At 43.2% G+C, this 1,153,433-nt stretch overlaps 6 protein-coding genes and 1 pseudogene across 9 annotated transcripts in view; 4 read left to right on the top strand and 3 right to left on the bottom strand.

Annotated features, from left to right (window-relative positions):
* The first annotated feature begins 948 nt into the window (after window positions 1-948).
* On the top strand, window positions 949-95,018 carry ANXA10 (annexin A10). Its single transcript, XM_082246224.1, has 12 exons — window positions 949-1,013; window positions 24,730-24,814; window positions 27,614-27,708; window positions 39,273-39,386; window positions 43,882-43,972; window positions 51,936-52,015; window positions 63,810-63,863; window positions 66,588-66,681; window positions 67,857-67,952; window positions 70,129-70,187; window positions 74,170-74,292; window positions 94,891-95,018. Exons 1-12 carry the CDS (start codon window positions 996-998, stop codon window positions 94,957-94,959), a joined length of 978 nt encoding a protein of 325 aa, XP_082102350.1. The 5' UTR covers window positions 949-995; the 3' UTR covers window positions 94,960-95,018.
* Window positions 95,019-107,847: 12,829 nt separating this feature from the next.
* On the top strand, window positions 107,848-164,969 carry LOC309543455 (E3 ubiquitin-protein ligase TRIM63-like; annotated as a pseudogene). Its single transcript, XR_014226144.1, has 8 exons — window positions 107,848-108,394; window positions 114,186-114,269; window positions 133,900-134,133; window positions 139,034-139,056; window positions 142,904-143,043; window positions 143,998-144,083; window positions 144,165-144,272; window positions 164,726-164,969. The product of XR_014226144.1 is annotated as an E3 ubiquitin-protein ligase TRIM63-like (transcript).
* A 9,415-nt stretch (window positions 164,970-174,384) lies between these two features.
* On the bottom strand, window positions 174,385-363,937 carry DDX60 (DExD/H-box helicase 60). The gene is made up of 37 exons (XM_082244137.1): window positions 363,780-363,937; window positions 363,507-363,576; window positions 360,511-360,700; window positions 356,099-356,437; window positions 354,841-354,951; window positions 351,774-351,896; window positions 348,634-348,792; window positions 341,319-341,469; window positions 339,512-339,664; window positions 329,103-329,205; window positions 310,173-310,279; window positions 304,780-304,952; window positions 299,033-299,285; window positions 290,825-290,994; window positions 286,905-287,054; window positions 286,351-286,500; window positions 278,450-278,569; window positions 262,274-262,369; window positions 260,345-260,460; window positions 256,108-256,232; window positions 255,908-256,017; window positions 241,299-241,403; window positions 239,121-239,249; window positions 237,369-237,490; window positions 236,444-236,587; window positions 228,557-228,683; window positions 222,287-222,439; window positions 217,232-217,336; window positions 210,184-210,384; window positions 204,260-204,364; window positions 204,004-204,145; window positions 200,899-201,020; window positions 195,043-195,190; window positions 189,949-190,091; window positions 182,268-182,419; window positions 181,336-181,398; window positions 174,385-174,503 (listed from the first exon to the last, which is right to left on the bottom strand). Exons 1-37 carry the CDS (start codon window positions 363,928-363,930, stop codon window positions 174,401-174,403), a joined length of 5,184 nt encoding a protein of 1,727 aa, XP_082100263.1. The 5' UTR covers window positions 363,931-363,937; the 3' UTR covers window positions 174,385-174,400.
* Window positions 363,938-448,919: 84,982 nt separating this feature from the next.
* Window positions 448,920-945,242, bottom strand: LOC309545028 (putative ATP-dependent RNA helicase DDX60). Its single transcript, XM_082244135.1, has 39 exons — window positions 945,139-945,242; window positions 915,709-915,897; window positions 910,068-910,137; window positions 894,718-894,907; window positions 882,414-882,752; window positions 856,298-856,408; window positions 823,744-823,872; window positions 822,436-822,597; window positions 790,672-790,816; window positions 789,532-789,684; window positions 783,184-783,286; window positions 779,408-779,523; window positions 752,126-752,298; window positions 733,788-734,040; window positions 728,571-728,737; window positions 725,778-725,927; window positions 722,853-723,002; window positions 721,429-721,548; window positions 704,859-704,954; window positions 704,222-704,337; window positions 699,656-699,789; window positions 698,330-698,439; window positions 697,995-698,099; window positions 679,379-679,507; window positions 670,328-670,452; window positions 645,826-645,969; window positions 644,610-644,651; window positions 601,062-601,191; window positions 600,829-600,981; window positions 577,193-577,297; window positions 561,118-561,318; window positions 528,268-528,372; window positions 522,824-522,965; window positions 512,511-512,632; window positions 476,363-476,510; window positions 465,998-466,140; window positions 460,051-460,202; window positions 453,169-453,231; window positions 448,920-449,035 (listed from the first exon to the last, which is right to left on the bottom strand). Exons 2-39 carry the CDS (start codon window positions 915,872-915,874, stop codon window positions 448,936-448,938), a joined length of 5,262 nt encoding a protein of 1,753 aa, XP_082100261.1. The 5' UTR covers window positions 915,875-915,897; window positions 945,139-945,242; the 3' UTR covers window positions 448,920-448,935.
* Window positions 537,775-538,890, top strand: LOC309545029 (E3 SUMO-protein ligase ZBED1-like; the record flags this gene model as incomplete). Its single annotated transcript, XM_082244136.1, has 2 exons — window positions 537,775-538,221; window positions 538,432-538,890. The coding sequence occupies 2 exons, from the start codon at window positions 537,775-537,777 to the stop codon at window positions 538,888-538,890; spliced, it is 906 nt and encodes a 301-aa protein (XP_082100262.1).
* A 41,267-nt stretch (window positions 945,243-986,509) lies between the features above and the next one.
* CBR4 (carbonyl reductase 4) lies at window positions 986,510-1,048,530 on the top strand. The gene is made up of 6 exons (XM_082252343.1): window positions 986,510-986,603; window positions 989,885-990,026; window positions 1,001,236-1,001,353; window positions 1,034,407-1,034,543; window positions 1,038,931-1,039,065; window positions 1,048,323-1,048,530. Exons 2-6 carry the CDS (start codon window positions 989,885-989,887, stop codon window positions 1,048,499-1,048,501), a joined length of 711 nt encoding a protein of 236 aa, XP_082108469.1. The 5' UTR covers window positions 986,510-986,603; the 3' UTR covers window positions 1,048,502-1,048,530.
* Window positions 1,048,531-1,068,912: 20,382 nt separating this feature from the next.
* Window positions 1,068,913-1,153,433, bottom strand: part of PALLD (palladin, cytoskeletal associated protein) — a 505,650-nt gene continuing 421,129 nt past the window's right edge. For all 3 annotated transcript variants that reach the window (XM_082252316.1, XM_082252317.1, XM_082252318.1), the window contains 11 exons: window positions 1,135,860-1,136,558; window positions 1,127,780-1,127,915; window positions 1,127,483-1,127,584; window positions 1,121,343-1,121,558; window positions 1,102,621-1,102,770; window positions 1,098,096-1,098,190; window positions 1,095,895-1,096,027; window positions 1,084,704-1,084,911; window positions 1,077,264-1,077,429; window positions 1,075,868-1,076,001; window positions 1,068,913-1,071,156 (listed from right to left, as the gene is read on the bottom strand). In XM_082252316.1, coding sequence (XP_082108442.1) covers window positions 1,070,993-1,071,156; window positions 1,075,868-1,076,001; window positions 1,077,264-1,077,429; window positions 1,084,704-1,084,911; window positions 1,095,895-1,096,027; window positions 1,098,096-1,098,190; window positions 1,102,621-1,102,770; window positions 1,121,343-1,121,558; window positions 1,127,483-1,127,584; window positions 1,127,780-1,127,915; window positions 1,135,860-1,136,558 — 2,203 coding nt within the window. In that variant the 3' untranslated portion in view covers window positions 1,068,913-1,070,992. The remainder of the gene's footprint in view (window positions 1,071,157-1,075,867; window positions 1,076,002-1,077,263; window positions 1,077,430-1,084,703; window positions 1,084,912-1,095,894; window positions 1,096,028-1,098,095; window positions 1,098,191-1,102,620; window positions 1,102,771-1,121,342; window positions 1,121,559-1,127,482; window positions 1,127,585-1,127,779; window positions 1,127,916-1,135,859; window positions 1,136,559-1,153,433) is intronic.

The raw sequence follows: 1,153,433 nt of genomic DNA on the forward strand, positions 1-1,153,433 counted from the left end.
GTTATTTGGACCAGCTTGGGTAAAACAAACTATTTAGAGTTAAATTAAATCTGGAAGTTAGGCTTTAAAATTGAAGGGAACTGCATATCTCACTTCCATCACAAATCTCAAAAATAAAGGGTTTTCTTTTTTCAGGATATTGAGCAGAGATATGCATATCATTCCTTTTTCTTTTGAACAACTGCACACCAGAACCACTGAGTTACAGGAGATACAGCCTAATGTACAACATTGTGACTAAAAAGTCTTCCGTTACCTAACTTCCTCAACCAAACTTGAGTGAGGTGGGGTTTACTGTTAAGAGCTTGGGTTTAATTGAAAACTGTTTTGCTTAATACACATCTTAATTACTTTGGACTAGAACCATTCTTGCAATCATAGAAAATCAAATAACAAGGGAAGGTTGAGAAGATACCCAATTAATAATTTTTTAAAAATCTGAGAGGTATCTTATTACAAATGGAACTGAATGGTATTCCATTAGTGTACATCAACCTGTGACTGCCCCAATAAAAAAATAAAAAATAATTTTCATATATAAAATAATAATTATTTTCCAAAACAGCAAGCTATGTTTTATTTTGTTCTAAAAATATAGATTATTTTCATATTTACCAATCACTAGCGCTGAGTCTTACACTAAAAAAAAAAATAATCTTAATGCATAGTGACAATATAATTTGTCACAGAATTAATGATTAACGAGAGTCTTTTTAGGAACACTGCGAGCTGATTGGTTGTCTCCATATCTGTTACAGGTAAAGCAAAGATTACGTTTATTTGTATTACACAATGAATTTGTTACTTGATACATGACTGATGGTTTAGCACACAAACCTGGTACCAAAAAGTGCTTTTCTTTGTTTTAAGCAAACTGAATTTGATTAGTGTGTGCCTTTTATTATCAGATTGGGTGGAGCAGAGCATTCTTTACATGGGTTTGCAGTCCTCTTTACTAGTTTTCTGCTGTGCTGCGTGAGAAAACCTACTCAACAATGTTTGGAGGACAATTTGTAAGTTAATTTATTTTCTAATATTTCTGAAGCATTACATAATTATTTTGTGAATCTTAAATACTAGTACAGCTATACATAAAATGCAGTGATATATCTAACATCATTCTGTACCAATTTTTACAACTGCAGGAGCCGCAAGTTAAAATCATCTTTCAAATGTTTCTCCTTGCAAAGATCACACAATGATCTTCAAGCACGTTTGAATATCTTAATAAATGATAAAGATCATTTGTGAAATATAAGCACATATTTTAATATTTAAGTGATTCTGTGTGAAATGAGTACACAAAAACTTTAAACAACGGAGATAATCTATATAATGTTTCCTGGGGAATATTTTGCATGCAAATTTAAAAAAAATGGAGTCAGATTGTAAAGCATATGTAAACAGGATGAATTAAAGTCATTAGTTTTAAAAATATGCAAATTTGAAGGCATTTACAAGAGTCAGTAGATAAATATCTAAATGCATGTCGAGATGGCCTTAGAACTCTCCATTAAAGGGAATCTGTCACAGGGCTGATTAATATGCACATTCAATTTAATATGTTTATTCTAAATCTGTCATTGCCTGGATTGAGCAGCACAGATTGGTCCTAACTGTATGCAGTGTCTATGTGGCTTATTGCAAAGGTGTCAGAGGTTAAGACTTGTCGCCTTTATTTATTTTTTTTATTTAGTACAGGTACTTACTGTATATAGTGCCATAAATCTTACACAGCTCTTTACATATATATTGTCACATACTGAACAAAACCATAACCTTCCACAAATAAAAGAAAATTGCTTTTACAAATTACATTTTATGTATAATTCCTCAAAACTACAAATTAATGTGTATTGGAAACCATAATTTTTTGGTTTTGGATAATGTTGTTTCTTTTCTGTTTTAACTGTCTTGAATTTACAATACGTGATTTTATTGACAAGGATCCAGTTAGTATTTTGTAGTATTAGTTGATAAATGATTTCGATTTTTAGGTTTTAAGGTTTGTCAGAGATGACTGATCTAAGATATCTGTTCCATACTCACTACTTCCTGGGTCCATTGCTTCATTTGGATATAAAATTATCATCTGATTTTGAATAAAGAATAAGTATTTTAGAACATATTTTGACCAGTGATTTTTTTTTTTTTTTGTCATTCTAGGCTCAATTCACAAAGAGTTGTTTGTCTCTTTAAAAAATCTAAGAGAAAATAGCTCAGAGCTTTTTTAAACATTTTCTTTTAATTAACAAAAAACACTACTAAAATAAAGCATGAGTTATTTCCTAAAAATGTGAGGTATTTTATGCATGAAACCATTCGGTATTTTATCTTATGATGTCATATCCAGTGGGATGGATACAGTAGAGAAGAATTAGAACCCCTGTCTGTTTTTAGTGCTAATAAAGAGGTAACATTTTTGAAACCGTAGAAATATGCCAAATCACAAGTCAGTGCGGTCCCTGCAGCACATGTATTAACACAAAAGAATAAAGATGACTAGAATACCAGTCAAAGGGAAGATGCTTTCACAGAAGACGTGTGGTGTATCAAAAACAACTTAGTTCAATTAGGTAAATACAAAATTATTTTATAAATGTCTGATTTATTATGATTTAGAAAAATCACACACCCTTTTTCCACCAATAAAAAAGAAAACTTCATTGGGGAGACTTCTCTTCACTCCTGTCCCATAGCCAAAACAGGAAGTGAGAGGAAATCCCTACAAAAATAAAAGAATCCCTTAGGGTCCCCCAGGTCACCAGGACCAGTGTCACCATTGGAAGGTTTTCCCTCTATTACTTTTCTGGGGACAACCCAATATTTGTGATTTTATTTCATTTTTAATGATAATGGTAAACAAGACAAATAGAGAGGGTGAATCTCCCTAATGGGGGAACAGACAGCAATAGACACATGACAGGAGGTCTAATCCATCGCCACTCCATCCAAAACTAAAAAATAAAGTTTTGCATTTAGTTATACTTTATGTAAATCAGGCTCAATGATTCTGTGTTTTTCCATATTTAGGTTTCTATCCATTAGGATCCATTCACACCCGAGCGTATCTTTTTCAGGAGTTTTTCAGGCATTTTTCAGGTGTTTTTCAGGCATTTTGTAAGGCGTCTTTCTTGTGTTTTTTTGCAGGTGTTTGGAGGCAGGCATTGACATCTAACAAAAGCACTTGTAATGTGATAGTGAATTGACATTTTCAGCATCTCATGAGATATCACGAGATATCACAGGATTCGATTATCTCATGAGATATTCTTTAGTGAATTGAGCCCTCTCTTTTGTGCTGAACCAGGAGCTATATTTAAAATATAAAAGGCAGACATTTTCTTTTAAAGCTTTAACCCTTTTGCGCCATGTCTATTCGGCGTACAAATCCACAGCACTGCCTCCAACTGGCCAGGTCCATCCGTCACATTCCTCTTTCTACTATAAGCTCATGGTCACTTCAGTACACATTAGAGGTCTGGTAAAAATGAATTTGTATTGTATGCATTGCACGCAGTTGTTGAGCGTTTGCAGTGCTTTCTCATGTGTAACATTCGGCAGGCGGCATCGTTACAAGCCAGGTCAACTTTGCCAGGGGAGCAAAGCATTGCGTCCCCACCATGTATACACATCTGTCCACAGCCTATTGCAGATTGAGGGGGTGTGGTTGGCCGGTGGCAGAAACGCAGCTCAATCATGCATTTTTGCCACCCCAGCTCCCCCAACTGCAAGATAAGCCTAAGGCTGGCCCAGTGGCGTACCAAGGGGGGGGGCGGGGGGTGGCCCGCCCCGGGTGCCACGCACTGGGGGGTGCCAGCCGGTGTCCTGCCCGGCGTGTTCCGTATCGCTGTGAAGGCAGCTCCTTCAGTCAGCGCCGTGGGGGGGGCGTAACGGCGGCGGGAATAAGGGGCGGAGCCGCGGCGGGATAAGGGGGCGGGGCCTCTGTGGGAAGAAGGGGCGGAGTCTCAGCCTCGGCAGGAAGAAGGTGAGTGCCGAAGTGTGTGTGCTGAATAGGAGGGGGATGGGGCAGCTGCATATGAGGAATTCATCTTTCCCTGGCTCCCTGTCCCCTTCAGTGCTCTCCACCCCCCTGGTTTTCTCTGCCCGCCCCCCAAGTGCTACCTGTCCCCCCCCCCAGTGCTCTCCACCCCCCTGGTTTTCCCTGCTCACCCCCCAAGTGCTACCTGTCCCCCCCAGTGCTCTCCACCCCCTGGTTTTCCCTGCTCACCCCCCAAGTGCTACCTGTCCCCCCCCCAGTGCTCTCCACCCCCTGGTTTTCCCTGCCCACCCCCCAAGTGCTCCCTGTCCCCCCCGTGCTCTCCACCCCCCTGGTTTTCCCTACCCACCCCCCCAAGTGCTACCTGTCCCCCCCACAGTGCTCTCCACCCCCTGGTTTTCCCTGACCACCCCCCCAAATGCTCCCTGCCCCCCCCGTGCTCTCCACCCCCCTGGTTTTCCCTGCCCACCCCCCAAGTGCTCCCTGCCCCCCCCCCAGTGCTCTCCACCCCCCTGGTTTTCCCTGCCCACCCCCCAAGTGCTCCCTGTCCCCCCCCCCAGTGCTCTCCACCCCCCTGGTTTTCCCTGCTCACCCCCCAAGTGCTACCTGTCCCCCCCCCAGTGCTCTCCACCCCCCTGGTTTTCCCTGCCCACCCCCCAAGTGCTCCCTGTCCCCCCCCCCCAGTGCTCTCCACCCCCCTGGTTTTCCCTGCCCACCCCCCAAGTGCTACCTGTCCCCCCCACAGTGCTCTCCACCCCCTGGTTTTCCCTGCTCACCCCCCAAGTGCTACCTGTCCCCCCCAGTGCTCTCCACCCCCCTGGTTTTCCCTGCCCACCCCCCAAGTGCTCCCTGTCCCCCCCCAGTGCTCTCCACCCCCCTGGTTTTCCCTGCCCACCCCCCAAGTGCTACCTGTCCCCCCCACAGTGCTCTCCACCCCCTGGTTTTCCCTGCCCACCCCCCCAAGTGCTCCCTGCCCCCCCAGTGCTCTCCACCCCCTGGTTTTCCCTGTCCACCCCCAAGTGCTCCCTCCCCCCCAGTGCTCTCCACCCCCCTGGTTTTCCCTGCCCGCCCCCCAAGTGCTCCCTGTCCCCCCCAGTGCTCTCCACCCCCCTGGTTTTCCCTGCCCACCCTCCAAGTGCTCCCTGCCCCCCCAGTGCTCTCAACCCCCTGGTTTTCCCTGCCCGCGCCCCAAGTGCTCCCTGTCCCCCCCCAGTGCTCTCCACCCCCCTGGTTTTCCCTGCCCGCCCCCCAAGTGCTCCCTGTCCCCCCCCCCAGTGCTCTCCACCCCCCTGGTTTTCCCTGCCCGCCCTCCAAGTGCTCCCTGCCCCCCCAGTGCTCTCAACCCCCTGGTTTTCCCTGCCCGCGCCCCAAGTGCTCCCTGTCCCCCCCACAGTGCTCTCCACCCCCTGGTTTTCCCTGCCCACCCCCCAAGTGCTCCCTGCCCCCCCAGTGCTCTCCACCCCCCTGGTTTTCCCTGCCCGCCCCCCAAGTGCTCCCTGCCCCCCCCCCCAGTGCTCTCCACCCCCCTGGTTTTCCCTGCCCACCCCCCAAGTGCTCCCTGTCCCTCTAGTGCTCTCCACCTCCCTGGTTTTCCCTGCCCGCCCCCAAGTGCTCCCTGTGTTCCCCCAGTGCTCTCCACCCCCTGCGCCTTCCAACCAACCCTGCAATGCTTTCCAAACCCCCTCTTAATTCTCTCCAGCCCCCCCCACCGTGCCCTTCAGCTCCTCCAGTGCTCTCTGCTTCGCCTGTGCTCTCCGGCCCCCCTAGTGCTCTTCTATCTTCTATCATGTCCTCAGTCTCTGATCAACTCCTGTATCATGTCTGCAGTCTCTGACCATCTACTGTATCATGTCTGCAGTCTCTGACCATCTCCTGTATCATGTCTGCAGTCTCTGACCATCTACTGTATCATGTCTGCAGTTTCTGACCATCTCCTGTATCATGTCCTCAGTCTCTGACCATCTCCTGTATCATGTCTGCAGTCTGACCATCTCCTGTATCATGTCTGCAGTCTCTGACCATCTCCTGTATCATGACTGAAGTCTCTGACCATTTCCTGTATCATGTCTGCAGTCTCTGAGCATCTTCTGTATCATGTCCTCAGTCTCTGACCATCTCCTGTATCATGTCCTCAGTCTCTGACCATCTCCTGTATCATGTCCTCAGTCTCTGACCATCTCCTGTATCATGTCCTCAGTCTCTGACCATATACTGTATTATGTCTGCAGTATATAACTGAGCATCTCCTGTATCATGTCCTCAGTCTCTGACCATCTACTGTATCATGTCTGCAGTCTCTGACCATCTCCTGTATCATGTCTGCAGTCTCTGACCATCTACTGTATCATGACTGCAGTCTCTGAGCATCTCCTGTATCATGTCTGCAGTCTCTGACCATCTACTGTATCATGACTGCAGTCTCTGAGCATCTCCTGTATCATGTCTGCAGTCTCTGACCATATACTGTATCATGTCTGCAGTCTCTAACTGAGCATCTCCTGTATCATGTCCTCAGTCTCTGACCATCTCCTGTATCATGTCTGCAGTCTCTGACCATCTCCTGTATCATGTCTGCAGTCTCTGACCATCTACTGTATCATGACTGCAGTCTCTGAGCATCTCCTGTATCATGTCTGCAGTCTCTGACCATCTCCTGTATCATGTCTGCAGTCTCTGACCATCTCCTGTATCATGTCTGCAGTCTCTGACCATCTCCTTTATCATGACTGCAGTCTCTGACCATTTCCTGTATCATGTCTGCAGTCTCTGAGCATCTTCTGTATCATGTCCTCAGTCTCTGACCATCTCCTGTATCATGTCCTCAGTCTCTGACCATCTCCTGTATCATGTCCTCAGTCTCTGACCATCTCCTGTATCATGTCCTCAGTCTCTGACCATCTCCTGCATCATGTCCTCAGTCTCTGACCATCTCCTGTATCATGTCCTCAGTCTCTGACCATCTCCTGTATCATGTCCTCAGTCTCTGACCATATACTGTATCATGTCTGCAGTCTCTAACTGAGCATCTCCTGTATCATGTCCTCAGTCTCTGACCATCTACTGTATCATGTCTGCAGTCTCTGAGCATCTCCTGTATCATGTCTGCAGTCTCTGATCATATACTGTATCATGTCTGCAGTCTCTGACCATCTCCTGTACCATGTCTGCAGTCTCTATCTATTTATGCTGAAGGTAGGACTGTGCAGGGGAGGCAGAGAGTGCAAAAGGAGGAACTTTGATTAGAGAGACGGGGAGGGGGCAGACGGCAAGGGGCACTGTGATGGGGGGCTGTGAAATTTGTGCAATAAATATTCTTGAAAACATTACAAATTTCTGTGGGTGTTTTTACATTTTAAAGTTGGGGGGGGTGCCAGATATAGGATCCGCCCCGGGTGCCAAATGCTCTAGGTACGCCACTGGGCTGGCCATACATGTTCAACTTTTGTTGTACAATTTTCTGTTAGATTTACCACAAACCACATAATATGAGGTCAAAGCTAAACAACACTTTCACTTGTATCTAATTAGGCAGGCCTTTGTACTACATAGTTGAAGGTAAATTTCAAGAAAATTGTTCAGAAAATTGTAAGAAAATTGCATCGTGTATGGCTAGCCTAAGGCCTTGTTCATGTGAAGCATACTACTACAGGGCCATGTTTAGCTGCAGAGGGATGCAGAGGTGTTCCGTGCATCCCCATGCAGGCAGTCCCATTGATGTAAATTGGGAAACAGCAGCTGCAGGGGAATGCACAACTGTCTGTGCATCCCTGTGCAGGCAGTTTCATTCATGTCAACTGGGATGCAGCGGCTGCAAGGACACAGCCACTGCATCGAACTTGACATCCGTGTGGTTGCATGTCTCTGAACTCACAGTGTCTATGTTTGGGGCTATGCACCTACACCCGCATGGATGTCAGATCTGTCCTTGTAGATGCTGAATCCCAATTGACATTATTAGTACTGCCTGCACGGGGATGCACAAAATACCTGTGCATCCCCATGCAGGTAAACATATGCCCTCAATGGGCATATGCTTTAGCACACCCCACTGAATGAGGTCTTAGTAGGAATTTAGCAGGAATTATGTAAGTTATATTGTGTTTATGTGTGCAAATAAAGATTTTAGGGGTTTTAGTGAAAATAGTGATTTGATAAACATTTGTGCAATTATCTTAAAAATCAGAAGCACCTTATTTTTATTTTACAGATCATGTTTTTAGAAAATATATGGTTTGGGTGGCCTTTTACAAATTCTGAAAGCTGTAAGGGAAAAATGAAAACCTTCCGATTTTTTGAGAAATTTGGATATTTACATTTTTGCGTACGTTTAATTTTCACCATTTCGTAAAAAAGGAACTCTTTAAAAGTAACAAATATTTGTTATTTATTAACTCAATACAGGTTAAGCTTTTATATTTAGTAGGAATTTTGTAAAATTTGCTGTGTAATTTATCTGCTAAGAGTGATTTTTAGCAAAAATATGCTTTTGATAAACATTTGTGCAAATATCCTGGTGCCTTAAAAATCAGTAGCAACTTCTTTTTTATTCTACTGGTCCTGTACTTTTAGAAAATGTATGGTTTGGGGGGTCTTTTACAAATTAAAAAATGCAAAATGGTCTGGCAAGCTGAGTTTAAAAATGGAGTGCAGGGCATGGCAACGAAAGGGTTTAACTTTTCTAAATTGACTACATGTAGGCATGTGCTAGGGAAGTTCATGGTTTTGCATGATCAGCAGTGCATCATGTGAACAGTGAATTTTTAAACATTTAAAGTGAGACAATAAAAATGCCCAATTTCTTTAATTAACATGAGGAGTGCTTTAATTCTTCCTGTCAATGGGTGCATCGATGTAATGTATAGAAAATGTTAATATTCTGACATTTACAATGCAAAAAATGTGTTTTAATTTGACAAGAAATTACATTTTTCCACTGGAAGCTTTGTTTCTTACCTTTTTTTTGTTTAATACAACAGAGACCCTTCTATAGGTACACCAAAATTCATAGCAAATTGGAAGATCTTTGGAGGGATCTGTGTGTGTGTTCTTCAAGAACCTGGCAATAATTAGTCATTTGCCAGAAATGTAACTGTATCATTTCTTTCATCAACAAGACAGCCCCCTATGTTGAGGGCATATGGCCTGGTATGGTTCAGGAGAAGGGACACATACTCATCCTCTACTTCTCATCCATTATCCATGACCAATCCTGACGCTTCTCCTCATCAAATGTCATCTCCCCAAGCTGTCATCAGCTATAAAAGGAAAGGAGCAAGGAAAGTGGTGAGATCATTGGCCAAATACTGTATGGCCCCACCTCTTTGCTTATATGGTCAAGGTTTCCTGCAATGTAATTTCAATGGTGCCCGTGAAGTCAGTGGTTGCTGATAATGCTGCAGATGCCAGTACCTGCCACTTCTATATGATGTCGAGTTCTCACCGATCAGCTGGCCGTGCAAACACAAGTTTGGGCGTTTGAACTGACAAATTTCCATCCAAACCTAGGTTCGGACTGAACCATTAGCCTATCCCTATTTTTCACAGCAGTAAAACAAACCTTGACCATAGCATAGTCATCCTAAATAACAAAGTAATCATGTTTTGGAAAATATGGCTGCCTTGGATCATACACTACTACTCAGATAGCTTTAATCTTTTCTCTGTTTAAAGAAGTGGTATGCAAAAGGGATCTTAAAGCCAGAACCCCTTCTGCAAACCACTTCCCCTCCATTTCCATGGTCACTACTCTCTACACTGCTTCACCTACACCTTTCTCTTTTTCTTCTTATCTTGCACAGACTTAGATCCCTGACACTCTGGCACATTGTGTACCTTGTTGTTTAGCTACAAAGAACCTAATAAAACTACCTGTTTTCCCAACTTATGACCCTGGCTACTAAAGGTCTGTTGAACCAAATAACCATGCACTTCATAGCTGTTCTAAACCACAAGTCAATTTATTAGATCAAACCCAAGGTATTGTCATCAACTATATTTTCTTTATCAAACCTATTAAGTTGTCTTAATATGTGGTTCTGATTTCATTACCAAGGGTAAAATTACAGTCAGTATTTTATTTCCAGAACACAGCACTGATTTTAAGGGGGGAAAGTGCTATGTGCACTAGCAACAAGCCTTTCTAAGTGCAGGTGAGTTTACTTCTTTAAAGCGGAGTTCCACCCAAAAGTGACACCTTTTAGGGGGAAGGAGGGAGCAGGTACCTGTTTTTGACAGGTATCCGCCCCTGCTACCGGTGGACTGGATTGCGGTGAAGTACATTGCAATCCCTGCCCCTTCCTCCAGCCGCCACGACATTCAGAATGCACAGCGTGCTTCATGCATGTGCAGTAGGGAACCAGCCATGAAGCTGCACGGCTTCACTGCGAGGTTCCCTTCCCAGCAATGGCAGCGGCAGCACCTGACGAAAACATTGGCTGGGGTGTTGACATCGCTGTATTCCAGGACAGGTAAGTGTCCTAATATTAAAAGTCAGCAGCTACAGTATGTGTAGCTGCTGACTTTTCATTTTTTTTTTCTGGTGGCAGAAATCCACTAATAAAAACTCACTGAAACAAAAAAAAAAAACATCCCCTCCATACATTTTGTGGTAACAATTAAAAATTTGGGATTTACTGTCTGAAAAGGGGCAAGCACCTAATTCAGTCCTAACAAAGGTTTGCCCACACACTTACCCTCTCCCCCAAAACCTGAAGGGCCTGGTATGAATTAGGGGGGAGTTTATTAACATTTATATCAGACCCTCAACTAGGATAAGGGTCTTGTAAAGATGAATGTAATTCCTAGCTAATTTGTTTGCAAACAGAATGAAGTAGGTAGGATCTGTAAGTTTGCCCGCAATTAAAACACACTTTTTTCTTTGTAAATGTCAGTTTTGCTGTAGTAGGTTATATAAATCATAGAAATTAGTCAATTCACCTCCTTGGACATACTATGTATGTCCCGAGAGTGAAGAGTTTAAAACAAGCGCAAAGCTGCAGTAACAGCCATTACCATTTATTTTGTCTATTTGGCCAGCTCCCAGCTGTAATGTAAAGCAATCTGGGCAGCTGTATATATGTTGAAAATCCCTTGCCTAATAGCCTATTCATGTTTAACATTTTGTCATCGATTGACTTCAGAGGGGTGTAGATTCTGTATCTGAGCTTTTTAAAGGAGAAGTATAGCCAATATTTTTGGGGATCACAGGGTTCATTCTGCTTTAGCCTCCTGTCAGCTGACATCACAGAGCCGGTCCAGGCTCTGAAAAGATCCCGACCATTTGGTCGTTATCCATCCCAGATACCTGGAATGGCAGTTGGCTCAGATTCTCAGAGAGCCAATAAGAGCCTGAACCAACCGTTTCCACCCTCTCTCTACAGTCCAGTGCTCCAGTGAGTGCTGGAGGAGCAGAGCAGCTTTCTGCAGCCTGAAGACTGAGAGGTGAGAGATCAACAGTGTTTGATCGCTCAGTTCTCAGTCTGGAGCCAGCAGGGGATAGATGCAACATCGAAAGGATGCTGTATCCACCTAGGTGAGTATATATATTATTTTTTCACAAATCCCAAACTTCTCTTTTAATGTTCGCTGAATTGGTGTATGATCAGCTTATTATTACCAGTGAGGAGGACTTTCAAATTCTAAATACAAGTAATTAAAGTAGAGAGGAAGTGGAAAGCAGCAGGTCATTAACAACCATCTATGATTCAAAGGATAAAGGGGTTCCTGCTACAAGAGTCAGGTCTACTATCCCACCAAGCACTGAATAACCTACTGTATTTCAGCAGCCAAGCACAAGCAATGCAGTACATCCTGGTGAAAAATGTGATAGGCAGTAAGGAAATTGGATGTGTAACGTATGTCCCTTGAAAGCCTGAAGGTGCTATTTGGATTAATGGTCCTTCTATGAATCTAGGTATTAGAAAAGTCAGTAAAAAAGCAGGTGTAGTGTAATTCTAAATATTTCTGTGTGATAGAAATATTCTATTATTTGACATCCTTGCATCCAAATGGTCTTTAATAAGTGTTTCCATTGTACTGGTGCTCAAGGGCCTCCAAAAATGTAATAAGTAGTCAGGAATTTAAAAATGTAATTTATGCCCCTTGCCTGAAAGTGTTCCTTGGATTTTGGTCCACTCTATGCTGCTAAGCAGTAAAAAGGTCTCACATATGTGGTATCCCCCATACAAGAAGTGGCAGAATGTGTTTTGGGGGCTAATTCTAAGTATTCCCATGCTGGATGTTAAAAAAATTAATAGACAACCTAGTGTAAAGAAAATATATTGTCCGTTTTCTATTTTACAAAAACTTTTGGCAAAAAAGCAATCTTTAAAAGATGCTCACTGCTTTTTAGAAAATACATTGGAGTGTCTGCTTTTCAAAATGAGGGCATTTTGTGGGTGTTTCTACTGTCCTAACACTCTAGGGCCTCCAAAAGTGTGACAGGTAGTAAGTAAATTAGATGCCCCTTGAAAGCCTGAAATTGCTCCTTAGTTTACATTGTTTTGTAAAAAAAATACATTTATGTTTTCTTTTCTTTCTTTCATTTTTAAAAGACTTGTGGCAAAAATGTGATCTTCAAAACACTGACTATTCCACTTAATAAATATAGTAAAGGGCCTGCTTTTCAAAATGTGGTCATTTTGTGGATGTTTTTACTGTTCTGGTACTTCAGGGCCTCCACAAATGTAATAGGTAGTCAGGAAATCAGATGCTTAATTTATGAAATGTTTTAAAGCCTGAGGGTGCTCCTCGGATTTTAGTGCCCCTATATGCATCAAGAGAGCAAAAAGGTCTTACACATGTTATTTCCCCATACTTGGGAGGAGTAGAAAATTGTGTTTTGTGGTATAATTGTAAGTATGCCTATACTCTGTGGTAAAATGTAGTATTTACTTTTGTAATTTTTCAAACAAAGTGGCAAAAAATACAACTTAAAAAAGCTCACCATGCCTCCTACTAAATACCCTGGAACATCTACTTTTTAAAAAGGATTATTTTGTAGGTATTTGTACTGTCCTGGCATTTTAGGGCCTCAAGAAATTAGATAGGCAGTCACAATTGAGATAGGCAGACAAATTTTAACATATACGAACACCTTAGTTTCTGAACTAACTTTTACACGGTCTAAATAATATATACTTATCTGGGTTTATTTTTAACCAAAAAAATGGAGCAAAATACATTTTAGCCTAAATGTATGATGAAAGATTATTTATTTGCAGTTTTATAACAGAAACTAAGAAAAAATGTTTTTTTTTTTTGTTTTTTTTTTAATGTTCAGGCTTTTTCCCCATATATAAAAATGTAAAAATCCAGTGGTGATCAAATACCACTAAAAGAAAGCTCTATCCGTCTCAAAAAATATATATATAAAATGCATTTGGATACAGTGTTGCATGAATGAGTAACTGTCAAAGTATCAAGAAGTATTCCTAAACAGGAACGGTGAATACCATACCAGTCTGCATGGTTAATGTGCATTTTTATTTTAGTCTTAGAGTGGAAAGGTACTAGAACACCTGTCAATTTCTAATGCTAACTGTACCCCCATTAGGAAGAGTCACCCTCTCTATTTGTCCGGTGTATTGTTATCATTGAAAGCGGGAAAAAAAAGAAAATCCCAAATCTTTGGTTTACATCAGAATACTAATAGTTGGGAAATCTTCTAATGGGGACTCTAGTTCTGTTGACCCTGTTGACACATGGTGATTTCCTCAATGTGAAGGGATTTCTTCTAACTTCCTTTTTTGGCTACGGAACAGGAAGTGAACGGAAATCTCCCTAATGGGACACAGATGGCAAAAAAATAAATTGGCAGGGGTTTTAACCCTTTCTTACTCCATCCAAAATAAATAATAATAATAAAAAAAAAGTTTTGATTTTAGTTCCTCTTTTAAGCTTAAAAAGACAAAAAACACAGTCAAAGTGTTAGCCTAGTTTCATGCACACACGTATGTAGGCTTACACAAAAAGTTGTGTCAGAACACACCAGAGGTTACAGGAAATATTTTAAATGTATTACCTATTTAGAAGCTTTGGATTTTTATTCATGTTCTCTCATGCCACTATTCTTTTTCATTAGGTGACTAATAGTCACATTGTAGCACAAAGTAAGATAAGTTCATTACTTACATAAGGGATTGGTCACTAACCAGAAGATGACTTTGTGATAAGGTATATCCAATTTCAAATGAAGGTATGCATAACTATATGAAAACAAAGACTTCAAGACTTTGTATTTGAGAAATTTGAATATAGACTGCTGCTTGTGCAGGAAGCTGCAGCCAACATTTTACAGATGTTTAAAACTGAGGTCGTGAGCTTCTATAATCCACGAGTCAAGTGGTGGGTCACAATTTTCAATTAAAAATATCAGACAATTCTATAGCTATTATAATGAAGCCAAGAAAAAGCATGCAGAAAAAAACAGATAACTCCCTTTTTATTTCTTAAACACTTAAAGACTAATTAGATCTGTATTTCAGTGGCATTTATTAATCACTGGGTTTCTATGTTTTTGCTATATTAAAGTAAAAAAAGCCTGGAAATTTTGGAAAAAAAAAAACATTTTTCTTAGTTCTGTTACAAAACTTTTCAAATAAATAATCTTTCTTCATAAATGTAGGCCAAAATGTATTCTTCTATATTTCTTTCGTGAAAATAAACAAATGTCTGTTTATTATTTAGGCTTTGTGAAAGTTATAGAGTCTACAAACCATGGTATATATATAGTATTTGAAAGAAGCATCTGATGTTCTGCTTATCTAGTTTTTTGAGGCTCTAAAATGCCAGAACAGTACAAATTTCCCCCAAATTACCCATTTTTCAAACGTAGACAGTCCATGGTATTTAGTAAGAGGCATGATGGTTACTAAGACAGTGGAAACACAACATTATCAAATTGTGGAAAGCAAACATCCCAACGTATTTTCTAAAAGGCATAGTGAGTCCTAAGAACTCACATAGTATCCTGAAGTACTAATTGCAACAATCATACATACAATATAAGAACATCAAAGAAGTAGAGCCACTGCAGCTGCCAATGCACAATATACTTGTTACAGCATTGTGAACTTTGCAAATGCATTTTATAACACAAAGTTGTCAATTATTAAGGTACAGTAACCCCACAGCATGGACATACTTGGACATACCTAGAATTACACTCCCAAAACACATTCTGCTTCTCCTCTCGAGTATGGGGATAACACATTTGTAGAACCTTTTAAATGTTTGAAATAATTAGGTACCCAACATTGCATCTCGTGTTATACAAAAAACAAGCAACACTGTATAGAAAACATTGTACTGTAATCATTGCCTCTGTACAAGTGGTCAGGGAATACAGTTTAGTGTAGCTTCACCCACAGCAGTCCCTGTTCCGAAAAGCCAAGCAGGCCTAACCTATTGCTATGTGGCTGCCCTCATAGCACAATTCCATGCTCACTGGCCAGGAAATACAGGAAGCTGGACAAAGGGTGAACAAATGTGTACCTGTGGTACCAGTAGTGCAGTTGTCACAAAGGATGGGTGGGACTGGTATCTTGCAGGAACCTAGTCAATGGGACATGCAGATGGATCAGTATTGTTAGTAGGCAGAGATGTGGTTAGCAAACAGGCAAAGGATAGGTCCAGGCAACAGACAGAGACGTGGTCAGTATGTAAGCACAGGATCAGTCCAGGTGGCAGGCAGAAATTTGGTTAATAGACAGGCCAGGGCCAGTTCAGGAAGCAGGCAGAGTTGTGGGTCAGTATACAGGCAAAAGACCAGTCTGGGTGGCAGGCAGAAACATAGTTAATTAACAGGACAGGGTAAGTTCAGGCAACAGGAAGGGACATTGTCAATAGCAGGCAAAAGATCACTCTGGGTTGCAGGTAGAAACATGGTCAATTAATGGGCAAGAGTCAATTCAGGTGGTCAGTATGCAAGCAAAGGATCAGTCCTGATGGCAGGCAGAAAAGTGGTCAATAAACAGACTAGGGTCAGTTCAAGCGTTAAATCGGCAGGCAGAGACGTGGTCAGTATGCATGCAAAAGAAAAGTCCAAGCAGCAGGCAGAAACATTGTCGATTATTAGGCTGGGGTCAGTTCAGGCAGCAGGCGGAGATGTTGTCAATAGGTAGGGCTTCATCATTTGATCATTAAAATCTACACCTCCCATGTATAGCTTATTTTCCTGAATGCAAAGGGTTTTTGGCCCAGATCTTACCTTTCCTGAGTTCCTACTGAGGTGTCTTGCAGGATGAAAGAAAGGACATAGACATCTTGCTTATCCTTTACATTTTTTGTCAAAAACTTCTTATTGTGCCCATTTGCTACCTCCCCCTTTTTCAGCTTTGTGGTAACCAATTTTTACAGAAAGGCCTTGCGATTTGATTGTATTGTACTACTAGTTACAGTTTACTGCAGAAAAAGGTGTTGGAAAAGTGGCACACTGATATAGAAATTGTCCACATAGAGAAGGTATGTCTGATGGAATAAGGGTGACACTATTTTTCCACTGTTGTCCATATTAGTTGGGCATCCTGGGGACTCCAGATGGCATTTTCTCCCTTCGTAAACACAGTCATTTGTGTTGTACACTGTGGTCCTCTCACAAAATTGATATAACTGCACCCCATATCTTACACATTACTAGGGAGATACAGTTTGATGCTCAGTCTGCCTGTAAAATGTATTAGGGACTCATCAATGCAAACATTTTTTGGAAAAATAATTGATAAGTGGCCTAATTTTGTTAAACATATCTAATGTGGGGTGACTTCAGGGAGGGCACAGGAAATTGTTAAAAAAATGTGTGAATCTAATAATTATTTTATAGGATGTTCTGTTTTTAATACAATGACATATGGTGAATGGGGAGTGAAACCTAATATGACTACAGTTCATTTTTTTTCTCATGTTTGGGGTAAGACCAAGAAAGATTTTAAATTTGTCCACTGTGATAGACTTCCACTCAAATGGTATGGCATAAAAGGAATTAGGACCATTGACAATGTACTGTTGGACATACAGTTTACATTAGTCCACAGTTACATTAATTAATTATTGACTGATTCACAATTGTACAATTTTCTAACTGAATTTCTGGTTGGGCTGTAAATGGGTGGATGATATGCACTTCTGAAGTAGAGGGCAGCCACAACAGATTTGAAAGTGCCTATGGGCCACTAGAGTGAGCCCTATTTCTTTGTAGCTGATGCTGTAACACCCCACTAATTGTGCTTGCTATTTCGCCAGGATATGCTGCACTACTGGTGCTTGCCACTTCACCCTAATTTACTGCACTACTGATGCTCTGATGCTTGCCATTTCACCAGGATGTACTGCAGTACTGATGCTTGCTTGATGCAGTTCAGTAGGAGGTCCAGCATGCTTGACTCTTAGTAGGGACCTTTTCATCCTATGAATCAGAGGTGGTCATTCCACGCAGTATTTCACAGGATCATATTTTGAATCAGTCAGACACTGAGAGCTCCTCCCCGCTACTCATATCATTCTTGTTCAGAATTTTAAAGGCCTCCTCATCTGTGCGCCTTTTTCGGGACATGTTGGGACTGAGCTGGTGACACCTACACTGGTGTGGCAGTGATCGGAAACACTGTTGCTGGCTCACACTGGTCTGCTGGCAATCAGGAGCACTATTGGTGGTGTACACTGGTCTGGCGTCACAGACACTGGTCTGGTGGCAATCCGAAGCACTGTTGCTGGTGTACAATGTTCTGGCAACACTTTCACTAATGTCACTAATGATTATCAACACTGTTGCTGGCTTATACTGGGCTGGTAATACCTACACTGGTGTGGCAGTGATCAAGAACACTGTCACTGGTTTACACCACTCCAGCAGCAATTAGGAAGACTGTTGCTGGTATACACTAGTCTGTCGGTGATCAGGAACACTGTTGCTGGTGTAAACTGGTCTGGCATCACTGACACTGCTTTGGCTATGATCAGGATCATTATTGCTGGCGAACACTGGTCTGGCGTCATTGACAGTGGTATGGATGCACTCTGGGACAGTGGCTGGTTGCACTGATTTAATTACACTCCGCTGATGACACTTGGGACTAGTGTGGCTAGTGATCAGTGACTTTGCTGCTGGCTGCATTGGTTTAGTGACACTGGGAATGATGTGGATAGTAATTAGGGACACTGTATGTGGCACTGTATTCAGTGTCAATATCAATATAAATTCTGATATGATCTACTTGAGAAGGGCTGCAGGTGTGTATGTAGGGAGTAATGGGTAGGGATAGGCCGAACACCTCCCTGTTCGGTTTGCACCAGAACATCTCAAACAGGAAAAAAGGTCTAGCAAACATGCAAACTCTAATAAAGTCTAAGGGACACGGATATGAAAAATCCTAATTTTAAAGGCTTATATGCAAGTTTTTGCCATATAAATTGTGTGGAGACATGGGTACTGCCCTAGGGGACATGTATCAATGCAATTTTCTTTTTTTTAACAATTTTAAAGGAGCAGTGATTTTAATGATGTTTAAAGTGAAACAATAAAAATAAAAAATTCCTTTAACCACTTGCCTACTGGGCACTTAAACCCCCCTCCTGCCCAGACCAATTTTCAGCTTTCAATGCTCTCACACTTTGGATGACAATTACTTGGTCATGCAACACTGACTCCATATGAATTTTTTGTCCTTTGTTTCATACAAATAGAGCTTTCTTTTGGTGGTATTTAATCACCACTGGGTTTTTTATTTTTTTGGCGATATAAATGAAAAAAGACTGAAAATTTTGAAAAAAAATTAATTTTTCTTAGTTTCTGCTATAAAATTTAGCAAATGAGTCATTTTCCTTCATAAATTTTGGCTAAAATTTATACTGCTACATATCTTTGGTAAAAAAATAACCCAAATAAGTGTATATTATTTGGTCTGTGTTAAAGTTATAGAGTCTACAAGCTATGGTACTGATCATTGAAAATTGATCACACCGGATGTACTGACAGCTAGGGATTAGCTTCGAGTTCTAGTCGAGGCTACGTTCCACTCGAACATCGGTCGTTCGATCGTTCATCAAATGACAAACAAATGTGCTTCTTCGCGGGAAATTAGAGTTTCCCATAATGCACTGCACGCGCGCCGCTCGTGCAGCACATTATGTGATTGGCCAAAGTTTGCACCCTGACCTCATGCTTTGGCCATTCAAATAATTTCTGCCATGATTGGACTTAAGGCAGGCTGCCTTTAGCCAATCATGGCTCAGGGGCCAAGTACACACCCCACACTACATAAAGGCTGCGTGTAGTGTCATTGTGCGGGCAATGAGACAGGGACAGGCACGCGATTCAGGCAGGGAGAGAGTAGTTTTTTTTGAGTCAGACAGTGCAGAGAGACATTCCTAGCAGTGTAGGAAGGGCCAGGTTCCTGTGTGAGGTAGGGAGAGATTTATTTCTTTACATCATATCAGACAGTATAGCGCCAGTGAGTCAGAAGCAGTGTAGGGAGGGCCAGGTTCCTGTGTGAGGTAGGGAGAGCTTTCTTTCTTTACATCAGATACCAGTCACAGTATTGTTCATCGGTCAGTTTCTGCAACATTCTATAATATTCACAGACCTATAGGAATAGAGATCACTTCAGATATCAGCCAGAGTAACCATTGCTCAGTTGTGGATATTTCTAATGGGAACACAGACCTCTAGGAATAGAGATCACTACAGATATCAGCCAGAGTAACCATTGCTCAGTTGTGGAACTTTCTATAGGCATCGCAGACCTCTAGGAATAGAGATTACTTCAGATATCAGCCAGAGTAACCATTGCTCAATTGTGGAACTTTCTTTAGGCATCACAGACCTCTAGGAATAGAGATCACTTCAGATATCAGCCAGAGTAACCATTGCTCAGTTGTGGAACTTTCTATAGGCATCACAGACCTCTAGGAATAGAGATCACTTCAGATATCAGCCAGAGTAACCATTGCTCAGTTGTGGAACTTTCTATAGGCATCACAGAACTCTAGGAATAGAGATCACTTCAGATATCAGCCAGAGTAACCATTGCTCAGTTGTGGAACTTTCTATAGGCATCACAGACCTCTGGGAGTAGAGATCACTTCAGATATCAGCCAGAGTAGCCATTGCTCAGATGTGGAGCTTTCTATAGGCATCACAGACCTCTAGGAATAGAGATCACTTCAGATATCAGCCAGAGTAATCGTTGCTCAGTTGTGGAACTTTCTATAGGCATTGCAGACCTCTAGGAATAGAGATCACTTCAGATATCAGCCAGAGCAACCACTGCTCCTCCTCCTCCATGTCCTCTTCTGCTCAATTCTCCTCTGCAGCAGCAGTGCGTTCAAGGGTCTACGCAAGCAGTCAGGATAAAAGATGCCATGTTGTGCTTCAGTTGGTCTGTCTAGAGGATAGGAGTCATACCGGTGCAGAGATTTGGTCAGCCCTGCAGAGGCAGGCTCAGAGATGGTTGATGCCATGACAGCTTGAGCCAGGAATGGTTGTATGCGACAATGGCACCAACCTTCTCTCCGCCCTCCGACAGGGACACTTGACACATGTTCCATGCTTGGCACATGTTCTGAATCTGGTGGTGCAGCGTTTCTTGACCAGATACCGGGCTTCCAAGATCTCCTGAGGCACGCCAGAAAAGTCTGTGCCCATTTCCGCCGTTAGTTCAATGCCAGTGCTTGCTCATTTGTGACATGCCCACCAGGTGGAACTCAACGTTGGCAATGCTGCAGCGGCTTCACACGCAGCACAGGGCCATCAATGAGTGCAAAAAGTGGTCACCACCTCCACCTATAACTGGTCTTAATGGTAAGAAGCACTGGAAGGGCGGACGCAGGTAAAAAAAATAAAGAAATTTCCAGTCACAACTTACCAACCAGCCAGCGACCAACCGAATAGACCTGTCTAACAGTATGCATTAAAAACAGGGGTTTCGTTGCACACAATTGCAAATACATGTGTAAGCTGCAGGCCCCGCCAAGGCACCCTGTAATCTGCAATCCCTAACTCTACAATTTAAAGAGTCTCCACAATGGGAGCACATGCATTCTAATGGGATAGATGGAGGACAGGTGACTAGAGGGAGCCCACCCCTCCTTAAAGGCACAGGGTCACACTGAACACACAGCACATTGCACAATGGCAGCAAAGGTGTCAGTGCGTTGCCTGGCTCAATATAGATATCAACGATAATGCAAAAAGTGATCACCATCTCCACCTATAACTCGTCTTAATGGTAAGAAGCACTGGAAGGGCGGACGCAGGTCAAAAAAACAAAGAAATTTCCAGTCACAACTTACCAACCAGCCAGCGACCAACCAAATCGACCTGTCTAACAGTATGCGTTAAAAACAGGGGTTTAGTTGCACACATTTGCAAATACATGCATAAGCTGCAGGCCCCAGCAAGGCACCCTGTATTCTGCAGTCCCTAACTCTACAATTTAAAGAGTATCCACAATGGGAGCACATGCATTCTAATGGGATAGATGGAGGACAGGTGACTAGAGGGAGCCCACCCCTCCTTAAAGGCACAGGGTCACACTGAACGCCCAGCACATTGCACAATGGCAGCAAAGGTATCAGTGCGTTGCCTGGCTCAATATAGATATCAACGATAATGCAAAAAGTGGTCACCACCTCCACCTATAACTGGTCTTAATGGTAAGAAGCACTGGAAGGGCGGACGCAGGTCAAAAAAATGAAGAAATTTCCATTAATGAGTACTTGTGTGAGTATGGCACAAGTACAGGGTCAGGGGAGCTTGGTTTTTTTTCGCCACGCCAGTGGCTTTTGGTTAAGGATGCATGCATTGTCCTGTCACCATTTGAGGAGGCCACAAGGATGGTGAGCCGGGATGATGCATGCATCAGTGACACTATCCCGCTAGTCTACCTGCTGGAGCACATGCTGCATGGAATCATTGACAGGGCACTTGAGGCAGAACAGCGGCAGGAAGAAGAGGACTTCCTTTCCTCACAAGGCCCTCTTTATGCAGATATCATTCCTGCAGGGCCACAAAACACACAGGAGGAAGAGGAGGAGGAGGAGGAGGATGAGGATTTTGGCAGCATGGATGTAGAGGAAGAGGATAGCATACAGCAGTCTTCAAGGGATGGTTTTGATTCCCCAGAAACCCCAGGAGTTGTACGTGGTTGTGGAGAGGTGGCTCCTGCTGACAATGTCATCCTTAGTGATCCAGAGGACTCAGAAGCTTATGCCTCCTCCAACTTATGTTGCATGGGCTCCCTCATTCTGCAAAGCCTTCGAAAGGACCCTAGAATTTAGGCTATTAAGAAAAGGGATAATTACTGGTTGGCAACCCTTCTTTATCCACGTTACGCGAGTAAAGTTGCAGAGCTCATCCTGCCTTCGCAGAGGGAGCAGAGGATGAAACATCTTTAGGAGGCCTTGAAAAAAAATTTGTGTACCGCCTTTCCAGACACTGGGAGGTCAACATTACTAGGTCGAGGGGCTCTCCTGAAGACAGACCCCCAAGGGACAGAGGAGGAAGGAACCAAAAGGACTCACACCCTCCATCCTAGTGAGAAGAAAACACACACATAAGTGAAAGGTGACAAATGTGGAAGAAATTAAATAAAGAAATAAGTGGCCGTGCATGGTGCACTGGCCGGGCCCTGAGGCCTGGAAACAAAAATTTGAATTTAGCCAAAAGGCCCAGCCCTAAAAGGCACAGTGCAGAAAAGGTGTTTGGAGACTGTGACCATGTGCTGGTTCACACATTGAGGTCCCACACCAAAGTGTTACTAAGAGCACCTCTGGTGCGACCACTCTCAGAGGGCACAGACACCGCGGAATCTCTGCCTTCCCAGCCCATGGCCAGACAAGGTAGCACGCTCAAACCAGGAGGTAATGGACCGTTCCAGCTTTCTCTGACAGGGCTTACTCCCGGCCCCCAATTACGCTCAGGCACTCTGGTTTCAGCCCCTGCCGATACTAAACTTTCAGGCCCGCATCACCACAGCAGGTTTGCATAGCCACCACCCAACCTTAGTCAGGTCAGATGACAGCACAGCGCCCCCACTAAATCACTGATAAGAACAAATACTACACTTGATCTTAGCCAAAAGACAGAGAAGCGATACACCTACAGCTTCAGGTGAATAACATAGGGTGAAAGCAATATGTTTAAACAAACAAGGTGTGCTTTGACACAGCTGATACACCTGCTGTTTTGCACAGGGAGAGAGCAAAATATGTTTAAACAAACAAGGTGTGCTTTGACATAGCTAATACACCTACTGTCTCTTGTAGAGACCCAACATGGCACTCAGTATCTGTTATAAAAGGAACAGTGCATAAAAATATTTTTACAAATATTGTTAAAGGGGACTTACCAGTCCCTCCGCAGGACTCTCTCTTGTAACAAGAACCCAGTCTTCACCCATAAGAGTGATTTTCTGTCCCTTGCCAACCTTTAAGGACTGGGTCTCCTTGTTTTCAGGGGCCACTCCCTTGGACCTGTAGAGCACCCTGCCGGAGCGCCTTTGGGGCTTGGTTTTACCAAGGGTCCAATTCCCAGGGTCCAGTGCCTAAAAAGGACAACTTTAAATGCAAAACTTCGTATCTCCTTTCCTGAGGCTCAGGTACCATCCTTTTCGTCTTTGACTTTTTTGGATGGATCTGATTTCTAATCCCCTTAGATTCAGAGATCTTTGATAGGAGTTTGTAGCATAATCTTCTTTCTTCTTCTTTGAAAAAAACATAAAAATGTGGAGAGCTTCTCCACCGTGACCATCACCTTTAAGACACTGGCGAAAAAACTGAGGAACTTCCTGTATGGGAGGGGTTATATGGGGGGACTTCCTGTCTGATCGGTTGCCAGTGTCCATTCCCCTATAGGTGGCGTATAACCCTTATAGTAATGAATATGGCTGCTCTGTGTCCCGTGATATACAATAAAGAAAAGGTCTGTGTAAAAGATTTAGTATGGTATAACACTTTTTAATATACTGTATATGTATATATATATATATATATATATATATATATATATATATATATATATATATATAGGTCTATACATCTGTCCAAAAAGAGGGACAACTGAGGAGGAACGAGAGACAGGGGATTTGGTTCCAAAATAGAGACAGTTCCTCCAAACTAAGGACAGTTGGGAGGCATGGCAACCCAAAGACTCTTCCCAAACTAAGAATTCTGGGAACACAGATCCCTGGTCCCTTGCCTTGCTTAATGGTCAATGCGCCTTTTCCCTAATTTACCTTTATATTATTTAATGATGTAGGGTCTGTCAGGTAACGAGAAAGTAGCAGGGGACCAGGAAACTTTACTTTGCCTCTCAACTATTCCCTGACAAAAGGCACATAAATTTCCCCACAGCGGGGATGTTATGTACATAACATAGGGTCCTTCTCCAAAAAAAAAAAGGGGGGGGGGGACTATTGTTAGTCTGACCATTTCTAATTATAGAAATGTTATTTACTGAGGGAATGTTGAGTTTTGCAAATGTTTCATATGATGCCTAATACATAACATTGGTCATGCACATGGGCTATTTAATATCCTTACATTATGCTTCAAGGTCCTTTTTAACCATTTTGCCTACTGATGTATTTGACTTGATCTCAAATGAATCAAAACTCAAATTGTGGAATTTTATCATTTTAGAAACAGTTTGTCAAAATAATATACAGTACATGTTGTTCTGTGAGTCATTATATCAATATGGTTTTACTGATTCTTTGAACTCTTTTTAAATGCAGCAGGTCCAGGGAACAATATTCCCAAATGCGAACTGCAATCCCGTTATGGATGCGCAATTGCTTGGTGGAGCCCTCCAAGGTTTTGGTTAGTATTCATCTATGTTCACATTTAAATAGTGCTTATATGTGGTTTGGACTGCTAAATTACATTTACATGTATTTAAGTCTGATTACAATATGTGCAAAAAATTGGTAAAAAAAAAAATCTCATAACAACCAATCAGTTTATGCTACGAATGTATTTTTTAGATAGTTAGTCCTGGTTTGTTTTTTATGTAGGTGAGCATCAAATTATTCTAGGTCGTGGACATAATATCATATCCGAACACCTAAAGAGACTTGAAGGCACATGCTACCTTTTATAATCTTTTAGGGCTCTTTCACACGGTCCGCCTCCGCAGGCGGATCCGTGTTGCTCAGCGGGGATCGATCTGCGATCCCCGCTGAGCCGGGCGGATGACAGCTCCGTCTCCGCTTGCAGAGCGGAGACGGAGGTGTCTCAGCACCCGCTGCCCTCTATGGGGGATCGGAGGAGAGCGGACCGCTTGTCCGCTCTCATCAGATCCGCTCCGCTCCGATTACTGAACGGATGGAAAAATAGGGTTTCCATCCGTCCAGATTTCAGCACAGGATCGATGCGGATGGCAGCGGGTGTCAGCGGAGGTGTCTCCGCTGACACCCGCTGCCCCATAGAGCTGCATGGAGGATCCGATCAGATCCGCCTAAAAAACTGACAGGCGGATCTGATCGGACCGCCCGTGTGAAAGAGCCCTTAAAGTTGAAACTGACTACCACTAAACAGAGAGATGCAGAGATCAGTTAATCACACTTTAAGAAGTTGTGTTGAATGGTCACATACGGTAACTTAGAAAGACTAATTTTATATATGACGTGAATAAGTGCACTTTACAATAAATGCCTTTTTCTACTGTCTCACACTTTACTGAATATAGTTATAACTTATGCAGTTCTCAGACATACCATAATGTGATGGTCCCAGCTTTCCAATGATTATGGCTTTGTTTGCATACTTTAGAGCAATACTCCATCTAAGCTGACCAGGCCTGCATAGCTATTTTCGATAGATATGAATAGGGCTATCTCTCACCCTTTCATCACCCTTCATTCAGTTGAAGCTGCACTACCACTATCAAATTTACCCTTTATTCCCACTGTATTTTTTCCCTTTTCTTTACTTCTTCTATTCTCTTACTCCTTTTTCATGACCCTTTTGCTTTTATCAGTTCTTAAGTGGTACTCACAGGGTTGTACTCCGGGCCCATTAAAATCTACTTTTGGTTTACTGATTTATTAATCACTTTGTTTTTAAACTAGACTGATAGTCAACAATCTACCTTTCTCTTTCTTTTCAATTCTATGCCATTTTTGACATTTGACGGTCTATTTGATGCTTATATAGCACGATATTGCATTTGAATTTTTATTTGTCTCTTTCAAACTGAAGTAATTAGTTTGTTACCATTTGAATATGTACCACAATCCATGTAAAATTCAGATTGTTCTCCTTTATTTTATTCAAAACAATAAACAAATTTGACAAGGAACAGAGCTATCACTAGAGAGCAGAGTTGTATAAAGTACTCGAAACCCATACTTGAGTAAAAGTACAAGTGCTCGATCAAAAAGTGACTTGAGTAGAAGTGCAAGTGCTCGATCAAAAAGTGACTTGAGTAGAAGTACTAAAGTATTCAAAATTTTTTGTACTTAAGTATTGCAAGTAGTTTTTTTAAAAATGTTGCTACTCAAGTACTGAAAGTAAAAGTACCAGTAGTTTTGAAAAAAAAAATTGCTACTCAAGTACTGAAAGTAAAAGTACAAGTATTGTGTTATGTAGTTATTAAAGAAAGAAGTCAAAAGTTTGAACATCATATTGTTTTTTATTATTTCAAATGCAGCTTTTATTTATACATACAGTAGCACTTATTTTCGTATGCACTGATAATACACGTGTTTTGAGCTTCATGAAACCTGCCATCTACTGTTCTGGCAGTGGTAATTTTTATAATTTTTAACGAGTAACTATGCAGCACAAAAAGAAATATCGGAGTAGAAGTATTGAAATCATTGAAAAAATGTAGTGAAGTAAAAGTGGAAGTAGGAGAAACAAATTCTACTCCAGGAAAGTACAGATACCGCCTTTCGGGACTTAAGTACAGTAGTGAAGTAGTTCTACTTAGTTACTATACTCTCCAGTCCCACCAGCCTGAAAATAATGTTAGATGTCCCTTGACCAGAGATCATCAAAGCCTTAATGTCCTGGGTCAAAATTAGCAGTGTCAATGTTTTAATGAAAACCCCACTTTTATTAGGCTGACAATAATACAATGTGTTATCATGTGTTGTGGTAAAGTGGTAAAATGTGCATTCTACTATGCATAAGCTCTAACGAGCAGGGCCCTCTAGTTCCTCCTGTTTTGAACTGTATTGTAACTGTATTGTCTTCCTTCACATTGTAAAGCGCTGCGCAAACTGTTGGCGCTATATAAATCCTGTATTATAATAATAATAATAATAATTACCACAACACATACACTATATTGTCAAAAGTATTGGGACACCTGCCATTACATGCACAGACATGAGCTTTAATGGCATCCCAGTCTTAAACTGTAGGGTTCAGTATTGAGTTGACCCACCCTTTGCGGCTTCAACTATTCTGGGAAGGCTGTCCTGGCTTACAATATAGTGTAGATGGAAGCCAGGTTAAAACTTATTAACACCTATTTACACTTAGTAGGGCTATGAGTAATTTGCAACCCTGTACAATATCTGTTATTAAAAAAAAAGTTTATATTTTCTTAATACTAAAATTGTATCAAGAGGGTTTTACCTAATAAAAATATGTTGTCTTCCTTCTATCCAGGCTGTGACAAGGATGTTTTGATTGATATTCTTACCCAAAGAGCTAGTGCACAACGAATTATGATTGCAGAGGCCTATGGGAGTATGTACAGCAGGGTAAAGATTGTCTAAATATTTTTTTTTTATGTTTAAAGAGTTAAAACTACTTTGACATTAAAGAGTTACTTTTAAGGTAGAGTTCTATTTATCACAGACACATGCAACTTTTCCCAAATAGAGGGTCAGATAACTTGTAAGCAAGTGTAAGGCTTGCTCCCCCTTGTGTCTGGGAAGGGAAACACCACATCAGTGGACACATTGGTCTGCCCTATTATAAATGACCAAAGGCTCACCCTTGCAACTCATGAAACACACACAGGTGCAATCCCTGGAAGGGAGCTGCTTCCTCTAAGACGCGGCTCTACAGTCCATAGGCTGTCCTTCTCTGGTTGACTCTACACAAAATTCAGGGATCTCTTGTACCACTTAACCCAAGTCAAGCACATTTGTGTAGTCTTCAGCACTCATTTTACCTTTTCAGAGTAGACACCAGTCATCCCAACCTTTGATGTATTAAAGAGCCCAATTTGATGCTAAGCAGCTCTCTTTCTGTCCATCTTCCCAGCACACTACAAAAGTATGTCTAGTTGGGTTGCTTCAACTTTATTTTACTCCCTTTATTTTTATTTTAAAACATTTTATGAACTGGACATCACAATGTTGTTGACTTTAAAATTTTGTGGCCTGTTAAAGTGGAACTGAGCCAAAAAAGTGGGGATTTCCAATGATATAGGGAACATCTAGAGATGTTAAAGCGGTTGTAAGCCCAAAAAAAAAAAAAAAAAAAAAACCTGCAAGACAAAGGCATAATGAGTTAGTATGCATTGCATACTAGCTCATTATGTATTACTCACCTTAGAACGAAGCCCCGACACGGACCCCCGGACATTGCTGCGGGCGCTGCCATGATCCCTCGGCGTCTCTTCCGGGTTCGGCGCTCCGGCGCTGTGATTGGCAGGAGCCGCGATGACGTCACTCCTGCGCATGCGTGCGGGAGTGATTTTCCGGCAAGCTCCCGGTATGAGAAAGCTGAAGGTCCCCCCGGACCTTCAGAGCGCATGCGCCGCTCGCGTGATCGGCTGCATGCACTGCAAATATCTCCTAAGCCATGCCGGTTTAGGAGATATTAATTGTACCTACAGGTAAGCCTTATTATAGGCTTACCTGTAGGTAAAAGTGTCAAAAAGCGGGATACTACCGCTTTAAATGTGCCTAAGCACATTACCCAAGAGATTGGTCTTTTGACCTGAATACCTCCTAAAACAGAGCAGTGCACCTGTAAGTGTGCCTGCAGCCTCATAACTGCATATGCACTATATTGTCAAAAGTATTGAGACGCCTGCCTTTACACACATATGAACTTAAATGTCATCCCAGTCTCAGTCCTTTGGGTTCAATAATAAGTTGGCCCACCCTTTGCAGCTATAACAGCTCCAACTCTTCTGGGAAGGCTGTCCACAAGGTTTAGGAGTGTATCTATGAGAATGTTTGACCAAATCTTCAAGAAGCGCATTGGTGAGGTCAGTCACTGATGTTGGACTGGAAGGCCTTGTTCGTAGTCTGCACTCTAATTCATCCCAAAGGTGTTCTATCGGGTTGAAGTCAGGACACTGTGCAGGCCAGTCAAGTTCCTCCACCCCAAACTCACTTATCCATGTCTTTCCAGGAGGGCCGTTCAACAGAAGCCGGACAAGGCTACACACAGTTCCTGCTAAAATGGTCTAATTTCAATCTATGTATGGCCAGTTTTATACTTTACTTGCCTTTTTTAAGGATTGCTACCAAGGTTCGGTTCCAAACATTGAGAGGATGATCTACTAAAGTTTATATCCACGCAATAAACTGTGTGAATAATTCACTTAAATTACACAAATCCTTTAGTAAATAAGCATTTTCGCCTGCACTTTACTGATGCTAGGCTTGATAGTAGGCCCTACACTACATACGCTGGCCTTAAAGTGGTCATAAAGGCAAAAGGTTTTTTTACCTGCTGCCCCCAGCCCCCCTAAACACCTAACTGAGCCTTATTTCAATCCAGCGCTGTGCCCATCTGCAGCAGCTCTTCTCCTCTTTCCCTCTTCTTACAGGAGACTTGGCAGCGGCAGAGTCATTGGCTCCTGTTACTGTCAGTCAAATCAAGTGAAGAGAAAGTGGGGTTTGGGCCAAACTACGCTGTGTGTCTATGGATGCACACAGTCCAGCTCGAGATCAAACCTGCACAAGTGCACTCTGAGAACCAGAGGAGCCGAGACAACCAGAGTGGGACCCCAAAAGAGGAGGTTCGGTGCTGATCTGTGCAAAACCATTGCACAGAGCAGGTACATACAACATGTTTGTTATTTTCAGGAAAACAATTGGATCTTTACAGCCACTTTAAGGTGACATTGTCACAAGCTTGTACTAATCAGATATGTTGAGCGGGTGGCCCTCAGTGGAGATGCTTTGCCATTTAGGCATTGATCACAGTGGGACCTAGAGCTAGTAAGAGCTCTTTCCTAATGGCGGCCAGGAGCAGTAAAAACAGGTGTCTGACCCGAGATTTTACCACTCCTCAGCCACCCACCTGAATTCTAACAAGGCTGTACACATGCCACAACCTTGGCAACTTTACCTTGAGTTGCAGAGTTTGATAGGTGCCACTGCCTTTTAAACTTGTCTATTCAGATTATTAGCATCACCCTGCAACCAACGATCTAAATACTTGGCTTGAAAAATTGCTATTCTGCCATTTAAAAAGGTAAGCATTACCCTGAATGTGAAAGAACCATTACAGAAGCCAAACATTGGAAAGTTATCTGCTCCATGTTCTGACTTTCCATAACTGTTCTTGACGGAAGGAAATCTTTTTTGCACCAACCTCCTTTGTGGTATTGAGATGCCAAGTGATTAAGTGTTTGAGAGCTGCAAAGTAAGTTGATGCTGGAACATACATTTCCCTTATCGTCTTTCAGGACAGGCACTTCTGAGAGAACCTGGCTCCTCCCTTCTTAGGAAACACCGCCCCAATTTATTGGATTTAAGCCTCCCTCCAGTTGGCTGCCTCAGTTCTGGTGTTTCCTCCAGCGGGGAGACACCGTCCAAGAGGAGCCTTAGCTGAAGCCAGAAGGCTGAAGTTAGAGGGAGTCAGGTACTCTCAGAAGGCGGCCAAGAAAGACAGCACCGGGGGGGACCCGCTTACCTGTCGGCCGCAGAAAATTCGTTTATCACCACAGCCTCGCTCAGCGGAGTTTCTTGGCTGGGGGGCCCGCTCACCACGCTCGGGGAGAGCGTCCGCCATAGTGCATTCCGCCCCCCGCTTGCGGCGATGTGGAGCAGCCGGGCCGGATGACGGGGGACGTCACTTCCGGTAGGGGCGGGCACTTCCGGCGGCAAACCGCGACTTCCGGTTCCGGGTCGCGGCGGTGAGCGCGCCAGATATGAAAGGCTGGTGCGTCCTACAAGCTGGGGGACAGCTGCCAGGATAAGAAAACAGAGCCACTCCAGGAGTCATGTCGGAGGCACAGACCTCAGTTACCGCTCCGGGAGATAACAGCACCAGCCACCATAAGGTAAGGAGGCCTGGGGTGGTTCTCCCTTACTTCTCCCACTAGCTCCATTTTCTGTTCCCTTAGGGCTCTTTTAAGGGGATTAGGGAGGCTGAGGGTCACACTGTGGGATCTTCTTGGTGATGGTCGTCCCTAGCAACACCCTCTGGTGGGGCAAGCTGTGCAGACTGGGGAGCATTAGGAAGTGGATTTTAAACTATGCCTTTTATATTTAAAATTACAGAAAGCCTCAGAGAAAAAGCCAGCCCATGTTTCCAAGAAGAGATGCCCTTCCTGCAAGGAGAATATGGGGGAAACTTGGACTAAACCCTTATGCAAAGAATGTCTGGAGAGTTTAGTTAAGGAACACACGGAAAGTCAAAACGCAGATTTAGCCACCTCTGTCAAGGAGCTTGCTAGCACTTTCCAATCCTTTAAGGAATTGTTTGCTAACACCCAGCTTCCACAGAGTTCCCCCCAGTCGGCACGGCAGGAAAATGCTCCAACACCGCAGTTACTACCCTCTACAAGTGGGGAGGTACCTGCGGGTTCTGTACATCAAGGGGAAGAGTGCGATAGCACACCCCCCAATTCCCCAGGGGAATCTGAGGCAGAGGGGTCGGATGGGGAATCCAAAAGGACCTCTAGATACAAACTGTCTCTGGAAGAGGTGGAAGGCCTGATAGCGGCTATCCACACCACTCTAGGAATCCAGGAAGAGAAGAAAACATTATCCTTGCATGATAAGATGTACGCGGGTCTGGGCAAGCCTAAGAAAAAGGTTTTTCCAGTACACGAAGTCCTAGTAGACACTATAAAGAGCGAGTGGCAGGACCCAGAAAGGAAACCCTTCTTTCAGGAGCTCTGAAAAGAAGATTTCCTTTTTCTGAGGATGATTCGGCGGTCTGGAACAAATCACCTAAACTGGACGCAGCCTTTTCGCGAGTCTCCAGGCATACGAACTTGGCTTTCGAGGATATGGGGTCACTCCCTGATCCCATGGATAAGCGAGCAGACTCCCTCCTGAAGAAAGCCTGGGACTCAGCTCTAGGAAATCTTAAGCCTGCTATGGCAATTACGGTAGTAGCCAGAAACATGGAGTATTGGCTAACTCAGATAAAGGCACACATTGAGGCGGAGACTGGTAAGGAGACCATATTATCCTCATTTCCCATGTTGCTACGGGGAGTAGCATACATAGCGAATGCCTCTGCGGAGTCGGTGCACATGACGGCCAGGTCATCGGCCTTAACCAATTCGGCTAGAAGAGCCCTCTGGTTAAAAACTTGGCAAGGAGACAGGGGCTCTAAAGCCAAATTGTGTGGGATCCCATTTACAGGGGACCGCTTATTTGGTCCAGGATTAGAAACAGTCCTGGATCACACGGCAGACCGAAAGAAATCCTTCCCAATTAAGCAGGGGGAAAAGACGGGATTCAATAGAAAGTCCTATCCCCAGAAAAAATTTTCGGCTCCAAGGAAATCTGAAGGACAGAAAAGATCCTGGAGTCAAAGAGGGAAGGGCCGCGGGGGGGCTATTTTTCGCCCTCCTGAACAGCCCAAAAAGTCTCAATGACAACCTCACCACTGTGGGAGGAAGACTGGGGACCTTTCTCCCTCGGTGGGAAGAGATCACCTCCAGCCCCTTTATCCTGCAGATAATAAGACAGGGTTATCAGCTGGAGTTCTCAAGCCCCCCTCCTGCCAGAATGTTAATCACCCATCTGCCAAAATGCGAACAGATGTCCAGGGCCATACTCTCCTCTCTCAAGGAACTAAAAATACAAAACGTCATTCGGAGAGTTTCAGCAAGGGAAGTGGGAGAAGGGTTTTACTCCCACATCTTTGTGGTGATAAAGCCCTCAGGCAGTTACAGGTTAATCTTAAACCTAAAACCCCTGAATCGTTCAATCAGATACAGGAAGTTCAGGATGGACTCTATCTATTCGATAAGAACCATCCTTCCCCCACAGTGCTATATGGCCTCGATAGATCTCAAGGATGCATACCTGCCCATTCCCATTGCAGAGAAAAGCCAAAAGTTCCTGAGGTTAGCCGTAAAGACAGGGGAGGACATTCAGCTCTGGCAATTTCAGGCCCTCCCTTTTGGTCTCTCCTCGTCCCCCTGAATATTCACGAAGGTAATGGCAGAGACCTTGGCATTTATGCGACTACAGGGTTTGTCGGTCATCGCGTACCTAGACGACCTGTTATTGTTCGCCCACTCCCAAGAACAATTGTCCAGGGATCTCCGGGATGCAACACGGATTCTGGAAGACCTGGGTTGGCTACTAAATTTAGAAAAATCCTCCCTAGTACCAACACAAAGGATATTGTTCTTGGGGTACGAGATAGACTCCAGGGTCCAAAAAATCTTCTTACCCCCGGACAAAAAGCAGAAAATAAACAGGGCAGTAGGACAGTTGCAAGCAAACCAAGCGATCTCAGTCAGACAATCCATGTCTATACTGGGGTTACTAACAGCAGCCATCCCAGCAGTTCAGTGGGCAGGCCTGCACTTTCGTCCCCTGCAACTATTCATCCTGGAAGCTTAGGACCGCAGCCAGTATTCCCTGGATACCTTCATACAAATCCCAACCGCAGTGAAAAGATCTCTGTGGTGGTGGAGAAAAGCCGAAAATCTATCACAAGGCCTCTGTTGGGTTCAGATGGCCTCCACCATCATCACCACAGATGCAAGCGGCATAGGCTGGGGGGCCCATCTGGGATCCAAGCTAGCCCAGGGGACCTGGGGACTGGAGGAAGCAAAACAATCCTCCAATTGGAGGGAATTGAGGGCGGTAGAGCTAGCCCTCAGAGCCTTCCAGGAGGACTTGCAGGGACACCGAATTCAGGTACGGTCAGACAATGCCACAGTGGTGGCATATCTAAACCGACAGGGGGGAACCAGAAGCAATCTCCTATGGGGTCTGGCAAAAAAGATCTTGCAATGGGCCGAGGTCCAAGTTCTCTCTCTTTCGGCAGTTCATCTCAAGGGAGAGTTAAATCAACTAGCCGACTTTCTCAGCAGAAAGACGGTAAGAGAAGGAGACTGGACGCTAAATCAGGAGGTGTTCAATGGAATCACCCAGAGATGGGGAATGCCAAACATCGACTTGTTTGCCTCACGGCAGAACACGAAGACACCTCAATATTTTTCCCTGAGCAGATGGGACGGAGCTCTAGGGGTGGATGCTCTAGCTCAACCCTGGGTGTTCCCCAAATCCTATGCCTTCCCCCCACCAGTGCTAATACCAGCGGTCTTGAGGAAGTTTCAGGAGGAAAGTACGACGCTAATACTTATAGCACCACATTGGCTGAGGAGACCGTAGTTCTCGACCCTAAATCACTTAGCGGTAGAGCCCCCCTGGTTGCTACCAGTGAGAGAAGATCTCCTCTCCCAGGGCCCAGTACTCTGTCCTCAGACACAACATTGGAACCTTGCAGCTTGGCTACTGAAGAAGAACTGTTAAAGAGCAAGGGTTTCTCGGGCCAACTGGTGCAGACTCTGCTAGGAAGCAGGAAGAAAGAGACACAGAGCATCTACCTAAAAACTTGGAAGTTTTTTAGAAACTGGTGCAAAGCAAGCTCTTTAGACGCAGGAAGCACAGTATCAGTACTCAAGTTCCTACAAGAGGGGGCAAACAAAGGGTTAGCCATCAGCACCCTAAAAGGCCAAATTTCAGCCATTAGCGTATTCCTGGAAATACCTTTAGCAAAAGATCCCTGGGTGATCCGTTTTTTCAAAGCCCTGAATAGGCAAAGACCAACAGGAAATCTCCCATTTCCAATGTGGGATTTGTCCATAGTTTTGCAGGCTCTCATTAAAGAGCCATTTGAGCCATTGGAGTCTTGTTCGGTGAGAAATTTAACCCTCAAGACAGTTTTTTTAGTGGCAATCACGACCGCCAGGCGGGTTAGTGAGCTAGAGGCCCTTTCGGTTAAAGCACCTTTTTTACAAATTTTTGCAGATCGGGTTATCTTTAAAACCGATCCAGCGTTTCTACCCAAGGTAGTCTCAAGGTTCCATAGAGACCAGGAGATAGTTCTACCGACGTTTTGTTCAGAACCTGTGAGGGAACAGGAAATTAGTTTTCATAGTTTAGATGTCAGAAGATGCATTCTGCAATACCTAAACATCACGAAGGAGTTCAGGAAGTCAGACTCCTTTTTTGTTTTATTTAATAGTTCAAAGAAGGGTACTAAAGCGTCCAGACGTTCAATAGCCAGATGGCTTAGATTAATCATCAGTGATGCTTATAGACTTTCCGGTAAGGAGGTCCCTATGGGTATTAAGGCGCACTCTACAAGAGCAATGGCGGCCTCTCAGGCGGAAAGAGCTGGTGCTACCCCGGAGCAGATCTGTCGGGCAGCAACTTGGTCCAGCTACACAACTTTTTCCAAACACTACAGACTGGACCTACTATCCGCTAAAGATCAGGCTTTTGGGCGAAAAGTCCTGCAAGCGGTAGTCCCACCCTGAAAGTAAGTACTCTCTTATCCTCTCAGAAGTGCCTGTCCTGAAAGACGATAAGGGAAAATTAAAGTTACTTACTGGTAACGTCTTTTCCAGTAGTCTTTCAGGACAGCACTAATACCCACCCGAAGAAGGTCTGAATATAAGATGATCAGAGGATGGAGGTTAGTATGATATATCTTTGTGTCTCCCCAGTGGCCGGAGGTACTCTTGAAGAACTGAGGCAGCCAGCTGGAGGGAGGCTTAAATCCAATAAATTGGGGCGGTGTTTCCTAAGAAGGGAGGAGCCAGGTTCTCTCAGAAGTGCCTGTCCTGAAAGACTACTGGAAAAGACGTTACCAGTAAGTAACTTTAATTTTTTCTCTCATATGAAAGGGCCACTTAGCTACAAAAACTGTAACTGCTGACTTAAAAAACATCGTCTCACCTGTCCCACATTCCAGCGATGTGCTCTCCCCAGTCAGTCTTACCTGCCTCTGTCCTCTTTCCTCAATGCCGGCATCTTCACTATGGGCACCCGGCTGTGACAGTTTACGGCTTCACAGTTGGATGCCCAACGAGCATGCATGAGCAGCGCTGCATATTGTAAATGGAGGATGAAGTCTTCTGGGACCTGTCATGCATCCCAATAGACTGCTCCGCCACCCCACCCCCCGCTCCTGAAAAGTGCCAATTCTGCAAGAGGAGTGGGGGACAATTCCTTAAAGCAGAACGTCCCCTTTTGGGTGTAACTCCACTTTAACGGCTGCGGGTTCAGTTCAAGCAGAGTTTGACGAACTTCAAGGAAGTTCAGATGCTGAACCTGAACCTTATTGAAATGAATGGAATCTGAATCTGTCAAATCAATAATGCCTATTTTTAAGGTTAATAGGCAAGGAGATTTCAAAAAATAGCATGTGAGGGAGGGCACTGCCCTAGGAAACATGTACCAATGCAAATGTTTTTAATTTCATTTAGACAGGAGCAGTGATTTTTTTTTTTAATGCTTAAGTAAAAAAATCAAAAATGCTATTTTTCTTTAAATACCATGCCAGAGGGGGTCCTAATCTTGCCTTTGATATTTACCAAGGAAAACAAGTGTTTTAAATTGCCAGCAAATTACATTTTCATGATGGCTTCTTAAAAAAAAAAAAAAGGCACGCAGACCCCTCTAAAGGTGCCAAAATACAAATCAGACATATGGTCCTCTACGTACTTTGGGGGAATTTTGGAGGGGCCTGTGTTTTTTCTTTTTGTTTTTTAAAAGAAGCTGACAATGAAATGTCAGTTGCCAACAATTTAAACAGTATCAGTTTTTCTTTGTGTAAATGTCACTTTTGCTGTAGCACATCATACAGCAAAAATGAAAGAGTGATACGAAAAAATTGTGCAGCACCCCCAGAATGCATACCAGACTCTTTGGGGAAGACTCACTAATACTGGTGGACACAAAATCCGGTGGTAACCAATCAGCTTCTGACTTCAGCTTGTTTAATTAGGCCCCTTTAAATGAGTGGTTCCTCCATTCTCCTCTATGGAGCGGTGCATGTAAACGGACCTGTGTTCATTTACACCCATCTACCGCCATTCTGATCCAGCAAAAACAAACGGAAGAGGCCAGATCGGAATGAAGGGCAGTTGAGTGTAAATGGACGGCTTTGTCTGTGTCCGCTCTGCATAAGCAAAGCAAACACGGACCAGCCATCCGCCTGTTCCATTCAGCTCAGCAGGGGGTCAGTGCACATATCCCCTGCTGAAAAAAAACGGATCTGGCCCATGTAAAACGGACCTTAAGCTTTGACAATAAAGCCTAGAAGTTGATTGGTTACTATTCACAGCTGCACCAGATTCTGTGTGCACCAGTTTTAGTAAATCTCTCCCTAGGAAAAGGGGGAAATAGCATGTTCACCCCCTCCTGAATCAGGCAACATTCCCTCAGCATGGGGGGGATGCCCTGCTAGGGGGCCCCCAGGCAAAGCACTTCGTCCTCATGCTGATGAGGGCAAGGGATTCTTCCCTACAACCCTGGCCCTCTTCCCATGTGAATGAATAAGGAGTATATGGTACCCATACTCAGGGCCGGTGCTAGACTATTTTACGCCCTAGGCAAGACCAGCTACTCGCGCTCCCCCCCAAAAAAAAAATAAAACAAAAAGGGAAGGGTTTAAAAACTCCTCTATGTCATATTCAGTGACCCTGATCTGATGGTTCCTCCATGTAATTCTTTCATACCCAGTGACCCCCATATTCCTCCATGTCACACCCGGGGACCCTGATGTCCCCCAATGTCACACCCAGGGACCCTAATGTTTCCCCATGTCACATTCTGGGACCCCAATATTCCTCCACGTTGTGATGTAATACCCACTGACCCCGATGTTCCTCCATGTCACACCCAGGGACCCCTGTGTTCCTCCATGTCGTGCTGTTATACCCAGTGACCCCAATGTTCCTCTATGTCACACCAGGGGCCCCTGATGCTCCTCCATGTCATACCCCGGAGACCCTGATGTTTTTCCATGTCACACCTGGGGACCCTGGTGTTCCTCCATGTCACACCTGGGGACCATGATGTTCTTCCATGTCACAACTGGGGACCTCAATCCCCCATGGCATACCAAGGGGTCACAATTCCTCATTGCACACCTGGTGACCCCAAACCCCTGTTACACTCGTGACCCCTATCCCCCATGTCATACCTTTATGACTCCGATTCCCCATGGCACACCTGGTGACCCCAATTCTCTTTCACACCAGGGATCCTCCATGTCACACCCAGGGACCCTGATCCCCTATTCTGGGGACACTCACTGGGCAGTATGAAGAGAGTGGCCCGCACTCTGCCCTCCTTCACTGTGATCCTGCTAAATTCCTCCTCCCAGGATGCTCCTCTCCTGGACCACAGTGCTCACCACAGCTCCAACTGGCTCCTGGTGGAAGGAGAAGCAGCAGTCAGAAAGCGCCGCACATCCTTCATCACCAACCTCCTCAGACCATTCCGGTACCTCGTCGCTTCTGCTCCAGTAAAGGTGCTGCCCTCCAGTGCTGAGCTCCGGCTCAGGTTCAGCTCTCCTCCACTCCCTGCTTAATACTGACCCAGGGAAATGAACAGCTGCCCACCAGCTCAGTGTAGAGAGTCACATCCTGCCCAGGGTTTAGGCCGCTCAGCTCCAGATGAAGAGGATCATTATGCAGGCAGCACTCCGGTGGGCTCCCTTCCTGCCTCTTGGGCCCCCCCCAACAATGGTGGAAATCCAGGGCCTGGTAGTTCCGCCATTGCCCCAGACACCTGGCATCTTCCTCTGTCCCTTCTTCATCCCCCACTGCCGCACCTCCCCTCAGCTCCCAAGGATCGTTCATGATGGAGAGAGAATGCTGACTCGTGGCTGCGCCCCTAGGTGGCAATGCGCCCTAGGCGGCTGCCTAGTTTGCCAAGTGGAAGCACCGGCCCTGCCCATACTCATTCACAGAAAAGAGAAATTGGAACCTAGAAATAAATGTGTAAATAACAAATGTGTTGCAAAACGTGCCAGTATTGATATAGAATGCATGTTTGAATATACAGTAACTAGTGATGTGAAAAAAAAAGCAAAAAGAAAAATGAATGACTTATCTATAATACTCTGTGTATATTTCTTTAAGGATCTAGTTGAAGACTTGAGAGAAAATCTTGATGGGCACTTTAAGGAGGTCATGGTAGGACTGATGTACCCTCCTCCAGCCTATGACTCGCATGAACTTTGGCATGCTATGAAGGTAACTTTTGGCTTCATATCAATAAATGGTTTATATTTTAAATAAATATGTCTGGTAATTGTAATATAAATATTAAGTAACTCTATTACACCTAGGTCCAAAGCTAGATTAGTTCTGCACTGTGACCCAGGCACATAAACTATTACTGAGGGTATCTTTTTGTCTCATTCTTAGGCTTCTTGTCTTGCTAAAAACTGTGCTGTATAATTATTATTGCAAATCTAAAACAAATCCCTACATCAAAATGTGCAACTTCCTCTGGTCTATATAGGGAATTTACCTTCAGGCTCCCTGAATTATAGAGTCACCTAACGAGTCCTGCAGTCCACTAACATCCCCTTCAGTACTGCTGCTGGATTTTATCTTGAATTTTTAACATTGAAGTTTTAACATGTCACTCACACATCTGACTTGTTCAGCTGTGTGTGTAATGTGAGCTTCAGCTACACAGCTGCCCTGTGAAAACAAGTTTTTTTTTTTTAACACTGACATTAAGGATAGCTTGGTAAACATGCAACGATGAGTCTACATCTCCCCATCCAATCTCTTGTTATAAATGTAAAAAACAGACCACCCCTACCTCCAATCCTCTTCTACTGCCCTCTGCGTTTCAGTCAAACGATACTCAGAGAACTTAACAGAAAGTATCTGGCACACAAAACTGCAGAGGGCACCAGATAAAGACCCAAGGTAAAAATATAATGTGACACAATTACATATATTGACCACAGACATTAAATACACACATCGGCGGCATCTTCTAAACTTCGGTGGATTCGTTTTTACCATCACAATTTTTCCTATACTACCTCTGTACTGTTAAAACCAACTAGACTGTCAGGCACATGTCCCCTTAGAAGAAAGTAATTTCTTCAAAGTTAGCTGGAGGTTACAGAAGCTGACAGTCTTGATCATGGACAGTACCACTGAGTATTTTTATTATTTTTTTTATTATTATTATTATTATTATTATTATTATTATACAGGATTTATATTTTCTTTGACATTGGAGTTCCACAAATAAATTCACTGCCTTTATGAAAGGGTTCCACTTCAAATTGCATAATTTAGATGTAACTGAGCTGATTTAGGAATAGTTTATATTTAAATTGTTGCGTGCATCTTGTAAACTGAAAATGTTGGCATATACATTGTGTATTTACAGTACATCTTTGTTTTTTCTCTTTTGACAAAGACACTCTTGGCACCTACAGTTTCCCCATTTTCACAGTATCAGCTGTGAAAATGTAGGACTATCTTCACAGGAGGTAGTTATAGGCAACTTGGTAGATTGCCAAGAAAGGGCTTATGTGTATAAAAATGCACGAAATATCATTAGCCACTATTTTTTTTAATTAATACTGAAGATTTTTGATCCAGTGAGTAATATCTCTGTTAGAGCAAAATTAATCCTAATGTTTTTTTTTGGCTTCCTCTGAAAATGTGGGTCTAGGACTTTGAGGATGCAAGGGTTCCTTGTTTTATTATAGGGCTTGATACGCCTTTTTTTTTTTTTAAGGGTAAACTTTATTGTACATTTGAAACAATATATACAATAAATATTAAGAGAAAATACAGAAGTCATTTTCTTTTAAAACAGAAACAGGAACATCAAAAAGAAAAAAACAGTGCCAGTATATCAAATGACCATACAAAACACAGCATTTGCATAGTTATCACGGTGTATATCAACCACATGAGGGATGTGAACAGGAGATATATAGGGGAGGGGGGAGGGAGGGAAAGAGGTTATACAGTCATTACTGAAATGATGGAACACACATCTTCATCAGTTTAAGAGGAATCACTTGCAGTTAGTGGAGTTGTGGAATCAGATTCTACCCAGATGGACCAAATTTTGTGGAATTTTTTTGGGCATAGAGGGGAAGCACTTGATAGATTAATGAGATCCAGAACGGAACGTCCGGGGAAACGTTTGATTTCCAGCGCAATGTTATGGATTTTTTGGCTTAAAAGATGGCCAATCGTAGAAATATTTTAGTACGGCCAGGGATATCCTCCTCATCCACATGTCCCAGCAGACAACGCAGGGGATTACAAATATTGGGCACCTGTGCAAGAGTAGTGAGAAACTCTGTCACTGTAGACCAGAAATTCCTTATCAATGGGCACTGCCAAAACATATGAAAGAAAGTACCCTCAGCCCCAGAGCATTTAACACAGGTAGGAGATGCTAACTTGCCAATACAATATATGAATGTGGGTGTATAGTACGGTCTGTATAGAAATTTCAGTGATATGTCTTTTTTAACCATTAAATATATAATTGTTCTCATTTTTTTTCCTGTGTGTTAAAATTTCCTGTTGGGTTCTGCTTTACTTCAACAAACCAATTAAGGAGATATAGGGAAATATGTGGATTAATTATACACAGTCATATACAGGTGCATCTAAAAAAAAAAAAAAAATCGAATATCATCAAAAAGTTTATTTTAGTAATTAAATCCAAAAAATGAAACTTTCAAGCATTTCTTTTTTTTTAATTTTGGTGATTATGGCTTACAGCTAGTGAAAACCCAAAATTCAGTATCTCATAAAATTAGAATATTACATAAGACCATTGCAAAAAGGATTTTAATACAGAAATTTTGGCTCGCTGAAAAGTAAGTCTATGTACAGTATAGTATGCACTCAATACTTGGTTGGGGCTCCTTTTGCATGAATAACTGCATCAATGTGGCGTGGCATGGAGGGGATCAGCCTGTGGCACTGCTGAGGTATTATGGAAGCCCAGGTTGCTTTTGATAGCAGTCTTCAACTCGTCTGCATTGTTAGGTCTGGAGTCCCTCATCTTCCTCTTGACAACACCAGCAGATGACATGACTCCCCAAATCATAACGGACTGTGAAAAATGTTGCATTTCATTTGGAAATCAAGGTCCCGGAGTCTGGAGGAAGAGAGGAGATGCAATAGAATCCAAGTAGCATGATGAAGTTTCCACATCAGCGATGATTTGGGGAGCCATGTCATCTGCTGGTGTTAGTCCACTGTGTTTTATGAAGTCCAATATCAGCGCAGCCCTCTACCAGGAATTCCTAGAGCACTTCATGCTTTCCTCTGCTGACCAACTTTATGGAAATGCTGATTTCATTTTCCAGCAGGACTTGGCACCTGCCCACACTGCCAAAAGTATCAACATCTGGTTTATTGATCATGGTATCACTGTGCTTAATTGGCCAGCAAACTCACCTGACCTAAACCCCATAGAGAATCGGTGAGGTATTGTCAAGAGGAAGATGAGAGACACATGACCCAACAATGCAGATGAGCTGAAAGCTGCAATCAAATAAACCTGGGCTTCCATACCACCTCAGCAGTGCTATAGGCTGATTGCCTCCATGCCACGCCACATTGATACAGTTATTTATGCAAAAGGAGCCCCGACCAAGTATTAAGTGCATACTATGCTATAAATGGACATGCTTTTCAGTAAGCCAACATTTGTGTATTAAAAATCCATTTTTTTTTTGGTCTTATGTAATGTTCTTATTTTCTGAGTTACTGAATTTTGGGTTTTCACTAGCTGTAAGCGATAATCATCAAAATTAAAAGAAAGAAATGCTTGAAATAAGTAAGTTCCCAGCTGTGTGAACTAATTAACTAGTTAATTAAAAACAAAAACAAGGAACTCTTACCTTGCTGCTCTTCTGGTTTCTAAAAAGATTTTCTATCATGTGATGTCAAAACTAAAGCCATATTTACGCCTGTACTTTCTGTGAACATGCCCTAAATGGGTGAAAAACGCACGTGCTTGCTGTACCAGTAACTGTTAAAGGCACCGCAAACACAGCTAGGAAATGCGTGTTTTATCACATGACAAAATGCACGACACATGCATCAAAAAGTGCACAACGTTCACCATCTGGAAAGGTCATTCGTAGGGCAGCCCATGCAAGTCGATAGGCTGCCTAATACTGTTACACAAAAATTGTGCCAAAAAAAACCACATTACTGCAATGCACAGGTGTAAATGGGACTTAAAGCTGGCCATGCATGGATTTAGAATTGACCAGTTTAGCAAATCTAGATTTAGATCCATGTGTAGCCCTCTCTGTTCAACAGAAGCCAGTTTGATGACCATTCGAATGGTCCTGCTGGAAAACAAGCGATCAGCGCATGCAGTACTGATCAGTGTACTCTGAGGGTGGGGGAGTCCCGCTGTCAGAATACAAAGACACAGCAAGGAGTATTTCCCCATCCACCTTCAATATTAGGATGAGGAAATGAATTCTGTTTTTTTGTTCAGCCGAAGCAGTTGTTGTTTTATTCTGCAATAGCAATCAATCAGAATCCCTTTTGTATGGCTCTGAAGTAGGCAGTGTAAAACTGATTGGTTGCTGTGGGTCAGTGCTATATTTAAGGACAAGCATTTTATAATGTAATGTTGACTAAGATGTGTTAAACAAAACTGCACTCTATCTTGTAAAAAGTTTACATTGGTAGCTTTTTTATGATAGTATCCCCATGTTTACAGGGAGCTGGGACAGATGAAAACTGCCTCATTGATATTTTAGCAACAAGAACAACACCAGATATATTTCAGTTGAAGGAAGCTTATTTAATGCGTGAGTATTCTTTCAATGTGGTTTATGCAACATAATTATTTTTCACCGGATTAGCCTCCACGCACACTAGACGCTCAAAAACCGCTGAAAAAAATATTTTGCATTTTTTGCTAGCGTTTGGATCGTTTGGATTTGCAGTGTTTAGGATCGTTTTCACAGTGTTTAGGAGCGTTAGCATTTTTGTTAAGGATCGGGCAGCCGCCGGCATCCTTAACAACCAGTGTCAGCGGGGTTCAATGTACAATGAACCCCATATTCATTCACATGGGGGGGGGGGTGCTTCCAGATTTTGATAAGAAACTCCTGGGCCAGGGTTGTGGGGAAGAGGCCCTTGTCCTCATCAACATGGGGGGACAAGGTGTTTTGGGGAGCCAGAAATGTCCCTGCCCCAAACCACCACCCATCTTAGGGCATGTGGCTTGGTATGGTTCGGATGGGGGGGGGGCGTTCGCTTGTCCCCACACTTTCCTGGCCTGCCAGGCTGCATGTCTCAGATAAGAGTCTGGTATGGATTTTGGGTGGGACCCCGCACCATTTTTTTTTTTTACATTTTGCCATGTGGTTTCCCTTAAAATCAGTACCAGACCGAAAGGGCCTGGTATGGATTGGGGAATGACCCCCACGCAGTTATTTTTTTCCATTTTTTTTTTTTTGCCAGCATATATTATGTTTATGTTGGTCTGTGATTGCAGCGCTGCTTCAAAGTGTTAACGTGCATAAATAATCTAAAATACCAAAGAAATTCAATAGTGCAAAATAAATAGATATTTCATACTATAAAAATTCATAAAGTGCAATTAATGCTGTGCTAAAAAAATAGTGCAAAATAGCTTATTAAATATCATCAAAAAACAAGTGCATGAATTATTGCTAATAAAAAAATCCAATATGATAGTCCTTTTTTCAAATTATATGGTGCTGGTGCTCATCCGTGCTGCTTGTGGGGTCTCCCCCTTCGTATTTCTACTTACCACAATGTGGCTTATACAAAGCAGGAAGTGATAGCCATGGTAATCCTTGGAATCATTGGTGTTTGCTAGAAATCCATAAGAATCCTTTTCCACTTAAGATGTTCCCAAGTGTCCTCATAAAAAGAAAAGGCTTTCCATAGTGAAGACCGTTTAAAATTTCAATTTATTTAAGATAAAAGACAATGGGATACTCACAAACATCATAAAACAACAGACATGTAGATGTGCACTCGGCTCGGTGGTTAGCTGCTCCTGCAGCGTGCGCCTCACCGACCGGATATCATGTGACAGCCCGCTCGGCCAATGGCTAGACGCGTTTCGCTGTTGAACACAGCGTCATCTGTAGCTAGCTAGCCGAGTCTGTCACTATGCTTTAAATAGTCATACATTATGCGTCTCTTCCGGTTATCGCTACTATATTACTTAATTATTTGTGTATTTCACTTGGCTACCTATTGTAATGCTTTATTGTTATCTCGTGGCTGAAATCAATCTCGAATTTATATTTAAAAAAAAGGATGATTTATATTGTAGTTAGGATCGTTATGTAAGCCGATTCTAATGGATACACTGCCCTCTAGAGACCACATGAAGGATTTACTCTCTCAGAGCAACATGTCTTCCGGGTTTACTATAATTTATCCTTTGGTTTGATATCGTCTACTCTCATAAGTGCCAAAAATACAATTTAATAAATATCTATTACATTCTCATGATAAGTGAAGGAAAGTATATAGGTAAACAGTGTAAGTGTATAGAAATGCTAGTATTTCATTAAGTTATTTCATTACATATACTGCCACCTGTCGGTGGAAGCTATGATAGTTCCTATACTATTTAATGTGTGTATGCCACCATACACCATCCAATACTGTCCGATCTATGTTTATTTTATATATATCTAAATATGGGATGTATAGGTTTATTTAAAATAGTTCCAAGCTTATATTCAATATGATCATTACAAATTCATATAAAAATATCTGTTAAAATATTAAATTATTAAAATCTATAAAATTGCTTAAAAATCATTTATAAAACAATTGATGTCAATTTCAACATTTAGTCCCTTCGGCGTCATGCTATCAAGTTTATGGATCCACCATGTCTCATTTTGGGAAATGGCTCTTTTCATGTTGGTGCCTCGCCAGTGTTTTTCTATGGTGTCTATACCACAAAATTTCAGTTTGCTTGGATCCTTGTTATGGTGAATTCTAAAGTGGTTTGATAGGCTGTGCTTTTTGAAACCTTTTTTGATGTTAGCTACATGCTCTCTTAATCTTATCCACAACTCTCTTGTGGTGCGTCCTATGTATTGGAGTCCACATTCACATTCCAATAGATAGGTGACGTGAGTACTTCTACATGTTATAAATTTATTTATTTTGAACTTTTGACCTGTGACTGTGGATTTAAATTCAGTTTCTTTTCTAGACTTGTTATTCTTTTTGCATGTGCGACAAATAACACATTCACCACATCTGTAATATCCTTTTTGGTCCAAAAATGTTACCATTTTTTTAGGTGGATCAGGGATGTTTTTAGCTATTATATCTTTTAAAATCGGGGGTCTTCTGTAAATAAAATTCGTTTTTTTTGGTAAAATTTGGCTAAAAGTTGGATCTCTCATTAAAATCGGCCAATGTGTTTTAAAAACGTGTTCTAATTGTTTATATTGCCTATTGAAATCTGTACAGAAGGCTGTCTGGTAAGATTTTTCATTTTTTTTTCTTCTTAGTTTGTAAAAGTTCCTTGCGGTCCATAACGGTTACCTATTTCTGAATCTGCTGTAAGGTAGACGACTTGTAACCCTTGTCTTTGAACCTTTCTATTAGTGTTTTGGATTGTTCTAGAAAGTCTTGTTCAGTTTGGCAATTTCTTCTGATTCGAAGTAACTGGCCTTTGGGTACCGCTGATAACCATTTGGGATGGTAATTGCTGCTCATTGGGATGTAACTGTTCCTATCGGTACTTTTGAAGTACGTTTTTGTGGCCATCTGATTGTTACAGATGGCCACAAAAACATCCCTGATCCACCTAAAAAAATGGTAACATTTTTGGACCAAAAAGGATATTACAGATGTGGTGAATGTGTTATTTGTCGCACATGCAAAAAGAATAACAAGTCTAGAAAAGAAACTGAATTTAAATCCACAGTCATAGGTCAAAAGTTCAAAATAAATAAATTTATAACATGTAGAAGTACTCACGTCACCTATCTATTGAAATGTGAATGTGGACTCCAATACATAGGACGCACCACAAGAGAGTTGCGGATAAGATTAAGAGAGCATGTAGCTAACATCAAAAAAGGTTTCAAAAAGCACAGCCTATCAAACCACTTTAGAATTCACCATAACAAGGATCCAAGCAAACTGAAATTTTGTGGTATAGACACCATAGAAAAACACTGGCGAGGCACCAACATGAAAAGAGCCATTTCCCAAAATGAGACATGGTGGATCCATAAACTTGATAGCATGACGCCGAAGGGACTAAATGTTGAAATTGACATCAATTGTTTTATAAATGATTTTTAAGCAATTTTATAGATTTTAATAATTTAATATTTTAACATATTTTTATATGAATTTGTAATGATCATATTGAATATAAGCTTGGAACTATTTTAAATAAACCTATACATCCCATATTTAGATATATATAAAATAAACATAGATCGGACAGTATTGGAAGGTGTATGGTGGCATACACACATTAAATAGTATAGGAACTATCATAGCTTCCACCGACAGGTGGCAGTATATGTAATGAAATAACTTAGTGAAATACTAGCATTTCTATACACTTACACTGTTTACCTATATACTTTCCTTCACTTATCATGAGAATGTAATAGATATTTATTAAATTGTATTTTTGGCACTTATGAGAGTAGACGATATCAAACCAAAGGATAAATTATAGTAAACCCGGAAGAGATGTTGCTCTGAGAGAGTAAATCCTTCATGTGGTCTCTAGAGGGCAGTGTATCCATTAGAATCGGCTTACATAACGATCCTAACTACAATATAAATCATCCTTTTTTTTAAATATAAATTCGAGATTGATTTCAGCCACGAGATAACAATAAAGCATTACAATAGGTAGCCAAGTGAAATACTCAAATAATTAAGTAATATAGTAGCGATAACCGGAAGAGACGCATAATGTATGACTATTTAAAGCATAGTGACAGACTCGGCTAGCTAGCTACAGATGACGCTGTGTTCAACAGCGAAACGCGTCTAGCCATTGGCCGAGCGGGCTGTCACATGATATCCGGTCGGTGAGGCGCACGCTGCGGGAGCAGCTAACCACCGAGCCGAGTGCACATCTACATGTCTGTTGTTTTATGATGTTTGTGAGTATCCCGTTGTCTTTTATCTTAAATAAATTGAAGTTTTAAACGGTCTTCACTATGGAAAGCCTTTTCTTTTTATGAGGACACTTGGGAACATCTTAAGTGGAAAAGGATTCTTATGGATTTCTAGCAAACACCAATGATTCCAAGGATTACCATGGCTATCACTTCCTGCTTTGTATAAGCCACATTGTGGTAAGTAGAAATACGAAGGGGGAGACCCCACAAGCAGCACGGATGAGCACCAGCACCATATAATTTGAAAAAAGGACTATCGTATTGGATTTTTTATTAGCAATAATTCATGCACTTGTTTTTTGATGATATTTAATAAGCTATTTTGCACTATTTTTCAGCACAGCATTAATTGCACTTTATGAATTTTTATAGTATGAAATATCTATTTATTTTGCACTATTGAATTTCTTTGGTATTTTAGATTATTTATGCACGTTAACACTTTGAAGCAGCGCTGCAATCACAGACCAACATTTTAAAAAAGCACTTGCACTTTTTTATTGCAGCAGGCAGCTCATTTATTTAATTAATTAATTAAATTAATATATCATATTTATCACTATTTATTCACCATAAGCGCAAGGTTCACCAGTCTCACATATATTATGTTTACATTTAGCTATCAGCAGGGAACCCCACAGACAGCTAATGAGTCATCCGTTGTTACAGACGCGGCAGCCGGCTTGCTGGCTAGAAAAAAAATGCTGGAAACTGGTGCTTAACAGTGTTTAACAGCATTTAGGAGCTTCTTGGAGCTGTCAGCTTTTTTTAGCTGGCAAGCTGCTCCTGAAACCACACAATGTTTTTTTTCTGCTCCTAGAAGCTGAAGCTAGAAAGCTTACAATAGTGTGTATGGACACATAGAATAATACTATTTTCTTCTAGGGGCAGAAAAAAAAAAAAAGCTCAAACTAGCTGCTAGCAGCTTAAAAATAAGCTAGTGTGCATGGAGCCTAAAGAAAAACAGCTGTTTCCTAAATTAAAAAAAAACATATATATATATAAAGGTATATGATAGGTTGGCCAATGCCACCCAACATTACACAGTTCCCATGTAGAAGTGCTTTGAAGGTGTTCTGTTCCAAATGCCACTTTATGCATTGACATACCTACTTATACCCAGCCCCTGGATAGTGTGGTCACCTACTGAAATGGCAACATCCACAGGCACCTGGACTCTTTCATAAGACTCGGAAGTTGAATCCGATGCAAATTTACTTCAGCAATCGCAGTACAGAGGATATATTTCCAGTCTTTTAAAGTATATGAAGGCAATTACTTTCCGAAGCCCTGTCTCTGAAAAAATAACACTGACTGAGGGAATATGGAAAAAGTGGGGAGGGTCCAGCTAGGACTTAATTAAGTAGCACTAAACAGAAGGGAATGACAGAGGTAGATACCAAAATCACAATAGTAAGCAAGTTGCATGTCCCAAAATAGCCACCAGATGTCAGCATACTACAAAGTAATAACAAACTAATGCAGTTCAATAGAACATAGAAAAATTTCAAGAAAGTGGGGCAGAACACGATGAGTTTCTGAGCATGAGATTTATCAGCCAACAATGTGCAGCTCCAGGCATTCTATGAACCGTGTAGTTGCTCACAGATCGGTCTGCCTATCTGCGGCCAGCAGCTACCTTACTGCTCAAATGGCTTGTTGTCTGTTGAAAGGAGTGATGGTGCAGACATAAATGGGCAGGTTTATAATAAAAATCCCCTTTGCAAATGTCTCAACATTTGTGCAAGCGTAATAAATAATTTCCATGATGTTTGTAATATGTGTGTGTAATAGTTTCCTCGTTGCCTTTCGTTGGGTGAATGTAACATTCTCTAACATTCTATCTTAAAAAAAAAAACAACTTAAGAACATTTCACCATAAAAGTTAATAGGCTAAGAACATTCGACCGGCAGGGGACATAAAATGGGGGAGACATCTGCATTTTGTCGCCACGAAAAAATGGGTGCTCAACTGAACAAATTTGATGATGCAGAGTGAAGTGAAACATTTAGCAGCTTCCTCCTGGTTGTTAGGGAGCTGGCGTTCTAACAATCAGAGACTCATTCCTAATAAACCAATGACTATAAACGTCTTCCCTGCACTAAGTGAATATGTTACACTTTAAAAACACTCCTGCTGCTGCTCATCACTCTGTGACTCAATAGATAAAATAACAATGCCACAGCACAAGAAATAGTGCAACACCCCCGAATTAAAAAGTGCTAACACATTTAGCTGATGAATATACTAATAAACAGAATCCATATTCCCATAAAGTTGTATAAAAAATACAAAAATTGTTTTTCAAAAATTATATAAACAAGCAAGTGTTTAGTGCAGTGTTAATTTTGGCAGCAAATTTCAATTTAGTTTTAGTCTTAGTCTTAGGACTAAAATGGCATTTTAGTTTTAGTCCCATTTTAGTCTTCTGCAAGTGTTTTAGTTTTAGTTGTATTTAGTCGACTAAAACTCCAGTACATTTTAGTCGACTAAAACGTCCTACATTTTAGTCGACTAAAACGTCCTACATTTTAGTCGACTAAAACTCATTTTTGTCATCTATAATCAAATGGGTGTAGTTCAATTGTAATTTGTAATGCATTATTTAAGCATTTCTCTACAATTTCCAAACTCATTATATACTACTGCTGGTCCTGGAGTGAAAAATCTAATATGTTATTATTTATGGTATTAAGCTTTGAGCATGCACCAATTTTGGCAGCAAATTTTGATTTAGTTTTAGTTATAGTCTTTTGACTCAAATGCCATTTTAGTTTTTGTCGTATTTTAGTCATCTGAATTGTTTTAGTTTTAGTCGTATTTTAGTCGACTAAAATTGTGTTAATTTAGTCAACGAAAACGTTTTAGTCGGTTTTAGTCGACGAAATTAACACTGGTTTAGTGAAAGTTTTTGGAAAAAGTGCTCTTAATCCAAAGTGTCCAAGTGACTTTTGTGCAACGTGGCTTTGATTCACACCCCCCAAAGTGAATTCACTTACCAGACAGTGTGGACCCCTGGGCAATATTGCATAGGGGTCTAAAAGGTAGTAACTGGTAAGTTCGATGGGTAGGGATCCTTGGATGTATTCTGCCGTTCAATGCTCAGGATGGAAGACAAAGAAGAGCCAAATAGTGTAATATGTTTGAGCTTTTAATTTAATATAAATAGAGAAATTACACTTACAATGGTTGAGGAGTAATATCGCATGTAGAAATTACAATTGGTTGGTCTCCTGATGGCTGGTAACCTTATGATACTGTGGACATAGCGGCATGCGTTCCACCACACTTCTGCATGCATTCCACTAGCCCGTCTTACGTCTTTACTGAAAGGCCAGAATCCACGCCGATGCGTTTCACCCCTCCCAGTGGGCGTTGTCACAGATGTCTATGAAAAAAGGTTTTGCCTATAGTTCTACTATATGAGTAATGTATTTTGTGTGATATTATATTAAAATGATTTTCACCAGATATTTATTTAGAAAATTGTTAACTGTTCTTAATTGTTAGAAGGATGAAAATGTAATTGCTTTTAATGTTTCATTAAAGAATTTGCATGCATTTAAAAAAACGCATGTGTGATGTTTAGAGAAATTGTTTCTCTTCCAGAATATGGATGCAGTCTGGACCAAGACCTTTACTCAGAAACCTCAGGACATTTTAGAGATTGTTTAATAAATCTGGCCCAGGTATTGTACTCTGTATGGTTTGAATAATATATACATCAAAGCTACATAACTCGTTTATACATTTCTTGCTATATGGCACTGTGTTACTTAAACTGACGCGCAGTTGTGCGATGCTGTACCCATTTTATGCCTTTTTTTACCCACAAATAGAGCTTTCTTTTGATGGTACTTGATCCCCTTTGTGGTTTTTATTTGTTGTGCTATCAACAAAAAAAAACTGACAATTTTGAAAAAAAAAAACATCTTTTTTTACTTTCTGCTATACAACATATCCAATAAAAAAATGGAAAAAAATCAAAAATGTCTTCATCAATTTTGACCAAAGTGTATGCTGCTACATATTTTTGGTAAAAAAAATCTCAAAAAAACATATACTGATTGGTTTGCGCAAAAGTTATAGGGTCTTCAAACTATGTGATAGATTTATGGAATTTTTTTTTTTTTTTTTTTTTACTAGCAGTGACGGCGATCAGCGACTTATAGTGGGACTGCGACATTGCAGTGGACAAATCTGACACTATGTGACACTTTTTGGCGACCTGTGATACTAATACAGTGATCAGTGCTAAAAATATTCACTATCACTGTACTAATGACACTGGCTGGGAAGGGGATAACATCAGGGGCGATCAAAGAGTTAATTGTGTGCCTAACCTGTGCTTGTGTATACTGTGTGAGGTGCTTGAACTATGGGAAGGCAGAAATCGATGTTCCTGGTTTGCAGGAACACAGGATCACAACCTTCCCTTCTCACAGACCGCCGTTCTCCCTTTGTCCCGAACAATCAGTGTATACTGGCGGATTGACTCTCGCTATGTCTAATCACAGCGGGAGCAGGTCACCGATGGCCCGCATAAGCGCCCCAGATCCGGAAGTGCAGGATCACATACAATTTCAATATCCTGTCAAGGTGGATTATACCTTGTTTTTTTATTGTTATCAAAGGAAAACCGGCCCAAAATAGTAAAAAAAAAAAAATGTAGCTGTATATTTGTTGCTATTATCAAAATTTACCACCAAAGAACAACCTAAAATAAATCTCCGCGATACCACATATGTGTATGTTAGTTGTTGTTTGTACCCGTAGCAGGGCCCAGAAACAATGGTGCACATTTTGCTTTTTTTTTTTGTCCTTCCTAAAAAAAAAACTGACCCCGACACTAACTGACACTGATACTAATTCGAATTGAAAAGGATTGTCTATACTGATACTAATTCATTTTTTTTTTAAATCTACTGAAAATATGCTGGCCATGACCTTTGACCCTGGCTGTGACCTTCGACTTCGACCCTAACACTAACCCTGGCAAACCTTTTTCTTGTTATATTTTTCTTTATTTTTTCTTCTTTATTTACATTTTTTTTAAAACACTTTTTTCTATTCAGAGCTTCTCTTTAAACACAGGGGTGGGCTCACATTGACTGATCACTATGATAGCCAATCAGAGGCTATCACAGTAATCAGGTGAACTAGAACCAGGAGTCCCAGGCACCAATCGTTAGTACGAGGCTCTGGGCTCTTGGAGCCTGGAGTCTGTGCTGGGAGGTATACATATACGCGGCCCCTACAGACAATGACCCACTTCCGTGAGGCCACATGTATGGCACGGTCGGCGGGAAGGGGTTTATAAAATACATTTTTACCTTTAGTAACACTTTAAACCCAAAACCAAAAATGTAATATGTTGCATTTCTTTTTTAGGCTTTTTCCCCTCTGTTTTCATCTGGTGATCTGACCAGTAATACACCTCCTGTATTAGAGTGCCCCTTACTAGGTGTAGGAGCACAGGAGCACCTTTGGAAATCTGGGGAGAAATCTGTTAAATGTACTAGCAGATTTAAAGGAGTAGTATAGTCAAAGCTTTATTGGCTATACTTCTCTTATGGATCATATGAGTGCAGGTCGTTCTGCACTCCTGTGATACATTTTCAACTGACAGCAAGCTGAAGCCCGCTGTTGGCTGACGTCACAGGGCTGCATCAGGCTCTGGAAAGATCCCGATGATATGGTAGGGATTCACCCAGATGCCTTGATCGGCACCTGGCTCACCCTCTCATTGATCTGCTGAGAGCCTGAGCCAGCCCCTCCCTCCCTCTCCACAGCCCAGTGCTTCAGTGAGTGCTGGAGGGGCAGAGCAGAGAGCCAGTGACTGACAGTCTTAGCACTCTGCTCAGAGTGAAGGGGAACAACTTAGTGATCAGCAGTGTTAAATTGCTCAGTTCTCACTACAAAGCTGGTGGGGGACAGATGCAGCGTCAGATCGATGCTGCATCCACCTAGGTACTGTATGTATAAATGCATCTATCTAGGTGAGTATAAATGTTTGGTTTTTTGAAAGCCATACTTTTTTTTTAAGTTGCCCATACATTTTTTTCTTCACTAAGCCATCAGGTGAATGAAAAAATTTACCCAATTCCCCCATCCACATATTCAAAGTAGATAGGGGAATTCTACTCTATGAGCAATTGTATTCTCACAGTGGGGAGACTTCCCTGCCACCAGAATACACTGATCAGTGCTGCAGACTAAAGCCTGGAGGGTTGGTCAAGTGGCTAAAATCAGAGAGGGTGGTTATACAGAAGTCGATCAGACTGATGCTGCATCCACCTAGGTAAGTATGATTCTTGAAAAAAAAATGATTCCCAAACTTCTCTTTAAATACTGCATAAGCCTGGAATCTGAACATCAGAATACCATTGTGGCCTTAGCCGATGTACGACAAAATAAAAGGTTCTTTTATCGCCTTCTCTTTAGAGCAGCATATTCTTAGCTTTCTTTTGCTCTGGCTTAATTTTGCAATTTGAAGAAAAGTGCAATGCCTGGCACTTCTGGGTATGGGTGAGCATCTGACTCACTCATCCTCACCTATGTGGCAATGCTAGGTGTCTTCTAACTGGGGCTGAGGTAGGACAGTATAGCTCTTTGCATCTATAGTAAATCTGGGCACAGATAGATAGAAATTTGTATTAAACTTCTTAGGAAAAGTTTTAGGAAAATCCATATGAAAACTCTCAGAACATTTAAATGTCATACAAAAGATTTTACAGTAAAACCTTGGATTGCGAGCATAATTTGCTTGTAATCCAAAGCACTCATATATCAAAGCAAATTTCCCTATAAGAAATAATGGAAACTCAGATTATTTATTCTACAACCATTTATTCATAAATCCTTCAGTCTATAGTCCATATAAAAAGATTATAGCAATGTGACTTCAAGGCAACTTCGAGGCAACTTCATGGAATGCCTGGGTAATCTTCCTGTAATGTGTAACGCTCCTGCGTTTTATGTATAATGTGGATTTACAGCTGCAGAAATATTCCACTTCAGTAGTCATGTAGAGAAACGCTGAGACACCAATCCCAACTCCCAAGACTCATCATGTGTGGATAGTCTCAATTCAGCAAGTAAATACACACACTCAATAAGATGTTCCTAGAGTGACTTATATGTATAGTAATATAGTGATGATAGGCTGAAGAGACAGGTTGGGTAGAGATGATAGATGACAGACACTTGAAAGGAATGTTCTTAAAAGTAAGATAGTAGCAGATGGGATGCAGATAGGTTTAGCAATCATGTATGGTAGCAGATGATAGAGTAGCAGGTGAACATACAGGATAGACCAACCCAGTGCAAGAGCAGATGGTATTAGGCTCAAGAGCTAGCAATCTTAGTTAGTGCAGATGTAGTAATAGTCCTTAGTATACAGAGCTAGATAGTGTAAGCTTTAGTATGAAGGTTATAGAGGTTTCCCCTGTGGGGTACTTATCACTAGTAGCAATGTAGTAGAGGAGAGGTTCGGCAAGAGCGGATGATCCGGTAACGGGATACAGGGATCAGCAGCGTGGTTCCGAAAGCGAGGTATGCTTGCAAGCATAAGAGCTTCAAGGCAGATTATGCGGCGGCACAAGACAAGGTAAGCATCAAGGCACATCTAGGCACACAGCAGGTTGAACGAACACATGTGAGTGAAAGCTGGTGATTTAAATAGCTGTTCAGTCCGGCGCCTCATGATGATGTCAGCACTCTTAAAGGGAAACACACCTATATGTGCTTCATCTATCTAGGTAGATGGAACGCACCCGGAAATGATGTGATAGGAGGCACTGAGAGTGCCAGAACCTTACATAATGTCGGATCCAAATCACATCAAGTAAGATGAGGATCTTACTTAGGGCTCATGCACACTGCAGCTAAAAAAAAAAAAGCTGATTTTAAAGGCATTTGAGCTTCTATTTCAGCTTGAAGAAGCTTGTGCTTTTTTGTGCTCTTGTGCACGTTTGCATTGAGCTTCTTCAGGCTTCTTTGATCTTCTGCCCTGTGAGTTTATAAGATACACAGAGCAGGGCTCGGCCCCACCCCCAATTATCTATCAGCAGAATACCGGCACAATCACCTATAAATTGAGTGCATCTAGAGATAAACCAGGTCTAACAGGGACAACCCTGTAGGCGAGAAAGATGGGGATTTCAATGTGCCCAAAAACATCAAAGAAATAAAAATAATAAAAAATATACATTTTATTAAAGACAGAATAATAAAAACAACACATAAAAGTATAGAATCTAAAAGGTGTATCACATAACATAACACATCCTACAGTACGATGGATCAACATGTTTTGCCCACAATTTGGGCTTGTGTGACAAACTTTTAAAAAAATGTATATATACACCTTGTAATAAACAGATAAAATCATGTAAATAGTCAATACACAGATGTATGTAAATATACATATAACTTTATCTACACATTGTAATAATATACAGATCACATACTCATATATAAAACAAAAGGAGTAAGTGAAAATCAAAATATTATTACCCACTCACCCAGAGCTATATCTGATATAAACAGACAATGGATAAATAACAATATTATCAGGGGCGGACTGATAACCTATGGGGCCCCCGGGCAATATGAGATCATGGGGCCCCCCTGTGTCCATGTCCATGAGTACACATGTTGCAGCAGGAGTTAAACCCCCTGTTGCTTTTGGTGGGTTATCGTGACCCATTCAAGTGAATGAGGCCCACTCAGCAAACACCCTGCAACCATGTGCAATGCACATAGTTTCAGCATGCTAGTGTGTGATTCAAGGAGTTGAAGCAGGTGATGAGGAGGCAATACAACGCCTTCTCATTGCCTACTTTAACCCTTTTTTTTTTTTTGCTGTACTGCACAAGGTTGCACAGCCTTTGCAATGCAGCCCCATTCACTTGAATGAGTTATGCTTGGCAGGTGCTACATCTGCCAAGCGTGACAGGACATATAATTCCTGATGCGGATGCAACATGTGTACACCCCTGGCCCTTGCAGTTAAAGGGGGTGTGGTGGGGGAGAGTAAATACAGGGCTCAATTCTGAGGTTTTCCTGCCCCCAAACTGCAAATTTAAACAGGCCCTTGCTGTCCTGAACAACCTATCCCAGTTGGTGTTTAGGGGACCCCTTGAAAGAGGACAGAGAGGGACCCCTGAGATAAAGACAGAGAGTGACCCTTGGAATAATGACAGAGAGTAGCCCCTGGGATAAGAACAGAGAGGGACCCCTGGGATAAGGACAGAGAGGGGCCCCAGGGATGAGAGCAGAGAGGGTCCTGGAATGAGAACAGAGAGAGGGTCCTAATATGAGAGCAGAGAGGGGGTCCAGGGATGAGAGCAGAGAGGGGGTCCTGAGATGAGAGCAGAGAGGGGGTCCTGAGAGGAGAGCAGAGAGGGGGTCCTGAGATGAGAGCAGAGAGGGGGTCCTGAGATGAGAACAGAGAGGGGGTCCTGAGATGAGAACAGAGAGGGGGTCCTGAGATGAGAGCAGAGAGGGGACACTGGAATGAGAGCTGAGAGAGACCCCTGCGATGAGAGCAGAGAGGGGGTCCAGGGATGAGAGCAGAGAGGGGTTCCTGAGATGAGAGCAGAGAGGGGGTCCTGAGATGAGAGCAGAGAGGGGACACTGGAATGAGAGCTGAGAGAGACCCCTGGGATGAGAGCAGAGAGGGGCCTTGGGATGAGAGCTGAGAGAGACCCCTGGGATGAGAGCAGAGAGGGGGTCCTGGGATGAGAGCAGAGAGAGACCCCCTGGGATGAGAGCAGAGAGAGACCCCTGGGATGAGAGCAGAGAGGGGGTCCTGGGATGAGAGCAGAGAGGGGGGTGCAGGGATGAGAGCAGAGAGGGGGGTCCTGGGATGAGAGCAGAGAGGGGGTCCTGGGATGAGAGCAGAGAGGGGGCCATAGGATGAGAGCAGAGAGGGGGTCCTGGGATGAGAGCAGAGAGAGACCCCTGGGATGAGAGCAGAGAGGGGGTCCTGAGATGAGAGCAGAGAGGGGGTCCTGAGATGAGAGCAGAGAGGGGGTCCTGAGATGAGAACAGAGAGGGGGTCCTGAGATGAGAACAGAGAGGGGGTCCTGAGATGAGAACAGAGGGGGGGTCCTGAGATGAGAGCAGAGAGGGGACACTGGAATGAGAGCTGAGAGAGACCCCTGGGATGAGAGCAGAGAGGGGGCCTTGGGATGAGAGCTGAGAGAGACCCCTGCGATGAGAGCAGAGAGGGGGCCTTGGGATGAGAGCTGAGAGAGACCCCTGGGATGAGAGCAGAGAGGGGGTCCTGGGATGAGAGCATCGAGGGGGCCCTGGGATGAGAGCTGAGAGAGACCCCTGGGATGAGAGCAGAGAGGGGGTCCTGGGATGAGAGCAGAGAGGGGGTCCTGGGATGAGAGCAGAGAGGGGGCCATGGGATGAGAGCAGAGAGGGGGTCCTGGGATGAGAGCAGAGAGGGGGTCCTGGGATGAGAGCAGAGAGGGGGGGGGTCCTGGGATGAGAGCAGAGAGGGGGGTCCTGGGATGAGAGCAGAGAGGGGGCCATGGGATGAGAGCAGAGAGGGGGTCCTGGGATGAGAGCAGAGAGGGGGGTCCTGGGATGAGAGCAGAGAGGGGGTCCTGGGATGAGAGCAGAGAGGGGGGTCCTGGGATGAGAGCAGAGAGGGGGTCCTGGGATGAGAGCAGAGAGGGGGGTCCTGGGATGAGAGCAGAGAGGGGGTCCTGGGATGAGAGCAGAGAGGGGGTCCTGGGATGAGAGCAGAGAGAGGGGTCCTGGGATGAGAGCAGAGAGGGGGTCCTGGGATGAGAGCAGAGAGGGGGCCATGGGATGAGAGCAGAGAGGGGGTCCTGGGATGTGAGCAGAGAGGGGGCCATAGGATGAGAGCAGAGAGGGGGCCATGGAATGAGAGCAGAGAGGGGGCCATGGGATGAGAGCAGAGAGGGGGCCATGGGATGAGAGCAGAGAGGGGGCCCTGGGATGAGAGCAGAGAGGGGGTCCTGGGATGAGAGCAGAGAGGGGGTCCTGGGATGAGAGCAGAGAGGGGGCCATGGGATGAGAGCAGAGAGGGGGTCCTGGGATGAGAGCAGAGAGAGACCCCCTGGGATGAGAGCAGAGAGAGACCCCTGGGATGAGAGCAGAGAGGGGGTCCTGGGATGAGAGCAGAGAGGGGGGTGCAGGGATGAGAGCAGAGAGGGGGGTCCTGGGATGAGAGCAGAGAGGGGGTCCTGGGATGAGAGCAGAGAGGGGGCCATAGGATGAGAGCAGAGAGGGGGTCCTGGGATGAGAGCAGAGAGAGACCCCTGGGATGAGAGCAGAGAGGGGGTCCTGAGATGAGAGCAGAGAGGGGGTCCTGAGATGAGAGCAGAGAGGGGGTCCTGAGATGAGAACAGAGAGGGGGTCCTGAGATGAGAACAGAGAGGGGGTCCTGAGATGAGAACAGAGGGGGGGTCCTGAGATGAGAGCAGAGAGGGGACACTGGAATGAGAGCTGAGAGAGACCCCTGGGATGAGAGCAGAGAGGGGGCCTTGGGATGAGAGCTGAGAGAGACCCCTGGGATGAGAGCAGAGAGGGGGCCTTGGGATGAGAGCTGAGAGAGACCCCTGGGATGAGAGCAGAGAGGGGGTCCTGGGATGAGAGCATCGAGGGGGCCCTGGGATGAGAGCTGAGAGAGACCCCTGGGATGAGAGCAGAGAGGGGGTCCTGGGATGAGAGCAGAGAGGGGGTCCTGGGATGAGAGCAGAGAGGGGGCCATGGGATGAGAGCAGAGAGGGGGTCCTGGGATGAGAGCAGAGAGGGGGTCCTGGGATGAGAGCAGAGAGGGGGGGGGTCCTGGGATGAGAGCAGAGAGGGGGGTCCTGGGATGAGAGCAGAGAGGGGGCCATGGGATGAGAGCAGAGAGGGGGTCCTGGGATGAGAGCAGAGAGGGGGGTCCTGGGATGAGAGCAGAGAGGGGGTCCTGGGATGAGAGCAGAGAGGGGGGTCCTGGGATGAGAGCAGAGAGGGGGTCCTGGGATGAGAGCAGAGAGGGGGGTCCTGGGATGAGAGCAGAGAGGGGGTCCTGGGATGAGAGCAGAGAGGGGGTCCTGGGATGAGAGCAGAGAGGGGGGTCCTGGGATGAGAGCAGAGAGGGGGTCCTGGGATGAGAGCAGAGAGGGGGCCATGGGATGAGAGCAGAGAGGGGGTCCTGGGATGTGAGCAGAGAGGGGGCCATAGGATGAGAGCAGAGAGGGGGCCATGGAATGAGAGCAGAGAGGGGGCCCTGGGATGAGAGCAGAGAGGGGGCCATGGGATGAGAGCAGAGAGGGGGCCCTGGGATGAGAGCAGAGAGGGGGTCCTGGGATGAGAGCAGAGAGGGGGTCCTGGGATGTGAGCAGAGAGGGGGCCATAGGATGAGAGCAGAGAGGGGGCCATGGAATGAGAGCAGAGAGGGGGCCCTGGGATGAGGAGAGAGGGGGTCCTGGGATGAGGAAAGAGGGGGTCCTGGGATGAGGAGAGAGGGGTCCTGGGATGAGGATAGAGGGGGTCCTGGGATGAGGAGAGAGGGGTCCTGGGATGAGGATAGAGGGGGTCCTGGGATGAGGAGAGAGGGGGTCCTGGGATGAGGAGATAGGGGTCCTGGGATGAGGAGATACGGGTCCTGGGATGAGGAGAGAGGGGGTCCTGGGATGAGGAGAGAGGGGGCCCTGGGATGAGGAGAGAGGGGGCCCTGGGATGAGGAGAGAGGGGGTCCTGGGATGAGGAGAGAGGGGTCCTGGGATGAGGAGAGAGGGGGTCCTGGGATGAGGAGAGGGGGGGTCCTGGGATGAGGAGAGAGGGGTCCTGGGATGAGGAGAGAGGGGGTCCTGGGATGAGGAGAGAGGGGTCCTGGGATGAGGAGAGAGGGGGTCCTGGGATGAGGAGAGGGGGGGTCCTGGGATGAGGAGAGAGGGGTCCTGGGATGAGGAGAGAGGGGGTCCTGGGATGAGGAGATAGGGGGTCCTGGGATGAGGAGATAGGGGGTCCTGGGATGAGGAGAGAGGGGTCCTGGGATGAGGAGATAGGGGGTCCTGGGATGAGGAGAGAGGGGTCCTGGGATGAGGAGAGAGGGGGTCCTGGGATGACAGCAGAGAGGGGTCCTGGGATGAGTGGCAATCTGCACCTCTTTGATTTGGGGAGAAGGGGCAGTAAGAGAACATGTGCTGGGGGTGCATTTGGAGGGGAGAGGTCAGAGTTGAAATTCCCCTCACACCACCTCCTCACCTTCTAGCACAAGTCATCCCCCCTCCAAAAGCATCCCCCTAGCATATGCCCCCGCCCCCATCACTTCTCCATATGTGCATCCTTGTTATCTGTCCCCCTTCCGTATCCATAAACTATGTACAGTACATACCTCAGATAATCAGTGCAGCTCTTGAAGTTAATGTCCCTCCTCCCCGGCTACTCCTCCTCCTCCTGTCTGTGTACTTCAGAGCCGTGGAGGAGGATCCTTGGTGAGCTCTGTGTGTACTGTGCAGGCATCAGTTGGGGGAGAGATGCAAGTGTCAGCTGCTGCAGAGGGACGATCGCTGCGTGAGGGAGCCCAGGCACCCTCAAAGAGATGCAGGGAAGGTGTCCTGAGTGCCCACGCTAGTGTGTCTCTGTCAGGCCAGTTACCGGAGCTCAGTGCTGGAACTTGTTCTGGCACTGGGCTCCGGGATCATCACAGATGCTTTGGAAGGTAGGTGCCAGGAGCCTTTCATGGGGCCCCCTACTAGCCCCGGGCCCTCGGGCAGTGCCCGAGTGCCCTAATGGTCAGTCCGCCCCTGAATATTATATAAAGATGTAATCACCTTACGGGAGAATAAAGCTGCTGTTATAATGGCAAAAGATTATGTATAAAGGTGCAGAATTGACTTGATATTCTTATGTAAGAAAAAAACAGCACAATAATGAGAGCACTGCTGTTGCAGCTAATATTCTCACAGCATACTTGGGTGAAATCGATTCTCCTAAGGCACCTGATCATCATACTTGGGTCCCAACATGGTTTTCAAAAGTTAACATTTTTCTGAGGCATCCTACAGTAAGCTGTTGCAGGGCCAATCCTAAATGATCGAGGCATTGATGCCTGGATTGGGGGATGCCTCAATTGTTTACTCTTGGATTTGTGAGAATATGAGCTGCAACAGCAGTGCTCTCATTATTGTGGTGGACTTATTGATATACACTGCCAGCGCTGCTAGTGCTGTTTTGTTCTTGTATAAGAATATCAAGTCAATTCTGCACCTTTATACACATATTCATATATATTATTATATATCAGCAGAGAGGGGAGCAAGTTGGGAGCAAATTAACCAACGGGAAAAAAATGTAAAAGAAAAATATACAATTTTTAAATTTTTTATTTTTGTTATTTTTTTTTTCCATTGGTTCATTTGCTCCAAACTTGCTCCCCTCTCTGCTAATATATAATAATATATATGAATATGTGATGTTATTATAATGTGTAGATAAAGTTATATGTATATTTACATACATCTGTGTATTGACTATTTACATGATTTTATTTGTTTATTACAAGGTGTATATATATATATATATATATATATATATATATATATATATATATACACACATTTTTTTAAAAGTTTGTCACACATTCGGATTCTGAGGAAGCCCAAATTGTGAGAGAAATGCGTAGGGTGTGTTATGTTATGTGATACACCTTTTAGATGCTGTACTTTCATGTGTTGTTTTTACTATTCTGTCTTTAATAAAATTTAAATTTTATACGATTTGTTTTTTTCTTTGATGTTTTTGGCCACATTAAAATCTCCATCTTCCTCACCTACAGGATTGTCCCTGTTAGACATAGTTTATATCTAGATGCATGCAAGTGAATGCCTGCTGCATTATTAGTCTCTGGCAATAAATCTTTTAGGCATTTTCCACCTTTTAAAGGCGCCGCACTGCATTCCCAAAAGTAGTTCCTGCACTACTTTTAGCGACTTTGGGGGTGATTTCAAAAGACATCTGTGCATGATGTCTGCCAAATCGCCCCCAAACTCGCACTTTTTTAACAACTTCGAACTTCTCCTTTAAAACAACCATAAATAAATTATATATGTGATTTTCCTATACGCTGCTTGATGATTTTTTTTAACAATACAATGTATTAAACTTTGAACTGCTTTAAAAAAATGTTTGCTAAGATAACATACTTAATAAAACTGCTCAGATTTATTGATCTAGAAGCTTCCTAAAATATATGGAAAGCAAACATGGCCTGTTATTTTTGGAAGCGCCATGCTCAGTCCCCACAGCCCACAAATCACATGGCCAGCAGTGCTCATCAAAGGGTTTTGTTTGTTTCTGGCTACTGGCATGTTAAATGATCTATATGAAAATTTAAAAATTATAGATTACATCTCTAACATTTTGGCATTCTTTTTGTTTCCCACTGTCCTTGAAAGTCAGGTGACTTCTTAGAATAATAATGCAATACTTTTGTTTTCATTACAGGGTGTAAGAGAGGAAAGCTATGCAGACCCTGGATTAGCGGCTCAAGATGCAATGGTACATAAAAAGAACACTTGCCTCCCTTTATATCCGTTACAAAGCTTGTTTACAGAACCCAGGGTTTTAAAAAGTAGAGGAAAGAAAAGTGTCAGGCCTTTGTATTTGAGTTCCCAGGCTGGACAAAATCTTAATGGCAGCCTCTGAAATTTCAATTTATTGTGTATTGTGGAGAATCTCATCAGAGCCAAGAAAATTCCACCACTAGAATCTCCAAGAAGCATGGAAAAGCGCTAATGCGTTGGTTTAAAGAAAAGGGTTGTGGGTACAAGTCACTGGCAGGAAAATAACTTTGTGATAAACCATCACTCTTTGTTCTGTAACTTATTGCATAATACAGGTTGCACACAACATTTAATAACTTTATAAACTAAGCAACGCAGTGCAAAATCAAGGGTTGTAACCAAAACCCACACCTGCAACATGGCTTCAAGAGTTTAACCCTTTCAGTGCCAAGCCTTGCGCTCCTAATTTCATTCCAGGTGGCTAGACCATTTTTGCAATTTTTCACTTTTTTATTTTCTACTTACAGCTTTAAGAGTTTGTAAAAGTCACCCCCAAACCATACATACATACATACAATACATACCATACATACATACATACAAACCATGATAAAAATACACTAAAATCATTATTAGTGCTCAAAACACAACGTAATTTACCATAACAGCCATAAATTCCTACTAAATTCCCACTAAAAGCAAAAAATGTATAAAGTTAATAAGTTGTGCCTTTTTACAAAATGATAAAAACCAAAGGTGTTCAAAATGAACACTACACATTGATAAGTACTTTGCACTTTATTTATAGCGCTGCACAATTTTTATATTGATTGGGGTTTTATTTACTAAAGCTGGAGAGTGCAAAATCAGGCTCACTTCTGCATAGAAACTAATCAGCTTCCAGGTTTTTTTGCCAAAGCTTAATTTCAACAAGCTGAGGTTAGAAGCGGATTGGTTTTCTATGCAGATGGGAGCCTGATTTTGCACTCTTCAGCTTTAGTAAATAAACCCTAAAGAGTCCTGAATCTGCTTTTTCTCTGTAGCTGTAGTCGCACTGAATGAATGAACAGGAAGCACTTGTTCCAGAGGCTTACTATGTATACAATGTTTACTATGCTTCAGGTATAGATGAACATAGAAGTGTTAGGTACCGATCACTCACTGTGTTCAAAGGAAAGGGTTGGTAAGCACAAGAACATGTTTACACCCCCCCCCCCTTCTCTCCATCCTTAATTCCATTCCCCCTGTTTGCCTGGCAGCTTAGGGTGAACCAGGATGTCATACTTTTCCTAACACAACACATTGCGATGCATAGATCATTCTCCTCTGTGTACTGCAGAAAGTTATATGCTGGAGTGCTTTAAAAAAAAAAAAAAAAATTCAATAAGCTCTTGTAAGCAGGGCCCTCCTAACACTGTTGTCTTGCATTGTGTAAACTGTTACTATATGAATCCTCTTTATAATAATACACCACACTGCAGTACACACGTCGCTCTGTGGTTGCAGTAACACAAAGTAAAAACACATGTTTTACAGTGCGATAAAGTGGTTGTGAACACTTACTTGGTGACATGTCTATCCAGTGAAGTGACTAGGTGGTACACAGAGATGAAACAAATTATCCTACACAAGTTGTACATGTTTATCTACAGCACTCTCTTCTCTAAAGCTCCCTAAAGCACACATTTTACACATCAACTCTGAGTTTTAGCAGGCAGGGGAGAACACATAGCAGGGATTTTATTGTAATTTGAGACCTGAGTAGAGGAAAGGGACTCCCCCCCCCCCCCGCCCCCCTCTCTGCACAACCTCATAGGCAAACATGCACAGCTGAGAAATCACAGGCTATGTGCTGGAGTTCCCCTCCATCCCTTGGAGTTGGCATGAGCTGGCAGAAATACCGTGTGCAGATTGCAAAGCACACAGGAAGCAGACATAAATCACACAGTGCTTTGGATAAAGGCAAGTACACACTATAGGATACACTTTTTTCATTTTCAACCTCATGCCAGAGGTTCACAACCACTTTAATGCAACACCCTGGTGTTAAAGTATGCTAACAGTTGAATGATCACAGCTGGGTCCTTTTTTCTGTCCAAGAACTTTCCAAGAGGATTTCCCCCACCACTGGCAAGACTTGACAACCAGGATTTTGCTGTGAATTAAACTTCATAATTTTCCACCTAGGCACACATTGTGCTTATATTCCTACATATAATCCACAAGGGGGCAGTAAAAACCACTGTGCTAATATAATTTACCCCCTAATGTATTTTCGGTTTATCTTTATATTTTTTAAGAGAAATGTACCAGACAGACCAAAGCACTGGTTTTGTCTAGTTTGTCCATGTATATACTGTAATCTACCAGTTGCTAAAGGGGTGTGACCACATATTAACACTAAAAATAATAGATGAACCCTCTGCACACTGCTTTACCCTTTCAAGCTATTTTTACAAAAAAAAAAAAAAAAGGGATATTTAGTTCACACATATTGCAATGAGGCAGTTGTGGCATGGCAGTGTGGTATTTAGAGGGGTAAAACAGGTGGTGAGAAGATATGTATTGCATGCAACTAATTTTGAGTTTTCATGATAACCAGGCTAATGGAGGCTATGCTGCCCACACAGGCTTACGTATTACGTGCCTAATGCTGCTGGCATTATATACCAAAAATTAAAGTAACTGCAAAAACCTTTTGTATTCTGCTATATTCTAGGTTCTATGGGAGGCCTGCCAAAGGAGAACAGGCGAACACAAGAATATGATGCAAATGATTCTATGTAACAAAAGCTACCAACAATTATGGCTAGGTACATATTATATTTGCAATACTTTGATGTTTAAACTTACAAAATAGTGCTATAGATAGTACACCAGTGAAAAACACAGCGTGAAACCTAGATAATTATACTCTCTGAATTTATTGCAAAAATTTAGTTTTTAGTTCCATTCATGTCCTGGAGTATGACCTTTGTGAACAGGCCACATACACATATTAAATAAAGTTTTGGTATGCACCAGTTCATGAGAAAAAAAAAACATTTTTGATTTCCAAAATATTTTTATACCATTTTTTTAAATAAATTTGGGGCCTTCGTTTTGTAATTTATTTTTGCAAAAATTAAAAAATTCTATGAAAATATTGTATATTTTATGCAGAGGAATAGACAAAAATTTATTTTATTCTCATAATTTTAATCATTTTTTTTCTTCTATTTATCATGAATCCCAAAAAGAATGTCTACATACTGTATATTTTAGCTGTCAAATATTGTGTTAACTTTAATGAAGTAATACATTAATCTGCTTACAGCCCCCGTTCACATTGGGCTGGTTTGACATGTGATTTGACATGTCAAATCGCATGCCAAATCGTAGCCTGTTGCTGGCAACAGCACCGCTTGAATCGGTGCGACGCTGACTTTGCGGCGCCGCACCGATTTCCAAAAGTAGTTTCTGCACTACTTTTGGCGACTTTGGGGGCAATTTCAAAAGACATCTATGCATGAGCCCACAAACACGCACTGATATGTGGGTTTGAAATAGTTCAGCCGAGCTCGCACAATTTAAAACCTGCCCTCAATGTGAATGAAGGCTTAAACAGAACTTTCTTTCCCGGTTCACTTTGATTGCCATGATTGAATAATCATGGTGATCAAATGGTCAGTAACCACTCAGACTGGTTACTAATAAAGCTACTGGGTACCCCAGCAGCACTGTGCAGTGCACTTGTAGAGAATAGAACAATCTCTGGAGCATGCTACAGCTGCAAGGACAGAACTTTCAATTAATGAATATTTGGACATGAAGATAATTGTTTACATTTCAGGATTATAAGTAATTACAAAATGACCATGCACATGCAGTACATAGTGTATGATGGGTATGTGACAGCTTAGAAAAATATCATACATAGGATTCATTAGGAAAATAAAAGGTACTTGAGATAAGTGAAGAAATCTTCTCTGTTGTTCTCCTTTTTAAGTTTTCCAGGAATTCCAAAATCTCTCTGGACAAGACATATCCACAACTATTGAAGGATGTTTTGATGGCTACTTCCAACAGCTCCTTTTGGCCATAGGTAAATAGGTGTTATGTGTTCTACTTACATTATACTGTATTAAATAACACAATAAAATATGGAAATAAATAATAAAGGCAAATGTAATTTACATTACTATGGGGAACCAGTTCTTAGATGTTTAGAACAGAAAATCACTGATATTATTATATATATCCTAGTCCTAACCCACCTAAGCAATCCAGCCAGGAAGCTGTCACTGCACACCGCCAATCATGAGCAGCTTGTGTATGTGTGGGGAAATACCCCACTGCCTATGATTAACAGTGTGCAGTGACGGCTTTCTGGCGGGATCGCTCAGGGGGGGTTGGGACTAGGCCAGGAACATGTCTGAGCCCATCCCTACTGATATTCACCCAGAATTTTATCTGCCTCCTTTCAACTCCCTTGAATGCAGAAATGGGAAATGGGAAAATGGGAAATCCTATTTTAAATCAATCTACCATGCTATAGGGAAGGATGCCATCCTCTCTCAGTGACTAGTTTTCCTAAGTCTAATTCTCTCATCCCAACTGAGTTACCACAGGGGGTGCAGTCTTAGGAATATTTTGGTATGTACCAGTATTGCTCCAGTTCCTTCACCGGAGTCATGGCTTCATCTGCTAATTCTGGATGTTTTCAACACCCTGATTGAAGCACCTGTCATCACTTGACAACTGCCCAAATGTTCTTACACCCCCATTCTGGAAAACACATTACAATTAAACATCACCTAACGTACTTCATGACTTCTTCATTTACCTGCTCTGGTGTCTGTGCAGCCTCTATTATGTTGGTAAAACCATCACACCATTCAAGAACTGATTGAATAAAACATCTTGAAGAGCTAATCACAGATTTTATGAGGACGTAGGCTGCCTCAAATGCTTCTGTCTCTTCATGTAATCCCAGACATTGTGCTTATTAGATGTCTTGACCTAGTTGAGCTACTGCTGCTGCTATAAAAGTCAAAGATCTGGCTGTGCTTTTGGGCAGTGGTGTCTGTTGTAATTCACTGCTTGTTTGGATTTCAGCTTTAAAAAGTGCTTTATTATGCAAAGCTAAAAATGGAAGATCAGACAAATAACATAAAATCATTATTATTTATTTTTAAAACGAATGACCCATGACATTTAGTATATATTATTATCATTTACTTTCTCTCTTTGTACATATAAAATATAGTATTTCAATAAATATATTATTGCTTATAGTTTTTGGACATGTTACAGTAAAGGCCCCTTTGATAAAAAATCAGCCTTTAGCCACTCCTTACCTCCATTGTCACCTACGCAAAAATGAAGTGAGCTACTGCTGCATCCTCTTGAGATATCTACATCAGATAACCTAGGAGAAGGCAATATCCATTGAATAGCAGGAGGAGAGCAGTCCTGGTGGTTATGTCGTCAAGGGGCCAGCTGCAAGAACCCAAAAGAGAAAGCTGACTACCTAATGACATCAGAGGGGAATATAGCGGCGCAAAAAAACAGTGTGTGATGGCTAGTGGTGGGCTGCCGCAGGACAATGTTGGACTCACTGGGCAGGTGAGTATGCTAATTGAGAACACCACAGCATGATAGGTGAGAGGAGATTAAGGTGGGGTTCACTGCCTGAATTTGCACCTGATTCGAAGCCAAAGACGCACAGGACCCTTTCCAAATGAGGACCGCAGCCCCCCCCCCCCCCCCCGGAGGTGTGTGAACCGGCTCCATTGAGAGTTAGTCACACTGTCATGTCATGCGAATTGGATGTGGGGGAACCTGTATCCAATTTGCATAAGTGTGAACCCAGCCTTAAAAGAAAAAAGAGCAGGGTAAAGTAAAGTTCCTCTTTAATTACTAATAGAACACTGCTGAAAAAATGAACCCATTTCACAATGCCCATTGGTAATGATGATGATGATTGTAAAGTTTTATCTTTTGCATATAAAATAATAAGTAAGGTATATTACCTATTGATTAGTTGGTTGTTTCTTTTCTATACATTTTTCTTTCCTGGCTATCAGAAATGTAGTAATTATAACAAATACAGATATAAGGTACTCACCTGTTATATCCCTACGGCATAATATGTACGATTATTTTGTCACTTGTAAGCTTTTTTATTTCAATGAAATTACAAGTGAAAAAAAAAGAAATGTAGTAATTATAAGTGAAACTTGCTCCTATTTATAAAAAATTACTTATTTATCCTGCAGTGTCCAGTGTTCGAGACAAACCATCATATTTTGCATACAGGCTTTACTCCGCAATTCATGTAAGTCTTTTTATGTTTTAATTTCATTTATTTTCAATTTTAATTTAATTTCCTGCATGCTGCATACAAGATTTGTGTACATTCAACATGTCAAAGATATGAAAATTGGCTGGACTGTAAGTGCCACTTAAACTGAACCTGTATTTTGGCCATTCAGGGCAGAGTAACAGGTTCACTCAGCTGCACCTACCCCCAGGTGCACATGCTCTCCTTCCTTTTGCTTTACCCCCTTTCCACTATGCCTGGAGCGAAGGTAAGAAGCTTGATTCCCATCTTGGACCTTACACCGGACTAGGGACTCTTTTCCTGCCCCATGTGACAATGCTGGGTGCCTAATATCCAATCACCAAGCATTAGTGCTGTCAGTTGGGAGGAAAGGTCATAAGCCGTAACAAGAGCTGGGAAGGGTGGCAGTTAATAATATGTCACCAGTGACAGAATCCCCAATGTGCCATCAGCCTAAGAGGCTTTCTAAAAAAAGTGGTCATCCTGCTGCTGTAAAAATAAATAAAAGATAAAAAGAGCATTGCACATTCATAAAGCATAGTATGAGGTCAGCACGGTCACGTCACAAGTCAAAGTAACGTGACTGTCTTGCCTTTCTGCCAAGGACAATTCCATGTTTACCTCTGTTTAGATCTGCAGTTACTTACCGCCTTTGACACCAGCCATTTAGGGCTGAAAGTTTGGTTGAGAGCTGATCTATGCATACTGGTAACAGTGACAGTTATCACCAGAGGTGTACCTTGAATGTAGTACACACTGCACATACGTTAGTAGGCAAAATGTAGAAGAAAACACTGCAGAAAATTACGTTGCTATGTTTAAGCAAAACTAAATTTCAAGTAGAATAAAAATTAACCCTTTCAGCGGGTTTCTCTCTGTACGATAAAGATTAAATACCCATTTTTATCTTGGGGGGAAACAGAAAAAACAGGTATTCCTTGCTCATCCAGAAGTGGGCGCTCTTTACCTCTCAGGGCTTTAGGTCCCATGGTGTCCTCACAATGCAGGTCTGCTTGTCCTGCATTATACGTGATGACGTCAGATTGCCTGCGATTGATGGAGTGGTGAAGAGAAGCAACTTTTGGAGATCAGTAGTGCAGCTGGGACAAGGTCCGTGTAAGTGAGGAATAAGGAAAAAAATACAGTAAATAAAAAGCCTGTTTTTTCTGTTCCCCCTACTCAAAACAAGCATTAAATCTATGCAGCAGGTGGGAGACCTACAAAAGAAGGTCAATTTTTATTTTTACCAGAATTCATTCAGCTTTACTGATTTATTTCAAACTTGAAATTTCTTTCGTGAAACATTTAAATCATTGGGTTTATTTTGCTCCCTGGTGCTCTGCTAGCTATGCATCACAGTCTCACTTTTATGAATTTAAAAAAAAAACCAGCCCAACCAACTTTGAAGAAAAGGGAACCATATTAGAACACCAAAGCCACATGAAAAAGTACTCCCCAAAACAAATGTCCACACCACAATAATTGTATGGAAAAAAAAACTTTATCATAAATGATGTAACACTATACAAATGTAAAATGTCCCACAGATATAATCAACATATTTAATAAAATAAAAAAATTGCAAATCTTGCCCCCATCAAAAAAGTGTCAGTAAACCAACCTCCCTGTATAGTTTTATCATCCACCAGGAAAACTAAAATAGAGCTCTAAATGACACTGACTCGGCGCAATAAAATATATACAGTACATAACATATGTGTTGCAATTTACAATGTACATACATTATTAACATATACAAAACAAAATGTATAGATAAATGTATATGTTACAAAGTACAATCATAAGAAATTTAGTAGCGCCAATAGCATACACCACCCCACTCAAAAAACATATTATATATATAGGGACTTCAAAAATGTAGAAAAAATCCAAAAACACATAAAAATCAAAGCCAACAAAAAAGAAATGAAAATGGCAAAAATACTAAACCTGAAAAATAATAAAGGTGGTGTATTCCCAGATCAGTGCTGTATAATAAAGTATAACACATGAGTACTGGTGGCAGATAGCTCTACATGTATGGTGGCTCCAGCAGTTTCATCGGAATGTTATTTTCATACATTTTATCTGTAGTCATGTCTACTCTCTGTTATAAATATACCCCTGTTTGGTAAAGCAATGTTTTTTTTTTTTTTTGTTTTAAGTTTAACTAAAGTTTTGATTTCGGTTCGGGATAGCTGGGAGAGATTAGAACATATTTTACATTTTTAATGCTGTCTTTGCCCCCATTAGAGAGGTTCATTCTCTCTATATGTCCTTTACCATTATCAAACAAAATTTGAAAAAATCCCAAAGAATAGAGGGGAAATCTTCCTTTGGGGACACTTGCTTTGGTGACCCTGGTAACAACCAGGGATTCCTTCACTTTTAGAGGGATATCCTCGCACTCCCTGTTTTGGCTAAGAGACAGGATGTGAAGGTAAATCTATCCAATAGGACACAAAAGACAAGAAAAAAACTGACAGGGGTTAAAACCCTCTCTAAGGCTAGGTTCACACATATGTGGGTTGGGAACTGTTGCCCGCAGACAAAATGCCCTGCTCTTCAGCAGATTAGTGGGGGTGCCATTAATTCTTAATGGCAACCCTATGCATCAGAAAATGAAACACATTTTGAATGCAGGAAACAGTACGGTGCCAAAGTACCACGTGGTTCCATGCGGCCCAAAAGCCTGCACCAAACACAGGGGTGTAAACCTAGACTTACTCTATCCAATATGAAAAAAAAGTTTTGTCTTTAGCTCTACTATTTCTGTGGCACAGTAGACAGTAGTTATTTTTACATGTACTTTGTTGACACCTAGTGGTAAACTACATAATATAAAATGTTTCAATAGTTATCTGAGAGGAATACAAGAAGGATTACTAAAGGCAAAACTTTTTTTTTTAGTTTTGGATGGAGTGGAGAGGAATAAGAATGCTTGTCAGTTTTTTTGTTTTTTTTTGTATTCTGTGCCCTTGTTAAGGAGATTCACTCTTTCTATTTATCCTGTTTACCATTATCGATGAAAGTAAAAGTAAAAGAAAACCCCAATTTTTGGGTTATCCCTGCGACATTGCGGTGGACAGATCAGACCCCTAACTGACATTTTTTGGGGACCAGTGACCAGTACAGAAATCAGTGCCAAATAATATGCACTGTTACAGTATAAATTACACTGGCAGGGAAGGGGTTAACACTGTGGGGGTGATCAAAGGGTTAAATGTATGCCCGTTTGGGCTTACTGATTGTGGGGGGCTCTGTGACAGGCACAGAGAGATCGAGGTTTCAGCTTAGCTGAAACTCCTGATCTCTCTCTGCCTGTGTGACAAAAGACCAGTCTGCTTTGTTTACATAGGCAGGCGGGTCTTCTGTGAAGATCGCGGGAGGCCGGCGGCGACCGCTGCCACTCCTCCTGTGGTCTGACTCCCGCCATGTCTAATCATCACGCTCCCGAGACCACATGCACATGATCACGTAGATCTATGTGATTATGTGCAGCCGAGTCGCCCTGCCGCAGTATTTCTGCGTGGGGTGGTCGGCAAGTGGTAATTAAACGTTATTTAAATACAATTGTTTTTTTGCGCATAGTGTAATAAATATAATAACCTGGTGGAGCACACATATGGTCTTAATACAAAACCAAAATTTAAACCAAGGTGAAAATGGTGTGAAAACCCTAAAAAATGCTTTATCAATGATGTATACACATAATCATCCAGATTATACAAGTATTCATAATCAATATATAAAGTGAGTGCAAAAGGTGGTTCTCAGTCCTCTGAAGGGTTTAGCAGTACCGTTTGTGCTCACTTTATTGATTTATGTAGATTTGTTTATTATAATCTGGATGAATATGCGTGTACATTATTAATAGGACATTTTTGAGGGTTTGTACACTGTTATCCCCTTGGTTATACATTTTATTTACTTACTATGAAATTGTCTAATAGGGTTTTATTCTTGTTCTGTTAAGGACTTTGGTTTTCATAACAAGACAATTATAAGGACTCTCGTAGCCAGAAGTGAAATAGATCTGTTGACCATCAGGCAAAAATACAAGGAGAGATATGGAAAATCCCTCTACCACGACATTAAGGTAAACTTATACAAACTGTTATAAATGCCATTAACACATGAGATGTATATTTCTCAAGATGCACCATCTTTAGATGGAGGTGTTAAATTGGAAATGAACTGTAGAAACTAGGGTTGAATTGATACCGGCAAGTACGAGTACCAATACTTTCAGTCAAATACTCACCGTTATAGAATACCGATACCTTTGCAGTGTGATTTGAGCCCATACAAAATGAATGGCCTCAAATCGCACTGCACAGAATTGCATCTAATTTGGACAGGAATGAGGGGCGATTCTTGTCTGAATCGCATGCGGTTTCGCACACCATTCCTGTGTGAACCCAGGCTGTAGTCACTATGACAAGCCTGGGTTCACACAGGAGCAGTGGGGGAAATTGCATGTGATTTGGACAGGAATCACACCGCATTCCTGTGCAAATTACATGCGATTCTTTGCCGTGCGATTTGAGCCAAGTTATTTTGTATGGGCTCAAATCGCACTGCAAAGATATTGGTTTCAGGTATCAGAGCATTTTCACTAGTATGAGTACTTGTGCAAATGCTTAGCATAGGCACCAATATCGATACCGGTATTGGTACAACTCTAGTAGAAACTGTAGCCAGGACTGGTCACCACTATTGCCTGTGGCCTCCTTGCAGCTAATCGTTCCCCCATTACTGGCTTGCCATATCTTGTTCTGCACTGTGTCTCTGAGTGGAGCAGGCCACCATGATAGAAGCAGAGGGCTTTGCTTCCTAATATCAGAGCCTTTAGCAAAAAGAATAGTGAGCAGCTACTAGTGACATAACCAGATTTTACTCCAAACTTCTTGAGACAAACAGCCGGAGGCAGCAGTGATGGGAAAGTATCACACTCTAGATATACATTTAAGAGGATTTAGGTACAAGAGTGCCTAGGCACCATAACATACCAGGAAATGTCCTACAATTTTTTTGGAAGCATTAAAGACAAAAAGGTAAATTGTCAGAGTATTGCTTAAGCCCTGAACACACGATCTGAAAATTTAGACGACAGATGATCCTTTTTGTTTTGCATGCTAGTCGCATATTGAACGTGAAGAGTTTACTAAAGTTACGAAAATTCTCGTACAACAGAATAAAAAAATTGAAAGCGATGTAACGTGTTGTAGTGTATTTGTATTGTATTTTCGAATGACAACTGTACTGATTAAAACGAATATCGTACCATCTGGTATTGTACATGACAAATCTTCTTGCTTGTCCGATCGGATGATATCGGATGAACTGACGTGATTGGCTCTCGAAAGCTCGGTACTAACGATCCGATTATTGTACGATCGCTTTGAAAATGGTCGTGTGTATGGGCCTTTAGGCACACTGAGCAGATGTTCCTATAACAAAACAAATCTTTAGTTTTTCAGTCCCATTCCACATTATTTTCACAGTATCTCTAGTTCTCCTTCAACACGTGGTCTTTGAACTCCCAGAACTATAATATTTACCATTTAAAGTAGAACTATAGGCAAAATCTTTTTTTATTTTTTTTGGATAGACTAAGGGCCCTTTCACACTGGCGCTCCGTATGTCCGCAAATCATCCTATTTTTTTGCGGATGATTTGTGGACATAATGTAAGTCTATGGCATTGCGGATGTCAGCGGAATACCACCCGCTGACATCCGATTTTCTTCCTTTTAGTTCTGTTCCGTTTTTTGTAACGGAACAGAACCCTATTTTTGTTCCGTTCAAAAAACGGAAAGGAAGGAAAATCGGATGTCAGCGGTGTCATCCGCTGACATCCGCAATGCCCATAGACTTACATTATGTCCGCATATCATCCGCAAACGGATGGGATGATATGCGGGCATACGGAGCGGATGACACAAATGTCATCCGCTCCGTGAAAAAAAAAAAAAAAGTCCCGCAGCGGATAAGAACAGCGGAGCGGCCGTGTGAAAGAGCCCTAAGGGAGGGTTATAACCCTTGTCAGGTTATTTCCCCATCTGTGTCCTATTAGGGAGATTTCCCTTGACTTCCTATGCCAATTCCTTTAAAGTGGGGAATCCATGGTTATCACCAGGGTCACTAGAACCAGTGCTACCATCGGAAGATTTCCCCTTTATTCTTGTTCTGGGGAAAACCTAAATTTGGGATTTTCTTTCACTTTCAGTGATAATGGTAAACAGGGCAAAGAGAGGGCGAATCTCCTTAAAGCGGTATTAACCACTTGCCGACCGCCGCACGACTATCTACGTCGGCGGTCAGCCCCTCACAGTCAAAGTGACGTAGGTCTACGTCGCTTGCTTGTGAGGGTCTAGGGAGCGAGCGCGCGCCCCCGGAGGCGCGCTCCCGCGTGGTCACGTACCCCCCCGCGTGGGTGACCGGCGGACCCGATGTCCGCCGGTCACTCTGCGATCGGCGGGGGAGAGGGAGAAAGTCAGGCGGCTTGTGTAAACAAGCTGCCTGTCATTCTCCCCTGTGTATGAATGATGATCATACGGTTCTACTATGTAGAACCGTCGATCACTCTTCATACATCTGAAGCCACAGCCAATCACAGTAGAAAGCACGCCCCTAGGGACACACATAGCCCCTCCCTTTCAAAAAAGTTAACCCCTTCACTGCCAGTGTATTTTTACAGTAACAGTGCATATGTATAGCACTGATTACTGTAGAAATGTCACTGGTAACCCCAAAAGTGTCAAAAATGTCAGTCAAGGGTCCGATCTGTCCGCCGCAATGTCGCAGTACCGCAAAAAAAATCGCAGATCGCCGCCATTACGCGTTAAAAAAAAACAAAAATGACAAAAATCTTTCCGTTTGTTAGTAAACACGATAACTTTTGCGCAAACCAATCAAAATACGCTTTTTGCGATTTTTTTTTTACCAACATAGGTAGCAAAAAACAAATTGGCCGAAAATGTTAAAAAATTTTGATTTTTACATTTTTTTGGGGGGGAATTTCATATAAAAAAATGTGAAAAATATTGCTATTTTTGCAAAATTTACGCTCTTTTTTTGTTTATAGCGCATGATCAAAAAATCGCACAGGTGATCAAATACCACCAAAAGAAAGCTCTGTTTGTGGGAAAAAAAGGACGTCAAATTCGTTTAGGTACAGCGTCGCACGACCGCGCAATTGTCCGTTAAAGTCACGCAGTGCCGAATCGCAAAATACCCCCTGGTCAGGAAGGGGGTAAAATCTTCCGGGCTTAAGTGGTTAAACCCAAAAGCAAACATTTATTATATTGCAGCTTACCAATTCGTAGAAGTTATGCCTGCATTGTTTTTTTTAGGCATTCTTTCTTCAATTTTCACCTGGTGATCGTGCCAGTAATTCTGTTGTTTTTCAAAAGAACTAACTCTCTTCCAGATGTATTAGTTTACAGGGATGGGACTAACTATTCTACAAAGCAGGGGTGCTTCCAATGATCAGCTTTTATTTATTTATGTAAACCCTTTATCCCAAAAGGGGAAAAAAACGTTTGCTGTAACTGATTATAATTTATAAAGTGTCAGCTGGAGTTTAACCTCAGTCTTTTAGTGTATCTAAATCTTCTTGTACATCTAATACTCCCCCCCCCCCCCCCCTCCAGACTGACAATGCCACTGTCCAAAGGTGCCCTCTGTGTTCATTCATCCAGAGACAGAAAGTGTGTTACTGGCCAGATCACCAGGTGAAAATAAAAGCCTACAATAGAAAACAAATGCAGCATTCACATCTAAGGATTGCTAAACTGTAATATACATTGCCTTGCGAAAGTATTCGGCCCCCTTGAACTTTGCGACCTTTTGCCACATTTCAGGCTTCAAACATAAAGATATAAAACTGTACTTTTTTGTGAAGAATCAACAAGTGGGACACAATCATGAAGTGGAACAAAATTCATTGGATATTTCAAACTTTTTTAACAAATTATAAACTGAAAAATTAGGCGTGCAAACTTATTCAGCCCCCTTTGGTTAATACTTTGTAGCACCACCTTTTGCAGCGATTACAGCTGTAAGTCGCTTGGGGTATGTCTCTGTCAGTTTTGCACATCGAGAGACTGACATTTTTGCCAATTCCTCCTTGCAAAACAGCTTGAGCTCAGTGAGGTTGGATGGAGAGCGTTTGTGAACAGCAGTTTTCAGTTCTTTCCACAGATTCTCAATTGGATTCAGGTCTGGACTTTGACTTGGCCATTCTAACACCTGGATATGTTTATTTGTGAACCATTCCATTGTAGATTTTGCTTTATGTTTTGGATCATTGTCTTGTTGGAAGACAAATCTCCGTCCCAGTCTCAGGTCTTTTGCAGACTCCATCAGGTTTTTTTGCAGAATGGTCCTGTATTTGGCTCCATCCATCTTCCCATCAATTTTAACCATCTTCCCTGTCCCTGCTGAAGAAAAGCAGGCCCAAACCATGATGCTGCCACCACCATGTTTGACAGTGGGGATGGTGTGTTCAGGTTGATGAGCTGCGTTGCTTTTACGCTAAACATAACGTTTTGCATTGTTGCCAAAAAGTTCGGTTTTGGTTTCATCTGACCAGAGCACCTTCTTCCAAATGTTTGGTGTGTCTCCCAGGTGGCTTGTGGCAAACTTTAAACGACACTTTTTATGGATATCTTTTAAGAAATGGCTTTCTTCTTGCCACTCTTCCATAAAGGCCAGATTTGTGCAGTATACAACTGATTGTTGTCCTATGGACAGAGTCTCCCACCTCAGCTGTAGATCTCTGCAGTTCATCCAGAGTGATCATGGGCCTCTTGGCTGCATCTCTGATCAGTCTTCTCCTTGTATGAGCTGAAAGTTTAGAGGGACGGCCAGGTCTTTGTAGATTTGCAGTGGTCTGATACTCCTTCCATTTCAATATTATCGCTTGCACGGTGCACCTTGAGATGTTTAAAGCTTGGGAAATCTTTTTGTATTCAAATCCGGCTTTAAACTTCTCCACGACAGTATCTCGGACCTGCCTGGTGTGTTCCGTGTTCTTCATGATGCTCTCTGCGCTTTAAACGGACCTCTGAGACTATCACAGTGCAGGTGCATTTATACGGAGACTTGATTACACACAGGTGGATTCTATTTATCATCATTAGTCATTTAGGTCAATATTGGATCATTCAGAGATCCTCGTTGAACTTCTGGAGAGAGTTTGCTCCACTGAAAGTAAAGGGCTGAATCATTTTGCACGCCCAATTTTTCAGTTTTTTATTTGTTAACAAAGTTTGAAATATCAATACATTTTGTTCCACTTCATGATTGTGTCCCACTTGTTGTTGATTCTTCACAAAAAAAATTACAGTTTTATATCTTTATGTTTGAAGCCTGAAATGTGGCAAAAGGTCTCAAAGTTCAAGGGGGCCGAATACTTTCGCAAGTCACTGTATAAGATTATTGGTTTTCAGTTTAATACACATTAAAGTGGATGTAATCCTGATTCATGAAATTTGACCTAAGCACATATATCTGTCGCTTCTTCTTAATTCTCTCTCCAAAGCCGTATCTCCCATGTCTTTCTTCTGCCCCGTTCTTCTGTTATCAGCATGATAACTTCTGGCAAGTTCTCTGACAACCGAGATAAAACCAGCCTGAAATTTGTGTCGGGGTGATTAGTAGAGACCTGGTCTATTCACAGCACAGAGCTGCACATTACTTCCTTCCTTTGCCTATGAGGAGTGGGGGTGTGTGCCTTTCCTCCAATCAGCAGTCGCACAGTGTATGCCAAGAATCCGAACCCAGTGCTGAACAGGAAGAAAAAATCTCTAACACGTTGTGCACTTTCTCAAGAATATAGAAAGCCGAAGACGGCAGATATACATGTAAACTTATGTGGGGAGATTTGTTTCTTCTCTGTGTATCATCTGAGGCTGCTCACTTCACTGGGTATTTGTGAGGGTTTACATCCACTTTAACCTCCCTGGAGGTATTCCCAAGTGTGGCTCGGGGTTTACTTTCAGTACCTAAAGCGGTAACCCCGAGCCACACTCGGGATTACCCCAGAACGTTACTCCCCTTCCCTGCAATCCCCGGCTGTCCTCCCCGGTGTCCTCACGCTCTCTCCCTGCTCTGTGCACGGCCGATTGCCGGCACTTGCCTTACGGTTCCCTTCCCTGCGAGCGTTGCGACACAGGGGGTGGAACCGGTGGCAAATTCAAAAGTGTAAATACACAAATGACATGATACAAAGCTGTGATCCTAACGGATTACACTGTATCATTCCATTTCAGCACAGGATTGCACCTGGGGATTTTTCCAGTGCCCTGCCTGTGCTTTTCCATTCTCCGGAGGAGACACTCCGCCTCCTCATACTCCCAAAACGTGCCGCAAACTGATGACACACAAAACTCCTGGAAAACAAAATCTTGGGCATCAATTTTCTGACCCCTAAGTGCAAATGTCCAGATTGGGCACAAAGTGTCAATATTTTGTGTAGCCACCATAATTTTCCAGCACTGCCTTAACTCTCTTTGGTATGGAGTTCACCAGAGCTTTACAGGTTGCTACTGGAGTCCTCTTCCACTCCTCCATGATGAAATCACGGAGATGGTGGATGTTAGAGACCTTGCGCTCCTCCACCTTCCATTTGAGGATGCTCAACAGATGCTCAATAGGGTTTAGGTCTGGAAACATGCTTGGCCAATCCATCACCTTTACCCTCAGCTTCTTTAGCAAGGCAGTGGTCATCTTCGACGTGTGTTTGGGGTCGTTATCATGTTCGAATACTGCCTTGTGGGCCAGTCTCCGAAGGGAGGGGATCATGTGCTGCTTCAGTACATCACAGTACATGTTGGCATTCATGGTTCCCTCAATGAACTGTAGCTTCCCAGTGTCGGTAGCATTCATGCAGCCCCAGACCATAACACTCCCACCACCATGCTTGACTGTACTCCTCACCTGGCTGCCGCCAAACACGCTTGACACCATCTGAATCAAATAAGTTTATCTTGGTCTCATCAGACCACAGGACATGGTTCCAGTAATCCATGTCCTTAGTCTGCTTGTGTTCAGCAAACTGTTTGCAGGCTTTCTTGTGCATCATCTTTAGAAGAGGCTTCCTTCTGGGACGACAGCCATACAGACTAATTTGATGCAGTGTGCAGCGTATCGTCTGAGCACTGAATGACTGTCCTCCCAACCCTTCAACCTCTGCAGCAAAGCTGGCAGCACTTATACGTCTATTCCCAAAGACAACCTCTGAATGGGACTCTGAGCACGTTCACTCAGCTTCTTCAGTTGACCATGGCGAGACCTATTCTGAGTGGAACCTGTTTTGTTAAACCCCTGTATGGTCTTGGCCACCGTGCTGCAGCTCAGTTTCAGGGTCTGGGCAAACTGCTTATAGCCTAGGCCATCTTTATGTAGAGCAATAATTCTTTTTTTCAGATCCTCAGAGAGTTTTTTGCCATGAGGTGCCATGTTGAACTTCCAGTGACCAATATGAGAGAGTGAGAGCGATAACACCAAATTTAACACACCTGCTCCCCATTTACACCTGAGACCTTGTTGTAACACTAACAAGTCACATGAAAATGGGGAGGGAAAATGGCTAATTTGGCCCAGTTTGGACATGTTCACTTAGGGGTGTACTCACTTTTGTTGCCAGTGGCTTAGACATTAATGGCTGTGTGTTGAGTTATTTTGAAGGGACAGCAAATTTACACTGTTATACAAGCTGTACACTCACTACTTTACATTGTAGCAAAGTGTAATTTCTTCAGTGTTGCTACATGAAAAGGTATAAAAAAATATTTACAAAATGTGAGGGGTGTACTCACTTTTGTGAGATACTATACTGCATATCCAGTGAAGTGACTGGCCTCAGGTAATACACAGAGATTAAACAAATCCTCCTGCATAAGTTGTACCTGTTTATCTGCAGTCGTCTCTTCATTACATCTGTTCAAATTGCAAAAATTATAAAGCTTGTCTGAGCTGTAAGGAAAAAAAGGGTGCAGGGAGTTGAAGTCACACTCAGCAGAGCTCAGTAAGGAGAGCTTTGACAGCTGATTGTAGAGGAGGAACACCCCCTTCCCCTTCTCAAAGCACACAGGAACAGAGCTGATGCAGCTGCAGCTCCCTCCTCATCACCTTTTTTTCTTTTGGTCTCAGGAAAACTTGTCAGAAGTGATTCTTGCTGAAAGCAGAGGTACAGGGCAGCAGACAGAAATTACACTAAAGCCCCGTACACACGTACCGATCGTCAGCCGAACGATCGGCCTTCTTTTGTCCAGGGCTGTCGTGTCTGTTGAAAACTGCAAAAGACTGCACACGAATTTTGTCGGCCAACAACAGCCAACTGCAGAAGTGATGCCATGTGATGGTTAACTTTCCTTGTCTTTTTTCTTTTCTGAGCATGCCCAGTCTTGCAAATCTGCTGTCTGTCGGCCGAAATCTGTACTGACTGGCGAACAATCGGCCGTTCTGGTGTTGGCCAACAAAAATTTTAATGCGTGCACGACAGATTCTGTTCGGCCGAAAATGCGCTGTCGGCTGTCAGAAGCATCATACTAACAAGCCTACAATCGGCCGATCGGTCGTCGGCCGAATATTTACGGCCGACAATCGGTACGTGTGTACGGGGCTTTACTGTTCCAAACTGAGACAAATACACACTATAGAGGAATATGCTTTGTTCATGTTTCATGTCTGAGGTTTGCAACAACTTTAAAGCTATTTATGTTCTTCATATTTAAAGAGCATTACATTACCTCCATTTACCTATATAAACCCATGTTAAAAAAAATTCACATTTAAATTTGAAGGTTAAAAGAAATGCATGGTTTTCCTATGCATTCCTTTCTAAGAGTTCCTGCATTGTTTATTACCAGTGCTTTAGATACCATATGATACATTTCAGACATTGAAGTCACATAAAAAATATAGGTTTCCTTTTGTGTTATTCTCCAATTTAAATTATTCAGTTATGGTAAATTTTAGCCAGAAGGGGTAATAATACTATATGGCCATTTTGCTGATTTGCAGCTCTATAGATAATATAAAATGTCAAATGCTATTAACACATTAAATTTCACTTTTGTTTTTCCATCTGATTTAGTGAGATTTTGCAGCAAACATCGCACTCAAATGTCTTTCATGACTTTTTATATAGCAAAATATGCTACAAAGGATATAAAAATCTACAGTGCATCTGGCAGAGCACTGCTAATTTCATCCGAATGACTGAATGACTGTGTGCCTATGACTATGGCACCTCTAATGTGTGTATGCAGTTTATCTGTTTACATATTTGTCTCTAGAACTGTTATCCTCTGTAAGTCCTCCAAAACCGACATGTGGATGTGGAGGGAAAAGAGCCAGAATGACAAAAAAAAAAAAAAAAAAAACCCATAGGTTATTGTCTAAAGCAAGGGTGTCAAACGCAATTTCATCACAGGCTGGGTCCCTCAGGGGGCCAGCTGTATCTAGGGTGTGCTTCATACACAGTGCAGAGTTCAGGACTGCGCTAGCATGCAGAGTTCAGGTGGCACTAAGTACAGAGTGGAGGTTTTAGGGGTGCTCTAGGTACAGAGTGCAGAATTCAGGGGTGTGTGCTATGTACAGAGTGCAGGGTTTAGGAGTGCTTTACGTACAGAGAGCAGGGTTCAGGAGTGTGTTACATACAGAGTGCAGGAATTAGGGGTGTGCTATGTACAGTTTGCAACCCCAATCCCCCCCATAGCTTCTTGGCAAAAACTTGGCGCGAGAGCCACATGATAAGGCCTGGCAGGCCAGATCCAGCCTACGGGCCTTGTGTTTGACATATGTGGCTTAAAGGGTCATTACTCTGAAGACAACAGGATGATGCACAGGCTAACTTAACTTTTCTTAGAGTGTCAGAAGACTGTTGGCTTATTTATCATTTCGAATATAATCCATTAATGGAATCATTTGTCAATGCAATAGATTCATATTCAACAATGCCCCAATTTTTTAATTGAAAATTAAGCTGTTAGCAATATTTGACATCATAGCTTGTGCATTGACTTCTTTCAAATGGTGAATCATCAATTCTATCAAAGACATTCAAATATGTAAAAGTAAAAGTAAAGTTGTGGGAATTTCTGGGTGCCATAAAATACAAATAGGATAACAATTTAAAATTAACTTTCTTATTACATGTATCATATTAAAAACCAAGATTCAATAGAATTATGTCAATACAGATGATACAGGCAAATTTCCAATAATCTGTTACAGGTGTCCTCAAGGTATGACAAACAACCTATTGATTACTAATAAGCAATCAAATTATTGTTTCTCCCGTATATACTGCACAAGTTGTTTCTTCAACATGTTCTGCAGTTAGCTTTATTAAGAAGAAAAAGATAAAGAAAAAAGAGGCCTAATGCACTGCCACTGAAGCAATGATAAAAATAATGGGTAGAGAAATACAAATAATGATGGAATAAGCTGCCAATCCTAGTAGTGTCACCACATACTAAATAGATATGTAAAGAAAATGAATCGGCGCTATATTCATAAATCCTGGCTATATCAGGTGTCAAGCCTATGGAAAAAACTAGAGAGGATTCCAATGGCTTTGAATATCTCCAAGCAGGATGTTAATCCCAATATGTGAATGGTAGTGCCGGTTCACACTGAAGCGGCGCGACTTCGGGGGGCGACCTGAGAAGCCTCGTACACCGCGACTTTGGCGCGACTTGCACGGACTTCATATAATGAATGTCTATGCAAGTCGCTCCGAGGTCGCTCCGAAGTAGTACAGGACCCTTTTTCTAAGTCGGAGCGACTTGTGTCGCTCCTATTAGAACGGGTCCTGTAGCACTGCAAGTCGCGGCAGTGTGAATGGGCTCGTAAAGTGACAGAGTTGTACACTAATAAATAAATATTATGATATATCAAACATCCATAGTGCTAAAAAATACATATGATAAAAATAATAAATAAATCTAATAAAAACAATAAATAAATCTGTGATATTCAATTTTTCATTTTCTTTATACATCTTTATTAAGAAGACACGCTACTTGAAAGCACTGGGGGAGAGTTACTAAAACTGGAGCACTTAGAAATCTGGTGCAGCTGTGCATGGTAGCCAATCAGCTTCTAACTTCAGCTTGTTCAATTACGCTTTGACATTAAAACCTGTAAGCTGATTTTGCACACTTCAGTTTTAGTTGATGTAGCACCCTCCTAGTTAGGTAGGTGCTAGGTAAAAGCATCTATTGCTCCTGCTGCATAACAGGGGAGCCTGATCTATTAGTTTGCCTGTCACATGTTTCCAGGTGTGATTCACTGGGTCTGAGGGAGTGTCCCCAATGTATCCAATGAGGGAGCTTGTTGGACAGTTGAGGAAACCCAGCCAGTGACGCATCAGCTTTTATGAGAGTCCCAGTGGGAGGGCATTCCTGCAATGCATCCTGGGATTGCAGATAAAAGTGGAAGGGGCATGTGACAGGGTGTCTTTGGCGGGAAGCAGAGTCCCAGGAGGAGGCAGACGGCTGGTCTCTCCTCCTGCAGTGTTAGAGTAAAGTGGTTCAGGCAGTCGGCCTAGTGAACCAGGTATGGAGCTGAGCTGCAGAGGATCCAGAGTGCTGACAGTGGAGTTGGTGGCAGAGTCTCTCAGGAAAACAGTGTCGTGAGTACTCAGGGATTTGCCACAGGGTCTGCCTAGGAGAGGGGACCACTCCAGTGAAGTCAGGGGATCAAGGAGCTAGCTCACACAGGACGCTTTACAGTAAAGAGGGTGCCGTGCAGTTGACCCTGAAGAATAGGAACAAAGGGGGTGCCAGGAAGGGCCCTGAAGATTGTTCTACAATATAGTACAGTTTACCTCAGGAAGTTCACTCAATTCTACGTCACTGCTTGTGACAAGATGAAGCAGCGGCCTAGCCACGACTAGCATTATACAGTGCTACTCAGCGTTACTCAGCGTTAATCAGCATTAATCAGTCGTCCCAGCCAATTGTGCATAGTTATACAAGTTGGAGTATCCCACTCATTCCCTTCTCCTACCCAAGTTCTCAATAAAAACTCAAATCCTAAGCTACTGGACTGTTTCCTGACTGAGCTAAAACACTTGGGAAAATGTTGAACTGTCATGCTGTTGCTAATGGTAACCCAGGGGAACCGGTAACCAGCAGCTTCCAAGGGAGTAGTGCTACATAAATCTCCCTCACTGTATGATAGAAGAAAACATATTATACCTAATAATGACATATTAGGACACCGAAAATATTGACACATGCTAAATTATTGTATAATATGTGAACTAGGCCAGGCACACATGCAATGCCCTCACAGGAAAGGCTGAGACCCATACACTAAAAGCATAAAAAAGATTTTTCACCAGTTCATGCGCTGACCAAATAGTCCTTCAGAGTTGGCTGGTAGGTAGTCATAATAAAACAAATATAAAAACTTTCCTGGTGCCAGCTCTCCTCGATTCCACTGGGTGGCGGATGAAAGCTCTGTAAAAAAATTCAAAAAACATGTACATTGTCTCTTTAAGACTCATCTGCCTTCATCCATTTACTTCAGAAGCAGCAGCAGGTGAGCCCATGCAACACATCTAGAGGCAAATAGCAGGCACATTCAGAGCCGGTGTAACGTTAGAATTCCATACCTCGTTAGATTTCCATACCCTCGTCACTTCCTGTCTCAAACAGCTGAGCAGCGCAGCAGTGCGCATGCTCAGAGCCCGGATACGTAATTGAACAGCAAAGAATTTGACAATTGCGCATGCTCGGAGGGTAAGAAATTATCACGGCACTGTGTGTAATGTTATACTTGCGGCGGTAACATTAAAACAGTTCGGCTGCAACATCAATAATCTCCTCTCCTATCCCTGTGACTTGCCTGATCTCGCTTAATAAATATAAAAGCGGTGGCGGGTGTATGAGATGTAAATGACGGCAATTGCGGCTCCGTGATCCGCTTTTATATTTATTACCTGAGAGCAGGGAAGTGACAGGGGAAGGAGCGGAGATGAGCCATGTTGCAGAGGAGATGTTTTAATGTAACCGCCGCAAGTGTAACTAGCGTGAGAAATCCATACCCTCCGTAGGTGCACCGGAAGTGACAAGGGTATGGTTTTCTCACGGGTATGTTTTTTTCACGGAACACCGGTTCACACTAATCCGGCTCAAAGTCGCCCCGACTTTTGGGCGACTTTGAAGTCGCCCATGCAGCGCAACTTCATCGCGGCTTGCAAACGACTTCTCATAATAGAAGTCAATGCAAGTCGCTCTGACTTCGCCAAAAAATAGTGCAGGAACCTTTTTCTAAGTCGGAGCTACTTGAGTCGCTCTGATTAGAGTGGTTCCATTGCACAGCATTGGGAGCTACTTGTCAGGCGACCAGGTCACCTGACAAGTCGGAGTAGTGTGAACAGGCTCTCAGAGTATGAGATAAAACCAGTCAAACTGTCAAAATCAGAGTAGGGAAACATAGCAGGGGAGCCAGGACAGCACAGCCAGGAGACAGTAAGAATCTGATAAAAAAAAAACAGTCATGCAGTGCAATCTCCAGGAGCACACAGCACAGCAGGGAGCAACAGCAACCATGCTTTACCTGGCAGGATGGCAGAGAGAGAGTGGGAGAGAAGTCCTTTCATCTGTAGACCTCCAAGACTGTTTATGCCATTGTTTGGCGCCCAGCCGGATACCATCCCGTGCTGCCCCATCTCCCTGTCCCCTGCGAAATCATACACAGCTGCTCCAAAGCTGAAAATAAAGCTAGAAGAGCAGTGTGGTGCACTGCATATACAAGAAAGGAAAAAAAAACAAGGGAGAGGCAATGACACCATAGCAGAGCTTTTATAATACCACACTTGTACAATATCAATGCTGTTTAACCACTTAAGGACCGGAAGGTTTTACCCCCTTAATGACCAGGCCATTTTTTGCAATTTGACATTGCATGACTTTAAATGGTTATTGTTGATTTCACTCATCACTCCTTATCACAGTTTTGAAGGCCATGAAATCCCAAGATAGCACAACCTCCCATAGCCCCCCCCCCCCCCCACCCAAGTAAGTAAAATTAAGTAAAATTAGTAATTTACACCCTTAGAAAACCTGAAGCATGTGATTGGTTATCGGGGTCCTGTACACAGCTAGGCTCCCAAAATAGGTCTCACACATGTGGTATCCCTTTACTCAGGAGAAGCAGCAGAATGTATTTTGGAGTGTAATTCCACATATACCCATGGCATGTGTGAGCAATATATAATTTAGTGACAACTTTGTGTAAAAAAATAAATAAATTGTAATTTTCCCCGAAACTTGTGGCATATAAAATATTCCATGGACTCAACATGCTTCTCAGGAAATAGCTTGGGGTGTCTACTTTTCCAAAAGGGGTCATTTGGGTGGTGTTTGAACTGTCCTGGCATTTTATGCCCAATATTAGAAGCTTATGCCACACATCACTCACTCTTTTAACCACTCGAAGACCAAGCCTTTTCTGACACTTTTTGTTTACATAAAAAAAAAAACTTTTACTAGAAAATGACTTTGATCACCCAATCATTATACATTTTTTTAAAGCAGAGGCCCTACAGAACAAAATGGTGGGTGTTGCAATTTTTTTTGTCACACAGTATTTGCGCAGATATTTTCCAAATGCAATTTTTTGGGGAAAAAAACAATTTTTTCAAATATAATGCACAAATGCACTATATATTGCCCAATTGTTTTGTGAAATATAAAATATGATCTTAGGCCGAGTACATAGATACCAAATGTGTTCTGCTTTAAAATTACACACGCCCGTGCAGGGGTGGCAAACCACATACATTTTTAAAAAGCCTTTAAAAGCCTTTACAGGTTACCACTTTAGATTTACAGAGAAAGAGTACTGCAAGAATTACTGCCATCAATCTGACATTCGCGGTGATACCTCCCATGCATGGTGCAATTGCCATTTACATATGACACCACACCGATGCTTGCGTTCGCCTTTGTATGTAAACCGAAGGGACAGGGGAGCTTACATTTTTTTTTAATTATTATTTATTTTGCTTTTTTATTTTATTTTGACAGCTTCCCTTTCAATTTTTTTTTTTTTTTTTAAGTTTTACAGGGAATTTTAATATACCCTATGATTGCAAGTAGTGACAGGTACTGTTTTTTTGAAAAAATTTGGGTCTATTAGACTCTAGATCCCTCCAGGACCCGCTCTTGACATCCATCAGATCTCAGAGACACACAGTTTAGATCCTCCTTGGTTCCAGTTATATGACCAAGTTGGGGGAGGACTTCTCACTCTGAACTGCATGGTTAGGTGAGTTTGGTATGGAGGGGGGAATCTATACTAGTGAGGAGCAGGGGAGATAACTGTACTGGGGGAGATCTGTAAAGAGGGAAGCTGTACCGAAGGGGCTGTCCTGGGGGGGATTTGTACTAGTTGGGGGAAATGTACTGGAGATGATTTAATCTATTAGGGATCTGTACTGAGGTGGATATGTACTAGTGGCAGATTTGTGTTGAGGGAGATATGTATGCAGGGAGAGCTGTACTGGGGTAGTTCTGTACTGGGGATAGCTGTACTAGGGAGGGAGTTGTACTAGGGGAGAGCTGTACTAAGGGAGATCTGAAGTAGTGGGGGATCTTTTCTTGGGGAGAGCTGTACTCGGGGCAGAGCTTTACTGGGGGAAAACTGTATTTGAGGAACTCTGTATCGGGGGAAATCTGTAGAGGGAGAACTGTACTGGGGGGGGGGGATATGTACTGGGGATAGCTTTACTATGGGAGATCTTCACTGGGGAGAGCTGTACTGAGGGAGATCTTTTTTTTTTTTTTTTACTTTAAATAGAGTAAGGGAAGTTACGAACCACTGTCATTTGTTTTTTTCATCTATGTCCCACTGGGGAGATTTTTCCTGACCACTGGACTGTTTATACTGTCAGTTTCTGGTTGCTAAGTAGTCACTGACTATTTTAATGACTTGGTTTTCAAGGTAAGATGTGTGCAGAAAAGCATATTCCATGGAAGAGTCTCATTTTTACAAATGATTGTTCTGAGGTTTATATGACTCTTTTGTGTGGCAAAGTAATTAAACATATTTTTTTGGGTACAAAGACTGTGGCATATTTTACCATGTACACAGTGAGCAGGCTCAAGTTTTAAGCCCCTACAACTGTTAGCACATTGTTGCCACATATACAATTAGCCTAGTTCTCTGCATGCCCAAGGATTAAACCCCCAGGAAAAAAAATATCCACAGCCCTGGTAGTTCATTGACACTTCCTACAGCTACACAGCTCCAGCTCCATACTTCTAGAAGGACTGGGGCAGGAGAAAAAGTCTGCAGGAGCATTGCACTGGCTATTCACTTATAACAGTTGCAATGCTTTGCAGGCTTAAATGCAAAAAGTAATAAATGCACATTTTTGCTTTTTGCAGAATGGGTGCAATATTTTTTTTCTTTCAAAAGTTAGAATTCTCTTTTAAACTCACCTCCCACACATATATTTTAAAGCTGAACTCTGGGTAAAAACAATATTGGGGCATGAGCTAGGTACTGCTAATGATGCCACTCAAGGCTGCTGCTTTATTCCTAAAGCTGTATTATTCATGCATCTCCTTTCAGTGATGTTAAGCGTTAAACTTCCACAGCTGAAACTGACAGTCAGGGCTGGATCGCTGCAAGTCACTTGCTATGCAGTTTCTCCAAGGATAATACATCTTGTGTGCTTTTCAAAGAATATAGGGCGTTCTGTGACTGGACAAGGGGAAATTGTGACATTCATACACCTTTCAAGAGTGATGTTCATATTGTTTTAGCAGGTTAGGCGTACATCACTGTCAGGAGGTGCATCAGCCTAACAGTTTTTTTAGGAATAGAACAACAACCATCACTGGGAACCAAAGATATGTGTGTGAGGCACTCAGGCTGTATGGGAATTAAATACTGTGCCCACAGTGCTGGCTGGGAAGGGAGCTTGTCTATGCTCCAGGCAATAGTAGAGAGTGACTAATTTCCCCGTGAGCCACACAATAAGCCAAGACCTGCTGTAAAATAGTAAACGGCAGTCTCAGCATGGGCCCCTGCCAGGCCAGGCCCTAAATGTGTTTCCCTCCGCCCACCGGTCCTTACTCATGGGGATGCAACCATCACTGGGCACACATCCCTGTAGGTATGTTATTGGTACCTAGCTAATGCCCCAATATTGTTTTTGCCTGGTGTTACGTTTTAAAGGGTTAATTGCTTATTTAGGTCTAGGGGTTGTAAAAAAAAATCTACTTACCTGATCCTAAAGCTCTTCTGTGCTGCTTGACCAATCCCTACAGTGTATTCTCCACCATGCTCCACTGGTCTATGGTGATGACAACAAGACCAATGTAGGGTCAAATCATAGCCATGCATTGGACATGATGACACCAAGGGACAGTGCACCGCCGAAGCGCTGGGGAAGGCCATCTGCCTGGGGAGCGCAGGATTTGTTTTTTTTCTGTCACCTAGATTAAATGAGCAGATAACTCTTCCAGTGCAGTTGCAGTACCACTGCAAGGGAGAATTTTCAAATATCCCAGAGATGAGCTTTAACATTTATGTGTGTGTATGTATATATAGTGGGTACGGAAAGTATTCAGACCCCCTTAAATTTTTCACTCTTTGTTATATTGCAGCCATTTGCTAAAATCATTTAGGTTCATTCTTCTTCCTCATGAATGTACACATAGCACCCCATACTGACAGAAAAACACAGAATTGTTGACATTGTTGCAGATTTATTAAAAAAGAAAAACTGAAATATCACATGGTCCTAAGTATTCAGACCCTTTGCTGTGACACTCATATATTTAACTCAGGTGCTTTCCATTTCTTCTGATCATCCTTGAGATGGTTCTACACCTTCATTTGAGTCCAGCTGTGTTTGATTATACTGATTAGACTTGATTAGGAAAGCCACACACCTGTCTATATAAGACCTTCCAGATCACAATGCATGTCAGAGCAAATGAGAATCATGAGGTCAAAGGAACTGCCTGAAGAGCTCAGAGACAGAATTGTGGCAAGGCACAGATCTGGCCAAGGTTACAAAAAGATTTCTGCTGCACTTAAGGTTCCTAAGAGCACAGTGGCCTCCATGATCCTCAAATGGAAGACGTTTGGGATGACCAGAACCCTTCCTAGAGCTGGCCGTCTGGCCAAACTGAGCTATCAGGGGAGAAGAGCCTTGGTGAGAGAGGTAAAGAAGAACCCAAAGATCACTGTGGCTGAGCTCCAGAGTTGCAGTCAGGAGATGGGAGAAAGTTGTAGAAAGTCAACCATCACTGCATCCTTCCCCCAGGCTTTATGGCAGAGTGGCCCGACGGAAGCCTCTCCTCAGTGTAAGACACATGAAAGCCCACATGGAGTTTGCTAAAAAACACCTGAAGGACTCCAAGATGGTGAGAAATAAGATTCTCTGGTCTGATGAGACCAAAATAGAACTTTTTGGCCTTAATTCTAAGCGGTATGTGTGGAGAAAACCAGGCACTGCTCATCACCTGTCCAATACAGTCCCAACAGTGAAGCATGGTGGTGGCAGCATCATGCTGTGGGGGTGTTTTTCAGCTGCAGGGACAGGACGACTGGTTGCAATGGAGGGAAAGATGAATGCGGCCAAGTACAGGGATATCCTGGACAAAAACCTTCTCCAGAGTGCTCTGGACCTCAGACTGGGCCGAAGGTTTACCTTCCAACAAGACAATGACCCTAAGCACACAGCTAAAATAACGAAGGAGTGGCTTCACAACAACTCCGTGACTGTTCTTGAATGGCCAAGCCAGAGCCCTGACTTAAACCCAATTGAGCATCTCTGGAGAGACCTAAAAATGGCTGTCCACCAACGTTTACCATCCAACCTGACAGAACTGGAGAGGATCTGCAAGGAGGAATGGCAGAGGATCCCCAAATCCAGGTGTGAAAGACTTGTTGCATCTTTCCCAAAAAGACTCCTGGCTGTATTAGATCAAAAGGGGGCTTCTACTAAATACTGAGCAAAGGGTCTGAATACTTAGGACCATGTGATATTTCAGTTTTTCTTTTTTAATAAATCTGCAACAATGTCAACAATTCTGTGTTTTTCTGTCAGTATGGGGTGCTATGTGTACATTCATGAAGAAGAAGAATGAACCTAAATGATTTTAGCAAATGGCTGCAATATAACAAAGAGTGAAAAATTTAAGGGGGTCTGAATACTTTCCGTACCCACTGTATACATACATATATGTATATAGACGCTTACCCTTTTAAGCTTCTTCAGAGATGCAGGGTCTGCTTTAGATTTCCTTAACTATGTCAGTGCCGCTCTCTGCATCATTGTATGTGTGTTCACGGCACTGTTAATAATTCCCTTCACTCAAAGGATGTCCTCAATCTTTATTTATAGGATAATAAATACAAATATATGTGTGTAGTTTGTGATGCCTCAAGTCAAGTTTGGGGATTTTAAGGGCAGGAGTAAAGGATGTAGATGGTAGTAAGTAACGTAAACGGTTTATTAAAAACAGTATAATATATACAAAAACTTGAGAGTGAATGGGTAAAGGCCCATTAAGTGCTGGTGAGAGAGAGGTAAAGAGTGTGTATTACACATGAGAAATAAGTGACTTTCAGTATTTTATGGGGACAATCCTGCTCTGCTGTTCCTTGTATCAAATGACAGGGATTAGTTCAGAGGAGGTGTCCAATCGGTAATCCGACGCGTTTCGGCCAGTTGTGGCCTTTGTCAAGGGTGTATCACCGATTATGTTCAATATCCACTTCCTTGTAATTGTGCCTTCCCAGTGTTTCTCCAGATGCTACAGGAACTATATGTTTCTAGATTTGGAGATTTGGTCCAGGGATCCGATGGGGTTCATGTTAATGTCAGCGTTTCCACAGAGGTTAGAACCATAGTTTGTGGTTGTAGTGTGGTTTTGCAGCAATCCGGCAGCATAGGAACTCCAGGCACCTCTCCTCCCTCGGTTGGAGAGAGACAGAGGGAGGAGAGGTGCCTGGAGTTCCTATGCTGCCGGATTGCTGCAAAACCACACTACAACCACAAACTATAGTTCTAACCTCTGTGGAAACGCTGACATTAACATGAACCCCATCGGATCCCTGGACCAAATCTCCAAATCCAGAAACATATAGTTCCTGTAGCATCTGGAGAAACACTGGGAAGGCACAATTACAAGGAAGTGGATATTGAACATAATCGGTGATACACCCTTGACAAAGGCCACAACTGGCCGAAACGCGTTGGATTACCGATTGGACACCTCCTCTGAACTAATCCCTGTCATTTGATACAAGGAACAGCAGAGCAGGATTGTCCCCATAAAATACTGAAAGTCACTTATTTCTCACGTGTAATACACACTCTTTACCTCTCTCTCACCAGCACTTAATGGGCCTTTACCCATTCACTCTCAAGTTTTTGTATATATTATACTGTTTTTAATAAGCCATTTACGTTACTTACTACCATCTACATCCTTTACTCCTGCCCTTACAATCCCCAAACTTGACTTGAGGCATCGCAAACTACACACGATTTTTGGGATGGTGGCAGAAACTACTATTACCCTCCAATATAAGATCCACAATTCTAACGTTTTCAACAAATACAAATATATAAAAAAAATGAAAAGTACTGTGATAACCATAAATGTTCTTAAATTAAACGCTTGTGTGTTTTTATTTTTTAGCATTATGCATCAGGACACTATGAAAAAGCCCTTCTTGCCATCTGTGCTGGAGACATACAGGACTACTGAAAATTAAATCCAAACTGGGCAACATTTGTCAAGGCATTCTAAATCAAATGATATTATTTTTAAAAGTGATTACAACAGAAAAACTTTAATCAGAATTCTAAGAGTGTACATTGATTGTATTTCTGGTAAGAAAAACAAAAATTAAAAAAAACGAAATAAAAACACATATAAGCAATGTATGTATTCTTTAATTTTTTTTTTTACTGCACTATATTTTTGTATGCAATAATTGCCTTAACCACTTAAGCCCCGGAGGATTTGGCTGCTCAAAGACCAGGGGCTATTTTGCGATTCGGCACTGCGTGACTTTAACAGACAATTGCGCGGTCGTGTGACACTGTAACCAAATGAAATTGAAGTCCTTTTTTCCCACAAACAGAGCTTTCTTTTGGTGGTATTTGATCACCTGTGCGACTTTTACTTTTTGCGCTATAAACAAAAAAAGAGTGACAATTTTGAAAAAATAACAATATTTTTTTATATGAAATTCCCCCAAAAAAATGTAAAAATCTAATTTTTTTAACATTTTAGGCCAATTTGTTTTCTGCTACATATGTTTGGTAAAAAAAAAAATCACAAAAAGCGTATTTTGATTGGTTTGCGTAAACGTGATTGCGTTTACCAACTAAGGGAAAGATTTTTGTCATTTTTTTTTTAACGAGTAGTGGCGGCGATCTGTGATTTTTTTTGCGGGACTGCGGTGGGCAGATCAGACCCTTGACTGACATTTTTGACACTTTTGGGGGTACCAGTGACATTACTACAGTAATCAGTGCTATACATATGCACTGTTACTGTAAAAATGACACTGGTAGGGAAGGGGTTAACTTTATTGGAGATGCAGGGGTTAAATGTGTCCCTAGGGGCGTGCTTCTAACTGTAAAGTGGTGTGGCTTTTCATGTAACCACAGAGACATACGATCCTACATAGCAGGATCGTATGATCTCTGCAGTTACACCAGGGAGTATGACAGGCGGCTTTGTTTACATCAGCCGCCTGCCTTTCTCCCTCTGCAGCGGACGATCACGGGTGGCCGGCAAATATCCGAGCCGCCGGTCACTCGCGCGGGGATGACAGTGAATGAGCGGGGGCGGGAGCGCGCCCCGGGCGGCGCGCGCTCGCCCCCTATTGGCTTGCGGGTGAGTGACGTATATATACGTCACTTTGCCAAGGAGGGGCTGACCACCGCAGTATATGTACTTGCGGCGGTCGGCAAGTGGTTAAAGTAACCCTGTCACTACAGGGTCACTTATATACAGTAAAATGCCCAGGATGTAAAAAAACGGTCTACATACTTACAGTATCTTCCCAGTGGCCCATGTGTTAAAACATTGCCTCTTTTCTGCTCCCCAGCTGCTGCATGTATTCCACACTTCCAGGTGCATGCGGTGAGTGAGCAAATATTTTATACAGCCCGAATTGTAGAATCAATGTTTAACAAGCAAAAAGGTAACAGAACAAATGTACCTAAAATGAAAGATTAATTGCTTAAATAAATAAATAAATGTACCTTAGTAGCAGTCCATTAGCTGCAGCGTTGTGTGCCATTTGAAAGATACAAGTAAATATCTAGATAATATCAACAAAGACAGTTTTCCTTGAGTCAGTATTTTATGCAAATTAAATAAAAATGAATGTGACTTTGTGAGTAGTGTAAAACCCCGAAAAACATGCTGCTGTTGCTTAAGTACTGATCCAGTTAGATAACAAACAGGGGCAAATGTTAATAATTATCTAGCTCTAAGAACAAGAATCAGTGCACCACAAGAAATTGCAAAAAAAAAAAGCAATGAAACTACCAAAGGTTTATACCAGATGGGAAACAATGAGTATATCAACAGTGTAGAACTAGTCTATCAAAGGCTATAAAGCTGCAAAGCTACTAACTTTAGTAACTTGATAGGAAAGTATGTTATTATAGCGCTACCCCAGAAGAGCCGCTGGACAAATGTCTCCATATACCTGGAAATGACACACCTTGCTCACCCAGCACTTACCAACACACCTTGGGGTACTTCATAGAATTTATTTGGACAGAAACAGCCTGAGAGAAAACATTTGGTAAGGCACTAAAAGGCAATAAAACAATATATTGCCCTAAAGAGAAAATTGGCTAAATAATCGTAATTCCCTCTCTAGCAAAATACAACTAGTGAATAAAGGTTATTTGAAACAGTTAAACAGTCTCTCTTCTCACTGGTCAAGGTGACTAATGTCCCAATTGGGACTATTGATATTACTGTACTTCAAGAACCCCACCATTGCAGGCCAATGCACTTACTCCACCTACCACTGACTATGATGAACTTAGTAGACAGGTAGACAGAAAGGCCAGGGAATTGTTTGTAGATAGCATATTGTTGGGAACTCAACTGGTCAGCTATCTTATGCTTTCCAGAAGGTCCCAGATTTCTTAGCCTTGCCTTGTCTCCCAGCTGTAAGGTATGTACTCGAATTCTCAGATCATAACTCCTCTTGCCCTACCTCTAGCATCAGAACCTTCCCAAGCTTTCTCATGAGCTCTCCTTAGGTTCTTACAAAACCCATCCACATAGCTTCTGTGAGCTGAAGCTGACATTTCATCTATGGAGATGCCAAAGGCCAAATCCACTGGCAGACAAGCTTCCTTCCCCATCATAAGTCTATAAGGGGGATAGGCAGTTGCATCATTCTCTGTGCTTATGTACCACAGAGCCACAGTGGAGATGTGCCTGCTCCAATGTTGTTTTCTATCTGCAGAAAGGGTCCCCAACATATCAAGAAAACTTCTTTGGCTGATAAGGTGTCGTTCTTCACTTCTGAATGCTCAACATGTCAAACAGCTGTTTAATGAGCCTGCTTTCAAAGTCTCTTCCTTGATAAGAGGGGATTTTCTGGGGTAGCCCATATTGAACTAAGAACTTCTCCACTAACACTTTTGCAACTGTAGAAGCTCATTGATCTTTTGTGGGATTTGCCTAGGTATACTGAGTGAAATAGTCAGTCACTACCAGTATATTCCCTTGGCCACTCATGTTGGAATCCAGACTCAAGAACTCAATGCACATTGCACACCAACGTCATAGGAACTCAACTTTAAAGGTGGCCCATTGGGGCACCTCTGAAATGTAGAGTTTTCCTCTAGATACAACATAGGCAGGTGTTGCAAACACTTTTAACTTTGACCCGCATTCACACCCAATAGAAACGATCTCTAAATAACTTGAATGTTCTGTCGGGTCCTAATTGTCCATATTCATTGTGTAACACCTTCAGCGCTGCCCCCCTATATTTCTCAGGAAGGAGCAATTGCTATCTTTATTCCAGCTTGCTTGAGGGGTTCCTTCAGTAGACCACTCTGGTTCACAGCTGCAAACGATTCCACTCTTTATGGGCTAATCAGGCTTTTTTAGAGAGTAATTTCTGGGCAGCCATTATTAAAGGCTTCCAAAATCAAACTGCAAAAAAAATCTTCTGCTTAATCCTTCCTCAAGTCTTTCTTGCAGAAAGTTGGCAGACCTTCATTTCTCACATGAGTTAAGTTGCAGAAGAACTTTGGAATGCCAACAACAGCAACTCCAATAACTTCAGCCCCTGTTGCTGATCTGGTTCTATACTCTATTTCTTGACACAAGGCCTGAAAAACTTCTGGCTCTTATTGAGTTAACTCTAATTTGGAAATCTCAAATTAGTAAGGTCTCCTTGATAAAGCCTCAGAGTCCCTATTCTTGATTCCAGAACAGCATTTTAAACTGAAACAGAATCCAAACAGTGCCACCGTCGATGTCCTGTGGCATCCAGCTTGGCTGTAGCAAGAACATATGTGAGAAGGTTGTTATCCATTTTACTTTCAAATTCTTTTTCATACAAGTACAGCTTATCCACAACTGCCCATTTCAAGGCCAAGAATTATAACTTATGAGTAGAGTAGTTTCTCTCAGGAAGGGTAAGACTTTGGCTCACATAAATGACAGGTCTGTTAAATTCATCATGTTCCTGATATAGTACATCACCTAACCCTTCTCTGCTGCTGTCAATGTGTAATTCATGAGGCTTGGCATGGTTAGCAGAGACCAATACTGGGGTACAGATCAAACAGAAAAACCTATTCAATTTGATTAGACCAATCTCTCTCTATGGACTGTGTATTTTTTCTGCCCTTTGGTTTGATTAACTCTTTCTGAGGTCTCTTGCCTTTTTTCTTTCCCAGCCCAAAGAAGCTCAGTAGGGGATGGGCTATCTTTGCAAACCCTTCCACGAATCTCCTGTATTAAGAACAGAACCCCAGAATCAATCTCAGCTCATTCACAGTTTGGGGTCTAGGCCAGGTGGGGACAGCTTCCAACTTCTTGTCGTCAGTGGCCACTCCCTCAGTAGGGACAACATGCCTAGGGTAGGTGAACGATAGATGATAGAATTGGCATTTCTCAAGAGATAATTTTAACCCCCCCTCATAGAGACACCTCAAGACATTTTCCAATCGCTCTTCTTGCTCTTCTAAAGCCTGCACTAACACTTCAGTGAGGTTCATGCCGCCAACAATTTTCTTATTCTAACACTGAAATGTTGCCGTGACCCCATTCAAATCTTGTGGTATTCGATCAAACTGGAAGAATTCCACTGGACAAATGAAAGTGGTTTTCTCACAATTGTCAGGATGCATGGGATCTGATGGTATACACTACTCAGGTCCAACATACTGAACGTTTTAGCCCCCGACAGACATTGTAGAGCATCTAATATTCCAAGGGTAGTTTACTGATCCAGGATAGTACTTTTGTTGAGAGTGTGATAGTCAATGCACATTCTGAAAAAACAATTTTTCTTTCTTACCACCATGATGGGAGAGGCATGAGGATATTCGAATCTGAAGTTTCACTGGAGAGACAGTAGTATTGTGTATACTGAAATTACTTTCCCCTGGGTTCTCTTTAGAACCTTCAACAAAACTATTTCCTGGAATCAAACCCAAATCTTTCTTCTGTGGATCACTCTTGAGAATGACGTAAAGGCCAGGCTAATTCCAACTTAACTTGACTAAGTCCCATAGACACATCTTTTCACCTGGCTGTAATACTTTGTCTGTTCCATCCAATTTCCATACCTTTCCCACCCCTTCAGTTGGAGTTTTCTGTTCTTGAACCATACTCTGGTATAACATGGGATGTACCCTTCAGGGGTGACTTCACTCTCTGAAATACAGGGGTGAGGAGTTATCCCAAAAAGTCAGTATTTGTCCCCACTATCATGAAACTCCAATTAGCCATTGGGGTCAGGAACACACAATGGCCAAGGTGTCAGAAGTTTTACCAACAATGGTACAGCCTTAGGGGTTAAAAATTGGCTGAGAATAGAACCCTCTAGTTAGGCTATGTGGTGATTTTGGTTGCCAGTAAGATCATTATTTACATCACTTGTGACATCTTTGACTTCAAGGTTGCTATCTCTGCATTGACCTCTAGTGCACCCACTTGTTTTACTGAATGCTCAGCTAGTGATCTTCTTAAAGTATAACTTAGGCTTCTTTCACACTGCTGCATCAGCAAAATAAATCATGGAGACATAGCAGAGATGGTTGGGAAGGTTTGCTTTGAATATTAACCCCTTCCCTCCACCACCACCTGCCTCTTTAGGAGATTCTGAATGCCGGGAGGCGAAAGTAAGAATTCCACTGTCATTGGCTGTCAGAACGGTCACATGATCAGAAAGCTCCCGATCACATTTAGACATTGGGAGCTTTCTGGTACCTGTCACAAAGCGTGCTGGGACCACGCAGGGGGCATGCTCTCAGCATAGAAATGTTTACATTTGGGGTGTATATGTGTGGCATTAAAGCCCACCCGCTGAGAGGCCGCATATATGCTTACGGACATTGGGAAGAAGTTAAAGCAGAGTTCCACCCAAAAGTGGAACTTCCGCTTTAGGTAGTCCTAACCCCCGGCATGCCACATTTGACATGTCATTTTTTTGGGGGGGGGAGCGGGTACCTAGTTTTGACAGGTACCGTTCCCACTTCCGCTCGGAGCGCCGCGGCGCCCTGAGCAGAAGTTCTCCTCTCCCCCTCCCGCCCTGCAACTTTCAGGGACATGTCAGAGGTCCCAGAAGATTGCCGGACAATCAAGACGCGCAGCGCAACTGGCGCATGTGCAGTGCGAATCCGGCTGTGAAGCCGCAAGCTGTCACAGCCGGGTGCCCACACCAGTGATGACGGCGTCGTTGAGACCAGAGGGAGAGGATCGAGGCTTCGGGCGGCCGCATCGCTGGACAGTGGGACAGGTGAGTGTGTGTTTATTAAAAGTCAGCAGCTACACTTTTTGCTATACATTTGTTGCTACAGCCACTCAAAAGAAATATAAAATTAAAAATGTAATCACTTGCACCACACAAGGAGTGGTATACAGTGCCTTGCGAAAGTATTCGGCCCCCTTGAACTTTGCGACCTTTTGCCACATTTCAGGCTTCAAACATAAAGATATAAAACTGTAATTTTTTGTGAAGAATCAACAACAAGTGGGACACAATCATGAAGTGGAACAGAATTTATTGGATATTTCAAACTTTGCTAACAAATAAAAAACTGAAAAATTGGGCGTGCAAAATTATTGAGCTCCTTTACTTTCAGTGGAGCAAACTCTCTCCAGAAGTTCAGTGAGGATCTCTGAATGATCCAATGTTGACCTAAATGACTAATGATGATAAATAGAATCCACCTGTGTGTAATCAAGTCTCCTTATAAATGCACCTGCACTGTGATAATCTCAGAGGTCCGTTTAAAGCGCAGAGAGCATCATGAAGAACACACCAGGCAGGTCCGAGATACTGTTGTGGAGAAGTTTAAAGCCAGATTGGATACAAAAAGATTTACCAAGCTTTAAACATCCCAATGAGCACTGTGCAAGCGATAATATTGAAATGGAAGGAGTATCAGACCACTGCAAATCTACAAAGACCTGGTCGTCCCTCTAAACTTTCAGCTCATACAAGGAGAAGACTGATCAGAGATGCAGCCAAGAGGCCCATGATCACTCTGGATGAACTGCAGAGATCTACAGCTGAGGTGGGAGATTCTGTCCATAGGACAACAATCAGTCGTATACTGCACAAATCTGGCCTTTATGGAAGAGTGGCAAGAAAAAAGCCATTTCTTAAAGCTATCCATAAAAAGTGTTGTTTAAAGTTTGCCACAAGCCACCTGGGAGACACACCAAACATGTGGAAGAAGGTGCTCTGGTCAGATGAAACCAAAATCAAACTTTTTGGCCACAATGCAAAACGTTATGTTTGGTGTAAAAGCAACACAGCTCATCACCCTGAATACACCATCCCCACTGTCAAACATGGTGGTGGCAGCATCATGGTTTGGGCCTGCTTTTCTTCAGCAGGGACAGGGAAGATGGTTAAAATTGATGGTGAGATGGATGGAGCCAAATACAGGACCATTCTGGAAGAAAACCTGATGGAGTCTGCAAAAGACCTGAGACTGGGACGGAGATTTGTCTTCCAACAAGACAATGATCCAAAACATAAAGCAAAATCTACAATGGAATGGTTCACAAATAAACATATCCAGGTGTTAGAATGGCCAAGTCAAAGTCAAGACCTGAATCCAATCGAGAATCTGTGGAAAGAACTGAAAACTGCTGTTCACAAACGCTCTCCATCCAACCTCAGTGAGCTCGAGCTGTTTTGCAAGGAGGAATGGGCAGAAATTTCAGTCTCTCGATGTGCAAAACTGATAGAGACATACCCCAAGTGACTTACAGCTGTAATTGCAGCAAAAGGTGGCGCTACAAAGTATTAACTTAAGGGGGCTGAATAATTTTGCACGTCCAATTTTTCAGTTTTTTGCTTGTTAAAAAAGTTTGAAATATCCAATAAATTTTGTTCCACTTCATGATTGTGTTCCACTTGTTGATTCTTCACAAAAAATTACAGTTTTATATCTTTATGTTTGAAGCCTGAAATGTGGCAAAAGGTCGCAAAGTTCAAGGGGGGCGAATACTTTCGCAAGGCACTGTATATGTTACAATGTAAATGTGGTCTCCAATATATTTGACGAACATCTCGGGCACTTCATGTCCGAGTGGGGAACATGTCAACAATATTCGTAAAGGTTTGGAGACTCATAGTGTATCCAGACATTTTAAAAAATTCCATCAAAAAAATCTGAATGGATTACAATTCTAGGGCATAGAAAAAGTGAACCATCTTTGGAGAGGAGCAAATTTTATTTGTCAGCTGAGTCGCAGAGAGTCCTTTTGGATATATGAGACCAAGGTTTTGGTTCCATCAGGGCTCAATGTTGACTTTGAGTTAAATTGTTTTATTTCTGACAGATAATTTTATTATTTAGGTTTTTTTTTCCATTTCTCATTAATACTTTGCGGTTTATTTTATGATAATTTTATGATAATTTTATGATATCTCTATGGAAGGTTATTGAATTTTTAACCAATTCTTATATACTAATTTTATATTCCTAAAATGGACTATCATTTTTTATTGTATCTTATTTCTGCATGTTGTTTTATTATTATATATATATATTTATATATATTATTATATTATATTATTTAATATAATTAGGATGATTAAATTTGTGCTAAACCCTTGTCTGCCACCTAGAGGGAGGACACAATATGGCCGGGGTCACTTAGTGATATAAACATTGATACTGGCGATCAATAGATTATATAATATGTTATAAGTTGTTTTCCTTTTATATTAGTGGCTCCTTACAATGGTCTTTTTTCATCCCTTTATGTACACCAACTTGTGATTACCCGGTTACTAAAGGAGTCACTGCCGGCCGGACTGGTTCCGGGTTCGTTGTTATTATGTTTCTATACCCGCCCATATCCTCTGCATAAGTCTTCTAGTAAGGAGACGATCGGTCTCCTAAGCAACGATGAAGCTGCATTGGAAGGCGGAGTTGTGGCCAATACAAAAGCAGGTCCGTGACTCCACACGATATCCTTGCTGAGGAAGTCCCACCCATAGAGGACGTAACGCGTTCGGGGGAACGTCACGTGACCCGCGGCCATCTTGAGTGTCTTCTCTACAGGCTAAGAGACACGCACGCACGCACGCTTGCAGGCTCTGCATTTTTATTATCAACCAAGCGTGAGTGTATTACTTTTCACCATAATAAAGCAATTTAAAATATACAGAGAGCACTAGATTTGCTTCTTTATATATCATTATATATCGGAGACGCCCGGAGGAGGATATTTCCCATCTATGCTTTGATGACTTCAGTTATAATGTGAGGTCTGATTACCATATATCTGATCCTGAGTGGTGATTAATGAGATGAGGAGGAGTGGAGGTGGATTACTGCTTTGGCTCGATTATCACATGCTGTTTGACCCTGCAGGGTCTCAGAGATAAGGTGAGAGGCAGAGAGTGACAGGTGGCGGGATCATATGAGCACCCTTTTCACGTTTGTGGATCAGGAGTTTGTTTGCTCTGAATTATTTTCCCATCAAATGAACAAGAAGGACTGTTTCTTTCACACTCAACACTCTGCACCTGTTTTGGACTCCTTTATTACATCTATTATGTCTATTCATTAGGATTGCGCTGCACTTTATTTTTTGTGAATTTTAATAAACACAGAAAAGGCTGGAACTCTGCTTTAAAATGAATTACGGTGTGTTTTAAGTTTGTGATGCTCAGATACAATTGTATTATGCTTTAGGCCTCATGCACACAGGGCCTTAAAAAAACAATCTGCAAAGCCAGTATTGACGAGAGGAAAAGGTGTCTGTAAAAGCGTGTTTTTAGAAGCTTTTTGCATTGGTGTTATTGCGCATTTAGCTGCTGCCTTAGCGTTTAGTCGCGTTAGCGTTTTAGCATTGTTCTCTGCCCTCTTTTTTCCAATTCCAAATCCAATTACTACAGCTTAAAAATGCCTGATGCGGCTTCACACTTTATACAGGCTACAGCGTTAACACACATTTAGCCACGTCAGCCGTTTTTACAGCTGTAAATCTGCAGCTTGAAAACACCTATGCTTTTTACAGCTCCTAAAAGTCTGTGTGTGCATGAGGCCATGGAATAACACGGAGAGGCATTTTTAACCACTTTACCACCGGAGGATTTTGCTGTCTTACGTCCAGGCCACTTTTTGTGATTCGGCACTGTGTGACTTTAACCACTTGCCGACCGCCGCACGACTATCTACGGCGGCGGTCAGCCCCCTACAGGCAAAGTGACGTAGGTCTACGTCGCTCGCCTGTGAGGGTTTAGGGAGCGAGCGCGCACCGCCGGAGGCGCGCTCCCGCTCCCGCGTGGTCACGGACCCCCCCGCGCGTGTGACCGGCGGACCCGATCGCCGCCGGCCACTCTGCGATCGGCGGGGGAGAGGGAGAAAGTCAGGCAGCTTGTGTAAACAAGCTGCCTGTCATTCTCCTCTCTGTATGAGAGATGATCACATGGATCTACTATGTAGATCCATTGATCACTCTGCATACAGTTGAAGCCACAGCCAATCACAGTTAGAATCACGCCCCTAGGGACACACACAGCCCCTCCCTCTCAAATAAAGTTAACCCCTTCACTACCAGTGTATTTTTACAGTAACAGTGCATATGTATAGCACTGATTACTGTAGAAATGTCACTGGTAACCCCAAAAGTGTCAAAAATGTCAGTTAAGGGTCCGTTCTGTCCGCCGCAATGTCGCAGTACCGCAAAAAAAATCGCAGATCGCCGCCATTACGCGTTAAAAAAAAAAAACAACAAAAATGACAAAAATCTTTCCCTTTGTTAGTAAACGCAATAACTTTTGCGCAAACCAATCAAAATACGCTTTTTGCGATTTTTTTTACCAAACATAGGTAGCATAAAACAAATTGGCCGAAAATATTAAAAAATTTTGATTTTTACATTTTTTTTGGGGGGAATTTCATATAAAAAAAAGGGAAAAATATTGCTATTTTTGCAAAATTGACGCTCTTTTTTTGTTTATAGCGCGTGATCAAAAAATCGCACAGGTGATCAAATACCGCCAAAAGAAAGCTCTGTTTGTGGGAAAAAAAGGACGCCAAATTCGTTTAGGTACAGCGTCGCACGACCGCGCAATTGTCCGTTAAAGTCACGCAGTGCCGAATCGCAAAATAGCCTCTGGTCGTTTAGCAGCCAAATCCTCCGGGGCTTAAGTGGTTAACTGACAATTGCGCGGTCATGCAACGCCGTACACAAACGAAATTTACGTCCTTTTTTCCCCCACAAACAGAGCTTTCTTTTGGTGGTATTTGATCACCTGTGCGATTTTTACTTTTTGCGCTATAAACAAAAAAAGAGCGACAATTTTGAAAAAATAACAATATTTTTCACATTTATTTATATGAAATTCCCCCCCCCCCCCAAAAAAATGTAAAAATCGAAATTTTTTATCATTTCAGGCCAATTTGTTTTCTGCTACATATTTTTGATTAAAAAAATCGCGATAAGCGTATTTTGATTGGTTTGCGCAAAAGTTATTGCGTTTACTAACTAAGGGAAAGATTTCTGTCATTTTTGGTGGTTTTTTTTAATGAGTAATGGCGGCGATCTGCGATTTTTTTTGCGGGACTGCGACATTGCGGCGGACAGATCGGACCCTTGACTGACATTTTTGGGGGTACCGGTGACATTACTACAGTAATCAGTGCTATACATATGCACTGTTACTGTAATAATGACACTGGCAGGGAAGGGGTTAATTTTTATGGGTGATTAAGGGGTTAATGTATGCCTGGTGCTTACTGACGTGTGTGGGGGGAGGTGACTGAGTGACACAGGGACAGATCACAGGTTCAGCTATGCTGAATCCTGCAATCTGACCCTGCCTGTCACTTAGGAGATCCGCCCGCTTTGTTTACACAAGCGGGTGGATCTCCAGACTCGATTCCCCGACGATTGGGGAAGAGCGGCGGTAATTACCGCCGCTCCTCCCCTGGCCCGACTCCCGCTGTGACTGAATACAGCGGGAGCGAGCCTCCGGCGGCGCGCGCGCGCTGCCGAGACGGGGGAATGTCTGGTGATGTAGGTCTACGTCGCCAGACGATAACGAGCCACTTTGCCGCAGTACAGTCAACGTGACTGGTCGGCAAGTGGTTAAGCTGTATAAAACAAAAATCCCTGAGCAGCTGTAAAAACATCCAGTGTGCATGAGGCCTAAATATTGGGACACAGATAACAGTCACCCCAAACCTCCTTTTCTTGGTGTGCCCCCATAGAAAGATGGTTCCTATTGGGGCGCACTTGCAGGTTCGCTCCTGCACCAGGCTGTGTGAATCCATTGACAAACATACAACGTGGCTCGCCTCATCCCCTGCTCTCTCCTCACTGGATCCCACTGACAGCAGCAGGAACCAAGCACATGCAAAAGCTTACAGTAATTGCACAGATTCTGGTGTGAATGGGCCCCACGTATTTGGAGAGCAAGGGGGGCACAGCAGGTTTTAAAACTTTCCTTTAATTTAAGGAATGCACTGAGGTAAAAAAAAACTGCTTTAGAAGTGAAAACTGAGCTCTAGGCAGATTTAATGCACAGCAATAAAGTGGTATCAAATGCAAAAAACGGTCATTATGTTTCCTGTTATACTACATTGTACCCATTATGAACACAAAGCAATCCACACACACTGATAGCAAGGCAGGCGGGGCTGTGATGATGTAGAGGAGGCGTTTCCGGGGGGTGGGCTACATCCTGAAAAGAGGCTCAGACTGCTCATGCGCGCGCACTTAAACTGCACATGCGCAGTAGCTTGCGGATGCGCGCATTGTTACTTTCTAGTATCTTGTGGTACCTGTTCCGTGAGAAAAACCTACCCTCCTCACAACGGTGTTACAGGCGGCGGAAGTGACGTCTATGGTTGAATTATTCGGCAAGTTGAAACTATCGGCAGTACACCTGATTAGAAGTTTACGTTGTGTATGGTCCGCGGTTGTGTACTAGGACTATCTCACAAATATAGCGCCGCTGTAGGCGGAGATGGAAGCCAGCCTGACGTGCGCCGTGTGTCTGAGCGTGTTCCGGGATCCGGTGACTCTCCCTCTCTGTTCTCATAACTTCTGTAAGCGCTGTGTGCTGGAATGTGGTGGGGAGACCCCCAGCCGGAGCCTGCACTTTACCATCTCGGGGCCTGCTCAGGTCACTTGTCCCCTCTGCCGCAAAGTCAGCTCCATCCCCGGCGGCCTGGCCGCTCTGCCCGTCAATACCACCCTGGCCGAGCTGGTGCGGTTCCTGTCCCTGGGCTCCCGGGAGCAGGGGGCGGCCGTGGGCGCTCAGGAAGACGACTATAGCGAGAGGGGAGCAGTGGGGCGCTGCCCGGAACACCCAGAACACAAGCTGGAGCTCTTCTGTAAGAACTGTGCTGTCACCTGCTGTGGGAAGTGTGTGTCCTGCCACCACCAGGGGATCTTCCACAACGTCAACCTCCTGGACATGGTCTACCAGGAGGAGAAGGTGAGCTGACAGCACCCCTAGCTAATATCCCATAATAATGCATGGGTGGGGATCCAGGGCACCCGACATTGAAAGGCCTGTTACTTAGTGCAAACACAACCTCCTGGGCATGGTCTATCAGGAGGAGAAGGTGAGCTGACAGCACCCCTAGCTAATATCCCATAATAATGCATGGGTGGAGATCCAGGGCACCCAACCTTGGAGGCCTATTAGTGCAAACACAACCTCCTGGACATGGTCTACCAGGAGGTGATGGTGAGAAGACCTCAGCAACCCTAGCTAATATCCCATAATACATGAGTGGAGAACTCTGGCAATCAGTGCACCCAATGTTGGTGTCCTATTAGTGGAAACACAACCTCCTGGACATGGTCTATCAGGAGGAGACGGTGCACAGACATCAGTTACCCTAACTAATCCATAATACATGAGTGGAGAACCCTGGCAATCGGTGCACCCAACGTTGGTGTCCTATTAGTAAAAACACAACCTCCTGGACATGGTCTACCAGGAGGAGAAGGTGAGCTGATAGCACCCCTAGGTAATATCCCATAAAAAATGCATGGGTGGGGATCCAGGGCACACAACATTGAAAGGCCTGTTAGTGCAAATACAACCTCCTGGACATGGTCTACCAGGAGGTGATGGTGAGAAGACCTCAGCAACCCTAGCTAATCCATAATACATGAGTGGAGAACCCTGGCAATCAGTGCACCCAATGTTGGTGTCCTATTAGTGGAAACACAACCTCCTGGACATGGTCTATCAGGAGGAGAAGGTGAGCTGACAGCACCCCTAGCTAATATCCCATAATAATGGATGGGTGGGGAACCAGGGCACCCAACATTGAAAGGCCTATTAGTGCAAACACAACCTCCTGGACATGGTCTATCAGGAGGTGATGGTGAGAAGACCTCAGCAACCCTAGCTAAGATCCCATAATACATGTGGAGAACTCTGGCAATCAGTGCACCCAATGTTGGTGTCCTATTAGTGGAAACACACCTCCTGGACATGGTCTACCAGGAGGAGAAGGTGAGCTGCCAGCACCCCCTAAGCTAATATCCCATAATAATGTATGGGTGGGGATCCAGGGCACCCAACATTGAAAGGCCTGTTAGTGCAAACACAACCTCCTGGACATGGTCTACCAGGAGGAGACGGTGCACAGACATCAGTTACCCTAACTAATCCATAATAAATGAGTGGAGAACCCTGGCAATCGGTGCACCCAACGTTGGTGTCCTATTAGTAAAAACACAACCTCCTGGACATGGTCTACCAGGAGGAGAAGGTGAGCTGATAGCACCCCTAGGTAATATCCCATAAAAAATGCATGGGTGGGGATCCAGGGCACACAACATTGAAAGGCCTGTTAGTGCAAATACAACCTCCTGGACGTGGTCTACCAGGAGGTGATGGTGAGAAGACCTCAGCAACCCTAGCTAATCCATAATACATGAGTGGAGAACCCTGGCAATCAGTGCCCCCAATGTTGGTGTCCTATTAGTGGAAACACAACCTCCTGGACATGGTCTATCAGGAGGAGAAGGTGAGCTGACAGCATCCCTAGCTAATATCCCATAAAAAATGCATAGGTGGGGATCCAGGGCACCCAACATTGAAAGGCCTGTTAGTGCAAACACAACCTCCTGGACATGGTCTACCAGGAGGAGAAGGTGCACAGACATCAGCAACCCTAGCTAATCCATAATACATGAGTGGAGAACCCTGGCAATCAGTGCACCCAATGTTGGTGTCCTATTAGTGGAAACACATCCTCCTGGACATGGTCTATCAGGAGGAGAAGGTGAGCTGACAGCACCCCTAGCTAATATCCCATAATAATGGATGGGTGGGGAACCAGGGCACCCAACATTGAAAGGCCTGTTACTTAGTGCAAACACAACCTCCTGGACATGGTCTATCAGGAGGAGAAGGTGAGCTGATGGCACCCCTAGGTAATATCCCATAAAAAATGCATGGGTGGGGATCCAGGGCACACAACATTGAAAGGCCTGTTAGTGCAAATACAACCTCCTGGACATGGTCTACCAGGAGGTGATGGTGAGAACACCTCAGCAACCCTAGCTAAGATCCCATAATACATGTGGAGAACTCTGGCAATCAGTGCACCCAATGTTGGTGTCCTATTAGTGGAAACACACCTCCTGGACATGGTCTACCAGGAGGAGAAGGTGAGCTGATAGCACCCCTAGGTAATATCCCATAAAAAATGCATGGGTGGGGATTCAGGGCACCCAACATTGAAAGGCCTGTTAGTGCAAACACAACCTCCTGGACATGGTCTACCAGGAGGTGATGGTGAGCTGACATCAGCAACCCTAGCTAATATCCTATAATAATACATTAGTGAGGAACCCTGGCAACCAGTGCACCCAACATTGGAGGCCTATTAGTGCAAACACAACCTCCTGGACATGGTCTACCAGGAGGAGAAGGTTAGCTGACATCAGCACCCCTAGATCATATCCCATTATAACAAAAATGCATGTGTATAGAACCTTGGGAACCAAGGCACCCACCATTGGAGGCCTATTAGTGCAAATGTTAACCTCCTGGACATGGTCTACCAGGAGGAGGTGGTGAGCAGACATCAGCACCCCTAGCTAATATCCCATAATAATGCATGGGTGGGGAACCAGGGCAACCAACATTGGAGTCCTAGTAGTGGAAACACTACCTCCTGGACATGGTCTGCCAGGGCTGACCTCAGCATCCCTTTCCAATATCCCATAATATTTAAAAAACTTGGGTAAAGAACCTTGGGAACTTTACCTTGGGATGCTAACATCCGCATCCCTATTATATATACCATAACAATAAAACTTAGGTAAAGAAGATGGGTAACCACCTTTTGGAGGCCTATTGGTGCAAACCCACCAACCTTCTGTACATGGCCTATCAGGAGGAGGTGGTGAGCCGCCAGGGCTGACATTAGGATTCCTAGCTAATATCCCAATATAATAAGCATGGGTGGAGAACCCTGGGAACCAGGGCACCCAACATTGGAGGCCTATTAGTGCAAACACAACCTCCTGGACATGGTCTATCAGGAGGACATGGTGAGCTGTCATTGAGATCCATCGGTCATACCCCATTATAATAAAACAGGGATCCAGCCCAACACTGGAGGCCTATTAGTGAAGACACAACCTTCTAGACCTTATCCAACAGGAGAAGGTGAGCTGACATCAGCATCTCCAGCTACTATCCCAATATAATAAAGCATGGGTGTAGAACCCTAGGAACCAATGCAACCATCATTGGAATCCTATTTGTGCAAACACATCGACCTCCTGGAACATTGTCTAGCAGGAAGACCTGGTGAGCTGACATGGGGATCCCTAGGTTATATCCCATAATAATACATGGATGGCCACACAAGGCACCCAAGATGGGAGTCTTAGTAATGGAAACCCAACCTCCTGGGCATGGTCAACCAGGAGGAGAAGATGAGCTGACAGGATCCCTAGCTAATATCCCATTATAATAAAAGATGGGTGACAAACCCTGGGATCCAGTGCACCCTATTCTGGAGGCCTATTAGTGGAAACACATCGACCCCCCCCCCCCCCCCCCCCCGTACAGGATCTACAAGCAGGAGAAGCTGAGCAGACATGGTGATCTCTAAGTCATATCCCCTAATACTGTATGGAGGGCCAAACCCTGGGCATCCAGTGTACCCAACATTGAATTATTATTAATGGAAACATGTTAACCTCTTGGACATGGTCTACCAAGAGGAGGTGAGTTGTCATGGGAATCCCTAGGTCATATCCCATAATAATAAAATGTGGATCTAGTACACCCAACATTGGAGACCTATTGGTGCAAACACATCAACCTCCTTAACAGGGTCTAGAAGCAGGAGAAGGCGAGTGGACATGGAGATCACTAGGTCATAGCCCATAATAATGCATGGGTGGCCAAACCCTGGGAACCCAGTGTGACTAACATTAAAGTCTTATCAGTGGAAACCTGTTAACCTCCTGGAATGGTCTACCAAGAGGAGGTGAGAGGTCATGGGGATCTCTAGGTCATATCCCATATTATAAAATATGCGCTGGCATTTAGTGTACACAACATTTGGAGTGCTATTAGTGGAATTACAATGTAAACCTTCTGGACATGGCCTGGAGGAGAAGGTTGGCTGGCATGAGGATTTTTAGGTCATATATCCAATAATAATATAACACGGATGGGTGGCTAAACACTGGCATCCAGTGAACCCAACATTGGACTAGTGGAAACACAATGTCAACCTTGACTTGGCCTACCAGCAGGAGAAGGTGAGCTGCCATGGCGTTCCCTAGCTCATATCCAAAAATGATTAAACTGGGATCCAGTACACTCTACATTGGCAGCCTATTAGTGGAAACACATCAACCGCCTGGACATGGTCTACCAGGAGGAGAAGGTGAGATGTCATGGGGATACCTGGGTCATATCTTATAATAATACTGGGATCCAGTGCATCAAACATTGGAGTACTGTTATTCAAAACACAACCTCCTGGACATTTTCTACCTAGAGGTGAGCTGCTAGGGGGATCTCTAGGTAATATATTGTATAATAATGTTAAAACCTCAGAGTCTTATTAGTGGACTTACAATGTCAACCTCCTGGGCATGATCTACCAGGAGGAAAGAAGGTAAGCTGCCATGGGGATCCCTAGGTAATATCCCATAATAAAACCGAGATCCAGTGCACCCAACATTGGAATCTTGTTAGTGGAACCACATCCTCAACCTCCTAAATGTGGTCTACCAGAAGGAGAAAACAAATTGCCAGAGCTGCTATGGGGTCCTCTAGTTCACATATCCCATAATGATAAAACATGGACAGAGGAACCCTGGGAACCAGTTCACCCAACACTGGAGTAATATTTGTGCAAACTCGTCAACCTCCTGGACATGGTCTGCCTGGATGAGAAGGTGAACGGTCATGGGGATCTCCAGGTCATATACCCCATAATGGTAAAACATGGGTGGCCAAACTTTGGGATCCAGGGCACTAAACATCAATGCGTTTCCACTAGTAGGGATCCAATCTCTTGGACATGGTCTACTAGGAGAAGAGCTGCCAGGAGTGCAATGGAGAAAATTGAGCCAACTCTGGCTGCCATTGCTGAAATAAATTTGGCCATTCCAGTCTGACCTCTTTGGTTCACTTTGCCATTCCCCAGCAGCACACACATTTCCTTCACTCACCCACAATTTAGTACAGCCGCCAGGAACAAGAAAAACACTCCGTACTTATGGGCATGATGGAGTATGGGACTCTCTCCCCATCCTCACATGTCAGGGCTTAGGACTTGGTCATTAGCCCAGTAGGAAGAGAATCCATCACTCCTGTGTGAGTTCTAACAAGTGTGACACAGTATCAACAAGGACCCCCTCTGCAAGCATAGCCATATCAGGCATACATTGTCTGAAAGATGCATGTATTTACCAGAAGACACAAACACTGAACAAAGTGCGCTCCTGTGGGTTCTCCATCAGAATATTTGAATACATCACAAGCTATTGAGACCATTAGCTTGACTAAAAAGCTACACATTTATAGAGGTGCAGCTCCTTGCTATCTCATACATGAAAATTTGGGAATATATTTGTATGCTTGAATAGCATTTTGTAAAGACCTCCTGCTTTGTTAATGTAGTGATATCATTTATTTTGTACTATGACATCGTAGAGGTAGGGTAAACTATTGGATATCTTATTTGCTGATACTTGCATGCCACTTATATGTTTTTCTTTTTTCATAGCTGATATTTTTTAACAGTTTAAAAAAACTAAGAGAAATGCATGAAAGATTTACCAAGACCTCATCGGATGATAAGGATGTAAAGGTAAACGTTTTTTCTTTTATGTGTGGAAAATACATGATGTCAGCAGGACTGAGACACTGGGCATGTTTTGCTTTTTAAAATTTTATAATAGTTGGTTTTATAGGTTTTGGCAAACGGTGATGGTTTAACAGCTGCAGTACTGTGCTGTATAAAATGTTGCAATTCTGTTTATCATTAGAAGTTCATTGCATTAGTAGTGAGCTGGAAGAAGAGTTTCTCATTCTGCTTTATGAACTGAAGCTGTGCCCAAAATAATGTGATCTACTTGTAGCCAGCCTTTTCCTTTACTGCTGACATTAATTGCCTTGTCTTCCGCTGTGTCTCTGTGTGGAGGTGACTATCTTGCTAGAGACAGTGCTTTACTTCTTAATATTTAGTCTATAGCTAGGGCAGTGGTCTCCATACTGCGGCCCGGGGGGCCAGATGCGGCCCTTTGCCTGCTTTTATCTGGCCCTTTGGGGCTCTTTTTTTATCTACTGATACCAACAAAGGGACATTCCTTGCCAATGAAGGGGCACATTTCCTCCCAATGACACCATTATTGGGGCATAATTCCTTCCAGTGACACCAACTATAGGGCACAATTCCTTCCGATGACACTAAAGATGGGGTATTTTTTCCCACTGACATCAAGATCTTTTCTACTCTCAGTGGCCATAGTCTGGCCCTCCTAAAGGCTGAAGGACAGTAAACTGGCCCTTTGTTTAGAAAGTTTGGAGACCCCAGAGCTAGGGCAATGAATTCCAAGCTGAGTCCCTTTTGCATACCTTTTATTCGGCTCTTGGGGCACTATTCTTCCCACTGATACGAGACGCTATTCCTTCTACTGACACTAACAGTGGGGCACTTTTCCTTCCACTGATGGCAATATTAGGGCACTAATATTTCTTCCAATACTAAAGATTGGACATTGTAAAGTCCCACTAATGCCAGGAAATTTTCTACTCCCACTGCCCCCCTAAAGTCTGAAGCACAGTATATTGGCCCTTTGTTTAGAAAGTTGGGAGACCCCTGAGCTAGGGGAACAGTGAGCTGAACAGCAATGAGGATAGTGGCAAATCTGAGATTAGCAGACAGGCAGCAGTGCCTTAGAGCTCACACTGCAGACATGGTTATGAGGCAGTAGGCCTAAGAATGTGCACACTGCTATTTTCAGAAGGAATTCACGTGTAAAAAAATATTTTTTTAATTATGTTTTACCTTAGGCACAATTAACAACTTTTCTAAGGACCTGTTCGCTTTATTTACATTGATCAAGTGCAGAAAAATTACAATCACTGCATAGCATTAAGAGGCCTAAAATCAGGGTGGATTTGATTTAAACCAAGTCGATTTAAATCATGATTTAAGTCACTAGTAAAAAATGCTCGATTTTATATCGACTCAATTTAAATCCTATTTTCTCTTACGTCCTCTGACAGTCCATGCCCGTTCATACAGTCTTCACGATTGGTATTGGCCTTTTCCACAGGAGCAAGCTAGGCAGTAATTTTGTTAATACAACAAACATTAACATGTAGACACACCCACAGGGGGCCGTCCCTCTGGCCGATATCCTCCAGCCAGTACCACTCTAATCCAGTTCTTTGCTGCCTAACGTCAGGAGTAGGTTAGGTTTTCCCTGCTGGGACCTAGTGTCTCAGTTTTTTTTTTCTTGTTTTTTTTTTTTTTTTCTGAAGTGTTTTACTTTAAAGAATAGCTTTTTATTTTTTCTCACCTATGCTAGTTAGTCAGGATTTGGAGGACTACAAGCGTCAGCAGAACTGGGCCTCGTACTGGTTAATATAGAACCTTATGGAGTCCCAGTCTGCCATCGAGCGTCGCAGGCTTTTGGTACGCCCAGGCCTCGCAACGACAGTGCCCCTAGAAGCGGGGATGAGCCTGCAAAGTTTTTCTATCCTCCCTGGGATGTCTCAACGTCGAACACCCGGGGTTGCTAGCATCCTTCCTGGCTGATGGCACCCCCACCCAGGTGGGGGATCTCCCGTGTCTGAGCGGTGCCCACGTTCGCGGTATGGTGAGTACTACTACCCCTCTGTCCCTGGGAACAGGTTTTTGAGAGCGTATTGAGTGGGCCCACTCTGGGAATGGCGGTACATGTAAAGTTTGCTGTAATATCCCCCTCATGGCCGTGGGATGGCCCCCTGTGTCTTACCTTCCCTGCCCCTGCGGTGCAGACCGCCATACGGGGGGCTGTAGGGGCTTCCTTCTCCCCGGGGTGCTCTGTGCAGATCCCGGTGGGGGCCAGTGCGGGTGTTTTCTGCGGCGTTTGGCGCGGTTTCGCCCGGCCTCCATGTTTGGTAAGGGCTGGCTGTTCGGCCTCAGAGTGAGGGCAGCGGCCATTTCCCATCATCATTGCCAGCGCCGATCGGGCGCCATCTTTAGTGTGGGCGGATGTCCTTTCTGGGCAGCAGCCATTTGATCTGTTGATGTCTGACTGACTTGCAAAGAAAAGGCCTATGCCCTCTCAGTCTTCTGACTCAGAGCCTGAATTGGTTGCCACGGGCGACGTCCCCCTTGAGGGGTTCCCGTCTTCTCAGTCGGATGTGGAGGAGGAGGATTTTTCCTCTGGGATAGCACGTGACCGTGCTGCGGTAGATGCACTTATTAGCTCAGTTAAGGAGACTTTAAATCTTGATGATGAGCCCTCCATGGCAGGGAAGCGGGTTTCCTTCGGGACCCGCAAGGCCCTGAAGTCGGGTCAGGTTTTTCCTTGTCCCGAGGAGTTTCAGGAAACGGTAAATGACCAATGGCATTGCATTAAGCAGACGTTGGTAGTACCTAAGAGATTTAAGTACCATTATCCCTTTGTGGATTCGGTTGATACTCGCTGGACTGCGGTTCCTAAAATGGACCACGCTGTTTCCAAACTGAATAGATCCACCTTGATGCCTGTGGAAGACTCCCCGGTGTTTAAGGACCCGGCAGATAGACGGGTGGAAACGCTTTCCCGCCACATGTATATGGTGGCGGCAGGGCTCGACAAACCCTGGGCGCAGGTCGCATTGGCTACTAGAATTAGCAACCTGGCGCCTGGGGTGCACTGCAGCGATGTCCTGTCCCTTTTGCGCCCCCCCCCCCACCCACTTACCGAGTTCACGTACTTCCGCGGCTCTTCGGCCTTCTTCAGTGAGAGAACGGGGCACTGGCGCCCTCTTATGGTGGCTGGGAGTTTGACAAGCAGTCACTAATGAGCTGTTTCCCCTGCCTGTCCTCAATGCCTGTCCATCTCCTTCCCAAGAGGAGATGAGAGGGAAGTTTTTGCAGGCTTCATCTCCCTGTCCACTTACCTTTGCTTAAAGATAAGTGGACAGGGAGTGTGGTTATTTTTTATTATTTTTTAAATTCTAAAAAAAGTGTATGTGTATGTCAGGGCTTGACAAATTTTCCTGAAATCTAGGAGCCAGTTTTTTTTTTTTTAAACTAACAACCAAGCTTTATTTAATAAAACGGATACTAAATTTACACATAAATACGACTAGAACCCCACTCTTCTCTATAGCGCAATTGGATGGAAACAGACTGTCTGTCTCTTTCCATCCGATGCCATCTGATCCGATCCACGGGATGGATAGAAAATAGAACCACCATCTGTCTGTTTTTGGCGGACAGGATCAGATGGCGGCAGATTACTGCTCCATAGAGGAGAATGAAGGGTCCGATCAGGTCTGCCTGAAAAACTGACAGGCGGACCTGATCAGACAGCCCGTGTGAAAGGGGCCTTCGGCTGTGGCATGGCGATGAGGGGGGAAAAAAAATATAGAGATAGAGATATAGAGAGAGAGATATTATATATATATATCTCTCTCTCTATATATTTTATATTTTATATATATATATATATATATATATATATATATATATATATATATATATATATATATATATATATATATATATATATATATATATATATATATATATATATATATATATATATATATATATATATATCTCTATATATATATCTCTATATATATATATATATATCTATATCTCTATATATCATTTTTTTTTTTTTTTTTTTTAATAATTGTAAAAAAAATAATATTTTTCTCTTTTTTTTTTTTTTTTTTTTTTTTTTTATTTAAAAAATAAATTAAATCTAATAACCACTCCCTGTCAAAGGTAACTAACTGGACAGGGAGATGGGAATGCATTGAGAACAAACAGGCAGTGGAAACAGTCATTACAACAGTGATTACTCCCGGCCACCACAAGAGGGCGCCAGTTCCCCATTGGAAGCCTCTCTCATCTCAAGAAGGCCGAAAAGCCGGGGCCTCAATTTTCGGACGGCGCAGAAGTCCGTGCACTCCGTACGCGGAAGTCCGTGCAAAAATGACAGGACACCTTCTGCAGAGCACCCCAGGCGCCAGGTCGCTAATCCTAGTTGCAAATGCGACCTGGCGCCCGGGGTTTGTCGAGCCCTGGTGTGTGTGTGTATGTATGTATATGTATGTATATATATATATATATATATATATATATATATATATATATATATATATATATATATATATATATATATATATATATATATATATATATATATATATATATATATATATATATATATATATATATATATATATATATATATATAAATAATATATATATATATATATATATATATATATATATATATATATATATATATATATATATATATATATATATATATATATATATATATATATATATATATATATATATATATATATATATATTTATATAATTTTTTTTTTTTTTTCCCCTCATCGCCATGCCACGGACAGTCTGTTTCCATCCGATTGCACTATAGAGGAGAGTGTGGTTCTAGTCCTCTTTATGTGTAAATTTAATATGTTATTTTTTTGGAAATAAAGCTTGGTTGTTTAAAAAAAAAAAAAAACTAACTCCTAACTTTTTTAGCTGGCTCCTAGATTTCAGGCAAATTTGTCAAACCCTGGGTGGCGGGTTCCGTGCTGAAACAGGTGTTCGCCTCAGTGATGGTCTCTCAGACTATTGCCGAATGGGCCAAGGTGCTTAGGCGCACTCTGTTAGCAGTCAGTTTCTGCTGCTGCACTGGACATGTTGGATCAAATGGCACAGGCTTTGATGTACCTGTGTGACACGGCTTTGGACGAGGCTCCTTTGGTCGCACGTCTATCTGTGGTCGGGATTGGGCTGAAAAGCTGGTCTGCCGACCACGCTTTTAAGAAGACAGTGTCTGGCATCCCTTATTTGGGGCATCGTCTTTTTGGTGACTCTCTGGATCAAGGGGATTACTGGGGGTAAGAGTACTCTCCAAGTGACAATATCTGCTGCGCTACAAATTAATTAAATAAATAGTGCCATAATTAAATGTGACATAACATTGAATAACTGATATCTCATATAGTGGGTATTAACTAGAGCTGCACGATTCTGGCTAAAATGAGAATCACGATTTTTCTGCTTAGAATAAAGATCACGATTCTCGGCGCAACATCATCTTTTACATTATATAAAAAAACAATTGGGCTAACTTGTATTTTCCCTTATCGTCTTTCAGGACAGGCACTTCTGAGAGAACCTGGCTCCTCCCTTCTTAGGAAACACCGCCCCAATTTATTGGATTTAAGCCTCCCTCCAGCTGGCTGCTTCAGTTCTGGTGTTTCCTCCAGCGGGGAGACACCGTCCAAGAGGAGCCTTAGCTGAAGCCAGGAGGCTGAAGTTAGAGGGAGTCAGGTACTCTCAGAAGGCGGCCAAGAAAGACAGCACCGGGGGGGACCCGCTTACCTGTCGGCTGCAGAAAATTTTTATCACCACAGCCTCGCTCAGCGGAGTTTCTTGGCTGGGGGGCCCGCTCACCACGCTCGGGGAGAGCGTCCGCCATGGTGCATTCCGCCCCCCGCTTGCGGCGGTGTGGAGCAGCCGGGCCGGATGACGGGGGACGTCACTTCCGGTAGGGGCGGGCACTTCCGGCGGCAAACCGCGACTTCCGGTTCCGGGTCGCGGCGGTGAGCGCGCCAGATATGAAAGGCTGGTGCGTCCTGCAAGCTGGGGGACAGCTGCCAGGTTAAGAAGAGCCACTCCAGGAAGCATGTCGGAGGCACATACCTCAGTTACCGCTCCGGGAGATAACAGCACCAGCCACCATAAGGTAAGGAGGCCTGGGGTGGTTCTCCCTTACTTCTCCCACTAGCTCCATTTTTCTGTTCCCTTAGAATTAAGGGGAGTAGGGAGGCTAAGGGTCACACTGTGGGATCTTCTTGGTGATGGTCGTCCCTAGCAACACCCTCTGGTGGGGCAAGCTGTGCAGGCTGGGGAGCATTAGGTAGTGGATTTTAAACTATGCCTTTTATATTGAAATTACAGAAAGCCTCAGAGAAAAAGCCAGCCCATGTTTCCAAGAAGAGATGCCCTTCCTGCAAAGAGAATATGGGGGAAACTTGGACTAAACCCTTATGCAAAGAATGTCTGGAGAGTTTAGTGAAGGAACACACGGAAAGTCAAAACGCAGATTTAGCCACCTCTGTCAAGGAGCTTGCTAGCACTTTCCAATCCTTTAAGGAATTGTTTGCTAACACCCAGCTTCCACAGAGTTCCCCCCAGTCGGCACGGCAGGAAAATGCTCCAACACCGCAGTTACTACCCTCTACAAGTGGGGAGGCACCTGCGGGTTCTGTACATCAAGGGGAAGAGTGCGATAGCACACCCCCCAATTCCCCAGGGGAATCTGAGGCAGAGGGGTCGGATGGGGAATCCAAAAGAACCTCTAGATACAAGCTGTCTCTGGAAGAGGTGGAAGGCCTGATAGCGGCTATCCACACCACTCTAGGAATCCAGGAAGAGAAGAAAACATTATCTTTGCATGATCAAATGTACGCAAGTCTGGGCAAACCAAAGAAAAAGGTTTTTCCAGTACACGAAGTCCTAGTAGACACTATAAAGAGCGAGTGGCAGGATCCAGAAAGGAAACCCTTCTTTTCAGGAGCTCTGAAAAGAAGATTTCCTTTTTCTGAGGATGATTCGGCGGTCTGGAACAAATCACCTAAACTGGACGCAGCCTTTTCGCGAGTCTCCAGGCATACGGACTTGGCTTTCGAGGATATGGGATCACTCCCTGATCCCATGGATAAGCGAGCAGACTCCCTCCTGAAGAAAGCCTGGGACTCAGCTCTAGGAAATCTTAAGCCTGCCATGGCAATTACGGTAGTAGCCAGAAACATGGAGTATTGGCTAACTCAGATAAAGGCACATATTGAGGCTGAGACTGGTAAGGAGACCATATTATCCTCATTTCCCATGTTACTACGGGGAGTAGCATACATAGCGGATGCCTCTGCGGAGTCGGTGCGCATGACGGCCAGGTCATCGGCCTTAACCAATTCGGCTAGAAGAGCCCTCTGGTTAAAAACTTGGCAAGGAGACGGGGGCTCTAAAGCCAAATTGTGTGGGATCCCATTTACAGGGGACCGCTTATTTGGTCCAGGATTAGAAACAGTCCTGGATCACACGGCAGACCGAAAGAAATCCTTCCCAATTAAACAGGGTAAAAAGACGGGATTCAATAGAAAGTCCTATCCCCAGAAAAATTGTTCGGCTCCGAAGAAATCTGAAGGACAGAAAAAATCCTGGAATCAAAGAGGGAAGGGCCGCGGGGGGGCTATTTTTCGCCCTCCTGAACAGCCCAAGAAGTCTCAATGACAACCTCACCACTGTGGGAGGAAGACTGGGGACCTTTCTCCCTCGGTGGGAAGAGATCACCTCCAGCCCCTTTATCCTGCAGATAATAAGACAGGGTTATCAGCTGGAGTTCTCAAGCCCCCCTCCTGCCAGAATGTTAATCACCCATCTGCCAAAATGCGAACAGAAGTCCAGGGCCATACTCTCCTCTCTCAAAGAACTAAAAATACAAAACGTCATTCGGAGAGTTTCAGCAAAGGAAGTGGGAGAAGGTTTTTACTCCCACATCTTTGTGGTGATAAAGCCCTCAGGCAGTTACAGGTTAATCTTAAACTTAAAACCCCTGAATCGCTCAATCAGATACAGGAAGTTCAGGATGGACTCTATCTATTCGATAAGAACCATCCTTCCCCCACAGTGCTATATTGCCTCGATAGATCTTAGGATGCATACCTGCACATTCCCATTGCAGAGAAAAGCCAAAAGTTCCTGAGGTTAGCCGTAAAAACAGGGGAGGACATTCAGCACTGGCAATTTCAGGCCCTCCCTTTTGGCCTCTCCTCGTCCCCCCGAATATTCACGAAGGTAATGGCAGAGACCTTGGCTTTTATGCGACTACAGGGTTTGTCGGTAATCGCATACCTAGACGACCTGCTGTTGTTCGCCCACTCCCAAGAACAATTGTCCAGGGATCTCCGGGATGCAACACGGATTCTGGAAGACCTGGGTTGGCTACTAAATTTAGAAAAATCCTCCTTAGTACCAACACAAAGGATATTGTTCTTGGGGTACGAGATAGACTCCAGGGTCCAAAAAATCTTCTTACCCCCGGACAAAAAGCAGAAAATAAACAAGGCAGTAGGACAGTTGCAAGCAAACCAAGCGATCTCAGTCAGACAATCCATGTCTATACTGGGGTTACTAACAGCAGCCATCCCAGCAGTTCAGTGGGCAGGCCTGCACTTTCGTCCCCTGCAACTATTCATCCTGGAAGCTTGGGACCGCAGCCAGGATTCCCTGGATACCTTCATACAGATCCCAACCGCAGTGAAAAGATCTCTGTGGTGGTGGAGAAAAGCCGAAAACCTATCACATGGCCTCTGTTGGGTTCAGATAGCCTCCACCATCATCACCACAGATGCAAGCGGCATAGGCTGGGGGGCCCATCTGGGATCCAAGCTAGCCCAGGGGACCTGGGGACTGGAGGAAGCAAAACAATCCTCCAATTGGAGGGAATTGAGGGCGGTAGAGTTAGCCCTCAGAGCCTTCCAGGAGGACCTGCATGGACACCGAATTCAGGTACGGTCAGACAATGCCACAGTGGTAGCATATCTAAACCGACAGGGGGGAACCAGAAGCAATCTCCTATGGGGTCTGGCAAAAAAGATCTTGCAATGGGCCGAGGTCCAAGTTCTCTCTCTTTCGGCAGTTCATCTCAAGGGAGAGTTAAATCAACTAGCCGACTTTCTCAGCAGAAAGAAGGTAAGAGAAGGAGACTGGACGTTAAATCAGGAGGTGTTCAATGGAATTACCCAGAGATGGGGAATGCCAAACATCGACCTGTTTGCCTCACGGCAGAACACAAAGACACCTCAATATTTTTCCCTGAGCAGATGGGACGGAGCTCTAGGGGTGGATGCTCTAGCTCAACCCTGGGTGTTCCCCAAATCCTATGCCTTCCCCCCACCAGTGCTAATACCAGCGGTCTTGAGGAAGTTTCAGGAGGAAAGTACGACGCTAATACTTATAGCACCACATTGGCCGAGGAGACCGTGGTTCTCGACCCTAAATCGCTTAGCGGTAGAGCCCCCCTGGTTGCTACCAGTGAGAGAAGATCTCCTCTCCCAGGGCCCAGTACTCTGTCCTCAGACACAACATTGGAACCTTGCAGCTTGGCTACTGAAGAAGAACTGTTAAAGAGCAAGGGTTTCTCGGGCCAACTGGTGCAGACTCTGCTAGGAAGCAGGAAGAAAGAGACACAGAGCATCTACCTAAAAACTTGGAAGTTTTTTAGAAACTGGTGCAAAGCAAGCTCTTTAGACGCAGGAAGTACAGTATCAGTACTCGAGTTCCTACAAGAGGGGGCTAACAAAGGGTTAGCCATCAGCACCCTAAAAGGCCAAATTTCAGCCATTAGCGTATTCCTCGAAATACCTTTAGCAAAAGATCCCTGGGTGATCCGTTTTTTCAAAGCCCTGAATAGGCAAAGACCAACAAGAAATCTCCCATTTCCAATGTGGGATTTGTCTTTAGTTTTGCAGGCTCTCATTAAAGAGCCATTTGAGCCATTGGAGTCTTGTTCGGTGAGAAATTTAACCCTCAAGACAGTTTTTTTTTTTAGTGGCAATCACGACCGCCAGGCGGGTTAGTGAGCTAGAGGCCCTTTCGGTTAAAGCACCTTTTTTACAAATTTTTGCAGATCGGGTTATCTTTAAAACCGATCCAGCGTTTCTACCCAAGGTAGTCTCAAGGTTCCATAGAGACCAGGAGATAGTGCTACCGACGTTTTGTTCAGAGCCTGTGAGGGAACAGGAAATTCGTTTTCATAGTTTAGATGTCAGAAGATGCATTCTGCAATACCTAAACATCACGAAGGAGTTCAGGAAGTCAGACTCTTTTTTTGTTTTATTTAATAGTTCAAAGAAGGGTACTAAAGCGTCCAGGCGTTCAATAGCCAGATGGCTTAGATTAATCATCTGTGATGCTTATAGGCTTTCCGGTAAGGAGGTCCCTATGGGTATTAAGGCGCACTCTACAAGAGCAATGGCGGCCTCTCAGGCGGAAAGAGCTGGTGCTACCCCGGAGCAGATCTGTCGGGCAGCAACTTGGTCCAGCTACACAACTTTTTCCAAACACTATAGACTGGACCTGCTATCCGCTAAAGATCAGGCTTTTGGGCGAAAAGTCCTGCAAGCGGTAGTCCCACCCTGAAAGTAAGTACTCTCTTATCCTCTCAGAAGTGCCTGTCCTGAAAGACGATAAGGGAAAATTAAAGTTACTTACTGGTAACGTCTTTTCCAGTAGTCTTTCAGGACAGCACTAATACCCACCCGAAGAAGGTCTGAATATAAGATGATCAGAGGATGGAGGTTAGTATGATATATCTTTGTGTCTCCCCAGTGGCCGGAGGTACTCGTAAAGAACTGAAGCAGCCAGCTGGAGGGAGGCTTAAATCCAATAAATTGGGGCGGTGTTTCCTAAGAAGGGAGGAGCCAGGTTCTCTCAGAAGTGCCTGTCCTGAAAGACTACTGGAAAAGACGTTACCAGTAAGTAACTTTAATTTTTTCCCCCAAAAACTGCGTTTGAAAGACTTTTGCACAAATACCGTGTGACAAAAGATTGCAATGATCGCCATTTTATTCTCTAGAGTCTCTGCTAAAAAAATATATATAATGTTTGGGGGTTCTAAGTAATTTTCTAGCAAAAAATACTTTAAGAGGTTAAAGTGCTCTCCCTTACAGCCGGAAGTTCATTGCTTTGCTCTAAAAGAACGAAAAGATACATTGTAAAGCATTTTGTTTATACTTGTCTAGCAGCTTTAACAATGTTGATAAACATTTGCCGAAGACTTTTTTTTTTTTTTTTTACAGCTGTGAGTGAGCAGAAAACGGCTCAGTAAGAATAGAGGACATGCAGTTTTAAGATAGTCAGGGGGGGTGAATCGCAATTTTTTAACGATTTATCGTGCAGCTCTAGTATTAACCAATATATAAAAATAATCAAGTCCATGCAAAAAAAAACTTGTATCCAAAACCACTGTGAAGTGATACAGTGAATGAAAAAAGTTCAAGATACAGAATGAGCCACAGAGAATCCCAGTAGATGTTGCATCCACAAAAAAATCTTGATAGATAAAATCACCACCGTGCAGATCACCATGTGATTAGGGAGATTAGCAGCTTACCAAATTGAGTGGGTCACTCAGATCAGTGGTTAGACTTTCATTCACTGTTTCACTTCACAGTGGTTTTGGATATGTTTTTTTTTTTTTTTTTTGCATGGACTTGATTATTTTTATATATTGGTTAATACCCACTATATGAGATATCAGTTATTCAATGTTATGTCACATTTAATTATGGCACTATTTAATTAATTTGTAGCGCAGCACATATTGTCACTTGATGTTATGTGGGGATTTTTTCTATGATTCCTATGTGCAGCAGCTGATTTCTTTATTCATTTTCTTAACTGGTTTTTCCATCACATTTATTAGCGTGGAAATTTATACGTTTTTTTTTTTTCAAGAGTACTCTCTTGCCTCAAGTCTTGAAAGGTAAATCTCCCTACGCTAAGCGGTGTCCCTCCTTTAAGACTAACCCGGGGTCCTTTTGTGCCTTTGGGGCACAGGAAAAGGGTAAGTCCTTCAAGGCCCCCGGTGGTCACAAGAAATTTTGGGCAGGTAAGCCCAAAACGGGTCCAGCTGGGCAGGCAACCCAGTCCACCCCTTCCTGAAGGGACGCCCTCACCCGTATCGGGGGGGGGGGGGGGACGTCTGCTTTGTTTTCCCGAGCCCTGGCTGTCCGACATTCAGGACAGGTGGGTTCGCAAGCTCATTCGTTCAGGGTACAATATCGAGTTCCGATCTCGCCCCACAGACAGATTCTTTTCATCAAATCTCCATCTGACTCCCTGTAGTTTCCGGGGTCTACAACGGGCGGTTCAAGATCTTCTCGCCCAAGGGGTCATCGTGCCATCCCTCCGCGGGAAAGGTTTTGGGGGTTTTACTTCAATCTATTCACAGTGCCCAGAAATGAGGGCAAGGTGCGTCCGATTTTGGACCTAAAGTTACTGAACCGCTTTGTGCGGGTACAGTAGTTCCGGATCGAATACATCCGGTCGGTGGTGGCATCCAGGGGATTTCATGGCCTCCATCGACCTAAAAGATGCGTATTGCACATCCCTATTTATGAGGGTCATCAGCGGTATCTCCGCTTCGCAATTGCAGAGGAGCATTACCAGTTTGTGGCATTGCCCTTCGGTCTTGCTTCGACTCCAAGGTTTTGGCTCCTGTGTTGGCTCTGCTACGGGGCAGAGATCCTTACCAGGTGGGACAGGCATCCTCAGTCTTAGACAGAAGCCACCAGGTGAGATATCTTTTGTGGTGGCTCCAGTCACTGATTCTGACACAAGGAAAGTCCTTCCGGCCGTTATTGTGGACGAGGCTCTCCACAGATCCCAGCCTGTCGGGCTGGGGTGGAGTTCTGGGCACGATTTGTGCCCAGGGGATGTGCTCGGGGGAGGAGTTCTCCCTACTGATAAATGTCCTGGAGCTCCGGGCAATCAAGCTCTGTTTGTTCCGTTGGTTCGGATTCAGGGCTGCCCTGTACGAGTGCAGACGGACAACACCACAGCGGTGGCGTACATCAATCATCAGGGGGGCACCAGGAGTGCCCGGGCGGCCAGGGAAGTGGCCGAGATTCTGTCTTGGGCCGAATCGCATGTTCCGGCGTTTTCGGCCCTCCACATTCCAGGTGGGGAAAACTGGCAGGCGGACTATCTGAGTCGCCAGACCCTGGACCAGGGGGAATGGTCCTTACACCCGGAGGTGTTTCACCTTCTGTGTATCCGGTAGGGGTCTCTGGACGTGGATCTGTTAGCATCCCGTTTTAACAAACAAGTGGAAAGGTTCGTGGCTCGATCTCGTGATCCTCTGGCGGACGCCTTGGATGCGTTACAGGTGCCATGGCATCGGTATCGGCTGATCTATGCCTTCCCTCCTATTCAAATGTTGTCCGGGTTCCTCCGCAGGTTAGCCTCGGAATGAATGCTGGTGTGATTCTGGTAGCTCCAGACTGGCCGCGTCGGTCTTGGTACGTGGACATGCAGATGCATGATGGTTGTCAAGCCTCCCTGGCGGCTTCCACTAAGAAACGATCTTCTGTCTCAAGGACTGATCTTCCATCCTGCTTTACAGTCGCTGGCTTTGAAGGCTTGGCTGTTGAAAGCCAAGTCTTGAGAGACAGGGGTACCCTGTCGGCTGCCATTCCTACCTTGCTAAAAGCTAGAAAAGCTTCCTCTGGGAAGATTTATCATCGCACCTGGAGGGCATATTTTGCCTGGTGCAAGTCACAAGGTCTTCACCCCCACTCCTTTTTCAGTAGTGAGGATTTTGACCTTCCTACAGACTAAGGTGGATCAGCGCCTGGCACTGACCATGATCAAAGGCCAATTGTCGGCCTTGGCCATTCTTTTTTAGCGCCCTTTGGCGTCTAATTCCTTGATTCGCACACTTATTCAGGGGGTGCGTCATCTGGCTCCCCCGAGGAAGGCTCCCTTACCTCCCTGGGACCTGAATCTGGTTCTGTCCGTTTTTTACAACGACCTCCCTTTGAGAACATCAGAGAGATCCCTCTGCCTGTGTTGTCACAGAAAGTTGCCTTTCTAGTGGCGATCACATCTGCTCGTAGAGTGTCTGAGTTGGCGGCTCTGTCTTGCCGCTCCCCCTATCTGGTTGTTCATAGGGATAAAGTGGTCCTGCAACCAAATCAGTCTTTTTTTTCTTCCTAAGGTGGTTTTCAGCCTGTCACCTCAATAAGGATATTGTGTTGCCTTCGCTTTGTGCAAAGCCTAAGCATCCAAAGGAATTTGCCTTGCATTCCTTGGACGTGGTCCGGGCGATCAAGGTTTACCTTTCCGCCATGGACTCTTTCCGGAAGTCGGATTGTCTGTCTGTCCTTCCTTCCTGAAGGACCTCAGAAGGGTACAGCGGCGTCTGCGGCAACCATTTCCAAATGGATCAAACAGACGATTGTGCATGCCTATTCGATTAAGGGTCGGGTTCCTCCCTTCCCTGTTAAGGCGCACTCTACTAGAGCGGTTAGTGCGTCTTGGGCTTTTCGCCACCAGGTGCCGGTGGCTCAGGTGTGCAAAGTGGCGACCTGGTCGTCTATACACACCTTTTCTAAGTTTTACAATGATGTGTTGGCATCCTCGGATGCTTCTTTTGGCCGCAAGGTTTTTAGTGCGGCAATGGTTTAGAGACATACTATTATTTTTTTTTTTTTATTTTTTTTTAATGTCTTAGTCATGGGGTTTATTTCATTTCCTGGGTTAGCTCCTGTTGAGCCTTACTTACCCCACTGGTTCAGTTCAGTTTTTTCTCTTACCTGGGTGCTGCGTTGCCTATTTTAAGATTGCGTCTTCCCACCCCTCAACATCTACACTGCTTTGGGGCGTCCCAATCGTGAAGACTGTATGAATGGGCGGCGACTGTCAGAGGACGTAAGAGAAAATAGAATTTTTGTAAAATCTTACCGGAAAATTATTTTCTGAGTCCTCTGACAGTCGCCACCCCCGCCCCTCTCTTTGGGGTTGACGGGTTTTTCATGGACTGCTTGCTATATAACTGGATTAGAGTGGTACTGGCTGGAGGATATAGGCCAGAGGGACGGCCCCCTGTGGGTGTGTCTATATGTTAATGGTTGTTTGTATTAACAAAATTACTGCCTAGCTTGCTCATGCGGAGAAGGCAAATACCAATCATGAAGACTGTATGAATGGGTGGCGACTCAGAGAAAAGAATTTATGGTAAGATTTTACAAATATTCAATTTTTTAACCACTTCCATACAGAGCAGTTACACCCCCTTCCTGCCCAGACCAATTTTCAGCTTTCAGCACTCTCACACTTTGAATGACAATTGCTCAGTCATGTTACACTGTAACCAAACAAAAAATTTTTATCATTTTTTTTCACACAAATGGAGCTTTCTTTTAGTGGTATTTGATCACAACTGTTTTTTTTTGGTGGTTTTTTTTTTGTTTCTATTAAACATTTTGCAAGAAAATTAATTTTTCTTCATACATTTGAGCCAAAATTTATACTGCTACATATCTCTGGTAAAATTAACTCAAATTAGTGTATATTATTTAGTCTGTGTGAAAGTTATTGAGTCTAGAAGCTATGGTACCAATTACTGAAAATTGATTACACCTCTGATGTACTGACTGCCCATCTCCTTTCTTGAGGCTCTGAAATGTCAGGACAGTACAAATGACCCCTTTTTGTAAAGTAGACAGTCCAAAAAACTCACCATGCCTCTTACTAAATACCTTTTTTGAAGTAATTTTTTACAATTCTTGGGAAAATGAAGAATTTTTCTTCCCCCCCCCCCCCCCAACAAAGTTGTCAATTTATAAGCTACTTCTAACACCTAGCATGTACACAGCAAAAATGACACCCAAAATACATTCTGCTACTCCTCCTATGGCGATACCACATGTGTGAGACTTTTACACAGCCTGGCCACAAAGAGACTTAACATCCAAGTAGCACCTTCAGGCGTTCTAAGAGCATAAATTACACACATCATTTTCTGACTACCTATCATACTTGGCCCTAGAGCACCAAGACAATGGAAACGCCCACAAAATTACCCCATTTTGGAAAGCAAGCACTCCAACGTATATTCTGAGGCATTATGGGTCTTTTTTAGTATGGCAATACCACATGTGTGAGACTTTTTCACTTTTTCACAGTCTAGCCACATGGAGGGGCCCAACATCCAAGGAGCACCATCATGCATTCTAGGGACATCAATCACACACACACACATTCCTGACAACCTATCACATTGTTGAAGGCCCCTAACACATAGCATAATACATACCAAAATACATTCTGCTGAGCAAAGGATAAACAAAAGATTACCTGTGGTTTTAGCAGTGCAGTGGTCCAGTCAGCAGGCAGGAATGTAGACAGCACAGTGAAAGGATCGTCCAGGCATGAATACTGTCCATAATTAGTGCAGGCAGAGATATGGTCAGTACAGCCCAATTATTGGTCCAGGCAACAGGCACATGTTCCATAAAAAGTGCTGGGTCAGTGCAGGCAGAGATATTATCAGCACAGCCAAAGTATTGGTCCAGGCAGCAGGTAGACCATCAAGCTTAGGGCCTCGGTCGGGAAATAATGGGGACGGGTAGAGGCTTCTCCCACCCAAATCGCTTTGAAGCCTCCGGACTCCAGACCCTGTTCCAGGATTACAAAACCCAGAGAAAACCAAAAACCCGGGGTGCGCAGTAGCGGCGAGAGCGGGTGGACATCATATGACGGCCGCCCAGATCGATGAAATGTTCCTGCCAGCATCCTTTTACTATGACCTGGTAAGGAACTGGTTAAAGAGCATCTGTCATCTCTTTCCTGCAGCGGCTCTTCCTCTGAACCCCTGTTGACTCATCGACAGTCCTATTTACTTTAATGGGATGGCTGTTGATGCGGCAGTGACACAACAAGGTGAGGGATGTGGCGGTAGCAGGTGAGTGGATGCCCTCTAACAGGCACTGCCATGATGGATCTGAAATGAGAGGTGCTCTAATAAACTACCTCTTTTAGAGCCTGGATGCTGGATGGAGAGTGATGCTTAAAGTGGAGTCCCACCCATTTTTAATAATTTGGATTACATAGATGTATGTAATCCCCTTTAAAACGACTTTTACCAATGGAAAGTTTTTTTTTTTTTTTTTTTTTTTTTTGCTAGTAAATACCTTATTTTCTGCTTTATTTATCCTCTTCTCACTTCCGGGTCTGGTTGGCGATTACGTCATTCGGCGATTCGCAGTGTGTGCTGGGATGGCATGAAATCTCGCTTTATTACACAGGAGATGAGCTGCACTGCGTGCTCTGCCCCACCTCCTCTCAGTGAGCTGTATGTATGTAGTGTATTGAGGCTGTGCTCCGCCCCGGCTCCAACCCGTCTCCGCTCAGTGAGGATATAATGCTTTCAGTCCTCGCTCACTGAGAGGAGGCGGGATGGAGCATGGCCTCACTCACTACATACATACAGCTCACTGAGAGGAGGCGGGGCAGAACACGCAGTACAGCTCATCTCCTGTGTAATAATGTGAGATTTCATGCCCTGAGATACATCCCAGCACACACTGCGAATCGCCGAATGACGTAATCGCCGACCGGACCCGGAAGTGAGAAGAGGATAAATAAAGCAGAAAATCAGGTATTTACTAGCAAGCAAAAAAAAAAAAACTTTCCATTGGTAAAAGTCGTTTTTAAAGGGGATTACATACATCTAAAGTGACTAAAACTCCACTTTAACTTGTCTCTTCAGAATTCCCCATAGGTGTGTGTTTGGGTTCACATCAGGAGACATACTTGGCCACTGGTAGCATCTTCTCTTTCAATATACAGCGGTACATCTGTGAATTCATGATGCCATCAATGAAATGCAGCTTCCTGACACCAGCAGCACTCAGGCAGCTCTAGAGAAGGTCACTGCCACCACCATGTTTCACTGTAGGCACCATGCGTTTTTTCTTTGTACTCATCTTTGCGATGCCATACAGTTTTAAAGCCATCCGTTCCAAAAACCTTGATCTTGGTCTCATCACTCCAGAGTCCCAGTAGTCGTTTTTTTTTTTTTTCAGCATGGGCCCTGGCAAATTCTAGGCAGGGTTTTTTTGTGCATGGGCTTTAGAAGAAGCGTTCGTCGTGGACGACACCCATGCATGCCATTTCTCTGCAGTGTATGCCGTATTGTGTCATGGGAATAACCCCAGTTTGACTTTCTACTTCTTTAGCTAACTGCAGTGAACTTGCATTGCTATTTTCTTCAACCCTTCTATTTAGAAGACGCCCCTGTCGAGATGTTAACCTCCGTGGATGTCTCTGTGAGATGGTTGCAGTTCCATCTTTGTTAACCACTTTACCACTAGAGCATTTTGCTGTCTTACGTCTGGGCCACTTTTTGCGATTCGGCGCTGTGCGACTTTAACTGACAATTGCGCGGTCATGCAACGCCGTACCCAAACGAAATTTACGTCCTTTTTTTTCCCATAAACAGAGCTTTCTTTTGGTGGTATTTGATCACCTGTGCGATTTTTACTTTTTGCGCTATAAACAAAAAAACAGCGTTTATTTTGAAAAAATAACAATATTTTTAACATTTTTTTTTTTATATGAAATTCCCCCCAAAAAAGATGTAAAAAACAATTTTTTTAAAAATTTTTGGCCAATTTGTTTTCTGCTACCCATGTTTGGTAAAAAAAATCACAATAAGCGTATTTTGATTGGTTTGCGCAAAGGTTATTGCGTTTACTAACTATGGGAAAGATTTCTGTCATTTTTGGTGTGTGTGTGTGTTTGTTTTTTTTTTTTTTTTTTTTTTTTTTTTGCGGGACTGCGACATTGCGGCGGACAGATTGGACCCTTGACTGACATTTTTGACACTTTTGGGGGTACCAGTGACATTACTGCAGTAATCAGTGCTATAAATATGCACTGTTACTGTAAAAATGACACTGGCAGGGAAGGGGTTAATTTCATTGGAGAGGGAGGGGTTAATGTATGCCTGGTGCTTACTGACGTGTGTGGGGGGAGGTGACTGAGTGAGGGACAGATCGGATGTTCAGCTATGCTGAACACTCCGATCTGTCACTCCCTGTCACTTAGGAGATCCGCCCGCTCTGTTTACACAGGCGGGCGGATCTCCAAACTGGCCCGACTCCCGCTGTGAATGAAAACAGCGGGAGCGCGCCGCCTACAGGGGGAGGAGTCTGGCGACGTAGGTCTACGTCGTCAGACGATAACGAGCCACTTTGCTGCAGTAGTACTACGGTACTCAGTGGTAAAGTGGTTAAATTTTTGTATCACCGTGAAACCTGTGTGGGTGACGACAGCCCTTCACATAAGTGTCAATAGGTATGCCGTGTCAATGAAGCCTAAATGCAAATAAAACTAGTTATCTGCAGGGCACAGTGAATATATTATAGCCCTGCTGTTTTTACTGTGACTGCCCTTCTTTAAAATGTTTAAAAAAAAGTAAAATATTACGTTAGTGACATCGTAAATACAAGTTACACACCTCTGCTCTATAGTGGTTTTCTGAAATCTCAGACATATCCTTCTAATAAATGCCAAGATAAGTTGTTTGCCTTGAAGTGTGGTTGTAATACTTTTTATTTTCTGCTCCTTTTTTCAGAAAGTCATGATTTCAAGTGTTTTTTCTTTTTGCTCCTATCTCTAGGATACACTAAAGAAGAACGTTGATGTCGTTAAATATGCATTTGAAGAAGCATATCGGGCTCTAGATTTAAAGAAAAAACAGTGTTTGGAGTTTATCAAACAGCAACAAAACGCTGCTATAAAACGGCGTGAAGTACGTAAGACAGCAATGGTTCATCAGAAAGTCACAGTTGAAAGTCTTCTGAAGGATTGTGAAAGCCTTGTGGATGAATCTGAACCAAAATGCTTTCTTCAGGTAATATTCCAAAGGTGTATATTATATAACCTGTACAACTGAATTAAAATGCAGATGTTTCCCCTAACGTCACTCTTCTCATTTCCTTTAAAGTAGAGTTCCAGTTGTTTTTAAGTTTATTAAAAGTCAGCAGCTACAAAAAGTGTAGCTGCTGACTTTTAACTACTTCCGGTCCGCGCTATAGCCAAAGTACGGCTGCAGCGCAGACTCGCATTTTCGGGAGGCCGTCTTTAAACGGCCTCCCAGTAACAGGCTCCCGCGAGCGCGCATCGGGGAAAATCTGTGTCGGCCGTGTCCCTTGGACACAGCCGATCACAGATCGTGGTGAATGGCCAATCACAGCGGCCATTCACCACGTGATTGGACTGTCCAATGAGATGATCTCATATGTAAATATATGAGATCATCTCTCATCGCCAGCGCTCCTTCCTCACACGGAGACTGCAGTGTGAGGAAGGAGGAGAGCAGCGATCAGCCGCCGGGGACACAGAAGAATGTAATCAGGGTACCGATCACCAGTGCCCTGATTACAAAAGGTAAAAAACATACACAAATTGCCCCCCATCAGTGCCCACAATCAGTGCCCATAGTGCTGCCAGTCAGTGCCTGCTCATCTAGGCACTGATGGGCACTGACTGGCAGCACTATGGGCACTGAGTGTGGGCACTGATGGTGCTGCCCATCAGTGCCGCCTCTCAGTGCCGCCTATCAGTGCTCATCAGTGCCGCCTATCAGTGCCGCCTATCAGTGCTCATCAGTGCGGCATATTAGTACCTCCTCATCAGTGCAGCCTATCAGTGCCCATCAGTGCCGCCTCATCAGCGCACATCAGTGAAGGAGAAAAAATTATTTATTTTCAAAATTTACTCGCAGAAAATAAGAAACTTTTTTTTTTTTTTTTTTTGTAAAAAATAAAAAACCCAGAGATGATTAAATACCACCAAAAGAAAGCTCTATTTGTGTGAAAAAAAAATGATAAAAATTTCATATGGGTACAGTGTAACATGACCGCGCAATTGTCAGTCAAAGTGTGAGAGCGCTGAAAGCTAAAAATTGGTCTGGATGGGAAGGGGGTTTAAGTGCACTGTAGGCAAGTGGTTAATAAACACACTCACCTTTCCCAAGATCAGTCGATGCGGCCGCCTGAAGCTTCCCTCCTCTCTCTCTCGCGTCTCCTCGGTGCCGGCATCACAAGTGTGGGCACCCGGCTGTGACAGCTTGTGGCTTCACAGCCAGGTGCGCATGCCCAAGTCGCGCTGCGCTTCCTCAGTGGCCGGGAAATCTTCTGGGACCTGTGATGTGTCCCAGAAGATTGCAGGGAGGGAGGAGAGGAGATCTTATTTCCTAGGCGGCTCGAGCGGAACAGGGAGCTGGTTTCTGTCAAAACTAAAAAATAAATAAGTGCCAAATGTGACATGTAAGGGGGTTAAGAGTGCTTAAAGCGAAAGTTGCACTTTTGGGTGGAACTCTGCTTTAATTCCAAAACCACTGCCTGTAAATTATTTTTCTCAGACAGAATTCCTCACACGATGAAAAAACTAACATTTCAGCTGAGAACTGGCACACATGTCTATATGCACTTGCTGCTTCTGTGATTGCATGGTCAATGACAGATGCAAGTCACATACTTATGTTCAGGAACCAAATAACAGCACCATGATAGCCTGTCATGATGATGATCACTAGAAATAGGTTTGCTAGTTTATTTTTTTTATGAATTTATAGCCTGAAAGGAATAGTTACATTTAAAAATGAAAACCTGTTTCAAAGCTTTTATCTATAAACTTCCCTCTTTAATAATATAATTAGTGCACTTTTCCCACACTGTATTAAAGTGGTTGTAAAGGAAAAAGGTATTAACCTTAAAGCATTTTCTGTATTAAGGTAAAAGAAAATCTTTCAATAGCACCCCCCCCCCCCCCCCCCACAGTGTCTAAGCTTTAAGCCCTTACCTAAGCCCAAACTCGAACCAGCACTGTCCCGTCTGCAGCAGCTCTTCTGTCCTCTCCTGTTTCACACGGGCTTGGCTGAGAGCAGAGATAGCTATTGGCTCCTGCTGTCAGTCAAATCCTTTGAGCAGAGAGCAAGGGACATTTGAGCTGTGCTGTGTGTGTTCAAGACGCACACAGCCAGGCTCAGGATCAAACCCACACGAGTACCCCCATAACAAGAAGCTTACTATGGGGGGACTCAGAAGGGAGGAAGAGTTGAGAGTGCCGGCAAGACACCCCAGAACTGTGGGATTTGGGTCATTTGTGCAAAACCATTGTACAGAGCAAGTACGTACACTATATTACCAAAAGTATTGGGCGCCTGCATTTACATGCACATGAACTTTAATGGCATCCCAGTCTTAGTCTGTAGGGTTCAGTATTTAGTTGGCCCACCCTTTGAAGCTATACCAGCTTCAACTCTTCTGGGAAGGCTGTCCACAAGGTTTAGGCGTGTGTCTATGGGAATGTTTGACCATTTTCCCAGAAACGCACTTGTGAGGTCAGACACTGATGTGGACGAGAAGGCGTAGCTTGCAGTCTCCACTTTAATTCATCCCAATGGTGCTCTATCGGGTTGAGGTCAGGACTAACTCATGCATACCTAAAATGGACCTTGCTTTGTGCACTGTCTAAACCATTTGGTGGAGGGGGGATTATGGTGTGGGGTTGTTTTACAGGGGTTGGGCTTGGCCCCTTAGTTCCAGTGTAGGGAACTCTTAGGCTTCAGCATGCCAAGACATTTTGGACAATTTCATGCTCCCAACTTTGTGGGAACAGTTTAGGGATGGCCCCTTCCTGTTCCAACATGACTGCACACCAGTGCACCAGTGTACCTAATAAAGTGAATGTACATTCCACAATAATATACATATGCTAACAAAATTAGCGTGTACTGTCAAATGCCTCCAGCATTGTTTGTTTTTTTTTTTTTTATTGCTGGAGGCTACCATTTTGCTGGAGAGCCCCTGAACAAAAGTAAATCATAAAGTGAAGCTAAACCCAACAATTGAGCAGTTTAAAAATGGTTACATTCCTGGAATGCTGGGATTTTAACTGTCATGTGTAACTTGTTTCTTCAACCAAGCTATCAAACCACCAAATGGCTGGTGTCATAACTGATCACATGTGCAATACCATGGCAGTTGCACATCAAACTCCACTTAACCACTTGCCGACTGCCGCATGACTATTTATGGCGGCAGTCAGCCCCTCGCAGGCAAAGTGACGTAGGGCTACGCTGTGAGCCTCTAGGGGGCGAGCTACCGCCCCCCGAACATGTCCGCGCGTGTGACCGGCGGACCCGATGTCCGCCGGTCACTCGTGATCGTCCGGTACAGAGGGAGAAAGGCAGGCGGCTAATATAAACAAAGCTGCCTGTCCTTCTCCCTGGTGTAAGTGCAGAGATCATACGGTCCTGCTATGTAGGATCGTAGATCTCTGTAGTTACACAAACAGCCACATCCCTATACAGTTAGAAGCACGCCCCTAGGGACACACTTAACCCCTCCTTCTCCAATAAAGTTAACCCCTTCCCTGCCAGTGTCATTTTTACAGTAACAGTGCATATGTATAGCACTGATTACTGTAGTAATGTCACTGGTACCCCCAAAAGTGTCAAATGTCAGTCAGGGGTCCGATCTGTCCGCCGCAATGTCGCAGTCCCGCAAAAAAAAATTGCAGTTCGCTGCTATTACTCGTTAAAAAAAAAAAAAAAAAAACAATAAAAATGACGAAAATCTTTTCCTTAGTAAACACAATAACTTTTGCGCAAACCAATCAAAATACGCTTATTGCGATTTTTTTTTTTTTTTTTTTTATGTAGCAGAAAACATTGGCCTAAAATGTTAAAAAATTTTTAGATTTTTTTAATTTTTTTTTTTTTTTTTTTTTGCGGAATTTCATATAAAAAAAATGTGAAAAATATTGTTTTTGCAAAATTGTCGCTCTTTTTTTTTGTTTATAGCGCATGATCAAAAAATCGCACCGGTGATTAAATACCACCAAAAGAAAAAGCCTTGTTTGTGGGGAAAAAAGGATGTCAATTTCATTTGGGTACAGCGTCGCAACAGTTTTAAGCTATTCTATTCCTGACACGTGCTGATAATGTAACTGTTACGTTGGTTGTGCTATCAACCAAACTGTTTAACCATCAAAAGGCTGGTTTTATAACTGATCACATGTGCAGCACCATGGCAGTTAGAGGAGTTCCACTTAAAAATGAAACTCCACTGATCTGCTTCCTCTTTCCCCCCCCCCCCCCTCAGGTGCCCCATTTGGCACCTTTCAGGGGGAAGGGGAGAACGGGTGTCTTGTTTTTGACAGGTACCCTTCCCCACTTCCTAGAAGACAGCGCCACGGCGCTGTCCCTTGGAAGTTCGGCCCCTTCCTTTTTCCTCTGCCGCTGGGTAAATTACAAAGGGCAGCGCAGTGGGGAGCCAGCAGTGAAGCCGAAAGGCTTCACTGCCAGGTTCCCTTACCCTGGATGGCAGTGGTGGCACCCGAGAGCCGATACGTAAATTGGCTTCGGGACCCGACATCGCGGGCTCCTTGGGACAGGTAAGTTCTATTTAAAAGTCAGCAGGTACAGTATTTGTAGCTGCTAACTTTTATTTATTTATTTTATTTTTTTTAAGGAGGGCGGAACGCTTTAAGGATCAAATAAAGGCCAAGATGGCAGCTTCCTTGGCTGAAAATGATAGGAGGGTATAGTTCTGCTTTTAATTGAAAAACTTTTATGCCCATTAGCAAATTACACTGAATACTCATTGGATTATATCATACTGCCCTCCATTGACTGTCTCTATTTTTAAAGTTGTGCGTGTACCAGCACTGTGTGTCAGACTTTCGCAATGTGTAGGATACTGGGGCATAATCCTGTTACATTGCAAACTTTCTTTCTTTTTCAGATGGCTTGCAGTCTAAATAAGAGGTCTGTATACATTTTTGTTGTTGCCGTTTAAAATGATAATGTTAGTAAACAAAAGTCAGTATTATGGCTTTTTATTCCTCATGAGTGCCAGCCATGTAAACAGACCTAGTTTGGGGAGTGGGGACATGCAGAACATTCAGGTAGATGTGGTAAGAAACTTTGTGGAAGAAGGCAAAAGATAAGTAGAAGAACAATTTATACAATTAAAGCGGTGTAACCTTTGTTGCATTGTTATGTTTTAGTATGACTGATATCTATGATATTATTAAAAGAAAAATCTATGTAAGAATATATATTTTTCTCATTGATGAACTCTTGGAACTGCAAGTTGCATGGCTGTTAATCAATGTAAAGGGTGCATACTTTCAAGTTGCTGACACTGAACTGCGTATGAGCATCTATAGTTTGGAACTTCACTTTCTGCGTGCATTTGACTTTTAAATTAGTGAACCCAGACACAGCAAGGTAAATGGCATTTTAGGAGGAGATCAGAAATTTCTATCTTCCTCTTCTCTCAGTGCAAGTTTACTTTAACCACTTAAGGACGAGGCCTATTTCTGAAACTTGTTTTTTACAAGGTAAAATCAGTTTTTTACAAGTTTTTTTTTTAATCAGATTTTTGCTAGAAAATTACTTAGAACCCCCAAATATTATATAAATTTTTTTTTTTTTTTTTTTTTTTTTTTTTTTTTAGCCGAGACCCTACAAAGTAAATTGGAGATCGTTGTAATACAAATGTAAATAGATACCCAACATGTCATGCTTAAAAAAATTGCGCATGCTCGTGGAATGACGACAAACATTGGTACTAAAAATGTCCATAGGTGGCGCTTTAAAAATTTCTACTGGTTACCAGTTTAGAGTTAGAGGAGGTCCAGAGCTAGAATTAGTGCTCTCGCTCCAACTATCGTGGCGATACCTCACGTGTGGTTTGAACACGTTTACATATGTGGGCGCCACTTGCGTATGCGTTTGCTTCTGCGCATAAGCTCTGAGGTAATGCTGTGCTTTCAATTATTTTTTTTTCTTATTTTACCTTTTTTTTTTTTATTTTTTTTTTTTTTTTACACTCCCTTTTAAAAAAATGTTTTAATCACTTTTATTCCTATTACAAGGAATGTACACATCTCTTGTAATAGAAATAAGCAGGACCTCTTTAATGTGAGATCTGAGGTCAAAAAGACCTCAGATCTCACATATACACTTTAAAAAAAAAAGATATATATATATATATATATATATAATTATATAGTGGGTACGGAAAGTATTCAGACCCCCTTAAATTTTTCACTCTTTGTTATATTGCAGCCATTTGCTAAAATCATTTAAGTTCATTCTTCTTCCTCATGAATGTACACATAGCACCCCATACTGACAGAAAAACACAGAATTGTTGACATTGTTGCAGATTTATTAAAAAAGAAAAACTGAAATATCACATGGTCCTAAGTATTCAGACCCTTTGCTGTGACACTCATATATTTAACTCAGGTGCTTTCCATTTCTTCTGATCATCCTTGAGATGGTTCTACACCTTCATTTGAGTCCAGCTGTGTTTGATTATACTGATTGGACTTGATTAGGAAAGCCACACACCTGTCTATATAAGACCTTCCAGATCACAATGCATGTCAGAGCAAATGAGAATCATGAGGTCAAAGGAACTGCCTGAAGAGCTCAGAGACAGAATTGTGGCAAGGCACAGATCTGGCCAAGGTTACAAAAAGATTTCTGCTGCACTTAAGGTTCCTAAGAGCACAGTGGCCTCCATAATCCTCAAATGGAAGACGTTTGGGACGACCAGAACCCTTCCTAGAGCTGGCCGTCCGGCCAAACTGAGCTATCGGGGGAGAAGAGCCTTGGTGAGAGAGGTAAAGAAGAACCCAAAGATCACTGTGGCTGAGCTCCAGAGATGCAGTCAGGAGATGGGAGAAAGTTGTAGAAAGTCAACCATCACTGCAGCCCTCCACCAGTCGGGGCTTTATGGCAGAGTGGCCCGACAGAAGCCTCTCCTCAGTGTAAGACCCATGAAAGCCCGCATGGAGTTTGCTAAAAAACACCTGAAGGACTCCAAGATGGTGAGAAATAAGATTCTCTGGTCTGATGAGACCAAAATAGAACTTTTTGGCCTTAATTCTAAGTGGTATGTGTGGAGAAAACCAGGCACTGCTCATCACCTTTCCAACACAGTCCCAACAGTGAAGCATGGTGGTGGCAGCATCATGCTGTGGGGGTGTTTTTCAGCTGCAGGGACAGGACGACTGGTTGCAATCGAGGGAAAGATGAATGCGGCCAAGTACAGGGATATCCTGGACAAAAACCTTCTCCAGAGTGCTCTGGACCTCAGACTGGGCCGAAGGTTTACCTTCCAACAAGACAATGACCCTAAGCACACAGCTAAAATAACGAAGGAGTGGCTTCACAACAACTCCGTGACTGTTCTTGAATGGCCCAGCCAGAGCCCTGACTTAAACCCAATTGAGCATCTGTGGAGAGACCTAAAAATGGCTGTCCACCAACGTTTACCATCCAACCTGACAGAACTGGAGAGGATCTGCAAGGAGGAATGGCAGAGGATCCCCAAATCCAGGTGTGAAGACTTGTTGCATCTTTCCCAAAAAGACTCCTGGCTGTATTAGATCAAAAGGGGGCTTTACTAAATACTGAGCAAAGGGTCTGAATACTTGGGACCATGTGATATTTCAGTTTTTCTTTTTTAATAAATCTGCAGCAATGTCAACAATTCTGTGTTTTTCTGTCAGTATGGGGTGCTGTGTGTACATTCATGAGGAAGAAGAATGAACTTTAAATGATTTTAGCAAATGGCTGCAATATAACAAAGAGTGAAAAATTTAAGGGGGTCTGAATACTTTCCGCACCCACTGTATATATAATTTTTTTTTTTTTTTTGCATGGAGAAAAAAAAATAGGCTCTTTAAGACCTCTCTCGACTTCCTACCTAGGCTACAATGGACAGGATCGTTTTCCCCGCTACTGGTGGCTCCGGTAAGTGGAGAAAATGACCGGGAGGGGGGCACCTCTCCCGCCGCCCATAAAAGTGATCCTGCGGCGAATCCGCTGCTGGGACCACTTTTATGTGAAAAAGGACCGCCCGCCCTGTAAGAAAATACTATCTGCTGCCATATCATCGGTATTTAACGTCAAAGTAGCGATGTAAAACTGTGGTGGGCGGTCCGGAAGTGGTTAAAGGTGGTTCTAAATGCAAACCTTTTTTTTTTTTTACACTTTAATGCATTTTCTGCATGAAGGAAAAAAGACTTCTGTATGCAGCTTGGCCAACCCCTCCCCCTTTTCTTTTACGTACCTAATCCCCAATTTCGATCTGGCATTGTGACCAAGCGTAGTGGGTCTTTAGCTCTCTATTTACCCTCACTGGAAAGAGAGGCAGGAGCCATTGGCTTTGCTGCTGTGAGTGAGCAGAGAGCGTGTGGATGGGACTGAGCCATGCTCTCTGTGCCAGTAGAAACAGTGTGGCTCAGGATCGGGCCTGCGCAAGTGCCCCCATAGAAAGCATCATGTTGCATAGACTGTGCTCATTCTTTTTCCCGTGCCCACACAGGTAATGTGGTCAAATTTCCCCAGCAGGATCATAAAAAGCTTTAGAAACCTGACCAAGGGTTATTTCACCCACTATATAGCCTAAGGCTTTTTAAGGTGTTAAGCAGAGCAGGAAGCATGGCAAAGAAATCTAGATAGTCTTCCAGTTTAAAGGGAATTATAATGAAGCCCAACACCATATCTGTTTTGTCTGAAGCAAGCAGACTTTTTTTTTTTTTTATGACTCAACAAAATCGCCTGAATATATTTGACATTATTTTCTTCACAGGATGACCTCTAACCTTGACCTGATGGAACTTACCGCCTCTCATGATCAAGATGTAGTAAACCCAAAGCCTATTAATGTGGATCTCAAGGCAGTTCTGGATGCTATTTCGGCAGTGAATATTACGGCATGCACTTCTAATGGTCAGCACATCCAGCAATACCTCCTGTCTTTTTAAAATATATATGGATTTGGTTCTAATGTATATCTGCATCTCTGCATTTTATAGTGAGAATTATTTAGATTGTAATTGTAGGAAAAGGATGTATTTTCATGGCTGCGATATCCATTATTACAAGATGACTGAGCCTAACTGCTTGTAGCTGCTTTGAGAAGAATGTAAGTGTGTACTGACAGTCTGATTCTGATAAAGATATGTGCTTTGCGGCCTCCTCTTCTCATTCTAGTCACAGCTTGTCTTAGTTGTAAGATTTTTTTGAAATACATGGCCAAAAACCTTTTTATAAGAGGACCGGTTCCAAAATAAGGGCACAGTGCTCAGGTTTGCACAGTGTTACTCTACGTTCTTGTAGAAAACTGCATAGCAATGTGGCTTCCCTGTTGCATTAATGGAGCCGGATTAACACCTGAAATTGTACCCTATGTTCTTGTTGACACTGCTAAGTAATTTGGCTCCTTCATTGCATTAGTGGAGCCAGATTGCAATGCACACTTGACAAAACATTCCCTACGTATTTTTTTTTCTCCTGGTAAGACTTCAGCCCTGTCGCAGTTTTCCAACATGTTTCTGGTGCCAAAAGTACTGGGCCCACATGTCAGCTGTAGGAATGCCCATTCATACAAGTTATAAAGTCTACATGTGTTTATTACAGTTAATGGTACAGTATCCACCAGTGGAAACAAGGTAAGGCTGTATCCATGCTAATTCAGCAGCAGTTTATGCTTTACTTAAGTTATTAAAGCATATCGCTACCTTTCTACGCTTTTTTTTTTTTTTTGCAAATGCAGTGAGAAAATTGGTATGTGTTTTTGGTATTCCTTTCCTCCAGTGCTCCCGGTGTAAATCTTATGTTCTATGGACCTAGGATAGGAAATAATCAGGTAATTGTTGCTTACACCTACTTTTTCTCCTACAGTTTCTCAGCCTAAATTTAATGGAATTTCATTTAAAACCATAACTAAAATATGGAATCATGAACAAACACCCGCTGAGAAATATTCTGTAAGTATCCGCTAGTGTGATAACTTAATTGATCAGTTATGTGTGAATATCTGGCACACTGTTCACTGTCATATTTTACAGCCTGTCCAAAGTCAAGAGCTCTGTTATCTTCAAGGTCAGATACAAAAATTGGCCATTCGCTTGTTATCTATAACAGAGATGCCAGAGTATAAACACTTGAGCTTTGAGGTAATACTGCTCTCAATATTTCTTTTTATAATACATACTTGGTTAATCATTGACAATGTTGCACAGAATTTACCTGTGTTAAGAGTCCAGAGGTGAAAGCAGTGATCACCTTGCTAAATATTAGTCATGCTGTTTTATTTAAAAACAATTTATCAGTCACAGCTGTAGCATGGGATCAAGTAGTTAGTGTAGGGTGAGGGTATTACTGCACACTTGTTTGAACATTTGACAAACACTACTAAGTTGTCTGTGGCATTACCCATGAAGCCCCACTCTAGCCAAAACATTAGTTTTAGTTCTGATTTCCCCTTACTTTATGTGATGGCAAACTCTCCAATGGGACACAGATCAAAGCAAGATTTTGTAGAGTGGGGAAGATCCTGAACTTTATTGCTGTCTGTGGATGCATGTCCCGGTGATAACCTACATCTTCATTTTTTGTGGTGTTAGAGACAGGAATTAAAGAATTGATTTCAGGCATCAGCAATGACCCAGCATGGAAAAGTGTAACTATGTATATGGCATATCCATGTACCCTCAAAGCTGGAAATCACTGAAGTAGACACAGCTATTTCAGTGATCTCCACCATCTTGTGGGTCCTGTGCTGAGCAGCCAGCCTGATGGCTTGTGATTATAGGAGGTCGGCTGACTCCGCATGTGCACTATTTTCTGAATTATTGAAACACCTTTTCTGGTCTGCCGAGAGCATGACATCACCAGTCCACCTCATAAAAACAATTTGCAGTCATTCAGAAAATGCAAAGCGTTCTATGACTGTTGCCCGTGCCAAGCAGCTGACCACCTGTGTTCACAATGCAGGAGAGCAGCTGCTCAGGACCCAGAAACAAGTAAAGATTACTATAGGAGTGGTGTACTTATTTTCCTACTTCCAGTGGCATTAGCCATGGTATTTCTCACATTCTCAGGTTTTCTTGAATATGTGAGCCAAAAGTAAAGGTTGGGAAACCTTCATATCCAAAGTTGTTCAGTCAAATGCAGTTTTTGTAGAGTATTGGGTTTTCAGGTAATACTCTGTTTTGGTAGAATTATACTATTAAGTATTACAGACAGTGGGGTTTATTTACTAAAGCTGGAGAGTTCAAAATCGGGTTCATTTCTGCATAGAAACCAATCAACTTGTTCAGTTAAGCTTTGACAATAAAACCTGGAAGCTGATTGGTTTCTATGCGGAAGTGAGCCTGATTTTGCACTCTCCAGCTTTAGTAAATAAACCCCCAATCAATATAAAAATTGTGCAGCGCCATAAATAAAGTGCAAAGTACTTATCTGTGTAGTGTTAAAAAAAAAAAAAAAAAAAAATTCATCCAGTATAAAACATAAGTACATCAATCTACTATATGTGAAATCCCAATAAAGTGCAAAATGTGCGTAAATAATCATAATAAAAAAAAAAAAAACAGTAGGAATTCTTAAACATTCCACATGTAATGTGAATAGCGAAAGTCCTAAGTAAAACTAAAAGAGATCATAAACAGAAGTAGTTCACCAAGCCTAGAAGGGATGGTAGTTTTCAACAAGCCAGTATGTAGTCCATATATAGGTGAAAATATCACCCAAAAGAAAGACGTGCAGATGCCACAGAGAGCCCTCTAAGAATAGGTCACGCCACCTCATACTGAAATATAGAGGGCTTACCCGATGATTTTGACCCCAATTAAGGTGGTCAAAAATAAGCATTAGGTGAACGAAATACAGCATCAATAGGCTTATGTAAACAAAGTGGAACATCAATGGCCCTGTCCCAGGTGTAAAGTACTTCAGGCATTCCTGCCTGCCTGTCATCGGGGATATGCATGCTCACACAAGCATCAGGCTTTCTCCGTTAGGTTTAAAGATAATGTGTGAAAAATGGAAACGCGACCATAGCGTAATCCAGTAAAAAAGGTATTTATTAAGCTAAAATATTGCGCTTAGTAGCACTAAAAAGCAGGCAAAAATCAATGCGATCAAACAAATTCCCCTTGCCCGCATTCAAGATGGCCACGCATGCGTGGTATGTTCTGTGTCGTACATCCTAGCTCCACCCTATGTGTTTTGTCATAAATAAGGCCCTTGATGTCGTTTATGACGAAACACATAGGGTGGAACCAGGACGTACAAGTCTGAACATACCATGCATGGAATGATAAAATATACCAGAGTATATTCCCCGTGCCTGATGGTAGGTATGTATGTATGTATGTGTGTATATATATATTTTAGCAGCAGCTATAGAAAAAGTGAGTGTTTAACAATAATAGCCTTGTGGTGAGGCTACCTATAGCGCTTGCTGGTATGTACACAACCTTGGAAGGGAGGTTTTGTGCAAAAGAATATTGTTAATGTTTGTATATCTGTGTTAAAAAATTGTAAGTACAACCCTTGTGTTTTGATAAACAGTATGATTGACGACTAATTCACACCATATAAAACATCTGATTCATTGGCAAAATCAATAAATATGATATAAATAATATACATATATTTCATACAATAGTGCAAATAATAATAAAAAAAAATAAAAAAAAAAATATAATATATATATATATATATATATATATATATATATATATATATATATATATATATATATATATATATATATATATATATAGTGAAGTATAAAGTGCTTGTGGTTTATCAATCAAGTCCATAAAATGTGACAAAGTTCAAAATAGTAGATTTCTTTGCTTTAATAGCCTCCAGGCTAATGGGAATCTCCTCGTGGCTCTCCAATCATGGGATGGTGGGTTTCCTCCTCTCCTCTCACCTCATTAGATATGTGGCCAGTATAGGGAGAAAGAAAAGCTGCTCCGGATAGTGTAGTATTTAAAATTTTTATTCCCATTCCATGGGCAAATGATATAAAACCCAAGTCAATTGGCAAAAAAGTTGTTAAAATATGGTTAGAAGCCATCTGTGACCGTGTGCGCGCTAGTATCAGCTAGCTGCAAAGTGGTGAGCGGGAGATATCCGGCTTGCGTTCCACCTGCCGTCACGTTGTGCGTTCCAAAATGTACGCGTTGTCACATCTGGTGGCATCTTCTCTCATTTGGAACGCACAGCGTGACGTTTGACGGCCACTCTGCAGCTAGCTGATACTACACTATCCGGAGCAGCTTTTCTTTCTCCCTATACTGGCACCATATCTAATGAGGTGAGAGAAGGAAACCCACCATCCCATCCATCCCATGATTGGAGAGCCACGAGGAGATTCCCATTAGCCTGGAGACTATTAAAGCGATACTGGTCTTGATACTATAAGGCATACAAAACCCACAAGACCCACTCTATCTGGTAAGTGATCCACCCCTACCTTACCACGGTGGAGAGTATTCAGAGAATTTCCACGTTGAGCACCTGCACTTTTTTTGCGTTGGATAAGCATTATTTGCACAAGAAATCTACTATTTTCAACTTTGTCACTACAGTCACATTTTATGGACTTGATTGATACAACAAGCACTTTACACTTCACTATTATATATATATTTATGTATTTGCACTTTTGTATGAAATATATGTGTATTATTTATATCACTATGTATTGATTTTGCCAATGAATCAGATGTTTTATATGGTGTGAATTAGTCATTATTAGTATTATTATTTTAGGTAATTGTATAGCGCTGTCAATTTACGCAGCGCTTTACATGTACATTGCACATTCACATCTGTCACTGCCCTCAAGGAGCTTACAATCTAAGGTCCCTAACTAACATTCCTACATACACATAGTAAGGCCAATTAACCTACCAGCACGTCTTTGGAGTGTGGGAGGAAACCGGAGTACCCGAAGGAAACCCACGCAGGCACAGGGAGAACATGCAAACTCCAGGCAGGTAGTGTCAGGGTTGGGATTCGAACCAGCAACCCTCTTGCTGCTAGGTGAAAGTGCTAACCACTACAACACTGTGCCGCCCCTAGTCATCCTGCTGTTTATCAAAACAGAAGAGTTGTACTTACAATTTTTTACCACAGTTATACAAACATTACCAATATTTTTTTGCAGCAAACCTCCCCTGCCAAGGCTGTGTACATACCAGCAAGCGCTAGCCTGCTGTGTACATACCAGCTAGGTAGCCTCACCACAAGGCTATTATTGTTAAATACCATGCATGTGCAGCCTATCGCAGTCATCTTGGATGCTGGCAAGGGGAGTTTGTTTGATCACATAGATTTGTGCTTGCTTACTGCTGCTACTATGTAAGCGCAATATTTTATCTTAAAGGAGTTGTATCCTCGCAACAAAAAAACCCTGCAGGACGCGCGTGGGAGTTTACTGTCCACCAAGGAGCCGGCAAAGAGCTCTGAAGGTCCGCTGGACCTTCAGAGTGCATGCGCCGCTGGTATCAGCGATTGCATGCAGGGCGAATATCTCCTAAACCGTGCAGGTTTAGGAGATATTCATTTTACCTACAGGTAAGCCTTATTATAGGCTTACTTGTAGGTAAAAGTTTTTAAATGGCTGAGTATACTACCGCTTTAATAAACACCTTTGTACTGGACTACGCTGTGGTCACTTTTCTGTTTTACATATGATCTTTAAACCTGAAGAAAAGTGCTGATGCTTTTGTGAGCACACATATCCCCGATGACAGGCAGGCGCGCCTAAAGCAGCTGATTTTCAATCTATGTATGGACATGGTGGTTTTTGTTCATGAGAAGTTGATATACTGTGCCTGTAAAAATTTGTTCAATAGACTGCAATACTGATCTGTATATTCTGATTGCTGACAGGCAGGAGTCAAAATATGACGTAGCAGGGAAGATTTTCGCATCCATGCTGAATGTGTAGATGTGGTAATCGGTTTAGTTTTATTGTTTAGCCGGGTGGCTGGATAGAAAAAACAGCCATGTATGGGCAGTCTTAGTTTCTTTATGAATACTCCTACTATTATCGGGAAAACCCAGCCTAAAACTCTTGTATGAGTTACAGGGACTTGCGTTATAGCTAGTGATTCTATTAGGTGTCATGATGATGATGACCCCTTTTTAACCACTTCCGGACTGCCTGCCACATATATACTGTGGCAGGGCGGGCCCGTCTGCGCAGAATCATGTTCATGTACGTGATTTTGTGCACGGATTTTGTACATGTACGTGATTTTGTGCACGCTCTGGAGGCGGGCTCGCACCCACTGTGATTGGACACAGCAGGATCCAATCAGTGGGCGTGACGGCCGCGATGGCGCCAGAGAATGCGGAATGACAGAACTGTTCTGTCAGGAAGGAAAAGGGAGATCTTGTGTTTCAGCTAAGCTGAAACCCAGATCTTTTTTTCCTCTAGTGCATCCAAAGCATCCCCTAGGGACACACTTAACCCCTTGATCGCCCCTAGTGTTAACCCCCTTCCTGCCAGTGTAATTTATACAGTAATTATACAGTGCATTTTTTTTTCTTTTTAGCACTGATTACTGTATTGGTCCCCAAAACGTGCCACTTAGTGTCAGATTTGTCTGCCGCAATGTCGCCATCCCACTAAAAATAGCTAATCGCCGCCATTACTAGTAAAAGCAATAAAAAAAAAATAGTCCATAAATGTATCCCATATTTTGTAGACGCTATAACTTTTGTGCAACTCAATCAATATACACTTATTAGGATTTTTTTTTTTTTTTTTAACAAATATATGTAGCAAAATGCATATTGGCCTAAATTAATTTTTTTTTTTTTTTTAAATCCTCATTATTAGGAATGTTTTTTTATAGCAAAGTAAAAACTCTATATCCCCCCCCCCCCAAAATTGTGGTTCTTTTTTTGTTTATAGCGCAAAAAAAAAAAAAAAAAAAACGCAGAAGTGATCAAATGCCACCAAAAGAAAGCTCTATTAGTGGGAAAAAAATACATCAATCTTATTTGGGCGCAGCGTCGCACGACCGCGCAATTGTCAGTAAAAGTCGCCTTGTCATTAGGGGGTAAAACTTTCCGGAACTGAAGTAGTTAAAGCAGTGGTTTTTTTAAGGTTTTAGTTTCACAGACACCTTTTAGGAATCTGATGAAAGCTATGGACCCACTCCCCAGAAATATTCACATAAACACAACTTTGCATCTACCCTATTTTATTTAAAGAGGAAGTAAATCCTCCTCTGACACTTTAAGCTATAGGGAAGCCTATAATCAGGCTTACCTATAGGTACTGTAAATATCTCCTAAACCTGCACCGTTTAGGAGATATTTACCTTACATGCAGCCGGTGAATGCGCTCTGAAGGAACGGCCGCTCGTGCCATTACTTCAGAGCCCCATGCCCGTCGGCTCCCGTGCGTGCGCGGGAGTGACGTCACCGCGGCTCCAGCCAATCAGATGGAAGACGGGCGACTGGACATGTCGCCCGTCATAGAGGTAAGCGAGCGGCACGGCGGGGGCTCGTTCTAAGGTAGGTATTTGATAATGAGCTAGTATGCGATGCATACTAGCTCATTATGTCTTTCTCTTTCAGGATGGAAAGAAAAAAAAAACGTTTTTTTCGGTTTACAACCTCTTTAAATAAAGTTTGAATAAAGAAACCAATCTTTAATCTCACTTTTTTAATGCAAAAAGTAGTGGCCACTCATTACAAAAATGGAATACAATCCTCTTGTGCAAATTAAACAAAACTGTTTGTTTTAATTTTGCTCAAAACTACTACTACTAAAAAATGAGAATTCGCACTTGCTGCTATGGAGTGGCACAAGATTGTGGTTGTGCTGAGAATGATGATACAAATTGAAATGGTAAACATGAGCTAGCAACAAGTTAAGAGACTATTAGCAATTGGCACTATAAGCAGTGGCACGGTGCCTTTCATTTCCATCAATGGGGAAACCATTGATTGGGACAAGGGGTAGGTAAGGGTGTAATGTAAATGTTTTCTCTGATCCTCACTGACCCCCTTAGACTAGTCAGGGGTCCATGAACGCCAGATTTTAAAGGCTTACAATTTCTAATACTGCTTGTCGTTTTTTTTTTTTTTTTTCTACTACTTTGCATGTATTTCTTTGATCAAAGTCCTTGCTTTTTGGGCGAGGGTTGGCAGGATTCTGATGTCTATGTCTCAAGGAGTGTGGATTTGGTTATTGTATGTCTACTTTATGTATATCTTTTAGTATCACTGTATTCTAATGTTGTTAATATGTCTCCTTGACAAAAAGGAACATTGTGTCTAACTTGAAAGTGACATTGCACTAATAAGTTTTTTTATTTCTCTTTCGTTTGACTGACACGGCTCCTGATTCTTCTTAACCATTGGGTTATACTGCCCCCTACAGGAGTAGGACACTAGGCAGGAAAAAGCTTGACTACGCCTATGGGCAGTCCCAGGGGGTATACACCCACTTTCCGCTTTAGGCACTCAGTTTCTTTTTGCCTAGTCAGGCGTAAGGACCTAGTTCCTTGCTGGGATGGATGGTCCTGGCGATTGTTTTTTTTTTTTTTTTAACCACTTTACCACAGGAGGATTTTGCTGTCTTACGTCCAGGCCACTTTTTGCGATTCGGCACTGTGCGACGTTAACTGACAATTTTGCGGTCGTGCGACGCTGTACCCAAACAAAATTTACGTCCTTTTTTTTTTCCCCCCACAAACAGAGCTTTCTTTTAGTGTTATTTGATCACCTGTGCGATTTTTTTTTTTTTTTTTTTACTTTTTGCGCTATAAACAAAAAAACTGCGTACATTTTGAAAAAATAACAATATTTTCACGTTTTTTTAATATGAAATTCCCCACCCCCCCCCCCCCCCAAAAATGTAAAAATCTAAATTTTTTTACATTTTTGGCCAATTTGTTTTCTGCTACATATTTTTGGTAAAAAAAAATTGCAATAAGCGTATTTTGATTGGTTTGCGCAAAAGTTATTGCGTTTACTAACTAAGGGAAAGATTTCTGTCATTTTTGGTGTTTTTTTTTTTTTTTTTTTTTTTTTTTTTGCAGGACTGCGACGGACAGATCGGACCCTTGACTGACATTTTTGACACTTTTGGGGGTACCAGTGACATTACCACAGTAATCAGTGCTATAAATATGCACGGTTACTGTAAAAATGACACTGGCAGGGAAGGGGTTAATTTTATTGGAGAGGGAGGGGTTAATGTATGCCAGGTGCTTACTGACGTGTGTGGGGGGAGGTGACTGAGTGACACAGGGACAGATCGCATGTTCAGCAATCTGTCACTGCCTGTCACTTAGGAGATCCGCCCGCTTTGTTTACACAAGCGGGCGGATCTCCACACTCGATTCCCCGACGATCGGGGAAGAGCAGCGGCGATCGCCGCTGCTCCTCCCCTGGCCCGACTCTTGCTGTGACTGAACACAGCGGGGGCGAGCCTCCGGCGCGCGCCGCCCACAAGAGGAGGAGTCCAGCGACGTAGGTCTACGTCACTGGACGATAACGAGCCACATTGCTGCAGTAGCAGCAATGTGAGCAGACAGAGTGGTTAATGGAATGATTTCCTATCTTTTTGTAATTTTTGTTCCTGCGAGAATCTAAAGTCAATTGCCGGACTGGGCGACGGACTGGATAATCTAGATCCAGAGGGCCCCCCCCCAGTCAGGCCAGTGAGCACGTGCAGACCGCAGCTCTGCGCTGGGTCGGCAGTGCCATAGTCTCACTGCGAGGTGGCATACGACCTGTCCTCGGCCTGAGTTGCAGCTTTTTTTCCTGGCTGACAGCAGCCACATTACGATGGAGCGGTAGTTTGTCCGGAGCGATGCCCACCCTGTCTCTGGTATGGTGCGTAGCTGTCTCTACTCATGGAAGGTTTTGGGGTGGAGGTGGGCCCCTCCCTGGGACGATGGGACCCCCAGGTTCCCCTCCCCCCCCCCCCCCGGCTCCTCTAAAATTTCAGTGGTCATTGTGGGTATTTCGCCCCCTCCCTGGGTTAGGTTATGTGCTGGTTGTTGCCACATGCTCTTAAGGGGGCTAGTTGGAGTTGCTGCTGACCGGGCTTTTCATGGTGCACAACGGGAGGTTGAGCAGGGTTCCCTGCCACCCTGGGGGTTGATGACTGGTGCAGGGATGTCCCTGGGCTCCCTGCGGCGGTTGATGGGCTGGTGGAGCAGATGGTTTAGCATCCGTGGGTACGCGCCTCACACAGCCCTATCCAGCCAAAAATTTAGGCTGCGGCTTTGCGGCCTACTAGCTGGAAACTATGGTAGGCGGCCCCTGTGAGGGTGGCTGAAGCCACTGCCTCCCTTTTGGGCATCCCCTCTGCTGCCCTTGGGTGGCTGACTCCGCTTGGGCTGTGGCTTTTTAGGCCATGCAGCCAAGTCGGCACCTGCCTTGGGTGCCGACTTGGCACGTTGATCCACAAAGTTGGTCCACAAAGTTATTCGGTCAGGCTACGGGATCAAATTCAGTCTTATCCTCTGGAAAGGTTCTTCCCTTCCTACCTGCACTTGTCCCCAGATCATTTACGGGTCTCCTTGGGGTAATGCAAGACTTGTTCCTTCAGGGGGTGATGGTTTCGATTTGGGAAAGTTTTAAGGGGTTTTACTCAAACCTCTTTTACAGTCCCCAGGAGGGAAGGCAAAGTATGTCCAGTTCTGGACCTCAAGGCGCTAAACTGCTTGTGAGAGTACAGAATTTACGCGTGTAGTCCATTCACACGGTAGTGGCATCCCTACATCGGGGATTTCGTCTCGCTTCTATCGACTTCTTCAAGGACCACTACCTGTACATTCGAATATGTGCCGGTCACCAACGCTTCCTTTTTTTTTGCCGTGGGCAAGGAGCATTATCGGTTTGTGGCGTGGACCTTTTTGGTCTTGTCTCCGCTCCTCGGGTCTTCACAAAACACAAGTGTTGGCCCCGATGCTGGCTTTGTTTGAGTCAGCGAGGTACCTGGACGATCTTCTGCGAGACTGGTCTCCGACTGCTCTGATGGACAACTGGAGATTGCTCTGCGAACTCTGAGGGAGTTTGGTTGGACTCTGAACCTTCAGGAGTCTGCTTTTGGTTCTGTTCACCAAAACTGGACTCTCTGGGTCTGACTCTGGACTCGGCCTCTGCGGGATGCCATATATCTTCTGCTGTTCAGCAGTCACCTCTTCTGGGCTTGCATGCGAATGCTGGGCCTGATGGTGTCCACCCTTGAGGCGGACTGTTTGCACAGTTCCACACTAGATCTTCTAAAGAGATTCTGCTGAAATGGGACAAGGATCCACGGTCTCTAGAGGTGGCTTCGTTCTCTGGCACTTCGACAGGGAAAATCCTTTCTCCCCCTGTACTGGAGGGTTGTCACCACGGATGCCAGCCTTGTCCGAGCGGGAAGGCGTTCTCAGCACAGATGTGCTCAAGGAGGTCTGGACTCTGGCAGAGTCTAGACTGCCAATTAATGTTCTTGAAATCCAAGCAATCAGCCTTTGTCTGGCTCATTGGACAATTTGTCTTCAGGGGTGTCCAGTACGAATTAATTTGGACAATGCCATGGTCTGTCAATTACCAAGGGGGCACACTTAGTGTCCTGGCTCCTCAGATTTCGCCCATTCGTTCCAGCCCTCTCAAAGGTCTGCCATGACTCCTGTGCAGGATCAAAGCGGAAGGGATTCCGTCCAGACTGACCTCGCCGGTCTTGGTACGCCGATCAGGTATGGCTGGTCACCAGTGCTCCTTGGAGACTTCCTCTTAGGGAGGATCTGCTGTCCCAAGGACCAATCTACCATCCTGCTTTACTGTCGCTGGCTTTGACAGCTTGACTATTGAACGCCAGGGGCTGAAGGATGGAGGTTTGTCTGAGTCTGTGATTCCTATGCTGTTGAAAGCTAGGAAATCTACTTCTAAGAAGATCTTCCATCGTACGTGGAAGACGTACATTGCATTGTGTGAGTCTCTTTGGGTTCATCCTCACTCAGTGGATCGGATCTTAATCTTCCTTCAACAGGGGTTTGCTCAGAAATTGGCCTTGAGTACCATCAATGGCCAGGTATCGGCTTTGGCGGTCTTTTTCCAACGACCTTTGGCCTCACACTCCCTGGAGCGTACCTTTTTTTTTCTTCAGGGTGTCCTACATTTGGTTACTTCAGTACGGGCTCTGTTGCCACCCTGGGATCTTAATGTGGTGCTTTCAGCTCTACAGAAGCCTCCCTTTGTAAATATTTGGGAGGTTTCCCTGCTTGCGCTGCCCCAGAAGGTGGCCATCACCTCTGCGTGCAGGGTGTTGGAACTGGCGGCATTATCCTGATGTTCACCTTTTTGGTGATTCACAAGGATAAGGTGGTGCTTCGCCCCTGCCCGTCATTCCTTCCTAAGGTGGTCTCTGACTGCCATTTGAATGTAGATATTGTGTTGCCTTCCGTGTGTCCCAGGAAAAATATCTGAAGGAAATTGCCTTGCATGCCTTGGATGTGGTCCGGGCAATTAGGGTGTACCTGGCAGCTACGGAGTCTTTTTAGGAAGTTGGACTCTTTTTGTGCTCACGGACAGACCTCACAAAGGGTTGTCAGCTTCTTCTGCGACCATTTCCAGGTGGATTAGACGGACGGTGGTTCAGGCCTATTGCATCAGGTGTCAGATTCCTCCTTTCCCTGTCAAGGAGCACTCTACTAGGGCGCTTTGTGTCTCCTGGGTTTCCGTCATCAAACGTCAGTGACACAGATATGAAAGGCGGCCACCTGGTCGTCGGTGCACACTTTTTACAACATTTTTATAAAGTGGATTTTTTGATATCTGCGGATGCTTCTTATGGTCACGAGGTTTTGCTGGCTGCTGCTTAGAGGGAATGGTCCTCTTTGAGGGTTAATTTTTTTATTTTTTTTTGTGAGCTCCAGTTGTTTATGGTTGAGCTCCATGTTACCTGGTTGAGCTCCATGTTACCTGGTTGAGCTCCATGTTACCTGGTTGAGCTCCATGTTACCTGGTTGGCTATGGTTAGCCTTGGGATTTTTTTATTGTTCTTTTTTCCACCCCTTATGTTTAACACGGCTTTGGGACGTCCCAATGGTTAAGAAGAATCGGGAGCGGTGTCCGTCAATAAACATCAGCGCAATGGATTTTACAGTAAGTCAGAAATCCAATTTTTTTGCAACAGTTTGTGATGGCTCATCCTTCCTTCTGCAGTGTGCTTATGCAGCATCTCCCGCTGCCGTCACTACAAGCACCCAGTTTTTAAACGCTGTAAGGAATGCAGGCTTCCTTTTCAAATTTGTGCCTTTCAGTGTAAACTTTTTGATGCACCCCAGTGCAATTTTTAAAGGACATTTCTTATTCTTTGTCCAGGGCAACGGATCTACAAGCTGGAATTTTGGTCTGTCTCTGTTGTGTAATTAGTGGAACTTCACCCCGCTCTGGTGTAGCTCCTCTCTTGATGGCATAGTTGTTACCCCAGTAGAGTTAGAGGTTTTTACCCAAACCTGTTTACTATCTTCACAGCTAAAAGTGGCCTAAGGTTCTCCTTAACGTACGTTGGGTGCAAAAATTCAGCATGCAATCCGCCCCCTCTGCTAATGTCTCCCTTCATCCGGAAGACCTCCTGGCCTCTGAGGACATCAAGACCAGTGCTCATATGTCCTCAATATTTTTAGCACATCAATGCTGCCTGCATTTAAAGTTGGTATACACAACATTACCACTTGTTGCTTTTCATTTTGGCTGGACTACTGCACCTCAGTTCCTCACCAAGGTGTGCTGGCCTCTATTCTTACTCTGCTTTACCCAGGCCATCCCCATAGTGGGATATCAGGACAACCTGCCTCAGATGTAAACCAACATCCATTGGACTGGGTGGATCATGAATCCCCAGAATTCAGCACTGGAACGGCCTCATAGCTTGGGGTATCTGGACATGACTTCTGTTGGAAGTTTTTTTTTTTTTTCTTTTCCTTGGATAAACCCTGGACACTCCTCTCTGGCATTTTAGGTTGTGCAGTTTAGAAGCCAGTCGACCTTCTACTTTGCTTGAGGGTCTTGGTCCTAATGGTGTCCTTTTTCGAGGCAGTTTCTTATGCCCATTTTCACTGTAAGCTCTTGCAACTCAAAACTCCAGTGCATGCAGTCTCTGGATTGTCCCATACACCTGTCAAGCAAGACCAGGTTTGCCCTGGCATGGCGAGGCACAAGTTTGGTCCTGGAATTTGAGTCCTCCTTCCTTCCTCCATTTTGGTTTGGAAGGTACTCCCAAAGGATGTCAGCATATTGGGCTGGAGAGAAGTCCTAGGTACCCTCCCAGTTCAAGGGGGCTATATCTACAAAGAAAGTCTGTCTCCAGTTATATATTCTAGTAATTCTTGCTTGGGCAAAACTTCATCTACCAGCTTTGACCACCGTTGTCATGCAGATCTCCTAAGCCATCGTCTGAATTTAGGAGAATCATCCCTTCACTGAGAAGTGTTTTTAAAGTTCTCTGTCACAGGTGGGGGATGGCAGTGGAGGATACCAGACTTGGGCCTTAGGTCTCCTGGTGCTCAGGTTCAAACCTAAGCAGGTATGTCTCCTGGTCTAGGGATCTTTTAGTTTTTACAGTGAGTGCACTGATGACTTCCCAGGATAAGTTAAGCCTGATCTATTTAGTTTATTTCAGGTACTTTATATAGCTCCATCAAAGTACGCAACACTTTACATACATATTAACCTACCAGCAGGTTATTGGAGTGTGGGAGGAAGCCGGAGTACCCAGAGGAAACCCGCACAGGGAGAACATGCAAACTCCATGCAGGTAGTGCAGAGGTTGGTATTTGACCCTAGTGCTGCTAGGCGCAAGTATTAACCACTTATTCCTTTCCTCCCCCTCCTGGCCTACTGCACAGGATCAAGATGGAGGGCATTCTGGTAATTCCCATTGCACCAAACTGATTCAGGAGGATGTGGTACTCGGGCATAGTCAGACTCCTGGCAGACTGTCTGTGGATCCTCCCTGTGTGTCTAGATTTTCTGTCTCAGGTGCTGGTCCACCATCTAGCTTCTCAGTCACATGGATTTGACGCAAAGTCCCTAAAGACAGGAACATATCAGCATGGATTTGGTCATCACCATGCTTTTAAAATCTAAAATATCAACTCCCCCCTCCCCTCCTGCTTGCCGCCTCTTCATTGGTGAAAACCATGTGCAGGGTGTTTCTCACTTGGCTCTCTTTGCTTTTCCTTGTGATATTGAGATTTCAAACTGGTCTTGTCAGTCCATCAGAAGCTGCCGTTTTAATCTGCCTGACTCCTCTGCCTGACTTCATTCTAAAGTTTGCCACCTTTATTGCTTTTAACTCTGCAAGGTCTGTTTTGAGTTAGCCTATTCCTGTAAGGCCTTGTTCACACCTGAGCATTTTTCAGCTCGTTAAATGCTCTGTTCTGAAGTTCCAATATACCCAACAAGGAAAATCTCATTTATTTCAATGGCCCCTGTTCACATATGAGCGTTTTGTCACCTGAAACAAAACGCCTGAAGCTCAAAGTACATGAGCTTCTTTTTTGGTAAGTTACAAGCGTTTTTGGTCAGATGTCAATACCTGCCTCCCAATTGCTTGCAAAAAACGCCTGAAAACTATGCACTCAGGAGAGCCCTTTTTACTGTTACAAAGGGATAAGGTTGCATTGATGCCTAAGGCCTTCCTTATTTCCCAGGGGTCTTTCTTCCACCTTCCTCATTCACACAGGGTCTACTGAAGTATACTTCCATGGAGGGCTGTTTACCCATGCATTTCCTGAGAGATCTGTCCATGCTTTATGGGCTTTTCAGCATCAGACATCAGTTTGACAGATTTGCAAGGTTGCCACCTGTTCATCGGATTATGCTTGTTTCATTTTTCCAAGAGGATATTCAGGCCTGAGCCTGATGCAATGTGGTACTTTGGGCTGCCCTCTGAGTTTTCAAGGAAAGTGGAAAGCTAGCGCTGGACTGTAACAGATCAACCAGCACCCCAACCGGGTACCTCCGTTGACGGATGCTCCTAGTGCTTCCCGAGGGCTCCAAGCACTCCACCAGACACCGTAACCACTTCAGACCCCACGAACCGCCGCAGCTTGGTTGGGTTTTCGCCGCTCCCTACCCACCCTGGACCTACGACAAGGCTCCAGGTTCCTGTGGGTGAACCTCTTTCCCCAGAGAATGCAGCAGGAACAAGCTCTTACAAGAGCTTAGTGATTATCCAAGGGAGTATGAAGGACATAGCAATCCCTTGTAGCATATTCCCCCAATGAGAGACAGGACTCTAGATTAATGGGTAAAGTATAACTCGACTTTATTGAACAAGAAACAGACTTTCATACAGTTTTCCCCCACAAGGGTACCGCCCAGGTGGACCTTGTTGAAAACAGGCCCTGACATTCCCAATCCAATGAAAACGGAGTTTTACACTCCCATATAGTATACACAAAGATTTACACTGTGGGACAATCCCCCCTCCCCCTTAGCAGCCAATCCACATACACATATACATCCCATAATAAGCTTATCTTAAGGCAGACAGAACTATGTGAGATCATAGGGCTGGGCGATTTTGCCTAAAAAAAAAAAAAAATCTTCGATTTTTAAAAAATTCGAGTTTCGATTCGATTTTCGATTTTTTTTTTTTTTTTTTTTTTTTTTTTTTTTTTTTTTTTTTTTTTTTTTTTTTTCCAATGCACTTAAAAAATGACTGCAGACATCAGATATAGTGTCAAAAGTGCAACTTTATTGCTATTTTAACTCCTCAAGAGTTAAAATGCGTAGAATCCCAAAACAAAAAGTAAACGAGGCTCTGTCATTCAACAATTTCAAGCTTTAACCCAGGTTTAAGCAAAACTAAAGTGCAACAACTTCACAGTAGCTTAAATTTTCTGTTCAAGAAATCAGATAATTACAAATTTTGTAACATATAACATTACACAATTAAAAAAATAATCTCTTCTCAGTGTGAACTGTGAATATAAAAAATGAAACCTGCCTGTGGCAGACATATAGCCTGCTCAAAGAGTGAACAAAAAATGTAAACTAAAGCCCCGTACACACGTACCGATCGTCGGCCGTAAATATTCGGCCGACGACCGATCGGCCGATTGTAGGCTTGTTAGTATGATGCTGCCGACAGCGCATTTTCGGCCGAACAGAATCTGTCGTGCAGGCATTAAAATTTTTGTTGGCCAACACCAGAACGGCCGATTGTTCCCCAGTCAGTACAGATTTCGGCCGACAGACAGCAGATTAGCAAGACTGGGCATGCTCCGAAAAGAAAAAAGACAAGGAAAGTTAACCATCACATGACATCACTTCTGCAGTCGGCTGTTGTTGGCCGACAAAATTCATGTGCAGTCTTTTGCAGTTTTCAACAGACACGACAGCCCTGGACAAAAGACGGCCGATCGTTCGGCCGACGATCGGTACGTGTGTACGAGGCTTTAGTTTTATCTATAACAACAAAACACGTGCTTGTTAGATCTCTGAAACATTGTGCATGCTCAGTCATTCTAAACATTTTTTGCAAGAAAGATGAGCCTGTCCACAACCTCTGGCTTAAGGCAGGCCCGGTTGCAGGTAACTATTCCCCCACCCACACTAAATACCCTCTCTGAAGGGGCACTAGTGGCTGGAATAGAAAGATTATATATTTTTTAGCCAGTAAGCTTAGCCTTGGAAAGTTGGGCTGATGCAGCTTCCACCATTCAAGAGGATCTGTGTCTGGCTCTGTCTGGAATAAGGAAATACGTTGCAAGCTCAGTCTCAATTTTAGTTTTCTCAGATTGTGGGTGTGGCGTGGTGGATGGTGCACTGTTTTTAAAGAAGGCACCCAGAGTCATTTTCTTTTTTGGTGGCAATGGTGGTGGGGTGTTCTCTTGAACAGCTGAGGGACCAGCTTCCTCTGTGGTAGAGTTGCAGAGAGCAGAGATCTCAGACACCGCTCTTTTTTTTTTTTTTACAACTTCCAGTTTGCTAGCATCAATGTAGGTTGTACGGAACCTCAGGTCTAAAAGTGTGGCCATGTCCAAAAGTTCCTCTTTCTCCAAAGCAGAGTATTTACTTTCGAGGTAACGCATGATGTCAGCTTTGATTGTTTTTGTTAGCTCCAAATCTTCCTCCTCTGGCAGGAGGAGACTTGTTTTAAACAAATGCAGCACTGGTTTGATGCATGACACACTGACATATGATTCCCCTGACAGTGCATCAGTGAAGTCCTGGAGAGGTTTCACTGCTTTGGTGGCTTCTAATACTTCCAAATCTTGCCACGTGGGCACAAGATGACGCGTTTTCTTGTCCGCACCCAGGACACGAGTTAATGCCTTCTCTTGCTCAAGAAAGCGCTCAATCATCTTTTGACGAGACCCCCAACGTGTTGGGGATTCTGAGATCAAAAGATGCTGGGGAAGTCCAAGCTCAGCCTGCAACTCTGTCATGTCTCGCCTTTTTTTCCAGCTGTAGGAGAAGGCTGATACAGCTTTTTTGCAGACCCCTATGGCCCGATCGATCCTTGGATCCTTTACACCATTCTCTGTAATAAATGTGAAAAGATATTTAGTATATTTTATGTTCTGGCTATTAAATTATGAGCAAACAGTACTTTACAATGTGCAAGTATTGTGCACCTATTTATTCTTACACCAACTCTTACCTATAGCATTGTGGAGTCTGTGGCCAAAACACTGCACGCTGGGCCAGTTGTTGTCTTTAAGGGCTTTTATGATGTTGGTGCCACTATCAGTTGTCATGCAGACGAGTTGTTCCTCCGAAAGTCCCCAGGAGCTGAGAGCGTCTTTTAAGCCATGGGCAATTATGTCACCAGTGTGGTTGTCGGGGAAATACGCTGTCTGAAGGCAGATGCTGCGCAGAGTCCAACTAGTGTTGATGTAGTGAACCGTCAGACTCAGATATGGCTGCATCGTCCGGCTGGACCATAGGTCCGTTGTGGCTGAGAAAAACTGCATCTCCTCCATCTCACTGCGGATCTTTTCCCGAGTTGTATTGTACAGGTGAGGCAGCGCTACTTCGGCGAAATACTTGCGACTGGGGACAACGTACCTTGCATCGAATACTTTCATCATGTGATTAAAGCCTCGCTTTTCGACAGAATAAATTGGCAGCATGTCTGTGGCAATATAAAACGTGATCGCCTCTGTAATCGCTTTCCATCGCGCTCTGTTCTTATCATAAGGCACACAGTTTGTAAAGCTGTCAGGAAGTGTAGTTTGCTTTTTAGCAGCAATAGTAGCCTTAGTAGGTTTGCTAGAGGAGCTGTTTTCGCTACGGAGCTGGCTGCACTTCTCCCATTCTTCGCGATGTTTATCCCTCAGGTGCTGGAAAAGATTTGTTGTACTGCTGCAACAGCCTTGAAACATATTTTGCAGCAAGGCTTCGTCTGTGTATTGTCTGCTGCATCAAAACCAAACCAGTTCCAAATTACAGAATTACCTGTGCCTTTCTTTGGAAGTAGTTCTTTGCTAGTGCTAGTAGTACTACACGCTGCCATGTTGTTAATTTTTTGACTGTGTTGTTCTTTTAATAGACTAGACATTAGACATTAAAATAAGACGCGGGGGCGTCGCGCTGAGCGGGGAGGGAGGAGAGCTCACTGTGTGGAGGGAGGACTGAGGAGAAGAAGTGCTGTATATGTGTGTCTGATGGACCACCGCCGCACCTGGATGTGACGTCAGCTGCGGGCGGTGCGTCTGTACAGGGGCTGCGCTGTGATAGGTACAGAGAACTCCCCAGTAACCGGCCACCTTTTTTAGTTTGACTTTGAAACGATTTTTTTTTTTTTTCAAACTCGAGTTTTTTCTACAATTGTTTTTCCGCCTTTTCCCGCCTTGTGCAGCCAGCCCCCGCGTAACTACACACACCCTGGGCTCCAGCCAGCTCCTAGTCCGCCGCACAGGAACCAAACTCCCCAGTAACGGACCACCGCCGCGCCTGGATGTGACGTCCGCTGCGGGCGGTGCGTCTTCCTCTCCCGGCAGCTGACGTCACATCCAGGCCGGGGAGTTCTCTGTACCTATCACAGCGCACCGCAGCCCCTGTACAGACGCACCGCCCACAGCTGACATCACATCCAGGCGCGGCGGTGGTCCGTTACTGGGGAGTTCGGGATTCCTGTGCGGCGGACTAGGAGCTGGCTGGAGCCCAGGGTGTGTGTAGTTACGCGGGGGGCTGGCTGCACAAGGCGGGAAAAGGCGGAAAAAACAATTGTAGAAAAAACTCGAGTTTGAAAAAAAAAAATCGTTTCAAACTAAAAAATCGATAAATCGATTTATCGCCCAGCCCTATGAGATCATTAACATTTAATAATGAGACAGGCGCAATCCACATTCCCTCCCAATACACAAACAATAGGGAAATCTGCCATTGACAGTCTGTGTGTCTCTCTCACAGACAAGCACATGGAAAACACTGTGTAAGGTGGTATTAAATCTTCATATTTCTATATGAAGATATGGTTGATAAATATTACTGTCCCACTTGAAGCAATCCAAACCATTAATTATCTGTCTTTCACTCAGTGACGGTTAGTACCGTCACATGGACCCACCCATAGGTTTATTTTACTTTTATTATATCAAGGTGTTAATGTTGTTGTAAATGATCTGGTTCCTGGGCAGGCGGCTTATACAACCCAGGGGGATCTCCAGTCTCCTTGGCTTGTAGTGTAATGTATGAAGGGTTGAAATTTAAGGGCCATGCCACTGCTAAGAGGTCCAGATACAGCTTTATTCCATTAAAGGTTAGGAGTACAGATGAAGTAAGTTGTGTGAGTTGAAAGCACAGGCCTAATCAGCAGCTTGTTGGGCAGCCTCTGTTTTCAAGCCCTTTGTTTGCCTTTTGACTTTTGCTGCTGTGTTGCCCACACACTGTCTGAGACAAAGATCCTATGCCCTGTATTGTATGATTAAAAAAATGTTTTACTTGTAAAATTCTTTTTTTTTTTTCAGAGTACGTTACTGGACGCAGGTCCCTCCCCTCTATCTTTAATGATCTAGTACACTGATCCCTCCCTGCTGTTTTTTATGATTTAGTCCTTATTGCTTGCTACTAATTGCTGTGGCGATAGGGCTGTCCTTACAGCTTTTCTTGCCAGTGTTTGCTGCATAACCCACAGTCTAAGACTAGGATCCTGTCTCCTGTAATGGACAAGTCAAAAATCCTATTTTTGGTCTAACAATGAATGAATGAATCAGGATAGAAAAATCAAATCTTAACATTGGACCAAAATAGATGCGTTACCCTTAGCAATATGATTTTAGGTTTCATGTACACTGCTTTTGGCTTTTTTTTTTTTTTTTTGCCACAAAGCTCCTAATTTTAACTTCATGAAAGCCTATGTGTTCATGTGCACATAGGCTTTTAGCAGCGTTTAGGAGCTGGTGCAGTTAAAGGAGGTATTGACCGCTGACCATGGGAAACAGCAAATTCGTGGCAGGATTTTGCCACATTTTGCATTTTCCCGCGGCTGCGGTACATCACAGCCAAGTGTACATAAAGCCTTAGGGACTTGGGTGATTTATGAAGATCTGCCACTAATGGTAAAAAAAGATTGTTTATATAAATGTTAAGAATCCTTGTTCTGAAGCCTTGTTTTCTCTGGTAGGAACTTCGATCTAAATATTATGAAGACTCAGTCGTACAGGAAAATACTGGGGTTTCTTTGCCTGAAGGAAAAGTACAGACTTTATCTAATGCTGAAGATGGTCCTAACTTGAGAACAGACGAAGCGACTAGATCAGGGGCTAAAATTAGAAGATCAGATTTTTCTGGGGCCTGTTCCACCATTAAAAATACCCAAGAAGGCATAGCCTTGACTGAATCAAAAATGGAGATTGCGCAGGAGCCTCAAAAGGATGGTCTAAACAAAGCTGTATTTAAGTTTTCTACTTGTGCGGTGGTTAGGGCCAAAGAACCTGTAAGCTGTTCCTTGAAAGGAGCAGCCAGTGATGTTTCCCTTGATAATAAGGTTCAGAAACAGACTGACATTCTAAAAGAAACAAATAATGCTAGGTTTGTTCCAAGCTTTTGTTTGGGCAAGTCAGATGTCACAGATTTAACAAAGCCCAACAAAAATGGAAAGTCATGGAAAAAGCCAAAGACTGCATCATTTTTACAGACCACCGCAAATGCTGAATCATTTACAAGCAAGCCTTTTTTGATTTTTAGCAATAAAATGGACCCTTTTGAAACCAAAGTTACAGATCCGTTTTCCAATCCATTCAGCCAGCAGGAGTGTAATGCACAAGGAAAAAAAGGTAAGTCATGTATGATTTTTTTTCTTATGTGTGGTTGTCTTCTGCAATAGATTTGTAATGTCTGGTTGTGTTTTAAGAGAAGAAAAACGTTCCAATTTTTTTGCAGTCTCTGAGGACCATGCTACACAGTCTAGCAGTTGTGAAGAATTTTATGATGCAAACTCAGATGCAGAGGAACAATCTAACGCAGAAGAGACAGAGGAACAATCTAACACAAAGCCATCTAACAGTACAGGTGATAGCTCATCAGGCACAATAATGTGCTAATCATGAGAAATATGCCTGTGAATATTTAAATTGTATTTTGAGTAATGATTTTATGTATTTTTGTAAATTTTCTTGTGCTCAAACTAAAAAGAAAAGAGTTAAAAAAAAAAAAAAAAAAGATAACAAATGTGTTTTTGTCAGGTACATATTAAATACTGCTTATGAATAATTGACACTGCAGCCAGATGGTGGCATGCTCGCATCAGTTCAGACTTATGCCCCGTACACACGTGCAGATTATCTGAAGACTTTTGTCTTCAGATTTACCTTTTCTATGTAGTGCAAGGGCCTGCCGGATTGCATACAAATTGAAGTGTTTAGGTGTGACCTCATATTATATGGTTTTGGTAAGTCTGCAGACAAGTCTTCAGATAATCTGCACGTGTGTACGGGGCATTAGGCTTGTTCACGCTTGCTCAAAATACTGATGCTGATCAAATGGGCCTTTAGGGTTTAAGGACGTTAATAGGTGCAATGCATAAGTGTTTGATGAGCGTTAAACCGCCCTATGCATGTTTGCAGCGCTGTTGACATGCATTTTTGGCAACTAAACCGCACCACAAACCTCTATTAATTGTAATGTTGCAGTGCATTACCATAGACTTGAATGGAAGGAGTTGAAATGCTTCCTTTTTAAATTTGACATGAAGCGTCAATTTTGAAGCAAAGCGCCTCTAAAGCTTCATGTTTTGATAATGTGAACAACACTGTGCGCTTTCCATATTGTCAACTTGTTGGCACTCCTCAAATGCCTGCTTTCCATGCCAGTGTGAGCTAGGCCTTACTGCTGTGTTGTGAGTAGACTGATATATTGTCAACAGATCTGAATAGCAGGAAATCGATTAGACTCACCCCTCTCCCATCAGAAGGGAACCAGTATAAGTTTTTACAAAGACAGAAGATCTTTTACTCAACGTTTTCTATTGGTAGGCCTAGCACGGTTTGCAAACCAAGCATAAGTAATTTTCTTTAAATCATTGGAAGACAATTGTCCAAGTACCATTAGACACTGAGTGAATTGTTTTACATGACAAATGGTTTGTCATACTTTCACCCAGTATTGTGATTCGGGCACCACTGGTAAACAAAACAGCACAGCCAGGTTCTTTTTTTTTTTTTTTTTTTCTGCTCTGCAGTTTTTTGGATGACGAGCCTCATTTTTTGGGTTTGCAGCCCGATTAGCATGAAGTACTTTTTTGACTAACCTTACTGTATAAGAAAGTGGAGCTCTGACCAGATCAAACCGTTAACTCTCCCAGTAGTAATATACAATCACTTACATGTTTAACCACTTCTGGATCTGGAAGGTTTTACCCCCTTAATGACCAGGCCATTTTTTGCGATACAGCACTGCTTTATTTTAACTGACAATTGCGCGGTCGTGCAATGCTGTACCTAAATAAAATTGATGTCCTTTTTTTTTTTTTCTCACACAAATGGAGCTTTCTTTTGGTGGTTATTGATCACCTGTGTGTTTTTTTTTTTTTTTGCACGCTATAAACAAAAAAAGCAACAATTCTTGAAGAAAAAATAAATTTTTTACTTTTTGCTATAAAACATTCCCAATAAAAAATGTAATTTTTCATCATTTAAGGCCAATATGTATTCTGCTACATATTTTTGGTAAAAAAAATCCCAAAAAGTGTATATTGACTGGTTTGCGCAAAAGTTTATCGCGTCTACAAACTAGGGGAAAGATTTGTCATTTTTTTATTTATTTTTTTACTAGCAATGACGGCAATCAGTGATTTTTAGCGGGACTGCAACATTGCGACGGACAGATCTGACACCTAACTGACATTTTTTACACTTTTGGGGGGACCAGTGACAGTACTGCAGTAAACAGTGCTAAAATAGGTACTGTTATTGTACTAATGGCAGGGAAGGGGTTAACACCAGGGGCGATCAAAGGGTTAAATGTGTCCCAAGGGGGTGCTTTCTAACTGTGTGAGGTTGGGCTTGCTGAATGAACAGAGACTTGTGTTCCTAAATAGGAGGAACACAGGATCCCTGTGCTCATTACTGACAGAACAGCGGTTTGCTGTGTTTACAATGGCAGACTGCCATTCTGTCTCCACAAGGAGCGATCAGACATCGCAGCTCCCAGACCCACTGATTGGCTCCCCCTGTAGCCAATCAGCGTGTACCCCCGCTAGCGGTCTCTCAAAATAACATACAGTTATGTTGTTTTGTGGGACAGAGCCGACTTGCCACAGTATATGGTATTGCTGGCAGTCGGCAAGTGGTTAAAGCATATCTATGGTCACTTGAACATTGTGTATCCATTATTTCTAGCCTACGCCTATTAATCTGTACAATCTTAAAGTTCTAAACTTTGTGAAGAGCCCTATACAATTGAGTTCTGTGACATGTAGCTACTATGACCTGAGTGTAGGCACTGCTATGTCACACTTCAAAGAGCCTGCCTTCTGAACTACAGAGGTGCTGAGAGGAGGAGTTTCAGGAATCACTGCATGCTGGCAGCAAGGTACCATGAGATGTGTCTTAAGAAATGGAAGGTAAACAGCAAAGGAGAATCTGGAAAGCATGCAGGGAATTCAGGACGTTATGGCAAAGCTCATCAAAGGAGATTTCATGCTCCCTGTGTTGGAGCATATATAGCTCTAGATAATTTTATGGTATACCTGCCTTTTAGATTATCCAGTGCTATATATGATCCAACATGGATCCTCCCAAACAGACAAATACAGATAAAAATTCCCCAGTTCAATTTGCTAACCAGTTTGCTTACCAACCAAATTAACCGGTCTTAACAGTTTGCGTCAAAACAGGGGTTTAGTTAGCACACATTTGCAAACGCATGTGTAAGCTGTATTACCTGCAGTCCTAACTCTTGTAAATTTATGAGCCATTTTCTTTGTTACTCCAAAACGGAGTTGATGAGACGGTGTGGCTTCCACCTACATTTGCAAATGTTTTGAATATAAACCTCCTGTTTTAAGCGCAAATTGTTAGACAATGTAATTTTTGTTTGTGATGTTTCATAGTTATTATACATTATATTTACATTTTCAGTATAATTTGTTGGAAAATTGTATGTCTTGTGAAAAATATTGTATAAAAAGGTTTTCGGGCATATCCAAAAATGTTCCTAGACACTGTTTGACTAATTCTGTTACATTTCATTTTTTTTTTTTTTGTATATTATGTATGTATTAATATTGTAAGCATTAATGTTTCCATTTTCTTTGCAGGATAGGATTTTCTGACATCAGGAACCACAATACATAAACTGAACCTTTTTAGTATTATTGAAAAAATAAAGTACAAAAAAAGTACTAATAATATCGTTGTATTATTATTTCACTCCAACTGCTGAAAGTTTTTTTTTTTTTTTTTTTTTTTTTTTTTTTTGTTTCTTAATAAACTTTATTGAGCAAGATAGATGAATAAAAAAAATACTACTTAAGGCACAATGGTGCAATGGCCACTTTCAACTAAACTTATTTTAACTGTTAGTGTAACAAATGGGATTGTAAAGTACATCATTCAGCAGTACACAGTTGAAGTATGATATTTAAATTTTCCTATAAAATGGGGAACCTCATTCATGTATGCATGTTTGTATGTGCATTTATAGGTTCGGATTGTCCCAAAAGGGACACATACTGTATGTTGCGAATGGTAAGATGAAGTGTAGGCACATTAAGGGGCCAAGAGGGGAAAAAAAAGGGTCCACACTCTAAATTCCTTGGCCATATTTTTTTTCTTTACTTCTGGTTTTTAAATTGTCGGCAGCCTGTAATTCATAGATTAATTTGAAATAACCAAGCTGTTCCCCTGCAAATGTGTAGTTGACAATGTTTAAATATTCAGGCTTTGTGCTGACAAATCACTGCACTTGTGTAATGCACAAAGAAATTGATCTGTCAATTGGCAATTAAAGAGTATTTCAAATTATTTTAAAGGACATCCCTATTTAGCATTTAGGCTTTAAAGAACAACTTACTCTATGAAACATTATAACTTAGACTTAGATATGTCTAAGTTGCACATGCCTCTGTGTCTGCTTTAGAATTGTGGGTCCTTATAGCACTCCTACTGCTTAGCACGCTTTCATTTACTGAGCCCCAGTCTGCAGATCAGCACTCTGAGACATGGGCATAACAGGTAGTGGGAAGCTGTTGGATGGCTCCCTAGGACTTTCTGTACTATCTAGCGTGCTGCAGAGTGGTCCTCAGGGAATAGAAGAGTTCCAGGTAGTATGAGCAGTCAGAAGAGCTAAAATAAAAAAAAAACTTATTTTAGAGGTAAGACCTCCCCCTTTTTATTTTATTTTTTTTTTTTTTTTGGGACTGGGGCCCAAAACTGAACTGCTTGTTCTAGGTGAGGTTTTACTAATGAGTTGTACATGGGCAAAATGATATTTCTCTCTGCAGTCTATACCTCCTTTTAATACAAGAGAGGATTTTGTCCACTTTGGAAAATGCAGCTTGGCATTGCATGCTTTAAGCTTATGATCTACCAGAACACCCAGATCATTCTCCCTCATTGACTCCCCCTAGTATGAATGATGCATGCATATTTTTAGCCCCAAGTGTAAAACTTTACATTTATCAACATTAAACCTCATTTGCCACAATTCTCAAATTAAATAGTGCATTGAAGTTGGCTTGTAAGTTGGAGACATCCTGTAAGGAAGTTATTCCACTGCATAGCTCAGTGTCATCTGCAAAGACTGAAATGGTACTTTTAATCCCAGATCCTATATTATTTTTTTAAATATTTTACAAAGTAAGGGTCCCAAAACTAAACCTTGGGGTACACCATTAATAACTTTAGACCATTCAGGGTGTGAATCATTAACCACTACTCTGAATATGGAGTTTTAGCCAGTTTTCTCTGTTATTTACAAACTGATTTTTTTTCAAGCCTGTAGACTTTACATTACACATTAGCTGTGTGGGGAACTGTGTCAAATGCTTTTGCAAAATCCAAGTATACTACGTCCACAGTCACACTTTTTTTTTTTTTTTTTTGTCCAAGGTTTTGCTTACCTTCTGATAAAAAGAAATCAGATTTGTCTGCCTTTTTTTTTTTTTTTTTTTTTTTTTTTTTTTAAAACCTCCATGCTATACTGCCTGTTGCTTAAAATATTTTAGTTCTTTACCCATCTATGTGGATATTTTAATAAACTCTCCAGTATCTTTCCAACTATAGAATTTAAACTAACAGATCTTACTTTGTAAATGCATTGCCCCATTTTTAGGTTTAGACACCACATTGGCCTTATGCCAGTCATTAAAGAGTCCCTAAACATTAGATACAAAGGCTGAAATTCTCCATTCTTTTAGGGCACATGCGTTTGTGCCATCAGGTCCACTTGCTTTATTCTTTTATTCTGTCTAAATATTTCTGGACCATATCAATTTGGGCCCATTGTGAATTATTTCGGGCTTTGTCAATATCTCTATTAGGAGCTCCCCATGCTCCTTTTTGTATACACAGAGCTGAAAAAGGTATTTAATAAATGTACCTTCTCTTTGTCCCAAGTCACCCACTCCAGATTATTTTGTAAAGGGCCTACATGCTCAGACCTGACTTTTTTTTTTTTTTTATTATTATTATATTTGAAGAAAGTTTTCAGCCCTACTCTTTTGCAATCTGTCGTTCTTTTTGAATTTTTGCGGTCTTGATTTATTTTTTACATATTCTGTTATATTCTTTGTAACGTTTGATAGTGTTCCTTCATTTTTATATTCGACTCTTATTTTTAGTGCTTTTAACTTTGGCCGTGAGCCAGATAAGGTTTTATTTTTAGCCTTTCACCCATCTTGCCCATGGGAATATGTTTTGCATTGTGTTTGCATACAGTTTTTTTTTTTTTAATTGTTTTTTTATTGAAAATTTAACAGGTGACATGGTAGAATAAACACAAGTTTCCAAAAACATGGAAAAATACATAGAATAAACAACTGTACATCAAGTCAATAGTAGAATCAACATTAGTGGAGGGGTAACCAGGGAGCAAACCCCTTCGCATCTGGAAGTGGGTACAGCTAGGAAAAGTGGGTAGAGAAATTAGGGGTTATGAGAGAGAGGAATTAAGGTTAAAAGCAAGGAAATTATAAAGGTGGAGAAACGTAGTTAAAAGTGAGATGTAAGTATGAAACAAAGTTATCAACTGTGTCTGATCAGAGGCTAGAAAAGGAGAAAAGTCACATACAGTTGTTTTGAAGAACTTCCATTTCTGTTCTGTGTTCATCAATGCCAATATTCCCTCCTAGTCTAAGCCTTAGGAGAGCAGCCTTCAGCTTTGGAAAATATGCTCCTATCGGCTTTAAGACCACCCGTAATACTTTTACTGTGGGTAGTACGGGCATACAAATGTCATCCAGCCTGTTCTGGGTAAGGGGCATGCAGCATGCCACTCCTACGACCAGACACAGCAGATTGCCGATCCTGGTACCCGTACGCTTTTTTTCGCAATGTACTGAAAGCTGTTATGAATTTAATTCAGAATGGCTGTGATTCCTATAGTGATGCTGTGATTGGCCTACAGCTATAATGATACCTGGACTATCACAGCATCCTGTACCATGTGATTAGCTGCAGCCAATCACTGGTCATCACAGCTGTTATTAGTACAGTGTCACTATGGTGACACTGAAGTACTCTAATTAAAGTATGGTAAAAAAAACAAAATTTACTACAAAATTTGCGCACGCTTGTGGATTGGCAACAAACTATGGTACTTAACCACTTAAGCCCCAGAGGACTTTCCTGCTCGAAGACCAGGCCCTATTTTGCGATTCGGCACTGTGTGAATTTAACGGACAATTGGGCGGTCGTGCAACGCTGTACCCAAATGAAATTGACGTCATTTTTTCCCCCACAAACAGAGCTTTCTTTTGGTGGTATTTGATCACCTGTGCGATTTTTACTTTTTGCGCTATAAACAAAAAAGAGCCACAATTTTGAAAAAATAACTATTTTTCACATTTTTTTTTTTTTATATGAAATTCCCCCCAAAAAATGTAAAAATCTAAATTTTTTTTTTAACATTTTAGGCCAATTTGTTTTCTGCTACATATGTTTAGTAAAAAAAAATCGCAATAAGCGTATTTTGATTGGTTTGCGCAAAGGTTATTGCGTTTACTGCCTAAGGGAAAGATTTTGGTCTTTTTTTTTTTTAAACGAGTAATGATGGCGATCTGCGGTTTTTTTTTTTTTTTGCGGGACTGCGACATTTCGGCGGACAGATCGGACCCTTGACTGACATTTTTGACACTTTTGGGGGCACCAGTGACATTACTACAGTAATCGGTGCTATACATATGCACTGTTAATGTAAAAATTACACTGGCAGGGAAGGGGTTAACTTGGTGATCAAGGGGTTAAGTGTGTCCCTGGGGGAATGCTTTTAACTGTAAAGGGGCGTGGCAAGGGATGTAACCACAGAGACCTATGATCCTACATAGCAGGATCGTATGATCTCCCCAGTTAGATCAGGGAGAATGACAGGCGGCTTTGTTTACATTAGCCCCCTGCCTTTCTCCCTCTGCACCGGGAGATCGTGGGTGACCGGCGGACATCGGATCCGCCGGTCACTCACGCGGACATGTCAGGGAACAAGCGGGAGCGGGCCTCCGGCGGCGCGCGCTCGCCCCCTAGAGGCTCGTAGGCGAGCGACGTAGTACTACGTCACTTTGCCTGTACGGTGCTGACTGCCGGCGTAAATAGTCGTGCGGCGGTCGGCAAGTGGTTACAAATCTCCATAGGCAATGCCTTTAAACATTTTTACAGTTTACCTGTTTAGAGTTACAGAGGAGATCCCCTGCTTGAATTATATGCTCCCACTCAAACGATCCTGGCGATACCCCACGTGTGGTTTGAACACCGTTTTACATATGCAGGCGTGGCTTACATATGTATCCGCTTCTGCGCACAATCTTAGATGGATGAATTTTTTTTTCTTATTTATTTTTTTACCGAAGACGTAGCAGAATACATTTTGGCCCAAATTTATGAATAAAGTTATTTTATTAGATCTGTTTTTTTAACAGAGTAGAAAATGTTGGGGTTTTTTTCCAGTGTTGATCACAGGCCACCAACATAAATTTCTATTTTTGTAAAAAAAAAAGTGATTTAAAATGTATTTGGGTACAATGTTGCGTGAATGCGCAATTGCCAGGTAAAGTAGTACAGTGCTGAATAGCAAAATAATGGCCTGCTCATGAAAGTGGTTAAAATGTTTTTCTTTCCAGTATGTTGTTTTATAGCTAACATTAAATAGAATTCTGTTATGGTCACTGCTACCCAGATGTTCTTTCTAGTTGGGGCCCTCTATGAACGGTACCATAAAATTGTCTTGTAATGGGTTTATACATTTTTGCCATTAACTGTTCCAGCACTGACTGCAATGCTGTTTCTCCAGTCAATTTCAGGGTAGTTAAAATCCCCCATTGCCATTACAGTGACAGCCCTTAATTGGGCTTAATGTGTTTTTGATACAGGCAGATATGCATTACATGTTCCAATCTGTTTTTGTTGGTTTGGTTTAAAAATAATTGCAAACTGCAATGTCTCTTACAGCCAGTACTGCTTGTACCTGAAGGTACTATGGTGTCCAAGCCTTTATAAGCAAATGTATGAAAATATCCAGCCAACCTCCATTCACTAATCTGAAAATGTAACTCAAAATCTAGCAGCTATTACCAAAGATGACATTTTTTTTTTTACAAAGCAGATGAAATGTGTAGTAGAGATGCTTTTTTTTTTTTTTTTTAAAAATGTTATTTTACAATATCAAGTTTCTGCTGGAACTTTCGTCTGAGCTGTTCAAAAGCCAATGGAACTGGGTCATTTTCATCTTCGCACATTTCCTTCAAGGAGATGCTGTAATAAAAAAAAAAAAAGTGTTACCCAAAAGCAATTATTTATTATATTGCAGCTTAGCATTTCTTAGACGTGATGGCTGCATTCGTTTTCTTTTTTACAGTTTCTTTCTTCTACAGTATTTTTTGTCGTGTGTTGTTTTTCAATACAGGCTCTCCAGCAAAATCAGTTACAGAGCTGAGACAAACCATTTAACACTGACAGGTGCTTACAATGATCAGCTTTTATTCATGTAAAACTTTTATCCCAAAAGGAAAAAAAAACAGTTTTTATAATGTATTAGCTGGAGTTTGGCATCAATTTGTTAGTGTATTTAAATAAGCTCCCCCTCACCTAGACTGTCAGTGCTTCTTTCCAAATGTGCTCCTTCATCCAGAGTTGGGGCACTTTAATATAGGAGGTGTTACTGGCCTGATCACTAGGTGAAAACAGATGGAAAAAAAATGCCTAAATAAAAAAAAAAAAAAAACAATGCAGCCATATATAATGGTTGGTAAGTTGCTGTGTAACATTTTTGTATTTGGGTTCTACACTGCTTTAGGAAAATTAAATGTAACAAACCTACAGGAAATGGAGAATATTTATTGCTGTCTATAATACTGGAGAAATCTCAAACCCTGCACTACTTTATATGTCTTTTGGTCAATATTCTGCTGATTTGGTAGAATGAAGACTGGAGATAGATACAGTTAGGTCCATATATAGTTGTACATAGGCACAATTTTAGTTCCGTTATTTACCAAATCAAATTTTAAGCTATAGTTATATAATGTATATGGACTGACGTTTAATTTGAGATTATGTACATCCAAAATCGGAGGAAGGATTTAGGAATCGCAGCTCCTAAGAATAGCCACCCCCCCCCCCTTTTCAAGGGACCAAAAGAAAGTGGCCAATTGCATGAAAAGCTGTTTCATTGGCAGGTGTGGGCTACTCCTTCGTTATTTCTTCATCAATTAAGTAGGTTAATGGTCTGGAGTTGATGCAAAGTGTTGTATTTGCATTTGGAATCTATTCCTGTGAACCTACATCATGCATTCAAAGAAGCTGTCCATGCAAGTGAAACATGCCATTGTAAGGCTTCAAAAACAAATCCATCAGAGAGATAGCCGCAACATTAGGAGTGACCAAATCAACAGTTTGGTACATTCTAAAGAAAGAAGAAGGTGCTGGTCGGCTCTGCAATATAAATAGGGCCTTGATGTCCATGGAAGATGACAGTGGTGCATGATCGCTGGATCCTCTATGGTAAAGAACCCATTAACAACAACCAGACAAGTGAATGACACTCTCCAGGAGATGGGCATATCATTGTCAAGTCTACAATTAATAGAGGCCTTTCGAGAGCAAATGCAGAGGGTTCACCACAAGGTGCAAACCATAAGCGTGAAGACTAGAAAAGCCAGATTATACTTTGCTAAAAAAGCCAGACCAGTTCTGGAAAAGCATTCTTTGGATGAATGAAACTAAGATTAATGTGTACCAGAATGACTGGAAGAAAAAAGCGTGTGGAGAAGGCTTGGAACAGCTTGTGATCCAAAGCACACAGTCATCTGTAAAACATAATGAAGGCGGTGTGATGGAATGGGCATGCGTGGCTTTGAGTGGCACGGGTCATTAGTGTTTATTGATGTAACCGAAGCGGCTGGATGAATTCTGCAGTGTTTTAGAGATAATCTGTCAGCCAAGATTCAGCCAAATGCAGCAAAGTTGATTTGATGGTGCAGATGGACAATGATCCAAAACACACACTGCAAAAGCAACCAAATGAAAATAAGTGGAATATTCTGCAAAGCCTGAGTCGATAACCTGAACTCAACCCAATTGAGCATGCATTTCATTTGCTGAAGGCAAAACTAAAGGCAGAAAGACCCAAAAAGAACAAATGAAGACGGCTGCAGTTAGAGCCTGGCAAAGCATCAGAAGGGAGGAAACCCAGTCTTTGGTAATGTCCATAGGTTCCAGACTTCAGGCAGTCATTGCCAGTAAAAGATTCTCAAAAAAATATTAAAAATTAACATTTTTTTTAATGAATATATTCATTTGTCCGAATACATTTGAGCCCCTGAAAATGAGAGGACTGTGTATAAAAATTTGTTGCAGTTCCTAATATTTGTACTTTGATATTTATGTCAACCCCTTGAATTGAAGCTGAAAGTCTGCAGTTCAAATTCATTTGGATTGTTTCGTTTTTTTATTTTATTCTGGTGGCATCCAGAGCCAAAAGTATGAAAATTGTGCCTATGTCCAAATATATATGGACCTAACTGTATACAGTAATTTTTATTTTTTTTAAGCCCTAGAGGATAAAATGGTAGGTGTTGCAGAAACCAGTGAGTCATTGCACCAAACTGAAATGCTATTTACAAAGCTAGCAGCAAAGGGATTAAAAAATAGGCGGTGTTGATGGAGTTTAGTTCCTGCATTAAGGTGGTGTCAGCCTTCCAACTCAACAAAGACTTAATCCTTCCTTCCTTGTGCCCAGCTCCTTAGCACCCTAAAGAAACTGCTATACACTGGTCATCCAAGTGTACTTCCAGAGCTAAAGATTCTGTCACAAAGCTAGACCTCCCTATTTGTCCTTCCCTCAGGACCTCACAAGGGACACCCTGCTTCAAGGTCCACTTTTGCAATGTGGATAAGACAACTCATCACAAGAGCTTACACCCTAAAGGATAAAGCACCCCTTATACAAATATATGCTCACTCAGTAGGAGTTACCTGGGTGTTCCAATCTCAAGCCTTTGTTGGGCAGCTTTGTAAGCCTCCACCTGGTCTTCTGTTCATACATTTTCTGAGTCCTACCAGCTGCGTGTCCAATCCAATGTTCTCATAGCACCACTCTTGAGTTCCATTGACCCTTGTTATTGATAGGTCTATTGGCACAGTTCTGTTGCCTTGTTGTTGCCCACACTGCTTATTCATCGCTTGGGACATCCCAGGATCTATGAATATTAACCTTGTGTCCTGTACTATATTTTTAAAATAAAAGGAATTTTGATTTGCATTCAATATATTTTAGTATTGGAGTATAGTACAGGATACAGGCCCCCATCCCCTTTTGTTCCTGTGTTTTTCTGCATTACTTGCTAAAAAACAGAACTCATGGGACATGGCCAGGGAGCATGTCCTCAAATGCTTTGCTAGTGCCTAATCACCTGAAGCTACTAGCAAATTCCAGGGTCGGGTAAGTCAAAATTCTTTTTATAACAGTTACCAATTTAAAATTGGCGGACTTTATTGCCCTCACTACTGCAAGTTACCAACTACGCACCTCGTGCCACTGTTTTTGCCGACACAAGCAGATTGCCATCTCACCTGATACCTTGGAGAAACAACTACTGGAACTTTGTTAGCAAATTCATTTCAGACACGCCAAACCCCCTCAGTTTATTTAGATTATAGGCACATGGGACAACATAGGAAAAACGGTGGCAATACCACTTGAGGTACTAATGCTTGTAAACACTCTTCTGCCTCTCCAACACCTTTAATATCTCCAGTCATTAAAACCTTAGTACAAATACATTTTCTGAAAGTAAGAGGGATGCTGACTTTTTAGCAGAAGCTGCATATGATTTTTCACCACCAGAATTTTATAAAGTTTCTTCTTCAGCTTCTCATTGTATGCTGGCTACCATGGACTCATTTATTGAAGCAGTGCATTTTGAGTTTGTGGATAGATACACCCAGTGCTGCTCATCCCCCATATTCTTGATCATGAAAAAATCCAACCCATCATGAAAAAGAAGGCTATTCCTAGAAAGCCTTTCTCTATTCTTCATGTTTTTATGCCTCAAAGGGGTTTTTAAGAAATGGACTGTTCCCAATGTGAACCAAGCCATTCTTTCACCAGATCATTTACTGATTGTATTGGTGGCATTCTCTTCTTTAGAGATTCATTTGATTAGGCATTTGGAGACTGTAGTGAAACCCTTCTGTGCTTTGGCAGGCCCAGCCCTGCAAGTGGCTACTGCCACCTTGTCGATTACCAAGACCAGCCGTCATTAAATGGCGGCCCTCGGTCCAGGAGCGGCCTGCACGATGCTTCCACCCGGACCCGTCAGGCAGCCACTGTAAATAGTCATTGGTTTGCTGGGACCGCGGGTGTCCCAGCAACCAGTGACATCCCGTGTGTGCGCCCCACCCCCTGCTTCTTCTTCGGCTTCCTCCCAGCCAGTGTTCTGTCAGAGGTGTCATCGGCCGCGAGTTGGGGCATGACGTCGCGTGCACGTCCCGCCCCCCTGCTCCTAACTGCGGCTCCGAGTCCTGACTCTCACACTCAGCCTAGCCGCGAGCTGGGGCGTGATATCACATGCACGCCCCGCCCCCATGATGTTCGCGGCTCCTTGCTCTGATATTTCCGCTCCCAAAGGTATGTGGGGCACATTTTATTAGGCAGTTGCTTAATTTTATAAAATACAGACTTATGGGCATATTTTGTTAAGGGGCACACAGATGGGCACATTTGCGCCCATTAGAGTGCCCCCTAACATAGAATGTGCCCATCAGCGTGTGCCTTATTTTATGTTAAGGGTCACGCTGATGGGTATATTTTATGTTAAGGGGCACTCTAATGGGCATATTTTATGTTAATGGGCACTCTAATGGGCATATTTAATGTTAAGAGCAACGCTGATGGACACATTTTGTTTTGCCCATCAGCGTGCCCCTTAACATAAAATGTTCCCATCAGAGTGCCCTCTAACATAAAATATGCCCATCAGAATGCCCCCTAACATAAAATGTGCCTCAGCGTGCCCCCTAACATAAAATATGGCCATCAGAGTGCCCCCTAACATAAAATGTGCCCATCAGCGTTCCCCTTATTTTATATTAAGGGTCACGCTGATGGGCAAATTTTATGCTAAGGGTCACGCTGATGGGCACATTTTATGTTAGGGGGCACTCTGATGGGCACATTTTACACATTTTATGTTAGGGGTCACTCTGATGGGCACATTTTATGTTAGGGGGCACTCTAATGGGCATATTTTATGTTAAGAGCAATGCTGATGGACAGGTTTTGTTTTGCCCATCAGCGTGCCCCCTAACAAGATGTGCCCAACAGAGTGCCCCCTAACATAAAATGTGCCCAACAGAGTGCCCCCTAACATAAAATGTGCCCATCAGCGTGCCCCTTATTTTATGTTAAGGGTCACACTGATGGGCAAATTTTATGCTAAGGGTCACGCTGATGGACACATTTTATGTTAAGGGTCACGCTGATGGGCACATTTTATGTTAAGGGGCACTCAAATGGGCATATTTTATGTTAAGAGCAACGCTGATGTACACGTTTTGTTTTGCCCATCTTTCGGAGTCATAGCACAGACTTCAGATTCGGACCTCAGCCCAAAGAAAATGTTAGCGACCGGACCTCCTTGAATTTTAATTCATTACCCCTGACCTAGACCATGACAAACTGGACTGCAAAAATCAATAGTAAACTCTTGTTGCTTATAGATGATCCCAAGCTTGCTGCTAGCATTACTCTTCTGTATAGATGCTATGAGAAATATGTTATGCTAGATCTCCAGAATGATCTTGCTTTCAGTTCATATGCGCAGAATCTTAATAGCTTAAAGCCACTTCCGCAGAACACTTTTAGGAAACTTTGCACAAGCGTTGCACATGCCCTTGCAAATATTCAAGGAGAAGTACACTGAGGCAGCTGCTTAAGGGCCATACACACTATAAGATTTTCTGAAGACTTTTTCCTTCAAATTTACCTTTTCTATGTAGTGCAAGGGCCTGCCAGATTGCATACAAATTGAAAGTGTTTAGGTTTGACCTCATATTATCTGGTTTTGGTAAATCTAAAGGAAAAAGTCTTCAGAAAATCTTATGGTGTGTATGGCAGATTAGGGAGGGCCCACCAATCCTCAGTCATACTTCCTTTTCCAATGGGCCTTCTCTACTGTACTGAAACGAGTTGTTCGCCTGGCTCAGGCATTTATCCACTGCAGGTTCTTCACCTGCTAAACCCACCAGACCCGCTCAAAAGCCTGTGCATTAGAAGTTGCCCCTACCCCCTTTGAAAAAGGGAGTGTGGGGACATCTATTAATGAATGCTGCACATTCTACAAAGACATCCCAGCCTTTTATTTCACACTGTCCTTCAGAGAGGTACACAAGGAATCTATATTGTGTCCTCCCTGTGTTTTTGTTTTTTCTTTTTTTTTTTCTGTGCTACACATTCTTACTTGCTGCTTCAAAAGGCAGACTGTTTTCCCTACATGTCCTAGCAGCTAACACTCACAAGTGGCAATCATCTCCTTGCTTCCTAGGTAGGATTGCAATGGACCCTTATCCACTCAACAATGCACGTCCCATCATGCTCCTAAAACATCTATTCGAATTACTGCGGTAACCAGCTTCCTTGCTGGCCTCCTGTAGACTTGTCACTAAGGTAGGCCATAGCTCAGTGGCTCTCAACTCCGGTCCTCAGGACCCACTAACAGGCCAGGTTTGCAAGAAAACAAATACATCACATGTGATATAATTTTTCTGCTCAGTGATTGCAGTATTCTAGTCTGCATCTCCCCAAGGTAATACTTAAAATCTGGCCTGTTAGTGGGTCCTGAGGACTGGAGTTGAGAACCACTGTCATTGCTGATACAGTTTTCTTTCCTGCAACCACATGTGGAGTTTGCATCTATGTAAAAATCGTTAGAAGTGCTAGCTAAAGCTAAGGTGTGTTTTCTAGTTTTTTACCTTATTAAACCTATATATGTAATTGCTGTTTCACTGAAGCAGAAACTTTTATAAATGAACCATTTTCTGTGTTTTTCATAAAGGATTATCTTTATTTTAACGTATATAACATTACCTGATGGCTGCAATTGAAAGTGAGAAATCCCTTAATTTGTAAAAAGCATCTCCTTCAATAAACCTGGAATACAAATATTAATGTAATCTACATATAACAACATTACATAAAACATGCAGTTACTATCTAGACATGACATAACTTATGAATCAAATAGTTAGGATTCCACCAATTGGGTTAATAATTTATAATGACTGACGACCTTGATGGGACTCATTTATGTAACTCAATGATTCTACACCTGTGCAATATTTTTGTATGTGAATTTAATGTTTTTATGAGAATATTTCCTTAATTAAAAAAGTGAAGATCTACTATGTTATAGGGAAATGTTAATTGTGCCTAAAGAATGTATACTTTGTCTGGAATTCTTGCTGAAATGTAACAGTGCTCTTCTTGGTATGTGAGTTCGGGTCTAGACACCCCTGCACTAAAGGCCCATACACAATACGAAAATCAGAAGGAAAATTCTGTCATACTGGAATTTTTGTATGAAAGTAACCTCTTCACTTTGCACATGAGACTAGCATGCAACAAAAAAAAGGACGGCAGATCGTTCGATAATCTGATCGTGTGTACGAGGCTTTACAGCCACATAACGGTGTATTTGCAGTGTGAGATTAGAGCAGCCTCTGACTGCTAGTTTCATGAAATTCGATAGTATGACTGTTTGATTTTTCTTGCTGAAGGCTCTGACATAACCCTGTCCTTACAAAGATGGCCATCCCCACACAGGGACCGTGCAGAACAAGGTATGCTAAGGAAGCAATGGGGAAAACAACGGCTACAGAAAGATCCCTGGCAATACTGGTGACCAGTATTTTACTAGTATAATGTAACCTTCTTTGGAGGCACAGCTTGTAGAGTTGTCACTTTAAAACACCAGGTAGCCTCAAAAGACATTAAATATATTCTTATATATAAATAAATACCCGTTATCTGAAACGATTGCCTTTATTGAACCATGTTTATAAAAGTCAAGAGCATAGGAGTTGAGGTGCAATGATCTTCCACATGCATCCGTTTTCTCCAAATAAAAAATAGGGAAATACTTCTCAGGAATTTTAATGGTTGATAACATCATCTAATGCAATAGAAAGAAAGTTAAAGTTAAGTCTTTAATTAAAAAAAAAAAAAAAATAGTTTTGCTTCCATTTAAAATATGCAAACTTTGTCTAAAACATTCTTCATTAAAGAAAGAGAAGCAACATAGCAATAAATCATGTTTTGATTGCAATTTCTATTAGCAATTGGGAAAAAAAAGAAAACTGCAATTTAAGATTTGGTGGCATTTCTGTTCCGCTGTATGCGGAGACTGACCTACAGTAGCTCTTTTTGTTTCATCTCCCTCCGAGAGTTGCAATTTGTGTATTTTGCTCGATATTGGTTGGGTTTCTGTCATGGGGTTTTTTTTTCCAGCTATCCAAAAAAAGGGGGGTTCATCTATTTAAATTTGTAAAATAGCTGCTGCTAATATGCATATTAGGAATGATTTGTTATGCTGGTGCAAAGTACAGGAAAGGGAAAGCATAGCAACCCATCAACATTCTTGTGTTATTTTTTAAGTACAATGAACTACATTCTGACTGCCTAATATAGAATATTTTTTGTTCATCACATTTGTACTTTGTAGGACCTTAACAGAGAAGTATAGGGTGTGGGCTATTTATCAAAATATACTTACCTAGGTGGTTGCAGCAGCATCGCTCCCCCGGCGCCTCTGCACTGGGAACCGAGCAATCGAACACGGCCGATCGCTCGGTTCTCACAGCTTTCTGAGTAGAGAGCTGCTGACTGCTCTCTGCTCTACTCCCTTTTCACTCATTGGAGCACTGAGCTGTGGAGGGGTGGGAAGCGGCTGGCTCTGGCTCTCAGTGGCTCGCTGGCTGTTGGTCCTGGCGGATCCGGACTCCATTGTCATGATGACGCGGTGCCTGGACCGACTTCTGGGACATCAGCTGAGCGAAAACTTCAGTCTGCTTTCTGCTGAAAATGGGTCACAGAAGTACAAAATTAATTGCACTCCTGTGATCCATAGGATAAATATAGCCAAACGAGCTTTGGCTATACTTCTCTAATATGTTAATATATATTTGCAAGAAGCTTACTAGGACCTTCCAGCCATAATTTAAAGCAGACAAGCTCAAGGGCAAAAGGAAAAACCTTACTCGTTTCTTGTTGAATCAGGGAAGGTGACGAATGGAAGATGACCTTTAGGTCTCCTTTTGGACATTTTGAATATCTTGTGATGCCCTTTGGACTCTGTAATGCACCAGCTACCTTTTAGCATTTTGTTAATGATATATTTCAGGACTTTCTAGATTTGTTTATCGTCTACTTAGATGATATTCTTATTTTCTCTGCGTCACAAGAAATTCATCAGCTCATGTACGAAAGAGTATTAAGCAAGTTGAGAGAACATCACCTCTATGCAAAACCAGAGAAATGTGAATTTGAGAAACTCACCATCCAGTTCTTGGAACTTATCTCTGTAGATGGAATTGCCATGGAACCCCCAGAATATGTCCACAATCCTTGACTGGCCTGCTCCCACTGCTAAGAAAGCTGTGCAGCAGTTTGTGGGGTTCACCAGTTTCTACAGGAAGTTCATCAAGGACTTTTCTGGTATCAATTCCCCTATCACACAGCTGACAAAACTACACACAACTTTCACCTGTACTCTGGAAGAGCAAGCTGCGTTCGAGAGACTGAAGAGTGTTTTTACATCTGCGCCCATCTCAAAACCTCCTGATCCTGCATTGCCATATGTTTTAGAAGTTGACGCTTCAGAGAATGCTGTAAAATATTTATTGTTCATCACATTTATACTTTGTAGGACCTTAAAAGAGAAGTATAGGGTGTGGGCTTTTTTCAAAATCTACTTATCCAAGTGGATGCAGCATCGGTCCAATTCTGCATCTGTCCCCCTGTGCCTCTGCGCTGAGAACCGAGTGATCGAACACCGCCGTTCGCTCTGTTCTCACAGGTCCCCGAGCAGAGAGCTAATGACTCAGTCAGCAGCTCCCTCTTCACTCATTGGAGCGCTGAGCTGTGGAGGGGCGGGGAGCAGCCAGCTTAGACTCTCAGCGGCTCACTGAGAGGCTGAACTGACTGGCGGATCCAGACTCCATTGTCATGATCACACTGTGCCTGGACCGACTTCTGTGACTTCAGCAGAGCGGACTTCAGTCCAAAAGTGCAAAACGAATTGCGATCGTAAGATCCAAACAAGCTTTGGCTATACTTCTCCTTTTAATATGTTAATATATATTTGGAAGAAGCTTACTAGCCAAAATTTAAAGCCGACAAGCTAAAGGGCAAAAGGAAGAACCGCACTATAGATGGCTCAAACACAAGTGTTGAGTTCACCTCACATTAAAGAATTTACTTTTACAGCACCTTAATGTTAGTTAATATATAAAATCTTTATCACTTGCAGAGTAAAATAAGCAGACCATTTTAGCTATCTCAGAAAGAACCGTGCCTTAAAAATAAAAATATAAATATATATTCTATTGATGGATACAGGAACATAGTAATCTTTGCCAATGTCCAGACCTTTTGAAAATGGCAGAATAATTGTCCAAACAAAACTCCAGGTTCAGGCTAGCAGGTGTATAACCCTGCCTTCAGCCATCATGTTGTTTTGCGAGTGTCCTGGACAAAAGAAAAAGAGAGAGAGCGCTCTAAGTGCAGACAGTCTTTACATACCGTGCATATTCCACATACCTAACATTCCCTGGTGACCGGGCCGCGCTCCAGCTTCCACCGCACATCGCAGCCGCTGTCTTAGACGCTGACCGCTGACTGCTGGAGGAGGTAGCCGGCTTCCTTTTCTCCTCTGATCAGCGATCAAGCTTCTGAACTGCTGCACACGAGTGGATGGCACCTCCCAGAGGAATTCCTGATGTCCATGACTTGACACAGCTCGATGACTTTGGTTTCTAGTGAGTTTTTATAACCTATGCCTTGTTATTAATAAAGACTGTCTGCACTTAGAGCGCTCTCTCTCTCTTTTTCATTTGTTCAGTTTAGAATTCCTCTTGTCTGTGGAGAGCAGCTCGGTGCCTGGGACATTTTCCATCAGGACTTTGTCATCCATCAATTTATGGTATTTTTTTCATCTCCGTTTTTGTTTTGTTTTTTCAGTTTCTATTCCCCATGTTCTCTTCCCTTCCCCTCCCCCACCCGTTCTAACCCATTTACCCTTCATGTGCTGGAGGTTTTGTTAGCGCTCCTACATTGTTGTTTTTTTCTGCGAGTGTCCTGGAGGTTGGACCTTTTTTTTTTTTTTTCTTCAATCTTTTTATTTCACTGCAAGTATTTTTCTTTGGTAACTAATCTACACCCTAGCTCAGGGGTCTTCAAACTATGGCCCTCCAGCTGTTCAGGAACTACAATTCCTATCATGCTTAGTCATGTCTGGGCATGTCAGAGTTTTACAATGCCTCATGGGATGTGTAGTTCCCCAACAGCTGGAGGGCCGAAGTTTGAGGATCCCTGCCCTAGCTAGTCTCTACGCTGCAGCTATCTGGATCAGCATTGGCATATTTACTCCTCCCACCACTCTTTTTTCCTTTCTTAAGCCCCTTACACATGGGCTGAATGCTGGCTGACATCAGCCGGTTCAATACGAACTGGCAAACTTTTGGCCCCTGTTTATGACAGCCAAACAGCCAGCTTCTATCAGACAAGCATGCTGGAAAACCTCAGCCAATGGCTGAGAGTAAAAATAGAAAAAGTGAATCAGCGCTTTAAATATATAGCTAGCAAAAGAAGTGCAAAATATACATACACTTAATAGTCATAAATAGAAATAATGCTGCGCTCAAAAGATAATAAGGTTCAAAAAACAGTAAAGTGCACAAAATGTATATAGTATTCCAATTAAGGGATGTAAAATAAACTCATAACAGCTGAAAAATAGTGCAGTAATAAACCACAATGGTCACATGTGCAGATGTATCCTCCACCGTATGGGTAAATTTCAAACTCACCAGAGCCCAATGCTGTCTAAGTTATAGGACAGCAATGAGGTATGTATCCATGATCTTGTGAAACCTGGAGATCCAATGATATCAAATACCGAGATTTTCCTCCAACAGTGTAGATTGCTCAACATGCCATGTGAGGGAGTTTGAATAAAAAGAAAACGCTCATGGTGTAGTATGAAAATTAATTTTCTTGGTGCAGTTGTAGAAAAGTTTTATTAAATTCATTTTTGTACTACACCATGAGCATTTTCTTTTTATTCAAACTCCCTCACATGGCATGTTGAGCAATCTACTCTGTTGGAGGAAAATCTTGGTATTTGATATTGTATCTATATCTGCACATGTGACCATTCCCCGAAATGCATTGACTACCTGTTACGTGTGAACTACTACTTCAATAAACTTCTCAAATACATCCTCGAGTGTGATGAACTTTTGTACCGAGCGCACCTTCACACCCATCATAAAAGTTTCAGTGGAGTGTCATTTCCATCGCTGTTAGTGAGGTAGTAGCCTGAGACCTTAACTGGGACCACCTACACCAGTGATGGCAAACCTATGGCACGCATGCCACAGATGGCACGCAGACCCCCCTCTTTGGGCACACCAGCTATACTGGGAAGCTGCTGCCGCTGATGCCTGGGCTCTATAATCCTCCCTTCCCCCGCACGGTGGTGGCACTGTGACAAGGGAAGAAGCGAGCATGGGCTGTCAGTGTAATTCCCTCGCTCGCCCCCCTTTTTCTGCCAAGCAGCGCTGGACAGGGACAGAGTGGCGCTTGCAGAGATCGTCACCTGCTCTGATTCCTCCTGCCTCCCCATTGGCTACAGCCAAGCACCAATGAGGAGGTTGACAAGTGCACTATGGGACATGTAGTCCTGGAAGATTATGGGGCCATTTTAATGTCCAGCCCAGCTACCCCGCACGGTGAAGCTGCCGGAGTGAGATGTGCAGTGGCGCTGTGACAAGGGGAGAAGCGAGCGTCGACTGTCAGTGTATTTCCCCGCTCACCCCGCTTCTTCTGTCAAGTAGCGCTGTACAGGGACAGAGCGTCACTTGCAGAGATCACCGCCCGCTCTGATTCCTCCTGCCTTCCCATTGGCTGCAACCAAGTACCCATGAGGAGGTTGACAAGTGCACCATGGGACACCTAGTCCCAGAAGACTAAGGGTCCATTTTAAGGTCCAGCCCAACATCAACACCTGGAGAGAGAGAGAAGGAGATAGGAGTCATAGCTGCAAGGGAGAAAGACTGGAGCAGCACACTGTGAGCCAGGGGACAGAGAGGCTGCGAGGATACTGCCCCTGCAGTGCCTGTTGCGGGTCTTGCCACAGGCAACCAAGAGTAACTGGACATCTGTTCAGAGGAAGTGTTGCTATGTCGCTGGGATTGGTGAGAGGTCTTTGTGGCCATTATCTGTGGCTGTTACTAATTGCAGTATTGGCACTTTGAAAAAAATAAGTTGGTTTTGTGTCGCAGTTTGGGCACTCGGGCTCAAAAAGGTTTTTACCATCACTGACCTACTGTATTCCTTCTTCAAAGGAAACCAATTCCTTAGTGCATTCACCAATATTAAGCCTAAAGCACGGTCGCATACCACACACCAGATCTCTCAGAAGAGAGAAGAGGTTCACCACCTGAGGATGCTAGCAAAAAACTGAGGCTAGCTGGAGTGGTAGGGGTTTATAGGTGAATGTCTTTTCAGCCTTTTTTATTGCCAGTGTCCAGTCACCTGAATGTAGCTGGTTATAACCCAGTCATAACGATTTGAAGAAGCCTGTGTTCTGTGCTTTACTGTATGATCAGGAAATAGGATTTTGTACTTTATGCCAAGTATTTTTCTTGACATATCCAGCTCTTTTTTTTTTGCGGTTGGTATTATAAATGACATGCTCATAAAACTGAGGCATGGTGGTTGGAGACAGGGTTATGCAGGAGCTGGCCTAATGTTTTTTTACCCAAATATTTATATCAATTTTATTTTTCTTGAGGAATTTCGATTGTGGCATTTGTGTTTAGCTGGTCTATGTGCTAGCAACTAAATCTCTGTAAGTAGGCAGGGCACTTTGTAATGAGTCCTAACTCTCTTCAGTCAGCTTATTTTTATATTTTTAACTTGGTCAACACAACAAGGGACAATTATTTGTTACAGCATGTTTATGCAGCGTGTAAAGGTCGCTTTTCTTACTATTAGGCAACCTGTCAGTTTCAGCTCAGCTTGAAGCTCTCTTGAACTTGGTGAAACTGTACATGTGCACACTTTCATTTAAAACTGAAGTCTAAAGGTCCTTTCACGTAGAGCGGTGTCTACTCCAATCAGAAGGGGATCTATGAGCAGATCACCTACAGAATCAGAGCTGAACAAGAAGTGAGATTTTTGACATCTGTTTCAGTTCAGTTTGTGCTTGGCAGATGTGAGCGGACCCATGACAGTAATATGAGCAGCCACGTGTAAATGGACTCTGTTTTCTGTTTACATTCGGCTACTTCAGATCCATCGTGGTTTTTTTTTTAAAGGTATTTTATTGGTATTTGCAAAAAAAAACACAAACAGTAATTCCAAACCAATGACAACGAATAACAGGTACATCAAATAATGATCCATCGTGTTTAGTTCCGCAACGTCCTTTTGTTTTTTTGGGGTTTTTTTGGACCTGAATGGACTCTGAGGTAGTCAGATTTAAACAGATCCATTTACATCCAGCTGTCCATATTGCCGCATAGAGTTTCCGATCAGGTCCACCAGAAAAACAGAAAGGCAGATGTCATCAGAAAGCCTGTGTGAAAGGGCTCTTACATAATACCTAATAGTAAAACCTTGGTTTGAGAGTAACTTGGTTTGAGAGCGCTTTGCAAGACAAGCAAATTTTTTAAATAAATTTTGACTTGATATACAAGCGATGTCTTGATATACAAGTAGAGTCATGTATAAAAAAGAAGAGAGAAGCCTCTAAAGTGTAGCAATATGGTTACATTTAATGATGGTTCAATATTTAGCAACTCACATGGTTGATGATTAAAACAGGCACATCTAAGTATGCCGGCATCCGGGGTAAAGCTGTCCACATGAACCATCCTCTGCACAGCCATCTTCATCATCCCTTCCCCGCTAGACTCCACGAGTGATTCAAAGCCTCACTTTCAGATCACTCTACTGCAGGCTATTCTTCCCGGTCACGATTGCAGACTGACAGTGGTGAGAGCCGGTGGTTCAGAAGATGGTCAGCTTTACCCCGAATGCCTGCATACTTGTGAGTTGCTAAATGTTGAACCTTCATTAAATGTAACCATATTGCTATACTTAGAGGCGCCTCTCATCTCTCTTATATTCTGTAGCTCTGCTAGATTTTGCTTCTAATCCCCTTGGGAAGGCTACATATTGTGGATGGACATTTTATGGTTACACAACCTATCACATTGCTATAATCTTTGTATATAGACTATAAACTGAAGGACTTGTGGAACGAATCATCTGAGTTTCCATTATTTATTATGGGAAAATTTGCTTTGATATAAGAGTGCTTTGGATTACAAGCATGTTTCCAGAACGAATTATGCTCACAATCCAAGGTTTTACTGTACTTTGAATGAACAATGTATCCCCAAGTTTTGTACTTACGCTATTTAAATTTTTCATGGTCATCAAGTCATGGTCAGTGTTCCCCGAAAGACAGGCAAATGGTGATATTCCACTTCTTCCTCTAGAGCATGACATTAGATGATCCACCAGCCCTGAATTCATGCACTCTTTGCCTGAAAGATCTAAAAATGACCCAAATGTTACAATAATGCAATAAAATACAATAAATAGTTACTGTCAAGTTACCAGATGCATACTGATGTAGGTAAACTTGGTCAACGCATCTAAGCTTAAAGCGGAATTCCGGCCTTAAAATCGATAAAATAGATTTTGGGCCATCCGCTTGCTGAGGGCAACCTGAAAAAGAAATGGATACTGGCGATTTTTTTTTTTTGGTCACTTACCTTATTATAGAAGAAAATATACTCACCTTCCTTCCACTTCCTCCCTCTGTGGCCGCGGCCCACGCCGTCACTTCCAGTTTGCGATGATTCCTGGGAGCTGAACGTCATCGCTCCCAGGAATCAATGCGCATGCACTGGCCCCGCTCGTCACTTCTGATGCAGGCGTGGCATTCACTGATAAACAGCTTCTGGGCATGCCCAGAAGATGTGTAGGGATGCCTCGCCTGCGCCGGAAGTGACGAGTGGGGCCGGTGCAGTGCATTGTGGGACTCCGACATCACGGAAGAGGACACAAAGACAGACACTGCGGCTTTAGCTGCCAACACCTGAGATGGCAGCGCTGGAGAAGAAATTTTCAAGGTAAGTATTTCTTCTTACAGGTAAGTGCGACAGTTCAGAGACTATCCATTATGGAATGTACTAGCCCTGACTGTTCCGGGGGTATTTTTAGCTCAAATTGACCCCCGAGGCCGGAACTCCGCTTTTAACCACTTGCCGACCGCCGCACGACTATCTACGTCGGCGGTCAGCCCCTCACAGGCAAACTAACGTAGGGCTACGTTGCTTGCTTGTGAGGGTCTAGGGAGCGAGCGCGCGCCCCCGGGGGCGCGCTCCCGCTCCCGCGTGGTCACGGACCCCCCCGCGCGTGTGACCAGCGGACCCGATGTCCGCCGGTCACTCGGCGATCGGCGGGGGAGAGGGAGAATGTCAGGCAGCTTGTGTAAACAAACTGCCTGTCATTGTCCTCGCTGCAAAGACACTGATAAAACGGATCTGGTATGTAGATCCGTTGATCAGTGTCCTTACAGCTAGAGCCACAGCCAATCACAGTAGAAACCACGCCCCTAGGGACACACACAGCCCCTCCCTTCCAAATAAAGTTAACCCCTTCACTACCAGTGTATTTTTACAGTAACAGTGCATATGTATAGCACTGATTACTGTAGAAATGTCACTGGTAACCCCAAAAGTGTCAAAAATGTCAGTCAAGGGTCCGATCTGTCCGCCGCAATGTCGCAGTACCGCAAAAAAAATCGCAGATCGCCGCCATTACGCGTTAAAAAAAAAAACAACAAAAATGACAAAAATCTTTCCCTTTGTTAGTAAACGCGATAACTTTTGCGCAAACCAATCAAAATACGCTTTTTGCGATTTTTTTTACCAAACATAGGTAGCATAAAACAAATTGGCCGAAAATTTTTAAAAATTTTGATTTTTACATTTTTTTTGGGGGGAATTTCATATAAAAAAATGTGAAAAATATTGCTATTTTTGCAAAATTGACGCTCTTTTTTTGTTTATAGCGCGTGATCAAAAAATCGCACAGGTGATCAAATACCACCAAAAGAAAGCTCTGTTTGTGGGAAAAAAAGGACGTCAAATTCGTTTAGGTACAGCGTCGCACGACCGCGCAATTGTGCGTTAAATTCACGCAGTGCCGAATCGCAAAATACCCCCTGGTCGGAATGGGGGTAAAATCTTCCGGGGCTTAAGTGGTTAAAGTAATATTAAACCCTTATTTAGGCAATTTTGACAGCTCACTGAATCATAAAAAATTTTTGATCCATTTATAGGCATGAAGGTTGAACACAAGTTGATCGATCAAACCAGCCTGTTGGAAAATTATACTGCTATAGCTGGCGGTACTGATCAATGTATGGTGATAGTGGCGAAGTCTCCCTATTGTCAGAATACACTAACCCTGGGTGTGGGGGGGGGGGTCCTACATTGAGTGTGTGAATAGGGTGACTTAGTCATTTTCTTTCATTCAACTTTCCGGTTGAATGAATGAAAACGAAAAATAGACTCCTGAATGGTCAGCCTAAGACTGCTAGTGAAAAATGGAGGATTGCTGGGGGTGCAGGGGTTATGTGAGTTGTTTAGTGCTAACCTCATCTGAAGAAGGTGTACTTACTTTTTCAAATAATTTTGTGAGGGATGTTTGTTGGGCCCCTCTGCTTGAAAAACCACTCCTCCAATTTTGTCTTGGTGGGGGAAGGAAAACCAGACAGGTGGGTTGACTTCTGGTGGTGTGCAAGTGTAAAAGTTGCTACCACCCACGTTGGCTTAACAACATAACAAAAAGCCAATTTTGTAGGCTAAAACACAATTGCACCAAAATTACAGATTATAAAGAACAAGGTGAAATCCTGAAGAAAAAAGTTTTTGGACAAGGGTTATCCATTGGATCTTATTTATCAAGCATATTCCCATTATATTGTGTCACCCAATTCTGCACATAAACCTACCTGGGAGGATAAAGCTGACCTTAGATTTACTACGCAGTTCCACAATCATCATCGTCAGATGAAACAAGTAGTACGTAAACATTTGCCCTTACTACTTTAGGACCCGCACCACAAATTAGTTACCCAGCAAACCCAGGTTCACTTACAGGAAAGCACCAAACATCAAAGCTAAAATTGCACCCAGTAAGTTGAAGACCAAAAAATTTCAGTCGCCTTCCTTGCAATTCTTTTCTGGCATGTATCAATGCCGGAAACCATTGTCTAACTTGCCAGTTTGTCACACATGGTCAAAAGGAATTTACCATTAGAGGAACCACATATGGGATCGATGAATTCTATACTTGTTCATCTGATTTTGTAGTCTATTGTCTCGTATGCCCATGTGGCTTACATTATGTGGGGAGGACTATACGTGCACTGTGAGCACGCTTTGGCTAACATATACAATATATTGAGGAGGGCAAAGATATACATAGTGTCCCTAGACATTTCCTATAACATCATGCAAAATCCACCAAAGGTCTGCGTGTGGGTCATTGAGTCTATCCAGAGGGGTCTTCCTACGGCAGAGAGATTCAAGCGACTCTGCCAGAGGAAGACCTACTGGATCTATGCCCTGGATGCACTTTCGCCAGGAGGACTCAATGAGGACCTTAAGATTAGTACTTTTCTGTAATATTGTTTTTCCATGTTGTGATCCCTCCCCTTTTCTTTTTGTTTTCTTTTTTTATAATATATATTTCTTAAAATAATTTTAAATATTTTAAAATATTTTATTTGACTCCTGTATGGCTATCTAGGTAATGGTCTCTTTTAAATTTGTACCTTTATGTGTATAGAATTTATATACCAATCGTGGAGTTATGGATATGGAGTTATAAATTCTCCTGTTTGTTTTTACTGAGTTTTCAAGCTGATTTATAATCTTCTTATGTGCACATATATCTTTTTATTATGCTATGTTGTTAGCTGTGACCTGGGGCTCTTCCTGTTTCCGTGTTTCTCCTCCCCCTGGCTGCTCCGGTCTTTTATCAGCTGTCACTTCCGGTTTTTAGTTTTTAAATTCTTGTGTCATTTCCTTTTCCCCTATTGGTGTGATGAAGGAGCACAACTGCGCATGCTCCGAAACGCGTTACCGCCCCCTTACGTCACCACGCTCGGTGCAGTCCACGAGCGGGGCATGCGTTCCATCGCAACCTCGCATTGACTCACCGCTCCTGATTGGGCTCCCCCATTGGCGTCATCTCCCTGCTGCTGGACAGTCAAAAGATGGGACGAGCCTTGGTATCAGCAAGAGACCCCGAGTCGTGAGGACGCATGTCATCCCCAGTGTAAGTCTGCTCATTGTTCGTGTAATAAAGTGTTATCTGCTACACTCAGAGGTGCCTTTTCTTCTTACTTTTTCAAATAACTGTATGGTTTATTCTCTTCTGGCTGCCTTATCTTGTGCAATACTAATAAAGATCCTCTCAAACATCACAAGATGGCTGTTAGGAAATTCCTGTGAGACGTCTTGTGGAAATGCGCGCACGATGTATGTTGGCGCCAGATGGACTATTTTAAGGATGTCTCTGTCTTTGCTCTAATGCTGACTGGACTTCAGCTGTTCCCTGTGTTCTTTTCAGTGTGTTTCCTGAGTTGCTGACTCCAGTTACTCCTGACCTGACCTTCCGATCCTGCTTGTCCTGTTGTTATTCCTGACCCGGCTTGTTCGTGACCTTGGCTCTGCTCCTGATTCGGTACCTCGCTGCCCACCTGTTATGACCCTGGCTATCCTATGACTACACTCCTGTCTTCAATCCTGGCTTCCCTACTTGTTCGAGTGTCTGCCTGGCTGTTTGAGATCACAGTTCTGTGACTTGCTGTGCGTTCCTGCTGCAAGGCTGCTGAAAGCCCAGACCTGCCACTCGCTCTGTTCCTGCAGTGCAAGTGAGGTGCTTCTTTAACCTCAGCTGAACTACGGTGTACAGCTACTGCTCCTGATCTGATGGTTCTCCTGCCTCCTCAGAATCGCATCTCCCGATACAAGTCCCCGGGTCTACACCTACAGGCACTCGTGTTCTGCCTGTCTCTCGGCACCTTCTTTTTCACTCTCAGTGAGTCTTGGGTTAGATAAACAAGAGGAGCCGACCTCGTCATTTCAGACTCCCTTCAGGTACTTGACAATGGCATTGTACCAGTATATGACGAACTATCAGCTAAGCTCAAACATGAATACCATAACAGTATGCAAAGTTTTCCAAAGCATTCTTTGAAATGTTGACAAAATCTCACAGTATAGATATAAAGAGATTCTTCTTTGGGGTCTTCGGTGGTGTGGAATCGTGGAGAAGTTTCCAAGGTGCCAATGGATTCAACAGCATTTAAAGACTACCTCTGCTTACCTACCGTGAATCTCATGCAATAGGAATTTCTAAACACTACAATACAAATCACTGCATGCATTTCTAAATGATAAATGATTATACATTATCACTTACTGATCTTTGAGAGAGGAAGCTGATATTCCTTCTCTGTATCTGCCAGTTTAGAAGCGGTCAGAATACACTGACCATATATTAATGCAACTTTCCTGTTGTGTTCTTCCACGACAGCAGCAAAATCATCTGGCAGTTTCTCAAGAAAGACCTGCACAAACAAAATCCATGCTGAAGCAACTGTTTTTAAACCTGACTATTAAAGAGATTATACAGTAAGATTAGGAATCACTGTTTTATTTTCCTTGAGTTCTATGCTAAAAGAAGAATTAACACTCTACAGCGGGGTAAAAACACTCAAAAGACTATTAAAATACTCAGGGGAGTTTTATGAAAGCAGTGGGCCTGTGAGCATGACTATAAATTGGGCAGTAAATGATAAAATGTAGTTGCACGTGCCAAGGCAAAGATGGGTGCATTTCCAATTGCGCTTATTTCTGGGTATGGCTTAAAGAGATGTGGTTAAACAGAGTTAGAGTTGACTCAAATAATATAGAATGAGACAGGGTTAAAAAGGGAACTACAGCATAGTATCTGTGGAGATATATTGGAGGGGCCAGGGCTCAACATAAAAAGTTAAGACACTTGTTTAGGGGTTAGTAGTTGGTGACTTACTAACTGTTGACCCCTGAACTCTGCATCACTTACTGCTGATCCATGAACTCTGCAACACTTACTACTGACCCCTGAAGTCTGCAACACATACTCCTGACCCCTAAACTCTGCATAATTACTGCTGACCCCTGAACTCTGCAACACATACTCCTGACCCCTGAATTCTGCCTCACTAACTCCTTACCCCTGAACTTTGCAACACGTACTCCTGACCCTTGAACTCTGCAACACATACTCCTGACCCCAGAACTCTGCGTCACTTACCACTGACCTCTGTGTCACTTTTTGCTGGCTCCTGAATTATGTGTCATTTACTCCTAACCCCTGAACTTTGCATCATCTACTGACCACTGCATCACTACTGATCTCTGTGTCACTACTACAATTTCAGGGGTAAATCTAAAAAGTAAGTGATGTGGAGTTCTGAGGTCAGTAGTGACACAGAGTAGAGTGTGGAAGTAGGTGACCCTGTGTCTCTGCATACAAGCAGCCCTCCTCTGTGCTACTTACCTGTGTTCTCCTTCTTCCTGGACTCTTTTCAGTACTCAGGGCAGAGGCGTAACTAGAACCTTCAGGGCCCTGATGCAAGAAACCATGAAGGGCCCCCCAGACCCCTGGCCGGGGGCCCTTACCTTCAAGCCCAGGGCTCTTCCCACTAATCCTGGGGCTCTTTACTCTCGTTGCATGGCCTTTTATTACGGTCCCGCAGCAGGATTCTTTCACAAGTTCTGCAGTGGGCCCCCTTCCTGCAATCTTGGGGCCTCCCCACAGTTGTGCAATGCCAGGGTCCGGTTGCAAGTGTGACCTTTGTGATCCTGGAAGTTCACCCACTGGTTTGCTACCGGGCCCCCTGGAGCATGGGGCCCGGTAGCGATTGCAACCCCTGCAACCCCTGTAGTTACGCCCCTGACTCAGGGTACTGCAGCTCTAGCTCTTTTCCCCCTTCTCCTATTCCTTGGTCCAGTAGGTGGAGCTAAATTACAGCTAATCATAGCCCTGTCTACTGGACTAAAGACTAGGAGAAGTGGGAGAAGAGCTGGAGCTGCAGTACCCTGAGAACTGTGAGGAGTTCAGTGCTGCAGTACCCTGAGTACAGGGAGAAGGAGAACGCAGGTAAACTAATCCTCTCTATGTGTCTTCACTGCAGCTACAGGAGAAAAAGAGTTTGGTTTACAAGGGAGGGGGCAGGTTCTGAATGCAGAGATGGGGAAAAGAGGGGATGGGGCTACGATTAGCTGTGATTTTCAGTCTATCATAGCCCGCCCCCCTACTCTCCACACCCGCCTTTAGCACCTGCCCCTTCCCCGCATAAACAAACAATGTTTCTCCTGCAGCCACCTGTGACAACTACAGCTGCAGTGTAGTCATTTGTTCCCCACATTTGTTGTGCAATATGTGAGAGCACAGTGGGCCCCATATTACTTGGGGCCCATGTGCACCGCACACATGGATGATACGCCACCGGTAATACTACTGTATTAGACATTTTTATGCTAGGATATAGTGTGGATGCACAATAGCACAAAAGCATACTGGGAACACAAAGCAATACAGTTTCATTAATATAAATATATTTTACATTCAGGTGAGCATTCATTGCACAAAAGCATATAAAGTGTTTTTGTTTCAGTTTATAAAGTGCTTCTAAACCCCAAAAAATTGGAAGGTTAGCGCACCACTTTCTTTTCACAATATATTAGCTTTTTGTTTTTGGGTTTATAAAGTGTTTCTAAACCCAAAAACTAAAAGCTAATATATTGGGAAAAGAAAGTGGTGCGCTAACCTTCCAATTTTGCGGCAGCACTAGCGTTAAAAATGGTGAAAATAGAAAATAGTGTAGTGCGCCCAACAAGAATAGGAAATGCAAATAAATTCACATCTAAATAATCCAAATTATTGGTGATTCCCACACAATATGAAAAACCTTTAAATGAAGGTGTAATGAAAAAATTGCGTACAAATAAACATATAAACAGGCATGTTATCCATAACATATAGGATGAGTAAAGTCCTCAGATCATTCACACTGATCCCAAAACAGCCAAAGAATGAACTTCAATGAATCAGGAGATCTTCAACCCAGTCATTAATGAATCAATATATCCTTATATGTGAAGTAGAGGGAGTAGCCCCTTACCAGATAATGTTGCAATGTGAGCCTTAATCGTGAACAAGCACTTCCCACACGTGAATAAAGTAAAAGATCACCCAAGTGTTAGTGAAAACTTCTTACCAGAAGTATGGAGAGGGTAGACCTGTACCAATGTTGATATATGGATGCGCCCGGTGAAAGGTGTCCAATGGCGGCTCCAATACGTGGACTTAGGGATTCCTCCACTACACCTTATCCAACTCGCAAATGTGGCTGGTAAAAATATTCTCTAATGTAGCTCCCCCATGGTGGAAAAAAATATAAGCACTGTGCTCCGGTCCCAGCTGACGCCTGATAAGGAGAAACGCATCTGGAGAAGCAGCCACACCGTCACACCACGGGGTCCACACTGCAGGCGTCTACGTTTTTGCATCTTAGAACCATTGTTTGTGCTTAGTTCCTCCTCTGCCATGTAAGTGTGTTTTTATTTTTAATAAAGTTTTTTAAAGGATAATGCACTATTGGCACCTTATATTTTTTTCCACCATGGGGGAGCTACACTAGAGAATATTATTACCAGCCACATTTGCGAGTTGGATAAGGTGTAGTGGAGGAATCCCTAAATCCACGTATTGGAGCCGCCATTGGACACCTTTCACCGGGCGCATCCATATATCAACATTGGTTCATGTCTACCCTCTTCATACTTCTGGTAAGAAGTTTGCACTAACACTTGGGTGATCTTTCACTTTATTCACGTGTGGAAAGTGCTTGTTCACAATTAAGGCTCACATTGCAACGTTATCTGGTAAGGGGCTACTCTCTCTCCTTCACATATAAGGATATATTGATTCATTAATGACTGGATTGAAGATCTCCTGATTCATTGAAGTTCATTCTTTGGCTGTTTTGGGATCAGTGTGAATGATCTGAGGACTTTACTCATCCTATATGTGTTATGGATAACATGCCTGTTTATATGTTTATTTGTACACAATTTTTTCATTACACCTTTATTTAAAGGTTTTTCATATTGTGTGGGAAATACCAACAATTTGGATTATTTAGATGTGAACTTATTTGCATTTCTTATTCTTGTTAAGCACACTACACTATTTTCTAAAAAGCGAATATATTTCAGGTTATAAGTCCATAGACGTGGTGGCTGCATTAATTTTCTTTTTTCTTTCTTTTATTTTCATGTGATTTTGGTGACAAGATTCACTGTGCTTTCTCTATGGAAGAGCAGCGTTGTCACACAAGGCTGCTCTCTTGATTTTGACTACACACCCCTCTCCTTCTTATCTCTTTAACATAGAGGGAAGGTGTTTTGCAATTCAAACAGAAGTTCGATGCTAGGCAAGCAAAAACTTTCATTGGTCTTCATTTGAGGTTTGAACTAGTACACAATTCTGATGATCAGGCATTACAGCACTATCTTTAAGTGGTCCTTAACCTAAAAAAAAAAAAAAGAAAAAAATGGAGATCCTGTTTTCTTATAGCAGATTAACAGCACAGTGCTTGTGCTGTTTAACCCTCCCCTCTGGAAACTGAAAAAAAACCTGGCTGACCTTGCCACTTCCTATGTCCCGCTCTGTGTGCTGACCACAATAATCATGGCTAATAAGCCCTGACTACCATGGTTTCCCTGCGTGCCTCTGTCATCCGCTGTGTTTTCTCTCTGGTCTCCCCCATCCTCTCCCCCCTCCTCTCCCTGCCTGTCCGCTCGGGAGTCTGTGTCTCTGTCTCTGCCCCTCCCTGCTGATGTTAATTAAAAAGTAAAATGTCTCTGACAGCCCCTCTATTTTAAGCTCCCATCCTGCACTTTATAAGTGTTTGCAAGAAACAAAGCCTCTAAACACCTTTTTGTGAAGTAGCTTCAGGCCGGTCACATGACTCCCGGCCGCTCTGATACTACAATCCAGGGCTACAGCGGGAGGGGCCGAGCGGCCAGCTCGACGGTCACGTGACTCCTGCCTGACATCAGAGGGAGAGCTTGGCTCCTCCTTTAGTAGACCTTGATAGTAGTAGCAGAGCACCCAGGAGTCACATGACTGGCCTGAAGATACTTCACACAAAGGTATCTAGAGGCTTTTTTTCTTACAATCACTTATACAGTGCAGGATGGGAGCTTGAAAAAGAGGGGCTGGCATCAAGGCATCATTTAGAGTTACAAACCCTTTAACAACCAAATAACTTTGTTTATAAGAGATTTATTGTTAGGGTTACCGTTAGGATTTAGGTTAGCATTGGGACTAGTGCTAGAAGTATGGTTAACATTAGGATTATCCATATGATTAAGGTTGCTCTAAGGATTATCATTGTTTGGTTCAAACACAGCTTCAGAATATTTTACAGAGGCATCCATAGCAATTAGGGATCCGTTTAAAGTGTATGGCACCTTTAAAAAAAAAAAAAAACACCTAAAATCACATTGATTTTGACTTTCCCTTTGCCTCCAATAGATTTTAGCTAAATTATCCAATTGTCTGCAAAATTGCAGTGAAATTAATATTACAAATATTGTTTTTAAAATTTTCCATGCACACTGTTTTGAGGGGGGGGGGGGGTAAAAACCAGGTATCTTTTAAAGTGGTTCTGAAGCGTTGGCGAATTTTGCCTTAAAGCATTCCCTGAATTCCCACTAACTCTCCCCTCATCCTCTAAACACTTACCTGAGACTGTCAGCGATCCAGCCTTGAGTCTGTAGTGTTACTCGGGTAGCAGCAGGAGCCAATGGCAATCAAGTGTCAGAGGGCGAAACGGGGAGCAGGGCTGAACCGCATTGTGTGTGTCTGTGTGTGTGTCTATAGACGCACACAGTGCGACTCTGGAGGGAGCCTGCAGGTGTACTCTCATAGCAAGCGGCTTGTTATGGGGGCACACCAAAAAGAGGAGCCTGGAGCTCTGGAGGGGAACACGAGAAGACAAGGTTCAGAGCCACTCTGTGCAAAAAACCATTGCACAGAGGAGGGTCAGTATGAAATGTTTATTATTTTTTTTTTTTTTTTAAATGTTAGCATTTACAATCAATTTAAAAGAATGTCAGCCAAATGTCGCTAATGTAAGTTCAAAGCAGTGTGTGATATCACAGGCCTGGTAACAGAATTCATATGAACTGTTTCATATGTGCCGATAAGATCAACATCTACCTTAGATTGGAAAAAAGGACCCATATATTTCATCTTCTGTGAAAGAATGTATTCTCTTCCAAACATGTGTGCCAACACCAGCATTAAAGTTTCCATAACAGAATCAGGAAATGTGCCAGGATCTACAGAGAAAACCGTTAACATATATTCAAGTGATCATGAAAATTACACTTACAAATATACAGTATCATAGTAAAGTGTATTCACTTAAAGTAAAAGTTGACATTTATTGAAAAATCCCCCCAGTCCCTTTCCCTAGCCTCCTCAATATAATCAGCCAGGGGCAACTTGGGGTGGTACACAAACTTTGTTTCTAACTTAGTAACATGTTGTCAAGTATATTAAATGGTTCTTGACTACCAACCTGCCTACAAGTGCAATATAGCAAGGTTCTTAGTGTTAAAATCCCTGTGTGTTTAGTGCAGTTTTATTGGTGAGCTATGAACTGTATGTACAGCTTATCAACTTTGGATCCATATGTTCAGAATTTAACACTAACTGATCAGAGTGACAGCTCAGCCTTTGTACCTCCAATCTTTGGTGTGCCTCATGTAACTATAATATCTGATCTTGTTGATACAAGTCCGAACCTAGCAAGTCCACTGAGGTAAGAGGAAGGAGCACATTATAGCTTTATACGCAGTGGGGCTTTTTAAAATGCTTTTCTCTTAGCAACAGAAAAGCAGCTTAAAAATGCACATATGCTGCGATTTTACAAATGCATTTAGGCATGTCAAGTGCTTGGGCATTTATTTATTTTTTTGGCCAGAATATTAATTTATTTTGGTCACTGGAATAAAAAAAAAAAAAAAAAGATGCTCAAGCGCATTTAGGCATGCCAAAACACTCCTCTTTTGAACACCCAAGTGATGTTTTTTTTTTGTTTCTGAATGCCTCTGCCCCTAAATTCCTGTAAAAGCCTATGTGTGCATGGACACATAGGCTAACATAGTGGGGAGTTTAGTGGCATAAAAAAAAAGAAATCTGTCAAACGCCTGTTTTACAGACATTTTGCAGCTCAAATGTGTATGAGACCTTAAGACAGTGACTACAGAACAAATCCAAAAAAATAGCAACTACAGGTTTAACAACACCACATATCTCACGTTTATTACCACCCCTCTGAAATTGTTCATGCAATTATAGATCTTCAGTTCAAACAATTGTACCGTATATACTCGAGTATAAGCTAACTTTTTCAGTACGTTTTTTTATGCTGAAAAAGCCCCCCTCGGCTTATACTCGAGTGAGGGTCCCTTTTATCTGTTCTCCGATGTATGGCGTATGTGCTGCCGCCTCTCGGGAAAGCCCGTACACATTCAGCTATTCCCGGGCAGATGGTGCATGTGCAGTGACGTGTTGGCGCTGGGCGGTGCCATTTTTAAATGTAAGGTGCCCCACCGAAAGGTAAGTGAGACTCCTCTGCAGCCCCTGCATCTCCTCAGGAGATGCAGTGCTGCGGGCATGGTTCAGGAGATTCCCCTGTACCATGCCCGCAGCACTGCATCTCCTGTACTATGCCCACAGCCCTGCATCTCCTGTACCATGTGTGTACCATCTCCTGTAATATGCCCGCAGCCCTGCATCTCCTGTACTATGCCCGCAGCCCTGCATCTCCTGTACCATTCCCACAGCCCTGCATCTCCTGTACCATGTCCACAGCCCCTGCACCATACCTGCAGCCCCTGTTTTGGGTCTCATGGTGGTTCAGTTGAGTCCAGTAGCTGCTGCATTTCCCACCCTAGACTTATACTCGAGTCAATACGTTTTCCCAGTTTTTTGGTGGTAAAATTAGGTGCCTCGGCTTATACTTGAGTATATATGGTACATTCTCACTATTCTGGGATTCCAGTGGCTAAACATTATTTACTGCTTTGCTGAATTCTTTCAAGCTCCAAAAATGTTGTACACATCCTTGCTATAGAGTATAGAGGATAAAAGCCATATTGGCACTTGTGCTAACAGGAGATGAATGTGGCTATTATTCCTTATAGCCTGGCAAATGTTTAACATTTTGGAAGACACCAGGAACAGGTTAAACACTATTTAGACCCAGACAGGTCATAACATTTAGAACGAAAGGAAGAAAAGGAGCACCACCTCCTAAGTGTAGATGTTTAATAAAACTGGGTTAATAAGAGTAGATTGCACTTACATCGTGAAAGGGTTAAAAACAAAACATGACATCCTCCCGTCTTGACTGCAGAGCTCGGCAGAGTAGCAGCTGGGGATAGCGGGACAGCATTGTGGCTTATGCGTTTCGGAGCATTAGGGACAAAGGGGGACAGTCCCTATTGCTCCAAACATACGCCACATCCACCACGTCATTCTGCTGAGTTCTCATCGCAACTCTGCACAGGTCGTGGTCTCAAGCTGGCAGTGTGTCCCATGCAGGTTCCCTAAGGATGCTCTCAATCTCTGTTGCCTCCAGCAGTGATTGGTCACCTTCCTGTGTGTCTGGTGAATCTTTTAGGATCAGTAATAGGCTCCCAGAAGCTGTCCCGCTATCCCCAGCCGCTACCCTTCCAAGCTCTACAGTCAAGATGGGAGGATATCCTATATCTTTTTAACCCTTTCACAATGTGAGTGCAATCTACTCTTTTTAATCCAGTTTTATTAAATGTCTAAACCTAGGTGGTGGCGCTCCTTTCTTCCTTTTGTCTTACAGATCCAGAGTGCCTATCCGCAACTCACCAGAGAAGCTGCAGCCTCCCCAGTGACTCCTATTGGTTGTTAATACCATGGACCCTATCGTTCCCTTACAGACTTTTCCTGAGACTTTCTTACCCATATTTGTTCTCTCACCCTAGGCTCCCTTTGCGCCGTATATACTTACTCCAACTGTGTTAGGTCATAACATTTACATGGTTTGTTTATGTGCATCTGACGTTTGTAACTGCATTTACAAAATTGATGAGAAAAGTAAACAGGAATGGGGTGAAAGGTTTTGTTTAAAACTTTTTGTACCTTTTTGAACAGTGCACTGAATAAATCTAAGAGCAATTTCATGTATATAGCCTAAAACTTGATATACACTGCATGGATAGAGACTTTATGAAAAGCATAGGGTTGAAAATGATGTAGACTGTCAGCTATATAACATACATTTAGTGCTTGGTTTACACAACTCGTGAAAGAGTCCCTTTTTTAGGAAACTGACAAACAAAAAATTTGATGGTTCATGATAGTGTAAATGAGTAACTAGTCCTGTTAATTCCAAAGGGTCACACTCTTTATCCAGGTATCCCTGTGATAAAAATAAAGGCTATTATTAACATGATTCAAAAGACATTAGCAGATACATGTGTACTTAAGCAAAATGTTCATAAAAAATGTGATCTGTTCCAACATACATACATACCTCATGGACCAGGAATTGCAAAGAAAACACAAAATACATCTTTAATATTTGAGTCTCAACGGGATGCTTGAATGACATGAGTGAGTGCATCAAAACAGATAAAACCTAAAAATATGAACACAGTTATTTAAAGATTACCACACATGAGAAAGTAAAAAAGCATTACATGTGAAAAACAAGGCAAAGAAAAAGATCCTAATCTTTTTTCAAATTGAAACACATGCCATAAATTGCACACTGTGGATCCAGTGATCTCTGGCTGCAATTAGGCAGCATGAGAAAAAAATGCTGTTGAAGTTGGTGGAAGGGTATGGGCCGTTAACTAGCACAAACAATAAAGCACATATGGTTTTGTTATTCATAGGGTTTTAAAATCTTAGGAAGCAAGTCTCTTTTTATTATTAATATTATTTTTATTATACAGAATTTATATAGTACCAACAGTTTGCACAGCTATTTACAAAATAAAGGCAGAAACTACACTTACAATACAATTCAATATAGAAGGAATTAGGAGTTCATCAACTTACAATCTAAAATAACAATCATTATTACCTTGGTATGCTCCAAATGGGCAGCCCACCACTATACATAGTGTATAAAAGTACAGTATCTTTTTCTAAAAATTATATTAGCCACTTCAAGACTGGGCACTTTGACCCCCTTCCTGCCCAAGCTGTCACCTTTTGAATGACAATGATTCAGCCATGCAACACTGTTTTTGAGAAACATAGAGCTTTCTTCTGGTGGTATTTATCCTCCTTAGTGGTATTCCCGAGTGTGGCTCGGGGTGGAATTTTAGTGCCATTAGCGGTAACCCCGAGCCACACTTGGGGTACAGCCGGGGAGCATCGCTGGATCCTGGTAGAGGTTATTTACCTTGTCAATTGACATTAGTTTGCCCCCCAGTGCCCTTTCCTGCAGTTTTACTGTACTTATATATATATATATATATATAATATATGTATATGTGTATATATATATATATACAGTGCATTGCGAAAGTATTCGGCCCCCTTGAACTTTTCGACCTTTTGCCACATTTCTGGCTTCAAACATAAAGATATAAAACTGTAAATTTTTTTGAAGAATCAACAACAAGTGGGACACAATCATGAAGTGGAACGAAAGTTATCGGATATTTCAAACTTTGTTAACAAATAAAAAACTGAAGAATTGGGCGTGCAAAATTATTCAGCCCCTTTACTTTCAGTGCAGCAAACTCTCTCCAGAAGTTCAGTGAGGATCTCTGAATGATCCAATGTTGACTTAAATGACTAATGATGATAAACAGAATCCATCTGTGTGTAATCAAGTCTCCGTATAAATGCACCTGCACTGTGATAGTCTCAGAGGTCCATTTAAAGCACAGAGAGCATAATGAAGAACAAGGAATACACCAGGCAGGTCCGAGATACTGTTGTGGAGAAGTTTAAAGCCGGATTTGGATTTGGATACAAAAAGATTTCCCAAGCTTTAAACATCCCAAGGAGCACTGTGCAAGCGATAATATTGAAATGGAAGGAGTATCAGACCACTGCAAATCTATGAAGACCTGGCCGTCCTTCTAAACATTCAGCTCATACAAGGAGAAGACTGATCAGAGATGCAGCCAAGAGGCCCATGATCACTCTGGATGAACTGCAGAGATCTACAGCTGAGTTGGGAGACTCTGCCCATAGGACAACAATCAGTCGTATAATGCACAAATCTGGCCTTTATGGAAGAGTGGCAAGAAGAAAGCCATTTCTTAAAGATATCCATAAAAAGTGTTGTTTAAAGTTTGCCACAAGCCACCTGGGAAACACACCAAACATGTGGAAGAAGGTGCTCTGGTCAGATGAAACCAAAATTGAACTTTTTGGCAACAATGCAAAACGTTATGTTTGGCATAAAAGCAACACAGCTTATCACCCTGAACACACCATCCCCACTGCCAAACATGGTGGTGGCAGCATCATGGTTTGGGCCTGATTTTCTTCAGCAGGGACAGGGAAGATGGTTAAAATTGATGGGAAGATGGATGGAGCCAAATACAGGACCATTCTGGAAGAAAACCAGATGGAATCTGCAAAAGACCTGAGACTGGGACGGAGATTTGTCTTCCAACAAGACAATGATCCAAAACATAAAGCAAAATCTACAATGGAATGGTTCACAAATAAACATATCCAGGTGTTAGAATGGCCAAGTCAAAGTTCAGACCTGAATCCAATCGAGAATCTGTGGAAAGAACTGAAAACTGCTGTTCACAAATGCTCTCCATCCAACCTCACTGAGCTCGAGCTGTTTTGCAAGGAGGAATGGGCAAAAATTTCAGTCTCTCGATGTGCAAAACTGATAGAGACATACCCCAAGTGACTTACAGCTGTAATCGCAGCAAAAGGTGGCGCTACAAAGTATTAACTTAAGGGGGCTGAATAATTTTGCACGCCCAATTTTTCAGTTTTTTATTTGTTAAAACAGTTTGAAATATTCAATAATTTTCATTCCACTTCATGATTGTGTCCCACTTGTTGTTGATTCTTCAAAAAAAATTACAGTTTTATATCTTTATGTTTGAAGTCTGAAATGTGGCAAAAGGCCGAAAAGTTCAAGGGGGACGAATACTTTCGCAATGCACTGTATATATACATACATATATATATATATATATATATATATATATATACTTTAACTTATTTATAGTTATTTATTATATTATAATTTATGATTTTGTGTTTCAAACTTTATCATACCCGAGATGTTATAAAGAGGAACGCACAGTAAAAAAAAATCATATGTAAATAGTTGGCTTGGGCTGCTCATCCTTAAGAATTACATGCAAAATAATGGTACCGCTTTCAACACTTAAAATCGGAAACAATCATACCACCAGGGAGGTTAATCACCACTGGGTTTTTTTATTTTTTGCTAAATAAATGAAAGACCGAAATTGTAAAAAAAAAATAAATAAAGTTTTTCTTAGTTTCTGTGATAAAAGTTTTGCAAAGCAGTAATTTTTCTTCTTCACTGATGTGCGCTGATAAGGGCTTCAGTGATGGGCAATGATGTGGCTGCACCGATGGGCTCTGATGAGGAGGCACTGACAAGGCTACGCTGATAGACGGCACTGATGGGCACAACTGATACATGGCACTGATAAGCTGCACTGATGGGCAGCACTGATAAGCTGCACTGATGGGCGGCACTGATTGGGCTGCACTGATCATCAGGGCACTGATGATCAGTGCCGTGATTATCAGTGTAAACAATGTACTCACTGTGCCCTGTCAGACTTGCCAGTTAATGGCTCTCCTTTTCTCACACAGAGACAGCATGTAATAAAAAGGAGAGCTGATAACACAGTCTGTTTACATGTGACCAGCTGTGATTGGACACAGCTGATCACGTGGTAAAGGGTTGCTGTGATTGGCTCTTTACCCCCATCTGTGATCAGCAGGAGGTGAGCACTTGGAAAGATGTCCATAGGCTTCCTCCCAGAACTGGAGGCCCGCGCTGTAGCCATATTTTGGCTATAGAGCAGGGGGAACTGGTTAAAAATAGGCATGTGAAAATTGACAGGTAAACTTCACCCACCCATAACAAGTATACAGCAAGTGAATACAGAAGTCCAGATTTCAGATGGCCATTGGCAGCAGAGAAACAAAATGAGAGACAGACAACTAAAATGATATATGGGGGGTGTGAGATTACCAGCGCTATGGAGTTCCAAATATGGAAATAAAATGGAAAAATGTGGAAAGGTGGTGTAAGCTGCCGCCAACCTACCTCTGTGGTAGTATGTGAATAATAAAGTGCAAGTGTTGTTGGTATGTCGGCGCTACCACATTATGCAAAGAATTAAAATTGACCGATGGATAACATAAAATGTCATAAAATGAAAAAAGTAAAAAGTGCACTGTGCGTTCAAGTGAATAGCATAAAATGTCATAAAAGCATAAAAGTGCACCGTGCGTTTATATCGTGTGGACCTATAGGGGACCGAGGTGCCACAACATGAAAGTGCTATGTGCTGATATACAACCTGATTCTGTTGATTCACCATAGGCACACACGTGGCTTAATGCGTCATACATCACTTCCGGTGGCGGTGGTTCCGGGCTGTGGAACGCGGAAGCGCTCAGGCTTGGCGGACCCTGCATGCTGACGGTGAACTTCCTCAACTGTGAGTGGATATGGCTTACATCTTGTATCTCTAACAATACTACGCAATGGAAGCTATCTTATATTTGCAGTGCCTATGGTTATTCTGAGTGGGAGCCAGGCTATACGTGCAGCTTTCACCCCTATACCATTGTGTGGTAAGTGCTTTTGCCTAGTGGGGGGCCATGGGTAACAGCACCGCATACATTTGCACGATATATGTTGTGAGAACTCAATTCACTGGCACAACTTTATTGTAACTTTATTGTTAATCAACAGAATCAGGTTGTATCTCAGCACATAGCACTTTCATGTTGTGGCACCTCGGCCCCCTATAGGTCCACACGATATAAACGCACGGTGCACTTTTATGCTTTTATGACATTTTATGCTATTCACTTGAACGCACAGTGCACTTTTTACTTTTTTCATTTTATGACATTTTATGTTATCCACCGGTCAATTTGAATTCTTTGCATAATGTGGTAGTGCCGACATACCAACAGACAACTAAAATGTTCAGAAGGCAGTTAGGGATATAAGATGGTAATATATTTATGTCATGTCATGAAGATACTATAAATATATTAAACAATATATTTATTGTAAAAGACTGGGTACAAGTGAAGATGAACACCCCCAACTCATCTTTTGGCACTTTTCCACTGTAAGTACCGGCTCAGCTCCACTCGGCACTGCTTGGCCCAGCTCGGCTCAGTTTGCTTTTCCACTGCGTGGTACGAGTCGGCACGTTTCAGCACTGTATAGGCTCTACTCAGCTCGGTTTGCTTTTCCACTAAAGTAGTAAGTGGGTGGGATTACAATTCTCTGACCAATCAGTGGCTAGTAGTGACAAACAATCAAGGCTGCATGCAAAAGATTGTGGGTTATGGTATAGGTACGGCCTGCTTGGAACCCAAACCAAGGTGGTACTGTTTAAGCGAGCCGTACCGAGCCATACCATGTAGTGCAAAAGCGCCGCTGTACTAAACCATACCGAAGCATTCTAACACGTACCATGCAGTGGAAAAGCGCCAAACCGAGGCAAACCGAGCCGTACCATGCAGTAATCTGTGTCTCAACAGACATCTTTGGTGCAGACCAAGGCAGGGCATTAATGACAGTGGATTTTAGAAACTGGTATAATATTTTTGGAATCTTACCATAAGCAGCCAAAATCATTGGATAGATATTTATTCTGTTAAAAGCTTGTCCACTTTCCAAAAAAACATGGAGACCCCCCCCCCCCCCCAAAAAGAAGTGTAATATAATGTAGCTTTGCAATCCCTTGATGTGGTGGCTGCAATCTTTTGTGCTTGTAACTTCCTGCGTACTAAATGTAATTCTGAAACCGTCAGCAATTTCAGCGATCTCTTTTGAACTACAGAACAACATTTTTCTATATAATGGAGGAGGTGCATATAGTCAAAATAAGGAGAGCAGCCAGGGATGACAATGCTGTTCCTCCATAGATACAGTACCGTACATTGTATGACCATTGCGATCTTAAGACAGGAGGACAGGAAGTTTTTACCATGTGAAAATAAAACAAAAAAAAAAGGGGGGAGGGGTGGAATTAAAACCGCCACCACATCTAAGGAATGAGCAGTAATTCACACGCTGCAGGCAGAGAGATAACACAGTGACTTGCAGTAACCACCTTTATTGGTATACATCCTATATAGTGTATGTCGGGGGCAAAGAATAGTGACTGCACCTTCAGATTACAAAATATGCATTTAGCTATCTGGTAAAGTTTTGATTTAATAAATATTCACCTTTGCTCTAGCGTCCCTTTTATCATCTGCTTTGGTTGCCAGCAGCATTAATCTTAAAACAAGTGAAGTACTCAGAGGAAATTGGCCTCTCAGCTTTGGAACATTGGATTTGATGAGCATCTCCACTTTTGTCTTTGGAATATTAAAAAAGTAGACGTTTCCCTCTAAATCCAATCCTCTTCTTCCAGCACGCCCTGCCATCTAAAGAAAATGTATTATCTGTAATGCTGTATTAGATGATTTGTCATCTCACTGGCAAACATTAAAATGCTGATTTCCTAATGAATTAAAAAAAATATACAGTACAATCATGAATTCATTTGAAGTACCTACATTTTCCTCCTGTATTCAGCATTTACAGTGGTGGGGGGAGCAACACTAGGAGAGTCAGACTCTCCTGCAAGAACACATGCTACCAGTACAAATATTAAAGCAGTACTTCACTCTATCAATCAATATGGACTATTTTGAATTCTTATGCTGCTAGCTTTAGTGAATGGATAGTACTGTATATCATATTTGCTTGTTTTAACCTTTTTTTACATTCCTTCAGCAGTTACTTCCTGGTTTCCATGTCTAGGCAAATTTTATCATGCATACCAGGATTCTTAAGGGGGGGGGGGGAGAAGGGAGGAGGGACTTTTTCAGCTAAGTACACCCTCTCTTGCTTGCATGCCTGAGCTAAGGACAGGTGCATTCCAGGAAGTAAATGCTACATGAATCATCTACCCTAAGGCTACATGTATACGGGACGTTTTAAAAAGTCCCTTGAACGCTGGAATTTAAAGGACGTTTAAAACCGTTTAAAACGTCCGTTGTGTCGCGTTTGCAGCCGCGTTTAGCGGGCGTTTAGCGGGCGTTTACGCTCAGAACCGTTTGTAGAGGTCAAAAAATCATTCCCCTTTAAAAATGCCGTTAAACACACATTCTGAACATCCTGAACGCAAATAATTGCTTTCCAAAAAACGACACTGAACTCAACTGCCTCTAAATGACTGTAAACGACCCAGTGTACATGGACAGATAAGATAACATAGAGGAGGGTTCAGGGGCTTCTGAAAGAAACGCCCAACTGCTCAAAAACGTCCGTTTACAAGTAGCAGTGTACATGAGGCCTTACTTACCATGGCAGTGGCCACAAATGCTAGCAGGGTGTTTTTCAAAATGATTTCTCAACAAAACAAAGCATGGAGACATAGATGGATGTGTGAGTTTGTGTTGGATATTAAAAATGAATTAAATAGTGTTTTTGGTTTGTGGTGCTAAGATAAAGTGTAGTTTCACTTTAAGGGATGATGCCTCACGTGTGTCCTGCTGCCTATTCACTTTCCAGTCTACTGGCTGGTATATACTCTGGGTATATACTCTTGACCTCAAAGATCTGTCTAAGCTTGCTTGCTACACATAATTATAAAGTCAGTGGCGCTGTAGCCATATTTTGGCTATAGAGCAGGGGGAACTGGTTAAAAATAGGCATGTGAAAATTGACAGGTAAACTTCACCCACCCATAACAAGTATACAGCAAGTGAATACAGAATTCCAGATTTCAGATGGACATTGGCAGCAGAGAAACAAAATGAGAGACAGACAACTAAAATTATATATGGCGGGTGTGAGATTACCAGCGCTATGGAGTTCCAAATATGGAAATAAAATGGAAAAATGTGGAAAGGTGGTGTAAGCTGCCGCCAACCTACCTCTGTGGTAGTATGTGAATAAAAAAGTGCAAGTGTTGTTGGTATGTCGGCGCTGCAGCATAATAGTACTTCTAAAATGTACCTGTAAAAAACAAATGTTAGATAATCTATTTTTCTCTTTTATGTCATTGAACGTGATGCACCTATCGCAATAGGGATATTCTTGGGGAACGATGAGTACCCAAAATATCAAAAGAAGACACTTCAACCTAGTGTCCCAGCATCTTTTCATGGGATTTGGGCTTCTCTGCAATCCCCAAGGTCTTGCTGGAAGGAGCATGTCATCACCCTCACCTAGGTGCCATAGGCAGAAGATAGACGCAAGGTAAGTCTTCTTTACATGTACATTTTAGTACTGTAAGGCAGCTATTTTTATACAGGAAGTGGGAACTCTGACCTAAAAAGGCAAACTATGCATTTTATTGTAAGTTCTTCTTTAATCACTTTAGCGCTGCTCACATTGCTGCTACTGCTGTTTTCAGTCACAGCGGGAGTCGGGCCAGGGGAGGAGCAGCGGTGATCACCGCCGCTCTTCCCCGATCGTCGGGGAATCGAGTGTGGGGATCTGCCCGCTTGTGTAAACAAAGCGGGCGGATCTCCTAAGTGACAGGCAGGGACAGATTGCAGGGTTCAGCATAGCTGAACCTGCGATCTGTCCTTGTGTCACACAGTCACCTCCCCCCACACATGTCAGTAAGCACCAGGCATACATTAACCCCTCCCTCTCCAATAAAATTAACCCCTTCCCTGCCAGTGTCATTTTTACAGTAACAATGCATATTTATAGCACTGATTACTGTAGTAATGTCACTGGTACCCCCAAAAGTGTAAAAAATGTCAGTCAAGGGTCCGATCTGTCCGCCGCAATGTCGCAGTCCCGCAAAAAAATTCGCAGACCGCCATCATTACTCGTTAAAAAATACCCACCAAAAATGACATAAATCTTGCCCTTAGTTAGTAAACGCAATAACTTTTGCGCAAACCAAATTAAAATACGCTTATTGCGATTTTTTTTTAACAAAAATATGTAGCAGAAAACAAATTGGCTAAAAATTATAAAAAATTTTGATTTTTTACATTTTTTGGGGGGAATTTTATATAAAAAAAAAATGTGAAAAATATTGTTATTTTTTCAAAGTTTTCGCTCTTTTTTTGTTTATAGCGCAAAAAGTAAAAACTGCACAGGTGATCAAATACCACCAAAAGAAAGCTCTGTTTGTGAGAAAAAAAAGACGTAAATTTCGTTTGGGTATGGTGTTGCATGACCGCGCAATTGTCAGTTAAAGTCGCACAGTGCCAAATCGCAAAAAGTGGCCTGGACGTAAGACAGCAAAATCCTCCGGTGGTAAAGTGGTTTACCACTTCTGGACCGGAAGGATTTCCCCCTTAATGACCAGGCCATTTTCTGCAATTCGGCACTGCGTTACTTTAACGGACAATTGTGCGGTCGTGCAACGCTGTACCTAAATAAAATTGATGTCCTTTTTTTCCCACAAATAGAACTTTGATCACCTCTGCGATTTGTATTTTTTGCGCTATAAACAAAAAAGCGCCAATTCTGAAAAAAAAAAAACAATATTTTTCACATTCTGCTATATAACATTCCCAAAAAAAATTTAAAAATCAAAATTTTTTTAACATTTTAGGCCAATTTGTTTTCTGCTACATATTTTTGGTAAAAAAAAATCGTAATAAGCATATTTTGATTGGTTTGCACAAAAGTTATCGCGTCTACTAACTATGGGAAAGATTTATGTAATTTTTTTTTTTTTTTATTTTTTACTAATAATGGCAGCAATCTGCAATTTTTAGCGGGACTGCAACATTGTGGCGGACAGATCGGACCCCTAACTGACATTTTTGGCGCTTTTGGGGGGACCAGTGACATTACTACAGTAATCAGTGCTAAAAATATGCACTGTTACTGTAATAATGACACTGGCAGGGAAGGGTTTAACACAGTGGGTGATCAAGGGGTTAAATGTAAGCCTAGGGGAGTGTTTCTAACTGTATGGGGGATGGGCTTTTGAAATGATCACAGAGGCCTGTGATCTTACATAGAAGGATCACAGGCGCTCTGTGATCATTCCAGCAAGAAGAACGGTCAGCTGTGTTTACAACAGCTGACCGTCCTTAGCTCTCGGCGGGGAACGATCGCGGGTGCCCGGCGGCAATCGAAGTTCGCCCCCTAGCTGCAGGCGCGCGACTGACGTACAGCTACGTCGTTTCGCGCAGGAGGGGCTGCCTGCCGCAGTACATCTATGGCAGGTGGTCCTTAATTGGTTAAGGAGTACAGGAGCATGTGCCATTGGGAGTGGTGATAGAAAAAGACTAGACATATTTATTTTTAGTTATCATCATCATTAATCATCAAATTTGATAAAATGGTTGGTTCACAGAGATGTAGGAGTTATTTGAACGGTGTTAAGCATTTTTTCTCATACAGTACATATCCTAACAGTACTGATTTAATAATATTGGTGAAAAGTAATTAGGCACAGAAACGGAATTCTTGTGAGTAGCAAACCATTTGTTTTAACCTTTTATTAAATGAAACCATTACATTCTGGCTGATTGAAATGGGAAACAATAATTTCAGATTTGTGTTTAAAATCTTCTTTAGTTTAAAAAAAGAATCACAATCCATTCTGAAATATTGATATAGCTAATTTTTTATCTACAATATACAGCTATTTGTCCACTGAAAGCCCGATGAACTTATATCAAGAATCATTTCTCTATTACTGGCATTGACTTTGGAAGCTAATGTCAATACTTATACAGTACATGTATGCAGGTTTCTGTGTGTGTGTGTGTGTGTGTGGGGGGGGGGGGGCTACTATGTAATTCTGTTTCTAATGATTATATGGACATGAGGTTTTTTTTTTTTTTTTTTTGTATGTGTAAGGAATGCTTTACTTTCAGTAAAAGAGAAAAACATATATTCAATAAAGAAATGGTCTTCTAACCCCAAATTAGCTCACTGAAGTTAGATCCAGTGGTATCAGAGGTCTTAGAGTTAAGGATTATTACAAAAAATATCTCATATTTGACACCGACTTGGAAATTTGGCCTTCACCATCTCAGACATCCGTATTCATCTCACTATAACTAACTATTATTAGCCATACAGTGGCTCATTGCATGTCACTGGAAATCCCTAGCATTATCTATTTCTCAATTAAAATCCAGGAATTCACACAATCAAACTCATGGAAAAAATATTTCATACAGTATATATTTCTACTAATTTCTATAATCAAAAATGGGATCCTTGGTTCAAACATTCAGATATTCTATTTCAACCTTCAAATAACTAGCCTGACCATTCTTGTCAACTCCTATAATTACAAAAGATACAATATTCATAGTGTCTATTATATATTGCTTATATAACAACAGATGCTATTATTTCATTTAATTTAAGTGATACGCCTGCTCCCTTGTCTTTTTTCAATATGTATATCATATTACCTATATATACACATGATGATCTTAATATACTCCATGTTAAGCTTTCTACAGTATCTCACAAAAGTGAGTACACCCCTCACATTTTTGTAAATAATTTATTATATGTTTTCATGTGACAACACTGAAGAAATTACACTTTGCTACAATGTAAAGTAGTGAGTGTACAGCTTGTATAACAGTGTAAATTTGCTGTCCCCTCAAAATAACTCCATACAGAGCCAATATTGTCTATACTGCTGGCAACAAAAGTGAGAACATCCCTAAGTGAAAATATCTAAATTGGGCCCAATTAGCCATCTTCCCTCCCTGGTGTCATGTGACTCGTTAGTGTTACAAGGTCCCGGGTGTAAATGGGGAACAGATGTGTTAAATTTGGTGTTATCTCTCTCACTCTCTCATACCGGTCACCTGGAAGTTCAACATGGCACCTCGTGGCAAAAAACTCTCTGAGGGTCTGAAAAAAAGAATTGTTGCTCTACTTAAAGATGGACTAGGCTATAAAAAGATTGCCAAGATCCTGAAACTGAGCTGCAGCACGGTGGCCAAGGCCATACCATGGTTTAACAGGACAGATTCCACTCAAAACAGGCCTCACCATGGATGACCAAAGAAGTTAAGTGCACATGCTTAGCGTCATATCCAGAGGTTGTCTTTGGGAAATAGACATATGAGTGCTGCCAGCATTGCTGCAGAGGTTGAAGGGGTGGGGGGGTCGGCCTGTCGATGCTCAGACCATACGCCGCACACTACATCAAATTGGTCTGCATGGTTGTCGTCCCAGAAGGAAGCCTCTTCTAAAGATGATGCACAAGAAAGTCCGCAAACAGTTTGCTAAAGACAAGCAGACTAAGGACATGGATTACTGGAACCATGTCCTACCGTCTGATGAGACCAAGATAACCTTATTTGGTTCAGATGGTGTCAAGTGTGTGTGGCGGCAACCAGGGAGTACAAAGACATAGTCTGGGGCTGCATAAGTGCTGTGGGCACTGGGGAGTTACAGCTCATTGAGTGAACCATGAATGCCAGCATGTACTGTGACGTACTGAAGCAGAGCATGATCCCCTCCCTTCAGAGACTGGGCCCGCAGGGCAGTATTCCAACATGATAACGACCCCAAACACACCTCCAAGACGACCACTGCCTTGCTAAAGAAGCTGAGGGTAAAGGTGATAGACTGGTCAAGCATGTCTCCAGACCTAAACCCTATTGAGCATCTGTGGGCCATTCTCAAATGGAAGGTGGAGGAGCACAAGGTCTCTAACATCCACCAGCTCCCTGATGTCGTCATGGAGGAGTGGAAGAGGACTCTGATGGCAACCTGTGAAGCTCTGATGAACTCCATGGCCAAGAGGGTTAAGGTAGTGCTGAAAAATAATGGTAGCCATACAAAATATTGACACTTTGGGCCCAATTTGGACATGTACTCACTTTTGTTGCCAGCGGTTTAGACATTAATAGCTGTGTGTTGAGTTATTTTGAGGGGACAGCAATCTTACACTGTTATACAAGCTGTACACTCACTACTTTACATTGTAGCAAAGTGTCATTTCTTCAGTGTTGTCACATGAAAAGATATATTAAAATATTTACAAAACTGTGAGGGGTGTACTCACTTTTGTGAGATGCTGTATACATATACCGGTAACTGTAATGTAATGCTACACACTTTCAACCTTTTTTTTTATAATGCATTTTTGTCTGATGATCTGTATTTTCATGTACCACCATTTTTCTCTGAATAGAAATAGTTTGTAAACAAAAAAAAAGGAAATTAAGGATTATTCAAGAGACACTTTATGTAATTTCTGATTTATGCAATAAACTCCTTGCAGTGCATGTAAGTCTAGAAATATACTTTTTATATTTACAGTACCTGTCTGTAGTTCAGTGCATCCAAGTAAGAGGAATCTGTGAGGAAAACCACAGATTTGCATGGCATGTTGATCCCCAGTGCAAGAGAACTAGTAGCTGTTACAACCTGAGCAGAAGACAATACACACTTTTATTTAGGTATTAAAAATGTCAGTCCTTTATCCAAAAAAAATAACACAATCTAAAGGGAATCACAAAGCAACATATGTCTGTTAAGTCCTTGAAACAAGTGGTTACTCTCCAACTCATTGTTTATGCACTCTTTTGAAGGTGCTAATTTAGTGAATATATTCATTAAAAATAAGGAATGCTAGCTTGTAATAAAAAACACCCAACTCAAGGCTCTATTAAAACTGCAGCAACACACCTCTCTGCAGCTGAATGCCTGGGGAACGGGCATTCTAAAGCAGCACCAGCGCATCTAAAATAAACAGTTAAGATAATGTTTGGCTGAGATACATAGTTACACAGTTATAAACATAGTTTCTAATTCTGAAAAAAAAAAAAGAAACAGGTTCCACCTATGTGTGTGTAGTTAAATAAGTTAAATAAAGCCTCCTGTGCTCAAGTGCTGTGTTAAAGGGACGAAAGTATTGCTGGCTTCTAAGCTCTTGCAGCCCACTCAGGACGATTAGTATCCATATAGACTGAAAACATAGAAAACAAGAGAAGGGCGCACCGACCTAGTGCAATATCACAAGACATTTATTGGAGGATTAAAAAACGTGCCATACATTATACTCACAAACATATGCTAAAAGTAAGCATTAAAAGGATTTATTTCACATTCCGGAGGCCTCCAGCACAAGGGTGCTTTTTTGGTAAAACAGGAGGACTGGAAGGCATCCGTGGTGATGGGACTGACGCATTTCAAGGGAGAACCCTTTTCATCAAAGCCATGATCACAAATGACTTGCTAGACATATATATATATATATATATATAGCCCAGCAGAGATGACAGGACCTTCCACATAGGTCGGCCCTGCCCCTCTAACATCATTCGCATACAAATGGTAGCTTATGGAACATTGAATAAAATGCATTACAAAATTAAAATTACAACTAAAATCATATCAGTGACCCATAACAGCAAAAAATCAGTCACAACTGAGGCTACATACATATACTGATTAGTAAAATTACACATAAAAAATGTATAAAAATAGTAATAGATCATAATCACAGATATAAAAGTATACATATGTATATATGTGTTTACTAACTAGGTCCCCTGACCAGCAGAGATCACCAGGAGGACTTCTCAGTGGAGTGACTTGCATCTTGTATCCAAATGGGGTGTAGGCCTACCCGTTCCCTTATGCAGCAGGGATCGCCAGGGGGACTTATCGATGGGCCTTCAGATGGATCCCATATATGACCTGGGAGCATTGGCAGACCTCCCCATCTATGGGGGGCGACAGAGAATCAAACAGCTACCCCAGGCTGCACCAAGGCCTCCTTGGAACACACGCTCACATCGGGAACCAGGAAGTCCCAATGCCTGTGCATTCCACCAATAGCCACGTCACTTCCGGCCTTGACCGACGTCACATCCGACTCGGTCGGGAACCCGGAAGCGAGGGGCCCAATCTGCCGAAAGAGGAGCCAACTTAGCAGTACAATGGCCGTGACTGCTCAAGAAGGGGCCCTGTAAATAAAAACAGGAAGGCTATAATTGTTTCATGGGTTACCTCAAAAAGAAGCAACACACTGAAATTATATATAATTATACTTTGATAATGCATGCCATATTGAGAATGAATAGATAATAAATAAAAAAGATAAAAAGGCTAAGACCAAATGAATTAGTTGTATCATATAAAGATCAACTATATAGATGTTTGTTGGGCAGTCACTTGCAGAGACCATAGGGCTGCCAGAGACCCCGTGGGAACACCCCTGTTGAAATAGACATGGGGAGAAAGAAGAAGAAAAAAAAAAAGGGAAGGAAAGGGGAGAGAAATTAAATTCAAAGAATAAATAAATACATGAAGTGAACAACCCATCATATGAATCCCCAAAGAGGGTCCCAGAAAGCGCCCAGAGCAGACAAGGGTCCGTCACAAAGGACTAAACTGCCTCTATACTACAACTAAGTTGAAACTGGTGTATTCAAGTAGACCTGAATCTGTAGTTGCCTATTACACGACAAAAGTGTCCTATCATACAGTATATGGACAAAAATTCTAGAGGTGAATTACTAGATCAATAAACTAAAATAGATAGGACTGGACCAAAAACGGGAGCCAAAAAAAGGGGGGGGGAGGGGAAAAGGATGCACCCCACTTAGGCTTATAGTAAGAAGAAGGGCTCTAAACAGGCTGATGGACGAGGACTGTTGGAATAAAAGGGGAGGGAACACACAATATTTTGAGATAAGCAATTAAAACTATATATTACTTTAGCAAACAGGTCGAGGAAATTACATCACTGACTGAAGCTCAATTTCCTCATTCAACCCCTTGGGGGTGAGGGGACCTAAGGTAAAAATCCAAAATGCCTCTCTACTACAAAGTCTCTGATGTCTTCTACCATTGTCCAGATCGTTGCTAATGACTTCAATACCGAAAACCTTGAGGCCTTCATTGCTGCTATTATGCACATGCGCAAAATGTCGAGGAACTGAGTAATTATCTTTCGTTGTGATTATATTACTCTTGTGCTCACTCATTCTAACCCTAAATGCGTGCGACATGCATCCCACATACAATAGCCCACAAGGGCATAGAAGGCCGTAGACCACGTATGAGGTGCCACAATTAATGAATTGCTGAATTGTGTGGACCTTCCCATTCGTGGCGGTCCCTTCTTTTTTGCGGTGGCACATGGCAGCACAGGTTCTACAGTTACTAACTCCATACCTATAGCTGCCTTTCTGATCAAAGATGGTAGTCCACGGACTATTTAGGGCACCCTTCCTCATTCTTTTCACTCTGCTTGGTGCTACCATACACCTAAGGTCCTTAGGTTTTCTATTTACAACATGAGGTAGAAAGGGTAAATCATTTTTCAGGAAGGGATCATGCTTAAGTATATTCCAATGTTTTTTTTATAATCTTTTTGATCAGAGGTGCTTTGTTATTGTATATGGTACAGAATCTCACTTTACTTATCTTCTTTTCCACCTGGGTGTGTTTAGTTGTAGTTGTGGGGGAACTCTCTCCATATAGAGACCGATATTTGAGGAATGCTTGCTCAAGGTGGCTCTCTTCATACCCCCTTTCCCTAAACTTGTTTATAAGAATCTTGCTCTGTTCTTCATAGTCTTCTCTCTGGGTACAAGTGCGTCTCAACCTACAGAATTGACTGAAAGGAACATTTCTAATCCATCTAGGGTGATGGTGACTCTGTGCATGCAGATACGAGTTCCCTGGGTCTAAAATGGGTCCTAGAGAGGATATAACCTTCATTCCCAACCCGCAATTCCAAATCCAGAATCACGAGGCAATTGTCATCAACCACATGCATGAATGTAATACCGTAGGGGTTTACAGAGCAATGCATCAGGAACCCTTCTAATTCTTCATCAGTCCCTCTCCAGATGATAAACACGTCATCTATCTTGTTTTCTATGTTTTCTCAAGTTGTCAAGACGCTTGGCTAGTACCACTTCCTGGGAGAGGTAGTTTCACATTCTTACTGCTCTAACAGTACAGAACCCTCTCCACAACCTAAGGTTAAACCCCCTAGCTACATGTCCTCATCAGAGACCATAAGCTGGTCATAAACCCCCCATAGGGGGTCTCCATTTCTGGTGAGTGGGGCTGCAAGAGGGGAGAGCGGCACCTTGACACAGATGAACACCTTCCAGCAATAAGAAACTAAGGCACCTGAGCACTTTTGAGCACCTTTGCACAGCTTTTTGAGCATTTGATGAACTTCATTATCGCATGCACATATTTATGAATTGAACTTTATTGATGGAAACATTTATTTATTAATTTAATTGTTTATTTTTATTTATATAGATTTGATTATATTGCTCATTTTGCACATTTATTTATTGACCTATATATTATAAGGATTCTTTTGCACGTTTAATGCTGATTCACATCTTTCTAGCATGTTCATCACTTATTTGTGATTTATTCCATATAGCAAGTGCTGTTTTATTAATTTGTTTATTAATAAGCAACTAACTGACCTTTTGTAGACTGAATTCCTGGCCAGGCTGTGTTTTAAAGAATAAACAAACAACCTGCCTGCACTCTGATGACATCAACCTTCACACAATTTATTGTCTTAGAGCAAGATCACAAGGAAGTCCACCCAGACCAAGCCTCACGCTAATGTATTTTACTCAGAAAGGGATTAGTCATGGACATAACATGTGAGGCTAAGCTTGGGCAAACTTCCTTGTGATTAGGGTTGATCCAGGTTCAATCCTGGAAGCCAGCTGTAGTTCTTCATCCATGGACCTGACATGGCTATGTGACCATATTAGGCCCATGATGTCATAAGCATCCCCGTCCCTTTGTAATGTCAGGTGTGGTGTGGGAAATCCACAATTGTACCTGAGTGGCAGCAGCTCTGTGAGCTATTTGTGACTTTGATTCCTACCTGGGAAGTCCACTGGCCGCAGCATATTGGGCTGAGAATGACAGCTGGCTTTTTGTTTTGCACCCGAACCCAGTTTAAAACAAACACAAGCTCATTCCTACCGATCTTGTTTTGGAAAAATAAAGTTGCATAAAGGCTAATATAATTGGATTGAGGCTGGCATGTTTGTATATTACATATGGTATGAGCTTATTAGCTCCTTCCCCCAGCACCTGCAGCCACAAAGAAGGGCGGGTTTTGGGTTTGCTTTGGTATTGTAAGTACTTCTCTTCAAGTTAAGATTAAGCCCTGCCCCTGCTCAGAATAAGCACATCACCTCATCATTCAGATGTAAAATTTTGTTAGACCCCTTTTTTAAGAAACAAAATGTTCATTTAGAATTAAATCAAAAATTTCTCCTTGCATTAAAAATGAATGCGAGCATATCACTTTATACTAATAATGTTACGGTTTCCAATAATTTTGCATGTTGCTTTTTCTAAAATGTTGCTTACCCTGATGTGCCCCATTCGGAACAGCATTTCAACAAAACGCCTTGCTTTATAATCCATGGATCCATGATGGTATCCAATGCCTCTTTCTGCCAGAGATATCAGCTCTTCTGAATGTCTCACAGTTTTTATCTGTTCATTCATTTCCAGTAATGTCTTTATACAGGGAAAATATTATTTGCAAATTGTTAGTGAAAGAGAACAACTAAAGCATAAAAGAAGTTACATTATTTGGAAGAAACAGTATACTTTATATACTGTACATAATGAAGTACACATTTTAAGAATAGAGGAGTTTCATACGTTAATGTCAAATATGGTGGAGAATAAGATATATCTCTGATATAGTTTTAAAAATGTGTTTGTGCTACATATATTTCATTCTACCTACTTGTATTGACCTTGCACTGGGATCATGACATGAGTGGAGTTTCCAAGCTCGGATTACTCCCTTGCTACAATTCTTATGCTGATGATATTCTAGACAGTTTTGTGGCATTCTCAATAAGCTTCAACAATAGATCAAGTCAACCTATCACCAACAATTTCTACAGAAACTGTTAAATGAATAAAACTGTTGGTGCCAGGCTGTATTGGTCTACTTGATTTTTCTTATAATTAAAATCTGATTGAAAGTGGTTACAACTGCCACAATATTGCCTTGTGTACAGCACTACTGTCAGACTTGGGCCAAATCACCGCCACAATTTTTACATTCTTTGTGGCTCAATCATAAGTCCATACAGTCAAATTTTTTAAAGGCTGGTTGCACACTTTTTTTTTAATCTACTGATTATGGAAAGTTGTGAATAATAATAAAGATCTTCAATGTTCAATTCATAATCAACGGTAATTCACATGAGTTGAATTAAATAGTGATTTCTAATATCTTATGTGATCTACTAGTGAGATTTCCCTTTCATTGTTTCAAGCTCTGCTTTCTAGGCTATGAAGTCTCGCTTACCTTTCTTCAGCAGAATACTTTCACATTTTTGCAGAATTCTCTGTAATGCAGAATTATTAAAGATCCAACAAGGTCAGTGAAAACTTTCTTGCAATGGTTGCAAAAGATAGCCTAACCTCGCATATCCTTAACCACTTGCCTACCAGGCACTTGAACTCTCTTCCCTCCCAGCCAATTCTTAGCCTTCAGCGCTGTCGTACTTTGAATGACAATTGCACGGTCATCAACACTGTACCCAAATGAAATTTTTATCATTTTTTTTCAAACAAACAGAGATTTATTTTGGTGGTATTTAATCACTACTGGGGTTTATATTTTTTGCTGAACAAACAAAAGAAGACAGAAAATTGTACTGTTTTTGGAGTTTGTTATAAAATTTTGCAAACAGGTAATTTTTCTCCTTCATTGATGTGTGCTGATGAGGTGGCACTGACGGCCCCGATAGGCACTGATGGGCACTGATAGGCGGCACTGATAAGGCGGCACTGGTGGGCACTGATGGGCACCATCGATGGGCACTGATAGGTGGCACTCATGGGCACTAATAGGTGGCACTGATAGGTGGCACTGATGGTTTGTACTGATGGGCACTGGTAGGTGACACTGATAGGCAGCACTGATGATGGGGCACTGACTGGCACTGATAGGTAGCACTGGTAGGCATTTATAGATGGCACTGGTGGACACTAATAGGTGGCACTGGTGGGCACTGATAGGTGGCACTGACTTGCACTGGTAGATGGCACTGGTGGGCACAGTTGCTCTTCCTCTTTGGGAGCAATGTCTCTCTGACAGCAGCCGGCTATCACTCCTGACAGCATGAGGAGGAAAAAAAAAAGCCTATCGCCGGCTGCTGTTTACATCATGTAATCAGCGGTCATTGGCTGACAGCTGATCATGTGGTAAGGGGCTCGCTGGACTCGCTGATCACAGAGTGAGCTGCACGCGCCCCTCCAGGGAGTGCGCAGGCAGCTCGTGCACGGGAGGAAGTAAATGTACGCCCTCCCGGCAATTTAGGCCCGCACTGTAGTCATCTTTCAGCTATAGCGCGGGCATGAAGAGGTTAAAACCTATAGATGCGGAGAAGTGAATGCTGCAGCAGTAATCAGAGGGAACCACAGATCTCTCTCTCTCTCTCTCTTTTTCGCTACATCACCATTGGTGATTTTGTTTTTCCTTGGCTTAAAAAGAAATATCCTGTGGTCAGCATCCTGGAGTTTTACAGATCTTTCACAAGTCGACAAACCTGATACCTTAAGTAAAGAGACTGCAACAGTAGGGTCCCCCAGAAAGTTGGTGGGCAATTTAACTTGCTGGCATCATCCGAAATCCAGAACTGCTTTGGTAGGCTAACTTCAGTTAAAATAATAGACAGCCATATATAGACACATAGGGTACTTAGAGGTTGGTGAATTGCTTCTCAGTTAAAAAAAATTTCATTTCTGAGCTATCCATGAAGTGACACAAAGTATGGGTATTCATTCCCAGGGTCACACTGTAGATCTGGGATGTCAAAGTCAATTGTATGGTGGGCCACATCAGCATTATGGTTTCCCCCAAAGAGCCAGTTGTATTTGTAAGACTATAAAAAAAATGTAGGCAGGGCTTTTTTTTCACAGAGAATAGGTGCAGGAACTCAACCATGCCCCCCTTGCCAAATGGCATTGAATGGTGGATGTGGCCAATTTGCACAGTTAGAGGATCTTAAATGGGCAATAAATACCAGGAGTGCTTTATGTGTGGCGTTCAGAGCTGCGCTACGTACTAAATGCAGGGTTCAGGGGTGCTCTATGCACAGGTTGTCTTACTTCCACTCCTCCTCGGCTCTGACCTTTGCACCACTCTCCCTCATTCCCCACCTCGGCACGCATCTCCCTCCACAACCTGCACCCCCCCAAAAGCTTCCTTGCATCTCACCTACCTGACCCAGCTCTTGTACCTCCTGGCAGCGTAGGTGGCTCTGCCTTTCTCACTTGCAAGGAGAATTGGTCATCATCTGTGCACCTTGGATCACAGTGCAGCTGTCCCATCTCACACTGCACCTGCATCTCTCTTGTCCCCGCTGTGAGTTCAGGACAGGCAGGGATCTGTGAGAGCTGCTGAGAGGAAAGTTGTCCTTGTAAATACAGAAGGCTTCTGTGTTTACAAATGACATGGGTGAGCAGGGAGCAGAGGGCGAGAGCGGGAAGTGGCAGAATGGAATGCTACCACATTCTGGCTGAAAAAAAAAGCCCTGGGTGCAAGGGCCATAGTTATTGCAAGCTTGGACCATTTCTTACTTACTGCATGCATTTTTAAAATGTATTCCCTTCTGTGAATTGACTTTAATGCCTTTTTTTGCTGTATTTAACGAGCGCTTTTTGTGTTTGTGCTAAATATCGCATACGAGCAAGAGTGAATTTACATTTTCATTATCACATTCCTTAAGTGGTAACATGACTGTCATAACGCATGCGATAACCTTTGGTGAATTGTGCCCACTGTGTCCAGTTCAGGAGACCTCACTTATAAAAAGATATTGATAAGATAGAACAAGTCCAGAGATGAGCAGCAAAAATGGTGAAAGGTCTGGGGGAAAAAACATTTTAGGAGAGGCTGCAGGAACTTAAAATTTACAGTCTGGAGAAAAAAAAGGGAAAGGGGAGACATGATTGAAACATTTAAATACATGAAAGGGATGAATAAGGTTCAAGAGGGTAGGGTTTTCAATATGAATCCAAGATCAAAAACACAGGAACATGACCTAAAACTAACAGGAGAAAAGTTCAAAACTAATCTTAGAAAGTATTATTTTACCAAAAGAGTAGATGATTCTTGGAACAAACTTCCAGCAGAGGTAGTGAGTCAGTCAACAGTAAGTGGATTCAAACATGCTTGGGACAAACCGAGAAACAGTGGGGAAAATAATTATTTGATATTTGATCCCCTGCAAATTTTGTAAGTTTGCCCACTTACAGAGAAATAAAGGATCTATCATTTTTTATCATAGTTATATTTTAAATGATGGAGACAGAATATCAACCAAAAATCCAGAAAAATAAAACGATACAAATGTTATAAATTGAGTTGCAGTTCAGTGAGTAAAACAGGTATTTCATCCCCAAGCAATACATGACTTAGTACCTGGTGGAGAAACACTTGTTGGTAAGAAGTTTCTTGTAGTTGGTTACCAGGTTCGCACACATCTCAAGAGGGATTTTGGTCCACTCTTCTTTACAGATCTTCTCTAAATCGTTAAGGTTTCTTGGCAGTCACTTGGCAACTTGAAGTTTCAGCTCCCGCCATAAATTATCTATAGGATTAGGGTCTGGAGACTGGCCAGGCCACTCCATATTCTTAAAATACTTCTTCTTGAGCCACTCCTTTGTTGCCTTGGTGGTATATTTTGGGTCATTCTCATGCTGGAAGACCCATCCACGACCCATCTTTAGTGTTCTTGCTGAGAAAAGAAGGTTCCCATTCAAGATAAGATTTTACAATACATGGCCCTGTCCATAGGCCCCTCAATGCGGCAAAGTCGGCCTGTACCTTTAGCAGAGAAACAGCCCCAAAGCCCAATGTTTCCACCTCCATACTTGACTGTAGGGATGGTGTTCTTAGGGTCATAGTCAGCATGTTTCTTTCTCCAAACACAGTGTCAAGTTAATGCCAAAGAGCTCAATTTTGGTCTCATCTGACCACAGCACTTTCTCCCAATCCTTCTCTGAATCATTTAGATGTTCATTGGCAAACTTCAGATGAGCCTGTACATGTGCCTTCTTGAGGTGGGGGACCTTTTAGACACTGCAGGATTTCAATTTATAGCGTATTGTGTTACCAATAGTTTGTTTGGTGGCTGTGGTCCCAACTTCCTTGAGATCATTCACAAGCTCCTCCCATGTAGTTTTAGGCTGATCCCTCACTTTTCTCATGATCATCCCTACCCCATGAGGTAAAATCTTGAATGGAGCTCCAGATCGGGTGCGGTTGATGGTTATTTTGTATTCTTCCATTTGGGAATAATCGATCCAACAATTGTCTCCTTCTCACCAGACTTCTTGCTGATGCAGGTCTACAATCTTGTCCCTGATGTCCTTTGATAGCCCTCTGGTATTGCCAATGATGATGGGGTTTGAATGGAAGAAAGAAATTCTGTGGACAGGTGTCTTTTACACACATAAGGAGTTGTTGTTAGGACTGGAGCACCTTCTTAAATCGGTAGGACTAATCTGTGTACCACATGAGCACAAACTGTAGCCAGTCTGTGGGAGCCAGAATTATTGTTGATTGGTAAGGGATCAAATACCTATTTTACTCACTGAACTACAACTCAGTTTATAACATTTGCATCGCGTTTTTTCTGGATTCTTGGTTGCTATTCTGTCTCTGTCTTCTGTCTGTTAAAATACACCTACAATAACAATTATAGACCCTAATTTCTTTGTAGGTGGGCAAACTTACAAAACCTGCAGGGGATCACATCATTTTTTGCCACTGTATACACAGACAAAATGTTAACCAAAAAAATAAAAAAAAAATATTAATTTAGAAAAAAAATGGCGCAGACTCGACAGACCACTTTATTTTTTCTTTTGTCACTCTTATATGCCTCTATGTTTATTACCTTTTCCAGTACTCATGATAAAGAGAAACCCAATTACCCTCTCCCACTCTCCCTCTTTTTACTGCCCCTTTTAAGGCAGTCTCCACTTTTCTCACCCTGCCATACATTGCTGTTACCCCCACAATTGCTAGGTAAGTCCCTTTTCTTTTTTGTTTTCACATATTTGGAAAAGAGAGGCATACAAATGGGATGCATAAATTACTTTTTTACTAAAACTTTTCTTTAGAATTAGCATGATATCTTTTAGCTGTTTGCAGAAACTTTATGGCAACCACAATTACAGCAAAACTGCCCAGCCCAGGTGAACTCTCTTTTAAAGCTGGATCTTGCTTAGTTTATTAGTAGAACAAGGCCGGCTTTTAGGATGGGGAACACCATCAAATGCCTCATAACCGCTCCAAATCAGTCATTTTCCTTCTGATGAATGAATGTCTGCTCCACACTAATCAACTGCCTCATTTCGATATGTTCACTTTACATATACTTTTTCCTGATTAAATATTAAGTCTCCAATAAAAGAATAAACAGGCTGTTGTTACCTAAAGATCAACATGACCTTTCAAAGCACTCCTTATAGGAAGATCTTTCCTCTATTTAAAGAAAGATCTTTCTTCTACATAAAGCAAGATTTACTGTATGCAGTTTGTGAAATAGGAACATCTAGTTTTTATAATTTATTTAGGTAGTCATTAGCCCATGACCTCACCTCATTGTCCACTGCTCCATAATTAGCAAAGCTACATTCAGGTGATTCTTTAGATATTTTCTCATATTTTTGTTTTAAACTTGCAGATGTGGCCTCTTTAATAAATGACTCATCTTTTCTTGAGGACCTGTTAGTCATGGAAGCAGAATAGATTTATGAACATTGATTGTATTACCTCATTAACAAAATCACAGGCCTGTTAATTTTTCCAGACTTTACTAGGAAAATGCCTGCTAGCATCTTACTGGTTGCATAAACATTTTTATTTAACCTGGCTATATGGATCAACATCTAAAATAACTAAACATTTAAATACTGTCAGCCAATGAAACCTAACTAGCTTGACTAAGATTCCTTTACATCGCCCCTACCTTTTTGTCCATAGGGATAGTTACATGTCACTTCTTTTAAACTAGACGTAATTTTGTCAGATCTGGTGATGATATATGAACTATTTCTGCTTGTCCTAGGAACTGCAGGTTCCAACTTGATGATGGAAAATAAGTTGTGAAGAGTATATTGGAGGCTGCTACACCTGGGGAGTATTTTGCTGCTTTCCCCTACTTTTATCAAACTGCTGCTGAGCTTTAAAACACACCTTGCAAATAGGGGAAATTAGAAATATGGGAACTGATATTGACTTATTTTTTAAGGTCCAAGGTGTCACCCCAATCCTGCTATAACATAGTTGTAGGATAGGAGTTTAGACACAACTAGCTGCATGCTTGTTCCAGATCAGTGACTCACTAGCTAGTGAGGGCAAGCTAGAGATGACAGTCTCAGACTCTGTTACTTTCATAAAAGGCAGTAAAGACATATCCATTGTTCTATCCTAAAAGGCAAACAGTAAGACTGGGTTCACTCATATGCAAATTGGATGCTGGTTTTCCCACATCCAACTCACATGACAGGAGAGTGTTACCGGCTCTTAATAGAGCTAGTTCACACAGTTCCGGGGCAGTCCTGTGCGTCTTTAGTTCCAATTCAGGGGCGAATTCAGGCAAAAATTTGGACTTGATTCACACCTGAATTGGTGAACAGGAACGAATTGGGCCCCATGTTGTGATCTGCGGCCACAGCATGTGTGAACCCAGCCTAAATATGGAAAAAAAAAGATGATGATGTTTCTGAAATGCTCCTCTAACTGTGCATAAATTTAAAACAATATACAGTAATCCTCCCTCCATTGCGCTGGTTACTTTCCGGACCCAGCCGCGAAAAGTGAAAATCCGCGAAATAGAAAAAAACTATTAAAATGCATTGTAGGCATGTTTTTTTTACTGTCACTGTACGTGTAAAAGCATTTTAAGGTCTTCAAACACACTTTTAAAACAATAGAAACTCATTTAAACTCATAAAAGATACTGAGAGACATAGCAAGAGCTATGGAAAACACAAAAATATTTCATTTTTAATGATTTATATAGTAAAATAACATTACAAAAAAAAACGCAATATACCGGGACCGCAAAAACTGAAACGCGATGGAGCGGGGGTTTACTGTAAATGTAAATAATGTGAAACTACCCCACATCTTCTCATCCAGCTGGTTCAACAATTAGAGCCAGTTGACAAGAACATCTAAAAAAGAAAACAGCACACAGTAATAACACATGCTGGGTACTCTGCAGTGCTCCAGAGTATGAGTAGCGGACAGTACCCATTTAAGAGTATAGCTTCTCCTGGAAAACACCTACACATGGTAAACAAATAAATGCAGGAACAGACATTTCTCTTTTGTTCATTGACAGACACAGCTCCTGATCTTCTTAACCATTGGAGAAAAAGAGAGGGGGTGGGCCAAGGGGACTTTTAAAGGGACACTGTCATCAAGACAAATAGCAAAAATCAGACATGTATATAAAATTAAACAAATTTTATTATATCAAAAAAGAAAAAAGAGGGGAAGACAATGTTTAAAAGTTATTATTATCGTGTTGGCAAACACTAATAATAATAATAAAGCATACAGAGCAATTGATAATGGTCATACAGTAGCATACAACAAAGAAGCTCAAAGAGCCAAATATCCACGGAGGGGTGATGTAGATCACGCTGTCCAATGCAGACCTATGCCAGAGATGGTGAAACTGGTGGGTCTACTGTATTGGAGCTAGGTGTCTAAACCTAAACCCAGCCCGACATGTTTCGCGGGTAACCGCTTCTTCAAGGGCAGATAATGTGGGTATGGATATCAACAATTGCTACTACAAATGATAAGAAAAAACACAAAATCAATACATATCTATACAGCAGGTATATCAAGATACATCTCATTGAATAATATGTAGGTCAAAAAGAGGTAAGCGCCAACTTTTCATATGGTAGTTGGCGCTTACCTCTTTTTTGTAGTAGCAATTGTTGATATCCATACCCACATTATCTGCCCTTGAAGAAGCGATTACCCGCGAAACATGTCGGGCTGGGTTTAGGTTTAGACACCTAGCTCCAATACAGTAGACCCACCAGTTTCACCATCTCTGGCATAGGTCTGCATTGGACAGCATGATCTACATCACCCCTCCGTGGATATTTGGCTCTTTGAGCTTCTTTGTTGTATGCTACTGTATGACCATTATCAATTGCTCTGTATGCTTTATTATTATTATTAGTGTTTGCCAACACGATAATAATAACTTTTAAACATTGTCTTCCCCTCTTTTTTCTTTTTTGATATAATAAAATTTGTTTAATTTTATATACATGTCTGATTTTTGCTATTTGTCTTGATGACAGTGTTCCTTTAAAAGTCCCCTTGGCCCACCCCCTCTCTTTTTCTTCATTCAATTGGGACGTGGACACTTTTACCCCTTGCGATCTACCTCCAATCTGATAGCTGTCCCCTCCTTTCATACTTCTTAACCATTGGGTTATACTGCCCCCTACAGGAGGAGTAGAACACTAGGCAGAAAAAAGTCTGGCTAAAGCAGGTTCCCTTTTGCACTCACAAGCCATCCAGAGTGGAAAAGGTGTTCCCTTTCCCCTCCTATTTTGACAGAATTGTCACTAAAGCGTGGGGACGACCAAAGCATCCCCTTGGGGTCCCTAAGTGATTTTCTAGGCGATACCGCTATGAGGAGTCCCTTCTTAAGTGGTGGACCCACAGGTTTCCAGATTAAACAAGGCAAACATGATTCCGGTTGAAGAGTACCCGGCCTTTAACCACTTCTGGACCGGTCCTTTTTCTGACACTTGCTGTTTGCAAGTTAAAATCTTTTTTTTTTTGGCTTGAAAATTACTTCGAACCCTCAAACATTATATATATATTTTTTAACAGAGACCCTAGAGAATAAAATTGAGATTATTGCAATATTTTTTATCACGCCGTATTTGCGCAGCGGTCTTACAAACAAAATTTGTTTTTAAAAAAATACACGTTTTTGAATTAAAAAATAAGAAAACAGTAAAGTTAGCCCAATTTTTTTCTATAATGTGAATGATAATGTTGCGCCAAGTAAATAGATACCCAACATGTCATGCTTCAAAATTGTGCATGCTCGTGCAATGGCAAAAAAATATTGGTACTTAAAAATCTTCATTGGCGACACCAAAAATTTCTACAGGTTACCAGTTTAGAGTTACATAGGAGGCTCTAACGATCGTGGCGATACCTCACATGTGTGGTTTGAACACCGTTTACATATGTGGGCGCGACTCGGTATGCGTTCGCTTCTGCGTGCGAGCCATCGGGGACAGAACGCTTTAATTTTTTTTTTCCTATTTATTTTATCTTTTATTTTTTCACTGTGCTTTTAAAAAAAAATTTTTTGATCACTTTTATTCCTATTACAAGGAATGTAAATATCCCTTGTAATATAAATAAGCATGACAGGACCACTTTAATGTGAGATCTGGGGTCAAAAAGACCTCAGATCTCACATCAACACAAAAAAAAAATTTATTTTTTTTCCATGATGAAAAAAAATGGGCTCTTTAAAACCGTTGCTAGAAAGCGACGTATGACGTCGCTCCGGTCCTCCAAGGCCATAGAGTTGAGTGAGGGCCATCTTGCCCTCACTCGACTTCCTGCCTGAGAGGACAGCCAACCAGATAGTTTTCCCCACTACCGACAGCTCCGGTAAGCGGGGAAACCGATATGGGAAAGCGTGGGAGGGGGGCACCTCTCCCACCACCCATAAAGGTAATCCCGTGGCGAATCTGCCGCTGGAACTACCCTTATGTTAAAGTGGACTGCCCGTTGTTTAAAAAAATACCAGGGTTATGGCTGCAGATAGCGGCCATAACCCCGGTATTTAATGTCAAAGTACCGACCTGAATACACGGTGGGCGGTCCGTAAGTGATTAAGGACCCGGTTGACAGGAAGGCGGAGGCTGTGGCCCACAATATGTACACTCTGGCTGGTTCGACACTGAGGCCGATATTCACCATTGCCCTGGTGTTGCAGACTCTGACTGTATGGGCTATGCTTTTGTGCCATGACCTGGAGAGGGACTCGGGAGTAGCTTCCCCCTGCCTTTGCCAAGCTGGAGGACAAGCTGGTCCAGGGGCTGCAGTTTATCTGTGATGCCTCTTTGGATGCAGCTTCCCTAGTGGCTCCACTCTCTGTTTCAGCAGTGGTCCTTTGGCGTGTCTTTTGGTTTAAATGTTGGCCTGCGGACCAAACTTCTAAAAAGGCCTTGACTGATCCTTCCTTTCAAGTAGATTGCCTGTTTGGTGCTAGCCTGGATGACATCATTAAAGGTCTCAAAGGGGGGAAGAGTATCTTTCTTTCACTGGCTGGTTGGTAACTTGTGACTGGAAATCTCTTCGTTTTTTTTGATCTGCGTCCGCCCTTCCAGTGCTCCTTACCATTAAGACCAGTTATAGGTGGAGGCAGTGACTACTTTTTGCATTATCGTTGATATCTACATTGAACCAGGCAACGCACTGACACCTTTGCCGCCATTGTGCAATGTGCTGGGTGTTCAGTGTGACCCTGTGCCTTTAAGGAGGAGTGGGCTCCCTCTAGTCACCTGTCCTCCATCTATCCCATTTAATGCATGTGCTCTCATTGTAGAGACTCATTAAATTGTAGAGTTAGGGACTGCAGATATCAGGGTGCCTTGCCGTGGCCTGCAGCTTACGCATGTATTTGCAAATGTGTGCAACCAAACCCCTGCTTTTAACGCATACTGTTAGACAGGTCAATTCGGTTGGTCGCTGGCTGGTTGGTAAGTTGTGACTGGAAATCTCTTCGTTTTTTTTGATCTTCCAGTGCTCCTCACCATTAAGACCAGTTATAGGTGGAGGCAGTGACTACTTTTTGCATTATACTTTTTGCATTATCTTTCTTTCACAGGCTACTAAGGGCAAAGACCCTCGTCGTAAACATGGGCCCTCCTTCTCGGCTCATAAGAAGTTTTTTCATCCCTCAGGGTCGACTGACAAGGGATCGGAGCCCTTTGGTGCCTTCTCTGGAGGATCCAAGTGAACTTGGTCTGGCAAGTCAAGAGCGGGCTTCTCCAGACCTGCGGACAAGGCCCCTTCAGCATGAAGGTGCGCCCTCACCTGTATCTGTGGTGGGGGGACGTCTTCGCTGGTTCCCTGACCCGTGGACTCCCCTGGTACAAGACAAGTGGGTCCACGAGGTCATTCGATCCGGCTACAAGATCGAGTTTCATTCTTACCTTCCAGTAAGGTTCTTCCTTCCAATGTGCGACTGTGCCCGGTCAGCTTACAGGCTCTTTTTGGAGCGGTGCAAGACATTTTACCTTAAAGGGTGATGGTCCCGATTCAGACTTTGGAACGTTTTCAAGGGTTTTACTCAAATCTGCTTAGGATCCCCAGGAAGGAAGGCAAGGTGCGTCCAATTCTGGACCTCAAGGCCATGAACTGCTTTGTGTGGGTGCAGAAGTTCAGAATGAAGTCCACGGTGGTGGCTTCCCTGCATCAGGGGAATTTTCCATCACATCAAGGACGCTTACCTTCACACTCTAACATTCCACTTCCGGTCACAGGATCCTCTGGTGGATACCACACATGCGCTGGTGGCCCCGTGGGGTCAGTATCGTGTGATTTATGCCTTCCCTCCTCTCAAGCTTCTGCCAAGACTTCTATGCAGGATCAAGCCAGAAGGGATCCTGGTCATCTTGGTGGCCCCGGACTGGCCTTGATGGGCTTGGTATGCCAATCTAGTGCGGCTGGTCGCCAACGTTCCTTGGAAGCTTCCTCTCAGGGAGAATCTGCTGTCCCAAGGACCAATCTTCCATCCTGCTTTACAGTCGCTGGCTTTGACGGCTTAGCTGTTGAATTCTAGGTGCTGCTGGATAGAGGTTTGTCTGACTCCATGATTCCAATGCTGTTAAAAACTAGGAAATCTACTTCTAGGAAGATCTATCATCGTACGTGGAAGATGTACATTGGGTGGTGTGAGTCTCTTGGGGTTCATCCTCGCTCTTTTTCCGGTGGCTCAGGTCTTGACCTTCCTTCTAAAGGGGGGGTTGAGCAGAAACTGGCCTTGAGTACTATCAAGGGTCAGGTGTTGGCCTTAGCGGTCTTCTTTCAACAGCCCTTGGCCACACACTTCTTGGTGTGTACTTTTCTTCAGGCAGTTAGGCACTTGACCCCTCCAGTGCGGTCTCTGTTGCCACCTTGGAACCTCAATTTGGTGCTCTCAGTCCTCCAGAAGCCTCCTTTTGAGATTCTTCGGGTGATTTCCCTGCTTATGCTGTCCCAGAAGGTTGCCTTTTTGGTTGCTTTCACCTCTGTGCGCAGGGTGTCATAATTGGCGGCGTTATCCTGTCATTCACCTTACTTGGTGGTTGATAGTTCTTTGCCCCTGTCTGTCTTTCCTTCCTCAGGTTGTCTTTGATTTTCATTTGAATGAAGACATTGTGTTGCCTTCCCTGTGTCCCAGGCCAAAACATTTGAAAGGAAATTGCTTTGCATGCCTTGGATGTGGTCTGGGCAATGAAGGTGTACTGGGCAGCTACAGAGTCTTTTAGGAAGTCAGACTCACTATTTGTGCTCATGGATGGGCCTCAGGAAGGGTTGTCCGCTTCCTCTGCGACCATTTCCAGATGGATCAGACAGACAGTGATTCAGGCCTATTCCATCAGGGGTCAGGTTCCTCCTTCCCCTGTCAAGGCGCACTCTACTCAGGCGCTCAGTGACGCAGGTTTGCAAGGCGACCACCTGCTCGTCGGTGCACACTTTGACAAAGTTCTATAAAGTGGATGTGTTGGCATCTGCGGATGCTTCCTTTGGCTGCAAAGTTTTGCAGGGTGCTGTTTAGAGGACCTGGTCCTTTTTGAGGGTGTATTGTTCTTTTCAGGTGAGCTCCAGTTGTTTTGGTTGAGCTCCTGTTGCCTGATTGGCTACTGTTTAGCCTTGGGAATTTTTTGCCCTTCCCACCCCTCATGTTTAACACTGCTTTTGGACATCCCAATGGTTAAGAAGATCAGGAGCTGTGTCCGTCATTGAACGAAAGAAAAATGGGATTTTTGACTTACCGTAAAATCAATTTCTCTGATGTTCATTGACTGACACAGCACCCACCCCTCTGTGGAGTTGTATTTTTTCTGACACTGCTTATAACAAAACTGAGTACCTATAGCAGAGAGAGGGAGTATAAGCGTAGCAAGACTTTTTTCTGCCTGGTGTCCTACTCCCATAAGCGTAGCCAGACTTTTTTCTGCCTGGTGTCCTACTCCTGTAGGGGGCAGTATAACCCCATGGTTAAGAAGACCAGGAGCTTCAATGAACATCAGAGAAATGGATTTTACGGTAAGTCAAAAATCCTATTGTCTTCTGCTCAGGTATCTAAAGCCAGTCATGAGAGAAACATAGAAGATACCATTGCTGACTCTCTGAAAAAATAAAATAATAATCTGCTTTTTTTTATGAAGTACTTGTTTAAACAAGCCCGCACATTCATTTATACTTACTTAATAGTCTTCTCTATCCGTTTTCCTTTCTTATTCAGTTTCTGCATTTCTTTCACAATCTCCGGGGTTTGCATTGTTTCAGAATTCTTTGTCAGATTTCGACCCAGATCCTTTGCTAATTTTTCAACTAACTTAATATCAAACCTTAAACAGATTAGGTGAGGTGAATTAAATGTGAAATTACTATATATATATATATATATATATATATATATATATATATATATATATATATATATATATAGTTTTATGCATAGAACATACAAACATTTTGCAAATTGCATTGCACATACTGTAGGTGGAAACCATCAAAGTAACAAGTTGAGGCTGATGTATATAGGCTCATATTAGTACATTATAGCAGGTTGCAATCTTTGTCCTTAATTGGTAGTTACCCAGCATGCAAAGACATTTTCCTGTCATTACCTGATAATAATATACAGTATATGTAATAAGTGCTTAAAATGACAAATATGGATTCAAAACACATGATAGGAATATCTGGCAAATTCTAGAGTGCCCACACCCAAGTTGCACATATTTAGGGCACAAGCCAACTTTACATATTATGCAAAGAACCATTATAGTGATATTAAATTGTTTGTGTTCTGTATGCTATTCAGGCAGATTAATATTTATTCCTTCACCCAGTTATGGACATCTACCTACATTTCCTACAACTATATTCAGTTGTTATCCTTTTTTTTTTTTTTTTTAAATGGTTAAGCTAGATGGTCTTTTTTCAACCTGACTTACTATGTGACTGACTAACCTGACTAGCTATGTACTATATGTAACTATAATTCCAGAATGCATCCCTCTTGCAGAGTGAAATATCTAGATACTGGGAGACTTGTACTTGTATAATGATGTTTCGTCATTAAAAGTATGTCACATTTGAATGCCATATTTTAATCAAACTTACGCAAAAAACAAAGCGGGTAGTTTATCAAGTTGCCTTAAACGTTCAACAAGGTTTGGAAAATGAAGTTGGCAGTTAATTTTTGAAGATGGGAAGTGGCCAAGGCTTCTGAGCACCTGAGAGACCTGAAAATCAAATTAATTAGGTCAAATTTTGGCTTCAAACATGACGATTAGTTCAGAAAGTAACCTCAACACAATGAATTTCAGAAGACAGTGACTTCAATGTTTTATGTCTTTTTGGTTTTATAACTGAGGTAACTAAGAACATTATCCAGTCCCAATGATGCTGTGTCAGCTTAGTAGAAAAATAGTATTTTGGTTCTTCTATACAGTCAATGTCCAACCTTGTAGAGTTGTCCACACATCCCTTTTGGATTTGTGTAACTTTAATAAACTGATCATATCTAAATTAAATTTATAGTTCTCTAAATTGTGTTTAACTTCCATCCCCCCAATATCTGCATGACTATTTAGCCACTGTGGAAGAGTAATGAAAGGAACCTTGTAAACTGAAAAAGTACATACAAAAACCCAGATAGTTTTAGTGCAAGGTACAAAATGTCAGAATGCATTGGGATGGTTGCTGAGACAATTACTATCTATGCACTTCCCAAATCACAATTCTATACGTATACTTCTAAGATGGATGAAATTAGTGCCATGGTATGGACATTATTATGTCTCTGTGATTTTTTCAATCCTGTCTTTGGTTAACACAAGATTTAGGTCAGATGTCCCAAAGTTTCTTTCAGTCTTAAATACCACTGTCAAATGTGGCAAGCAACAAAGAAAAAACTAGATATGAAAATAGTACGTAAACCTTTTTAAGGAATTGTTTTAAATACTTAAAAGGACTGTTATTAAATAGCTAGTTTGCAAGAGTTAGCCCCCCTTCACACTAAGGCGACCTGTGAGGCGACCTGGTCGCCTCACAGGTCGCCGTAGGTCGCCTCCCATAGGGAAGCTGCGGACCCGTTCTAATAGGAGCGACACAAGTCGCTCTGACCTAGAAAAAGGGTCCGGAGCTTCTTTGGGGCGACCAGGAGGCGACCGCCATAGACTTCAATGTTATGAAGTCCTCGGAGGTCGCGGTGCGAAGTAGCGTCGCTTGCATGTGAACGGGGGCTAAAAGCACAATTGAATACCTCTTTATTATAATTCTGTATCCTGACATGTTTTGATTGAAAACTGATTGTTGCTTGAAAATGCCAACAATATTCTTTATGTTTACGCTCAATAAAAGTGCTTCTTGCCTACTTCAGGGCTTTGTGCAAGCATAGCCAAACTACAGTTACTTACACCCCTTATCACAAGTGGCCTCACACAGAATTACATGAAACAGTAGGGGGTGTCAAAGAAAAATGGGTCTAACTGGTACTTACTGCATTGCAGTGATATTTAGATGCCCTGTACAACCACTGTACAACAGAAAAGTTAAGGTAAGACTATGAAAATAGAAGTTGTTAGTGCAATGTCTATCATGCATAGCTACAGTACATCTGTAATTTCATTTGGGCCTTAATGATTATGAAATATGTCTAATATGGCAGGGTTTGAAATGGACAGGTATAGAATCACAAGTAATTAGGTTGGGAGTTGTATATATGTAGATGTCGATAGTGATCTTCTGTTAGGGGCCAGTGGATTTTTTGAAGATGATGGCTATCAAATTATCATGCCAAGAAAATGTAAAAATGCCTATCTGTAAGTTTTGTTCTTTTATATCCAGTTCTATTATTTATTTTAGGTTTACCTCATCATAGAAGCCTTTCTTAACCCATTCACTGAATTCTTTCTTCACCTCTTCTTCATAATTGGCTGCATCTATTTTTGTGATGGCAAATTTGTCCTTAAGATATACACTGTTTTCCGGATCAAGTGCCTTTTCAGAGAAATATAGGCATTAGCTATTAGAAATACTTTCAATAAACTGCAATAAACTAACAAAGTATGACCACTGATTGAGTGGTAGTGCAAGGGAAGCTGTCCTAGGGTATGCTGGTTATTGGAGGGCTACAATGCATGGGAGTCTGTACAATACAAGGCAGTGTGGGGGAAGGGTGCAATAATTAATTGTATGTGGGGAGGGGGGGATTGTTGTTATTTTTATTAGAGGTCTGCAGCACTCAGAGATGTATCTTATAATTTTGTAATTACATAAATACAGTATATATACACACAGCTCAAAAAAAAAAAAAAAAAGGAACACTTTGAAAACACATCAGATCTCAATGAGGAAAAAAATCATGTTGGACATCTATACTGATATGGACTGGGTAATGTGTTAGGAACAAAAGGATGCCACATCGTGTGATGGAAATGAAAATGATCACCCTACAGAGGGCTGATTTCAAAGACACACAATACTCAATTTTAAAAATTTTGCAGCAGGCTAGTCCATTTTGCTGAAATTTCAGCAACTCAAAATGGTACTCAGTAGTTTGTATGGCCCCCACATGCTTGTATGCATGACTGACAATGTCAGGGCATGCTCCTACTGAGACAACGGATGGTGTCTTGGGGTATTTCCTCCCACATCTGGACCAGGGCATCACTGAGCTCCTGAACAGACTGAGGTGCAACCTGGCAGTGTTGGATGAACTGAAACATAATGTCTCAGAGGGGTTCTATTGGATTTAGGTCAGGCGAGCATGGGGGCCATTCAATGGTATCAATTCCTTCACCTTCCAGGATCTGGCTGCATACTCTCGTCACATGAGGTCAGGTATTGTCGTGCACAGGAGGATCCCAGGACCCACTGCACCAGCTTTGGGTCTGACAATGGGTCCAAAGATTTAATCCTGATACCTAATGGCAGTCAGGGTGCCATTGTCTAGCGTGTAGAGGTCTATGCTGTCCTTGATGGATATGACTCCCCAGGCCATCACTGACCCACCACCAAACCAGCATACAGGCAGCATAACATTCTTCATGGCTTCTCCAGAACCTTTCCCGCCTGTCACATGTGCTCAGGGTGAACCTGCTCTCATCTGTGAAAAGCACAGGGTGGACCTGCCAATTCTGGTGTTTCATTGGCAAATGCCAATCGAGCCCCAAGGTGCTGCACAGTGAGCACAGTGCCCACAAGAGGATGTTGGGGCAATCAATTTTTAGGGTTCTGGCAGTGCTCATCCTGTTCCTCCTTGCACAAAGGAGCAGATACCAGTGGGCTGATGGGTTAAGGACCTTCTACGGCCCTGTCCAGCTCTCCTAGAATAACTGCCTGTCTCCTGGAATCTCCTCCATGCTCTTGAGACTGTGCTGGAAGACACATCAAACCTTCTGACAATTGGACATATCTTTGTGCCATCCTGGAGGGGTTAGACTGCCTGTGCAACCTCTAAAGGGCCAGGTATCGCTTCATGCTACCAGTAGTGAAACTGATCCTAGCCAAATGCAAAACTAGTGAAAAACAGTCAGAAAAGATGAGCAGGGAATAAAAATGTCAGTGGCCTCCACCTGTAAAACCATTCCTGTTTTGGAGGTTGTCTCATTGTGGCCCATCTAGTGCACCTGTTATTAATTTATTTAACACCAAAGCAGCTGAAACTAATTAACAACCCCCTACTTAACTGACCAGATCAGTATCCCAGGAGTGTGCCTTTTTTTTTTTGTCCCTTATTATTGCCTATTTACAAAAATGTGTGCACAGACCCTAGTCTAGTCTAAATACACATTTCAAGCATACTGTTTCAAAGGCCTGTTCAAATACAACAATTATGCATAGAGAATACCAGCCACGCCACCAGCCCAGATTTGGCAGAAGGTCTGCAGTTTTGGCTCTACCCAGCACATTCTTTTTTTGTTTCAGCTGCATCATTACAGTATAAAAGTGAAAGGAAGAAAAACAGGTACATGATTTTGCGGCATGTAATTCATGCAACCATGTCATGGTAGTACAAAGAAAACATTTCGACAGGATTGTCCTTACTGCTTTCCTGGGCCATTCTGGCCATGTGGTCACCATAGCATCATAGAGCTGTAAACTTTCCCGTGGAGAGAATGCCAGATCTTTTGGAATTCCACTGTTCTGAATCTAATTAATGAAGAAGAAATATTAACTGGCAAATAAAGAGACATTTATTTCATTTACACCACATGCTTTACAAAAAAAAAGGGAAATTTGGGCTACATACAGTAGGTTCAAATCAGCATAAATATCATATATGTGCATATCAATCAGCACAGAATAGAGTAATGAATAAGAATATTACTGGTTAATCTGAGCAATAGCTTTTTTCTAACGTGACTATTTCAGATATAGACACATTTTCTTTTTTGCAGCATATCATAAAGGAATGCACAGCATTTTATTTTTACAGTAAATACTGTTTTAGACTACAGAATGCCTGCAGTTAGTATTAATGAACATTTAAACTGGGTTCACACTGTTGAGCTGCGTGTTGGATCAATGCAATTCCATTCATCATGAATTTCACCTCTACGCACCTTCTTACTGCATGTGCCTTGCATCGCAGTACAGCAAAATGTGTGGCAATCCACTAACATGCGAAAATATTTTGCTTAGTGAATGTGCAAATAAATGGGCGGCCCTAAAACAATGCATGTTAGCACATGGTATAACACACGTGTGCTGTGACCACAGCTCTAAAGTGTGTTTATAGTCCAAACTTCAAATTTTTTTTAAATTTGGGTAGAGAAGAGAATGTTTCTAACCCTCATCAGATTTGTATCACTATCTAGGTCTGGTGACCATTGTCATTGAGACAGAAGGTGAGGGTAAATGCAAGATTTTATAAATGTCATCAGAACAATAGTTGAGGGGAAATCATCTGATAGGAACATCTGTTCAGGTGACAAATGACTATGAAAGGAGTTCCCTTTCTTAGGTGGAAATTTTCACAAAGTTATTGTTGTGCCACCAGAACAGGAAGTGTGACATTAAATCACCCCAACAGGACACGTACAGCAGAAAATAAACTGACTGGGGTTTAAACCCCTCCTACTTTATTTTCAACTACAATTTAAAAAACATTTTGGGTATTTATCCAATTTTAAGCACAACTTGAGCCAAACACATTTTTTTTATACGGCTGGGAAGAATTAGAGCCTCTGTTTTTTTTTTTTGTTTTTTTGTTTTTTTGCTCTCCGTGTCTCTACTAGGGCTATTCCTACTCACTCGGAACAGAAAGTGATAGCCAGTTTCTAAACTAAGGACACAAACACATATTCCTAGTAGAGTGGGCTATTATTAGAACCACCGACATCATGATGTGTCACAAGCACCACAAGGACAGGACGAGAGGACTGACAACATTTTGTGTCACAAGCATCACAAGGACAAGGCGAGAGGGAAAATCTCCCCAATAAGGTCAAAATCAGAGAAATAACCCAACAAAATAGTTTTTCTTCCCCATTGTATTCCAAACTAAACAAAAAAATTATATTAATCTATCAAACCAGTCCTGATGAGATTGCTAAATTGAGTAAGTGTGTATAATCCCTGTTTTTAAAGCGAATAAAAGTTTGGCAATAGATAGCACTAAGGTTCTCCCCCTTTTTATCTCATGATATGTCTATGGGATGAAGAACGTGTGAAAGAGAACACACGCTAAACATCTGAATTGGAACCAGGAGGAGAAAGAGTGGTATTGAGACGTCCATGGAAGGAATGTAGTAGAGGCGAATGAGACTGTAGTGGGGTCTGATTCTGGAGGTGAGCAGGCATTTCACATAAAGGTGGTGGTTCACTGGACACACTTGTGAATAATTTGGATTGTCACTTGCTTTGGACACAATGGTGTGATCTCAGAAAAGTCTATATATATATATATATATATATATATATATATATATATATATATATATATATATATATATAGGAATTGGAGATGTATGAAAGACTATTGAAGACACATATTAGTTTATTTTATTTTAATTTCATTTTATTTTCACTTGTGTATTGGTTTTTAGGAGAGTGTATATGTAAAGAATTGTGCTGCACTGTATTAATATACATCACTTGCTATTGTAGCAGGTTTTTCAGGCCTGTGGCCTGATGTGGGTCTGCCATCGGCGACCCTGGGTGTGAGCACTGAGACATTGACAACTCTGGCGTCTTTGTTTTGTTGTTTTATTGTATTTAAGGGGATAGGAGAAGGGAATGAGTGGGATACTCCTTTAGGCTCCACTAAAAACAATTGTGGGACTTTTCTGGCAAAAATGCCTGTTAGCGCTGTTTTGACGCCAGCCGACGCTAGCCAAGCTTCCTGACGCTTGAACACTGTATATCACTGAAAACTGTGCTGGATCCTCGACTTTAGTCCAGAACATCTAGGACTATAGAACTGCTTGACTTGTAACACTGCTATAGCTTAAAGTCACTGAATGGCCCTCTCCAGCACTGCACTGGCTGAGAAAGCTCCTTGTAAGTTCCTGTACTGCTGCAACTCTCAACTGGCACACTTCACACTGTGCACTGGCACTTCAGGGCCCAAACCGCAGGCGCCCCCTTTACACTTTAGGCTCTTCAGGGTCCACTGACTATGTACCCCCTCTGTCACTTTAGGGTCCTCAACCTAGGTACCCCCTTTCACCACTAACTGGCACTGGATCCCCGAATCTCTTCCGGAGTGGTCCCCTCTAACTTCAGGCAGACCCCCAGGGGCAATCCTCAGTACTCACGACCTGTGTAGGCTTTCCTGGGACCTCCCGTGGACATTTCAGAGACGGGCTGTCTTCAAGACTTGTGGGACCTTTGGGAAGAGGGCCACATTGATAGCCAACCCCTCGAGGCCTGCTTTGATCCCCCTGTGATCCACACATCCTTCCGTCCACGGTCTTTGTTTTATCCGTCTCAATCAAGAGGGCCCTTCTTGGAGACATACTACCACGTTGTTTACAAGGAGTTGTTGAACATGTGTGACAACACTACGTCACAGAGGCCCAACTTGACATCTTTTGAAACGACTGCCCTTAAGGCACTCAAACAGAACAAGAACATTGTCGTCAAACAAGCCGACAAGGGAGGGAGCATTGTGGTTCAGGATCGGACGACCTACATCAGTGAGTCCTTACGGCTCCTATCCGATACCAACTCCTACACTGCTCTCCCCCATGATCCTCTCCCGGCATACCAGTTGGCACTTGGGGAGATGGTACAGGCGGCCTCCATGGCGGGAGTGCTTACCAAGAGGGAACGCCAATTTCTCCTCCCCTCGGTCTGTAGCACACCGTACTTTTACCATCTCCCCAAGGTCCACAAATCTTTGGTGGACCCTCCAGGCAGGCCCATTGTGGCTAGCACTAATAGTTTCACCAGCGGCCTGTCCGAATATATTGATTGGTTTCTACAACCTGTAGTGCAACAGCTGCCATCATATATCCGTGACTCGGGCCATGTGCTGAACATATTGAAACATTACCCTTGGGAGAGTCATTATCATTGGGCCTCTTTAGATGTGTGTTCACTGTACACGTCTATCCCCCATGATGTGGGTATTCGAGCCCTGCAACACTTCCTCACCAAGGATGGCCAACTCAATTCCCGCCAGGTTTCCTTCTTAGTGGAGGGAACACGTTTTTGTCTTGAGCACAATTATTTTTCCTTTTTGGACAAGTTTTATCTACAGACCCAAGGCACAGCGATGGGCGCAAGTTTTGCACCCTGCTATGCCAATCTCATGATGGGTCTGTGGGAAGAGGTCCAGGTCTGGCACAACAACCCGTTCTCCAAACACCTAGTCTATTATGGCCGCTACATAGACGATGTGTTGATCATCTGGGACGGGGACCTGGACACCTTTCAGGCCTTTGTGAATCACTGTAATGGGAACACCTTCGGGTTATCCTTTACCCATGTCATCGACCCTGTGCGTCTAGTCTTCCTTGATCTGGAGCTCACACACGCTGACAACGTGATTGTGACCCTGAATCACACCAAACTGGTGGCCGGCAACTCTTATCTCCACTACGAGAGTTGCCACCACCCATCCTGGAAGACAAATATCCCCAAGGGACAGTTCCTGTGTTTACGCAGAAACTGTTCCCGTTTGGAAGACTACGAGACCCAGGGTCAACTCATGAAAGTGAGATTTTTGGAAAAGGGTTTCCCAGAGGAGTTGGTCCAAAAAGCCTTTATCGAGTGCAGGGACACATCTTCTCTCCATCCATCTGGGTCCACCTCCACAATGCAAACCATCCCCCAAGCCCGATTCATTACCGGGTTCAATAATAACTATAGACACATTTCCCACATTTTGAAGAAACATTGGCCAATATTACGTTCAGACCCCAGATTAGGCCCCCATCTCCCCGCAGTCCCCCTTGTGGTCTATAGGAGGGCACGGACCATCAAGAATGCCATAGCTCCTAGCAAAGTTAACGCATCCACGTCCAAAAGGCCTTTGGACATTAGGTCATATTTCAGCGACAAAGTGGGCATCTTTCAGTGTAGGAAGAGAGGGTGCCTCACATGTTGCTTCATCCAACATGGTCGTGATTCCTTCTGCGATTCCTCTGGCAAGAGCTACAACATACGTCAATTTATCACCTGTTCCACAGAATATGTGGTTTACATTCTACAATGTCCTTGCAATTTACTCTACGTGGGCCGCACCATCCGCCATCTGCGGACACGGATAGGTGAGCACCGTAGGGGTATTGCACAAGGACTGAATACCAAAAACAGGAAACCACCCCACAGTGTCCCCCGCCACTTCGCCACCCATCACAAGGGCCTAGTTCAAGATCTGAAGGTGTGGGCGGTGGAGTGCATACCCAAGGGTTCCTTGTCCATTAATGAACGTCTCTCCTTGCTTTGCAAGAGAGAGACGTTCTGGATTTATAAGCTAAATACCTTGTCCCCCATGGGTTGAATGAGGAACTCGACGCTTACACTGTGGTGTAACATACACCCTGTTGGAGTTGAGGTCGTCATCTGTTATTTATTTATTTATTTACTTTCATTTTTATATCCTTTTTATTATTATTATTTCTTTTTCATTTCCCATCTTATTATATACATTATTTCTTTTATAGGTTTGCAATATCCATTTATATTTTGATCTTTGATATTTGATGTTCTGTTTTTGTTTTGTACACATCGTGTTTTGGCACAAGGTGGAGCCAGAGAGTGTGGGGCAACGCCTCTTCCTCCTTACATTCATTAAATTTGCCCCCTGCCTGCCAGCCACAGGAGATCTGAAGAAGGGCTTGGCCCGAAACATGTCATCCCCTCCATCTGTGGCTTTCCTTAATAGCTCCGCCAGGTGACCCTTTGGTTGCACAGTACAGCCGTCGGTGAGCTGCTTCCACATCCCTCCGGCGGCCGTAGAAGCTACATCGGTGCTGCAGTCCCCGGTGCGCATGTCTGCGCCAGGCGCCCGGTGACGTCATCTCCCGGCGTCATGTCAGTAGGGTCTGACGAGCAGCGGCCGCTGCCGCCTCGGGCGTGCACTGCCACCGGAGCTGTCTGTGGGGGTTGAGCATTCCACTCCCCCCCCCCTCCAGCCTCTTCTCTACATCTCAGGCATCGCCCAGCCCGGAGGCACATCGGCAGAGAAGTTTCCCGGCTTGATTGAGGCTGTCAGTCCACCCACAAGTGTCACACCATCCAGGCTCCACAGGTGGTAAGACGTTGCTTCCCCACTTCTGGGTCCTCCTTGCTTTTGAGGTGTCTCTTCCGGTGTTACACCTATCTGCTGAGTGCTGCACCCTGGGCATACCACTGGCTTTTCCTGTCTAGGAGTTCAATTTTAATTGATTTTAATAAACAAGTCCAATGATTTAAGATCCCGAGCAGCATCCAAGTTATTTTTGTGCCATTTTGTCCGGGAGCGCCATCATACCCGTTTTTTGTTGCTACTTTCTCTTCTCAGTTGGGATCTGGGTTAGGGTAGGCAGCAGCCCGGACATGGACATGTAATTCATGGTGGACCTCTTTGGGCATTGCCCGACCTCATTGTCCCAGCCCCGCCTTCTGATTACCGGCACCACAGCGCCAGGATTTTCTGTATACACTTATTTCCTGGGACTGGACCCCTCTGACTCTCCGCAGGTTCTCGGCACACTGGATCCCCTCAGCTTAGCTCAGCGCTCTCTTGATCTTCAGGCAGCCCCCCCGAGATCCTCCTCCTCAGACAGGAGGAGACACAGTCACTCTATCCCTCCTGGGACTCTGCTCCCGCCAAAGACATTGTGTCATGCGCCACCCCCAAACTTATACCCACTCCCAGAATCCTTTGCAGCACAATCTGCCTTCTGGGGTAGTTACAAGCCTGGATGTGTCCCATGATTGGGTTTCCTCCACCGTCCTATGAGAAGCCTCTCACAGGAGCCAGTGGGGAGACTCCCCCTTCAGCAGGCACACCTGGAAACCATGACACTCTGACTAATAAATCACAGCCCTGCTGTTAGGTAGACAAGGCCCACTATACCTTTACCTAGCACCTACCTGTAGGGTGCTACACTCACCCCACACCAAATGAGTCAGGTCCCTCTGACTCTGAGGCAGCCACCTCCTATCAAAACTCTGCCAAAAATTAGGAGTATCCCACAAACCTGGAGAAGGGGGAAAAGGGGAAAAAACTAATTTACAAATAAATTAGTGTGAAAAAATATATCTTTAAAATCTGCTGTACATATATGATACACAGTTTAAGGTGCATGAGAACTGATGCACCCCCCACCAAATAAACTCACTTGGTGGGGAACAACAAAGACATTTACAGTGCAACTTCCTGACTGTTTAACTCTAAGGTGATCCAACCTGTATAGGGAAAGGGAAGCAAAGTTAGTCAATCTCATCACATCACATCACATGAGAATCACATCACATATCTAACTAGCTGAACAGTTGAATGGAAAGACCCTCCTTCAAAAATACAAGGGCGACCTTTCTACTCCCTCCCTGACTGCCTCTGCCAACCAGTGTCTTGACACGCCGGGGTCCTCCTTTACCTTGGAAGAGCTGATCCCCTCACACTAGCTATATAGACAGAGTCCTCTTTGTTGAAGTGAAGAACAGCACCCTCTGCTGTCCCTCCAAGTACTTCAGTGAGGAAACAGGGCAGGTCACAGTCTCTCATGACCTACAGTCCTGTTAAGTCAGGGAACATCACAGGGGTCCAACAGGGCACCCCACACCAAAGTTCCTGGACACTCTTGAACTTTGTAACAACATCTTCATCTGTACAGACTGTGGATGAAGTCCCATACAGCCATTTGTAATCCATAGAAGGTCCTGGCCCGATGGCCCAAGGGACCCAGCACACAAATAACTTTCCAGAAAACCTGGACCCGATGGCCCCAAAGGCGTGACATTACAGCACTTGACTTTTGCAAAAAAAAAAAGGACCCTGGCCCAATGGCCTAAGGGGTCTGGTTGAATTCCTAATACTTTTCAACTAGAATTCAGCATCATATTATCTCAAAAGGTTTCCTTGGTCAGTTGTGGTAGCCAGCCGGCCACACAACTTTTTTTTTTTGCTGCTCCTCAAACTCCTCCTTGTTTTAGTGAAACACTATAGTAACAAATTGTGCAGCGCTAACAAAGCATTTGTAAAATTACTGGAGTGACACAAATAGTTAAATTAGTGCCATTAAATTGTGATAAAAAAACTCTTGTGATGTTGAGAAAAAAACAAACACATTAATTCACATTAGTGTCCATAAAACATATATATGAAAAAAACAACAAAAGTCCATACAAATCAAAAAAAGAAGAATAACTGAAGCCGTGTCCAAAAGTTTCCTCAATAGTGATATAAGGTGCTTGGATAAGAATTCAAGGAGCCACAAGTCCCAGCAGGTAGGTATAATATTCACATAAAACCAGGGATATTGAAGAGACACCCATGTAAAGATCACCAAGAAGAGCGAATTAGCAGCTTACCAGAGCAAGTTGGTCACTCAAATTAATGAGTAAACCTATGTAGGCTTAATGATAATACCAAAAAGAACCACAGGATGTCACTTCACTAGATACCAGGCAGCTCAGATCCGATATCCAATTGGCATGTATAAAAAAACGATGACAGGGACATAGTGTAACTCCATAAAATACAAACCATTTATTAAGCCATAAAAATATCAAACTCACATTTTAGAAGAGCATCATAAGCGTGTAAAATCAAGTAAGGATCAAGAGAAAATGACATCTCCTAAAGCATAGCAGATCATAGTAGCAGATCGTGGTAGCCGGCTGTTGGGGGCGTGGTAACGTCACATCTGACTGACTCACCCAACCGGTTTCGTCATACATTTGACATCGTCAGGGGCGTGGCCGTCAGATGTGACTCCACGCCTATATATCCCCCATAGAAGAGCGGTGGGCGTAACCAAACACACATTCCGTGTAATCAGGCAAAGAAGGGCGGAAGTGCTGCACCGTGATGGACTAGCAGAAAGGGCGGAAATGACCTACAGACTAAATAAAAGTGTATGAGGCCGCAATAAAACGATAGTTACATCACGGCCACTATATAACAACAACAATGTGTATATATATGAAAAAGGGAACCAATATACAGAAAGAATATATACTCCCAACTTGTTAATGAGGAACAGGAGGGAGAGAAGATATATGTATATTGTCCTTATAAGCACAGTATTATGTAGATGGTAATTGTGACACCATCTAGTGGTCAAACTGGAATATGGTCACTAGAGTAATTCAATAAGTCCATCAGGGTGCTGCATTCCAATCAACATGTATATAAATTGATGGTATTTACTGTATATGCAGGGATGGCTTATTCTAACATTATAAGGTATGCAGTATTATATATTGAATCCAGCAACATCTTAGTCCCTAAAGAGAGTTAGGAAAACCGTACAAGGACAAGATGTAGAAATAATTACAATTAAAAAATAATTAAATTCACCAAGGCGAACCTGAAGGGCCCTCATGGTGCGGCCTATTTTAAAATAGCCCATAATATGATTGATCTACCAAAAAAACCCACATTTTTTTCAGACCTAAAGGGCTATTATCCATGCCATAAATGTAACATTTGCGCCATTAATACTTTTAAAGGCAGGGAAATTGAAAAATTTACCTCAGTACAAACTGGGAGGGAATATGTGATTAATTCCTTTATTACCTGCAGCACTAAGAATGTTGTTTATCAAATACAGTGCAAGTGCGGGAAACAATACATAGGCCGCACCATGAGGGCCCTTCAGGTTCGCCTCGGTGAACATGTGGGGAATATCAAAAGAGGATTCCCTGGCCACAGTGTTTCCAAGCATTATAGTTTGTGTCACCATAAAAATCCCCAAGATACCTTTTTCACTGCCATTGATAGGTATAACCCTCACTGGAGGGGTTCCAATACCAAAAGGGAGATTTCACGTGCTGAAACCTGGTGGATATATTGTTTAAAGACTTATGTCCCATTCGGCCTCAACGTCGAATGGGATGTAAATTGCCTTATCAATAATAGCTAGAGTTCCTTTTTTCATTTTTAAATCATTTTAAATTAATTTAATTATTTTTTAATTTTAATTATTTCTACATCGTGTCCTTATACGGTTTTCCTAACACTCTTTAGGGACTAAGATGTTCCTGGATTCAATATATAATACTGCATACCTTATAATGTTAGAATAAGCCATCCCTGAATATAAATGCCATCAATTTATATACATGTTGATTGGAATGCAGCACCCTGATGGACTTATTGAATTACTCTAGTGACCATATTCTAGTTTGACCACTAGATGGTGTCACAATTACCATCTACATAATACTGTGCTTATAAGGACAATATACATATATCTTCTCTCCCTCCTGTTCCTCATTAACAAGTTGGGAGTATATATTTTTTCTGTATATTGGTCCCCTTTTTCATATATATACACATTGTTGTTGTTATATAGTGGCCGCAATGTAACTATCGTTTTATTGCGGCCTCATACACTTATTTAGTCTGTAGGTCACTTCCGCCCTTTCTGCTGGTCCATCACAGTGCAGCACATCCGCCCTTCTTTGTCTGATTACACGGAATGTGTGTGTGGTTACGCCCACCGCTCTTCTATGGGGGATATATAGGCGTGGAGTCGCGTCTGACGGCCACGCCCCTGACGACATCAAACGTATGACGAAATCGGTCGCGTGAGTCTGTCAGACGTGATGCTACCATGCCCCCAACAGCCAGCTACCACGATCTGCTACTATGATCTGCTATGCTTTAGGAGATGTCATTTTCTCTTGATCCTTACTTGATTTTACATGCTTATGATGCTCTTCTAAAATGTGAGTTTGATATTTTTATGGCTAAATAAATGGTTTGTGTTTTATGAGTTACACTATGTCCCTGTCATCGTTTTTTTATACATGCCAATTGGATATCGGATCTGAGCTGCCTGGTATCTAGTGAAGTGACATCCTGTGGTTCGTTTTGGTATTACCATTAAGCCTTCATAGGTTTACTCATTAATTTGAGTGACCAACTTGCTCTGGTAAGCTGCTAATTCACTCTTCTTGGTGATCTTTACACGGGTGTCTCTTCAATATCCCTGGTTTTATGTGAATATTATACCTACCTGCTGGGACTTGTGGCTCCTTGAATTCTTATCCAAGCACCTTATATCACTATTGAGGAAACTTTTGGACACGGCTTCAGTTATTCTTCTTTTTTTGATTTGTATGGACTTTTGTTGTTTTTTTCATATATATGTTTTATGGACACTAATGTGAATTAATGTGTTTGTTTTTTTCTCAACATCACAAGGGTTTTTTTATCACAATTTAATGGCACTAATTTAACTACTTGTGTCACTCCAGTAATTTTACAAATGCTTTGTTAGCGCTGCACATTTTGTGACTATATGCTATATTGGGATTTATATCTATGATTCCTATGTGCGTGCTGCTTTTTATTTCTATTTTTTTTTTTTATTCACTTATAAGTTGTAAGTTTAACATAATAGCGCGGAAATTTCCACATTTTATATCCTTAATGAAACACTAACCTACTCAGATGTAATACTCCGGGTGGGGTACTTGAACATATTCCCCTTGTTCATTCTTGACCCGGATAGACCAAGTATGTCTTGACCCATCAGGACGAAGGACTTCCACTCTGTCTATGTAAATGGAGCGCCTGTAGTACCACTGAACTTTGACTTTAGCAAATTTCTCTTTCAATCCTTCCTCTGGAGAGTCCCGATACGGCTTTGGGACAAATAGATAGTCCCAAATAAGTTCATCGCACCACCAGTCTCTGAACTTTTCCACTAGGAGCATGACTTCCCTTGGAGCATAGGGGTAGTCATAGCCATACTTTAGTGCAACCTTCTTTTGCATCCACTGCTGCATCCTAGATAACCTGGGGAGGGTTCTCCGGTTACCTCTCCCTGGTGGAGAAAATGGGGAGTATACTCTTTGAATCATCTCTTCATAGGCTGTATTCTGGTCCCTGGCCCTGGCAATATTCCCCGGTGGGGTGAGGTCTGGGACCCTTGTGACATAGGCATCACAAAACCCCAATTTCTGGGCCAGTTCCCTTCTTTCAATGGCCTCATTAGCCTCCTGGTCTAGGGGTACAATAACTTCAGGACCTAGGGAGCTGCTTCCAGTCTCTGATCCCCACTCCCACTCGGTCTCCTCAAGGGATCCCCAGTCATCCATACCTTCCACGATCCGTATTTCAGGTAGAAGGATGGAGAATCCACTCTAACAGGGCCTTTCTCACCCTCACTGCTGGTGCTGGAAGAAGATACCTGGGCAACTTCTGTCTTGACAGGCTGGGGAATAATTATAGGGGTGGATTCCATTATCGTCCAGACTGGCGGTACCTCTGGCTAGGTCCCTACTGTTTGAGTGGACACAGATCCCCTCTCTATGGAGCCCTGCAACCAAACTCCCTTCCCGCAGACTATAGACCCACCGACTGCTGGCGGGGCCTCCAGCTGCATCATCAGCCTGAATATGCCTCTTCCTGCTCCGCGGAGAAACTTCGACTCGTTCCCCCGTCACCTCCTGAGTGAGGCCTGTCTCCCACATGACTGTAAGCTTCTTGGGATGGCCCACGCTCTTCTCTGCCCTGAGCAGCAGATCCCCACATTGCACACATTGAACCCACGCCTGCACCCTCAGAGTAACAGTGGCACACTGGGGACATACCACTCCAAGGAACTCCCGACCTCCTCCGATGCATAATGTGAGTCCGCCGCCTGGCACCATCCGGATGCCGGTATCCCAAACTAGCGGGGGATCGGGCGGGTGAATCTGCTCTCGGCTCTGCTCCGCAGGGTTTTTGCCCATCGTGGCAGCAATAGTGGGAACACTCTTCGCTCCTCTCGTGAACGATATGCCTCCTTCTCCTACAGGTGTTTATTAATAGGGTCCCCTGAGTCACTCCTGATTGGCCAAATGCTCCTGCTATCTCCACCCGTTCGCCATATTGGGCGGTCACTCCTCCCACTGGGCAGTCTTGCACGTGGCACGCTTTCCTGCGCGGTACTGTAACTCTTCCCCTGCCATGCTTCCTTGCTGCAAATTCTGGAGAAGTAGCTGCTAAGTGGATCATGTCACTTGCTAGACATGCATCCGCCCATTTCAATTGCACTAGGGCCACAACTGCACTTTTCTTCACTAAAGTCAGCCGTCCCTCCTTGCTTGGCAAGAGTAGCATCCCGCTGTCAGTTGCACGGCCGATACTTCTCTTCCTCCCCACACACGTGCAATCCATACCTTCCATACTGGCTCCGGGACTAGCCCCACTGCCCTTCTCGGCATGGCCGACTACAATCCCCACAGTATGTGTGCAGTAACTATATAGAATAAATGTCCCCCTGTCAAATGCACGGTCAACATCCTTCCACATAGCGTGCACTACCACCAGGCCCCTGGCACCTCTCTTCCCATGCCCCCGGCGTCCATGTTCACTGTCCACACTGGGACCTCCAGCATTCTCTTTTCTGTCCTCCTCAGGACTCCCGATGCCACCATCTCTGCCCTCCCTGGGACTTCTTACTGTTAAGTAGTTGCAGCATTCAGACATCCAGACATATTTGCCTCCTGCTCTCCATTTCCTGATAGTAGAATACATTTCCCAGTCCATTTTAAAAGTCTTAATCACTTTACAAATTTTACTGGAACACTTCCGTTGCCACAAACATCCCTCCATGTGGGCTTCCAACTTCAACCCACTCTCCCTGTCTCCCGCCGTTGCAGTCTCACACCCGGCCTGGCATTTAAATAGCAATTCCGGACACAAAAATTGGCTTTTTGGACTTTTTCTTTTGCCGTTGCCGGGGGCAACTGGCCCAGTAACCAATGGCAAAATCCAGGACGAGCCCCCAAATGTAGCAGGTTTTCCAGGCCTGTGGCCTGATGTGGGTCTGCCATCGGTACCGGTTACCCCTCCAGCCCTTGTGAGCTGCGACCCTGGGTGTGAGAACTGAGACATTGACAACTCCGGCATCTTTGTTTTTTTGTATTTAAGGGATGGGAGAAGGGAATGAGTGGGATACTCCTTTGGGCTCAACTAAAAACAATTGTGGGACTTTTTTGGAAAAAATGCCTATTAGCGCTGTCTTGACGCCAAACGACGCTAGCCAACGCTTCCTGATGCTTGAACACTGTATATCACTGAAAACTGTGCTGGATCCTCGACTTTAGTCCAGAAGATCTAGGACTGTAGAACTGTTTGACTTGTAATACTGCTATAGCTCAAAGTCACTGAATGGCCCTCTTCAGCATTGCACTGGCTGAGAAAGCTCCTTGTAAGTTCCTGTACTGCTGCAACTCTCAACTGGAACACTTCACACTGTGCACTGGCACTTCAGGGCTCAAACCGCAGGCGCCCCCTTTACACTTTAAGCTTTTCAAGGTCCACTGACTATGTACCCCCTCTGTCACTTCAGGGTCCTCAACCTAGGTACCCCCTTTCACCACTAGCTGGCACTGGATCCCCAAACCTCTTCCGGAGTGGTCCACTCTAACTTCAGGCAGACCCCCAGGGGCAATCCTCAGTACTCATGACCTGTGTAGGCTTTCCTGGGACTGGACCCCTCTGACTCTCCGCAGGTTCTCGGCACACCGGATCCCCTCAGCTTAGCTCAGCACTCTCTGGATCTTCAGGAAGCACCCCGAGATCCTCCTCCTCAGACAGGAGGAGAGACAGCCGTTCTTTCCCTCCTGGGACTCTGCTCCCGCCAAAGACATTGTGTCATGCGCCACCCCCAAACTTATACCCACTCCCAGAATCCTTTGCAGCACAATCTGCCTTCTGGGGTAGTTACAAGCCTGGATGTGTCCCCTGATTGGGTTTCCTCCACCGTCCTATGAGAAGCCTCTCACAGGAGCCAGTGGGGAGACTCCCCCTTCAGCAGGCACACCTGGAAACCATGGCACTCTGACTAATAAATCACAGCCCTGCTGTTAAGCAGACAAGGCCCACTATACCTTTACCTAGCACCTACCTGTAGGGTGCTACACTATGTATAAGAAAGCTGACTACAAGACAGATATTTTTCTCCAATGATTTTACTTTCATTATTTGATTTATACTTTAAAACATAAAATAGAAAATATAAACAAAATATATTATCATATAGACCAAGGCTTACTTGCGATATTGTTAAAGCAGCACATGGATGGTAATGATGAAAGTTAATTTCACCATCTTCCACAGAACACACAAATTTTTCCAAGTCATTGTATCTCCTGTCATGCAGAACTAAAATGCAAAAGAGAAAAAAGCAGTCACTAAATACCATAAATATCAAAATAATGCAAAAAAGTGGCTAATATATGGAATGGAACTTACCTAGTCGGACTCGACATGATCTCCTTTCTGCTTTTAATCCTTTCTTTTTAGCTGCTTTTGGGCGCAATGTGAGTTCCTCTGCTTCATCACGTAGTGCCCAGTATTTTTTGACAGACTGTAGCCACCTTGAAAATGCAGTTAATAAAAATACAGTCATCAAATATAATACATTAAAAGTGTTCAACATCCCTTAGGACTGAAAGCGTTCAGATGGTTGAGGGATCTGTAGCTGGACTTCCTGTTTCTGTCACTGGACTTTCTGTTGCGCTAAGAGTCATTCTCACAGAACCTCTGAAGCACTCCAAAGGAAAACAATAACAAGCATTGCTTCGGAGGCTCCAATTTCTCCCTGTTTTCCTGCAGTCCAGATCTTTTCCTCCCAATGTAACACTATCCTACCAAAGACACATGTAGTGCTTGTCCTTGTACTTTTCCACCCTGCAGTTCCCAAATTGTCCCTATTATTATTATTTATATACAGGATTTATATAGCACCAACAGATTGCACAGTGCTTTACAATATAAAGGAGAAAGTACAATTACAATACAGCTCAGTACAGAAGGACTAAGAGGCCCCTTCTTGTGGAGTTTACAATCTAAAAGGGAGGAGGAGGTGGTGCAAAAAGGTAACAGCTGTGGGGGATGAACTTATGGAGGTGGTCAATGTACTGCTTTTAGGTGTAGGCAGGGTAAACTTCTTTGAATAAATGAGTTTTCAGGGATCGCCTAAAGACGGACAAGGTGGGAGATAACTGGTCCTGGAGGTGAGTATGGGAGGAGGTGATGAGGATGCTAGAGAAAGAGGTCTTGGGAGGAGAAAAGAGGACATTTTGACATATGTCAAGATATGGTTGGTGAATTGGCTGGAGGCAGTGTTGTGGGAGGCTGTGTGTGTTGTTATTCATATTTTGAATTTTATTTGTTAGGCTAGTGCAGGGATTCTTAACCTAGCATCCATTGACCCCTCAATGGTCTATGGATCAGTGGGTCCGTGAGGTCAGATAAAAAATAACATTTACATTCACTAAACATACCTCCCCTTGTCCATTCAATCCCAGTCAATGGTTTCCCATTAAAGGAAATTGAATAAAACACACCATGCCATTGCTTATAGAGCAAACTGTAAATCTGTATCATTGTTCTCTTCACAACCGCCATCTTGTGCCTCATTTTCTAGTAGTAGTAGTAATAGTAGACTTGAGCAGATATAAAATTGTTTTGTTTAACTTTTGATGGTATTTCATTTCAGTAATGAGAGTCTATTACTTTTTGCATAAAAAGGAGCGAATTTTTTTGATTGTTTGCTTTATTCACATTTTGTGTATGTCATATACTGTATATATGAAGCAATTTCAATAAAATAAAGTACATATATTCATTGAAGGCAAAAGTGTGTTTATATGAATATTTCTGGGGGGGTCGATAGCTTTCATCAGATTCTTAAAGGGGCCCGTGACTCAAAAAAATGTAAGAACCACTAGGAAGTCAGTGCAGGGTAGAGTGCGGCAGCAGTCACAGATCAGTTCGTAACGTGGATGAGTCTAGCAGCAGTATTCACAGAATTGCATCTGCATAGTTCTACGTTCGTCTGGGGAATTGTTGTCTGTTACCTAATACACTGGAAGTTTCTTGGCAACTCCGAACACTAGCAAGGCTGCTTGGTAACTATTATGGACTCTAGAGAACTGTAACTGAGTAATAACAATTAAAACAATTAAAATGACTTACAAGTGGTGTGTGTATAGCCTGTGTGAGACAGCTTGTAACTTGTTTGCTATATAAAGATTCAGATAGACATACTTCTTGCAGCTTAGCTCCCATTATGTTTGACAAGCAGTGGTTTCTTTTGAAATGTACTCAAAGATATACAAGGAGCGAATCAGCATTTAGTCAATAAATAACTAGACCTTTACATAATAAAGGCCCCATTTGGCCTAACATTTACAGTTAGGGTAGAAATAGGGTAGCAAAGCTCTTTGAATGCTTTTTAACAGGCTTTTGTTCACTTCAAAACCTGCTTGAATGAACACCTTCAAATGCACCTTCCAATGAATTCTGAATGGGTTTGGAACCATCTCAAACTGATGTTAAACTGATGCATCTTCATGGGCCAAAAGCCTGGCCCTGTACATAGAATAAAGACAAGTAATACACGTGTACATCTTTGCTCAGACTGCAGGGATGTGAAAAGAATAATGACAAGTGTTTAGTTAAGACTGACTATTATAAGCAACACTAAGATCTTTCACATCTTCTCATCATTGCTTTTCTTGATTTTATATAGCCACATACTTAAAGCGTTATTATTCTCAAAAACAAAAATGTAATATATTGCAACTTACCAATTCCTAAACATGGTGGCTACATTTGCTTTCTTTATTTTTGTAAAGGAGTTTTTACCTTTATTTTTTAACTGGTGATCCTGCTAGTAACACACTTCCTGCCTTGAGGTGTCTCCATTCTGGATGAAGGAGCATTAGAGACACCCTTGGAAAGCAGTATTTCAGTAATTCATTTGGAGAGGATAGTGTTTGATGCATTAGCAGATTTAGATGGACTTGACTAACAAATAAAGCCTAACTCCAGCTAACACTTTATAAGCAGTTTCAACAAACTGTCTTTCCCTTTTGGAATACAAGTTTCACATGTATGAATAAAAGCTGACCATTGTAAGCACGCCTTTCAGTGGTTAATGATTTGACTCATCCCTCTAACTGCCACTTTTGCTGGACAGCTCTATTAACCACCTCAATACTGGGCACTTAAACCCCCTTCTTTCCAAGACCAATTTTCAGCTTTTAGCGCTGTTGCATTTTGAATGACAATTGCGCGGTCATGCAACACTGTACCTAAACCAAATTTGTGTCATTTTTTACCCACAAATAGAGCTTTCTTTTGGTGGTATTTGATCACCGCTAGGTTTTTTCATTTTTGGTGCACAAATAAAAAAAGACTGAAAAGTTTGAAAAAAAAAAGTTTTTTTGTTTATGTTATAACATTTTGTAAATAGATATGTTTTTTCCTGCACTGATGAGCACTGATGAGGCCGCACTGACATGCACTGATGAGGAGGCACCGATGGGGTGGAACTGATGGGGTGGCACTGATATTCAGCACTGATGGGCACTGATGGGGTGGCACTGATATGCAGCACTGATGGGCACTGATAGGTAGCACTGATATGCAGCACTTATGGGCACTGATATGTGGCACTGATAGGTAGCACTGATATGCAGCATTGGTGGGTACTGATAGGCAGTGCTGATGGGCACTGATAGGCAGCACTGATAGGCAGCACTGATGGGCACTGATAGGAGGCACTGATCGGCACTGATAGGCGGCACTAATGGGCGGCACTGATGGGCATTGATAGGCAGCACTGGTGGGCAATAATGGGCACTGGTGGGCGGCACTGATAGATGGCAATAATGGGCACTGGTGGGCAGCACTGATAGATGGCATTGGTGGGCAACACTGATAGGGAGGGCACCACTTGCAGGCTCTCTGAGCCCTGATTGCCACCCCTGGTGGTCATGGTGGGCATCCCTGGTGGTCATGGGTGGGCATCCCTGGTGGCTCTAGTGGCACCCCCCCCCCCTCAGGGCTGCACTGGTAATCAATGTTCTGATTACCAGCACAGACCCCCCTGTGATCAGTGAGTAATTACTAAAACTCACTGATCCCCTGGCTGCAGCACAGATCATCTTCTTCTCCTCACTGACAGGATCTGTGTGAGGAGAAGAAGAGATCAAAGCCGTTACAACGGCTGTATTTACATTACATGATGGCTGTGATTGGACACAGTCGTCATGTGATCAGGAGGGCCAATCACAGGGCCCTCCTGCCAAAACTTGTTGCTCTGTGTCCGAGGGACACAGGCACATCGAGATCGCGCCGCTGCGCGTGCCTGCGGCGGCGCGATCTCGCTCCTTCTGCAGGACGTTCAGGAATGTCCGATCAGAAGGAAAAGACTCCCACCCGGCCGTATATGTACAGTGGCCGGGTGGGAGGTGGTTAAAGGAAGATGAAAAATAACAGACTTACTAGTCAAATCACCAGGTGAAAATCAAGGGAAAAAGCCTAAAAAAAGAAAAGTAATCCAGTCACGCATCTAAAATCTGGTACGCTGCAATATTTTACATTTTTGATTTTGGTTTAATATCCATTTAACAGTTCAAGCAATTTATTGTCAGGACAACAGAATGTAATGAATAACATAAATATAGTTAACATGTACTCAGTTAGATGTTCTGGATTGCTAATTGTTGCAGACAATGCCAGGAATGGACAGCAAACCATCGCCAATATGTGTTCCCAGACTTCTGCTCCAATCTCTCCTCCCAAGCAATGCACCTGGAATAAAAATATATTTACATATTTCCAATTAGGTAAAGACTTTCATGATATCCCTGTTGTCCGGTTATTTTAATATAGTTGTTTTTGTTAACGTATGCTTTTTAATAATAAATCTTTACAGTGCTCGAAACATGCAATATGCCTATACTCCTCAATCTCCACTGTAGGCTTCTACTGTCCCAACAGCCCCTACTAGAACTCCCATTAAACTGACCACAAAAGATTCTGCAACTGGATCTTGGCAGTTGTATTTTCAATGCAGGAAAGTCGTTGCAGATTATTCCAACATAGAAAAGGTGAGAGTGTAAAGCAGGGGTTATATTTATATGAAGGAGAGTTAGTGTTTGGATTACAGGGAAGTGTAATCTGATGTTGGAGTAAGTCATTGCTCTCTGTAAGAAGAGCTCTATACCTCAAACTACCAGTGCACCACTGAAATATAAAATCCTGATGCTTCAGCAATATTTGTTATGTAAGGAATATACTGTTAGTATATGCCCTGTGCCAGGTGTTCAATTATAAATATGTGAATAAATATATGAATATCAAACAAGTGATTTAAATAAATACAAAATTGTGCATTTATAGCAGCTGCTATAGAAATAAGGAAACGTGTGTTGTAAATAGTCTATAGTGACTACCTATAGCGCTTGCTTAAAACCAATATATAGATAGAAAATTAATATGAATCGGTATATATAAAATTCATAAAAGTGATAATAGTGACAATATAGTGGTAAATGCAAATAATAAAATTCATATATATAAAAAAAATTTCATATAGCAATTAAAAATATAAATTATAAGAAAAAACTCCAACAAATGTTTTCAAAGTTTAAAAGTCCAATAAATCATCCAGTAAATATATAAAGTGAGTCTCTTGTGCAAACAGTGCCAATTTCCAAACAAAAAGTGCAAGTGCTCAGCGTGATGATTGCTCAGTCCGCTCAGTAGTGCTCAGTGTAGCTTTGATTTCACCATGACAAATAGTAAGATTCAATCACTTACCAAATAGCGTGGGTCATGTGTGCCTTATGGCACCACGACCAGCCAGGCTTAAGCTGGTCGTGGTGCAATATAAGCAATATAAGCAAAAAAAATGTATAGATCATCTCGAAGACGTCACCGGATGTGACGAAACACGTAAGTTTGGAACGCACAGCGTACGTGACGTGTGACGCAGGTGGAACGCAAGCCAGAAGTCCTCCTGCTCGTTCCCCTGCAGTCGGTTTGTGCCGATACACACGTTCGCGAGCGGCCGTTTTTTGGCCCTTAAATCTGGCAAATACCCCATTTATATCTATAAAAATTTTTTTGCTTATATTGCACACTATCCTGTACTTTTTACTCAAATTGAAAAATAAACTCATACCAAAGATATTACACTATCCGGAGCTCCTTTTTGTCTTATATATTTTTTCCTGGCCTGAGGGGAGAGGAGAGAGAGGGGGAGCCCACCATCCTGTCCACCTGAAGAAAGCCACAAGGAGACTCCATCTTAGCCTGGAAGGCTACTTAAGCCTGGTTGGTCGTGGTGCCATAAGGCACACATGACCCACGCTATTTGGTAAGTGATTGAATCTTACTATTTGTCATGGTGAAATCAAAGCTACACTGAGCACTACTGAGCAGACTGAGCAATCATCACGCTGAGCACTTGCACTTTTTGTTTGGAAATTGGCACTGGTTGCACAAGAGACTCACTTTATATATTTACTGGATCATTTATTGGACTTTTAAACTTTGAAAACATTTGTTGGAGTTTTTTCAGCAATATTTACCACCTGTACAGTGTTATAGTACAATGTACCTCATCAAATATCATATACTTGATTCTGTTCACCCATGCCTGTCGATGTGGAGATAATAGAAGGATTTCCAAGCACTGTGGCACTGTTACTAACACCTGCAAAAAAACATATTACATAGAGACATAGAAGAGTGAAGGCAGAAAAAAGACCAAATGCCCTGCTTTTTTATTATTTTATAAGGATGCATTTTTATGCTGTAGGGGCAGTTATTTAAAAAAAAAAAAAAAAAACTGTAATTTTCATGCATTTCAGCGTACCTCTGTTTAAAGTGTAATTGAATCCAAACATTTATTTTTTTCCCCTTTGGCTCCAAATTATTTTCCTTAACTATGAGTAGTAAAAATTTGTTAAAAAATTGATTTGTAGAAAGTAATTACCTAGTGATTCTGTCAATGCAGGATCACCAGATAACTACTATGCGGCTTCTTTATTTAGAGTGGCAATGCTATACCCAGCAGATCCCCTGTTTTCTGGGTTGCTGCTCTCTGTGTGTATGCTCTATTTTCTTTGTTGGGAAGCCCTGCGCTTCCTCTTTCCCCAGCTGACCCATTTGACATTCCTGCACATCATGATGGGTGGCTCTGGCATAATTGTAGTTGACAGCTGAGCGCTCCTCAGCCAGTCACTTGATTAGTTATTGGGAATAAAATCGATCTAAATGGCAAAAACATTTTTTAAAAAAAATGTGACACTCTATACGTTCAGGAGTGCCACATGGGGTGGCTGACAAGAAGGAGAAGCAGTTATCAATTACCAGAGTTGTATAAAGTACTCAAAACACATACTTGAGTAAAAGTACAAGTGCTCGATCAAAAAGTGACTTGAGTAGAAGTGGAAGTGCTCGATCAAAAAGTGACTTGAGTAGAAGTACTAAAGTATTCAACATTTTTTGTACTTAAGTATTGCAAGTAGTTTTTTTTTAAATTTTGCTACTCAAGTACTGAAAGTAAAAGTACCAGTAGTTTTGAAAAAAAAATTGCTACTCAAGTACTGAAAGTAAAAGTACAAGTACTGTGTTATGTAGTTATTAAAGAAAGAAGTCAAAAGTTTGAACATCATATTGCTTTTTATTATTTCAAATGTAGCTTTTATTAATACATACAGTAGCTTTTATTTTCGTATGCGCTGATAATACACATGTTTTGAGCTTCATGAAACCTGCCATCTACTGTTCTGGCAGTGGTAATTTGTATAATTGTAACGAGTAACTATGCTGCACAAAAAAAAAATATCAGAGTAGAAGTATTGAAATCATTGAAAAAATGTAGTGAAGTAAAAGTGGAAGTAGGAGAAAAAAATTCTACTCCAGGAAAGTACAGATACCACCTTTCGGTACTTAAGTACAGTAGTGAAGTAGCTCTACTTAGTTACTATACATCTCTGTCAATTACAGTTTTGGAGCCACCTCAAAAGCCTACAGGAATATCACGTGGGGCAGCCGAGAAGATTTTAAAGAATTTAGTTCTTATGTATATGAATGATAACTAACTAAGCAAAAATTATTATATTGGCTTTTTTTAAAAAAATGTAATGATATTTTTTTTCTTTTACAAATAGTCTTGTGACAGCCCATGAGCTCTGTGCAATCCCAAGCAAAGAACAGGATCCTACAGTGATGTGGGCAGGGCACAACACAAGCAGGGAATGAGCTCCGCCCACATATTGCCCATTGTTGCAGAGGAACCTGAAAATGATCATGTGCCTGGTTTACACAAGATTTAAAAAAAAGTATTTAGAATCATTCAAATAATGTTATATGTAAACCACAATGTTAATGCTATTTTTCACTTCCCATATATTAAAGCTCGTACAAATGGGTTTGGTACCTCTTTCACTGTTTAGTGAATTGCAGCAAACCTATACATTTACTGTTTTACTTGCCAAATAATTTGTAATTTGCTCAAGCTTGCTCTACACCCCTGCCAAATGCACAGCTAGGAAGATTAAAGTGGAATTCCAGTTAAATTCTAACTAAGGCCCCTTTCACACATACAGTCCGTTCAGTTCATCAGTTCAATCACGTCAAAATGTTTATCATCCGTTTTTTCATCCGATTTTTCATCCGATTTTTCATCCGATTTTTCATCCGTTTTTTCATCCGTTTTGTTCATCCGTTTTTTTCATCCGTTTTTTCATCCGTTTTTTTTTTACATCCACTACCAATGCAAAAACGGATTAAAAACTGACCGTTTGTCCGTTTACATCCGTTTTTTGGTACGATCCGTTTTTTTTTTGACGGATGAAAAATAGGGCATTCATCCGTTCCAAAAAATGGACATTGACGGAAGCGGATGAAAACGGATGTTAACGGATGATCATCCATTGTCATCCGTTTTTACATAGAGATGCATTGATGTCCGTTTTTCATCCGTCAACGGATGGATGAAAAACAAACAAACGGACCGTATGTGTGAAAGGGGCCTTAGCCTAAACCTACTCCCACCCCCATTCTTTGAGTATTCTATCTACCCTCCAAAAGAAAATAGGTTTATACTTACCTATTCTGAAGCTACTGTGGTCCGATCACATTATTGGGTGCCAGCGCCTGCTTTAGTGTAGAGGAGGGACAGCTGACAAAAATGCCCCAGAGTAAGTCTATGGGTTATGTCATCAGTTACGTCATCACCCAAGCTCTGCAGCCGTTGTCACTGCCTCTCCTCTACACTGAAGTAGGCACTGGGACCTGCTTACGTGACTGAACCAGAGCAGCTTCAGAATAGGCAAGTACAGACATCTTTTCTTTTACAGGGTAGATAGAATAGTCTTGGAATGGGGGTGGTTTAGGCTTAGTTAGAATCTGGCTGGCATTCCACTTTAGTCGACTACTTCCTGGCTCAGCTTTATTATTCTCTGTTTCAGGTTTACTCCTTCCTGGAACTCCACCTGACTGAGGTGATAATGCTGGTTCATTCTTCAGTCCAAAGAGTTGAGGTGGTGACTGATTTGCTGGACCAGGAAACTTTTGTGTTTCGTGGCTGTGCAGTGCTACGGAGGTGTAAACAAAGAAGCTCCACAAATAGTATAAAAAGTTGAAACTGTAAACCTATATGCATTTAAAGTAACACTGAACTCTAGTTTAAAAAATTATATTGAAGCATATATTCTTAAATTTGAAAAGTCACCAAAACGTTTAATAGAAGGAAAACAATTTGACACCTACATGAGTAAAACCATACACATAGCATTCCAATGAAGTCATTGACTGGTCAGAAGTCAGACATAACACACCCACGCAGGGGTGGATAAGAACATTTCAAGACAAATAAGCATGTACAGATCGGATCGGATGTCAGCAGAAATGTCTCCGCTGACATCCGATGCCCCATAGACATGCATGGGGGGACTGTTCAGAAACGGACAGGTGGATCTGAACGGTCCGCCTGTGTGAAAGGGGCCTAAGAAGGCACCTGGACTCCCATCACTGAGCCCAGTGGGAGCAACGCCGTCAGATCCCACAAAGCCACACTCCAGGCTCTCACCATCCAGCCTCTTCTCCTTCTCCTTCTTCTCCTCTCTCCTCACAATTGTCCTCCACTCCACCTTCCATCATGCCGTCCTCACATTTTTCTAGAAAAAGGCAGGCTTCTGTGGCCCAAATGTTCGAGCGTAAAAAAATTATGACGCCGGATAACCCTCTTGCCCAACGGTTGACCGCTGGCTTGTCAGAACTGATAGCCCGCCAACTACTGCCATATAAACTGGTGGACTCGGAGGCCTTTCGAAAATTTGTGGCCATTGGAACACCACTATGGAAGGTCCCAGAAAGGAAATATTTCTCGTAGAAGAGCATCCCAGAGCTATATGGCCATGTTCAGCGGCAAGTGAATGTATCTCTGGCACACAGTGTCGGTGCCAAGATACATCTGACCACAGGCACGTGGTCTAGCAAACACGGGCAGGGAAGGTATATAACTTACTGTCTGCCGGGTGAACCTTCTGACGGCCGTCAAGCATGTAACCCGTGGCACCCGTGTAGATTTGGTTTTACCGCCACGGATTGCATGCAGGCCTGCCTCTTCTTCTCCTCCTCCTACTCCATCCTCCCTCTCCTCCTCGGCTGACTCCTCCTTTTCCGCTGCTACCGTTTTTTCCGCTGCGCCGCCCAAGATCCCCAGAACCTATTCGGCATGCCAAGTGAGATGTTGCCATGCTGTGCTGCGTCTGTTGTGCCTGGAAGCCAAAAGCCACACTGGTCCTGCACTCCTTTCAGCTTTGCATTCACAAGCAGATCAGTGGCTAACACCGCTCAATTTGACAGTTGGTAAAGTGGTGTGCGACAACGGTGCCAATCTGCTGAGCACGCTGAAACAGGGCAAAATTACACACGTGCCATGCATGGCACACGTCCTGAACTTGGTCATACAGCGATTCATTGTCAAATACCCTGGGGTCCAGGACATCTTGCAGCAGGCCAGGAAAATCTCGGCTCATTTCAGAAGATCTTACACAGCCATGGCTTGCCTTGCTGACATTCAGCGGTGACACAACCTGCCCGTCAGACGTCTTATCTGTGACTGCCCGACGCGATGGAACTCAACCTTGTATATGCTTGATAGGCTGCTCCAGCAGAAAGGTGCAGTTAACGACTACCTGTACGAACTCTGCGACAGGACAGGTTCTGGGGAGCTTGGTTTTTTTTCACTGCGCCAGTGGCTGCTCATGCGCGACGCATGCAGACTTCTGCGGCCATTTGATGAGATCACCAAACTGGTCAGGGTGCTATCAGTGACATGGTACCTTACTCCTTCTTTCTGGGGCGTGCATTGCATCGTGTCATTGATCAAGCCGTCGAGGGGCAGGGGCAGGAGCAGGAAGATGAGGAAGTCGCAATGCTGGATGAATATAGAAAGCATATTATAGTGGATTTGTATTGTGCAGTATTGTGACTGGTGAGCGGTTCTGCAGCGATACTACAACTACAAAGAGTGACAAACGCAATTAGAAAAAAGTATTATAACTGGAGTGATAGACCAGTGGCCCCCCAAAACGACAGATTGAAGCGGGGGTGATATATAACAATATACTTTCATAACAGTGTATTTGGGTACTGCAGAAATTTGCCTCTGCATCATCGACGTCACCTTCCCCACCACTAACATTAGAGATCTTGGAGTAGGCAGCAACAGCAGGGACCAACCTCCTTCGGTTGATCTGGGTACTCTTCCTGATCCGATGCCAAGAATGGCTGCGCATCGTAAATGTCTTGTGATGGATTGGAAAATAATTCCTGTGACTCAAGCGGAGGGTAGATGGTAGTGATGGTGTTGGTGGTGGTGTCTTTGGGGGTGCACACAGCAGAGAATGAAGAGGGTGCAGATAGAGAGGATGAGGAGGGTGCAGAAGAGGAAGGCTGAGTGAGCCACTCAACCAAGTCTGGTGCATCATTTGACGTAATTGAATGCAACTTCTGCAAATTCACACTTTGGCTCCGACCTGGTGCTCCTGCCCTACCCCTACCACCCCTGCGGAAGGGCCTGCCTCTTCCTCTGCCTGTCATTTTTTAAATGACCCTGGGACAAAAGTCTCTAGAGAAGCGCAGTATATGTGGAAGAAGGTATATAACACCCCGCTTCAATCTGTCGTTTTGGGGGGCCACTGGTTTATCACACCAATTATGAAAAATATTTTCTAGTAACTTTTGTCACTGTGTGTAGCAGAGTTAACGCAGCGAAAGAGGCAAAATTTCTGCAGTACCCAAATACACTCTAATATGCTTTCTATATTAGAAAGTATATTATAAGTGTATTACACCCCTTTATACTGCACACCAAACAATAGTACACCTATACCAGTCCTTTAAAGGACTTTTGTGGACCTATTACCAATCGATTTGTGTCACTCAGTGCCGGTTCTCACTGATGCGATGCGGGAACACTGAAAATATATCTGCATGTTCCCGCATCGCATCCGCAGCACAGGCAGTTCACACTGCCATATGCGATACGCTGGGGGTGTCAATCCAAAGTTAACTGAGAGTTTGCACAGAATCGGATCGCACTGGTGTGAACCACCATGCAATCTGATTCTGCTGCGGACCAAAAAAAGGGTCCTGTGCGTGTTCACTGCAATTGCGGTGCGAATTCAGCCATACAAAATTGTATGGCTGAATTTGCACCGCACAGACATCGCATGTAATTTTAGGAGCAGTGCGCTCTGAATTACATGCAATCTCTGTGATCACATCAGTGTGAACCGGCACTGCTCCTAAAGTTACATGCAATGTCTGTGCGGTGCAAATTCAGCCATACAGTTTGTATGGCTGAATTTGTACCGCAATCGCAGTGAACACGCACAGGACCCTTTTTTTGGTCCGCAGCAGAATCGGATTGCATGGTGGTTCACATCGCATCAGTGTGAACCGGCACTGACAGTCTGTCCCTGCTCCCCACAGCAAACCTCTCCCTACACTGACAAAAGACAGAATATAGACACTTAGACAGTACACCTATACCAGTCCTTAAAAGGACTTTGTCTGTGTCACTGACAATCTGTCCTTGCTCCCCACAGCAACCTCTCCCTACACTGACAAAAGACAGAATATAGACACTTAGACAGTACACCTATACCAGTCCTTAAAAGGACTTTTGTGGACCTATTACCGAGCGATTTGTGTCACTGACAATCTGTCCCTGCTCCACGCAGCAAACCTCTCCCTACACTGACAAAAGGCAGAATGTAAAATGGCAGCCAGGTCAGGTCTATTTATAAGGTAGGGGGTATGTCCATGTGCTGAAATGTCTCAATTGGCTGTCCTGTACCGCTTGATGGATGTGTCATGGGTCAAAGTTCCTCACAATGTAAAAGAATATGGCGGCCGCAAACATTGGCATATGTTCGCATGATCGGCAGACAGCGAACGAGCAAAGTTCGCCGCGAACTGCAAGGCCATTTCTAATTATACACCCTAATCCATAGGTGACTCGTCACTGGGCAGGACCACCATATGTAAAGCATGTCATCGTTACCCCACAGCAGCGAAAACAAGAGGGCCTATAGGTAGGGACATATTTGGCAATACTTGCTGGTGTAAAATACCATCAGTGGAGGACTTTATATGAGTTTTCAAGGGTTTTGACATTGCGAGAGCATTTTGAAATGGCTTGCCGATGTGATGCCCAATATTCCGATGGAAGGGTCTTGTTAAGATCTCGGTTTCAACAGGTACAGTAAGATGGCATGGCATCAGAAGCCTTATTTAGGGACAGCGCACCTATAGTGGTCGCTGAAGATTTACAGAGGGGCTCAAAGCCCATGAGGGTTCTCTGGGGAGTGTGCTTCCCAGTTAGTGACTCAACAAAGTGGCACAGCTGAAGGTAATGGAAAAACTGACTCATGGGAAGCTGGTGGGTCTCCCGTAGCTGATCAAAGGTGCAAATACTATTAAGCATCGAGTGCACCGTTCCCAATCCATGGTAAATCCACCAATTAATACAACTCTATCGGTCATACCTGGAGGAAACAGGGGTAAGTCAAAGAAGGGAAGGAGCGGAAAGTAAGGGGATATCAAGCTCAACGACTATTTAGTAGAATCCCAAACAAATAATGTATGTGCAGGGATAAAATTAAGTGGCTTTGGGTGGGAAGATGTGGGAAGCCAAATAAGAGAGGTCAAGGGGACAAGATGTACATTAATGGTGTCAGTCATAGCTCAAAGAGGTAAGATGCCAAGAAAATTTGGAGCAACAGGGCAATCTGGGCTGTTTAGGAAAAAAAAATTGAATATGAGGAACCCCAAGGCCTTCACGGATACAAGAACGGTAGAGCAATTAAAATGTGGTCACATCTTATCCCAGAGAGAAAGGTCAGAATTTGTGCCTGCAAGATACAAAGTATGTGGGGGGGTGAGCGCATTAGGCGCATACGGAAAGAATATAGTAATTTCGGTAAGTTAGACATCTTGATAGCATGTGCTCGGCCAAACCAGGATAACAACTTATGGCTCCAAGAGGAGAGTAGGCCACGAAGATGTTGGAGCAACAAGGGGAATGTTGGCGCGTTTTAAAAAGTCGTAGTCAGAGGTGACTATGATTCCCAAATAAGAAGAGTTTGCGTCCACTGAAAGGACAATTAGGTTTGGCTCATTTGAAGTGTGGCTGGAGAGAGACCAATACTCACAGCCATATATTTAGACAAGATCTTGTGAAGATAGGAAAGTCCAGCAAGGCAGAAAAAGAGGAACATAAGGTTCGGGAGAGAAATATGTGGAGATGTGAGAAAAAACAAAATGTCATCAGCAAAAAGGGCTGACTTGTAATGTATGCCCACCAGTTTCAGGCCCTTGATATCTGGATTTTGGTATATACGAACAGCCAAGGGTTCTAATGCAAAAATGAAGAAGATGGGCAACAGGGGACACCCCTGTGATGTAATGCCGCGAATAGGAAAAGGGTTTGATTCTATACCCTGATAGCACACAGTTGCCTAAGGAATGTCATATGTGGCTAAGATCCATTTCAATAATTCATCACTCAACCCCCAGCGCTGCAAAGCTAGGTGCATATAAGACCAGTAGAGTGTATCAAATGCTTTGCTCATATCAAACAAATTAAACTCCAGTTCTTTAGTACGTTGCCAAGTGTAGTGTGTCAGGAGAATGGTACATCTCACATTATCCGAAGCCTGGCGCCAGGCCACAAAGCCAATCTGGTTTTTATGGATTAAGGCTGGAAGTAAGAGATTTAGCCTGGTGGCCAGGGTCTTGGTTAGTATTTTCATGTCCACATTTAGTACAGAAATGGGGCGATAATTAGACCACGTTTGAGTGTCTTTCCCAGGCTTGGGGATCATGATTATGTGGACTTTAAGCATCTCTGGGGTAAGTTGACTGTCGTGGCGAAGTTGAGTGCAGGTTCGTGTCAGGACAGGGGCTAAGATATCAATAACCTTTTTGTAGAATAGGGCCGTGAAACCGTCAGGATCTGCCCACTTATGCGTTTTTAAGTCTTTTATGGTATGTTTAATCTCGTCTTCCATGATGTCCACCTGTAGCATTTCCCTTTGGGCATCAGAGACTTTCGGGAGGGGAATATCATTAAAAAAAAGGAGAGATCACGGCAGGAGAGATCTTCTGAGGTCTCACATATAATTTGGCAAGGTGGAAGTGAAGTTCCTTAACACTATGTTTAATGTTTAAGGATAGATGCTCCTGTTCAGTTAAAACTTTTGGCGAGTCCAACACAGAAAAGTACCTTCTATTGCTCTCTCCAAATTCCTTTTTTTTTTTGCTGTTGCGATTTATCTTCTAGTTAGAGGATGGCTTCATATGTTATCTATAGTTGTACTCTATATAACAGTGCACGTGGACTCAATTATCAGGATGTAGGTGGATCTTATTTAAGGGTTAAGAATATGTTCAATACCTCTCAGCAGCTGGTTCAAGCAGCCAGTCCACTGAGGATCCCTCAACAGCTCGTTTTCTTATTTCCAGTTGAAGGGGGCAGAGTTATAGTTTGCTAAACACTTTGGCTTTGCAAACAGTCTATCATTGCAATACATTCATTGCAATAAATTTGTCTTTGGGAGTTGAATATTATGGTGTTGTGCTACAATTCTAAATGCACTTTTTACAAAATGAGGTGAATGTGGAAGCTCTTTGGTATGTATAAGCTGCTAGCCCAATATTCAGGTTCTTTATATTAACACAATTGCCACAATACTAAATGACAACAATAACAACAATGATATAAAAAGAAACTAAAAAGAAACCAGCATGCTCTAGCACCTTATATCTAATTTCAAAGCGTCCATGTTTCCAGGACCTATCAAATCAAATTAAGTTATCAAATTAGGACGATAGATTTTAAAGTTTTACCCAAACCTGGGTTCTCCAGCCTAATTTTAAAACTCCCATGAGTTTACATCCCTCATATTTAAAACAAACCAAAATCCCTAAACTCTATGATTTGCCTCCTACATCCCCTAACCCTTTCTAGACCACACTATTGCTCTTCTAAAAAATTGTTTAAGCCTCCACTCATTTATATTCTCTACCCCCTCCCTCCCCAACCCTTCAGTCCCCCTCTAACAAATCTACTACATTTATTTCCCTCTCCACCTTTTCCACACTCTTTATTCTCCACTAAGCCATATTTAGGATTTACTTCAGAGAAATTTGACCAAACACATGTAGCCTCACTGAGGCCTCTCAGTGCAGCTGACAAAACATACTATGATTGTTAAAACATGTTTCCTGACAGACTCCATGGCAGCATACGTATCGGGTTTGGGCCCGCCTCCAAACCTACCCATAGGACATCACTCTCATAAATCTTTGCACCTGTTCAGCACACGTGTTCCTTTTTTGTCCTCCTAATGGTTTACATGTATCCTACCTGAAGATGGATCCCAGGAGATGGATGTCTCTACCATTCGGGTATTGAGTTCTCCAATAAGCCCCAGCTGGGGTATGGAGCAGGGGCGAAGATTCTTCTGACGTGCACCTTGGCCAAAAAGCCCAGCTGCTGCGTGTGGCCTGTACCCTAAAGAATCATGAAGTCCAGTGTGTGCTGTATGCTCATCCATCCCTGGTGGCTAGCGGTTCGTTGGTGGTCGTGAGTACCCCTTGCCTGTCATATTTGTTTAACTCCATGGCAGTTTAAGTTTTTATTTCAGCTGGTTTTGTATGTTTTTACCTTATTTCCTGGTGGCTAGGGCTACTGAGCATGTGTAGGCACCTCAGAACGAGGCTTGGTTCTCGCACATGCTCAGTGACGATGTGGAGCATGTGCAGTAGGGTTTTTCGGCGCCGCTTCATGATGTCAGCGGGTGCCATATTTAAAACCCTTCAGGTGTCAGCAGAGTGTGTAGATCATACACTCTGCTGCTGGAAGTCGGTATTTTGCTGTCGGTTTCTCGGTGTGTCTACCTGCGGCATCTGCTGCTGCTCTGCATTTGCCCATACGGTCTTCCTGGTGAGTACCGGCCCCAGGTTTTTGGGAGTTGTTCCCCCTCTCCTCTTTCTTCCTCTCTGATCCCGTTGTCCGGCTCATCCCTGCAGGTCAGCGCCAGATGGAAGCCTCCTCGCCCTCAGCCCGCCCTTAATAGGTATGCGGGGCTTGGGGGTCGGGGTGTGTAGAGAGGGGGGGATTAGGGCATCATTTATGTCCTGGCTCCCTGTTTGTCTTGCTTTGTTCCTTTGTTTTACAGCCCTCCTAGGTCTGAACGGCATTCCTCACGCAAGAGTGAGCATCGCTCAAGTTCTCACCACCGGCACTCCTCCTCGAGATCTGCTCGGAGGTCACAGTCAGTCTCCCATCATCGTGAGAAATCATCTGCCTCAGCGGGCCCCTCACGACGGCCAGATAGAGTGGGCTGTTGGGGTTGTGGTGCACGTGTCCCTGAAAGCAAGTCAATGTGTGACAAATGCTTCTCTCAAGCTGCGGGAGAGAGGAACAATCCAGACCAGCGACTGGAAGCCCTAGTCAAGAGGGTCGTCAAGGATTCCCTGACAGACTTGGGAGTAGGTCGGGCGCAGAGCCCGGAAGTGACTCCTCCAAGCCCTCCCCTTGGAAGACAGCCTAGGGAAGATCCTGAAACCTCTCAACCTAGTCACCTGTCAACTTTCCTGTCAGAGAGTGATTCAGAGGTTGAAGATCCCTGCTTGGGATTTGAGTATGCTCTCGTCCCCTCCTTAGTCAGAGCGGTAAGAGAGACCCTGAATTGGGAAGACTCGGCTGTTTTCTCCGCCAAAACAGAAGAGATTCTTTAAGCAGCTCTGCAAAGAGCGACTCAACTTCCCTTTTCTGGGTGAATTAGGGGATATCATTACTGAAGAATGGAATAAAGTGGAAAGGAAGAATTCCATGCTTTCCAAAATGACCCAGTTATATCCTTTCAAGGAAGAAGATGTAAAATATCTAGAATCTCCTCCCTTGGTGGATGCCGCAGTCATGAGGCTGGTCAAACATGTGACCCTCCCACTAGAGGACACAGCCTCCTTTAAAGATCCTTTGGATAGGAGGATGGATTCTGATCTTAAAAGGCGGTAATAGCCTGCAGGCGGTAATGTCCTGCAAGCCGGCACTGGCCTTAGCCTCATTATCCAAAGCAATGAAGTTGTGGTCTGACTCAGTGGATGAGTCCTTACGGAGCCTTTCTGAGGAGGCTGCCAGAAGTTCCCCGATTCAGGAACTTAAGATGGCTTCATCTTTTCTGGGGGAGGCATCTATTGACCTTATACGTCTGTTGGCCAGGGTTATGCTGTCCTCAGTAATGGCCAAGAGGGCTTTGTGGCTCCGCCCTTGGATGGCTGACCCAGCTTCCAAACAAGTCTGGTGCCGTATTCCTTTTGGAGGCTCCTCCCTCTTTGGGAATAAGCTGGATGAGGCGATAACCAGGGCCACGGGCGGCAGGTCTGGGTTTCTCCCTCAGGATTGACGCCCTCTCAATCCAAGGAAAGGACAACCCAGAAGGTATGTTCCTGACCGTGCCAGGGAAGCATGTACCTATAGGCCTGGCAAAGAATTTGGTCGCAACTGGAGAGCATGACAAACCTCCTCGCGGAAACCTTCTTAGAGTGTCCCCTCCGGTGAACGTGATACGACCAAGTCTTTTTGAGATTGGGCCCGCTCAGGCATGTCGGGTGTGGGCTCGGTTGCTACACTTCCGGCATGTCTGGGCGGCCTCAATCCGAGACTCCTGGACTGGCACAAGTGGACTTTCAGAGAAACTCCAAGATCAAGGTTTCTTCCTACCTCCCTGCCACCCTCAGGAGAGAAGCGCCAGGCACTATTTTCCTACATAGAGTCACTAGTTTCTCAAGGGGCTGTCGTTCCAGGGAATCTATTCCCCTCTTTTCTTGGTTCGCAAGAAAAATGGAACATGGAGGCCAGTCATCGATCTGACCTTTCTAAATCAATTCATCAGAAAGGAAAGATGGAAACTCTTCTTTCTATTCAACAGGCGGTCCAACCTGCGGACTGGATGGTGTCTATAGACTTAAAGGACGCCTATTTCAATGTCCCTGTTGCAGAAGATTTCCAGAAATACCTCCGGTTTTCCATCAATCAATTACACCTTCAGTTCACTTGCCTCCCCTTCGGGCTCTCCACTTCTCCACGAACCTTCTCGAAAGTTTTGCTGGCTGTGCTAGCTCCTCTTGTCCCAAGACAAATCTCAGCTGTTGAAGCACCTGGACCAGGTGGTGTCCACCCTTCAGATGTTTGGGTGGCTGCTAAATCTAAAGTCATCTAATTCCCACCCAGTCTCTCGTTTACCTCGGGGCCTTGTTCAATACACTGACAGCGACAGTGTCCCTTCCGGAGGAGAAAATCACGGTGGTCAGGGACAGGATTCACCTCACCTCCAAGCGCGTCAGTGCTTGAGAATTATCGGGACCATGGTGGCTGTAGCTCCCATGGTAAAGTGGGCCCTATGGAGAATGAGGCCATTCCAAAAAGGCTTTATTCGTCAATGGGACACCTGGCATCTGGATCAGACCATCTTCCTGACCCCGGCCATGAGAGCAAGTCTTCCATGGTGGCTGCAGCGGGAGCATCTTCTGTGCTGTCATTCTCTTGTACAGACCTCATGGGTTGTGATAACATTGGATGCCAGCAGCACAGGTTGGGGGCTCATTGCCTCTCGGAAGTGGCCCAGGGCAAATGGAAATTCCCCTCCCAGGGGATAGTGTCCAACATTCTGGAGCTACGGGCGGCCCTTCAAGCTTTGAAAGCGTTCCCTCACTTGACAAAAGGTCTTCCAGTGATGCTAAGACTGGACAACACCTCAGCAGTCGCATACATAAGGAAGCAAGGAGGGACACGCAGTTGGTCCTTGCTGCGAGAGGTGGAGCCAATTATGGTCTGGGCTCAAAAGAACTTGTCCGACCTGTCAGCAGTGTATGTTCCGGGAGTCCAAGGTGTCCAAGCCGACTTTCTATCTCGTGTGCAGTTGGACAACAACGAGTGGTCTCTCCACGAGGAGGTCTTCGAGTGGATCCTGAGCCTGGGGTTCTCCACAGGGGTAGACCTGTTTGCCTCTCCTCGCAACCGCAGGTTGAAAAAATACTGTGCGAGGTTCAGGGATCCTCAGGCTCTGGGGATGGATGCCCTCACGGATTGTTGGAGGTTCAACAGGGCATATGCCTTTCCCCCAGTTCCCATAATCCTTCACTTTCTCCGGAGACTGAGGTCGGAAGAAGCGGAAATAGTGGCGGTGATTCCATTCTGGCCCAACAGGCCTTGGTTCCCTCTGCTAACACTTCTCAGCGTTCAGGAACCGATTCCGCTGCCTCTCAGGCAAGATCTACTATCTCAAGGCACCTTATTGCATCCTTGTCCAGCCCGGCTGCATCTGAAGGTTTGGCTGTTGAGAGGGGAAGGCTACAAGCCTTAGGGTGCCCTGAAGAGGCCATCTCTACACTTTTGAGTGCCAGACAGAGTTCAACTCATAAAGTGTATGAGAGAATTTGGTCAAGATTTTCCTCGCATCTGGCCACTAGGTTCAACCCTCATTCATCCATCAGGATTCAGGATGTGCTAAGCTTTCTACAGTCTGGTCTAGATCTTCCTCTATCAGTGAGTTCTCTGAGAGTTCAGGTGTCGGCTATTTCAGCTTTTACCGGCATTTCTTGGGCTACCCATACGCTAGTCTGACAATTCTTCAAAGGGGCAATGAGACTCAGGCCCCAGAAGAAGCCAAGGTTTCCCAAGTGGGATCTCCCCTTAGTTCTGGACTTTCTATCACAACAATTACGTGACACAGATGAAACTCTTACCATCAAGGAGTTGACATTGATGACCGTGTTCCTGGTAGCCATTACGTCGACAAAGAGAGTATCTGAAATTGGAGCTTTAGGGGCACAGGAGCCCTTTCTAACCTTCTTTCCAGACAGGGTAGTATTAATCCCTATGCTGGAGGCTAGACCGAAGGTTACTTCAGTTTTTCATGAAAACACTGAAATAGTTCTGCCTACCTTTTAGGCAAGAAGAAGATTCTTCTGTCCATCCGCTGGATGTTGGAAATTGCCTCAAGCAGTATCTGGAAGCTACGGTCTCCTTTCGACAGTCAGATCATTTGTTTGTCACTTTCAGTGGAAAGAACAAGGGTCTTCGGGCTTCTTCAAGATCCATCTCTTCTTGGATCATCCAAACTATCCAATGGGCTTATAGGGCTAAGTGCTTGACCCCTCCAGTGGCGATTACGGCTCATTCAACTCTGAGTGTCTCTACGTCCTGGGCAGTGTCCAGACACGTCTCGCCTGAAGTGATTTGTAGAGCAGCGTCCTGGTCCTCTATAAATACTTTTTTGTCTCGCTATTGTGTTGAGCCGGCGGCTCTTTCTTCTGTTAACTTTGGTTTACAATTCCTGTCTGTTTGACAGAGTAAAATTAAACTTTTGTTCAGCACCTGCCCACCCTTTTGTGTACGGTGAGTTATTTCCCAACACGTATGCTGCCATGGAGACTGTCAGGAAAACTGAAAATTTATATCAAATACTTACCGTAATTTTCCTTTCCTGATGGACTCCATGGCAGCAGGAGTTCCCTCCCCAATTCTGAGGAGGATAGTTACAGAACACGTGTGCTGAACAGGTGCAAAGATTTATGAGTGATGTCCTATGGGTAGGCTTGGAGGCGGGCCAAACCCGATACGTATGCTGCCATGAAGTCCATCAGGAAAGGAAAATTACGGTAAGTATTTGATATAAATTTTCCGTTTTGTTGTGTCAGCAAACTCTGCCATGCAGTGAATATACAAATTGGATTATAAAAAAAAAAAATCTGTTTTAGGTAAATTCCCATTTAAAGCTATTCTACCCCAAAAAATTAGGCATAGCTCCCACTGTCCCTCATTTGAACTGACTGTTCATCTTAAGAGACCAATTCCCTAATGTATTGACCTCTATACAAATTGTACTATTTTACTCTGAAGTGTTATGCTTCACTAAATGTTTTATCCAACCTCTGTACTTGTTATTCTGAAAAGCCAATATAAAAGGAAAAATAGAGTTCAAATCTTGTTTGGTTTAGCCAGTCATTTTCTGTCATATTACATCTTTGTGATCCATGTGAGGTTATATCAGGGACATGCCCTTTGCCTACAAACTGTATGGGAAAAGGCATTACCCTATAATTTCAGAAAATTGGGAGGTATGGTTTAAGTACCACAATGTTAATCCATCTGTAATGAAGTACTTTTTCGCGTGTCTTTCTATAATAATAAAAAGATACCAACCTGGCAGTTCAGTGTGTCACATCGATAATCTCTTGTGAAAACCCCACATAATGCAAGTCCTTTTGGTAGATCTTTGGTGAACTGATTCATTACTGTGGCCACTACTTGATTTACAAGAGCCTAGAATGTAAAATAAACAATGTGTCATATAATTCTGTAGGTCAATTATTTTCAAATTTGTTAAATGTTTTCGTATACTTTTTTTTTTTTTTTTTAAACATTTTATTGAAAATTTTTATAGGCATACAGGGAAGGTCACATTGAATGCGTATACAAAATTTAGAGAAAACCAAAATGCAGTTTAAACGAACCTCAGTAGTTGTAGCAATAACACGTGACAAGCGGCACATAGTCAACAACAAAGAACCTATTGAAACGTATAAAAGAGGCACATGAGCTAGTCCAGAAAGTCAAGGCAATATGAGCAATAGGGAAAGCGTTTGAGTAACAAGAAGGGTTCGGACTGATAGGGAATGCACGCCCTGAAGGCAAAAGGCACTGTGGGATCCCTTGGCGGTATGAGAGAGAAATGCGGTCCATTCGATGGAAACTTAGGAGGCCCCTGGGTACACGAACGGGGGGGGGGGCAGACACCCCCAAGGAGAACACACTGTGTCCGCGGTCAACGAACGTGCGCCCGAGAGGGGCTGTGAGAGGACCATGCTCGGAGATAGAGGGAACATGGGGATCAAGCAGAAGGGAATGTTGGAGAGGGTGGATAATTGGTAGGTGCATGTGGACTACTAGGTCGTCCACAATATTTTAGTGGATGGGGGGAGAGATAAGAGGGTAGAACAAAAGGGGTGGGAGTGTGGCGATGAGACAGGAACAGGAGGGGTGATTAAGGAGGAGAGAAGAAAGCAGGGTGAAGGAGAAAAAGAAAGAGAGAAAAAAAAAAGGGGGGGGTATAAAAACGGAAGATCCCGTCACATCTACGACTGAAAGAGGGAGAAAGCTACCAGTTAGCCTGCCGTGCCTAGTAGTTTACTATATTCGGAGGAGAAGGAGAAGTGTAGCCAAGTGGCCCAGGTGGTGTAAAATTTGTCAGGGGAGTTGTGGACTTGATGGTTCAGGTCTTCCATCTCCGCTATCCTACCCACTCTGCGGAGCCAGTCCGCTACAGTGGGAGGATGGGGCGACAACCAGCGTCATGGAACGCTAATTCTCGCTGCGTTGATGAGATGGAGAGTCAATGATTTCTTGTATGCTTTTTGTGGGATGGGCGTATGGTGGAGGAGGTACTGAGCCGGGGAAAAGGCTGGGGAGTAGGTGGTGATGTGTTTAATAAGAGAGTGGACCTCCTGCCAGAAGGGTTTTATAAGAGGGCAGTCCCACCAGATGTGAAGCAGAGTACCGGTGTGAGTGTTGCACCTCCAGCACATAGGAGATGTGTCCGACGAAAATTTGTGCAAAATATCAGGGGTCCTGTACCATTTAGAGAAGATCTTAAAACCACTTTCTTGCACATACACATTCCTGGAGCCCTTGTGCATGTGGGTGAAGATCCTATTTCGTATACATTTTTTATAATCAGTTATATGCAAGCCATAATCTGCACAAGAAAGCATCACACTGAATTGCCATTTTATTATTCTTACTGTGTGTATATATATATATATATATATATATATATATATATATATTAAGAATCTCCCAAAAGTGAGTACACTCCTCACATTTTTGTAAATGTTTTATCTTTTCATGTGACAACACTGTAGAAATTAAAATGTAAAGTAATAAGTGTACAGCTTGTATAACAGTTTCAATTTGCTGTTCCCTCAAAATAACTCAACACACAGCCATTAATGTCAAAACAGCTGGCAACAAAAGTGAGTACACACCTAAGTGAAAATGTCCAAATTGGGGCCAATTAGCCATTTTCCCTCCCCGGTGTCATGTGACTCGTTAGTGTTACAAGGTCTCAGGTGTGAATGAGGAGCAGGTGTAGTAAATTTGGTGTTATCACTCTCACTCTCTCATACTGGTAACTGGAAGTTCAACATGGCACCTCACGGCAAAGAACTCTCTGAGGATCTGAAAAAAATAATTTTTGCTCTACGTACAGATGGCCTAGGCTATAAGAAGATTGCCAAGACCCTGAAACTGAGCTGCAGCACGGTGGCCAAAACCATACAGCGGTTTAACAGGACAGGTTCCACTCAGAACAGGCCTTGCCATGGTCGACCAAAGTGGTTGAGGGCACATGCTCAGTGTCACATCTAGAGGTTGTCTTTGGGAAAAAGATGTATGAGTGCTGCCAGCATTGCTGCAGAGGTTGAAGGGGTGGGGGGTCAGCCTGTCAGTGCTTAGACTATACGCCACACACTGCATCAAATTTTTCTGCATGGTTGTCGTCCCAGAAAGAAAAGATGATGCACAAGAAAGCCCGCAAACAGTTTGCTAAAGACAAGCAGACTAAGGACATGGATTACTGGAACAATTTCCTGTGGTCTGATGAGACCAAGGTAAACCTATTTGGTGTCAAGCGTGTGGGTCGACAACCAAGTGAGGAGTACAAATACAAGTTTGTCTTGCCTACAGTCAAGCATGATGGTGGGAGTGTCATGGTCAAGGACTGCATGAGTGCTGCGGGTATTGGGGAGCTATAGTTCATTGAGGGAACCACGAATGCCAACATGTACTGTGACATACTAAAGCAGAGCATGATCCCCTCCCCTCAGAGACTGAGCCAAAGGGCAGTATTCCAACATGATAACGACCCCAAACACACCTCCAAGACGACCCCTGCCTTGCTAAAGGTGATGGACTGGCCAAGCATGTCCATCACCAGACCTAAACCCTATTGAGCATCTGTTGGGGATCCTCAAAGGGAGGGTGGAGGATCACAAGGTCTCTTACATCCACCTGCTTTGTGATGTCGTCATGGAGGAATGGAAAAGGACTCCAGCGGCAACCTGTGAAGCTCTGGTGAACTCCATGCCCAAGAGGGTTAAAGCAGTGCTGGAAAATAATAGTGGCCACACAAAATATTGACACTTTGGGCCCATATTGGACATTTTAACTTAGGGGTGTACTCACTTTTGTTGCCAGCAGTTTAGACATTAATAGCTGTGTGTTGAGTTGTTTTTAGGGGATAGCAAATGTACACTGTTATACAAGCTGTACACTCACTACTTTACATTGTAGAAAAGAGTCATTTCTTCAGTGTTGTCACATGAAAGATATAATAAAATCTTTACAAAAATGTGAGGGGTGTACTCACTTTTGTGACATACTGTAAATACAGTGAAGAGGAAATACAGGAATCTCCCATGCAAAAAGTTCACAAGCAATCACATACATTTCCACCAATAAATCAAAATCCCTCATTAGCATTATTTGTAAAGCAAACAACCAAGGACACTAAAATCACTCCATAATAATGGGAAAATAACAATCAAACCATCAGATAAAGCGGGAAATATTGTCCTAATGGACAATGAGAGATACACAAACATGTCTCAAAAGATCTTAAAAATGGAAAATGCTTAAACAAGATCCAGTTAGCATTGATTGACACACTTCACCAAGAAATTTTTTTTTTAAATTGGTGGATGCAGCAATCAATGAGGGAATAATTTCCAGTGAACTATGGGAGTACTGTGCATACGTACGAAACATCCTTGTACACCTACATTTTATGCACTCCCAAAAGCCCATAAGATATGATTAATCCCCCAGGGAGACCAATTGTCTCTTGAAGGGGATGTATCTCGAAGGGGGTGAGCCAAGTAATTGATGCACACTTGAGACCTCATGTCACAAGTTTGGCATCACACACAAAAGACACAATACAGTACATCTTCTACAAATGCTAGATGACATAGAGATACTGGAAACAGTTTTCTTAGTAACCATAGATGTGGAATCACTGTACAACAGTATTCCACATGACAAAGGACTCTCTGCAGTTAGATATGTTCTATGCCAACACAGCATGGAGGACTGGAAGTTCAATTAATTTATCCTACAAATGCTTGAATATATATTGTATCACAATGTGTTTTCATTTAAAGGACCCCACTACCTCCAGGTATGTGACTTAGCGATTGGGACTAGCTGTGCCCCGTCCTACGCCAACCTATACCTGAGGGTGTGGGAACAGGATTTCCTGTCCAGCGATGACTTGTCTATTTAAACCTGCCACATTTTGATGTGGCAGAGGTACATAGACAATATTTTTACTGTTTGGACAGGTTCAGAACACCTACTCAAGGAATGTTTAGACAAAATGAACCAAAATGATTGGAATCTGTTTTTTACAATGACGCATGATCAAAAACAGGTAACGTTTTTGGATAGCTACATCCGTAAGGATTCAATTGGACGACACAGCAGCAAGCTATACAGAAAGGAGACGGCAGGTAACACTTTGTTGCAAGCCAATAGCTTCCACCCACAATTGCTTAAAAACAAAATTCCTTTTAGCCAATTTCTGCATATTAGACGGAAGAGGTATACCATGTGGAGGCACTCAATGCCCAAAGGGGTCCTTGTGTGCAACATGACGGTGAAGTTGTTTGGCTTAACACTATAGGGGAGCCGTTAATATGTTTAATATGTTTTACTTAAAGTAAGTGTATGGAGAAGAGATGCATTCATTTCAATGTATAAGAAACAGATATGAATGTAATGTTGGTTGTCTGTCTATACTTACAGAGTGGTAAAAAACTTCATTGAAGAAGACTGTTTTGAATGTTGAAACGTGTTGAAATCCTAGCATTCTGTAGCATTCACCACAAAAAGAAAGTGTCGCATGAATGAAGGATCCCAACAAATAACTGGAATTACCACTATGGGCTAAGTTATGCTTTATTGTATGAAATGAGCTGGAAATAGCTCTGCCGTATTTGATCGAGCCCTTAATGTTCCAACACATTGACCAAGTGTGTTGAAAATATAATGTTTTTGGCATTTTAAATTGTGACATCCCCCTTTGTGGGGATATGTTCTCTTTCCTTTTATATGGAATTGAACAAATGTAAACCTTTTTAATAGTACTTTTTTCCTTTGAAATGAATTGCCTACACAATCCCAAACAAAAGAGGATATAAGCCTTGATAGAATTAGGCTGTGGCCCACCAAAACGGAAAATAAAATGCTTCATGCATCACCTGACTTCTTGAATTACCTCTAAGTGACCTGTAACAAGCCTCTTCTGTATTATTTCCTTTGGAGTGCACCAAGGACTGTGACTGTAACATATGCAGAGACCTCATTATATTTTTATGCAGTCCTAACAGAATAATGTATACTGTATGTTTAAGGTCCTTTTTTTTTTACAAGGAAGTGGTCAAGTTACTGGGGCCCATCATAAGTGTTAACAATATTGTTGGCTATTATTTGTACAAGTACAAACTGAGAAGCATACCTGTTAATTACCTAAAGTGTAACTAAATTTAACTTTTAAAATCTGTGAGTAGGCAGGTTTTTTTATTGCAGATGATTTGCAATGGCTCTACTGCAATAAAATAAACCTACCTGCCTGCTCACAGTCCTGGAATGTAAACTGAGTTGAGCATGTGCAGCTCAGTTTACATTTGGGCACAGTGCCTGTGTGCCAGGATGACTACATTCCTGCACATATGGGGAAGTGATGTCATCCTGCACCACCAAATCAAGATGACAGAAAACCGGCACCTGGAAGAATCTGAGGAGAAGATCCCTGCATCAGCAAGGAATCTCCCAGGCTTTAGCACCAATAAAGCGAAAGTGAGAATCAATGAGATTAGTACCACTTTAATACTTACTCAATATGTACACTTTGTTAAACTTTTTGTGACCATATTTTTTTAAAGCTTAGATGCCCAGTTAAGCGGCATCAGTATGCATCAGTTAACTTGAGAATAACTGAATGACTAATTTTTCATTTGGTCCTAGAACTGGAAACATACAGTACAGTTGCATATTCCTTGCTCTCTATTGCAAGGTCTTATTAACATTCCCATGGCAAGGGGCATTTTACATTTGGACTATGTGTAAAAATCATAGTTTTTTTGCTAGAAAATTACTTAGAACCCCCAAACATTATATATGTTTTTAGCAGAAACCCTAGGGAATAAAATGATGGTAGTGGCAACTTTTTATGTCACGCGGTATTTGCGCAGCCATTTTTCAAACGCAATTTTTTTTTGGAAAATAAAACGTTGTATTAATTAAAAAAAAAAAAAAAAAACACTAAAGTTAGCCTGATTTTTTTGTATAATGTGAAAGATGATATTACGGCAAGTAAATATATACCTAACATGTCACGCTTTAAAATTGCGCACACTCGTGGAATGGTGCCAGACTTCAGTACGTAAAAATCTCCATAGGCAACGCTTTAAAAATGTTTACAGTTTACTAGAGTTACAGAGGAGGCCTTGGGCTAGAATAATTGCTCTCACTCGTTTGCGGTGATACCTCACAGGTGGGATTTAAATGCTGTTTACATATGCGGGAGCGACGTATGTATATGTTCGCTTCTGCGTGCGAGCACGGGGGGGGGGACGCTTTAGTTTTTTTTTGTTAATTTTTTTAACTCTTTCCCTTTAGATTTTGATCACTTTTATTCCTAGTACACGTAATGTAAACATCCCTTGTAATATGAATAGGGCATGACAGGTACTCTTTACATCGAGGTTTATAAGTCCCCATATCTCGACTCTAGACTGGCAGGCCTGAAATAAAAAAAGTTAAAAATAATCTCTTCTTTCCAGCTGAGGAAACAGCAGTGTTTATATCTGCTGAGGCTGGACATGACGTCATGACATCACGCCTGGCCTTCGAAGGTCATAGAAATGCCCGGGGACTATCTGGTCCTCCATCAGCTATATGGTAAATAGCCGCCGGATGATTCATTCTCCGGCTCTCTGATCGCACAAGCGATCCAATAGAAGCACCGGAGGGTGGCAGGAGGGGGGACTTGTAAAAACAATCAAGCGGCTGAACAGCTGCTATGATTGTTTTCATATGACAGGGAATCGCTGGCTGAAAAATAAGATATCTGAATGATGCCAACCACTTAAACTCCAGGAAGTGAAGTCCACCTAAGGAGAAGTGGTTAAAGAACATATGACAAGCACACTAACATTTGTATTTTATATGTAAAAATGGCCCTGCTCATAAGCAGGGTATTATGTAATTTTAAGGCATTGGATTAGGTAAACAGATCGTCAAAAATGAAAATAAAAAATACATTCAAATCATAGGCTAAATAAATTAATTTTAATTTAATTAAACAAAATCAGTTATAAATCAATAGCTATGTTAAAAGCCTCAGATGGAGATGGTTGCCACAATGCTGTATCTTGGCCTAGGCCAACAAGGCCCAGGCCTAGGGGCAGCACTTTGCTGGGGGGGGGCAGCAAAAAAGCTGATGGAGCTGCACTGATATGCTGCCCTGATGGGCACTAATAGAATGCACTGATAGCCACTGATGAGGCAGGACTGATAAGCTACACTGATAGGGCTGCACTGATAAGGCAGCACTGATGGCCACTGATATGATGTACTGGTGGCCACTGATGGGGCTGTACTGAAGTCCACTGATGAGGCTGCACTGATATGCTGCACTGATGAGGCTTCACTGATGGGCACTGATAGACTATGGTTGTGGTCTGTGGTTTACAGATGACAGGGCGGGTCATAAACAGGAAAGGGTGTGGCCTTTCCAGGACAGGGTGGGTCATATTTAAATTAGGGGTGCCCAAGTTTAATCAGGCCTAGGGCAGCACAAAACCTAAATACTCCACTGGGTTGCCATTATGCAGTTGCAGGAATACATACTAATTCCATTAATGAAGTTACCCACAGTAATGTCAAACAGGATGTATTACAGGAGTGGAAGAATGGTGGCATCCACTTGTGGTTGTTTACTTACACTGCTTTTTGACGGGTTTCTTTTAGGTGCCAAACCTTACCTTAGTAGGAGCAACGTAGACCACAACTCCATCATTGCTTTCAGTCAACACTTTCTCCATGCAGTAGTAAGAGGCATAGGTTTTTCCTGAAGAGGTGGGAGCCACTATCACAGCAGATTCATTATTGTCCACCACATCAAGGAGTTCCCTCTGAGCCAAGAAAATTATATTAACAGTTGTCTCTCTAATTCAGATAAATATACTTCTGCAGTAGCCTTTTACCAGTGTAATGGCCACACACAGATTCCTAAAGTGCAATAAGTTTTTATGTAAGAAAATGCTTTGCCCTGAAAAATTATGTTGATCCTCTCTGGAGTTATACAAGATTGCTAACCATTGAGATAACAGAAGTCACATTTTCACTTCCTTTAAAACCCTGAAAAATATGAACTCTAATGCTTTACTCTTGAATGCAAATCTGGCAATCTGAGGACCCCAAATACAGATAATAAGAACATTCTGCTCTAAATTATTTCTGCTCTAAATATTTAAACATACAAATGAAATTAGTTTAAGAAAGGTTTTAGCCATTTAGCAGGATATTTTAAACCTACCTGCCAAGTATCTGGTATAAAATGCTGAACCCTTGGATCTGGATCTGTCCTCTCATCTTTCTTTAAATATGGACCCATATACTGCATCTGGAAACGAGATGACCCAACTCCAACTGCATACTTACTCTCTGTACTTTCAGACCTGGTTACCTGAAATTGCAACCCAGATGTACATAAAAAACACATCTTTTTTTTTCTACTATTTTCACTATTTAAGAAAAGCCATATACCAGAATAAAGGCTATCGTTTTGCAGTCTCCGAAAGACACATCAGGATTAATTTATTAAAGGAGCAGAGGCTGTTAATGTTGAAATGTGTATGTTCACTACACAATGTAAATGATAGTAAATAATGTAAACCTGTGTTTACTTTGAATATTCAATCACTTGCAGGGCAATTTAAAAAAAAAATGGATTTTTACTAGCAAGGTTAATTATAAAGTGATTGTAAAGTCACCTGTTTTTATGATCACCTGCTCCGTGCAATTGTATTGCAAACAGCAGTCCTTTACCTCCTCTGGTATCCTCTGCCGGCACTCCCTGCCCCTTCTTCTTACGAGTGCCCCCTCAGCACAATGTCTTCTTAGGGGGCACCTGCGCAGGTGCACTCCCGAGCCGTGCTGTGTGCATCCATAGACACACACAGTGCACTTCCCCCACTGCCTCCTCACAGAATTTGTCTGACAGCAGCAGGAGTCTATGGCTCCCGTTGCTCTCAGTGTCTCCCATGAAATCTGGAACAGAAGGAACAGTGATTCAGCCAGGGGAGCCAGGTAAGTGTTTAGGGACGTGGGGGAGAGGAAACAGGTAGTGGGCGTTTTTAACTTCATGCATAGAATGCATTAGGGTAAAAAAAGCTTAGGCATTAGAACCACTTAAAGTTAATGCAGCTTCATCTTATTTACTAATAAATTAATCCCAGATGATAAGTGACATGAAATTGCCATCATCCCATATAGTCAATACAAAAAAATAACACTAAAAAGTGTTGTTCTCCTCTAAAAAAGGGGGGGATTTTTAAGGCAATGAAAAAAATATAGAAAAAACAAATACATAGCAACAATGTAAAAAACTATGAAAGTTTATTGAATACAATTAGGATAAAAAAATGACAATGGAGTCAAACTGGAAGTAATTCCTAACATCCTGATCCTAAATCCCATGGCCAAGAATGGAAGAAACCACAATTGGTCATGGATGACAAAAGGCCACAATGGATGAATACAATGAAACAGTGGAAAAGAATAAGAGGAAACAAGGGATGCACCACTCCCGCCCTGGGATGACAACCCTAGGGGAGGGAGAATATTGAATCCAACGCGCTTCAAACTGGTTATTGAACTTCTAAGTTCTGATCTTCATCAGGGATATAAAGATTAGTGATCCCTTTTTTTTCCTTCCAAGTCTTCCTGTTCTCAATTATTTTGATGTATATCTGCAAAAATCCAAAAATCTTTAAAATGGCTGATGGCCAAGAGAGGAGAAGGCGAAGCCCAGAGGCTAAACCGGATATCCCGTCTGGTAGGAATGTCTGCCCGTCCAGTAGGGTCACGGGGTGTGGATAGACAAAAGTACCCCCTAAAGTGTGGTGCAAAGGAAAGGGTCCCCAATAATGAAGCGTCAGGTCCAAAATGTAGCAGGCTTCCCATAAGCAAAGAATATCACAGAGTCCCTAGTGACTCTAAGCTGTACACATAATGTGATACAGTCTGCATGCACGAAATCCCCTTTCCGCCTCCTTTAACATGGGAGAGCGGAGGGTAATGGCGCCAACGCGCGACATCTTATTTACTAAGCTAAGTGAACATTTTCTATTTCATTTAGTGAATCACCTCTATGGTTTCAACTTATATTATGTACTTTTTGCAGAACTAAAAAGTTAAAGTTTGTCAAATACGATTAAAAATGTGTGTGCCGCAACATAATACAAATTTTTTTAATGTAAGTGGAACTTCAAAGTGATTGTAAAGTCTAGTTTTTTTTTTTTAAATAACAAACATGTTACTTACCTCCTCTGTGCAGTTGGTTTTACACAGAGCAGCCTGGATCCTCCTCTTCTCGGGTCCTTCGTTGCTGTTCCTAGCCCTTCCCTTTTGTCGAGTGCCCGCACAGCAACCAGCTTTCTATGGAGGCACCCGAGCCGAGCTGCAGCTCCGAGTGTCTATTCAGATATAAAGCTGTGGTTTGGCCCCGCCCTATGGTTTGGCTCTCTTGATTGGCTAACTGACTTTGATTGACAGCCAAGGGAGCCAATGGTGCAACGGATGTGTCTCAGCCATTCAGGAGGGGGAGTCCCTAACGGGTGAGAAACTGGTGGACATCGCTGGACAGAGATGGGGCTCAGGTAAAGTATTAGGGGGTGCTGGGGAGGCTGCTTCACACAGAAGGCTTTTTATCTTAATGGCATAAAGATAAAAAAACCTTCTGACTTTACAACTCTTTAAGCAGGAAAAAAAAACATTTCACAAACAGACAGGATTGTAATGCAGAAGAGACATCCACATTTTGGACATGCCGAGATGAACGCACACCTGCGCATACACAGGAGTGACTTCATATCAGAAGAGGACCATAGAAAGTGGGCAAGGATCCGTACCGGAAGCCGATCTAGACAAAGATGACCACAGCCAGCAGAGAGCTCTAGGATACTGTAGTGCTGAAGAGAAGGTAGGTATAGCTCTGCTTTAACCTCTTCAATACCGGGCACTTTTCCCCCTTCCCGCCCAGGCCAATTTATAGCTTTTAGCGCTGTTGCATTTTTAATGACAATTGCGCAGTTATGCAACATTGTACCAAATTTATGTCATTTTTTTTACCACAAATAGAGCTTTCTTTTGGTGGTATTTGATCACCGCAAGGTTTTTTCTTTTTTGCTAAACAAATAAAAAAATGACCGAAAAGTTTGAAAAAAAAAAAGTTTTTTTTTTGTTTATGTTATAAAATTTTGTAAATAGATATGTTTTTTCCTGGACTGATGAGCACTGATGAGGCTGCACTGACAGGCACTGATGAGGAGGCACTGATGGGGTGGCACTGATGAGGTGGCACTAATATGCGGCACTGATAGGTAGCACTGATATGCAGCATTGGTGGGCACTGATAGGCGGCACTGCTGGGCACTGATAGGCAGCATTGATGGGCACTGATAGGCAGCACTGATGGGCACTGATAGGCGGCACTGATGGGCACTGATAGATGGCACTGATGGGCACTGATCGGCACTGATGGGCGGCATTCATGGGTACTAATAGGTGGCACTGGTGGGCAATAATGGGCACTGGTGGGCGGCACTGATAGATGGCAATGATGGGCACTGGTGGGCAGCACTGATGGGGAGGGCACTGACGGGCTCCCTGAGCCCTGATTACCATCCCTGGTGGCCATGGTGGGCATCCCTGGGGTCATGAGTGGGCATCCCTGGTGGTTCTAGTGGCAACTCCCCCCAAGGGTCTGCACTGGTAATCAATGCTCTGATTACCAGTGCAGACCCCACCCCCCGTCAGGAGAGCCGCAGATCGGCTCTCCTCTACTCGTGCCTGTCAAGCACGAACTGAAGAAAGCCGATCAACGGCACTTCCTATTTACTACGTGACCAGCTGTAATTGGACACAGCTAGTCACATGGTAAAGAGCCTACGTCAGAGTGACACGCCGCATCACAGATCGCCGCTCTGCGCACCCCCTGGGGGCACGCAGAGCGCATTATCCTGCCGCCATCATATGACGTCCAGTCAGGATAATGTAACCACCTTCCCGCCATCATTTGTCTATATGGCGGGTGCAAAGTGGTTAAAGGATACGTCTAGGCAAAGCATAACTAACGCTAAACCTACTCTGTGCCACATTCTAAACCTAATTTATCTAACCCTGTAAAGCAAAAGTCGCTATTTACATCTTAACTTGCATAAGACATTGAATTACCTGTAGGTAATGCAGTTGTCTGGTTAGGTTTTCAAATCCTAAGTGAATAAGAAAAGGAGACACCTTTTTTTGCTCTTCACCTTGTGACATATCCTGGTTATCATTAACAATTGCCTGTATCAGCTTCATCATTTCCACAACAATTCTCTGATCTCTTGTTTCTTTATCTGCTGTAAATAAGCAAAACAACAAAAACAAACATAGTATTAAAAAAAAAAACAGTATTGTATAATTTTATTTGATTAACATTGTTGTCCATGTGTCTTGTACAACAGGCATTAGAACAGTTTTGATACCCGAAGAGAATAATAGGAGTCCAGTCTTTGTAACACAACATTGCAGCAGTGCACTAGGAATTTTAGAAGCTAAAATTAACCACTTCTGGACCAAGCCCATTTCTGCCACATGTTGTTTACAAGTTAAAATCAGTATTTTTTGCTAGAAAATTACTTAGAACCCCCAAACATTATATATATATATATATATATATATATATATATATATATATATATTTAGCAAAGACTCTGGAGAATAAAATGGTGGTCATTGCAATATTTTTTGTCACGCTGTATTTGCGCAGCGGTCTTTCAAACGCCATATTTTTGGGAAAAAATAAATTTCACTGCATTTAAAAAAAACTGAACAGTAAAGTTAGCCCATTTTTTTTGTATATTGTGAAGGATGATGTCACGCTGAGTAAATAGATACCTAACATGTTACGGTTTAAAATTGAGCACACCCGCGGAATGTCGACGAACTACGGTCAATAAAAATCTCCATAAGCGACGCTTTAAACATTTTTAACAGTTACCAGTTTGGAGTTACAGAGTAGCTCTTTTTTTTTTTAATTATTGCTCTCCCTCTGGCAACCGCGGCGATACCTCTCATGTGTGGTTTCAACAGTGCTTTCATTTGTGGGAGCGACTTCCATATACGTTTTCTTTTGTGCGCAAGCTCGCGGCGACGGGGGCGCTTTAAATTTTTTTTTCCCTATTTATTTTATTACATTTTTTCAATTTTAGAACAGGTTTTTCCCAAAAAAAAAAAATCTGATCACTTTTATTGCTGTCACAAGCAACATAAACATCCCTTGTGACAGTAATAGGCAGTGACAGGTACTCTTTATGGAGGGATCGGGCTACTAAAAGACCCTAGACCCCTCCATTGCACTTCAATGTATTCAAAATACTGAAAATGTCATTTTTGAATACTGTCACTCTTTAAAATTCCACACCTTTAGCCACAGAGTAACCCGAATGTGACGTCATGAACGTCGCTTCCGGGTTACATTTTCGGAGACCTGATCGAAGCCGAATCCGGCTTCATTCGGGACTCCAACCAGCCAGCGGAGTTGCTGGGTGGTTGCTTGGGTCTCCCGGTGGGACAGGAGACCCGGGCAGAGCCGTGGGAGGGGGGGCATCCCCTCCTGCTCGCTGAAGTAACAACCGAGTGGCTTCCAAGCCCCATTGGCCATTATCACCTGAAAGTTGATCGCCAGCTCTAAAAAATGGTACCGGGATGATGCCTCTAGCTGCAGGCATCACCCCGGTACAACCACTTCTTGCAGCCGACATAGGGCTACGTCGATTTGCGGGAAGTGGTTAAGTGTGAAAAAAGTTTCTCCCATACCCCTTAAGCCTCATACACACGCTGAGAATATCGGCTGAATGATCATTTAATTTTTTATTTTTTTTGCATGCTAGTCTCATATCAAAAATGAAGATGGTACTTAACTTACAAAAATTCTCGTAGGAACTGATGTAATGTGTTATATTGTATTGTAATATTTTCTTTCGTTTCCAAGCATGCGCAGTATAGTAATTTTATCAGTTGACCTCCAGGTATATAATCAAGAAAGCCATGAATAAAATGATTATAAGGTATTTATACGTTCAGTGTTACTGTATTGAGCAAGAGGGCTCTGCTTGTGCTTGCCAAAGTGGACTTTCTTTCTAAATAGTGGTGAGGGGTTTAAATTATATTCTACTGCTACTAAAAGCCACCAAAGTACATGTGGCTCAGAATCATACTTTCTCTTACGTCCTCCGACAGTCGCCGCCTCTTCATATTCGTCACATATGGGGTATTAGACTTTGCTCCGAAGGAGTAGCTAGGCAACAGAATATGTTAACATTAAAGCTTTTAACATATCCCACCCTCAAGGGGTGGTCCCCTCAGTCAATACCCTCCTACTTCCTGCAACCATATCTCAGTTTCAATGTCTAGCTTGTCAGGAGTGGCTGGCTCTCTCTGTGCTGGGGCTTTGTGCCCCAGACTCTTTCTTCTTTTTTGATTTTTTGTTTGAGTTTTCTCTCTACCTTTACTTAGCTGTTCTTTTGTCAGCATTAGTTAGTTCTTCGGATGAAGAGGATCATGCGGGCTGGGTCTCGGGCTGATCCCCCTGGTCGCAGGTCGTGGGTCAGTGGCTTCCCAGCCTGCCATCGAGCGTTCAGCCAGGTAACGCTCCTGGCACAGTGAACGACCCATCCCTGTTCGGTGCAGGGATGATTGGTGAGGTGGCTACCTCACTGGACGCTGTGCGGTTTCTTAACCCCCATTCTGTGCGTCTTGTATGCGACTCTCCCTGCCTCATGTGCAGCGGCTTGTTCGCCTGTGCGGGTCCCCCAAGCCACTGTGAGGTAAGTGTATCTATGTGGGGACCTGTCTGTCTGGGGGGGTGTCAGTCTGGGACTGTGTAACCTGCCTCTATTCACACTGTTTGTCTCCCTATCTCTCGGCTGCATGCTGTGGGCTGCAAGGGGGGGGGGGGAGCTGTGTGACACTGTGTGTGTCAGCCTTGTCAGTGTGAGAAGCTGTGTGCTGTGGGGCATGTTTTGTGGCATGTTTGGGCATTATACAGCGATCGCTGCGGCGAACTGACATGTTTTTTTATACATGGATGACATGTGTGCATTACTGTACTGTGGAGCGGCGGTTTCGGCGCTAAATGGCGCCATTTTGCCTACACTCGCTCCGGCCGCATGTTCTACATGCATGGCGGCCATTTTCTTGTAGCCTCCCATAGGCTTTGATAGAGCGCCCTGGCAGCATCACTTCCTCTTCTCCAGGGACACGAGGCAGCAGCAGCGGCGAGGGTCTCCTCAGGTTATATCCTTCCTATCCATTGCCTGTGTCAGTTTTATTGTCCCTCTGGGGGTCTCATTGTGCTTGTGTGTGGTGCGGTGGGCTGCGCTCGCCGCGCTTGTTAAAGGGGCAGTTAACCCTTTATTATCCGGCATTTGTTATAGGGGCAATGGATTCTCAGGAGGGCAAATTTCCTACCGCCTTGGTGGAAAGCCAGGGGACCGCTGTTTCCCCCCCAGGGGGGGATTTAGCCACTATTGTGGCTGGCCTTGCTGCTCAGGTGCAGATGCTGGTGGCTGCTCAATCTACTAAAAGACCCAGGGTTTCTCTTTCCTCTGATTCTGAGGGTGAAGGTGATGGGGCTGTTATGGCGGGGGCCTCCTTATCGGGGTCCCGCTCCTCCCTGGATCTAGTGGGGTCCGAGGTGGAGGCTGATGTTGAAGGGGTTGATAATTCTCCCCCTGGCTCGTCTGAAGAGCTTGCAATCATGGATGAATTGATTGCTTCCATAAAGCAAACGCTGCGTTTGCAGGATGAAGTGTGTCCCCCCGCTGCCTTGGCGGCTTATGGGACGCAGAGAAAACGCAGGACGCCGCAGGTTTTTCCCTGCAATGATGATTTTCAGCGCGCTGTTAAGGAACAATGGCGCAATCTGCGCAAACCTTTTGCTGTACCTAGTAGGTTCAAGCTGCGTTATCCTTTCTCGCCTTCCACTGATGAAAGGTGGTGTGTGCCACCCCCAGTGGATCACGCAATTGCGGTTTTAAACAAATCCACTGCGATTCCTGCAGAGGATTCCCCTGTGTTCCGTGATGCCACGGATAGGAGATTGGAGTCTCTTGCCCGTCACACTTATTCTGTTACGGGTTCTATGCTTAAGGCTCTGTTTGCCTCTCTCATGGCAGCCCAGGCGGTCGCAAGTTGGACGCAGATGCTTAGGCGCGTCCTAGTGGCCGATTCGGCCTCGCCGGCGACCCTGGATATGGTGGATCAAATCCACCAGGGTGTCATGTATCTGTGTGATGCGGACTTGGACCTAGTCCCGTGGCTGCACGTGTGCACAGCGTGGCGGTGTTGTCTCGCCGCCTGGTTTGGTTGAAATGTTGGTCGGTGGACCAGTCTTCACGTAAGACCTTAGCCAATCTGCCTTATGATGGGTCTCGCCTTTTTGGGGAGTCCTTGGATGTGTTGATTAAGGGGATCACCGGAGGTAAGAGCACTCTCTTGCCCCATTTCCCCAAGGCTAAGGGGGCTTCTGGGAAGAAGCATGCTAATTTTCGGCCCCCTCAGGGGTCCTTTCGTGCCTTTCGGTCGCACTACAAGGGCAAACCGTTCAAAGGTCAAGGCTCTCAGAAGAAGCCCTGGTCTGGGAAACAGAAGTCCGGTCAATCCGGTTCCGCAGCCCATAACAGTGCGGCCTGAAGGGGCGCCCTCACCCAGTTTTGGGGTGGAGGAAAGCTTGCTCGGTTTTCTTCAGCCCTGGTTGGCCCGCGTGCGGGACAGATGGGTTCAGGAGATCGTTCGATCTGGTTACAAGATCGAGTTTCTCTCTCGGCCGGAGAGCAGATTTTTTCCCTCAAATCTTCAACTGTCTCCGGAGCGTTTACGGGACCTGCACCTGGCGGTGCGGGACCTGAGGGCTCAGGGAGTGGTAGTTCCGGTGCCTCATCGGGACAGATTTCGGGGGTTTTATTCCAATCTGTTCACCGTGCCCAGAAAGGAGGGCAAGGTTCGTCCAATTCTGGACTTGAAGGCTCTGAACCGCTCTGTGCGGTTTCGCAAGTTCCGCATGGAATCCCTGCGGTCGGTGGTGGCTGCCCTGGTTCCGGGGGAATTCATGGCCTCCATCGATTTGAAGGATGCGTATCTTCACATCCCCATTTTCGAGGGTCACCAGAGGTACCTTCGATTTGCCATTGCGGAGGATCACTACCAGTTCGTGGCGTTGCCTTTTGGTCTCGCCTCGGCTCCGCGGGTCTTCACCAAGGTGCTTGCACCGGTTCTGGCCTTATTGAGGGCCCAGGGCATTTCTGTCCTGGGGTATCTGGACGACATTCTGGTTCGGTCTGCGACCAGCCTGGGTCTGGAGAAGGACCTGTCTGTCACGATGCAAACTCTGCAGGAGTTTGGTTGGACGATAAATTTTCCAAAGTCGCACTGAGTCCGTCGGTTCGTCTTCCCTACCTGGGAATGATTCTGGACTCGGTGCAGGCGAAGGTCTTCCTGCCGGAAGACAAACTCAGAACTCTTCAGGAGGAAGTCAGGTCCCTCAGGGACGTTCCGCACTCGTCTCTGCGGACGTGCATGAGATGTCTGGGATTGATGGTCTCGGCCTTCGAGGCGATTCCCTTCGCCCAGTTTCACAAGCGGAGATCCTGTCTATGTGGGACGGGCGACCTCAATCTCTGGATCTTCAAATCTCGTTGAGTCATCGCACCAGGAGAGACCTTCTGTGGTGGCTCCAGTCCCCGTTGGTATCCGGGGGCAAGTCGTTTCGTCCTATCTCGTGGACGGTAATCACCACGGATGCCAGCCTGTCGGGCTGGGGTGGTGTTCTGGGCATTCTGTCCGCCCAGGGGACTTGGTCGGAGGGGGAGTCCTCCCTTCCGATCAACATTCTGGAATTGCGTGCGATAAATCTATGTCTTCGTCGCTGGACGGACCGGCTGCAGGGCTGCCCGGTTCGGGTGCAGACGGACAATGCCACGGCGGTGGTCTACATCAACCACCAAGGGGGCACCAGGAGTGCCCGAGCGGCTCGAGAAGTGGCCGACATTCTGTCTTGGGCCGAGACTCATGTCCCGGCGATAACGGCGGTTCACATTCCGGGGGTGGAGAACTGGCAGGCGGACTATCTGAGTCGCCAGACCCTGGATCAGGGGGAATGGTCTCTCCACCCGGCTGTCTTCCAGACGTTGTGCGCGAAGTGGGGTCTTCCAGATGTGGACCTGTTCGCGTCTCGTCTCAACAACAAGGTGAGAAGGTTTGTGGCAAGGACGCGCGACCCTCGGGCAGACGCGTCGGACGCGTTAGTGGCCCCGTGGCATCAGTGCAGGCTGATGTACGCGTTTCCACCGATTCAGTTGCTGTCCAGGTTCCTTCGCAGGTTACACTCGGAACGCAGCACGGTGATTCTTGTGGCACCGGACTGGCCTCGCCGGTCCTGGTACGCAGACCTCGTGAATCTGGCGGTCGACGCCCCGTGGCGTCTGCCTCTTCGAGACGATCTCCTGTCTCAAGGACCGATATTCCATCCTGCTTTACAGTCGCTGGCTTTGACGGCCTGGCTGTTGAGACCGAGGTCCTGAAAGAGAAGGGTCTCTCCCCAGAGGTCGTTCATACCTTGATCAACGCGAGGAAGTCTTCCTCGGGGAAGGTTTATTACCGTACTTGGAAGGCCTATTTTGCCTGGTGTGAGTCCAGGGGGTTTTCACCCCGCACGTACTCGGATTCCCGAGTGCTGTCCTTCCTTCAAACGGGTTTCGATCAGCGTTTGGCGCTGGCAACGATAAAGGGTCAGGTGTCTGCGCTGGCCGTTCTGTTTCAAGGTCCCGTGGCTTCCAACTCCTTGGTTGGCACTTTTGTTCAGGGAGTGCGGCATCTGGTTCCTCCTAGGAGGGATCCTCTGCCCCCTTGGGACTTGAATCTCGTTCTATCTGTGTTACAACGTGCTCCTTTTGAACAGATCAGGGAGATCTCGTTGTCTATGTTGTCCAAAAAGGTCGCCTTTTTGGTTGCGATCACTTCGGCTCGCAGGGTGTCGGAGCTGGCGGCTTTGTCCTGCAAGTCTCCGTATCTGGTTGTTCATTTGGATAAGGTGGTCTTGCGACCTAATCCTTCTTTTCTTCCGAAGCGAGTTTCGGAATTCCATCTTAATGAGGATATTGTCTTGCCCTCGCTGTGCGCGAAGCCTAAACATCCAAAGGAGGTGCGATTACATTCTTTGGATGTTGTTCGGGCGATAAGGGTTTACCTTAAATCGACTGAGTCTTTTCGAAAGACGGACTCCTTGTTTGTTCTTCCAGAGGGTCCTCGGAAGGGCATGGCGGCGTCGGCCTCTACCATCGCCAAATGGATCAGACAGACCATTGAACAGGCCTATGCCTTGCAGGGGAAGGTTCCCCCTGTGCCTGTGAAGGCGCACTCTACTAGATCTCTGAGTACGTCTTGGGCCTGTCGTCATGGGGCTTCTGTAGCCCAGGTGTGTAAGGCGGCGACTTGGTCGACCGTGCACACTTTCACAAAATTCTACAAAGTAGATGTTCAGGCATCGGCGGATGCTTCCTTTGGCCGCAAGGTTCTTAGTGCGGCGATTCCCTAGGGTCCCTTGTTGGGGACCACTGGCTGTTGGGATAAGTTTTTTATCCCCTGGTTATTTGTCTTCTCCTGGGTTGTTGCTCCTGTTGAGCACCTGTTTTTTCCTGTTGCCCAGCTGGGTTCCTTCCTTTGGTAAGGTTCCTTTCTTTGATGTGGAGACTGCGTTGCCTTTCGGCGCGGATGCGTTTCCCACCCCTCATGTTTGCACTGCTTTGGGACGTCCCCATATGTGACGAATATGAAGAGGCGGCGACTGTGGGAGGACGTAAGAGAAAACGGAATTTTTGTAAAATCTTACCTGTAAAATTCCTTTCTCTGAGTCCTCCGACAGTCGCCGCCCCCGCCCCTCTTTTGGGGTTTGGTTGTATACTCTACTGCTATTCCACTGATTTATAGCAATATGGTTGCAGGAAGTAGGAGGGTATTGACTGAGGGGACCACCCCTTGAGGGTGGGATATGTTAAAAGCTTTAATGTTAACATATTCTGTTGCCTAGCTACTCCTTCGGAGCAAAGTCTAATACCCCATATGTGACGAATATGAAGAGGCGGCGACTGTCGGAGGACTCAGAGAAAGGAATTTTACAGGTAAGATTTTACAAAAATTCCGTTTTTCGTCGAAGGATAAATCCAATCTGTGGCATCATGAACCATGGTTTTGATGGAAGGGATGTCAACAATAATTTTAAAACAACACTGTTTTTTACTTTTTCACCTACTGATTTACACAAGCTTATCTTATGAAGATCCATTATTTTCAAAAACTGTATGGAAAACAAGAAAACACAATAACAGTGACAATACTTACTGTTAACTTTACAGTGGTTAACCCACAGTGCAAAACAAGTTTCAAGAGCATGAAACTGTGCCTGCAGTTTTAAAGACTTTGTCTGCAAGCAACTGATGAACTGCTCTGCTTGTCTCATTCCATAGAAGATGTCACGTCTTATTTCTCCAGCAAGAAATGACGCTTTGGCTTTCCACCTTTCATTTTCCTTCTTCTCTTCCAGGGTTCTGGTCTTCTTCAGATTTTCTTCAATTATTTGGTCTTTTTTGCTCATCTAGAAATACAATTTGGATTATTATTTACGTGCAGGTACATCATTTTACAACTCAAAGGCCTTTTTTTGACACTTCTCAAATACATGTCACAATACATGTCTCAATACACGGTACTCTCTCGGACTAGCAGAAGTTCCTTTAAAGACTCTGTGAGTAAAATGGTTCATCCTACAATCACTAGGACAAATGTAGAGTAGCAAATCTGTATCATCCACTGCTTCCGCTGACAAATTAGAGTGGTGTATCATCCGGATTGTATTTCCAAAAGGGCTCAGTACAGCTTCCTGTGTTGTTGAGGATGTAGCACATCAAAAGGTTGAAAACAACACATCAAGGTGACAGAGCCAGTCAGTGAATAGAATAGGATCAAATCGGATGTCGGCCAGTAACAACAAGCACGTCTGTTGACAACCGCCGCACCATAGAGGAGACTGGAGGGTCTGATCGGGTCCACCGGAAAAACTGACAGGCGACCGATCAGTCTGCTAGTGTGAAAGGGGCCTTAGGGTCAGATGTTTTTATTTTTCATTATTGCTTTATCTAAATACTGTATATATTAGAATTTCCATGGAAGCCCTATAAAAGTAAATATTTTTACAGGGGTTGTGTCTTGAGGTTTTCTGCTGTAGACTCCAATATATTATTCATTTTTGTTTAACTATGAAAGGTGTGGGCTTTGAGGTCTGTTCTCAAATCTGATTGTTGTTCTAAAACACTGGTACACATTAGTCAATGGTAATGCTTTTATTGCAAGGTTTCTACAGTTCAAATTGAAGGTTATCAAATGTAATTCTTATACAAGGCAACAACTATAATCTTTGGCACTTAAGACAATATGGCTGATTTGGTACACACCATTGCAGTGACCTGATCATATAATAGTTTCTAGAAGAAGGAGCTTTTGGGAAGTAATTTGAAGAGCACTAACTGACTTAGTTGTAATAATTAGCAGGCATGTCCCGAACAAGAGGTCCAACCTAAGTAGAATAAACCTGCAAGGGGCTGCACTATATCTACTGAGGGTCTCAACAATGTAATGCCAATAGAAGATGACAACTTTTGGTCATTAAAGTAGAGTTCCACCCTAAAATGATACTTACCTCCATCTTCTCGCTCCGGGTCACCTGAAAAACAAATGGATAATCGCATTTTTTTTTTTTTTTTTTACTTACCTCGTAGAGAAGAAAATATACTTACCTTACTTCCTTCTTCCTCCCCTCGGCGGCCACGGCCCGTCGTCACTTCCTGGCTTTGCAATGATTCCTGGGAGCTGAACGTCATCGCTCCCAGGAATCATTGCGCCTGCACCGGCCCCGACGTCAGTTCCGGGGCGCGCGGGTCATTCCCTTCTAAACAGCTTCTGGGCATGCCCAGAAGCTGTGGAGGGATGACGCGCGCGCACCGGAAGTGACGCCGGGGCCGGTGCAGTGCATCGTGGGACTGAAGAAGACTTAAGAGGACGCAGAAGAGGATCACGCTGGCTTCAAGCTGCCCACACCTGAGATGGCAGCGCTGGACAATACTTTTTCAAGGTAAGTATTTGTCCTAAAAGGCAAGTTTAACCTGGGACAGATCAGAGGCTAGCCATTGTGGAATGTACTAGCCCTGACTGTCCCGGGGGTATTTTTATAAAAAAAAAGTATTCCAGGGTGGAACTCCACTTTAACATTACAGTCCTTGTGGCAACATATCATTTTTTATTGTTAAAAAATTCCATATTATAAGATAGTGTCTTAAAGCTCTCTAACCAAATTTTACCTATGAATTAAATGTTTTCATGCACAAAGATGCAGAATGGTTAATAGATTCTGAGAGAACAGATAGATTAATAATGTTTTAATGAAACCGAAAGTGATTAAAGTGAAAGTACAGCCTAATACTTTAAATTCTCCCCTGAAATCATTAATGTGAGCTGAGTTCAGCCTTATGTGTCAAAATTAAAAAATCACAGTTTTTCTCCCTTTATTTTGCAGTTTTAAGTGCTGTCACGTGACTTAAATTCCTCTTCCTTCTGAGTCCAAGAGCAGAAAGTGGGTGTGGTTACTGAAAGCCAGTGACATCACTTCCAGGGAGGAAGACTGTTCCTGTGTAGTCAGTGGGCGTATACAGGATGGGAGGAGCTGATCATAGGTTCCCACCCAGTGTTCTCTCATCAGTACGATGCATTGTACATCTTAATTCATGAGAAAATGAAGAAATAATTCACACAGGATACGGGGGGAGGGGGGATATACAGTATAGCTGTGCTGGGCTTTAAATGAAGACTACCATAGGAGAAAGTAGCTGGACAAAAGGGAGGGGGTACAGGCAACCACACTAAGTATACGTTTCCACTAGTGTGACTAGTCATGCCATTTAGGACACACAAAGTCGCATGACAAGTCACAGCCCAATGATTTCAATGGCACCCACTACATCTATGCGACTTTGAAAATCAGCGACTTTGAACAGGTACCTGCACTACTTTGATGCAACTTTTGATGTGACTTTGATCTAGAGAGTGTAAAGTTGGATCAAAGCTGCACTCAAAGTCACATCAAAGTCGCACTCTAGCCTAGTGACTATGTTTCCACTAGAGCGACTCTTAAGTTGTGCAATTTAGAGTGAGACATTGGATCAACGTCGTTAGATAAGACTTTCTAAGCTACACAAGCAGCTAGCCAGAAAATGAATAATATCAAAGATAAAGATATTTAACATACTATTAATAGGAAAAAAATAATTTTTGACTGGAGTTTCCATTTAAAGAGTACTTTTGGATAAAACAAAAAGTTGCATGCTAGGTCTGTAAAGAAAGTACCCCCTAGTAAGTCTGCCTTATATGATGTCTGACAGTTCATGAAGGGAATAATTATTTAAAACTGAATAAAATAAAATGAGAACAAAAGTGAAAGTACAAAACAAACTACGATTGACTCAAGGTGTGTTAAGTGGCATTCAAACGAATATGTCACTCAGAAAAGGAGACTCTTTTTCTGAAAGTCTCCTTTTCTGAGGATGTCTGTTGGGGGGGGGGGGGGGGGGGAAGGCATTGTGTAGAGCTGCTCTGTGACATCAACTTGTACAGTGGCCGTCCTACGGCGGTGTTGTGTATACTCATCATCGTTTGTTTGTTCCTACTGAACATGTAAGTGCAATAATTTTTAAATAAATTCATGTTTTAGTGGCGGTTCACACTAATGCGATCACAGACATCGCATATGATTCGGAGCGCACTGCTCCTAAAATCACATGTGATGTCTGTGCGGTGCAAATTCAGCTATACAGTTTGTATGGCTGAATTCGCACCACAATTGCAGTGAACTCGCACAGGACCCTTTTTTTGGTCCGCAGCAGAATCGGATCGCATAGTGGTTCACACCAGTGCGATCCGATTCATCTGCGAACTGTCAGATCGCACTGCGATATGTGATCTGATCTGGGGGTGTCGTTAACTTTGAATTGACACCCCCAGCATATCGCATATGGCAGTGTGAACTGCCTGTTCTGCGGATGCGATGCGGGAACACGCAGTATATTCGCAGTGTTACTGCATCGCAATAGTGTGAACTGGGACTAAGGCTGTACTGCACTCCTTTGCTTAATTTGGCTATTATCTTTGGATTCAAGTGAAGGATAAGGAGACAGATCCTCTGTTGTTATATTGGAGCTGATTGCCCAGACTCTCAGTATTATTCAAAGCACTGTGTGATCATTTCCCTAGTAAGAGGCTGTGCATGGGGGGTGCGGCACCTGAACACTGGAAGCACTTATATTCAATTCAATGTCACCTAAAGCACCTTGAGTCACTGGTTGACTTTTTATATATTTTTTTTACTTTTTGCACTTGTGTATTTATGCTTTGCTCTTATTATTAATGTTTATGTTTTTTTGAGTTTTGTCTTTGTGATTGCATTTAAAGGGGACATGTACATTTATTTTAGTTTTATTACATTTTTTATGTCCTATTTTCAAACATTTGCTGCAGTTCCATGCACTATGCACATTTTAATCTTTTCTTTTTCTATATGCTATGTTGTGCCTGTGCATGAATACATTAAAATGCTCATACACTTTAGACAACAAGATCCAGCTTATTTCTATGATCTCCTTGGACAAAGTTGGACACTGACTGGAAAAATATTATATATGTTAGAAAACCTAGGCTACTCTTCACTGTTTTTCACATAGGCATAGTGGTTGTCACAGTTTCCTGAAGGTGTGTAGCACTCCCCCCGAAGAAGCCAATATAGGTTAACTGGTTCTTTCCCAAACTAGTGCAGAGGCAGCCAAGCACACAGCAACAATCCATTCATTTCGACTCATTAAACAGTCTAGGGCAGTGTTTCTCAACCAGGGTTCCTCCAAAGGTTGCTGAGGGTTCCTTGAGCAATGAGCAATTTCTGCCTCTCAGATAAGTTCCCACTGACACCATTGATCTTTTTAGCTATCTGTAGGGGGTAATTCTTCCCAGTAACCACAAGTGTAAGGAGCATTCTTCCCACTGACCATCACAGTAATGTATCATGAGTTGCAGATATAGCATTTTTAGTAAAGGTTCCCTAAAACCGAAAATGTATTTCAAGGGTTCCTCTGTGTTGAAAAGGATGAGAAAGATTGGTCCAGGGGATGTCTTTTTTTATATTTATTTATTGTGGGAACTTGAAACAGTGGGGAGAATAGAGGGTGGTATGGGATACTTAAGGAACACTGAATAATAACAGGATGACACAATTCACTAGGCTAGACTTCTTTGAACAGTCTGTATGCCAAGAGCAGAGAGGATGACCAGAACTGAGACCCTGTAAGAGCTGTCTCAGTTAGAGCTACCATTGGCACTTTCACGCAAAGGAAAACAGTGCACAGTCACTAGGCTTTTGAGCACAGGTCAGTACTCACAATGTCACAGGATAGTTGAACACTTCACAGTATCCACCAGACATTCTATAGTGGGGGAGAGGTTAATACTCGCAATGCCACAGAACATCAGCCACCTACTGGGCCCACCTCCGAAGAGATTGGCTGTGGCACAAGAAATATTCATGCTGCCCAACATCCTATGCGCTAGAAACCTCTAAAAGCTGATCCAATAATTACAGAGGAGACAAAAAAACTAAATTTACCTAACATCCTAGCAACCTATCTAGGAAGGACCTTTCATAGGTCTATCAAAAAGTGCTGCAACCGTGATGGGTAAATAGGAGGACCACAGTGCCCACCTTCTTTTCTTACCTCTTTTAACTCCTTTTAACTCTTTGAAAAGTAGAGATGCACTATGATACTTACCTGCAATCACATAAAAGAGGAAAAAACATACCTTTAAAATGTGAAGTAATCTATATATATATATATATATATATATATATGATTACCTATAGCGCTTGCTAAAAAATATTTGCAATATTTTAAATTATAAATTGCATATAAACCCCGTGATCTGATGCAGTTGATAAATAAGATTTTAAATATACTTAATTACACTTAAATAAAATTGCAATAATTGATAATACATACCTTTGTTTGTTTTTTCTGTCCATGAACCTTGTGAATATTCTGATTGATTTCTGTGAAACTACTTTTCAATACAATCTGTTTAGCCATACTCATGCCTAAGGATTTTCCATAAAATCGTTGGAAAGTCTGGAATCTCTGATAGTTTCTAAGGGCATAAGCATCCTTGATTGGCACTGTTAAAAGAAATAAAAATTAGGAATGCTATTTTGTAATAAACCTGCTACACACCAGGCTGAATTAGGCCAGTGGGCTGAACGAAAAAAAAAAAAAAAAAACAGACAGATCACTGTACTAACACAAGTGATGTTAGTACAACAATCTCCTGAGCTATTGTGTTCTGACAGGAGGACTGCCCCCCTGCCAGAACACAACACTGGCTGCCAATGCTGATCAGATGCTGATCAGATGCCAATTTTCAGGCATACCCATTCGACAGGAGCCGGTCGCTAGACTGGCTTCTGTTGGACAGGCAGCTCCACACACGGGACAAAAGTTGGTGGGTTCCTGGCGAACCGACCATTTTTAGATGAGTTTTGGCCCATGTATACCTGGCATTACTCTGTACATGTCGTTAGGCACACAGAACTCAACCATGCGAAAAGAATTACACAAAAGAGATGATTTTTTATACTATTTGTTCTTTTCAGCTCTGTTGAGTTCTTCTAACGTAATAAATGTTACTAAGCAGCAAACATAGACCGATTTCTGTATGTTTTCTGTAAATGTTGTCAGTTTAGCAAGTAAGAAAAAACAATGTCTCAAGCAGCAAGAAAAATATTGAAGCAAGTGAACTTTTTTTTTCTTTTTTTGGATAGAAAGTGGTATGGAAGAGCCTTTGGGCCATCATAAAAAAACATTTCAAAGATTTCTGAGCTTAAAAACATTTTCATTTTTTTTTTACAGAATTCTCACTTTGAAAGTCAGAATTCTGGGTTTGAAAGTTAGAATTCTTATTCTGACTTCTGACTTTCAAAGATTACAAGTTTGGAACATGCTAAAATTTATGAAACACAATTCTGAGATTAAAAGTCAGAATTCTGAGTTTAAAAGTCAGAATTCTGAGTTTGAAAGTCAGAATTCTAATTCTGATTTTTTAAACTCAGAATTCTGACTTTGAAAGTCAGAATTCTGACTATTAATCTCAGAATTCATTCTGATTTTTAAACCCAGAATTCTGACTTTCAAACTCAGAATTCTGTAAAAAAAAATATTTTTTTTCAAGCTCAGAAATCATTGACATTTTTTTTTATGATGGCCCCAAGGCTCTTCCATAAAGTTGAATGTGTTTTACAACGTGTTTTTATGATATGTGGTTCTTGGAGTAGAAAAAAAGCAGGCTCTCTGAGATAACCACAGACAGGCTTTCCATGCTGATTGCTCTGCATCCAGCCATCAAGCTAATCTGGGTTACACAAAATCAGGGTTTTTATCACAAAATGCTGCATCATAGGTGTTAAATATTTCTTAATCACAAAAACATTGGTGAGGGCTTCTTTCATAATCTGCAATATTATATTACGACCTTAAGAGAAAACTGTTAACTCTGTAGAGGATTGTGCCCAACCTTGCTGTACAATGCAGATGGGGTAAGTGTTATCTTTTTCCCAGTGTTTTTAGTGTGGTGATATTTAAAAAAAAAAAATCTACTTGTGCTTTGCCCGTTCAGGAAAAAATATTAGGTTTTCAATAAAACCACTCACCAATCACCTCAAGTATGAGTACGGCGGCAAAGTGGCTCTCCTGTGCTGGATCACGTACCTACTACATGATCCAGCACTTCGGGTAAGGGGCGGGTAATTAGTCATAGCACAAGCTGATTAGCGGGTGTGCATGAATGACCACTGACACCCGCTGAATAGCAAAGATGATGAAAGGACAGAGCTCTGTGTATGTAAACAATGCAGAGCTCTGACCTGCCAGAAGGGATGTGCTGGTTTTTGTTTCCCTGTAAAGCAGGGAATAAAAACTAGCACCTACCTTAGTATAAGCACCTCACAGTACACACACAAACACTGTAGCAGAGGCTGTTGAACTGTAAAAGCGTAAATGCCAAAAAACACTACCAAATGTGGCTAAACACTGCTAAACACTGTAACAAGCTGTTAGCTGTGTATAGCCGCTTTTGTCATTTTTAGACATTTTTATATTATAGGGGGGTTTACTGTAAAAATGCCCAAAACCGCCAATGCCAAAAACTGCGCATAAACACTAGCCAAAAATGTGGCTAAAAGTTTTTACAGGTGCCTTTACCTGGCAGCAACGCTGCCGTTTGTTAATCACTTCTGGACCGAAAGATTTTCCCCCTTAAAGAGGTTGTAAACTCATTAAATTTTTTTTTCCAACCTGAAAGAGAAACACATAATGAGCTAGTATGCATCCCATACTAGCTCATTATGAAATACTTACCTTAGAACGAGCCCCCGCCGTGCCGCCCGCTTACCTGTATGACGGGCGATATCTTCAGTCGCCCGTCTTCCAGGATCGCGGCATCCGGCCATGTGATTGGCTGGACCCGCAATTACGTCACTCCCGCGCATGTACGTGGGAGCCGACGGTCACGGCACGGGGCTCTGAAGGAACGGCTCCAGCGGCCGTTCCTTCAGAGCGCATGCGCCAGTGAGGTCACTGCCTGCATTTAAGGTAAATATCTCCTAAACGGTACATGTTTAGGAGATATTTACAGTACCTATAGGTAAGCCTTATCATAGGCTTACCTATAGGTACAACTTGCAGAGGAGGGTTTACTTCCTCTTTAATGACCAGGCCATTTTTTGCGATTCGGCACTGCATTACTTTAACAGACAATTGCGCCGTCGTGTGACGCTGTACTCAAATAAAATTGATGTTCTTTTTTTCCCACAAATAGGGCTTTCTTTTGGTGGTATTTGATCACCTGTGGGATTTTTATTTTTTGCGCTATAAACAAAAAAAGAGCAACAATTCTGAAAAAAGCAATATATTTAACTTTCTGCTATATAACATTCCCCCCACAAAAAAATAAAATAATAAAAAATCAAATTTTTACAACATTTTAGGCCAATTTGTATTTTGATTCATATTTTTGTTAAACAAAATCCCAATAAGCGTATTTTGATTGGTTTGCGCAAAAGTTATCACCTCTACAAACTAGGGGCGATTAAAGGGTTAAGTGTGAGCCTAGGGGGTATTTTAATGTGTGGGGGGGGGGGGTGGGCTTGTAAAATCAATACAGAGACCTGTGTTCCTAAATAGGAGGAACACAGGAGCTCTGCATTGATTGCTGAGAGAACAATGGTCTGCCGTGTTTACAACAGCCATTCTCTCTTCACGGGGAGCGATCGCGGGTGCCCGGTAGCAATCGCGGCCGCTGGCCCCGTGGATCGACTTCCCCACTGGCGAGTGGGCAGGCGCGCCCCCAGGATCGCTCCCGCAGACTGCCGCTGGAACCTGCCAACCTGCCACCGTATAACTGAGGCGGCTGGTCGGCAAGTGGTTAAACATCCTGTGTGTATGAGGCCTTAGGCACACATTTACCTCTTTGAGAGCCCTAGATGTTTAACCCCTTCCCAGCCAGTGTCAGTACAGTGACAGTGTATATTTTTAGTACTGATCACTGTATTAGTATCACTGGTTCCCGCAAAGTGTCAAAAGTGTCAGTTAGGGGTTTATTTACTAAAGCAGGAGAGTGCAAAGTCAGACTCACTTCTGCAGAGAAACCAATCAGCTTCTAACCTCAGCTTGCTCAATTAAGCTTTGGCTATAAAACCTGGAAGCTGATTTCTATGCAGAAATGAGCCTGATTTTGCACTCTTCAGCTATAGTAAATAAACCCCTTAGTGTCAGATTGGTTGCCGCAATATCGTGGTCCCGCTATAAGTAGCTGATCGCCGCCATTACTAGTTTAAAATAAATAAATTAAAATTAAAGTGTATCTGCCATAGTTTATAGACACTATAAGGTTCACATAAACCAATCAATAGATATGCTTATTGGGATTTAGTTAACCAAAAATATGTAGCAGAATTAATATTGGCCTTAATTTATGAAAAATGTATATTTTTTAGAAAGTTTTACTGGATATGTTTTATAGCAGAAAGTAAAAAATATTGTTTTTTTTTTTATCAACATTTTGTTTTTTTTTTGTTTAAAGAACAAAAAAAAAAAAAAATCCAGAGGTGATCAACTACCACCAAAAGAAAGCTCTATTTGTGGGAAAAATTATATATATTTCACTTGTGCACAGCGTTGCACGATCGCCCAATTTTCAGTTAAAGTAACACAGTGCCAAAAAGAAAAAAACTGGCCTGGTCATGAAGGGGGATCTTTTGCGGAGGGCAAGTGGTTAATGCCCTTTTTCCCAGCGGTACATAACCATCACCCAGTACATCCAAGTAAGGAGGAGCATGTGACTCACTTCCTTTTTTACTCCTATGGCAGCACCGATGCTCTGTAATTGGCCTAGCACTGTCACATTTGGTGCAAGAAGAGAGTTGTCATCCCTACATAAACTCCAACTAAAACAGCTTGGAGTGTACACAAGGCTTTTCTTTTTATTTACTCCTGGCAGCTGAATGGAGCAATGAGGGGATGTGGTATTAAAGCGAACCTGGTGCATTGCATTGATAAAACACAGCTTAGCTTTAAAGATCAACTCAATACATTCAGTGCCATCTTAAGAGCATTAAAGGGCCCCGGGCAATGCAGTGCACTAGAGCCCTGCCTACATAATCACCCATGAGAATAAAAATGCAAATTATCGATAAAGCGATATTTATTGGTGTAGCAGTGCCAGGCTAATGACAGCTTCCAAGTTGGGCGGCTGAGTCTGGTGAACACACACACATGGTGAACACACACACAGACGGGAGTCAGACTCAACTGTCCTGTGTGTGCCTGTTCCCATGGAGGCGGACAGGCATTCCTGCAGTTGTGGGCTCCCCCTCCACCGCCTAAGTGGCCTGACAGCAGCGCAGGGCCGACAGGCGCTTGCCACCTGCTAAGTTCGGTGGCGGGATGCACACGGGAATCGGGACTAATGCTTGGCAAGGGGTGGGTCGTTGGGCAGGTGGGGCCCCCCTAGGCAAGTTGGGCCCCCGGGCAACTTCCCAGCGTGCCCATTCAGTAAGATGGCACTGAATACATTTTTTTAATTGATTTCTGTATCCCAGCTACTGAGATTTCCCTTTATTTCAGGTTCTATCTGACATATGTAAGATAGATGAGGTGGAGAAGAAATCTCCCGAACAGGGACACAGAGCAATAAAAAAAATTGAAAAAAGGTTTTAATCTTTTAACCAGCCTATTTAAAACTGAAATAACACATTTTGCAATACTATAATGTAAAGTTTTTTTTCTTAAAACTGAGGGAAAAACAATAAAATGGTGCCAGTTTCAAGTCCCAGCTGTTTTAATACCCCATTTTGTTCTGTCATAGTCATCCGAGAGCGGTCGTCTGGAATGCCAGTGTGTGAGTTCATCAAATGGTTTAGCCCGAGCCAGGGATGTCAATGTCGGATCGTCACTAACAAATGCAGGAAAAACACAAACACTTTAAAAAAAGAAAATCAGTATCGCATAACCATTTCCAAGTTAACAGGAGAGGCATAAAACATTAAGACCCGGTTCACACTCATGCGAGTGCCGGGTTCGCATGTAATGTCGGAGCGCACTGCTCCGACATTACATGCGATCAGCTGTGCGGTGCGAGTTTAGCCATACAGTTTGTATGGCTAAATTCGCATCGCACCCGGTGCAAACACGCACAGGAGGCATTTTTGCAGCCGCATCAGGATCGGATCGCACAGCGGTTCACACTTGTGCGATCCCATCCTGTGCGAACTGCACGATCGCACTGCGATATGCGATCAAACTGGGGGTGTCGTTAAGATTACATTGACACCCCCAGCGTATCGCATATGGCAGTGTGAACTGCCGGGGGTGCGTGTGCGATGCGGGAAAAGGCTGCGAATTCGCAGCCTTCCCGCATCGCAATAGTGTGACCCGAGCCTAAACCTAGAAACAAAAATATAACATATTGCAGTTTACCAATTCCTAAATTAAGTGACTTTATTTGTTTTCTTTTTATTGTCACCTTGCGCCTTTCCCAGTAAGTCTGTTTTTTTTTTTTCAGGTCATTTAACAGACCCAAATGTTCAGCTAAAGTGCCAGTTAGCCCTCATGCACACAGACACACAAAAAGCCGCTTTCAGGGGTGGCTAATTTTTTTTTTAAATGCCTCTGAATACATCAGCATGTTCACTAATGTGCCGTGCACATACAGGCATGTTAGCACTTCTTTCTGCTCAGCCTTCAAGGGTGAAAAGAAAGTGGCCCAGTCTATGTGTTCCTGGAGAAGCCGTTTTCCTTGTTTTTACAAGCAAAAACATAAACATGCATAACCACACATACATGTGTACTTCTGTTAATTTAACATACCAAGCTGTCCACACACACTAGGCGTTATACGGTTGAGACAAACCATTTTAACACTGACAGGGGTGCTTAAAATGGTCAGCTTGTATGTAAACCCTTTATCTCAAAGTGGGAAAAAAATGTTTGCTCTAACTGCTTATAAAGTGTTAGCTGGTGTTCTTCTTTATTTTTTTAGTCAAGTCCATGTAAATCTGCTAGTCTAACACCAGTCTTCCTAGACTGAAAATGCTGTGGTGCAAAGGTGTCTGCTTTACTACTTCATGCTTTGTTGCTTCATGCTTTGCTACTTCATGCTTTACTACTTCATGCTTTTTTACTTCATGCTTTACTACTTTATGCTTTGTTACTTTGTGCTTTACTACTTCATGCTTTACTACTTCATGCTTTACTACTTCATGCTTTACTACTTCATGCTTTGTTACTTCATGCTTTACTACTTCATGCTTTGTTACTTCATGCTTTATTACTTCATGCTTTGTTACTTCATGCTTTACTACTTCATGCTTTGTTACTTCATGCTTTACTACTTCATGCTTTACTACTTTATGCTTTCTTACTTTGTGCTTTACTACTTCATGCTTTACTACTTCATGCTTTACTACTTCATGCTTTGTTACTTCATGCTTTATTACTTCATGCTTTGTTACTTCATGCTTTACTACTTCATGCTTTGTTACTTCATGCTTTACTACTTCATGCTTTACTACTTTATGCTTTGTTACTTTGTGCTTTACTACTTCATGCTTTACTACTTCATGCTTTACTACTTCATGCTTTGTTACTTCATGCTTTACTACTTCATGCTTTACTACTTCATGCTTTGTTACTTCATGCTTTATTACTTCATGCTTTGTTACTTCATGCTTTACTACTTCATGCTTTGTTACTTCATGCTTTACTACTTCATGCTTTACTACTTCATGCTTTACTACTTCATGCTTTGTTACTTCATGCTTTATTACTTCATGCTTTACTACTTCATGCTTTGTTACTTCATGCTTTATTACTTCATGCTTTGTTACTTCATGCTTTACTACTTCATGCTTTGTTACTTCATGCTTTACTACTTCATGCTTTACTACTTCATGCTTTGCTACTTCATGCTTTGCTACTTTATGCTTTACTACTTCATGCTTTGCTACTTTATGCTTTACTACTTCATGCTTTACTACTTCATGCTTTACTACTTCATGCTTTGCTACTTCATGCTTTGCTACTTTATGCTTTACTACTTCATGCTTTGCTACTTCATGCTTTACTACTTCATGCTTTACTACTTCAAACATCAGTACCTGACCTCACAAATGACATTTTAGCTAATTGGCCACAAATTCCCACAGACACACCCCAAAGTCTTGTGGAAAGCCTTTCAAGAAGGGTGAAGACTGTTACAAGGGTGTGGGGGACGAGACAACATAAAAATGACTATGTGTTTTAAATATGATAGTTGTCCCCAAACTTTTAGCCTTAAGCCCCGTACACACGTAGCGATTGTCGGCCGTAAATATTCGGCCGCCGAACGATCGGCCGATTGTCGGCTTGTTAGTATGATGCTTCCGACAACCGACAGCGACTTTTCGGCCGAACAGAATCGGGTGTGCAGGCATTAAAATTTTTGTTGGCCAACACCAGAACGGCCAATTGTTTGCCAGTCAGTACAGAATTCGGCCGACAAACAGCCGATTAGCAAGACTGGGCATGCTCAGAAAAGAAAAAACACACGGAAAGTTAACCATCACATGACATCACTTCTGCAGTCGGCTGTTGTTGGCCGACAAAATTCGTGTGCAGTCTTTTGCAGTTTTCAGCCGACAGGACAGCACCGGACAAAAGACGGCTGATCGTTCGGCCGACATTCGGGACGTGTGTACGGAGCTTTATAGTATATGAGTACACATGTGAATGTGTGTGCATACATACATTGTTATATGTGTATAGTATATAAGCACGCACTCAAAGCTCAAAGCGAAGTACTGAGCTGGCTAGGATGCCATAAAAACAAGAGAAGGTATATGATAAATTCAGCTATCAATTTTTTTTATATATATATTTGTTTATTTTGTAAGTATATAAACCTGCCATTAGAGATAAAATCAGTTAAAGATTATGTATTAGTTTAAAAGTGATGGTGCGCTTTTCTTATATGTGAAAAATCATATATTGAACAATATATAACAAAAATGGGGAAAAAAACCCAATCGGAATCACAGTGATGGGTAAGTGTGTGTGTGTAAGGTTCTGGCACTCTCAGTGCCTCCTATCACATTTATTCCGGGTGATTTCCATCTACCTAGACAGAAGAAACACATATAGGTGTGTTTCCCTTTAAGGCTGAAGCTGTCATCACCCAGCGCCGGACTAGATGGCTATTTAGGGCGTCGGTTCTCACTCACATGTGTTCGTTCAAACACCAGTACCTGGATACTAATCTTGCTTGAAGCTTCCATGCTTGCAAGCTCTCCTCGCTGACGAACCTCGCTGCGCTGATCCCTGCATCCTGCTACTGGATCATCCGCATCTCCTGAGCGATCCTTCGGCTATCGCTATTAGTGCTAAGTACCCCACAGGGGAAATCTCTATAGACTTGTACTAGGCTTACACTATTTAGCTCTGCATAGCAAGGACTGTCTTTTACATCTGCATAACTAGATTGCTAGCTCTTGAGGCTACTGCTACTATTTCCTGCACTGGGTTAATCTCTCCTGTATGCACCTGCTACTCTGTCATCTGTTATCATACATGATCGCTAACCCTTCCTGCATCCATCTGCACTGTCTCACCTCAAGTGTCTGTCACCTACCACTTCCACTCAAACCTATCCCTAAGACCTTTATCATTGTCTTACCACATGTATATAAAGTCACACTAGGAACCAGCTTAATTACTGTGTGTATTTACTGGCTGAAATAAGACCTTCCATACATGATGAGTCATTGAGGTTGGGATTGGTATCTCAGCATATCTCCTACATGACTACTGACGTGGAACTACTTCTGCAGCTGAAAATCCACACCTTATAAGAAACGCAAGGAGCGTTACAGATTGAACGAACCCAAAAAATGGATTCAGCAGAAGTAGCCACTCAGGTGACACAATTAAAACAGCAGGTATCTGCGTTAATACACGCACTTGCTGAATTGAAAAACGACAATCAGGCTCTGTCGCAGCAGGTAATTAGACTGACACAACTTACCTCTGCACATTCTCCTGAACCCAAGATAAATCCCCCTTTGGTATTTACAGGCGATCGCAAAAAATTTCGCGAATTTAAAAACGCATGTGAGTTACTTTTTTTGCTAAAACCTCGTACCTACCTTACTGATCACATTAAGGTTTGTACTATTATTTCTTACCTATCAGGCGATCCTCGAGCCTGGGCAGATTCTCTTTTTGAAAAAAACGACCAGCTTCTCAACTCCTATGCCTTGTTCCTGGCAGAGCTCACTAGCCTATATGATGACCCCAATAGGCAGAGTACTGCCGATCTTCAGTTAAGATCCTTGAAACAAGGAAAAAGGCCTGTAGAAGACTTTGTCGCAGAATTCAAGAGATGGACCCTTGATTCAGGATGGAATGATGCATCTCTGAAAACCCAATTTAGGCTTGGCCTATCAGAAGCCGTCAAGGACGAGCTCACCCGAGCAGATATGCCAAAAACCCTGGATACATTGATACAACTCAGTATCACCATAGATAGAAGACTACGAGAAAGGAAGTCTGAAAAAATGGAAATGCCATTATCCAGTTCTTCTCAGAATTCAGCTATTGACCCCACTCCTAAACCCGCTCCAGGTAACCACAGACCCCGGCTACCTAAGGAAAAAAGGAGACCTAGTAGATATGGTGATCCTGCCTGGTCATGGTCCGAGCCTGCCTCAAACCGTCGACCTTGTCACTCTGACACATCCCATTTGGACCCTGATCCTACAGAGATGGATGAGGAGCCTATGGAGATTGGTGCCATACATGCTAGGTTGTCCTCACAAGAAAAAAGAGATCACAGGAGAATCTGTGGCCTTTGTTTTTATTGTGGTGAAGGGGGACATTTCATTACATTCTGTCCAACCAGACCCCATAGGCCTAAGGCTCTCCCAATGGAGGCCAGGCGAATCCGAAGGGTCTTCCCTGAAAAACAGCCTGGAAATTATCAAGGCTGTTGCCAGCCCTGTCCCCGTTCTATATCAGTGAAGGACACCCAGAAATTAACAAATATTGGAATAGATATTCCTTCAACTCCAGTGAACTTTATACCACGTTCAAAAAACCCTCCTGTACCACCTCCTGAGGATACTCCTATTTTTGCAAGCACATTTCTGGCTTCCGATGAAAATACAGAGATTCTTGCACCTGACTGCGTACGTGCTTCTAATGGCACGGTGGTATGTAGGAAGGATCTGAGGATGTTTGAAGAAGCATTGGTTGCTAGGTCTACTAGGATTACTTCGGATGGTTATGCGTCCGATTCTAGTGAGGGGTCCATGTAGCAGACACCCTAACAACAAGTGATCCGATTCTCATCGGTTACCAACCTGATCCGATTTTTATATCGGCAACAAGGGATCCGATTCTCATCGGCTACCAACCTGATCCGATTTTCATATCGGCAACAAGGGATCCGATTCTCAGATCGGTTACCAACCTGATCCGATTCTCATATCGGCAACCATTTTTTTTTTTTTCCGATTTTCATATCGGAGACCAGTCTTATCCGATTCTTGTATCGGCAACCAGTATTATCCGATTCTCATATCGGCAACCAATTTTTTTTTTCTTCCCGATTTTCATATCGGCAACCAGTCTTATCCGATTCTCGCATCGGAGACCAGTCTCATTCCGATTCTCATATCGGCAACAAAAAAAAAAAGAGAATTTTTTTTTTTCCTTCCGATTTTCGCATCGGCAACCAGTCTCATGTGATTCTTATATCAACAACCAGCCTTAGAGGCCTTCCGGAGCCGGCCTTACGGGGGGGGTAATGTAAGGTTCTGGCACTCTCAGTGCCTCCTATCACATTTATTCCGGGTGATTTCCATCTACCTAGACAGAAGAAACACATATAGGTGTGTTTCCCTTTAAGGCTGAAGCTGTCATCACCCAGCGCCGGACTAGATGGCTATTTAGGGCGTCGGTTCTCACTCACATGTGTTCGTTCAAACACCAGTACCTGGATACTAATCTTGCTTGAAGCTTCCATGCTTGCGAGCTCTCCTCACTGACGAACCTCGCTGCGCTGATCCCTGCATCCTGCTACTGGATCATCCGCATCTCCTGAGCGATCCTTCGGCTATTGCTATTAGTGCTAAGTACCCCACAGGGGAAATCTCTATAGACTTGTACTAGGCTTACACTATTTAGCTCTGCATAGCAAGGACTGTCTTTTACATCTGCATAACTAGATTGCTAGCTCTTGAGGCTACTGCTACTATTTCCTGCACTGGGTTGATCTCTCCTGTATGCACCTGCTACTCTGTCATCTGTTATCATACATGATCGCTAACCCTTCCTGCATCCATCTGCACTGTCTCACCTCAAGTGTCTGTCACCTACCACTTCCACTCAAACCTATCCCTAAGACCTTTATCATTGTCTTACCACATGTATATAAAGTCACACTAGGAACCAGCTTAATTACTGTGTGTATTTACTGGCTGAAATAAGACCTTCCATACATGATGAGTCATTGAGGTTGGGATTGGTATCTCAGCATATCTCCTACATGACTACTGACGTGGAACTACTTCTGCAGCTGAAAATCCACACCTTATAAGAAACGCAAGGAGCGTTACAGTGTGAATGAACAAACAAAATTCTCAAATAACACTCAATGTGACTAAACAAATAAAACACTGAAATAAAAGTCCATTAGATATTGTGATCCAAAATGTGAAAAATGGTGAAGAGAATCCAATTAAGAATCAAGGTGATAATGTAGTGTTCCCTCCACCGGGTGAAATGCCTCCTTACCTGGCGGAAAGAAGGTAAGTGCCTGATAATGATATTCTTATATAGATAAAGCCAGTGTTCTAATTCCACCTGCACACGTGCACGGTCACCCGGGTGATAAATATATGCAAGCCTCTTACCAGATGTAAGAGACAATCAAGCCTCTAAATATCCTGATCATGAGGATGCTTCCTTAACACCGTAGATGGATGAAATCATTCCCACTTTCTTCCCTCTGTATAAGCCAGCGTGTGTCTCCTATTCTTTTGGGGTGATAGACTCCCCGCGATGTTCCAAAGTACATAAAAGAATGGATGGGACTAATAGTGCATTACCTTAATATACGATTTATTAATATACAGATTTGCACTTACAGTTGGGTTGAATGGTTACGAGCAGAAAATCATATGATGACAGGCTGAGGATCTCTAGGTGCATCGGGTCCGGCTGCAGCACGGACCGCCGATGACGCAATGACGGCACGCCTCCCTTCTGACGCGTTTCCTCCAATAGGGCTTCGACTTGAGATGGGAGATAGGCGCGCGCCGTCATTTCCGCCAATTTATACAGGTTAGTGTTATCTTCCTCTTCCGGTGTCTGCAGAGAATGTCCCGAGCGCCGGAAGTGTCTCTTTTATTTCACAGATAGTATATATACTATAAAGATCACTTGTATTTTCACTCTTACAGTATTCTACAAGAAATATTTGTAATTAAAGTGATATTTAGCGCTCGGACTTCTATTTTACTGCATTCATAAGGGGATGTGACACCGGAGGAGGGTATTAACTACTTCCTGTTTACAATTCGTTAAACCTTTTCCATAACTTACAAATTAATGAGTTTATATAAGAATTTAAACATCTTAGTATGCATAATTAAAAACGGTCACAAATATTCAGTGAATTATGTTTAAAATCCATATATCGGTAAAGTTAAAAATAAAATTAAATATTTAATACTGAATTTTGTGCCTAAAAAGATAAAAACCTTTATTAAAATGTATACTAAAAATTTAAAATGTTAAAATTTGAATAAAATTTCATTAAAATCATTTTATTTAATTAAATTCTTAAAATCATGTCATTTGATAATATAGAGGTGGGTATGAATGTTTTAGGGCTTCGGGAATTTATATTAGCTATTGTTAATGTGGGCATTAATATCCCATTCTATGTTATGTCCTCTAGGTTGGAAACATTTTAATTCAAAAATCAAAAAGTTTCCCTCTTTGAAATCGTCCTTTTTAAATTACTCCCCCTCCAATGTGGGGTGTATTTTTCTATAACGGTGATCTTCATTTTTTTAGGATTTTTTCGGTGGCATTGGGCATAATGTTTTGAAACACTGTGTGCTGGAAAGGCTTTGTAAATATTAGTCAAGTGTTCTCCTATCCTGATGCTAGCTGTGCGGATAGTTCTTCCTACATACTGTTTGTTACACTCACACTGTAACAAATAGATGACTCCTTTAGTATGACACAATATGAAATCTTTAATCGGATATTCTTTACCAGTCACACAGGATGAAAATCTCTTTGTTCTGACCGTATTGGCTTCTTTGCATATCCTGCATTTGCCACATGGGTAAAACCCATTCATGTCTGGGAAGATTTTCGTTATTGTTGGTTTCTCCACAGGATTTTGGGCTACTAAATTCTTAATATTCGCCGCTTTTTTAAAGATGATTTTCGGTTTTTGGGGTATCACAGGTCCTAGGACCTTATCATTCTGTAGTACCCCCCAATATTTTCGAAATACATGATTGAGCCATTTGTAACCTGAAGAAAACTTTGTGACGAAGGCGAACTCATGATGAGACCGAGTTTCTTCTGGTTTTGTTTTCTTAACTGGTTCTGTCAATGCAGATTGTTCAATGAGGCTCATTTTCTGTATTTCCTCATCCATCTCTTGTGGGTCATACCCTTTTTCCACGAATCTTCCTTTTAATATCAATGCTTGTTCCTGAAAGTCTGTTTTTTCTGTGCAATTCCTTCTTATACGTCTGAATTGCCCTTTAGGAACTGCGTTGAGCCATGTAGGGTGGTGGCAACTGTCTAGGGCAATGAAGCCATTTTTGTCTGTCGGTTTAAAATAAGAACGGTTGGCAAATTTGTTACCTTTTCTAAAAATGGTTAGATCTAAAAAATTGATGGAACTTTTACTGTATTGATATGAGAATCGGATTCCCCAGCTGTTACAGTTGAGGTTCTTCATAAACTTCTCAAGAGATTCTTCATCCCCCCGCCATATTAACAATGTGTCGTCAATATATCTTCTCCATATCACTAGTTCCTTCACTTTTTCTGAAAAAATGTTGCGGTCTTCCCATAAGGCCATAAACAAGTTGGCCAAGCTTGGAGCAAACTTGGCCCCCATTGCAACGCCCGTTTTTTGTAGATAAAACTTGTGATTATAATAAAAATAATTGTGTTCCATCCCGAAGACAAGTAAGTCAAGAATAAATATTTTTTGTTTAAAAGGAATTTCTAAGTTGGCATCTAAAAATGTCCTCACCGCTTCATAACCCATTTCGTGTGGAATCACAGTATAAAGAGATGTTACATCTGCTGTAACTAGCAGTACATCTCCTGATATTTCTAATTCTGTAATTTCTTTGATACACTGGGATGTGTCTTTCAGATACGCGGGAGTTTCTTGTACAAGCGGCTGAAGAAAGAAGTCCACATATTTACCAATTCTTGAAGTTACTGAATCGATCCCCCTTACTATAGGTCTTCCCGGGGGTTGGGTTAGGCTTTTGTGAATTTTAGGGAGATAATATGTGGTGGGAATTCTTGGGCACAAAGGGACCAGGAATTCTTTCTCCTTTTTGTTCAAGATGCCTTTCTTATGACCTTCTTCAACAAGTTTTTCAAGTTTCTTCTTGAACTTAACGGTGGGATCTTTCTTCAGTACCTCATAAGTTTGTTTATCGGATAAAAGGTTGTCCATTTCTTTTATGTAATCCTTCTTATGTAACAGGACGATACCTCCCCCCTTATCCGCTGGTCTTACTATCAGCTCTTTATTTTCGCACAATTCCTTTACGCCTTTGTTTAGATCATGTTGTGAATTCTTTTCCATTTCTTTTGCTTCTAATTCCTTAATCACCAAGTCCCGAAAAATAGTCACTTGTTGACTGTGTAAACCTGGAGGGTTGAATAATGAAGCATTTCTTAATCCCGAAGGTATTGAAGAAGTTGGCTGGTATGAAACATAATTCCTTTCCCCAGCTTTCGAGAGGAAATGTCTCTTAACATTTAATTTCCTCACGAATTTGTGGATGTCCACAAAGGTTTGGAACTTGTTCAAGGCTTGTTTTGGGGCATATTTGAGTCCTTTACTCAAAGTATGTTCTTCGGACATCGTTAATTCGATGCCACTCAAATTAAATATGCCCTGTGTGTTAATAGGACCTTTATTCTTTTTAGAGCCACCCCTTTTTCCTCTCTTATTTATTTTCTTTTTTTGCCTTTCTTGTGGCCTTGTCCTAAAAAATTCTTCTTATTCTTAATGGGTTTTTTTAATGGGTCTTCTACTTAAACATATACACGTCTTATCATCTGGTTGCAGCCTTTCACCCAATCAGCGCACCCCTTTCTTTTCAACATTCACATTTATAACAACCAGGGTAGCAGCAGATTAACATGGATGTCTTTGAGTACCATAGTACTCGCAAGCTTATAGTAGAAGACATCTTTGAAAAAACACTTTTTGAACCCACGGATTTAAGAGGCATATTTATGAGACTTAAAAATATCATGGTAGCGGAGCTACATGCATCCTGGGATATAGTGTTTTTAGAAAAGTATGTCCAAGATAAATTGGTACCCAGAAGTCTGAGGTGGAACATCGCCCCTGACCAGGGCGACCCAGACGTTATGGAGTGGTTTCAATTTTTTAACGGGGCTGGTATGAGCCTCCTGAACTTTCTCATAGACAAAAGGAGGAAGAAAGTTTTAAAATTAAATAAAGAAATCTTGGAAATGAAAGAAAAACTCTCATCTTTTGTACGAGAAGAGGCATACAAAATATACAATCAGGAACTTCGGGAAATATTAGCAATTGAAGAAGAACAAAAGAAGAAGAAAAGGAAAAAGTATTTCAGAGACCTAGAAGACTACCAAGCGGGTAGAGTCTTCAAATGGCAACTCAATATTGAAACTGAAGAAGAAACAGAAGAAATGGAAAGTGCTACGAATGATAATACGGTGGAAAAAAGCACTGTCCCTTTGGGTTTTAGAGAAATTAAAGGGGTAACTAAAACTAAAAAAGTGGATAACCAAGAAGCTTCCACTTCTAAAAGTGCCACAGAAGTTAAGACTTCGAATTATCCCCAAAAATATAAACCTCTAAAGGAGAACTCATCCAATAATAAAGGGAAGAAGAAAGCAGAAAAGAAAAGGGACAGCTCCCGTTCGGGGGGCCCAGAACCACATAGGAGAGAGCAAGAACATGGATATTATTCCAGAGAGAGACAACTCAGACGATCTCGATCTAGATCTCCCAAAAGGGTCCCGATGGACTATATGGGAAATTATTCCGATTCTCCACATACTCCCAGGTTCTACCCTCAAAATTCTCAGAACAGGTTTGAACCCCTGAGGAATGAAAGGTATGAAACCAGAGAAGATATTTTTGATACCCCACAAAGTGAAAAACCCATTAAGAATAAGAAGAATTTTTTAGGACAAGGCCACAAGAAAGGCAAAAAAAGAAAATAAATAAGAGAGGAAAAAGGGGTGGCTCTAAAAAGAATAAAGGTCCTATTAACACACAGGGCATATTTAATTTGAGTGGCATCGAATTAACGAAGTCCGAAGAACATACTTTGAGTAAAGGACTCAAATATGCCCCAAAACAAGCCTTGAACAAGTTCCAAACCTTTGTGGACATCCACAAATTCGTGAGGAAATTAAATGTTAAGAGACATTTCCTCTCGAAAGCTGGGGAAAGGAATTATGTTTCATACCAGCCAACTTCTTCAATACCTTCGGGATTAAGAAATGCTTCATTATTCAACCCTCCAGGTTTACACAGTCAACAAGTGACTATTTTTCGGGACTTGGTGATTAAGGAATTAGAAGCAAAAGAAATGGAAAAGAATTCACAACATGATCTAAACAAAGGCGTAAAGGAATTGTGCGAAAATAAAGAGCTGATAGTAAGACCAGCGGATAAGGGGGGAGGTATCGTCCTGTTACATAAGAAGGATTACATAAAAGAAATGGACAACCTTTTATCCGATAAACAAACTTATGAGGTACTGAAGAAAGATCCCACCGTTAAGTTCAAGAAGAAACTTGAAAAACTTGTTGAAGAAGGTCATAAGAAAGGCATCTTGAACAAAAAGGAGAAAGAATTCCTGGTCCCTTTGTGCCCAAGAATTCCCACCACATATTATCTCCCTAAAATTCACAAAAGCCTAACCCAACCCCCGGGAAGACCTATAGTAAGGGGGATCGATTCAGTAACTTCAAGAATTGGTAAATATGTGGACTTCTTTCTTCAGCCGCTTGTACAAGAAACTCCCGCGTATCTGAAAGACACATCCCAGTGTATCAAAGAAATTACAGAATTAGAAATATCAGGAGATGTACTGCTAGTTACAGCAGATGTAACATCTCTTTATACTGTGATTCCACACGAAATGGGTTATGAAGCGGTGAGGACATTTTTAGATGCCAACTTAGAAATTCCTTTTAAACAAAAAATATTTATTCTTGACTTACTTGTCTTCGGGATGGAACACAATTATTTTTATTATAATCACGAGTTTTATCTACAAAAAACGGGCGTTGCAATGGGGGCCAAGTTTGCTCCAAGCTTGGCCAACTTGTTTATGGCCTTATGGGAAGACCGCAACATTTTTTCAGAAAAAGTGAAGGAACTAGTGATATGGAGAAGATATATTGACGACACATTGTTAATATGGCGGGGGGATGAAGAATCTCTTGAGAAGTTTATGAAGAACCTCAACTGTAACAGCTGGGGAATCCGATTCTCATATCAATACAGTAAAAGTTCCATCAATTTTTTAGATCTAACCATTTTTAGAAAAGGTAACAAATTTGCCACTGGTTCTTATTTTAAACCGACAGACAAAAATGGCTTCATTGCCCTAGACAGTTGCCACCACCCTACATGGCTCAACGCAGTTCCTAAAGGGCAATTCAGACGTATAAGAAGGAATTGCACAGAAAAAACAGACTTTCAGGAACAAGCATTGATATTAAAAGGAAGATTCGTGGAAAAAGGGTATGACCCACAAGAGATGGATGAGGAAATACAGAAAATGAGCCTCATTGAACAATCTGCATTGACAGAACCAGTTAAGAAAACAAAACCAGAAGAAACTCGGTCTCATCATGAGTTCGCCTTCGTCACAAAGTTTTCTTCAGGTTACAAATGGCTCAATCATGTATTTCGAAAATATTGGGGGGTACTACAGAATGATAAGGTCCTAGGACCTGTGATACCCCAAAAACCAAAAATCATCTTTAAAAAAGCGGCGAATATTAAGAATTTAGTAGCCCAAAATCCTGTGGAGAAACCAACAATAACGAAAATCTTCCCAGACATGAATGGGTTTTACCCATGTGGCAAATGCAGGATATGCAAAGAAGCCAATACGGTCAGAACAAAGAGATTTTCATCCTGTGTGACTGGTAAAGAATATCCGATTAAAGATTTCATATCGTGTCATACTAAAGGAGTCATCTATTTGTTACAGTGTGAGTGTAACAAACAGTATGTAGGAAGAACTATCCGCACAGCTAGCATCAGGATAGGAGAACACTTGACTAATATTTACAAAGCCTTTCCAGGACACAGTGTTTCAAAACATTATGCCCAATGCCACCGAAAAAATCCTAAAAAAATGAAGATCACCGTTATAGAAAAATACACCCCACATTGGAGGGGGAGTAATTTAAAAAGGACGATTTCAAAGAGGGAAACTTTTTGATTTTTGAATTAAAATGTTTCCAACCTAGAGGACATAACATAGAATGGGATATTAATGCCCACATTAACAATAGCTAATATAAATTCCCGAAGCCCTAAAACATTCATACCCACCTCTATATTATCAAATGACATGATTTTAAGAATTTAATTAAATAAAATGATTTTAATGAAATTTTATTCAAATTTTAACATTTTAAATTTTTAGTATACATTTTAATAAAGGTTTTTATCTTTTTAGGCACAAAATTCAGTATTAAATATTTAATTTTATTTTTAACTTTACCGATATATGGATTTTAAACATAATTCACTGAATATTTGTGACCGTTTTTAATTATGCATACTAAGATGTTTAAATTCTTATATAAACTCATTAATTTGTAAGTTATGGAAAAGGTTTAACGAATTGTAAACAGGAAGTAGTTAATACCCTCCTCCGGTGTCACATCCCCTTATGAATGCAGTAAAATAGAAGTCCGAGCGCTAAATATCACTTTAATTACAAATATTTCTTGTAGAATACTGTAAGAGTGAAAATACAAGTGATCTTTATAGTATATATACTATCTGTGAAATAAAAGAGACACTTCCGGCGCTCGGGACATTCTCTGCAGACACCGGAAGAGGAAGATAACACTAACCTGTATAAATTGGCGGAAATGACGGCGCGCGCCTATCTCCCATCTCAAGTCGAAGCCCTATTGGAGGAAACGCGTCAGAAGGGAGGCGTGCCGTCATTGCGTCATCGGCGGTCCGTGCTGCAGCCGGACCCGATGCACCTAGAGATCCTCAGCCTGTCATCATATGATTTTCTGCTCGTAACCATTCAACCCAACTGTAAGTGCAAATCTGTATATTAATAAATCGTATATTAAGGTAATGCACTATTAGTCCCATCCATTCTTTTATGTACTTTGGAACATCGCGGGGAGTCTATCACCCCAAAAGAATAGGAGACACACGCTGGCTTATACAGAGGGAAGAAAGTGGGAATGATTTCATCCATCTACGGTGTTAAGGAAGCATCCTCATGATCAGGATATTTAGAGGCTTGATTGTCTCTTACATCTGGTAAGAGGCTTGCATATATTTATCACCCGGGTGACCGTGCACGTGTGCAGGTGGAATTAGAACACTGGCTTTATCTATATAAGAATATCATTATCAGGCACTTACCTTCTTTCCGCCAGGTAAGGAGGCATTTCACCCGGTGGAGGGAACACTACATTATCACCTTGATTCTTAATTGGATTCTCTTCACCATTTTTCACATTTTGGATCACAATATCTAATTGACTTTTATTTCAGTGTTTTATTTGTTTAGTCACATTGAGTGTTATTTGAGAATTTTGTTTGTTCATTCACACACACTTACCCATCACTGTGATTCCGATTGGGTTTTTTTCCCCATTTTTGTTATATATTGTTCAATATATGATTTTTCACATATAAGAAAAGCGCACCATCACTTTTAAACATATACACGTCTTATCATCTGGTTGCAGCCTTTCACCCAATCAGCGCACCCCTTTCTTTTCAACAAAGATTATGTATTAGTCACATATAAAAAAACACAGAAACACAGTAAAATATAAAATAACCGCAGTAATTACTTTAAGCGTTATTAAATTAAAAATAAAAAAATTATTTTTTTTGCACCTCACCACTCACTAGATGTTATTACAATGATTACTGAGAAATATCCCCCAGAGGCTACATGGTAGATCTATATCCTCTACTGTTTTTTTTTTTTTTCCAGATGGGTAAGACACAGTCAAAGCAATTGTAGATGCTCGAGCGGTTTGATGCATGCTTTTTCTTTTTCCTCCTTTTCTGTTGAGGAGTTATATGGCCCCCATGTCTGCCTACAAGACACTAAGATAGCCAGCCATGGATTTAGCTGATACTGCTGTAAGTTGTTTTTCTCTTTTTGGGGTTTACCGACCGGATACAATGAAAATGAAACATATGTTTAGTTAAAGAAAATTGTCAGAGTATATGTATATATGTAATATATGTTTATTATATTTAACATAATAGAAATCCCTTTTACAAGTGGTCTTGAGGAAGCTATGCTTGTTAGCGAAACGCGTTGACCTGTGACCAGTGGAGGTGTCCTGGTACAATACATGAATCCCTTACATTTGGAGAATATTTCATTCTGCATGGGATATGTTGTGCTAGGACCCCATCCTATGGCCTACTGTTTTTTTGGTGATTTTAATATATATGTGTTGTTGTACTGTGTTGATGTGATACCAACTATGTGTTTTTCAATATATGTATAAATACAGTTTTGATATTTTCTACTATCAATGAGTCTGGTCTCATGCTTATGCCAGTAAAGTCCCCTTTGGCAGAACAGGGGTTCTGCATACTTTGTTTGTTATTACAATGATTAATCCTCAGTGCTCAGATATTCAAACAGTCAGTTACGCTGAAAGAAGACCTTAATTGCTGGAAGAAATGCGTCAACGCAAACCTGAAAGAGCCTGATCCTCCATCTTGGTTTGTAGTCTTTCATTAATTTCAATACATGTGAGCATTCTGGTATGAAATAAAGGTTTTTTTTATCATATGTTGCTGCACTATGGTTCGTTTTTTGCATGATTATTCTGCACTTTAAAGAGGACAATATCTAATCTAGAGTGAATATGCTAAAGTGAAAAAGGAGGTTATATCAGTAAAAGAAAGTCCACTGACATATGGGCATGAATTCTGTTAAGGTATATCGGCATGAGGATTAAAGCATGCAGATGGGAGTGCACAGGGTGATGCGTTTTAACACATTTAAACACATTTGGCAAATGTGAGCACATTTATTTATATAGCATCTCATTTGACATAACGGTACTAATCTGTTGTATATATGTTTTGTTTTTTTTAATTGGTATTTCACGAAGACTGGTGAAGTAGGAGAATGCTTGGATGGAGAGGAGGAAGAAAGACCTTTGTCAATAGATTGTAATAGTTTGGTAAAGATATTTTGGCACAGGAACCTAAAGGAGTGGAAAGCACTGGGTGATGCACAATATATACGTTTACACATAGCATATTTATTTTTTGGTGACACCAATCTGGAATTTTGAGGGGAGATATTTGAGAAGAAGACACTATACATCTGTTTGGAATATATGAACTTTATTTGACCCTTATACATGCTTGATCATACAGCCTGGAGAGGGTTTAAAATTGTTATAAGAAGCTGTGTACTGTACATCTGCAAGTATCAAGATTGTGCTAATTGATTAAATAAGTGCATGCTAATTGATTAACCACTTAACGACCAGCCACGTAGATCTACGTCGGCTGACTTTGAGTGGTTATACCGGGATGATGCCTCTAGCTAGAGGCATCAATCCGGTACCGTTGTTTGAAGCCGACGGTCGGCTTTCCGTTGGTAATGATCGATGCGGCTCGGGAGCCGCTTGATCGTTACCCGGGGGGCGGGAGGGGACGTCCCCCCCCTCCCACCGCCTTCCGCGGCTTTGCTCGGGGCTCCCGTCCCACCGAGAGCCCCGAGCACCCAGCCGGCGCGTCCGCCGGCTGGATGGAGTCCCGATGAATGCCGGAAACGGCATCGATCGGGTCTCCGATGACGTAACCCGGAGGCGGCGTCCATGATGTCACATCCGGGTTACTGTGCTGCAAAAGGCGGCAGATTTGAAAAACGGCTGTATGCAAAAATGCCGTTTTTGACGTTTTGCATACAGGGAAGTGTAATGGAGGGTTCGAGGGTCTTTTAGACCCTCGATCCCTCCATAAAGTGTACCTGTCACACATATTGGTGTCACAAGGGATGTTTACATTGCTTGTGACAGCAATAAAAGTGATCCGATTTTTTTTTAAAAAAAAAACCTGTAATAAAGTTAAAAAAAAAGAAAAAATAAATAGGAAAAAAAAAAAAAAAATTTAGCCGCCCCCGTCACCGTTAGCTCGCGCACAAAAAAAAACGTATATGCAAGTCGAGCCGCAAATGAAATCGCTGTTCAAACCACACATGTGAGGTATCGCCGCGATCGCCAGAGCGTGGGCAATAATTAAAAAAAAAGAGCTACACTCTAACTCTAAACTGGTAACCGTTAAATAAATTTAAAGCGTCGCAGATTGAGATCTCTATTGACCGTAGTTTGTCGCCATCCCACGGGGGGGCGCAATTTTAAACCGTAACATGTTTGGTATCTATTTACTCGGCGTGACATCATCTTTCACAATATACAAAAAAAATGGGCTAACTTTACTGTTTAGTATTTTTTAAATGCAGTGAAATGTGATTTTTCAAATTTTTTCCAAACAAAATGGCGTTTTAAAGACCGCTGCGCAAATACCGCGTGACAAAAATTTTTGCAATAACCGACATTTTATTCTCCAGAGTCTTTGCTAAAAAAATATATATAATGTTTGGGGGTTCTAAGTAGTTTTCTAGGAAAAAATACTGGTTTTAACTTGTGAACAAAAAGTGTCCGAAATAGGGCGGGGGGAAAGTGGTTAAATAAGTGCTGGTTTTATTTGTATGCATTCATTAGATGCGGTGGATGCATCCATTTCTTTGGTTGTTTTTCCCTGGTTTCACTTGGTCATCTGGCCAGTAACACACCTCCTGTATTAGTGAGACACAACACTGGAGGAATGAGAACAGGAGGCACAGCAGTCAGTGTTAAGTGGTTTGTCTTAACCCTGTAAACTGATATATTCTGCTGGAGAGCTTGAGCTTGTGAAAGAAAACAGACTTGCTAGCAGGATTACCAGATGAAAATAAAGGAAGGAAAGCCTAAAAAAGGAAACTATTACAACCATCACATCTAAGAATTGGTAAGCTGAAATATAATACATGTTTGCTTTTGGGTTAAATACTGCTTTCATAGGTAAATAAATACTAAAATATAACAACTATTTCATATTTTAAGATATCATTTAACTATGTCCCACATGGGAGAACAGTTAATAAAGAATACTAGACACTTATGTACACTTAATTTAAATAGAATTTGTTTCATACCTGGATAACACTGCTAAATCATTCACAATGTCCCCAGCATAGTCATCAATTATATCAGAACTCACTGGTATAAGACCCAAACTCTGTATTCTTTCCATGTCCACTTAATTGAAAAAATAAATGACAGAAGTAAATATAAATTTAAATTGTAACTAAAAAAGTTATATATCTTTTATAATTATATAAACAACATTTAAAGGAATTTAATGTAAGTACTGAAATGAAAAATGCTAAAATATTGGTTTTATGCCATTTTCAAGTGCAGTGCATTTTTTATTTTTCCAAAAAAAAAAAAAACATTTTTCTATTGAGGATGAACATTTATTGCAAAGAAAGCGATCCAATAATGTAAATATCTGAAGATTAAGACCTCCATTTTTGTGGGTTGTTGTGGAATACAGAGGTTAGTTTAGCCGTGCCTTCCTGCCCATGTAAGTTCCCATAAAGCCCAATTTAGATATTTAGATTCTGATTGCTTTAATAATCCAGGCAATGTCTGGATAGTGTATAACATTTTTGGGACTATTATCATTTTAATTAAGCTAATTCTACCCATATGTGTCAAACCTAAAGAATACCATTTAGAGTTAGTAAGGGTTCTCAAAAGGCGAGGAACATTCATATTGGTAATAGAGATTTTTTTTGAAATATAGACTTCCGAATAGGAGATTTTGTCCTTACACTAAAGGGTGTAGCTGAAGCACTGCGCCAAACATGAGATGAAACATGGAAGTTTCAGTGGCTGCATCCCGGAGAGGTGACCAAAATTTGATACTGGAGGAGGTAAGTAAACGTGACATTACCTTCCTCCCTTTTATAGCGCCTCCCTGTCTGTTAAAGTCCTTGTTTTATTGGAAATCAGGTAAGGAATTTGTTTACCAGGTGGAAAACTGAGACATTAAATGCAATCTCCAAAATCTTCCTTCAGGGCTGAAGCCCTTCCAATGAGTTATGTACTAGAATTTTCCCAAAATAAATGCATGGCAACCCTCATAGAGGGAACCTTAAGGTGAATGTTTTGGTGGTAAGCCAAACCTTTTGGCTTGCCATCAAAATCAGAGGTGGAGCTCCTCAATTGTGCCGATCTGCAAATTTATTGTGTTTGGGGTAAAGTGCTAGAGTTGGTTTAGAAGACAGAACCATATATTTTTTAAAGTTCTTCTGCATGGCACGGAGTGCAAGAGTCTTCAAAGAGCAAGGTATCAGCAAAGAAAGACATGAATTCTTGTTGTAGATATCGAAGAATGGGAATTCCTTGGTAATGGCATTAATATGGTTATTAAGAGCTAATACTTACCAAGGTAGAAGGTCAACCCAATCATCATGATGGGATCCTGAAAGTTTGTCTATTAGTCTGTTGATGATAGACTGGGTAAAACCGCAAAGTAATATCAAAATAATTACAGAGATGGAAGGTGAACTGGTCCCTGCAGCCCGAAACAATGTGGGTTGGCATTCTATGAACCCTAGGAGATTCCCTGGATGAGGAGAGTAATGAGGGCTGCTGCCAAGGGCAGCAAGAGAAAGAGTAAAGAAAGTGTCATTTTTGAAAAGCGGTCTACCACTACCCAAAATAACCGTACAGCCAACGAATAGAGGAGGTAAGTCCATAGATTGTTAGTGCTAAGGTTCTCTAGGAATAAGTACTGGAAGATAAGGACCTGAAGTGAAAGTGCATTGGTAGTGCATGGGTAGGGCACCAAATAAGCAAGCTCTTGTGTTGTCCCCTACATCCTTACTGATATTTGTCCACCAGCACAGACGGAAAAGAAATGTGATAGTTTAAGTTTTGTTGACATAAGGATTTCCAGAGAGTTTGGAGTTGTGGGCTAAATGTAGGGGCTTAGTTCTTAGCTCCAGAGACACTAGAGTCTTGCCTGGGGAAACAGCAGATTCCTGGATGGAGATTAGTGCTAGGATGCAAATAATTGTAATAAGGAATTCTGGCTAAGATGCAATCTTGGGAGTCAAAGGAGCTTGAGAGTGCATCAACTCTGGAACTGACAGTCCAGGGCTTGAAAAATATTACAAGCTGAGATAAGAACAAGGACCATTGAGTTTGTTTGGATTTGCCTGGGTTTTAGGCAACTGGAGTTTTTTTTAGGTCTAAGTGGTGATTTAAAGAGGCAATCCTTCTAGGAGATATTGGTACTCCTCGACTGCCAATTTAACAGTAAGCACATCTAAATCTCCATTGGAAAAATTCTTCCCCGATTGGAGGAACTTTTTAGACAAGAAGGTGCAGGGGGCTTTATTATGTACTCATAATCCTGGTATTAAATTCAGTCTTCCATTGGTCTCCCACTTAAATGCGAATCAAGTTGATTGCTCCTTATGAGTACTTGGGCGGTACAGAGGCAATCGATAAGCTCTGTAATAAGGGGTAACAGGTAGCTGTTCTTGACAATGATGGCATTAAGTCCATAGTTATCAATACAGAAGCAAAGAGTACCAACCTTTTCTGCAAAGAAGACACCCATCCTAGCGGTATAAGAAAATGGGCCTTTTTAGAGATTCATGGGACACTAAGAGGATATACGTGGCCACTGGTGGATGTAGAACCCAAAATTAGGTCAATGGTGCAACTGTAGAGATGGTGCAATGATAGGTAATCTGTGTTGTGCTTAGAAAAGACATCTTGAAAATCCTCATAATGAGCTGGAATGAATGATGTTAACCCAGAGCTAGTCAAAGGCAAATTGAATGACAAGAAGACCTACAAGCAAGTAACTGCCTGTCAATTTTTCACAAATATTGAACACACCGTTTTCTAAAAGTAAAATATTTATAGTATAATCTCAACATTATCGCAGAAAAATATATCCCTTCAGATGTATAAGCTTTCTTCTTATCTCTGCAGGCCAACTGCTCCCCGCAGGCCAACTGTGAATTAGCTGAGGAAGCAATAGCATCTATAGAGATTGTTAGGTATAACAAGAGCCTTATATGGGCATTTGCAAACTTGTAATAAGGAACTCAGTACTGACAGGACTATTGTTAATTGCTCTCAAATGTCAGAAAAAAAATATATATGTAGGGATACGTTCCCTGTTTTTTTGTCCATTTGTCTTTCTTTTTTTTTTTTTTTTTTTGTATAATCAATTTTTATTGAAAATAAAAGTGCAATAACAATCGACAAAAATACAAGAACAAAAGTATACAGGATGGATGGGCAGAGCACTGGCACAAGCATATAGAAAAAAAAAAAAAGGACACAACATAACATCGAGGCGACTCGCCTCAAACCCCAGCTCACATCAGAGGAGCTGCTGAGTGGGATCGAAGACCCTCGCCCGGGGTCCGGCCGCTAAGTAACCAAAAAACTGACGGGGCCGGGGCTCTCCCAGGCCTGGGCATTCGGCCCCAGTTGGCCCAACCCCAAACCCCGGAGGGGGCAGGGGAAGAGAGAGCCCGGACCACCAAACCAATCTACACACTATGGCCCACCACTCCAGCATCGAGGATCCCCATCCAGAGCATCAGAGAAGGGGGGGAGGAAGCTTCGCCAGCCAGAAACAAAGAAAAAAGAGAGAGAGAGAAGAAAAAAGGAAGGAGAGAAAAGAAAGGGAAAGAAAAAAAAAGGGGGGGGAAGGGGGGGGGGGAGGGGAGAAAGGGAACAGGGAGGTCCGCGCCTGGCGCCCACAACTCACACCACCGACAGGGTGAGAAATGTAGCTAGGTAGTAGGAACCTCCGAGGCCTGTTGGACTCGTCGGCGGAACTCAGGATCGGCCAGCGCCAAGAGGGCCACGTCCAGACTGGAGGACACAGGAAAAGAATTCGGGGCGTAAAAACGCCACTGGGACCAGGCAGCATCAAATTGTTCCTTAGCTCCCCTACAAGTCGCCAGCCACTCCTCAGCCTCCATAATCTCCTTCACCTTACGAAGCCAGTCTGCTTCACTAGGGACCCTGGAGGTCTTCCAATGGATCGGGATAAGTCGCTTAGCCGCATTGAGCAAATGTGGAAGAGCGCTTCGTTTGTATTTCGGAATGGGCACCAGAGGGGCATGCAGGAGAAAAAGACCCGGGGAGTCCGGCAGGTCCACACCGGTGCCAGCCTGAATGTGTTGCCGAACCATATCCCAGAACGGGCGGAGCAAGGGGCACGACCACCAGACGTGGAGGAGCGTCCCCCTCTGCCCACAGCCCCTCCAGCAGCCATCCGAGACCCCGGGGCAAAACCTGGCCAGAGTGGCTGGGACCCTATACCACCTAGTAAGCAGTTTGTAGTTATTCTCTTGCGTTTTTGAGTCTACCGAGCTAGAATGGGTCATGCGGTACATTCTATGGAGTTGTTCGGGGGAGAACTCCAGATCCAAGTCCCTCTCCCATGCCCGGATAAAGTAAGGCTTTGAGGGGGGCCTGGCCGACTCCAACAATTTATACAGAAAGGAAATTAGATGCGGCTGGGGGTCACGGGCCGCCCATAGACGCTCAAAGCCAGTAAGCTCGGTCCTGATCTGCGCCCGCTGACAAAGCGAGGCCACGAAATGGGACAGCTGTCGGTGCCTCCAGAAATCAAATGGAAAGCTCCCATAGCGATCACGTAGTGTCCCCAGGGGGACCAACTGCCCATCCGACCAGAAACGAGCCAAGCTGACCTCACCGTCGCTGGCCCAGGAGCCCAGAAACGATAGCCGCTCACCCGGGGAGAACCAAGGAAATCCCCCCACTGGAGCCAGCGGAGAAGTGGGAGGGGCCAGAGCCAAGGCCCCATTCAACCTATCCCACACCCGAAGTGAGTGGGTCGTCAGGGGGGATGCCCAATGCGACAGTCCCCTGTCCTCCGCTGGCACCCACGGGGCGTATGCCAAGTTTCTGCCGGCCACCGTTTTCTCTAAGGAGACCCACAGTTTAGTGGAGGTCTGAAACCGCCAATCCAACAGGCGTTGGAGAGCCACAGCTCTATAGTATTGCAAAATGTTAGGCAGGCCAAGGCCCCCCTCTCTTTTGGTCCTCTGCAACAAAGCAACAGCTATCCGAGGTCTCTTGCCCCCCCAAACAAAGTTAATAAACAAGCTCTTCAATTCGGCGAAGAAGCGCCGGGGAAGCGGCACAGGGAGCATCTGCAGGAGAAACAACACTCTAGGGAGAACCGCCATCTTAAGGATATTAGTGCGGCCGACCCACGTAAAGGAGGATTTATTCCAGGACTCGAGATCTCCACGAATCCGCCGTAACAAGGGGACGTAGTTAGAAGCGTATAGGGAGTCCAGGGAGGGGGTGAGATGGACACCCAAATATTTCATGGTGGATACCGTCCACGAAAACGGGAAGGAGGACCGTAACGCCGACGCCATAGACGGGGGTATAGAGATGGGTAGGATCTCTGACTTAGAATAGTTTACCTGAAAGTTGGACACTTTACCATACTCCGAGAGTTCCGCCATCAGATTGGGCAGCGAGGTGACCGGGTCCGTCACGTGGAACAGGACATCGTCCGCGTAAGCGGAAAGCTTATGCTCCGAAGAGCCCACCGTGACCCCCTTAATGTTCACATTCGCCTGCACCCTGCAAAGCAAAGGCTCCAGGGTCAGGGCAAATAGCAGGGGCGACAAGGGGCAGCCCTGTCGCGTGCCATTTCGGATGGGGAACGGCTCGGAGAGGTTGCCATTGACCCTAACCTGGGCCACTGGGGATTGATACAAGGCAGAGATCCAACTCAGCATACGGGGACCTATATCCAATCGCTTTAGGACGGCCGTGAGAAAGCTCCAATCCACTCGATCGAAAGCCTTCTCCGCATCCGTCGACAGCAGTAGATAGGGGGGCTGGGGAGACCGGGTGCGGACCCAGTGAATAAGATGGAGGGCGCGGACAGAGTTGTCCCTCGCCTCCCGCCCCAGCACAAACCCTGTTTGATCCGGGTGCACGATGTTGGGAATCAGAGACTTCATCCTATTCGCCAGGACCTTGGCAAAAAGCTTCAGGTCCGTGTTCAAAAGCGAGATGGGGCGGTAATTTTGGGGTACAGTGTGATCCCGGCCGTCCTTGGGTAGGACCGTAATGTGCGCCAAGGACATGTCCCGAGGAAGGCTACCCCCCTCAGCCAGTTTGTTGAAAAAGGCGCACATGTGCTTGTGGAGTAGGGGGAAATATCTGATATAATACGCTTTGGTGAAGCCGTCCGGACCGGGAGCCTTCCCGTCCGGCAGAGACCGTACCGTGGTTAGTAACTCGTCTACCGTGATGGGGGCCTCCAAGACCTCACGTTGGGCCGAGGAAACACCCGGCAAACCCATGGACGACAGGTATTCATCTATCTCCCGGCGCCTATGCGCCAAAGATGACGCATCCCCGCCAGGAGAGAGGTCATACAGGGCCGCATAGTAGTCCCGAAACATCGACGCCATTCTAGAGCTGTGAAAGACCGGGGTGCCCGTCGGTGTGTGCAGCTTGGCGACATGGACCGAGAGCCGGCGCTTCCGGAGCGCTCTGGCCAACATCCTGCCGCATTTGTTACCGAACTCGTAGTACCGATGTGCCATGTACCTAAGCCGACGGGTAATCTGGCGATCCAACAGTTTCGCAAAAGTGGCACGGAGCTCAGTCAGTTCCGCCAGAGCTGCAGGGTCAGAGGTGCGCTTGTGGGACAGTTCCGCACGCTGCAAAGCAGAGAGGACCCGCTGAAAGTCCAGCTGCCTTTCCTTCTTAAGCTTGGAACCCCAGGCAATGAGGGAACCCCGGATCACGGCCTTGTGCCCCTCCCACACCATGCCTTCGCTAACTTCCCCTGATGCGTTTTCGGAAAAATAGTGGGCGAGCGTCTCCTCGACCCCCGAGGAGACCCGAGGGTCATCCAGTAGGTTCTAATTGAGTTTCCAGGACCAGGGCTTCGCGGATACCGGGGCCAGAGCTATGCGCAAGGTAATGGGGGCGTGGTCAGAGATCGTGATCTGCTCAACCGTGGAGTCCAGGAGCGAGTCTAAGGCACCCTGATCGACAAACAGCAAGTCGATCCGGGTGTAGACATCGTGGACAGCGGAATAGTAGCTATAATCGCGAGCGGAGGCGTTGAGCACACGCCAGCTATCGACCAACGCGTGCTCCTGGAAGGATTTGCGAAAGTGCCGTAAGAAAGCGTAGGAATGCGCCGAGCGGCCCGCCGACACGTCCAACGACGGGTCCGGGGACACGTTAAAATCCCCCCCAAGGACCAGACGACCCTCGCGAAAACCAGACAATAGCTCCAGCACCCTATCAATAAAGGAAATCTGCTGGGTGTTAGGGGCATACAACGTAGCGAAGGTGTAAGTCTGGCCCCCGATGGTTCCCTTAAGAAACACAAAACGGCCCTGTGGGTCGGTCAGGTGAGCGGTCGGCTGAAAGGGGCAGGTCTTGTGGATTGCAATAGCCGTACCCCGGGATTTAGATACCGGGGAGTGGCTCAAGAACCACTGGGGGTACAGGTGGGTCGGGAGTTTGGGGGCAGATGCGGCCGTGAAATGAGTCTCCTGCAGAAAAACCACCTGCGCCTTAAGTCGCTTCAGTTCCAGCCACAGACGGCTGCGTTTGTTGGGGGAGCAGAGACCACGAACATTGTAGGACACTACCTTAACCTCAGCCATGATGTCAGACGCATGATCACCAGGGGCGCTGCTGCAGACACAGGGAGCCAGGCGCGGAAAAACCGGAACCTAGGGGAGAGGAAGAAAAAGAAGGGGGAGGGGGATGGAGAGGAAAAAAGGGAGAGGAAAGGGAGGCAGAGAGAGACAGTTATAGAGCCAAAAAAAGGAAAAAACCATGAACAAATAAACATACATTCAATGAACAACAAGGCCATGAAAAACACGGCCACCTGGGCAGTACGCCAGGCGATGGGGTCGGAGGAGGGCGCGGAGCCCACCCCCGGGCCCATGTCCAGTAACATGGCTGCCCCCTGCGGACCCCCCACTGGGGGGGGGGCGCCGAAGCCAGCCATGGTGCCCAAAATAGGGCAAACTCCCAAGGCCCCGTAGGGACAGGGATATGGCCTACAGGAGAAGTGCAGTCAGACACGAGGAGCAGGAGCCTGTACAGCCCCCGCAAAAACAGTGCAAAAAATAAACCGGGAATCATGAAATGAATAACGAACCCCACAAAGGAAAATAAACCCCCCCACCCCCTCCCCCAAGCAAACCAATTCCAGCAGCAGTCACAGGAAAGCCTCAGGAGGAGGCCCACCCAAACGAGAGGCAGAGAGGGGAGCGGGGGCAGACAGTCACTAGGATAGGAGTTTAGGCCTGGTCACCCCGGGGAGCCGGGCCAGGGGAAGCCCCGCCCGATCGGCGCTTGCGACCCCGAGAGCCCTTCCGAGCCCGAGCAGGGAGCCAGGGACCATTCTGCTGTGGGACAACCACATTGAGGTCTTGACGCCAGTCCACAAAGTCCACAGGGCCCAAATCCAGGCAGGATAGAAAGCCAGGGAGATCATCTTTCGTGCGCAGTATTGCAGATTTACCATTGTGCTCCGCTTGGAGGCTAAAAGGAAAGCCCCAACGATACGTAGCTCCTGCGGCCCTCAGGGATTCCAATAGAGGCTGGAGAGAGCGTCTTTGCATAAGGGTGCGTCTAGAGAGATCCTGATAGAAAAACAAGCGGGCTCCATCAAATTCAAAGAAAGGGCGTCTGCGCATCTTCTGCATGATCTGCTCTTTAATAACATAACGGTGGAGTTTACAAATGATGTCCCTGGGATTGTCAGCGTCTTGCGATGGCGGACGGAGCGCCCGGTGGGCCCTGTCGATCTCCATAGGGGCCGCCGCAGGCAAATCCAGGATCTCCCGGAAGATATCCTGTAAGGTGGGAACAATGTCTTTGGCAGCAGTTGCCTCCGGCATCCCTCTGATCCTGATATTAGATCTGCGGCTGCGGTTCTCCTGATCATCCATTTGGCAAAGGAGAGCCTCAATGCGCTGATCCTGTGCCCTAAACCGCTCCTGGAACTGCGTCAGCACAGGAAGGGAGTCTTCAACCTTCTGCTCCAGGGATTCCAGCCGGGAACCCAAATGGGCTGTGTCGGTCTTCAGCTGCTCAATGTCCTGCTTGAAGGCCGTCTCCACCCGGCTAGCAAAGCGGTCAAGATCAGCCTTAGTCGGGAGGGCCCAAATGTGCTGGCGCAGATCCCTATCCCCAAGGAGGTCTGGAACGTCAGAGCCCCGGTCAGGGGAAGCGGAGGATCCCGGGGAGGGTGGGGGTGCAGTGTCACTCACCAGCACGGGCGAACGAATAGGAGACGCTTCGAGTTGGGAGCAGCCGTCAGCCGTAGGAGCAGTGGCTTCCCGCGAGTCGCGGTCCGGCGCCATCTTGGAGGGGCCTGCACGCTGGCCCCGATCCTCCGTAAAAAAGGAGCTGATGGAGGTCTTGGACGATCTCGCCGAGCCCCGAGGCTGGGACTGGGCCCTCCTGCGTTGTGACATGGGGCTTCAGGAGAAGTTGGAGCAGGCTGTTCGTCCGGTTTAAGGCTATAAAAGCGGCGGGCTGCGGGAGCCGAAGAGCAGTGCGTCCTCACTCGGTCATGTCCAAGCCACGCCCCGTCCATTTGTCTTTCTGAGCATTGAGCCCAGGGATAGTCTGTATGACACTGTCTGGCAGTTACTTTGTTGAGGAGCTCCAGAGTTCTGTTAGGGGTAGATGAGGGAGTCCTGTCTGTTTTGGCAGCCTGTCAACCATTGATGAGCATGTCATCAATAGGTTAGATCTAGCTTTGACAGAACTGAGATGCAATGTTCTGGAAGATTTTTTTGAAGCTCTCCCCTTCCTGAAGAGAGAAAATCTTTTTGTTTGCCCTCCCTTTGGGGAAACCGTGGCTTTGGGAAGGCTGTGTGCCTGATTTTCAGCCCCAGAACTGGAACCCAGCCCTAGAGGGTATCACCCCTCTGTTTCAGAAGGCAGGCCACTTGGGCCCAATAAGATATTCTGCTAGAGTCATCACGGAAACAGAGTTACACTTCTTGTTTTGTTGATAATGTGCACAAGTTCTATGTGTTGCTTCTGGATAGTGAAACCCCAGAACCCAATACCTATTAGCCAAGAAACTGTAGGAGTCCTATGAAGGTTCTAGGTACTGTCCTAAGTACCAAGTTCAAGCAAAGCACTGAAAATTGATTAAAGTAAGGACCTATTTTCTTCAAGGGTAAGTAAGTGTGATCTATCATGGATGTGAAAATTGTCTTATGGGGGAGTCCTCTTGTATTTGCAAGACCCCTATATAAGGAGGCATTCTAAAGATCTAAGAACATCAGGACTGTTTCTGTTAAACTTCCACTTATTGATGATTCAAGATCTCATTACCCAGTTTATACTACAATGTGGAGATGTAATGGCTTAAATCTAAGAGATCATCTCACATGAGCCCCTACCCCAGTATCAGTTATTTATACAGTACCGGTATATTAAAATACACGTTTTTAATGTTTAATTTATTTACCATTAACTGATGCATCCTCTGAAAGGAAGGGTGTTTTTGTTGTTCGAAGTTGATATGATTGTAATTGGTCTCCACACTGACTCAGCTGAAGTGTTGTATCCCAGATATGTCTAAACACCTGATCAATCTCCTCCCCAGTTTCCAAATGTATGTCTGGAACACAATCTCCAAGGTTAAAAGAGAGTAGGCATTCTACCTCACATATAAAATATACAGTATCTCAATATATAAAATCTGATAGAGAAAATGCATTTCAGATGTTAGTTATAAATCCCATACCATTGTGAATTAGACCTTTAATGCAAACAGGAAACACAGGCTAGCTGCTAAATACTGCATTTTTTTTACCCAGGAGTTGCTGCAGTACACTAGTCTGGACGCCTGGTCATTTTGTTACTAATCTATGTTTTAGGAACCCATGATAGTAATGCAAGATAGCTATCCTAAAACGCACCCACTGCTGCTCCATGTTGCTAACAAATAGAAAGCCTCATGTAAAGGCTAAGGATTTTTTACAACCATCAATCAGATTCAAAAGAGCCTCAAAAGTTGAATTCTATTCTTTATGCAGTGCATTACACAAAAAATTAGAGTAAGGTAAATTGAGAGGACTTTTTGACTTTAGCATTTTATAGTGTTTGCTGAATAGCATTGTTTCACTTCTTCACTGCAATCTTTAAAACCTGATTTACATCTACTAAATTGTTCTGAGATACCTACTGAGATTGTAGGAACTAATCCCGGAATTGAATTAAACCGGTTTTACCACCTCTTCTTCACCCTTAATATTGCAATGGTGAATTCACACAGTCCTCCTCTTCTGCATGTATATATTGGGGTCATCTAGTGTAGATGTTATATTATTGTAGCTCTGTGACTGTAGCCAAAGTTTTAAAAAAAAGGAAATGCTGTCCAACTTTGTTAGAGCCAAGTTACACTTCTGTTGTTTAGGTTCTATCCTATTGTATTTAGTGTTATAGTTTTCACTATACATTAAAAAAAAAAAAAAAGAAAGGCTTGCTTGCTGCAGTTCCCATAGGGATGGATACAAATATGCAATGATATTGTGTCAGTTGTACTACAATGCATTACAATGTGCACCTAAATGACATATTACCATAAGCCTAAATGACATATTTAAAAAAAAGTTGTATTTTTAAGGCAGAAGTAAAACTGAAAGCAGCGGAAGGCAATGAGCTTGGGTATGCAGATCGGCTTGCTTATCTATCTTAACTGCTCATATGTGTATATAGATACATTATATGGCTAAAAGTTTGCAAACAACTGACCACCACACCTATATTAACTTTTTATGCATACCATTCTAAAACAATGGGTATTGTTATGAAGCCTGAACCCCCTTTTGGCTTTGACAGCCTCAACTCTTTTATGGAAGGCTTTCCACAAAATGTTGTACTGTGCTATGGGAATGTTTGTCCATTCAGACAAAACAGCATTTGTGTGAGATAGTACAAGAAGACTTGACTTACAATCCAACACATCCTAAATGCATTCAAAATTGTTGAGGTCTGGGCTCTGTGCAGGCCACTTGCGGAGCCCTGACTTTATGGACCTAGCTTTGTACATAGGCACACAATCATGCTGGAAAGAAAATGGTCCCTCCCAAACCATTACCACGACTGGAAAAGCACAAATGTCTACAATGTCTTTGTATGCTGTAGCATTAATATGGTACTATTATTATACTGAAAGCACATGAATTAAAACATTTAGGAGGGTGTTAACATGATTTTGGCTATACATACCAAATGAGCATATTGTTTTCAATACATAGTAAAACACTTACCAGTGGACATCTCTTTTTCACAGTAATAGACAATGTTTTTCAGCAGTAAATCATCACTGAGGTTGGATATATAAGTCCAGTTTATTGATCCAGCCAGTTTGTTACATTCGGTTCTTAAAAGGTTTAAGGCAAAAGCTTCACATCTTTTTAGCTAAAACAATGTTCATACAGTCATGAATAAAGATAAAATTAATCCATTGTGTTCCAAATTAAGGAAAATAATGATTTGCTGTTCAAGCTGTTCTGCTTCATATTCCTGTTTTATCCTATCCTTTTTCATTATCCTTATTTTTGATTATACTACCCTCCCTTTATAAACCACAGGTTTACAATCCAGTATTTGCACTATCTGTATCCTTAATCTGCTTTAGAGCCCTTTCACACGGGCGCTCCGTATGTCCGCAAATCATCCTATTTTTTTGCGGATGATTTGCGGACATAATGTAAGTCTATGGTATTGCGGATGTCAGCGGAATACCCTATTTTTGTTCCGTTCAAAAAACGGAAAGGAAGGAAAATCGGATGTCAGCGGTGTCATCCGCTGACATCCGCAAACACCCATAGACTTACATTATGTCCGCATATCATCCGCAAACGGATGGGATGATATGTGGGCATACGGAGCGGATGACAGAAATGTCATCCGCTCCGTGGAAAAAAAAAAAAAAAAGGACCGCAGCGGAGCTCTCACACGGAGCGGCCATCTGAAAGAGCCCTTAAATAGGTTCACTTGATGTAAATGACCTAGATAATCTACACCTTATAAGATGGTGCATTATATATAGTATCACCTTTCTTGTTATTAAATAGCTGCCCTTATGAAATACACTATATTACCAAAAGTATTGGGACGCCTGCTTTTATACCCACATGAACTTAAATGGCATCACAGTCTTCATCCATAAGGTTCAATATTGAGTTGGCCCACCCTTTGCAGCTATAACAGCTTCAAGTCTTCTGGGAAGGCTGTCCTCGAGGTTTAGGAGTGTGTCTATGGGAATGTTTGACCATTCTTCCAGAAGCGTATTTGTGAGGTCAGGCACTGATGTTGGATGAAAAGGCCTGGCTCGCTGTGTCCACTCAAATTCATCCCAATGGTGTTCTATCTGTTTGAGGTCAGGATTCTGTGCAGGCCAGTCAAGTTCCTCCACCCCAAACTTCATGTCTTTATGGACCTTTCTTTGTGGACTGGTCCAAATCATTTAGTGGAAGGGGGATTATGGTGTAGGGTTGTTTTTTAGGGGTTGAGCTTGGCCCATTAGTTCCAGTGAAGGGAACTCTTATGTCGTCAGCATACCAGGACATTTTGGACAATTTCATGCTCCCAACTTTTATGGGAACAGTTGAAAGCTCAGTTGGAGAATAAATTTATAAAGCTATGTTAAGGTGGCTTCCATCCCTAAATTGTTGCAACACCATCATGGAAGGCTATTCCCGGCTAGGGGCTACCTCCAAGAAAAAAACGGGGGAATGGGATGTTGAGGATGCTTGAATGTATATTATATAAGAATATATATAGATATATAGCATAGTAATAGTGAAGCAAAGGATTATATAAAAAAAAAAATTTTATTACATCAATTCACAAATGCAAAAAATGAAAACATAAAGAATATCTTGCAAGTATAAAATAACAAAACATGAAAATCCTCAATATGCCTAATGGAGAACCGAGGGCAAGCAAGGTTCACGAAGTAACATACATAGGCATATTGAGGATTTTCATGTTTTGTTATTTTATACTTGCAAGATATTCTTTATGTTTTCAATTTTTGTATTTGTGAATTGATGTAATAAAATATATTTTTTATATAATCCTTTGCTTCACTATTACTATATTATATATCTATATATATTCTTATATAATATACATTCAAGCATCCTCAACATCCTATTCCCCCGTTTTTTCTTGGAGGTAGCCCCTAGCCGGGAATAGCCTTCCATGATTGTTTTATGGGAACAGTGTGGGTATGGCCCCTTCCTGTTTCAACATGACTGCACACCAGTGCATAAAGCAAGGTCCATGAAGACATGGATGAGCAAGTTTGGGGTGGAGGAACTTAAAGGTGTTCTATCTGATTGAGGTCACGACTCTGTGCAGGCCAGTCAAGTTCCTCCAACCCAAACTCGCTCATCCATGTCTTTATGAATCTTGCTTTGTGCACTGGTGCGCAGTCATGTTGGAACAGGGAGGGGTCATCCCCAAACTGTTACCACAAAGCTAGGAGCATGAAACAGTCCAAAATGTCTTGGTATGCTGACGCCTTAAGAGTCCCCTTCACTGGAACTAAGGGGGCAGGGAAAACCCCTGAAAAACAACCCCACACTATAATCCCCCCTCCACCAAATGATTTGGAGGGGTAGCCCAATACATTTGGCAAAATAGTGTGGATGAATGTGTTTGGCGTGGAGGGCCTCGAGCTTGAAGGTTCCAAAGTGTATTAGGTGGGACGGAGACTTCAATCCTGTGTCCAGATTTTACCAGGTGCCTGCAGCCTGTGTGAGTACACAGGTGTGCAGGCTTGTTATATACTCAAGCCAGGGTATAGCTCAGAGCTCCCAGTTTGGAAACAGCTCTCATATTGGAGACAAAAAGTCTCACCCAGGGGTCAGATTAGCCCTAGCTAGGAGTCAAGAGACAGAAGGTTTCACCTAGGGGTCAGAGGTGTCCCAACCAGCAGCCAGGAGACCGGAGGTCTCATTCAAGGAGTTAGGTGGGCTCCTATTGGGTGTCAGGAAAACCCCAATCCAGAGGCCAGGATTGGGTTGTGCAGAAGGGTGCTGCGACTAGAAGCTGAGAGAGCCAATTAAACAAGGAGAGCTGGGCAACACAGTCAGAGGGACTAGTAAGAAGAGCAGCAGTGCTGCTAACAAGGGAAACTTTTTAGTTGACTATTAATGAAACAATAGGTCAGGGCTAAAAAAATAAAAATAGGCAGCTTGCAGTAGGTAAATATACATAACCCAAAAAATGGATATAAAAAAAAAGCAGCACCTCCAAAACAGAATATTACAAGCTTAAAATATAATGTGAAAAGAACATCCCCAATACTCACAAATAATAAAAGATTAGTGTAAATAAAATCTAAAGTGAAAAAGTCCAAATCTGTGAATATCACCGCAGAGAAAGTGCCTTCCACCAACTAAAGGAAATCCCTAAAGATGTGCAATCGCATTAAAAAATGCATTGGGACAGGAGCTACATGCTGACATTCTGCCGCAACTTTCATGCTTGGAACTGGCAGCTCTCTCTTAGTGAGAAGCGATACTGCTGGGAATCCCCATAGTGAAAATGGAGCTGGTTGACCAGGTGTGAGGGATCCTGTTGATACAAATACGCATGTTGCTGCTTTCCTCTGGCAGCTTTATTGTCAGTGAGAAGATTTCCATTAGTTGGTGAAAGACACTTTCTCTGCAGGAATATTTATTACATATTTGGTCTTTTTTGCCTAAGACTTTATTTACACTGATTTTTTTATTATTTTTGTGTATTGCGGAAGTTTTTTGAACATTCTGTTTTAAGCTTGTTATAATCTGTTTTTGAGGAGTTGCACTACGTTTCTTATCATTTGACTATTCATGCTGATATGGAGGAAACCCTGCCTGGTCAACTGATGTCTTTTTAATGAAAGTGGGCTGTCATGCCTTAAAATACAGCCTAGACTGGCGCAACTCATTAGGAAAAAATCTGTCACATGAATATTATCACTCCAGTATCACAATATATATATATATATATATATATATATATATATATATATATATATATATATATATATATAAAAAAAGGGATTTTTAATTACCATATACAGTATCTCACAAAAGTGAGTATACCCCTCAAAATTTTGTAAATATTTTATTATATCTTTTCATGTGACAACACTGAAGAAATTACACTTCTTTAATACAATGTAAAGTAGTGAGTGTAGAGCATGTATAACAGTGTAAATTTGTTGCCCCCTCCAAATAACTCAACACACAGCCATTCATGTCTAGACCACTGGCAACAAAAGTGAGTACACTCCTAAGTGAAAATGTCCAGACTGGGCCCAAAGTGTCAATATTTTGTGTGGCCACCATTTTTTTCCAGCATTGCCTTAATGCTGGAGTTCACCAGCGCTTCACAGATTGCCACTGGAGTCCTCTTTCACTCCTCCATGACGACATCACAGAGCTGGTGGATGTTAGAGACCTTGTGCTCCTCCACCTTCCATTTGAGAATGTCCCACAGATGCTCAATAGGGTTTAGGTCTGGAGACTTGCTTGGCCAGTCCATCACCTTTACCCTCAGCTTCTTTAGCAAGGCAGTGGTCATCTTGGAGGTGTGTTTGGGGTTGTTATCATGTTGGAATCCTGCCCTGCGGCCCAGTCTCAAAAGGGAGGGGATCATGCTCTGTTTCAGTATGTCACACTACATGTTGGCATTCATGGTTCTCTCAATGAACTGTAGCTCCCCAGTCCCGGCAGCACTCATGAAGCCCCAGACCATGACATTCTCACCATCATGCTTAACTGTAGGCAAGACACACTTGTCTTTGTACTCCCCACCTGGTTGCGGACACACACGCTTGACACCATCTAAACCAGGGGTCCTCAAACTACAGCCCGCGGCCCGCATGCGGCCTGCCAGGGTCCTGGACCCGGCCCACCGGCCAGGATCGGCATAGGGCTGACTGCATGTCACTCACTGAAGCTCTAATATGCTTCAGAAAAGGGTGGACCCGGGGCGCAGAGTACTGCACCCTACCCCACCCATTTGTGTGACAATAGCGAATGAAAATTTGCTATTGTCACACGGATCCTCCTCCTGGCCAATGCCATTGGCCGAGGAGGAGTTGGGAGGACTCAAGGAGACGCGGGGGACTGAGGAGAAGCTGCGGCTGCAGGTAAGTGCACTGGTCTCTCTGCATTGAAAGGGGCACGGCATGCTGTGGTCACTCTGCATTGAAAGGGGGCACGCTGTGGTCACTCTGCATTGAAAGGGGGCACAGCACGCTGTGGTCACTGTGCATTGAAAGGGGGCATGCTTTGGTCACTCTGCATTGAAAGGGGGCACAATGTGGTCACTCTGCATTGAAAGGGGGCACAATGTGGTCACTCTGCACTGAAGGGGGCACGCTGTGGTCACTCTGCATTGAAAGGGGGCACGCTGTGGTCACTCTGCATTGAAAGGGGGCACGCTGTGGTCACTCTGCATTGATGGGGGCACGCTGTGGTCACTCTGCATTGATGGGGGCATGCTGTGGTCACTCTGCATTGAAAGGGGGCACGCTGTGGTCACTCTGCATTGAAAGGGGGCACGCTGTGGTCACTATGCATTGAAGGGGGCACGCTGTGGTCACTCTGCATTGAAAGGGGGCACGCTGTGGTCACTCTGCATTGAAAGGGGACACGCTGTGGTCATATATATATAAATAAAACAATAAATATTGTATTGTTTTTCCTGTTTTTTGTGCACTACAAATAAAATATGCGCATTGGAATACGTTCATATTTTTTTTCAAACTATAGTCCGGCCCCCAACAGTGTCTGAGGGACCGTGAACTGGCCCCCTGTTTAAAAGGTTTGAGGACCCCTGATCTAAACCAAATAAGTTTAACTTGTGAGATGATTACAGCCACACACACCTATGGGAGATGATTACAGCCACACACACCTACACAGGTTGAACTGGATGGACTATTGTCTTTATTCAACCTCACCTACTATGTAACTATGTAACTATGTAACTTGGTCTCATTAGACCACAGGGCATGGTTCCAGTAATCCATGTCCTTAGTCTGCTTGTCTTCAGCAAACTGTTTGCAGGCTTTCCTGTGTATCATTTTTAGAAGAGGCTTCCTTCTGGGACAACAGCCAAGCAGAGCAATTTAATGCAGTGTGCGGCGTATGGTCTGAGTACTGACAGGCTGACCCCAGCCCCCCCCCCCCCCACACCCCTTCAACCTCTGCAGCATTGCTTGCAGCATTCATACATCTATTTCCCAAAGACAACCTCTGTATATAATGCTTAACATGTGCACTCAACTTCTTTGGTCGACCATGGCGAGGCCTGTTCTGAGTGGAACCTGTCCTGTTAAACCGCTCAGGGTCTTGAAAATCTTCTTATAGCTTAGGCCAGGAGTGTCAAACTTAATTTCATTGCGGGCCCCATGAGCATTATGGTCGCCCTCAGAGGGCCAGTTCTATATATAGCCCACCACTATCAGAAGTCAAGAGCCCCCACCCTCCCTTAAATCACAGTGCATCCCCTTTACCATGTGCTGCTACTCGGAAGATGCTGGAGGCAAAGCTGGGAAGCAACAACTGCAGGGTCTGGAGGAGGGCTGGAGTCAGCTGCCAGAGTCTGCTGAATCCTGAGACCAATGGAGGCGGAGAGGAGGGTGTGCTGCGGCTGCACAGAGAGGTGCAGGATCTGTAAGAGGAGTTCTGTCTTCCCTGCTGCCGTCTGCTAAGACAAGGTGGGGGCAGAGATGAGGGAGATGCAGCAGCTGCAGGAGAGGAGCAAGGGCCACATGAAATGGCCTGGAGGACCGGATTCGGCCTGCGGGCCTTGTGTTTGACAACTGTGGCCTAGGCCATCTTTATGTAGAGCAACATTTTTTTTTTCTTTTTTTTTTATGCAGATCCTCTGAGAGTTCTTTGACATGAGGTGCCATGTTGAACTTCCAGTGACCAGTATGAGAGAGTGAGAAAGATAACACCAAATTTAACACACCTGCTCCCATTTACACCTGAGACCTTGTAACACTAACGAGTCACATGACACGGGGGAGGGAAAATGGCTATTTGGGTCCAATTTTGACATTTTCACGTAGGGGTGTACTCACTTGTGTTGCCAGCGGTTTAGACATTAATGGCTTTGTGTTGAGTTGTACACTCACTACTTTACATTGTAGCAAAGTGTTATTTCTTCAGTGTTGTCACATGAAAAGATATAATAAAATATTTACAAAAATATGAGGGGTGTACTCACTTTTGTTAGATACTGTATTACAATAAATGTTAAACTTTAACTTTATGTTTTTACCATTGTGGACACACCTCCTTAGTAGGTCATGTGTGGTGTATATGAAGCTATTTAGGACCTGAGTACTCATATCTCCATTTCTACCGCATGATGCAGGTTGGTAACTATGAAGGGCAGGGATGTCTGAAGGTGCTATATAACTAGTTATAAGTCAGTGCTTACTGTGCTGTAACCCCCTTATATTATATATTGATTAGTCTGGTGTTATTTTTTTGGGATCCACATGGTTACTTGCATAAATAAGTATTTTTTTATTATACATATGTACAGTATATTAGTACTTACCATATTTAAAATTAAGGAAGCTTCCATGTTCCAATTGGCATTTATGAGCCTAGATTTTGCTCTTTGAGAAAGAGGCAGAACAATCATTAAAGCCTCACTAAGACACATCATTCTACATAGGTCTGCCACTTCATCCATTGCCAAGAATGGAACATCACCCTGCAAAAATTATGAATACCAAAACAATTAGTTTTGCAAAACTACTATAATACCTAAAATAAGTTCTAATCGTTTTACTCTTTATTTATTTAATTTAATCCAATTCCCATGTCCAAGTCTACTGACTGTCTAACACGTGTCCCTTAAAAACAATGTCACGCAACTCCGACTCTATTCGTAGAATAGAATTAACAACATGTCTGCATATGTAAAATTTATCTGTTAACTTACCATGTATGTGTTGGGACAATGCCAGGATTGCACCTACTTTAGCCTGGACAACTATTCATCTTTTATTTTTTTTTTAATTATTGTCATACAATGTAGAGGGTCTAACTCATATTCATAGCCTTAGACCCCTCAGGTAAAGCTAGAGTAGCTACACTCATCAAACGTTCCAGTTTAATTTAGCTTCTGTGACTCCCAGCTATAGCAAACCTCCAAAAAGTATTAGGTCTAATAGGCTAAAATCCAACCTTGGGAATAAACACACTCTAAACTGAGAAAAAAAGACCCCCCCAGCCCCACCCCAGAACTCAAACTTCAGCCTGATGGGACACCCACATATACCCACACAAGATACAAAATACTTCGGACGCTACTACTGAAGTCTTTACAAATGCCTCACACCTCCGAAACATCCAGATTTAAAAATGAACTTCCAGAATTTTAAAGTGAACATTAAAGCGGTAATAAACCCAAAACCAGAAATGTAATATATTGAAGCTTACCAATCATTAGACATGGTGGCAGCATTAGTTTTATTTTTTTAGTTTTTTTTCCCTCTGTATTGACCTGGGGATCTGGTGTTCATTTTGGGATGAAGGTTTTACATAAATAAAAAAAGGTGTCCTCCCCCCGGGGATGAACATGCGGGTCTTTAAATGGTGGACGGATAAAGGTCTGTATAGAATAGGACACTTTTTTGACTCGAGAGGATGCCTCTCCTACTCTCACTACATACATAAACTGGAGATGCCACCTTCTGAAAGATTCAGATTCTTTGAAAATCTCACACTTCCTCCACGCTATCAGAATTGAAAAATCAAAACCTGTACAGATCACCCCCTAAGAACAATGGTGTTCGAAGCTACAGGAAATTAGGGGAGGGATATCACTAATTTATGCATCTTTAATTAACTATCCTGGAAAAGCTTCCTATATGGTTAAGTGGGAACAAGACCTGGACTTTGATTGGGACCTCGATGTCTGGCACAGATGCTCCGAGCGATCCTCATGGGGATTCACAACAACGCACTTATGGAAGCCAGCATCAAGGTGCTCATGAGATGGCACATGGTCCCTATTCGATTAGCAAAACTCTTCCCCAATCCTTCTCCACTGTGTTTTAGGGGTTGTGACCTAATGGGATCCCTAGTGCACATATTCTGGCAATGCCCCAAAATCAGAAGATTCTGGTATCAAGTGTTTCATATTATTCGTAAGATCACAGGAGTTTCAATCCGACAGTCGCCAGAATTTGCTCTTCTGAACCACCGGATCCCACAAGTCCCTAAACATACCCAAACTTTGATCTTTTTTATCTTCCTTGGGGCAAAAAATCACAATTGCCAGACAATGGAAACAACCAACTGTCTCTCTTATGGCAGCAAAGTGAAGATCTCCTGGATCATGACTCAAGAAAAGATGCTCAGTATTTTCCAAGATTCTAAAGAAAAATTTAAAAACAATCCGGGAACCCTGGACTTCCTTTCAAAATGTAACAATTTAATTCAGAGCCATATCTGACACTTTATATATGCTTTACCGTGGGATGGTGGATCTGGTCTGAAGACTCGACTCACTTTCTGCCTCCCCCCCCCCCTTTCGCTCTCCACTCTCTGTGTTTCTCTTTTTTCTTTTCTTCCTTTTTCTTCTATTCTTACATGTAACCAACTAGTCTCAAGCTCAAAGGCTATTTGACCACACTGTTTGTTCACCTGAGACCCTCAACCTGGTCTAGGGTTTTTCTTATCTTCCCTGGTTAAAACGGTAGGATCCTCACACCATTAGCTCAGGAAATAATCTATGATATTAGGGGTTGTGCCATGGCCCTATCTAATCAAACTAATGCTTCTGGTTTGACGAACTGCTTATTGTTATAGTTCATTACTAGCTGACGAATTTCGGGTATTTCTGATTTCAGCACTTTACCCAGTCGGTTACGATCTGCCTATGCCCCATAAGCTTGCAAGTTATTTGGATCCATCCCATAAGAACGGGTCTAGCTCTAGCCCACTCCCTCCCCCCCCCCCCAGACACAGTTAGTTTCCATTAGGGGTGTTGGGAGAGGTCGGGCCTACAAACCTATTGGAATCTTACTCCTGTTAACTATACATGCCACACCTGCGCATGTAGAGTTTTGAGTTAGTTCTCGTCGAGAAATCTCAAATTGTTATTATATTGTTATTTGTTTTTCTGAAATGTCAGCATTTTTGATACGAGCATAACTGTCACCAAGTAGTTCAACAGTCTTGTATCATTTGTGTTTCTTTCTCTTTGAAAAATAATAAAAATGATGTCCATTCTAAGCACCCCTGTCAGTGGTAAACAGTTTGTCTTATGCCTGGAACTGATACATCTGCAGGAGACCTTGTTCTTTTGAAAAACAACAGGCTTGCTGGCTGAATCACCAGCTGAAAACAGAAGAAAAAAGTCCTAAAAAAGAAAATGAATGCAGCATCACATCGAAGAATTGGTAAGCTGCAATAAAATAATTGTTAATTTTTGTGTTTAATAATGCTCTGACCAAATAATAACCAGCTGCAGGGAACATTCTTAAACTGGAACTTATCACAGAACTAAGTGATATAATTAAACAATTACCACAACATATAAGTACAGGTATTGACTGCCTACTCTATTCATAATAATAGCAGTTGCTCCCCATTATTTTAACATAATGTGATGAATGAAATAAATACAACTTTGAGCATGACCCGGAAGTCTCATAATGCACACTTTTTATACTGAAAACATACCTGTGTCCTTTGCGTTTCATTAAATATTCTTAATGTCATAGAACATGAAATTGCACATATAAGTATGCGTATGTCTGACCCGTCACTTAAATGCATTCCAAGAAGAGAAATCTCATGATAAACCTATAAAACAATAAGTAAACTTGATGTGGGCTAGTTAAGTAAAGCATGTACAGTAGCACGAACCCAAACCATGTAAACAGTATTGTTCTCAGCACACTTATAAACTAGTTCTTATAAAGAAAACCCAGCTGAACGCTACAGCTTCAGATTTCAACATTTACTACCATACATGACATTTTTGGTTGAATTTAAAAAGATCTTTAGGTACATTGTCAGCTATTTACATTTTTTTCTGCATAGGAAAGTCAGACAAATTGTATATAGCCCTAAATGTATCATTTGCTCCCTATTGGTTAATATACAGTTGAAAATGTTTTGTTATAACTGTTCGATAAGTGCAAGAAATTATCCACTGATCCTTTCAGAAATCTTGTGGACTGATAACTTTTTTGTGCTCTCTTCCAAGGCTAACAAATATCACTGTTCTCGCTGTAGACTACAGACTATTTCTTCCTATACTGTGGAGATGAGGAGAAAATAAAGTGCTCTGTAGTCCTTAACACTTCATTCCTACAATGACAATAAAAATAAGGGAAAAAATAGCCTGAAAATATACAAGAAAGGCAACCACCTAATATAAGGTCTGGTAGGCAGGGATGAGCTTAAGGTTCCGTCTGAACACAGGTTGCAACTTTGCTTGTTTGGGCATTCCTGCAAACGCCAGGCTGTCAGTCTCTTCATACACATGGAGTATGAAGTAAGAGTGCTAATGCAGAGTCTGCATTCTGCAAATGTTTTAGAGACACAGGGGTCTCCTTCATCAAGATGACCAGACAGAACCTTTTTAAAGGGGACCTCTTTGTCTCAGAAAACATTGGTGTGGTCTCATATAGAACTACAGTAAATAAACACTGCCATTTGTAGTGCTGGTTTTCTTCTGTTATAATTTTTTCTACTGTCTGTGTTCCTCCTGGGGTGGTTTACCTGTTTTAGGTGTCTGGGTGACCACTGTCACTGGGGAGGAAATTGATGGGAAAGCCAAAAAGTAACAGTTATCACCAAAAGAAGAAGAGATTTCCTCTAAATTTGGAGACATTTCTTCTCGCTCCCTGTTGTATTTTTGGGACAAGAAGTAAAGTGAAAATCAAGTACAGGACAAAAATTGCCAGCAGTTTATGCACTTCAGCTCCGGAAGGTTTTACCCCCTTAATGACCAGGCCATTTTTTGTGATTCGGCACTGCGTTAATTTAACTAACAATTGCGCAGTTGTGCGACGCTGTACCCAAATACAATTGATGTTCTTTTTCCCCACAAATAGAGCTTTCTTTTGGTGGTATTTGATAATCTCTCTGGTTTTTAGATTTTGCGCTATAAACAGAAAAAAGAGAGACAATTTTGAAAAAAACACAATATTTTTTACTTTCTGCTATAAAACATTCCCAAAAAAAAAAATTTAAAAATCAAATTTTTTTTATCATATTGGGCCAATTTGTAGTATGCTACATATGTTTGGTAAAATAAATCCCAAAAAGCATAATTTAACGGGTTTGCGCAAAAGTTATAGCGTTCACAAACTACGGGATAGATTTTTGGACTTTTAATTTTTTTTACTGTATTAGTAATGACGGGGATCTGCGATTTTTAGCAGGACTGCGACATTGCGGTGGACAGATTGGACCCCTAACTGACATTTTTGACACTTTTTGGGGACCAGTGACATTAATACAGTAATTAGTGCTAAATATTATGCACTGTTACTGTATAAATGACACTGGCAGGGAAGGGGTTAATACCGGGGGTGATCAAAGGGTTAAATGTATGCCTATTTGCGCTTAGTAACTGTGGAGGGGAGGGGGGGTTGGGGGGGAGGGGGCTCTGTGACAAGCACAGAGGGATCAGTGTTTCAGCTTAGCTGTGACACACAATCTCTCTGTACCTGTGTGACAGAAGAGACGCATGCTTTGTTTACATAGGCAGGTGGCTCTTCTGTCAGTTTCTGTGAAGATTGCGGGAGGCCGGCTGCGATCGTGCCTGATCCTCCCGCAGTCTGGCTCCCATTGTGTCTTGTGTCTAATCAGTGATATTAAAGGCTCAAACTTTTTTTTATTTTTTTTTTATGTTTTTCTCATGTTATACTTACCTGCTCTGTGTAATAGTTTTGCAGACAGCAGCCCCAATCCTCATATTCTTAGAATGAGAGAATGATTTTGGAATTTTTTTTGTCATCTATGGAGAACAAATCTGACTGACGTCAGTCTAATGCTGGCCATACACTATACGAAAAATCGTTTAAACTAATTTTTGAAAAACGAACACTCAGTTGTGAGAGAAAACGATCGTGCCATCATGTAATGACCGATAAATCATTCAGTGGACATAAATGAATCAGTTTTTTGTTCGTTATTTCACAAATACCTAGTGCAAACAGTTTGGACGCGAAACACATTAACCTTTCAATTTATCGTTCGTTCGGCAGAAAATCTCCAAACTTGTCCTTCGTTTATTTTGACTCAAAAATGTCACAACCGATTACCGATTCGTGCCCATTAGCCGGCCCGAAAAAACAAAAGAACTGTCCAAATGATCTAATTTCTCCCGATTTTTCATATAGTTCATGGCCAGCATAATGCTGGCAATACAATAATCGAAATTTGGCCAGACCAGCCAGTCATCCGCAACCACTGATCACTGTTCTCTAACAGCAAAGGGTTCCCCCCAGCGGGGAGGTGGGGGGGGGGGGTTTGGGGATGATTCCTTCATCCACCATCCATCTTGTTTGTTTGTGTGAATGAAAGAATCTGTTATTTTATTCTCAGTCAGTCATCTGTGTATGACCAGCGTTATAGTAAGCAAAGAATGCAGAATGTGCATTATCTCTGTTTAATCTCTACAGTATGTGTTTAAACCACAACAAATCAATCTAGGCAATCATACCATTTACAAACATATGATAGAGGCAGTTTGTGTGTAAGTGTAAGGCTACTATTGTGCAGAGACATTTACCTGTTTTTTTACTTTTTCCATATGTTGCACATAGGGTAAACAATCACTGCTCTCGGATGTTTGAAAACTTGTAATTAGCTTATGCAAAACTTTCTTTATCTTTTTACCATTCTAAAGAAATAAAGAAATGATCAATATACTTAATACATTTTCACTTTACCCTCATATCCTGTTCTGGAGTCAATCAGGCTCTACTGCATGCGCGTGTGCTGTTCAGAAACATGCTTTGACTCTAACAGAGGTGTTAGTGTCACCCACCTGGCTGTGCTGTCTGACAGTAAAATATATATTCCTGATTCAAAAAAGTACCTTTTATTGCTCTCAACATCCTCCAAAATTCCAAATTTCTTTGGTTTAGAGAGTGGCTACATTTGTTCTTCATGGTCCAACTGTATTTAGGAATGTGGCCACCCTCTTTTGCTTACTCCTGAGATGGACTATGGACTAGGGGATTTGTAGTATGCAAAAAACAGTAATGGAGCTCTATTGTTGCTCAGCAACTGCTGTGAAAATGTAAAACGGGGTACACACTATGATAGAATCGGAAGAAAAATTCCGTTGAGGTACGACTGTTTGACTTTCATATACGTAGTGTGTACATAACTTTTGACATCCGATTTAGACTTCAAATTAAAGTTTCAGAAGGGACAAACTCCCAAGCTTTTCTTGTTCGTGAACAGAACTAACGATTTTTGCTTATTGTGTACTGTTTTTGTATGGTTTTCGTACAAGAAAAAATCAGATATGAAAGACTGCGCATGATCAAAAACAATAAAAAAAAAGCCATTGTCGTGCAAGAATTTTTCGAACAATTGGTACCATCCTTGGTTTTGACCTGCTCTAAAACATCGAGGAAAAACTGATGATCATTTGTTTGATTTTCTTCTAGTGTGTACTGGGCTATACTTCATGAGGGGAGTTCAATACTGGTTCTAATATAAATATGTGAAGTCATGTCACGACAAGTAATGTCGAGTTATGTCAATGTCAAGTTATATGAGTTCAACTCCAAATTTATCCTGTGTTGAACATTGATGAAGGGGCAGTGGTGTAGACCACAAAATATGTTGGATGTTTTTATATAATTCTTTTTTTAACAATTACAATTATCTTGGACTATCAATACAAAACATACAAGGGCCCAGACTACACATAGACAAAGGTGAGTGCGCTTTTCATACATCAGCTCTTGGATGTTTCAAAACTATACATAATTTTTCTGCTGTGATATATGTGAAGTATTGATGGTATTGCTTACCTTTTGCAGATATTCTCTATGATGAAATGTGGCACTCACATGATACCCAAAAACCCTGAGATTATCCGAGTCCTGTCCAGCTGTAAGAACAACATTTATTTGGTTTCCAAGTGCATGAAGAATCAAGAGATTCAAAAAACATGTCTGTTCATTGTTTAGTCCTTCATCAGAAGCCATCACAAAATAAAGAGCCTGGTGGTTGATAAATTCTCCCCATTGCTCACATAAAAAGTTGGAAAAGTAATGAACAGTTATGTCTGTATTATTTTCAAGATGCAACATAAGTTGGGAGCGTAAAGAGATAAGGTCAGGACATCCAGTATACAAATGTTCCATATCCTGTGGATGAAAAAAAAAAAGTTAATCCTAGAAAAAGCTGTTCAAATAATTACATGAACAATTAGATGAGTTATGAATTAGATAAAACCAGAGTCAGCAACCCATCGATCACGATCTACCTGCCGATCGCAGGAAGCTCATGGGTAGATCATGGAGTCCCACAACATACTCTATTAATTCTGATCAAGGGGTCTATTCTGAGAGCCAGTTAATAGAAGAACTTTGCAGGTTATATGGGTTTTGAGGATTTTGAAGTGCAGATCATACTCTAAACCTTATAATTATTATAAAAATGGAACATGTGCACAATTCAATCACATTCTCTTACAAATGTCAAAGACATTAGAGGAAGAAAAGAAAAAAATGGATGGCCATTAATTCCACAGGAACTGGTTTGAGCATAAAAATCTTACTTTACACTTAACCATAATTTATACCCCTTTTTGGCTTTATGTTTTTTATGCCCTTGAACATGCTCAATTAGCCCCCATTAATGGAGAATTTAAATACACTAGACTCATGAAGACATGTACAACGGAATAATAGGGATATACAGGGGAGTCTAGTAAAGCAGAAGTCTAATCATAAGGAAAATAATCCCTGGATAACCCCATTGAATATTAAAGATAGTGTGTTTATACAGTGAAAGAGAGCTCATCATACAAGGACAAGTAAACTACAAACTTTTTGGGAACCTACATCTTGGAGGCATGTTGTCACCCCATACCATGTATACCTGTTTATGAGTTACAACAAGGGGCCCTAAGTAAGATACCTTGATTGCATTGAAAGTTGTTAAAGATATATTTTTCAAAACTACAATCAGCTTATACAGTAACTGTGCATCCACCAGAAGAAGTGAATAATATGTATAACAATTTTTACCAGGAAATTGGTGACTTGCAACCATCCCTAACAACTTGAATAAAAGTAAGGAACTCCCCTTGCCCAAAACCCCTAGTGATTGGACTGGGGAGTCAAGTTTGCCTCAGAGAACACAAATAAGAAAGTCCACTAGACTGAACTGTGAGAGACAAGCTAAATGTTTATTTGAAGATAAAAATATTAAAAAATATATATAAGGGAGTACAAGTATGTGTTTGTTGTTACGATTCTTTTTTTTTCCATATTATCACTGCTTCTTTAATTGCTATATATTGATTAACATAACACTCAGGGCCGCTGATAGGGGGGGAACACCAGCCCTCTTGTAGGGGGCCCCAGCACACAGGGGGGCCCACACAGAGAGGGGGATTAGTGATGGACAACAAATACAGAAATCCTCCTCTAGCACCTGAATCTGATCTCTGTCCCTCTCCCTGCTATCAGCTTTTATCTGCTGAGTAAGAGACAGTTGTGCCTCCCTAATCCCCCTCCCTGTGCGCCCCCCCCTCCCAGCAGTGGCTCTAATGTTAGCTCTGCTCCTGAGTTTATCTGTAACTTTGTTTCTCTCCTGCTGTCTCTCTGATCCCGGAGCTCCAGCTGCTCAGCCTGTATATTTTTTCATCTCATCTTCATTTTTTTTTTATTAACATCGTTTTTTCTTTTAGATTTAGCAGGAATTATGTGAGTTATGTTGTATTTGTGTCTGATAATAGTGATTTTGTTTTAATTTTAGCTAAATATATCTTTAATATTTTCTTGGGGGGGCCCTGCCAGGTAGTCTGTACGGGGCCCCGCGATTTCTAACAGCAGCCCTGATAACATTAAACAAAATCCTTATTCTCCAAAAATAATTTATACACATTCACTACTCTGGCCCTGTAATCTTTTTTTCATAAAAGTGTCTCCTACTCTGTTTTTTTTTTACAATGTTTTAACATCTTCTGTGAGCTCCCAATCCTCATATCCATTTCTTTGGGACTAACAGTGCACATTAGTTGCGGTCATATGCACTGCTCTATGCAGGCGTGGGCTGGGCCGGGGGGCAAGGTGGCAATTTCCCCCTGGGCCGATCTGATCCCCCTCAGAAAAGGCCGCTCAGTATCTTGTGTCAGTCGGTACTCGATTGAAAATGGGAGGCGCTCAGGCACACGCAGCGCTGACACTGTCTGTCACTTTCTGGAAGTTCCGGCGACTGCCCTGCCCTGGAGACCTGGTTGCTAGATCACCGCTTAGCGTCTAGCAACCAGTGACGTCACGGTCTCCAGAGCAGAGAGGAGGACCCATGCAAAGCGCCGCGGTCAGCCGTCCTCCGCGCCGATTACTGGCCCCAGCTGCTCGGCCCCACCCACCTCCGGCTCCTCCCTCCATCCATCAACGTGGGGCCGATGCAGAAGAGAGGGCTGGCCTGGCCTGGTAAACTTACGGCGGCAAATCGGCAATCCAGATTTAAAGTGAAGTTATCTGCTGGCTGCTGCGGTGGACAGTGTCTGTGAGGACGTGGTCGGGACTCGGAGAAGAATTTCCAGTGAGTGACAAAAAAAAAAAAGTGTCATGTGATGTGTGGTGGACAACATGTGGAGCATTTTTTCCCTGTCCCTGTACTTACCCCCTGGCACTGTATACAGCATGTATATTGATGTCTAGCTGTTCCTGGCACTATATACCTGTCTCATACCTGTATTATACAGGTATGAGACAACTATTTAGAGCCAGGAGCAGCTACACATCAATATACAGGCTGTATACAGGCCAGTTAAAGAGGTTGTAAACCCTTTTTTTTTTTCTTTTTGACCCTGCAAGAGAAGCACATAATGAGCTAGTATGCATCGCATACTAGCTCATTATGAAATACTTACCTTAGAACGAGCCCCGGCCGTGCCGCCCGCTTAGCTGGATGACGGGCGACATGTCCAGTCGCCCGTCTTCCGGGATCACGGCATCCGGCCATCTGATTGGCCGGAGCCGCAGTGACATCACGCGGGAGCCGACGGTCACGGCACCGGACTCTGAAGGAACGGCACCAGCGGCCGTTCCTTCAGAGCGCATGCGCCAGTGGTGTCACTGGCTGCATGTAAGGTAGATATCTCCTAAACGGTACATGTTTAGGAGATATTTACAGTACCTATAGGTAAGCCTTAATACAGCTTAAAAACGCCCCTCCATGTTATTCTATGGCCTCATGCACACACAGGCTTTTAGGAGCTGTAAGTGGCATAGGCGTTTTTAAGCTGTAAAAAAAAAAGCCAGGGCCAGTGCGTTCTGGAGCAGCAGCATTAGGCTGTAAAAACGTCTGACACTGCATACAGCATTCGGCCACGTCAGACGTTTTTAAGCTGCAGTAGTTGGATTTGAGGTTGAAAAAAAGAAAAGGACAGAGAAAGGATGCTAAATATGGCTAAAACGTGCATTAACACCAATACAAAACGCTTCTAAAAACACATTTTTACAGCTGCTTTTTCCTGGCGTCAGAACTGTGCAAAGCCAACTCGTTGTTGCAAACGCCCTGTGTGCATGAGGCCTAAGAGTCGGTTCACACTAGGGAGATTTCAAAGCCGCCCGACTCTGAGCCGCCCCCTGCAGTGCGACCTCAGCATGGCTTGCAAACGACTTCTTTGATAGAAGTCAATGCAAGCCGCTCCAAAGTCGCCCCCAAGTAGTGCAGGAACCTTTTTCTAAGTCAAAGCGACTTGAGTCGCTCTGATTAGAACGGTTCCATTGCACTGAATGGAGCGCAACTTGTCAGGCGACTAAGTCGCCTGACAAGTCGCCCCAGTGTGAACCGGCTCTAAAGGTTTTTTTAGCAACTCTGAAAGTAAGATTTAATCAGGTAGATTTTGCCATAGTAAATGTACCATCATATACAGTATTAGCCTTTGTTATATTTGCACTACTATTTTCAGATTATAAGCAACATTTATTCAACTACTCCCAAAAAATAAACATATGAAAGACCTTGCCAAATGCTGTCACCTGCGACAGTAGATATCTACTTCACTTCACAGTATTACAAAGAAACTATAACATAATCTAAAATAAGATTTATTTGTTTTTCATGTAATAAAAGAGAAATTCTGTAAAAAAAAATAAAAATAACATAATATTTAATCTATTCGAAGGAAGTACATGTTATTACATATTAACATATTCCATGCACACATTATTAACTATATAAACAAAATGGCACCTACCTTGAAAAATACAATGCTGTATTTTGCTCCCTTATTTGTCAAATTGAGTAGAAAACGTTCCACCAAGAAAAAGAGATGCAAATTCTGTCCTCTCCTCAGAGATTCATTGGTAATACATGTAATAATTAAAGAATCTCCATCAATCACAAATAGTTCAGATTCCATGTAATCATTAAGCAAACTCTCGAACCTGAAAGAAATGACAGTATTACGGAACAGTTTTTTTTTAGGATGTATATATCCTCCAAATACATAACACAAGTTTAGTTTGCAATAACTCAGAACACATACAGTATGCTAACAGCATAAGGAAATATGTTTTGTTCACTACATTTCTTTGCCCCTTATGTGGGATAGTACCAAGTCTGAGTGCATTTCACACATACATTAACTACCTCCCACCCGGCCATAGTACATATACGGCCGGGCGGGAGTCTCGTCCTTCTGAATGGACGTTCCGGAACGTCCTTCAGAAGGAGAGAGATCGCGCCGCCGCGGGCACGCGCAGCGGCGCGATCTCGATGTGCCTGTGTCCCTCGGACACAGAGCGACATCATTCGGCAGGAGGGCCCTGTGATTGGCCCTCCTGATCACATGACGGCTGTGTCCAATCACAGCCGTCATGTAATGTAAATAGAGCCGTTGTAACGGCTTCGATCTCTTCTCCTCCTGACAGATCCTGTCAGTGAGGAGAAGATCAGAGGATCGGTGCTGCTGCGGGGGTGATCAGTGAGTATTTCTAATTACTCACTGATCACAGGGGGGGTCTGTGCTGGTAATCAGAACATTGATTACCAGTGCAGCCCTGGGGGGGGGGGGGAGGGGTGTCACTAAGCCACCAGGGATGCCCACCCATGACCACCAGGGATGCCCACTATGGCCACCAGGGATGGCAAGCAGGGCTCAGAGAGCCCCCCAGTGCCCTCCCTATCAGTGTGGCCCACCAATGGCATCTATCAGTGCTGCCCACCAGTGCCATTATTGCCATCTATCAGTGCCGCCCACCAGTGCCCATTATTGCCCACCAGTGCTGCCTATCAGTGCCCCCCATCAGTGCCGATCAGTGCCACCCATCAGTGCCAATCATTGCCGCCCAACAGTGCCACTATCAGTGCCCATCAGTGCCGCCAATCAGTGCCCATCAGTGCTGCCTATCACTGCCCATCAGCGCTGCCTATCAGTGCCCACCAATGCTGCATATCAGTGCTATCTATCAGTGCCACATATCAGTGCCCATCAGTGCTGCATATCAGTGCTACCTATCAGTGCCCATCAGTGCTGCATATCAGTGCCACCCCATCAGTGCCACCCCATCAGTGCCACCCCATCAGTGTCTCCTCATCAGTGCCTGTCAGTGCGGCATCATCAGTGCTCATCAGTGCAGGAAAAAACATATCTATTTACAAAATTTTATAACCTAAACAAAAAAACTTTTTTTTTTTTTTTCAAACTTTTCAGTCTTTTTTTATTTGTGCGCCAAAAAAGAAAAAACCTGACGGTGATCAAATACCACCAAAAGAAAGCTCTATTTGTAGGGAAAAAATGACACAAATTTGGTTTAGGTACAGTGTTGCATGACCGCGCAATTGTCATTCAAATTGCAACAGCGCTAAAAGCTGAAAATTGGTCTGGGAAGGAAGGGGGTTTAAGTGCCCTGTATTGAGGTGGTTAATTTCAAATGACATCTCAGATGTAAACATGTATGCATTGGGAGCAGTGTTGGGGTAGTTACTCAAAAAATGTAAATAGTTACTAGTTACTTCTGTAAATTGTAATGAGATTACTTTACTAGTTACTGCATTTGAAAAGTAACTTCACTACTTATTACTTTACTTTCCTCTTTCTTAATTGACCGTGTAGAAGAAGATACATGACACTCTTTCTGCATAGAGTTTATTGTATAAACTCAGGCTTTGGGAAACATGAGAACAAAACCTGAAAAAACAGAATAAAACATAAAGTGCAACAAAAAGTCATAAACTTCATCCCTCTCTATTCTTCCAAATAATGATTGTATCACATGGCTTGGGTAACGCAGGAAAGCGCGTTCCTATTGTAACTGTCCGCTTATCACTGTAAATCTGTGTTCAGCACTTACTGCTAGGTGGAACCTTTCTGCCTTCCTTTTGGTTCCCTGAGGAATGTTTAATCAGCAGAACCACTAGACCTCTCCTCCTACTCCCTCTGAGGTAAAAGTTTTCTATGACTCAGATTTTATATACAGAGCAGGAAGATAACTGCTGAGAGGATTTCTAAGGTTTAAAGTTTTAGCACCCCTTGGTGAGCGGAGCGAGGTACGCAGTAAGAGTTCATTATATATAAAGATGTATATGTTCTTAGACATAAATTGTGTCCATGCTGTTAGTTTAAATATGCTATAGATAATCCAAAGCATCCTGCATGTTGGCCATGTTTCCTTAGATGTTTTAATGTAATTTAGATATGTGTGCAGACAACTGTAATCCACCTTGTAACTTCACATTTGTAATTAACCTTATAACCCCCTTTTTGGTGATCACTGTAAACAAATGTATCGTATGTCGTTTACAGTTTTCACGGTGCAATGGTGCTTATGCTTATGGTTTACGGTGCTCAAGATGTTAAAGAGAAAAACGTTCAACCCTCCTGCACACCTTTGATGCTAAAGAATAAAAGTACTGCACCCGTCAGAAGCTCTCCTCTCGTTATTTATTCGATGCCAATGGGGCCGCTACACCTATAGTCTAGTAAAGTAGTGTAGTTACCTCCTATAGCCTAGTAAAGTAGTGTAGTTACCTCCTATAGCCTAGTAAAGTAGTGTAGTTACCTCCTATAGCCTAGTAAAGTAGTGTAGTTACCAATATTAGTATTGTAACTAGTTACTTTACTTAGTTACCAAAAAAGTAATGTAGTTACTGTAATCAGTTACTTTGTAACTAGTTACCCCCAACACTGATTGGGAGGTTCTGCATTGAAAAAATGCTTCAGGTCAGTTAAAACCTGCATATTCTACTTACTGAGCTCTTGATAACTGCTCCATGAGAAAGCTTGCCATTCCAAAAAGAAAATCGTTATGTTCTGACAGCTCTGCATGATAAAAATTTTGTATTAGTATGCATGTTTTAACTTGTTATATTTGCCCAACAGTAGACGACCTATTACATTAGATTGCAGCACTTTTTTTTGGGGGGGGATAGGGGTAGGATAGGGTTTGTTATGGCTTATGTCCGCTGTTAGAGATAAGTGGAGTACATGTTAAAAACAAGCAGGTGAATGGTGGATAGCTTTACCTGACATCTGAATTGCAAATCTTCTTCCATGGCAAGTAGAAGGATAGTCATCGCTGGCAGCTGGTATACTTGGCTCAGAAATCTGTTCTTCTGTAGAGCATTGGGCAACTTTATTTTTGCCTTTCCTTTTTCTGGGTTTATCTGTGGCCATGATGTAGATTTCTGTGGAAAATTATATAAAAAGCAATTCTTAGGGGAAGTAAGGCACAATATTCTAATATTTAATTTGTGGAAGGAAAACGTTAATTAAAGTGGAATTATAGCCATCTAAAAATTGCCCTGCAATGTAGCTGCACCAGTAAAATGTCATCCCCATGTGTATTACCATTAGCTGGCTTCAAATGCTGTTCCAGAATTTGGTCCTGCCAAGCTGTCTGGCCTCAAAGTTGTACACTACACTAGTACACATACACTAGTAAAGTAATGGGTTCTGGAAGACACGGTCTGTCCACTTTGTAACACCCAGTACATGCTCTGTAAAGTAGAAAAGAGATAGGGGTCTTTTGCACAAAGTGGCTATAGACATGATATCCCCTTCAAAGGCGATGAGAGACTGCAAGTGATTTCAAATGCGAAGCCTTGGAACTGGAAATGGGTTATAAAACATGATTTTTGATTTACTGTGAAATCCTTTTCTTGAAGAACATTATGAGATACAGGATAAGCATTCAGGTACATCCGGTTATGCTGCCTTCCGTAGGTTGGACATTGTAAAGCTGAAAGGCCAGCCCAGTAAAACACCTCCCACTCCCAGTATTATTTTATTTATTATTTATTTCAGGTACCTATATAGCGCTGTCAATTTACGCAGCGCTTTACATATACATTGTACATTCACATCAGTCCCTGCCCTCAAGGAGCGTACAATCTAAGGTCCCTAACTCACATACATACACAGTAGGGCCAATTTTTTTTATACAGGATCCAATTAACCTACCAGCATGTCTTTGGAGTGTGGGAGGAAACCGGAGTACCCGGAGGAAACCACGCGATACTATATCAGGGAGAACATGCAAACTCCAGGCAGGTAGTGTCGTGGTTGGGATTCGAACCAGCGACCCTCTTGCTGCTAGGTGAAAGTGCTAACCACTACACCACTGTGCCGCCCATAATGGGCCAGTATGCCTTAGTGTTGTTAGTAGGGGTTAGTAAGAGTGGGTCAGAGGGGAGAGGACCTGTGACCTGTATTGTACTCCAAAAAAAGTATCTAATGGATAATTTAATAGTTAACAGTAATTTAACCGTAATTTAAATATTTTTTCCAATTTTCTATTTAATTTTCTTATTGTGCAATACAGGACACAGGGTGAGTATTAAAGTACATTGGGATGTCCAACAACAGTCCTACTAAAGGATTGGTATCATCAATCAAACAAAGGATAAAATGCCTACAAAAAGCAGCAGATTAATGAGGGTGGCTCAACAGAGCCTACAGAGCCATGTGAAGAACCTTAAGATAGAAGCCAGCATCAGCTGAGGCCTGAACTTCCACCCAGTAAAACTTACCAAATGTATGAACAGAAGACCATGTGGCAACCTTACAAATCCTAAAAAGAAATACCTGATGCTGAAAAGCCCATGAAGTACTAAGTGATTTAGTGGAGTAGACTTAAACAGGGAAAGGGGGAACTTTGCCCTTGAGGTCATAAGATTGAATGATGAGCTGTCGAATCCACCTAACAATAGTGTAGCGATAAGCAGACTATGTCCTACGTGGGCCTTTAGAAATAACAAACAGAAAGTCAATGACTGATGAGAGGTCCAGCACTGAAGGAATAACCAAAGTGCCCTGAGTGCCAGAACACTGGGAAAAGAGCTTCCCACGATGACCAACTTCCTTGTACTGAGAGAATACCTTGGGACCTCTCCCCAGCCCGGTAGGCTGGCATCCCTAAGCAATTTTTAAACCATTTGGAGGAAGGTTTTTCCTGAATCCAATGCTGAATGAACGACCCACTATGCCAGAGCAAGCCTAATCCTGCTGCTCAGGCAAAAACACAATCCAAAGACTGCACTCGCTTGCTCCATGCTGTCAGAATACTGAGTTGCAATGGTCTGGAGTGAAATTGGGCATGTAGAACTGCCTTGAAGGAGGACGCCATTAGGCCTATGACCCTCATGCAAAATTGGAGAGTCAGTTGGCCCCTAGACTGCAGAGCCTGAGCCTGTTGGATAAAGAGAATGAAGTTTGCCCAGGAAAGGAAAACCTTGGACAGGGCTATACCTAAGATCAGGGCCAAACACTCCATGTGATAAGACAGTTGCACTTCTAATTTCTTGAGATTCAGGATCCACCCAGATATCTGGACATTGGCAGACGGAGAGTGAGTCAACTGTTCCCTCAGAAGAAGGTCATCCAGACACACTTTGATTGGCATACTATAAGAGCAAAGTCGACTGAGAAAAGGGGGCAACTTGGTCAAGGTGCAGTGGATAGGCTAAAGGGGGGGGGGGTGACAAATTGATAAGGAATGTTTTGTACCCAGAGGAACGTGTTAGAAACCTTTACATCCAGTACAATGTGGATTCCCCCTTTTGCTTTTGGAACAGCAAACAGGTTTGAATAGAAAACTTGATACCTCTCTTTTTTTCTAGGACAATGGCTATAACCCTCCTTACTACTCCTTCTTCTGTATTGAAATGTGTTGTAATTGTAAATATATTGTATTGTGCTGTGCAAACTGTTGGTGCTACATGAATCCTGTATAATAATATTAATGACTCCTTGAGAGAGGAACTGTGCTAGAGCAGCATGGTCCACCAATCTTTAAGGGGATGTTGGCAATTTTGACAACATGGGACAGGGTGTGGGCAGAGGACAAATGTTCTAGACCCAAATATCTGAAATGTCCTGGGCCTGGATAGTCATGAAGACCAAAAGACGCCCCCCCCCCAACTCTAACAGGTGGGGGTGCCCCATTACTGTAAGCGGGATGTGCTTGCAGATTGGAGGACTCGAAGGCCAGAATTTGAACTGAGTTCCAGGTTATGCCTTAAACCTGGTGGCCCAGTAGAAATGAAATTAACTCTCTATTGCCTCAGTAGCAGAGGGTTTCCTGGGTGTTGATCTTGCCTTCTTTTTCTTTCTTCCCCCCTGTTGATTTCCCTAATGGAGCTGTTTAGGGATTCACCATAACGGCCTTCTCAATCAAAAGACACAAGAGGCATTTCTTGTACTGGTGCTCCACAGATCTCCTAACAGGTTGAGAGCTCTTTAGAGAACCCAGGCTAGCCATTACAAGGTGTAGCTGGCAAAGGCAGGTTCAAATCCACACGTAGACTGTATCAATAAGGATCAAGATGGTTTCCTTATGTTTTGGAGTAATGTTTGCAGGCTGACACTCTCCATTTACCAAGTCCTCAAATCGGGATAAGGTACAATCCTCCTCATCCAGCGCACTGTGCAGAAGCAAATTCAGCCTCAGGGAATCCAGAGACTCTGGAGCAGAAGGCATGTAAACACGCTTGCAGCCCCTGTAACATAGTAACTAAGAATTCTTCCCTAGACAATGCAGAGTTAACCCCTGAAGTAATGTAACTCAGAAAGGCGACAGTGACCTGGTTTGAGAGGGAAAACTTCAAGCACCCCAGGCACTGTAAGCAGATTGCAAGATGGCCTGGTCCTGAGGACTGCTGACCTTGGCGATTATGATCTCCATTAAAAGAACAGAATGAAAGGTCTATAAGGGTGCCCACAAATTTGCTGTGGAGCAGAAAGAGTTAATGCCATCTCTGAGCAGGTCACTTGTAAGGCAGAAGGGAGACCAGTTACCTGCTACACTATCGTAGACTTGATGCAGGATACAGAAGATGCCAGAAGGGCAACGAGGTCTGTGTATGCTCAAAGAAAATGGCGTATGCCACCATAGAGGGGACTCACGGGGGAGGGAAAGACCCAGAGTTCAAACAGCTACAGAAGGCAAGCCGATTGAGCACCAAATTTAAAAACTGCTCCACCTTCCTGCCACCAGTCATGCAACCAATTATGTGTTACCCGGTGAATTAACCCATTAGAGGAGAATCAAACTGTATGCATCAATGCAGGCTCCCTTTAGGACATGGGTAAAAGCCCTATTAACCACATCTGAGGTACAGCAGGGGGCCCTCTGAGGATAGAGAGGATCCGGGAAGCATGATGCTCCCGCTATTCTTTATTCCTCCTGCGAGCATACTTTCTGAAGAGTCCTTAGGGACAAGGGTCACCAGATGGTTGCACGCTAGCCCAGGACCTTTAAAAAACTTTGCAAGATACTCAACACATTGCATTATAAATATATATGCCTTGTGCAGAATCCAGTACCAAAAGATACATTACAGGCCATCCTGTAATGGGGATTGGGTATGGCTTTCATGGCAAAGCTGAGGTTTGGGTAATCTGGAAAGCTGCAAACTATATGGCACTGTCCCACTTTGTACTTAACCTTTCATTCAGTTGGGAAGTAAATAATTTTTTATCTTTTTATTATATTCTAAAATGGACAGTTGTACAAGAACACAAAAGCCAAAACACTTTCTGGAGAATTTTCTTCAACATTGCACACCTAAAAAGAACTTTGGTCACATATACAGATGGACAGACTGTAGTTACTATACTTTTATCTTTGTTCTACAAAAACAAACACACAGACAGGTAATAACTGCAGCATACCTCATACTACAAGCCATGCTCTACTTAAGGCCACACTTACTGTATATCACTTGTTTCCTGGCTGCAGAAACTGGCTCTCTACAGTCGTGAGCCACTGCACATATAATCTTTGCATAATCCAAAACAAGGAGGGGAAAGCCACTCACCTGTTGCTTTGACAGCTCCAACACGTATCATTCCCACAGGACCTTATCATAAGGTAAAGATACATAGAAAGACACCATCTTTATTTCTAGATCTGACAGCCACACCTATAACCCTTTAATCACCACAATGAGCCAAGTGGCCAACTAACCTGCACAAAAGGGCAGTTAGATAGGTGAGAAACCACTTTACCATCATTACACAAAATGAACACCTTTCCAAAAACTTGATGACAATATAAAATAAAACAACTGAGAAAGTATCAAAACGTCATAGATCCTAGTTATGTGCAGTTATTATTGCAGTGCTTGTTAGAAAATAATCGCATTTAGCGCTATTAGAATTTTTTACACAAAAGATGTATGAAGGACTCATATTGCAACCATATCTTTGTTAAAGATCATATACGCAAAATAATTATTGTGGCATAGAGTCATTCAATCGGCTCAACTATATCAACAAAATAAACTTTAAAAATATATATTTTATTACACACTAAATTAAAACCAATTATCAAGAAATATTTATTAAAAAATAACCACATTTAAACCTTGGCAACAAGCAAGGCTACATGTGTAACAGCCACTTTTACAATCATTAGCAACAGTTATAGAGATCAAACCATGCACTGGGGTTTATTCTCTAACAATTCCTATAGCCCTGTATATTCAGCTTCCGAAGGATGATGTCCAAAAACATTTTAACCACTTCAGCTCCGGAAGGTTTTACCCCCTTAAAGACCAGGCCATTTTTTGTGATTCGGTACTGCGTTACTTTAACTGTACCCAAAAACAGTGACACTGTACCCAAATACAATTGATGTCCTTTTTTTCCCCACAAATAGAGCTTTCTTTTGGTGGTATTTGATCACCTCTGCAGTTTTTAGATTTTACGCTATAAACAAAAAAAAAAGCAACAATTTTGATTAAAAAAACACAATATTTTTTACTTTCTGCTATAAAACATTCCCATTAAAAATCAAACTTTTTTTATCAGTTTAGGCCAATTTGTATTCTTCTACATATTTTTGGTAAAAAAAAATCCCAAAAAGCGTATTTTAATTGGTTTGCACAAAAGTTATAGCGTTTAAAAACTACGGGATAGATTTTTGTTTTTTTATTTATTTAATTTTTTATTAGTAATGGCGGTGATCAGCAATTTTTAGTGGGACTGCAACATTGCGGCAGACACATTGTACCCCTAACTGACATTTTTTACACTTTTTGGGGACCGGTGACATTATTACAGTAATCAAGGCTAAATATGCACTGCTACTGTATAAATTACACTGGAAAGGAAGGAGTTAAAACCGAGGGTGATCAAGGCGTTAAGTGTGCTCCTAAATGTGCTTGCTAATTATGGGGGGGGGGGGGGCTCTGTGACAGGCACAAAGAGATCTGTGTTTCAGCTTAGCTGAAACACATGATCTCTGTGTCCCTGTGTGACAGAAGAGCCGCCTGCTTTGTTTACATAGGCAGGCGGCTCTTCTGTCAGCTTCCGTGAAGATCGCGGGAGGCTGGCAGCGATCAAGCCCGCTCCTCCCGTGGTCTGACTCCCGCTGTGTCTTATCACGCGTGAACCGCCGAGACTGCGTGCACATAATCACATACATGTACATACATGTCATGCGCAGCCGAGCCACCCTGCCACAGTAAATCTGTGTGGGGCAATCGGCAAGTGGTTAAAGTTGTCAACCCTCTTAGCTAGTACTACCTCCTGGAGGAATGATTTCCACATTTTACTGCTCTAGTAAAAAACCCTTTCCACAATCTAAGGTTAACCCTCAATTCTAACCCTAAATCCTGACCGCATGTTCTCTTTAGTGACCTTGGATTAACAGTTGTCTAATATCTGCACTGGTGCACAGTCTCCACAATCGCCACCGACAACAAAAGGCCAATATATGAGGTCCTTACTTACCAATAAAAACAAAGTTGCAGCGCTAGAAATGGGACTTCCTAAACTTGCTGTGAGACAATTCTCCTCCTCTTCCCCAATCATACCACTCAACAAATAGCAAGACCTCAGACAGTAAAATATGTCAAAGCAGTGGGATGAGACATTCCTGTCCCACTCCTGGAACAAAAGAGTGTTGGGCTGAGTGCTGCTCAGCCATTCACAGGGAGCTTTGTGTTCCATGAACTTATACAAAGTGAGGTGGAGAAGTGAGCAGATGACATGATCTCCAACTCAGCCAATTAAAGTAAGCTTTATATTCATTCAAAGAGCACAAAGCTCACTGAGAATGGCCGACCAGCACTCAGATAGACTCTATTTTGTTCTGGGAGTCAGATGGAAAGTTTATGTCCTGCTGACAGAACACAGTGCAGTATACTGTTTACACATCATGTCCAGCAAGAGTACCTGCTGTGCAGTAAATAGTTCGGGCTAACTTTACCCAAACAAACTATTAAAAGGGACATTAACCATGGGGTTAGGCTTTAGGGTGTGAATAAAGTTCAGGAGGGCAGAGGTTCTGATCAAGAATATGGGGCCATGATCTCAAACTAGTGGAGCAACGTTCAAAATTAGCCTTAGAAAGTATTATTGAGTAATTGAGGCTAGGAATTTACTTCCAGCAGAGGTAGGGAGTCAGTCAACTGTTAAGCCTCGTTCACATGGGGCATATTCACTTGTGCCCGGTGTGAGGGCTGCATATACCTGCACTGGTAAGGTTGTCAGATTAGGAACAGTGGCCATGCCTGTACAGCAGTTGCTTCCCAATTGACAGCTATGGGACTGTCTGACCGGGGAGGCAATGAACACCCATGCATCCCTCTATCAGTATACACGGCCCCCACTAGTGGCAAGGATGTATACACCTGTGAACGAGGCCAAAGTGAATTTAAATATGCTTGGGACAAGCCTACTGTAGATCTACAGTATATTCAAACTAAAAAAGTTAACATTTAAAAATAAATGCAGCAGACCAGATGGACCATGTGATGGTTGTGCATACTAGGCACACAACAGACTGTGTGTGCGGCAGCCATGTTGTTCAAAACACAGCCATTACATTTTACTTGTCACAATCTTTCCTGTGTTGAACCACAGAAACAGCTGTAGTCACATTTCCCCCTCCCTCCTCCTTCAGTTCATGGAATACACAAACTGTTAACTGATGCCAGGACCTTATTAATCCATTGATCAAACACACACACCTCTCCATTACCCTATCCACAATTTTAGTCTGGAAACCCTAATAAAACTGCCCCCCTCGCAAGCTTGAACAATCCAGAGAACTAAAAGATACCTGGTCGTAAATAGCTTAGCTGAATGGAATGGCCAATACACATTTCTGCTAGACTGGTTAGCAACCAAGACTCTAAAACTTCAGCATATTTATTAACTCATGAAATATTATTCACACAGCCAGAATATAGACATATTTACCTCCCTTAATTTGTAGCGTTTTGAGCCCAAACACTACCCTAGGAGTATTAGGAGCAGAACCAGCCTGATTCCTCTCCGAAACATGTAAAATGTGTATTCATTATGAAGCTAAATTCAGGCTGGACAATAATCTGCATGTTAGCAGACTGTACCTGGTAGGTATTTAGAGGTATAAATACCTATAGAAAACTGTATCTGGGACATAAACATAGTGACATCCCAGAAACCACTCCTCAGACACTTATTGGCCAGGTGACCTCTGTCAACACCCCTTTGATACCAGAGAAAAGGTGAATGCCAGGACAAGACCTGTCAAGTTAAGAGAGACAATTTACCACCTTACTCATTGACTGGAATCTGCTGAAACAGGACATTGCAAGTATTCTCATTTTTAACTCCTTTTTATTTCTTCTCTGTTGCATCATTGTCTCTTTATTTCTTTTTTAACACTCTTCTTTTGGAACTATTTTATTTGCACCACGTTGACCTTTTCAATATTAAACCCTATTTTGAAAAGTGTTGAAATTGTCTCTAAAGTCTTTAATACAAACAAAACGAATCCCTATCTCTTGAAGAGTGCTAGTGTATATGATAACTCTCTGAAAATACTTGTCTGTGGTGACAGTGTGTGTGCAGACTTTTATTTTAAAATCATAATTGTATTGTTAATCTTGTGGAAGTTCCGACTCTTCAGTAAAAGTCAGTGGTGGCAGTTAAATAGTTAATTGCTTAAATAATAACTATCCCAGTGACAATCGCTCCCAGGCTGCTGGTACCTATATTGAGGGCTCGCGAGCTGGAAAATCTTTGTGCAGAGTGAAGCTGGGATTGACATTGTTACGTAAGTGACGACCCGGTGTGAGATTGGCCAGTCCCTTGTCACGAGTTGGTGAGAAGAGCAGGGGTCTTATACAGGGTTTCATCACAGACCACTTGGTCTTTCTTCTGCCATCACTCTTCTAAGTTTTTATGTTTTTGAAATATATGTGACATCTAGGTTAAACTCGTAAAAGTGCAAAGAAAAACAACTTTAACAAGGAGACCTGTGCTCCTATTAAAGCTATGGTATTTAGAATCATTACTAATTAAAATGAAAACAGGTCCAAAGTTCAGCTCAATGCAGACCATATCTCGATGAAGGTTTTTACTAATGCAGACTAACCTTGCAAATGTAAATACGTTACCACACACATTGTGTACACATAAATGCGCGTTGATAAAAAAAATAAGATGTTTGAAGATATATTTTCAAATCTTGGATTTGACCCTGAGACTTCTAAAAGGCTGGATATACACTGTGCAGTGGATATATAACGTGTCAACATAACAACATTACATGCATTAATCCTCAATAAAAAGTTCATAAAGTTGTTGTGATAATCCGGAAATGCAAAAAACCCATATGCATCACCATGCCATAAAAGATGTCACGACGTGAACTCCCATTCACCAGACTTATGGAATGGGGGCACTCACTACAAACATATGCTGCCAGATTATAAGCAGCTCACAGGCCTCCACCACAGATTTGTGCAGGCATTGGTCAACGTCTCCACAGGAACAATCACTTTCACACAACTCCAATGGGGGTAGTAGTATTCTGTATGTATGTTCACATACCGGCCAGCACAGTCTCACACAGGTGGAGTGGAGTTCAGTTTGGTGTGTATTTTTAGAGAGATTTTTTTTTTCTTGGGAGAGTGCATGTTGTGACGGTGGCGGGTATCAGACCCCTGGCCTTCTCATCCACCTCGTGACCAAAGACCAAGCAATCTCACACCCTGCCGTCACTTGCGTAACAATGCCACTCTCAGCTGCACCCAGCACACAGATTGTCCAGCTTGCGGGACCACAATCTAGATGCCAGCAGACTGAGAGCGTTTGTCACCGGGTTAATTAAAAGATTAACCCTTTCGCTGCCACCACCGCTACGTGTGAGCTTAGCGGACGCTCCTGATTTTACAAATATCAATTATGACTTTAGAATAACCATCTGTAACACACCCAGTCACCTCAGACCAGAATGTTTCAGATAGGTTAGCCTAAACAGTACAGATATCAATTATGACTTTAAAATAACCGTCTGTAACACACAATAGCGCGCTTCAGGAGGCAGGTTCGTTTGGGTCAAGTTGCATTTAAGAGCTAAGAGACAAAGTTAACACTTTTCAAAATAAGGTTTAATTATAAGAAAGGTTAAAATTGGTGCGAATAAAAATATTTACAGAAAAATGGGTTACAAAGAAATAGAGACACAATACAGCAATTTAGAAATAGGAGAATAAAAGAATGAAAATACTTGCATTAAAACAGTCCTGGTATTACCTTAGTTTCAGAAACTGAACATGCGGTCGGTCCTCTCTTAAAGCGATGTTATTGCCTCGATGGTAGAATGAGAACTGAGAACTCTCTCAGTCCCTGTCTTTTTCTCTGACCCTCCAGGGGGTGTCACCAGAAGTACTTAGCCAATAGGCTCTGAGTCTTATAGACTGCTAAGGGACCTCCCCGTTTGACAGATTAATAAAAGCACTCATATCTGGAGATATGAAACGGTTACACGCTTGAAACCGATATTTTATGGTACTTTTTTAATTTCCTATCTTTAGACACTAAACATGGGTTATCACGGAATAACCTCTGACCTGTACGACATCGGATCGCTAGCTTGTCTTTCCTAGGCATGAAGGTGTCCGTGTTGAGACTTAATTCGCTTGGTATTTTATGGGGCACTCAAATATCTACTTTTTGTTAATATGTTATGTTCGGGTAAAAAGATATGATTTTTTGTGGTCAACTGTGTCATTTTCCAAATGACCTAGGAGCCATATGCTGTGTTCAGATTACAAATTAACTCTTAGAGCATGCGATTTGGGGTTTGAGCTCTAGGAAATCAAGGTTATGTACAAATAATAGGTTACTTGTGTGTAGTTATGCCAACATCCCTAGTATTGGACAAGTGGTTGTTTGGTTCCTTTTTTTGATTACAAATTAACTCTTAGAGCATGAGGAGACGGAATGTCTGCTTGGTCAATCTGCTTGTGTATAGTAAGGTGTGAAAAATGTCAGTTGTGCAGGAACCTGGCATTCAGTGACCCAGGGGGTCATTAACACTGCAAAGGCTAGGAGGATGAGGCTGGTAAGAATGACCCATTTGGTTTTAACTCTGTCAACTAAGCTCGCAACACAAGATGGATGCTTGCGACAGCGTTTGAACGAAATGGCTTCCTGACAAACTAGGGTGCCAACGCACAATACCATTACACCTCCCCTTCTTGTGGGCGCATAAGCGGGAATTGCAATTTCCCACTGGACGCAACCGACTTCCGTGGGTTTGGTTTGCCGCGACAAACCACCCGCATTGCCATGGGTACTGCCTTCCTTCTGCTGGATGACAGATGCTACTCCCCTGGGAGTTTCCTCTCCTTTAGCATCCCTCCGGCCTAGGGCTGCATCTGCCCCAAAGGTAATGGCAAAGGGTTGTACCGGGACAGGGCGTTTAAATTCCGGGCCCCATGTCCCAGGTGCACAGGCCAGTACCTCCGTCAGGGCCGGACGGTCCTTCTGACACACTGGCGTCAAGGAGGCCCGTCTAACCAGGGTACCGTTGGGTTGGTCAGTCACAGGTTCAGCTGAGCCACTATCGTCACACCCCAGCATCCACTTGTGGCCAGCTGTACCCAGGAATGACGTACCCAAAGTGGTGGTGTGAGGAGTAGGCCAGGTCCTGGTATCCTCAGTTCCAGATCTCTGGTTGCCTACTCCTCCCTGCTTTTCCCAGTACAAAACCGCTGACAGGTCCATCTGACAGTTACTATGCAGAACTGTCAAACTAGGCCGTGCCAGAACGTTTGGGACTGTGGACAAGAGCTCTGGGTGTTCCACCCAGACAGGGCCAAACACTACCAGGCCCCTAAAGCAGGCCACTGCACCAGGTTCGACCTCTCCCCGTGGATCACACGTGACCCTTAGGGAGGTGTCAGATGCGTTCCCAACCCCATCTAGCATTGCCGTAGACGCAGTTAAGCCACATGGGGTGGGGGAGGCTGGCTCGTCCTGAGCCTTCCAGGTTAGAAGGTTTGGTACACGTCCCCTGCTCAGGTTCAAGGTGATTCGACAGCGGGCACCAGACAGCTGCTTTGACACCTCATGTTTCCTGGGCACGGGGTAGGCCACAGTCGCAGGGCCGACATTCAGCCTGCTAAAGGCTCCACAAAGCCTTCTCTCGGTCTCCTGTTCCCCATCGGCCTGCACCTCCTGTGAGACAGGAGAGGTCGTAGGTATGGGGGGAGCAGACACCCAGGCGCCCATCTCATGGACGTCAGGGTGTGTCCTCCCAGGGTCTCCAATCTCTCTGACGCGGCATGCGGTAAGCACTGCCAGCAGCATAGATATCTGGAGGGAGAAGGGGGGCTTCAGCTGAAGGCCCAAACCCACGCCCTGAGTGTCAGCTACCGCTAACAGGACACCTGTCTTTCCCAGTTCAGGGGTACTAACTCTGCCCCTGGCATGTGCTGGGCTAGGATGCTGTGTGAGGATCAGGTCAAGCCACAAACCCTGGTGCTTCACTCCAGACTCGGCCCGCCTGATCTCACAGAGATCCTTACAAAACAGATCATGTGACACCTTCAATACATGTCTGTGAGGTTGACTGGACACAATGAACAGCTGTATAACCCCTTCAGTCTCCAGGCCTCCTGCCTGTTGTCCTGTCACACCTATCTGCCCATTGTCCCAGTCAAGCTGGTGTTTACTCATCACATCAGGGGGCCTTTCAGCTCCACTCCTAAGTGATCGGATAGTCTGGTCGATCCGCAGTGCTGCCTGACAGGCAGTACTATAAGTCCCAGCCAGCTGTCCTGTGGCGAACAAAGACAGCTGCTGAGGCCTAACAGAGGTGGAGTCCACTGGGTCAGAACAAGGAGAGGACATAGAGACCTCCTCCTGCTGCTCTGCGACCAGGGCCTGTGTCTCCACTGCCTGTGCCGCACTGCGAGGGACCATCAACATTGGCAAAAGATCTTTAGCATTGGCATCATTTCCATCAACATTATCGGCAAGATCATTTTCAACATTATCATCATCAACATTTTCATCATCACTAATATCATCATCATCAACATTATTTGCATCATCATTAGCATTACTACAGCATACCCCTGGTAACCTCACAGGCAAGAGGGCCTCCTTTCCTTCTTCAAAAGATGGAGGACCTGGTAATTCAACACCACTCCACCCCTCCCCCTCCCTCTGTCCATCCATAGGTTGCCCAGACATTAACCCAATATCTGCACACAGTACCTTTTCAAGTCCAGAGAGTTCAGGGGAGGCATTCTGGGTGCTCTTAGCAGGGGTGTAGTAAGAAACAAGGGTACCTAGGTCGGCACCCAACAAAACATCTGTGGGGATTTCCTCAGAGACTCCCACCTCCCTCATCCCACTCCCAGCACCCCAATCAAGGAAAACACGGGCACGGGGTACCTGTGAGCGGGTCCCCCCAACTCCAGTGAGGGTAAAAAACTTTCCAGGGATGATGTCCCTTCTTCTGATCACTTCTGGTTTTACCAGGGTGACTTAAGCTCCTGTGTCCCGGAAACCAGTGACAGTCCGGTTGCCCACGGTGATGGGCTGCAAGTTGGCAGCGGTCACCCGGGATTTCCTGCGGACAAACAGCATGGAGGAAGAGTTGCTGGCCGGCTGACCAGGTGATGTCATCTGCTTCTGCTCAGGGCACTGTGTCCTGAGATGTCCCACTTTTCCACAAGTGTAGCATCTGCGGGTGTCAGTTGTAGGGAAGGTGACACCAGGAACGGCAGGGGCTGGTTGCTGGGGAGCTTGACTCCTAGGTGCAGGAGGTGTTTCCATGTGCGATTTCCCTCCTGTCGCGCCATACAGAGGAGCCTTGCAATGGTCAGATACCCGAGTGTGGATGTAGGTATCTGCCAGTTCTGCTGCTTCTTGGGTAGAGGCTGGCTTTCGTTCCAGCACAAACTGTCTGACGTCTGTAGGACAGATGTGCAACAATTGATCTCCAATCATGAGATCCTCCAGGGACTCAAACATAAGGGCCTTCAAGCCCTTAGTCCACTGACGGAACGTGGTGCGTAAGCGGCTTACCACATCCATATATGAGTCCCCAGGTCCCTTTTGCAGGGACCTAAATCGCTTCCGGTACACTTCCGGGGTTAAATGGTACTTTTGGGTGATTGCAGCCTTTATGGCCTCATAATCACCATCCTGTTCCGTTGGCAATTCGATATAAGCGTCCAGGGCCTTGCCTCGCAGCCCTCGCGTCAGGTACTGGGCCCATTGTGCTTGGGGCAGCTGGTACTGACGGAAAGTTTTTTCAAACGACAGTAGGTACACATCAATGTCACTGTCCTTTTCCATGACTGGAAATTTTGCTGCCTGGCTCACAAGCAGAGAGGTGTCCCTGTGCTCTAGGAATCCGAGGTTCTGAGTCTGTCGCTGCGGCTGGAGCTTAGCCATCTCCCATTCGTGCCGACGATTAGCCTCCCTCTGTGCATCCTCTCTCTCAGCCTGCCGCTCTGCAGCCTCTCTCGACGTGCACTCCGTAGTCAGCTCACTTTTGTTCATTTTCTTAGTTTCAGATAAACCAGGCATGTTTGCAAGCAGAAAAGATAGAACAGAAAGCAAAGATAGGAAGGAGCTGTAGAAAGTAGAGATTGCTGTATGTCTCTTTTCAAAAAACATAAAATATGCACCAGTTTGTCTCTAAGGACTGCTTTCCACAACCGTTACAATCCTTCAGTGCAGAGCTAATTCCTAACAGTGCACTGAATGCTCTTAAATGCAAGACTATCCCACGTACGCTGCCAGCCAATATGTGACGTGGCGGGTATCAGACCCCTGGCCTTCTCATCCACCTCGTGACCAAAGACCAAGCAATCTCACACCCTGCCGTCACTTGCGTAACAATGCCACTCTCAGCTGCACCCAGCACACAGATTGTCCAGCTTGCGGGACCACAATCTAGATGCCAGCAGACTGAGAGCGTTTGTCACGGGTTAATTAAACTATTAACCCTTTCGCTGCCACCACCGCTACGTGTGAGCTTAGCGGACGCTCCTGATTTTACAAATATCAATTATGACTTTAGAATAACCGTCTGTAACACACCCAGTCACCTCAGACCAGAATGTTTCAGATAGGTTAGCCTAAACAGTACAAATATCAATTATGACTTTAAAATAACCGTCTGTAACACACAATAGCGCGCTTCAGGAGGCAGGTTCGTTTGGGTCAAGTTGCGTTTAAGAGCTTAGAGACAAAGTTAACACTTTTCAAAATAAAGTTTAATTATAAGAAAGGTTAAAATTGGTGCGAATAAAAATATTTACAGAAAAATGGGTTTCAAAGAAATAGAGACACAATACAGCAATTTAGAAATAGGAGAATAAAAGAAGGAAAATACTTGCATTAAAACAGTCCTGGTATTACCTTAGTTTCAGAAACTGAACATGCGGTCGGTCCTCTCTTAAAGCAATGTTATTGCCTCAATGGTAGAATGAGAACTGAGAACTCTCTCAGTCCCTGTCTTTTTCTCTGACCCTCCAGGGGGTGTCACCAGAAGTACTTAGCCAATAGGCTCTGAGTCTTATAGACTGCTAAGGGACCTCCCCGTTTGACAGATTAATAAAAGCACTCATATCTGGAGATATGAAACGGTTACACGCTTGAAACCGATATTTTATGGTACTTTTTTAATGTCCTATCTTTAGACACTAAACATGGGTTATCACGGAATAACCTCTGACCTGTACGACATCGGATCGCTAGCTTGTCTTTCCTAGGCATGAAGGTGTCCGTGTTGAGACTTAATTCGCTTGGTATTTTATGGGGCACTCAAATATTTACTTTTTGTTAATATGTTATGTTCGGGTAAAAAGATATGATTTTTTGTGGTCAACTGTGTCATTTTCCAAATGACCTAGGAGCCATATGCTGTGTTCAGATTACAAATAAACTCTTAGAGCATGCGATTTGGGGTTTGAGCTCTAGGAAATCAAGGTTATGTACAAATAATAGGTTACTTGTGTGTAGTTATGCCAACATCCCTAGTATTGGACAAGTGGTTGTTTGGTTCCTTTTTTTGATTACAAATTAACTCTTAGAGCATGAGGAGACGGAATGTCTGCTTGGTCAATCTGCTTGTGTATAGTAAGGTGTGAAAAATGTCAGTTGTGCAGGAACCTGGCATTCAGTGACCCAGGGGGTCATTAACACTGCAAAGGCTAGGAGGATGAGGCTGGTAAGAATGACCCATTTGGTTTTAACTCTGTCAACTAAGCTCGCAACACAAGATGGATGCTTGCGACAGCGTTTGAACGAAATGGCTTCCTGACAAACTAGGGTGCCAACGCACAATACCATTACACCTCCTCTTCTTGTGGGCGCATAAGCGGGAATTGCAATTTCCCACTGGACGCAACCGACTTCCGTGGGTTTGGTTTGCCGCGACAAACCACCCGCATTGCCATGGGTACTGCCTTCCTTCTGCTGGATGACAGATGCTACTCCCCTGGGAGTTTCCTCTCCTTTAGCATCCCTCCGGCCTAGGGCTGCATCTGCCCCAAAGGTAATGGCAAAGGGTTGTACCGGGACAGGGCGTTTAAATTCCGGGCCCCATGTCCCAGGTGCACAGGCCAGTACCTCCGTCAGGGCCGGACGGTCCTTCTGACACACTGGCGTCAAGGAGGCCCGTCTAACCAGGGTACCGTTGGGTTGGTCAGTCACAGGTTCAGCTGAGCCACTATCGTCGCACCCCAGCATCCACTTGTGGCCAGCTGTACCCAGGAATGACGTACCCAAAGTGGTGGTGTGAGGAGTAGGCCAGGTCCTGGTATCCTCAGTTCCAGATCTCTGGGTGCCTACTCCTCCCTGCTTTTCCCAGTACAAAACCGCTGACAGGTCCATCTGACAGTTACTATGCAGAACTGTCAAACTAGGCCGTGCCAGAACGTTTGGGACTGTGGACAAGAGCTCTGGGTGTTCCACCCAGACAGGGCCAAACACTACCAGGCCCCTAAAGCAGGCCACTGCACCAGGTTCGACCTCTCCCCGTGGATCACACGTGACCCTTAGGGAGGTGTCAGATGCGTTCCCAACCCCATCTAGCATTGCCGTAGACGCAGTTAAGCCACATGGGGTGGGGGAGGCTGGCTCGTCCTGAGCCTTCCAGGTTAGAAGGTTTGGTACACGTCCCCTGCTCAGGTTCAAGGTGATTCAACAGCGGGCACCAGACAGCTGCTTTGACACCTCATGTTTCCTGGGCACGGGGTAGGCCACAGTCGCAGGGCCGACGTTCAGCCTGCTAAAGGCTCCACAAAGCCTTCTCTCGGTCTCCTGTTCCCCATCGGCCTGCACCTCCTGTGAGACAGGAGAGGTCGTAGGTATGGGGGGAGCAGACACCCAGGCGCCCATCTCATGGACGTCAGGGTGTGTCCTCCCAGGGTCTCCAATCTCTCTGACGCGGCATGCGGTAATCACTGCCAGCAGCATAGATATCTGGAGGGAGAAGGGGGGCTTCAGCTGAAGGCCCAAACCCACGCCCTGAGTGTCAGCTACCGCTAACAGGACACCTGTCTTTCCCAGTTCAGGGGTACTAACTCTGCCCCTGGCATGTGCTGGGCTAGGATGCTGTGTGAGGATCAGGTCAAGCCACAAACCCTGGTGCTTCACTCCAGACTCGGCCCGCCTGATCTCACAGAGATCCTTACAAAACAGATCATGTGACACCTTCAATACATGTCTGTGAGGTTGACTGGACACAATGAACAGCTGTATAACCCCTTCAGTCTCCAGGCCTCCTGCCTGTTGTCCTGTCACACCTATCTGCCCATTGTCCCAGTCAAGCTGGTGTTTACTCATCACATCAGGGGGCCTTTCAGCTCCACTCCTAAGTGATCGGATAGTCTGGTCGATCCGCAGTGCTGCCTGACAGGCAGTACTATAAGTCCCAGCCAGCTGTCCTGTGGCGAACAAAGACAGCTGCTGAGGCCTAACAGAGGTGGAGTCCACTGGGTCAGAACAAGGAGAGGACATAGAGACCTCCTCCTGCTGCTCTGCGACCAGGGCCTGTGTCTCCACTGCCTGTGCCGCACTGCGAGGGACCATCAACATTGACAAAAGATCTTTAGCATTGGCATCATTTCCATCAACATTATCGGCAAGATCATTTTCAACATTATCATCATCAACATTTTCATCATCACTAATATCATCATCATCAACATTATTTGCATCATCATTAGCATTACTACAGCATACCCCTGGTAACCTCACAGGCAAGAGGGCCTCCTTTCCTTCTTCAAAAGATGGAGGACCTGGTAATTCAACACCACTCCACCCCTCCCCCTCCCTCTGTCCATCCATAGGTTGCCCAGACATTAACCCAATATCTGCACACAGTACCTTTTCAAGTCCAGAGAGTTCAGGGGAGGCATTCTGGGTGCTCTTAGCAGGGGTGTAGTAAGAAACAAGGGTACCTAGGTCGGCACCCAACAAAACATCTGTGGGGATTTCCTCAGAGACTCCCACCTCCCTCATCCCACTCCCAGCACCCCAATCAAGGAAAACACGGGCACGGGGTACCTGTGAGCGGGTCCCCCCAACTCCAGTGAGGGTAAAAAACTTTCCAGGGATGATGTCCCTTCTTCTGATCACTTCTGGTTTTACCAGGGTGACTTAAGCTCCTGTGTCCCGGAAACCAGTGACAGTCCGGTTGCCCACGGTGATGGGCTGCAAGTTGGCAGCGGTCACCCGGGATTTCCTGCGGACAAACAGCATGGAGGAAGAGTTGCTGGCCGGCTGACCAGGTGATGTCATCTGCTTCTGCTCAGGGCACTGTGTCCTGAGATGTCCCACTTTTCCACAAGTGTAGCATCTGCGGGTGTCAGTTGTAGGGAAGGTGACACCAGGAACGGCAGGGGCTGGTTGCTGGGGAGCTTGACTCCTAGGTGCAGGAGGTGTTTCCATGTGCGATTTCCCTCCTGTCGCGCCATACAGAGGAGCCTTGCAATGGTCAGATACCCGAGTGTGGATGTAGGTATCTGCCAGTTCTGCTGCTTCTTGGGTAGAGGCTGGCTTTCGTTCCAGCACAAACTGTCTGACGTCTGTAGGACAGATGTGCAACAATTGATCTCCAATCATGAGATCCTCCAGGGACTCAAACATAAGGGCCTTCAAGCCCTTAGTCCACTGACGGAACGTGGTGCGTAAGCGGCTTACCACATCCATATATGAGTCCCCAGGTCCCTTTTGCAGGGACCTAAATCGCTTCCGGTACACTTCCGGGGTTAAATGGTACTTTTGGGTGATTGCAGCCTTTATGGCCTCATAATCACCATCCTGTTCCGTTGGCAATTCGATATAAGCATCCAGGGCCTTGCCTCGCAGCCCTCGCGTCAGGTACTGGGCCCATTGTGCTTGGGGCAGCTGGTACTGACGGAAAGTTTTTTCAAACGACAGTAGGTACACATCAATGTCACTGTCCTTTTCCATGACTGGAAATTTTGCTGCCTGGCTCACAAGCAGAGAGGTGTCCCTGTGCTCTAGGAATCCGAGGTTCTGAGTCTGTCGCTGCGGCTGGAGCTTAGCCATCTCCCATTCGTGCCGACGATTAGCCTCCCTCTGTGCATCCTCTCTCTCAGCCTGCCGCTCTGCAGCCTCTCTCGACGTGCACTCCGTAGTCAGCTCACTTTTGTTCATTTTCTTAGTTTCAGATAAACCAGGCATGTTTGCAAGCAGAAAAGATAGAACAGAAAGCAAAGATAGGAAGGAGCTGTAGAAAGTAGAGATTGCTGTATGTCTCTTTTCAAAAAACATAAAATATGCACCAGTTTGTCTCTAAGGACTGCTTTCCACAACCGTTACAATCCTTCAGTGCAGAGCTAATTCCTAACAGTGCACTGAATGCTCTTAAATGCAAGACTATCCCACGTACGCTGCCAGCCAATATGTGACGTGGCGGGTATCAGACCCCTGGCCTTCTCATCCACCTCGTGACCAAAGACCAAGCAATCTCACACCCTGCCGTCACTTGCGTAACAATGCCACTCTCAGCTGCACCCAGCACACAGATTGTCCAGCTTGCGGGACCACAATCTAGATGCCAGCAGACTGAGAGCGTTTGTCACGGGTTAATTAAACTATTAACCCTTTCGCTGCCACCACCGCTACGTGTGAGCTTAGCGGACGCTCCTGATTTTACAAATATCAATTATGACTTTAGAATAACCGTCTGTAACACATCCAGTCACCTCAGACCAGAATGTTTCAGATAGGTTAGCCTAAACAGTACAAATATCAATTATGACTTTAAGATAACCGTCTGTAACACACAATAGCGCGCTTCAGGAGGCAGGTTCGTTTGGGTCAAGTTGCGTTTAAGAGCTTAGAGACAAAGTTAACACTTTTCAAAATAAAGTTTAATTATAAGAAAGGTTAAAATTGGTGCGAATAAAAATATTTACAGAAAAATGGGTTTCAAAGAAATAGAGACACAATACAGCAATTTAGAAATAGGAGAATAAAAGAAGGAAAATACTTGCATTAAAACAGTCCTGGTATTACCTTAGTTTCAGAAACTGAAAATGCGGTCGGTCCTCTCTTAAAGCGATGTTATTGCCTCAATGGTAGAATGAGAACTGAGAACTCTCTCAGTCCCTGTCTTTTTCTCTGACCCTCCAGGGGGTGTCACCAGAAGTACTTAGCCAATAGGCTCTGAGTCTTATAGACTGCTAAGGGACCTCCCCGTTTGACAGATTAATAAAAGCACTCATATCTGGAGATATGAAACGGTTACACGCTTGAAACCGATATTTTATGGTACTTTTTTAATGTCCTATCTTTAGACACCAAACATGGGTTATCACGGAATAACCTCTGACCTGTACGACATCGGATCACTATCTTGTCTTTCCTAGGCATGAAGGTGTCCGTGTTGAGACTTAATTCGCTTGGTATTTTATGGGGCACTCAAATATCTACTTTTTGTTAATATGTTATGTTCGGGTAAAAAGATATGATTTTTTCTGGTCAACTGTGTCATTTTCCAAATGACCTAGGAGCCATATGCTGTGTTCAGATTACAAATTAACTCTTAGAGCATGCGATTTGGGGTTTGAGCTCTAGGAAACCAAGGTTATGTACAAATAATAGGTTACTTGTGTGTAGTTATGCCAACATCCCTAGTATTGGACAAGTGGTTGTTTGGTTCCTCGGACCAGTATGTGGGACTTTGAGGCAATAAAGTAAAAAACAAAAATCAATATGCGATTTTCACGTTTATCATAAAATATATAAATTACAGCATGTATATAACATGAGGTATTAGGTGCTGGGTGGGAAAGAGGCCCATCCGTGGTGGTGCACGAAAAAGAAAGGGGTGTGACACTGTGAATATTGGTGACTTTTAGAAACACAGAGTCCTGCCATCCATGGGTGTTGGATGTTGCAGGAAGCTTCTCAGTTCCAACGCGTTTCGGCTGCCTAAGCGGCTATGCCTTTTTCAGGGATATTCACCATATCTATAAAGATATTAGTCTTTATTAGTGTCAAAAGGAGATTTAAAGCAATTTCAACTTGTATAGTCTGTATTAGTAGCTTACATTTGATTTTTTGTACAGTTTCTCGATCAGTATATATGGAGGTGCCCCTCTTTTCTCCAGGGTAGCCACAAGATCCCCAAAAAGAAAAGGAGTAGCGGTAACGTGTATTCTGAAAGACCAAGTGTGATTGGATTGGCATTTGGATGATATGTATGGGTGTCTTGCCATGATTATTTCAAGGGTATACTCACAGGGTCCAGGGCGTACTGGTTTTCCAACGGTGAGTGCCCTTGGTTGTGATGGCTGTCCCTGGAAATATATAAATTTTGTATTGACTATATATGTCCAGATGCTTTGGATTTTAACATACGATTGGTCAGATGGTGAGGTACCTTGTTGGCTTCTTGGTTGCCAGATGGTCTCTCTATCAGAAAGAACACACACCATTTATGACAATCAGGAGGATGTCCATGTGCCTATAATTGATGTGAGGTCATTTGTAATTGGTGCAATTTACCTTGTGGTGCTGCAAAAAACTTTTTTGGTGCTACAAGAAAACTTTCTTGGTGACAGGATAGTCTCTCTGTTGCAGGATAGTCTCTCTGTTAGAAAAAACACACCGATTTGTAGCAATCAGGGAATGTCCCATATAGTTCAGGGCTAGGTCAGAGTCCTGAATCGTTGTGTGCAGTTTACCTGTGTCCAGCAGGGGGAGTCCTGTCCGAAGATGGGGATGGTCAGCCGTCCTCCAGGAGGTGCTTCTTCTCCAACAGTCTGGAGATGAATGGCACGCTCCAGGGATCCCCGGCGCCTTAAATATAGGCCGCGCATGCGCAGTGCTGCGCAGCGTGGTCCTATCTGTCAGGGCGGAAGGGCTTCACTCGTGCCTACCGCGCATGTGCCGAGGCTGTTGCGCGGCCAGCAGCGAGGGAGTCCGTTCGCTGCCTGGCAACTAAGGACGCCGCCGACACGGAAGAGGAGGGGCAACCAGGATGCCGTTGGCTATTGGTGGAGCCAACAAGCCTCCGGCTCAGATGTAAACAGCTGGTGTCCCGAACGTTGCCCCGCCTGGATGGCGGGGCTTTCCGTGCCGGGGGCTGCGATTGGATATTGGGAGGGGGTGCGTCCAAGCCGATCGAGTCCTGCATTACATGCATATATCTTTATCAAAAGAAAATAACAACAATTGTATATAATGCTTGTCTTTTCCATTCTGAGTTAACAGTGCTGGTACATTCATATTCATAAGGAGAAGGAAATAAGATGTAAAGGGGGAGGGATGATCCTTAGGGGATATAAAGGACTGGGGATTGTATGGAAGCCTGATGTCTGTATCTAAAATGTCTCTACTCATGGAGTGGGGGGTAAGAAATGAGGATTGTATTGGTGAGCAAGGAGGATTTGTTGAAAATGAATGAACAAATTGCATAAAATAGGTAGTAAAGAGACAAGGAGACAAATCTTGTCTGAGTGATAGCTAGTGACTAAAAAGTTTGATTAGTCAGTTTTGCCAGACACGAAACCATCGAGGAAGGGTTTGAAGCTCTCTGCTTCGTTGAGGCCAGGAGGTGTGGTCGCTCTGAGGCGTCTGATCCACCTCATCTCTCTTTGCAAGAGAGTTTTATTCCAATCGCCCCCCCTCCCCGGGATATGGAGCCTGTCCAGGGTCATGAATCTTACATGGGGCATTTTGGATTGATGCTTGTCTCTCACATGTCTGCCAAGTGGGAGGTAAAAGTTGCACATCTCCATGGTCGCCATGTGTGTGCCAACTCTCTTGCGAAACTCTTGTTTCGTTTTTCCCACGTAATATGCTCCGCAGTCACACTCCATCAGGTAGACTACTGCTTGGGTTTTGCAATTGACGAAGTGGGCCGGTGTGAATAGCTCCCCATTCGGTAGTATTTTGGTTGTGCTTTTTACGATAACTTTGCATTGGGCGCAACCTCCACATGGGTATGTCCCTTTGTCCTTACATGGGTCTTTTCTATGGGGCACTCAAATATCTACTTTTTGTTAATATGTTATGTTCGGGTAAAAAGATATGATTTTTTGTGGTCAACTGTGTCATTTTCCAAATGACCTAGGAGCCATATGCTCATGTTCAGATTACAAATTAACTCTTAGAGCATGAGGAGACGGAATGTCTGCTTGGTCAATCTGCTTGTGTATAGTATAGTGTGAAAAATGTCAGTTGTGCAGGAACCTGGCATTCAGTGACCCGGGGGGTCATTAACACTGCAAAGGCTAGGAGGATGAGGCTGGTAAGAATGACCCATTTGGTTTTAACTCTGTCAACTAAGCTCGCAACACAGGATGGATGCTTGCGACAGCGTTTGAATGAAATGGCTTCCTGACAAACTAGGGTGCCAACGCACAATACCATTACACATGTGGTCAGCCCAGGGCCAATCAGCACTGTCCAGAGAGAGGGTCAGGGATCATGCAGCCTCATTGAGCAGCTAGAGTAGAATGAAAACTCCTCCTACAAGCTTTAACCAGACACTGATAGAAGTCAGAAGACTGCTATATACTGCTGATGAAAAAAGATATTTAGCAGGTAATATTTACTAAAATAATTGCATATCTACAGTATGTTCTGTGTATTGTGGGAGACCAGATATAGTAAATGCAGGGTCCTGGGTTTAGTAACACTTTAAGTTTACCTGCTCCGGTACTGTGCCTACGTAAAGGCTCTTGCTGCTGGCAGGCTTGCTTCTTCTCTACCACTTCTGAACGCCACTCCACCTGTACGAGACTGCGCTGGCTGATTTGTGCGCATGCATACATACATAAATACTACTACCCCCATTGGAGAAGAATTGTGGAGGCGATTGTTCCTGTGGAGATGGTGACAGATACCTGCACAAATGGTGGATGCCTGTGAGCTACCTACAGTGGGTATAGAAAATAATCGCCCCCTTTAAAATAATCAAATTTTGTTGCTTTGCAGCCTGAAATGAGAACAGACACATTTTTTTGTTTTTTCCAGCTGTATTTACTAGTGCAAGCTATACAATCCAAGTGAAATATATAACACCAACATATCAGGAAAAAATAAAAAACAGAATTGCTGAGTTGAAAAAAGGATCACCCCCTTGTGTCAGTACTTTTTTGGACCACATTTTGCTTAAATTACAGTCTTTAGTCTGTTGGAATAGGTCTCTACTAACTTTGCACATCTAGACTTTGCAATATTTGCCCACTCTTCTTTGTAGAACTGCTCTTCTATCCTGACAAGTGCTCCAGTCTCTGCTGCAGAGAAACAACCCCATAACAGGATATTACCACCTCCATGCTTTACTGTATGAATGGTGATATTTGGATGGTGAACTGTATTGGATTTCCGCCAAACATACAGTGCATCCGGCAAGTATTTTATAGTGATTCACTTTTCCCATAGTTTGTTATGTTACAGCCTTTTTAAAAAATTTATTAAATTCCATAATTTCCTCAAAATTCTACCAACAATACTCCATAATGACAACTTGAAAGAAGTTTGTTTGATATCTTTACAAATTTAAAAAAATAAAAAACAAAGTAAATCCCATGTACATAAGTATTCCCAGCCTTTGCTGAATACTTTGTTGAAGCACCTTTGGCACCAAATATAGTCTCAAGTTTTTTTGAGTATGATGCTACAAACTTGGCACACCTATAGTTTCTCCAATTCTTCTATGCAGGATCTCTCAAGCTTCATCAGGTAGGATGAGGAGCGTTGGTGTAATTTTTAAGATCTCTCCCCAGATGTTCAATCAGGTTCAAGTCTGGGCTCTGGCTGGGCCGCTCAAGGACATTCACAGAGTTGTCCTGTAGCCACTTCTTTGTTATCTTGGCTGTTCGCTTAGGGTTGTCGTCAGGGGAGGGCTGGCCGCCTTAGGCCTGAGAGGCAAGTCCAGTCAAGTGGCCCATTGAGCCACCAAATTGAAGGGTCGGGGGGACACATCCTCAGCTCTGAGGGTTTTAAGCTGGGACAGTGGGACCTGTAGTCCTTCACTGGTTGGGGGAGCAGGGGTGTGTGACACATTCTGAGCTATGAGGGGTTCATGTTGGGACCCGTAGTCCTTCACTTTTAGGGGGTCATAGCCCCAAAAGTGAAGGACTACAAGTCCCAGCTTGAACCCCTGAGATCTAAGGATTTGACCCCTTAGATTCCCCAGGTTCATGCTGTGACCAGTAGTCCCTCACTAGTTGGGGGGGGGGGGGTGCGACACATCCTGAGCTCTGAGGGGTTCATCCTGGGACCTGTAGTCCTTCACTTTTGGGGGGGTCAGATCCTCAAAAGTAAAGGACTACAAGTTACAGCATGAACCCCTCAGAGCTCAGAATGTGCCACCCTGCCCCCGCCCCCTCAACTAGTGAAGGTCTACAGGTCACAGCATGAACCCTGGCTGAGATCTAAGGGTGTGACCTCCTCCTATGCTGCCAGCTCATGCTCCACATGACACATATATTCTAATTCATTTACTGCTCCCGACCAGTGCTGGGACAAGGTCATTCAGTGCCCGGGGCAAAGTTGCCAAACTGTGCCCCCCACCACGGGGTGAAAGAGGGTATGGGTCTAGTTGTGGTGTAATGTTTGTAATGTATGCGACATGCGCTGAAATAGTAGCAATGGTACACCACAGTGAAAGAGTTTAAAATCAGTGCAGAAACACAGTATGGGGCTAACAGTGGCAAAGAAAAATAAATGTTCCTGTGTCTGTGGTGTCACAAAAAGAAAAAAAAAAAAAAAAAGTCCCTGTGTCAGTGGTCTCACTGCAAAAAAAAAAAGAAAAATGCCACTGTGTCTGTGATGTCAGTGTGATTGGCATCTATTGCTGGCCTACATGTACAGCATTTTGGCCGTTTGCAGACTGAATGATTATTCATCGTTCAAATGCGAATTGTCCACTAACTGATGTTCATAGTGATCATTTGATAACGATAAAAACATATAAGGTAGAATATTCTTTTTGTTTCGATCAGAACATACACGTATTCATGTTAGTTGAAACTGTAAAAGTTTTTGCTTCGGATCCATCGACATTAGCCGGGCCCATGGTCGAAATTGACGGTAAAGTTGGGTTCACTAACGGCAGCAATGTCGAAACAACCATTTTCGGCTGAAATTCTGTGTGTGTATGGCCAGCATAAGTCAGTGGGATGGAGGAGGGGAGCTGCGCTCTGAGGTTTACATGGAACTAAAGGGTTCTAGGGTGCTTTAAGAGAGAAAGGGGGGGCTGGAAGAATGTGCAGCTATCATTGTTTGTGTTTGAGAAGCAGTGGGGGGTAATATCACCTCCTCACTCTGTTTTAATCCTAAAAATACTGACCCTCTGTGCTGCAGCCCTTTGCGTTGCACGTGTTTGCAGGGCAGTTGTGGTCCAGGCCCATTCATGGTCATATGCCAATTAAGTTTTGCCATGTGTACAGCTCTGAGAGATTGCTTATTCAGTTGGGTGTTTGGGGATGGTAAAACCATGGCTCAACCACTTGCTTTTACCTCTCCCTACCTGACTGTGTGAGTGAGCCCTAAGGCCTTCTTTTTTCTTGTGATTGGGTGGGTAAAAACAGGCGGTTGAGTCATGGTTTTACTGCCCCAACCTGTTGCATTCAATGGGCAGTATAGCCTGCTGAATGCAACTTCTTTCAGTGCAGCCCCTGATCAGTGTATTCTGACAGCGCAGGGTTCTGCTGTCAGAATACAATGTCCTAGCGGGGGATTCCACCCCCTTTGCCTGTCAGTGGTAATGTGATCTGAGCTTGTGCATGCGCAGCTCACACCATATTTACAGTCTGCTCTGTGTGCCGCTGTGATGTGACTCACCGTGGTGTCACCGTGGCCTGGCCATTTAAGTGGCTGAGCTTATGAAGACTGAGCACAAATAGAAGTGCTAGGGAGCTATGTTTGCAGGCAAGTTTGTCATAATATACTAGTATGCAGTGCACACCAGTGCATTATGAAGTCAACATGCAACATGAATTTTGTATTATTTTATGGGGACTTTGCTACCACTTTACTTTAGACTGCATAGAATGTACGAGGCTGCAGGGCAGTTGGAAGAATTGAAAAGTGGACAGGGATGGAAAAGGTTATTTGGACTCCTGTGGAATGCCTAGATCTGACACCTGAACCTGCATGATGGGTGTAATACTGCTTTATGTGAGACGACAGCAGATAGACAAGAACAGCAGAAAGGATAAATAGAAGGGGGGGCAGGGGGGATTGGTGTAGACAGAGTGTTTGATTTACTGCAGGACTGTATCAGTATTTGGGAAGGAGAAAGCTGTGTAGAGGAGGGAGGGGAAGTGAGGTGGAGGGGTTAAATGAGCGATGTAGCAGAACTGATAAGTGCATGTAACTTACCAGGAAGGAATGCAGAGTGGCCCGGGAACGACATGAAGGAGGAGATGGATGGGTGCAGTCAGAAAAGAGATAAGGACTGTTCGGTGTGCCTCGAGGAGTTGGGGAATCCAGACTTTGTGCAGAGGGAGAGAATGAGTCACTCCTGTCCTGTCAGTGAGGCAGGAGAATTGGTGTTCAGCTGAAGCTCCCTAGGTGCGGAGGAGGAGGAAGATTCTTCTCCGCTCTGAATGCTGGAGCCTCAGCCTCGCATTCCTCCTCTAGAACATGACGTCACTGGTTGCTAGACGCCAAGCGGCAGGCAATTCTAGGAACCAGTGCAGAAGATACAGACCAGCAGTAGAACAACCAGGTCTCTGCCCTACCTGATCACCCACAGGGTTAACCCCTTCCCTGCCAATGGCATTATTACAGTAACAGTGCATATTTTTAGCACTAATTACGGTAGCAATGTCACTGGTACCCCGAAAAGTGTCAAAAATGTCGGTTAAGGGTCCAATCTGTCGCAGTTACACAAAAAATCGCAGATCGCCGCCATTACTAGTAAAAAAAAAAAAAAAAAAAACATAAAAATGACATAAATCTTTCCCGTAGTTAGTAGACGCGATAACTTTTGCGCAAACCAATCAAAATACTGTTATTGTGATTTTTTTTTACCAAAAATATGTAGCAGAAAACAAATTGGCCTAAAATGTTAAAAAATTTTCATTTTTAAATTTTCTTTTTATGGGAGTGTCATATAGCAGAAAGTGAAAAATATTGTTTTTTTTATTTTCCCAAAATTGTCGCTCTTTTTTGTTTATAGCGCAACAAATAAAAATCGCACAGGTGATCAAATATCACCAAAAGAAATCTCTATTTGTGGGAAAAAAAAGGATGTAAATTTAACTTGGGTACAGCTTTGCACGACCGCTTAACTGTCCGTTAAAGTAACGCAATGCCGAATCGCAAAATAGGGCCTGGTCATTAAGGGGGCAAATCCTTCTGGTCTTAAAGTGGTTAAAGGTGGGGTGATTCTTTTCTATACCCACTGTATTTGTAGTGATGGTGATGTGGTATATTTATGGCATGGTAATGCATATGGACTTCCTGCACTTCTGGATTATCACAACAACTTTATGAACTTTTTATTAAAGCGGAGTTCCGGTGTCCTGTCGGATAATGCCTTCCGTCGAAAAATGCATCCCACTTACTGTGCATGCACAGTAAGTGACGTCACTCCAGCTGATTCCTCCGATCAGCTGTGCTGGCGGTGATGACACTGGCATGCGCAGTTTGTCGGATGAATTATCCGACGATAGACAGAGAGCGGAGGGGACAGAATCTAATGTCAGATTCTGCCTCGCTCGCTGTACTATCTATCGGGACGAACGGATTACAGTGTATTCTTATGTGAGAAATGGCGGGAATATTGTCTGATTAGAGAACACAGTCACACAGCTCTTATCGGGACACATTAAAGGGGACCTCTGACCGCAATATTAAAGAGGCACTCTGACCGCAATATTAAAGGGGAACTCTAACCATGGCTCATACAGGGGAACTCTGACTGTGGCTCATACAGGGGAACTCTGACCGGACACATAAAGGGGAACTCTAACCGTGGCTCATACAGGGGAACTCTGACCGGAAAAATTAAAGGGGATCTCTGACTTGAATAATAAAGGGGAACTCTGACTGGGACACTGGATGTAAAGGAGGATTCTGACGGGGACACTGATGTAAAGGAGGACTTTGACGGGGGACACACTGGATGTAAAGGGGCACTCTAATGAGGACACGGATGTAAAATAGGACTCTGAAAGGGACACACTAGATGTAAAGGAGCACTCTGATGGGGACATGGATGTAAAGGGGGGTGGGGGGAATGGCACTGTCTAGTGATGAGAAGCGTATATAAAAGCCTATGTGCAAAATGAAGTGTGGCAATAAATAGGTAAAACTGGTAATACAATGACAAGATAAAAGAGAGAGGTAAAACCTGTAGAATTTGGGAATATGAACTATATAAAAATAGGAAATAAATGTAAAAGAATCAAAGGTGCCAGGTACATAAATATATATGACCATCAACTTCAAAAAATAGGATCCATCCACCGGATTACCACTCATACCTGCTCTATACCCCTGTGTGGGATGGGTATTTCTGGTGAGTGTGCTATTTACCAGAGGGGTCGCGGAGCACCTCACTGCCCACCACGGGGTCACTTATTGTGTTTAATTCACAGGAAGATTGTTACCTATTTACTTAATTATCACCTTTTGGACATTTCCAGTCACTTTATCACCAGATTATCCTGTATATCCAACACTGGACTCTTTTTCCCGTTTTATACACCACCACCATTTATTTATTTATTTACGTCACTCAGCAGTTTATGCTGGTATACACCCACACCAACCTTGAATTTTCACGCAATTGCCACTTTGAGTCCATGGTATTCTGCTTATTGTATTATATGCACTTGCTACTTTGAGCTTATGACAGTTTGTACTATTATTATTTATATTTTACATCACCTGTGGTCACGTATGCACCTTTTATCACTATTATATTTTTTAGATTGAAGTTGATGGTCATATATATTTATGTACCTGGCACCTTTGATTCTTTTACATTTATTTTCTATTTTTATATTGTTCATATTCCCACATTCTACAGGTTTTAGCTTTCTCTTTCATCTTGTCATTTTATTACCAGTTTTACCTATTTATTGCCACACTTCATTTGGCACATAGGCTTTTATATACGCTTCTCATCACTAGACAGCGCCACCCCCCCCCCCCTTTTTATACCTTTTATAGTCTTCTGACTATAATTTAGGGAGGCTTCAGTCTAGCATTTGCATATTTATTCACATCTGTATATTCCATAAGCGCGGAGTTCATTACCTACATGGATGTAAAGGGGTACTCTGATGGGGACATACTGGATGTAAAATAGGACTCTGATAGGGAAACACTGGATGTAAAGGAGCACTCTGATGGGGACATCAATGTAAAGGGGCACCCTGATGGGGACACACTGGATGTAAAATAGGACTCTGATAGGGACACACTGGATGTAAAGGAGGACTCTGACGGGGACACACTGGATATAAAGGAGCACTCTGATGGGGACATGGATGTAATGGAGGGACTCTTACAGGGACACACTGGATGTAAAGGAGGATTCTGATGGGGACACGGACACAGGCTGAATGACGGCGGGGGACAGGGGCTGCATGACAGCAGTGACATGGGCTGAATGACGGGGGAATACAGACTGGATGAGGGGGGTACACAAGCTGGATGAGGGGGGATACAGGCTTGATGAGGGGGGGATAGAGGCTGGATGAGGGGGATAGAGGCTGGATGAGGGGGAGACACAGGCTGAATGAGGGGGGATACAGGCTTGATGAGGGGGGGGATAAAGGCTTGATGAAGGGGGGGGGGGACACAGGCTGGATGAGGGGGGATACAGGCTGGATGAGGGGGGACACTGGCTGGATGAGGGGGGATACAGGCTGGATGAGGGGGGGACACAGGCTGGATGAGGGGGGATACAGGCTGGATGAGGGGGGATACAGGCTTGATGAGGGGGGAGTGCTTATTCCTGGGGATTTCACAGTGGCTGTAACATGATAGGCCCATCATGTTACTGTAGCACAATTCCCAGCTGTTTTGCTGGATATGGGTCCCCCTGGGTTACCGCTAACAACAACAGCGCATTTAAGCATGTTCTCCAAGTATGAGCACTGAGACAATGACCAGTCCAGTATCTTTGGGTTTTTTATATTTATTTGGTAAGAGAAGGGATGAGTGGGATACTCCTTTAATTCATTTGTGGTAAAGGGCCAACGACAGCAGCCCTTTACCACGTGATCGCTCTATCCAATGACAGAGCGATCATTTGTCAACAAACCACTGCATGTCCGGTTCAGCTCTCTCCTCGCACGCTGTACACACTGATCAGCACCACCCCTACCTCATTCATGCCCATCTGTGCCTCATTCATGCCCATCTGTGCCCCATTCAAACCCATCTGTGCCTCATTCATGCCCATCTGTGCCTCATTCATGCCCATCTGTGCCTCATTCATGCCCATCTGTGCCTCATTCATGCCCATCTCTGCCTCATTCATGCCCATGCGTGCCTCCTCAGTGCTCATTTGTGCCTCATCTGTGCAACATCAGTGTGTCCCTCATCATGCAGCCTGTGTTCCCACCGCCATTCGGCCTGTGTCCCAGCCGTCATTCAGCCCCTGTCCCTGCCAACATCAGTGTGTCCCTCATCATGGAGCCTGTGTCCCCGCTGCCATCCGGCCTGTGTCCCCGCCATCATTCAGCCTGTGTCCCCGCCATCATTCGGCCTGTGTCCCCGCAATCATTCGGCCTGTGTCCCTGCCATTATTCGGCCTGTGTCCCTACCATCATTCAGCCCCTGTCCCTGCCGTCATCCACCCTGTGTCCATGCCGTCATTCAGCCTGTGTCCGTGTCTCCATCAGAGTACTCCTTTACATCCAGTGTGTCCCTGTCAAAGTCCCTCCTTTACATCCGTGTCCCCATCAGAGTGCTCCTTTATAACCAGTGTGCCTCCGTCAGAGTCCTCCTTTACATCAGTGTCCACGTCAGAGTGCCCCTTTACATCCAGTGTGTCCCCATCAGAGTGCCCCTTTACATCCAGTGTGTCCCCATCAGAGTGCCCCTTTACATCCGTGTCCCCATCAGAGTGCCCCTTTACATCCGTGTCCCCGACAGAGTCCTCCTTTACATCCACGTCCCCGTCAGAGTGCCCCTTTACATCAGTGTCCCGTCAGAGTACCACTTTACATCAGTGTCCTCGTCGGAGTGCCTCCTTACATCAGTGTCCCCGTCAGAGTGCCCCTTTACATCAGTTCCCCTTTATTATTCCAGTCAGAGTTCCCTTTTATTTTTTCCGTTCGGAGTTCCCCTTTATTTTTTCCAGCCAGAGTTCCCCTTTATGTGTCCAGTCAGAGTTCCCCTTTAATATTCCTGACAGAGTTCCCCTTTAATATTCCAGTCAGAGTTCCCCTTTATCATTTATATATTACATCAGTGTCCCCATGAGAGTTCTCCTTTATATCAGTGTCCCCGTGCCGTGAGAGTGCCCCTTTAACGTCCCCCGATAAGAGCTGTGCTCTGTAATCACATAATATTCCCACCATTTCTCAATATGAATCTCATATAAGAATAAACCGATCCACCCTGCGCATACGCAGATAGTACAACGAGCGAGGCAGAATCTGACATTAGATTCTGTCACCTTTGCTCTAAGTCTATCGTCGGATAATGCATCCGACAAACTGCGCATGCCAGTGTCGTCACCGCCAGCTGATCTCAGCTGAGATCAGGTGGAGTGACTGGAGTGACGTCACTTACTGAGCATGCATAGTAAGTGGGATGCATTTTTCGACGGGATGCACTATCTGACATGACACCGGCCTCAAAATTGACTTTGGCCTATGCTCTAGGTCACCTGAAAAAGAAATGGATAATGATGATTTTTTTTTTGGTTTACTTACCTTGTTTTTGAAGAAAATATACTTACCTTCCTTCCACTTCCTCCCTCTGCTGAACATCATCGCTCCCAGGAATCAATGCGCCTGCACCGGCCCCGCTCGTCACTTCCGGTGCAGGCGCGTCATTCCCTGCTAAACAGCTTCTGGGCATTCTGGGACCGAAGAGGACACGGAAGAGGACAACGAAGAGGACGCTCTGGCTTCAGCTGCCCACACCTGAGATGGCAGCGCTGGACAAGAAACTTTCAAGGTAAGTATTTCTTCTAAAAGGTAAGTGTGACCTGGGACAGTTCGGAGGCTATCATTGCTGAAATGCACTAGCCCTGACTGTCCCGGGGGTATTTTTATCTAAAAAACGATTCTGAGGCCGGAACTCCGCTTTGAGGATTATACATGTAATGTTGTATAGTGACACTAAGACCCGATCCACACTAGCGCGACTTGTCAGGCGACTTGTCAGCCTGACAAGTTGCGCTCCCTCGCGGCCCATTGACTGCTACAGGACCCGTTCTAATAGGAGCGACACAAGTCGCTCCAACTTAGAAAAGGGGTCCTGTACTACTTCGGGGCGACCTCGGAACGACTTGCATAGACTTCCATTATGTGAAGTCCCTGCAAGTCGCTCTGAAGTCGTGGTGCATGGGAATGCACAAGTCGCCCCCGAAGTAGTAAGGAGTCGTGCCGCCCCAGTGTGAACCGAGCCTAAACATTATAATTTATGATTGAAGTGCTGTTATTATTGTTATATTATCAATCAGAAGTTACTTTTGTATCTATTTCTGTTGCTAGCAGCTTTTTATGTATATTAGTTTTTATTTTTATTTTATTTTTGGTATGTAATATGCACCAAAAGATTCTAATATCACGGGAGAAAAATTTGCCTAGAAATAAATACAGTATATTGACATTAAATACTTTCTACATTGTCTATAATGACTCTGAATGCAGTAGCACTGAAAAATATATAGATGCATACATTATATATGCATGTTTTTTTTTATATATATATATATTTTCTAAAGAATTAAAATGAATATATTTTTAATATATTTCTTGCAGCCAATACAGGAAAACTGCAGAATGTGTAAATTCAGCAAATGTATCAGAAATGACAGAATCATACCTTGTGTGCTGTCAGTCAGTCCAGAGAAGTCAGTCTCAGGGCTTGGCGGAGAAGCTGCTGGCATTTATTAGAGCTGATGCTGAGCATGGAGCCTCCCACCCACTCCTCCTACTTGTGTCAGTTTCGTTTCCTCACTACGTCAACAGATGCTGAACGCTGGTCAGGGACACGAGGGAGGGGGTACCTAGTAACCTACACTAGAAGGGTCTCTTTATGGAGAAATTATTCTTATATGCATTCCTCCTGTTGACTATTGCAACATGCTTTCATAAACATTTTTACAAGAACATATTGCTTTTTACAGCAAAAGCCTGCAGTAGTGTGAGTGGGAAAAAATAGGCATTTACTCTACATTTACCCCAATGCATTATTTTAGTGCGTTTTGCAGTTTAACATGATTTCCTATGGTACACATTCACAAAGATTGCGTTTTGCGTGTAATAAACTATAAGTATTAAGTTTTTGATGCGTTTTTTGATGCTTTTTTTTTTCAGTTTATTACACTGTGTATAACTGGTTGCTAATGAGTCATCAGCTGTCAGCGGGGTTCCTCACTGACAGCTGAATGTAGAAAAAAAAGAATTGCCAGCAGAAAAAAAAATTGGGAAAAAAAAGACGTGGGGTCCCCCCCAAATCCAAAGGTCTGGTATGGATTTAGAGGGGAACTCCATGCCAAAATTTGAAAAACAAATTGCATAGGGGCCCCCTCAAAATCCATACTAGACCCTTATCCGTGCATGCAGCCCGGCAAGACAGGAAAGGGAGGGGAAGAGCAAGCATCCCCCCCACCCCAAATGTTGAGGGGGGAAGGGTCCTTTCCCCACAACCCTGGGCTGTGGTTGTAGGATCTGCAGTTAGAGAGCTGTAACAAGGGGGCCCCCAGATCCAGCCCCCCCCCCATGTGAATGAGCATGGGGTACTCCTACCCATTCACCAAAAAAGCGTAAAAAAAGAATAGTACAAGAGTTTTTGACAAGTTTTTATTCCCTAATTAAAAAATAAAAAAAAGCAATGTTCCTCAATGATGATCCAACCACTGCCACCGCCCGACCTGAAAAAAAGAAAAAAAAAAAGACTCTGCTCGTGACAATCGCTCCAATTGTCTGCCTGCTCCACCATGTGGCATTTCTTAAATAGCTAAGGGGCGGGGCCACCCATCGACATCACCTAGTGGTGCCGCTCCCTGTGAGGTCATCGACTGGTGCATGCTGGGCCACCAATGTCACAGGAGGGCTGGGCCACCAGGTGACGTCACCGGGTGGCCCCACCTCTTAGCTATTTAAGAAATGTCACACGGTGGAGCAAGCAGACTGCGGTATCGTTCGTCACAAGCGGAGCTTTTTTTTTAAACCTTTTTCGGGTCCCGCCATGTAGCGGGCATAGTGATTGATGATGGATCTACATAAGGGGACATTATTTCTTTATTTTTTAACCACTTCCCGACCACCCGCCGCCTATTTACTGCGGCAGGGTGGCTCTCCTGCGCAAACCGATGTAGACCTATGTCGGTCGCACGCAGGAAGCTAGGGGGAGCTCCCACCGCCAGCGGCGTGTTCCCACCCCCAATCGCAGCGGGGAAGCCAATGCACGGGTCAGTCGGCTCCGATTGTCGCCTGACACCCGCGATCGCTTCCCGCTGAGAGAGAAGTACGGTCGGCTGTTGTAAACACAGCCGACCGTTCTCCCTGAAATGATCACAGAGCGCTTGTGATCCTTCTATATAGGATCACACATCTCTATGGTCAGTTCACAAGCCATGCCCCCCCACAGTTAGAATCACTCCCCTAGGCTCACATTTAACCCATTGATCACCCATAGGGTTAACCCCTTCCCTGCCAGTGTCATTATTACAGCAACAGTGCATATTTTTAGCACTGATTACAGTAGTAATGTCCCAAAAGTGTCAAAAATGTCAGTTAGGGGTCCGATCTGTCTGCCGCAATGTCGCAGTCCTGCAAAAAATCACAGCTCGCCGCCATTACTAGTTAAAAAAAAAAAAAAACAATAAAAACGACATAAATCTTTCCCGTAGTTAGTAGACGCGATAACTTTTGCACAAACCAATCAAAATACGCTTATTGACCGAGGGGGGCTGAACGAGGAACTAGAGCTCAGTACTATCATCTGATTAATATAATTGTGGTATGTTTCTTATTAAAAACTTCATTTGATTATCCATTAATATTTATTAATTACTTTTATATAAAAAAAAATGTTTTGTTTTTTTTTTTTCCCCCAAAAGGGAGAGGGGGAGAAGGCTCTTGCTAATGCGCCTGTCTTTGACATTGGAGATGTGAGTGCTATTGACCAGTCTTGTGGTATGTGTTTCTAATAAACGTTATTACGCGAGGTCGGCTGTGCGCTATCTGTCTCCTTTCTGCAGTTGCTTGTTTAGTGCTAGTTGGTTTATTCCTAGCTAGACCCTCCCCGCTTCTTCAATGTTCCCTCAGTCAGTGTATTAGTTATTCACAGTCACAGGGCTTAGGAGAGTCATTTCCTTCTCATATTTCTCGTTCAATACTTTTATTGAGTTTTATAAAACAGCCATAAAGCAAGTTACAAAACAAAAACAGAAGTATAAATAATGTTATTGTTGCAGAAGTATTATAAATGTTATACTGTATAGTGAAGTTTGCACAAAAGGAAGGAACAAAAGAAAAAGGTAGAATTATTAATATGATATTCTGAGATATTAAGATTTTGAGAGGGTATTCAGAACATGGCTGTGGGGGAAAAAAAAAAGGGAAAAGGAAGAAGTCAGCAGGGTGTGGGTAGGGTAAAGTGGGTAAAGGAGAGGGCATCGAGAATAGAACTTGTACCACAAAAGTTTATACAAAGTAAATAAAATATAAGCCTTAACTACCAAGCATTCAGAACCTGTTCCTCAAAACCCGGTGATAGGCCATGTTTAATCCAAGGGTCCCAAAATGCTTATAAAAGTACTAAATTTATCGCAATCCATGGCTTCCATTTTTGCATGTAATAATGCATTATTCATCCTATGTTTAACTTCTACAAGATTCAAAGTTGTAGTCTTCCAAGCTTTGGCTATGGTTTGTTTAGCGGCATTAAGAAGCTGAAGGAATTATTTGAATTGTTTTCGTGTCAGGCATGCAGGTTTTAAATTTAAAATGGCAATCACCGGATCTGGAGTAATATCTATTTCAAACATTTTAGATGCTAGAGAGAATATTTCTTTCCAAAAAACTGTAGCAATTGAGCAATTCCACCATATATGAACATGTGTACCTATTTCCGTACAACCTCTAAAACAAAAGGCCGGATAGTTTGGTGTGAACTTGGCGATTCTAGCTGGTACCAAGTACCATCGTGAAAGAACCTTGTATGATGATTCAATTACGATAATATTTGAAGAAGAAGATTTCGTTACAGACCAGATTTCAGACCATTCTGATTGGTTAAGTGTACGGCCAAGGTCTGTTTCCCATTTTCTGACATAGTTTGATGTATCTACGTCAGGATTGTTCAGCAATTGAGAATATAGGCTAGAAATTAGACCTCTGGAGTGTGGGTTGTTGATACAGATACGCTCAAATTGAGAGAGCTGATTCAGAATGGTACCATTTGTTATAAATGGGGTATAGAAATTTTTAATATGGAGATATCGAAAAAGTTCTGAATGTGGTAAATGATGTGATTCACAAAGTTCAGGAAAACTTAAGATAGAAGAGCTAGAGACCAGATTAAATAGCCTTGACAGGCCTGACCTAGACCATGCCGAAATGAATTTGGGAATTCCCAAGCCGGATAAAAGGCTGGATTTCTCAGAAAAGATTGTAGTGGATTGTGTGTAGACTGTAAATTATAATTAGTCTTTAGTCTATCCCATAAAGAGAGAGAATGCTTGGTAATTGGATTAGTAATATGTTTTCGATCTGATGGTTGTAACCATAAGAGATTAGAAATTGAGATGTGGTCACATTTGATAGATTCTATCGTAACCCATAAGGGAATTTCAGTAGTGGCATGATACATAGTTAATTGTGCCAATTGCGCAGCTTTGTAATATGTGGCAAAATTGGGAAGACCCAGTCCACCCCTTGTTTTGGGAAGAATCAATGTGGATTCGGGCAATCTAGGTTTGATTGAACCCCAGGTGAATTTAATTATTTTACGTTGTAAGATTCGAAGAAAATGTGCAGGTATATGAATTGGCAGGACCCTAAATAAATATAAAAATTTGGGTAGAATAACCATTTTGATTGCATTTATCTTCCCAAACCACGACAATGGAAGTGATGCCCATTTCGTCAGTAGTTCAGTAACTTTTTTCAACAATGGAGTAAAATTGGCTGCATAAAGATCAGAATGGTTGGGAGTAAATTTTATACCCAAATATGGAATGTGCTTCAAAGACCATGAAAATTGTAATGCATTCTGCGCTAAATTTAACTCGGATTCACTCAATGAGATATTAAGGGCCGTGGATTTTTGAAAATGTATATTTAGTCCTGAAATAGCAGCGAATTTATTAAGGGTAGCAATGAGATTAGGGGCTGATATATGCGGAGATGATAGAAAAAGAATATAAACACAACTTATGATGGTGACCACCTAGTTCTATACCAGAAATTGAGGGATTACTTCTAATACTGTGTGCTAGAGGTTCTATGAGAAGGGCAAATAAGAGAGGGGAGAGAGGGCACCACTGATGCGTGCCTCTCTCTATGTTGAACAAGTCAGATTTATAGCCTGCGTATTTAATATATGCTTTAGGTTTGTTATAAAGCACAGAGATCCATTTTAAAAAAATTGGGCCAAAACCCCATTTACTAAGAGTATATTGCATATATGGCCAGGATATGGTATCAAAGGCTTTTTAATGTCTAGTGATAGGAAGCACGAGGGGATGTGGCGTGTTTTAGCTATATGAGATTTGCACGTCTGATGTTGTCAGTAGCTTGGCGAATAGGTATGAAACCTACTTGATCCCTATGAATGAGTTGTCCTATGAAGTTATTAAGTCTGGAAGCTATAATTTTGGCTAAAATTTTAATATCTAAATTTAATAAGGAAATGGGTCGATAGTTCGACCAAATCGTGTCATCAGTTTGAGGCTTCGGGAGCATACAGATGATTGCTGTTAAAGTTTCCTGTTTAAAGGATTGGCCATTAAGAAGTGTATTGAAAGCATTAGCTAGGATAGGCGAAAGGGAATCGGAAAAAACCTGGTAGTATAATGCCGAAAAACATTCAGGGCCTGGTCTTTTATTTAATTTTAGTGATTTTATAACTTGGGTTACTTCATCTGGTGTTATTGATTTTTCCATAAATTCCATCTGAGACTGAGAAAGAGTCGGTAGTGATAGTAGAGCAAAAAATTAATTTGCCGCAGAAAAATTCAAATTGTTTTCAGATGAATATAGGGTAGCTAGGTGTGTTTTAAATTTCTTAAGAATTTTTATAGGGTTGCTGGAAAATGTATCTCTCGAGATTTTAAGACGTATGGGCTTAAATGGTTTATGGAGTGACGCGAGCATGCGGGCCATGGGTGAATCTGGTTTATTTGCTTTAATGTAAAAATTGTGACCCGATCTCCGAAGTGTCTTATCTGCAGATTCTGTAAGAAACAGATCAAATTCAAGCCTAGCTTTATCAAGATTGGTTTTATTAGAAGAAGTAGGATTATTTTGATATACTGTGTAGCATGTATTAAAGTTTGTTTCTAATTTCTGGCTAAGTGTTTTACGTTCACGTCTAAAGAGTGCAGCCTGTCTCAAACAAATACCATGAATTACTGGTTTGTGTGCTTCCCATAAAGTAAGGGGAGACACATCTGGCGTTGAATTATGTAATAGATATTCAGAGAGAGCATTTTTAATATCCAGACAGTGAGATGTATTTTTTAATAAAGAGTCATTAAGGCACCATGTAGTGTCATGTGCTTTAGGAATAGTTGAAGCAATAACTGTGCATACTGCATTATGGTCAGACCATGTGATTGGTATGACCATAGATGCAATCGTTTAAGGTATGAGACCTATAGTGAGAAATATATGGTCTATGCGGGAGAAAGTTTTATGAGGGTGCGAATAATATGTGTATCTAGGCTTGTTTGGATTCACCTCTCTCCAAGAATCTACCATATTATGTTTTGCAAGCAGTTGTGAGAATGAGAGTTTATAAGGACTGCTCGAAGAAGATATAGGGGATTTATCCAGAAATGGGAAAATAACTTGATTTGAATCACCACAAATCATAACTGCACCCATTCTATGAGAATCTACAACCTGAAAAAGATGCGAAAGAAATGGAATAGGATTTTTGTTGGGAGCATAATATGACACTATAGTGATAGCGGAGTCAATAAGGTATCCCGTGAGAATCAGATACCTGCCCTCAGGGTCCTTGATTTCATGTAGAAGAGTAAATGGAGTAGACCGATGAAAGGCCACTAGCACACCTTTTTGTTTTGTAGAGGCAGAGGCAGTGAAAATGTGAGGATATTTAGGACTAAAATATTTGGGAGTGGTTTGTAAGGTGAAGTGTGTCTCTTGAAGACACAAAATGTGTGCTTTTAATGATGCAAAGTTGCGAAAAGCTTTATTATGTTTGTTTGGGTTATTTAGTCCCTGAACATTCAAGAACATTATGTTTAGGGAGGCCATAAGATTGTATATAAACGATGTCTAGCATACCCTACCATTGTGGAATTTGTTGATTGTTTCATACTCGATGTGGGAAGGGGGAGGAAATGTGTAGAGAAAATGGAAGAACTAAACAGAAGGGGACAATTGTGTGCTTAGCATAAAAGGTAATATATAAAACAAATAGTTAAGGCACAACCAATAGGAACGTATGCCGTTGATGGGAGATGGAAATCCCCCAACAAAGGCTAAATAGCTACCGTCAGTAGTCTCTGAAAGGGAGAGGCCACCGAGGGTAACAAATTGAGGACGCACTGAACAACCTAGGAAGGTACAGAAAACCACAAGTTAATAATCACTAAAAAATATACAGTAGTATAAGCGACTTATGCTATAATAACGAGCAGGAATCAAAGTATTCCTGCCAGTAGTAGCTGTGCAAGATACTGCGAATCTAAGAATTCATTTCATAGGCATAAGTATCAACTATAAAGAACTTTATAGAGCTCTAAAGGAAGTTATCCATGTCTTCTAGCACATATTATAGATAGGAAAGGATGTAGCACAGTGAAACTGAATAATAACCATATTCCAAAAAAAAAAAAAAAGGAAGATTGATTTGAACCAAGCAAAGCAACAGGGATTAATCTACAATAAGTAGAACTAAATGGAATTCTGTGCCACAGTGTAGTTTGCTATAACATGTATGAGCTTGAGCATTTAGCTCAAAAAACTAATTAGAAGTATGTGGCAAAAAGGGATTAGATCCATGAAATATTATACTGGCAAGATAAAAAAAAAACTGAAGTCTTTTCTAGGAAAAAGAAATTGGATGACCAACATGGGACACATTGGCATAAGACAGAGGAGATAAAAGAATTATCTGGTCCATCAGTCCATGGAATCTTCAGCAGATGGAGAAGGAAAAATTAAGCGACCACGTTTATGTGAATCACTACGATTTTGTTTCCCAGAGGATTTTGAGAAAGTGCGTGGTGAGCCAGAGGCAGATCTGCATCAAGCATTTTCTGAGCCTTGCAAGTTCTGGTGTTCAGTTAGGTGAAGGTCTTGAAGGGTGTTTTGAAAATCTTCAGATGAATGACATTTGTATTTAGTACCTTGAAAAATAAAACACACCAAAAAAGGAAAGCCCCACTGGTAGGGGATATGTTTTTGCTGCAATATTTGTAATAATGGTTTAAGAGCTCTTCTTCTATTTATGGTGATAGGAGACAGATCCGCGAAGATTTGGTATTCGTGACCCTGAAAATTTAAGGATCCTTTTTCTCTAGCAGCTGATAAGAGCTGTTCCTTTATACGGTAATAATGGAATTTAATGATGATGTCTCTGGGTGGACCCTTTGATTTTTTAGGAGATAAGGCGCGATGGACTCTGTCCATTTCCAGGCGTTCGACTGGAATAGCAGGTTGTAATTCCTGAAACAAGGCTAACATTGTCGCTTGTAAGTCAGTTATGGATTCAGGAATGCCTCTTATGCGCAAATTGGAGCGTCTTGCCCTGTTTTCAAAATCTTCTAGACGAGACTGAAGTACTAAGTTTTCCTCTTTAAGATTCTCAATTTCTGTATTTTGGTCCTGTGTAAAATTCTCAATATCCTCTATCCTTGTTTCAAGATTAGCTATGCGTGTGCCCAGCTCCCTTATCACTTTAGTCAGGCTATTAGTGATATGGTCAGAAGTCTGTTTAAGTGCCTTTTGAAACATACGTTCAATATGTGATAATATATTGGGAGAGACTGACTCAATGTCCTTTTCATCCTGTGAAACTGAGGTACTGCGGACTGTTTCAGTTTGATTTGTGAGGAGAGGAGGGAATAGTTTCACTGCTCTGTCAGCGCTGTGAGGTGATTCTGAGGCAGCTGAGGGAGAGGGAGCTGACGCCATTTTAATTGAGGCTCTGGACAGCACTTCCTTGCCACTTTTGGACTTAAATTTAGTCCGAGACCCACTGAAAACCATACCTTTATGTACAGCACAGTTTCCTGTACTAATGCTGTAAAAACTGAGCGAATATTCGGCGGGCAGCCGCTGCTGTATGTGGTTTTCTGTCCCCTAGGAGTGGAGCATCAGCCAGACATGTCTGTGCTTGAAGACTCCGTCTACTTCCTCCACCTTCTCACATTTCAAGGCTGGAACAACATCCTCTGTACTGCAATTAGCTGAAGTAAAATTGTGGTGGATTCATCTCTGTGTCTTATTGAAGAGTTAAAGTACAACTAAAGGCAACACACACTTTTAGTAAATCCTCATATAAATACCTGAAAGTTACACATGAAAATAAACATAATACCTGACATTTTTATTTTCCTGATGTAGCCTGGTCGCACGGCTGGCATTGTTCAAACTGTTATTTGTAATTAAAGTTCTGCAAAGACAGTGACTTTGGAAGTATGGCAGATGTAGATCCAGGAGGAGCCAGGATCACAGACTGCTTTGAGAGAGACTCGTCTCCCAGGGAGCAATGGGACGCGTAGAGCCTGCTGGGAGTGTCTTTATAAAGGAGGGCGGGATCTTTTTTCACTCTCTTGCCTCAGAACAGCATACTGGAAAGAAGGGGAAGAGCTGCTGTGGATCGCAGGAGAGTAGGCCGAGGGCTAATGGCGGACACCGGAGCTGAAGCGGGCGTTGTGAGTGCGCGAAAGGAGTCCTGGTGGTGTGACCGCGCGGAAGCTTGTTGGACAGGCAGAAGGAGACGCTGAGTAGAGCGGGGTCTGGCTGCAGCGGGGAAGCGGAGTTCCCGGTTTGGATGAGAGACATCCAGTCTCTAAATCTGCACTAAGCACAGACCTAGGCAGAATCAGGGCGGGACTGCCAACCTGTTTGCTTAAAAGAGGCCATACTGATATATAGCTATACCACTGGACACTGCAGTTATATATATAGTGCGAGGTGGGTGAACTAGGCCTTAAGCCCTCTATCCAGTCCTAGGCTGTTAGTCTGTTGAAACGCATCAGGATCTGTTTGCATACATCTCTGTGGATTACAAATACTGACTACTTTGGGGGATCACAGTTCATCATCATTACCTTTATTGGATTATAATTACTTTCCTTGGATTGTTGAATTCCTTGCCAGTGAAAACTAGTAAAGCCTCACTCTCCAGGAGACTCTTGCAATTCAGCATAAAGGGGGCCCCTCTTAGTACACAGAGTGCACTCTGATAGTTAATCTAGTGTTGTTATATTGTTTATTCTACATTAGTCCTTAAGTGTAGTCATTCTTATCTGTGGTCACTCTTCAAGTACACTATAAGATTCAATGTGTCTTTACTGTTGCTGAACGCAATCCTCTGGCATACATATGCATTTATTTGCATATGTATGCGTGGCCTGTGTTCTGGATCCTGAGTGCTGAACTAAACCGAAATCCTTGGTTGGGAATTCAGGTTCTACCTCCCTGGCAACATTTGCATTATCTTTGATTCTGTTTGTATACTCTTGTTTTATTTCAAAAGTCAAAAGCAGTAAACTGATTCTTCACTGCAATACTTGTGGTCTCAATCATTCACAATGACTGAACAAATAGTGTCAGTTGGGTTGGAGCAAGCTCAGGGTGAAAGAAGTGAAGGGGACACCCATACAATAAGCCACTCCCTTGGGAGCAGGGCTACATTTGGGGGCTCATCCAGGATGTCCAGTGCCACTTCTGCCCTGAATGCCCCTCCCAGAGGGCCAGTAGCTGGGGAAGCAATGAACCCTGCCCCTGCCCCTGCCCTTGCCCGGTCCTGGGCTCTGTATCAGGGAGCCAGTTTGGATCAAAGTGTGTTCCTGGAAGTTGCAGGATATGAACACACAGAGTCTAGATTAGACGTTGGGTGCGGGCCCTAACACCAGGGCACTCAGCCTACATCCTGGATGCACGGGTTGACTATGCCCTGGATATTGTGCAAGTGCTGGTAAAGTGGAATGGAGAAGTTCCAGCCATATTCTAAACTGACCGGGTGATGCTAGAGGAGACTGTCCTGACAAGAGTTTTCTCCTCTTTGAAGAAGAATGAGAACAGTGAAGGGCAATCACCCTCCCCTCCAGGGAGCCTTCGCCCAGGGCCAAGTCCCCTGAATAAAGATGGGACAAAGCTGCCATACCCCCTGCCTCTTTCTATGATGACGTGAGTCAGTTAGTGGATAGCCTGATTCTGAATGGGGTAAGTGGAGCTGCCCAAAACTATCGCAAGTTGCGTTTCTTTTCCGGCAGTCACCCACCCCCAGTGGCGAAGAGAACTTTGAGAGTTGGATGACTCAGGCTACTTAGGCTGTGGATGAATGGAGTGTTGCAGAGTCTGTGAAGAGGCAGAGGTTAAGTGAAAGTTTGAGGGGGCCTGCAGCAGAAGTAATCCGAAATCTACGGATGGGGAATAATAACTGTACAGCTAATGATTATCTGAAAGCTCTTTTGGATGTGTTCCAGATGACCACTGATCTACACAAGCAGAAGGGAGAAAAGTTATCGGAGTACATCTCAAGGGTAGATAAGATGTTACACCAAATCCTCCTGCGGAAGGGTTTCGACCCTAAAGATGCTGACCGAGTACGCCTGGATCGATTATTACAGGGCGCTCGGCCCAACCACCCGATTGTCCTAAAATTACTACTCAAAGGGGTCAAGGATACTCCTACTTACCCGGAACTTATGCGGGAAGTTCGGGAGGAAGAAGCCTTGCTTGAAGAGAAAAACCACGGAGGGAAAGAGCCATTAAATAATGAATCAGAAAAAGAGAGATCCTCAGCCCGGCTGCTGCGAGTAGAAAATAGCCTCTCAGAAGACGAGAGCAAAGCTGAAGTGAAGTCAAACCATCCTGAGGAAGTTCCAGAGAGGAGGAAGGTTGAGGAGGGTTCACCGTCCGATGACTGGATGCTTCAAGAAGCTCAAGCTCATATGCAAATGGGTCAGACCTTGATGCAGGTCTTGGAGGCGCAAGGGAAAGCTCCTGAGGTGTAGAAGCCATTTAAATGATCTAATCTTTTCTTCCCTCGGGATAGAGGGTGTTTTGCCTGTGGAGAGAAGAGCATTTTAGGGCCCAGTGCCCGAAGCGGGGATTTAGTCCTGAGACCATGGAAGAGTTGCTGAAGGCCATACAGAAGTTCTTCCTTAACCCTCCTCTTATGTTAGAATTCCGTTACTATCCATGATGTTAGGGTCAGTTTTGACCCGTGTTTTAAATCAGCCATAAAATACCCTCTGAATAATTATTTATCATCAAATTTGTTTCTTACCACTTGGTTACCTTGTTAGGCTTCTTTATCCTTGAAAAGATTGGTTTTAATATTTTTGGTGTGACCCCTAGACCTTTCTTTTGATAGCATACCTCTCATTGTCAAATTTAAAAAATGGTAAAATAAAGTCAGCAACTCTGAAATTAATTTGTCCTATGTTTCTTCACTTTATTTAGAGAAGCAGACAAGCAGGAAAAGAGATAGGCCCCTCCCTTACTACAGCTCACAGGGTTGAGAGGGGATTGGCTGTCACTGTTACTAAGCAGAGAGAGTGTTTATGATTTCAGTTTTGGCACTTATTAGTGTCCTAAAATCCTATATTATAACTGGGTCAGAATTGACCCTAACACCATGAACGTCTTAATTTTCACCACAGTATTTTATAATTTAGTGAAAAGGATTATTTTTCTATTACATTGTTTAAATAGAGGTTCCTGACAAAGTAAAAAAATCTTGATGCAATAATCAAATTTATGTGATACTTATAGACATTCAAAACCTGAAAACGGGTCAGTTTTGACCCTAACACAAGAGAAGGGTTAAAAAGAAGGTGGAAAACTTCAGGGGACCTCAGTGAAGGGGCCAATTGAGAGTCCCGCTAAAAGCCTGAGCTCCAGCAGTTATCAGGGTAGTTACGGTCACAACGAGATGGGATGTCCCTCCCCATCTGTCCCCAATACCTCTATACTTTTGTGGGGATCCCCTGAGTTAGGTGGAGAGACACAGGGGGTTGGTACCTCCACTCCTCTCCAGCAGAGAAGGTTTAGAACCCCAAAGACCAAATCTGTTAAGGTGCAAACCATTGAGTTTCCTGAAAGAACCAAACCCCAGAAGGCAAAAAGCTTCAGTAACAAGGTCTGTCGAAAACTGTTCCAGCCCGGCAGAGAAGTGGTACCCAAGAAACTAGTGGGGCCATCCCCAGTGGCACCACTGCAAGTGGAGGGCATTTACACTTAGGCCTTGTTGGACATGGGTGCTCAAGTGACCTTGCTATACAATGACTTCTACCAGAAGCATCTGAGACACATCCCTCTGTGCAAGCTAGAAGACCTGCAGATCTGGGGTTTAGGGACCCAAAAGTTCCCCTATGACGGGTATATTCCTCTGAAGATATAATTTCAGCCAACAAAATGGGCAAAGGTGGAAGTGTTCGATACTTTGGCTGTAGTGTGCCCTCGACCCCCAGGTGCTAAACAGAATTCTTTGATAATTGGCAAAAACACGGATTTGGTTCGGCGGATGCTCATCCCTTTAGCGGCCCAAGGGTCTACAGAGGAAGAGGTGCATCCTAAGCTAAGGACAGCTTTCCAGCAAGTGCTGCAGGAGCAGAAGACCCCAGTTGAAGAAGTGGGGAAGCTTTGGAGGTTGGACACCAAAGAGCGGGTGTTACAGCCGGGAGAAAGAACCTCAAGCTCTGAGGACGTGACCGGAAGTGACGAAACGCGTCAGCTTGGACCGCACAACGTCATTGCATCACAGGAGGTGGAACGCAAGCTGGAAGTGAGTTGCTGTAGCGTTCGCTCCACGAGGAAGACGAGCAACTCGCACCGCTAGACCACCAGTGATGCTGTAATTTTAATATTTATTCAATTTTGGAGAAATAAAGACTCTTTAAAATAACGTACTTCACTATTTGGAGCCTTTTTCTTCTCTCCTTTACATTGAATGTGGATTTGAGTACCCCGGAGCAGAGAGACACCCCAGGATCTTGGAGGACTGCATAGAGGGGGAACTTCCTTTAAGCCCAGAGGGCTTTACAAGCCTGAAAGCTTCTGGTGCCATACGGCATACAGAACCCACTGCATCTGGTAAGTGATTTAATTCACTCATTTATAAAGAAATTATATGATGGATAAATATTTACGCTTTGGAATTGAGGATACATCTGTCATTAAGGACAGTTTCACTCTTATCATTTTGGAGCACAGGATTCATCCTATCATTTATTTGGAGCAGAGCAGTCACTTTACACTTTGATGGACTTTTTTTATGATCACTTAATAATTTTTGAAACCGAAGCACAATAGTCACTTTAACACTTTTATATGTTCAATTAATTTATTAATTTTTAGCACAGCAGTCGTTTTTTATGTCCCAGAAGCCGACTCTTCAGTGGAAACGCGTCGGGGGGAGCCAGCCGTGCTGCTAAGTGTCCCGGATTACACTGCAGGCGACCGTGACCTTCACCTATGTATGCTGTATACCGTTTTGGACTCTGTAAGTGTTATTCTACTTCTTTTTAATAAAAATTGGAGGTAATGCACTATAGTCTCTTCTTCTCTTTTGGTACGATCTCTATGGTGTTATCCCCTTGCCTGGAAGCCTATAGATCCCCCTGATTTGGAAGTTGACGGTTGATCCATTCCGCTTGGGATTCCGTTTCATCTAGCTGACCATTTGGACTCCTGGATAACACAGTATATGCTTCCATCACTCTTATATGTGGTAAGAGTCCCCTCCTATCACTGGGTGTCATCACACAAGTATTTGGTTTTGAAGTCACGTATTTTGGATTGCTGTTTGGGAAGAGGTTACACCCACTTTTCATCACTCCCTAAACACCTACCTTTCATCTGAGAACACTTTCTTCTGGATACAAAGACTTTGTTTCAGTTGTTGATTTAAGTAGATTTCACATATGGACAGTTTTGTTCTTTTGGTTAATAATAGCGAACTTTTGTAACGTATGATTTATATGGTACAACTTTATGCATTTCTAATTTTTCACAGTGCTGCTTTTATAGTTTATTCAAATAGGTTCGCGCAACTTTTTCTTCACTCACATTGAACACATTAGGAGACATGCACTCAATTGAAGTTCTGGTCTATCTTGATGACATCATTGTCTTTGGGGAGACCTTGGAGGAGCATGAAGCCCATTTGGAGAAGGTGTTTTAGAGGCTTTATGAAGAAGGGTTGAAGTTGTCCCTGGAAAAAATGCCAATTTTATCAGACTTCTGTCACCTATCCAGGACATGTGGTGTCCGCTGTCGAGTATCTACTGATCCGAAGAAGTTGGAGGCTGTTACCACTTGGCCTAGACCTACAAATGTGACAGAGTTACGATCCTTCTTAGGGTTTTGTTCTTACTACCTGTAACGCTCCTGCGTTTTTATATGGTGTGGATTTTCAGCTGCAGAAATAGTTCCACGTCAGCAGTCATGTAAGAGATATGCTGAGACACCATTCCCAACCTCAATGACTCATCATGTGTGGAAGGTCTTATTTCAGCCAGTAAATACACACAATTAGCAAGCTGGTTCTTAGAGTGACTTTATGCATGTGGTAACACAATGATGAAGGTTGAGTGGAGGTGGTAGGTGATAGACACTTGAAGGTGAGACAGTAGCAGATGGATGCAGGAAGGTTTAGCAATGTTGTATGATAGCAGATGATAGAATAGCAGGTGGACATACAAAAGAGATCAACCCAGTGCAGAAAAGTAGCAGTAGTCTCAAGAGCTAGCAATCTAGTTTATGCAGATGTGATAAACAGTCTCTACTATGCAGAGCTAGATAGTGTAAGCTTAGTATAAGTTTATAGAGAATTCCCCTGTGGGGTACTTAGCACTATTAGCGATACAGCCGAAGGGTGGTTCAGGAGAGGTGGATGATCCAGTAGCGGGATACAGGAATCAGCGCAGCGAGGTTCCGTCAGCGAAGTAAGCTTGCAAGCATGGAAGCTTCAAGCAAGGTTAGCATCCAGATAAGGGTGTTTGAACGAACACATGTGAGTGAGAACCGACGCCTTAAATAGCCATCTAGTCCGGCGCTGAGTGATGACAGCTCCAGTCTTAAAGGTGTATGCGCACCTTTCCAAAAGTAAATGGTAGGGCGCATACACTTGTGGAAAGTGTAATTTAGGGTACCAAAGGTACCGGAACATTACAATACCCCCCCCTTAAGGCCTGCTCCTGAAGGCCTCTGGAGCTGGTTTGTCTGGGTATCTCGCATGAAAATTGCGGATTAATCTAGGGGCATGTATGTCAGAGGTGTTTAGCCAGGTGTCGTCTTGGGGCCCATAGTTCTTCCATCTAACCAAGTACTGAAGTCTTCTTCTGTAGATACGAGAATCCAGAATCTCTTTTATCTCGTATTCTTCTCCACCTTCAACTTGTACAGGAGGGGGAGGTGGAATATTAGGCCTTATTCCTTGGTCCGGAACATGGGGTTTTAGTAGCGACACATGGAAAATGGGATGGATTTTTAGGTCCATTGGCAATGTAAGCTGCGCTGCAGCTTTTCCAATAAGTTTCTTGATTGGGAAAGGTCCCAAGAACAGAGGTCCAAGCTTTTTGCTAGGGATCTTCAGTCTCAAGTTTTTTGTTGAGAGCCAAACAAGGTCCCCGATAGTATACTGTGGAGAAGGTCTTCTACGAAGATCATAGTACTTCTTTTGTTGACTGTGAGCGTGTGCAATGGTAGTATTTAGTAAACCCAGAGAATCCTTTATTTGGGAAAGATAGTCTGAGGCTACTGGGTTATTTGAAGGAAGGATGCGTGGAGGGAGAATAGAGGGATGGAACCCATAGTTCAAGTAGAACGTACTCTGCTTGGCTTTTTCCACAGAATTGACCCTAACACCATGAACGTCTTAATTTTCACCACAGTATTTTATAATTTAGTGAAAAGGATTATTTTTTTATTACATTGTTTAAATAGAGGTTCCTGACAAAGTAAAAAAATCTTGATGCAATAATCAAATTTATGTGATACTTATAGACATTCAAAACCTGAAAACGGGTCAGTTTTGACCCTAACACAAGAGAAGGGTTAAAAAGAAGGTGGAAAACTTCAGGGGACCTCAGTGAAGGGGCCAATTGAGAGTCCCGCTAAAAGCCTGAGCTCCAGCAGTTATCAGGGTAGTTACGGTCACAACGAGATGGGATGTCCCTCCCCATCTGTCCCCAATACCTCTATACTTTTGTGGGGATCCCCTGAGTTAGGTGGAGAGACACAGGGGGTTGGTACCTCCACTCCTCTCCAGCAGAGAAGGTTTAGAACCCCAAAGACCAAATCTGTTAAGGTGCAAACCATTGAGTTTCCTGAAAGAACCAAACCCCAGAAGGCAAAAAGCTTCAGTAACAAGGTCTGTCGAAAACTGTTCCAGCCCGGCAGAGAAGTGGTACCCAAGAAACTAGTGGGGCCATCCCCAGTGGCACCACTGCAAGTGGAGGGCATTTACACTTAGGCCTTGTTGGACATGGGTGCTCAAGTGACCTTGCTATACAATGACTTCTACCAGAAGCATCTGAGACACATCCCTCTGTGCAAGCTAGAAGACCTGCAGATCTGGGGTTTAGGGACCCAAAAGTTCCCCTATGACGGGTATATTCCTCTGAAGATATAATTTCAGCCAACAAAATGGGCAAAGGTGGAAGTGTTCGATACTTTGGCTGTAGTGTGCCCTCGACCCCCAGGTGCTAAACAGAATTCTTTGATAATTGGCAAAAACACGGATTTGGTTCGGCGGATGCTCATCCCTTTAGCGGCCCAAGGGTCTACAGAGGAAGAGGTGCATCCTAAGCTAAGGACAGCTTTCCAGCAAGTGCTGCAGGAGCAGAAGACCCCAGTTGAAGAAGTGGGGAAGCTTTGGAGGTTGGACACCAAAGAGCGGGTGTTACAGCCGGGAGAAAGAACCTCAAGCTCTGAGGACGTGACCGGAAGTGACGAAACGCGTCAGCTTGGACCGCACAACGTCATTGCATCACAGGAGGTGGAACGCAAGCTGGAAGTGAGTTGCTGTAGCGTTCGCTCCACGAGGAAGACGAGCAACTCGCACCGCTAGACCACCAGTGATGCTGTAATTTTAATATTTATTCAATTTTGGAGAAATAAAGACTCTTTAAAATAACGTACTTCACTATTTGGAGCCTTTTTCTTCTCTCCTTTACATTGAATGTGGATTTGAGTACCCCGGAGCAGAGAGACACCCCAGGATCTTGGAGGACTGCATAGAGGGGGAACTTCCTTTAAGCCCAGAGGGCTTTACAAGCCTGAAAGCTTCTGTTGCCATACGGCATACAGAACCCACTGCATCTGGTAAGTGATTTAATTCACTCATTTATAAAGAAATTATATAATGGATAAATATTTACGCTTTGGAATTGAGGATACATCTGTCATTAAGGACAGTTTCACTCTTATCATTTTGGAGCACAGGATTCATCCTATCATTTATTTGGAGCAGAGCAGTCACTTTACACTTTGATGGACTTTTTTTATGATCACTTAATAATTTTTGAAACCGAAGCACAATAGTCACTTTAACACTTTTATATGTTCAATTAATTTATTAATTTTTAGCACAGCAGTCGTTTTTTATGTCCCAGAAGCCGACTCTTCAGTGGAAACGCGTCGGGGGGAGCCAGCCGTGCTGCTAAGTGTCCCGGATCACACTGCAGGCGACCGTGACCTTCACCTATGTATGCTGTATACCGTTTTGGACTCTGTAAGTGTTATTCTACTTCTTTTTAATAAAAATTGGAGGTAATGCACTATAGTCTCTTCTTCTCTTTTGGTACGATCTCTATGGTGTTATCCCCTTGCCTGGAAGCCTATAGATCCCCCTGATTTGGAAGTTGACGGTTGATCCATTCCACTTGGGATTCCGTTTCATCTAGCTGACCATTTGGACTCCTGGATAACACAGTATATGCTTCCATCTCTCTTATATGTGGTAAGAGTCCCCTCCTATCACTGGGTGTCATTACACAAGTATTTGGTTTTGAAGTCACGTATTTTGGATTGCTGTTTGGGAAGAGGTTACACCCACTTTTCATCACTCCCTAAACACCTACCTTTCATCTGAGAACACTTTCTTCTGGATACAAAGACTTTGTTTCAGTTGTTGATTTAAGTAGATTTCACATATGGACAGTTTTGTTCTTTTGGTTAATAATAGCGAACTTTTGTAACGTATGATTTATATGGTACAACTTTATGCATTTCTAATTTTTCACAGTGCTGCTTTTATAGTTTATTCAAATAGGTTCGCGCAACTTTTTCTTCACTCACATTGAACACATTAGGAGACATGCACTCAATTGAAGTTCTGGTCTATCTTGATGACATCATTGTCTTTGGGGAGACCTTGGAGGAGCATGAAGCCCATTTGGAGAAGGTGTTTTAGAGGCTTTATGAAGAAGGGTTGAAGTTGTCCCTGGAAAAAATGCCAATTTTATCAGACTTCTGTCACCTATCCAGGACATGTGGTGTCCGCTGTCGAGTATCTACTGATCCGAAGAAGTTGGAGGCTGTTACCACTTGGCCTAGACCTACAAATGTGACAGAGTTACGATCCTTCTTAGGGTTTTGTTCTTACTACCTGTAACGCTCCTGCGTTTTTATATGGTGTGGATTTTCAGCTGCAGAAATAGTTCCACGTCAGCAGTCATGTAAGAGATATGCTGAGACACCATTCCCAACCTCAATGACTCATCATGTGTGGAAGGTCTTATTTCAGCCAGTAAATACACACAATTAGCAAGCTGGTTCTTAGAGTGACTTTATGCATGTGGTAACACAATGATGAAGGTTGAGTGGAGGTGGTAGGTGATAGACACTTGAAGGTGAGACAGTAGCAGATGGATGCAGGAAGGTTTAGCAATGTTGTATGATAGCAGATGATAGAATAGCAGGTGGACATACAAAAGAGATCAACCCAGTGCAGAAAAGTAGCAGTAGTCTCAAGAGCTAGCAATCTAGTTTATGCAGATGTGATAAACAGTCTCTACTATGCAGAGCTAGATAGTGTAAGCTTAGTATAAGTTTATAGAGAATTCCCCTGTGGGGTACTTAGCACTATTAGCGATACAGCCGAAGGGTGGTTCAGGAGAGGTGGATGATCCAGTAGCGGGATACAGGAATCAGCGCAGCGAGGTTCCGTCAGCGAAGTAAGCTTGCAAGCATGGAAGCTTCAAGCAAGGTTAGCATCCAGATAAGGGTGTTTGAACGAACACACGTGAGTGAGAACCGACGCCTTAAATAGCCATCTAGTCCGGCGCTGAGTGATGACAGCTCCAGTCTTAAAGGTGTATGCGCACCTTTCCAAAAGTAAATGGTAGGGCGCATACACTTGTGGAAAGTGTAATTTAGGGTACCAAAGGTACCGGAACATTACAATACCCCCCCCTTAAGGCCTGCTCCTGAAGGCCTCTGGAGCTGGTTTGTCTGGGTATCTCGCATGAAAATTGCGGATTAATCTAGGGGCATGTATGTCAGAGGTGTTTAGCCAGGTGTCGTCTTGGGGCCCATAGTTCTTCCATCTAACCAAGTACTGAAGTCTTCTTCTGTAGATACGAGAATCCAGAATCTCTTTTATCTCGTATTCTTCTCCACCTTCAACTTGTACAGGAGGGGGAGGTGGAATATTAGGCCTTATTCCTTGGTCCGGAACATGGGGTTTTAGTAGCGACACATGGAAAATGGGATGGATTTTTAGGTCCATTGGCAATGTAAGCTGCGCTGCAGCTTTTCCAATAAGTTTCTTGATTGGGAAAGGTCCCAAGAACAGAGGTCCAAGCTTTTTGCTAGGGATCTTCAGTCTCAAGTTTTTTGTTGAGAGCCAAACAAGGTCCCCGATAGTATACTGTGGAGAAGGTCTTCTACGAAGATCATAGTACTTCTTTTGTTGACTGTGAGCGTGTGCAATGGTAGTATTTAGTAAACCCAGAGAATCCTTTATTTGGGAAAGATAGTCTGAGGCTACTGGGTTATTTGAAGGAAGGATGCGTGGAGGGAGAATAGAGGGATGGAACCCATAGTTCAAGTAGAACGTACTCTGCTTGGTTGTACTGTGAGTTGCGTTGTTGTAGGCAAATTCTGCAAGGGGGAGAAGATCCAACCAATCATCCTGTTGGTAAGAAGTGTAACAACGTAAATACTGCTCGATGCATTGGTTGACTCTTTCAGTCTGTCCGTTGGTCTGCGGATGGTAAGGAGAAGTGAGCTTCCGCTCAATCCGTAGTATGTGACATAGTTCTTGCCAGAATTTAGAAATAAATTGGGATCCACGGTCAGACAAAAGAGTTTTTGGGATACCATGTATTCTGAAGACATGTTTCATCAGGAGTTCTGCCATTTGTTTGGACGAAGGTAGTCTGCGAATAGCAATGAAATGTGCCATCTTTGTCAGATGGTCCACTGACACCAAGATGGTATTAAATCCTTTGGAAGGAGGCAATTCTACGATGAAGTCCAATGACAGAACCTCCCATGGAGTTTGGGATATTGGTAGACTGCATAGTAGACCGGATGGTCTCGTAGTGTCAATTTTGGACCTGGCACAGACATTGCATGAAGAGACGAATTTTTGTATAGATGTTTTCATGTCAGGCCACCAGAATTGCCGAGAAATCAAATTGAAAGTCTTTGTCATACCCATATGTCCTGCCATAGGCACATCATGCGATAATTCCAAGATCTTGGTGCGTAGGGTAGGTGGTATGTAAAGTTTGTCGTTGTAGTAGAGGAAGCCTTCTGCATCGGTAGTTAGTTGTGGTGGGGGTGAATCCAACCTTATACCATGCAGAACCTCTTCCTTCAAGGAACGGACAACTCCAATAATGCGTTTGTGAGGTATTATAGGAACGGAAGGAATTTCAAAGTAGTTTTCTTCAGTTAGTCGTGATAATGCATCCGCCTTTTTGTTCTTATCTGCAGGTGTGTAGGTCACTAGGAAGTTAAACCTTAGAAAGAATAGTGACCATCGTACCTGTCGATGCGAGAGAGTTTTGCTAGTCTGAAGATATTGGAGGTTTTTATGGTCCGTGTATATAATTATTGGTAATTGGGTGCCTTCGAGTAAATGTCGCCAATTCTCCAGAGCCAATTTTATAGCAAGCAGTTCCTTCTCACCCACGGGGTAATTTATCTCGGGACTGCTCAGGGATTTAGAAAAAAAGGCGACTGGATGAAGTGGTGAAGTGTGGGTAGGTCGTTGGGAGAGTATTGCTCCTACTGCCAGGTTTGACGCATCTACCTCCAGAATGTATTGGAGGGATGGGTCTGGATGGCGTAATATGGGAGCGGAAGTAAACCTTGTCTTTAACAAGTGGAAAGCCTTATTTGCTTCTTCTGACCATTTAAATGGTATTTTTATGCTAGTGAGCTGTGTGAGGGGTCTCACAATAGCAAAAAAGTTTTTTATGAACTTCCTGTAGAAATTTGAAAATCCCAGGAATCGCTGTAGCGCCTTGCGTGTAGTTGGTGTAGGCCAATCCTGAATGCAGGATATTTTACTCATGTCCATCTCGATTCCTGTTTTGGATATGATGTAGCCTAGAAAGAGTACCTCATCTTTATGGAACAAGCATTTCTTCAGCTTCACATAAAGATTATGTGCAAGCAATCTCGATAATACAAGTCTTACATGTCTTATGTGTTCAGACAGGGTCCGTGAATATATAAGTATATCGTCCAGATATACCACAACACAGACATCTAGTAAGTCTTTAAAAATATTGTTTATAAATAGTTGGAAAAATGCTGGGGCATTGCATAGGCCGAATGGCATCACAAGATATTCGAACAATCCGTATCTAGTTCTGAACGCAGTCTTCCACTCGTGTCCATCACGGATTCGAATGAGATTGTATGCTCCTTTCAGGTCTAATTTTGAAAAATAGGTAGCTCCACGCACCTGCTCAATGAGCTCAGGGATAAGCGGTAGAGGATAGCGATCTTTTATTGTGATAGCATTCAATTTCCTGTAGTCGATGATAGGTCTGAGACTTGAATCTTTATTGCGAACAAAAAAGAGTCCTGCTGCTGTGGAAGAAGTGGAAGGTCTAATAAAACCTTTTTCCAAGTTCTCATCCAAATAGGTTTTGAGATGGGCAAGTTCATCCTGTGAAAGAGGATAAACATGACCGAACTGCAACTTGCTATTTGGGAGTAGATCAATGCTACAATCATAGTCTCGATGAGGAGGTAATGCTTGAGCATTTTTCTCAAGAAAAACCTCAGAAAGATCCTGATAACATAGTGGTGCAATCTCATCTGTCACCACAGACAGAATCTTCCCGGAAAACGGGAGGTTACACGTTTCCTCGCAATAACAAGAAGGGAAGGTCAAGGACCGTTTCTTCCAATCTATGGTTGGTTGGTGTGTGTGCAACCAGGGAAGTCCCAACACAATGGGAAAGTGGGGTGATGGTATTAAATCGAAGGTAGAAGTCTCCCTATGAGACTCGTTAATAGTGACTAGAAGTGCTTGTGTCTGATCGGTGATCGGACCAGAGGATAACGGAACACCGGTAATAAGACTTACTGAGACAGGTTTGAGTTTAGAAATAATAGGAATTTTATTTAAAGCAGCAAAACATATATCCATATAATTTCCACAAGATCCTGTGTCAATCATGGCCTTAGTAGTAATCCTGTTCTGGTCCCACTGTAATGTCAAAAAAACAGAAATGTAGGGGTTAGTGAATGAAGTTGTCAATCCTCCTAGAGAGACATGTGAACACTCACCCTTCTTTTTGTTGACTAGGGGACAGACGTTTATCTTGTGATCCGGGGATGCACAGTACAAGCAGAGATTTTCATTTCGTCTTTTGGCTTTTTCCATAGTTGATAGCGGTGGGCGTATGGTTCCTACCTCCATAGGAACGGCCAGACTCCGAGAGGAAACGGATAATGGCATTCCCATCTTTTCAGCCTTTCTTTCTCGTAGTCTTCTATCTATGGTAATACTGAGTTGTATTAATGCATCCAGGGTTTTTGGCAGATCCGCTCGGGCGAGCTCGTCCTTAACGGCTTCTGATAGGCCAAGCCTAAATTGGGTTTTCAGAGATGCATCATTCCATTCTGAATCAAGGGTCCATCTCTTGAACTCTGCGACAAAGTCTTCCACAGGCCTCCTTCCTTGTTTCAAGGATCTTAACTGAAGATCAGCAGTACTCTGCCTATTGGGGTCATCATATAGGCTAGTGAGCTCTGCCAGGAACAAGGCATAGGAGTTGAGAAGCTGGTCGTTTTTCTCAAAAAGAGAATCTGCCCAGGCTCGAGGATCGCTTGATAGGTAAGAAATAATAGTACAAACCTTAATGTGATCAGTAAGGTAGGTACGAGGTTTTAGCAAAAAAAGTAACTCACATGCGTTTTTAAATTCGCGAATTTTTTTGCGATCGCCTGTAAATACCAAAGGGGGATTTATCTTGGGTTCAGGGGACTGAGCAGAGGTAAGTTGTGTCAGTCTAATTACCTGCTGCGACAGAGCCTGATTGTCTTCTTTTAATTCAGCAAGTGCGTGTATTAACGCAGATACTTGCTGTTTTAATTGTGTCACCTGAGTGGTTATTTCTGGAACTATTTCTGCTGAATCCATTTTTAGGTTCGTTCAATCTGTAACGCTCCTGCGTTTTTATATGGTGTGGATTTTCAGCTGCAGAAATAGTTCCACGTCAGCAGTCATGTAAGAGATATGCTGAGACACCATTCCCAACCTCAATGACTCATCATGTGTGGAAGGTCTTATTTCAGCCAGTAAATACACACAATTAGCAAGCTGGTTCTTAGAGTGACTTTATGCATGTGGTAACACAATGATGAAGGTTGAGTGGAGGTGGTAGGTGATAGACACTTGAAGGTGAGACAGTAGCAGATGGATGCAGGAAGGTTTAGCAATGTTGTATGATAGCAGATGATAGAATAGCAGGTGGACATACAAAAGAGATCAACCCAGTGCAGAAAAGTAGCAGTAGTCTCAAGAGCTAGCAAACTAGTTTATGCAGATGTGATAAACAGTCTCTACTATGCAGAGCTAGATAGTGTAAGCTTAGTATAAGTTTATAGAGAATTCCCCTGTGGGGTACTTAGCACTATTAGCGATACAGCCGAAGGGTGGTTCAGGAGAGGCGGTGATCCAGTAGCGGGATACAGGAATCAGCGCAGCGAGGTTCCGTCAGCGAAGTAAGCTTGCAAGCATGGAAGCTTCAAGCAAGGTTACCATCCAGATAAGGGTGTTTGAACGAACACATGTGAGTGAGAACCGACGCCTTAAATAGCCATCTAGTCCGGCGCTGAGTGATGACAGCTCCAGTCTTAAAGGTGTATGCGCACCTTTCCAAAAGTAAATGGTAGGGCGCATACACTTGTGGAAAGTGTAATTTAGGGTACCAAAGGTACCGGAACATTACACTACCCGAGGTTCGTAAAGAGTTTTTCTCAGATAGCTGGTCCTTTGAATAAGCTGCTGAGGAGGGAGACCAAATGGGAAGGGCTGACTCCTCGGAAGACAGAGATACTCAAGAAAGGGCCCAGAGGATATAAAGAATCTACCCAGGCCCAGTGGGATGTCAAGTGTGAACAGGCCTTCTGGAAATTAAAGAAGAGCCTTACTAAAGCCCCAGTCTTGGCTTATGCAGATCCAGTAAAACCTTATGAGCTGCATGTGGATGCTAGTAGAGATGGTCTAGGAGGGGTGTTATATCAGGAAGCTGAAGGAAGACTGCGCCCCATCGCTTATATTAGCCGCAGTTTGTCCCCCTTAGAGAAGAATTATCCCATTCATAAGTTGGAGTTTCTGGCCCTCAAGTGGACTGTACAGTAGTGGATAAGCTGAGGGACTACCTTTATGGGGCTAACTTCGTGGTCAAAACTGATAACCCCTTGACGTACTTACTGACGACTGCAAAGTTGGATGCCACCGGTCATAGGTGGTTAGCTGCCCTCTCTGAGTTTCAGTTTAGCTTGAAGTATCGGCCTGGCAAAGGGAACTTAGATGCCGATGCCTTGTCTAGAAGGCCACATCTGGCTGAAAACAAAGAACATGAGTGGGTGCATCTCACCTCTGAGGGAGTACAAGCCACCTGCCAAGGAGTCGAGTACAGCATAAAGGGAGCCATGGGAGCTGAAGTAGCTGGAGTCTCCCCTTCGGGGGTGTGCAAGTGTTATTGTGACTTGACTCAAGTAAGAAGCAAAGAACTTCCCCAGTTATCTAAAGGGGATGTGAGGAAAGCTCAGAGAGAAGACCCTTTGGGAGCAGTAGTGCAAAAGGCCTTGAAGGGCAATGATCCCAAACTCTTGGTGGAGAGTCCTATAGTGGGGGTCAAGGTAGTCCATTGAAACTGGGAACGGATGAAGCTAAGAGATGGAGTAATTTATCGGATAAACGTTGTAGAAGAGTCAGGTGGAGTATGTCAGTTATTCCTGCCAGAAAAGTACAGGCTGACTGTCCTTGCAGCTTTACATGACTCACATGGACATTTAGGGCCTGACAGGACCTTTCAATTGGTCAGGGACAGATTTTACTGGCCCTTCATGAGAAAGGAAGTGGAAGCTTATTGCCACTCATGCATCCAGAGGAAGACCTTACCACACTGGGCGGCTGCCATGGCTCATCTACGGAGTCATGGTCCCATGGAGTTGGTGTGTATCGACTTCCTGTGTCTCTAACCTGATTTGGGTGGGCATGGAAATATTTTGGTAGTGACTGACCATTTTACCTGATATGCTCAGGCTTTTCCCACTTGGGATCAGAAGGCTAGTACGGTGGCCAAAGCACTAGTCGAGAAGTTCTTTGTCCATTATGGTTTGCCACAAAAATTACATTCCGATCAGGGAAGAGACTTTGAAAGCAAGCTGATAAAAAAACTGTGTGTGCTGCTGAATATACAAAAATCTAGAACAACTCCCTATCACCCTCAAGGGGATCCTCAACCGGAGAGATTCAATCGAACATTGTTGAATATGTTGGGGACACTACCTCTTGAGAAGAAGCAGAAATAGAGTGAATACGTCCCAGTACTAATCAATGCTTACAATAGTACTGTTAACGATTCCACTGGGTTCTCTCCATATTTCCTCATGTTTGGAAGGTAAAGCTCGACTGCCTACCGACTTAGCCTTTGGTACCTCTGTGGATCATACCTCGCAGGCCTCTTACAAGAGTTATATCGACAGACTCCGACAAAATTTGAAACTGGCTCATGAGAAAGCGATGGAAGCCTCTGCAAGTAGAGAACAACGGAATAAGAGGAACTTTGATTTGAAAGTGAGGGTGCAAGATCTGCAGCCCTGTGACAAAGTGCTTCTGAGGAATCTGGGGGTGCATGGGAAGCACAAGTTGGCTGACCGCTGGCGCTCGCAGCCCTTTGTCAATCACAGGAAGCTCCTTGGGCTTCCCGTCTACCAAATCCATCCAGAGGGTAAGGTGGGACCGCTTAAAACTTGGCACAGGAACCACCTATTGCCTATTTCTGAAGCAGGCAGAACCTCGTCTGAATGGAATGAAGAGGAAGATGCTCCTAGGACCCCTAGACTACGGCCTCGACCTCCACGAAGTTCCAGTCTGAAATCTGCAGGTGCAGTAGATGAAGAAGGGGGGATAGCGATGATGAAAGTGTCATTTTTGACTGGTGGGATTGCCAACCTGTTCGCTTAAAAGAGGCCATACTGACATATAGCTTTACCACTGGACACTGCAGTTATATATATAGTGCGAGGTGTGTGAACTTAAGCCTAGGCTGTTAGTCTGTTGAGACGCATCAGGATCTGTTTGCATACATCTCTGTGGATTACAAACACTGACTACTTTTGGGGATCACAGTTCATCATCATTACCTTTATTGGATTACAATTACTTTCCTTGAATTGTTGGTAATTCCTTGCCGGTGAAGACTAGTGAGGCCTCACTCTCCAGGAGACTCTTGCAATTCAGCATAATTGGGGCCCCCGTTAGTACACAGGGTGCACTCTGATAGTTAATCTAGTGTTGCTATATTGTTTATTCTACATTAGTCCTGAAGTGTAGTCATTCTTATCTGTGGTCACTCTTCAAGTACACTATAAGATTCAATGTGTCTTTACTGTTGCTGAACGCAATTCTCTGGCATACATATGCATTTATTTGCATATGTATGTGTGGCCTGTGTTCTAGATCCTGAGCGCTGAACTAAACCTAAATCCTTGGTTGGGAATTCAGGAATACCTCCTTGGCAACATTTGCATTATCTTTGATTCTGTTTGTATACTCTTGTTTTATTTCCAAAGTCAAAAGCAGTAAACTGATTATTCACTGCAATACTTGTGGTCTCAATCATTCAGAATGACTGAACAAATAGTGTCAGTTGGGTTGGAGCAAGCTCAGGGTGAAAGAAGTGAAGAGGACACCCATATAATAAGCCACTCCCTTGAGAGCAGGGCTACACTACCATATAGCTGTAATTGTGATCTCTAATACCCTCCAACATTCCTCCTCGGCTGGATAATTCTAGTGATGGTGGAAGGAGTTCTGCAGAGTTGGCATGTCATTTCCTTCCACTGTGCTAGTATCTGCATCTCCCACAGGAAACTACAGTTCCCAGGACCCCCGTGCCTTCTATTTTACATAACACATGCCCATCTGTCAATCAATAGCTGGATGTGTCCTTAGTAAACAAGCACAAGGTATGTGTCTTTGCTAGTGCTGCTTAACCAATGATCACAGTGGAAGATGGAATAGTTGATCCTGTTGTTTAAAATGTTGATGATTTATTGGTATTTAACCTAATATTTTTAAAGGTTTAAATATGTTTTATGTATTTTTAAAGAGAGAGAGAAAAGGAGAGAGAAAATAAGAGAGATTGAAAAAGAGAGAGAGATGAGAGAAAGGGAGAAAAAGAGAGATAACGTAGAGGGAGGGAGAAAAAGAGAGAGGGTGTCCCCTGTGAGCCCCTGATCCTCCTGTGACCCCAAAGTTCCCCCATCCTCTGGTGTCCACTGTGACCCTTGAATCCCAATCATCCAATGTCCCATGTGACCCCTGATCAGCCTGTGACCCCAAAGTTCCCCATCATCTGGTGTCCACTGTGACCTTTAAATCCCAATCATCCTGTGTCCCCTGTGACTCATGATCAGCCTGTGTCCCTTGTGTCCCTATTCATCCTGTGACCCCCGAGCCCGAAGTCATGCAGTGTCCCCTGTGACTCCAGAGTTCCCTGATCCTTCTGTGAACCTTGTGCCTCTAATCATCCTGTGTCCCCTGTGACTCCTGATCATCCTGTGTCCCTTGTGCCCCTATTCATCCTGTGACCCCCGAGCCCGAAGTTATGCGGTGTCCCCCGTGACTCCTGAGTTCCCTGATCATTCTGTGACCCTTGTGCCTCTAATCATCATGTTTCCCCTGTGACCCCTGATCTGCCTGTGACCCCAAAGTTCCCCCATCATCTGGGGTCCACTGTGACCCTTGAATCCCAATCATCCTGTGTCCCCTGTGACTCCTGATCAGCCTGTGTCCCTTGTACCCCTATTCATCCTGTGACCCCGAGCCCGAAGTCATGCGGTGTCCCCTGTGAGTTCCCTGATCATTTTGTGACCCTTGTGCCTCTAATCATCCTGTATCCTCTGTGAACTCTAAACCCCTGATTATCCAGTGTCCCCTTTGGTTTCTGAGTTCCCTAATCATCACATGTCCCCCATGACTTTTGAGGTACTAATCATCCTGTATCACTCACCCTTTCACCTCTATGAGTAAAAGGCAGCCTGAGATGACACCGAATGTTCAGTGTGCTCTGGAACCAAAGTGGTTATAAAACCAAGCGTGCAAGCATAAGTTTCTTTTTCACAATATGATTTGGATATGTGATATGAGAGAAATATTAGATGTGCTCAATTATGTGCAGTGGTGGAAATACTACCAGAGTCACAGCAATCACCATTGCAACTGGGTCCTGGAGTTTTGCCACTGTGGGGGGGCCCGACCACCCGTCAGTCCATTCGTTCGTTCATCCATTCATTCAGCCGTGTAGGGTGTGTGGTCGGCCGCTGAGGGGAGGCAGAGCTGAGCACTGGAGTCTCAGGAGTCAGGAGAGAAAAGTCATAAAGGAAGGAGGACACGAAAAAAAAAAGAAAATGCCAGCTGACACCAATACAGTTAAGGGGGGGGAGCTCTCCTCTCTGCAAGGAGACCCCATGGAGGTACATGTAGTGGATGCTGAGGGGGAATCGACTGACTGACAAGGTAAATGACAAATTGCTAGTGCAACTGATCCCAACCCCCACCACCTCTGCCTCTTACTGATCCCCACCACTACAACAGATCTCATCCCTATTCCCCCCATAACCTATACAACAGATAGGAATGAGATCTGTGGTGGGGGGGATCAGGAAGAGGTAGAGGTGGTGGGGGAAGGATGACATCTCTGCTGTCACAAATCCCACCCGAGCTACCCCCCTCACCACCACCACTGTCACTAATCCCACCCCCTCACCACCACCGCTGTAACTAATTCCACCCCCCTCACCGCCACCGCTGTCACTAATTCCACCCCCCTCACCACCACCGCAGTCACTAATCCCACCCCCTCAACACCACCGCTGTCACTAATCCCACCCCCCCTCACCATCACCGCTGTCATTAGTCCTACCCCCTCACCACCACTCCTGTCACTAATCCCACCCCCCCCCACCACCACCGCTGTCAGTAATCCCACCCCTCGCCACCGCCGATGTCACTAATCCCACCCCCTCGCAACCACCGCTGTCACTGATCCCACCCCCCCTCGCCACCACCGCTGTCACTAATCCCACCCCCCTTGCCACCACCGCTGTCACTAATCCCACCCCCCTCGCCACCACCGCTGTCACTAATCCTACCCCCTCACCACCACCGCTGTCACTAATCCTACCCCCTCATCACTACCGCTGTCACTAATCCTACCCCCTCACCACCACCACTGTCACTAATCCCACCCCCTCACTATCTCCGCTGTCACTAATCCTACCCCCCTCATCACCACTGTCACTAATCCAACTCCCCTCACCACCACCGCTGTCACTAATCCCACCCCCCTCATCACCACCGCTGTCACTGATCCCATCCCACCACCACTGCTGCCACTGATACCATCCTGCCACCACCGCTGTCACTAATCCTACCCCCCTCACCACCACCACCGCTGTCCCTAATCCCACTCCCCTCACCACCACCACTGCCACTGATCCCATCCCCCCACCACTGCTGCCACTGATCTCATCCCGCCACCACTGCTGCCACTGATCTTATCCCCACCACCACTGCTGCTACTGATCTTATCCCCACCACCACTGCTGCCACTCATCTCCTCCCCACCACCACTGCTGCCACTCATCTCATCCCCACCACCACTGCTGCCACTCATCTCATCCCCACCACCACCGCTGCCACTCATTTCATCCTCACCACCACCGCTGCCATTGATCTCATCCCTACCACCACTGCTGCCACTGACCCAATCCCCCCCACCACCGCTGCCACTGTTCCTACCCCCCCCACCACCGTTGCCATTCATCCCATCCCCTTCCACTACCACCACTACCCATCTCACCACCGCTGCCACTGATTCCATCCCATCCCCCCTGTGACGGTACTCGCCGTCACTGAGACTGAAAAAACTATGTGACAGATAAATTGATGGTTTGGACTGCTTCAGTTGATCAGACTTGTAACAGATGCATGCCATCAGCTCAAACACCTGTCTTCCATGGATTGTAAATCATGTTGATTTGCTCATCTATTGTTTACTGTGGGTTCTCAGTATTTACACTATAATTTGTGTATTTGTATCTTGTTTTACCTTTGGTGCCAGCAGTCTGGGCTTCCAGGCTGACTTAAGTACGCTGAGCTAATTAGCATGTGAATGATAACCTTGTCTAGATGGGTCTAGATCTGTACCTCGTTATCTCACCATTGTGTGATACTTTATGTAAATATTCAGGTCATTGTTCATGTAGTGACTGTCATGCTTCTCAAGTGTATAAAAGTCTGCTACTTGTTTTAATAAAAGAGTTAGTTGTTTCCAGAGACATACAAGCTAAGTTTTCAGGCTAGTTTTGTATGACGGCGGCTGGCATTTGATATCTATGTTCATGACTGGGAGGAAGCCGTATACTAACGGAAGTGTGGGTCTGAGGTTCCATTACATTGGTGACTGTCTGCTGTCCATGGGCACACTTGGGTTACGTACCAGCGGAGGGCTCTATAGCTCTCATCCAACCGCATCTCCACCTGGACCAGCCTGCTTAACTCAGCTTTCCATTCATTATGCGGTTGTCTCCCCAAAAACACCATTCGCACTTCGTACTGCGACCAGTACCTTTCCTGGAAGGAGGGGAGGATTTTTCCCTGGTGTCGCTGCTCACAAGCTAGCGCTTCCTCCCAGAGTTCCAATCGGATTGAATCGTGCCATCCCAGCAGGACCTTCTCTGACACTGGTCCCCTGTGCTGTATCCGCATCTCTCGCAACCTCCTTCCAAATTCCTCTTCCATGGCGGCTGATATCTGTACCTCTCCTCTTCTGCTCCCCGGTCCTTGGATCCCGGTGGAGGTTTGGATGTTCCAGACTGCAGGAAGCATCCCACCGCTTGCCACCAATGTAACGGAACCTCAGACCCACACTTCCGTCAGTATACGGCTTCATCCCAGTCATGAACATAGTTATCAAATCCCAGCTGCCGTCATACAAAACTAGCCTGAAAACTTAGCTTGTATGTCTCTGGAAACAACTAACTCTTTTATTAAAACAAGTAGCAGACTTTTATACACTTGAGAAGCATGACAGTCACTACATGAACAATGACCTGAATATTTACATAAAGTATCCCACAATGGTGAGATAACGAGGTACAGCTGACTCATGGCTAATCCCATCTAGACAAGGTTATCATTCACATGCTAATTAGCTCAGCATACTTAAGTCAGCCTGGAAGCCCAGACTGCCGGCACCAAAGGTAAAACAAGATACAAATGCACAAATTATAGTGTAAATACTGAGAACCCACAGTAAACAATAGATGAGCAAATCAACATGATTTACAATCCATGAAAGACAGGTGTTTGAGCTGATGGCATGCATCTGTTACAAGTCTGATCAACTGAAGCAGTCCAAACCATCAATTTATCTGTCACATAGTTTTTTCAGTCTCAGTGACGGCGAGTACCGTCACACCCCCACCACTACTGCTGCTACTGATTCCATTCCCCCAACGCTGCCACTCATGCCTTCACTTTATCACTGCCACTTATTCTATCCCCCCCCCATTACTGCTGCCACTTATTCCATTCCATCCTCCCATCACTACCACCACCGCTGAGACTCATTCCAACCCCATGCTCCAGGGGGTCCATGCCTCCTGATAGGAGGGGCAGCGGAGCGGCATATAGAGGAACCAATCCCCCCCTCCGCTGCAGAAAGAAAATGTAGGGGATCAGTTCCTCTGTATGCCGCCCCTTCTATCCAGGTGTACAGGGGTGACGGATGGGGCTGGGTCACACCATGGGTTAAGGGGCCCTTCATGGTGTCTTGCACTGGGGCCCTGAAGGTTCTAGTTACGCCTCTGATATTGGTTACAGATTAAAAAAAAACATTTGTGTTGTACAGTGTTAGTTTTTCATTATTTAATTATCCATAATATAATCATCCATAAGAATCATATACTGAAGCTTATTGATTCTCAGAGAATGATGCAAGGTATGTCTATACAAAGTAAATACAGCCATTAAAAACTAGGACAAGCAAAATAATCCTACACATATAGAAACTTTTTTTTTTTTTAAACTTCAACTTTATTAGGTTTTGTCACACGATAAACATACAGCACAATAACAGAGAACATAGAACACCGTACCTGCGGATATCCTAGCAGGGTATACAAAGCAGTGACAGGAATTCAACGAGTGCTGAACCATATATCCATAAACATCAGAAAACAGCAAAAAGTAAACAAGGAAACAACGCTAGCCAATAAAGGCAGTGGTATGTTGTATTATCTTCTTCCCAAGCAACTTAACTAAAGAAATGAAAAGCATTAGATGGTGGTCAGTACAGCAAATATTCCTCTAAGCGGTGTGCGGAACCAAAGACGGGACCCCCCGTGCCCGCGCGACCCTCCCAGTTAAACCAAAGCTGAGCCACAGGTTTCCACCAGGTCAACCCATCCGCCCCAAATCTTTGTAAATTTCTCCGGGCAGCCCCTGGCTTCATACGTCAATTTGTATAAGGGTAGGACTTGATTGATTACATTTTTCCAGAGATCAAGCGGGACCCTATCCGTATGTATGCCACTGTCTTCCTGGCATAAAACAACTAGTCTAAGAAAATGTTTCTGATGAGACCGAAGATCGATGTCTCCAAGAATCCCTAATATACACCATTTGGGGTTACATACATTAGGCAGGCCCAGAGACGGGGAGATGAAGTGGGTAACCTGAGACCAGAAAGGTCTCACTTTAGCACAGCCCCACAGCATGTGAAGCAAGTCACCAGGCGCTCCGCAGCATTTATGACACTCCGGGCCGGGTCTCTGTTTCATCAAAAACAACCTATAAGGGGTATAGTAGGTTCTATGAAAGAAACGCAACTGTATCAGTCGATCCCGAGCAGATATTGGGGTCCTGAAATACATTTGAAGCAATTCTTCCCAACCATCATCCGAGAGATCAGGGATGTTGAGACGGCACACTGCAAATCAGTATACTATAGTAAGAACTATAGAATGTGAATTAGCTCAGATGGGACATTAATTGTAAAGGGTACCACATCCCAAGAATGTATAGAGAGGGGATAGGATATGGGGCATAGGGCGGGATTTTAAGGGTACCGTCTATGACCAATATTACTATTATTCATAGTTATTAAAAGTAACCATCATATTGTTTATAAAAACATATAATTTTATTAGAAAATCAAAAAAAGAATGAAACAGACAACATACATTTGGGTATATGGAAAGGAGGGGAAGTGATTGGCGCTGCCTGTATAAGGATATATCAAAAGAAATTGTGTGAAATACAGTATAAGAGGTTACTACTCAATTCTTTGTAACCAAGTCTGGTATAAAGACTAAACTCGCACTGGTGTGGGATATAGAAAGGGATAAGTGGCCTGTGCAATACATATCAATAGGTATCAAATCACTTAAAATTAATGTCACATAAAGTAAAAATCAGCAGTGCATATCATATACATAAGAACATAAAATCATGTGCAATAGGTGCAGTAAAGTGCCAAGTGATAAATATATGAATAAATAGTGAAACGCTAGAAAATTTAGTAAATGACCATAAATAATATAAAAGTGCTGAGTGCTGGTGTAAATTGATCTAACAGATCAATTTGACTAAAGAATATATATAGATAAATAACGTGGGATGGGTCAAACCACCTATAGTGCAAAAGGCTTCATACAAACGTGTGTGTAAACCGTGGTGATGGGAAATAGCAGTTGCTTGGATAGGTCACTTGAGAAAATATGAAACCTCAAATAAATTAGATATGATACAAAAAAGGTGCAAGATCAAATAGGTGCAACGTAACCAAAAAGGAATATAGCAAAAATTAAGTTGTGAATGCTATAAAATACAGAAACAATACAAAAAATTATATATATATATATATAAATATGATGTGCAGAGAGTCCCAAGTAATATAAATAAGTGCAAAGTCCACAAAATGCTAAGTGCAAAGTCCACAAAATGGTAAGGTGCTCTTTTTTGAGGTGACACGGAGTGGATGTGTAGGTGAGGAATCGGGTGCTCCCCTTTCAGTAGGTCCCGCGCTTACCAGAGCTAGGTCCCCCAACAGGGGTGAATCGCAGGTCGATACTAGGGATCGCTCCCATGCAGCGGGGGTCCGGACCCTGTTCCTCTTTACTAGTTACTCCTGCCGCAGTCACTCTCCAGAGAAGTTAAAAAGGGGACTTAAACCAGCATCAGTACTCCAGGGGAAATGTATAAGGGCAATCCCAGGACATGTATGAAAAAAATGCCTCATATAGTGAAGAATCGTTTTCTAAAAATTCCTTTATTGTTATAAAAAAGGTACTCACATTGGTAGAGTCAAACAAGTGCGTCCGTCTGACTGTCAGTCTCTTTCACACAATTTCTTTTGATATATCCTTATACAGGCAGCGCCAATCACTTCCCCTCCTTTCCATATATCTACCATATAACCCTTTCAGGGCTATATTTTGAAGTGGGCTGCAGCCAATCTTTCACTCTTTATCCTAAGCGCGGATTCCCCCTTGTTCTTTGAACATACATTTGGGAATTGGGGACATGAAACAGTCCAAATATAAAATACAAAACGCAATGATGCAAGTCAGCAAAGCTTTATGTAGTAAATGATTGTAGCAGACCGTAGGGAGATACCAGAAGGCCAGAAACGGCCTGGTAAATCTGGAAAAACTTCCTCGGAGTGGTTACCCACTACCGACATGTTTCGCAGGATATTCCGCTTCCTCAGGGGTAAAGGGGTGCACAATCACAGTCAATGCAATAGCTGTAGGATGATCAAAATACAACACATATAGAGGTTTACATAATATAATGGACATTATACATCACTATAATGATCAGATGTTTATAAAAAGACAACAGCAAAAGAAAAAGAAAGAATACATATTACAATCTTATGCCAAAAAAGGACATTGGAGTCAAATGACATGGGTGGTCCCACTTGTATGGCTGCCTGCGGAAAGATGGCTAATGGATCCAACCAAGGGCAAACCAAGACCCCCACGGCGGGCATGGATGGCCTATATATACAAGTGTGGAATGGTCAAAAAGGCCCTGATAACATGTACAAAAAGACATTTTGAGAGTAGCTCATTACTCCCAAGAAAAAAATAATAAATATATAAATGTATAGATAAAGGGGCATTGTTGAAAATAACATAAAGAAAATAATAAATAATTAAATCAGGGGACCTACCAAAAGCAATGGTGGTAAAAGCAAATATGTCAGACGGTGGGGTAGACTGGGTAACACACTCCTGAAGTGTTTTTTGGTTTACCGGTGGATGGTGAATATATCTAGCTAATGGAAAATAAACTCAGTGATTTTTTTTATTTGCCCACCTGTCACCCCTGAGTTCCTGTTCTAAGATATATAGCAACTGTCTGTTGCAACCCTTCTAGGAAGATATCTCATCCTCTGTCATTCAGGTGTACTAAGTGCCCCCTGAATAGACGTGGGTCCTGTGCATCTCCCTCAAAGTGATGAACTGCAAATCCCCTAGTTTTCCCTAGTTAGTACATATGGTTGCCAAAGTGGAAGAGAAACTGGAATCCCAAGGAGAAGTTATTCGAAAACTAAAAAAGCAGATAGGAAAACTACAAAGGGATCAAAGGACAATGGTACATAAAATAGAAGGTCAGGAGAATAGGAGCAGAAGGATGAATCTGAGGATAAGAGGCTTACCAGAGGAATAGAAAGAAGACTTAGAAGGGAAGATAAGCAAGGTCTTTAACCCCCTCCTAGGAAAATCGGAGGAGAATCGGATTAAATTAGAGAGGGTACACAGTTATAGGAAACCCCCGAGCATAGCTATAGAGAAGCCAAGGGATGTGATAATGAAATTTGAGGACTTTAAAGACAAAGCTATGATTCTGGAAAAATTGAGAAGAATACCAGAGATTGACTTTAAAGGAGTGAAGCTACAGATAGTTGTGGACCTATCAAAAGAGACACTGGCCAGAAGAAGATTGTGGAAACCTTTATTGGAAGAGATGAGAGCTAAAGGTGTGAAGTACAGATGGGGTTTTCCTACATGCTTAGTTGGGCAGAAAGATGGAAGATCGGCCCAATTAAGATTCCCAGAGGAGTTGCAACAATTTTGCGACAGACTGGACTTGAACACTAGGGAAATATTGGGATGGCTGATAGACCCTCAAGGGGTACAATCTAGAGGGGAGGAAGGAAAATGGCAGAAAAAGAGAAAAAAGGGGTGGGGGTGAGGGAGGACGGTAGCAGGAAATAGAATTAAGGGTAGCATACGAGATGTTATCAGGAGAAGGAGCAAGGGTGGGTGTCAGGTGGTGGCTCTCGGTTTTCTCCCCCTTTTCTCTTCTCCATGTGGGAAGTGTTTGGAGGGAGAGGCTCAGAGGTATATGCGTCTAGAGTCCAATTAATTAGACAGTGTGATCAAGAGCCCTCAATTCTCTCCCCCCTTTTCCCTTCTTTAGCTGTGGTGTTTTTAGGGGTGAGACTTAGAGGCATAATATGTGTTCAGAGTCTAAAACCTTGGACAGTGGGATCAATGGCAAAGGGATGCCCTAGGGCATCACCGCCGATCCCTCAAAAGTTTTGTCATGTGGGTTTGGGAGGGGGGAGCGAGTGGGAAGGGGGAGGGGAGGGAATGGAGGGGGGGGGGTAAGTTTTTGTTGCTTAAGTCATTTTTGCCCTAGTGAGAGACTGCACTCTCTCCCTCGCCTCACCAATTCCCCTCTGTCAACATTAATTATGCAACGGAAAGTTGAAGGCTGGGTAAGGAAGGGTATATAATCGAAGGAGAGGACGAGAGAGGGAGGAGCAGGAGAGGGAGAGAGACAAAATAAATTACACTAAACTTCTTATCTTATAATGTCAGAGGACAAACACCCCCAATGAAGACATCAAAAATACTCAAGGAAATTAAACAATATGTATCAAGTGTAGTATTCCTCCAGGAAACACACATCACACATGATGTAAACATCAGACTGTACTCAAAAGAATACTTTTTTATTTTAATTTATGTGATTTGTTTTGATTGCACATTTATTTACTTATTTAAACATAATGGAGAGAATATTGTAGCACAATACATATTATTTATTTGTGGTATAAGGAAATAGTTTTGCTTGGGTTTGCAGTGATACAGTATGTTAACATCACATCATGGACTCACAAATACCCCTAAGATTAGTAATGTTCCTATGAAGAGGGGTGCGAGAATTGGTGCTTTGAAGGGGTACGAAAGGGCTAAAAAGTTAAAAACCACTGTTGTATACTGTAGATATATGCCATAAGCAGGAGTATCAAAGGTCAAAGCAAACAATCAGAATAAATTTTTGATTGCTTTGACTTCAGGAGGCTTAATTTATACACTGCAATTTTTATCAAGCAGTGTGTGCATAGACTTTTAAAAGAGCCACAACACTCATCAATGTCTATCAATCAAATTGAAATCATTGTATTATTGATTGCACTGTTGATTGGAGAAACTGCACTTTGCATGTGAGCTTTCTCCTCAGTATAGAAAGAAGACATGAACAGATGAACTGGAATTTCAGGCATTTTATCATTTCTATTTTGGCCTAACTATTAACTAGCAATTCAATTTTCCTGCTTAAGCAAAAGCATGCCTACCAATCCAACACTATATTAGTGGACATTATCTGGCAACACTGTGTCCTAGGCCAGGGCCAATGTGGCTGGCTCACAAATCTAAACCTGATTGTATATATGTGCTCTAATGCCTTGTGTATATGTTTTTTTTTTTTTTTTTTTTAGCATCAGAACATTTTTTTTCCATACAAGTTAATGATCATAAAAAAAGCAGCTTCACTGAGTCAAGGAGGTTAAATGCAGGTCAGACCGACCAAAAAAATACAATTAATACCCTTGGCAATAAGTTCCATTATTGCCAGCCAGGTGAGTAAGATACTTGACTAGTGGCAACCCACAAATAATGTAAAAAGCAACTTTGGGAGACAAATGACAAAGAAAGATGCATAATTTAGCTTGACTTCATTTATCATGTCACCAATGAGTATCTAAGTGCTCCAGTCTGTCAGATTGGCTTTGTTTTTTTTTTTAAGTGGTCTGTGTTTTCCTTTTGCATTACATATGATGGTGGTCTGCCTTGTGACCTTTGAAAAATCCAAAGATTATTTGTACATAAATGACTTTCAGGTAATCATTAAACAATAAAGCACAATCTGAAAAACAACCAACACCTGTTCATAATCTTTATATTCTGAAATGCAACTTTTTTTTTTTACTACTGTAGTTATGAGTGCCGGTTCACACTTATGCGATGCGGGAAGGCTGCGAATTCGCAGCCTGTTCCCGCATCGCACACGCACCCCCGGCAGTTCACACTGCCATATGCGATACGCTGGGGGTGTCAATGTAATCTTAACGACACCCCCAGTTTGATCGCATATCGCAGTGCGATCGTGCAGTTCGCACAGGATCGGATCGCACAAGTGTGAACCGCTGTGCGATCCGATCCTGATGCGGCTGCAAAAATGCCTCCTGTGAATGTTTGCTGCGGGTGCGATGCGAATTTAGCCATACAAACTGCATGGCTAAACTCGCACCGCACAGCCGATCGCATGTAATGTCGGAGCAGTGCGCTCCGATATTACATGCAAACCCGGCACTCGCACAAGTGTGAACCGGCACTAAATAAAAAAAAATTTAACTATCTTGTCAAAACATGTAAACTTTACTTCTAAAATGGTAATGATACTCATGTACAGAGTAAAATGTGTGTATTTTACACCTACTGTTTTAATAGTTTGTTTAATTTAAATGTTTACAATAGTGATGCAGTGGCAGCCCTCCTAAATTGCTAATTATAATTAATATAGCATAAGTATATTCAATAGAACTTTACAAAGTCACAATCCCAGTGTTAGACACATCAAACTACAGAATTATAACTTTGACTTGGCTAGTTAAAGGAAGTAAGGGAATATGTTAGCAGCAGATGCATTGGGGATAACAGGGTTCAAAACCAACCTCTTTAAACCTTTTTACCTTATTAGGAACCATTGAAATTGTCAGGTTTTGAAACCCTACTAAAGATTATTATATCTACAGCTTATGGTACATTAGAATAATCAGCAAGGTGTAGAATGTTTTGATCTGCAAAAGAAATGTGAACAGTAAAATTGTTGTGTCTTCTTACACTTGTGGTCTGTGGAGAAATGCCCCCTGACATCGGTTATCAGTGCAGAGGCTCCTTACATTGATTGTCATTGTAATGCTCCCTTACATTAGCATAGCTCCCAACTGTCCCTGATTTAGAGGGACTGAGCCTAATTCACTAAAAGGAAGGAGTAGAAATGCTCACTCCCCATTTAACTACTCCCAGCTAGAGTAATTTACACCTCAACTAGGTGAACCTGCAAAAGTAAAATTAAGGCTAGGTGCAATAGTGAATTCCGTTTAGAGTATACCAATTCGTGGTTGCGTTTTTCATAAACGGAAATTCCTATATTCTGAATGAATATTACAGAGCAATGTCAGCTATTATGGTTACATTTATTTTTTATATATAGTTATGTATTTTAACCTTTTAGATTTTATATTATCAGACTACACAGCTCTCTAATTATCAACATTCATTCTTTATTCATCCTAAATTTTCAGGCATGTCTAATTTTACTCAGCACATTGGTGTAGTGGTCTATGCTAACACCCTGTGTGTTCGCCAGTGTGTGATTATTGTTTTGCCACATAGTAATACCTTGGCTACATCACATAAAATTGCATGTAAATGGCCATGTACATTTGGGAAACAGACATGCATATGTGCCGGTTGCAATAAGGTGTTCGCCAAGTTTCAGTATTCCCAGCTGGCTAAAATGTATGGAGGTGATGGCATACTTGGGATTTGAAGCCATGCTCTCAGTGTTTATAGATAGGAGCTCTAACCACTAAACCATTGAGCTGAGCACCATTCTACATGAAATATTAAGTAGTCTCATGTTTGAATAATTCATGAACATAAATCTTGAAATTATATATATATATATATATATATATATATATATATATATATATAGTGCTCAAATGCATAATCAGTGTAAAATTGACACCAATCTGTAATGTACTGTGAGCAATACAGATAAAAAAAATGTTGTGGGTTCCCCCCTCCCCCCAGTCCATACCTCTGAGGATCTGAAAAAAATGATTGCTTCTCTACATAAAGATGGCCTAGGCTATAAGAAGTTTGCTAAGACCCTGTGGCCAAGACCATACAGTGTTATAACAGGACAGGTTCCATTCAGAATAGGCCTCACCATAGTCAACCAAAGAAGTTGAGTGCATGTGCTCAGCGTCATACCCAGAGGTTGTCTTTGGGAAATAGACGTATGAGTGCTGCTAGCATTGCTGCAGAGCTTGAAGGGGTGGGAGGTCAGCCTGTCAGTGTTCAAACAATACGCCGCATACTGCATCAAATTGGTCTGCATGGCTGTCGTCCCAGAAGGAGGCTTCTTCCAAAGATGATGCACAAGAAAGTCCGCAGTTTGCTGAAGACAAGCAAATTAAGGACATGGATTACTGGAACCATTTCCTGTGGTCTGATGAGACCAATTATTATTATATTATTATTTGATTAAGATGGTGTCAAGCGTGTGTGGCAGAAACAAGGTGAGGAGTACAAAGACAAGTGTGTCTTGCCTACACTCAAGCATGGTGGTGGGAGTGTCATGGTCCGGGGCTGCATGAGTGCTGCCGGCACTGGGGAGTTACAGTTCATTGAGGGAACCATGAATGCCAACATGTACTGTGACATACTGAAGCAGAGCATGATTCCCTCTCTTCGGAGACTGGGCCGCAGGGCAGTATTCCAACATGATAACGACCCCAAAAACACCTCCAAGGAAGCCACTGCCCTGCTAAAGAAGCTGAGGGTAAAGGTGATGGACTGGCCAAGCATGTCTCCAGACCTAAACCCTATTGAGGATATGTGGGGCATCCTCAAATGGAAGGTGGAGGAGCGCAAGGTCTCTAATATCCACCAACTCTGGGATGTCGTCATGGAGGAGTGGAAAAGGACTCCAGTGGCAACCTGTGGAGCGCTGGTGAACTCCATGCCCAAGAAGGTTAAGGCAGTGCTAGAAAATAATGATGGCCACACAAAATATTGACACTTTGGGCCCAATTTGGACCATTTTTCTTAGGGGTGTACTCACTTTTGTTGCCAGCAGTTTAGACATTAATGACTGTGTTGAGTTATTTTTGAGGGAGAGCAAATTTACACTGTTATACAGGCTGTACACTCATTACATTGTAGCAAAGTTTCATTTCTTCAGTGTTGTCACATGAAAATATATAATAAAATATTTACAAGAATGTGAGGGGTGTACTCACCTTTGTGAGATACTGTGTATATATATATATATATATATGTATATATATATATATACACATACACACACACACACACACACACACACGTTTGTTCCTGCACATGCCACAAGTTACATCCTGTGGCAGAACTGTGTATATACAGTATATATATATATATATATATATATATATATGTGTGTGTGTATGTGTATATACTGTATGTATTTCCAGGAACATGTTCACATGCAGGCAGCCGACAGCCTCACTAATAGTAGTGTAGCACTACATGATAGATCCCTGGAGGGGAGATTGGTCAAAATGGCTACAGGTTGGTGCACTTAAGCACCTTTTTAGTGTGAGTGCATGTTATTCCCTTAATAAATTTATCATTTTTTAAAAGGATGTCAGCACTATCTTGAGTTTTCTTTCTTATATTGCATACATCTGATGACCTTTGCAAGAGCTGCTTTATGGGAAAGGATCCCTTCCTTGGAGTACCAAGTGGATCCTACTTAAACGCAATCTGACTATTGCTTAATCGCATAGTCGCATATCTTAGGGGGGGGGGTGCCCACTCACAAGGGGGTGCACAGTTTTACTGTGATACTCTGGCACTTGGTCATCTTGGAAGCACTGGTCACTTTCTGTGACTTTTTCATCAGCACTACCTAGCACTAGTGGCACTGTTTGGAAAAAGTTACTCCTATTCAAGTTTGCACTGGCTTAACAGGACTTCACATGTTTTTTATTAGAGACTTTGCTTTATGCACACTATGAATTTGCACATTTATTTATGTAGCACTTTTGGCACTTATAAAGGGGTACACCACCATACCAACACTCGTTGGGTCGGATTCGCATAAGTGGATTTTTCTACACGAGTGTTTTTCTCACATTGAGCACTTTATAATATTTACTGTATGTATATGGAGATTGTTTTAATGGATATGCTATATTAGGATATTGATTATATATTATTTATTATTTACACCTTCACGTATTTATTGTTTAGGATTAGTTATTCACTTTATATTTTTTTGCGCAACATTTTTAGCATAATATATTTGCACAGTGTGAGCTAGTGAAGTGTTGCAGCAAAAATATCAACACCTGGAAGTTTGTGGGATTTCTAGATCAACTATGAAACAGCATTTTAGAATATGGTTAGAAGGGTCCTACTCCAAAGAGCTTACAATCTATAAGGGTAAGACACATAATTGCACACACCATAACATTTGCATTATAAAACAGGAATAAAAATAAGGCTGATAAGAAATAGCACAATCATTTTATAAAAAGAACATCTAAAGTTGAAGTGCAAGCTTAAGCAACACAGACCAAATGAATACTAAATACAAAAAGGTTAAACATAATGGACTAGGTGGGAGTTTAAGTGAGACCCCAGCAGGTAGTGCCCGGCGAGGTTGAAGGATTACAAGAGGTGCAAATGTGTGTCAACTAAACCCCTGTTCTTTGTATCAAGAGACAGGTCTACTTGGTTGGTGACAGACTGGAGGGTGAGTACATCAGACTGGGGGCTGGCTGACTTTCATGCACCTCTTATAATCCTTCAACCTCATTTTTTTTCTTGTTATAGGGATGGAGACACCGGGCACTACCTGCTGGGGTCTCACTTAAAGTCCCACCTAGTCCATTATGTTTAAGCAACCAGGGATGGAGACACCTTGCCTACAGCTTGGTGCCTCATATAAAGTCCCACCGTGCGATTTCCGTGCGTTTTTGGTGGATGTAGTCTGATTTGACCTTACTTTTCCGTATACAGGGATGGAGACCAATAGCATGACCTGCTTGTCTCACACAAAGTCCCAAATAGGAAATTAGGGATTGAAAGGCATTGTGCTTTACAGGCCATGCCCCATATATAAAATCCCTATCTGTCTTTATACTGCATCCACCAAGGGGATGGAGGTGTAATGCTTCTCAGCTGGTCCTTTCCAGTTTGTACCATCATTACAACTTAGTTATTTGAGTTTTGAGACAACAGACCAGTCATGGATGAGGGTGGGTTGGGGGAGGTTGGGCTGTCTCCCTCTCACCTGTTCCCCCATCCATCCATTAGTAGCCATGTGCTTCCAGTGTGAAGACACTAAATTAGGAGTGTTAGGACTGCAGATTTAACAGGGTGCCGTGAAGTGGCTCTGCAGCTTTCACATGCGTTTGCAAATGTGTGTCAACTAAACCCCTGTTCTTTGTATCAAGAGACAGGTCTACTTGGTTGGTGACAGGCTGGAGGGTGAGTACATCAGACTGGGGGCTGGCTGACTTTCATGCACCTCTTATAATCCTTCAACCTCATTTTTTTTCTTGTTATAGGGATGGAGACGCCGGGCACTACCTGCTGGGGTCTCACTTAAAGTCCCACCTAGTCCATTATGTTTAAGCAACCAGGGATGGAGACGCCTTGCCTACAGCTTGGTGCCTCATATAAAGTCCCACCGTGCGATTTTCGTGCGTTTTTGGTGGATGCAGTCTGATTTGACCTTACTTTTCCGTATACAGGGATGGAGACCAATAGCATGTCCTGCTTGTCTCACACAAAGTCCCAAATAGGAAATTAGGGATTGAAAGACATTGTGCTTTACAGGCCATGCCAGTGTTAGGACTGCAGATTTAACAGGGTGCCGTGAAGTGGCTCTGCAGCTTTCACATGCGTTTGCAAATGTGTGTCAACTAAACCACTGTTCTTTGTATCAAGAGACAGGTCTACTTGGTTGGTGACAGACTGGAGGGTGAGTACATCAGACTGGGGGCTGGCTGACTTTCATGCACCTCTTATAATCCTTCAACCTCAAATCCAAAAAGGTAGCAATGGAAAAAAATAGACATACATTTCTGGTTAGGGTTAGCAGGAAGCTTCCTTTCCATCTAAATGATAACATTAACTACAGTAACATTAGGAATTGTAGGTCTAACATGTAAGGTTTAGAAGTAGAAAAAGAATTTGGCTCCACAGAGGCTTGCAAACAAATACATGTTCAGAGTTGGCAAAGACACACAGCAAACATATCAAACCACAGCCTTATGGTCCTTTCACATGGGCGATCTGATCCAATCCGCCTGTCAGTTTTTCAGGCGGACCTGATCGGATGCTCCATGCATCCCTATGGGGCAGCGGATGTCAGCGGAGACATCTCCGCTGACACCCGCTGTTATCCGCTTCCGATCCTGTCCGTGAAATCCAGACGGATGGAAACCATATTTTCCATCCGTCGCAGGATCGGATCAGATGAGAACGGACAGGCGGTCCATTCTCATCCGATCTCCCCATAGAGGACAGCGGGGATCTGACAGCTCCATCTCCGCACACAGAGACAGAGCTGTCATCCGCCTGCTCAGCAGGGATCAGTGAATCGATCCCCCGCTGAGCAGAACGGACCTCTTCAGACGGTGCGCCGTGTGAAAGGACCCTTAGTGGGGTGTGGATCAGTCATTATGCACTTATGCACGCTATCTCTACCCCCCCCCCTAAATAAAAACACAATTCCTAACAAATTCAAGCAGAAATTATGGCCTCTTTCTTACAGGCAAACCTTCCCACACTAGTGCATGTCTTTTTATGATGAGAAATTTGGCAAAGTAATAACTTCTCTTCAAGATATAGAAATCTTACAGAATGACCTGAACAAAATAACAGAGTGGGCAACTACATAGCATATGAGGTTTAATGTGGAGAAATGTAAGGTATTGCACTTGGGAGCTAAAAACATAAATGCAAAATATGCTCTAGGGGGGGAACCTCTGTGGGAATCAAGGGTGGAGAAAGATCTGGGGGGTTCTAGTGGAAGATACACTAAGCAATAGCATGCAATATCAAGCTGCAGCTGCCAAAGCCGGCAGAATATTAGCATGCATAAGGAAGGGGATATATTCCAGAGATAAAGCTATAATCCTGCCATTTTATAAAACCCTGGTCCGGCCACACCTGGAGTATTCTGTCCACTTCTGGTCACCAATGCTCAGAAACGATGTGCTGGAACTGGAGAGAGTCCAAAGAAGGGCAACTAAATGAATTAGTGGATTGGAGGAGCGATTGCAAACACTTAATTTATTCTCCCTGAAGAGGAGACGTCTGAGAAGGGACATGATAGCGATTTACAAATACCTCAACGGTGATCCCAGCATAGGAAATAAACTATTTAGTCTCAAGGAGTGTAAGAGGACACGTGGCCACCTTAAGCTGCATTTTCACTGTAAGAGCAGTAAAATGTGGAACTCTTTCCCACAATTGTTGGTAACTGCGGGGATTATGACTAATTTTAAAAGACTCTTGGACGTGCATCTCAAAGATCACAACATTCAGGGTTATGGGAAATGAATATGTCACTGACACACACACACACACACCTGCACAGATTGAACTGGATTGACTGTTGTCTTTATTCAACCTCAACTACTATGTAACTATGACTTGTAACTATGAGGTTGTATTGATAGCACCCCATCCAGTAAAGAAAACGCCCACCAGTGTAATTAATTCAGTCTCTTCATGTCTTAAGTCCTCACACCTGTGGATCAGCAACACACACATTCTTGGTAAATGAAAGAATGCATCAGTATATGTATTTGTGCAGTGTAAACAGAAAAAAAGACAAAGGGCTCTTTCAGTCGGCGGACTCCATGCTGCTCAGCGGGGGAACGATCCGCCGATCCCCGCTGAGCAGACAGGTGACAGCTCCCTCTCCGCACACAGAGTTGTCAGAGCCCTGCTGCTCACTATGGGGGAATCAAATGAGAGTGGATCCCCTGTCCGCTCTCATCCAACCCCATCCGATCCGATCCCCTGGACAGATGGAAAATAGAGTTTCCATCCATCCGGATTTCACGGACAGGACCGAATGCGGGTGTCAGCGATCAGATCCACCTAAAAAAACTGACAGGCAGATCTGATCGGATCGTTCGTGTGAAAGGGGCCAAAAAGACACATTTAGTGTCATATTTTTAGAGTAATATCTGTTGCAAAAACACATGTAAACATTACAGCTTACTAACATTGTTAAACATAAAAAACAATAAGAAGCAAAATAAAAAGACAGCAAGTACAATTGGCTTTAATAATTCAACAATTCATACCAAAATTAAAATGTATGCTTTTGTGTGAGTTGTACAATTTGAATCAATGGATGACATTTGCTTTTATATACACTTACGCCTATTTTTATGGCCGCGTACTCGTAATCGCATAAGCAAATTTGTTGATTCACTATAATGGCAGCTTACTATTTCCCAGGCGTAGGTTTGAAACTATTTTTAAGGTCTGAGCATGTGCTGCTCCACAGTCGTAGGCTGTGGGACAATTTTTTACTTCTCACACTCTCATTGAAACTTTTTTTTATACGTCACTTTTTGAAAAAGTTTCAAAGCAGATCATGTCCAAACATTATACCCCATCTTTCACAACCATTTCAGCTATGCTTTAACGCTCAAAAAATTATTTCCATGAAAATAGTGGTACTTTTAGCACAACTACTTTTTTACTTCTTAGCTGCCTTACATTGCCGATAGTGAATTTGCATTCGCGATTACGCTTTTCTGACCGTTATAGAGAATTTGGTTTGGTAGTGTATTTACGGCAAGTTCGCCAGAAAAAAAGGTAAGTACGCTGGTATGCTTGCATAGCGTTATTGTAAATTGGGCCCACTGTCCCTGATTTAGAACAAAGTCCCTCTGTCCCTCTTTCCTTATTTGTCTCTCATTTTGATCTGATCTATATATTTGTATATAAAGTTCACTTTTTATCTTTCAAAAAGTGTTTCCCAGTGCTAAACCTTTCATCCAACTTCTAAATTGCTGTACTTGTAAATTTCAAAAGCCAATATAAGGGAAGCGGGTTTAACTAATCCTTTTTTCTTGTATAATTCTCCTTTAAGAGGGCTTGCCCTATGCCCACATAGTTTTGCTAATAGGTGTCCCTCATTCCCATCTCAAAAAGCTGAGTGATCAGTTTGGTGACTCCTTTCGTTCATGGTTAGTATAGGGGACCCTTAACTTAATGATCACTGGAGAAATGTCTCCTTACAGTGGTGGTTGTGAAGAAGTTCCCCTTATATCGAATGGCAATGAAAACATTTCTCTTTTGCATTGGTTATCAATGTAGGCTGAAGATCAATCCACCAGTGTCTATTGGCTTTCCACCCTTGTGTTCCACTGAACCCTGCTGTTCTAAACAATCAAGTAGTTTGAAGTTGATTAATAAAGCAGCAATTTCCCCTTTGGAGAGCTGAAGCCTGTAGAGCACTACTTTTATAAATCGAAGAGTTTTTAAAAATCCTGTAGGAGAGGCCAGTTATGCAGCCTATCAAAGTCAACCACCAAGTTCTAGCTATTGGGGCAATGTAGGCTCCAGATCGCGGCCCACATATTAATAATGTAATGTAGGATGTAGGCTGTGGTGTGCAGTGGAGTATAACAAAGAGTGGATAGCAGTATCTGTACTCTGTTAAAAAAAAAAGCCCTTTTGTGAATCAAGGTTACAAGCCCTTAAAAGGGCATAAGAAGACTTTGTGAATGTTTGTCGACATGCCAGAGAGGTTTCAACAGAAGAGGGAAAACAGAAAACCTGCATGAAAAAGGGTGACCAGAGAGGAAAAAATAAACATACAAAGCTCTTCTTGGGTGTGTATCTGAAGAGTATTTCAAACTGTTGTCTATTGGAAGAGCCAGGAGCCATAAATGTAAAATTTAAAATTGTAAAATTTTCTATATAGTCATCTCACAAATCCAAGGCTAAATTGTAGGTTTTTTTAAGCTTGGCTTATCTGCTAGTTTTATATAGTTACGTGCTATTTGCAGAGTTGTATAAAGTACTCGAAACCCATACTTGAGTAAAAGTACAAGTGCTCGATCAAAAAGTGACTTGAGTAGAAGTGGAAGTGCTCGATCAAAAAGTGACTTGAGTAGAAGTACTAAAGTATTCAACATTTTTTGTACTTAAGTATTGCAAGTAGTTTTTTTAAAAATGTTGCTACTCAAGTACTGAAAGTAAAAGTACCAGTAGTTTTGAAAAAAAAATTGCTACTCAAGTACTGAAAGTAAAAGTGCAAGTACTGTGTCAAAAGTTTGAAAATCATATTGTTTTTTATTATTTCAAATGCAGCTTTTATTTATACATACAGCTTTTATTTATACATACAGTAGCATTTATTTTCGTATGCACTGATAATAAACATGTTTTGAGCTTCATGAAACCTGCCATCTACGGTGACTTGAGTAGAAGTACTAAAGTATTCAACATTTTTTGTACTTAAGTATTGCAAGTAGTTTTTTTTAAAAATGTTGCTACTCAAGTAGTTTTGAAAAAAAAAATTGCTACTCAAGTACTGAAAGTAAAAGTACAAGTACTGTGTCAAAAGTTTGAACATCATTTTGTTTTTTATTATTTCAAATGCAGCTTTTATTTATACATACAGTAGCATTTATTTTCGTATGCACTGATAATAAACATGTTTTGAGCTTCATGAAACCTGCCATCTACTGTTCTGGCAGTGGTAATTTTTATAATTGTAATGAGTAACTATGCAGCACACAAAAAAATATTGGAGTAGAAGTATTGAAATCATTGAAAAAATGTAGTGAACTAAAAGTGGAAGTAGGAGAAAAAAATTCTACTCCAGGAAAGTACAGATACCGCCTTTCGGTACTTAAGTACAGTAGTGAAGTAGTTCTACTTAGTTACTATACATCTCTGGCTATTTGGTACAAGTATAACTTTTTATTTCAATGATTCTTGCTGAAAATGCTGTTATCTACACTTGATTAAATTTCTCAGAATACATTGTATTCAGCTGGTCAAATGCCAAGGCAACTGGGTCATTTTCACCTTCACACAATTCTTTCAAGGATACACTGCAGGGAGACAGTAAATAGAAACAGGTTACATATATCATTCAACTTTTGGACATAGAAAATGCTAAATAAAAAAAAAAATGTTTATTTTTTTTGAAAGGCGTTTGCCTGATTCAAGTATGAATAAAAACAGAAATGGGGGAAGTTAAGAAGCCACTTATATTATATTATTTAAAAAGAAGATTTACCAGAACAGGTTAAATCATTTTTCTTGTAAACAAAGGCAGAACTCTCAAACTACAAAAAATTGCATCCATTGCTTTACAGCCTGGAGTGCAACCATCAAAATACAAAAATGTTTTTTGAGGATGATGCCACATTTTACCAGAACCATTGCATGCCATTCTCGTAAAATAATGCCTGGAAGTCATTAGTAGCATCACATACATTCTTTAGAATTGTGTCAAACCTCCGCAAGACAAATGTCGGTGGCTGCAACAGAATATTATACCAGTTGGAAACAGCTACATAAATGTATCATGTGGAAGCATGGTGGGGGAGAGCCAGAGTGTTCATGCTGTGGACATTGCATCCTTGGTGCATTGAAGGAGGAAGATAAGGCTAAGGAGAAAGAGATCTCATCAGAGGAGGAAGGAGGAAAGTGGAATCACATATGACCCAATTCTTAAATGGGAAGATACACTTTGACCTACTATAATCTTTAAAATAATGAAGGTAAACCATTGGCATTGAAGGTGGTGGCACAGGTAGCTTATTTTTTTTAACCAGTGAAAGGGATATTAATCACAAAAGACAGCAAAAAGTGGCACAGAAATAACACATGAGAGATTGAATTTTTATTTAATAGTTACATTTTTCAGAAAAATGCAAATGGACATGCAATAGTTATACCACCAGAGTGCGTGGTGTTTTTTACATTTTCTCATTGATTTTGAACTTGTATCATATTGCTAAGAATATTGTCTATCTTGTTGGGCTGGACATGTTCCAGTTTGTGGGTTATTTTATTTTTTATTTTTTTGGTGTATATTAATTTGGTAATAGTTATTGGACAGCGCTTACACAATACATTCAAAACACATATGGTAGAGGTGCATGGAACACTTTTAAGAGTCAGCAGCAGTTTAAAGAATAAGTGACAGGGTGTTATACAGAGTTTGCTTGTGCAGGAGTATATTTGCATAATTTATTGATTTGTTGGACAGCATGTACTCCTTTTTAGCTAACATGCTATGTCAGGAAGAGACACTATTTCTGTAATTACAGATTTCATCTTGATCAAACGAATAACTGCATTTTTTTGTGGTTTTTTTTTAGAATGAAGGCTTAAATCCTTGTTATTTCCATAGGCGTATGCCAAGTGTGTGCCAATGTCAATATGTAATTTAACGGCCCCTTCCTTATAAATGAGCACAGTGAACACACTCACTCACTGTGTTCAATCATGCCTGAAGCATAGTGAACTTTGTTTACTATGCTTCAGTTTGTGAATGAACAGGCAGCAGCTCAGCACAGAGCACTTCCCATTCATTCCCTGTCCTGTGCAGCTAAGGCTGCAGAGAAAGTTATGTGTGTTTGAGCTTTGAGATGCACACCCTAATGCAATAGGCATGCGCAGGGGGTTACCACGTGTGGTGCTGATTCCCCCCTACTCCCTGGGCTTCCCCCGTGTTGGCCTCCCACCCTGCAGTGCTTCTAGCTTCTCTCCTCTCCTTCCGGCTTCTGCGGGGGATATTTAAGGATGGCGAGGAAAAGGGCTAGTAAATAGGTAATTTACTGGTGCCGTCTTTTTCTAAATGAACACAGTGAACACACTCACTGTGTTCATTCATAACTGAAGCAAAGTAAACTTTGTTTACCATGCTTCAGTTTGTGAATGAAAAGGAAGCTGCTCAGCACAGAGCACTTCCCATTTATTCCCTGTCCCATGCAGTTGAGGCTGCAGAAAAAGGCATGTGTATTTGAGCTTTGGGGTGAACATTCTAATGGTATAGGATGCGTACACCTATGCTGGGAGGTATGATACTGTGTTGCAGAAGCAGGATGAAGACTTCTCAACAAAACTGGGTCAGGTTGAGCGCTCAACCATTCACAGGAAACCTTGTATTTTATCAACAGATACAAAGCTTCCTCTAATTGACTTAAGTGGGTGGATAATGTCACAATCTCCATCTCAGCAAATCAGAGAAAGCTTTGCATTTGTTGATAAAATACAAGGTATCTTGTGAATGGCTGAGCGCTCAACCTGACTCAATTTTATTCTGAGAGCATGATGGGAAGTCTCCATCTTGCTGCTGGTAGCGGATTCTACTTACAGTTTACCAAACTCTGACAGCAAGCTCATCTATTAGTTAGGGAAATAGTTCATTTGCACCACTCCCACAATTTGTCACAGCGTGGCAGATATGCTATTTTTTGTGCTCTTACCTAAACCTGAACCCCCCCCCCCAGGAAAATTACATTACTGACACATACAGCAAATTTAAGTAGTTCTCACTCCAACTCCTGACACTTTAAGAATCTATCACTTTGGCCGCGACAAATTCTTAAAGAAATACTGCCAGTTCTCTGTTTAGAAAACTAGTGGCAATTAAGACCAACTCTGATCTGGCTTACAGAGTTATGTCAGTACACAGAGTGGGTGGAGCCTGTGCTTGAAATCTGCCATATATATATATATATAATAGCCTCCCACGTGGCTGCATCCCCTACCTAAAATGTAAGCTGCTAAATGTAAGCAAAAGGGCCGGGATACAGCTGATGTCATTACCCAAATATGGGCAATGCCCATATTTAGAAAATGACTTGTCACTGCGTGGGCGGAGTCTGAAGAGGGACTGAGAGATACGTTTCCCATTAGGAACGCATCCCTTTTGAGTGCATAGCAGTGCAGTGCAGCACAGAAGTGCACAGCAGTGGGCAGATTTGAACGTCACTATTGGGCTTAGTAATAGCTATGGATCCACCCACTCCCATGTGCTGTCAATAAAAAGAAGAGCAGACCTGATGGGGAATTAGGCAGGCCATTAGTGGGTCATCTTTTTTAATTCAACAAATGAAAAAGCTGACCCGATTCATCCACTTTGAATGTGTGGATGGAGGAATCCTTCTAGCTGAGCTATTGTATTCCAGCAGCAGGGATAATTCCCCACCATCAGAATACATGAATCAGCATTGCAGACTGTAGCCTGCAGTGCTGATCAAGCGGGGAAAATCAGAGAGGGTGGTTGTACAGAAGTTGATCGATAGATCGACTTCTGTGAAACAGGAGCCAAACATGGATTGAAATTTGGCTGATTCCCGCTGAACTGGCTGAATTTCGATCCATGTATGGGCGGCTTTAGTATGTCTGTTCCCAAAAGACTCCGCCCACCCTTAGCATAAAACAAGTCAAGCACCTGTCAGTGTGACAGGCGCAGTGAATGGGGACGGGGGTTATTGGGCAGGAGTGAGTGTACTATGGAAGAAGTGTCCAGTGTAGACAGTGCTTTCCCCAGTGCAGACACAAAATTAATGTATCAGTTTTTAACGAGTACGTCCACTCAAGCAGAATTCTAAAGGGTGTTTTTGAGTCTGCTAAACATTTTACACCCCAATGTGTTTGATTTTGTGACTAGGCAGTGGTTGAAATGTGTTACTTTATGTATTATTACAAGATTTGTGGATATACTAATGAATTAATATCCAGTAGTAAGCAATTAACTGAATTAAATTGAACATAAGTGTAATTGAGTGCATTTATTATATTCAGCACTAAATTGAATGTGCTGCCGTGCCGCCTCAAAAGCAGGGAAAAGGTCCCTGCTGCTTCTTAGAATCACATTCCACATGGGAACCGCAAGTTCAGTGCGGTTCCCATTGCGGGAGCGATTTCCAGTCCATGTGGTATGCCATTAGGATTATTGGCACCCGCATACATTGTCTGTGTTTTTCTGTTCAGGGGGTTGTGGCTGTGGGAACAGGTGCAAACCCACAGTGGCAATCACCCACACAGATGTGAATCAGGCCTAAGAAAACGAAATGCAAAATGTTTCATGGATACACCCTGTACTTATGGTTAGTAAAAATAAACATGTTACATAAATATTACGTATAACAGTACAGAATAAAAAATATAACAATAAAATCCAATGTATTTGCTTTCCATCAATAGTGTAGAATTGATATCTCACCTTATGGATGCGATGGTTAATTTGAAGTCTTTCAGGTAGTTATATGCATCACCTGAGTTAAACCTAAAAAATAAACAACAAGCTTTAAATTGTGTCTTGGCTGATGTCAGAAGAGAAGGTGTAGAGGCCGGTACTTTAACATGTTTGGGAGAGAGTAGGATTTGATAAGCATTGATAGAATGAAAAGGAGACTCTGTATAGTGTATAAAGTATAAGAACCAATGTAAACTACTTTCAGGTCTTTTTAATATGTGTTTTAGCTGGTATAAAGGCAAGCTTATGCAAAGTTTTCGACAGTCTTGGAGCATCTTTGTTGAGGCCTTTAAAAAACTCCTTAGTTCCAGTTTGGGATTGTGAAACACAAATCTTGTTGGGAGTGCTGTCACTTTTAACCAGTTCTGGACCAGAAGGATTTGCCCCCTTAATGACCAGGCCATTTTGTTCGATTCGGCACTGCGTCACTTTAACCACTTGCTGACTGCGCACAGTATATTTACTGCGGCAGTCGGCCCCGGCCAGGCAAAGTGACGTAGGTCTATGTCGCTCGCCTGTCACTCCTTCTAGAGCCAATAGCGGGCGAGCGCGCGCCCGCCGAGGCTCGTTCACAGAGGAGTGCGGGAGTGTGACTGGCGGACCCGATGTCCGCCGGTCACACTACGATCGCCGGTACAGCGGGAGAAAGACAGAGCGGCTTATGTAAACAAGCCGCCTGTCATTCTCCCTGTGTAAAAATGAAGATCAGACGGTTCTTCTAGGTAGAACCGTTGATCTTTTTTTTTACACCAATAGGAATGTCCCACTACAGTTAGAAGCACGCCCCTAGGACACACTTAACCCCTCCCTGTCCAATACAGTTAACCCCTTCCCTGCCAGTGTCATTTTTGCAGTAACAGTGCATATATATAGCACTGATTACTGCAGTAATGTCACTGGTACCCCCAAAAGTGTCAAAAATGTCAGTCAAGGGTCCGATCTGTCCGCCGCAATGTCGCAGTACTGCAAAAAAAATCGCAGATCGCCGCCATTACTCGTTAAAAAAAAACACCAAAAATGACAAAAATCTTTCCCTTTGTTAGTAAACGCGATAACTTTTGCGCAAACCAATCACCAAACATAGGTAGCGTAAAACAAATTGGCCGAAAATGTTAAAAAATTTTGATTTTTACATTTTTTTTGGGGGGAATTTCATATAAAAAAAAGTGAAAAATATTGTTATTTTTTGCAAAAATTTACGCTCTTTTTTTGTTTATAGCGCGTGATCAAAAAATCGCACAGGTGATCAAATACCACCAAAAGAAAGCTCTGTTTATGGGAAAAAAAGGACGTGAAATTTGTTTAGGTACAGCGTCGCATGACCGCGCAATTGTCCGTTAAAGTCACGCAGTAAAAAATCGCAAAAAACCCCCTGGTCTTTTAGCAGGAAAATCCTCCGGTGGTAAAGTGGTTAATGGAAAATTGCGCGGTCGTGCGACACTGTACAAAAACAAAATCGATGTCCTTTTTTCCCCACAAATAGAGCTTTCTTGGGTGGTATTTGATCACCTGTGCGATTTTTTATTTTTTTGCGCTATAAACAAAAAAATAGCAACAATTCTGAAAAAAAACCCAATATTTTTCACATTCTGCGATATAAAATTCCCCCCAAAAAAATTAAAATTCAATATTTTTTATCCTTTTAGGCCAATTTGAATTCTGCTACATATTTTTGGTTAAAAGAAAAATCACAATAAGTGTATTTTGATTGGTTTGCGCAAAAGTTATTTTGTCTACAAACTAGGGGAAAGATATTTATGTCATTTTTATTTATTTATTTATTTTTACTAGTAATGGTGGTGATCTGCGATTTTTAGCGGGACTGTGACATTGCAGCGGACAAATCGGACCCCTAACTGACATTTTTGACACTTTTGGGGGGGCCATTGACATTACTACAGTAATCAGTGCTAAAAATATGCACTGTTACTGTAATAATGACATTGGCAGGGAAGGGGTTAACACAGTGGTGATCAAAGGGTTAAGTGTGAGCCTAGGGGAGTGTTTTCTAACTGTATGGGGGATGGGTTTGTGAAATTACCACAGAGACCTGTGATCTTATATAGAAGGATCAAAGGCGCTCTGTGATAATTTCAGAGAGAACACAGCTGACCTTTCTTTTCTCTCAGCAGGGAGCGATCACAGCATCCCCGATGCCTAGTGGGGGCGGGAGCGCGTTGGCGCGCACTCACCCCCCAGCATCACGCGCGCAACCGACGTAGAGCTACATCAGTTTGCGCAGGAGAGCCAGCCTGCCACAGTAAAACCGTGGCGGGCGGTCGGGAACCGGTTAAACAAGCTACCAGTTGGCTTCAATGAGCTTGTTAACAAAATAGAGCTGAAGATTAATGGTACCTACAAGCAGCTTGTTTAAGTGACCGTCAGCACTTCCTTTAGGATTTACATTTACATTTCAAAAAAAAATTAACAGCCAAATCAAATATATAACAAAGGATACTCCTTTGGGAGTAGGAATATTTGTCCTATTCCTTATCCTAACTTATAATATACATTATATTATATATATGATATGATATACAGTATCTCACAAAAGTGAGTACATCCCTCACATTTTTTAAAATATTTTATTATATCTTTTCATCTGACAACACTGAAGAAATGACACTTTGCTACAATGTAAAGTAGTGAGTGTACAGCTTGTATAACAGTGGAAATTTGCTGTCCCCTCAAAATAACTCAACAAGCAACCATTAATGTCTAAACCACTGGCAACAAAAGTGAGTATACCTCTAAGGCAAAATGTCCAAAATTGGGCAGAAAGTGTCAATATTTTGTGTGGCCACCATTAGTTTCTAGCACCGCCTTAACCCTCTTGGGCATGGAGTTCACCAGAGCTTCACAGGTTGCCACTGGAGTCCTCTTCCACTCCTTCAGGACGATATCACAAAGCTGGTGGATGTTAGAGAACTTGCACTCCACCTTACGTTTGAGGTTCCCCTACATATGCTCAATAGGTTTCAGGTCTGGAGACATGTTTGGCTAGTCCATCACCTTTACCTTCAGCTTCTTTACCAAGGCAGTGGTTGTCTTGGAGGTGTATTTGGGGTCGTTATCATGTTTGAATACTGCCCTGCGGCCCAGTCATCGAAGGAAGGGGATCATGCTCTGCTTGTGACAGTACATGTTTTCATTCATGGTTCCCTCAATTAACTGTAGCTCCCCAGTACCGGTAGCACTCATGCAGCCCGAGACAATTACACTCCCACCACCATGCTTGACTGTAGGCTAGACACATTTGTCTTTGTACTCCTCACCTGGTTGCCGCTACACACGCTTGACACATCTGAACCAAATAAGTTTATCTTGGTCTGATCAGACCACAGGAACCAATGTCCTTAGTCTGCTTGCCTTCAGCAAACTGTTTGCAGGCTTTCTTGTGCATCATCTTTAGAAGAGGCTTCCTTCTGGGACGACATCCATGCAGACCAATTTGATGCAGTGTGCGGTGTAAGGTCTGAGCACTGACAGGCTGAACCCCCCCCAATCCCTTTAACTTCAGCAGCAATGCTGGCAACACTCATACGTCAATTTCCCAAAGACAACCCCTGCATATGACCCTGAGCAGGTGCACTCAACTTCTTTGGTCGACCATGGGGAGGCCTGTTCTGGGTGGGACCTGTCATGTTAAACCACTGTATGGTCTTGGCCACCATGCTGCGTCTCAGTTTTAGGGTCTTGCCGATATTCTTATAGTCTAAGCCATCTTTATGTAGAGCAACAATTCTTTTTTCAGATCCTCAGAGAGTTCTTTGCCATGAGGTGCCATGTTGAATTTCCAGTGACCAGTATGAGAGAGTGAGAGCGATAATACCAAATGTAACACACCTGCTCCCCATTCACACCTGAAATCTTGTAACACAAACAAGTCACATGACACCGGAGTGGGAAATTGGCTAATTGGGCCCAATTTGGACATTTTGACTGAGGGGTATACTCACTTTTGTTGCCAGCGGTTTAGATATTAATGGCTGTGTGTTGAGTTATTTTGAGGGGACAGCAAATTTCCACTGTTATACAAGCTGTACACTCACTGCTTTACATTGTAGCAAATGTAATTTCTTCAGTGTTGTCACATGAAAAGATATAATAAAATATTTACAAACATTTGAGGGATGTACTAACTTTTGTGAGATTTTGTATGTTGAGCATTCTCAAACTGGAGGTGAATGGGACTTTAAAGGCTTCAAAGAAACTTGCTAAAAACTGCTTGTGTGAACTTTGCCTTAGGGCTATGATTAACATGACTTGTACAGTAGTGATCGAAAGTTTGGGCACCCCAGGTAAACATTAGTATTAATGTGCATAAAGAAGCCAAGGAAAGATGGAAAAATCTCCAAAAGGCATCAAATTACAGATTAGACATTCTTATAATATGTCAACAAAAGTTAGATTTTATTTCCATCATTTACACTTTCAAAATTACAGAAAACAAAAAAATGACATCTGCAAAAGTTTGGGCAAGAAAACTGAAACTGAAAATAGTTGATGCTCACAAAGCTGGAGAAGGCTATAAGAAGATAGCAAAGCATTTTCAGATGTCAATATCCTCTGTTCGGAATGTAATTAAGAAATGGCAGTCATCAGGAACAGTGGAAGTTAAAGCAAGATCTGGAAGACCAAGAAAAATATCAGACAGAACAGCTCACAGGATTGTGAGAAAAACAATTCAAAACCCAAGTTTGACTGCACGATCCCTCCAGAAAGATCTGGCAGACACTGGAGTTGTGGTACACTATTCCACTATAAAGAGATACTGTACTTATACAAATATGGTCTTCATGGAAGAGTCATCAGAAGAATAAGCAAAGGTACGTTGGGAGAAGAAGGAGCACAGAATCTAATGAAAAGAACCTCTGTCCAACTGTTAAGCATGGGGGTGGATCAATCATGCTTTGGGGTGGTATTGCAGTCAGTGGCACAGGGAACATCTCACGAGTAGAAGGAAAAATGGATTCAATAAAATTTCAGCAAATTTTAGATGGTAACTTGATGCCATCTGTGAAAAAGCTGAAGTTAAAGAGAGGATGGCTTCTTCGAATGGATAATGATCCTAAACACACCTCGAAATCCACAGGGGATTACATCAAGAGGCGTAAACTGAAGGTTTTGCCATGGCCTTCACAATCTCCTGACCTCAACATAATTGAAAATCTATGGATAGACCTTAAAAGAGCAGTGCGTGACAGACAGCCCAGAAATCTCAAAGAACTGGAAGACTTTTGTAAGGAAGAATGGGCAAAGATACCTCAAACAAGAATTGAAAGACTCTTGGCTGGCTACAAAAAGCGTTTACAAGCTGTGATACTTGCCAAAGGGGGCAGTACAAGATATTAACTCTGCAGGGTGCCCAAACTTTTGCAGACGCCATTTTTTTGTTTTCTGTAATTTTGAAAGTGTCAATGATGGAAATAAAATCTAACTTTTGTTGCCATATTATAAGAATGTCTAATCTGAAATTTGATGCCTTTTGGAGATTTTTCCATCTTTCCTTGGCTTCTTTATTCACATTAACCAATTAAACACCCGGAAGATTTTACCCCCTTCCTGACCAGGGCCTATTTTGCGATTCGGCACTGCGTGAATTTAACGGACAATTGTGCGGTCGTGCGACACTGTACCTAAATTAAATTGACGTCCTTTTTTCCCACAAACAGAGCTTTCTTTTGGTGGTATTTGATCACCTGTGCCATTTTTTGATCATGCGCTATAAACAAAAAAAGAGCGACAATTTTGCAAAAATAACAATATTTTTCACATTTTTTTATATGAAATTCCCCCAAAAAAATGTAAAAATCAAAATTTAACATTTTTGGCCAATTTATTTTCTGCTACATATGTTTGGTAAAAAAAATCGCAATAAGCGTATTTTGATTGGTTTGCGCAAAAGTTATTGCGTTTACTAACTAAGGGAAAGATTTCTGTCATTTTTGGGGGTTTTTTTTTAACGAGTAATGGCGGCGATCTGTGATTTTTTTTGCGGGACTGCGACATTGCGGCGGACAGATCGGACCCTTGACTGACATTTTTGACACTTTTGGGGGTACCAGTGACATTACTACAGTAATCAGTGCTATACATATTCACTGTTACTGTAAAAATGACACTGGCAGGGAAGGGGATAACTTTATTAGAGATCCAGGGGTTAAGTGTGTCCCTAGGGGCGTGCTTCTTACTGTAAAGGGGCATGGCTTTTCATGTAATCACAGAGACATACGATCCTATATAGCAGGATCGTATGATCTCTGCAGTTACACAGGGGAGAATGACAGGCGGTTGTGTTTACATCAGCCGCCTGCCTTTCTCCCTCTGCAGCGGACGATCGCGAGTGACCAGCGTACATCCGAGTGACCCCCTATTGGCTTGCGGGCGAGTGACGTATATATACGTCACTTTGCCCAGGAGGGGCTGACCACCGCCGTATATGTCGTGCGGCGGTCGGCAAGAGGTTAATACAAATTTTTAACTGGGGTGCCCAAACTTTCGATCACCACTTCAAAACCTCTAAACCCCAAAAAAACAGGAGTTTCTGTCATATTTCAGGATGCCAGTAGAAGATGCTTAGTCAGTAAATTTTCCATATTCTGTCAGTTGAAAAAAATCATAGTGGGGTTGGCAAGCCTAACAGACACGAAATGTGTTACTGGCTGAATCACCAGATAAAGGTAAAAAAAAGCCTAGAAAATGAAAATGTAATACAGCCACACATCGAAGGATTGGTAAGCTGCAATATATTACATTTTTATTTTTTGGTTTAATATTGCTTAAATATATATGGCAAGTTTAGGCCATGTACAGTTTATTTAAAGTGTTTTTGGAAGAAATACATACCCATTGTCGTTTACAATTGCTAATAGGGAGCCATGTTTGAAAAAATCAAGAGCATAAGAATTAAGAAACATTTTTCTTCCAGCAATGTCTCTTCTTGTCGGATGTAATAAAGGAATATACTTTTCAGGGATTTGAGCTGTTTGCAACATAAGCTGTGGAAGTAATGTAAAGAGGTAAATTTAGCTTTTTGTGAGCATATGTTTGGTCATTGGTAGAGGAGAAAATCTTAAATGCTGACGAATTTCCGATATACCTGGATAATTGTGAAAATACATTTTCACTTCTTTGTTAGCAATGGTGAAGGGATTTTGCAAAGTGTCAGGTTATAGATACATCCTGATCCATGCATTTTAGAAATACATAATTCACTTATTACTTCACTTACTTGAAACACTGTCCTTCATATATTTAAAGGAGAAGTTACTTTTCCTGTGAGGCACAGGAGTGGACTCAGCTCTGCACTCCTGTGACCCATTTTTAGCTAAAGCCCACTGTCAGCTGACATCACAGAGCTGGTCCAGACTTGTCAGGATTTCAGGATACATCCAGAAGCCTGACTGGCAGCATGCTGTGGAGAGCCTACACTAGTTGCTCCCACCCCCTTCACAGCCCAGCGCTCCAGTAAGTGCTGGAGGGACAGAGCAGAGAGCTGGTGACTGACAGTCACCAGCTCTCTGCTCACTGAAGACTGAAAACTGAGCGATCAGCAGTAATTGATCTCTCATTTCTTGGTGTAGAGCCGGCAGAGGACAGCTGCAGCTGGGATCGTTAATGCAGCCATCTACAGTAGGTGAGAATGATTTTTTGTTTTTTTTCAATTCCCAAATTTCTCTTTCACAAATTCACTATGACAGTTCCAAATGTATTCTACTTAACACAGATATCATGGTATCCTGCATGCAATCTAGACTACAGATTTGAGATATTCCCCTTTTATTGAACTGTATAAAGATATACTGTATGTTCCAAGGCTGAAGGCATCAGCTATATGTCAGCAAGCTAAACTATTTCTAAGAATGGCTTCTATGATTTCTTATTTTATCTGGAATGAAAAACAACCCTGTAGAGTAAAGCAGGCCTTGCAGGCTGCTGTATCAGATGGATATTTGGCCCAACCAAACTACCTCTATTACTTTTTGGCTTCCTATCTGTCCTATGCTTATGATTAGCTACACCAAGAGAACCTATATTCCTCTGCAGTCTTAATGATTTACCTCTACGGATCAAAAAGTGACAACCTTGGAGAAACCTACATCAGATATATACTCCAGTCCTACCTATGATCAAAAGACTCCCTTCCCTTCCAGGCAGCTCTATATAAATGGACACACCTAATTCCATCATTAGATGATTATCAATGGGAAGATCTTGAAGTTGCTTGGTTTAAAGACACCATCAGCACTGCAGATAAACCTATCCAAGTTAGGTTTCTTCATTAACTATATTACATCCCAGAGAGGTTACACAAAATATGTGTGTTCGTCACAACCACATGTCAAAGATGCTCTATGCTCTGCATCATCTGCAAACAAATTACATTTATTCTGGTCATGTACCTATGTCTCAACTTTTTGGAACCAAGTGTTTTGATTTTTTGAAGCTGGCCTAGATTTCAAGATTTCAGGGGATTCAAAATTTGGTAAATCTACTTAGCCTGATAAGACACCTTTGAATCGCTGAATAACTAAAAAAAAAAACCTAATTCCTTCCTTACTACTTTATGCAAGGAAAATTATTCTGCTAAATTGGAAGGGCACATCACCTTTGTGGTTCACTTAACTTAGGAGGCTCATTGATGATCTCCTGTCTAAATTTAAAATAATATTTAATAACAGAGCTTGTCCCTAAAGCTCTATAAAATCTGGCAACCATGAATCGATGCACTTGGTGACCTGACTTGGCAGTCTCAGTTCTTACTCTGGGACCTGCTAACCTGTTATATGCAATACAAAATTATTTAAATCTCATTACTAATGTAAAGTTGCAGGACAACTGAGTATGTGTGTGTATAAAGTATGTTTCTTTATCATACATCATGGGACACAGAGAAGGCTATAAATCATGACTATATGGGTTATGCGCCCCCAGTAGGTTACTGGACACTGGCAGAAGAAACAGACAGGAAGTCTTCCCATACAGGAAGTACCTTGACAGGGCTTTCCTGCACTGGTCAGATCAGCTGAGTGGAGTCCAGTCCAGGGTTTAATCTGGACAATGCTATGGTGGATGCATACAATATTTCAACCATCAGGGGGGCACCAGGAGTCATGCTGCCCAGATAGGGGTGAGCCACACTCCGTCTTGAGCAGAGGGCATGTTTCGGCCCAGGTGTAGAGAATTGGCAGGTGGACTTCCTTAGAGTCGCCAGCAATTGATTCCAGGAGAGTGGCCTCTTCATCTGGAGGTATTCAGAGAGCTTGTCAGCGATGGGGCGCACCAGACATGGATAGACTAGCATCGAACTTTGATACAAACAATAAGGACAAGGGATCTGGGTAATTGGGTAGATGCCCTAGTAACGATAGGGAACATTTTCCCCCCAATTTATGCCTTCCCACCAGTCCAGCTTTTCTGTGTCTGTTGTGCAGGTTTAGAGAGGAAAGAACAACATTTTAGTCACACCAGCTTGGCCCAGGAGAACATAGTATGTTGACATATTGAACTTGGTGGTGGGTGGCCCTAGGGTGCTTTAAGCTTGACTAGACCTCCTGTCTCAGGATACAATATAGAATCCTGCTTTACAGCCACTGGGTTTAATGGCTTGGCTATTAAAGGATCAAAGAATTTCTGATGCAGTCATTCCTATTTTGTTAAAGGCCAGAAAGCCTTCTTTTAACCCTCCTCTTATGTTAGAATTCCGTTACTATCCATGATGTTAGGGTCAGTTTTGACCCGTGTTTTAAATCAGCCATAAAATAGCCTCTGAATAATTATTTATCATCAAATTTGTTTCTTACCTCTTGGTTACCTTGTTAGGCTTCTTTATCCTTGAAAAGATTGGTTTTAATATTTTTGGTGTGACCCCTAGACCTTTCTTTTGATAGCATACCTCTCATTGTCAAATTGAAAAAATGGTAAAATAAAGTCAGCAACTCTGAAATGAATTTGTCCTATGTTTCTTCACTTTATTTAGAGAAGCAGACAAGCAGGAAAAGAGATAGGCCCCTCCCTAACTACAGCTCACAGGGTTGAGAGGGGATTGGCTGTCACTGTTACTAAGCAGAGAGAGTGTTTATGATTTCAGTTTTGGAACTTATTAGTGTCCTAAAATCCTATATTATAACTGGGTCAGAATTGACCCTAACACCATGAACGTCTTAATTTTCACCACAGTATTTTATAATTTAGTGAAAAGGATTATTTTTCTATTACATTGTTTAAATAGAGGTTCCTGACAAAGTAAAAAAATCTTGATGCAATAAACAAATTTATGTGATACTTATAGACATTCAAAACCTGAAAACGGATCAGTTTTGACCCTAACACAAGAGGAGGGTTAAGGAGATTTGTCATTTCACTTGGAGGTGTATGTGTCCTGGTATGTGGCTAGGAAGTTTTTTTTTTTTCAGAGACCAATTGCTTCTCATTTGTTTGTATGCTCATCTATTCAGTGGGTAATCCGTATGGTTCCGCCTGTTAGATCACCCTTGTGTACATAGGACTTGCATTTGGTCTGTTTTGCAGAAACCACCTTTGAGTCAATTTTGTCTAATTCAGGAAGTCATTTTGTTATGTGTGATTACTTCGGCATAGATGGTATTGGAATTGGTGGCTCTTTTCTGTATGGAGCCATTTTTTGGTACTTATTCATGTCAAGGTGGTGCTTCGTCCCCACCTGTCTTTTTTGCCAAAGGTTGTTTTGAATTTTTCATCCTGATCAAGAAATTGTTTTGCCTTCATTTTTTCTAGGCATCAGTCATCGGGAAGCAAAGCCCTTCATTAAATGGATGTGGTCAGGCTGTCACAATGTATTTGAAAGTGTTTGCAGCAATCATCGTCATCAGCTGGATTCAATGTTTGTCCTTCCTTAAACACCTAGGATAGCTCAGATGGCTACTAAGTTGGCAATTTCATCAGTTTATTGCCAAGCCTATGGCTTGAAGGGTAAGGTTCACCTTTTCAAGTAAAGGCTCACTCTACCAGAAATGTTGGAGCCTGTTGGGCTGTCATCAGGTGTCAGTGGTTCCAAGGTGGCAACCTGATCTTCGGTACACACCTTTACAAGGTTTTACCAGATGAAAGTGAAGGCCACTGAGGATAATGCTTTTTGGCCACAATATGTTGTGTGCTGCAGAGTAGTTTTCTTGGGCCTTGCGGTGGCTGCTGTATCTCCCTCCCTTCATGGGCATTGTTTTGGGACATCCCATTGATGATTTATAACCTTCTCTGTAGCCCATGATGTACAGTAAAAAAACTGGATTTATTTTGTATTTACCTGTAAAATACATTTCTTGGAGTACAACACAGGGCACAGAGGTACCTCCCCTCTTTCTGGGGATTCATTGTTTGCTACAAAACTGAGGTACTTCCTGTATGGGAGGGGTTATGTAGGGGAAGACGTCCTATCTGTTTCCTCTGCCAGTCTCCAATCACTTATAGGTGATGGATAACCAAGGTAGTCTTGATTTATAACCTGCTCTGTGCGCTGTAATGTACTCCGAGAAATGGATTTTACAAGTAAGTACAAAAAATCCAGTTTTTCTCTTTGCATACCTGAGAGTGCGCAGTTTGGCTACTGCCTCTTATATACAAAACACATAAGCACCTTTAAGTAGAGCTGCACAATTATTAATTAAAAAAATCACAATTCACCCCCCTTCCTTATCTTTATTCGCCACTTCCTCGATTCATATAGTGCACAGCTGTTCTCTGCTCGCTCACAGCTGTCAAAAGAAAAAAAAAAGGAGCCTCCAAAATTTTTATCAAAATTGCCAAGCACTGAGAGATAACTATAAACATGATTTACAATGTATCTTTTGGTTCTTTTAGATCAACTTCGGTCTGTAAATAAAGGCAGTTTAACCACTTAAAGACAAAGCCTTTTCTGAAACTTGTTGCTTACAAGTTAAAATCAGTATTTTTTGCTAGAAAATTATTTAGGCCGAGAATTGCAGGAGTATCATTATCTTTATTCTAAAGCAAAAAAATTGTGATACGCATTTCATCCGGAATCGTGAAGCTCTACATTTTAGGGGGAAAAAATAGCCTTTTTTACATCCAAATATGTCATCCAATTAGATAAAGCATAAAAGACATATTAATTTCTGGCAATTCCAATTTAGAATTCTCCTCAGAAAGTCTCCTTTTGCTGCTTGTTTAAGAAATATTATAAAATATTAAAAAATGTAAATAAGGAAGATTGTGTAACAATATTTACATTTTTCATGAATAGCCAGCAGGGGCAGCTCTTGGCTCCTTTGTAGATGTTTTGCTGTTTTTCCTTACCTCTAGTTGTACCTGTTTGCAGTGCTCCAAAGCTATAGATAAATTAACAAATGTAGGAATCAGAGCAGTGATTCATGGCTTACTGAGGTTCCACTTATAGACAAGGAAGAGAATTTATCAAAACTGGAGCTGTCAGAATCTGAAGCAGTTGTACATGGTAACCAATCAGCTCCTAGCTTTCATTTTCAGATCGTAGCTAAACAAGCTGAAGATAGAAGCTGATTAGTTGCCATGCATATCTTCTCCAGATTCCTACTGCTAGAGTTTTTAAAAATGTCACCCAAAGTGTTTGAAAGGGTAGAACTTGTGCTGTTTTCTCTTTAACTACGTTATAGTGCTTGAAAAACAAAGATTACATATAGCAAAAAAAAGAAGCTATGCATTCATTGTAGGGCACAGCTTCTGAGTGGATCAAATCAGAAGCTGTGTCCTCCAAAAAACAGGAGAGAAATTACATATTTTGGTGATTGTGACCATTTGGAACATTTTTTTTTACACTTACACTGCTTATGTTTTTCATTTTCATCAAGTCATGATCTGTATTTCCAGACAGACATGCAAATGGGGATATGCCACTTCTTTCTTCGGAGTGTGACATGAGATGATCCACCAGTCTTGAATCCATGCACTTCTTACCTGAAAAACCTGATAGGACACACTGGATGAATGCTTCCTTATTTTAATGTTAACTATACTTAAAGAGTTACTGTTTAAGTATACTTAAACATATATAAATATATGAAATAAACAATAAATGAAACAACTGTTACACAGAGGTTTCTCTAAACAACATATGCATTGATATGCCCCCTTTTACTGCCCACGTAAAACCAGTGCCAGCCTAATCCATGAGAGAAATAGCTAGGCTGGCAGAATTCAACCAGACTTTTTTTTTTTAATCCCAGAACTCATCCGCCAATGATGCCTCCTCCATAAAGCAAAGGGGGTGTTAGTGCGCTTCCGTGCATCTTAGCAGGCTATATCTGAGTCAATGCACCTCAGCGGCACTTGAGAGGAGAAGCTGCTCTGGAAATGACAAAAAAAAACAAGAGGACAAGGCGCCTCTAAGTTCAGTAGGCTCAGTGTATTTATTAAAATGAAAGATTAAAAGCACTCACACGAGTAATAGGACAAGAGCATGGTATAAGAGTATGGTATAAGGTCCATCCGGAGTCTTCCAAGCCACTATGCTGAATACTGTGATGCTGTGCTGCGGATGTCCGGAGAGCCGCTTTCGGTGTGTGTATGTGTCCTCTCAGCTGTGTCTCAGCTGTCGGCATGAGCTTCCTGAGAGCAAGGCGGGGACACAGGCGGCCTGCATCCAATGGAGCGGGTGGTGGGCTGTTACATGTTTCGGAGCGCTGCTCCTTCATCAGACCTCACCCGCCGGAGGTAGGGGAACACTTATGTAGGCAGCTCCACTCATTACCACCATACAGGGGACAGGAGCGGTGCGGCAGAAGCTTAATTATAATCGTGTGCAACCCCGGAAGGCTGGCAGATGCACAAGTGGTACAAACATACCCTAACTAGTAAACAATATAAATATAAATATAAATATAAATATAACATGCATACCCTACCTAATGTGCATCCCCAAAGGGCTAATGAATGATGCACAAGTGATGCAAACATCACAGAACTGTAAATAATACACAAATTATGCCAACATGCCCTAAATGTAAAAAAAAAATTAAAAAATAAAATAAATAAAATAAAATAAATAAATCAAAAAATTTATTTTCCAGCACTGCCTTAACCCTCTTGGGCATGGAGTTCACCAGAGCTTCACAGGTTGCTACTGGAGTCCTCTTCCACTCCTCCATGACAACATCACAAACTGGTGGATGTTAGAGATCTTGCACTCCTCCACCTTCCATTTGAGAATAACCCAGAGATTCTCAAATGGGTTTAGGTCTAGAGACATGCTTGGCCAGTCCATCCCCTTTACCCTTTACCCATCCCCTTTCATCTTGGAGGTGTGTTTGGGGTCGTTATCATGTTGGAATATTGCCCTGCGACCCAGTCTGTGAAGGGAGGGGATCATGCTCTGCTTCAGTATGTCAAAGTACATGCTGGCATTCATGGTTCCCTCAATGAACTGTAGCTCCCCAGTGCTAGCATCACTCCCACCACCATGCTTGACTGTAGGGGAGACACACTTGTCTTTGTACTCCTCACCTGGTTGCCGCCACACACGCTTGACACCATCTGAACCAAATAAGTTTATCTTGGTCTCATCAGACCACAGGACATGGTCCCAGGAAATCCTTAGTCTGCTTGTCTTGTTTGCGGGATTTCTTGTGCATCATCTTTAGAAGAGGCTTCCTTCTGGGACGACATGCAAACCAATTTGATGCAGTGTGGGACGTATGGTCTGAGCACTGATAGGCTCAGCCCCCACCCCTTCAACCTCTGCAGCATTGCTGGCAGCACTCATACGTCTATTTCCCAAAGACAACCTCTGGATAGGACGTCAAGCATGTGCACTCAACTTCTTTGGTCGACCATGGCGAGGCCTGTTCTGAGTGGAACCTGTCCTTTTAAACCGCTGTATGGTCTTGGCCACCATGCTGCAGCTCAGTTTCAGGGTCTTGGCAATCTTCTTATAGCCTAGGCCATCTTTATGTAGAGCAACAATTCTTTTTTTTTTCAGATCCTCAGAGAGTTCTTTGCCATGAGGTGCCATGGTGAACTTCCAGTGACCAGTATGAGAGAATAGGAGCGATTAACACCAAATTTAACACACCTAATCCCCATTCACACCTGAGACCATGCAACACCAACAAGTCACATGACACCAGGGAGGGAAAATGGCTAATTGGGCCCAATTTGGACATGTTCACCTAGGGGTATACTCACTTTTGTTGCCAGCAGTTTAGAAATTAATGGATGTGTGTTATTTTGAGGGGACAGCAAAATAACACTGTTATACAAGCTGTACACTCACCACTTTGCATTGTAGCAAAGTGTGAGATACTGTACATTCCACAATAATATTTATGCTACCAAAATTAGTGTGTGCTGTAAATTACCTCCAGCATTGTTCCTGTTTCTTCTTGCTGGAGGCTGCCATTTTGCTAAAGCCCAGAGCCCCTGAACATCAGTAAATCGAGAAGCAGAACTAAACCTATCAATTTAACAGTTTCAAAAATCATTACATTCGTAATGTTACATTCCTGGAATGCCAAGATTGCTAACTGTCACATTTGCTTGTGACCTCAATCAATTTTTCAAACCATCAAATAGTTGGTGTGATAACTGATCACATGTGCAGCACCATGGCATTGCAGATCAAACAGAAGCAGCTTCCCTGGCTGTAAAGGATATGAGGGTTTAAATCCACTTTAAGCCTGTCAGCAGATCGGCCTCTACAAACTCAGATTTTAAACACTATAGATTTATTTTTAAAGTTTTAACTGCAAAATGGGCCAGCCTGAAGTGATCTAGCGGGACTTAATTTTCTGACTAAAGTTCCACCTTAACAAGTTTTTCTAGTGAAATCAAAATAATGTCTGCTGGTATGTCAGTTACATCATTTAGCATGTTGGGTCTAACACGTTTGCCTGTATCTAAAAAGAGAGGAAGGAAGAGATTTTTACCAAGGAGAATATGACAACATACTTGTACCACAGGGAGGGCAAGAAGTTACACGTAGCCCCATTTACATTAGCTCATCTTTTGAGTCATTAGGGAGGGCGGTTATGGAGCTTTTGATAGGGTTTCCACTTTTTTGGGTACTGTTATTAAAGCATCTCACAATGCTGAAAGCATAAGAGCTGTTTTCAGAAAATTGTCAGGCAAAGAGCACCTGCATCCAATTGGATGCAAGCACTGTTCGGGTAATCTGACAGCTGGCAGTATTGGCTGTCAGAATGCAATAGCACACAGTGGGAGATTCATCCATCTGTGCTGTTAGCGTAGATAGATAAATCTATCTACAGGCAGAACAAAGGAAATCTATGGGTTTATGGCCAGCTTTACTGTAAGTGATTATATACATAGACTTTTATTTACATTTTGAACTGCTTTTTCATCCCGTGTAAGTTAATGTGAATGCAAGATCAACTCAAAGGAAATTGATGCAACTCAGATGCAACTTGAAAAAGCTTGATGTACAGCTGAAAGGCAATGTAAAATATCTTGTATGTGATTCAAAGCAACTGAAGGAAACTGGGTTTAAACTAGTCTACACAAGCCCTAAATGACAGATGACAAACTTCTATTTTACAGATACCATCCTGTCTGATAATTCTGCAGTCCGTTTGATGTGTATTATAACCATAGGAACCTGTGATGTGGATATTAGTAAGTATGGCCACTAACATTTTGAAAATGTAATACTATTTAATTTAAAGCGGAGTTCCGGCCTCGGAAATTATTTTTCACTAAAAATAACCCCGGGACAGTCAGGGCTAGTGCATTCCACAATGGATAGCCTCTGAACTGTCCCAGGTCGCACTTACCTTTTAGAAGAAATACTTACCTTGAAAATTTCTTCTCCAGTGCTGCCATCTCAAGTGTGGGCAGCTGAAGCCAGGGCGTCCTCTTCCGTGTCCTCTTCGGTCCCACAATGCACTGCACTGGCCCCGCTAGTCACTTCCAGGCAGGTGCGTTATCCCTGCACAGCTTCTGGGCATACCCAGAAGCTGTTTAGCAGGGAATGACGCGCCTTCCACTGGAACTGACGAGCGGGGCCGGTGCAGGCGCATTGATTCCTGGGAACGATGACATTCAGCTCTCAGGAATCAATGCAGGCAGGAAGTGACGGCGCGGGCCGTGGCCGCAGAGGGAAGAAGTGGAAGAAAGGTAAGTATATTTTCTTCAATAACAAGGTAAGTAACCAAAAAAAAAAAACAATCGGGACTATCCATTTCTTTTACAGGTGACACAGAGCAAGCGGATAGCCCAAAGTCGCTTTTTTTTTTTCCAAAATAATTTTTATTAATTTTGAAATATCAGGTACAATAAATGCATTCAACAGTTCAACATATAACAGAAAAGTAAGGCACATCGCAACCATAAAACATGTCATAAAAAGTCATAAGATGTAGTAAATACATTCAACTTTCAATTGTCATTCCAAGTGATCCATGAATCCCAATGTCTATCGTGTTTAGTAATGGAGTTAGAACGTAGTGCCAGTGATTTCTCATATTCATATGTCAGATTCACTGATGCTACCACTTCAGATAAGTTTGGAGCCTCTGTATTTTTCCACCTCCTGGTGATGGTCGCCCTAGCAGCTAGCAATATATGTGCTGTAACCCACCTGTGTTTGTGGGCTATTGCGTCAATGTCTAGAGTGAGGAGAGCCAAGGCAGGGTTCGGTGTAACAGGAGTTTGTGTCACCGTCGAAAGGAGGCCAAAGATTTGGTTCCAGAAACTAGTTAAATTCTTGCATGTCCAAAGAATATGGTACAGGTTGCCCACTTGGCCACATTCCCGCCAGCAGAGCGGGGAATGAGTCGGGTAAAATCGGGACAACCTGTATGGCGTCAGATACCACCTGGACAGGATTTTTTGGGATAGTTCCCAATGGTTGGTGCATCCCGACACCCCATATGAATGCCGGAATGCACACAACCACTGAGGTCGTGAGAAAGAACGTTTGAGGTCGCCTTCCCATTTGATCATGGGACAGGTCTTGGTGAATGTGGTCTTAGCATTAAACATGTTGTAGAAGAGTGTGATACCTTTTATTGATCCAGAGAGGTTATTTAGGAATCTAATTGTCGGTAGTGGGAAAGTGATCTTGGGAGGGGGATGTTTAGTCAGGAACGTGGTGATTCGGGTATATGTATAAAGTTCTGAGTTCGGGAGTTCATATTCATGTGCGAGCGTCGTGAAGGGTTTCAATCTGTCTGGAGTATAGAGGCTATCGATCCAGAGTATGCCCCTATCTCTCCATCTCAGGGTGGAGAGGCAGGGGATCATTACGTCTAGGAGGGTGATGGGTAATCTCTGTTTATATTCTTCCACGTTAGTATGCTTTTGTAATTCTCTCCAAGCCAGTATGGATGTCTTGGTTGTAATCAGTAGGTCTGTCATGTTTTGGGGCTTCCACATGTCTGCCAGGAGTAGCACGTATAAGTGATCCACCTTGCTGTGTGCAGCTTCAATGTGTGACCAGTGGATGCCAGAGTGTTCTGGGAACCACGTTCGTAGCTGGGTTAGTTGGGACGCTAGAAAGTAGTCATACAGATGTATCATACCAGTTCCCCCCACTTTCTTGTGTCTTATAAGGTGAGCCCAAGAACATCTAGGGTGTTTCCCTTGCCATATATATTGTTTGAGAACACGGTTTAGAGAGCTGATCAGTGCTGGTGGGAGAGGCAACGGGAGAGTTCGAAAAATATACAGTATTTTGGGGAGGGCCATCATTTTGAAGGCAGCTAGTCTGCCCAACCATGATAGTTCTTGATATGATTTTTTTGTAAGATCCGACTGTATGTCTGCAATCAGTGGCTTATAGTTAGCCTCTATCATAGAGGAAACCGTTGGCGTCAGTTTTAGCCCCAAGTATGAGATTTCGCGGTCAGTCCATATATATGGAAATTGTGATTCCAAGTGTTGTCTGGTGTGTTTTTGTATGCCCAAGTTGAGGATAAGCGATTTAGTAAAATTTACTTTATAATATGATATAGCTGAAAATGACTCCAAGAGTCGGTGTAGAAAGGGCATGGACACTATGGGGTTGGTGATGGAGAGAATGACGTCATCAGCGAATAGTGTTATTTTATGGGGGATACCTTTTATACGAAAGCCGGAGATATGGGGGTAAGAGCGAATACGTTCTGCTAGTGGCTCCATCATAAGATTGAATATGCTCGGGGATAGTGGACAGCCTTGGCGGGTGCCATTGGTTATGGAGAAGGGCTTGGATAATATGCCCGATAGGAACACCTGGGCTGAGGGAGTAGAATACAGTGCCAAGATGGCCGATAAAATCAGTCCCTGGAATCCAAACTTCTCCAGAACCAACCGCATATATCTCCAGTATACCCTATCGAAGGCTTTTTCAGCGTCGATAGATAAGAGAAGGGAGGGAGTTTTCGTTATTTCTGCGTAGTGGATTAGGTTAATGACTCTACGTGTGGCATCTGCCGCTTGTCTATTCGTCATGAATCCTAGCTGGTCAGGATTTATTAGCGTGGGCAAGATAGAGGAGAGGCGGGTGGCAATTATTTTGGCATATATTTTCACGTCTGCGTTAAGCAGGGATATTGGGCGAAAATTTGCAGGGGCGTCTGGCGTTTTGCCTGGTTTCGGAAGAGCCACTATATGCGCCTTGAGCATCTCCAGTGGGAAAGCGCCCGATTCGGAGATGGTCCGGTATAGTCTAAGCATGTAAGGAGAAAGTACGTCCTGGAATCGCTTGAAATATTCGTTAGTAAAACCGTCAGGGCCTGGAGATTTGTCATTAGGTAGGTGGTTGATAGCATGGACAATTTCAAGGGAGAATTTAAAGTTAGGAGCTGGGCATTGGACAGGGTGGGGAGGCCAATGTCATCAAGAAATGTCTTAATACACTGGTCAGATGGAGTAGGGCAGGAGGGATCATCTTTCAAGTTATACAGCGCCCCATAGTAATCAGAGAACGCATCTGCGATCTCTTGGGGTTTTAGGAGTTTCTGTTTGGTGAAAGGGTGGAAAATATGGGGAATTTTGCATTTCGTCCTACGGGCTCTCAAGCGGTTGGCGAGGAATTTCCCAGCCTTGTTGTGTTGTGAATAGAATACTAGTTTGAGAGATCGCATAGCCTTATCATGATCTCTAATCAGGAGTAAGCGCAGATCATGTCTGAGCTTGGTCAAAGCAGTCGATTGTGCGTCTGTGGTGGAAGCCTTGTTGGCAATCTCCAATTTATGGATATCCGCCAACAAGGATTCCACAGCCGTCTTGTGTGATTTTCGTTCCCTGGACTTAAGCTGGATCAGTATGCCTCTCATAACAGCTTTGTGTGTGTTCCACAGTGTCTGTGGGGAAACAGATGGGTCGTCATTGAGCTGAAAGAACGATTTAAGGTGGTTTTGAAGAGTAGTAAAATGTTTTTGGAGTTGGATCAGCCTATTGTCACATCTCCAGGTGGAGAAGCCAGGACCAGGCTTCTCCAGGTGGAGTACGATGGAAACAGCTGCGTGATCCGACCACGTGATGTCATGTATCTTAACCTCAGACGTACGATGCAGTAACCAAGAATCAATAATAAAAAGGTCGATTCGTGAATATGACTTATGTCGGGTCGAGAAGAAAGTAAAATCCCTCTCTTCCGCATGAAAACAACGCCAAGCGTCGTAGAGGTCCTCCCGATGCAGCAGGTTCCCCAGTGCAGGAGAGCGCCTACCGCACCTAGAGGAAGTGTCAATCCGAGGGTCGGGGGTTAAGTTAAAGTCGCCGCACATAATGAGGCGACCCTCCCTCAGCACCCGAGCCTTTTTGAGGACCTTTCGCAGGAAGCACATTTGTTTAACATTAGGAGCATATACTGCTACCAACGTTAAAGGAACATTGTCAATTACACATATCAATATGACATATCTACCCTCCGGATCGAGGTGAGACGATTTGAGGGTGAACACCACTGAGTCTCTGATGGCGATCAGAATGCCGTTCTTCTTCACAGGAGCCGAGGCGAAGAAGGTGTGGGGAAAGTTCTTATGTTGACAGTAGGGAGCTGCGTCCACCTGGAAGTGTGTTTCCTGCACTACTAGAATGTCCACCTTTTGCAAGATGGCGTCTTTCCATAGGGTCCTCCGTTTGGCTGGATGGTTAAGGCCATTGGAGTTAATAGACAGTATTTTCAGACCCATAGGGAAGACACTTGAAGAGATGGGCAAGATGATCTGTACTTCTTGAGCTCGGAAATTGGATCGTTTGGTCCATGGCGCACCATCGTGAATCTTGGCGATCTTTCGGGTCGGCAAATAATAAGGAATATGTGAAAAAGTCCAGAGTTAACAGTAGACATTGGATCATGAGAGCTAGGGCTTCGGGTGTTGCTGACGTATTCATCAAAGCAGTAAGTTGAATGCTGCTGGACGGTATCAACTAACTCCAACGGGAGTAACAGAGAAGCCCGTTGCCAGGCGTAAAAAAGGGAATTCCTCGGAAGGGATTCGGGCAGGCAAGCCTGCAACATTTAGCAGGGTGAAGGTACGGTAGTTTGTACCAGGGCACTGGACCAGGGAAGTCCGTAAAGCAGGATAGAGTCTGATGAGTGCCTTTAATATTTAGAGCGGTGTTTGTGAGCAGACTTGGACCATCCAAGGGACGAGTTCGTCTTCTGAGGTGGCGTATAGGTTGGGGGTTGGGGGGGAATGATATTCCAGGTGTGGAGAAGTTCTAATCCAGCTTCCAATGAGTGTATTGTTTTGGTGGAACCTTCTTTGGTAATTATCAGACTCGCCGGGTATTTCCATTTGTAAGGAATATCATGGTTGCGCAGGGCCTTGGTGATAGTTAGCAGATTGTTGCGGCGTTGCATCGTGTATCGGGAGAAGTCGGGAAAAACTTGTAGATTTTTTGCATGCTCAGGCAGTTGATCCTTTTGCTTAAAGGCTAGGAGTATACCTTCTTTAGCCTGGTAGTAGTGCATTTTAAGTAGCACGTCTCTTGGCACTTCCGCAGGGAGATGTGGTGGCTTGGGGATGCGGTGTATACGGTCAATTGTCACATCTGTGGGAGAAAACCCAGGAACCGCAGCCAAAAAAAGATCTCTTGCAAAGTGCGGGAGTTGGTTAGAGGAAACTGTTTCAGGGATGCCGCGTATCTTGAGATTGCTCCTTCTAGATCTGTCCTCCAGATCCGCTAGTTTAGATTTAATCCATGATATGTCATCTGCCTGGGACGCGTGGGCGTCCACCATGGTATTAAATGAGGTTGCAAAGTCTGTCATTTGGGTCTCCATATGATCAACCCTGGATTCCACAACTTGTACACTTCTCTTACAGTCCTTCAGGCCAGAGTATAAATCAGCTTGCAAAGAAGAACGCAGCAGCATCACAATATCTTTAAGGGCTGTATCAGATATGGGCTGCCCTGTAGTTGGAAAAGCTGCAATAGGGTCCGGGATGGAGGTTTCCATGTCTGGTGTTTCCCCCGCCATGTTCCCCCCATACATAGGGCTAGCTAGGTCCGATAAGGAAGAGCGCCTCTGCTTGCTTTTAGCAGGGCTGTGAGTGGAGGGAGTCGACTGACCTGAGGCTGGGTCCGGATCATTATCCGCCGAGAGCTGTGCATCTCGCAGGAGAGTTGCTGCTGCCAGGGCGCTGGCTGCATCCTTGTTTAGTGAGGTCCGGGCGCCATTTTGGCTCGAGCGGCCCGCTGCTGGTGGGAAGTACAGGGTCAGTTTTCGCGGCTGTGGCGGGTCCCGCTGTCTTCTAGACATCTCCGCTACTTGCTCGGGTGCACTACCGTTCAGGGGGTGCGAGTGGAGAGAGGGATTCGGCAACGTAGAGGTAGATTCCCTGGTCCTGTGCCGGAGCTCCTAACTCATGCGGCCATACACGTCCGCGGTCGCTCCGCCCCCCCCGCCCAAAGTCGCTTTTGAGGCTGGAACTCTGCTTTAATAACATTATACAAAATAATACCCACATCAGCTGGCGCTGAATGACACATACATAAAAAAAAAAACGTTAAATACGGGAACACAACTTAACTCACTAATGTCCCTCCAATGTCCTTGGTTTTTATGTACGGGGATTATTCAGCACTGGCTGATTTAAATATTATTTTGTAAAATATTAACAGAATTGATGTGAACTGGCTGACTGCGGGGGATCCAGCACATGGAGACATTGTGTACATAATAGTATTACTGTATATGCCATGATGTTAACATAGTTAGGTCTATTAATACACATACTGATTTGTGTGAGAGGTAGCTGATATTCTTTCTCCATATCTGCCAGTTTGGAAGCTGTAAGAAGGCAGTGGCCAAAGACTGTGGCAACCTTCTTGTTATATTCTGTAACAGCAGCAGCAAAGTCTTTAGGGAGCTTCTCTAGAAAGACCTGTAGAAAGCAAAATACATTTTTTTTGTTTTTTTTTTTCAATTGTATACATCAATGCCATAAATATAGCCATAAACCAGCAGGGCATGCAAGTTCAAATGTGGACAGTGTATCAATGATAATAATGCCTAATTTCTAAAATGCATGTAAAAAATAGACATATAGTGGTCTTATACATTGACATATGCAGACATTATAGGACTGTTTAATATAAACTAGCAAAATTATTAGCAGTAAGTAGGGCATACATAGGTTAGGGGGTCGAAAATTCTTCCCCACAAGGTGTCCATGCTGCAGCAGCTAGCACTGAAAGTCACCAGGCACCCAAAGTGCTTTCTTTGCATCTGTCAGACCTCAAATTTACACAGTACAAGTTCAGAGCAAGGAAGGCTTACCTTAGCTCCTCCTTGACTTAGATCACATGAACAAGATGATAGGACTTCTCCTCACTCTGAAGGGCTTCCTTTTTTTTCTGGTGAGTGAGTTTCAAGCAGGGGGCTGTTATTGGGGAAGATCTGTACTAGTGGGGAAGTTCTACTGAACAGGTTCTAAATTTGTACTAGTGGAAAGAGATTTTGTCTTGGAATTGGAGGTAACTTTTTGTTGTGCTTTGTCTGCTGACCTGTGTGTTACGCTGTATTGGGTGCTCTTTGTGTTATGTATCTCTAACCTCTGCACAATGTGCCTTACTTATGTCTGAGCCCTGCACTCTGTGCATTACACAATGAGTCCTGCATTACATGCCCTGATATCCAATTCATCCTCCTGACCACTTCACTGTGTACGCCAAGCACCTCCCCCTGCACTACATGTAAAATAATTGTGCTGAGGTCTGTTAGACTCTTGTTTATGGCATAGCAATTACAGCATATTTGTTGGATACTATGGCTATGTTACAAACAAAATGAAAAAGGAGTAGGGGCACAATGGCCGCCTCCTTATGGTTATGGATGTACATGTACCACATCCTCTACAAAATATCTATCCATCATCAGGGGGGCGTGGCCAGCCAGAGCCCAAGATGGACACTGTGCTCTAAAGGCTTCTGAGCGTCGGAACTGGCAAATGCGGCTTTAACCACAAATTCATGACTCAGCGACACCGGGAAAGATCCCTAAACGATTTCCCTACTCAGCGGCGGCAGGGCAGCGAAACAAAGAAGAGAGACTGCTTCAAAATCTCACCGCCTTCATGTTCCAACCCATGGACCCGCACAGGCCAGATAGCGCCGGCACCGTGGCCCTGTCAGCCAGCTCAACCCTTCTTCAGTCATCCCTGCCAGAAGCTGCATCCTTTCCGCAAAACAGCTCAATAGAGATGACGAGCATCATTGCAGACTCATGTGAATCCCCTCCTGGCACCCTGATCACTAGCAGCCCAGCCAAAGCACGGATGAGGATGGATTCTCCAGCTCCAGTCATACCTGAGGTGAGCCAGCCATCCCTCTCCCCTGGGCCCCAGTTTGCACAACCAGATGCTATAGTTATGTTCCCGACCACCAACCAGCCTGTTATGGAAACAACACCTAAAGATATGTTAATATCCTTGAGAAGCACACTACAATCAGATATGCTGTCTTTCATGCAGCAATTCAGGCAGGATGTCACATCGATGGGAGACAGAGTATCTCATGTGGAAACTCAGATGCGTGCATATGCGTTTACTGTTAATGAGCTTATCGATGCACAAGCTGATCATAACGATGAAAATAACTGGATCAAAAATAAACTGGCAGACCTCGAAAATAGGTCTCGCCGGAATAACATTAAAGTGGAGTTCCACCCTGAAAATAAATTTTTAGATAAAAATACCCCTGAAACAATCATGGCTAGTACATTTAAGCAATGATAGCCTCTGAACTGTCCCCTGTTTCACTTACCTTTTATAAGAAATACTTAACTTGAAAATGTCTTGTCCAGCGCTGCCATCTGAGGTTGGAGCGTCCTCTTCGGTGTCCTCTTCGGTGAAGTCGGAGTCCCAGAATGCCCTGCACCAGCCCTGCTTGTCACTTCCGGTGCAGGCGCGTCATCCCTGCACAGCTTCTGGGCATGCCCAGAAGCTGTTCAGCAGGGAATGACGCGCCTGCACTGGAAGTGACGAGCAGGGCCGATGTAGGCGCATTGACTCCTGGGATCGATGACGTTCATCTCCCAGGAGTCAATGCAAGCAGGAAGTGACGTCGGCGGCCATGTCCGCAGAGGGAGGAAGAGGAAGGAAGGTAAGTATATTTTCTTTAAAAACAAGGTAAGTGAATGAAAAAAAAAATTGTAATTCTCCAATTTTTTCAGTTAAAAAAAAGCAAGCGGATGGTGAAAAGTACATTTTGAGGGTCAAACTCTGCTTTAAAATAGGGGAATATCTGAAGAATTACAGACCAAAGACCTATCCCCATATGTCCGAAGCCTAAGCAAAGCTATGCTACTAGAGCTCAAGAACAGAGAATTGAACATTGACCGCATCCACAGGCTCCCGAAACTCTCATACTTACCCGACACAATACCAGGGATGTTATCCTACGTATAATCTTCTTTGATGTCAAAAATCAACTCATGCAAAAAGCCCGCATTATGGGAACCTGTCAGGGAAGAACTTGATAAAGAATGGCAAAGATGCCAATTTCCAAAATGGCCGCGCGGGACTGTCAGGGAATGGAAGATATGCCAATTTCCAAAATGGCCGCACAGGACTGTCAGGAAATGACATATATGCTAATTTCCAAAATAGCCATGTGGGACGTCCTAATTAGTGCCAATTATCAACACCCACTTCCTATATAAACTCAGCACTGGCTGCCATTCATTGCTGGATTATCTTCAGCTAGTACCTGATTTCCTTGTGCCTTGAAACTCCTGCTTGATTGATTACCCATTACCGACCTGGCTATCCTTGACCTGCTCTGGCTTTCTCCTGCTCTGAACCCGACTTGCCTTATGGACTTCTCCCTGCCTGCTCCTCATTGACTACCTGTGTTTGACCCTCGGCCTGGCTTCTGAACCTTGATTTGCACTAACCTGCCTGCACTTCCAGTGATCCAAGTGACTGTCTTTCCTACTGCGGATCCGATTCCTGACACAGCTACACCTGCAGGCAACCCGTGCACCTTTGGGCACAGCACCCTCTGTCACCATCTCCAGGGGTGCTCTGCACTCAGCCGCAAGGGGAGCCCTCTCGTCACCTCAGCCTCCAACCAGGTTTGTGACAGCATAATCCAGCCTTATGTCTGAAGCTGAAAGAGGTGCTTCCCCGCTAGAGGCTCTGTGCAGTGAAGAAGCAGTGAAGAATCTGCAAGATGGATACTTTCAATTAGGGGGTCGCCTACAGAACCTTGCAGTATCTGCTGCACCCAACGTCCAGAATCCACCTGCTGCACCCTCTGCTTCAGCTGCTTCAGCCCAAGAACCCATTGCCCATTGGCCTCCTCGGTGGTCATGCCAGTTCCAGAACCCAGAGTTCCAGTCCCCGAACGCTTCTCGGGGGACCGACGGAAGTTTAGGGCATTCCAGAACGCCTGCCAGTTATATTTTGCCCTCCAGCCCAGGACTTTCTCCCTGGAGTCCGTGAAGGTGGGGTTTATCATATCTCTACTCTCAGGAGACCCCCGGTCTTGGGCTCACCATTTATTAGAGCAGAAAAGCCTGATGCTTAATTCAGTCTCCACGTTGCTGGATGCCATGGCACAATTATATGACGACCCTCAACGTGTGACGACTGCAGAAACTGCCCTTCATAACCTCCAACCGGGGGGACGCCCAGTGGAGGACTATACTGTGGACTTCCGCAAGTGGTTGGCAGATACCGGCTGGAATGAGGCAGCCCTCAAATACCAGTACCGGCTTGGTCTATCTGAAGTCCTTAAGGACGAATTAGAGTTGATGCCCCGGCCACCCTGGAGGATCTTATTAAGCTGGCCATTCAGCTTGATCGCCGCCTGCGGGAGCGAAGATCTGAAAAGACTGGTACGTACCATCCTTCCTGGATGCTCCCCAGGGTTCCACCCTCACCTGCACCTGTGCTTAAATCTCTGCCTGCTCCTGTTGCTGAAGGAGAACCGATGCAGATTGGACTAGTACAGAGTACCCTATCCCCTGCTGAGAAATTACAGCGACGACAGGCCAATCTCTGCCTGTACTGCAGAGGTTCTGGACATTTCCTAAGCAACTGTCCCGTGAGACCTAGTAAGTGCCTTCCTCCATGTCGTGTCTACTTCCAGGTCTCTGGATCCCCTCCTGCTCACCTTGTCCTACCCATCTCGTTGCAGGTGGCGGAAGGGGAAATCCTGCTCCAGGCAATCCTTGACTCCGGAGCATGCAGCTGCTTCATGGACATCACCTTGGCAAAGAGATTACAAATACCGCTTAGGAATAAGAAGCAGAGACTTGAAGTCCATCTAGCTGATGGGACTATTCCCAGATCCGGACCCGTGACACAGGAGACTATCCCCATCCTAACCAGGATGAACTCTGGTCATCAGGAATTTCTCTGTTTTGACATTTTGTGTTCCCCTATGTTGCCTATTATTCTTGGAATTCCTTGGCCCCGGGCGCACAATCCTCAAATTGATTGGCCATCGGGGAGAATCTCCTTCAACTCTGAATACTGCCAGCAGCACTGCTTTGTCCCCGAAATCAGCAAGCCTCCTGTTTGTCTGTCTGTTCAACCCATCACCAGTACTAGCCAAGTAGTACCGCCAGCCTATCATTCCTACCTGGATGTATTTGACTAGAAAAAGGCTGATGCCCTACCACCTCATCGGCCTTATGATTGCCCTATTGAGATACTTCCAGGTGCGGAGATTCCTTTTGGGCGAATTCTCCCTCTCTCTGAAGTTGATTTGGAGGCTATACGCCTTTATATCAATGAAAATCTCGAGAAAGGATTCATTCGCCCCTCCTCCTCTCCGGCTGGCGCCGGCATCTTCTTCGTCCAGAAAAAAGACCACTCACTGAGACCTTGTGTGGATTATCGGGAACTTAATAAAATTACAATTAAAAATTGTTACCCACTCCCTCTTGTCCCTGAACTCTTCCAAAGATTCCGTTCTGCCCGAATCTTTACCAAGTTAGATTTACGCAGTGCCTACAACTTGGTCCGCATTCGCGAGGGAGATGAGTGGAAGACAGCTTTCAGGACCCGCTTCGGGCACTTTGAATATCTAGTCATGCCCTTTGGACTATGTAATGCTCCAGCCACCTTCCAACATTTAGTTAATGAAATTTTTCGAGAGTTCCTAGATCACTTTGTAATAGTGTATCCAGATGATATTCTCATCTTCTCTGCCTCCCTGGATCTTCATCGGGTGCATGTAAAAAAGGTCTTGGCCACATTAAGATTACATGGACTGTATGCAAAGGCAGAGAAGTGCGAGTTTGAAAAACTGTCCATTCAGTTTCTGGGACTGATCATCTCCACAGAAGGGATCTCTATGGACCCACAGAAGGTGGCTGCTATTATCAATTGGCCAGCTCCCACTGACAAGAAAGGCATCCAGGTTTGTCGGGTTTGCTAACTTTTACAGACGCTTTATCAAGGACTTTTCTACAATCATTTCTCCCATTACCCAGTTAACCCGCCAGCAGGTCCGGTTCCAATGGTCTCCCGAAGCCCAGTTAGCCTTTGATCAGCTTAAGATCCTTTTTACATCCGCTCCAGTACTGCAACATCCAGATCCAGCTTTGCCCTTTGTTCTTGAGGTAGATACCTCTGAAGTTGCCACAGGAGCCATTCTGTCTCAACGCCAGGGGCCCAAGTCCCTTCTTCACCCCGTCGCTTTCTTCTCCAGGAAGATGACTCCACCAGAGAAGAATTATGAATGATGTGGGTGACCGGGAGCTACTAGCCATCAAGTCGGCACTGGAGGAATGGCGATACCTTCTGGAAGGCGCTACACACCCAATTATGATCTTTACAGATCACAAGAACCCAGAGTACCTCAGGACAACCAAGCGACTCAGACCACGGCAAGCCTAATGGGCCTATTCTTCTCTAGGTTCAACTTCCACCTTACATATCACCCAGGATCCAAAAATGGGAAAGCTGACGCTCTTTTCCGCATGTTCCCAGAGACCCCGGAAACACCTACTCCCAGCACGATCCTGTCACCACACAACTTTTTGCTGCTTCATACCGATCTAAGCACAATTATCAAGCAAGCCTCTGCCCAGTACCCAGAAGCCGAAACATTGGCATTACAAAGAGACGGAAATCTCTTATGGCATGATAACAACATTTTCATCCCTCCTGAAGTAAGACCCCAAGTCCTGAAGGCTTGTCATGATCACCTCCTTACCTGCCACTTTGGCATCAGAAAAACGTGTGATCTTGTTCAAAGATCCTTCTGGTGGCCCAATCTCAGACAGGATTGTAAAGATTATGTGGACTCCTGCGTAACTTGTCTCCGCAGTAAAGGTCACTTGGGCTTGCTGAGACCTCTCCCTGTTCCGGAACAGCCATGGAGGATGATATCAATGGACTTTATTGTCGACTTACCCCCTTCAGACGGATTCACCACCATCTTGGTAGTAGTCGACAGACTGTCCAAGATGGCTCACTTCCTGCCTATGATAGGCACCCCTCAGCTATGGATACAACACATATATTCATTAAAGAAATTGTCCGAGTACATGGACTACCAAGTAGTATTGTGTCCGACAGAGGGGTGCAGTTCACTTCCAGATTCTAGAAATCATTGTGCAGGACTCTACAAATCCAAGTCTGTTTGTCGTCCGCATAGCATCCACAAAGTAACGGACAAACAGAAAGGACCAATCAAACATTGGAGCAATACCTGAGATGTTTCTCTACCTTTACCCAGGGCAACTGGGCATCTCTTCTTCCATGTGCCGAATTTGCATATAATAATTCTGTTTACGCCTCCACGAATCAATCCCCATTTTGGGCAAATTATGGGTACCATCCCTCCTTTTTGCCGGATGTCACCCCGGAGGCTTCAGTACCGGCAGTCCAGGATAGGGTTGAGTCTATACAGTCCAACTACCAGACCCTTAAATAAGCAATACTGAAGGCTCAAGAGGATTATAAGAGGCACTTTGACAAAAAGAAGAAGGGAAATCCTATATTTAAGGTTGGAGACAAAGTTTGGCTTTCCACAGCAAACATCAAACTCACTTGTCCCTCACGGAAATTGGTTCCTAAGTTTATTGGACCTTTTGAAATCAAAAGGGAAGTTAACCCAGTGGCATTTGAATTAAACCTTCCCAACTCCTATAAGTTACACCCAGTCTTCCACGTCTCTTTACTTAAATCAGCAGTGACTAGTTCATTTCCTAACAGGGAGGAGCCACCTCCACCTCCGGTTACGGTAGGGGAGGACACAGAATTTGAAGTGGAGGCCATTATAGATGGTCGAAGAAGAGGAAGACAAGTGCAGTATCTCATTAAGTGGAAGGGGTTCACTTAGGGGTTCACCTGAAGAAAACTCATGGGAACCAGCAAGTAATGTACATGCCCCTAAACTCCTTCAGGAGTTCTTTAACAGATTTCCGGAGAAACAGGCATGTTTGGGCTTCCGGAGGCTGCCCCTCGGGGGGGAGGGGGGGCACTGTCAGGGAAGAACTTGATAAAGAATGGCAAAGATGCCAACTTCCAAAATGGCCGCGCGGGACTGTCAGGGAATGGCAGATATGCCAATTTCCAAAATGGCCACGCAGGACTGTCAGGAAATGACATATATGCTAATTTCCAAAATGGCCATGTGGGACGTCCTAATTAGTGCCAATTATCAACATCCACTTCCTATATAAACTCAGCACTGGCTGCCATTCATTGCTGGATTATCTTCAGCTAGTACCTGATTTCCTTGTGCCTTGAAACTCCTGCTTGATTGATTACCCGTTACCGACCCGGCTATCCTTGACCTGCTCTGGCTTTCTCCTGCTCTGAACCCGGCTTGCCTTACGGACTTCTTCCTGTAAGATTCTGGTACCTTCGTTACCCTTATTGCCCATTTTCCGTTGCATATTGCGTCCCACCTTTTCAGTTAGGTGGAACGCATATACCTTTAAGCCGCATGACATCATCACTGAGCGCCGCTCTGAGCGGCTATTTCAATCGCCGGCTTTCTCTCACAGGTTGTTCGTTCAAACCGCATGCTTAACAGCCTTGTCTTATGCTGCCGGAGCCTCCAGCTATTCTCTTTACCTGGAACAGACCGGAACCTCGCTGTTGATCCCGTATCTCGCTACCGGATCACTCTCTTACTACCGGACCCTTCTGCTTACTAGCCTCACTAGTGATAAGTACCCCACAGGGGATTCCTTCATAACAAACTTACACTATCTACTTCTGCACACTAAGGACTGTTACTATCTATGCATTACTAATTCTGTCATCTGCACTGTTACATAGATTGCTAGCTCTTGAGTCTACTACCATCTATCCTTGCACTGGGTTAGTCTCTCCTGTATATATCATCTGCTGTCCCTACCACCTGTTACCATACATGATTACTAACCTATCTGCATTCTACCTATTACCATCTACTACTCTCCTGAACATTACTATCAAGTGCTTATCATTGCTACCACTGCTCACGCCTGTCCCTTCAGCTCATCACCTCTATACTGTCGTATACATCCTATCACTCCAGGAACATCTTATTGAGTGTATGTATATTTGCATGCTGAAGCAGGCCGGGCAACAATGATGAGTCTGGAGAGTTGGATCTGGTAATTCAACACATCTCTACATGACTAGTGAGTGGAGATTCTGCAGCTGCAAATCCAGCTCACTATAACAAAAACGCAGGAGCGTTACATTTCCTGCCTGCTCCTGATTGACTACCTGTGTTTGACCCTCGGCCTGGCTTCTGACCTTGATTTGCACTAACCTGCCTGCACTTCCAGTGATCCAAGTGACTGTCTTTCCTACTGCAGATCCGATTCCTGACACAGCTACACCTGCAGGCAACCCATGCACCTTTGGGCACAGCACCCTCTGTCACCATCTCCAGGGGTGCTCTGCACTCAACCGCAAGGGGAGCCCTCTCGTCACCTCAGCCTCCAACCAGGTTCGTGACAGAACCCTACCTGATCCCTACACCCATCTGCAACTGAAAAACATTACCAAAGCTTTGCACAACCACAAAATCCTGTATTAGTGGGTCAACCCAGCAAAGCTTTTGATCACCCACCAAGGCTCCCAACAACTTATAGCATCCCTCGAAGAGGGCCTGCAACGCCTGCACAAATGGGGAATCGACCCGGAACCTGCACTACAGTGCAGCTACATTAGAAAGGAGAATCCCACCTGCTAGCCACCCATAGCTGCAACGTACCAACTATAAATCGTGACTGCGCTGATTCCAAATCGCGCATGTCGCAAGGTAAACTGGCCACTCCAATGTCATATAGCCTTCGGCTGTATAAGAACTCTTTACCCCACTGTTCTTCCTGCGCACGTACGGTGCTTGTTAATTCTCAGGAAGTTATCAACATTTTTTTGATTATTTACCGCAAACATTCAACGCTTATCTGTCGCAGTCTGTTTCTTCTTCTTCTTTTTTTTTTTTTTTCTTCCTTTTGTTTTTTCACTGTCTTCACACAGTTTACCATCTACAACCACCAACTAGTCAACCTGACAATTCAGCAAAATCTACCCTCACCGCAGCTCAAGTACCAAAGATCTTCTGTTACTCAAAACTTGCACTATGGTTATCAAACTACTATCTACCAATACCAAGGGGCTTAACCATTCCGCCAAAAGATCCTCCCTCTGGAAACTAGCCATGTCAGCCCAATGCAACAATATATGTCCCACAAACAATTCTTGCATGTGTTCACTGCAAGCATGCCTGCCAAAAAAAGAGGTGTTCTGTTAGCTGTTAAACACACCATTTCTTTCCAGTTCATCTCTAGCATTTCAGATGAAAATGGTCGCTATCTCATACTTGTTTGCAAATTGAATGACTCCCTTGTCACCGTTGTAAATGTTTATGCCCCTAACACCCATCAGATTCACTTCTTAAAGGAACTCTGTAAGAAAATTGTCAGAACCCGTCAAGGATATATCATCTAGTGTGGGGATTTCAACCTTACCTCAGACCCACAATTAGATACCTCAAATCCATCTACACGGGGGAAACCAAGCCTAAGCCCTCTCTAGAGATTTTCAATTATATGATTTTGGCATTGGCAGCACGCCGAAGAATGCTACTTCACTTTTTTTTCCACTTGCCACAATTCCTATTGCCACATCGATCTCTTTCTTACAGACCAATGGCTCCTGCAAAAAATCTCCACCTCAGCCATAACGACAGCTACATGGTCAGATCATGCTCCAATCTGCATCACAATAGAGGATTCCCCAAAATCTAACCCTGCCTTCCTATGGAGAATGAACTCTCATCTGCTTCAATCAACTTCTTATGCCACTACACTTAAAGAGCATCTAGAAGAATTCTTTAATATCAATACCAAATCAGTCTCTGACCCAGCTACTCTGTAGGCTGCGCAAAAAGCATAGATGCATGGGATATTTATCAAACTGGGTGCTAGGGCAAAGAAAAAGAGGGTGCAGCACATTGAAAAATTTACCACTGAAATCCAGAATACTGATACCCTAAACTTAAGATACCCCAGGCCTGATCTTAAAACTACGCCTAGAACTTAGAGCACTACTACTTGATAAATTTGAAAAACAAAAAAAAACACTTAAAAATGACCTTTTATACCTCAGGGAACAAAGCGGGCAAACTCCTATGCCATATGGCCAAGGGTCACCACCTAAAATCTCATATTCCCTACCTATTCCACCGAATCTCCAAATAACGTTTAATCAATGCACAAGTGATTGCAGATGCGTTCAGCGCCTACTACAGTTCCCTCTATAAACTTAAAGAGGATCACGCTCAATTCCAACCTACCCCAGCCGAAATCCAGTCCTTTCTTGATACAATTTGGCTGCCCAGCCTAACAGCAAACCAACTAGAAAATCTTAAACCCTTTAGTTCCTCAGAAATAAGCACAGCCATCGACTCTCCTGAAGAATAAATACCCAGGCCTAGACGGCTTCACTGGTTAATATTTTAAGCATTTCAAACATATATTGCTACTCCATATCTTCAGGTTTTTCAGTGCTGCTGCCTCCTTATCATCTTTTCCCACTGACATATTGAAAGCTCTGATTGTGACCTTGTCAAAGCCAGGGCAAGATCCCACCCCCCCCCCCCCCCAACATTTTCAACCAATTTCCCTTCTGAACCACGATTTGAAAATTATATGCCAAAGTACTAGCTAACCGCTTAGTCGATCTACTACCAAATCCCATACAACCTGACCCATTGGGCTTCACGAAGGGCCATCAAACTTCAGACGCCACCCGCCGCTTAATCAACCTCATCTACAATGCAGGCGAATTTCAAGTACCTTCTCTGGTTCTATCTTTGAATGCAGAGAAGGCATTTGATAGAGTGCACTGGTCCTATTTAAAGTTTGGCTTCCAGGGTCGCATGCTCTCTGCCAATATGGCCCTCTACTCCTGCCAATCAGCGCAAGTTTACTGCTCGGCTATGCTTTCTAAACAGTTCTAAATTACCAATGGCACCAGACAGGGGTGTCCTCTATCACCCCTCATTTTCAACCTAATTATGGAGCCAGTGGCAGAGAGTGTGCAATCTAACCAAGACATATCTGGCTTCCACATTGGCTCTAGCGAGCACAAAATTAACTTATTTGCCGATGACTTTATCCCCATGCTATCGAATCCTGCTTCCTCCCTGGCTTCGCTACAGTACAGTGCATTCGGAAAGTATTCACAGCGCTTCACTTTTTCCACATTTTGTTATGTTACAGCCTTATTCCAAAATGGATTAAAATCATTATTTCCCTTAAAAATCTACACACAAAACCCCATAATGACAACGTATAAAAAAGTGTGTTTGAAATCTTTGCAAATTTATAAAAAATATAAAAACAAAAAAATCACATGTACATAAGTGTTCACAGCCTTTGCCATGACACTCAAAATTGAGCTCAGGTGCATCCTGTTTCCACTGATCATCCCTGAGGTATTTCTACAACTTGATTGGAGTCCACCTGTGGTAAATTCAGTTTATTGGACATGATTTGGAAAGGCACGCACCTGTCTATATAAGGTCCCACTGTTAACAGTGCATGTCAGAGCACAAATCTAGCCATGAAGTCTAAGGAATTGTCTGTAGACCTCAGAGACAGGATTGTATCGAGGCAATGATCTGGAGAAGGGTGCAGAAAAATGTAAACAGCATTGAAGGTCCCAATGAGCACAGTGGCCTCCATCATCCATAAATTTTAGACGTTTGGAACCACCAGGTTTCTTACTAGAGCGGGTTGTCTGGCAAAACTTAGTGATTGGGGTAGAAGGGACTTAGTCGGGGAGGTGACCAAGAACCCTTCTTCGTCATTCTGACAGAGCTCCAGCATTTCTCTGTGGCGAATAGAGAACCTTCTAGAAGAACCACCATCTCTGCAGCACTCTACTAATCAGCCCTGTATGGTAGAGTGGCCAAATGGAAGCCACTCCTCAGCAAAAGGCACATGACAGCCTGCCTGGAGTTTTCCTAAAGGCACCTGAAGGACTCTCAGACCAGGAGAAACAAAATTATCTGGTCTGATGAAACAAAGATTGAACTCTTTGGCCCGAATTGCAAGGGACATGTCTGGAGGAAACCAGGCACCGCTCATCACCTGCCCAATACCATCCCTACAGTGAAGCATGGTGGTGACAGCATCATGCTGTGGGGATGTTTTTCAGTGGCAAGAACTGGGAGACTAGTCAGGATTGAGGGAAAGTTGAATGCAGCAATGTACATCCTTGATAAAAACATGCTTCAGAGCGCTCTGGACCGCAGACTGGGACAGTGGTCATCCTCCAATAGGACAACGACTCTAAGCACACAGCCAAGATAACAAAGGAGTGGCTATTGGACAACTCTGTGAATGTCCTTGAGTGGCCCAGCCAGAGCCCAGACTTGAACCTGAATGAACATCTCTGGAGAGATCTGAAAATGGCTGTGCACCGATGCTCCCCATCCAACCTGATGGAGCTTGAGAGGTTCTGCAAAGAATGGGAGAAACTGCCCAAAAATAGGTGTGCCAAGCTTGTAGCATCATACTCAAAAATACTTCAGGCTGTAATTGGTGCCAAAGGTGTTTTAACAAAGTATTGAGCAAAGGCTGTAAATGCTTATGTACATGTGATTTTTTTTCCTTTTTTATTTTTAATAAATTTGCAAAGATATCAAACAAACTTCTTTCACATTGTCATTATGAGATATTGTTTGTAGAATTTTGAGGAAAATAATGAATTTAATCCATATGGGAATAGAGCTGTAACATAACAAAATGTAGAAAAAGTGAAAGGCTGTGAATACTTTCCAGATGCATTGTATATCGAGCTAACTATGCTCCAATACTGCATTCACATTCAAAAGACCTAGAAACCTTATCCAAACCTTTCCTTTCCTGGTCAGGACGGCTAGCTTTATTTAAAATGTGCAAGCTTCCACAACTGACATATCTCTTCAGATTGCTCCCTATCCCTGTCCCAGGATCATTCATTAAATCAGTTCAATCCATAACAGGATGCTATATTTGGCAAGGAAAAAGATCTAGATGTTCCCATAACATACTAAATAAACACAGAAGAGCAGGCAGGTCAGGCCTTATGGACGTTAAAGACTATTACACAGCAGCTATCTTAGCAAAACTTACAGCTTGGTTCTCTCCTCTGGTCAATAATCCCTGGAAAGAAATTGAATCACAGCAGATAGCGAACCATGACTTATACTCATGGTTAGTCAGCCAACCCACCCCACTCCACGGGAACAGGAATCTCTCCTCTACAATCACAGCATCAGCTCTGTCATATCACTATTTCCTGCAAAAAACCTCACCCAGGATCGCCCCTATACTTTCCCAACTATCCTTATCCTTGCTCATGCATCTTATACCCGATATATCTATCCGCTCTTGGACTTATAGAGGTATACTCCACATACAAGATCTATACGATCATGCTGTCCCTAAACCATTCACATCTCTACAAAGCACATACACTCTACCCATCTCTGAATACTATAATTATGTACGAATAATACATTGCTTAATGCGCAACCCCCACATATTCAGGTCTATCCATAATCTGGCCTGGCATTACTTAATTGACCATAAAATACAAAAAAAAGGTATTTCACTCTTTTATACAGTCTTCTCCAAGATAAAAATACAGTTCGGAAAACCCCTTCACTACTCAAATGGGAAGCTGATATAGGGAAGTCATTTACAGAACGGTTAGATGGAATAAAATCTATATATAAATCTACCCGCTCTGCAAATCTCTGGGAGCTTCATCCTAAAATCCCCCTCAAATGGAATGTCACCCCAGCCCAATTGCACAACATTGACCAACCTACGCCATCTACCTGCTGGAGATGGTGCGTAGAGCCAGGTTCTATTTTAGACGAATATTGGCATGCGGTGTCCCAACTGATCAGTGTTATCACCGGCTCACCCTGCAGCCTCACATCTGAACTGGCCTTACTCAGCATTGGCATTTAACACTTTTCACGTTATTCCCAAAAAGTGATCACCCACATCCTCCTCGCAGCTATTTTGAATATAACTGGCTCTCACAAATCATTCCTGATAGTGACACAATTATCCACATAGTGCACACTCATATTACTTTTGAACAAATCTTCACTTTGAACTTTAGCAACTCCCATCAAGCAGACTCAGATTGGTGCTCCTGGTTTAATTGGTACAATACGGTTTTTAAACCTGTCCTATAACTGTTATTATATCTTTCTAACAACAAACACACAGATGTTATTACCAACTGTAACATATTGTTAAAAATGTAAGCTCACCTTCCATCTTAATCAGGAAGTATATCTACCTTAGAACCTTCTACTGTCTTAAATGCCCCTCTAACCAAATGAGAGAGATTATGAGAAGGCTCAGTATTTGGATTTCATAAAGGTATGATATACATTCCTTCTCTTGAAGCAAAGTACTTACCTTTTTGTGATAATCGATAAGACATTTTGTTTTCTGTAAATGCATCGCTTGGTTATACTTTGTTCTCTTTTTTGCAAAATTCAATAAAAACCATTGAAATTAAAATATCATAAAAACCCCTACAAAGTATCTAAACAGGGCTTTAAAAAGGTACCACAAAAGTATAACAAACATTTTATGACATCATATAAAGATTAAAATCCCATCAAATGGTTGCATATTTTGCTAAACCATACACATATAATGCTGTACATACGGTAGAATGGCATAATAATGCAGACATTTATAGAGTCAACAGCCCCTACAGCCCCTAATTAGGTTTTGCCAGATGGGGTTATCTTGCTTGTTCAACTTGTTTCAGCAGTCAAGCCTGCTTCTTCAGAAATATCAACACTCAATGAGTGAAAAAAAGTCCACATTCGGTCTTCCAAAACACCAATCTGGACTTTTTTTCCACTTATATATGCACATGTGTTTGTCTGTATTTTATATGCTATATTTCATCTTAATTGAGTCACCGTGTACATTATCACATTTTAGCACAGCAACTTACACAATTATCACTGTTACATAGTTTGACTGACTATTTTTTTGCCAGAATAGAGTATCTGTAAGTATACAATCAAATCAATAAATAATTTTCCATTCACAATTCAACAATTTCAACAACGTGTTATTGTTTCCTTCATCATATACTACCTGCATAGGAGAACAAAATATGTGTAACTAAGAACATATAGCAGAAGGAAGACTTCACGTGTGAACATGTCCAGAAGACTCTGCCTCAAAAAGAGGATGAAAAACATGTGGACTCCATAATCACTGAAGATATATCCATGGACTCAAATGGTCCTATAATAGAGTGTTACAGATCTATTATTATAATTATTCAAAAAGACACCCTTCTAAACCTTTATATCCCATACATTTCATAATCCCATATAAAAAGGGCCTTTATCTCATAAGATTTATAAATAGCAATGCCTAGGGACTACATATCACTAATATTAATTACTGAGCCCATGTAAAAATACCAACTGCATCCCTACTCCCCAAACTGGATACATATTAAACAATCATTGGCTCAATGTTTATGGTATTAAATCACCTTGTGGATTAGAAATGCGTGCTTTAATATAAAGTCATCAGAGACACAAATTAGACTACATCGCAAGGACCTAAACAGATATACTACAAAAGACTACATCATTTTAATGGTGAAATTCAAAAATTGTACTGCATAATATACAGTATTCACATATACAAAATGCAAACTAATCATTTTCAAGAGATAAAAAACTCAATAAGTACCTCATACCTTCACTGTTTTGTATTGCTCCAGAGTCTAAAGATTGCCACCATCCTCTCCCATCCAACACCAAATTGAAAATGATTGGCAATCAAAATTGCATATGGGATTAATGGGTTTAAAAGGGGATCTTAATGAATAATAATAATATATCTGTAACACTTAATTATAGGACCATTTGAGTCTATAGATATATTTTCACTGGTTGCAGAAACCATATGTTTTTCATCCTACATTAATTTTTCCTTCTACTATATGTTCTTAATCACTTGCACAATTTTGTTCTCCTATGCAGGTAGTACATGATAAAGGAAACAATAATACATTATTGAAATTGTTGAGTTGTTAAAGCGGAGTTCCGGGCACAAAAACAATATTTTTTTTTGTGCCCCTCCGCTAGGTAGAGCTCACCTGAAAAGGAATTGGATAGTTATTTTTTTTTTTTTGTTTACTTACCTTGTAATTGAAGATCGAAGATACTCACCTCAGAGTACTTCCTCTCTCGGAGCCGCGGCTCACCCCGTCACTTCCTGTCTTGCAATGATTCCTGGGAGCTGAACGTCATAGCTCCCAGGAATCAATGCGACGGCACCGGCCCCGCTCGTCATTTCCGGGCGACGCCGCATTCCCCTGCTAAACAGCTTCTGGGCATGCCCTGTGGAGGAATGCGGCGCCCCGCCGGAAGTGACGAGAGGGGCCGGTGCAGGCGCATTCTGGGACAAGAAGACGCGGAAGAAGACACAGAAGAGGACCGCGCCGGCTTCAGCTGCCCACAAGAGAGATGGAAACGCTGTGGAAGAAATTTTATAAGTAAGTATTTCTTCTAAAAGGTAAGTGTGAACCGGGACAGATCAGAGGCTAGCCATTGTGGAATGTGCTAGCCCTGACTGTCCTGGGGGTATGTTTAGTAAAAAATGACTTCTGTGCCCGGAACTCCGCTTTAATAGCACATTGTTTATTAATTTAATTTTATACTTACAGATACTCATAGAGTGTTGATGTTTCTGAAGAAGCAGGCTTTAACCTGTGAAATGAGTTGAACAAGCAAGATAACCCCATCTGGCTACACCTAATTAGGGGCTGTTGACTCTATATATGTGTATGGTTGAGCAAAATAATATGCAACCATTTTGTGGGATTTTAATCTTTACATGGTGGAATTAAATGTTTGTTATACTATTTTACCAATTTGTGTGGTACCCTTAAAGTCCTTTTTAGATACTCTTATAGGGGTTTCTATGGCATATGTTACTTTTTACTTGTTACTACTTACTCAAACTTTAAGCTCCTCTACTGCAATTATATCACATCCATAGTTTTCCACAGCATACTCCACACACCACCTAGTTATTCTCATCTGGGTGCTTTACTTACATACACCTTCAAATACAGTGGGAGGGCTTCAGCAACAGATATAGTGCTCACAATCCAGAAAGCAGTAGATGCAGAACTGGGTATGGCCAGATACTGATTTACAAGCAATAGGCTTGTGACTTAGCAGTGACAATGCTGATAGCCAGACCCTTTTTTCCATGCTACTGCAATGCAAGCAGGCACTGCATGATAGTGGAAATTCTTCTCTGCATTCAGAAACAATTCATATTTGCGGGGGTTTTCAAGGGGATAAAGAGAAGAAGACAAGGAGAAAAGTGTAAGTGGAGATAGCTAGTAGTAGTTGGTCACACTCATCTGAACTTGTTCTATAATGTTGAAGACATTTTAAGTGCAGATACCCTATAAAGTAGAAGAAAAGGCTAAAATAATGTTTAAAGCATTGCCTCCTCACTGCCGATAAACATGCTACATGCTATTTGCAATAAATCACAGTTTTTTTTTTCTTTTTCCACTTCTTCGGAGCAGTCACATGATTGCATGGCTCCACCTATTCTGTGTCAGTGGGAGGCTTGTTGCGACTGGTGGGATGGACCTCTCTCCCCCCCTCAACCACTCTAAATAGCTAAAATAAAAAAACTAAGGTTTAATTTTTAAGGTTTAGGAGTGGCCTAGTCAAAGTCCAAACTTAAATCTGATTGAGATGCTGTGGCATGACTTTAAACAGGCTGTTCATGGGTCATCTCTGTGTATTATTAAAATGTATTTAATGATCTGAACTAATTTAAGTATGACAACTATGCAAGGAAATACATAAAAAAGGTAGGGGGCAACTACTTTTTCACTGCAAAACATATTCTATATATATATATATATTGTGGGAGATTAGCTCGGTGGCGGGCGTGGATGACCCCTTGGGGGGGTGCGTTTACACAGGGAGATAGCCGAGAAGTGGTTGCAAACAACAGTTTGGTTTATTCTTGCAATTTACTTCACACAAGTGCAAGCCTCAAAAACATCAAAATAAAATAAAACACAAAATAAATCCTTGCCACTGTGGGCGGCTACCTTCTCACACACAGGAACCTATCTAATGAAGTCTGTCTCCAACCTACTGTTGGGCAAACTTTGCTGATCCTACAGCAGACACTCAATAGTCCATGTTTTTTCTTCACACAACAAATGTCCATTGAACATGTCCCTTTTCCTCTTCACATTGAACATGTCCCTTTGCTTGTCTCTTCACATAGCAAACAGTGCATTTATTTCTTTCCACATAGAAATAGTCCAAGACCTCACCTTGAGTAGTCTTCACACTTGTTACCCTCCTCAGCCACATCGCTTCAGGAGGTCTTCCCCATGCTCACACAGCTTTCAGGGGGCACACATCTGACTGTCCTCCTCTCCCCATGCCCACACAGCGGCAGGAGGCAGCAATCCAAAATGGAACTGGTGAAAGACAGGTGGCAGAAGTTTGATCGTGATCTTGAGATACATTCCATGTGGAGTTCAGATAAAGAAAAGGAACCAGGTGACCTTGAGCGGTCAAATAGTTCAGCAGAAAGTGCATTGAAGAAACCTGTAATAGACTGTGTTGTTGCCTTTGACCCATGTGTTGGTGGAAGGAAAGTTGATGATGTCTCTGGAAAAAGGAACAGGGGTCCCTTTGAAGAAATGTGTGACCGCCTGTTGTCACAAATGGAAGGCCCTCTGCACAGCATCTTAGAGCAAGCTAAGCTCAAGAAACAAAGAGTCAATGATTGTGTACAGCTGTATGGAAAGGCAACGCGAGTCACAGAGGGACATCAAGAGTCCCTACTTGGAACAAAGCCAAGTGAAGCAGAGGTTCTCAAAGTTGTTTGGAAAACATTTATTGATTGCAGAGAGAGGCGGCTCAAGAATGTTAAAGACTTTAAGACTAGCAAAATAAAGTTGCCTATGGATCACGGACCTCCATGGCGGATAGGACAGACGGTTATGAGGGACAAGCTGTCTGACATTTATGAGAAATCTGTCAATGAAGATGACAGAAACAGTTTCATCCTGAAGCTTGAAGATACTAGGAGGCTTATCAGTGAGAGTCAAGAGAAGCGCCTGACACATGCGTGTCTGGAAATCTGTGTCCCAACCCTAGGGTTGAAACAAGAGGGGGGGGGGGTATGTGACAGGAAGTCAGGTAAATCTGTGGATGTAGTCACAGACAGGAGATACATTTCCACCTGGTTTAGAAAATTCACCAATTACTATAGGGTGTCGGCTGCAGAGATAGCCAGCAGGAAGTTGAAAACCATTCAGCTGTTCAGAATGAGGAAATGAAGGCCTCTATAATTTGTCCAAAGGAAGTCTAAGGATTTCTGCCTCCTGCCGCTGTGTGGGCATGGGGAGAGGAGGACAGTCAGACGTGTGCCCCCTGAAAGCTGTGTGAGCATGGGGAAGACCTCCTGAAGCGATGTGGCTGAGGAGGGTAACAAGTGTGAAGACTACTCGAAGTGAGGTCTTGGATCGTTTCTAGGTGAAAAGAAACCAATGGACATTTCCTGTGTGAAGGGGAAATTAATTAAGACTGAAGACTACTCAAGGTGAGGTCTTGAACTATTTCTATGTGGAAAGAAAATAAATGGACTATTGAGTGTCTGCTGTAGGATCAGCAAAGTTGGCTCCAACAGTAGGTTGGAGACAGACTCCGTAGTTAGGTTCCTGTATGTGAGAAGGTAGCCGCCCACAGTGGCAAGGATTTATTTTATTTATGTTTATTTTGAATTATGCTGTTTTTGGAGCTTGCACTTGTGTGAAGAGATCTTGCAAGAATAAAACCTTACACTGTTGTTTCAACCACTTCTCGGCTATTTCCCTGTGTAACGAACCCCCCCAAGGGGGTCATCCACGCCTACCACCGAGCTAATCAATCCCACATATGGTGGAGGTATGCATTGGGCAGAAGCAGAGATCCCTGCAAAGAAGTGCATATGTTCTATGAACTTTGTCTGGTGCATGAGATTGCACAATCTATGTGTGCAGGAGAGGAGATCCTGAAAGAAAAAAAAAAAAAATAATAATTTTTGATGAACTTTGTTGTGTCTGGTGCATGAGACTGCACAAACTGTGTGTGCAGGAAAGGAGATCCTGCAAGAGAGAGAAAAACTACGTGTTTTAAAGAGACAGTGGTCTCAAAATTTTTTGCGCTGGACTGTGAAAAATTTATTGTGGAGTAATTGAAGATGGGGCAGTCAAAACGCCTGAAAGATTCAAAGATAGCTGAAATGAGAGACCGGATTCTATGGATGGAGGGGATGTTACCGCCTGAACGAGCCCCATCCATGCCTGAACAAAATCTGCTAAAAAGAGAGGTTGTTGTCCCTAGCAACACTGGGGCAAATGTGGATTTTCAGCGGAGCTTTGCAGCTCAACAAAAGGCTCACCAAGAGAGCATGGCAGGCTGGAAACAGAGACGCCAGCAGCCAATGGAGGCCATCGGTTTGGAGGAAACCGAGTATGTGTGCAGGGCTGAGCGGGATGCCTTGCAACGGAAAATGGAAGAAAAGGAACACGCCCTGGAGTTGCTTAGGATGGAGCATAGAAACTTGCAGGCTCAGGTGTTACAGTGGGAAGAATCCACTGCTCTTCTTTTTTCCGAGTTGCAAAAACGCAGAGAGACTATAATGGAGAAAGATACCATCCTCATGGAAAAGGAAATTGAAGTTAAGACTTTGCAGGAGCAAAGTATGGGTGAAATGTTGGAGTTGCGTAATCAGCTGAAAAAAAGTCTTCAGTCTTTTGAAGCTACAAAAATAGACCTGCAGGGGGTGCAGGAACAAAATGTCGCTCTGAAAACGACATTGTCTCTCAGCGACAAGGAGAAAAGTGAGAGAGAGGCTAAATTACTGAGTACTGTGTATGAGCTCACCACTTTGAGCAATGTGGTAGATGAATTGCGTACGGACTGTGAAAGTTGGAAAGGTGAAGCCCAACGTGTCCAGCAGCAGCTAAAGGAGAAAGAAGCCTGTGTGGCAGAATTACATTCTCATTCCCAGAAGCTAGCCAATGAGGTGAAGGCTCTTATGCAGGGAAAAGGAGATTCTGAACACAAGAGAAAAAAAGTAGAGGCACAGCTGCAGGAATCGCAAGTCAAGGTGTCAGAAGGTGACCGATTGTGTGCTAAGCTGTCAGAGAAGGCAAACCGACTGCAGGTTGAGTTGGACAATGTTACAAATCAGCTTTCTCAAGCAGACAGCAAATCTAGAGAAATTGCCAAAGATTTCTCTATCTTGGAATCGCAGCTGCAAGACACTCAGGAACTCTTACAGGAAGAGAGGTGTCAAAGGCTGAGTTTTAGCACAAAGCTCAAACAAATGGAAGATGAGAACAATGGCTTCCTGGAACAATTAAAAGAGGAGGAGGAAGCAAAGAAAAACCTATCAGAGCAAGTCGCAACATTGCAAGCTCAGATACCGGATATGAAAAAACGCATTGAAGAAAGCGTTGGTGCATTAGAAAATGTTGAAAATGTGAAAAAGAAGTTTGATCAGATGCTTGGTGAGGAGAAGACTGTGTCTGAAAAATATGCAGAAGAACGCGACCGTGCAGAAGCGGAGGCGCATGATAAAGAGAGCAAAGCCCTGTTCTTGGCTCGCTCCTTGGAGGAAGCTCTAGAGTGCAAGGCTGAACTAGAAAGTGTTAACAAACAGCTGCGTACAGAGATGGAAGATTTAGTCAGCTCCAAGAATGATGTTGGGAAAAGTGTTCAGGAGCTAAAAAAGTCTAAGCAAGCCTTAGAACAGCAAGTAGAAGAGATGAAGATTCCGTTGCTTGAAGAGGAATTACAGGCAACAGAGGATCTGTCCCAAAGAGGGGATAGTGTGCCTGATGCAGTTTTTAAAAGGATCAGTGTTTTGGGGTCTGTCCTGAGTGAGCCTCAGAAATTTGATGACATGTGGCTTGAATCACCCCTTTGGAATAAACCGTTCCTTCAAAAACTTCAAGCATTGGAAAATGTATCATTAGAACTTCAGCAAACAAAGGATTTTTCTAAGAAATGTGATGATTTCTCAGTTCAGGCTGAAAACCTAGTGGAGAAAACTAAAGCGGAGAAAACTAAAGCAAGTGATATAAATCTGGGAGAAAAAAGCAAACACCACCTAGTGGAGAAAACTAAGGCTGTTGGTGAAAACGTGAAGCAAATGAATAAGTGCCTTTCAGGGATATTTCCAAAATGGAACTAGTGAAAGACAGGTGGCAGAAGTTTGATCGTGATCTTGAGATACATTCCATGTGGAGTTCAGATAAAGAAAATGAACCAGGTGACCTTGAGCGGTCAAATAGTTCTGCAGAAAGTGCATTGAAGAAACCTGTAATAGACTGTGTTGTTGCCTTTGACCCATGTGTTGGTGGAAGGAAAGTTGATGATGTCTCTGGAAAAAGGAACAGGGGTCACTTTGAAGAAATGTGTGACCGCCTGTTGTCGCAAATGGAAGGCCCTCTGCACAGCATCTTAGAGCAAGCTAAGCTCAAGAAAGAAGATCATTCCCTTTTACAACAAAGAGTCAATGATTGTGTACAGCTGTATGGAGAGGCAACTCAAGTCACAGAGGGACGTCAAGAGTCCCTACTTGGAACAAAGCTAAGTGAAGCAGAGGTTTTCAAAGTTTTGTGGAAAACATTTATTGATTGCAGAGAGAGGCGGCTCAAGAATGTTGAAGACATTAAGACTAGCAAAATTGAGTTGCCTATGGATCACGGTCCTCCATGGCGGATAGGACAAACTTGTATGCAAGACAAACTTGAGAAGGAGCGAAATGATGCCAAAAATGCAGTTGAGGAATGTGTATATGAGATGAGAGACAAACTGTGTGACATTTATGAGAAATCTGTCAATGAAGATGACAGAAACAGTTTCATCCGGAAGCTGGAGGATACTAGGAGGCTTATCAGTGAGAGTCAAGAGAAGCGCCTGACACATGCGTGTCTGGAAATCTGTGTCCCAACCCTAGGGTTGAAACAAGAGGGGGGGGGGGTATGTGACAGGAAGTCAGGTAAATCTGTGGATGAAGTCACAGACAGGAGATACATTTCCACCTGGTTTAGAAAATTCACCAATTACTATAGGGTGTCGGCTGCAGAGATAGCCAGCAGGAAGTTGAAAACCATTCAGCTGTTCAGAATGAGGAAATGAAGGCCTCTATAATTTGTCCAAAGGAAGTCTAAGGATTGCTGCCTCCTGCCGCTGTGTGGGCATGGGGAGAGGAGGACAGTCAGATGTGTGCCCCCTGAAAGCTGTGTGAGCATGGGGAAGACCTCCTGAAGCGATGTGGCTGAGGAGGGTAACAAGTGTGAAGACTACTCGAAGTGAGGTCTTGGATCGTTTCTAGGTGAAAAGAAACCAATGGACATTTCCTGTGTGAAGGGGAAATTAATTAAGACTGAAGACTACTCAAGGTGAGGTCTTGAACTATTTCTATGTGGAAAGAAAATAAATGGACTATTGAGTGTCTGCTGTAGGATCAGCAAAGTTTGCTCCAACAGTAGGTTGGAGACAGACTCCGTAGTTAGGTTCCTGTATGTGAGAAGGTAGCCGCCCACAGTGGCAAGGATTTATTTTATTTATGTTTATTTTGAATTATGCTGTTTTTGGAGCTTGCACTTGTGTGAAGAGATCTTGCAAGAATAAAACCTTACACTGTTGTTTCAACCACTTCTCGGCTATTTCCCTGTGTAACAAACCCCCCCAAAGGGGTCATCCACGCCTACCACCGAGCTAATCAATCCCACAATATATAGTAGTGGGGCGAGACCAGTCACTGTGTGTATTAGGAATTTACGCCTGTTTTTTGCAAAGACAGGCATGCTGATTGCACACCTGTAGGCTGGGTTCATATTCTTCACAGGGTTAGCACTCAGGACTCCCAGTTGGAGACGGCAGACCCGGCAGACAGGAGGTCTGGCCCAGGAGTCAGGAGAGCTCCCACCTTCTCTGAGAGAGAAAGGCTGCATGTAGCAGTTTAACCGTACATATCTGCAGGAGGCAGAGGTAGTCTGTGACAGGACAGTGTGAAGCTGATCCCAAGTTAGCTACAAGGGAGCTTGACCAAAGGGTACTTGTATTGGTCTGAGGAGCAGACCTAAGGCCTAGGAATGAGGCCTGAAGCAGCTGTGTAACAAGTGAGTAAGCCAGGAGGCTAAATTGACAGGTTACAGTAATTGTAAACCCCCTGCGAGGGAAATTGCTGTTGTTTTTTTAAACTTTCTGTTCATTTAAATAAAAATGGGCTATCAAGCCCTTAAAAACGCAGTCTGGACAGGCACAATTTCTTGGAAACACATGCACCACTAGGGTTTAATCACCCTGGATCTTTACTATATCTATATTTAGAGCTTGGAGAAGGTTCTAGAAATAGTGGGTGGAAGGTAGGAGGGACTGTCATGCTTATTTATGAGGGCTTTAGCGAATCCACAGCAAATGGGCTGGCAGGGGTCAGACTCACCTTGTAAATAGACAAGAGCCATGCCAGCAGGGAGTCGGTGGAAGATGGAGTGCTGAGGAGGCTGTCGGAGGCCCTTACAGGGTGCCCCCTAGTCTGGGGGGGTGACCTCCGGTCTGGGGCTCAGGTAGTGGAAGTATCCCCCAAAACACACAGAGGAAGCCGTTCCTGGATGCACAGGAGCAAGGAGAGAGGACAGTGGGAGCAGGTCATCACCTCAGGAAGATCTCCTGAGAGTCAGCTAGGTGGGCTGGCGAGGGTCAGTCTGGAGGACAGTGGAGAGATGTCAGTCTGGAGGGCTGTGGGAGAAGTTAGCCTGGAGGGCTAGTGAAAGGGGCAGCTGCAGCCAGGCGGGTTGGCAGTGTCTGAAGAGATGGTGCTGGAATCAGAAGCCACAGAAGGAATGTGAGATGGACACTGAACTTTTACTACACAACTGAGGGGCCTCTGGTTCCTGCCTGTAACAGGCTTTTGCACTGATCTGTCTGAGTGCCTTGTCAGATCTTTACGGTGTGCCAGCTGGGTTTCTGCAAGCGAGTGCTGAAGGAAGAAGTAGAGTGTATATACTGTAGAGACTGTATATAGAACTGTATATAGGAAGAGTTGTCCCTGAAATTGTTTTGAAGTCAAGTGGGTATCCCATAACCTCCCATCCCTATCCAAGTTATCATCCCTCGATAAAACAACAACAAAAAAAAAAAGTCACATACTGTTCTTTGTCTCTGGGGTGCCTGTAGAAATTTGGTGTGCCTGGCTGTGCAGGGTGGGGAATTCCATTGTACTTGCGGCTCCTTAGTGGTGTGCTACATACATATATATATATATATATATATATATATATATAGTGACAGGAAGTCAGGTAAATCTGTGGGTGTTGTCACAGGCGGGAGATACATTTCCACCTTGTTTAGAAAATTCACCAATTACTATAGGGTGTTTTCAACCACTCCTCAGCTATCTCTGTGTAACGAACCCCCCCCCCCCCCCCCAGGCAAATTTGATGACATGTTGTTTGAATCATCCCTCTGGATTAAACAGTTCCTTCAAAAAACTTCAAGCACTGGAAAATGTATCATTAGAACTTCAGCAAGCAAAGGAGCTGTGTAAGAAAAGTGATGATCTCTCAGTTCAGGCTGAAATTCTGGTGAAGAAGTCAAGTGATATAAAGCTTGGAGAAAAAAGCAAACACCACCTAATGGAGAAAACAAAGTCAGTTGATGAAAACGTGAAGCAGATTAATAAGTGCCTTTCCGAGAATATTACCAAAATGGAACTGGTGAAAGACAGGTGGCAGAAGTTTGATCGTGATTTTGAGATGCATTCCATGTGGAGTTCAGATAAAGAAAAGGAACTAGGTGACCTTGAACGGTCAAATATTTCAGCAGATATGGAATTCAACCAAATCAAGGAAATACTAAAGGAGCTACAAGGGAAAAGTAATGCAATAGCAGAAAGTGCATTGAAGAAGCCTGTATTAGACCATGTTGGTGCAGTTCCATGCTTCTTCACTGATGCAGAGAGGAGGTCTGTAATGGATACCACACAGATCGCTGGGCTCAACTGTCGATGGCTAATTAATGAAACTACTGCAGTGGCACTTGCATATGGAATCTATAAACAAGATCTACCAGCACCAGAAGAAAAGCCAAGGATTGTGGTTTTTATGGACCTGGGACATTCTGCATATCAAGTCTCTGTGTGTGCATTTAACAAAGGAACACTTAAAGTACTAGCTCCTGCCTTTGACCCATATGTTGGTGGAAGGAAATTTGATGATGTTCTGGTTGGCTACTTCTGTGAAGAATTTGGCAAGAAATATAAACTGGATATCAAATCAAATATTAGGCCTTTACTGCGACTCGCTCAGGAGTGCGAAAAGCTTAAGAAGTTGATGAGTGCAAATGCTTCAGATCTGCCTCTAAATATTGAATGTTTTATGAATGATATTGATGTCTCTGGAAAAATGAACAGGGCTCATTTTAAAGAAATGTGTGACAGCCTGTTGTCGCGAATTGAAGGCCCTCTGCGCAGCATCTTAGAGCAAGCCAAGCTCAAGAAAGAAGATCATTCCCTTTTACAAAGAGTCAATGATTGTGTACAGCTGTATGAAGAAGCAACTCAAGTCACAGAAAGACATCAAGGATCCCTGTCCAAATTAGGAGACTTCTTAAAAATACATGCAGACTCTCTAGGAGTCCTTCAAACCTTAAAAGAAACAGTAGTGGGAGCAGTCAGCGTGGATCAAGACAAAACAGATCCACTAGAAAAAGTACAGACATTACTTGGAACAAAGCTAAGTGAAGCAGAGGTTCTTGAAACTTTGTGGAAATCATTTATTGATTGCAGAAAGAGGCGGCTCAAGACTGTTGAAGACATTAAAGTTAAGACTAGCACAATTGAGTTGCCTATTGATCACTATCCTCCATGGCGGATAGGACGGGATACGTTGAACTTGTTTTTGGAAAATGAGGGAAACTTGAGAAGGAGCAAAATGATGCCAAAAATGCAGTTGAAGAATGTGTATATGAGATAAGGGACACGCTGTGTGGCATTTATGAGAAAATTGTCAATGAAGATGACAGAAACAGTTTCATCCTGAAGCTTGAAGATACAGAGAATTGGCTATATGAAGATGGAGAGGATCAGCCAAAACAAGTGTACAGTATATAGACAAGCTAACAGACTTAAAGAAAGAGCCAACCCTACAAACATTTCAACAAAGGTTAACATTTGTTAATGAACTAGAGGAGGAAATTAAATCATATCAGCATGAAAGACAGTGGCTGATGGACAAAGCAAAGCAGATTGCTCAGAAGGATTTATCTCTGGCAGCTGAAGCAGACAAAGAATTGAATGGACTGAACATTACTTGGGAAGATACTAGGAGGCTTATCAGTGAGAGTCAAGAGCAGTGCCTGGCACATGCATGCCTGGCAACCTGTGTCCTAACCCTAGGGTTGAAACAAGGGGGGGGGGGATATGTGACAGGAAGTCAGGTAAATCTGTGGGTGTTGTCACAGACGGGAGATACATTTCCACCTTGTTTAGAAAATTCACCAATTACTATAGGGTGTCAGCTGCAGAGGTAGCCAGAAAGGTGTAAGGACGTTGAAAAAGCTTCAGCTATTCAGGATGAGGCAATTAAAGCCTCTATAAGTTATCCAGAGGATGACTACTGATTGCTGCCTCCTGAAGCTGTGTGCGTTGAGGAGAGCAGTCAGCTGAAAGACTTCTGAAGGTGAGGCGATGGACTTTTTCTCTTTGAAAAGAAAACAAAATGGACTAATGGTTGTCTGCTGTATGACCAGCAGTGTCTGCCCAGCAGTAGGTTGGGACAGACTCCATAGGTAGGTTCCTGTGTGTGAAGGTAGACGCTCACATTGGCAAGGGTTTATTTTATTTTTGTTTTGATTTATGCTGTTTTGATGCTTGCACTTGTTTGAAGAAAATTGCAAGAATAAACCATAGACCTTTGTTTTCAACCACTCCTCGGCTATCTCTCTGTGTAACGAACCCCCCCCCCCCAAGGGGGTCACTCTCACCCGCTACCGAGCTAACCCCTCACAATATATATTATTATTATATATATTAGAGCTCAATCGATTATCGGAAACACCAATATATCGGGGGCCGATATGCACTTTTCCCGATATATCGGAATCGGCCTGTTGATTTGCCAATATTTTCGTGACGTCTTCACGTATGTTGCGCCACGCGCCTCTGCGCACTGGACAGCTCTTAAGCCGCCTCCCTCTGCCTCCTAAGTCCTTACAGTGTCTTTTACCTGCCGCTGCCACACTGGAGTCTGCATGTGGCACAGGCGGTCAGTCGGGAGAGTCGGGAGTTCTTCTACATTTAGTGAGTGCAGTGACCAACAGTCTGACACACGTTCTGTATCTGTTCTGTTCTCTTGTGTAACACAGCCACCTCAGGCACCCACCACCCACCCACAGCTGCCCGATGCCAACCAGCAACCTAGTCCCACACAGTTCACAGTGTAGTGTACCAGCCAGACAGCCACAGGCCCTGCCTGAGTCCTCCTCCTGACTGTACCAACTCTCCAGCCACAGGCCCTTGGCCTGTACGTGTCAGGCCAGCCACCACACAGGGTGCCAGCCAGCCAGCCACAGAAGGGTGCCTGGCAGCCAGCCAGCCACAAAAGGGTGCAAGCCAGCCACCAAAGCGTGATGACAGCCAGCCACCCACCCGGTGCCAGCCAACCACGAAAGGGTGCCAGCCAGCCACCCAACCACCACATGGTGCAAGCCAGCCAGCCACCCACCACAGGGTGCAAGCCAACGACCCACCCACCACACAGGGTGCCAGGCAGACAGCAACCCACCACAGGGTGCAAGCCAGAAACAGGGTGCCAGCCAGCCACCCACCACAGGGTGCCAGCCAGACAGCCACTACAGGGAGCCAGCCAGACAGCCACCCACCACAGGGTGCCAGCCAGCCACCCACCCTACGGTGCCTTCCAGCCACCCACCACACGGTGCCTTCCAGCCACCCACCACAAGGTGCCTGCCAGCCAGACAGCCACCCACAACAGGGTGCCAGCCACCACAGGGGGCCAGGCAGCCATCCAGCCACCACAGGGTGCAGGCAGCCACCCACCACACGGTGCCTGCCAGCCAGACAGCCACCTACAAGAGGGTGCTAGCCACCACAGGGTGCCAGCCAGCCAGCCACCACAGGGTGCTAGCTAGCCAGCCACCCACCCACCACATGCTGCCTGCCAGCCAGCCACACTGCCACCCACAACAGGGTGCCAGCCAGCCATTTTGTGTGAGCCTAAATTAGTGTCTGACTCTTTCTTGTTTCACTGGAGATGGATGGAAATAGAAAAATTAAACGTGTGGTCTGGGAGTATTTCTCTTCTCCATCACCAGGAAAATCAGCAGTTGAACAGACAAGGACTCACTGCTCAAGGTGGTGTAATTGCCTGATGACTCACACAGGTGCATGCCCCGGCTCGCCTCCGTAAAAACTTGATAAAGGAAAAGGAATTGGCAGCACTCCGGGTTGAATCAAAATCCAGATTTATTGACTGGACATCCAAATAATGACAATCGTGACAAGGTAGGCGTGTTTCCCACACTGACTGTGTGCTTAATCATTACAAAGAAAAATGGATATAACATCTCAATAAATACACACACAAAAATCCAATCATCAATTAAAAAACAGGTGATACAAATAAGGGGTAAACCATTTTCCTAATTACCGAGGACACTGATAGACCCATAAAACATCTATGTGAAACCAGTGAAAAATCAAATGTGAATGCTGTGACACAATTGTGTATGAAAAAATATATAAATGCAAAAAATCTGATAAAATCTAAATATGTATAAACTATGTGTGAAAATTAAATGTATTGTGATTAAAGATATGGATAAAATTACCATTGTTTAATAATATGTGTCAATTATAAAAAGAGAATAAAAGCGCAAACAAATGCACAAAAAATATACAAAAATACAAGGAATAGTGAATATATATATATTGATATCTGTACAATCCGATTATGTGAATATAAAACTATGAAATAGTTTGTTATTAAATTTTTTTTTTTTTTGAAATATATAAATCTATTCGTGCATATTAGTTGTATGGGTCAGAAGAAAAATCGATCGTATAACATACACAGACCAAACGATATATGTACAATAAAAACAATTTCGAACAATATGATTTTTAGAACAAAATAAACACATATGATCCTGTGTATATATGCATCAACCGGTCACCCATAAAAACAATTACAATCATATCGGGGTGACCGGAGAGAGATATATAGTTCGAGGAGATCAAGGCTACATACATCAGATTATAACGCTAGATACTGAACAAGATAGGGGATCCATACATGGTAAGATCTAATTGTAGAGAATCCATAATTGGAAGGATATATGGAGGGATAAGGGATCCACACATGGTAAGATCTAATTGTAGAGAATCCATAATTGGAAGAATATATGGAGGGATAAGGGATCCATACATGGTAAGATCTAATTGTAAAGAATCCATAATTGGAAGGATATATGGAGGGATAAGGGATCCACACATGGTAAGATCTAATTGTAGAGAATCCATAATTGAAAGGATATATGGAGGGATATAGGCCTGGGAGATGAATAACTACGCAAAGTATATTTAATATTATGATGATGGCCAAACATTTAAGCTCATTATATAAATAGAATATAAAGTATATGTAATATAATATAAACTCTGCAGTGTTGGCCATATCATGCTATAAACTCTTGGGGACGGACATCGGGATCTAGTCAGAGTTCAAAGGATCCGAGGGACCAAGCTAAATACACCAGACTACAATACTAGATGTCGTGTAAGACAGGGGTCCATACATGGTAAGATCCAACTGTGCAGAATCCGTACATAAAAGGACATAAATATGGGAGATAATTAACTATGCAAAGTATCGTTAATATTATGTAGGATGATGGCCCAACCTCTAAGCTCATTATATAAATAAAATGTAAAGTTAAAGTAATATAATATGAACTCTTTAGTGTTGGCCACGTCACACTATGAACTCCCAGGAATAGACACAGAGATCCAGCCAGAATTCAAAGGATCCGAGGAACAAAGGATCAACCAATCAAAAGATCCAGAGATCCTGGCCCCCAACTGTGAAAAAACATGCGGCCATGCACATGGGCAATTCCTGCTGTAATTAATTTTCTCCATATCTTTAATCACAATACATTTAATTTTCACACATAGTTTATACATATTTAGATTTTATCAGATTTTTTGCATTTATATATTTTTTCATACACAATTGTGTCACAGCATTCACATTTGATTTTTCACTGGTTTCACATAGATGTTTTATGGGTCTATCAGTGTCTCGGTAATTAGGAAAATGGTTTACCCCTTATTTGTATCACCTGTTTTTTAATTGATGATTGGATTTTTGTGTGTGTGTATATATTGAGATGTTATATCCATTTTTCTTTGTAATGATTAAGCACACAGTCAGTGTGTGAAACGCGTCTACCTTGTCACGATTATCATTATTTGGATGTCCAGTCAATAAATCTGGATTTTGACTCAACCCGGAGTGCTGCCAATTCCTTTTCCTTTATCAGGAAAATCAGTAGCACTGTGCAACACATGCAAAAACAATGTGAGCATGGGATCAATAACTGCAAAAAACAGAAATATGTCTAATCTTTGGGCCCATCTAAGAGTTCATCATCTTGAATTGTATAATGCAGCACAGGAAAAACAAAATGAATCACAAGGTGAATCATCCCTATCCCAGGCAACAATAACAGATATGTTTCAGAAAAAAAACAGGTGGCAAAAATCAGATGGAAGATCCCAACTGCTGGACAGAGTAATCACAGAGATGATGGTAACTGATAACGAGCCCTTTACAATAGTGTCTGACTCTGGATTTAAGTGGTTGATGTCCATAGTTGAGCCAAGGTACACACTGAAGAGTGACAAGTTTTATCGAACTGAAATGCTGCAAAAGATTCACCAAAAGGTTGTTGACAAATTTTTAGACTATGCTGCAACCAGAGAATGCTGGCAACTCACTCTCATTCACGACGGACTGCTGGTCAGGACAAACAGAATCACTAATGAGTCTTACATGCCACTACATTGACAGCGGATGGACAAGAAGGCATTTGGTGTTGAATACAAAAGTGATGCAAGGATCCCACACTGGGGAGTACATTAAAGAAACGTTTCTAGGCATGCTAGAAGAATGGAGAATCACCAAAGAGCGAGTGATGCTTGTGCTGTGAGACAGTGGAGCGAACACGGTTAAAGGTATGAGACTTGCTGAAGTGTCAGACCTCAGTTGCATGTCACACACCCTCCAACTGGTGGTAAATAATGGTCTGTCACACCAGAAAGCTTTCTGGACATTATTACCATGCTGAAGAAGTGCGCAGGCCATTTCCACCATTCTGTTCTTGCCAAGCAGCGACTGAGGTGCATTCAGGAAGACCTTAGCCTACCCAAAAACAACCTGATACAGGCTGTCCCAACACGATGGAACCCAACGCTACACATGTTACAGAGGATGCTGGAGCAGAAGCGAGCTCTCACCATTTATTATGGTGAATATGGACTTGGAGGACATTCTTGCCCTACTGTAGATCAGTGGGACATAGTAGCCAACATTATAGAGACGCTCGTACCCATTGAGGAAGTGACACTGGAGGTGAGTCATTACGACTCATCTGTTTCCTCTGTGATCCCATGTGTGAGAGTCCTGAAGATGCTTCTTCAACAGAATGAAGGACCCAACACATGTGGCATCAAAGCATGTAGGAAGGCCATGAGGGACAGTCTTGCCAAAAGGTTTGAGAAGCATGAGGAGAATAAAACTGTTGTGCTTGCATGTTGTTGTGCTTGGATTCTCGATACAAGAACCCTCCTTTCTCTTCTGATGATGTATTGGCCAAGGCAAAGCAATGGCTGACAGAAGATATTCAACAGCAGGTGCAGGAGGTTCCGCCTGACGAAAAGAAAAGTCAAGGACAAGAAGAGAAGGTTTCTGATGTGGAGGAGCAGGATGCAGGAGAAAAATGTCCCAAAAGACAACGGACAGAAGAGAAAATTCATTGTGGTCAAATAGATGCAATGTTCAGAGTTTTATTGGGGCCTCATGCAGAGGATTCATCAGAATCGGCAATAATGAGCCTGGATGATGAACTTCATCTCTATTTGAAGGAACCAGTAGTTGACAGAAGAAGTGATCCTCTTCAGTGGTGGAAAGAAAATGAAGCAAGCTACAAAAGATTTGCTTCTCATGCTAGAAGATACCTTTCAGCTCCTCCTTCCTCAGTACCAAGTGAGCGTGTTTTTAGTGAAGTGGCAGAAATTTATGAAAAGAAAAGAAGCCGTTTAACTGGTGAACATGCTGAAATGTTATGCTTTCTGCACTATAATATTGTTCTACTTAACTGGGAATATTGATTTGAAAGTGTAGCTAGTCTATAGTAGTGTCTGTCCACCAGTCCACTGAGTCTGTCCAATCCACTGTCTAGCTTGTGTCTATCTTTTTTTTCTAACAGTCAGTGCAAAAGTGATAGAAAAAAAAAATAGACATAGACAGTGGATTGGAGTCAGTGCCAGTGGACTACTGCTGCAGTAGAATGCCACTCACTGCTGCAATAATTTTAAATCACTACTGCAGTAGTGCAGTAGTGATTTAAAATTATCCCAGTGAGTGAGTGCCCTTCTGCAGCGGTAGTACACAGTCCAATCCCTGTAGTTGTTGCCTTGCTTTACTTCTAGCAGTATAGCACTGACTGCAGTAGTTGCAGTGAGTGCCATACTGCAGTGAGTCCTCCACTGACTCCAATTCAATGCATTGTGACATGTGTAGCTGTTGCCTTGCTTTTCTTCTAGCAGTATTGCAATGACTGCAGTAGTTGCGTGCCATACTGCAGTGCAAATAGTACTCCACTGACTCCAGTCCAATCCACTGTGACATGTGTAGCTGTTGTCTACTTGCCTTGCTTTTCTTCTAGCATTATTGCACTGACTACACTGCAGTAGTTGCAGTGAGTGACCTACTGCACACAGAGGTAGTCCTCCACTGACTCAGAGTCCAGTCCAGTCCAATCCACTGTGACATGTGTAGCTGTTGCCTTGCTCTTTTTATAGCAGTTGTGCAGTGTGTATGTGTATTTTATGGTGTAGCTGTTGTTGTTGCCTAGTTTTTTTTCTAGCAGTTTTGCGCTGACTGCACTGCAGTAGTGAATTACATTTTTTTTATATTGCAGTGAGTCCACTACTGCAGCACTTTATCAGATGATGTGAAATGCAAAGCAAATGTCCCTGCAATTGAAGTTTTCATATCAGTTTTTATGCAGTTAAGGTGTGAAGGAGCACTTAATGTTAATAAATAAAGATTAACATGTTTGTTAAGAGATTTGTGTCGAAATTTGTGTTTTTTTTGGGAAAATTATACATGACTGAAAATATCGGCCAATATTGGCCAATACCGATATGCGATCGGCAAAATATCGGTAACTAAAAAACAATATTGGTCGATCACTAATATATATATATATATATATATATATATGTGTGTGTTTTGTTAGGTGGTTTCTGGGTACGGCTGATTGCTTTTATTTTTTTTATTGAATTATAAGTAGAATAAACCCCACAATGAAGAAAATAATGCATTTTTGTCTGACACAATGGAACAATTCTAAAAGATGTGTCACCTCTGGATTTCTGCCTGCATAGTCAATATTTACAACACTCCAACAGCCATGTAGCTGCTTGGCCTGCTATTGCAGCAGTCTTAGCCTTCCTGGTGATGACCAGTGTCTCATCTCTGTTCCCCAGTCCTGAATTATAATTATTGAAACAAAATACTAATGTACGGTAATGACTTTTAATTATTTTTTGGAAGGTAAGTGCTTTACTAAAATGTTTTACTTCAAAATCTTTTGATAAAATGTAATGATGATATATGTTGGCTGGCACTCATTCAAAACAGAAAATGTTTTCTTCATGGTCAGTAATAATTTGGTCATAATGTGTTTACCATTACATCATAATTAATACTGGGATTAATGTGTTATCACACATAATATTCTTTTAGTGTAAACTGATAAAATAGAAATCTATGGGTGAGAGCAGATTTTAATAGACACCACTGGCCAATGGAAGGTAACACTGGAAATAGAAGTGTCTAATGAGTACATGAACATTGCACCCTGCACAGTACATTGTTTTGCAGTCGAATTGTTTCCTGATGATATCCTACTTTATGATGTCTATGTTGCTGGTAATGCCCTTCCTTGCCACATGCTCTACATAGCAGCTGTGCGAACAGTCACAAATATTTTGTTTCTCTTACCTTTGACTGACAAAACGTTCCTTTAAGTGAACGACTGCACGGTGGTAAATATGATCTTCCAAACAGGTTTGCCAGTATCAGAACCAATGTTTGCATTACAGAATATGGAAATTTTGTTGGGTCTAAATAATAAAAGATAGACAAATAAATGTCATCATTAAGCACTAACAAGCTATTACTATGTATTTTCCTAATAAAGCATATTTAATTACATTTCATAAAATTTTAGTCAGTGACTAACTGAAGGTATACTACTTGTAAAACTGAATTTTGGGTTGAAGACAAAGTTACCCAGCAGTAGTTCTCCTCCACACTACAAAAGTAAGCTGCTAGTTTTGTCAGGGGAATGATGAATAACATTAACATTAATTACTTACCTTTTTCCTTGTTCCCTGGCAGCAGGGGTTCTGCTCCGTCTGATGGTCCTGAAATATGGCAAACCCTTGGGGTATTTGCGTACAATGTAGGACCTCTGGAATCGAAGAGCTATAAAATGTAGCTTTAGGGGATTAATTGAGGATGCCCCCAGGAGCATTGATAAAGATATGTATTTCACTTAATAAAAATAAACCTAGACAAAAAAAGCAGTTAACCTTGGCAGTGATTAGGGGACCCAACTACTAGGCTAACTTTTTCTCCAGTGTGGCCTTCGGCTTTATTTAGTATTTGTCTGTATAACAGTTAGAAGCAGTTTGAAGCATTGGAACCTGTAGTAATCTCTTCTAAAAAAAATAAGGAATTGTGTCAATGAGAGATTGGGGCTCTGTCAGATCTGGTTATTACTATAAATATAGAAGTATTCAGCTCTGAACCCTAACCTATTGCAAAAAAGATCAGCAGCTAAGCACTCAAAGGTAATCCTAAAAACCTTCAAAGCAATATAAAACAACAAAGTGCAGCACAATCTTAATAATCTAGAAAAAATTGTAGTGCATAAACACTTCACATAAGTCCAAATGCAATATAGTTCATATATCCACATAAAGTGGTTTCAATAGCAGGGTACAGGACAGTGTGGACAGTCTTTCTTATAATAATAAGAAACCCGGGTACTGGTAGTTGTAGCATGCAAAACAATTCCAAGTGCTTGTCTCCCACCACCACAGCTCTCTCTGCCTCTCACCTCCAAAGTAAGACCCCACAGGGTCACCCAGCATATATACGTACAGACACTAGCACTGGATCCTCCTCCTCTCCAAAGGGTTCCACACGAACTTCCTCCGCAGCAAGATATATAAAAGGAAGGACAAGATCTAAGTGCTCTCTGTTTACATCTGGCTTTTATTTGAACAATAAATAGTTGCACTTACATGTTATGAAGTAAACCAAAGCATATAGACATCATATCTGTAAAAGCAGTGAGGCCGGCATCTCCCTGCCGCCTCTCTCTGCCTTCCGGGATGGCCTCGGGTCACGTGACTTCCCCCGTACGACCTATAATATATAGGTCGAACTTCACGGGCGCTCCATGTGCGAGTCAGTGAACATGTCAACAACATCAAAAAAGGCTTTATCACCCATAGTGTATCCCGACACTTTAAACATTTTCACCAAAAGAATCCAAATGGATTAAAATTTTGGGGGATAGAAAAGGTGAACCGACACTGGATAGGAGGAAATTATATTCGCCAATTGAGCCGCAGAGAGTCCTTCTGGATATATGAGGCTAAGGTGTTAACGTCATTAGGATTCAACGTGGATTTCGATTTAAACTGCTTTATCTCTGATAGATAATATGTTATGTTAGAATATGTTTAATTTTTTGTACTTGCGTTTTTTTTTATCTTAATTTTTAGTAAATTGTGTGTTTATAAGATTTTTATTGTATTTTATGTTTTTATTTTTATTAAATTAGGGCTTTTTTAGAGTATTTTTAGTATATGTGTAAATTAATGTGAGTAATGTTGAGGTTGGAATATCTCTGCCACCTAGTGGCTGCTTCTAAGATGGCTGGGGTCATTGTTGGCTAATTATTTATCCATACTATCATAGGTATAGGATAATCTAATATAATTTTTTGTTGACGGTTCTTTTTTTGGTCATTTACTGATCTATTTTATAAATACCTATATTAGGCTTTTTTATAGACTGTCATTTAAATTTATGTGAACCATCCCAGGTAGTGAGGAGATTTGTCCATATATTTACTGATAAAACCGCCTTCCTATCCGTGCTGACTCCCCTGTGGGGAGGAGGAAAGTCGTTTCCAGGTAACTGGGGATGCTGTCCTAGCATGGGGGCGGAGTTGAGGCATACAAAGCCGGGTCCGTGTTATGCTTCCCTATCCCTGCTGACAAAGTCCCGCCTACTGCAAGGACGTAACGCATATGGGGGAAGTCACGTGACCCACGGCCATCTCGGAAGGCAGAGAGAGGCGGCAGGGAGGGGGATCCAGTGCTAGTGTCTGTATATATGCTAAGTGACCCTGTGGGGTCTTATCTTGGAGGTAAGAGGCAGAGAGAGCTGTGGTGGTGGGAGACGAGCATTTGGAATTGTTTTGCATGCTACAACTACCAGCACCCGGGTTTCTTATTATTATAAGAAAGACTGTCCACACTGTCCTGTACCCTGCTATTGAAACCACTTTATGTGGATATATGAAGTATATTGCACTTATGTGAAGTGTTTATGTACTACAATTTTGTTGTTTTTAGATCTGGTTATTAGGCACAAAAAACAGAGAGCATACCAAAGGGTATTTTCCAAGATCTCTTTGGAAAGGAGGCACAGCATTAGCTCGCTATTAAAAATGAAAGTTAATAATAGTAATGGATAAATAAATAGTTATTAAGTGTGCGTTTTCTTCTAAACATGGACATTCTGCAAATATCTGATCTATCCCCCCACAAACTCTAAAGCTGGCCACACCTGCAAGGATCTGATAATTTTCCTGGTCAAGTGGCATTGACTTTTTAGCATGTCTGATAATCTCTTCATTTCAGTCAGAACTGTTGGTCCTTGCTTTATCAACGTGACTGAATAAAAAATTATATATTATGAAAAAAACTGGGCATAGATGCAGATACAGTGCCTTGAGAAAGTATTCGGCCCCCTTGAACTTTGCAACCTTTTGCCACATTTCAGGCTTCAAACATAAAGATATAAAACTAATTTTTTGTGAAGAATTAACAAGTGGGACACAATCATGAAGTGGAACGAAATTTATTGGATATTTCAAACTTTTTTAACAAATAAAAAACTGAAAAATTGGGCGTGCAAAATTATTTAGCCCCCTTAAGTTAATACTATGTTGCGCCACCTTTTGCTGCGATTACAGCTATAAGTCGCTTGGGGTATGTCTCTATCAGTTTTGCACATCGAGAGACTGACATTTTTGCCCATTCCTCCTTGCAAAACAGCTCAAGCTCAGTGAGGTTGGATGGAGAGTGTTTGTAAACAGCAGTTTTCAGTTCTTTCCACAGATTCTCGATTGGATTCAGGTCTGGACTTTGACTTGGCCATTCTAATGCCCCATACACACGTGCAGATTATCTGCAGACTTTTGTCTGCAGACTTCCTAAAACCATATAATATGAGGTCAAACCTAAACACTTTCAATTTGTATGCAATCCGGCAGGCCCTTGCACTACATAGAAAAGGTAAGTCTGCAGACAAAAGTCTGCAGATAATCTGCACGTGTGTATGGGGCATTACACCTGGATATGTTTATTTGTGAACCATTCCATTGTAGATTTTGCTTTATGTTTTGGATCATTGTCTTGTTGGAAGACAAATCTCCGTCCCAGTCTCAGGTCTTTTGCAGACTCCATCAGGTTTTCTTCCAGAATGGTCTTGTATTTTTCATCCATCTTCCCATCAATTTTAACCATCTTCCCTGTCCCTGCTGAAGAAAATCAGGCCCAAACCATGATGCTGCCAACACCATGTTTGACAGTGGGGATGGTGTGTTCAGGGTGATGAGCTGTGTTGCTTTTACGCCAAACATAACGTTTTGCATTGTTGCCAAAAAGTTTGATTTTGGTTTCATCTGACCAGAGCACCTTATTCCACATGTTTGGTGTGTCTCCCAGGTGGCTTCTGGCAAACTTTAAACAACACTTTTTATGGATATCTTTAAGAAATGGCTTTCTTCTTGCCACTCTTCCATAAAGGCCAGTATTGTGCAGTATACGACTGATTGTTGTCCTATGGACAGAGTCTCCCACCTCAGCTGTAGATCTCTGCAGTTCATCCAGAATGATCATGGGCCTCTTGGCTGCATCTCTGATCAGTCTTCTCCTTGTATGGGCTGAAAGTTTAGAGGGACGGCCAGGTCTTTGTAGATTTGCAGTGGTCTGATACTCCTTCCATTTCAATATTATCGCTTGCACAGTGCTCCTTGGGATGTTCAAAGCTTGGGAGATCTTTTTGTATCCAAATCTGGCTTTAAACTTCTCCACAACAGTATCTCGGACCTGCCTGGTGTGTTCCTTGTTTTTCATGATGCTCTCTGCGCTTTAAACGGACCTCTGAGACTATCACAGTGCAGGTGCATTTATACGGAGACTTGATTACACACAGGTGGATTCTATTTATCATCATTAGTCATTTAGGTCAACATTGGATCATTCAGAGATCCTCACTGAACTCCTGGAGAGAGTTTGCTGCACTGAAAGTAAAGGGGCTGAATAATTTTGCACGCCCAATTTTTCAGTTTTTTATTTGTTAACAAAGTTTGAAATATCAAATAAATTTCGTTCCACTTCATGATTGTGTCCCACTTGTTGTTGATTCTTCACAAAAAATTACAGTTTTATATCTTAAGACCCGGTCCACACTAGCGCGACTTGTCAGGCGACTTGTCAGCCTGACAAGTCACGCTCCCTCGCAGTCCATTGACCACTACAGGACCCGTTCTAATAGGAGTGACACAAGTCGCTCCGACTTAGAAAAAGGGTCCTGTACTACTTCGGGGCGACCTCGGAGTGACTTGCATAGACTTCCATTATGTGACATCCATGCAAGTCGCTCCGAAGTCGTGGTGCATGGCAATGCACAAGTCGCCCCCGAAGTGGTACAGAGTCTTGTCGCCTTAGTGTGAACTGACTCTTATGTTTGAAGCCTGAAATTTGGCAAAAGGTCCCAAAGTTCAAGGGGGCCAAATACTTTCGCAAGGCACTGTAGACAGTTCCACAACAAATGATGATTCTGTGCTACTATCTCATGGTTTGTGGGAGATCAGAAAAATGGCAAGCAGTGACAAACTTATAGTTATCGTAGTTATCGTAGTCTAAACAGCTGCTATGGGACCTGGAGGTGGGAGGGGACCCCTTAGTTGGGAGGCTGTTAAAACAAATTCATGTTCAACTCCCCGCAGAAATAAATGACACAAATGAATGCGGTCCTGCAATTATTAATAAGTCGACCACTATGCAGTGTTGTTTTAATGCAAGCAGAATTTGACTTGGTATGAGCCTCTTGCAGTCTACTGTACAGACTGTACAGCAGAACTCAGAGAGGTAGGAGAAACAGAACAATAAGCCAGTCAGGGGTGCTGCAGGGTAAAGGGCATGCTGAGTGTACAATGACAGAGAGACGAAGATGTAGATTTCCAGACAAACAAAGGCTAAAAAAGGAAACAAGTAAGTGCTGAGCTCTGCAGCACCATATCTGTTTTTCAATTTAGGGTTTAATAACACTTTAAATGTTGTACACTTAGATGATAGTGCTTTAAGGCCAAGTTAAGGTTCAAGTCAACTTAAAAATTTAAATGGTTACTTACATTTATAAAAAACTAAAATTAAACTGAAGTTTTGTTGCAAATTATAAAATAATAAAATCAGGGTGCAGAAAGTCGGCAAGGGGTCTATGTATAAAAAAAAATTGTTGGATGAATGTAGCAAGCCTTTGTCTAGCCCTATAAGCTTCATCTGGTGGCCATAATAAAATCTTTTTCTGAAATGTCTCAATCAGGCAAATACTGAATTGTGGCCATGAGTTAGCAATTATAGCAAATTATGGCACTAATTTGTGAGGGCTACGCAAATGCTTGTGACACATTTTTTATACATAGACCTCTTTGTTTTCAATGTCTTAGGCAGGCCATACATTATACATTTTATATTGAGTGTATACAGCGTTGATGTGGGATTGCCCCCCGCAGAGGGCTTTTTTTTCTGGCTGTATGTCGGAGACAGTGTGGGAGGAAATAATTATCTGCGTGTACTGTACTGTGTCTGTACAAAGCAGCCAGAAGGGCGGCCGCAGAGTGATCATAGGGCGATACAGCTCAGAACACCAGCTGCAGCTTGAAAGAGTGGAAGGCAGAGTGCAATTCGCTCCGCCTCTCCATGCAGTGCAGACTGGAAGGTCATTTTGGCAGCAGTCAGCTCAGCTGTGTGGAAGCGCTGCGAATCGATTATGTGGGTAGCCTGTCCTCTTGACTGACTGCCGACCGTGCTTACTGCGATTGTTCACTGTGGTCAGGGTTTTAGACATTTTCAGGTGAATTAATTGACAATGCTGCTGATTGGAGCTGTGCTGTGCCTGTCTCTTTGCTGGCTAGGGATGTTTCTTTGATGGATTGGACTGTCTCTTTGCTAGACAGACATGGCTCTGTTGGGCTGTCTCTTTGCTGGATTGGGGTTGTCGATTTGCTGTATGGTACTGTCTCTTTGCTGGATGGGGCTGTCTCTTTGCTAGATGGGTCTGTCTCTTTGCTGCATGGGGATGTCTCTTTGCTGGATTGGACGTGTCTCTTTGCTGGACGGGGCTGTCTCTTTGCTGAATGGGGCTGTCTCTTTGCTGGACGGGGCTGTTTCTTTGTTGGACAGGGCGGTCTCTTTTCTGAATGGGGCTGTCTCTTTTCTGGATGGGGCTGTCATTTTGCTGGATGGGGATGTCTCTTTGCTGGATTGGACTGTCTCTTTGCTGAATATATGATGCTGTCTCTTTACTTGATTGGGTTGTCTCTTTGCTGAATATATGGGGCTCTCTCTTTGCTGGAGTGAGCTGTTTCTTTGCTGAATATATGAGGCTGTCTCTTTGCTGGATTGGGCTATCTCTTTGCTAAATATATAAGGCTGTCTCTTTGCTGAATTGGGCCATCTCTTCCCTGGATGGACATGTCTCTTTGCTGGATTTGACTGTCTCTTTGCTGGATGGGGATGTCTCTTTGCTGGATGGGGCCCTCTCTTCATTTTACTGCATTGCTTTTTAATAACAAATTGCTTATTAATTGCAAATTACTTATATAGCCCCCCAATTTATACTTGGTTCCCTGTTCTATAAGGGGGGGAGTTCTAGGGGTGGGTAGGGTGCGGAGACAAGCGTGGCCTAGAGGAGGAGGGTGAGTTTTTGCACCTTTTCTCTAAGAAATAAAGCCCTGCGAAAAGCTTTTGTATTCTGACATTGGGGAGCCTTCCCCGCCATCAGAATACACAGATCAGTGTTGCCAGCTATAGATGATAGCACTGATCGAGTGAAAAAAAAACGACAGGCTGGTTGTATACAATTCAAATGAGAGATTGCCTTGTGTGGAACCGGCCTACCCATAAATGGAAAAAAATTTGTCCAGTCCCTACTGAATCCTGCTTTAGTCAAGCAAACCTAAGAAAAAAGTATGGACACAGTATTAGTCTGTTGGTAAAGCCTGCTGCACTACAGTGAGCAGAGAAAACAAGCATAAGGGCTCTTTCACACGGTCCGCCTCCGTAGGCGGATCCGTGTTGCTCAGCGGGGATCGATCCGCGATCCCCGCTGAGCCGGGCGGATGACAGCTCCGTCTCCGCTTGCAGAGCGGAGAGGGAGGTGTCTCAGCCCCCGCTGCCCTCTATGGGGGATCGGATGAGAGCGGACCGCTTGTCCGCTCTCATCAGATCCGATCCAATCCGATTACTGAACGGATGGAAAAATAGGGTTTCCATCCGTCCAGATTTCAAGCACAGGATCGGATGCGGATGGCAGCGGGTGTCAGCGGAGATGTCTCCGCTGACAACCACTGCCCCATAGAGCTGCATGGAGGATCCGATCAGATCCGCCTAAAAAACTGACAGGCGGATCTGATCGGATCGCCCGTGTGAAAGAGCCCTTACTGATTACAGAGCTGTTATTGTGACAATGTACAGCAGGTGGTGTGTCAAACTGTTGCAGAGATTACTTCTCTTAAACAGCATGGCACTTTCATTCATTTTAAATGGAACATTTATCCAATGAATTATCTGATTGCCTTTAGGGACCAGGAAGTATATTTTTCTCCTTTTAATCACTTATGGGCCCCCTTAATGATCAGGCCATATTTTGTGATTTGGCACTGCATTATTTTAACGGACAATTGCGAGGTCGTGTGACGCTGTACCTAATTAAAATTGATGTCCTTTTTTTTCCCACAAATAGAGCTTTCTTTTGGTGGTATCTGATCACCTGTGAGATTTTTATTTTTTGCGCTATAAACAAAAAAAAAGAGCAACAATTTTGAAAAAAAAAAAAAAAACAATATTTTTCACTTTCTGCTATATAACATTGCCAAAAAAAATGTAAAAATCTAAATTTTTTAACATTTTAGGCCAATTTGTTTTCTGCTTCATATTTTTGGTAAAAAAAAAATCACCATAAGCGTATTTTGATTGGTTTGCGCAAAAGTTATTGTGTCTAAAAGTTACGGGAAAGATTTATGTAATTTTTATTGTTTTTTTTTGTTTTTTGTTTTACTAGTAATGGCTGCAATCTGCGATTTTTAGTGGGACTGCGACATTGCCGCGGACAGATCGGACCCCTAACTGTCATTTTTGACACTTTTGGGGGGACCAGTGACATTACTACAGTAATCAGTGCTACAAATATGCACTGTTACTGTAATAATGACACTGGCAGGGAAGGGGTTAGCACTGTAGGTGATCAAGGGGTTAAATGTGAGCCTAGGGGAGTGATTCTAACTGTGGGGGGGGGGGACGTGGCTTGGAAAATGATCACAGAGACCTGTGCTCCTATATAGAAGAATCACAGGGGCTCTATGATCATTCCAGGTAGAAGAACAGTCAGCTGTGTTTACAACAGTGGGGGAGCGGGGAACGATCGCGGGTGTCAGGCGGCGATCCCCATGCATTGGAGTCCCCGCTGCCGAGTGGCGCGCGCTCGCCCCCTAGCTGCAGGCGCCCGTTGGTTTGCACAGGAGGGCCGCACTGCCGCAGTAAATAGGCGGCAGGCGGTCGAGAAGAGGTTAAGTAAACCATATTTAAAAAGTTTTTCCTTCCTCTGGCAATTGTATACACCATATTTTTTTATTTGCTATATTTTATTTCTACAAAAGTGGAGATACTTTTTAAGTTACGCATATGTAAATTCTAACAATTACTTTCCTTTATTTCCTCCCTTCTCATCTGTTAAATATACTAGAAATATTATGAGCTGATATCTGTGCTCTCTTCCTCTGTGGACAGTTAACATTGTTCCTAGCTATCTCTGACTACAAAACACTTTCCCCTATGTTTTAATATGTGGGGGAGGTGTTATACAGCCCTAACACACTCCCTTTCTAGGGTGACAAACCTTCTCTTTATGGATACAATACCGTTGTCACCCTAGGACAGGAAGTTTGTTCCTGGCAGGATCCCCAGGTAAAAATAAAGGAGAAAAAAAATGTGAAAAAATGCAGCCACCACTTTTATGGAAAGGTGAACTGAAATACCTTCACTTTTCGTTGTTAAAGCGGAGTTCCGGGCACAGAAACCATTTTTCAATAAACATACCCCCGGGACAGTCAGGGCTAGCACATTCCACAATGGCTAGCCTCTGATCTGTCCGGGTTTGCACTTACCTGCAAGAAGAAATACTCACTTATAAAATTTCTTCTACAGCGTTGCCATCTCTGTTGTGGGCAGCTGAAGCCAGCGCGATCCTCTTCTGTGTCCTCTTCTGTGTCTTCTTCTTCCAGAATGCGCCTGCACCGGCCCCTCTCGTCACTTCCGGTGTGACGCCGCATTCTCATTGATTCCTGGGAGCGATGACGTTCAGCTCCCAGGAATCATTGCAAACCGGAAGTGACGGCGCGGGCCGCGGCCACAGAGGGAGGAAGTGGAGAATAGGTGAGTATTTCTTTCTACAAATACAAGGTGAGTAAAAAAAAAAAAATAACTCTAACTATCCAATTCCTTTTCAGGTGAAGACGAGCAAGCGGATGGGCACAAAATCGATTAGGTCGATTTTGTGCCCGGAACTCCGCTTTAAGTTTAGATACTCTTTAAGTTGCAACCATATGGCTATTTCATTTGTGAGCAGTTATACCTGATGAGGTGCCCATTGAGTATGTATCTATTCAGTTGTATCTTTTCAGAATTTTCATAAAGTAATGTGATTTAAAGAAACTGAAAATGTACCTTCGGGAAGTGGCTTACACAGCTGATGAAAAAGACCTTTTTCAAGAAAAGCGACAAATACAAAATTGGATGGCTCATGATAATGTAGATGGGTAACAAGTCCTGTAAATTCTGTGGGATAACAGTCTTGATTCAAATACCCCTATCAAAAAACGAATAACAGATATATGAATAAGTATTTATAAAACAAGACTTTGCCAAATACAGATGCAATATTGTAGCAACCTTGGATTTATAGAAAGTATACAATTGCAGTTCATGTGCTGATTATAAGCTTTGAGGAATACAGTACAGATAATGTGAACTGAGTTCCATAAAAATCCTACATGGAATTATCTGAATAACAGAAATGTGACTATTTAACAAAATTTATCAATAAAGTTACAGTCATTGCATCTGTTAATGTACTTCAGTTTGCATAAAAATGCAACAGAATTATCACAATGTTGAGTTTCACGTAATAAATATGCAAACTGCAGTCAATTTGTCACATTATGCAAAAGTTTTGCAGATTTGCTAATTTGTTGCAATTTGCCCCAAAAATACAGCTAAAATACAGCATTTTTACCAAACTCGCTGGAAAAGGAACCCATTCCACCAAAGTCACGAACTGTATTGGATAATTTGAGCACAAAAGCCCCTGCACTTTGATTTAGATCCAGAAGATTTCTTGGACTAATTTATTGTCACTTTTTATGGACTTTCAATTATTGCACATTCATTTGCATCATTGTTTATTTATTGATTTGTCACCATCACAAGATATACATTTGAATCATATTTATATATACAACCTTATACTGTCATAATAATGTATTAATCTACTTATTCTTCATTGATTGCACAATATTTTTTACTACTATATTAATTTTATATTAATTTATTTATATCTATTCTTCTATGTATTGCACTAGTAATATTAGCAAGCGGTGTAGATAGTCTCTACATTTGACTATTTCTGACAGACTGCCCCTGTGCCCTCAGTGATCTCCTGCCTGACAGAGGGCTCTCTTTACTGGCCCATATGTAGAGTGTTGGGCGGAAACTACCCAGGCAGTTTCCATACCTCACCGCAGCTGGGATCAACCCTCTCTGATTCCTCAACTACAATTGGTTTAAGGTACTAAAACTGTTGGGTGGATAATTCCATTTATGTTTTTCTCATTAAAAAGTTGTTGTCCACCAAAACAATTTTATCAGTAAGTTGGGCTTTATCTCCCCCTCAAGTAGTTCCTCTGGAAATATTGGGACAACTGTAGAATGTTTTTATATGTTTTAGTTTTTTGTTTTGTTTTTGCTTTTTGTTTTGTTTTAATTTTCTACAGATCTTTAAAATCATTTTGAGCTACCTAAAATGGCATTCTGTGGATACTTGCAAATCTGACACATTTTAGTACACAAAAATCCTCCAGACTAACTACATTTGAGGCTTTGTGCCTGGTAGGTCCTTCTTGCAAGGGACTACTGCTGGATATCTATAAAATACTGCTAGTCATCTCCATATTCAAACACTCGAAGCTGAAATTTGGAAAACATTTTGAGTGAATTTACTCTTAAAAATCTGGTAAATCATTTAGTCACAAGTTTTCAAAAGCTTCAGTTGCACCCTCTATTAAAAAAATAAAATAAAACAGTATAAAATGATGTTCATATTGTATGGCATATTGCATAGCTAGAGTGGTTACATCACTATACATGTATTTTTCAGAATACTAGGGAGAGCGAGAGAGCAACACTGAGACTGCAACTGCTGACTCACTTTTAAATGCTAGTTGCCTGGCTCTATCTTTAGTGTCACAATGAGTCATGAATATGTAAACAGGACTTCTAACTTAACTTGCTGTATGTTAGTCTTGAGTATGTGCCAGGCAAATAACATTTTCAGAATAAGAAGGCCAGCAATGGCAGCAACATACTGCATTCATACTAGGCTTTCTTTATCACCCTAAGCCAGGGGTTATTTATTAACCACTTGCCTAATGGGTACTTAACTACTTGCCAACCGCCGCAAGTAGATATACTGCGGCGGTCAGCCCCGGCCAGGCAAAGTGATGTATATATTAGTCACTAGCCTGTGACCGGTTTGTGAGCCAATAGCGTGCGAGCGCGCGCCCGCCGTGGCTCGTTCACGGAGGAGTCCGCGCGTGTGACCGGCGGACCCGATGTCCGCCGGTCACACTACTATCGTCGGTAGAGCGGGAGAAAGGCGGGTGGCTTATGTAAACAAGCCGCCTGTCATTCTCCCCTGTGTAAAAATGGAGATCAGACAGTTCTACTATGTAGAACCGTTGATCTCTGTTTTTACAATAGGAGACCTGTCCCACTACAGTTAGAAACACGCCCCTAGGACACACTTAACCCCTCCCTCTCCAATACAGTTAACCCCTTCCCTGCCAGTGTCATTTTTACAGTAACAGTGCATATGTATAGCACTGATTACTGTAGTAATGTCACTGGTACCCCCAAAAGTGTCAAAAATGTCAGTCAAGGGTCCGATCTGTCCGCTGCAATGTCGCAGTCCCGCAAAAAAAATCGCAGATCACCGCCATTACTCGTTAAAAAAAAACACCAAAAATGACAAAAATCTTTCCCTTTGTTAGTAAACACGATAACTTTTGCGCAAACCAATCAAAATATGCTTTTTGCGATTTTTTTTTACCAAACATATGTAGCATAAAACAAATTGGCCAAAAATTTTAAAAAATTTTGATTTTTACATTTTTTTTCGGGGAATTTCATATAAAAAAAATGTGAAAAATATTGTTATTTTTGCAAAATTTACGCTCTTCTTTTTTTGTTTATAGCGCATGATCAAAAAATCGCACAGGTGATCAAATACCACCAAAAGAAAGCTCTGTTTGTGGGAAAAAAAGGATGTGAAATTCGTTTAGGTACAGCTTCGCACAACCGCGCAATTGGCCGTTAAAGTCAAGCAGTAAAAAATCGCAAAAAACCCCCTGGTCGGAATGGGGGTAAAATCTTCCGGGGCTTAAGTGGTTAAACCCCCTTCCTGCCCAGGCCAATTCTCAGCTTTCAGTGCTGTCGCACTTTGAATGACAATTGAGCGGTCATGCAACACTGTACCCAAACAAAATTTTTATCATTTTTTTTTCAAAGAAATAGAGCTTTCTTTTGGTGGTATTTAATCACTGCTGGGGTTTTTATTTTTCAATGAACAAACAAAAAAAGGCCGAACATTTTGAAAAAAAAAAAAAAAAAACAGTTTCTATAGTTTGTTATAAAATTTTGCAAACTGGTCATTTTTCTCCTTCCTTTATGTGCGCTGATGAGGCGGCACTAATGGGCCCTGATAGGCACTGATAGGCTGCACTGATGGGCACTGATAGGCTGCACTGATGGGCACTGATAAGGCAGCACTGATAGGTGGCACTGATGGGTGGCGCCGATGGGCACTGATGGGTGGCACTGAAGGGCACTGGTAGGTGGCACTGAAGGGCACTAAAAGGGGCACTCATGGGCACTGGTAGGTGGCACTGATGGGTGGCTCTAATGGGCAATGATAGGCACTGGTAGGTGACACTGATGATGGGGCACTGATTGGCACTGATAGCTGGCACTGGTGGTAACTGGTGGGTGGCACTGGTAGGTGGCACTGGTGGATACAGATGCCCCTCTCCTCTTCGGGACCGATGTCCCTCTGACAGCAGCGGCGATCAGCTTTTTTTTTCTCCTCACACTGACAGCGTGAAAAGAAAAAAAACAGCTGAACGCCGGCTGCTGTTTACATCACATGATTAGCTCTCATTTGCTGATAACGTGGTAAGGGACCGGGACCGGCCCCTTACTCCGATCTGTGATCAGCCAAGTCTCATGGACTCACTGATCACAGAGCGCGCTCCGCAGGGAGCGCGTAGGCAGTTCATACACAGGAGGACGTACATGGATGCCCTCCCGGCAATAAGGTCCACGCTGTAGCCGTCTTTTGGCTATAGCGCAGATGGGAAGAGGTTAAAATACAATAATAGTCATTCGCTAGGAAATAACGGCTTTGAACTTTCTGTCTCTACTCGCTGCCGTACGAAGTCAACATGCCAAAACGAAAAGGCTGAAGGAGACTCAAAGGTTGAGAAGTCCAAAGCAAAGGATGAGCCACAAAGGAGATCTGCCATGCTATCTGCTAAACAAGCCCCACCTAAACCAGAGCCAAAAGCTAAGAAGGCAGCTGTTCCAAAGAAAGCTGACTAAGCTCCCAAAGGCAAGAAAGGAAAGGGAGACTCTGGAAAAGATGCCACCAATGCTGCAGAGAACGGAGAAGCAAAGTGCGACCGGGCACAGAAAGCAGAGGCATCCGCTGATGCCAAGTGAACTGTGTGAATTTTGATAATTGTGTACTTCTGGTGACTGTACAGTTTGAAATACTATTTTTTTAAGTTTTATAACAATGCAGAACTTTATTTTACTTTTTATTTTAAGCTGTGTTTGGCAAATGCTTTGTGGGTTTTAATGGGCAGGGTGTGACGTGACGGTGTGATCTTCACTCATTTTAACAGCTACATTGAGCCCCTGTGTTTTTACTCCCTCCATGAAATTGGCATAATTTACTTTACAGTTTCCTCTATTCTGTGGGGAAAATAGGCAGCTATTTAAAATGTGAAAAAAATGAAGGTGCGCTGATAAACGTGCGTGAAGCTGCTACCAAGATGTGTAGGTAATAATATGTAAAAAAGAATTGGTGCGCTAAACTTACAATTCCACAAAAAACAATATATACAAACGTAAATTGATTGTGAAAATTTCAAAAGAAAAAGTCCATTCTCTTGTGACAACGTGCAAATGAATAAACTTTAAAGTGACTTAAAACAAATTGTGAATCCTGTAACTTGATTGGATATATGTGACCACCACGTGAGACGATCCCCACCACCGACAGGCTATTCTTCTTACCAGAAAGACAGATTTATATGTGAGTTGAACATATTAAACGACCACTCACTCCCCATGCAGCTTCACCCGAAGTGTGTGTATAAGCCGCTTACCAGATACCAATATGGTTTGAACATGGGAATATAATCTCCTCTCCTCAGAATAGGCTGTCTGTTGGTATAACGATCCCAATACAGAGTATAGTGTCTCCTTGTGCTGTCAGATTTGGGTGAAGCTCTTTGTCTCGAGGCAGAACCCGTGCAATGCTAATAACATTGAAGCTTTCTCATTTAGCAAAGTTTAGGGAGTAAAATTAAAAAAAAAAAAAAAAATACAATAAGAAACTTTTGCTGTTGCACTTGGAAATGGGTTGTTGTTTGCGTTACATTTTTTTTGTGTACATCTTTAACCTGTACAAGCTATTAATTTAGGTAATAGACATTTTCTTTGCATTATGTTTTATACATTTTTAAAAGTCTGGCTTACAAAATGATCAGACGCAGAGACACAGTTAGGGAATATGAAATAAAAAAATAAAAAGCAATAGATCCAATACGAACCTCAGACAGCAGGAACTGCAGAGAGAACACACAGTAAAGCTTTAACACTTGTGTTTCATTTTGGTGTTTAAATGTCATAAGGGAATGCTTCAAAATGGATAAAACCTAACAAAAAATAATATGCATAGTATTAGTAGTTTGTCAATATATTTAGGGTTGTTTGTTTATCAGGAAACAGCTGGTAAAATATGATAAATGCATTTTGAAACACCTTAACAGAGCAACTTAAAGAAAAAGAAAGCACCAACAGGTATCTATGGTCAAAATGTAAAATCATATATTCATATCCGCATTGTTTTTCAAATATTTCTAGCCTACTCCTAATATTATGAGCAATCTTAAAAGGTTGTGTGTTATGAAGAGTAGGAGAAAATCCAGACAGCTGGACACCCTGAGAATTGCCTTTATTTTTAAATATGGTAAAACAGCAACACGGGTATCAATCAGAGGGTGCTGGGGCTATCCTGCTTTGTGCAAAAAAATGTGGGGAAAAAAACCACTCATACACACATGGGCGTCCGCAGAGCTTATTTTTTTGTTGGGGGGGGGGGGGGCATAATTTTAAGGTCACCCATGCTCCGCCCCTTTTCAACAATGTCATCAAGGGGAGGGGCTTGGTCATTATACTTATTTTGAGTATTTATTCTTAAAGAGCAAACAGCAGTATTTATTTTTAAAGCATTTGTTAACCTAAAAAAAAAAAAAAAAAAATGATCCTGTTCCCATAACGCATGTTATACAGCACAGTGCTTTGCTGTGTAATTTGGCCCCTTCTATCACCAAAAATACCTGGCTGATCCTGCCTGGCTATTTCCTCCCCTCTGTAAACTGACCACGGTATACCATGGCTGCTGAGCCCTGAAACTGTGGTCAGTCTATGTGCCTCCTGTCCTCCTCTGTCCTCTCTCCCCCCTCTCTCCCTGCCTGTCTGCTCCTGTGTCAGTGCCCCCCCCTCTCCTCCTGCTGCTGTAGTTTAATTTAAAGTTTAATTTCCTGTCTACAGTCTGTTTAATAATTCTGTGTGCCCCTGTGTCTGTGTTTTATAAAAATAAGCCATTCTTTACAAGTTTTCAGAGCGCCACTCATCGCTCACGTGATCCGCCACCTCTCTCCTCCTCTCCCCCTCCCCTCCTCCTCCCCTCCCGACTGACATCAGTAAGGAATCCTCGGCCCTGCCCGCTGCAGGTAGCTGTCAGACGGGGAGAGGAGAGAACCCTCTGAAAACTGGTAAAGAACGGCTTATTTTTTTAAAACACGGACACACAGGCACACAGGATTATTAAACAGACCAGACAGGATGGTAAAAAGTGGCTTAACAACCACTTAAAAGGGAAAGTTGAGATTCCAGGGGGGGGACATTTGCCCCTCCTTGCCCCTACCTGCAGACGCCCATGCATACACACACAGCCATAAAAAAGATAATGTAAACTAAAAACAATATGATTCCAAATATGAAACCGCAACAAACCCACAAGTAGGAAAAAACAAATAAATCTGCAAATTAAACATGCATCCTAAAGGGAACTTGTGTGAAACACGCCCAACCATGCACATGCATGTATGTATTCATTATTTATGTTTCTCAAAAAAAAAAAAAAAAGATATCAACAGCAACACCAGATGAAAATAGGGGAGAGGATGATAAAAATGGATAATATCCCATTTACACACCGTGGGAGAAACAACACACACATACATTAGGAGAAACAACCTCTTCTAGAGCTTGAATTATTATAGCAGAGCAATTGCCACCATGAGTCAAATTGTTTAGTGACATTTGTAGAATGATTGCTCAGTGTTTTATATATGGTCATGGAGGCGATCTCCTAATCGTCTAGTGGTTAGGCTGACATATTGTATCAAGCAGATATCGATATTGCAATTAATCAGATGTATCACATACTTGGTGTTGCAATTATTAAATGACAGAATCTTGAAAGACCTGCCAGTAATAGTGGGTTGAAGTGTGTCCCCCTTATTTGGATGGAGGACACATTTCACTGTGCCACATTTCACATGCCACTTTTATCAATTGCAAAACCAGGCATTTGATATATCTGATTACCGGATTGCAGTGACAAGGGCATTTATTGTCACTGCATCTATAATTTCCCCTAAAATGTAGCCAATTAGCCGGCCCTTTTTTCATAGCTGTAAACAGGCTGAGTGATAAAAAGCTGCCCAAATTAGGTGCTCTATGGGACACAGTTGTTATACCTTTATCCAAAATCTGTGCATATATACAATCATTTAGGAGTATTGGTAAAAACATTGGTAAATGTTCCACAATAGATTTAAGCTTATTATGTGCTGCACTATATGTAGATGGAAAAACTAACTTCCCTAACACCAGAACTCCTGTCCAAATCTTGCAATAAGGCATCCCTAGTCTTAGATTTAGCAATACCTACAACTCTGTGTAACCTCGACTCCAGGAAACCCTGCTGTCTTAAAGCCTGTCCACAAACACTTAAGTTCTCTATCAAAACTAATCTCATACAAATAAATGCAACATAGCCTTAAAAGATGTCCAACCGATATAGCCGCGACGGTATGTTATGTTTGGGGTGTCCAGAGTCGGTCCTTAACTCAGAGTTGCCTAACAATGGTTTTCTTTATAAATCCAATACAACTTGATGTCTTGATCCTAAACGGGTCATGTCCAAGAAGGAGATAGAAGAAATGTCCTGAAACCCTAAGATTATTGTCATTATCATTAACAAAAGGTTGTAGATCGATGCTCTTTTTGGCCTATAGACCTATAGAGGTGGGCATTGGTTTACTTAAAGAGCCAATGGGTGGACCACCAGCCACAACCTCTTGTTTTGAGATTGCCTGGTTATTTGAGGGACGCTAAGCACCTCCTTAACAAATAAGCATTTTAAGTTAAATGAATATTGCGTTTGGGTCACCTGTGACATGAGTAGTCTATACTGCTCTATTCCATGTCATACTCTATTCTACTTTGTGCTGTATCATATTTATTTTTATTTTTTTCTTTGAATGATATAGTGGCTTTTCTCTTCCCCCACATGGAATTTATTCTGCTTAGTTTGGAGTATTTGCTCACACAAACCTTTTCTTGTTTTGATGATGTAACGTTTCATCATAGCCCTTTGCTGTGTGGGCCTACTCTTGGTCTCCAGATAGGATGCCTCCCAGCACCCCGGGTTCTCACACATCTCCTGGCAGGGATTTCCACACAAATGGCTGAAACTGCAATGCAGTAGCTCTGATCAGCCTTATAACAAATCTGCACACCTGTTTATTCACATAGCCTGTGGGCCCCTAGTATGAATTGGACACAGGATTTAATGTTCCTGCCCAAGACACTTTAGAACCTTAAAGCTCCAGGCCGTGATTTGGGATTAAAAAAACAGGAGAAAGCTTAAAGCACAGCTTTCTCCATTCAGAAACAACATGCTGAAGCTTCACACTAATGCGAGCTCGGTGTCAGTTTTACCTCCATTCTAATAGTGCCAGGACCTCCCACTGTCACAATGGTGAGTATTACCTGCAGAGTAGTGTTGGGCGAATGGTTCAGCCTGAGCAGAAATTCGGGCTGAACATTGACTGTTCACCCGTTCGACTAACACCCGAATTGTCGGGGTGTTTGACAGTTTGTTCGGCCCTCTGAGCACAGCTCTGTGTAACGCCGACTCCAGGAACCCCTGCTGTCTTAAAGCCTGTCCACAAACACTTAAGTTCTCTATCAAAACTAATCTCATACAAATAAATGCAACATAGCCTTAAAAGATGTCCAACCGACATAGCCGCGACGGTATGTTATGATTGGGGTGTCCAGAGTCGGTCCTTAACTCAGAGTTTCCTAACAATGGTTTTCTATATAAATCCGATACAACTTGATGTCTTGATCAAGGCTGATCGTGTTTGACAGTTTGTTCGGCCCTCTGAGCACACCAAAATGCACTGCGTGCCACACAGTGCATTGGAAGCCCTTATTGACTGAAGCAATAAAGGATTTGCCCAATCAGGGCACATAACACTGTCAGAGCCATGATTGGAGAAAGTAATGATGTTTGCCCAATCATGGCTCATTGCTCATAGACCCACCCCCTCTATCCTTCTTAGATCTTAGGTCTTCTTAGGATCCTTCTTAGAGCAGCCATTTGCAGTGTGAAATTGGAGTGGAGATAGATAGAACAGGGCTCTGTTCATTTCTATTAGCAAGTACGTGTGCTATTGTGCTTGTATTGTGAGTGTAGAGTGTCAGTTTACTGTGAATATAGTGATAGTGCAGTGTAAGTGTAGTGTGACCTTTAATTTTTACTGTAGTGTCACTATAGTGATAGCGCAGTAAAAGTATAATGTGACCATTTATTTTTACTTTAGTGTCAGTTCAGTGTTTCAGGGCAGATTTACTGCAGTATATAGAGGTGCGTTAGTGCACGTTTAGTGTAGTATTTTGACATGCATTAGTGCACTTTTACTGCAGCATATTGATGTGCGTTAGTGCATGTTTACTGCAGCATATCAACGTGCGTTAGTGCACGTTTACTGCAGTATAATAAACTGCATTAGTGCACGTATAATGCAGTATTTTGAGGTGCATTATTGCGCTTTTACTGCAGCATATTGAAGTGCCCTAGTCCACTTTTACGGCAGTATATTGAAAGGCCTTAGTGCACATTTACGGCAGTATATTGATGTGCCTTGGTGCACATTTACGTCAGTATATTGAAGTACATTGTGCAGTTTTACTGCAGTATATTGAATTGCGACAGTGCACTTTTATTGCATTATATTAAAATGCCTTAGTGCACGTTTACAGCAGTATATTGAAGTGTGTTAGTGCAGTTTCACTACAGTATATTGAATTAGGTTAATGCACTTTTACTGCATTATATTGAAATGCCTTAGTGCACATTTACAGCAGTATATTGAAGTGTGTTAGTGCAGTTTCACTACAGTATATTGAATTGTGTTACTGCACTTTTACTGCAGTATATTGAAGTGCCTTAGTGCACTTTTACAGCAGTATATTCAAGTGCCTTAGTGCAGTTTCATTACAGTATATTGAATTGCGTTAGTGTACTTTTACTGCAGTATATTGAAGTGCCTTAGTGCAATTTTACAGCAGTATATTCAAGTGCCTTAGTGCAGCTTCACTGCAGTATATTGAATTGCATTAGTGCACTTTTACTGCAGTATATTTAATTGCATCATTGCAATTTTACTGCAGTATATTCAAGTGCGTCAGTGCTGTTTTACTGCAGTATATTGTAGTGTGTCAGTGGAGTGTGTCTGTGTAGTGAGTACTCAAGTTAATGTGGACTTTCAGTAATTTTTTTCATCTTTCCACCTATTAAATCCTCTGCCCTTGTTGTTTTAACTTTGGATAGTAGAACATTTTTTTTTCTGCCAGTAAATACCTTATACAGCCCACTTTCTCTTTCTTGTCTGGTCATTAGCCTAGGCTTATGACATCATGTACAGCTCTCTCTCTAACACTCGTGAGAGTTTGCCAGCACGGCAGGACGGATGAGTCATAGGACAGCCAATGAGCGTTGCAAAGCTGGAGGAGGCTGGATGAGGGCAAAGATAACAGGAGACTGCAGAGACCCATTATTCATCAAGAGAGGAGAAATGTGCAGGCAAGCAGTGGTGTGAGTGTGTCTGTATATATGTGTATGTGTGTCTGTAATTATGTGTGTGTGTATATACAGTATACACTGCTCAAAAAAAAATTAAAGGAACACTTTTTAATCAGAGAATAGCATCAAGTCAAGTAAACTCCTGAGATATTGACCTGGTCATTTAGGTAGCAGAGGGGGTTGTTAATCTGTTTCAGCTGCTTTGGTGTTAATGAAATAAAACAGGTGCACTAGATGGACAACAACGAACAACCTCCAAAATAGGAATGGTTTTACAGGTAGAGGCCACTGACATTTTGTTTGTTTTCTACTCATCTTTTCCTGACTGTTTTTCACTAGTTTTGCATTTGGCTAGGGTCAGTGTCACTACTGGTAGCGTGAGGCAATATCTGGACCCCATAGAGGTTGCACAGGTAGTACAACTCCTCCAGGATGACACATCAATACGTGCCATTGCCAAAAGGATTGCAGTGTCTCCCAGCACAGTTTTAAAAGCATGGAGGAAATTCCAGGAGACAGGTAGTTACTCTAAGAGAGCTGGACAGGGAGTAGAAGGTCCTTAACCCATCAGCAGGACCGGTATCTGCTTCAGGATGAGCACTGCCAGAGCCCTACAAAGTTACCTCCAGCAGACCAATGGTTTAAAAGTCTGTGACCAAACAATCAAAAACAGACTTCATTAAGGGTGACCTGAGGGCCCGATGTCCTCTAGTGGGCCCTGTGCTCACTGCCCAGTACCATGGCTTGGAATTTGCCATTGAACACCAGAATTGGCAGGTCTGCCACTGGTGCCCTGTGCTTTTCACTCTGAGCACATGTGACAGACGTGAAAGGGTCTGAAGAAAGCCGTGGAGAACGTTATTCTGCCTGTAACGTCCTTCAGCATGACTGGTTTGGTGGTGGGTCAGTGATGGTTTGGGGAGGCATATTCATAGAGGGATGCACAATGGCACCCTGACTGTCATTAGGTATCGGGATGAAATCCTTGGACCCATTATCAGACCCTACGCTGGTGCAGTGGGTCCTGGGTTCCTCCTGGTGTGTGACAATGCTTGGCCTCATGTGGCGAGAGAATGCAACCAGTTCCTGAAGGATGAAGGAATTTATACCATTGAATGGCCCCCACACCTCTGGGACATTATGTTTTGGTCCATCCAATGCCACCAGGTTGCACCCATACCCAAGGACACCATCCGTTGTCTCATTAGGAGCATGCCCCTACATTTTCAGGCATGCATACAAGCACGTGGAGACCATACCAACTACTGAGTACCATTTTGAGCTGTTGCAATAAAAACAGATTAGCTTGCTGCATCATTTCGTCACTTTGATTTTCGGGGTGTCTTTGAATTCAGCCCTCTGCAGGTTGATGATTTTCTTTTTTTGCAGATTTAAATTTTATTGTGATAAGCAGATTACAAGTATACATACAGAAATGTAACAGGAAAGATGTAAAGAGTTCCAATAATCGTGAGTCAATAGTCAAAATTAATCCACAGAAGTTAAGGACTCAGTAATTATCGACTACAACATGAGCTGAGAACATAATTGAAACCAAGTGAAGTTACCCCCTAGCGTTAACTTGCTAGTATGTGTTGATAAATTTCGGGGGAAATAATCCCAAAGCATAGGGGGTAGGGCTGCTGAATATAATCGAAAGATCGATGCATCGCGATTCGACCCTTTGCGATTCTGCATCGATGCGGGTTGCCGGCATAATCGATTAGGAAATGACGTCATCAGCCGCGGCCATGCCCTATCGCGCAAGGGAGAAAAAGTCACAAGATTGGCAGCGGATTGGTGGGTTAGTGGCAGGAGCTTAATAAAAAGGCTCCGCCCCTCCCCTTCCGTCTCTTTGACCCGGGCCGAGGCGCAGCAAGACATCCCCGCGTGTATCGGCGTCCCACCTGCGGCCTTGCAGCCAAGAAGCCAGCCAGCCAGCCAAGCCACAAGCCAGAAGCCAGTCCACACTCCACAGCACAGGAGCGAGGAGCCCCAAGTGCGTCCCCATCGCAGCCAGCCAGCGCCGCCAGCCTCACCGTAGCCGACCGTCCCAGGCCCAGCCGCCACTGCCAGTGACGCCAGCCGCCCGCCACAGAGCAGCACAGCACCTGTCCTCCTCTGCAATGCAGTGTACAACAACCCACACAGTCACACAGCAGCAGGTATGTACTAGTCCGAACAAATAATTGTATAATCATGACATTCATGGGGGTCTCGTCTGTATCTCTGGGGGATGTCTGATGGTGGGGGGCTGGGACAGGGGACGGTCGGTCGGGTCCCGGGGGTACTGTTCTGCTGTGGCAGTCTGGCAGCCAGGGGGGCTTTCTCTGAGTGTCAGTGGGGGCCTGGGGGTCTCTGTCAGTGTCAGCTGTGGGGGTCTGGGCAAGGGGGGGACTCACTCAGTGTTTGTCAGTGCTGTGGGGGATTGGGGAAGGTGTGGGACAGTGGGACATCCAGGTCTCTGTCAGTGTCACTGTCAGCTGTGGGGGTCTGGGCAAGGGGGGACTCACTCTCAGTGTTTGTCAGTGCTGTGGGGGATTGGGGAAGGTGTGGGACAGTGGGACATCCAGGTCTCTGTCAGTGTGTCCGGCTGTCAGCTCAGCTGTGGGGGGAGGGGGGTCTCTGTCAGTGTCACTGTCACTGTCACAGGCAGCTGTGGGGTAAGGGGGGGCCCCGGGGGGTTTTGGCTCAGTGCATGCATAAGAGGGAGTCTGACAGACAGACAGACAGTCATATTTTATGAAAGATGTTGCTTGGTTGACTTGTTGCGGCTTAGTTTACAAGTGGTATTTTTTTATTTTTTTTTTTAAACACTGACAGAGTTTGGCAACTTACGTCATCCGTCTCCGTCACATACGTGGTAGTATGGTGGTAATGGCAGAAGGAGAAAAAGATCGAGAGATAAAAAATGCACCTATCGTTTTTAAGAGCAAACATCTGGGCACATTTCGGATTTTACGAACACACAGGGAAGCGTGAGTTGGACAAGACACACGCCGTATGTAAAGCCTGTCACACAAAAATTAAATACCTAGGGAATACTACGAACTTGAGAAACCATGTTAGCCGTTTTCACTCTGAGTTAGTAACACCTGTTGCCACCAGCAGTGCCACCACTGCCAAGGAAAGACTGCTAGACCCAGATCAGCCAAGAATTGATGCCATACTGTCAACTTATCCGCCCAACTCAGAAAAAGGGAAGAAACTAACCAAAGCTGTGGCAGCTTTCATCGCCAAGGACCTACGGCCTTACTCAGTTGTGGACAACGCCGGGTTTCGCTACCTTGTGTAGACGCTAGAGCCACGTTATAAGATCCCATCACGCAGTCACTTTACAGAAAACGTTATACCTGCACTCTACCACGACACCAAAGCTCAGGTACTTGCGTCAATGAACCAAGCCAGTCGAGTCACAATAACGTGTGATTCATGGACTTCAGTCACAACGGAGTCCTATGTTACAATAACAGCACATTACGTTACTAAGGACTGGCAGGTCTTGTCACATGTGTTGCAAACAAGAGCCATTTATGAGTCTCACACAGGTGCTCATCTGGCAGAGCTACTGTCTCATGTCGTGGAAGAATGGCAGCTGTCTGATAAATCTGTAGTGCTTGTGACCGACAACGCGGCGAACATGATAGTTGCAGCTCAAGTTGGTAAATTTCCTCATGTTAAATGTTTTGCCCATACACTCAATCTTGCATGTCAGCGGGCACTGAAAGGGGCCACGCTCTCCAGGCTTCTCGCCAGAGTGCGACGAATATCCACATTCTTCCATTGCAGCACTAGAGCAAGCCACTGTCTAAAAGAGAAACAGAAATGTCTGGGCCTGAAGAATCATAAGCTAATAACTGATGTGCCAACAAGATGGAACAGCGCATATGACATGGTCGAGAGGTTCTTAGAACAACAACCTGCAGTTTGTGCCACCTTGCTGTCTCCAGAAGTCAGAAAAGGAGAGTCTGATCTCTGCACTCTCAATGAAACAGATGTGTCAAATGCAGAGGACGCTGTGAGTGCATTAAAGCCAATGAAGGATGCAACCTTGCTGATGTCAGAAGAGCGCAACCCAACAGTGTCTCTCATTGCCCCTCTAAATGCACAACTGCTCCAGAGCATGACAGACACCATGGGAGACACACCCATGACCCATGAGATCAAGAATGCCATCAAAACAGATCTCCTGAAGAGGTACAGCAGTGAGGCAGAGAAGAAGATCCTTTATACAGCCTCTGCACTGGATCCTCGCTTTAAAGGACTGCCTTTTATTCTCACAGAGGAGGAGAGATCGGAGATATACAGAGGAGTGACTGAGGAGGCTGCATCTTTGGAGGTAATTAGAATTTCATCATGTTTCCTCCCAGACAGCTAGAAGCTCAGCTACATTGTGTTGTGTAATAACATGCCCTGATTCACTGATGCGGTGTGGGAAGTGGAACTGTATGGTATGGATTACCGTGCAGTTTCCCACACCTCATCAATGAATCACACTCTTAGTCAGTTCAGCTCTTCTTATACTATTATCTTTTGTTCAAACACACAGATTACATCTAATAGAAGGACAAATGTGGATGAAGTGCCTAGGGAAAAAGCAACTGTGGAAGAAGAAACAACACCCATTGAGGACAGCCATTCTCCTCCCAAAAAAAAGGCCACAACATCGCTGCTCATGACTTTGCTGGGGCAGTCTTTCACTGATGATACAATAGAACCTAAGACCCCCTATGCCAAGGCAGAAGACGAAATGGAAAAATATTGTAAAGCCCCACCTCTGCCTCTCACTGAGGACCCTTTGAAATGGTGGCGTGAGCATGAGGTCATATTCCCCCTCCTCTCTCAGCTGTCAAAGCAATACTTGTGTATCCCAGGTACAAGTGTATCTGCAGAGCGGGTTTTCTCTACTGCAGGAGATGTTATAACAGCGAAAAGAAGCAGTCTGAAACCTGAGCATGTGGATCATCTAGTGTTCTTACAGAAAAACCTACATGTTCCCAAATGCTAAGCACTGAAATAATTACTAATTCATGTTTTTAATGAATTTGTAATTACTAATTCAATCTGCCGCCAGTCACCAGTCAGTCACATCACCAGTCTTGTTTTATAGCTTTATAGCACTGATGGTTTGTTTTTGAAGATTGTCCTGTCCAATGTGTCCATTTCCAATCCATAATCCGTTCCGTTGCTTCACACTAAAAGTGTCTAGGCAAGTAGGCAGGGGTTCATTTAACCCTCAACCAAATAAATAATATTAAAGTGTATTTTCTTCTAGACAACTGACTGACACCAAGCCAGCCACGGTGCAGCATTATAGGAAGGAAAATCATTGAGAGAAATAACTTGTACATTTGAAGCTTATAAATGAAATGTGCTGCGCTATAATATAGTGATAAGTGAAATCACTTTTAAAATAATAATAAATAACACAGTGTTAATCAGTATATCAATATACTGATTAATTTCAGGTTTCCTCACACAAACACTGTGTTATTTATTATTATTTTAAAAGTGATTTCACTTATCACTATATTATAGCGCAGCACATTTCATTTATATTCTATTTGGGTTTTTGTCTATGATTCCTTTGTGCAGCAGCTTTTGTTCTTAATATTTTATCACATTAATTAATTATTTTTAATTAGCGCAGAAAAACCCACCACTTTACACATTTGAAGCTTAACCTCGAGTAAATCTTATCTTATTGGATCACAAATAAATACACCAATTGTGGATTCTTGTGTAATATACTATATTTGTGAGTTTGTGAATGTGACCCCCATAGGATTTCCTCAAGGTTAAGCTTCAGTTTACAATTTATTCTCTCAAGGATTTTCCTTCCTCTAATGGTGGCTTGTTGGCTAGCTTGGCTTCAGTTACAGATGTAATCGACATGGTAGAGTGCTGCTCAGTGCAGTGCAGGTAAAGTTTTCTTTCTGTAACGTGACTGACTGACTGTCGTGACAACTCAAGAGCTTATAACGCAGCTCTAGCATTAACTCTACACACACACACACACTGTGTGTTGAGTTGATGCTGAGGCTGCGTATAAGCTTTTGAGTTGTCACGAGTCACGACACACATACACTGTGTTTAGTTGACTGGCAATGGCAGGGGCAAACACAATCGCAGTGAACCTGGAACATTTTATATTTTTTACAGCTTTTCTGGCACTGGAGAGATGGAGAATGGCTTGTTTTCAAAAATGGTCCATTCACATAAGTGAATTGATAATTATTTAAGCTTAAGCTTATATTTGTATAACTCCCCTCTAGCAGCCATCAACTCACTTCACTTGAGTTCACTGGCAGTTGCAGGGGGAAACAAACATCACGGTGAACATGGAAGTTATGCAGCAGTGCACTATTGCCAGGTTCACCTTTGATATTTGCTACTAGTCAGGAAGTGCTCTGTTTTGTAGAGGACAGGTTATGGCACACACCTGGAATTTATTGCAACGTATGTCTGTCTGCTGGTCTGTTGTACTCTGTAGCAATAGCAAGTGTAGGGGGTTCCCTCAACCAAACAAATACTAAAGGTAAAAGTGTATCTAGACAACTGAAGGCAAGCCAGGCAGCCACGGTGCAGGAAAGGACATCCTTGAAAGATTAAATCAATCATACATTGAAGCGTAAAACCTTGATTAAATCTTTACTGGATCACAAATACACACAAACCTGACCTAACCTGTATGCCTTGAGTTGTACCAGTGTGCCAATGCCAAACCTTTCTTCAGTTCTCATGATTCTGATACAGACAATCGTGTTGTGTGTTTTTTTGTGATCCCATGAAGATTTACTCAAGGTTTAAGCTTCAGTTGATGATTTACTCTGTCAAGGGTTTTCCTTCCTCTAATGGTGGCTTTGGCTTGGCTTCAGTTGGGTTTAATCGTGGTAGAGACAGAGACTGTCTGCAGGAAAGGTAACGTTTTCTGTAAAGTAAGTGACATAAAAGTGACATAAGTGAATTGATAAGCTTAAAGCTTATATTTGTAACTCCCCTCTAGCAGCCAATCCAACTCTCACTTGAGTTGACTGGCAGTTGCAGAGGGAAACAAACATCATGGTGAACATGGAAGTTATGCAGCAGTGCACTATTGCCAGGTTCACCCTTGATGTTTGCTACTAGTCAGGAAGTGCTCTGTTTTGTAGAGGACAGGTTATGATACACCTGGAATTTATTGCAATGCATATTCACATAAAAGGATTTATATATAATGTTTTGTGGGAATTTATGATGACCATTTTCACAAGAATATTAGCTTGGCTGGGTGGCTTCTTCTATCTTGGCTTGCCTTTAAAGTACAACTATAGGCAAAACTTTATCCAAAATCAAAAAAGTTTTGCCTTTAGTTGTACTTTAAATGGTGGTAGACCTGGCTTACATTAATATTTTCTTTTATGAAGCAGTAAACTGCACTACTACAGTTTTTTACTAATTTTACTGTTACTTCTAGTAAAATACTAGTGTTGTTGTCTGTCTCTGCTATGCTGTTTGCATTTTCAGACCTTCCTATATGTTTGCAGTGCAAGTGCACTAAAGTATGCAGGGCTTGCAGGCCATGACAGGGTCAAGGAAAGTGTCCTTTGAAGCAAATGAAAATAAAAAGGATTCTTTTATTTGTGACTGCTTGATTGTTTGTTTGTTTTTTATAAAGTTTTGAAAACCATTGGGCAGTGGGCTGGGCATGGGCATTGGGCAGTAATCGTGATGCATCGTGATGCATCGCGGAATCGAATCGTATCGAATCGCGACCCTAATAATCGTAATCGCATGGAATCGTGAGGTAAGTGAAGATGCGCAGCCCTAATAGGGGGTCTCTAGATGGGTAGTTAAAGATAATAAAATGCAGTGTTGCAAAATAGAACATGTACCTGAATCCACTTAGAAGAAGAATAAGACCAGAAAAAGAGACATGAGGGAAGAAGAAAGAAAAGAGAGAGAAAAAAAGGGTGGGGGGTGGGTAGGGAGGGTATTGAAGCAGGAGGATCAGAGCTTAAAGGTAGGTACCAAGGCAGCCAACTCATACCAAGTTGTAGGGAATCCATCAATACCCAGGAGTTACCAACGAGAGCCCTCCCCTCCTCTGAAAGAACAAACATGTACCACAATGTCCAGGTATGCACATAGGCTTCTCGGGTTCTGCCGAGCGGTCATAATCAGGTCTTCCATCTTGTTAAGTTCCTCCACCTTCCCCATCCACATGCCAATTGTTGAGGGCTTGGATTGTTTCCAGGTGGTAGGAATGCAAGACTTGGCCGCATTCAGGAGGTGTCGGAGTATAGATTTCTTGTATACAATGGCGGGTATCGTGGAGGCGTGCAGTAGGAAGCACGCTGGGTCTCATGGGATTTTGTAATCAGTAAATTTTTGAATAATCGAACGGACCTCTTACCAGATATTTCCCAACCTGGGACAGGACCAAAAGACATGTAGTAGCATCTCATGTTCCTCTCGGCACCGCCAGCACAAAGCGGCGGTAGACTGGAAGTATTTGTGCAGGAGAGCAGGTGTGCGATATCACCTGGTAAGAATCTTTAAGTTGGTCTTTTGTACCCTCGTACATAGTGAGGACTTCAAGGCGAAGTAAATAATATTGGAACATTGTGTCTTTGAAATGTTCTACCTAGATCTGATTCACATTTTGCCAGAAATGGAGGCAAAAAGTCATCATGGGGGGTGACGAGGAGGTTATAAATTGCCAAAAGAGAATGTGGTAACATGCCACCCTGAGTGCAGTACTCTTTGAGTGTGGTCAAACTGCGGCAGAACTTGTCAGGCGCTGAAAGGGTCTGTAGGAAGTGATTTAATTGGTGAGGTTCTCCAGAAATCCAGGTCCGAAAGGGCCATTCCAGTCCATCAGGATCTGTAAGGACGGCGAGGACCCAGCTGTCATGAAATGAGAGGCTTGCTAGCACCCAGATTAAATCATTGAGTTAAAAGACTCTGTACGGAGACTTGGAGCAAATCTGGGATTACCCAAAATTGGCGACAATGGAGACTTCGTGGAAGACCATCTACCTGTTGAGATAAGTTGGAAGCAGATGCAGGCCGTTGTCCCTATTAGAGGTTGTTTTTTAAGAGGTTGAGTAAGGTCCTCAAAACACCAGGGAGCCCCTCGTAGCAAGACTCGACTCCGGTCCTGTTCTAAGCCAGGCCAGAGTTTAACCCCCCACATGTCGGCACCAGTCGATGAGACATCCTAGATGTGTAGCCTGGTAATATTTGTAAAGATCAGGAAATGCAAGGCCTCCATATTGTTTTGGGAGAGATAGCAGAGATCTACTTATTCTGGGGCATTTACGAGCCCAAATAAAGTGGATGAAAAGGGCCCGAGTCTGCACAAAATATCTCCTAGGACTAACTATAGGTAGAGCCTGGAAGAGATACAGGAACTTGGGAAGGATGCTCATCTTGATAATGTTACATCTTCCAAACCAGGAAAATAGTCCTGGATTTCACTTATCTAGAAGAGCCTGCACCTGATGTAATGGGGGGGGGGGGGGAGTTAAGCTCAAAAGTTTGGGAGAGGTCAGCAGGGATATAGGTCCCGAGGTACTTCAGTGCTCGGTTTGTCCATTTAATTTCAAAGTGAAGCTGTAATGACTTAAGCAAGGGAGAAGGAATATTCAAACCCATAGCTTCAGATTTAGAGAGGTTAATTTTAAGGATCTGTATATTTTGAGTTCTTTGAGCAGATTTGGAAGAGAGATCAATGGGTTGGTCAGAGAGAAGAGTATATCGTCAACGTACGCTGAAATCTTGTGGTGTAACTTGCCAACACAAAGCCCCTGAATTTCTGGGTTTAGTCGTACAGTGCATAGGAAGCGCTCTAAAGAACGAGCAAAGAGGAGAGGCAACTAGTCCCATTGGTAACCGCGAAGGGGAATGGTAGAACACTATTCACCATAACCTGTGCTGTTGGCGAAGAGTAAATGCTCGAAATTCAACTAAGCATATTATCTCCCAAGCCGATATGTTTTAGGACTGAAAAAAAGAATCACCAATTAACCCTGTCAAACGCTTTCTCTGTGTCTGTTCCCAAGAACACACACGTAGTGCGGGACTTGCAGACTACGTGTATTAAGTTAAGGACTTTAATGGTATTATCTCTTGCTTCTCATGTCAGGATGAATCCCACTTGGTTCAAATGTACCAGAGGGTAGATGTCGTTGAAGACGGGAAGCAAGAATCTTAGTAAAAAAACCTCAAATCAGCATTTAGTAGGGAAATCGGCCTATAACTACCGTATTGCATGAGGTTCTTCCCCTCTTTGGGGATAACCGAAATGGCAGCTTTTAAAGACTCCGAGTGAAAGGATGCAGAGTCTCCTAGGTCATTTAGCATATTAACCAAGAATGGTCCCAGTGCGAGAGATTTAGAAGCTTGTGTTATTGTATGGCATCACAGTCAGATGTATCATTTGTCTGGAAATACCAAGTTATCTCCCGCAAAACATCTGCAAGAATGTCAGGGTCCTGAAGGAGACTCTCATTCAACTTCCAGGTCGTGGTGTTGGAATGTTGAGAATCTGAAATGTTATATCTTAGGACAATCGGTGCATGGTCTGACCAGGTAATCGAGCCAATAGATGAATCAACCACCGAGTGCAACTGATTATGTGGGAGAAAAAAGTAATCTATGCAGGACTATATTTTATGTGGGGCAGAATAGAAGGTGTAGTCTCTCTCCCCTGAGTGGAAAAGCCTCCATACATCTACCAGCTGCACTCTATGAAGGGAATTAGAGATGCATTTTTGTGGTCCCAGGAGGATCAAAGAAGAACCCAAAGAGGTGTCTATGCTAGGTATTAGAGGAACATTAAGGTCGTCCCCTAAGATCAACTGGCCCTAAAATCCAGGAGCTTGTCAAGAGTGTTTCTAAGGAAGAGGTCCTGCTGTACATTAGGGGCATAAATAGTGGCCAAAGTAACCTTGATGCTGCCAACCATTCCTTTAAGAAATAGAAAAACATCCCCCAGCATCTACGAGAGTACCTGAAACCTTCCAGGGAACCTAAGCGGAAATCAAGATAGAGACCCCCTTTGATTTAACCAAGGTATTAGCGGCATGGTAGGTCAAAGGGTAATACCGGTTTCTAAGGAGGGGAAGGCTGTCATCTCTAAAATGTGTCTCCTGGATAAAGGCTACATCAGCTCCCAGTCATTTAAGATCATGTAGTAGCATACATCTTTTCTCAGGTGTATTGAGTCAGCTGGCATTAAGTGATACCAAACATAGTGAATCTATCCTGCTCCTAACACTGGGAAAGGAAGGGAAGAGTGAGAGGAAAAGAAAAAAAAAGGAGGGGGGGAGAGGAAATAGAAGGGAATAAAAGGGAAAGATTAGAGAGAGACGGGAGAAAGAGAGGTCTAGAGGTTGAGGTAAAGGAGAGGAAAAGAGAAACAATTGGGAGCAGTGAGGGAAGGAGGGGAGAATAAGAAAAGCAGGGGGGGTCGAAAATTATTTCAGGTGGGATACAACTAAAACAGCTGCCCAGGGGAGGGTAGCTAGTGGAAAGCCACTATGGCACTCTGGTAAGGAAGGAAGGGAAAAGAAGAAAAAAACAAAACAAGTGCAGGCCTATAGAGGAGAGGTGATTACACACAGCCAAGGGGTGGGGCCACTATAAGCGGACAGTGGATCGCCAACAGGTACTAAGTAACCTGTGTGAGACAAAGTACTTCAAAAACACAGTCAAACATAACAGTGAACAGTGCGTAAAGGAAAGGATCCATCAGTTCTAGCTCAGTGTACCGGGAGTCCGAGTTAAGGGACACCCAGAATACCTTAATATATTTCTTCACCATATCTAACATTCTATTCTGTCCAGCTAGTTGAAAATCCATCTTCATCACACCAACACCATCACGTTGTAAAGCTCCCCTTCATGTGTCATCTATTTATTATTTAAACAAAAACAGCTAGGGAGAAAGATTCTGGATTATGCACTCCCCCGAGAGCCCAACAGTGCAGGAGCAGGAACACAGATGTCAGCACAGAAGGTACAGAATACTGTGGATCCGCTGGGTTCGTTGATGCATGTCACCCCACTCCCCAAAAAAGGCAATTTGCCCCACGCAGGGCCACATCGAGGGCAGCTACGTCATGCTCCAACTCTGTCAACTGAGCCCCCTGGGGGAAACCACAACCCAGAGTCGGGCATCCAAAATGGGTGCAATAGTTCACACCCTCTATACCAACCAAGCAAATTCCCTCCCATCATGTAACAAAAAAAATAATAATTTTAATTTCCATCAAAAGATGTGGCATCATTTAGTTCCTAACACATTACCCAGTCCATATCAGTATAGATATCCAGCATGATATTTTTCCCCATTGAGATCTGATGTGTTTTCAAAGTGTTCCTTTAATTTTTTGAGCAGAGTATGTATATGTGTGTGTGTCTGTGTGCCTCTGTGTGTCTGTGTGCCTCTGTGTGCCTGTGTAAATCCAGGAAGTGAAGAGGCAGCGGCTTCAGCTGCCCACAGTTAAAATGGCTGCAGCCAGAGTGCAGGGAGATTTCTGCAGCATATTTGGCAAGTTTAGAAACACAGTATACAGTATATAAAATAATATGCAAAAGTGGTTGGAGGGAAGCTTCAGAACGCCAAATATGTTTTTATTACAAATTATGTAAGCAGACTGCAGTTCCTTTTTAAAGTGCACCAAACACACCTTTCCATTGATTAACGTGCATCCAAGTACACAATTCCCCTTCTCTATTACATTTCGGTAATAAGCACCCCCATCAGGTCTGGGAGGCCAACAAGGAGAGACAGACGTTCCCATGGCACTGTGAGGGAGCCAGCAGTGTCTGTGTCCACAGGCAAAGGTGGACGTGAACTGGCACCATTTCCTCTGTTTAGTGATGTTGCCCATGCTATCCAGTCACAGCATGCAGAGGAGGTGGTGGACTGGCTTACTAAACCATCCTCATCCTCTGTCACCCAAGCAGAGACTAGACTCGCAGTCTACAGCAGCTGCTAGAGTGGCTTATTCTGCCTCCTTGTCCACAGCTATTCATGCCATAGCCCCCAGCATCATGCATGGAGTCAGCTAAGTTAATTGAACACAGCATCAGCCACTTGCTCCTTTACAGGCATTACTTGATACTGATGGTGGCTCTGAGGTTGAGGAAGGTGGGAACATAAGCCTACAGAGAGGGGAGAACACTGGTAAACAAATTGGCAGTCATGTTCCCCCAGCCGCAGCGTATTGCCAAGTTGGGTCCAGTGATGAGGATGGAGGGGGTGATGATAATGATGAGATCACTGACACGACTTGGGTGCCAGATAGAGCAGAGGAGGAAAGTGAGGGTGAGGCACAACCCTAATGAGGCAGCCATCATAGAAGAGTAGAGAGCAGCTACCCTATTCCATCACCTTGTGGAGCTGTTATGTCCTAGCCCACATCCCACAGCTCAGCTGTCTGGGCCCTTTTCAGCACATGTACAGCCGATCGCACTGTTGCAATTTGCAAACTTTGCCTCAAGCAGATCAAGCGTGGCAAAAACACCAGCCATTTGGGTACCACATGCTTGACAAGGCATGTAACCTCCCACCACTCAGCCCGTTGGTAAGAGCACCTGAAAGCCACACGAAAGGGACACAATTCTGCTCCTTCTCACTCCTCACCTTTCAGGTCTACCTATATCTCATGACCTCTCAGCAACCTACACTGACAGGGATGATGGTATTGTGAAGGGTGTCAAAGGTCCTTGCAGCACACCACCAGCTGTAGACTATAGCAGGCAAATGTCTCTTCCCCAGTTGTTGCAGCGAAAAAAATAAATATATAGTCACTGCCAACCACATGTCCACTATCTAAATTCCAGCTTGTCAAAGCTGCTGGCTTTGCAGCTCCTGCCTTTCCGTCTGGTGGATTCTGCCTCCTTCCGTGATTTTGCAGACTGTACTGTACTATTCCAGCTTGTCAAAGCTGCTGGCTTTGCAGCTCCTGCCTTTCCGTCTGGTGGATTCTGCCTCCTTCCGTGATTTTGCAGACTGTACTGTACTACAATGGCAGGTTCTCGTCGCTATTTCTTTGCACGTAAGATTATTCCAGCTCTGTACCATCACATGGAAGGCAATGTTGTGGCCAACGTTACTGTGGACACGTGGTCCAGCAAGCATGGTCAAGGACGCTATAATTCATTCACAGCACACTGGACAACTTTGCTTGCAACACGGAAGGATGCAGGACAGGGCTCAGTGCTGCAGCTTGTTTTGCCTCCACTCCTTCATACAGCTGGTGGTGATGATGCAAGATTTGCCAGCTCCACCTCCTCATCCTCCTCCTCCTCCATGCTCTCCTCTGCTGAGTTGTCCTATGAACCACCAGTACCCTCTACCCTCTAAGCATTCAAGGGGCTGCTCAATGAGTCAGGCTAAAAGATGTCATACAGTGCTTCAGCTGATCTGTCTAGGGGACAGAAACCACACTGGAGCAGAGATTCTTTTAGGTCTGCAGGGGCAGGCCCAGAGGTGGTTCACACCACGCTAGCTGGAGCCAGGAATGGTGGTGTGGGATAATGGCACTAACCTCCTGTCCACCCTTAGACAGGGAAAGTTGACACCCACTGTCCCACTACATAATGCTCACTGACCACTGACTGCCCGCCACTGTGTGCCGCTTACTGATTGCCCCGCCACTGTGTACTGCTCACTGACTGCCCAGCCACTACGTACTGCTCACTGACTGCCCCACCACTATGTACTGCTCACCGACTGCCCTGCCACTATGTACTGCTCACTGACTGCCCCACCATTACGTACTGCCCTGCTATTAACCACTTGCCGACTGCCGCACGACTATTTACGTCGGCAGTCAGCCCCTCACAGGCAGAGTGACGTAGATCTACGTCGCTAGCCTGTGAGGGTCTAGGGAGCGAGCGCGCACCCCCCGCGGGCGCGCTCCCGCTCCCGCATGGTCACGGACCCCCCCTGCGCGTATGACCGGCGGACCCGATGTCCGCCGGTCACTCGGCGATCGTCGCTGCAGAGGGAGAAAGGCAGGCGGCTAGTGTAAACAAGCCGCCTGTCATTCTCCCCTGTGTAGAAACAGTGATCATACGGTTCTACTATGTAGGACCGTTGATCACTGTTCCTACAGCTCAAGCCACAGCCAATCACAGTTAGAATCACGCCCCTAGGGTAATTTTACAGTAACAGTGCATATGTATAGCACTAATTACTGTAGAAATGTCACTGGTAACCCCAAAAGTGTCAAAAATGTCAGTCAAGGGTCCGATCTGTCCGCCGCAATGTCGCAGTACTGCAAAAAAAATCGCAGATCGCCGCCATTACGCGTTAAAAAAAAACAACAAAAATTACAAAAATCTTTCCCTTTGTTGTAAACACGATAACTTTTGCGCAAACCAATCAAAATACGCTTTTTGCGATTTTTTTTACCAAACATATGTAGCATAAAACAAATTGGCCGAAAATGTTAAAACTTTTTGATTTTTACATTTTTTTGGGGGGGAATTTCATAAAAAAAAATGTGAAAAATATTGCTATTTTTGCAAAATTTATGCTCTTTTTTTGTTTATAGCGCATGATCAAAAACTCGCACAGGTGATCAAATACCACCAAAAGAAAGCTCTGTTTGTGGGAAAAAAAGGACGTCAAATTTGTTTAGGTACAGCGTCGCACGACTGCGCAATTGTCCTTTAAAGTCACGCAGTGCCGAATCGCAAAATAGGCCCTGGTCAGGAAGGGGGTAAAATCTACCGGGGCTTAAGTGGTTAAACACTTTTCACTAACTGCCTCACCACTATGTACTGCTCACTGACTGCCCCACCAATACGTACTGCTCACTGACTGCCCCACTTCTACATACTGCTCACTGACTGTCCTGACATTATTTACTGCTCAATGACTGCCTGACCACTATGTACCACTCACTGACTGTCCCGCCACTATCTACTATTCACTGACTGTCCTGTCCATATATACTGCTTACTGACTGCCCTGCCACTACATACTGCACATTATTCTGCTACTGCATACTGTTCACTTACTGTCCTGCCACTGCAAGTACATAGAGCTCCTGGCCTGCTCTGCACTGCCACTATGTTCTGTGCATGGCCCTACTTGTTTAGTACTACATACTGCTCATTGCATGCTGGTCACTGCCCTGCACTTTGCTCCTGTTGCAACCCACAGATTCCACACCTCTGCAATGACACTACATACTGCTGCCGCACAATGCACACACTGGTACAGACAGTTATATTGAGTGGGAGAGGAAGGCTCTGTCCTGTAGACTGTATAGAGCCCCATGATTCCATGATTTATAATGGTGGCTCTATGCACACTGACCACCAGTATACAATGGGCACCCTGAACACCATTGTACAGGGGCACCCTGACTGCTAGTATACGAGGCACACTGTCCATTATTGTACAGGGGACACACTAACCTCTACTGTACAGCAGACACACTGATCACAATTTTGCAAGGGGCACACTGTACGCTATTGTACAAGGGGAACACTGACAACCATTGTACAGGGGCCATATTGACCACCATTGTACAGGGGACACACTGACAAATTAAACCTGTATACAGTCCTGACCCCCACACACTATATGCTACAGAGTGCTGACCTCTTTATCCTATACACTCAATTGCATGTATCACAATGAAAAGGGCATGCTGACTGCTATGGGGTTTCTGGGAGTTAATAATGCACATTCCTGTTTTTTTTTTGTTTTGTTTTTGATTATTGTGCTATGTCGGCGGTTTATTATTGTGCCATAATGGGAGTTGCTTGTTATGATATGCTAAGGGGTTAAGTATGGTGCAATGTTGGAGGGTAATTATTGTGCAGTGCTGGGGCTTATTCTTGTGCCATGATGCTGCTTAATCATTGTGCTGTGCTGGAGGTAAATTATTGTGCAATGCTTGGGGCTAATCATTTTTCCAGACTGGGTGTTTATTTTTGTTCCATGCCAGGAGGTAATTATTATGCTGTGCTTGGGGCTATGGCTGGCTCTGACATACAATATACTAGGGGTTATCATGCGCTTGCTGGGGGTTACTGCTGAACCTGATGCATTGCTGTTCACATTTGAGCTTATTTTACTCCAACAATCTCTTTAGTGTGCTCCAAAGCCCTATTTTTTATATACAAAGGGGATAGACTGTGAAGAAACAGCCATATTTTGGCCATGCCCACCTTTGGCCACATCCACAAAAGCACAGTTTTTATCTCCCCCAGTTATGCTCCAGCACCAATACAATACCCCCCAACAAAAAAAAAAAACAAAATTGTCTGGAACTTACTCAGTTGGGCAGGTATTTGTCACCTGCATTGACAATAAATACCCTTGCTGTCCCCATCTTATTAAGGGGGGGGGGGATTTAAATCCACTGTTACTTGCAGGCCCTTCCAGATTCCGTAATTTATTCATTGCAACACTAGGTATATGATGTGACGGGAGTCACTTTGGTCGGGGGCCCATGGAACCCAGCTTACCTTAGAGAGGTTGAGAAATCCATGTCTCAGCCCCCTAAGCCCCTCTTATATGTAAGTCACCCTGTGTCTTTTGGGGGCACAGGGTGGTCAAGGAAATTATGGACTTCATGGACACTGAGAACATGGTTTGGATATCTTCAAATGGGAGAGTAATATTTATCAACAATATCTCTCATGAAATATGAAGATTTAATCCCACTTTACACTGTGAGACATATAGCCTGTTGCCATGAAGTCTGTGACTCCTACATAATCAAAGCAATGCTTAGATGTGTATTCCATGTACTTCAATGTAGGAGATGGACAGACTGCTAGAGGGGTCTCTTGCTATTGTCTGTATAATAAGGTGTTGTGTTTATACTTAGGATAATGTATGTGTAATTTGGCAGTCTGGTCTTCCATGCTGGTTTAAGTGCGCTGAGTTATTTAGCATGTTAATGATAACCTTGTCTAGATGGGATTAGCCATGAGTCAGCTGTATCTCGTTATCTAACCATTGCGTGATGTTTTGGGTAAATATTTGGGTCATTGCTCATGTAATGACTGACATACTTCTCAAGTAAATAAAAAGTCTGTTTCTTGTTCAATAAAGGAGTTAGTTGTTTTCAAAAACATACAAGCTAAGTTGTCGGCTAGCTTTGTATGGGGGCGGCTGGAATATAGTTACATAGTTACATAGTTAGTGAGGTTGAAAAAAGACATCAGTCCATCCAGTTCAACCTATGATGTGTGTGTGTGTGTTTGCTTTTAACCGTACATTGTATACCCCTGTATGTTGTGGTCTTTAAGGTGTCCATCTAATAGTTTTTTGAAACTATCAATGCTCCCTGCTGATACGACTGCTTGTGGAAGAGAATTCCACATCCTTACCGCTCTTACAGTGAAGAACCCCTTACGCACTTTAAGGTTAAACCGCCTTTCCTCAAGTTTTAGTGAGTGGCCACGTGTCTTATTGTAAAGAAGAGAAGAGGAATCCGCGCTTAGGATAAGATATACAGAATAAAAAATGTATAAAAATAAATATGGATAAAACAATAATGGCTGCTGCCCACTTCAAAAGATGCTCCCCCGAGGGGGAGCATCAAGTATATATGTCAGAAGAGAAGTGATTGGTGCTGCCTGAGAAAGTAGGCTAATGGGAGATCTGAGTTGAGCTACTATAATCTAAAAGTGAAGCTCAACATATGTGAATGCACATAGAGTGTGTGTGGGAAAAAACTGGTATAACTAAAACAATGTGAAAAACACAGTGTATGTGTAGTATGTGTCTAAAATTAACACTGTGTGCTAGTATCCTATAGCAAACTCAATCAATAAATAAATAAATATGTTCACTGCCTAAGATGCATTGGAGAATAAGCATAAATGTAAATATAAAAAAATAATATAAATACAGTTCTAAAAGCAAAAAAATATAAATAGTGGTGATTTAAAAAGTGTTAGTGTGCAAAAGTGCTAGAAAAATATATAAATATGATACACTAATCAAACTGTATAAAGTGTGTATCGAATTATCATAACCATCTATTCGACTTAAAAAATAATAAAGTGCAAATGCATACTCATAAGCAGTGGAAATAAATAAGTGAATAAACTGTGTGCATCCCACACTGGTGGCAGTATTGAATACCAATCAATAAGTACAGCCGTGCAAAAAATATTATAAATTATAAAGGTGAAAACCATATAAACTCCAATAAATAAGTGCAGCCGTGCAAAAAATAGTATAAATTATAAATTACCTTCATAATTTATACTATTTTTTGCACGGCTGCACTTATTTATTGGAGTTTATATGGTTTTCACCTTTATAATTTATAATATTTTTGCACGGCTGTACTTATTGATTGGTATTCAATACTGCCACCAGTGTGGGATGCACACAGTTTATTCACTTATTTATTTCCACTGCTTATGAGTATGCATTTGCACTTTATTATTTTTTAAGTCGAATAGATGGTTATGATAATTCGATACACACTTTATACAGTTTGATTAGTGTATCATATTTATATATTTTTCTAGCACTTTTGCACACTAACACTTTTTAAATCACCACTATTTATATTTTTTTGCTTTTAGAACTGTATTTATATTATTTTTTTATATTTACATTTATGTGGAATAAGGGAATAATAACCGCGCTAAAGGAACAGATAAATTAGAACAGCAGCAACTTCAAGTGTGACCACACCCTAATAAATATTATACATATAAGTCGCGCTAAATATATTAGATGGAGATGTGAAGTCCATAAAAGTCCAAAACAATATTATTGATAAATTCCAGGACCAAACTCCCTTAAGGGTATGTGCTTACCAGATGAAGGTAAGGAAAAGGCAGTCTCGCTGCGTGGAAACTTGTCACCTTGACAGTAGATCCAAGCTTCTATGATCGATCAACTCAGTGGACATGGGATCATGAAAAGCAAAAAAAAGTACCGCAATAGCGTAAAACCCAACAAACAAATTGTGACTTTCACCATAGGTGTGGGTAAATGAAAATTGTGATGTGATATGACCTCCACCACAATAAATGAAATAAATAAATCATGCAAAAATATAGGGAACTTAGGGTGAATAACCCCTACCAGAGAGGTTAAGGGTTGATGCCTTGAGTGATTAATGTGTATCGGTTGGAGTAGCCTCTTACCAAACAGAAAAAATAATGACACAGTGAAGAAAACGTTGAAAAAAAGGTAATCGTGCTGAACCACCACCAGCTGAATTCGCCTCTTACCCTGGATAGATATAGATTAGCCAAAGTGCACTAAACAAATCCAGTGTACCACTCAGGAGCCAGCAATTTCACACCTGTGAGAGTTGCCTCTTACCACATATGAAGTTGTATCAAGCCTGTAGGGTAAATCAAGTGGCCAAAGACCGACCCCAAATTGAATCCAAGCCTGTGTGTATACGAATAACCAGGGGATCCGACCAGAGGTGTAGGTAACTGGGTCTCAGAAGTTTCAGCAATATAGGATATCACCACCATAAGAAGAAAGAAAGGGCTCCCATAGCGTAAAACCATAAAAGCATTTTATTCCATAAAAGCAAAAAAACTTACAAAGACCAGGAATGGGTGAGCAAATGAAGGTTGCCGCCGGCCGGACGGCTCCGCTCGTCCGCACTCGTGGGTCGCAGTCAGATGACGTCAGTACGCCGTTGCCCTGACGACGTTTCGTCACAGATGACGTTATCATCTGTGACGAAACGTCGTCAGGGCAACGGCGTACTGACGTCATCTGACTGCGACCCACGAGTGCGGACGAGCGGAGCCGTCCGGCCGGCGGCAACCTTCATTTGCTCACCCATTCCTGGTCTTTGTAAGTTTTTTTGCTTTTATGGAATAAAATGCTTTTATGGTTTTACGCTATGGGAGCCCTTTCTTTCTTCTTATGGTGGTGATATCCTATATTGCTGAAACTTCTGAGACCCAGTTACCTACACCTCTGGTCGGATCCCCTGGTTATTCGTATACACACAGGCTTGGATTCAATTTGGGGTCGGTCTTTGGCCACTTGATTTACCCTACAGGCTTGATACAACTTCATATGTGGTAAGAGGCAACTCTCACAGGTGTGAAATTGCTGGCTCCTGAGTGGTACACTGGATTTGTTTAGTGCACTTTGGCTAATCTATATCTATCCAGGGTAAGAGGCGAATTCAGCTGGTGGTGGTTCAGCACGATTACCTTATATTTACATTTATGCTTATTCTCCAGTGCATCTTAGGCAGTGAACATATTTATTTATTTATTGATTGAGTTTGCTATAGGATACTAGCACACAGTGTTAATTTTAGACACATACTACACATACACTGTGTTTTTCACATTGTTTTAGTTATACCAGTTTTTTCCCACACACACTCTATGTGCATTCACATATGTTGAACTTCACTTTTAGATTATAGTAGCCCAACTCAGATCTCCCATTAGCCTACTTTCTCGGCAGCGCCAATCACTTCTCTTCTGACATATACGTGTCTTATTGTATCTCCTTTCTCTGAATAGTTTGTTCCTTATGCTCGGGTCGCCAGTACAGTATTTGTACATTGATATCATATCCCCCCTCAATCGTCTCTTCTCCAGAGAGAATAGGTTCAGTGCTTGTAGTCTTTCCTCATAGCTGATGTCCTCCATTCCCCTAATTATTTTTGTTGCCCTTCTCTGGACTTTCTCCAGTTCCAGCACATCCTTCCTGAGGACCGGTGCCCAGAACTGGACAGCATACTCCAGATGTGGCCAGACCAGAGTCTTGTAGAGCGGGAGAATAATCTCTTTATTTCTGGAGTGAATCCCCTTTTTTATACATCCCAGTATTCTGTTGGCTTTGCTTGCGGCGGCTTGGCATTGCATGCCACTGCCAAGCCTGTTGTCTACCAGTACCCCCAAGTCCTTTTCCATCCTAGACTCACCCAGAGGTTCCCCCCCTAGTGAGTAGCTTGCTTTCTGGTTTCTGGCCCCCAAGTGCATTACTTTACATTTTTCAACATTAAATCTCATCTGCCATGTAGTTGCCCACCCCGTTATTTTGTTCAGGTCCGCTTGCAAGGTTTCCACATCCTGCATAGAAGATATTGGCATGCCTAATTTAGTATCATCCGCAAATACTGAGATTGTACTCGATATCCCCTCCTCCAGATCATTTATGAATAAATTAAACAGGATTGGTCCCAGGACAGAACCCTGGGGGACCCCACTTTCCACACCCGCCCAATCCGAGTACTCCCCATTAATCACCACCCTCTGTACTCTCCCCTGGAGCCAGTTCTCTATCCAGGTACTCACCTTATGGTCCATACCTACCTTCCTTAGTTTGTACAGTAAGCGTTTGTGGGGAACGGTGTCAAAGGCCTTTGCAAAGTCCAGATACACCACATCCACAGGCTTTCCTTTATCTAGGTGGCAGCTCACTTCATCGTAGAAGGTTAATAGATTGGTTTGGCACGAACGATTTTTCATGAATCCGTGCTGATTACTACTTATAATACCGTTTTCATTACTAAAGTCTTGTATGTGGTCCCTTAACATCCCCTCCAAAATTTTGCAGACTACTGATGTTAGGCTGACCGGCCTATAGTTACCCGGGATATATCTCGGCCCCTTTTTAAATATTGGTACCACGTTGGCTTTTTTCCAATCAGCTGGCACCATACCAGTCTGTAAACTATCCTTAAAGATCAAGAATAATGGTCTGGCAATCACCTGGCTGAGCTCATTAAGAACCCTCGGGTGCAAGCCATCCGGTCCCGGGGATTTATTTATGTTAAGTTTCTCTAGATTAGCTCTGAGTCTATCCTCTGTTAGCCATGGTGGCACTTCCTGAGGTGTATTATTTAGTTCGGCCTTACAAGCAAGGTTCATGTAGCCCCCCGATTCCTTTGTGAAGACTGAAGAGAAGAAATGATTTAACACTTCCGCCTTTTCTCTGTCCTCAGTGGCCATTTTTCCTTTATCATCTTTTATGGGGCCAATGTGCTCTGGCCTCGCTTTCCTACTGTTTATATACTTAAAGAACTTCTTGGGGTTCTTTTTACTCTCCTCCGCTATATGTTCTATTTTAGCCGCCCTGATTTCATCTTTACATTTCTTATTACACTCTTTGTAGTGCTTAAATGCTGCCAATGACCCCTCAGTCTTGTATTTTTTGAAGGCCTTTTCTTTAGCTCTAATATACATTTTTATATTGGAGTTTAGCCACCCAGGGTTTAGTTTTGCTCTTTTAAATTTATTTCCCTGTGGAATGCACTGGCCCACCCCCTTGTTAAGTATGCTCTTGAAGCACTCCCATTTTTCCTCCGTGTTCTTTGTTCCCAGGGTTCTATCCCATTTGATATTTTCTAGCAGCGAGCGCAGTTTAGGGAAATTGGCTCTTTTGAAATTCAGTGTCCTTATATTACCCTTGTGTTTCCTATTACTGTAATTAATACTGAAACCAATTGACCTATGGTCACTGTTCCCTAAGTTGTCCCGTATTTCTATATCCGTGAGCAGGTCTGTATTGTTGGTAATCAGTAGGTCAAGTACCGCATTGTTTCTTGTCGGTGCATTCACCATCTGACCCATGAAATTGTCCTGCAAAACATTTAGGAACTGCCTAGCCTTGGCTGAGTGCGCGGTTCCTTCTGCCCAGTCTATATCCGGATAATTAAAGTCCCCCATTATAATTACATTTCCCATCCTTGCTGCCAATCCTATCTGTAACATGAGGTCCGCCTCACCCTCCTCCCTCTGGTTGGGGGGCCTATAGCATACGCCCAATATTACCTTCCCCACCGTGCCTTCCCTTTGAAGCTCTACCCATAGGGATTCTGCCTCATCCATAGCTCCATTATTAATATCATCCCTCATATTTACCTGTATACTGTTCTTAATATACAGACATACCCCTCCCCCTTTTTTACCCTCTCTATCCCTGCGATAAAGGGAATACCCCTGAATGGTCGCCATCCAGTCATGAGAGCTGTCAAACCAAGTCTCAGTTATCCCCACAAAATCTATGTCCTCCTCAAACATCAGCAGCTCCAGCTCTCCCATCTTGTTGGCCAAGCTTCTGGCATTGGCATACAAACCTCTTAATTTTGACCGGTTACATATATCCTCGTTTGATGTTTTTAGGCTGCTCTCTTGATTTTTCCCCGTACCCACCCTGGGTTTAGGAGCTCCGAACACCCTACCGCTAATGCCCCCATTTCTGCCCTCTGAAACTTGCTTTCAACTGGCTAATTCTACATCTGTACCCTCCCCCTGTCACCTAGTTTAAAAGCCCCTCTAACTTTGTGGCCATCCTCTCACCCAGTACGGCTGCACCCTCCCCATTTAGGTGCAATCCGTCCCTACCAAAGAGCCGGTGGCCGACTGAGAAGTCGGCCCAGTTCTCCAGGAACCCGAAACCCTCCTTACTACACCAGCTCCTCAGCCACTCGCTAACTTCCCTAATCTCCCACTGCCTCTCTGGTGTGGCTCGAGGTACAGGTAGTATTTCGGAAAATACTACCTTGGAGGTCCTAGTCCTCAACTTAGCGCCTAAGTCCCTGAAATCGTTTAGGACTCTCCATCTTCCTCTGCCTATGTCATTTGTACCCACGTGTACCATGACAGCTGGGTCTTCCCCAGCCCCACCCAATAATATGTTCACCCGATCCGCATATCTATCTATGTTCAAGACTGGAGGTAGCCGTATACTGACGGAAGCCCACAAACACAGTGTGGGTCGGTGGTTCCGTTACTTATGATATATCTGATTACGTGGTATCTGCCTGTTACAATATGTCAGCAGAACAACTACAGAAAAGTCTACACACCCCTGTTAAAATGTCAGGTTTCTGGGATGTAAAAAAAATGAGACAATGATAAATCATTTCAGAACTTTTATACCTTTATTATGACCTATAAGCTGTACAACTCAATTGAACAACAAACTGAAATCTTTTGGGGGGGGTGGGGAGTAAAAATAAAAAACTAAAATAATGCGGTTGCACAACTGGGGGTGTGGCTGTGTTCAGAATTAAGCAATCACATTCAAACTCATGTTAAATAGGAGTCAGTACACACCTGCCATCATTTAAAATGCTTTTGATTAACCCCAAATAAAAGTTCAGCTGTTCTAGTAGGTCTTTCCTGACATTTTCTTAGTCACATCATACAGCAAAAGCCATCATCTGCAGAGAGCTTCCATAGCATCAGAGGGATCTCATTGTTAAAAGGTATCAGTCAGGAGAAGGGTATAAAAGAATTTCCAAGGCATTAGATATATACCATGGAACACAGTGAAGATGGTCATCATCAAGTGGAGAAAATATGGCACAACAGTGACATTACCATGTACTGGACATCCCTCCAAAATTGATGAATAGACTAGACAAAAACTGGTCAGGGGGGCTGCCACGAGGCCTATAGGAACATTTAAGAAGCTGCAGGAATATCTGGCAAGTACTAGCTGTGTGGTACATGTGACAACAATCTCCTGTATTCTGTGGAGTGGCAAGACGAAAGCCTTTTCTTACGTAAAAATACAACCAAGCCCTTGCAAAAACACATCTGAAGTCTCCCAAAAGCATGTGGGAAAATGTGTTATGGTCTGAAGAAACCAAAGGTTGAACATTTTGCCATAATTCCAAAAGATATGTTTTGCATAAAAACAACACTGCACGTCACCAAAAGAACACCATACCCATAGTGAAGCATGGTGGTGGCAGCATCATGCTTTGAGGCTGTTTTTCTTCAGCTGGAACAGGGGCCTTAATCAAGGTAGAGGGAATTATGAACAGCTCCAAATATCAGTCAATATTGGCACAAAACCTTCAGGCTTCTGCGAGAAAGCTGAACATGAAGAGGAACTTCATCTTTCAGCATGACAACGACCCAAAGCATATATCCAAATTAACAAAGGAATGGCTTCATCAGAAGAAGAATAAGGTTTTGGAATTGCCCAACCAGAACCCAGACCTTAATCTGATTGAAAATCTGAGGGGTGATCTGAAGAGGGCTGTTCACAGGAGATGACCTGGCAATCTGACAGATTTGGAGTTTTTTGCAAAGAAGAGTGAGAAAATATTGCAAAGTCAAGATGTGCCATGCTGATAGACTCATACCCAAAAAGACTAAGTGATGTAATGAAATCAAAAGGTGCTCCAACACAGTATTCGTTTAAATGTGTGCACACTTATGCAACCATATTATTTTAGTTTTTTATTTTTACTTCCCTCCACCTAAAAGATTTCAGTTTGTTGTTCAACTGAGTTGTATAGTTTATAGGTCACATTAAAGGTGGAAAAAGTTCTAAAATAATTTATCTTTGTCTCATTTTTTTACATTGTAGAAACCTGACATTTTAACAGGGGTGGGTAGACATTATATCCACTGTAGATTATTACTAGATCACCTCCATGTCCATATACTGTATATAACATTGAGCAAAATCATTCTACAAATGTCACAACACATTTTAATGACTGTTATGGTGGTAATCTTTCTGCTATAAAAAATTCAAGCTATATAAAAGGTTTTTTCTCCTAAGGGAGGTGTTTTAAATCTCCTCTGTAAACAGGAAGTTTATTGGATCCTTCATCTCTAAACAGGACTGAATTTTGACTAGAATATTAGCCATTTTTATAAATAGCATCCTCCTATTTTCATCTGGTCTTGCTGATATAATTTATTATTTGAGACATCACACACACAGTCTCTTTAAAATGCATATTTCAATTGCAGACTTTTTTTTTTTTCTTCTTGTGTATTTATTACGGTTTCATGTGTGGAGTTATATTGTTTTTAGTTCATCTTTTTTATGATGACCATTTACTGATTTTTTTTGGAGTAGTTTCTTTCTTTGTAACAGTTTTCTGCTTACACCAATATGTAAGACTGGAGCCATATTTATATTGTTCTTACCTGTTTGCACCTGTGTGTGTGGTCTTTCTTTCCACAAATACATATGAAGCGGATATGCACTCTTGCAGACTAAGGCAAAGTGCCAATAAAGTATGAAACATGTTAGCCCCCTGGCCCAGCTCCCTCTCAATTCCACAGTTTTATCAATGCAGATATTCTGAGATAGCTTTATCCCACAATGTAATACTTTCATCTACTTCCTAGAAGACAGAGAATGCAGGCCAAGTCATTTTTTTATTGCAGACCACCTGCTTAGGGTGGGCTTGGAAAGTTACCCAATTTGAACTTTTATTTTTAGTCTAATAAAGGTTTTTCCCCTTTCTTCATAAAAGCCTAAACAGTGTTAAAAACCTACTTTAGCTTTAGCATCCTCTTTGTCATCCGCATTGGCTGCTAGCAGCATTAGTCTTAGTACAAGGGAAATACTCAGAGGAAACTGGCCCCTTAGCTCTGGAACATTGGACTTCATAAGCTTTTTCACTTTTGGCACTGGAATGTTGAAGAAGTATACACTTCCCTCTAGATCCAGTCCTCTTCTTCCAGCACGACCTGCCATCTAAAAAAAAAAAAATGGTATCATGTTTGTACCGTATCTACTGTATCTCTGCTTTTGTAAAAAATATGTATATAATCACAATTTCACTTTAAATTTTAACAATTTCTCTGATAAAGACACTGATGCAACACAACCTTACACCACAGGAAACAAGGTGTCACAATCTAGCCTGCAGATTTCTGTTTGTGAAATTCTTACCTCCTTGTAGCAGTATATTGCTAGATGTGTGACTCCATTTCACATGTGCTGCTGGCTTCTCGGGCAGCCTATGGGCATCACCTTGATCTACTATGGTTTTATATCCTTTTCCCTTCTATCACTTTCTGGATCGCCTTCTAGTCTGCCTCTCTATATATACTGTACATGTGCTTAATGCAGGCTGCACTGCCTGAGCAACTTCGCAGTTCTCTAAGCTTCTATTCCCTTTCTATTACACGTATTCTGCATCTGACTTTCTGTGTACCGACCCCGACTTTGTCTACTGTCTGTTCTTGCCTGCTGCCTGACCTGACCTTGGCTTGTTTCCTGGAATCCATCAATGAACTCCACACACATTAGTGTGTGGGGGCCACGCACTGATCCTGGCTTGATGCAAGGCCACCTTTACCATCAGGGGCTCTGGTAAAGAAGCAGGCTGGAGCTTAGACTCCATGCCCTGAGTTGGTAAGGCAATCTACAAGGATTCACTACCTCTTGTGCTGGGACTGCACTAGGCAAGACTTCCTAGAGCAGTCTCCGCCCATCTAGTGTCTATGAGCTGGTAACTTTCACAAAGCTGGCATTGAAATCTTAGCTCTTTCCCTATTACATTCTTCTGCATAAGAATCTTGGCAAACCTCCAGCCCTCTAATATAAACAACCAGCAGGTGCTGAGATTCGTTCACACCATGTCACACCATATTCATTTGATCAGCATTGATCAGGTTCAGATTTTAGCATATTTTTGGGTAGGAGAGAATTAAATAATAGAACATTTGGATACTGTTGTCCATATCGTTTCCCACTCTTCAAGGATTTTGGTAGCTGCTAAGTCAGACTCCCATTTTTAGTGTATATGTGTGGAGTTAAAAAAATAAATAAAAAATAATTATTATGAGTTATGAGTGTTTAGTATTTTGTAGACACGGTGCCCTGATGTGTGAGAGCTAGAATGCAACACTGTAGGAAGAAAGCGGTTTAACTGAAGGTTCTAATTTAGAGTTTCGACATCCAATGGTGGTGGGAGTGTGCAAGTTATCGTTCACTAGGGCTGCGGAATATAATCGAAAGATCGATGCATCGCGATTCGACCCTTCGCGATTCTGTATCGATGCGGGAACCCTGAATAATCGATTCCTGGCTCCTCCCCCCTCCCTCCCTCCACAGAAGTGTCATTGCTGGATTAATATGCAGCGGTGGCCTGGCTGCATCCGGCGCTGTTGCCCTCTCATTGGATGGTGTGTAGCCTCAGCACACCAACGGGCTGCCCCCACCACGCTCTCCCCCTTCCTCGGAATTTGTAGCTCTCACCTCCCCCATGGGCGGGTGTAGTCCTGCTCAAAGCCGACACAGACATGGCTGCAGCTATCATCACATCCCTCGGAAGAAACAGTCTGCTTCAGGAAATGAGCTGCGAGGGGAGGAGGAGGGGTGCACTGCTAGGAGTCCTCGGAAGATGAGAGACCAGCCTGTCATGCTAAAAGTAAGTGAGGAGTGAGTGAGTGCAGCATAGAAGTGGCCCATCCCCCACCTCTGCTGAACCTCTAGTCCGTGTACTGCTGTGCCTATCACATTGGGGCTTTTTTCTGTCTAGTTCTTCCTAAGATTTCCCTATAAACTTTCCCACCTGGAAACATCCACTTATCTACAAGTAGTATACTTGTAGATAGAATGCCTTCCTTTTTTTTTTTTTGATGTTGTTGACCTGCATTCTATCTAAGTTGCTACCAAAAGACTCAGCAATGATTTGTTAAAGTGATACTAAAGGGTATTATTATTTTTTTTTCTATAAAATAAAAAAGCTATCATACTTACCTGCTGGCCGTCTCTTGTACCATGTCTGCAGTCTCTGCCCCTCTCCTGTAGTGTATCTGTAGTCTGTGACCCTCTCCTGTAGTGCGTCTGCAGTCTCTGACCCTCTCCTGTAGTGTATCTGTAGTCACTGACCCTCTCTTGTAGTGCGTCTGCAGTCTCTGACCCTCTCCTGTAGTGTATCTGCAGTCTCTGACCCTCTCCTGTAGTGTATCTGCAGTCTCTGATCCTCTCCTGTAGTGTGTCTGCAGTCTGTGACCCTCTCCTGTAGTGTGTCTGCAGTCTCTGACCCTCTCCTGTAGTGTATCTGTAGTCTCTGACCCTCTCCTGTAGTACGTCTGAAGTCTCTGACCCTCTCCTGTAGTGTATCTGCAGTCTCTGACCCTCTCCTGTAGTGTGTCTGCAGTCTCTGACCCTCTCCTGTAGTATGTCTGCAGTCTGTGACCCTCTCCTGTAGTGTGTCTGCAGTCTCTGACCCTCTCCTGTAGTGTGTCTGCAGTCTCTGACCCTCTCCTGTAGTGTATCTGCAGTCTCTGACCCTCTCCTGTAGTGTATCTGCAGTCTCTGACCCTCTCCTGTAGTGTGTCTGTCTGCAGTCTCTGACCCTCTCCTGTAGTATGTCTGCAGTCTGTGACCCTCTCCTGCAGTGTGTCTGCAGTCTGTGACCCTCTCCTTTAGTGTGTCTGCAGTCTGTGACCCTCTCCTGTAGTGTGTCTGCAGTCTCTGACCCTCTCCTGTAGTGTATCTGCAGTCTCTGACCCTCTCCTGTAGTGTGTCTGCAGTCTCTGACCCTCTCCTGTAGTATGTCTTCAGTCTGTGACCCTCTCCTGTAGTGTGTTTGCAGTCTGTGACCCTCTCCTGTAGTGTGTTTGCAGTCTGTGACCCTCTCCTGTAGTGTGTTTGCAGTCTGTGACCCTCTCCTGTAGTGTGTCTGCAGTCTGTGACCCTCTCCTGTAGTGTGTCTGCAGTCTGTGACCCTCTCCTGTAGTGTGACATCTCTGACCCTCTCCTGTAGTGTGACAAGAGTGTCCTTTAAAAGCAAATGAAAATAAAAATGATTATTTCATGCTTGATGGTTTTTTTTTTTTTTTATAAAGTTTTGAAAACCATTGGGCAGTGGGCTGGGCATGGGCAGTAATCGTGATGCATCGCGGAATCGAATCGTATCGAATCGCGACCCTAATAATCGTAATCGCATCGAATCGTGAGGTAAGTAAAGATGCGCAGCCCTATCGTTCACCTAGGTAGACAAAAATCCTTGTACCAGCCCTGTCACTGAGTCTAGGGTAAGGGACTGATGGGAATTAGGTGGGAGATTGGTGTTTTCAATAAACCTATAATAAGGAAAGTAGTGCTATTTAAGAAGAAGAATAGTAGGCTTTAAAGTCTGGGACTCCCAGTCCATCTTGTTTTTTTAGGGATGAGCTGCAATAGAGTAGCCCTTTCAGTCCACTAGATACTGCAATTGTCTACCCCTATGTTGGGAATCCAGGATTTTGCTAACTTCCTGATGGTCATCCACCGAGACCAGAGAAGGACATCTCAAGGGTAGAGAGAACCTATTCTTAACAAAGGGTTTAAGCAAGGATACATGAAATGTATTAGAGAAACAGAGGTGAGGGGGTAAGTGAAGTTTATAAGCCACAGGATTAACTTGCAGAAGAATGCGAAAAGGTCCTATAAATCTAGGACCTAATTTGGAAGAGGGCTGTCACAGCTTAATGTTCTTGGTGGACAACCATACCAGCTAATTAGGACGAAAGCGGGGAGCAGGTTTTCTGCGATGGTCCGCAAACCCTTTGTATCGTGTACAGACTGCAGCAGAACCTTTGTTACGTTCCTCCAGTGCTTCGTTAATCTAGACATCATGTTGGCTGCTGCAGCTACCTCTACCAGAGAAGACTGGAAGGGAAAAACCCTAGGTTGATACCCAAAGGCAGCTTGGAATGGGGAACATCTTAGGGAAGAGTGCCATTGCAAACTGTGCACCAATTCAGCTAGAGGTAACATCTCACACCAGTTGTCATGTTCAGCATTGAAATAAGCTCTCTAAATCTTTCCGTTTAGCCATTAGATTGGGGGTGTTATCCCAAAGACAAGGAATTCTGGATCCCCAGAAGTTTGCAAACGGCCCTACAAAACGAGGATATGAATTGAGGGCCTCTGTCGCTAACAATATCGACCGGGATGCCGTATAAACGGATGACATTTTCAAGGAAGGAAAAAGCCAAGCTGGGGGCAGAAGGTAATGCGGGCATGGGAATGAAGTGGGCCAACTTAGAAAATCAAATAAACTACAACCCACATGACAGTATTCCCACTGAAGGAGGGCAAGTCCACGATAAAGTCCATGCTAATATGAGTCCAGGGAGCCCTAGGTACCGGTAATGGTTGTAGTAGACCATGGTTGTAGTAGACCTTGTGGAACAGATCGATGCATCTTGAAGGGCTGCACAAACCAAACAAGCTTTAACAAAGGCTATAACATCCCTCTTTAAAGTAGGCCACCAGACCAGGGGTTTCAGGCGTAGGGAGGTTTGATTGATACCAGGGTGTCCTGATTAGTGATTGACCAATATCGGTTTTTCGTTGCCAATACCGATATTTTGGCCAATGCATATCGGTATCGGCCGATATGCGCCAATATTTTGAACATTTAAAGTTTTGCAAAATAAACACAAATTTCGACACAATTCTGTTACTGAACATGTTAAACTTTCTTTATTAACAGTTAAACAGTGCAGTAAGTACAAATTAAACTGGTAGAAAAACACTAGACAGCAGAACAAACAGCTAGTAGACAGTGGATTGGAGGAGTCTGTGGACTAGTACTGCTGCAGTTGTGCACTCACTCACAATGATTTTAAATCACTACTGCAGTGCAGTCAGTGCAAATTAAATGCTAGAAAAAAAGCTAGACAACAAAAAAAACAGCTAGACAGTGGATTGGAGGAGTCAGTGGACTACTGCTGCAGTAGTGCACTCACTGCAATGATTTTAAATCCCTAACTGCAGTCAGTACAAAACTGCTAGAAAAAAAAGCTAGACAGTGGGGAGTCAGTGGACTACTGCTGCAGTAGTACACTCATTCACTGAAATCATTTTAAATCACTACTGCACTACTGCACTACTGCAGTGACTGCAGTAGTGATTTAAAATTATTTACAGTGAGTGGCACACTACTGCAGCAGTAGTCCACTGACTCCAATCCACTGTCTAGCTTTTTTTCTAGCAGTTTTGCACTGACTGCAGCACAGCACAGTCAGTGCAAAACTGCTAGAAAAAAAGCTAGACAAAAGCTAGACAGTGGAATGGATTGGAGTGGAGTCACTGGACTGGACAGACACTACTACTACACTTTCAATACTCCCAGTTAAGTAGAACAATATTATAGTGCAGAAAGCATAACATTTCAGCATGTTCACCAGTTAAACGTCTTCTTTTCTTTTCAAAAATTGCTGCCACTTTACTGAAAATATGCTCACTTGGTACCGAGGAAGGAGGAGCAGAAAGGTATCTCCTAGCATGAGAAGCAAGTCTTTTGTAGCGTGCCTTATTTTCTATTTTCTTTCCACCACTGAAGAGGATCACTTTTTCTGTCAATTACTGGTTCCTTCAAATAGAGATGAAGTTCATCATCCAGGCTCATTGTTGCAGATTCTGAAGAATCGTCCGCATGAGGCGCCAATAAAACACTGAACATGGCATCTATTTGACCACAATGAATTTTCTCTTCTAAAAGAGAAATAGGGGTGATGGCGCTGCCTGTATAAATTTAGATATAATAAAGATATAATAAACTGTGAATTAAAGTGCCTCATGCGAAAACAATAATGTGTATACTCATACAATAGTATGTTCCATAAAACATCAATTGGGTGCAAGTGCAAAGTATAAAGGTGCCTTCAAGAAAATTAGAAAGTGACTGGTGCAATAAATATATAAACAATAAATAATAGCTAATATTGATAATATTTAACATGCAATATTAATGTGCTAAAAAATAAGGTGCTATATGATGTGAACTGTTCCACTCATACCACGTGTTGATATGGGGAGTTTATATAAAGTGCCAACAGAGCCAAATAGAAAAAAGTTTTTAAAATACAGATTGCAAGTCCAGTAAGGAGAGATCCAGTAAAAAAGTCTATGTCATATACGGTGACTTCAAGAACAATAAAGGTGACAACACTCGGAAAATCAACACTCAGGTGAAAGGTGACCCCGTGGTGGGTGGTAAGGTGCTGGGATTCCTTTGGTAAAAATGCACACTTACCAAAGACACCCACCCCACACAGGGGTATAGAGCGGGTGCTTTAATGGGTCTGGCAACCTAGCGATATCCTCCTATCCCTGGATGGAGGGTGTGTGCCGAGGATCAGGCTGGTCCTGGTATGGATATACCCTGGGATAGTCCCCTGTGTGCCTTCCTGACCTAGGTGTGTTCCGAGGGATCCACTCAGCTCCACTCCCGATATTTATACCAGAAAATGAATAGTGGACATAGCGTAATTCCGTAATGTACTTTATTGAGCAAAACAATGCAAAGGTACTCACATTAAACAGGTAAAAATCGAGCGTGACTGTATTAACCGAGCGCTTGCGATCCAAGCCTCGTTCCCATGCGGGTTTACCGGAAATGACTCGACACGCCCTGTCGAGACAGGGCGTGTCGAGTCATTTCCGGTAAACCCGCATGGGAACGAGGCTTGGATCGCAAGCGCTCGGTTAATACAGTCACGCTCGATTTTTACCTGTTTAATGTGAGTACCTTTGCATTGTTTTGCTCAATAAAGTACATTACGGAATTACGCTATGTCCACTATTCATTTTCTGGTATAAATATCGGGAGTGGAGCTGAGTGGATCCCTCGGAACACACCTAGGTCAGGAAGGCACACAGGGGACTATCCCAGGGTATATCCATACCAGGACCAGCCTGATCCTCGGCACACGCCCTCCATACAGGGATAGGAGGATATCGCTATGTTGCCAGACCCATTAAAGCACCCGCTCTATACCCCTGTGTGGGGTGGGTGTCTTTGGTAAGTGTGCATTTTTACCAAAGGAATCCCAGCACCTTACCACCCACCACGGGGTCACCTTTCACCTGAGTGTTGATTTTCCGAGTGTTGTCACCTTTATTGTTCTTGAAGTCACCGTATATGACATAGACTTTTTTACTGGATCTCTCCTTACTGGACTTGCAATCTGTATTTTAAAAACTTTTTTCTATTTGGCTCTGTTGGCACTTTATATAAACTCCCCATATCAACACGTGGTATGAGTGGAACAGTTCACATCATATAGCACCTTATTTTTTAGCACATTAATATTGCATGTTAAATATTATAAATATTAGCTATTATTTATTGTTTATATATTTATTGCACCAGTCACTTTCTAATTTTCTTGAAGGCACCTTTATACTTTGCACTTGCACCCAATTGATGTTTTATGGAACATACTATTGTATGAGTATACACATTATTGTTTTAGCATAAGGCACTTTAATTCACAGTTTATTATATCTTTATTATATCTAAATTTATACAGGCAGCGCCATCACCCCTATTTCTCTTTTATCCAGTGTATAGTCTCCGGACTATCATCCAGGGAGGCTGCAGCCTATTTTTAGATATATTTATACATATTTTTTATGTATATAAAATTTATATATATCTTTTTTACCCATTCATTTATTCACCTATCTATCCATTTAGTCCATAGCGCGGAAGTTTCATTTTTTTTTTTTCTAATTTTCTTTTCTGTCCGTTGTCTTTTTGGACATATTTCTCCTGCATCCTGCTTTTCCATATCAGAAATCTTCTCTTCTTGACTTTTCTTTTCGTCAGGAACCCCCTGCACCTTCTGTTGAATATCTTCTGTCAGGCGTTGTTTTGCCTTGGCCAATATATCATCAGAAGAGAAAGGATGGTTCTTGTATCAAGGATCCAAAAGACATGCAAGCACAACATTTTTATTCTCCTCATGCTTCTCAAAACGTTTTGCGAGGCTGTCCCTCATGGCCCGCCTACATGCTTTAATGCCATGTGTGTTGTGTCCTTCATTCTGTTGAAGAAGCATCTTCAGCACTCTCACACATGGGATGACAGAAGACACAGATGAGTCGTATTGACTCACCTCTAGTGTCACTGCCTCAATGGGTAGGAGGGTCTCAATGATGTTGGCTACTATGTCCCATTGATCAGCAGTAGGACAAGAATGTCCTCCAAGTCCATATTCACCAGAATACATGGCGAGAGCTTGCTTTTGCTCCAGCATCCATTGCAGCATGTGTAGTGTTGAATTCCATCGTGTTGGAACAGCCTGTATCAAGTTGTTTTTGGGTAGGCCAAGGTCTTCCTGAATGCACCTCAGTCGCTGCTTGGCAAGGATAGAATGGTGGAAATGGCCTGCGCACTTCTTCAGCATGCTAATTATGTCAAGCAAAGCTTTCTGGTGTGACAGACCATCATTTACCACAAGTTGGAGGGTGTGTGCCATGCAACTGAGGTCTGACACTTCAGCAAGTTTCATTCCTTTCACCATGTTCGCTCCGCTGTCTTGAAGCACAAGCATCACTCGGTCTTTGGTGATTCCCCATTCTTCTAGCATGCCTAGAAACATTTCTCTAATGTACTCCCCAGTGTGGGATCCTTGCATCACTTTTGTATTCAACACCAAATGCCTTCTTGTCCATTGGCTGTCAATGAAGTGGCATGTAAGACTCATTAGTGATTCTGTTTGTCCTGATCAGCAGTCAGTCGTGAATGAGAGTGAGTTGCCAGCATTCTCTGGTTGCAACATAGCCTTTACTTTCTCAACGACCTTTTGGTGAATCTTTTCCAGCATTTCAGTTCGATAAAATTTGTCACTCTTAAGTGTGTACCTTGGCTCAACTATGGACATCAACCGCTTAAATCCAGAGTCAGACACTATTGTAAATGGCTAATTATCAGTGACCATCATCTCTGTGATTATTCTGTCCAGCAGTTGGGATCTTCCATCCGATTTTAGCCACCTGTTTTTATTCTGAAACATATCTGTTATTGTTGCCTGGGATAGTGAAGTTTCACCTTGCGATTCATTTTGTTTTTTCTGTGCTGCATGATACAATTCAACATGATGAACTCTTAGATGGGCCCAAAGATTAGACATATTTTTGTTTTTTGCAGTGATTGATCCCATGCTTACATTGTTTTTGCAAGTGTTGCACAGTGCTGCTGCTTTTCCTGGAGATGGAGATGAGAAATAGTCCCAGACCACACTTTTAATTTTTCGATCTGCATCCATCTCCATTGAAATTAGAAAGACACAAATTATATTTAATATAGGCTAAAAAAAAATGGCTGTCTGGGACCCTGTGGTGATGAGTGGCTGGCACCCTTTGGTGGGTGGCTTGCTGGCACCCTTTGGTGGGTGGCTGGCTGGCACCTTTTGGTGGGTGGCTTGCTGGCACCCTTTGGTGGGTGGCTGGCTGGCACCCTTTGGTGACTGGCTGGCTGGCACACTGTGGTGGGTGGCTGGCTAGCTGGCACCCTTTGGTGGCTGGCTGGCACCCTGTGTGGTGGGTGGCTGGCACCCTTTGGCGGGTGGCTGGCTGGCTAGCACCCTTTGGTGGCTGGTTGGCACCCTGTGGTGGGTGGCTGGCTGGCTGGCACCCTGTGGTGGATGGCTGGCTGGCACCCTTTGGTGGCTGGCTGACTGGCACTCTGTGTGGTGGGTGGATGGCTGTTACAGGCCCAGGGCCTGTGACTGGCTAGCTGGGACAGGCAGGGCCTGTGGCTGGCTGGTACAGGCAGGGCCTATGTCTGGCTGGTACAGGCCTGTGGGTGAGTGCGGGTGGCTGGCTGGCTGGCACCGGACAGCTGTGGGTGGGTGGCTGCGGCGGCTGTGTTACACAATGTGCACTGTGACTGGTCATTGTACTGTATGATAATTTGAGAATAACTCACTGACTGTCGCAGAATGTATGTGGCCGCAGCGGCTGTAGTAAAACACACTGTGCGACTCCAAAAAGAAGGCCGCAGAAGCTGTCCCAGACTCCCAGTGCGCGTAGGCTCGTGGCGCAACATACGCGATGATGTCACAGCAAATATCGGCAATATCGGTAACTTCAGAGGCCAATTCCGATATATCGGGGAAAGTGCATATCGGCCCCCGATATATTGGTGTTGCCGATAATCGGTCGATCCCTAGTCCTGATACCTTCTGCCCATGGGCCCATTGCAAAACTTCTTTCCGTAGTTCAAGGGGAACAAACAAGGTATTGGGCGGAACTGAGAGATTAGAAGGTGCTCGAGATTGGGCAGCCAACAAGTTCCTTTGTAGAGTTGTATCCAGTTGAGCAATAATTTGTTCAGGAGGAACAATATCATCCGGAGATGTTTGCAGACTCTCACAAGTGCCGAGACAGGGCATCAGCCTTGACGTTCTTGGTGCCCAGAATGTATGTTACCACAAAGTTAAACTGGGAGAAAAAAAGTGCCCAGCGGGCTTGTCTGGAATTTAGTCTTTGAACTTTCTCCAAGTAGGTCAGATTCTTATGGTTAGTTTGAACCACAGCCAGAATTTCCATACCTTCTAATAAGTGTCTCCATTCGGAGAATGCTAGCTTTATAGCCAAAAGCTCTCTATTCCCTATGTCGTAGTTTTGTTCTGTGACAGACACATTTTTTAGAAGGTAACTGGATGAAGCCTTTTGGAAGTAGGTTCTCGTTGAGACAATACTGCTCCGGCGTCTACTTCAGAGGCATCAACCTCCAAGATAAATTAGGCAAATGGCTGAGTACAGGAGCGGAGCAAAAGGCAGACTTTAAAAGAGCGAACGCCTGATAAACTTTCGATAATAATTACAGAACCCAATGAATCGCTGAATCTCTTTTAAAGTGGTCGGTCTGGACCATAGTAAGATGGCATCGAGCTTTTTGGAATTCATCTGGAATCCTTCTGACAAAATTCTATAACCCAGGAAGGGTATTTCTGGTAGTTCAAAGGAGCACTTAGAAAGTTTGGCGTACAACCTATGATCCCTTAAACATTGGGGAACCGTGCGTACATGGCAGTGATAATGCTGTAAATCCTTAGGGTGAACAAGTATATCGTCAAAGTATACAACAACGAAAGTGTCGAGTAGATCCCTGAAAATGTCCTTCACGAATTCCTGGAATACAGCGGGGACATTGCAAAGTCCAAATGGCATCACTCAACACTCATAATGCCCTCTATGAGTGTTGAATGCGGTCTTCCATTTGTCTCCTGCTTTGATTCTAATGAGATTGCAGGCAGAACGAGGGTCCACTTTGGTAAAGATCTTAGATCCTTGCACACGGTCAAACAGTTCAGTATTTAAGGGGAGAGGATACCGATTCTTTACCGTGATACGAATGAGAGCCCTGTAGTCAATGCAATGCCTAAGTCCTCCATCTTCTTTTTCCACAAAAAAGAATCCCGCCCCCACGGGAGAGGTGGAAGGGCGAATGAAACCCTTTGTTAGACTGTCTTCGATGTACTCTTCCATCACCTTAGTCTCCACGAGGCTGAGGGGATAGGTTCTACCTTTAGGTAGGGGAGCTCCAGGTAGCAAATCAAAAGCGCAGTCATAAGGGTGGTGGGGAGGGAGGGGGAACCCCTGCTTCCTTTTCAGAAAACACGTCAGCAAAATCGACATAGGCTTCAGGTAATCCAGGGGCAGTATTAACCAAATGAATGGACACATCATGTACTACCTTCTGGAGACAGTTGACATGACAGGAAGTGCTCCAGGCAGAAATTTGACCAGAGGACAAGTCAATAGACGGGTTGTGCTTACACAACCAGGGATAACCAAGAATTACTGGGTACTTAGGAGACGGAATGACATCAAATGATAAGACCTCAAAATGTAGGGCACCCAACATGACGGAAAGAGGCTTGGTTTCACGAGTGATAAGACCGTCACCAAGAGGGTCTCCACCCAGAGTAGTTACACAGAGCGGTGGGTCTTTAGGAACAGCCAGAATTAGAAGAACCTGTTCTGCATCGAGAAATACCCCACCAGCACCGGAATAAATAAAAGCAACTGTGGAACAGCACTTATCATTCCAGGACAAGGATATAGGGACTACTAGTTTCTCTTGAGGAGGATTCAAAACAGCATGGCCTAATGGGGCTCCTCGAACATTCATTAAGTCCGGAAGTTTTCCGGCCGAACTGAACAAGTACGCAGAAGGAGACCCGGCTTTCCACAATATAGACTGATGCCTAGGGTCCTGCATTTGGTACATTCATTGTCAGACAAATGCATGGCCCCTACATCCAGGGGTTCTTCCTCAGACCCGACAGAAGAAGGGACAGAAAGGGCTAGTGATTGCAGAGGGGGAGATTTAGCACCAAACCTTTGAGGAATAAATTGTCTCTGGTGCCCGCTCTCTAACTGGCATTCAGAGAAGTGAGTATCCACCAGGATACACAAATTGATGAAATCGTCCAGAGCCACTGGGACCTCATGGTAGGTTAGTTCCTCCTTTATGCGCTCTGCAAGACCTCTGCGGAAGGCAGCCTTAAGAGCCCAAACATCCAAAGTAGTCTCTACCACAAGCGTACGGAATTCAATGGCAAAATATGCTACCGTGCGTTTACCCTGATGTAGATTGAGAATACAGGACTCGGCTGCAGATACTCTGCCAGGAATGTCAAATACTTTTGCAAAGGTTTTCATAAACATGAGATAATCAGAAAGAAAAGGCAAATCTTTCTCAAGAAGAGGAGACACCCAGGACAAAGCACTGCCCTTTAGCAAGGAAATAATAAAAGTTACCTTGGCTTGAGCAAAGGCAAACACAAAAGGTTGGTTCCTAAAATGCAAGCGGTAGTGGTTGAGAAACCCCCTGCACTCCAAAGGGTTCCCATCATACTTCTCAGGGAGATGGATCTTAGGTACGGAAGTACCCTGGGGGCTAGACACAACAACAGGTTCCCTAGCCCCAGACTCTTGGTTACCAGAAGTAGCTGGCCTAGAACCCCGTGCAGTAGACAAAGAGGATAACATAGCCGTGATAGCATCCAATTTCCCCTCGAATGCCTGCACCCAATTGACCTGCTCTCCCAACAGTTGTCCCTGAAGAGAAACTGCCTGCACCAACTCGCTGAGGTCCATCTGGCCCTCGTATAATATCAGGTCTGTCAGGAGACTCTAACTGTCTCTTAAGTTTCCTGACCAGTAGTCTTCTTATCCCAGTATCAGGTGGAAGGGCGGTTGAGATCCTACAGCCAGAAATATGGGACCTCAATAGAAAGTGCACACAGGCTATATCAAGGAACACCAAACAAGCACTCACGGTTAGTAGAGAGAGAAGTCAGTGAACCAAGATCAGTGTAAATTAAAAGGAGTAGTCCACGAGGCAAGGTCAGGAACAGGCAGAATCGGCAACAGCAAGCAACAAAATCCAAAAGAATAGTCCAAGGCGCAAGGTTGGGAACAGGCAGAGTCGGCAACGGCAATCAACGAAATCCAAAGGAGTAGTCCAAGAGGCAAGTTTGGGAACAGGCAGAGTCGGCCACAGCAATCAACAAAATCCAAGTTTACCACAAACACTCAGGGAACAAGACCTATACTAGGGCGAAGACAGGAAGGGGAAGTGAAGATTTATAGGATCACTAGATTAGATGAAAGCCAACAGCTGGACACAGGGTGGGGCCAGCATCCAAACACAAGGAGTAGAAAAACAAGGGTATCCAAGCAACACCAGGTCTCAGGATGGAATCCCAGACCGGTGTGACAATACCTCTGGGAGTGGCTAAGGTTTCTCCTGCAGCGTCATCCTAACCATGGAGTCTAGATCCACCCCCTTCTTCCTCTTCTGTATGACTGACATTGGCTCTTGGCTATCAGCTTGCTCCGGAGACAACAGTGCTTCAAGCGGAGTTCCGGCCTCGGGGGTCAAATTTAAATAAAAATACCACCGGGACAGTCAGGGCTAGTACATTCCACAATGGATAGCCTCTGAACTGTCCCAGGTCGCACTTACCTGTAAGAAGAAATACTTACCTTGAAAAGTTCTTCTCCAGTGCTGCCATCTCAGGTGTGGGCAGCTGAAGCCAGCGCGTCCTCTTCTGTGGCCTCTTCGGTGATGTCGGAGTCCCACAATGCACTGAACCATTCAGCTCCCAGGAGTCATCGCAAACCAGAAGTGACGGCGCGGGCCGCGGCCGCAGAGGGAGGAAGTGGAAGGAAGGTGAGCATATTTTCTTCAATATCAAGGTTAAGTAACCAAAAAAAAAAAATTGGGAGAATCCATTTCTTTTTCAGGTGGCCCTCAGCAAGCGGATGGCCCAAAATCGATTTTTTCGATTTTGAGGCCGGAATTCCACTTTCAGCTCTTCTCACACTCCTCCCCCTCCTGTCCAGGCTATTCTCCAAGTTTCTGCACACACAGCCAGCTCCTCTCACCCTCCTCCCTCCCTCCTCTCCAGGCTGTTCTCATTCTGAGATTCACACACATGCAGCGGCTTTCTCCATCCTCCCATCCAGGCTGAGCTCTCAGTGTGTCAGTGACATAAAGAAGCAGAAAAACTTCTGCCCTGCCAAACTTTCTCAGGAGTTTCACTGCAGAGCAGAGTGAAGAAGCAGCGGAAGAACATTTAATCACTCTTTATGTATACTAAAGTCTCTAGGAGTTGCAAATCCCACAGCTCAGCATACTGTTATGTGCCTCAGTTTCTTGTTATCAGTGTGATGTCATGGAAACAGAGGCACATGACAAGGATGCAGCTTGTGGCTCTGTGAGGAAAGCGTGGACACAGATGAGAGCGGAAGGAGGAGAGAAGGAGGGGGCGAATCACTGCAGATGTAACCACCCGCTCAAAACTTTAAAACCTGAGGAGGCCCGTTACTCAGCCCTAACCAGAACCAGGACTGGGGATACAGCAAAAACGGAGCAACAGAGGACAGAAAGAAAAGATGTTTTGTCGTGAGGGTAGTTAATGCTATTTATTTGTGCTATCCCATACTTCTAACGGAGATTGGAAGACACCAAAGTGATAAAGAAGTTTGGAAAAAAAAGAGAAAAAATTTATGGTGTTTAAATGACCTAGCCAGGATATGCTTTCAGGGATGATGGTCTGGAATGCAGGACTTATGTTTAAGTGCATTTAGCTGAATTTAGATGCTTGATACACAGAATCCTATTTTCTCTAAATGCAGATATACTGACCACATCTACAGTATATGCAAGTAAACACAGAGTGTGAATGGCACAATTGAACATCGTGACATGCAGTTATATGCATTTTGAAATGCCCTCTACACACATAAAAAACCCAGATTTGACATTTGCACAAGCGGCCTAAGCTTGTGGACCTGATAGTTATACACTGTAAAAAGGTCAGCCCTCAACTCGTTTAAAATAAATACACTGTTTTAAAGCAGTGTGCCATAAATGATAATGTGTGAAGTGGCCCTAAGGGCTCTTTCACACAGGCGGACCGTTCTGTCCGTTTTTCTGGCGGATCTGAACGGTCCCCTCATGCATCTCTATGGGGCATCGGATGTCAGCGGAGACATGTCTGCTGACACCCGATCCGATCTGATCCGTCAAATCTGGATGGATGGAAACCCTATTTTCCATCCGTCCAGCGGATCGGATGGGATCGGATGAGAACGGACCGACGGTCCATTACCATCCGATTCCCCCATAGAGATCTATGGGGCTGTGACAGCTGTGTCTCCGCACACAGCGCGGAGAACTGCTGTCATTCTCCTGCTCAGCGCGGGATCGGCGGCTCGATCCCCCGCTGAGAAAAGCGGAGTACGTTTGACGGACACACTGTGTGAAAGGAGCCTAAAATGTCCTGAATAAAACTTATTAGTCAGTGTAAATTACCTGTCTATAGTTCAAAGCATCCAGGTAAATTGAATCATGCAAGAATATCACAGATTTGCATGGCATGTTGATCCCCAGTGCAAGTGTGCTTGTAGCAGTTACAACCTGAGAAAAAAAAACATATACAGAAGTGAGCTTTTAATGTATATATGATCCCTTGCCTTGTTAAACAACCCATTAATTTTAAAAAAGAAAAGAAAGGAAAAACTTTTGTGTATATTGTGGCAAACAGCCCCTGTCAGTTGTGGATGTGGATGGCACATAGGATTGTGCAGTTCATAAGGTAAGTGGGTGGCAGTAAGAGGTTTGGAGCAGCATGCAGAGGGTTAAGGACTGGCCACACTTTGCTCCCCACCTGCAGTATAATTTGCCTTCTCTGGGTTATGCCCTGTACACACGTGCAGATCGTCGGCCGAACGATCGGCCGTCTTTTGTCCCCGGGCTGTTGTGTCTGTTGAAAAGTGCAAAAGACTGCACACGAATTTTGTCCGCCGACTACAGCCGACTGCAGAAGTGATGTCATGTGATGGTTAACTTTCCCTGTGTTTTTTCTTTTCTGAGCATGCCCAGTCTTGCAAATCTGCTGTCTGTCGGCCGAATTCTGTATTGACTGGCGAACAATCGACCGCTCTGGTGTTGGCATACAAAAATTTTAATGCTTGCATGACAGATTCTGTTCGGCCGAAAGTGCGCTTTCGGCTGTCGGAAGCATCATACTAACAAGCCTACAATCGGCTGATCGGTCGTCGGCCGAAGCTTTTCGGCCGACAATCTGCACGTGTATACGGACCTTAAATCTGTGGCTGATGCCGAGAAAGGAGACAAGCAGGCTGTAAGGTAACATGTCTGCAGGACTAAAGCTCCTTTCACACTTTGCCGTGATTTTTACTGGACTTTAAGCAATATCTGTGTCATTTTGAGGTCTATGGACCTCAAAACGCATCAAAGTCAGACCAAAGTAGTGCAGGGACTACTTTGAAGTAGTTGCGACTTGAAGTCGCACAGAGAAGAATGGTATTCATTGGAAATAATGGAGTACGACTTTGCAGTCCCAAGCTGCAGCACAAGTCGCACAAGTGTGAAAGGGGCCTAAAGCAGACCCACTGAGGTCTATTCACTAGCCAGAGGGCATAAAAACTTTGCTGGACTTTTGTTTTGGGATTGTGTTTCTTACCCCCTACGCAGGAATCCTTTAGTTGTTGCTGTACATGCTGACCAATAAACATGGGCAGGAATCCCTTTGAGTACATAGTTGAAGCTTTAAGTCAGAGGGATCTCCCTGCCCCCAAATATATAACCTAATCAACCTGGTCAAATGGTGGCTGCAGCCTGATGTACTCCCAGGGTCCCAAATAGTGGAGAGAGTTGCAATGGATCGGTTTCTGAGAGCTCTACCTCCTGAGTTGCAGAGGTGGGTGAGGCAAGCTGATCCAAATTCAAAGAATGATCTGGTTGAGCTGGTAGAATGCTACTTTGCTGCACAGGTCCTTGTTGCAGGGTCTACAGACAGGTTCAAGGTCCCTAACTGGCAAAATACCCCCTCCAGTAACCACTAGGTTAAAACTGGTAGCAAAGCTGGTAAAGCCCAAAAAGGGGAAGTCCTGAGAGGCTGGTGAGAATGGCTGGAGGGTCAGCCCCTGTTTAAAAGCCTCATCTGGTAAGCCCCAGTGGAACCCATGGGCATCTCCAATGTTGGTGGTGCAGTGAGTGGGGTCACATTCCTGCCAAGTGTTCCTTGAACTCTGAGCCCATGCAGTGTGACATAATTGACGCATGTTCTTGTTTGCTCGCCCATGCCTAGTTGCAGATCCAAACATGCCGAACTCTATTGTAAAAATAAGGGGAAAAGTGTGCATGCCCTCCTCTTGGACCCTACTCTTGAACAAGCCAGGAAAAATGTGAAGGTAAACAATAGAACCCTGGTAGCTCCGGGGCTGGAGAATGTGTTCCCTCATATGACAGTTAACCAGGTTAAAAAAGTTTGGGGTGAGATTGTGGAACAACTCGTGGTGCCTGGTCCTTATTGGAGGACAGTGTTGAATATGGGCCATACACATCCACACACACTTGGCATATGAAAAGACCAGTGTGCACATTTTGCATAAATAATGCGTCATTAGGTGTGAAACGCGTTGAGGCACAGCGGGGTGACACGCACATCATATCCGGTCCCTAGCAAGGAGTAGAGGTTGGCTTGGGCGTGTTCGGGTTCCCACATGCCCGATCCAGCCAGGAAGCCGACTCTGCGACTGACCATGCTCTGCAACTGACCGTGCTCTGCGAGCTCTGCGACTGACTGTGCTCTGCGACTGACTGTGCTCTGCGACTATGAGTGTCTGTGAAACCAGTGTTGCAGCGCTGCTAAAAAATCATTAAATATGTGCAAATATATAAATTAGTGCAAATGTGTAAACATGTGCAGACCAAGGATGTGCAAATTTCTCAAAATGCTCAATCACTAATCATAAATATTATTCATAAGAACGACCATCAAAGTGCTAATAAATTATGCATGATAAAAAATATATAGAAAAATATACAGAGTATATTACCTGTGCCAATGGGGGACCTGTACAAGTGTATAAACCTAGTGATATGTAGTATCAAATAAATAATAATATATATTGAATAAATAAATAAATATACAAATAGCAGCTGCTATAGTGCTAGTGCCAATGTGAATATAGTAATCAAAATAGATTGATTACCTATAGCGCTTGCTAAACCACAGCCAATGTGATATAAATCAAAGAAAATATATATTGTGTAATATGTGATAATTAATAAATATTGATAATCAATCTAAAAAACATGTGCACATAGTAAGCTAAATCATAAAGGACAGTCCATATTGTGATATCTTCCAAAAAATGTGATTTCCGAGTAAACAAACAGTCCAAAAAATGATGTAAAAAATATAAAGTGCCCGTGCTCCTTTTGCCTTTTCTCAAGTAGGCCTTCACCGTGGAGAATAACTAAAATTCAAACTCACCAGAAAACGTGGGTCCTATATGCCTTACGGCATTAAGACCAGCCGTGCTTTGGAGACAATCTCCAGACTTAGGTACGTCCCTCCTGGCGAATAAAGATGTCCCTCTGCAGTACCACTTCCACTGCCGACCTTCTCCAAAGAGGTTTCAGTCCCAAAGGCTCGATGGATCTATGATCCTCCTAATTTATGTCACCTCCAGTCATGGGGTGTACAAGGGAATAAAGACTCGGATAGTGTAGCACTGTATGTAAGTGGTTAATTTATTGCACACACCCCGGTCACTCCAAAAACATGCAATCCCAAAATGGTGAATATAAAAGCTGGTGTAAAAACAGGGATCATCAATAAACAGCACAAAGTCCAAACAGTGCGATAAAAAGTGAAATATAGTCCATAAAACATGCAAAAACGCCATCATACACGAGGGCTACGAGTGGAGAGCGGTACTTCCGGCTTGCGTTCCACTAAGCCCGTATGACGTCATGTTCCACCTGTAGGTATCCATCTCTGAATACCTACAGGTTACAGTCAGCTAACAACAGCATATTATGGACGAGCATGAAATTAGCTTTGAAATAGATATAAATATGATAGGTCTAGGATGCCCAGTTTGCCTAGGAGAGGGTTTGGGTCAATTTAACCGGTACTTCGAGGGTAACAACTTTTAGGCTATGCCTCTTGACAAAATGGCTGGGATGAACTGAGCAAAATTCATACAGCTTTTTCATGGGCCCAATGCGCACAACCATTACACATGGCTGATCAGAAGGTGAGATCCCCTGTTGAGTCTGTGTATGGCAGTGGTGTGATGCAAAGTGCAGGAGGGGGCAGATGCAGAGAGCTGGATCACTGTATGTGCAAGGCAGCAGTGAATACAGATGACAGGGGAGCAGAGAGAGGGAGCACATGGCTGAAGCAGGAGGGGACATCCAGTGTATGGCAGAGGGGATGCAGACTGCAGAGAGAAGGCGCACGTGACTGGATCAGACTGAATGTAGCAGGAGGTGAGATCATAATAACTTTATGTTATGCCATAATTGTACATGAAGCTATTATGATCTCCGCTACATTCAGTCTCATCCAGCCACTGGTGTCCTGCTCTCTGCTCCCCCTCTCTGCAGTCTGCATTCAGTGCTGCCATACACTGGATGTCACCTCCTTCTACATTCATCTAAATGTCCCACTCTCTGCTTCCCCCTCCCCAGTCTGCATTCACCACTTCCATACACAGAATATCACCTCCTGATCCAGCCACATGTTCCCAGGATGGGCATGCCAGTAGACAAGATGGCTCCTCTGGGCAGACTTCTGTGCATCTTCACAGGCTAATCCACATTCCTTCTCATGGACGTAGGATCTGGGGACATGCTAATGCTCATGCGCGTACAAATATTTGTGCTTACATTTGTGCACATACAGTACACGTGCGTGTCGGCATGCTCACGTGAACCCTTGACAGATAGTGGCACCAAATGGGCTAATATGAGGCAGTGCTCATATTCAGTGCTGCTTTCCCTTCAGCCTTTTGTGTCCTGAGAACCTGTGATCCTGTATCCAGACTCCAGCAGATTACTCGGCTCGTGTAGTGTGGGCTTTTAATAGTTATTTTAATTATTGATTTACAAGATACTTAGTAATAGTTTTATGTCATCACTTATGTAGTGTATACGCTCTATCTATATACAACATGTTTAATGTATGAGATCTGCTTCATCATGCTGTGGAAAGTTAGGAACCTCTGACCTTTCTTTTCAATAGTGTGTCTCAAACCAGTTTTAACTATTGTTTGCCCTGATATACAGTATTGGGGTCAGTGCAGGCAAGAGCCAGTTAGCCTGCAAAAATGTCTTTAGAGTGTGGGAGGAGATCAGAGTACATTGAGGAAACACACATAACGTTGTTTGAAGTTGGGCCTATAGTTTGATACAGATAAGTGTAGAGTTTAGGTGGGAGATGAATAATGTATCTGTAATAACATTTCACCTTTAATGTAGAAAGCTGAGTTTTTCTCAGTGTAAGGCCAAGCGATTAGTGATCATTGATTTGCCTGTTCAGAAATCTATAATGGGGTATATGGGCATTGTTGTTAATTACAGAATGTTTGACTGACAGTATTGGTAACCCTTGCCGTGATGTCATCAGAAACATGTTGGGGAAAGAGACAAATGCTTTTGACAGCAGCAACTGTCTATAAAGATGTTGGCACTTATCAGCACTGTTTGTGAAGGTTCCAAGTTCCACCTGCTATGATTTTCAAGTACCTGAACTGCTCTATGTGCTCTGATTGTCAAATACCTTCACTGTCTGTACAAATAAGCTAAAGTTCCATCATCAAGTACTTACACATCTATGACTGGTGAACTGCAACAGTCCGGAAGATAAAATTAACTTTGTATTCTACAGTTTTGAGTTCTATAGTATTGCAATTGCTGTGCTGCAGTTGCGATCTGATCATTAGATGTCTTATCTGCTGTCCATCACTAGATTGGAGGACTTTGACAAGTTTCTATGTTTCCAAACTATTTAAAAGGAAAGTTTAATCTATATATCTGCTCCTGTGTTTTTCCATGAAAGGGAAAGTTTGATGTTCTTTTGTTAGTCCAACACGTAGTTTTTTTTTTTTTAATGTTTTTGGAAGTTTGTATATTTTTATATTTCTCTTTCGTTCATTGACGGATACAGCAACATATCTTCATTAGTTGAATAGGTTATGCTGCGCTTCCTAGGAGTAGGACACTAAGCGGAAAAGGGTTAACAAAGTTAACAGAACTTTAACTACACCCATGGGGCAGTCCCAGGTGGTATACTCCCACTTCCTGTTCTAGGATTCCGTTTTTTTTTTTTTTTTGCCTAGTAATTTTTTCTCTTTTGTTATTTTCTAGTTTGTTTGTTCCTGTGAGAACTACAATCAACTGTCGGACTCGGTGACGCACTGGATATTCTAGATCCTGATGGTCACCCCAGTCCGTTCAGTGAGTGCCTGCAGGCCTCAGCTCCGCACTAGATCAGCTGCGACATGATCCCACTGGAGGGACTGGCTTGCGAGTGGGACACCTTGCACGGACGCACACAACCTGGTCGTGGCCGGAGTCGCAGCGCTCCTCGGGCCTGCAGCACCCCTTGTTCCAAGATGAGGAGGTGATCTGCATGGAGTGAATCCTGCTGAGTCTCCACTGATGTGGTGAGTAACTCCCCTTTCTCTCTTGGGAGCCTTCCCCTACTTTTTCACTATCTTCACAGGGGGTCTTCCCTTCCCCCCCTCCACTCCCTCTCTCTTGCATCTCCCCATCTCCCCTTAGGCGTCCAAGGGTGTTTTTTTATGTGGATGGAGTGCGGTGTGTGGCCTACGGCTAGTCGCTGAGTTCTGTGGGGCTGAGTGTATGGTACAGTACTTAGGGGGGTCCCACAAAGACTGTTGGCAATGGGCGGGCTCGGTGAGGGGTCAGGCAATGTGCTTCACGCCCGCAGGCGCTGCCATTATCCACCATGTGCGGCCACTCGGTGGCCCATTTTCTTGTGGACCGGCGGTGGCCTGGGCTACTGCGCGGTGGCCATTTTCTCTAGGCGATATCCTTTTGAAAATTCCCGGGTAAAGAAACTCATGGTACCACCGGTACCACCGGTGGTGGACTCCCAGGTTTCTAGATTGAATAAAGACACATTATTGCTTGTGGAGGATGGCAGATAGGAAGGCTGAAGCATTGGTACGCCATCTGAAGAAGGCTGAAGCATTGGTATGCCATCTTTTTACCATGGTCGGTTCAATTCTGAGAACTGTGTTTGCCATTACCTTGGTCTCCCAGACCTTGACGGAGTGGGCAAAGTTGTTACAAGATTTGAAGGAGGGTCAGCACCCTCAGGAAATGGCAGAGCTGTCAGGGCAATTAATTCAGGGTTGCAAAATATCTGCGATGCCTCCCTGGATGCAGCTACGTTAGCCTGCAGGGCATCAGTGACGGCGGTGACGTTTTCCATGCAATAGATTTTTATTGAGTTTTACATAAGAAAATATAAACATAACAAATAAATAAAACAGAAAATTCAAGTTTTCAACATGTTCCAATGCATGTACACAAGCATTGGTGCATGCATGAATGGTGCAGTATCAGACAATCAGAATTTTCAGGAATATCAGGAAGTATTCAGAGCATTACAAGTTTTAAAATGGTGTGACAAATGGTAGGAAGGTGGCACAACGTAGTATAATAATGATAATATATATATCCATGCTTGGATGTAATACGGGAGTGGGAGTCCTAACTACCCCGGACCTAGAACCTTAAGGAACAATGTCACCAGGTCCAGTTTGAGGGAGCCCCCCCCCCCCCCACCACTCGGGTCAGTAGGAAGGTACAATTATTTCAGGTGACGGCGGTGACCTTACGCCGCATGATCTGGTTGAATTGCTGGTCTGCGGACCAGGCTTCCAAAAAGGTTCGGACGGATCTTCCCTTTGTGGGTGACCGTCTGTTTGGAGCCTCCATGGAGGAGATCATTAAGGGTCTCACGGAAAGGCAAGAATACATTGCTTCCTCGGGTTGATAAGAATAAAGAGTTTCGCCGCAAACGTGGTCCAGTCTTTTCGGCTCACACCCATGGGGTCACAGGACAAAGGGTCAAAACCCTCTCGACCTTTCTTGGGGGGTTCCAAGTGACCCTGGGGTGGTAAGTCCAAGGTGGGTTCCTTCGGGTCTCATAGAAAAGCCCTCCTTCGCCAGAAGGGACGTCCTCACCCATTCTAGGGGTGGTGGGACGTCTTTGTTTCTTTCCAGATCCATGGATCTCATTCATCCAAGACAAATGAGCTATTGAGTTGGTTCGGTCCGGTTACAAGATCGAGTTTTGATCCTTGCCTCTGCCAAGGTTCTTCCCCTTCAACTTGCGTCTGTCCAAGGATCGTCTTCATGGCCTTTTTGGAGTGGTTCAGGACTTGTTGTCACAAAAGGTTATAGTTCCTGTTCAGGAGTCGGAATGCTTTTAGGGGTTTTATTCCAACCTCTTCACGGTCCCCAGGAAGGAAGGGAAGGTTCAGCCTATCCTGGATCTTAAGGTCCTGAACTATTTTGTGCAGATGCAAAAATTCAGAATGGAATCAATTCAATCAGTCGTGGCTTCTCTCCATCAGGGGGACTTTTTAGCTTCCATCGATATCAAGGACGCTTACCTTTAATATTCCCATCTACATCGGACATCAACGCTTTCTATGTTTTGCCATATCACTTAGTGGCGTTACCCTTTGGTCTTGCCTCTGCTCCTCCGGTGTTCACGAAGGTGTTGGCCCCGGTGTTAGCTTTACTCAGGCAACGGGGGATTTAGGTTCTGGGATACCTGGACGATCTTCTTCTGAGAACGGAATCATTGTCAGTCCTGCAGGAGGACCTGGACATAATGGTGAGAACCCTGCAGGAGTTTGGCTGGATTCAGAATTTTCAAACAATTTGGATTTTCTGGGGCTGACTCTGGATTTAGCGTCAGCCCGGGTGTTTCTCCCCGAAACAAAAACTTTTGAAGTTGCAGTGCCTCTTGTTTCCAATCGTCAGTTATCTCTGAGGACCTGAATGCTGGGGCTGGGTTTGATGGTCTCCACCTTGGAGGCCATTCCCTTCGCTCAGTTCCATACCAGACTTCTGCAAAAGGAGATTCTAACAAAATGGGACAAGCACCCACAGTCTCTGGACAATTTAATCCAGTTGAGTCAGGTGGCGAGAGGGTCTCTGCTTTAGTGGCTCCGCTCCCTGACACTTTGTCAAGGAAAATCATTCCTCCCACTGTTCTGGACAGTGGTGTGGGTCCTGGGCACAGATTCAGGTCCTCAGGGGAGACCAGTCTGCTGATCAACATCCTGGAAATTCGGGCCATCAGACTTCGTTTACTCAGGTGGACAGATCGTCTGTGGGGGTGTCCGGTGCAGATCCAATCGGACAACGCCACAGCTGTGGCATATATAATCACCAAGGGGGCACCAGAAGTGCCCTAGTGGCAAAAGAAGTGGACGGTATTCTGCTATGGGCAGAACATCTTGTTCTGGCACTATCAGCCGTGCACATTCCAGGGGTGGAAAATTGGCAGGCGGACTACCTCAGTCGTCAGGCTCTGTGTCCAGGAGAATGGTCTCTTCACCCGGAAGTGTTTTTCATCAACTGTGTCATCGGTGGGGGAACACCAGATGAAGACCTGTTGGCCTCTGGTTGCAGCCGGAAGGTTTTGAGATTCGTTGCAATGTCTCGGGACCCTCTGGTGGATGCCGCGGACACTCTGGTGGCCCCTTGGGGCCAGTATTGTCTAATTTATGCATTTCCTCTAATACAACTTCTGCCGAGACTTCTGCGCAGAATCAAGGTAGAAGGAATTCCAGTGATTCTGGTGGCACCAGACTGGCCTCATCGGTCCTGGTACACGGGACTGGAGAGATTGGTAGCCAACGCTCTTTGGCGGCTTCCTCTCAGGGAAGATCTTGGGTCTCAAGGACCGATCTTCCATCCTGCTTTACGATCGGTTGCTTTAACGGCCTGGCTATTGAAAGCTAGGTACTGAAGGATAGGGGTTTGTCGGAATCTGTGATTCCTACTCTCTTAAGAGATAGAAAGTCTACCACTCAAAAAATTTACCATCGAGTTTGGAAAGCATATATTTCTTGGTGTGAGTCTCTGGGATTTTCCCCCCGCTCCTTCACGGTTTCGCGTCTTCTGGAGTTTTTACAAAAATGTGTTGATCAACGTTTAAGCACCATTAAGGGTCAGATTTTAGCTTTGGCAGTTTTCATTAAAAAGCGTTTTTGGGGGAAATTACTACTGCACGCAGGGTCACAGAGTTGGCTGTGTTGTCCTGTCGGTCGCCTTATCTGGTGGTTCATCAGGACAAGGTGGTGCTTCGTCGTGTCAGGGTTTCACTTGAATGAGGACATTGTGTTGCCTTCATTATATCCTAAGCACCCCAAGGAATTTGTGTTGCACTCGTTGGACATGGTTCGGGCCATTAGGGTGTACTTGGTGGTGGCTGACTCTATTCGGCAGTTGGACTCCTTGTTTATTCTTACGGAGGGCACTCGTAAGAGACAGGCTACGTTTGCTGAAACCATTTCCAGATGGATCATGCAGACAGTGGTGCAGGCCTATTCCATTAAGGGTAAGGTTCCTCCTTTCCCTGTTAAGGCGCATTCTACGAGGGCACTCAGTGCCTCCTGGGACTTCCGTCATCAGGCGTCAGTGGTTCAGGTTTGCAAAGCGGCCACTTGGTCGTCTGTGCACACGTTCACTAAGTTTTACAAAGTGGATATTTTTGCATCTATGGATGCTGCTCTTGGCCACAAGGTTTTGCAGGCCACGGTGGCAGAGACGTGATGCATACTAGCTCATTATGCCTTTGTCTTGCAGGGTTTTTTTTTTTTTTCTTTTGAGTATACTATCGCTTTAAGTTCTATCTATATACATGTTTAATGTATGAGACCATTCTTTCCAATGGTGTGGCTCACACCAGTTTTAACCATTGTTTGCCCTGCTACCGTATCTCACAAATGTGAGTACACCCCTCACATTTTTGTAAATATTTTATTATATCTTTTCATGTGACAACGCTGAAGAAATGACACTTTGCTACAATGTAAATTAGTGAGTATACAGCTTGTATAACGGTGTAAATTCGCTGTCCTCGCCAAATAACTCAACACAGCCATTAATGTCTAAACCGCTGGCAGCAAAAGTGAGTACACCCCACAGTGTCAATACTTTGTGTGGCCACCATTATTTTCCAGCACTGCCTTAACTCTCTTGGGCATGGAGTTCACCAGAGCTTCATAGGTTGCCACTGGAGTCCTCTTCCACTTCTCCATGATGGCATCACGGAGCTGGTGGATGTTAGAGACCTTGTGCTCCTCCACCTCCCGTTTGAAGATGCTCCACAGATGCTCAATAGGGTTTAGGTTTGGAGACATGCTTGGCCAGTCCATCACCTTTACCATCAGCTTCTTTAGCAAGGCAGGGGTCCTCTTGGAGGTGTGTTTGGGGTTGTTATCATATAGGAATACTGCCCTGTGGCCCAGTCTCCGAAGCGAGGGGATCATGCTCCGCTTCAGTATGTCACAGTACATGTTGGCATTCATGGTTTCCTCAATAAACTGTAGCTCCCCAGTGTCGGCAGCACTCATGCAGCCCCAGACCATGACAATCTCACCACCATGCTTGACTGTAGGCAAGACACACTTGTCTTTATACTCCTCACCTGGTTGCTGCCACACGCTTGACACTATCTGAACCAAATAAGTTTATCTTGGTCTCATCAGACCACAGGACATGGTTCCAGTAATCCATGTTCTTAGTCTGCTTGTCTTCAGCAAAATGTTTGGGGGCTTTCTTGTGCATCATCTTTAGAAGATGCTTCCTTCTGGGACGACAGCTATGCAGACCAATTTGATGCAGTGTGCGGTGTATGGTCTAAGCACTGACAGGCTGACCATCCTCCACTTCAACCTCTGCAGCAATGCTGGCTGCACTCATATGTCTATTTCCAAAAGACAACCTCTAAATATGATGCTGAGCATGTGCACTTAACTTCTTTGTAAAATAAAAAATCAATGCAGCGCCAAAAGCCTATATGCCACCGTGCTGCAGCTCAGTTTTGGGGTCTTGGCAATCTTCTTATAGCCTAGGCCATCTTTACGTAGAACAACTATTCTTTCGTTCAGATCCTCAGAGAGTTCTTTGCCATGAGATGCCATGTTGAACTTCCAGTGACCAGTATGAGAGATTGAGAGCGATAACACCAAATTTAACATACCTGCTCCCCATTCACACCTGAGACCTTGCAACACTAACGAGTCACATGACACTGGGGAGGGAAAATGGCTAATTGGATCCAATTTGGGGTGTACTCACTTTTGTTGCCAGCTGTTTAGACAATAATGGCTGTGTGTTGAGTTATTTTGAGGGGACAACAAATTTACACTGTTATACAAGCTGTACACTCACTACTTTACATTGTAGCAAAGTGTAATTTCTTCAGTGATGTCACATGAAAAGATATAAAAAAATATTTACAAACATGTGAGGGGTGTATTCACTTTTGTGAGATACTGTATCTACATATGACTGGAAGATTAGGGGCCAGTTGAGTTGGATTCAGGAGGAAAGTATGAATCACGGGTTATCGCCTCCAGGAAATTCATTTGAAGAAGTTGTGAACTCCCCTGGATTGAACATGCTGTATTTATCTATTTTTATCATGTGTAATACATCTTTAACCACCTCCCACCCGGCCACTGTACATATACGGCCGGGTGGGAGTCTCGTCCTTCTGATCGGACGTTTCGGAACGTCCTTCAGAAGGAGCGAGATCGATGTGCCTGTGTCCCTCGGACACAGAGCAACAAGATGCGGCAGGAGGGCCCTGTGATTGGCCCTCCTGATCACATGACGGCCGTGTCCAATCACAGCTGTCATGTAACGTAAACACAGCCGTGGTAACGGCTTCGATCTCTTCCCCTCCTGACAGATCCTGTCAGTGAGGAGAAGAAGAGAGGATCGATACTGCAGCCGGGGGGGATCAGTGAGTATTTCTAATTACTCACTGATCACGGGGGGGGGGGGGGTCTGTGCTGGTAATCAGAACATTGATCACCAGTGCAGCACTTGGAGGGGGGGTGCCACTAGAGCCACCAGGGATGCCCACTCATGACCACCAGGAATGCCCACCATGGCCACCAGGGATGGCAAACAGGGCTCAGAGAGCCTGCCAGTGGTGCCCTCCCTATCAGTGCTGCCCACCAATGCCATCTATCAGTGCTGCCCATCAGTGCCCATTATTGCCATCTATCAGTGCCGCCCACCAGTGCCCATTATTGCACACCAGTGCTGCCTATCAGTGTACATCAGTGCCGCCTATCAGTGCCGATCAGTGCCGCCCATCAGTCCTGCCTATCAGTGCCCATCAGCGCTGCCTATCAGTGCCCAGCAATGCTGCATATCAGTGCTATCTATCAGTGCCACATATCAGTGCCCATCAGTGCTGCATATCAGTGCTACCTATCAGTGCCCATCAGTGCTGCATATTAGTGCCACCCCATCAGTGCCACCCCATCAGTGCCACCCCATCAGTGCCACCCCCATCAGTGTCTCCTCATCAGTGCGTCATCAGTGCAGGAAAAAACGTATCTATTTACAAAATTTTATAACCTAAACAAAAAACTTTTTTTTTTTTTTCAAACTTTTACGTATTTTTTTTATTTTTGCACCAAAAAAAGAAAAAACCTGGCGGTGATCAAATACCACCAAAAGAAAGCTCTATTTGTGGGGAAAAAATGACACAAATTTGGTTTAGGTGCAGTGTTGCATAACCGCGCAATTGTCATTCAAAATGCAACAGCGCTAAAAGCTGAAAATTGGTCTGGGAAGGAAGGGGGTTTAAGTGCCCAGTATTGAGGTAGTTAAACCAAGCTAGTTAAATTCCTTTTAGTATTATAATCTTGAGTTGACTGAAATTATTGTACAATACCCACATATATGAGGGGTTAAACATAGGAACTTTTAGGTAATAAAGCCTAGCCCTTTATTACAGCTCGTCTTGACTACTCCCTAAACTCTGTCTGTACTAACTTCGCCTTGTCTTCTGACCACCGCTCCTGCCTGCTCAATTTGCTACTGCTCCACTGATCGGCTCCTGACCCGGCTTGTACCTTGACCCCGCTTTTGCCTGTGCCCCTCTATCTGATCTGTCTTGTCAGTGTATGACCCGGCCCACCTGACTCTGCCACACCTCTTGCTATCACCAGTATCTACCTGCCAACTGGCTGTGCCTACTTACCCACTGTCCGTTACAAGTATACATCTCGCCTGCCAGCTATTGCCAGTATCAGCCTGCTTCAGTCTGCTGCTTACCAGCTGCCATCCACTGAAGACCTCTAGTGACTAACCCTGCCTGACATGGACACCCGCTCTGCTAGCAAGACTTACAGGCACTTGTGCCACTCTGCACTCCTGTTCCTTGTGTTCACACTATCATATCAGGCTCTGCTACCAGGTACATGATACTCAGTCTCTGCCCTCCTTCTGGTGCCACCCTCTGAGTTCATGGGAGCCATCAGTTATGAATGCACGCTGTCAGTGTCAATATGTATTGGAAACAACATTACTCAAAAAATTAAAGGAACACTTTTTAATCAGAGTATAGCATTAAGTCAATTAAACTCCTGGGATATTGATCTGGTCAGTTAAGTGGCAGAGGAGGTTGTTAATTTCAGCTGCTTTTGTGTTAATTAAATTAACAACAGGTGTACTTAACAATATGTGCCATTGACAGAAGTTTTGTTGTGTCTCAAGAGCATGGAGGAAATTCCAGGAGACAGGCAGTTACTCTAGGAGAGCTGTACAGGGCCGTATAAGGTCCTTAACCCATAAGCAGGACCGGTATCTGCTACTTTGTGCAAGGAGGAACAGAATGAGCACTGCAAGAGCCCTACAAAATAAACTCCAGCAGGTCACTGGTGTCAATGTCTCTGACCAAACAATCAGAAACGGACTTCATGAGCGTGGCTTGAGGGCCGACGTCCTTTAGTGGGCCCTGTGCTCTCTGCCCGGCACCATGGAGCTCGATTAACCACTTTACCCCCAGCCCTATTTCGGACACTTTTTGTTCACAAGTTAAAACCAGTATTTTTTCCTAGAAAACTACTTAGAACCCCAAACATTACATATATTTTTTTAGCAAAGACTCTGGAGAATAAAATGTCGGTCATTGCAAAATTTTTTGTCACGCGGTATTTGCGCAGCGGTCTTTAAAACGCCATTTTTTTGGAAAAAATTTGAAAAATCACATTTCACTAATTTAAAAAAATACTAAACAGTAAAGTTAGCCCATTTTTTTTGTATATTGTGAAAGAACATGTCACGCCGAGTAAATAGATACCAAACATGTTACGGTTTAAAATTGCGCCCCCCCGTGGGATGGCGACAAACTACGGTCAATAGAGATCTCAATCTGCGACGCTTTAAATTTATTTAACGGTTACCAGTTTTGTGTTAGAGTGTAGCTCTTTTTTTAAAATTATTGCCCACGCTCTGGCGATCGCGGCGATACCTCACATGTGTGGTTTGAACAGCGATTTCATTTGCGGCTCGACTTGCGTATACGTTTTTTTTTGTGCGCGAGCTAACGGTGACGGGGGCGGCTAAATTTTTTTTTTTTTTTTTTTCCTATTTATTTTTTCTTTTTTTTTAACTTTATTACAGGTTTTTTTAAAAAAAAAAAATCTGATCACTTTTATTGCTGTCACAAGCAATGTAAACATCCCTTGTGACAGCAATATGTGTGACAGGTACACTTTATGGAGGGATCGAGGGTCTAAAAGACCCTAGACCCCTCCACTACACTTCCCTGTATGCAAAACGCCAAAAACGGCATTTTTGCATACAGCCGTTTTTTAAATCTGCCGCCTTTTGCGGCACGGTAACCCGGATGTGACGTCATGGACGCCGCCTCCGGGTTACGTCATCGGAGACCCGATCAATGCCGTTTCCGGCATTCATCGGGACTCCATCCAGCCGGCGGACGTGCCGGCTGGGTGCTCGGGGCTCCCGGTGGGACGGGAGCCCCGAGCAAAGCCGCGGAAGGCGGCGGGAGGGGGGGGGGAACGTCCCCTCCCGCCCCCCCGGGTAACGATCGAACGGCTCCCGAGCCGCATCGATCGTTACCGACGGAAAGCCGACCGCCGGCTTCAAACAACGGTACCGGGATGATGCCTCTAGCTAGAGGCATCATCCCAGTATAACCACTCAAAGTCAGCCGACGTAGATCTACGTGGCTGGTCGTTAAGTGGTTAAGCATTTGCCATTGAACACCAGAATTGGCAGGTCTGCCACTGGCACCCTGTGCTTTTCACAGATGAGAACAGGATTACCCTGAGCACAGGTGACAGTTGTAAAAGGGTCTGGAGAAGCTGTGGGGAACTTTATGCTGCCTTTAAATCGTTCAGCATGACCGGTCTGGTGATGGGTCAGCGATGGTCTGGGAAGTCATATCAATGGAGAGACGCACAGACTTCTACAGGGTAGACAATGGCACCCTGACTGCCATTAGGTATCGGGATGAAATCCTTGGCCCCTTGTCAGACTCTACACTGGTGCACAACAATGCCCAGCCTCATGTGGCGAGAGTATGCAGCCAGTTCCTGATGAAGGAGTTAATACCATTGAATGTCCCCCATGATCGCCTGACTAGATCCAATAGAACACCTCTGGGGCATTATGTTTTGGCCCTTCCGCTGCCACCAGGAGGCACCTCAGTCTGTTCAGGATCTCAGTAATGCCCTGGTCAAGATCTGGGAGGAAATACCACAGGACACCATCCATCTTCTCATTAGGAGCATGCTTCGATGTTGTCAGGCGCACGTGGAGGCCATACAAACTACTGAGTACCATTTTGAGTTGCTGCAATGAAATTTCAGCAAAATGGACTAGCCTGCTGCATAATTTTCTTCACTTTGATTTTTGGGGTGTCTTTGAATTCAGCCCTCTGTAATTTGATAATTTTCATTTCCATCAAACAATGTGGCATCTTTTCGTTCCTAACACATTACCCAGTCTATATCAGTATAGATCAGGGTTTCTCAACTGCGGTCCTCAGAGCACACTAACAGGCCAGGTTTGCAAGAAAACTGAAATATATCACAGATGATATCATTTGCTGCTCAGTGATTGCAGTATTCTAGTCTGTATCTCCCAAAGGTGATACTTAAAATCTGGCCTGTTAGTGTGCCCTGAGGACCGGAGTTGAGAAACACTGGTATAGATAGCCAGGATGATCTTTTTCCCCATTGAGATCTGATGTGGTTTCAAAGTGTTCCTTTAATTTTTTTGAGCAGTGTACATCTCCACTTGATTTGCAGTGGAAATTTGAGATTGTGAATTTGGGAAATTGAGATTTGAGAAACCTTGTGTTATGAATTTGAAGAGAGGTGCAGGGAAGCATACTGGTAATTACTGCACTATTCCCCACCAGCCCTCCTCTTCTGTCTGTCCCAGGCTCTTGTATGTGATATCACCTGCAATGGAGGAGAGGAGGGCTAGTGGGAATCAAGGGGCAATCAAAGGCATATTACAAAAACAGCTTCCCTGCCCTGCACATGGAGGAAATCGACTCCCTGTGTGCTTATCTCAAGTTGGACAAATTGCGTATCTGTGCAGAAAAAAAGCAAGACCAAGTTTCACATTAGGGCGATAAAAAAAAAAAGAAACTTAACAGCTTCCCGCAAGGCCTATAATAGAATGACAACCAAGCTGGAGCACTGCCATCCTGTGTGGATGTCTTTTGACATCCTTCAGTGTCATCTGTCACCCACTGTGTCCGCTGACGTTACCATGTGATCGCTGTGACCAATAAACAGCAGATCACATGACAATTGTACACAATGAATGGTTTCCATTCATAGCCATTTATTGTGTACCATTATGTTCATATCTGTGATTTGTCACAGTGATCACATGTACAGACAGAGCCAATCACAGTGCATTTGTACTATGTGATAGCTATGACCAATTAGAGCTACACAATAGTACACACTGGATGAATGGATGCCTTTTATAAAAAAAGAAACAAAATGGTTGCTTATAACAATGATTATCACCTTTTTAAGCAATCATAGTGTATTAAAAAAATCCTGATCATCTCCCTAGAATAGTATAGTGTCATATGGTAACACTGTACTTCTCTGGTCACAGTATGTAAAAAACAGAAAAATTGTAATAAAAAAAAAAAATGTAAAAGTGTATTTCTTTTTTTTTTTTTTTTTTTACACATAAGTCATGTAGGGGTATGTAGTAGGGATGTAACAATATCAAAAACTCACGGTACGATACAATTTCGATATTGACCTCACGGTACGTTATTTATTGCGATATTGTGGAAAAGCTCATTGTATTGTTAAATAGCTCATGATAGTGTTTGTGGTGATAATAGCGAAAAAATACCGACATTTATTCTGCTTTTGCCAGTCAAGAGGCAATTTATTGTTGTATTTATGGATCCATGACAACATAAAACACTGATCACATAGTGCTTTTAAAGTGCAAGTTGTAGTCAGGAACATCAATATTCTGTATAGTAATATTTGGTTGCATAACTGATTCTTCTGTGCAATGTTCAAGTTAAGAAGCAGCTAGAACAATTGTAAACAAACAATAGGCAATTCCCTTTAAGTGCAAACAAAGATCAAGTTAAGTCAGGTTTAAATGTGCAAGGCAAATAAAGGCAGCCTTTTAAAACTGGTATTTAGGAACATAACTTAAACTTAAATAAAATAGTCAGTCAAAAAGCTTTAAAAAAAAAACACTGACCTATCATTTAGCTTATGTTCACGTTTTTCATCAGAAAGATCAAAATATCTACATTGCAAGAAAAAAAAAAAACAGTAAAAAAAATCCTTAAACTCTGGTCTATGTAGTTAACAATGATTTGTTCCGCGGGACTGTGTTTATTCCTCTTGCTTTTTGACGGACACCTGTCCTTTTAATATTGTAACCCAACCAAGACGATATTGAGACACGACCACGACGATATCGAGATGACCACGACGATACGATATCGCGATATCTTCGATATCGTTACATCCCTAGTATGTAGGGGTCATTTGGGGGTATTTGTACCATCCTGGCATTTATGGGCCTCAAAAAATGAGGTTGTCAGTACATCAGGACTGTTCAATTTTCAAATATGTATACCATAGTTTAAGGACTCTAACTTTCCTACAGACTAAATAATTTACACTGATTTGGGTTATTTTAACCAAAGATCTGTAGCGGTATACAGTATCTCACAAAAGTGAGTACACCCCTCACATTTTTGTAAATACTTTATTATATCTTTTCATGTGACAACACTAAAGAAATTATACTTTGCTACAATGTAGTGAGTGTACAGCTTGTAGAACAGTGTACATTTGCTGCCTCCTCAAAATAACTCAACACACAGCCATCATTGTCTAAACCGCTGGCAACAAAAGTGAGTACACCCATAAGTCAAAATGTCCTAATTGGGCCCAATTAGCCATTTTCCCTCTCCGGTGTCATGTGGCTGGTTAGTGTTACAAGGTCTCAGGTGTGACTGGGGAGCAGGTGTGTTAGGTGTTATCTCCCCACCTCAATCTGAACAAAAAGAATTGTTGCTCTACATAAAGATGGCCTAGGCTATAAGAAGATTGCCAAGACCCTGAAACTGAGCTGCAGCACAGTGGCCAAGACCATACAGTGGTTTACACGGACAGGTTTCACTCAGAACAGGCCTCTTTATGGTCAACCAAAGACGTTGAGTGCACGTGCTCAGCCTTATATCCAGAGGTTGTCTTTGAAAAATAGACATATGAGTGCTGCCAGCATTGCTGCAGAGGTTGAAGGGGTGGGGGGGGGGGGGTCAGCCTGTCAGTGCTCAGACCATACACCGCACACGGCATCAAATTGGCCTGCATGGCTGTCGTCCAAGAAGGGAGCCTCTTCTAAAGATGATGCACAAGAAAGCCCGCAAACGGTTTGCTTAAGACAAGCAGACTAAGGACATGGATTAGCGTCATCTGTAGCGTCATCAGATGACACTGTGTTTACAGCGAAACACGTCTAGCCATTGGCCGAGAGGCAGCCACGTGACTTCCGGTCGGTGAAGCGCACGCTGCGGGAGCAGCATACCACCGTACCGTGTATAGGATTTGTGACACAGGCTTTTATTTTAACTACGTTTGTGAGTATCCCATTTGTTTTTACTGCAATAAATGAATTTTAAAACGGTCCTCACTATGATGAGCCTTTTTATCTTTATGAGGATACCTGGGATTACTCTACCTTGAGACAGGATCGCTTCCAACAACAGCACAACAGCCCTTCAGGAGCCTAAGGAATTCAGTGTCAGCACATTCTGCTTCAATCAAACCACATTGTGGTAAGTAGATACCCAAAGGGGGATACCCCAAAGCAGCACGGAACAAGCACCAAGCTTCTGTTTTCCACTGAAGGACTGTTACATGGACTTTATGAATATGCACTAAGATTGCACTTTATTATATGATTTTCATATTGCATTATTTGCACATTCTTATGGTTTTTGCACAGCTATTGCACATTATTGGCACTTTATTGATTAGTTACTAAGAACCTATTAGCACAGGTGAGCCTGTAAGGACACAGTGAATCTAGTTATTTTATAGCAGCGCTGCAAACACTGACCTCAAGGTTCAATGTTGAGGCCAGTGTTTGCTATCACCTTGGTATCCCAGACCTTAATGGAATGGGCAAAAAGTTTACGCCAGGATCTGTAAGGGAGTCAACATCCTCCTGAACTGGTGGATTAGTTGATCCAGGGGCTACAGTACATTTGTGATACATCTTTGGATGCGGCCCCTTTGGCTGGCAGAGTATCTGTAACGGCGGTGATCCTTCCTCGCATGATTTGGTTGACGTACTGGTCGGCTGACCAGGCCTCTAAAAAGGTGCTGACTGATCTACCTTTTGTAGGTGACCGTTTGTTCGGTGCCTCTATGGAGGAGATCGTTAAGGGCCCTACAGGAGGTAAGAGTTCCCTACTTCCGCAGGTTGCTAGGGGCAAGGAACCTCTTAAACGCGGTCCCTCTTTCTTGGCTCACAAGCGGCCCTTTCATCCATCTGGATCACAGAAAAAGGGTTCAAGATCCACCCGTAACTTCGCGGAACGGCTTCAAGAGACCCTGGAATGGTAAATCAAAAGCGGGCACTACTGGTTCCCGTAGACAAGCCTTCCCCATCCTGCTTTACAGTCACTGGCATTGATGGCCTGGCTATTGAAAGCCAGGTGTTGAAGGACAGAGGGCTGTCAGAGTCAGTGATTCCTATGCTGTTGAAAGCTAGGAAATCTACTTCCAGGAAGGTTTACCATGGAGTTTGGAAGGCGTACATTACTTGGTGTGAGTCTCGGGTGGTTTCTCCCTGTTCCTTTTCTGTGTCTTGCCTGTTGGAGTTTCTACAACTAGGTGTAGATCAATGTTTGGCTCTGGGCACCATCAAGGGCCAGATTCCTGCTTTGGCTATATTTTTCCAAAGGCAGTGAAGTCCTTGATTCACACTTTTGCGCAGGAAGTTTGCCATCTGGCTCCTCTGGTGCGATCCCTGGTACCTTCGTGGGATCTCAATTTGGTACTGTCGGTACTTCAAAAGCCTCCCTTTGAAAACATTTGTGAACTTCCTTTGCTCACTCTGTCGCAGAAGGTGCCCTTTTTGGTCGCCATTACTTCTGCGCGTAGGGTGTCGGAGTTGTCTGCATTGTCCTGTCGGTCACCTTACCTAGTGGTTCACAGGGACAAAGTGGTGTTGCGATCCTGTCAGGCGTTCCTTCCTAAGGTTGTCTCAGGGTTTCATTTGAATGAAGATTTTGTATTGCCGTCTTTATATCCTAAGCCAAAACACCCTAAAAAAATTGCTCTACCCTCCCTGGATGTAATTCAGGCAACAGGCAATTTGGGTGTACCTGGCGGTGACTGAGTCGATTCAAGAAATCTGACTCTTTGTTTGTTCCTACAAATGGACCTCGTAAGGGGCAGGTCGCATCTACAACGACCATTTCCAGATGGATCAGGCAGATGGTGGTGCCGGCCTATTCTATTAAGGGTCAGGCTTCTCCTTTCCATGTTAAGGCACAATCTACGAGGGCGCTTAGTGCCTCCTGAGCCTTCCTTCATCAGGCATCAGTGGTTCAGGTGTGCAAGGCAGCTAGCTACGTGGTCGTCTGTACACACATTCACAACGTTTTATAAGGTGGATGTACTTGCATCTTCGGATTCTGCGATTGGCCGCAAAGTTTTGCAGGCTGCGGTTGCAGAGGCTTCTGCCTTTTAAGGGTGTATTTTTTCCTAGTGATGAGCTCCAGTTGTTCCTGGTTGAGCTCCTGTTTTACCTGGTTGGCTATGTTTAACCCGTGTTGGGAATTATATGTATTGCTGTGTTTTTCCCACCCCTCATATTGACACTGCTTTGGGACATCCCAAGAGTCTAAGAAGACATGGAGCTGTGTCTGTCAGTGAACGAAAGAGAAAACTGGACTTTTGTCTTACCGTAGAATCCTTTTAACTGATCCTTTTAACTGAGGTTCACTGACGGACACAGCACCTGCCCCTCTGTTTGGGTTGAGTTATGTATTCTTCTGACACTGCTTGTTACAAACTGAAGTCCTACAGCAGGAAGTGATGTATACCCCTGGGACTGCCTCAGGGGCATAGCCAAAATTGTTTCTGCCTAGTCCTACTCCTGAAGAGGGAGCAGCATATGCCCAAGGGTCTAAGAAGACATGGAGCTGTGTCCATCAGTGAACCTAAGAGAAAAGGATTTTGCGGTAAGACAAAAATCCAGTTTTTCCAGCCACACGGGGAAACAGTCAACTCTGCAGCCAGTGAGACACAGAACAGACCTATCTAATCACATGTCGCTGCACTGATTAAAGTGAGCCAATAACTAAATGTACCTAAACTAACCACATGCAGCTGCACTGAGTACAGTGAGCCAAGAACTAAATTTACCTACTCTAGCACCTATTTAGGAGGGTGCTACATGTATATCAAAAGGGTAGCTGGCAAAAAATGTACAAATAATTTTGCAGGCAAAACAATAAATACATATGTATAAGAACAGTTTATTTAGCTTTAAACATAGATGAGGTAACTAATTTGCAAATTACAGTAGATGGGGAAAATCTTTTACTGATTACAGTGCATCTAAGGATTAAAATATCCTTTCTACTCACTTATTTACTTATGACAATTCAAATTCATTTTGGTCATTATATATTTTGGCCTGTACATACTGTATATACTGCAGATGCCAATGTCATTTTAATTCTAGAACAACTTGACTATAACATGAAGTAACATGCAATAACTGCTGGAGAGAGCAACAAGACTTAACCCTTCCATACAAGTGGCAGTACGGTTAAAGCAGTGTGGCTGCTTCCACAAGTAACCTGGTGAGGCCAAGTGAGAGTTGTCCTTATCAACTGTAAATGGTTAAAGTTGGAGTTTCCCACTAGTCCCTTCTCCCATCCAAGTTCCACAACAAATACCAAAAAAAACAAAACCCCTGGACTGTTGATTGAGTAGATTGAGTAACAAGCCATAGGGAGGAAGGATGGATGTGTGAACTGTCCCTAAGTGACTGTCTGCGGGTAATCAGAGGAGGCCCAAGAAGTCATCATACAGCAAGCCCTACGGGGACAGTGCTACATAGGAAAAAACAAATGTAAAATTCTAATAGGTCTCCACTGGGCCACCATTCCAAACTTATTTAATTTTATTTCCTCCAGTTTGAATGAATCAGCCCCTGTTGCTACACATCATGGCAGCAGTCAAAGCTAAGAAGTTACTCCATATATAGTTTAATTTAGCTAGGTTACAGCCTGTAGATCTATAAATATCTATTGCTAGGGATTACTATACAAATTCTTAAATCATAAATCATACCATGTACAACTAACTTATTGATAACATGTCAATGTACAGTCCAATAAAATCTCTTTTTATGTCTTGGGTAGTGCATTTAGTGGGATAAATATTAGATCTTTGTGTGCTGGATGTGGTCCACCGCCCCTTGTGTTTTCTTTGGGGGGCATTGGTCAAAATTTCATTCTATATTTTTGACAAGAGTAAAATACTTACTTTAATGTATCCCATTCTGAACAGCATTTCTACAAATGTTCTCCCTTTAGCATCAACTGATCCATGATGGTAACCAATGCCTCTCTCAGAGAGTGGTATAAGAGTAGACGCGTCCCGTGAGTTTGCAACGCTTCTGTACAAGTTTCCCAATGTCTGCAAAATGTGACATTTACATATAAACTTAAAACAACACTAACAAAGATATTTGAGTTGTAATTTAATGAAAGCCTTACCTTCTCATCCACAGCCATTTTATCAACATAGGTACAGTCTGGGGGTGTTTCTTTGAGCTTCTCAATTTTCTGCTTTAATATTTTGTAATTCTCTTGCCTAGTGATCTGAGACTCCTGATTCCTTGTGACCCTGTAAAAAAGGACCAGAGACCAGGCAACTTTAAATTGTAGTTATTGTATTTACACTAGTAAAGAAACCCTTTACACTGTATTTTGTGTAAATGCTTGTATTTCCTTGAAGATTGCTGTACAGCTTGTTACAAATGAGGAATTGGCAAGGCTTTCATCTTCCTAAATAGGATCTTGGATGATAAAGTCTCAGATCATTTAGCAAATTTTAGCCTCATGCACTTCGGTTTTAAGCGGTAATAAAAGCCGCTATGGGGAATTTTTTTTGTTTGTTTTTTTAGGTGCCCCCAGGTGGGTATGTCATTGTGTGCTTTTATGAACTGCATATTAGTACATAATGGCAGACTTACCTGCTAAAGAAGCCCTCCAGCGCTGCAGTGTGATCATTCCAGTGGGCCCTTGGAGCTTCCATCTTTTTAGACTTCCTTCTGAGTTTCGTGTCTTCTGATGCTTGAATTGCTGGGCTGCAATGATGTCATTGCCCTGCATGCACACTAGAGTCACATTGGCGTGGCACAGACCTGAAGCTGTGTATTGGCAGCTCAGCGTACATGACAGCTGACAGGTAGGAGGAAGCTTTTATAACAGAATAGACTGATATGATCTCTCCTGTCAAATACCCTGCCTGTCAATAATAAAAAAATAAAATAAAAAATAGCTGTACTACCACTTTAACCCCTTCACGCCGACCGTACGCAAATATGTGGCCCCACTGGATGAGGCTTTTTTTCCGTGGGGCTGCATTTCTCCCTTTGTGCTGGTAGTGCGCCAAGAGATATCCATTACCATTTACCACCAAATGAAAACCCAATCTGTCCTGAGAAAAACAAGGTATAATCCACCTGGATGCACAAAATAGTTGTTATTATTTATACTGTTTTACTAACACGTGTCAAAGTTGCAAAATTGGGCTTAGGCATTAAGACTTGTTTTACCCTTAACCGCCAAGGGGTTAAGTAAAGAAGAGAAGAAGGTTGTATCCTTAATTGAGTGGAACTTCTTTCATGCTCTCTATAGTGAAATGCAAAGAAGGGAGAAGGCATAGGCAGAAATTAAGACCAAGTAATAGTTGCTTTAGAATGTGTACGATCAACTACAAATTGGGCTGGTGATTTGCAAGAGGGGTGGTAGCAAAAGGCTTAATTATATTTCCTAAAATAATTTAAAAATGGTATACTTACCTGCTCTGTGCAATGGTATTTCACAAGGTGGCCCAACCAGAGCTCTTGGCTCCTTTTATACTGTGTGTGCCCTCATAACAAGCTGTGTGCTACGGGGGCACACATGTGGGTATGCTCCTGAGCCCTGCTGTGTGCGTCTATAAGGATACAGTGTGGCTCAGCCACAGGATTTGTGTGGCAGTGCGCACTGCCTCTTCACAGAATTTGATTGACAACAGCAGGATCCAATGGCTCCTACTGTGGCCTCTGAGGAGAAGAACAGAATATAAGTAAGCATATAGAAAGGTGAGGGGCCAGAAGAAATAAAATCCTGCACTGTAGCTCACGTTTTGAGTCTCTGTTAGAAGATGAGAAAGGGTCAGTGTAGTTCACTGACAGTTCTGCCACAGTCACCTCATCTGGGCATCTGTGTACAGCAGCATCTTATAACCCAAGTACTGACACAGTCCCACAGGAGAATTGCATTGGATGATATAGTCAGTATGCAGAGTTGAAAGCTATAGTAATTTTTTTTTTTTGTTGGCAGATTCTTTGGATTGCCATTGGCAACTTTGAGGTTCAATGACTGCATAATTCATTAAAACGTGATATGGGGATGCAAGTAAGTCTGGGGCTACATTTTGAAAGAAGCCTACTCAAGCAACATAAGTGTTTGGCATGATGATATAGCCAAGGCAACTGCAATTGTGCCAATTGCCCCTACCTCAGCTTTTTCAGGCCCTCCCCCTATGCCAATGCAAAGTAGATTGGAGCTGTCAGTCAAGGTTTTGAGCCACATGAGGGCATTGGTGAGCAGATCAAATCCTTATATTCAAAAGTAGTGCCACACTCCCAAATTCAAATGTGCTAGTATCACTTTAAATCTGTTTGCATAGCAATTTATCATATCAAACCATATAAAACATTAAGTAAACGAAACCAACAATGCATCAGTCCGTAAAGTGTCCTTTGGTATGAATTTGCTTGCATATGCTCAATCTTTCAAAAAACAGGCTTGTGTTCACATATCTAAACAACTGCTTCCTTAATTAGTGTTCACCACTAAGTGCTCCAATCATTCACATACATTAGTGACCATCCACTCCTCCAATGTGCCCTCACCTGGGGGATAAGACCAACCAATGGTCTATATGCCCTCTTGTCCCTCTCTGGGGATTTGTTTTATGCGGTTTCACACCTTTGGTGGAAATCTTGAGTTTAGAATCCTCCTTCTCTTACATTTATCTCCATATACCCAAATCATAAGGAGAGAAAGCTGGACATAGTGTTTTATCTTTTAAAACAACTGATTTATTAAACACTATATATAAAAACACTCACATTTTCCTGGTGCTTAGAGTGCACCAAACTGAAAAAAGCATTCAGTCCTCAGATCCTAACATGGGAAGGGGATCAAGAGAGCTTGCATAATTTTATTAAAAATATGAACCAGAATGATAGAAACATTAAGTTAACATGGGAAAGCAGTAGTGAGCACATTCAACTCCTATATTTAGACATAACAAAGGAAGGAAATAGGCTTTGCAGTAAACCCCCGCTCCATCGCCGTTCAGTTTTTGCGGTCCCGGTATATTGCGTTTTTTTTCTGTAATGTTATTTTACTAATTAAATCATTGAAAATTAAATATTTTTGTGTTTTTCATAGCTCTTGCTCTGTCTCTCAGTATCTTTTATGTGTTTAAATGAGTTTCTATTTTTTTAGAAAGTGTGTTTAAAGACCTTAAAATGCTTTTAAAAGTACAGTGACAGTTAAAAAAACATGCCTACAGTGTATTTTAATAGGGTTTTCCTATTTCGCGGATTTTCACTTTTCGTGGGTGGGTCCGGAACGTAACCCCCCGCTATGGAGGTGGGTTAACTGTATATGAAAACATTCTTTTAAAGTACAAATCTGTAATTCATACATATCCAGAAATAGTTGTCACTTCAAGCCCTGGCTAATAAATGTGCCCAGGCGACAGTTTATGCGCATTAGGAGGAACTATAAAAGAACACGCTGCCAGTCACTAAAACTAGAAGAGAAGCGGTTTAACCTTAAACTGCGTAAAGGGTTCTTTACCGTCAGAGTGGTGAGGATGTGGAATTCTCTTCCACAAGTAGTGGAATCAGCAGGGAGCATTGATAGTTTCAAATAACTATTAGATGGGCAGCTTAATGACCACAACATACAGGGGTATACAATGTACTATTGACAGCAAACACACACTCATCATAGGTTGAACTGGATTGACTGGTGTCTTTTTTCAATCTCACTATGTAACTATGTAACTGCTCCCAAATAGAGGACTATAACCCCCAAACAAAAAAAATTAAAAGCTATGTGTAGCACCCTACAAGGTAGATGCTAGGCAAAGTATAGTAGGCCTTGGCTGCCTAACAGCAGGGCCATGAATTTTAGCTGGGCTGTCATGTCTCCCAGGTGTGGCTGCTGAAAGGGGAGTCTCCCCACTGGCTCCATGAGAGGATTCTCATTGAGCAGTGGAGGAAACCCAATCCCTGGCACATTCAGGCCTGTATCTACCCCAGAAGGCAGATTCTGCCGCAGAGGATTCTGGGAGTGGGTATAAGTTTGAGGGGAGCGCATGACGCAGCATCTTTGGCAGGAAGCAGAGTCCCAGGAGGGAGAGTACGGCTGTCTCTCCTCCTGTCAGAAGGATCGGGTGTCTTGGGTGGCTTGCCTGACAGTACAGAGAGAGCTGAGCTGCAGAGAAGATCTGGTGTGCCGAGGACCAGTGGAGAAAGAAGGGTCCAGTTCCAGGAAAGCATTCCAAGTTCGTGAGTACTGTGAACCACCCCTGGGGTCTGCCTAGCGGAGAGGGGACCGCTCCAGTGAAGGTCCAAGGGATCCAGGAGCTAGCTAGCTGAAAAGGGGTGCCAGTGTGACCCTGAAAGTGTAAAGGGGGCGCCAGCGGTTGGGCCCTGAAGAGTTAAGTGTACAGCGTGAAGCGTGCAGTGTACAGTGTTGAGAGTTGCAGCAGCACTAGAAGTTACAAGGAGCTACCTCAGTCAGTGAAGGGCTGGAGGGAGCTGTTCACCCGAGTTTTGAGCTAAACAGAGTGTCAAGCGTCAAGTGTTATTACAGTCCTGGATCTTCTGAGTTAACCAGAGTGTTAAAACTGAAGTTCTAGCACAGTTCAGCAAAACAGTATCTTCAAAAGCCAGGAAGCATTGGTCGGCATTCAGCTGGCGTCAAGACAGCGCTTAAAGGCATTTTTCTGTAAAGAGTCCCAGTTAAACCTAGTTGAGCCAGAGGAGTATCCCACTCATTCTCTTCTCCCATCCCCATTACAAAATAAACAAAACAAACCAAAGATGCCGGAATGGTCATTGTCTCCAATCTCACACTTGAGTATTCAACTTAAATGTGTTGGAAGTGTTACCAGTAACAATGGCAGACCCATATCAGGTGGTAAAGTAAACAATATTGATAGAATGAAGCTGCTGGAAAAAAAAAAATTGAAAGAAACCAGTACCAGAGAGGGACAGTACCAGTGGTGTTAAACTACAACATGCAATATAAACAAGTAGAGCAAATTATCCGTAAACACTTGCAGATATTGACTTTGGATAAACATCTAAAGAATCATATGCCCAATGAGCCATGTTCATTTATAAGAAAGCCCTGACACTAAGAGATAAACTAGTGAAAAATGTCATAAGCCACCAAGAAAGAAAATGGTTTACATTTTTTAATGGTAAAGGCTTTTATGTGTGCAGAAGAGGCTATAGTTGCAGCAGAATAGTTGGAAATATGAGATGTAGGGGTTCATTCACAAATGACCATACAGGAAAGGAATATACTGTACCATTAGGGATGTTATCTAATGTGACACCCAAGGGGTGGTGTATGCAATTAAATCTCCATGTGAGTTATTATATATATATATATATATATATATATATATATATATATATATATATATATATATATATATATATATATATATTATAGGAAGATTGAAAAGGGCACTGAAAGATAGAATGAAAAACACGTATACAACATACATAAGGGATGTGTAAAACAGAATCCTTTTAATAATTTCCGTAAGGTTCATAACAAAAGTCCAAAGGGCATGCATTTTTGGGGCATATAAACACATAAAAGTCATTGGAGGGGTAACAATAAAATTAGGGAGCTGAGCAAAAAAGAATCAAAGTGGATTCATGAGCTCAGCGCCCTGGTGCCAAAAGGCCTCAACAAAGAATTTGATCTGACATGCTTTCTGAGTGATGTATAGTTGCTATCTACCTTAATATTACCAGAGAATATTCCCTAAAATGTAATCTCACCTACAGGGATTTATGTATTTATTTTATATTAGTTGCCTTGAGGACACATCGGATGAGGGGATTATCACTAATGTATGTGGATGATTGAAGCACATAGTGGTGAACACTAATTAAGGAAGCAGTCGTTTGGATATGTGAACACAAGCCGTTTTTTTATGAAAGATTGAACATACGGAAGCAAATTCATACCAAAGAACATTTTATGGACTGATGCATTGTTTGTTTTGTTTTTGGTATTAATGGTTTGATATGATATGCTGATTCTGAAAATTGCTATGCAACCAGATTTAAAGAGATACTAGCACATTTGGGAGCGTGGCACCACTTTTGAATACCATTTTTCACATTGGTACATGTTTAGAGAGTGTGTATAGGTGTAAGCAATCCGCTTAGAAAGTTTTGTAGTCTTATACCACTCAATAGCACAACATAGCAGCACACAAGTATACACATTTTAACAGATCAGATCCTTGACTGACAGTTCCACTCTGCATTGCACAGCTTGGGGGAAGGGCCTGAAAAAGCTGAGGTGATGTTTTAGGCCATGCACCAAGCCCAGGCTTCAGCTTAGCCCCACCCCAAGCCTGGGCTGTGCTGAAAGCAAAAGAAAAAAGTTGATTCTGGTTAGGAAATCTTGCCCCCTACATGTTAAGGACTCCTTCCTTGACCCCCACGGGAGGTTTATTGCCTTTGTTTGTGACTATATGTCTACCTCATTTATGGTGGTCAATATTTATGCCCCAAACTCTGGCCAATTAGATTTTTAGATGAGGTATTAAATTCTACTGCTCATTACTCCCAGTCATTTATGATTGTGGGAGGCGATTTCAACTTGGTCATGTCCCCCCACAGGGATAGACACACTTTGTGCCAGGGAATCCCCTCCCAAAGAGTGCTAACCCAGGCTAAATAGTTTCGTAAATGTGTCTGATCACATAGGCTGTTTGACTCTTGGAGAATTAAAGTGGAGTTCCACCCTAAAATTATACTTACCTCCATCTTCTCGCTCCGGGTCACCTGAAAAACAAATGGATAATCGCATTTTTTTTTCTTACTTACCTCGTAGAGAAGAAAATATACTTACCTTACTTCCTTCTTCCTACCCTCGGCGGCCATGGCCCGTCGTCACTTCCTGGCTTTGCAATGATTCCTGGGAGCTGAACGTCATCGCTCCCAGGAATCATTGCGCCTGCACCGGCCCCAACGTCAGTTCCGGGGCGCGCGCGTCATTCCCTTCTAAACAGCTTCTGGGCATGCCCAGAAGCTGTGGAGGGATGACGCGCGTGCACCGGAAGTGACGTCGGGGCCGGTGCAGTGCATCGTGGGACCGAAGAAGACGGAAGAGGACGCAGAAGAGGATCGCGCTGGCTTCAAGCTGCCCACACCTGAGATGGCAGCGCTGGACAATACTTTTTCAAGGTAAGTATTTGTCCTAAAAGGTAAGTGCAACCCGGGACAGATCAGAGGCTAGCCATTGTGGAATGTACTAGCCCTGACTGTCCCGGGGGTATTTTTATTAAAAAAAAGTATTCCAGGGTGGAACTCCGCTTTAAGCACCCTACCCACAGACAGTTTTTCTTTTACTTGGCTACTCATAAAATGCATTCCAGATTAGACCACTTCTTCATATCTGCTTCTCTCATCCCATGTACGGTAAACTAAGACATATCCCACATTACGTGGTCTGACCACGCTTCTATTGTCTTAGATGTATCTTTGACCTCCTCCTCCCCTAAGACTTGCCATTGGAGTCTTAATGATCGCCTCCTTCAGTCCCAGGTTGTCCGTGATCGGTTGACAGAGGGTCTGGCGGAATTTTTTACATTGAACAAGGGCTTGGTGGAGGATGTCTCCATGCTGTGGAGGCACACAAAGCCTTCTTTTGGGGCACTTGCATTGCCGAGGGCTCCCAACTGAGGAGGGAGGCTGGTAGTCTTAAGAGTTCTTTGTTGGCCTCGTGGGTGCTCCTTCAGTGTTGGGTCTCCGTAGAGTCATATCTCTCCGAGAGCTTATTAAGATGCTGTGATGTCGGCTAAACAAAAATGTTACAAGTTTTCTAATAAACCACATAGAATGCTGGTGAATAAGCTTCGCACGGGCCCTTTCCACTCGATCCCGGACCTTCTTGTGCAACCTGATGGCACCCCAACTCACTGTCCCTACACTATGGCGAAGGCCTTTGGTTCGTTCTATGGTAAGCTCTATAATTGTCTAACTCCAGAGAATCATTTCACTTTTACTCTGGATAACTTTGACAAATTTTTTAGTGACCTGTCATTGCCCAGACTGTCTGTGTCTGACTTAGCAAAATTAAATGCTGACATTTCCATTGAGGAGCTCATGGCCACGATTAAGGATTTTCCCTCATGTAAGTCACCATGCCCAGATGGCCTCTTTTATCTTTACTACAAGGCCTTTTTGCCAGTTTTAGCACCCCATATGCTGGAGCTTTATGGTTCCCTGCTGCAGGGGAAGGTTCCCCATCCTCAATTCGCACATTCTTATATTTCTGTCATCCCTAAACCCGGTAAAGATGCTTCACTACCCGATAACTACAGACCTATTGCCCTATTAAATTCAGACTATAAGATATTCACTAAGATCCTGGCCAATAGATTGTCAACGCTCTTACCCAAACCGATTTATGAGGACCAGGTGGGTTTCATTATGTCTAGACACGCTGGGGATAACACTAGATGCACAATTGATTTGATTGATCTTCTTAATAGGTTTCCCCGCCCAGCCCTAATTTTGAGCCTAGGTGCCCAGAAAGCCTTTGATAGGCTGAATTGGTCTTATATGTTTTCCACTCTGACGCGGTTTGGCTTTCAGGGTCCCTTTTTTTAAAGCTCTGGAGGCACTTTACTCACCCACCACTGCCCAGGTCTGGATGTCGCCTACTTTTATGTCGCCTCCATTCCCCATGTTCAATGGCACTCGGCAGGGGTGTCCCCTGTCCCCTTTGCTTTTTATATTGGGCTTGGAGCCCCTGGCTGAGGCCATTCGTTCTCACCCAGATATTAGTGGGGTCCTGATGTGACATAGGGAATACAAATTGTCTTTATTTGCTGACGACATCTTGTTGACCCTGACCAACCCCCTGTTGTCCCTCCCTTCCCTCCACTCCGTGCTGACTTCCTTTAGTGCCATTTCGGGTTACAAGATAAATGCTTCCAAGACTGAGGCTATGCCACCTCACATGTCACAAGCTCTACTGACCCAATTGCAGCAGACATACCCATACAGATGGTGTCCATTAGCGCTCACCTACTTGGGTGTAAAGCTGAACCCTTCCTACTCTACTCTCTATTCAACTAATTATACCCCCTTGTTCCGAGAGGTCTCTTGCTCCTTACAATAGTGGACGAGGTATCTCCTTTCTCTTTTGGGAAGGATCAATGTTTTGAAGATGTCAATTCTGCCCAGGCTACTCTACTTGTTTGAGACCCTGCTGGTTGCTATTCCTATGTCTCAGCTTAAAGCCCTTCAGCGGAGCTTCCTTAAATTTATTTGGAATAACAGGGCTCATCGTGTTGCTAGCTCAGTGGTGTTCTCTCCAAGGAGGCGGGGGGGGGGGGCTTGGGGGCTCCTGATATTGTTAAGTATTATTATGCGTCCCACCTCTGTGCGGTGGCCTCCTGGTTTTCCTTGGTGGTCCCCAACCAGTGGTTGGAGATAGAGAGGGGTTCGATTCATCTGGTCCACCCTTACTCCTTTGTATGGTTCCCAACGCTGCACATTGACCGGATCTTGAAATGTATGTGCCTTGCTCCTATGCTTTTTACCTTGGATTTCTGGCGTTAGTGTTTTCGGAAGTTTTCTCTCTCTTCGCCATGCCCCCCACTTACTAATGTCCTGTTTAACCCCCTACTACCTGATAGCCTGCAGTTCAGCCGTACGTGGTCCTGGTCGCGGGCGCCCCTGTTTCAGCTCCGCAACCTGGTCCACCCGGCGTCCCGAAACCTATACTCTTTCGAGACGCTGCGGGAGAAATTTGCCATCCCCAAGCACATTTTATTTGCAAATTGAACATTTTTTCCATTCCATGTCATTGTCCTTGACCCTGGAGAAGCCCATGTCTTTTATGCGCACATGGTCCTCACTGAGTCTCACTCCTATATGCGCAGATGGTCACATTTACTGCAAAGGCCCATATCTCTACAGATGTGGGATAAAATATGGACCTCAGCTTTTAAATCCTCCAGATGGTAATCTGGCAGGGTTTGAAGTTATATTTAGGTTGGCAGATGAGCTTCAGGACTGTAGTAAGGATTCTGACTGGGTAATTCACAATTCTCAGGCAGAATGTAAAGGTAGGCTCTAGAACATCAAACCTTCCAAGGCAAATATACTAACCAGCGTCTTAAATAAAGTGGTAGTAAACCGCAGCTTTTTAAAAAAAGAAAAAAAACAAAGCTGCAAGACAATGGCATAGTGTGCTAGTGTGCTTTGCATAATAGCACATTATGAAATTCTTACCTTAGAAGAAAGCCCTCCAGCAGCACCGCTGACAGGGCTTCCATCTTTACCTAGTCTTCCTTCTGGGTTTGCATGCTCCGGCCGCCTGATTGGCCAAGCCAGGATGATGTTATTGTATTCGGGAGTCACAGCCGCAGAGGGGGCAGCATGGGTACGCGCATGACGTCACCAGCTGCATGCAGTGTGAATATTTCCTAAACAGTGCAAGTTTAGTATTCACTGTACCTACAGGTAAGTCTTATAAGCTTGTACCTGTAGGTACAAGCTTGAAAAAATTATTTACTACCACTTTAAATAAATTAAGTATACAGTATACCCCCTTGAACTTTGCGACCTTTTGCCACATTTCAGGCTTCAAACATAAAGATATAAAACTGTAATTTTTTGTGAAGAATCAACAACAAGTGGGACACAATCATGAAGTGGAACGAAATTTATTGGATATTTCAAACATTGTTAACAAATAAAAAAACTGAAAAATTGGGCGTGCAAAATTATTCAGCCCCTTTACTTTCAGTGCAGCAAACTCTCTCCAGAAGTTCAGTGAGGATCTCTAAATGATCCAATGTTGACCTAAATTACTAATGATGATAAATAGAATCCACCTGTGTGTAATCAAGTCTCGGTATAAATGCACCTGCACTGTGACAGTCTCAGAGGTCCGTTTAAAGTGCAATTCATCGCGATTCTGCCCGCGATCCGGAAATCATTGCAAATCGCGGGATGCCTTATTAAGAGATATTTGAACATATTGCATGATGATAAGGATCTCTTCAGAGTCCCTCCCAAAAATCCCATGATTACATATAGGTGGGGGAGGAATCAAAAAGATCTACTCGTGCATAGTCATCTCGATAAGGTCTCGTTACAACGCACAACCCCCACCGGGCTACCAGAACAGCCTATGGGGTGTTTCAGATGTGGCCATTGTAAGACTTGTACTTGCATACCCACAACAGATGAATTTCTGAACTCCAAAAATGGTGAAATGATCAAATTGAAATCATTCTTTAATTGTAGCTCAGAGGGGGTGATTTATGCTGCGAAGTGTCCATGGCCACTGTTAGGCTACGTTCACATGTTAGCGTAGCGACCACGGGCAGAATCACCGCTATTCTGCCCATGATCCGGAAATCATTCAAAATCGCGGGGAGCCTGTGTGTTGCCGTTGATTTGCAATGGCACCCCAAACGCTGTGCGATGTTGCAGCGATTTCCGCCTGTCGAATCGCGGTAGTATCGCGCAAACAAAATCGCGGGTCACCTGACGCCCCAAAGAAGCTCTTGTACCTTTTCTGGGCATCATGCGACCCGCGATTTTGTTTTGCGCGATGTTACCAACATCGCACAGCATATGGGGTGCCATTGCAAATCAACGGCAACGCACAGGCGTCCCGCAATTTGCAATGATTTCCGGATCGTGGGCAGAATCGCGGTGATTCTGCCCGCGGTCGCTACGCTAACATGTGAACGTAGCCTAACAGTGGGCATGGACACTTTGCAGCATAAATCACCCCCTCTGAGCTACAATTAAAGAATGATTTCAATTTGATCATTTCACCATTTTTGGAGTTCAGAAATTCATCTGTTGTGGGTATGCAAGTACAAGTCTTACAATGGCCACATCTGAAACACCCCATAGGTTGTTCTGGTAGCCCGGTGGGGGTTATGCGTTGTTTTAACGCGACCTTATCGAGATGACTATGCATGAGTAGATCTTTCTGATTCCTCCCCCACCTATATGTAATCATGGAATTTTTGGGAGGGACTCTGAAGAGATCCTTATCATCATGCAATATGTTCAAATATCTCTTAATAATGTTGAAAATCTGGCCAGATTAATTGGAGTATGTCCCAATAATTTGTGTACCCTCTTTAGTGTCTATTTTCTTCTGTTTCTGACCCAAGAGGGATTGTCTGGGGACATCCTTCATCTTGTCATAGGATCTTTTACGTTTATGCATTTTGTAGCCCCACCTAAGCCTTGAAAGCTGCTTCTGTGGAACAGTCTTTTTTCGTCTGCATGAATTGCCCCGTGGGGATGGCTCTCTTCAAAGATGTAGGATGATGGGCTTGCGATAAACTGTGGTACTAATTGTTCCACTCGCATATCTGGTAATTTTCAGATCCAGAAAATAATGCAATTATATTGGATCTCACTAGTAAAATACATGCTGATTTTGTTCACATTCAAGCAGGCTATAAATTCTGCAAAACTTTCTTTTGGACCCTTTCACAAGATGAATTATATTGGATCTCGCTAGTATAATACATGCGGATATTGTTCACATTCATGTAGGCTACAAATTCTGCAAAACTCTCCTTTGGACCCTTCCACAAGATGAAAACATCATCTGTAAAGTGGACACATAACAGTATCCCTGAGGTAAACTTTTCCATATAAATAAAAGAATAATCAAACACACATAGGTAAAATATTCCTGTAGCGCAAGGGGAGATCGATGGTCCAGCCCCTACCACTTTGTCAGCAAGCACTGACAGAAATAAATAAATAACACCAATGAGGTACAGTTCATAAATGCTATGAAATACAGATCCACAAGCATCGGTTAGGAGGAGCAGATTGTAGTGCAGATGTATGGGGTCACCAAAACGTCACCAATGTGCTCTGAAGGGGGATAAGCAATACCCACTCACCAGCTCCATAGGCTCAATCACTCTCATGAAAGAGCAAACAAGCAGATAGTAAATATCTTCCCTTAGACTTCCACACCGGGACAGCAACTCGGGACCAATCACATATGAGGCATGCAAAGGAAGAGAAATGCTCCACTAGCGTGATAACGTTTCAGCACTTCACTTTATTAATACATAAAACATTGCACTCACATGTCTCAAGTGATTTCACAGCATGTCACGCAATCGGAGATGTTTACCCTTCAGGATCGGGACCCAGGCTCCACGCCGTGGGCTGCGCGCCTTCCGGGTTTGCAGTCTCCTCGTAATAGGAATGAGGTTACGCCGCCTGGCCACGCCCCGACGCGTTTCGTACTTCCGACTTCCTCACGGGGGCGTGGCCACGGCGGTCACGGCAGCAACATAAGTACCTCGGTTTCCACGCCCATTAGGCGATATACCAGATCCGATTGGGCATGCGCCACCTTCAGGGGTGTCCTATATTGGACAATTTGACTCCCACATGCATACAGATGGGTACTAAAGCTCAGGTTATAGGCGCATGCACAACTACTTTATGCAACTCTTTTCCGTTGTGCATGCGCCTATAACCTGAGCTTTAGTACCCATCTGTATGCATGTGGGAGTCAAATTGTCCAATATAGGACACCCCTGAAGCAATTTCTTTCACTTATGGCATATTGCACCCTTATCCTGCGGGGGAGCGGGCGCAAGAGCAGAAAGGGCTTCAGTGGATGGGAGTTGGGAGAGCTGTCACCACTAAGTGTTAACTGAGAGTTCGGCATTATCAGGTGGCGCATGCCCAATCGGATCTGGTATATCGCCTAATGGGCGTGGAAACCGAGGTACTTATGTTGCTGCCGTGACCGCCGTGGCCACGCCCCCGTGAGGAAGTCGGAAGTACGAAACGCGTCGGGGCGTGGCCAGGCGGCGTAACCTCATTCCTATTACGAGGAGACTGCAAACCCGGAAGGCGCGCAGCCCACGGCGTGGAGCCTGGGTCCCTATCCTGAAGGGTAAACATCTCCGATTGCGTGACATGCTGTGAAATCACTTGAGACATGTGAGTGCAATGTTTTATGTATTAATAAAGTGAAGTGCTGAAACGTTATCACGCTAGTGGAGCATTTCTCTTCCTTTGCATGCCTCATATGTGATTGGTCCCGAGTTGCTGTCCCGGTGTGGAAGTCTAAGGGAAGATATTTACTATCTGCTTGTTTGCTCTTTCATGAGAGTGATTGAGCCTATGGAGCTGGTGAGTGGGTATTGCTTATCCCCCTTCAGAGCACATTGGTGACGTTTTGGTGACCCCATACATCTGCACTACAATCTGCTCCTCCTAACCGATGCTTGTGGATCTGTATTTCATAGCATTTATGAACTGTACCTCATTGGTGTTATTTATTTATTTCTGTCAGTGCTTGCTGACAAAGTGGTAGGGGCTGGACCATCGATCTCCCCTTGCGCTACAGGAATATTTTACCTATGTGTGTTTGATTATTCTTTTATTTATGTACATTTTATCAAGTAGCAGCATAAACCACAGCATTGTTGAGAGATATTTCCTCATTTAGCGCTTGGTTGCTTGCAATTAGTGTGGTATTCGTGTGCTTGTAAGCAGTTTATTTCTAAACTTTTCCATATGCTCAATGAATACTTGGGTACGTTGCCACCAGGTATTCTTTGAGAATATGGAAGAGTTCACCTCACAGGTACTGAATCTTTATTATTTGTTGGCAATAGCATAGTGTGAGTGGATTTCTGCCAGTCACAGGTTGTGTCACACCCCTCCAGCCTGTGTCTTAGAATAACAGGGTAATGCCACCATCAATCTACATGTAATATCCCTCCCCCATAGCCTTTGGCTGGTTAGTGGGCAGGGAGGAGGAGGGAGGGAATGGGCTGTCATTTACCACCGTGTATAAGCCCACATGTGTGACTCTACAGTCACATGGGCTGCTCATATGTGATAGGGGCGAAATGCCCAGGGTAGAAAATACACTTAAAACTGTGCATGTGCACAGAGAAGAATGTGGCCTTTTAAGTGTTCTACAATTGGAGGGCAGGTAGATGAATGAAAGGTTTACTTCCTCCAATTATGGAAAGCTTTGCACTATGGGAACCTATAGGTGGTAAGAATGGAGCATGGGTGTGGAAATGAGGATCATAGTCGGCACTTCTGACGAGTGCCTGCACAGGCACAGCCACTGATATTAACCCCTGCAGCACCAAAAGATCAGAGATTTAGGGATTACTGGAGGCAGAAGACTGAGAAGCTTTGAGAGGGTTTGCACTTGCAACCAGCAAATAGTAATGCACAATATAATCAACAATATGTTCAGTGTAGCGCAGCAGAAAAAAATAAAAAACAGTCCACAAGGGGGCGTGGCCTGGCTGCAGAGGAGAATGGCTGCATGAATCCAGAGCTCCGCTTCTTCACAGCGTGCTACAGCAAATTCAGCAGCCCATCCAAGCTCCTTCCCCTTCAAAACAGGGGAAACTGACACCTCATGACCCCTGGATTATGACCTGCAAGCGATCCTAATCGAGGGGATCATGTAGGCTCCTAGATTACTACATGTGGCCTTCTCAGCTGCTGGCCCAAGATGGTGCCGACCAGGACAGAGACACCCCGTTGCTGATCCCACTGCCTGCACCTGCTGTGAATAGAGACCTGGTCTCGGACATGGAAGAGACAGAGGAGTGGCAACCCCTCCTAGCCTGCTCTCCCACTGACAGAGGTAAGCGGTCTGCCATCTCCCCAGCTCACTCCCACACAAAGCTTCCTCCTGTGAAGAGATAACATGGAGCTGAGCCTTGTGGTTCTATGGCTGATACTGCTTCCATACAGCCTCTGGCAGTGTTCACAACCACAGACAACCTTGCATCAGAGAACTCTATAAAAGCAATGCTACTCTTTCTGCAGGCTAATATGCAGAGGGAATTTACAGCCTCTATAAATCATTTACACAAAAGAGTTGATTGTCTTGAAGAATGCACTGACCACATTGAGCAGCATTTATCAGCAGCCACAACAGCCCATAATACTATTGTGAACATCCAGGATGAGCATTCTGAGGCCATTCACCAACTGCGCCTAAAAGTAACCGACCTTGAGGACCGCTCCAGGCAGAATAAAATCAAAATTAGGGGGGTTTCTGAGGCAATAACATCTACGGAGATTAACCCCTACTTACACGTGCTGTTCCGCAAAGCCCTTCCGACAATTGCGGCGCAAGACCTGATCACAGACCGAGCCCAAAGGATTCAAAAACCACAACACCTGCCTGAATCCTTGCCTGAATATCCAGAGATATTCTGACCCAAATCCATTTTTTCCACACCAAAGAGCATATCATGAGAGCTGCAAGGCCTATGCACTCTCTGCCCGAACCATTCTCCAAAATTACACTCTAATATGATATTTCAGCAGCCACCGCACAGGCACGCAAATCATTTGCGCCAGTCACTAGGGATGGCCTTGCCGTTCGCCCGGCGGTCGGTTCGCGGCGAATTTTGCTTGTTCGCTACCCGCCAATTTTGCGAACACATGGCGTTGTTCGCGGCGGCCATATTAGTTTACATTGGGGAGAACTTTGACCCATGACACAGCCGTCAAGTGGAACGGGACAGCCAATTGAAACATTTCAGCACATGGACATGCCCCCTACCTTATAAATAGACCAGAGCAGGCGGCCATTTCACATTCTGCTTTTTGTCAGAGTAGGGAAAGGTCTGCTGTGTTCATCAGGGAGAGATTGCCAGACACAAATAGCTCTGTTAAGATCCACAAAAGTACTTTTCAGGGCTGGTATTTCGGTATAGGTCTACTACAGTCTCTTTTCAGTTTAGGGACAGTTAGAGATCGGCAGTGACACAAATCGCTCTGTTAATGTCCACAAAAGTCATTTAAAGGGCTGGTATTTATTTGGTATAGGTGTACAGTTTCTGTTCAGTTTAGGGACAGGTATCCCGTGTGCTCTAGGGACAGATAGAGATTGGCAGTGACAAAAATCGCTCTGTTAATGTCCACAAAAGTCTGTTAAAGGGCTGCAATTTTTTGGTATTGGTGCGCAGTTTCTGTTCAGTTTAGGGACAGGTATCCAGTGTGCTCTAGGGACAGATCTGCAGTGACACAAATCGCTCTGTTAATGTCCACAAAATTCATTTAAAGGGCTGGAATTTTTTTGGTATTGGTGTGCAGTGCACTATATAGAGGGGGGGGGGGGGTTAATCCACGTTATAATATACTTTGTAATATATAAAGCATATTATAGTGGATTTGTATTGTGCACTGTGCAGCATTGTGACTGGTGTGGTGACTTGAGCGTTGCTGCAGCAATAAAACAAACAGTGACAAAAGCACTTTTAATGTATTAGAACTAGTGTGATAGACGAGTGGCCCCCCCAATACCACATATTGAAGTGGGATGTTATCTGAGTATACTTTTACAAGTGTATTTGTGTCCTGTAACAATATTGCCCCTTTTGCTGTGGTAACTCTGTTACAAACAGTGCCAAACTCACTGGCCAATTTTTTGAACAACTGGTGTGATAGACCAGTGGCCCCCCAATACCACATATTGAAGTGGGGTGTTATTTAACAGTATACTTTTCTAAAAGTGTATTTTAGTCCTGCAAAAATTTGGCCTCTTTTGCTGTGTTAACTGTGCTACACACAGTGACAACAGTTACTGGCCAATTATTTGCAGAACTGGTGTAATAAACCTGTGGCCCCCCCAATACCACAGATTGAAGCGGGGTGTTATCTGAGTATACTTTCCTAAGTGTATTTGTGTCCTGCAACAATATTGCCTCTTTAGCTGCGTTAACTCTGATACACACAGTGCCAAACTCCCTGGCCAATTTTTTGAACAACTGGTGTGATAGACCAGTGGCCCCCCAATACCACATATTCAAGTGGGGTGTTATCTGAGTATACTTTTACAAGTGTATTTGTGTCCTGCAACAAGATTGCCTCTTTTGCTGTGTTAACTCTGCTACACACACAGTGCCAAACTCACTGGCCAATTTTTTGAACAACTGGTGTGATAGACCAGTGGCCCCCCAATACCATATATTGAAGTGGGGTATTGTCTGAGTATACTTTCCTAAGTGTATTTGTGTCCTGCAACAATATTGCCTCTTTTGCTGTGTTAACTCTGATACACACAGTGCCAAACTCCCTGGCCAATTTTTGAACAACTGGTGTGATAAACCAGTGGCTCCCCAATACTACATATTGAAGTGGGGTGTTATTTAACATTATACTTTTCTAAGAGTATATTTTAGTCCTGCAAAAATGTGGCCTCTTTTGCTGTGTTAACTGTGCTACACACAGTGACAACAGTTACTGGGCAAGAATTTGTAGAACTGGTGTGATAAAACTGTGGCCCCCCCAATATCACGTATTGAAGTGGGGTGTTATTTAACAGTATACTTTTCTAAGATTGTATTTAGTATTTTAGTCCTGCAAAAATTTGACCTCTTTTGCTGTGTTAACTGTGTTACACACAGGGACAACAGTTACTGGCCAATTATTTGTAGAACTGGTGTGATAAACCTGTGTCCCCCCAATACCACAGATTGAATATACCTTTTTCCAGATATACTGCGATTCTCTAGAGACTTTTGTCACAGGGTAATTTAAAAACATGACAGGCAGAGGAAGAGGCAGATACTTACGCAGGGGTGGTAGGGGTAGGGCAGGAGCAGTAGGCTGGAGCCAAAGTGTGAAGTTTCAGAAGGTGCGTTTGATTACATCAAAGGACACACCAGGGGGCATGGGCGGGATGTGAAGCTGAGCGGTCGCACTGTGCTCGAGCTCCGATCCTACGCTGATTTTATCATACCTTCCGGCTATTTCTCTCCATCTTGGCACCCCTATACTTCAACCCTGGGTTCCAGGAGACAGGGCAATACCCTGCGGGCTCCTCCGCTGTCTCCAGGGAAGCTGCGCTCCTCCCCAAAAAGTCCGGGGCCTCGAGCCCTTCTCTGAGTCCTGCAGCGGCCATCTTGCACATGAGGCCTGCTACCTCCACGATGTCAGCGTGCACTCAGACGGCTGATAGTCCCGGAGGCTCCAAGGATCCATCCCCATCCGACATCCTGGAGGCCATCAAAGCCTGCAAGGACGCCCTTACAGTAAAAATGGACTATTTGGCGATGCATATTTGCCTCAATCGCCAAGACTTGGATAAGTTCCGATCCAGGATGTCGGAGGCGGAAGATCGCATCGCTGGAAGATTCAACGCGAGTGGACTCAAGAGATCTTCATGCCCTCCAATTACAAGTCCGGGCACTTCAGGACCGAGCAATTGCCAGTTCCTTACTACCTTGTTGGATCTGCAGGCCATGCCCCCCACCTTTGAGGTGGAGAGGGCACATAGGGTTCCCCCGGCCCCCCCGATCCCGGGAGCTCCGCCCCGACCGTTCCTGCTCCGGCTCCTTAATTACCGGGACTGTGATCACATTCATTCCGCTGCGAGAGCAAAGCAAGACCTCCATTTTGAAAATTCCAGGATCATGCTGTTCCCCGACTATTCCCCGGAGGTCCAGCAGAAGCGGCGCCTCTTCACCAACATCTGCAAGCGGCTGCGAGATAAGGGCATCAAATTCAGCCTCCTCTACCCCAGCAGGCTGCGGGTGATTGACGGGGATCGCACCCGCTTCTTCGAGGACCCAGAGGCAGCGGCAGTCTGGCTAGATGTCCGTTAAGTCCTCCACGGTTGGCTGCTGGTACCAGATCCACTTCCTGACTTACCTGTAGTGCTCTTCGTGACAGGCCGCCTCCAATTTTTCTGTTCCTCTGCTCACCAAGGTACGGTTTTCCCCCTTTGTTGCAAACTGTTGCCTTAGGACGGTACCTCCGGTCTCCCCCCCTTCTTCATGCCGCCAAGGTCTAGTTGCTTTCCCTCCGGGTCTGGACTATTTCAGCTGGCTCATCTTCCCCTTGAACTGCCCTCGGCCCCCCTGTTGCCTCCCCTTCCTCCACTCCCCATTAGGTCGGTGCCGACCATGCCTTCTTACATGCTGGCTTCTCATCCGGATCGGAGCTGAGCCCCAAGCGCCAGAACTGTCACCCTTCAACTTCGCACTGTGAACTGGACTTTGCATACAGCCTTCCTGCAGTTCTAATTGCTGTTCTTCCCCGTTTTTCTGAGGTTTTCTCTTTTTTTTTTTTGTTTTGTGCTGAACTAAGTGACTGTCCCACAGAGTCTCTGGCTGTGGCTCCTGCCACAGGGCTGGCTCCCACGATAGGCCTGGTTGGCTAGACTGCCGGTGCTATTCGTTTTTTTCTTCCTAGTTTTGGGTCTAAACTGTCCCCTGACCCCCCCATATGTTTTTGGGGGTGCGTCGGGGTACGGTAGGGTAGGCACTATGTGCCTGGGGTGTTGCGCTCCTACACGAGGAGCGCCAATGTTGTAGATGTTTGTTGCTGTTTGGTGCATGGGTTTACTCTGTCTTGCTGCTCCCCGGATGACTGGGGTCACTTACGTGTTTTCTGGGGTGTTCATTTCTTCAACCTTCCATGATGGCATCACGTAAGCCGGATACTTTTTCGGTGTTATCCTGGAATGTGAGGGGCCTTAATTTCAAATTTAAGCAGGCACTTCTTTTTCAATATGTACAGCAATATAATCCATCCATACTGATTCTGCAAGAAACTCACCTGGTGGGCAGCAAATTATTATCTTTGAGAAAACCATGGGTGCAGAGGTCCTTTCATGCCTCTTACTCTACTTATGCAAGGGGTGTCTCCATATTGATTCGTAGGTCACTGCCATGTGTGGTGGAGGCGGTTCACACTGACCCCTCGGGCAGATATGTCGTGCTGTGGCTCTCAATGTTGCAGCAGAGGTATGTGGTGGTGGGCATATATGTTCCCCCGCCTTTTAGGGCTGAGGTTCTGTACACCATCCTGGAGAGGATCTCCGCTTATTGTCCTGCCAAGCTACTTCTCCTGGGGGATTTCAACGCCATCCTCCCACCGGATCTGGATAGGCCCGTACCTCCCAAGGCCTTTTCCAGGGACCTCCTTAACTGGTCCGCTGCTGCCGGGATCCAGGAGGAATGGTGGTGGAAACACCCCCAGGAGAGAGTATACTCCTGTTTCTCCACCACTTGCAAGACGTCCTCTAGGATTGACTATGGTTTTGCTAACCCGTCCCTGTTATCAGATGTGGAGGAGGTCTCGTACCTACCCAGCGGCTTTTCGGACCATAGTCCCCTGCAGGTTGTCTTGTGCTCAGGTTGTGACCGCAGTGGCTCCATGTGGCGCCTCGGTGCCCAGTGGATCGACCAGCCTGACATAGTGGCGCAGACTCCATCGGTGATACGAGAGTATTGGTATATTAACGCTGGCACATCCTCTCCTGGGATGGTTTGGGACTCCTTCAAGGCGGTTACTAGGGGTCACTCACTATATCTCAGCAATTAAGGCCCTCAAGGTGACTCAGGCTGCCGCGGTGTCTGCCTTGGCGGTCGGGAGGCTTCTGCCTGTTATGGTCGGGACTCCTCGGCCGCCAACTTCGAGGGTCTGCAGGCGGCCAAGCAGGATTTACATCTCCACCTGTCTGAAATCACCCGGCTGTCCATGTACCAGTCTAAGCAACGTTTATTTGAACATGGGGACCGGAATGGGAAACTACTGGCGGTTATGTGCCACCATGACGCCCCTCTAACCCTGGTACCGGAGTTCACCTCCCCCTCGGGTGAGGCTGTCACCTCCCCAGGGGAGATCTTGGGGGCATTCCGGGCTTTCTACTCGCAACTATATGACACTACCCTGCCCGCGATCTCCGGCCAGAGGACATGCAGCATCTTCTTGATCCGGTGGCCTTGGGCTGGTTGTGGGAAACTACTGGCGGTTATGTGCCACCATGACGCCCCTCTAACCCTGGTACCGGAGCTCACCTCCCCCTCGGGTGAGGCTGTCACCTCCCCAGGGGAGATCTTGGGGGCATTCCGGGCTTTCTACTCGCAACTATATGACACTACCCTGCCTGCGATCTCCGGCCAGAGGACATGCAGCATCTTCTTGATCCGGTGGCCTTGGGCTGGTTGTCGGATTCCGAACACTCTGAATTGGTCCGGCCTGTCACGGAGGAGGAGGTGCGGATCGTGATCCGTTCTATTCCTGGAGGCAAGGCTCCTGGCCCGGATGGGCTACCCATTGAATTTTATAAAACTCACTCCGGCATCCTGGCCCCTCTCTTGACGGCAGTGTATAATGACTGCCTCGAGACGGGCTTGCTGCCACCTTCCGTGGCGGAAGCTCATATTATCCTGATTCATAAGCCTCCAAAAGATCCCAAATTGTGTGCTTCCTCACAACTTAACAATGATCTCAAAATTCTCACCAAGATACTTGCCTCCAGACTCCGTCCAGTCCTTCCCTCCGTGGTCGATCAGGACCAGACTGGTTATATGGCCCATAGGTCCACTGATGTTAACCTGCGTAAGCTCTATACTAACTTGCAAATGCACCATTTGAACTCCGGTACGAGGGTTGTTGCCTCTCTCGATATAGAGAAGGCATTCGACTCAGTAGAGTGGCTCTTTTTGTGGGAGGTTCTTAGACACATGGGTTTTCCCCTCCTATTTATTCGGTGGCTGCAAACTATTTATAAATCTCTGGTGTCGGCTATCTGGCTGGGGGGCAGACTGTCCTCCACATCCCCACTGTCCAGGGGCACGCGGCAGGGCTGCCCTCTCTCTCCTGCCTTGTTCGCCATCGCTATGGAGCCGCTGGCTGAGGTGCTCCAGACTTCTCCGGACGTTCGGGGGCTGCGGTTGGCGTGGCTGGAGGAGAGGGTGGCATTGTACGCAGATGACCTACTATTATTTTTACAGGATGCGGGACCCTCCCTTAGGGGGGCTCTTGATATCATGGAGAGCTTTTCTATGGTAATGGGCCTGAGGGTCAACTGGACTAAATCACAGCTGCTTGCGATAGATGACGCAGCCAGGAGTGGTGCTCCGTCCGATCTCTCGCTGCAATGGGTTGACAGCTTTGTGTACTTGGGGGTGCGGGTCTCCAAAAAGTTGACGGATTTAATTTCTCTCAATCTTTTTTTACTAACCTGAACAAACTCTTTTCCTCCTTCCTGTGGGGCTACCGCCCCCCCCCCTCCATACAAATTTTCCACGCTTATGAGACCCATATCGCAGGGGGGCCTGGTCTTCCCGGACTGCCACAAATACTTCCTGGCCTCCCAATTGGTCTCTGCGGTGTGGTGGTTGTCTCCTGATGCCTTTAACTCAGCAGTGGTGGTGAAGGCAGCGGTGTTGGGGTCCATGGAAGCGTTGTCGCACTTGCTGTTTAGGGGCCCCAAGGCTCCATACGCCTTGACTTTCTCCATGCAGACGACTATTAAGGCCTGGCGTCAAGGCCTGGCGCTGGAGGCATACCCGAGCACCGCTGTCTCCCCCAATGTGCCCTTATGGATCAACCCCACATTGCCGCATTTGTATTCCCTTCCTGACCCAGCGGCCAGGACCAAATTTGGCATAAAAAAGATATCAGGTTTGTCCTCCGGACCTTTCCCTCCCCACGTTCAATCAACTCCTTGACTCCCATGGGGTGCCCCCTTCTCATCTATTACGTTATTTACAGTTGTCCCATGCCTTCAGAGCCAAGTTCCCACAAGAGGGGGCGCAGTAGGTGCAGTCGGACCTTGAGCGGGTCCTCCGTTATGACTGCTTCGAGCGCGCCGCCTCTATCCTGCACGCCCATCTCCTTCGGGTGTTCTCCCCGGAGCTCTCGGTTCTCCACAACCGGTGGGTTTGGGATGTCCCGGACATGGACTCAGAGGACTGGCAGCAAGTGTGGGATTCTCCTTTCAAGATCCTGGTCCCTCTCAGAGACTGTCTGGTCCAATACAAAATTGCTCACAGGGCATACCTCACCCCTCACTGCCTGCACAAGATTTACAGCTCCCACTCCCTGGACTGTTAGCAATGTGGACGCACCCCGGTTGACTTCATCCACATCTTCTGGACCTGCCCGGAACTTTCTGATTATTGGTCGCGGGTAATTGCAGTTGTGAACGGCGACCTTCAGGTTTCAATTGACCCCTCGGCCAAAATTGCCCTGTTGTGCCTGCTTGATGACCTGCTGCCCAGGGTGGCGGATCGTACTCTTATGGGTCTCCTCCTTTTCTATGCCAGAAAGAATATTGTGCTTCACTGGAGGCAGCGGTCCCCCCCTTCACTCCAGAGATGGAGGGCACTAGTAGACTCGGCGATACCGCTGTACAGGGACACGTACCATCACAGAGGATGCCCCTAAAAACATGACAGAGTCTGGGCCAGGTGGTTGTCAGACGCTTCCTTACCTCTGCTTGCCGAATGCTTAAGAACCAGAGGTTCGGGGGATGGGTAATTGTGGGACTGGACCAAAGTGATATGCCGCCTGTCGTCCCCCACCCCCCTCTGTCTGCCCCATCTGATGTAATACTTGCCCCATGAGAATTGTTGCTGTATTGCTGTGTTTTGATGCCATCACTTTCTTACCCCTGCGAGGGTACTCTGTAAATTTTTTTTTTTTTTTGATCAGCGAAGGTTGTGCAGCTGCTGAGTGAACCTTATGCACATGTTGTTTCTGTTGTTGTTTGGTTTGTGTGAAACAAATAAAAAGATTTTCAAAAAAAAAAAGGACGCACCAGACTTGGTTGAGTGGCTCACTCAGCCTTCCTCTTCTGCACCCTCCTCATCCTCTCTATCTGCACCCTATTCACTCTCTGCTGTGTGCACCCCCAAAGACACCACCACAAACACCACCACCACATACCCTCCGCTTGAGTCAGTGGAATTATTTTCTGATCCATCACAAGACATTTGCGATGCGCAGCCATTGTTGGCATCGGATCAGGAAGAGGAGGTAGCAACAGCCGCCACTCAGCAGTCTGACGACAGTACCCACATCAGCCCAAGGAGGTTGGTCCCTGCTGTTGCTGCCTACTCCAAGATCTCGAATGTTAGTGGTGGGGAAGGTGACGTGGATGATGACGTGTCTATGGACGTCACATGGGTGGCCACAAGAGAGAAAGAGGAGGGGAGTTCAGAGGGATAGATGGACTGGCAGATAGGGAGGAGAGGCAAGCAGAACTTGCATTGCACAAGAGGTACAAAGCAGACTGCAAATGTATCAGGTGCGAGCCATCAACCATTTACAGTCACATCTGGCGCTCCCAGGACGCCGGCACATGACTCCGCAGTGTGGGCTTTTTTTAATGTGTTCGTTGTTGACAACAGTGTTGCCATCTGCAACCTTTGCAGTCAACGCATACGTCGCGGTAAGCCCAACACTCACCTAGGGACAACCGCCTTAAGAAGGCACCTGAACTCCCATCACAGAGCCCAGTGGGAGCAACACCGTCAGAACCCACAAGGCCACACTCCAGGCTCTCACCTTCTCCTTCTCCTCACATTTGTCCTCCACTCCACCTTCCATGATGCCGCCGTCACATTGTTCTGGAAAAAGGCAGGCTTCTGTGGCCCAAATGTTGGAGTGGAAAAAAATTATGACGCTGGATAACCCTCTAGCCCAACGTTTGACTGCTGGCTTGTCGGAACTGATAGCCCGCCAACTACTGCCATATCAACTGGTGGACTCAGAGGTCTTTCGTAAATTTGTGGCCATTGGAACACCACAATGGAAGGTCCCAGGCAGGAAAATAGAATTTTTGTAAAATCTTACCCTAAAATTATTTTCTCTGAGTCCTCTGACAGTCGTCGCCGCTCTTAATTCATTACGATTGGGTAATGGCTGTGCACTCTAGGAGTAAACTAGGCAGTTATTAAACAGTTAATAACAACAGTTTTTTTAACCAGACACACCTCTAGGAGGCTGTCCCACAGACATAATCCCCCAGCTACTTCCTGTATCTCAGTTTCATAGCAAGCAGTACCACAAGGCAAACACAACCCCATATCTATAAAAATAGACACCAGAGGGGTGGGGGCGACGACTGTCAGAGGACTCAGAGAAAATAATTTTACGGTAAGATTTTACAAAAACTCTATTTTCTCTTACGTCCTCTGACAGTCGTCGCCACTCTTAATTCATTACGATTGGGATGTCCCAAAGCAGTACAAAGGTGTGAGGGGTGGGGGAAAAACGCAACCAGCAAGAGGTAACGAAGGCCACCCCAGGCAAAACATTGCCCTTAAAGGAACTGGAAAAAACCAGGATCACAAAAAATCAAAGAAGAGCCAAAACACTCTTCAAACAACTGCAACTGCACTTCAAAATTTGCGACCAAAAGAAGCATCCGAGGATGCCAAAACATCAAGTTTGTAAAACTTGTAAAGGTGTACACAGATGACCAAGTTGCCGCCGTACACACCTGAGCCACAGAAGCCTGATGGCGAAAAGCCCCAGAGGCACTGATGGCCCGAGTGGAATGAGCCTTTACAGGGAAAGGAGGAACCTGACCCCTAACGGAATAGGCCTGAACCACATTCTGTCTGATCCATTTTGAAATGGTCGCTGCGGTCGCAGCAAAGCCCTTTCCGAGGTCCCTCAGGAAGAACAAACAAGGAATCAGACTTTCTGATAGACTCCATGGCAACTAGGTAAAACCTAATAGCCCGTACCACAGCTAAAGAATGCAAGGCCACTTCTTTAGGATGCTTAAGCTTTGCACAGATTGAAGGCAGAACAACATCTTCAGTAAGGTGGAAGGAAGAGACCACCTCGGGCAAAAACGACTGGTTTAGTCGCAAGACTACCTTGTCTCTATGTAGCACCAGGTAAGGTGAACGGCAAGACAAGGCTGCTATCCCGGACACCAGATGCGATAGCCACTAAGAAGGCAACCTTCCGGGATAAAACATGCAGAGGAACATCACTGATGTTCTCAAAAGGATATTGTTGCAAAACTGACAACACCAAATTCAAGTCCCAAGGAGGCCCTGGAGCCTTCCTTGGGGGAGCCAAATGACGCACCCCCTGAATGAAAGTGCGAATCAACGGAATGGTCGCCAGGGGGCGCTGGAAAAAGACGGCCAAAGCCGACAACTGGCCCTTAATCGTGGTCAGCGCTAAACGCTGATCTACCCCTTCCAGCAGGAAGGCCGAGACCTTCGCTACTTAGAAGGCACGCAGGTGAAGACCCCGCAAATCACACAAGGTAAAATAGGCTTTCCCGGTGTGATGATAAATCTTCCTGGAAACCGCTGTCCGAGCCTTCAGTAATGCAGGAATGACCGCATTTGGAAGACCCCTATACCTCAAGACGTGGCTTATAACAGCCACTCTGTTAAAGCCAGCGACTGTAAAGCAGGATGGAAGATCCGCCCATGAGACAGAAGATCGGCTCACGATGGTAGCCCCATTTGTATGATGCCTGCGTACCACGACCAACGTGGCCAGTCTGGGGCCACCAGAACCACCGAGATTTGTACCGACGCCACGCGGTGAAGGAACCTGGATAACAATTGAATCGGAGGGAAGGCCTACATCAGTCGATACTGATGCCAAGGAATCACCAACGCGTCCATGGCGTCTGTCAGAGGATCGCGCGTTCTGGACACAAACCAATATTAGTTTGTTGTTCAGACGGGACGCAAACAGATCCACGTCCGGAATCCCCCACCGGATACACGGGAGTTGGAACACTCCTGGATGTAGGGACCATTCTCCCCGGTCCCGGGCCTGCCAATTCTCCACTCCCGGAATGTGAACAGCATAAATTGCCGGAACATGCGTTACGGCCCAACTTGAATCTCTATCACCTCCAAGGACGCCCGGTGTACTTCTGGCGCCCCCTAGGTGATTGATGTAAGCCACTGCCATGGCATTGTCCGTCTGCACTCGGACTGGACAGCCCCGAAGTTGGGATGTCCACCGGAACAAGCAAAGCTTTATCGCTCGAAGTTCCAACACCTGTATTGGGAGTGAGGCCTCCCCATGGACCACTGACCTTGGGCAGACAACTTACCCAGTACTCCACCCCAGCCCAAAAGGCTGGCATCCGTGGTTAACACTTACCCTAACAGAGGCCGGAATGACCGGCCCTGAGTCTAGGCTGGCGATTGGAGCCACCACAAGAGGTCAAGTCTCATGTCCAAGGACTGAGGAGTCCTGTCCCGTCTGGCCAAGATCTCTGCTTGAAGAGATCTGGCATGAAATTGAGCAAACGGAACAGCCTCAAAGGCCGACACCATCCTACCCAGCGACCGCATACAGGTCCGCAGGGAGGAGAGATCCTTGTCTCTGAGGGACTTGATCTCCCGAGCCTGGGCAGAGTCCAGGACCATGCCCAGATACTGAATACGCCCTGATGGTGTCAGTGCCGATTTTTGGAAGTTCATGGTCCACCCAAATTCCTGAAGGTAATTGGATTGTCACTGACAGATCCTGCGACCGGGTTGCAGCTGAGCTGGACCTTAACAGAAGGGCGTCCCGATAACCAAGGACGGCAATCCCCTTTAAACGCATTAAGCTAATACAGGGGCCAAAACTTTGGTGAATACTCTGGGAGCCGAGGCGAGGCCGAAGGGCAACGCCACAAACTGAAAATGCTTCCCCGCTACTGTGAAGCGGAGATATCTCTGGTGACCCTTGAAAATAGTGATGTGGAGATATGCATCCTTCAAGTCTATGGAGACTAGAAAGTCCCCTGGACTAAATGACACTGCTACGGATCCGATAGATTCCATTCGGGATTTCTGCACCCGCACCTAGCGGTGTAGTGACTTCAGATCCAGAATAGGACGCACTTTTTACTGGGGACAGTGAATAGGTTGGAGTAAAAACCCCTAAACCTGTCCTGCACAGGTACTGGCATAATGACTCCCTGGGCGAGCGTGTCATGCACCGCCCCCCCCGGAGGTCTTCGAGGCGGTCTGGCAACCACCTGAGGTTTGATAGAAAGAACCTATCTGCAGGGAAGGACCGAAAACTCGATCTTGTATCCCGAGCGAAGCAGCTCATGAACCCACCTATCCGGAATCTCGGACAACCAAGGTTCCTGGAACCACTCAGACGTCCCCTCACCCCAGCTATGGGTGAGGGTGTCCCTTCATGAAGAGATGGATTGTGTCGCCGAACCAAGTGAACTGGTCTTGGGCTTGCCTGACCACAGTGCTTGAAACAGCATAATCTGCTCCACTGTCAGGCACCTCATCAGGTAGGCCATACAAGCTAGACTGACCACCTGGGGTTTAATGGTCCCCTTATACTGCGCCCCGACAGCGCGAAAAGACCCCCCCCATAAAACCTCGAAGGAAGGTCCCTACCAGTAACAGGGAGGTTTATCCATCGCGGCCTGGGGTAGAAGAGTACTCTTACCCATAACATGGCATCTGGAGTGTCCCCAAGAGACGAACTCCAACATGCGGCAATAAGCGTGGTCCACCAACCAACTTTTAAACCCATTACCAAAGCAAACACAGGCTTCAGCAAGGAACTCGCTACCAGATAGATGTGGCGGGAAAGTGTCTCCACCCGCCTATCCGCCGGGTCTTGAAACACTGGGGAATCCTCCACAGGCATTAAAGTGGCTTTGTTTAACCTGGGCACAGTGTGGTCCCCCTTAGGAGCCACAGTCAAGCGAGAATCCACCGGATCCGCAAAGGGATAACGGTACTGAAATCTCTTGGGCACCACAAACATATGTTTGATACGGCGCCATTGGTCATTCACTGTTTCGTGAAACTCCGGGACAAGGAAAAACCTGACCCAATTTTATGGGCTTTGCGTGTCCCGAAGGAAACACGCATACCCGACAGGGGGGCTCATCATCCAAATTTTACGTTTCCTTAACAGAGCTGATAAGCGCGTCCACCGCAGCGCGGTCCCACGCTGATCTAGAGGACGAATCCTCCTCCTCCACATCCGACTGAGAGGACAGGGACCCCTCAGGGGGGACGTTATCCGTGGCAACCAAATCTGGCTCTGAATCAGAAGACTGAGAGGGCATAGGTCTATTTTTAGAAAACCCGGTCGGACATCAGCAAATCCACTTTTGACGCAAAAGTCCCAAGTGCAGCAGATAGAGAGGCTATGGAAGTGGATTCAGGAGCATCTGAACCACCCACCAGGCCTGTGGGGAATTTGCTATCCTGGGACTCCATAATAGCAATACACAAATTTAGTGACGCTGGCCCTTTAAATCTGCGATTCCCGTGGCCCCCACCGCAAAACTGCACCGCTAATGGAGACCTTGTCCCTTGCTACAGGAATCTGTAAAAATGAGTGCTAGGCCAGACCAGAGAAACCAGTAAATAGCCTCCCACAGTGTGTTTTACTTGCCCGAGCTGCTGAGGATCTGAAGGGAAGAAGGAGGGAGTGACCTCAGGCCCCTGGAGGCAAAACCAGCCCTGAGCCACAAGAAAATGGTTGCCAATAGAAGTCAATTGGGAGAAAAGCCCTGGGAAAATGGCCGCTGCCCACAAAGGACATCATGCCCACACATAAAGATGGCGCCTGATCGGCGCCAAAAGGATGACAGAAAATGGCTGCTGCCCACACTATGAGGCCGAACAGCCTGCCCACACCCAAAATGGGGGCAGCACGGAATAGCGCTAATTGCGGCCCCAAAACACCATGCACTGGCCCCCACAGATAACCACAAGCACCCCTGGGACGTAGGAGTGTAACGCTCCTGCGTTTTATGTATGGTGTGGATTTTCAGCTGCAGAAATATTCCACTTCAGTAGTCATGTAGAGAAACGCTGAGATACCATTCCCAACTCCCAATGACTCATCATGTGTGGAGGATCTCAATTCAGCAAGTAAATACACACACTCAATAAGATGTTTCCTAGAGTGACTTATGTATATAATAACACAGTGATGATAGGCTGAAGAGACAGGTTGGGTAGAGATGGTAGATGACAGACACTTGAAAGGAAATGTTCTTGAAAGTGAGATAGTAGCAGATGAGATGCAGATAGGTTTAGCAATCATGTATGGTAGCAGATGACAGAGTAGCAGGTGGACATACAAGAGAGATCAACCCAATGCAAGAACAGGTGGTAGTAGGCTCAAGAGCTAGCAATCTTAGATAATGCAGATGTAGTCATAGTCCTTAGTATGCAGAGCTAGATAGTGTAAGCTTTAGTATGAAAGTTATAGAGGTTTCCCCTACGGGGTACTTATCACTAATAGCAATGTAGCAGAGGAGAGGTTCGGCAAGAGCGGATGATCCGGTAGCGGGATACAGGGATCAGCGCAGCGTGGTTCCGACAGCGAGGTAAGCTTGCAAGCACGAGAGCTTCAAGACAGGTTAGCATCAAGGCACAAAGCAGTTTGAACGAACACATGTGAGTGAGAGCCGGCGATCTAAATAGCCATCAGTCCGGCGCTCAGTGATGACAGCATCAGTCTTAAAGGTGTATGCGCACCTTACCAAAAGAGAATGGTGGGGCGCATACACTTATGAAAGAGTAATTAGGGTACCCAAAGGTACCAGAACATTACAAGGAGACCCCTACACCCCCCACACCATGGTCAAACCGCGACAGCGCCCCCGCAGGGACAGGGAAGGGACACACAGGAGCCGCACCTACAGCCATGAGGGGGATATCACAGAACCCATAGCTAAACTGTCATCCCCAAACAGAGAGCCCACATACACACCCCAAGAAACATGGTCCAATGACAGAGGGGTAGTCATGGTATTCACCGGTCCAGCGAACGTGGGCACCGCTCTGCGACAGAAAACCTCCCACCCTGGGTGGGGGTGGCGTCAGCCGAAGGGGACGCTAGCAACACACGGGCGTACCGCAGTTGAGACAACCAAGCGAAGATAGCAACTTCTCAGGCTCATCCCTGACGCCAGGGACACTGTCGTTTGCAAGGCCTGGGCGTACCAATAACCTGCTAACGCTCTATGGCAGGCTGGGAGTCCGTAAGGTTCTAGAACAACCAGTGCGAGGCCCAGCTCTGCAAACGCTGTAGTCTTCTAAAGTCTGACTAACTAAGCGAAGGAGAAAATAAAAAGCTATCTATTAATAGAAAAAACACTTTTTTAGAGAGAAAACATAAAAAGAAGAAAAAAGCTGAGATCTAAGTCTCAGCCAGGGAAACCCAGCCTACTCTTGAGCTAGGCAGCAGAAAACTGATAAGATACAGGTAGTAGCTGTGGGATAATGTCAGTGGGACAGCCCCCTAGAGGTGTGTCTGGTTAAAAATCCTGTTGTTTTAACTGTTTAATAACTGCCTAACTTAATCCTAGAGTGCACAGCCATTACCCAATCATAATGAATTAAGAGGGGCGACGACTGTCAGAGGACGTAAGAGAAATATTTCTTGCAGAAGGGCATTCCAGAGCTGTATGGCCATGTTCAGTGGCAAGTGAATTTATCTCTGGCACACAGTGTTGGTGCCAAGATACATCTTACCACAGACACATGGTCTAGCAAACACGGGAAGGGAAGGTATATCACTTTTACTGCCCACTGTGTGAACCTTCTGACGGCCGTCAAGCATGTAACCCGTGGCACCCGTGTAGATTTGGTTGAACCACCACAGATTGCATGCAGGCCTGCTTCTTCTTCTCCTCCTCCTCCTCCATCCTCCCTCTCCTCCTCGGCTGACTCCTCTTTTTCCGCTGCTACCGTCTCTTCCGCTGTGCCCCCCAAGATCCCCAGAACCTATTCCACATGCCAGGTGAGACGTTGCCATGCTGTGCTGCGTCTGTTGTGCCTGGAAGCCAAGAGTCACACTGGTCCTGCACTCCTTTCAGCTTTGCGTTCACAGGCAGATCAGTGGCTGACACCGCTGAATTTGACAGTTGGTAAAGTGGTGTGCGACAACGGTGCCAATCTGCTGAGCACGCTGAAACAGGGCAAAATAACACACGTGCCATGCATGGCACACGTCCTGAACTTGGTCGTGCAGTGATTCGTTGCCAAATACCCTGGGGTCCAGGACGTCTTGCAGCAGGCCAGGAAAATCTCGGCCCATTTCAAAAGACCTTACACAGCCATGGCTCGCCTTGCTGATATTCAGCGGCGACACAACCTGCCCGTCAGGCGTCAACTCATCGTTGCATATGCTTGATAGGCTGCTCCAGCAGAAACGTGGAGTTAACGACTACCTGCGGCAGGACAGGTTCTGGGGAGCTTGGGTTATTTTCACCTCGCCAGTGGCTGCTCATGCGGGACGCATGCAGACTTCTGTGGCCATTCAATGAGATCACCAAACTGGTCAGTCACGGCCAGGGCGCCGTCAGTGACATCGTACCTTACGCCTTCTTTCTGGAGCGTGCATTGTGTCGTGTCATTGATCAAGCCGTCGAGGAGCAGGAGCAGGAAGATGAGGAAGTCGCAATGTTGGATGAATTCCCAGTGGGTGCTACTCCATCTGAGACAAGTCAACAGCAGGAGTCAGAGGAGGATGGTGCTGGGGGGGGATAAGGAGGAGCAAGAAGAGCATGCTTTAAACCTTTTTGGGATCCCTGGTGTTATCCGTGGATGGGGGGAGGAGAACGAGGATGACATTATCCTGGATGATGAGCTGGAAGCAGGCCACTACACCGCTTCCAGTTTAGTGTGAATGGGGGCCTTCATGCTCCAGTGTTTTAAGGGGGACCCCTGTATAAAAGCATAAAGGCCAAGGACCAGTACTGGGTGGCGACATACTTAGACCCCCGGTACAAACAAAAAATGGCGGAAATATTACCACAATCACAGAGGGTGGTCAGAATGCAGAACTTCCAGGAAAAATGCTGCATTCTGCTTTTGCGTGTGCTGGCAGAGGAATTTCCAGTCACAGAGAGACAGTTGCGGGTAGCAATCCAACAGCGCCTGCAAGAAGAGGGCGGTTTGAAGATGTCTTGGTCATTTCAGATATGAGATCCTTCTTTCAGCAGAACCATCGACAGCTGTACTCCGGATCCAGCATCAGGGAACGCCTAGACCGACAAGTGTCCGACTACATCGGGTTAATGGCCGATGTGGACGCTCTGAGGAGTGATGAACCCCTGGACTATTGGGTGGGCAGGCTTGACCTCTGGCCAGAGCTTGCACAATTTGCAATAGAAATGTTGGCTCGCCCCCCGTCCAGTGTCCTGTCCGAAAGGACGTTCAGCGCAGCAGGGGGGATCGTGACCAATAAGCACACTCGCCTAGCTCATGACAGTGTAGACTACCTCACATTTATAAACATGAATGAGGCATGGATCTCTAAGGAATTCAACACATGTGACCAGTAGACCATGTTTTATTGAAATTCCTCATGAAAGGCCACAAATATCCGCCAGACCGTCATCTACCCACAACAATTCCTGGTCCTTGTCTTCGGTAAATACAGCGGCATAAAAGGCATTTCATGTCCATGGAATGCCAAATTTTTGGGGCCTTTCAGGGCCGACAATTATTTTTTCTGTGAATGCCTAATGTACCTCCAGCCACCAAATACTATGTTCTTAGCTGTCAGGTAAACCCATGTGGGCTTATTTTTTGGGGCCTATACAGGCTGACACTTACTTCTGTATCCTGTGAATGCCTAATGTACCTCCAGCCACAGAATACAACTTTCTTTGCTGTCAGGTAAACCCATGTGGGCTAATTTTTGGGGCCTATACAGGCCGACACTTCTGTATCCTGTGAATGCCTAATGAACCTTCAGCCACAGAATACTACGTTCTTAGCTGTCAGGTAAACCCATGTGGGCTAATTTTTGGGGCCTATACTGGCCGACACTTACTTCTGTATCCTGTGAATGCCTAATTAACCTTCAGCCACAGAATACTACGTTCTTAGCTGTCAGGTAAACCCATGTGGGCTAATTTTTGGGGCCTATACTGGCCGACACTTACTTCTGTATCCTTTGAATGCCTAATGTACCTCCAGCCACCAAATACTACGTTCTTAGCTGTCAGGTAAACCCATGTGGGCTATTTTTTGGGGCCTATACAGGCCGACTTTACTTCTGTATCCTGTGAATGCCTAATGTATCTTCAGCCACAGAATACAACGTTCTTAGCTGTCAGGTAAACCCATGTGGGCTAATTTTTGGGGCCAATACTGACTGACACTTACTTCTGTATCCTGTGAATGCCTAACATACCTCCAGCCACCAAATACTACGTTCTTAGCTGTCAGGTAAACGCATGTGGGCTAATTTTTGGGGCCTGGAATGGCCGAAACGTACTTTTTTATCCTGCGAATGCCTAATTTTTCAGACTGGAATTGAAAATCAATGGGTCTGTAAAGGTTCCGCCAAATTGTGGAATGGATGCGGACCCATTTTACAGATGTGTGAATAGACCCTATATGTATTTGACATGTATTTACCGGCTGCTGTCAGTTCTGGCTGATTTATGAAAAAAAAAATAATAATTTTTGCTGTAAAAAAAAAATATAAATTTTAGGGCAACTTTTCCAATTGCAATACTTCTGTTATGGCATTGTCCATGTGCTGGGACTATTTGTGCACAGCTAGTACGTCTTTGTGGCTGCAAATATGACCTAAAGGTTTTTAAAGTTCACCTCCCATTAAAGTCAATGGGGCCCGCTGCGAACTTGTGGTTCGCGGACTTTTGAGAAAATTTGCAGCTGACGTTCGCGATCCGCCCCGGTCATGTTCGTCCATCACTACCAGTCACCTCAATTCTTATGGAGCATAAGATTACAAACAAATGGGGGTTTCCAACTAAACTACTAGTCACCTACCAATGTCAGCAAATTTCTATCCCAACTTCTAAAGATGGTATCAAACAGCTGCACAACCCGCCACCAAAAACTCCCAATAACAAGATGTGTGATAAGATCTCAAACGCATGGGCCTCATGGAATAAGCCCTAGACCACAAGCCTGCTACTTCCTGGGGATAACATGCCATAGTTATCTCTACACCTAGCTGGATGTTTCTTGCTTAGGTTTATGGAGGAGCTGCCTCCTCGTTGTTTGACTTTCCTTGCCCTAGTGCTATTGTGTTACTCTGAAATACTGTTATTATTCTTGTAACTGTACTGTTAACTAAACCTTTATAGCTTCTACAACATACATAGCGACTTTGTCTGACCATGCCCCGATATCTATCACCCTTGTCTCATCCTCCCCACCACATCACACAAACTGAGGAGATTGAATTCTTCCCTACTCAGTGCCACAGATAGCAAGGAGCAGGTCAGTTCTGCGATTAGGGATTTTTTAAATCTTAATGCCGGTTCTCTTTCTAATCCCACCACTTTATGGAATGCCCATAAGTCTTTAATTGGAGGGACATTACTAAAGCTGGGGTCTCAGGAGAGGAAAAAATGCAATGCGACCCTCAATACATTTCTAGCTAATATAGGAACCCTTGAAATGCGTAACAAGAAAAACGCATCAGAGACCACCCATGCTGAAGTACACAAACTCAGGTCTGAGCTGAGCTCATATCTACAGAATAATTATGACTTTTACCTGAGAAGACTGAAACTCACCTGGTATTCTCAAAGTAATAAAGCGGGGAAAATTTTAACACAGCAATGCAAAACATAGAGTAGAACAATCCAAAATCCCCTACCTCTTAGATTCTTGAAGCCAAAGACTCCTCAACCCAAAGGATATAGCCAATTGCTTTGGCTCTTTCTAATCTAAACTGTATAATCTCAGCATCTCCCCTACTGAACCTGAACCCGATCACACATTGATACAGGACTTTCTCCCCCTATGAGTCTCCCCTCTCTGACTCCTACACAAGTAACAGCACTAGCATAACCTTTCTCAATATAAGAGCTCCAAACCACTATTAATACAATCCCACTACGCAAGGCCCTGGGCCCGGATGACTTTAGTAATGATTACTACAAAATCTATTGTGAGTAACTAGTTCCCCATCTATGTGACTCTCTCAATAGATGTTTAGCCACTGGAGACATTCCATCTGAATCATTAGTTTAGCCACTGGAGACATTTCATCTAAATCATTAGAAGTGGTTATAACCACTATACACAAACCTGGTAATATCCCTCATGATCCCACCAATTACCATCACATTTCCCAACACCGACTTCAAACTGTATGCCAAATTACTTGCCACTCACCTTGCTCGAGACATGCCTCACCTTATATACCTAGATCAGGTGGGATTTCATTTAATTCTTTCTCTGGTTATCTCACTTAATGCAAAGAAGGCATTTGATAGGGTTCACTGGGGATATCTGGAGGCTGTATTGAGAAAGTTTGGCATTGAGGTTAAATTTCTACAGGCAATCCTGGGTCTCTAATCTACCCCTAGTGCTATAGTATGGACGTCAGGCATTCTTTTTGATTCATTCTCAATAACCAATGGTACCCAACAAGGGTGCCCCCTCCTGCCCCTAATATTTGTGCTAGTAATAGAGCACCTAGCTCATGCAATCCCGTCTAACCCTCTCATCTCCGGGATCTTGGTTGGAGACACCCCCCACAAAATAGGTCTTTGTGCGGATAACATTATCATCGCACTCACTGATCCACTGAATTTACTTACCCCTTTATGTCAAATACTGACTTGAGTGTGATCTCTACAAACTAAACCATTCTAAATCATCCATGATTGGCATCACACTCTCGCGTTCAATTAAAACGGATATTTCCAAAATCTCTCCTTTCTCCTGGGCCTCCACCTCTACTATGACATACTTTGGGCATTCAACTTATATCTCCCTCCTCCACGCTTCTTCGCATGAACCTCTCCTCTCTGCTCCATAAACTCCACTCTATAAGCTTGTCTAAGTCGTATATCACAGCATCCTGGGCCGGACGTATAGCCCTGGCTAAGCTGTTTCTCCTTCCGCATATTCTCTACTTTTTCAGAACTTTGCCATTACCCGTATTATCAGCTGACCTTACCAAAATCCAACAAGCTATTAATTCCTTTATCTGGGCAGCCCACAGGCCTTGACTAAAAGCCTCACTACAAAGCACACCTGTAGCTTTTGCTGGACTAGGAGCACCCTATATTAGGAGGTACTACAAAGCGGTCCTTCTAGAACAAGCAAAACAATGGTGGTCTACTCATTCCACTACCTCATGGCTCCAAATTGAATCAACAGCATTCTGATTTGTCCCACACCTCCTATTGGCAGCTATATGGATGAACTTTTATGCACCACGCTCCTTCATACCCTCTGTCAATGCCACAACATCAGTCTGGAAAGACACATACGGAACCTCTCAAGGGATACACAGTGATGCCCTGTGGCTTCTCCCACTCCTTTCTCTGCAACTACTCTCCCCAGACCTACCTATTCAACACTGGCCTAATGCAGGAATTTCTAAAATAGGGGACCTCTTTTGCCTCAAAAGCTTCCAACAACTATCAATCACCTATGGTTTACCCAGTAAAGATTTCTACGTCTTCCTCAGGATCCGGCATATCCTCTCCTCACTGCCCACTTCTTTGGGAATGATTCCTAAGGACCTACTCTCATTCTACATCCATTCATCCACCAAAACAACAGGAATCCCCTTTATCTACAACCTTTAATCTAGACCGACAGCCACAGATAAATCCACCAGTCTGATATATTGGGAAACAAAATTACAAACCTCCTTTCCCCCAGAGTTATGGTACCGTGCCCTCCGGCTCTCAGCTGCTCTCTCCAAAAATGTGTCCCACTGGAAAAATCTCATGAAAATCTTTCACAAATGGTATTACACACCTGATAGACTGACATGTATCTCCCCAATTCAATCTCTGGAGTGCTGGAGGAACTGTGATTTTATTGGTGACATTTTTCATATTTGGTGGAACTGCCCCCCATAGTCCTCTTTTGGAATAAAGTAACTGCCTTAATTGCTGAAGCGACCCACATTACCAGACAATTATTTCCACTAATGGCTCTCTTTGGTCTAGACTCCCACCCCTAGCCCACAGCCTACATCCCAATCCTTCAACTATTTGCAGCACGTATTGTACTAGCCCATGCCTGGAAGGGCCCACTTCCCCCCAACCATCACTTCTCTTATGTCTACTCTAAATGAGCATTGTCAAATGGAATATCTATTCTCAAAGTCTCACCTACTGGGTGACAAGTTTCACAGACAGTGGGCTCCATGGTTGGCACATCCCTGAAGTATCAAACTCACATACCTGGGGCCACACTCCTATCTGTTACTGCCCACTAGAATTGGTCTCCATTACTGTTTGAACCAAACAGAGCCAGATGTGAACACCCGTCTTCCCTTCCTCTCTCGCACCTATGCAGTCCTATTTTTGTTCTACTCAATATGTACTAAATGTTTCACACCAGTTCTTTGGCACTTTCTACACTCACTACTATCCTCTCACCTGCCTTTCACCCCCTACTCCCACTCTTTCAGTTATGGTCTCGCTGACTCTCCCCTCGGGGATAGTTGTAAAGACCCTAAAATGATTGTATTGTCTACAAGGCCTAATTTGTATTGGTATTCTCATTGTTTGAATCTACCAAGCTGTTAACACGTGGTTACCTGTTTGCAATCTCATATGTGGGAGGATATTCCTCCCTTACACATGATATGATATTGTACTTTGTAACTTCCACTTTTTCCTTTGACCTAAAAAAATTAAATAAAAAAAAAAAAAAAGTCCCATAAGGATGTGATCACATAAACATTCAATTGTGTCGTGAAGGAATTGTGAAATGAAAGTAAAAAAACAAAGTCCTCTGTGAATATGTGCTTATCTGCTTCAAAGCACCCGTGCCTATTCTTCATGCACTGTGATTATCCATCACCAAACGAAATGCCTGCTCACCTCCATGTAGATCAAAAACAGCTTATCTCTTCATAACCCAGATAAGTGGCTCCACTCCTTCTCTCCTCGGTGGGATATAAACTCCCATCCTCACAGGTCCCACAAATTATATATGTATTAAGGCAGAAAGGACAGACAGCGTACTACCGTAATAACCGGCGCAATTACGGTAAACGTCACAGAGCTCTACTTGACAATAATAACTAGAGGTGTTGTGGAATTACTTACACAATGGCTGGCTGGTCAGCATTGTATAATTTTGTATATTTTTTTATTTATTTGTTTTAGCTTCACAGATTAGTTTAGGGTTTGCGCTGATTGTTACAATTTCATTCAATAATGCACAATAGAGACAGTGGCTGTATGGTCTTTAACAGGAACTGCTACAGGTATTTCTTCTATGCAGCGAGGATTGAATAGGCTCCTTCCTGGATTCTACTGTATTTCATATGACAAAGTGAGTCTACAAAGAACATTTGTGAGTACCAGATTTTATTATTTTAAATAAAGGTCACAATGTTTGTTCTATAGCATTATTCTTGCTTTGTAAAAGTTCAATAATATATTACTGGGTTTGATCCTTTGACTGTTTCTAAGACAGTTACATGAAAAGAAAATGACAGACAGTTACATGAAAAGATAAATGTACAGCATACAAAAACATGGTTATATCAGTCATTTTTTATAGTTTGAAGATATTCCTATGCATCCCAAGGTAAGAAAACTAAGAATTTTGGAACTTTGTCATGTATTTTCCTTAATTTTATAACCTATTCTAGATAACAAAGCTGGTTGCTGTGGGTGTTTGAAGATAGGCCCTCTTATAGCTACTTTTAACCGTAAAGGCTAAAGGGGCTTAATCATGAAGAGCAGCATAGAGGAGAAATACAGTCACAAGAGTGCACTTAGTTCTGCACTCATGTGACTAGGATCAGCCCACATTGGTCTAAAGCCTATAGTTGGCTGACATCACAGAGCCAGTCCAGGCCCTGCAGGGATCCCAACAATAATGTCGGATCTGCCCAGATGCCTGACCGGCAGCTGGCTCAGCCTCTCAGCAGGCCATTGAAGCTCATGGGAAATTCAACTACACTACATACTGTATCTCCAAAAAACCCTTTGACATCAGTTTTGAGTAAAGCTACTCTGTATATTAGTTTTAGGTGGGCTTACTTTCTAGTACTTCAACCACTTCCATACAGAGCAGTTACATCCCCCTTCCTGCCCAGACCAATTTTCAGCTTTCAGCGCTCTCACACTTTGAATGATAATTACTCAGTCATGCAACACTGTACCCAATCAAACTTTTTATCATTTTTTCACACAAATAGAGGTTTCTTTTTGTAGTATTTAATCACCACTGGGATTTTTATTTTTCACGATATAAGTATATATATATATATATATATATATAAAGAGAGAACATTTTGAAAAAAAAAAACATTTTGTTTTAGTTTCTATTATAAAATTTTGCAAATAAGTCTTTTTTTTTCATAAATTTGGGCCAACATTTATACTACTACATATCTTTGGCAAGAATAACCCAAATTGTTGGTATTATTTAGTTTGTGTGAAAGTTATAGAGTCACCAAGCTATGGTGCCAATCATTGAAAATTGATCACACCTGATGTACCGACAGCCTATCTCATTTCTTGAGGCCCTGAAATGTCAGGACAGTAAAAATCCCCCCCAAATGACCCCTTTTTGGAAAGTAGACATTCCAGGGTATTTAGTAAGAGGCATGGTGAGTTTTTTGAAGTTGTAATTTTTTCTACAATTGTTGGGAAAATTATGAAATAATTGTTTTTTTTTACACAAAATTGTCATAATAAAAAGTTATTTCTCACACACAGTATATACATACTTGCAATTACACCCCAAAATACATTCTGCTACTCCTCCCGAGTATGGCAATACCACATGTGTGAGACTTTTACACAGCCTGGCCACATACAGAGGCCCAACATGCAAGGAGCACCGTCAGGCGTTCTAGGAGCATAAATTACACATATAATTTCATTACAACCTATCACATTTTTGAAGGCCCTGGAACACCGGGACAAGGGAATTACCCACAAAATTACCCCATTTTGGAAAGCAAACACCCCAATGTATATTCTATGAGGCACAACGTGTCTTTTGAACATATCTTTTTTTTCCACAAGTTTTTGGAAAATGTGGAAAGAAAATGAAAACGCATTTTTTTTTTTTTTTTACACAATGTTGTCAATTTATAAGATGTTTCTAACACATGCCACATACAGAGACCCAACATTCAAGGAGCACTGTCAAGTGTTCTAGGAGCATAAATTACACATATAATTTCATTACAACCTATCACACTTTTAAAGGCCCCGGAGCACCAGGACAATGGAAACCCCCATAAAATGATCCCATTTTGAAAAGCAAACACCCCAACACATAATCTAGGAGGCATGGGCTGCAGATAGGTACTCAGGTACTCTGATGGGCTGCAGACAGGTACTCCGGTACACTGATCAGCTTCAGAAAGGTACTCAGGTATTCTGATGGGCAAGAGACAGGTACTCAGGTAATCTGATGGGCAAGAGACAGGTACTCGGGTAATCTGATGGGCTGCAGATAGGTACTCGGGCACTCTGGGCTGGAGACAGGTACTCGGGTGCTCTGGGCAGGAGACAGGTACTTGGGTACTCTGATGGGCTACAGAGAGGTACTTGCATACTATGATGGGCTGCAGAGAGGTATTCGGGTACTCTGATGGGCAGAATACAAGTGCTCAGGTACTCTATTGGGCTGCAGATAGGTACTAAGATACCCTGATGGGCTGGAGACAGGTACTCAGGTATTCTTATGGGCTGAAGATAGGTACTCTGAAGGGCTGGAGACAGGTACTCGGGTACTCTGATGGGCTGGTGACAGGTACTCGGGTACTCTGATAACAGGTACTTAGGTACTTTGGTGGGTTGGTGACAAGTACTTGGGTATGCTGATGACATGTTCTCTGATGGGCTGCAGAGAGGTACTTGGGTACTCTGATGGGCTGCAGAGAGGTACTCGGGTACTCTGGGCTGGGGACAGGTACTTGGGTACTCTGATGGGATACAGAGAGGTACTCGGGTATCTGATGGGCTGGTGACAGGTACTCAAGTACTCTGATGGGCTGGTGACAGGTACTCGGGTACTCTGATGACAGGTACTGGGGTACTCTGATGACAGGTACTCAGGTACTCCGATGACAGGTACTTGGGTACTCCGATGACAGGTACTCGGGTACTCTAATGACAGGTACTCAAAGTACCCGAGTACCTGTCATCAGAGTACCAGAGTGCCTGTCACCAGCCCATCAGAGTACCCGAGTACCTGTCACCAGCCCATCAGAGTATCCGAGTACCTGTCACCAGCCCATCAGAGTACCTGAGCACCTGTCATCAGAGTACCTGATGGGCTGGTGACAGGTACTCGGGTACTTTGATGGGCTGGTGACAGGTACTTTGATGGGCTAGTGACAGGTCCTCTTTATTGGGGGGGGGGGCATCAGTGTGTTTTGGGCTGCACTGTGATCGCTATCTGGCTGTTACCGCACTCTCCTCCTCACACATTATCAGTGTGTGAGGAGGAGAACATGGTAACAGCTAGTTACTGTTGTCTCTGTTGACATTCTGTGACCGGCTGTGATTGGACACAGTCGGTCACGTAGTAAAGAGCCAATTTCATGGGCTCTTTACCCTGATCAGGGATGGACTGTGTCAGAGTGACACTCTCCATCCCCGATCGCCGCTCTGCGCGCCCCGGGGGGGCACGCAAGCGGTGTGCACGAGGGAAGTGCATTTGGCCGGCTATGATTGGACACAGCCGGTCACATGGTAAAGAGCCATTTTTTAATGGCTCTTTACACCGATCGGGAATGGGCTGTGTCCCGACGGACTCGCCGCATCCCCGATCGCCGGGATGTGTGCCCCCGGGGGGGGCGGGAGAGCAACGGATCGAGTCGGACGTCATATGACGCCCGCCCGGATCTACACAGTGTTCCTGTCAAAGTCATTTTATAATGCGTCGGTATGGAACTGGTTAAACTTGCATAATTAAATGTACTTTATATGTACTATATATTTTTATACTCTTAAAAATATCACTTATTTGCATTCAAAAAAATTACTTACACATTTAAACGTCTTGAATCAAATGAGTCACTGCAACTTGGCCTGGGTTCAAAGTAAAAAAATTATGATTATATTTTCCAACCAAGCTTTTTTTTTTATAAAATTTTCTTCTAAACATTTAGACTTAAAACTACAGGTACTTATAAATCGCCATAAATTTACACAGAGCTTTACACATACTGTATACATAGTACATTTACAACAGTCTGTCAAGTCAAGGAGCTTACAATCTAAGATACCTAACTTACATCTATACACATACTAGAGCCAGTTTAAACGGAATCCAATTGACCTACCAGTATTTCTTTGGAGTTTGGAGGGAAACTGGAGTACCCAGAGGAAACCCACATGGGCACAGGGAGAACATACAAACTCCAGGCAGGTAGTGGTGTGATTGGGTTTCGGACCAACGACCCTAGTGCTGCTAGGCAGAAGTGCTAACAACTTAGCCACTGTACTGCCCAATTTATAGACTTATAGAGTTTAAATGTATAAAGATTTATTGTCTCCAAGGAAACAGTATAGCAATATACCTAAATCATATGGTAAAATGATCAATGTTGTGTCACCCTCCTTACTCCCACACTTCACCACAGTCTCCTCACTGTGATGGGCAGTATCAATGACCAACATTGGTTGCAGGGCATTGGAGATGCTCCCCCGAATTATGCCATATTACATGTTTACTTTTAGGGACACAGGTCCCACACCTTTGTGTTTGTTATTGATGTCTAAGATTGCTTGTGGTTAATGTGTGTGTCAGACACATGCACATTTCCCCACGTTTTATCCCTTTAAAGAACCTGCAAAGTACAGTAAAATAACAGCCTACCTAAGCTGCCAGTAATGCACTTGGTTTCTAACCTGGCCATAGATGAATCGAAAAGCGGAAATCTATCAATCCATTTAGATCAATTTATGGCTATTCTTGTCTAAATTCAAATGCTCTAAGGACTGCTTGCTCTCTAACAGGCTTGTTGGAAAATGTTTACTTGATTGGTTGCAGCGCTTGAGTTCACACAGGGATTTTGCACAAGACACATGATGATATTTCTGTTTTTTTTTTTTCCAAAATTTATTTATTTTTTGCAATTATTAGGCAGATATAACACACTTAGTAAATTAAATAGAACAACTGGAGAAAATAGGATAAGTTAATTCAGTGAAAACCATACCATAATACTGAGATAGTTTTTAATGCTTACACAGCACTTACTGTAAATGTTTTTCTAGTTTGTCTGCTTTTTCTTCTAACTTCCTAATTTCTTTCTCATCCTCAGGAGTTTGTTTCTTTTCCTCTTTTTCTTCTAAATGACAATGCAACTGTATTGCCAATCTTTCCACCTTCCCCACATTGAATCTAAAACCAAATAGCATTTTCGGAAGAGAACATTGTATTAACAACTTAGAAAAATATTTTTAAATAAAAGAACTTGGTTCAGATACATTGTAAGCTTCAAGGGTTTGGGATGCAGACAATTCTTAAAAGCTGCTCAATCTTAAAGTGGAACTTAACTGTATCTGAGCACCACAAACTGACTTCAGGCATCTTTGACATAATTTTGGTCTAGGCCAGAAAATAGAAAGCAACTGCAAAAATGTAAAAAAAAAGTTTAACACAAGTAAATACAGCTGCAAGAAAAAGTATGTGAACGCTTTGGAATGATATGGATTTCTGCACAAATTGGTAATAAAATGTCATCTGATCATCATCATCTAAGTCACAACAATAGACAATCCCAGTCTTCTTAAACTAATAACACACAAAGAATGAAATGTTGCCATGTTTTTATTGAACACACCATGTAAACATTCACAGTGCAGGTGGAAAAAGTATGTGAACCCTTGGATTTAATAGCTGGTTGAACCTCCTTTGGCAGCAATAACTTCAACCAAACGTTTCCTGTAGTTGCAGATCAGACGTGCACAACGGTCATGTCAGTTACCTTGGTGGAGGCCGAAGTGCTGAGAGGGCTTCCCTTGCAGCTCGGTGCGGATCACCCCTGGTGGTGAAACAGGAGATGACACGTCCCAAGGAGTACTGGATGCGGATGGATCCCGGATGGATGGATGGATGGAGATTCAGGACCGCTTCCAGGAGATCTATAGATGCTCAGAGAAAAGAGACAAAGGTTAATGCCAGGCCGAGGGTCATACACAGATAATCAGTCCGAGGAGATGAAGGTACAGAGGGCCGTACAAGAGAGAGAGTCCATGGGATCCAAGCCAAGGTCGGTACACAGGAGATCCAGTAGAGGTGTCTTTTAGAGTAAGGGGTGGTCAGGCAAGCCGAGGTCAAACGAAGGAGAGATGCAGGTAAGTCAAAGGAGCTAGCCGGGTCAAACAGGAACAACAGGCAATCGAACAGGTCACGGGTACAGGAGCTGATGATAAACCAGCACTGAAGCACAGCCAGAGAGTGTCTTATATAGGACCAGGGCTGGGGAGATGGGCGTGGTGACACACCTGCTCTGCATCCAACATTCTATTGTTGCTGAATGCTGATTCCTTTCCTGACAGTGCCCCCAACCCCCGAGGGGCAGCCTGTGGATGCCCTCTGACCATGTTTTTCCGGAAATTTGCTATGAAATTCTCTCAGAAGCTTAGGAGCATGGATATTACCCAATGGTTCCCAGGAATTGTCCTCCAGGGGGTATCCTTTGCATTTAATTAAGTATTGAGTACGATTGCCTCTCCGTCGGCAATCTAAGATAGGCTCAATCTCAAATTCAGGCTCCCCTTCCACTGCAACTGGAGGAGGTGGTACCTCTTCTCTCCCTGGGTATGGGCTCGGTATTGCGGGCTTCAGTAGAGAGGCATGAAATACCGGGTGAATTTTGAAAGAACCGGGCAAGACTAATTCAAAGGCCACAGGGTTCACCACTCTCTTGACCTCGAAAGGACCAATGACTCTTGGCCCCAACTTCTTGGATGGGCAAGAAAGTTTTAAATTAGTTGACGAGAGCCAGACCTTATCTCCCACCTTGTGTGCAGGGTTCACCTTCCGTTTGAGGTCAAAGAATTTCTTATAATCCTGTTGGGCTTTCTGAATATTGTCCTGTAGTAACTGAAAATTAGCTTTAATGGCAGCCAGTCGATCCAGGACTGCGGGAACCGTGATTTCCTGGTCCAAGTTGGGCAAGAAAGAAGGATGGAAGCCATAATTAGCCCAAAACGGGGTTTGGTTGGTTGCGGAGTGTACAGAATTATTGTAAGCGAATTCTGCGCATGGGAGCAGGGAGACCCAGTTGTCCTGAGAGCTGGTGCAAAAGCATCGGAGGTACTGTTCTAGAGTTTGGTTTGTTCTTTCAGTCTGCCCGTTGCTTTATGGATGGTAGGCAGAGGACAGGGACACTCCAACCGCCAAGGCCTTGCAGAGCTCCTTCCAAAATCTAGAGGTAAATTGAACGCCTCGGTCTGATACTATATTATTTGGAAGTCCATGTAACCTGACCACCTCTTTGATGAATGCGTTGGCTGTTTCCAAGGCAGAAGGAGTGCCCATCATGGGCAGGAAATAAGCCATTTTTGAAAGTCGATCTACGACTACTAGGATGGTGGTAAACCCTTCTGAGGGCGGTAGTTCAACTATAAAGTCCATAGATAAACCTTTCCAGGGCTGCTCAGGAATCGGTAATGGCCTCAACAGGCCCCATGACTTGACTTTTGCCCCTTTGCTCCGTTGGCACGCAATGCAGGAATTCACATACATTCTGCAGTCCTGGTGCAGTTGAGGCCACCAAAAGCGGCGTTGAATAAGTTCGTAGGTTTTTCTCACCCCAAAATGTCCGGCGAGTTTGTGGTCATGAAAGGTTTTGAGGACCATCAATCTCACTTGTGCGGGAACAAAAATTTTTTCCTGGTACCAGAGGAGTCCATCCCGTTTCTTTAGAGACTCGGCTTTGAGTCCTGTACATTGGGTAGAGGCTTGTTGAATTGAGGTTTGTAGGTCAGCGTGGATCAGGAAAAAGTTTTGAGCTGACAAGATGGTATTGGGCTCCGTTTTGCTGGGAGAGTCTGGAAACATCCGGGACAGGGCATCCGCTTTTCCATTCTTCGACCCTGGCCTGTAGGTGATATGGAAATTGAAGCGTGAGAAAAATAAAGCCCACCGGGCTTGCCGAGGTCTTAGGCGTCTAGCGGCCCTGAGATATTCTAGATTTTTGTGATCCGTGAATATCATAATAGGGTGCATTGCACCTTCCAGCAGGTACCTCCATTCTTCTAAGGCACATTTAATGGCCAGGAGTTCCCGGTCCCCCACATCGTAATTCCTCTCTGGGGGTGACATTTTCCGAGAGAAGAACACTACCGGATGTAGTAGGGCCTTTGGGCCTTGTCGCTGGGACAGGATAGCCCCTGTGGCTACTTCCGAGGCATCCGCTCCAGTAAAGCTGGGTCCAGATGTTGGAGAATAGGTGCGGTCACGAACAGGTTCTTTAACTTATCGAAGGCTGACTGAGCTTCCGGTGACCAGCGGAAGCGGATCTGCTGACGCGTAAGTTGGGTGATGGGTGTAATAATTGTTGAAAACCCCTTCACAAACCTTCTGTAAAAGTTAACGAAACCCACAAATCGCTGAACTCCTTTTTTGTCTGTGGGGGCTGGCCACTCCAGAATTGTTTTCACCTTCTGCGGATCCATAGATACACCCCCTGTTGAGATAATGAGCCCTAGGAACTGGATGGACTCTCTCTCAAATTCACATTTCTCCAGTTTCACATAGAGCCCATGTTTCCTCAGGGTGGCTAGTACTTTCTTAACGTGGATCCGGTGGAGTTCCAGAGTGGAAGAAAAGTCCAGGATGTCATCTAGGTACACAATTAGGAAGTTGTCCAGAAACTCTCAAAAAATGTAATTCACCAAATGTTGAAAAGTGGCCGGGGCGTTACACAGCCCGAAGGGCATGACCATATATTCGAAGTGGCCAAACCGGGTCCTGAATGCTGTTTTCCACTCATCCCCCTCTTGGATGCGGATAAGGTTGTATGCCCCTCGGAGGTCTAATTTAGTAAAGACCCGAGCAGTCCTGAAGCGCTGAAACAACTCTGGAATCAAAGGGAGAGGATAGCGGTTCTTGATGGTCACCTTGTTGAGTTCCCGGTAATCAATGCAGGGTCTTAATGTGCCCCATCTTTCTTCTCAACAAAGAAGATTCCAGCACCCGCTGGAGAGGACGAGGGCCTGATGAACCCCTTTTCCAAGTTTTCATTGACATAGGTTCGAAGAGTTTCCAATTCCTTCTCAGACAGGGGAAATATTCTTCCAAAAGGGATCTCTGCCCCTGGGAGAAGTTCAATAGGGCAGTCGTAGGGCCTGTGAGGGGGTAAAACATCAGCCTTTTTCTTGTCGAATACATGCCTAAAGTCCCGATAAGCTTCAGGAAGGTCTTCAAGGGGGTCTGGGACCGGCTGGATGGCTAGACAAGCGGCAGGGAGATCTTCTTCTTTACCCAATCAATTTGGGGATTGTGAGCCTGGAGCCAAGGTAGGCCTAGGATTACCGGGAATAAGGGAGAGGACAAGACATCGAAGCAGATGAACTCTTGATGGCCCGGGCTTGTGATAGTAAGAACCGGATAGGTCTCTTTGGTCACGGGTCCGGAACTAGGCAAAGACCCGTCGGCCAGAAAGACTTGAAGCCGTTGCTCCTTAACTTGCAGGGGACTCCTAGTTTCTTAGCTAGAGTGCAGTCCAGGAAACAGCTACAAGCTCCTGAGTCAATAATTGCCGTGAGCTGGATCCTCTCTTCGGCTACCTGTAGGGAGACAGGAAGGATAAGGTGAGCAGGGGACGGCTCAGAGACCTGACAGTTCAGAACAGACCGTGAATAGCACTTACTAGGCCTCACAGGACAGTTGCGGAGAAAATGGCCAGAAGCTCCACAGTATAGGCAGAGGTTCGCCTGGCGGCGACATTGTCGCTCTTCAGGGGTTAGGGAGGAACGAATTAGCCCAATCTGCATGGGTTCACCATCTGCAGAGGCATTGACAGCTGGTCCAGGAAGAGGAGAGGCAGCAAATGGAACCTTAGGCATGACCCAAGTAGCTCGAGCCCCCTGGAGGCGTTCTGAGCGTCTTTCCCGGAGACGCCTGTCCATCTGGATGGCAAGGGAGATTAAATCTTCCAAGGATGCTGGTGTCTCTACTCGAGCAAGCTCGTCCTTTAGAGCTTCAGAGAGGCCATGTCGGTACTGATACTTTAATGCTGCCGCATTCCAGTCCGTGTCGGCTGCCCACCTACGGAAATCTACACTGTAGTCCTCGGCCGGGCGTTTGTTCTGTTGTAGGGCATGTAAGGCAGACTCTGCTGTGACCGTGCACTGGGGATCTTCATATAATTGGGCCATAGCTTTAAAGAAGGAGCTTACGGAATTTAGGATCGGGCTCTTCTGTTCCAGGAAGGTCCTGGGCTGGAGAGCCAGATATAACAAACAGGCATTCTTGAAGGCCCTGAACGTCCTTCGCTCCCCACGGAAGCGTTCTGGCGTGGGCACCCATGGCTCTGGTGGCGGAGCTGAAACTGAATGGGCGGAGCTAGCTTGATCCGGTTGGGACGGAGCCGGTAGCGAGCTAGTGGCAGGCTGAGTAGGGTCCGTCAGGGAGGAGGAGCCGGCTAGGTTAAGTACCTGACCTTCCAGCTGGAAGTAACCATCTTGTAGTCTTTGCCCTGGGTCAGGGCTGAAACCTGTTGGCACAGAGCCTCGAGCGGGGAAGCACCTCTGACGGCCTCTGACATGGCTGGTTTATGCTGTCAGTTACCTTGGTGGAGGCCGAAGTGCTGAGAGGGCTTCCCTTGCAGCTCAGTGTGGATCACCCCTGGTGGTGAAACAGGAGATGACACGTCCCAAGGAGCACTGGATGCGGATGGATCCCGGATGGATGGATGGATGGTGATTCAGGACCGCTTCCAGGAGATCTATAGATGCTCAGAGAAAAGAGACAAAGGTTAATGCCAGGCCGAGGGTCATACACAGATAATCAGTCCGAGGAGATGAAGGTACAGAGGGCCGTACAAGAGAGAGAGTCCGTGGGATCCAAGCCAAGGTCGGTACACAGGAGATCCAGCAGAGGTGTCTTTTAGAGTAAGGGGTGGTCAGGCAAGCTTAGGTCAAACGAAGGAGAGATGCAGGTAAGTCAAAGGAGCTAGCCGGGTCAAACAGGAACAACAGGCAATCGAACAGGTCACGGGTACAGGAGCTGATGATAAACCAGCACTGAAGCACAGCCAGAGAGTGTCTTATATAGGACCAGGGCTGGGGAGATGGGCGTGGTGACACACCTGCTCTGCATCCAGCGTTCTATTGTTGCTGAATGCTGATTCCTTTCCTGACAGGTCAGGAGTAATTCTTGACCATTCCTCTTTACAGAACCGTTTCAGTTCAGCAATATTCTTGGGATGTCTCGTGTCTCTGCATTTCAATCGGGTTGAGGTCAGGACTCTGACTGGGCCACTTCAGAAGGCGTATTTTCTTCTGTTTAAGCCATTCTGTTGTTGATTTACTTCTATGCTTTGGGTCATTTTCCTGTTGCAACACCCATCTTCCGTTGAGCTTCAGCTGGTAGACAGATGGCCTTAAGTTATCCTGCAAAATGTCTTGATAAACTTGGGAATTCATTTTTGCTTCGATTATAGCAATCCGTCCAGGCCCTGACACAGCAAAGCAGCCCCAAACCAAGATTTCCCCACCACCATACTTCACAGTTGGGATGAGGTTTTGATGTTGGTGTGCTGTGCCTCTTTTTTGCCACACATAGTGTTGTGTGTTTCTTCCAAACAACTCAACTTTGGTTTCATCTGTCCACAGAATATTTTGCCAGTACTGCTGTGGAACATCCAGGTGCTCTTGTGCAAACTGTAAACATGCACCAATGTTTTGTTTGGACAGCAGTGGCTTCCTCTGTGGTATCCTCCCATGAAATCCATTCTTGTTTAGTGTTTTACGTATTGTAGATTCGCTAACAGGGATGTTAGCATTTGTCAGTGACTTTTGTCTTTAGCTGACACTCTAGGATTCTTCTTCACCTCATTGAGCAGTCTTCGCTGTGCTCTTGCAGTCATCTTTACAGGACGGCCACTCCTAGGGAGAGAAGACGCAGTGCTGAACTTTCTCCATTTATAGACAATTTATCTTACCGTGGACTGATGAACAGCAAGGCTTTTGGAGATACTTTTATAACCCTTTCCAGCTTTATGCAAGTCAACAATTCTTAATCGTAGGTCTTCTGAGGGCTCTTTTGTGCGAGGCATCATTACATCAGGCAATGCTTCTTGTGAAAAGCAAACCCAGAACTGGTGTGTTTTTTTATAGGGCAGGGCAGCTGTAACCAACATCTCCAATCTCATCTCATTGATTGGACTCCAGTTGGCTGACATCTCACTCCAATAAGCTCTTGGAGATGTCATTAGTCTAGGGGTTCACATACTTTTTCCACCTGCACTGTGAATGTTTACATGGTGTGTTCAATAAAAACATGGCAACATTTCATTCTTTGTGTGTTATTCGTTTAAGCAGACTATTATTGTCTATTGCTGTGACTGAGATGATGATCAGATCACATTTTATGACCAATTTGTGCAGAAATCCATATCATTCCAAAGGGTTCACATACTTTTTCTTGCAGCTGTATACTATTCCCTCCTATCTATTTACTTACTTACTATCAGCATGGAGATTAAAATAGCAAATGTTGATTGAGAGAGTTTATTTTCACTTTAAAGATCCAGTTATGAAAATTATCCTATGTACATTAATTACTAAAAACATTCAGAGAGCTTTCTAAACTCTCAACCTGTACCTGATTATATCAAAAATTATATTTAAATAAATGTGTAATAAATCATCTTGTCTTTACTAAATTTCCATATGAAACTTTATAACACTACATTTTAAGTGTGTCATCTATTGACACAGGTTTGGGGTGGATTTACGAAAGGCAAATAGACTGTCCACTTTGTAAGTGCAGTTACACCAATTGTCCCTAGAGCTTAGTTAATGTGATGAAGCTTCAATTTGTAATTTGTAAAGAATACCCAATTAGATGCAGGGGGGGAAAAATGTTTTTTGCTTGCACATAATTGGATTATGGCAATCAGCAGAGCTGTACCGCGTTCACTAAGCTCTGGGAAAAATGAGCGCAAATGCACTTGCAAAGTGTCTATATGCAAAATATGTAAATAGAATTATGAAATAGTGTAGTATGCCATATATTCAGGTACTGATGAATCTTAAAGTTACAATAGGGATTTCCCAGATTATGAAATTAGTGAAGAAAAAAGGCAGTTATTGAAAAACTGGAAAGTATAAATTGGTCACAAAGATTCTCATTTGGATTTAGGTCTGAACATTGACTGGGAATTCTAATACATGGCCCAGTCAATTAGGAATCCGTGGCAAAACTTGAAAATTGCTGTTTACAGATGCTCTCCATCCAATCTGACAGAACTTGAGCTATTTTGCAAAGAAGAATGGGCCAAAATTTCACACTCTGCAAAGCTTGTTGTGATATACCCAGAAAGACTTGCAGCTGTAATTTAAAAAAAATGTCAGGTCTATAAAGAATTGACTCAGGGGGGCTGAATACAAATGCACGCCACACTTTTCAGATATTTGGAAAAACACATGAAAATCATTTATCATTTTTCTTCCACTTTACGATTATGTGCCACTTTGTGTTGGTCTATCACATAAAATCCCAATAAAATATATTTATGTTTTTGGTTGTAACATGACAAAATGTGGATATTTTATAGGGGCATGAATACTTTTTGAAGGCACTGCACTAAAGGAAATATAGGCTGTTCACTTTGCAAGGGGATTTTTCAGGGCCAGATTTACATCTCAAGAGCCTATAGGCAGAAAATTCAGAAGCGCCCCCCCCTCCACCAAAAAAAAAAAAGACAGTAAGACCAACCCTTTTTTTCTTGATAAAATATTTTTTCCCAGAACAAAAATAAAATAAGTATTACAAGTGAGTGCAGGGTTTAGGCGTGTGTTATGCAGAGAATGCAAGTATCAAGAGTACATTATACTCAGAATGCAGGGTTAAGGAGTGCGTTACGCTCAGAATGCAGGGTTAAGGAGTGCGTTTTGCTCAGAATGCAGGGTTAAGGAGTGCGTTACGCTCAGAATGCAGGGTTAAGGAGTGCATTACGCTCAGAATGCAGGGTTAAGGAATATGTTACGTTGCAGATGCAGGGTTAAGGAGTGCGTTACGCTCAGAATGCAGAGTTAAGGAGTGTATTATGCTCAGGATGTAAGGTTAAGGAGTGCGTTACTCTCAGAATGCAGGGATCAGGAGTGCATTACGGTCAGAATGCAGGGGTCAGGAGTGCGTTATGATAAGAATGCAGGGTTCAGGAGTGCATTAGGTTCAAAATGCAGGGTTAAGGAGTGAATTAGGCTCAGAATGCAGGCTTAAGGAGTGTGCTACAGTCAAAATGCAGGTTAAAGGAGTGCTTTACGCTAAGAATGCAAGGTTCGCAGAGTGGGGGGTGATGTAAAGGGTGGTAAAGGGCACTGCTATGGGGCTGGCCCTGCCCATAGTAGTTAACTTGAAAATTTAATTTTGCCAGCTCCTCCTCCCACCCTCCGTTCTGAGCTGTGCTGCCTCCTGCTCTCCACTGTGCACTGATGACAGTCCTTGAGGAAGCAGAGGACGCAAGGGGGGAAGGAGAGAGCAGAACTGTGGGCTGATACCTAGAAGGTGTGGGGGAGGAGGCTGAGGTTGGAGTAAGGCTGGCGGAGGAGGCTGGGGGGTGGGGAGAAGGACTGGCACATAGAAGGCATGGCGGAGGAGGCTGGGGGAGAAGTACTAGCACCTAGAAGCCGGTTTACAAAAAATAACGTATACAGGCAGTCCGGGTGTCCCCCTAGGAAGGGCCCCTCTAGGCACATGTCTACAGTGCCTAGTGAAAAAACAGGCCCTAGGAATTTGCCCAAGATCTAAGTAAAAGTTGTAAAGTTTAACTTAGCAAAGAAAACCCAGTCATGTGCAAGGGATATAAAGAAAAAAATAAAACCATATTCTTGCTGGCACATAATTGGATGATGGAAGTTAGCAGAGCTTCACCTCATTCACTAAGTTCAGGAGCAAACTCCCTTGCAAAGTGAACGGCCTATTTGCCTTTAGTAAATTAACACCATGACAGTAGTGCATAGTGTAAATGTCATATAGATTAATGTTGCCTGTGTGAAACCTTAGATCATGGGTCTTCAAACTATGACCCTCCTGTTGTTCAGGAAGTACAATTCCCATCATGCCTAGTCATGTCTGTGAATGTCAGAGTTTTACAATGCCTCATGGGATGTGTAGTTCTGCAATAGCTGGAGGGCTGTAGTTTGAGGATCCCCGCCTTAGATATTTACCATTCATATTGCTTTTTTTTGCTCTGCATAAGCTGCAATGTAATATAAAAACGGGCTAAAAATAGCAATTAGTAGTTTAATTCTATGGATTTACAGAACAGCATGTATGCTGTGTATTAGTGCCATCTTCTTTTCCATTCTGGTTTTAAAACTACCTCATAGTCACCCAATAATGGTATGGATACTTTTAACATTCATTTGACATTTTATTCAATATTAACACTTTTATAAATTATTATTTTAATTATTTGTTGTTTTTTTTATTTAAATTGTATCAAATTTTCAATCTAAAATATACAAAAACATATTAAACGGTATTCATATATGCTTCACAAAAAACAATCTCGACCTCCCCCCGCCCCCCCTTCCTCATACTTCTCTTCAATATCATCTCGTTTAACTAACTCTGTTCCTTTTTAACTAATTTATTCACAGTTTTTGTGGTTGATATATTTTAAATAAACCCCCTATCCTCCTACCCATCCTAACTTTATCTCCACTATTCTAATATTTCTACATCCAATTTGAATGTCTCTTCCTAACTCTTTCTTGATTATTCCAATATTCCTATTTCTTCGATGGATCCAAAATATAAATTTTTCACATATTTACTAGATTTTTTAAACTCTGCCCATTTTCCCCATTTTTTCATCATATACGTTGGGTATTCCCCTTCTCTGCTACCAATATTCCATATTATAAACGTGGTTAATTCTACTACACTATTCTTTTAAATTTGGACTCTCTACTTCACGCCATTTTTTAGGGATTGTTCCCTTTGCTGCGTTTAATAAAGTTGGAACCAAGGTAGTTTTATATTTTTTATATTGTTTTAGTGGCAGTGTAGTTTTATGGAATAAACACAGCCATGGGTCATCAGGGATAGCTGTTTCAGTAATCTCTGTAATCTTTGCTGTACATTTGTCAAATATTCCCTGATCTTGGGGCAGTCCCACCAGATATGGAACATCGTCCCAAGACCCCCACATCCTCTCCAACATTTATCGGTTTTATCTGATTGATATTTATGTACTAATACAGGTGTAATATACCACCTTGATAGACATTTATAATTTTACTAGACAGTACACACATCCATAGCAGAACAGTGTGCGGCCCTCAATATAACATCTGTTTCTTGATTTGACAATTGTGACCCAATCTCTTTTTCCCATTTTGTCATGAATGGGGATCTCTCCAAGCACAGACCCTTTGCTAGCATCTTATAGATTTGAGATACACCATGTTTTAATCTATTAGTTGTATTACATAATTTTTCAACAGTATTTAAATCTGTCTCAGATCTAATCAGCTGCGGTAAAGACCTCACAAAGTGGTTCAGCTGAAGGTACCTCCATTCATTCAGTTTCATATTGCTGTTATTTGATTTTAACTCTTGATATGGCCTAATATCCCCATTGTGAATAATATCTTTTAAAATTTTCCTCATTACCAGGTGCAAAATATTTTGTGCCTTCTAATGATATCAACAGGGAGTTATATTCCCAGTTTGACTGTTGACCCTATCCCAAATTTTCTACACCACTTTTGTCAATTCATGTGTTCCTTGTGAATCTCTAAATTTTGGTGGAGTCCAAATTGTTTTATTTAATTGTGTATTGTTTTGTGCAAATTCAATTTCAACCCATCTTTTCCCTGGATTTCCTTTTGTCCATTCAATCATTCGTGAAATAATCACTGCCCTATAATACCTCTCCATATCTGGTGCGGATAACCCTCCCTGTGTTTTATCCCTTGTGAGGACCGCATACTGCACTCTTTGACAAAGTTTTTTCCTTTGTCAAATATAATTCAATAACATTGTTTTCAAAATTCTAAATAAGGAGGGTGGTATATCTATTGGTAGCATTGAAAACTTATATCAAATCTTGGGCAGCAAAAACATCTTAACCACATTTATTCTTCCAACCCATGAAACTTGGTAATTAAAAGCTTTCCATATATCTGTTTTTATTTAATTTAATAGGGGTATATAATTATTCTTGTACAGTTTTTCTATTGATGGGGTTATATATATATATATATCCCAAAGTACTTTCATTTAGATTTTGCCTGAGTATATGGAAAATAACATTTCAACGCTTGTTCTTCCCTGCTACTTATGCTTATATTAAGCATTTCAGATTTGGGGCATGGCTTAGCTATGGCAGAGTAAGGACGTACCTCATGGAGCTTGCACAGGCCTGGCCTGGGCTCACCTCTTACAGCCTGCCGATCAAGTTACCTTCACATGCCTGGTGACCGGAACACCCAGCTGACACCAGGGGAGGCCAGGAGCCGCGACATCTCACACTACTTTCTCCGCCAAAAGCCTCTACTTCCCCCGGCCCAGCAATCCAAGATGGCGCCGCCCCGTTTCAACACTGCAAGCCAGCTGGCTAAAAAGGTACTGTCCTCGCAGCCTAATCCACCGGGTGGTGATCGGCCCCTAGATCCCAGGGCAGACTCCCCGATTGTTTCCCCCGATCTCCCCGGGCCAGATTCTCCCCCGGGGCCCTCAGACACCCTGATTTCACAGACTGAAGGCATTATCAGGGGGATGCTTGCAGATCTGCCTACCAAACAGGACATACAGGAAATGGCAGCTTCTATAGTTAATGCTCTCTCTAAGGAGCTGCAGGACGTCCGCACACAGGTGGAATCTGTGGAGGAGAGGGTGACTGACTTGGAGGAATCCTCCAATTCCACGGAGGCCTGGCTGTCAGCCCTGGAATCAGATCAGCAGGCCATGCGGAGACATTTTATTGATGTACAGTTGAGACTTGATGACAGTGAAAATTGCAGCAGGCGCAATAATCTGCTATTTAAGGGGATCCCTGAGGCTACCATGGGCTCTGACCTTCGCTCTACCATTGTTGCTATTCTGAATCAACTCCTGGATAAACCATCCACAGAGGCTTAGAGTTGGACAGTGTCCACAGGTCCAGGGCGCCTGCATGTTTGCAAGGACCTAGCAGGACTCTGACTTGGCTCCCCTGCCACGTGATGTCCTTTGCAGGGTCCACTTTTTCACCATTAAGGAGGAAATTCTCCACCAGGCATGGACGAAATGTCCCATGGACTTTGAGGGGGCCTCTATCAATGTATACCCAGATGTCTCTCGCCATACAAGGGCGATGATGGGGATGCTGCGCCCCTTGCTGGAGGTTATACGCTCAGCTAAGGCCACATTTCGATGGGGTCACCCCTTCCACCTTATTGTTAAAAAAGCAAGGCTCTGACTTCTTTTTCCATTTGCTGGATCAATTGCCAGCCCTGTTTGCCTTCCTGAACAAACCTGCTGTGTCTGTCCCTGACTGGCTTAACTTTGTTCTTTGCCCTGAGGCTTTTGCCACCCCCCACACAGGCCCGCGGCGACCCGGGAGGAGACTGCGTTCCAGACCTGCTAGCAGAGAACCTCGACGACGCACCCCAGCTGCACCAGAGGGCTGAGGACTAGACCCCATGGTCATGTGAAGGGTATTCTTACTGGGGGGGACCCCCCTCCTGTGCCTCTGTTTCTCGTTTCTCTGCCTTTCACAAATACATCTTACATCTACCGATTTTTATAGCCGCTGCTGTTTGGACTTTCACCTTGCCTCTTCTACTTTAAAACACCTGTTTGCTTTATTAAGTCTGTGTCTGATTTACAGTGTTGCTCCATTAAGTACTCTTCATCTGTATTGCTGCTTGTATCTCTAAGCTATGGAGCTGCTCATGGTCCTCCTCCTGTCCCCCCAGGGCTGACCCTTCCCCCCTCCTCCCTGCCCCCCTTTGCCCATCCTTCCCCCCCATCCCTTCCTTTCCCTCCCCCCCCCTCTTTTGCCTTGGAGTGGTGGGATGGACTGACCCTGTTTGAGGTTCTGCTGGGTATCCCTGGTACTTATGGTATTGTTGGTATTTCCGTGACTCGCCTGGCTCCTATGGTGGCTCTTGGCCTTGCGGGTCCCCATTGAGCTCTGCGATGTGCTTAGCCCTCTTTACTCGTTTACTGCATTAACTTTTGGATGTTGGGGCTCCCACCCACCATCTCAGTCTGGGGGGGGTCCCCTCCCCTCGCTTTCTTTCTCCCCCTCCGCCCCGCCTGGTCGTAGGCTACCATGTTCACCATCACATATGCCAACCCCTGCGCCCTATTGGGGTGTGGGATGTGCTGGCATTATCCTGGCTCTACGGCTGGAATGCACAGTGGCCGTGGCAGGCGGGGGTGACCGAAACTCCCGTGCTCCCTCGGGGGCTGTGGTGGGATCAGCTGGGGCGTAATTTTATTGCCACTCTAGAAGGTTGATCTATTTGTATATGTTTGGTTGCTCTCCCCTACATGTTTTTTATTATTTACCATGTCTGAGGTGCTCCCTGGTCCCACGATTTATGGCCTGTTGCATCTCCATCTTTATGTTCTATGGGTTTTTTCTTCCTTGCTACCACCCCCCCCCCCCTGTTAGGGCGGTTTCCCTGCCTGTGTGTTTTGTTTTAACAGCCAGCTAGGGACCCTTCTTCGCTTGATTGCTGTTAGTATCCTCCCTCCTTTTTCCCCCCTACCCTTGTTTCTGCTCCTCTAGCCCCCTTTCTCTCTGTCCTCCCCTCTTCCCCTTGCCTTGCCCCTTTCAGGGCTGGCTCTTGCACTGCTGGGCTCCCCGACCCGGCCCTCCCCTGTCCCTCCCCTTGTTTTACGTGGTGTCCCGCTCTCCCTGTGACTTGTCCCCCTATGGGAGTGTTGAAGATCACCTCCCTCAATGCGAGGGGCCTAAATATCCCAGAGAAGCGTTCTCGCCTCCTGGCAGATTTGCGTCGGTCTAAAACGCAAGTTGCTTTCCTACAGGAAATGCACTTTCGTAGCGATAATGTCCCCAGACTTTTCAAAAGAGACTTTCCATTGGTGTACCACAGCCCTATCTCTAAAGCAAAGGGGGTCAGCATTCTTATTGCGAAATCGTCCCCTGGGCCCTGGGTGCGTTGCTGTCGGATGGGCAGGCTTGATTTCTCCTTCTCAAAGGGCGGATCACGTTACCTTTGCCAATGTTTATTTTCCTAACTCTGGCCATGCACAATTTTTGCGGGACTTGCTTCCAATCCTCCTGGAATTTACGGAAGGGCTACTCATTTTTGGGGGCGACCCTAATTTCACGATGGATCCCCAGTTAGACATCTCTAGAGGCTCCTCCCACCTTTCCTATTCCTGTCTGAGAGGGCTAAAGTCTGAATTGGCGCTCCTTCACCTTATTGATGCCTGGAGATTGTTACATCCCCGAGACCGTGACTACTCTTATTTCTCCCAGGTCCACCAAACCTACTCCCGACTGGACTACCTCTGCCCAGATTAATGCCGTATACCTCTCTGACCATGCTCCGATTCACCTGTCTATCCATTTAGACCCGTCTCACCCAAACCCCCCCTCCTGGCAGCTTAGCAAAGCTCTTTTGCAGTCGTCGGATACCTGTACTGCACTGCAGTCTGCGCTTTGCCACTAATAGTGACTTGGTTGGCAACCCCCTTGTAGTGTGGGAAGCGCACAAGACGGTGGTGAGGGGACTGCTCATTCGCATCGGTGCGCACCTGAAGCGGGAACGCGCTAAGCTCACAGATCTATTTGCCAGGCTGCAGGCACTAGAGGGTGCCCATAACGCCTCTCTGGCACAATCTACTTATCAGGAGCTGGTCAGGGTGCGGGAGGAACTGCGGTCTCACCTGTTTCATAAGATGAAATGGAAGTTGGTTTGGGCCCGCAGGACTATGTTTGAGTTTTCGAACAAGCCCGGCACGCTGCTAGCTCGGGCCTTGCAGGGCTCCCACACCATGACCTTTATTTCCTCCATCTCATTGGCTGGGGGGAGGAAGCTGACTACTTCGCAAGACATGACTGCGGAATTTCGTACCTTTTTCCAGGGACTCTATGGTATAGGGAAGAGTCCAGCCACGGCGACTGCTTCCCCAACTGTGGCCTCCATTCACTCCTATATCTCGGCGTTGGGCATTCCGTCACTATCACCAGAGGTGGCGAGGGAATTGGAGGCCCCCATCGCAGCTGAGGAACTTGAATTGGCCCTGGCACAATCCAAACCTAGAAAGGCCCCAGGGCCGGATGGGTTTACCCCGACTTACTACAAGACCTTCAATGACATTTTTTCCCCTCACCTGCTCACTGCCCTCAATGCAGTCAAGGATGGCCACCCCATGCCGGTTGACTTGTTGAGGGCACATATCTCCTTGATACCTATTGAGGGTAAGGATCTGTCACACTGTAGTAACTATCGCCCCATCGCGCTCCTGAATGCGGATCCTAAATTATTTGCTAGGATTCTGGCCAACTGACTCATCCAACATATCCCCTCTCTGATTCACAATGACGAGGTGGGTTTCGTCCCTCTCAGAGAGCCGCGCGACAACACTATCCGGGTTCTCAATTTAATCCATGCTCCCAGATCTTCCCGGTCCCCCCTTCTCCTGCTATCTACAGATGCGGAGAAGGCATTTGATAGGGTCAACTAGCAGTTTATTCGGGCTGTCCTGACACACATTGGGCTAGGGCCCTCCATGCTGTCCTGGATCCTCTCCCTCTACTCATGCCCTTCGGCGGCCGTCAAGGTCAACGACACCCGCTCTGATTTTTTCAAGATCACCAATGGGACTCGCCAGGGTTGCCCCCTCTCACCCCTGATTTTTATTCCTACCCTGGAACCGTTTCTCTGCACTGTCCGAGGGGAGTCAGAGGTTGCGGTTTTCCATAAACCTTCTGGATCCCATAAGGTTGCGGCATTTGCCGACGACCTGATCTTTTTCTTAACTGAACCCCGCACCTCCCTTCCTGCCTTGGTCCGGGCCCTTCAACGTTATGATGATTTGTCCTTCTTTCGTATTAATTTTTCGAAGTCTTTTGCCATGCCCATCGCCATCGATGATGCCACAAAAGAGGGATTGCGGTCGGTTGACTCCTTCCGTTGGGCTACGAACTCCATCCGGTACCTTAGCGTGAACATTATCCCTGATCCTGCGTCTCTTTACGAGGCCAACTTCACCCCGCTCCTAGCGCAAATCAAAGCTGATCTGGAGCATTGGCATTCCCCCACCTTGACGTGGTTTGTTAGATGTAAGCTCTGCTTAGGATCCTGTACTTGCTGCAGGCCCTCCCTGTGTGCCTCCAGTCTGATTTTTTTCAGGCGCGTGGACTCCCTGTTCAGAAAAGTTTGTCTGGTCCCATCGCAAGCCCCACATTAAGCTTCAGCTCCTCCATCTCCCTAAGGTTCGGGGTGGTCTGGGTCTACTAAATATCAAAGCCTATTTCAGAGCGGTCCACTTGACTAGATTGATTGACTGGCACTGCCATTCGGGGGCTAAACAGTGGGTGGATATGGAGTTGGAAGACTCTGTGGTACCGTGCGGAGTTGGCCTTGGATCTCCACGCCCTTGCCCAGGGATCTGAGTAGCCATCCCACATTGGGTTGTACGCTCTTAGTTGTCAGGGATACTTTTCTGCACTCTGCGGTTTCCCCATGCACTTCGCCTATGGTACCTGTGGTGGGCAACCCGGATTTCCCCCTGGGTCTTGATGGTGGTGGGTTTCGTGGCCTGACTGCTGCTGGCCGTCTCCATCTTGTGGACTTTTTGGGGAGTGATGGTGGCCTGTCTACGGGGGGCCCTGTCTGGGTCTGTTGACCCTCCACTGGATTTCTGGAGTGGTCTCCAGCTTAGACACTTCCTCCGGGGTCCTTCGCCTCCCTGGTATTTCTCGCCAACTGACGGACATTGAGCGGATTTGCCACAGACGGGAACCGACACGGCACAGCCTTTCTGTCGCCTATGCAGCCTTGATCAGTCCTCCTGCTGACTTCTCCCCTCCCTTCCTTGCGCAATGGGAAGCTGACCTACACACCACCTTCACGAATGCCCAAAAGGACAAGATCCTTAACTTTGCACAAAAATCCTCTATTGCCTCCAAGATACAGGAGACAGGTTACAAGATCCTCACGCGGTGTTATAGGGTGCCCTCCCTGCTGCACCGTTTTTTCCCCCTTATACCGGACAGATGCTGGCGTTTTGATGGCACTTGAGGGACGATGTTTCACATTGGCAAAGCCCTCTGGTGCAAGATTTTTGGCAAGCAGTGGCCGCCATCATCAAACAGCTGACTAATGTCGACGTGGCAGACGACCCTGCGGCGTGGTTGCTGCACCTCACCCGACGGCCAATTAAAAGGTACAAAGTATCCTTGACTATCCAGCTCCTGAATGCTGCCAAAGCCTGTATACCCCTTTGCTGGAGATCGACTACCGCACCTACGCGGTCTCTGTGGTTCACCAAGGTTAAGGAGCTCAGGGACTTGGCAGATTTGTCGGCCACTTTGTACAGCCCGGAAAGTGCTTTTCACGACAAGTGGGGACCTTGGGACTGCTTCACCTGTACTGATGCTTATTTACGGGAGCTCTCCAGCCCCGACTGTTGAACGGGGGTGTGCGGGTCTGGGGGGCCCGGACACTGCCTCTTCTCCTTGTCTTGCCTTTCACATGTCTCCTTCTTTATGCCGCTGTCCCCCCCTTCTCTCTCTTTTCCTGTTTTCCACCCTTCATGCTCTGCTACACATCTGTCTCAGATGTCCCCTCTGTCTGTTCCTCATGCTATGTACCTATTTCTTGGGACCTACCCACTCACTCCCTTCTACTCCCCATACTTACTTTAACTGACCCCATGGTTTGGACTCTAATCTCTATACTGGTATTGACTGTGAGTCTACCCGTCGGTACTGTCTCTGTACCTGACAGCCAGTAACATTATAAAACCTGGTTGTTGATTGTTTTACATTCCTGACTGTTAATCCTTGTAATACTTGGTATGTTTGTCAATATACTCTACCCTATTGACATTGCTCCCACCTCTTTTCAAATGATTGTTTTCACTCTCCTGCTGCCCTGAATTTTGTGGAGCGTTATCTCTGGTACTGTTGTCAATTTTTGTTATTTCACTGTACCTGCTGTACCTCGCTTTTATGTTTGTATCACAACCTTTTGCTAAATAAAGAAATTATAAAAAAGAATTTCAGATTTTATTGGGTTTATCTTAAAGTTCAACAGCTCACTATATTCTTTTAGCTATTTTGGATATTTGGTAGAGTGATCCTGGGGTTAGCGATATAAAACAGCAAATTGTCCGCATATGCTGTTCTTTTTGTCCCACCTTCACCGCCAATAAAGGTTCTAACGCTAACATGAACAACAAGGGTGAGAGAGGGCATCCCTGTCTCGTCCAGTTGCCCATTTCGAAGTTAGCTGACAATCCCCCATTTATCTTAACATTTGCAGTTGGGTTTTTATATAGTGTGCCTATCCACTGTCTCATCTTTGGGCCGATTGCAAGATCTTTTATTGTCTCCATCATAAAGTCCTAATCCACCCTGTCGAAGGCTATCCTAGCATCAATCGACAGTAGTAGAGAGGGAACTTCGGATTCTTTCGTTTTCTGTAGTAGCATTAAAGTTCTGACTGTGTTGTCCTTCCCTTCTCTGCCTGGTACAAAACCTGTTTGATCTGGATGAATCCAATCTTCTAATAATACTTTTAATCTTGTTGTCAATACTTTTATATATAGTTTTGTGTCAACATTTAAAAGGGCAATTGGCCTGTAGCTAGAACAAGAGTTAGATCTTTCCCTTCCTTTGGTATCACCGTAATATGCGCTAATAAGGATTCTACACTTATTTCTCCTTCTTTTCCATTCTCGTTCATGTAGGTACATATCTTTGGGACTAAAATTTCTCCAAAGCTTTTATAATATCGTACTGTATATCCGTCTGGCCCCGGGCTTTTCCCCATTTTGTGTACTTTTTAATACTTCCCAGATTTCAGCTTGAGAAATTGGAGCTTCTAGCATTTCTAATTTGTCCATTGCTATTTTAGGTATTCCTGCTTCCATAATATATTTTTGTATCTTTTTTATTCTCTCTTGTTCTATTTGTTGTTATTACTTCTGACGGACATTATATAGGGTATTATAAAAGCTTTGGAAGGCACTGGCTATTCCTGTTGTCGAGTGTACTATTTCTCCTCTACTGGTCTTCATTCTTTCTATATAATTTTTAGATTTTTTCTTCATTACTATTCTCCCTAAACATTTCCCTGGTTTATTACCAAATTTATGCCAGTACCTTGCTATTTTATTTTAAATGACATCTGGTCTCTTCTTCCAATATATCCTTTAATTTATCTCTTTTTAATACAAGATTTGCTTCTCTCTCTCTCTTGTCAGTTCTTTTTTATGTTTCTGTTCTAACTTAAAAACCTCCGTTGTTAATCTATTTATTAAACTAGTCCTTTTTTTTAGAGGCTATAGATATTAATATCCCCTTAAATATACTTTATGAGCTTCCCAAATTGTCGCTACCGAAATATCAGGGGATTCATTTTTTTGAAAGTATAAATCTAGTTCTCTTTTTATCCTACATCCCAACTCCTCATCTAGGTTCAAGTCTTGATTTAATCTCAAGGTTTTTATATTCCTTTGAGATCCCAGGATTTTCATTTCTAAAGTTGATGGTGCATGATCGGATAAAGTTATAGTCCCTATTTTTGTACTAACAGCCGCTTCAATCATTCTATGATCTATCATAATGTAATCCAGTCTTGAGTACATAGAGTGCACGGAAGAAAAATAGGAGCAGTCTCTTTCCTTTGAATGTTGAATCCTCCAAGCATCTAATTGGATTTGGTGCAGCTTCCTCTTTATCTTTCTAAGTTGACGTTCCCCCAACGTCCTTACACTCGAGGTACAATCAAGAACTGGATCCATGCAAAAGGTAAAGTCTCCCGCCAACACCAAGAAACTCTTCTTAAAAAACGACAATTCATATAGAATCTTCCCCAATTATCTACTAGGATTTTTATTTGGGCAGCATACATTAGCCAAAGAAAATTCCGTTCCTTGTAGTTGTCCCCTCAGGAAAATATACTGGCCCCATGGGTCAGATCTACTCTCTTCAAGGGAGAACCTGATATCTCTGGCCAGTCCAATTGCAACCCCTCTTGCTCTTTTAATAGGTGTATCTCCGTAGAACCATGTTGGGTAGTGTCTTGAGTATAATTTTACATTGGAATCCAGTAAAATATATATTTCTTGTAAAAAAAAAAAAGACCATACTAGCAGCATTCCTTCTAAGTTCCTCTAATATTTTATGTTTTTTTGTTGGGGTATTTAAACCTCTTACATTGCATGTCAATAAATTTAATTGATCCTTATCCATGTTTCATTTTCCATCCTTTCTTCTACCTGCTGTTTTTCCCTACCAGGCCACCGCCCACTTTTAAGTGGGGGCTAGGACTGATAGGTATTTCTACGATATTACCACTTATTTTTCAGACAGATTCTAATTAGGAAATTGACATCAACCAATAATATTTCTTTAAATCTTTGGTAGCAGAGTTTTTCCTTTTTCCCATACCCCCCCCCCCCATCTACTTCCCCTATCCCTCCCTCTCCTCCCCTCTCCCTCCCTCATACCCCTCTCTACCCCCTTCTTCATCTTGATGTTATTCCGATCTACCCAAACGATGTTATTTACCAACAAATGGTTACTATATGAGTTAGGGAAAGTCCACCACTGGGCCCCCCTCTACTCACAACTCTCCTCAGGGTGGTACTCAACTGACCCACTCATACAGATCCCTCTTTCACCTATAGGTAAATGGAACCAGGGACTCGTCAGGACTGCCTAAGTATTCTCTAGTTTATCTCCGTCCTCTTCTATCCCCCCCCAATTGCCCCCCTCCACCCCGTGACCCGGCCAACCCCCCAACTCCCTATACCTCCCTCCACCTCCCCGCTCCTACCCTATCTATTTATTTCTAAAATATTCATATTTAAGTCAATCAAGCCTTTTTTAAGACTAGACTCCACTGATCTTCATTTAACATCTTCTCAAGTTCATCTACTTCAGAATTATTTGTTAAAACCATTTAATTAGGAGAATGGATGTGATGTGCCGTCTGGGGGATCCTGTTAGTGGCTCTGCTGGTCTGATTAGACCTAGTATGTGGTATGATACCCTTGGTTAAGACAACTTTTTCCAGATTTTAAAGTTGGATGCATGCAGTGATAAACGTTTTTTCTTTTGGATGACCACATGTGCAATCAGGGTCAGATCTGCCACTAGGCCACATAGGTTGTGGCCCAGGGTGCCCTAGTCTTTAGGGGTGGCACTGAGCCCAGAGTTTCTAAGTATCTCATATTCTGCCAGGCCATCTCACAGAGTGCAAAACATTATGCAGAATGACAGCAGCTGTCCAGTGCTGGAATGCTCTGCTGGGTACTGCGCCAGTGTTTGGAAATCAATGCCTCTGTTCATGCATATCTGTGGATCCTCCCCTGTTCGAGTGAGTACCTACAGGGCAGTAAGGGCAAGCTTCTTTCTTTTTTCCTCTATCTGCAGTTATATATCACATGACAAGAGAGACAGGAAGAAGGGGAAGCTTAACTTCACAGTGGGCACTCATTCTGAAGGATGTTGGAAAAGTAAGTAGGCAGGAAGGGAGCGAAGGCATTTCTGCAGACCTTGGTACATAGCTATCTCAACAGACCCAGCTCCCTGCAATGCCCATCAGCCCACTGTAGTTCCACAAGTGCCTCAAAGTCCCATTAATGCAAACAGAAAACAGAGGTCGTAGGACTTTAAATGAGGCAGGTCACAAACTAAGATATATAAAATTAGAATATAAACGTAATAATTTATCATACATACAGTAATTGATACAAATGTTGACATCAGTTATAAATATGATGCAGACATGTATACAAAACAGGCTGACACAAAAAATGCATATAGTAGAAACATTGTTATAATAGTAAGATATTTTCGGTAAAAAAAAGTACATGGTCATCGCTAAATGTTGCATCTATGCATCTAAGTAGCTTTACGCATTTCGTGGAACTCATCAGGAGCTTAAAGCCAAAGAGTTACCTGGAAATGTATAATATGTAGGTTTGTATAGAAATACACAAAATCTCAAAAAAGATTACCCCCATGCACCTCAGCCCCTCCAAAGCCCCTCTTAAACAATGTCTTCATTGCTTCTGCTTTGGCCACAATCCCCTAAAAAGCTCTCCACCTGCTGTGGTACCTTATAACCATCAGCCCTCTTTACAGTCCCCTGCATTCTCACCAACCCCTTTCAATGACACCCAAACCGGTGTTCCCAAGTCCCCTCAAGTGCCCCCCTGCACAGATCTCCAGACCATCCCAATCCTAGAGCTCCCCAGCCTCTTCCCCTATGCCCTCCCATCCCACTTCAGTGTCCCCAACCCCCTTAAGTGTTTGTGTGTGAGGCAGAGGGCAACCCTTGCCTAGTGTAGAAGGAAGTTTTAAATGTGATCTTGCGTGCAATAAAGTATTTTATCAAACAGCAATAACTACAGTGGGTTTTTTCTTCTCTTTTCTATTATTGAATTAGTGAGTTTTGATCACAGTGTCCCATTCTGGGTATGTACCAATTTGCTATGCGCTGTACTGATATAGTTTGCACCATGGCAGTGAGTACAATAACATTTTATATATACAGTATGTTTGTGCTGACCCTGCACTTGCTCTGGATGTCTACAGTGTTCTGGCTCTGTTTTTGTTCTAGATTTCCACTATGCTCCAAGTTCCTTCGCCCAAGGAGATCCCAAAAATGACCACAGCAGTTCTCTGTTATCTATGACAAAAGACAGTGCAAAATTGATTTAAATGCACAACCTGCTGGCTGCACATAGTCCTGAACAAAATACCTTAAAACAAAACCAAAAAAAAAAACATTCCCTTATAGAAAGACCACTGTAAACCTGGCATAAGGGTGGCATTTTTGCATTTTGCCTTTTCTATTTTGATTATTTTATTTGAGTTCTGATATTTGTTAACAATTTTTAAGCTGCACTCTGGCATATCCACTTATTATGTCAATTCAATATTGGTAATAACATTTCGAAATGTCAAAGCAATAGAAATATGGCTCGGAAGACATGCTTAACTTAATTAAGGCCCCTACTTTTTCTGAATGTTTTGGCAGCATCTAATGTTATAATCAAAACTCTGTTTTGCTTTCCCTTTCTTAAACATATATCATTAGAAGTTGGCAGGGGTGTGCTCACATAAAAAAAATAACTTTCAGATTCAAATTATGCTCTCAAAGTAATTTTATTATTTAGTATAACATAATCATTCTATGCGTTGAAGTGTTGTACCTACAAAACAATGCAACGTAGTTGAAACCTAACCTTTACCGTTATTTTCTAATCAAACTAGTGTAGAAATGTACCAAACAGTGACTAAAGCAAATTATGTTTCTGAAATGTTTGATCACAGGAAAAACAACTTAATAGAATATTTACTCACGCAAAAATCAGAACAGGTAGCTTGTTGATTGTGCTTAGTTTTTCAATAAGTTGAGGAAAATATTGCATAATGTCAGGATCATTAGTTGATTCATTTGGTTTAAGGATCTCCAGAACTTCTGAAACCTTTAAAAAAATTGACGAAGTGGTAATTTATGTTTTTTTTTCCAAAAAGTAATTTATGTTTTAGTGTGAGTACATACATAAGACAGGCTAAAGCTTAAATGTGGCCACTGTAAAAAGATGGAAACAATTAAAGCAATGCTACTGCCATAAACATTAGTAAATCTGGCTGTACACTGTGCAAATTTCCACCTGTTCCTGATGAATCAGAAGAAATTCAAGCCATGGGTGCCCCTGTTTGCTTCCTACCACCCGACATCCTTTGATCTGAAAATCAAAGTAGTTATGCAGAAAATGATCAGCCAAACAGACCAACCAATCCAATCAGATGCAGTTTGTTCATCCAATCAGGTGCAACCAGGCTGATTTCTTTTGTTCAGCCTGGTTAAAGGAGTTTGTTGCCTGATTATGATTCCATGTATAAATTCAGCATTGCAGGTAAATGAAAAAACCCCATAAGATCGTTTGTCGAGTTTATAACTTGTTTGCCAGTTTGGGCAAAACTCATGAAGCAATGATTTATTAATAATTGATATTCAAATGAACATGCTTTTAATGTTTTGCACACTAAGTCAAAACTCGTGCATTAAAAAGTACCTGGAGTAAAAATATATGCATGTTAAGCTTTCTTTAAAAACATACGAGCCACATTTTGTGCAGGGCACGGCAGCCCATTCATATGAATAGACTGCTGAGCCTCCTGAAAACGCAGGGAAAAGGTCCCTGCATTTTTTCTGAAAATGTGACCCACACCGAAAAAGCAAATGCAGTGTGGCTAACAGTGCAGGAAGCCATTCTGTGGTTTCCAGTATGTAGGGGTGCCATTAGGATTAATGGCACCCCCATGAATCTCCTGTAAAACAGCAAGTTTTTATGTGCGGCTGGTTGCAGCTGCAGGAATAGGTGTGCAGCGGCAATCACCCGCACAGGTGTAAACCTAGCCTAAGTGTAGTCAGTAAATAACATTAAACTTACTTAATATTGGTATGTTCAGATAAAACTGTAACTGTGCCACAGTTTATCTATGATCACACAATAAAAAGACAGAACAACAAGGTCATAGTTCCAAAATATCTTTTACATCCTTTTAATCCTGATGTTTGAAACACAGACAATTCGTAAATGTACAGTTTGTGAAAGAGGGCAGTCATCTCAAAGTCAGAGGAAATAGTGGGCCAAATTGAGAGGGCTAATTCTTTAAGAGGGTTACATTATGTCTGCTGGGGGCCACACCTACTTAAATTTCGGAAACATTTATAGCACTTTGGAACGGAGCATTATAGTGAAAACTGCAATGTCCAATATTTAGTTCCAGAAAAATGAGAGGGCTGCATATGATCCATAAACACTAGTTTAACATGCCTAAAATAGTAACCACTTGATTGCCAACCTTTAAATATCCCTTTATTACCAGGCTGTTTTTCAGTGCTGACAATTACTAATGTAACATGTAACACTGTACCCAAATAAATGTTATCATTTTTTTTTAGACAGACCCTATACAGTCATGGGCCTGAATTTGCCCCAAAAAAAGGTCACGGGTACTTTACCACATTAACTTCCTCCCATCCGCGCTATAGCCAAATTACGGCTGCAGCGCGGACTCACATTTTCGGGAGGCCATCTTTAAACGGCCTCTCAGACACAGGCTCCCCGCGCGCTCCCGCGAGCGCGCATCGGGGAAAATCTGTGTCAGCCGTGTCCCTTGGACACAGCCAATCACAGATCGTGGTGAATGGCCAATCACAGCGGCCATTCACCACGTGATCGGACCGTCCAATGAGAGATGATCTCATATGTAAACATATGAGATCATCTCTCATCGCCAGCGCTCCTTCCTCACACAGAGACTGCGTGTGAGGAAGGAGGAGAGCCGATCAGCCGTCGGGGACACAGAAGAATCTAATCAGGGCACTGATCACCAGTGCCCTGATTACACAAGGTACATTAAACACACTAACTGCCCACCATCAGTGCCCGCCATCAGTGCCCCCCATCAGTGCCCATAGTGCTGCCAGTCAGTGCCCATCAGTGCCTGCTCATCTAGGCACTGATGAGCACTGACTGGCAGCACTATGGGCACTGAGTGTGGGCACTGATGGTGCTGCCCATCAGTGCTCATCAGTGACGCCCATCAGTGCTCATCAGTACCACCCGTCAGTGTCAATCAGTGCCGCCCGTCAGTGCCCATCAGTGCCGCCTCTCAGTGCCCAGCAGTGCCACCTCTCAGTGCCCAGCAGTGCCGCCTCTCAGTGCCCAGCAGTGCAGCCTCTCAGTGCTCATCAGTGCCGCCTCTCAGTGCCTCCTATCAGTGCTCATCAGTGCGGCATATTAGTACCTCCTCATCAGTGCCACCTCATCAGTGCCCAAAAGTGCCACCTCATCAGTGCCCATAAGTGCCACCTCATCAGTGCCCATCAGTGCAGCCTATCAGTGCCCATCAGTGCCACTTCATCAGCGCACATCAGTGAAGGAGAACATTTTTTTTATTTTCAAAATTTACTCGCAGAAAATAAGAAAAACTTTTTTTTTTTCAAAATTTTCTGTCTTTTTTTATGTGGCAAAAGGTTGCAAAGTTCAAGGGGGCCGAATACTTTCGCAATGCACTGTATATGAGCCATAATCCTGTTTAAAAAAGTTAGGGGAGTAGCGGTAGACCTTCACGCTTCTTTACCAGTCTCTGATGTACATGCTGTTATTGATGAGGGCAGATTTATTCTACTATAACCATCAGTTTACATTGGCTAGTGCATATGCACTGAGTCATGGCCAGGTTGCTATGTTGATGGCTGCACTGAAGAGTTTACCAAGCAGAATGAAGCCTTGAAAAAGGACATAGAGACAACACAACATAACCTTAAAGCAACCAAACAGTCCAAATTCAGGAGAGACTTGGAAGACTGGGAGAAAGGGGAGATTTTTTACTTGACCATAAGACGGAACAGAAGCCGCTCACGACGCCGCCCCACAAAGTCCAGGTCACAATCTAGAAATAGAAAGTCGCAAAGTGATACAGATGAAGAAACGGTCAACAAATCTGTGACTTTTTTAGGACCAGAGGGGGTGCCCGAAAGGGATCAAATATCTCACCCCCAAACCCAGAACAAAGCAAAGGATCAGAAATTGAGACAAGGACGAGAGGGATCATGGACAAGGAGCCAGAGAGGCAGGAAAAACTAGGAAATGAGGACCAAGAGAGAACAACAAAGGATCTAAGGGTAATTAACTTGTCCAACTTCCCCCTTGCTCCACGCCATGAGCACCTACTCCAGAAAGGCATGTCTTTTTAACCTGTAGACAACATGTGCGAGTTCACAGTATATAAGGACGTGGTTCTCTTCCTGCGTAAAGTGTATCTACGTTTTTTACACGCATGTGTAACTACACCAGAAGACACACAACCTATCCTCGATGAAAATGACAAAAACATGCTGAACATGCTGACAAAAACATGCTGAACATTCTCCTAGATGAGAATGAAGCATGGGGTGAGGATATTCATCCCCAAACTAGAAAAGCAGAGATTACCATTAGATCTACAAAAATGCTGTCTCTTGGCAAGAATAAATGGCTAAGCCTATTCTTCGACATGGTGAAATCGGACCTAGGACATCTGGACTGGTTAACACATGACACTGATAATTTGACAAAAGAAGAACGACGAGCCATAAAGGAATTAAGGTAAGCCAAACAAATTGTGATCAGTGATAAAGGCGGCAACATCGTGGTCTTGGACGAAAAGATGTATGAAAAAGAGGTTAAAAGACTACTGAGTGATCAGGAAACATATCAAAACTCGATAAAAATCCCTAACCCTTCCATTGTGGCGGAACTCAACAGAAAAATCAAAAGAGAGACGGAAGCTAACTTACTAAGGAAACAAGAATCAGAATACTTCATGGTTAACGAGTACAACATCCCAACCTTTTACACTATACCCAAGGTCCACAAATCACTGGAAAATCCACCAGGACGACCGATTGTGTCAGCCATCAACGGGCCCATGGGGAAAATCCGCAAATATTTAGATGCCCTCCTTAAAGAGATGGTAACCGGCCTAAGCTCTTATGTACAAGACAGCAGAGACGTTCTGGCCAAAATTGCCAATATACAAATTAACACTGGAGCATGGCTGGTAGGAATAGACGTCAAGTCACTCTACACCTCTATTCCCCACGTTTGGGGCATGGAAGCAGTGGCAAGATTCCTTGACACACACTACCCACAATGTGGATCCCAGAACGAGTTTATAGAAGAGCTATTGTCATTTGCCTTGGAAAACAACTTCTTCCAGTTTCTGTCTAAATATTATCGACAGATAAATAGCACCTCCATGGGAGCTTCCTGGGCCCCCTCTTATGCTTACACCTTCACATGGGCCTATGGGAGGAAGAGGTGGTATACCTGATGCCACCGTACCTCAGCCACATCCACACATGGCTGAGATGCATAGATGAAATCCTGGTAGTCTGGAAGGGGAGTATTGATGACCTCCATGAGTTTCTGAAAGCCATAAATACTAATGACTGTAACATTCGGTTGACATACACCTATGACCAAAACCGGATCTCTTTCCTTGATTTATGGGTTTCCATTGAAGATTACAGACTAATTACCTGCACTTACAGGAAGGACACGGCAGCAAACACCTTGCTAAGAGCCGACAGCTATCACCCTACAGGGTTCAAAAATAGGATCCCAGTCGGACAATTCCTTCGAATCAAGCGAAACTGCACACATGCAGCAGGCTATCTTAGAGAAGGAAAGGAAATGTACACACGTTTCCGAGAAAGGGGATATTCCCATAATCAACTCAAAAAAGCCCGGAAAAAAGTGGCCACACGCCAAAGAGAGGGTCTCCTTAGGACTGATGGTCCATTTCCGGACTTGGACACCAGCCCGACCCCAACGAGAATAATTACACAATATGGCTCACAATGGGACGCGGTACGCACAATCCTAAAGAAACATTGGGGGATCCTCACCAACACCCCAGGCTTGGCCGAAATAGTGGGCCCAGAACCAAAACTTGTTGCCTGAAAAAACTAAAAATTTAGAGGAGATGCTGACACAATCTGAGTTTGTAAAATCATCGGAAGACGCATGGCTTTCAAAATTCCCAAGGTCCAAAGGTATGTTCTCATGTGAGAAATGTCAAATGTGCCCATACGTGGAAAGAACAGATACCTTCTATGATTCTCAGAACACAAAAGAATTCTACATCAGAGACTTTATTAACTGCTCAACCACAAGGGTAATCTACAGTGCCATGCGAAAGTATTCAGCCCCCTTGAACTTTGCGACCTTTTGCCACATTTCAGGCTTCAAACATAAAGATATAAAACTGTAATTTTTGTGAAGAATCAACAACAAGTGGGACACAATCATTTAGTGGAACGAAATTTATTGGATATTTCAAACTTTTTTAACAAATAAAAAACTGAAAAATTGGGCTTGCAAAATTATTCAGCCCCCTCAAGTTAATACTTTGTAGCGCCACCTTTTGCTGCGATTACAGCTGTAAGTCGCTTGGGGTATGTCTCTATCAGTTTTGCACATTAAGAGACTGAAATTTTTGCCCATTCCTCCTTGCAAAACAGCTCCAGCTCAGTGAGGTTGGATGGAGAGCATTTGTGAACAGCAGTTTTCAGTTCTTTCCACAGATTCTCGATTGGATTCAGGTCTGGGCTTTGACTTGGCCATTCTAACACCTGGATATTTTTATTTATATATGTATATATATGTATATATCAAATATATATAAATATAAATATATAAATATATATATATAAATCTAAATATATATATATATATATATATATATAAATATAAATATATATATGTATATATATAAATCTAAATATATAAATATATATATATAAATATAAAGAGATTTACATATATATAATATATATATATATATATATATATATATATATATATATATATATATATATATATATATATATATATATATATATATATTAGGGAACAGGTTCACATACAGGAACTTTCTATAGCAGGAAGTTTCTATCTCATGTCTAATAGGCAGCAAGTGCATGCGCATATCACTAGAGAAAAAGTTAGTTGCACACCTGCTAGATAAGCGACAACCCCCCCCCCCCCGGCTAACTAACATCTCGCACATTTGCGCACCCACACACACACACACACACCCCCCCTCACCTTGCAGATGAAGGCCACAATTTCTGCTGTAAAAAGAGCTGGCGCCATAGTGCTCGGAATTGCGGAAGGACCTGTACAGTTTCCGGAAACGTGTGCACCCACAAATAGTGTCGTTTCCGGTTGCATTTACAAATGTGAGAACGCTGTTTTTAATGTTAGCGAATTCGCAAAATATAGTCACCTTACACAACCATTCAGCATGTCTAACAAACATAGCAAAAAATAAAACAAAACATACATTTGTGGACACCAGAAAACTTTTTTATTTATAAACATGAAGACATTTTGAGAAGACATTTGAAACATGCCCGCCCAACACTATCAATGTTTATTACAAAGAGGATACACAGCTCAAACATTTCACATGACATATTTTTGGCACAGTCTCCACAGTATCCCACTGAAGCCACATAATGTAAATTTTTTTACAAATACAACCTTTGTACAACATTTATACCATATACATCGACAAAAAGCCAATAATCTTCGGATACATGTGCATATTGACAGAACAATACACAATTATGTTAACACCAATAAATACTTACAGAGAGTCAAGTGGGCTATGTGTCTTTGTACATAACAGAAAACACAGCCAAATCCCACCTCCATAAATAACAAATAACAAATAAAGCATGTCACACACAAATATATTGGACCTCTTGCCAGGCCAAATCTTTGCTCCTGTCTGAGTGGTCTATATATAATTAAGGAAAACACACACCCAGTAATGGTAACTCCCAGGCAAAAATTTAACTGTGTGTGTCCTGTGTGTTTTGGAGCATGCTCAGTTCCAAAAAAAAGGGAAATAGAAATAAAGAGAGAGGAGAGAGAGAGAGAGACCTAAACAAACCAAATACATGTATGTATGTGAATAATAATATTCATATATAAATAATATTCATTATTTATAATGTGTAGATACAGGAATACATACATATATATACAATTACATGAGAGAGCGAGAGAGAGAGAGAGAAATATATATTTAGGTAAACAATTGAAACACACATTTTTTTATTTGGGAGTTGGGATTGTGAAGATTGAACAGATATCTAAGCCAACAATCTGACTCGTCACTCATGAACATCCATAATCTTGGCATGGCAATTATATCAGGCGTTCTTATGGGCGTTTTTGATGGCGTTTTCACAGGCGTTTTGACATGCGTTTTTTGTGCAGGCATTTTTATATGGAATGACATGAAAAAGCCCCAAAAACAGACCACAACGCCTACATGTGAACGTAGCCCATTTTGGTGCGTTTGGGGGGATTTTTACAGCTCGAGGATGAACTCACAAAACAGCCACAAAGTCGAATCCTATTCAGTTCAATGGCCCCTGTTCACATGTAAGCACTTTGACGGCATGAGGAAAACGCCCAACGCTCACAAGAGGACATGAGCTTCTTTAATGCCAGTAAGGACTGAGAAATAGCACAATAATTAGGGAGTCTGCCTTCCTGCTGTAGGTTTGTAAGTTCGAATCCAGAATGAGCCCTCTGTATGGGCAACAATTGGAGGTCTCCAACCCTCCAAATGTTCGCATCAATACTTTTGCTCATGTTTGAAAAAGGCATGTGTATCACCAAACTTTTAATATAAAGACATTAACTAAATACAAAAGATGCCACATAAAGTCAATATCTAGCAATATTGAGAGCTAAAGCTATATTTGTTTGTTGGCCAGACTTTGCTCATTAGCCAAGTATGGGGATATATACCTGCAGTTGAATGTGTACTAAAATGCTAACACTTGGCCATACCCATATGGAAGAAAGTGTATTTGCAATATATTTAGAGAAACATTATTTTTTAACACATAGAATATTGGCAAAATTGTGACATTTCCTATATATTTGTGAAATGTTAATAATCTTTCTTTGAAATATGTTTTACATCTATTTTTCTTCTATCTGAGTACATGTTTCCCAATGTAATATTTTGTGGGATAACCTAGATAATGTGGAGGTTCTATATAAACACTGTAGATTTCACTGTTATTATTTCAGAGTTAGCAGGAAAGGTGTATGGAACGTGATGGTGTTTACTAAGGGATCCCTTGGTAGAAGTGTGCATGTTTTTCAAATCCGCCGGTTCTTTCCATTTTATATGGGCGATACAGCGGATTTTTAGTTGGTATTCAAAAAAAAAGCTTGCTCAAATTCGCGAAAGCGGAATTTTTTGAGCCTAGTTGGCGTTGCGCATGCGCACATTCGCGCTCTTGCAGCTCGGGACTTGCGGAGCTGTTTTTACTTTCTACACTTTTGCAGATATCTTTCTTTCTAGGTCAGTTTTTGACATTTTGTAAAAGCTAGTCATCTCAAAATTCATCTCCACACCTTCCACAGTGATTTGGGATTTTTAGGGGTACAGGGAAAAATTTGGCAAAACATTAGTCGAGCTTTTAGCTGACCTGTTTTTAAGTCGCGCCCTGACATTGTAGCATCTTCATGAATCTAACACTAGGCGTTATTGGCCGCCCGCCGAACTTTGAATACCAATTTCAGACGTTCAAATTCGCCGGTTCGCAAAAATCCTGGCGTTAGCCAAATAGCAGTACTATGAATTAGGCCAAGTTACTGTCTCCAGTGTGTGCTTTCTGCAGTGCTGTTTATAAAATGGTGCTCCAGAAAATAACCTTTTTACAATACAGGAGGTATTGACGTGGTTAAATACTACCTAAACCATATAGGGTATGTTTATCATCCAAGATCTAATTAGAAAATGATTGATAAAACTTACTTGTGCACAATGTCCTTTTTCAATCCAGTCAATTAATTCGCTTTTAAGGGCCTCTTGATATTGTATTGCATGATTTTTGGTGATTATTAATTTGTCCTTTAGGTGTATATTCTCTTCTGGATCCAAAGTCTTAACAAATAAATTGCATAGTTAGTGTGATATATCAAATGCATTTTTTTTGTGGCTAATGTAATAATGTAAAGATAAAAAATAGATCACAAAGCATGAACTACTCAGTTTAAACATTAAACTACAGTTTGAACATGTGAATACTCTAAAACTGTTCTCAAAGTGCTCAAAGAAAACCAAATTTACAGCTGCACTCAGAAAACTCAAAAATACACATGTTGCAAATACTGTGTTCCAAAACTGTTAGATTGAAAACCCAATCACCTATTACAGATGTCAAAAATGTTTTGTCTCTTATGAATACCAGTTGTTAATCAAATCAAATCCAAAATGGTATATATATATATATAAACAATCAATACCACTAATAAAGAATAATTAATTAATACAAACAATATAATGTGTAAATAAAACATCAAAGTGAAATAGTGTGTGTGAAATAACACCATAAGTGAGAACAATAGAAGTCCATTAAAAAACATCAATGTGTTCACCCATGATCCCTTCACCCTGTCACCCCAAATTATAGGTGGTCTGTGCATAGCTTAGAAGCGTGTAGACTTGCTTTGTCAAATTTCCAATCCAGAAGGAAGGAAAGCACATAACAACCTTCCATAGCGTAACTTTATTTAATTAAAAAGCTGCATACCTACTTACATATTAACAGATAAAAGTCACATATAAATGCTATACACCATGCTGCTAGTACCGGCTCCAGCAGACGTGAGTGACCTCAGCACAAACTCTGCCTCGACAGGGACTGGCCTCTGAGTGGTCTGACGCCTCATTTAAATAGACATTTCAGAGTCTGTGAATGCGGCCACCGTATCCAAGCTTCCATCCTAGTATTTTAGTCATAAAAAAAGTAAAAAAAAAATAACAATACCTAACAATATTGTTAATTAGACCATCAATAAGATCCTAAATACTAGTAATTATTAAACCATTCAATAATTAAATAAATCAAGTGGGGGTGACAAATACAGATATGTCACTCCCCATAGTGGCGGAAAATTTCAATGTATACGACATACAATCCATGAAACTTGGAAATGGGATGGCAATCATATCAAAATGAATGGTAAACATTATCTTTAAAATTAAACCTTAAAAAATGAGTTACAAATTCTCAGCTGAAAAAATATAAAATATGTAAATAAAAACTATAAAAGTAATATATTTGTTGATCATCCCTTCCTAACTACCTCCAAACTGTTACTGATTAAACAATGCAAGTCCCACTCTATATGAAGCCCAAATAGGACATAAGACTTTAAATCAAAAATCCATTTAGTTTTTAGATGAGAAACACACTATACCTCCTCTTCAGTGTGGTTCATACAGTATCTATCTATTCCAATCACTTTTAGACTGGAAGAATCCTTATTATGCTGCAAGACATAACGCTTAAAAAGGCTATGCCCTGGGAAACCCTTCTTAATATTCGCAATATGTTCCCCAATTCTAATATGTGATTTTCAGGTGGTCCTCTGTGGGTGTACCATTGTTTACTACATGGACATGCTAAGAAAAAAACCTACAAGCGTGGTAGAACAGGTTATAGCCCGAATAATATAGTTTTTTTTTGGTGACTTCGCATGTGACCTTTTTAGATTTTATACAGTTTCTTCCTACAACATTTACAGACCAAACATTTCTTACAAGGGAAAAATTCTTTCAGATCTACAAACATCACATTTTTTGGTGGTGTTCCTACTACATTGGGTGCCACAGTTCCCCAGGGTAGGTGATGAAAGATGATAGGTGGTTTGTCAGGCAATTCACTCCCCACTTTTTTAATATATTCAAATGCTTTACTAATAATTTCTTAAGTAATATAACTCGACTGTTGAGTCCTGGGCTGTGTCCCAGAATTATAGTGCGAGTCTCAATAGCTATTACTGTGCATTCACCAGTTCATGTTACTAAGTTGCCCAGGATCTCCTTCTACACCTCTCATGTTCCGGATCAGCACACGCTGTACAGCTGAGGAGTGAGAGAGGGTGTCTTTCCCAGGCAAACACAGCAACACAAGAACCAAAGAGTACAAGGCTGCTTGATAGTACAGTGCCTTTCCGACCTGTAGCCACTAACAGGATCTGAGTGAGGATGTATGTCATTAAAATTGTGTAGGTTTTGAGAAGATTTTAGCAAATGCCTCTGATACAGCTGCGTGACCAGCGAAACCGGTCAGGTTTCCAACTTTTGTCCCCCTTTGGATGAAACGGCATGTTAAGACACTCTCCCCCTTAGCATTTTGAGGGACCATGCCATACATTTCCATATTGATGGACACAAACATATGATGCCTCATGGGATGGATTGCACTCTCCAGGACCAATAGTAATGGCTAAGCATCCCTTTTTCTCATTGTGTATATATGGAAAATATGTGGACTATGTTGTAAACTTTTTGACAAACGATGTGTTACTGGCAATTAGGGATGAGCTTCGAGTTCGAGTTGAACGTAAGTTCGACTCGAACATTGGCGGTTTGCTCGTTCGTCGAATGACGAACAAATGGGCTTTTTTGCTGAAACTTCGAGTTCCTGCATTACCATGGACTCTGACCTCTGAATTCCAATAAATCACCTGCTAGCCGGGGGATTCAAACCCACAAGCCCTCACATTGCAAGCCTGGTATTCTACCACCTAAGCCACCATTAAGCCTGCTTAAGCCGAACACACTCTCCCTAACTTTTATCTCATCCACTGTGTGTAGAGTGATATAGGAGTTAGTTAGGCAGTTAGTGTTCCACCTAAGCGTGCTTGATGGTGGCATAGCTGGTAGAATACCAGGCCTGCAATTGCGGGGTTGTGGGTTTGAATCCCCTGGCCAGCGGGTGATTTATAAGTGGAATTCTATAGTTAATAATACCCTGCCGGCAGGGAGAGAGATTTTTGCTTTTTACAGATTGTCGAGATCAGATAGTGCAGTGTATACCACAAAGTTATATATATATATATATATATATATATATATATAGGCACTTCAGTTTATATCAGTTTATGTCAGTATTGCTGAAAAAAATAGCGTGGGGTTCCCCCTAAAATCCATACCAGACCCTTATCCGAGCACACAGCCTGGCTGGCCAAGATGGGGGCGAGCGAGCGACCCCCCCATCCTGAAGCATACCAGGCCTCATGCCCTCAACATGGGGGGTGGGTGCTTTGGGGCAGTGTCCCTCCCAGCCTGGCCTCTGTATAGGCCAGTGCTTCCATATCTACCACACATCACTACGCTATTACTGAAGTGTGGGGAAGATATTTCTCCAGTTTCCTCTATCTGCCATTTTTCTTTCACGTTTTTGCCTGCTGCCTGGGACCCATTTGCTTTCCTCTGCCTTCCACCTGAGCTGACCTCGGTCTGCTAACTGTTTATGCCTCTGCCTGCCATCTGAACTGACCTTGACCTGTTTATCAGCCATGTTTTTTGCCTGCCTCCTGGACTGATCTTTTGCCCTTCCACTGTAGTAGTGGGATGGGGGAGCCATGTACCAATAGGTTAGGCTTTTAGGAACAGGGGCTGCTGTAGGTGAAGCTACACTACGCCATATTGACTGACCACAGGTTTCAATGTCCGGTACATAATCAGTCCAAACATTGATAAGGTCTTACACATGTGGTATCCCCATACATTCTGCTACTCTTTCGAAGTATTTGAGGTGGTATTCTAAGAATGCCTATGCAGTGTGTTTGAAATATCTTCTTGTCTTCAACATTGCATAAAAATAAATAAAACATGCATTTTCTTTTCACATTTCCCAAAAACATGTGGCAAAATAATTACATTTTTAAGAAAAACTCCATATGCCAAAACACATTGGGGTATTTGATTTAAAAAAAAAACTGGTCATTTTGTGGGTGTTTCCACTGTCCTGGTGCTCCAGGGCCCCCAAAAATGTGATAGGTAATCAGGAAATTAGATGTGTATTTTTTTGCCCCTAGAACACCTGATGGTACTCATCGGATGTGGGGCCCCTTTGGGACTGTGTAAAAGTTTCACACATGGGGTATTGCTATATTCAGGAGGAGTTAAAGAATGTGTTTTGAGGTGTAGTTTTAAGTATGCCTATGCTGTGTATTAAATATATCTTATTAATTTACAACTTTACATAAAAACAAATTACATTTTACTTTTTTTCCATATTTTCCAAAAACTTGTGGCAAAAAAAAAGAAGTCTTCAAAATACTCCCCATGCCTATTAAAAGATATATTTGGGTGTTGGCTTTCCAAAATGTGGTCTTTTTGTGGGTGTTTCCACTGTCCTGGTGCTCCAGGGCTTCCAAAAATGTGATAGGTAATCAAGAAATTTGATGTGTAACCCTAAAGAACCCTAGATGAAACCCTAAAGATGCTCATTGGATTTTAGGCCTCTATGTGATTAGGCTGTGAAAAACATTCACATATGTGTTATTGCCATACTCAGGAGGAGTAGCAGGAGTAACAGAATGTGTTTTGGGGTGTAAGTAAGTATGCCTGTGCTGTGTGAGAGAAATAAAAATAACACTTTTTTACTTAATTTAATCATTTTCCAAAAGATTTTGGCAACAAATGACAACTTCAAAAAGCTCCCCGTGCCTCTTATTAAATATCCCAGCCTATCTACTTTCCTAAAAGGGGGCCATTTGGGGGGGGGGGTATTTGCACTGTCCTGGCATTATAGGGCCTCAAGAAATTATTTAGATAGTCAGTATTAGTGATGGACGAACATCGGCCGGGGCAGTTCGCGAACGTTAGCCGCAAACCTTCTCAAATGTTCGCGAACCGCAATTTCGCAGCGGGCCCATTGACTTTAATGGGAGGCGAACTTTAAAAACCTTTCGCTCATATTTGCAGCCACAAAAGACTTACTAGCTGTGAACAAATAGTCCCATCATATGGACAATGTCATAACAGAAGTATTGCAATTGGAAAAGTTACTGTTAGCTCAATTCTCATCAGGAGGCAATCACAATGATATACAGCCTTTCAGTTGCTAACCCCCCACTAGATAGTGAATTCTCTCTCGTCCGGCCGGGAGTTATGACGACACATAGCACTCAAACTTAGTGCAGTCACAACTGATTTTATTGCAAGTGTAGCTCATATTTAAGGCATGTTTTGAGCGGGAAAAAACTGCTTTAACTGGTTTACAATTTACTGGTCAATTTGACAACAGAACATGTCTCCCAGAAACTGTACATGAAAGGCTTTTGTTTCCCTATGCATTTGTGTCAATATGAGGTGTTTTGTTGTAGTATCGGTCCGTCTGTGTTCAGCTTGTCTGTGTTAATGTAAGCAATTGTCAATTGTTTATGGGTGGCGTCAGCAATCTCTATGCAACATGTCTTGTAATCTAAATGCAAAATATCCAACTGTCAAGTGTTCAAATGAATGAATGGAGAGGTGGTTTAGCATGTCGTCTAAATGCAAATTACGGCTGGCTGCTGTCCAAGGTGGATGAATGGGTGCTAGTCTGGCTTGTTAAATCTGTAATTGCAGGGGGCCACCTTCCATCGTAGAATGAGCCCTAACAAAATGTAATATGAAATATAATTTTTGTAAGGCACGTTGATACACTCTTTCAGTTACCCTAATTTTTTTTTTCTTTTTTTACAGCAAAAAAAAAATTTTTTTTCCTAAATCAGCCAGAACTAACAGCAGCCGGTAAATACATGTCAAATACATATAGGGTCCATTCACACATCTGTAAAATGGGTCCGCATCCATTCCATAATTTGGCGGAACGTTTACAGACCCATTGATTTTCAATTCCAGTCTGAAAACCTGGGTTTACCTGACAGCTAAGAACGTTGTATTCTGTGGCTGAAGGTACATTAGGCATTCACAGGATACAGAAGTAAGTGTCAGCCATTCCAGGCCCCAAAAGTTAGCCCACATGCGTTTACCTGACAGCTAAGAACGTTGTATTCTGTAGCTGAAGGTACATTAGGCATTCACAGGATAAATAAGTAAGTATCGGCCATAAAAGGCCCCAAAAATTAGCCCACATGGGTTTACCTGACAGCTAAGAATGTTGTATTCTGTGGCTGAAGGTACATTAGGCATTCAATGTTCTTAGCTGTCAGGTAAACCCATGTGGGCTAATTTTTGGGGCCTTTAATGGCCGACACTTCTGTATCCTGTGAATGCCTAATGTACCTTCAGGCACAGAATACAACGTTCTTAGCTGTCAGGTTAACCCATGTGGGCCATAAAAGGCCCCAAAAATTAGCCCACATGGGTTTACCTGACAGCTAAGAACGTTGTATTCTGTGGCTGAAGGTACATTAGGCATTCACAGGATAAATAAGTAAGTGCCGGCCATAAAAGGCGCCAAAAATTAGCCAACATGGGTTTACCTGACAGCTAAGAACATTGTATTCTGTGCCTGAAGGTACATTAGGCATTCACAGGATAAATAAGTAAGTGTTGGCCATAAAAGGCCCCAAAAAGTAGCCCACATGGGTTTACCTGACAGCTAAGAACGTTGTATTCTGTAGCTGAAGGTACATTAGGCATTCACAGGATACAGAAGTATGTGTCGGCCAGTATAGGCCACAAAAATTAGCCCACATGGGTTTACCTGACAGCTAAGAACGTTATATTCTGTGGCTGGAGGTACATTAGGCATTCACAGGATAAATAAGTAAGTGTCGGCCATGAAAGGCCCCATAAATTAGCCCACATGGGTTTACCTGACAGCTAAGAACGTTGTATTCTGTGGCTGAAGGTACATTAGGCATTGACAGGATACAGAAGTAACTGTCGGCCATAAAAGGCCCCAACAATTAGGCAATGGACATGAAATGCCTTTTATGCCACTGTATTTGCCGAAGACAAGGACCATGAGTTGTTGTGGGTGGATGGCGGGCTGGTGGATATTTGTGGCCGGTCATGAGGAATTTAAATGAAACATGGTCTACAGGTTACATGTGTTGAATTCCTCAGAGATCCACGCCTCATTCATTTTTATAAATATGAGGTAGTCTACACTGTCATGAGCTAGGCGAGTGCGCTTATCGGTTACGATCCCCTGGTGCGCTGAACATCCTTTCGGACAGGACACTGGACGGGGGGCAAGTCAACAGTTCCATTGCAAATTGTGCAAGCTCTGACCAGAGGTCAAGCCTGCCCACCCAGTAGTCCAGGGGTTCATCACTCCTCAGAGCGTCCACATCGGCCGTTAACCCGATGTAGTCAGACACCTGTCGGTCTAGGCGTTCCCTGATGCTGGATCTGGAGTACAGCTGTCGATGGGTCGACTGAAAGAAGAATCTCATATCTGAAGTGACCAACACATCTTCAAACCGCCCTCTTCTTGCAGGCGCTGTTGGATTGCTACCCGCAACTGTCTCTCTGTGACTGGAAATTCCTCTGCCAGCGCACGCAAAAGCAGAATGCAGCATTTCTCGCAGCAAGGCCTGGAAGTGCTGCATTCTAACCGCCCTCTGTGATGGTGGTAACATTTCCGCCATTTTTTGTTTGTACCGAGGGTCTAAGTACGTTGCCACCCAGTACTGGTCCTTGCCCGTTATGCTTTTTATATGGGGTCCCCCTTAAAACACTGGAGCATGAAGGCCCCCATTCACTCTAAACTGGACGCGGTGTAGTGGCCTTGCTCCAGCTTATCATCCAGGATAATCTCGTCCTCGTTCTCCTCCCTCCATCAACGGACAACACCAGGGATCCCAGACAGGTTTAAAGCATGCTCTTCTTGGTCCTCCTCATCAGCCCCGGAACCATCCTCCTCTGACTCCTCTTCGGACTCCTGTTGTGTACTTTCCTCAGATGGAGTAGCACCCCCTGGGAATTCATCCAACATTGCGACTTCCTCATCTTCCTGCTCCTGCTCCTCGACGGCTTGATCAATGACACGACGCAATACACGCTCCAGAAAGAAGGCGTAAGCTACGGTGTCCTGATGGCGCCCTGGCCGTGACTAACCAGTTTGGTGATCTCATCAAATGGCAGCAGAAGTCTTGCATGCGTCGTGCATGAGCAGCCACTGGGAAGGTGAAAAAAACCCAAGCTCCCCAGAACCTGTCCTGCCGCAGAGTTTGTACAGGTAGTCGTTAACTTCACATTTCTGCTCGAGCAGCCTATCAAGCATATGCAACGTTGAGTTGCATCGCGTTTGGCAGTCACAAATAGGACGCCTGCCAGGCAGGTTGTGTCGCCGCTGAATGTCAGCAAGGTGAGCCATGGCTGTGCAAGATCTTCTGCAATGGCCCGAGATTTTCCTGGCCTGCCGCAAGACGTCCTGGACCCCAGGGTATTTGGCAATGAATCGCTGCACGACCAAGTTCAGGATGTGTGCCATGCATGGCACGTGTGTTATTTTGCCCTGTTTCAGCGAGCTCAGCAGATTGGCACCGTTGTCGCACACCACTTTACCAACTGTCAAATTGTGCGGTGTCAGCCACTGATCTGCCTGTGAACGCACAGCTGAAAGGAGTGCAGGACCAGTGTGGCTCTTGGCTTCCAGGCCCAACAGACTCAGCACAGCATGGCAACATCTCACCTAGCATGTGGAATAGGTTCTGGGAATCTTGGGCGGCGCAGCGGAAGAGATGGCAGCAGCGGAAAAGGAGGAGTCAGCCAAGGAGGAGAGGGAGGATGGAGTAGGAGGAGGAGAAGAAGAGGCAGGCCTGCATGCAATCCGTGGTGGTAAAACCAAATCTACACGGGTGCCACGGTTTACATGCTTGACGGCCGTCAGAAGGTTCACCCAGTGGGCAGTAAAAGTGATATACCTTCCCTGCCCGTGTTTGCTAGACCATGTCTCTGAGGCCAGATGTATCTTGGCACCAACACTGTGTGCCAGAGATACATTCACTTGCCGCTGAACATGGCCATACATACCATGGCAGTAGTTAGCGGGCTATCAGTTCCGACAAGCCAGCAGTCAAACGATGGGCAAGAGGGTTATCTGGCGTCATCATTTTTTTCCGCTCCAACATTTGGGCCACGGAAGCCTGCCTTTTTCCAGAACAACGTGATGATGGCATGATGGAAGGTGGAGTGGAGGACAACTGTGAGGAGAGAGGAGAAGGAGAAGAGGCTGGACAGTGAGAGCCTGGGGTGTGGCTTTGTTGGTTCTGACGGCATTGCTCCCACTGGGCTCGGTGATGGGAGTTCAGGTGCCTTCTTAAGGCAGTCGTCCCTAGGTGAGTGTTGGGCTTACCGCGACTTATGCGTTGACTGCAAAGGCTGCAGATGGCAACACTGTTGTCAGCAGCAGACACATTAAAAAAAGCCCACACTGCGGAGCCATGTGACGGTGTCCTGGGAGCGCCAGATGTGACCGTACATGGTTGATGGCTCGCTCCTGATACATTTGCAGTCTGCTTTGTCCCTCCTGTGCAATGCAATTTCCGCCTGCTTCTCCTCCCTATCTGCTGGTCCATCTCTCCCTCTGAACTCCCCTCCTCTTCCTCTCTTGTGGGCACCCACGTGACGTCCATAGACACGTCATCATCCACGTCACCTTCCCCACCACTAATATTCGAGATCTCGGAGTAGGCAGAAACAGCGGGGACCAACCTCCTTGGGCTGATCTGGGAACTGTCGTCAGACTGCTGAGTGGCGGCTGTTGCTACCTCCTCTTCCTGATCCTACGCCAACAATGGCTGCGCATCGCAAATGTCTTGTGATGGATCGGAAAATAATTCCAGTGACTCAAGTGTAGGGTATATGGTGGTGGTGGTGGTGTTGATGGTGGTGTCTTTGGGGGTGCACACAGCAGAGAGCGAAGAGGGTGCACGTAAAGAGGATGAGGAGGGTGCAGAAGAGGAAGGCTGAATGAGCCACTCAACCAAGTCTGGTGCATCCTTTGACGTAATCGAACGCACCTTCTGAAACTTCACACTTTGGCTCCGGCCTACTGCTCCTGCCCTACCCCTACCACCCCTGCGTAAGGGCCTGCCTCTCCCTCTGCATGTCAGTTTTTAAATTACGTTTTTAAATTACCCTGTGACGAAAGTCTCTAGAGAAGCGCAGTATATGTGGAACAAGGTATATAACACCCCGCTTCAATCTGTGTATTGGGGGGCCACTGGTTTATCACACCAGTTCTACAAATAATTAGCCAATAACTGTTGTCAATGTGTGTAGCACAGTTAACGCAGCAAAAGAAGCCACATTTTTGCAGGACTAAAATACACTCTTAGAAAAGTATACTGTTAAATAACACCCCACTTCAATATGTGGTATTGGGGGGGGGCACTGGTCTATCACACCAGTTGTACAAAAAATTGGCCAGTGAGTTTGGCACTGTGAGTAGCACAGTAAACGCAGCAAAAGAGGCAATATTGTTGCAGGACACAAATACACTTATACAAGTATACTCAGATAACACCCCACTTCAATATGTGGTATTGGGGGGCCACAAGTTTATCACACCAGTTCTACAAATAATTGGCCAGTAACTGTTGTCACTGTGTGTAGCACAGTTAACGCAGCAAAAGAGGCCAAATTTTTGCAGGACTAAAATACACTCTTAGAAAAGTATACTGTTAAAAAACACCCCACTTCAATATGTGGTATTGGGGGCCACTGGTCTATCACACCAGTTGTACAAAAAATTGGCCAGTGGGTTTGGCACTGTGTGTAGCAGAGTAAACGCAGCAAAATAGGCAATATTGTTTCAGGACACAAACACACTTATAAAAGTATACTCAGATAACACCCCACTTCAATATGTGGTATTGGGGGGCCACTGGTTTATCACACCAGTTGTACAAAAAATTGGCCAGTCAGTTTGGCACTGTGTGTAGCAGAGTAAACGCAGCAAAAGAGGCAATATTTGTTGCAAGACACAAATACACTTATACAAGTATACTCAGATAACACCCCACTTCAATATGTGGTATTGGGGGGGCCACTGGTCTATCACACCAGTTGTACAAAAAATTGGCCAGTGGTTTTGGCACTGTGTGTAGCAGAGTTAATGCAGCAAAAGAGGCAATATTGTTGCAGGACACAAATACACTTATACAAGTATACTCAGATAACATCCCACTTCAATATGTGGTATTGGGGGGCCACTGGTCTATCACACCAGTTGTACAAAAAATTGGCCAGTGAGTTTCGGGTTATCAGTTATCAGGATGCACTTCTATACCTACCATGGATTGGTCTATGGAATACTGAACTTGACTATGAATATTATTATATTATGTACAGTGCCTTGCGCAAGTATTCCGCCCCCTTGAACTTTGCAACCTTTTGCCACATTTCAGGCTTCAAACATAAAGATATAAAATATTGTAATTTTTGTGAAGAATCAACAACAAGTGGGACACAATCATGAAGTGGAACGAAATTTATTGGATATTTCAAACTTTGTTAACAAATAAAAAACTGAAAAATTGGGCGTGCAAAATTATTCAGCCCCTTTACTTTCAGTGCAGAAAACTCTCTCCAGAAGTTCAGTGACAATCTCTGAATGATCCAATGTTGACCTAAATGACTAATGATGATAAATAGAATCCACCTATGTGTAATCAAGTCTCCGTATAAATGCACCTGCAATGTGATAGTCTCAGAGGTCCGTTTAAAGCGCAGAGAGCATCATGAAGAACAAGGAACACACCAGGCAGGTCCGAGATACTGTTGTGGAGAAGTTTAAAGCCGGATTTGGATACAAAAAGATTTCCCAAGCTTTAAAAATCCCAAGGAGCACTGTGCAAGCGATAATATTGAAATGGAAGGAGTATCAGACCACTGCAAATCTACGACGACCTGACCGTCCCTCTAAACTTTCAGCTCATACAAGGAGAAGACTGATCAGAGATGCAGCCAAGAGGCCCATGATCACTCTGGATGAACTGCAGAGATCTACAGCTGAGGTGGGAGACTCTGTCCATAGGACAACAATCAGTTGTATACTGCACAAATCTGGCCTTTATGGAAGAGTGGCAAGAAGAAAGCCATTTCTTAACCTCCCTGGCGGTATGATTATGTCTGGAATTACATACCAAAAGCGGTACAATTCTTTTCATGGAAATTTGGCGTTATGTATTATAGGCCTACAATTCTTAGTAATTACTGACTTAAACCTGACCAAAACAAGACTCTAGTAGACATCCCAGATGTGATAAATTTGAAACACAAACGCATGAATTATAATCGAATCAATAATATTATTTTATTATTTAATATATAATATATATAATAAAATTATATTATTGATTAGATTATAATTCATGCATTATATATTATATATAGATATGTGTGTGTGTGTGTGTGTGTATATATATATATATATATATATATATATATATATATATATATATATATATATATATATATAATATATAATATATAACGCATGAATTATAATTGAATCAATAATATAATTTTATATATATATATATATATATATATATGCATGTATATATATATATATATATATATATATATATATATATATATATATATACATGCATATATATATATATATATATATATATATATATATATGCATGCATATATATATATATATATATATATATATATATATATATATATATATATATATATGCATATATATATATAATATAATATAATATAAAGTGTGTTTTGTGCAACGTTTTTATTTTTATTTTTTTTGAATTTCCCTCCCTAGTTCCGCTCCCATGCAGCATTGCTGCTGCAGGGAACGGAACTAGGAAGTGATCGTACCGACGGAGGGACGGAGGAGCGGCGGGACTCTCGGCTGGCGGTCGCAGCAATGAGAGATCATCGCTGGATCGCCAGGAGAAGGTAAGAGAAGCTCCGCTGCGCTCTCTGCAATCCACCCCGAGCGTGACTCGGGGTTACCGCTCCTGCAATGAAAAATCAACCCCGAGTCACGCTCGGGATTACCGCTAAGGCGGTTAAAGATATCCATAAAAAGTGTTGTTTAAAGTTTGACACAAGCCACCTGGGAGACACACCAAACATGAGGAAGAAGGTGCTCTAGTCTGATGAAACCAAAATCGAACTTTTTGGCAACAATGCAAAATGTTATGTTTGGCGTAAAAGCAACACAGCTCATCACCCTGAACACACCATCCCCACTGTCAAACATGGTGGTTGCAGCATCATGGTTTGGGCCTGCTTTTCTTCAGCAGTGACAGGGAAGATGGTTAAAATTGATGGGAAGATGGATGGAGCCAAATACGGGTGTGTCACAGTTCATTCAAAGTCTCAAGGGCAAATCTTTGCAACTTTCTATGTTATTGAGGGATGGAGGTGCGTCATGGGGTGCACCAGGGCATATTTTAATATTGTACCGTTTATACCCCTGCTGAGCTTACACATTTCCTAGATGTGATTACTTTACTACACTATCACATAAGGATAGCTGTATGTTGGATGGGGCTTTCATCTGAGAAGAGCTGGAAAACGGCCTACCCAGCAAAATATACAAACAATATGGAGAAGTGCTTCACACTATGCTACAGATTTTTACTGAAGTTGTTTCGTCCTTGGATGCTGCAAATAGTGTAGAATGGTGTTACCTATTGGAAGTGCTTAATTACTTTGACTTTGGCAAATTCTTTCGCAAATGGGTCAGCCTCTCCTAAGGCCTCAGTCCGGGTTAATTGGGGAGCTCTCCACCCCCTTCTTACTGGCACAAGGGACTAGACAGGGCTGCCTGCTATTGTCCTTGTTATTTGCATTAGCTATAGAGCGCTAAAGACTCCTAAGGTACATGGTCTTTCCAGGGGCAGGGAACAGAAAGATAAAATAGCCCTGTATATGGACAATACAGTATGGTCCTATTTTTGGCTGATACTCAGGGATCCTTCTTCCCTGCAATGTCCACTATCATGAGTTTTGGCACATTCTCAGGTGTCCAAATAGACTGGGACAAATCCATAATGCTCCCCCTGGATTCCCTACCAGGCCTTCTCTCTTTCTGGATTCCCCCGATTTCATGAACAATGCACCCAATGGAATCCCCCCTTTAGTTGGCGAAAGATGAACTTCGAGATTGTATCTTCACAACAGTAGACGTTTAGCAATCAAGGATAATGCATTTAAAACCAACACCACAATCACGATGTATACACAGCACTGTCTGGACAACACAGGCGGCCATTTCAAATGAAGTCATGAGGAGATGTGAAGGACATCTTTGAAAGTGTTTCAAAGACCTTCTTGAAGAAGCCACTATCATCGTGATTGTGGTATTGGTTTTTAATGCATTATCCTTGATCGCTAAACGTCTACTTTTGTGAAGATACAATCTCGAAGTTCATCTTTCGCCAACAGTTACTGTGGATATATGCGGGCATTCCACATAGCCTTGCAAGGAGCAGTATCTCATTGATGTCCCCACAAGGATTACCCCCATTGGGATCATTGATTGCTTACACATTCTTTTGGATGGAGTAGTATAATAAGGATATCCCTACCAAGGATCACTACTACCGGTATTGTGACTGCATTTTGAACCTGTGGGAAGGTGAGAGGCTATCCATTAGTTGTGGTGGTGGACACACGAGCACTGAGTGTGGAAGTAATTGACAAGCACCTCATCTTGCTGATTTTGCACATTTTTACTGAATGGACTTGTCATATTTATATTAATTTATTTTCACTCCTGGTTTGCACTGCCTGCACTTGCACTGATAGATTGTGCACTATAATGAATATATAGATTTTAGTTTTGTATGGATTGATTATTTGACATATTATTATTGATATTATTGGGTTAAAAAAAACGTCCGTCATTCAGCCCGAGTGTATGACGGTCTGTCTGACCGGCTTCTGCCGGACGTTCATGTTGGAAAACCAGCATCTGACCGACTCCCGATCAGTGCTCTCAGCCGATGGTTGATCGGAGAGTTCTTGGGGAGGCATCCCCCTGTTAGAACACAACAGCTCAGCGGGAGAGATCACTGAACTAACCTCGTATTGTTAGTACAGCGGCTCCGACCGAAGCTGTCAGGTTTTTTTTCGTGCAAACCAACAGGTAATGTGTACCCGGCTTAAGGATAACAGCAGCTTGGTAGACACTGTTTGGGGTTAGTTTTTAGTTTTATTTTTTCATTTATTATTTTTCATCCTCATTTTTGGTTTGGGCTGAGGTGTGGGTTTATAGATTTGATAGTTTTAGAAAAAGCAGTCAGAACTACGAAATCACTGTGCTTGTCTTTGGACTAAAGGCAATCAATAATGAAAACATTTGTTTATCATAGAGTCATAGAAATCATAGAGTGTCATGTGATATGACTTGATGCATCCTAGCACTAAAAAATATATATTAATTAAACTAAAGAGTTGCAGAATTTTAGGGACCAAAGGAGAGCCTGATGCTGGGGAGCTTGATATGTGTTTTTTATCACATGCCTACCAAACAGTACTCACTGACTGTCCCGCTGTTACTGACCCTTACCAGCTATCTGGTTTAAGTGCCGGTTCACATTAGTGCGATCACAGAGATCGCATGTAATTCGGAGCGCACTGCTCCTAAAATTACATGCGATCTCTGTGCGGTGAAAATTCAGCCATACAATTTGTATGGCTGAATTCGCACCCCAATCGCACTAAAAGACACACAGGACCCTAATTTTGGTCCGCAGCAGAATCGGATCGCATGGTGGTTCACACTCGTGCGATCCGATTCTGTGCGAATTTACAGATCGCACTGCGATATGCGATCTTATCTGGGGGTGACTTTAACTTTTAATTGACACCCCCAGCGTTTCGCATATGGCAGTGTGAACTGCCAGGGGTGCGGATGCGATGCGGGAACACGCTGGATATTCGCAGCGTTCCCGCATCACACAAATGTGAACCGGCACTAAGCATCCTGACCCTAAATAGTAAACACATTGAAATTTGACTTTTTGTATTGTTCTTTTCATTTTCTTCAAATAGATCTGCATTAGGAATGAATTGGCTCAATCAATTTATTTCTAGAAAGGAAAAAGAGAGATAAAGAAGAATTTTGATATGCTTAATGGAACATCTATAAACAGGCAACCACACAAAGACTGGATAATGAATAGGGCTTAGTTTATCACCGTAAGCTACCGCGTAAGAATTTTGGAAGCTAAGCATACTGTGAACTGGGAGGTTTTCCCTAGCTTATTTTGCTCCATGATTGTCAGTGACTTGCTAATCAGCGCAGGCGCACTGGCAGTCTCTCCACCAGGAACGTGCTTTCACTTAGCGTACGCAATTGACCTATGCATTTGGCGTATGCATGTATGGAGAAAGAATCAGCGCTGATTCCCAGTGGATAGATAATACAAAAGAAATCAAATCTGTGATAAAATAACACTCAATAATTCAGCGATGAATCGCACCCTAAACCAAGTGGAGTGCGAATCCTCAAAATTAGTGATATAATGAATCTATGCACAATGTAAAACGGTGTTATATTAATGCACAAAACAACTGCTGATAAATATAGAAAGATATACAAACACTGTCATAAATAACATGCACAGTGGTGGTGTATTTAAAAAAAATACCGTGCTAAAGAAATAATAAATCCAATGTGAGTAAGATCATATGGGAACCAGTGCACTAACACTAAAGCTAATATTCCAGCAATGAATTGCACCCTATATCAATAGTGAGGTGTGAATCATCAAAATAATGATATATAACAACAATGTGAAGCTCAGTGGTAATAATGCACAGAACTATTTGTTGATAAATAATAATGAAGAAGGTCATATAACACACTGTCATAAATAACATGCACAGCAGTGGTGTATTAAAAAAATACCATGCTAAAGACATATTTGATCCAATGTAAGTAAGTCCATATGTGAACCAGTGCAAAGAAAGTGGTGGTTCAAAAAAAAACTGACTCTTGTGATGGATTATCGGAAGTATCGGATTGTACCGCATCGGCGGCTGCTCGTTTGTTTATATTTTAACTGTAAGTCTACTATTTTTTTAATAAATGCATTGTTCTTACTACACCATGAGACTCTCTCTATTATTGCCCCTATATTGAGCGGGAGACAGCAGCGGAATACCCGACCATCTCTGTGGCACAGAGGTGATTTACCATTACCATACTGTTTTAGCTGTATCCTATATAAAAAGAGAGAGGGATTCGTTCCTGGTGGCTCCATCAAAAACCCATTCCTGTGGAGAGGGACCCGTGTCATACCCTGGTGATTGTTATTACAAAACGCTTCACTCGAGTGACACGCCATCCCTACAGGCAACACTTTATGAACCACAAGAATCACGTTTATTTTTGTAAACCATCACAAGAGTCACTTAGTTTTTTTTTTTTGAACCACCACTTTCTTTGCACTGGTTCACATATGGACTTATTCACATTGGATCAAATATTTCTTTAGCACAGTATTATTTTTAATACACCACTGCTGTGCATGTTATCTATAACCGTGTGTTATAACCTTCTTCATTATTATTCATCAACAAATAGTTCTGTGAATTATTACCACTCAGCTTCACATTGTTGTTATATATCGATATTTTGATGATTCGCACATCACTATTGATATAGGGTGCGATTCATTGCTGGAATATTAGCGTTAGTGTTTTTTTTGCACTGGTTCACATATGATCTTACTCACATTGGATTTATTATTTCTTTAGCACGGTATTTTTTTAAATACACCACCGCTGTGCATGTTATTTATGACAATGTTTGCATATCTTTCTATATTTATCAGCAGTTGTTTTGTGCATTAATATCACACAGTTTTACATTGTGCATAGATTCATTATATCCTTTATTTTGAGGATTTGCACTCCACTTGGTTTAGAGTGCGATTCATCACTGAATTATTGAGTGTTATTTTATCCACAGATTTGATTTCTTTTGTATTATCTATCCATTGAGAATCAGCACCGATTCTTTCCCCATACATACATTTACCACAGTGGTGACACCGACTAAATTGGCAGCGTTTTTCCCTCTGTTTCTTTTTTCTTTATTATTACCACTATTATCTCTCCACCTTTTATTGGATAATTTCCACCCCTCTGGTAGCGCATTGGTCTCTTTACCCATTGGGCGTGCGCAGTTGGCGTGCGCGAACGCCATGCGAGTGCTAGATTGTCTTGGCGCCAAACGGCCTATTTAAACACAGCAGCCACACATGTTGCTGTGTTATCTTCAGCTTCTCCTGTGATCCTGTGTTCTGTACCCTTTGTTCCTGATTGTTTGACCCGGCTTCCACGTGACCCTGCTACCTGCTGCCTGCCCTGACCTCCGGCTTGTCTTGACTATTCTCTCGGTTATCCTTATCTGCTTATCCGCTACTGGACCTGCTCCCTGCCTGGCTGGGTGATCCTGGGGACCACGACCTGGTGCTAATCCTCGGGTCCTCGTCAGGTGAGAGTCCTCTCTACACGCCAGGCTCTACCGGTCCACCTGACAATGATGACTGAAACTTGAAGTGGCTCCTACTGCACTTGTGGTGATATCATTGTACACCAGCTGAACTGAGTTCTACATGTGCAAAGACATGCATGGAAACTGCAGATAGTACAATTAACTGGCGTAATTTACCTTCATACTTGCGCATGTTGGCCATACTTTTGCCATGGTGTCATATAGCTGTATGCATTCTCGAGGAGAACATGTAAGATCTTTTGGAATTCCACAGTTCTTTACCTATTTTTAATAAAAAAAAGTGTTGTTAGTGCTGTTTTATTCACTTAGTGTTATGAATCCAATTAACATAAAATTATTACACGTTTATTTAATTCCAGGCATACTGAAGGGTAGCCAAGGACTCACTTTGAATGGTATTTTCACTTCTCTAGAAAGAAAAAAATACACTAGCAAAAGTACACAAACTGTTTGTTAAATGGGACATCAATGGTAATTGCATTTATACTTACATGGTCTATGGTTAAAGCAGAAAATGGATGGTAATGCTCAGATGCAACGTTGGAATTTTGAACAGAACAAATATATGTTTCCAAGTCATTATATCTCTTGTCATGATGCACTAAACAAAAGACATTTATAATAAATACAAAACAGTGACACTAATTTCTCTGCAGAAACTTCAGGAAATCAAATGTAAAAATAAACTGGATTCCATAAAGATGCCCCTTACTGTATTATCTCCCTGGCACCCAGGAAGGTTACATAATAGTGCTCAAAGTCAAAGAAATGTACATTATTAGTACTATAAGGAATAGAGAAATCAGTTGGGTGCAACTGCCCAGGAAACTCATACAATCTCTTAATGAAAAACACCACATATTGACTAGACACAGAAAACAATCCCAATTATGGGTTCTGGGCAGACTCCAGTGGCTTGCTAATATTTGTGAGATTTGTCTGCATTTATTTGTTTAACTAAAATAATCGCTGAGAGATATTACAAAGGTGGTATGTGACTCAACTTGCCAGAACACAAAAAAAAAAACAACAGATATATCAGTGGAGTTGGCCTGCAAGAGTGCTTAGACCTTCCCAGGTACAATCTAAAAAGCTAGGGTCATAAATAGTAACAGAACATATTATATAATGACAACTAGCAAATGACATATGTGCCAAGAGAAGTATGATGTATGAAGCAAGTGAAGCCAAAACTCTTGGTTTGCATATGTGTTCTGGATCAGTGGCTTGGAGAATACGAAGCCACTGTATTAGCATGATAGCCAGGAAGCTATCATTTGGAGAAAGGTCAGCAACAACAGCTCCAGTATTTCGCCCAGCAAACATTTCCTTAACACAAGAAATTATATATATCAATTCACTAACTAGATAACGTAAAACATTTCAAAACAGTGATAAGTGTTTAAAATTGTTGTGGGAGCATGCATTTTTAAATAATTATCCTGAGTGTCCAGGCACAGAACAGAATTGCACATTTAAATAGATGGCTCCAATATCACTGACTTTTCCTGCTCAGTATTTGGCAATTGCTGTATTCTGCAATATTATGTGATTTCTGCCCTGTTTTAGTGCCTGTACAAGACTGTGATCTTGCATCATGTATTGCAGAAATGCTTTAATTGGAAATGACATGGAAAAGTGTTTAGTAAACTGTTTCTACCTTATTTTTGCTTTTCAGAGCAAAATCCTTTAACAGACCGATTCAAATAAATGCCCATCACTCTACCTTGTAAAGACAAATTGCACTGAACTAATGTTTAGTGTCATATAATTAAATCATCATGTATAAATAAAAATCTTTGTTTTACACAAATTACCTAATCGAACTCTGTAAGACTTCTTTTCTTTTTTTTGCAGTTTATTTTGTCTTCCTTTTTTAGGTGGATTTGTCACAAGACTGGCTTCAATTTCATCAATTTGCTGCCAATATTTTTTGACTGATTGAAGCCACCTGAAATATAAAAAAAAAAAATACTTAGTTACAGTTACACATCAAATCTGTACAAAATAATAAAGGCTTTATTTAAAAAAAAAAAAAAATAGCTTTTCGAAAATCTCAACATTTGTGCAAGCATAACGAATAATACCCAAAATGTTTGTAACATGTTTAAAGCGGAGTTCCACCCATTTTTTTTAACCTGTAAGCATTCCCAAGCCCATCCCCAATGCTATAGTAAATGGGCAAAAATTTATTTTTTTTTAAATACCTTTTTTCATTTATTTCTTACAGCACTTGCGGCTCTGGCCGCCAAGGTAATTCCCATGGTATCCTGGGATATCGGCACCATCTATCCTAGGAGTCCATGGTAATTGCCTAATACTATAATCAGCGACACGCAGTGACATTACTGCGCAGGCGCAAGATCGGGAGGTGCATGCTGGGTAGTCAGCTGCACCAAAATCACAGATATAAAGACTAGCGGGCTTCAGATGCCCACAACTGCAATGGACCCTGCCTGTTTCCAAGATCAGGTTAGATTTAAACAAAATATCAAATTATTAAGTAGGTATAGCAACAATAGAAGGGGAGCATTTTTAAAAAAAATTATATTTTGGTACTGGAACTCCGCTTTAATAGTTTCCTTGTTGCCTTTTACCGGGCGAATGCAACATTCCCTAACATTGGACCTTAAAGGGAAAAATAGCTTGTAAAAACATTTGACCATAAGTGCTAACTCCTTGTACACCAGACAAGCAACTGAGCTTAGACCTGCCTGCCTGCTATTCTGGATAGAGACTAGAGTTCTAACTGACGGCTTGTGTTTTTGTAAACTACAAATATTGTCTCCAGGGCATGCCGTCAATCACATTAAATCAGGCCACCAGCTAGTACTCTAGTCTTTTCCCACAAAATAGCTGGTGGACAGATCTTGGCTCAGTTGTCTGTACTCCAGTATACAAAGACAATGACAGAGGGGTACAGCAAAAAATGCTCAGGCTGGAAGATGGAAGAGCTGCAAATGTTGTTAGCCTTCTATCCTCGGTGTGCACTGTATATCACTGCTCCCTCTCCTTTGTACACACTCTCACTCAGACCTTATTAAAATCTGTCTTCTTGCGAGCAGCATGGACACACAGTGGTGGTGGTGGTGGGGGCATGCTGTCGACCACACTAGCTCAGTAGCCAAAGCACAGATCAGAATGGGACCGAGTGCTCCATACACTTAGTCCCACACGGAATTACACAAGGGTTTAATTATTATGGTGATACATTTAAAATGCATATTCTTCAAACTGTGGCCCGGGGGCCCGATGCAGCCCTTTGTCTTCCTTTATCTGGCCCTTGGGGCACTATTCCTCCCACTAATACGAGACGCTATTCTTACATCTGACACCAACAATGGAGCACCAGTTCTCCCACTAACACCAATAAGGGGGCACTATTCCTCCCCCAAATGTGGCGAAGTTTACTTTTACTGATGCCAGGAAAATTTCCACTCCCTCTGGCAATAGTCCAGCCCTCCTAAAGCCTAAAGGACAATCAACCAGCCCTCTGTTTAGAAAGCTTGGAGACCCTTGGTCCAAAGGAACACAAAGCTGTATTACCTGGTGTATTTATATATGCCTGAAGTTCAGCCTTAATCTGCAGTGTCACCTATAACTGTACCACAGCCCAGCTACAGTGCCTTGCGAAAGTATTCGGCCCCCTTGAACTTTGCGACCTTTTGCCACATTTCAGGTCTCAAACATAAAGATATAAAACTGTAATTTTTTGTGAAGAATCAAGAGATGAAGTGGGACACAATCATGAAGTGGAACGAAAACTGAAAAATTGGGCGTGCCAAATTATTCAGCGCCTTTACTTTCAGTGCAGCAAACTCTCTCCAGAAGTTCAGTGAGGATCTCTGAATGATCCAATGTTGACCTAATTGACTAATGATGATAAATAGAATCCACCTGTGTGTAATCAAGTTTCCGTATAAATGCACCTGCACTGTGATAGTCTCACAGGTCCGTTTAAAGCGCAGAGAGCATCATGAAGAACAAGGAACACACCAGGCAGGTCCGAGATACTGTTGTGGAGAAGTTTAAAGCCGGATTTGGATACAAAAAGATTTCCCAAGCTTTAAACATCCCAAGGAGCACTGTGCAAGTGATAATATTGAAATGGAAGGAGTATCAGACCACTGCAAATCTACGAAGACCTGGCCTTCCCTCTAAACTTTCAGCTCATACAAGATCAGAGATGCACCCAAGAGGCCCATGATCACTCTGGATGAACTGCAGAGATCTACAGCTGAGGTGGGAGACTCTGTCCATAGGACAACAATCAGTCGTATACTGCACAAATCTGGCCTTTATGGAAGAGTGGATAGAAGAAAGCCATTTCTTAAAGATATCCATAAAAAGTGTCATTTAAAGTTTGCCACAAGCCACCTGGGAGACACACCAAACATGTGGAAGAAGGTGCTTTGGTCAGATGAAACCAAAATCTAACTTTTTGGCAACAATGCAAAATGTTATGTTTGGCGTAAAAGCAACACAGCTCATCACCCTGAACACACCATCCCCACTGTCAAACATGGTGGTGGCAGCATCATGGTTTGGGCCTGCTTTTCTTCAGCAGGGACAGGGAAGATGGTTAAAATTGATGGGAAGATGGATGGAGCCAAATACAGGACCATTCTGGAAGAAAACCTGATGGAGTCTGCAAAAGACCTGAGACTGGGACGGAGATTTGTCTTCCAATAAGACAATGATCCAAAACATAAAGCAAAATCTACAATGGAATGGTTCACAAATAAACATATCCAGGTGTTAGAATGGCCAAGTCAAAGTCCAGACCTGAATCCAATCGAGAATCTGTGGAAAGAACTGAAAACTGCTGTTCACAAATGCTCTCCATCCAACCTCACTGAGCTGGAGCTGTTTTGCAAGGAGGAATGGGCAAAAATTTCAGTCTCTCGATGTGCAAAACTGATAGAGACATACCCCAAGCGACTTACAGCTGTAATCGCAGCAAAAGGTGGCGCTACAAAGTATTAACTTAAGGGGGCTGAATAATTTTGCATTCCCAATTTTTCAGTTTTTTATCTGTTAAAAAAGTTTGAAATATCCAATAAATTTCGTTCCACTTCATGATTGTCTCCCACTTGTTGTTGATTCTTCACAAAAAATTACAGTTTTATATCTTTATGTTTGAAGCCTGAAATGTGGCAAAAGGTCAAAAAGTTCAAGGGGGCAGAATACTTTCGCAAGGCACTGTATTTATATGTTTTGAGCATCTGAGCCTATACATAATTGGTATCCCACCTATGTCATAATTTTAAACAACACTAAACAGAGAACGCTAATCAATAGATAGAGGCACATACTGTATATACTGTTGCTAAAGGTAGTAACCTGTTGCAGCCCGTGCAATAGCCGGATGAAGGCTATAGCACAGGCTTACTTTGCCAGGAGGGCATCTATTGACGTCCTCCCATGATCACACTTCCCGTATGCCCCCTGCAGCAAGCAGGCGGTGCCCTCTGTGATCACCGAGTCCAAAAGACTCAGCTAAACACAGATCAGGGTAAAGGGCCAATCACAGCAGCCCTTTACTACGTGATCAGCTTTGTCTAATTACAGCTGATCACGGATGTCAACACGAGCCGGTTATCAGCTTTTTTCTCCTCACGCTATCAGTCACGCTATCTTCTCTCCAGTGAGAAGAGAAGAAGAAAGCCTATGTGTAAAAGTTCATCAGTGCTGCCAATCAATGTCCATCAGCGCTGCCAATTAGTGCCGTTCAGTGCCTCCTTATCAGTGTCACCTATCAGTGCTGCCTAGCATTGCCCATCAGTGCCTTCTTATCAGTGCCCACCAGTGCAGCCTCTTCAGCTCACATCAGTGAAGGGGAAAAAATACCTGTTTCCAAAATGTTATAACTATGAATACAATTTTCTTTTCACAAGTTTCAGTTCTCTGTGTGCTTAGTGAAAGAACAAAGACCCAGTGGTGATCAAATACCACCAAAGAAAGCTCTATTTGTGTGAAAAAAAATGATAAAAAATTGTTTGGGTATAGTGATGCATTAACGCACAATTGTCATTCAGAGTGTGATAGCACTGTAAGCTGAAAATTGGCCTGGTCAGGAAGGGGGAAACAATGCCCAGTAGGCAAGTGGTTAAAGGTATTCATCTCGTGTCCAGCTACTGTATGTGCATGCACTTTAATACATGTTCTGTTATAAGTGATGTTCTACTCTTGCATAAACACAGTCAATATGTTTATATATCTGGACATGTCTGTAAAGGTCTCTGGCACCATACAGAATGTGATGTTATGAGATCTTGTGAACATAGAACATTAAGCTTCAGTGAGGCACGTGTACCAAGTACTTCCATAGACCACAGAGTTTGTATTTATAGTAGACAATATTTTTTACCGTATATACTCACTCAGTGAGGTGTTCTGGGTTGCTAATTGTGGCAGATAAAGCCAAGAATGGACAACGAATCATGACAAGTAGGTGCTCCCAAACTTCAGCTCCAATCTCTCCTCCCAAGCAGTGTACCTTGCATTGTAAGCATATTTATTTCAGATTTAAAGACAGGCAAATCACAACACAAACAAACACAAACTTATAAAAAAAATGTTTAAAAATCAATGGATAGATTCACTAAACAACAACAGTTGCTCAACCATGTAATGCTGATGAACCATTCACTGGCTATCTCCTGTATGAGACATTGCTCTACTTGTACTGGCCCTGATACAGGCTGAGATTTTATCACTGACAACTGTAGGCAGACAACAGCTGGCACCTACAGCAGTTCACCTTGTCTAAGACTATTTCTAGAGATGTTGGGAAACATAGTGTGTCTGGTAATTATAAAGGAAAAAAAAGCCCTCTTTCACTTGGCGGCCTATAGGCACAGGGCTACTTTGCCTAATGGTAAATCTAGCCCTGTCTTGATGTCTAATCTAAGTTTCATTCCTGCAGACTCTGTGTTGCCATTGTGTGACACATTACACCCAATAATATTGTTTTTGTTCACAACATACATTATTTATGTAATCTATAATGCTACATACCTCATCAAATATTAAATATTTAATTTTTTTCACCCAATCCTGGCGATGGGGAGATAACAGAAGAATTTCTAAACATTGTGGAACTGTCACCAGCACCTGCATAAAAACACACGTACAAAGAAATGATACCATGCATATACTGTAAATAAAAAATTACATCTGCTGTGATCTAACCCCTTCTAGTGGGCTTTCCTGACAGCAGCACATGACTTAACACTGCATTTAAAGTGGCAGCTCATTAGTAGGCTTTCATTAGTAGATACAGGTAAAACAAACTACCATTGTATTGGTTCATGTGGGTAATACCTCAATTCCATATGTGGCATTGGTAAATATTAGAACTGTTCTATTATTACATTTATTTTATTTATTATTATTAAATACCAGCCAAGTATGAATTTAAAGCTGAAGTTTACTTAAACGTGTGTTTTGCTATGCAGCACCATGGGCATAACTTATCTCTAATGAGAGTGTTCCATGTTTGGCTTACTGCTGCATAGTGTAGAAATCTTCTCGCTACTGCGACCGAGTGCTCCCCACAGCATTGATCTTCCGGTGCTGCTGGGAGTTGACATCAGCTATTTTGAATGCAAAAGATTTGCCCCTTCCACTGCCTTTTCCATTCATTCAAATTTTACAGTTCTTTCCCAGAATGCAGTGCATTCTGTGAAGGGAGGATAAGCAGATGATTGATAAGATCCGCTTTCTCCAATTATAGAACACCAGTGTTTCAAAATTCTTATGCAATCCTAAACTATTTTTTTTTTAACTGCCCCCCTGTCTTTTAACCACTTGCCGACCGCCGCACGACTATTTTCGGCGGCGGTCAGCCCCTCACAGGCAAAGTGACTTAGATCTACGTCGCTCGCCTGTGAGGCTCTAGGGGTCGAGCGCGTGCCGCCGGAGGTGCGCTCCCGCCCCCATTCGTTCCCTAAGCAGTCTGCGCGAGTGACCGGCGGACCCGATGTCCGCCGTTCACTCGCAATCTCCCCGTGGAGAGGGAGAAAGGCAGGCGGCTAATGTAAACACAGCCACCTGTCATTGTCCCCTGTGTAATAACAGAGATCATACGGTCCTGCTATGTAGGATCGTATGTCTCTGTTGTTATACCACTAGCCACACCCCTTTACAGTTAGAAGCACGACCCTAGGGACACACTTAACCCCTTGATCACTAATAAAATTAACCCCTTCCCTGCCAGTGTCATTTTTACAGTAAAAGTGCATATGTATAGCACTGATTACTGTAGTAATGTCACTGGTAACCCCAAAAGTGTCAAAAATGTCAGTAAAGGGTCCGATCTGTCCGCTGCAATGTCGCAGTCCCGCAAAAAAAAAAATCGCAGATCGCCGCCATTACTCTTTAAAAAAAAAACACCAAAAATGATAAAAATCTTTCCCTTAGTTAGTAAACGCAATAACTTTTGCGTAAACCAATCAAAATACGCTTATTGCAATTTTTTTTACCAAACATATGTAGCAGAAAACAAATTGGCCAAAAATGTTAAAAAAATTTGATTTTTACATTTTATTTTGGGAATTTCGTATAAAAAATTGTGAAAAATATTGTTATTTTTTCAAAATTTACGCTCTTTTTTTGTTTATAGCGCAAAAAGTAAAAATCACACAGGTGATCAAATACCACCAAAAAGAAAGCTCTGTTTGTGGGAAAAAAAGGACGTCAATATCATTTGGGTACAGCGTCGTACGACCGCGCAATTGTCCGTTAAAGTCACGCAGCTCCGAATCGCAAAATAGGGCCTGGTCAGGAAGGGGGTAAAATCTTCCGGGGCTTAAGTGGTTAAATTAAACTAATAGGCAAAGTTGTGTAAGGGTCCTTTCACACGGGGCGGACTGTATTTTCCTCCGCTCAGGCACTTTTTTTTTTTTTTTTTACACGGACACGGATGACACTCTGGAGTTGCAGATGATAAACGGAGATAATGTATGTCTATGGGATTGCGGATGTCAGCGGATGACACCGCTGACATCCGTTTTTGCGTCCGTTCCATTTTTTTAAACGGAAGAAAAATAGGGTTCTCTTCCGTTCCAAAAAACGGAACTGATCGGAAAGGATGCAAATCGGATGTAAGCGGATGGTCATCCGCTGACATCCGCAATCCCATTGACATACATTATGTCAGTTTTTCATCCGCAATCGGATCGGATGAAAAACGGACATACGGACTGCCCGTGTGAAAGGACCCTAACACTTTCCTATCAGCTAGCCAAAGTTCCCTTCATCTGCCAGGACATAGAACCGTGGCAGTAGTAGGCATGGTAGCTTTCCAAGGGTTAGATGTGCATTCAAGCAAATCTATTAAAATAGTGGCATTCAGGTAGAACCAGCAAATGACAGCAATTACATGTGTGTGTGTGGGTGTTTGCAGTTGAAAGGAACTCAAAACTGCTGTAAAGTCCTGTGCACAGGATAAGAAAATAGGAAGTCAAATCCTGCACATGGCTGGACACGAACGATCTGTTGATTTTTGGATCGTTAGTATAGTGCTTTTTAACAGCTGATTTTGAATTTTCAGATGACAAATACTGAATGTGCAGGTTATAAAATTTTTATCGTACGTTACCACAACATTCGTTTGATTAATTAGTCTGAAAAAAATCATAAGAGCAAGACGAGGCATGCTCGGAAATGAAAGAACACATACAAAACAATTCAACACATTACATCACTTCTGAAGTTGAATTCTGTCGTACGAGAATTTTGGTATGTTGAGTAACCTCTTCACTTTCCATATGAGAATAGCATGCAACAAAAAAATGGACAAAAATTTGTCTGATAATCTGATCATGTGTACGATGCTTTAGATTGTTATTTTAGTAAATTAGGGGAAAAAGATTTAAAATAGGGTATGATTATATTGGGGTATAAAAATGTTTTAAAGGTTTCTTTCAGAGAAAATGTTCCAGCAATTTTTTTTAAATGATAATGTTTTACAGCTGTTTGAGATACACTATATTACCAAAAGTATTGGGACGCCTGTCTTTACACATGAAATTGAATGGCATCCCAGTCTTAGTCCATAGGGTTCAATATTGAGTTGGCCCACCCTTTGCAGCTATAACAGCTTCAACTCTTCTGGGAAAGCTGTCCACAAGGTTTAGAAGTGTGTCTATGGGAATGTTGGACCATTCTTCCATAAGTGCATCTGAAAGGTCAGGCGCTAATGTGGATAAGAAGGCCTGGCTTGCAGTCTCCACTCCAATTCATCCCAAAGGTGTTCTATCCAGTTGAGGTCAGGACTTTGTGGAAGTCAAGTTCCTCCACCCCAAACTCGCTCATCAATGTCTTTATGGACCTTGCTTTGTGCACTGGTCCAAATCATTTGTTGCAGGGGGGATTATGGTGTGGGGTTGTTTTTCAGGGGTTGGGTTTGGCCCCTTAGTTCTAGTGAGAGGAACTCTTAAAGAGTCAGCATACCAAGAAATTTTTCACAATTTCATGCTCCCAACTTTGTGGGAACAGTTTGGGGATGGCCCCTTCCTGTTCCATCATGACTGCGCACCAGTACACAAACAAGGTCCACAGACTAAGACTGGGATGCCATTAAAGTTCATGTGCGTGTAAAGGCGGGCTTCCCAATACTTTTGGTAAAATAGTGTAAAAATATAGTTTCTTGGATTTTTTAAAATAAAATACTGCATTATTATATCAAAAATGTTTTCCACTTTCAGCGTGTGTAAGATATAGAAAGCTTCTGTACTTACAGACTGCTGCCCAGGGGAGGATCTATCCTGTCTAAGGTGCAAGTGCAGTAAAAAATGTCAAGGGGACAGAGGATGGGAGGTCCTAAGGGCAGAGGACAGGGGACAGAAGGGCATTGTTGGGGGTCAGCAGGATGGAGGACAGGGGTCAGAAGGACATTGTAGGGGGTCAGCAGGATGGAGGACAGGGGTCAGAAGGACATTGTAGGGGGTCAGCAGTCAGCAGGGCAGAGGACAGGGGTCAGAAGGGCATTGTAGGGTGTCAGCAGGATGGAGGACAGGGGTCAGAAGGACATTGTAGGGGGTCAGCGGTCAGCAGGGCAGAGGACAGGGGTCAGAAGGGCATTGTAGGGTGTCAGCAGGATGGAGGACAGGGGTCAGAAGGACATTGTAGGGGGTCAGCGGTCAGCAGGGCAGAGGACAGGGGTCAGAAGGGCATTGTAGGGTGTCAGCAGGGCAGAGGACAGGGATCAACAATAAGTGAGGCAAAGTTTAGAGACCAGTAGTAGGTGAGGCAGAGTTCAGGGATCAGTAAATGTGACACAGAGGACAGATTTTGCCTAACAGTGGGAGGGGCTTAAAGGTGGATGATTAACGAGAACCCATGCCTAATCACTTTACACACAAATACCAGTCTTTGTACCCACAAAAAAATACAAAAAAACCTACTTACCATTTCACAAAATACATTCTCATAGATACACATAAATCTCAGAAAGAAAAATAATTTTTAAAACGGTTACCGTTTCTATCACACTTTTCGGCACACAAAACGTGTTTATTTTGTCTGACTGAGCTTAGAAGAAGACATTCATTAAAACCAGCAACTGATGGGGCAATGAACACTTGGGCAGGACTATGTAATGTACAACATAATGTATAGAATGCACTGGTTAGTAGTAAGTAACATTTAGGACAACATATAGAGTGCAGAAACAGGACAAGCCCACCTGTTCACACCAAATCCCCCCTTACATCAAAAATCCCTATCAGAGTTCCCCCTCAAACGGAGTCCCCAGAGCCCTACCCCTTACATCTGGGTTCCCAGAATCACCCTCTTATGCCAGGTTCCCCAGAGTCACCCCCAAACTTCAGGACCCCTAGTGTCCCTTCCCCTTACATGAAGGTCCCTGGGGTTCCTCCACCATAACTGAGGGTGCCCAGATCCATGCTTACATCATGGTCCCCGGAGTCTTCCTCCTTACATCAGGGTCCCCAGAGTGACCCCCCTTACATCAGGGTCCCCAGAATCACCCCTTTATGTCAGGGTCCCCAGTAGGGCTGAACGATAGTCGATGTGATATCGACTATCGTGCTGTGGGCGTGGGCGATAGTCACATCGCTGAAGATACGATAGTAAGGCATAGGCATTAGGCAGGGAGAAGTCGGGACTCGGGATGACTCACAGTGGTTGTAGCAGGACACAGCCCGACATCCGTCCCACACGTTCAGTCTGCCTGCCTGCAGCTAGCCTAGTTCTCCAGCTGATGGTAATATGATCCTAGAGTGAGGAGCTCAGCAACTCCCTGTAACCAATCAGCGGCCCCCAGCACACTGACACTGAAGAACTGGAAACAAGCTTGTATTGTAACATTTCAGAGTGAAGAGTCGAGTCAGTTCACTGAGTACTTCAGTACACCGTCGAACGTGTGGGACTGGACGGATGTCATGTCAGGCTGTGTTCTTCTACCTCCTGCCACCACTGTGAGTCCCGACTGTGCCTAATCCACACTGACTGTCACTGTCAATCCCTGCAATAACATTAACTCTGGCCTGCCCTGGCTATATGGTGCAATCTGCAATTACAATCAGAAGAAGGCTGCGCTGCTGCAATACTTCCATGATTTCCTCTCAATATCGCAATATATATAGTTGAAAAAAAAATATTGCAATGTACTTTTTTTCCAATATCGTGCAGCCCTAGTCCCCAGAGTTACCCTCCTTACATCTGGGTCCCCAGAAACACCCCTTATGTGAGAGTCCCCAGAGTTACCCCCCCCCCCAAATCAGAAAATCAGAACCCCCTAAAGTCCCCTCCTCTTACATCAGGGTCCCTAGGGTTCCTCCCCTTATATCAGGATCTCCAGAGTGAACCCCTTGCATTAGGGTTCCCAGAGCTACCCACTTTATATTAGGGTCCCCAGAGCCCCCCCCTCAAACTTTAGGGTTCCTAGAGTCACCCCCTATACATCAGGATCCCTGGGGTTCCTTCCCCTCACCTCCCCTTACATCAGGGTCCCCAGAGTTCCCCTCATTTCAACAGGGTCCCAAGTGTAACCCCCATTACATCATTCCCAGGATCACCCCTTAATATTAAGATCCCTAGAGTTTCTTCCATTACATTAGGGTCCCCAGAGTCACCCACCTTTAATCAGTGTCCCCAGAGCCCCCCCTCAACTTCAGGGTTCCTAGAGTAGCCCCCCTTATGTCAGGGTTCCTGAGATTCCCCCTCTCTTACAACACGGTTCCCTGGAACTCCCCTCCTTACATCAAGGTCTCTAGAGTCACTCCCTTAAAGGAGGGTCCCCAGAGTTTCCCTAGTTACATGAGATTCCCAGAGTCTCCCTCTTTACATTAGGGCCCACCTCCTCCTTACATAAGGGTCTGAAGAGTCCCCTCTTACATTAGGGTCCCCACAGTTCCCCACTTATATCAGGGTCCCCAAAGTCTCACACTTACATTGGGGTTCCCAAAGTTCCCACTTCCCCTCTTTCATCAGGGACACAAGAGTCTCACTCCAAAATTAGGGTCCCCAGAGCCCCCCCGATATTAGGGGGCCCAGAGTCCCCCTCTTTACACCAGAGTTCCCAGAGCCACCCTCCCTACCTCCCCTTACAGCAGGGTCTCCAGCATCACCCCCACCTTACATCAGGGTCTCTAGAGCCCTCCCCAGCCTCACATCAGGGTCCCCAGAGTAGTCCCTCTACTTACATTAGGTTCCCCAGAGTCATACCCACCTTACATTAGGGCCCCCACAGTCACCCCTTCTTACATAAGGATCCCCAGAGTCAGCCCCCCTATATTAGGGTCCTCTCAGTCACCCCCCTTACATAAAGGTCCCCACAGTCACCCCCACCTTACATCAGGGTCCCCACAGTCACCCCCACCTTACATCAGGGTCCCCACAGTCACCCCCCTTACATAAGGGTCTCGACAGTCATACCCCCCTTACATAAAGCTCCCCGCAGTCCTCCCTTTACATAAGGGTCCCCACAGTCACCACCTTTTACAGGAGGTTCCCCACAGTCATAGGGTAAAAGCTGTGCCGTGAGTGGGATCCAAACACCCAATAAAGGTCAGATCAGACCAAGATAAATCGTATCCATACGGACAGTATGACTGGGAACCATAGGCAACCAAGCACATCATGGAGACTGGAGGAGAATGAGAGGGAAGGGACCCTCCCAGAAAGTTTTCAAAGAACAGGGCTTACAGGGTTACGTGCAAAATGTCAAACTTTATTAAGGAAAAAATGGTGCAGTACAAAGATAAGTACACATATAACAAATAAAAACTGTATTAGCGGAATTGGCACAGGTAGTGAAGGGCCGACCCCTGGGGTCAGTATGGGTGGTGCGTGTGAGGTAAAGCACCGCCCAAGCCTAGCACTGTGGTAGCTATTGGGATACTGTCTAAGAGAACCCTATGGGAAGGGAGTGACGTGTTGGTGAACAACTTGAGTCACATCTACCAACCCTGTGTACTATTAGTTCTCGATATCTAAGATATGATCAGCAGTGTATGACTGGTGTCTGCGTGAGTGACACTTTTATTGAAGATAATGGACAATTATAGCAGTGGGTATATGTAGACTAGAAATGTCTGGGGGATGCCATATACACTCTAATTCGACAATATTGCATGCAAATCATAATCAAGATGGAAATATATGCACATATAGTGTAAAGGGTGGCCACCCGACATAAACTTGCTGATGTCTTGTTGTGGTCATATAAGAACCAATCGTCCCCTCAATCGTGTGGGAAGGTCAGTCCCATTTTAGGGATGGAGGTGGTTTGTGGAAGCAAGTTGGAGGCTCAGTAGTGTGGAGCTGAAGACCCACAATATGTGGGGATGAGGAGGTGGGGAAGGGGTCCCAGGGGAGACACGGTGGTGGAGAGAGGGAGCGGAGTGATCAGGTATTGGGAGAGATAACCTCGCCGCGGAGGAATGCAGATGCCACCTATCCTGCTGCGTGAGATCGTGACTGGGTCGAGTCACTGCCACACACTAGTCAGGGGAAAAAAGCTAGACATCGGTATTCCACCCAGGGGAACAAAAGTTCCTAGGTCCGTCCAGCAAGGGGTGTGGCAAATGGAGCCTTACCGGTAGCTTTACCTCCCTGACCAGTCCAGTGTGGAGGGGCGGAGTCCCGTGCCTCTGGTTCGGTGAGATACTCACAGCCGGTGGGATGTGCTTTCTTCTCCGATACACTGTACTCCACGTCCTAGCCGATACTCGGACCTCTCTGTACCCAACCGATGGACTCTTCCATAGCGCACTGTCTCTAAGTGCGAGATGCCGGAACTCCCTCGACGCAACTTCCTCAGGCGTCCCACGTGACTGTGCCGTACTAGTCTTTCTCTGAGACAGATAGCTTCCTATGATGTCTACCAAGTGCTGGCGTCGACCGTTGACGCATTTCGCGTGCCCGCGCACGCTTCTTCAGAACGTAATGGCGTAGTCTAATAATCCAGTTTATATAGCCGACCCCCCAATAAGGGATAATTGGTTTCAGCTATTCCAGTAATTGAGTTAACGCCATCTTGTGGTCAACAAAGGGTATCACATCTGTTTTTTGGCTCAAATAGCAACGAAAGGGAATTAAAAAAGATTAAAACATAGATATGTGTAAATACATATACACTGACAATATGGCTAGTCAAATTTGAAGGTTAAAGACACATATTTTGATACTAGATGTATTTATTGTCAGTAACCCGATGATGAGCAGTGCCCTAGAGGGGATAAGAAGCAATATGTTTTTTACAGAAAATCTGTAAATGGGGAGATTTCAGGCACTACCCAGGGGAAGCACTCGTATTTAAGCAGAGGAAAGAACTTATAAAAGGGGGGATTACTTCAATTCGGAGGGTATTATGTGCAATAAGGGTTTCTTATAAATACTGTAATGGGCCCTCCACACCGGACTGGTCAGGGAGGTAAAGCTACCGGTAAGGCTCCATTTGCCACACCCCTTGCTGGACGGACCTAGGAACTTTTGTTCCCCTGGGTGGAATACCGATGTCTAGCTTTTTTCCCCTGACTAGTGTGTGGCAGTGACTCGACCCAGTCACGATCTCACGCAGCAGGATAGGTGGCATCTGCATTCCTCCGGGGCGAGGTTATCTCTCCCAATACCTGATCACTCCGCTCCCTCTCTCCACCACCGTGTCTCCCCTGGGACCCCTTCCCCACCTCCTCATCCCCACATATTGTGGGTCTTCAGCTCCACTCTACTGAGCCTCCAACTTGCTTTGTGGTCCACAAACCACCTCCATCCCTAAAATGGGACTGACCTTCCCACGCGATTGAGGGGACGATTGGTTCTTATATGACCACAACAAGACATCAGCAAGTTTATGTCGGGTGGCCACCCTTTACACTATATGTGCATATATTTCCATCTTGATTATGATTTGCATGCAATATTGTCGAATTAGAGTGTATATGGCATCCCCCAGACATTTCTAGTCTACATATACCCACTGCTATAATTGTCCATTATCTTCAATAAAAGTGTCACTCACGCAGACACCAGTCATACACTGCTGATCATATCTTAGATATCGAGAACTAATAGTACACAGGGTTGGTAGATGTGACTCAAGTTGTTCACCAACATGTCACTCCCTTCCCATAGGGTTCTCTTAGACAGTATCCCAGTAGCTACCACAGTGCTAGGCTTGGGCGGTGCTTTACCTCACACGCACCCCCAATACTGACCCCAGGGGTCGGCCCTTCACTACCTGTGCCAATTCCGCTATCAGGTAGTTTTTATTTGTTATATGTGTACTTATCTTTGTACTGCACCATTTTTTCCTTAATAAAGTTTGACATTTTGCACGTAACCCTGTGAGCCCTGTTCTTTGCAACCTTCCTGGGAGGGTCCCTTCCCTCTCATTCTCCTCCAGTCCCCACAGTCAACTCCCTTTGTCGGGGTCAAAGATCTGAAAGAGAAAGTCTTGTCCTCCTCTATGAATACTGGGGGAGAAGCTAGCACTGGGTGCCAAGCCAGCACTTGGTTGGTTGTTAGGATGCCAGGCAGTCCTAGCAACCAACTATTATAGGTAACAGCAGTGGCAGGAGGTGCTGTGGGAGGTGGAGCTGCGGGTGGCTAGAAAATATTGATCTCTGTGACATGAAGGCGCTATAGCCCTATGCCCATGCGCCCCCTGACGCCATCCCTACAGTATGTGCTGTTGGCACAGCGGCACTGGGAACTTGGACAGGATGCCCAAGGGGAGTTTGGGGGCACACGTGAAATCTGGGGGGGAACATACCGCCCCAGCACCTCCCTACATCCGGCCATGTTGCTGCCTAGTAGGTTTCCTGCCCAGAACCTCTTCTAATGAGCTCTTTTACTAGTGCTACTTACCAACTCTAAAGCCACCTGCTTTTGGCAGTGCTGCACTTATAGAACAGGTGGCTACTACTCAGGGCTTCTTACTAGCTATACATCGGTGCTGTATGAGACTTGCCACATCCTTCTCTTTCTCCTTCTCAGGGTCATTAGGACTCAATCAGAGGGCTCTGGATTGCCTTGGGCTATTTGTGTCCAATTTACAACTCCTTGCATGTAGTTCCTGAGACAAGGTCACTGCAATTCAACGCTGGCTTTAGTACACTTCTCCCAGGTCCTCCAAAGGTATAGTCTCACTACAAGAAACACTTGGCCTAGCCTAAATGGCCTTTTGCAACCCTCTCTAGCCTCCATCACCATAAAAGACAGGATGACTGCAGCCTGCTCTTTTGAGTGCAGGACCACCTAACCCTGTTTTCCAGTTCTGTCCGGGGCCTCCACTTAGTTGACTACATCTGCATATTGGTTAGGTCCCTGGCTCCCAAGCCCATACTGCATTAAGGCTCCTACCAACCTGGCTTAAATATGGGCACTGACTCACCCATGACTACAGGAGGGCTCTAGCCAAAAGGGACCTAGCACCTTATTACACTATTCTCTGTTACCACACACTATTCTGGGAAAAGAGCCACCTAGTGTCAGACTAGATAACTGCGCCTGTTTACACACTAATGGTTTCAGGGGCAGGGGGGGTGAAACACCTCCGACCACCCATGCTTTTCAGGGGAGGGAGACACCACTGACCATCAATGCTTCGAAGAGGGGTTTGGAGGGGGGCACTACCAACCAACAATGTATTTCAAGGGTGGGGGGCGAAACAACCTGAAAACACTGTTTTTTAGAAAAATGGGGAGGGGGAAAACATATCACTGAACACCAATGCTTTTCTGCAAGGGGGGGGGGGGGTATGTAGGGAAAGCCACTGACCACCAATGCCTTTTGGGGAGAGGGGGAACACTACTGACCTCCTGTGCTATTTAAGTGGGGAAGGAAACACCACTGACTATCAATGCTTTTTGGGTGAGGGCACCACTGACCACTAATTATTTTTAAGTGAGGGGGAGAAAACAACCACTGCACAATTCCCCCACAACCACCTGAAAACCTGGTTCTACACCTATTCACATACTGTTGGGAGCAGTGATCTCCTGCCTGATCACTTAAGCATAGTTCTGGCAGTTACGCCACTGTACAGGGAGTGGCACATGATACAGGACACAGAGCAACAGCAAGAAACAGCCACCAGCTTTTCCATCACTTCAGGAGAAAACACAGGACAGGGAAAACAGAGGCTCCTTTTCTGTACATGATGGGCATATGTATATTTACCATCTTGTATGCTTTTATTACCAAAGTTTTAATAAATGCTTTTTAACTTTTTTAACTACTACACTTAGATGGTGCTTCCCTCTTCTCTGTATATTCCTCCTACTGATTCAGATGATGGAAAGGGGGATTGTTCACAAACGATCCTTTGTGAAAGAGGTGAGTGTCGGTAAGACTCTCATCTGTAACACTGTAATTAAGCAGCATTTTGTGAGTACAAGGACTGCAGCATATGTGTTTGGAGTATACCTAAACAGACCTAGGCTTAATGCACACGTTAGCTTTTAGCAGTGTTTCTCTGCCCCTATTCAAAATCAATTGTTCCCTATGAGAGCTGATTTAACAGATCCAACTTTCAGCCCATTGATTTGAATAGAAGTCGCATCCAAATCGGATCATCATGATCTGACTTCTGGTGCAACTTGTGCTCTGAGGATCTTGAAGGGGATCCCTACACCAAAATGTAAGAAAAAAATCAGCGCCCTTTGAGTCTCGTATGGATCTTGAAAGGGAACCCCACACTAAAAATGAAAACAAAGAATGGCGTGAGGGTCCCCCCCAAAACCATACCAGACCCTTATCCAAACATGAAGCCCAGCAGGTCAGGAAAGAGGGCAACGAGCAAGCAGCCCCCCCTCCTGGACCATACCAGGCAATACGCTCTCAACTTGGAAGGTGTGGGTAGTTTGAGGCAGGGGGGCTCTGCGCCCTCACCACAAAGCACCTTGTCCCCATGTTGATGAGGACAAGGGCTTCTTCCAGACAACCCTGGGTGGTGGTTGTGGAGGTCTGCAGGCAGGGGGATTAATGGAATCTAGAGGCCCCCTTTAACAAGGGAGCCCCCAGATCCAGCCCCCCCATGTGAATGACATTTACTACCCTCCATGTAAATGACAGTACCCCTACCCATTAACCCCCCAAAAAAAACAGTGTAGTGTAAAAAAAAAAAAAAAACGGTTTTGACAAGTCTTTATTAAAAATCTTCCTCCGGTCTTCTCTCTCTGGTCTTTTTCCTTCAGTGTTCTTCCTCCTGTTTTCAGCATCGGAGGAGTACTGGGTAAGCGGCAGAGAAGACAGCAGTGGTGGAGAAGACGGGAGGAAGAACTATGAAGGAAAAAGACTGGAGAAAGAATACATGAAGAAGAAGAGCGGAGGGAGAAGATTGGTGGAAGATTTTTAATAAAGGGCTTGTCAAAACCACCTCCTTTTGTTATTTACACTACACTGCCTTTTTTGGGGGGTGAATAGGTAAAGATACAATGACCCCCATACTCATTTACATGGGGGGGTGGGATCTAGGGGCCTCCAGATTCTGATAAGCCCCTGCCTGCAGACCCCCACAAAGACCGCCCTGGGTTGTCAGGAAGAGGTCCTTGTCCCCATCAACATGGGACAAGGTGCTTTGGGGTGGGAGCGCAGAGCCCCCCTGCCCCAAAGCACCAACACCCCCCACGTTAAGGGCATGTGGCCTGGTATGGTCCGAGGGAGCGCTTGCTCATCTTCCCCCTTTCCTGACCTGCAGGGCTGCATGCTTGGATAAGGGTCTGGTATGGATGTTTTTTTTTTTTGTTTGTTTTTTTCATTTTGGCGTGGGGTTCACTTTTAAGATCCATACCAGACTCAAAGGGCCTGGTATGGATCTTGGGGGGTACCCCACGCTATTTTTTTTTTTCATTTTGGCATGGGGTTCCCCTTCAAGATCCTCAGAGTTTAGAGCAGATCCTCATGATGATCCGACTTGGATGCGACTTCAATTCAAATCAATGGACTGAAAGTCGGATCAGTTAAGACAGCACTCATAGGGAACCATTGATTCTGACATGTCAAAAAAACGTTTGACGCAGCTTAACATAGTATCTAAAAGTTTATACGCGTTTTCAAGCATTTACAAGCATTTGGCATTTGAAATGCCGGTAAATTACAGTCCTGAATGCGATTTATCTGCTTTCAAAAACCTGTACACATAAGATAAAATTGAGAAGAGTTCAGGGGCTGCTGAAAAAAATCCCCAACTGCTCCTAAACGTGAGTTTAGCAGCTGCAGTGTACACGAGGCCTTAAGGCCCGTTCACACGTACCGATTGTTGGCCGACCGATCGGCCGTCTTTTGTCCATTGTTGTTGTGTTGGTTGAAATGTGCTCTAGACTGCACGCGAATTTTGTCGGCCAACAACAACCAACTGCAGAAGTGATGTCATGTTCTGGTCTACTTTTCGTGTGTTTTTTCTTCACTGAGCATGCCCAGTCTTGATCATCTGATTTTTGTCAGCCAAAATCTGTACTGACTGAAGAACAATCGGCCGTTTCTGCTGACGGCCAACAAAAATTTTATAGCCTGCACACCAGATTTTGTTCGGCTGAAATGTCGCAGTCGGTTGTCGGAATCATCATACTAACAAGCCGATAATCAGCCGATCGGGCGGCGGCCGAAAATTCACGGCCAACAATCGGTACGTGTGTACGGGCCTTTAAACTTTATAAAGTCACACACAATATTTAACTAATTAATTTACCACAGTCATTCTTCACCATAGCACATTGAGCATGCCGCAGGTGTTCTTCTCTCTGAGGTGTCCCTCTTACTCAAGTTCTAAAAGTTTGCTCCCAAGTAGGTTGTCATTGCTGATCTCAGAAAGCAGTAAACGTCTTTAACATTAATTCACTATTGTGTGTGCATTTTGTGCAAATATTCTTATTAAAGGTACTGGCAATATGATAAACTCAACTATTTTGTGCTTTGATATTGTTCCATTTTTTGTTGTATCAAAGTAAACTATGATAATTTCTCCTCACTTTGGTGTACGTTTAGTAAACTGAGATAAGCCGAGATCTGGATGATCACGGCTTGTCTCAGAGCATTGCCGGTTTAAATTACTGAGAAGAGTAGTGGAGCACATATTCTTCTCTTCTCATCTCAGTACACAAACGGCTTGCATTCACTGCAACAGAAATGGCCAGTTTAGTAACACATGATGTCACCTTATCACTGTGCTTCTCTTTGAAGATCTCCTCTTCCTGCTTCTCCTGGAGAATCAGGGGGAGAAGCTGTGTGATTAGAGGAAGAAGACTTCTTTCTTCCTATATATCAGCACCAGTGGGTTCAAAATGAATGTATATATTGTATGTATGTATGTATGTATGTTTGTGGGTGTATGTATGTGTGTATATATATATATATATATATATATATATATATATATATATATATATATATATATATATATAGTTTGTATATATACAGTATATATATATATATGTACTGGTGTATGTTTGTGTATATATATATATATATATATATATATATATATATATATATATATATATATTGTGTGTACTGGTGGATATATATATATTGTGACAGGAAGTCAGATAAATCTGTGGATGTTGTCACAGACAGGAGATACATTTCCACCTGGTTTAGAAAATTCACCAATTACTATAGGGTGTCGGCTGCAGAGGTAGCCAGAAAGGTGTAAGGACGTTAATTGCCTCATCCTGAACAGCTGAATTCTTTCAACGTCCTTACACCTTTCTGGCTACCTCTGCAGCCGACACCCTATAGTAATTTCTAAACCAGGTGGAAATGTATCTCCTGTCTGTGACAACATCCACAGATTTACCTGACTTCCTGTCACAATATATATATATATATATATATACAGTATATATAATGTATGTACTGGTGTATGTATATATATATATATACTGTACGTACTGGTGTATATATATATATATATATATATATATATATATATATATATATATATATATATATATATATACTGTATGTACTGGTGTGTGTATATATATATATACATATATATATATATATATACATACATACACTGTATGTACTGGTGTGTATATATATATATACATATATATATGTATACTGTATGTACTGGTGTATATATATATATATATATATATACTGTATGTACTGGTGTGTATATATATATATATATATATATATATATATATATATATATATATATATACACTGTATGTACTGGTGTGTATACTGGTGTGTATATATATATATATATATATATATACATATATATATATATATATATATATATATATATATACACTGTATGTACTGGTATGTATGTGTATATATATATATATATATATATATATATATATATATACTGTATGTATGTATATATACTGTGCATGTGTGTATAGATATGTTTTCATGTGTCAGAACATGTCATTACGAGTTCTTTTAAACTTTAGTTTCACTTTTTAAACTTAGGGGCGGCTGTAATCTCACAATATCTCGTGAGATTACAGGCAGTCCCCCCAGTTATACACAGATCTCGGCAGTTCTCAGAGAAAAAAATTCTCCTCTGATCACCTTGTGAGAAGTGAAGTTCTCCGCCTTCTAAACTGGGTGCCAGAGGAGATATTTTTTCTCTGAGAACTGCCGAGAAGTGAACTGAGAGAAAACTTCTCAGTTTACTAAACGTACACCTTAAAGTGTATGAATGACAAAACTTCCTTTCTTTTAGCTGTAGCTAGAGTAAGGAAGTATTATCATTTTAATACTTGCTGTATGTTTCCTTCTGGGTAGATTACTCTTCAATTTCTTTTCTTTAGACACAACAGGAAATTACAGAAAATCGCCATAAAATGGGAGAAACCCCAACTTGGACAGTTGTCACTGAAATAGGTGCCCCATTGGAAGCTTTACCTCCCCCTCTTGTTCTGGTAACAATTTTTGAAATTTCCCTCACTTTCTATTTTGTTGACAACAGGACAGATAAATTGGTGAATCTTTAAGGGACACGGACACCAATAAAAACATGATAGAGGCCCTAAAGGTTTCTGCATTCCATGCAAAGCTAAGGAAAAAAAAGTTTGCCTTTACATAATCTTTAAAAATTTGTTAATTTATGTTTCAACAATTGTAAGCTGTGATGGATGATACTCACCTGGCAATTTAATGCATCATTGCGAAAATCCCTTGTGAAAACTCCACATAATACCATACCACTTGGTAGATCTTTGTCAAACAGACATTTTACAGTGGCTACAACCTGATTTACAAGTGCCTATTATAATGAAAAAGAACAATTATATATGTTAATGTAACCTCTAGTCTAATGTCTTTAGATACAAGAAGATCTATAACCATATAAATGCACATGAGTGGAAAATGATTAGCAGAATGTAGCGTATGTAGCACCCTCCTAGGTAGGTGCTAGTGAGAGAGTATAGTTTTTGCCTCTGTCTGCCTATCAGAGGAGCAGCAGGCAAATCTATATTGCTTTCTGCCTACCAGAGAGCAGGATCTATGAGTTAGGTCTGCTCAATGTGCTCAGTGTGTGATTCATCTGGTCTAGGGAGTGTTTCACACTGGTCCAATAGGGAGGCATATTGGACAGTGGAGGAAATCTGACCAATGGGTACACAGGATTTGATACAGCCCCAGTGATTGCCAAAGACTGATTTTCTCAGTGCATTGTGGGGTGTGGTATAAAAGCCAGGAGCACATGTGCTGCGTCCTGGAGGGAGGGTGGTGGCTGTCTCCTCCTCTGTAGCAGTGGCTACACGGAGGGCTTCACGGACAGTTGGCCTGGGGACCAGGAAGGAAGGAGCTGAACCCAGAGGTCCATGAGGGCTGACTGGAGGGGTGGAAACACTAGAGACCCTCGAAAAACAGTATCGTGAGTACAGGGGATCATGTCTAAGAGCCTGACCTGAGGGGGGCCACCCCGGTGTAAGATAGTCAGAGGACAGGTGTCAGCAGGTGGAATGAAAGGGGGGTACTGGATGTGTATCCCAAAGATAGTTCGTCCCAACAAGTAATCCTAAATTCATCTAAGTGGCAAGGTGAATCAGCAGCCTGGCTGCATCTTCAGACAGGAGTCCTCACCTATTGTGAATAGTTCAAGTTGGAGTATCCCATCCCTAATTTTAATAAAAACACAAAAACAACTACATCCCCTCGACTGTTTAGAGTAAAGAGTTAAATTGTGCTTGCTGCAGTTGCTAATGGTAACCCAGGGGGATCCTAAGGTGAACAATTCAGCAGTCCTCAAGGGGCAGTGCTACATGTATATACTACAGCTCTGATCATAGATGGTTAATTGTTTCTCCCCTGTTGGGATAGTGTATTCTGACAGCGGGACAAGTCACTGTCAGAATACACTGATCAGTGGCTGCAAACACTGATCGACAAAAGCTTTCCAGCTTGTCCATTCAATGATCAATTTCTGTCATACATGGAGGGTTACAAAGAGAATGAAATTCAGCTGGTCCCTTCTGAACCAGCTGCATTTTGTATCTTTCGATGGCTATTATTTTATGTTAAATATTCAAGGATTTCAAAAGCTGTGAGAGGATATTACTGTACCTTAGTAGGAGAAACATAAACCACAACTGATTCATTGCTTTGTCTTAGCACTTTCTCCATGCAGTAGTAAGAGGCATAGGTTTTTCCTGAAGAGGTGGGAGCCACTATCACTGCAGATTCATTATTGTCCACCACATCAAGGAGTTCCCTCTGACAGTAAACACAATTAGTCATATTGAAGGTCATTGTAATACAGTAAAATATGATACACATTAAATTAAATTGTAGAATTCCATTTCTCAGTTGTACTCTTTATTGTGAATATGTTATTTCTATCAAGAATGTAATATCTTGTACATGATTTAAGGGCTGTTCCATTTATCTACTAATGCACCTTTTGTACAATCTCAATTTGCTACATTTCTGAATCCCTCATAAAATGTGGGTGTCATAACACCTAAACTACTAGTGAAGAATAAATACCTGCATTTGACCTAGAATCAGTGTTTTGTAATCTCCAATAAAACAGTACTTGAAAAGGTAAGGAAAGCTCTAAGAGCCAAACAGGCAGTGCAGAAGTTATACAACAAAGAACCTAGTTATAGCAATGGACAATTGAGTATGCAATTGAAAGAGCTCATTCGTCTGCTGCTGCCTTTTAACCACTTAAGCCCCGGAGGATTTGGCTGCTTAAAGACCAGGGGTTTTTTTGCGATTTTTTACTGCAAAATTTGCGCGATTTTTTAACAGACAATTGCGCGGTCGTGCGACGCTGTACCTAAACGAATTTGACATCCTTTTTTTTCCCCACAAACAGAGCTTTCTTTTAGTGGTATTTGATCACCTGTGCGATTTTTACTTTTTGCGCTATAAACAAAAAAAGAGCGTAAATTTTGCAAAAATAACAATATTTTTCACATTTTTTTATATGAAATTCCCCCCCCCCCCCAAAAAAATTTAAAAATCAAAATTTTTAAACATTTTTGGCCAATTTGTTTTCTGCTACCTATGTTTGGTAAAAAAAAAAAAAAAAAATGCAAAAAGCGTATTTTGATTGGTTTGCGCAAAAGTTAGGGAAAGATTTCTGTCATTTTTGGTGTTTTTTGTTTTAACGCGTAATGGCGGTGATCTGCGATTTTTTTGCAGTACTGCGACATTGCGGCGGACAGATCGGACCCTTGACTGACATTTTTGGGGTTACCAGTGACATTACTGCAGTAATCAGTGCTATACATATGCACTGTTACTGCAAAATGACACTGGCAGGGAAGGGGTTAACTTTATTGGGGAGAGAGGGGTTAAGTGTGCCCCTAGGGGCGTGCTTTCTACTGTGATTGGCTGTGGCTACTAGTGTAGGAACAGTGATCAACGGTCCTACATAGTAGAACCGTCTGAGCACTGTTTCTACACAGGGGAGAATGACAGGCGGCTTGTTTACATCAGCCGCCTGACTTTCTCCCTCTGTACCGACCATCGGTGAGTGACCGGCGGACATCGGGTCCGCCGGTCACACGCACTAACTTCCCTGTGAACGAGCCGCGGCGGGAGCGCGCCTCCACGGGCACGCACCCCGCCCGCTATTGGCTCACAAGGAAGTGACAGGCAAGTGACGTACAGATATGTCACTCTGCCTGGCCGGGGCTGACGGCCGCAGTATATAGTCATGCGGCGGTCGGCAACCGGTTAACTGTCCATTCTAGCAGTGTCAAGGTGATTAAGTTATATCGCTTATATCTAGTCAGATCACCAACCTGGCTGTGCTGTGTAGTAGGACTTTGTAAATCTCAAAATTGGTAAACAGAAATACAAATATTTTAGCAAGTAAAACAGCTCCCATATATGCGCATTTCAGCTGGTATTTCTAGCTATTTAAAGAAAACATGAAGGCTGCCGTCACTGACTACTAATTTTACTGGCCTGGAGGTCATGCTGACTCTTGCTTATATACAATCACTGACTCAGAACAAGTATACATCTGTCTTTTCTTGGATTGCCAAAACCAGGTAGTTTGTCTGGGTCATGGATCGGACCAGCATCTTGTTGCACAGAGAAAGGGTTAAACTGGAACACTTCACATGGAACGGTATTTGCTTTTCTACTCTGTGCAATATCATTTTCAACACAATAAAAGCGAATAAAGCACTAATCCCAGCGCTCATGTAGAAAATTCAAACAATTAACAAAAGTAAAGTTCATTGAACCATTAGCTGCTGCTATAAAGTCAATAAACCCTTACATCTAATGCGTTAAATCATAGTCAATCATTGCAGCATTAGCAGCGCTCCTCCAGTGTAATGCACACTGCGTGCTTTCACACAGTTCAAGATGTATTCCACCGTTGTGAGTGAGAAAGCAATTAGAGTGGTTCACACCGCTCCGGTCTCCTCCTCAATATCATTGCACAGAGCAGATATGTATAAACATCGTTTTTATTTTAAGAAAAAAAGCATGAGGCTTTATGACCACTTTAAAATTTACACAGGTTTTAGAACATTTTCCATACTATTATTAGGCCCCTTCCACACGGAGGCCTCCGTTAAGCAGAATACGCTTGCTCAGCAGGGGGGGGGGGAGATGCAAAGCGGACATGGACACAGTTCTGCTGTCCTATATGGGACAATCAAATGGAAATGGACTGCATGTCCGTTTCCATCCGACCTACTGGTATAGGACCCCCATCCGTCTGTTTTTGGCAGACAGCAACGAATGGCCACGGGCGTCAGCGGACATGTGTCCGCTGACATCTGCCGCTCCATAGAAGAGTCTGGAGGGTCTGTTTAGGTCTGCCTGAAAAAGAAAACAGGCTGATCTAATCGGACATCCCGTGTGAAAGGGGCCTTACTGGTTGGGATGCAAGTGTTACTGCACTACTTCTGATGTTAGTCATGGCAGGCTTTCAGCTGCTGCTTTTTTGTGTTTTGAAAATGTAGGTGCTGTTTTGTGAAGTTTTCTATATTGTTTTTAACCTTGCACTGCATTTGTTACCTGCCAAGTATCTGGTATGAAATGCTGCACTCTCGGGTCTGGGTCTGTCCTCTCATCTCTCTGCAAGTATGGCCCCATGTATTTCATTTGAAAACGAGCCGAACCAACTCCAACTCCACAACTATGTTTTTTACCTTCTTTGCTAGGTACCTGTAAAGGTGTTTACATGTTTTGTGTTATTTATTACAGTTTTGGCGCAACATATAACAAAAGAATACAATACAATAACAGATTGTGTTGATGTCTAATAATCAAAGTGACTTACTTTATTAACATTTAGTTGATGAAAAGCAAATCTTAAAATGTGTTATTAGCCTAATATAAAATGTATTAGCATAACCACACAGCAGATCAAATCCTCCTAAAGGCCTTTTGCACATTAATGGCTAAAAATGTAAGAATTTTAGACACACAGGCATTTTCTTACTGATCTAAATAAAGACCATTGTTTTATATTGGCCTGTGTACACAAGCACTCATGCTGCGTGTAGATCGATGATAAAAATAAAAAAAAATTACAAAAATCTGCAATTCTGGACAGTATTTTTATGTGTATCCGTGCAGATACTGTATATGCCCATAAGTGTGTACAACACAACCCAAAAAAAACTAGAAGAGTTTTTACACTCACGTAGACATACAGGTCCCTCTCAAAAAATTAGCATATTGTGATAAAGTTCATTATTTTCTGTAATGTACTGATAAACATTAGACTTTCATATATTTTAGATTCATTACACACAACTGAAGTAGTGCAAGCCTTTTATTGTTTTAATATTGATGATTTTGGCATACAGCTCATGAAAACCCAAAATTCCTATCTCAAAAAATTAGCATATCATGAAAAGGTTCTCTAAACGAGCTATTAACCTAATCATCTGAATCAACGAATTAACTCTAAACACCTGCAAAAGATTCCTGAGGCTTTTAAAAACTCCCAGCCTGGTTCATTACTCAAAACCGCAATCATGGGTAAGACTGCCGACCTGACTGCTGTCCAGAAGGCCATCATTGACACCCTCAAGCAAGAGGGTAAGACACAGAAAGACATTTCTGAACGAATAGGCTGTTCCCAGAGTGCTGTATCAAGGCACCTCAGTGGGAAGTCTGTGGGAAGGAAAAAGTGTGGCAGAAAACGCTGCACAACGAGAAGAGGTGACCGGACCCTGAGGAAGACTGGGGAGAGGGAAATGCCAAAATGCCTGAAGTCCAGTGTCAAGTACCCACAGTCAGTGATGGTCTGGGGGTGCCATGTCAGCTGCTGGTGTTGGTCCACTGTGTTTTATTAAGGGCAGGGTCAATGCAGCTAGCTATCAGGAGATTTTGGAGCACTTCATGCTTCCATCTGCTGAAAAGCTTTATGGAGATGAAGATTTCATTTTTCAGCATGACCTGGCATCTGCTCACAGTGCCAAAACCACTGGTAAATGGTTTACTGACCATGGTATTACTGTGCTCAATTGGCCTGCCAACTCTCCTGACCTGAACCCCATAGAGAATCTGTGGGATGTTGTGAAGAGAAAGTTGAGAGACGCAAGACCCAACACTCTGGATGAGATCAAGGCCGCTATCGAAGCATCCTGGGCCTCCATAACACCTCAGCAGTGCCACAGGCTGATTGCCTCCATGCCACGCCGCATTGAAGCAGTCACTCATTTCTGCTAAAGGATTCCCGACCAAGTATTGAGTGCATAACTGAACATAATTTTTTGAAGGTTGATTTTTTTTGTATTAAAACACTTTTCTTTTATCGGTCGGATGAAATATGCTAATTTTTTGAGATAGGAATTTTGGGTTTTCATGAGCTGTATGCCAAAATCATCAATATTAAAACAATAAAAGGCTTGCACTACTTCAGTTGTGTGTAATGAATCTAAAATATATGAAAGTCTAATGTTTATCAGTACATTACAGAGAATAATGAACTTTATCATAATATGCTAATTTTTTGAGAGGGACCTGTACATGCAAAAACACACAAATACACATGAATACATGCATATATTATACAGACCATCTTTGTATTTTTATGCAGGAATTTTCTGCCAGGCATCTGAGTTTCATACATCAGTACCACTTGCAAGTACCCTAGGCCACTTTCACACATACGGACCGTTCATTTCATTGGTTCAGTCACCTTTTTTGTTTTCATCTGTTTTTTTCAGTCAACATATGTTTTTCATCCTTTGTCATCAGTTTTTCATCTGTTGTTCATCCTTCATCATCAGTTTTTCATCTGTTGTCATCAGTTTTTTTATCCGTTTTTCATCCTTTGTCATTTGTTTTTCGTCCGATCCGTTTTTTTTTAATGAATGAAAAATAGAGCTTTCATCCGGTCAAAAAAATGGATGTTGACGGAAGCGGATGAAAACGGTTGTAAATGATCATCCATTTACATCGGTTTTTCCATAGGAATGCATTAATGTCCGTTTTTCATCTATCAACAGATGGATGAAAAACTGACAAACTATCCGTATGTGGGAAAGGGGTCAAACATAAGTGTCTGACCAAGCATAAACTTACTATGAAGAACAAAGTTAGTGCAGCGTAATGTTCAAAGGTTCTGCTGTAGCTTTTGACAGAAATTTTGCTGCTGCCCCAATAAGCTATATGTTAGTAGAACAAGACAATCAGCTCAACTCTACAGACAGTGTATGCTTGCTTCCATTATATTACTCAGTCAGCAGTAGTGTCAGTGCATAAATATTACATTTTTTTTTTATCCATCTTCGGTGCAGAATTTTACTTGATTCGAGATGAGTTTTGAATCACCATAAGAAAAAAAAACAATACCTCAGTATCCTTCAATGAACAGGACAGGTTCTGAAAACCCAGTTGGCTAAGATAAGTAGCTATCCTGTGTTTATCTGCCCCTTGTAACATATCTTTGTATTTAGCCATGATAGACTGTATAATCTTCATAGCTTCCACTACAATGTTCATATCTCTCTTATCTTCAGCTGAAACAAAGAAACAAGAAAAATACATATTTAAAGGTAATCTAATCTCAATGACCTGTATATTTTTTGAAAAAGATAACTAAATAAACATACAAGACTACTGCCCAGGTTGAACTTAGCATAGTTAATTCTATGACTACTTTGCATACCTAAATATTTTATTACATTTATTTTCTGTAATAATAACTGACCATTACATAAACCGATGCTCAGTGCTACCTTCAGGTTGCAGTGACATCTGCAGACTGAAGGTTAAAGCGGTAATAAGCCCAAAACCAAAAATGTAATGCAGTATATGGCAACTGCTGCCCCTTTAAATGTGATAAACACATGCATGAATAAGTGAAAAAATAAAGGGATTTAAAAAACAAAATAAGTGTATAAAAATTGTAACATATATATGTAAATGCATATACGTGAATTACATCAATGTGTAAGTATAACAAATATATATAACAGTTTGACAAATCAAGATACATATAAGTGATAAGTCTTCTTCCAAAATTTGATGAAATATAAAGTGCTTAGTGCATGCTTAGTGAATAAAACAGTCCAACTGGAAAATGTAACAAATTAAGGTGAATATAGTCCAATAACCATAAGATGGGAAGGAATATCTGCCAAAATACCCACACCGTGCTTGTAGAAAAATCATGAAAAACGTTTCACCCGGTGGGTAAAATAAACAATATATGCTCACCAAAAGGCCTTAGGCCACAAGGACCTATGTCGCTTAGGAAATTAATGGGTGCCAAGTCCTCAATAGCACCCTGTTCTCTTTCCCTCAACCAGGATATGTATGGAGGTAAAGAACAAAAAATGTTTAATAGCGCAACTTCGCTTTAATAGTAAAGCTAAAAAATATTCAAAAATCAATATGCTTACAATGTTTTATAAGAATGTGGTTTGGATTTTGCACCTGAACATTTATATGTTTTTGTGCATACATATATATATTTTTTCTACTATTCCTCTGGTTTCTAAATTAAGTGTTTCAAAAGCTGCTCTTTCCATATGGCTGCCGACACAGTCTGGTCTGGCTTTGGGAGGCGGGTGTCTGACTCTGGCTTAGGTGGGCGTACCTCCCACCTTCTTGCCATCTGACCCCTTCCCCTCCGCCCCCCTGGTTGAGGTGGAACAGGAAGAGGTGTGGCCAGCTCCCATTTATCACTGGCCTTTCCAGAGTGTAGTTCAGCAGCAATTCTTTTTTGGCTCTGAGGAAGGGGGTTCGCCCCTGAAACGCGTCAGCCTAGACACAGCAGCATCATGCGGCACACTGCATACCATTCAGCACAGTGCGGTTCCTTGGCTACCTTGGAGACTTTATGTGTATTATGTTGATGTGTGTCCATTCACACCTGCTTTGTGAGTATAATGTATACTTTTAAATAATTTTAATACATTTTTAGTGGTAATGCCCTAAGTGGTTTCGGATACCCTTGATCCTAAAGGGGCAGCAAGACCACAAGCTTTGTCCACGTCCAAGTCTGAAGTATTCCTCTTCCCTCCGGCCTATTTTTCACTCGAGCGCAGGAGAATTGTTCTACTACTACAATAGGAAGCACCCATAGGTCCATGTGGCCATAGGTCCTTGTGGCCTAAGGCCTTTTGGTGAGCATATATTCTTTAATTTTACTCACAGGGTGAAAAGTTCTCTATGACCTTTCTACAAGCACGGTGTGGGTGTTTGGTAGATATTCGTTCCCATCTTATGGTTATTGGACTATATTCACCTTAATTTGTTACGTTTTCCAGCTGGACTTTTTTATTCATTAAGCATGCACTAAGCACTTTATATTTCATCTAATTTTGGAAGAAGACTTATCACTTATATGTATCTTGATTTGTCAAATTTTTATATATATTTGTTGTACATACACATTGATGTAATTCACGTATGTACATTTACATATATATGTCAAAATGTTATGAACTTATTTATATTGAATATAGATTTTTATTGTTATTTATTCATCACGGATTTAGTTTTTTAAACAGCACCTCCTTTTATTTTTTCACATAGAAAACCATTGTTTTCTGAATGCCCTTGCATAGACCTGCATTTTTCGAGCACAAAAATGCAGTGTGAACTAGCCCCATAGGTTACACTAAGATGTGCTAAAAGAAACCAAAATATCTTGCACTGGAAAAACTGGAAAATGTAGCTGGAAATTTGAATCAAACAAAATGTTTTCACATATTGGGACTGCCTCACAAACCCAAAACATGGGCTTTATTGTTAGTTTAAAATGAGGCCAAAGGAAAAGGTCAACTTAACTGGCCATCTTCTTACGTGCAGCTTATACACTGATCAACCATACCATTATGACCACTGACAGGTAAAGTGCAGAACTGATAACCTTATTACATTGGCATTTGAAAGTGGGTGGGATATATTAGGCAGGAAGTGAACATGTTGTCCCTGAAGGTGACGTGTTCAAAGTAGAAAAAAATAGGCAAACATTTGAGCAATTTTGACATTGGCCAAACTGTATTGGCTAGATAACTTGGTGAGAGCAATTCCAAAACAACAGATCATGTGGGATGTTCCTGGTCAGCAGTGGCCAGACCTATCAAAAGTGGGCCAAGGGAGGAAAATCATGGTCATGGGGACCAAGGGTCATTGATGCAGGTGGGAAGCGAAAGCTGGCCCTTGTAGTCCGATCCAATAGAAGAGCTACTGTAGCTCAAATTGCTGAACAAGTCAATGGTGGTGCCAATAGAAAGGTGTCATAACACACAGTGCATCACAGTTTTCTCTGTATGGGGCTGAATAGCTTCAGACCAGTCAGGGTGCCCATGCTGACCCCTGTCCAGAGCCATAAGTGCCTTCAATGGGCATGTGAGCATCAGAACTGGACTAAGGAACAATGGAAGAAAGAGGCCTGGTCTGATGAATCACATTTTCTTTTACATTATGTGGATGGCACTAGGATGCACTATGGAAGTCTGATCCTGGAGGCCCCATCTCACATTTCACATGACTTAAAGGATCTGCTACTAATGGCTTGGTGCCAGATACCACAGCATACCTTCAGAGGCCTAGACGTGCCTCAATGGGTCAGGGCTGTTTTGGCAGCAAAAGAGGTACCTACTCAATATTAGATAAGTGGTTATAATGCTATTATCATTGATCACTGTACATATTTTCTGTTCATTTCCCTGTCCCTTTTGTCTACCAAGGTAAAGAGAATACATTGTATGTCCCTGCATGTGTGAATCTCTCGTCTACCTCCCACATTGCAGTGTTTGGTGCTTGAAAAGCACATCACTTTTAAACAGCGGCAGGGGACGTGAGTTGTTAGACTAATGCAAATTCAAACCCCATTGTCTTGGTGCTCACATTGTCTTGGTGCTGGAGCTTTTTTGCTTTTCATCTGGAGACAAATGAAATGATAAGGGAACCAATCAAAAGTGAAACAGCACAGAAAGCACAGGCATCTGGGAATGCATAGCCATAGGCATTCATTCAGAAATGCTGGTTTAAAGTATTAACAGTCTACTAATAATGCAATATAATTGTCAGTTTTGCAATTTACAGTAAATACATAATTCCCAACAGTCTTGGATCCTGTGGGACCTTCCCAGAATTTCAACCAAGTCTCAGAGTGCGGGTTGAATCCCGGTGCCCATTGTCTAAACAACACTAACTGAAATTGCAGGCAGCTAGCATGGAGAGATGCTGGCTGCTGTAATGGTGTCTTGCAGGGGATCACAGAATCAGAGAATCAGTGTAGCCCACAGGAGATGTGGGGGAAGTGTAGGGTAAAGACAAAGGGGGGTGAGGGATGGGTGCCACACATGTGCTGTATATCCTATGGAATCCTCTGGAATCACACTGCCTTCCATCTTCTGGCAAAGTTTACTCACATATTGCCGCAGCAGTGCTTCACCTGGCAGCCAGGTTGATCATTGTAAATAACTCAAGCTACATGTGGATCACTAACCTTGGCCAACACCGCCCACAGCCTCATGGATGCTACACACACAGAACAGTCCAGCCCTGAGGTTCTGGTTAACAAAATGGAAAGTAAGGTGAGGAGGGGATGAGAGGGGGGTTATGGTGCAGAGGTTATCACAGAGAGTAGGGTGCAAAGGGGAATCAAGAAGGGATTTGGGTGTGGAGGTGAGCAGAGAGGGGGATCTGAGGTAAAGAGAGGGTGAGTAGAGAGAGGTGGTTGCAGAGGTAAGCAAGGTAGGGGGGGTTGGGGTGCAGAGGTGAGCAGGGGGGTTGGGAGTCCAACGTTAAGCAAGGCAGGATAGGGGTGCAGAGTTTAGCAAAGAGAGTGGTTTGCAACAGTGAGCAGAAATGGGGACAGAGGTTAGGAGAAGGAGAGAAGCTGTGGTGCAGAAGTTGGCTGAGAGGGGGAGTTGGGGTGCAGGGGTTAGAAGAGAGGGGAGTTGGGATGTACAGCTCAGAAAAGGGCGTTTGGGGTGAAAAGGTAAGAATAGAGGGGGTAGGATGCAGACATAAGCAGAAAAGGGGGGTTTAGAGGTAAGCAGAGAGGAGAGTTTGTGCTGCAGAAATGATCAGAGAGGGGGGGTTTGGAGGAAAATATTTTAGCAGAGGGGGAGAAGTTTGGGGTGCAGAGTATAGCAAAGAAGGGAGTTTTGGGTGTAAGGGCAAGCAGACGGAGATGCAGAGGTAAGCAGAGAGGGTAATTGGGGCAGAGGGTGAGTGGTTGTGGTGCATATGTTAGGTGGGGGAAGCGCCGATGCTGGTGGGGGAAGTGCAGCTGTAAGAAGTGGTGGGAGAAGTGCAGTTTCTCCCCCAGAAATCCCCAATCCCAATGGGAGTACAGAGAGGAGGCCGGTGCACGCAGAGTGGAGGAATTGTGTACAGGGACAAGCGCGGGGGGGAGGTGGTGGTGCTTTTTGTAGTAAAAAGGGACTGGGAGCAGTTATTAGGCCACGCCCAATATTTAGCCACACCCACTTTTTATGTGTCACTTTACGCGTGCACCCCAGGTCACCATCTCCCTAATGTGTCCCTTATTCACAAGTTCAAAGTGTGGGAGGTATGTACTATACTATATCATAAAATACGTACAAACAGTTCTGCAGTGATCAAACCATATTTCAATACACATGGTTAGCGCATCTATCTGTGCCCGATATCTGACAGCATGTGTCCGCAAAGAATTCATTGATATTTCCAAATGTGATATTCCAGAGCTAAAATTTTCCCTGAGTTGTTTTTTTAAAGATGATGTCAAGGTGCTCCATTTCTCTTGCTCTTTGTTTTCTTCGATGGCTTTGCTCTTTCTTAGATTCTCTTCTTTTATTTGATCCTTCTTTTTCACCTGAGATAAAGGAATGGGTGAATTCAGCGGTAATTAATCACTTACTGGCATCCTATATTTTGCAAAGTCTGGCTCTTGAGTTCCCACCTTATAGAATTGCATTCCTACTGTAGTTTTCTTCAATTACATTAAAATATGTAAACTACAGTGCCTTGAAAAAGTATTCATACCCCTTGAAATTTTCCACATTTTGTCATGTTACAACCAAAAACATAAATGTATTTTATTGGGATTTTATATGAGAGACCAACACAAAAAGGCACATATTTGTGAAGTGGAAGGAAAATGATAAATGGTTTTCAACATTTTTTACAAATAAATATCTGAAAAGTGTGGAATGCATTGTATTCAGCCCCCTTTACTCTGATACCCCTAACTAAAATCTAGTGGACCCAATTGCCTTCAGAAGTCACCTAATTGGCAAATAGAGTCCACCTGTGTGTAATTTAATCTCAGTATAAATACAGCTATTCTGTGAAGCCCTCAGAGGTTTGTCAGAGAACCTTAGTGAACAAACAGCATCATGAAGGCCAAGCAACACACCAGACAGGTCAATAATAAAGTTATGGAGAAGTTTAAAATAGGGTTAGGTTCTAAAAAATGTCCCAAGCTTTGAACATCTCATGGAGCACTGTTCAATCCATCATCCAAAAATGGAAAGAGTATGGCACAACTGCAAACCTACCAAGACATGGCCATCCACCTGAACTGACAGGACGGGCAATGAGAGCATTAATCAGAGAAGCAGCCAAGAGGCCCATGGTAACTTTGGAGGAGCTGCAGAGATCCACAGCTCAGGTGGGAGAATCTGTCGACAGAACAACTATTAGTCATGCACTCCACGAACCTGACCTTTAGAGTCAGATGAGACCAAAATTGAACTTTTTGGCCTAAAAGCAAAATGCTATGTGTGGCAGAAAACTAACACTGCATAGCACCCTGAACACACTATCCCCACTATGTAACATGGTGGTGGCAGCATCATGTTGTAGGGATGCTTTTCTTCAGCAGGGACAGGGAAGCTGGTCAGAGTTGATGGGAAGATGGATGGAGCCAAATACAGGGCAATCTTAGAAGAAAATAAACTGATAAGAAGTGATGAGCCAGAAACAAAAGTGCACAATAATAATGTGAATAAAGCAATAGTGGTGTTTAATTAGTGACCAGTGCTAACCAATCCGTAAAAAAGTGTCCATAAATTGTCCGTCAAATGCAGGAATCAAAGGTGTTCAAAGAAATCCAGAAAACCACCATGTGAATCCCTTCACCTAGTGAAATGGTCTCTCACCTCAATTCAGGACCCAAATGGGCCAGCAACAGCATTTAATCAACAATGGAGGCCCGGAGCAGGGGGGGCTCTCTCCAGCCTCTCACCTCCGGATTGTAGACCAGATATATACAAAGGGACAAATGAAGAAAGAATCTAGTGCTCTCTGTATAGATCCCACAATTTTATTAAACGTATAGTGGCTGTACTCACATTTAGGGAGCACTTATCAGTGCTAGCTCGTATGGCAGAAACACAGCACCAGGAAGACACACGGCGTCGGGTACGCAGCCCCTATACACGTGACGTCGGAGCTTCAGCAGCATTGACTTCTTCAATTCACTAATTAAGCACCACTATTGCTTTATTCATATTATTTTTGTGCACTTTTGTTTCTGGCGCATCACTTCTTATCAGTTTATTTACTTTTGATTGTGAGGTGTGGACACAATTAAGTGTATGCTGCCAGTCACCGTACAATTTTATGTTTATTTGCACTTTATTGTACATAATTATTTATTGGTTTTTCACTAATCACTGTTGGTTTGCGCTGATAGTTTTTTATTTAATCTTAGAAGAAAACCTGTTAGAGTCTGCAAAAGACTTGAGACTGGGGTAGAGGTTCACCTTCCAGCAGGACAACGACCCAGCAGTGTGTGTAAGAGCGGAGGAGGGCTGGGGATGCTGTGAGAGGCAGTGAAACCAAGAGGAGACAGACACTCAAATGGCATTGAAATGGAACCTGCAGGCTGCAGGAAACCACCCTGGAGGGAAAGTGGAAGAGGGGTGAGTGGAAAAACAATGTCTGGATGAACTTTAATTTAAATGAGTTTCCCAGAGTTTCTCCCTCTGGCAGGCGCCATTTCCAGTTGACGCCTGCCAGAGGGGGAAACGCGACGAACGGAGTAGCCAGCATTTGTCACTTTACACGGTCCGCACTGCAGGCAGCCGTGTCATCTTTATTTTTTACCACACTTTAATATTTCTTCCCAAGTAAGTGCACTCCTTTTTAATAAACTCTGTGTTTAAAAAGTTAATGCACTATGTGGGTTTCTCTCCTTCTCCTGCACGCCAATCACTTGTCTGAGTCTGTCAGCGCAAGACCTGATCATTCCAGCTGGAAGTGGTGAGAGGGGGAGGATCGGATCTGTGCCTAGGGAAGCCGGCCGGCATTGTCTCTTTTGGATCAGCTGTTCCAGTTCAGAAGATTTTGATTGGAGAGCAGGAGCAAATAGGCATCGGACTCCACACATTGAAATAACGGGGATAATTATGCCGCTTGCCCACGGTTAGCTGGTAAGCGAGCATTACCTTACTCTAACTTCGCATTGAAATTTAATTGGTTTATGCCCATCTACGTTTAGGAGTCCCTTGTATGACCTCTGCTCCAATCCTGTGCATTTGGAAGGACTACCTTTTCAGCTTTCATATATTGAATATATAGGACTTTACTGCTAATTACCCTTTACTTGTTAAAGATTTTTTTCTTAGTACCGCATACCGAGTATATAGGACTTGTAATCTTTAGCATTTGGTCCTATATGGACATTCCATTTCAGGAGATTATTGTGTTTTTTTTACAAGTCAGCTTTGCATACATTTTTCACCCAATTAGTAATTTTATGGTCACATATTTTATAGGATAGTGCACTTCATTTTTATTTCACTTTTAATTTTCCAATATTCAGGAATATTAGTGCAGCAATCCCCATATTTTGACCAGCGCTTCTTCACATTACAATATGTACTCAAAAGAATACCCGACCTGGTTCTATGGAGACTTAACAACGAAACGCGCAAAGGGTGTTGCTATTGGTTTTGCAAAAGGAATGGATGTAATAATAGAAGAGAGGATGATGGATCTAGAAGGGAGATATATGTTCCTGAGGGGTAAGATACAGAGAATATACCTTCGCAAACATATATTAGCTAAATAACCGGTTGCCGACCGCCGCACGACTATATACTGCGGCGGTCAGCCCCGGCCAGGCAGAGTGACGTATCGATACGTCACTCGCCTGTCACTGACTTGCGAGCCTATTGCGGGCGGGCGCGCGCCCGCCGAGGCGTGCGCCCGCCGCGGCTCGTTCACAGACAAGTCAGTGCGTGTGACCGGCGGACTCGATGTCCGCCAGTCACACTACGATCGCTCCTGTGAAGGGAGAAAGACAGAGCGGCTTGTGTAAACAAGCTGCCTGTCAGTTCTCCCTGTGTAGAAGTGAAGATCTGACCGTTCTACTATGTAGAACTGTTGATCTTTGCTTTTACACCAATAGCAATGTCCCTGCACAGTTAGAATCACGCCCCTAGGACACACTTAACCCCTCCCTGTCCAATAAAGTTAACCCCTTCCCTGCCATATATATAGCACTGATTACTGCAGTAATGTCACTGGTACCCCCAAAAGTGTAAAAAATGTCAGTCAAGGGTCCGATCTGTCCGCCGCAATGTCGCAGTACCGAAAAAAAATCGCAGATCGCCGCCATTACGCGTTAAAAAAAAAAACACCAAAAATGACAAAAATCTTTCCCTTTGTTAGTAAACGCGATAACTTTTGCGCAAACCAATCAAAATACGCTTTTTGCGATTTTCTTTACCAAACATAGGTAGCATAAAACAAATTGGCCGAAAAATGTTAAAAAATTTTGATTTTTACATTTTTTTTGGGGAATTTCATATAAAAAAATGTGAAAAATATTGTTATTTTTGCAAAATTTACGCTCTTTTTTTGTTTATAGCGCGTGATCAAAAAATCGCACAGGTGATCAAATACCACCAAAAGAAAGCTCTGTTTGTGGGAAAAAAAGGACGTCAAATTTGTTTAGGTACAGCGTCGCATGACCGCGCAATTGTCCGTTAAAGTCACGCAGTAAAAGATCGCAAAAAACCCCTGGTCCTTTAGCAGCCAAATCCTCCGGGGCTTAAGTGGATAAAAGACTAATACAATATTTTAATATGGTAATTGGTAAGCTAGAAGACTTTAAGAAAGGTATAACAATAATGGCTGGCGATTTTAATTTTTGCCTTGATCCGGAGATGGACACGATGTCGCATGCATCGAGGAGAGGAGGTAAGAAATTGAGCCAGGTCAAAAAAAAGTTATATCAGGTGCAGCTGGTGGATGCCTGGAGGATACAACACCCCAGAGAAAGGGATTATACCTATTACTCCTCGGTGCATGGGACGTACTCCAGATTGGATTATGTGTTGGTGGATCATAGAATTTTAGAAAATATAGAGAAATCGACAATAGGAATAACAACTTTGTCAGATCATGCCCCAGTAATTGTAAAACTGAAACAAGAAGAGAAGCAGGAGAAGATGAGTAACTGGAGGTTGAATGAGGATTTGATATTAGACAAGGAAATAGAAAATAAAATAAGAGAGGAGATACAACAATACTTTAAACTAAACATCGGAAGTAGCAAAAGCCACAGTGTGGGAAGCACACAAGGCTTACATTAGATAAATATTAATATCCTTGGGGGCTAAAAAAAGGGGGGAGAGGGCCAGTAAGAAAAATAAGATTTTAAAAGATATATACGAGTTGGAGCAGGCACATAAAAGAACGGGGGAGGGAGAAATACAGCAGTCCCTGGTGGGTAAGCATGAAGAATAAAGGAATTAATAGAACAGGAAACAAGAATAGCCTTTAATAGAGTAGATGCAGATAGATACAGGTGGGGTTATAAATCTGGGAAACATCTTGCAAAAATAGTTCAAAGAAAAAAAGCAAGGAATTATATAAGTAAAATGAAAGATAAGCAGTGTGAGAAGGAATATTCGACTAGGGAGATTACAGAGGTATTCCGGGAATATTACAGCGCCTTGTACACAGTGAGACAAAAAGGATCGCAGGAAATGGAACAAAAGAGAACAATGAAAATACAGGAATACATTAAAAAAGCACAATTACCAACATTAGAAGAAGAAGAATTAAAAAGATTAGAAGACCCTATATCAGAAAAAGAAATTGAAATTGCCTTAAAAAAATACATCCATAGGTAAAAGCCCAGGGATGGAAGGCTATTTGACCCTCTATTATAAAAAATGTAAAGAACAGTTGATTCTCAAATTATGCACTTACTTTACCAGTATAGGAGAAGGGAATGGGTTTAGGAAGGAGTCCTTGTTGGCCCACATCAAATTAATCCCAAAAGAAGGGAAGGATGTAACCTTGTGTGCAAGTTACAGACCGATCACCTTATTAAATGAGGATATAAAACTTTATGCAAAAGTTCTAGCAACTAGATTGAAGGAGTTGATGCCCGAGTGGATACATGTGGAACAAACAGGCTTTGTCCCAGAGAGAGAGGGGAAGGACAACGGGATCAGGACGTTATTAATTATGCAAAAAATGAGGAGATGCGGACACCTGGGTCTTCTTTTGTCAATTGACGCCAAAAAGGCATTCGACAGGGTAGACTGGGGTTTTATGATGGCCACAATAGAAGCGATTGGAATAGGACCAAAAATGATGAAGTGGATAATTGCCTTAACCACTTACCGCATTCTAACGTACCGATACGTCGGTACACTTTGCGGGGTTATACCAGGATGATGCCTCTAGTTAGAGGCATCATCCCGGTACCGTGGTTTGAAGCCGACGGTCGGCTTTCCGTCGGTAACAACCGATGCGGCTCGGGAGCCGCTCGATCGTTACCCGTGGGGGCGGGAGGGGACGTCCCCCCCCTCAACATTAGAAGAAGAAGACGTCCCCCCCCTCCCGCCGCCTTCCGTGGCTTTGCTCGGGGCTCCCGTCCCACCGGGAGCCCCGAGCACCCAGCCGGCACGTCCGTCGGCTGGATGGAGTCCAGAATGAATGACGGAAACAGCATCGATCGGGTCTCCGATGACGTAACCCGGAGGCGGCGTCCATGACGTCACTTCCGGGTTACTGTGCTGCAAAAGGCGGCAATTTTGTAAAACGGCTGTATGCAAAAATGCCGTTTTCGGGGTTTTGCATACAGGGAAGTGTAGTGGAGGGGTCTAGGGTCTTTTAGACCCTCGATCCCTCCATAAAGTGTACCTGTCACTACATATTGGTGTCACAAGGGATGTTTATATTGCTTGTGACAGCAATAAAAGTGATCAGATTTTTTTTTTTAAAAAAACCTGTAATAAAGTTTAAAAAAAATAAAAAATAAATAGGAAAAAAAATAAATTTAGCCGCCCCCGTCACCGTTAGCTCGCACACAAAAAAAAACGTATACGCAAGTTGAGCCGCGAATGAAATCGCTGTTCAAACCCCACATGTGAGGTATCACCGCGATCGCCAGAGCGTGGGCAATAATTAAAAAAAAAGAGCTACACTCTACCTCTAAACTGGTAACCGTTAAATTAATTTAAAGCGTCGCAGATTGAGATCTCTATTGACCGTAGTTTGTTGCCATCCCACGGGGGGGCGCAATTTTAAACCGTAACATGTTGGGTATCTATTTACTCGGCGTGACATCATCTTTCACAATATACAAAAAAAAAAATGGGCTAACTTTACTGTTTAGTATTTTTTAAATGCAGTGAAATGTGATTTTTCAAATTTTTTCCAAAAAAATGGCGTTTTAAAGTCCGCTGCGCAAATACCGCGTGACAAAAAATTTTGCAATGACTGACATTTTATTCTCCAGAGTCTTTGCTAAAAAAATATATATAATGTTTGGGGGTTCTAAGTAGTTTTCTAGGAAAAAATACTGGTTTTAACTTGTAAACAAAAAGTGTCCGAAATAGGGCTGGGGCTTAAATGGTTAAATAACTGTCCAACTCCGGCGGTCAAAGTAAATGGAAAATTGTCACTCCCTTTTGCTATGGATAATGGAACAAGACAAGGATGTCCATTATCCCCTATTCTGTTTGTGTTGATAACTAGAACCACTTTTGTTGAGGATTAGGAAAAATGTAGATATAGGGGAAATAAAAATTGGGGAGGTTGATCATAAAGTGGCCGCATATGCGGATGATATATTATTCTATGAAGCCAATCCAAGAATAACATTACCAAACCTGATGAAAGAAATTAAAAAATATGGAGCTTTGTCACATCTAAAAATAAACCCAACCAAATCTGAAATATTAAACGCGAGTATAAGTAAAAAAGAAGAGTTAAACTTGAAATCAGAATTTCCATTTACATGGGGGAAAAAGTACTTAAATACCTGGGAATAAAGTTAACAGCAAATGCATGGGATCTCTTCCAAGTGAATTACATTACACTACTGAATGAAATTAAACAAGAGATAAAGAGGATGACAGTGAAACCTATTTCATGGTTGGTAAGGATAAATATGGTTAAAATAGTGATTGTCCTCAAAATTTTGTATAAATTCCAGATGTTGCCAATAAGTGTCCCGCAGATTTATTTTAAAAAGCGTAAAACTTTAATAGTTAATTATATTTGGCAAAAAAAGAAACCACGGATTAAATATGAATTATTATGTAGAGATAAAGCACAGGGAGAATTAGGAGCACCAGATTGCAAAAAATATTATAATGAAGTAATATTGTCACGGTTAGTAGAATGGGGGAAAAAAATGAATAAAAAAGCGTGGGTCACAATAGAGAACACAATGAGTGAAACAAATTTGGGTAATAACAGTTGGGTACCACATAAATATAGAAAGATGGAAGGGAAGACACCTGATTTGACTAGGAATGTTTTTAGGGTATGGGTTCACATATATAGATTGGCCGAGTGGGAATACAATTCACCAATAATAGCACTAGCGAGGACAAATTATTTTATTCCAGGGAATAAAAAACAGTTTGGTGAGTGGGTATTAAATGAAGGGGCACAAATAAAAGATATATTAGATAAGGGGAAAATAAAGACATAGGATTTGAAACAAAAGGAGAATTTGATGGATTTGAATACATGGCGGTACCTCCAGTTAAAACATTTTATTATGAAATTACCTCAACCAATTAGATTGGGAGCGGATGTACACCCTCTTGAACATCTGTTTGCGGAACAGACAGAAGCAAAACATAACATCTCTTAGATATATAAAATACTTATAGGAATGGGGTGCCTCCATTCATTAGAAAATGGGGAGAGGAATTAGGCAGACATCTGGAGATCCAACAAATAAAGAGAGTAGTGGAAGCAGATCATAAGGTAACAACAGATATAAGCTCAATAGAGCTGAATTATAAAAGCCTGGTGAGGTGGTATATAATCCCTGAGAAATTAAATAAAATACAACCAGAAAAATCCCTATGTGTTGGCGGGGTTGCGCCAAGATTGGTACAATGACACATATATGGTGGGAATGCCCCAAGATAGTGGTTTATTGGCAAAAGATTAGGCAGCTATTAAAATATATAGTAGGAACTGAGGTTAGGGATGATCCATGGGTGTGTTTATTCCATAATGTCAAAGAACCGATTAAACAATTCAGAAATACATTAAACCCTAGTCTGCTGGTAGCGGCCAAGGGAGCAATACCAAAAAAGTGTCAGGAACCAGAGGCTCCAACAATTAAAGAGTGGTTTAGGAGAGTGAAATTTATACAAGAGATTTAATATTTAAGTCATTAAGATAAAGGGGATTCAGATAGACATGAAAATATTTGGGGCATCTGGAAAGAGATTAAAGATTAAAAAAAACTTGAAGATTTATTGAGGAAACGATAGAAGGATGAGGTGAAGTAATAAGGGATAGGTTACGAAGACCATTGGCAACAGGGGTGGGATGCGGAGAGTGGGGGGAGGGGGCGGGTGAGAGGGGAGGGGGGGGTTGAAGGGGTGTTTGCATCTTCTATGCTGTTTTTGTTTTTTTTTCTCTCTTCTTGAGTATATAAGGAAAGATGATGTAAATGCATGAAGATGTAATTTTCTGAAACTAAATAGAAATTAAAATAAGAAAAGATCAAAGCATATTCATGTGTTGGAATAGCCCAGTCAAAGTGAAGACCTAAATCCAAATGAGAATCTGTGGCAAGACTTGAAAATTGCTATTCACAGATGCTCTCCGTCCAATCTGACAGAGCTTGAGCTATTTTGCAAAGAAGAATGGGCAAAAATGTTACTCTAGATGTGGTAGAGACATCCCCAAAAATACTTGCAGCTGTAATTGCAGTGAAAGGTGGTTCTACAAAGTATTGCCTAGGAGCTGAATACAAATGCATGCCACACTTTTCACATATTTATTTTTATAAAAATTTGAAAACCATTTATCATTTTCCTTTCACTTCACAATTATGTGCCACTTTGTGTTAGTCTATCACATGAAATTCCAAAAAAATATATTTACGTTTTCGGTTGTAACATGACAAAATGTGGAAAATTTCAAAGGGTATGAATACTTTTTCAAGGCACTGTAAATGGGGTGGACTGACACTTTAAACCATGCATTCAGAGGAACTTAGCAAGATCAAATGGCTCAGACTAGCCTTAACTCTTTCATCTGCTAATAACTTGTACCAACATTATTTGACAAAATCTCAGTAAAATAAATGTGTAAATTGTGTGAATTTCAGTTGTTTAGACCACTTAATAAAACACTGGCAGAAAAACCAAGATTGTAGTCAAACAATCTGCAAAAGATCCACCTTCTGTGCTAGGGTCAATCTAATCTTTGTAGCACCCTCCTAGATAGGTTGCTGGAAAGGCTAGGTAAATGCAATCTTATTTGTTTCCCTATATTCAGTGGAGCAGTGTGTGATTGCTTTGGGCTGTTCTAGATATCACTGACTGCAGTAATTGGCTGTTTTCCCCTGGCTTCTGGAGGATTCCAGACTGTAGTGGATTGGGAAAGGAAAATTAACAATCTGAATGTTTACAATATGTTGTCTCAAACAATCCCTGAGGGAAGGGGGGCCAGTGAGTGGCTGGGGGGGGGGGGGGCATGGATGGTCTGCAGCCTGGGCCAGGTTCCAAGAGGAACCATTCTGAGCAGTCCAGCCAAAGTTTTACATATGCCCGTCAAGGTTCCAGCTATGCTAGGGCAGGGGGGCCTGTCTTGCTAAAAACTGCACAAGACTGATTTAGGGATTTCACTGAGGATCTGGTCTGGAGAGTTCGTGAGAGAAATGTCTGGCTGATACTGGAAGAAGGCATTCAAGTATCTAGGAACATTGTGGGTACATACCTGAGTGTAGGATCCTAGCGACTGTTTGCTGCTGTTATCCCTTCTGCATCAGTGCCAGAGCTTGCTAAAATTGGGACATTTCCTATGGTGTCTCAGAGTTGCTCATTCCCTTAGCTGCTACTAGAGGGTCTGAACTACAAAGTTTTGAAAAGTTATTTGGAACAAAGTCCCTCTGTCCTTATTGTTGTCCAGAGTTGCTGGAATATTCTATGGCTCCCTGCACCCTATGCAATTCACAATAAAGCGTCAAAAAGGCACCCCTAGACTGTTCATTGAGGCCGAATGAGTGACAGCTGCCATGTGTCTAGCTGCCGCTACACTAAATTGGCAAAAGAACCAGGGACAAATCATCGGGCATGAGTGCTAAATGTTTTTTTAACTTTGGCAGCCTAGTAAACTCTAGTGTGCGCCATTATGAAATCAACCATATGCCATGGTTTTCTGTTAACACCCAACGCCAGCCTAGCCTTTGTTTAGTTTTGAGTAAAATCGGGTAAGGTTTGGAAACTAAGTCAACCTTTTCTTGTTTTTCTTTCCATTTGTCAGAATTCTTATCTCTTCTTTGCTATTTGGCAAAAGCCAAATTTTTAAATTCTTTGTGTGTCTTGGTTTTTAGGAAAGTTAGGGAGCTCAACTATCAGGGAATACCTGTTAGTCAGTTGTCTCCAGCATACAAACTTCCTCTAGCACTTGGCTCTCCTCACAGACAATTGCGGACTGAGGTTTGCTTCTGACTTGCCTATAGACTTCTTATCCTCTGGTTCCTGATATCGGCTATATTTCTTACCCTGATCCTGCCTACGATTTAATAGTCAACTTGTTACTGACCCCGGTCTGTTCTGCAATTACCTTTGACTCAGTACTTCATTATCCACTGGAAGTCCATCCTGGCCTGCTATGTGATCTGACTGCTGTCTCCTATGTGAAACACCACTACCTGGCTACTGGTGTCACCGGCTGCCTTTGCCATTCTTTATCTTCTTTAATACTCTTGTTCTTGATTGCTCGCTGCCTGAGGCTTCTGCTGAGCTTCCTGTTGGTTTTGCACAGCTCTTTCTACTGGACCTCCATCCATTAATTAAGCAACTCTATCCAGTACTCATGTAACTCCTGCACCTGATCCCTACCTTTCTCACTTCTAGGGGCACCTGAGCTAAAGAAACAAGATAGAGCACTCTGAACATCTCAATCTCTTACCAGATATGGGATCAGTCTTATATGATGAGTGGATACATAATTATATCCATACTGTGCTTGCTACTGGCTGCAGCCATTAACATAGGATACATGTAGAAAGTATATAAGGTACAGCTATCAATGCAGATGTTTTTAAAGCTGCAGATGGGCTGGTTGAAAATGGAAGTCCCTTAGTTGGGCAGGATCTGCTTGCTAGTTCAGAAGACCATTTAGGTGCTAATCTTTTACATGTAAAAGCATGGTCAGTGGTAGATGGCGCAAAGGTATAAGAAACAGAATATCCAAGGTGATAGCCAGATGGTAATGGCACCAAGGGACACACTAAAGCAAATACAGCAATGGCAGACAGGCAGAGGCAATCATAAGGCATCTCCCAGGAGACAAAGAAATCTCTGTACAAATCCAAGTACATAAAAACAAGGAGCGCCACTGTAAGTGCAGTATGCAATAAAAACTATACATTTATTAGTACAACTGGAAACTTACAGTGTGGATGATATAAAAACACTTATGAGACCCATCTTGGGTCGGGCGGGCAGTCGCACCTGGACGCGCGTGTCCATGGACGACATCCGCACCGTATTGGGTCTGGCAGGGTAGCGTGCAGCGTTTCTGGCCACGTAGTGTGCAGAGTGTATGGGCACTGGGGAAACCAGGTATCCATGAGACACTGAGTATCGCTGGCCGGGCCTGACGGGTGGAGATGGACTAACGAGTTTTTGGCCCGTGTAGCTCTACCTGTATATATAGTGACAGGGGCAGCGCCCAACTCAGGGAGGGGAAGGAATGGAAGTTAAGACAGCCCCCTGGAAAGCAGAGTAAGCGTGATGTGAGGACTCAGACCGGCACTATGCAGTAGAGGGGTAAAATATATTAAAATACAATGAATTTAAAAAATTCTGTAGACATAACTTGATAATCAGCAAGAGTAAAAACATAAGATACCTCATATCAAATATATCAGTTATGGAACTAGTAAAAAGAATAATAAATAATGATAAAAATAATGATACATGATAAAAAAATGAATGATCACAATAAAGGAAATATAAAGATAAGATAAATAATAACCAAATCAAAGAACTGATAGGTATTATGAGACATTTCATAGAAAAATTACCATAAACATAGTGAAAATAGTGGAACAGCATTATCTAGAGGCACAAACATGTATGCACATATATTATAAGACATGTTTATAGATAACAGGTACAGCTAGATGGCATTAGTCAGGAACTAAACCCCGTATAAGATCCTCTATATTATCATGCTTATCTCAATTTCTTAGTTTAGGCCATGGGGAGTGAGAGAATTCAGGGTGTGTATCCAAAAATTTTCCCTCTCTTACAAACACTTAAAACATTTGGCGAGGGGCAAGTGACTTGGTATGGATTCAATAATCCAAACTTTTAGGCCAATGGACTGTTTATTGTGCATAGTGGCAAAATGTCTAGGAATGCTGTGCTTGGTGGCACCCTCTTCTACGAATCTACAATGCTCACCAAAACGGCCACGTAGCATTCTGATGGTGTGGTCTACATAAAAAAGACTGCAGGGACATGGTAAACAGTATTCAAGGTATTGCGAAGGACAATTTTCGAATGTGCGGATGTGGTACACCTTACTATTGGCAGTAAAGGTTTTTAGCCCATGGGTGACATGTGCACAAGTTAAACAGGTTATTTTCTTGCAACAATGCATGCCTGTTATATTTTTGGCTTTCCTGTATGAGTACCTGGGGCGGTCACTGATGATATTCTTAAGATGTACAGTGCCTTGCGAAAGTATTCGGCCCCCTTGAACTTTGCGACTCTTTGCCACATTTCAGGCTTCAAACATAAAGATATAAAACTGTAATTTTTTGTGAAGAAACAACACCAAGTGGGACAATCATGAAGTGGAACGAAATTTATTGGATATTTCAAACTTTGTTAACAAATAAAAAACTGAAAAATTGGGCGTGCAAAATTATTCAGCCCCTTTACTTTCAGTGCAGCAAACTCTCTCCAGAAGTTCAGTGACGATCTCTGAATGATCCAATGTTGACCTAAATGACTAATGATGATAAATAGAATCCACCTGTGTGTAATCAAGTCTCCGTATAAATGCACCTGCACTGTGATAGTCTCAGAGGTCTGTTTAAAGCGCAGAGAGCATCATGAAGAACAAGGAACACGCCAGGCAGGTCCGAGATACTGTTGTGGAGAAGTTTAAAGCCGGATTTGGATACAAAAAGATTTCCCAAGCTTTAAACATCCCAAGGAGCACTGTGCAATCGATAATATTGAAATAGAAGGAGAATCAGACCACTGCAAATCTACGAAGACCTGGCCGTACCTCTAAACTTTCAGCTCATACAAGGAGAAGACTGATCAGAGATGCAGCCAAGAGGCCCATGATCACTCTGGATGAACTGCAGAGATCTACAGCTGAGGTGGGAGACTCTGTCCATAGGACAACAATCAGTCGTATACTGCACAAATCTGGCCTTTATGGAAGCGTGGCAAGAAGAAAGCCATTTCTTAAAGATATCCATAAAAAGTGTTGTTTAAAGTTTGCCACGAGCCACCTGGGAGACACACCAAACATGTGGAAGAAGGTGCTCTGGTCAGAAGAAACCAAAGTCGAACTTTTTGGCAACAATGCAAAACGTTATGTTTGGCGTAAAAGCAACACAGCTCTGTCCCTGTCTTCAGCAGGGACAGAGAAGATGGTTAAATTGATGGGAAGATGGATGGAGCCAAATACATGACCATTCTGGAAGAAAACCTGATGGAGTCTGCAAAAGACCTGAGACTGGGACGGAGATTTGTCTTCCAACAAGACAATGATCCAAAACATAAAGCAAAATCTACAATGGAATGGTTCATAAATAAACATATCCAGGTGTTAGAATGGCCAAGTCAAAGTCCAGACCTGAATCCAATCGAGAATCTGTGGAAAGAACTGAAAACTGCTGTTCACAAACGCTCTCCATCCAACCTCACTAAGCTTGAGCTGTTTTGCAAGGAGGAATGGGCAAAAATTTCAGTCTCTCGATGTGCAAAACTGATAGAGACATACCCCAAGCGATCTTACAGCTGTAATCACAGCAAAAGGTGGCGCTACAAAGTATTAACTTAAGGTGGCTGAATAATTTTGCACGCCCAATTTTTCAGTTTTTTATTTTTTTAAAAAGTTTGAAATATCCAATAAATTTCGTTCCACTTCATGATTGTGTCCCACTTGTTGTTGATTCTTCACAAAAAATTACAGTTTTATATCTTTATGTTTGAAGCCTGAAATGTGGCAAAAGGTCAAAAAGTTCAAGGGGGCCGAATACTTTCGCAAGGCACTGTAGATCTTGTTTTATTATGGTCTAGTGTTTGGAGAGGACTTTCTCCATTTTCTGAAACTGGGCATGATATCGGGTGACAAATCTGAATGTGGATTGGACTGTATCAGGCTTTCTTTCATCTGTGTGTGAGGACGGGTTGATATAGAGGGAGTGGGCCTCCTCCACTAGCTCGGCCGGATAACCCTTGTCTGAAAACTTCCTTTGAAGCACAAGTCTTTGTTCAATGTAATTAATTCCAGATCGAGGAATGCCAGGGACGTGGAGTCAAACACATAGGTAAATGACAGCCTGAAAGAGTTGTTATTACAGTGTGCCACAAATTCTTCCACCAAAGAGGTTGAAACGCCCCAAATGTTGACGAAGTCATCCATGTACCTGCCGTAATTAATCAGACTGGGAATAAAGGGACTGTTGTGCCATACGTGCACATTTTCCTAGAATCCCACAGTGAGATTCGCATTGCTCGTGGCAAAATGAGCTCCCATGGCAGTGCCTCTATGTTGTAGGTACCCTGTTTCCCTGAATATAAGCCCTACCCTGAAAATAAGACCTAGCTTTAATTTTGGGGATGGCTGCAATATAAGCCCTACCCCTAAAATAAGCCCTAGCTAAAGTCGTTGTAAAAACATGCAATCCGTTTTGTAAAAAGATTATATAATGTGCAGTGTGTCTCCTTTTGTAACTTTATTGTGGAATATACCTTATTTACAGTGCCGCTGGGTGCTCACACGACCCGCCGTAGATCTTCTGCTCTCCTCTCGTTTGACGTCAGTGGCCCCTTACTCTGCAGTGCTCAAAGCTGGGAAGAAGAGCTCTGGTGGGTCATGTGAGCACCCAACAGTGCTGTAAATAGGGTATTTTCCACTATAAACTTACAAAAGGAGAGACACTGCACATTCTATAATCTTTTTACAATACTAATTTTGACCAAGATTTATTTTTGGGATTACAGAATGTTCTAATGCTGACTCCTGAGCTGACAGGGGGAGAGAAGACAGGGGACACAGGAAATTTGACAAAATGACTGTTTTTGAATAAATGTAAATTATTGTATGTACCGTAAATAAATAAGACATCCCCTGAAAATAAGCCCTAGTGTGTTTTTTGTAGCCAAAATTAATATAAGACCGGTCTTATTTTCAGGGAAACACGGGTAGTACTGGTCTTCAAACTGAAAATAATTGTGGCCCAGACAGAAACGTGTGGAATCTAGGATGGAATGGGTTTGTTTTTCATTTAATTGTGATTCCGTGGCAAGAAAGTGATTAACAGCACTGTCATGAGGTGTCATGAGGTATGGATGTGTACAGTGTCATACCTATGTCATGTCATGAGGTTTGGATGTGTACAGTGAATTGACATCCAACGAAAGCCAGCTGTAAATGGATGTGTACAATGTCATACCTATGTCATGAGGTATGGATGTGTACAGTGAAGTGACATCCAACGTAACCCAGCTGTAAGTTGGCTCCCATGTGTAGGGGCAGGATTGGTACAAAAGATCTATACCATCATGAATATAGGAGGGGAGTGACGTGACTATGGGTTGTAGAAAGAAATCTACATACAAGGATAGACTACTTGTTATACTCTCCATAGAGGCTATGATAGGTCTACCGGGGGGATTGCTTAGGTTCTTGTGCACTTTGGGCAAATAGGGGAATTTATGGAAAGGCTTTTTAGGAAGGCAGATTCCTGTTTGTTAACAGTACCTCCAGTTAATGCTTGGCTAACCATCTGTTTCAGTTCTAGAGTCAATTTAGGTAAGGGTCTTGAGATTTTAGTTTTATGTACACGGTGGAATCGGACAAGAGTCTGTGGGCCTCAGCAAGATAGTCTTGTGTGTTTGTACCAAAATGCCACCCCCTTTGTCCGCAGACTTAATAATGATGTTTTTAATATATCCACATATAATAATTGAAAAACTGATTGGTAAGTCAAATCCACCATATCCTTTTACGGTTGAAAAACCATATTGATCATGGTAAAGGTCAACCCTCACGGATTTAATCATTGCAAGCTATCTCTTGCTTATATACTGGCGGCCTTGAATTTTTTTTCTTATTATATACTGGTGGCCTTGAATTTTATTCATTTTCTTTTACATTTACCAGATCCTCTTGTATTTTCCCCATTCTTTCTTCATTTCCACTATTTCTATGATTATTTTATATGAAATGTCTCATAATACCTATCAATTCTTTGTATTCTTATTCATCTTATCTTTATAACCCTTTATTGTGATCATGAATTTATCATTTTTTATCATTTATCATTATTTCATATTATTTTTACTAGTTTCATCACTGACATATTTGATATGAGGTATCTTATGTTTTTATTCTTGCTGTTTTACTCTTGGTGGTTTATCAAGTTATGTCCACAGAGTATTTAAAACCATTGCATTTTAATGTATTGTACCCCTCTGCTGCATAGTGCCGGTCTGAGCCTTCACATCACGCTTACTTTGCTTCCCCGGGAGCTGTCTCAAATCCTATTCCTTCCTCTCCTCAAACTGGGTGCTGCCCTCTGTTGCTATATATACACAGGTAGAACGGGGGCGACCATCAACCAGGTTTGAGAAAGGAGCCTTGGGCAGCTCTGAAATGCATTAGCCATGCCCAACCCCAGCGCTGACGCCTGGCCCAGCCATCGATGCATGGTGTTTCATGGATACCTGGTTTCCCCAGTGCCCATACACGCTGCACACTCCCCAGCCAGACACACTGCCTGCTCCCCAGCCAGACCCAACACAGTGCAGACCTCCCTGCCTCCACACACGGGTCCGGTGCGACTGCCCTGCTGACCCAGACGGGTCTGATAAGCACCTTTATATCATCCACACTGTAAGTTGCCAATTGTAGTAATAAACATGTGTTTTTTATTGCATACTGCACTAAATAAAAACACCACCGTTTGGTACTACTCCAATGGATGGGAATCTGTGTCTGAAAGTGTGCTCACCTCAGGGAGATTCAGATTTTGTACCTGCTACCTATCCCCAGCTCATTATATATTATTATTATTTATATAAACACAGTAAACCTTGAAGAAATGTTTGCAAAAATAAAGATTTAAAAAAAAAATAAAAAAAAGCATAACACATCAGTTTATAAATTTGAAACCTGAAATAAAGTTGACAAACATAATTTCTCTGTTTGTGAACAGGCTTTTAATGTTATATCTGTACAGTACTCACCTGAGGTGTTTTATTCTTACTGGGAGCTTTATAAACACACTTTTTCTCTTCTGGTTGATCATTTTGTACTACTATTTTTGTTGATTTTTTCACCCCTAATGTCTGTCCATATCGATGGTTATGTCGCTGGAGTTTTTGGTATTTTGTTAATGCCTTTTTGTCTTTCAGTATTCCTGCCCAAAAAACATGTTTCAAATTATGCTAGTATAGATTTAAAGAAAAACAGTATGAGTTCATAAATAGTATTCTATTAGTGAACTTTTTTGAACTAACTAGCTGTCAAATTGAAGATGCTTTGAACTACAAAAAAAAAAAAAAAAAAAAAAAAGGACCAATGATCATTTAAAACATACAACTTGCTGGGCCCAATGCAGCATGGCTTTACTAAATGCAAATCATGTGAGACTAGGAATCAAATAAAAAATGTAAATTGTAAATACAAAATCAAAATGGCTAAAATCAACTTCGAGAGACAAACAGCAGAGGAGTGTAAAAAGAACCCTAAGAAATTCTTTAAATATATCAACAGCAAAAAAACGAGGTCAGAGCATGTTGCACACATAATTAACAATGAAGGGAGGATGATTACAAAGGACACTGAGAAGGCAACCGTGCTTAATGCTTTCTTCTCCTCAGTCTTTACACAAGAAAAGGAGGGGTACACTGACCATGACTGTATGGTTAGCAGTACTTCACTGGACTTGCCATGGCTAACATTGGGTGAAATCAGGGAAAGGCTGGATAAAATTAACACAAGTTAATTTACCAGGCCCGGATGGTGTACATCCGAGAGTACTCAAAGAACTCAGTAAGGTTATATCTAGACCACTGTTCCTGATCTTTGCAGATAGTATTTTGACAGGAAATGTATCAGGTGACTGGAGGAAAGCGAACGTGATACCAAAAAGGGCAGAGGCATGGCCCGGAAAATTTATAGACCGGCCAGCCTGACGTCAATTGTATGCAAACTTCTGGAGGGGATGATAAGGGACTATATCCAAGAGTTTGCTAAAGAGAACATCATCAGTAGTAATCAGCATGGGTTTACAAAGAGGGCTTTCTTGTCAAACCAATCTGCTAACATTCTATGAGGAGGGGAGCTGTGAGCTAGATAAGGGGAGACCTGTGGATGTGGTGTACCTGGATTTTGCTAAGGCGTTTGATACAGTTCCCCACAAACACTTAATTTATAAAATAAGGTCTGCAGGCATCGACCACAAGGTTTGCTCTTGGATACAAAACTGGTTAAAGGGGCGTGTCCAAAGGGTGGTAATAAATAACGCATACTCAGACTGGTCTGGGGTGGTAAGTGGGGTCCCCCAAGGCTCAGTCATGGGACCAACCGATCTTGTTCAATTTATTCATAAATAGCATTGAGGACGGGATCATTAGCTCAATCTCAGTTTTTGCAGATGACACAGAATTAAGCAGGGCAATAACTTCACATCGTGAGGCAGAAATCCTACAGAATGACCTGAACAAAATAATAGAGTGGGCAACTACATGGCAAATGAGGTTTAATGTGGAGAAGTGTAAGGTATTGCACTTGGGGACGAAAAACAAACGCCCAATACACTTTGGGTGGGGGGGGGGAACCCTGGGGAAATCAAAAATGGAGAAAGATCTGGGAGTCTTAGTGGAAGATAGACTAAGTAATAGCATGCAATGTCAAGCTGCAGCTGCCAAAGCCGGCAGAATATTAGCTTGCATAAGGAAGGGGATGTATTCCAGAGATAAAACTATAATCCTACTACTTTTATAAAACTCTGGTTGGACCACATCTGGAGTATTCTGTCCAGTTTTGGTCGCCAGTCCTCAGAAGGGATGTGTTGGAACTGGAGAGAGTCCAGAGGAGAGCAACTAAACTGATTAGGGGATTGGAGGATAATAATTATGAAGAGAGCTTACATGCGCTTGATTTATTCTCCCTGGACAGGAGGTGCCTGAGAGGGGACATGATAGCGATATACAAGTACCTCAATGGTTACATAGTTACATAGTTTGTGAGGTTGAAAAAAGACATCCGTTCATCCAGTTCAACCTATGATGTGTGTGTGTGTTTGCTGTTAACCGTACATTGTATACCCCTCTATGTTGTGGTCTTTAAGGTGCCCATCTAATAGTTTTTGAAACTATCGATGCTCCCTGCTGATACGACTGCTTGTGGAAGAGAATTCCACATCCTTACTGCTCTTACAGTTAAGAACCCCCTTCGTATTTTAAGGTTAAACCGCCTTTCCTCTAGTTTTAGTAAGTGGCCACGTGTCTTATTGTATTCCCTTTCTCTGAATAGTTTGTTCCTTATGCTAGGGTCGCCAGTACAGTATTTGTACATTGATATCATATCCCCCCTCAATTGTCTCTTCTCGAGAGAGAATAAGTCCAGTGCTTGTAGTCTTTCCTTATAGCTGATGTCCTCCATTCCCCTAATTATTTTTGTTGCCCTTCTCTGGACTCTCTCCAGTTCCAGCACATCCTTCCTTTGGACCGGTGCCCAGAACTGGACAGCATACTCCAGATGTGGTCAGACCAGAGTCTTGTAGAGAGGGAGAATAATCTCTTTATTTCTGGAGTGAATCCCCTTTTTTATGCATCCCTGTATTCTGGTGGCTTTGCTTGCAGCGGCTTGGCATTGCATGCCACTGCCAAGCCTGTTGTCTACCAGTACCCCCAGGTCCTTTTCCATCCTAGACTCACCCAGAGGTTCCCCCCCCTAGTGAGTAGCTTGCTTTCTGGTTTCTGGCACCCAAGTGCATTACTTTACATTTTTCAACATTAAACCTCATCTGCCATGTAGTTGCCCATCCCATTATTTTGTTCAGGTCCGCTTGTAAGGTTTCTACATCCTGCATAGAAGATATTGGCATGCTTAGTTTAGTATCATCCGCAAATACTGAGATTGTACTAGATATCCCCTCCTCTAGATCATTTATGAATAAATTAAACAGGATTGGTCCCAGGACAGAACCCTGGGGGACCCCACTTTCTACACCTGCCCAATCTGAGTACTCCCCATTAATCACCACCCTTTGCACTCTCCCCAGGAGCCAGTTCTCTATCCAGGTACTCCCTTTATGGTCCATACCTACCTTCCTTAGTTTGAACAGTAAGCGTTTGTGGGGAACGTGTTGCAAAGGCCTTTGCAAAGTCCAGATACACCACATCCACAGGCTTACCTTTATCTAGGTGGCAGCTCACTTCATCATAGAAGGTTAATAGATTGGTTTGGCAAGAACGATTTTTCATGAATCCATGCTGATTACTACTAATAATACCATTTTCATTACTAAATCACAATAATCTCAGCATAGAAAAAAAAACTGTTCACTCGCAACTAATGCATGAGGACACGTGGCCATACAACGCGATTAGAGGAGAAGAGATGTAACCTTAGGCTACACAGGGTTCTTTTTTACAGTCAGGGCTACAAGATTGTGGAATTCTCTACCACAAATGGTAGTTACTGCAGGGAGTATGGCTTCTTTTAAAAGACTCTTGGACGTACATCTCAAGGATCCAAACATTCAGGGGTATGTGAAATAATTGTGTCCACACACACCTACACAGGTTGAACTGGATGGATTATAGTCTTTATTCAACCTCAAGTACTATGTATATGTAACTATGTAGTCTAAATGAATTTTTTTGCTCCATTCACAAAGCGGTATCTAATGCTTTAAGAAATTCGGTAAAATACTGCTTAGCGTTTTTCAAAAAGTTTTTTGGCCTTCACAAAAAAAAAAAGGTTCTAAAATACCGCATGCAAACTGCTTTAGTGAATGGAGCCCTATATCACTAATGTTTTGGACCAAGGTGGTGCTGTGGAACCTATCTTGGTTTCAGCAAAGCATCTGAAACAGTTCCACATAATAATCTCATGCAAAAAAAGTGGTAGAACCAGGACTTAACCCTTAGGTGTTTCAGTGGATATGTATTTGGCTAAATTAAAAATTTCGGTATGCAGTTGTAAATGGGGTTCACTGGGAACCTAGATCAGTCACTAGTGGTATACCACAGGGCTCTTTACTAGGTCCTTTTCTATGTAATTTGTTTTGAGAGTACTTATTTCAGATAAGTGCAAAATGAGCAAACAGTGTGACCAAGCATTGGGAAACGTAAACAGAATTCAAGGGTGTATCACTAAAGGAATTACCAACAGGAGAAAGGAGGCTCTGATTCTTGAATATAGATCTTTAGTTAGCCTTAATTTTAAAATACTGGGCTCCATTCACAAAGGAGTATCTCCAGCGTTAAGAAATGCGGTAAAATATCGCTTAGCATTTCTCAAAACTGACTTTAGCATTCACAAAAAGGCGCATGTCGTATTATACCAAATAGTCTATCCAAAACTAAAAATTAGTTTTTCCTTTAGTTTTTTACTTTTAGTAAATCAACCTCAATTATTTCCATATTTAGATTTCTATGTATTACTGTTGAGAGAACTTATCTAAAAAGGCAGAGACTACTCAAAATTTACTATAATATTTTTACATTCCTTTAATACCCCATGCCTTGACCACTACTTAATTACCACATGAATTTAATTATTTAATTATGTCTGTGAATTGAGTTTACCACCTGTTCATGTAGTATTTACCAAGCTTTTCAGTGCTTGTAGTAAATACAGCAAAACGGCATAGTGAATTGACAGTTTCAGGATCGCATGCGATATTTAGGGAAAATGTGTCCATACACTAAATACGGCATGCTTACAACAATGTCATGCGTCTGATTCCTAGCAAAATATGGAGAGAAACACAGGTGAAATTAATCCATAGAGCTTATATACTTATATTTCTTTTAGACAAGTCTAAACCACAATCTGCTATTTGTCCTCTATGTTCCCATCTTAAACCCTGATTAACGCACCATTTTCTTGCGACTACATCTCTACCCTCTGGGACCAAATCCTTATATTTGTATCAAGCATCTCTTCAACCCACATTCCAAAGGATCCGCTACTTTTACTATTCAGTTTCTGGAACTCATCCACACTCCCTAATGTATCTAAAGACCAGCCTCAACACAGGGACTGGATTCTACTCTGTCTCCTAACAGCCTGTAGAGCTATTCTGAAACAATGGACTTCTTCATCTCCACCAATGATTACTCTTGTCAAGAGAGAACTGACAACACTTATGCGTCGAGAGAAAACTCTCATGGACATTTTTGAGAATTGTTATAACAAACGTTTTCTTCTGAGATGGCAGGCTTTCATGTCAGCTAATATGTCTCCAAAGGACTGCGAAACCCTCACCAGTACTTTCAACTATTTTCAAGGACTCCATCAAATTCACGACATGACAGATATCTCCTAGGAGTCCCTTCCTCGAGGAACCTGTTTCCATCGCTCTCTTTCATCCGGACATCTTCCTCTGTTTGGTGTACCCAAAAGACTTTCACCCTAGGTTGTCCACCCATGGCTTATGTAGATGCATGAAATCATCAGTAAATTTAACACAGATTTTTCCATAGGTTTTTTACCCATCCCTCTCTTTTTCATCAGCTTTTAACCACTATATCTAATACCCCCCCCCCAAAAAAAAAAAAATATATAAAATTGCACAGGTACATTTTCCACAGGGCAGTGTCACACCTCCACCCCTTTCATGTTATTTTTACAACCCTTTGTCTATTAGCCCAGCCCAGAAGTTTGAAGCCCCCTGCTTGAACTGAACTCAGGGCAATTCAGCTTATCCTTAGTAATTATAGGTCAGGGGGGCAGCATTTTCATTATGAAGGGAAGATGATGAACATGGGGACATGACCTCTAACTAGCACTTCAAAACTAATCTTAGAAAGTATTTTTTTAACCAAATAGCAATTGATGCTTGGAATAGACTTCGAGCAGTCAGTTATGGAGTTAGTCAACAGTAAGTGGGTGCAAACATGGTTGGGACAAATATAAAACTATACTCAGACAAAAAAGTAAAAAGAAAAAAAAAATGGGGCAGACTCTATTGTCTACTTGGTATTATTCAACTCTCACTTGAGGTTTGCAAGCAGTTTACCAAGATTGTGGTTGAAGATACCAGTCTTAAACACCGGTACCGTTTTCTTTTTATGCAGGAGGCCGGCTTTCTCATGAAACTGGTCTGAGGGGCTCATGATTTGCTGGAACCGTTTCCAAAGCAGCAGGAGGGGACATTACCCCCACCCCAGCTGCTCACCGGTGGGAAAAAAAGGACGTCAAATTTGTTTAGGTACATCATCGCACGACCTGCGCAATTGTCCGTTAAATTCACACAGTAAAAAATCGCAAAAAACCCCCTGGTCTTTTAGCAGCCAAATCCTCCGGGGCTTAAGTGGTTAAGCAAGAACAATAATTCTAGTGCTAGTCCTCCTCTGTAACTCTAAACAGGTATTTAAAGCGTCGCCTATGAAGATTTTTAAATCAGTATTTATTATCATTTCATAAGCGTGTGCAAATTTAAAGCGTGAAATGTTAGGTATCTATTTATTCAGCGTAACATCATCTTTGACATTATACAAAGAAGTTGGGTTAATTATTGTGTTTTTTTTTTTTTCTTTACAGTGTATTTTCTCCCCAAAAATTGAGTTTGTGCAAAACCGCTGCACCATGTGACATAAAAAATAGCAACGATCTCCATTTTATTCTCTAGGTAGGGTCTCTGCTAAAAAAAAAAAAATATATAGTGTTTGGGGGTTATAAGTAATTTTCTAGCAAAAAATACTGATGTAAACCTGTAAACAAAAAGTGCCAGAAAGCCTAGTCTTCAAGTAATTAATTTTGGTTGTGTCATTCATACCTCTTTTTATATTGGTAATGTTGAAAATAAACCACTAAAATCAAGAGGTTTTTTTTTCTTTTTTTAGCTTATTCTATGTTTGGGAATTCCAAGACTGTCTCCTAGATGATTCACCCATGGAATTGGGCACCACCAGTGCACAGCTTGCGCAGGAATGGCAGCAGGCAGGTGTGAGTGCATCTACATGAACAGTGAGGTGAAGAGTTTTGGAGGATGGCCTGGTGTCAAGAAGAGCAGCAAAGAAGCTACTTCTCTCCAGGCAAAACATCAGGGACAGACTGATATTCTGCAAAAGGTACAGGGATTGTACTGATGAGGAATGGGTTAAAGTAATTTTCTCTGATGAATCCCCTTTCTGATTGTTTTGAGCATCTGGAAAAAAACCTTGTCCGGAAAAGAAAAGGTGAGCGCTACCATCAGTCCTGTGTCATGCCAACAGAAAAGCATCCTGAGACCATTCATGTGTGGGGTTGCTTCTCAGCCAAGGGAGTGGGCTCACTGAAAATTTTGGTTAAGAACACATCCGCGAATAAAGAGTGGTACAAAAATATCCTCTGAGAGCAACGTCTCCCAACCATCCAAGAACAGCTTGGTGATGGACAATGCCTTTTCCAGCACAATGGAGCACCTTGCCATAAGGCAAAGTGATAACGAAGAGGCTTGGGGAACAAAACATCAACATTTTGGGTTCATGGCCTGGAAAATCTCCATACCTTAATCCCACTGAGAACTTGTGGTCAATCCTCAAAAAACAGGTGAACAAAAAAAAAAAAAAAAACCCACAAATTCTGACAAACTCCAAGCATTGATTATGCAAGAATGGGCTGCCATCAGTCAGGATGTAGCCCAGACGTTGATTGACAGCATGCCAGGGTGAATTTCTGAGGTCTTGAAAAAGAAGGGTCAACATTGATAAATATTGACTATTGACATAATGTAATTGTCAATAAAAGCCTTTGACACTTATGAAATGCTTGTAATTATACTTCAGTGTGCCATAGTAACATCTGACAAAAATATCTAAAAACACTGAAGCAGCAGACTTTGTGAAAATTAAATACTGGATAATTTTTAAAAACTTTTGACCACGGCTGTCCTGCTATAAGGAGAACTAGGAATTTTGTTTGAAAAAGGAGTAATTAAAGCAGTAAAAACAAAAATGTAATATGTGGTTGCTTAAATATGGTGGCTACCTTAGTTTTTCGTTTTCTTTTTCTGTGAAACATATTTTGAGTATAACAAAAAAGATACAAACAGAAAAAATGGATATACAAAGAAAAAGTGAACTAAATTTAACCAAGACTTGGGTCATAGTTCCGCTGCATAGATGCTTATGTAGAGGCCTGATAGGCAAGAACTGACAAAACACATGAAGGAGTAGGGAGCAGAAAATACAGTAAAAAAACATCACATCCCTACTTGCAATACCAACTCAGATGACACTGCAGAATCTCAATAAATGGAAGCATGGATGGATAATCCTTGGATTTCCAGTCCCTGATTAATGTCAGTCAACCAGGAGCCCAAGGAATTGCCTGCACAATAGCCCAAGCAATGAAAGTAACTGTGGTGGAAATCTAGATAACAGGTAGGAAACTGATAGATAAGAAACCAAGAAGGTAGAGGAAATGATGAGCTACCAGCAGGGATATAGTGGTCATTAGTGATGAGCCAAACACCCCCCTGTTTGGTTTGCACCAGAACACCGGGAACGGGGGATACATTTGTTCGAACAATCGAAATCCATTGAAGTCAATGGGACTCGAACATCAAAAATCAAAAGTCCTCATTTTAAAGGCTTAAATGCAAGTTATTGCCCAAAAAAAGTGTATGGGGGTCCAGGTACTGACCTGGGGGACATGTACCAATGGCAACATTTTTTTAAAAAACAATCATTTTTAAAGGAGCAGTGATTTTAATGATGCCTAAAGTGAAACAATAAAAATGAAAAAGTAGCTTAAATATCGTGCCTGGGGGTCCCCTTAATGTGCCTGCAAAGTGGCGCATTTGTGCGATGTATAGATCTTGCTACAGCAATACTGACATTTCTAAAGGAAAAAATGTCATTTAAACTTGCGCGCAGCTGTAATGTATTATCGGCTCCCTGCAATATAGATAAAAAAAAGAAAAAAAATGGCTTTGGGTCCCCCCCCCCTGTCCCTTCGGGTCTGGTATGGATTTGGATCTGCTACACCAAAATTATAAAAAAAAAAAAAAAAAAACGCAGGGCACAGGAATGAGCCCTGCTGTTAAAAATTCCATACGCATTTGAAATTGCATGTACTTGTCATACATGTGCAGAAAAATTGGGCCTTGGGTGTTGGTGGTGCCTGAACACCGCAACCCCTCGCAGTTATTCTTGCTGGGCGCAGGAACGATCCCTGCTGTTAAAAATTCCATACAAATTTGAAATTGCATGTACTTGCCATACAGGTGCAGAAAAATTGGGCCTTGGTTGTTGGTGGTGCCTGAACACCGCAACCCCTCGCAGTTACTCTTGCTGGGCAAAGTAACGGGCCCTGCTGTTAAAAATTCCATACAAATTTGAAATTGCATGCACCTGTCATACAAGTGAAAAAAAGTTAGGCCATGGGCGTTGGTGGTGCCCTAAACCAAAAACATTGTCGGAAGCTAGCATTATGAAGATTGAGGCATAGGATAGGCAGTATATGCAGTCTTCAAGGGATGGCAGACCCCTAGAAAATTCAATCAGTTACATCAGCATCAGGAGCTTGATAGGAGTTTGATAGCAGGACAGATTCATCATCCTTTCTAGCTGCCAGCAGAGTTAGCCAGTGCGCCGTGAAAGAAATTTAACATCCCTGAGCCTTCCTGCTGACTGCTCTGTCCAAGGAGGCCAAAACACTACCTTCCACATGATGGTAAAGAGATAGAATGGCCTTGCGTGAAAATAAATGTCTTCTTGGAATCTGCCACTGTGGTACAGCACATTCCAGCAGTTGTACTGCTGGCAATTTGGCCAGGCTAGCATTTAGACGCTGAGCATGTGGATGGCTGGGACAGCATTTATTTTTACAGTTCAGCAACTGGGGTAGCGAAATTTGCCTGCTGGTCAAATCAACAGGTGGTGTACTGCTAGCAGATTGTGTGCAAGTATCTGTGGCACTCATTGCTATACCATCTTCCCTCTCAGTGCAGGTTTTTGAGAAGACATGAGGTATAGTAGGGGTAGAAATCTCAGATGAGGAGCAAGGTGAAGTATGCTTTTTTTTTCTGATGTTGGTCTTTTAGCTGCTGTTGCCAACGGACTGCATGGCAGATCGTCATATGTCTTGTTAAGCATGCGGTGCCCAAGCGGCTGGTGTTTTGGCCACGCTGGATCCGCTTCAGACAGAGATTGCAAATAGCAATGCTGCGGTCTACTGCATATGTGTTGAAAAAAGCCCACACCAATGAACTTTTGGAAGTCAGCGGGAAGTTAGCAGTGCCCTGCACCTGTGGAGCTCTGTGGTGTGATGCAATAGGGTGTAGTGATTGACCAATATCGTTTTTTCGTTGCCGATACCGATATTTTATGTAAAAGTTTGCAAAAAAAAACAAAAAACACAAATTTCAACACAAATTTCTTAATAAACATGTTAATCTTTATTTATTAACATTTTTCACTCCTAACTGCATGAAAACTGATAAGAAAACTGCACCTGCAGGAACATTTGCATTTCACATCATCTGTGCATTAATGCATAGTAAAGTGCTGCAGTAGGCAACAACAACAGCTACACAATAAATACACATACACACTGGATTGGAATTGAGTCAGTGGAGGATTACCTCTGCAGTAAGGCACTCACTGCAACTACTGCAGTGTGAAGTCTGTTCAAAACTGCTAGAAAACAAGCAAAGCAACAGTTACATGTCACAGTGGATTGGACTGGAGTCAGTGGAGGACTACCTCTGCAGTATGCCACTCACTGCAACTACTGCAGTGCAGTCAGTGCACAACTGCTAGAAAAAAGCTAGGCAACAACAACAACAGCTACACAATAAATACACATACGCATACACAGTGGATTGGACTGGAGTCAGTGGAGGACTACCTCTGCAGTATGCCACTCACTGCAACTACTGCAGTCAGTGCAATACTGCTACAAAAAAAAAGCAAGGCAACAGCTACACGTCACAGTGGATTGGACTGGAGTCAGTGGAGGACTACCTCCGCACTCTGCAGTATGCCACTCACTGCAACTACTGCATTCAGTGCAATACTGCTAGAAAAAAAAAAAAGCAAGGCAACAGCTACACATGTCACAGTGGATTGGACTGGAGTCAGTGGAGGACTACCTGAGTATGGCACTCACTGCAACTACTGCAGTCAGTGCAATACTGCTAGAAAAAGAGAAAGGCAACAGCTACACATGTCACAGTGGATTGGACTGGAGTCAATGGAGGACTACCTCTGCACAGTATGGCACTCTGTGCAACCAGTGCAGTCAGTGCAATACTGATAGAAAAAAAGCAAGGCAACAGCTACACAGTGGATTGGACTGTAGTCAGTGGACTACCACTGCAGTAGGGCACTCACTCACTACAATAATATTAAATCATTACTGCACTACTGCAGTAGTGATTTAAAATTATTGCAGCAGTGAGTGGCATTCTACTGCAGCAGTAGTCCACTGGCACTGACTCCAATCCAGAGTCTACTATATCTATTTTTTTCTAGCAGTTATGCAAAACGCTCCAGGTTCCCGTGGGTGAACCTCTCTTTCCCCAGAGAGTGCAGCAAAACAAGCTCTACACAAGCTCTTACAAGAGCTTAGTGATTATCCAAGGGAGTATGGAGGACATAGCAATCCCTTGTAGCCGATTCCCCCAATGAGAGACAGGACTCTAGAATGAGGGTGAACTAACTCTTTACTGAGCAAGAAACATACTTTTATACAGTTTTTCCCCCACAAGGTTTCCGCCCAGGTGGGCCTTGTGGAGAACTGGACGTGACATTCACAATCCAATAGAAACAGGGTTTTACACTCAGTCATTCCCATACAGTGTACAGAATCCCTCCCCCCCTAACCTAAACTAATTATCTAGCCATCTGGAAAGAACAATGTGAGGTCGTTAACATTAGACAATGGGACAGCACAATCCACATTCCCTCCCAATACACAAACAATAGGACAAGGCTGCCAGTGACGGTCTGTGTGTCTCTCTCACATTGAACCTGGAATACACATTATCCCAATCCACAAACAATAGGGAAAACCTGTCTGACATTGAGGGATATGTAATACACACATTATTTAAGAATTACAGATTTCATGGCCATGGGAATAAATCTTCATATTTCTATATGGAGATATTGCTGACAAATATGACCGTCCCATCTGAAGCAATTCAAACCATTAATTATCTGTTTTTCACTTCCAGTGACGGTGAATACCGTCACATATCTTCCCCCCAAAGGTAGACGAACCAGGTACCAGACCTCCAATCAGTCTGTGCCTGAGTTAGTCGGGTAACATTTACCAAAGAGTCAATCCATCATGGCAGCTTCCTTGACAAATTTCCACATAGTTTGAAAGTTTGTCCTGGCAAGGCGCATGGAGCTCTCATAACCGATCAGTCTGTGAAAGTCTAGTTTGGGCAGGCCAGACTGGGCTTCTTGGGCACCCTGTGTCCCTAAGAGACACAGGGTGACTTAGACATAAGAGGAGCCTAGTAGGCTGAGAGAGGAACTTTCCAACCTCTCTAAGGTATGCTGTGTTCCACTGGCTCTCCCAATGTCTGCACGCACCCAGTACCCCAAACAAATTGTCCAGAAAACCGCATTACTCACCCAGCCAACCTCTGCCTCTCTCGCAGAACATACCCACCGCTGGGGATAAGGTGGACAGGCCCTTCTCCTGGGAGTCCTTTCAGCCGCTGGAGAGAAGACAGGGTGGTGGGGCTCACTTCGTCAGGCTGTTGGGGATCTGGGCCAACTGTCCAGCATCCCTGGGGTATAAAAGTGAAGACTGTAGTTCCATCCACTATCACAGGAACTCCATCTTTTGTATGTTGAGGGCAGAGGCCAACCCCACTCTGCTCTGTTGCCAGCTCTTCTGCTGGGTTGGGGTCATCATTCTGGAGCACCAACTGCTTCTGGGAAGGGGAGTTAGCTACTCCATCTTCCTTACCCCCATCTGGCGGTTAGGACAACCTTTCTCCGGTACTGTCTCCCAGATGCACAGATCCTGGCTGGGGAGGGAAGACAGTTTCCTCCACTCTGACTGACTGTTGGGGAGGGAGGACAGTAACCTCCTCTCCCTTCTCACCCTGGTCCTCCAAAACTGCCACAGGTGTGGGGCAGAGGTCGTTGATAGGGTTGAGCGAACCCCGACTGTATTGTTCGGGTTCATCCTGGACTTTTGGGTTTTAATGGTGTGCTTTCACCAGGTGCAAGGCAGCCAATCAGCAAGCGCTTAACTAGTGTGTCCTAGAAGCCATCACAGCCATGCCTACTAATGGCATGGCTGTGATTGGCCAGTGCAGCATGTGACCCAGAGTCTATATAAGCTGGAGTCACACAGCGCCACGCATCACTCTGCTATAACTATACTAGGGAGAGGTTCCTGACTGCTGCTGCTGAGGGAGAGATAGGAGTTTACTGTAGGGTCAGGCTGGAGATTGCTTTTAGGGAAAGCATAGGAACAATTTGCTTTAATCATACAGCGATCTACATTGATTTGATTGTGTGGGGTGCAGCACACAATCTTTTTGCCCGGAGGGAGAGATAGGAGATTACTGTAGGGTCAGGCTGGAGATTGCTTTTAGGGAAAGGATAGATAGGAACAATCTGCTTTAATCATACATTGATGTAGGGTCAGGCTGGAGATTGTTTTGAGGGAAAGCATAGACAGCGATCTACATTGATTGCATTGTGTGGGGGTGCAGTGCACGATCTTTCTGCCCTGACCTGAGCCCAGTGAGGAGGAGAAAAAAAAACTTTTATCAGTCTGTTAGGCGTGCGGTGCTGCACATTTAATGCAAGCTCAGTGCATATGTGTCTGCTAAATCTGCATTTAAAAAAAAATGTCCTTCATATTTAACTTTGACATACAGTCTTTAGACAGACACTGCTTTTCTAACCTGCTCTTCAAAAAGTACCAATGTAAGGGGAAAATAATTATTTTTCAGAATTTAGGGAAAAAAAATTAATCTTTCAGTTTTTCATTCAAATGGGGTTTTTTTTTTATTTTTTTTATTCAATAGCGGAATAGAACAACAGTATCCAACCCGTTAGGCGTGCGGTGTGTAGCGGCCATTTACTGCAAGCTGAGTGCATATGTGTCTGTTTAATCTGCATTTAAAAAAGAAAAAAACCTTTTTCCTTCATATTTTACTGTGAGCGTTTAGACAGACACTGCATTTCAAATCTGCTATTCAACAAGCACCAATTAAGGGGGCAATTATTTATCAGCTTTTCATTCATACGTTACAGTGAGATACACCCATTGCATGCTGTTGTATTGCGCATTGCAATAAAAAAAAAAACATTTAGGGGCAAAAAAAGTTGATTGCGGCCCTGTCCGCATATGTTACAGTGAGATACACCCATTGCATACCATTGCATACTGTAGTTTACTGGTAACAGTCTTTCTGACGAGCCTTCCAGGACGGCCCAACATGAGATGATAGGCTCCTCCCCACAGGAAACACAACCAATTAACTCTGCCCCTCAGTTGTAAAAAAGTATCTTCCACAACCATTTCCGAGGGAAGTGTTCCAAAAATTCTATAGGTACTTACCACCTATATTTTGTCCATTGATACCCTACCCTTTTAACAGGGAGGGAATAGGCCGGCCATCCTGGAAGGCTCGTCAGAAAGACCGTTACCGGTAAACTAACGGTAATTTTTCTCTCCTCGCCTTCCAGGATGGCTCAACATGAGAGGATAATAGATTACCCATAGACCTACTTTAGGGTGGGACCACTGCCTGTAAGACCTTCCGGCCAAAGGCTAGGTCTTGTTGAGACAGTACTTCTACACGGTAATGCTTCAGGACCGTGCTATGTCTGGACCAGGTGGCCGTATCGCGGATCTGTTCAACCTTATAGATCTGTCCACAATAAGCAGACAGGAGCTAGGTAAATAAATATTTTGGCCTTATTGTAGAGATCAGGTATTCTCCCTGGTGTCTGGCCCTATAGACTAACTCCTTATAGATATGTCCGCAATTAAGCGGAAAGGAGCTGAGCCCTTTCAATACCGTAGGGTACCCAGAAGGGATACATCCCCAAATGTAAACCTACAGTGTAAGGTATACGGGTCAGACAGGTTCTGATACCGACTCTTTAGACTACCATGTCCCCTACACTTCTGGCTGAAGTGACAATCTCCTATGCACAGAGTTCCAAAAGGGCAGAGGAAGATAATTTAACCCTCATTTAGGGTCTTATGACCTTACCAGGTATAACCTAATAAAAAGGACTGTGTCTTGTGGCATCTGATGCTTCTGCAGCCAGAGCTTCTGGCCCTTCCATTTCCCTGGGTATATAAGGTCTGTAACAAAGGTGATATATGTATAGAGAATATCACACGTATAGAAGACTACTGACTGTGCGTTACTAACGCACCAGCCCAGAAAAAAAGATTTAGACAGACATGCGTATTTCTGAAGTGCCGCTAGATAAACTAGACCCGGCAAGACACAACATTAACTTTTTAGTTGTGTATTTAGAAGTGTAATAACCACGGGTTATAAAATAGGAAGACCCAAGCGTCTGCCTTATTGAGTATACAGAAGCGCAGCCAAATGTAAAAACCTTAACCAGAAAGACACAAGGACATGCCTGCTGTGTATTTCCAAAAAATGTAGCACGATCAGCAATAAGTCCATATAAGGACAGAAGGGACGCCAACTCCCATGATGTGTATTGCTGATACCTGACCAGGTACCTTCATATAACAAACATATCAGAAAGGATACAAACTTTTAAGTTTTCTCATTTCTGATGAACAACAAGGTATAGTTATATGTCAGAAAACCACTATACTTCCATGTCGTGGATCTTCGATAGACAACAGGGTACCAAAGACACTAGCCAGGTCCATGTTGTGCGTTTATACTTGGCCACCAGGTATAGTCATATGGTGCCAAAGCACTGCTAACAACAATGTTGCATCTATCAGAATAGCAACAAGGTACAGCTTGACTATCCATCTTTGATGGTGCACGTTTTGCATGGTAACATGGTATAGGCATGTACTAGGCAGGAACAAAAGCTACAACAAAATGCACAATATTGTATGTTTATGCTGTGCATTTCTGAATGGTCACATGATATAGCCATGTAACTGAAATGTTACCAATACAATTTCAGAGTTTGTGTACTGTCCGAAATGATACTTAGAAATGCCACTACCAAACATAAGGTTGCGTATTTCTGAATAGTAACCTGGTACAGCTGTGTAGCCGAGGTTACTAACAATCACTTTAAAGTTGCTCCTTTGGTTAGCACCAGTGCAGTTATAATAGAACTGACTCTGGGGCCCTTGTGCATTTCTGACTTAGCAGTCAGGTTACCACCAAGTAACCAACAGAAATGTTGCTACCAACAATGTAGTGCATTTCTAATTTGCTGAAGAAAAAGGTGTAATAGGTTAACCGCAGACACCTCCAATTTCTCATGTGGAGCATTTTTAGTAAGAAAAGGTACCATATAGCCAAACTAAACAGACAAAAAGACAGACAACCAAAGTTTCATGTTTTTGATGGTCGACCACAAAACAGTTCAAAGACACCAATGAGCTTCCGCATTGTGAATTTGTAAGACGCCGTCAAACCAGGCAAAAAGTCAAATTCTTGGTGATTTCCATTAAAAAATAACCAGCAGAGGACTCTAGATACTAAACCTTCTTCCCCCGGAGGAGAACCCAGGTTGTTCCAAATAATGGAAGTCTAAGGTGGGTGTATACATCACCTTAGTAGCAGCTGTTACCTTTCCACCCAGGTGGGAATCCAAGTTTTCTAGCATGTGAGATCTTAACGAGCACAGGTCTGGAGATCAATTACCTCAGCCTCTTCCTATGAAGGGCTGGACATAACCTTTTGAGGTATTCTCCCTGGTGAAGGCAATCAGACCCCTAAAGGACTGGACAAACAACCATTAAATACAGGTTAATATATATATATGTAGCTGTTGTACAGAGATTTTTGTACTTAACAAAAATGTATCAACTAGAGTTGCAGATAGTAATGCATCTAGTTCGTCCCGGGATGGGTAGTAGCCCAAACACTAGGGGTCCCACCACTTAAGTTTTGTTCTACTGGTGTGACTTGTCATGCGACCTTCTCTGGTCCTGTGCGACTTAAGGCTGTAGTGACTCTAACAATAAATGTGCCTGCACCAGCTTGACACGTCCTCTAGCCAGAGACTGCAATATCAGATCAAACATTGCATAAAAAGGTGTATCCAAGTCGCACTGCAAATTGCGCGACTTTGGCTCTGTACCAGTGTAAATGTACCCTTACACACCAAAGCTAAGGCTGTTTTTAATCCCTTAGGAATGTGTAGCTTGTTTAGTGGCAGTAGTAGCCTGTAAGAGATTCTAAGGCTGGATACACACAATACACCCCTCGTTGTTAGAATTCTCTCAGATTTATCTTTTCTATGCAGTGCAAGGATCTGCCTGACTGCATATAAACTGAAAGAGTCCATACAGGTGCCACTCCTTCGCTAGAATTACCTTACAAGAGCTTAGTAATTATCCAAGGGAGTATGGAAGACCATAGCAATCCCTTGTAGCATATTCCCCCAATAAGAGACAGGACTCTAGATTGAGGTGAACTATATCTTTATTGAACAAGAAACAGACTTTTATACAGTTTTCCCCCACAAGGTTACCGCCCAGGTGGACCTTGTAGAAAACTGGACGTGGCAGTCACAATCCAATAGAAACAGGGTTTTACACTCAGTCATTCCCATACAGTGTACACAATCCCTCCCCCTAACCTAAACTAATTATCTAGCCATCTGGACAGAACAATGTGAGGTCGTTAACATTAGACAATGGGAGGGCACAATCCACATTCCCTCCCAATACACAAATAGGACAAGCCTGCAAGTGACCGTCTGTGTGTCTCTCTCACATTGAAGCTGGAATACACATTGTCCCAATCCACAAACAATAGGGAAAACCTGTCTGACATTGAGGGATATGTAATACCCACATTATTTACGAATTACAGATTTCATGGCAATGGGAATAAATCTTCATATTTCTATATGGAGATATTGCTGACAAATATGACTGTCCCATCTGAAGCAATTCAAACCATTAATTATCTGTTTTTCACTTCCAGTGATGGTGAATACCATCACAGGTACGAGCATCTCTATAATGTTGCCTACTATGTCCCACTGATCTGCAGTAGTACAAGAATGTCCTCCAAGTCCATATTCACCAGAATATATAATGAGAGCTCGCTTCTGCACCAGCATCCTTTGTAACATGTGTAGCGTTGAGTCTGTATCAGGTTGTTTTTGGGTAGGCCAAGGTCTTCCCGAATGCACCTCAGTCGCTGCTTGGCAAGAACAGAATGGTGGAAACGGCCTGCGCACTTCTTCAGCATGGTAATAATGTCCAGAAAAAGCTTTCTGGTTTGACAGACCATAATTTACCACAAGTTGGAGGGTGTGTGCAATGCAACTGAGGTCTGACACTTCAGCAAGTCTCATACCTTTAACCATGTTCGCTCGACTGTCTTGCAGCACAAGCATCACTCTTGGTGATTGGTGATTCCCCATTCTTTGGTGATTCCCCATTCTTCTAACATGCCTAGAAACATTTCTCTAATGTACTCCCCAGTGTGGGATCCTTGCATCACTTTTGTATTCAACACCACATGCCTCCTTGTCCATCCGCTGTCAATGAAGTGGCATGTAAGACTCATTAGTGATTCTGTTTGTCCTGACCAGCAGTCCGTCGTGAATGAGAGTGAGTTGCCAGCATTACCTGGTTGCAGCATAGTCTTTACTTTGTCAACGACCTTTTGGTGAATCTTATCCAGCATTTCAGTTCAATAAAATTTGTTACTCTTCATTGTGTACCTTGGCTCAATTATGGACATCAACCGCTTAAATCCAGAGTCAGACACTATTGTAAATGGCTGCTAATCAGTGACCATTATCTCTGTGTTCAGATTTTTAGCCACCTGTTTTTTTCTGAAACATATCTGTTATTGTTGCCTGTGAAAGGGATGATTCACCTTGTGATACATTTTGTTTTTTCTGTGCTGCATTATACAATTCAACATGATGAACTCTTAGATGGGCCCAAAGATTACACGTATTTTTGTTTTTTGCAGTTATTGATCCCTGCTCACATTGTTTTTGCAAGTGTTGCACAGTGTTGCTGATTTTCCTGGAGATGGAGAAGAGAAATAGTCCCAGACCACACTTTAAATTTTTCTATCTCCATCCATCTCCATTAAAACAAGAGTCAGACACTAATATAGGCGTAAACAAAATGTCTGGCTGGCACCCTGTGGTGGCTGGCTGACACCCTGTAGTGGGTGGCTGGCTGGCTGGCACCCTGTGGTGGGTGGGTGGGTGGCTGGCACCCTGTGGTGGGTGGCTGCCTGGCTGGCTGGCACCCTGTGGTGGGTGGGTGGCTGGCTGGCACCCTGTGGTGGTGGTAGGTGGGTGGCTGGCTGGCACCCTGTGGTGGTGGTGGGTGGGTGGCTGGCTGGCACCCTGTGGTGGTGGGCAGGTGGCTGGCTGGCACCCTGTGGTGGGTGGCTGTCTGGAAGGCACCCTGCGGTGGGTGGGGGGGTGGCTGGCTGGCACTCTGTGGTGAATGGCTGTCTGGCACCCTGTGCTGGGTGGCTGGCTGGCACCCTGTGGTGGTGGGTGGGTGGGTGGCTGGCTGGCACCCTGTGGTGGGTGGATGTCTGGCTGGCACCCTGTAGTGGGTGGCTGGCTGGCACCCTGTAGTGGGTGGCTGGCACCCTGTGGTGGGTGGCTGGCTTGCACCCTGTGGTGGGGGGGGTGGTTGGCTGGCACCCTTTGGTGACTGGTTGGCTGGCTGGCACTGCTTTGATGGCTGGCTGGGACGCTTTCGTGGCTGGCTGGCCCCGGGTGGCTAGCTGTCATCAACCTTTGGTGGCTGGCACCCTGTGTGGTGGTGGGCTTGGCATGTACAGGCCCAGGGCCTGTGGCTGGCTAGCTTGTACAGTCAGGACTCAAGAGTCACGACTCAGGCAGGGCCTGTGGCTGGCTGGCTGGCTTGCTGGTACACAGTGGGTGTGTGGGACTGGGTTGCTGACTGGCATCGGGAAGCTGTGGGTGGTGGGTGGCCGCAACGGCTGTGTTACAGAATAGATACAGAACATGTTTCAGACTGTTGGTCACTGTTATCACTTATCACTCACAGAACAGATACAGAACGTGTCAGACTGTTGGTCACTGTTCACTCACTAGATGTAGAAGAACTCACTGTCCCAACCGACCGCCTGTGCAGCATGCAGACTCCAGTGTGGCCGCGGCGGGTAAAAGACACTGTAACGAGGCTGAGGGAGGCGGCCTAAGAGCTGCCCAGTCCCGGAGGTGCGTGGCGCAACATACGTGATGACGTCACGGAAATATCGGCAATATCAGTAAATCCAAAGGCTGATTCCGATATATCGGGGAAAGTGCATATGGGCCCCCGATATATTGGTGTTGCTGATAATCGGTCGATCTCTAATAGGGTGGCTTCCCTTAAGGCGGCCCCTGGAGCACATCCTGCCTTGTTGGAGTTGTTCCACCTCCTCCTCGCTTTCCTCCTCTATTCCCTCAGGCACCCAAGTACAGTCAGTGACCTCATCATCCCCTCCCTCCTCATCACTAGAGCAAACTTGGCAGTATGCTGCAGCTGTGGCAACATGGCTGCTAGTTTCTTGTCCGTCATTGTCACCCCCTCTCTCTAGGCTCACGTTATTCCCTTCTTCAATCTTGGAACCAACATCGGAGCATTTGAGTTGCTGCCCATCCTCCAGCAACATGCAACTGACACTATGATCAAATACTTCAGGTGGCTCCTCCATGCATGGTGGTGAGGCTATAGAATGAGTAGCTGTAGACAAGGAGCCTGTGGAACGGGCCACTTTGGCAGCTGGGGTGGAAGGCAAACTAGTATAAGCCTGTGTGACAGAGGACGAGGAGGATGAGGACAACTTAGTTATCCACCCCACCAACTCTTCTGCATGTTGTGGCTCAATAAGATGGCTAGCACAGCAAAAAAGGACAAGCGTTCCCCGACTGCAGAGGATACACCATGTCCGTGGCCACCACTTTTCACTGTGGACACAGAGGCTGCTTGCTCCTTTTAGTGGCCTGTGAGCATCTGCTTCTCCTTGTTGGCCTTTCTGACATGATGGGGATTTTGGGGTGGTTTTTATAACTGATTATTATAGAATGTGTGATGGAAATATCATGCTTGGGTGCAATAATTTTGTGCTTGGTGCACTATAAACTGTTTTATTGTGTTTTATTTTTTGGGGGGGATTTTTATAACTTTTTAGTTTAGAGTGTGGAAAGGGAATATGGTGCTTGGGTGCAATACTTTTGTGCTTGGTGCACTATAAACCATTTTATTATATTTTTTTTATTAATAAAGAAAAAAATTATAAAGCAAAAAAAAAGAAAACCCCTGCTGAGCCAGAAGGAATAGCGCCTGAGATGCATAAGGGGGTACAGCAATTGTGGCCCTAATATTATTGGTGCTGGTTCACCACCAAAAAAAACACCCACATCTGGAGCAGAAGGCAGAGTGCCTGAGATGCACAAGGGGGTACAGCAATTATGGCCCTAATATTATTGGTGCTGGTTCACCACCAAAAAAAACACCCACGTCTGGAACAGAAGGAAGAGCGCCTGAGATGCACAAGGGGGTACAGCAATTATGCTCTTAATATTATTGGTGCTGGTGCGCCAACAACAAAAATACCCACATCTGGATCAGAAGGAAGAGCGCCTCAGATGCACAAGGGGGTACAGCAATTATGCCCTTAATATTATTGGTGCTGGTTCACCACCAAAAAAAAACACCCACGTCTGGAGCAGAAGGAAGAGCGCCAGAGATGCACAAGGGGGTACAACAATTATGGCCCTAATATTATTGGTGCTGGTTCACCACCAAATAAAACACCCACGTCTGAAGCAGAAGGAAGGGCGCCTGAGATGCACAAGGGGGTACAGCAATTATGCCCTTAATATTGTTGGTGCTGGTTCACCACCATATAAAAACACCAACTTTTGGAGCAGAAGGAATAATGCCTGAGATGCATAAGGGGAGCAGCAATTATGCCCTTGATATTATTAGTGCTCCTGCGCAAAAAAAAAAAAATCACTGCTGACGAAGAAGGACACACTACCACCTGCGACAAACAGGGGGGAGTACTAATATTGCAGCAACAGAACCTGATGCTGCTAAAAAAAAAAAAAAAAAAAATGATTTGAAAAGAAAAAAACGTCTATATGTCAATGAAAAAAAAGGGGGATCAGTGGGGTGACACAGACGTGTTGTATACAATACACTTCAGCGGCCCCACTACAATAACAGCACTAAACTGACTGCAGAAAAAACTGTGTAACATAAGAATCAGCCCTACATTACACTGCAATGGCTGATTATATATATATATATATATATATATATACTGCTCTGGCGGATATATACGCTGGACTTGGCTGATATATATATATACTGCACTGGTGGATATATAGCCTACAATAACTAATAAATATATATACTGAACTATCTGATATATACTTTGTATATCCTGCAATAACTGATAAATATATATATTCCCCTATCTCCTGAAATACCTGATAAATATATATATCTACTACACTGGCTGATCTATTATTAAACTACACACTCCACTAACTACCTGCCTAATCTCCACTCCTTCACGCAGCTGCCGTTTAAGCAGCCTTTATATAGTGTGGGGCGTGGACTTAGCCCAAGCCATGATTGGCTAAAGGCACCCTGCCTTTGGCCAATCACAGACAAATGCGCTGTGGTTGGCCAAAGCATACAGGTCAAGGTGCATGCTTTGGGCAATCACAAGCATTGCATTATGGCGGGCGAATTTCCCAAGAGCCGCCCCGTTTGTTCGTTGTTCTACGAACAAACGAACACCTGATCTTCGAGTCGAACTTAGCTGCGACTCGAACTCGAAGCTCATCCCTATTGGACATGTATAATGGTTATGATGAGACTTGACCTGGGAATTATCAATTGTTGAGTTTTCTTTTTTAAAGGGTTAGTTCACCTTGATCAGCAATATTTTGAAAACAAGTTGTGTTAGGCCCCTTTAACACAGGCGCCTCCTTTTGGCGGACTAGAGTGGAGACGGACACAGTGAAAATGGACCGCCGGACGGATTGAAAATAGGACAACCATCCGTCTGAAGTTTGCAGGCAGGATCGGATCAGCAAGCGATGGGTGTCAGCAGACAAGTGTTTGTTGACATCCACCACTCCATAGGGGAGAGTGCAAGGTCCGATCAAGTCCACCTGAAAAACTGGCAGGCTGACCTGATCAGACAGCCCGTGTGAAAGGGGCCTAAGTGTGAAGAAAAATTATGCTTTTTTATTCTGCTATTTGTCCTATTTACTGCAATACTAAAATGATGTTTCTGGGATAAAGTATTTTGAAGCTATTTATAAAATTGAAGTTTCTGTACATTTTGTGTACACTTTTTTTTCCTCATAGTGCCTCTGTAATTGAGTGCCGGTTCACACTTGTGCGGATGCGCTGATCGCATGTAATTCGGAGCGCACTGCTCCTTCATTACATGCGTTCTCCTGTGCGGATGCGAGTTCAGCCATACAGTTTGTATGGCTAAATTCGCAGCGCATCCGTAGCAAACTCGCACATGAGGCATTTTTTGAGCCACCTCAGAATCGGATCGCACAGTGGTTCACACTTGTGCGATCCGATTCTGTGCAAACTTGCAGATCGCACTGCGATATGCGATCAAACTGGGGGTGTCGTTAACATTTAATTGACACCCCCTGCGTATCGCATATGGCAGTGTGAACTGCCAGATGTGCGGATGCGATGCGGGATCACGCTGCATATTCGCAGCGTTCCCGCATCGCACAAATGTGAACCGAGCCTTAAAGTTCTTAGCAGTTGAAAATAAAACAGATAGACTGTATATTTTAACATTAAGACTCGGTTCACATTTGTGCGATGCGGGAACGCAGCGTGATCCTGCATCGCATCCGCACATCTGGCAGTTCACACTTCCATATGCGATACGCAGGGGGTTTCAATTAAATGCTAACGACAACTCCAGTTTGATCGCATATCGCAGTGCCTCATGTGCGAGTTTGCTACAGATGCGCTGCAAATTCAGCCATACAAAGTGTATGGCTGAACTCACATCCGCACAGGAGATCGCATGTAATGAAGGAGCAGTGCGCTCCGAATTACATGCGACCAGGGCATCCGTACAAGTGTGAACCAGCACTAAGCCCTTGAAGGTAATAATTTATATGTGTTTTACATTATTTTATTCCAAATCTTTTTAACAAATAATTTAAAATTAATACATGTGTAGCACTACCCCCGTAGGAGTTGCAAATTTCAGGGTTCCCCATCGCTGCACAGCCATGCACACAGGATCTTCAACTTGCATTCAGACACAGAAAACAGTTCTTGAGCTGGTTTTTGTTGTTTTATTAGGGTATAATAACTTGGATGGGGATGGTATGTTTTTGAGGGGGTTTGCTCGCTTGTCCCCCTCCCCCTTTCCTGAATGCTTGGATAAGGGTCTGGTATGGATTTTGGGAGGTACCCCATGTCGTTTTTTTTTTGTTTTCATAGGGTTTCCTTTAAAATCCATTCCAGACCCATAGGGCCTGGTAAAGATTGGAGGGGACCCCCACACAGTTTGTTTGGTTTTTTTTTTTAACATTTTTGTATTGCCGACACTGGTATTGTATTTCTGGCAATCTAAAATGTTTTTTTGATGAATTTTGATTTTTCATGTTCGGGTCCCATAGACTTTATTAGAGTTTGGGCTCAGGTTGGAACTTTTCCTCTGTTCGGGAGTTTTGGTGCGAGCCAAACCGGGGGGGTGATCAGCCCATCCCTACTAGCAAATATAGCACCAAATGACTGTGCCTGATTGTTAGGCCTTGCCATCTGAACTGTTTCTTCATTTTCTAACTCCGATTTCTAACTCCGAGCTGGAGGATCTCTCTGTTAGTGTTGCAGAATTGTCCCTAGGCAGCCATTCCTCCCCACTACTGCTTTCCACAAAAATGGCGTACCCTTGCCATGTACATACACTTTGCCATTATCAAATTATTTTCTAACAATTAACTAAACTTAAATTCAATGAAAAAAATGTTTCAAATGTTTTTTTTTTTAAACAGATTGTGTAAGATCTAGGTAATTTGTGAATAACAAAGGTCAATAGGCAAAATAACACAGTTTTAAGGGCTATTAATAAAGTAAACAAGTTCTATTAAAATAAGTCAATGTTTGTATAGATAGGTAAAGGAAGGGGTTAATAAAATGAATACCAAGGGGTTAAGAAAGGAACAGGGGATGAACAAATTAAATAGGGCTTATATAGGTCAACTACAATCTGAATGTGCTAAATAATGTAAAAGAGGCTAAATTAGCATATATGGGTTAATCAGGGGTCAATAAAGTATTCTATGCACACTGTGTAGGAAAAAGACAAAGGGGTTGATATACTAAAGGCAAATAGCCTGTGCACTTTTCAAGCACAGTTGTACTAATTTTCCCCAGAGCTTAGTGAGTGTGCTGAAGCTCTGCTGATTTCCATCATCCAATAATGTGTAAGCAAAAATTCTTTCCTTCTTTTTTTTTTTTTTTTCTTGCACCTGATTGGCTAAAAAGCTTCTAACTTCAGCTTGTTTAGTTAAGTTTTGACAATAAAGCCTGGAAACTGATTAATTTCTAGGCAGAGCTGCACCAGATTTTGCACTGTGGGAATGTCACACTGGACCTCATGCAACTTGGATTCTGTGCCTCTCCACTCTTTCTCCAGACTCTGGGGCCTTGATTTCCAAATGGAATGCAACATTTCCCACAGTTTGTGATGATTTGGGGAGCCATGTCATCTGCTGGTGTTGGTCCACTGTGTTTTATCAAGTCCAAAGTCAGTGCAGCCCTCTACCAGGAAATTCTAGAGCACTTCATGCTACCCTCTGCTGACCAGCTTTATGGAGATGCTGATTTCAATTTCCAGCAGGACTTGGCACCTGCCCACACTGCCAAAAGTACCAATCATGATCATGGTATCATTGTGCTTGATTGGCCAGCAAACTCGCCTGACCTAAACCCCATTCCGAATCTGTTGGGTATTGTCAAGAGGAAGATGAGAGACACCAGATCCAACAATGCTGATGCTATCAAGGAAACCTGGGCTTCCAATCCACCTCAGCAGTGCCATAGGTTGATCGCCTCCACACCATGCTGCATTGATGCAGTAATTCATGCAAAATGAGCCCCAACCAAGTACTGAGTGCATACTATACTGCACATGGACATACTTTTCAGTAAGTCAACCTTTCTGTATTAAAAATCATTTTTTTTTAATTGGTCTTATGCAATATTCTAATTTTATGAGATACTGAATTTTGGGTTTTCACGAGCTGTAAGCCATTATCATCAAAATTAGAAATGCTTGAAATATATCACTATATAAAATATGAGTTTCACTTTTTGAATTAAATTACTGAAATAAATGAACTTTTTGATGATATTCTAATTCTGTGAGATGCACCTGTGTGTCATTTTTATAAAGACTAATGTTTAGGTTCACATTTATGCATTTCTGTGCGACCGCGATTGCAGGGGCACAGCAGCCTATTCATTTGAATGGGCTGCTGTACCTGCGGAAATGCAGGAAACATTCCCTGACCCTTTTCTAAAACTGCAGCCACAGGGAAACTGCATGGTGCTTTGGCACCATTTGGTTCTACTCGATTCTGTGCATGGAAAAATGCACCATGTTTTCCGATGCGTGGGGGTGCCATTAAGAATTAATGACACCCCGGCGTCTCTGTAAGCAATGGCATGTTTTGGCTGCAGGTGCTGGAACGCATGTGATTTACACCCACATGCGTATGTGTGAACCAAGCCTTGCAAAAGGTATATAGAATGATCACTGTGATTTGCTGTCAGTGATCATTCAAGCAGGAAATGTTCTGATTGACTTTTAATCATAGGATTGGGAGCTCTGCTTTCTCCTCAGAGCAGGTCAAACGGTGGTGAACACAGGAGGTGTAAAAGTCGTTCTAGACACGCCTAAGGTACTTTGCAGGAGTTTTTTGGGCCTGTCCAGCATGTCCAAAGTCTGGAACTGCTAATGGAAAGTGCACAGAGTTGGTTTGTTTTCTAATTCTAGCTCAATTAAAATAAAACCCTATTTTTTAACTTGTGTTACTTTAAATTGAGTTACTATGTGATTTAGTGTACCTAATCAGTAATAAAATCAATATGACTCTCTATAGTTTGTTCAATTCATTCCTTACCCTGTTGTTCATTCCTTGTCCTGTCATAGTCGTCACTAAGTAGCCGATCTGTATGCCAGTGTCTAAGCTCATCATATGTGTCTTTACTTAAGAGCGAAGAAAAAACAGGATCATCCCTAAATTATGAAAAAAAAAAGAAGAAATTAATGGAGCATTTTTTGTGGATATAAATACAAAAGGTCATTAACTTCAAGCACACTCTCCTGCATTCATGCTTGAGAGTGTGTTTGTCAGAAGGATTCCAGGAAATAAATGCTACATCTGCCCTTACTCAAATGTCCATAGCCAGAAATGCTAGGGAGGGTGTTTTTCAAGGCAATTTCTCAACAAAATAAAGCATGGTGACCAGGGGCTTCAGCCTGAAGGCAAATTTGATTCCACAACACCCCCTTCCGATATCATTGGGGGGGTGTAAAGATCAGGGTGCTTTGTTCGGCGCTGGATTAAAGGTGAGTTTAACACTAATTATAGCATTTTGATGGAGCGACACCTCTGGACCCCTTTTCATTACACAGCAGCCTTAGAAATACATGGGTATGCTCCCCCAAAAATGTTTTGCCTGTTTATTATGTATTCGGTCTGACCAGACTATCGAGGTTGAGCAACCCTCCCCACCCCCCCACACACACCTGTACTCAATCAGTGTCCACCATCAAGTGGATATAGGAGGAGTCCCCTGTAGTACATTTGCACAGCTTTCCCAGCAAGGAGTATTATCTCCAAGGGTTAGAAAGGCTGGATTCATCTCTTTTTCATGGATAGTGTAGGACCCACTGATAATGGGGTACTTTGACGCAGTAGTGGGCTTGAGCACGATATGGCCATATGGTGGGACCAAACCCCCATTTTTATTTATGGATTGTCTTCAGATTTGGTAGTAATTTCTTTTGCATTTGCGCGCTATTCTTTTTTAATATACATGTCTTTTGGTTCATAGCTGCAGCAGCCTTAGAAATACATGGGTATGCTCCCCCAAACATTTTTTGCCTGTTTATTATGTATTCGGTCTGACCAGACTATCGAGGTTGAGCAACCCTCCCCACCCCCCCACACACACCTGTACTCAATCAGTGTCCACCATCAAGTGGATATAGGAGGAGTCCCCTGTAGTACATTTGCACAGCTTTCCCAGCAAGGAGTATTATCTCCAAGGGTTAGAAAGGCTGGATTCATCTCTTTTTCATGGATAGTGTAGGACCCACTGATAATGGGGTACTTTGACGCAGTAGTGGGCTTGAGCACGATATGGCCATATGGTGGGACCAAACCCCCATTTTTATTTATGGATTGTCTTCAGATTTGGTAGTAATTTCTTTTGCATTTGCGCGCTATTCTTTTTTAATATACATGTCTTTTGGTTCATAGCTGCAGCAGCCTTAGAAATACATGGGTATGCTCCCCCAAAAATGTTTTGCCTGTTTATTATGTATTCGGTCTGACCAGACTATCGAGGTTGAGCAACCCTCCCCACCCCCCCACACACACCTGTACTCAATCAGTGTCCACCATCAAGTGGATATAGGAGGAGTCCCCTGTAGTGCATTTGCACAGCTTTCCCAGCAAGGAGTATTATCTCCAAGGGTTAGAAAGGCTGGATTCATCTCTTTTTCATGGATAGTGTAGGACCCACTGATAATGGGGTACTTTGACGCAGTAGTGGGCTTGAGCACGATATGGCCATATGGTGGGACCAAACCCCCATTTTTATTTATGGATTGTCTTCAGATTTGGTAGTAATTTCTTTTGCATTTGCGCGCTATTCTTTTTTAATATACATGTCTTTTGGTTCATAGCTGCAGCAGCCTTAGAAATACATGGGCATGCTCCCCCAAAATTTTTTTGCCTGTTTATTATGTATTCGGTCTGACCAGACTATCGAGGTTGAGCAACCCTCCCCACCCCCCCACACACACCTGTACTCAATCAGTGTCCACCATCAAGTGGATATAGGAGGTGTCCCCTGTAGTGCATTTGCACAGCTTTCCCAGCAAGGAGTATTATCTCCAAGGGTTAGAAAGGCTGGATTCATCTCTTTTTCATGGATAGTGTAGGACCCACTGATAATGGGGTACTTTGACGCAGTAGTGGGCTTGAGCACGATATGGCCATATGGTGGGACCAAACCCCCATTTTTATTTATGGATTGTCTTCAGATTTGGTAGTAATTTCTTTTGCATTTGCGCGCTATTCTTTTTTAATATTAATTATAGCATTTTGATGGAGCGACACCTCTGGACCCCTTTTCATTACACAGCCCCCCCACACCTCCGGACACCTTAACATTACACAGCACCCCCCACCCCAAACGCACACACACCTATGAACCTCTTTTGCATCACACAGCCCCCCCCCCACACACCTTTGGACTCCTTTTGCATCACACAGCCTCCCCACACCTTTGGACTCCTTTTGCAATGCACAGCCCCCCTACCCCCCGAAGCTCTGCCCCTTCCTACCTTATTCGGGCATTCAGAGGGGGAGACAACAGGAGAGCAGAGCAGGGACCAGTACAGAGGCAGAACTGGAGAGAGAAACACCAGCACATTTTGTACAGAGCACAATGTTAAGGGGTACATTTCATATGAAGTGCAAGGCTCAGGATAGCGCTGTACAGAGTGCAAGGTTCAGGACTGCACTGTACAGAATGCAAGATTCAGGAGTGCATTACGTACAGGGTACAAGGTTCAGGAGTGCATTACGTACAGGGTGCAAGGTTCAGGAGTGCGTTGTACAGAGTGCAAGGTTCAGGAGTGAGTTACGTACAGAGTGCAAGGTTCAGGAGTTAGTTTAACTGCAAAGACACCAATTAATTAAAAATAGCACGCTTATCTTAAAATCTTGATTAGCAGCATACAGAAGCCAAGGGAAGAATGACGGCATCAGATCGTTAACAAATAAGTGCAGCCTAACAGGACATGTAGAAGTGTAAACTTCCATCCAGCACAGCCAGGGATTGGTGGGCAAGCCGACAGCCGTACGGCCACAATGAGAGTGAGTGGAGCTGTCAAATAAAAGCTCTGATGTTAGCGATGGGCGGGGTTCTGCCCCTGTGCCCCGTGTATACATTGCTGGCTGGGGAGGAAGGTGGCAGGGGGCGGGACCAATTGTAACTACTGTATGTGCACCCCCAGCAGTGCATAATAAACCTACATTTTAATAAACCTGAATTATACAATGCTGTGGGTGCACATACAGTAGTTACAATTGGTCCCACCCCCTGCCACCTTCCTCCCCGGCTGACTGTTTTCCTATGCACAGGCTGTCTGACAAAGGGGCAGAGCCCCACATATCGTCTCCGACAACTCCTGACATCAGAGCTTCGATTTAACAGCTCTACTCACTCTCATTGTGGCCGTAAGCCCCCCAATCACTGGATGTGCTGGATAGATGTTTACGCTGCTGAGGTATGAAGCCCCGATTTCCAGGCCAACCCCAGGCCTTGGGATTCAGGGCTAGTGATTCTAAATGAGCAATATGAGGCCTGGGGCTTTTTGGGGGCACACTCAGGACTATAGCCTGGGTCAGCCCTACCCTCCCGACGCCACTGAGTGACACAGATGGCTGGAGGAGTTTGCTTTGATTATTAAAAATGAATTAAATTGTGTTTTTGGTTTGGGGTGCTCAGATGCAGTGAAGATCCATTTTAAGCTCATATAAGATTTTAGTGATTGAGATTACATACATTTTAACACAACATTATCCCCACATTCTTCACATAAAGACACAACACAGTATTCATAACAGAGCATTAAATATGTAACAGTAACATGTTTTACCTGCTTAACATTGGCAATTCCTTAATAGTATCTCCAGCATAATCTTCAATTATGTCACTTTGCATAGGCAAGAGGCCTACAGGAAGCATATTGTCTTGTTGCACTTGGAAAAAGAAAGCAGAATTTAAAAAAAAAAAAGGTTTATAAACACCAGAAAGAATCGTTTGGCTGAGTTCTTCCATTCTGTGCTCATGAATATGACCCCTAAATTCTATAAACATTGTAGCTTTACTTTTAGGGTAGTTCCCACCTTTTGGTCTGCCTAATTATTGGCTCACCATTTTTGGCCCCTAAAATATCATATGCAGTGGTTATAGAAAAGAATCGCCCACCTTTAAAAAAAATTACATTTTGTTGCTTGGCAGCCTGAAATTAAGACAGACACAGTTTTTGTTTTATCCAGCTGTATTTACTCAGTGCAACTTTTAACATCCAAGTGAAAGATATAACAATAACATGTCAGAAAAAAAAAAACATCATAGGGTAGAATATTCCATGACCGCACAATTGTCAGTTGAAGTCACGCAGTGTCAAATTGCAAAAAATGGTCTGGTCATTAAGGGGGTAAATCCTTTCGTTCCAGAAGTGGGTTAAAGCTGCCACTTGGCCCAGCCAGGTGAGTTTGTATTTAGGTATATGGGTGATATTGCTCTTAATTACTTAAAGCAATTGAGAATATTTGGACTCAAAGGGAGGCTGAGGTAGGGAAAACCAAGGCTATCCCTAGATATTGCAAGTTTTTAGTCGCCCATCGATAAGGATGTAGTTGTTGTAGAGTCCTCAGATTACGTGATGGGATCCACATAGGCAATGTTACTGATTTAGTAAAATTAAGTTTATAGTACGAGATATTCCCTAAATGTTCTAACACTTTTTGAATCCTAGTCATGGAAGAAGCCGGGTTAGTTAAGGTTAGAATTAGGGATGCACCGAAATGAAAATTTTGGGCCGAAACCGAAACCGAAAATGCAGGATGCCCTTGGCCGAAAACCGAAACCGAAACCGAAAATGACTTTTTCCCCCAAAAAAATTTGAAATGGATAGAACAGGGACATAAACCAAAAACAGGCAGCGACGTACACCTACACCTGTCGCTGCCACCCTGTCACAGTATATGTACTGTGATGGGTTGGCAAGAGGTTAATTTAATTACCAATGGTATTTGTATTATGAGGCATGAGGGGTTAATGTATTGTCACTGCTGGTCACTCATCTATTAGTGACTGACCAGTGGCAGGTAATTAACCCCTTTGTGCTGCATTAGTGCAACCAGTGTTAATTAACACTGACACTGGTTGCACTAATGCAGCACAAAAGGGGTTAATTAACTGCCACTGGTCAGTCACTAATAGATGAGTGACCAGCAGTGACAATACATTAACCCCTCATGCCTCATAATACTAATAGCATTGGTAAGCTGCCTCAGCTCCCCTCCCCCCTCCCCCACTGCCTCAGCGTCCTCCTCCTCGGGTGTCCTCTCCTGCATTCAAAAGTCCCGCCTCTGGCCGGCGGCACCGCCTCTCAATGATGTCCCTACTACTCTGTGCATTATGAATGGACATACTAGGCGGGGGGCGGGGCGAGCGGCCGCTATAGAGAGAACTATTGTGATCCTTCACTGTCAGCTCAGCACGTCTATGTATGAATGAGAACTGAACTGAGCTGACACCGGGCGGGGGGGCGGGCGGAGCGGCCGCTATTAGCTGTGACTATGTGAGAGCTTCTCTTCCTTGTCAGCGGAGATACGTGCCTGTCAGGGAAGTGAAACTCTCACATAGTCACAGCTAATAGCGGCCGCTCCGCCCGCCCCCCCGCCCGGTGTCAGCTCAGTTCAGTTCTCATTCATACATAGACGTGCTGAGCTGACAGTGAAGGATCACAATAGTTCTCTCTATAGCGGCCGCTCTCCCCGCCCCCCGCCTAGTATGTCCATTCATAATGCACAGAGTAGTAGGGACATTATTTAGAGGCGGACGGCCGGCCAGAGGCGGGACTTTTGAAACCTGCCCTGCGCTGCGCTGCGCCCTCCTCCTTCCCCACGGCGGCCATTTTTATTTTCGGCACTGTTAACCCATTATCGGCCGAAATGAGAGAGGCTCATTTTCGGCCGATAATTTCGGTGGCCGAAATTTCGGTGCATCCCTAGTTAGAATCACATCGTGATATGAATATATTCTGCTACTTTAATTCCCTGTATCAATGGGTCTGAATGTATCTTTTCGGCTAATTGTTCCATTATCAGGGAAAATATAAAGGGTGAGAGGGGACAGCCTTGACAAGTACCGTTTGTTATTAAAAATTTGTCAGACATAAGGTTGGAAGTGTATACCACGGCAATAGGCTTAGTATAGAAGGCTGATATAGCAGAAAATATGAAGCCTAAGAAATCAAATTTGGAGGGAGTTCCCCATAGATACCCCCAGAGCACTAGATCAAATGCTTGGGGGTTTCCACTATTCTGAGTGGGTTAAACATGCAATGGGTACCGTCTGGGGCCTGCCTACCTGTTAAGGTCTTACAATGCCCTCCTGTTGGCAGCCATCTTGGACATGTGCAGACTGCTGCCTTATAAACTCAGATTGCATCATCACTTGCCTGCTGCCTGGGTGTCGCACAGTGATGATGCTGCACACCTGACTATATCTATCACCTGGTGAGTTGCAGTCCTTGCTCTTGCATTTGTGCTCCAAGGTGCATCTCTGCTAGCAGTCTTCTGTTCTCCATGTTCCTATGTGTATGACCTGGCTTGGCTGACGACTCTCCTGGCTCTTGACCTGGCATTGGCAGACAACTTGGCATCGGATGACTGCTTCTGGACTTGACCCCATTTTATTCCTGATCTCACTTCCTCACTCTTGCTGTGCGTTTATTGTTGTTTGCTTCAATAAACTGCTTTATTTTACCTGCATTCCCATGTGATCTGGTTTCCTGAAACCCTGACAGTACGCAAGGGCCATGATCCTGACAATGCAGGTACTACGCTCCCCATGCTAGTTACCAGGCTCGATCAATAAGATCACCTTTTGGGTCAGTTCGCTCAGGTGTTGGAGATGTTGTTTGCACGCACAGCACACCTTGCTCCTGGTGCTACTAGGCCGTAGTTCCTCCTGTTGTCACTCCTGCTGCTGCCCCTGTTGCCATTCCTGCTCCTGCGGTTGTAGCTGGAGTCGCTGTTACCAGATGGATGACTGGTTCAGCCCCCCTTCCTCAGTGCTATGGAGGTGAACCGAGTCAGTGTTGTGGCTTCCTAAACCAAGTGGGCATTTATTATGAGATGGTTCCTCAGGCGTTTCCTTCTGATAGGTCCAAGGTGGGCTTCCTAATCTCATTGCTCTAGAACAAGGCCTTGGCCTGGTCGATTCCCTTATGGGAGAATGATAAACCTGTGATACTCGATTATCAAGTTTTGTTGCCTCCTTTCGTAGGGTATTTGATGTGCCTGCTCGCTCTGCCTCTGTTGCAAAGCATCTCCTGTCCATTCCACTGCAGCTAAAGTGTCAGCTGAGTGGGCATTTAGGAGGAGGGAGGTCCGGTGCCTATATTGCAGTCTTGATGGGCATTTCCTGAAATCTTGTCTGACCCATCCTGGAAACGCTGCACCTAAGGACCTGTCGGGCGCAGATCTTAGGTGGAATTTTCTCATCCCCGTTTCCTGTAAAGATAAACTGCTAATCACAGTTGTCTTCAACATGTGCCATAGTGATCCTTCCTGCCTTGCATTTGCCATAGTGATCCTTCCTGCCTTGCATGTGCCATAGTGATCCTTCCTGCCTTGCATGTGCCATAGCGATCATTCCTGCCTTCCATTTACCATAGTGATTCTTCCTTCCTGCCTTCTATATGCCATAGTGATCCTTCCTGCCATCCATGTGCCATAGTGATCCTTCCTGCCATCCATGTGCCATAGTGATCCTTCCTGCCTTCCATGTGCCATAGTGATACTTCCTGCCTTCCATGTGCCATAGTGATACTTCCTGCCTTCCATGTGCCATAGTGATCCTGTTTGTGTATCTACCATTGAGTTTTTTCCGGTGAATAAATTAGAGGAACAATGTACCCTTTGCTAATTCACGTATGGGGGTGTGGAATCTGGGCGCCTCTTTATTTTTAAAGGGGTATCCAGATTCAGATAAGCCCCTTGCCAACAGATCCCCACAACTATGGTGCCAGGGTTTTGGGTAAGAGGCCCTTGTCCATATCAACATAGGGACATGGTGTTTTGTCAGGGGACTAATGTTAGAGAATGATATATTCTCCCAGCAAAGGGCAACAAGGAAACTATTACACATATTTTAAAAACATTACGAGTATTTGTCAAGCATGCTGAGACATTCACCACGTGAATGTTTTATAAATAGACTCCTTAAAATGACACTAAACTCTGGTTTAAAAACAAATTCTATTGAACCACTTTGTGTCCAGGCCATTTTTTTAAAATTTCACACATATTTAAAAAATCATCTTTTGTTGCTAGAAAATTACTGTAAACCCCCAAACATTACATATTTTCTTAAAGCAGAGGCCCTGTAGAATAAAATTGTTGCAGTTGCAATTTTATATGTCCCACGATATTTACGCAACTCTTTGTCACCTATTTTTAGGAAAACACATACTAAAATGAATTCTACTGCACACAAACATAATACACCCATTTTTTTGTAAAATATAAAAGATAGGGTGGTGCCAAGTAAATATTTACCAAACATGTAAAGACTCAAAATCATGTGTGTCTCTGAAATGGTGGATATTTGATAGTGCTGGATATTTTGTGGATATGTAATAGTATTTAGAGGCTATCAGTTTAAAGTTAGCTTTGAAGTATGACAAAAAGCGGGGGCAGGGGAGGAGAGAACTGCCAAGCCACTTCTGGTGCAGTAACAATTTATTCACAAGATTCAAATGTACAAACCAATATATACACTCACATAGTATCCAGTAAAAAAGGCTTGTCAAGTTGACAATGTTAAAACGAGGGAGCCCAGATGTCAGCAGCGGGCGCCGCATGTCAGCTTCAGCCGCAGAAGCGAGATAGAGACTATGATTTAGGAGTATTGCTCTCACTTCAATATTTGTGACGACACCTCACATATTGGTGTCTGTAGCTTATCCATCAGCACCTTTTTTTAGACTGTCATACTGAAGCCTTTAGTTGTACTTTAGTAAACACACTGCAACTTGTTATAATTTAAGACTAATTGTTACATAACTAGAGAGTTTTGTTTCACTTTACATGTAGCATCATCTAGCTAGTGTGTTTGTGTATATAATTAGCTGCTAGTGTAAGCAAATCTGGTTTGGCTGAGAGCCAGGCCTGGGTTGAATCTGGTTCAGGGATAAGTGGTTTAGGAAGGCTAGATGACTCAGCAGACAGCTCTTCTGGTGCCTCCCCCTGTTTTCTGGAACCTTGGAGAAGGTTCTACATGTAGTGGGTGGAAGTCAGGAGGTGCGATTTGGCATATTTTTGAGGTCCCTGGCCAATCCTCAGCAAAAAGGGACTAGAAGGGGGTGGGGACCCCAAAAATAGGTATGAGGCATGCCAACAGGGGCAGTCGGGTTGGAGATGGGGTGCTAAGGAGGCTTTTAGTGCCCCTTGGGAGTGCCCCCTAGTCTGGAGGGGGATGACCTCGGGCCTGGGGCTCAGGTGCTGGAGGAACCCTCTACAACACAAAGAGGAATCTATTCCTGGAGGCATGAGAGCAAGGACAGTACAACAGGAGCAGGTCAGCACATCCGGAAGATCTCCAAGAAAGTCAGACGGGTGGGCTGGTGAGTGTCCAGTCTGGGAGGACTGTGGAGTGAGTGTCAGTCTGGAGGACTGTGGAGTAGTTACCCTGGAGGGCTAGTGAAAGGGGCTGTTGCAGCCAAGAGGGCTGGCAGGGCCTTAAGAGGTGGTGCTGGGAGCAGTGACAATGGAAGGAAGTACTGGAAATGTGTTAGCTGTGTCACTCCAACATTCTACAAATATAAGGGCTGCAAGTCCCTGCCTGTAATGAGCAGTTGGGAGCCAAGCAAGTATGTGCCAGAGGAGGTTGGAGCTTTATATAAACTGTATATAGGAAAAGTTGTCCCTGGAATTGTTTTGATGTCAAGTGGGCATCCCATAATTTCCAAATCCCATCCAAGTTGTAATCCCTCAAACAAAAAAAAAAAAAAAACAAAGCTATGGACTCTTCTCTGACTGAGTAACTGTGAAAATGTAAGGTGTCTGGCTGTGCAGGGTGGGGAATCCCTTTCTACGTGCAGTGCAGCTCCTTAGGGGGTGCACTACATACAATTGCACATATAATTGCACTACATACAATTATATTGATTATAAACTGGCTATTTAGTACTGGAAAATCTACATACTATTCACAGATGACTCTGGTGTAAGAAAATGTTTCACTGTTGTTCTCAGTTCACAGGACAGAAGATGTTCTCCTTGTGGACATAATTTCAGTATGCTGTTCCATAAACATGTATACATTTCATTTATTTTCTCCCCAAATTCCAACTTCAGATCTGAAAAAAATGAAATTGATAGAATTTAAGTCTTACCTTGAGCTATCCAAACCCTCAGTCTGATTGGTCCATATTCAGGCCACCTATTCACTTAAGCCCAGTACTTTCCCTAGTTTCAAACTTTACCAGAAGGAGAGCTGAATCATTTTTTTTAGCACACAGGGGTAAATGATCGAAAGATACACTTTTAGTCAATCAGCGGGAAACAAGCATTGAAAAGGCCTAGCATGTCCAGTACATTTGTTTCACATGAGTGGTCCAGTCAGGTCTGTCTGTCTGTTTTTCAGGCAGACCCGATCGGACCCCCTATTCTCCTGTATGGAAAGGTGGATGTAAATGGACTTGTGTCCATTAACATCTGCCTACCCCCAATCCAGTCCTATCCAGCAAACACAAAGGGAAGGGGATCTGTTCCCCTCCATCTCGCTGGATCGGATCAAAAGGGAGTTGGGTGTAAACGGACAGCTGGTCCGTTTATATTCGACTGCCCATAGAGAAGAGCGGGCTTTGCTTATGCAGAGTGAACATGGCCAGTCAACTGCCCATTCCGCTCAGTTCAGCAGGGAATCAGCGGACAGATCCTCTGCTGAGAAAAACAGATCAGACCCGTGTGAAAGGGGCCTAAAGGCTTTGGTATACTTGAATTTTTTTTAAGTAGAATGAAAAATTAATTAAATAAATATGTTAATAGCCAGGACTAGGATGTGAGTAAAAAGCCCTGGTGCCAGAATCATTATTTTAGCAATGACAGGAACAAATGTAAAAGGCCCCATGTACTTCAGACATCATCTTAATGCAATTCCTCAGTAGTGTCCTTGTTTTTTTAATAGTTGCCGTTTCCTAAATTGTGAATTTGTAAAATTATTCACTCATTGCTGCTTAGATAATTGGCAGTAGTCAATGAAAATCCTCAAGTAATTCAAATAATGTATGTTCATTTACATACACTGTATATTCTTTTAGACTTTTTCTTTGTATGGCACATACCTGTATTGTATTCTCTTTCACAGTAATAGGCAATGTTCTTCAGCAGTAAATAATCACTTATATCGGAAACATAAGTCCAGTTTATTTCTGTCTTTTTGCAGTGCTCTTTCATTAGACCTAATGCAATATGATTACATCTTTGTTGCTTTAAAAAGAGAAGTGTATGACATATTAGTGTGGTTGACCAGAAGAATAATTAGAAAAAAAACAGTATAGCTTAAGTATTTTTTAACCATGCAGGGCAAAACTTAAGGTGAAATTTAAAGTGTAGCTATAATAAAAAACAGAATAATCATCACAAGGAACATAACTTACAAGCCATCAGATGTGTCCCTTGTTCTGATTCCCCATCTGTTAGTAGAAATCCTCTTTCATCCATGCCACTCCTACCCTCACCTCTACTACTGTAATCTTGCAGTGCGTTTGGGTTAATAAAAGCAGGGGCTGTCTCAGGCTCTCATCAAGAGAGATTGACTATGCCTGCTTTTTCTACCCATCTGCTTCATTCATAGAATCCTTACTATTTCTATTAATGAAACAGGATCTATGAATGGAGGCGGCGGACCTATCAATCTTAGCCTTTTTTGGATAAGTCTACGATGTTCACCTACCCGTTTGCGCATAGTGAGTGTCGTGTGTCCTACATATAGTAGGCTGCACGGACATAGATGACAAATTCAGTTGAACATATGATGGAATGATTAAGAACATTTCCTTTACTGTCAGAAATAGTCGGGCAACCATGCAGTACAAATTGACAGGTGAGTAATTTTCCTACATTGGAATACACCTTTCCTATTGTCAAAATAAGATCTAATGTCTGAAGTGGGTCCATGTTTGGTAATTTGTAGTTTGCTTGGAGCTAACATTTTTTTTTTTATAGTTCTTGCTCTCCGGAAGGTCACTTGTGGTACTGGCAGTAAGATGGGGCCTAAATTCTGGTCTAAACACAGCGTTCCTCATAATTTCCTACAGGCACATAAGAAGGACATCTATTGTCTGGAATCATGGCCATTGAGGCCATTCCCAGGGGTACTCTGACCGAGAATGAAAGATTCTCCCTTCTTTGCAAGAGGGAGATTTTTTGGATTTTCTCCTTGACCCCGGTGGCCTCAATGAGGAGCTTGAAGTACATTCTATCATCTAGTTATAATCTATGCTCGCTCTGCAGGTGTGTTGGCCCCAATTGGTGTCACTATAACCTTTTACAATTGTCCTTTTGTTGTGCATTTTCATATATATATATATATATATATATATATATATATATATATATATATATATGTATGTGTGGGAGTATATATATATATATATATATATATATATATATATATATATATATATATATATAGGAGTGTATATATACATATATGTGTAATTTCTCACAGGTAATGTGGTTTCCTTTTTCTTTTTCATTGTTTTTATCATCTTGTTCATTTCTTGTGAGCACTGATGAAATAGTTTTATTTACATATATACCTATAGATGTCTAGATGCCCAAATATATATAGTATCTCACAAAAGTGAGTACACCCCTCACATTTTTGGAAATAGTTTATTATATCTTTTCATGTGACAACACTGAAGAAATTGTACTTTGCTACAATGTAAAGTAGTGAGTGTACAGCTTGTATACCAGTGTAATTTTGCTGTCCCCTCAAAATAACTCAAGACACAGCCATTAATGTCTAAACCGCTGGCAACAAAAGTGAGTACACCCCTAAGTAAAAATTGTCCACATTGGGGCCAAAGTGTCAATATTTTGTGTGGCCACCATTATTCTCCAGCTCTGCCTCAACCCTCTTGGACATGGAGTTAACAAGAGCTTCACAGGTTGCTACTGGAATCCTCTTCCACTCGTCCATGAGGACATCATGGAGCTGATGGATGTTAGAGACCTTGCGCTCCTCCACCTTACATTTTAGTATGCCCCATAGATGCTTAAATAGGATTTAGGTCTAAAGACATGCTTGGCCGGTCCATTACCTTTACCCTCAGCTTCTTTAGCAAGGCAGTGGTAGTCTTGGAGGTGTGCTTGGGGTCGTTATGTTGGAATACTGCCCTGCGGCCCAGGTCCCCAAAGGGAGGGGATCATACTCTGCTTCAGTATGTTACAGTACATGTTGGCATTCATTGTTTCCTCAATGTACTGTAGCTCCCCAGTGCCAGCAGCCCCAGACCATGACGCTCCCACCACCATGTTTGACTTTAGACAAGACACACTTGTCTTTGCACCCTTCACCTGGTTTCTGCCACACATGCTTGACACCATCTGAACCAAATAGGTTTATTTTGGTCTCATCAGACCACAGGACATGGTTCCAGTAATCCATGTCCTTAGACTGCTTGTCTTCAGCAAACTGTTTGCGGGCTTTCCTGTGCATCATCTTTAGGAGAAGCTTCCTTCTGGGACAACAGCCACGCAGACCAATTTGATGCAGTATGCAGCTTATTGTCTGAGCACTGACAGGCTGACCCCTCACCCCTTCAACCTCTGCAGCAATGCTGGCAGCACTCATATGTCTATTTCTCAAAGACAACCTCTGGATATGACGCTAAGCACGTGCACTCAACTCCTTTGGTTGACCATGGCAAGGCCTGTTTTAAATAGAACCTGTCCCGTTAAACTGCTGTATGGTCTTGGCCACCGTGCTGCAGCTCAGTTTCAAGGTCTTGGCAATCTTCTTATAGCCTAGGCCATCTTTAAGTAGAGCAACAATCCTTTTTTTCAGATCCTCAGAGAGTTCTTTGCCATGAGGTGCCATGTTAAACTTCCAGAGACCAATATGAGAGAGTGAGAGTGATAAAATCAAATTCACCAAATTTAACACACCTGCTCCCCATTCACACCTGAGACCTTGTAACACTAACGGGTCACAAGACACCGGGTAGGGAACATGGCTAACTGGGCAATTTTGGACATGTTCACTTAGGGGTGTACTCACTTTTGTCCCCAGTGGTTTAGACATTAATAGTTTGTGTGTTGAGTTATTTTGAGGGGACAGTAAATTGGCACTGTTATACGAGCTGTACACTTACTACTTTACATTGTAGCAAAGTGTCATTTCTTCAGTGTTGTCACATAAAAGGATAATAAAACATTTACAAAAATGTGAGGGGGTGTACTCACTTTTGGGAGATACTGTATATACTATTCTTACATTAAGGACTTTTGAGGCACCCAAAATACATATTTATAAAAAAATATAGATTTATTTTTTTTACAAAACATCAATAAAAGCAGCAATCTTAAAATGTATCATACCTGGCATGTTATTCAGAAATAATCGCTCATCTATATGCGTTGTACGAGGTGTGTCTATTAAATAACAAGACTGATTAAATAACTCGCCTTTATTTATATGTATTACAAATTGAATGCTTTTCCCCTTCAATATATTTCTCTTTTGCACTAATACATTGCTGCAGTCTTGTTTCCACTGGTCGAAGGCATGGAGAAAATCAATTTCTGTCAGCTGTTTCAACACATCCGCCGTTTTCTTCCTTACAGCACCAACTGACTCAAAATGTGTCCCTTTAAGCACTGATTTAACTTTTGGGAAAAGGTAAAAGTCGCATGGTGCTAAATCGGGTGAATATGGAGGATGTTCCAAGTGTAGTATAAAAACAAACAACAGGAGCGCCACTCTAAGTGCAGTATTAGAAGGACTGTGGCTTTATTAAAAACAAATAAGCAACTTACAAGACATAAGATATGTGCATGTCACACCCTCCAGGGGTCACAGAGACTTTAACACAAACAGTGCATCTGGGGCTTGGCAAGATCCGTTTGAGTGTCGTTTCGGATGGTGGGGAGAGCAGGAGGCTTCCAAACCGCCGATACACAAGACCGCGAGTGTAAGCCGCCAAGTTCCTGGTTGGGCGTGACTTGTGTAGCGGTGGTTTGGAAGCCTCCTGCTCTCCCCACCATCCGAACCGACACTCGTACGGATCTTGCCGAGCCCCAGACGTGCTGTTTGTGTTATAGCCTCTGTGACCCCTGGAGGGTCTGACATGCACATATCATCTTATGTCTTGTAAGTTGCTTATTTGTTTTTAATAAAGCCACAGTACTTCTAATGCTGCACTTAGAGTGGTGCTCCTCTTGTTTGTTTTTATGTTACCTAGAGACTCCTTCATCTCCTGTGATCTGCCTTCTAGTTGTGCTTACTAGTGCTGCTGATGCTGCTATTCATCTGCTGTTCCAGCCAGATTTTTTACTCTCAGGCTGTCGCTTTGGATATTATGTCTCATCCACCTATGCGCCATCTACCCTGCCTCAACTCTTTGATGTTCAAGTGTAGTAATGTGCTTGTCGGTCAAAAACTGCTTCACAGAAAGTGCTGTGTGAGCAGGCGCATTGTCCTGGTGAAGAATAAAACCATTTTCCCACAGTTGCTGCTGTTTTTTCTGACTCTTTCTCTCAGCTTTATCAAAACGTCCTTATAATAATGCTGGTTAACTGTTTCCTTCTGGAATCCATTCTTTCAAAATTATACCCTTGATATCAGAAAATACAATGAGCACTGCTTTGAATTTTGACTTGCTTTGCCAAGCTTTTTTCATTCTTGGTTATAGTGGTGTTTTCCAACCAAACTTAGCATTTTTTCCAGCACACTACAGAAAACACAACCAAACTAAAAGGGGCTCACAATCAACTGAACGTTATAGAGTGTTGCTGCTTTTCATGCAGGTTCAAACATGTTCAAGGTCACTACACATGCAGTTATAACTGGTTCTGACTGCTTTGTTTACTAGGTGGAATCAAAGTCTCGTTATTTAATAGACATACCTCATATACATCAGCAGCTATCTGACACACATCCTGTATCAACATGTATTACACAGTTATTACCATCAAATTATATAAAAATATATCACATATGGAGACCCAACACATTACAAGCATCAGAGGTAGAGCAATAGCATAACAATGATGCAATACCTATAGTCATAGTTATTTCGATTATTTTAGTTGATTATTTTAATATATCTCTTTATATATATATATATATATATATATATATATATATATATATATATATATATATATAAAATTTATATTTTTATCCATTTTTAGGTATCCATGGAATGATATTGATAAGATTTTAGCCTTTATATATATATATTTTTTACCACAGCTTAAAGGGCGCTTTTGCTGATTATATTGAGGGGAATTTTTATCTATATATTATATTTGATTTTTATTTTTTATCATATGCATGCACACGACTAGGTGTATATATGCAAATACACACGTGTGCCATGTTACATCTTGAGTGCATATACTTGTCTATATCTCCAACTACCAAATTTGAAGCATTGTTGCTGGATTTGATAAACTAAGAGCGCTCCCCCTGATGGCCGAGACTAGGTGGTCAAACATTGATTTGTGGATGGCAGGGATGTGAGAGTGCAGACATATCGGATTATATTGTGCGGATGGCGAGTGCTATACCCAGTGATTGGCTAGGTTTGTGTGGAGGATCGTCCAGGTGTGTACATCCGCCGGCTTGGACGTACGGGAGGAAATTACGTCAGCGGAAATTACGTCAGCGGACGTGACGTCAATAGGCTGGAGCACATGACGCGGCAATCCGGAAGTCGGCCAGCGTTGTGCTTTCCACGGAGCCAGCAATCGGATATGCTGCGAAGGTTTGCAGTGTCCGCTCGGCTCCTCCCCTCCTGCACCCCTCGCCACCATCCCTCAATACCCCCTTCTCTGGAGACAAGCATGTGATTGATCTTATGATAGTACCCCTATGTGGGTCACTTAGCAAAGGGGTAAGTCTGATATAAACACTAATCACCTTGGACACTGGCTGGCATTTGGATAGATCCCAGCAGGCCAAATTAGCCACCTAGGATCCCCATCTGTCCTGCCATAACTTTCCTAGAGGTACATGTGGGGCATGCATATGTTCAGTAATATACCAATGGTCCCCCAATATCAGTGAAAGTCTTTTGAGTGCCTTTTATAAATCATATTTAATATCAGTTCTATCCTCAGTGTTACTGTGCGTAATATGCTATTGTATATGGATGCTAACAACCGTAGCTGCACTTTGTGGATCAATTTTATTTCAATTTTATGTATAACTGTTTTATTTTGTTTTGATGATGAAATTGTGGTACATTCATTACATGGGTTCCATGAACCAACCCTGTCGGGGGTTAAATGGCAGTGCTACAAGAGGGAAGGGTATAGTATCACTGCCACACCCCTAGAGGGAGGGGCTCCTAAGATCTTAGGGAGGAGGTTTGAGCAATGCATTGCTATTTAAACTTGCGAGTAGGTCATGACACAGTGGCTCTGAGGAAGAGGCTAAGCCTCAAAACGCGTCAGCCGTCATCTTAACAGGACTATGGACTAATACATGGACTATTCCTGACACTGGAGCGATTGAACTTGACATGATTATTTCCTACCTTTGTTTGTGAGTAGCCATTTTTTATGTTGTACTAATAAAGCCATATTATTGAGAAAAATGCGCTAGGTTGGTGCACTCTTTTTTTTTTTTGTTTTTGCCTGTAGTACTGTTGGACTACCCCAGTCCTTTTAGGGCAGCAAGACTCTAGCCATCCGAGACGCCATATGTGAGTCCCGTGGGAAGTGTGGATTCTAAGCGCAGGAGAAAGGTGGTATCACCATATCGTTTTGGAGCAATACCTATAGTCATCCTTTTCATAAAACCAAGGTCCAGCAGCTTGCCAAAAGTCTCACCAAGGCAGATTGGGGTTAAAGCATAAGGCCCCTTTCACACAAGCGGACCATTCAGATCCGCCTGTCCATTTTTCAGGCAGAGCTGAATGGATGCCCCATGCATTCCTATGGGGCATCGGATGTCAGCGGAGACATGTCCGCTGACATCTGATCTGATCCGTCAAATCCGTCCAGAAACCCTATTTTCAATTTGTCTGGCAGATCGGATCCGATTCCCCCATAGAGAAGAATGGGGACCTGACAGCTCTGTCTCCGCACACAGCGCGGAGACAGAGCTGTCATCCGCCTGCTCAGCGGTGGATCGGCAGATCGATCCCCCGCTGAGAAAAACAGAGCCCGCCGACGGACTGCCGTGTGTGAAAGGGGCCTAAGACGTGCCCCACATATAGATACTCTGAATTCTGTGATTCAGGCAATCCACAGTGGGGAAAAACTCAAGAATCATAGGAAGTGCCCCCAAATATAGATATTCTAAATACTGTAAGAGATACACATCTTGGGGTGGACCCCATGCGATTGGCTATACTGATCATTTTCCCCAGTGAAAAAAAAAAATACACTTGCGCCAATAGTATGCATGTAGTGCAGCTGCTGTCCCAAACCTATTAGGCCTGTGCAATAATCAAAACTATTTACCACAAGAGGGTGCGCTCTATGTGTCAAACAAAATATATATTGTTTGTTGGGATATTGGTGTCTAGATGGGTGTTGCCAACATCCCTAATAACATGACCTTGGCAGTGCAAATTGGTATAAAAAGATTTTGAGACAAACAATCCAGAAGTTCTTTTCATAATTCTACACATTTTTGGATGGTGCGTACCTGTCCGTTAGCATAGACAAAGCTACCTGGGGCTATATTCGAATTAAATACCCCAAAATTCCTACCTTCTATAGTCTCCCAAAGATTCGTAGACCAATAGTGTCTGTCAAACCTCAGTAAATATATCGACAACAAACTTAACCAATTTGTTCAGAGTTTACCCTCCTTTGTGAAGGACACTATTCACCTTCTTCAGATACTTGACGGTGCGTTCGTGCCCCCGGATCCCCATCTGGTGGCCATTGATGTGGAAGCTCTTTACAGCTCCATTCCCCACCAGCAGGGCATCCGGGCCATAGGACGCGTCTTGGCACAATCGAACTCTGAAGCACCACAAACTCACATTTTCATCTTGCAAGCCTTGGAATATATACTATCACACAACGTTTTCTCATTTGATGGCTCCCATTTCCTCCAGGTACAGGGTGTTGCGATGGGGACTTGCTGTGCCCCTTCGTACGCCAACCTGTACCTGAGGGAATGGGAGCGTTCCTTCCTATTAGATGAACATATCACCCACCTTATACAACATATTTTATCTTGGCATCGTTATATTGATGACGTGCTCATGGTGTGGACTGGCACCAAAGAAACACTCTTGGAATGTGTCAAATACATGAACACCAACACTTATAACCTGAATTTCACAATGACACATAACCGCCACGCCATCAATTTCCTGGATGTCACGATTGAGAAGGATCGTGAGGGCCATATTAAAACTACCCTTTTTAGGAAACCCACGGCAGCAAATACTATACTTTACGTAAAAAGTTCTCATCCATTACCACTAATCAAGTCTATACCCTACGGCCAATATCTGCATCTCCGCAGAAATTGCTCTGAGGAATCTTCCTTCAGAGTTGAGGCAGACAATCTTCAAAATAGATTACTTAAACGAGGATATTCTCACTCTTCTTTAAAAAAAAGCATATCGAAGAGCTATCACACCTACTAGACAAGAGCTCCTATTTAACCACTTAAGCCCCAGAGGATTTGGCTGCTAAAAGACCAGGGTTTTTTTTGCGATTTTTTACTGCGTGACTTTAACGGACAATTGCGCGGTCGTGCGATGCTGTACCTAAACGAATTTGACGTCCTTTTTTTTCCCACAAACAGAGCTTTCTTTTGGTGGTATTTGATCACCTGTGCGATTTTTTGATCATGCGCTATAAACAAAAAAAGAGCGCCAATTTTGCAAAAATAACAATATTTTTCACATTTTTTTATATGAAATTCCCCAAAAAAAAGATGTAAAAATCAACATTTTTTAACATTTTCGGCCAATTTGTTTTATGCTACATATGATTGGTAAAAAAAATCGCAAAAAGCGTATTTTGATTGGTTTGCGCAAAAGTTATCGCGTTTACTAACAAAGGGAAAGATTTTTGTCATTTTTGGTGTTTTTTTTTTTAATGCGTAATGGCGGCGATCTGCGATTTTTTTTTTCGGTACTGCGACATTGCGGCGGACAGATCGAACCCTTGACTGACATTTTTGACACTTTTGGGGTTACCAGTGACATTACTGCAGTAATCAGTGCTATACATATGCACTGTTACTGCAAAAATGACACTGGCAGGGAAGGGGTTAACTGTATTGGACAGGGAGGGGTTAAGTGTGTCCTAGGGGCGTGATTCTAACTGTATAGGGACATGGCTATTGGTGTAAAAACAAAGATCAACGGTCCTACATAGTAGAACCGTCTGATCTTCATTTTTACACCAGGGAGAATGACGGGCGGCTTGTTTACATAAGCCGCTCCGCCTTTCTCCCTTCACCGGAGCGATCGTAGTGTGACCGGCGGACATCGGGTCCGCCGGTCACACGCACTGACTTGTCAGTGAACGAGCCGCGGTGGGCGCGCGCCCGCCCGCAATTGGCTCTCAAGTCAGTGACAGGCGAGTGACGTATCCATACGTCACTCTGCCTGGCCGGGGCTGACCACCACAGTATATAGTCGTGCGGCGGTCGGCAACCGGTTAAAGAGCTCCTATTTAAAAAGAAGAAAGATACCGCCACTAAAGATTCCCCACAAAACCAAGCACGCATTATCACCAAATTCACCAAACAGCACAAACAAGTGTATACAAAATAATTCATAATTACTGGCATCTTCTCACAGTTGACCCTAACCTTAATCCTTTCATTACGGATAAACCACAAATTACTTTCCGTAAAGCACGTTCTCTTAAAGACATTTTAATTAGCAGTGAATTCATTGGGGAATTTAGGTGTGATCCCTGCAGGAGACCAGGTACATACAGATGCGGTGGTTGCAATTTATGCCGTTTTATGAACACCGGACCTAGGGAGACATGTCCGTCACACACACGACGGCCCTTTTCCACACATACAATTTACTATCCTGGACAGAGTACACCCCAGTAGCAGAGGAGGAGACTGGGATAAACTACTCCTTCAAAAGGAATTGTGAGATTTGCATCAAATGTAGAGCTTTAAGGACACCGCCACTCGCTGTTTCTTCTTTAAGGGCTTTCTTTGCCCATATTTATTAAAAGAAAACTCGGTACAGAAAACAAGTGTGTCCCTCGCAGGAGTTTCAGCATTTAAGTCCTCAGCAAAATAAATGATTATTCAGCCCTCCTGGCTTGAACTTGCAGCGCTGCTGCTCTGGTCTTAACACTTCAGGCCCTTGTCTGTCTCCTACAGACAGTGGCGTAGCGTGGGTTGTCAGCACCCGGGGCAAGGAAAGTAATTTGCGCCCCCTACACAAACCTACTAGACCACTACACAGACCTACCCCCCCCATACACTGACACCTACACTGACCCCCCCTTCACTTACCCCCACTACACTGACACATACACTGACCCCCCATACACTGACCCCTACACTGACTCCCCCTTACATTTCTATACACTGACCCCCCCATACACTAACACCCCCTACACTGACACCTATACAGACCCCCCTACACTGACCCCCCCATACACTGACCCCTACACTAACACCTATACTGACACCCCCTACACTGACAGCTACACTGACACCTATACTGACCCCCTTACATTCCCACATACACTGACCCCCAATACACTGACCCCTACATTTCCACATACACTGACCCCCTACACTGACCCCTACACTAATAGCTATACTGACCCCCCCCTACACTGACCTCCCCCATACACTGACACCTATACTGACCCCCCTACACTCACCGCCACATACACTGACACCTATACTGACCCCCCTACATTTCTACATATACTGACCCCCCCATACACTGACACTTATGCTGACCCCCCTACACTGACACACCCTCCTCTACACTGACCCCCCCATACACTGACACCTACACTGACCCCCCCCGTACACTGACAGCTACACTGATACCTATACTGACCCCCTTACATTCCCACATACACTGACCCCCCCCCCATACACTGACCCCTACACTGACTCCCCCCTACATTTCCACATACACTGACCCCCACTACACTGACCCCTACACTAATAGCTATACTGACCCCCCCATACACTGACACCTATACTGACCCACCTATACTGACCCCCCTACACTGACCGCCACATACACTGACACCTATACTGACCCCCCTACATCTCCACATACACTGACCCCCCTACACTGATTCCCCCCCCATACACTGACCTCCCTACACTGACCGCCACATACACTGACACCTATACTGACCCCCCTACATTTCCACATACACTGACCCCCCCTACACTGATCCCCCCCATACACTGACACCTACACTGACACCTATGCTGACCCCCCTACACTGACACGCCCTCCTCTACACTGACCCCCCCCCCATATGCATACAGTTATTCAGTGTTCTTCTTCAGTTCTCACAGACACTCAGTCAGAGTCAGACTCAGTCTAGTCACTACTACTAGCACTGTACACAGCAAGCCCACTGAGCCCAGTACAACTCCAGTCACAGTCCAGTCAGTCCTGACTCCTGTCCTGTGTCACTCGTGACTCCTACCTTTTTTTTGCAGGTGCACCCGATCACAGCTGGCTATGTCTTCTCCTCCAGGTCCTCCGGCTCCTAGGTTTTCCTCCTGCGTCTGTCACCACTGGCTCTCTCCTCTCTGGCCTGTGTCACCTGCCGCCGCTGCCAGCTCCTTCTTGCTGCTGCATGCCTGGGCTGGTCTGGTGTCGCTCCCGCGCTCAGCGCTGCGCTGGGCGGCCGCTGCAGAGCATTGTCCCTCCCCCAGATGGTCCCTCGCTCTCCGCACGCCTGGCACCACCCCCCCCCTCCACAGTGGGCGGCGACCCGGCGGCTCGGATCGGATTCGCACAGCGCCGCCGCCACAGCCAGCACTGCAGTGAGATAATGAGTGAGCCAGGCAGGGCAGAGCTGCGAGTGCGAGTGCGCCCCCCCCAGATGTTGCGCCCGGTGCGGCCGCCCCCCCTGCACCCCCCACGCTACACCACTGCCTACAGACTTAGCTCACCCAACTGGGTGCACACAGATATCAGCCTCATGCTGCACTGACTCCTAGGCCAGACCGCCTGTCTGCCGGGGTGGAGCAATGAACCATGGTCAGGTCATTATTAAAAGCCCCGCACACACCTGACCAATTATTATGCTGGCTATACTCAATAGCTGGACCCAGGATTGGAGATTTCATCCCACCCGGATCACTTAGAAATCTCCAGGCTCCAGGTCCCAAACTGAACTTTTTAAAACAGAGGAAACTGAAAAGCCAGTTTCCTCTTCATGTTACAAGCTCCCTGGAGCCCCTCAACCTGCCTAGTTGAGAATTCTGGGTCACGTTCCCTTTTTAGATCCTGGCAGGGCAACACTCTGCCACAGAATCCAAATGGATTGATATCCTGGGGGCTACCTTACCCCCGGGTTTGAATGATAACCTTAGCTTTAAACCTTTTTTAGAAGGTTTTTCTACAGGTGGATGGGATTAAATGGGATATTACACCTCTGAGCAATCTTAATTCTTTTGAAATCCAATTCCCCTTTTTACTACATTTTCCTATAGACAATGAATTGTGTCACATCCCTTCGTATTGGAAACATACTCACATAGAAAGATAATTTTATCTAAATACAGTTGAACCATTCAAATAATTATTACCAACTTTCAAAACCGGGATGCTTACAACTTGCAGTGCTCCCACTTTAAGTATGATGGATATCCCATCTAATTTCAATATTCATTTGATAGGTAGATCCATACTGCCTTTCTCCCCATTATTCTGCCCTATATTTCTCCCAGACCATCTGAATAGTAGACTTACACTGCCTTCCTTTTTCTGTCCCCTTTTTTCCATAATGTTGATTGATTTTTTCTAACTGATGACTCCTACCCATTTTTTCAACACTATTTTATATCCCACAACAAGGGCCACAATTCTATGTGTCCTTAGGTGCTCTTACTGTTACCCTCTTACCCTATTGAGATTGCAACATGTATAATGTATTATGTGGTCTATGGCTCCAGGTGTTTTTGACAATTCTATATCGTTCAAAAGTTGATCTCCAATCATGAGATCCTCCAGGGACTCAAAAGAAATGGCGTTCAAGCCTTTAGTCCACTTCCGGAATGTGGTGCGTAAGCGGCTTACCACATCCATATATGAGTCCCCAGGCCCCTTTTGCAGGGACCTAAATTGCTTCCGGTACACTTCCGGGGTTAACTGGTACTTTTGGATGATTGCAGCCTTTATGGCCTCATAATTACCATCCTGTGCTGTTGGAAATTCGACGTAAGCGTCTAGGTTTTTTCAAACGACAGTAGGTACACATCAATGTCACTGTCCTTTTCCATAACTGGAAATTTGGCTGCCTGGCTCACAAGCAGAGAGGTGTCCCTGTGCTCTAGGGATCCAAGGTTCTGAGACTGTTGCTGCGGCTGGAGCTAAGCCATCTCGAGGTTGTGCCGACATTCAGCCTCCCTCTGTGCATCCTCTCTCTCAGCCCTGTGTTCCGCAGCCTCTCTCTCAGCCTGGCGTTCCGCAGCCTCTCTCGCAGCCTGGCGTTCCTCTCTCTCAGCCGCAGTCTGGCGTTCCAGAAACTGTAGATATGCCATAGGATCCATCTCCTTGACACGTTGCAGTGTTTCCTGCATTTGAGGAGAGTCTATGCTGGTCGCAGGCAAGCGGGGGCTGGTCTGCTCATGTTGTGGCTGGGGGGTGACTTCCAGTGATACTCCAGTGTCAGTCTCTGCTGGCCCATCCTGCGCGGCCATTCCTGAATCACTGGGCTCTGAAGAAACGGACACTCCGTCTCCTGGTTCCGCCAGGTTCTGGCTTGCCTGGATATCATGCTCCTGCAGGGCATGAATCATTCCTTCACAAGTTTTGCCACTGACGTCTAGTCCTCTTGATGTGCACTCCGTAATCAGATCATTTTTTCTCATTTTTTTATATTCCGATAAACCAGGCATGTTTGCAAGCAGAAAAGATAGAACAGAAAGCAAAGATAGGAAAGAGCTGTAGAAAGTAGAGGTTGCTGTATGTCTCTTTTAAATAAAACATATACAGTATATATGTATATGATGTATGGCAATGTTTTAATGGTTCTGAAAAAGACTTTACTTTTTTTTCCATCCCACACTCTTCTTATTCTCGCATAGACCTTTTCTTGACTGATAAGGGATCTCTGCAGAATGTGCTCACGGCAAAAATTGGAACAATTTCTTGGTCAGACCACGCTCCTGTACTGTTAGTTTGATGATGAACTTCACAACTCTCCCCCTCTTTGGAGATTAAACTCTTCACTGCTGGCTGACGAGAAATTGCGCCAATCAATACTACAAGAACACCGCAACTTATTTGTGTATAATGATAGCCCTGATGTTAACAAATGTATACTGTGGAATGCTTATAAAGTGTATATGCGGGTTGTCCTTATTAGTATGGCTTCTACAATCAGGAAGCAGAGGAGGAGGCAGATCGAGGATGTGATAAACTCTATTGCGGCTAAAGAACAGAAAAACAAACGTAACTCCTCCCCTCGCCTCACCCAAATTATACTTTCTGAAAGACAAGCCCTTCGCTCCCTTCTTTTATATAAACATGAAAATCACTTTAAGTATATGAAGGCAAGTTTTTACAACCTTTAAAACAGAGCAGGTGCTTGGCTGGCTAGGAGAGTTAAATCTAAACAGCTTAAACAAAAAATTCTATCTTTAAAGTACCCTACGGCGGCTGACCTCCTGTCCAACCCGAAGGACATAGCCAATGCCTTTGTGACATACTATCAGTCGTTATATGATCTTCGTAACAACCAATCTACACCTCAACCAACGCCTGAGCTCATTACCAAATTCTTATCCAACACTAAATTGCCAACCCGGTCTGCGGATCAACTTCACTCAATCTCACAGCCCATCACCTCCCAAGAGATCTGCTCTGTTATAGCAAAACTCTCGAACAACAAATCCCCAGGTGAGGACAGGTTTTCCAATGAATTTTACAAAAGCTTTTCGGCAGAGCTGGCACACCACCTACAGTCCGTCTTCTCTTTTGCCTCCTCCACTGCTTCGTTTCCCTCTGACATGTTGCGAGCTGTAATAGTCACTATCCCCAAACCAAACAAAGACCCTTCACTCCCTGCAAATTATAGACCAATCTCCCTCTTGAATACCGATGTTAAGATTTATGCCAAAATATTAGCCCTTAGACTCCAGACGGTCCTCCCCTTTCTAGTACACCCTGACCAAGTAGGGTTTGTCCCAGGACGGCAAGCCCCGGATGGTACCATACGTGTCCTCAATCTGATTTCCCATGCTGACGCCTTCTCTGCTCCTGTCTTTGGATGCGGAGAAGGCATTCGACAGGGTCCACTGGGGCTACCTCCAAAGGGGTGCTTGACACCTTTGGCATCCGTGACTGAATGCAATCTTCCATCCTATCCTTGTATTCCAACCCATCTGCTACGGTCCTTACATCCGGTATTAAATCAAATTCCATACATATTACAAATGGTACTCGGCAGGGTTGCCCGCTATTGCCCATTATTTTCACTCTCCTTATGGAACCTCTGGCCCAAAGAGTCCGTTCTAACCCCCATATCAATGGTATCTGCATAAACGGTCTAGAGCATAAGATTAGCCTCTTCGCAGATGACGTCCTGCTCCGCTTATCGAATCCTGCTTTATCCCTCTCATATACCTACAACCTGCTGTGGGAATTCAGCGAAGTTTCTTACTATAAACTGGACGCCAGTAAATCTCAAATTCTTGGCTTGCATGTACCCCCCACTCTCCAATCCACGCTCTCCAAAAGGTTCCCCTTTACGTGGGCCCCACAATCTTTGGTTTACCTATGCATCCAATTGACTCCACATACCTCACAACTATACGCCCATAACTTTAAGTCCCTATTGGACTCTTTGCCCCAACTACTCACCTCTTTGAAAACCCAAGAACTTTCTATTGCAGGCAGAATAGCTGCCTTCAAAATGTTAATCCTTCCTAAATTGTATCTTTTTCGCACCTTGATAATTCCCTTGCCACAGCGTTTCTTCACGGCAGTTCAAAAACTCCTCACTAAATTCATATGGAACCGTAAACCCTTGAGATGTTCTCTTCTCTTGAACACTATCACTAGACATAGGACTTTAGGTGGCATGGGAGTGCCTGATATTTGTGCCTATTATAAGGTGTGTGTCCTCGATCAACTTAAACATTGGTGGACGGTCACTCCCCCATAAAACCTGGACCCATATAGAAGCTGCTATGATCCCTCATAAAAATTTGCAACTAGCACTTATCGCCATCAAATTGGGGGCTACGTCCTCTCCCTCTCTATCTCCTATGATTCAGATATCCACTAAACTATGGAAAGAGTTTCTGTTACACCTATCATCTACTGACCCGGCCCACATGATTCTGCTTCCCCTAGCTTTACTGACACACTTTATCCCCAACCTGGATTTAAGACTGTGTGCACACCCAGACGCCTGCCATGTGTGTGCATTTATATTCATGACCTCTACCAGGGACAATTGTTAACCCCCTTTGCAGACCTGGTCAACAAATTCAACTTACCTCCCAAAACGTTCCATACTTACCTTCAAATACGCTCCTTCCTCAGAACACATCCTCTGCCTACTCATCGTGAACTTCCTACCTCTATCAGACAGTATTTTCAAGACTCACATAGCCCGTATAAAGGCATCACCCTATTCTACCAAGCCTACACCCAACAGGGATCTTTCTAAAAAATTAACACTATCACTAAATGGGAAAGCACCCTCCAAGCGATATTCCCAGCTTCAACTTGGCAGAAAGCCTTTTCCACTACGTAGTCCGCCACTAAATGTGTCAACCACTAGGAACAATATCTTAAGACAACCCATCAATGGTATTTGACCCCATTTAGACAGTCCAAGATATACCCATCTCTCCAGGCCTTGTGCTGGAGCAATTGTGGGGAACAAGGAACCTTGTAGCACACGATGTGGTCTTGCCTGTCGCTTAGATCCTTTTGGAATAAAATTTTCTCCCTGATTTCAGACATCTGTGTTCAGCCTATAACACCTGATCCAGCCCTAGCTCGCCTACATCTCAATATACATTCCTTTCTACCTAAATATAGATCCGTAATTGTTCATCTCCTACTAGCGGCCATACTCACGATTACAAGACTTTGGAAATCCACAGATTCCCCTTCACTGAATGATACCATTCTCACTCTGAACCCACAGTGCGAACTGGAACACATTCTAGCGCGCACCACCCTAACCACAAAATCCTTCAATAGAAAGTGGGACACTTGGCTCTTTCACCCCAATTGCACAGTTAAAACTTGATGTTGTTTATTATTTGCTTAAATGGTTGAAGCGGTGGATATGCTAGTCTCTTCAATAACCTGCTATTCCCTCTACTCCATACTCCACCTTTTCTGTCCCTTCCCCCCCTCTTGTGTATTTCACCTCTCTCCCCCTTCCTTTGTATCAGGGACTAACGTCCCCAGGGGCAGTTCACGCGCTGATCATGTAATGTTTTTCTTGAGTGTTTATGAGGGGCGCCCATAAGCTACTGTTATTGCTGCTGTTATTCTTGTTGTTACTAAAAACCAATAAAAACCATTGAAACTAAAAGGTTTTCACTATTGTATCCTATGGAGAAAAATTTTACTAAAAAAATGGAGTATACCTACTGTGGATGCTTCCATTTCTTCAGTTAACAAAAGTTTAACTTGTCCTGTGAGTAATGCCCAGCTTTTTAAAGATCCAGCTGATAAGAAGTTGGAATCTTTACTAAAAGCCTCCTTTGCTGTTGCAGGGTCTGCGATACAACCAGCAGTGGCAGCTATAGGAGTTTGTAAGTCTTTAAAAGACCGAATTAGGCGAGTGTCCAGGAAGGTTCCTTCTCAAGGAGAGTCTGTGGAAGATTTGACAGATCTACATTGCACTTTATGCTTTGCAGTGAATGCTTTTAAAGACTCCATACAGCAGATGTCACGGTTTGCTCTTTTGACAGTGCATATGCACAGAATCCTTTGGCTTAAAAGCTGGTCTGTGGAATTACCATGTAAAAAGTTGCTGGCTGGCTTTCCCTTTCATGGAGAACACCAATTTGGTGATGATCTGGATAAGTATCTACCAAATACAGTGTTGCGCCAGATAAATATATACGTACTCAAATAAATAAATATATAAAGGGTAAGTGTATACAAAAATATTAAATATGTAAAGAAAAACACACTTTCTGGAACATTGGTGCTGTTCTTATAGAATACAAATCATAAATGTCCAAATCAGGTGACTGAGAACAAAGTCCATCAAATAAATCCCATATTTCAATAGATGTGAAAACACCTCTGTGAGTGTGTCAGGAATCCCTTCACCAACAAATGTGGCCTCTCACCTTATTCATAGACCCAAGAATCACCCTGGGTCTACAACAGCTTTTACCCTCTCTAGGGGTTTAAGATGTTTAATCTACAGGGAAAGAGATCCGAAGTTCCTTTTACGGTCTCAGGTGACACAGTACATAAGGAATAAAGGAAAAGAAATCTAGTGCTCTCTGTATAAACTAGTAAGGTGGTTTTATTAGTAAATGGCCGCACTTACATTTAACAGCACTCAACAGTGCGTGCATATACAGGCTTTCTCATACAAGCAGGAAGGGATGTGACAATCGGCATGCAAGCTCCGCCCCCTACGTCAGGGGTCTCACAGCTTCGACTTCCTCGGTAGGGATGGAGTCTACATGGGATGCCTCACATTAAGAGACCATCCGGTCTCTGACACTGCACACTGATTGGATCATGCAACAGATGCCCGCCCTACAGTTATCATGATTGCGGGACACCGGAACTACTAAAAGTAAGCATATCCAATGGTGACACATAACTTAATGGTCAGTAAAACGGCAAATTAAATATATTGCATTGTATAACAGAGACTGCATACCAGACATCACATCTACAGGCTACCAATAGTAGATATTATTGTAAATATACAAATAAATAAAATCAAACATTAATAAATATTAAAAACATATTAAATCGATAACGGCCATTAAATATACTAACAATTTAATTACAAAAATGTAAAAAATCTTGTTATACTAACATGTTTATTAATAAAATATAAACTATATAAAATCTTATTAAAAATGTAATATAAAATTATTTTATATAAAAAATAAAACATAAAATATTTTTACACCTATGTCATAGAGGGGAAGGAAAGATACCTTCCTTCACCCAAATAAAACGGAAAATCTGCATCTATAGAGGTATTAACATATTATCTATCGCTAATGAAACAGTTTAGATCAAAATCAATATTTGAACCTCTAGGCGATAAAACCTTGGTTTCGTAGATCCAGAAGGACTCTCTTTTACTTAATTGGCGTATGTAATTACCGCCTCTCCAATGTTTTTTAACGTGCTCGATACCCCCGAATTTTAAGGAATCAGGTTTTTTATTGTGTACCTCTTTGAAGTTTCTTGACAAATTGTGCGAGATGTTGCCCTTTTTTATATTTTTAACATGTTCAGCCATTCATACAGTTAAGGGTCTTGATGTGCGGCCAACATATTGGAGTCCGCAACCGCACTCCAACATGTAGACCACCCCTATTGTAGAGCAGGTAATCAGATCTTTAATCTGATATTCCTTACCCGTACTGTTTGAAATAAATGTTTTTCTCTTTTTCAAATTGGATTTGGACTGGCGACATACTCCAAATCTACCACACGCATGGAAACCAGATAAGAAATCAAAAAGTGTATTCTTTTTCGTAACCGGTGGATCAATAACTCCCGGGGTGAGATGATCCTTAAGGATTGGTGCTCTCCTATATAAAAATCCTGGTTGTACCAGGAGATGGGGACCTAGAACCCTGTCTTGTTTTAAAACACCCCGATGCTTTTTAATGATCCGCTCAACTTGTTTGTGTTGGATATTAAAATCGAAGATAAGTCTATAGTCCCTTTTATCAGGTACTGGTTTATTAGTATCAGTCAAAAGTGCCTTCCAATCCAATGCTAAGACTTCTTCTTGGTCTGAAAGAACTTTATTCATATTGTAACCTTTATCACGGAAACGATCGATCAAAACTCTAGGCTGATTAATATAATCCTCCTGATTTGAATAGTTCCTCTTAATACGGACCAATTGCCCATTAGAAATATTAAAAAGCCAATTCTTGTGGTGGAAACTGTCCATTGGTAAATAGGAGTTTCGGTCCGTAGTAAAATTTCGGGGGGGGGGGGGTGTTGCTACTGGTTAAGAGCAAAAGCAAATGTCCTTCTTTTAAAGTTCCCAGCACTCACACTCCTGGTGCTTCTAAAACCAAGCCTTCAGGGCAAGGAAAAAAGAAATCTACCAAGTCTACCTCCAAGCACTCAGGTGGGGAGAAGGATGCTACGGTTCATAAAGGTCTGGGTAGAAATAATTCAGGACAACTGGGTTATTTCCACCATCTCGCAGGGATACAAACTGAAATTTTGGGTGTTCAAGCATCCACGGTTTGTAAAGTTGAACATACCTGCAGATCCTCTAAAAAGAAGATCTCTCTTTCTGGCTCTGGACCAGTTAGGGTCCCAAAGAGTGACTACAGAGGTTCCGGAGCATGAAAGATTCAGGGGTTTTTACTCGAACCTTTTCATAGTCCCCAAGTCAAACGGAGATGTGAGACCTATTCTGGATCTCAAAGCTCTTCACCAGTTTCTGAATATCCGTACTTTCCTGTATGGAGTCAATTCATTCAGTTATGACTTCCCTACAGGGAGAAGAATTTCTAGCATCCATAGACATCAAGGACGCATTTCTTCACATGCCTATATTTCAGGCCCATCAAAGGTTTTTACGATTTGCAGTAGAAAACCGTCATTTTCAGTTTGTGGCCCTGCCCTTCGGGTTGGCCACAGCTCCAAGTGTGTTTACAAAAATCCTAGCTCCAGTATTGTCCACTATAAGGTCTCAAGGGATATCAGTGATAGGATATCTAGACAATATATTACTAATAGATCGATCAACTTTGGTTCTAATCCAAAATATTTTCCAAACAGTACAGCTCTTAGAACGTCTGGGTTGGATCCTGAACTTCAAAGTCAGAATTATAGCCGGTCCAGTGTCTAGAATATCTGGGACACAATACAGGCAAAGATATTCTTGCCATCAAGAAAGGTCACAGACCTGAAGGATCTGGTTTGATCCGTAAGAAGGCAAAAGTATCCTTCTGTACGTCTTTGCATGAAGTTATTAGGGAAGATTGTGTCCACATTCGGAGCAACTCCTTATGCTCAATTCCATTCCTGACCCTTACAGAACAACATTCTGTCAGCATGGACCAGAAAGGTCCAGTCCCTAGACTGGTGCATGTCTCTGGTACCAAGATTATGTCAATGTCTAAGTTGGTGCTTGTTAACCAGAAATTTGGAAAAAGGGAAATCTTTTCTTCCAGTAGTCTGGAAAGTAGTGACTACAGATGCCAGTCTCTGCGGTTGGGGAGCAGTTCTGGAGAAAGCCACTGTCCAATGGTAGTGGTCTTGGGTAGAGAAAAGTCAATCCATCAATATTTTGGAAATCCGAGCAGTCTGTCTTTAAAGTACTTGACGCCCAGACTTCAGGGTCACCCTTTCAGGGTACAATCTGACAATGCCACAGCTGTGGTTTATATAAATTATCATGGATGCACCAAAAGTCAGCCAGCCCAGAAAGAGGTGGATATTATCCTATCCTGGGCAGAGAAGTTTTGTCAGCAACAGGTGTGACCAGAAATGTGTGGACTGACACAGAGAACATTAGACATAATTAAGGTGTAAAGAATATAATTTATTTAAAAATAAGTGAATAACACAAATGTAAACGCACCTCCAGAAAACTATAACTGTGTAAATCCAATCAGATACCCAAACAATAGTGACACACAGCAAACAACTGCTCAAACCAAATATATACAAAACAGGATAAATGAATAGTAATAGTAACAGAGCCGGGGTCATACACGGGAGATCAAGCAGAGGGACCTGGGAGCAAGACAGAACAGAGAGAGGGTTGCAGGAGACGGAGTAAGCAAACAGGAAGGAAGGAATCAGGCTGCAGGGTCAGGGTCAGGATCAGAGTCCAGGATCAGGATACAGGGACACAGGCATGCAGGTCAGGCGCACATGGAGACAATACCAAGGCAGTGAGAAGAAGCATACACAGGGTTTAAATATACTTCCTGCAACCAGCATCAGGTGATGACTGATTGCATAAGATGTTCGCTTCTGACTACTGAGAGACACCCGCTGGTGGACACTGGAACTGCAGCTTATGGATCTGGGAGCTACAGTGCCACCAGCAGGTGAGCTCTTTCCTGACAAGTTTGTTCCAAGCCTGTCAGTGGTTTTCATTCCAGGAATAGAAAACTGGCAGGCAGACTTTCTGAGTCATCAACAGATGTTTCTGGGGAATGGTCCTTATACCCCAAGATATTATCATCAATTTGCCAATGCTGGGTGGGGGGGTCCCAGATGTAGATCTGTTGACATCCAGGTTCAACAACAAGTTGAAGAGATTTGTGTCCAGAACCAGGGATCCATTTGCAGTTGGAGTAGATGCTTTGGTGACTCCTTGGGAGGAGTTTTACCTGATCTATGCCTTTCCCTTGATTAAGCTGCTACCACATTTGTTACGCAGAATCCAGCTAGAGGGGAAACCAGTAAACCTGGTAGCATGGCCGAGGAGGATTTGGTATGTACAAATTCAAAAATTGGCAGTGACAAGGCCTTGGGTTCTTCCACTGCCTCCAGACCTACTCTCTCAAGGTCTGATATTCCACCCTGCTTTACGGTCTCTAAATTTGACGGCTTGGCTATTGAAGCCTTCATTTTGAAGGAGCAGGGTATATGTGGCCCTGCAGTTTCTACCCTGATAAATGCTAGAAAACCAGTCTCTAGAAGCATATTTCAGAGTCTGGAAATCTTACATTACCTGGTGTGAAGCCAGGAAATGGCATCCCCACAAGTATGTTATCGGGAGAATTCAAACATTCTTGCAAGTAGGGGTAGTTATAAAATTAGCCTTGAGCACTATTAAGTAGGGCTGCGCATCTTCACTTACCTCACGATTCAATTCGATTACGATTATTAGGGCAGTGATTCGATACGATTCGATTCCGCGATGCATCACGATTACTGCCCAATGCCCATGCCCAGCCCATAGTGCACTGCAAACATATAGGTCTCCTCAGGGATGTGATAAATATATGGCGGTGTATAGAGGTGTCCTCAGGGTTGTGCTAAATACATGGTGGTGTGGTGTCCTCAGGGTTGTGATAAATACATGGCGGTGTATAGAGGTGTCCTCAGGGTTGTGATAAATACATGGCGGTGTATAGAGGTGTCCTCAGGGTTGTGATAAAAACATGGCGGTGTATGGGGGTCTCCTCAGGGATATCCGGGATGTGATATATACATGGCGGTGTATGGGGGTCTCCTCAGGGATATCCGGGATGTGATAAATACATGGTGGTGTATGGGGGTCTCCTCAGGGATATCCGGGATGTGATATATACATGGCGGTGTATGGGGGTCTGAGGAGACCTCCATACACCGCCATGTATATATCACATCCCTGAGGAGATCTCCATACACCACCATGTATAAATCACATCCCTGAGGAGACCTCCATACACCGCCATGTATATATCACATCCTGGATATCCCTGAGGAGACCCCCATACACCGCCATGTATATATCACATCCCTGAGGAGACCCCCATACACCGCCATGTATATATCACATCCCTGATATCCCTGAGGAGACCCCATACACTGGTGTATGAAGGTCTTATCAGGGATATCAGGGATGTGATATATATTATATACATGGCATTGGATGGGGGTGTCCTGGAGAATATCTGGGTTGGAGAATCTCCGGTGCTGTGACCATAACAGGTAGTCCGGCTCCCCCTCTCCCTCAGTGTGCTCCCCCTGTCCGCCCCCTTACCTGGCTTTGCAGCTCCCTCTCTGTGTCATGTCAACAACATTTGTAATAGTATTTGAAGACTTAGATTAGTACCTGATCAGTGATGATGACAGTCACTGCAGACGCCTGAGCCAAGGAGGACTGGGAGTTGGGGTCCGGGACGCTCACTCGGGGGTCTCCCTCTGCCCACAGAGGCCTGTGTGAGGAGGATGGACATGGACACTTGCTGGAGGACGGTCAGGACACTCGCTGGAGGAGGACCAGCACGCATGTGGGAGCTGGGGATATTCGCTCTGACACTCAAGTCTCCCGCAGCAGACTGAGTGTCCGAGAGTAGAGATGACAGTCACCACATGCCCGATCCCGCCAGGAAGCCGACACTGCACTCCGGGAATCACAGGCAGTGAGACATTTCCCAATCTGTGCAGCTGCTGATCGGGAAGTGTCTCACTGCATGTGATTAGCGGTGAGCAGTGTCGGCTTACTGGAGGGATCAGACATGTGTAAAGTGTGAACAGTGCACACCGTAGTCCATCTCATTCTCTCCAACAGTCAGGGACACTCGCTCCTCGTATCTCCTCTTGCAGCGACGCCGGGCGGCTGGGGATGACGTCAGCGGGAGGCGGGAAAAGAGGGCGCAGCTACGAATTTTAAAGAGCCATCGCTGTGCGGAGAGGGAGGGGGCGGCGCTTCATGACGTCATTAGGACATCGTTTAAAGCCGGTCCCAGCATCGATGCAGAATCGCGGGTGGTCGAATCGCGATGCATCGATGCGACGATTAAATTCAGCAGCCCTACTATTAAGGTCAAATTTCAGCCTTGTCAGTTTTTTCCAGAAACCGATCGATTCACATTCCTTGGTTCAAACCTTTGTCCAAAGGATGTTACGTATGCTTCCACAAGTGAAGCCACCACTGTGTTTTTTGGAATTAAATTTGGTGCTGGCAGTTTTACAGAAACAGTCTTTTGAGCCCATGGGGCATATTCCCCTGGTTCTTCTGACCAGAAAAAGAGTATCGTAACTAGCAGCTCTTTCTTGTAAAGAGGCATTCTTGATTTTACCTGCCAAAGGTGGTGTTCGCTTTTCATTTATATCAGGACATTGTACTGCCTTCCTTTTTTCCAGATCCTCAAACAGAGGGGGAAAAGTTATTATATTCTCTTGATGTAGTACAGGCACTTAAGATTTATATGGAAAGGTTGGCTCAAGTTCGTAAGACTGATTTTTTGTTCATGGATAAAAGGAAGGCCAAATGCGCTACCAATGGGGTATGAGACGTGTGGGGTGTGTATATAAAATATAAATAAATAGATCCAAATATGTAAACAAATAAATAATCTGTAGAAAAAGCAGCCAATTGTGTAGTGTCACCAAATACTAAATGTAATAAGAAGAAATATGAATTGGTGCTTTTTCCTTAGTGAGCGGAAGCCCACTGTGATTAATAAAATTCCTATGTGTTCCAAATTATATGATATGCTCCTTAAATGTCTTGTAAAATCATATAACCATAATAACTGAACACAAAATAACTGTATCATAAATAAAGTGACTAAGTGCAAATTAACCCCTAAAAGGTGAAAAAAGTGCCAGTGCAACACTGAATAAAATTATGAACTTCACAAATAGATTAATTATGTGTGATCCAAAATAAATATAAACATATAGTAAGCTATATTGCACTAGGTAAGTAAACAATCACAAAAAATGTTCATGTGCAAAGTGCAAGACGATATATATATTGCACTAATGGTGAATAATCTTCATAGCAACAAAGTGTCCATGTGCACACTGCAAAATAATCAATGAATCAAGAAGGTGCTCCAGATGCATAAACCACGTAAATCTTCAATTTTCACAGGGTGTGTCACCATACAAGTATATCCCAAGAACTGTAATCCTAAAATGAGTGAAGTGGCCGCTCACCTCCAACAACACTCAAAAGAGCATTGTTTATACAGCAGGCTGTTCTGGATACTCCTCTCTGTAGGGACTGGTAAGGCCTAATCCTCAATCACTCACTCATATGTATGGACTGGCTCAGCAACTGGTGTCACACCACTTCCAGGAACTCGTGGAAAAACTTCCTTCATATTCCCCTCATAGTAAGGATAAAAATGGGGACAACCTCATGGTGCAGTATGTAACAGACTTTATTCAATAAAAAAAAAAGTGTTGAATTACAGTTGGGTAAGGACAAGCAGGTAAAAACACCGCAAATCGCGGTAGATCCGATGCTTCCGGTCACGGCCATAGACCGGAAGTGACGTCACCCGGCTCCTCCCGACGCGTTGCGTCACTACACGTGACTTTTTCAAGGGTGAGGCCGCAGGGTGACAGTCTCTGGGTTAAGTAGCAAAGCGGTTACCAAGGGAACCATCATTACGGGAAACACCATACATCATTAACTATTACACTGCTGGTATACTGGCTGAGTCTATTAAGCTTGAATGGACCCAATAAATAGAGCAATGAGTAACATTAAGTAATGGACAAATCCAAGTGCTATATAATAAACTCAGATCCCAATTCTAAGGTCCAATCAAGGGTTCTCATTCTAGGTGATCAAAACAACAGCCCAGTGTATTAAATCAATCATGTGTATATACAGTAAAATAAAGATAAATATAAAATAAAATAAAAATAAAAACGGCATGATAAATACATTATAAAATTCTTAAAAAATTGGATGCAAATAAGTCCAATAAGATGAGATAGGTAAATGATACTATGAGGATTATGTCAAAAGCACAAACAAAATAACGACTCAAAAAGGAAGGCATGTAAAAATGCAAATCTTCATAAACAAATCTGATAAGGCTCCCACAACCAGTTAAAATAGTCAGTGCAAGTGACATAAATCAGCATAAAGAGGACTGGATCATGACAAGAATCACAATTATGCAAATACTAAAAATATTTGTATAAATATGGAAAAAATATATATAAGGTGGTGACCCAATGAGAATAAAAGCCCAAAATAGTCTGATTCAATATGATAGGCAAATGATGTAGAGCTTATGGTGATTGTGTCAGAAGCCCAAACAAAAATAGGACTCAAGACTGGAAAATTGCTAACTGAAATTGCTAAAGTATTATATAAATATGGAAAATGAAATATGTAATGACCCAATACAAAATGGGAAATATAAAATTGAAACCATGAATATGGTAAAAATCATGTATGAGCCTCCAAATATGGAGCATTAAAAACTAACGATGTGAATGTAAATAGAGAGAGGGCATAAAATGTGTATGGATAGGAACCTCAAAAAAGAATATAAATATTATCCAAAAACAATAAAATGTGTAGAAGAGGGGATATTAATAATCAGATATTTTTAGATGGAATTCAATTTTGAGTCCCAGAGGTGTGAGTGTTTGCATTTGGAAAATCCAGCGGGACTCAGCTTGACTTAGGTTTTTCACTTTTTTACTCCCCCTCCAGTGCGATTTCTATTTTTCCACCCCCCAGAAAAGTAGGGATGAGGGATCTTTATGATGTACCTCGGCATATTGAAAGTGACAAGGGCATTCAAGGATATATACCACTCCCTCTGTTCTACAAGATATAAATTCTTTAATTTTATAGGCCTTTCCTGTACTTGTTGATCCAAAATCATTTTCTTTTTATTTGATGATGTTTTTTTACAATTCCCCTCCCAGGGGTGGGTGAATTAACCCTTCTATCACCTCCCCCTCTGCGCTCATCTTACCAGAATCGAATTATAACCTATTGCAAACTATTGCTAAGTATTGCTTACTCGCAGACATGGTATCATAGTTACATAGTTACATAGTTACATAGTTAGTGAGGTTGAAAAAAGACATCAGTCCATCCAGTTCAACCTATGATGTGTGTGTGTGTTTGCTTTTAACCGTACATTGTATACCCCTGTATGTTGTGGTCTTTAAGGTGCCCATCTAATAGTTTTTTGAAACTATCAATGCTCCCTGCTGATACGACTGCTTGTGGAAGAGAATTCCACATCCTTACCGCTCTTACAGTGAAGAACCCCTTACGCATTTTAAGGTTAAACCGCCTTTCCTCTAGTTTTAGTGAGTGGCCACGTGTCTTGTTGTATTTCCTTACTCTGAATAGTTTATTCCTTATGCTAGGGTCGCCAGTACAGTATTTGTACATTGATATCATATCCCCCCTCAAACGTCTCTTCTCTTGAGAGAATAGGTTCAGTGCTTGTAGTCTTTCCTCATAGCTGATGTCCTCCATTCCCCTAATTATTTTTGTTGCCCTTCTCTGGACTCTTTCCAATTCCAGCACGTCCTTCCTGAGGACCGGTGCCCAGAACTGGACAGCATACTCCAGATGTGGCTGGACCAGAGTCTTGTAGAGCGGGAGAATAATCTCTTTATTTCTGGAGTGAATCCCCTTTTTTATACACCCCAGTATTCTGTTGGCTTTGCTTGCAGCTGCTTGGCATTGCATGCCACTGCCAAGCCTGCTGTCTACCAGTACCCCCAAGTCTTTTTCCATCCTAGACTCCCCCAGAGGTTTCCCCCCTAGTGAGTAGCTTGCTTTCTGGTTTCTGGCCCCCAAGTACATTACTTTACATTTTTCAACATTAAACCTCATCTGCCATGTAGTTGCCCACCCCGTTATTTTGTTCAGGTCCGCTTGTAAGGTTTCCACATCCTGCATAGAAGATATTGGCATGCTTAGTTTAGTATCATCCGCAAATACTGAGATTGTACTAGATATCCCCTCCTCTAGATCATTTATAAATATATTAAACAGGATTGGTCCCAGGACCGAACCCTGGGGGACCCCACTTTCCACACCCGCCCAATCCGAGTACCGAGTATTCCCCATTAATCATCACCCTCTGGACTCTCCCCTGGAGCCAGTTCTCTATCCAGGTACTCACCTTATGGTCCATACCTACCTTCCTTAGTTTGTACAGTAAGTGTTTGTGGGGAACGGTGTCAAAGGCCTTTGCAAAGTCCAGATACACCACATCCACAGGCTTACCTTTATCTAGGTGGCAGCTCACTTCATCATAGAAGGTTAATAGATTGGTTTGGCAAGAACGATTTTTCATAAATCCATGCTGATTACTATTAATTATACTGTTTTCATTACTTAAGTCTTGTATGTGGTCCCTTAACATCCCCTCCAAAATCTTGCAGACTACAGATGTTAGGCTGACAGGTCTATAGTTACCCGGTATACACCTCGGCCCCTTTTTAAATATTGGTACTACGTTGGCCTTTTTCCAATCTGCTGGCACCATACCCGTCTGTAAACTATCCTTAAAGATCAAGAATAATGATCTGGCAATCACCTGGCTGAGCTCTTTAAGAACCCTCGGGTGCAAGCCATCCGGTCCCGGTGATTTATTTATGTTAAGTTTCTCAAGTTTAGTTCTAAGTCTATCTTCTGTTAGCCATGTCGGCACTTCCTGAGGTGTGTTCACCAGTCGCAAGGACACTCAACAATTGTAAGGACACTCACCAGTCACAAAGATACTCACCAGTCGCAAGGATACTCACCAGTCGCAGGGATACTCACCAGTCGCAGGGATACTCACCAGTCGCAAGGATACTCACCAGTCGCAGGGATACTCACCAGTGGTAAGATGCTCACCAGTCGCTAGATACTCACCAGTCACAAGGACACTCCCAGTCGCAAGATGCTCACCAGTCGCTAGATACTCACCAGTCGCAAGGACACTCCCAGTCGCAATGACACTCCCAGTCGCAAGGATACTCACCAGGTACTCACTGAGCCTCAGTGTTCAACCTCAGTCACCAGCCCTGTGTGTGTGTGTGTCCCTTTAAGCCTGACACTTGCTTAGGCTCCTGCCTCCCTCCTCTGTCACTTGCCGATCAGTCTCCCCTCAGCTCCTCTCCCTGCCAATGGCCAGGTCAGGTATTGTGCGTCTCCTCTGCCCCCCTGCCCTCTCTCTGTCTGCCGCCCGCCCTTGCAGGGGGGGTTACCACACCGCTCGCTGCCCGCACACCACGCTCTTACCTCTGGGGGGTGTTCTCACACCGATCGCCGCCGCTCTTCTCAGGAGGGGAGGGGTTTTGCACCACTCGCCGCCGCTCGCTGCCGCTTGCCGCCGCTCTTCTTAGGAGGGGGGGGGGTGTTCACACACACTCACTCGCTCCTCCAGTCAAACACACACACGCGCTCCTCACACACGTCAGCCTCTGCTCCCGCGCCTTGTCAGCTCTGCTCCCGCGCTGCTCAAGTCCGCAGCACAGCACCACCTGTCGGCAATCCCACCACCTTGAGGATTTCCTCCTTAACCGGCGGATAAGTCTGCACATTTGCGGTAAGCTAAAACATGAAAACAGTTCCTCATTTCTAGGCAAGTAATTACCGCTACACACTATTACACATAGTCTCATGATATTAAAGTGGTCTACCAACCCTCATCTTCATAAAGCATTTCAAATACATGTTAATTATCAATTTCTGCATAAAATCCATATTCACAGAGATCAATATCCTATCAAGCAGGGCCCCTCAAACCCTTTTGTTTCAAATTGCATTGTAACAGCACTGTTTCCCTTTATTTCATAAAGTGCTACACAATCCTGAATAATAATAATAATAACATTATATTTTTGATTTTGGGAAAGGCCACATACACTATAGGGCAATACTTTTTACCTTTCATTGGTAAGATATGAAAATAACATTACAGCTCTAGTGGCAAAATGAACAGCAGGGACAGAGGCAATAGAAACAATCAGAAGACAGAAATCAATCAATGAACAGGCATGCTCAGCTATCTGATATTTCCTCCCCCACATGCCTCTTCCCCTGATTTCTCTGTCAAGATCGATGGCACACTCATCAACCTATCCCCGTATGCCAAGGTTCTAGGTGTAATCCTGGACTCTGAACTATTTTGGCTCCACATGCAATCACTGTCCAAAGCTTGCCACCTCAACCTCCGCAACATCTCCAAAAACGCCCATTCCTAACCAACGACACCACTTAGCTTCTAATTCACTCCCTGGTCATCTCCCATCTTGACTACTGCAACTCCCTCCTCATTGAATTTGGTTCACATAGGCTATCCCCCTTTCAGTCCATCGTGAATGCTGCTGCCAGGCTCAACCACCTTATCAATCGTTCAAGGTCTGCAACTCCTCTCTGCCAATCCCTTCATTGGCTGTCACTCACCTAACAAATTAAATTCAAAATACTAACAACTTACAAAGCCATCCACAACTCAGCCCCCCGCTACATCACCAACCTATTCTCAAAAAACCAACCTAATCATTTTCTTCGTTCCTTCCAAGACCTTAGCTTCCTTGTCACCTCCTCTAATGCTCACCCCCAGGACTTTTCCCGAGCCTCTCCCATCCTATGGAACTCCCTACCCCAATCTGTCTGACTATCTCCTACTCTATTTGCATTTAGATAATCACTGAAAACCCTTCTCTTCAGAGAAGCCTTTTCTGCCCCACCTAACAACTGTAATTATATTTTCTCCATCAGCTCTTCCACCACAGCTATTACCTTTTGTATCACTTAACCCTCCACCTTAGATTGTAAGCTGTAATGAGCAGGGCCCTCTGGTTGCTCCTGTATTAAAATGTATTATAACTGTACTGTCTGCTCTCATATTGTAAAGCGCTGAGCAAACTGTTGGGCACAATAAAAATCCTGTATAATAATAATAATTATCTGGGACATATATCCTCTACTTAAAGGATAATTAACATAGAAGCTTTCAACTACTGCTTTGCATTCAATACAAAAACCTGGTGTGTAGAACTATGCATAATGGTATTATCTGTTAGGCATACAAAAACAATGAAGTAAGACCAATCATTTCTTACCATGCGTAAGAATAAGACAACATCTCTGTTCCATTCTGCTTTTATTCTTCTTAACTTTGCTCTTTGGCAAAGTGGCAAAATGATACTCATTGCCACAGAAAGGCATTGCATTCTACATAGGTCAGCTGCTTCTTCCAGGGTCATGTGTGGATCATTATCATTCTGGAAAATAAAAAGCACAGTTATTATATTGTAATTATGCATAAATGGAATATATACATTTCACACCATATAGTCTAAAGCAAGCATTTGATGAAAAACTGCAGAACTATTGGTTACCTTCAGTGAAAAGAGCATGTGTAAACAATTAGTAGATCAAGGTACGGGAAACTTAGTTTATATACAATCTTCTTGTAAACACAAGTTTGTCCCCACAGCTCCTAGCTTCTTAGCTTCTCTTGGTATTTACTGATTACGTTGACATGTGATCCCCACACCACTGGTCAAATATCTTTTACATCACATTCTTTGAGAAGCTAGGTTTCTGCCAGATATACTTTAAGTAGGGCTTTTGTAAAACTACCTTGGTTTATTGTGCTTATGAGTGAATATAAAGAGGCTTTCCAGACTGGACTCCCTGCTTTGATCTGCACCTGTAACTGCACTCTGACTCTTCATTGCCATACCCTAACTTCCTTAACAAATGCTAACTAATTCATCACTGTGCTGCTTTATATTGTCTTTAATTATTAGGTTGACAACCATATATCAGATGCTGGCAGTCAGCAAAGTCCAAACCTCTTTGCATTGTCCAAGGTAAATCCCAGACACTCCTTATGCTACCAAATAAAGGGATACTAGCATCTACCTCTGGTTTGTGCAAAAAGCAACAACCGACAGTCCAAGATATATCCAAAAACTCAACCAGTATCACTGTAGTTGTAACAGTAATACCTAGATATAGTTTTTAGTTACAAACAAGAGACAATAAATGAGAGCAAAAACTTTTAAAGACTCCCTTAGACCTCTTTCACACAGGTGACGATGGCGCAGTGAAAACAGGCAGTTGATCTGTGTTTTTACTGCCTCCCGATCATCCACAGGCAGGTTACCATTGCCAGTGGACATATCTGTATATATTGCCACGGTCTCCTCATGGTGCATCAAATTTTATACAGCATGTCGCTTTTGATAGGCAATACTGCTGCCAAACACCCCATTCAAGTGCAGTAACCATGCCTAATGCCCTGAAATGTGAATAGCCACTTGTTTTAACAAAGCTTTAGTCAGTACACAATTTATATGGTAAGTCGTTGACATTACATGTAAATTAAACTGTCAGAAATAGGTTAGGTAATACTATTGTACCTGATACTGGGAGTTTTCTGTTCTTGCATGTATTTTCAGTGCCAAGGAGCATGAAAAAACACAAGTTGCAAAACGCACATCACAATTCTCATTAAAAACTGCGGACAGTAGAGAAATGCATTCCTGCACCTGTATAACACATACAAAAAACATATTACATACAAATATACATCATGTTCCTTGTTGTGCGGCTTTAAATATTTATTTTTGGTCCAGAAGCTTTAAAATGATATATATAAATCTGAGGGACATAGAGATTTCCTGGTCATTCTAAAGCTGGCCATAAATGGATTGAATGTCAATCCTTGTATGGGCTAGCTGATTCAACTTGTGTACAATCAGCTTGTCAGATTTTTCCTGAACAATCAGTGCTGCTGGATATAGCCATCAACACTGATCATTGTATTCTGCCAGCAGGGAAGGCTCCCTGCTGACAAAACACAATAGTGCTGTGGGACAGATTCCCCCCATAATCTTCGAATGTGTTGATGGGGGAATCTTCACTTTTTTTTTTGATAGTAATGTTAGGTGATGGCATCCTCAAAGTACAATAGGTGTGAGTAGCTGCCTCTTTAAATAATGTGATGGATCACCCAAAACGTGAAAACTATAGTGAATAAAGATGTGGAGCTACACCAAATAATCAATGTATTATCCATCAAGTGACCTGTCTGGATTTAAGTGTGCATGACTCTTGCATTGAATTAATCCCTAAATTAATATAACAAATACCAGATGATGCTAATTTGTGACACATAAATGCAAATATAAATCCAATGTGACTGTGCCCAACACCAGCTGTGCAGAGTGATTCTGTAAAGGGAATGTCTTCTAGTTGACTTACCACAGGTGCTCTTAGGGTAGATGGCAACTTACTGAACCCTTTTTTACAGGAAGTCAAAAACTGCTGTATAGAGGACCAATTGGTTCCTGTGCTCACACCATACCACTCCAAAGACCCCTCAAGAATTAAGGATGCAAGTTTATTACTTCACTTCAGGAGCAAAGGTCCAAAAATTGTAGGTGGTAACAAAGCAGCAGCGATCATTTATCTGCACTCTGTCCTCTGTATGGAGAGGTCTGGCTTTAGTCTTCACCATTCATTCATCATTCTCATATTTTCTCATATTTTTCGGTCCGTCTTCCCTCCATACATGCAGTGTACATATATATGTGTAATAAAAGCACATGCTGCTGTATAGAGGAAAGAGGGACTGAGAAATAGGAGAATGATGAATGAATGGTGAAGACTGAACCTAGAGCTCTCCATAAAGAGGACAGAGGGAAGATAAATGATCGCTGCTGCTTTGCTACCACCTACATTTTTTGGACTTTTGCTCCTGAAGTGAAATAATAAACTTACATCCTTACTTCTTTAGCTACAACCTGAGGGGTCTTTGGAGTGGTATGGTGTGAGCCCAGAAACCAATTGGTCCTCTATACAGCGTTTTTTAGCTTCTTGTAAAAAGGGGTCAAACACATTTGGTAAGTTGCCATCTACCCTCAGAGGACCTGTGGTGAAGCAACTAGAAGACATTTGTTGGGATTTATATTTGCATTTATGTGTCACAAATTAGCATCATCTGGTATTTGTTATATTTATTTATGGATTAGTTCAATGCAAGAGTCATGCATACTAAAATCCTTACAGGTCCCTTGACGGATAATACATTACGTATTTGGTCTACCGCCACATGTTTATTCCCTATGGTTTTTTTTTTTTTTTTTTCAACCCACTAGTTGAATGAAAAAAAATGTGTAATGTATGGGCCTGTCTTTAGCTCCCATGTACAAATTACCAGTTAATTAACTTTACTCATTGCTAAGCAATATGTAGAACAGTAGAGCCTTCTCAGGCCGGGCTCACACCTAATACCGATGGGACACACAGCAAGGGTCTGATGAGTCCCTGTTCTCCATTTCAGGGACCAATCAGGCCCAAATTTTTGCCTGAATTCGGACCTGAAGCAAAGCAAAAGATGCACAGGACCCCTGTGCAATTTGCTCCGCAGCCGCCACGGAGATGTGTGAACTGGCTCCATTAAGAGCTGGTTACAGTCTTCTGTCATGTGAATTGGATGCAAGGAAACCCACATTTAATTCGCATAAGTGTGTCTGTCTTAAACCGAAGGTATTGACATGTCTCATAAATTATATATCCCAAAAATAGGAAGATTTATTTTAATTTCAAGACAGTGAGCAGAGCCATGCAAATCATTGCTTTACACCCCACTGGTCAGATGCACATCCAGAAATGCTGTTTTTTTATGCACATATAGCTTAATTGTGTGGAGGAAAATCATTCCAAACTGCATACAGCTGTTTTAAGCTATTTGACAATCAGTGGAAACCATGGCTTCTTTGGAGTAGAGATTGGGACCCAATGAGACAGTACCATACAGGTTATGGTGAAACAGGACCAAAGCAATCAAAAATCTCCTACTCAGTCCTTACTCAGGCTATACTGTGCTATACCCTTAATCATGGCATAGCACAGTATAGTCTTCCTAAAACAGAAGGTATTCATGTGCCTCATTCTATCACATATTCCAAACATAAAAGGCTTGCTCCTCATTTCAGGACAGAGCATGGAGCCATGCAAGTCATCACTTTACACCCTATTGGCAAGATGCACACAAATGAACAATTTATACCAGCACCAACTGTCCTAAAATGAGTAACAATCCTCTTTTTTTATAAGCTGTTCGCAAAAAAAAAAACATATATATATATATATATATATATATATATATATATCAAGATTTTTAGGCCTGTGGCCTCATGTGGGTCTGCCATATGAGCTGCTGCCCTGGGTGTGACAACTGAAGCAGCGACAAACCCAGCATCTTTGTTTGTGGTTTTTTTTTTATTTAAAGGGGATGGGAGAAGGGAATGAGTGGGATAATCCTTGGGACTTTGTTACTGAAAAATGCCCGTTGGTGCTTCCTTGACACCAGCCAGTGCCAGCCAACGCTCACTGACTCTGAGAACTCTCTTTGTAGCTGAAGAAGTGTTGAATCCCCGACTTATAGTCCTGTAGATCCAAGACTGAGCTGTAGAACTCCTGACAATGCTGTGGAAGTCACTAAATACTGTCCCCTGCTAGGTACAGCTTGAGGTAGTATCTTGTAGAACTTTGTGTAACTGTCGCTTCACTGACACTCTCTGTACAATTCAGGGCCCAGACTGCCGGTACCCCCTTTACAACTTCAGGGTCCTCTACCTAGGCACCCCCTTTACAGCTAGCTGACTCTGGATCCCAGAACCTCTTCCAGAGTGGACCTCTCTAACCCCAGGGGCAATCCTCAGTACTAACGACCTGTGTAGGCTTTCCTGGGACTGGACCCCTCTCTCTCTTTCTGCAGGCTCTCGGCACACCGGATCCCCTCAGCTCAACTCAGCACTCTCTGGATACTCAGGCGACAACCCGAGACATCCGCCTTCCTCAGACAGGCAGAGAGACAGCCGCACTCTCCTTCCTGGGACTCTGCTCCCGCCAAAGACACCGTGCCACGCACTTCCTCCAAATTTATACCCACTCCCAGAACCCTTTGCAGGCTAATCTGCCTTCTGGGGTAGTTACAAGCCGGGATGTGTCCCCTGATTGGGCTTCCCACACTGCCCTATGAGAATCCTCTCACAGGAGCCAGTGGGGAAACTTCTCCCCTCAGCAGGCACATCTGGAAGCCCTGACACCCTACCTAACAAATCACAACCCTGCTGTTAGGCAGACAAGGCCCACTATACGTATATTTTACCTAGCACCTACCTGTAGGTTGCTACATATATATATATATATATATATATATAGTATATAAACACATATATGACATATGGGCCAATATCATGTGTTCCAATTATCCAAAATTAAATTATTTCCCCCAGAACATGTGAAAAAACATGAGAGAGGAAGGGATGTAGATAACCTTCTTTTGCAGCATGAAACCAAGTGGATTCACATTTTTATGAATTACTGTATTGATAAAACATCATTGGCCTATTTTGTTTATTTGATTGTTTATTGTTTAGGTTTTTGTTTTGTTGCAATTACTGTATTTGTAACTCAGTGATGAATGCGATCCCTCTAAGGCTTTCTCGGAACCTTATATTTATCCTAGATTTTTTGAAAGGTTTAATAACTTTTTTTGATTGTGGTCAAAATGCCTGGTGGATGTTTTGCTGTATTTTGTCCATTAAATGGTGTCTATCTCCAAAATGGATGGTGCTTGTTGGGGATGGGTGACTGTACAGGCACCCAGGGCGCCACTAGATGGGGCTATGGTGCGGAATTTATGTTCCGGACTGGTTCCTTATGGTGGCGCCATCTGTCTTCTGCTTTATGTGTTCCCGTACTGGGGGTCTGCTATGTGCGGGGCTCATGCTGGAATGCGGGGCCAAAGCACTGGCTAAGTGGTTAGGGACTTCATGTCCTTGCCTCTGACTGACCTAGTGTGGGCAGATTTTCCAACATGGCGCAGATGATCCATTGCACATGTGCGTGATGTCTATTCCAGACGCCAATCCCGGTAGCCTAAACTGGATTACGCACTTCCATTGGTGCCATTGGATACCCATGGAGGTGGGGGGGAGGGGGGAATAAAAGGGATCCTTACACCTGCTAACACTGCGGTGACCTGTCCCAGGAGAGATAAGACGTTTTGGACCAAACTTTAGGTAAAAACTTTAGTGCATTGGGGATTTGGTTTTGATGCGGCCTGATTGTCTTTATGATTATCTGAAATCACTATGCATGTGTTTACCTGCTGTATTTCAGAGCCATTCCACATTATCTTCTGCTTTGAAAAGCTTATTGGGAATCAATTATTTGACATCATAAGAACTGAAATAGGATTCATCCTTAAGAATTATAGTATGCTCCTCTGGCCTTGTCACGTCTTACTTTGATATATTGGTAGGTGGATTCATTAGCTCCTGGGTGGTTTGTGTACCATCATCAGTGAACCTATTATTCATCCCTTAGACAGGCTGATGATGGATCCCATATTCCCCCCTGCAATTTCACGGATATCTCCTGAGACATGATCCACTATATTGATTTTACTATATCCACATTGGGGTCTCAATATCATTATCAAGGTAAAAGGGTTCCTTTGATGGTCTTGCATCGCATGCACCTCTGGAAAATGTAATGCATGTATTAGGAGCTGTAATTATGAGTTATCTTTTTTAGTATATATTTTTTTGAGGCATGTTTTGATGAATGTGAGTTGTAGTTTTGACTAATATGATGTCTGTAACTTCTAGAGATTATATATGCAGTGCTCATAAAGACTCCTGAGGAAGCCATAGCCTGGCAAAACATGTAGAGCCGAAGTCACTGCATTTTTATCATAATCACGTGGATATTGTATGATGCTTTTAGATATGATATGTTGATTTTAACAGCTTGCCGACCGCCACACGACTATGTACTGCGGCGGTCAGCTCCTCACAGGCAAAGTGACGTAGTAATACGTCGCTTGCCTGTGAGGCTCTAGGGAGCAAGCGCGCTCCCGCTCACTCTCTGACCCCCCTGCGCGTGTGACTGGCGGACCCGATGTCCGCCGGTCACTCGCGATCGTCGGTTACACCGGGAGAAAGGCAGGCGGCTAATGTAAACACAGCCGCCTGTCATTCTCCCCTGTGTAACAGCACAGATCATATGGTCCTGCTATGTAGGACCGTAGATCTCTGCTGTTACATCCCAAGCCACATCCAATCACAGTTAGAATCATGCCCCTAGGGACACACTTAACCCCTCCCTCTCCAATAAAGTTAACCCCTTCCCTGCCAGTGTCATTTTTACAGTAACAGTGCATATGTATAGCACTGATTACTGTAGTAATGTCACTGGTACCCCCAAAAGTGTCAAAAATGTCAGTCAAGGGTCCGATCTGTCCACCGCAAAATCACAGATCGCCGCCATTACTCGTTAAAAACAAAAACAACCAAAATCTTTCCCTTAGTTAGTAAATGCAAACCAATCAAAATACGCTTTTTGCGATTTTTTTTTTTTTTTACCAAACATATGTAGCAGAAAACAAATTGGCCTAAAATGTTAAAAAATTTAGATTTTTACATTTTTTTGGGGGAATTTCATATAAAAAAAAATGTGAAAAATATTGTTATTTTTGCAAAATTGTTGCTCTTTTTTTGTTTATAGTGCATGATCAAAAAATCGCCTAGGTGATCAAATACCATCAAAAGAAAGCTCTGTTTGTGGGGAAAAAAAGGACATCAATTTAATTTGGGTACAGCGTCGCACGACTGCGCAATTGTCCGTTAAAGTCACGCAGTGCCGAATCGCAAAATAGGCCCTGGTCAGGAAGGGGGTAAAATCTTCCGGGGCTTAAGTGGCTAAAATGTTCCAAAAAAACTGTGTTACTTTCATAATATAAATTGTTTTTGTTGCACCTTAAAAACCTCAGTTTTAGGTTCTGATCAATATTTTGATTATTTAGGGATGTGGTGCCATTGTCTCCCCGATGACACCCAGCAATCTTTCCATTTCTTTATGTTTTGCTGTACTTTACTAAAGTCTGAAAAACTAAACTGCAGAACACTGCCATCTTGTGGTTAATTTACATCTTGCAATTTCAGATGTTCTTTCAGTCTCTGTGCAATATTCTACTTGCAAGACTGTTATAATGTGACGCGTGCTTGTGATTATATTCAATAAAACTCAATGGACTTATAATTAGAGCAACATAAATATTCCACAGTGTTTATATTATTAATTGTGTGATGTAGATGTTATAATTAACCGCGATACCTAAAAAAAAAATTATTGTTGGTGCCCTAAATCTATGTGTTTTTCTTTAATTTATCAACGAAGTGCAATAAATTGGTGCTATATAACCACTGGAGCACCTGTGAATTTATGGTATCTCACAAAAGTGAGAACACCCCTCACATTTTTCTAAACATTTTATTATATCTTTTCATGTGACAACACTGAAGAAATGACACTTTGCTACAATGTAAAGTAGTGAGTGTACAGCTTGTATAGCAGTGTACATTTGCTGTCCCCTCGAAATAACTCAACATACAGCCAATAATGTCTAAACCGCTGGCAACAAAAATGAGTACACCCCTAAGTTAAAGTGTCCAAATTGGGCCCAAAGTGTCCATATTTTGTGTGGCCACCATTATTTTCCAGCACTGCCTTAACCATCTTGGGCATGGAGTTCACCGTAGCTTCCACTGGAGTCCTCTTCCACTTCTCCATGACGAGATCACAGAGCTGGTGGATGTTAAAGACCTTACGCTCCTCCAACTTCAGTTTGAGGATTCCCCATGTATGCTCAATAGGATTTAGGTCTGAAGATATGCTTGGCCAGTCCATTACCTTTACACTCAACTTCTTTAGTAAGGCAGTGATCACCTTGGAGATGTGTTTGGGGTCGTTATCATGTTGGAATACTGCCCTGCGGCCCAGTCTCCAAAGGGAGGGGATCATGCATTGATTCAGTATGTCACAGTATACATGTTGGCATTCATTGTTCCCTCAACGAACTGTAGCTCCTCAGTGCCGGCAGCATTAATGTAGCCCCAGACCATGACACTTCCACCACCATGCTTGACTGTGGGCAAGACGCACTTGTCTTTGTACTCCTCACCTGGCTGCCACCACACCCGCTTGACAGCATCTGAACCAAATGAGTTTATCTTGGTCTCATCAGACCACAGGACATGGTTCCAGTAATTCATGCCCTTAGTCTGCTTGTCTTCAGCAAACTGTTTGCGGGCTTTCTTGTGCAACATCTTTAGAATCGGCCTGTCTGAGCACTGACAGGCTGACTCCCCACCCTTTTAACCTCTACAGCAATGCTGGCAGCACTCATACGTCTATTTCCCAAAGACAACCTCTGGATATGACGCTGAGCTCATGCACTCAACTTCTTTGGTCGACCTTGGCGAGTTCTTTGCCAAGAGGAGCCATATTGAACTTCCAGTGACAAGTATTAGAGAGTGAGAAGGATAACACCAAATTTAACACACCTGCTTCACACCTGAGACCTTGTAACACTAACGAGCCACATGACACTGGGGTGGGAAATGGCTAATTGGGGCCAATTTGGACATTTTAACTTAGGGGTGTATTCACTTTTGTTGCCAGCGGTTTAGAGATTAATGGCTGTGTGTTGAGTTATTTTGAGGGGACAGCAAATTTACACTGTTATACAAGCTGTACACTCACTACTTTTTATTGTAGCAAAGTGTAAGTTCTTCAGTGTTGTCACATGACAGATATAATAAAATATTTACAAGAATGTGAGGGGTGTACTCACTTTTGTGAGATACTGTATGTATAAGTAACAGAAAATGTTTTTCTCTGTCGCTCATTGACAGACGTAGTCCTCCTTGATTAATATCAACTCGGGTTATACTGCCCTCTACAGGAGTAGGACTAGACAGGAAAGAAACCGTTCTGGCCACACCCTAGGGGCAGTCCCAGAGGGTATATCCTCTCACTTCCTGCTACAGCAAATCAGTTTTTTTCTGTCTAGTTAGGAGTAAGGACCTAGATTCCTTGCTAGGATCTTCGGTCCTGGCAAGATTTTTTTTTAGAAATACTTTTTTAGACAGCTTTTTTTCTCCAGTGTTCCTGTGAGATCTTCAAGCAAGTACGCTGAAACTGGGCGACGGGCTGGATGTTGAGATCCAGTGGTCACCCCAGTTCAGCCTACGAGCGCGTGCAGGCCATAGCTCCGCGCTGGGTCGGCCGCGACATAGTCCCACTGGACGGGGACTGACCCTGCGAGTTAAACGTCTCGCCTGGACGCCAATGACCAACAGAGTCACGGCGTCCGTATTAGTCGACAGCCCCCCCACCCCAGTGGAGAGGGGTTCTGTCAGGAGTTGGCGCCCGCCTGGTTCCGGTATGGTGAGTAGAATGTTCCCCCTCTCCCCCTGTCGGGTTTGTTGGTGGACGCGGGCCCCTCTTTGGGATGGTCGGACACTCGGTTTTCTGGGTCTCCCCTCTATCCTATAACAGGTCACAGATCCCCAATTTGAGTGAGATTTTTGTGAATAGAAACCAGGAGGCTTGGTTTGGGAGCTGACTATCTAAAGTCACTATATGACTGTAAGGGTGACTGAAGTCAGTGCCAGACTACTAAAAGGCATTACTATTGAGGTATAGAGGTATCCTACCTGTCTAGTGTGTACACAGGCCGATGCCTATGCCTGAGCTACTGCAGCCACAGATCGCCATCCCTCCTGAAAGCCGGTCACTTCCACAGGCCACACAGCCTCCCGCAGGCCAAGGACACCTCCCGCAGGCCGAGGCACTTCCGCAGGCCGCACAGGCCGAATGCACACATCCCGCAGGCCGCTGCTAGCTTGCAAGCCGCCGCTATCCTACACAGGCCGCCGCCATTTTCCTGCAGATCGCACGAGGCCGCCATATTGGCGTAGCCTCGTGTCACCAGCATGGGGGCGGCCATGTTTGAGATGACCAAACACCTCGTGGAGTAATTGGGAGGCGCCGGAAGGCGTGTAAAGGAAAGCAAGCCAAAGACTTCCTGTCTGTAACAGACAGTGCTGGAAGCAGTTTGATAAGAAATTTCTGTGCATCAGGTGAGCTTGGGGTCTCTCTCTCTCTCTTTCTGAGGGGTCCAAGCAGGTAGACTGAGGGGCGCTACTGTGCTGGGGGACTAAGTTTAAAAAAAAAAAAAATGTTTTTTTCTTGCAATTAATTTTTTTGTGTTTGCTGGCAAGTGTCTTGTTACATGAACCCTGCCACTCATGTATCCCCACCTGATCCCCTCGGGGTGGCCGCAGGACCCTCCAGTACCCCACTTGTGATGATGCATTATTAGCAGTTTTGGAGTCTTTGGTATCCCGGGTGGAGGTAGCCTGTCAGGGACGGGGGTCAAGAAGAGCGACCCCCGCCTACCCCTATATCATCTGATACTTCCGATACGGATTCTGAGCTTGTCATTGCCGGGAAACCTTAAATCTTGAGGTTACACCGGCAGACGTAGCTGAGACTCATATTCCTTTTTTGGTACTAGCAAGCCTACCAAGATGGTGAAGGGTTTCCCTTGCCCAAATGGGGTCTTCCGTAAACAAGCCCCTGCTATTTCCAAACGCATTGCTAGGCGCTATCATTTTGAGGAATCCCTCATTACAAAGATGGACGGTACCACCAATAGTGGACTCACCGATTTCCAGACTAAATAAAGCCACTGTTATCTCGTTGGATTGACAGAATGGGCCCCACCCATCTCTAGGGTGGGGGGACGTCTTCACCGGTTTCCGGATCCAGGGCTTTCCAGAATCCCGGATAAAGGGGTTCACAAGGTCATATGGTCGGGATACAAGATCGAGTTTCGATCACTTCCACCGGTGCGATTCTTCCCTTCCAATATTCGACATCCCCGGGTCGCTTAAAAAGCTTTGCGGGGAACAGCTTGATGCAACAAGCAGTGGTAGTTCCCATTCCTTGGAGGAGTTCTAGTCGAACCTGTTCACAATGCCCAGGAAAAAGGGCTAGGTGCGTCCAATTCTGGTCTTGGAAGAGATGGAGTCCATCCATACAGTGGTGGCCTCCCTGCATCAGGGGGATTTCCTGGCGTCCATATACATTTAGGATGCCTATCTTCATATCCCCATCTTCGCAGGACATCAGCGTTTTCTTTGCTTTTCCCAAAGATCATCCCTGGTTCCCACCAGGAGACTGAACTATCTGGGCCTAATTTTGGATACATCCTTGGCAAGAGTGTTTCTCCAGGCGGAGAAATTCCAGAAGATTCAGTCAATGATTCGGATGTTGCTGTCAGTCAACTGGCTGGGATTGATGGTCGCCTCCTTAGAGGCAGTACCGTTTGCCCAGTCTCATACCCGAATTCTCCAAAGAGGAGATTCTTCTCATATGGAATCGGAATCCCGATTCCCTGGACAATCAGATCCGATTGAGCAAGCAGACCAGGGAGGCTCTGGTCTGGTGGCTTCGGTCTCCGATGCTCAGCCAGGGGAAGTAATTTCTTCTGATAAATTCCAGGTTACCGATAATAGTGTTGGAACTGAGAGCCATCAGACTTTGTCTGATTTACTGGACCGAGCAGCTCCAGGGCAGTCCGGTTCGGATCCAATCGGCCATAGAAGTGGCCAACATTCTTTATTGGGGGAACAGTTGTTCCAGTTCTCTCCGCGATATTTATCACGGGGGTGGACAGGCAGATTATTTCAGCCGTCAGATTCTGGATCAAGAGGAATGGTCTCTTCATCCAGAGGTATTTCACCAGCTGTCCCTTCATTGGGGCACCCCAGATGTGGATCTGTTGGCAGGTTGGCTCAACAGGGCTCGCGCCCGCGATCCTCTAGCGGACGCAGCAGACGCGCTGAGCACCCTGTAGGGGAAGTATCAGCTACTGTATGTCTTCCCCCCCTCTCAAGTTACTGCTGAGATTTCTCCGCAGGATAGAGGTGGAGGGAACTCCAGTTATCCTGGTAATTCCAGGCTGGCCTCGTCAAGCCGGGTACGCCGACTTGGGCAGGCTAGTCGCAGACGCTCCTTGGAGACTTCTTCTCAGGGAGGATCTGCGGTCTCAAGGACCGATCTTCCATTGTGCTTTACAGTCGCTGGTTTTAACGGCCTGGCCATTGAGACCCAGGTACTGAAGGACAGGGGATTGTCAGCTTCAGTTATTCCTACTCTAATTAAAGCAAGGAAAGCGACTTCTAGCAAAGTCTATTATTGCACATGGAAGACTTATATTGTGTGGTGTGAATCGTTGGGATTTCCCCCACGTACCTATTTGGTGACCCGAATTTTGGCTTTTCTGCAAAAGAGGGTTGAGCAGAAACTATCCTTGAGCACTATCAAGGGTCAGGTTTTCAGCGTTGGCAATCTTCTTTCAGAAGCCGCTGGCTACTCATTCCTTGGTGCGGAATTTCATCCAGGGGGTGCGGCACTTGGCTCCGCCAGTGCGAGCGCCCTTACCGCCCTGGGATCTTAATTTGGTTTTGTCGGTTCTGCAGAAACCTCCCTTTTTAAAATATCAGGGAGATTCCCTTGCTTACATTATCCCAGAAGGTGGCCTTCTTGGTGGCTATCACTTCTGCACGCAGGGTGTCAGAACTGGCTGCATTATCCTGCCATTCCCCATATCTTGTGGTTCATAGGGATAAGGTAGTTCTTCATCCAAAGCCATCCTTTCTTCCTAAGGTGGTTTCAGACTTTCATCTGAATGAAGATATTGTGCTACCTTCCTTGTGTCCTCAGCCCAATCATCCTCGGGAATATGCGTTGCATTCCTTGGATGTGGTTCGGGCAATCAGGGTATACCTGAAGGCTACGGAATCGTTCCGTAAGACGGATTCACTTTTTGTGATCACGGATGGCCCCAGAAAGGGGTTGCCTGCATCTGCCGCGACTATCTCCAAATGGATCAGACAGACGGTGGTACAGGCTTATTCGATTAGGGGTCGGAATCCTCCGTTCCCTGTTAAGGCGCACTCCACTCGAGCGCTCAGTACTTCCTCGGCCTACCGCCATCAGGCGTCAGTGGTCCAGGTGTGCAAGGCGGCTACCTGGTCGTCGGTTCATACCTTTACAAAATTTTATAAAGTTGATGTGATGGCATCGGCGGATGCCTCATTTGGCCGCAAGGTTTTGCAGGCCGCAATTTGAGGAGACCGTTGGTCTACCTCAAGGGTTTGTTGGGTTTTTTCACTTAGTTCTCATCTTTTTGCTCGATGAGTCCTTGATGCTTCTGGTATGCTCCGGTTGGGCCTTCTGGATTTTGATTTCTGTTATCCCACCCCTCATTTGTGGCACTGCTTTGGGACGTCCCGAGTTGATATTTTTTTTTTTTTAATTCCAATATTTTATTATTTTTCCACACAACACGTTCACATACAAACAATATCTGATGTTCATAATATTCAGAAAGCTTACTGCATAAATGTCCATTCTGATCAACATATAAATCCCTAAAGGAGATTCTCCCAAGTTTCTACAGAAGTGGGGGAGAGAGAGAGGGGGAGAGAGAAGAAAAAAAAAAAAAAAAAAAAAAAAAAAAAAAAAAGGGGTAGGATTGAACAAAATCCTACCCCTTTGTTCTTTCTCCCCTTCACTTCAGTGAGTAGTGATACCCTACTTTCAAAACGCAATCCACCCGGTGAAGATTACAAATCTTAACAAAACATAGATGTGGTTACATGTTAAACCATAAGTCAAAATGTGCTCTCTCTTTCTCTTCCATATGTTTGTTATTTAGTTACCCCTAGTGCTCAAAAAGTGAGCAAAAAAAAAAAAAAAAAAAAAAAAAAAAAAAAAAAGGGGGGGGGGGGGGGGTAGGTCAAACAAGCACCTACCCATTTGTTCCACCCCCCCTCCCTGCACATCAATTATTAGTGATACACTTCATCCTTACCACATTCCACCCAGTGGAAAATACAAATCTAACAGAACATAAACGTGATTACATATTAAAACCATAAATCAAATATACTATCTCTTCCCCTTCAGTATATTACTATTCAGTTACCCCAAGTGTTTAGGAAAAAAAAAAAAAAAAAAAAAAAAAAAACCCCACCTTCATATTCCCCCAGACACTTTGAATCTCCTATCCTCCATAACTATTCTCCTAATTAAAATAATTGATACACTTGATATATCCCATCCTGCAAAAAGAGAGGAAAAAAAAAAAAAAAAAAAAAAAAAAAAAAAAAAGAAGAAAAACGACATTCCCCCCTACCCTCCGTTTCCCATCTCCTCTTCTCGCAGTCTCAGGTACTCTTCCGAGGCTGTATAAATGGTCCAGGGCTGCCAGCAGATGCGGGCTTTTTCCTCCCTACTGTTACGTGCTGCTATTAATGTCTCCATCCGGTATATTTCGTTTACCTTAGCGAACCAAGTTTGTAATAATGGAGGTGTAATTTGTCTCCATACCCCAGGGATGCACGCCTTGGCCGCATTAAGCAAATGGATCAACAGGGAATTTCTATATTTCCTGGTTGATAACTTTGTCAAGTGCAATAGGCATAAAGCCGGATCTTCTCCCACCTCGATTGTAGTGAGATCCTTAATCACTCTCGCTATCTCTGACCAATAGCCTCTGATCCGGGGACAAGACCAGAAGATATGAAGCATTGATCCCCCCGTTTCTCCGCATCTCCAACAATTGTCAGGGTTTTTTTTTTTGTCCATCTTATGCAATACTACTGGGACTCTGTACCATCTCGTCATAATTTTATAACTAATCTCCTGGTATCTATTAGCTATAGAGGCCTTATGTGCGAGTGCTAATATTTTTTTTATTTGTTGCGGGTTAAAATTAGTTCCTAGTTCTCTTTCCCATTTGACCATAAAGGGTAATGCTTGTTCGTCCTGTTCCTTGGTCAGAAGGGAGTAAAAGAACGATAGAGCATGTGGAATTGTATTACCTCCTTTACATAGAGTTTCGAAAGATGTCAGGGGCCGAGGGGAATATCCCTGTTTCTGTAATTTCACCAAATAATGTCTAATTTGGAACGCAGAAAATATATCCATCGTTTCCTCTGACCCGGTCATAATCTCTCTCACCGTAGGGGGATTCTCTTGCGTCCATATATCTACCAGTCGTGTTTTCCCTCTCTGTGATAGGATTCTGATCATGCCCTTATTATGACCCGGCAGGAACTCTCTATTTCCTACTAATGGTAACATAGGGGATATTGGAGGTGCAATCTGTACTTTTTTTTGTATACTTCTGCATACCTTCATTGTAGTCCCTATCGTCGGGTGCGAGAAGATAGGGTCGCCAGAAGATATCGGTACCCAAGGGCCCCAGGGAACTGGGCTTTCTGTCAACGCATTTTCCAAGCTTACCCATTGTTTAGCTTTCTCATTGCAATGCCAGTCAAGCACCCTTGTAAGATGTATTGCCCTGTGATAGCGTTTCAAATCCGGCAGACCTATCCCCCCTTGGATTTTAGGCCGGGTAAGAATGTTTATTCCTATTCTTGGAGTTTTATTAGCCCAGACAAAAGTTCTCATCAAGGTATTCATTTGCATAAAAAAATATTCTGGAATTTCTATTGGCAGAGCTTGTAATAAATAGAGCACTCTTGGGAGTATATTCATCTTCCAAGAGCTGCTTCTACCAAACCACGTCAAAGCCAGGGTCTGCCACTTCAAAATATCTTTTTTAAGTGTTCTCAAGAAAGGGGGAAAGTTAGCCTCAAATAGATCTTCTGTTCGGGGTGTGATATGCACTCCTAGATATATAAATGACTTTGTTGTCCATTGAAGGGAAAGAGAGGGCTGCAGTTCCCTCCAAATCTCCGTTGGAATTGTAATATTCATTGCCACTGATTTTGCTAGGTTTACTTTAAATTGTGAAAATTTCCCATATTTCTGCATTGTTTCTAAAATTAAAGGCAGCTCCTGTACTGGGTTTGTTGTAAAGAAAATTAGGTCATCCGCATAGGCCGCTAATTTATGGTACCCTCCCCCCATGTGTAACCCCTTGATCTCTGTGTTTTTGCGGATTAAGCACAAAAGAGGCTCTAGCGTCAGGATGAAGATTAACGGCGACAGCGGGCAGCCTTGCCTTGTTCCGTTTTTGATTTCGAAAAAATCTGATCTCCATCCGTTTACATTCACTGCAGCTGTAGGTCCAGAATACAATGCCATGATATTTGTTCTCATTCCCTCTCCCAGCCCAATATGTGACAGGGTGGCCTCGATAAAATCCCAGGCCACCCTGTCAAAGGCCTTCTCGGCATCCACCGATAGGAGCATTAGGGGCCTATGTGTGCGCTGGGCGTAAGATATGAGATCGATTACTCTGGTTGTGTTGTCCCTTGCTTCTCTTGAGGGGATAAATCCCACTTGGTCGAATTGTACTAGCTGTGGGATATATGTTATAATTCTATTTGCAATGATCTTAGCAAAAAGTTTTGTGTCCAGATTTAATAACGCAATAGGGCGGTAATTTCCACATAAGGAGGGATCTTTACCCTCTTTATGTATTAAGGAAATGTATGCTCGAAGGCTGTCTCTAGGGACCTGATTTCCTTTAGAAATGTTATTGAAGTGGGCTAATAAGGGGGGTTTTAACTGGGACCAGAACTGTTTATAGTATGGTAAGGTTAAACCGTCCGGGCCCGGAGCTTTGTGGGGTTTATTTTGATTTATAGCATAATCTAATTCTTCCTCTGAAATGTCTCCTTCCATTGCCTCTATTTGTTCTTTCTTTAGTGAGGGCATCCCAGAAGATTCCACATATTCCCTTGCTCTTATAACTTGATCTCTGTCTCCTTTATCTACTTCTCTCCCTGTGTTTATATTGTAAAGAGATTGGTAAAAATTACCAAACTCCTTCACAATTTCTTCTATCCTTACAACTTTCTCACCCTTTTTTGTTTGTATCTGAGCAATTGTTGTTTTTTTTTGAGGTCCACGTAGCGCCCTTGCCAACATGGCCCCCGGTTTATTGGAGAATTCATATATTTGCCTCCTCATGAGTGTTAAACTTCTGATTGTTTTTTGATATAGAAGGGTATTTAGTTCTTCTCTAGTTTTAGTAAGATCATGCAAATGTACCTGCGCTAATGATTTTTTATGCATTGAACTAAGTTTTCCTAGCTGTGTCAACAATTCCGATATTCTCTTTTCATATTCTTTTTTACGCCGTGATCCTAACATCATTAACGTCCCCCTAATAACACATTTATGTGCTTCCCACGTCATAGACGGTGACATCTGCGTTCCATTATTTTCTTTGAAGTAATTTGTCAAAGCGAGTTCTACTTCTGTTCTTATTTCCGTGGATTGTAAAAGGGATTCATTTAATCTCCATGTGGGGGGTTTTGATGGTACAGAGTCCAAATCCAGTACTATGTGTACTGGAGCATGGTCCGACATAATAGGCGTTCCAATTGCAGTAGCTTTAACCCTTCCCAGTTCACTCTGAGGGATCATGAATCTATCTAACCTTGAATACATGTTATGCGATGCGGAGAAATACGAGAAGTCCTTTTCACCTGCATGCATAATCCTCCACGGATCAATCAAATCGAGAAGAGAAAGTTCTTTTCTCAGACCATTGAGTTTTGCATAAGACAGGTGGGAGGAGCCTCGTGAAGTGTCTAGTAGGGGTTCTGCCACATAATTCCAGTCTCCGCCCATTATCAGTATTCCTTCCCGAAAATCAAGGATCATCGGTAATAGCTGCTGTAAAAATGTTAATTGATTCACATTTGGGAAGTATACATTGATCAGTGTTATTACCTTTTGTCCCACTGTACCCTTTATCATAAGGTATCTCCCCTGTGGATCTATCTTTGATTCCCGGTGTATCCAGTCTACTTCCTTCGCTATAACCATACTGACCCCTTTTGATTTTGATATTGGTGAGGGGGCGTGGTATGCCCATGGATAAAATCTATTGCACAGTTTAGGTATATTATCAGTTTTAAAGTATGTCTCCTGGAAGAAGGCTACCTGCGTATGGCCCTTTCTTATGTCATTCAATACCCGCATGCGTTTTTCGGGGGTAGATAGACCCCTTACATTTAATGAGGTCATCTTTAAACCTGCTCTGCCCGCCCTGGCCATTTTACCTCCCCCTCCTCAATCCCCAGTAACTTTAACTTATTCCACCTTTTCAATATAAGGGGGCGGGGGGGGGGGAAAGAGGGGAGGGAGAGAGAGAAAAAAAGAAAAAAAAAAAAAAAAAAAAAAAAAAAAAAAAATGGAGGGATGGGATATATCAATGCTCGATCCTCACTGTTAATCTCCTGTTTTCCCTAATTGTCAAACCTTGACCGAAGCGCAACTATGCACTTATCTACTCTCGGGGCGAGTGAGAAGGTCGTTCCGTGGGACCTATACTATTTATAGGAAGCGAGAAGACAAAAAAAAAAAAAAAAATGAAAAAGAAATCACAGGAAAAAACAACCCAATACAATAGTCTTCCCACTTCAAACTATAAGCGTTGCTCCCTGAGGACCGGCGAGCAGCCGCTCCGACTTTACTTATTTATGAAGAGCAGGACAGCACGAAAGATGTCTAAAAAGATTGATTTAAGCCCAATACGTATGGTCCCTCATTGAGGGGGAATTATCCAATTGTTTATCTGGCCAATTAAAGGTCTATCCCCCCCTTATGGTCGGTACAAAATACCCAATTCTAGTCTGTTTCGTGCTATTCCTGCTCCCCAAGCCATATTACCTGTTCCCTCTAGGCTAAAAAGGGAAATCAAAAACAGAAAACACAACATTTTAGGTCCCTCTATTCGGGGGTGAATCCCCCTCGGTGTGTACTTCATTTCCACGGCCCAATGTGGGGTCTCACCCCTTTCGGGGTGTTAGCCCCTTCTTATAGGCCCTTCCCGGGCATATGGAGCCCCAGGGAGTCTTTGTATCCCTGCAACTCCAGCCAGTCCGGCACCACTACAGGGGGGGTTCCGAGAAATGTAAAAAGACCCGGTAGTTGATCCGGCCACCGTAGAATGTAAGAACTATCTTTTTTAACCACAATTAAATGGAAAGGGTGGCCCCAATAGTATTTGGCCCCAGCGTTCTGTATGGTTTCCAAAACTGGTTTTAAGGTTGCTCTCATCCTAAGTGTCTGTCTTGATAGGTCCGGTAACAGCCGTATTGTTGAACCTTCATAATCAAGTGGGCCTTTTCTCCATGCGTTTTTCATAATTCTTTCCTTAATTGAAAAGTAATGGATCCTTATAAGGACGTCCTGGGGAAAGTCTGTTCCCATGCTTCTGGGGGCTTTAACCCGATGGACTCGGTCTATTTCTATCTCCTCATTTTGAGTGGTTTCTAAGAATATATTTAATATAGCCATTACTTTAGTTTTTAAATCTGGGCCTTGCACTGCGTCCGTTAACCCCCGAAGGCGTATATTGTTCCTTCTGTTTCTGTTCTCCCCATCGTCTTGTTGGAGTTTCAAGATCAGTAATTGCCTAGCAAAATTTTTATGTGTGTCTTCCATATGAACCACTCTAGCATTTAAAGCGTTTGTCTCCACTTCCACCGTTTCTATTTTTTTAGACATTGCATCCATCTGTCCTTTAAGAGAATTGATTTCTTGTGTCAATGCCAGGACAATTGAGGATGCCATTTCCGACATGTCCTGTTTTGTGGGTATAGCTGCCAATAAGTCTTTCAACTCCACGTTTAAACTGTCCTGTGTTCGGGAGTTTTGGGGGGTAGGGGAGTCAGTTCTCTGCGTGTTTTTGTCCGTCCCTTGCTGATTGAGATTCCCTAATGGGATTTCAGCAGGTTCCCGTTGATTACTGCCAGTTTTTTTTGAGGCATTTATATTAGCCGACCCCGAGCGTGTCTGTGCCATTTTGGAATAAGAAACACTTTCTTCTTGTGTGGGGGGGGTTCGAATAAAGTACTGAGAAATGTCTGTATGTCTCACCGGCGTGTTAACAGCCGCTCTCTCCCCTTCCCCACTCATAGACCAGAATACAGCTTTTGTCCACCCAGTGTATTGCTTCGGCTGTTTTCTCAGGAGTCAGTTCCCCCTTTTAGAGAAATATTATTTTAAGGAAATTCACTTACAGTTCCGAAGTGATGTCTGGGGCTGCTTCTGATCACCTTGGCATCAGACTCTCCTCTAACTAGGTACGGCTCGCTGCGGACCTCCAGGGATCGATTCGGCTCTGTGTTTAACAGCAGGGCGATACGGATCCCGGGTTGCTCCTTTGGCTCACCAGGCTGTCTGACTCCCGTTCTCTCCCCTCACTCCTCTGGATTGAGCAACTGCTGTGTCCTGTAGGGAACGCCGGCTTCTTTCCCCAGAGCGGCCGCTCACCAGCGCACACGGAGCCCCGCCACGAGTTGTCTCACGGCGCCATATCCTCAGCCACGCCCCTTACAGGGAGGATCTCCGAATTACTAATTACCTTGCTGCAATCATCAGGTCGTCCCGAGTTGATATTAATCAAGGAGGACGTCTGTCAATGAGCGACAGAGAAAAATGGATTTTTGTAAAATCTTACCGTAAAATCCTTTTCTCTTAAGCTCATTGACAGACGTAGTACCCGCCCCTCTGTTTTTGAGTTGGGTTGGGTTAAATTCTCTAAACACTGCTTTGTGACATAACTGATTTGCTGTAGCAGGAAGTGAGAGGATATACCCTCTGGGACTGCCCCTAGGGTGTGGCCAGAACGTTTTCTTTCCTGTCTAGTCCTACTCCTGTAGAGGGCAGTATAACCCGAGTTGATATTAATCAAGGAGGACTACGTCTGTCAATGAGCTTAAGAGAAAAGGATTTTACGGTAAGATTTTACAAAAATCCATTTTTATATAAGGGGACTCCACATGTTGGATTCAACAAATACTCTGCTGGGTAATTAATCCCAAGATTGCAGTGCTGCAAGAAATACAATAATGTGCATGTATGACATACATCAATTATCAATTTCACCAGATAAAGTTCTATAGAATAATCCTACTTGATAGTGAGTCTCAAGCACCAGTGCTACAAAAAGAATTATTTATTGTTCAAATACCACAAAAAATTGAATACAATAATTGCATATCTCATTCAATCAAACGTATTAATCAAATAACCCTTACTGGGTAAATAATTCAATTCACCTGTGATGCAAAGATTACAAAAATGTGCAAATCAGCAAATAAATAAGTAAACTGGTTACATACAGTATATCTATACATATAATTTGATCAATAAACTGACAGTGTATCAGTCCAATTGACTGCTTAAATTTCACAAAGGTATTCTTCCATAAACCAGTGAACTGAAATCCAGAGATGGTAAGCGCGCAAGCATAGTAAACTTCCTGTGTGGTGTGATCACGCTTCCATGCACCATCTGCAATCCACACTGTGTGTACTAGCAGCCCACCTCACTATTAAGGCCATATAGGTCTGACAGCATTTTAGATGTAATTCCTCTCAGTGGGTCACTGTGTGCTTTCCTCTCCTCCGATCAGTAGTGCCTCACTTTAAGGCCATATGGATCAGTCAGCGTTTTTAGATGTAAATGTTTCCTCTCAGTGGTTTACTGTGCACTCTCCTCCGATCAGTGGTATCATTATATAAGTTAAAAAATCCTCATAGTGTACTATTTTTGTACATAAAATGTATTAAAAAATAGTAGCTCACATGTAGTAAGCAAAAATATGCATTGATGAATTTCTCGATAACATAACATAAAACACCAACCTTTCGCTCTTGACCGTAACTGGAAGTGACGTCACCCGGTTCCTCCCACGGGGAAAGAATTTCTGTTCACTGGTTTATGGACACATACAGTACCTTTGTAAAATTCAATCACTGAATTGGATTGATACACTTTCAGTTTATTGATAAAATTCTCATTATAGATATATGTAACCAGTTTACCTATTTATTTGCCAATTTGCACATTTGTTATTATCTGCAGCACAGGTGAATTGGATTTACCACCCGGTAGGGGTACCTCAATATTGCTTAATTTGATTGCATGAGATATGCAATTATTTTATTCTATTTATTTGCGGTATTTGCTCAATAATTAATGTTTTTTGTAGCACTGGTGCTTGGGACTCACTATCAAGTAGGGTTATTCTATAGAATTTTATTTGGTGAAATTGATAATTGATGTATGTCGTACATGCACAATATTGTATTTCTTACAGCACTGCGATCTTGGGATTTTTTACCCAGCAGAGTATTTGATAAATCCAACTTGTGGAGTCCCCCCTATATAAAAATGTTTCTGTTACTTATAAATATATTCATGGGTGCTCCAGTGGTTATATAGCACCAATTTATTGCACTTAGTTGATGAATTGATGAGAAACAAATAGATTCAGCACACCAACAATAATTTTATTTAGGTATTGCGTTTAATTATGAGTTCTACATCACACAGTTGATAATATATACACAGTAGAATATTTATGTTGTTCTAATTATAAGTCCATCGAGTTGTATTGAACATTTTCACAAGCTACCGACACATTACAAGTATACCAATCTTGTCAGTATATGTGCGGACACATTGATTAATGTGAGCAGCTTCTTCTAACCACCATCACCTTGATATCATATTGTAACTTGTGGAAAGTGGTAGCTCATAGGACCTTTTGTCTAAATCTACTTGCAAGGGTTCTAAACACACTGTCATTCATTCCACAGGAGAATGTGCTACCATGCCTCTACCCCATAGTGTGCCTGAGTACCTGTTACTATCTATGATTCAGATTTATAGTCCTCAAAGCCTGCTTCTACAGAGCCTGCTTTTCAACAAGTTCCATATGACTTAGCTGTATAAAAAAACATTGATCCTCTTATTGATGCAGTATGCTCTACCCTGCAATTAGGGGATCCCCCTCCAGTTCCAGGCATTGGGTCTCATAAAGATGTTACTTGGCAGACCTTCCTATTATACTCTGTACATCTGTCCTTTATGAGGACTGGAATAAACCTGTGGAATCCTGCCTACTAATAATGCAGAAGACTGCTTTCTCTTTCCAAGAGCATTTATTGACAAATGGTGGTCTCCGCCCACAGTAGATATGTTAGTCACTCACTTTTAAGAGCATACCACCAGACTGATAATGTTTTCACCTTTTAAGGATTTCACTGATTTTCACCTAGATTCCATTTTAAGGTATCAGTTTGAATTGTCTGGTATAAATTGTCTGACCCATATTGGCGGTCATTCAGATTTTACATCTATGTCAGAGTGGATTAATGCCTATAAAAGGGATCGCTAAGTTTAGAGGCTGGACCCATATACCACAGAACCTTTAGAACAAATGAAGGAAAGCTTTTCACTTCTACATTGGGATAGATAGGGGCTAATATGGTGAAGTGGATTAATGTGTTATATGGCTGTCCAATAGCAGCTGTCAGGCTCCGTTCACATCTAGGCGTTTTGGGGTGTTTTTGGGGCGTTTTTCTGCTCTAGGATCAGCTTTCAAAACGCCCAACAAGACAAATCCTATTCATTTCAATGGCCCCTGTTCACATCTGAGCGTTTTGACGCTGTATACAAAACGCCCAACGCTCAAAAAAGTACATGAGCTTCTTTTTGGGCAGGTTTCAGGCGTTTTCCATTGATCTCTATTCAATCTAAAAACGCCTGCACAAAAATCGCGGTAAAAATCGCGGTAAAATCGCGGTAAAAAACGCCGCAAAAATCGCGGTAAAATCACGGTAAAAAACGCGCGAAAAACGCTACGCTCAGGTGTGAATGTAGCCTTAAGAAAAATGTGGCTCTTTCTCATCACTTCCCTTTGGCAAATGGCAAATGGGTTACCCTCTTTCGCCATTCAATTTCTTATTAATCCTGGATCCCTTTTAAGGACGCATCAGACTGGATCCCGATATTAAGAGGTTCAGGTGGCTGAATCCCAGGCTCTGAGGAAGAGGCACAGCCTCGAAACGCGTCAGCCCCCTGCTTCCAGTAAAGACGTTGATCCTCTGGTAGGAGGCAGGTGTATGGAATTGATGTGCCCGAACTTCTTGTTTGTTTGTGAGTATTTGATTTTAAACAATTTTATCCAAATAAACTTGCTGAGGATAATGCGCTAGGCTGGTGCGCCCTTCTTTTGCTTTGTATTTTCAGTGTCTGGTCGACCACCCTGGTCGTAAGGGGCAGCAAAGCCTAGCCATCATGGATACCTAATACCAGTACGAGTTCCAGGATTGAGACAGCCTGAAGACCAGGTTCCGAGCGCAGGAAAGGGGGTGCTGTCCAGCACTTATCTTTTTTGGCTGAATCCCAGTATAAAGTGGCAGCATAAGCTGATGATTTGCTTCTCTTTTTTAATCATCCAGAAACGACAATATCCAATCTGAGCAGGGCCGGAGTGGGACTAATTTTCAGCCCTGGAGTTTCATGCCTTAGACCGGCCCACTTTAGTTCACGACTGACTATATTAAAATAATGTAATTAAAACCTCAGAATATAAGTTTGCAATGGCTGCGGACATGGTACAGGAGAATGCAGTGCTGCGGACATGGTACAGGAGAATGCAGGGCTGCGGACATGGTACAGGAGAATGCAGTGCTGCGGACATGGTACAGGAGAATGCAGGTCTGCGGACATGGTACAGGAGAATGCAGGGCTGTGGTCATGGTACAGGAGAATACAGTGCTGCGGACATGGTACAGGAGAATGCAGTGCTGCGGACATGGTACAGGAGAATGCGGGGCTGCGGACATGGTACAGGAGAATGCGGGGCTGCGGAAATGGTACAGGAGAATGCAGGGCTGCAGACATGGTACAGGAGAATGCAGGGCTGCGGACATGGTACAGGAGAATGCAGGGCTGCGGACATGGTACAGGAGAATGCAGGGCTGCGGACATGGTACAGGAGAATGCAGTGCTGTGGACACGGTACAGGAGAATGCAGGGCTGTGGACATGGTACAGGAGAATGCAGGGCTGCGGACATGGTACAGGAGAATGCAGGGCCGCGGACATGGTACAGGAGAATGCAGGGCTGCGGACATGGTACAGGAGAATGAGGGGCTGCGGACATGGTACAGGAGAATGCGGGGCTGCGGACATGGTACAGGAGAATGCGGGGCTGCGGACATGGTACAGGAGATGCAGTGCTGCGGACATGGTACAGGAGAATGCGGGGCTATGGACAGAGGCGTAACTAGAACCTTCAGGGCCCCGGTGCAAGAAACCATGAAGGGCCCCCTGGGGCCCTTTACTCTCATTGCAGGGCCCTTTATTACGGTCCCGCAGCGGGACCCTTTCACAAGTTCTGCAGTGGGCCCCCTTCCTGCCATCTTGGGGACTACCGACGGTGGTGGAATGCCAGGGCCCTGTCGCAAGTGTGACCTTTGCGATCCTGGAAGTTCACCCACTGGTGTCAGTAGTTTTTTTTTTTTTGGTATTTTAATTGTATTATTTTTATAATTTTATTTAATTTTTTTACAATGTGACTGAGTATGACTCTGTCCATTCAGAAAAGGAAGGAGCTGGTAAATTACATATTTACTGACCCCTTCCTGGTTCTCTATTGTGACACATCCCCTGCAGCAGCCGGCAGGAGAGGGAAGGGAGCATTCTGAAGGGGGGGGGGCAGCACAGAAGGGGGAGGGGTGGACCAGGGGAGCACACAGGGGCCCAGAGACAGCAGAACACAAGTATACTGGATAGGAGAAGTGGCGGGGGTAAGCGTACAGAGGAACCAATCTCCTCCATTTTCCTCCTGCAGCTACAGAAGGAAAAAAGGAGGACATTGATTTCTCTACATGCTGCCCCCGCCGCCCCTCCTATTCAGGTGTACAGGGGAGCCACATGGGCCCCCTTGAGCATGGGGCCCGGTTGCGATTGCAACCCCTGCAACCCCTGTAGTTACGCCCCTGGCTATGGACATGGTACAGGAGAATGCAGTGCTGCGGACATGGTACAGGAGAATGCGGGGCTGTGGACATGGTACAGGAGAATGCGGGGCTGCGGATATGGTACAGGAGAATGCAGTGCTGCGGACATGGTACAGGAGAATGCAGGGCTGCGGACATGGTACAGGAGAATGCAGTGCTGTGGACATGGTACAGGAGATGCAGTGCTGCGGACATGGTACAGGAGAATGCAGTGCTGCGGACATGGTACAGGAGAATGCGGGGCTGTGGACATGGTACAGGAGAATGCGGGGCTGCGGATATGGTACAGGAGAATGCAGTGCTGCGGACATGGTACAGGAGAATGCAGGGCTGCGGACATGGTACAGGAGAATGCAGTGCTGCAGACATGGTACAGGAGAATGCGGGGCTGTGGGCATGGTACAGGAGAATGCAGGGCTGTGGACATGGTACAGGAGAATTCAGGGCTGCGGACATGGTACAGGAGAATGCAGGGCTGCAGACATGGTACAGGAGAATGCAGGGCTGTGGACATGGTACACGAGAATGCGGGGCTGTGGACATGGTACAGAAGAATGTGGGGCTGCGGACATGGTACAGGAGAATGCGGGGCTGTGGGCATGGTACACGAGATGCAGTGCTGCAGACATGGTACAGGAGAATGCGGGGCTGCGGGCATGGTACAGGAGAATGCGGGGCTGCGGACATGTTACAGGAGAATGCGGGGCTGCGGACATGGTACAGGAGAATGCGGGGCTGTGGGCATGGTACAGGAGATGCAGTGCTGCGGACATGGTACAGGAGAATGTGGGGCTGCGGACATGGTACAGGAGAATGCGGGGCTGCGGACATGGTACAGGAGAATGCGGGGCTGCGGACATGGTACAGGAGAATGTGGGGCTGTGGGCATGGTACACGTGTACCATGCCCACAGCACTGCATCTCTTGTAGTATGCCTGCAGCCCCGCATAATGGCAGGCAGTGGAGTCTCACCTGTTCCTGAGGCCACATCGATTTAAAATTGGCGCTGCACGGTGCCAACACGTTATTGCGCATGCGCCGCCACTCTGGAAAGTTCGTATATGTTCGGCTATTCTCGGGAATAGCCAGACGTTTACGGCCTTTTCCGAGCGGCGGCGGCGCACGCGCCGTGACATGTTGGCGCCGTGCGGCGCCATTTTTAAATCAGGCAACCCAGTGACCGACTGGCCCACCGGGAGAAGTCCCGGTGCTCCCGATTGCCCAATCCGGGCCTGAATCTGAGTCTAGGTGATCTAGACCATTATTCTCAACTTTCCAACTACAAGATTAACCTTTGAAAATGTGTGGCACTAATTATCACGATCCCCTCTGATACACCTATTTACCTGAAACTGAACTTTGCACTCAAATGGGCGGAAGTCAAACTCAAATCAAATATCTAGAACTCTCTCTAACATGAACCCTATACTCTTCCAAGAAAACTTCCCTCCACTACATTCAACCATCAATCAGGATTTGAGATGCTGGTGTGCATTCTTCCACACTTGGTTTGACAAAAACTGTATTTTGAAAATGAATGTACCCCCCCCCCCCCCCCCCGCTATACCTCTTCCAAACCCTTCCTGTAGGTACAACCCCAAACTTCCTATGCCAGGTTAGATGGGAATTCATACAATTTCTTTGGGCCGGCTGCCCCACAAGAATGAAAATTGGCACACTTAGTCTACCCAAATGATCAGAGGGATCTCAGCTTCCCAGATCCTGTTCAATACCATCAAGCCACACATTTGGCAAGGGTATTAGATTTCTGCAAACATACTACCTCCAAGAGTTGTTTGTCCCTGAAATAGACAAAGTCTCATGCCCCCCTAAAAGCTATCCCTTGGCTGAGGAACTCCTGTCCAACCTCAGTATAAGATTATACGCTGGGTAACACTTAAAGAATTACCCTCAATGCTTCCCCAACGATTTTCAAATCAGGACAGGACCCTGATGTCACCTATATTTGGAAACTCTGATTTTCCCCCAGGGCTCCTTGATACCAGGTTCCGCCCATTTGTAATGACTAACAAATTCAGACCACAAGAGTTTTGGGAAAGCTGAAAATATGTCTCATCCATCCAGTCCATGCTTTCTCCCCACAACCAACTTGGCAGGCCTACCAAATTAGACACTACCTAGGTATGGCCTCTCTGTGGCCTGTGCCACATTAACCTCTCCCCGAGTGAATTATGTCAACCCCATTCCTCGCTGGGTGGGAAAAAGATATGGATCTACACCTGACATCTGAACAAATAGAGTTTATTCTCTTTTTTACACACAAGTAATCCTTATCCCTGAGGCTAGAAGAATCTGGTTACAAGCTCCTTGCCCGATGATATAGGGTCCCTGGAGATGTGGAACCGCTAGGGACATGTTATTTCACATCTTCTGCCCATTCTACCCTTTAGGCGGGATGTCTGTGCCTTCATCCACAATCTCACTGATTTGTCCCTAGAGCAGAACCCAGCTGCATGCATCCTCCTCAGTTCATTGGATAAACAAAAGTATCACAACTCCTTGGTGAGACACCTCCTTAATGCAGCCAGGGCGTGTTTATAAGCACTTTGGAAATCCCCTTCCCTCCCACAGTGCATATGTTCAGTGAATCACATAATGCACATGGAGCACGTGGAGGACCTCACCTCATCTCTGAAGAAACATGAAGCCTGCTTTCGTAAGATATGTTTTTACTGGACCCAGTTTACCTTTTCTGAGAGATACAAGGGCTTTTTGCACTCAGTTTTGAGTAAATAGAAAAGTGATGATTTTGGGAAGGGCTGTTTGCTACCTTTGTTCTCTACCCACCTGCCCCAAACAAGTTCCCCTTCCCCCTCCCTCTCTGCCACATCACTCCCTTTTATTCCCTCTTCAGCCTCTGAAAAAATACAAAACTTTTTTTGGCAGGTAATGGAATTCTCCTCCCTGCCTGTGACATACAGTATGCTCTTGCTGTGCCAGGCGCCATCGAATGTGAGCATTTGCCCACTCAAGTCGGTTACGAAGATGAACTGCAGTCAGGTCGAGACCCCAAAAAGGACGACGAGTATGCAGATGAGCTTCCCTGAGACGGTTTCTCACAGTTTGTGCAGAAATTCTTTGGTTATGCAAACTGTTTGTTGCAACAGCTGTCTGGGTGGCTGGTCTCAGATGATCTTAGAGGTGAAGATGCTGGCCGTGGAGGTCCTGGGCTGGTGTTGTTACACGTGATCTGCAGTTGTGAGGCCAGTTGGACATACTGCCAAATTCTCTGTAACGTCTTTGGAGACGCCTTATGGTAGAGAAATGAACATTCAATTCATGGGCAGCAGCTCTGGTGGACATTCTTGCAGTCAGCATGCCAATTGCACGCTCCCTCAAAACTTGCAACATCTGTGGCATTGTGCTGTGTGATAAAACTGCACATTTTAGAGTGGCCTTTTATTGTGGCCAGCCGAAGGCACACCTGTGCAATAATCATGCAGTCTAATCAGCATCTTGATATGCCACACCTGTGAGGTGAATGGATTATATCGGCAAAGGAGAAGTGCTCACTAACACAGATTTAGACAGATTTGTGAACAATATTTGAGAGAAATAGGCCTTTTGTGTACATAGAAAAAGTCTTAGAAGTCAGCTCAAGAAAAATGGGGGCAAAAACAAAAGTGTTGTGTTTATAATTTTGTTCAGTGTATATCCCTGTCTGACCTTAACTGGATTTTTACTGAATCACAGCATGTAGCCAGAAACCAAGAAGAGGATGCCCTGGGACTGGTAAGAGACTAACATCATATATATTAATCTGGTGTCTGCTGGGAACTCTTGTGCTTTCTTCATGGGTCACAACTTTGCTGGTCAATTTTTTTTTTTTCATCAATCACTGGCCAGTGGGATAAAACAGGGAATGTTATAGCAAGTTAGGACTGTCTTTGTACACTCATGCTGGGTAAATGCAATTAAGTTCTGTTAATTACTGTTCAGAATACTGCAGGTGTTTAACCCTATCTCAGAGTGACATTTTTGTATTATTGATTGATTGCATAAGTGCACTTGCTAATCCTCTCATCTTTAAGGCCATGCTTGGCCTAATACATTCTTTGAAATACCTCAAGTTGTGTCAGTATGTGCTGGGTGAGCGAGGTATGTCATCTTCAGGTATGCAGAAAAATCACAAAACAATTCAGCAGCTCCTCTGGGGGTAGCTCTGGACAAGCATGGGCTTAATGTCTATTCACATGTATAGAGCGCTTTGGCCCTGTGTCAGGGAGCCTGATAATTTATTACGGAACATTTCATTTACTCATACGTATTGCGAAAAATGATCTGGTAACTGGCTTATAAAGAGATGGTCAGTAGCGGCCTGGACGATAAGCTGGTGAGAAGGGGATGGGGATGCCCCCCTGTGTCTCCCTTCCCTGTGAGACAGCCACACAAATACGCTGACAGGAAAGGGAGACACAGCCCCATCCTCTGCAAAATAATAATATCAAGAGTGTTCACAGCTTATACTTCAATATTCAATAAATAAATTCATATTAATATGTGCAATAAATAAATGTATAAATAAATAGTGGCATTTCATACAGTATCTCACAAAAGAGTACACCCCTCACATTTTTGTAAATATTTTATTATATATTTTTATGTGACTGAAGAAATGACACTTTGCTACAATGTAAAGTAGTGAGTGTACAGCTTGTATAACAGTGTAAATTTTCTGTCCCCTCAAAATAACTGAACACACAGCCATTAATATCTAAACCGCTGGCAACAAAAGTGAGTACACCCCTAAGTTAAAATGTCCAAATTGGGCCCAAAGTGTCAATATTTTGTGTGGCCATCATTATTTTCCAGCACTGCTTTAACCCTCTTGGGCATGGAGTTCACCAGAGCATCACAGGTTTGTTAGAGACCTTGCGCTCCTCCACCGTCCATTTGAGAATGCATCACAGATGCTCAATAGGGTTTATGTCTGGAGACATGCTGGCCAATCCATCACCTCAGCAGCATTTCTTGGCTCTGAGGAAGGGGGTTCGCTCTCAAAACGTGTCAAGTGTGTATCATTCACACTTGTTTTGTGAGTATATTTTACACATTTTACTATTTTAATAAATGGTTTTAGTGGTTATGCAGTAGGTTGGTGCACCTCTCTTTTTGTTATATTTTCCAGTTTTTTTATCGGATACCCTTGGTCCTGAGGTGGCAGCAAGACCCTTAGTCATACCAATCCAAATCCGTTGGAAACTTTCCTCTCTCTTCCCACATACTGCACTTGAGTGCAGGAGAATTGAACAACAATCCATCACCTTTACCCTCAGCTTCTTTAGCAAGGCAGTGGTTGCCTTGGAGGTGTGTTTGGGATGATTATCATGTTGGAATACTGCCCTGCGGCCCAGTCTCCGAAGGGAGGGGATCAGGCTCTGCTTCGGTATGTTACAGTACATGTTGGCATTTGCGGTTCCCTCAATGAACTGTAGCTCCCCAGTGTCAGCAGCACTTATGTAGCACCAAACCATGACACTCCCACCACCATGCTTGACTGTAGGCAAGACACACTTGTCTTTGTACTCCTCACCTGGTTGCCGCCACACACGCTTGACACCATCTGAACCAAATACGTTTCTTTTGGTCTCATCAGACCACAGGATATGGTTCCAGCAATCCATGTCCTTAGTCTGCTTGTCTTCAGCAAACTATGTCTGGGCTTTCTTTTGCATCATCTTTAAAAGAGGCTTCCTTCTGGGACAACAACCATGCAGACCAATTTGATGCAGTGTGTAGCTTATGGTCTGAGCACTGAAAGGCTGACCCCCCACCCCTTCAACCTCTGCAGCAATGCTGGCAGCACTCATACCTCTTTTTCCCAAAGACAACCTCTGGATATGACAATAAGAACATGCACTCAACTTCTTTGGTTGACCATGGCGAGGCCTGTTCTAAGTGGAACCTGTCCTGTTAAACCGCTATATGGTCTTAGCCACCGTGCTGCAGCTCAGTTTCAGGGTCTTGGCAATCGTCTTATAGTCTAGGCCATCTTTATGTAGAGCAACAATTCTTTTTTTTTTTCAGATCCTCAGTGAGTTCTTTGCCATGAGGTGCCATGTTGAACTTCCAGTAACCAGTATGAGAGAGAGAGCGATAACACCAAATCTGACACACCTGCTCCCCATTCATACCTGAGACCTTGTAACACTAACGAGTCAAATGACACCGGGGAGGAAAAATGGCTAATTGGGCCAAATTTGGACATTTTCACTTAGGGGTGTACTCACTTTTGTTGCCAGCGGTTTAGACATAAATGGTTGTATGTTAAATTATTTTGAGGGGACACCAAAGTTACACTGTTATACAAGCTGTACACTCACTACTTTACATTGTAGCAAAGTGTCATTTCTTCAATTTTGTCACATGAAAAGATATAATCAAATATTTACAAAAATGTAAGGGGTGTACTCACATTTGTGAGATACTGTATCAATTCAAAAATGTCCAAAGAAGAACCTGTAAAGAAGGATAAAATAGTCCAAAAGACATGCAAATCCACAGATAGAGGGGGAATCTCTTAAAAGTTGGGGAATAGAAAGCCTCCAGATTTCCAAGTAGCAGGCACAACACACTAACCCAGTGAAAGCAGATGGGGGCTTTCCAGAGCTATAGAATCACTAGCATAATGGTCAAAACACTTGTGACACGCCGAAAGAACAGCACAGCACCGTAGTCATCAGAATAGGCTGAGATGACATCAAAAGCATCTGTCATTCCTTGGAAATGCAAATGCCCACACATGTGGATCTCAATATAATCTGCATTTCACACCACTGTCCCAGCCAGCCCTCCACAAAGGGCACTGGGACATGCGTCTCTCTCTCTCTGTGGATTTGCATGTTTTTTGAACTCCCTTTCTTGCTTTATGGGTTCTTCTATGTACATTTTTGTATATATATATATGAAATGCCACTATTTATTTAATAATTTATTTAGTGCACATATTATTATGAATTTATTGTAAGAATAAAGTATAAGTTTTGAGCCCTCTGTTGATTGTGTTATTTTGCACCATACATATATTGTAATACTGGATATAACGCTACACAGTTTGGTTTGCATATCTTATGATACTGCTGGTTAAAAGCCCCCTCTAGGTAATGGTAATCGCAGTCTTGCCACAGACAAAACATGGCTAATTATTAAGATTAATAATGTTGTCTCAGATCATACAGTGGATTATTAATGCAATAAACATGAAAACCAACCTGTTCTTCACCGGCAATCTCCTGTATGCACTGAAGAAAATGACTTTGCTCTGTGTCCTTTTGGGAAGTTGCATTTAATACCTGAAGTGCTTTCTCAAAATGGACAGCATTCTGTGTAGATGAATAAAATTAAATGTATTTTAGAAACATTAAACCAGAGTCTCAGCCATTTCAATTTTTTTTTTGTTTAATACAAAACCTGTTAACCTTTAATTTTATCCCAAAGGCAAGCCCCATGAGGACATACATTGCATCAAAAGGCTGGTGGAGGTTCTAGCCTTTTGCCACTCTATCAAAACCAAAAACGTTTTGGTGGCGGCTAGGTTATAAAGAAAACTAAAGAATCAGAATTTTAAGCAAGATACAAAATCCCGGTGTACCATATCCCGGTGTACCATATAGTTACACAGTTTGTAAGGTTGAATAAAGACACCAGTCCATCCAGTTCAACATGAGTGTGTGCTTGTATGTGTGTGACTTACTGTTTTCTATACCTTAGTACATTGTATGTTAAACATATCTAAAAGTTTTTTTCAATTTATCTACACTCCCCGTTGACACCACCAGCTGTGGAAGGCTGTTTCACATCGTTACTACTCTAACAGTAAAGAATCCCTTGGAAACTACTGTTTCTCGACCAACGTCATTTCATTCTGCATTTTTTAGTGGTAGAGTGATATAATTATAGTTTTATTTCTTGAGTAAATACCCTTTTTAACCACTTTAGCCCCAGCCCTATTTCGGACACTTTTTGTTCACAAGTTAAAACTAGTATTTTTTCCTAGAAAACTACTTAGAACCCCCAAACATTATATATATTTTTTTAGCAAAGACTCTGGAGAATAAAATGTCGGTCATTGCAAAATTTTTTGTCACGCGGTATTTGCGCAGCGGTCTTTAAAACGCCATTTTTTTGGAAAAAATTTGAAAAATCACATTTCACTGCATTTAAAAAATACTAAACAGTAAAGTTAGCCCATTTTTTTTGTATATTGTGAAAGATGATGTCACGCCGAGTAAATAGATACCAAACATGTTACGGTTTAAAATTGCGCCCCCCCGTGGGATGGCTACAAACTACGGTCAATAGAGATCTCAATCTGCGACGCTTTAAATTTATTTAACGGTTACCAGTTTAGAGTTAGAGTGTAGCTCTTTTTTTTAAATTATTGCCCACGCTCTGGCGATCGCGGCGATACCTCACATGTGTGGTTTGAACAGCGATTTCATTTGCGGCTCGACTTGCGTATACGTTTTTTTTTGTGCGCGAGCTAACGGTGACGGGGACGGCTAAATTTTTTTTTTTTTTTTTTTTTCCTATTTATTTTTTCTTTTTTTTTAAACTTTATTACAGGTTTTTAAAAAAAAAAAAATCTGATCACTTTTATTGCTGTCACAAGCAATGTAAACATCCCTGGTGACAGCAATATGTCGTGACAGGTACACTTTATGGAGGGATCGAGGGTCTAAAAGACCCTAGACCCCTCCACTACACTTCCCTGTATGCAAAACGCCGAAAACGGCATTTTTGCATACAGCCGTTTTTCAAATCTGCCGCCTTTTGCAGCACAGTAACCCGGACGTGACGTCATGGACGCCGCCTCCGGGTTACGTCATCAGAGACCCGATCGATGCCGTTTCCGGCATTCATCGGGACTCCATCCAGCCGGCGGACGTGCCGGCTGGGTGCTCGGGGCTCCCGGTGGGACGGTAGCCCCGAGCAAAGCCGCGGAAGGCGGCGGGAGGGGGGGGACGTCCCCTCCCGCCCCCCCGGGTAACGATCGAGCGGCTCCCGAGCCGCATCGATCGTTACCGACGGAAAGCCGACCGTCGGCTTCAAACAACGGTACCGGGATGATGCCTCTAGCTAGAGGCATCATCCCGGTATAACCACTCAAAGTCAGCCGACGTAGAGGTTACGTGACTGGTAGTAAAGTGGTTAATGTATGCTACATCTGCTGGACTTTTGCAGCTTTGCATTGCATTGTATTGCTCATTCTGTGATCTACCAGGACCCCCAGAGTGCCCAGGGGGCAAGTACAACCAAGAGGCCCATTGTGCAGCAACTCAGCCTCCTTCCCACTCTCCTTTTTCCCTGCCTCTTGCTGACCCCCATCCCAGACTGAAGCTCCACTCCAGGTAATCTCTGCTCATCCTGCGGGTCAGGCTAAAAAGCAGCTGCTGCACCGACTCCAGATTTCTGAACTGACTGTCAGGGAGGCAGCCGAGGGCTGCAGGGGGGAGATGGGGCAGTTCGGGTGGGGCTGGCCAGGTGAAGAGAGCCTCCAGGGGGGTAATGAGCCAGCATCTGCTCTGACATGGTGTACACCATCCACACCAGGGGTGATGGGGCTGGCCTGCGCTCTGTCCCTATCCCGCACTCGGTAGAACACTGGCGGGTACTTTTTACTCATCTTCACCAGGAAGCCTTTAGGCATGTCTGCTGGGCCGGTGCAAGGAATTTTGTCTACTCGGGCAAAGGTGCATTCCCCCTTCCCCACCACGATATGGCATACACTTTATTTGGGCTCCAGTGTGTGAAGGGGCGGGATTATGCATTACGTGGTTCCCCTCACTGGCTAAAGGCAATTTGCTGGTGAGGCAAACTAAGACTTCCATGCTGTGTGCAGTAGGAGAGAGGGCACAGAGTTATGACGGGTACATACGGGAAGTTTTTTCCTTCAACCCAGCGGGCTGAATGAAAAAAAACTTACAGATCCTGGTACTAACACATGTGATGCTAGTATAGTGATCTCCCCGCTGTGCTATTGTGTTCTGACAGGGGGACACACATTGGTTGTGAGCACTGATTGGATGCTGGTTTTCCAGCATGCTCCTGAGACTGGCTTCTGTCAGAATGAAACGGTTCCTGCTAAAACCAAATGTTTTCGGCTGATTTTTGGACCATGTGTACCCGGTTTAAGGGAATGGAAAACAGCTATTTAAAAAAATCGAACCCCCAGCAAGGGCCTGGGGATTCAGATTTTACCACCCCAAAAAATACAACAAAAAATTCCATGCGCTCAGATCCACAGGGATAAAACCAGAGTAAATTAAATCTCTATAAAATATATAAGCCCAAAGGTTACCAATCTGCCACAGCAGCAAACACAGTATCAGTCAATTTATTAGGACACAGGTAACTACAGTAAGGGCCCTTTCGCACTAGGAACTGCTTGTGATTCACATGAAGTTGTGTGCAGTGCAATATCACCACACCACACCAAAAGTAGTGCATGCACTACTTTTTAAAATGAACGGCAACCAGATCGACTGGTACTTTTAAATCATGAGATCTGTTGCAGGCAAATGACACTGCGTTTGCAACTTGCATTTGGGGTGTCGTTAACTTTGCACTGACACCCGCAGCAGATCACAAGGGCAGTGCAACTCGAATGCAGTGTGGGAAGCCGCATGTGAATGTAGCTTTCCCGGATCACATTCTAGTGTAAATTACCCTAAAACTAGGTAGCAGTCCTATGTAGCCCAGGATGGTGGGGCAGGGAACTCTCTCAAGGCCCGTTCACATTGTAATGCACTGCGGGAACCCCAGTGATCCCTGCGTGTTTCCCGCACTGTCCTTGCAATCTGCATCAGGTGTCAATGCCAAGTTCAGGACACCCCAAATGAAGGTTGCAATAGCAGTGCGTTTGCGAAGTACCATGCAATCCAGCTGCAGTGCACTACTTTCAGCATGGTGTAGTGTGATTTCATCCCATTTTTTAAAAAGGGGCTGAAATCGTACTGCACTGCACCGGGATTACATGTGAATCACACAGGAAAACATAGCACGTCCCTGTGTGGTTAATGGAGTGAATGGTCCCTTAAGTTGTAAAAAAAAAACAAAGATCCCAGTGCAAAAAGAGCCTCTTATTGTAGAATAAAACAAATATTTTTTTTTCAAATGGAGAAGCGATCAGCCATTTACCAGTTCCCTCCCAGCCTATAGAAGACTGACAGCCAGGTGGGCTTTTGACCCTTCGGGTGGGCGTCATATAACGCCCTCCCCATCTTGGCGCACAGCACGGCGATCGGTGGTGAGCTGTGTTCCTCGGACACAGAGCATCACTAATCAGGGTAAGGAGCTAATGACGACTATGTCCAATCACAGCTGATCACATGTAAAAAAAATGCTGGTTATCTGCATTTCCTTTTCTCAGTGCTGTCACTGTGTGAGGAAATGAAAGCCGGTAATCAACTTTCCTGTGACAGGGGATATTTACACTGATAATTAGGGCACTGATCATCAGTGCCCTAATGATCGGTGCAGTTCCATCATCAGCGCCCATCAGTGCAGCATATCAATGCCCATCAGTGCCGCCTCATCAGTACCCATCAGTGCAGCTTATCAGTGCTGCCTCATCAGTGCCCATCAGAGCAGCATATCAGTGCTGCCTTATCAGTGCTGCCTCATCAGTGCCCATCAGTATAGCATATCAGTGCCACTTCATTAGTGCCCATCAATGCTGCCTCATCAGGCATTAGGAAACTTTGTCTATTTTTTTTCATACTTGATATACACATACTTCTCATTTTTTCGTTTTCCATCCATAGCGTTCAGGTGAGGATTTTATCGCATGACTTTTTTGGGTATATTTATATGTCACCTGTTACACAGCAAGGTGTTCTATATACAAGTACTTTTTGTTATGTTTACGTTTTTCTATTTTTTATTTTTTATATATGTATCACACTTTCTAAACTATTATGTTTTTTATATATGTATTTATAATGTTTTGAACATTTAGTAAATGTATTTGTGTAGAGCGAGTTCATCTAGCACTTGATTGTGTACAGCTGATTTTGGGCTATTTAAGAGTCCCCATCATTAGTGCTAGCAGGTTATGATCAAGCGATTAATTTTGTGAAACATGTCAACCATGCTCTTCCGATGTGTGTCAAGAAGTCTCTTTGATTTTCTTTGTTGGATATTTTTACAATAATAAAGATCTCCTAGTATTTGGAAGTGCGGTCACTTGTCTTTCATTGGATATATTGTCCAGACCACAGACTGGACCTGCGCACAGCTTCCTAAGAGCTTTCACCCTCACCTGGAGCAGCATTACTCCTCTCTTTTGCCAATTTGTATTCCGTGTTTGAACGCCTTGCTCGGTGAGTGTTTTTGTTTGTATTTAATTTCATCCAACATTATGACTAAGAATACTGTTCATGACACTGAAGGAAACCTGAATAGCCGTATGTTTAGAGCCCTGGATAATAACCTTTTCAGAATTAACGCACATAGTGCTCTTCAACAAAATAATGTGGATTCTTCGGGTTCCATCAAACTTTTATACAGAAAACTGGAAAAATGCATGCTTAAGGAAGTCAAAGCCTATTGGGAGGAAAAGACCTTAACTAAATATTTGTCGGTGGAGCATATACCCAGGGGCCTTTGTAAAAAGAAGTTTCCAAAATTTGAATTAATCAACGATGACCTGAAAAAACAATTGACAGACATACTCTCTGTTATTGCCTCTAAAACTATTGAGTTGGGGAAGTTACAGGAGGAAATATCCATGTTACAACAAGAAATTCTTCCCCTGCAGGGCATTGCTCAATTCAATGAATTGGATCAACAACTGAATGAGAAAATAAATTAAGATCGAGATGAATATGATTGATGGTAAAAAGGAAAAACGACTCCATGACAAATTGGATTATGACCTTAATAATGTTTATATCTGGAAAAAAACACGACAATGGGGTAGACATGACGGTCAGCCCCCCAAAAAACGGGTTCGTTTCTCAGACACTGAGACGGACCTTATGGATAATATGCTGGCAACGACAGCTTCAGATGGTACATTGGATCAACCTGGCAGTTCCAGCCATACACTTCATACAAGCACTCCAGGTCCATCAAAAAACGAACAACAAAAATTCAAAATAAAATAGTTCTACAACAGAAAACCCCCAAAAAAACGAGGAGGGGAAAGAAAACGGAGGGGATTACACCATCACCTGATATGCCCTCAGGACTCAGACCCAGAAGAAATAAGTGATTTCAATAATTTGATAAATGTGTCACGTAGAAATGTGTCTAAGGATGAAACTGCCTTACTTTCCAAAGGTTTGAATTTTTTGTCCTCATACTAAACATTAACAAGTTTGTTCATAATCTTACTATTCGTAGACACTATTTTGAGGGAAATAGCGAGGATGTTATGCTGTCTTTTGGTAATAAAATGGTTTCTAATTCTACTGATATGTCTACCTTTTCTTTTAGGGAACACTGTGCAGTTATGGAGCTACAGGGATTAGAAATGGAACAATTATCCCTGTCTAACCGTGACAACACTGAGGATGAGGGTACACAGTGAGTTCCTTTCAAGGTACCATCGGATTTTTATCCTATACAGTCACGCAGCTCAGACACGGATCATTTACAAAAATTGGTTGAAAGATTTATTTGAGCTGGCCACGCAGGTTCCTTTTCATACACAGATCGATAGAGACAATCTTTCCATTACTGAGAGATCTGCTCTCAAAAGCCTTATGAAGGATGGTTCCGTCATGATCTGGAATGTAGATAAATGAGGGGCAGTCATTGTTTTAGACACTAACATTACACAGTAGGGTGTTCTATATACAAGTACTTTTTGCTATGTTTATATTTTTCTGTATTTCCATTTTTTATATATGTATCACACTTTCTAAACTATTATGTTTTTATATAAGTATTTATGGTGTTTTGAACATTTAGTAAATGTATTTGCATAGAGCGAGTTCATCTAGCACTTGATTGTTTTGATCAGTCGCTGCCCCACAGCTGCTTGGCTTTTCTGATTCCCTGAGGGCTCTTGTCCTGGATCTGGCTGTTTACCCCAGACCGTCCGGTTATTAAAGCGATGCGCTCAACCACTTATAATTTGGTGGTGAGTGGGATCTGGTAAGGAGCCATTTGTATCACTTTGGGTCAGGGGCGGATCCAGAGTCTAGTCTCGGGAGGGGCACTGCCAGAAAAGAATGTGTTGCTTACAGAACTGTTTTTAACGTATTATACGGTCCTAACCTTGTTTAAAACAGTGACACATTTATCATTCCAGATTAGAATATTACATTACAAACAGACAAACAGACATGATACAGGAAATGGTCAGAGACTGCAGATATGATACAGGAGATGGTCAGAGACTGCAGACATGATACAGGAGATGGTCAGAGACTGCAGACATGATACAGGAGATGGTCAGAGACTGCAGACATGATACAGGAAATGGTCAGAGACTGTAGACATGATACAAGAGATGGTCAGAGACTGCAGACATGATACAGGAGATGGTCAGAAACTGTAGACATTATACAAGAGATGGTCAGCGACTGTAGACATGATACAAGAGATCAATGTATCAATGCAGCCTCACCAGTGGTCATCAAATGCAGCTTCCCCAGTGCCAATCAAATGCAGTCTCATCAGTGCCCATCAAATGCAGCTTCACCAGTGCCCATCAAACGCATTCTCACCAGTGTCAATCAAATGCAGCCTCATCAGTGCCCAACAGTAGTAAAAAAAATACTTGTCAGGGATTCCAAACCTTATATCTCTATCCAAAACTACATACACTTGCAGCACAAAAATTAGCCAGATGATAAACAAAAAAATACATGTGCTCGTAATAAAAAGGTGATATCAATAACCAAATAGGAGCAGCCAGCACAGTTTCCTGGTAAAAACAATATCAATAATAATAAATACATTTAGCGCTTTAAACGTGAGTAAATAAAGTCCATAACATTAGGAGATGAAAAGTTGATAGATAGGGATCCAGTAACTGTGGTTCCACACGACAGGTGTTAGTGAAAAGCCGCCACTGGTAGAGGGGACACACACTGACCCTTACCCCAAATGTTGGACTACTCAAAAGTAGTAAATAAAGCGTTTATGTAATGAACTTCAAGCTGTCGTACTCCTGGGGTCTTTTGGTAACTGTGTCCAATCAAACTGTAACACACTCCTTCCAGGACAATACTCTATTCTTTTTTGTTGAAAATGTGAAACCAGGGTTCTTAATTCTCTCCTCAGCTCGCGCCTCACTCTTCAAATTTTTGGCAAAAAAGAATAGAGTATTGTCCTGGAAGGAGTGTGTTATAGTTTGATTGGACACAGTTACCAAAAGACCCCAGGAGTACGACAGCTTGAAGTTCATTACATAAACGCTTTATTTACTACTTTTGAGTAGTCCAACATTTGGGGTAAGGGTCAGTGTGTGTCCCCTCTACCAGTGGCAGCTTTTCACTAACACCTGTCGTGTGGAACCACAGTTACTGGATCCCTATCTATCAACTTTTCATCTCCTAATGTTATGGACTTTACTCACGTTTAAAGCGCTGTGCTGCATTAATTTTGAATGAGAAACAACCATTCCCAAAACAACCATTCCCTGCCCTTTGCCATTAATGTTAAAGCGGAGTTCCACCCATTTATTATGAGATGAACTGACTGAATCCCCTTTAAAAATGCTTTTACCAATGCAAACTATTTTTTTTTTTTGTAAGGAAATACTGTTTTTCTTCGTTATTCATCCGCACTTCCGGGTCCTGTTGCCTATAGGTGATTGCGTCACTCGGCGATTCGCAAGGGCTCCTGGGATAGCGGAGTCATGTATCCCAGCAGCCCTTGCGAATCGCCTAGTGACGAAATCTCGCATTATTGCCAGACCAGCATCAGCTGTTATCAGGGATGTATTGCATTCAGTCCGCGCTCTGCCCCGCCTCCTCTCAGTGACCTCTACGGACGCAATCACCTATAGGCAGCAGGACCCAGAAGTGCGGATGAATAAAGGAGAAAAACAGTATTTCCTTACAAAAATAAAAAAATTGTTTGCATTAATAAAAGCATTTTAAAAGGGGATTCAGTCAGTCAGTCAGTTCATCTCATATGGGTGGAACTCTGCTTTAACATTAATGGCAAAGGGCAGCCTGGGCAGGGCGCTTTTTTTTTTTTTTTTCTTACATCCATTAAATTGTACTTACTGCTCAGATTCTTCTCCTCCGGTCAGGTGCTGGGCTGCTGGCTGTCTCACTGCCTGGCTACTTGGATAGAAGCTGCTGGAGCCTGGAGGGGGGAGGTGGGTGGAGCCAGCACTCAGCGCGCGAGGAAGGACTCGGAGGCTCCACTGTGGATGCTGGGGCATCGCTCTCCTCCACTCCTTAGGACCGGTGAGGTGACGTCACTGATTGCTAGACGCCAATCGGCGATTGGCATAGCAACCAGTGCACTCACTGCGGCGGGCGGGCCGCGGCTGCTGTATAGGCCAGCGGCGCGGCGGCGGGACTACAAGAGAAGCTTTCAGCTCCGCCGCGCTGCTGGCCTGCTCCTGCAGTAAGAGTGCCGTGGGTAATATGTTTTTCAGGGGGGGCAATTGACCCGATGCCCCCCCCTGGATCCGCCACTGCTTTGGGTGCATATTCTCCTGAGACTCTCTGACGCATCTTCCTATCCTTGTGGAATATCTTTTTCCTGGGAACTACGGTCATCTGTTATCTCTGGTGGACTTGTATATACTGCACAAGGACTTTTTTGCAATAATCTGCTATACATATGTATATTTTCTGTGATTAGCGCTGCACCATACTGTATTGATAATTGTTATTGGAATATGTACTATTATTTCAGTTGCTAGCAGCTCCTCCTATAAGTGCAGTATTTATTGTGTTTCAACTTGATTGTTTACAGCTGATTTTGGGCTTTTTAAAAGTTTACATTATTAGTGCTAGCAGGTTATGATTAGGCGATTAGTTTCGTGAAACATGTCTACCATGCTCTTCCAATGTGTGTCATGAAGTCTCTTTGATTTTCTTTGTTGGATGTTTTTACAATAATAAAGATCTCCTAGCATTTGGAAGTGTGGTCACTTGTCTTTCATTGGATACACTGTCTCATCAGTGACCATCGGTGCAGCCTCATCAGTGCCCATCAGTGCAGCCTAACAGTGCCCATTAGTGCAGCCCCATCAGTGTCTATCAGTGCAGTCTATCAGTGCAGCCCCATCAGTGTCCATCAGTGTCATCTGATCAGTGGTCATCAGTGACCATCCCTGAAACCTCATCAGTGCCCATCAATGCAGCCTATTAGTGCCCACCAGTTAAGCCTATTAGTGTCCATCAGTGTAGTTTCACCAGTGGGCATCAGTGCAGCCTCAGCAGTGCCCATAAATGCAGCCTATCAATGTCCATCAGCGCAGACTACTAGTGCCAAACAGTGCAGCCTCATCAGTGCAGCATATCAGTGCCCATAAGTGCAGCATATCAGTGCTGCATTATCAATGCAGCCCTATCAGTGCCCATCAGTGCAGCTTATTAATGCCCATCAGTGCAGCCTCATCAGTGCTCATCAGTGCAGCCTCATCAGCGCCCAACAGTGCAGCCTCATCAGTGCCCAAGAGTGCAGCCTATCAGTGCCCCCCATCATTGCCCTACAGTACAGCATATCAATATCCATAAGTGCAGCATATCAGTGCTGCCTTATCAGTGCAGCCTCATCAGTACCCATCAGTGCAGTCTCAACAGCACCTATCAGTGCAGCCTCAGCAGTGCCAATCAATGCAGCCTATCAGTGCCCATCAGTACAGCTTCATCAGTGGCATTCAGTGCCGCCTCATCGGTGGCCATCAGTGCCCATCAATGCAGCCTATCGGTGTTCATCAGTGCTGCCTATCAGTGCCCATCATTGCAGCTTCATCAGTGGACATCAGTTCTCATCAATGCAGCATATTGGTGTCCATCCGTGCAGCCTATCAGTGCCCATCAGTGCAGCCCCATCAGTGCCAATCAATGCAGCTTATCAGTGCCCATCAGTGCTGCCCTATCAGTGGCCATCAGTGCAGCCTCAACAGTGGCCGTTAGTGTAGTCTCATCAGTGCTCCTCAATGCAGCCTTATGTAATGTTCTGGTACCTTTGGGTACCCTAATTACTCTTTCATAAGTGTATGCGCCCCACCATTCTCTTTTGGTAAGGTGCGCATACACCTTTAAGACTGATGCTGTCATCACTGAGCGCCGGACTGGATGGCTATTTAGATCGCCGGCTCTCACTCACATGTGTTCATTCAAACTGCTTTGTGCCTTGATGCTAACCTGCCTTGAAGCTCACATGCTTGCAAGCATACCTGGCTGTCGGAACCACGCTGCGCTGATCCCTGTATCCCGCTACCGGATCATCCGCTCTTGCCGAACCTCTCCTCTGCTACATTGCTATTAGTGATAAGTACCCCACAGGGGAAACCTCTATAACCTTTATACTAAAGCTTACACTATCTAGCTCTGCATACTAAGGACTATTACTACATCTGCATTATCTAAGATTGCTAGCTCTTGAGCCTACTACCACCTGTTCTTGCACTGGGTTGATCTCTCTTGTATGTCCACCTGCTACTCTGTCATCTACTACCATACATGATTGCTAAACCTATCTGCATCCCATCTGCTACTATCTTACTTTCAAGAACATTTCCTTTCAAGTGTCTGTCATCTACCATCTCTACCCAACCTGTCTCTTCAGCCTATCATCACTCTGTTACTATATACATAAGTCACTCTAGGAAACATCTTATTGAGTGTGTGTATTTACTTGCTGAATTGAGATCATCCACACATGATGAGTCATTGAGAGTTGGGAATGGTGTCTCAGCGTTTCTCTACATGACTACTGAAGTGGAATATTTCTGCAGCTGAAAATCCACATCATACGTAAAACGCAGGAGCGTTACAGATTGAACGAACCACAAATGGATTCAGCAGAAATAACCACTCAGATGACACAATTAAAACAGCAAGTAACTGCGTTAATACACGCACTTGCTGAATTAAAAGAAGACAATCAGGCTCTGTCGCAGCAGGTAATTAGACTGACACAACTTACCTCTGCTCAGTCCCCTGAACCCAAAATAAATCCTCCTTTGGTATTTACAGGCGATCGCAAAAAATTTCGCGAATTTAAAAACGCATGTGAGTTACTTTTCTTGCTAAAACCCCGTACCTACCTTACTGATCACATTAAGGTTTGTACTATTATTTCTTACCTAACAGGCGATCCTCGGGCCTGGGCAGACTCTCTTTTTGAGAAAAACGACCAGCTTCTCAACTCCTATGCCTTGTTTCTAGTAGAACTCACTAGCCTATATGATGATCCCAATAGGCAGAGTACTGCCGATCTTCAATTAAGATCCTTGAAACAAGGTAGGAGACCTGTAGAAGACTTTGTCGCAGAATTCAAGAGATGGACCCTTGATTCAGAATGGAATGATGCATCTCTGAAAACCCAATTTAGGCTTGGCCTATCAGAGGCCGTTAAAGACGAGCTCGCCCGAGCGGATCTGCCAAAAACCCTGGATGCATTGATACAACTCAGTATCACCATAGATAGAAGACTACGAGAAAGAAAGGCTGAGAAAATGGGAATGCCATTATCCAGTTCTTCTCGGATTTCGGCCGTTGACCCTGTTCCTATGGAGGTAGGAACCATATGCCCACCTCTATCAACTATGGAAAGAGCCAAAAGACGATCTGGTAATCTCTGCTTGTACTGTGCATCCCCGGATCACAAGATAAACGTCTGTCCCCTAGTCTACAAAAAGAAGGGTGAGTGTTCACATGTCCTCCTAGGGGGATTGACAACTTCAATCACTAACCCTTACCTTTCTGTTTGCTTAACATTACAGTGGGACCAGAACAGGATTACTACTAAGGCCATGATTGACACAGGATCTTGTGGAAATTATATTGACATACGTTTTGCTGCTTTAAATAAAGTTCCTATTATTTCTAAACTTAAACCTGTCTCAGTAATGCCCCATACACACGTGCAGATTATCTGCAGACTTTTGTCCGCAGACTTACCTTTTCTATGTAGTGCAAGGGCCTGCCGGATTGCATACAAATTCAAAGTGTTTAGGTTTGACCTCATATTATATGGTTTTGGTAAGTCTGCAGACAAAAGTCTGCAGATAATCTGCACGTGTGTATGGGGCATAAGTCTTATTAACGGTGTTCCTTTATCCTCTGGTCCGATCACTGATCAGACACAGGCACTCCTAGTCACTACTAACGGGTCTCATATGGAGACCACTACCTTCGATCTAATACCTTCACCCCACTTTCCCATTGTGTTGGGACTTCCCTGGTTGCACACACATCAACCAACCATAGATTGGAAGGAACGGACCCTGGCCTTCCTCTCTAGCTATTGCGAGGGTATGTGTAACCTCCCGTCTTTCGGGAAGATCCTGTCTGTGGTGACAGATGAGATTGCACCACTATGTTATCAGGATCTCTCTGAGGTTTTTCTTGAGAAAAATGCTCAAGCAGTACCTCCCCATCGAGACTATGATTGTAGCATTGATCTACTCCCAAATAGCAAATTGCCGTTCGGTCATGTTTATCCTCTTTCACAGGATGAACTTTCCCATCTCAAAGACTATTTGGATGAGAATTTGGAAAAAGGTTTTATTAGACCTTCCACTTCTTCCACAGCAGCAGGACTCTTTTTTGTTCGCAATAAGGACTCAAGTCTCAGGCCTGTCATCGACTATAGGCAATTGAATGCTATTACAATAAAAGATCGCTATCCTCTACCGCTTATCCCTGAGCTCATTGAGCAGGTGCGTGGAGCTACCTATTTTTCAAAATTGGATCTGAAAGGAGCATACAATCTCATTCGAATCTGTGATGGACACGAGTGGAAGACTGCATTCAGAACCAGATACGGATTGTTCGAATATCTTGTAATGCCATTCGGGCTATGCAACGCCCCTGCAGTTTTTCAACGATTTATAAACGATATTTTCAGAGACTTACTAGATGTCTGTGTTGTGGTATATCTGGACGATATACTTATATATTCACGATCCCTGTCTGAACACATAAGACATGTAAGACTAGTATTATCGAGATTGCTTGCACACAACCTTTATGTGAAACTGAAAAAATGCTTGTTTCATAAAGAAGAGGTACTCTTTCTAGGCTACATCATATCCAAAACAGGAATCGAGATGGACATGAGTAAGATATCCTGCATTCAGGATATGCCTACACCAACCACACGCAAGGCGCTACAGCGATTCCTTGGATTTTCAAATTTCTACAGGAAGTTCATTAGAAACTTCTCTGCCATTGTGAGACCCCTCACACAGCTCACTAGCATTAAAAAACCATTCAAATGGTCAGATGAAGCAAATAAAGCTTTTCACCTGTTAAAGACAAGGTTTACTTCTGCTCCCATATTACGCCATCCAGACCCATCCCTCCAATACATTCTGGAAGTAGATGCGTCAAACATGGCAGTAGGAGCAATACTCTCCCAACGACCAACTCACACTTCACCACTTCATCCAGTCGCTTTTTTTTCTAAATCCCTAAGCAGTCCCGAGATAAATTACCCCGTGGGTGAAAAGGAACTGCTTGCTATAAAATTGGCTCTGGAGAATTGGCGACATCTACTCGAAGGCACCCAATTACCAATACTTATATACACGGACAATAAAAATCTCCAATATCTTTAGACTAACAAAACTCTCTCGCACCGACAGGTACGATGGTCACTATTCTTTTTAAGGTTTAACTTCCTAGTGACCTACACACCTGCAGATAAGAACAAAAAGGCGGATGCACTATCACGACTAACTGAAGAAAACTACTTCGAAATCCCCTCCGTTCCTATAATACCTCACAAACGCATTATTGGAGTTGTCCGTTCCTTGAAGGAAGAGGTTTTGCATGGTATAAGTTTGGATTCACCCCCACCACAACTAAATACTGATGCAGAAGGCTTCCTCTACTACAACGACAAACTTTACATACCACCTACCATACGCACCAAGATCTTGGAATTATCGCATGATGTGCCTATGGCAGGACATATGGGTATGACAAAGACTCTTAATCTGATTACCAGGCAATTCTGGTGGCCTGACATGAAAACATCTATACAAAAATTCGTCTCTTCATGCAATGTCTGTGCCAGGTCCAAAATTGACACTACGAGACCATCCGGTCTACTATGCAGTCTACCAATACCCCAAACTCCATGGGAAGTTGTGTCCTTGGACTTTATAGTGGAATTGCCTCCTTCCAAAGGATTTAATACCATCTTAGTGTCAGTGGACCATCTGACAAAAATGGCACATTTCATTGCTATTCGCAGACTACCTTCGTCCAAACAAACGGCAGAACTCCTGATGAAACATGTCTTTAAGTTACATGGTATCCCAAAAACTCTTCTGTCTGACCGTGGATCACAATTTATTTCCAAGTTCTGGCAAGAACTATGTCACATACTACGGATCGAGCGGAAGCTCACTTCTCCTTACCATCCGCAGACCAACGGACAGACTGAAAGAGTCAACCAATGCATCGAGCAATATTTACGTTGTTACACTTCTTACCAACAGGATGATTGGGTGGATCTTCTCCCTCTGGCAGAATTTGCCTACAACAACGCAACCCACAGTACGACCAAGCAGAGTCCGTTCTACTTGAACTATGGGTTTCATCCCTCTATTCTTCCACCACGCATCCTTCCTTCAAATAACCCAGTAGCTTCAGACTATCTTACCCAAATAAAGGACTCTCTGGGTTTGCTTAATACTACCATTGCACACGCTCATAGTCAACAAAAGAAGTACTATGATCTTCGCAGAAGACCTTCTCCTCAGTACGCTATCGGGGACCTCGTTTGGCTCTCAACAAAAAATTTAAGACTGAAAATCCCTAGCAAAAAGCTTGGACCTCTGTTCTTGGGACCTTTCCCAATCAAGAAACTTATTGGAAAAGCTGCAGTACAGCTTACATTGCCAATAGACCTCAAAATACATCCCATTTTCCATGTGTCGCTACTGAAGCCCCATGTTCCTGACCAAGGAATAAGGCCTACTATCCCACCTCCTCCTCCTGTACAAGTTGAAGGTGGAGAAGAATACGAGATAAAAGAGATTCTGGATTCTCGTATCCACAGAGGAAGACTTCAGTACTTGGTTCGATGGAAGAACTATGGGCCCCAAGACGACACCTGGCTAAACACCTCTGACATACATGCCTCTAGATTAATCCGCAATTTTCATGCGAAGTACCCAGACAAACCAGCTCCAGAGGCCTTCAGGAGCCGGCCTTAAGGGGGGGGGGGGTACTGTAATGTTCTGGTACCTTTGGGTACCCTAATTACTCTTTCATAAGTGTATGCGCCCCACCATTCTCTTTTGGTAAGGTGCGCATACACCTTTAAGACTGATGCTGTCATCACTGAGCGCCGGACTGGATGGCTATTTAGATCGCCGGCTCTCACTCACATGTGTTCGTTCAAACTGCTTTGTGCCTTGATGCTAACCTGCCTTGAAGCTCACATGCTTGCAAGCATACCTCGCTGTCGGAACCACGCTGTGCTGATCCCTGTATCCCGCTACCGGATCATCCACTCTTGCCGAACCTCTCCTCTGCTACATTGCTATTAGTGATAAGTACCCCACAGGGGAAACCTCTATAACCTTTATACTAAAGCTTACACTATCTAGCTCTGCATACTAAGGACTATTACTACATCTGCATTATCTAAGATTGCTAGCTCTTGAGCCTACTACCACCTGTTCTTGCACTGGGTTGATCTCTCTTGTATGTCCATCTGCTACTCTGTCATCTACTACCATACATGATTGCTAAACCTATCTGCATCCCATCTGCTACTATCTTACTTTCAAGAACATTTCCTTTCAAGTGTCTGTCATCTACCATCTCTACCCAACCTATCTCTTAAGCCTATCATCACTGTGTTACTATAAACATAAGTCACTCTAGGAAACATATTATTGAGTGTGTGTATTTACTTGCTGAATTGAGATCATCCACACATGATGAGTCATTGAGAGTTGGGAATGGTGTCTCAGCGTTTCTCTACATGACTACTGAAGTGGAATATTTCTGCAGCTGAAAATCCACATCATACGTAAAACGCAGGAGCGTTACACCTTATCAGTGCCCATCAATGCAGACTCATCAGTGCCCATCAGTGCAGCCTTATCAGTGCCCATCAGTGCTGCCTCATCAGTGGCTATCAGTGCAGCCTCGTAGTGCCCATCCGTGCAGCCTCATCAGTGCCTATTAATGCAGCCTATCAGTGTCCATTAGTGCAGCGTCATCAGTGCAGCCTCATCAATATCCTTCAGTGCTGTCTCATCATTAGTCATCAATGCAGGAGCAATTTTGTGAAAATTCATACGTCTGGAAAACCAGATCGCATTGAATTGTCACAGAAACAAATGACTGGACTTTCTAAGGCACATCATAGAATGAATCAGAATGACTCGTGTATAGTAAAATATATCCTTTTTTATTAGTTGCAGAAAATTAAAAATTGAGAACAGAGAATACACATAGAGCTTATCCTCTTCAAGAGGTAACCATTAACATGGATTATTAAAATCGCATAGCCCAAGACAATTTTTATCCAGATAGGCCCGTGGGTAACTGGAAAAATTGTGTGGGCTATGATGCATTCATAATGCGTTCACAACAATAGTTAAACAACTATAAATTCGTATCTGATCTTTGGGTCATCAATGCAGCCTCGTCAGTGCCCATCAGTGCAGCCTCATCAGTGCCCATCAATGCAGCCTTATCAGTGCCCATCAGTGCATTCTTATAAATGCCCATCAATGCAGTCTCATCAGTGCCCATCAGTGCAGCCTCATCAGTGCCCATCAGTGCAGCCTATCAGTGCCCATCAATGCAGCCTTTCACTGAACAGGGATCACTGGAAGGAATTGGGAGGAGAGTCAGCCGGATAACAGAGACAGGGGTCTCCCACTGTGACCCAGCTTGGAGCTAAAAAGCTGGCCACTATTAAACAAGGTCCCACCTCCTTTGTCACAGCAGGAGATCCCCTCTCTGTGTGAGTCGGCCGGCTCTCCTCCGGACTCCTCTCTGTGATCCCTGTGCAGTGTTTTGTTTTCATCTTCCCCACCACTTCCTGGCTGATCGCTTCTCCATCCTCAATTTCCCCAGAGTTTCTCCTCATAGCATGGGCATTGCATGTATATTTTTAGCTCCCAAGTACATTACTTTTACAATATTTTCTATATTAAACCTCATCTGACATTTAACTGCCCAGCCCTCTATTTTATCTAGGTCTTTTTGTGAAGGGACTATATCCTGGGGTGAAGTTTTTGCCCTGCTTATTTTTGTATTATCAGCAAATAGTGAGATTGAACTATTCATTCCAAGCTCTACATACTTTATAAACAAGTTAAACAAAACTGGCCTCATGACAGAGCCTTGTGGCAGCCCGTTCACAACTCCAGCCCATTCAGAAAATTTGCCATCAATTACTACCCTCTGGACATATGCCTGCAAACAGTTTTCTATCCAGGTGCATACGAACTCATCAGTGCAAAACAACCCTAATTTGTTAATTAAATGCGTATAGGGTACTGCATCAAATGCCATACGTATAGGGTACTGTTTCAAATGCCTTAGCAAAATCTAGATATACTACTTTCACAGGCCTTCCTCTATCTGAATTACAGCTTACCTTGTCATAGAATGTTAAAAGGTGGGTCTGACAAGACCATTTTTCATAAATCCATTATATATATTATATAATTATAATTAATGATACTTTTTCATCAGCGAATTGTTAGATATGGTCTACTATCATTGCTTCCAAATGTTTATATGCTTTTATTGTTATGCTGACTGGTCAGCTGTTTCCAGATAAACAAGTCCTTTTTTTGAATATTGGTACCACATTTACTTTTGTCAATCATCTGGTACTATTCCAGTCAATAAACTGTCCTTAAAAACAAGCGAGTGCCGCCCCCCCCCCCCAAACTATACCAGGCCACATGCCCTCAATGTGGGAGGGTGCTTTGGGGCAGCCCCCACCCCAAAGCACCCTGTCCCCATGTTGATGCGTCCTGGTATGGATAGGGGGCATGACCCAGCGCTGCTTTTCTTCAGAATTTTCTATTGCCAGCATTCTTTTGTTAACATTTCACTTTTCAGCAGGGAAGCCCACTTACAGCTGATTAGTCATCAGTTGTTAAGGACGCAGCGGCCGGCTTCCCGACCCGCTCCCTAACAACCAGTTATTCTTTACACAATTCAAATCCGTTGATCATTTTTCAACCGATCCGAGTTAAAATCATTCCAAAAATTTGGAATTCATTAGAAAATTGATAAAGGAAACAAAATTTAACTAAATGAAACTAAACAAATTCCAAAACAAATCTAAGAAACAAAATTAGTAACATAACTATTCTATCTATATCTAAACTAATTTTTCCGTTCTGTACATGTCTAGCTCTGATTGCATTCTTTGTAGTCTTGGAATTGCAATGATGACCCTTTGGCCTTATACTGTATTTATTTTTTTTCTCGATAATATGTCTTTTATGTTAGTATTTAGCCACCCAGTATTTACTTTTGTTCTTTTATACTTGGTGCCCAGTAGAATACCCAGCAGTAATATGTCCTTAAAGCAATCCTACTTTTCTTAATGTTCTTTATTGTAAGAATTTAAGGAGCGCAAAATAAGGTAAACAATACCAGCCAGCATGGTCCTGATCCCTTGATAAAAGTGCTTGTGTACCCACTTTCTGGGCCAGCCTCAACTTGCAGGCACCGAGAATAAAAACACAGAAAGCAAATAACACTATCTGCACTTCTCTTGCCACTGCAGTATATAACCCTGCACTGCACCAGCATTTTAGGTTTATTAATAAATGGCAGGCAGTGGAGCTAGCAGTGTTTTTTAGTTTTTTTTTTTTTTTTTTTTTTACAATCCTCCTTAATAAGAGCCCTGTGACATAATGTGGATTTATTCCTACTTGTTATGTCCATAATAAATAGAATAGATTAGAATAGCATATAATAGAATAGACAGACAAGCTCTATTGTATAGAACAAAAATAATTTCAATGCCACTCCTAAAAAAAGCAATGCTAAAAACACACACTATAACAATCCACAAAAAAACCCTCAACCCAAACCCCCCAGATAAAAATGAGTGAATACCCATTAAAGTGATAAAATATTTATTATAATGTATAACAGTAGGCTATAACACAATTTACCATCATCATAGCCTCAACCTATTACACCAAGCCCAAATATTTTTTTGCTAGAAAACAAACAAAAAGAGGAATACGCACTGTTAATTAGCATTTAGTGCAATTCTAGAAAAGAAACTGTCTCTAAATCTGTTTATCCATACTTTAATATTCCTGAAGTGACTATCATACTGGAGGGCAAAAATTCAAAAAGATAATGGCCCAGGTGAAAAGGATATTTTACATTTTGCTCTATGACAAGTAATGATTTTTTTGAAGAACTCTCCTGTTCATCATTGAGCAACAGACATACCACACAAAAATGCAATATTTCAGTATGATCTCAATACAAGAGCAGAAAGTTCCTCCTCTAGACTACCCTTCCTGAGTATTCTCAGGAAATGCAGTAAGCCTTTTTCGTTTTCCCAATATTTAGCATCAACCGTTGCTTGAGCACCAGTCCACCACATTCTCTTTAAGCCACCTTATCTTCCCCCCTAATATAATAAGACCAACTGCTGTAGTATCCACAAATTTGCCAATTTTGTTAATGAAATGGACCTAAATGGAAATATCCCTTTATTAGCTAATAATTTTGTATTTCTTGTGGCACTAACAATGCTTTTGTTTAAGAGCTTCAGCAGCTAGATGAGCTTATAAGGAAAAAGCAGAATGCAAGTTCTCTGTGTGTTGTGTCCTCCTGTGTGCTCAGCTAACCACTGTAGATCTTTTTTCTAGCCTGATAACAACACCAATGTAATTGGATTCTTCACTGACCACCAATATCCTGGGGTCATTTACACTGGCCACAATTTTATTAGGGGCATTGGTGATTACTGACTTTACCTGTACATAACGCACTCCAGAACCCACCTTCCTGTACATAACGCACTTCAGAATCCAGGAGGTAATGCACTCCAGAACCCACCTTCCTGTACATAACACATTCCAGAATCCAGTACATAACGCACTCCAGAAACCCCCTTCCAGAACCAACCTTCCTATACACAATGCACTCCAGAACCCAGTACATAACACACTCCAGAACCCACCTTCTTGTACATAATGCACTCCAGAACCCAGTACATAACGCACTACAGAACCCACCTCTCAGTACATAATGCACTCCAGAACCCACCTTTCTGTACATAATGCACTCCAGAACCCTGTACATAATGCACCCCAGAACCCACCTTCCTGTACATAATGCACTCCAGAAACAGCACATAACACACTCCAGAACCTACCTTCCTGTACACAATGCACTCCAGAGCCCAGTACAGAACACACTCCAGAACCCACCTACATACAGCACTCCAGAACCCACCTTCCTGTACATAATGCACTCCAGAACCAACCTTCCTATATATAACGAACTCCAGAACCCAGTACATAATGCACTACAGAACCCACTTTCCTGTACATAACGCACTCCAGAACCCACCTTCCTATACATAACGCACTCCAGAACCCAGTACATAACACACTTCAGAATCCAGTACATAACGCACTCCAGAACCCACCTTCCTGTATATAACGCACTCCAGAACCCAGTACATGATACACTCCTGAACTCACCTTCCTGTACATAACGCACTCCAGAACCCTGCACTCTGTATCTAGCATTCTCCTGAACCCTGTACACTGTGCATAATGCACTCCAGAACCCTGCACTCTGTACGTAACGCATTCCTGAACACCTGCACTCTGTAGGTAACGCATTCCTAAACTCTGCACTCTGTACGTAATGTATTCCTGAACTCTGTACGTAACTCATTCCTGAATCCTTCCACACTTTGTGTAATGCACACTTCCATAATTTATGCAAAACCATTTGTAATGGAAGCTATTTATTCTTTTTTTTTTTTTTTTAAATGATTGTGCTGGGGTTTATATGTATCCATGTGACTCTTGCTTGTGGCACAACAATCAAAGCATATTTTATAAGTACAAGGAAACCTGGATTTTGTTTAACCACACCCATTAAGCCCCTCCTACTGCCCATTTTGGTCACACCCACTTTTTCCGCAGGTTGCTTCCTCCCTCAAGTGTGCCTCATTCTGAAGTGTAAAAGTTGGGAGGTATGCCTAATAAGACCAACTGCTGTAGTATCATCCAGAAATTTGATAATGGTATTAGTGAGATGGAATGGAGCATAGGTGCAGAGAGCCTAAAGCACACTCATAGTAATAGTATAATATGAGGTCAGGACCTAAATGGAAATATACCTTTATTAGCTAATATTATTGTATTTCTAGTGGCACCAGCAATGCTTTTGTAAAAGAACTTCAGCAGCTAGATGAGCTTATAGAGAAAAACAGAATGCAAGTTCTCTGTGTGTTCTACGTCCTCTTGTTTGCTCAGCTAACCGCTGCAGATCTTTTTTCTAGCCCAAAACAATGTAATATTGGATTCTTTACTAACCACCAATGTGTTGGGGTCATTTACACTGGCCACAATTTTATTAGGGGCATTGGTGGTTACTGACTGGTTATCAGAATAAATGCCCCCATTACATTGGTGGTCAGGGTAAATTCCGCCATTACTTTTGTGCACAATGAAAATTTTCCATTATAATGGTGGTCAAGTTAAATGCCCCATTACATTGGTGATCAGTGCATATGCCCCTGTTACTTTGGGGATCAGAGTAAATTCCCTCATTACATTGGTGGTCAGGGTAAATATACCTGTTACATTGGTGGTAAGAGTTAATATCCCAATTACATTGGTGGTCAGTGTAAATGTTCCCATTGCATTGGAAGTCGGTGTAAATCCCTCCTTACATTATGGCCAGTGTAAAGCCATGCTTACACAGGCTGGTCAGTGTAAATGCACACGTTACATTTGTGGTCAACGTTGATACCCCCCCTTATTTTTATTATTTTATTTCAGGTTCTTATATAGCGCTGTCAATTTACGCAGCGCTTTACATATACATTGCACATTCACATCAGTCCATGCCCTCAAGGAGCTTACAATCTAACATTAATAGTCATTGTAAATTCCCTTTTACATCGGTGTTCATTGTAAATGCTCCTGCTACATTGATGAAATGCCCCCATACTGACCACCAATGTAACAGGGGGATTTGCGGATTATACAGTTTGTATAAAAGAAAAAAAAATGATTTGCTCATATTCGTCAAGTCAGTCTTCTTTCCACTGACCACTGATATTTATAAGGGTATTCTTCCTCCAATGAACACTAATCACTGACTCCAGAGATTTGTTTTTTTTTTTTCTTTTTGCTGACACCAGGTTATTCCCGCCGGCTAACTATGGATATAAAGCAATTTTATTTCCTCCCTGGAACCACTAGCACCAGTGTTGCACCAGCCATCCACACTGACAACAGGACACTTTATTCTTCCCTATTACCAGCACTGCAGGGGCACTTTTTCTTTAAATAATGCTCTATCAAACATACTCCTTACTTTTGCACACAATGTACACTACAGTATGTCGTACATTACAAAGTTCTGCCTGCTACCCTCTATACGTATAATGTAGAATGTTTCAGTGACTTGACCCCTACACGCTATATATTATGTTGTGTGTTACACAGTCCTGACTAAAGTGTTTATTTTCTCAACAGTTGCTCATTGTTGTGTAGTTTGCAACTTTACACAATACATTTACTTCAGTTATCCAGTCATGTGAAAAACAAATTCCTATTTACTTTTTCCATCTGCACATGCACATGATTGTATAATTGACATGAATATTCACACAATTTATTGTGAAAAGATTCTCAACTCATTAAGCAAACTGGACCAAAAGTGTTAGCTTCGCCTATATTTTGTTTTATTTTTTATTAAAATGGTCTATTAGGTTTATTTGGCTCACAGAAATAGTACAGTAGCTAAAGAATATTTTGTTGGCACAAAGACTTTGGACTAAGCACAGTGTACACTAGAAGTAGGACCCGACTCTATTTAACCACACCCAATAAAAACACAACCAATATTTACCGAAATTTAGATAAGGCCTGTGTTTCGTGAAAAAACCCTACCCGTGAAAATTCCCTACCCTCGTCACTTCCTGTGCACGTACGTCATTCAACAGCTGAGCAGCTTCCCAGTACGCATGCTCACAGCTGCGGAGGGTAGGGAATTTTCACGGGGTAGTATTTTTTAACGTTACACCGCATCAGCTGTTGCCACTTTACACAATACATTTACTTCAGTTATCCAGTCATGTGAAAAACAAATTCCTATTTACTTTTTCCATCTGCACATGCACATGATTGTATAATTGACATGAATATTCACACAATTTATTGTGAAAAGATTCTCAACTCATTAAGCAAACTGGACCAAAAGTGTTAGCTTCGCCTATATTTTGTTTTATTTTTTATTAAAATGGTCTATTAGGTTTATTTGGCTCACAGAAATAGTACAGTAGCTAAAGAATATTTTGTTGGCACAAAGACTTTGGACTAAGCACAGTGTACACTAGAAGTAGGACCCGACTCTATTTAACCACACCCAATAAAAACACAACCAATATTTACCGAAATTTAGATAAGGCCTGTGTTTCGTGAAAAAACCCTACCCGTGAAAATTCCCTACCCTCGTCACTTCCTGTGCACGTACGTCATTCAACAGCTGAGCAGCTTCCCAGTACGCATGCTCACAGCTGCGGAGGGTAGGGAATTTTCACGGGGTAGTATTTTTTAACGTTACACCGCATCAGCTGTTGCCATGCGTACATTAAATCTTCTCCGCTCCAACATTAAATCATCTCCGCTCCAACCCGTCACACTTCCCTGATCTCGGCTCCAAAATGTAAAAGCGGTGGCGGGTCTATGAAAATATAAATCACGGAGCAGAGATCATGTGGGACGCCCCACCTGCTGATGAAGGACGGACGCCCGCAGGGAAATCCCAGGGTTGGAGCAGACTCAGAGATGATTTAATGTAGTGGCTGCCCATGCGCAGTGGGACGGGCGGCAACAGCTGATATATGACGCGGTGTAACGTTAAAAAATACTACCCCATGAAAATATTGAAATGGTGCCTTTGCTGTAATACTATCAGCTGGGCTTCCATTATGCCCCCAATTACCTTTCAGGAGGGATGGGCCACCTCCAGGCTCACCTGCCCCCTATCTATCCATTAGCTTGCATGTGCTCCCACTGTGGAGACTCTTTAAAATTCATTAGAGTTAGGACTGCAGGTAACAGGGAGCCTTGACGTGGCCCTGCAGCTTTCACATGCGTTTGCAAATGTGTGCTAACTAAACCCCCGTATTGACGCAAACTGTTAGACAGGCCAATTTGGTTGGTAAGCAGACTGGTTGGCAAATTGAACTGGGAATTTTATCTTTGTTTGTACCCCATGAAAATACCCTACCCGCCGCAGCTGTGAGCATGCGCAGTGGGAAGCTGCTAAGCTGTTCAATGACGTACGTGCACAGGAAGTGACGAGGGTAGGGAATTTTCACGGGGTAGGGTTTTTTTTCGTTACACCTGTATTTCCATGCATGAGCTGTACTCTTTTTGTTTCATTTTTTGGTATCCTTCTTTTCCAAGTTCTGATATTGAGAGTTTAATCATTCTCACTTTTTTGTCACACTCCCTGTTTCAGTTTGTATCCATAAAGCTAGGTAGATTAATTAAATGGGTATTGTTAACTTTTACATGTTATTTATACTGTTAAAATATTATTGATTCTAGCTTTTAATAGGAGCGTTTGTCAATCTTTAGGTTTCACAATACAAAATATGCTTTGTTGGTTCATTCTGTAAGTTTTGTCAAAAAAAACAGTTTTGGAAGGTTGGCAACCTTGCCGGTGACAACTGTCCTCAAGGGGATTTCCCTCACTCAAAAGTGTTTTCTTTTTACTTCCTGTTGCGTCTATAGAATGGTAAGTGAACACAAATATCCCCAAAGCTACATAAATGCCAAATAAACCAACCCTTCCCTGCCCCCGCCCCAAAAAAAAAAATTACTTTAAAATACTTAAATAAGCCTAGCTTTGACAAATGGTAGCTGAAAGAAATGTGACTGATGGGTTCTTGATATTGTATCTTATTTTGAAACATAATAGTTTCTAATACATGAAAAAATACTTAACTTACCTTTTGTATGAATTGCTTAATTAGAATACTTGAATTGATGTAGTATCCATATACTCTGATGTGATCAGATTCCTGTGCATGAGTGAGCACAACATCGATCTGATTTCCAAGAGCGTAAAGTATTAACAAATTTAAATACACAGTTTGACGTTTGTCCAGTCCTTCATCAGAAACCATGAAGAAGTATGGAGCCTGTTTTTTGAGAAATGTTTTCCATTCTTCACACAGAAAGCTTGAAAATGTGTGAACATCAATGTTTGTATTTTTCTGAAGGTGCAGTTTGAGTTGTGTGCGCCAGCATCTCAAAAGAGGATATGGACGATATAAGTGTTTAAAATCCTGGGGATAAAATACAGCAGTGTGAGTTTGAGAGCAGAGTAAATATAGCCTCCATTAAAATGTGCATATTGATCAATTCAGCCCATGAGGAGAGGTCATGCATATGATGTCCTAACAAATGAGTTTATGTTTGTATTAGAAACCATAATATAGAGTAAATTGTATTTCTACTGCTGAGCACAGGTATAAATGAATGGATTGTCCAGAGCCCCTAATGTCCTAGGAATGGAGTGTGGCTGATCACGGACTGTGGAAAATTTTGCATTTCATTTGGAAATCCAAATTGGTAAGCCAACATTTCTGTATTAAAAATCCTTTTTTTATTTTCTTATGTAATATTCTAGTTTTCTGAGATACTGAATTTTGGGTTTTCACTAGCTGTAAGCGGTGCCGGCCTTTGGGGTGTGCGAGCTGTGTGGCCGCACAGGGCGCCATGGGCAACATGGGCGCTGTGCGGCCATCACAGCTCGCAGTTAATCCTGATGATCAGGCCACACAGCGGGAGGTAAGCGGCGACTGCGGCCTGGACAGGGTTCACACAGGCCGCGGCCACCCCTTACCTCCCGCTGTGCGGCTGTGCCTGTGTCTCCTTCCCTACGGCTGCAGGGCTGAGCTGTGTATGTCTCACACAGTTCAGCCTCAGAGCCGCCGCCACTGCCAGATCCCTTCCTCCTCTCTGCAGGGATGCCAGAGGAGAGAGATCATCAGCTCCTCCTCCTCCCACCCATTCTCCTCCTGGTCTACTCCCCGGGATGTGTAGGCGGGAAGTTTAAAGTCAGAAGAAGAAACGAAAAGCTGTGCCTGAGCCTCCATATACTGGGGTAAGTAAGCTCTCTATCCTGCCTTTAATATATAAAAAGAATGTAAGGGGGGTTCTGTGTGTGTGGGGGGCTCTGTGTGTGTGTGGGGGGGGTCTCTGATGTAAGGGGGGCTCTGTGTGGGGGGTCTCTGATGTAAGGGGTCTCTGTGGGGGGGTCTCTGATGTAAGTGGGGCTCTTTGATGTAAGGGGGCTCTGTGTGTGTGGGGGGGGTCTCTGATGTAAAGGGGGCTCTATGATGTAAGGGGGTCTCTGATGTAAGGGGGGCTCTGTGTGGGGGGTCTCTGATGTAAGGGGGGCTCTATGTGGGGGCCTCTGATGTAAGGGGTCTCTGTGGGGGGGCTCCGATGTAAGGGGGGCTCTATGATGTAAGGAGGGCTCTGTGTGTGGGGGGGGAGTCCCTGATGTAAGGGGGCTCTGTGAGGGGGGTCTCTGATGTAAGGGGTCTCTGTGGTGGGTGTTCCTGATGTAAGTGGGGCTCTATGATGTAAGGGGGCTCTGTGTGTGGGGGGGGTCTCTGATATAAGGGGGGCTCTATGATGTAAGGGGGTCTCTGTGTGGGGGGTCTCTGATGTAAGGGGGGCTCTGTGTGGGTATCTCTTATGTAAGGGGTCTCTGATGTAAGTGGGGGCTCTATGATGTAAGGGGGCTCTGTGTGTGGGGGGTCTCTGATATAAGGGGGGCTCTATGATGTAAGAGGGTCTCTGTGTGGGGGGTCTCTGATGTAAGGGGGGCTCTGTGTGGCAGTCTCTGATGTAAGGGGGTCTCCAATGTAAGGGGGGCTCTATGATGTAAGGGGAGCTCTGTGTGTGGGGGGGTCTCTGATATAAGGGGGGCTCTGTGTGGGGGGTCTCTGATGTAAGTGGGGCCTCTGATGTAAGTGGGGCTGTATGATGTAAGGGGGCTCTGTGTGTGTGTGGGAGTGTCTGATGTAAGGGGGGCTCTAGGATGTAAGGGGGTCTCTGATGTAAGGGGGGCTCTCTGATGTAAGGGGGGCTCTGTGTGGGGGTCTCTGATGTAAGGGGGTCTCCAATGTAAGGGGGGCTCTATGATGTAAGGGGGACTCTGTGCGTGTGTGTGTGGGGGGGTCTCTGATGTAAGGGGGGCTCTGTGTGGGGAGTCTGTGATGTAAGTGGGCTCTATGATGTAAGGGGGTCTCTGTGGAGGGTCTCTGATGTAAGGGGGGGGCTCTGTGTGGGGGGTCTCTGATGTAAGGGGGCTCTGTGTGGGGGCTCTATGATGTAAAGGGGGCTCTGTGTGTGGGGGATTCTCTGATGTAAGGGGGCTCTGTGTGGGTGATCTCTGATGTAAGGGGTCACTGTGGGAGGGTCTCCAATGTAAGGGGGGCTCTATGATGTAAGGGGAGCTCTGTGGGGGGTCTCTGATGTAAGGGGGGCTCTGTGTGGGGGTCTCTGTGGGGGATCTCTGATGTAAGAGGGGCTCTGTGGGGGATCTCTGTGGGGGGTCTATGATGTAAGAGGGGGCTCTGTGAGGGGTCTCTGATGTAAGAGGAGGCTCTGTGGGGGGTCTCTGATGTAAAGGGGGCTCTGTGGGGGTCTCTGATGTAAGAGGAGGCTCTGTAGGGGTCTCTGATGTAAGAGGGGGCTCTGTGGGGGGTCTCTGATGTAAGGGAGCTCTGTGCGGGGGTCTCTGATGTAAGGGGGGCTCTGTGTGTGTGTGGGGGTCCCTGATGTAAGGGTGGCTCTGTGTGGGGGGTCTCTGATGTAAGCGGTCTCTGATGTAAGTGGGGCTCTATGATGTAAGGGGGCTCTGTGTGTGTGGGGGGGGTCTCTGATATAAGGGGGGCTCTATGATGTAAGGGGGTCTCTGATGTAAGGGAGTCTCCAATGTAAGGGGGGCTCTATGAAGTAAGGGGGTTCTGTGTGTGTGTGGGGGGGGTCTCTAATGTAAGGGGGGCTCTGTGTGGGGGGTCTCTGATGTAAGGGGTCTCTGTGGGGGAGTCTCTGATGTAAGGGGGGCTCTATGATGTAAGGGGGTCTCTGTGGAGGATCTTATATGTATGAGTGGTTCCTGCGCTATCCGAGGTCGTATATGTTTCCCTTCCTGCTGCTGCACCACAATACTGGTACCAGGAACCAGTCAATACAATGTGTGCAATTTGGGTGGGTGGTGCGCTTCAGAAGTGGAAATGTAACTTATAAGGGTGTGGCTTAAAACATGGCTTAAAATTGTGAATATATAAAATAAAGACGTGTTCCTATGATAAAATTGTGTTATCGTTAAATTATGCCGTGGTGATCAAATAAATTAAAATGTAAATAAACCATTACAATATATCTTCTATATGAAAAAGTGCTGAGTACTTCAATTTCATAAAAAACTCAGTGAATAAATAATCCGTTAACAAAGTATAAATATATAGATGGAACTTCAAAAACAATTAAAGGTGCTTTGTGCTTTCTGAAATAAATAAATAAAGTGCACTGTTCAAGGTGTCCATTCATAAAAATCCAAAAGTCAGGTGCAATTCCCTTCAATAGCTTCAAAGAATAGTAAACGTGCTCTCATGCAAAAAATAAGGGTGTTGTGACTTGCTGCCTCCACCAGGTGTCACATCTAGGTGTTCTATATTCTCACCTCAATAAGGTGTATATTGCGCCTGTATATAAAGCTTAGCCTCCGGGTAACATGTAGGCTTTTGCTAATTCCAATCTCCTGTTTCGACCTCCGGGTATTTTCCTGTCCTGTCCTTTCAGCTTTTGGGGTGTTAAGCTTTCTGGCGTCCTTAACTCCTTATCGTAACCTCGGGCTCAGTTAAAATAGAGGGCAATCATGGTGCAGTATATCAAATCAGGTTTATTGTTAAAAACATAGTTGCACTTACAATTTGTAGATCATTCATTCGCAAATATTATATGAATGCAGCGTGGGGAGCGATATCGCTCCGATCTCCAACGTCACTTCCGGTAGTCTGGCGGCTAGCGGAGCCGCCAGACTACCGGAAGTGACGTTGGAGATCGGAGCGATATCGCTCCCCACGCTGCATTCATATAATATTTGCGAATGAATGATCTACAAATTGTAAGTGCAACTATGTTTTTAACAATAAACCTGATTTGATATACTGCACCATGATTGCCCTCTATTTTAACTGAGCCCGAGGTTACGATAAGGAGTTAAGGACGCCAGAAAGCTTAACACCCCAAAAGCTGAAAGGACAGGACAGGAAAATACCCGGAGGTCGAAACAGGAGATTGGAATTAGCAAAAGCCTACATGTTACCCGGAGGCTAAGCTTTATATACAGGCGCAATATACACCTTATTGAGGTGAGAATATAGAACACCTAGATGTGACACCTGGTGGAGGCAGCAAGTCACAACACCCTTATTTTTTGCATGAGAGCACGTTTACTATTCTTTGAAGCTATTGAAGGGAATTGCACCTGACTTTTGGATTTTTATGAATGGACACCTTGAACAGTGCACTTTATTTATTTATTTCAGAAAGCACAAAGCACCTTTAATTGTTTTTGAAGTTCCATCTATATATTTATACTTTGTTAACGGATTATTTATTCACTGAGTTTTTTATGAAATTGAAGTACTCAGCACTTTTTCGTATAGAAGATATATTGTAATGGTCTCTGTGGAGGGTCTCTGATGTAAGGGGGGCTCTGTGTGGGGGTCTCTGATGTAAGGGGGCTCTGTGTGGGGGCTCTATGATGTAAGGGGGGCTCTGTGTGTGGGGGGTCTCTGATGTAAGGGGGGCTCTGTGTGGGGATCTCTGATGTAAGGGGGTCTCAAATGTAAGGGGGGCTCTATGATGTAAGGGGGTCTATGATGTAAGGGGGGCTCTGTGTGGGGCTCTCTGGTGTAAGGGGGTCTCCAATGTAAAGGGGGCTCTATGATGTAAGGAGGGCTCTGTGTGTGTGGGGGGGGGTCTCTGATGTAAGGGGGGGCTCTATGATGTAAGGGCATTTCTGTAAGTGAGGACTCTGTGGGGGGGTCTCTGATGTAAGAAGGGGCTCTGTGCGGAAGTCTCTGATGTAAGGGGGCTCTGTGCGGGGGGCTCTGTGGGGGTCTCTGATGTAAGGGGGGCTCTGTAATGGTCTCTGATGTAAGGGGGCTATGTGAGGGTCTCGGATATAGGAAGGGGCTCTGTGGGGGTCTCTGATGTAAAAGGGGGGCTCTGTGGGGGGGTCTCTGATGTAAGGAACTGACGAGAGGGGCCGGTGCCGGCGCATTGATTCCTGGGAGCGATGACGTTCAGCTCCCAGGAGTCAACGCAAGCAGGAAGTGACGGTGGCGGCGGTGTCCGCAGAGGGAGGAAGAGAAAGTAAGGTAAGTAGATTTTCTTTTTTTTTTGAAAATTTGTGTTTATTAAAGTTTTCCAACAAAACAAAACAGACAAATACAACACCATGCCACACAGGGCAGCACTAGAACAAAACAAGGGACAACAGGTCAAAGTAGATTTTCTTTAAAAACAAGGTAAGTGAATAAAAAAAAAAAATGTCAAATTATCCAATTGTTTTACAGGAAATTTTTAGCAAGCGGAAAGTGAAAAAAAATTTTTTTTTATGGAATCATGTTATGTTGATTCATTTTTTACACATTGTAGAGATTATGAATATTTAATTGTTATTTATTTAGTAGTGGTATATGATATGTATACTGTAATAGCCATGTAGATTTAATTAATAATTTAGCACTGTGCACTTTTTACAACAGAAACAGATTTATGATATATTTATATATAATTTTAGGGTAAATACTTTTTTGCGCTGATTTTTTCCCTGTTTTTATCTTGCTGCTGCACCCACTTGCAGTCAATTAGCAGCAATTATACTCTTAAATAATTTTTCAATAGATACAGCCATGTTTATGGGGGCAAGGGGTGAGGATGGGGGGACGCCTGAACACCTAAGGCTGGCCCTGGCTGTAAGCCATAATCATCAAAATGAAAAGAAAGAAATGCTTTAAATATATCACTCAGTGTGTAACGCATCTGTATAAAATATATAGGTTTCACTTTTTGAATTGAATTACAGAAATTAACTTTTTGATGATATTCTAATTTTATGAGATGCACCTGTATGTGTTATGGACACTGTATTATATTGTATGCCACTAAAAAATACTTTTTATAATGTACTATTTATTTATGTTTTTCCTGTATGAGTGGTTAGCAAGGGAAAGAGGTGTATAAAATGCACTTGTGGTCAGGGAACCAATACAAGAGAGTGAAATAACAATTAAAGTACAGTTGTAGCGTGCCAAAACCGCTGTTCTGGCAGGCCTGTAAATAAAGAGGGCCCACCAAGATGGAATTTAGTAAAAAGGGGGAGTGGTGGGTGGGGTACCCCTGTGACGTCAGCCCAGCCAGGAGGGCGGTCTGACCTTAAATAGGTTGACTCCTCCCCTCCCACAACTGCAGGCTTCACCTGCCCATTTGTGGCGAGGGAACCAATACAAGAGAGTGAAATAACAATTAACAAAGTACGATTGTACCGTGCCAAAACCGCTGTTCGGGCAGGCCTGTAAATAAAGAGGGCAAAAACATAAGTTTAACCAAACAACCTTTAATACACACACGCCCATAACAACAATGGAAGGATACAAAAGACCATTGTGCTACGTGGCCAGTTCTCTGAAAGCTTGTCTAAGTTCATTCTCTGGCTGGGGAATGTAGCGGTTGTATGTGGAAGACTTCCACCGGCCCATCCTTTTGATGATGTGAACATGTATATTATGACTAGATGCTGCCGAAGCTGCCCCTATGTGGAAAGAATGACCCGTGAAGGCTGCGGGGTCGCAACCTATCTTAGACAGCAGAGTTCTCAAGTACCCTATGAGCCTAGATGTGGTGAGAGGCATGCCATTGAGACTAAGAAGGGGAGCGTCACGGCCTTGACCTGACAAGGATGGAAGAAGACGGTCCAGTAACCGAACTGGGCACCGCTTATTGCCTGTAGGGTACAGAGGAACGTCGACCGGTGGCCCCATCTGGTTTGTTTTGGACTGTCGCAGTGTCAAGACAAAGTGATCCCCCACCTTGATCAGATCAGCCATCCTCAGCAAGTTGGAGGCCCCGTTTAACCTCTCCACCGTAAACTCGCTGGGACGCAAGAACCCGTAGAAGGCTAGGTATATGGCAATCTTGATGACACTGTTTGTCCCTGTTTCAAACGGCCTTGTGTCCAACATGTCAGACAAGGCCCTGAATCCGATGCTGTCAATCGGCGGGCTTGCGGCCTTCCAATCGAAGGATGCCTTTTAAGACGTTCTTAATTGGCCCTGAAGACATAAAGGCACCGTAACTGGGGTGCATGTTGATGACATGGAACTGCACCCCTGCGAGATAAATCTGAAGCTCGCTCACAACATGATAAAACTTTAAGTGGCAAAAAGAGGAGAACGCCACCATGGTGTCTAACGAAAATGGATCCGAGATGCTGAACTCCGTGATGAACCTGACGAAAATGGTCAGAGCTTGATCGTATGAGCGTCTAGTATTGGCCGAGAGCGCTGATTGAGCTAGCATGCTCCCATGAGCCATGAGCTTAGCTAATCCAGGATGAGCTATTGAAATAGAGGTGGTATGTCGGGGATTCTTGCGGCTGTGGGATGCAACTGGAAGAACACCTGCAATTTACAATGAGAAAGGGCATCAGCTGCTGAGTTGTGGGAACATGGCACATGCTCACAAACTAGGTGAAAATGTAGCATAGCGGTGAGCCAAGTAAGTCTCCTAACTAGGCTCATGATGGTGAGGGACGAGGATCGGCCCCTGTTGAGGATGTCGCAAGCCGCCACGTTGTCAGTGAAGCATTTCACTTTCTGACCTCACCACAGGTGTCCCCACACCCAGGCTGCTGCCACTGTGGGCTAAATCTCAAAAAGGGCAGAGGTACGGTTGAAAGACGGTAAATTAGCAGTCTTGGATGGCCAAACGTCTCTGAACCAGTAGTTGCCACAAATAGCTGTGAACCCCAAATGAGCTGCCGCATCAGTCCATAAGACCGGGGAGCTATCAGAAAAAGGCGGGATAAACATATTTACCCCATTCCAATGAGCCAGGAACTGGGTTTTGGATCCTCTAAATTGCCTTTTTTTAGTGTGGTTTTGCCTACATCCCTAGATAAATGGTTTGTTTGGGGTTTGGTGCCTCAGGAAAATAATGAAAGTGGTGTTCAATATATGTAAAATTTCAAACCTTTATTAAAAGAGTTTTACAAGGTAATGGACAAGTTTGTAGTGGATGGATTGAGGCCCATCAGTGAAGAGGTGAGGAAGTAATGAAGGTAAGTGACAAGGTGAAAATGGTGACTTTTGGAACATTTATCTCTGTTGTTCCATGCGTATGGTTCAGGCTTGGAACTTTTTCAGAGAAAATATCCGAAAGCATCCTACGCGTTTCGGCTGGATTACAATATAAATGCCTTTTTCAAGGATTGGTCACCATATCTGCAAATACAATAACTCTTGTTTTAATACACATATGAAAACCAACAAGTAATTGGTGCAATGTGATTTGGTACGTACATGTTGCTTTTTTGTGTCTGATCCATGTATGAAGGCTGGTTCCCTCAGGTCCCTGAATCGCATCAAGAACTTATGCTGCTTCTACGGATCATATATATGGGGTTAATTGAAAAATATTTGCAAAAATCTTTTAGTAAATGTGTGTGAGAAATCATATTGTACACGCTAATTCACATGAAATTAGCTATGCTGTTGGAATCCAAGGTTTCCCTGATTCCCTTTTAGCAGGTAAGTATCTGACAAAAAAAGAAGTAAACATATCATGAGGTTATGGTGAGTAATTTTATTTAGTAAGGAGCCAAAGAATGCCAGAGAGACAAATGCGCAGCCTTGGGGAATGATTCTCATGGCGAATTTCAGAGAACCCAGGAGAGATTGGAGGTCTTTCCGAGACGCGGAACCTCTAAGGAAGAACAACTTGACCTCTGCCTTGATCCTCTGGACCTTGTCAGGGGGCAGGCTCGCCTGCATGGCGACCGAGTCAAAGCAAATACCTAAGAAGGTCAGTTTGGTAGAGGGACCTACTGTTTTGTCCTCAGCTACTGGAACCCCCAAAGTGGAAAAAAGTGCCACAGTCTTTACTAGGCTGAGCGGAGTGGATGTGGGACTTTCAACTGTCAGAAAATCGTCTAAATAATGGATGACAACCGGACAGCAACAGATGTTTAACAGAAGCCAGCACAGAGTCTCTACAAATAGGTAAAAAATCTTGGGGCTGCTCTTAGCCCGAAAGGTCAAGCGAACAGCAAAATAATAAAGTCCCTTCCATTTCGCACCGTGCAGATGCCACAGCGACGGGTGTATGGGCAGCAACTTGAAGGCGTTAGAAATGTCTGTTTTTGAAACAGGATATACGTGGGCAGCTGTTTGTTGGATTTGTGGAACCTTCTGGAATGGAGGCGGCACCTGAGCCCATCAAAAGGAGACAGGCAGCAGCACCTGTAGGAGTAGGGGTCATAAGGCCAATAAAATGCTGCAGCTGGGCAGCCAAGTAATAGATTCAGGGGTTTGGGAGAGCCAAACCCCCCCCCCCCATCTTTAGGGAATTGGAGCTGTTCTCCAGCTTGATCTGTGGAGGCCGGGTCCCCCAGAGCAGCTGTCGAAATAGGGAATTAATCACTCAGAATAATTTCAGGGGGATAACAACAGGGGAGTTATGCAAAATGTATAGTAGTTGGGGCATTGGAATCATTTTGATGAGGTTCGTTCTCCCTGCCAAGGATAGTTTAAGTTTAGTCCCGATATTAATCTTCAATCGCGAACGAGTCAATAGCGGCTGAAGATTAAGGCAACAACAGTCCATAATTAAAGGGGAGATATAAATACCCAGGTAATTAAAGGAGGTAACTATAGGGATGGGACAATCATTTGCATCTGGCCGCCTCGGTGCACCATCCAGCAGCATCAACACGGATTTTGACCAATTAATGGTTAGTCAAGAGAAACGTCCAAAATCAGGGATAATGGACATCACCCTGGCGAGGGAGGAGGAAGTATCCCCCAAAAACAGTAACACGATTTTCTCAAAGGGGATAAAGGGCAGCCCTGCCTAATCCCCCTGCCCAGTGAAAAGGCGTGTGAAAAGCTATCTGAAACTCTAAAGGAGGCCCGGGAGAGTCATACAGCAAGCGCACCCATGCAATGAAGCGGTCCCCAAAGCCGAATTTGGCCAGTACAGCCCAAAGAGAATGCCAGCTAACACTATCAAAAGCCTTATTGGCATCTAGTGAGAGCAAACTGCGCAACAAGGGAAGTCAGTAACAGCAAATGTAGGAGCTTGGACGGTTCGGTGGCAGCAACTGCTGTGCGCCATATTGCTGCTCCCTCTTAGCCAGGAGGGACAGTAGAGAGTAACAAATAGTGAAAGTGCCAACTGGCAACTGGTAGAACAAGTTGGAACCAACAGTGTTTGAAGGCACCTTGTGCAGAACTGGCACAGCAATAGCCTAGCAGGAAGTGATGTCCAAGGCACTAAAGTGACCAAAAAGTGTAGATCCTTGCGCTGAGTGTGGTTCAGGAGTAATGTTCCTCTCAAAAGGGCTAATAGCCCAACCGCCCAGTAACTGGTGAGTGGGACCAGAACTAGAGACTTGGGCTGTAAGGACCAGTTCCGACCATCATCCGGATGCCTGCGTTAAAACTCTTGTTCATGCATATCCAGCCAATCAGCCGCATCCGGGGCTGTTTCAAAGAAACGGGTTTGGCCCCCGCCGTGACCCGTAGCCGGACAGGGTAAAGCATGGCATATTTGAGTTGGATCCGCTGTAACCGCTTTTTTACATTAACATATTTAGACCTCTTGCGTTGCACCGCCGCAGAGAAGTCGGGGAAAAAATATATCTTATTGCCATAGTATGTTAGGGATCCCCTTTCCCTCGCCAGGCGCAGGATGATTTCTCTGTCTTTGTAGTTCAGTGACCTGGCCACCATGGAGCGTGGCAGGTTGCCCGGTGGGAGGGGTCCAGGTGGTGTGTGGTGGGCCCTCTCACCACAATGTGAAGGCCTCTTTCCCAAATATGTCCTACAGCCATCTTTCTGTAAAATCAGTGGGGTCACGGCCCTCAATTTTTTCAGGCAGCCCTACTATGCGTACATTATTGCAGCATAGACAGTTTTTAATATCATCGGCCCTGCTATTGTCCTGAGATACTTGTTGTGCAGCCATTCTGGCATCCCTAGTCAGGGGAGCCATTGGTCTTCCAGGTCACTAACAGGACCCTCCACAGCCGTGGTCCGCTCCCTTATTTTTTGTATATCCTGGCGCAGGAGTGAAACAGTCTCTTTTAAACTGTCAAACCGTTCCTTAAGATCATCTACGGATGCTGTGCATTTGTGGACAGCATGCAATATCTCCCCCAGAGTAGGTTGAACTTCATTAGCCACTGGCATATCAAACAAATCCGGGGTGGAAGTATGGGATGTTTCCAGGGGCACTGTATTATCCAAGGACGTAGGCTCCTCAGGCCCAGTGAGGCCTGTGTCAGGGGCGCAATGCTGGGAGCGATGCCAGGGAGCGCTACTCATGCTGGACAGCCTTTGAATGTGGTAGAGCATGTCCCTGGGCTGATCCTTAGCAGGCTGTTTCAGTCCTTTATATGACTTACCCCCGGAGTCTTTTGGCGTGTCCTGCCTCGTGCTGGACGTGGAGGTAGGAAGGTGCGGGTGCCATCTTGGGCCGCCAGGGCTGCCGCAATCACGGCTTCTTTTTCCTCCTTCCTGGTCATCATGGGTTCCACAGGAGGATGAAGGTGAGTCCGGGCACAGCAGGGGGACGGAGGGCAGCGGTGTTGGTCGGTGCAGAGCAAAGGATGCGACGAGGAGAGGATCGTAAGAGGAGAAGCAGCGGGAGCTCTGTGAAATGCGACTACTCACATGCCGGTGCAGGCCACGCCCCCTTCTCTGAATTCTTTACAAATTGCACCCCTTCCTGACCTGAACAGTTCTTGTGTTTTCAGTAAGCATAAAAGGTAAGAATAAACATACTTTGTTATTCAATCCAGTAAGAAAAACACGTAAGAGCAATATGATAAAATGTAATATTCCTATCAAATCTTAAACTACATACTACAATGACACAATAATTACTAGCTCTCTATTCAGACTGTGATACAAAAACAGATGCCACATACAATGTACATACCTGAAAAAACACAATAACATATCTCGCTTGCCTGCTTGTTAAATTGAACAGAAACTTTTCCACCAAGAAAAAAAAGTGCAAGCTCTCCCCTGGTAACAAGGAACTATTTGCAGCACAAGTAATTATCAAGGAATCTCCATCAATGGCGAAGAACTCAGACTCCACATAGTCGTTGAGTAAACTCACAAATCTAAAAAAAAAAAAAAGGGGAGAACTTGTTATAAAACATTGTAGCAAATCATTGAGCGTTATACAAATCTCAGAAATATTTATGCATTCACATATGCGTTAGACTGATGTCAGAAGGGTGACTATGCCGCTAGTGAGAGTGATTTTGAAAACTCCCCTGTGGTAGGATCACTAAGAGACTTCCTGTTTGTTCCTATAGAATCTTTCAATCTGTAGCTGAATCAGCGAGGTGTCACTTCCATCGCTAGCTTTCGAGATTCATCAGCATCTATGCAGGCGATGTCTCGCTGCATCTGGCTTTAGAGGTAGCAATTCTATAGACTAGCAAGCAGTCTCTTTAGCGATCCTGCTGCTGGTGATTCGTTACTAGCGGCAAAATCTGACATCAGCCTTAATAAAAGAAATATGTTATGGAAAAGTGTATTCTGTTCAACTAAACTGTATTTTACTAAATGTGGCATGACCTATTTTGTCTTCTGCAGTCTATACTGGAGGCTACGCTTTATTACAAAAGGTAAAGCTTGAATACCTGATCATGGGCAATTCAAAAATACTGGATTTGGTGTGTACATGATATTATGGCTAAACAAAGATTCCCCTTATTTATTAGGCTCAATGGACTACTTTTTGAATAAGACACGTGCACATTCTCACAACTACAGGCTTTGTGATACCAAAAGCCTAGAGTGGATAAGGCGACCCAATGGTAGATATTCGTGACTTTTGTGGAATTATCTTTTTGTTGGCCCATATACATATATACCCCTGTGACTCTGATCTTTTTGCCATTTGAGTCCCGCTCTTCTTGCCTACTATTGAGCGAGTGCTGTGTTTAATTTTTTTTTTTTGTGCTAATATGGCCTATTTATTGGGAGATAACGTAGACTTAGAAATTAAAGCGGGTCTTCAGAGTGGGTCAACTCACACTGAGGACCGGGATGACGAAATTAAAAGAAGGTTCAAAAATCACAAAAAGCTCTTGATTAGGCATCTTAATAGAAAATGGGATGTTTCCTCATTGGAGACATACATTGATCAGAAAATAATACCCAGGGGACTGAGGGAAAAAGTGATACCAGCTGAACATTTACATAATGAGAGATTTCTTTCCAAATGGAAGGAACTCTGCATTTCTCATGGGGTTCAGTTGATGCAGCTGATTGTAGAGGAGGAAAAGATGCAAGTGGAGGACCTTAAATCTGAGATTAATTAGAGCGTTGCTGAACTTTACCCATTCAAGGAATGTGAAGAGTTCATCAAACAAAACGAGATCCTTAAAAAGGAGATAGAGAAAGTACAACGTAATTTGAAGAACACCAAACAGACCAAATATAAAAGGAACTTACTAGATTGGGAGAAGGGAGAAATTTTCGACCTGTCCTCCCAAAGAGGAAGAAACCATTCAAGATGCAGGCGCTTTAGAAGCAACTCCCAATCAGGCGCTGACTATACTGTCAGTGACACAGATAGTGAAGGCTTTGTCAAGTCGGTGGGTTTTTTAGCCCCAGACCGGGAGAATTTTTCGTCCCCTCCCAAAGGAAAGGATACTCAGGGACGACAGGGAATTCTAAAGGGAAATCGCAGGATACCAAAAAATCAAGAAAAACAAGATCTAGAACCAAAAAATCGAACCAAAAGCCAGAGGAAGAGGAATTAAATAGGGACATATTACCATTAACGAGGGATAATAAGGTAGTGAATCTTTCTTCCTTCCCACTGAAAGAAAGACATATTGCCCTTCTAAGCAAGGGACATTCTTTTTCTCCCAAGACTAACATGGATGAGTTTGAGGTCTTTAACCACTTAAGCCCCGGAAGATTTTACCCCCTTCCTGACCAGGGCCTATTTGGCGATTCGGCACTGCGTGACTTTTAACGGACAATTGCATGGTCGTGCGACGCTGTACCTAAACTAATTTGACGTTCTTTTTTCCCACAAACAGAGCTTTCTTTTGGTGGTATTTGATCACCTGTGCGATTTTTTGATCATGCGCTATAAACAATAAAAGAGCGACAATTTTGCAAAAATAACAATATTTTTCACATTTTTTATATGAAATTCCCCCAAAAAAATGTAAAAATCAAAATTTTTTAACATTTTAGGCCAATTTGTTATATGCTACATATGTTTGGTAAAAAAAAAAAATCGCAAAAAGCGTATTTTGATTGGTTTGCGCAAAAGTTATTTCGTTTACTAAGGGAAAGATTTTTGTCATTTTTGTTGTTTTTTTTTTTAACGAGTAATGGCGGCGATCAGCGATTTTTTTTTTGGGACTGCGACATTGCGGCGGACAGATCGGACCCTTGACTGACATTTTTGACACTTTTGGGGTTACCAGTGACATTACTACAGTAATCAGTGCTATACATATGCACTGTTACTGTAAAAATGACACTGGCAGGGAAGGAGTTAACTTTATTTGAGAAGGAGGGGTTAAGTGTGTCCCTAGGGGCGTGCTTTTAACTGTGATTGGATGTGGCTTGAGGTGTAAGAACAGAGATCAACAGTCCTACATAGCAGAACCGTATGATCTCCATTCTTACACAGGGAAGAATGACAGGTGGCTTTGTTTACATTAGCCGCCTGCCTTTCTCCCGCTGTAACGGACAATGGGGTCCGCCGGGCACACGCGCGGGGGGGGGTCCGTGAGCGAGCGGCAGTGCGCCTGCTCCCTAGAGCCTCACAGGCTAGCGACGTAGTCCTACGTCGCTTTGCCTGTGAGGGGCTGACCGCCGCAGTAAATAGCCGTGCGGCGGTCGGCAAGTGGTTAAGGACCTCAACTTGTTCTTGCGTAAAGTACTTCTACGTTATTTATACGATTCTAAAGACATGGGGCAATGGACAGAAAAACGTGTCTTAAATGAAGCAGAACAACAGGCTTTAAATTACCTAGTGGAACTTCTAGGGGACAATGATGAATCTGATAATGAGAACGATGAAGAATTCCTGACTCTGAGACAACCTAAATTAAACTTAAAATCAAATAAAATGATCCCATTGTAAAAAAATAAATGGATTAATCAGTTCAGGGACAGGGTTGCTGTGGATCTGAGATCCATGGATTGGACCTCGATGGGGTTTGACAACCTTTCTAAATATGAGAGATTGGCCCTCCGTGAACTTCAGGCAGCTGGTAACATTGTAATCAAAAAAAGCGATAAAGGGGGTAATGTCATTATATTACAAGAGGAAAAATATGTTAAAGAGGTCAAACGCCAACTAGCGACTAAAGAAGTCTATTCCAGGTTAACTATTAACCCCTTCCCTGAGCTGAAAACCAAATTGAACTAATTTCTCTCTTTTGCACACAAAGCTAATCTTATCTCCAAGAAGGAATTACATTTCCTGAAGGTGACGGAATTCAATACTCCAGTACTGTACATCATCCCAAAACTCCACAAAAATATTTTGGACCCCCCTGGACGCCCCATTGTATCTACCATCAATGGTCCCTTGTAAAAACAGGCCAGTATGTGGATGAATTACTTAAACCTATGGTCCCCTTGCTAGACTCATTCATACAAGATACAAAGGATGTCCTAGGCAAATTGGAGGGATTTGTAGTGGAAGAAAACTGGATCCTAGTGGGTATAGATGTTGAATCCTTATATACCTCTATCCCACACCATTGGGGTCTGCGAGCAGTGGAACACTTTTTGTCTAAACACTATCTAATGATGGCCCATCAGAATGAATTCATCTTGGAAATTCTGGATTTTCTCCTTTGTAACAATTTTTTTCAATTCGATAGTGTGTATTACCAACAGATCTCTGGTACGTCCATGGGCACCAGCATATGCATGCCTCCACCTTGGAATGTGGGAGGAAAAAGTGGTATATGTATTACCAGATTTCAAAGACTCAGTGGCCCTTTGGGTCCATTATATCGATGATGTCTTGGTGATCTGGAAGGGTCAGGAACGAGATCTTCATGAATTTATCAATAAATTGCAGGTGAATGATTTTAATATCAGACTGACATATCAGTTTAATTTGGAAAAGATCTCTTTCCTTGACCTCCAGAACGCCAAGAACTTGGGTCAACTGTTGACATCTACTTTTCGTAAACCTACAGCTGCCAATACACTCTTACGTGCGGATAGCTTCCATCCGCCCTCATTGATTCGAGGCATTCCGGGGAGTTTCCTTCGAATTCGGAGAAACTGCTCAAGAGAGGAGGAATTCTCTCAGGAGTGCGAGAAAAGGTTCAAGGAAAGAGGTTATCCGAATAAAGTTTTAAAAGAGACCAAAAGGAAGGCATCTCAGAGAGAGCATAGCTCCCTTTTGGCCAAAAAAGAACTAGCCGTTGGGAATGATGAAGGACGTGGACCAACTAGGTTCATTACAAGATATGGAGCCCAGTGGGGCAAGTTAGAAATGTTCTATCCTCTCATAGGCATGTTCTGAAACAGTGCCCAATCTTGAATAAAATTGTGGGTGATTACCCTCAAATGGTCGCCCGGCGGGCCCCCAATCTGTTTTGTGCTTTGCTCTTTAAGACACCCTTCAGTAGTCCATTATTCCCTTTCTTTTAATGATAAACACATTTAAGTGCCCTGTCTGACTAAATTGGTTTACTAATTTGATAATTAGAACCATGTGATATTTGAATGTATTTAACACACACTTTCAGCTAGGGGGCGCTATGTCCTGACGAAGCTGAGGTTCTCAGCGAAACGCATAGACGTTACGCTACCAGGTGGCTGTGGCTGGTTGGAACTGGGGCTTCTTTGATACTACTATCTTGCCTGTGGGTAATTACTCCAGTCCCCTTACCATAGGCGGATTATGGACTTGGCTATATTGCACGTGAGGTGCCTGACGGTGGACTACATACTCGGGTATGCGGTGAGTCTGGATGGACGGCGTGTGACATCATGGCCGGTGCAGTCATGCGGTCTGAGGCTTTTGCACAGTAAGTCCCTGCATCTGTATGCCGGCCCGACCGTGGATGGAGTGATCTGCAGACAGTCCTGTGAGGAATCTATCTCCACCACCTGCTTCCCAATACGCTGTCTACCTAGCCGCCGTTGAAGTGGAAACCCCCGATGCCTATTGAACCACACCACCCTGCATTCAGGTTTGATACCTGCTAGCTGTCCAATTGTCTTTCCCTCTCCGGTCCTGGGTTAGACCATGATTATACCTGGAAGTGACTTCCAACTTTCTTTGCTATACCAGTGCTCCCTGTCCGATCCATGAGATAATTTGCAGACTATATGGAAATGTTTGTTTCAGTTTTATTCCACCACGTTTGGCTGCATGTGTCCTGAGTGTCCCTGCACAACTGCTGACTTGCCTGCCAGACTCTGTTTCCACCCTCCATAATTGACTGTCGGCGGGGAGAGGCCTACTTATTTGTGTTGGTTCATGGTGATTGATGTCCTTATGATATATAGAAGCCGATTTCATTTCACACCATTGCTAACACCCATTTTTTACTCCATTTGATTTGACTTTTTTGTCTTTGTGCTAGGAGAACTACGGTCTTGTTTACCATGCACCTGACGATTTGCATTGGTCTACAGAGGGAACATATCCCCCCCCTTTTTTAATTTTTTGTTTATCTTTTGGTTCACCCATGACAGCGGATTCCAGCAAATTTTCTGTGTAGTTATACTTTTAGTCTCCCAATATATATGGGGCTAGATACGTTTCTTGGGTTCCATTATGACATTATTCAATATTCCTTTCCCTCTGTAGCTGCATTTATGCCTATCTATTTGGTGCTTGTCTCCTGTTAGCCAACGGATAGATTCATCCCTGGTCCTGCCTGGTGTGGCTCCCTAGCATATCCCTTTGTGATTTTGCGGGGGTAGCCACTAGGCATGAGCGGGGATTACTCTCCGGTTATTCACTAGTCTGAGACTGGCTTTGCACCCTCTACATCATTATTTGGGCTATTGATCCCTTTGTCTACTACCCATCCTTGCCGTGATTATGGTGTTTTGTTTCTATAACACATCTATTGTACTGTATTGATCTACCTTCATTATGTATATGTGATGATATATTATGTCCATTATTGTGATCATGCCGGTCCTCTTCCCTTAGTGGTGCATGCACCACATCACATCTATGATTGACGACGTCGATGGAGTTTGATGCACGAGCCTTGAGGCAATACAATGTTAAATTTTTGTTCAGCCTCGGCCTCCGTTCAAATGTTAAAATGCTCCATTGACGCCGTGCATCATATCTTGTGGTCTGGTTTTGGTTCTGCTCCTTTCTCAGTTTGGTTGTGGTCATTGGGATGTCGGCTCCTTTGCCGGATACCCTGTGATCACATCCAGCTGAGTCTTGGTTTGCCCAATTGGTCCTTCCCTGCATTTTAGCCGACCGATCTTTACTTCCATTCATTTATATTTGCCATTTGTGATTGCTCATATGACAGCTGCAGCCTACCTGTGCCTATGTGTTTGGTTTTAATCACCACTTGGTATATTTAATTGTTAGTGAGGTGGCAGGTTTATCTTATTCCATTGTTTAATTATCTGTTTTATTTTTTGATGTAATAAAATGTATTTGTTTTATCTGGTATTCATGATTTTTGTGGAATTATCTTTTTGTTGACCTACATGCATATATACCCCTGTGACTCTATTATATGGAGCTTTCCCTGGGCAATTCTTTTTTTCTGTTGCCTTATGATTTTTGCCTATGCTGATCTTTTTGCCATTTGAGTCCCGCTCTTCTTGCCTACTATTGAGCGAGTGGGTGTTTTTCTTATATCATTATTTTGTTCATTAGCACTTTCCCCCTTTCTGTTCTTTTGTTCAAAGCTTGAATACCTGATCATGGGCAATTCAAAAATACTGGATTTGGTGTGTACATGATATTATGGCTAAACAAATATTCCCCTTATTTATTAGGCTCAATGGACTACTATTAGAATAAGATTCTCACAGCTACAGGCTTTGTGATACCAAAAGCCTAGAGTGGATAAGGTGACCCAATGGTAGATATTTTTGTTTAGATGCACTGTTCAGAAACAGAATACACCCATCTGCTGCTAGTGTAATCCTAATGCAGACCTACACAAAGTTCCTTCACTGGCCCGTTGGCCTAACAGACTCTTTACAATGTATCTTTGTAGAAAGAGTCTCACTGTAAGAGATTCTACTCTCCAGCCCGCTCTCCCTCCCCTCCCTCCAGCACATTTCTTGAGGAAGTAAGGGTATCATTTTGCAAAATTTCTCAGCCGTTGCCATTAGCAACAATTGCGGTAACCCAGGTGATATCCTGGGCAAGCCCCCAAATGTAGCACTGCCCCCTTGAGGGCTGCTGATTTTACACACCTTTGGATTTCCCTGGGTTACCCTTCGCAACTGCAAGTAGAAATCTTAGCACTTTACTTTCTTGGCTCAGTCAATAAACAGTCTAGGGGTTGTTGTTTTTGTGGTTTTATTTTATATAGGGATGAGAGAAGGGATGAGTGGGATACTCCCAACAATCAAACTATTCAGAATGCTGAGGACATCTGATTGAGAATGCGGCAAGGCCGCTGCTTCATCCTGCCACTAGATGAATCTGAGGTAAATGTTCCTTTAGGTATTTCTCTTCAGGGCACACACCTAGCACCCTCTTTCCTTTCCTCCAGCTGACACCCGTCCACTGACTACACTGCTCCAGAGTGGCCCCCTTCCTGGGCAGGCCCTTGGGCAGGATCCTCTGTACTCTCGATACTGCTTTCCAGGTTCTCACAATGCCTCAACTCCTCCAGTCAGCTTCTCCTGGACCTCTGGGTTCAGCTCCACACTTCTGGCTCACCAGGCCAACTTCCCGTGACCACACACCAGCTACTTCAGAAGAGGAGGCAGCCGCCACCCTCCTTCCGGGACTCTGCTTCCAGCCAAAGACCTCTACCGCAAGGTGCCGCTGGCTTTATATACTGCACCCCACAATGAACCGAGACAACTGTCTGTGCCAATCCCTGGGGCTGTAACAAAGCCTGTGTGTCTTTGGCCAGGATTCCTCCACTGTCCAATGTGCCTTCCCATTGGGCAGAGTGGGGACACTCCCTCAGGCCATATGGATCACACACTGGGCACACTGAGCAAACCTAACTCACAGATCCTGCTCCCTGTTAAGCAGAGTGCAATATAGAATTTACCTGCTGCTCCTCTGATAGGCAGACAGAGCCAAAAACTATACTCACTCTCTAGCACCTACCTAGGATGGTGCTACATTAAGAAGCATAGGAAGTTTTAAACTTTATATTTAGAGTAGAAGTGGTCCTACTAAAAGTAGAACTTTACCCATAACAATTTAATAAAAAATTATGTTTAGCAAGGAACATACATTCTACATGAATAAATATGCTACCAAAATTAGTATGTGCTGTAAATTGGCTCCGTCATTTATCCTGTTTATTCTTGCTGAAGGACGGTATTTTGTTGAAGCCCAGAGTAGACACTTCATTATTGAGAACTCTCCCCCTCTCCTTGGTCTTAAAATTATATGTCACTTTCTAAAAAAATGTGTGCATTTCCAGCCTTTGCAGTAGTGCAGTAGCTGACAGTTTTAAGGGTCACAGCTGCTGAGGAAGGAAGAATAAAATATCAGGAAGATAAGACACTTCTAAGCAAGTTGAACTGTGTTTGCTTCTTGTGGAAGTTCTGTTCCCAGGCTTTTTTGTTCTAGCCGACCTAAAAAGAGAAAGAGGTCCTGGGCTCTCTTCTTGGGGATTTCTTGCATGGTCAGACGGTCTAAGCTGTCTGTTCATAGAAGCGGGATTGAAGACATTGGGACTTTTAGAGACAGCCAAGCCATGGTCAATGCCATTATGAATGCCTTTTAGAGGTATGCCAGGGCAGCTACATTACTAAAGTTACAGTTAGGGGAAAGATGTTGCTCATATTGAACTATTCTGCCACACTTCTTCAGTAAAGTATGTTAACCATTATGAGCCTGGGCTGAAGTTATTCAAAGGGGTGTGTGTTGGTTTTGGAGTATCTAAAGAACCAGAGTCTATAACACACTATGGTGTATGCAATAACACCGCTACAAAGAGTTAACTCGGGAACCTCATTTTGTGTTTTGTTATAGGGATGGAGACGCCGGGCAACACCAGCTTGGGTCTCATATAAAGTCCCACCTAGTCCAATATGTTTAAGCAACCAGGGATGGAGACGTCTTGCTTACAGCTTGGTGCCTCATATAAAGTCCCACAGTGCGATTTTCGTGCGTTTTTGGTGGATGCAGTTTTGATTTGACCATGCCCCATACATAAAATCCCTTCCTATCTATATGCTGCATCCACCAAGGGGATGGAGGTGTAATGCTTTTCATCTGGTCTTTTCCAGTTTGCACCATGGTTAGAAACCTAATTATTTGAGTCTTTGAGACAACAGCCAGTTGTGGATGAGGATGGGTTGGGGGAGGTTGGGCTGTCTCCCTCTCACCTGTTCCCCCATCCACCCATTAGCGGCCATGTGCCTCCAGTGTGAGGACACTAAATTAAGAGTGTAGGACTGCAGATATAACAGCTGGCTCTGCAGCTTTCACATGCGTTTGCAAATGTGTGTCAACTAAACCCCTGTTCTTTGTACCAAGAGACAGGTTTTATTTGGTTGGTGACAGACTGGAGGGTGAGTACATCAGACTGGGGGCTGGCTGACTTTCATGCACCTCTTACAATCCTTCAACCTCATTTTGTGTTTTGTTATAGGGATGGAGATGCCGGGCAACACCAGCTTGAGTCTCATATAAAGTCCCACCTAGTCCAATATGTTTGAGAAGAGGAGTGTAGTTGCTAAGAATAACCAAGTACAAGTTTGAGAACAAAGTTATTAGGCATGGTACCTGATAAGAGGACAGGTCCCTCGATAGCAACAGGGGTCATTGTCTGGCTCCCTCTCTAGTGGTCGGTATTCAATAGCAACCGGATCCAAACCCATGTTATGTGTTTTGGCCTGGTCACAAGGTATGGGAATTGAGTTAATGAATGTATGCTAGTTGCACGGCGGGACCCGGGAGTGAAGTAACAGAGGTAACAAAGGTACCAGAGGTACGCTAGACTGCTGGAGTGGGCACAGGCTCAGCACGTCCCTCCTAATGCATCATGCATAACATACAATGTGTAGCAACATGGGAGAGCACTTTTCAGAGGAACTCTGTATATTTGTTTTATTGCACACAGCAAAGGTTCATCTCTTCATCTCTATGTTAAAGCAGTTGGGGAACTGCCATAATGTAAGATTTTTCACATGGTCGCATTCTCCGCCTGGTTCGAGCATTGTTGAGCGCATTCAACGCAAAAGCTTTCCCCGTGTGCAGGGCAAGTAGGCCCAGCCCAAACACTATTCTTGTAATTTTTACTCTTTTGTGTCTCTCTGGCTGCAGAGTTTATCCTATCACCTCTTCTGCTTTAATCTATGTTTGCTCGGCACAGTGTGTGTTATTCCCGTTGCTTCCTCCCCCTCAGCAGTAAATCTTTATTCTGTCAGCAGATTGGCTTCTAGTAAACCTGATATTAGGCACAGTGAGAATAGATAGCAACTGAGCACGTGCAAAGCAGGAAGCAGTAAAGACAGTGCATTACTGGATGTTAAACAGTATAGGCACTTATTGTTAATCTTTTACATAGATATACCTGCAGAAAGGGCCAGAATGAAGTGATCGATTAGTTCTTAACTTTCTGAATAAAGTTCCACTTAGGATTTAAGTTATCAGTAAATTCAAACTAAAGTGTTTCAGTAACATCTTTATAGACCTGCTTTTCAAAAAGAACTGTGAAGTGTGCTGAACAAATCAAGGGCAGACCACTATGTTATAAAGTAAACCTATCACTACTATATGCAGATCTCTTATCACTCAGAAGTACAGTGTACTCTGTGAAAATGCAAAAATATTATTTAAATAGAATCTTGGGAGATGCCTTAAAACCGTAAGTGGTGTTACCGCACTGTATGATTTTCATGGACACTCTAAGTGACTAACACAAGATAAATGTCAGATAAAAAATCAGATAAAAGTGTCCATATAAAGTCCAATAAGTCCCATAAATTGGAGAAGGAAAAGTAGAAACAAGGTCCCGATTCCCGGTAGTGCAGATGAAATAAAGCCAACACCCAATCGTGATGCACACACTATCTGCTTACCAGATATTGATAAATAGAGGGCGATGAATATATCAAGCTGTTAAACCAGGAAGTGATATGCCACAAGGTCTGTTTCATGAGATCACAACTCCAATGCACCTCAACAAAAAAGGAGGACAATAGTGCAGACTGCATGGATCAACATTTATTAAAACGAAAGAATGGTACTCACAAAATATCGAAATAATATGAGCATGTCAAAAGTGGAATACCGCGGTGTAAGAGGCGTGCTGCTTGTTCCCAGGTCGCCTGACGCGTGTCGTCAGAATAATTTACATCATCAGAGGCGCCCTTGTTTCTACTTTTCCTTCTCCAATTTATGGGACTTATTGGACTTTATATGGACACTTTTATCTGATTTTTTATCTGACATTTATCTTGTGTTTGGCGCTACTATACTTCTTTTATATGTCTACCAAGTTTGTAATCCACTATCTAGTTGGCTGCCTTCACTAATTTATCCATATTTATATATATTTATATGGTTTTATTGTTCTTATATTGGGTTCAGCTGTCTGAGCGCAGATATTCCCTTCTTTTTTTACTCTAAGTGACAGTCTACGGATCGTACAGAGCCTACAGATGGCATCATATATTTGGTTTTGGTATTGATTTTTTTTTTCCTTTTACAATTAGCTTGGTTTACATATAGCAACAGCACACCAATATGATTTTGTTCAGTATGAATAAAGAACTTATTTCAGATAGCCTTAACAGCATGCTTTTTCATTAAATGGTAAATGACCTACTTTGAGTTTGAGTAAAAGACAGAAATTGGCCAGAAGTTCATGATGCAATGGTGTAGTACAAGCAAAATGCAGTAGTAAGAATAATTGGTCAAAAACATGTAAATGCTTGGCTTTGAGCACCCCAAACTTAAAAAAATAAAAACCCTGTCAACATAAAATGGGAAAAAAAACCACACAAAAAGAAATAAACCCCCCAAATACCATGCTGCAACAAAAGCCAATTTCTTAAAATAGACCTTTATCTATATTAAGAAAAATTGTGAGCAGGTAGCGTTTTATTGAAGAATAAACATGTTATGTCTCTTTGGCAATAAAACAAATCTACCTGCCTGTTCGCAATCTTATAATGAATGTATACTGAGCTGCACATGCACAGCTCACAGTACATTCTCTGCATAGTGCCTGTGTGCAAGTAAGAATGACTCGAGGAGTTACATCGCCCGCCGATCAATCAATACGGCTGAACACCCAGCATCTGGAAGAAGCCTGTAATAAAGATGTAATTATCAGAACGGACCTGTGACTGAACAAAGTCTGCAGTCCCCTCTGTCCAAAGTTTCAATTACCTCCTCATAAATAAAAATCAGGTTTGTTTGACAACTTCTGTCTTTCATGAATCCATTCTGTCTGTTGCTTAACAAATTTTTTTTTCCAGCAAGAACTCTTCTATGTGGTCTTTTATTAAACTCTCCAATATCTTCCTGACTATAGAAGTTAAACTAACAGGTTTATAGTTACTTGGTAAAGACTTTGATCCCTTTTTAAATAAAGGCACCACATTGGCCCTATGCCAGTCCATAGTTAACAACATACTAACATGAAATATACAACTTGACCCAATGTAAAGACAAACAGCAGCAAACAGGTTAGTAGGGTTAGTCAGCAAACTGAGGTATGATAAGAGTCACTAACCATGAAGTAAGAAGGCTGAGGTGAAACGAAACAGTGGTGGCCCGTCCATTAGGGGTGCAGGGGCACCGCCCCCCTAATCCATGTGCCCTACCTCTAATCTACACGCAGAGCGCCAGATGCATGGATTCCAATGGGTTTTCTTTTTTTTTTTTTAAGAAGCACATGATTAGAGCCTTAGGCTCTAATTGGCTCCAAAAAGAATGGGCTTGGGGCGCAGAGGGGGTGGGTTATGTGGTTGGCTGGCTGGGTGGGCCACGGCCCCAAGAAAATTGAGCATCAGCCTCCACTGGAATGAAATAAGCATTTAGTGATGCCATGTTGTACAGAAACATAATGAAGAGAGGAGTGACAAGAAAGAGAAAGGAAAAAGGGACAAAAAGGAGGACAGAAAAGGGCAGGGAGTAAGGCTGGCTCTACAAACAGGCCAAAATGCAGTCAACAAGGGCCAGTGCAAAGGAAGTAATAGTGAGTCATCAAAATGAGGGGGAAGAAAGTGCTATACCCATGGTTGCCAAAACTTTGCATTATATTCAACCCTGTCTCAGAGGATTGGGATAAATGCCCATTGTTTATCAATGTGCTGATGTGAAATATGCTTTGAAAGGAAAGCAGTTTAACCCAAAATAAAAGCCACATATAGCCTCATATAGAATTTTATGGGAAGGGGCTTGGCTTAACCAAAGTTGTCCATTTGGCCCTTTTAAAGTGATTGTAAAGTCTCGTGTTTTTTTTTTTTTTAAATAACAAACATGTTATACTTACCTCAGCAGCCTGGATCCTCCTCTTTTCGGTTCCCTCTTTGCTTCTCCTGGCCCCTCCCTCCTGTTAAATGCCCCCACAGCAAGCAACTTGCTATGGGGGCACCCGAGCTGCAGCTTCATGTGTCCATTCAGACACAGAGCTGTGGATCGGCCTTGCCCCCTCTCTTTCCTGATTGGCTAACTGATTTGATTGAGAGCCGCGAGAGCCAATGGCGCCACTGCTGTGTCTCAGGCAATCAGGAGGGAGAGTCCCGGGCGGCTGAGGGACTTTTGGACATCGCTAGATAGAGATGGGGCTCAGGTAAGTATTAACCACTTGCCGACCGCCGCAAGTACATATACTGCGGCGGTCTGCCCCGTGCAGGCAAAGAGACGTATGGGTACGTCACCCGCCTGCGAGCCAATAGGGGGCAAGCGCGCACCGCCGGAGGCGCGCTCACGCTCCCGCTAGTTCACTGTGATCCCCACGCGTGTGACCGGCGGACCCGATGTCCGCCGGTCACTCGCGATCATCCGTTACAGAGGGAGAAAGGCAGGCGGCTAATGTAAACAAAGCCGCCTGTCATTCTCCCTTGTGTAAGTGCAGAGATCATATGGTCCTGCTATGTAGGATTGTATATCTCTGTAGTTACACAAAAAGCCACATCTCTTCACAGTTAGAAGCACATCCCTAGGGACACACTTAATCCCTCCTTCTCCAATAAAGTTAACCCCTTCCCTGCCAGTGTAATTTTTACAGTAACAGTGCATATGTATAGCACTGATTACTGTAGTAATGTCACTGGTACCCCCAAAAGTGTCAAAAATGTCAGTCAAGGGTCCGATCTGTCCGCCGCAATGTCGCAGTACCGCAAAGAAAATCGCAGATCGCCGCCATTACTCGTTAAAAAAAAAACAATAAAATTACAAAAATCTTTCCCTTAGTTAGTAAACGCAATAACCTTTGCGCAAACCAATCAAAATATGCTTATTGCGATTTTTTTTACCAAAAACATATGTAGCAGAAAACAAATTGGCCTAAAATGTTAAAAAAATTTGATTTTACATTTTTTTGGGGGGGAATTTCATATAAAAAAATGTGAAAAATATTGTTATTTTTGCAAAATTGTCGCTCTTTTTTTGTTTATATCGCATGATCAAAAAAAATCGCACAGGTGATCAAATACCACCAAAAGAAAGCTCTATTTGTGGGAAAAAAAGGACGTCAAATTTGTTTAGGTACAGCGTCTCACGACGTCCGTTAAAGTCACGCAGTGCCGAATCGCAAATAGGGCCTGGTCAGGAAGGGGGTAAAATCTTCCGGGGTTTAAGTGGTTAAGGGGTGCTGGGGAGGCTGCTACACATAGAAGGATTTTTTTCTTAACGCATAGAATGCATTAAGATAAAAAACCTTCTGACTTTACAACTCCTTTAAAGTATTATCAAAGTCTTGTGCTACACACGGAAGGCTTTTTAACTTAAAATAACCTTCTGCTTTTACAACTCCTTTAAGCTAGCAATAATTGAAAGGCCATGGTTCATAAGAATTTCTAATTTCACCAGGACCACAAATTCTGCACAGGATTCACCTGAAACCCATGGTAGTGGTGAATTTGAACCCCATCCCTAATTAGTTTGATAAGCCAAGATATACTTACTTTGACCTTGAGAGTTGCTGTGTGAGAATGGGGAATATTACATCAGGAAAGGTAATAGGTTTCTTCATTCCTATGTGAATAGTATAATTTTTCAGAAAAAAGTACAAACAAAAAACCAACCATTTAGAAGCAGAGAAATTGTGAGCAGAGAATAAATAAATCAATACAAATATTTATTATACAGAACATGCAAAAAGTCCAGACTTTCTCAATCCATCCATCTAACATTTATTTGCTTTGAAGGAGGATGGTTTACATTGTAAAGCTCCAATGTAAAGTGTCTTGGTGCAGCAGTGTGGCTTTATATGTATTTGTAAATGTATGAACGGAAACATTTTCTGTGACAATTAACTAGATGATGTGCCAGGGATTTTTGTATTGCATTATATAATTTGCTAGTTATAAATTGATTTAAATTTAAATTTCTTGTGTGGTTTGTTTGTTTGCCTTACCTTGTAATGCTCACATGTTATGGCTGCAGTTTATAGTGTCATGGCTGATTGATTTCCCTATGTCCATGTATTCATTCACCTAGCTTGACCCTATTTGCTAATGAGACAGTCAACTTCTTGTTTGGGTCACAGTCCATGCCTCACCATTTCCTCTGTATTGCATTACAAATGTGGGAGTGGTAATGTGATGAAACTCTGCATGGTGATCTCTATGTTAATTGCTCTGCATGCTTGTGACTGAGCCAGATCCATATACTATAAAGTGCTCAGTTGAAAAGCACTAGACTGAGAAAGCCAGGGATTGTAGAATATGTTGTTTTTTTGTCACAGGAAGTGTTGATTCTTAGACTATATTAAAGTGGTTGTAAACCTCAGTCATGAAATCTGAGCAAAGCACATATATCTGTAGTGTTTACTTATATCTTTCCAAAGCTCTAAGCATCATTTCTCTCTAATGCTATGTTCCTCTGTTATCAGTATGAGTAAATTCTGAGACGACACATGAGATACAATTTGTGTCGGGGAGGGAGAGCTCAGCATGGAGCTTGTCTATTCACAACCCAGTTCTTCTGCTGTGTGAAGGGGGTGTGTTCCTTTCCTCTAATCAGCTCTCGCACACTGTATCTGCAGCCTCGCCGCCCCCTCCTCTGTGATACTAACAGATACAGAAGGATTTTAACACGATTTTTCCTTTTTGATGGAATGTAGGGAAGAGAAGATTGCAGATAAACAATTAAAACCCAAGTAGGAGGATTTGTTTCCTCTGTGTATTATCTGAGGCTGTTCACTTCACTGGTTATGTGTGAGCGTTTACAACTACTTCAACCTCTGCAGTGCCAAGGGGGCGATGCCAACTGATGGCCCCGCCCTTACCTGTCAGATGGCAAGCCAGTCATTCGGCGAATTGCCTAAATTGACAGCAGAGGTTTTTTTTTTTTGGTTTTTTTTAGGTACGGTGGTGGCGGCGGCATGGTGATTGATCATGGATCTACATCAAGGCACACTGTTTTTTTTTTTTAATTGCTAATAAAGGAATTGTCAAAAACTGCCCCGTTTTTATTTATTTTTACACTTTTTGGGTTAATGGGTAGGGGTACTATGTACCCTATACTCATTCACATGGTATGGACCAGGATCTAAGGGCCCCAGATTTGGATAAGCCCCCTGCCCGCAGACCCCCACAACCACCGCCCCGGGGTTATCGGGAAGAGGCCCTGTCCCAGTCAACAGGGGGACAAGGTTCTTTGGGGGGGCATCCCCCCATGTTGAGGGCATGTAGCCTGGTATGGTTCTGGAGGGGGGGTGCTCACGCATCCCACTTCCCTTTCCTGACTTCCCGGGCTGCATGATTGGATAATGGTTTGGTATGGATTCTTGGGGGGGACCCCACACCATTTTTTTTTTTACATTTTGGCGTGGAGTTCCCATTTAAATCATTACCAGATCTGAACTGAAGGGCCTAGAATGCATTGCAGGGGGAGGACCCCCACTCCATTTTTCTTTTAAGATGTTTATATTGCTGGCAATGGTATTGTATTGCCAGCAATTTAAATGTCATCAATATCATTTTTTTTTTTCTTTAGAAATGTCAGTTTTTCAGCAGTAGGTTCTATCAATGATACACATGCTCCCCTTTACAGATAGACTAAGGGGACCCCCAGGAACTATATTTAAAGGGATTTTTAATTTTTACTGTTGCACTTTAAGCATAATTAAAATCACTGCTCCTGTAAAAACAATCTTTTTCTAAAAATAAAAAAATGTGCATTGATACATGTCCCCTGGGCAGTACCCAGGACTTTTGATTTTTCAAGTTTGGGTCCCATTGACTTTCATTGGGTTCGCCATTTGGGTCAGAACTTTTTCGCCGTTCAGGAGTTCTGGTGCAAACCAAACAGGGAGCTGTTCAGCCCATCTCTAATCTTCACACAATATATTGTGTTGATTTACTAAAACTGGAGAGTGCAAAATCTGGTGCAGCTCTGCCCGGTTAGCCAATCATCTTCTATCTTCTGCTTGTTCAATTAAAGAATATGTAAACCCAACATTACATATTCCTGATATGTGTCTGCTGTACCAAGTATTTGTATGAGAAGGTAGTCTGTTCTCTTTGTATTGCTTCCTTTGTGTGAAATCCCTGGGGCCATTCCCTCTGCTCTCCTAATAAAAAAACTGTCCAAAACAGGAGAACAGATCATGGTCAATACTACAGCTGGGAACTCAGTGCGCTTTCCTGGGAAAATTAGTGTGCTGTTGTTTCTCCTCACCCAGCTCTTATGCAGCTGAGAACAGAGGGAATGTAACCCCTTTAAAAGTAAAAAAAAGTTTAAAAAAAAGGTATTTATAATTTATTTTTATTTCTATACACAAAAAAGTTTTGCCTTTCATTTCTATTTTAAAATGAATGAGTTGATTTCCAAGGTGAAGGTTTACAATTACTTTAAGCTTTAAAATAAAAAAAAAAAACTGGAAGCTGATTGTTTTCTATGTACAACCCCATTGTGTTAATTACATTTACTTTTCAATTATGCAATTACATGAAAAGTAAATGTCTGTTTATTTCATCTGTACATGATTGGGTATTAAAATTGTGACCTTCCACACGACTGAATAACTAAAGTGATTATTTACAACATTTATTGTGTGAACTAGCGTTGCATAGATACCAGTATCAGTGCCAATACTAAACATTTGCACAAATACTTGTACTTGTGCAGATGCTCCAATACTAAAGCCAATACCTTCAAGTCAGCAGACTCTAAGACCAGGTTCACATACGTGCAGGGTCAGTTTTACTGCAATCTGTAAAAAGAGCCTGGTGCAATTTTGTTCAGAGGTTTAGGTGTGAATTTTTAAAGAAATCGCACCTGAACTAGACCGAAAATCATACCGGACTCTTTTTAAAATCGCACTGCAGCTGGCCCGCGCATATATTAACAAGCTCCACAGAAAGCCTGTTTGATTCACATGTCATGCGAATCTGATGCGGTTCAAAATGCATCCAATTCACTTATAGAGTATCTCACAAAAGTGAGTACATCCCTCTCATTTTTGTTAATATTTTATTATATTTTTTCATGTGACAACACTGAAGAAATTAAACTTTGCTACAATGTAAAGTAGTGAGTGTACAGCTTGTATAACAGTGTAAATTTGCTGTCCCCTCAAAATACCTCAACACACAGCCATTATTGTCTAAACCGCTGGCAACAAAAGTGAGTGCACCCCTAAGTGACAATGTCCTAATTGGGCCCAAAGTGTCAATATTTTGTGTGACCACCATTATTTTCCAGCACTGCCTTAACCCTCCTGGGCATGGAGTTCACCAGAGCTTCACAGGTTGCAACTGGAGTCCTCTTCCACTCCTCCATGCCAACATCATGTTGCTGGTGGATGTTAGAGACCTTGCGCTCCTCCATCTTCCATTTGAGGATGCCCCACAGATGTTCAATAGGGTTTAGGTCTGGAGACATGCTTGTCCAGTCTATCACCTTTACCCTCAGCTTCTTTAGCAAGGTAGTGGTTGTCTTGGAGGTGTGTTTAGGGTTGTTATCATGTTGGAATATTGCCCTGCGGCCCAGTCTCCGAAGAGCTTCAGTAGGTCACAATACATGTTGGCATTCATGGTACCCTCAATGAACTGTAGCTCCCCAATGCCGGCAGCACTCATGCACCCCCAGGCCATGAAACTCCCACCACCATGCTTGACTGTAGGCAAGACACACTTGTCTTTGTACTCCTCACCTGGTTGCCGCCAAACACGTTTGACAACACCATCTGAACCAAATAAGTTTATCTTGGTCTCATCAGACCACAGGACATGGTTCCAGTAATCCATGTCCTTAGTCTGCTTGTCTCCAGCAAACTGTTTGCGGGCTTTCTTGTGCATCATCTTTAGAAGAGGCTTCCTTCTGGGATGACAGCAATGCAGACCAATTTGATGCAGTGTGCGGCATATGGTCTGAGCACTAAAAGGCTAACCCCCTCCCCCCCACCCCTTCAACCTCTGCAACAATGCTGGCAGCACTCATACGTCTATTCGTCTATTTTCAAAAGACAACCTCTGGATATGACGTTCAGCACGCGCACTAAACTGCTTTGGTCGACCATGGCAAGGCCTGTTCTGAGTGGAAACTGTCCTAGTAAACCTCTGTATGATCTTGGCCACTGTGCTGCAGCCCTTTTTCAGGGTCTTGGCAATCTTCTTAAAGCCTAGGCTATCCTTATGTAGATCAACAATTCTTTTTTCAGATCCTCAGTGAGTTCTTTGCCATGAGGTGCCATGTTGAACTTCCAGTGACCAGTATGAGAGAGTGAGAGCAATAACACCAAATTTAACACACCTGCTCCCCATTCACACCTGATACCTTGTAACACTAAGGAGTCTAATGACACTGGGGAGGGGAAACGGCTAATTGGGCCCAATTTGGACATTTTCACTTAGGGATGTACTCACTTTTGTTGCCAGCAATTTTGACATTAATGGCTGTGTGTTGAGTTATTTTGAGGGCACAGCAAATTTACACAGTTATACAAGCTGTACACTCACTACTTTACATTGTAGCAAAGTGTAATTTTTTCCAGTGTTGTCACATGAAAAGATATAATAAAATATTTACAAAAATTAGGTGTGTACTCACTTTTGTAAGCTACTGTATGTGAATTGAAGCTAATGGCCACCATAAGTAATAATTTTTCATTTTTCACATGACACTGAAAATAGGTATTGGTAATTGGTATCGACGAGGTAAAGTATCGGTACTCGTACTCCTTAAAAACTGTTATTGGTGCATCCCTAGTGTGAACATTTGCAAATATTTTAGTAAATCCCATAATTGTGATTTAAAGCATAGTGTCCATAATGTAGGTGTTGCTAAAACAAAACCATAGTTCAGCTCATAAATCGATATACAGTATGTCCATAACATGATATTAGTGAATCTTGCCTTACATCTTTAGGATTCTTTTACAACATGAAACAAAATCTTTTCTGACATGAAAGGCTGAAACAAAGCTGTATCTAGACACTGACCAGAGGCAGGCATTGACACTTTTAATAGGTGGGCACCCTCACCATAAAAGAACAGTAGGAAACTATAAGAAAATGTGTATGTATAGTAAAGCATACCAAACCGCACAAACGTTTAAAAAATAATATTGGTAATGACCTGAAATTAAACAATCTGTACCTGAAGCTTTCTCATTTTGTTCAGTAGTAGATTCAGAAGTATTGATATTTTCAGATTCTGAACGTTCAGAAATTGTGTCCTCTTCAGAAAAGTCATCAATCTTGGATGGGTCTTCACTTTCAGGTGACCACGTATCTTTCTCCGACTCAGATCCTCCAGAAGCCATGATTTCTTTTTACTAATCCAAGCCTTTAAAATTAAAACATATACTTCAGACCAGGGCTGGCACAAGACATTGTGCTGCCTGGGTAAGAGAATTAAATTCCCCCGCCCTCCCCCCCAACAGAAAAAAATCACGCCCAACAAAAGGCCCCCACATCCATTGTTTTATATAAATATAAAATTTAGAAAATATTATATATATACTGTTATCTTCTTCCATAACTCACCACTGGACCAGTCCACCAAACACCTGCTGTCTGTTCTCAGTCCTCCTGTCACTCCTGTGTCTGCCGCGCCTACCGCCCTAGAAGATCCAGCCTGCCCTGCGTGAGATGGAGTGCACTGATGTCTGACTTCATTGCGCACACCATGATCATGTGAGGGACATTCCCTGGAGGAGACACTCCGCCTCCTCATACCCATCAGTTTGCTCTCTGGGCGGCAGTTGGAGATGGGGAAATAGCACCTGTAACGCGCCGCAAACTGATGACACACAAAACTGCTGGAAAAAAACCTTGGGAGTCAAATTTACACCCCTCTCCAAGTGCTGCCTAGGTCAAATGGACCCAGCGGGGCCCATGGTAGGGCCAGCCCTGCTTCAGACCTATTTTAAAAAGTGGAAATCAAGGCACTGCATTAAAGACCTAGTTCAATAGGGAACCCAACTAAATGCACAAAAACTTATATTAAAAACACATTGTGAAAATTTGATAGCCAAACAGGAGAGAGAGGGGGCAGGGCCGATCCGCAGCTCTGTGTCTGAATGGACACACAAGGCTGCAGCTCGGGCTCGGGTGCACCCCATAGCAAACAGCTTGCTATGGGGTCACCCGAGTCGAGCCACTGCTCTGTGTGTCCATTCAGACATGGAGCTGCGGTTCAGTCCCACTTCCTACAGGTCAGCCCAACTTCCTCTCTCTCCTCATTGGCTGACTGACATTGATTGACAGCCGTGGGAGCCAATGGCGCCCGCAGCTGTGTCTCAGTTAATCAGGAGGGAGAGTCTCGGACATCCGAGGCTCTCATGCAACATTGCTGGATTGAGATGGGACTCAGGTGTGTGAGAGGGGGCTGAGGAGGGCTGCTGCACACAGAAGGTGTTTTATCTTAAGGCATAGAAGGCACTAAGATAAAAAAAACTTCTGCCTTTAGAATCAATAAAATTTTGTTGCAATTATTTGTAAATTAATGAATTTGATATGCACTGTGCATTGAATCTGGAACTCAGTGTGCATTTATTTAATTGTATACACTTTTATACATTTTAATGCTAATGATGTCAATGTGTAGTTTTCTACTGGTACGAACAGATGTTTTATGCATGTTATGATTTATTGTCAGTAGGAAATCACTACACAAATGCTATAACTAAATTGTATGTTACCCCAACATTTTAGATTCCTGATATGTGTATGCTGTACCATGCACTTATGTTAAAAAGTACCCTGTTCTCTTTGTATTGCTTCTTTTGTGTGAAATCCCTGCCAGTGGGACTACTACGTTCCTTTTTCAAACTGACCATGCCGGGTGTAGCACCCCCTAGCGTTGCTAGAGTTAGTTTTTGTACAGGGTTGGTAAAATGTTCTGGGTTGGGTGAGAGACTCAGGGAGGCTGGAATAACTCACAGGTGTTGTTTAATTTTTATTAATATTTATGTGGACATTTTTTTAGGATGTATTTTTAGTTAAATTGCCATTATGTCTCCCAGTGTCCGTTTACCTGTAATCGCTATGCACAGTGAAAATTGCTTTAACTGGCATTGAGGAAAGGCCTGTTAGTGAAAATCTTCCATTAGACCGGATTGCACAATATTTGTAGCCTGATTTATGGCAGCGCAAGGAGAAATCCAATCGCACAAATATATACCCGCCATCCGGGGCCCCCGGCATTCACTGCGGAGATGTGTTTGTGATGTGGAATTCTTATCGTTTTACCAATATTAATGGATGGCATATTTCAGTCATATTTGATCCATATGATTGAAATACTGCTGCTATTGTCTTATGCAGATATAATAAAGTCCCATCCACTGGAACAAATAGCATGATCACTATCAAATATGGTTTTCTATTAACTATATTTGATGGGATCCACTAACAGGTAATGAGTCCGTGTTTGTGAATTAACATGGCTGAATCAAGAGAAGCCATGTGCTTTGTCCTTTGTGGCAGTTGGGAGTCTCTAAATTCAGCCATGTTCATGCATAGGCATTCACTCCTCCTTTTCTATTGTGCATTTTGAATGTATACATGTTCTGTGATTGGTGGTCTTGAAGCCACTCCCTGTAACCCCCCTTTTGTTCACTGACTGTAAATAAAGCTAGCCTGCTCTGGGACACACATAGAGGAAGCTCACACACAGAAGGACACAGAGACTCTCACAGACCACACACACACAACCACTCGCTCTCACCCACACATGCACCAACACACACATACATACATACCCACAGAGGGACCCGGGCAGATGGCATCGACATGACCCAGCGTGTCTTATGCAAAAGAGCGGTGCATTGTACTTTTAAGTACAAGGAATAAATGGCGTTTGGCGTGTATTAATATCCACAAGTGCGCTTTTCAGCGGCAGCAAAGTCTGCAGCGCACCTAGTGAGTTTCTATGCTCCAAGCTCTATTAATTTCCACAACAGTAATGGCGAGTCAGGGAGTTCTAACCGATCATTTCTAAATGTCACAGCGGGAAAAAAGGAGGGGAGTGCGTTGGTTCTGGTTCTACAATGGCCGACCGTGTGGTAAGAAAATTTGTTGTTTAAATCCAAAGCTTACTTTCTTTGTCCGCTGTGGAAGTTTAGAAACCCAGCTTAGCAAAGTACCTTTTTGCATTTGAAGCGTTCGCTCTTTTGTATAATGATGGGGTGTTTTGTATTAATATTTATGACTGGGGATCAGGTCTATTAATTGGGGAAGAAACCTGTATAACCTCTACAAGGTTCCCAGTTAATACAACCTAATATGGGGTTGTGATATATGTGTTAAATATTTCCTTCTAACATCTCTGTTGTAATATCAGTTGCGTTCGATAGGATAGCAATAGATTATCAATCGGTGTTGGTTTTTGTGGCAGATTGATTTGTGTATGTGCTGGAATTGGTTGTAGTTGAGTATAGAGCAGACGGTTTTGTACTGAGTTTCTGTTTTAAGTGGCAGATTGTGTTGTGCAGCTTAAAATCAGCATTCCATGAGGATAGCTATTGTCTACATTATAGTTTGAATATGGTTGATCGTAAATCCTGTCTTTCCGGTTTTTAGTATCTCTTTGTTTTATACCAAGAAACACATGTTTGCTCAACCTCTTTGTTTTGTGGCTGGTGGGTTCTCAGTGCCACCATTTTGTGTCGACCATGTGCTTGGCAGCCATCTTTACTCATGTGGTTGTAACACAATTTCCTTTGTGTGGCAGCCATTTTAGATTCCCACACCCCCATTTTGTTAAATGGTGTTAAAACCCATGTGGCTGAGATGCTATTTTGAGTTTTAATCTCCTTAGCGGTAATCCCGAGCGTGACTCGGGGTTGGTTTTTCATATCAGGAGCGGTAACCCCGACTCACGCTCGGGGTGGATTGCAGAGAGCGCAGCGGTGTTCTCTTACCTTATCCTGGCGATCCAGCGATGATCTCTCATTGCTGTGACCGCCAGCCGAGAGTCCCGCCGCTCCTCCGTCGGTCTCCGTCGCTCTGATCACTTCCTAGTTCCGTTCCCTGCAGCAGCAATGCTGCATGGGAGCGGAACTAGGGAGGGAAATTCAAAAAAAAAAATAAAAACGTTGCACAAAACACAAAACACATTTTATATTATATATGCATGTATATATATATATATATATATATATATATATATATATATATATATGCGCATATATATATATATATATATATATATATATATATATATATGCGCATATATATATATATATATATATATATATACACACACCGGTATATATATATATATGCAATATATATATATATATATATATATATATATATATATATATATGTATGCATATATACATATATATATATATATATATATATGCACACACACATATATCTATATATAATATATAATGCATGAATTATAATCTAATCAATAATATAATTTTATTATATATATTATATATTAAATAATAAAATAATATTATTGATTCGATTATAATTCACGTGTTTGTGTTTCAAATTTATCACATCTGGGATGTCTACTAGACTCTTGTTTTGGTCAGGTTTAAGTCAGTAATTACTAAGAATTGTAGGCCTATAATACATAACGCCAAATTTCCATGAAAAGAATTGTACCGCTTTTGGTATGTAATTCCTGACATAATCATACCGCCAGGGAGGTTAACAAACATTTTTCCCTGTTTTTGTTAAAAATTTTTCTCTTTTTTGGTATTTTTAAACATTTTCCTCTGTTTTGGTATTTTTAAAGGGCAACTTTGTTATAGAGTTATTATGTTATTATTATACTGTATTTCAGTTTAAAGTGGTGTTTCTGCATTTTAATTGAAATTCAGCATCTAGGAAGAGTTTTACAGGGTCATTGCGGTTTTCTAGCTAGCTTTGTTTGTCTTTTTGCTCATATTTAGTATATACAGTGGGGATCGAAAGTTTGGGCACCCCAGGTAAAAATGTGTATTAATGTGCATAAAGAAGCCAAGGAAAGACGGAAAAATCTCCAAAAGGCATCAAACTACAAGTTAGATTTGATTTCCATCATTTACACTTTCAAAATAACAGAAAACAAAAAAATGGTGTCTGCAAGAGTTTGGGCACCCTGCAGAGTTAATATCTTGTACTGCCCCCTTTGGCAAGTATCACAGCTTGTAAACGCTTTTTTTAGTCAGCCAAGAGTCTTTCAATTCTTGTTTGAGGTATCTTTGCCCATTCTTCCTTACAAAAGTCTTCCAGTTCTTTGAGATTTCTGGGCTGTCTGTCACACACTTCTCTTTTAAGGTCTATCCATAGATTTTCAATTATGTTGAGGTAAGGAGATTGTGAAGGCCATGACAAAACCTTCAGTTTACGCCTCTTGATGTTTTTTTGTGTTTTCGTGTCTGTTTTTAGTGGTAATTGTGTTTGCATTTGTGTCCCCCCCCCCCCCCCCGGGAGTAGAAATGCATTCTTTGTTAAAAAAAATAAAAAAGCAAGAGGGCAGGAGGGAAGGAATCAGCTTCTAAGTACGGAGCAGTTCCTACATGGATCTGTTCTAGATACTGGAAACCCATGGCAGAGGAATTCATTAAATATGCAGCTCCAATCTATCCAGACCTTGGTACGCAGGTTTTGCATTTAGATTTGAGCGCATATTCTAAGAAGGAGCGGAAATCCGCTGCCACTACTGGGTGGTTAGTTTTGCAGGCACTTTGCAGCGAGGAGCAAAAGAAAGAAGCGCTTGAGAAAGAGTTGCAGGAAGTGAAAGATATGTTGGTTCAAAGAAATGCATGTCGAGTAGTTGCCTTAGAGGAAAAGTGTAAAGTGAGAGAGATGATTGCAGATCCCACATTGAATCCTGAAGACATGCACCAGTTTTCAGATGATGACTATGTGTCCTATTCTGATGGTAGTGATAATCTGGATGAGTGTCATGCACGTCCAATAATCAAACAGAGAAAAAGGAAACTAAATTGTCAGCATGGTGGAGAGAATGGTTTGGGGGATAGTGTTTGTGATGAACTGAATGGTTTAGGAAATAGGGCATTTAAAGTTAAACCTCCATTGGCTTTGAAGTGTGTTCAGACCTCTGTAGGCAGAGCTGAAGATTTGAATGAGCGGTGTGCAGCCCTCATACTGTAAACATATCTAATTATGCCCTAACAAAAGACAAATGCCCTAAGCCTGTAATCAAAAATAGGACATCTTGCAATGTTACTCCCCTTAAGCAGGAAGCTGAGGATCTGATCAGCTATGGCCAAATTGAGTCAGATGCAAGGAAGGCAAGGCCTATAGTTTGCAGAATAAACATGTGGACTGATCTACTTAAGGCAGGGGTCCATAGAGAAGAAATAGATGGAATTCCTACACCAGCTTTGTTTAGGAGGTGTATACAAGTGGTTGGGAATGGTAGATTCAGCCACATTAAGTGTTTTTGCTGTCAGAGGATGGGGCATCTTGCTAAATACTGCAATGCTGTGAAGCCTGGACAACAGCAGGCTAGTATTCGCAGGACAGCACGGAGAGACATGCAAGTCAGTGGGACAGTGGGCACCCTACAACAGTTTTTCAGTTTGAAAATGGTTGATCGAGAAGTGTGAGCAGTGAGCTAAGCATGTGTTTATTTTGTTTTGTATGTCTGTTTTTCTGTTTTTGTAGTGGATTTTGTCCCGTTTTTGTTGTAACTAAGTTTTTTTTCAATGATAGACTACATTGTGGAGTGTAACTGATCCATTATTTTATTGGTTTCAGTTTTCGGGTTTGTTTCGTGCTGAGTAGCGGTTGTTTCTCACAGAGGTAGTTTTCGGTACTGCAGGTTGAGTTGTAGGTAGAGAGGTTATACTTTCCAGTGTGCAATCAGTAATCGGCATCTCAATTTAATTTTTAATGCAACATCAAGGAATAGACTGAAGCCAAGGTTTGTATAGGGAGGACATTCATTGTGCTTTCATGGTTGTTTGGCTGCACGGGTTAGGTCGAAACGAACGTGTGTACTTTGAGCCGTCTACGTGAAACGGGTGATAGCGGCACGCTTTTTACAGCCTTCAACCTGTGAGGAGTAGATACCGAAACCCACCCCACCCCACATTTGGCCATGTAAAATAATCAGAGCTGGGGAGCGAGTGGGGGTTGAAGAGCTATATAGCCATAGGAAGCCACCGGGTTGAAGTCTTCTAGCTGACCGGTGGAGGGGGCGTGTAAAAATAGTCGAAGTCCGGAAGCAAGCCAAAGTCAGAGTTTGCACCTGGCAGTGTTGCTCCTAAACCAGGTGCAAAGGAGCGATTCGAATCATCACGGGCAATGGTTTCATTGGTGCAAGGGGGGGGGGAACGCAGGCCCCCTAATTTAGCCAAACAACTTTCGCGGTACATGAAGTCTGAGTTTGGGGCTCGGGCCATGAGACCCCTCAAGAAGTGGCATAACCAAGGGAAACAGTTGGTGCATCCCATTGGAAGGTACCTTTGATGTGTGGAGATGGGAGGAGTTCAATATTGAATTTAGGACTAGGCTCCAGGCAACAAAGATGCTAGGCATAGCGCAATTGTGGCTTCAGAGATCTATTATGGTCAATCAGCAAGGTGTACATGGGGCGGTATCTGTCCAGAAGAACCACATTATGTACACTTAGCCTGATGAGGTAGCCGAGTCCATCGATCCGGTGAGATAAGTGGAGGAAGCTCTTTCAGGGCTAACTTTACTTAGACAATCCAGATCCGCTGACACTGAACCTGTCAATGTCTCTCCTGATTCATGGCTCATTATCGACTCTACTGTCTCTGCACTTTAATCTCCGTTTTCTTCCGCTCACGGTGCAGACCTCGATACTGTTAACATCCTCCCACCTCACAGTGTCTATCCCTCAACAGCCTGTCATAACAGCTGAACCCTCTCCTTTTTTTTTTTTTTTTTAATTTAAAGCATTTTTATTAAATTTTTTCTTTAAGGATACAGTACATTTCATTTTTCAGATGTTTCTTAAAACAGGAAAATACCACGGTCAATACAATTCAATATAATCCAATTCCAATCGTGAAAAATAAAATTAAACACAACAAGTGTAAAACAATCAGTGAAAAGTGATCTCACAAACTCCAAACTTAAAGTGGGAAGTGAAAAAGAGAAAAAAAAAAGGGAAAGAGGGAATAATTCCCCAATATACTTTGATAATAAAAAAAAAAGTGTAAATATTTTTAGTGATATGTGTCATATGTAGCTAATATTGTGAAATCTTTTGGTGTATAACTTTAGGTCCATTATATTTGTGAAGTGAAAAAAAAAAACCCCAAGGAGAGAATTTTTCCTGTTTTTTAAAAAAAAAAAAAAAAATAAAAACATCTGAACCAAATAGAGCTGTTGTTGTCAGGACAATCACAAGTTTCATTTAACTTTATAGAGGAATAAAAAATAAAAAAAGAATATATAACAGATTTTATGTATCATTCCTTCTACCTCTCCGTACGTATCCCATTTGTCCCCCCCTGGGGGGCTCCATCTACAGACCGATCGAAGGAGGGAAGAAAAAAGGAAAAGGAAGAGAGAGAGAGAGAAGGGAGCAGAAAGAAAAAGGGGAAAAAGATAAGGAAAAAACCCCCATCGACTCCAGCAGAGTCAGGGGGATCTAGAGGCTCACTCCTTATACACATAAGGGAGATATCCCTAGAATTACAGATTGAGCTGGATATATACTCATCGGAGCTTGTGAATTGTAACCACGGTGACCAGGTGACCAGCGTATTTGGGTTTGCTCCTCAGAATTGTTTAATGTTGCGGTTAGGAGTTCCATGCGTTGTATTTAATTTACTCTTGCAGTCCACATTTGTCGCGTAGGGGGGCATATCTGTCTCCACATTGTTGGAATGCAGGCTTTCCCAGCATTGATTAAGTGGGCTATCAAAGACTTCCTATATTTCCTAATTGATCCCCTCGTAAGATGAAGTAGGCACAGTGCTGGATCCTCGCCCACCTCCACCGAGGTAAGTTCCTTAATCACCAGAGTGACCTCCCTCCAAAAATCCCTCAGAGAGGGACATTTCCAAAAAATATGCATCATTGTGCCTCCCTCAGCACCACATCAACAACAATCTGGAATCGACCCATCCATTTTATGCAGGAGTGCAGGGACTCTGTACCAGCGAGTGAGAATTTTGTAACTAGTTTCCTGATATCTGCTGGCCAGGGAAGACCTATGTACCATTGATAAGATTTTTTTGATTTGTATGGGGGTGAAGGAGACTTTGAGATCATATTCCCATTGACGTATATACAGCAGAGGTTGTTCCTTCACTGTTTCTCCCAACATCGCATAAAAAAAAGATAGTGCATGTGGGATAGATGATCCCCCCTTGCATAATGTCTCAAATGGGGACAATGCTCGCGGGGAATAGCCCTGCCATTGAAGATGTAGAAGAAAATGTCGGATTTGTAGAATACTTAAAGGATCTAGATTCAACCCTGGCCATGCCTTAATCTCCAAATGAGATGGCGGGTCTTTCTCTGTCCAAACATCCATGAGACGCACCCTCCCCACCTGAGCAAAAGCAGTCACCCTGTTGTTCATGCAGCCTGGTAAAAATTCAGGGTTGCCTAAGATTGGTGTCAGAGGAGATATCAACTGCGCTATCTTCGGGTGACTTTGTACTCTACGGGATTCACGTATTGTAGGCCCAATTGTCGGGTGTGAATAAAGTATATCATTCCCCATGATTGGTGTCCAGGGGGCCAGAGGAACAGGCCGGCCAGCCATCCCATTCTCTAGAGATACCCATTGTTTTGTAGTGGAATTGCAATGCCAATCCAATACTCACATAAGGTGTAAGGCCCTATAGTATTGGAGAATGTCTGGTAGACCAATTCCCCCCCCCCCCCTATCTTTAGGGAAAGTGAGGATCCGCATCCCAATCCAAGGGGATTTGGTTGTCCACACAAAAGATCGAAACAGTGCTTGTATTTGAGAGAAAAACAACCCAGGGACTGATATTGGAAGAGCTTGCATAACGTATAAAATACGTGGCAATATGTTCATTTTGAGTGCACTGCATCAGCCAAACCAAGTCAGTGCGAGTGTTTGCCAACTCTGGATATTCGAACGAATAATCCCCAAAAGGGGCAAAAAATTTGCTGAATAAAAGGTTCCCAGGATCCACCGTAATATTCACCCCAATATATTTTATCGAGCTGGTGGACCAATGGAAAGGGAAGGCTGTACATATAGATCTCCAGGTGTCCAGGGGCACAGAAACATTCAAGGCCGCAGATTTAGAGAGATTTATATTATAGTGAGATATGTTGCCATATACCTGAAGTGCATCCAGTATATGTGGCAAAGATTTAATAGGATTCATCACAAAAAAAATCAGATCATCAGCAAACGCCGCTATCTTGTGGTATTCACCCACCACCCAGACACCTGTGATATTTCCATCCCTGCGTATTGTACACAAGAATGGTTCTAAGGTTAGGATGAAAATCAAAGGGGATAATGGACAGCCTTGTCGCGTACCATTGTTGATCTCAAAGAAATCCGATCTCCACCCATTAATCCGTACTGCCGCCGTGGGTGATGTATATAGGGCCATTATGCAGCCCAACATCCATGGTCCTAGGCCAGGCCACCCTGTCAAAGGCCTTTTTGGCATCTGTAGAAAGTAACATCATGGGAGTTTGCGTTGATCGAGCACTATGTATCAGATCCACCACTCGGGTCGAGTTATCCCTCGCCTCCCTGGTTGGAACAAAACCGACCTGATCCCAGTGTACCAATTGTGGGATATAAGGTATTAATCGGTTTGCCAACACCTTGGCGAACAATTCAAGGTCGGTATTGAGCAGGGAGATCGGGCGATAACTCCCACACAGTGATGGATCCTTTCCCTCCTTATGTATCAAAGTTATATAGGCCCTAAGAGAATCTAAAGGCATACTTCCTCCCTCTCCAATCGAATTGAAGTATAATATAAAAGGGGTCTTCAAATGTTGCATAAATTGTTGATAATATGGAAGGGTATATCCATCAGGGCCGGGAGCCTTATGTCGCTTAGACTGAGACAAGGCCAGGGTCAACTCTTTTTCTGTAATTTTACCCTCCATAACTGTCGTCTGTTCTAGTGTAGGCATACCAGATACTTGTATATATGCCGTCGCCTCATTGATTTTCTCCTGTGTGTTCTTAGTTGCATCTATAGGTGGCAAATTATATGAGCTTTATAATACGCCTTAAATTCTTCTGCGATCTCAACTGAAGAGTGAATTTTCCGACCGTTTGTGTTTTGTATTTGTGAAATTACTGTGCGTTTTTGTGGCCCGCGCAAGGCTCTCACCAACATTGTCCCCGGTTTGTCTGAAAACTCATAATATTTTCTTCTGGTTATCATAAGGTTCCGAACTGTTCTCTGAAATAAGAGTTTATTCAACTCTTCCTTGCTTTCATAAGGGGGATTAGGTGTTCTCTCGCCAGAGACTGTTTATGGAAAGAGCTTAATGTTGTAATACGTTCTAAAAGCGCGGTTACCGCCCTCTCTCGATCTCGCTTGTGTCTGGAGCCTATCCTCATTATTACTCCCCGAATAAACACACTTATGTGCTTCCCATGTTATCCCGACTTATCTCCAAGTCGCTAATCTCGGTGGTCCAGAGTCCCACTCAACAGATGAACAGGTACATGATCTGAAAAGGAAAATGAATCTATATGAGTAGCAGCAATCAGAGGGAGGTCGTTCTGGGATACCATAAATCTATCTATTCTGGAGTAGGTATTATGTGTAGCTGAATAGTAGGTATAGTCCCTCTCCCCAGGGTGCATTATTCGCCATGGGTCAACCAGATCTAAAAGGGATATTTCCCTCTTCAGTCTGTTTAATCGAGAGTACGATAGCTGGGATATTCCTCGTGAAGTGTCTCTGGAAAAAAATTGAAGTCTCCCCCCATTATCAGATGCCCCTCACGGAATTCCAATATAGTCGATGTTAAAGACTGCATGAAGGGTATTTGATTGGCATTGGGGAAATATACATTCACAAGAGTAATTACTCTTTGTCCCAGCATCCCTTTAATCATCAAATACCTGCCCTGGGGGTCGGCCTGTAGGGCCCTAAATGCCCATGGGATATTTTTGGATATGACTATACTCACGCCTTTCGCTTTAGGGATGGGCGAGGGGGCGTGGTATGCCCAAGGAAAATCCCTATTATACAGTCTGGGGATCAGATCTTTCTTAAAGTAGGTTTCCTGGAAAAACGCTATATGAGTATGGCTTCGTCGCATATCAGATAACAGTCGTGAGCGTTTTTCCGGGGTGGACAGCCCTCGGACGTTTAAAGTGGTCAATTTAAGATTTGATATCGTCTCACCTGCTGGAGCCGCCATGTCTCACCTCTGTGTCCCTGTCTCTGCCGGATGGGTGGGGGAAAAAAGAGAAAAGAAAAAGAAAGAAAGAGAGGTTGAAAAAAAAAAAAAAGGGGGGGGGGGGCGGTAAAGATAAAAAAGGAGGTTAAAAAAAAAAAAAAAAAAAAAAAGGGGGGAAGAAGAAGGAAAAACAGATTTGTATTTATACTTTTATCCTTCTTCCCCCTTCCTATCGGTCCGCACGTAATAAATCTAAATAAGGGTTAATATTTAACCTTGCGCAGTTTAGCGCGGCCTAATATGGGGGAGGTAGAAGGCCTAATAGCTCCATAGAGTGTAGAAAAAAACCAAAGAAAAAATACAAAATATGAGTGCACATAGCCCCACCGCCCTATATCTTATTGAAACATATGGGGAGATAGAAACAGGGGAGAACAAGTTAAAGCAATATGGAGGGATATTGTGGTCTTGATCACAGCACAATAATAGCTACATCACATTATTTACTCCCTTCCTGTGGCTTCATCTTATGGGTCCATTACTCCCCTGTATCCCACCCCCCCCCCCCCCCCACTTATTATATTTCACATATCCCTCCCTCCCTCTATTACCATGTTCCCCTGGCCCCTAAGGGGCCCAAAGATATCAAACGGCTTCTAAGAGTATTAGACACTTAATATTATTGATTTGATCTCTTCACACAGTAGGCCCGGGATCTTCTCGTATGTTTCTAGAGATATCAGTTCCATGTTGTTGCTGGTCCCTTAAATATTGAGATCTATTGAAAAGGGGGGTTAAAGAAGGTTGGTTACGGGGTTCCTCTAGCCAGTCAGGGATAAGGATTGGTGGGGTGTCGAGAAAGGTGAAGAGTCCCGGAGCTTGGTCCAACCAACGTAAAACATAAAAGGACCCCCCCCTTCTGAACAACCAGGTGGAAGGGGTGCCCCCAATGATAAGTAGCTCCCACTGAGCGCATTACCTCCAATAGAGGCTTCAGAAGGGCCCTCATCTTTAATGTGCGCCGGGAAAGATCTGGGAGTAAGCGTATGGTAAACCCCTCATTTTCCATAGGACCCTTTGCCCAGGCTTTCCTCATGATCTCTTCCTTAATAGAGAAAAAATGTACTCTTACTAGCACATCCCGTGGGTGGTCTTTGCCTAGACTTCGGGGGGCACGTGCTCTGTGGACGCGGTCAAGTTCTATTGCCTCTGTGGGGGGTCGCTCCAAGAGCTCATTAAAAATTGCGGTTATTTTAGACCTCAATTCTGGGCCCTGGATTAGCTCTGGGATTCCACGTAGCTGAACATTATTTCGTCTGCTGCGATTTTCTGCATCATCTTGTTGCAATTGCAGGATTTGTATCTGCCTTTGTATGACTGCATTTGAAGTTTCTAGAGCAGTTACTTTGGAAGATAATATGGTGTGTCCTGATTCTACCACTTCCACTCTGTTTTCTGTGTAATCTATTTGTTGTTTAAGTGGGTTAATCTCTTGAGTAAGAGTACTTACGATGGATGCCGCCATCTCTGTGATGTCTTGTTTAGTGGGTATGGTAGCGAGGATTTCCTGCCATTCCATAGTCTGAGACCGCCATGTCAGGGCTGACTGAATCGGAGACACCGCCGCACCTTCCAGATGGGGTGCCATTGGGGAGGCTGAATGGTGTGGACTCTTTGCACGGGCGTCCTGTGTCTCCATCAGAGGGGCGCTTCCCTTCTCAATCCGTTTACCCGCCGCATGTCCCGCTGCGGGCGGGTCGGCGCCATCTTGGAGCGGTCCTTTTCTGACTGACCAGTCAGAGGGGTATGTCTCAAAAAATATGCCGAAATATCGGCTCTGCTGCTGTCTGCCTGAGTCCCCTGTACTCTCGCAGCACCAGGCATAGAGGAGGGAGGGAAATCACTAGCTGCCCAGGGCGGTAGCACCTCTCGGATCACGGAGCCATGTGGAAATGAGACTCTACGGCACCAATGCCTGACCACACCCCAATACAATGAGGTAGGTCTCCTTTTAACTTTGTGGCAAACTACGAGTTCTTTTAACAGGTCTGCTATGGATGTGGAAAGTCAGGGCACATCAGGCATAATTGTCCGACCAACCCGGCTGGTCCGTGGGGTAAGTGGCAATTTATTCTGGAGAATCTGGAAACTTCAAAAAGGTAGGTATGGTCAGAAACTACTATGACTTATCATAGGGCGTTGGTAAACCGGTGTCAACCCACATCTTAGAGGAATTAAAATATCCCCTCCCTTGCCTCATTGACACCGATGCTAAGATCTCAAGACCCTAAAGGCAAGGTTCCCCTTCCAGGGGAGACAACTCCCATTGTAGGTCTCACGTGCCAGGCAGTGTCTTCACGAATGACTGAACCTCTCTATTGCAGGCTAGGCCAGTTCTGCAAGGAGAGGCTTGTTTTTTTTTTTTTTTTTTTAGGTCATTGCATTTCTCTGAGTACCCAACATCTAACCACTCAGAGAATACAGACATTGAAGGACCACCAAAGACCTTGTAACTTTAAACGATGCACCATTTTGAACCCTGCGTCTCTTCCTCCTGTTAAGGAGGAAGAGAAGGGGGGAGAAGGTCGTGCGGAAAATGGTAATTTTCAAAACTTTCTCTCCCAACTTTAGTAGGAACAACACGATTGCCTTTCTTTGATGGAGTAGCAATCAGCGGCTGTCAGTCCGGTGAAGGAGACCCCCATTCCAGACGCTAACCTTTTTGTCGATGGTTCCAGGTACTACACCCCAGATGGTAAGACAGAGATCAGAGGATCAATTTCTATACAGATTCGAGATACGCTTTTTGGGTTGGCACATGATTGTGGTCCTGTCTGGAAGGCAAGAGGGTTCTTGACTAGTTTGGGGAAGCCGGTGAAACACGTGGGGTTAATCAGACATGGTAATGCCTTGGCAGATAGAGCTGCTAAGGAAGGTGCTCTGAGCCCAGGGGCAGAGACCCTGATGCTAGCCATCCCCTCTGATGTGCCGCTAGAGGAATCAAAGTGGAAACACAGGAAAAGAGGAGATGGAGAGCCTTGGGGGCTACACAGGGTCCAAACGACATCTGGGGTTTTGATGGTAAATGGTGTTTACCCAGATCGGTTTTTCCAATGATGGCCCACTCGGCTCATTACCCTGGGCATCAGACAAAGATGGTTATGTGTGCATAGGTGGAGGAGCATTGGATTGGCCCTGGCTTTACTACCGCAGCTGAAAACGGTAATGGTACCGAGAAGGCACCCAAACCGGAATATCCATTTCAGCGCATTCAGATAGACTATATCACTTTGCCAAAGAACGGAATGCACGAACGTGTCTTGGTCTGTCTGGATATGTTTTCTGGGTACCCAGAGGTTTGGCCCGTTCACAGTGCCATTGCCACTGCCACCACGAAAAAGATCCTGTCTGAGATAGTTTGTCGCAGGGGGGCTGCCTGGAACGATCGAGTCGGATCACGGATCACACTTCACTGGTAAGATCTTTGCAGAGGTACGTAAGGCGCTTCAGGGATTCAAGGTAGCGATAAGGTTGAATGGCTGAAAAACCATGGCTCAAATGTTTTTCCATTGCTCTTTACCCCATCAGGAATGCCCCATGGGTTATAGAGTGAACCAGAGACTGGATTGTACTTTCTTCAGCAGCTGTCATCTTTTCATTCTCAGCTGACGGGGTAGGTGCAGTCCTGGCAAAGGTGTACATTCTATTCAACCAGGTGACAGTCGTCATGAGGAAACATCAAACAACGGGATTGGAGCAGAGGTATTCCGATTCATACCAGGTTCAGCTGACGACGCCAACTCCCTTGAAGCTCTAGATCCATGCCAGCCACTGCAAAAAGCTGCTCCAACTCCATCCAAGAATGATAATGTGGAGTATCGTTTTATTTACATATTTAGCTAAGTGTATTTTAGCAAGGGTAATGCATTTTCAGCTGGTCAAGGCGGCAAACAAGTCTAATAGCTGGGTGTGCTCCAAACCCCCACCTAGCTATTACACCCCAGCACTGGCAGACGTTCGTATTATCATGAAGAAAATCAAAAGACACTTGTCAACAAAATTTAATGACACATTCCTAGAGGGCAACATCAGTTATAGTTTTAATGTTAGCTCGCTCCTGTTTTTTTGCTGATCAATCCAATTTGGGTATCGGGACAATCAGGTAGTCCACAGATGGGCTTTAACTTTAGTTTTGGCACTGGAACTAGATTTGTAGAATCTACAACCTATGGGACAGGTATAGCAGTCATCTCACCAATGAAACTCTGGGTCTTTTTAATGACACCAACCGGTCGGATTATATCTTCTGGTAGGAGAGTTGTGATGTACAAACTAAGGGAGCAATCCCTCAGTCTATTACGTTAATGTTTAGTGCCCGTGGCCGACAGGAAGACTCTTCTTGTAAGGTGTTGACAGGTCTCTATTACTTTTTGTGTTGTTCTGCGGCTTACAAGGTAGTGCCCCCTAATGCAAAAGGTTTGTGTGCTTTAGTGAAGCTCGTACCCGCACCATGAATTGCTGCTGATCGTGAGGATCTGCTGTTAAGGAGGGCAGGGGTGCAAGACAGGACTCGAAGAGAGCTGTTTTTGTCTTAACGACCAGGCATGGGCATGGTTCCCGGCTTGGAGTAGGTGGGGGATCGACCTGATAAAATGGTTGAATCATTTCTCGTCCATTGTGGATGAGATGTTCAATGAAACCGTTGAAGCTGTAGGAAGACTTTAGTACTGTAGGAGAAAATGGCACTAAATTTTCTTTTAGCTTCCAAGGGGGGTTTCTGTGAATTCATAGGGGAAGACTGCTGTACCTGGATAGCAGACAACAGTGATAAGGTCCAGGTCCATATGGATAAGGTAACTTCATTGCAAGGCAGAGCCAGAGCTATAGCTAGCGAGGGTTGGAATCCTTTTAAGGCTTTGGGAAGTTTTGGGGATTTTTTTGTTCTCCATTGGATCTTTGTTGAAGGAAATAGGAGTACATATACTTATGTTGTTCTTGTTTCTATTCCTCCTATACGATCCTGTTGTCTGGTCGACCAAGTCACCAAAGTCCGAGCAGATGACCTCGTCCTGATTGCTGAGACAAGATGCCCCAAGATCCTGCCCCTGTATCCGACACCAAGGACCACAGCCCGACCACTGATCAACACATCCCATCATCTCATGTCCTCCCTCTGAAGTCACCTCCCGAAGAGCGGAACCCAAGTGTCGTTTCCTACTGATGGATTGTTTCTACCCGTTAACTGTTTATTTGGAAGAAGAAGAAGAAGATTCATCAACGGACACATGGGAGCATATGACAAAGAGGAGGGGTTGTTGTGGAAATTTTATTAATATTTATGTGGACATTTCTTTAGGATGTATTTTTAGTTAAATTGCCATTATGTCTCCCAGTGTCAGCGAATATTGCTTTAACTGGCATTGAGGAAAGGCCTGTTAGTGAAAATCGTCCATTAGATGGGATTGCACAATACTTTTAGCCTGATTTATGGCAGCGCAAGGAGAAATCCAATCGCACAAATATATACCCGCCATCCGGGGCCCCCGGCATTCACTGCGGAGATGTGTTTGTGATGTGGAATTCTTATCGTTTTACCAATATTAATGGATGGCATATTTCAGTCATATTTGATCCATATGATTGAAATACTGCTGCTATTGTCTTATGCAGATATAATAAAGTCCCATCCACTGGAACAAATAGCATGATCACTATCAAATATGGTTTTCTATTAACTATATTTGATGGGATCCACTAACAGGTAATGAGTCCGTGTTTGTAAATTAACGTGGCTGAATCATGAGAAGCCATGTGCTTTGTCCTTTGTGGCAGTTGGGAGTCTCTAAATTCAGCCATGTTCATGCATAGGCATTCACTCCTCCTTTTCTATTGTACATTTTGTATGTATACATGTTCTGTGATTGGTGGTCTTGAAGCCACTCCCTGTAACCACCCTTTTGTTCACTGACTGTAAATAAAGCTAGCCTGCTCTGGGACACACATAGAGGAAGCTCACACACAGACATACACAGAAGGACACAGAGACTCTCACAGACCACACACACACACAAAAACTCACACCCACCCATGCATTCAGACACACATACATTCACAGAAGATCACAGAGACTGGACTGAAACACACACACAACCACTCGCTCTCACCCACACTCACGCACCCACACACACATACATACATACCCACAGAGGGACCCGGGCAGATGGCATCGATATGACCCAGTGTGTCTGTTCCTTTATTTGTCGCCGAGCGCTTGGTAAACCTTATGCAAAAGAGTGGTGCATTGTACTTTTAAGTACAAGGGATTAATGCCGTTTGGCGCGTATTAATATCCACAAGTGCGCTTTTCAGCACAGCAAAGTCTTCAGCGCACCTAGTGAGTTTCTATGCTCCAAGCTCTATTAATTTCCACAACACAGGCAGCATCTCTAAGACCTCCCCTACTTCTATAAACATGCAGAAGGTTCTAGAAGGATTGGAGGGGAGGAGGAGCTGCCTGGAATATTCATGAGGGCCCTGACTAATCTCCAACAGATGGGTTGGCAGGGAACAGGCCCCCTCAAAAATTTAGGGTCAACCCAGCAGGGACAATTGAGTTCAGGTGGAAGCTGGAGATGGAGTGTTAGGTCAGGTGGGCTGGCAGAGCCTGGGGAGATGGCACTGGGATCAGTAGCCACAGGAATAGAACAGCTAAGCACTAAGACCTCTTTTCTGCTACACAACCAAAGTCTGTGTTGGAGCATCTTTTTAGTGCTAGCTGGTCCTGGGTGTTGTAGTTCCACAAGCAAGAGTTGTGCTGGAGGAGAAAGAGTAGATCTGCAAGCAAGTTTGTGCAGGAGGCAGAGGAGTATATATACTGGATTCACCCATATTCATCAGTGGCTCCTACGGGGATAACGCTACACAGGCATAGAAGCACATCCTTCCCAGTTTGGTCAGTTTTCTTGCTGTACTCCAATGGCCAAGACTTGTGCTTGCAGTATGCGGCACACAGCATGAACTATAGTAAATTCTAGTACAGAGTATTATGACTATGTTATAACACATCCCAGTGCTGAATATTTAAAGAAGAACTCCACTAAGGATGAGGAAAGCACAGTGGGAGTTAAGTACTGTATACCAGTGGTCCTCAAGCCTGGTCCTCAGGGCCCACTAACAGGCCTGGTTTGCAAGATAACTGAAATTCATCACAGGTGATCTCATTTGCTGCTCAGTGATTGCAGTACTCTAGTCTGCATCTCCCCAAGGTAATACTTAAAATCTAGCCTGTTAGTGGGCCCTGAGGACCAGGGTTGAGGACCACTGCTGTATACCACCAGAGTGTACAAACCCGATTCCAAAAAAGTTGGGACACTGTACAGATTGTGAATAAAAACAGAATGTAATGATGTGGAAGTTTCAAATTTCAATATTTTATTCAGAATACAACATAGATGACATATCAAATGTTTAAACTGAGAAAATGTATAATTTTAAGGGAAAAATAAGTTGATTTTAAATTTAATGGCATCAACACATCTCAAAAAAGTTGGGACAAGGCCATGTTTACCACTGTGTGGCCTCCCCTCTTCTTTTTATAACCCGTCTGCAAACGTCTGGGGACTGAGGAGACAAGTTGCTCCATTTTAGGAATAGGAATGTTGTCCCATTCTTGTCTAATACAGGCTTCTAGTTGCTCAACTGTCTTAGGTCTTCTTTGTCACATCTTCCTCTTTATGATGCGCCAAATGTTTTCTATGGGTGAAAGATCTGGACTGCAGGCTGGCCATTTCAGTACCCGGATCCTTCCTCTACGCAGCCATGATGTTGTAATTGATGCAGTATGTGGTCTGGGATTGTCATGTTGGAAAATGCAAGGTCTTCCCTGAAAGAGACGACGTCTGGATGAGAGCATATGTTGTTCTAGAACTTGGATATACCTTTCAGCATTGATGAAGCCTTTCCAGATGTGTAAGCTGCCCATGCCACACACACTCATGCAACCCCATACCATCAGAGATGAAGGCTTCTGAACTGAGCACTGATGACAACTTGGGTTGTCCTTGTCCTCTTTAGTCCGGATGACATGGCATCCCAGTTTTCCAAAAAGAACTTCAAATTTTGATTCGTCCGACCACAGAACAGTTTTCCTCTTTGCCACAGTCCATTTTAAATGAGCCTTGGCCCAGAAAAAATGCCTGCGTTTCTGAATCATGTTTAGATATGGCTTCTTTTTTGGCCTATAGCATTTTAGCTGGCAACGGCGAATGGCACGGTGGACTGTGTTCACCAAAAATGTTTTCTGTAAGTATTCCTGAGTCCATGTTGTGATTTCCGTTACAGTAGCATTTCTGTATGTGATGCAGTGCCGTCTAAGGGCCCGAAGATCATTGGCATCCAGTATGGTTTTCCGGCCTTGACCCTTACGCACAGAGATTGTTCCAGATTCTCTGAATCTTTGGATGATATTATGCAGTGTAGATGATGATAACTTTAAACTCTTTGCAATTTTTCTCTGAGAAACTCTTTTCTGATATTGCTCCACTATTTTTCGCCGTAGCATTGGGGGAATTGGTGATCCTCTGCCCATCTTGACTTCTGAGAGACACTGCCACTATGAAAGGCTCTTTTTATACCCAATCATGTTGCCAATTGACCTAATACGTTGCAAATTGGTCCTCCAGCTCTTCCATATATGTACATTTTACTTTTCCGGCCTCTTATTGCTACCCGTCCCAACTTTTTTGGAATGTGTAGCTCTCATGAAATCCAAAATGTGCCAATATTTGGCATGAGATTTCAAAATGTCTCACTTTCAACATTTGATATGTTATCTATATTATATTGTGAATAAAATATAAGTTTATGAGATGTGTAAATTAGTCCATTCCTTTTTTACTCAAAATTTGTAGTGTCCCAACTTTTTTGGAATTGGGTTTGTACACTGACCTGCAGGCATCCGTTGCTATAGCTATAAAAACTCAGATTGCTTCTGGTGTTGAAGTTCTTTTGGTGTTAACAATGTCTTCTTTCAACCACTGTGTGCACACTAAGATGGAAAAAAGGTAAACAAAAGCCTGTTGTAACGCTTATCTCTGAATAGAACTATGGCTACCCTATAGATATACAATATATAATACAAAGTAAACAGAAACTCATCAAAATCATTTTGTTGCCAAAAAACTGTATTTTTGACTTACCATAAAATCCTTTTCTCTTAGGTTCATTGACGGACGTAGTCCTCTGATGAATATCAGTAGGGTAATACCGCCCCCTACAGGAGTAGGACACTAGGCAGAAAGAATTTCTGGCTATGCCTATGGGCAGTCCCTGGGGGTATACCCTCTCTCTTCCTGCATAAGATGTCAGTTTTGTATCAAAGCAGTGTCAAAGAAAAGCACACTAACCCACTCAAAAAATTAGAGGGGCGGGTACTGCGTCCGTCAATGAACCAAACAAAAAAGGATTTTATGGTAAGTCAAAAATCCAGTTTTCTCTATCGTTCATTAACGGACGCAGTCCTCTGTTGCATATCAGTAGGGATGCCCCAAAGCAGTATGAGGGGTGGGAACAGCAGAACAAAGAAAAAAAACAGTCCCCAAGGCCAACATGGCCAACCAGGCAACACAGGACTCATCAGAACAACCAGATGAGGTCCACCTGAAAACAAACAGAAGCACACCCTCAAGGAAAGCCAAGGGGCTCCCTAAACCCTGGCCTGCAAAACCTTGCGGCCAAAGGAGGCATCCGCAGATGCAATCACATCCACCTTATAAAATTTGGTAAAGGTGTGAACAGACGACCAAGTTGCCACCTTGCACACCTGAAGCACAGACGCCCGATGGCGAAAGGCCCAGGAATAACTAAGCGACCGAGTAGAGTGCGCCTTGACAGGAAAAGGTGGAACCTGACCCCTAATGGAATAAGCCTGCACCACTGTCTGATCCATCTGGAAATAGTCACAGCAGACGCAGGCAGCCCTTTCTTCGGGCAATCAGTGAGCACAAAGAGCGAGTCAGACTTGCGAAAAGACTCAGTAGACGCCAAAATACACCCTGATCGCCCGAACTTAATCCAGGGTATGCAGAGCAAATTCCTTAGGATGTTTAGGCTTCGAGCACAAGGAAGGTAACACAATGTCCTCATTCAGGTGGAAACTGGAAACCACCTTCGGCAGGAAAGACAGATCCGGCCGAAGTACCACCTTGTCCTTGTAAACCACCAGATAGGGAGAACGACAGGACAGCGCCGCCAGTTCCGACATCCTGTGCGCAGAAGTGATAGCCACCAAGAAGGCCACCTTCTGAGAAAAGGTAAGCAGGGGGACCTCCCGAATATTCTCAAAGGGAGGCCTCTGGAAAACCGACAGCACCAAATTAAGATCCCATGGCGGTAGTGGAGGTCGCACCGGAGGTACCAAGTGTTGCACCCCCTGCATGAAACTACAAACCAGGGAATGGGCGGCCAATGGCCTCTGGAAGAAAATAGCCAAGGCCGAGACCTGACACTTGACAGTACTCAAGGCCAACTTTTGATCAACTCCCCGTTGAAGGAAAGCCAAGATCCGAGCCCCCGAATGGGAGCGAGGGTGAGTCCCAAGGGACACATACCACGCAATGTACGACTTCCACGTACAATGATAAATCTTCCTGGAAGTCGCCTTCCTCGCTTTTAGCAGAGTGGGGAACACTGAAGCAGATAAACCCCTGTCCTTCAGCACCTGGCTTTCAACAGCCAAGCCGTCAAAGCCAGCGACTGTAAAGCCGGATGGAAGATTGGCCCCTGAGAGAGCAGATCCTCCCTGAGAGGAAGTCTCCACAGGGCGTCTGCGACAAGCCTGACCAGGTCAGCGTACCAAGTGCGACGAGGCCAGTCCGGAGCCACAAGAATGACCGGAATCCCTTCCACCTCTATCCTGCAAAAAGTCTTGGCAGCAACTTGAGAGGAGGAAAGGCATACACCAGCTGATACTGGCCCCAGGGGGCCACCAGCACATCTGCGGCGTCTGCCAGACGGTCCCGGGAGGGGGCCACAAACCTCCCCTGCATCCAAGGCCTGGCGGCTGAGGTAATCCGCCTGCCAATGTTCCACTCCCGGAATGTGTACTGCGGAGACAGCTGGAACATGGCACTCCGCCAACGTAGAATGTCTGCCACTTCCAGGGCCGCAAGGACACTCTTGGTGCCCCCTTGGTGATTGACGTAAGCCACGGCCGTGCATTGTCCGATTGAATGCGCATGGGAAACCCTCCAGATGGTCTGTCCAATGCGACAGGCAAAGCCGGATCGCTCTCAGCTCCAGGACATTGATCTGCAATCGAGATTCCTCCAGGGACCAGACTCCCGGAGCCGAGTCCTGATTGAGGACTCCCTCCCCCCCCCAACCCGAAGAGACTCACATCAGTAGTGACAACTGTCCAGTATATAGGGAGAAAGGACTTTCCCGACTGAAGCATTGGGGACCGAAGCCACCAGACCAGGTACTCTCTGGTCATGTAGCTTAACCGAATCCGAGAATCCAGAGAATTCGGGTGTTTGTTCTTCTTGAGAAGAATTTTCATTTGAAGAACCCTCGTATGAAACTGAGCAAATGGGACCGCCTTGAAGGAGGACACCATGAGTCCCAGTACTCTTACAGGTCCGAAGGGACGGCCGGTCATTGGACATCAACAAACGAACTGCTGACTGGATCTTTTGGAGTTTTTCCAGAGGAAGAAACACCTTGGCAGAGGACGAGTCCAAGGTCAGGCCCAGATAGACCAATCTCATGGAAGGTCAAAGTCAGAGATGACTTTTGAAGGTTCACGACCCAACCAAACTCCTCCAGAGTACTCATGGTGACCCCCAAATTTTCCGTTAGCAACGCGGGTGACTTCACATGGAGAATCAGATCATCCAGGTAGCCCAGGACCAATATCCCCCGCTGTTGCAACAGTGGCAGGACTTGGGCCAACACCTTTGTGAAGACCCGAGGAGCAGAGGCGAGACCAAAGGGTAACGCCACAAACTGATAGTGATCTTCTCCCACGGCAAAACGGAGAAACGCTCCCGGGGAAGAAGTGGAAATCACGAAACGCGTCGGGGCGTAACCAGGCGGTGTAACCAGGCTGTGTAAGAGGAGTTTGGATTACCCAGAAGGCGCGGTGTCCACGGCGTGGAGCCTGGCATCATCTCCCGAAGGGCTTCCCTCTCCTATTCGTGACTGTTTTTTTGCGTTTGATGACATACAAGACATGTGAGTGTGTTACCTTATGTTTTATTTTTTATTTAATAAAACCCCTTTAAACGGTATCACGCTATTGGGATTATGTTTTCTCCTCCCCATATGCTGCTGAGCTTTTTTTGACTGTGCTGGTGTGATTCCTGTTGTGGATACTCTGGACCAGTGACCATCATTATAAGCCTGAATGCTCAAACACGAAAGTGGGTTGGGCCACAGCATCTGGTGAGTGGGCAATTCTCCTCCCCCCTTGGAGCACGGTGGTGGTGATCCTTTTAAGAAACACGTCTTTGTACATTATCATCCCAGGAGATAGAGTGAAGGAATATGGACTGTTTGAGCCATTTCTGAACTTTTTCCTGCTGCCTATGTGACATTCATTTCATTTTGGACTTTTGTGCAGTGGGCACAGTATTTTTTGGCACTTGCTTCTTGACAAGTTTGCGCTACTATATATATATAGGGATATTGTTGAGTATCTATCTATTATATATCTTTTTCCAGATCATCCAGGTAGCCCAGGACCAATATCCCCCGCTGTTGCAACAGTGGCAGGACTTGGGCCAACACCTTTGTGAAGACCCGAGGAGCAGAGGCGAGACCAAAGGGTAACGCCACAAACTGATAGTGATCTTCTCCCACGGCAAAACGGAGAAACCGTTGGTGAGCAGCACAGATTGGAATGTGAAGGTAGGCATCCTTGATGTCTACTGAGGCCAGGAAGTCACCCTGATGTAGAGAGGCCACCACTGTGCGACTAGTTTCCATCTTGAACTTTTAAGCGCGCACAAATATATTCAGAGCTTTTAGGTCCAGGATAGGCCGCACCTTGCCCTCCTTCTTGGGAACCATGAACAGGTTAGAATAAAATCCTTGAAAGTGTTCCACGTGCGTAACAAACACTATCACTCCTTGCCATAGCAAGTCCTGCACTGCCCCATAGAGCGCTCGCAAGCGATCCGGGGATAGGTGGACATTGGAAGGAAAAAACCTGACCGGAGGAACGGATCGAAACTCGATGTTGTATCTGGACTGCACAACCTCCCGGACCCATTTGTCTGGGATCCGGGCCAGCCACACGTCCGAGAACCGGCAGAGGCATCACCCCATCCCAGTCACGGGTTAGGGCGCACCTTCAAGCCGACGGGGCATTGTTCGCAGGTCTGGCGGAACCGGACTTCTGTTTTCCAGACCAGGAAGGCTTGGAAGCACCCAAGGGAGCCTTGAAGGGCTAGGCCTTATCGGTTGCCCCAGAGGGACGAGAATACTTTCTGTGAGCCGAAAAGGACGGACCCCGCCTACGGCGAGAGTCCCTACCTCTGGAAGCCTGTGGGAGAAAAGGTAATCTTACCCCCCATAACACCTTTAATAATGTCGTCCAGGGTAGCCCTAAACAGAAGGTCCCCCTGAAAGGGGAGTTCCGTCAAAGCCTTCTTAGAAGCCAGATCCGCAGACCAACACTTCAGCCAGAGCATACGCCTCATGACCACCGCCGAAAACAACAAACGAACCAAAAGGGAAGCAATGTCCAGTGCAGCATAGCAAGCATACTGCAGCGTCTGCACCATCTGGTCCAACAGTTCTCCCTAAAAACAACAGGACAGAGGGAACCCTGGAGTGTGAGGGTCCAACCATCCCAGAGAGAGGGCCCGCGTCCACCCCAAAATCCGCCAGGGAAGGGGGGGGGTGTCGTTTACTCACCATACTGGGAACACAGGCGGGCGCCATCTCATTACAGGAACCCACGCCACCGGAGTAGGGGGGCAGTCGGCCAAATAGGAAAGCTGCGACATCAGCCTAGACTCTGTCGTGTGCGTCCTGGCGAGGCTTTTAACTTGCGGGGCCAGTCCCCGTCCAGCGGGACTATGTCCCGGCCGACCCAGCGCAGAGCTAAGGTCTGCACACGCTCGTTGGCCAGACTGGGGTGACCACTGGATATGGGGGTTCAGTCTGTCGCCCAGCATAATTGCTAGAAGATCTCACAGGAAAAATGGTCTGGAGAAAAAAAAGACTAGCTAAAAAAATCTACATAAAAAAAATTACTTCTATGCAGGGACCAAAGATCCCAGCAAGAAACAAGGTCCTTACTCTTGACTAGGCAGATTAAAAATTGACATCCTATGCAGGAAGAGAGAGGGTATACCCCCAGGGACTGCCCATAGACGTAGCCAGAAATTCTTTCTGCCTAGTGTCCTACTCCTGTAGGGGGCGGTATTACCCTACTGATATGCATGAGAGGACTGCGTCCGTCAATGAAAGATAGAGAAATTATAATTTTTAAGTAATAAAATAAAAATACAAATAACAGTGCCCAGTCCTCTCCTGAAGTGTGTGCCACTACCAGATCACCCCTTTTGCCTAGACCAGATACTACAATTATCACTGTACTTTCTGCATGCTGCTGCTTCATACAGGAAAGCAATATGTCCAACGCCGTCTTTAATATTGATTGGAACCTGGGCAAACATTTTTTTGGGCTCTCCCGAATCCACTTATCAACAATGTGCGGGCTCAAGGGTCAGCTGCTTTGGGCTCCACAATAACTGGGACCAGGGCAGCTGCACCCTTTCCAGCCCTGAATATGTAATATAAATATATACAGAACATCATGTATTCTGTGAACCATTCCCAGAATATGCAGCTTTCTGCACATAGTCAAGGGGAGAGCGATGGGTAAATTATGCTATCGCTTCCCTGTAGGAGAGTCGCAGAGCTCTGGATGTATAGTGTCTAGTATCTGGCGTAAACACAAATACTTATTTTGAAGGGTAAAGCAGTGATCTGGCAATGTCACACACCCCAGGAAAGGTAACTTTGTATACACACCTTTAAAAAAAAAAAAAAAACTGTGCCTGAAGTTCCGCTTTAAGGTCTGGCTTACACTAGTACAATTTCGGATCCAACTTCAGTAGCATAGCACAGAATCACACAACAATGGAAATCACATTATTTTCAATGGTGTCCATTCACATCAATGCAGTTCAGTTTGTTTTTGGAAAAGGTACATGTGCTACCAGACCTTGACTGGCCATAGGGCACACCGGGCACTTGCCCAGTGGGCAGGGGCCTCCGGACTGCATGTCTTTGTGGGGCCCAAAGCAGCTAGGGCAACTTGGCTGTCCCTTGAGCCCGCGCCGCTAACCCAACCTCTTTGCGGCCGCCCAGCTGGGCTGTCCCTTCAGCATGCGACCGCTTAGCTAGGCTGTCCCTTGAGCACACGCCACTCACTCAGCCTCTTCGCGGCTGCCCATTCAGTTCCGCGGCATGGCCGGAGGGGTGGAGACTAGAGGTCAGCTGACTCGTGAGGACTGTGAAGTGGGAGGGGCTGAAGGAGACCCCATCTCCTGATCTCGGCATAGGTGTCACTGCTGCCAAAGACACCACAGAGCCGGAGACAAAGTGAGTGCCACTATCTGTGATTATTGTTGCCATTACTAGTTCCTACTACAGTTCCCAGATCGACAGATGACCTTGATCAAAAGCACCTAAGTTGGCTGGGCAGAACTCCTGATTTCCCCTGAGCCAGTGGGCAATAAATAGTGCTTTCCTGACCTTTTCTACTTAGACCCTAATGGAAAAGCCACCTACTTGTAAGGGTCTATGGAGAAAATGTGAGCATATGCATTCCCTTCCATCCCCAGCATTGGCACGGATCCTATCCCTCCCCGGCACTGCCACTGATCTTATTCCCCCCAGCACCGCCACTGATCCTATCCCTCCCCGGCACTGCCACTGATCTTATCCCTCCCCAGCACTGCCACTGAACCTATCCCTCCCCAGCACTGCCACTGATTCTATCTCCACAGCACTGCCAATGCCCCTATCCCACACTGCCACTGATCCCATCCCCCCACCATTGCCACTAATCCCATCCCCCCAGTACTACCACTGTTCCTACCAACCCCAGCACTGCCACTGATCCTATCCCTCCCAGCCCTCCATTGATCTATCCCCCTGCACTGCCACTAATACCAACCCCCCATTGTCACTGAAACCACCCCCCCCAGCACTGCCACTGATCCCATCCCCCCCACCAGCACTGCCACTGTTCCCCCCCACACTGTCACACAACCCACCCTTCCCCCACACTGCCACTAATCCCATTAAATCCCCCCCAGCACTTCCACTCATCCCATCCCCCCCACCAGCACTCCCATTCATCCCACCCCCCCACCAGCACTCCCATTCATCCCAGCCCCCCCCCCCCCAGCACTGCCAATGATCCCACGGCTCCCTCCACACTGCCATTGATCCAATCCCCCACAGCACTGCCATTCATTCCATCATTCCCCCCCCCCCGCAGCACTGCCACTCATTCTGTCCCGCCAGCACTGCCACTAATCCCATCCCCTCACTTGTTCCATTTCACCCACCCCTACCACTGTCCCCACCCCCCCCCTTCACTGTCACACAACCCACCCTTCCCCCACCCTGCCACTTATCCCATCCCCTCACGAGCACTGCTACTTGTTCCATTTCACCCACCACTGCCACTGATCACACCTCCCCAGCCACCAATAAGTGAGCAGTAGTGATGTGCAGTAACCTCTAGAAATCAGTGAGCAGTGACTGCAATCAATCAGTGAAGCAGGCTAAATATAACTAAAAGACATTGAGAAACCGGTTCATTTGTAATTTGGTTAAAAAAAGGCTGCTCAGTCTAAAATGCCCTGACATATTTTTTTTGCCAGTCCAGGCCTGTGAGCTACTTGGTGCGGCTCCAACACAATTTTGGCCCCATATACTTCATTGTAAAAGCACCAAAAATGCTTGTAAAATGCATGTACTTGCATTTTTAGTGCACTTTTGGCAGAGTTTTGTGTATAGAATACAGTCCCCTTCTCCTGTTACAACAGAACAAATAGAGCATGAAAAATGTTTCAAAAACACACTACAAAATCACACTGAAAATCTAGTTGTAGCTGCACTAATCTGAACATAGTCTAAACCCACTTGTTTTCAGTTAGTCAACAATCTTATCTATAGAACAACAGAGCTATTGTACATTTATGACAAGTTCATTATTTTATAGATGTGTTCTACTAACCTTTGTCCAAAATAGAGCCAGGTATAAGCAGCTGATGGAATGTGATGAAGAAGGCTTCCACTTGCTTGCTGAATGGTAAAGGCTTCATGCAGCTTGCACTGATATAGGAGGACGTTAAAGAGGCGTGATCTGTGAGCTTAGTTTCGTTTCTGTTCCTGAAAGTACAGAGGAAGAATCGCAGAGGAAATCTTATCTATCCTGACCTGAGTGCATGATCAAGTCCTGAGGGCAGATCTCTACTCATTCACCAAGATAAATCTTAATGCAATATTTAATAAAGGCTTTATGTGAGATCTTTTTGAATTTTTATGTTGTTAAAGTGACACTAAACTGTGGTTTAAAAAAAAAAAAAAGGGATTCATTTATGTATTCCTAATTTAGAATGATACTTTGTATTGCTTTTAACCTCTTCCAAATTCCACAATACCTTATTTTGCTTCTGTAATCAAACTTCCTGTTAGCCCCCGTTCACACTAAGGCGACCAGTGAGGCGACCTGGTCGCCTCACAGGTCGCCGTAGGTCACCTTCCATAGGGAAGCTGCGGACCCGTTCTAATAGGAGCGACACAAGTCGCTTCGACTTAGAAAAAGGGTCCGGAGCTTCTTTGGGGCGACCTGGAGGCGACCGCCATAGACTTCAATGTTATGAAGTCCGTGCCGGCCGCTCCGAGGTCGCGGCGCGCTGCTCGCACCGCGACCTCAGAGGTCGCCCCGGGAAGTAGCGTCGCTCCTTCGAACGGGGCCTTAGAGGATGGCTACGTTTGTTCTTTCTGGTCCCACTGTATGTTGGAATGAAGTCATCCTCTCTTGCCCTCTCCCAATATTGATTAGGGATAATGGACCATCGACTGTGGTTTATGGGATTTGTAGTGTGTATAGAGCAGTGCACATGACTGCAGTGAATATCCACTGCTCTTTTCAATCAAACAGAAATGAGAGGGAAAAGGAAAGATTCAGGACCTCACAGAGCATAGGTGTGCCTGGGCACATCCTAATCACCCTGTGTGGCGCAGGTTCCCCCTGTTTAAACCCCTGCTATTTCACCAAAGCCCCCTAACAGGGCTCCTAAAACAATTGTAAAAAAACGAATAAAGAAAAAGGAAATTGTAAAAAATAATAAAAAATTACTGACCACAGTCCCTGCCCTACTGACTCTGTCTACTGCTCTACTGACACCATCAGTATAAATACACATGCACACGCGTTTGAGCTTTGAGGTGCACACCCTAATGGAACAGGCTGTGCACACCTATGTCACAGAGTACATTACAAGAAGGCAGGAAAACACAGTTAGGCTCCGTTTCCACTATTGCGGCTACAAAGTCGTGCTACTTCTAGCGCGACTTTGTACTGTAACTTGTTTGCGGCTTTCAGTGCGACTTGTCCCTCATTATAGAAGGAAGTCGCACTGAAGTCGGCCCAAAAGTAGTGCACAAACTATTTTTCAAGTCGCTGCGACTCAAGTCGCAGCAGTTAGAACGGGCCAAATTGAAACAAATGGCTTTTGACTTGCTGTGCGACTTGACATGTGTCAAGTCGCACAACAAGTCGCAATAGTGGAAACGGAGCCTAAGAAACAATTTCATGAAAAATAGACTATAGGGCCATTAAGTAGTGAATTTATATGGTAGTATAGTTTTTCTTGCTGCTAAAAAGTGCATAACTATAGATATACCTGTACAACTTTGCAAAAACATTAGGGATTTTAAATTTAAATTGACAGGGGTCCAGTTGGTAAACTTTTCTTCTGGCAGAGGTCCGAATCTCATGTTTGCGATATAACACATGGCAGCCCCCTTTTACATCATATTCCTCCCTGTACATCGCTTCCCCATCAGTGTCCACAATCCCCCTTCACATTCCAGTCCCCCTTTAAAACAGTCCAACAGTGTCCTCAGTTCCCCTTCACATCATAGTGGCCCCTTAAACATCACACTGTCCTTTACACTTTACACATAGCCCCTTCCCTTTACATCACAGCCCCCCTTTCATCAATCAGCGTCCCCTGCACAGTCCTACCAGGGCACACAGCAGGTGGGTGTTCTCTCTTACGGGTCTCTCCATCATCCTTGCAGCGGTTGGGGGCAGGAGGTGCTCAACTTATTACATTAACAAGGGGATGATTACCGGTTTGTTAACCTCCCTGGCGGTATGATTATATCAGGAATTTTGTACCAAAAGCGGTACAATTTTTTGCATGGAAATTTGGCGTTATGTATTGTAGGCCTACAATTCTTAGTAAATACTTTTTTTTTTTTTTTTACAAATCAAACGGTTCCTTTATTGAAATATTCGGAAAGACACATTCAAAAGTTGGACAGCAGATACACAATAATAAACAGCCAACAAAGTATATGAACAGCAATGACAGTAAGGACAGCATCATCACATTAAAACAGGGCATACTTGGCAAACCTTCCCAAGCCCCCAGGCCCAGAAGCACCAGTAATAAAAGCAGGCGGGCCACCCCGATCAGCCCGAGGGGGCCAACCAAGGCTGCCACACCCGATCAAATTTTTTAGGGCAATTCCGCAACATGTAAGTCATCTTATATAATGGCAAAACCTCATCAATAGAGTGCTCCCAGGAAACCACCGAGGGGGGAGAAGGAGCAATCCATTTAAAACAATTTCCCGTTTGGCATAATACAGTAAGTATGTGATCAATAGTTTAGTGGGTCTGGGTCTCTGGTCATCGTCCATAATGCCCAACAGGGCCAGAACAGGCGAGACCTGGAGAGCCAAGCCCAACCTGTGATTGATGACATCAAAAACTTGCAACCAAAACATGGCCACCTTGGGGCATTCCCAAAACATATGTAAGAAAGTTCCCACATTGGTAAGGCATCCCGGACAGTTCAGAGATCTCTGAGGGAAAATTCTATGTAGCTTCTGGGGGGTATAGTAGATTCTATGCAGAAATTTGGTTTGAATCAAACGGTCTCTGGCAGATATCATCAACTTGGTACCGGTCTCAAAACAGTCCTCCCAATCGTTCCTTTCGAGGCCGGGCAGGTCCTCCTTCCACATGTCCCACAGCTTATCCATTCTGGGAGAATGGGAACACTGCAGAGTAAGATAAAGAGAGGAGAGCGGCTTGGCCAAAAGTTCATGAGCAAGCAGCTCCTCCACCGGGTCCATCACTAGAGTAATATTCGCAGGGAATTGAGCCCGAAGCGCATGCCGCAGCTGCAGGTACCTGAAATACATCCAGCCAGGCAGGCCCCTCGCCCTACAAAGGTCGGGAAAGGGGAGAACGGAGCCTCCGGGGCACACATCCTGGAGAGTCCGCACGTCATAAAGCGCCCACAGCTGGGGATCCGGTAAGGATACCAGATGCCCCAGATTAGGATTCCCCCACAAAGGGCAAACCGGCGACCACTGGGTAGGGGACAGAAACCTGCGCCTCGCCGCCCCCCACACCCACAGCGTCACCCTAGTAGATTGAAGAGCTGGGGGGCAAGCCCTAAATCCCCTATATACCAGATTACTAAGGCCCTGCAGAGAACCCACCAGAGCAGCCTCCAGACAAACTGCCGCATTCCCTCGTGATTGCGCATACCACCAGCCAACGGTGACCAGCACCGCCGCCCAGTAGTAGGTCCGGAAATCAGGCATCGCAAGGCCCCCACAGCTCGACGGCAGGCACAGAGTAGATCTAGCCAAACGGGGAGACTTCCCCGCCCAGATAAAGGAACTCACACAGCCATCGATAGTCCTGAAAAAGGAAACCGGTAGCCAGACAGAGCAGTTACGAAAAAAGTATAGAAATTTAGGCAAAAAAATCATCTTAAGCAAATTAATTCTACCCATAAGGTTCAGAGGTAAAGTGGCCCAAAGGGCACATCTATCCCGGAGGTGAGCCACAAGGGGGTCAAGGTTCAGAGATCGAAAGGAGGCCGGGTCCCGTCGCACCTCGATACCCAGATATCAAAATTGGTCCACCCAGCGCAGGGGGGTCGGGCTGCCGCCGTCTTAGCCCCCGGGTCCAAGGGGAACAAGATCGATTTGGACCAGTTGATACGCACCCCGGAAAAACGACCATACTCATTGAAAATCTTGAGGGCAGCCCTCAGGGAATCATTAGCATCATGCAAGTACAACAGCGCGTCGTCCGCGTAAAGGGAGATCTTCTCCTCCAGGGGACCCACCCGCAGACCCACCATATAGGGGGAACCCCGGATCAGGATCGCCAGGGGCTCGAGAGCCAGAGCGAACAAGGATGGCGAGAGAGGGCAACCCTGCCGAGTACCCCTCTGCAGGGGGAAAGAACCTGAGATCCCACCAGAGGTGCGAACCCGAGCAGTGGGCAAGTGATAAAGCATAGTCAGCCAAGTGAGAAAATTGGGGCCGAAGCCAAACCGTCGGAGAACCTCCCACAGGAACCCCCACTCAACCGAGTCAAAAGCCTTCTCGGCATCAAGAGAGGCTATAACTCGCTGCCCAGGGTTAACATGGTCAGCCACTAGATTAAGGAAAAGACGCCTCAAATTAATATCTGTACCTTTACCTGGCATGAATCCCGTCTGGTCCGCCTGCACCAGCGCATCAAGTACCCCCGCCACCCTGCGGGCCAACACCTTAGCCAGAATTTTGGCGTCAACATTAATTAAGGAGATCGGCCTGTATGAGGCACAATCCTCCGGATCCTTCCCAGGCTTGGGAACCAGTACGATCACCGCCTCCCACATAGACTCTGGAAGAGAGCCCTGGGCAAAACTGTGCTCAAACAGGGAAACCAGACGGGGGCCAGGAGCTCCTGATATCCCACATAGACCTCCGTGGGGATGCCATCAGCTCCAGGGGTCTTACCAGACTGCAGGAGGCTGAGAGCCTCCTGCACCTCCTCCAAAGTGATGGCAGCCTCCAAGGCATCCCCAACCTCAGCGTCTAGCACCGGGAAGTCCACCCGATCCAGATAGTGACTCAGCTCCGCAGCAGTGTAATCCACTCTGGAAGAGTAGAGGGTTTCATAAAAGGATTGAAATCGGGCAGCAATGTCCCCCGGTGATCGGAGGAGCCCCCCATCCAGCGCTCTTATCCCACTGATATGAACCGACGGGGTAAAACCCCTTGCCAGCCATGCCAGGAGTTTCCCATTCTTATTACCGTATTCATAAACCCGTTGGGCAGAAGACAGCATAGATTTACGGGTCAACTCAATCCGCACCAGATGGACCTCACGAAGGGCGCACTGCCAGAGACCGTAAGTAGTCGAAGAGGGGTCAGCTATGTAGGCCTCTTCCCTCGCCCGCACCTCCTTCTCCCATTCCCCCAGAGATCTCTCAGAGGCCCTACGCACCTCAGTAATGCGCAACCCATATTCCCCCCGAAGCCAGGCTTTGAAGGAGTCCCAAAGGATATTCGGGTCAGTCGTATCCTCATTAGTTTGCCAAAAATGACCAATCCCCTCTTGAACACGCTCCTGCACCACCTCGTGCGTGGCCCAATACCGGGAGAACCGCCACAGACCCCCGCCCGACGGACCCCCCCGCAGCAACACCCGCAGCTGAAAGTTGGTTCGGCTGTGAAGTTGGAAACAAGGGACCGCTTCACAGCCGAGCCAAGACCCCGCACATTCCAGGAGAGGATAGAGATATCAGACATCACAAGGGAAGGAAAGGAAAAGCAGAGTGACAAACAGGGAGAGGGCAGAGAGGGAACAGAGACATGCAATGCAGCAAAGGAATAGCAGAAGAGACCCAACCATCCCTCCCCACCAGCCAACATAAATGTGTCAAGTCCATGAGAAAAAGGAACCTGTAAAAGGAAAAAACATTAGTAATAACAATCCAAAAAACCAAACAGAAGTCCAACGGGACCTCCAACAGGCCAAGATCAGCCAAGAACCCCTTCCCCCCACCCCGCAGACCCCCAAAAACACAGGGCCGCCTAAAACCCAAAACAATGGCCCGAGGGCAATAAAAAACAGTTAGGAGGCACATGGCTAACCGGACCGTCTCAAAGAATCCCGGAGCCCCAGGATCCAAGATGGAGCAAACGGCCCGGAGTGTCTGAGGCAGTCTATCCCACAGGAGATGCCGACCGGCAACAGTCGTCAGAGTTCAGCAACAGTTCACCTGGGCAAGCCAGGGGCACACACTCAAGGCAGAACGAGTTCCAGTGAAAAAAAAAATAGGAAAAGAAAAAGAAAAAAACAAAATCCACGTGTAGGGACATGTAAACAGAAGGACGATGGTATCCATAACTGGGCAGCAACAAGGTGATTGCGACTGCATGGCCTAACCCCAGCCCCCAGTCCCCAAGGGGGGCAACGGCCCAACCCCACAACAGGTGAGTATCCGCCAGGGAACAAGGGAAACCAGGGGCATCCAGACCGGGAAACAACAACAGTTACCTGTTCATCACAGCGAGGGACACCACGGATCCAGAGACAACCCAGTTAAATGGAATAAGAGAGAAATCCGAAGGCACAGCCAGAGTTCCAGGGACGTCCATCAGCCCCTATCTTGAGGGGGAAGGGTATCCAACCAGGCAGCAGCATCTTTAGGGGAATGGAAGAAACACACCGACTCACCATCCACCACCCTCAGCTTGGCAGGGAAGAGGACACTGTACTTGATCCCACGGGAGCGCAGGGAGGCCTTTACAGCATCATAGGATTTACGCATCTTTTGAGTTTCCACCGAGTAATCCGGGAACAACATCAGGCGATTGTTCTGGAAACGGAGCTCTCCCAGGGCCCTCGCCGCCCGGAGGATTTCATCCCTATCGCGGAAATTCAGTAGCCGCAGGATTAAGGTACGTGGGGGGGATCCGGGTGGGCCCGGCTGGGGCGGGACCCGGTGCGCACGTTCCACTGTGAAGTGCTGGGACAGGTGGGCCTCAGGCAGTAGGCCGCAAAACAGGTCCTCTACAAACGCCGTGCCATCCTTGCCCTCCGCCAGGCCAATAATACGGATGTTGTTCCTCCGACATTGATTTTCAGCATCCTCATCCCGAAATTCTAAAGTTTTTACCTTAGTGTGCAGGGTGTCCTCCACCTGTCCCACACGCCCCTCCACCTCAGCCACACGGGACCTAATTTTATCCATGTCTTGGCGGATTAAACTGACATCCAGCTGTACCGCCTCAATCTTATTGGTGAGAGCCGCCTGGCAGGCCGAGATAGCCGCCATCACCTCCGGGATGCCCGGGGGCTGCGCTGGCGGGGTCTCCTGCTCCTCCGCCCGAGACGCAATCTTGGCGCGCAGCGCCGGCCCGCCACCACTCGAGAGCACCTCGGGAGAAAGGGCCGGGATTACCGGAGGAAAACTAAGCTTCTCCCCGCCCTTCGTCCGCCCCGAGGTCCTGGACAGCATCCGCAGCTGGAAAAGTCACAGCGGGAGAGGATCAGCAGGGTTAGTGCGGAGAAAAGAGCCGGAATTCAGCAGAGCTCCAGGGAAGACGTCTGCTCACGCCGCCATCTTAGCCACGCCCCCCTTAGTAAATACTTACTTAAACCTGACCAAAACAAGACTCTAGTAGACATCCCAGATGTGATAAATTTGAAACACAAACACATGAATTATAATCTAATCAATAATATAATTTTATTTATTGAATGGGAATAAGGGAAACATGGGGAGGGGAAGGGGATTCGGGAAAAGGAAAATGTAAAGGAAAGTGGGACTTTAATTGAGACTCCTGCTATAGAGTCTCCATCCCTGTTATATTATTAAAATATATGGAACACATAGTGTTCACAAAATAAAAAGGGTGGGACTTTACATGAGGTGTGGTCAGTACGCACACAATGATTTCTTGATAATATATACACTTTCGCTGGTAAGCATAAAAAAGAGCATATGATCAACATCGTGTGTTTATTGGCAAATAACATAGCAGTTAGCATAGGTAAAATACATACAATCGGTTAGGGGGGACATAAACTGTATACAATGAGATATTTATATAAAATCATATGGATTATAAAACAACAACAAAAATATTGATAAACCAGCAGATATATGGTAATAGTATTGATTGGATGCATGCTGAAATGGGTATTGAATATACGTAGCCTATAACGCTCGACGCGTTTCGTGAAAGAATGTTTTCACTCATCAGGAGCAGGCAGATCTAAAAGTAGTAAGACAAGAATGACATGGCATCCAATAAAAGGATAAATTAAGGAATGAGTAGGGAAAATTAACTTACAATCAGATAATGATGAACAGTGGGGCTGCTGGTCACCCATAAATTCGTCTGGAAGGGAACTGAGGGAGCATATAGTACTCCGCACAGAGCCAAGGCTCAGAGTCTATAAACATACCATAGGTTGTCATGTTGGGTCATAAGCTGAGATGATACAATATGGCTCTATGAAGAGACATCGAATGATAATGAATATCAAAATAAATATAGATATAAGGTAATAATAATGTATATATGAAAATATGAGGTAGACCCAGGACAACCAGTGTAAGAGGTGAATAGTGATTATGCAGCTGTACCCAATACACCAAATAGGTGGGGTGATAAAATAGTGAAGAACCTTGCAGTCAGGTTGCATATAAGATGTGATATCAAAAGCTTGAAGTAGGGTGTGAAAGTGAATAAGACCGAAGGGGTGAATCACCATCAATTGGTGATGGAGAACAAAGAGAAAGAAATGGAGAATCAAAAAGCCTAAATTACCACCATGGTGAGAAAGAGAAAAAAGCAACTATAATAGATAAATATTGTGGAATAGAAGGGTAGAGTGATGTGAAATGAGTGCACGGCTATGGACCTGTTCAGTGGCGGAGGCAGAGGTAGCTCCCAGCGTCACGGGCGGTTCAGAAACTCAGGACACCTCCGAGCCGACTGCGGCTACTAGGGATGGCGTCCCGCATATGAACGCTGGTGGAGAGTCACGTGCAGAGACACCGACGCCCGGAAATGACGTCATGCTCTGCACGGATGATCGTGGCGCCGATGCGCCGCGGCCGCAACCGCACCCCCCGCCATAATTTTATTCATTAATGCAATGAAAAATAATGAAATTTGTCAAACAAAGAAATTCAATACACATCCTGAGTGTGAAACAGTTTGAAGCATGGAACTAGACAAAGTCCGACGTTGCAATCAGGACAATAGTACCTTGTTTCCTTTCGGACTTTTTTTCCATTGCCATCCTTCTTGGAACAGCAAACGACGCACATCCTGGTAGGCACTAACTTTCTTGCGGTTGGCGGTACAAAGTCTACAAAATGACGGCCTTTCAGGCGTTCTGGATTGCCAACGTCAACAGCGCGTCATCCGGGTCTGTTAGCAGATACTGATGGCGTTGGGTGGTTGACAAAAATCTGCTCAGCCACTTTCCAGATGAAGTCAGAATGAACAAGAGGTATGTTAGTGTTTGCTTTATAAAGGATATAGGCGTTCCAAAGGCATTGTTCGAGGAGATGCCTGAAAATCTTTTTGTAATACTTTTTCTGTTGCTTCCGCATCGCCGGGTAAAATGTCATTGCCTGATCGGCTCGGTCGACACCTCCCATTGTGTGATTATAGTCGATCACGACTTGCGGCTTCAGCTCATCTGTTCCGTGTTTTGTGCGGACCATGGCAGTGGAGGTGCTGTGCACTGTGCTCATGAGACGCACATCCTTTTTGTCTCGCCACCGCATTGCCATCATTTTACCCTTTTGAAAGGCAACCATCTCTCCTTTTTTAGTTTTTTTCTGCTAAACATTGATGGCATGTCCCGCCGGTTTGGCCTAACAGTACCATTACCCATCAGTTTTGTTTAGGAGCAAAACCTCATAAAGTTCCGGAGAGGTGTAAAAATTGTCCGTTGTCACGCAATATCCCTGGTTAAGCAATGGGTCCAGCAGTGAGGATGTGGCCATCCCATAGCCGCTGTACCTGGGATTGAACTTGGTACCTTTACCGGTGTAAATCATAGCATTCCAGATATATCCGTTGGATGATTCACAGAGCATATAAAATTTGATGCCGAACCGCGCTCTTTTGGATGCAATAAACTGTATCCAGTTCAGGCGTCCCTTGTAGGCCATCAGACTTTCGTCCACACTGACATCCCTTTCTGGCACATAGGTCCGCTGGAAGTTGGTGACAATCATTTGGCACACCTCCCAGATTTTTTTGAGTTTGGGAGTAGGATGCGTGGCCTCATCAAACTCTTTGTTGTTGGCGAAGTGTAAATTCTTCATGATCAGTGAAAAACGATATTCGGACATCACTGTGCCAAAAAATGGAGTGGCCAGCATCTTATTGGTGGTCCAATACCATTTCTGGAGCGGTTTCCCCACCACCCACTGAAGGATGAGGAGTCCCAGAAACTGCCAGATGTCCTCTTTACTGACCGGTTCCCATTTTCTGGATCTGGAAAATCTGGCACGCAGCGTAGCAGATTGCTGATCATGGTAGCGGTTGGTTTCTGTGACGATTTTTAGAATTACCTCCTCAGTAAGAAATAATTTCAGGTACGCCAGAGGGTTGTCACTCTCCACATCAACCTTCATCCCAGGAGATCCAGTGAATTGGAATCTCGGGGGCGCTGCCTGGTCGGCATCACTGTTTAGAGGGCACCAAGTGCGCACATCGCTTAGGTCAGGTGCGGGATCATTGGCATTGTCACTTTCTGGATCAGTGTCGGTGTCAGAGTCAGATGACAAATCTCCCCACGACTCACTGTCGCTCTGTTTTGCGAGCAGCTCCGTGTTGCTGCCGCTGTCGCAGTCGCTCAGCTGATCCAAAAGCGCATATGTAGGACAGCGCTTTTTTTATACCATTTTCAAACGGTTTTATTTGTCACAAATGACAATGGCAAGGGGCACTGAAAGGGCACTGTGTCTGATACTAAGGTGATACAGTGTAATCCTCTCAGATTACACTGTATCACCTCCTTTTTATGTGTTTGTGTTGGTGCAACTTTTGAATTTCCCTCCCAGTTCCGCTCCCATGCAGCATTGCTGCTGCAGGGAACGAAACCAGGAAGTCATCAGACCGACGGACGAGCGGCGGGGATCTCGGCGGCGATCACAGCAATGGGAGATCATCGCTGGATCGCCAGGAGAAGGTAAGGAACCCCGCTGCAGGCTCTGCACATCTACCCCGAGTGTGACTCGGGGATACCGATCCTAGCATAAAAAAAACACCCCGAGTCACGCTCGGGGATACCGCTAAGGGAGTCAATATGAAAAGAACCCAGCCCTCTGTCCTAGTATGCAACACCTCCCGCCCCCCACCCGCTGTGAGGATGATAGTGGGGGTCAAGCGGGAGACCAGAGAAAGAGAACACCCAGACTTATAACTGGCAGGGCCGTAGTCCAGACAGGACTGTCACTCAGTCAGGGTTCAGACCGCGGTCTGCCATTTAATTTACTAATTAATAAATCCTCCTGCACAAATCTGAAAACGTGCAACTATCCAAAAAATTCCTCCTACATAAACCTTGAAACACTTGTAAAAACGTATTATAAGGCTCCGTTTCCACTGCCGCGGCTACGAAGTCGTGCTACTTATAGCGCGACTTCGTAGCGAAAGTAAACTGCGGCTTTCAGTGCGACTTGTCCCTCATTATAGAGGGAAGTCGCACTGAAGCCAGCTCAAAAGTAGTGCACAAACTACTTTTGAAGTCTCCGCAACTGAAGTCGCGGCAGTGGAAACGGGCCAAATTGAAATCAATGGCTTTTGACTTGCTGTGCGACTTGACATGTGTCAAGTCGCACAGCAAGTCGCACTAGTGGAAACCGGCACTAATGGATCAATCCAATTGTAAGCAAAAACAAAAAAATGTCTCCTTTACACTGATGGACCGATCAGGTCCGCATGTCAGTTTTTCAGGCGGATCCAATCAGACCATCCATTGCTCTCTATGGAGTGGTCAGCGCTGGCCCAAGACATTGTGCTGCCTGGGTCCAAGAATAAAATGCTTCCCCCACCAACCCCCTTCCCCCAAAAAATCATGCCCAACAAAAGGCCCCCACATCCTTCTTTTTATATAAATATAACATTTAGTAAATATTATGTAAACTGTTATCTTCTTTCATAACTCACCACTGGACCAGTCCACCAAACACCCACTGTTTTCAGTCCTCCTTTCACTCCTGTGTCTGCCGTGCCCGCTGCCCCAGAAGATCCAGCCTGCCCTGCATGAGACGGAGTGCGCTGATGTCTGATGTCATTGCGCACAACCACAATCACATGAGGGATGTTCCCCGGAGGAGACGCCCCGCCTCCTCATACTTATCAGTTTGCGCTACGGGTGGCAGTATGAGATGGGGAAATTCTGCCCGTAATGCGCCACAAACTGATGACACACAAAACTGCTGGAAAAAAATCTTGGGAGTCAATTTTGCGCCCCACTCCAAGTGCTGCCTGGGTCCAATAGACCCTGCGGGGCCCATGGTAGGGGCCAGCCCTGGGAGTGGTGGATGTCAGCAGACATGTGTCCACTGACACCGGCTGGCTTTTGATCTGATTCTGTCCGCTAAAAACAGACGGGTGGGGATTCCCATCCGTCCGGCAGACACACCAGATGATAGTCGGATGGAAATGGATAGGCGGTCCATTTCCATCCAGCCGCCCCATAGAGAACAGCGGGCTGTGACCATGTCCGCTCTGCATACTGAAGCGGACACGGACTTGTCATCCACCTGCTCAGCAGAGATCAGTGGACAGATTCCCTGCTTGATCGAGTACACCCAGTCTGAAAGGAACGTTATTAAAGTTCTTATCCCCAAGTAGCTATAATATCCCATTATTCCTCTTCATAAAAGCAATCACCTCTTTGAATCCACTGCAGGCAAACTCTGTGTGTTCCCACACCAGTGCTTTCATAAATCACTGATCATCTGAGTTTTTGACCTTTAACTTGATTAACCGCCTTAGCGGTATCCCCGAGCGTGACTCGGGGTAGGAATTTTCTGCTATTAGCGGTATCCCCGAGTCACGCTCGGGGTGAATGGCAGAGCTATGCAGACAGCGCAGCGGAGCGTCTCTTACCTTATCCTGGCGATCCAGCGATGAGCTCTCATTGCTGTGACTGCCAGTGAGATCTCCGCCGCTCGTCTGTCGGTAGGAGGACTTCCTAGTTCCGTTCCCTGCAGCAGCAATGCTGCATGGGAGCGGAACTAGGGAGGGAAATTCATATATATATATATATATACCTATATACACACACACATATATATATAAAATTATATTATTGATTCGATTATAATTCATGCGTTATAATTCATTCGTATATATATATACACACACACATATATATATATATATATATATATATATATATATACACACACACACATATATATATATATATATATATATATATATATATATATATATATATATATATATATGTATATATATATATATATATATATATATATATATATATATATATATATATATATATATATATATATATATATACACACATATATATATAATGTATAACGCATGAATTATAATCTAATCAATGATATAATTTTATTATATATATTATATATTAAATAATAAAATAATATTATTGATTCGATTATAATTCACTTGTTTGTGTTTCAAATTTATCACATCTGGGATGTCTACTAGAGACTTGTTTTGGTCAGGTTTAAGTCAGTAATTACTAAGAATTGTAGGCCTATAATACATAACGCCAAATTTCCATGAAAAGAATTGTACCGCTTTTGGAACAGAATTCCTGAAAGGAATCATACCGCCAGGGAGGTTAAGGGCTCTTTCACACGGGCGGTCCAATCAGTCAGTTTTTTAGGCGGATCTGATCGGATGCCCCATTCAGCCCTATGGAGCAGCGGATGTCAGCAGTGACATGTCCGCTGACACCCGCTGCCATCCGCATCCGATCCTGTCCGTGATATCCGGACATTTAGTATTTCTATAATACAAAATAAGAAATACTAAATATAATGAAATCCTAAGGATAAATAATACAATAATTACTAAAGATAATAAAACAGAAGGAGTCGCTTAAGTCCTGCATTTATTACACGGCCGCACCTCCGTCCCGCCTCCTCTATTCAGCTCTGCAGATGACGCGGCGATGTCTTCCGTCCCACCTCAGCCCCGCCTTCTCTCAGTCAGATGTCCGCTCTCTGTTATAATTTTGCCAAATCTCGAAAAATGTATTCTGCGCATGCGCACGGACGACTCCGCATGCGCACAGACGACTCCCATCAGCTGTTTTGTGATGCTCTGTCCCCGGAAGTGACGAGGTCCGATTTTTTCACGGGTCCGACAAAATTTTACAACACCGGTGCTACCTATTCAGAGAGGTGACACCAGCTTTGCGATCCTGTGAGAAGAGCTTGTCATGGCTCTATTCCCATCTGCCTGAATGGGAGAGGTGGTCATGTCTGTGGATCTCTGAGGCAGATGGAGAAGGGAGGACACAGCGGGGCTGCAACAGCTGCTGGAGGGAGGATTCTACTCTCACCTCCCTCCAACAGTAACCTGACGAGAAAGCTGTCAGAGCGGGTACTGGCCAGGGGAAGCGCCAGGTGGGTGCTTTAGCTCCCCCATATTTCCCCATCAGCAGCTGCTTAGGGAGCTCCAGTAAGATTATCACCGTTTGGAGCCTGGGTCTCCTGTTTGTCATGATGACTGCAGGCGGCTCCTGATAGCAGTGTCACTCCCCACCCCTCCCCAATGTGTGCAAAACAGAGCTCTTATCTGTCCGGGGTCAGGCTCAGAGAAAGGCAGACAAGTCAGATGCAGGGCTGGACCACTGTGGGGGTAGTTACTCAAAAAATGTAACTAGTTACTTCTGTAAATTGTAATGAGATTACTTTACTAGTTACTGCATTTGAAAAGTAACTTCACTACTTATTACTTTCAGAGATGTATAGTAACGAAGTAGAACTACTTAAGTACTGTACTTAAGTACCGAAATGCGGTATCTGTACTTTCCTAAAGTAGAATTTTTTTCTCCTACTTCTACTTTTACTTCACTACATTTTTCCGATGATTTCGATACTTCTACTCCGATATTTTTTTTTTTGTGCTGCATTGTTACTCGTTACTTTTAAAAAAATTACCACTGCCAGAACAGTAGATGGCAGGTTGCATAAAGCTCCAAAAAATGTGTATAATGTCATTCATTTGTAAATCAGCACATACGAAAATAAAGGCAGTGTATAATAAAAGCTGCTATACCAAATCTTTACAATAAAAAGAAAATATGAAACAAACAAAGGTGCTACAGCGGCAGCGCTTAAAGTGCATCAAGAAACAAACTACTAACAAACACAACTTGGCTGTGCGAATAAAGTGCCTGTGCAATCGATATAATATCATCGTTGCCCCCAGTGTGCCCTGCCCACACTTCGAGTCCACACAGTATCAAAAAAACAACAGTGCTAAAGCCTAAATGCATTGAAAATAATTATTCCCACAATGTAGTAACAGTAAATTCAATTCATATAAAAATAAAATATGAAAATAAAATCACAATAAAATAAGTTATGAAATAATAAGTTAGGTGACTTAGGGTCAGGTCAGGTGCGTGCAACAAGTTGAAGTGTGTAAGATAAGATTGCTTTAGGTGATGAACTTCTTGGCGGCCCTGGCAGGATGACGGGGACACCCGCCATTTCTGGAGCCGAGCCACTGTGATTTCCCAACATGTGACAAAGTGACAGCCAGGAGATCTAGTGTAGTGCTCAGCTCAACAATACCGGTCCGCTTTTATATATAAAAATGAAATAAATATACATACTGACTCACAATTTAGTAGTAGTAGTAGTAGGTAGTAGCGTGTAGCAGGCAGCACAACTCAATTCAATCAATCCCACAGCTTCGCTCGCGCCGCGGCCCGCGGAATCACTGTCGTCATCATGATCATCAAGTTAAGAGACCGCACTGGAGGAGCCGTGCTGCCACTTCCCGCTTGAGGTCTCTCCGCCTCTAAACGTGATGTGTCACTCAGACTCCACCCCTTAGGGCCCTTACTGAGTCTGAGAGGAGTTGTGACGCGGGAGCAGGACTCGGAGCATTTTCTTTGGCATCTCTCTCATCTTCTTCTTCTATGAGGTGAGGTGAGTGAGGTGGACCGTGGAGAGACTGAGAGGGCCTAATCCTTGCCATCTGCCACCATGGCAATGTGCCATTTGAGAATCAAATATCAATATAAAATATATATATTATATTAATATACACACACACACGGGCACGGCCTGGGCCGGCCCGGGTCATGGGCGGCTGGGTGGCTTTTTTGAACCAAGATGACGGTGATGGCTATGATGATTATTTATCCGATCATCCATGGTCCATGGACTCACCTGGACCATAAGTGTTGTTGTGTGTGTGGGTGAGGTGGACTGGTGCCTGTGCTTCCTGCGGCCTGCCTCTGCCTGTGCGGCTGTGCCCGCACTGCAGTGGCCACTGGCAGTGGCACAGGCACTTGACTTGAGCAAAGCAAATGAGCACTAGTGTGAAGGAGTCAGGACTCAGGACAGGTGGTGGAAGCATGTTCTGACAAGTTCTTATAATGAAAATAATATATATAGACAGGTTTTTGAACCAGTGCAGTGCCAGTGCTGCTCCTAAGGTGAGACTGAGAGAGGCTATCCAGTCCACCACTTTACTTGAGCAGATCACAGAAGAAAGGTGGAAGCATCTGACAGCAAGTGACAAGCACTTCTTAGATTGCACACTGGAATTCAGTTATGGACTTTTCGTTATAAAGTTTAGTTTACACACTTAATCTTGCACCTAACTTATTCACAATCACAACTTATTTTATTGTGGTATTGTCATATAATATATTTTATATGAATTAAATTTACATTGTGGGAATAATTTGCACTGCATTTAGCACAGACATGTCACTTTATTTTTGATACTGTGGACGATTAATCTGATTTTGAATACAAGAAGAATATATATTATTATTATATAATTGCATTTGCAGGTACTTTATTAGCATTTTTAGCACAGCCACTTTGTTAGTAGTTTTTGATGCATTTTTCACTTTTTAAGCGTTGTAGGTTAAGGTTTGTGATTGTGAAGCTGGCCTGGCACATCATCATCAATCATCAAGCGAATCAAATCAATCCGCGGATTCCGTGATTAGACTGCGCATGCTCATTCTGCCTCAGCTGAAAAGATGGACGAACCAAAAACACCACCTTCCACCCCTGGCCCTTCAACTTCAAGTGATCTGCCTGGCTGTGAGAGTGAGGAAGCTCATGAAGGAGACCACCCCTGGCCCTACTTAGAGTCGATGTTCTCATATGTCGGTGTGAAAGACAAGTCATATAGAATGAGGTGCTTACTCTGCCGCCCGAAAGGTTGTGAAATACTGGCCTTCAAAAATTCACCGTCGAATTTGAAGAAACATATCAAGGTAAGTTACAATTTTTTACAAATATCAAAATCACACCAGCTTGAGCTATCAGCTGTAACTGTAAGCCCTTTAGCGTAGCGATTAGCGAGTTAGCGACATGCTTAACGTTAACGCGTTAACTAGCTGTCATAAATTTCATAAAGGCTATGACGCAGCGTTGAATCGTGTTTTTGACCCATCCAGTAAGATTTAATCTTACATTATGTTAAAAAAATCATACAAGTTTTTTTGGTCACATTAAAAAAGTTCATATATAAAGACACAAACAACAAGGCGTCTAAAAACAACACAGATAAATGAAGGAATGGAATACTTTCATCATGACTACCACAAAGGGACACACAGTGGAGTGCCTATGTGTAGATTTCTTGCCCTGTTGCTGCCTATTGGCATTGGCATTGCCCAACATGTTTCGCGGTATCTTCTCCGCTTCCGCTTCGTAAGGGCCAAGGGGTCTTATCATGTTAACAGAGACTTTTTCCTCCTACGTCCTTCCTAAACATCTAAACAGAGAGCTTGCATTCAAAGCAAAGATCTATCAAAGGAATATAGATAAGTTAGAAAAATAATATAAGAGAGCAATATATCAAAAAAGCCACTGACCAAAAAGAAGGTCAGAGCCGTTCAGCCTGGTAATGTAAAGTAAAGCATAGCATAACATCATTTATTTTATTTATACTGTCATCATTATAGCTTGATGGTCCTATGTATGTTGGACTGAAATGGACGGTACAGTAACTAAAGCATAATATTGGAAATGTGTTGCATTTAATGATTTAATAATTAAAACACCTATATTAAAGTGTATCAAACTTGTAATGTTAAGGGATCATAGGACCAGTCCAGGACCAGGAGAGAAAGAGAACTTTCCTCCAAAATAGAAAGATATGTTCATGATATATATTCATATTCAATTCATTTGCCTCTATTTGCAGTTGATCATCCCTTGTTAAACAAAACAGGTGCAAGCAGAAAAATATATGTTAAGTAACTAGTTATTAAGTTAAGTACTGTCTTGTGTCTTGTTTCCTCTTTCCATCATGGCTGCTATATGGTTACGTTACGCAGCGCTGGTGAGTGTGACTGGTCAGATGCGCCCATAACCATAATAACCCGGCCGGAATGGCTCTCCATTCCGAATTTCCGGGTGCTGATTGGCTGGGCGGGGGGTGTGGAGATGTCCATCATCTGCCTCCCCGCCTGCCGTCGTACAGACAGTCAGCTGCGCTAGCCATCTGCGCATGCGCATTATGGGTCCGGGTCCGGCCGCGTCACACGCCGATGGGCGTGAGCGGCCGGACAGGACTCGGAGTCCTATAAAATGTCGGCAGATGCCTGTCAGCCAGCCTCGGCCACGACTACACAGACATTAGCACAGCAGGCTCCACGGACGGCCCAGGACGGGACGGAGGAGGTTAAACTACTTGGTAAAAAATGCATTTGGGGTGACGGGGTCCACACTCTTGCTATCCTATCTATCATGATGTCAGGCACTCTCTTTCTTGTGGCTCATTTAATTAACTTTTATATGACTCTCTTTTCTTTGCAGTGAGCCCAGCATGGTAGTCTGACCATGTGGTCCCGTCCGGGCCGTCCGTGGCTTCCACAGTGTGTGTTTCTGTTTGTGACCTGCTGCTGGTCTTCCTTTTCTAATTGACCAGTTTTTTTTTGAGGCACCTCTCTTTGGCTCTCTTTACCATCCCTCCTTCCTTCCCTGCCCTGGTGAGTCTTTGTCTGCAGTGTGCTGAGCCTGAGTCTGACTGAGTGCTGCTGACTGGACTGTCTGCTGATATTATTATATAACAGTACTTTTTTACTGTGTGTGTAAAAATAATATATATATATACATATATTTTTCTGCTTGCACCTGCTTTTGTTTAGCAAGGGATGCGAGGCAAACATAATGATCATGATGAACATATCTTTCTATTTATTTTTACAATATGGAGGAAAGTTCTCTCTCTCCTGGTCCTGGTCCTTATATCCCTTATTCCCTTTTAATTTTACAATTGTTTGATGTCTGCAGAGTGCAGACTGTGCAGCACTGCACATTTTAATATATATGTTTTGAATCGATTAAATGCATATTTAGTAACACTTTTCCAATATGCTTAGTTACTTTCTGACTGCCATTTGTCCATTTCTTACTCCAACATAGGACTCCCATGTCCGTCTAGGAGGCGTTTCCGCTCAGTTTTGGTGGTTGCCTCCCCCTCCTTCCCGGCCTGGACCATCTTCTTGGCTAAGTCGTCATCGTGGGGCCACCTTCCTTCGCAGGAATGTCATCACCAGCTATGTATGTATAAATGATGTCATGTTATTGCTGCTATAAATAAATCTATCTATCAAAGAAATAGATAAGTTAGAAAAATAATATAAGAACAAATCAAAAAGCCACTGACCAAAAGAAGGTCAGAGAGGTAATGTAAAGGCGTCAAGCATAGCAGTGCTATGCATGCTTGATGCCTGACCTTCTTTTGGTGAGTGGCTTTTTGATATATTGTTGTTATATTATTTTTCTCTAACTTATCTATTTCTTTGATAGATTTATTTGAATGCATTATGCAACTAGCTCTCTCTTTAGATGTTTAGGAACTCTCTGTTAACATAAGACCCCTATACGAAGTGGACAAGATACCGCGAAACATGTTGGGCAAGAAATCTACACATTAGGCACTGTGTCCTTGTGGTATCATGAGAGTATTCCTTCATATGTGTTGTTTTTAGACACCTTGTTTGTGTCTTACTTACTCTTTCTGAACTTTCTTAATATATTGTTGTGAGTGAGAGTGACCAAATAAACTTATATGATTTTTTAACATAATGTAGCCTTAGTGTACCCAGAAAGTCCTCATGCCTCCTCCTCCCTTTTCCTTTCTACAATTGATTTTAGGACCTAGGTACTTCTTTATTGGGTATTTGTCATTATGACACCCCAATTAGTACTAGGATTTAACTTGGTGTACTGCAGTAATTTCAGGTTATTTATAAAATTATATATAAAATTATATATGACAATGTGTAGAAAAATTCCCTAAAAAATATTTTAGCCTAGTTTAGACTGGAGTGAGGTGAAAACAGGAAAAAAAGTGCAAAGTAAGTTGGCTAGCTGTTAATTTTATTCAATTATATGGTAGAAAATTAGACTATTAGTCAAAATAAACTTTTGGTGATGAAATCAAAGTGCTGAGTGCTGACTGACAACAAACAAAGCATCTCAACTTGTCTGCTCTGCATGCATCTCAAGTGGTCTTCTTCGCGCACTCATGTTTCTCATCATGAACCATGCTTGTTGTATCAAGTGTTAGGCCTACAGGGTTTTGCAGCAAGAATGCAGAGAAGTACTAAAGCAGAATCCATGAAGGATCTTTGCTTATGGGGGTTTCTTGCTTAGTTTTTTGTATATAGAATTATGGTGGATAAGTATAACTGACTTTAATTGAATTATTTTTGCTTTTTATTAATAGTGTGGGTTATACACTCACCTAGCTATGTTGCTCAGTCACGTAAAACTTTATAATTCTGTGAAGGTAAAACAATATATTTTTTGGTCTCTTTTCAGAGCAAGCATGGCTGCCACTTGAATAGATACGAGGAACTCACATCTGCAAAGCGAAAGAAGAAGACTGTGATTCCCTCCCCTTCCATCAAGCAGCCGACATTAATGGGTAGCTGGAGCACAATGCCTCAGAGATCCATTGACAAGGCAATCATGAAGTATGTTGTCCGAGGACTTCAGCCTTTCAACATTGTAGAGCAAGCAGCTTTCCGCGATTTTGTGTTAGACCTGGTACCAAATACCAAAATAATGACAAGAATCACACTCACATCTATGATTGATGATGCTGCCAAACAGATGAAGATCAAGATTATTGAGGCCATGCAAACTGTTGACCACATCGCGACAACCACTGACTGCTGGTCAGCCAGGCGGCGTAGTTTCATTGGGGTCACAGCTCACTGGCTGGACCCGGAAAGTTTAAAAAGGTGCTCAGTGGCCCTGGCCTGTAAAAGATTAAGAGGCTCTCACACTTTCGACCTTCTGGCAAATGCACTTAATGATATCCATGCTGAGTATGACATTCGAGGGAAGATAGTCAGAACAACCACGGACAATGGCTCCAACTTCATTAAAGCCTTCAAACTCTTCGGTGAAGATGGAAATGCTGGTGCTCTAGTTGAGGTGGAGGAGGAGGAGGAGGAAGAAGCAGACAAAGATGAGGAGGAGGTCGAGTTTGTCGATGTATCTTCACTTTTGGATGAGGATGATGGTTTTGAGTTCCAGCTCCCGAAGCACCAGCGGTGTGCATGCCACATTCTTAACCTAATAGCCACTGCCGATGCCAGCAAAGCAGTGTCCAATGAGGCGTACAAGAAATTATACTACTCAACATTTGCCAAGTGCAATGCACTTTGGAATAAGTGTTCAAGATCCTCAACAGCAGCTGAAATTGTGGAAGATGCTTGCTCCCTCCAGCTCGTGCGACCAAATGCAACAAGGTGGAACTCTGTCTTCATGGCTGTGGAGAGACTGCTCAGGATAGTGAAAGAAAAGGGAGAGGCAACAATGAGAGTTTTCTGCACAGATTTGAAGGTTCCAATGTAAGTTTAAAAATGGTTTATGGTACTCTTTCTGTTCAAACTCAATTCTGGTCCATATTGTCTACTTGTACAACATTTAATTGAATGGTTAACATTGAACGATGTACCAAATTCATTGCATGATAATCACCACATCCAATCATGTAGCAATGCTGTTTTTTGTTTCTTATTGTTTATATGTTCTTGTCTTCTTCATAGGTTTAATCCAGCTGAACTCGCATTCTTGTCTGAGTATTCTGCTGTCATGTCTCCAGTCGCCCAAGCAACTAACATTTTGCAAGCTGAAACCAATGTCCAGATGGGGTGGCTGCTCCCAACCGTCAAGCTCCTGAAAATCAAGCTGAACAGGATCAAGATGCCTCTGAAGTATTGCAAGCCGCTTGTGGATGCCTTGCAGGTGGGCATTCAGAATCGCTTTGGCCCTATGATGGAAGACCCAGAGCTGGTGGCCGCTGCTATTCTGCTTCCAAAATTCAGGACAAATTGGACACAGGAGGATGAGACTATCAAAATGGGTAAGATATATAGTGTAGTATGGGTGAATTATTGTGTATTTTTTGTGCAATCACAAATTCACATACCATACAGCAGTACAGCTCAAATATTGCGGGATTACTTTTAATTTTTTTTTTTTTATATGAAAACAAACACACATGAGCTTGTCCTGCATAGAAGATATTGCAAACATACCAGGGCATTATGATGTTAGAGTGAGAAATGATGTGGTAGTATGGGAGACTTCCTCTTTAGCATAGCAGTATCATGGCACTGGCAGCCAAGCCTTCCTGTCTAAGGTCTGCCACCAGGCTGTAAATGCTGCAAAAGGCTTTTTGTTTAAGGGAATTATTTGAATTATAAAGTCGCCACTATTATTTCCATTAAAATCATCTACCGACAATGTCATCATGTCAAATCTGTGTTTACTTTCATGGGTTGAAACTCTTATTATTGTATAAGTTCCACAATAATTCTATATAAATCAAACTTAAGCAAGAAACCCCATAACCAAAGATCCTTCATGTATTCTGCTTTAGTACTTCTCTGCAATTACTTGCAAAACCCCTTAGGCCTAACTTCATACAACCAACCATGCATCTCATTCATGAGGAGGAGTGCGCGAAGAGTAGACCACTTGATGCAGACAAGTTGAGATGCTTTGTTGTCAGCACTTTGATTTCATTATTTTGACTAATAGTCTAATTTTCTACCATATACAATTGAATAAAATGAACAGCTAGCTAAGCTAACACACTCTTATATTTCAGGAATGGAATATATCAAACGAAGTATTGAAGACCCCTCGTTGCACTGTACAGAGGTCAACAGGTCCAGCTCATCTGATGAAGACGACTTCTTTTCTGGCATGCAGGGTTCGAAGGCACAAGACAGTGCCAAACAGCTAGATGCGTACTTGTCATGTTCAGCAGATAACATGGACTTGCTCAAGTCTTTTCCAGCTGTGTGCAAGTTGTCTGTTAAGTTAAACACACCTCTTCCAGCATCAGCAGCCTGCGAGAGGCTTTTTAGTATTGCAGGATTAGTCTTTAGCCCTAGAAGAGCGAGACTGACTAGTTCCAATTTTGAAAACCAACTACTTTTGAGGATAAACCAAAGATTTCTAACTTAAACTGGTATGCATTAAGCAGTCATATAAATATATTTAAGAAGGGAATAAGCTGTGGAGAAAAAAAACACAAGCAGGGAAGAGAGGGTAGGGATGCTTTAAAGGGGCATATTTGATCTGCTTTTGTTTAAGCTCAATGTTTTGCTCTAATCACTTTTGTTGTTGCATAAGAAATACTTGAATGTGGCCTACTGGCCTTTGAGATCTTTTAGTTGCCCTAACAAGTTGAGGATGAAAAGAAAATGCGTAACTTCCAAAAATGACTGCTTTATGCACACTGCAGGGAATAAGCTGTGGAGAAATAAATGTGAATATTAAGGGTGCGCTGCTGGCTGCTGATGCTGATATGTAAAAAAGCTGCAACCAGGACAAAAATAAATGAATCTGTGATAAATTAAATATATGGTGCACTAAATCGTATATAAAGCAATATACAATATATTCCAATAATGGAACAGTGTATGAAATGAAAGTCCAAAATATTGTGAATCTTGAAATATGTGACAAAACAAGATGAATATATTTTCAAAGGTGCAGGAATCAAACAGGACCTATTCCAAATAGGTGCAGACTCCCACCACCTTGTGGATTTCCCCCTTACCCGGCAGATGAAGGTAAGTGCAAAATAATATCCAAAATAGATCCAGTGAAACAAAATTGCAAAACCTGTGCTCTTAACTTTCAGTGAAAAAAACAAAATCAGCCTCTTACCAGAAAAAATGTCTATGTACGCTTGTGACTCTCCTTGGTTGGGAGCAGGGCCGGCCTTTGGGGTGTGCGAGCTGTGCGGCCGCACAGGGCGCCATGGGCAAAAGGGGCGCCGTGCGGCCATCGCAGCTCGTACATGATCAGGCAGCACAGTGGGAGGTAAGCGGCGACCGCGGCATGGAGAGAGTTAACACAGGCCACGACCGCCGCTTACCTTCCACTGTGCGGCTGTGCCTGTGTCTTCTATAGCTGCAGGGCTGAGTGCCCGCCACTGACAGATCCCCTCCTCTCCAGGCCAGGGACGCCAGAGGAGAGATCGTCGGCTCCCCCTCCTCCCGCCCCTTCTCCTCCTCCTCCCGCCCCTTCTCGTGGTAAGCCTCCATACTAAGGTAAGTAAACTCTCTCCTGCATCAAATGTAAGGGGGGGCTCTGTGTGGGGGTCTCGGATGTAAAGGGGGCTTTGTGTGGGGGGGTCTTTGGTGTGGGGGGTCTCTGATGTAAGGGGGCTCTGTGTGGAGGGTCTCTGATGTAAGGGGGACTCTGTGTGGGAGGGCTCTGATGTGGGGGGCTCTGATGTAAGGGGAGCTCTGTGTGGAGGGGCTCTGATGTAAGGGGAGCTCTGTGGGGGGCTCTATGGGGGGCTCTGATGTAAGGGTGGCTCTGTGGGGATGGTCTCTGATGTAAGGGGGCTCTGTATTGGGGTCTCTGATGTAAGGGGGGCTTTGTGTGAGGGGTCTCTAAAGTAAGGGGCTTTGTGTGGGGATGGTCTCTGATGTAAGGGGGCTCTGTGTTGGGGTCTCTGATGTAAAGGGGGCTCTTTGTGTGGGCTGGGGGGTCTCTGCTGTAAGGGTGATCTGTGTGGGGGGTCTCTGATGTAAGTGGGGCCTCTATGGGGGGTTTCTGAACTCTCTGTTGTAAGGGGGCTCCGTTGGGGGGTTTCTGTTGTAAGGGGGGCTCCGTTGGGGGGTCTCTGATGTAAGGGGGGTCTCTAATGTAAGGGGGGCCAAGTTTGTAGTGATCATAAAAAAGAAAAGTCAAATGAAGTGCAAGAAAAAATGTGCAGGGCGCTGGTGGGGGCGCCACAGGATCAGCTCGCACAGGCCGCTTGAACACCTAAGGCCGGCCCTGGTTGGGAGGTTCACTTCTTTCTTTCCCATTAACAGCAGATATGAAATTATATTCATCTTTTGTCACATATGTATATGATATATATATATTTGAAGATTCACAATATTTTGAACTTTTTATTGACTTAGATTTCATACACTCTTCCTTTATTTCATTATTGGAATATATTGTTGTATATCACATTGGTTTATATATGATTTTGTGCACCAATAAGCTGTGGAGAAAAAAAAAACAGGCAGGGAAGAGAAGGAGGGATGCTTTAAAAGGGGAAGGGAGGGACTTTATCTGTTTTTGTTTATAAAAAGTTACAGCCTAAGGAATTGTGATTGTCCTTTAGGTTAATCATTTGAATAAATCATTTGAAGTAATAAAAACAAATATTATGTTCAAACTTTTGACTTCTTTCTTTAATAACTACATAACACAGTACTTCTACTTCTACTTTCAGTACTTGAGTAGAATTTTTTTTTCAAAACTACTGGTACTTTTTACTTTTACTACTTAAGTAGCAATTTTTTTGAAAAAACTACTTGCAATACTTAAGTATAAAAAATGTTGAATACTTTTGTACTTCCACTTAAGTAACTTTTTCTGTGAGCACTTCCACTTCTACTTAAGTAACTTTTTGATCGAGTACTTGTACTTTTACTCAAGTAGAAATTTTGAGTACTTTATACAAGTCTGATTACTTTACTTTCCTCTTTCTTAATTGACCGTGTAGAAGAAGATACATGACACTCTTTCTGCATAGAGTTTATTGTATAAACACAGGCTTTGGGAAACAAGAGAACAAAACCTGAAAAAACTGAATAAAACATAAAGTGCAACAAAAAGTCCTAAACTTCATCCCTCTCTATTCTTCCAAATAACGATTGTATCGCACGGCTTGGGTAACGCAGGAAAGTGTGTTCCTATAGCCTAGTAAAGTAGTGTAGTTACCAATATTAGTATTGTAACTAGTTACTTAGTTACCAAAAAAAGTAATGTAGTTACTGTAATCAGTTTGATTTTCAGTACCAGAGCAGAGCAAGAAGAAGCCAAAATGACCCCTGAGGTTTTATATTCCCATGTGAGTCTTTTTTTTCTTTACATTGCTTGAGAGAGGGGAGAATCGTGTTATGCAGCAGCCAGGACAGTCACAGTTCCTGGTTTTAGTGCAGGCAGAGGAGGGAGCAGAGGAAAGCATTCTCTATATATGATCTTTTTATTTACACACCAAGAGGCTGTTGTTAGATATCCTCTGGGACAGTGTCAGAGGGAACACACACACCAAGTATTCCTTTCTACTAGAAGAAATCATCTTTCCTATATATGTCTACATTAGACTCTTGACTAGGAGATACAAATGCAGGATCTGTGTGTTCTGTCCCTCCCCACTCTCTGCTCGCTTTATCTTTAACCCTTAGGGCTCCTTCACTCTAGCTGTGCTCTCTGAAGAGCAATAAACACTTGGATGATTTTTCAGAGAGCATTAGACAGGTGGTAAGAAGGCGTTGTAGCATTTCCTCACCGCCTGCTTTACCTGATGGAATCCCATACTAGTGCAACACAAGGGTGGTAGCACCTGCCAAAAGATGGTGACTGACTCCACCCCCAGAATGGTAGCAGTCATTAAAAAGGTGGGGTATACATTGGCAGGGCAAAGGAGGTGGAGTCAGGGGCGGCAAAATTAGGTTTTACCTAGGGTGTCAAAAATCTTTGCACCAGCCCTGGGTAGAGGTAGTGGAAGAGAGATGAGGGAAGGAGAGGTAGAAGAAGGAAAGAGAGGTAGAAGGAGAGAGATGAGAAAGAGAGTTTAGATATAGAGAGAGAAAAGAATATAGAGGGGGAAGAGATAGAGGAGAAATAGAGAGGGAAATTTGCAACTCAAAGTATACGTAACCCGCCAGCAGTAGCCACCACCAGTACCCACCAGCATTACCAGTCAGCAGTACCAGGCAGCAGTAGCCACCACCAGTACCCACTAGCAGTAGCCAACCAGCAGTACCAGCCAGCAGTACCATTCAGCAGTAGCAACCAGCAGTACCCAGCCAGCAGTACCAGCCCTGGAGGACAGCCAGTTAGCAGCCACCAGCCATACCTGCCTGGGGGACAGCAGCAGCCAGCGATACGTGCAGGAACCAAATTCAATCCACTTAACAAAACAGAAGGGGATCTGTCCCTTTCTGTCTGGGCAGATTAGATTGGAGGGCCCATAGAGTAGAGCAGGCTGTGCCAGTGTCTGCTCTGCATAAGCTAACATGGACCTGTCATCTGATCTGCCCGCTCCACTCATTATGGCCCGCGACCGGTTACCAAGTCGCTAAAGTGGGTGGGGGAGTGGTAATATTGGGTGAGTTCCCACACTTTTTTTCCCAGGACTTGACCCCTGATCCAATTACCTACCAGCATGTCTTTGGAGTGTGGGAGGAAACCCATGCAGGCACAGGGAGAACATGCAAACTCCAGGCAGGTAGTGTCGTGGTTGGGATTCAAACCAGCAACCCTCTTGCTGCAAGGTGAAAGTGCTAGCCACTACACCACTGTGCCACCCATCAATGTTCAGGGCGAGTAACTGAAACAGCTTTCCCTTACCTATGTTAACTGACTGCAGGACTTCTGCACCTATGTGGAATGTTTTGCAAAACGTTTCTGTAATTAAGCTCTTACCTGTTTTGTTTTAAAAATGATTCCCTGATTCAAAAAAGGCTTATCCTAGATGCTTAAAGAGGTTGTAAACCCAATTTTTTTTTTTTTTTCTTTTCAACTTGAAAGATAAACACATAATGAGCTAGTATGCATCGCATACTAGCTCATTATGAAATACCTACCTTCGAACGAGCCCCCGCCATGTCGCCCGCTTACCTCTATGACGGGTGACATGTTCAGTCGCCCGTCCTCCGGGATCGCGGCATCCGGCCATCTGATTGGCCAGAGCCGCGGTGACGTCACTCACGAGCATGCACGCGGGAGCCGACGGTTACGGCACGGGGCTCTGAAGGAACAGCACCAGCGGCCGTTCCTTCAGAGCGCATGCGCCAGTGATGTCACTGGCTGCATGTAAGGTAAATATCTCCAAAACGGTACATGTTTAGGAGATATTTACAGTACCTATAGGTAAGCCTTATCATAGGCTTACCTATAGGTACAACTTGCAGAGGAGGGTTTACTTCCTCTTTAAGGAAATCCATTGTGTATTGATTTAAACACAGGTGTTCATGCTGCAGAGCTGTCCATCCAGCACCAGCAGGAAAAGACACTTCCTACCAAATGTAGGACCAATGACAATTTTCCTAATACAAATAATGCCATTGAATGTTCCAAGAATGTCTCAGTGGCTAGACCTGTAACCCCCCAATACTGAAACGGATAGTATTGGACTGATCTGAACACAAATTCTGGATACTCTTTGTACATCATGTGCCCCAACTTAAAATCAGCTTTCCAGTTTGAATTGGTTGTTGCTGGAAAGATTGTGACAGGGTTGGAACAAGGGCACAGGGCTGGTTTCTTGCTTTGTGTAGTCCTCGAGGAAGAATACAGCAAATGTCACCTTATACATCACCTCTCTTTGCCCATCAGACTCATCAGTGAATGATGCAAATCAGAGAACTAAGGCCCCTTTCACACTATCCGTCCGTCGGACGGACTCCGTTTATCTCAGCGGGAGATCGATCCTCCGATCCCCCACTGAGCAGGAGAATGACAGCTGTGTCTCCTTGCTGTGTGCGGAGATACAGCTGTCAGTTCCCCATACAACTCTATGGGGGAATCGGATTGGAACGGACCGTCGGTCCGTTCTCATCCGATCCCATCTGATCTGATCCGCTGGACAGATGAAAAATAGGGTTTTCATCTGTCCAGATTTGACAGATCAGATTGGATCGGATGTCAGCGGACATGTCTCCGCTGACATCCAATGCCCCATAGGGATGTATGGGGGGACCTTTCAGATCCGCCAAAAAAACGGACAGGTGGATCTGAACGGTCCGCCTGTGTGAAAGAGCCCTTAGGCCCCTTTCACACAGGCGGACCGTTCAGATCCGCCTGTCAGTTTTTTTGGCGGATCTGAATGGTCACCCCATGCACCCCGTCAAATCTGGACGGATGGAAACCCTATTTTCTATCCGTCCAGCGGATCAGATTGGAAGAGAACGGACAGACAGGGCCGTCTTTTCCACTGGGCATACCCGGCGGTTGCCCGGGCGCCCCACTTGCCAAGGGGCCCCACATGGATCGATGGATTGGTGGCATGTTGTCCCACTCCCTGGTGGTCTAGGGCCCCCCCCCCCCGTTCCGTTGTCCGGTGTCCGCCGGTCCGCCCGGGCCCCCCCCCCCTTATTGCTTCCTCCCCTCGAGTCCGGCGGCGGCCGTGGGTGGCTCGAGTCTGCACTGCACACACTGGTTGCTAAGGCCAGCCCGATTGGCATCTAGCAACCAGTGACGTGAGCAGCAGAGCAGACCCAGGATGCACAGCGCCGCCGCCGCCGCAGCGGAGGACTCGGAGGAGGATCCTCCTGGCTCCATCTCGTCGGCTCTCCTCCTCACTCCTCTCCTCCGGCTCCGTCCGTCTCGAGTCGCTGTCGACCCTAGAAGAAGACTGGCTCCGCCTCCGCCTCCACCCACCTCCTCCCATGCCATGTGCAGTGCAGCCGTGTAAGGTAAGGTAAGGCTGCCACAGCCTGCCAGTTTTTTTAACTCTCTCTCATTCTCAAATCTCATGGCATGATGTCATGTGATGATGATGGCAATGTAGTATGATGGCATCTAATCGATGTGACAGTGACAGAGTCAGACAACTACTACCTGTCCTGGCTGGAGGATATACTACCTACTATATATTGGTCCCTGGCCTATATGTATATAGTAAGGTATATATTATCCTCCAGGTAAGTAGTTGTACTCTCTTGTAGTATAGTGTTCCCTGTAATGTGTATATAGTCTATATACATATTACAGGGAACACTATATACTACAAGAGAGTACAACTACTACCTGGAGAGGATATATACCTTACTATATACATATTACAGGGACCAATATATACTACAAGACAAGAGACAACTACCTGGAGTATATTATATACCTTACTAACTATATACATATTACATGGAACACTATATACTACAAGAGGCTCTTGTAGTATATATTGGTCCCTGTAATATGTATATAGTAAGGTATATACTCCAGGTAGTTGTACTCTCTTGTAGTATATATTGGTCCCTGTAATATGTATATAGTAAGGTATATATCCTCTCCAGGTAGTAGTTGTACTCTCTTGTAGTATATAGTGTTCCCTGTAATATGTATATTACAGGGAACACTCTTCCTCCAGGCACCCCTCCCATTGGGCGCCGGCTATCGCTGCTCCACAGGGGGCCCCAGTGCACTGCATTGCCCAGGGGCCTATAAGGCTCTTAAGATGGCACTGCGGACAGACGGTCCGTTCCCATCTGATTCCCCCATAGAGATGCATGGGTACCTGACAGCTGTGTCTCCGATCGATCCCCCGCTGAGAAAAACGGAGTCCGTCTGACAGACTCCGTGTGTGAAAGGGCCCTAATGGGCCATACACACTATAAGATTTTCTGAAGACTTTTTCCTTTAGACTTACCAAAAGTAAGTAATATGAGGTCAAACCTAAACACTTTCAATTTGTATGCAATCTGGCAGGCCCTTGCACTACATAGAAAAGGTAAATCTGAAGGAAATCTAACCACAAAAGTTGGATAGTGTGTATCCAGCTTTAAGATCCACAAGAGTATCATCAATGAGGAATCAACCAGTATACAAAAGTACAAACAACTTTATTAATAAAATTCAAAAAGTATATGTAAAAAATCTATATATACCTCCACCGTTAAAAAAAGATTAAAACGACAATGTTGTTATTACAGACAGGCAACTGCTGCAGACATGCATCCATACATATTTACATACCTATTCCAGGAAAGGGTTAATATAGGGCAAAATCAAACAAGCTGCAGTTATGGGGGTTATATCTCGAGAGCCATAAGTTGCAGTCCTGCATACAGGGGGGAGGTGATCTGGGCTTACAGTTATACGGTGTACCGCATCGCATGTCATTTTTTCCGGGAATCACACCTGATTCCTGTACAAATGACATGTGAATACAGTGAGGTGCAAATTGAGCCATACATTATGTATGAAGAGATGTGTGTGATGAGTCCTGCGCTGCCTGGGGAAGGTTATGCTCAAAAAGGGGGGCCTATCCCAGATGCTGCAAGTACCGATACTGGAAACCATGCAGTGTCAGACTTAAGATAAAGGGTGGGGGATACTGCGCTTCTGGGACGTTGGTGATCAGTCTTCTAAAAATATAGTCAAGTTAAAGTGTATAAAATTATGAATTGGATAAAATAAATATGTGTTCCAAGTGGTTAAATATAAATAGAGTGTACAAGATAAAAATGTTCTTAATTCAATCACGTGTGTGCGTATAGTTAATCAGATAAATCAAGGTGCTATGAATATATAAAATCATCAAAACATAGAATAAACTGTGGAAAGATATACACATACAAAATAGGGTATACAACACCACTTAAAGTGCCCTAAATTCATTCAGTGACAGGTAAAGTGCTAAGTGCATGGACTAGTGCATAAATTCATACAATAAATAACTAAAGTGTCCACGGTGCTCCAAAAAAATCAAGATTTCAAAGGTAATACCCCTTCACCTAACACCGTGCTTAAGTAGCTGGGTGCTTCTTCTATGCCCCTCTGTGTGTGCTAGTCGCTCACCTCAAGGTCTGAAAATAAAAGCCTTATCAGATATCCAGGGGACTCCTTTCCACTCCTGCTCTGCTACCCAATAGGAACTGTTGTATGGGCTGCCAAGGATGGATCAGCTTCCTATCCTTCTCCAAGTCCCCAGCGGATCTCAAATTAGAAAGGCTCGAGATAGTGCAATATTGTCATGTATAAAAGGTACTTTATTACCACAAAGGTTAAAAACACTCACATTTGCCAAAAAAACAATGCGCAAGAAACCCATGCAATCCAATTCCATCCGATTTCATAGTTCGCACTGCGTTCTGCAAACCAATTTGGGAGTATCATTAACTTTTTATTGACACCTGAAGCAGTTTGTAGAGCGCAGTGTGAACTGCCCGATGGAACAGGAATCGCTGTGGTTCCCGCACGGCATCAGTGTGAATCTAGCCTCAATTTATAACATCAGTATTATAATACCAATATAAACATTAGGTATTTTTGACAATCTAATATAAGCTTACTTGAAAAAATCGCCTTTTATGTTGTGAATGTTGCCTGTCTACTAATCCTCTCTTTCTGCAACTTCCTGGATTCCCTGTATGCTTTGCAGCTTCTCCTTTGCTTTTTCCTTTAATTTCTAAGGACTACATATCCTATCGTACCTTACGAAGGATGTGAAAAGGCCCAACAAAACGGGGTGCCAGTTTTGGAGTAGGCACCCTGAGGTTGAGATTACAGATTGACAACCACACGCTCTCCTCGACCTGGTACGAAGGAGCAGATAAATGTCTCCATTCAGCCTGGAGCTTCTGACACCCAAGAGGAACGTAGAGCACGAAGATGATCCTCCACAGCTAGGATGTCCTGTGCCAGGCAACACAGCGGGTTGGAACCCATAATTGGCCATGAACGGAGACATCCTGGAAGACGAGTTGATGGCAGAGTTCCTGGCAAACTCCGCCCAGGGTAGTAGATCAACCTAATCGTCATGATGGTCAGAGATATAGCAGCAGAGAAATCGCTCCAGAGCTTGGTTGGAATGCTCAGCAGCACCATTGGACTGCGGGTGGTAGGCTGAGGAGAAGCAGAGTCGAATACCCAACTAGGAGCAAAAGGCATGCCTGAACCTGGAGACAAACTGGCTCCCACGATCTGAGACAATGTCTTTAGGCAACCCGTATAAACGGATGACCTCCCTGGCAAACACCGAGGCAAGCTCCTGGGTGGTAGGCAGCCGCTTAAACGGAACACAGTGGCTTCTTGGAGAACCGGTCAACAACCATGAGGATATGTGAAGATGTGTCAGCGCTGCTAAATGAACATTTGCCAATAATGATAAGTACAACAAATATTATAAATACATATATAAAAGTGCCAGGTGCAAAAAGTGATTAATATACATCAATGTCCTTTAAATGCAAAAAAGTAAACGTCCTCCAATTGCTGTGCAAAAAATGGCAAAAGTGACAGAAGTGCTTTGTGCTCCAATTTTGCATAAAGTGCTGGTTCTCCCCCATAATGCTTGCCTACTCACCAGAAACCAAATAAATATAGGTCTGTAGATCACGCTCAGATCACTCTGAGGTATATAACTCTCCTATGTGACAGAAGCTGGGTCCCAAAAGTAATCCTGTGTAGGCCTGCGGGAAGCTGCTGGAGGATAGTGCTGACCTCGATATTCCTCAGTGAAGGAAAAAACTTGCCATAGTGAAGTATATCAAGCCATACACTTTTATTGATGCATAGAATCTACTTACAAACAATGATAAAAGAATGGCGCTGATCGGCCCGGTGGTTGCTGCTCCTGCAGCGTGCGTTCCACCGGCCGAATATGATGTAACACGCTCAAGCCTCGCTATACGCATTTCGCCCTCCCCTTGGGCGTCCTCTGTAGCTCTTATAAGGGGGAGAACCAGCACTTTATGCAAGATTGGAGCACAAAGCACTTCTGTCACTTTTGCCATTTTTTGCACAGCAATTGGAGGACGTTTACTTTTTTGCATTTGAAGGACATTGATGTATATTAATCACTTTTTGCACCTGGCACTTTTATATATGTATTTATAATAATTTGTTGTATTTATCATTATCGGCAAATGTTCATTTAGCAGCACTGACACATCTTCACGTTCACTTTAAAGGCACCTGCACCTTAACTGTCAGCAGCAGCTATTTACTTACTCAGCACACACGTAGTGCACTTTACCATAAGCGCAAGGTTTTTTTCTGAAACCATGAGGATAACCATGTAACCTCGAGATGCGGGAAATTCCACAATAAAATCCATGGCCAAATGAGACCAGGGACGCTCCCCATTGGGAATGGGATGCAATAGGCCCCAAGGGAAGGTGCCAAGGAGATTTGTTCTGAGCACAGACCGAACAGGCAGCCACATACACAGCAACATCAGTGCGGAGAGATGGCCACCAGAACTGATGAGAAATAGCCCAGGACATCTGGTTCTTACCAGGATGACCGGCAGTCTTGGAATTGTAGTATGTGTGCAACAGTCTGATGCGCAACCCCTCAGGTACAAAACATATGCTAGCAGGTCTCTCTGTGGGTGCATCAGGATGGGCAACCAAGATCTGTTCCCCAAGATGGAAGGAGAGGTTAGGTTGGTACAGATGGCAGCAAGGATATGATCTGAAGGTATGACCGGTGTCGGCACAGAGTTCTCCCTGGACAACTCAGAAAATTGGCGAGACAAGGCATCAGCTTTAACATTCTTGGAGCCGGGCAAATAGGAGACCACATAGGTAAAACAAGACAAGAACAAGGCCCATCTGGCCTGACGGGGTGTGAGCCTCTTGGCCTCCAAGAGATACCTCAGGTTCTTATGATCAGTGAAAATGAGAACCGGAACCACAGAACCTTCGAGCAAGTGTCTCCATTCTTTGAGAGCCAGGATATTGGCCAAGAGTTCTCTGTCTCCAATGTCGTAATTGCATTCAGCTGGAGACATCCTTATACTCATGATATTCATTAGGCAACACTGAATCCGAGAAGGTACAAAGTACCTTAACAGGTCCATGGATACAAACAGCACCACACTGTGGAAACTAAGAGAGGATCTCGACCAACTACCAATCAAAGATCGGATTGTGTTTCTGAAGCCCCGGGTAACCCAAAACGACAGGGTAGTGTGGGGACGATATAACCTGGAAACAGGTCGACTCCCTGTGAACAGCCCCTATCGCCATATCAACCGGAACAGTCTCGTAGGTAACCTGTGCCAGTTGCCAGGGTCTGCCATCAATCGCCTCGATAATTTGTGGAGAAACACGAGGCTGCAAGGGTATGGAGTTAGCAGTAGCAAACATACTGTCAATAAAGTAACCGCCAGCACCGTTGTCAACCAACGCCTGAGTAACCACCAAACCCACTGACCAGGAGAGGACAACTGTGATTAGTGGTTTATCTTTACAGGAAACCGGGGATGAGGAAATTCCACCTAAGATCTGCCCTCGAAAGGACCTTAGGTACGAGCGTTTCCCGGAAGGGTAGGACAAAATTTAAAGAAATGCCAACCAAGGCCGCAATACAGGCATGGGCCCTCCCTCCTTCTAAAGGCCTGCTCAGCCTTGGAAAGGCGAGTAAACCCCAGCTACATAGGTTCACAGCCAGATGCACGATCCCCAGGAGGTGTGGGAGGTCAGGGAGGAATGGGTGGGAAAGAAAACGTAGGAGCCAATCTGGTGGGAGGCCTCCGCAGGTGCTCTTTAAATGATGGTCTCTCTCTGAGCCTGGTATCGATCAAAATCAGGAAGGAAATGAGAGCCTCAAGCTCATCAGGGAGATCCTCAGCCACAATCTTGTCCTTCAATGCATTGGAGAGACTATGAGAGAAGACCACCAGAGCCTCATTATTCCAGCCCACCTCTGCTGCCTGAGTACAACATTCAATGAACAAAAATTATATAGTAAAATATAATAGCTGCGCTCAACCTAATAGTGAATTACACAACTAATTGGGCAATATCATGTGCTATCAATAATTGCTAAACAGTATATGTAAATTTGCAAAACCCAAGTGATTAGTGCTAATTACAAAGTGAATATAAGCATATTGCACAAACATAGATAATAAACATAAATCAATAAAGTGCAGATGATTCGTGACAAATTACCAAAATAGTCCCAGCAAACGAATATGATTAAACCACTGCAAACATTCCAATAACAATGCAAGGCTGGAAAATCCTATGTTAGTGCTTCTTCTGATAGCAGACACCTCCACCAAATAACAGGGTCACCCAGTGAGTCAGGCTGCTTACCAGATGTGATGGACCCCTAAATTATAGGGTGTCAATAAAGAATAAAGGCCTTTCTCATATATGTACAGTATGCCAGGGTTAATGATTGGTTCCCGCCAGGGTTAATGATTGGTTCCTGCATGATTCATTGGAGTCATTTATTTGGTATATACTTCATTGTGGTTTATATAAGACCCGGCTGGATGAATATTGCAGGAACCAATCATTAACCCTGGCATACATTTATGAGAAAGGCCTTTATTGACCCCCTATAATTTAGGGGTCCTTCACATCTGGTAAGCAGCCTGACTCACTGGGTGACCCTGTTATTTGGTGGAGGTGTCTGCTATCAGAAGAAGCACTAACATAGAATTTTCCAGCCTTGCATTGTTATTGGACTGTTTGCAGTGGTTTAATCATGTTCGTTTGCTGGGACTATTTTGGACATTTGTCACAAATCATCTGCACTTTATTGATTTATGTTTATTATCTATGTTTGTGCAATATGCTTATATTCACTTAGTAATTAGCACTAATCACTTGGGTTTTGCAAATTTACATATACTGTTTAGCAATTATTGATAGCACATGATATTGCCCAATTGGTTGGGTAATTCACTATTAGGTTGAGCGCAGCTATTATATTTTACTATATAATTTTTGCTATTTGTCACGTTTTCACGTTTACGCTGGGGCTCCCTAATTTATTAATATAATCACATTTGATTATATTTGTTTCTGTTAAATGAAATGAGTAATCTCATCACTCATTTCATTTATCATCTTTATTAATTTATAAATTTTTCCACAGCGCGGGATTGTTGGTGCTTAACACCAATTTTTTCCTCCTTACAAAATTCAATGGCATACTCCACAACGGTTCCTATACCCTATTGAATGAACAGGAGCAGCTTAGCAGCAGAGGCAGAGCGAGCAGGCTCATCAAATACCCTATGAAAGGAGGTAACAAAACTCGGGTAATCGAAAATCGAGGGATGATCGTTCTCCCATAAGGGATTCGCCCAGGCCAAGGCCTTGTCCGAGAGCAATGAGATTAGGAATACCACCTTGGACCTGTCAGAGGGAAACGCCTGAGGAACCATCTCAAAATAAATGCCCACTTGGTTTCAGAGCTCTGAGAAAGGGAGTGTGTTCACACATAAGTGGGTTGGGGAACGAATGGTAATCGCATGCGTTTCCCAACCCACAAATTCCCGCAAATTCTCTGCAGTAGCAAGCATGCCAGTGCCAGGGATTCAAAAACTAACCAGGTGAGAACATTGTGGGATCCCTGGATACAGGGGAGGGCTGGCAGCCTGAGGCCTGGGGGGAAGGTCCAGTCAAGTAGCCCATTGAACCACTGTACTAATGACACTGGCTGGGCAGGTGTTAACATTTAGGGGCAAATGTGTACCTAACAATGTGTAAAGCAGGGGTTCTCAACCTTTTGAGGAGCGAGGGCCACTTTAGCGACTTGGTAACCGGTCGCAGGCCACAATAAGCAGACAGATGACAGGTCTGTGTCCACTCTGCATATGCAGAGACACGGACATTGCCCTCCAGGGCTGGTACTGCTGGTGAGTAGTGCTGGCTGGCCCTGCTGGTTGGTACTGCTGGGGGTACTGCTGGTGGGTACTGCTGGCAGGTACTGCTGGAGGGTACTGCTGCCTGGTACTGCTGATGGGTACAGCTGGCTGGTACTGTTGGCGGGTACTACTGGCGGATACTGTTGGCGAGTATTGCTGGCTGGTTCCCAACCCACCATCACTGTGCATCAGTGTGACAGGAGACGGCGCTGTAGGAAGCATTGGGCTGCAGTAGAGAGCAGAGCCGATGCTTTCTGTATCGCTCCTGTCACAGGTGGAGTGCATTTGGTATAATTACGCCAGTGACAGGAGCTAGCGCTAAACGGTAGTATTGGCTCCCTATAGTGCCAGCTCCCTTCTTAACACTGATGCTTGGGGATGGTGGGTCAGGAACCCACGATCTGGGCTTGCTGACCTGCCATCCCAGAGCAGGAGGTGGTGGGCCACATCAGAGGGCGCTGCAGGCCAGTGGTTGGGCACACCTGGTGTAATGAGTGTAATATGTGTTGCTCTTACTAAGCGATCTTGTTGTTTTCTCCTTGCTTTGCAGGGAATAAAAAGATCGCTTGTCAGTGTACCAAGCTCTGTATTGTTTACCATGGGGGTGGTGGCAAAGTGATGGATAAGGGAAAACAGTCTAAGGTTTTCCATGATCACAAAGGTGGGGAGGACACATCCTCAGCTCTGAGGGGTTTATGCTGGGACATGTAGTCATTCACTTTGGGGGGGTCACAAAAGTGTCATCTGCTCCCAGCTCATCTGCCATCCTCTCTGTATGGGTCTCTGGCTGCCCGGCTTCCTCATGACACAAATGGTTCAATCTTCGGCGCCCGGCCCCTCAAAGTCTTGAGAGATTCTTAAATCCAGTTCCATTCTTCCCTCTGAGCATGCCGCTGCAGAAGCTGGATGAGGTGGGTGGAGATAAGCGCTAGGCACAGAGAAGGAGGAAGTTAAATTATCCTCCGCTCTGAATGCTGGAGCCTCAGCCTCGCTGTGCAATAGTAGACGTGACGTTACTGGTTGCTAGATGGAGGTGGTCTTAGCAACCAGTCGCCAGCGGTGCAACAAGTTAAAATGGTTCTCGGCCAGCTGGGACACTACTGTCAGTGTGTGAAGTTGCAGCGGCGCCCTTTTTATGGGGTATCAGAGTGGCCCGGGGGAAATTGGCACCCTGCCCCAGGCGCAGTTTTGCACAGAGCAGCCCGATCCTTTTCTCCTGGGGTGCCCTGCTGGTTCTCCAGGCTCCTCCTTTTCATTGGGTGCCCCCACTGAAAGCCTCTTTTCATAGGGGCAGCTGTGCGGGCTCCCTCCTGAGGACTCGGCCCCGCCCCCCACCCCTGTGTCACTGGATTTGATTGACAGCAGTGGGAGCCAATGGCTCCTGCTGCCATCAATCTGTTCAATGAAGAGAGCGACATTGGCTTGAGCCACTGCACTCGTGCACATTGCTGGATTAGATCAGGCTCAGGTAAGAAAAGGGGGGGGGGTCTGGGTCTGGGGGGGGGGGGGAGCTGCTGCACAGAAGGATTTTCACCTTCATGCAAAGAATGCATAAAGGTGAAAAAACGTGAGGCTTTACATCCACTTTAAAGTGATTGTAAACAATCATCTTGTAAAATAACCCATTTAATTTACAACTTACAACACAAAAGGTAAAACATTTGTGCATATATATATATATATATATATATAAATACCTTTCTTCACACTTTTTTTATAAGTGATCACATTCTCTCTGTTCTCAGCTGCATAAGAGCAGGAGGAGGAGAAGCAGCAGTACACTGAGCTTCCCAATGAAAGGCTGTGCAGATTAGGTGTGTCAGGACTAGTCTGATCATTGGAGGAGAGCAGACTGAGTTCCCAGCATAGCTGTAGAACTGACCACGGTGTTTTCTCCTGTTTAGTGTGGTCAGTTTGTTAACGGAACGCAAAGGGACTGTCAGGAACACCAGATATTTCCACGCAAAGAGAACAAAATACTTACTTTTACAAGTACATGATACAGCAGGCCAAATCAGGAGTATGAAATGTTGGGGTAACAAACACTTTAAAGCAGAGTTCCACTCATTTTTGTGTTTAATAAAAGTCAGCAGCTACAACAAGTGTAGCTGCTGACTTTTAATAAACAGATACTCACCTGTCCCAGGATCCAGCGATGCGACCACCTAAGTCCTCGCTCCTCTCCCTCTCCTCTCGGTGGCGCCGGCATTTCTACTGTGGGCACCCGGGCTGTGACAGCTTGCAGCTTCACTGCGAATGCGCGAGTCACGCTGTGCGTTGTTATGGCCGTTCAATCTCCTGGGACCTGTAACGTGTCCCAGGAGATTGCAGGGAGGGAGGGGGAAAGGAGAACTTCTAGGCGGCCCGAGCAGAAGTGGGGGCAGGTACCTGTCAAGTCTAGGAAAAAAGACATGCCAAAAGCAGTATTTAAAGTGGAAGCTTCACTTTTGGCTGGAACTCAGTTACACTCCAAAGAAGCCTATCCTACCAGCCCCTAATAAATGTACCTCCATTTTCTCCATCAGCCCATCCCCCACGGTTATTGCCTTTTGTTTCACTTGACCCTCCCTTCTAGATTGTAAGCTCTAACGAGCAGGGCCCTCTGATTCCTCCTGTTCTGAACTGTATTGTAACTGTATCGTCTTCCTTCACATTGTAAAGCGCTGCGCAAACTGTTGGCGCTATATAAATCCTGTATAATAATAATAATAAGTGTTGACCAAAGAGAAACAAGAACCCTGATATATAAACATAATTTCCAACTATCCCTGATTTTGAAGGTCTGTCCCTGCTTTGGAACAAAGTCCCTCTTTCCTCCTCAACTGTCCCTCACTTTGATCTGATCTATATATTTGTATATAAATGCACTTTTTATCTTTCAAAAAGTGTTTCCCAGTGCTAAACCTTTCATCCAATTTCTAAATTGCTGCATCTGTAAATGTCAAAATCCTGTACAGTATAAATGAATAGTAGTGGTAAAAAAAAAAGCACCTATGTCTACACAGTTTTGCTAATAGGTGTCCCTCGTTCCCATCTCAGAAAGTTGGGAGGTATATACACTTTCTAAAACCATATATTTAGGAAGTTGGGAGCTCCTCCTATGTATATATGTTGCTGTGTATTCCTCCTCTGAGATGCCTCAGTGTGAGCCATGCCGTGTCTGTTCTGCAGCTTGTAGCACAGATATTGGGTCTCAGTTTACCTAGATTTATATCTTTAACAAGGAGAGGTGAGTGTATTTTACAGACTAGAGTCACTAGACTGTACTTTCCCCACATTAGAAGTGAAAGCATTAACGTAAGTGCAGAGGTCACCTGGAATCAGAGCGAGGCTTGGAACACAGGAAGAAATGTCAGAGCGAGGCTTGGAACACAGGAAAAAATGCAGAGGAGTCAGAGCGAGGCTTGGAACACAGAAAGAAATGCAGAGGAGTCAGAGCGAGGCTTGGAACACAGGAAGAGGCGTAGAGCAGTGTGGAGCTGGTTTGTACATGAAGGACAGACTGGAAAGCAAGCCTGCGGAGTGGTACTGTGATGATTTGTGATTCATCTACAAAGGCAATGGAGGGAGCAGCAGATTCTATAATAGAACTGTGACCTCCACTCTGTATAATATAGCTGCAGGAACTTCTGATTGACTATCTGACTGATACACTAATGATGTGTAGTGAGGTATAGATTGGAGGGGCTTGATTCTGTCCAGTGTAAGGATAGGTGTAAAGCTGTAAGAACCACTGGTGACTAGTACAATATTGATGCATTGTGGGACTTGGGGCTTTCAGTTTTTGGTGCAGAGGAGTGCTAATGCTGTCATATAAAGATGTGAAGCTGTGCTGAATATTGACTGATCTGTAAAGATAATGGCTACTTAAATGGTGGAGCACGGTGTAATATATATGAAGAGATTTTTACTGATTGATACAACTGTCACGTGCTTTGGGATGATCCCAGCCAGGTGTGTGCAGATCCTAGTCCGAACCCAACAGAGCGATCCCGCCAGGAAGCCATTACTGTACTGAACCAATCATAAGGGGCCGAGTCATTCCCTGCAGACATATGTATACACACCCCTTGTATACTTGCAGCTACAAGGCGGGGAATGCCTCGGCCACTTATGATTGCCGCAATACAGTGGCTTCCTGGCGGGATCGCTCTGTTGGGGTTGGACTAGGATCTGCACACACCTCCTTGGAATTTAGGAGTTGAGGGTTTGGGGAGCTTTAATCAAATGAACCACTTGCCTACCAGCCTGTAATAACCCTCATTTCCAGGCCGTTTCTCAGTTTACAGTTGTTTGATAGTTTGACAATTACTCTGCAACATATCATGTAACACTTTACCCAACATGTCATGTCATGCAATACTGTACCCAAATGAATTTTATTTAATTTTTTTTTAACCACTTGCCGACCCCCCAGGAGTTCATATACTGCGGCAGGTCGGCTCTGTCCCGTAAAACGACGAAACTGTACGTAGCTTCACGGACCCGCCCATTCACCACAGGGGAAGCTGATCTACGGGTCCGGTGTTCTAAAATTTTGTCGGACCCGTGAAAAAATCGGACCTCGTCACTTCCTGTGACAGAGCGTCACAAAACAGTTGATAGGAGTCGTCCGTGCGCATGCGCAGAAGACATTTTTCGAGGTTTGGCAAAATTATAACAGAGAACGGACAGCTGATTAAGAGGAGGCGGGGCTGATGTGCAAAGGGAGGGAGGCACATATGCAGAGCTGGCGGAGGAGGCGGGACGGAGGTGCGGTCGTGTAATATATGCAGGGCTTAAGCGACTCCCTGTTTTATTATCTTTAGTAATTATCGTATTATTTATCCTTCGGATTTCATGACATTTAGTATTTCTATAATGCAAAATAAGAAATACTAAATGTAATGAAATCAAGTGCAAATTTTCAGGAAAAAATATGCTTAAATGCATTTTAGTGCACACAAAGACCATACAATACCCATTGTTTTGTAAAATATAATAAATATCCGTTCACTACTTCTATCAGAAATGCAAAATAATATTACAGTATATCTGAAAGAGCAGCTACCAATAATGTGCATTCACAAAACACACAAATGACCACAAACAACAAATGGTGTTGTGCTCCTCCAAGGGCCAAAAACACTCACTGTACTGGTCACAAGGGACCCAGGCATCCCCCTACAGCCGCAAGTATACTTGTCGTTACGGGTGGGGAATGCCTCGATCATGTGGTCCATTGACAGCATTACACTGGGTGGGCCCGCAGCCACACTATCAGCCTGGTAATTATTGTGGACTCAAGTGTATACTGTGGAATCGCTTATACATATCTACACAAATTTTAAGCTGTTTCCTAATTAACAATCAGTGAGCACTATGGAGTATATTATGTTCTTTTGTGATTTATACAAGTTCCTAAGTAGCAACAGAAAAGAGTGAGAAATGGGGAATATGACTTCTAAAGCTGTATCTGACCTCCAGTTTAACACTGAGGTCCAATAAAATAGGTGAAGGCACATCAGAGAGTGCACCTGGGTGACATGGTGTTGGATATCATAATACTCCTGATTCACAGAGTTTGTGGAGTGATGCTGCAGTTGCACAGAATTATGATTCATATTTTGGGGCTTTTGCTGGACTTTTCTTACACACTGTATAGGTACATCATATGATTATGGGTTGACCACAAGATATTTATGTTGGTATATATGCACATTTGACTTGCAAGATATTCATGTAAACGCAAGTGTTGGGATGTATCCTGTTGTTTAGCACAAGCACTGGTGTTGGGGGAGAATATTACATTGTTTTTGGCACTTGCACTATTTTGCTATTTATTAAAAATATAAAAAATAACTAGCGTAAATAACAAGCATGATGCTGCAGTGATAGTTCACAAGTGTGGTACAGTTACCATTTACATATACTGCACATAGTTACATAGTTGGTATGATTGAATAAAGACACCAGTCCATCCAGTTTAACCTGTGTGGGTGTGTGTGTTTGTTAATATGTATGCAGGACCTACGTGCGTGTTCACATTTGCTCAAGAGCATGGGGGAACAGTGGTGCTTTAGAATTTTTTTCTTTCTTTTTTTTTATTTTACACTTTTCTTTTACATTTTTTTTTTTTTTAACTTTTTATTGCTATCACAAGGGATAAACAACAGTCATTGTGATAGCTGAGAAGTGACAAGTCTTCTTTATGAAGAGACCTGGGGTCTGTTAGACCCCTGATCTCTCCTCTACCCTCCAAAGCAGCTGATCATGCTAAGATTGGTTTGATTGACTACTTCACTGGCCTACATTGGCCAGTAAACAAAGAACTGGAAATAAAGTAATACATGTTACATCTGGCTTAATGTGTCACAGAGGAAAGGGAGGAACAGATGTTCCTATCTGTTTTCTGTCTGCAGCCAACCTGACTGCTTGCATTGGTCCCGGGCCCCCAGTAGCACAGGTGAGCCTGGGAATAGTGGTAGAAGGGGGGTGGGGTCCTTCAGTGCCCTGTAAAAGCGATCGGTTGGCTCTAGAGCCTCTCGGATCACTTTTAAATAAAAGCCAGTTGCTGGCTGAAAATGTTGATACCTTGCTCATGGCTGCAGCCAGTATAACCTAAAGGCTGGAAGTGGTTAAATGTGAACGTCCATATAGTAATTTTGTGATAAGATGACAAACGAAAGAAAGGATTTGCAAATTAACTTCATCTATTTTTTGATGGTTACAGAAAACAAATATGAATGTAAAATATTGTAAAATGTCTTTTTTTTTTTTTTTTTTTTTGTGATCACTGTTAAATTGTTTTTCTATGTGTATTCTAGATGAGTAAAGTATGCGCTGTCTTTGGGGGATCCAGAGGGATTGGAAAAGCCATTGCCAAACTACTAGTTCAAAAAGACTATAAAGTGGCTATTATTTCAAGAAATCTGGAAGCCGCCTTAGCTACTGCCGAAGAACTTAAAGGTTTGTAAAAAGGCAAAGTGATTTTGTCTTTTATTTCTGCGATTTGACAGTCGCTGACCCATTGCAGAGTGGGAGGACGCGTCCCTTGGCACATAATGCAGAGCCATGGGGCAAGTCAAGGAACACTTATGTTTAAAATCATAAGCTGATCATGTCTGGCTTAGGACCTAGACATAGAAGCATCTAATACTGGTGTCTGGGGCAGCACAATACATATGGGGCTGTGGGTAAATTTCCAGAGACTTAACTTGCCTGATCATTTAAAAGTAGCTCTCTAAGTTTATTCAGTTGGCTCTGCAGTCTAATAGTCTCACAATGCAGGCGGAAGTTTTAATCAAAGACAACATACAGATAAGGCACTAACAGTAACTATCACAGGTTTCCATGGATAAAGTCATAAAAGGGGTTATCAGTAAGTATCAGGATACAATGTGCATGCTCCAAGTCTGCAGGTAGGACACTCAAAAGCTGAATCAGGACACCCTCCCATCTAGGGCTGCACGATATTGGGGAAAAAAGTATATTGCGATATTTCGTTTTTAACGATATATATCACAATATTTCTCCCAGACAGTCTCCGGAGGAGGGATCAGTTAGAGCTCAGCTTTCTGCCAGGGGATCCACCACACTCGTAGAACTTCTGCCGCCCGAGCCTTGTGTCGGAGCCGGAGTGTAGAGGAAGCGGGCTGTCGGTAGCAGCCTTTGTCCCGCGGTGCTCCTCCACCATGCTCCGGACGTCTCTCCCCCCTCTCCTGCTGCAAACACTGTAGCCTCTCCGCCGCCATGCAATCCACCCCACACTCCCTCTTAGTCAACAGCCGACCATTACTCCGCCCTGCTCCGCCCATTGTCTCTCCATTGAAAAACATTACAGCCTGATCCCGCCCCCAATGCAGCCAGGAGAGACAATGGGCGGAGCAGGGCGGAGTAATGGTCGGCTGGATACTAGAGGCAGAGCTGGGAGGGAAGTGTGGGATGGATGTAATCACTGTGAGTCCTCCTCCTCCCCCCGAGTCCCGACTTCTCCCTGCCTCCCTGCCTAATGCCTGAATATCGTGGCTTCGGCGATATGAATATTGCCCGTGTCTGCAGAACGATAGTCGATATCACATCGACTATCGTTCAGCCCTACTCCCATCCCAGAGCAGGTATGTGCAGCTAACGGGGGATTATCTTGATTCACGACCAATATCATATCATGGGGTATGACTTTGTTACCAAGAAACAGAAAAAGCAGGAAGAAAAAAAAAAGAACCAAGGCCCGTCAAAAGGCAAATCGAACCCTTTTCTATAGTTTTTAACGTCATGATAGTATTTCATAGGTAAAAAGGCGCTGGTAATCTTAATATATCACGTGTTATAAAAATTAATAGGTGATTTAAAGTGTAATATATGTGATTAAAAATTGCTACAAATATATATATATGATCTACTATTGGTGCAATTAGCAAAGAAAAGTGCATACCAGTGCAATTTCAATTCAGAAGTGTTTGTGCTTCTCAAAGTAAATGAATCCACAAAGGTGTGGATCAGTGAACCAATAAATAGATATATAAAGAATTCCATACAAAAATCACATAAGAATATATAAAAATATAAATATATAAATGTGCTCCAAGTAGTGTTTAAAAGTCCAAGCAATAGCATGCAATCAAAATTGTGCTTGGTGAATTCTTATTAATCCATTCACAGTGCTCCAGGTGCTGGGATGTGACAACCGTGGCCTCTTACCAGCTAGCAGCAGGTCACAAGGACCCCCAACGCCTGTGATCCCTTTATTGGGTGGATCAGACCTCTCCTCGATTGCTTGGATCTCTGGCTCCTATAATACTCGAGTTGGACCATGTAGTCCCCCCATACACATAAAGATATAGAAGAACAAATAGCCTCCAATAGTGAAATACTGTTTTATTCTCCAAAAAACATACACTATAAGGTGACAATTAGCCTCTTACTATTTGTTGTGCCCTCCTGGCACTGGGCAATTCGGCAGTACAAAATCGTTTTTTTGGGTCTTGGGAAGATATTCTCCGGGGATCTGCAGCACCCTGTATCTCCTCTGAGACTGCCTGAGGACGCTCGTTAAGCGAAATGCATTGTGGTCAATGCTAACCCGGAAGTAACACACAGAGGCATTCGGAACAGAGGCTGGGATACACATCCACCGCTGCAATACAAAGAAAGGGGCACTGGGCAATTCGGCAGTACAAAATCGTTTTTTTGGGTCTTAGGAAGATATTCTCCGGGGATCTGCAGCACCCTGTATCTCCTCTGAGACTGCCTGAGGACGCTCGTTAAGCGAAATGCATTGTGGTCAATGCTAACCCGGAAGTAACACACAGAGGCATTCGGAACAGAGGCTGGGATACACATCCACCGCTGCAATACAAAGAAAGGGGGAAAGGAGATACAGGGTGCTGCAGACCCCCGGAGAATATCTTCCTAAGACCCAAAAAAACGATTTTGTACTGCCGAATTGCCCAGTGCCAGGAGGGCACAACAAATAGTAAGAGGCTAATTGTCACCTTATAGTGTATGTTTTTTGGAGAATAAAACAGTATTTCACTATTGGAGGCTATTTGTTCTTCTATATCTTTATGTGTATGGGGGGACTACATGGTCCAACTCGAGTATTATAGGAGCCAGAGATCCAAGCAATCGAGGAGAGGTCTGATCCACCCAATAAAGGGATCACAGGCGTTGGGGGTCCTTGTGACCTGCTGCTAGCTGGTAAGAGGCCACGGTTGTCACATCCCAGCACCTGGAGCACTGTGAATGGATTAATAAGAATTCACCAAGCACAATTTTGATTGCATGCTATTGCTTGGACTTTTAAACTCTACTTGGAGCACATTTATATATTTATACTTTTTTATATATTCTTATGTGATTTTTTTATATATCCTTATGTGATTTTTGTATGGAATTCTTTATATATTTATTTATTGGTTCACTGATCCACACCTTTGTGGATTAATTTACTTTGAGAAGCACAAGCACTTCTTAATTGACGGTTGTCACATCCCAGCACCTGGAGCACTGTGAAGGGATTAATAAGAATCCACCAAGCACAATTTTGATTGCATGCTATTGCCTGGACTTTTAAACACTACTTGGAGCACATTTATATATTTATATTTTTATATATTCTTATGTGATTTTTGTATGGAATTCTTTATATATCTATTTATTGGTTCACTGATCCACACCTTTGTGGATTAATTTACTTTGAGAAGCACAAACTCTTCTGAATTGAAATTGCACTGGTATGCACTTTTCTTTGCTAATTGCACCAATAGTAGATCATATATATATTTGTAGCAATTTTTAATCACATATATTACACTTTAAATCACCTATTAATTTTTATAACACGTGATATATTAAGATTACCAGCGCCTTTTTACCTATGATATATACCTATTTATTGTTTTATTACAATTAAAAGGGCAGCAGGTTCAACAATCTTTTATTTAAAGGGCCAGGCGCCTTCTCTTTTCTTTTTAATGATAGTATTTCAATATCTAAAGATAACTTCTAAATATACAAAACAATAAAGTGTAGGTTGCAAACCATCAAATCTCCTGTATTATTATTATTATTATTATTATTATTACAGGTACTTCTATAGCTCTGTCAATTTACACAGTGCTTTACATATATATTGTACATTCACATCAGTTAAATTTACACAGTGCTTCACATATATATTGTACATTCACATCAGTTACTACCCTCAAGAAGCTTACTATCCTAAGGTCCCTAACTCACATTCATACATACACATGCTAGGGTCAATTTAAACAGCCAATTAACCTACCAGTGTGTATTCCTAGTAAGGGAGAAAACAGGCATACCCAGGGGAAACCCACACAGCCACAGGCGGAACATGCAAACTCCAGGCAGATTAAACGTTATTGATTCAGTGCTCACTCTATAGCTGTCTGAGCTCCTTACTTGGATCAATGTCTCTTTGGAATTAAGCCCATTCCAGAGTGAAATGTCTGCATTTTTTTTTTTTTTTTTTTTTTTTTTGCGTACTGTGATTTCTAAACAGCTGGAGGAAAGCACCTCCACCTATAGTCACAGTGGATTGACAAAGTGTGGCCTGATATGGAGCATTTTTTATATGGTTGACTGGGCTAGTAACCATTTTTGTCCCAAGTTTGATACAGATTGTTGTCTGTAATTGTGGAAAGTCAGAGACAAGCTGTCTGTGCTTGCGTCCCACTCTTGTGTTAGGAGGATGGAGTAGCTTAACGTTTTTGTTCCCTTTCTTCCAACTAATGTACAGTTAGGTCCGTATATAGTTGGACACAGGCACAATTTTGTTTTTTTTTAGGTATTTACCAAAACATATTCAAGCTATAGTTACAGTATCTCACAAAAGTGAGTACACTTCTCACGTTTTTGTAAATATTTTATTATATCTTTTCATGTGACAACGCTGAAGAAATTACACTTTGCTACAATGTAAAGTAGAAAAAATAGAAAAAATTTCCGCGCTAATATGATAAATAATTAGTAGATGTATGTCAGCAGCCAACACAAAATCAACCAACAGTGACTCAAAAATAACAGTAAACCATAAAAGTGTAGCGCTAAAAATATTGATGATCAAAAATTGAAAAATAGTGTCCAAATAAATGGAAGAAAACCACTAATCACAATAATGTTTGTAATAGAGAAAAAAGTGTCCAAGTGAATAAGTCCCAATATAAATGATATAAAATGAAATCATGAATCCACGTGCACAATGTTGCAAGAAGTGATTCAGCCCGTGACGCCCAGGGTATGAGAAGGAAGGGAACACCTCGGTGGTGGGATATATTAAGCAGCTTACCAGATTTCCGTGGCTGTTCAACTTAATGAACCAGCCTCTCCCAGCTAGTAATCAAGACCGTTGACGATCCGGTGTTCAAGGGATGCTTAATTGATGCAAATAAACCACTTCTCAAGAAACATATAACGGATCCGTGCAGGATTCGTACTCCTCAGTATTTTTCACCAAACATAAATGAATATGTGGGAAGAAAAGAAAGCGAAGCCCATAGCGTAATCCCATTTAAAAACAGTATTCCATTTTATTAAAAAATATTACTCACAATATCTCAAGAACAAACAGGCTTGTCAAATCATTAAACCTGGGGATGAAGATGCGGCGTCCCGCGAATAATCCCACGTGGCAAAGGATGATGGAGGCCGGCTATTTTCCAGGGGGCGTGTGGATGTTGCGTCTGGAGTCGCCAGGCGACTCCAGACGCAACATCCACACGCCCCCTGGAAAATAGCCGGCCTCCATCATCCTTTGCCACGTGGGATTATTCGCGGGACGCCGCATCTTCATCCCCAGGTTTAATGATTTGACAAGCCTGTTTGTTCTTGAGATATTGTGAGTAATATTTTTTAATAAAATGGAATACTGTTTTTAAATGGGATTACGCTATGGGCTTCGCTTTCTTTTCTTCCCACATATTCATTTATGTTTGGTGAAAAATACTGAGGAGTACGAATCCTGCACGGATCCGTTATATGTTTCTTGAGAAGTGGTTTATTTGCATCAATTAAGCATCCCTTGAACACCGGATCGTCAACGGTCTTGATTACTAGCTGGGAGAGGCTGGTTCATTAAGTTGAACAGCCACGGAAATCTGGTAAGCTGCTTAATATATCCCACCACCGAGGTGTTCCCTTCCTTCTCATACCCTGGGCGTCACGGGCTGAATCACTTCTTGCAACATTGTGCACGTGGATTCATGATTTCATTTTATATCATTTATATTGGGACTTATTCACTTGGACACTTTTTTCTCTATTACAAACATTATTGTGATTAGTGGTTTTCTTCCATTTATTTGGACACTATTTTTCAATTTTTGATCATCAATATTTTTAGCGCTACACTTTTATGGTTTACTACAATGTAAAGTAGTGAGTGTACAGCTTGTATAACAGTGTAAATTTGCTGTCCCCTCAAAATAACTCAACGCAGTCAATGTCTAAACTGCTGGCAGCAAAATGAGTACACCCCAAGTGAAAAAGTGAAAATGTCCAAATTGGGCCCAAAGTGTCAATATTTTGTGTGGCCACCATTATTTTCCAGCACTGCCTTAACCCTCTTGGGCATGGAGTTCACCAAAGCTTCACAGGTTGCCACTGGAGTCCTCTTCCACTCCTCCATGGCGACATCACGAAGCTGGTGGATGTTAGAGGCCTTGCACTCCTCCACCTCCTATTTGAGGATGCCCCACAGATGCTCACACAGATGCTCAACAGGGTTTAGGTCTGGAGACATGATATGTTTGGTCAGTCTTATCATCTTTACCCTCAGCTTCTTTAGCAAGGCAGTGGTCAACTTGGAGGTGTGTTTGGGTTCGTTATCATGTTGGAATACTGCCCTGCGGCCCAGTCTCCATAGGGAGGAGTTCATGCTCTGCTTCAGTATGTCACAGTACATGTTGGCAGTCACGGTTCCCTCAATGAACTGTAGCTCCCCAGTGCTGGCAGCACTCATGCACCCCCAGACCCATGACACTCCCACCATGATGCTTGACTGTAGGTAAGACACACTTGTCTTTGTACTCTTCACCTGGTTGCCACCACACACGCTTGACACCATCTAAACCAAATAAGTTTATCTTGGTCTCATCAAACCACAGGGCATGGTTCCAGATATCAATGTCCTTAGTCTTCTTGTCTTCAGCAAACTGTTTGTAGGCTTTCTTGCGCATCATCTTTAGAAGAGGCTTCCTTCTGGGACAACAGCCATGCAGACCAATTTGATGAAGTGTGCGGCATATGGTCTAAGCACTGACAAGCTGACCCCCTCCACCCCTTCAACCTCTCCAGCAATACTGGCAGCACTCATACGTCTATTTGCCAAAGACAACCTCTGGATATGATGCTGAGCAAGTGCACTCAACTGCTTTGGTCTACCATAACGAGGCCTGTTCTGAGTGGAACCTGTCCTGTTAAACTGCTTTTTGGTCTTGGCCACTGTGCTGCAGCTCAGTTTCAGGGTCTTGGCAATCTTCTTATAACCTAGGCCATCTTTATGTAGAGCAACAGTTCTTTTTTTTTTTTTTTTAAATCCTCAGAGAGTTCTTTGCCACGAGGTGCCATGTTGAACTTCCGGTGACCAGTATGAGAGAGTGAGAGTTCTAACCCCAAATTTAAAACCTGCTCCCCATTCACACCTGAGACATTGTAACACTAACGAGTCACATGACACAGAGGAGGGAAAATAGCTAATTGGGCCCAATTTCGACATTTTCACTTAGGGGTGTACTCACTTTTGTTGCCAGCGGTTTAGACATTAATGGCTGTGTGTTGAGTTATTTTGAGGGGGAAGCAAATTTACACTGTTATACAAGCTGTAAATTCACTACTTTACATTGTAGCAAAGTGTCATTTCTTCAGTGTTGTCACAAGAAAAGATATAATAAAAAATGTACAATAATGTGAGATACTTTTGTGAGATACTGTATATTATGGATATGGGCTGAACATGCGCACACTCAAGTTTATTTAAGGGTATATGCATCAAAAACGGAGGAATGGTTTAGGAATTACAGCTCTTAAGAACAGCCAACCCCCCTTTTTCAAGGGACCAAAGGTAATTGGACAATTGAATCAAAAGCTGTTTCATGGCCAGGTGTGCTACTCCTTCGTTTTTTCTTCATCAGTTAAGCAGGTAAAAAGGAGTTGATTCTATGTGTGGTATTTGCATTTGGAATCTATTACTGTAAACCTACATCATGCGTTCAAATGAGCTGTCCATGCAAGTGAAACAGGCCATTGTAAGGCTTCTAAAACTAAATAAATCCATCAGAGAGATAGCAGCAACATTAGGAGTGGCCAAATCAAAAGTTTGGTACATTCTGAGGAAAGAAGAAGGCACTGGTGAGCTCAGCAACATAAAAAGGCTTGGATGTCCGCAGAAGACAACAGTGGTGGATGATTGCAGGATCCTCTCTATGGTAAAGAAAAAACAATTCAAAAAATCAATATAAGTGAAGGACACTCTACAAGAGGTGGGCGTATCATTGTCAGTCTACAATCAAGAGAAGACTGCAGGAGAGCAAATACAGGGGGTTCACCACAATCTGCAAAACCTTCAAAAACCTGAAGAAAAAAGCCACATTAGACTTTGCCAAAAAACAGTGTGATGGCATGGGCAAGCATGGCTTCCAGTGGCACTTGGCCATTGGAGTTTATTGATGATGTAACCAAAGACAGAAGCAGACAGATGAATTCTGCAGTGTTTAGAGATATGCTGTCAGCCCAGATTCAGCCAAATGCAGCAAAGTTGATTGGACGGCGCTTCACAGTACAAATGGACAATGATCCAAATCATACTGTAAAAGCAACCCAGGAGCCTTTGAAGGAAAAAAGGGGAATATTCTGCAATGGCCGAGTCAATCGCCTGATCTCAACCCAATTAAGCATGCATTTCACTTACTGAAGGCAAAACTTAAAGACAGACCCACAAACAAACGAACAACTATAGACGGCTGCAGTTGGAGCCTGGCAAAGCATCAGAAAGGAGGAAACCTTGTCTTTGGTAATGTCCATGGGTTCCAGACTTCAGGCAGTAAAAATGGTTGCAGTTCCTAAAATCTGTACTTGATATTTATATTCAACCCCTTGAAATAAAGCTGAAAGTCTGCACTTCAAATTAATTTGGATGGTTTCATTTTAATTTTATTCTGGTGGCAAACAGAGCCAAATATATGAAAATTGTGCCTGTGTCCAAATATATATGAACTTAAATGTATGGCCATTAGAGGAATGGAAACCCCCAGAAAGTATCTTAACAAAAAGGGTGGTTTTTATTTTGCACATCAGAAAACACAGTGCGCACTGGCTTCAAGACACATATCCTTTGTCATTTATTATATATAAAACATAAAAAGAAAAAAAACGTTTGCTTTGTGCCCAGAAACCTCCACTGTTTGATGGGAGTAAGATGGGCATCCTTTTTTCATTTAAAAAAAAAAAAAATGTTTTACTTTTACACAAAAAGCAGCAAAAGCGAAACACAGTAGTACAGAGTGGAAGTAAGACATAACAATAAAATAACAGAAAAGGTCAATGCTACGAATTTGTGGAAGAAGGATTTGACTAGTGCAGGTTCAGGGGCATAACATTTTAAAGGATACCACCATCATCCACGGGTCAGTAGATGGCTGATGTGTGTCCTCATCCCTTTTTATCAAAGCCTAGTCATTGCATGCCTAAAGTAGTTTATGTAGGGTCCTTCTCTAGGACACATGAGAGAGAACTTCTGTTTTATCATATAATCTGTTCTCCAATGCTGGGTCTTCTTATGACCACAGCCAGGTTGCTATGGGAACCTAGAATGCCCCATAGACCTGCTGGTGCCCTCCATGCAGGGAACAGTCAATTTCTGCGCATGTAAGGCTGCTAGGAGATGTGTTAACTATCCAGAGTGTGCCTAAACCTGCTTTCTGCAGCTGCACAAAACAATACTGCATATGAAAGGTTGTCCAGGCAGCCTTCCACAGTAGCAGTAGGTCACACTGCACACGTCCAATTTGGATAAAAGGGGGTGAGACCCTAGAAATGCATCAGTTATTTTTCTGTATCTACTGTTGATTGTTACCTCTGGATCCTGGATGTGCAGGATGTGTCCTTTCGGATGGTATGTCCCTCTCACGAACAGTGAATTTCATGTACAGTGCCAACTTTTATTTCATGTTTTACATATAATAAAACATACAAACAGGCTTCATGAGACTAGTATGATCTGTGCTTTCTGTTTTGTTTGATATAGTTGCATAGTAGGTAAGGTTGAATAAAGACAATAGTCCATCCAGTTCAACCTGTGTAGGTGTACATGTTTCAGTGTTGATAATTATTTGCCATATCCCTGTATGTGAAGTTCTTTAGGATGCAGGTCCAAGAGTCTTTAAAAAAAATCAATACTCCCTGCTGACGCCACCAATTGTGGAAGAGAGTTCCACGTCCTTATTGCCCTGACAGTGAAAACCCCCCTGAGCAGCTTAAGGTTAAACCGCCTCTCCTCCAATCTCATTGTGTGGCCCCATGTCCTGTTACAATCCCTGAGACTAAATAGCTTTTTTCCTATGCTGGAATCACCATTGAGTTATTTGTAAATCGCTATCATGTCCCCTCTCAAGCATCTCTTCTCCAGCGAGAATAAATGTAGTGCTTGTAGTAGCTCCTCGTAATTTAGGTCTTCCAGTCCCCTTATTCATTTTGTTGCCCTTCTCTGGACACTCTCCAGTTGCAGCACATCCCTTTTGAGGACTGGTGACTAGAACTGGACAGAGTATTCCAGATGTGGTCAGACCAAAGTTTTATAAAGTGGCAGGATTATAGTTTTATCTCTGCAGTATATCCCCTTTCTTATGCATGCTAATATTCTGCCGGCTTTGGTAGCTGCAACTTGACATTGCATGCTATTTCTCAGCCTGTCTTCCACTAGGACCCCCAGATGTTTTTCCATCCTTGAGTCCCCCAGATTCCCCCCCTTCCCCTAGTGAGAATTTTTTTAATTTGTTTTTAGCCCCCAAGTGCATTAACTTACATTTATCCACATTGAACCTCATTTGCCATGTAGTTGCCCACTCCATTATTTTGTTCAGGTCTTTCTGTAAAATTTCTATAACCTGATGTGAAGTTATTGTTCTGCCTAATTTAGTGTCGCTTGCAAAAACTGAGATTGAGCTATATATCCCATCATCTATATCACTTATGAAAAAATTAAATGGAATTGGTCCCAAAACAAAGCCCTGGGGTACCCCACTTACCACTCCATACCAGTCTGAGTACACCTTATTTAACTCTACCCTTTGGACGCGCCCCTGTAAGCGCTATATGATGTGTGTGTGTGTATGTGTGTATATATGTATGTATATATATATATATATATATATATATATATATATATATATATATATATATATATAATCAGATCATTTTTATCTATCATAAGGGCTAAATGACATGCGAAAGTTAAAAGGGTAATGCCTATACAAAACTGAGAAATAAGCACTTGGATTTATTGTGTCTAAAGCCCTGTGGGATTATTACCTATTGACAATACTTAAACTGTAATAATAGTATTTATAATCGTGTTAGATATTTTTATGGGTTGATGTTGATCTTGTGCACTTATGTATGGCATTCTTTATTTTTTTTTTCTGTGTAATCTGTTGTACAGCTCATCTGGCTCTTGGCTGTGATATAACTAAAGAACAAGACGTACAACACACATTTCAAGAAATTGTGAGAAGTTGTGGTCATGTTAACTACCTGGTCAATGCTGCTGGCATAAATAGGTATGTCTTTTGAATACAATGCCACCTCTAGGCCTAGACTATGCCAGAATTATATTGTGTATGCTTACTTTGCAACACTGGGCTCCTGACTTATGTTCCCCCCAGAAAATAACATTAGCCTAGAGTTTTTACATTCGTTTTCTTAGTTTGTGCTTTCTTTGCATGAGCTAGATTTGTTCCACAACCCTACCCATAGATGAAATGAATAGTGGTTGGGATATTCGACTGTAAGCTACTCTAGGGAAGGGCTGATGGAAATGGCCTAATGTATTCTTTAAAGTGCAGTGGAATAATTTGGCACTACAGTCAGGGCTTTTTTTCTGCCGGGACTTTCCAGCATGGCATTCCGGAACTTTTGGCAGCCCTGTCCTCTCCCACTTGTCACCTAACATAGTAGCTGGCAGAGGACTCACTTCCTCCACCAGCTTCTGTGTGGTAGTGTCAGCGCTGCACCCAGGGCACATGATGCTGAATGGATTTCCAGGGTCCCGACGCTGCAAGTGCCCACATTTTTTGTAGATTTGGGGCTTGGGGAGGCGGCTTCTTACTCTGCCCGCCGCCTGTCACCACTGTGCAGCACAGAGTCGGTTTTCACTGCAGTGCTGTCAAACTCCCTCTCAAGCTCTGTGCTACATTTCTTATAGGCGAAGCGGAGCTGCAGGAAACCTCACTAGCTTTAAACAAAAAAAAAGCCCTGGCACAGCTAACAGAGCGGTGCGAGCTGCATTCTGCGAGAGGTGAAAGAGCTGCAGGGGAGGACAAGAATTTGTCAAAAGGTGAGAGAGCTTTTTTTGGGGGGGGGGGATTTGTGAACAGGTGAGAAAGCTGGTGGGGAGAGGGGAGAATTTGTGAACAGGTGAGAGAGCTGGGGGGGGGGAGTGGGAGAATTTGTGAACAGGTGAGAAAGTTGGGGGGAGGGGAGGATTTGTGAACAGGTGAGAAAGTTGGGGGGATGGGAGGATTTGTGAACAGGTGAGAGCTTTTTGTGTGTGGGGGGTGTCTTACAGTCACATGTTACATAATAATGGCCTCTGAACAATACTCCCGAATTCTGCACTCTGTACAATGGCTTTTACGTTACATACTCCTGAGCCCTGCACATTGTATGTTGTACTGCACAATACACTGCACTCTGTGTGATGAGCTCTTTGTTACATATTCCTGACCACTGCACTCTGTACACAGGGCTATATGTTGCATAATCCAACCACTCTGTATGTGGGGATTACAGCAGTCAGAAGCATGCAAAGTACATCACAGCATACAGAGTTCAGCAGCCAGGAGTATGTAAGGTACAGCAGAGCTGACAGAGTGCAGTGGTCAGAAATATGTAAAATACAGCCTAGTATAGAGAGCAGGGGGCATGATTATATAATGTATAGCACAGTATACAGGTTTAGCGGTTAGGAGTGTGTATCATACACCTCAGATTATGTACAGTGGGTACGGAAAGTATTCAGACCCCCTTAAATTTTTCACTCTTTGTTATATTGCAGCCATTTGCTAAAATCATTTAAGTTCATTCTTCTTCCTCATGAATGTACACATAGCACCCCATACTGACAGAAAAACACAGAATTGTTGACATTGTTGCAGATTTATTAAAAAAGAAAAATATATTTAACTCAGGTGCTTTCCATTTCTTCTGATCATCCTTGAGATGGTTCTACACCTTCATTTGAGTCCAGCTGTGTTTGATTATACTGATTGGACTTGATTAGGAAAGCCACACACCTGTCTATATAAGACCTTCCAGATCACAATGCATGTCAGAGCAAATGAGAATCATGAGGTCAAAGGAACTGCCTTAAGAGCTCAGAGACAGAATTGTGGCAAGGCACAGATCTGGCCAAGGTTACAAAAAGATTTCTGCTGCACTTAAGGTTCCTAAGAGCACAGTGGCCTCCATAATCCTCAAATGGAAGATGTTTGGGACGACCAGAACCCTTCCTAGAGCTGGCCGTCCGGCCAAACTGAGCTATCGGGGGAGAAGAGCCTTGGTGAGAGAGGTAAAGAAGAACCCAAAGATCACTGTGGCTGAGCTCCAGAGATGCAGTCAGGAGATGGGAGAAAGTTGTAGAAAGTCAACCATCACTGCAGCCCTCCACCAGTCGGGGCTTTATGGCAGAGTGGCCCGACGGAAGCCTCTCCTCAGTGTAAGACACATGAAAGCCCGCATGGAGTTTGCTAAAAAAACACCTGAAGGACTCCAAGATGGTGAGAAATAAGATTCTCTGGTCTGATGAGACCAAAATAGAACTTTTTGGCCTTAATTCTAAGCGGTATGTGTGGAGAAAACCAGGCACTGCTCATCACCTGTCCAATACAGTCCCAACAGTGAAGCATGGTGGTGGCAGCATCATGCTGTGGGGGTGTTTTTCAGCTGCAGGGACAGGACGACTGGTTGCAATCGAGGGAAAGATGAATGCGGCCAAGTACAGGGATATCCTGGACAAAAACCTTCTCCAGAGTGCTCTGGACCTCAGACTGGGCCGAAGGTTTACCTTCCAACAAGACAATGACCCTAAGCACACAGCTAAAATAACAAGGGAGTGGCTTCACAACAACTCCGTGACTGTTCTTGAATGGCCCAGCCAAAGCCCTGACTTAAACCCAATTGAGCATCTCTGGAGAGACCTAAAAATGGCTGTCCACCAACGTTTACCATCCAACCTGACAGAACTGGAGAGGATCTGCAAGGAGGAATGGCAGAGGATCCCCAAATCCAGGTGTGAAAGACTTGTTGCATCTTTCCCAAAAAGACTCCTGGCTGTATTAGATCAAAAGGGGGCTTCTACTAAATACTGAGCAAAGGGTCTGAATACTTAGGACCATGTGATATTTCAGTTTTTCTTTTTTAATAAATCTGCAACAATGTCAACAATTCTGTGTTTTTCTGTCAGTATGGGGTGCTATGTGTACATTCATGAGGAAGAAGAATGAACCTAAATGATTTTAGCAAATGGCTGCAATATAACAAAGAGTGAAAAATTTAAGGGGGTCTGAATACTTTCCGTACCCACTGTATGTACAGTGCTGTGCTGTGTGGTACATACTGTACCTTTTTTAATGTGTACTGTACATTTTTTATTGCTGCTGCACCCTGTATGATATGCACTCAGCATTGCACAAAACATACTCCTGAGTCCTGTACTCTGTGTGTTTCACTTTTCTGAATCTTGCGCCTTCTGCGATATGCCATTTCAAGCCTCGATCACACCCACTATTTGGTGACAGTGTAATTTCTCTTACGTCCTCTGACAGACAAAGACACTTCATAGTTTCCTCACAAATGGGTAATGTGCCCTCTACAGGAGTAGGCTGGGCAGTGAAACTTCATAGGAAAACTTTTCACTAGACACACCTCTAGGGGCTGTCCCTTCAGACATTACCCCAGACACATCCTGCTTACTAATCCGTTTCTTGCTGCTTAGCCTAGGAGTAGGACCTAGGTTCACTGCTGGGACTCCGGTCTTAGTTTTATTTTCTTTGAGAAATTTTTATTTTTTCTTTACTCACTATAGCTAGCTAGTGTCAGGGGGAATCCTCCCGGTGAACTACAAGCAACAGCCGGGCTGGGGTTTCGCACTGGATAATCTAGATCCTTATGGTCTCCCAGCCTGGCCGACGAGGGTGAGCAGGTTGTGGTCCGCCCAGGCCTCGCCACGATGGTGCTCCGACAGATGGGGACCAGCCTGCCAAGAGCACTTTGGCTGGGACGCATCAACTTGGAACACCCTGAGTTGCAGCGTTCCCCACTTGGCTGACAGCACCCCCCCTGGGAGCTGTATCGGAGAGGAGTCACCTAGGGTGGACCACACTGTTTTGCGGTTGAATAAATCCACAGTGATGTCCATGGAGGACTCCCTGGTGTTTAAGGACCCTGTGGACAGGCGCATGGAATCACTTTCACGCCACCTGCACTTGGTGGCGGGCTCGCTTCTCAAGCCTGTGTTCGCCTCCGTGCTGGTTTCTCAGACGGTCACGGAATGGATTAAGGTGCTTAAGAGCAACCTGCTGACTTAGTCGGTTCCACTGAGTCTCATTGAGCTCACGAATCAAATGGCCCAGGCCATGCTGTATCTGTGTGATGCGGCTCTGGATGAGGCTCCCCTGGTCACAAGATTGTCTGCGATGGGGATTGCTTTTCGCCACATGGTGTGACTGAAGAGCTGGTCGGCGGACCAAGCATCTAAGAAGACCGCGTCAGATCCCCCCCTTTTTGGGGGAACGCCTTTTTGGTGACTCTTTGGATGAGATGATCAAGGGTCTCACTGGGGGTAAGAGTACTATTCTTCCCCAGTCCACGAAGGGTAAGGCATCCCACGGTAAGCGTGTCCCCTCCAAGGCTCATCAGGGGCTTTTTCGTGCCTCGGGCACAGGAAAAAAGTAAACCGTTCAAAGCCTCCGGCGGCAACAAGAAGTCTTGGTCGGGTAAGCCCAAGGCCGGTCAGTCTGGTGCTGCTGCCAAGTCTCCCTCCGCATGAAGGGACGCCCTTACCCGGCTCAGGGGTGGGGGGGACGTCTGCGTTACTTTCAGGAACCCTGGACGTCTTTGATTCCAGACAAATGGGTTCACAAACTGATTCGTACAGGGTACAAGATTGAATTTCGATCTCGTCCAGCAGACAGATTCTTTCCATCAAATCCCCATCTGTCCCTGGATCGTTTAACGTATCTCAAGGGGGCTGTGCAAGATCTTCTCGCACAGGGCGTTATTGTCCCGGTTCCTCAGCGGGACAGGTTTCAAGATTTTTTCTCAAACCTGTTCACGGTGCCCAGGAAGGAGGGCAAGGTGCGTCCAATCCTGGACCTTAAGTCTCTGAACCACTTTGTACGGGTGCAGGAATTCATCCGGTCGGTGGTGGTTTAAATCAGGGGGATTTTCTGGCCTCCATCGATTTTTAAAAGGATGCGTACCTGCACATCCCTATCTACGAAGGTCACCAACGCTTTCTCCGGAGGAGCATTTGTGGTATTACCCTTTGGTTTAGCTTCGGCTCCCAGGGTCTTCACCAAGGTTTTGGCCCCTGTGCTGGCTCTGCTGCACAAGAAGGGGATTGCGGTTCTCGCTTATCTGGACAATCTCCTTTTGTGGGCAAGTTCATGTGCCATTCTGTCGGGCGATCTGACGGTCACGGTTCAGACGCTCAGGGAGTTCGAGTGGACCATCAACGTCCAGAAGTCGGCACTGACCCCCTCAGTACATCTGAATTATCTGGGCATGGTCTTGGACTCTGATCAAGCGAAGGTTTTTCTTCCAGCGGAAAAACTTCAGACCTTGCAGGGCGAGATCAGGGCCCTCAGGGACAGCGATCTCTCCTCCCTGTGGACCTGCATGAGGTCCCTGGGGCTGATGGTGTCTGCCTTCAAGGCGATCCCGTGTGCCCAGTTTCACACGAGGACTCTGCAAGCTGAGATCCTTGCCAAATGGAACAAGGACCCTCCGTCTTTGGACAGAATGGATTGTTTGAGCTGTTGCACGAGGTCAGAGCTTTCATGGTGGCTTCTTTTGCCCGCTCTGAGCCAGGGCAAGTCTTTTCTGCCGCTGTTGTGGACGGTGATCACCACGGATGCATGCCTGATGGGCTGGGGTGGAGTACTGGGCACTCTTTGTGTCCAGGGTACGTGGTCGAGGGAGGAATCCTCCTTACCGATTTAAATGTTCTGGAGCTCAGGGCGCTCAAACTCTGCCTGCTCCACTGGGCGCCTCGGTTGCACGGTCACCCGGTTCGGGTTCATACCGACAATGCCACGGCTGTGGCTTACATCAATCACCAAGGGGGTACCAGGAGGGCCCAGGAAGTGGCCGATATTCTGACTTGGGCCGAGGCGCTCGTTCCAGCTCTCTCCGCTGTTCACATTCCTGGAGTGGAGAACTGGCAGGCGGACTATCTGAGTCGTCAGTCCTTGGATCAGGGGGAATGGTCCCTACTTCCAGAGGTGTTCCGTCTCCTGTGTGTTTGCGCCTCGTCTTAACAGAAAGGTGGAAAGGTTTGTGGCCAGGGCTCGAGATCCTCTGGCAGACACCTCAGACGCGTTGGTGTTGCCTTGGCACCGGTATCGGCTGATTTATGCCTTTCCCCCAATTCAACTGTTGTCCAAGTTCCTCCGCAGGTTGGCGTTGGAACAGGTGCAGGTGATTCTGGTGGCCCCAGACTGGCCTCGCCAGTCTTGGTATGCAGACCTCGTAAAGATGGTCGTCTAACCTCCATGGCGGCTGCCTCTGCAGGAAGATCTGCTGTTTTAAGGGCTGATTTTTCTATCCTGCTTTTACGGTCTCTGGCTTTAATGGCTTGGCTGTTGAAGGCCAGGTGAGACACAGAGGTCTCTCTGATTCGGTGATTCTTACTCTGCTGAGAGCTTGGAAGGCTACTTCCAGGAAGGTTTATCATCGTACCTGGAAGGCGTACATTGCGTGGTGTGAGTCGCAGAGGTTGCTTTCTCGCTCCTTTTCGGTGGCAAGGGTCTTGGCTTTCTTGTAGAAAGTTGTGGACCAACGTTTGGCGTTGGGCACGATCAAAGGTCAGGTGTCGGCCTTGGCCGTTTACTTCCAGCGTCCCTTGGCGACTAATTTTCCTGATACGCACCTTTTATTCAAGGGGTGCATCATCTGGCTCCTCCAAGGAGATCCCCCTTGCCTCCGTAGGATCTGAATTTGGTTTTGTCCGCTTTGCAACAACCTCCCTTTGAGAATATCAGAGAAGTCTCTCTGCCTGTGTTGTCCCAGAAAATTGCTTTTCTGATGGCTCTGCTCGCAGAGTGTCTGAATTGGCGGCTCTGTCCTGCCGTTCGCCTTATCTGGTCGTTCATAGAGATAAGGTTGTTCTGCAACCCAACCAATCCTTTCTCCCTAAGGTTGTGTCTGCCTTCCACCTCAATGAGGATATCGTGTGCGAAGCCCAAGCATCCCAAGGAATTTGCTCTGCATTCGCTGGATGTGGTCCGGGCGGTCAGGGTTTACCTGTCGGCCACGGAATCTTTTTGGAAGTCTGATTCCCTCTTTGTCCTTCCAGAGGGACATCGTAAGGGATCAGCTGCACCCGCTGCAACCATTTCCAAATGGATCAGACAGACTTTTGTTCAGGCCTATTCACTTAAGGGTCAGGTTCCTCCTTTCCCTGTGAGGGCACATTCTACTAGAGCTATGAGTGCCTCTTGGGCTTTCCGCCATCAGGCTTCTGTGGCTCAGGTGTGTAAAGCTGCGACTTAGTCGTCCATTCACAGTTTTACAAAATTCTACAAGATTGATTTGATGGCATCCTCGGAAGCTTCCTTTGGCCGCAAAGTTTTGCAGGGTGCTGTTTGCTGAAGAGCATTAGTTTTCTCTTTGTGGGGTGAATTTTTGTTTTGAGGTTGGCTCCTGTTGGTTGAGCTCCTGTTGCCCTGTTGGCTACGTTTTTTACTGGCCTGGATGAATCCTTGCTGTTTTGTTGTTTTTTTTATTGGTTGCGTTTCTTCCCACCTCTCATGCCTACACTGCTATGGGACGTCCCATTTGTGAGTGAACTGGCTGCGTCTGTCAGAGGATGTAAGAGAAAATCAAATTTTTGTAAGAACTTACCGTAAAATTATTTTCTCAGAATCCTCTGACAGACGCAGCCCCCGACCCTCTATTTTGGGGTTGTTGTTTTTTCCTTCGCTGCTTGCTACGAAATTGATTAGTAAGCACGATGTGTCTGGGGTAATCTCTGAAGAAACAGCCCCTAGAGGTGTGTCTAGTGAAAAGTTTTCCTATGAAGTTTCACTGCCTAGCCTACTCCTGTAGAGGGCGCATTACCCATTTGTGAGGAAACTATGAAGTGGCTGTGTCTGTCAGAGGACTCCGAGAAAATAATTTTACGGTAAATTCTTACAAAAATTATATTTTTCACCTCTGAGGAGGGCGTGGCTGGCAGTGGGGTTGTGGGCGGGGAAGGTGCGTTCCTGCACCTATTCTCTGAGGAAAAAGCCCTGGCACCACATAAATAATGTAAAATAAATATGCTGAAAACTTAGTGACCATGCCTTTGCTCTTTACCCCTTTTTTTTTTTTTTTTTTCCAGATTGTATAATGTTTATTGTTTAGTTCAAAGTAATTTCGCTTTCACTGAAGTCTTGGGAATTTTTTTTTTTTTTTTTGAGACTTTTGGTTTCATGCAGAATTTTTTTTTTTTTTTTTTATTGAACTTGTGCATACAGGGCTTTTGTTAAAAATCACAGGAGCCCCGTACAGGCTACCTGACAGGGCCCCAACCTCTAAAATATAAAATTATATTGTAGCAAAAATGCCATAGTCGTGATGCCATGCTTTGCAGCCATGAGAGAAATTATACCGTCACTAGCGCTGCCTCCTGACACTTTTTTTTTTTTTTTTTTTTTACTTTTGCTGAATCGCAATTTTACATTGTGAGACCACACTGCACCCGCTAGTGTCTACCTGCAGTTTTAGGCTTCATGCACACTGGCTCCTGGCACATTCACCCCCCTCACCAAATCCTGTATTTTTTTTAATCTTCACTGCAGCAACAACAGCGACAATTTTCCCCCTCCACATTCACCTTTTCCAGCAGAAGCACTATTCCATTAAAAATGGCTGAAAATTGGAGTGCCACATGATGCCCAAAATATAGCATTCACTCCAAGAAAGGAAGGAGTTTTGGATCCCAGCTGGTGCTGGATAATAGAATGCAGAAAGTAAATCTCCAGATGATACTTAGGAATGCTGGGGAGGCACCTAAAACAAGACATAAGGTACAATCCCTGAACCATGCAAACAAACTATTAAAGTGGGTTGCTCTAGGTAAATGCAGCTAGTAATAGAGGTATGCCTCCAACTCCATATGTGTCTAAATAAAACGAGGGGGGAAGAGTCAGCAAAAGACCAATATGCAGTGTACCAAGTAAAAAGGGCTTTATTAAAAAGTACAATGGTTCTACTAACAAATAGGAGTAGTAGCGGTGTGCAGTGAGGCAGATCAATCCATACACCAGGCAGGGGAGAGGATCGGTGGAAAGCGTCCGGACCACTGCTATGCACTTGGCTGGGTGGAAAACGGGGGATCCACTGGGGTCGCAAGGCAATACAGCCAGCTCTACTGGTGCCCCTCTTTTGAACTGGTTGGGCCCAGGTGTGGTACAGGAGGGCCGGCTGTACTGCCTTATCAGCAGCCCGGTGTAAATATTTTGTACAAAAGAAAAACCCTTAACCACTTTCTGACTGCGTAACGTACATTTACTGCAGTAGGTCGGCTCTATTGCACAAAATTACATGCCTGTACGTCATTTCATGCAAAGGCCTCTAAGTGGCATGCGCATGCCGCCGGAGACCCGATCGTGCGCTGATTGGAGAGAGGAGGAGCCAATCAGCGGGTCCGGCAGGCCCGATGTGTGCTGGCCACCTGCAATTGTTCCCAAGAAAGGCAGAGCGGCTGTCTGCATATGTAAGCAGGGCAGACCGCCATTCTGATGGGAGAAGATGGAGATCTTGTGTTTCTGCTAAGCAGGAACACAGATCTCTGTTTTCCTCCAGTCAGAGCAAACCCCCCCACAGCTAGCAAGCACCCCCTAGGGACACATTTAACCCTCTGATCGCCCCTAAAGTTAATCCCTTCCCTGCCAGTGTCATTACAGTAACAGTGCATTTTCTTAGCACTGATCACTTTATTGCTGTCACTGGTCCCCAAAAAAGTGTCAAAATGTCGGTGTCCGATTTGTCCGCCGCAATGTCGCAGTCTCTGATTGAATGCCACCGTTACTAGCAAAAAAAAAATTAAAAATTCCATAGAAATATCACATATTTTGTGGATGCTATAAGTTTTTTGCGCAAACCAATCAATATACGCTTATTGGGATTTTTTTCTTTTTGCTAAAAGGTTGTAACAGAATACATATTGGCCTAAATTGATGAAAAAAATAGAGTTTTTACAATTTTTTTTTATTGGATGTCTTTTATAGCAGAATGTAAAAAATAATAATTTTTTTTTTTTCAAAATTGTTGGTCTTTTTTTGTTTTATAGTGCAAAAAATAAAAAATCGCAGAGGTGATCAAATACCACCAAAGGAAAGCTCTATTTCTCTGTCGCTCATTGACAGACGTAGTCTTCTTGATTCACAAGAACTGGGTTATGTTGTCTCCGCAGGAGCAGGACTAGGCAGAAAGAGAAAACGTTCTGGCTCCACCTTAGGGGCAGTCCCTGAGGGTATATCCTCCCTCTCTCTGCTACAAGGCATCAGTTTTTTTCTGTCTAGTCAGGAGTAAGGACCTAAGTTCCTTGCTGGGATCTTTTGGGTCCTGGCAAGATTTTTTCTTAGAAAAAATATTTTTTAGGCAGTTTTCTCCAGTGTTTTTTTCCTGTGAGATCTTCAAGCAAATACGCCAGACTGGGCGACACTAGTGGTCACCCCAGCCGGCCTACGAGCGCGCGCAGACCATTGCATTGCGCTTGGTCGGCCGCGACACATTCAAGTAAGTATGCGGGGCCGGGCGACGGGCTGGATGTTGAGATCCAGTGGTCACCCCGGTTTCTGCCTACGAGCGCGTTCAGACCAGAGCTCCGCGCTGGGTCGGCCGCGACGGAGTCCCATTGGAGGGACTGACCTGGCTTGGACGCCAGGAACCAGAGAGTCGAGGCGTCCGGAGTGGTCCACAACCCCCCACCCCGGTGGAGAGGGTATTGTGAAGAGAGGGTGCCTGTCAGTTTGGTATGGTGAGTAAACGTTCCCTTTTTTCCTCGTTATGAGGCAGTATGTATTATGGGCCCCTCCATACATGGTCAGTATATATCTGACACTAAAAGTCCCCCTTGTAAATACAGTATGTGTTTGGTGGGAAGTGGACTTGGTTTGAGAGCTAACACTCTACCCAGCAGACTGTAGTATTACAGCAGACATAGGAGGTATAATCCTACCTTAATTGTAGTGTACCTCCTGCAGATCGATAAACCGCCACTTAGCAGAGATGCAGGTGGATGTGCTGGGAAAAACTATTTCGGCGGTCCGCCGCCATTTTGCCGTAGACCGGGTGCATGTATGTCCTCAGGTCACGCCGGCCGCCATGTTTTTGGAGTCTATTGTCTCCTGTATGGGGGCGGCCATGTTTGATGAGCCCAGCTACCTCGTGGAGAGCTGGGAACGCCGGAAGGCGTACACAGGGGGCGGAGCCACGTCCTTCTACCCGGGAAAACGAACACAGCTCTTTCCAGTCTGTAAAAGACAGATGCTGACTGCAGTTGGTTGGAAACTTCTCTCCATCGGGTGGTGAGCCTTGGGGGTCCCTCTCTCTCTCTGTGGGGATCGAGAAGCAGGTACTCTGAGGGGCGCTATTGCGCTAGGGGGAGACACATAAAAAAAAAAAAAAAGTTTTTTGTTTTTTCTGGCAGAGGTGTCCTGAATTAACATGGACCCTGCCACTCATGTATCTCCACCGGATCCCCTCGAGGTGTCTGCAGGATCCTCCAGCACCCCGCTTACGATTGAATCATTGTCAGCTATTATGGAAACTTTTGTGTCCCGGGTGGAAGTGGCTTGTCAGGGACAGGGCGCAAGAAAGCGACCCCCGCCTAACCCTTTATTATCTGAAACTTCGGATTCAGACTCTGAGCCTATTTCTGCAGTTGCAGGTACTTCATCGGGGATTGGTGTCTCGGGTACTGTCTCTTCAGACAGTGAGGAGGATGTTTCGGCATCAGCCATAGCCCGAGAGGAAGCGTTGGTAAACGCACTCATTGTATCTGTTCAAGAAACCTTAAGATTACAGGGTATTCCGTCGGAAATAGCTGAAACTGAAATCCCTTTTGGGACTAAAAAACGCATCAAAGTGGCGAAGGTTTTTCCATTGCCCAAATGTTTTGACAATCCAATCAAAGAAGAATGGAGTCTGCCAAAACGCACCTCTGCTATTTCTAAACACATTAACAGGCGTTATCCGTTTGAGGAAACCCTCATTAAGAAATGGACAGAACCACCTGTGGTGGATTCACCAATTGCTAGATTGAATAAAGCCACGGTTATTCCTTTAGAAGACGCTCCTTCTTTTAAAGATCCAGTGGATCGCAAGATAGAAGCTATGTCTCGCACCATGTTTTCCTTGATTGGATCAGCTTTCAGACCAATAATTGCTATTGGTCTGGTTTCGCAGACTGTAACTGAATGGACCAAGTGGTTACGCCGGGACTTAGAAGAGGTCCCTCAGGCGGTATCAGATTTGTTGGAACAAATGATACAGGAGTTACAGTTTGTGTGTGATGCGGCGTTAGACGCCACTCCATTATTGGCGCGAGCATCAGTTTCAGCAGTGGTTCTCAGGCGTACACTGTGGCTAAAAGGTTGGTTAGCCGACCAAGGTTCCAAAAAAGCATTGGCTAATATTCCCTTTTCAGGAGAGCGTCTATTTGGAGCCAACTTAGATGAGATCATTAAGGATCTCACGGGTGGAAAGAGCACCTTTTTACCGCAAAATGTTAAGGGTAAAGGAACTCGTCAAAGACGAGGGCCTTCTTTCTCTGCTCACAAAAAGTTTTTTCGTCCCGCGGGTGAAAAAATTAAGTCCTCCAAAGCTCCTTCAGGAGGCTTCAGGGGACGTTGGTCGGGCAAGCAAAAGCCCGCCCCCTCCAGACCTGAAGATAAATCGTCCAAGGCCTGAAGGTGCGCCCCCACCCATAATTGGGGTGGGGGGACGTCTTCGCCGGTTCCCGGATCCATGGCTTTCCAGAATCCCGGACAAGTGGGTTTGCGAAGTCATAAGGTCAGGGTACAAGATCGAGTTTCGATCTCTCCTACCGGCGCGATTCTTCCCTTCCAATATCCGACTATCCCCGGATCGTTTAGAAGATCTGCGGAGAGCAGTCACGGATTTACTACAACAAGGAGTGGTAGTCCACGTTCCTTGGACAGAACGTTTTCAAGGGTTTTATTCAAACCTATTTACAATACCCAGGAAAGAGGGCAAAGTGCGTCCAATTCTGGACTTAAGGGCACTCAATTCCTTTCTCAACATAAGGAAATTCAAGATGGAATCCATTCGCACAGTAGCAGCCTTCCTGCATCCAGGGGATGTCCTAGCGTCCATAGACATCAAGGACGCCTATCTTCACATTCCCATTTTCGCAGGACATCAGCGGTTTCTACGCTTTTCCGTAGAAGAGAACCACTATCAGTTTGTGGCGTTACCTTTCGGTCTCGCCACGGCTCCTCGGGTCTTCACGAAGGTGTTGGCCCCAATGTTGGCACTACTGCGCCAAAGAGGCATATCGATTCTAGGTTACCTAGACGATCTCCTGCTTCATGCAGAGTCTCCTCAGACTCTGCTACAAAACATAGAAATTACTATAATTTCTTTACAGGAATTCGGGTGGCTGGTGAACCAGCAAAAATTCGAGCCTCTGGGTGGGAACCAGAAATATCTGGGTCTAATTCTAGACAGTCAGGTCAAGAGTTTTCCTTCCGGTAGGGAAACTCCGGAAGATTCAATCAGCAGTCCAGTTGTTACTATCCAACAGCTGGTCTTCTCTTCGAACTTGCATGAGGGTTCTGGGATTGATGGTGGCTTCCTTCGAAGCAGTCCCATACCCGAATTCTTCAGCAAGAGATTCTTCTCAGATGGAATCGGAATCCGGAATCCCTGGACAATCGGATCCGATTGAGCAAACAGACCAGAGAGTCTCTGGTCTGGTGGCTTCGGTCCCCGATGCTCAGCCAGGGAAAGTCATTTCTGCCAATATATTGGACGATAGTGACCACGGATGCCAGTCTATCCGGATGGGGAGGAATTCTCGGTCAGTTATCTGTCCAGGGACTTTGGTCCCTGGAAGAATCCAGGTTGCCGATAAATGTATTGGAACTGAGAGCGATCAAACTTTGTCTGATTCACTGGACCGAGCAGCTCCAGGGCAGCCCGGTTCGGATCCAGTCGGACAACGCCACGGCCGTGGCTTATGTCAATCACCAGGGGGGCACCAAGAGTGTCCGAGCGGCCAAAGAAGTGGCTTACATTCTTCGCTGGGCGGAACGATTTGTTCCAGCTATCTCTGCGGTATTCATTCCGGGGGTGGAGAATTGGCAGGCAGATTATCTCAGCCGTCAGACTCTGGATCAGGGGGAATGGTCCCTCCATCCAGACGTTTTCCACCAGTTGTGCCTACGGTGGGGCACCCCAGATGTGGATCTGTTGGCATCACGATTCAACAGGAAAGTACAGAGATTCGTGGCTCGCTCCCGCGATCCTCTAGCAGAGACCGCAGACGCACTGATCGCCCCGTGGGGGCAATACCAGCTAATGTATGCCTTCCCTCCTCTCGGGTTACTGCCAAGACTTCTTCGCAGGATAGAGGAGGAAGGAATTCCAGTAATCCTGGTAGCTCCGGACTGGCCTCGCCGAGCTTGGTACGCCGACGTGGTCAGACTGTTGGCAGACGTCCCGTGGAGACTTCCTCTCAGGGAGGACCTACTGTCTCAGGGACCGATCTTCCATCCTGCTTTACGATCGCTGGCTTTAACGGCCTGGCTATTGAGACCCAGGTGCTGAAGGACAAGGGTTTGTCAGCTTCAGTTATTCCTACTCTAGTTAAAGCAAGGAAAGCGACTTCCAGAAAGATTTATCATCGTACATGGAAGTCCTACATTGCATGGTGTGAACCTCTGGGGTTCCGTCCACTGTCTTATTCGGTTAGTCGAATATTAGCTTTTCTGCAACAAGGGTTTGAGCAGAAACTGGCCTTGAGCACTATCAAGGGTCAGGTCTCAGCATTAGCTATCTTCTTTCAGAAGCCTTTGGCTACTCATTCCTTGGTGCGGAATTTCATCCAGGGGGTGCGACATCTGGCTCCGCCAGTGCGCGCGCCGTTACCACCCTGGGATCTTAATTTAGTATTGTCGGTTCTTCAGAAACCTCCCTTTGAAGATATTAGGGAGATTCCTCTACCTACGTTGTCCCAGAAGGTGGCCTTCTTGGTGGCTATCACTTCTGCACGCAGGGTGTCAGAACTGGCCGCTTTATCTTGTCGTATATCTTGTCGTACCACCCATATCTGGTGGTTCATAGAGAGAAGGTGGTTTATCTTGTCGTACCACCCATATCTGGTGGTTCATAGAGATAAGGTGGTTCTTCGTCCGAATCCATCCTTCCTACCAAAAGTGGTTTCAGAATTTCATCTGAATGAAGAAATTGTATTACCTTCCCTGTGTCCTAAGCCCAGTCATCCTCGGGAGTTTGCTTTACACTCCTTGGATGTGGTCCGGGCGATCAGGGTATACTTGAAAACGACAGATTCGTTTCGCAAGACGGATTCACTTTTTGTGATCCCGGATGGACCCAAAAAGGGGTTGCCTGCATCTGCCGCGACCATTTCCAAATGGATCAGACAGACGGTGGTACAGGCTTATTCTATTAAGGGTCGGGAGCCCCCGTTCCCTGTTAAGGCGCACTCCACTCGGGCACTTAGTGCGTCATGGGCCTTTCGCCATCAGGCGTCAGTGGTCCAGGTGTGCAAGGCGGCTACCTGGTCGTCGGTGCATACCTTTACAAAACATTATAAAGTTGATGTAATGGCATCGTCTGATGCCTCGTTTGGCCGCAAGGTTTTGCAGGCCGCCATTTGAGGAGACCAGTGGTCTACCTCGAGGGTTTTTTTCCGTTGGAATTTTTATTTGAGTCTCATTCTATGTTTATAATGAGCCTTTAAAACTTCTAGTTTGGCACCGGTTGTGCCTTCTAGATAGGATTTTGATTTCGGTCAATCCCACCCCTCATTTGTGGCACTGCTTCTGGATGTCCCAGTTCTTGTGAATCAAGAAGACTACGTCTGTCAATGAGCGACAGAGAAAATCGGATTTTTGTAAGATCTTACCGTAAAATCCTTTTCTCTTAAGCTCATTGACAGACGTAGTACCCGCCCCTCTATCATTGAGTTGGGTTGGGTTAAATTCTCTGTTGCTGCTTTGTGACAGAACTGATGCCTTGTAGCAGAGAGAGGGAGGATATACCCTCAGGGACTGCCCCTAAGGTGGAGCCAGAACGTTTTTTCTTTCTGCCTAGTCCTGCTCCTGCGGAGACAACATAACCCAGTTCTTGTGAATCAAGAAGACTACGTCTGTCAATGAGCTTAAGAGAAAAGGATTTTACGGTAAGATCTTACAAAAATCCGATTTTTGTGGAAAAAAAGGACACCAATTATATTTGGGTACAGCATCGCAACAACTGCGCAATTGTCAGTTAAAATACCAAAGTGCTGTATAAAAAATGGCCTGGTCATGAAGGGGGGGGTAAGCCTTCTGGGGCTGAAGTGGTTAAAGTAGAATTCCAGCCTAACATTACCTAGGCTTTTTTTTTAAAAAAAAAAAAAAAAACCTGACAGCATTGGAATTCATTTTTACATACCACCTCCTTTTTATCCATTGTCACATTATCAAGTCAAGCTCCAAGCATGCCACCTTCACCTGGAAGCATCTGTTTATTGAGTATTTGAATATTATTCTTATGATGTCCTGATCATGTTCTTTCACTCCAGAACCGATAATGCTAACTAGATCAGGCTAAAATCTGCAGACATCTACAGTAGCAGGAGGGCAAAGTCAAATTCTAATTGATGGGCAATGGCTATCATGCCATGTGTATAACTCTTTAATTAACCATGACATTTGTCTCTCCTTTTTACAGTGTCACATAATATTTTACATCATATGTTAATTAGAGACATTCCTTATCAGACCAAAGTACCTCCCAAGATAAAAAAATAGTCTGAAGTGGCAAATTCCACTAGCCAGCTGCTTTAAATCAATACTTGTTCCAGTAATATCTGGGAGGTTCATGCAACAGAAACCACAGTGGATGAGATAGCGGTTGTTTTGTTTTTCTTTTTTTATTGAAATCCACCTAAAGAGACCCCGTCACCAACTTAAAGTGGTAAAAGCTCAGCATTTTAAAAGGGTTACCACTTCTGTTGCGAAAAAAAAAATAGCAAATTGCGAAAAAAAAATAGCAAATAAAAAAATATATATGTAGCACCCTCCAAGGTAGGTGCTAGGTAAAGTATAGTGGGCCTTGTCTGCTGATCAGCATGGCCATGATTTTCAGCTAGGCTGGCATTTGTCCCCAAGTGTGCCTGTTGAGTTGGGGAGTCTCAACACTGTGTCCCAATGAGGGCTCTCATTGGGCAGTGGAGGAAACCTGCCCAATAGCACACCAGGGCTTGTATCCATCCTGGAAGGGCAGATTCTGCCGCAGAGCATTCTGGGAGGGGGTATAAGTCTGTGGGGAGCACATGACAGGTGGTCTTTGGCGGGAAGCAGAGTCCCAGGAGGGAGGGTACGGCTGTCTCTCCTCCTGTCAGGAAGAATTGGGTATCCCAGGCGGCTGGCCTGAGGGGATACAGGGCTGAGCTGAGCTGCAGGAAGGATTCAGTGTGCTGAGGACCAGCGGAGCTGTGGGGGTCGAGTTCCAGGAAAGTATTCTGAGTTGTGAGTACTGTGAACTGTCCCTGGGGGTCTGCCTAGTCAAAGGGGACCACTCCGGAGAAGGTCAGAGAGATCCAGTAGCTAGCTAGCCAGTGGAGAAATGGAGTAAAGGGGATGCCAGAGTTTAACCCTGAAGAGTAAAGGGGGTGCAAGCGGTTGGGCCCTGAAGTGTAAAGTATTAGTGTTGAAAGTTGCAGCAGTATCTACTAGAGGCCATCTTGGTCAGGAAGGACTGCAGGAAGCCGTGTCAAGGACTTTTGAGCTAAACAGAGTGTCAGAAGTCAGTTTTCAGTACAGTACAGCAAGTTAGCGATTTCAACTGCCAGCAAACGTTGGTCGGCATTCAGCTGGTGCCAAGACAGCGCTAGAATGCATTTTTTTCTTCAAAGTGTCCCGATTTGTACCTAGTTGAGCCAGAGGAGTATCCCACTCATTCCCTTCTCCATCCCCATATCAAATAAACAAAACAAACCAAAGATGCCGGACTGTTTATTGTCTCAGATCTCACACTTGGGCAATCAGCTTAAATGTGCTGTTGGTGTTACCGGTGACCATGGCAGACCCACATCAAGCCCAATGCCTGGAAATCCTGCTTCATATATTATAGCATATACAATTGTGATATAGTCCTATTTTAAATGACTTTTATTAAAAATTTCTTTTTAATTTGCAGAGCGTAGTTTTCTGTAAAATGCAATATGGTGGCCTGGAGGCGTTCTGTACACAGATGGTGTATAGAATGCCCGCCCCCCCCCCCCCCCCCCAGGATTTGTATTTTCCTGCTAATGTGATTAGCTTACTGATTTTCCCAGAAGTCTGCACTAGGATACGGTACAGTACAGAAGTCTGCACATATCTATAATATAACTGGATACTAATATCTATAGGTAAAGTTAATCCAGGGAATATTCAATTTCCTCTCTGGGGATCAGGAAGGGTTTTTCCCCTGTTGCAGCAAATTTGATCATTTTGCCTTTATCTGGATCATCTGTGGGTATAGTATTTTGTATAAGGGATTGTATGATTTTTTTTTTTTTTTTTTCTTTACCTTTTATTGGTTGAACTAGATGGACTTGTGTCTTTTTTTTATCAACCAGACTAACTATGTGGCTATGTAAGATCCAAATCCAAATTTGAGCACCCCTGCAACACAAATGTAATTTTTGATGAGATACTCCCAAAGGAAAATCGCATCTAAAGAGATGCAGTTCCTGCAAGTGCAGCAGCTGATTGATCATTTTTAAACCACTCCCATACAGATTGGACACAGACAAACAAACAACTATTTCTTCAGAATAACAAAAGGTAGGAATCTGCAACAAAGTTTGTTAAAATCCCTGCAATGTACAGAGATCACCCAGAGGGGAATGAGTTTTTTTCTCAACAAGAGTTACTCATTTAGGCTTTTTTTGCCACTTTTCCTTTCAATAATTGCTTTCTATTTGCTTGCAACTTGCTTTTAAACTGGAGAAGTAATTTGACTACGCCAGGAAGAGTAAAGTCTGTAGAACAATCCCCTCTTGCATGTCATAGCCCTCTCCTCTTCTTTCTGGGAGTGCCTAATTACTGCCTGTGCTGACCAAGCCCCTCCACCCCACCCCTCACCCGCATAAGTAACCTATGTACCTGCCAGGCTCTGAGTTGGCTGGGACTAATGACATTACATCCAAGATGATGACGCACTGGAGTAGCCTCAGGTCTTTTGGACAGCTACACAGAGGAGGTTTTTACAGGTAAATAACATGCATTAAGGCCCCTTTCACATTTGTGCAACTTGTCATGCAACTTTAGACATCAGAATTGCACGACATGTCGTTCCCCATGTTTTCAATTGATGCCCATTCATATATGTGCAACCTAAAGTTGCAGCACCTTCAAAGCAGTTCATGCACTACTTTCGTCTGACTTTCATGCAACTTGAGGGCCATAGCAAGTTTATGACTTTTATGGACTTTCTTGGATATTTTACCTGGTGTACATGTTTCTTAGACATGTGTTCATGCTGAAATGTCAGCATGACATTTAAGGTTTAGGCTCCAGTCACACTTGTACGACTCCAAAGTTGTGCTGACTTTGGAGTGCAACTTTGATGCAGCTTTGGATGGGTGCAACTTGGATACGACTTTGGCTTTGACCAGTGATAATGGACAACTGTTGCACAACTGTTGCATTGTATACCATTCAGGTACAACTTTCATGCAACTTTTGAGGGTTAACATTGAAGTCTGTGGCCTTCAAGTTGCATGAAAGTCAGATGAAAGTAGCGCAGGAGCTACTTTTGAAGTTGCTGTAACTTTAAGCCCCTATCACACTTTTGTGACTTGTCCTGCGACTTTGGACTGCAAACTAGCATGAAAAGTCGTACCCCATGAATTAGTACCGTTCATTTTTGTGAGACTTCAAAGTATTCTCTGCACTACTTTGGTCCGACTTTGATGCGACTTGAGGTCCATAGACCTCAATATTACACAGGAATTGCTTCAAGTCCAGTCAAAGTTTTGTCAAAATTGCTGCAAAGTTGCACGACTTTCAGGTCGCTCAAGTGTGAAAGGGGCCTTAATCGCACCTATATGAATGGTTATCATTGGAAAACATGGGGAACGACTTGTCATGCGACTTTGATGTCTAAAGTTGCATGGTAAGTCACACAAGTGTAAATGGAGCCTTAAAGTAAAGTTCTAGTAAAAGCTTGTTTTCTTTTGTCAAGCAAAAGGACAGCTGGCAACTCTGTAAATCTTCCAATTCTTTATTGTCACACCTCAGTCCTGAGCCTCCTCTTCTCAGGTCCTTCTGCTGGCGCCAACCCCCCCTCCCCTCTCCCCGCCGAGTGCCCCTATAGTATGCTGCGTGCTCGCTCCTGAGCCCTGTTCTAAGTGTCCTTAAGACACACAGAGCGGGACTTGGCTCCACTCTCTCCCCATTGGCTCTAAATGACAGCAGCAAGAGCCAATGGCTCCTGCTGCTGTATCTGAGCCAATCAGGAGTGAGAGACCCAAAAGAGCCAAGGCTCTCATGCACATCATTAGATTGAGATTGGGCTCAGGTCTGTATTGGGGGGGGGGGGGGGGTATGGCGGAGCTGCATGCAGAACGTTGCCATTTACAACCACTTTAAATTCTCCTTCAGAAAGATTTTCCAAAATCCCCCTATGTGATTCTTTAACCTCTGAATAGTACATAACAGTGGTCCTCCAGTTGTAAATGGTGCACACCTTCCCATTACATAGTTACATAGTTAGTGAGGTTGAAAAAAGACATCAGTCCATCCAGTTCAACCTATGATGTGTGTGTGTTTGCTGTTAACCGTACATTGTATACCCCTGTATGTTGTGGTCTCTAAGGTGCCCATCTAATAGTTTTTTGAAACTATCAATGCTCCCTGCTGATACGACGGTTTGCGGAAGAGAATTCCACATCCTTACCGCTCTTACAGTGAAGAACCCCCTGCGTATTTTAAGGTTAAACCGCCTTTCCTCTAGTTTTAGTGAGTGGCCACGTGTCTTATTGTATCTCCTTTCTCTGAATAGTTTGTTCCTTATGCTAGGGTTGCCAGTACAGTTTTTGTACATTGATATCATATCACCCCTCAATCGTCTCTTCTCCAGAGAGAATAAGTTCAGTGCTTGTAGTCTTTCCTCATAGCTGATGCCCTCCATTCCCCTAATTATTTTTGTTGCCCTTCTCTGGACTCTCTCCAGTTCCAGCACATCCTTCCTGAGGACCGGTGCCCAGAACTGGACGGAATACTCCAGATGTGGCCGGACCAGAGTCTTGTAGAGCGGGAGAATAATCTCTTTATTTCTGGAGTGAATCCCCTTTTTTCTACATCCCAGTATTCTGTTGGCTTTGCTTGCAGCGGCTTGGCATTGCATGCCACTGCCAAGCCTGTTGTCTTCCAGTACCCCCAGGTCCTTTTCCATCCTAGACTCACCCAGAGGTTCCCCCCTAGTGAGTAGCTTGCTTTCTGGTTTCTGGCACCCAAGTGCATTACTTTACATTTTTCAACATTAAACCTCATCTGCCATGTAGTTGCCCACCCCATTATTTTGTTACAAATGCAGTTGTTGGGGGAACTCTCCACAAAATATTCTGGCCCATCATCCCCTTTTGTCCTGCCATTTACAGGATGGGCTAAACCTTACAGTAATGCATTCTCTAGCGTCTCCTCCAAGCCATTCAAACTGTGTGTATGCACAGTGCACTCTCCCCACTCCAGTTGTGCTCAGTAGCTGCCATTCATGGCTATTCAAACTCAGCGCATGCACGGTTTCCTTCTCTAGCTGAGCTCAGATTGAGCCCTTCCAACAGCTGCATCTGTAATGGGAAGGTGGGCACCATTTACAACCGGCGTGCTTATGTACTGTTCAGAGGTTATAGAATTGTATAAGGGTTTTTTTGGAAAAGTTCCTGAAGTTGAACTTACACTTTAAAATGCTGATAGCGACTTTCCTTGACTTTGCGCTTGTCCCATGCCCCCACTTTTGGTTAATGAATCTGTCCATCTTAATGACCAACCAATGATGGGAGGAGGGAGGGAAGAGGGTCATGCACAACTTTTGGGAAGGTGGCTGGCTGCATTTTATATGCAGTGCTGATATCTAGGCAGGGCAAAGAGTTAGAGACACTGTCATCAGGTGACACTTTGCAGGATGCTCAGATCCATCAAATATTTGGCATTATCACTTTCTGATGCTGTCCTTGCGATAGCAAGGCCTTGCATTGCCCCTGATGCTACCCAGATGTCTAGCTGCAACCCGTGAAGCTTCCAACACCTAAATCTGTGTGTGGGCAAGTACCTGTACATTATCAATGAGAGCAGTGAGAGCTGATGCTCTCCACAGGCAGCCTGTTCTCTGCTGTCACTCAAAGCATGCTGGAGGGATGGCCAGGCTGTCCAGAAGTGTCAGAGGTTGCAGAAAACTACATTGCTCTTACTGATAAAAGGCATAATGAAGTGCTATGCTATGGCAGCATCAGTAAGTGATTGCTGTAGACGTTTTATTTATGTGCTGAAACATGCTGAAAAGACTTTCTTGATGGCAGTGTCTCTTTAAAAGGTTATCTGTACAAAAATCAGAAAATAACTTTCTTTAAGCTACGTTTCCATTAGTGTGACTCTGACGTCATGCGATTTAGAGTGCGACTTTGATGCAACTTTGAGTGCAGTTTTGATCTGACTTTACACTCTCTGACTTGGTTACATAGTTAGTCAGGTTGGAAAAAGACACAAGTTCATCTGGCACAACCAATAAAAAACAGTAAAGAAAACCCAACCATACAATCCCATATACACAATCCTATACCCGCAGTTGATCCAGAGGAAGGTGAAAAAAACCTCAGCAAAGCATGATCCAATTTGCTACCGCAGGGGAAAAAATTCCTTCCTGATACCCCGAGAGGATATTCCCTGGATCAACTTTACCTATAAATATTCGTACCCATTTATTTTATGTACACCTAGGAATGAATCCAGGTCTTTTTTTTAAAGCAATCTACTGAGCTGGCCAGAACCACCTCTGGAGGGAGTCTATTCCACATTTTCACAGCTCTTACAGTGAAGAAACCTTTCCGTGTTTGGAGACGAAATCTGTTTTCCTCTAGACGTAAATAGTGTTGACCTTAAAGTGAATAACTCAACACCAAGTTCACTATATGGACCCCTTATGTATTTATACATGTTGATCATACCCCCCCCCCCCTTAATCTCCTCTTCTCAAGATTCAGCTGAGCTCCTCCATGTCTCTTATCAGTTTGGTTGCCCTTCTTTGCCCTTCTCTGCACTTTCTCCAGTTCCCCGATATCCTTTTTGAGAACTGGTGCCAAAAACTGAACTGCATGTTCCAGATGAGGTCTTACTAATGATTTGTACAGGAGCAAAATGATATCTCGCTCTCTGGAGTCCATGCCTCTGTGAATACGAGAAAGGATTTTGCTTGCTTTGTAAACCGCAGCTTGGCATTGCATGCTATTATTAAGCTTCGGGTCTATCAGAACACCCAGATCCTTCTCCGCTATGGATTCCCCCAGTTCTACTCCCCCCTAGTATGTATGCTGCATGCATATTTTTAGCCCCCATAACTTTACATTTATCAACAATAAACCTCATTTGCCACATAGTTGCCCAAAAGTTGCATCAAAGTAGTGCAGGCACCTTTTCAGAGTCGCTGCAACTTTAAGCCACATAGATTGGAACGGGTGCCATTGAAATCAATAGGATGTGACTTGTCATGCGACTTTGGACACAAAAAGCCACACTACAAGTCGCACTAGTGGAAATGGAGCCTTAAAGTCATACAATTCCTTTTCTAACTGTAACTTCACCCCAGGTATACTTTTTAAGTTCTTTTTATGTAAGACACTAAAAGAAGTAGATGCATAGAAGTTTGCTTTGTAGGAGTTGTGTCTGGCTCTGTGTTAGCACTTCCCTGCTGAGACTCGGTGAAGATGACAGCTTCGGTGGAGAGCAGCACATAAATCAATGCTACTGAATGTCTTCCACAAGAGTTATAGCAGTTTGCATAGACACTCTGTCTCAGGGCTGGGCAAGGAATGTTAATTGTTTGATATTTCCTGCCAGAAAACACTCAGACTAAGATTATACTTCCTAAAAGTGGGGTACACACTATAGGAAAATTAGACGAACGATCGTCCAGTTTTCCTCGATATTTCACAGAAATCCAGAATGGGGGATGGACATAATGTACAGAAATTCTTATGCGCCAAAGGCTTTTTTTTTTTCTGATCATGCACAGTCTTTCGTAACTGATTTTTCTTGTACAGAAACCGTACACATTAAATCAAAATTGTTCGTTCTGTTCACGTACGAGAAAAATGTTGGAGTTTGTTGAGCGATCGTGCCTCATACGGAATTTTTCTTCCGATTTTCTCATAGTGTGTACTCAGCTTAAAAGTGTGTATAGCTATACAGTTCTGGGGATGCAATCCATGAATTATGCCTTATTGTTTTATTACTGAGCTAATGTGGTATAGAGTAATATTAACTTTGTTTATAGGCATTTCAAGCATTTTTTGTACTTTCTTGAAATTTAAAATACCATACAACAGAATAGAAATACTTTTCTGTTATTTTATTTTTATTTTTTATTGTTTTAGGCAGATTATAAAAATTGAAACCCACTCGCGTTTGGTGATGTATACTCATTCCTCTGTTACTCCTCAGATTAACTTTATTTCCTCCAGTTGACCAGGAGGTGGCGCAGCCTCCCTGCACAATGGACAATGTCTTTGCTACTTAGATGCTGCCTGAAAATCTAACTTTAAAAGACTGCTCAGTGTGATTGGAAATGTTGATGGATAAAGTTTAGTAGTGCAAACCCAATATAATAACTATCATTTTTTACCAGGGCACAAATTATATTTAAAATAAATGCACACATAATGTTATGATATCTATTTTTAAAAAATATTCCATACACATTCACAACATAAGGGCGCTGTAATCTATTATTCATGAAGTTGTTTCTTATTGTGTTTTTTTTTTTTTTTGCCTTCTTGTAATGTCCTCCCATGAGTTCCTCTCCTTTTCTCCCTTACTCCTGTTTGTTTGAAGTGGGCAATGCATGTTAGTTGTAGTCATGTGCACTGCTTTATGCACACTACAAGTGCAATAGTACCCAGTCCATCTCAAGAGCAAGCGAGACAGGGTGGCTGTGTTCCTGCATCCAGTGGGAGCATAGAGAACAAACATAGCCACCCTTTTTAACAGGGAATCAAATCACAGCAGCAAAAAAGGCATTTGGAGGAGGCTGAGAGCAATAAAAGGGTGTTTGGTTGTTTGTTTTTTTTTAATATAAAGTAGAATTCCAGGCAAAATCTAGTCACTCTTCAAAATGCTCTCAGGAGGAGGGAGCACCAACATCGGATGGGCCATAAGATTCTCTGAGTGATGTCACAGCTCCCAAGCATTCATAGCCAATGGGGTTGATATACTAAAATTAGAGAGCAGAATTTGGTGCAGCTGTGCATGGTAGCCAATAAGATTCTAACTTCAGCTTGTTTAAGCTTTGACCAAAAAACCTGGAAGCTGATGTTCTATGCAGAGCTGCACCAGATTTTGCACTCTCCCATTTTAGTTAATCAACCCCACTGTCAAGTGCTTTCTCCTCTACTCTGCAGCCAGCGCTGATTGACACAGATCAAGTGATCAAGGTGGGCTGAAATAATTTTTTCTTTTTGAACCAGAGTTAGTTTAACCACTTCCTGCCCGCCGTATGCAAAATGACAGCCGCAGGGTGGTTGTATTATCCTTACTGGGTGTCATATGACGTCCAGCAGGATAAGCCGCTCGTGCGCGCCCCTTGGGGATGTGCAGCGTGTTGATCGGTGGTGTGGTGTGTCGATCCGACAAACCGTATCTCCGATCTAGGTAAAGAGCCTAGGACGTAAGATTTTTACCACTTGATCAGCTGTGTCTAATCACAGGAAGTGCAGTTTATTGGCTTTTGGCTTTCCTCAATTCATGCTGACAAGGCACAGGGGAGATGTGATCGGTGGCTTTCCTGATGGGGGGGGGGGGGTCTGTGCTGATAATCAGTGCAGACCCATCAGCGATGTCTGCTAGTAATGCTCACCTGTACCCATAAAGGATGCCAATCAGTGCCCACCTGTACCCAAAAAGGATGCCAATCAGTGGCCATTAGTAATGCCTGTCAGTGCCGTCTCATCAGTTGCATCTATCAGTGCACATCATTGCCCATCTGTGCGGCCTGTTTGGTGCCCGTCAGGCAGTTGCGTCATTTCGCGGGACAGAGCCAACCTGCAGCAGTATATGTACTGCTGGCGGTCGGCAAGTGATTAAAATGCACCGCTGTGAAAACACACATCCAAAGAGTGTATCTTCTGTTCTCCAAAATAAAACACCACTATGTAAAAAGCCAACCTCCACCCACAGAAACACGCAGAAACATGTAAATTTAAAGTAGAATTCCAGGCTATTACTAACTAAGCTTAAATCTGCTTCCCACCCCCTTCTAACTCCTATAATAACTGCTCTGTAGGAAGATGTTTATATTTACCTTATCTGAGGGTGCTTCGGTCCATTCACGTGATCTCCCTATCGTCTGGCTTCAGGAGTGAGGGGAGAGCAGTGACCACAGCTGCAACCTGGGTGGTGATGTCACCCAAAGGCTTTCTATGGGGCAATCGTTGATGGCTGTCCTTCCTCTCTCCAAATGCCGCCACTGGGAGCCAATCACAGACCCTTTCTTCTACAGGGTAGTTAGTATAGGATTTAGCAGAGGGGTGAGAGCAGTTTTAAGTTTAGTCAGTAATTGCCTGGATTTCCACTTTAAGCTTGATAAACTCTCAAATAACTTGTCCTTTCCCCCAAGCCAGACCTCCAAATATGTCTCTTTACATATTACTCTTCAATGGCCAATATTTTCCATGATCGAGAAAAGATAAAAGGACTCTCTCCTTACTTGCGGTTTAATGAAAAGGCAAAGCCACATTGCACATTTTTAACATAAAAAAACGAGCATGAATCAATGTCCATACTCCATTAAATTGCTCTTATTGATCAGATCATGTAAGATAACAAAAGCACCTTGAGGAAACCCATGCAAATTAGGGGAGGGCATACAAACTCAATGCAGCTAATATCCCTTTAGCCAACCACTCATGTATGTGAGGTTACAGATCATTGGTACACTATAAACACCAGCACTAAATGAGTACTGATCAAAGGGAGTGATTAATTTCAGTGTTCTGGGTAAACTACTGCCATGGACAAATGTCCTAGTGTCTAAACAATGTCACAGGAATAGCTTCCCCTAAGTGCAGTTGTTTCCCAGCCGCTGATATGTTAAGAAAAGAAATGCATTGCGTTAGCGCAAATGCCTATTTCCTCTGGCTTTAAAGCATTTGTTACCCCAACATTTCATATTCCTGATATGTGCCTGCTGTACCATGTACTTGTATGAAAAAGTATCCTGTTCCCTTTGTATTGCTTCCTTTGTGTTACATCCCTGGTATTCCTTTCAGTCCCTCTGCTTTCCGATTAAAACCTGATCACACTAAGCAGGAGAGCAAAGCGTGATCAGTTCTTTAGCTGGGCTGGGAACCCAGCCTGATTTCCTCCAATGATCAGACTTGTTCTGACACGCCCATGTGTGTCCAGCTGCTTCTCCTCCCCCAGCTCCTATGCAGCTGAGAACAGAGAGAAGGTGATCACTTATAAAAAAAGGAGATCTGTATATACAGTATCTCACAAAAGTGAGTACACCCCTCACATTTATGTAAATATTTTATTATATCTTTTCATGTGACAACACTGCAACTCTGACACTTTGCTACAATGTATAGTAGTGAGTGTACAGCTTGTATAACAGTGTAAATTTGCTGTCCTCTCAAAATAACTCAACACGCAGCCATTAATGTCTAAACCAAAAATTGTATGTAGGGGGTGAAGGCATGTGCTGGTCTACACACAGAAAGGGTGCAGTCCAAGCATCAGGCCATGGGGGTTTAAATGTGCCACATATACTAACAGAAGAAAATTATTTTCACACTTCCAAACCATGTAAAAGGTAATAAATATAATTTTATTAGGTTAATGTTGACAACAATAGAACGTGTAAGAGTTGAGTGTGGTACAGCAGTCATAAATACATATTATTACATTACATAGAGCCCCAAAGTGTCCGGGCTACATAGATAGAATGAAGAGCTATGTTCCAGTTCTTCATTCTATCTATGTAGCCCGGACACTTTGGGGCTCTATGTAATGTAATAATATGTATTTATGACTGCTGTACCACACTCAACTCTTACACGTTCTATTGTTGTCAACATTAACCTAATAAAATTATATTTATTACCTTTTACATGGTTTGGAAGTGTGAAAATAATTTTCTTCTGTTAGTATATGTGGCACATTTAAACCCCCTAGGCCTGATGCTTGGACTGCACCCTTTCTGTGTGTAGACCAGCACATGCCTTCACCCCCTACATACAATTTTTGCTCTTCTTGGGGGAGGTGCCAATAGACGTTTACTTAAATAACCACTGTGTCCCCCACCACAATTCCTAATGTCTAAACCACTGGCAACAAAAGTGAGCACACCCCTAAGTGAAAATGTCCAAACTGGGCCCATAAAGATGGACCATCGCGGTTTAACCACTTGCCAACTGCCGCCTGACTATATACGGCGGCAGTCAGCCCCTCACAGGCAAAGTGACGAAGGGGTTCGTCACTAACCTGTGAGGCTCTGGGGAGCGAGCGCGCGCCGCCCGATGCGCGCTCCCGCGAGGTCACGGACCCCCCACCCCCACGCGTGTGCCCGGCGGACCCGATGTCCGCCGGGCACTCGCGATCGTCCGTTACACCGGGAGTAAGGCAGACGGCTAATGTAAACAAAGCCACTGATGACGTCCTACGTATGACGAAACCGGTCGGGCCAGCGCGACATTGGACGTGACGAGACCACGCCCCCACCAGCCGGCTTCCTTGTTAGAACAGCGTGCTTAGAGACGCCGCTGTGCTCCTTACTACTTACTTCATGCGGTTTGATATCTGCTAAAATGTGAGTGTATCTGCTTGCTTTTAATAAATACAGTGCTTTTAAACGGTATCCCACTATGTCCCTGTCACCATTTTTTATATGCCATCGGTTGCCATTTGAATGCTGAGTACCCATTGCTTTACACTGGAGGAAGAGACATCTGGTGGAGCTTTCTGGTATTACATCTTGCCTGTATGGTCTATCCCAGTGTTTCTCAACTCCGGTCCTCAGGGCACACTAACAGGCCAGATTTTAAGTATTACCTTGGGGAGATGCAGACTAGAATACTGCAATCACTGAGCAGCAAATGATATCACCTGTGATGTATTTCAGTTTTCTTGCAATCCTGGCCTGTTAGTGTGCCCTGAGGACCGCAGTTGAGAAACCCTGGTCTATCCATTCATTTGGTTGACCCATAAACTCTGGTAAGCTGCTGGTTTGCTTACTTGGTGATTCCTTTTTTCTCCTGGTGCATTCTATTTCTCTCTCATTTCATCTATATCTCCTGGGATTCATTTGCTGAGATTTTTTTGGCTCTCTCGGCTTTCCTTGGCACCCTTATATCAGTTTTTTTCACACTTGTGGTAAATACTTTTTTAATATTGCTACATACAGTATTACATTATGTCTCTGTTGTCCTTCCTTTATTTATGACACCGTTTGCTGCTTAACTGCTGAGTATATATCGTGTACATTGGAGGAGAGACATCGGGAGGAATTGTTTCTACTATACCAACGTATTTAGGTCTATCCATTCATTTGGGTGACCCACACATTCTGGTAAGCCTTGAATCTGCCTATTTGATGAACCTTTTTCTAGCATGACGTCCTACTTTTTATTATTTCATCCTTGATACGGAGACCTACCTGCCAGGATCTGTGGTGCTTCTCCCCCCTTTTTTTTGGATTTTCTTTGGCACTATATATTTGTGGATTTCACAACTTGTTCTTCTTTGGACAATATTTTGTCACAAATTTATGTTGGATATTCACGCATATTACATTTCATTTGATTTTTTGGACTATATTCATGTATCACGATTGTTAATTTAGTTTTATATCTGTTTTTCTTAGATATAATTATTTTAGTTAGCGCTACACATATTCCAATTTCTGTACCTTTGGGATTTTTTCTATGAGTCCTATGTGTGCTACTTTCCTGTTAATCATTACACATTATCCTATTTATATTTATCACTTTTAGCGCTGAAATTCCCACCATTCCCAATCAATGGTTTGTTGCTGCTTGCTTAGCCACTATATCCGCCAAGTGGTTCCCTCTGGCTTCTTGAGAATTCAGTCTGCCATGTGCTTTAACATTCAAGACAACCACTTATTCATGCAGGAATAGTGCAGCCATTAAATCCTTGATTGCTGGGCCATGTTTCATCAGTGTTCTGGCCGCTGTCAGGAACCCTCTAGCCACCTGTGTGGCACTTGCCTCCTTCGTCTGCATATCTGGAGTATTATAGGGGTCTTCTTCACCTTCTCCTTCTTGTCCTTCCTGTCCTTCTCCTTCTTATCCCCCCTCGAAAAAATGGCAGAAGTATGGCCAGCTTGAGAGTGACACCTTTGGAGGGACACATTGTCCGGGATGAGTAGAGCACACGTTGGGAGCCAGCAATGTCTTGCGGTGCCAGAAGAAGCGGGGGGTGTGCTAAAACGAGGTCTGAAGTTTCGACCAGCAGCGTATGGACTGCGATAACAGCTTAAACAGGAAGGGCCACCCCTAGCCACGGGGTCCAAGCAGCTAGAATAGTACCCAATCGGTCTGAGCCTGTTGCCATGGGCCTCAACCAGTGCTCTTGTGGCATGTCACTCTCTCTCCGAGACAAATAGCTTGAAAGGCTTCTCATAGTTCCAAAGGTCGAGGGCGGGGACCAGGGACAGAATTTCTTTCAGAAGTTCAAAGTTGATGAGGGCTTTTGGGGATAGTAGGGAATGATCTGTCTTCAGGGCATCATACAGGGGTCGCATCAGTAGGGATGCATCGGGAATCCAGGAACGGCAGTAGGAGATCAGTCCCAGCAAGGATGGAGAGATGGGATCGAGGGATCTCTGACCCATTGACACTGGAATGGCCTTGATTGCGGCGACTTGTTCTTGGGTAAGATGTCGTGTGCCTTCTGAGATGCAGTGACCAAGAAAGAGCACTGTGCCTTTGCACCACTGGATCTTGTGTTTTGTGGCTTTGCAGTCTTGTTCGGCCAAGTAGCAAAGGAGGCTCTCGGAGCGAGTTGATGCCTCTTCTTGGGTGGTGTCCGCACAAAGCAAGAGATCATCCACATTAATCTAAAATTAGGAAGGGGCAGATATAATCTCGGACTGTTCTGGTCCCATCTGGGGTGCCAAAATGTTTTGGATTGGGACCTGAACAGTCTGAGATTATATCTGTCCCTTCCTAATTTTATATTAATGTGCACATACAGAGAATAAATCATACACAGTCAAAATAGTTTGTTCTAATTTATTAGTTCCTCTTTTGTCTTTATAAAAACTCAAAGTCATTTCCAGGAAATAGTCATATATAATATGTATAAGGTGGTGACTGGATGATTGGAGTATCTATGTGTTTTCCTTCCAGGACATGACAAGGTCTTATTTTGGGTGTAGTGTCCCTGTTTAGGCGCCATCTTGCTTCCACGAAGGGAGGGGTGATCTAGCTGCATTTTGAGTAAGGTAGTAAATCTCAGCAGTAATATATATATATATATATATATATATATATATATATATATATATATATATATATATATATATATATATATATATATAAAATTATATACATAAGGTATGCACCATAAGGTGAAATAGGCATTTAACTAATATAACCATTATTACATCCATTACAGACCAAAGAAGTTAAATGCACGTGCTCAGGGTCATATCCAGAGGTTGTCTTTGGGAAATAGACATATGAGTGCTGCCAGCATTGCTGCAGCGATTGAAGGGGTGTGGGGTCAGCCTGTCAGTGCTCAGACCATATGCTGCACACTGCATCAAATTGGTCTGCATGGCCGTCATCCCAGAAGGAAGCCTCTTCTAAAGATGATGCACAAGAAAGCCCGTAAACAGTTTGCTGAAGACATACAGACTAAGGACATGGAGTACTGTCCTGATAATGTCCTGTGGTCTGATGAGACCAAGATAAACTTATTTGGTTTAGATGGTGCCAAGCGTGTGTGGAGGCAACCAGGTGAAGAATATAAAGACAAGTGTGCCTTGCCTACAGTCGAGCATGGTGGTGGGATTGTCATAATCTGGGGCTGCATAAGTGCTTCTGGCACTGGGGAGCTACAGTTCATTGAGGGAACCATGAATGCCAACATGTACTGTGACATACTGAAGCAGAGAGCATGATCCCCCTGCCTTCGGAGACAGGGCCGCAGGGTAGTATTCCATCATGATTAGGACCAAAAACACACCTCCAAGTTGACCACTGCCTTGCTGAGAAGCTGAGGGTAAAGGTGATAGACTGGCCATTAATGTCTGCAGACCTAAACCCTTTTGAGCATCTGTGGGGCATCCTCAAACGGAAGGTGGAGGAGCGCAAGGTCTCTCACATCCACCAGCTCCGTGGTGATGTCCTGGAGGAGTGGAGGAGTACTCCAGTGGCAACTTGTGAAGCTCTGGTGAACTCCATTCCCAAGAGGGTTAGGGCAGTGCTGGAAAATAATGGTGGCCACACAAAATATTGACACTTTGGGCCCAATTTTGACATTTTCACCTATTGTAGCGAAGTGTCATTTCTTCAGTGTTGTCACATGAAAAGATATAATAAAATATTTACAAAAATGTGAGGGTGTACTCACTTTTGTGAGATTGTGTGTGTGTGTATATGTATGTATGTGTGTGTGTGTGTATATATATATATATATATATATATATATATATATATATATATATATATATATATATATATATATATATATATATATAATATAATATAATATAATATAATATAATATAATATAATTTTTTTTTTTTTAATATATACACAAATGTTTTGCCTTTTTTAATTTTTATTTCAAACTGACTGGGTTGTTTTACAAGTGAATGCTGTGTTGTTTTGAGTAGTAAAATAAGTGTGTTATTTTTCCAGGGATGGACTGTTAATGAGAACTAAGTCAGAAGATATATTGTCTCAGCTCTCGGTTAACCTCATAGGACCGATACATGCATGTAAAGTTGCACTGCGAAGCATGGTCCAGCAGCAGAGTGGCGCTATTGTCAATATAGGTAACTGGGTTCTGAATAATATGACTGTGATTGCAGCATGCTACTGCAGGCAAAGTAACACATTTACATCATTAATACTTTCTGAAAAGTGTAGATTAAAATGTTTGAGGAGTGAGGAGAATACCCCTTTTAGACAGTTGTTCTTATTGGCTGACTTCCTCTCACCTCTTGTTGTGGGGGCAACCCTAAAATTTTGAATTTATCCTCACTTGAATCTAGGATCTAACCCCCCCCCCCCTTTTTCAAACAAAAATGTTTTGCCTTTAAAAAAAGGCTGTTGCTAATAGCAACCAATCGGGCTTTATTTTCCATGGTCTAATTTGCATTTAAAATATGAACTCTAATGAGTTCTTATGGGAATCCTCTAAAGTTGTTCTGCATCAGTTTGTAGAAATTAACTCAACTGTATTATCTTGACATAACTAAAGAACTAGAGTATATGTGCTGCTCCATAGTATATAAAACACTCGAGAATTTTTTTTTTTTAAACCCCTGAAGGCACACCTATTGTTTTGGTTTGTTTGATTTTTTTTTTACCCCCGAAGCACACCTATTGTTTTGGACCGTATTTTACTGTTTTTTACAACGTTCGAACTGTAGGTCCTATGAAGAAAAGAGCTTGCTGTGTTTCAGTCCTTCAGGTATGTAAGTGTCACTTGCAATGCACCCAAATGTAACCTTTGACGGAATGAACAAAAGATGGAGTTGGGGCAATTGGCAGGTTATCAAAAATTATTGATCGCAAAGCTTAGTATTTGAATTTGGATTATAACTTTCCAGTAGCTTTGCTCTGGGTCTAGCTGATATTTATTTATTTTTTTAAGCCCCGATGAAAGGGGGGGGGTTGCTGGGCCCTGAAACACATTGGGGTACGTTTACTAAAACTGGTGCTGCTGTTCATGGTAGCCAATCAGCTTCTAACCTCAGCTTGTTCAATTCCGCTTTGGCAATAAAACCTGGAAGCTGGTGTGGTTTATAGTGCATCCAGGAAGTATTCACAGCGCTTCACTTTTTCAACGTTTTCTTCTGTTACAGCCTTGTTCCAAAATTGATTCAATTGATTATTTTCCTCATAATTCTACAAACAATACCCCATAATGACATCGTGAAAGAAGTTTGTTTGAAATCTTTGCAAATTTATTAAAAATGAAGAAAAACCAAAATAAAATCACATGTACATAAGTATATACAGCCTTTGCTTAATACTTTGTTGAAGCAACTTTGGCACCAATTACAGCCTAAAGTCTATTTGAGCATGATGATACAAGCTTGGCACACCTATTTGTAGGCAGTTTCTCCTATTCTTCTTTACAAGACCTCTCAAACTCCATTAAGTTGGATGGGGAGTCGGAGCACAGCCATTTTTAGATCTCTCTAGAGATGTTCAATCCAGTTCAAGTCTGGGCTCTGGCTGGGCCACTCAAGGACATTCACAGAGTTGTCCCATAGCCACTCCTTTGTTATCTTGGCTGTGTGCTTAGGGTTGTTTCCCTGTTGCAAGATGAACCTACGCCCCAGTCTGAGGTCCAGAGTGCTCTGGAGCAGGTTTTCTTCAAGGATGTCCCTGTACTTTGTTGCATTCATCTTTCTCTCATTTCTGACTAGTCTCCCAGTTCCTGCTGCTGAAAAACACCACCACAGCATGATGCTGCCATCACCATGCTTCACTGTAGGAATGGTATTGGCCAGTTAATGAGCAGTGCCTAGTTTCCTGCAGACCTAATGCTTGCCATTCAGACCAACAAATCCAGTCTTTGTTTCATTAGACCAGAGAAGTTTGTTTCTCGTTGTCTGAGAGTCCTCCAGGCGAGCTGTCATGTGCCTTTTACTGAGGCGTGGCTTCCATCTGGCCGCTCTACCATACAGCCCTGATTGGTGGAGTGCTTCAGAGATGGTAGTTCCTCTGGAAGGTTCTCCTCTCTCCACAAACGCTGGAGCCTTGTCTGGGTGACCATCGGGTTCTTGGTCACCTCCCTGACTAAGCCTCTTCTCCCCCGATCGCTCAGTTTGGTTAGGCGGCCCGCTCTAGGAAGAGTCCTGGTGGTTCCAAACTTCTTCCATTTACAGATGATGGAGGCCACTGTGCTCATTAGGACCTTCAATGCTGCAAACATTTTTCTGTACCCTTCCCCAGATCTGTGCCTTGATACAATACTGTCTCGGAGGTCTACAGATCATTCCTTGGACTTCATGGCTGGGTTTATGCTCTGACATGCACTGTTACCTTATAAAAAACCTTATACCTTATAGAAACGGGTGTGTGCCTTTTAAAAACATGTCAACTGAATTTACCACAGGTGGACAATCAAGTTGTAGAAACATCTCAAGGATGATCAGTGAAAACAGGATGCACCTGAGCTCAATTTTTGAATGTCATGGTAAAGGCTGTGAATAATTATGTACATGGGATTTTTTTGTTTTTTATTTTTAATAACTTTGCAAATATTTCAAACTAACTTCTTTCATGTTGTCATTATGAGGTATTGTTTGTAGAATTCTGAGGAGGAAAAAAATTGAATGTAGTCCATTTTGGAATAAGGCTGTAACATAACAAAATGTGGAAAAGGTGAAGCACTGGGAATACTTTCCGGATACAATGTAAATGCAGAAGTGAGCCTCATGTTGTACTCTCCAGCTTTAGTAAACAAACCCCATTGGCTGCTAGTTTTTTTTTTTTTTGTAGAATCTATAAATAGCACTTTAGACTTTATAGAACATTTGTTTGGTGCCCTAATTGAACTTCTCAATTCATTATTATTAATATTAATATACAGGATTTAAATAGTGCCAACAGAGTTTGCTCAGTGCTTTTTATAATATAAAGGGAGAAAATAAAGCAACAGTATAATTGAATCCAAGAGGCTTAGAAGGGCCCTGGTCCTGGGAGCTTACAATCTAATAGGCAGGGACTGTTGGAACAAAAGGTAATTACTGGGGGGGGATGAACTGATGGGAGGTATAAAATATTTAGTTATTAGCTGAAAGCATGTGGCCTTAGTCTCTTGAGAGGGGCTCCTATTTTGTGGAGAGCTGCCGAACACAAACCATCTGATTTTTTTGTTAGGACTTCCATTATTATGTATGGGGTATCTGTAGGACACCTCTCCTTGGGAAAGTGCGAAAAGAGGTCGAGGTAAGTCAGTAATGGAGAAAAATCAGCTGCATTGAGCCCACAGGCAATGCTGGTGATTAGCCCTATGCCCTCTTCCCTTTCTTTTTTTTTGGCACAGCTTCCAGAACTCCTATTAAGGCTACGTTCACATGTAGGCGTTTTGGGGCGTTTTTCAGCTCTAAGGATCAGCTGTAAAAACGCCCAACAAGACAAATCCTATTCATTTCAATGGCCCCTGTTCACATCTGAGTGTTCCAACGCCTTGAGCAAAACGTCCGACGCTCCAAAAGTACATGAGCTTCTTTTTGTGCAGATTACAGGCGTTTTTGTTAGATGCCAATGCCTTCCTCCAAACACCTGCAAAAAACACCTATAAAACACTTGTAAAAATGCCTATAGAAAACACCTGAAAAACGCCTGTAAAATAGCAACGCCTAGATGTGAACGTAGCCTTAATGAACCTTTAGATATATATCAAACACTTTATCTGCCAGCCCTACAAACAAATAGAGTCATTTTATTGTCCATTTCCAAAAATGTTAGTTTGCACTATTCACTCAAATTGTAGAGTATAAATTAAATTGTAGTCCTCTTAGGCAGAAATGGTAGTAATTCATCTTTTTGATCCACTGTCCAGGTTGTGCAAAGTGGAATTTCACAATCATTAATCTCTTTTAAACACACCCGTACACAAGAACAGCATCAGTGATAGCAGATGTCATTTATCTAAAATATTCAGATAAATTGTAAAATAATCCTTTAGGAAATCCAGATGTAAATTATTTCCATACATTTGTTTTCTTTACTGACGTCTCATATATCAGATGGATTAGAAATTTTATTGGATCATCGATAATGTTTTTGGCAAGCATACCGTTTTCATTGAAGGGCTTTATTGACCAGACAAGTGATCCATAGAAGTACAGAGACTGATATCTTGCACTAAGCAGGTGTCTTAACTATACAAATAAATAAAAAAATGAAGCGATCACATTCTTTTTCTTAAAGAGAAATAACTATTGCATGTGACTTCTGAAAGTGTTGGACTGAAGAAATATTAAAAAAGAATTCCATATTTTGTTGCTCTATAAATATAATCTCTGTAACACAGCATGGTAACAAAGATATTGCAGAAATGACAGAAGCTGACTGGATGCCATAGGCACAAACAAATACATTTATAAAGCACAGTAATATGCTTTTTAGATTTGCTTAGCACTCTTCTGCTGCTTTCATTTTGTGTTGTTGACTGCTGGTCTTTCTCTGCACTTGCAGGTAGTGTGGTTGGTCACAAAGGGAATGCTGGGCAGAGTATATACAGTGCCAGCAAGGAAGGCTTGGTTGGATTCTCCAAATCCCTGGCTAAAGAAGTTGCAAGGAAAAACATACGGGTCAATGTGGTTGCCCCCGGTAAGAAAACCTTTCTTTCTTTAGTGGTGAATGAGTGGAGTCCAGTCCCCCCACCGGTTAGAAGGCTAAAACCATCTATAATTAAGGACAGCAGATATGTATCTAAATAAAAAACACAGATACAGAGAAATCAGCACTCCCTACACAATACTCATTTAATGGAAGTGGTGCATGGTAAACTGTTTACAGGAGATGCTGGTCCTCTTTATCAAGGTTGGATACTAATAATTAAACCTTAATCCGAATCAATCAACCACAGAGCCCAACTGAATTGTTCTGCCCACACAGGAGACAGCCATCATCCAGTGGCTTCTCTAGTAACTTCCTTCTTCCTGAAGGTAAATGGGACAGTCTAAAAGTAAAAAGAAAAAAAAGGAGGAAAGGTTGTCAACGATTCTCCAGTTTAAAAATGGACAGGAGAGTTGGCTCACCTACCGCCTTATCGAAATGGGATTTTAGAGGCTGGGAGGTTGTCCTTGATAAACATACAACGTACTTTATATAAAAAGATATAACTTTATTAAGGCCATCAAAAATGGAGAATAAAAGCGCAATATGCAAATATAGAAGATGGATTTTTCATCCATAACATGTTTGTCATACTCCTAAATAGAAACAGGATAACTTGGTATATTCTACGCGTTTCGCTGAGCGATTAGGCTCCTGTGTTAGCTTCTTCAGGGACCAAGTTGAACATTCATAACACTGTTTCTAAATGCCTTTTACAAAACCACAGAGCATGCTGGGCATGGCAGGATCCCATGGCGCGGGAATAAGACCGGAGATGCAGTCCCAGAGGGAGATGGATACCTAAGTGGCCAATCGCCCACATGGAGACGCCCAATTGATGGGCACTGGACCAGACCTACGTCCTGTGGGAGTCCCACCCAGACAAATAGAATGAAGGAATGGGCACAAACACCACTCCAGTACTGTTAGCAATCAAATTCAAGAGAGCATCAAAAGGAAACAAACAATCCTCCTTCCAAGTCTGGCGTGTCCGACTACTGTACTGTAACAGTACTACTGTAACAGTACTGGCTACTGTAATAGTACTGGAGTGGCGTGGGCATGTCCCCCCACAACCCCTGGAGGTCGCGGGGTGGGCGCGGGCCCCTCCCTGGAATGGTCGGACCTTAGGGGCTCCCTCTGTTCCCTGGTATCCCGGAAGCCTAATCGGGTGTACCCCTTGCCTTCCCTCCCCCCCCAGTAAGTTTTCACCTTGGGGGGGGGGGGTAATAATGCGGCCTGTTCTTTGCACTTATTTGAGGGGGTTGGATCATCCGGGGGGGGACCCTTAGTTGCCTTTTGTTCTGGGACCCCTTTTGGGGGCCCCGGAGTCCGCATGGCGCACATGGGGGCCCCCTTTTTGCTGTGGTTCATGACCTTTGTGTTCCCATTAGTTTGTATGGGCAGCCATTTTCTAGGATTCCCCATTGAGAATGTATAGCAGCCATTTTCATGTGGTCTGGGGGCGGGACTGGCATGCAGAACATTTTTTTTTCTATGCTTGAGGCAGAGTTGCTTCCTCTTTCTGCTCTTCTGTTCTTCCGTTTAGACACTGACCAGGACTGCACCTTTTTTTATCTGGGCTGGTAAAGTTTCTGGGGGTCCCCTGAAGGTTTTCCTCTCCTGCCCTGCTATATTTATACATTGTTAAGGTTTTGGTGGTCCGCAGTAACAACGGGGAGACTGCGTTTTTCGTGGTCTTAAATGGACATTACACAAAAAATATTTTATTTGCAAATGGAGTTCCAGGATTAAATATCACCTGCAGACCCCCTGTAAATTACTGCGGGACCCTCCAGCTCGCAGTTGCAGCCCGAGATTGCGGTTTCTGCAAAGCCTGATGTCAAACGTGCAGTCGGTTTGTTCTGGTGCTGCTAGCTGCAAACGTCCTCCGTCCTCCCCTCCATCTGTAGGATCTTCAGATTCTGACACAAATACGGTTGCCGCAGACGCAGACCACCCTGAGGGGTCGGTGTCTTCACATTCTGACGGTGAAGAGGACCTGTCCTCCGCTGTCACGCGAGAGCACACCTTGGCGGAAAATTTGATAGTTTTTGTGTGGGGAAACGCCTAAATTGGCTGCTGAACCGACAGCGTCAGGTATGCATGTGTCTTTTGGCTCCCGCAAATATCGCGAATCGGGTAAAGTATTCCCTTGTCCTGACTTGTTTCACTCTATTGTGGATGAACAATGGCGACGCATTAAACACATAATGGTGGTGCCTAAGCGTTTTGCAGGCCGTTATCCCTTTGTGGAGGCGTTGGATACCAGGTAGGCTGTACCACCGAAAGTGGATTCTTCGGTGGCCAGGTTGAATACAGCGACTCTGGTGCCGGTGGCAGAGTTGCCAACCTTTTCAGATCCTGTGGATAGATGGTTGGAATCCTTATCCCGCCATGTACATGTGGTAATGGGTCACATGTTATAAGCTAACTTTGTGAACGTTCTCATAGCGCAGACTGCTAAGGAATGGGTGAAATTGCTGAAGAGTAACTTGGAAACGAGTTCCCCCTGCGGTTCTGGAACTGCTAGACCAGTTGGTTAAAGCCCTGGTGTTCATGTATGATACGTCCCTGGACTTGGCCTTATTGGTGGCCAGGACGCCAGCAGTGGAGGGTTGCTATTAGACGCCTGATCTGTCTAAAATGCTGGTCGGCTGACCAGGCTTCTAAAAAAGCTGTTTCTGATCTCCCTTTTACAGGGGAGGAGCTATTTGGAGCCTCTTTTGGCGAGTTGATCAAAGGTATCACGGGGGCAAGAGCACTAATCTGCCCCAATCATCTAAAGGCAATGCGCCACGCCCTAGGTGGGGGCCTTCCTTTTGCTTCTCATAAACGTATTTTTCGTACCTCTGGGTCAAAGGAAAAAGGTAAACCGTTTAGATCTTCGGGAGGGTCCAAGAAGCCATGGTCCGGTAAGTCCAAGGGTGGCAAATGCGGACCCACAGGCAAGCCCTCGTCTGCATGAAGGGACGCCCTCACCCGAGTCTGGGGTGGGGGGACGTCTTCAATTCTTCTGGGAACCCTGGACTTCCTTGATTCAGAACAAATGGGTTCACGAATTGATCCGTTACGGATACAAAATCGAATTCTGGTCTCGTCCACGAGACAGGTTCTTCACGTCCAATCTTCTATTGTCCCCAGCCAGGTTAAGGGACTTGAGAGGGGCAGTACATGACTTGCTGTCGCAAGGGGTGATTGTGCCGGTTCCAGCTCCGGTACGCTTTCGGGGGTTTTATTTAAACCTGTTCACCGTGCCCAGAAAAGAGGGCAAGGTGCGCCCCATCCTAGATCTCAAAGCCCTGAACACCTTTGTGCAGTTACAGAGGTTTCGGATTGAGTCCATCAATACAGTAGGGGCGTCTCTACATCAGGGAGATTTCTTGGCCTCCATAGATATCAAGGACGCATATCTACACATCCCTATCTACGCTGGACACCAGCGGTTTCTTCTCTTTGCAGTAGCGGAGCAGCATTATCAATTTGTGGGTTTACCCTTTGGTCTTGCCTCCGCTCGCAGGGTGTTTACTAAGGTTCTGGCTCTGGTGTTAGCATTGCTGCACCAGAGGGGGATCCTGTTAAGATCGGACTCTCATTCGGTTCTGTTGGAGAATCTAGAGGTCACTGTCTGAACTCTACAAGAGTTTGGTTGGAACATCAATTTAAAAAAATCCATGTTGACTCCGGTCCTGAGACTGGAGTACCTAGGCATGACTCTGGATTCAGCCTTGGCGAGGGTTTTCCTTCCCCCAGACAAGCTACAAAAGTTGCCGGGATTGATTCAGTCGTTGTTGGACAAACAAGCTGTCTTCCCTCAGAGTTTGCACGCGAGCTTTGGGTCTGATGGTGTCAACCTTCAAAGCGGTGCCGTTTGTTCAGTTCCATGCAGATGGAGATTCTGGTGAAGTGGACTCCTTGATTCGGTTGAACCACAACACGAAGTCTGCCCTGTTGTGGTGGATGCAGTCTCCGGCACTATGCCACGGCAAGTCTTTGCTTCCGTTATTCTGGACGGTTGTGACCACTGATGCCAGCCTGACAGGCTGGGGCGGGGTGCTGAGGAAGCTCTGTGCTCAAGGTACCTGGATGGTGGAAGAGGCAAAACTTCCAATCAATGTTTTGGAACTCAGATTGATCAAACCGGTCATTGGACCACTCGCCTTCGCGATTGTCCGGTTTAATCAGACAACACCACGGCTGTGGCTTACATCAATCACCAGGGGGGCACCAGGAGTGTCCTGGCGGCCAAGCAGGTGGCCGAGATTCTTACTTGGGCAGAAAGATTTGTTCCAGCCCTCTCTGCTGTACACATCCCAGGACAGGAGTGGAAAACTGGCAGGCCGATTACCTGAGTCGTCAGGTGTTGGATCAAGTGGAGTGGTCCCTACACCTGGGGGTGTTTCACCTACTGTGCGTTTTTGAAGGTGCAGAGATTTGTAGCCAGGTCTCGAGATCCCCTGGCCGACGCCCTGGTGGCTCCTTGGGATCAGTATCGGCTCATTTATGCATTTCCCCCGTTGAAACTTCTGCTGCGTCTTCTGCGCAGGATAGAGGTGGAAAACATTCCGGTCATTCTGGTGACTGGCCTCGTCGGTCTTGGTACGCAGACCTAATAAGATTGGCCATCGGTACCCCTTAGAGACTTCCTCTCAGGGAAGATCTGTTGTCTCAAGGTCCGATCTTCCATCCTGCTTTACAGTTGCTGGCTTTAACGGGTCCGCCGGTCACTCGCGATCGTCAGTTACAGGGGGAGAAAGGCAGGCGGCTAATGTAAACAAAGCCGCCTGTCATTCTCCCCTGTGTAACAGCAGAGATCATACGGTCCTGCTATGTAGGATCGTAGATCTCTGTTACACAAACAGCCACATCCCTGCACAGTAAGAAGCACGCCCCTAGGGACACACTTAACCCCTCCTTCCCCAATAAAGTTAACCCCTCCCCTGCCAGTGTCATTTTTACAGTAACAGTGCATATGTATAGCACTGATTACTGTAGTAATGTCACTGGTACCCCCAAAAGTGTAAAAAAATGTCAGTCAAGGATCCGATCTGTCCGCCACAATGTCGCAGTCCCGCAAAAAAAATCGCAGATCGCCGCCTTTACTCGTTAAAAAAAACGACAAAAATCTTTCCCTTAGTTAGTAAACGCAATAACTTTTGCGCAAACCAATCAAAATACGCTTATTGCGATTTTTTACCAAACCTATGTAGCAGAAAACAAATTGGCCACAAATGTTAAAAAATTTTGATTTTTACATTTTTTTGGGGAAATTTCATATAAAAAAATGTGAAAAATATTGTTGTTTTTGCAAAATTGTCGCTCTTTTTTTGTTTATAGCGCATGATCAAAAAATCGCAGAGGTGATCAAATACCACCAAAAGAAAGCTCTGTTTGTTGGAAAAAAAGGACGTCAAATTCGTTTAGGTACAGCGCCGCACGACCGCACAATTGTCCATTAAAGTCACGCAGTACCGAATCGCAAAATAGGGCCTGGTCAGGAAGGGGGTAAAATCTTCCGGGGCTTAAGTGGTTAAGCAGAGCTGCGTCTGTGGATGAACGATAGAGAACTGGATTTTTGTAAGAACTTACCGTAAAATCCTTTTCTCTGAAGTTCGACAGGCGCAGCACCCGCCTCTCTACTTTTGGAGTTATGGGGTCTTTTTCTGTCACTGCTTGCAACTCACTGTTTGAGTATAGCAGGGCCTGAGGGGTTATGCCTGCTGGGACAGCCCCTATAGGCGTGGACACGTTTTTTTCCACCTAGTGCCTATCCCTAGTGGGAGGAGCATAACCCTATAGACTGATTAAGCAGAGCTGCGTCTGTTGATTGACTTCAGAGAAAAGGATTTTACGGTTAAGTTCTTACAAAAATCCAGCTTTTACACAATGTGCAGAATTAACTCCTTAGATTCCATGGTGAGTATAAAAAGCATGCTTTACTGCATATACAGACTGATTTTTACAGTTGTGGGTTTAGTTACACTTTATGATGAAGGCAAAGTATGTTGACAAACAAAACAAGTGTTAAAGTGATACTAAACACATGGTTTAATTTACATTCTCCCTTCTATTTCTGTATATGGATAATGTCACTGTAATTATTTTATTGAAAAATAAAAATGACCTTTTTTTTCTAATTGATATGCAGCTGTCACATGATCCAGCCTTTTACCAGCCTGTCTGCAGGGAAACGTAAACAGGAGGAGCTTCTAGTCCTCTTCTGCTGGTCATATGTTCAAAATAATAAAATAAACAGCTTTTGGAATACAGAGTAAAAATAAATTAGTATCAATAAAGATTTTAAATTGTCATACAAATTTATATTTGAAATCAAATCTTTATTTTGTGGCAATAACATGGTGTGGACGGATCTCTGCCAGTGTCATGCCCCCCCCAGCCTGTGTCTTAGAATAAGAGGGAGGTGAAGCCTCCATCGATTTACATGTAATATCCCACCCCCATAGTGTTTAGCTGGTTAGTGGGCATGGAGGAAGAGGAGGGGTGTGGGTTGTTATTTACCACTGTATACAGTGGGTACGGAAAGTATTCAGACCCCCTTAAATTTTTCACTCTTTGTTATATTGCAGCCATTTGCTAAAATAATTTAAGTTCATTCTTCTTCCTCGTGAATGTACACATAGCACCCCATACTGACAGAAAAACACAGAATTGTTGACATTGTTGCAGATTTATTAAAAAAGAAAAACTGAAATATCACATGGTCCTAAGTATTCAGACCCTTTGCTGTGACACTCATATATTTAACTCAGGTGCTTTCCATTTCTTCTGATCATCCTTGAGATGGTTCTACACCTTCATTTGAGTCCAGCTGTGTTTGATTATACTGATTGGACTTGATTAGGAAAGCCACACACCTGTCTATATAAGACCTTCCAGATCACAATGCATGTCAGAGCAAATGAGAATCATGAGGTCAAAGGAACTGCCTGAAGAGCTCAGAGACAGAATTTTGGCAAGGCACAGATCTGGCCAAGGTTACAAAAAGATTTCTGCTGCACTTAAGGTTCCTAAGAGCACATTGGCCTCCATAATCCTCAAATGCAAGACGTTTGGGACGACCAGAACCCTTCCTAGAGCTGGCCGTCCAGCCAAACTGAGCTATCGGGGGAGAAGAGCCTTGGTGAGAGAGGTAAAGAAGAACCCAAAGATCACTGTGGCTGAGCTCCAGAGATGCAGTCAGGAGATGGGAGAAAGTTGTAGAAAGTCAACCATCACTGCAGCCCTCCACCAGTCGGTGCTTTATGGCAGAGTGGCCCGACGGAAGCCTCTCCTCAGTGTAAGACACATGAAAGCCCGCATGGAGTTTGCTAAAAAACACCTGAAGGACTCCAAGATGGTGAGAAATAAGATTCTCTGGTCTGATGAGACCAAAATAGAACTTTTTGGCCTTAATTCTAAGCGGTATGTGTGGAGAAAACCAGGCACTGCTCATCACCTGTCCAATACAGTCCCAACAGTGAAGCATGGTGGTGGCAGCATCATGCTGTGGGGGTGTTTTTCAGCTGCAGGGACAGGACGACTGGTTGCAATCGAGGGAAAGATGAATGCGGCCAAGTACAGGGATATCCTGGACAAAAACCTTCTCCAGAGTGCTCTGGACCTCAGACTGGGCCGAAGGTTTACATTCCAACAAAACAATGACCCTAAGCACACAGCTAAAATAACGAAGGAGTGGCTTCACAACAACTCCGTGACTGTTCTTGAATGGCCCAGCCAGAGCCCTGACTTAAACCCAATTGAGCATCTCTGGAGAGACCTAAAAATGGCTGTCCACCAACGTTTACCATCCAACCTGACAGAACTGGAGAGGATCTGCAAGGAGGAATGACAGAGGATCCCCAAATCCAGGTGTGAAAGACTTGTTGCATCTTTCCCAAAAAGACTCCTGGCTGTATTAGATCAAAAGGGGGTTTCTACTAAATACTGAGCAAAGGGTCTGAATACTTAGGACCATGTGATATTTCAGTTTTTCTTTTTTAATAAATCTGCAACAATGTCAACAATTCTGTGTTTTTCTGTCAGTATGGGGTGCTATGTGTACATTCATGAGGAAGAAGAATGAACTTAAATGATTTTAGCAAATGGCTGCAATATAACAAAGAGTGAAAAATTTAAGGGGGTCTGAATACTTTCCGTACCCACTGTATATACCCATATGTGTGACTCTATAATAGTCACATGGGCTGCTCAGATGTGATAGGGAAAAAATGCTCAGCACTGAAAACTGAGCATGTGCGGGGTGGCCACCACAGCTGCAAAATCTCTAGCTGAATTGGGGACATGAACAGAAGGGGGAGACAGGGAGCAGCAGAATACAGAAAAGTAATCTCATAGTGACTGAGTGAGTAGGAACAGCATGTAATGCATAATTTATTGATATTTTTTTATGATGTTGGTTTACTGACATTTTAACACACCAAAACACAGCACTAAAGCTAGATACACACTATCCAACTTTTGTGGTTAGATTTCCTTCAGATTTATCTTTTCTATGTAGTACCAGGGCCTGCCAGATTGCATACAAATTGAAAGTGTTTAGGTTTGACCTCATATTATATGGTTTTGGTAAATCTAAAGGAAAAAGTCTTCAGAAAATCTTATAGTGTGTATGGCCCATAAAGGTGCAAATGGACCCTTAGTGTATGTGTTTCACAAGAGAGGACCGATTTCTCTACCATCTCTAAAGGTTTTCTTTGTTCAGCAATTCCTGCTTGAGTTTATACTGCCTCTACTTACTTCCAGATAAGGATTCTGGGGGTGGGGGGGGGGGGGGGGTCATCCCTTGGGAATTGTTAGAGTGGTACAATTCTTAGAACTTCTGGCTATCTCTGTTAAATTTCATCCAATATGCAAAGTGGTTAGAAGGTTTATGTCTTCATGAAAGCTTTCAAGAGAGCACATGCAATATTTCAGGAGAAAACTGTTAGTAAATCAAAGAAATCTACAGCTGGGATTGAGATACCTATTAAAAAGGGAAAAATCGGAACTAACTGAAAGGAATTGATAAGGGGAATATTATCAGAAATATGTTTTTTCCTGATGAGTGAAATGCTAAAACTGCTTAGTTATTTTACAGAACTTTTTTATTCGCTGCAGAAAATACACTTTAAAATGTAGGGGAGCCTCCATTCTTTATAATTAATAATTTTACGAAGTTAAAAAAATTCCCTTTATCTATTTTACTATGTATACAGTATCATACATTAATAAGCATTCATAATTTTTAGGATTCATTCACACGGATATGACTTCAAGCTTGGATAAGGACTTGCTGAGCCGAAATATCCCCCTGAGCAGGTTTGGTGAAGCGGAAGAAGTGGCTCATGCTGTGGCTTTCTTGTTGGAATCCCCATATGTTACTGGCCATGTTTTAGTGGTGGATGGAGGGTTACAACTCCAGATTTAAATTGCATTATGTAAATAAAAATAAAGCATTTTTACTAATATCCTACTTTTTGCTTATCCAGGTACTGGCAAGGTTGGGCCAAAGGGAAGGCAATAAACACAGCACGTTAACAGGAGCAGTGTGCCAGGGGGGATGTGGTGTACTTTGGCCATTTTACCAAAAAGAATCCTGTCTCAGTACTAGCGACAAACTACTCAAGTAACCAAGTGCTTTAAGTCTTACGTTTCTCAAAGACTATAGTGGCTTATGAACATTGGCGCAAATGCGGAACTGTTGCCCATAACAACCACTCCCATTTTTCATGAATTAAGGAATCTGGAATTGGTACCCATAGCAACCAGTTTTGCTCTGCTTTTTGTCCCACAGCTTTGAGTTCCCATACTTTCTGCAACAATAGCTACTGCTGTGAGGAGTTTGTTTAATTTACTGCAGATTGAATCACTTGTTGCTAATACACCAACAGTTCAGCAAAGTTCATATCCCAAATCTACAAGAAAAGAGCCTCATGGAATTGTTCTTTATGTGCACTGATGCACTGTAGTACTACTATTCATTGTAAATGGCACACTGCAGGACTGATTTTAGGTCTATTGTGCTGCAACAGACTGCACATTAAAGCGAATGGTTTGCCATAACATGCAGGCAATAATTGCACTTCAACAGACCAGAGTGGGCCCTTTATTGTTCCAACCACTGGATGATAATAACTTGCACTGTTTTACTATATAATTTATGCATTGCGCTATACCTTCTCAATGCTTGGCTCAAAGTTAGAGTTGATCAGAATATAGTGTTCCAGGAGAATCCTTGTACTGGTTTTTGGTGGTCCATTTTACAATCCAGCGTATGTAAGGCATGTTTTTTTTTGTTGTTGCTCGTTTTGGATAGAGTTGGAAGAGTTAGTCTCTCTGACAGGTTTATATTACTGTCAGGGTTCCCATCAAGGAGATTCATCCCTCTGCTTCTCCTGATGAACACTGGCACCAAGACAAAATGATAGGAGAGACAAACTTTGCAAAGCTCCTGATGACACGTTCAACGCGAAACAGCCGTAGAGCTATTACCTCAATGCCTAAGGTCCAGCCACCACTCCATTTTTTAAGTGGTGGCTCTTGATGTGAGTCTTTGTTTTACACTGTACTGGCTTGTCAGTGTTGCAGTATTGTTTTATTAGAATTTTTAATTTCATACTACACCATGAGCCTCTTCTTTTTATTTAAACTCTCTCATGTGGTGTGCTGAGCTGACAACTTTACTGGAGGATGTTCTCGTGGCTGGATGTCATCGCTTTTCCAGGCTTTCCAAGATCAGGAGGTTTATGGACACATACCTTATTGCTGTCCTATAATATAGACAGCATTTCTCTCTGGTGATTTTGAATTTCACTCAAACGGTGGAGGATACAGCTGCACGTGTGATTCTTACGGCTCATTGCACTGGGACACTTCAAATTTAACACTTGATAGAACTTTTCTTTGTTTTTATTCCAATTGTTTTATTGCATTTCGCATCCCATGATTGGGACATTTCATATATTTCATGCACTTTAATATGTTTGCACTTTATTATATTTGAGCGCTGCAATATTTTTGTATATTTGATGTTTTAGTGTATATATATTTTGCACTTTTTTGCTAGCAGCTTTTTACTTATATTTTAAGCGCTGATTCACAATTCTTGTTATCAGTGGTGACAAGATGTTCCTGTAACTTTCTTATTTTGGGAATTCCCCTCAATTTAGAGACATTTCCTGGGTCTCCAGGACAGGAAGTGACAAGAATTGGAATGTCCAAAGCAGGACATGGGTATAAAAACAAATCAAGTTTTTTTTTCATGTATTACACATTTACTCTCCAAGATATTGCATATTTTTATTTCAAATATTTACACTTTTATTTATTCCATGATAATAGAAGGTCTATATTGTATAGGATTCTGGTAGTCTTGTAGCGAAATAACATAATTGTCTTTTAATTTCTGTTTTATATAATGGATTTTTAGTAATCAGGGTACAATATGAGCTGGGACCACTGGGTGGCCTACACTACAGAAATGCATAGTAACAAATGAAATAATGATTCATGAGAGATACTTGATTTCAAAGTATTTATATTTAATTTGGATAATGTTATGTTTTTTAAAAAACGATTAATATCCAATGTGTACAGCAGGTATAATGCGGGGTATCTATTCAAATTTGGGCGATTATTGTATTAATGCCAGAAAAGGTATCAAATACCAACACTAAAGATGGCGGAATTACAGCTTCCTGATGACGATCTGCCGATTGATCAAAACGTGGCGATGCTTTATCGTGGCATTGCGACGCAACTTCCGCTTACGTCATTTCTGGACATAGAGGGGAGGCACATCATGGGTAGCATAGAAAACACCGGCAAGGAGCCTGCTACGGATTCATGTTGTACACACCAGGTGCCAGGATTTTTGGCACCAATAAATGGGAGTTTGAACTTTTTACTCCTTATACCTAATACAATTTTAACCTATAGTTTTACGCTATGAGTCCTCCCTCCTTTTTTTCCTTCCCTTCAAATCACTATCTGAGGAAAAGGAATACGGTGCCCAGTATGCATTGATATTATCCAGAAGATCAATCCTCTAAAAGCACAGCTGATCACACTAGAGAGGTGGACAAACATTGGGGTGAGTGCACATCTATGTGGGGCACCTCAAGCACAGTTGGAGTGAAACACTAAAGTATTGTCCAAAAAACACGAGCACTTTATCACGGGACTTATAAATGAATTGCATTTAGTCAAATATTAATGGACTGTGATGCACTACTTTGATTGAGTTGAATTATGTTTAAATTTACTACTGAGCACAGTGTATTTTTTTTTTTCACTCTTAACTTGTATTGCTATCAGCATACTTTTACACTGCAGCTAGGAATTCACAAATTGTTTGACACATTTTGGTTTTGTTTTCTTTGGCGCAAAGTTAATTGTTTCAGTTTGCTAAATGGGTTTTAACTCTTCAGTACTTTATCGAAAACTGTGTAAAAAAGTTTAGGCAGTACAAACGCAGTGCATCTGGAAAGTTTTCACAGTGCTTCACTTTTTCCACATTTTATGTTGCAACCTTATTCCTAAATAAAATACATTTATTTTCCTCAAAGTTCTACAAACAATACTTCATAATGACAATTTGAAAGAAGAGGCCACTTGTGGTAAGTTTAGTTGATTGGACATGATTTGGAAAGGCACACACCTGTCTATAAAATGCAAAGGTGTACAGTGCCATATAATAAATCAATAAATGTACATGCAAGTAGAGGGTCACAGATTAACCAAAAGAACAGTCCAAAAGTCCATAATAGGTCTTATCGAGTGTGGAAACCAGTTGATGGTGAAAAGCTGAAAAGGAATCCAACACCAAGGGACTTTCTTTCACAAACAGTGCAACACCACGTGCTCTAATAGGTATATCTCCTTACCAGAACGATTGACCCCCGGTTAGGAGAGGTCAAACGAGCATGTGTAAAGATGACAAACTCTGGACATATAGTACACACATCCGGTGGTCCAATAACACTGTCTGTGAAAATGGTAACTCCATACACCTCCACTCCTCCTAGTACTCTTCAGATGGATAAATTGAATGTACCTCCAAAACAAAGGAGACTCCAATGGTGCAGTACGTACAGTTTATTGGTAAAGATAATACAAATTAGGAAACTCACATGTCAGCAGATGATACGAACATGATGCACAAATGGCATGTCTACGTGTCTACGCCCACAGCCGCGACCATCTTGACACATGCTTGTTTGACCCCTCCTAACTGGGGGTCAATCGTTCTGGTAAGGAGACATCCCTATTAGAGCACGTGGTGTTGCACTGTTTGTGAAAGAAAGTCCCTTGGTGTTGAATTCCTTTTCACCATCAACTGGTTTTCAGACTCGATAAGACCTATTATGGACTTTTGGACTGTTCTTTTGGTTAATCTGTGACCCTCTACTTGCATGTACATTTATTGATTTATTATATGGCCCTGTACACCTTTGCATTTTATTTTTATATGGTCTGATCTTACCCATGTACTGGCTGCCTTTATCTGAGTAAGCGTGGTTATTTCTGGCTTCTATTTCTACACACCTGTTTATATAAAGTCCCACAGTTAATAGTGCATGTCAGAGCACAAACCCAGCCATGAAGTCCAAGGAATTAGCTGTAGACCTCCGAGATAGGATTGTATCGAGGCACAGATCTGGGGAAGGTTACAGAAAAATTTCTGCAGCATTGAAGGTCCCAATGAGCGCAGTGGCCTCCATCATCCATAAATTGAAGAAGTTTGGAACCACCAGGACTCTTCCTAAAGCGGGCCCGCTCGGCCAAACTGAGCGATTGGGAGAGAAGGGCCTTAGTCAGGGAGGTCCACAAGAACCTGATGGTCACTCTCCAGAAGAACAATTCTCTCTGCAGCACCAATCAGGCTTGTATGGTAGAGTGGCCAGATGGAAGCCACGCCTCAGAATAAGGCATATGACAGCTTGCTTGGAGTTTGCCAAAAAGCACCTGAAGGACTCTCCGACCCATGAGAAACAAAATTCTCTGGTCTGATGAAACAAAGATTAAACTCTGGCTTGAATGGCAAGCGCCATGTCTGGAGGAAACTAGGCACCGATCATTACCGTGCTAATACCATCCCTACAGTCAAGTAAGGTGGTGGCAGCATCATGCTGTGGGGATGTTTTTCAGTGTCAGGAACTGGGAGACTTATCAGGATCGAGGGAAAGATGAATGCAGCAATGTACAGAGACATCCTTGATAAAGCACTCTGGACCTGAGGCTGGGGCTAAGGTTCATCTTCTAACAGGACAATGACCCTAAGCACACAGCCAAGATAAGAAAGGAGTGGCTACGGGACAACTCTGTGAATGTCCTTGAGTGGCCCAGCCAGAGCCCAGACTTGAAGCTGATTGAACATCTCTGGAGAGATCTGAAAATGGCTGTGCACCGGCACTCTCCATCCAACCAGATAGAGCTTGAGAGGTCCTGTGATGAAGAATGGGAGAAACTGCCTAAAAATAGGTGTGCGAGGCTTTTGGCACCATACTTAAAAAGACTTGAGGCTGTAATTGGTGTCAAAGGTGCTTCAGCAAAGTTTTGAGCAAAGGCTGTGAATACTTATGTACATGTGATTTTTTTTTTTTTTAATACATTTGCAAAGATTTCAAACCTTTTTCACATTGTCATTATGAGGTATTATTTGTAGAATTTTGAAGAAAATAATATATTTAATCCATTTTGGAATAAGGCTATTCCATAACAAAATGTTCAAAAAGTGAAGTGCTGTGAATATTTTCTGGATGCGCTGTAAATAGTGTCTGGATTCCATAGTAAATGGGAAATATACGGTATATACAGTACTTGCTCTTTCTGTTTGAAAATGCTAGTTGCTTGGCTTCAAAAATTGTTCTTTTGTACTGTAACTTTGTTTGCTATATGCTTGTGTTTTTTTTTTTTTTTTTTTTGCTTATAATCTAGTAGTATTGAAGCCAGATACTTTTTAAATTTTTAAGGAATCCAGCAATGGTATGAATCCCTATATGACAGCTGTACTAGTGTAGTAATGGGGTGTCAGTGTATAAAATATGCAGCCTTCTGGCATTGCTATAATGTTTTTAGTGTATTTCCACATACTGTAGATTGTTAGTAATGAGTTCCAGAAGGTCATTAGACCTCTTCTAGGGGAAATTTTAATCTGACACAGGATTTTGTTTATTAGAGTGAGAGTATTAGTGCATACTTAATGTGTGATTTAATTTGTTATAATTAGTTTTTGTTTCGGCAGTTGGGATTATTTATTAGCAGCTATTAGACCCGCCATTACTGTTCACTGTGAAGAATGTCTGTGGTCCCTGTGTGTTTGTTTAAATGTATAGGTTTATTATTAAAGACCCAAAACACCTCCTGACTTTTTGCTTTTTGGTTGGGCTTCCATAAATTGCCCCATTAATTGGCTTATTTTAACCCTGGGTTTCAAGTGCTGAGATTTTGCCACAGTTTGTAAATTTACCCTTCCCACAAGGCCATATCTAAAGTGCTTACCTTTAAACTCCTAATTTGGATGCTATTTTCTTTAGATGGTTTATCCCATAATAAAACTATACTGTAAAATCAGTACAGTGACTGCTCTGTGTAGGTATGCAGCTAGTGAGACTGATTTATAAAATTAGTAGAAAGGAAACAATTGCTTGTGGCAGCCAACCTGACTGCAGCTGTGATTTGGGTAGGGCTTTTTTTTTTTTTTTTTAATCCAGCTAATAACCGTTTTCGTGATTGTACAATATAAGACACCGGCTTCTTTAAAACATTATGACTGAGTTATATGCATCTTCAAATAAAAGACACTGGAAAAAAAGCTGCTGGGATATCCTCCATGTAATCACTTCTACTCCTTGGATATTATTTCAAGCCAATTAATCTATCAAGATCTCGGCTGCACTGCAGTTTTTTATGCATCTTCGGGATTGGTTGACTCCTCAGCAGAGCCGAATGGCACCATATCTGGATCCTGACACATGGAAGACGTGGAGTTGACCTTTTATTGTTGCTGCCATGCACTGAATTCTGTTTTGGCACTTCCCTTGGCATCTACTGCAACGTATGGAATAGCTGCAGAATTTTTTACAGGTTGACGGTTATGGTCTGCCTAATGCTGAGCCCTGTCCCTGAAGACCCCTGCATTGAATCAGGATAAATAACCCTATTACTAGGCTTTCAGCCAAAACGAAATATTATAGCTGTCCTTGTTGATGCTGTAGAGCATTAATGTTGGAGCAGCCTGAGAATGGAGAGGACTGAGGTGTCCGGTATGAAGTCCCTTTAATTTCTTAAACCAGCCAAGACCCTGCTAGTCCATTGCTGGTAGAACTGGTCCTGTATAGGAAACTATCCTATCATTCGTAAGTGGGCACTTCCTGAGAGGACAAACCTGTGTTCAAAGACCCAGTAGATAAGAGGAGGCTCTCTTTAAAGCTGCCTTTTCCTTGACAGGCACATTTTGCTAAATTTACAGGATGAGAATCTTCTCCCTATCCACACGCGTAGGATTCTCTGGCTTAAATGCTTGTTGGTCGAGCGTTTGAAGGGGAATGCTTTTTTGGACTCTCCTTGATAGGTACTTTAAGAAGATCACAGGGGGTTGAGAGTAATCTCCTCCCCCATCAGAAAATGAATTGCACCGCCACCAGTAGGTCTTCTAGGCCTGAGGTAAGAAAGGGTCTTGTCATCCATCTCAGCCTTCCAATGCCAAGTCTAAGACAAAGTGTACCTTTTTAAGAAGTCATGGTCCTCTAATGCCTCATTTCCACTGAGTGGATCGGTTCGGGTCAGTTTGGTACGGTACGCTAATTTAAGTGTTTCCATTGTGAAAGTGGTCCATACAACCGAACCAAACCGCTCCATTCCTGGTCCTGCTTCAGATGTAGGGCCATAGGAAATGGAACGGTTCAGTTGGGGTGGAGCTACTGGTGTCACACAATAGATTCCACTGATTGGCGGACAGGAAAACTTCAATGCTCACATCAAATGAAAGAGCAAAACAAACACCTCATTTGGTGTAAACTTCGCATGGTCCCTGGTGGCCTGACTTGCAGTGGAAATGCTCACCTGAATAGACCGGACCATTCTAACTCTTCCAAACTGTACTGACCCGAACCGTTCCGCTCAGTGGAAACGAGGCATAAGCGAGCCAAGTCTGGTGCCAAAGCCTCTTCACAGGGAACTTTTTAGAATAAATTGAGGAGCTGTCTCAGACGCCTGGGTCTAGAGCAGGGGTCTCCAAACTTTTCAAACAAAGGGCCAGTTTACTGTCCTTCAGACTTTAAGGGGGCCGCATTGTGGGCAGTGGGGGTACAAATGTCCTGGGCAGTATCGGTTAGAATAAACATAGCCTCAGGGTTGATGGTGCCCCCAATGTTTGTCAGTGGGAAGAATAATGCCTCATAATTTTGGGAGGTATAGTGCCCCAAGGGCCAGAAGTCTAGCAAAGGGCTACATTCAGCCCTCGGGCCAATTTGGAGACCCCTGGTCTAGAGTGTAATTTCCCCGGGTTACAACCTGGTGTTTTGCACTCTGCTTCCTCCCCCCTCATGCTTTCAAGCCTGTCCTATTCCTATTCCTTACAATAGGCAGGACAGTCCAGCAGCTCCAGTCCCATGGGATCATCAACTTAATGATTTCAAGGTTTCTACTGAAACCTCTTTATTGTTACAAAGCCAAACAGAGAAGTCCAGCCTATTCAGGATCAGTTTGCATGGAAAACAGATCAGTCATTGCCTCCCTCCTTATGTGGGATATTCTGGCCACCTTGGATCTCGGGGTCACTTATCCGTACATTCCATCTTTCCACAACCCCAGCGATATCTGCTGTTTGTGGTGGGGGAGCAGCATTACCAATTTATCGCCTTTCCTTTTGGTCTGGCCACAGCCCCTCTGGTTCTCACCAAGGTGCTTGTCCCAGTTTTGGATCTGCTCCATGTTTAAGAATTCATGTTGTGGGGTACCTTTACAGTATTTTTGACTGGCTTCCCCCAGATGGTACAAACTTTACAGAGCTCTAAGGAAGTCATCACTGGACCTATCTCACAGATTAGAGTATCTGGGCCTGGCCCTAGACATGGCCCTGTCCATAATCTTCCTGCTCCTTTAAAACTTTTGTCTCTTCACTCTGAAGCTTTGGCCCAGACAGAAGAAAGTCATATTTACACAGGGGTATTTGATATTATTGTTGCCTCTTTCGTGGCTGTGCCATACACCCAGTTCACTCCAGACTATTGGAATACACTAAATCACTGGACCCAATTCTTCCTAAAGTGGTGGATTTACAACTCAGTGCTGTTGTTAAGAAAGATCTTGCCTCTGCTGTTATGGATGGTTCTTGCAACAGATGCCAGCTTGTCGGGATGGGGTGCAGTCCTGGACACCCTCTAACTTCAGGGCACATGGTCATCAGAGGAAGTTTGTCTTCCCATCACCACCCTAGGGAAATTTCATTCCACTGTCTGAATGTATTGCATGCTGTAAGAGTTTACCATTTGCCTACTGCCTCCCTTAGAAGATCACATTCCCTCTTTGTGCTAAGGGCCCCTGCAAGGGTTTCCCTACATCTTTCACCAAAACTGTCCTCTTCGCTACTCCCAAACCTCCTATTTTCTAGCTCCCTTGTCTCCCATGCTCATCTCCAGAACCAGATCCTCTCCCATCCTTTGGAACTCTCTACCTCAGTCTTCTGGCTATTGCCTACCCTTGGCACCTTTAGGCCATCCATGAAAACTCATTAGAGTTGAGCGGACACCTGGTGTTCGGCAGGTTCGGCCGAACTTTAAAAAAAAGTCCGGGTCCGTGTCCCGACTTTTGCCAAACTTTTCCCGGACACCGAACCCCATTGAAGTCAATGGGGACCCGAACTTTCAGGCACTAAAATGGCTCTAAAACACCAATGGAAAGGGCTAGAGTGCTGCAAATGGCAGCAAAACGTAGTTAAGAGCATGGCAAGTGCTCTGCAAACAAATGTGGATAGGGAAATAACTTAAAACAACAAAAAAAAACAGAAAAATAAAACAATGTTCTTCATCTCTGAAGGACGAGGCCCATATGGAGTAGGAGGGAGGTTGAGGTGGTGGTGGATGTGGCGGTCTCATAGGCGTGCGCACAGGGTGTGCCGGATGTGCCTGGGCACACCCTAATCACCTAGGGCACATAGCATTATCGCTCTGTTTGCCAGTGAAGAGATGGGAAAGATCTCCCTCGGACCTGCTCTGCTCTATTTCACTTTGCCAGCAGGGAGAGTAATGTATCGGGGCCATGTACATGTAGGCAAACACATGCATGTGTATTTAAACTTTGGGGTGCACACCCTAATGCAATAGGCTGCGCACACCTATGGGCGGTGTAGGTGGAAGCGGCGGTGGAGGAGGACCAGGGCCGGATTAAGAGCATCATGGGCTTGGTGCTGAGGATTTTGAAGGGCCTTAAGGGCCGTGCCTTGGCATGCACCTAGAGGAGGAAGGGTGCAGCCATGCATGCCTAATTCAACATGGGATGCTGTCTCTGAAGCCCATAAACACATCCATGCATCGGCAACTGTCCCTCCTTGTCCGGCCTTCGTGCTGTGTGGGGAGGTTCTGAGGGAGCTGCCTGGGGAAGCGAGCATAGAAGCCAGACTTCTGTGTTTACAAGTGACAGAAGAGCAGTAACAGTGAATATGGCCAACCCGGGGCCTATATAAAGGTAGGGGCCTGGAGCTGCAGCTCCAATAGCCCCTACGTTAATCTGGCCCTGAGGAGGACGAGGTAGCCAACACTGCTTCTTTTCACAAATTTTAAATGACGGTACACCCCAAAAGAGTGAGAGAGAGCAAAAATGGAACAATGGCTGGGTAAGGTCGGTATCCATCGCTATTCTGCACAAGGTACGGAAAAGTCCCGTGGGATCCATGCCTGGTTCATTTTAATGAACGTGAGCTTGTCCACATTGTCTCTGGACAGGCGGCTGCGCTTGTCTGTGATAACGCCCCCAGCCGTGCTAAATACCCGTTCAGATAATACACTGGCTGCAGGGCACGCCAGCACCTCCAAGGCGTAAAGGGCAAGCTCAGGCCATGTGCCCAACTTGGAGACCCAGAAGTTGAAGGGGACAGACCCGTCATTCAGTACGTCTAGGTGTGCGCACACATACTGCTCCACCATGTTGGTGAAATGCTGCCTCCTGCTAAGACGTTCCGTATGAGCTGCTGGTGCTGCTGTTTGTTGTGGCGTGCTGACAAAGCTTTTCCACATTTCGGCCATGCTAACCCTGCCTTCTGAGGTGCTGGCGGTGCCCTGGTTGCGTTGGCGACCTCTTCCTCCTCCTCTGCCTTGTGCTTCCACTGTGGCCCCGCTGTCAGGTGGGAATGCCAGCAGCATCGCGTCTACCAGCGTGCGCTTGTACTCGCACATCTTGCGATCGCGCTCCAGTGAGTGAATTAAGGACGGTACGTTGTCCTTGTGTAACGGGGATCCAGCAGCGTGGCCACCCAGTAATCAGCACAAGTTAGAATGTGGGCAACTCGGCGGTCGTTGTGGAGACACTGCAGCATGTAATCGCTCATGTGTGCCAGGCTGCCCAGAGGCAACGAAAGGCTGTCCTCTGTGGGAGGTGTATCGTCCGTGTCCTCTGTATCCCCCCAGCCACGCACCAGTGATGGCCATGAGCTGGCCTGGGTGCCACCCTGCTGTGAACATACTTCCATCTCCTCCTCCAGCTCCTCATCCTCCAGAACTGTGCCCCTGCTGGACAATTGTGTCCCTGGCATTTGTGTGTGCAGGAACCCACCCTCGGAGCCCCTTGCGAATGACTGCCCGGAAAGCCTTGGAAATGTTACCTCTTCATCCTCCTCATCCTGTGCCACATCCTCTTCCATCATCGCCCGAATTGTTTTTTCAAGGAGGCATAGAAGTGGGATAGTTAAGCTGAGAACGGCGTCATCGGCACTGGCCATGTTGGTGGAGTACTCAAAACAGCGCAACAAGGCACACAGGTCTCGCATGGAGGCCCAGTTATTGGTGGTGAAGTGGTGCTGTTCCGCAGAGCGACTCACGCGTGCGTGCTGCAGCTGAAACTCCACTATGGCCTGCTGCTGCTCGCACAGTCTTTGCAGCATGTGCAAGGTGGAGTTCCACCTTGTGGGCACGTCACATATGAGGCGGTGAGCAGGAAGGCCGAAGTTACGCTGCAGCGCTGACAGGCGAGCAGCAGCAGGGTGAGAACGCCGAAAGTGCGCACAGACGGCCCGCACTTTCTGCAGCAGCTCTGACATATCGGGGTAGTTTTTAAGGAACCTCTGCACCACCAAATTCAGCACATGCGCCAGGCAAGGGATGTGCGTCAAACCGGCTAGGCCCAGAGCTGCTATGAGATTTTGCCTGTTATCGCACACCACCAGGCCGGGCTTGAGGCTCGCTGGCAGCAACCACTCATTTGTCTGCTGTTCCATGCTCCTCCACAACTCCTGCGCGGTGTGTGGTTTGTCCCCCAAACAGGCAAGTTTTAAAACTGCCTGCTGTCGTTTACCCCTGGCCGTGCTGAAGTTGGTGGTGAAGGTGTTATGCTGTCCGGATGAGGAGGCGGTAGAGGATGAGGAAGCGGAGTAGGAGGAGTTAGGAACAGGAGGCAAACTGAAGCGCCCTGCAATCCTCGGTGGTGGAAGGACATGCGCCAAATTGCTATCCGCCTCAGGCCCATCCGCCACTGCATTTACCCAGTGTGCCGTTAGGGAGATATAACGCCCCTGACCGTGCTTACTGGTCCACGTATCGGTAGTTAGGTGGACCTTGCCACAGATGGCGTTGCGCAGTCCACACTTGATTTTCCCCCACTTGGTTGTGCAGGGAAGGGATGGCTTGCCTGGAAAAGTAGTGGCGGCTGGGCACGACGTACTGTGGGACAGCCACCGACATAAGGTTTTTAAAACTGTGCGTCTCCACCAGACGGAATGACAGCATTTCAAAGGCCAAGAATTTTGAAATGCTGGCATTCAGGGCCAGGGATCGCGGGTGGGTAGGGGGGTACTTCCTCTTCCTCTCAAGTGTTTGGGAGATGGAAAGCTGAACGCTTCCACGGGACATTGTGGAGATGGTTGGTGACCCAGGTGGTGGTGTTGCTGACAGATCCTCTGTTTGCGGGGTAGCAGGTGCCGGTATCACTACAGATGTGGCTGGAGCGGCCGAGACTGCAGCAGAAGAGGAAGCAGGATGAGCCAGAGACGTTTCTTGGTTTTGAAGGTGTCTACTCCACTGCAGCTCGTGCTTTGCACTTAGATGCCTGATCATGCAGGTTATGCTCAGGTTGAGAAGGTTTATGCCTCGCTTCAGGCTCTGATTGCACAGGGTGCAAACCACTCGTGTCCTGTCATCAGCACATTTTCTAAAGAACTTCCACGCTAGAGAACTCCTTTGAGCTGACTTTGGTGCGCTCGTTCCCTTGCTGCATTGGGCAGTAGCGGGCGTAGTGTCTAGGGCACGGCCGCTCCGCTTCTGCACCCTGCTCCCTCTTCTGTTGTGCTGGTGGCTCTGTGCGACCACCGCCTCTTCCTCCAAACTACTCAGGTCACCTGCATGACCTTCATTCCATGTGGGGTCGAGGACCTCATCGTCCTCCACATCATCTTCCACCCAGTCTTCACCCCTGCCCTCCTTGTCGGTCTCCACAATTCTGAACGCCGCAGCAGTTGGCACCTGCGTTTCGTCATCATCGGAGACGTGCTGCGATGGTCCTTGCATGTACTCATCTTGAGAAATAAGTGGTTGGGCATCGCTGCACTCAATCTCTTCCACTTCTGGGGCAGGACTAGGTGGATGGCCCTGGGAAACCCTGCTGACAGAGTCCTCAAAAAGAACAAGAGACTGCTGTATGGATTGGGGCTCAGACTGCTTGCCTGATTTCCAAGGGGGTGAGGTGAAAGACGGTTGGACATTGGCTGCAGGTGCCAACTCTGACCTTTCTGCAGTAGACTGGGTGGGAGACAATGTGAAGGAACTGGAGGCACTGTCAGCAACCCAATCTACTATCGCCTGTACTTCTTCAGGCCTCATCACATCTAGAGGCGCATTATGCCCTACCAAATACTGCTGCAGGTTCTGTCGCCTACTCACACTTGTGGAAGGTGTTTCACTTGTGCATGTAGCTGGCACAGATCGACCACGTCCTCTCCTTGCAACAGGAGCTCTACCAGCAGCACCACGACCCAGGCCACGGCCCCTATTTGACGGTCTCCTCATATTTCTGTAATTTATGATCTTGCCCTAGAAAGGTGTTTATTGAATAGCGGAACAAAACAACAACAGTATCGCACTGGTGTATCTGACAGTCAAATATGCACACTATGCCGCAATTTAATGTTTTTTACCCCAAAAGGGTGTATATTGAATAGCGTAATAGGAAAAAGGATAAAAAAACGGTGTATCTCACACGTACAAACACAGACTAGGCCCCGATTAAAATTTTTTGTACCCTAAAGGGAGGATGAGGAGTAGGAGGAGTTGGGAACAGGAGGCAAACTGAAGCGCCCTGCAATGCTTGGCGGTGGAAGGAGATGCGCCAAACAAATTTAAAAAGGTGTATCTCACATGTACCGATACAGACTATGCCGTAATTTAATTTTCTTACACTCCAAAAGGGTGTATATTGAATAGCGGAATAGGAAAAATGTTATAATACGGTGTATCTCACACGTACAAACACAGACTAGGCCCCGATTACAATTTTTTGTACCCTAAAGGCAGGATGAGGAAGAGGAGTAGGAGGAGTTGGGAACAGGAGCAAAAACTGAAGCGCCCTGCAATCCTCGGCGGTAGAAGGAGATGCACCAAACAAATTTAAAAAGGTGTATCTCACATGTACCGGTACAGACTATCCCACAATTTAATTTTTTACACTCAAACAGGGTGTATATTGAATAGCGGAATCACAATCTAGGCCCCGATTACAATTTTTTGTACCCTAAAGGCAGGATGAGGAGTAGGAGGAGTTCGGAACAGGCAGGAGGCAGACTGAAGCACCCTCAAATCCTTGGCAGTATGAGATGCGCCCCAAAAATTGGAAAGGTGTATCTCACACGTACCGACACAGACTATCCCGCAATTTAATTGTTTATACCCAAAGGTTTTTATTGAATAGCGGAATAGGAAATATGATCAAAAAAAGTGTATGTATCTCACACGTACAGAAGCACACTAGGCCCCAATTACTATTGTTTGTACCCCTAAAGGCAGGATGAGGAGTTTGGAACAGGCAGCACCCTCAAATCTTCAGAAGTATGAGATGAACCCCAAAAACTTGGAAAGGTGGATCTCACACGTACCAACACAGACTATTCCGCAATTTAATTGATCCCCAAAGGTTTTTATTGAATAGCGGAATAGGAAATATGATCAAAAAAAGTGTATGTATTTCACACATACAAAACCACACTAGGCCCCAATTACTATTGTTTGTACCCCTAAAAGGCTGGATGAGGAGTAGGAGGAGTATGGAACAGGCAGCACCCTCAAATCTTCAGAAGTATGAGATGAACCTGAAAAACTTGGAAAGGTGGATCTCACACGTACCAACACAGACTATCCCGCAATTTAATTGATCCCCAAAGGTTTTTATTGAATAGCGGAATAGGAAATATGATCAAAAAAAGTGTATGTATCTCACACTTACAGAAGTACACTAGGCCCCAATTACTATTGTTTGTACCCCTAAAGGCAGGATGAGGAGTAGGAGGAGTTTGGAACAGGCAGCACCCTCAAATCTTCAGAAGTATGAGATGAACCCCAAAAAATTGGAAAGGTGGATCTCACACGTACCAACACAGACTATCCCGCAATTTAATTGATCCCCAAAGGTTTTTATTGAATAGCGGAATAGGAAATATGATCAAAAAAAGTGTATGTATCTCACACGTACAAAACCACACTAGGCCCCAATTACTATTGTTTGTACCCCTAAAAGGCTGGATGAGGAGTAGGAGTATGGAACAGGCAGCACCCTCAAATCTTCAGAAGTATGAGATGAACCCCAAAAACTTGGAAAGGTGGATCTCACACGTACCAACACAGACTATCCCGCAATTTAATTGATCCCCAAAGGTTTTTATTGAATAGCGGAATAGGAAATATGATCAAAAAAAGTGTATGTATCTCACACGTACAAAACCACACTAGGCCCCAATTACTATTGTTTGTACCCCTAAAAGGCTGGATGAGGGGTAGGAGGAGTATGGAACAGGCAGCACCCTCAAATCTTCAGAAGTATGAGATGAACCCCAAAAACTTGGAAAAGTGGATCTCACACGTACCAACACAGACTATCCCGCAATTTAATTGATCCCCAAAGGTTTTTATTGAATAGCGGAATAGGAAATATGATCAAAAAAAGTGTATGTATCTCACACGTACAGAAGCACACTAGGCCCCAATTACTATTGTTTGTACCCCTAAAAGGCTGGATGAGGAGTAGGAGGAGTTTGGAACAGGCAGCACCCTCAAATCTTCAGAAGTATGAGATGAACCCCAAAAACCCCAAATATCATTCAGCTCTGCTGCAGGCCACAATTTAATTTTTTTTAACCCAAGGCTGTATATTGAATAGTGGAATAGAAAAAAAGTGTATGATTTTTGAAACCACTCAATAATAGCACATGTGAACTGAACACAGCAGTGTATGATCAGTCAGCACAGCACAACTGAAGGAAAAATGCTGCACACAGTGACTGATAGAAAAAAACTTTTCTCCCTCCTCCTCAGTGGGCAAAAAAGATTGTGTTCACTGCATCCCAAAAAGATTGTGTTCACTGCACCCCAAAAAGATTGTGTTCACAGCAGCCCACACACAGCAAAATGGATGTGGACCACTGACACCTGCCTATCTCCTATCCCACCCCACACAGCAATATCGATTGTAGTTTGTAGAACACACTGTCTGACCCTAAAAATCAGCAGACTCTCTCCCTAAAAGGATTGATAAGATGATGATCGTAGATCGGGTGACTGCAAACCCCACCCCACACAGCAATATCGATTGTAGTTTGTAGAACACACTGACCCTAAAAATCAGCAGACTCTCTCCCTAAAAGGATTGATAAGATGATGATCGTAGATCGGGTGACTGCAAACCTCACCCCACACAGCAATATCGATTGTAGTTTGTAGAACACACTGACCCTAAAAATCAGCAGACTCTCTCCCTAAAAGGATTGATAAGATGATGATCGTAGATCGGGTGACTGCAAACCCCACCCCACACAGCAATATCGATTGTAGTTTGTAGAACACGCTGACCCTAAAAATCAGCAGACTCTCTCCCTAAAAGGATTGATAAGATGATGATCGTAGATCGGGTGACTGCAAACCCCACCCCACACAGCAATATCGATTGTAGTTTGTAGAACACACTGACCCTAAAAATCAGCAGCAGCCTCGCCCTAAAATGCCTACAACTCACCCTGCCTAACACACTCCGACCTGTCCCTCAATTCTATCCAGACACACACTGACCCTAAAAATCAGCAGCAGCCTCGCCCTAAAATGCCTACAACTCGCCCTGCCTAACACACTCCGACCTGTCCCTCAATTCTATGTGGACACAAATGAGTTTTACCTGCCTGTCTGTCCCTAATCAGCAGCCAGCACGTATGTGTGCTCTGTCCCTGAACTAGTACACAGCAGAATGACGCCGCAGCGGCGCTGCCTCGAACTTATAAAGACTTGGTCACATGCTTCAGACGGCCAATCACAGCTACTAATACATTTGTAGGCATGGCTGGGATGGCTTAGGCACACCAGTTAAACGCTTGTTGATTGGCTGTTGAAAGCCCGCCATGAAAAGCGCGCCAATGCATGCAAAACCCGGAAATAAAATGACCGAACACGGATTTTTACCCGAACATACAGTAAAGTTTTCGGGTCCGTGTTCGGGTAGCAAAAATCCAATTATTCGGTACGAACACGAATAATACAGTCCGTGTTCGCTCAACCCTAAAACTCATCTCTTCAGTGAAGCCTATCCCGCCTCCACCTAACAACTTAATACATAGCAGGATCGTATGATCTCTGCAGTTACACCAGGGAGAATGACAGGCAGCTTTGTTTACATCAGCCGCCTGCCGGAAGGGTATGGCTGCTTCTGCGGCAACCATTTCTTAATGGATCAGGCAGACGATAGTACAGGCCTATTCTATTAGGGAACGGGTTCCACCCTTCCCTGTCAAAGCGCACTCTACCAGAGCAGTGAGTGCGTCATGGGCTTTCCGACATCAGGCTTCGGTGGCCCAGGTGTGCAAGGCAGCGACTTGGTTGTCTGTGCACACCTTTTCCAAATTCTACAAACTTGATGTTTTGGCATCAGCAGATGCCTCCTTTGGCCGCAAGGTTCTGTGTGCGGCAGTGCCTTGAGGGGGCCATGGCGTTGGCTGGTCCCTGTCTGTTGGGGTGTTTTCCCCCTTGTTTATTTGCTTTCCTGGGTTTGCTCCAGTTGAGCTTTTCTGTTACCCAGAGTTTTTACCTTTCTGTCCAGATAAGGTTCCTTTCTCTGACCTGGGTGCTGCGTTGCTGAAGACTGAATGAGTGGGCGGAGAGGACATAAGAGAAAACTGAATTTTTGTAAAATCTTACCATAAAATTCCTTTCTCTGAGTCCTCTGACAGTCGCCGCCCCCGCCCCTCTAGTGGGGTTCTTTTGGACTTTAACTACTTGCTACCAAACTGAGTTGGAAATGCTGATAGCAGGGGGGTATTGGACCAGTGGGACAGCCCTTATGGGTGTGTCTATGTAAATTGCTTTGTTTTTAACAAGTCTTATGCCTAGCTTACTCCTATGGATAAGAGGTCAATACCCATTGGTGAAGACTGAATGAGTGGGCGGCAACTGTCAGAGGACTCAGAGAAAGGAATTTTACGGTAAGATTTTACAAAAATTCAGTTTTGGGAGATGTACCAGCAGTTTTTTTTTTTTTTGTTTTTTAGTGTTTAATCACCTGGAGGTAGTTGCATATAACCCAGTTGTATTGATTTAAAAAAAAAAAAGGCCTCTGTCCTGTACTGTATTGTACTCCAGGAAACAGATATTCCTGGCATGTTGAAAGTCCCATTATTCCTTTTTTATCTCCAGATATCAAGTTGACCATCTGTCCATTGCTGAATAGATTAGATTTGACTCATGAGGACTGGTGGTCTCGTTAATCCTTGTTTGAGTAACTTTAACTCTAGAGCTCCACCTCCCACTTCATGCTGTAGTTCCATTTGATGGCCAGTGGGTTAAAACACAGCATGCAGTAGGGTGGCAGTGGCACAAGTGCTATGTGCTCCCTATAAAACCTTTAAAACTGCCTATGGGCTAGCCAAGGAGGTGTCCATGATAGCCAGAGCTTACAGTAAATGGCTGAATGACACTAGGCTTCATTGAGCCCAGTGATGGGCAGTGATAAGAACAAATGATGACACAGAGGGTCAGACTGGAGTCTTGAGTGGATGAGTAGTGCTTTGCAAACCTCCTTTCCACATAGCAGAGAAGCTTTTTTTTTTTTCATTTTTAAACTGGAGTTGGCCTTCAAAATGAACTTATTGCTTTGCCCTAAATAACAACCAAATGACCATATGAAGATTTTTATGTCTTTTACATGTACATTTCCTATGTAACACTAATACTTTGGCCTCCCTCAGAAACAAAGCCTTGCATGGCAGCTAGTGCGAATGGAAAAGGGCTTTATTTCCTAGCAAGAATAGCTGATGATGATGACAACTAAAATACTCCAGTAGGAAAAAGTCAGCACAGGGATAATAATAGTAACACAGGCTGCGCGCACCTGCTGTTTTTAGAAGGATCTGTCTGCACGTAACACTAAATCAATGTGTAAAGAGAGCGGAAGCAAATTTTTGAAGAAACAATACTTTATTTAAATCCTTGCATAGCAATTATCATAAAAACCTTACCCCAGAAGACTATGTTTGTCTTGTTCTGAAACAGACACTGTGAAACTTCAACTGGTCTCATCTAATGACATGACCCATACACACAAAGGCACTTTTCTATAAATACAGATACAATGTGGTGGCAGGATAACACAGGTGAACTGAATCACTTCCTAAATAACACCAAAAGAAGTGGTGGCATATAGTAAACAATAACATTTTAGTAGAAGAAGGTTAGGGGAAGCAATGTAGTCCATGTGACTACATTATGTTATTTCATCTAATATGAGACAGAGCCTATGCAGAGTTTCCAGCACAATGTAGCATCATAATGTGTGGCCCATACATGAGTACAGTGTGACGCGTCCCCTCCCTTTGATAATCATGGATTAACCAAATCTAATGCTAATAGGCAATACAATGACAACATAGCCTAAAAGGCACATTTATATCTATGGTGTAGACTGATTAAGCACATATTTTGTATCATTTAACGTTAGCACTGGTCACTGCTCTGTGCTGTAAAAAAAAAAAAAAAATTACTAAAGAACTGTATACAAAAAGGCTAATGACCCTACAGTAATACATATGGTGAGTTTATATATGCGTAAAATACAAATGCAGTATAGCTGCAATAAAACAGATAAATAATGATATATGTGCTTCATAAAGGGTATACAGTGTTTTGCTTTACCCCCCTTTGCAAAGTACTTTTGTACCATTAATTGAATCAACTTGTTCATGGATTGTTCTGGTTTCTTGTTGCAGCAGGAGCCTTTGCAACTCTTTAACAAACTATTCTAACCAACGCTATAGGATGTTTACAAGAGTGAACTATATAGGTGGGGTTTTTGCCCACGTGAACCAGTCCGATTCATCTTTGCATTTTGAAACATGCTAGTTGGGAATCTGGTTTCCATAGGAACAAGTCCACTTTTCCCTTTTCATCAATGTCCCCCTTTCCAAGTAATACTTGGGAATCACTACAACAATGCCTTAAATATGTGGGTCTTGCGGCGTTTCCTTAAAATCCCATTTAATGTAAATCAAGGATGGATTGATCATTTCAGGGACTTCTAACCACTAATTTCCATTGAGGCAGGCAAGCAACAAGAGTTTGTGAAAGCATGTCAATAATAAATCTTACTAATCATATATTAAACAAACACTCTGCAATCAGTATTATAATTTGGGAACATGTCTTTTCTCAGGGCAGTTCATCACTTGCAGTAGACAAGAGAGTACTGGACATTTTACTGGCAGTGTATGAATCAATACTGAGAGGTAGCTAACCCACAGCTCCCAATGTAAACAAATGTAAACCTTCCCACTATGGTTTTTTGTGTATTTATTACTGTAAGGTTTGGTGAATATGATAGGTAATAAATAGCTGTGTGAAGTAGTGACTTCTACTGTACAGTAAAAATGCAACATTTTGGTTCTACCTCTATATAGTGAGTGGTTAAACAAAAAACAATTATCTCATTGATATCCATCCTGAAGTATATCTTCAGGAAAATGTCAACAACACAACACTAGAATGTAGTAGAGGTAGCTGCCCCTATCAGGCCCAGGCTATGACCCTAAGTCAAGCATGCTTGTCTCATTCCTCATCCTACCAATGAAAGCATTGGTAGTGAATCTTAATACCTAGAAGACAAGTTTATGCTCTTGTCTGTGTTGCTCCTATATACTTGACAACCCTAAATTGTAATGTGTACGACACTATAGGTAACCTTCTGACATTCAAAAACATAATGTTTAACCATCTTGTCGTCTGATACATAATGTGTTACCAGTCCACTGATCCTTCTGATATACTGTAAATGGTGGCAATCGTATCTAGACTTTGCCCTCCAGCTCCTACGATGAGAGGGACATTACAGGCTTCCAGTATTGTAAAAGAACATTCACAAAAGGTAAACCACTCAAACTGTCATTTTCACTTGCGCTTATCATCTTACTCCCATTCATAAGTTTCCCTTTCTTACACTGAATCTGAACAATTTTGTAGCTCTTTCCTGAAGCGCGGATTCTTGTGAACAGAAGGTCACTTATTATGGTTCAGGAAAACCCTACAATTCATTGTTCACGATAACTTTGGCTTTATGTCTGCGTACCTCATATTTTATGTGTGACAATGGAACAGGCCACCCAGGAAGAGCCCTAGAGGTCAGTTCAATATACTCTTCTGCTTGGGCTCTAGTAGGACTCCTGCAGTCGGTTCATGAATACTAAATATAGGAAAAGTGCACAAAGCATAATGGGTATTGTTGCATAAATAATAGCAAGAATTTTGCTTTCTAACAGCTGTCCTTAGCCATCTAAATGTCACATAATAGTGTAGTGCCGATACACACAGGAAACAACAAGGTGTACACACAAACAAGCACAAAAAGGGTGTATGTGACATTATCTTTCGCTCTCTTCATTAAGAGCTCCAAGTCCATAGGCAGCTTCTAAAATCATTGCATGTTGTTTTGGCGATTCCTGTCAAGTGATTTCCAATGTTGGGTAACACAGTCAATACAGATATGTGTTACGTTTCAGCTGTGACACACAATGAAGCAAGCCATTTTGTTTTTAAACTTCTGAAGCATTATAGCAAGTCACCTTGACAGCATTTTTCTTTAAATATATTTTTTTTAAAAATCATACACTGTGTTTGATGCACTCAGACAATTAAACATTGCACATCATCCTATACTGCTTTGAAGGCATTAGTGAGTTGAAGAAATCTTGTCGTCTTAGTGTCTGAAGGCACAAAACAAGCAGAATACACAAGAGATCCTTTCATAGAGCAGAAGAGTGAGTGATATGTATGTGCCATAAATACATAAGATAAATCCCTGCTATCCTATGTTCTAGACTGCTTACACAAAGTTATTGCGTAGTTTAACTTGTCTCTATCAGGTTAGCTGAAGACGTGTGTCTTGCATTTTACATGATGTGACACTACTTCCGGGGGACAGCTGTGGCTCCTGGTGATGTCCTCCAATAGCTGTTACAGCAAGTTCCCCAAGGTTCTCTCTACAGGTCATCGCTTTCTACCAGCGCTGGCTGAAGGTGCACTGGGTTTGCCTCCGGCATGAATGCTGCTTTAATATCCAGGCCTTGGTCAGAAAGCGCTGCATATCGACTGGCGGAAGGCCGTACTTTCCTTGTCTTGGGGGTATGTGACTGCTGCCACTGAGCTGTGAAAGTAAAAAAAGTGCATCAACATTTTAAAGAACAGTCAGCTGAGTTGTTTAGGTTTACATCTCACAATCACGACATTTGCTATGCCTAGCGCAACCTGTAACCATGTTTTTTAAAGCTGTGTCTTTGAAGCCAACATGCACCACCTTTCTTCCTTGCACCAAATTGCTTTACAGCTAATGCTGCCATTTGATTGTCTCATCCCTGGCCCATTGGGTCTCTGATGCATATGTCTTTCTTTTCTTGTTTAACAAATGTAAATTCAGCTCAGCTTGTTTCAGGACTCCAAGCAGGCAAAGCAAATGGGAAATGAACAAGGGAACAGGAGAGTCAGGTCATGTGACCCGTCAATGTTATGTAACTGAACTGTCATTTGATGCAGAGAACACTATGATAGACACCAGAGGCTTTACACGCCATTGCTTGTATTTTATGAATGACTTGAAAATCCAGGTATAGTGTGCAGTACTCCTATCAGTGTGTATTGCTCATTAATGTGGATATATATGCATATACCCCAGCAGGTGCATTAATACAAACCTCAACTACACTTTTGGTAAAGAAATACTAAGGTTTGTTTTTAACTTTCCTCCTGTTAGTTTGAGGTCATGTTACTGCTGTGTTCTTGATCTTAGCTATACATTGAAAAGACTGCCCTCCTGAACCCTATTCATACCCTTAATGTAGCTAAAGTGTAAGTTCACCTTTACAGAAAATTTAGAAGGTGACCTTACACTGAACCCCCTCCCCATCCTCCCTGGTTCCACTGTACCAGTGTCCCTCGATTCCCCCGATGTGAGTCACTGAGATGCCGCTTCACTGGTCCAGACAATTTGAAATCCTACTGGCTTTCTCTCCTCTCCTTGCAGCATCAACAGGATGGGCTAGTACCAGTGATGGCAAACCCTGGCACACTCTGCAGTGTAGTTGAGCATCATAGGAAATGGAGTTCCAAAACAACTGGGATGCCAAGGTTTGCCATCACTGGGCTAGACATATTCTGATTGGTCAACAATGTGCCACTTGTCCATACACTCTGAGAGGTACGGACAGGAGATTAAGCCAGGGTAAGCGGTATCCCAGTGCTTGACAGTGGGGGATCGTGGGACACTAATACAGTGGGATCAGGGGGATGGGGAAGGGGGTCCAGTGTAAGGTAACCTTACATATTTTCTGTAAAGGTGAACTTACAATTTACCGTTTTTAGTACTGTATTCCCTTTCTTTTCTTTCCACAAGACTGGTGCAAAGTCAGTTATGTAGCATGGTTCATTAGCTTTAGAGGTTTTTCAGTAGTTGCTTTTTTACAGATAGTATCCCTTATACTTACCTGGGCCCGATCCAGTACTGTGCTCAAGATCAGCATTGCTGCTCTCTCTCCTCACCGGCTTAGAGGCAGCAGTGGGAGCCATTGGCTCCTGCTGCTGTCAATCACATAGCAGGGCTGAGCCAAGCTGTTTGTCAATGGAGCGAGCCAGCACACGTGCTCCCATAGCTAGCAGCTTACTATGGGGGCACTCAACGGGGGGGGGGGGGGGGGAGCCAGGAGCGCTGGCAGGGGACCTGAGAACAGGAGGATTGGGGTTGTTCTGTGCAAAATCATTGTTATTTTAAGAACAAGTTTTTTTTCCCTTTACAATCTCTTTAATAAAAAGATCTATTGGAGAGGCAGAGACATGCAAAACTCTGGAATATTGCTGAACTCTTTGGTAACTTTATTGAAGTATAAAAATCACATCACAGGTATGCTTGATTCTCACAGCTTCCTGAGCAGAATGCTGGTGACGGTCAGTCAGCAGCTCTCTGCTCTGCCCTCTCCTCGCTCACTGGAGCACTGGGCTGTGGAGGATGCAGAAGCAGCCGGGTGTTGGTAAAGGCATGTGGGCAGATTCCAACTTAATTGTCGAAATCTTGCCTGAGTCTGGACCAGCTGTCTGCTGAAAAAGGGTTACAGGAGTGCAGAATGAACTGCACTTCTGTGATCCACAGGAGAAGTACAGGCAAATGAGATTTGTCTGTACTTCTCCTTTAACTAGTTCCTGCCTGGATAATTTTTTTGCAGACATTGTAATCTGCACTTCTGGCTATAAAATGACCTAAAACCCTCAGAACATTATATATTTTCTGAACGCAGATGCCCTCTAGAATAAAATGATGGTAGTTGCAAATTTGTTTTCATGTTTTCATAAATTTGCTGAACTGTTTATCAAATCTATATTTTCAGGAAGAAATACACTAAAATAAAATTTTTTACTCACAAACACAATACAATCCCCTTTTTTGTACAAATAAAAGATGAGTAGGTAGTATAGAGTACTGTAGAAACCAAATGTGTCGAGACTCAAAACTGGGTGTGTGTGTACCACACCACCAGCACTCTAAAAGTGATCGAGTGGCTTTATATATTATAGTCAGGTGCCAGCTGAAGAAAAAAAAAATACAAGCTCATGGCTGCCAGTATGTCCAAAGAGGTAAGGTGATTATTTAACTTTTATTTCTGTTATTTTTACTGCCTTCTTCTACATAGGACAGGAATATATTGAGAGTTTAATGTGGGAGTATACCCACACCAGCCCCCAGGAAATATAAGGGACATGATCCTCTAAACACTAGGATATTTTATATAGTGTGTGTGTGTGTGTGTGTGTGTGTGTGTGTGTGTATGTATGTATGTGTGTGTGTATATATATATATATATCCCACATACACACAGCATAAAGGAGTACACCCCATTTTAATCAATATCTCATTGAACACAAGAACAATTTCCAAAATTTTGACAAAACTGAGCTTTACAGAACATTTGTTTAGCTCCATTACATGAAAGTAAAGTTAATAATATAACTTAGATTAAAAAATCTTCAGTTTTAATCAAATGCAAAAGTGAATTCCCCCTTAAAACAAAAACTACGCCATCTAGTATTTTGTATGATCTCCATGATTTGTAAGGACAGCACCAAGTCTTCTAGGCATGGAATGAACAAGTTGGCGACATATTGCAATAGCTATCTTTCTCCATTCTTAAAGAACAATCTATTTTAGAGCCTGGATGCTGGATGGAGAGTGATGCTCAACTTGTCTCTTCAGAATTCCCCATAGGTGGTCCATTGGGTTCAGACCAGGAGACATACAGTACTTGGCCACTGAATCACTTTCACCCTGTTCTTCAGAAATGCAACAGTGGCCTTAGATGTGTGTTTTGGATCATTGTCATGTTGGAAAAGTGCACGATGACCAAGGGCATGGAGTGATGGTAGCATCTTTTCTTTCAATATAGAGCAGTACATCTGTGAATTCATGATACCATCAGTGAAATGCAGCTCCCCGACACCAGCAGCACTCGTGCACGCCACAGAAGGAGACTGCCATAACCATGCTTCACTGTAGGCACCATATATTCTTCTTTGTACTCCTCACCTTTGCGACGCCATAAAGTTTTGAAGACATCAGTTCCAAAAACATTTATCTTGGTCTGAGTACAGAGTCCCAATAGTCCTCTTTTTCAACATGGGCCCTGGCAAATTCTAGGCAGGCTTTTTTGTGTATGGGCTTTAGGAGAAGCTTCCTTTATGGATGACACCCATGCATGCCATTCCTCTGCAGTGTACGCCATATTGTATCACGGGATACAATATGCTTTCTACTTCTTTAGCTAACTGCAGTGAACTTGCATGGTGACTTGCATGATGCTCCTGTCGAGGTGTTAACTCCCTTGGACAACCTGGACATTGCAGTTCCATCTTTGTTCAGTTTGTGTATCACTTTTTCGATAGTATTCTAACTGGTAAGTAAAGCGTTGCTGATTTTCTTTTAGCCTTCACCTTTCTTGTGTAAAGAAATTATTTTTTTTCTCAGGCCTTGTGACGTTTCTCTTCTATGTGGAACCATTGCTAACAGCGTGAAATGGGAAAAGGGTTATCTTTGTTAGGTAACGCCCTTTTATAATCAACTGTCTGAGATCTTGTTAATTAAGATTTTGTTGTCTAAAATTTAGCTTTGTTCCTAAGACTTTCATTGGGGTGTATTCATTTTTTGCAACATGGTCATGAATGAATTTGTTAGGAATCTTTTTTTTTTTGTGTGTGCAAATTGACAAATCTTGGTTGTAATTATTGGCCCACATTTGTGGGAGTATTTTGTAGTATATTGTCCAATAATAAATGTTGATTCTGAAAGGAAAGTAAAGGTTTTCTGACAAATCTGTTGAGGTATACTCATTTACTGTATATATATAACCTGTTATACCTTTTACTGGGCCTGCAATGCAATGACAAGCTCCTTGCTATCACCACCTCTGAGGTTGATCAGCCAGGGGGAAGATAATTTGCACAAAAAGCCAGTAATGTTTTTGCATCATAACTTATTAAACTGGCTGTCTGTGCATTCACTGGCCCCTTCTTATTTTGCTGCGATGGGAATCTCATAGGGAATGTGGGAATCTCACATGAACAGCATCTCCACTCTTCATTGCAGCTCAATAAACCTCTGCACAGTGGAGATAGGCTGGGGCAGTCACTCCCGTGGCTTTTCTCAACTTTTGAAATAAAAACCTATACAGTATATAAAGGGAAGGAATCGTGGGGAAATAAGACCTTGCCAATAAAGGACCACATTTATATAAACTGTTTACTTACATAACAAGCTAGTGTCTACCCACACAAGAATTCTAGCTTGCCAGATCTACTTAGGCTATGGGTTATATACTTACCATGTATGTCAAGCCTTGCAGTACAAGACACAATGCCAGCCTCATTCTTTGCTGAGACAGTATACCAGCCAGCATCCTCTTTGGTGGTACCTTGGATCAGTAGGCAAAGGTAACCATAGTTATCTTGATGCATGCTGGAAAAAGAAATACAGAGGCTATCACGATTTATCGAAGGCATTGTGCAGCAAGAATCATTTAGGATTCATGTAAGATTTAATAAATTATTATTAAACGAGTTACTTATATTTCCAAAGCGTATGAATAAACCGCAGGAACTGTTTCTTAATGAAGAAACTGCCTATTGTGACCAAATTCTGCCTATTGTGAACGATGTCCGCCAGTCACTCGCGATCGTCAGTTACAGAGGGAGAAAGGCAGGCGGCTAATGGAAACAAAGCCGTCTGTCATTCTCCCCTGTGTAACAGCAGAGATCATACGGTCCTGCTATCTAGGATCGTAGATCTCTGCTGTTACAAAATAAAGTTAATAAAGTTAGCCCCTTCCCTGCCAGTGTCATTTTTACAGTAACAGTGCATATGTATAGCACTGATTACTGTAGTAATGTCACTGGTACACCCAAAAGTGTCAAAAATGTCAGTCAAGGGTCCGATCTGTCGACCGCAATGTCGCAGTCCCACAAAAAAAATCGCAGATCGCTGCCATTACTCGTTAAAAAAAAAACAACAAAAATGACATCTTTCCCTTAGTTAGTAAACACAATAACTTTTGCGCAAACCAATCAAAATACGCTTATTGCGATTTTTTCACCAAACATATGTAGCAGAAAACAAATTGGCCAAAAATGTTAAAAAATTTTGATTTTTACATTTTTTTGGGGGGGAATTTCATATAAAAAAATGTGAAAAATATTGTTACTTTTGCAAAATTGTCGCTCTTTTTTTGGTTTATAGCGCATGATCAAAAAATCGCACAGGTGATCAAATACCACCAAAAGAAAGCTCTGTTTGTGGGAAAAAAAGGACGTCAAATTTGTTTAGATACAGCGTTGCACGACCGCGCAATTGTCCGTTAAAATCACGCCATGCCGAATCGCAAAATAGGGCCTGGTCAGGAAGGGGGTAAAATCTTCCGGGGCTTAAGTGGTTAACAGAAGACACTGGCCAGGGCTGACACCATTCAGTCCACATAAATCCTGTGTATTTTCAGCCCACAACAGGGTGCAAAAGCTGAATCCATTTTTGTCAGAGCAACAAGTATTTTTCTGTACTTGCCGGGTTTTTAAAGTGATAAAACGTGGAACAAATGTGCATTCATTATAGAGATTTACTTCATGGTTTTTTTTTTGCCTTAACATACTTTAATGTTTGAAGAATGAATCTGTCATTGATCATACATTATTCCAAAACAGTTTTTCTTATCCATCTTTAACAGGTACCTGACTCTGTCAGTGTTGTATGTCAGCGAATCATTTTCCTTCTTCCAGAATATCTGGGGGGGAGGACTTCCTGAGACACGGCACTCCAGCCTCACTGGATATCCTTCTGCTACTCCTGTATTCTGAAGCTTTTCTATGAATACAGGTGGCTTGTGGGCATCTCTCGCTGTTGAAAATAGAGAATTCAATACACTTATTAGTCATTTTCATGTCATCATACATACAAAACAAAACTGTATCTGTAAAGACATTATTGAAGAAGGTCTGTGAAGATTATTAAGCAATATTGCCCTCTGCTTAGAAAGAATCCGGTACTCAGGACGATATTACTCCCAAGACCCAAAGTGGTCTTTACCAAAGCCCCCACCTTGAAGGATCTGCAAGTGAGGAGGAATATTCATGATAAAAATCTTCCTTTGAGAACATTTTTGACTGTTGATGAGGACTTTAGGAGGTGCCGTAGGTGTTATGCAAAGAGGGGCCCCCCGTCTGTTCTCCAACTGGAGAAATTGGCCAGGACAATGCAGGGATGTTAAGGTGCCTAGCAATAAATATACCATGTATTATCACAAATGTATATAAAATACTTAAGATGCTAGGCACCTTAAAACCCCCGCATTGTCCCAGCCAGTTTCTCCAGTTGGAGAACGGACGGGGGCCCTCTTTGTTTAGTTTATTTGGGGATAGTGCTGTGAATTTTCTGCATAGCATCCCCCACCCCCCTTTCCCCTTACACGTAGGTGTTATGCCTTCAGACACACTAGGGATGAGAGGAGGGTCATCAAAACCTTTAAGTCCAATTATATTTGAAAGGAATACGAGATAAAGGACTTTCTCACATGCAATAGCACCCAGGTAATCTTCCTGCTTGAGTGTGGTTGTGGTATGCAGTAAGTGGGGAGAAGTAAAAGAACACTGGCAAAAAGCATAGAAGAGCATACTAGAAATATCTTAAATGACAAGAAAGACCCCAGTGTAGAATGACATTTCAAAGTCTGCCAAGATGCTACCCCCCCAGAAATGTTTTTTTGCAATACAAAGAGTGATACAGAAATAAAGGGGAGGACATTTGATCATCGCATTAGCTTAAAGGTAGGGAAAGTAAATATACCGCCTCAACACTCTAGCCCAAAGAGGTTTAAATGTAGATTTTAATTTAAACAGTTTTTTATAAATTAGCTTTTACAAATAGGAGTAAGGCGGAAAGTAGTTGTACCGGAACGACCTAATAGGGGTAGCTTGATGTGGGAGATGTGTATTATATTTTTTTTTTTTTCTTTTTTCATTTACTGATATAGTGGGGTTATTTATTCTGACTATTTATTATTGTGAAATAATTTTTATGATATGTTTTTTAGTCCAACCCAAGCAAAGAAACCATCTGTACCATCTGTTATGGTGGCCTAATATCAACATTTAGGGCCCATAAACCCAGTTGTTTGGGATTTTAGGAGCGGAGAAGATATTCTGAATGTGTAATTTAATATAGAAAACATTTTAATGTTGACTGACTGATGTCTACACCCTGATTCAGAATTTGAGTCTAGGGGCTTAATTTGCACACAGCTAGTAGGTGAAGGGGCAAAGTCATCCTCTTATTTAAAATTTCTCAGTCCTTTTTTTGTATTATAAAAGCTTTGGGGAGGATGCACATTTTGCCATCCTCACCTTGGATGAGATAGCACTGACACTGATAGCAGGGAACAAAAGGCACCAAACAGGTAGTACAACTTATAGATGGCGCAAACGGAGTCAGGTATTGTACAGGGAAAGAATCGTATTTATAATGGTTTATAAGTGTTGTCTTTATGGCCCCATAACCAACAATAATATATCAATCTGTGCTGGATAATGCCACATGAAAAGTGATGGTTTCTTGTGATTGCTTAAGTTGATACAATAAAAAGTGTTTTTTTTAGGCTGTTTGATGTGACAGGTTCCATTGTAAGTTTGTTAAACCTTTACTTGAAGCTGCAACTTTTTTTAAGCACCTTTGATGCAAATGTGTCAACCACGATACACAATACTCCAGAGGTTGCTAGGAGTTCCTTTCGTTATCTGTAAGGTGGGCATTCTTCCCACTGTCCCCTAATGTAAGGAACATCCTTCCCACTGGCCACCATGTTAATGTACCATAAACTGTATATACTGTATAGAAATTATTAGTAGGGGTTCCCTGAGAGCTGAAAATGCATGATTACTCCATGTTAAAATGTTAAGAAAGGCTCCTTTACAGAGATTCCTGCAATTAAATGTACTTGTGAACTAAATTAGACCTCACATGCTAAACTAGACCCCTAGCAAGCTGTATACTGTAAGGGTTATTTGTTCTTGCACCTACTTCCGTCTTAGGAAAAAAGGGATGTGCTAAAAAACTAAATACACAGAAGCCCTGCCAGGAACTACTACAAACAGATGACAAGCAGAGCGAGTGCAATACTTTCCAGCCTGTGTGTAGATTGTGCTTGGCCAAAAAAGGTCTTGAGGTGCCGTTATGTACAACAAGTGCGCAGTAAAGACGTCTGCCTTTCCAGATCTGGCTACATTTTTCATATAACCAGAAATCATAAACCAAATGCACTGAAATAGCTGTGAATTGTAACATTAGAGCCAAAAAAGAAACAGGGAGTCCCCAATCTCCTATGCTTGATTGGTGGACAGAAAATAGCTCAGTCCTTTGCCATGTCACCATAGTTACACAATGAACACACCGATATTGGAAACAGAGACATATGGAAATGTGCCGGCCATAAAGTGTGCTTGTATGAATGAGTCACCCTTTGTAGTGAATTCTGACTACTAAACTAAAGATTGAAAGTGAGTGTATGAATTCTATGCCGTGGAGGGCTGTGTGACATTACAGCTATGCAAACTCAATGTGCCAGGAGAACCTCTCACCATCACTCTGCCAGTTAATATAGGATCTACACATGGACTTCGAGCAATAGAACTTAGCAGTACTGATGTATGTTTGTTCTATTCTATGAAACTAACCAACAGGGAGTGCAGAACAGAAACTGAAATTCATTATTTTGTGTCTCTTTCCAATTACAATTATTGCCATATAGTCCTATGTTCAGCCAAGCCACTAATATAACTGGTAGGGTGACAATCGCAGGGTGAGCAAGCTTAGTTTCAATATACTGATTTACAGCTTTGCCCCCCTAATCAGCTGCCACACTGCAGTGGATCTACTCTAAGGCACCATTCACACCAATGTTTTTTTTATTCTTTTTGTAGAAACGCAGGAAATTTTTTTAAGATGGATTCCTATGGAACACATTCACATCAATGCATTTTTGTGCCTCTGCATTTTTGGAAAAGGTCATGGACCCTTTTAACCGCAAACTTGGGCTTTTTTGTGTTTTTTATTCCGTAAACTTCAATGGTGAAGCGGCGGAAAAGCATGTAGTGTGTTTTTTACCGTGATGTAGCTGTGATTTGAGTTTTTTAATCTGCCCAACAACAAATTTGCCAAAAAAAAGCATAAAAAAACTCAAAATGCAAATCACAGTAAAAAAAACCCCAAAAAGCACTGCAGAAACTTTCAAAAGCAAACTGCATAGGTGTGAATTGAGGCTAAATCATTAGAGTACTTTCACAACACATAATCAATATATAAACTTAAGAACCCTAAAAAGTTCAAATTTGTTCTAAGATTTTAGTAAAAATGACAGGTATAGTATTCAGCTATGTATTAGGTATTCATGTTATATACATCAGTATAGTCTACACAATTACAGGAGTAGGGGTGTTTTAAGCTAGAACTATGTACTCCTTTCATGTTTTATTAGTTCAAAACTATACTAATACCAACTGCCCTTCTGTTCATCCTTAGATTTGAAGAACAGCGCAATTGTAGTAGATATGGTCATTTGCTAGAGATTCCTAAAAGGCTTTATCTGTCAAACTATAACGATTTTAAAGGTGTTCTTGTGATGTGATGCAATATCTTGCACTCAGAATGTACATGCAGGCATATACACAGCATTGGCATGTTTCACTATATTACCAAAAGTATTGGGATGTCTGCCTATACACACATGAACTTTAATGGCATCCCACTCTTAGTCCATAGGGCTCAATATTGAGTTGGCCCTTTATAGCTATAACAGCTTCAACTCTTCTGGGAAGGCTGTCCACAACGTTTAGGAGTGTGTCTATGTGAATGTTTGATCATGTTCCATTGGACGAGAAGGCATAGCTCGCTGTCTCTTCTCCAATTCATGCCATTTCATGATGTTCTATCAGGTTGAGGTCAGGACTCTGTGCAGGCCAGTCAAGTTACTCCATCCCAAACTCGCTACTCCATGTCTTAATGGACGTTGCTTTGTGCACTGGCCCAAATCATTTGGTGGAGGGGGGATTATGGTGTGGGGTTGTTTTTCAGGGGTTGGGCTTGGTTCCATTGTTCCAGTGAAGGGAACTCCTAAGGCGTCAGCATACCAAGACATTTTGGACAATTTCATGCTCCCAGTTTTGTGGAAACAGTTTGGGGATGGCCCCTTCCTGTTCCAACATGACTTTACACCAGTGCACAAAGCAAGGTCCATAAAGACATGGATGACCGAGTCTATTGAAGCCTACGGACTAAGACTTGGATGCCATTAAAGTTCATGTATGTGTAAAGGCAGGTGTCCCAATACTTTTGGTAATATAGTGTATTTTTTATTTACATGCTACATCCACTGATCACAGCAACTAGAGTTCCTATAGTATCCTGAATATGCCAGAAGGAAATTGCAATAAAGAAACAAGCAAGTTAAAGAATCATCAACTTAAGTGCCGGTTCACACTTATGCGCTTGCGCTTGCAATGCGAATTTGCAGTGCGAGTTTACCTTATGTTTTTCAATAGTACCAGCGCGATTGTAATAAAAATTTGATTGCGTTGATTATGTTAATTAAGCTCAGGAGGGGTGGAGCTGAGGGGAAAATCAAACAAAAAATAAGAATTCGCACATAAGAATTCGCACATATCTGAACTGATAATGCGAGTCCAGACCGATTTACATTGATGTCTATGGAGACTAAATTCGCAACGCAACGCTGTAAACTCGCACAAGACCCTTTTTATAATCGCATCACATTCGCATCTGGATCGCAACGCATAGATGTGAACGACCGTCACGAATTCAATGTATTTTGTAAATGCATGCGATTGGAGACTATTTAGAACGCATCGCATTCGCAGTACAAGCGCATAAGTGTGAACCGGCACTAAAGGACAACTTCACTTTTAGTAATGTTGTCCTTTATATATACACCAAACTCGCCTCAGTGTAGACTTCACACTAAATACTTACCTTCAATCTTAAATTTTCTCTGTGGAGCCTCTCCTACATCGGTAACTTTGACATGCACAAAAAATGTGTGCTAAAGCATGAAAAAGACTAGAAGTTTCCATTTACCTTGACCAAGCTCAAGATACAGTTCCAGTCACTTCTGCTTGTGTGATACTCACTAAATGTCACTAATAGTGCTGTCCCGACAACTAAATCTTCCACTGTTCAATTGAAAAAATATCAGCTCCCAAAGTTTCTAACCATTTTGATCTCACACTGTCTAATATAACATTAAGTCCACAATATACACAACAGCAAAGTCAGCTCCCACTCTTGCTTCCCCTAAGAGCCTCACAACTGTTCACATTGCACACGTTGTCCCCAAACAACTCATTTTCCTGCATGATGTGTTCCCAAACAAATCTACAGTTCACACAGTGTGCTCCAAAGAAAATTAAAAAAAAGAAGAAGAATTGGACTTGCTGTATATGGAGATGCCGTGCAGTGTTGGAAATATACCAACTTCACTTCAAGGTTTCATTATTCTTATTTATATATGTTAGTAGTATACAATCATATCTTGGTTGATATTATTTAACAGTCATGGTAATATCTACTATTTTCCTGTGAAATACTAGAGAAGGTGCACCCTCAAAATGCATTAGCCATGATGAATGATAAAGTCAATGCTTATGTCCGCTGCAAGGATTCCGCAGTCTGAGAACTGTGCTCATTGGTTGGAGGGATTTTGTATGCTATGGAGAATGTATTACACAGGGCTATACAAGACATTGGCACTTATACCAAGTGATTTAATAAAGTTAATTTAATTGAGTATCCTACATTCTGCTGGTGTGTTCTCTGTGTTTTTTTTACAGTCAATCAGTTAAGACTGGTACACACTATAAGAAAATCAGGAGCACTTTTTCGTCCACAGAATTTTCGTACAATTTTCGTACAATTTTCGTATAGTGTGCACACGACTTTCGACAGCCGATTCAGAATTTTCGTACGAAAATTCTCGAAAGGACAAACTCCAAACTGTTTCTCGTATGGGAACAAAACAAATAATTTTCATTTAATGTGTACCGTTTTCGTATGATTTTTGTACAAGAAAAATCAGAAAAGAAAGCGCGCATAATCAAAAACAATAAACAACAAAAAAAAAGCCTTTGTCGTATGAGAATTTTCGTACAAATTTTTGTTCATCAGTTCCGATTTGCTGTGAAACAACGAGGAAAATTGGACGATCGTTCACCCACTGGGTAAACTGGAATTGCTATGGACAACAACCAATCGTCTTATCTTTCTTTATCTAGATATATATATATATATATATATTGTATTTATATATTCTTGAATTTCCACGTTGTTTCACCAGCCAGCTCATGTGATGTTGGGTACAAAATGTGTGCAGAAAATGTTTCTAGCATTAAGACAAAGTCTGGGGCATCATAATTTCTGACTCATTCCAATACATGTACTGCAGATAAACTGTAAATTCTGCAGTAGCACTGTGACTCAAGAGTGTTGCACAGTGTTTGCCTATGTGCAGTTTCTAACCTCCTTCAATCAGCAAACACACAAGTTATAGCGTGACTCAGGAATATTTATTTTGTTGTATTAAACTAAACATAACTGGACACTGGAATGTATCCCATTAGAAAAACAGTTGAGAGTTTAGATTGTATTCAATAGTCTTGTGTGCTGTTCATCCACTCTAGAATGTTTTTTTTAATAGGGAATGTTAATTTTAAACACGGCAAAAGCTATAATGACACATGTATGACTTGATAGTTTTGTTCAATACGTATGACGGAAAAACGTACTGTAGGATAAATCAATGTGAAACGTAATAGTAAAACAAAAACTGTGGTAAAATTAAGGAATTCTATTTTCTACCTATGTTTTCACATTTTCAGGGTAACCATGTCCTCATATCTCTAGATACAAAACAAACTTCTTATATGAGACCCAGTTCACACCAGTTCAGTGTGTTTTAGATGGAGGGCCTTTAACATGCCTTGCCATTGACCGCTATATATAATGCACATTTTAATGATGAAAGCATATGCAGTAAGTAGGACTTTTTTTAATGCACCACACACAAAACATAACGGTGTGAACAGGGCTCCAATAGTGAAAATATCACTTACCGGCCACAATCAGTTCCAGGCTGAATGAGTTCTGTCCAGCTCGGTTTGAGGCCACACAAGTGTATATCCCAGCGTCTCTGCTGGTCACTGGCTCAATAATCAGAGAGTGCACCCCGTTCTCACGCACCAGCATCTTGTGATTGTTGTCTGGACGGACAGGTCTGCCATTCAGCTGCCAGCTCAAGTCAGGGGTTGGTAATCCACTCACCTAAGGTTTTACAGCCAAATAAATAGATGTCATTATTGGTGAATTATTATCTCTTTCATTCACAGGACATGCTGCCTAAATTGTGATGATACATGGTATAAAGGATAATACTAGTATAAAATAAACTGTTAGTTAAATATGGTGGTCCGTGTTCATTATGGTCCTCTAATCCCTACAACTGAAACTTAAAGTGTCATTAAACCCAAACAATGAAAAACTATCTAACAGAGTGTCCACACTCACAAAGCCACTAAAGCATTTGCATTGTGTATCTGGTTGATCCTGTCTTCAGCTGTCCCTCCCATCTTCTCTGTGTCACCATTGCAGGTTGAGATTTTGTGGACCAGCTGGTGTCCTCTACAGAGCATGCTGAATTTCAGTTCCCTTTTAAGCTCATTTCCTCCTTTTTCTAATCTGTGTAGCCCACATGACTATAGAGTCACAAATGTGGGCATATACACATTGGTAATTCACACTCCCCTCCCTCCCTCCTCCATGTCCTCTATTGCTAAACATTATAGGGGCAAGATATAGTATGCTTATTGATTACATTCACTGAAAACTCACAAAATTGCTTAATTTTAATATAGATAAGTATTAAATATATCAAATGTAACAGTTAATACATGTAAAGTAAAAAATAGACTCTTTGATGCAGATGCCATCTGAACAAAATGAAAGCTAGTGTCAATCATCTTTGACTCTCCCTGCACCATATTAATGCACAAAAAATACACATCTGGTGTTCAATAAAGATTTATAGGGAGCTAGAAAACAGTTATTTGACATTTGTAATCTAATTTGAATTACTTCTCTGAAACAATTTTTTAGTCATGTGACTGGCACATCACCAATCAAGGCTGGCCAGACACTGACTCAGAGTATATAGTATGCATCAGCAAAGTAAGGGAAGCTCCCCCCCAAGGATCCTTCCCTGCAAATGCCAAAGAACAAGGAAGGGTCATGTGACCACACAACAGGGCTGCAGGACTGAGATACTTAGAGAAAAAAAAAAAACAGTGGCATGATCTATATGGATTATGTGAGTTAATTATGGCCATTAACACTTCAATGTTTAGTATCAATCCAAAGTAATATTTCCTTTACTAAGTTTTTTTATTTTTATTTGGGTAAATATGAAATATTTCATTATTATGCTGTAGAGACAGGTGAATGGTATTGCCCAGACAAACACCCTACAATGCTGCGCCCTGATTGGGGAAAGCTTTGCCCAATCAGGGCGCAGTATAAGCTGGTTGTTAAGGAGCGGGGCCAAAAAGCTGGCGGCAGCGTCCTTAACAACTGATGAGTCATTAGCTGTCAATGGGTTTCCCACCCCTAATGTGCCTGGAAAGTGGCGCATCTGTAGCATGTATAGATCTTGCTACAGCAATAATGACAAATCCCATTTAAAATGACTCGCAGTTACAATTGCCGGCACCCGGCTATTAAAAAATTTAAGAAACAAATCGGCGTAGGGTCCCCTCAAAAATCCATACCAGACCCTTATCCGGGCATGCAGCCTGGCAGGTCAGGAAAGGAGAGGGAACAAGCGAGCGCTCCCCCAGCTTCCTAAACTATACCAGACCACATAGCCTCCCATGTTGATGTCAAGCCGCGTATAACCCTGGGCTGTGGTTGTTGAGGTCTGCGGGTGGGGGGCTTATCAGGAATCCGCCGCACCCGCCGACCTGAGAAAAGAAAAAAAAAAGCCCCGCTCTCGTTGAACGCTTTCTGCGGTCTGTATATTTGCGGCCTGATAGTTCTTATATAGGGAATGAGCAGGGCCACTCTGGTGACGTCACTGGGTGGTCCTGCCCCCTCATGACGTCATGGACTGGTGCACGTTGGGTCGGTGATGTCACGAGAGGCGGGGCTGCCAGGTGATTTCACTGGTGTGGCCCCGCTCATTCCCTATATAAGGACTGTCAAACCGCGAATAGGCAGAGCGCGGGAAGCGTTCAATGAGAGCGGGGTTTTTTTTTTTTTTTTCTTTTCTAAGTTCGGCGGGTGGCGTGATTTATGATGGATTTACGTCGGGGGTACTATTTTTTTTTTTTGTTGTTTTTTTTTAATAAAGGACTTGTCGAAAACTGTCTCGTTTGGTTATTTTTTTTATTTTTTGGTAAATGGGAAGGGGTACGATGTACCCAATACCCATTCACATAGGGAGGGAGCAGGATCTGGGGGCCCCCTTCCAGATTCTAAGCCCCCCACCTGCAGACCCTGACAACCACAGCCCAGGGTTTTTCGGGAAGAGGCCCTTGTCAGGAAGAGCCCCCCCTCTGCCCCAGAGAACCCTCCTATGTTGAGGGCGTGTGGCATGGTATGGTTCAGCAGGGGGAGCGCTCACTCGCCCCCCCTTTCCTGACCTGCCAGGCTGCGTTCCCATATAAGGGTCTGGTATGGATTTCTGGGGGATTCCACGCCGTTTTTTATTTTTACATTTTGGCATGGAGTACCGCTTAAAGCGGAGTTCCGGGCACAGAATCGTTTTTTTTTTATTTTAATGTCCCCCAAACAGTGACCCTTACACCACTATATATCCGCTAATCCTGTTTCTTAGACTGGAATAATCTTTTTGCAAGTATGAAATCTTACTTTATAAAATTTTGGACGAGCGCCACCATCTTTCTTGTGGATCGCTGAGTCCGTTGTGGGAAAAGGTCTTCCCTTCTTCCTCATCCGAGTGGGCGTAGGCCTGTGAGTCGAGCGCGAAATCTCGCGCATGCCCAGTACTATGCGATCGGCATAGTACTGGTTTACGTAGGGTCGGCAATGTTAGAGGAAGTAGCGCGATGATAAGAGCGTCCGGCCGCCTACGTCACTGCACAGTGCATCTTGGGAGCGCCGAGTAAGAGCTCCCAGGACGCATTGCGGGACCGGAAGTGACGGGGAGAGCCGAGGCTCTGGAGGGAGGAAGTCGATGGAAAGGTGAGTATATAATGCTCTCTAAACAGGTAAGGGAAAAAAAAAAAAAACGGGAATATCCAATTCAGGCTCAGCAAAGGGTAAGGAAGACCATGCAGTGAATTATACAAAAACGATTCTGTGCCCGGAACTCCGCTTTAAAACCCATACCAGACCTAAAGGGCCTGCTATGGACTGGGGGTGAGCAATCCGTTTTTTTTCTTTAATTTTTTGATAGCCAGGAGCCGGCAATTGTAACTGCGAGTCATTTAAATGGGATTTTTTTTTTCCAGAAATGTCATTTTTGCTGTAGCAGGTTCTATACATGCTACAGATGAGCCACTTTATAGGCACATTATGGAAACCCCCAGGCACAACATTTAAAATAATTTTTCATTTTTAATTCTGCACTTTAAGCATACTTAAAATCCCTGCTCCTGAAAAATCTTTTTTCACATTTTTTTTTTTTTTTATATTGATCCATGTCCCCCAGGGCAGTACGCAGACCCCCCACACCACATTCTGGCCAATTACTACATATAAGCCTTCAAAATGGGAACTTTTAATTTTTTTGTTCGGCTTCTGTAGACTGTAATGGGGTTTGCTGTTTGGGTTAGAACATTTTCCCTGTTCGGGAGTTCTGCTGCGAACCGAACGGGGGGGGGGGGGGCATTTGTTCCGCCAATTCCTATTATGTTGTCTTCTATCAAGCCAGCAGATGTCTCCTTTTGACAAATTCAGCTATTATATCCTGAAAGGTGTCATCAGTGAGCACTCTAATAAGTCTTCACTACAGTGATTTATGACTTCAAAGCAAGCTTTCCTGTACTGTTGCTTTTGCTAAGCTGTAGTGCTCTATGAAGCTCTTTTAGGAAACAGTTACAATACAGTTATACACTTTTGAACCAAGCCTATTAAAATGGATCTTTAAAAATGTTTTAAATTCTTCTATTCTTCAGAAATTTCTTTGAAGTGGAAAAAGAATAGAATCAGAACCTATAACAATAATAATGCAGAATAAGTACTTTCTCCTTTATGGGTCATAATTAAAAATAATATGTGGCTGCATTTGTAGACTAGAGATTATATTAAAATGGTTCTAAAGACATAAGATTTTTTACCTTAATGTATTTTATGCATTAAGGTGAAAACATTTTAGGTGCCTGTTTCTCCCCCTGAATATATACCCGAGTCCAGTATCGATCCAGCACTGAGTCAGCAGGTCGTCTCCCCTGTGTACACACTCTCACAGGCTTGGCTGAGAGCAACAGGAGCCATTGGTTCCTGCCACTGTCAGTCAAATCCATTGATTTGATAATATTTAGGAAAAAAATAACTTTACAACTGCTATTACTTTGAAAATATTTTATTGTAGCACCCTCCTAGGTAGGTGCTAGGAAAAAGCATCTAATGCTCCTTCTGCTTATCAGGGAATCCTGATCTTTTAGGTGGCCTGTCACATGTTTCCAGGTGTGATTCACTGGGTCTGAGGGAGTGTCCCCACTGTATCCAATGAGGGAGCTTGTTGGACAGTGGAGGAAACCCAGCCAGTGACACATTAGCTTTTGTGAGAGTCCCAGTGGGAGGGCATTCTTGCAATGCATCCTGGGATTGCTCATAAAGGCCTGGGGGACATGTGACAGGGTGTCTTTGGCAGGAAGCAGAGTCCCAGGGGGAGGCAGACGGCTGTCTCTCCTCCTGCAGTGTGTGAGGAAGGTGGTCTTAGGCGGTCGGCCTAGTGAACCAGGTGTGGAGCTGAGCTGCAGAAGATCCAGTGAAGCTGACAGTGGAGCTGCTGGCAGAGTCTCTCGGGAAAAACAGTGTCGTGAGTACCAGGAGATTTGCCAAAGGGTCTGCCCAGGAAGGGGGACCACTCCAGTGAAGTCAGGGGATCAAGGAGCTAGCTCACACAGAGAGTGTTACAGTAAACGGTGCCGTGTAGAGAAAAACTCCTAGACTGTTTCCTGACTGAGCAGTTTGAGAATGCTAAACCGTCATGTTGTTGCTAAGGGTAACCCAGGGGAATCCGTAACCAGCAGCTCCCAAGGGAGTAGTGCTACATTATATTTTGCTGTTATTCAGCCGATGCTTTTATTTCCATCCATGTTATGACAGCTACAATTATAATGCATATTCATATATAATAGCACTTACAGAAATATTTTTGTAGAACTATCTTTTACGTTTCCCCCTCCTTTCCCCAGCACCCTCCACAAAGATTTAAACTCACCTGTCCACATTCCTGTGAGATCCACACTTTGAGGCTCATGGGAAACCTAATAGTTGCCAATGCAAACTTTTTGGCCAGGTTCTTGGTTTTTCTGTGCACGCACAAAGAAAATCCCATTCATTCCTACAGAGAAGCTGTCTCCATAGAGATTTACTAATGAGGGGATTTACTAAAACTGGAGTGCAAAATCTGGTGCAGCTCTGCATAGGAAACCAATCAGCTTCCAGTTTTTTTGACAAAGCTTACTTGAAAAAGCTGAAGTTACAAGCTGATTGGCTTCCATGAACAGCTGCACCAAATTCTGAGTGCTCCAATTTTAGTAAAATGACCCCCCAATGTGTCTAAAACACATGGAAGCACTCCCTAAGGGCTCATTCGTGCAGACCCTTGGATCCCTACAAACCCAGGAGGCATAGAACAGTGGTCAGAGTCATGGATCACTCCCACACAAATGTACACACAAATAATTGGTACCTTTAGCTGTTAATATGCTTTGCTGGACTTTAAGGAGCCTTTAAGAGGGAATGGGCTGCCTCAATGCATCCTTGTCCTAATTTATCCATTACTATACTGTATACTGTATGCTCACACATGGAGACTCCTATAGACTAGAGTTAGCACCGCACCATACAGGGGGGCCATGTAGGCAAATATATTTGTTGCGCAACTAAAACCTCTGTTTTTAATGGAAATTTAATGTACTTTTTTATCGATTTAATTTTTTTTTTTTGGCTAGCTGGGGGTTGTTGTGTAATTTTGTTTTGTTTTCTACCTGTAAAAGTCTCCCCTGGGTAGACATCCAAATGCCCTGAGAGTGCTACTAGGTGCCGTAATCTGGAAATTGTGATGTGAGCAGTCAGGACCCCTGATAAGGGGCTACCACCGGTCCTCCTCTACCAGGCCAGCAGGGGGGCTCAGGCAGCAAGGGAATCAGATGTGGGCAAGACAGAGGATGATCAGTGCAATCAGATGGCAAATACAAGAACTGATCCCCTGTCTGTCCCTCCCTGCAACATCTGAAAGACAGCTTTTAGCTGTTGCAGAGAGGGACACACAGGAGATCTGTTCCTGTAATTGACATCCCACCACACAGATCATCCATCCTCTAACCCCGCACCCCCCGTGTGTGCTCCCCCTCGCCTCGCAGCACTACCAGCTTCCCTCTTCTCCTACCAGCTTCTGCTGCTGCGTTTCGGAATGGAGGGCAGGAATGGGGCTAGTCAATGTGTCATATTTACCAGTTTCTTCCTTTTGTGAATGAACATAGTGAGTGATCAGTAAGCTGTGCTTACTATGCTTCAGTTAGTGAATGAACAGGAGCCTCTGTACAGAGTGTGTGTGATTTCTTACAGCAGCCCTGTGAGCAGACTCCGAGCTATCATTTAGATGGCACATGATAGTTAATAGTATTTCCCCATACTCCTTCATTGGTAACCACAGAAATGGTTTTATAGGTAGGTGAAAGGAGGAGCATAGGAGCTTGGCCAGCACAGAGAGAAATTACACAGTCCCAGAAGAGGAGAGGGCTATGACATAAATGTAAGGCACATTGTACATTAAAATTTTCAAAAAAGAAAAACCTTGCAAGTAAAAATTTAGTGACAGGGTCTCTTTAACATGCAGGTCATACAAGGTCACTCATTTTCTAGTATTGGTACCTCCTTTCACATATGGAAGCAGGCCTTTGGGAGATGAATATGTATCATGATTATTTCAGTTTGCAGAAACTGTTCACCGCTTTTCTAGAAATGCTCCTTAGTCTAAGTTTACACTGGCATTAAAAGCAGGCATTTGCAAATGCCTATGCAAATGATACAATGGACAGCACACAGTGCTGTTCAAATTAGAAAAACAAGAACCAAATTGAAGCCTTATGTCGAGTCAGGAGGCGTTTGAAGCCTTTCAACACCTCCCATTCAAGTCTATGGTAACGCTCAGGAAACACTCTGGCAGGCGTTTGCGGCGCAGTTGCATTGCGGTTGTGGGGCATTAAAATTTGTTTATTTCTGTTTGTTTCGATTGTGGAGCAGTTTTAGCGCGCCTTAAAGCATAACTCCACTTCTGTTGAGAAAAAAAAACCTTCCCATCTGGGTGATCTCTGTACATTGAAAGGATTTGAACAAACTTTGTTGCAGATTCCTACCTTTTGTTATTCTGAAGAAATCACTGTATGTCTTTCTGTGCCCATGTGGGAAAGTGAGTCTAATGGGCGTGGTTTCATAACTATCAATCAGCTGTGCACCTGCAGGGCTCTTATGAGGAAATCTGCTGGACCTGCATCCCTTTAGATGTTTTTCTATTGGGAGTATCTCACCAAAAATGACATTTTTGTTGCAGGGAATGCCAGAAATCTGCCTTGTATCTTAGTGCAGACTTCTGGGAAAATCGGTGAGTCAATCACACAAGCAGGCAATGTTTCTGGGGTGTGGTCAGTACACATTCTGTGTACAGAACAGCTCCAGGTGCCATATTGCATTGCATTTTACAGAAAATTACAGCGGCTGAAGATTGAAAAGGAAAGGTCATTTTTAATAACATTCAATTACAATATAACTTGTGTCGCAATTGTATGCGCTATATTATTTTTTCTTTATTTGCTATTTTTTTTCCCCATAAAAGTGGAGTTACTATTTAACGCTCATCAAATGCTTCAAAACAGTGCATGTGCTTGTAAAATGCCCCATACTGAAGCTCATTGATGCCAGTCTGACGCCCATACTAACGCCATACAAATGCTATAGGAGCGTTTTTTAAGCGTTAGAACATGCCCTTTCTTTTCTGTTGTAGATGCAATCACTGTCATAGTCAAGCCAGCATTGATTCTAATGTTTACTAATATGGAGATTTAACTTCAGAAATACTGTACGTCTAAGCAGCTTTAAATGACAAAAGGCAAGAGCTGCTAATTTGTCTTTCAGCACAGTCTGGATCTATTACCTGCTCTCCTATTATGAATGTCACAGGATTTGCATGAGTTTCCTTTCCCATGGGAAGGTTTCAAGAAGCAGGAAGAACTGAGGAACAATTCCCTCTTTGAAGCATTACTTCATTACACATACGCCAATAATCTCTAATTGCATTCTCCTGATGTTTAACTTTCTACATCCCTCCTCCATAGTATTAATCACTCAGAAGCCTTGTATGATATTTTTGCCTCCAGTGGTGCTTGAGCTTCCAGGAAACAAAGACGGATGGTCACCTGTTGTGCTAATAGCGGTTGTGTAAACGTGTGGTAACATCGCTCAGAAAGGAACTCAGAATGCTGTTTATAAAAGCACATAGGAGACAAGTAGAATATCGGATTTACTTTAAAATACATTTGACACGCTAGATTATAATGGGACAAACAGGTGCTTGTATGACAGGTGTAACAGGTGTGGCAGGCACACAATTCCAATCTAATGTTAGAAGTTTAGGACACAAATTTCACTATAAATATTAAAAAAAGGTATTAAAGTGGTTGTAAAAGCTAAGCATTGTTTATGTTAATGCATTCCCTGCATTAAGGCCCCGTTCACATGGGCTGTCCGATCAGGTCTGCCTGTCTGTTTTTCAGGCGGACCTGATCAGAGCCTCCAGTCTCCCCTATGTTTACTGGCCATGACTTCCACTCAGGGTTACTAACGTGCCGAACCTTTATCCCAGAGGGATCTGCAGGAACTGGGATAGATTGATTTATTCATATTCTAAACTCCTAAATAGATACTCGCCTCTCTTCCATCTTCTATTCGGACGGTTGGTAAGATATCTGTATATACCACCACCGTCTATTGGGGGTCTGTGCCCCAGCAGCCCCTTGTGGAAGGCCTTCTGCAGCCCCCCGTGAGACACCTCTGGAGAGACTGTTGGAGACAGTTAGGTGCAGCTATGATGGTCACTTCTTTCTTGTTTTTAACCACTGTGGTTCTACAAACAAATTGACCTTTCAACTCAGGATGTAACTATCTACTATGTTCATTGACCCCTGATGAAGAAACATACACTTTACTTCGAAACATGTTGGGTCTTTCTCTGTCCCCATCTGTGGATAGTGGACATGAACATTGGTCCCCCGTGCATTTGAACCGCCTGGATTTTTAATCCATTTGTATTGTATTATTTTCTTGTTCGTTTGGATTTTTGTATCTTGTAATAAACTATATAACTTTTTTTTTAAAATCTCCGTACAAGCCCATTAAAATCCCATTTAGAGGGAAATTCCTTGTTTTTGTTGTTGTACTTTAGGGATGTGGGCACTCTCTTAGTTTCTTCACCAGATGGACTAATATATTCAAGCACCAGTTTTTCCTATGGAGCGGCGGATGTCAGTGGTGATATGTGCACTGACATCCGGTGCTATCCGATCCAATCCTGTCCGCAAAATCCAGACAGATGGTGGTCTTATTTTCCATCTGAGGAGGGAGGCAGGAGGGAGGAGGCAGGAGCGCCGGCGTGGGATCTGAGAAGAGGAGGATTGGGGTGGCTCTGTGCAAATCCATTGCACAGAGCAGGAAAGTATACCATTTTTGTTAATTAAAAAAAAAATGGGTTTGTAATTACTTTAAAGGCATTATAAACCTTCCCACCTGCATCTTGTGTTTCTCACCTGCATAAGATGTGCTTGCTCATGTAGTTCCATTGTGTTATTTGTTGGCCTGTATGCACAGCCTTTAGAAAAGTAAATCTTCACATTCTGGAGTCGGAAATTTAGGTTTGCATTCAACCATGACTCATGTATCATGGCACTGCACAGGTTAATGCATGACATCTGTCTGTAGTCTAAAAACTAACACTTCCTGTGAAGAAGCTATATGTCCCACAATCCCCGGGTCTCTCAGTCTAGCACTGGTGCAGGTGCAGTAAGTAGATCTAACAGACACAAGCAGGCAGAGCAATGAAGGGAAGAGTGTGTTTTCATCACATTAGCACTCCCACATTTGCGATACAACACAGAAGAAACATTTGGGCATGAACTGGATGCTGCGTCACCCAGAACAAGAAGTTGCTTGTCTCTTTAGCAAATAGGGATAAGCTAGATGAATAAAAACATAGACATAGGAGATTTGGTTAGCAATGACACTACATACTGCCGCCACAACAGGTGAGCCTATTACCAGGTAAGGAAAACAAACATTACAGAGAATATAAATAAGATAATACCAAGGTAAAACAACATAAACATTTGAAAGTGTACAATGCCTTTGAAGATTCTGATTTGTGAGTACCAGTATTAGGAGTCATAACTTGGCTTACCATACATGCCTACTGTCAGAAGTCAGTGGATTTTCTAGCCTAAAGTGAATCTGTGCTTTGCCAACACAGAAAATATCCTTCAAAAAATGTCCTTCATTCAGTTTTGCACCCCATCACTATAGTCCAGCCTATAGTCCAGTCTGTGCATGCATTGAGGTAGGGCTCTTACTTTATATGTAGGCGCAGTGCAAAGTATATGGACTGGAGTATGATGGACAGAAAACCAGAGTGGCAGTCTGTAAACTTTGTGCAAGGCTAGTATACTTGGTATACTTAGCAGCGATGATCAGAAGAGGTTAATTGATAAAAACTACACTGTAAACAAGAGTTGTCTTGGTTTTCTAAAGCAGGAGTGTCTGAGCTTTTTTACAACCTCACAATTACAGGTTACCAAGGCAAACAATTAATATTAGACATGGTTGTCATCCAATGCTCCTAGCTTCGCACAAGACTAAAGCAATCAATTTGTTTATCACCATGTTAAGATTATAGCAACCACTCCAACTGATGAATCTTGAGAGGAACAGTCATTGGAGCTATTGTTCTTGGAAAAAAAATTCCGTATGCCCATTTAATATCCCCAAGTACTTAATAATGTAAGGGCTTATTACCTTGCAATCCATTCTACAAAGCTTCCCTTCTTGAACTATGAGATCACCAGGAGCTTGCAAGAAATGAGGACGGAAAAATCTTTCCTGGATGGGTTCATTCTCATCGCCACTATCTCTTGACCGAGATCGTGGTCTAGGACACAAAAAGAAACAAAGACATGATGTAGTCATGGCTCTTCAAGAATATACTTTGTGCAATCGAAAAGCTAGACTATGATACTATCAGCCAAAAATGCTGGGTGGCCAAAAGCCCTGTAGTTTATACAAAAAATATCCCAGGATATTGTTTCAAAGCTCTGTGGTAAGACACCATATAAATAATTTGTGATACATACCACGTGCAGTATATACAGCACAAGTCTGAGTAATGTTTTTCTATTTAAAGTAATGGAAAACCAGATGATTCAGATGAAGTTTTAATATCTTCAGTGTACCATATTCCTTTCAAAAATCAATTACTCTTTCAATGTCTCCTACATTAAAGGCTATTGTGTAACACAGAAATGTTTAATATGAAGCCACACCATATTTTATAAACTATCATAATAAGAAAAGATATGGTTTGTTCCAGATTTTAAACCTGTGACTCAAGAAATAAAATGAAGAAAATATTCTAGTGAAGACGTATTGGTGCCTCAAGAAAGGAAGAAGACCAATTCCTCAGCACAAAGGAATTTTATTCTGTTTAACTGACGCTTATCATCTACACTATAATAGAGGTCAACAACCAAGTGCTTTGGTGGTTATATATTGGTCAGGGAATTGGGGCAAACAAGTTTTAGTAAATTAAAACTAAAAATAAACCTGCTTTAGTGCCAGTTCACACATGTGCAATGTGGGAACCCTCCGAATCCCACAATCGCACTCAACTGGCAGGCAGTTCACACTGACATATGCAAATCGCTGGGGGTGTCAATACAAAGCTAATGACACCCCTAGATCAGTTTGCATATCGCATTGCGAACTGAAAGTTCGGACACGAATCGGATTGCATAAGTGTGAACACCAATGCGATCCAATTCTGGTGCGGACCGAAAAAAGAGTCCTGTGTGACTTTGGTCTGAATGCAATGCAAATTCAACCATACAATCTGTAAGGCTGAATTCACAACACACAGACATCATATGTGATTTGCAGAGCAGTGCAGTGCGGATCACATGCAATGTCTGACATCGCATATGTGTGAACCAACACTTAGCAGATCTTTGGTACTGCCATGCTGAAAATGGTAGCTGTCTAGCTGTTATGTTGACTCTATGGCTCTGTTACTGATCCGGCTACCAACCTGTCAATCAAATTGCCTATTTAGTTGTTCTTTTCCTAGCCCTGTATTTCTGTTGCTCAGGTTACTGATTTTAGATTGTGTCTGAATACACTTGTGTGTTACCAGTCCTTATATTTTGCCTGTCCTTATTTCTGATATTGCCTGTTGTCTAAGTACTGCACTTTTTTTTATATCCTTGACTAGCTGCCATCTGCACAGGTGTGACTAATTGCTGCAACCTGGCACACTCACCAGTAACGTCTAAGGCTGCCCATACATTATACAATTTTCTTGTACAATTTTCCTTTAGATTTAGCAAAACTATATAATACAAGGTCAAACCCAAACACTTTTAATTTGTATGCAGTCAGGCATGCTCTTGGCTCTTGTACTACATGGTTGAAGGTAAATCTAAAGGAAATTGAATAAGAAAATTGTATGATGTATGGCCAGCCTCTCATTAATTCTGGGGTGCTAAGGTGAAGACCTGGTCGGTGTGCTTAGACTGCACCACGGCCCTTTTAATAGCTCATACCCTTTCCAGAGGGTCCACTATCTAGTTTGTCAGTGACACTTTCTTTAGGTTAATATTATTTAAAGGCTCTGCAACAATTTAAGGATTATCTTCACCAAGGACTAGAATTGAGCAGGCCTTCCCTATATTGATGTCTAATCTAAAATGGCCTGGACACATGTAGCATGAAAAACTACTGATACAATTCAACTCTGGTCCATCTCTTAAAGTGGAGTTAGTAAGTAACCAACTATGCAGACAAACCATATGGAGTCCTGATAATCAGAGTTAAATCCAGTGTAAAAAGTTTTGGTCAGTGAAAAATAACAATTAGCCCAAACAATATGTCAAATTTTAAGTTTTACTTTATAAGTGTGAACAATTAGAGGCTGACAATAGCGGACAAAGTAACATTGTACATACCTTCGAACGTGAGGCTGGTTTGTAGGTGTGCGAGTACTCCTTCCCCTCTGGTTCGTAGCCTGCACCATCAGTCTACCGGTACAACTAACTCTGCCCTGTGGACAGCAACATATAACTAGTTGGTAACATTTAATACAGAAATATTTAATGCAATTTTTAGCAAATTAAACCATAAAACATGTATGGTGTGATTAGAACACAATGTGACATTATATTTAAATATTAAAACAATTATATACAAAAGCTAAAAACTAGAATTCCTTTGTCCATGTAAAGCGATAGTAAACTCTACATTTACAATTGTCTCCATTTAATGTATTAAGAAACAATGTACATATGTATGTACTCAGAATTGTACTAACCTCCGCCGTTAAGCAGAAATCAGGCAATGTTTTATTAATGACGTCACCGGCGAATGCGCAGATTTGGATCCATTTATGGCATGCTGTTAATTTATGCACATGTCATGCCCCCATCATCACTTGCCTTGCAATCATGCATGACTACAGATATATTCACAACTTCCTGAAACACCCCATGTGACTTTCATCGTCACATGGGGTGTGCACATTGGTGCTGAACACTGGACTCAGAGAAATACGGGATGGTTGCCATAGTGATCCAGAAACGAAAACAGGGCTTGGCTACAGATACATTTTGCGCATGCGTGAGATTACTGTCATGATGGAAAGAAAGGGTGAAAGGAAAATACACTCGTGAGGTGGAAGACAATAGATAAAATGGCACCTGCTTTGGCCAGGAGAGATTAAAAACAAAGTAAGCAACAAAATAAGTAAGAGGCAACCTAGGGGGCGAACTTTTAATGTGGATTGTTTTAGAAACCTATGGCATAGTACCCCTAATAATAATGATACATAGAGTGGCTGAGTTTACTATAGCTTTAAGACCTTGCCAAACAACCCCCCCCCCCCCCCCCCCCACTGCCAATTCCTGTGTTTTCTTGGCACACAGACCTGTATTACTCATAGCATTGCTATGGAACCCTAAAATACAGTAACATTCTATGTGAATCATTGTATTCTCGTAGACAGAGAAGTCTGCCTAGCTCTTTAATCAACATATGGACTTTATCCCACTATTGTTTCCAAAGAGACTGTAGGAGATTGGAATCCTGTGATACTAAACACAGGGTTCAAATATTCTTTTTTCTCTTTACCCATACTTTAAATAATAGAGGTTTTGAGTTGCTACTTGCACTTGCTTTGTCTTTTTTTTAAAAAAAGTGAACTGTAGAGAAAACACTTTATTATAAATGGCATTATAACATGTTTATTTAACAAATACACAATCAAAGCATTTAGGACATTTTACTTTGAATTTGCACCTCATAAAGTCACTTATAATTTATAGGCTTACATACTGTCCTAGAGTGACTTTGATTTAAGTTATATAATGAGTTGATATAAACATTTTCAAGATGATACATCTGGGAAAAGAGAACAGCAAACACGTCATAATGGCTCCAAACATTTGATCCATAGCTGTATACACTACACTAAATGCGTGCTTTACTATTTTCCATGACTAAGGTTTAGTCTAGCGGGTGATGTATGATGGGGAAGAGACACAAAGTATCTGATGTATAAGCATGTCACTATCTAAAGCTGTTTACTTGTCAGTGTGACAACAGAGGAAGAAAAATAAACTAACTACAAAAAAAAGCAAAGTGTTTCATGCAGAAATATAATTATTAACGAGGCAAAGAAAAAGACAGATGACTGAGGCCAGTAGGAGGATTGCTTCTTAAAAGTCTATCTTCTTTTTAAAGTTATTAATATATGCACATGCATGTGACTAGCTTAAAATGCAACAGAATTTATATACTAAGGTGCTACAAGCACCACACTTTAATCTCATCACCACAATCAAATGCATAATATTCAGAGCTGAAATCATTATTAATATATAGACTCATATAATATAATATGATATATATATATATATATATATATATATATATACATATATTATATTATATATATATTTTTTATAAATATATTTTATGTTATTTTTATATATTTTATATTATATAAATATTATATATATATATATATATATATATATATTATATATATATATATATATATATATATATATATATATATATATATATATATATATATATATATATATATATATATTAGATATATATATATATATAAATATTTTATATATATTTATATATATTATATATTATATATATTATATAATATTATATAATTATATATAATATTATATAATATAATATATATGGATTCATATGATCCATCACGCTACTGTGACATCATTATTTCCTCCTGAATTGGCTACACAAAAAATACCTGCATTTTCTGGGTACAAGTGGTACATACACATGACATGCTACTACATAAGGATCACTGCAGCTTTTGAGACACACTTATTGACTTGAAGTGTAACGATTTATTCATCCAGTACGTAACAATCTATAAAGTCCTGTGTTGACAGTTTTTTTTGGTTTAGAACTGCTTCTTTCCCTATACAAGTCAATAGGAATTCAGGTGCAGCCTAAAGCAGGTTGATGCAGTTTACAAGTTTAAATGAAGGTCAAAAAGAGATCCATTGCAGAGCAAATGCACCTGTCTATGAATGATCCTAGAATCATCTCAAACTAATATCCAGTGGACGTGGAATGCACCTTGGAGAGATTACACTCTTCCAGAACCAAGCCTTTATCTTCCTTATATCTGCATCGGTAACATGTACATTTGAAGTGTCATAATACTTTATGAAAAATATTTGTAACTGAACTGCTCAGGGGTGGTGCTTATAAAAGCTTTGCAAAGTACACATAGCACTTGTAAAGAAAAAAACAACAAAGGTGGTTGACTGCCCCAACCTTCTCTTTTGCTAAGTAACACTTCCTACAAAACAGCAGATGCACTTCGAATGGTCAAGAGGGGGCTTGCTCCGAATATCAGTTTGAGACCCAGTCATGTAAAATCAATGTTTGATAGCGAAAAAAATGAAAAAAATGGTTCCTCTAAAGGAGTTTCACGGATAAAGCAATTGGAAAGATTTTTACTCTCTTGGTAACTGGGGAGTCAGAGGAGGTTATAAAGGTTGAAGAAACTATTATGGGGCAGAAAAGCTGACCCCACTTGAATTCTTAAAATAAGAAGTGGGAAAGGAACAGAGAGCCCCTCTGACAGCCAGGAACTTGTAACCTAGCAGCGCCAGAAACACAACATAGAGCTCATGTTTGGATTAATGGACAGCAATGACAAGAGTTTATTTGCTTAGAATATAATCCTTTTTGTGTTTTTATCTTGGCGCACAGCTCAGCTTAAACTGACACAAAATTCACTTTAGCGATGTGCAACAGAATACTTCCATGCCTGTCTTATAAGCCAGATAGGAATCATTAAGACATTTTTTTTTCTTATAGTAGTTCACGTCTGAAATATTCAGTGAATGCAGTTCAGGGTGAATGAGAGTTTTTTTTTTTTTTTTAACCAGGAATATTAGAATAATTTGGAGAATAACAAGGATGTTATCAATGAGCAATTATTACAATACTTTCCTAAAAATTACATTTTAAAGAAGTGATCATAGCAAGCAAATCTCTTGTAATATAAACCAGTTTACTAAACTATGACCCGTTGTTTAAAAATGTAATTATGCAAGCTAGTTTCTATTCTAGCAAGAAGTAAGATGTTTTGAGAAAAGAAGAATATAAAATCTTTTGATCTAAATCTGATTGCAGCAATTATTATATAAGTACGACAGTCATGCCTATAACCAAGGCAGTGCCATGTCCCCTCCCTCTTCATCGCTGGTCATCAGCTCCAAGGCTGAAACCACTCTAAGTCAATCATACCCAGTGCAGAAGTCTCCACTTGAAAGAAACGAGCGGAGAACCCCTTTACAGTGGAGGCAAACTTCACAATTTAATAAAAAAAAAAAAATACGCCCCACATTATGGCAGATTTACCTGTCAAACTATCCCCTCCAGTACTGTCAGTGCTCCCACTATTTAGAGGCGCTTCTGTCTTCCTTCTGGGTTTGGACTGTTTGGCAATGGCTGCAATTACTTCAAGCATACGCATGTGAGTCATATCATCGTGGCATAGAGCTATGCCGTAAATGTGCGCTAAGCTGTGCATGTGTGGCTCAGTACGCATTAACCCTGATAGGCAGGGAGGAGCACTTATGACAGAAGAGACCAACAGGGTCCTGCCAGGTCTTTTTTATGTTCAATTCCACTTAAAGAAAGCAGATTACATAGAAAAACACCATTCACAACACGGAAAAACTTTTTTTTGTACAATACAGAAACGACTTTTTCAGAAGTATAAAGAAGAAGTTTGAAAATTCAACAATGCCTATAATGGAAATGTTACGAAGAAATATGAGCTAATGGTTAGTGATCACAAGTTCTCATATTAATGCAAATGAGCATTTCTGTGGTTGATCTGGCATTAATTCACGATGACTTCACGTCTGATTGTGAAAGGAAACATGTCATGAGATAATGTTACATTACCTGTGGGTTGGCAGCCATGATAGTATAGTTCCCATCATCATCCAAGGAAGAAGCAGAGGTGTGAAGGGAACAGGTCCCATCAGGTTCCCTCTGGATTCTGTAGTGTTCGCTTCTTTTGGAGATTTGTTTCCCATCTTTGAACCAATAAATCTGCAGGTCCAGATGAAATAAAACATAAAAGAACAGCTTGTCACTGTTGAGTAAAACAGTATATTTCATTTAAACACTATATCAGCGCCAGCAGATTAAGGCATACTCAGGCGTAACAGCTGAAACTCAAGGCAGCTGCACACTTACTCTGCTTCAGTTTAACATATCAAACAAATGAACAAACTGATCCAAAAGCTATTTTTAAACAGCAAGAAAAATGGACTTAAGCATTGCCAAGAATGCTAATCTCCAAAAGGTTACAAGGCGTCCTGGGTCTGTGGGCATCTCATGCATTCCACACAAATGGTACAAATGGCATGAAATCGAACTCAGGGATCTGCAGTCCTCCAAAGAGAATCTTCTAGAAACCTTGGTTATAGCCCTACCATAACAGAGGTTTCCAGAAGATTCTTCTAGAAGAGGTTTCTAGAAGATGCTCTTTAGGAACTCGAGCATGAACTTTTTTTAAGTATATCTGGACTAATTCATCAGTGTATTGCATATAATGCTTATCAAGCAACTAGGCAACCAATATATTATTCAACATATACATGTGTTGTGGATGGATGATGCAAAGCAGCACCAGCTAAATGTTATCACTGGGACATTGCTCTGGCAAATCCTTAGAATCATTTGGGCCTTTATGGTTACACCCCAGTGAGATAACTCCTCCCCTTCTTGTAGCATCCAAGTATGGAAAAGACAGTTTTGTTTTAGCTGTCCTTTATTTTTTTTTTTGTCTCTGTTGTGAAATTAAACTGAAGCTTACATAAAACAGGACACAAAAGGGGTTGATTTACTAAAATCAGAGAGTGCAAAATCTGGTACAGCTATGCATGGCAGCCAATCAGCTTTTAACTTCAGCTTTTTCAGTTAAGCTTTGACAAAAAAAATAAAACCTGGAAGCTGATTGGTTTCTATGTAGACCTGCACCAGATTTTGCACTCTCCAGTTTAAGTAAATCAACCCCAAACTAGAGTAAAAACTATGGCTTTAACCACTTTACCTCCGCTCACATGGAGGCTACTGCGGCAAAGTGCCGCGATCCCGTCCAGCGACGTAGACCTACGTCGCTGGACTCCGCCCCTTGTGGGCGGCGCTCGCGCGCCGCCGGAGGCTCGCTCCCGCTGTGTTCATTCACAGCGGGAGTCGGGCCAGCGGAGGAGCAGCGGCGATTGCCGCTGCTCTGCCCCGATCGTCGGGGATCGAGTCTGGAGATCCGCCCGCTGTGTGTAAACACAGCGGGCGGATCTCCATAGTGACAGGGACTGACAGATCGGAGTGTTCAGCATAGCTGGACATCCGATCTGTCCTTCTGTCACACAGTCACCTCCCCCCCCACATGTCAGTAAGCACCAGGCATACATTAACCCCTCCCTCTCCAATAAAATTAACCCCTTCCCTGCCAGTGTCATTTTTACAGTAACAGTGCATATATATAGCACTGATTACTGTAGAAATGTCACTGGTACCCCCAAAAGTGTCAAAAATGTCAGTCAAGGGTCCGATCTGTCCGCCGCAATGTCGCAGTCCCGCAAAAAAAATCGCAGATCACCGCCATTACGCGTTAAAAAAAAAACACCAAAAATGACAGAAATCTTTCCCTTAGTTAGTAAACGCAATAACTTTTGCGCAAACCAATCAAAATACGCCTATTGCGATTTTTTTTACTAAACATAGGTAGCAGAAAACAAATTGGCCAAAAATTTAAAAAAAATTTGATTTTTACATTTTTTGGGGGGGGGAATTTCATATAAAAAAATGTGAAAAATATTGTTATTTTTTCAAAATAAACGCATTTTTTTGTTTATAGCGCAAAAAGTAAAAATCGCACAGGTGATCAAATACCACCAAAAGAAAGCTCTGTTTGTGGGAAAAAAAGGACGTAAATTTCGTTTGGGTACGGCATCGCACGACCGCGCAATTGTCAGTTAAAGTCGCACAGCGCCGAATCGCAAAAAGTGGCCTGGACGGAAGACAGCAAAATCCTCCAGTGGTAAAGTGGTTAATGAATTAATCCAACAATGTCAGCTCCTGCAAGAAACAATATAGAGCAGAGTCATAATTTCCAATCAATGGAAATTAGGAGGAAACAGGGCTGGTTCTGATATTCAGTACAAGAGGTTCCGTCTCGCTGGTGGAATGTTCTATGTTCTACTACTGTAGCTTTTCAAAGACAATGAATCATACAACTGGCCAGAGATGAAAGTACAACAAATCCCAATGACTAGCATTAAGTGTACCTTGTTAGCCTGAGGCTACATAAGCACACTGATTTCTCTTTTTGTCTCCAGCAGCAAAGAACATCCTAATGATTTATTCCAGGTTTAGCAATAGAAAAAAAAAAACATTAATATTAACTGTTTAGAATGAAGGAAAAGGTTTGTTCACGTCGCTTAAAGATAGTAACTGGCTTGTATTAGTATACCTTCAAGCATATATCCCTAACGAATGACCATGATGACGGCACACCAGAGATTTGTAACTTCATAGACAAGCATTGTAGTCAGCAAGATAAGCAACTCTGAAATTTGCAACTAAACACCATCAAAAATAACCAAAGAGATTTTTAGCCTTCTATTGATTCCTGCTACAAAGTTTCTAGAAGGTAGTGGCCTTTAGGTAGTATTTAGGTTTCTAACTTATTGAGGTTGATTTTCGAAAGGCAAATAGACTGTGCACTGTGCTAAGTGCAGTTTCACTCTGCAAGTGCAGTTGCTTCAGAGCTTAGAAAATGAGGTAAAGCTTCACTTTGCAAATAATACCCAATCACGTGCAAGGAAGACTTAAAAGAACAGCATTTTTGCTTGCACATGATTGGATGATGGTAGTCAGCAGAGCTTCTGCTCATTTACTAAGCTCCTGAGCAACTGCACTTTACAAAGTGCATAGTCTATTTGCCTTTAGTAAATCAACCCCATTATGTTTGTGTCCAGCTCCCCTAAACATCAGTGTTGTATTAATAGGGCTGTCCTCATAGTCTCTTCAACGGCAGTTGAGCCTGGAATACCCCGGAGGTCCGGCGGCAGTATATAATGGCACAGCAGGGAGGATTCCTCTATTCACCTCGAATGTGTAAATGAGGGAATCCATTTGTTTTTTTATATCATTTTTTTTTTTCGTTTGGCCCGCTGGCTGAACGAAAAAAAAAAAAAAAATTATGGGCAGCTTTAGACTGGCCTTGGAAAGGACAAACCTACTCTTTTGCTGCTTTTTCCTTCACTCCAGGTCCAAATTCCAGTATTAATCACACATACTAGAGAAATCCGCAATCCTCCAGTTATATCCCACTGTCCCTAGCACAACATGAGCAATGTAGGTACTGAAACGCATCAAGTGGAGGAATTAGACCAGTTCCCTCAAACAATGTGAATACAAACACAGGTAATGATACGTTTATAAGCTTTGCACCGCATTTTTGTGTACTTTTGTTGCCTTTAAAGCCTTGTGAGTGGGTCAATACTTCTATAATTCATATATATCTATTAATGTAGAACAAATGATAATAATTTAAAGCTTTTGAATATATATATTGATACATTTCAGGCATTTTTATAGTTCAATTATTATTACATATATTAATAACATATATGTATGTCCAATAGGTGACCTACTTTGAAGGGTCTGATCATTGGATAATTGCACATGGTAAAGATACACAAGGATTCTATCGAAAAACATTTCTATCTAGAGCTATTTAGTGGAGGTTAGTGACCCTAAGACAGACAATGATGTCACTCATCCCTCGCTGTTTTTTTAACAAAGAAACGCTAGGCAGTAATCCAAAGAGATTTCATGAGGAGGATTGTGGAAACAGAAATAGCAACAAAGGAGCCACTGCTAGGCCTACAGGATTTTGTCCAGTCTCCAAAAACAACTGTTACAACAACTTTAATGGGGGAAAAACAACATATATTTTGTCTTTGAGGACACAACATTATACGTCTAATCATTTTAGTACAATTACTCTAAGCTACTCTAAAGGCTTATTTATTGTCCGATGTACTTTCTAGCATCTGAATTCCCCATCCAATAGTTCTGTAAAACAATCAGTCAGTGAGGCTTAATTTCCAGGCTAATTTGTACTGTTTTCCCAAGAACAAGATCAGCAGCAGGTGTACCTGCAAACTCTAACAATTAATGTCATATTTGCTCTATGTTGTTTTTTTAATATACCAATGAAAGGGATTAGATTGAAAACAGACCATATTATTGGGGACCATTAAAGTGACACCAAACTATATCCTTATTCTCCAAAAAGAATCTATACATACCCACTACTATGAGGTTTAAGTAAGCTCTGAACTTAGCGGGAAACGCGTCCCTTTTTTAATGTTCCTGTCATACCTGTGATGTGATTTTAATTCTTCAATAAAGATACCAAGGAGTGCAGCAAGATTCCGGATTTTTGCATGCTACTGAATCTCAGACTAGCTGTGCAGAACCCTGGGTTCCAGCTCACAACATGTGAGAGTCGGTCACTCACATAGTGCATCATTACTTTGGCTTTAAAGGAACTTTTGTGAGCTGAAAATGTATTGTGCTCTATGCATCTGCTGACATTGTTCACAGCTCTCTATGGGCAACAGAACACCTTTTCCCTATGTTATGCAGATGAGGAGAGAGGGAGATGTTCTGTAGCCTCAACAACTTCCTGTCTTAGGGTGATAATGCTGCTTTCCCATAGATAAAGTATAGCAAAAGAGTATTGTCACCCTAGGACAGGAAGTATGTTACTGGCAGAATCACCGAAAGAAAATAAAGGAAAAAAAGCCTGATAGAGAAAATAAATTCTACTTGCAACTTTTATTGGCAACTTCATGTTTGAACAGTGTTTTTAGGAACCATTTCACTTTAACTGGTGAGAAACAAAGGGCCTTTTTCAGGATATAAGAGTTGGAGATTCCTACAGGAGTACTTATCTTCCCCTCCCTATGGAGAGCACCAAAGCCCCAGCTTCAGAAATCTATCATGATTTTAAGATCATGAACAGACGGTTTGAATCTCAACCTGGATCAGCAGGGACTGGCCGAGATTCAAACCTTATCGATTGATCAACTTGGGTACAACCAGCATGTCAGATTTTTCTACATATGGTTACTGCCATCAGCTGTAGCCACTAGCAGTAACCATTGTACTCTGCCAGCCGGGAATGCTCCGCGCACCCCCTGCTGGCAGATTACCCATGGTGGAAGAAAAAGAAAATCGTATCATCAATGGCCAGCTTTAAAAGACTACAAAAAAAAGCTTGAAACTATATTGGCGATGACTGTTTGGATTTGAATGTTCAACACTTGCTTGTATTAACATGTAGATTTGCAAGCTTCTAATAAAAATGTATTTAAACTGAAAACAAAAATGAATGCAGCAACCACACCTACAGACTGGTAAGCTGCAATATATTACTTTATATATTAAGGATCATTGAGCCGGGACATTGTTACCTCACTGATACCTGCCCTATCATGTCTAGGACTAATGTCAGAAATGATGACTTACAATGCTCATCAAAGTCATAATATATGTCCAGAAACCTAAAAGCAACAAAGCATGATGTAAATGAAAAAGAACTGTTAAATTATTGGGACTCCTGCACTACTATCAGCACAGGTTGCAGCTACAGGCTGATGTGTAAAAATGGAACAAAATGTACCTTGATAGCAGCTATGGTTTGAATCTCGGCCAGTCCCTGCTAAACCGCACAACATTCAAACTGAATATGATTGTTCATCATTTATTTTCTAATTTTATTAAATAATTTATAACCAGAAGCGGTAAAGCAGAAGCTTACAGAAAATAAATAACTGACTGCGTCATATATCTGGAAATGAGTTCACCAATAATACTTTTGGCCACATTGGCGCTTTTGTCAGATGTCAGCACTGACATCCTGCCAGACTGGATCTGAACATACAAATGTTTTAGAGATGATTCAAGATCCTGCTGATTAAACATTATGCACTCTACGGTTCAGCCAGACTGATCAGATGGCCATTGCAGGATGTTATACAAAGAGATGTTCTGCAACCATATGGCTATTTACAAATGTAAAAAGCAATGGGCTAAACACAGTGATTTATAGAAATCATCTGACTTTGTCTCTGCACTTTGAACCCACTGTTAAATAGCTACTAAGAAGCTGCCATAGTTCCAACAGCTGCTTTGGGCACAATGGATTACCAGCTTAAAACCCCCCCTTGAATAAACCATGTTACGATACTGTGTACAAATTATGCAATTTATTTGTGAGTTAAAAAAATCTCTTTGATCGGATCATTACCTACCTTGTATATGCCTAAATACCTAGGATATTATGATCTAACGGAATGGTTGTATTTAAAGATCATTCTGCCCTATGCACTCATTGACATAGGCATCATTTATAAGCCCTGCCCTTTCTGCCATATGAATATCTTTTCTGAATATCTTTGCAAACACTCAAACCAAGGAGTGCTATTGTTGGCAAGACGCTATCTGATTTCACATCCACCATCTGAATATACAGTCCAACCAATAAGAGAGCTCAATAGATTCAAGAGATTGTTGCCTGAATCCTACATCTCCTCTTGACAGCCCTTGCAGTTGCCTTGCTTACACACAAATATCTAGAATTAACCAATCGAAAAACAAAATAGGATGAGGAAAAAATAAGTTCAATATGTAAATGCTTTATCTTTATTCTGACCGCTCTAAACTCATTGCCAGCCCTTGGTAGTAATATAAGCCTTTATTATTCTTTAAACTATTTCCACAGCTATTTTAAACCACGCAAAGGCATGTTCAAAGCCTGCCTGAATGCTTACAGTTTACCCAGGAATGCTTAGCATATTGTCTAATAAACAGGTTGCTAAGACACCGTTGCTATGTCTGTTAAGTGTACTGAAGCTGCAGCCTTCCAGCACTAATAATTTTCTCTGGGATTAGAAATACCCCTTTGTGATATTTATTGATCTCAAGTTTCTGAAGTGCAATGAGCAAAGAAGAAAGGTCCCATTCAGAGCAAGTGAAAATTCTATGAACAATAAATAAAGGGTGTATTTTTCTTCCACACCACCTACTGAAATCCTTTTCTAAAATGGAACATTAAACATTTATTGAGGAGAACGGCCAATACATCACATCCTTCCAAACACAACAAGACTTGCAAATTAGAAAATGAATCCTGTAAAAATATAATTAAACTGAAAAGTTATTGACAACTGTAAAATGCTTTTTAAATAATTTCACTATACTATATAAAGTCGGGTTTATACTCTAGCTTGTCAATAAGCCAGTAAACACATTTACCATTTAATTGTTCATTAGAGACTTAATTATAGTACTTAAAAATGGTGACTCGGTATGTATCCTACAGGAAAACCTCAAATAAATTCTATTTTGAAAGTGACTTAATACATTTACCGCAGTTTTTCCCTTGAGACTATAATATATCTAGTTAATACTAAACAAAACTTTTTTTTTTTCATGTCAGTTTAAACGTGCCAATGTTTATAGGACTAATCCTAGAATAAAACAGCACACCACTTATCTGGAGAAGCTCCAAAAACCAACACCTAGACCAACCCTTTCCCCTTGGACACCTAATACCAGCTTTTTCCTGTTGGGCATCTAAGGTCCAACCCTTTTCCATTAGATGTTTAAAAACAATAGACTCCTAAAAAAACAACTCTTTTTCCCTAAATACCTTGAATGGAACTAAACCCTCCTGTCCTTTTCAGCCAAGGAAGTTGCCATCTTAGCTTCTGTTTGATCTTCAACTTCCGTGGTGGTGCACGTGTGATCAGTTATGACACCAGCCATTTGATAGTTTTACAGTTTAGTTGAGAGCACAAGTAAAAATGACAATTAGCCATCCCAGCATGCCTTAAATGTTAAATCAATGGGTTTTGTTCTCTTTTATTAGACATGTAAAAAAAAAACAACCCATTCTTACTCTTAGGCTCCATTCATACCTGAGCATATCTATTTACTAGGTGAATATATAAACACAGCGCTATGAACTGTGAAAGTATATTGAATTATCTTAAAAAACTAGTTATATAAAGTGTCCAAAAAAATAATAATTATGTATATCACACAATCTTAAACAATCAAATCAGTGAAAAAAAGAAAAAAGAAAATATCCAAATCAAAGTGTCCAAATAAAGTGTCCAAATATAATTCCGTGCTGACAAAACCAAAGAAGTCCACTTTGAAAACTTGAAACAAAAGTGTGTTCCCAAGTGCTCAACAAATGAAATCCACACGTGCCCTTGTACCCCACACGTGAATCCACTTACCGGATGTTGTGGACCCCTATAGGCCTTATGGTCTAGGGGTCTAATAAGCTTAAGGGTAAGTGGATGAGCTGGGTGCCTTCAGATTAATCTCCAATAGACATGTGCAAAAAAAGCATAAAAATCCAATGGTTCCAAATATGTTATAATTTATTGCACAATATAGGAAATACACTCACATATTATAGGTTAAATACAAGCTAAAACCTTTCTTGACCAGGTGGGCTTCTTCACGTGCGGAAGATGTGTGACCTCTTTGATTTGGATATTTTCTTTTTTCTTTTTTTCACTGATTTGATTGTTTAAGATTGTGTGATATACATAATTATTATTTTTTTGGACACTTTATATCACTAGTTATTTAAGATAATTCAATATACTTTCACTGTTCATAGCGCTGTGTTTATATATTCACCTAATATTTTTCACTTGTTGATGAACAGCAGCTTTAACGTTTTTATTTACAATTTATTACACTTTTTTCACATATGTGCAGGGTGGACCTGTTTGGTCTATTTTTATTTTAATTCCATATCTATTTACTGACATTTTTCGTGCGGTTTTAAGCTTTTTTGCAGCTTTTTACAAGCTTTTTTAAATCATTTTAGAAGCGTATTACAAGTGTTTTACAGCTTTAGGTGTTTTTGTTTAGCCAATAGAAAGCACTAGGGGGAGGTGAGGGAGAGGAAATTAGGGATAGAGAGCTGCTGTTGTACGAGTGACAAAACGCTCATAAAATGCTCAGTCGGGCATTTCTATTGAAGTGCATGAGGCCAAAAACGTTTGTAATCTGCCAAAAAGAAACTCATACTTTTTTTGAGCGACAGGCATTTTGCTTCAGGTGACAGAATGCTTAGATGTGAACAGGGGCCATTGAAATGAATGGGATTTAGCTTGTTGAGAGTTTTATAGCTAAAAGCTTCAAGCAGAAAATTGCTTAGATGTGAACAGGGGCCATTGAAATGAATGGGATTTGGCTTGTTGAGAGTTTTATAGCTACAAGCTACAAGCTTCAAGCAGAAAATTGCTTAGGTGTGAACAGTGGCCATAGACACCCAGATTCCAACCTCTTTTCATCACACCTGTAAAGACTAGCCCTTTTCCATTAAACAGATAAAATCTACCTTCTTCCTTCAGACATATAAAAACAGCTCTTTCACATAGACACGTAAAGCTTTTCTCTTTTCCATTAGACCCTTAAACACTTGCCCTTTTCCAACAGCCCTTTTCTTTTGGATGCCTCAGTTTCATTAGTTATTGGAGCTGGCTACAAAATTGCCAACTTTAGTAAGTACTCATATTTTTAAATACAGTGGTTTGTGATTATGTGACACAATAGATTTGTGACACATGGGGTCGCCAGACTAAGTGCAGCAGCGTAAAACCTATTGGATTTATTACCAGCCAACTGGCAACTTACATGAGTAGTAAGCAAGTAGGCATGTCTGTATATTTGGGGCAGATGTATACAGGTGGCCCAAGGTTATCTGGAGAAGGTCCTGAGAGACTCGAAGCTCCTGAGCCTGGCGTGTGAGGATCACAGCCAGAAGCAGCGGCAACCAGCGTAGAATGCCGAAGGATCAAGACCAGAAGTGACGTCAGCAGAAGACAGGAGATGTAAGTTGCCAACTGGCTTTAAATTAATCCATTCAGTTTTAACCTGCTACACTTAGTCTGTTGTCCCTGTGTGATCCTTTTTGTATTCTTACAGAGTTATTGCTTCATTCAATGGGGAGCTGACACTGATGTTGCTTAGCTTTACACACTCTTTTATATGGACTTCATGGACTCATTGTATATGGACTTTTTACTCATTGATTTTGTTCAGCAGCCATAAGAGCAGGGGTGTCAAACTCAATTTCATTGCGGGCCGCATCCCCATTATGGTCACCCTCAGAGGGCCAGTTCTATCTGTAGCCCAGCACTATCAGAAGTCATGAGCCCCCACCCTCTCATCCCTTACATCACAGTGTATCCTCTTTACCATGTGCTGCTGCTGGGAAGAAGCTGGAGGCAGAGCTGGGAAGCAGCAACAGCAGTGTCTGGAGGAGGCTGGAGTCTGCTGAATGCTAAGACCAGTGGAGATGGAGAGGAGGGGGTGCTGCAGCTGCACAAAGAGGTGCAGGATCTGTAGGAGGAGTTGTGTTCTCCTCTCTCCTGCCAACTGCTAAGTTTGGAGGGTGGTCCTCTCTGCAGCTGCAGGGGGAAGCACAGGATCTGGCAGAGGAGATCTGTCCTCTCTGCTGCCATCTGCTGTGATAAAATGGGGGCAGAGATAAGGGAGATGCAGCAGCTGCAGGAGAGGGGCAAGGGCCACATGAAATGGCCTGGAGGGCCGGATTTGGCCCGTGGGCATTGTGTTTGACACCTGTGCATTAGAGTATATCCACCTTTCCAGCGCCATTCATTTTATTCTTTACAATTCAGTTATCACCAGACAAAATAGTGACCTGTATAGCTGCTTCAAATAAATCTACAGTATGTTACAAAATCTCTTGGTCCTTATTAGCCAAAAAGTAAACTTTTTAGAAACTAGGTAATTGATAAAGTTGCCACCCACATCATTCAATCAAAACTTGTCACTTCAAGAATTGCTTTAACAACATCCACAAACATCTGGTTGGCATCTGTGAAGAAGATAAGTATTTTTTCGACACGCATAGACTGTTAAAAGCCTACAAGTACTTTTGCATTCCCGTTCCAAATAGATTACCTAGTTGCCTTGTATTGGAGTCCTTTGTGACTCTTGGAAACAATAGAACCAGAAAGTGACATATAAATGGTCTCCTAAGTGACTATTTTATAGAAAACAAGGGAATCCCATGTGTTTACAATTTCCTCCTGAATGATTTCCGGCTGCAGTAACTCATTACAATGGCCTCTTCCCAGGCAAGAAATCTGAAACAGAACATCAGTTCAGTCTGCTTCCACTATGCTTTGCTGATTTTGCACTGACAAAAGGCAGCAAGGTTGTTCACTGGCATCGGCAGTGTTATAAAATGTCCCCAGAAATATTAATTTCCCATGGGTCAGATATTTGACTAATGAAACCTGGACTATCCCTGACTAGGTTCCCTCCTGGCTGAAGTTTTCTTCTTTAATACTTTTTCGTTCTTTTCTGTTCTTTATCTTGATTTTGTAAATGAGGGATTCGGACTGCATAATTCCATGGTTGTGTGGAATGGAGCGTTCTCCTCTATTTGCATGAAGGACGTACTCTGAACCCCACTAAATCGCATTGTTACCATAATATACAAGGAAATACTGAGACTTCTATGTTTTCAGTCCGTTTTGCAATCTATTTGTAAACTAGAAAATTAGACTGGGGTTAACTGAGCATCAATTATACAGATTGTGGTTATATACCTCTGATATATGAGGACAGTAGTCTTAGGGGGCATGGCCCTTTACCAATGTGGATTGTTGTAATATGTCTTTCACTTTGTACTAATGCAGTTACGACTTTCTGCCTTTATACCAGTGGCGGCCCGTCCATTGAGGGTGCGGGGGTGCCACCCCCCCATCCATGCATCCAGCCCCCTAATCTACATGCAGGGCGCTGGATGCATGGATTTCAAAGGGGGATTTTTTTTTTTTTGAAGCACACGATTAGAGCCAGAGGCTCTAATAGGCTTCAAAAAACGGTGGACTCGGGGAGCAGAGCACTGCGCCCTGAGCCCACCCAGTTGTGTGACAAAAGCGAATGAATATTCACTATTGCCACACTGATTCTGCTCCCGGCCAATCAGAAAGCGAGTCCTGAGACCTGTTTCCTGACTGGCTGAAAGGAGAAGGCATCCTATTGGCCAAGAAGGAGGGAGGAAACGGCCACCGAGAGGGAACATGGAGACTGAGGGGGAAGTCGCCGCCGTCTCTGCCTGTCAGTCTCGTGGAGCAAGGTAAGTAAACTGGCACGGGGAGGGTGGGGGTAAGGGATATGATGGTGCAGGTTGCAGTGATTGGGGGGGGGGGGCGTCTGACGCCCGCCCCACCGACTGATGGAGCACCAGCCGCCACTGCTTTATACTATATGCAATCCATATTGTGGATGTTGCGTATTGTTCAAAATCAATGCTGAAGTCTCTTTATTTTTGTTTGTGAAAACCTTTAATAAAAATATTGAAACAGAAATATTAATTTATAATTTAAAGCGGAGTTCTGGGCACAAAATCGACCTAATCGATTTTGTGCCCATCTGCTGGATCTTCTTCACCTGAAAAGGAATTGGATAGTTAGGTATATTTTTTTTTTTTACTCACCTTGTAATTGTAGATAGAAAATACTCACCTATTCTCCACTTCCTCCCTCTGTGCCGCGGCTCCGCCGTCACTTCCTGTCTTGCGATGATTCCTGGGAGCTGAACGTCATCGCTCCCAGGAATCAATGCGACGGCACCGGCCCCGCTCGTCACTTCCGGGGCGACGCCGCATTCCCTGCTAAACAGCTTCTGGGCATACCGGAAGTGACAAGAGGGGCCGGTGCAGGCGCATTCTGGGAGAAGAAGACACGGAAGAGGACGCAGAAGAGGATCGCGCCGGCTTCAGCTGCCCACAACAGAGATGGCAACGCTGGAGAAGAAATTTTATAAGTGAGTATTTCTTCTTGCAGGTAAGTGCGAACCGGGACAGATCAGAGGCTAGCCATTGTGGAATGTACTAGCCCTGACTGTCCCGGGGGTATGCTTATTGAAAAAACTTTTCGTGCCCGGAACTCCGCTTTAAAGTGTTAATAAACCCTCCTTTTCTATTTATGTTTTTTTTTTTTTTAAATAACATTGACCAATAGGCCTAACCAGATGTTGTAAAACTCTGCCTTTAGGGCTGGTTCACACTAGTGCGATGGCAGACATTGCATGAGATTTGCACTGCATTGCTGTGCAGATCACATGCGATGCCTGTGCGATGCCAATTCAGCCATACAAATCGTATGGCTGAATTCACACCGCATTCGGACCAAACTTGCGCAGGACACTTTTTTTGTCCACACCAGAATCCGATTGCATGGCTGTTCACACCCATGTGATCTGATTCTGCAAATCCTGCTGCATTTTGCAAACTAATTGCAGGGTGTCGTTAACTAAACATACACTTCGAAATCAGTTTGCATGAACAGGTTGCGATTTTAAAGTGGTGCGAATTTGCACCACCTCTAGTGTGAACCGGGCCTTATTGTACTTTTATTTATTTTTTTTTGTTGACGTTTCTAAAGCACTTCTGTATCTCTTCTTTTATAAGGTGCATATTACCCGGCCCCTGTGTGTGTGAGCTCCTGGGCTAGGGACTATTTTCTTACATGCTAACACTGCATGTGCCCACACATACAAACATCCCATCATCTGAGCACACTGCAGTTTGACCTCTGCATCTTTGGCAGAGGCTCCAGCTACAGAAACAGAAGCTCTGCCTCTCTTCTTACTCTAATGTACACTGATTGGCATTTCAAGTTGGCAGCCGGAGTATGGAAGTGCCCATGTGGGCAGCAGAGAGGTGTTTTTTTGCAACTGACATGATGTGTGATCATCTCATATCAGCTTGTGTTTACAAGTGAAGGGGAACGCATGCACATTAGTGCAAAGCCTGCTAGGACATGTAGTCCCGAAAAGCTGGGTCATGTGACACGTGAATGGAGCACACTCCCTGGCTGAAAGTTATTTTACCACTTGCTGACTGCCCTACGTACTAATACTGCAGGGTGCCGGCTCTTCGAAATCCTGTACCTGTAAGTAATTTTGTGCTTCTGGGTCTGCAGCGCACACACTTGCCACCATCGACCTGCTCCTGCTGGGATTGGACACAGCGGGAACTAATCAGCTGGTCCAGTGGACTTGATGTCTGCCTGGACCCGCTGATCGTTTCCGAGAGAGGCAGAATGGCAGTCTACCTAAGTAAACATGGCAGAACACCATTCTGCTAGTAGAAGAGAGAGAGATCTTGTGTCAACTAGGGATGGTGACTCTGTAGTGGGGTCATTATCTGGAGGCCGCATACAAAAGATTGAGATGCTAAGAAGAGGTCAACTCTCAGACACCCTGTGCAGGACTACCCCTGAGGCTTCTTGTGGGATATTTTAACAGGCGATGGTGACTCTATAGTGGGGTCATTATCTGGAGGTCAGCAGGCATTTCAGCTGAGGGTGGTGGTCACCGAATTCACTGGATTATTAATACTCTGAACTGTCACTTGAAGATACATAGTGGTTGATTATATACACTTTTTTTTGTTTAAGCACAGTGGGGGGGGGGGGGGGGCAGCACAGTGGGGGGGGGGACCAGGGGAGCACACAGGGGCCCAGAGACAGCAGAACACAAGTGAACTGGATAGAAGGAGTGGCGGGGGCAGCATACAGAGGAACCAATCTCCTCCATTTTCCTCCTGCAGCTACAGGAGGAAAAAGGAGGACAGTGATTTCTCTACATGCTGCCCCTTCCGCCCCTCCTATCCAGGTGTACTGGGGAGCCACACAGGCCCTGGAGCATGGGGCCCGATTGCAATTGCAACCCCTTCAACCCCTGTAGTTACACCCCTGATTATGATATATGGTGTTTAAAATGTAAGAGTGTGGGCAGTAATCACCAATTAGCCTGGGATCAAGGCTATTATTTTTTCTATATTTATTTCACATGATTTTTTGCACACAGTTTTCACAATATTGCGCAGATTATATATTGTTTCACAGACTTCAAAGTAGTCCCTGCACTACTTTGGTCCGACTTTGATGTGTTTTGATGTTCATAGACCTCAAGAATACACAGGCATTGCTTCAAGTTCAGTCAAAATTGCGGCAAAAAGTTGCGGCAGAATCGCGTGACTTTTAAGTCGCACAAGTGTAAAAGAGGCATTAGTCCTAAAACATTTTATTACAGTCAAATTTAACTCTACTGCATGCATGTTTGTATGGTTTTGTTTAAAACATAACCTTGTTTGGAGGCAGTAAATGATGTAAACAATTATTTTTTCTTGGCAAACCTCAACAAAATGTGCTGTTATATAAAAAAGTAAGGCCCCTTTCACACTTGTGCGACTTGTCCTGCGAATTGGGACTGCAAAGTCACATGATTTCCATTGAGTACCATTTATATCTGTGCAACTTCAAGTCGCAGCAACAGGAAAGTAGTCCCTGCACTACTTTTGTTTGACTTTGATGCCCATATATGGCCCATAGACCTCAAGATTACACAGACATTGCTTCAAGTTGTGTTGAAGTTGTGTCAAAATGGCGTCAAAGTCGCGTGACTTTCAGGTCATACAAGTGTGAAAGGGGCCTAAATGGTGCATCGCATCCCGTGACAATTTTTTTCCAAGAATTCCTCAAAGGTTCCAGGTTATTTAACTTAGTATACAATCTGCATGATAGCAAATCTCAATGGACATTTGGGCCTTAGTCTTTGATAAAAGTTTCACATCTGGCATACAGACTATACATCAATCTTGCCTATCAGATAAAAGAACACGCTATGACAGTCTTGTTATATGAATATCCTATACATTTTCTCAACTCCTCATTTTCGACACCTTCAAATCATAAACAGACATATATGGCATAATCTTGATAAGATGCAGCTGTAGCTAAAGATTTTTCCTTAAATTCAAATCTACTGTGTGACAAAGATAAAGGGGTTCGTGGGGGAAAAATCAGTCAAGTGAGACAAAGTAAACTATCATACTAAGGACTCAAGCCAAACCACACTGTATGTAAAAGGTATAAATAAAAATACTGTGTAAACACAACCACCATCATACATTATATAACAGATGCTAAGCCTTACCAACCTTTTAAACTGCTGCAGATTGGGGGGAAAAAAAGACAGCGGAGAGGTGCATTTCGTTTTTTGGAGCGCTGTTTATAAACAGGGCTGTAGAAAACGCACACGAGTGGTCATCATACCCATGAATGGCTGTGATCAAGCTGTCATCGGACATCTCAGATCAAAGGTAAAATGTACACAGCCAATCAGAGTGACTCTGTACCTTGTGATCACTGTGAACCAATCACAGCCAATACAAATGTTAACACTGCCAGTGTTTACAAACATTCAGCCCAATTACAACAGAGGAAGGGGAGAGCTGAATGTTTAGGAACACAATCTACTGTTTGCAGTAGATTGAAGGTCAAGATGGGGAGGAGGGTAAAGTTTCACTAGGAATGTTTTTTCTTAAGGGGGGTGGTTAAACCCTTCACGACGATGAAACACATATATACATCCTCACTGGACTGGGCTTTTTTCCGTGGGGCCGCATATATACGTATCTGTCATTGTGCTGGGAACATGCCACACAGCGCGCTCCCAGCACAGAGACCGGGGTCTTAGCAGCAGCCCCGGGCCCCGTACTAACAATCCGGACCCGGATCTCTCAGTTCAGGGTCAACTAATCGCTATGGTAACCTCTAATTGGCTATCACAATGATCAATCACTGTGAGACTCGGTCCACACTAGCGCGACTTGTCAGGCGACTGGTCAGCCTGACAAGTCGCACTCCCTCGCGGTCCATTAACCGCTACAGGACCCGTTCTAATAGGAGCGACACAAGTCGCTCCGACTTAGAAAAAGGGTCCTGTATTACTTCGGGGCGACCTCGGAGCGACTTGCATAGACTTGCATTATGTGAAGTCCATGCAAGTCGCTCCGAAGTTGTGGTGCATGGCAATGCACAAGTTGCCCCCGAAGTAGTACAGAGTCTTGTCGCCTTAGTGTGAACCGACTCTTAAGCCTGTCCCTGTGTTTTCTCTCTGTGAATCTAGAGGAGAAAAACATTGTATCTCTCTTTCCTTGCAGAGAAAAAAAAAGTGGGTGTAAAAAAATAATATTATTAATAATAATAAAAAATAAAAACAGCTAGGTCAAGGTTTGATGCAGGTCAGTGCCAGGGTTAGTGCTTGGGTCAAGTCAGGGTCAAAGGTCAAAGTCAGGGTCAAAGGTCATGGTCAATATATTTTGGGCACGTTTTAAAAAAAAAAAACAATTTTTTAAATTAGTATTAGAGTCAGTGTGTTTTCGGTAGAATAATAATAAAGGAAAATGTGCACTATTGTTTTTGGGCTGTACTACGGGTACATACAGCTAACATACACATATGTGGTATCGTTGCGATCGTCCAGTGCAGGAGAATTTATTTTGGGTTGTCCTTTGGTGGTAGGTTATGGTAGTAAGAAGAAATTTACAGCTAAATTAAAAAAAAAAAAAATTGTTTTTTGTTTATTTTGGGCAAGTTTTCCTATGATGATAATAATAAAAAAAAAATCAGGAGATATCCATTACCATTTACCATCAAATGAAAGCCTAATTTGTCCTGAAAAAACAAGTTATAATCCACCTAGATGCACAAACTAGTTGTGATGATATGTACGATTTTACCAAAACATTTTTGTGTCAAAATTGCTAAACTATTCTTAGGCATTTAGATTTTTTTACCCTAAGGAATGAAGGGGTTCAATTTCCACTAGCCACTGATGATTTTTGAGGGGTGCTTTTATTAAAAGGTTTAACCACTTGCCGCCCGCTAACATTTATTGCTAGTGGGCGCTACAGCCAGGCATAGTAACATACTGGCACATCGCAATACACTTCCTGGTTTTCAGGTGTGTGTACACACGCCCCCTGTTGATCTGTGCTGTGATTGGACTCAGCACAGCACGAGTTTGTCAGCAGGTTACAGCTAATGATTATGGCTGCGTACCTGCTGATTGGCTGTGGCCAATTACAACACAGAGTTCTGTGTTTATAGACACACAGAACACAGAACAGCGATCTGGCTGTTTCTTATCCTGAGTTCAGGGAGAAAAAATAGGCAGATCCTGTGAATAAAAGCAGCACACATACACTTGATAGGCACACAGGTAACCCCTTGATTGCCCTTCTGATCACCCCTGTCATCCATTAGTGCCATTAGTACAGTGTACAGCATTATCAAAGATCACTGTATTAGTGTCACTAGTGACGTCAGTGTCAGTTAGTCAATCAGTGTCCCTCACAGTCAGTGTCAGTTAGCACCAGATTGTCCGCCATACTATCACAGTCACATTATAAGTCGCTGACCACTGCCATTACCAATATAGCGTCTATAGCTGCATAAATTCCAGTATATATACCATAGTTTATAGACGGAAAGAAGAAAATATATATATTTTTTTATTTATATTATAAAAAATAAAATACCCATTGCTGATCAAATACCACCAAAAGAAAGCTGAAAGTGCTTACAAAGTCACTTTGAGTTTTAAATTGTTTGAATATTTTTTGCAAAATTTTTATCTTCTCACATTTTTGTCACTTCTATAATAGAAGAAAACTTTCCTACCTTTGGCTTTGGGTTGCCAGTCACCATGCATGTAAAAGTCGCTGGCATTCCTTCAAAGATCTTGAAGTGGCGCAGTTTTGTTTCAAATTGAGGAGGGGTGCCATCAGATTCATCCCCATGTTCTACTTCATCATCCGATTCTTCCACAGGAGAACGTTCCAGGCGATACTCAATTTCACTGATAAGCCTCTGCTCAAAGCTGGACACTTTGTACTCCTATCAGATTAAAATGTCAGCATGTCAAAATGTCAAAATAAGTAACTTCTCTTTGAAAACACTCTCAGTCATCCAAATTCTGCAACCACATGTTTTCTAAAAAATAAATCACTACAGTCCTTATTTATTACATTCCACCCTACAAAACATCACACTGCTTTATATGAGATACACATCTCATAAAGAAAACGTGAAATTTTTTTTCAGACAGCAATCTTGGGCATTAGGTAAAACAATTCAGTAAACTGTGATTGCTAAAAGAATTACACCTCTTCTAAAATCATAAATCCCTCTCATTTTACTTTAAAGTATATCTAAAAATTTTTTTTTTTTTTTTGGGATAGAGTGGGAGAGGGTTAACCTCTGTCAGGTTTTTATTGGTAATGTGGCCAAAGGCAGAAAGTGAAGAAAAATAGGATACAGGCAGAAATAAATAAATAAAATACTAATAAATAAATAAATACCTAAATAAATACATTAAATCTCACATTCCATACTTTATCCAGAACACAAAAAAGGTTTTGCCTTAGATTTATTTCTTAAATATAACTTTAAAAAATTTCCTGTAGACAGACTAAGAAATGCTTGTAGAGCATAAAAGGGTAAAATAATAAAACAGTCATTCTGAAGTATGCAACCTCCCTCTCTCACAGTCACATCAGCCTTTAAACCAGGGCCATCTTACTGAATGGGCATACTGGGAAGTTGCCCGGGGGCCCCACTTGCCTGGGGGGCCCCACCTGCCCAGCGACCCAGCCAAGCATTAGTCCCGATTCCTGTGTGCATCCCACCGCCGAACTTAGCAGGTGGCAAGCACCTGTCGGCCCTTGCACTGCTGTCAGGCCACTTGGGCCGTGGAGGGGGAGCCCACAACTGCAGGAAAGCCTGTCTGCCTCCACGGGAACAGGCACACACAAGACAGTCAAGTCTGACTCCCGTCCATGTGTGTGTTCACTGGACCCAGCTGACGTACTTGGAAGCTGTCATTAGCCTGGCACTGCTGTACCAATAAATATTGCCTGCATTGCCTGGGGCCCTTTAATGCTCTTAAGATGGCACTGCTTTAAACAGGGTATTCCAGTACTCAAAGGCGAGGATTATTTGCTAAAGGCAAATCGCTTATTCAGTATGGAAGGAAATTTGCACAAAAGTTTAGTGAATAAGGTAAAGCTCTGCTGAATTCCATCATGAAATCACGTGCAAGAAAAAAATTCTATTTTTTTTTTGTTTTATTATTTTTCTTTTACACAAGTGGGTATTCTTTGCATGGTAAAACTTCACTCTGGCAAATTAACTTGAAAAGTGTAAGTTCCCCTGTAAAGTGAACATCCTATTTGCCTTTAGTAAATGAACCCCATGGCCTCAATGCTGGATCAGAGATGCTATCTAAGACATTCTCCCGTGTCTCTTTAGATACAGCTTTCTGCATTACTAGAAAAACAAAAGATCATTTGGTAGGCTTCCATATATGTTCACAAGCATCAAAACTACAATTCGAAATGTCTCAAAGGAAATGGAAAAGGGAAAATATTAGTCAGCGAGCCCTTAACCATGTGTATTATTTGGCCTGTAAATGTTAAAGGGGGAGAATGACTGTGGTTGTGCTATCTGTTGCCCCATGACACAGAAGCTGTCTATGAACCACATACTTTTCTTTGTAACAACTTGATCTGTATATATTGAATTCAACTCCAGGGGCCTGTAATATGTGTTTATTTTAAACCAAGTTTCTGATTTTTCCAAGCTTTAAGCGCTCAGCAGACTTTTTGTTTTTACTGCATTTCTTTAGGTAAGGAATGAGCAAACAGACCTCTGCTAAGGGTCACAAAACGACTAGAATAATAAAGTTGCCCGCAGACAGTTTTCCACACAAAATGTTATTTAATCTACACGTGTATAATTAAACTTCAGAGGATATTGTTAACCTCAGAATCCATCCTTTATTTTCCTGCCTGTCATAATGGAATAAATAAACAAAACACTAGCGGTTCTACGGTATTAGTGCCAATACTTAAGTGTCTGTCACTAAGGATTAACTATAAAAACACTTAAAAAATAATTTAAAGGATTTGTTTGATAAGGTAGAGTTATAACTCTGTGAGAATGATGATTTAACCGCTTTGGTATTTTTTCACATCTACAGGGTCCCTTCTTCACTAGGAAAGGTTTGTCAAATGCTTTTGTGCTAGGTAAAACAAGACATTCTTGGTTACTGCATTCTTTAACTCAACACTAGATGTTTGATCCATGTTAGTTCATACGGACCATCAGGGTGAGTAACATTTTGTATAAAATCAACAAAAATAATAGCATGGGAGGAAAAGTCAAACATGAATCTAAACTGGTTTTGTAAATGTGATATAATACAAGGAACACTGCATGTGCCTTCTGGTAAAGTGAACAGTCAGTCCTGCTTTATCAGTTTTTTATTTTTATTTTTTTAATACAATTACTAGACCACTAGAATGGTTAGCTAGGTTGTCGAGGGGAAGGGGACATGATGAAAAATGAGTCCTTAGCCAAGATTAAACTTACATTTTGGAATGAGAAAGTTAAAAATATATTCATCCTCCTTTTGTAAACTGGAACAACTGTTCAAAATACCCTGTTTACTTTAACAGTATATTAACTGATGCCCTAAATCATGGATTAAAGTGACAAGCTATGTACCAAGAAATTGCATTTCCATTTCTACACTCATTATTTGTAGCATTTTCTTATTTTTTGCCTTCTCCTTCCATGACCAGAAATGTTTCAACTATATAAAAATCATCAACTCAAAATAATTAAACATTTGGGGTTGATTTACTAAAGGTAAATAGACTGTGCACTCTGCAAGTGCAGTTGCTCCAAAGCTCCGTAAATGAGGTAAAGCTTCACTTTGTAAAGAATACCCAATCACGTGCAAGGAAAATAAAAAATAAACAGCATTTTTGCTTGCACGTGATTTAATGATGGAAGTCAGCAGAGCTCCTTGTCATTTACTAAGCTCTGGAGCAAGTACACAGTATTTTTGCCTTTAGTAAATCAATCCTACGTTATTTGAAAGAACCTATTGTCTAGATTAAGTACAAATAATATTATACACTATATTGTCAAAAGTATTGGGATGCCTACCTTTACACGCACATGAACTTTAATGTCAATCCTTTCTTTGTGCACTGGTCCAAACCATTTGGTGGAGGGGGAGATTATGATGTGGGTTTTTTTTTTCTGGGGTTGGGCTTGGCCCCTTAGTTCCACTGAAAAGAACTCTTTAAGGCATTAGTGTACCAAGACATTTTGGACAATTTCATGCTCTCAACTTTGTGGAAACAGTTTGGGGATGTTCCAACATGACTGCAAAAAAGTCTTCCCAGAAAAGTTGAAGCTGTTATAGCTGCAAAGGATGGGCCAACACAATATTGAACCCACGGACTAAAACTGCAATGCCATTAAAGTTCATGTGCGCGTAAAGGCAGGTGTCCCAATACTTTTGACAATATAATGTATATATTATATACTGTTCTTTGGCGCATACACCATATATACACATATATGTTTATACATCAAGCTCATTCTGGCCATATAGAATGTGGTTCAGAAGCATATACAGTATTTCTAAATGTTTTGTTACTTATACAGTAGATAGTAGTTGTGGGGGAAAAAAATAATGGAGAAATAAATTCCGCTTCAGAAAGAAATATTGAGGAATTTTTTTATATATTAATGAACATTGCTACAATGCAACATCAAACAAACCTTTATACATATACCTATTTCAATATAGTACAAAACTACAAACATAGAATTGGAGTTATATACATGTCTGGTTTTATTTATATGCGTTAAACACTGGTGTGTCCCATATTTATGCAAGACTTATGCCCATTTCCTATATGGAAGGGGCCTATTTTACAAGTGGAATTCTGGTGAAGATTATTTAGAAGTAATTAGTGAAAGTAAACAACACAGTCATTTCATGCAATTATGTTATGCATACTCTGGAGATGGATACTTTACTCGGGTACATAACGTCCTAAATGACTTTCTCTGTGACTTGGCTTAAACCCTTTCTTATTTTAATGGGTGAATACACATTGTACCAAGTGACAAAACACAAGGCAACAAGGAAAACACGTGTTTATAACAGATGTTAAATTGGGCAAACTGCAAAACGTGTAAAATGTTAGTTTTTAAGACTAATGATCAGTGTGGTGTAGACAAGGTAACACAGGTCAATAGTAACCTTCTGCATTTCAAGAGGATTCTCTACAGAAGCATCAACAGAGGCAACTTCCTGCAAAGGTAGAGAAGAAGGTGAAAGCTAAAGCAAGAAAACAGTTACTGCCATGTGCTCTGATGACACTTCTTCTCGGGCTATAAACTCTCACCATGGAACTTTCTGTACAGAACAGTATTTAATTATTTAACCTATTATGTATGCTGTGATATCAGACAGTGATGACACCTACTTCTATTAATATATACACTTTCCAAAAAAAAATAAAAAAATAAAAAAGATGGCATTATTCAGTCTTGTGTTTTCAGCACACATTTATAAAGGAACTACCTTTAGGTTGTTATGTTTATTTAGTGGATAATGATCAAGAGCTCTTTAAAGGCAAATTAATGGAACTCTTTTACACACACATAAGTGTCCATTCACACTGGTACGACTTGTCAGGCGACTTGGTCAGCCAGACAAGTCACGCACCGTCGCGTCCCATAGTGTAGTACAGGACCGGTTCTAATAGGAGCGACACAAGTCGCTCCGACATAGAAAAAGGGTCCTGTACTACTTCGGGGCGACCTGGAGCGACTTGCATAGACATTCATTTTATGAAGTCCGTGCAAGTCGTGCCAAAGTCACGGTGCATGCAACTCCACAGGTCGCCCCCTAAGTCGGATCGCCGTAGTGTGAACCGACGCTTACCGTATATATTAACATTAGCCCAATTAATTGTATACATGGTTACACAGGTATGCACAGTGTGGACTGCATTCTCTGTGGCATGAACAGCCAATTAAACTGGCTTATAAAAGTAATTAAAAAATGGACGCAAACATACACTATGCCAACCACATACACACCAAAATACAATACTGTGAGCCCCTTGATTTATATGGAACACACCAACAGCTAAGCTCGATTCACATAGCAGCTTTCTATCTGATCTTCTGACAATGAGCCCAATTAAATGCAGTACCAGACACTCCTGTCCCCTCTATCTCTTAATATTAAGGCAGATGACAGGTCATTAAACTTAGCTCTCTGTACAATTTATTTTGGTTAACAAACAGATTTGGCCATATATGTGTATGTGCACACCCAAAGTCAGGCCATTCTCTTTTTATGTGTAGAGCCAGTTTAGCACTATAAAGTTAGAGAGAACTGGTCCCAGGATACATGCATGTATTAACTGCTGTGTCCAGGAAAGCAAGAATGCATGACAAAATAAAAGGCCAGACCACTGTTTGACTGTTTGGGTATCATGAATACACGAAAAGCAGGAAGATAAACATACATTAACGCACAGCTGACTGCTATGGAATGCGTGTTATGGACAAAACATTCATACTTCTGTCAATTACAATTAGTTAGCAAAAGAAACATTTAGAGTTATTTCCTGCAGAGAATGAATGTTTTTCTAAATATTATAATATGTTACTGTTTCCTCAATTGTGGGTAATGGCAGTTTCTTATTTCACTAAATGCCCTTCAATAGTTTACTTTTGATAAGCTGTTTGTTAATGATTATTGTGGCTCCATAGGCACATTCCACTGGCAAGGAACACCAGCTGAATTGTGTGTATTTCTCAAAGGTGAAATGTATAAAACTATATATATAGAGCAACTGCATATTTCCCATTCTCTAGCAAGCTGTGATCTCTCAAAAAATTGAATGTTAAATATGTTGATGTAAAAAAACAGTCATATGTACCTGTGTATTTATATCATCTTCTGGTTCTTGCAAATTAAACACAGTTGCAGCATTGTCGGCTCCCAGCAACCGCCGAGCCATTTTCTCTTCATACGTCAATTTCTAAGAATATAGGAGAGATACAAATATTTTATTTTTAGTCATTCATTACTTGACTTTGTATGTTCAGTGTTTCTTAGAATATAATAAGAAATATAACCAATGTCTAACTTTAAAGAGAAAGTAAAAGGATAACTGACAGTTTCTTTGTAACACAATATGGAAAATAAGTGCTTAGTTTTGCAGTCACTATAATACCGGTTGACCGTTGTTCAGGAGCTCCTCTTTGAAACGCAGCTTCCTCTCGAGATCCTGTATCACTGCATCTTTTGTTCCCTGGATCTCTTCATCAGAGGCTATGCGGGCAGTCCGGCCTGTCTTCCTTGGGAAGCCACTACCAGAGGAAATATTGGTGGTAATTTACATTCATGTGAGGTCAATACAAATTGCATTTCAAACCCATTTTAACCCTGCATAATGTCTTATTTTAGTATTACTTCTACATATAAAATAACCCAACTGAAAGGAATAATTAAAGTATTAATAAAAAAGTTTTTTTTTTCAAATTGGTAATGTATCATTTTATTGTTCTGCAGACTCAACAGGGGTTGTGAAGAAAAAATCCACAGAATGCTGTCCTGGGAACAAGTGTCTTCAATGGAAGATTTGCCCTTTTCTGTATTCTCGTGGCAACTCAAAATTTAGGATTTACTCTCACTTTTATTCCCAGTGACATAGATCATCAGTGTAGTAAGACAGAAGGAATCTCCATTACGTTAACACGTAGACAGCAGTGAAAATCCTGAAAAAAGGTTCTAACCCCTCTTTACCTTATCCAAATCTGAAAAAAAAGTTTAACTTTAAATTATACGTTAAGGGTCCATGCACATCGGGCTTAAAACATGCTGCTTCTACAGGAGTTTTTACTGGCAGAAACAGTTGAGCATTTTTTTCTGCCAAGGGAACTGGCGTTATTTTAAGCCCAGTGTGCATGGACCCTTAGCATCCAATGATTTCTGTCATGTTCCAATTCTCCTCCATACGGCATTGGTCACAGTTTTCTTCCAGTATACAGTCCACCCAGGCAGTGGTGTGAAATTTAGCATTAAAAAGGTTTCTACTTTCAAACAGAGGAGATGAATAGTGCTTGCCCTCAACTCACTTTCATCACTTATATCTACCAGTCACCTGATTTGCCACTGGGTTAAGGCAGATCTGAGCCTGTTAGGAGTACTGGGTGCTACATAAGCCCTAAATAAAAAGTAAATTAATGTGATCAGCCAGTAAAGAGTTCATTCACATACAATAAAAAGTACATTGTCTAAATAAATGAGTTCAATATTCATACTTTTAAACTTATTCAGGGGTCAGCTGTTGCTTTGTACAGAACAAAGTTCTAGTGTGATGATGCAAGAAAAGGACTTTATTAAACAAAGAATTCTAATTCCTATTGAACAACTCTTAGGTGCAGTACCTTTATCAATCCGTCAGAATCCACTTTACTAATATCTTCTGTAAAGTAAATTAGAATTGTTGCTATTTATGTACTCTTAAATTACACTTAAAGTGGAACTTTATGCTAAAATATAACAATGGGCGAACTGTACAGAGAGCTGTGCATGCGCAGCTCATTGTTTATATGTGGCAATTCTGAAGCTGACAGAACTCCCACGCCTTTGTGTGGAAGTGATGTCATCTCAGCCAGGCAATCGAGACCTAGATGCTGGAGGCCCAGAGATATCAGCAGCCGGCAGGGAGCTCCGGGACATTGCATAGTGGAACTAAAGGTGAGTATGGTTAAGCTTTAAAGATGTTACAGGGCACAGCAGACAGTAGCATTGTTAGTCGGGTAAAGCAAAACAGCTTTTTTCCTTTTAGGAAAAAGGTTTTACATAAATAAATAAAACTAATCAATGTAGGCACCCCTGCCAAATGGTTTGTTTTATCCCTGTAAACTGATACATTTTGAGGAAAGCGTGTTCTTTTGAAAAACAACAGACCTAATGTCTGGATCACTAAATGGAAATAAAGGAAAGAAGGCCTAAACAGAAACTAAATGCAGGCATCACATCTAGGAAATGGTAAACTGCAATTTATTAAATGTTTGCTTTTGGGTTTATTACTGCTTTAAGTATCAACAGTCAACAGTGCTAGATGTGGGCTGACAGTACATTGAAATATATGTCATAGTTCATTCCATCTAAAATGGTAACAGTTCTCTGCTGACCTCTAGTAGTCCAGCTAAAAGCAATAGTTTTGTGTCTTAATCTACAGCACTTTAATTAAAACAAGCTTCAAATCTGGGGTTGGCATTGCCCATAAATCATGTGGAGTCTTTTCATTTCCAAAAGTTTCTTCACTGGCAGACTTTTGGGTTTGCATGCACCTATCAACTGTGGTTGTAGCCATTTTGAAAGCTGCCAAGTGTTTAACAGCTTGCAATATTTTAATTCAGTAGAAACAAGTGATAGATATCGGACTTGGAAGAAAAACTGATAACGCAGGTTTTTAAATATAGTATTCAAAACTCAGCTATGTGCCCTACCCACCCACAATATCCTACGTGCTATACTGCCAAGTCTATCGCATTTGTTATATAACATAAATGGTTTATAGTGTTTTGGGGGGGGGGGGGGGAGTCACTGACAGATTTACCAAAAGTAGCGCAACATCTGTGTTGCTTGAAATGTCAGAAACATCTGAGTTGCCCATAACCACTAGTTAATAGAGCTCTCATTTTTGCTAGGCCACAATAACTAAAAGCGTACCTCTGTGTTGTAGCTGTGGCCATTAACTTCTTCAGGTTTCATAAATTGACAGTAATGTAAGGAAAAAAAGGGGGGGGGGGGAGTTGGTCTCAAGGCCAACCTTTTCCTTGTGGGATTGTGGAGGCGGCAGTTTCAAGCTCCCCAAGACCGTGTAGGGCATTTTGGTTCTCTGATAGGTCAGCGGAGTAAGGTGACCCTAGGAACATTCCAGAATCTTGGGGGGTCATTCAGGATAGGTAAATTAAGGTCACTTGACCCATGGAAGGCTCTGGAAAGGTGTTCCAGGCTTAAGTCATTGCCAGTCAACAGAAGGAATCAACCAGAACAGCTCCCCGCCCCCCCCTTCCCTCGTTGTGGCTTGTTATGTGGTGGGACCCCCTTCCCTTTAACATAAAGAGTAGGGGGGAAAATTGATAACCTTTGTTTAAAGTAAAGGATTTTAGGCTCGAGCCGTAGTGGCTGGGCCGTGTTTTAAGTATTCGGTTTTGATTTGAAATGAATTAAGAATTCAGTAGTATGTTTAAATGGTTCAACTGTATTTCGTTAAAACCAATAATAAAGCTGCGGCCATTATTTGTCCAACTAAGTGGTTTGTTAAATTATTTATGTAAATTGCATGCCGCCTACAATCCTATAGGGTTTGGTTATGTTTTTATCTAGGGATGTATATAAGAACTATGGTTTTGTTTAGGCAATAGGCTCAACATCCTTTGTTTCGCTACAGGCATAGAAAATCTATCATATTTCTTAGATGTTTCCATGGTTGACTTATTTCCATGGTTTTTAACTGAATAATGTAAAAAAAAGAAAACAAAGCTTTACTAAACACACTGCCCCAGAGAAAGCAGAAAAATGAATCAGGTCACAGCTTGAAAATATTCAGTCTCTAAGATATCACATCCCGAGTAAAATGATAAAGAAGATATTGGTAAGACACTTAATATAAAGTAAAAATACCAAATTTACCCTAAATTGACAATATTTCATAAAGAATTTCTTCTTCTCAGTTTCTGAGAAGTAGAGCGTTACGAGGGGTGCTGGATATCACAAAATTGCATGGCCCCTGCCATAGGCAGCTGGAATTACAATAACGAAATCCAGATTGCACTCAATACACATTTGAAATTCCTTGCTGGTTACATACAGATGGATGATAATGTTTCCAATTTTTTTTTAATCTTTTCTTTTCTAAAACCATCCTAAATCAATATATTTTATGAATTGCTATCAATAAGGCAAAGTTAGCTTTTAATATTTTAACCCTTAATGCAACTTTTAAGAGTTACATTTTGTACCTAAAACTTTAAGACTGTTTCATTATATATTTTTCCTAAGTGGATACTATGACTGCCAACCTCTTTAACCACCTGCCGACTGCACAAAGTAAATATACTGTGAGCGGGCCACAGGTACAGGCACATACATGTACGTGGCCGGCCTTCTTCCGGGGTTTGATTGAACACAGCATGAGTTTGGCAGCAGATTTCAGCCAATGATTTTAGCTGAAACCTGCTGATCGACTGTGTCTAATCTCACACAAGAGTTCTGTTTTTACAAACACACATGATTCTGTGTACATAGGAACAGTGATCTGGCTGTTTCTTTTCCCTGAAAAACAAGGGGAAAAACAGCCAGATTAGTAAGTAAAAACAGCACACATTACACATGTTAGGCACACAGTTAACCCCTTGATTGTCCCTAGATGTTAACCCCTTCCCAGCCAGTGTCTATAGTACAGTGTATTATCACTGATCACAGTATTAGTGTCACTAGCGGCGTCACTGTCAGTTAATGACCCTCCCAGCAAGTGTCTTTTAGCGCCAGAATGCCTGCCACCCTAGGACAGTCCCACTATAAGCCACTGATTGTCTCCAGTACAGTATATAGGCTACAGTTACGTAAATTCCTGTATATATACCACCATATATGTTTGTAGACACTACTTTCTCACAAACCAATTATCATACACTTCTTGGGATTTTTTTTTTTGAAACCAAAGAAGTGGAACAGAATACATTTTGGCCTAAATTTTAAAGATTTTTTTTGATTGGATATGTTTTATAACAGAAAGTACAAAATAGCGTATTTTTTTTCACAATTTTTGGCCTTTTTTCATTTATAAAGTAAAAAAATCAAAACCCAGGGGTGACTAAATACCACCAAAAGAAAGCTTTATTTGTGTGAAAAATTTAAATAAATGACAAATGGCAAAAATTTCCCTGATCAAGAAGAGGGTAAAACCTTTCGGAGGTCAAGTGGTTAAATTAAAAGTCTGATAAAAGAAAAATTAGACATTTATATTTTGGTTCACCTCATTTGTAGACAACAAGCATATATAGGGCCTGTGTTAATAGGCTTTTTTATTCCATAAGCACTGATTATTTCCCTATAAATGGGAATGGCAAGGCAAAAACAGGCTAATGCAGCTTAGGAAGTCAGATCAGAAGAGGGTCAAAGTTCAGGATAGATGCACCTCAGTGAATGCTAAATGGTCACAGAAGCCCCTCAAACTGATTTGAAATTTCAGCTAAATGCAACTGTATGCAAGCTGCATTTTCCCATGAACACAAGCCCAAAGCCCATTGACATACTGCAGGCCCATAGTGTGGTTGGCACAAAAAAAAAAAAATAGCTCAGCATTAACAATGGCATGTGCAAAGGAAAAGGATCAAGGCCTTCTGATCAATATTATCTGATAAAAGTACTGTTTCTACTAATTAACACTTTTTATGCTCCTATACTACACAGAGGAATGTAAATAAACAATGTAACTGACTGGTATGGGCAAAAAGAACAGATATCAGTCAGAAATAATTTTGTAATCATGAGAAAAAGCCTTAAAGCAGGCCTTCACCCTTTTTATGAACTTCCCCTCTTTCTACCCCTCCTCCCATCCTCTTTACGAATTTGGCATTTTTTTTTTTTTATTTACCTTCGTTTGGGGGGTAAAGCACGGCCTCTCCCCTCATTGCACGTCATTCGCCTAGATGAATGACATGCATAGTGCTCGGTAGGCCTCCTGAGAAATAAATATCACATATCCCAGGAGGCCTTTAGCCATTCGTTTAAACATAGGAGGGGTGAGGGCCTAGCAACACATCATCACAAGGACCTGCCAGCTGAACCCAGAAGAGCCGGTGGGTCTCTCGATGATATCACAAGTAAGATGGCACCACGGGGCCCAGCCGGCTGGGTGAGTATCCGAACTCTGCCTAGAACAAGAGGAAGTAAGCGGGGGGCAGAGAAAAATAAAAAGGGGGGGTAAGCAGCAGGATAAAAATTGTTTCTTGAACTAACAACTTTCTAACAGTCTATGTGGTTTTCATTTGGTAAAGCCCATTTATTTTAAAATCAAATGTTAAAAGCAAACAAAATCCTTTGAACAACATTCAAATGAGTTAAAAATGTGCTCAGAATGTTCCTAAGACTTTTCCTGAGAATTTTCTTTTAAAATTCTATCCACATACGACCAGCTTTAGACAACCATATCACAGGGGGGGGGGGGGGGGGTAATGGGCTCGGAGGCAGAACATTTGCTATACCTCCCAACTTCTTGACTTGGGAACGAGGGACACCTATTAGCAAAAGTATGTAAGCATAGGACACACCTCCTGCCACACCCCCTTAAAGGAGAAGTATACAAAAAAAAGATTAGTTAAACCCACAAGTTTTTTTTACAACTATTATTCCCTTATACTGCCTCTTGACATTTACAAATGCAGCATTTCAGAAATTGAATTAAAGGTTTAGCACTGTGAAACACTTTTTGAAAGCCAAATAGTTCATTTTATATACATCTATATAGATCAGATCAAAATGAGGGACAAGAGGGAAAATGTTTAAAATCAGGGACAGCCCCTCGAAATCAGTCAGTTGGGAGCTTAGCATTTGCCCCTTGGACCTGCTCTAATAAGCTTCTTCACTACTCAGAGGTTGATCAGATCAAGACCCACAGTCTGTGACACATGCTGGATGTTATAAAGGTACCCGCTCCCTGTTCAGACCTATGATCACAGCATCTGGCAGAGGGAAGTCTCAGATGTAAGGTGACCAAATGCTGAGAGCACCATGGCACACTTTGCATGCTTTCTTTATTCAAAAAAGTTATTGCTACCATGAAAGAGCCACTTGGCTACTTTGCTTCCCAGGCCAAAAGTTCCTTTTCTTCTCCCCTGGATAGCAAGGAGTACTGTGTACACTACAATTAGAAGCACTAAATTGGATCAATTGAAGTGTATATGGAATTGTTCTATAAACTGTACTGTACTAGAGGTTTAACTTTTTATTAAAAACAAAGAATAATACCACCTACAGCAATGGGATGCCTTAAAGAGTTACTAAAGAACCTCTGTATAGTATACAAATACTATAAGGTCCAAGCGGGCAGCACACAGTTTCAAATATATGTTCTAAATATATATTCTAACAGTAGATCACTCTTGCAATAAGGTTGTAATGAAATGTTCCTAACAGCCAATAGATTTATTTGCGCCAAGAGCTGGTCACATGAAGTAATTTTTTGCTTACTTAGGCTGCGTGAGCAATACAGTCACAGCTGGAAGTCACTTTTCTTGTTAGGAGTTATTTCTCAAACTTTGGCACATCTCTGAAGTGTGACCTGGCAAACATGTTGTGATTCTAGGACAAGGTGGCAACATTTCAGATAGCAGCAATCTGTAACTTGAGAATGTGTTCCTTGATTTTACAGAGTATATAATACACTTCTGTAATAACTGGTAATGATAATTATTGTCAGAGCTTTTTTTTCAGCAGGATCTCGGGTGAATGAGGTCCTGACTCTTCCAGCACTGGAAGTATATATTGGCAAGTGGTGCTGGTGGCGCTGGAGGGTCTAATAATGCAGGCTGCCGAGGGATCTATTGTCGTTGGGAGGGATCTATTGTCGCTGGGAGGGATCTATTGTTGTGGGGGGGTTACTGTTGCTAGGGAGGTCTTATGTTGCTGGGAGGGAACTATTGTTGAGGTAGGGGTCTATTGTCACTGGCTGATGAAGGGTCTACTGATCCTGGCTGTTGGGAGATCTATTGTTGCTGGCTGGGTCTATTGTTGTCGGGGAGGGGGCTGTTGTTGCTGAGGGGTATTTTGTTGAGGGAGGGCCTGTTGTTGCTAGGGGGATCTATTGTGGCAGGGAGGATCTATTTCTGCTGGGGGGGTCTAGTGTTGTTAGCTGCAGGGGATATATTTTACTGCTTTTCTTGTTTTCATTAACACATTCTATACAAATTACTTGGCACCACAAATTGATGCTTGGTTCTGTATTCTCTAAAAAGGAAGGTACTGAGAGCTGGGTTGGGGTGGTACCAAGGGACAGTGCTCGAAGGTGGGTTGGGGCAGAAGCAAAGAGCAACTTGGAAGGGAAGAGTACCTGTATCCATTCTCTGAGAAAAAAAAACTTGATTATTGTACACATACAGTAAATTAAATACACTGCCAATACAGTTATTCTCTCTGTCTGCCTGCATCACTATCTTTCTAGTATCATCTATCTATCAAATCAAAGTGTACTGTAAAATCATCTACATAGACAAAGTGAAGGAAAGTGTACTCACGGAGGCATAACACCTTTTGGTAGTCCAAGTTCGTTGAAAGAGACAGGAGATGGCTGGGATGGCAACATGGAACTTAGGAAGGCCGCAGGGCTGTGGCTGGAGCTAGAGCCTCTGGTTGTTGGAGACTGAGACGGACTGTATGAAGGAGAAGGTCCAGATCCCGGAAGTGGTGGAGGAGGTGGAGGTGGAGGAAGAGGAAATGGATCCTGGGAACAATAGTTTGCAGTTGGACTCATCACAGGAGGTGGAGGAGGAGGGGGAGATGAGGAGGTTGGCGACCAAAACTGTTCACCTTCAGGAGAAAATGGCTGGGAGAAAGGTTGCACTGGAACCCTGGCAAACTGCTTTTGAGGTGTTGAAGGTGATATTGGGGATGGGATGCTGGAGGTAGAGGAACCTGAAGATGGTGTAATGCAGCCTGGTGCATTGCTCATGTTCTGGGCAGCAATAAATTGTTTAGGCCGAGCATAGTTGAAGGAGCTTGCTGACTGCATGGCAGGAGAACTGTGGGAGTTGAGAACACTCATTTGCACTGGTGGGGTGATCAGCTGACTGGCCTCCAGTTCCTGGAAGGAAGGTGGAGGAGGGAAGGATGGTGAAGGTGGTGTGCTTTGCTGATGACTGCCTTGTTGCTTCCAAGCAGCAGATTCCTTCTCGTGACGTATCTGATTTTGTAGTTGCAGCAGTGTCTGAGAATCCCTGGACAAGAGCGAGATTAAAAAAAAAAAAAAAGAAAAATTATGAACAGGGAAATGGTATGCATGGCATCTGAGCAGTGTGTTCAACAGAAACTACAGAAGGAATGCTGCAGTATATTCCTAACAACAGCTTTATGTAAGAAACAGAATTCTAATAAATATAACCTTACAAATGTTCAGAGGATGTAGCGGCTGGTGTTCATTTTTGTAATAGACACCAGAAGGCTATTTCCTTTGCAAGGGAATTTTTCCTAGATCCTTAATGAATGTGGTGAAATTTCCCTTTATAAATAATTCTCAATCATTTGCAAGGGCATTTAAAAAAAAAAAAAGCATTTTTGCTTGTGCATGATTGGATGATGCAACAGAGCTTCACCTCATTTACTGAACTCTATGGAAATTTCTCTTGCAAAGTGCAACTTCCCTTGTGAAGTGATCAGTCTATTTGCCTTTAGTCAAACAACCCCTAGATGCCCAATCCTGAATGTGTGACATTTCTGAGATCTGCACTCAGATTACATTGAATATAAAACATATTAGAGTAGAAAATGACTGGGAGCACAGCAACACATTTACAAGAAATGTACTTTCTGATCATTTTTAGCTTCATCATTGCCTTATTAAACTGCAGAGCCCTTGTAGTAGGATAGGATGATCAGCAAGGCACAGTCATTATGCATCACTGTTAAGCAGAAAAAATGAACAAGTAAGGATAATAAGGATAATTAATTAATATGTATTTCCCCATGAACCTATAGACCAGTCCTTCTAAACCTTTTTACCCCAGAGGAACCCCCAAAATAATTTCCAGGTCTCTTTGGACAGTCACTAAAACCAAAATATTGGAAGTCAATGGCAAAAAAATGGCCCTTACATTTATTTATTTATGCATTTATTTATTACAGGTACCTCTATAGTGCTGTCAATTTACACAGCACTTTATATAAACACTGTATATGCTCATCAGTCCCTGCCCTCAAGGAGCTTACAATCTAAAGCCCTTAACTCACATGCATACATACACATACTAGGGCCAATGTTTGACAGGAGCCAATGAATCTACCAGCATGTCTTTGGAGTGTGGGAGAAAACCAGAGTACCCAAAGGAAACCCACACAGGCACAGGGAGAACATGAAAACTCTGTGCAGGTAGTGCCGTGGTTGGAATTCATACCAATGACCCTAGTGCTGCTAGTAGTAGGAAGAATGTAGCCTGACAGCGGTGGTCAAAATGACACCCTTACAGACAGCTGCAACAAGGTTATTGATTTCAAGCTTCTGGAATTGCCAAGTGGCATTGGTCCTGGAACTATGCGTGCACCATCAAATGGGAGGTCAGACATCCACAGCTCAATGAACCCCATCAACCTGTGGAAAAACCCAAGGGCTTTGTGATTTTTTGCTAGAGAATGATTGCTATGATTGATTGTGTCAATAAATGCACAGCCGCGGTGCTCAGGTGCGAGCACGCACGAGTGCCCCCATGGAAAGTGGCTTCCCATGGGGGCACTGGGCAAAGGGGAGGGGCCAGGAGAGCTAGCGGGGGACCTAAAAAGAGAAGGTTTGCGGCCCCTCTTTGCAACTCCATTGCACAGAACAGGTAAGTATAGACATGTTTGTTATTTTTTTTAATATTTTTTACCTTAACAATCACTTTAAAATCAGAGGGCCTTGGGGTGAAAAAAAGAAAACACTGTAGCCAACTATTTCTTAGTTGATTTCTCTCTTCAGCTGATATGCTGAATTTTCATAACATTTAGTTAGAGTTTGCCTTTTTTAGTTCTTTCAAGCTTACTACAGGTTCAGGCAGTAGATTATGGCAGAGAAAAGGGATGTAGAGGAAACAGAATGCTGCCTTCTTTGTACAGAGGGCAATGTAAGCTGAAAGCTGGCAAGTAAAGGGAAGCCAAAGTTATGGGTGGGCCCTCTGACCTCCGGAACAGCTTCACCCGTACAGATACACCCAATGTGACACTATATAAAAATATGCCTCATTTTATTTTTATTTTTACTTCTTTGGGTGTTACAGGCATACACACCTTCACAGAAACCGTGCATCATTTACTATCTTCTTTGAATAAGCCTCGTGCATTAAAGGACACAAAATAAATTATTTTTATATTGAAAGCAGATAAAATATTACAAATTTTACAATAATCAGGAAAATTCCTTAGATTACTCCTTAGGTCTGAGATAACAGGAACTTGTCTCTTTGACAACATAAACCAGCTGCCAGCTAGGTGATAACATTACTGAAAGCAAGGCTACAAATATCAATCATGACCAGGTTCATCCCACAGACACTGCTCTAGGCATGATAGAAGGGTAGTTCATAAACTCTATGGTGAAGGAGATATAAAACGCATTGCACTGAAAGACTTCAAAGCCATTTTTTTTATATTACTTGTTTAAAAATTGGAAAGTGATTGATTCAATACGTAGACCAGTGCTTCTCAACCTTTTTTCAGTCAAGGCACCCTTTAAAAATATGGACAGTCCCGAGGCACCCCATTCTAAAATTTAAAAACTGTTCTAATCGTTTTACATAATGCAGCAACATCCACAGAAGTAGGACACCCAGTATTGGAGGTGATTTATTCTTCTAAAGCAAACACACTTTTGCAAACTGGTACTGACCAGTATTCCAATGTTAGAACGCTCTCTTGTTCGGGACTATAATGGCAAAGTTGAGAGGAGACGTTGCTGGAATAGGCAGAAGAGAAGGTGCCCATTACACCTATGTTCGTTTATGGGAGTTCCAAAGGTCCGGTCTGATTGATTTCCTTGCCATCGTCTGGTTTCCCTGTGTGGATCCTATGAGAGTGTTATATGCCTGATTTACTTAACATCTGGTAAGCAGTTTGGATGGTCATCACAATTGGGTGTTATATTGCTCCTGACTCCAGCACTGGTATCCGGGACTTCCTTTTGGTTTCTTCCTTCCTTTACATATTGGACATTTGTGGACTGTATTGCTTTGGGACTTTTTGTTCCACTTTTACTTTATTGGCGCTGCTTTTATTTTCTTTTTATAATGGCAAATTGCTGAATATAGTTGATTCTTATGAGAAATTTAGGACTAATCTAATTCTTAAAAAAAAATCTTACAAATTTTAGTACACAAAAATACAGTAAAATCTCTTCAATTTACAAAATTAATAGTAATCAGTAATACATGACATCAAGTCATTCTTGTTTTTGGACAAAGAACAAAAACAAGAACAGTTTGATGTCATGTATCACTAATTACAATTAATTTTGTAAATTGAAGAGATTTTACTGTATTTTTTTGTATTTTTGTATAATAAAATTTTTAAGAATTGTTCAGATTAGTCTTAAATTTCTCATCAGAATCAACTATATTCAGCAATTTGCCATTATAGTCCCGAACAAGAGAGGGTTCTAGCTTGTTACAAAAAAAATTTAGGGATGAGGGCAAATCCATACCCCCTCTATGTGGAAAATAATTTATAGTATTCCAATGTTTCTCTTCTCAGTTTTTCTCCAATACTCAGCTAATGCGACCCCAATGCTGATGGAGAGAGGCAGAGGAGGGTCAAACAAGGATGGTATGCAGGCGACTGACATCCTCCTTATCAACTGATGAAACCATTGGTTATTAGGATGCTGGCAACTAGAAGGTTGTAATGGTGCGTAATGAAAACCTGTGGCTTTATGTAACTAAAAGGCAGGCTTCATCCACACACCAGCTTGTGTACAATTTTTGGGTATTTTTTAGGCATTTTGCTAAGGAACCCCTGAAGAAACCTCAATGCTCCCCAGAGTGCCTGGGCACCCTGGTTGGAAAAGGCTGACGTAGACACACCTTTGTACCAGTTAAAATAAAAAACATTATCATATACTAACGCTATATTAACTAATACTGAAATGTAATTCATATTATTCAAACATTGTAAAAGTAAGCTGTAATACAAACACAAATATATATATATAGCAATACATGAATTGGCTGAGGTAAGCTTCCATAAGGGCAGAATGTAAAAAACTTTATCAAAGTCCTCATATTCAGGTACACCCATGGCTTTAACTTTTAGGACAACATAATATGCGCACAAAATTTAGTATCAAAATGATATAAAGGAAGAGTTAAGGTAGACACTGGCCTCTTCTTTTCCCATGATGAAGGTTATAGAATATTTTGGAAAAGCCATAATAAAAAGTGGTTGTAAACCTTGATATAGATACCCAGTGAAGTGACTGGTCTCAGGTGATTCACAGAGATTAAACAAATTGTCCCACATACAGTACGTTGTACCTGTTTATCTGCAGCCCTCTCTTCCCTACAGCTGTTCAAAGTCCGGAATTTACTCAGCTTGTCTGAGATTTCAGAAAGCAGGGGGCGGGGGAACTAAAGTTACACTCTGCATGTGTATTCCATGTTAGAAAAACAGGTACAAAGTTGAATACGTAGATTAAATTGTTTTCTAAAAATTCTAGTTACCTAGTTGCCAGCTGACTTGCCTAAATACTTTCCTAGTTGCTAGCTTTATAATAGACATGCAGATCAGATGTTCTGACGTTACTTGTTTTGGGTCAGTGATTGAAAAAGCAATAACCCCAGGCAACTATCATTTTATGAACATGGTTGCAGGCAGGATTTTTTTTTTAACTTTCTTTATTGAGAATTTACAGAGGTGTACAAATGTAGTTTTTCACAGCAGAATGTTGGTGTACAAAGATAGATCCAACAATAAGGAATAAATATAATTCCATGCATACTTTAAAGTAAATAACATTACTATTGTTTTTATCAGTGAGGCCCCATTCACAATTTTCTTAGAGGAAACACCCATTCCCGCTTGCGTTTTTTTTGAGGAAATTTACACACATTTCCCCATGTTGTGTATAGGGCAGCCCATTCATTTGAACAGGCTGCCCTATGTGCATTTGTCTTGCAAAAGAATCTTCCGCACCTTTTTGGGTGACGAGCTTTACGCGTTTTGATGCAATTTCCACATGTTTCTGTTGCGTGACAATCATGGAAAAATCACACCACAATCGGGTTGCCATTAAGAATAAATAGCACTGAAACGCACATTGCACATTTTGCCGCAATTTTAATGCAATTTGGAATCACATTTATTCTGAATAAGATATGGCCTGAGAATATCAAGTTAAGCAGTACAAAAAATATTTTTACAGAAACATATCAATGGCATGTTTAATGAGTTTTATAAGGATAGCCTATTACGGCATATCTTCTAATGGTATAGTGCAGTGGTCTCCAGATGTGGCCTTTTGCTTGCCATTATCAGCCTTGGGCACTATTACTCAGACTGAAACAAAGCACTTTTGCTCCCATTGACACCAACAATTGGGCACCATCCCTTCCTCTGACACCAACAATGGGGCATTGTTCCTTCCACTGGCACCAACAATGAGTAACCATTCCTCCCACTGGCACCAATGATGGGGCACTATTCCTTCCACTAATTTCAATATATTGTCAATAATTTTAAGATGTAGTGTTGTATTGTGTTCCAGTAAAATTGAATTCTTACAGACACATTTTTTGCTTCAGTTTTTCTGGATGTGGTACTATGTTTACTTTATATCAATTGACTGGCACTGAATTCATATATAAGCTGTCAATATTTCACCATTCAATACCAATGATGGGACACCATTCCTCCTACTAATGACTACAGGTGCTATGTAATTTTCTTACTCCTTCTGACAACCAAGCTTAAGGCCCCTTTCACATGGGCTGTCCGATCAGGTCCGACTGTTAATTTTTTAGGTGGACCTAAAAGCTGGGATCATTGGAGAGATCCCCCGCTGAGCAAGCGGATTTAGCTTAGTGGAGGCGCCCGTGTGAAAGTGGCCTAAGGTATGGTCTACTCCAAGACATTTTCTACTCCCACTGGTGAGAATCCTCCTAAAGTCTGAATGACAGCAATCTGGCCCTAACTTTAGAAAGTTTGGAGACCCCAGGTATAGCGTGAAAGAAACACATTGCTGAAAACTGCTGTGTCCAAGGCTATACATCAATACTATAACAGATAGCATTCTAAGTGTTCCTCTCAGTATAGCTATTCTTTAGCATTAGGCTGTCATGTAAGTTGTCTGTTTGCCCTGTAACTATAAAGATCACACACACACATTTGTGAGCAGGGATCAGAGCTAGTGAAGCACAGCAATGCCTAAAAAGGCAGTCTTGTTTCTAATTTGTTTTGTGACAGCTGATGGTTTTATCATTAGAGGAACCAGCAGCTGAACTGATGCCAGTTTTCCTTTTTTTCTCAGTTTATCTGAACAGAGGAAACTAGGTTAATGTCTGTTTAAAAGGAATCAGCTGTTCAATTGTGAGACGACAGAAATGATTCAGACCTTCTCTGCAGCTGATAGTGACAATTCACCAACACATATCAAAAAGTCCACCATTTGTCAGCCAGCCATAAGCTGTAAGACCTCATTCACATTGGCAATGATGTATATGTGATTTTATGCATTTATATACACTTTAGAACATTTCTACAGGTATACGAATGCATGCAGTGATTTTACATGTATTTACCTTGGTTTTGGGTGCATTCAGTTTAGCTGCATTTTGAGAAAACAGTATTCTGTGCATCCAGGGGCAGATTAGATACTCTAAACCAGGGATCCTCAAACTACGGCCCTCCAGCTGTTGCGGAACTACACATCCCATGAGGCATTGTAAAACTCTGACATTCACAGACATGACAAGGCATGATAGGAATTGTAGTTCCTAAACAATTGGAGGGCCATAGTTTGAAGACCCCTGCTCTAAACAGACCTAAAGGCATGGAAATGCAAGTAGATGTAAGTGCAGGAGAACTGGGTCTTGATAGTGTTAAGTTTGTTATTTCTTCCCAGATCATTTCCTCTTTGTTAAACTAAACCAAACGCAGGAGGCTAGTGTGAATGTCGCCTTACTGGCACCATGTGCTCAGAACAGAAAAGACTATTTTACGCAAAATGTTTACAGATAATGTATAAATTGTCATCTTTGTAACTTAGCTTTCATACAAAATATCAATTTTGGGGGTCAGATGGGCGCTGAGACCCGTCCTCTGTGCTCTGAGCTGCTTTTTGCTGCATGCAGTCATGGAAGCAGATGCAATGGCTGCATGGTCACAGTCACATGTCAAAATTTGACATATAGGCAGGAGCAGGTGCACAGTGTCAAATTATACAATGTGACTGGGTCTCATTGCCAGTGTGAATGAGCCCTAAAGAAATAACAATGCTTCAAATGGAAAATAAGAAGCTTGTGGACTGTGCCATCTTCAAAGTGCTAACCAGGGCTCAAAAACAGCATAAAATCAACAAAGCAGGAAAGTCCTAAGAAAGAGAGTGGCTGCAGCACTTATACGAAAGATCAAAATAAATGATTGTTTAACATATATACATAATGTAACAACATGTACACAAAAGAATCATCCACAAAAATTGACTGGTCCTTGTAGCAATTGCCTGGCTGGATCAGACCCAGAAAGTGCACCTTCTGATCTTTCCAATTATATAACCACACGAACAATATCAATATACAAACAGGGTTCACTAGAGCAAATACCTCACATATACAAACCATAAGACAAGTCAGCTTAGCATAATTAATAATCATACTGTAATTAATAATATGCAGTAATCTGCCCCAAAGCGTAGTAATTGTGGTGAAGTTTCACTTGCAAAAAAAAAAAAAGCATGACTGGATTATAAAAAACAGCAGAGCCTCACCTCATTCACCAAAGCTGCATTCACACTTCAGCATATTGAATTGCGGGCAGATTTGCCGCAATTCTGCCCTCGATTTCAATGCACTGGTGTGTGAATGACAAATCGCAGGATGCACATTTGAGATGCCATTAATTTGAATGGCACCTAAAATCACGCTGCAATCGCAGCAACCCGCATCGCATGAAGCATGTTGCCCAAAAGTAGCTCCTTAACGTTTATGGGCGACAAGCTTCATGCAATGCAGGTTGCCACGATTTATCACACGGCAAAACCGCACCGCAATTGTAGGTGCCGTTCAAATGAATGACATCTCAAATGTGCATCCCCCATTTGTTATTCACACATTAGCGCTTTGAAATCGCGGGCATAATTGGCAATTCAAAATACAGAAGTGTGAATGCAGCCTATGTTCTGGGGCAAATTCCCTTGCAAGGTGCAACTTTCCTTTGCAAAGTGAACAGCCAATTTCCCTTCAGTAAATAACCCTAATATGTCACGATAAATAATAGAAGAAGGTGCGCCAACTCTTATTATAGTTAGACATTTTCACCAAATAGAAAAACAGGGTGCGTTATTTCTAGCATTGAGGTGCATTGAGAGGCCAAAGTGAATACGTTTTCTCAACCAGTTGTGAACTTTGCGGCATACCCCTAAAAAACTTTTAACACAACAGAATGTTCCTTTATTGAATCAAAGGCATGGTGCACATTCAATAACATGGAAAATAGCATAGCAGTATGATATACTTTGACAATGGAAAAAGAAATAAGCATATTCCACATAACAGAAATGACTGTAGATACAAAGTAGTAAGAAGTCTAAAACAACAATGTCCGTTGACAGAAACGTAAAAGAATAATATAGGAGGGCTTTACAGCCACACTGAAAAGTGCACAGTTGTGTGGGGAGGAGTACATACACCTATGCAGTCCATGGCTTCCACACCCTCTCAAACTTTTTAGGACAGTTCCTGCAGATGTAGGTAATTTATACATGGGAAGAGCAGCGTTAATAGATTTTACCCAGGAAGCTACAGAGGGAGGGGAATGTGAATTACAATTAAGTATAATTTCTCTTTAAGCATAATAGAACAGGTAAGAAATTAGTATCTTAGTGCATCTAGGCCTCCGCTTGTCTTCCTGGATCCCTACCAACAGCAGCTCAGGAGTAGAAGAAGATCCAGCTGAAGACAATGATTTATGAGTTCAACCACCTCTCTCCAGAAGCCAGCCACTCCTGGACATCTGCTTTCAAGTTGGGGGGGGGGGGGGAATTGGGCTCATGCCACATGGTGCAACTGGAAATACCAAAAGAGCATCCATCCTGGGAGTTTAAATTTGGCCCTAAGGTCTGAGAAAGGGAGTAGTGTACCTGCCAAAAAAAACATCCCTCAGGGTCCTAATTCCTGATGCTGGGGGTCAGGAAGGGAACGAAAATGAGGGAGATTAGGATTATCCCACAATGGGTTAAAGGGGGACCACGTATTCGCCTTAAGGAATCTTCTCCTGGCCACCAAAAAAACCCTAAATGTGTTCCTCGTAGAAATCGGCATGACAGAGTAAGCCGGACTGAGTAAGCCGGACTTCCCCGATAGACCAAATTCCCCAGCTCCTAGAGGGAACCCAGAGTGGCAGCCACAAGGCATCCTGCAGAATTTGCATGAGATTGTGTAAACCACCATCGGGTGGTGACTAAAACTGCCCCCCAGTAGTAGATCTGGAGATCTGGTAGTGACAGGCCACCACACTGCACAGGGAGAACTCACCACTCTGAGGGTGGAACCCACCATATGAAAGACCCCATGCATTGATTATTCTACTTCCTTGAAAAAGGAGTTGGGTATCCAGGTAAGGGCAGTTACGGAAGACATAAAGGAATTTGGGGAGGAAAATCATTTTAAGGAGGCTGAACCCCTAAAAAACTTTAGTGAAGAACAAGTGGTGTATACCATAGGCATAGGTACTGTTCCCCAGTGCTGCTCCCCCCCACCCACATTTGTTGGCAAATCCTTGCTGTGAAAATGATGTTTATCATGCATAGTGGGAATAGGACCTAAAGTGGAAATCAGCACCCCCTTTAATGTAGCAGTCCATCAGTCAGTGTATTTGCTCAGCGTCAGCTGCAGAAGCGCCCCTAAGTGGTTTTAAAGCACACAAAGGTCTGAATAGGCCCTAAAGGAGTAGACAATATGCACTCAACTTAGTCAATAAAGTGAAGCTATGATCACTTCACATCTAGTAATATAAAAGGCAAAATCCACATTTTTAAATTTCTCTCCTCATGGATAGATACTGAAATTGAACATAGCCTCCATGCTAAGTAAGTAGTCACTTGGCTAATTAAATATTCTCCACTTCTTAAGAAAACCAACCCCCATTGTATATAAGGAATTATAGCATTCATAGCATTTTATAATTAGAGCAAAGGGGTTTACAGCTGAACTTCACATCCCCAGCATGTAATGGAAGAACAGGCTTACTGTAGTTAATACTAAAGTTTTCTAATGGCCCTTCCAGAATTACAACCAGATACACATATTGGACCAATGTATTGTATGACATGTGAGCTTGGGGAAAATATTTGTTTTATTGCTTTCCCAGCCACCAAGAAACAGAGCCACTTCTGAACATGGTTCTACCGGACTATAATGACTCATCTGGGGCAGAACCACAACACAGAAGGCGGATATATACAGGGGCTGCTAGAAACTGTTACAATGAATTCTCATTGCCGGGAATCTTTCCTACTTGTATCAGCATATTATTTTGATTTAACTTTCCAGATGTGGACTTATGTAGCTGATTTATCACTACGTATTACTCTGTATTTTCCATTTTGAAAATACTTGTTAGTTTTCCCATTCAGTAACAAGGCTCTGGGGCATACAGCCTGCTGTTCAATGGCATGGCCTGTGGTTTCTGCGGAGGGTAAAAATGCTTCTGTATGTGAAATATTTTGCATGGGAATAATATCTAAAAATAAAGAGAACACTACGGGGGATATATTGGAGTCACTGTAGGATTCCTGATGACGCAATGAACTGATTTCCTTTATACAACTAAAAATAACAGGGCCCCGGTACAAATGTGATATGGGGCTGCCCCTCATATCTCAGACTAATACCTTCTTGACTCTTCTGTTTATCCCAGCAGACAGGAATGCTTTAAGGGATATGGTAATGATGTGTAAATACAAGAGGCATGTGTATTCTTGGTGTCCTTTGTGTATTTCTATCTGGCTTTAAACATTGCCTCTGGGCAGAAGCTTCCTGTAATAAAGACCGGTCACAGCTGCTTTCTCTCCTTGTGCAGGGTGATTGGTCTTGTATCCGCCCTCCTCCTGTAATGGGTGAGCCTGTTAGGTCTTTCCTACAGCTCTGCTCTTTGCACGAGAAAAGGGGAGTTCAGCAAAACTTTTGTTCCATTGCCCTGCTGCCATTTTAAGTCGTTTTTCTGTAACGTGCTGCAGATTCAGGTAGTTCTTCTATAAAGTGTTGCTTTTATTGGACCAAATTGAAAAATGTTTACCTACAATTTGTGGATAAAACTGGTGGTTATTAAGACCAACTCTAAGTTGGCATACAGTGCTGAGTAGAGTGTCTGTCTCTGTATGCCTTGTAGCAAACTGGCATGTTTGCCGCAGCTACTCCTTTCCCTCCCCACCTGTCACTGGCTTTTAGGCTTCAGAGCCAACAGCCTCCTAACACCCAATGATACAGGCAGTGGGTGGAGCCTGACGAGGAAGCTGAGACACTACTTCCCAAAGTCAACTCTCTCCTTGTGATTGACAGCGGGCAATGGGCGATTTTACAACCAACAGCATGCTATTAGGTATGGATCCACTCACTGCCTGCTGTCAATTACAAGGGGAGTGGACCTGATGGAAACTAGTGTCAATAAATCCCCATTATGCTCTGCCCACCCAGCTTCTAAAATCCTCGACTGCTGCACTGTCCATATGGGCCCTCACATATCAGTGCTGCTCCACACATGGTGCCACACTCCAAATGTATGTACCTGTTTACAACAGAAACATGGATCTATCACAGCGCCGACAATTGTCACACTGAGGCATGATGGAATTCTAAAGAGTGTTGTAGGCATTCTTTATGAAATACCCTGAATATATATAGCACAGTGATGATGTCACCACAACTTTTACAAGCTTATAAATGTGTTTGAAAAGGCATTTGATGTACACAGAGTGGATTTATATGCTTTGTAACTACTTGGGAATTTAAATTAAAGTTTCTGTGCCTGGAATTTAGTATATGCAGACCCTAAAAATAAACTTCTCTTATTTTTTCCTATTTAAAAGATGAAGAAAGTCTTTCTTATGCACACTCAGATAAGATATTGAGACTTTTTACTTCTTTGGTCCCAGAAACTGGAGTGCTCATAATGTATTGTATGCTTGTACTGTACACTGTACACATATTTTATTCCAAATAGGCATCGCATAGAAATATCTGATAGTAAAAGTAACCGTTTAAATCTAATTTTGGATGATCATATTTAATTTTATATTCTCATCTAGCTCCAGGACATAGTGAAGTCTTATAGACTGGCCAACAAATACGGTAGCAAGTGCTGAGAATCTCCTTCCCTATCAGAAAAAAAACAATACGCATTTTTCAAGCTGGCCCAATTTAGCAGGAAACCGGCCAAATTGGCAATCCTGTTGTGTCCTCATGCTGCTCTGCTGTGAAAAGGGGCAGCCACGGAATAAAGCTAGCAAGCGTAAATGGAAGCAACATTCTAAAAATGCTTTTTTCCCTAGTCTTCGGTGGCTAGCCTTCTCTTTATAACATATTCTGGGTAATTGCTAAAGGGTGTAGTAGACACCCTTTAGAATTCTGTTGTGGTGGTAAATTAATTCTGTCAGGTTATTGCCTGACAGAATTCTGTCATGATGCCATGTCCATACTGGATCCTTCTTCCTCAGTGCACTCCCTTCCTCCCTCCCCGACCTCTGCAATGTCACACTGACAGGCACATGGCCTGTCAGTAGAGGTGGGTGAGGCCTGATAGGGAACTGGGATTCTATCTCCCCATCAGGTCCACTATAATTTTGAATGACAGTCGTTTGCAGTGGGTGGATTCAAAGACACTGTAAAGTCCAAAAGTGGTTTTGGAATCAGTGGTAATTCTTTTAGAATGTGTTGCATTCAAAGTGAAAGATTATAAAAGTGGAAGCAGTAGTAAAACCTACCTGAATCTGGTGCATGTGTCAGTACCTTTAGCAAAACCTAGGCAAGCCACCAAAAGCATATCTAATGTATAATCTGCACTGGCACCAATTTGATTTTTATTGTCTCCTAGACTGAAATGAACATTTGCCATCAAAATTAAAAAGCAAAGGTAGGAATCTCTAAAAAAAAAAAATAAATAAATAAAAAAAAATAAAATGAGGAATTTAGAATAGAATTTGGAAATGAGAAAAAGCCATAGGGTACAATCAGGGAAGCTGACCGTTATAGCACTTATACCTATGAAAAGCATATCCAAGACCAGAATAGGCATACCACAACCAAAATGCTACACCTCCCATATCATTAGTAAAACAGGGTAAATTAATCAGTATTTACTACTGTAAATAAACAATATAGATGAGAAGATTAAAGACAAGTATCTACGTATTCCTCCTTGTGAATAAACCGGAAAGGACTTCTGCTACCATTAGCTTTCAGTAAGGCCAGCATAGTAGAAGTGGTAGCTCAATGGTTGCTTCTGCTTATGTGGCAACTGAAACCTACCTCTATAACCCCCTGTAAAGAAATCCAATCTGCCGTCCAGATTTTTCTTTCTAGCTAGTTCAGCATGTATAAGGTCAACTTTATTTTAAAATAGTCTAATCATCTAAAAAAAAAAAAAAAAAAATAAAAAACAGTTAACCCACCAAACTATCAGCACACCTTGGCCCACTACAACCAGCCTCTGTGAAAATACATTTTCTAGGACACATCAATGATTTGATCTCCACTACTTCTGCAAGATCTATGCTGCATACCTAATGGGGGAGATTTACTAAAACTGGTGCACACAGAATCTGGTGCAACTGTGTATAGTAACCAATCAGCTTCCAGGTTTTATTGCCAAAGCTTAACTCAACAAGCTAAAGTTAGAAGCTGATTGGGTAATATTCACATCTGCACCAGATTCTCCTCCAGATACCCCAACCCCTCATTTAGCAGCTCCTGCTTTAGTTTAGTCATAAACTGTTTTACTTATGATTAAGTTTACACCAGGCTAGAGCCTGCCCTGCTAAGTTTTTTTAAATCTGGGGTCTAGCTAAACCAGTCGGATTTGATTTACCTTTTTGGCTCAACATAGACCGCGGCAGTAAATCTTGTGTGAACCACTAGCCTCATGGCCTGATCTGAGAGACCTCCATGAAGGAGATGAGAAGTTGCTGTGCCTAGGAACTTGTATGTGTGAATGTGTAACCCCCCCCCCATCTTTCTGTTAGGCTTGTTTCACAAGGCAGCAGGCTCTAAGAGGCGATCTAGAGTGGATCACTTTTCAGATTGTAGTTTAGAGATGGTTTCCAAGGTGTTCACGAGGCAATAGTGCCACTACCTGAATACCAAAGAGGATTTTACATTAAAATAACATGTCGTAACCGTCATTGCTGTGTTTCCCATGCAGATGAAACTGGGTTTCTTTGACTTTAAAGGGTGCTTTTGGCAAGTGTAGCACCTGTCAAACCTGACAAGGCAAGTTAAATTTGCTTGCTGCAAAGTGAATGTGCTAGTCTGAACTGTCTGCAGTAAGGTAATCAACAGACATGATGGCAAATGCTACTGAATGCCAATGCCTATTTTTTTACCACAGCCCTCTGCCCATGTGAACTTAGCTTTATTGCATAACAGACTGTTTACTGTGTTTTTGGAAATGCAAAATGAGAAACACACACAAAAAACACAAGTTTACGCAATATTGGAAATACAGTACATGTTTTCAGTGGGATTAACATGGAAATCACAGTTTTTCCTAGTCCATTTCTGCTGTGTTCAAAGTATATGTGTGCAAGTTTATTACTTATGGGTGACACATGTAAGATGTTATCTCTTTGTAACTGAAGAGAAAACAGCTTGCAAGAAGCCTTAAGGTAGTTTACTGATGGATGTAAATACTTTTCCTTCTATGCCCCATATCATTAGCCACAAGCACAGCACTTTTCCTGGGAATAAATATTTTTTCATATTAAAACATCTGTTTTGAGTTTGTACACACAGCCATTAGAGAAACTTTGGACAAATGTACAATATAGCTGGAAATTTAGTTGTAACCAAAAATGAATTTCCCTTGCTATATGCAAAAAAAAAAAAAAAAAAAAAAAAACTGCTTTCATTTTATTTAAACGGCTATGTGAAAAAATATAATCAGTGCAATCAACAATTTAATTTTATGTGCAAACCAACATTTAATATAAAATCTGCCTTCTAGCATAGGCTGAGACTGCTGCTAACACCTACTTGAGTGTGTCCACCCAACTCTCTTGATAAACATAAAGTGCAAAATATACGTGCAGTGCAGTCAAATCATGAATAACATTACTTGAAAAAATACCAAATATCAACTCTAACAAAGTTCAATAAAAAAACAGTCCCGTTTATACGAACTACACTACAGTGTATACATAAAGTGAACATTTATATATTCTTCTTTTGTTTTTTCTTCCAATGTGTTCGTTGCCCACCACCTTCATATAAAGTGCCTGCTCACCTCGAGTATCTGACCCCACTACAGAGTCACATTAGCCTTAGTGAATTGCACACTAGGTGATACTGGAACACTTCATCTCCTATCGCCCACGCTGAAGACCTGCTGAAAGAGCCCATGAGGAGGGCGTAACGCGTATAGGTAGAGGGAGTCCGTAACATAATTTTTTGCCATTTCTGTCAGCGTGGTGAGCTGAATATATGCTTGATTTTTTAAATATACATTTGAGTGTTTTTAATACCTTGTTTGGAAGCAGAGAGCACTATGGTTTCTCTATTTGCATTCTTTGACATGTCTTATTGATGATCGGGAAGCAAGAAATGAAGTAGCGTGATTCAAGGGCAATAGGAGATGAAGTGTTCCAGTACCATCTAGTGTGGAATTCACTAAGGCTAAGATGACTCTGTAGTGGGGTCAGATACTGCAGGTGAGCAGGCACTTTATATGAAAGTGGGGGGCACCAAACGCATTGGAAGAAAAAACAAAAGACAAAATAAATTAACTTTAGTTTTGAGTTTTGCCTTTAGTTAAACTTTAAGACAAGTACACATGGTAGAGGGATATTCTTTGTTCAAATTTCATGTTTTTATGAAATTTACAATTTCCAGCTGTCGATAAATCTGTAACTGCTCACCTTTTGATATTCACTGCACTAGAGCCTGCAATAAACTGAAATCAGAAGAATACAATGCAATTGATATTCCCCACCTTCCTACTGCAAATTTTGCATTTAGCTGATACTGTTTAAATGCAAAACAACAGTTCTCTATTCGGTCGCACTGTGCTTTATGTCTCCTCTGCCAGAAAACTATAAGGCCCCTTTCACACTTGCCTGTGTGCAGAGACAGAGCTGTCAGGTCCCCGCTCTTCTCTATGGGGGAATCGGATGAGAACGGACCGCCTCAGATCCGATCTGCCAGACGGTTGGAAAATAGGGTTTCCATCCATCCAGATTTGACAAACAGGATCGGATCTGATGTCAGCGGACATGTCTCCGCTGACATCCGCTGCCCCATAGGGATGCAAGGGGCATCCGTTCAGATCCGCCTGAAAAACTGACAGGCGGATCTGAACGGTCCGCAAGTGTGAAAGGGGCCCTAAAAGAAAATTGAGGTTTAACTGGCCCTATGAGTCTAACTTGACCTGTTTCAGGCATCAGAAGCTGAAATGGGAGATTTACAGGAGAGAAGAACATTTACAAATCATTTTGCTGGGTGGACCATTTTACATTTATGTATTTTTATTGTCTCTTGCTGTTTTTATATACCCGCTTATTATAAACAGAAGTCAAATCAACACTTTTGTCATGTGTAGCAATCTTTACCTCTAATCAAACACAATATAATTATTCTGGGACTAAACTAGGGCAGACACTGTGTAGCAGTTTCTATAAGCTGCAGAGGTGGCATGCTATAAAAATGGTGGTA

The sequence above is a fragment of the Pelophylax lessonae genome, assembly GCF_965119305.1.
Source record: "Pelophylax lessonae genome assembly, chromosome: 1".
In the NCBI taxonomy this organism is placed as follows: domain Eukaryota; kingdom Metazoa; phylum Chordata; class Amphibia; order Anura; family Ranidae; genus Pelophylax; species Pelophylax lessonae.

Coding starts and splice junctions, on each gene's coding strand:
- CBR4 (XM_082252343.1), top strand. CDS start 989,885: ATGAGTAAAGTATGCGCTGTCTTTGGGGGATCCAGAGGGATTGGAAAA. Junction 1,001,354..1,034,406: donor AATGCTGCTGGCATAAATAG/GTATGTCTTTTG, acceptor TTATTTTTCCAG/GGATGGACTGTTAATGAGAA. Junction 1,034,544..1,038,930: donor TGGCGCTATTGTCAATATAG/GTAACTGGGTTC, acceptor CTGCACTTGCAG/GTAGTGTGGTTGGTCACAAA.
- LOC309545028 (XM_082244135.1), bottom strand. CDS start 915,874: ATGGCTTCTGGAGGATCTGAGTCGGAGAAAGATACGTGGTCACCTGAA. Junction 790,817..822,435: donor TTGTCTTATTCTTACGCATG/GTAAGAAATGAT, acceptor CTCTTTTTAAAG/CAACAAAGATGTAATCATAT. Junction 577,298..600,828: donor TCAGAATGGGATACATTAAA/GTAAGTATTTTA, acceptor TTTTTTTCTCAG/GTTGTAACTGCTACAAGCAC.
- ANXA10 (XM_082246224.1), top strand. Junction 43,973..51,935: donor GAAGGAAGCTTATTTAATGC/GTGAGTATTCTT, acceptor TTTCTCTTCCAG/AATATGGATGCAGTCTGGAC. Junction 74,293..94,890: donor CCCTCTACCACGACATTAAG/GTAAACTTATAC, acceptor TTTATTTTTTAG/CATTATGCATCAGGACACTA.
- DDX60 (XM_082244137.1), bottom strand. CDS start 363,930: ATGGCCACAGATAAACCCAGAAAAAGGAAAGGCAAAAATAAAGTTGCC. Junction 356,438..360,510: donor ACAGCATTGTATTTTTCAAG/GTAGGTGCCATT, acceptor TTTCATCCACAG/GATATGGAACATTTGTATAC. Junction 341,470..348,633: donor CTTCCTTAATTTTAAATATG/GTAAGTACTAAT, acceptor ACATTGTTTTAG/CTAAAAAGATGTGAAGCTTT.